General features: G+C 37.4%; 3 protein-coding genes, 3 long non-coding RNA genes and 4 pseudogenes across 23 annotated transcripts; 6 read left to right on the top strand and 4 right to left on the bottom strand.

Moving 5' to 3' along the window:
• Positions 1–187,067: 187,067 nt before the first annotated feature.
• LOC105495819 (iodothyronine deiodinase 2) lies at positions 187,068–201,028 on the bottom strand. 3 transcript variants are annotated; one of them, XM_024797284.2, is made up of 3 exons: positions 200,807–201,028; positions 195,764–195,871; positions 187,068–192,845 (listed from the first exon to the last, which is right to left on the bottom strand). In XM_024797284.2, exons 1-3 carry the CDS (start codon positions 201,026–201,028, stop codon positions 192,246–192,248), a joined length of 930 nt encoding a protein of 309 aa, XP_024653052.1. In that variant the 3' UTR covers positions 187,068–192,245. The 3 variants fall into 3 exon arrangements, with proteins under 3 accessions (XP_024653052.1, XP_070955896.1, XP_070955897.1); XM_071099795.1 differs by lacking the exon at positions 195,764–195,871 and having other exon boundaries at positions 192,106–192,845; XM_071099796.1 differs by lacking the exon at positions 195,764–195,871 and having other exon boundaries at positions 192,270–192,845.
• Positions 201,029–214,167: 13,139 nt separating this feature from the next.
• Positions 214,168–218,648, bottom strand: LOC139363994 (uncharacterized; annotated as a pseudogene).
• A 224,746-nt stretch (positions 218,649–443,394) lies between these two features.
• LOC139364229 (uncharacterized) lies at positions 443,395–518,845 on the top strand. Of its 2 annotated transcripts, none has more exons than XR_011625677.1 (5): positions 443,395–443,568; positions 453,306–453,439; positions 460,611–460,821; positions 482,308–482,415; positions 502,824–518,845. It is a non-coding gene; the product is annotated as an uncharacterized lncRNA (long non-coding RNA). The 2 variants fall into 2 exon arrangements; XR_011625676.1 differs by lacking the exon at positions 460,611–460,821 and adding an exon at positions 489,767–489,888 and having other exon boundaries at positions 443,397–443,568.
• LOC105467643 (centrosomal protein 128) lies at positions 465,768–924,162 on the bottom strand. Of its 14 annotated transcripts, none has more exons than XM_071099780.1 (28): positions 923,990–924,138; positions 921,796–921,951; positions 902,225–902,369; positions 898,895–899,056; positions 896,457–896,543; positions 888,140–888,266; positions 886,988–887,109; positions 882,381–882,472; positions 877,917–877,989; positions 844,775–844,891; positions 823,598–823,684; positions 820,766–820,840; positions 818,767–818,899; positions 813,624–813,775; positions 779,832–780,182; positions 772,014–772,664; positions 764,952–765,116; positions 747,703–747,879; positions 743,101–743,160; positions 729,436–729,628; positions 567,192–567,241; positions 555,660–555,749; positions 545,925–545,948; positions 516,021–516,098; positions 512,036–512,149; positions 489,740–489,848; positions 482,294–482,407; positions 465,768–467,048 (listed from the first exon to the last, which is right to left on the bottom strand). In XM_071099780.1, the coding sequence occupies exons 4-27, from the start codon at positions 899,039–899,041 to the stop codon at positions 482,304–482,306; spliced, it is 3,378 nt and encodes a 1,125-aa protein (XP_070955881.1). In that variant the 5' UTR covers positions 899,042–899,056; positions 902,225–902,369; positions 921,796–921,951; positions 923,990–924,138; the 3' UTR covers positions 465,768–467,048; positions 482,294–482,303. The 14 variants fall into 14 exon arrangements, with proteins under 14 accessions (XP_070955881.1, XP_070955882.1, XP_070955887.1 ...); XM_071099781.1 differs by lacking the exon at positions 465,768–467,048 and adding an exon at positions 477,923–478,064; XM_071099786.1 differs by lacking the exon at positions 465,768–467,048 and having other exon boundaries at positions 481,298–482,407; positions 924,087–924,162.
• LOC139364228 (non-histone chromosomal protein HMG-17 pseudogene) lies at positions 805,095–805,367 on the top strand (annotated as a pseudogene).
• Positions 923,802–925,619, top strand: LOC139364230 (uncharacterized). Its single transcript, XR_011625678.1, has 3 exons — positions 923,802–923,937; positions 924,038–924,489; positions 924,588–925,619. It is a non-coding gene; the product is annotated as an uncharacterized lncRNA (long non-coding RNA).
• A 629-nt stretch (positions 925,620–926,248) lies between these two features.
• LOC105467644 (uncharacterized) lies at positions 926,249–927,724 on the bottom strand. Its single transcript, XR_979056.2, has 3 exons — positions 927,581–927,724; positions 927,130–927,238; positions 926,249–926,401 (listed from the first exon to the last, which is right to left on the bottom strand). It is a non-coding gene; the product is annotated as an uncharacterized lncRNA (long non-coding RNA).
• Positions 927,725–937,312: 9,588 nt separating this feature from the next.
• Positions 937,313–1,119,285, top strand: LOC105467648 (thyroid stimulating hormone receptor). 2 transcript variants are annotated; one of them, XM_011717347.2, is made up of 11 exons: positions 937,315–937,412; positions 937,725–938,050; positions 1,043,501–1,043,572; positions 1,049,606–1,049,680; positions 1,068,662–1,068,736; positions 1,071,773–1,071,847; positions 1,073,239–1,073,316; positions 1,077,672–1,077,740; positions 1,087,401–1,087,478; positions 1,112,032–1,112,220; positions 1,115,386–1,119,285. In XM_011717347.2, the coding sequence occupies exons 2-11, from the start codon at positions 937,881–937,883 to the stop codon at positions 1,116,797–1,116,799; spliced, it is 2,295 nt and encodes a 764-aa protein (XP_011715649.1). In that variant the 5' UTR covers positions 937,315–937,412; positions 937,725–937,880; the 3' UTR covers positions 1,116,800–1,119,285. The 2 variants fall into 2 exon arrangements, with proteins under 2 accessions (XP_011715651.1, XP_011715649.1); XM_011717349.2 differs by lacking the exons at positions 1,112,032–1,112,220; positions 1,115,386–1,119,285 and adding an exon at positions 1,087,650–1,088,217 and having other exon boundaries at positions 937,313–937,412.
• Positions 965,631–967,338, top strand: LOC105467645 (G protein-coupled receptor associated sorting protein 3-like; annotated as a pseudogene).
• LOC105467647 (nicotinamide/nicotinic acid mononucleotide adenylyltransferase 1 pseudogene) lies at positions 1,021,398–1,022,240 on the top strand (annotated as a pseudogene).
• Positions 1,119,286–1,153,433: the final 34,148 nt, after the last annotated feature.

The following is a 1,153,433-nucleotide window of genomic DNA, read 5'->3' as shown; positions in this document are numbered from 1 at the left end:
GTCTAAAAATCGTGAGTTCAGAGTATATTAAAAAATAAAAACTCATAGCAGAAGAAAGGCACTTTGGGTATCTTAACATAAGATAGTTAATAAAAGAGTTGGTAATTTCTCATGTCTTAATCACTTTACAGTGGCCATAATGCAGTCAACTCTTCATCATTCCCAAATAATATAATAAAGTTATATATTAAGACATAAATCAGAAAGATATGGAGTAAGTGTCCCCATTCTGTTTGTCTACTCAGAGTTAGCTTCACGCAGGGTACATGCCTCAATCAAGATTCACTGTGCATGAATTTTTTTTTAAATTTACTTGTTGTTTGCTTTGATGAAATTAATTAAGCACTTTAGTTGAAGGGCACTTTTACTGTACTGCAGGTAACTATAAATGCAAAGGTGCTGGTTCTACCATCGTATAGGAAAATTGGGATGTGCCTGATCACACCTTAAGCTCTCATTCTGGCAACAAGGCAGTCTGTGAATTCATGGTTGCCAGTGTGTATCAGGAAGCAGCCTCTATCCTATGACCTTGTCACAAGTACCTGCACAGATGACCCTGAGATTAGAGACTGTAATACTGGCTCCCCATACCCTCTAATGTGGAAGGGATTCAGAAGGGCAATGTGTCATATCAAAGAGAAGGTCACTGAGGACTCAATGGGCCAGCAGTTGCCTGACATTGAGCTGCAGACAGAGCAGAGGCAGGAAGCTTTACGAGAAGCAAGGCTCAAGACAGGCGGTCCATGTATGGCTGTGCAGGTTGGGCCCTGCGCCAAAGACCCCACTGAAAGGGTTTGTGGGTACAACATACTGCATCCAGAATCACTCGCTTTGGCGGATAGCAGTGTCTACCTGCAGGGGAAAACCTCTTTCCAATTCTGGCAAATGTCCAAATGTCCCACATAGGCTATTGGTGGCCCTGATTCAAGGTCAGTGGCAGGTTCTGACATCTTCACAAACTCATTGGAACAGGCTCCATTACGATCAACATCAGGACTGAGAGAGGTTGATTCTCTGAGAGAGGTGGAATAAGATGACAACATGAAAAACCGGTTAAACCCCAAAACATTGAGGTTATATCAGCTCCCTTTGAACCAAGATTCTACTTTTGTAAGGAAAAAGTTGAGAGGATAACCAGTCCTGGAAGGAAATTGGAGTTTAAAACACCTGAGTATTTACCCAGATAAGCCTGATCAACCCGACAGAAACAATGCAAAAGTAAAAGAGTTTGCTGGAACTAAAATTGCCAAGTTCATATCCTTACATCCTACCCCGACAGATATACCCAGCCTCTGAAAGTTATTGAATGAATTTCATATAGGAAATGATTACAGTTATAGAAAGCCAAAAACTCTACTATTTTTGATGATTAAGTGTAAAAACTTATATATCATGTCTATTCCCCTATAATTGTAAGTTTCTCCCCCCAGTATTTATTTTTGTATTCCTGGAAGCTCTTGAGAATGCTTTGAATATAGCATTTTGTAGATGCTCAATATATTTGCAGAGGAAGTGTTTTGCTAATAGCTTAGGATATCATGAGGCATGTTTAGCTCTTCCATTGAAGACTGACTGCCTTTTCAGACTCCAAATAACTTATGTTGTTGTTTTTACCACATTGTATGTATTTGTTGTCAGTGTTTTGGGTTTTGGCAGAAGAATAGAGAAGGAAAACCTGTTAGCTATATTTGCACAACATATACACTCAAATGTTGGCATATCTACAGGCTAAACCTGATAAAAATCTGTTCAACAACTTTCCTAAATTAGTTCTTTAATCCTATGAAAGGCAAAAGAAAAATATTGGGAGGTGAACAGAATGCTCAGAAGATGCTAGATTAACAATTCTTGAAGCTGAAGATTTCTCTAATTAAATCGCAAGTAGTGAGACCCACTTCTCCCAGCAATACTACACTCACATCCCTGGCTGAACTATGTAATATCTTTAGATGGTGACGTTAAGTGGTCTTTTACCTTTTGTGTGTGAATGCTACTTGTGTCACACTGAGACAGGAAAAAGTTGGACTAGGCACTAATATGAAAAGCTTGCTTCCTTGTCTGCCTACTATATGCAACAAATCTTTACTGTAATTATTTCACTTGGTTAAAACAATTTTTATATTTATTTATATTTTTGATAGTGCAAGATTTATTTCCAAAATGGAAATCTTTATTGGTTTGTTTTAATTCCAAATGTGTCAGGTAAATAACTCATATTTTCTTATTGAATAACTCATGGTATAAATATTACCTGATATTTTTCTACTTTTTTTTTTCACTGTGTATGAAGCATCATCTCAACACACATAGACTGCCTTAATCTTTTTAAAAGAATGTATGCTATTACATTCTATAGTCTCCACATAAATATATATCAATGGAAGATGGATTACGATGGTTTTTACTATTTTAGTGCTTTGCAATCAGTATTATATTAAACAACTTGGAACATACATCTCTGTGCAGTTTTCAATAAATTTCTCTGGGTTTCTATAAACAGAATTGCCAGGTTAAGCAATATGTGCATTTAAACTGTTGATTTGCATTGCCAGCCTTCTCTAGAATGGTTGTACTACTTTGGACATTAACATGGCACTTCCCATTTTTTTTCAACTCATGATGCAGAGAAGAAATGAAAGTGTTTGGATGATATCTTAGTTCATTTGGGCTGCTATAAAAATGCCTTAGACTGGGCCGGGCATGGTGGCTCACACCTGTAATCCCAGCACTTTGGGAGGCTGAGGTAGGCGGATAACGAGGTCAGGAGATTGAGACCATCCTGGCTAGAGATGGTGAAACCCCGTCTCTACTAAAAATACAAAAAATTAGTCAGGCATGGTGGTGGGTGCCTGTAGTCCCAGCTACTCAGGAGGCTGAGGCAGGAGAATGGCGTGAACCTGGGAGATGGAGTTTGCAGTAAGCCAAGATCATGCCACTGCACTCCAGCCTGGGCTACAGAGTGAGACTCCACCAAAAAAAAAAAAAAAAAAAAAAAAAAAAAAAAAAAAAAAAGCCGTAGACTGGATGATTTACAAACAACAGAAATGTATTGCTCACAGTTCTGTAGGATGGAAAGTTCAAGATCAAGACACTAACAGATTCAGTGTTCAGTGAATGCCCACACTCCACTTCATAGATGGCACCTTTTAACTGTGTCATCAAATGGACAAGGGGGAACAAGCTTCCTCCAGCCTCTCTAATAAGGATATTAATCCAATCCATGAGGGTAGAACCCTCATGACCTAATCACCTCCTAATCACGCCACCTCTTAATACCACTCTACCAAGGATTCAGTCTCAACATAAAAAGTTGTGGGGACACAAACATTTAAACCATAGCAAATGGCATGTGGATAAAGATAGGAAATTGTTCTCAGCTAGGCAAACCAGCCTGAGGGCTTCAGCTATACCTCAGGTTGAGAGTATGAGCATTCCTACAGACCATTTCTGACCCTCCATTTAGGAAGCATTATTCTAACAAATAGTGTGTTGAAGTCTATTACTAACATTTAAAAAAATCTCCAGTCTAATCAGCAAAAATTTCTTTTTAAATTTCGTATTTCTTTGACAACTAGTGACGTTGAACAGTTTTTTTGTTTGTTTGTTTGTTTGTTTTTTAATGTCAATGGATGTCTGTGTTTTTCTAAGAATTAGCTCTACATGTGCTTTGTCCATGTAACCCCAACGTGTGCTACCTGGATATTCCCAAGTTCCACGCTTCTGAACACTCTTTCCATTGGATAAGCCCTCTCCCCACATCCTAGGGAAGCATTACCCTTTTCTCATCATTTCTGAGAATTTGGCACATGGTGGGATTGGTTATGCCCATTGGTTCTTCCCTTGTGGCTGTCGTTCTTATTCAACCACTTGCCCTCACCCCATGAGGGATACCACTGCTTTTTTTTTGGCTAACACAGTGTTAATAGAAGCCCGTTTAAGTTGTAAATGTTTAAGCAAATCTGGAGTCAACATGGGGTTACAACATAGAATAGCCTTCAAATCATAAACAGCATTAGACTTCAGTATTCCCAGGATTTTTGCTGTGCCCACCCATGGGAGGTTCTCTCAGCTACCCTGTACCTGCTTAGTTCTTACTTAAGCTTCTCCACACTTCTTGGGCCCTTTCTTTTCCCTGTGTCTACTTTTCTCCAAATTCTACACTCCATAATCTCTCCATAAACTCTAAATTTCTGTTAGTTTAACTGTCAGGCAGTCCTGATCATGTACCTACACTTTTCAATTAAACTAAAACCGGAGGACTTCTCAGACTATAAGGTCCATCAAAGTGTTCCCTGAACGGGAAATACATTCTCTTCTGTGACAAAGATAAAAATACTGTACCCTTTCCTTCATTTCTGTTGTTGTCTTTTTAGAGAAGATGTGCCCCATTTTTTTAGTGGGGTGTTTGCTTTTCATTTTCATTGGTAAAAAAATCATTTATATCTCATTTTTACCACTCACAAGCTGCATGCCTTGGATGAGTTTTTAAATTTCTCACTACCTCAGTTTCCTCATCTGTAAAATGAGTCTAAGAGTAGTACACATGTTAAAGTCATTGAACAAACGAGATATATACTTATTACAATTATTAGCACGTAGTAATCACTGTATGTGTTAGCTATTATTGTTATAATTAGTACCATTATAAAGAATATTAACCTTTTCTGTATATTGTAACTAATTTTCCCAGTTTATAATCTGCATTTCTAGTTTTTTCCCTCAGTCTTTTATTCTACAAAACTTCTTAGGTAATCTGTCAAGTGTTTTCTTTTATGCTTTCTGCTATGCTTTCTTCCCCATCATGTTAAGAAAGACTTTCCCCACCCCAAGATTATTTTTAAGAATTCATTTTCACTTTTATATTTACTATTAAGTTATTATTTAACCTGGGAACATTTGTTAAGAGTGCTAGACAGGAATACAATACCTCCACCCACCCAAATGAATATTCTCATATCCTCAGACTCTATAAAGGAGTTCTTTAAACTCTAAATTTAATAAGGATAACAAAAGATTCGTCTTAGAATAAGTGCACATTTTTTTCTGATCTAATGGGCTTAAATAAGCATAAAATAGATACAAGAATGTAAACCACAGCTACTGGGTTCTTACTTTAGCTTCCAGACCTTCCTCAGGCCTTTGTGAAACTTGAGCTAGGTTCACTGAGGAAAATGTCCTTACGGAAGAGTTTGGATTCTCCTTTTCTCACTTTCTATTTAGCATGATCCTCACCTACCTAAGGGCTCCACACTCTCTGTTAGTCTGAATTTGGAGACATTGTAGCAACAAGACTTAAATTCCTTTATATTAATATAAAGCCTCTAATACATGGCATGGGTGGCGGGGTGGGTATCAGTTCCATGCAGACCAGATATAGGCTCTTCCTCAACTGCTTATGAAGACTTCATCCCTGATCTTTCTAGCTACTGCAGATCCCCATGATAATGAAACCTAAGGAGATCTATTCTTCAACAAACTCAGCTTCATTCCTGCTGCGGCTGCCAGTCACCTAAAAATAGCTTCTATTTCTCTGTACTCTGTGTCTTTGAGTTTGGGGAGAAAGAAGTAGTAGAATAAAGCAGCTTCTGAACTGGTTCCTACAACACTAACCAGCCTTCCAGGAATTTATGACACTTTCTTGATGACATTACCACATGCACCCCTCAGATTTTGGAGCTTAAATTTTACTGTGGGGGTATTTTAAGCCTACTTGGACTAATAGTCCTTCTGCTATACTGTGGGCTCACATGGGGAAAACCGGTTGTACAAACTTGTACTGCAAGAAACCCAGCCCTAAGGGTAGGCAGCATAAACATCTGTGTAAAAGAGAGATGAAAAATCAACCTTGATGGACAGTTATGGAACCTACAATTTCATTCATGCCCATGAAAGCACTAAATTAGTGGAAATTAACAGGGAAGTGGCCACAAGCAGGTGACAGGGGTTATGGATGGGGTAATACAAGTCGTAAAGTGTAGTTGAAAGAGGACTAGTTTGAAGTCAGAATACTCAAGTTCATTTATTCACACAATAAAAACTTAATCACAAATTAATATGTGCTGAATAGTGTGTATGACAGGGAGTGTGTGCTAGTGACTAGGACATACATGTCCTCAGCCCCAAGGGAGCTTATACACTGTTGAGGGCGACCAAAGAGTAGATATATAATTACAAAAGGCTATGCCTGCCACAGGGACAAATGAGCAGGGTGTAGAGATGGGAACAGACTTTAGAGGGGAGACTTTTTTATTAGATTGATTGGTCAAAAAAGGGTCCTCTGAGGAGATGATTTTTAATTCAAAACCCAAAGCATGATCAGGAGTCAGTGATGTGGATGAACCAGACAGAGAGGAAATCACATGAGAAGACCCAGAGAAGTGACAAGATTATGGAGTTTGAGGACCTACTGGGGGCTGCATGACTGGAAAATGCCAGAAACAGCAGAGAAAAACATAAGATGAAGTTGAAGGGTAGGCAGAGGTTGCAGCATAAAGGGCATTCCCAGCTACCCTACAGACTTTGGGTTTATTTGAAGTGAGGGGAAGTCACAGGAAAGTTTTCAGCAAAAGAACATGTGATTTGATTTGCATTTAGAACTATTCTCTGGCTACTGTATGGGAATTAGACTGTTTTTATAGTCTTGACTCTGCCTTAATTAGCTATTAGATCCAGCCCTGTGGATTGTAGATGTTCTCTAAGTTCCCTTCAAGTTGCAAAACCTTAGACTCTTACTAGCTCTAATAAAAAGGTGTGATGGAAAACTGGGAGAAGTGTGTAGCTTGGTGGTGATGGGGATTTGCAGAGGATATATTAGGAACCTCTAGATGGGTATTTACGGCGGTGTGGAAGAGTGACAGTCAAATGGTTCATGTCACAGGCTTATCCAGAGTCAATCTTTCCTACATGCCAGAAATGTGAATAACGCTCATCTTTACTTAGCACTGCTCGACCTGATAATCCTTTACTTACATTTGGGGAATCTAGTTCAATTGTCTTTTGTACACTCACCAAATATTTATTGAATGCTTTGTATTTACATAGCAATGGGAGGGACACAAAGAAGGCAGTGTGATCTAATGAAAAACATGTGGGACATGGAGTCAGTTTTGAATTTACATCCCAGCCCTACCATTTATTAAACCAATAGTGTCAGGTCTCTGAGTCAATTCCCACTTCTGAGAAGTGAAAATGAAGACACCAACCCGAATGAGATGATGTACATCAAGTACCTAATATAAGCACCTATCATTGAGTAAACACTCAATAAACATGTACAACATTTTAGGATCTCAGTGACTGTTTCTCACAAGGCAGGCAACTTAATATGCAGTCTGTTCTTCCAATATAGTAAAATGAGTTCAAGATTGCAAACTCATTTCTCTTAAGTTCCTAAAAGCCTGTATTTTTTCTCATATAAAAGAGAAACAAGTTGAACAGTCGCACTAAGAAAAATTGTTATCTAGCAATATCTATTCCCTAGAGAAATTTAGTCTTTCAATTTTTCTCTTAAGAAATAGATATGTACAGGCATTTGCAATTTTGTTGACTTGTATATTCCCCCCATAGCTCATGAGGCCTGTTCAAATACAAACTTGGCTTTCATACAAAGCCCTTGATTCATAGATAATACAGTCCTAAAAGGTGCTACGTGGAGCTCTCTTTAGCGACGTTTCTTAAAGCTTAAGATCTTCTCATTCAGACACTGGCATTAGAACTGAGTCATATTTTTAGCTAAAGAAAATAGCATAAGCCACTATAGGATTTTCTTTTCATTTTTGCAAAGGATTCATCAACTTGTCATAGAAGCAGCAGGGCTGACTCCTCTACCATTCCTCTACCATTCCTTCTCTACTAACTGACACTGATGCTTGTATTTACAAGAAAGCTAAGTTCTAAAGGCCAAAAGAAAAACCAAACACCCTGTTATAAATAGCCAAGAGACAGATTTCATAATATGTATACAAATGTTATTGTTTTAACATAAGCGATACAAACATCTTGAATGACTTTCACATCTTTACACTGCAAAGCGGTATCCTCGCTGAAATAAAACTCAAGCAAAATATTTAACTAAAAGGATCACTTGCAGCATGTGGGAGGTAAGGTTTAAATGGCAATTTCTTTCTAAAAGACATAGCCAGAGTCTAGAGTTAGTGTCACTTATACCTGACCTCAGAATATGCATATGGAGGTCAATATCCCTATTAATTCAAATGCACTGGTACCTGCCATGGCCTTACTTTATTTGATGTATTGTTTTTACATTGGAGTCCCCACTGTATCATCCAGCTTGCCCAGACAGCAATGACTTTGTTGACACGGTATTCTCAGGAGCTGCTTACCTCACCTGATCTTCTCTACATATAGAATCTGAAATTGAAATTGCAGTTGCCTACCGAGTTTAAGTACCCTTAGCTACCCTTACCTTCTTTTTCAACTTAGAAAGCACTTATCCAGAATGATTGAATTCCTACCCCCAAAATAACCTATATATAATCTAATGATCAGTTATGTATAAATGCCTATGGCTATAGTTTTATGTATTTATTCTTATTCTTGAAATTCTCACCAATGACAATTTGTTCTATTTGTGCTAAGGATCTTTACTGGTCCTCTACTAAAACGCAAATACTTTAACAGAATTTCTGGGACTTTCAGGCAGGGATTAGCTTTACTGTTCTTACTATAAATGTGTTTACCTAAGTAGCACCTACAGAGGTAGCTGAGATTTAAGTCGACATGGAATATGACACCAGCAATTTCTGATAAGCTTACAGGAAAGAGTGTGGGAAAATAGTCTTAAAGCAAGCGGATGACCAGAGGAGGTGAGGAGATAGTCTTTCGTGGATTCTCATGTAGTTAGAAGAATACTGTGCCTTGAGTACTCAGTGTGGGAAGAGAAAGAGTAGCCTGGAAGAAGAAAGAAGCTCTAAAAAGTAAGTAGGAATATCCAGCCATCGGCTTACTTCTTCATGATCTTAGAAGTGACACTTTTGTTCCATAAGTGATTCTACCTCAGTACATGTTTCAGAAGGCACTTGGCCTGTGTGCTCTCTATATCTGACATATGATAGTGTTGAAACAGATAACATAAGAAGTTGCTTTCTACTCAAACATTCCCTGAACTCACTCCCCATTGAGGGAGATGGAGGCAAAAGCAGAATCGTCTTCATTTGTCCGTAAGAATATTGATTTGTTTATGCCACAGATACATAAATAGCAAGGCAAAACCTCCACAGTGGAATTCATGCAATTTTCATGGAAACTAGAGTGTAACAGCCAAGGCTGGGAAACTGACATTGGAATAATATTATTCTTATAAGCCATCACCCTGATTAAAATGGAAAGTTGCCAGGGCCTTGAAAGGGGTTTCAGATGAATGGTTTCATTTGTTTTGAGGATGTTTGCAAACCCTAGATTCAATCATGTACTTACACATTAAAGGACCTGGTGAAAACAAAGATACTCTTGAGATACTCTGAATGAGAAAAAAACTGAAAAGTCAAAGCTTGACCAGAAAGCTTTTGAAATACTTCCACTAAAAGTACCCAAATGTGCACCCATATTTCTTATCATTTGAATAACTCAAATCCATTTAGTTGCAAGTTTTCTCTACTCTGTTCCCCCTTGCTGCCATAGTCACTTTCAGAAAGTATATTAAATGCCCCCACAACCTACCATAACTCCTTATAGCCTTTTTCTGATGTTTAAGATCCTCCAAATCTTGGTCTCAATTACTCATATAATGTTACTTTTTCCTACATGTAGATATCTACTGACTGAAACAAATTTTACATTTTTAAAATATGCGAACATACTGGGTCATTTGCCTTTGTCATTGTTGGAATAACAACCTTCCTCCTACTTCCTACAACAGATAGTCAACTCATCCCTCGAGATTCGTGTATCCTAATCGCTCCAGTCACCAGCTTAACTTTTTTCTCCTTTAATCCACTCTACCAGCATCTCAAAGCACTTAATATTGAATACTTTTTATGACACTTTTAATACTGTGCCTAAAATTTGGGGGTTTCTTTTGTTATTATTTTTTACTTTTAGAGAATGAGGTACTACCTAACTTTCCCTTCTGGATTGTTTCTATTTCAAGACAGGAACTAGGTCTTACTCACCTTTAGAACAATTATCTCTCTCACATTTCTGTTGAATTAAATATTAACGTTGACTTTCCTAGACTTTTAAAGGCATTCCCAGATATAACTGAATTTTGGAATTTTGGAAAGAATACAACAAAAGCTAAGACATGCTGGTTAGTTGAATAATTCAGCCTCTTGTGTAGAAATGTGCCTAAGATTACTGTCCAAATTATCTGTCCTGTTCTTAATACAAGGAACCACTCAACAGGTTTCTGTTTGACTTCCATAGCCAGAAAAAATTCCCTGCTGGTGTATCTGTTCACTCATTTTTTTTTCTCAATGCTGTGAGCACCCACTATGCACTAGGATTAACAAAAGAAAATAAGAGAAAGTCATACATTTTGGTGTATATTCATCCTAAGTTTAACAGCCTTTCCAAAATGGTTTGTTCTACTTAACTCCAATATCTGAAAACATCTATTCCTCTCATTATTTTTCATCCTCACATGTCATATTTTGCACTGTTTTTATCTGTAAGTTGCTACAAGTCCCTTTGGACATAGGCGAAGGATGCATAGTGAATATTAATGGCTACATCTACTAATACTCATCATCCAAATGTCTCAAAAGTTCCACAGATCATATCAACACCTACAGAAAGCACTCTGAGATATGCCCTGCTCCATTTGAAAATGGAGTGATGCATAAGATAATCTCATCAAGTTTCTTTTTGGTTGCTGTGAAACATGAAGATTTTGGGCACTGAGCACGTTTAGCCATTAATGATCCCACAGCACAAATTGTCCACAACGAGATGCTCATAACCCAGACACCTTGGCCTAACTCCAAAGAAAGTAATTACATTCAGTCTACCTGAAATTCCCACTGCAGTGAGAATTGGAATCAGGTCTGTCTCCTGCTTAGTTGAACTATTATGCAGCATCATTGTACAGCAATAAAACAGCTGCTCTATCTGACTTCTACTTTCTCTCAGTTTGGGCAACTAAAATGGCTCTGTACAAAATTCTTTCAGTAAGAACTTTTACAGATAAGACCTAGAGATTACTTCATCTTTCTCTAAGACCCAGGAATTCTGATGTTAAGAAAATTTATTTGTGAGGCTATATAATCTCAGCATTACAAAGAACCAAGTTGCTACATAGTATAGACATGTTTACAATTACCACTAGGAATTCATTTTTCATTATTATTGTCAGCAAAAAGAAAAGTCAGTGGCAAGTCCTACAAAGACTCTCTAGTTTCTTCAATGACAACGACAACAATATCAACAATTTATACAGTTAGCACGAAGCAGGTCTTTTATTTTTATTTTGTTTTACTAATAATCCTAAACTCATGAGAAATTATGATGCCTATTACAAGCAGTTCTTAATACATCATAGTTTTTTTTCCTCTTCTTTGCAGGTCAGAATATATTTATTAATTCCTAATCCTAGAATTAGAAATGTTTTATATATTTTTACTGAGTGTCATTCATTATTGGATAACATGGTAAACTACTATAAACTCTTAACACCTGTTCTTGCATGCAGATATTTATTTTCTTTTTTATGAGCTGCAAATAAAAATGGCCAAGTCTTTGACTGGGCTATCAATGTAAAATCAAAGTGAAGCAACATCTCTCAAAAGGAATGGCTAATTATCACTAGCATTTATCGGTGACCTCACTGTGTGTCAGGCTCTATGTTAAAGAAATGACTGCGTGTTCTTATATAATTGTCGCAGTAATCCTATAAAGTAAGTGGTTTTAGTCTTCTTAGGTTAACCATGAGGAGAAAGAGGCTTTTAAAAGTAAATAACTTGCCCAGTATCACAGTCAGAAAGTGGCAGAATCAGAATATAAACGTCAAGCAGCCTGTCCCTCAGTCTATAATATAGATCTTGTGGAAATGTTAAATGTCAAAATATCTTCAAATTTTAAAAAAAATGAAATACTATGACAGAAACTAAGCAAAACTCTCAAGTCCTTCGTTAGAAAAATGGCATTAATTTTCAATCTATTTTTAAATGGTTAAAAGAACTAGTTACTTAAATAAAACAATAATAAAAATAAAGTTCAAAGGCACTTGAGCAACTTTGCTTTAGAACATGGCTTGATAGAACAGCTTATTTTAAGGGGGACATTCAGGTAAGTGTTATTATTTTTGCTTGGATTTGAGCAAAACGAAAAAGAAAATAACACCAGAATCTACTAAAACACAATCCTTCTAGGGAATGTTTCTTTATTACCATAAAACAATTAGTAATGCTTGGAATAATGCAATGAGAAGCCCAACAGCACCTGCTCATCCAAAAAAGAATCATTAAGGTTCACTTTTCTCTACTGAGACATTAACATGACTGAGCAAATACAGTCCCTTTTGTTTGACCCCTGTTGAAAGTCTAATTTGTATTTTGTTTTGGCTTTCCCTCCAACTTTTTGTTGTTGTTGTTGATACCTTTCTTCTCCAGAAAATCCATCAAATAGAATAATTTACTTTTTGTGTATCTCACTTAATTTAGGGTTTGCCATGCTACTCAGCAAAAGACAATGGGGCACTAAGAGAATGGATACTGATCCCATACAGGGATTTTAGAGCACAACTCCTCCTGGCAAGAGGCCTGGGTGGGGAAGAAGTTTTGTTGAATGAATGATGTTTCTTTAATCTTCTATGTCAGGTATGCCAAAATCTCTCACAGATAGTTAGAATTACTAAAATGTAGCTCTTCCTCTTTTTTTTTTTTTTTTTTTTTTTTTTTTGAGACGGAGTCTTACTCTGTCGCCCAGGCTAGAGTGCAGTGGTGCAATCTCGGCTCACTGCAATCTCCGCCTCCAGGGTTCATGCCATTCTCCTGCCTCAGCCTCCCGAGTAGCTGAGACTACAGGTGCCCGCCACCACACCCAGCTAATTTTCTGTATTTTTAGTAGAAACGGGATTTCACCATGTTAGCCAGGATGGTCTCGATCTCCTGACCTCGTGATCCGCCTGCCTCGGCCTCCCAAAGTGCTGGTATTACAGGCATGAGCTACCACGCCTGGCCAAAAGTAGCTCTTACTTTTTAGGGTAGTGGCTTATATAAAGTTTGACACACATCAGAATCACCTGAAGTGCTTGTTAAAACAGATTGTTAGGCCCCACCCCACAATTTCTGATCAGGACTCTAGAGTGAGGCCCAGGGTTTATACGCCTAACATGTTCCCATGTTACTGATGCTGCTGGTCTGGTCGCCATACTTTGTGAGACACTTTTCCGAGTTATATGGAGGCATTCTTTTGCCATGCTGACATCTTTGAAATCTGTAATAGTTTTTTTTCTTCTTACCACACCTTCTCTTGTTGTGTTATATCTACCAGAAACTCCAACCACACACCTCCCACAGTATTGTTCAGATTTTACAGGTCACAATCATGGATGACTTGCCCAAATCTATGCACCTGTCCAAATATCTGCTAATAAAGAGATTTCACTGGGATTTTTTTTTTTCTAATGAAGGACAGAAAAGTGCAACTCTTTCTTTTTCTGGTGCAAGAGTATCAAGGTATAAAATGTAGGAGCTCTTGGTATCTATATTTCCTTCACATGATGAAGTTTAGCCTGTAGAGTGGAAGATTAAGTAGTGTACAGTGAGAAGTAGAGGTGAGAGACTGACGAAGGATATTAAAGCGTTGAGTTCTAGCTGTTCTTCATATACGGCTATTCCTGCCCTTCCTATTTTTTGGTTAAATGAAGTACTCTAGCAAAGCACCCTGCTAAACCTTTTTTTTTTTCCTGAACCAGCCAGAGTTGCCTTTTTTTATTACTACTGAAAATATAACAGTCCTTTTGTGTGCACTTAATGCATACACCATTGATTTCTCCTAATGAGTTAAAACCATGTAAAATCAAGTAACAAATCACCAAGGTTTAGTGTGTAATTAAACTGGCTTATGGAAACATGTCCCAGATCACTTGACTCAGAAATCATGTTCCTAATAATGGAACTTAAGAGAAACAAACTCTCTTGCCCATGTATAGATTGTCCAAGGTCACCATTGCTATATAGAGACTGAGACCCCATGTCTCGATGGCTCTCTAGAGCCAGACCTCTAGGGACCATAAAGACTATTCCAGAAAGAAGACATTCATGTTCTGCAACAGCCAAGACCACATACATATATGGCTCCTGGAACCCAGCTTGCTTTTCACTTTGAGGCTTTGTGGTAACCAATTGTTCCCAGTTTGTCTAGGACTATCCTGGTTTTTAAAAGGTAAGACTCACATCCCAGAATCTTCTCAGTCCTGAGCAAACCTAGACATTTGGCTAATCTACTTTGAACCCCTATTCCACTGAAGAAATGATTCTCCATCCTTTTCAAAAGGGAAATATGATCTTTCAAAATGGAAGCTTATTAAGTAAACCTGTTGGTCTTCATTTCAGGAAAACAACGTATGAAAAAACATATCCTTTCACCAAAAATACCTTAGCAAATCTTTGTAACTATACACTCCTAGCACATTATCAGTCTGTGCCCATATTATTTTCAGTACTTTTTTTTTCCACATTGAAGACCAAACTTCACAAATGTAGTCTTTTTTCCCCCACACTTATCTGTCACATCTGAAAAACTCTTTATCTAGACTGGTCAATGCTAAACTGTGTAGAAGCTGAAGATGTTGATGTATTTTCTGAACTCTTAATAATCGCCTCCATTTTCATTAGCAAATTACCTTAACATATAAATGTCTAATAGTATTTTACTCCCCTGGTGGTATTTGTTTTTGTAATAAAAGGCTTTTATGAACATAAAACCTTATTCTCGAGTGAGTTTCTATTGCTGGAATTTATAAATCAATAATTGACCCAAACTGAATCAGTGCTCATTTGGAATAACATTGTGTGAAGAGATTTGTTGCATTGCGTTCTGATCCATTTAAATGATCTGGTCATCATTTAATCAGATATAACAGGTCTTCTCAAGGATAACAAAGTACAGAGTCAGTATTCGCCAAGTATTTGTTAAAGGAATAAAAATATGCCAGTGTGACCATCTTGAAGATAGTCCCTTTTCAAAAATATTCAGATATGTTTAGCCGCAGCTGTTCATCCCATCTAGATTAACATAGAATAGTGACTTTACATTTCAACCAGCAACTCCTCCTAATGTTCTTCCTCATGCTTCAATTTCCAAGAATGGACCATCACTATTCCAGTTACCCATGCATGAAACCTGGGATTCTTTCCCTTAATTCATCATCTTCAAGGAAAACAAATCACCTAGTCTTATAAATGTCTTACAGTAACATCTCTGCTGCTACTATCCTGGTTCTGGTCACACTAACTTCAGCCTGAACCATTTTAATAGACTCCTACCTAGGAGTATTCTCCCATTTGTCTACTATTTGATCCATAGGGTCATTTTCACAATGCTAATATTACTAAAGTATCATTTGATCATGCTATTAACATAATGAAAAACACCAATGGCTCTTATCTAACTACTGAAAAAATGATGCATAAAAATAATAATCATTCTCAAAGTATTTTCAATAGTAATTTCAATTAAAACTGTATTATTTGCAATAATTCTAATCAAAAGTCATTTCTAACATTAGAACCTGGTTGTTTTTCTAGTGTCTACCATGGATTTCATTCTTCTCCCATAGTACTTTTGTTACCCAACTCTGGGAATTTCTAGGAGAAAATGGCACCATGTGGTACATATTGATTTACAGGGAACATAAACTGGTGGTAATGGAACCAAACTCCCAAGATAATTTTCTTTTTTTGTAAATGCAAAACTCCACAGCTGCTAATCTAATGAATTTGCCCAGCATAGAGTCTTAATTTTTCCGTGCTTTTCCCCTTCTTGAAAAATGCTATTTATATTCATTTAAGAAATCACATTGTAAAAGGGAAACATCATGTGAAATTAATTGTGACAAAACCTAACTATGAAAATAAATATTTGTAAAAATAAATAAAGCTTCTGGAAGATTTTTAACAAGTAGTAATCTCAAAACTTGAGCTGTAGAGCTTGGCACTATGTTAGGCATCCCAACACCAAGTTTATTCCTCCACCTTGCTCAGTTTCCACTGCTACTCTGAGAAAGGCACAGCCCTGGGGTTTTCAGCATCTGGAAGGTTCCAGACTTATAAAGTGAGCTGCTGAACATGCACTCAAGGTACCCACCAGAGGTAATTTTCAGAGACAATGGAGTGTTATCTTCTAGAAAAATATTTGTGCATTATATCAAGATCTCTGTATAGTATTATATACCCAGTAGATAAACTAAATGGGTCCAAGAGCCAATGTGTGGTAGCACATATGGTGGACCCTTTTATAGTTACCTCAAATGATTCATTGAAAAACTTTACTTTTTTCGTCCCTTTGTCTTAAGGTCTCTGGTCACTGAATGGAGCATGCTTTCCCAGGGTCCCATTGAATTAAAGGTATTGCTAACATCTGGGCTCTTTAGGATCCCTGAATCCAGAAACCAGCAGATAAGAAGTAGAGTAGCCATCTTGGCAAGGACAAGATCATCAGGAAGAGTAATCCTGATCATCAGGAAGAGTAATCCTGCTGTTATACAGTGGAAACCAGGTGGTCCACTTGAGTGCATCTTGGTAATTACTTGCCCAATCACTGCTTTAGTTGGTCAGGTACAGGCCTCAGAAGGATATGGTGACAAGGGTTTTAGGATCCTCAAGGTCAAGAATTTGGGTAGTGCCACCCGGAATACCACCAAGTTTAGTAGAAGTAACAGCTAAAGATGAGAGAATATAAAATAGATAGTGGAGGAGGAGAGTGATAAGCATCATTTGTAGACTCAAGACCTGTTGCAGTGATAGAGGCCTGCCTTCCTAGTCTACCTCTTGTAAGTTTACTCTCAAGAGGAGAGGCTACCAGAATCCTGGAAGAGTTACTCCAAAAACATATTAAGAAGTGGACCTAAGTAGTGCAATGGATGAATATTAGCAGATTTGGAGATACGTTACCTAGATTCCCCTTCAAAGAATGAATTGCCACTCGACTGTGAACAGTGTAGTCACCTTTCTTACTGTCTTCAGTAACAGTAACTTACTCCCTTACAGCTTCAGCTGCAAAGAGCTTCCTTGTCAAAAGTTACAACCTTCCCTTGAAGCCCACATTTGGTGACTGAATGAGGCATCAGCATAAAATCTTGGCCATCTTGACACAATGTGCAACAACTTTAATGGATTATCTCTAGAGTGCTCTATTTTTTTAGGTAAGAATTTGTCAGACAGCATTTCAGTTCAACTTCTCTCTCCATCCAATAATGGTTCTCTCTCTTCCTTTCACAAATGTTGATTCATAATAAACACCTTATATCTAACCCCCAACCTGAGATAACTGTCAACAGATTTGCAAAGATTTGAAGCTGAATTTCTGAGAATATATTAGAACATATGTTTCCCCAGTAGACAGACCTGGATTTACTTGATCTGGAGGTTCTTTCTTGATCTGGAGAACCTGAGCTTGAATCCTAATTCCACTAACCTTAATGATTCTCAATCAGGGACAATTTTGCCCCTCAGTAGACATTTTTCAAAGTTTGCAAGCATTTTGAGTTATTACAAATAAGGCAGGGTGCTACTGGCATCTAGCAGGTATAGGCAAGGAAGACTGGTAAACATCTTGCAATGCACAGGACAGCGAACACAGCAGTGAAGTCCTGCTCAAAATGTCAATAGTGTCAAGGTTGAGAACCCTTGCCCTAGATGAATAACCTTGTGGGAATTAACTACTCTTACTAAGCATATTATTTTTCTCTCGCTGCTATAACAAATAATCCCAAACTTGGTGGCTTAAAACAATGCAAATCTTTTCTTTTACATTTATGGAGGCTGGAAATCTGAAATCAGGTTCATTTGGTTAAAATCAAGGTTTTGGTAGGGCTGGTTCTTTCTGCAGGGTGTAGGGGAGAATTTGTTTCATTACCTCCTCCAGCTTCTAGAGGTCACCTGCATCAGGGTTCCTTCCTGCTTCGTTTTATCCTCTGCTTCCATCATCATATATTATACTGTGTTTTTGACTCCTAGTGTATTTTGCTTCCCCTGTATAAGGACTCTTGTGATACATCTAACCCACCTGGATAATCTGGATAATTTCTGCATCTTGAGATCTTTAACTTAATTGCATTTGCAAAGTCCCTTTTGCCATATAAGGTAACATATTCTCAGGTTTCCAGGGATTAGGAAACTTACACCTTTGAGAGCCATTATTCTGTCTACCACACTAAACTTCCATTTTCTCATGTCCAAAGTAAAATAATAAGAGTAACTAGAGTTATTCTCCTAGAGTTGTGAGGATAATATGAGTGATTGTATGTATAGTCCTTAGCAGAGTGTCTGGCACATAATTATAGCTAGTATGGTTTATCTTTACAAATATTATTTAACTAGGCCTATGATATAAATAATGAGTCTACTATTTATATCACAGCATTTTATCCGTGACCTCCAAATTTTTATCTACAGTGGCAGACACATAAAACATGCTTCCCTATTTTCAGGGTGCTTCTGGCATACTTCTGGATTTGGAGAGTAAAAGATTTCAACTGGTACATCTTATTACATGGGTGGTCGAGTTATTGAACTCTATTGACAAAGGGCTGGATTTTCCAGCAAGATGGAGCTTCATTAAAATTCTGCAGAGACTGAAAATTCAATAATCTCTCTTACAAAGCACTGCATGAGCAGGGCTGATTAGGCAATTTCTTTCTCATTCCATTTCTTTTGCTAAAAGCACTGTTACTTCTTGTGTGGTACAAAAAGACAATCATTAAATGAACATTCGTCATAGGTGATTAAGCGGAAAGTTTTAAAGGTGCTCTGACTTCTTTCTCAAAGTCTAATTGAGGGCTTGAAGGGGAGTGTGGAGAAAAATATAAAACAAAACATCATTACCATATTCTGGTCTAAAATATGAAAAGTGTGATGCTAATAAATACTTTGCAGTTTGCTTCTTTTCAACTCTTGATCTCTTTCGTGTTTACTCAAACATGCTTCCTCTCCACTATCCCATTGCCTTCTCCCTTCTACTGCCCAATTCTTTTTGTACTCTCCTACTTCTCTCTAGAAGAATATACTCATGTTGGACAGAATACACAATTGTGCCCAATGAGTCTTACATTTCCCTGACATAATTATTGAAATCAAGAGATTTCCCAGGTATCTATCTTTCTATCCACACTTAATATCTAATACCTGATTGCATTACTGCAGTAGTTTTAGAAAACTGAACTAGTAAATGCAAGCAAAATTTTAGGATAAAGACTAAGGCATCTTTCCTTTTCATCCATGTATTACCTTTCTAGATAGATAGATAGATAGACCTCTTAATATTCTTTTTCTGTATGGGACATGACTTTGCCATGAAGGCAGAGACTTTTTTGGTCTCTTTTGTTTACCATTGTATATCAAGTACCCAGTAGAGTGTCAAGTACATAGACCTGTTCAGTAAATATTTGTTCAGTTAATGTATCCTGAGTGTAGTAACAGATACGATCTTCCCTGTACAGAAGTCTTATCTAGAACAACAACTTGGTGAGGTCCTTTAACTTGAGTCTTTATGAAGATAGCAACCTATACTGTAAGTAAATAAAGCATATATTTATTATCTATTATTTTATACTTAATTATGTTTAAGAAAAATATAAATAATATCTACTGGGGTTCCAACAGAAAATTTTCATTTATCTTACGGAAGATGTCCTTGAAATATCTTGACTAGATATTCCTAACACTCTCCTTTCTAATTCAGTCCATATTCCTCATGTTTCACTATCTTAGTCCTGCTGGTTCTTTTAAGTTCAGGCCATTTTGTACTTGCCCCATAACAGCTTGCTCTGGGATGTCGCTTTTTAATATCAGACCTTTATCCAGTAAGACGACGTTAATTCCAACCAATGCCAGTGTAGATTACTTGCTATAGATCACTCACCTCATCATTTCCAGAAGATTCTAGATGTTCTCACTAACTTGAGCACCCACAAGGTCTTACCTCTGTGTCCTGCCTGTGCCTCTAGCAAAGGGAAGAATATTTTCTGTTCCCTTTGGCAGGAAGAGAAACAGGTTAACTCTATTCCACATGAAATCTCTGTCTATTAAACTTCATGGGCCTCCCAAAGTATTTGAATATATGGGAATTACAAAATATATATATTTTTATTTTATGCATAGGCCTTACCTACAAACCTCAGAGCTTGGTCTTCCTGTGTTCTGAATTGGCAAATAAAAAGGAGTATCCTGAATCTAGCATGAGAGAGAGAGAGAGAGGAGAGGAGGCACATTCTAGCCCATGCCTTTTCATCTCTGGAGTTCCTGAATGATTCTTTATGAGTTGATATGGGTTTCTGTGTGTAGTCAGAGGAGTTAGACGGGATGAACAATAGGAAATGACAAGCAGAAAGGCAGTGTATTCCTTGTGGCAGGCTAGATGGAAGTGCATTGCAGGGCAGCTGCACTGTGAGTCAAGACAGGGCAATGGCAGGCAGGGAAGACAGAACTATGCCTCACGATTCACAGACACTGCCTCCAGTGCTGACATGGTGCCAGAGGCATCTGGGAAACTACTACAGCTGACAGTTTGACAAGCCAGTCTGGTATGTGGCTAGGAGAGGTGAACTTGCTGTCTTTGAGCAAAGAATTCAGGCCAACTGTAACTACACACAGCAGTGCAGGAAACAGTAATATGTGTTATGTGTATTAGCAGAGCCAGGCCCAAAAGATAATGAATATTTATAGGTGACCTGGAATAATGCAGGGGTTAGGGCAGGCGTTAGGAATGCAACTCCTCTCCCACCTCCACATACACACAGAGTCAAAAATCCATGTATATATTTTTTGGCTCCCCAAAAACTTAACTACTAATAGTCTAGTATTAAATGGAAGTCTTACCAATAACATAAACAATTAACGCATATTTTATATGTGTATTAAATACTATATTCTTTTTTATTATTATACTTTAAGTTCTGGACTACATGTGCAGAATGTGCAGGTTTATTACATAGGTATACATGTGCCATGGTGGTTTGCTGCACCCATCAACCCTTCATTTACATTAGGTATTTCTCCTAATGCTATCCCTCCTCTATCCCCCTACCCCCAGACAGGCTCCAGTGCATAATGTTCCCCGCCCTGTGTCCATGTATTCTCATTGTTCAGCTCCAACTTATGAGTGAGAACATGCGGTGTTTAGTTTTCTGTTCTTGTGTTAATTTACTGAGAATGATGATTTCCAGCTTCATCCATGTCCCTGCAAAGGACACGAACTCATCCTTTTTTATGGCTGCATAGTATTCCATGGTGTATATGTGCCACGTTTTCTTTATCCAGTCTATCATTGATGGGCATTTGGGTTGGTTCTGAGTCTTTACTGTTGTGAATAGTGGTGCAATAGTGTGCATGTGTCTTTATAGCAGAATGATTTACAATCCTTTGGGTATATACCCAGTAACGGGATTGCTGGGTCAAATGGTATTTCTAGTTCTAGATCCTTGAGGAATTGCTACACTTTCTTCCACAATGGTTGAACCAATTTATATTCCAACCAATAGTATAAAAGTGTTCCTATTTCTCCACATCCTCTCCATCAACTGTTGTTTCCTGAATTTTTAATGATCACCATTGTAACTGGCATGAAATGGTATCTCACTGTGGTTTCGATTTGCATTTCTCTAATGAGAAGTGATGATGAACTTTTCATCATATGTTTTTGGCTGCATAAGTGTCTTCTTTTGAAAAATGTCTGTTCATATCCTTTGCCCACTTTTTGATGGGGTTGGTTTTTTTCTCTTGTAAATCTGTTTAAGTATTAAATACTGTATTCTTAAAATAATGTAAGATAGAGAAAAAAGGTTATTAAGAGAATCATATAGAAGAGAAAATATATGTACTATTCATTATGTGGAAGTGGATCATCATAAAGGTCTTCATCCTCGTTATCTTCATGTAGAGTAGGCTGAGGAAGAGGAGAGGTTGGTTTTTGTGTCTCAGGAGTGGCAGAGGTGGAGGGGAAGGCAGGGGAGACAAGCACATTAGATGTAACTTTTATTGAAAATAATTCATGTGTAAGTGGATCCACGCAGTTGAAACTTATGTTGTTCAAGGGTCAACTCTGTTTAATTTTAGTCCAGTTGGCTGACAATAACTGAGTTAGGAAGTCAATTGAGTCTAAAAACCTCAAGCTTCCTGTTCCTTGCTCCACTCTGCTCATCTTTCTACATAACTGTGATGCTCCATGCAAAATCACAAAATAGGCAATCATCATATTCAGTCCACACACTCATTTTACTGGCCTATCTTTCTTTTCCATTTTGGAATCCTATATCCTCAAGAAATTTTATTCACCTTCCTTGAAAGGCCATTCTTTCAGACTGCTCATGAGAAGAATCTGTTTTCCGTCCTGCAAACCTTCACGTGAATGTTAATTGATCATTTCCCCTGATTTACAGGAATTTATATTTTAAGCCATATAGTTCTATAAGCACAAGGAAAATGCTCTATCATAGAATAAAAATTTTAGAATTGGAAGTAACTTAGAGGTCTTTCATTCCAAGAATTTTAGGTAACAGAAATCAAACAGGAAAAAAAATTATGGAGTATAGATAAGAGATTTCTTTTCCCCAGGCATCTCAACATCAATTGTGTTGCTAATCCAAGGATACATTTTATAGTGGTTGAAGTGAAGAGGACAGCTGATCTATCCTCAGCCATGGTAGCCACACATTTTTACTAAGAATTAGTTCAATGTCATGGATCTCACATCTAAAAAGAGAGGCAACAACATTATACATTCTTTGGTCCTGGCCCTTGATGGTCAGATCCTACCTCTCCCCACAGTCTCTTGACTCCCTGTGAGGTGGGGAAAGGAGGATAAAGGGTAAGGATAGATCCTTATCTTTCTAATCCCAATCCCTAACCCTGAGCCTAATATCTGTTAGGTAATTGATAAGGATAGCTAACATTTTGCAAATGTTACTAATGCCAGGCACTTTCGTCTTCACAACTATCCTTTGAGAAAAGTATTGTTAACAATCCCATTTTAATGATAAAGAATGGGTACACTGTAAGCCCAGTTCCCACCTGTATGCAACATACCCATGTAATGCACATGTATCCTCTGATTCTAATGTAAAATAAAATTTAAAAACAGGAAATCAACAGAGCAAAAGGTTCACTCTTCCACTATGGCCCAGTAGCAACAGCAGGATTTTTACCCAAGTCTTGTGACTCCAGAGTGCAAAACTTAACCGTAACATTATGTTTCTGTCCAATATTTATTGTCTGAAAGTGAGAGTGAACAAATGGTAGTTATATATATGCATGCCCCCAAATTACTTTTTTATTTTCAAAAATTTAAGTTAATGTTTGAGTGCATAAAAATTTCATGGCAAAATTAAAGAAACACCTTTCCAACTGTATTCACTTTAACAATCTTGTTTTTTAGCAACACACACAGGCCACTATGCAATGCAAATACGAATCTGAAAGCTCATAGTCACTCTCTTTCAGAGAAGGTAGATCAAAGTGAAGGAACTAGAGAAAATGCTCATGTAAAGGATAATTTTTCTGAGATGGACTGAGAGTCCATCTAGCTAAAGATCAGTTAACTCTGTTGATCCTTTTGTAGAGCCAACTTTTGGTTTTGTTGATTTACTCAATAATTTTTCCATTCTCACATTCGTTTATCTATGCCATAATCTTTGTTGTATGTTTTCTTCTTCTAGTTTTGAGTTCAGTTTGTTCTTTGTCTAGTTCTGTAAGTTGTAAAGTTAAGTGGTTGATTTGAGATCTTTCTTGTTTTTTAATGTAAGCGTTTATACCTATAAATTTCTCTCTAAGTACTGCTTTTGCTCCATCGCTTGCATTTTAATATATTGTGTTTTCATTTTCATTTGTCTCTAAGTATTCTGTAATTTCCCTTGTGATTTCTTCTTTGATCCATTAGTAGTTCAAGCGTTGTTTACTTTCCATAATTTTGTGAATTATTAGCTTTAGTTCTATTATTGATTTCTAACTTTGCCTTGTAGTGGTGGGAGAGGATACTTTGTGTGATAGCTATCTTATTAAATGTATTGAGACTTTATTTTAGCCTAATATTTGTCTATCTTGAAAAATGTCCCTTATGCACTTGAGAATAATGTGTGTGCTGTTGCTGGAAGAGTGTTTGGTACATATCTGTTAGATTTAGTTGGTTTACTATATTGTTCAAGTCCTTTATTTTCTTATTTATCTTCTGTCTGGTTGTTCTATCCACTGTTGAGAATGGGATATTGAAGTTTCCAACTCTTATTGTAGATCTATCTATTCCTCCCTTCAGAGGCAAAATTCTGTTCATTTTTGCTTTATATATTTTGATAGTCTGCTAGTGTGTAAATGTCTATAATTATTATACCTTCTTGCTGTATTTTTTTTTTCTTTCCAGCTTTTATTTTACATTTAAGAGGTAAATGTGCACGTTTGTTACATGGGTAAATTGCATGCCACAAGGGTTTTGTGTACAGATAATTTTGTTACCCAGGTAATCAGCATAATAACTGATATGTAGTTTTTCAATTCTCAACCTCCTCCCAACCTTCACTCTCAAGTAGGCCCCAGTGTCTATTGTTCTCTTCCCTTCTTTGTGTCCATGTGTACTCAAAATTTAGCTCTCACTTGTGACAACATGTAGCATTTGGCTTGCCTTTTCTGCATTAATTCGCTTAGGGTAATGGCCTCCAGGTGACTCCATATTGCTAAAAAGGACATGATTTTGTTCCTTTTTTATGGTTATGTAGTATTCCACGGTGTATATGTGCCACTTTTTCTTTATCTACTCCAATGTTGGTGGGCATCTAGGTTGATTCCACGTCTTTATAATTGTGAATAGTGCTGTGATGAATGCATGCGTTACATGTCTTTTGGTATGATCGTTTATATTTCTTCGGGTATACACCCAGTGGTGGAATGGCTGGGTCAAATGGTGGTTCTATTTCAACTTCTTTGGGAAGTTAAACATTTGTCTATCTTGAAAAATTCCCCTATGCACTTGAGAAGAATGTGTGTGCTGTTGTTGGGTAAAGTGCTCTGTATATGTCTATTAGATTTAGTTAGTTTTTTATATACTTCAAGTCATCTATTTTCTTTCTTAACTTCTGTCTGATTGTCCTATTCAGCAACCAGACATCTCCAGACTGGGAAATCTTCTGACTGCTTCCTACAGTAACTGGACTAATTTACATTCCCACCAGCAGCATGTAAGAGTTCCCTTTTCTTTGCAACCTCACAGCACCTGTTATTTTTTTGCTTTCATTAATAGCCATTCTGACTAGTATGAGATGGTATCTCATTGTGGTTTTGTTTTGCATTTTCCTAATGATTAATGATGTTGAGCATTTTTTCATATGCTTGTCACATGTATGTCTTCTTTTGAAAAGTATCTGTTCATGTCCTTCACATATTTTTCATGGAGTTGTTTGTTTTTTGCTTGTTAATTTAAGTTCCTTATGGATTCTGGATATTATATCTTTGTTGGATGCACAGTTTGCAAATATTCTCTCCAATTCTGTAGGTTGTTTGTTTACTCTGTTGACAGTTTCTTTTGCTGTGCAGAAGCTCTTCAGTTTAATTAGGTACCACTTGTTGAGTTTTGCTTTTATTGCAATTGCTTTTAGAGTCTTCATTAATGAAGTTTTTTCCAGGACCAATGTCCAGAATGGTATTACCTAGGTTTTTCTCTAGGGTTTTTATAGTTTTTATATTTTACATTTAAGTCTTTAATCCATCTCGAGTTGATTTTGGTATATGGTAAGAAGTAGGGATCCAGTTTCAATCTTCCGCATATGGTTAGCCAGTTATTTCAGCACCATTTATTTGATAGAGAGTTCTTTCCCCATTGCTTGTTATTATTGGCTTTGTCAAAGATCAGATAGTCATAGGTGTACAGCTTTATTTCTGGGTTCTCTATTCTGTTCCATTGGTCTGTGTGTCTGTTTTTGTACCAGTAGCATGCTGTTTTAGTTACTGTAGCCTTGAGGTACAGTTTGAAGTCGGGGAGTGTGATGCCTCTAGTTTTGTTCTTTTTGCTCAGGATTGCTTTGGCTATTTAAACTCCTGTTTGATTCCAAATGAATTTTAGAACTTTTTTTTTTTTTTAATTCTGTGAAAAATGTCATTGGTAGTTTTATAGGAATAACATCGAGTCTGTAAATTGCTTTGGGCAGTATGGCCATTTTAACAATATTGATTCTTCATGTCCGTGAATGCAAAATATTTTTCCCTTTGTTTGTTTTATCTCTGATTTCTTTCAGCAGTCTTTTGTAATTCTCATTGCTGAGATCGTTCACCCTCCTGGTTAGTTGTATTCCTAGATATTTTATTCTTTTTGTGGCTGTTGGGAATGGGATTGCATTCTTCATTTGGCTCTCAAAATTTTTGATTTGGCTTGGATATTACTGGTATATAGAAATAGTACTGATTTGCGTACAATGATTTTGTATCTTGAAACTTCCCTGACGTTTTATAAGATCCAGGAGCCTTTGAGCAAAGATTATGGGATTTTCTAGGTATATAATTATATTATCTGTGAAGAGAGATAGTTTGACTTCCTCTCTTCCTATTTGGATGCCTTTTATTTCCTTCTTTTGCCTGGTTGCTCTGGGTAGGACTTCCAGGACTGTGTTGCAGAGGTTTCTGCTGCCTTTTGTTAGGCTATGCCCTCCCCCCAGAGGTGGAGTCTACAGAGGCAGGCAGGCAGGCCTCCTTGAGCTGTGGTGGCCTCCACCCAGTTAGAGTTTCCAGGCTGTTTTCTTTACCTACTCAAGCTTCAGCAATGGCGGGCGCCCCTCCCCCAGCCTCACTGCCACCTTGCAGTTGGATGTCAGACTGCTGTGCTAGCAATAAGCGAGGCTCCGTGGGCATGGGACCCTCTGAACCAGGCACGGGATATAATCTCTTGGTGTGCCATCTGCTAAGACCATTGGAAAAGTGCAGTATTAAGGTGGGAGTGACCCGATTTTCCAGGTGCCGTCTGTCACAGCTTCCCTTGGCTAGGAAAGGAAATTTCCTGACCCCTTGTGCTTCCCACGTGAGATGATGCCTTGCCCTGCTTCGGCTCACGCTCAGTGGGCTGCACTCACTGTCCTGCACCCACTGTCCTGCACCCACTGTCCGACAAGCCCCAGTGAGATGAACCCGGTACCTCAGTTGGAAATGCAGAAATCACCCATCTTCTGTGTCACTCACGCTGGGAGCTGTAGACTGGAGCTGTTCCTATTTGGCCATCTTGGAACCCTTCCAGCACTATGTTGAATTGGAGTGGTGAAAGTGGGCATTCCTGCCTTGTTCTGGCTTACAAGGGGAATGCTTCCAGCTTTTGCCTTTTCGGTATGATGTTGGCTATGGGTTTGTCATACATGGCTCTTATTATTTTGAGGTATTTACCTTGAATGCCTAGTTTGTTGAGACTTTTTAACATGAAAAGATGTTGAATTTTATCAAAAGAGTTTTCTGCATTTATTGGGATGATCATGTAGTTTTTTAGTTCTGTTTATATGATGAATCACATTTATTGATTTGCATAAACAGAAACCAATAAATGTGATTCTTGCTGTGTTGAACTTTACATTGATATATACTGTCTTTCTTCATCTATTGTAACATTTTTCATCTTAATGTCTAATTCATCTGATATTATCAGATTACAAAGATTATCATTTTGTAAATTTTTAAATAATTGAAGTTTACTTTTGGTATAAAAACTTTTTAAATGTGATATTTCTTAATTTCTTTCTTTAATATAAAAATGCTGGTCTTAACATTTTCTTTACTACTGAGAGGCAGTATATTGAACATTCATTTTCACCGGAGTGTTCTGTAACCATTCTTGAGGTTTTCTGTCTCTTCCTTCAGGCCTGAAGACATCATCTCTTACTACCATTAGGATGCCTACCTGCAGTGAAAATAGAGCTGGCAAAACTACAAAGACATGAAACAAAGATAGCAACTGCACTTAATCTATCAGAGACCCAATTTTGTCATTCATAAAGTAAAGGTTATTATGGTTGTGGGAATTAAGAAATACCATCCTGCACATTGAAAGTGCTCAATGAATAGTAAATATTAACATTATTATAATCAGCAAGCAGAAATGTCAGGGTGTATAAGAGGAGGTTGGGACATGAGGAATAATTGAGGAGGTGGAAAGATAACATTAGACTCAGAAATATATAAACTTTCATAATCTTCCCACTTTCCAGTAACCTTTACCCTACCTGTTAAATCCTACTGATCCTTCATGGCTTAACTCAAAATCTCCACCGCCAAGAATTCAGAATGAACCCCTGTATCTGTCAGGGTTCAGCCAATAGGAAATATATGTCAAGAGATTTACTGCAGGGAATTGGCTTAGGTGATAGTTGGGGCTCATATGACAAGTTAGAAATTTTGTAGGATAGGCCATCAGGAAAGTCAAGCCACAACTCTCCATCATGAACTGAGGCTGCTGTCCACAGGTAGGATTTCTCCTCTAGGAAATCTCAGCTTTTTTCTTAAGGGTTTTCAACTGGTTGAATCAGGCTCACCCAGACTCTCTAGAATAATCTCCTTATTTAAAATTAATTGATCATAAACATTAATCACATATACAAAATACCTTCATACAAACACCTGAATTATAGTTTGATTGAATACCAGGGACTATAGCCAAGCCAAGCTGACATATGTACAGACCATCACAACCCTCTACCCTGCTACTGTTATATCTCCAGTGAAGCATTAACCATGGTGGGTCTTGTTTTAGAATTAGGTACACAGCTGTTCTTCCACCAAAGAAACCCTTGAGAACAAACACCATGGATTAGCATTGTTGTTTCCTGCAGACTTGAAATTGAAACTCAATTTATATTTGATTAATTAAATTCTCCCACAATCCCACTTTAATAAAATACTATATTTCCTGATGGCTGAGTTTGCCCAAAGTTTAATCTCTGAAGAAATGGGATGTTATCTTATTGTACATTGGCCACAGGAAGTAGCTAGTATTTACTTCTCCACTCTACAGAAGGGAAATTGCATGTTTCCTAAATCAACTTCTTTAGAAAATGTACTCTGTGCATGTGCAGACATGTATGTGTATACACACACATGCACACATGACAGGTTGATAAACAAAATAAATGAGAGATAACTTTATTTCACCTTAGTTTCCTCAATGCATTATCCTGGGCTTAAATGTCTATGTAGACTATGTCTTAGAAATGCTGTTCATTATTTCTGAACTGTTAATCCCTCCCAGAGAGAAAAGTAAAATGAAAAGTATTCATTTTTATATATATATATATATATATATATATATATATTTGTAGAGAGAGAGAGAGAGAGAGAGTCATACTTTGTTTTAGTAGAGGTTATACTAATGGTCATGAGTCATGTCAAAGAATCATTCTGAAGAAAGGACTTTTGAGCTAATCCTTTGATATAGACATTATTCTTGCCCTCCCAAAAATAAGTTAATAAAACAAAATTAAGTAACAATGTGGAAACAATTTTATCCTTTCAGAAAATGCATAAATAATCCCATTATGCCCTGGGATATATTTAGGGATAGAAAGAGGGATTGTAAATAATTGCCTGATAAAGAGAGAGAAAAAAATGAATTATTAAGTAGTGACTGAGGAAAAGGATGCTCGTTTAGAAAGAGAAAAATGGATTCTAGTATTATCTATGAGTGTGTCTTAGAAAGAGAAAGAGAGACAGACTGAGAGAGAAAGAGAAGCATAAAAGCAAAAATAACTCTTCTGGGTCTAACTCTGAACAAAAGAGTAGAAACTGAATGGAGAGGATATGATAGATGCCCCCAGAGAGACTGTTAAAAACATGTATAGGGATATGGTCATAGTCAAATGTGTGGCATAAATTTCAAAATAACTTTCTAAAGTCTAGAAGGAAGACAGAAACACTCTAAAAGGAAATGTGGCAAAAAGAGGGTAGAGAGCAATAAAAAAAAAAATAAAAGCCACCATTTAAATTTTTCAGAGGTCTTAAAGAGAAAGAAAAAAAGTAGGAATTCGAAGAGATCAAGGTGTCTTGGAAGCAAGCCTTCTGGTGGGCTCAGAATTGAAGGATTGAAAGAGTATCACATAACCAAGAATTAAGGCATCCAATAGGATGCCCCCATGAAGTGTCCATGTGCTTATAATTGCACAGGTGAACACAACATCTCACTTAAGAGCATATTGATGATGGAAAAAGGCACTGGAGAGGCCCACACAAGGTTATATAAATAACCAAAATGTCACAAAGTACCCACTGCACTGAAGGAAACAGTGCAGTGGTTTGATAAAAATGGCCCACCTTGTCCTACTCCACTAGGCAAGGTTCTGGAGCAGAGTGGGAAAATATGCACAAATAGACCAAGGCCTTCTGGGAAAAAAGGTGGGTCACAAATGTATGTAGGAGAAGAAGATTGTAAATTAGCATGATCCTGAAGAATGTCTATAGGCAGGATAGAATACTAGGTAAACTCATCAAGGGAGGGTGATTCTCAACTGAAGAGCTGAGCTAAACAATGGTCTGCAGGATCATGAGAAAGACCGCTTCCAGTACAAAGCCCCTCTCTTCACAATTGCCACAGGATGGTAATGTGACTTGGAGAATCTTGGCTGAGTATAAAATGAAAGAGCCCTTGGCTAACCTCCAGAATGAGCGAACCTTCAGAAATGCATTAAAGATAACCAAAGAGCTATTAGAGTGATGTCACCCGAGATGATGGAATAGGAGATACCAGCCTTCATTACCCCACAGAAAAGCAACACAAACAGCTAGTCACAAACCAAAATAGCCCAGAGAGGGCTCTATGGCCTATTAAAAATCAGAAGCAACACAGTGGAGCAAAAACACAGAGAATATATACATAGAAAAGACTACTGGTGAGAATGGCATACATGAGATGCCAGGAGATGTCTAGGAGCAAAGAATAAGGTGAAAGTTATTTGTATCAGCCACACAGCAGAAACCATCATAGTTCCCAACAGCCTTCTCTGCAGAGGACACCAGCATCTCTTGCCAATGAGGTAACCAACAGCTATTTTTATCGAGGAACTCCAGAGAGGGAGAACTGGCTGCATACCCCATCCTAACCCAAGAAGCAGCTGCTATGGAGTCATTTTGAGAAAGGAGCCACACTCTCTCCCAACCCTGTGCAAGTCCCATTCCTGGAGCCATGGCTACTCTGTAAGTGCCTACATTCCAGATCCAGGCACTTTAGCTACATTGGGCCTGCCCACATCTCGGACTTTGGAGTCATCACCATATAGAGCTAGTTTGCGCTCTGGGCCCCGGCAATAAGCCCTCACTGCAAATGCCCATACTATAGACACTGGCTTAGCTAGAGAGCTAGGCCCCTCCCTGACCCTGGAGCTGCTTTAATGCTGCACCCATGTGTGTTTTCATTCCAGGATCCCCCTACTGTTTCACAAGCATCATCATCTCACACAAAGATATCAATTGAACATCAGAGGTGGCTGCCCAATGAGCACCAGTGTCATTGCCACTCTGGATCCCAGAACTGCAGTGTTTCCACTCATGTCTGTTTTTCAGGCCTCAGCTCCATGGCCATTTTGGGGTTTCACTCATCAGACACCAGTGCCACAGCCATTGAAAGTGAGCTCGCAAGTCAGATCCTATGCCAAGAGGGATCCCCTCAGTCACAACTTCTCAGGAGTGGAAGAAAAAACATTGGGAAGACCCTGGCAACTATCTAACCAAAGATCCCAAAAACCCACAGTGCCGTTGCAGACATCCACGGCATTGACTACAAAGGATCCCTGCAATCTTTATCAATGCCAACCTTACCTGGCAGAGCTACACAGATACTAAACATCTGGCACACCCACTGATGCCAGATGTTTTCCAGGTTTTCCAGAGTGAAACTAGCTGGCAAAACCTGCAAGAGGTAACTGCTCCACCAAATGGCAGACATCAACACAAGGCAACAAAAAACACAAAACCAAGGAAATATAACACCACTGAAAGAACACAATAACCTTCTAGTAGCTGACCCAAAAGAAAGGCAGATATACAAACTACCTGACAAAGAATTCAAAATAATAGTTTTAAGATCATGCGACAAACTTCAAGAAAACATAAAGAAACAATTCAATAAAATTAGAAAAACTATAAATGACAAAATGAGAATTTAACAGAAAGACTGAAATTATAGAAACAAAAAATCAAACAGAAATTTTGGAGCTGAAAAATACAATGAATGAAATTTAAAATTGCAGTAGAGAGCATTGACAGTAGAACTGGCCAACCAAAAGAAAACAATTGTGAACCTGAACACAGGTAAATTGAAAATACAGTCAGGCACCGCATGACAACATTTCTGTTAATGACGAATCACAAAAATGATGGTGATCCTATAAAATTATAATAGAGCTGAAATTGTCTAGTGATGTCATGGTCATTGTAACACCATAGCGTAATATATTACTCACATGTTTGTGGTGACATTGGTATAAAAAAACTGACTATGCTGCCATTTGTGTAAAAGTATATCATATACAATTATGTGTAGTACATAATACTTGATAACAATAGTAAACAACTATATTACTGGTTTATGTACTTGATATACTACTTTACTATTATTTCACATGAAATTCTTTGACTAAATAAAAAAGTTAACTGTAAAATTATACAGTTCTAGTTTTACAGTTAACTTTTTAACCCAGGCATGTTCTCTAGGAGGCATTCCAAAAGAAAGCATTATTGTAATGGGAGATGACAGCTCCACGCATGTTAAAGCCCCTGAAGACTTTCCAGTGGGACAAGATTTGGAGGTTGAAGATGGTGATATTGATTATCCTGATTCTGTAAGCCTTAGTTAATGTGTGTGTTTGTGTCTTAGCTTTTGCCAACAAAGTCTAAAGACTAAAAAGAGTAAAAACTTACAGAATAAGGGTATAAAGAAGGAAACATTTTGTACAGCTCTACAATGAGTTTGTGTTTTAAGCTATGTTATTATAAAAGAATCAAAGAGCTAAAAATTAACACGTTATATAAAGTAAAACTGTTATAGTAAGTTGAAGTTAATTTATTATTAAAAAAAGGAAAAATGCTTTTAATAAATTTAGTGTAGCCTAATTGTACAGTGTTATAAACTCTATAGTAATATACAGTACTGTCCTTGGTCTTCAAATTCACTCAGCACTCACTCATTGACACATGCAGAGCAATTTCCAGTCCTGCAAGCTTCATTTGTGGTAAGTGACCTATACAGGTGTACCATTTTTATCTTTTATGTCATATTTTTGCTGTACCTTTTCTATGTTTAGATATCTTTAGACACACATATCTATGTTTAGATATGTTTAGACTATGAACAAATAGAAAATTTGAACAGATCAATAACTAATAGGGAAATTGAATCAGTAATAAAAAGTTTCCCATCAAAGAAAAGCTGAGGACCTGATAACTTCATCACCGAATTTTATCAATAGTTTTAATCTTCAAACTCTTTCAAAAAAATAAAGAAAAGAGAATACTTACAAATTTATTTTAGAAGGCCAGCATTACCCTGATGCCAAAGCCAAACAAGGACACTACAAGGAAATAAAATTGCAGGTCAATATTCCTGATAAAAATAGATGCAAAAATCCTGAACAAAATACTAGCAAATTAAATTCAACAGCACATTAAAAGGATCATTAACCATGATCAAGTGGGATGCATCCCAAGGATGCAAAAATGATTCCACATATGGAAATTAATAAATGTGATACACCACATTAACAGAATGAAGCATAAAACACATATGATTATCTCAGTAAGTTCAGATAAGGTGTATTACAAAATTCAACATGCTTTTATTTTTAAAAACTCTCAACAAATTAGCTATGGAAGGAATGTACCTCAACACAATAAAGACCATTATAATAACTGGTGCAAAATTAAACATTTTCTCTAGTATTAGAAGCAAGTCAAGGATGCCCACTCTCACACTTACAACACACTACTAGAAATCCCAGCCAGAGCTATTAGGCAAGAGAAAAAAATAAAAAGCATCCAAATCAGAAAGGAAATAGTTAAATTGTCTCTGCAGATGATATTAGCATACACATAAAAATCCTAAATTATTTTACCCAAAAGCTGTTAGAACTAATACAAAAATTCAGTAAAATTTCAGGATACAAAGTCAACACACAAATATGAGTAGTCTTCCTACACACTAACAACAAACTCCCTGAAAAAAAGTCAAGAAAACAATTACACTTACAATAGATATAAAAATAAATAAAATGCTAAGAAATATATTTAACCAAAGAGGTAAAAAATCTCTATACTGAAAACTACATTGATGAAAGAAATTGAAGAAGACACAAGTAAATGGAAAGATATTCCATGTTCATAGATTGAAAAAAATAATATCTTTAAATGCCCATATAAACCAAAGCATTCAACAGATTAAATGCAATCTTTATCAGAGTTTCAATGACATTTCAATAACAGAAATTTCTTTAAAAAATCTTAAAATTTTGAAGGAACTGCAAAAGACCCTGAGTACAAAAAAGTAATCCAGAGAAAAAAAACAAGGCCAGAGGCATTACAATCATGAGAAAATCTCATACAAAACTATAGTAATTAAAACAGTATAGTACTGACGTAAAAACAGACAAATCAATAGAGTAGAATAGAGAGTCCATAAATAAATCTTTCATTTACAGTCATATAGTTTGCAACGAAAGTGCCAAGAACACACAGTTGGAAAGGAGAGTTTCTTTAAGAAATACTACTGGGACAACTAGATATCCAAATATATAAAAATGAAATTAGATCTTTATTTTTTACCATATTCAAAAATCAACTCAGAATGAATTGAAGACTTAAATGTAAGAACTGAAACTCTAAAAGCAGTAAAAGAAAACAGGAAAAGCTCCATGACATCGATCTGAGCAAAAATATTTTAAAAATAACCTCAAAAGCACAGGCAACAAAAACAAACATAGACATATGAAATTACATCAAACTAAAAAGCTTTGGTCCAGCAAAGGAAACAATGAACAGAGTGAAGAGACAACCTATAGCAGGGGTCTTCTGGGCTGTGGGCTGCTACTGGTCCATGGCCTGTTATGAAGGAGGCCACACAGCAGGAGGCCAGTGGCAGGCCAGCAAGCATTACCACCTGAGCTCCCCCTCCTGTCAGATCAGTGACAGCATTAGATCCTCATAAGAGCACAAACCCTATTGTGAACCGCACATGTGAAAAGTCTAGGTTGTTCCTCATGAGACTGTAATGCCTGATGACCTGAAGTACAACAGTTTCATCCTGAAACAATTCTCCCTCCCCCAGACCATGGAAAAATTGTCTTCATGAAAGTTGTCCCCGGTGCTGAAAGGTTGAGGACTGCTGACCTATGGACTGAGGGATTATATTTGAAAATAATACATCTGATGAGGAGCTAATATTCAAAATAGGTAAGAAACTCAAACTCAGTAGTAAGAAAAAAATCTGATTAAAATCTGGGTGAAGGACTTGAATAGACGTTTCTCAAAAGAATACATATAAATAAACAACAGGTAATAAAGAAAAATGTTCAGCTGGGCATGGTGGCTCATACTTGTAATCCCAGCACTTTGGGAGGCCAAGGTGAATGGATAACCTGAGGTCAGGAGTTCAAGACCAGCCTGACCAAAAAGGTGAAACTCCGTCTCTACTAAAAATACAAAAATTAGCTGGGTGTGATGGCAGGCTCCTGTAGTCCCAGCTACTCAGGAAGCTGAGAAAAGAGAATTACTTGAACCCAGGAGGTGGAGGTTGCAGTGAGTCAATATTGCACCACTACACTCCAGTTTGGGTGATAGAGCAACATTCTGTCAAAAAAAAAAAAAAAAAAAGAAAGAGAGAAAGGAAGGAAGGAAGGAAGGAAGGAAGGAAGGAAGGAAGGAGCAACATTCTGTCAAAAAAAAAAAAAAGAAAGAGAGAAAGGAAGGAAGGAAGGAAGGAAGGAAGGAAGGAAGGAAGGAAGGAAGGAAGGAAGGAAGGAAAGAAGGAAGAAAAGAAAGAAAGAAAAAGATTTTGAACATCACTAATGATCAGTAAAATACAAATTAAAACCACAATATTGCTTTATATCTGTTAGAAGGGGTATTGTTAAAAAGACAAAAGATAACAAGTGTTAATGAAGATATGGAGAAAAAAGAATCCCTGTATACTGTTAGTGGAAATGTGAATTGCAACAGCCATTATGGAAAATAGTATGGAGGTTTCTCAAAAAATTAAAAGTAAAATGTATGATTCAGCAATCTCACTACTAGGTATGTATCTAAAAAATATGAAATTAGTATGTCAAAGAGATAGCTACACTCCCATGTTCATTGCACCATTAGTGGCCAAGATATGAAATCAACTTAAGTGTCTGGAAACAGATAAAAGCACTAAAAATACTGTGAGAGACACACACACACACACACACACACACACACACACACACACAATGGAATACTATCCTGCCTTTTAAAAAGGAGAAAATCGGAATGGTTCCAAGATGGCCGAATAGGAACAGCTCCAGTCAGTAGCTCCCAGCATGATCAATGCAGAAGATGGGTAATTTCTGCATTTCCAACTGAGGTACCTGGTTCATCTCATTGGGGCTGGTTGGACAGTGGGTGCAGCCCATGGAGGAGAAGCTGAAGTAGGGTGGGGTGTTGCCTCACCCAGAAAGTTCAAGGGGTCAGAGGATTTCCCTTTTCTAGCCAAGGGAAGATGTGACAGACTGTACCTGGAAAAACGGGACACTCCCACCCAAATACTACCCTTTTCCCATGATCTTAGAAACCAGCAGACCAGGAGATTCTCTCCCCTGCCTGGCTTAGTAGGTCCCATGCCCATGTGGTCTTGCTCACTGCTAGTGCAGTAGTCTGAGATTGACCTGCTAGGCAGCAGCCTGGCAGGGGGAAGGGGTGTCCACCATTGCTGAGGCTTGAGTAGGTAAACAAAGAGCCTGGAAAGCTACAACAGGGTGGAGCCCACCACAGCTCAGCAAGGCCTAGTGCCTCTATAGACTCCACCTCTGTAGGCCAGGCATAACTGAACAAAAGCCAGCAGAAACTTCTGCAAACTTAAACATCCCTGTCTGACAGCTCTGAAGAGAGCAGTGATTCTCCAGCATGCCGTTTGAGCTCTGAGAACCGTCAGACTGCCTCTTCAAGTGGATCCCTGACTCCCATGTAGCCTAACTGGGAGACACCTCCCAGTAGGGGCTGATGGATGCCTCATACAGGCAGGTGCCCCTCTGGGATGAAGCTTCCAGAGGAAGGATCAGGCAGTAATATTTGCTGCTCTGCAATATTTGCTATTTTGCAGCCTCCACTGGTGATACCCAGGCAAACAGGATCTGGAGTGGACCTCCAGCAAACTCCATCAGACCTGCAGCTGAGGTACCAGGCTGTTAGAAGGAAAATTAACAAACAGAAAGGAATAGCATCAACATCAACAAAAAGGACATTCACACAAAAACCCCGTCTGTAGGTCACCAACATGAAAAACCAAAGGTAGATAAAACCACAAAGATGGGAAGAAACCACAGCAGAAAACCTGAAAATTCTAAAATCCAGAGCGCCTCTTCTCCTCCAAAGGATGGCAGCTCCTTGCCAGCTGCAGAACAAAGCTGGACGGAGAATGACTTTGATGAACTGACAGAAGTAAGCTTCAGAAGGTCAGTAATAGCAAACTTATCTGAGCTAAAGGAACATGTTCTAACCCATCACAAGGAAGCTAAAAACCTTGAAAAACAGTTAGATGAGTGGCTAACTAGAATAAAAGGTGTAAAGAAGACCTTAAATGACCTGATGGAGCTGAAAACCATGGCATGAGAACTTCGTGACACATGTACAAGCTTTAATAGCTGATTTGATCAAGTGGAAAAAAGGATATCAGTGACTGAAGATCAAATTAATGAAATAAAGCAAGAGGAGAAGTTTAGAGAGAAAAGAGTAAAAAGAAACAAACAAAGCCTCCAAGAAATACGGGACTATGTGAAAAGAGCAAATCTACATTTGATTGGTATACCTGAACGTGACAGGGAGAATGGAACCAAGTTAGCAAACACTCTGCAGGATATTATCCAGGAGAACTTCCCCAACCTAGCAAGGCAGGCCAACATTCAAATTCAGGAAATACAGAGAACACCGCAAAGATACTCCCTGAAAAGAGCAACCCCAAAACACATAATTGTCAGATTCACCAAGGATGAAATGAAGGAAAAAATGTTAACAGCAGCCAGAAAGAAAGGTCAGGTTACCCACAAAGGGAAGCCCATCAGACTAACAGTGAATCTCTCAGCAGAAACCTTAGAAGCCAGAAGAGAGTGGGGGCCAATATTCAATATTCTTAAAGAAAGAATTTTCAACCCAGAATTTCATATCCAGCCAAAATAAGCTTCATAAGTGAAGGATAAATAAAATCCTTTAGAGACAAGCAAATGCTGAGAGATTTTGTCACCACCAGGCCTGCCTTACAAGAGCTCCTGAAGGAAGCACTAAACATGGAAAGGAACAACTGCTACCAGCCACTGCAAAAACATGCCAAATTGAGGCCAGGTGCGGTGACTCACACCTGTAATCCCAGGACTTTGGGAGGCCAAGGCAGGTGGATCACGAGGTCAGGAGATCAAGACCATCCTGGCTAACGTGGTGAAACCCCGTCTCTACTAAAAACACACAAAAAATTAGCTGGGAGTGGTGGCAGGCGCTTGTAGTCCCAGCTACTTGGGAGGCTGAGGCAGGAGAATGGCGTGAACCCAGGTGGCGCAGCTTGCAGTGAGCCAAGATTGCGCCACTGTACTCCAGCCTGGGTGACGGAGCAAGACTCCATCTCAAAACAAAACAAAACAAAATACATGCCAAATTGTAAAGACCTTTGATGCTATGAAGAAACTACATTGATTAATAGGCAAAATAACCAGCTAACATCATAAAGGCAGTATCAAATTCGCACATAACTATATTAACCTTAAATGTAAATGCCTAAATGCCCCGATTAAAAGACACAGACTGGCAAATTTGATAAAGAGTCAAGACCCATCAGAGTGCTGTATTCAGGAGACCCATCAATGTGCTGTATTCAGGAGACCCATCTCATTGCAAAGACACACATAGGCTCAAAATAAAAGGATGGAGGAAGATCTACCAAGCTAATGGAAAGCAAAAAAAAGCAGGGGTTGTGATCCTAGTATCTGACAAAACAGACTTTAAACCAACAAAGGTCAAAAGGGACAAAGAAGGCCATTACATAATGGTAAAGGGAACAATTCCATAAGAAGAGCTAACTATCCTAAATATATATGTACCCAATACAGGAGCACCCAGATTCATAAAGCAAGTCCTTAGAGACCTATAAAGAGACTTAGACTCCCACACAATAATAATGGGAAACACTAATAGTGTCTAATATTGACACCCCACTGCCAATATTAGACAGATCAACAAGACAGAAGGTTAACAAGGATATCCAGGACGTGAACTCAGCTCTGCACTAAGCAGACATAATATACATCTACAGAACTCTACATCCCAAATCAACAGAAAATATGTTCTTCTCAGCAACAAATCACACTTATGCTAAAATTGACCACATAATTGGAAGTAAAGCACTCCTCAAAAAATGTAAAAGAACAGAAATCACAATAAACTGCCTCTCAGACCACAGTGCAATCAAATTAGAACTCAGGATTAAGAAACTCACTCAAAACCGCACAACCACATGGAAACTGAACAACCTGCTCCTGAATGACTACTGGGTACATAATGAAATGAAGGCAGAGATAAAGCATATTCAATTAGGAAAAGAGGAAGTCAAATTTTTCCTGTTTGCAGATGACATGATTGTATATTTAGAAAACCCCATAGTCTCAGCCCAAATTCTCCTTAAACTGATAAGCAACTTCAGCAGTCTCAGGATACAAAATCAATGTGCAAAAATCACAAGCATTCCTATACACCAATTAACAGACAGAGTCAAATCATGAGTAAACTCCCATTCACAATTGCTACAAAAAGAATAAAATACCTAAGAATCTAACTTACAAGGAATGTGAAGGACTTCTTCAAAGAGAACTACAAACCACTGCTCAACGAAATAAAAGAGGACACAAACAAATGGAAGAACATTCCATGCTCATGGATAGGAAGAATCAATATCATAAAAACAGCCATACTGCCCAAGGTAATTTATAGATTCAATGCCATCCCCATCAAGCTACCAATGACTTTCTTCACAGAATTGGAAAAAACTGCTTTAAAGTTCATATGGAACCAAAAAAGAGCTCACATTGCCAAGACAATCCTAAGCCAAAAGAACAAAGCTGGAGGCATGATGCTACCTGACTTCAAATTATACTACAAGGCTACAGTAACCAAAACAGCATGGTACTGGTACCAAACCAGATATATAGACCAATGGAACAAAATAGAGGCCTCAGAAGTAACATCGCACATCTACAATCATCTGATCTTTGGCAAACCTGACAAAAACACAAAATAGGGAAAGGATTCCCTATTTAATAAATGGTGCTGGGAAAATTGGCTAGCCATAAGTAGAAAGCTGAAACTGGGTCCCTTCCTTACACCTTATACAAAAATTAATTCAAGATGGATTAAAGATTTAAATGTTAGACCTAAAACCATAAAAACCATAGAAGAAAACCGAGGCAATACCATTCAGGACATAGGCATGGGTAAGGACTTCATGACTAAAACACCAAAAGTAATGGCAACAAAAGCCAAAATAGACAAATGGGATCTAATGAAACTAAAGAGTTTCTGCATGCCAAAAGAAACTACCATCAGAGTGAACAGGCAACCGACAGAATGGGAGAAAATTTTTGCAATCTACCCATCTGACAAAGTGCTAATATCCAGAATCTACAAAGAACTTAAACAAATTTACAAGAAAAAAACAAACAATCCCATCAAATATTGGGCAAAATATATGAACAGACACTTCTCAAAAGAAGACATTCATACAGCCAACAGACACAAGAAAAAATGTTCATCATCACTGGTCATCAGAGAAATACAAATCAAAACCACAATGTGATACTATCTCACACCAGTCAGAATGGTGATCATTAAAAAGTCAGGAAACAACAGATGCTGGAGAGGATGTGGAGAAATAGGAATGTTTTTACACTGTTGGTGGGAGTATAAATTAGTTCAACCATTGTGGAAGACAGTGTGGTGATTCCTCAAGGATCTAGAACTAGAAATACCATTTGACCCAGTGATCCCATTACTGCATATATACCCAAAGGATTACAAATCATGCTTCTATAAAGACACATGCACACATATGTTTATTGTGGCACTATTCCCAATAGCAAAGACTTGGAACCAACCCAAATGTCCATCAACGATAGACTGGATTAAGAAAATGTGGCACATATATGCCATGGAATACTATGCAGCCATAAAAATGATGAGTTCATGTCCTTTGCAGAGACATGGATGATGCTGGAAACCATCATTCCCAGCAAACTATCACAAGGACAGAAAACCAAACACTGCATGCTTTGACTCACAGGTAGGAAGTGAACAATGAGAACACTTGGACACAGGGCGGGGAACATCACACACTGGGGCCTATCAGGGGGTGGGGGACTGAGGGAGGTATAGTATTGGGAGAAATACTTAATGTAAATGACAAGTTGATGGGTGCAGCAAACCAACATGGCATATGTATACCTATGCAACAAAACTACATGTTGTGCACATGTACCCTAGAACTTAAAGTATAATAATTTAAAAAAAATCCTCCAGTGAAAAAGAAAAGGAGAAAATCTTGTCATTTGCAACAAAATTGATGAATCTGGAGGACATGGTTAAGTGAAATAGGCCGAGCACAGAAAGACAAATACTACATGATCTCATATGAAAAGTATTTAAAAAAATCAAACTTACAGAAAGTTTGATTTTCAAACCAAATTTTATGAAAATTTTCTATCAAATTTTACATTGGTATGAAATAGTGCTTATTAGAGGCTGGGGAGCAGAAAGCTTGGGGAAATGTTGGTCAAAGGCCATAAAATTTTAGTTAGGAGGAATAACTAAGAGATCTATTGTACATTATAGTGACTATAATTAATAACAATGAATCATATACTTGAACATTGCTAAGAGAATGAGGTTTGTGTGTTCTCACCACAAAAAAATGATAAGTAATGATCTGAGGTAATGCATATGTCAAATACTTGATTTGGTCATTTCACAATGTATACATACATCAAACATTATGTTTTACACCATAAATATATATATAATTTTTACTTAATTTTTAAAAAGCCCAAAGATATTTGCAAATTATGTTGGAGGAAGACCAAGGAAAGAATAGTCCCAGCGATGATGGTCTGACAAAAGTCAGGGATAATAAATGGAATTTCCTAAAATAATACTTTACCTTATACTTACTGTGAAAAGGCTTGTTAGGATAAGAGACACAAGAAAGAAAACTAGTTTCACTGACTGAATTTAAATCTTCTAACCAAAATAAGTGATTTTCCTGACCACAAAGAGTCCTTATTTATGAGAGTACTAAACCCTTTATTAAAAGGAAGGTGCAAGAGGATAGGATATGACCATGTGGTCCTGTGAATGATCACCTGTTTAGATTCCTGGCAATTTGGTGCAATCTTTCACTTAAAAGGGGTTTATAAGCACTTTGAAAACAATGATTATTATTTCATTTTTAAGCTTGAGTTTACAATGCAGAAATCTTTCTAGATCTACTTCATTTTATTTTTGGATAATTTCTTTTTTTTTTTTTTTTTTTTTTTGAGACACAGTCTTGCACTTTCACCCAGGCTGGAGCGCAGTGGCATGATCTCGGCTCACTGCAACCTCTGCCTCCCAGGTTCAAGCGATTCTCCTGCCTCAGTCTCCCAAGCAGCTGGGATTATAGGTGCCTGCCCCTACACCGGGCTAATTTTTTGTATTTTTAGTAGAGACGGGGTTTCACTAAGTTGGCCATGCTGGTCTCGAATGCCTGATCTTGTGATCAACCTGCCTCAGCCTCCCAAAGTGCTGGGTTTAGAGGCGTGAGCCACTGTGCCCGGCCTATTTTTGGATAATTTTTATCCTGGAAGATAGCCCTGTATGAAAATAATGTTTCTGAATTTTATCACCGCATTTGACAAGGTGTCTTTCATAAAATGGTTGTGAACTAGATGGAAAGATATACTTGGACAACAGCAATCAGGTGCCTTAGTTATCTGTTGAATAATTACACTCTTTGAGAGATAATAAGTTGATATATAGAAGGTGGTCTCATTTTTTGTTTTGTTAAATGTTTTATAACTAATTATTACATGAATACAATTAGTTAACAGTTACTATGACAGTTTTTACCCTGTACCAGATTCCAGGGTGTGTTTACTTTCTCATTTGATCTTCTCAAAATTCCGTAAGGTAGATACTAATACTACCTTCATTTTACATAAGAGGAAGCTGAGAGTTAGAGATTTCCAATGCCAACTGACTAGCAAAATAGCAGTGATGGCTTACTCCCATTGCTATTTTATTCAGTCCTAGAGAAATCTTAGAAATAAAAAGAAAATGTGGATCCCAGCAACTGACAGCAACAAAAGCAGTATCAAAAATCTATAGAAAACCCTGGGCTATTTTTGGCTGGCAAATTCAGCCAAAGTAAGAAAAGGAAGCCCTGATGTTTTCAGATAAGAACAAGTAAGAAAATGAAGACGTAGATATTTCACACTGTTTGCCTGTGGTATCTTAAGACAATTATTGGCTACTGCTTTAATGGGAGGGGCCTACAGCAGTGAACCAGAACCCTCGTGCAGGTTTCTGAGGGGTTAACAGCAGGGTAGTTGCAAAACTCCACTAGGGTAAGAAGTTGATGAGAACAGACATGGTTAACCTGCTCTCCTCAGGCCTTTACTGCCCGCGCCTTCAGATCAGAACCTTCAATGTAAGTGTTATACTATGAAGAAACTGTGTCTGACGGCTTTTTCAAGGGTTAGAAGGTGAAATTATAACCAGAAGAATTGCATGGTAGAGCGGCAGCAAACGGGACTGGTAAACAAGGGATCTCTGGCACCTGCAATTTCTCAGTCCACAGATTCACCTCTTCCCATTAAAATCACTAGGCTCTAACACAGATGAAAGCTTCTTTTTTTTCTAGGTTCTTCTGCAAATCACATTACCGTTCGGAGGAGCTCATGCTCTCAAGTAATGTAAACTCAGAGACTATAATAACCAGATATTACAGTAGCACAACTACCTCAGAAGGCACACGAGGACTTGAATTTTGCATATACTGTCTCAGGTAAAAGTATTAGAGAAAAGATGGACCGAGATTTTAAAGTAGTTCAGGAGATAAGAAAAAATATAATCATTATGAAACAAGAAGAAAAATTCTTTTAAAAAAAACCCACTGAGAATATTAAGCTCAAAAAATATGATAGTTCAACTTCTCTATCTGGGTATAATGGAGTAAATGGAGCCAAATCTGACCTACGATGGTGAAAAATTAGAAAATTGGAATATATGTTACACACACAGACACACACAGACACACACACACACACAATTTTATTATATTTAAATATTTAACAACAAACCATAAAGAACCAGGACACGTGGGAGAAGGGAAATAAATGAGATAAGCCCCATGACTTGCCAAGATTTCCACCTTAAGGCATTTTTCAAACCATGGCAGGAAGGGTATAACCAAGCTGAGGTGAAGAGCAGAGATCGCAAGTGGAAGCAGATGGAATTTGGGGGCAAATGGCCAGAAGTGAAGACTAGCTCCTGTAAGATGCAAAGAAGTCTGCTTAAGTCTGGCTGAATACGAAGTTGAGTATTTATAGGAGAAAACTTTCATGAATCCTGGTAAAGAATCACCATAAGTGAAACAATTCTCAAAGCTCATATAGAACGCCATGGTAGTTAAGGTCTGACCTGCTAAAACAGAGAAACCTTCACGAAGTTGCAGGATATTTAGTATAGATCCCATGATGACTATGCTTTATTTGTAGATTAAACTAGACATGGGTTCTCAAAGTGTGGTCTGTAGAACCCTAGGAGTCCCCGAGATCATTTCAAAGGGTCCATAGTGTCAGAACTCTTTTCATAATAAGAAGGAATTAGTTGCCTTTTTCACTATATTGATATATAGACTAAAGGTGCAAAAGCAATTGTGGGTAACACTACTGATAATTTAGTATGGGTCAAGGAAGTAGCATAATAATATATTAGTTGGTCATTGTATTCTTCATCTCAATGTACTTGTGGTTTAAAAAAATAAATTTCAATTATGAATATTCTTGAAACTGTAAAAGTGATAAATTTTTTTAAATCTTAACTCTTATTTACATATATTTTTCTAATTCTAGGTGACAAAATAGGGGATACATAAAAAGCATTTCTACTGCTTACTGAAGGATGGTGATGACTGCAAGGAAAAGCACTTTTATAATTTTTTGAGTTACCAGATGAACAAGCCACTTACACAAATAGTGGTGTCTTAAAAGTTAGTTTTAATGTAGAATCTGAAACCATAGCAATGAACTTCTGTACTCTAAAAATATTAGGGCACTTTCTCAAGGTGTAAAAACCAAAAATCTAGAGCCAATATGATGGCTAAATTTATGTGTCAACTTGACTGGGCTAAGGGATTCCCATATATTGCTGTTAAACCTTATTCTGGGTGTGTCTGAGGGTGTTTCTGTAAGACATTAGCATTTGAATTGGTAGACTGAGTAAAGGAGATCACTGTCACCAATGTGGGTAGGTTTCATTCAATTTGTTGAGGCCCAAATACAACAAGAAGTTGGAGAAAGGGGTGAATTTGTTCTCTTTGGCTGAGCTGACACATTCGTCGTCTTCTGTTCTCAGACACTGGCACTCCTGGTTCTTGAGGTTTTGAACTCAGACTGAAACATACACCATCCACCTCCTGATTCTCAAGCCTTTGAACTCAAACTGAACTACACTACCAGCTTTCCTGGTTCTCCAGCTTGCAAATGGCAAATTCTAGGACTTCTTGACCTCCATAATCACATGAGCCAATTCCTAGAATAAATTTCCTCTTAAATAAACAATTCTCCCTCAGTGTACATGAGAGATTGGTTCTAGAATCCCCCCACAGATACCAAAATTTATGAATGATCAAGTTACTTATATAAAAATGGGATAATATTTGCCTATGATCTACACACAGCCTCTCATATATTTTAAATTATCTCCAGATTACTCATGTCATTTTAAATTCATATTCTTTTTATTATTGGATTGCTATTTTTTAATATTTTTGATACATAGCTGGTTTAATCTGTGGATGTGGAACCTACAAATATGAAGGGCTGACTGTATCTATCCTATTGGTTCTATTTCTCTGGAAAACCCTGACTAATACAGCCAACTGAATAAGACTGATTTTTCTTTTCCTCTTGATGTCAGGAACAAAGCAAGGAGGCCCACTTTCATTATTCCTCTTCAACATTATGCTGGAGGGCCTAGCTATTGCAATAAGATAAAAAATAAAAAATATAAGTCATAAATATCAGAAAGAAGTTTAATTAAGCAATGAACAATTCATGAATCAGGTAGCCCCCAGAAGCACAGCAGATTCACAGAGACTCCAGGGGTGCCTTGTGGTCAGAACAAATTTATAGACAAAAAAGGTAAAGTGACGTACAGGAATCAGGAGTGAGGTACAGAAACAGTGAGATTGGTTACAGCTTGGCATTTGCCTTATTTGAACACAGTTTGAACATTCAACAGTCTATGAGTGGTAGAAGTATGGCCGCTGGGATTGGCCAACACTCAGCCATTGTTACAGGTGCATACTATTAAGTTAGGTTTTCAATTTTGTCTGACTATTTAGCTAGGTTACAGTTCCTCCACAAGAATTCAAACAGAAATACAGAGTCCTTCTCAGGCCACATTGAGTTTGCTTTAACAGAATCATTTATAGCTCTAACTTTAACATCTATAACTATAAAACTTCTAGAAGAAAACATTGAAAAAGATCTTTGCAAATTTACAGTATGTTAAGTTTCCTTAGACATAGAAACCAAGAGCATAAACCATAAAAATAAAAGAATAGATTAAGCTTACTTCAGCAACATTTAAAACATTTGCTCTTCTAAAAGCACAGTTAAGATAGTATGCCATAGAATGGAGCAAATACTTGCAACACAAATATCAAACAAAAGACTCATATCAATAACATATAAAGAAATCTTACAATTCAAAAATCAACTATACAATCTGATAAAAATATAGGCAAAAAACTTGAACAGATACTTTACAAAATAAGATAATCAAATGGCAAAGAAATTCCTGTGAAAGATGGTTAACATCATTAGGAGTCAGAGGAACACAAACTGAAAACACAATGGGATATAATTAGTTGCCCATTCTATTGCTTAAAATTGAAGTGACTGAATATAACAAGTGTTGACAAGGTAGTGGAGCAACTAGAACTCCTAAACACTTCTGTAGAAAATGCCAAATGGTAAAACCACTTTAGAAAACAGTTTTTCAGTTTCTTATAAAATTAAGCATAATTTGGCCGGGCACGGTGGCTCAAGCCTGTAATCCCAGCACTTTGGGAGGCCGAGGCGGGCGAATCACAAGGTCAGGAGATCGAGACCACAGTGAAACCCCGTCTCTACTAAAAATACAAAAAATTAGCCGGGTGCGGTGGCGGGCACCTGTAGTCCCAGCTACTCAGGAGGCTGAGGCAGGAGAATGGCGGGAACCCGGGAGGCGGAGCTTGCAGTGAGCCAAGATCGCGCCACTGCACTCCAGCCTGGGCAACAGCGTGAGACTCCGTCTCAAAAAAAAAAAAAAAAAAAATTAAGCATAATTTTAATTTGATCCAATACCATATGATGTAGGCATTCCACTACTAAGTATTTACATAACAAAAACAAAACTTATAATCTACCCCAAGACTGGTGCACAAATGTTTATAGTAACTTTATTTTTAATAGTCTCAATTTGGAAATATCCCCATGTCCATCAACAGGTTAACATAAATAATTTATGCTATATCCATATGAAAGAATGCTACTTAGCAATAAAAAGAAACCATTGATATACACAGCATGGATAAATCTTGAAATCATGATGCTAAGTGAAAGCATGAAAAAAAGAGCATGTGAGATATTTTATACAAAATTCTAAAATATAAACTTACAGTGATGGTAAGTTGGTCAATGGTTGCTTAGGGATAAGAGTAGATGGAAGACAGATTACAAAGAACTATGAAGAAACTTTTGGCAGTGATATAAATATTTGTTTTCTTCATTATGATTTTGCAGGTGTTTGCATATATCAAAACTGATTAAACTGTACATTTAAAATAGTTCAGTGTCTATATTATTCTTTCATTATATATCAATAAAGCTCTACAAATTCAGAAAAACTATTTATTGCCTCACGGAAGCAGCCTAAAACAATGACAAACTCAGTTGTGATAAGGAACCCTAACGACCACTAGAGGAAATCATGGCTCCTTGGGAAAAATAGTAGGTTTCAGGTCTGGAAACAGAATGTTGAGCATAGAACATGCTATCATACCACAGAGCAAGAAAGCTGCTATAGTCTGAATGTTTGTGTTGGCTCAAAATACATGTTGAAATTATAACCCCAAAGGTAATGGCATTAAATGTTGGGTCTTTGGGAGATAATTAGGATTAGATGAGGTCATAAAGACGCAATCCTTGTGAATGAGATTAGTGCCCTTATATGTCCCAAGAGAAGTTGCTTCCCCACTTCCACCATGTAAGGACTCAGCAAGAAGTTGCCATCTACCAACCACAGAGCAGGCCCTCAACAAAGACTGAATTTGCTGTTGCCTTAAACTTGGACTTCCCAGTCTCCAGAATTGTGAGAAATCAATGTTTGTATTTAAACTATTCAGTTTATAGTATTTGATATAGTAGCCTGAAGAGACTAAGAAGCTACCAAGGACTTCTAGGGTCCTATTGAAAGGAATTGTAGGCTATGAAATCATAACTATGCACTAAAGAAAAGGAAAAACCCTTAAGCCTCCAGATCTATTATCAATCAATAGGAAATAGAGGGGACAGGCATCATAGTGATAGAATCAGCAAAATTCAGACTATAAGAAGCAGCTGGGTTTATTCCACACCACAACAAAAATTAAGTAGTTCATCCATTCATTCACTCAATTACAAAAAAGAGCAGCAACTATATATATATATATATATATATATATATATATATATAGACACACACACACACATATATGTATACACACACACACACACACACAAAGTGATTCTATTAATCGAAACGTATGGCCCAGGCTTTTTAGGGATTCTAATTTTAACAACGAATTGAACCAAAATATTCTAAGCTATGTGGGGAAATGTACACACTGATTGGATATTTGATGATATTGAGAAATGACTGATTTTTATTTTGTGAAGTAGCAACTTGCTGTGAATAAAAACAGAATACTATGGGCCGGGCGTGGTGGCTCACGCCTGTAATCCCAGCAGTTTGGGAGGCCGAGGCGGGCGGATCACGAGGTCAGGAGATCGAGACCATCCTAGCTAACATGGTGAAACCCCATCTCTACTACAAATACAAAAAGTCAGCCGGGTGTGGTGGCGGTTGCCTGTAGTCCCAGCTACTCGGGAGGCTGAGGCAGGAGAATGGTGTGAACCCGGGAGGCGGAGCTTGCAGTGAGCCGAGATCGCGCCACTGTACTCCAGCCTGGGTGACAGAGTGAGACTCTGTCTCAAAAACAAAACAAAACAAACAAACAAACAAACAGAAAAACAGAATACTAATCACTTACTGGACCAACCTGCTGAAATATTTAAAGATGAAATGTTATATTAAAGCATTTAGCTAAGCAGAAAGATTTTGCTAGTCAAAAAGAAGAGCTTTGTGTTACGTGAAGTTGCCAGGATTTGATGACCTCTGGCAGAGAATATTGAGGAAGGACTTCTGGCATTGTGTTAAATAATATCTAAGGTTCTTCTCAGCTTCCATATTTTATGATTCTAAATAGATGTTATCTGTGTACCAACAATCTTAAAACTAAAAGTGACTCCTGGGATTTCCAGAACTTCAAATAACCTTTCCTATCTCTTCTCTGTCTTACGTGCTTCAGAATGGTTCACGGGTGTCCAATCCTTTGGCTTCCCTGGGCCACACTGCCACATTGGAAGAAGAATAATTGTCTTGGGCCACACATAAAATACACTAACACTAAAGGTAGCTGATGAGCTAAAATTTTTTAAAAAGTTACTAAAAATTCTCATAATGTTTTAAGAAAGTTTATAGATTTGTGTTACACCTCATTCAAAGCCATCCTGGGCCACATGTAGCCTGTGGGCTGCAGGTTGGACAAACTTGATATAGAGAGATTAAATAAATTGGTCAGCGTCACGCAGCTAATAACGATATGTTCTCTCCATCACATCACATTGTAAATTTCTTCTGTCATTGTTTGGCAAGTCATTGGTCTCCTGGATTTTAATGTTTAATTATAAGACATTCTGGTCACTCGTGTTCTGTTTTATTTGCTTTGCTTATTATTGTTCTTCTCCTTATCATCATCATCATCACCTTCATCATCATCATAGTTATTATTTATATTTTTCCATGATTGTTATAAAGGTAGCCATGACAAATTTAAATAATATTTTATCCATCTTTTGTTTACTACTTGAACCTCAAATTTGTAAGACTGCTATTTTAAAAAAATAATAATATATCTTTTAGGAAGAGCACTTTGTGGGATCTTTATTTTTATAAGGATATCTACTACCTTTTCAGTTATATGATTTTTTTTTCCAAAAGTAAGTGTGATATCTCTAGTAAGTATTTCATATCATCCAATTTCCTTAATAATCTCAGGTGCCTGTCTAGCTGATTTATAATTATGCAAATTTTCCAAGTTCTCTATTCCCTCACCTGATTTTTGCCAATAGCTATTTGGCAATGTTTATATCCTAATAGTCCAAATTTGTTTGCTTCATTTTTCCTGTTAAAAGCAGATTCGAAGAATGAGTTCAGTCTCTCAGCCATTTTAGAATCATCCTCAATTTCATATCTACGCCTGCTGATTGGCAGCCTTGATTTCCCCTGGTTGTTCAGTGTCCCTGGGCGTATTTATTAAAGCCTTCTTTTGTACTTTGAAACCCATTTTAGCACTAATCATTTCACTACCTCTGTCTTTTTTCTACCAAGTTTTAACTGATGTGGAATATTTTTACTCCATGCTCTTCTTTTTAGGCATGTCAAGCGAGAATTTTGCTCTCTCATCAGTCCTCTGTGATAGTACATTGAATGTGTCATGCAATTAGCATTGCTGTTTTTCAGAAGAATTGAAGCACTATCCTGATAATTTGGTTCCGAGCTTCACTTCTGCCTGAAATGTCTAGATAATTGCAGCATATGTGGGTGTTGTGAGGTTTTTTTCTGCTTGAATTATCCAAATAATTGCTTTAATTCTCCACTTTGCCTTACATATAGAGACACAAACACAAAGAAAGTGGATCAAGAAAATGGAGGAACCATGAGAATTTTTTTGTGGAATCCTTGTTCTGTACAAGGCTACGATCTTATTGCCTTCTCCTCTGAAAGGAAGTGCCTTCTGGTCACCAATATGTCACTTGCCTGGTATCTTTCTATTTTGAGTATTTCTCTCTGTGTGAACTGCTGCTTAGCTGGCCAGGACTCAAATGGTTTCTTACGTAACCCAGGATATTTTCTTAGGTTCTCTTCTATGAGTCAGTGAATCATAATATTCAGGGCATATCCGAGATAAAAGAAGTCCAGAACATCAACCAACCTCTCAACCTCTGACCACTGACACCACCGTTATATAGATGTAGTCCCTGAGACCTAAAGGGGTAATGTAAATTACATACGCTTTCATAGAAAATTGGTGCAGAAGCAGGACCAAACACAGGAGGTACGTTAACTGTGGACCAAAAACAAAATGAAAACTCCAAAACTGATTTTGCTTATCTTTTCCCTAAATGCATATAAAGCTCACAATATCAGTTGAGTCATCTATAAAACATGATTTAGGGAAAACTGGGATGAGTGACAACAGAGGCTCTCTCCATCTCTCCCAAAGCGGTACTCTCCCCTCTTTTGTTGAGTAATGCAGGGTAGAGAAAAAAAATAAAACAGACCTACATATTTCCTCTAGAAAAGGTGAGGGCACCTGAAAGCAAGAGGTATGTCTCCTTCCTCTTCTTCATCCTCTGTAGAGCTGTTCAAGAAGTCACCTCTCAGGCACCAGCTAAAACTCTGGAGCCAGCACAATTCCAATTTTGGAAACTACCATTATGGAAAGAAGAAAGTGAGCACAGCCGTGAGAGGTCTATGGCTCCGAATATGGAATTCTTCATCCTCTCAAATTTTTCTCCAGCTTCCATAGAAGACTTCATCTTCTTATCTCTATTATCATTTTCCTGCTCAGTGAAAGTTGTTCTACCTCCACCCCCAGGCCTGGGGTCTGTGTGTGTGTGTACACCAGCGTGTGTGTTCCTTTGTGACTCAGCTCTACGTGTCCAAGCAAAAGCTTGAATTTTGCCACCTCTTCCTTCAGCTTGGGATTCCTGTGGAATGAATTGCTGACAGTGAACACTGCCCACCACTAGAGAGCAGTCAAAGCCAACATTTTCCTGGGCAAAAACTTCTAAGAAGTTGTTTCCAAAGGAGCCAGGTTCTCTTGGTCTTCTCTTTCCCTCTCTCATCTTTCTCAGGGTGGAGCACCGTGTCGGTCTTCTTCACAAAAGCATATTCTACATATCTATTTAGATGTTACAGGCACAGTGAACACTGTGCTTATTCTGCCAGAAAAGCCATTGTCAAAAATGTTTGTTCTTGAAATCTTCATGCTTTTACCCCATCAGCACAAACATAGCATCAAGCTATGTGAATCATAAAATGTTGAAAGTAGAGGCAATCTTGCAGTTAAAAAAAAGAGTTATCTTCATAAATCCATAAAGGAAACAAAATCAGATCTTAGTTGATTCTTCCCTAACTCTCTTTAGTGAGACTAACAGCAGAAACACCTAAGCAGGGTCCCATGCACATCTTTAGATATGCTTTATTCCTCCAGACAACATGCTTTTTCCAACCTTAATGAAGAGAACAATTGTGCCTCATATAGGCTGTCTTTCAAATTTCAGTAGGTCCATGTCTACATTATTTAACTTACTTTAATGAACAGTAAAAGAAAATAATTATTGCAGATTGACCTGTTAGTGTGCCTCTAGTCTACTAGATTGGAAAGTGAAGAAAGGGAAAAAGAACTTCTGGAAGGAAAGGTAGTTGGATTCACATTCACTCTGGATTCAACCTTAGATTTACATTTGAATCGTGTCTTTGCCACTTGCTTAAGTGTAACCTCAGGCAAGTGACTTGAGTTCTCCCTAAATCTTAGTTTCTGCCTTTGTATATTGGAGATTATAACTGTTTTCATCAAATAGCATAGTTTTAAGAATTAAAAGAATAGTGTATGTAAAGCAATTAATAAAGATTTGCTATTATTGTTCAGGAAGGGAACTTTGTGACTTATTTCTGCCTTCTTCCTCTATTGCTTTATTTCTACAGATCCAATTTCAATTTTAATTTTTCTAAATATTAATTATACATGCTTTATGTTCCATGTATAATATGATTCTGATCCTCAAGAGGTTACAATGTAGTTTTTAAAAGTGATAAATATGAAGGAATGAAATACAAAGAAGACATGTCTTATAACATTAGATTCTAAAGATAACACATAAGACAGAAGGTGCATATTGTCAAAACTACTCTCAAGAGTCCCAGAACTGGGCTTCTCATAAAGTCCGGTTCTATATATATGAGTTTGGGTGGTTTTTTTTTTTAACTCTTTATTACCCAGCGTTAAAGGGTAATAAATTTGTGACTGAAATGAATGCTCCAAAGTCACTCCTGTTATTGGTATCACCAGCTTCTTGCTTGACCTCTTAAATAATAAGAATCACATCTCAGTCATGAACAGGAACTTTTAAATCAATTCACACATATTTTCCAAGATTCTTTCAGGCTTGGTTGCATTCATTGCCTGTTTAATATAAATGATGCAATAGCACCATTGCCAAGCACCTTGAATTGGGTTCTTTCAGCTGATGCCCTGAGCAATTGAACTCCATGCTATGTGCTACATGGAAATTCAGTCGACATGCTGTTGGAGCACAAAACAAAGTTCCAGTAATTATCACTGTAGGGCATTTAGGGAAGGATCCACAGAAGATGGAATTGAACTTGCATGATGAGTTGGACTTTAATAAAGAAAGACAATGAGGAAGAAAAGGAGAGTATACAAGGATGAGGGAAGAACATGATTAAAGACAGCATGAAAGAAGGGAAAATAGCATTTATTGATTAACCCCTATGAAACTAGTTGGACACCTTGACTCACGTAACTTGTTTCACTGTCTCCACAAACCTGAAAGGTTTATAGGATTAGCTCCATTCTTGCCAATCAAGGGAACATGAGATGGAGGATGTACAATGAAGCCATACAGCCAGTAAGCAGCAAAACCAGGATTTGTATTCAGATGAACAGAATTCCAAAATACATGTCCACTATGCCACATTGCCAAAGGCATAAAGAAGTAGCATTACAGAGGAGGTAATGCTGAAATAAAAGCAAAACAATTGCATTGTCTCTTTGATAGACAAGAAACATTTTAACAGGGTCTTCTTTTTTATTAAAAAGTGCTTGCTAAACATTAAAAATGATAACTATAGATTGCTACAATTCTCCCCCTGCAGCTGGGACTTGCTCATAGATGATCACTAATTTTTTCATAACCAAGGTTAATCAAGAGACCAACTAGCATTTTGAAAAAAATGAGAGAAAGTCTAAGGTTAAACAGATAAAAGAGTTGTGAGTGAGTTAGAAAGTAACGGATGTTAAGTGGAAAGGATGCTGTAGATGGGAAAAGAACTAGCCACTATGAATATATCAAGTAGTCAAATGTGTCGTTTTTTAGGAAATGATAACCTCTCTGTTTGAAATGGAGACATTTCTTTATTATTGCTGTTCTTTCATTAATTAGAGCTGATCCAAGTCTAAACTCTAGCCCCTACCTTAAGTAGTTACAAAGATCTCATTTTTCAAGATCTAGCTAAAAAAACACTTGTTTCTAAAAGGCTTATTTAATCCCTTACAGCTAGATTTTATTTCTCATTCCTTTGAACTCTTACAGCCATTTTTGTTTGTATCTATATTTTTTATTTATTGGTGGCTTATCTTTCCTTTTAGACAGTTAGGTCCTGAAAACTATGGTAAGTATGATTCATTATTGTATGTCCAGACTCTGCTTTACATATAGTGAACACTCAAAATATTTGTTGGGTGAATATTGCATGTGTTTCAGATGGGTTAGTACCAGTTTTTCAAATCAAGCATTATGTATACATGAATTATTTTCTCCTATTCTTTTTTTCCATTAGTCATCTCATGGTCACTGCAATAATCACAGATTCTATAACATCCTGAGTGAATGGACTACCCTGCTGAACAAGTAAACTTACTGAATCTGGATTTCCAAATAAAGCTGGATCCCCATCTCTCACTTTAAACAAAAATAAACTCAAGATGAATCAAATACCTAATTTAAGACCTGAAACCCTAAAAATTCTAGAAGATAACATTGGAAAACCCCTTCTGGATATTGGCCTAGGCAAATAATTCATGACTAAGACACCAAAAGCAAATGCAACAAGAACAAAAATAAGTAAATAGAAGCTAATTAAACTAAAAAGCTTCTGCACAGCAAAAGAAATAATCAGCAGAGTGAAGAGACAACCCACAGAGTAGGAGAAAATATTTGCAAACTATGCATCTGACAAAGGACTAATATCTGGAATCTACAAGGAACTCAAACAAATCATCAAGAAAAAGTCAAATAATCCCATCAATAAGTGGGTAAGGATATGAATAGATAGTTCTCAAAACAAGATGAACAAGCAGCCAACCAATGTATGAAAAAAATGCTCAACATCACTAATTATCAAGAAAATGCAAATTAAAACCACAATGGGATACTCCACCTTTCTTCTACAAGAATGACCATAATTTTAAAGTCAAAAAACAATAGATATTGACACGGTTGTGGTGAAAAGAGAACACTTTTACACTTCTGCTGGAAATGTAAATCAGTACAACCTCTATGGAAAACAGTGTGGAGATTCCTTAAAGAACGAAAAGTAAATCTACCATTCAACCCAGCAATCCCACTACTGGATATCTATTCAAAGGAAAATAAGTCATTCTGTGAAAAAGACACATACACATGCATGTTTATAGCAGCGCAATTAACAATTGCAAAGATACAGAACAAACCCAAGTGCTCATCAATCAAAAAGTAGATAATGAAAATGTGGTATATATACACCATGGAATACTACTCAGCCATAAAAAGGAATGAAATAATGGTCTTTCACAGCAACTTGGATGGTGTTAGAGACCATTATTCTAAGTGAAGTAACTCATGAATGTAAAACAAAATACCATATGTTCTCACTAATAAGTGGGAGCTAAAGCTATGAGGTCACAAAGAGATTACAGAGTGATATAATGGATTTTGGAGACTCCCTGTGTGGGTGAAGATTGGGAGACAGGGTGATGGATAAAAGACTACATATTGGGTATGGTATATACTGCTCAGGTGACAGAAAATCTCAGAATTCACCACTATAGAATCCATCCATGTAACAAGAAACCACGTGTACCCCAGAAGCTATTGAAATAAAAAAAAAATAGAAATGATATTAAAAGATCAAAATTCTGCATAGAATTAATTATATGAAAAATATTATCAATAATAGCCCAAAGTGATTGTAACTTTTGTTAAACCTACCAAATAAAACCTTTGGTCAAAAGGGTTCCATAATTTCAGGCTTCAATACACTTCCAGCAGTGACATTTAAAACCTATAAAGAGAAAAGCAATGAGACATAGTTATGGTGAGAACATTGTAAATAACCATGTGTACCAAAATCCAAGCCCACCAGTGGTGCTGAAGCTCAAAGCTACAGAGATCTGAACTTAAAAGCAGACTAGGTCACTCAGAGAGCTGGCTCTTGCAGAGACCTATTGACTACAAAGTTTCAACAACAGTTGGGAGATGGAAGGGAGCAGACTCACTGCTTAAGACCAAGGAAAGGTAGATCTCTTCACGTGCCAAAGTGTAGTTTGGGTTGGGTGGGTGGGTGGCTGCTGTAATGGTTAATACTGAGTGTCCACCTGAGTGGACTGAAGGATGGAAAGTATTGCTCCTGAGTGTAGCTGTGAGGGTGTTGCCAAAGTAGATTAACATTTGAGTCAGTGGGCTGGGAAAGGCAGACCCACCCTTAATCTGGATGGGCACCATACAATCAGCTGCCAGTGTGGCTAGAATATAAAACAGGCAGAAAAACGTGAAAAGGCTAGAATGGCTTAGCCTCCCAGCCTATGTCTTTCTGCCGTGCTAGATGCTTCCTGACCTTGAACATGGGACTCCAAGTTCTTCAGCTTTGGGACTGGGATTGGCTTCCTTGCTCCTCAGCTAGCAGATGGCCTATTGTGGGACCTTGTGACTGCGTGAGTTAACATTCCTTAATAAACTCCCACACATATCTAGAGGATATATATTTACATATCCAGAGGAAGTTGTTATACAACTATCTAGAGGAGGCTATATATATAGATAGAAAGATATATAAGATATATTTACATATCTAGAGGAAGTATATATTTGATACACAACTTCCTCTAGATATGTAAATATATCTTAATATTTTTTGTGAATCATGTAAGAGAAAGCTACAGAAATTATATCTATTTACCCCTAAATACTTATATTTGTATAACCACAATAAAATAATAAAAATCAGGAAAATAATAAAGATACAACACTATTCTATAATCTATAAAACTTACTCAAATTTTGTTCATTGTCCCAATATTATTCTTTACAGCAAATAAAGAAGAATAAGCATGCTTTAGGACCACATATTTCATTTAGTTGTCACGTAACCTTCATATCTTAAATCAGTCTTTTTCATCTCTAATGACATAAAAATTTTGCAGATGTCCCTCAATTTATGGATGTCTGATGTTTCCTCAAAGTTAGATTTGGGTTATGCCCTCTTGTCAGGAAGACTACGGAAGTGATATTCCACTGTTTTTGGCTTCCATGGCTTTTAATACAAAGTCTGCAGTAATTCTTACCTTTTGTCTCACCAAATAATGTTGGGGGGTGGTTCTTGCTGTTTTTAAGATTCATCACCTTATTAATGGTTTTCACTAATTTAATTACCATGTTCCTTGCTGCAGTTCTTATTTTCCAATTATAGATATGCTACGTCACTTTATATTTTCTCAGGATACTGAGTCTCTATTCATGTTTTTAAATATTTTCTCTATGCTCCATTTAGTTAGGATAGTTTCTATGGCTGTATAGCTAAGTCAAATAATCTTTACTTCTGCAGTGTCGGTTCTGCTGTAAATACTGTCCAGTGAATTTTTAAAATTTCAGACACTGTATTTCATAAATAAATGATTCTTTTGTTGTTTTTATATCTCTTAATTCTCTCCTCATTATGTTCATATTTTTAATTAAATCATTGAAAATGTTATATATATCTAAGTCCCTTTTCTGCTAATTCCATCATCTCATTTTTATGTCCATTTCTACTAATTTATTTTCTTCTGATTGTGAGTCATATTTTCCCAATTCTTGACATGTTCTAGTAAAAACATTCTAGAAATGTTTTTATTAGATGCTGGACCTTGTGATTTGTATGTTTTTCAGTGTCTGATTTTATTGTTTTCCTTTAAAGTTTGCTGGACTTTACTTGTGAATTAGCTGGAATTTTTGTGGCTTGATTTTAAGATTTGTTACAGAAGGTCTAGAGTAGCCTTTCCTCTCAGAGTTGTTTAGCCCTACTACTAAATTTGCCCCTTCTAGGGTCTCTATCGATTGTTTAGTTAACCAGTGAAAACCCTCAATTCTAGATGGTTAGAGCCTAAACATTTCCCGCACTCTCTGTATGCTCTAGGAATATTTCAATTTATTGCTCCATAAAAGTGATTCTCTCTTCAGCCCCATGGAATTTTATTTTACACATGTAGAGATTAAGCATCACTAAATACCCAAGATTTATATAGATTTTGGAAGCTGTGTGTGTGTGTGTGTGTGTGTGTGCATGTGCATGTATGTAGTAGTAGCAGTAGCAGTAGTAGTAATAATAATAGCTCCCTCTTCTCTGGACATATGCCCTAAAACCTCTGCCTCCATGACCTGTGTCTGATTTACCTTAACTCAATGTACTATCCTGCTTAGGATTCTCCTCTTCACACCATGGTCTAAAATGTGCCTCCAGTTAGGGAGTCAGACTAATCTTAGGGTCCACCTTTATTTTCCTACTCTCAGGGGTCCCTGTCCTGTGCTGCAAGTGGTTCACTATCTGAAAATAATTGGTTCATATACTTTTGTTCATTTTTCTGGTTGTTTACAGAGGAAGTGTAAGTTTGTTCCCTGTTATGTCATCATTGCCAGAAGTAAAAAATTACCCCTTCCTCTTTATTCTCTTCTCCCCAAGAAGCAAACTGTGTTCCAGGACACTACAAACTTTTACATCAGGTTTACGAGGACTGTTTCTCAGTATTTTTGTACTTATGAAAACTTTGTCTTTCTAATGTAATTTTTCCTTAATCTTCTCTCCTCTGTGTACTTGTACTCTTTCCTTTTGATCTCCACAAAGCCTTGTAGTAGAAGATGAAGAATTAGTTATCCCCAAAATTATTGTTTTCTTCTTTTTTATTTATAGAAGTTTTTCTTCTGTAATTTGAAGTCTATGTTTCTTTGTCTTCTAGTTATGGTGAAGGTTTGGGATTTGTGTGCATTCATTTATGTTTGCTGTGTATTTATTAGTCCATTTTCAAACTACTATAAAGAACTGCCTGAGGCTGGGTAATTTATAAAGGAAAAAGATTTTAGTTGACTCACAATTCAGTATAGCTGGGGAGGCCTCAGGAAACTTACAATCATGGCAGAAGGAGAAGCAAACGTGTCCTTCTTCACATGGTGGCAACAAGGAGAAGTACTGAGCAAACTGGGGGAAAAACCTCTAATAAAACCATCAGATCTTGTGAGAACTATCATGAGGACAGCATGAAGATAACTGCCCCATGATTAAGTTACCTCTTACCAGGTCCCTCCCATGACATGTGAAGATTATGGGAACTACAATTCAAGATGAGATTTGGATGGGGACACAGTCAAGTCATATCAAGCCACAATAAATAAATAAATAAATAAATAAATAAATAAATAAATAAATAAAATACCTAGGAACAAATTTAACCAAAGAGGTGAAAGATCTGTATACTGAAAACTATAAAACATTAATGAAAAAAGTTGAAAACACAAATAAATGGAAAAACATTCCATGTTTACAGATTGGAAGAATTCATATTGCTAAAATGTCTCTGATATCAAAGTGATCAACAGATTCAATGAAATTTCTTATCAAAACACCATAACATTTTTCACAGAAACAGAAAAAACAAACCCAAAATTTATATGGAACCAGAAAACCCAAATAGCCAAAGCAATTTGATCAAAAAGAATAAAGCTGGAGGCATCATACTATAACTTCAAAATATACCACAAAGCTATAGTAACCAAAACAGCATGGTACAGCATAACAACAGACATACAGACCATGAAACAGAAAAGAGAACCCAGAAATAAATCCATGCCCTTACATCTAATTGATTCTTAACAAAGATTCCAAGAACACACAATAGGAAATGAGCAGTCTCTTCAACAAACTGGATATCCACATACAGAAGAGTAAACTTAGACCCTTGTCACCATATGCAAAAACCAACTCACAATATATTAAATATATTAAAGACTTAAATGTAAGACCAAAACTATGAAGTTCTAGGAAAAAACATAGGGGAAAACTCCACGACATTGATCTAGACACAATTTTTTTGTATATGACCTCAAAACACAGGCTAGAACAGCAAAAATAGATAACTGGGATTACATCAAACTAAAACGCTTCTGCATGGCAAAGGAAATAATCAACAGAATGAAAGGACAACCTACAGAATGTGAGAAAATATTTGCAAACTATAAATATGATAAGGGATTACACCCAAAAAATATATAAAGAACTTAAAAAGCTCAATAGCAAGAAATAATCCAATTTTTAAAATGGGCAAAAGACCTAAATAGACATTTCTCAAAAGAAGACATACAAATGGCCAATAGTTATGTGAAAAAAAGTTCAACATCAGTAATGATCAGTGAAATGCAAATCAAAACCACAAGAGATATCACCTTACTCCTGTTAAAATGGTTACTATTAAAACAACAAAAGATGACAAGTGTTAGCAAGAATGTAGAGAAAAAGGAAACCCTCACACACTGTTGGTGGAAATGCAGATTAGTATAGTCATTATAAAAATTTAAAGTAGAACTACCATATGATCCATCAATCCCACTACTGGGTGTATATCCAAAGAAAATGAAATTAGTCTTTGAAGATTATATATATATATATATATATTTATGTTTATTGTAACACTATTTACAAAAGCCAAGAAATGGAATCAACCTAAGTGTCCATCAATAGATGAATGGATAAAGAAAATGTGGCATATATGCAAAATGTGATAGTATTTAGCCATAAAAAAGAAGGAAATCCTGTCATTTGTGACAATATGGATGAACCTAGAGGACATTGTGTTAAATAAAACAAGCCAGACACAATTAGATACATACTACGTGATCTCACTTATATGTGGAATCAAAAAATGTTGATCTCATAAAAGTAGAAAGTAGAATGGTGGTTACCGGAGGCTGGGGTGGATAGGAAGATACTGGTAAAAGTATATATATTTATAGTTACATAGGAGGAATAAGATCAAGAGATCTATTACACAACATGGTGTCTATAGTTAATGATGATAAATTGTATTCTTTAAAAATGCTGAGCATGGATATATTATGTATTCTCACCACAAAATTATAACTATGTGAAGTAATGTATTTATTTATTAATTAACTGCATTTAACCACTGCACAGGGTATATAAGCTATGTTTTATAGGATACACATAATTGTAATGTAAATTTAAAATAAATAAAACAAATAAACCAGTTTTTAAAGAAACACACAAATAAACTCAGGTTTATCCAGTTTGATACAACAAGGGAAAATAGATCCTGGAAGAACCTTAGGAGAACTTCAGGAAAGGGATTTGAGGATATGTTTGGGTATAGATTGGATTATTCTAAAAAGGGATTAGGAGAGTGGGGAAGACTTGTGAATTAGAGACTGTTAATAAGAAGCAGGAGCTATGGATTCAGTATTTGGAAATGTCAGAATTTCCTTATTCACAAGGTGGGAGGAACCAAGCAGTTCTAGGCTATCAACAGCACCAGGCTAACATTAACTTAGGAAAAAAAAAACATTTTCACCCATTATTACTGTTGTACTCTGACCTTGTATAGAAAAGGTGCTTACTTTCCTTGCCATGTGGTAATAGAAATATTATTTACAGTTGATTAGCAGAATTGCTGATTTTCAGGCTCTGAAAATTACTGAGGTAGAATATAGCTTAAAAGAATTCACTCAGAATTTAGGTCAAAAAGTAACAGATAAACATATAAACATATATTTATAAAGTCACAAAAAACAGATGAAGGAGCTTGCTCAAGAATCTCCAAAGAAATGAGTGAGAAGCTGTATTTAAAGGGATCAGAGCATTTGCCAGAGAATTTTCCAGAATTGAATAAAATATCATTCCTTAGATTCACTTCAGAAATGAGTAATAGTAAAAAACAAAAACTGTAGACATTATTAACAAGATGGTAAAGGAATGTCCATGTAACATTAAAGAGAGAAAAGTTTCTTTTCATGTCTTGGAAAATAACATAATATGCATATGAAAAATTAAGGTAACTATAATACAATAGTAATATATAATATATACACTAATATAACACTATAGCTCCCAATTCAGTAGATAAAAATTTGGGAAATATTTTTAAAATTATCATTCAAAGAGAAAACAGGCAAAGACAAAAACAAAAGGAAAGAAAATTATAAGTAGCATGATTGAGTTAAGATGGTAGAAATATTTGCAAATGTATTAGTGGTCATGATATATGTTGATTTGCAGGGTAGAAAACAGAGCATCCAAATGGAATTTACAAAATGTATCTCAATAATTTTTTTAAAAAACAGTCACACAGACAAGTTAAAATCACATGGATATGAAGTCACACCAAGAAAGTACTAACCAAAGCAAAGCTCTATTAATAGCAGACAAATTAGAATTCTTGGTAAAAATCAGTAATAGTGATAGGGGAAAAATCCACCAAGATGATTTGGTTATCACAAATTTAGATGCACTTATTGATTTAAAATTAAAATATACAATGCAAACATTGACATAATTGCAAACAGGAATTAGCAAATCTGCAATTCGTAGGGGACTACACTCTTGTAACACTCTTCTCTCAGAAACCAGTCTATGAAGATGACAAAAATTGGTAAGTACAGTAAATTTAAATAATACAATTAATGATATTAATCCAGTAGAAATTTTAATAGAACTTACATCCAATAAATAAACCATACATTATTTTCAGGTATTCATAAAATATTTACTAACAATTAAGGTCTAATACATTCCAACAATTACAGACCATATTCTTTAACCATAATTTGATTAAGTTCAATTAACAATGAAAATAGCATTTTACTAAAACAAACAAAAAGTTTGGAAACTTTAAAATGCTTTCAGGCCAGGTGCGGTGGCTCACGCCTGTAATCCCAGCACTTTGGGAGGCCGAGGCAGGCGGATCACAAGGTCAGCAGATCGAGACCATCCTGGCTAACACGGTGAAACCCTGTCTCTACTAAAAATACAAAAAACTAGCTGGGCGTAGTGGCGGGCGCCTGTAGTCCCAGCTACTCGGGAGGTTGAGGCAGGAGAATGGCATAAACCCAGGAGGCCGAGCTTGCAGTGAGCCGAGAATGCGCCACTGCACTGCGGCCTGGGTGACAGAGCAAGACTCCGTCTCAAAAAATAATAATAATAATAAAATAAAATAAAATGCATTCAGGAAGGTTATCTACTTTAAGATAAACTGCACTAAACAAATCATTTCTAACCCATCTGTTTTACTTTACCAATGTGCATAATTAATAAACTGGACAATTATAAGATCAGGATCTCTATTATGTTTTATATTACAAAATAAATTATAGAAATCAAAAAGTGATGATAAAACATTGAGAAATAGTGTACTTGTTAATTTGTTAAACCAAAAGGTTTTTGAAAGAACCAAGATTCCTTTTGAGAAATGTGGTAAAAATAAAATAGTTATTTGTGTATTAATAAAAATGCAATGAAATTTTTTAAACATAGTTACATTTTGGTATTACCATTTGCTGCTTACTATTTTAAAATATAGTTACATTTACCAAATTACATTTTTGTAAATGACTGCTTTATATTACATACTGTGATATCTTTTAATATTAACAATAGCAATAACAGCTTATGATAACGACACTTGAGTTATTTTTATCTCCTTCCTTAAATAACTACATTTACTCAATTATAGCTTTAACCCTCAGATTACTGTAATTTTTCAAACTCTTGGTCAATTGAACATTTAGGAAGAGTGAATCCTTGTTTTTATTGATCATTCCAATGACCATTGTCTTGGTTGTATTGCTGAGATTTCTTTTCTAAAAGAACATATTCTTCATTTTATATGTTGATTCTATCCAAGGACACATTCAATGTGTTTTCTTTCACCTCAACTAAGCTTTAGTTCACTTTCCAAGTTGACCTTCCCAATTCCAAGTCTGTCTTTCATATTCTCCCAAAAACTTAAAATATTCATGTTTATGTTTCCAAGATCCCCCTTTTCCATTTCACACATTCCTTTACTCTTTCAACAAACATTTACTTGCTTCCTATTGCATGCCAGGAGGTGTAAGGCTTTATGCCAGGTCCAGTGTTAAGAACTTCTCCTAAATAATCATATTTAATATTCTCAACAATCCAAAGAAATAGATATTGATCTTATCCACACATTACAGATGAGAAAATATAGATACAAAGATGTAAAGAAACTTGCCCAAGGTCACATTTCTACTAAATTCCTTAGCTAGCTCTATAACCTAGGCACAGAGCATAGTCTCTGTACTGAGGCTAACTTGGGAAAAACAGCAGTGGAAGTTTGCACTACTTTATCCAATACATCAGCAATTTTGTACACAACCCTCTGCCATGTAACTTTTCTGATCCTCAGGCTAAAGGCATGATATATTTCTCCACTCTATAAATATTGGGTATGGCCATGTGACTTGCTTTGGCCAATGAAATATTTGCAAACATAACACAAGCAAAGGACTGAAATTGCTTATGTGATTGAGTGGTCCCGTTTTTTCCATCACATGCAAAGGTAGTTCCTTGGCCCCAGACCTGACCTTAAATCAACTGAACCCAGTCAACCAGCAAATGCTTATCAAGAAATGAGTCTTGTTTTTGCATGCTACTAAGATGTTGTGGTTGTTATGCAATAGCTTGTCAGCAAATAACTGACTGAAACAAGTAACAAGTAAGCAAATAACACTAATACATTGTTGTCAGTGATTTTATAAAAGACATTCTGGGTGCTAAAAAACAGAGACAAAGCAGAGGTTTTGGTATGCTATCTGGAGACAATGATACCTGAATTAGTTCTAAAATAATCTATACCATTTTTCCGAAAATGGGTTTTGTGGGGGAATTGAAGGCTGTTACTAGAAGAGCGCAGCATGTTTGCCAGCCTGGCTTTGAAAGAGAGGTAACTTTAGAGATTTGCTGCAGCTGGAATATAGGGTTCCACAGAGGAATAATGATAACAATCAACCTTTCCCAATCTTCCTGGAACTGAGAGCTTTCCCAGAAGGTAGAATTCTTAGTACTAGCACTGGAATACTTCCAGGTAATCCAGCATAGTTGTCACATAAAACTGAAAAAATATAATAGACAAGTAGGCGCCAGGAGCAGTGACTCACAACTGTAATCCCAGCACTTTGGGAGGCCGAGGTAGATGGATCACCTGAGTTCAGGAGTTCGAGACCAGCCTGGCCAACATGCCAAAACCCCATCTCTACTAAAAAAAAGAAAAAGAAAAGAAAAATCCAGACTTGTAGCCCATACCTGTAGTCCCAGTTACTTGGGAGGCTGAGGTGGGAGGCTGAGGTGGGAGAATGCTTGAACCTGGGAGGCAGAGATTGCAGTGAGCTGAGATCATGCCACTGCACTCCAGCCTGGGTGACAGAGTGAGACTTCCTCTAACAACCACAACAAAAACAATTGACAAGTAGGCAAATGTTATTTAATCTTTTTGTTCACTCAATTTTTTATCATTCTATATACATTAAAATAAAATTAAGGGGAAATTAGTGAAACCTAGGTGGTCATGAGTGCATATAGAAATGTACACTAATATGTTGTACTTTGCTAATGAGTTCCATGCAACTATCTACCTCTTAAAAACATTTCTCCTGAAGTTTTAACTCCATATATATGATTACACATTTTGTTCATTCAAGCACAAATTTCAAGGCTATGACACACTTTAGTCAGTCGAAGGGGCTCATACAGGCAATGATTCAAAACGGGAGGGGAAAGCATATAAGCATCTAGAGAGAAACTGGAAATAAAAGAATAAAAAGCTCAGCAAACTGTCTCCCTACAAAATAACTGTAAAACTGGAAACAAAATAGAATTACGGAAATTGACTAAAAGAATACACCAAGTTGAGAGGTGAGTGTTTTTCAAGAAAAGAAAAAGAAAACTAGGCTATGGATTAGAACAGGGAGAGTGCAACATTTCTCCCATGGGCTACTTCCAACCCTCACCTCAGCTCAATTTGCACACTTATTCTGCCAGTACAGGGCAATGTGGAGAGGGATGCCTTGATCGGGGTCGGAGCACAGAAAGGACTCACAAGTGGCATTGTCTGAACTGTTGTGATCTCAGTGGCAAACACATTGTGAAGACCAGAGCTAAGTTAGCCTGAGATTGCACTTCTGCCTGGGGCAAACAATGGACCAGGAACCTAGCCAGAAATTTTACAAAGAGATACTCCAAATAAGGTATTCATAGGGTTATTTAACAAGCTCTTCACACACCTGCACGAAAGAGATGGGAGAGAGCCTAAGCTATCTATCCATACACCCCTGGTTTATCTTGATATGCATAACTTCATAGAAGAGAAGCCAAAAAACCTAAAAGCTGGGCTGATTTAAAAACTGCCTGAAATTTGAATGTATTCCCCAATATACAAACATATCTGCCAGTATAGGGTGGAAGCTTTATTGGCTTGAGGTCTTTGAACACAATCTCTGACCAGTCATTGACTGACTACTAAGCTATGCAGAGAGAGGTGACTCTTAGGTAACCAGGCTTAAAATAATAATAATAAAAAAAAAAACAAGAATTAAATGTGTGTGTGTGTGTGTGTGTGTGCGAATGTGTATGTGTGTTGTGTGTATGTTTGTATACCAAGCAGAAACACCAGTATCCACTAAGCATAATCAAATTCCAGAGACACAGTCCAGGCAAGTTACTAAACAGGCAGAAGCAACAACTTTAGGGATAAATTATAATACAGATTTGCTGCAATATGTTATCTAAAATATGTAATTTTTAACACACAAATAAATGAGATATGGAAGGAAACAAAGTGTGTCTCATAAAAAAAAATAGTAACAGATAGAAACTGTTTCTGAGGGGGGCCCACATTTTGGACTTAGTAGATAAATACTTCAAAGGAGTTGTTACATATATATGTTAAAATATCTAAAGAAATTCTGTATAAAGAATTACAAGAAAGTATAATGACAATAATTCAACAAATAGGTTATTGTGATAAATTCATAGAAATTATTTAAAATATGGAAATTTGGGGGTGATAAGTAAAAGAATAGAAATTTAAAACTTACTAGAGGTGCTAAAGAGTAAATGTGAGATGACAGAAAAATGAGTAAATTTGAAGACATGTTATTAGAATTTATCAAATATGAAGAACAGAGAGAAAAATAAAATAAAGAAATATGAACAGAACCTAAGAAACTTGTAAGAAAACATGAGGCATATATGTCTCCTAGAAGTCCTAAAAGAGGAAATAAGAAAGCAGAAATACATATTTGTATAAATAATGTTAAAATATTTCCAAATTTGATACAAATATTTAAAGATGTAAAATTTTCAACAAACCCCAAATTACATAAACTCGGAAATTTTACACCTAAACACATCATAAGAAAGCAAAAAAAAAAAAAAAAGAGAGAGAGACAAATGCCTCTTAAAGATATCTACATATTTTTTCAATCTATCAACACAGAACTGTGCTTCTTTATTTGAAATCTTCAGATTAGTGATGAGTCTTGAAATGAATCTGTTTGTGATAAGACACAAGGAAAGGCAAAGCAAGGTTAGGGAGTAGAGAATACTTGTTTTTCTCCAAGTTTCAGGGGTAGATCAATTAAATCTTAGACATCTAGCCGTCACCCTCTTCCCCCACAGAGTGGGCCCAGCTGCCTTCATGGGCTGGCAACACAATTCATTTTTACCCAGAGCTAGTCTTTCTGGCTTTCTTGGCTCCTCAGGTCTGAGAAAATTGGACCTGGCAGCATCAGTACCACTTGACGAAAGTCTAGAAATCTATTGTATCCATTCCCTGAGTAGTATGAAAAACAACTCATCACATACAAGAGACAAAAATACAATTAAATGAGTTTTCATCAGAAATGATGGAGTCAAGAAGGCAATGACATGACATATTCAAATTACCAAAAAAATGCCAACTAAGAATTCTATGTTAAGCAATGTATAACAACGAGTAAAGGTTAGTTCTGATGGTTAGTTTTATGTATCAATTTGACTGGGCTAAGGGATGCCTAAATAGCCAGTAAAATACTATTTCTAAGTGTGTCTATGAAGGTGTTTTGGAAGAAATTAGCATTTGAATCAGTAGAATGAGTAAAGATCACCCTCACTAACGTGGGAGAACATCATCCAATTCATTAAAGGCTCAAATAGTACAAAAAAGCAGAGGAAGGGCAAATTCTCTGTTCTGGAGCTGAGATATTCATCTTCCCCTGCTCTCAGACATCAGAGGTCCTGGTTTCAGGTCTTTAGATTTGGGGACTTACACCAGCAGCCTCCACACCAGTTCTAAGGACTTTAGCTTCAGACTGGGAATTGCACCACAAGCTCTCCTGGTCCTCAGGCCTTTAAAATTGGACTAAATTGCGCCACTGGTTTTCCTGGTTCTCCTCTCCAGCTTGCAGATAGCACATCATGAGATTTCTCAGCCTTCATGATTGTGTATGCCAATTTCAATAATGTGTCTCTCTCTCTCTCTCTCTCTTTTTCCTTGTGTGTTTGTGTGTGTACATACACATATATATATATATATATATATATATATATATATATATATATATATATATATATAAATATCTCACATGGGTTTTGTTTCTTTGGAGAACTCTAATACATTAGTTGTTTGAAAAGACCAACAAATTGGCAATCCTTTATGTAGACTGAGAAAGAAAAAGACATTAATGAAAACAGAAGAAAAGAGGAGACATCGCTACCAACAATACAGACATTTAAAAGATTAAAATGAAATACTATGAAAAAGTTTGTACAAATAGTTAACTTAGATGAGATGGACAAATTCCTAAAAATATACAAGTAACTGCAACTGACAACACAAGATAGAAAATCGGAATAGGCATATATATAACACAAAAAGAAATTGAACCAGAAATTAAAAATCTTTCCACAAAGAAAAGCCCACACCCAGTTGACTTCACTGGTAATTTCTAGCAAATATTTTAAGAAGAAATAATACCAACCAGTAACAATTTTTTTTTCAAAAGTAGAAGAGGAAGGCACAATTTCCAACTAATTCTATGAGGTCTGTGTTACCTTGATACAAGCCCCACAAGAAGCAAAGACCAGTAACCCTCATGAGCAGAAATGAAAAAATCCTTCAAAAAATTAGTGACTAAATCTAGCGACATATTAAAACAGCCCTCCACCATGACCAAGTAGTATTTATTTATGTAATAAAAGATTGCTTTAGCTATCAAAAATCAATTCATGCTAATAGAACGAAGAAAAACACAATCATCTCAATAGATGCAGAAAAATACATTTGACAATATTCGACCACTATTTATGGTAAAGTCTCCCAATAAATAAGTAACACAAATAAACTTTCTAAATATGAGAAAGGAGCTAGGAGGCAGCAGGAATTGACTGCACACAGACAAGAAAGAACTTACTTGGGTGAGGGAAATGTTTTAAAACTATATCATGGTTATGACTATACAATTTTATAAATGCACAAAAACTCATTGAATTGTATAATTTAAGTACTTTTAATACTTAACATTTTTGCATTTTTGTTACATTAATTTTACCTTAATAAAGCAATAAAACCTAATAAACAGCAAGGGGTAAATAGTGGGACAGTGTAGATGAAACAAGATTAGCAATATACTGGTAATTGCTAAAGCTGAGCCAGGAATAATAGCAAGTTATTATACTGTTCCATTCATTTTTATGTATGTTTGAAAAAATATATATATAAATGAATATATAATTATAATTTTATTTATATATACATATATATTCAATGTCTACTATGTACATGGCATTGAAATTCAGTGTGGAATAACATAAATTTGGTTCCTGCCTTCATGGAGCTTACAATCTAGCAGAATTTACATTTGTTATCTCAATAAATCCTCACAGGGCATAAGGTAGGAACTGTTACTATCTCATTTTTCCAAAACCTGATACTAAACCTAAATGGGTTAATTTTTATGCTCAGCTGGAATTTAAACCCAAGGTAGCTTTTCTTCAGAACTTGTATATATATATAATTATACACATATATAATATATATACACACACATATATATATATTCAGTGTCTACTATCTGCCTGGTTGTTTTCTAAACTCTGAGAATACCACGATCTGTCTCATGAATTCTCATGAAGCTCACCTTTTGGTAAAGGAAGATAGATAATAAATCCACAAATAAATACACATTTGAACATTATATATTGAAAAGTGTTATATTAAAAAATTACAATGGGGTAACATATGGGGGTATTTGATTTTGTAGTCATGGAAGAACTCTGAGGAAGTCACACATGAACTCAAATCCAAATATTGGGAAATAAAAATCATGCAAAACTAGGGGAAGTGGGAACATTAATAAGTATTCCTAGAAGGAACCTAAAGTTAGCATGCCTCATGGCAAATGGGTTCAATGAACAGAGAAAAGACTAGCATAGTTATGTCATGCTGTCATGGTAGTGGTGAAAATAATACAAGAGGAATTCAGATTAGGAGCCAGGGCTCCCTAAGAAGATATTTTATTTAGAGTGCAATAGGAAGCCACTGGAACTATTTAAGCAGAGGAATAATCACAGTTCACTGGGCCATTGTATAGAAAATGGATTGTGAGGGACAAAAGCAAAAGTAGGGAACTGGTTAAGAGTTCACACTTTAATAGATATAAGAAATTATGGTGGTTAGCTTTTGCCTGACAAAATGGAAATGGAGTGAATGCAAAATATTTGGAATATAGCTTGTAGGTAGAAACAAAGGAATAAGAGTCAAGATGGTTTAATTCAGGGCCATGTTATATCTTTCACGGGCCCTACGCACTTTTGCTTTTATGGATTCTTCCACCATGAAAACCATATTAAAAACTGTATCTCAAAATAATAAGAGCTATTTATGACAAACCCACAGCCAATATCATACTGAATGGGCAAAAACTGGAAAATTTCCCTTGAAAACTGGCACAAGACAGGGATGCCCTCTCTCACCACTCCTATTCAATGTAGTGTTGGAATTTCTGGCTAGGGCAATCAGGCAAGAGAAAGAAATAAAGGATATTCAGTTAGGAAAAGAAGAAGTCAAATTGTCCCTGTTTGCAGATGACATGATTGTATATTTAGAAAACCCCATTGTCTCAGCCCAAAATCTCCTTAAGCTGATAAGAAACTTCAGCAAAGTCTCAGGATACAAAATAAATGTGCAAAAATCACAAGCATTCTTATACACCAGTAACAGACAAACAGAGAGCCAAATCATGAATGAACTTCCATTCACAATTGCTTCAAAGAGAATAAAATACCTAGGAATCCAACTTACAAGGGATGTAAAGGACCTCTTCAAGGAGAACTACAAACCATTGCTCAGTGAAATAAAAAAGGACATAAACAAATGGAAGAACATACCATGCTCATGGATAGGAAGAATCAATATCGTGAAAATGGCCATACTGCCCAAGGTAATTTATGGATTCAGTGCCATCCCCATCAAGCTACCAATGAGTTTCTTCACAGAATTGGAAAAAACTGCTTTAAAGTTCATATGGAACCAAAAAAGAGCCCGCATTGCCAAGACAATCCTAAGTCAAAAGAACAAAGCTGGAGGCATGATGCTACCTGACTTCAAACTATACTACAAGGCTACAGTAACCAAAACAGCATGGTACTGGTACCAAAACAGAGATATAGACCAATGGAACAGAACAGAGTCCTCAGAAATAATACCACACATCTACAGCCATCTGATCTTTGACAAACCTGAGAAAAACAAGAAATGGGGAAAGGATTCCCTATTTAATAAATGGTGCTGGGAAAATTGGCTAGCCGTAAGTAGAAAGCTGAAACTGGATCCTTTCCTTACTCCTTAAACAAAAATTAATTCAAGATGGATTAGAGACTTAAATGTTAGACTTAATGCCATAAAAACCCTAGAAGAAAACTGAGGTAATACCATTCAGAACATAGGCATGGGCAAGGACTTCATGTCTAAAACACCAAAAGCAATGGCAGCAAAAGCCAAAATTGACAAATGGGATCTAATTAAACTAAAGAGCTTCTGCACAGCAAAAGAAACTACCATCAGAGTGAACAGGCAACCTACAGAATGGGAGAAAATTTTTGCAATCTACTCATCTGACAAAGGGCTAATATCCAGAACCTACAAAGAACTCAAACAAATTTACAAGAAAAAAACAAACAACCCCATCAAAAAGTGGGCAAAGGATATGAACAGACATTTCTCAAAAGAAGACATTCATACAGCCAACAGACACATGAAAAAATGCTCATCATTACTGGCCATCAGAGAAATGCAAATCAAAACCACAATGAGATACCACTTCATACCAGTTAGAATGGCAATCATTAAAAAGTCAGGAAACAACAGGTGCTGGAGAGGATGTGGAGAAATAGGAACACTTTTACATTGTTGGTGGGATTGTAAACTAGTTCAACCATTATGGAAAACAGTATGGCGATTCCTCAAGGATCTAGAACTAGATGTACCATATGACCCAGCCATCCCATTACTAGGTATATACCCAAAGGATTATAAATCATGCTGCTCTAAAGACACATGCACACGTATGTTTATTGTGGCACTATTCACAATAGCAAAGACTTGGAATCAACCCAAATGTTCATCAGTGACAGACTGGATTAAGAAAATGTGGCACATATACACCATGGAATACTATGCAGCCATCAAAAAGGATGAGTTTGTGTCCTTTGTAGGGACATGGATGCAGCTGGAAACCATCATTCTCAGCAAACTATCGCAAGAACAGAAAACCAAACACCACATGTTCTCACTCATAGGTGGGAACTGAACAATAAGATCACTTGGACTCGGGAAGGGGAACATCACACACCGGGGCCTATCATGGGGAGCGGGGAGTTGGGAAGGATTGCATTGAGAGTTACACCTGATGTAAATGACGAGTTGATGGGTGCTGACGAGTTGATGGGTGTAGCACACCAACATGGCACAAGTATACATATGTAACAAACCTGCACGTTATGCACATGTACCCTAGAACTTAAAGTATAATAATAATTAAAAAAAAGAAAAACAAAAAACTGTATTTCATAAGTGCACTGGAATAAAGATGAATATAATCCACTCTGGATTATATATATATTTTTTGGTTTTAAAAGAAATTAAAACATTTTTAATAGCTCATAAAATATTTGTGGATCCTAAGAACTGTGCCTAATGGGTAAGCTGACTCTGGTTTTATTTTTAACAATGAAAAAATACAACTATTAGTAGAATACATTTGGAAGTGGTAAAACCTTAATGCATCTTAGCTATCACATTATTATTATTATACGCTGGACATGTCCTGTGCTTCCTAACCTCTGTGAATTTGCTCATGTTGCTTCTTGAACTTCTCCCTTCCTTATGTGTCAAAAATTCATCTATCCTTCAGTGCTCAGACCAAATGCCAGCTCTTTTATAAAGTCTTTTCTGATTCCTTCATTGGTCTTGATCCTGCTCCTCTCTGCCTCCACAAGTCCACGTCAATACAGGTATCATGGCTCTAATTAGAGTTTAGTCTTGATTTATGTTAATTTATATACTTCTTATCCTTGCACATGTTTTAACTCCTTTAAATCTTCAGTGATACCGCATACATCATAGCTTTATCTCTTACTGTGCCTAGCCAAGTGGCTTGCATAGAGTAAAGCCTCAATAAATATTTGTTGACTTGAATATCCAAGAAAACAGTCAGTCAGCCAAGTACTCTCACCAAAGCCTGTTGAGGCAAGATTGGTCTTCAGTACTGCTGCCCAGACAGTGGCACATGATCACTTTGAGATCATCTATTAAGCAACAAAATTCTAAGAGGAATGCCAACTGTGACTCCCCACTTTGCAAAGGACACTGCCAGGCTTCTAAATAACAACTCCATGGAGCATCCATCCAAAACACCAGCTGGAGCGCAGACAGACTTGCACCTTGTTGACTCCCAGAACCATAAATCTAGAGCCTTGGCTAGTCTCCATTTTGGTTAATGATGACTGAGATCTAAAGCAGCAGAAAGATAAGGATTCTGATTAGATATAGAAAGGAAATTAGATCCTGGGTAAATGGAAACATTATTCATTTAAATTGCATCTGTCCTAATACTTACTTTGTAGAAAGCACTGTGCTTGGTACCATGGAAAGTACAAATGGATCTTAGACCCAGTCCTTGCTTTCAGTGGAAATTATTTACAGCAGAGGATGGAACTGGAGGAAAAAGATACTAGTGGAATGACAAATGTAAAAATGACTCTGCCTTCAATGAGAAGAAGGTATTATTTAGCTCCAAATGAAAACTGACATATGACATCAGTTGAATAAGCCCATTTTCCTTAATTTCATTTTCTCTATGGAAAAACAACAACAACAACAACTACTACTACTACTACTATTGCTACTTTTCCTTTTATCAGGAATACCAGGTGGTTTCACTACTTAGGAAACATAATAATTTCTTTTCTTTTAAATACTTTTATTGCTTTGTTTTCAGTTAAATGCATGAATTCCATTCAATTTGCAATTGAAATTGCAAATTTTAATTTTTCCTACTATTTTGAGAAATAAAAGAGAAATTAATGACTCAATAAATTGATAATTAACCATAATTGATCTCATTCATATATTTATCAACAATTGTTTATTGAGCACTAAATACGACAAAGGAATTTTGATCAGTGTAAACTAGTGGTTCTCAAATGTGGCTAGCTTGTCCCAAATTCTCCCTAACTAGCATTGTCAAATAGTTAGGGAGCTAGTTAGGGAGCATTTGACAATGTTTGCCAATATTCTTGGTTGTCTACTTTTATGTCTTGTGTTTTCTGGAAAATAGGCATTTCTCATGTATATCTCTTTTCTTGGAAGATATGTCCTATCATCTTTTTTCAACTATCCTTTTACTATTGAAAAATAACCAAGACACAAGTAATTTTCTTTTTCTTCTTTTTTTTTTTTTTTTTTTTTTTTTTTTTTTGACACAAGCAATTTTCAACTGGGAGTATAAAGAAAGGAATCATGAAATTTTAGGTCAAATAATTCTTTGTTGTGGAGAGCTGTCTTGTAAAATCTAAGATAGTTAGCAAGCATCCCTATGCCCTCCCCACTAATGCCAGTAGCACCTTCCTAGTCATGAAAATCAAAATGTCTCCAGACATTGACAAGCATCCTCTGGGTGGGGAGGTGGACTGAGGTGGTGGTGACCAAGGGGATGAGAGGAAACACAGTCAATTGGACCACTTGTGTAGGGAATTAAAAGGAACTGTAATTAATTAAAAGGAACTGAGAAATGTAGTAACACTTTATAGATACAGGCCCTTGTATATACTACTATGAGGAGTAAAGTCATTTTGCACTGTTAATCAAAAGGTTTAACAAATGCTCCTAACCCTTGAGCTGTTAATTCCACTTCTAGGCAATCTGTTATAAGGAAATAATTGTAAAAAGCAAAAACAAAAAACAAACAAACAAAAAAACACTTAAGCACTTCAATGTCTAACATTTCCCTGAGGAAAAATTAATTATAGAATAGCTACATCATGAAATATTAGGCAAACAATAATATGTTTAATAAGAGGTTCTTTTTTTAATGTTAAGTGAAAAAAAGTAAGTTACTAAATCATAATTACATAAATAATACTAGGTAAGCAAACAAACTAAAAGGAAAAACAGCAAAAATTTCAATAGTATTATTTTCAGATTCAGGATAAAATATGGATATTTTACCCCTTTGTATACTGTATATTTTAATTTCCTTAAAGTATATATATAGTCAACATTTTTTTTCTTACTTTTGAAAGTCTGAGTCAATGTAAAATACTAAAGGTGGAATCATTGGTAATGTCTCTCTGTAATACTGGATGGAACATTGCAATGTTTTCTTCAACCCTCTTATGAGATTGTTTTGAAAAAAATGTTGGTTCCATTGTTGGTATGCTGTTCATTGATAGAAAAGAGCAAATAATCAGTAGTTGGTTCTCCTTTTGCCCCAAAATTTGGCATCCAAGACAAACCACTGATGAAATACATTTGCATTTGAATTATATCCACCCCAGAGCCAATTTCAGATCTCTTCCAAAAGCTTTTTATGTGTGATGTGAGTTCTTGTTCAGCTCGTTCCAATAGTGGGGCTCTCTTAAAAAAAAATGACTTCCAGTTTAGCTGAGTGGGGGTAGGGCCTACCAAGAGAGAGCCGTCACTTTATGAATATGAAACTTTCATAAAGAACACAGCTTTGGTAAGTCATTCCTCAAAGGGAATGTTGATGGTGTAAGATTCCAGAAATTAGAGTGCAAAGATGTAGCTTCTGATGTCTATAGCAAATAGTTTTATAAAACATGCAAATGTACTCATTTGCTGTTATCAGATACTCTGTTTTCTAGATGATCATTTATAAACAACTTGAAATCAAGCAGAACAATGTTTAAAAACATAGTATTAATGTGTGGGGGTTGTTTTATAATGCATTGAACATTTTTATGATAAGTGGTAGGAAAAATGCTTCTAAAGGGTATACACACATAAATGCCCATGCATAGACTTACACACACACCCCGGATGTAACCTGTGGCTTTAACAAGCCACACTGGAAAATACAATTTCCTTTCTTTGTAATCATACTTCATTTACTCAATGCAGTAGTCCTTTGAAAACTTATCTTCTCCTTAGCTATGCTGAACTTACATGTAACTGGGCACATCAAAATATCCATGTTTTTCTTTCATGCCAAGAAAAAGTGACAACATCCTTTCTTTGAGATTTTGGTTAACAACGTCCCTCTCAGAACACCACCGGAGAAAGTTATTTCACTGATGGGATGCAATGGGATGCTTCACATATGACACTCTCCTGAAGATGCTGCCTAAGAAAATCAGAAAACTCTCTGAGATAGTAGAGTAAGTCATTTTCCACATGAGATTGCAGCCACTGCCTGAGTTTGTCACCCCTCTGAACATGGTGTGCAATCTGGCCATTTTCAAAGCAAACCTATCCATGGTGAGTCATTCTTCCCTCTCGGTGTGGGGTTCTCTCATATGTACAACTGGCTGAGCAGTAAGAAGAAATGATACAAAGATGCATAATTGTTCAATCTGGGTACAGTAATGGTTTTAGTGCAGAGTTCAATCTTAATTTCTATCCAATCTTTTAAATTCAATTGACTGCCTCTGCTTTTTTATATGTAGTTTCTCTTGAGTCCCACTGTTTTGTACAAAGATATTGGAAAAGAGGTGATTTCAGGGAACTTAGCACAGGAATGAAGGTCTGAGAGACTCATTATTCTAGACTAGTCACTATGAGCATTATACACTCAACGAGTTCTTGCATTTAAAATGATAAGCACATTGCTAATCTGATGGCTTATGCTATTTAATACATGAAACAACTTTGTAAAATTTACTTTATTATCCTCAGTTTAAAGCTTTAGAAACTGAGGCACAGAAAGACACAAGTTCTCATAGCTGGGATAAATAGGATAAGCTGGAAATTTTAAGTAGAATTTATTGGGTCTCTGGGAAAATTACCTAATGTCTCTGGCTTAGTTACAAAATCCTGAAATAATTTAGAGATTATAACTCTTTGTTGCCTCCCCCCAGCCCGCCCCAAAGTACAATTCTCTTCAGATCAACTGAGCAAGGCTTGTGCTGCACCTAGTTTTATAACCAAATGCCTTTTAGTATTATGGAACAGTATAACAAAAACCCTCTTCAGGAACATGACCCTAATCTAACTCTACCACCAAAAATGTGGCACGTGTACTATGTACTAAGAACATGCCTCCGAGAGAGTGCTTCAGAAGCAGAGAAGTTGGAGGTGTGGCTGAGGTTACACTGAAAAAGATCCACCGTGGAGGATGAAAATGCACTCGTTTAAAATAATGACTGAAATCTCAGATGTTTTAGATTGTCATGAGGGTAACTTTAACTCTGAGGTAAGGTTCCTAAGTTTTGTTTGTTTGTTTCTTTATTTCTTTTTTTTCCTGAAAAGGAGTCTTGCTCTGTTGCCCAAGCTGGAGTGCAGCGGTGTAATCTCGGCTCACTGCAACCTCCATCTTTCAGGTTCAAGTGATTCTCCTGCCTCACCCTCCCTAGTAGCTGGGATTACAGGCGTGCACCACCATGCTCAGCTAATTTTTATATTTTTAGTAGAGACAAGGTTTCACCGTGTTGGCCAGGCTGGTCTCGAACTCGTGATCCACCTGCCTCGGTCTCCCAGAGTGCTAAGAATACAGGCATGAGCCACTGCACTTGGCCGGGTTCCCAAGTTCTATTCAGAGTAAGCTCTACCAAATATGAAGTAGAGGTGTAATCGTATCCACACATCCTTGCTTCCTTTATCTGTCTCTAGTAATTTCCTTATCCCCAAATTATTTTCACCAAGACATGAGGAATATCAGTGGTGCATCACTTATAGAATATTTGCATTAAAAAATGGGCCATGTGATAAAGCAATTTTGGAACAAAGAAATACATCTCTAAAGCAGTGTGACTTTAGGCATCACATTGGCATACTGGGGCCAAGGACTTGCCCAGGGCCCTATAAATTACTACCTACTCAGACAGTACAGTAGGACCGAGATTACTAGATTTTCTATATTCTTTTTCTCTAAAAACTGTCCTTAAGAGAGTTCTTGGGGCAAAGAAAGTATTAGCCACTATATCTTCATAATACCATTCATATAATTAGCCACTATATCTTCATAATACAACTCATATAATTAGCCACTATGTCTTCATCTCTGGACTTCAAACTCCTCTGAGCTTCCAACTTATATGTATAACTTTCCACTACTGGTCTTCAACTTAGTATTATATACACACCTCAAACTCATGCACAAAACTGAACAGAATATTTGTGCTCTTAAACTTGGCTTTCTCCTTGTTCCTCCTCCTCTTACCGTGCCACACAAGAGTCTCCAACTCTTCTTATACCGAAACTGATGTTTACCATCTCTACTCCTCAAAATTATCTTACACCCCACTGTTCCATCGTTGATTTAAGCCTTCATCATCTCTCACTTCATTTTCTAAAAAACCTCCTATGTAATGTGCTGTCAAAGTCATACTCCCTGAATCCGTATCCTATATTGCTACTAGAGAATATTTACAAAATACAGCTAATCATGTTACTCCTCTGCTTGAAAATATTTACTCTAAAAGTCACACCAAAATGCAAAGTCCTTGTGAGCCAAGGCTCTTTAAGATCTGACACTATCTACTTTTCTATCTCTAACGGGCATACTCTTTATTTTCACAATTTCACACAAAACTCAGGTATATAAAATGCTAGGTTTATTTTTCTAGATTTGAAGCAAACTTAGATTTGAGTCACAATTTTCACTGTGTACTAAATCTTGAAATTTTAAAGTTAATTCGATCACTTCTGGATTTTTTCCCTGTCCTAGTTCAGTAATTTCTTAGTCACTCCCAGTTCAAAGTTTAATATAATTTGGGATTTTTTTTTACCCCCGCCTCATTCAGGCCCTTTAGAGTGTTCTCTGTTTCCCCACCTCTTGGTTTTGATTCCAAACCTCTGGGTGGTTCAGCAATTCCTTGCATGTGACTGTAGAGTAAGCAGCACATTCTTTTGGCTTCAGGTGCCATGCTTGGCACCTGTAGCTAAAGTCCTCATCCTGTCTGATTCTCAGCTGAGATGATTCCCAGTGCTTGTTGAGAGGTGGCAAGTGGTCCATCTGTCACTCTTCCATTGACTCTTATATGTATTTCTGGCCTCTAAATTTTAACAAGGATACAGTTACATCCTTTTCCACTCTGTATGGGTGAGCCAAACCCCTACTCTGCATTGTGGTCTTCTTATTGTCATATTGGCTTTCCCTCCCACCTAATATATGGGTTTTACTCGTGGCCTCAGAAGACAACAATATCTTCTCAAAGTCATTTGGGGACCCACAGGAAGTTGAGAGAAAGATCTTCCAGATAGATATCCATGTTACCACGTCATCTACTCTTCATGCATTGGGTCCATCGGTGGAGCTGCTACACTCAAAAACTTACATAAAGAAAGCTGGTTCCAAATACACCCAAATCTTGGGTCTCAATCTTATAGGCAAGTTTATTCTAGGAAATAGTATGAAGTACCAGGCTCCTCCATGGTTTCGTTGTCTCCAAATTCTCTCTCTCCTCTTCAGATCAGAATCCTTTCACCCAGTTGGACAAGAACATGAGTAAGGCAGAGAAAATAATCCCTTGTCTGATTTCATCTTCTTATGAATCTATTAGCTGTGTGCACAATGAGGAGATAGAAGTAAAACACAGCTATCATATTTAAAACCTCTACATTGAAAACTAAAAAAAAAAAAAGTATATTCTTGAGAGAAATGAAAGAAGACTTAAATAAGTGGAAGGATATATCATGTTCTTCAATTAGATAATTTCCAGTAGTGTACTTTATTCAACCGTGTCCTTCAAGATTTTTTCCTATTCTTGGCTGTTTGACTTTTATATAAATATTACAATTAGATAATTAATCTCTAAAAAAAATCCTGCTGATAGTTTGATTGAAATTTCCACGGCGCTTTCCAAAACCATTTCGTATATCAGGTATGTGGGTTTTTTTCATCACACCAACAAATGTCGCAACTCTCAGACCAACTGAGTGTCCTACAAATTCAGTTCAGATCTGACACTATCTACCTGAAGTTAGCGTTGGGTTCCAGGAGTCAACAAGTCATTCCTACAAGACCGTCCTCACTTCAGTCCCAGCCACAGGTCTCAGTTTGTCACCCATACTTCTGGGTTAACAATTATAAATTTAAGGGCTCTCACAACCACCTCCCAGGGTTTGATAATTTGCTAAAACAAGTCACAGAACTCAGGAGACTTTTATTTACTATTGCTGGTTTCTTATAAAGAATATAACTCAAGAACAGTCAAACAGAAGAGTACCTAGAGTAAGGTATGGGAGAGGAGAGGCAAAAGCTTCCCTGCCCTCTCCATTTCCCCAACCTCCCACCACTTCAATGTGTTCACCAATACAGAAGCTCTCTAAACCCCATCATCTAGGAGATTTTAAGGAGGTTTTGTCCGGTAAGCATGATTGACTAAATAATTGGCCCTTGTGGGCGAGGCTGAAAGTTTCAACCCTCTAATCATGGCTTGATCTTTTTGGTGACCGGCTGGCATCCTGAAGCTCTCTAGAAATAGCCAGCCACCAGTCATCTTATTAGCATAACAAGACACTCCTATTACTCCAAAGTATCCAAGAGTCTTTAGAATTATGTGCTAGCAATCAGGGAAAATGATCAAACATTTATTTATTTTTTGTTTTATCACAGAATTACATTAACTTACTGATCAATTTAGGGAAAATTAACATATTCACAATACTGAATCTTCCATAATGTTGAGTAAAAGAAGTCAGACAAAAAAAATCACATAATGGATGACCCATTTATATAATTTTTTAAAGTATATTTGTTTATTCCCCATTTTCTGTGCATATTAGGCACTTTCATGCTTCTAAGCTTTGCACACACTGTCTCACTCTCCAGTGAGAAAATCTAATCACCCATCAAGGCCCACTAAAAATATCACTTCATTTATGAAGTAAAGAACCAGAGAGCTGTAAAAGAAAAACCTCTGGGACTGATTGATTGCATCAGTAGCCACAATTCTTCATCCCTTCCTGGATGCTCACCTTTTGCTATGCGACGTTGTAGTGTTCTCCAGTTCTACCTCTGGATCTGGCCATGAGATTTTCCTTGGCCAAGGAGATGTTCACAAACCTAATGTGAAGCAAGGCTTTAAAACACTGGCATAATTGGGCTTTCTTCCCTCTTGACCTCTGTCACTGCCATAAGAACATGCCCAATTAACACATTAAAAGATGGAACCCTTATGGATCAGAGCCTGGTAAACCAGTTGTCCCAGAGGAGGCCTGCTTAGATCAGCCATCTGCCAGCAGATATTTAGACATAGAAATGAGCTCAGCTAAGACCAGCAGAGCCACCTGGAAGACTTTCCACTGACTGTAGAGGCATAAACCAGGCCAACTGAGATGATCAGCTTACCCCAGATCAGCAGAACCCTGCAGACTCATCAACTAAATGACTGTTTATTGTTGTATACTAATAAAGGTTTGTGTCTATAGATCATTGATGTTATCTAGAATCCCTTCTGTCTACTCAGTATTGAAATTCTATAAAGTTTGGTGTCTTGGGCTTTCACACAATGTTCCTTTAAAATGTGGATAAAATCATTGGTTGTATCATACGGAACGAGGGAATATTTCTCTCTTGACGCATGGTTTTGTTTATTAAAGACAATGTCTGAGTGGCAGGGCTGTGATCTGTAGGAGGTCACAAACAAGAAGGAAGAAGGTGGCCTTCACTAGTGAACCTTTTTGGGGGCAATCTTTGATCTCAGCAAAGATTAATGGATGGAAACTGAATTACTTCTGAAATGTATTCTTGTTTTGCTTTCAATTCTCAGCTAAATCTGAGAAGACAAGTTAACTCGGCAGAAGATTATAAAAGTATAAAAGATCTTCATCTTAGAAAAAGACCTGGGTGCAAATCCTGCCTGTGTTGTATTACTTTAGGCCAGTGCCCACAAAAGAAAAACAATCCTAGCTATATCACAACTCTGTTGTGAGGATTAGGTGAGCCATAGTCTTACCCCAGGAGGGGTCTTTTCTATCCCTCTTGTAACACAGACAAAACAGGTGACATGACCGGATTCAACAGCAGAAACCAAAAGAATATAATAGAAACCAGGTACCAACCATCAGGCTGAACACTTCTTATAAACACGTTGCCCCTCACCTGTCTCGGATGTTAGCACAAGGCTATATAAATCACCAGTTAGTACCTTTTATTCAGGTTTGGTCAAGAGTCAGAACCATGGCTCCAGGCCATAAGATAAGCACAGCATTGCAACAGAGCAGCTGAGATGGATTCTGTACCTACACAGCTCATTCTCTAAATCTCCACCAAACTGTCTTAATGATGAATCTCTCATCAGCATTCTTTCTGAATCTTTGATGATATTTATAAACAAACGTGGTGGACCCATAATAATTGAATAAATGCTATTTGAATACTGCTGTGTAACATGTTTAAAAAGAAGTTTGGCTGGTGGTTTGGTTCATTTTTTCCTACAACCTGCTTCAAGTCATCCCTGGTTTGCCGTTCCTTCTTTCAGAGTAAACACTTATTTGACAGTGATATGATGGATAATGAAAGCGTGGTGGCATTTAAGAAGCTTATGCGTACATCTTTTATCCTTGTTAGAGCTGAGTATGAAATCACTCTCAGGAACAGTAAGAAATGGCAACCAGCATGTTGCTGTCCCACCAAAGGCCCATCATTCTCGTAGCTGAACTCTGAGGTGACCTTTTGGGCACGCTGAGCCATTTTGGGAAGAAGTCGAGTATAATAAAGATGTTCTTCCTCTGAAATGATTCCACCAAATCAATCAGTTCTTAACCATGTTATGTGTTTGTGTATGGATGTGTGCGTGTGTGCATTTCTGTATTGACCCTTCTAAATAGAAGCATAGGTCCTTATCACCCTGACCTCTCCCACACATATTTACAGCTTTTTTAAATATAATAAATAATTTTAGATATCAATTTATTAATTTTGGAAAACATTAAATTGATTAATTTTAGAAATTAAATAATTTGAAACATACCGTTTCAGCCAATGAATTACATTATGCAAATCTATGGCTCTTCTCAGTCATCCCACTACCAAGAGAGAATGCAGAGGCTAGGGAGTGGCTGCCAATTGAAATGTATTATGTGCAAACTATTAGGGTTCTTTATCTTAATGTCAGCCCTCTGTTCACTCTAATTTGCCACCAATTGTACAGCACATCAAAATTGAAAGTTTTTTTTAAGGGGGATGGGGTAGGCAGCTCTTCCTATTTTATTAATAAAGATTTCAAAGTACACTGATTCTCCTTATCCACGGTATTGCTTTCCACTGTTTCAGTTACCCATGGCCAACCATGGTCAGAAAGTAGGTGAGTACAGTACAATAAGATATTTTGAGAGAGGAAGAGACATCCACATAAATTTACTACAGCATATTGCTTCAATTGTTCTATTTTATTATTAGTTATTATTGTTAATCTCCTACTGTGCCTAATTTATAAATTAAACTTTATCATAGATATGTATGTATAGGAAAAAATACAGTATATATAGAGTTTAGTACTATTCATGTTTTCAGGCATTCACTGGGGGATCTTGGGATGCATTCTGCACAGATAAGAGGGACTACGCTACATTATGTTTCAGAAACATAGGAATGAGCACACCCAGGTGTGGTGGCTCACTCCTGCATTCCCAGGAATTTAGGAGGCCAAGGCAGGAGGATTACTTGAGGCCAGGAGTTTAAGACCAGTCCGGGCAATATAGCGAGACTACATCTCTACAGAAAAATAAATAAATAAATAAACAGAAAAATTACCCAGGCATGATGGCACACACCTATAGTCCAAGCTACTTGGGAGTCTGGGATGGGAAGACTGCTTGAGCCCAGGAGTTCAAGGTACAGTGAGCTATGGGTGTGTCTCTGCACTCCAGCCTGGGTGACAGTGAGATCCTGTTACTAAAAAGTTAAAGAAAAAAACTAATACGGGAAAATATGGATTCTGAATTTGTGCTAATGCATTATTTTTTGCACTATGCATTGTCATTGAGAACTAAGTCACTGGGACTTTGATGTTCTGTGGTGTTTGTACCAACACACATCTCAAATGTTCCAAGGGATGAGTCAGTGGTTAGAAATAATGGTCTATGTTCATTTTAAGTACTAGACCAGACTCAGAATTCAGTCACTGCTTTTCACTCCTGACACAGTTCAAATGCTTTAAAGTCATGAGTCAACACTACCAAATGTCTTTTTCCATTAGGTGATAAAGAGGTTCAGCATTGGCGGCTTTTGTGGAAGTACAGCATGGCAGAGATTGAGTAGCCTCGGGAAAGGCTTGAAGCAATTGCTTTGTTTTTGGAAGGGATGCCTCACGGAATGCACATATTTTATCCTGAATATGATAAATACCAGCAGCATTCACACAATAACCTAAGAAAACAGCAGTGGAAATTTCTCAGTTATCTTTCCCCACCTTGCTTTACTTGGATACTTGAGCATTGAAGCAGTGTAGTTTCTTGAAGTTTTTCTGCAAATCTATGATGTTGATCTTGGAACATAATAGAAGTATGGTGTTACATATAGAAACCTAGGAATCAGATTTCTCGTTAAGTCCTGGAGAACATCAGTAGCATCAGAAATGCTGAGCAGAAACTGCTTAAACCACAATTGTTTAGTTGCCTGTAGTAGCGTCCACAGTGATAATCGGCATTGGTAGCTTCAGTAAAATTAAATTCTTGTAAGATTTTCTATCTGTCAAAGTTAGTGAAGAGCTGGATGAGATGACTGTGGAATGGAGGTTCTAACCATAGTACGTGTGTTGGTCATCTCTGAAGCCATAAGAAAGTACCATAGACTGGGTGGCTTAAACAACAGATATTTATTTTCTCACAGTTCTGAAAGCTGGAAGTCTGAGATCAGGGTACCTTGGGTTCTGTATGGTGAAGGCCCTGGGGGAGTTAGATACTCCCCTCAGCCCTGCTTAAACTTGTTCCTGAAACAACAGATGCTGGCAAGGCTCTGGAGAAACAGAAACACTTTTACACTGTTGGTGGGAGTGTAAATTAGTTCAACCATTGTGGAAGACAGTGTGGCGATTCCTCAAGGATCTAGAACCAGAAATACCATTTGACCTACCAATCCCATTACTGCATCTATATCCAAAGGATTATAAATCATGCTACTATAAAGACACATGCACACATATGTTCATTGCAGCACTATTTACAATAGCAAAGACTTGGAACCAACCCAAATACCCCTCAATGATAGACTGGATAAAGAAAATGTGACACGTATACACCATGGAATACAACGCAGCCATAAAAAAGAATGAGTTCATGTCCTTTGCAGGGATGTGGATGAATCTGGAAACCATAATCTCAGCAAACTAACACAGGAACAGAAAACCAAACACTGCATGTTCTACTCATAAGTTGGAGTTGAACAGTGAAAACACATGGATACAGGGAGAGGAACATCACACACCGGGGCCTGTCAGGGGTTGGAGGCAAGGGGAGGGAGAGCATCAGGACAAATATCTAATCCATGCAGGGCTTAAAACCTAGATGACAGGTTGATGGATGCAGCAAACCACCATGGCACATGCATACCTATGTAACAAACCTGTACGTTCTGCACATGTATCCCGGGACTTAAAGTAAAATTTAAAAAACAAAAACAAAACTTCCTAAGCTCCTGTTGGGAGCCACTGGACTAGTGACCAAGAAACCTGGATTCTGGTCATGACTGCTACTTCCCATCTTTAAGACATTTGACAAGTCAATTAACTTCTAGACACTTTCATTTCCCCATCTTGAAAAATAAGGCTGGCCTGGGTTCAGTGGCTCACACCTGTAATCCCAGCACTTTGGGAGGCCGAGGCAGGCAGATCACCTGAGGTCAGGAGTTCGAGACCAGGCTGAACAACATGGAGGAAACCTGTCTCTACTAAAAATACAAAATTACTCAGGCGTGGTGGTGCATGCCTGTAATCCCAGCTACTTTGGAGACTGAGGCAGGAGAATTACTTGAGCCTGGGAGGCAGAGGTTGTGCTGAGCTGAGATTGTGCCATTGCACTCCAGGCTGGGCAACAAGAGTGAAATTCCATTTCAAAAAACAAACAAACAAAATAAGGCTGATAAAAGTATTCAGTGTCTATTTCAAAAGGCTGTACAGCTCTAACTAGGGTGTTGTATGAGAAAGCACATAACAAATCGTAAGGTTGTGTTAATCCAAGTCATTATCATTGCCGTTGTAGCGAGCACTGAGATGCATGAAGATCTTCTACTGGTTAAGGGACATTAGTGGTCAGACTGTGACAATGTATACATTTATACCCAAACCAAATTAATGATTTACTTGTGAACACCTTCCTTGAGGTCACAGCCAAAAAAAAATGTTTCACATTTCCCATGAATTCTGACCCAGTTTTTTGTTTTTGTTTTTGTTTTTTTTTAATACGAAATTTTGGGAGCAAATTACAGAAGAGAGCTAGGAAACCATTTCTAGCTCCTGGTGCACGGGATCTTCCCTTAGCAACTTTCCCTCCCACCCTGTGAGTCTGCTCCGTGCAGGTCACAGATCTGTTCACATATCCTAGGCTGATGAGTCTTGCAATTCCACTTTGCACAAGATTGATCTCATTACCCAGAAGCTATTTGAGGAAGCAACAGGTTAAATTATCTTTTCTATATATTTTTCGGATGCTTTTGGATTTCTTATGAAAGTGTTCACATATTTCAGCAGTGTCTGTCATCTCTAAAGTCTTAAGACACAATTATATGGCCTTCACATGAATAGGGGAAAAGAGAGAAGCTCTTTCAGTTTTTAAAATTCTTCCCTTTATGAGGAATACACTTGGAAAACGAAATACGAAAAACATTAAATCATGGAACAGCCAAATTGTTTTAAGCAGACGACAGTCCAGAGTTTTCATGAAGGCCTTGGTGGCTCTTTTCTGATATACTATTCTCTTTTATGTACATAATACTGAGTATTTGGAGGCTTGGGTTTCCTTATTAAGTCAGAAGTTTGTCAAATTTAACTCCCTGGGGACTAGAATAAACTTATTTTCTTTCTTTTTCCTCTACCAAATTCCATAGTTCTTTCCCTCCCATATTTCTCTGTTTGCCTGAGGAAGTGACTCCTTTGCCCACATTCCCCACATCCCAAAGGGTAATAATTATTTTTTATATTGGCTAACACCGACTGCTATAAGGGAGGCAAAAAGCAGGAACCTGGGGAGAATAGTCAGGAACTTCAATGGCCACAATGCAGGCAGTGAAAATAATTACCAGGGCTAGAACTGTGAAAATAGGGGGTCACTCTTAAAATGGGTAATGTGAGAGTCCCCAGAGAGCATTTGGTGATTGCAAAAGTCAATCTTTGAGCTCATGATTCTTGGCCCAATTGGAGCATTTTCCTTTATAATCTTCTTACCTTGGACTCCTCCTCATTCCAGTGGCCTGAAAAACTCTACCTTGTTTCTTATCCAGAGAAGGGGGAGTGGATTTTATTTTTCAAGGTCTACATGATACAAGAAGATGCCATCCTCTGACTTAGAGTTTTAGTTCTCCCCTACCACATCTGCACACCCCAGTAGTGATGACAGAGAGTCACCGAGCCACTTTCTTTGAAAACCATCTTTGCATTTGTGAAAACAGGGAAAATTAGCAATGCATGTTTTCTACACAGGGTACTGCTATCTTTCCTAGCAATTCACTAGTATATGGAAAGCCTGTGAACTGTGAATGAGCATCTCCAACAGAGTCCTGTTTCACCCTCGACCAGCATGGCAGGCTTAGCTCATGTGATCTCTGGATTTCCCATTTGGAGGGTTTCCTTTTGCTTTGCTTTGTTTTTCAACCTTGATTCCCCACCAAGGAAGAGCAAACTGCTGTTTAGGAAATAAGTCATCACATCATCCACCCTTGATTTCAATATCTATTCCCACATTAGAAACATACAATGTAAAGTTTAAGCCAAACTAAAGCTAAAGGCAAGGGTCAAGTTCATTCAGCAGCCTACTGACAGGTCTAAACCTATTGACCTGCCTGAAGAAGTACGCTTCATGGTTAACCAGACTGAAATGTTCATTCCACAGCAGGAGGGAAAAACCAAATGACCAAGTTGTTCACCTGCAGAGTAGGATTCAACATGTTAAAATTATGTACACAAACAGCAATAGCCTACAAGCCACAGCCCAAATAAAGAGCAGCTATTAGTTGATGAACATAAACAATTTTGTTGTGAATTTTAAAACATTTCATACTGCTTCATTACTATTATTTTGGTGTTACAGCTTTTAAGTACTAACTCTCTACCAAGGTTGGTTTATCACTATCCCTGGTAAACCCTCATAACACTAAGTTAGTTTTAAAGAAAATAGTCTTAAACGTTCCCAGAAGAAAAGAGCACCAGACTTCAGCATGTGAAAAGCTCCTGGGAGGATTTGACGGATTGTGGTCCTGTTCCCTGTGCAAGCGGTAGGAAGAGTCCTTTTGCCTCCACTTTGCTTGTGCCTTGGGACATAAAGTTGTTCCTAAGAGTGGAGACAAGCACCATCCTTCTAGAAGGCCTTGGGGACAACGCACCTTACATAGACAATGGCTTAGAGGCTGTGATGGATGAAAAGATTCTGTATCCCCCATGGGATTCCACAATCCAAATGACTAAGAAATCAGAAAAATTATTTGATACTCGTTTTTTATTTTCTCGACTACAGGGAGAGAGGCTCAGTGGTGAATCCTACCCAGGCTCACACGGCTCCAGTTCCGGAGTCAGGATCACCTATCAGTTTTGTGCGTGGGTGCACAGGACAGGATTTGGGACCTAGGGAACTCATAAGAAGCCTGTTCTTTTGCTCTTATAACCATGCCACAGCTGTGCCATACAGAAAGAGAAAAGGTATACGAAAGTTATTAAGGGAGTTTCACCAATAGTTAATTATATTAATCTATTACCATGTAGATGCTCCTCTCCAATTTCAGCTAAGATACCAGTACATGGGCATTGAGGATGGCATCTGCAGAAGAAAGTGGATTTTTTTTTTTTTTAATTATAGAGAAACGTGTTGACCAACAAGGAGAAATCCGTATGGTACTGTGAGAGAACAGCTCCCTTGTCACAGATCGGGCAGGCAGCAGTTGCTAGCTAGGACTAGGGCTTATGTAAGGCACTGCTCTCAGCCCTGGGGCCCTGGGGCCCAGTTTCCAGCCAGGATCCAATGGGTCAGCGTGCCAGGTGAATGAAATCCTGCCTTTGTTTAACTGCCCCAGAGTCTCCCTCGCTCTGGGACGTTCCGTGCAACAGAAACCCAGACACGCTTATTATACAGAAACCCAGGAGGGGAAGAGGAAGGAGGCTTGTAGGTGCCAACGGCAGTGGCAAAAACTGAATAGGCAAGAACTTTCTCCCAGCCAAGTCAGCAGAGTGTCCCAAGTCTCAGAGATTCCAGTCTATGGGGATGGGAGAAAGTGTCCTACAAAAGCAATCCAACTACCATAACTCAGCACCCACATTAAAAATAACGCTGATTTTAACAATTAAGTTATGCAGAGAGGATTTTTTAGAAGATATTTTTAAAATGTTTTTAAATGTAGGTTTTTAATTGTATGTGTTAACTAGGTTGAAGGCTGTTGGATTCCTACTAAACAGACCCAGATTACATGTCACAATAATAACATCATCGATCTATCAAATTAACAAAAAGACATAAACTATTAGGTGAAATCATATAATTCACATGATTATTTTTATTATGAAAGTAATACAAAATAGAAAATAAAGGCAAATTATCACATACAATGTCACTAATCTAGCCCAATCACCATTATATACAAAACAATTTTTAAAGTTTTGATTTAAGCTGACCACAATTGAATTGTTTGTTCTCAGTCCTACCTCCCAAGAACGTGGCAACAAAAAAGGTTCTTTCTTGGGTATTTGTAAACACTCACACAAATATAAATATGAGAGAAGGCACAGTGAAATTTTAAATTCAGCAAACAAAAGTCTATCAGATTGCTGAAAACCAACTGTGTGCCTCACTCTGTTGGTTATTATTTCATATCAATTGTATTATTCCATCTATATACTTGAGGCTCTTATCCTCAAGTCAATTATTTCATATTTTCACACATAAATACATTCATATTTTTAAGATTTTCCATGTTAGTTATTTCTTGATGTGGTGGACTGCCTAAGGTTATACATCTTTACATCACGGTTGTAGCATCACAGGATGGGGTAAAGTTTTAACATGAGATGTAGAAAAATAATAAGCCTTAAAAATCAGGTAAGTAGTCAGTAATATTTATCAAGTACCTGCCCCATGCACAACAAGGGCCTATAGTAAGCTGGTTAACAAGCAGTTTCTGGCCATCTACTCAGTATGCAATGGACCAAGTGCACTGAGAAGTGAAAGAGAAGGACATTGCAAAGTCCATATTCTCAAAGAATTTTCTTCTAAACACAAAATCTACACATGGGAATCGACTTGGGGGCACTTATAAAAACACAAGGGAAATTAGCATACTTCAAACTGATTTTAGAAAATATATCCAGAATACATAATAGAGGAGCCAGCATGGCTGGATGGGATTCATCACAAAGTCTTCTGCCAGTGAGAAAGGAGAGGTTTAGGGGCTTGCTCATTTCATTTAGAAGCCTCATGCTTCGCTTTGCACCTTACTTTTGCATTTCCAAGGTTTAATTTTTTAATTGCAAAGTTAAAATTTTAATCTCTCTGTGCACTATTCTCTGACACACTGTTGGAGACCAGGCTCTGCATAAATACCTGGAGAGAAATCTTAAGTGAGTTAGTGCTACTGGCAGGGGATTGAAACTCCTCCTACGCAGTTCCGGAGCAACTCTTTAGGAGGCCTGCCTAACCGTGAGTGATGGCACACACAAAGAATGGTGGGATTTGAAAGTGCAAAAACAGTCTTTATTTTCCCTCTGGAATAACTGCAGTTTTTAAATAAATCACAAATTTTCCAGTGATTTAGATTTTCATGGAATTCCACAAGTTTTTCTCTCTCTCTCTCTCTCTATGTGTGTGTATATATGTGTGTGTGTGTATATATGTGTGTGTGTGTATATATATTCTACAAGTGTTTTGTGTGTGTGTAATATATACATATATATACACAAGTCTATATATATATGTGTGTGCATGTTTTATACTTATATATCTATGTATTTTTGTATCTATATATCTCCATATATAGGTACATATATATCTGTATATATGGAGATATATAGATATAAAAAATTATCTAGAAATATAGATATAACAGATATATAGATAAAAAAGATATATAGATATAAAAAAATTGGTACCATGGGCTCTGGAGGAGATGGTCTGTGATCTATCCCAGCTCTATGAGATGGAAGAATCTCTGATCAGCAAAACTGGTAGCACTGTGGAGGCAAAAGGGAGTCTATAATACCTAAGATCTTTCTGGAAAAGTCTGCAGAAAAAGCCTCCCTTCCTTTGCAAAGCAAGAGTTAGAGGCATTTCCAGAATGCCAAGAGGAGACACCAGACAGAAGCAAGAGGAATTGCAGGAGGCCAAGGGTGAGAAAAGATTGGCTGTGATGAGCACCAGGGAGGGGCCCTGGAGACACATTGCTCAATGAAGACTTTGTAGCAGAGCTGCTTAGTAAGGAAACGCTACCGGGGGGTCCTTGGCCCTGGAGCTTTGCAACCAAATGTCAGACTCCTTAGAATAGAGGTCCTCAATAGATTTTTCTTTTATTTGTTTTTCACAAGACACACACTAATATAAATATACTTCCATGGTATATTCATGGTATGTAAATTTCAGCTATAACTCCACTTCTCTCTCACTCAAAAGAATATTCTAGAAAATGAGTGAGAATGATTTTATTACATAAATATCCTTGAATCTCTTCTAATATTTTTATTTAATTAAATTTTTAATCAAAATTAGTTTTTAGAGACATAAAGCAAGCTACATTACTACACATAAGTTTGTTTGAACAATTATGTTCATAATATATAAAATAAGATAGAGTTGCTAAATTTTTCTACATTTAAAAATAAATATTCAATTATATTTCAAAAATTACCTTTATGTACTAAAATTCAGTTCTGTAAAAATTTGCTTGGAAAAAACATTTTAAGAATTTATATCTATTAAAATGTCAAGAATATTATCTTTATCACTTCTGAAGAGAATGTTTTTAAACACTAAGAGCTAGTAACTGCAGAAATCAAAGGAAGAGAGAAAAGCACGGAAACACTGTTAGTGTTTTCTTCTTCACAAACCTCCAAAACATCACATGTACCATTGTCTCCAGTTTACCTTGTATAACTCTAAAATTCAGATTTTTCTTCACTACTTTAAAATTATTCCAATAAGGATTGTATTGGTGAGTCACAAAGTTTTCTTCATCTCTGATAGGAAACGCAATTCTCTTTGTAACTAATTCTATATTCGCCTGTAGATATTTCTCATTTATATTTTAAAAAGTAGATTATTTACAATTTTGGTACTTTATCCATTAGCAATTACAGTTTGCTAATACCTCATAAATAACAGCAGTACACTGAGAACCACTGTTTTAGAGGACTGGGCTCCTCAGTCCTGTTCTTAAGGGCAGAAAGCCAATGAGAAAGGGAAGCATTGAGAAGCAATGCTAAAGAGAGCTTAGGTTCGCCTGTTCTAGGAGCTAGGGAAATATAGATGAGCTCAACACCCTGAAATAAAGGATAGCAAGAAATATACAGAAATATCATAGGTTTTCCCTACTAGAAAAAGAGAAGTGATACCCTTTTGGCCAATTAATGTGATGCCTGGCATGTGTATGTACACTGAGACAGAAACCAATGTGAGGCACCAGAGAAGTGATCTTGAGCAAGACAGAAAGTTGTGTATATAAAACTTAACACAAGTTAGTCTTCGCTAATGTATTCTATACCAATATCTAAAGATATGGTCCTAATAGAAGACTGAAACTATGTGGAGATAGTCAGCATGAAACAAAGGTAGCCAGATTAGTACTGAAAGTCTATTTCTAAGAAGTTCAATAGTTCCTTAGTATAAAGAAGCGTTGGTGATTAACATCATGCTTCTGCTATTCTATTTGTAATTAAGTACATAGAATTTTTCATCAAATGCCATATTTTTAAAATCCAGTATGTGTAAGATTTTCTTAACTTGTCTAAATTATTTATTTCCAAAGTCCTAATATTTAAGAATTATAAAAACTGAAACTCTTGAATTTAGGTGAACCTAACTAACCAATGGGTCATGATTTTGATGCTCAGACAAGGCCTACCTTAATTTAGTTTTACATAATGAGTGATATATTTATTCACTTATTTATTCATTCCATAAGCATTATAGAGACAGTTACCATGTTCAAGACACTGTTTTAGACTCAAGGGCTATGACAGCAAACAAGGCAGGTAAATTGTGCTCTTATCTGAGATCCAAATAGAAACATTCGTCGCTATAGTTATGCCAAGGCACGTTGCACTTGCTTTACCTTGCAATCCTCTTTGCTCTCCATGAGTTGCTACTATCCTAGAAACCCATCCCCATGTGTTAAGCGAGGTGTTCAACACAGACTTCAAGTCAGGATATAGTGATTTTCTTCTTATATCACAGTCTGAGGAGAGAAATCCATTGGCGGTATGAACAGATTTTTCCTGGCGTGTATGAACAGAGAAATTACCCAACACCCAAGAAATAATTAGGCTGATTAGTTCCTTTTGCTCTGGCTGGACAAATTTTTTGTGACCTCACAATAAAAACCAGGAAGCCAGAAGAAGAAAAGGAGGAATGTGCATTGGACATTCCCAAGCCCACTCCTAAATGTCCTTGTTTTGTCTTGTTTTTATTGAATTTTAAATTCAAATCAGAAAATGCAAACACGCAAGCAAGGAATGTCAAAAATACAAATTTTGGCTGATAGAAACACCAGATTGTTATAATAAAATAATTTTCAACATATTAACCCATCCACAATTTTCTCAAATGAAATATTCCCATTGTTGCACAATAGTCCAAATTCTGCACTAAATTGTGGACAAACGTCCTTTCCAGGAATAAAGCTTAGTTACACACAATTTGGACAGCATTTGCCTCAACACACAATTGAGATAGGAAGTGCCTTTCAGTTTTTGTGTTCTTTGGCAACTGGATGTCTCTGACTTTTATAGGCCTCAAACTTAGGGCAATACCAAAGGTAACTGCAGGTTCACAGTTTTTTTGTTTGTATAACACATGTGTGTTTAGTATGACTCTGGAATGATATGAGAGCAAATTCTAGAAATGAACGTATTAGGTACCAAAATATGTCTTTTAGAGTAATGTATATTTTAGGGTCCTCAGGCTGAAATCCAACTCCCTTCCAGCAGAAGCAGATTATTTTCTCTACCTCTTACCAAATTAGGGTCAGCAAATTCATGGTTGGCTCACCCTCACTTTCCCATACCACACCCCCGACAGCAGGAAAGAATTATTTAATTGATTAGAGATGTGCAAGATACAATGCTTTGGAACCATTCTCAACATAACCCTCCAGGCAGCCATGACCAATCCATTGGAGTAGCCACGGAGATGAAATTCTTTTGCCATCCAATAAATAACAAACCAAATTGAGATGATGAGCTTAATGAATGAGGTTAGCAAACGCTTCTGCCAGGAACATTTAGATAATTATAAAGTTCAATTGGTTATTTACTGAACATTTAGAATATTCTTAGCACTTTGCTAGTAAAAGCAGGAGATTAAAAATAAAGTGTATGTCATAGTGTAAGTCAATCTAGATAGGGAGGCAACATTAACATGCAAAATTTTAAAAAAAGTATTAGTCATTGCATAGGTAGGAAGAATCACTAAAACAATTTAAAACAGACTGAAATCAGCAAGGTCTGGAGTTATGAGTAAAATTTTCATGGATAAAGCTTGAAATGGAACTTAAGCAGAGTAAATTTTAACTAGAAAAAGGGAAGTTAGAAGAGCATTACCAGTTAGGAAAAATAATCTAATAAAAAGCAAGGATGTGAGACTAGGTATGGAATAGTCATCAGAACATAAAGAGACTAGAATTAGGAAGAAGGGAACATGACAGTAAAAATCCAACAGTAAGTGGGAAATAAAGTAGAATGGGTTCTAAAAACACAGGACCAGAAACCTAGACAGGGGAGTTTAGGACTGACACAGGAAGCAAGGAGGCCCTGTTCCTCTTTTCTATTTAAAATCAACTCAATAAGTTTTTATGTGTAAACTATGGAGTGTGACTTGGAATCCTGGTTCCCCTACTTATTAACTTAAACATTAACCCCTGTATCTCAATTTCTTTATCTGTAAAACAAGCATCATATTATCACCACAGGGTGAAGTTGAGGAGAAATGAATGAATATTTGTGAACTTCTTAGAATAATGCTGGACACATTGTTGTCACTGCATGGATGTGTGAAATAAATGAGAAGCGCAGCATGGTTTACAGAAACAAGAATAGATCTGAGATGTACATGGCAGGACGTCTCCTGGGCTCCATCATCTTTTCTCCGATTTTTAAAAAAATCCATTTAAAAGTAGCATCAGGGAAGTATCCTCTTGATACTTAATATTCTCTTGCCTCCCAGAGTGAGTGACAACTGAGTTATGTGAGGGCATAACACAGGCTCCCATAGGCCATTAGGAGGGCTGAGGAATGGATCACATCCTTACAGTGGTTTCAAAGAAACCGCTCTTTTATGTTCCTGAAGATGTAGGGGAGGCTTACACAAACAAACAAAATAATTTTATTCACTGAACATGGAAGTGAATTCTCACATATGTTCTCTCAATTTCACACTCCCTGTGAGATCTACTATGCCAACCACGGAGTCTCGGAGAGGTCAAAAACTCCCTATTTTTACAAAAAGCCTTACAATTTAGAAAGTTGTTTGCTTAAATTGGCTTCCAGGATAATTCCTATGCCCCTTCAAGATGAGTGCATGGAATTCTTTTATCTCACTTTACAGATAAAGGGACTGAAATTCAAGTCACACGTAACAGGTCAGGTCTACCATCTCTTACTCCCAGGCTCTTATACTTGGCTCTTCTAGCCCTTAGACCTAATGCCTCCCAGTGTCTTAAATATGTGCTCTATTCTGCATCACTCCAGAGGAAATTATCATGGGGAAAGCATTGGAATGTCCTCCTATCTTGTCATCCACCTGAAAGAATAAGCTTAGCTTTACTGTAGATATTTCCATGTTGGCAACTTCCAGTTGAAAAGTCCTTGAAAACAACTGAATCAAATGGATATATATGACCAGTCATATTGGTAGGGTGAGCTTTGTACCTATGGTCAGAATGTCATTATGGTCAGAATTCAAGTTCCTTCCATCCTCCACTGCACTAGAAAGTATTGCAGGTCCAGAAATGCTGGTTCTGGCCCTCTTTTCTCACTTCCTTACAACGAAACCCTAGGAGAACCCTCTTACATTTCTCCAGAGGTTTTTTTTGTTTTGTTTTGTTTTTGTTTTTGTTTTGGCAGGAAGTGGCAAATGAAAGAGAGGTATAAGGGTTGTAGAAGGTATGTATAACATATGCCCTGCCTACCTCACAGAGTTCTATGGAAGATGAAATGTGATCATGCAGGTGAAATTGTCATATTAATTCAAGGGGCAATGGAAATGCCAGGGACTATTACGCAGAATTTGGAATATGCCTTCTACTCTACATTGCATGCACTTTTCATAAAGTTGTTCTTTCTCTTTGCAAAAAATAACAAACATTTGACCAAGTGAAACCTGACGGACACATCTACCAGTGACTTCCCTCCTAGCACATGCTCAGTTTTCCTTCCTACCGCTGCTCACATACCCAAGGAATTGTTGGCCTTTGCTCAAGTATCAAATTAATCTAAAGAAAACCTTTCCACTTATTTCTATCTTGCTGACCATTAAAGGAAAACTGCAAGCAACATCAAAAGGAACCCAATCTTTATATTCAACACAGGCTGTAAAAGGCTGGGGCAAAGTACCCAGCAGGGATTGGACTGCATATCTATCTAAGACCTTGAAACTCTGTATCTGTCTAAGACCTTGAAACCAGATTAACCATGGAGGATCTGATGCACAGAGAACAGACTCACTCTGCCCAGACCTGATGCAATAAATTCGACTCAGAAAAGCAATCTAAAATTTTGTCAAAGAGAATTAGCCCTTTCCGATAGGGAAACCAATTTGAGAATTCCAAATTTATTGAACACTTGATATGTACAAAGCACTATGAGTTCTACAAAGATGTCATCCCTGTTTTTAAGAAGGCTGTAACCAAATATGGTGAATATGAACACACATCATATACTAGCATCAAGGTTTTGCTGGAATGCAGGATTCCTATTAAAATAGTAATGGGGAATAAGTCTATAGAAAGCTCAGGGATACAGATATCTTCTGTGTTTTGAGTACCTATAAATCACTATCTAGTATATTTAATTCTCCCAACAGTTCTATAAAGTATTTATCATCAACTCCATAGAATAGATGAAGAAACTGGATTTCAGAGATGTGAAATAACTTTTCCCAAATTACCCAGCTAGAAATAAATTTAGATGGGATTTGAACTCAAGTCTCTTTGATGCCAATACTCAGGGAATTTCCAGTACATTTCACTCTCTCCCTGCATAAGAAATTTTTATAAAATCCTAAGTAATCAGGAGCTGTTGAAAGTTATTGAGCAAGAGAAGAATGGGTTTTGAAAGATCAATTTGACATTAATTAGTAAAATGGACTAGAAACAGGGGAGAGATAGTAAGGAAGACAGTTGAAGTTATTTTAATAGCCTAGCTGAAGGAAATAAAGGTCTGGTCTAGATCAGCAGCAACAGAATGGAAAGGATGGAGCAAAGACAAGAGACTGCAAAGTTTGATTTATTAGATATGGCAAATGTCTAGCTGTGGAGGAAACCAAACTGAAATAAGATGGGTTGCAGCTGGCTAAAGTGAGTACTTCTATGGCAGATGCTTTACAAGGGTACACTGACCCTGTGTTTGATCTGCCAATGAGATGAGTTTATTTGTAACTGCAAAGTCCATAATTTTAAGTAGAATCTAAATTAGGGCCTATTTTATTGGAAAAGGGATGACTTGGACATCAGGGTCACTTCAGAGTTGACCGGAAGTCATGGTCCAGCTACTCAAAATGTTAGCTTGGTCCCACATGTCCATTGGTCCCAACTTAGGATATGTGGGAAAGGATTGCTTTGTCACAAAAGAGTCTACCCGGTTAGGTGACAGGGGTTCTGGTTCATTTTCAGTAGAAGTTCAGCCCCTAAACTCTTAAGGAAACTTTCAAGCATTTTCAAGTACTTAACTTTCATTGTTAGAAACAAAATAAAACAGGAGGAGAAGAAGGGAAACTGAGTCTCAAAAGACGCCATTTTGCAAGGCAATGTGCAATGGGAAAGCTTTATAGAAAGTCATTTTAGGGAGCACTTATCTCTTTTTAAATTAATGGAGCTCGCTAGTTCCAAGAATCTCTCAGGCCACCTAGGATTTATTCCACATGTTGTTAGCAAGTGGCAATATATAAAATATGAGATCTAGTATTCAAAATGCTTGTAATAGCAAAGTCCTTCCTGCCAATTTTAATAGCATAAAAATGATTGCACACGTCTAATAAATCTGCTGGCTTTCAACAGCTGGAATCAGACCAGAGTCACCTTCTGTCTGCTGCATGAAGCCAGAACTCTGAAGACTAAAAAAAAAAAAATCAGTGCTGGTGTGAACTCTGACCTCCTGATCTTCTGACCTGGGTAATCTTGTTACCCCCATTAGACTCAACTCATGAAGCCCAGCGTCTCTATCATTCAAAAACTGGACAGCTGGAGAGCAGGACACATGGAAACAGTATCTAGGGACTTGTAAAATCACAGAGATAAAATTGCAAAGAAGTGTTAATGGGGCAGTTGAGCCTTTTCTTATGTGCACGGGAAGAAAATCAGGCTTCATCAGAAGTAATATATGCAGAGCTGAGAAAAATGTAGGAAAAGGCTTCCAGCATGATGGGATAGAAACCAAAATTATCTAGAATGAATTAGAGTTGTGGTGGACACAGAAGAGAAAGGACTGGAATGGTGACAGGCACCCAAGTGAGAACAGGAGGAGTAAGTCAAAAAGAGAACCATTTCTCAAGGAAGAGCCTGGTCACATCGCAGTAGTCTCCTTGGTTACCCATCTATGCTAATTATGGCAGTCAGGAAATTAAGGAAAAGCAGAGGTCCCATTGGAAATACAGCGAACTACAGGCTTGAGGCATCTAGGTTCTCATCCTGATAAAGCTGGCAACTAACTTTAGAAATTCATTTAAATTCTCTAGTCTTTAATTCCTTGCCATAAAGATGGTCCTATTCCATCTCTGTGGCTTTTGATGTAATAAGATTTAACCTCTATGAATTTCTAATATGAATTCTAGAAGTTGGAAAATTGGAAGAGCCTTTGAAATTGCTCAGTCCAACTCCTATTTCCAGAACCCAATAAGGACAATAAAAGGAACATAGAATTTTGAGATCATAAGATTTTTATTACTTAATCTTGTGCCTAGAACATTTCAATAAATGTAAATTAATCTAATAAGAAAATTTACCAAAATGTATATTTAAATTACCTTGAAAGTTTCTTTACTCATACTTTAAAAACTTAATAAAAATAAAAATTATGTGTCTAGCTTTAGCAAAAATTGATGTGGAAAATCCAAACTTTTAAAGCCAGTGAGCTAAAAGTTAAAGGCTTTATAAAGGAATTTACCTTAGCAGTCTTTTCTGTAAAAATTGCCCTTCCCTGGAACATTTAAGACATTTTAAAATTGAAGTTTGTATATTAAAACCAAATTCCAATGGAAAATTTTTGTATAAAACTAAATGCCCACAATAAAATATATTCAGAAATCTAGAGTTTAAAATGCTTTGTATCAGGGTCAAGCTCTGAAATTACCAATGCATGTCTGCATTTTGTTATAAATATTTTACTAAAGATCTAATTTCACAGAGAGTAAAAGTCGAATTCCATACAGTGACCCAAGGCCCTGTGATTCTTTCCTCTCCTCCCACCACACCGGGTACCATGTATCTTCATTTTCTACTGGCCTCCTCTCTCCACCCTGGTTCATTTCTTTCCAAACACATTTATCTCTTTGTTGTTCCTATAATGTGCCAGGCATGCTCCCGTGGCAGGACCTTTGTACCTGCTATTCCCTCTGGCTAGAATGCTCTACCCCCTCAGACATCCAGAAGAATCGTTCTTTGCCTTTTTGTGAAGTCTTTCCTGGAGATGTATTTAAAATTGCAAAATCATTTTATAGTTTTATTTTCTTCCTTTAGCACATATCAACTATCTAATATACTAGAAATTTTACTAAGGTCTGTTGTTTATCATAAGCTTCAGGAGGCCAGGTGTTGCATCTGTTTTGCTGTATTCCTCTGCACCTTGAGCATTTCTTGGCATAGAGAAGGTAGATACTTAAATATTTGCTGAATTAATAAGTAATCAATAAGATATGGCATCATGGCCCTCGTTGATTTCTGATTCTTAAAAAAGATAAAAAGACAGCTAAAATGATCTCATCAATCATTTTACAAACTGTTAATAGTGAGATATGGGTGTCCTCATTTGAGGCGGTTGTTGTAAATCACATGATTAGAAACCCATATTTATGGGATCCTTTAATCTTCTATGAATTATGTCTCTTTACTTTTAACTTAAGAGAGTTCAAAACAGATTTTATCAATTTTATCTACACAACTGATAAAGTTATGGCCTCATTGTAGCTATGAATACAATTTTATTAGTCAGTAGGAATATTAGTATTTGACACAGTGTATTCTCAAAAATTCTAGGGGTTGTTTTAAATGGTCAAACACCTCAATTTGAACCTGAAATTTCAAGTGTCCTGGGCTTCATATTTGGTCCTGTAAAATTTCAGAATATTGCAGCTTTAAAAGCATTTCCTGTTCAAACTTAGCTACACAAATATGACACACTACTCAATGATTGACGCACATCTAGAGGTTTGCCCTTATCAAAGGAAGTGCAAAAACTTAAAGCCCAATTCAAACTCATCAAAGTTTGTGAATTTCTTCTGAAAATGTAGTTCAATCTCCACTCAATAGTAGTAATTCTATTGAGCTCATCATACTTTAACAATGGAAAATAAGGGCAGTATGAAGACATCAATTTCATTAACCCATTTTGATAATGGATGCAGGTATTTCCTTGAATAAATCCATAATGTTCTTGATCTCCTTTCCACTACCAGTTTAAGTTTTTGTGTTCAGTTGCTTTCAATGTCAATCAGAATGTGTCTACTAGAGAGCAACTCTAAAAAGTTCTTCATTTTAGTGTAGATTGTTGGTTTGATTACAGAAACAAGGTATTCGCCAAGCTAGTTCCTCATATAAACTTAATGTTTATATTCTACTTAGGCACCTTTCAGCATCCCACAACCTGTTGATGTTGAGTGTGGACATCAAGAAACTCATGATCTTTATCTCTCCTTTCATCACAGCTGGTAATTAAGCTAACTTGTAAAATTTGGCATGCTCTTCTGAAAAATGATGCAAAGAGAGCTAGTAAATCACAATTGTAACTTTCCTTTTCCCCCTTTCCTTGGTAAATGAGCTCAGTATTTCCATGCTTAGGTTAAACATCTTAAATTCTTTACTAGTTGGGGGGTTAGACCACACTGGTTCATGTATACCAGCTAGTTTGATAAAATCTCTTTTGCTAAATTCTCAAGCATGAAGCACCCTGGGAAAAGGTAAGTGGAATTGGACCTGTGGACTAATTTTTGAAATAAGCCCTGGACTATGAGTCAGATGAACTGAGTTTCTATCTTGTACTGCCAGTTACTAATTCTGGAAGTATGGGCAATTATAAAAGCTCCTTGAGCCTCAATTTCCTCTTATATATAGTAGGATAAATATATACTTACATAGGGTCTTCTTTACCCTCAGACGGATATTGAAAAAAATGTTGTTCCATTACTTTATAAATTGCATGATACTATTTAAATATGATAAATTATTACACTTATTCCAGCTATTGCCAAGTGAACTGTGGCTCATGCTTTGCTTTGTCTGGGCTATATGCTTCTTTATCACTTGGCTACTACCTGACACAATCCAAAAGCTACACAAATGATTCAATGCACTGGACATTTGTGAAATTGCTTAAAATAAATACCTTTGAGAATGAATTTTGCTCTGAGTTTTCCTTGTGTGTTTTTATTTTTTTTTCTGTTAGACCAACTCTGGACAAAATTATGCAAGAGTATTTTTAGTATCCCCATTTTTCTTCTGACAACACCATCTCTGTCTTCTCAGCACCCCCCGCCCCCACCTTTTTTTTCCCTAGGAAATCTAATGCTTCATCAACTCCGGTGATGGAAGAAAACCTTAACATAGTAACTGTGGGGCTTCTTCTTTTATTGCTCATGAAGGTAGTACCCCCACTGCTCTCCTGTTCTCTAATACACACTTTCAATCATGACTGATTGGAGCTGCATTCTTACCAGATACAGCCAAACTGATTAACTAGTTTGCACTACATTAATAATGAAAAATAATGGCTTAATACCTTTTCCCAACCCACGTTTAAAATTTGCATTTTAATATGTGTTTGTAATGCCTTATCTCAGAAGCTATCTGTTCTGTCTAGGGTTCCTTATCTACAGGGAGGCCCCTTCATTGCCTCTTCCCTTCCTTTATCTAGTTAATATTTATTCTACCCCCATCACTAAGGAAGAAGTTTTTTCTGATCTCCCTGACTAGATTAACTCCTTCCAACATAATTTCTTAGAGCATCATGGGGTTTTTTTCTTCACATCATTTATCATAGTTGTAGTTTTATATTTATTCACCCAATTTTTAATGACTTTCTTCCCAATCCCACTCAAAGCTCCAAGAGAGTATAGACTATCATACATTGTACTTTTTATCATCATGCCAAAGGGCCTAGACAATGACAGACACTCAACAGATATTAAATGATTGACAGTCTCATCTGTGAAAAAAAATTCATTTTTTTATCAGAAAGATTCATGAAGGCAATTACTTTTGAATTGCCTTCTGAAGGGGATCAAGAATCGTCAGTGGGAGTTCTTCCGTAAGCAAAACTTGACCCTCTTTCTGGCTATTTGAAATCAGAATAGATGTACTCGAAGAGCTTTTGGGATAGATGGCAATAGGCATTCACCAGCAACTCTATGGGATGCCCTGAGATCAGACTTGAAAATAGTAGGAAGTAAGAGAATTCCAAATGTTTGAAACTAGAAAAGGAGAAGCACAACCATTTCCTGGGCAAAAGTGGCCTCAGTTCCTCTTCTGCTGCTACTCACACTGCTATCTCTCCTGCCTATCTCACACTGCTATCTCTCCTGCCCCTCTCACTGTAGCCCCTATTTCTATGTCAAAATGAATCTGGTCTTCAAATTCGACTATATTACCATGTAACCAACTAAACAGTCAAAATTCTGTTTGACTGAATTTAGGTCATGTGCCAGGCATGACTAGAAGATGGAGCCTTAGTGGGAAAAAATCTCAGCAGGTAGGTAACAGGAATTACAATTCACCTCAGACTATTTCTACTTTAGAGAAGGAATTCCCTTAAAAAATTAATAGGATGAATGCTGGGCATCAAAAAAACCTGATGAAAATAAACTGCAAGTAACTAAGCAGTCAGTATAATTCTAGCTCTGTTTATCCTAAAGAAAATAAGTCTGAAAATGGCAGAAAAGCTAAGGGAAGAACATTTAGAATCCTCCAATAGGTCCAGGAATAAGTATAAAATGCAGATATGGTAAATTCCTCACAAACTCACAGAGTCAGCAAAATGTAGATCCTGCCAGTCTACATTTAAAAAATCACTTAGGAAATTAAAATTTCAGTCAAGCGCTCTGTCTGTTCACTGATTATAATAATTGGTCACTATCCAAAATGGAACAACATCTGATTCCTCAAATAAACTTATCCCAAAAGTTAAAGATCAAAAGTTAGGGCAACAAAACTATTAGTTAGCTCTCCTCATCTTATTTCTTCTACTGTATTTAGATTCTAGTGAATTACTAGAATGCAGTAACTACATGTTACATCCATATGTTCAATGCATTGCCCAAGAGGAACAAATTACTTAACCATCAGATGCTGCTCTGCAGAAACTTCCATAATTCCCTGATCCTACCACTTAACTGCTCCCCATGTTCATATTATGTGTGCTGTTTTCTTTTATGAATATTTTACTTTATTTTCCCATTTTATTGTCCATCTCTTTTAATCTCCACTGTCCTTCCTGTTCATTAACTTTGTGATCTGAAACTTAAAAGCAGTCAATATCAAATATTAAATGGGAACCCTTATTTCTAATTCCTGATGATTCCTTTCTGTGCAAGAATCCAAATTAGTGTAACACCTAACCTCTGCTTCTTGACTCACTGGCCCCAGAAGCATGGCCTTCCCTGAAAAATAAACCTGGCCAGGGTAACCCAGCTCCACACTTCCATAGAGTGTGCTGCTACCCTGTCCTCCTCAGTTGCTCCTCTACGGTAGGATCTTACCCTCTTGTCATGTCTAGTGTTGTAAGAGACCTAGAGCTTAAGCCTGCCATATTCTGGGAATCTGAGCTCTCAGGCTGGGTGTATTAATTTGTTTTCATGCTGTTAATAAAGACTTACCCAAGACTGGGCAATTTATAAAGGAAAGAGGTTTCATTGACTCACAGTTCCACATGGCTGGGGATGCCTCACAATCATGGCAGAAGATGAATGAGGAGAAAAGTCATGTCTTACATGGTGGCAGGCCAGAAGCTTGTGTAGGGGAACTCCCCTTTATAAAACCATCAGATCTTGTGAGACTTATTCACTAGCATGAGAACAGCATGGGGAAGATCTACCCCCCATGATTCAATTACCTACCACTGTGTCCCTCCCAGAACACTTGGGAATTATGGGAGCTACGATTCAAGATGAGCTTTGGGTGGGGACACAGCCAAACCATATACTAGGCTTCCCATCTTATGAGATAATATGCTTTCCTCCAGTTGCTACTCCTTTGTTTCATTTCAAATTGTTCAAAACCTAAATGGAAAGAGAGGTGCAATTTGAGGGCCATTAAAACCCAACACACCAAATACTCTTCACCTAATTTTATCTCAGCAGTATTTGTATCTCCATTTTTGCCTCTATCTATTAATTGAGTGAAAACTGAGAAAAAGAAATGAAGTATCCAGGGTTCTTGTTTGAGGCTGGTGGGCTAAAATGCATTCTTCTGGTCCAGGAGGTTTTTTTGTGCAGGATCAATCCTGACAAAATCATAAGAAGAGAATTTAAAATCAGAACATCTGGCTGGTAGGATCCACAGAGGTTAAAGAACCGATACTGTCCCAAATATGCCATCACCAATGTCATTAGGAATGCTTTTTTATCTTCTATTCTCTAGCATGCATTGCAAACAGGCACCAGGTGTTCCAGTCTCTTTGGCTGCACAATTAGTAGTAAACCATGCATGGAGTACAATTGCTTGGTCCCTGAGTGATTTGGCTCTCCAAACTGAAGAGGCTGAGAGCAAGCTGGTGCTTCCCTGACCACTCAAATCACAGCTGGGTACTCCATTCACAGGACTCCCTCCCAGCCTCATGAGTGCGTGTCCAACCTATCTGGGCTCACAGAAGCTTGGATGGAACAGCGGGAAACACTTTAGATTGCTTTCAGGCACAATTCACCATATTGATTGTTTGTCTATGAAGAGTAGTGAAAATGGGTCCTAGATTTTGGTTTATTTGCAGAGGACTTTCATACCAATAATGTCAATTGTTCAAAATAATGTTCCAAAAGAGGATTCATTTTTTCCAAAATTTTAATGGCAAATACTAAACCAGAAAAACTGTTTATGTCAAAAAATAAGTCAGACCTTCGGGTTCCAAGAGACTTTGACCATTCATCTACATAATCTTTAAAAAATATAACTGAGATTTTATTGTTCATCTGCTTAAAATCCTCAGTGGCTTCACTTTGTACTTTAAAATGTAAACTTTTTATATGTTATGTTCATTCTGCTCCATGTCCGTTCCACTGTCTCTTCCCTCTGCTTTGGATATTCCTTTTCCTTTTCCTAACCTCCTGGACCAGATTGGCTCATTCTTATTACCTGGTTCTTAGCCCAAACATGGTCTCCTAGGTGAGATCTTTTCTGATTATTTAAAGAGGCACACTAACACTAGTCATTCTCGAGCTTGTTTTGTTTTTGTTTTTGTTCTTTGTCATGTGTACTGCCTGCCTTTCTCAACAGGCTGTAACTACATTAGGCAGGGACAACAATTGTCGTATTCACGGTGGTAGCCCCACCTCCTAGAAGAGTGACTGCTGGAATATGGCAGGCACTCTGATGAATTTATTGAAGCATAGCAACCCAAACACTTTCAATGGCAATTAAAAATATACATAATTGTAATTTATAAAAATATATATCATACATAACTATAACAATATGGATCTAGGTGGCAAGAGAACCTTTCTACACCTGGCATTTGCATTGATTCCATTTGGTGGAATAGTCTAGTATGCTTAAGATTAATTACTAGGTGCTCGCCATCAATCTCTGCACAGTACTACACAGCAAGTATCACAAAGGAAAGAATTCTAGGTAGACAAAAAATATATAATAGCCCTTTGCACAGAATTTCCCCAGTGTGCTTTCTATATCATTTGATCATTCCACACTATTAGCCATCAGGTAAGAAATAAAGGAGGCTAAACAGAAGAGACACTGACTATTAAATTTTGAGCTATAACTAAGTTTCTGTAAATGGTAAGCAGTGAATTCAACCAATGCAGAACATAAAGTTTTATAAATATCTGAATCAATAATTGACCAACTTTACTATTATTGCATTATTCTCAGCATTCTGTGAATTCATTCACTTCATTTTAAAGGGATGTCATGACACGCGTAGATAGTGGCTGCATGATAAATAATATTTTGGCTTCCTGTTACCATGTAATTAAACTACTGAATAATCTGATTTTTTAAAAAATTAGAAAAGCAATTCTTATAGATTTTTTATGTTTGTCTGAGCTTTTCATCTTTTAATTCAATGCTGCTTTGTTCAGATTCAACCTTAAGTTGTTAAGCATTAGGATTGAGACAGGAGCCACAAGAAAGCAACTAAACTGTATCTATATGTGTATGTGTGTGTGTCACATAGAGATATAGATTATTCTCATGGATCCTTAAAACAGCTCAGAGAGGCCATGAAAGTGTTCTTACTTTTGAGGCTCGCAAGTTGTACTAAGGTTCTTTTAGTTACAAGTGATACAAACCCAAGTTAAAAACTAGCTCAAGTTCATACTTCAATGAACTTGAAATGAATTTGTACCAATAGCCAGGGAGTAAATCAAGATACTTCAAGGAATGAGAGAAAATGCTCCATAAATGAGTGCTTCAGAATCTGGAACTGGAACCTGGGATTACAATACTCTCAGGTCTTTTTTACTGTCCATCCATCTCATTTCCATCTGACTCTGCTTCTCTTCGTATATCAGTTAAATTATTTCCTACTACAGAGCAGCCTTCTTCATGTGGCAGTGAATATAGCTCCTATCAGCTTAGCACAGGAAAAGTCTTTCCCTTTTCCCAATGACCTTGTATCAATCCATGGAAAGAGTCTGGCTTCTCCTGCTTCAATTAAATGCCAACTATTACAATTAAGGTGCACAAAGTCCATTAGCAAGAGGGGAAATCTAATTGGGCAGGGAAAAATGCAATTTCATTCCATTTCAAAGGCTAAGAATCAATTTCTTTACTGTCATCATTTGCTGAGTATCCCCTTCATCCTAGGCATTCGACTAAGGACTGCCAACACAGATAAAATCTATAATTCCTAAAACATTACTTTATACACATATATTAATTAGTTAACTTTTTTCCCTCGATGGGCTCACAATATACTTTGAGAGCCAGATCATAAACATTAAAAGGGTTACATAGGACAGTTTTGTAATTACCAAAGAGATACACAGCTGATTAACACCATAGAGTTTTTTTTAAGAGGGTCAGCATTATTTTAGGATATAATAATCCAGGACATTTTAATGGAAGACATAGGAATTAACTTCCTGGCTGACCTCAAAGGACTAGCAGAACCTAGATAAGTGGAGAGCCACTGATCCTTCTGGAGCCAACTTCTCCATACTGTTGCAATATACCAGCTAGGTCTGAGATCCACAAAGGAATCAGGAGGCCCAGGCCCTTGTCAGTGTCTCCTTCTAGAAGTTCAGAGTTGGCATTGAGCCCCGACTCTGACCACTCACCCCTCTGGCTTCAGGGCTCTGGCTAGTAGGACATATACAGAAAGAACAAATTGCCAAATAAGGATTCAAGTATCAGCTTCATAATGGGCCAGGATAGGGCTCTTTCCTAACTGCTATATTGAAGCAGGATAGAGGGTTTTCTTACCCTCACCTGTGTATTGGTTTCCTAGGACTCACATAACAAGTCACCACAAACTTAGTGGCTTAAAACAAAATGACGGTATTCTCTCTCAGTTCTGAAGACCAAAAGTCCAAAATTAAGATGTTGAGAGAGCCACGCTTCCTCTGAAGTTTCAAAATGAGAATCTATCCTTGCCTCTTTCAGCTTCTGGTGGCTCCAGGCTCTCTTTTGTGTGTGGATGCATAACTTTAGTCTCTGCTTCCATCTTTACATGGCTTTTTCTTCTGTGTCTCTGTCTTAAATCTCCCTCTACCCTTCTAAAGATCCCTATCATTGGGCTTGAGCACCATGCTAAATCTAGAGTGATTTCATCTCAGAATCCTTAGTTTAATTACATCTGCGCAGACTTCTGATATGGTTTGGATGTTTGTCCCCTACAAATCTCTTGTTGAAATGTGATTCTCAGTGTGGGAGTGGGGCCTGGTGGGATGTGATTGGACCATGAGGGCGAATCCCTCATGAATGGTTTATCATCATCCCCTTGCTGACAAGTGAGTTCTTGTTCAGTTAGTTCATGTGAGATCTGGTTGTTTTAAAGTATGTGACACCTCGCTCTTTGCTCTCTTGCTCCCTTTTTTGCCATGTGATGTGACACTCCCCCTTTGCCTTCTGCTACAATTGAAAGCTTCCTGAGGCCTCACCAGAAGCTGAGAAGATGCCAGCACCATGCTTCCTGAACATCCTGCAGCACTGTAAGCCAATTAAATATCTTTATAAATTTAAACCTTTTTATAACTTTCTTTATACATTACCCAGTCTTGGGTATTTCTATATAACAGCACAAGAATAGCCTAAGAGAAAATTGGTACCCAGGAGAGGAGCATTGTGATAAAGATATTGAAAATCCATATACTATCTTTACTTAGTACTTGAAAAGCAGCTTTGGAACTGGCTGATGGCAGAGGTTGGAAGAGTTTGGAGGATTCAAAAAAAGATAGGAAGATGAGGGAAAGTTTGGAACTTCTCAGAAACTGTCAAATGGTTGTGACCAAAATGCTGATAGAAAGATGGGCAGTGACAGTCAGGCTGAGGAGGTCTTAGAGGGACATGAGAAACTTATTAAGAACTCCCAAGCAAAGGACTTGGCTGCATTGTGTCCATGTACTACAGTTTTGTGGAAGTTTGAACTTAAGACTGATGACTTAGGGTATTGGGTGGAAGAAATTTCTAGGCAACAAAGCATTCAAGAAGTCACATAGTTGCTTCTAACAGCCGACAATCAGATGTGGAAGAAAAGGCATGACTTAAAATTGGAACTTATATGTAAAAGGGAAGCAGAGCATAAAAATTTGGAAAATTCATAGCCTATCCATGTGGTAGAGAAGGAAAGCCTGTTTTCAGGGAAAGAATTCAAGAGAGCTGTGGTGTAACCACTTGCTAGAGAGATTAGCATGACTGAGAGACAACTGCCAATATTCAAGACAATGGGAAAGAGGCTTCAAAGGCATTTCAGAGATCTTTCAGGCCACCTGATATGGTTTGGTTTTGTATTACCACCCAAATCTCATGTCAAATTGGAGGAGGAGTCTGGTAGGAGGTGATTGAATCATGGGGGAGGATATCTCCTTTGCTGTTCTTGTGATAATGAGTTCTCGAGATCTGATAGTTTAAAAAGTGTGTAGCATTTCCCTTCTCTCTCTCTCTCTCTCTTTTTTTCCTGCTGCCGTGTAAGCCATGCCTTGCTTCCCCTTCACCTTCTGCCGTGCTTGTAAGTTTCCTGAGGGCTCTCAGTCATGCTTCCTGTTAAGCCTATAGAATCATGAGTCAGTTAAACCTCTTTTCTTCATAAACTACCCAGTCTCAGGTAGCTTGTTATAGCAGAAAACAGACTAATATACCACCCCGCCCATTATAGATCCAGAGGCCTAAGAGGAAAGACTAATAAACCACCCCTCCCATTATAGGCCCAGAGGCTTAAGAGGGAAAAATGGTTTAGAAGGTCAGGACTAGGGCTTCATTGTCCTACACAGCCTCAGGACACTGCTCCCCACATCCAGGTTGCTCCGGCTCTAGCCTCAGCTCAAAGTGCCCCAAATACAGCTCAGGCTGCTGCTTTGGGGAATGCAAGCCACCATGAACCTTGGCAGTTTCCATGTGGTGTTAAGCCTGTGGGCATACAGAATGCAATCATAAAGGAGGCTTGGCAGCTACCCCCTAAATTTTAGAAGATTCATGGAAAAGCCCTGGTGCCCAGGCAGAAATCTGCTACAGGAGTGGAGTCTCCACGAAGAACCTCTACTGGGGCAGTACTGAAGACAAATGTGGAGTTGGAGCCCACACAGAGTCTCCACCAGGGCACTGCCTAGTGGAGCTGTGGGAAGAGGGCTACTGCTCTCCAAATCTGAGAATAGTTGTTTCATGGCAGCCTCCATCTTGAGCCTGGAAAAGCTGCAGGCACCTAATTCTAATGCAGGAGAGCAGCCATGGGGGCTGCACCCTGCAAAGCCACATGGGCAGAGCTGCGTATGGCCTTGGGAGTCCACCCCTTGCACCAGCGTGCCTTAGATGCAGAATGTGGAATTAAAGGAGATTCTTTGGGGGTTTTAAGTTGTAATGACTGCTCTGCTGGGTTTCAGAGTTATGTGGGGCCTGTAGCCTTTTTTTTTTTTTTTTTTTTTTTTGGCCAATTCTCCCTTTTTGAATGGTAATGTATACCCAATGTCTGTATCACCATTGTATCTTGGGAATAAGTAACTTATTTGTTATCTCAGAGGCTCACAGGTGGGAGAAACTCATCTTCAGAGGAGATTTGGGACTTTTGAGTTAATGCTGGGATGAGTTAAGACTTTAAGGAACTTTAAAAAGACATGATTATATTTTGGAATGTGAGGACATGAGATTTGTGGGACCAGAGGCAGAATGATGTGGTTTGGATTTTTGTCCCCTCCAAATCTCATGTTGAAATGTTATTCTCAATGTTGGTGGTGGTGTAGCCTGGCAGAAAGTGATCAGATTACAGGGGTGGATCTTTCGTGAATGGTTTAGTGCCATCCCTTTGGTGATAAGTGAGCTCTCTCTCAGTTCACAGGAGATTTAGTTGTTTGAAAGTGTGTGGCACCTTTTTCCTCAGTCTCTTGCTCTGGCTCTCACTATGTGCTGTGCCTGCTCCCCCTTTGCGTTCTGCCATGTCTGCAAGCTTCCTAGAGCCTCACCAGAAGAAAAGGAGATGCCAGTGTCATGCGTGCTGTGCAGTCTGCAGGACGATTAGCCAATTAAACTTCTTTTCTTTATGTTATGCAGTTTCAGGTGTTCCTTTAGAGCAATGCAAGAATAGCCTAACACAACCCCTTTTCCAAATAAGATCACTTTCACAGGTTCTGGAGGATAGGACCTGAACATACATTTTGAGGATCACTACTCAAGTCACTATGCCCTGTATTAAAGATAGCTGGCTCTGTTTGACTTATCTATCTAGGCACATTTAAGAAGCCAGAGATTGGCAGCTACCACCTCCACCCAAGTGGACTTAATGCTTGAGGATCAGAAGCAAAGGAGAAGATTAGAGGGCAGGCATGCCTGCTGCATCTGAGCACATTCAGTCCAAGAGGTCAAGACAGAAAGGCATTTTGATTGTGAGTAGTGCTCTCCCTAGAAAACTGGCCCACTGGAAGAGGAGTTCTCACTATTCAAATTCGTGACTCCTCATCCTTGGGGAACAGTAAGAAAGATACAGAAGATGAGCCAAGATGCTTATTCTAAACCACTCCTTAGCTTACGGGGAGAAAAGAAGCAGTCCTCTCCTCCACAGAAATTCCTGAAAGGAGAATGGGTTTCCTCACTAACACCTTATTCTGGTCTTCAAAAAGAAATGCACTAATATGAGCTAATAGTTTAAGTTAGTCTATAATGTTTGAAAAGTTGGCTCCAAGTTGATACAAAGATGTATTCATTCATTAGTCAGTTATTTAGCAATGTGGGCTAAGCACCACCTATATTCTGTAAATACAGGGATAATGAGGTAGTCATGGTCCCTGCCCAAATAGAATGTATAGGGTAGTTCGTAGGACAACATACTATATTATAATTACCACCTTCCATTGTCTAAGTGTTGTGATATAGAAGAAAAGACCAAGGATCTTGTAACCTAGCTTTTCAGGAAGTGGCACTAAGACTTAGACCCAACCAGGTACAGTGGCTCACTCCTGTAATCCTAGCACTTTGGGAGATGGAGGCAGGTGGATCACGAGGTCAGGAGATGGAGACCATCCTGGCTAACACAGTGAAACCCCACCTCTACTAAAAGAAATACAAAAAATTAGCTGGGTGTGGTGGCACACACTTGTAGTCCCAGCTACTCGAGAGGCTGAGCCAGGAGAATCACTTGAACTCGGAAGGCGGAGGTTGCAGTGAGCTGAGATCACACCACTGCACTCTAGCCTGGGTAACATAGTGAGACTCTGTCTCAAAAAAAAAAAAAAAAAAGGACTTAGACTCAGTGTGTTGGTAAAGGAAAACAAGACAGGCAGATAGCACAGAGAGAGAACCTGGAACTGTCGCAACTGGTGAAATAAACAGAAATTAGAACACAAAGGGCCTTGTACACATGTTAAGGTTTTTGGACTTGTCCTACAAGCTTTGAGGACTCTCTGAAGAGCTAGTGGCATTATCAGATTTGCATGTTGAAATGCTCACTTCTAACTACAACGTGAAGAACTGATTAACAAAAAGCAGAGGTACAATAGCCAATTAAGAATCTCTTGTGATAAAATACAGGTGTTTATTTGTATGTTCTATGTCAAAATAAATCCAAATTCACTGTGGACCTCCTATTCAGTTATCCCCGCCTCTGATTCCACAGTCTGTGGGTCACAGTGGCCAGTCTAGGGTGGAAGGAAGTTAGGAATTGTTGCTTAAATTTCACAGTGATGCATCTTTTGATGCAGCCTTCAGATTGGCTTAAGTCAAAAGAAGAAAGTATCAGTCTTTGTACGTAGAAACTGACTTCAGGCATATCTGGATCTGGGGATTCAAACGATGCCATAAGAACAAGGTCTCTCTACCTGGCCAAAATGGTGAAACCCCACCTCTACCAAAAATACAAAAATTAGCCAGGAGTGGTGGTGCACACTTGTAATACTCAGGAGGCCGAGGCATTGAGAATCACTTAAACCCAGGAGGCAGAGGCTGCAGTGAGCCGAGATCATGCCACTGCACTCCATCCTGGTCAACAGAGTGAGACTCTGTCTCAAAACAAAACAAAACAAAAACAAAAAACAGAATGAGGTTCTTCTCTTTCTATTTTTTAAATTCCGCCCTCCTTCATACTGACATCATAATTGGTCATATCTTCTCCAATATTGTAGCTCTTTTAAAGTAACTCATGGGTTGCATCTTCCTAGGTTCATAAGCAGCAGTAAGAGTGCATTGACTAGTCTAACAATTATGAAAAAGTCCTCCCATTAATACAAATTGGATCATATATCCAACTCTGAACCAACTAGCATGTTCTGGTTAAGGTGCTCATCCCTGAAGTGGGGCATAGGTACATCTTATATGAAATAGACTAAAAGTGAGAGACAGGCAATGGTTAAAAGGAAATCCTACGTGTCATTATTCTATAAATCTCAAAAGTAAAGGTACTGGATTCTAGACTAACAAGAGCAAAAGGTTTCCACCACACAACCTCATTCTTCTAATCTGTGAAACACAGATTTACATAATCAATTTATATTTTTTTCATTAATAATCTCAGGTTGTGTACAAGAATCCTCCTAGACCTTGTGAGAGAACCATTATGAAGGCTTGGGCTTCTTTCTGGGTAAATTCAGCCTCTCAGTTAACCAGACTGTGGAATTATTTTCTGTGCAGCAGCCAGGTGGACTCCATTCTGGGGCAGAGAAGACTGCCAGCTGATTATTCCATGTCCCATTCTAATTTAGGTCTCAAAGAAAATTGTCACAGCCTTGAGTGAAGCCAACTTGGAATCAGGGATTGAGACCAAGAGAACAATGGAATAATACAGAGCCCAGGTCCTTGCCTTTCTCATTGGGGAACTCCTGTATTCCATGCAGAGTAAAAGTCAAATCTTACTCTACATGGATATAAATCCCATATCCATAAAATGCAAATCAACCCCTGAAGGAATCTGTGAGAGATACACCAGTTATCTTGGCCAAATCAATGTCTAAGAAGCAAGGAGTCAGAACCCCGGCCAGCAAAGATGGAAGGGGGTCCTTTTGATGCAGAAGCTACCTGGACATCCAAGTGCAGCAGTGAATACAGTGCAACTCTTGGTGGCTAACACCACTGAACAGCATTGCATCACATTCCAAAGTGCCTTTCTCTGTCTCCTCTTCATCAGCCAAAGAATCATGAAGTTACAATGAAAAATATGACTTTTCTTCAGAATGTCCTATAATTGGAATTTTGAACAATGAACTAGAACTTGACATCAGGGACCTTTTTTGTTTTTCTTTTCCATAGCAGGCGTCTATCTTTTCTAGCTGATTAAGGTCTGTTTCCCAGGTGAGATTCCAGGAGTGGATATGAGGCCCTGACCTGTGCAAACACTTTGGCCACAGTGACTGGTTCAACGATGAGCATGTGACCTAATTAAGGTCAATGAAAGTCATACCTGGCACTTTTGCTTAAATTATTGGAACTGAATGCCCTTTATCCTCTGGGACATTAATACGGCAGGATGTAAGCTCAAGCTGATGAGGAAGCATGGGGGATACCATGTGGAGAGAGAGAGAGAAAAAGCAATAAATTTCTGATGCCGATGACCTTTTTTGAGCTTCAAGATCGCCTTCTGCTTAAAGTCAGATCTTTTCCTGAGCTTTACCATTATGTGAAATAAGAATCTCTTCATTTTTGCTTCGGTTAAATTGCAGTTGCCCCTGCAACTGAAAGTTTTCTGTCTAATACAGTTTCTAAGTCCTCAAGATGCCTCCACACTCAGATTCGAGGTATCCAGAGCATGGTACTAAGTAGAATCCTTTCCATGTGGAAATATTAACAAACAGGACAAGTGAGCCTCTGCTTCCACCCAAATCTAGCTTAATCTGGGGAATTATAGGGGGAAAGTTTATGCCCTAGTAAGACATGCAGGATGTATTTGTTAAGATAAAATTCTCTTTTATCTTCACAATAGGACAATTCTAAAATGAGCAATAGGACCATTATGAAACAAGCAGTAATTGTGACTGACTTTTTTATTTTTGTTTTTAATTATTATGGGTACATAATAGTTGTATATATTTATGGGGTACATGTGATGTTTTCACACAGGCATACAATGTGTAATGATCAAATCAGGGTAATTGGAGTATGCATCACCTCAAGCATTTATCATTTCTTTGTGTTAGAAACGTTCCAATTTCACTCTTGGTAATTGAAGTATCCATCATCTCAAGCATTTATCATTTCTTTGTGTTAGAAGCATTCCAATTTCACTCTTTCCATTATTTTAAAATAATCAATAAATTATTGTTAACTATACTCACCCAATTGTGCTACCAAATACTAGATCATATTCATTTTATCTAACCGTACTTTTGTACCCACTATTACCACTTCAGCCCCCTCTCCCTGCTATCTCTTCTAGTCTCCAGTAACCGTCACTCTACTCTCTATCTCCTTGAGATCAAAAATATATATATATTTTTAACTCTCACGTATGAGCAAGAATATGTGATATCTGTCCTCCTGTGCCTGGTTTATTTCACTTAACATAATGTCTCCCAGTTCCATCTATATTGTTACAAACAACAGGGTTTTGTTCTTTTTATGGCTGAATAATATTCTACTGTGTATATACACCACATTTTCATCATTCATCCATTGATGGACGCTCAGGTTGATTCTATATCTTGGCTACTATAAATAGTGCTGCAATTAACATAGGAGTACAGATATCTATTCAATATACTGATTTTCTTTCCTTTGAATATGTAACCAGCAGTGAAATTGTAAACCTAAAATATATACAAAACCACAAAAGAACAGAGTAGCCAAAGCCACCCTGAGCAAAAAGAACAAAATTAGAGGAATCACATTTCCTGACTTCAAGTTATACTACAAAGCTATGGAAACTGAAACATTGTGGTACTGACACAAAAACAGATACTCAGACCAATGGAACAGAATAACTCCAGACATAACTCTACACATTTAAAGTTAACTAATTTTCAACCAAAGTACCAAGCACATACACACTGGGGAAAGGATAGTTTCTTCAATAAACGGTGCTGGGGAAACTAGATACCCACATGCAGAAGAATGAAACTAGACTCTGCCTCTTACCGTACACGAAAATAAAATTAAAATTTATTAAAGACTTTAATTTGGGGTCTGAAACTCTGAAACCATTACAAGAAAACATTGAGGACATCCAGGACATTGATCTGGACAAAGATTTCTTGAGTAAGTTCTCAAAAACACAGGCAACTAAAGCAAAAATGGACAATTTGGATCACATTAAGCTAAAAAGCTTCTGCACAAAGAAATAATCTGAATTAAAGAGACAATCCACAGAATGGGAGAAAATATCTGCAAACTACTCATTTGACAAGAGGTTAATAACCAGAGTATATAAGGACTTCAAACAACTCAATAGAGAAAAAAAATCTGATTAAAAAAATGGCAGAGTCTGAATAGACATTTCTCAAAAGACGACATACAAATGGCTAAAACGCATATAAAAAAATGTTCAACATCACTAAAAATGCTCAAATTTGATTTGAAAAATGCAAATCAAAACTACAATGATATATAATCTCATCCTAGTTAAAATGGTTTTTATTTTAAAAATAGGCGATAATGAATGCTGGCAAGGATGTGGAGATAGGGCAATCCTCATACACTGTTGGTGGGAATGTAAATTAGTATAACCACTATGGAGAATAGTATGGAGGTTTTTTAAAAACTAAAAATGTGATTGTAATTTTAATAGAACGTTTTATCAGGGAGCTGAGGCTTTAATTCTGTCAGTTTAGTCAAATGGTATCCACAGACCTACCTGCCACTTCCATCATTTCTTTGCTGCCTTTAATATGCAAAAAAAAGGGTGGGAGGATGGTCTAATTTTTTAGCCAGGTAATTGGAGAAGATAAAGTGTAATTGCAGGTCAGGGTCTATATTAAAGTGATTTGGGTAAAGAAGGGGTAACAGTCTGTTTTCCCATTCCCACACTCTCTTTTAACACCCTATGTGGTTGGGAAAGTAATGAAACTGACAAAATTGTGTTATAAGATTGAGTGAATTGGCCGGGCGTGGTGGCTCACGCCTGTAATCCCTGCACTTTGGGAGGCCGAGGTGGGAGGATCACGAGGTCAGGAGATCGAGACCATCCTGGCTAACACGGTGAAACCCCATCTCTACTAAGAAATACAAAAAATTAGCCGGGCGCAGTGGCGGGCGCCTGTAGTCCCAGCTACTCGGGAGGCTGAGGCAGGAGAATGGCGTGAACCCGAGAGGCGGAGCTTGCAGTGAGCTGAGATCCGGCCACTGCACTCCAGCCTGGGCGACAGAGCGAGACTCCGTCTCAAAAAAAAAAAAAAAAAAGGTTGAGTGAATCACACAAAAAGCAGCAGCTCTGCTTGGGTAACTTTTAGAAAGAAGCCATTTTACCTACCTCTATACAGGCCGAGCCCCATTCTGGAACCCTGAGGTTATCTACTATAGCTGCCTAACAAACTACTTCCCAAAACTTAGTGGCTTAAAAAAGCAACCATTTTATCTCCTCACAGTTCTGTCAGTCAGAAATTCTGGCTCATCTCTGCTTCCCAATGTTCCTTATAGCATGGTAGTCACAAAGTTGTAAGAGTTCTTTCATGACAACTGGTTTCCAAAAAATAATACTCTGATAGAATACGACCCATGGTACAAGCACTTATTGAGCCTCTGCCTGAATCATGTTTGCTGGTATCCCTTTGCTCAAAGCAAGTCACATAGTCTAGCTCAGCATCAACATGGAAAGGGATAAAGCAAGAACTTACACAAGGAAGCGAGATTCAATTGTGAGGGAGGGGCACTAATAAATCAAGTCTACCATAGGCTTACATATTGAATTTTTCACAAAAATAATGTGCTTTGTTCCAGGTGCTTTTTAGAGACTGCAGGTAAGCAGTAATTACTAGATCAGGAGAGGAAAAACATAGTAGCCACCAAAACACTGCTACAGTTAAAAGATTGTCTTATGAATATAAGAGAAGTATTCTCTTGGGTACTCTGAGAAATAACTAGAGAATATCCAAAGGAGTGCTAATTTCCTACTTAAGCATGGTAGCATAATTTGGCGATAAATGGAAATGTGACTTCATTCTCTAATTAAAGCCTGGCAAGATATGGACTTAGAAATGATAGAGAAGACAACAACAATAATAAATAAGTGGTATTTTAAAGCCCAGACTATTTCCTTAGGTTTTACGCAATTTCTTTACATAACATTTCAGTAACACACCACTAGTGGTTCCCATAGTATTTTAAACTATTCAAATTGTGTATATGCGCCACCATGAGGAAACAAACATTTAACCTGTGATTTAAAAAAAAAAAAAAAAATCATAGTTAACGATGTTCACCACAGGGATTCAAAGTAAATATCTTCTAACTTTTTTTTCATTAGTTCAATATTGGTCAATGCTACAAAAATCTACCTTTCTAAAAGGAAATACTTCAAAATGACTTTGATTTGGAAGTGTATCATCTATTCTTTGTCCTTAACTACTCTCACCAATGAAAGAAAATTTAATACTGATCTTTCCTGCCAGTTACTGGTGACAATGGCAGATCTCTCTGAAAAGAAAGCAAACTTATTTAATTAACAGCTCAGATGGAACAGTAAACTGACCTTCATTTGATGGTATTACCACATTCAAAGACACTCCTCAGGGAAAAATAGTCTACTTGAAACAGAGTACTTCCCATTATGGGGAAATATCAAGAAGAAATCAAGTCCATATCCACATGAGAGAAAGGAAGATTAACTATTTCATAGAACATAAAGTAATTATTATTCTACTTTTGGTTTCTTATTCTTTACTTCCGGAAAATTCTCTTCCACAACTTGGCCAAGCTAAATGTCAACCACTTGATTTGTTCTAATGCAGTTGTACCACAATGAAGTATAAGACTACTTCAATATAAGTGTATACCAAACTTATTTGTATATAATCTATTATTATCTACCATCTTTAACATTAAAAATATGTATTTTTGACTTTAGTTAGGCAATCAACACATTTTTTATTGCATATCTAGTATGTGCTAGGTGCCATTCTAAATGTTAGGACTATAAGTGTGAATAGGAGAAATTATTTGCTTGATGACTTATATTTATGTGTGACAAGGGGCAAAAAATGAGGGAAAAAAACAATAAATACACAGGAAAATAAAATTTCATGTACTGATAGAGTTGTGAAAATAAAATGGGGATATGATTGCAAGTGACTGAGGGAAGGAAGATGAAATGGGATAATATAATAACATGTGCTTGGGTAAAAGAATGGGAGTCTGCTTCAGCTAAGATGGTGTTTCTCATCTCTTTGAGACCATAGGATTGGTAAATTGCTAGACTGAGGTCACAGGCAGGCAGGCTGGACTACAACTAATCTCTTCACTGTAAAATTTAGTTACTGTATAATTTATTGTCCAACCTAGGGCACTTCTGAGAGTAAAAGATGAATGTGATTAATAATTATTGTAGAACAGCAGGCATAAATGGGACCATTTTGGATAGACCAAGACATGTAATTGCAATTCAATGAAGAAGAATACTTTGTTATCTTTCTTTATAAAATAATAAGAATAATGATAGTGATTGCTATGGTTGGATGTAGTTTGTCCCCACCAAAACTTATGCTGAAATTTGACTCCCGATGTGGCAGTGTTGGAAGGTGGGGCCTACTGAGAGGTGTTTGGGTCATGGGGGCAGATGCTTCCTGAATAGTCTAATGCCTTCCCTGGGGGTGAGTTGAGTTCTTGGTCTTTCAGGAATGAGATAGGGTTGTTGAAAAGAGTCTGGCTTTCTCAGTTTTTCTCTCTTGCTTCTTCTCTGGTCATGTGATCCTGTTGTCATGCCACTTTCCACCATGAGTGGAACCAGCCTGAGACCCTTATCAGGTGCAGCTTCTCAATCTTGAGCCTTCCAGCCACAAAATCATGAGCCAAATAAACCTCTTTTCTTTATAATTTGCCCAGCTTTACATATTCTGTTATAGCAGCACAAAATGGACTAAAGTAGTGGCAATAACTTAACTGTGGCATGTGTCTTTGAAGGCATTCCAGTCATTTCACATACATTATTTAATTGATTTTCTTGAGAAAAAGAGAACTTCTTACCAATAAGAGAGCTGTTCCAAATAAAAAGGCAAGATCATTCTAAGAGACATAAAAAAAATACCGTTGCATTTTCTAAATTCAATGTGAACATTTTAAAGGTTAAATTTAAATTAAAAACCGATTTTATTTAATTTAAATTAAATAAATGTGAACCTCAAATGGACAAATATTTAGTAAGCATATAATAAACACCAGGCACAGTATTAGGTTCTGGGAGACAAAGATCAATAGGAAAAGACCATTGCTCAGGAGAAGCCCTCTTCAGCTGGCTAAAGAATACTTCCTGCAGCTAAAATAGACTCACTACGTATTACAAACAAATAAGTAAACACTTCCTGGTCCATTAGTCCATTAGTGTTTTCTGCGTTTTGCTTCCTCTGTTGTATATAATCTCAAAGTGAGAAGACTTTGGCTATAGTTGCCGATGCACTGTTGACCAGTCACTTGTGCTACTGTTCCCACTGTATCAATGTGGTCCTGCAAAACAAATACGAAAATTCCCATAACCTCCATCTTCATGGGTATGTTCGAAAGACAAAGGATATGCAGGGGTAAATACTATTTTGATAAAGCTGTCTGTGTGCAAATCTTGAAGCTGACAACTTCTATGGATAGCCCAGCCTCTGGTTTTATTCCCTTCCTGCCTGGTATAACATAATAAAAAAATGTGTATTTGGTCTCTGCCCCAGTTTTCCGAGACAGAGTTCCTAAAACCCTTATACATAGGAATGTCGGGACAATGTTTCGTTCTATTATTTTGTCTTTGACCCCAGTTTCTAACATAGAGTTTCTATGACCTTTTTAATTTCCTGAGTGATAGGAGCCTTGAACACAAAGCTCCTAAATCTCTTGGAATTTCATAGGTAATAGAAGCATCTTTTGTTCTAATGAGGCAACACTTTGGTGGACTCCTGATGGGGGCTGCTCACTGGAAAGATCAAGCCATAATATTAGCTTGGAACTTCCAGTCCTACTCCCATCCTTAAGGACGAGATAGGGGCTGGAAATTGAGTTAATAAGCAAGCATGCCTATGTGATAAGGCCTCCATCAAAATCCCAAAAGTATAGAGTTTGGAAAGCTTCCAGTTTGCTGAACTCATGGAGATGCTGGGAGGGAGCATGCAGGAAAGGACATGTAAGATCTGAACCCCTTTCCCCATACCTTGCCCTGTCCATTTCTTCCATCTGGCTGTTCCTGAGTTATATTATTTTATCAAAACACAACAAACAGGTAAACATAAGTAAAGCATTCCCCAAGTTCTGTGAACCATAATCAACCTCAAGAAGGGGTCATGAGAACTTCTAATATACAGTTGGTTGGTCAGAAGTACTGGAGGCCTGCACTTGTGATTGGCATCTGAAGTGGGTGGCCATCTTACAGGACTGAGTCTTTAACCTGAGGGATCTGATGTTAACTCCAGGTAGAAAGGGTCAGAATTGAATTTAATTCTAGGATATCCAGCTTGTATTGGAGAATTGGTCAGTGTGTGAAAAACTCCATATACATCTTGGTGACAAGAAGTATTGTGAGAGAAGTGTAAGAGAAAAGACAGTTTTGCTTTTTTTTTCTATATACCTACCCTAAAGAATAACCAGGGCCTGCTTCTAGGTTCCCTGACCACTATAAAATCCTAGCCTCAGGGAAAGATTTAATATATATCTTTCTTAGTCCATTTGACTTGCTATAAGAAATGACCATGAACAGGGAGACTTATTAACAACAGAAATTTATTTCTCACATTTCTGGAGGCTGGGAAATCCAAAATCAAGGTACCAAGAGACTTGATGTCTGATGATGGTCTGTTTCCTCATAAAAGGTCATCTTCTTACTAAAGGAAGGGCACTAATCCCATTAATGAGGGTGGAGCCCTCATGATCTAGTCATCCACAAAGATCTCACCTCCAGATACCCTCACAATGGGTATTAGGTTTCAACATAGGAATTCTGGGAGCACACAAACATTTAGACTATAGCAAAGTCCAGTTGATCCCATTGGCTTCCTGTCTCTGGTAATTGGTGGTTCAAAACTTATTACTAATTGCCTAAGAAAGACTTTTTCCCTGTTTGGAGGAATTTCAGGAACCTTGGAGAGAAGATGGAGAAGGAGTTCTATTAGGCAAGGTGTCTATTTGGGTGAAGTGTAAAGCCTAGCAGAAGGAAAAATTGAATTCAAGGTATTTCAGAAAAAAAGAGCATTGTAATTTCCTAAAAGTCCTCAAGAGATTGCCATGCCTTTTGGGAGATGGGCATGGGAGTGGTGGCTGACAGAAGGTAAAAGGAAATGAAAGTTGACATTGTGAATAATCCTATTTTCTCCTGATCGTGACCACTATTAATGTCACAGCTGTTTCCAAAAGTGTTCTAAGTCACTCAGCAAGCTGACTTGGCTAATAAGTGAGGAATTATGAAGAGCTGGTATTTATTTTCCAAGAAAGTGATAGAAACCCAAACTTAGGAGACATTTCCCTCATTCGTTCCTTACTGACAGGAGATAATGAACTGAGACCTCTAAGGCAGCTGGAGGAACAAAAGCCTGCCAGAGCCTGTAAACCATCTAGTTCAAAAATGATCTGTGTCACTAGCCTGGCCTGACCTCCTGTAAGTTATATAACTCAGTTCCTCACATGTAAGTTGGGGAAACAGTAGACATCCAACCAGAGGGTGGTTGTAAAGATTTTTGTTAAGCCAAGTGCAGCAGTGAATGTGCACTGAGAAAAGTCAATACACATTTTTCAATTGGCATGAAATGAAAGAGAGTCACAGTGGGAAGACTGTGGTGAGTTGTAACCTGCCCAGTCTTCCACTTCAGTGAAGTAACAGCCAGAACAGTGGGAGAAGATAGTCCAATAAACACCCTGATGGATGACACCTCATTCTTGCAAATCAATCAAATGAGACCTCCCAGGTGGATGTAGATGAGAGAAGCCGCACAGCCACAAGAAGGGAACCAATTTGAGGGATGGAAAAAAGCTCACAGCATAGCCAAAACAGTTTCATCTGTGACTCCACGACACCCATCTTGATTCATTCCCTTCTTTAGGCATTCATTTGTTGGATTTTCACTCTGGGCCAGGCATTGTGTTAAGCATGTGAACTAAAAACCTAGTTATTGCCCTCAAGTTTATGATGTAGTAGGGCAAAACAGACAATTCAGTGATGTAAGTGTCTTAAAAGGAAAATAAGAGGATGCTATGAAATCCCAAAAACCAAATCATTGAGAGGAAGGTGAGGCTTTAAGAGGAGGTGCTATCTACCTAGAACTGAAGGACAGTGTAAGGGAAATGGCTGCACTTTAGTCAGGAGTAGGCTGAGGCAGCCTTCCAGCACACCATGACTCAGCAGGTTTGGAGTGCAGGTGCACAACCCCGCACATTATGTAATCACACCACGTGAGGCGCATTGGGTAACCACTCACATGGGCTTGTGCTTGGCTTGGAGCCACTATTGTCTATAAAAGGTATAATTACCCTGCTAATGCTATACATATGGCTGGTACACAGGCTTGTGCCCAGAGAGAGCATAAAGCCATGTTGAAACTGTCTACAATTCTTTGAGTGCTTTTCCAGCTACCTGCTACCTGCCCACTGATTCCCCTTGGACCTCAGTTTGGGCTAGAACCTGACAGACACTTATAAGTTACCCCAGAAAAACTGTCAGAAATAAGGAAGCAGGAGGGCAGGGAGAAGTTTTCAAGAAAAGGAACAGTAACAGTATGCTCAAAGACTCAGAGATCTTCTTTTCCCCACTATTTATAGATTGACCTCTTCAAGGTAAGCAATGTACTAGATGCATTGCTATGCATTAAGATGAGAATATACTACTCCAGGATACAAGGAACTTAAAACCTCACAAATAAGATGGCTTTGATAACAGTTATAAAGCAAAGTATAATTTACATGCCAAAGACCTCTTAAGTTTGTTTAGTTAATTCAGCCTCCTAGCCCACTCTCCCCCATAACTCCCACCCCCAAGAAACTAGTTGATTGTTAGAATTTATGTTAGCTAAACCACCATTTAACAGGTGATTTTTCTCTTCCAGTTCTTACTCCAATATAAGAAAAAGGAAGAATTAAAGTCATTGTATCTTTGCATATTCAACTGAAATATAGTGAACTCAGTGGTTAAAAGAAAACCCCATTGCAATTCACTGAGTAAACATTGATTTACTCTGTCAGTTCAATAATCTGAGCTTCTGTAACTATGGCCACACTATTCTCTTCTTTGATATTTTTTTTTCTCAACTATCTTATATTGTAACATCTGGTGTCTACACAGTGACCTACATGGACCAGAGCACACTGTAAATGCCCTTGTGGGGAAAGCCTATATCCTTTAACTTCTGTGTTTCCTGCTCAGTATTTCAAATAGAGACTTAAACAATTTAGGAAACATTTGTTCACTGATCAATGGCTTTACCTGGGACATGAGAGTGCCTGAAAATAAAGAAGTAAGAGTGAATATTTGAAAGGTGTAAATATCAAAGAAGGAGAGCAAGCCATTAGTCACAACTTAAGGACATAGAGGTCAGGAGGTGAACTGACTCAGGGAACTGGCTCCTGAATGTCAAGAAATGCTTTCAATCTTGTGGGCTGCGTATGCCCTCCATGAATTGTGGAATTATTTAGGGCCCTCTAGATGCTCCCTGGCCTCAAGCAACACAGGAGAAGAAGTCTGAGGGAATACTGCCATCTTTCTCTGGTCAACGGAGCAGCTGGTGAATGGAGCAGCTGATCTGATTTTGCCTTTTCTACACAAAGTTCAATATGATTCAATTGGTCTGGGGCCCCAGTGAAATGCAGCCTGCCCTGACCTCTGGTGTCCTGTTGCATGGCCTAAAATCCAGTTGCCAAGTCACCATGGCAGCTCAGATTCCCGGCCTCCTTGCTTCTCCTTGTCAGAATCTGGTCATGTAATGAAGTGCAGGCTCTGCTTTCCTGAAAGTTTCCAGTATCTGCTCCATCTCACTTACATTTACTTCACTGACTTTTGACAGGTTACTTTCTACATGAAACCACAGTTGGAAACTGGAATCTGATGAGGCTCTGAAGAACTCTCTCTGGGAATCAAAGAGAGACCAATAACAAACAAATAAGTTCTTGAGGTAGAGCAATTAGGGGCAATGTTCCTGGTTATGTCTTCTCCCTGCCATGTCATCTCTTTTGTTCTGCTCATCTTGTCTCCCTCCCAAGAAGTTGCTGATCAACAAAGAGCAGCACAAGGAAGGTCACACTAGAGAACTTGAAGAATAGGCAACCCAGTTTAGTGGGCTCTTAGTACATGGAAGGTAGTTTCAGAACTATGTTTAAAAATTGGTATTGTCTTGGATGACCCAAATTCTCCTTTGAGGTGTTCTGGAAAGACTATGGGCTTTCAGTTTTACCAATTCGTAGATGTAAAGTTACATTATGTCTCTGCTTCCCAGCAGAGTTTGTAGCCCTTTCTACAGAACATCAGCATTGCATTTCAGGGCACTCTTCAACCAAGGAAAGTCATTCTTTCCCTTCAGCCCAGCCTCCCATATTTATTATGATTCTAAATATTGCTCACCCTCTCTTGCCACCCAGAAGCTAAGACAACAACTAATTAAGAACATCTTTGGAGAACTCAGAATATTCTAGACCAATATTAATGTTTACTGTTGAGATAAAAGAATATGCCATTCATTGCAGGAACAAGTTATAAAGAAACATCCTAAGATAAAATTATACTTTGAAATATAAATATCCAAAATGTAAATGATGATTCACTTATGACCAGGTTTGAGTTGAGTTTGGCATTAGTACTTTCCTTGGGGTTATTGTTTTTTTATCACTAGGGATGGCTAAGTTGCTAAGTTTACCCAAGATTAGAAGTGTTTCCAAACCACCTCAGCGTGCACATGGGTCAAAATTTTTCCCTATGGGGCAGTCATCTCCTAACTGCTACTCTTAATCAGGCTCCTCTGGGGCACTGTCATGTCACAGCCTCATGAACGTCATTATCAAGTCTGATTTTTGCCCTGTGGCTGCAACAATGAACCTTTGCCCTACTACATGTTTCAACTTTCAGAATCAAGTAAGGGATTTTTTGTTGTTGATGTATTTTTCTTTTTCTTTCTTTTTTTATTTTTTATTATTTTTTTGTGAGATATTTGGAAACATGGCATGAACATGAACCTCAGGGTTTTTTTCCCAATCATGTCAGTAAAATATTACCCTGACCATCACCCTTCCTGACCCCTTAGAAAACATGGCCTCTTACTCATGGGGAGGTGACTACCAGATTTTCTGACATTCATGTTCAAGATAAACACCAGAAGCACAGGAGTTGATACTTAGAGATTCTCTCCTGTCCTCTGATCACAGTGCCGTGCAAATTCAAATCTTAGGATGGGAGGGACAGAGAAAGAGGGAACTCCCTCTTCCCCCTTCAGCAAATTCTCACTTCTCAACAGCACTGCCCCGTTTGAAAGCATGTATCCCATTTTTCAAGAAGGAAAGCCACAATGTCCATTTTTTCCCAATGCTTTCTACTAATAACAGCTAAATAAAATAGTCTATGCCCATATTTAATTTCATCTGTACAAAGAAGGCAAGGAAGTTAGAGACCAGGGTGTCTGAGAGCAATAAGTGGCTAGGCTAATATTCAAACTGATGTTTCTGTTCTGAGGCAGGAGAGCAAAGTGGTGAAACTAGGAGCTGGAGGACGAAGTTTTCAGTGCTCTGAAGCCTTTTTTCTAGCCAAACCCCTGTCTGTATATTTTGGGATAATAACCCAATTATAAATAGAGTAAAGCATGGAGTGTTGTATTATTGGGAGTGTGAGGAGGAAAGGTGTGGTGTCTTGGACCACTGCTATTCTAAAAGCATTTAAGACTATCTGATAACTAATACTACCCTCCCAAACACACTGCCCCAGGAAAAGGATTGTGCCAAATCATTGCTAGAAATACATATAATGCATGGGAATAAAACCAACACTGATGTTAAGAATATTCCTCTTACTCTATAAAAGAAACTCCAGAACTTTTCAAGAGGAAAGAGCAGAGTAATAAGGTTTTGCTGAGAAAGCCACAAGATAGGGCATGGCTTCTCAAACAGACATGGACATTTTGGTTAATGTTAAAAGATTCCCATCTCCTTCCCAAGAGAGAGTTAGAACAAAGGTGAAAATTAGAGCAGAGGAAAGCTGACGGGGTGGCCAAAAATTAGGGTACACCTTTTACCAAGGATGCAGAATTACCATGACTAAAGTACTCCCCTATGTGTATCAACAAATCTCTTCCTCTCTATTGTATTCTCTCTTTTCAGAAAATATACAAACACACTCTAACGGTATCTTCCTTTAAAATGAAAATCTCTGTCTAGTTACATCTCTGTTTTCTGCTCCCCACCACAGGAAAAATTCCAGAAAATTCCCTGTGTGTTATCTCCATTTTCTGTTATAGTCACCCTTTTGTTTTTCCCATTAAATCTTCAGTCCAACCTGGCTTTAGTCCCATCATTGCATGGAAACTGCTCATGTCAAAATCAGCAGTGACCTCCATGTTGCCAAATACAAAGAACAATTTATGTCTTCACTCTTTTACGAAACAGTCTCCTCTCTTGACTTCTGTGACTATATCCTCTTCTGGGTATTTCTCCCTTCGGTTATGGGTCACTTCTTCTAACTTTCTTTGGCTTGTTTTTCCTTCATTACCTAAACTTAAATATTAGTGCTCCTTGGGGGGTTGCCTTGTATTCCCTTCACCTTCCTTCACACAACAGTAGGTGATTATTATTTTCATTCCCTTAATTACTATCACTATGATACACTCCCTTATTTATATTTTTTGGTACATACATCTTCTCTGAGCTCCATAAGTCTTCATCCAAGTGCCCACTTGGACAGCTCCACTTGGAAACTTTGTGACCTTCTCAGGCTTTGTATCCCTGAGGCAGATTTCATTTCTTCCTGTATCTCCCTTTCCCGTGTCAGTAACATCTCAGCTATTTAATTGCTAAGGCTAAAAATCTGAGTGCCATCCTTTATTTGCCTTTGTCCCCCGATACTCTACATCCAATCCATTTGTATCTTGATTATTTTATCTCTAACAAGTCTCAGCTCTATCCATGATGCAGCATCTCCATTGCCACCTCCCTGTTCCCCTGACCATGCCGCCCTCATGACCACAGTAGATGCTTGGCATATTGCCCTGCTTTCATTGCCATTCATCTCCTACCAATTTTCTTTATATTAGCTAAAATAATCTTTTTAAGCATGTAAATCAAATTCTATTGCCTTTCTGATTCAATATCTTGGATGAGTTCCCAATGCATTTAGAATATAATCTGGACACCTGCAAGGCTCTAAATGAGAAGATCTTTCTCTTCTGTTTAGCTAATTCTCTTTCTTGTCCGTACTTTCTATCCACCAAGTAAATGCTCATCAACATTCTCCATCATTGTTCTCTGTTCATTTCCTACGTAAGGCATGCAAATTGCACCCGAAAATATATCCAGGTCCTAATCTCTGAAACCTGTGAATGTTGCCTTCTGTAGTAAAAAAGGAATTTGCAAGTATGATTAAGGATCTTGAGATGGGGAAATGACTCTGGATTATGCAGATGGGCCCTAAATACAATCACATGTGTCCCTATAACAGACAGACTGAGGGAAATTTCACCAAAGAAGAAGAGGGGGCAATGTGACCAGAGAGACAGGAATTGGAGTGATGCAGCCACAAACCAAGGAACGCTAGCCATCATCAGAGGCTGAAAGAGGGAAGCTCTCTCCTCAAGCCTCCTGTGTATGCAGCCTTGCTGACATCTTGATTCCATCCCAGTGACATTGATCTTAAATGTATGGCCTTCGGAACTGTGAGAGAGAACATTTCTGTTGTTTAAGCCACCAAGTTTGTGGTCATTTATCATGGTAGTCACAAGAAACGGATCCAGCCTTCTCATAATTGATGATTATTTTATCTATTTATTTGTTTACTTATGTTTTCCCTTATTGGTTTGCAAACAATGTAAGAGCAGGGACTACATCTGTCACTAGCGCTCACCATTATATGGCCAATACTCTGCTGTTTGTAAGAGTTCAAAAAATATTTTGAATGAATGGATTAATTTCTCTTTTTCAATAACATGCTGCTCTTTAAAAGACTAGACAAGATAACCTGTATATTATGCATAAGCATATTCACAATATGTATTAAATGTAGCATGTGAAGCAGTGTGCTAAACATTACAAATGCATTAAAGGCCTTTAATTCGCTCTGTGTCTAAAGGCTGAGATCTTTAGAAACATTCAATAAAGCAGGCACATTTTCTTCCTACCTCATCTCCCCCCAGCCCAAATCAAAGCCATCAAGTCTTCTTCAGTCCCCAGTCTGTGAATTCTTCTCCAATGCCACTCTACCTCTACCCTATTACAAACTACTAGAATCTCTTCTGGTACTAGCAAAAACCCTTTCTGACTGGTTTACGTGCTTCTGTTCTTGCCCATTTCTAATATAATAATTGCACAGTCATTAGAGTAATGTTGTAAAACAGATTTGGTCATACAACCTTATGCTTAAAGTCCTTCAGTAACTTCTTGGACCAAAATCCTTAACATGAACTACAGAGTCTTTCCTCATCTGTCCATTCCTACTTCCCCATCCTATCACCATGGCATCCCCTTCCCAGTTCTCCACAGCAGGGTGGTTTTAAGTCCTCATTATTCATCTTACTACTCTCACTACAAAGCTTTGGAACATATTTTCCTCTCTCACTTCATTTTATTTTTCATTTGTTGTTCTCCTTCACTACATCGGCTAACCTAAGATGGCATGAGGGCATGACGGTAGAAATCACATTTTAAAAATCATTACTGTAATCACAGAATTTAGCTACTGCAGTAGTATATTGTCAATAAAATTGAGAATTAAAAATTGTTAATAAATGGTGATCTCAGTAGAAAATATTTTAATTTTTTTAAGACACTTGAATTTTTTTATAATGACTCAAACATTTTAAAGTGTTTTTTATACACTACCACATTTAATACTCCTAGAGGTCCTGTGATCAAGACAGGATAAATCATCTAATTCTTTCCATTTTAAACTATGAAGAGTAGAACTCTCAGAAGGTTTAAATGACTTAGCCATGATCTTATGGCTGGTAAGTTTTAAAAGGCATAATTATATTATATACAAGCATATGAGATGACCTGCACATTATGTATAAGCATATTCATAATATGTATTAAATGTAGCATGTTGAGTAGTGTAAACATTACAAATGCATTAATTCACTAAATTCATAAAACAACCCTCCAAGGTAGATACCATTATATTCCCATTTTAAGAATGAAGAAGCTGAGTTTTGATTAAGTAACTATCTCAGAAAAAACACAGTTATTACAAAGGAGGACTAAGACTTAAAGTTAGGCCTCTGTTTTTCAATAGGCCACAATTTTTAACCACTCACCTTGGAGCTTTTAATATGGAGATACATATACAAAAAGTATTAAAACAATATTTTAAAAATCCATTGACTTACCACTAAATCTAAGAAATAAAACATTACAGATAAAAGCCATGTCTCCTAAGTTTCTTATATTCCCTTCTGTCAGTGGTACAGCTAACTACTTACCAGAAGTTATTTGATCATTTCCATAGCTGTGTTTATATTTTTACTGCATATGTATGTACTCCTAAATAATACACGTCATTGTTAGCACGTTATATAAATGTTATCCTACTATCTATCTTCTCTGTAACTTCCTTTATGATATTCATTCTTATGACTATATGTAGCTTTTTTTTTCCATTTATGCTAGGAGTAATTACACTATAAAATTAGTTTTATATCAAGAAAACCAACTAGTCCTTCAAGGGGAGATGATTTCTCTATTGTTCTTTCCTATAAATGGAAAAAAATGGGAAGTGAAGAGTAGTCTGGATAGTTTTCCTCCCCTCTTTGCTATAATTATCCCAATGTAGCACTGAGGTTGGGAAAAAAAAAAAAAAAGTAATTGCAATGTTCTCCACCAAAACATATCTAATGAGAGCTCTTTAGAGGTTTATGAGGATGCACCTTTAAAGGAGTCCTTTGGAAAATGCCCCAGTAATCCAGACGCTTCACAGAGTTCCTCTGACAGAACACTAGATCCCTTCTGGGAACAGGAAACTTTCTCTACCACATCTCTTTAATCCTGCAGAAGGATAACTAAAACCTTGGTGATATTTTGGATAAAATATATTGTTCAGAATCCTTGAAAAAGCAGCCTTTGAGGGAGTTGAGCTTCTTTGTTAATTAACTGGTTGTTAGAAAGAATCAGGTGAGAAATAAAACACTATTTTTAAACCAACCAATGGAAGTTGTGATACAAAGAATACCTAGTTGTAGAATCTATAGAACACTCCTCTGGCATTGCCCTATTTAATTTGGAGAGAGCTTGCTTGCAGGGAAAAATAGTGGAGCAGTTGATTATTTCCCATGGCAAACGTATAAAACATTTTGTCTTAAATTCTCCTTAGACAGCTGGTATATTGTATCTGAGTTCTGGGTTGCATTTTTGATTCAAAAAGCTTGTAATACTGTTCAGTGGCGTGTCCATTGGCTATAATACTTTTTCTAATTGTGTCTATTGCAAATTCTAATGCACCTTCTCTACTGGTTCTTCCATATTCTATAAAAATGTACTGTTTATATTGTGAGGCAAAGGCCTATTTAATTGAATGTTTATTACATGGCTTCTGTCAATTAATTGAAATGTGTAATTTCATTTGTAATTTACTATAGGTCTATATACAGCTGAATACTGGTAAAAACATAAAGAAAATTGGAAATATAAGTAATAATGAACAGTTTCCTTTAAGTACAGGCTTAAACTGAATCTTCGGTTTGGTTCTTCTTTGAGTAATATTTTTTCTCTCTTTGCATAATAACATTACATTTAAGTTGAAGATTGACCAGAAAATAAAAAACCAAAGAAGAAGAAGGGAAATTTCCATCCATCTTCAGTAAATTAATACCAGTAAAAGATGAGTCCAGTATGCAAATCCCTCTAAAGAAACCTGTAAAAACTGTTTTTCAGTCTATGTATCTGGAAAGCCTTTTTAAGAAGTCAGGGACAGGCTGGGTGTGGAAATGGACACAAGACAAACCATTCTGGAAAAGTCAAGAGGATCTTACTAAATATCCCCAAATCAAATATGAGAGTGCTTGGTTCCAGGCAGCTGCAGGTGGAAATGTGTCCTGACATTGGGCACCAGTGTTTGCTCTTGTCTGGGATGTTTTCACACTTAATTCCCTACCTCCTTCCTGCCTACCCCACCCTCTCTCCTCCACTTCTACCCCTTGCAGTCAAAAGAGATTCATACTGGAATGTTGACATGGTGATCTCATTCCAAGACCCTGTCTATTTAGACACAATAATTTGAAGAGGAAATAAAATTGGTCATATTGGGAAAGGAAAACTAATAAAGAGGTTTCACTCAGTTGCTTAAAAGGAATAAACTGAATTCAATCTCTGTTTCATTCCCAAGCTGGTATGTGTATGTAGGCAAAGCCTGGGTAGTAACACAAACTCAGCACACTGGGATTCTCAACAAGTAGCTGAATGGTCCTGGTATTGAGGTTCTTCGCTCATAGCTGACGTGAAGCCATTTCCGGGGTGGAATGTGGCAGCTATCTCATAGCTGGCTAATATTCTGGCCTGGTGATGAAACCAGTCAATGACAAATAGCCTATTGAATTTCAACTGTTAGGCTGATGAAGAAGGAAGAAAGCGGTCCAAAATAACATTCAGGTTGTAATCTGGCTAAAGTGTTGGAATTCATCATTTCCAATATTAATCAAAAGGGGTCAAGGAGACTGATTAGCCACAGAAATTCAAAATTATAGATTTATCCCTTCAGGAAACTGGATCTGTTTCCCCAACATATACAGAGCCAGCAATTGAAAAATTTGGGGATAACTTCTGACAAAAAAAAAATTAATAAAAGTTAGTTTCATACATATTTTATGGTAGTAAAAAAAACACCTACTGTTTATTTAATGCCTACCTGGTGTCAGGCATGGTGTGGGAAAATTTAGATACAAAACCTCATTAAATTGTGACAAAAGTCCAATGAGCTCCTGCAAGGAGAAATAAAAGCCCTTAGCAATGTCCCAGTTTGGAGGATTACACAGGAAAAACTAGATTTTTCCAACAACACTAAATAACACTAACCTTGGCAATGAAATGTCGTAGTGATCAGGCAGTTCTCCCATCTGCCGGAGACAGAGAAGAGTTGTTAAACTTGAGCTGAACTCTGACAACTGCTCTAGTGGGTGAGATATTAGTCTTAGAGGAAAAAAAAAGGATTCCCCATAACAGTAGTAAAGAAGAGGTTCTTTCCATAGAAAAATTATATAAACTAAGCAGAATTGATGGATAACTTTAATAAGATCTAAAGAGATTTGATTTGGAATTGAATTAATTGACAATTCTAAGACTCCCAAATATATTTGCTCTTTGATCTCCAAATTTGGATGAAGAATTGTTCTAGTCATCTAAACTGTATTGAATAACAACTTACTATACAAAGCAGTGGGAGCTAGACTGATAACCAAAGGGTGGTCATTTCTTTCACATAGCTTGCTATACATAGCTTGCTATACAGCTAATAGGTCCTGCATATTGTTTTAGAACCACCATTCACGATCTCTATAAGTTCAGCCCTCTCAAAATATGGCATGACATACACTTGCACACCAAAAATCCTTATAGATTTTCTTTGTGTGAGGATGGGTGTAGGGTAGAAGAAGTCTGAGTGAATACTGGGTCTTCTTGACCACCATAGCGAATATTAAAAAGGATTTAAACCAGCTTTGAATAGCAACTTTTAACCACCATGGCAAATTCCTCCAATGGACTTTTCTAACCAGACAAATCATCCAGTAACAATTACAATATTTAATAGACAAGTAAACTGGAACTCAGCACAATGAAGTGACCTGCCCATTTGTCATGGCTTGTCAGAATCAAGCTCCTCTTTGTTGCATCCAGTGTGGTTTCTCCTATACCAGTTGGCCTGTGATGCCAAACTATTTCTCAACCTTTTTCTGAACCATAATCCATTAATTAAAACCATGGCTTAGTTTATCTATGTACTTATGATTTTAATGGGTTGACCAGTTGTTTCAATGACTGGCTAATTCAGGCTAAATGGTCAATCCTATTAAAGCTTTAGATAAATTCAGCTTCCAAGACTTATCTTCCTGTGGTGTGATGAACGATGTCAATGTGCAAACTTGTCAAGGAATAGTGTGAACTCACAATCAGCCCGTTTGGAAAGATTTAGTGACTACACGATGTTGGTGTCAGTGCTTTGGCAGCACGGTGATGAAGGCAAATTGAGCCACTTATTACCCCATCTGGAGTTCTGCAATGACAGAGGGCAGTGTTGCCATGACCATGTGAGATTAAGGTAATCGTTTTAACAATAACAGACTAAAGGCATTAGGAAATATTTATTAGTAACTATTAAGCAATTCCTACCTTTGATTTTGGGCTGAGTGTTGCACTGTCATTAAAGTATACCTGATTTACATGATTTGGAAATATTGATACGATCAAGAGCAGAGTCCTGCATATTGTATTGGAACCACCACTCATGATCTAATTGTTTAGCCCTCTCAAAGCATGAAGCAATATACACTTACACAGCAAGAATCCCGATAGAGTTGGAAGAAACAACATTGGAAACTCCACGGGGAGAGTCTCCTTAACGTCCCTGTAACTTTTCACTAACTCGTGGTTTTGTGGTTTTGTAACACAAACATGGTAACCTTATTAATGATAACTTATGAATAAGTTGAACCAGAATTGTTTATCTTGGATAATTATCTCAACAATCAGCAGCCTTTGATACCATTGGACCTAAAGTCCAACTGAGGTGACTATGAGCTTTGGAAGAGATGAATAGATTTTATTACAGTGGATCCTTTCAAATTTCCTGAAATTTGAAAACTACTTCAAAGAATGAAGTACACGAAGCCTGCTTATCTATCTAAAAGATCAGTTTATGCCTCTCTTAATTGTCACAAGCATAAAGTTATTAGAAAAGAGGATGAATGAGCACATTGAATGCTAATCTTACTATTGTCTTAATGAGTAGAAAATACAAAACCGGCATGGCTACTTATCCTTACTTTACATTCTCCCCTTCATCTAATATACTATTTTCCTCCAAATCTACCATGTATACTCACCCTTCGCCATTAGATTCCTGGAAATTTTACCTTTTCCATAAAGTCTAAGTAGAAGTGTGATGCTCTAAGTAACCTCCTTGACTAAAGGATAAGAGGGAGCAAAATCATTTTGATTTCTTTATATAATGACTTTCTAAAAAATATATTTGAAAAATATTTAAATTTATTTTAATTTGTTATATTGTAAATATTTTTACTAAAATGTGTTTAAAGCTTATTAAAACATAATATTAAAACTACTTTAAAATGGTACTTTAAAATATTTTTAAGAAACAGGATTAAATTCCCTTCTTTAAAAATACATGATTTCCCAAATTTTCCTGCATTAAGGTAAATACAGCTCTTAAAAGCATCTAAATAACTAAATAAGATGGCAATATAATTGTGATTCATACTGACATTTAAGGAAACAAGATGGCCTCCTGAGGTTCCTTTAAGATATTAGTGTCCAGAGGTCAATGAAATAACCAGCTTGTTGAGATCAGCTATTCAAGTAACAGTCTTCATACAACTGTGGTATAGTGATTTGTATACTTATATGTTATTTTTAATTTATAAATAATAATTGTATGTATTTATGGGGTACAATATGATGTTTTAATAGATCTTTACAATGTAGAGTGATTAAATTGGTCTAATTAACAAATCCATTACCTCATATACTTATTATTTTTTGTGTTGAAAACCTATGAAATCTGTTTGGAGATTTGCAATGAGTTTTTATTTATGATAGTCACTATTCTGTGCAATAAGTCACTAAAGCTTATTTCTGTCATCTAACTAAAACTTTGTACCCTTTGATCAACATCTTTCCTTTCCCCAATCCCCTCCCTTTCTGAGCCTCTCATAACCATCGTTCTGTTCTCTACTTCTGTGAGTTCAACTTTTTTAGATTACACATAAAGGTGAGATCACGTGGTGTATGTCTTTCTGTGCCTGGCTTGTTTCATTTAGCATAATATCTTCCAGGTCCATTCAGTCACAAATGATGGGATTGTCCCCTTTTATAAGGTGGAAGAGTATTCCATTGTGTATATATCCATTTTCTTTATCCATTTATCTGATGATGCACACTTAGATTGCCACCACATCTCAGCTTCTGTGAATAACCTTCAATGAACATGGGAGGGCAGATATCACTTTGGTATAGCGATTTCAATTTACTTGGATATATACCCAGAAGTGGAATCACTGGATCATATAGTAATTCTATTTTTAGTTTACTGAGGAAACTCTATGTTGTTTCCATAATTGCTATATTAATTTACATACCCACCAACACTGTGTAAGTGTTCCCTTCTCTCTACACCATTGCCAATACTTATCTTTCATCTTTTTGATAATAGCTATTCTAACATGTGTGAGGTGATATGTCATTGTGGTTTTAATTTGTATTTCCCAAATGATCAGAAATGATAAGCATATTCTTACATACTTGTTGGACATTTGTATGTCTTCTTTTGAGAAGTGTCTATTTAGGCCTTTTGCCCATTTTTTTTTATTGGGTTATTTGTTTCTTGCTATTTAGTTAAGCTCTTTATATTTTAGATATTAGCTCCTTATTAGATGTATGATTTGCAAATATTTTCTCTCAATTTATATTGTTTTTTCACTCTGTTAATTGTTTCCTTTGCTGTAGAGAAGCTTTTTAGTTTAATGCAATCCCATTTGTCTATTTTTGCTTTTGTTGCCTGTGCCTTTGGGGTCACATTCAAGAGATTTCTGCAAAGACCAATGTTATGGAGCCTGCGATTGAGCACATGGCTTCTGGTGCCATATTGCCTAGATTTTAAATATTTCCTTCACTCTACAGGTAAGTGCCCTACAATAAATAAACTAACATCTCTGTCTATCTTTCCTCATCTGCAACATAAGGATAATACTAGTGTCTACTTCCTTGGATTATTCCAAATTGGATTTATGCATTATTAAATATTATGTATTAATACATACTATTATAATTAATATAAATGAAGTGCTTAGAGTAGTGTCTAACACAAAAGTGTTGTTATTTTTCACCTGGATGTAGTTGACTTTTCCTCACCTCACATGGGCAGCTTTCACTTGCCATCTGCTTTAGATTCCTCTTCTGATTCCCCCACGCCAACATCGCTCTCTGTCTCATAGTACCACAGAAACTTCTTAAAGGTAGAGACCACATCCTTTACGTTCTTGGGTTTCCCACATAACCTAGCATTGTATTCAGCACAGGGTGGGTAAAAAGTAATTATTTTGAGAACAAGTTGTCCTGTTTATCCTTAGACAAGAAATTGTCCGCCAGGCACCCTTCTCTCTCTGGTGTCTTGATGAGATGACCCCAATGTCACTCTGGAGATTAATTAAACAGATATAAGCAGCATGACTATAATGAAGCCATTAAATCTTATAGGGTGTGATCTGCAATATCTTCATTACTTACTATTCGGTGAATTATTGGGCAAAAGGAAAAAGGTCAAAAACACATGTAAAGATAGATGCCAGCTAATCAGTTCATTCAGAGTATGAACTATAATAATTCCCTCAGCACCCACAGGGATTGGTTTCAGGACCACTGTGGATACATTTCTGGATGCTCAAGTCCCTTATATAAACTGGTTTAGTATTTCATATAACCTACACACATCCTTCCATATACTTTAAATCATCTCTAGATTACTTATAATACCTAATACAATATAGATGCTATGTAAATAATTGTTATACTGTATAGTTTTTTATTCACATTATGTTTTATTGTTATATTTTCATTTTGGGGGGTATTTTTGATCCACAGTTGGTGGGATCCACAGATATGGAATCTGAGGATATGGAGAATTCACTATATAATGGTCAAATTACTATTTCTGAAAAATAATAGCCACACTAACATTAAGAAATGGGATGAAAAGGAATCAAATTATAAATTTCACTGACATATAGCCAAGAATCTAGTTTACCGAAACACTCTCTACCTTAAGCAGTTACCTGCATAATTCTCATACAATAGCCAAAATTAAGTACTATTAAAACATGAGGGACAATTCAGTCAATATAGAAAAAATGAATGAGGAAAAAGTGGTTTTCAGCAAAACTTACATCTTTTTACCTCCTTCTGTTTTTTTTTTTTTTTTTTCATGTATATAGGGATGGATGAGAGGTAGACCTCTGTATGATATACAGAGTTTTTCTTCCAACTTAAGTATTCTATGATTCTAACCTTGACCAGGCAACCAGAAGCAGACTATATATTATACTTTTCAACTCCTTGTGCTGACATGATCCATGGCCATAGAGAAATAAAGTCAGACCAAGGAAAGTAAAAATGAGTCTTGCAGGAGGAGAGCCCTGAGTCACCCATCTAGTACTGATCTAGTAAATGACTTTAATAACACCTCCAAAGAACAAAAGAATTTTTATACCTAGTCGACCTTATCTTTCCAAGGTTCAGTCAGGTATTTTAGGGCTACAGACAAATAAATGTGAGAAGGACACAACCTATGTTTTTTAAACTTAAAAATGACATTTTCAAAGGTTCTCTCTAAATCACTGTTCTATAAATTCAATCACTTCAAACGTGTTAGAAAAGTTTGGTATTTCAAGTAACTCTAGAATGATTCTTTCCACATAGCAAATGATTGGCAGTTCATGTAAGTGATTGATATATTCATTTTGTAATTAATCAGAGTCCATCCCTACCAGAAAAAAAAAAAAGTGCCATAATGCCAGGGGTTTCTTCTCAGGTTTATTCTCGCCTTTGTTTTGTAAAGACCAGGCAAGTTAATATATGTAAAGCTTTTCAAAAGAGTCTAAGAGTTGTAAGCATTCAAGAAACATCAGCTGTGGTTGCTCATGTCTTTTTTCTTTATGGTAGTATGCTCATAAATTCCCAAAAATATTCCCTAGTGAGGTGGGTTGGAGAAACCTTCTTTTCAGAGAAAAGCTTGCTTTTCTATGAACCTCTCCTCACTACCAAATTCTCCCTAAGGCAAATAAAAGCTCTAACTGGAAAAACAGGACTCAAGTAAATTCTTTAGAGGATTTCATAATCAGATTTCGCCCAAGTAATGCATAATTCATAATACTGAGTTCATATTTTGGCTAAGACAAAAAGTCAGCTATTAGTCTTACTTATATTAATTTATGTAGTAAAATCTCACTTGTATTTGTATTCAGCCTTTTATTGTCAAGTCTAATTACTTACTTAAGTAAGTTTATCTGCTCTGATTATCACTTATAAAAATTAAGAGTTTTATCTTTGTTTTTGTCTCAAATTTCACAAGTTCTTTTGAATTTCAGAAATTTTACAACCTAAATCAATAGATACATTTTTACATGCTACCAGTTCTGATAAAAAGTATAAAGGAGGCAGTATAACATAGAATTAAAAGATGGGTTTTGGACTCAGAGGCAGCTTGCCTCTTCTATTAATCATTAGGCCTTCAGCACATTTGTTATCCTCTTTCAACTTCAGTTTTCTCATTTCTAAGACAGGGACAAAAATAGTTAAGAGTTTGTAGAGTTATTGTGGAAAATTAAGTAACTTAAAATAAATGTTGTTCGTGGTAAATTCTTGATGTTTGTAATTCTACAAAAACTGCTGAGGTGGGCAGAATTTCAGAGGTCATTAGTATAACATTTGATTATTAGCCTCAGCAAGTATTCATTTAATTAAAAATTAAATAAAAATATATATACTGTTCTCAAGTACAGATATTTACTTTGACATTGTACATTGATATTCACTCAGATCTAAGTACACAAACACACACACATATATATTTACATAGTTATATGTACATTCATATGTGCATTTATATGTACAATATGAATACTGTTGGTCTGTAACTTCCTTTGAACAAATTTGAGGACATATTAACCATTTATCTTCTGGACTTAGAATTGGCTCAGCATATTCTCACTGAAACTCAAACTTTCCATTTTTTTTCCATTAGAAAACATGTTCTGTTTTCCTGCAGATTTTATAATGCCTAGCAATGAGAATTCTTCATTCATTATCTGTTTGAAAATCTTAACATGTTATATTTAAATCTAGACCATCTATTAAAACATTAGAAAGAGCTGTCCTTCCTTCCTATAACCATCTCTAACCCATCAGTTTTCACATACATTAATTTATGTTACAGGATCACTTCCAAGCCCTGCATTGTTTGCCTGGACGGTACCAAAACCTTTCTTGCTAAAAAGTATGAAAATTACCCAAGAATAGGAAAGAATCCAATTCTTTCTATATTGGTAAATGTTGGTGTTGGAATGTATGGAGACTATAAGTTTGAGGAACCTATGGGTGGTTACCAAATAATGTCTCGTACTTTGTAATAAAGATGATGTTACTAACTTATCTTCACAACACAGCAGTTTCAAACTGTTTTTCCAATAGAATAATGTATTATATAAACATGCATATTCCTAAATAAATTTTGCCCTATCTGCTCCCCATCCCCTGCTTCTTCCACTTCATTCCTTTCTTGATCGAATATATTTATGGCTGGGGTAAGTAGGGTTGAGAGTATAATATGTATTCTCCAATAGATAAAACATAACTGGCCCATATTGAGCTCGTAACTCTGACTTCATTAAATGCTTACACTCATTCATGGAGCTAACTGACCTACACTTAATTGATATTAATCGGGTTACTGATTAATTAAATTAGCCCTAGTATAATTTCAATATCCTTATAAACTCAAGAAAAAATCTTGGCTAGCTAGTGAAGTTACATTATTGACCGTCTCTCTATTACTGAGTATAGTAACCAAAACAAAATATTCTTTGAGTCTTTAGGGTTCTATTTTGTCTCTGACTGGTATTTTTCACATTTTGTATGTGTGTGCATGTGTATGTGCATATTAGCTGTTACTGAATCTAAAATTATTTTATGTCTAAATCTCCTGGGTTCTTCTTCCCTATTCCCTCATTATTTATAAATATGCTAAATATTTTTGCCATGGCATAACATTTCTGGGATTTCTATGAAGTGGATTGTGCATCATTTTCTTGCCTACTTTTTAAAAAAATTACTGTCTGTTTTTCCTTTTATCTCTGCTTGTTCCTGAACTTTCACTTAAGGCAGAATTTCTTTATTAGAGTGGAATTAAGACAAAGGTCAGGAAGATATTAACTCCTTTAACTCATTAGAAAGCAAAAAAAAGACTTAATGCAGCCTAAGGTCTGCTTTAGGGAAATTCTAATTTCTGCTCAGGAATCTGTAGATAACACTTAAGCTATTTCAGGCTGACATATAGTCCTTATATTAAATAATAATAATAGCAATAATGATGAATTTATACCAATACAATATTATAAAACAAAATTTCATGTAAATACACAAATATTGGCATATGTAATATACTAGAATCTAAAAATATGTAACAGATGCAATAATATAAACATGTCATATCTATCAGTATTGATTTATATGAGATAATTAAAATAATTGCTATGAAAAATAGTGTAATAGTCTTATAGTATTAATATTATAAAATAATATTGTGTTGTTATTTACTAATACGATTAATTTCAGAAACAATGCCTTTTATGTCATTTTTTGCTTCATTGTGATACCTGGCAAAATAAGAGATATATATCTCCTATTGGTTTTGTCTTTCTGGAGAACATTGACTAATACTGTACCAGTCTGAAAACATCATTAAATATTAGGAAGCTCTCTGCTGCCACACATCTAAGCCATTTCTTCCAGTTCAGTGTTAAGTAATAAAGCTACATTTTTCATCTCTAGGATTATCTTTCAATTCTTTGTTTCATCTCTTAAGTGGTTCGTAATCCACGTGATAGAGTTACTCTTCACTGGGTTTCCTCAAACCTAGCACTGAGCTACACGAGAAGAGAGTGATTCTAGATAAGGCAGGTGGCAGACATGAGGGCTACTTGCTGATGTTCCTGGTTCTTCTCTTCTTTCAAATATGCAAGTCAATTGCATGCCTCTGCCCCTTAATATCAATGAGCAAAATTACCTGTGTGACTTCCACATGGAAGCATTTAAGAGCTAGTGCACCAGAGTAATCCTCTACCTTCACTGTTCTTTTCTGCCATGAAAATCATAGCTAGATACAGTGAAATGGGGCATCCTGTAAGCATGGAGCGTCTATAGCCCAGGTCCCTGCATGACTACAATAAATAGAACTGCTGAGCCGAGATGGACTTGAAGTGTGATGGGGAATAAACCTTGGCTGTTTCAAGCCATTGAGATTTTGGGGTTCTCAGTCATGGCTGCAGATGATGAGATCAAGATACACCTTTCTGAGGGAGTATAGTGACACTGAAGCTGAGGCTACAGAGAAGAAAGAGCTGGACTCATGCAGAGTAGAAAGATCATTTTACACATAAATAGCTGCCACAAAGGACCTGAGAAGGTAAGCAGCACAGAATATTTAACGAACTAATGAAATTCCTGCTTGAATAAAATCTGAAAGAAAGGGACAGTGGCCCAAGTGTTGTCTGGTCCAATTCATTCTAGCTCCATTCTCTTATAAAGAATAAGGGAGAAAACTTCAACCCCAGAAAGTCAATATTGGTGAGCACCGTGGATCTAGAACATTCTACTTGCTCCTGATTATCCTGCTGTCTGAGAAGACAGAGATGGGAAGTGTTTAGGAGAAAGTAGAGAAAGGTAGCTTACAGAAATAATTTTCTTAATAGCAAAGCACCATTACTTGAGTTCATGATATCCTAGACATCCTAGTGAGACTGGATATGGACAGCAGAGTCAGAATTAAACTTTTCCAGTCTAAGGAGGCCCCAGCCGGGGCCTCTTTAAGGTCCTGAAAATGGAGGTTTCAGAAGCTTAAGCTTTATCAGTTTCACAGTAACTCACCTTTGTGTGATTTTCTGATTTTAAACCACTGGTGCCATTTCATTGTCTACTATAATATTTTTCAAGCTCTTAAAAACTCAAGTTTCCTTGAGGTACATAAAAATGTGATCACCCTCCACTCCCCATCATTGAAATTGTAATAAATCTCCTGCCTTTTCTATCATCCTCCACCAGGACACAGACCATCAACTCACTTAGATATAATACAAACTTTTTGGAGTGATATTAAAATCCCTTCACAAGCAGATCCTAGTCTGCATTTGTAGGCCTTCACACCAGACAACACAGCATCTCCCTTCACCAAACCACATGGCTTACTGTACATCTTTAACTCATGCTAAGTAATTTTTTAGACTGTGAATCTCCTTCTCCTTTGTTTTCAGTAATTCACAAAACTGTGATTTTTCTTCAAGATTCAGCCTGAATGTCTTCCACAATATTACCACTAAATTTCCTAGATCTATGTATTCTGTTGATTAAGTCATTTTCTGTGCTCCTCAGTATTCTATTACAGCACATACTAAATTGCATTATTGTTATTTGTAACTCTGTCTCTCTCTGCCATTGAAATATGGTGTCCTACATGGAAACTAGTACTTGCTGGGTGTTCAACAAATGTTTCCAGCTGGAAGATTTGTGGGGTGAAAGGAAGGGAAGTAGAGCTAAAAAGAAAGTAGAAGACAGCTCCCCAGTTGAGAAATGTATTTTTTTAATGAAATTCCTATAGCAACACTTGGCTTTTACCTCCTTGTGATTTGTTTCTTTCCATTTCAAAAGTTGTTCATATTTCAATAAATATGAGTCACCCGCATTATTGTTCCTTGTAGCAGTATCATTAGTGAGGATCTTTCAGGGAATGGGCCCTTAAGCATTTGCTTCAAAGGACAGATGACTGGTTCCATGCTGTTAAATTGATCTCTCACCCCATTCCAGACCCTAGCCAGACACTGGAAGCACAAACACCATCATAACTCTTACTCTGGACCTTCTATGAACCAGTTTACTTTCAGGATGTTGTTCATTTGTTTTGTTTGAACACATCAAATTTCTCTAAACGTTTACTGCTCTCCATTCACCATGGGTCAAATCTGCTTCATAAACTCTGTCTTCACATGTGAGACTTGCCACTCTCCTCAGACACCCTTTCCACCCTGTCTCTGAAACTCTCTTCTAGTCCCTTCTTCATCTGCAAGGTTATTCTCATTTTCTATTTCCAGAGTTCCCAATCTCTCCTAACCCAAAGAATATTGTAGAGGTCAGAAAGAGGTTCCTTGTCATTTACATTATGCTCAAACAACAAAAAAAAAATGAGGAATAAGAGCTGGAAAACAAACCAGCTCATACTGGGTATTGGGCAATGACATTAACTCTCCCTGCATCCTTCCCTAATCCAGTTACTCTAACGCCATTGCTCCTTCCTCCATTCTCCCCAGAGTATTATTTCCAATATTTGCTATCATATTCTATATCATAGTATTTGCATGTATGTCTAATTTGGCCTAAATTGTGAAGCCCCTGAGGGCAGAAATGTTATGTTCTTTACCTTTGAATGTTGTTACTTACCTTTGTCTCCATAGCATCTGACACACAGTACGTACTTAATAAGTGGTTTTTGAACTGAGTTACTTTAGTCATCTGACTCCTAAGACCATTATCAGGGTTACTTAGCCCTTAAAGTAAATTGCTCCATCAACCTTTTTTTTTTTTTTTTTTTTTGAGATGAAGTCTCACACTGTCACCCAGGCTGGAGTGCAGTGGCGCAATCTCAGCTCATTGCAACATCTGCCTCACAGGTTCAAGCAACTCTCCTGCCCCAGCCTCCTCAGTAGCTGGGACTACAGGCATGTGCCACCACACCTGGCTAATTTTTTGTATTTTTAGTAGAGGCAGGGTTTCACCATGGTGGCCAGACTGGTCTCGAACTCTTGACCTCGTGATTTGCCCTCCTCAGCCTCCCAAACTGCTGGGTTTACAGTGAGCCACTGCACCCAGTCCCATCAGCCTTTTTGAAAATAAAAACAATGGACATTTTAAATATATATACACATATATATGTGTGTGTATATATATATACACATATATGTGTATATATATATACACACATATACGTATTTATATATGTGTGTGTTTATATCTGTGTGTATATATAAACACATATATATAATGCGAAACTGACATTCATATATATGAAAATATACTTTTATACATGTAATATGTTTCATGTATATATTTATATATGTATAAATTTAGATAAATGTCAGATAGTTTTCCAAGGTTTTCAAAAAAAGCAGCCATCTCTGTGTTCCTTTCCACCCCTGACCTCATCCTCAGAAACAAACACTTCAACTCCTATGTTCCTTGCCACTACTTCCTTCTGTATGTGTAAATGGTACACAGTGATTTTTTCTTAACCTTTCCCATGGTATTAAGTGGAAGATAAGGGTTGAGCTTTTTACATGCTTTCCTTTCCCCCACACGTATTTTACCTCCTTCCAAACTCCAATAGAGTTCAACTCAATTACTCCTCAGGCCCTCTGCCCTCTCATTTCCGTCTGGAACATTGCTCTTGGGGTCTGCTTCATAGCTGCCATCCTGAGATTCCCCCCTCAGCATCATCTTTGACTTTTTTTTTTCAGTCCTCTCCGGTGTTGATTTCCATGTTTCCTGGATCCCAGATATTTGTATTTTTGTGTTTATTTCTTCCTGCGTTGCATCACATCTTCAGCACTTTTTCAGTACATCCTTTATAAAAAAAAAATTCACTTTTTGAAAACTGACATTTTTGAAAACTTGCATGCTTTTAACATTCTTTTAATCCACTTTCACACACAATGGGAAGTTTGACTTAAAATAGAATTATAGGTTAGAGATGACTATCACATGGAATCTGGAAGGCATCACCTGCCTTAAGAGGTTCCAGTGAAGGGCATGTAAAGAATCTCTTAGATTATGTGAAAAGGTGAATAATTGCTTGTCTGAGGGATGCAAGACACAAACCCAGGTAAGCCAACTGGAGAGGCAACATTGGAGGGAATTCAGAAGATGGAGATGAATTTGAAAAATGAGGCAGATTTTCCAAATCATCGTTGATTCAACCATGACAGAACAGGGTAGAAACTGGGAAAGCCTGCGGAGAGCAAAAGGAATGGAAGTAGAGACTTTTATGTGAAGCCAGAAAAAATGTCCTGGGACAAAATAATAAACAAAATAAACTACCTCCGGTTGCTTTCGACTTGGTGCCAGCAGCTGGCTTAGAGAGAACCTCTTCAAGGGCTGACCAAAGTCTTGACACCTGGCATTCTCCCACCCCAATTTCATTTTCTTAGATGAAGTTAGCTCAGCTCTCATTAATTCCTATATGACTTTAAAATATAAAATGTAATCACACCAGGCAACAAGGCCGTTTGTGTCTTCTTGCAACCAAGGACCTTTTCAGTCCAGCAACTAAGGCCAAGAACAAAATGGCTCAAGTGTTTTTTTCAAATTGTCCTGCTGAAGAGGATCCTTTAGTTCTACAACATTAGGCAGCTGCTATCCCTGAAATTGAAAGGTTGGGAATGCTGGCCAGGACAGAAACAACCTATCTGGTTACTGAGAACTCCAGACAACCATCGAGCACAGAATTCCATGAAGATATAGAATTCCATCTGAATCGGTGTGCAGTGATACCTGTCTCTTCCTTGATGTGCTGTTCCATACTGCTGGAAAGTGTCTCTTTGGCTTTGGTGCTAATGTATGCTTGATCTTTCATGATAATTGTAATAGAGCTTCAGGATAATTCCTTAAATGGCATTCAATATGCCCTACCCATACCACACCACAGTCCAACAATGTTTCCTAATCAAGGACATCAGATGATATCAACAGTCGGAGACCATCACCTGTTGCTGCTAAGTAAAGTGTGCAAAGATCTCTGGCCTCTTCCAAAACAGATGGGCCATATATTTGCCTTGAGCTTTGGGTATTTATGATGCTAAAAATGCACTGGAGGAAAAAAAAAAAAAGGCATCCCTTAGTATCCCAAGTAAAGAAAAAACTGGAGGAAGGTCATAAAAGGGATGTAAATATCTTCTGCCATGCCTCCTCCCTCTTTGCTGAAAAGTGGCGAGGTTTTCCTACAGGCCTTGATTCACAAATTGTGGTCCACTTGACAGCAGCATCTGATCCACAGGGATCTTATTAGAAATTCAGAATCTCAGACCCCAATGCTCCTTAGTCGGAATCTCCATTTTTAACAAGATCCCTAGGTGCTTCATATAAATATTAAAACCGGAGAATCACTGCCTATGGGGACATTGCATCGCAGTGGGAGGCACAGGATGCCGCTATGTTTCATTGCTGTGGAAATGGTTAAGGTGATCATTTGGTTAAGGTGATGTTTGCCACGTTTCTCCACTGTAGTTACTCACTTCCTCTTTGTAATTAATAAGCATTTTACGCTGAGATACTTTAAACTACACAAGTATTTTTGCCCCCTAATTTTAATATCCATTGATGATAATTGACTGCAACAATTATTACTATGGTATTTGCCAAACAGTGACTTTTAAAATTTTTAATTGACTATTTTTGAGAATAGTTTTAAAATACATATATACCCCACAACTAGTTCTTTCTGTTGTTAAAATCTTATATTAATGATACATTTGTTACAATTAATGAACCAATATGGACACATGATTAACTACAGTTCATAGTTTCTTTAGTTCTACTTAAGGTCCTTTTCCATTCCAGAGTCTCATCCAGGATACCACATTACATTTGGTTGTCATGTCTCCATAGGCTCCTCTTAGCTGTAAAAGTTTTCTGGCATCTGTTTTCACCACTCCTTCCTCATGTATAAATTGGAATTCAACTTAAAGAGCTATCTCTTTTCCATCACTTCTTTAATTATTTACATCTATGTGGACTCGTGGATATTTATTTATTCTCTGTGTTTTTAGCCATTACCATCATTATCTGTTTTATTACACAGATGGACTCAGATGTGTTATTTGGGAACTTCCTCCAGTCAGTTTCTCGACATGCTTCCATCATTTTTTGAGCACTTCCTTACTTTCCGGCATCATTAAATGTTTCTAGGCTCATCTTGTACTTTCCTGACCCCTTCTTGGAGTCAGACATTTCTCTGAGGAGTCTAGGTCCTTTAACTGGTGAATGGTGTTTAGAAACCAATATCTCAGGGATGGGTTTTCTTTTGTAACTGGGATATCATAATTTCCAGGCTCTCTTAGCAGCAGAGCTAAAAAATATATGTATGTATACTAACCCACGCACCTATATCTATTTCCACATCATTCAAAACCATGAGTTCATACCGATATCTCTGATTCCACCTAACAGCATGGGGTTCCCTTTAGTAATCGTCCCTATTACTTATTTGCAAGCTCTTTCTGTAACAATGAGAAACTAAGCTTTCATTATTTATAGTAAATTTACTTATCTATTCAGTATTGGAATATAAACAAAATGTTTCAGAATTGCTAATCCATACCTCTGTGAAAAACAAATTTACTAACTAGAGCACAGTACTTGTGCATAGTTTTTTTTTTTTTAATCTTTAATCTTTCAGGATACAGTTGAAATAATGTTTTCCAAGATGACATGTAGGTTAGATCTTTTCTTCCCCACCCTGTTTTGTAGCAATGTGGTTCATTTGTAATATAGCACAATTCATTTGCTATTGTTTTTATTCCATTTTGAGGTTCTAGTGAAGAGAAATTGTTTATCTTATCAAAGGGTCCTACCTTCAACGAAGAGCTAAAAGCAGAGCCGGTAATATTCCAGTATTCCTTGGCATTGTAAAGTATTCCATAAAGAGTGAGAGATATTTTGGTCTCTTTGATCAGTACATGATTATCAATATTCTAAAATTCCTATCTTAATACAATCCAAATAAGCAAAGTACAGCCTAGTCTGGAACAGAGAGGCGTTTCTAATTTAGACATGCTCTAAAACAATGATGTGCTTTCTTTTAGTAATTTAATAAAAATTTTAGGCTGAATTTATACATTCAAACAAAACTGGGTTAGAGGGAGAAGTGACAAAATAATCCATCGATGATGAAACATATTAGGCATTTATTGAAATTAGACAGTAGAGTCAAAAATAAGTATCATAGAATGATCACAGGCACCTAATATTCTATACGGCAGACCAGGTAAGCATAATAAAAAATGAATAATTTTTAAGTGCAAAATACACATCCTTTTGTTTTGGATGGCTAAAAGTCACTGTAAAAGTCTATGTTTTTAGTGGACTCAAGGCAGAGGATCCTAAGCTCTGTTAAAGTATTAACAGGGACTTATCACCTTTTCCCCTCAAAAAAGGTAGGAAGACCTTCCTTAACTCAAGCACCAACAGATAATGCACCCAAATCTCAAATCTCAGCATGATCCCCTTAGGTCTTATCCAATGCCTCTAGGGTCACAATTGTCTCTGTTCTTTCCTACTTGCATCTAAATCCCAGTACATCTCTCTCCTGAGTGAAAATTAGGCCAATGATCTCTCATTTTCTCTACTGATTAGGAGAAAATGGTTTAATAGAGCTCTAGAAACAAGTATAGATTTGTAAAGACATTTTAATGTGGTTCCAGTTGTTTCTGAAGAAGCCTAGTTGCATAACAACCCTTCTCATAGTTTGGATGTTGTTTTTTTCTCTATGTTATGTGAGATACCCCAGTACATGCAATGGTTAATATTGTCCCAAAATATTTGTGGCTTCACATAGTATATTTATTTGTATACACTAAAGTATATCACATAGTATATCCTACTCATGCAGTCCATACTCTTTTAGGTGGCTTTTCTTTGAGCAGTCACTCAGTGACTCAGGTTTCTTCCAGCCCATGGCTCCATTTCATTTTGGTGTTTGGAGCCTTCTCTATTCAGGGGCCAAATGGTAAAATAAAATGGGATATTGCACATAGGAGGGATTCATGAGCCAGCTAGTGGTACCTATATATCACTTCTGCCCACATTCCACTGGTGGAATTTAGTCATATTGTCATGCCCAATTGCAGGGAGGCTGGGAAAAGAGCACAGATGAGTACCCATAAGAGAGGAGCAATGGTCTGATGAACAGCCAACCTGTCTTTACCATAGCTCATGAACTCGCATTTCAAAGATTCTTATTTTTTGCTTAAACTCATTTGATTTGGTATATCGTCACTTGCAACTAAGGGTACAGACTAGTACATGTCTTAGGTATAATAATATAGATTTGACCAAGGACAAGTACTAAATTCCTCAGGTGAACACTTAAGTAATTGCAGTATAGATTTCATTCTTCTTTTTTGTTGTAAAAAATAAGAACAGAGACTCAAAACGTAAGGTGAGAGACATAAGAGACGCTAAACATACAATGAAAAGGGTCATAATATCCAGCATAATATTAAGGATCTATTTTTTTTTTTTTTTTTTTGAGATGGAGTCTCACTCTGTCGCCCAGGCTGGAGTCCAGTGGCACGATCTCTGCTCACTGCAAGCTCCGTCTCCCGGGTCATGCCATTCTGCTGCCTCAGCCTCCCGTGTTGCTGAGACTACAGGTGCCCACCACCACACCCGGCTAATTTTTTTGTATTTTAAGTAGAGACAGGCTGTCATTTTTTTTTTTTTTTTTTGAGATGGAGTCTCGCTCTGTCGCCTCATTTTATTTTTAAGGATTAAACTTTTTCTCTAACCACTGACCTGCAATTCTGTCTTATGGGGTGATGGGATTTCTTTACTACTTTCTATCAAAATTTAAACTTATGTACTCAGAGGTTTTATAAACTCTTCCAAGTTATTCTCCACAACTCTCTTCATACACCAGTGGTTATCATATTTGTCCATGCATCAAAATAAGGAGCTTATTTAAAACATGAATGCCCAGGCAAAAACCCTAAAGATAATCAGTCATCAGTTGAGGTTAGGGCTGTGTCTCTGTATTTATTTAATGCCAGAGGTGATTTTGACATGCAGCTAATTTGGAGAACCACTGTCATAGGATGTAAGAATAAATGTGAATATTCTTTTAGCAATAACCATATCTTTCCCATAGTTTCTCAAGCTAAACTTATAATTTAAATAATTAAAACATTGCTTTATAAGAACCCAATGGAAGACATCCAAAAATATCTATGAGAATTGTTTCCATAACGTGGATGGTAGGCACTATGAATGTAGGGATGTGGCTGGCTGAACTGAGCTGTGCAGGCTTCATAGGGCAATATTACTTGACCATGCCCTGGTAAGTGGATAGAATCTGATAAGAGCATAGGAGAGACCACTTCAGACAGGTGGAAGCAGCAAAAACAGTCACAGTTGGGAAAGCAGCAGGCAGAGACAAGGGATAAGAAGCAGGCCAGCATAGCTAGAGCAGAAACAATGAAGGAAAAATCCAGGGCAGCATAACAAAATTCTAAACTGTGCACTGTGGGCTCAAAGTGCTATGGAAATTCCAAAAAGAGAGTCATTTGGTTAGAACAGCCAAGAAGACTTCATGAAGAAAGCAGAACTTGAGCTGGGTCATGAAGGACAAGTGGGATTCTGTTAACCAGAGAGGAAAGGGGAAAAAATTATTTTTATTTTGATGTTTCTAAAATCCAGCTGACAAAATAAAACACTACCTGGCTGAAATATTCTATTTTTTGTGTAGATGTACTAAGGTCTTATGTGCACAGTTTGACTATTGTAAAATTTTATAATTTTATTATATAATTTGTTTAAATGACTATCACATAGTGCTTGAGTAAGCTTTCAGTGAATAATTTTTAATATAATATTTTTAAAAACTAAATTAAGAAAAAATACAAATAAAAATAAGCATTAAGGAAACAGAGAGGAATATAAATATATAAGTATGTCAGCATGGATATATAACATAATTAGTTTATGTTAGCCATAATTTTTCTCAGAGTGTCCTGGAAATTCAAGCAAAAACAAGTTACACAATTCTCAATATCTCTAAGAAGAAATTATACTAATTTTTCATGGGAAGAAAAATTTAGTCTGCACCTAGCGGTAGAAGAAATGTATCAGCTGCGTTTACATATTGAACCCTGTCACCACCAGTGGATTTTTATGTTTTCTTTATTGTAACCACAGAAGATAAGCAAATCACAGAAGGTGCCCAATCGGTAGACCCATCGCAGCCTCTTCCGTGTACTTCATGATACATCAATCGCCCACCCATAGAGAGCCAAAGCAAACTTGATTTTCAATATTTTCCTGACTGCTAGTCCTAAAACCTTGGAGGAACCAGGATCATCAGAAAGGAATGTTTCTGGTGTGTCTATACAGAGTTGGTTCAGCTGCTTTGATTTAATTACCAACCAGTCGATTCAATCAATTAACAATTTGATTCCATGAAAAACATTCCATCCAAATTTAGTAATATGACAATGAAGTAACTCACTAATATCCCAGATTTTTATCTCTTCATATGGCTATGTAGACCATGCAGAGAAACAGCCTTTTTTCTTTTCCTTTTTTTTTTTTTTTTTTTAGTTCAGGTCTGAATATTCCTGAGGAGTGACTAATTATCTGATGATAATGATTAACATCTGCTCCATGCTTTCAGCACTTCTTCACAAGTATAACCATCCTGTGAGATTGTGTTTTCACCTGTGAAACACGAGGTTCAATGACTTGAAAAAAGTCTAAGATGCAGTTATTAATAGACGAGGAGGAAGCATGGTGTTATACAAAGAGCTTTGGAGCCATATTAAACAAAAGTTTATTTTCCAAATCCTGCATTTACTGGTAGGGTGGCTTGATATCATCTGCCTAGTTCCAAATTGTAAACTCTATACTCTCAATATTGGTTTCTACCTTTGGCCCTTCAGATTTAGTTTTTATTTTCATTCTCACTTGAAGTTTGGTCCTTGGCTCTATTCTTACTATTTTTGTGCCAGCTCCCCTGGCCTCAGCATCTTCTTGTCTTGAATCGCAACACCTGTACAACTATCTAGCTCCAGCAATACAGAACTCAACCCTTAGGCTGGTCCCAAAGCTAGAGCAGCCCAAGCTACTGGCAAGGCATCCACGCACAGCACAGGCAACTCTCACAAGCCATAAAAACTAGCACAGGACTCATACCAAATGGAGGGCACAGGGGAAGACCAGGAAAAAAAAAAAAAAAAGAGGACTAGCCGGGCATGGTAGGTCATGCCTGTAATCCTGGCACTTTGGGAGGCCGAGGCGGGTGGATTGTGGGGTCAGGAGCTCAAGACCAGCCTGGCCAAGATGGTCTCAACTAAAAATACAAGAATTAACTAGGTGTAGTGGGGGGGGGGGGCTCCTGTAATCTCCGCTACTTGGGCAGCTGAGGCAGAGAATCACTTGAACCCAGAAGGCAGGCGTTGCAGTGAGCCGAGATTGCACCACTGCACTCCAGCCTGTGCGACAGAGTTAGACTCCTTCTTAAAAAAACAAAAAAAGGACCAAAACACAAATATATAATATGCATTGATACATGCCCAAAACGACACAAGTCCCTTACCCTGGAGGAAAAAAAAAAATGTGTTTACATGGATTTCAAGTGAGAGTCCGTAAGCAAAATCCCATGAACAAATGTAAATTCAAAATTCTCTCCACTTCTGTTTACTTTTTCCAATTTATAGACAAATCATTTTCCACCAGAGGGAGATACACATTTTAAATCATGCTATGAATTGCTCCGTAGAAATAGAACCATATGGAATTTAGCCCTTATTCCAGTGTTGCAGTCCTACTTCTTTCCCTATATCTATTGACAAGATCAGGTTTTGGGAATCTTTCATTAAGGTGCTACCAATTAATAAATTGAGTGACACTGGAGGGTGGCAGAGACAATTAAAACAAAGTTACTTGGTGAGCTATTTATCTGTCATATGGGCTGATTTATACGCCTTCTACAAGAAGTAATTTAATGGCCCTTTAATAGAAGGAGGCTTGATAAAATACTAGCAGATGGTATTATGGGTAATGACCCAGGCAATAATGATTTTAGTAATGGCTTGTCTTATTTATTTACCTGCACTCAAAGACTAAACTTGCATAGATGCGCGCGCGCGCACACACACACACACACACACACACACACACACACAAAGAGAGAGAGACATTGTCTTCTGGTGGACTAGGTTGCCTAAAAAGCCTTTAAGCGTAAAAACATTCTCCTTGATTAAATAATCAAAATATATAAAACTCAAGAAAGAAGCAAAAAGTGGAGATTATAATGATAATAGTGATGACGATGATAGTGATAATGATGATGATGATGATGATAAAATCAAAACAGAAATTATTTGGCACATCCATTCTGACCTGCCTTGGCTTTCCTTCAAAAAGTACATGCCATCTTCCTGGAGAGTATATCTGTGTTTTAATCATTTCCAGTAAGTTTCACAGAGATCTTGAGTTATGCACTGCCAAAAACGATGAAGATAAATGGCTTATTCCTTCAAATAACCCTTTGGTATCCATGCACAACACAGGCAATGTTCAAAAGCAGTAAGGGCTAGCACAGGACTCAGACTGAATAGCATCTCCTTTACTGAGTGATTTCTCTTGATCTCTATTGTCTCAGTCACCTATCCAGCAGCTACAGCCAAGTGTTGGGTAGATCTCTCTGAACTTGCGGAAAGGGAGTTTTCCTTAAAAGAAAATGACCAGGTCAAGTGCAGTGACATTCTGCCTACTGCTTTATTTTAAGTATTGGTGGAGCATGAGGCCCAGAAGTCTGGGTAGAACCCAGGGAGTCGGTGAGGAGCAGGAGGCCGAGACACAGGAGGGGAAGTCCACAATGACTGACTTCCTTGGACATTCTGGACCATGAGATTAAGGAATTTCAAAAACCCCATTCTCTCTTATGCCCCGGGCAGAGCTGAGTCAGTTTTAGGCACCATCTATGACAGATCTTTCGCAGTGGAAATATCAGCGCATTATTTCAGGAAAGTTGAGCTCACCTCTGACCTCTGCTCCTGGTGTCCCAGACAGTACTGCTTGCCTCTGGCCATGATGAGAAGGTCTATGAGCTCATTTCTGGGCAACGCTTCTATGGAATAGAGACAGTGTCCACTGGGGCTAATATGTGAGGGAAATTTCAGGGCCTTGTTTCCTAAGAGAGCTGGGAAAGACATTATTAGGTGTTGAGAAGAGTAGCCTGTGGGCTTTTTAAATAAAATAATTTTTAAAAAGCAAAATAAGAATTTTCCCAGGAAAACTTGACTTGGACATACTTTCTGTGGGTGGAACAGCAGACACCAGCACTGACCTTGCTGGCCAGCTTTGGATAAGCAAAATTCATCATCTAGGCCCTTAGTAAGCACCGTCAGTCCCTGTCCGGCCCCTGGCCTGCCCCTGGCCTCCCCTGTATACCAATTCTAGGTTTTCTCTCCCACAGGGTATCCTAGCCTGTCCCCATTCCCACTACCCTAAAATAACAAGCTGGTTTTCGAAGCTTTCCAATCCGGTAGCCACTAGCCACATGTGCCTGTTGAGCACCTGGAATGTTGCTAGCCTGAAGTGGAATGTGCTGTAAATGTAAAATATGTAACAGATTTCAAAGATTTGGTACAAGAATGTAAAATATCACACCAAAATGTTCTTATACTGATTACATGTTGAAATAAAAATATTTTTGATATATTAGGTTAAATAAAATATATTATTAAAATTAATTTCAACTGTTTTTCTTTCCTTTTTTAAAAAAATGTGGTTACTGTAAATTTTTAAATTATATTTGTGGCTTGCATTTGGGGCTCACATTATATTTCTATTGGACCACACTGTTCTCTGTTCTCAGGACTCTTATTTCTGATGTATCAATTTACCCTTGACAATGACAAGGGTGAATGTTCTCAAATGACATATTTGTTTTTAACAGGAGTTAGTGGAAAAAGGTATGCGAGAGAATAGGTAATTCCCTTACTATCAGAATATGCTTCCTTCCTGTTCATTCTGGCAAACTCTTATTCATCCATCAAGACCCAGATCATATGTCTCCTCTACCAGGAAGCGTTCCCTAACTCCCTCAGGTGGAGATAGTTACTGCCTTTTGTATTGTTTTGCCACTACAAATTTCTACCAGAGCACTCTAAATCAAACCATCAGGTTCCTTTAATTTACATGTCTCCCCTTCTAAGCTGTGAACTCCTCCAAAGTAAGAACTGAGTCTTATGAATTTTAATAATAATAATGCTGTAATTATCATATGAAAATGTCTTCTCATACCTTTATTTATTCCTTTATAAGTTTCTACATTCATCCTTACATAAAGCTTTCTAAGCCACTAATCAGCACAGGAATCTCTCCACACCCCTCATTCTTATTCTTCAGATAGTCCATAATGATGAAGTTTGGAGTGTGATTTCACCTGATGAACTGCCAACCCATCTATTGCCAATGTATTCATCTAGAAATAACTATACCAATGACAATTGAAGACAACGTTTTAACTATATCCTTCATTCTCCTGCCTAAGTACTCTGGGTTTACCACTCCTTGTGCGGGTTACCTGTCCTTCTATCTGGGTCAGCTTTGTCTCCCATTCTGGCATTGTTCCCCAACTTTCTTTCTTTCTAGTGATGTTCCCAGGATTCTGTTGTAAAGTATCTCCTCATCCCACCCCTGCGAATAGTTTCCTGCTTTGAAATGCAGTGTTTATTACATTGTTTGGGTGTTGACTCTCCTCAAAGCCAATAGAATATGGGATTCATTAGGAAGTTGATGAAACTGTGCTCCTAAGACTTAATTATCTCACAAGGATTATATGCCCTTTCCTGTTTCCTGATAACTGCCAACCTAAAAACTAACAAGTCAAGTGAACCTTCTAACACATCCAAACAAGGGTGTCCTTTGGATCCTGCCTGCAGTTTTGTTGTTCTCTGTCATGTCTAGAGATGTTCTGTGTGTAGAAAAAGTCAGGACTTGCTTAGATAGCTGGAGGCATTTGCCTTCTGCGTCAACACCCTGTGAGATATCAGGAACAGCCCTTGCTCCAGCATTCGGCATCCCCCTTTCTAAGGGGTGCTGTGTGAACAACCCGTACCATTTGGCTTTTTATAAAGTAGGTTCCAGCTTTTGTAAGCAGTGACCTCAAAAGAGGTGACAGCCTCAGGGTTCTTGTGAAAGGGACATAGTTAAGACGCCATCTTCAATTATCATTGAGATTATAAAAACAAACCAGGTTGCCAAACAATCATCACTAAGTTAGTGAAAACAAACAAAAACCCATTTTGAAAACTATCAGACTTTCTTTGGTCTTGAGAAGGTAATGACAAGACATTCAATATAATTCCTAAAGAAAAAATGGAAGTCTAATTATTACAATCCTCATCTTTTAAATATGAGATTGTACAATTGTGGAACTTTAATCCTTAGCTTCCTTGTCTCATTCCTATTTTTCAGATCCATTGGAATAGTTTAAAGATAAAAATTTAGTCTGCATGGAATACTCCCAGACCTCCCACTTTGCTTGAATAACATCTGTCACTTCTTCGCTTCTCAGCTTGGACACCACTCCTATTGGGAAGCATTCTCTGGTCTCTCAAGATGGATAAAGAAGTTCACTTCTGTGTGTCTGGTTTTCAGCATAATATCCGATCCACATAGGTAGTCAAGAAATGTTTGTTGAGTAAATAAATGAAGGAATGAGTGGTAGCAAAAATACTAGACTTGGAGATCAGGTTCTAGCTCTGCCATTTATCAAAGCCATTGACCTGTCTGAGTCTTCTGTGCTCAACTATAAAATGAAGATCACTGTGTCTACTTCATAGAGCTTTCTGAGGGCAAGTAAGGTTATGGGTGGGAAAGTATTTTGCCAACTGAACTGCGGCATAAAACTTGAAGCAACAGATTGAGTTCCTTTCTCTTTCACCTACATAGATGCTATGAGGGCTTAAATATTTAATATAATGCAACATCTGGGCACATGAGCCAAAATGATATGGGAAGCAGATTGGAGTCAGCCTGCCAACCATGTACTGTGCTAAGTACAATTCCACAGTGAACTACATGGAATCCACGGCTGATATGCAGAGAATTTCTCCTGGGCAATTCAGGTAGCCCAGCTTAGAGGTCCCTAGATATCAGAGCCACAGTGGTGCAAGCACTGGATAAAAGAGAGAGCTTCATGCCTCTCATCTCCTGTGACTATTTCCACAGAGAAGAACAATTTGAATTTTGAGACCGTGGGTCAGTGGGACAGCTGTGATGCACTGTTCAAATGTTTTAATAGTTTTTTTCAAATTACTGGGTTGAATATAATGTAAATTTTATTATCTCACCTTCCCATGAAGCTGTTCGAGTGATATGTAATCAGAAGAGTTGAAAGGATCCATACAGAATCTTGTTCACTGTCCTCTGAATTCAGCATAGGATCTACAATGAGCTAGAAGGACTGACTGTAAAAGAAAGGAGAGAAAAAATTAGTTAACTGGGAAAATTTGAATTTGAACCTTGTACCGAGGGATTTGTGGATATGTTTGATAAGTTATTGTTGATCTTATTTATCAGTATTTAGGAGGTAGGCACTGACTTGTCGAACAGAGCTTAGTATGAGGATAGCTGCTGAAAGAAAACCAAGCCAACGTTCCTCACCCAAATCTGCCATATGTTGTCTGAGTGGTCTTGGCAATCTGTATAAACTCTCATGAGAGAGGAAAGGTCAACATGATGCAAATCTAGTAGTCAATCATTGAATCTTAAAGATAAAAGATTAAGTTCTCTAACGTGTAACCTGACCCAAGTGTCTTTGTGATTGTTACAAGGAATAGAGACCTAAAAAGCTTATGCAAAATATTTATACTATAAGAAAGCAAAGAAAATTTCACTGGCAATTGAGAGAAGACAAAGAAGAGAAGAGCCACACAAGGACAAGAATGGGAACTGGGAAGTCCAGGAGTAGGGCAATCTTTTTGTTTCTCTTGGGCACCATGGCCGTGTGCATCTTTGCCTCTCCCATCACCTTTGTATCTTGATTGACCTCCTTTGGCCACATATGGTCCCATATGGCATTTTAGACAATGCACCATCACTACTCTCTAGTGAAAGCTGGTCTAATCCATGGCCTGTGAGCCACATGCAGCCCAGGGTGACTTAGAATGAAGCCAGACACAAATTCGTAAACTTTCTTAAAAGTTTTTTATTTTGGCAATTTGTTTTGGCTCATTGCTATTATTAGTGTTAATGTATTTTATGTGTGGCCCAAGACAATTCTTCTTATTCCAACATAGCCCACAGAAGCCAAAAGATTGGACACCCCTGCTTTAGTGCCTGGAAACATTGTTGCATGTACCTCCCCTTTGATCCAATTAGCTATAGCCATTATATATAGGGTCACATGATAAAAGAAGGAAGAAGGGCTCTGTGCAGAGGCAGAGGTACAAAAGTCACCTAACTGGTTAAATCTACCCTTTGAGAGCCACTCTGGGCCTATGAGTGGTGCCAAGGATGTGGGAAAAAGCATGGTTTAAGAGGAGCTGGAGGACAGTGGTCTTCTTCATTTAAGAACCACACCAATAAAGCAGAAAACCAGGGAATGCCAAAGTGTGATGCATCTCCTCCCTTTTCTTGGTGTTTCCCATCACAGGCTACTAAAGGAAATGGTGATTAGAGTCTACTGTGAGTCACAAAGGGATAGGAAGATTCCTCAAATGGGCCTCTAATTGTGGTTTGGGAGAAAGCCTTGTTAAAAATCTGTGCCTAATTTTTCCCTTACCCACCAGTATGTTCAGCATACTAGGACCAGTAACCAAAATATTAAGATATTCCTCGATTTTAATTCACCTTTAATTGCTCTGCTTGTTGCCTCAGCTTGCTCTCTACACAGGGTTGAATGGCCCCTGTGGACTGCATGATTCATGGCCAGAGTATAAAGAAAACTTCATATTGTGGTCCACCCATCTTCTTTTCCCACACTGTCATCTTTCACCACAAAGAGCCTTAGGCCAATGAAGTGGACACTGAAACCTATCTAAACCCATATTTCTCCTCCCAAACAGTCACCTCTTAACCATCACTTGGGTCAAGAAAAACACAGCAACAGCACAGCCCACTCCTGGGAGGACCAATTGGGGAAGAAGGCTGAGCAAGCCTTGAGAACTGGCTTCAGCATCTCAGCTTCCTAGAGCCCTGTAGAAGTGGGGCAGTTCTAGGAGAGGGGAGCTCTGCAAACTCCTTACACCCTATGGGAAAGGCCAACCCTCTAAAGTTCCAAGTCCAGAGAAGGGAACTTAGTTGCTAAGGTCTAAAAGCAGTTCTGGCTGGAAATGTCAGAATTCACCTAGGGACTCTTGGACCTGGGTGGGATCTTTGGCATTGGAATTAGAGCTATGCTTCCAATCTCTTGGCAGGGAAGGAAGCAAGCATGGTGTGGGTCACTGGCCATAGAGGACTGGGCACTCTCTGTTTTGTTTGCCCATGTGCTGTCAAGGAAGGGAAGGATGATTCAATGAGACCATTACAGGTCCTCAAGCAGACTTTCTAGATGCAGTTTATTAAAACATAAGATATGATTTGCACCCATTATCTCGTAAAAATCCCAAAAATGTGATATCTCTTCAGCATCAGAAATATATTTAAAATCAAATTCATCATCCTTTTTTCTAAACTTTCCCCTCTTCTTGCTTCCGTTCACTATCCACCCCTGCTATGAGTACCAATTTACCTCGATAACTTTGATTGCATATACTTTGGCTTCTCTCTTTCCTGTACTCTTTGTCATTGAATACTGCCACCAAGTCCTTTTGATTGTTCCATTCTCTGATCAAATGTCTCTTCTCTTTCCTATCCCTTCTGCAAAATGTAGTTCTGGCCCTTATTACTTCCTGTCTAGACAATTACAATAAATTCCAGTCAATTTTCCACTTGAGCCCAACCTAAACAATAACAATACTTCTGTCTTAATCTTAAAAGCTTCAGTGGCTCCCCATTGACTAAAGAATGCACCCAAAACCCTTACCCTGGTATTCAAGTCCTTCACCACTGCAGCCCCAGCCAAACCCTCTCTAGGACATTTTTTGTTTGACTGGTTTTTTTTTTATTGTTATTGTTATTTTTTAAACAACCCCAGGTAATTATAGGAAATTTCTGCCGAAAATTATGACAAATGATAAAAATCTCATCCCTATTTTCTCCATTCGGAGATATTTTGTTCTATGTACATGTGTCCTTATTTGCAAAAGTGGAAATGTCCTGGTTTCTTTCATTTGATAGTATATCACAGTAGCATTTCTCCGTATTTAAAAGTAAGTTTTGCTTGTTCTGTATCATTTGCCACACTGACTCAAAAATAAATTATCTGTTTTTATTATCTAATGATCTGTATTTATTGGAAAATGTAAGGTACAAACAAGACTACATAGGTAAAAAAGTCAACGTATTTCACACTTAGATAACATAGAATTCACCATTGTTGACATTTTAGTATATAAAATTACTCCCAATTTTAATACTATATCATAGGATTTATCTGAGGTTATCATTTCTCTCTTTTTTTCTCTAGTGATTTGGAAGACTTACATAATGTTTTCTTTCTAGCCATGATGAACTAATTAACTTCTATCTTAAAAAAGATATTAGAAACTAGTTTCTCTAGTTATTAGAATCGAGAATGAAAAGTATCCACTTATGCCCCCACTGTATTACATGACATGATTTTATTTTATCACTCTTTCATTTCTTCATCAATTTCCCAGTTTTTATGATATAATCTCAGTTCCGTTTTTAAAGCCAATTACTATCACTTTTAGAATGTAACTTCTATTTTAAAGATTTTTATATGCAAAATGTTTTATCACCCCCAAATTGTTGCTAGTTTTATAGCTCACTACTTTTTTTTTTTTTTTTTTTGAGACAAGGTCTCAATCAGATACCCAGGCTGGAGTGTAGAGGTGTGATCACAGCTCACTGCAACCATGACTTCCTGGGGTCAGGTGATTCTCCCACCTCAGTCTCCCAAGTAGGTGGGCCTATAGGTGCACAACACCATACGTGGCTAATCTTTGTATTTTTGTAGAGAGAGGGTCTCATTATGTTGCCCAGGCTGGTCTCAAACTCCTGGGCTCAAGTGATCTGCCTGCCTTGGCCTCCCTTCCAGCACTCTTACTTTTGAGTTCATGATTTTGTCTTAATTTTCAGTTGCCTTCTCAGAATGTATATGCAAGTAATATTTTTCAGGAAGTATACACTTATAAGATATATATATATATATATATTGTGTTGTGTAACAATTCTTTAAAATTCAAAACACTTTTGCTCATTCTCCCTCCTCTTATATTTAGTATTTTGGAGAAATGCAATGCCAGTCTCATCTTGGTGATTTTTTTAACCTAATTAGCTTCTGTGCTTTTAAGTTTACTTCATCTTTGATTTATAAAAATTCGACAAGCTGTAAATAGGTGTTGGTATATTTCCGTTAAAATTATCTGAATAATTGGTGAATCCTCTCAAAGACTTGAGTTGTCAGTTCAGCACAATTTTCTTTTATTTCTTTCTTATTCTTTCTGTTCTGCTACTCTGCATTTTATGTGTGCATTATTTGTTTTAAATTTGCACTCACAAGTGGATTTTTTTTCTAAATTTGTATTTAATTTTTACTTTTTTGTCTCTCACGAATTCCAATTTTTTAATTTCCTTGGTTCTTGCAGAAATGTTCAGTTTCAAACATCTGAAACAGTTTTTAGAGTATTCAATCAACTTTCCACGGCCTCCTTTTAAGTATTCATTTTTGAAAATTCTTATAAAATCTTTCTTGATTTCAGAATATTCATTTTTCACAATTGATGCTCAATTTTTATACCTGTGACAACTTCTTGAATCATGTCAATAATCGAAATGAGAATACTTCTAATTTTCTTCCACCCAAGAAAAGATAGCACCACCCTTTTGAATTGCAGCATTATTTTTTATGTGTGTGATGATATGTTCCTATTTAAATGTCCTCATAGCTCAAGAAAGAAAGTCAATCATACTAGGCCTCTGCTAGAACAGTAGAAGCCAAAGGAGATAGGACTTCCTCCATATCCCTAAGATAAAAACTTTTGATCTTCTAATTATTTTTCCTTCCTGTAACTTCTCGCCTAAGTTGGTCCTTTCTCTAAATTACAGTCCCATCAATACGTTCTACCAAGTCCTCCTTCAGTCTCTACCTCTTCAAGGACAGAGTACCTGTTCTTCATAGGAGGCGAAATTTTAGGTCATTCTTCTATCCTTTATTTCATTTGCCCTTTGTTGAACTTTATCTGAAATTTCATGATGTTTTTAGAAGGTAGATCTCACAATTTATACTTTTACCACATTCTTACATGACCTTGACCTATTGAAATCCATTGATGGGGAAGTTGTATACCTCTGTGAATGCCACCATCATTTTAAAACCTTGCTTTCCAATCTTTTATCTCTTCCATAATTTTCTATCAATATCTTTACTATATGCCCTATGCTTTCTGGGAAATATGCATTTCCTCAGGCTGTGTTTTGCTCCAGGAAAATCATTCCTAGTATTTCTTCTCAACCTGGCTCTTCCTATGGAAATAACCAAACCTCAATTTTCAACTAGATGGTTAACAAAAGTGTTCATGAATGAGGTAATACAGAACTCTCTCCATGTGTGCTCTCATGCTGTCGGTTCATGTATATTAAAGTCTGCCATGACTGATAGCCATATATGGTTATATTTTATTTCCCCAATTACAGAATTTGGTCCTTGAGGTTAAGAATAATGCTTTGTTCATGTTTATTTCCTCTATAAGGCACAACAGAAACTTTTACATAGCAAGGGCTCCAAAAAGAAATGTAAGTTTAGGGTAAGTTTGGCTATCATCTATTATACACTCCATATCAGTATATATGGTATTTCTAGTCCATTCAACAAATCTCAGAGTGAAGTATTATTTCTTTTTGTAAAAGAGGTATCTGAAGCACAGACAAGATTAATAACTTTCAAGTCATCCAGTTAGTGACTGAAATGGGACTCACACCCAAGTCTGATTCCAAGGTCCATGTGATTTTCTGCCACACCATTCTGATTCAATTAAATGTTAATTAAGTTGGGATGACCTCACCAGGCAGAAAACTTGTAGAAGAAATAGAATTGGGTTAGATATGAAACAGCATTCCTCCCTCACTGAGTCCACTTTATAGATTCTCTCATTGATTCAAAATGGGAAATAGACCCCAAGGTTTCTACTGAATTGCTTGGTGTACTACTTCTGACACCCCTCCTAGATATCTCTTTTTTTCTCCTAAATAATTTGAGAATTCTCTGATTATAAGCATATAAAATAACTTAGCCATATTATGCCTTGAGAATCTGAAGTCAAATTTGCTCAAGAATATCATTTTCCTCATGTCACAACTACAATGTCATCCCAGAACACTCAACCTGCACATACTGTGACCCAGCTCTGTTAGGCTTGATCTATCTTTTATAAAGGCAGCAGGAAAATATTGTACAGCCACTGTTGTTCGCTGACCAGAAAAGTAGAAATTGAAGATGATAAAGGCAGAAAAATCATTTTAAAGCATAAACTGACAGCCCATGAGCCAAGCCCAACTTGCTGTTATGTTTTGTTTGGATTGAACAATATTTTAAAGCTATTTGACTTCATAGCCAATATTTAGAAGTTTAAAATTCACATAAAAATCATATTTCTGGCTTCTTTTTAAAAAATAATATGAAGATCTGATCTCACTGGACTTGCATTCCTGCATGAAAACTATCTACTGGTTATATTTTATTTCCCCAATTTAAGTTGAGTAGCAGCAGGGATAGTCCCTCCAGCTGTGGGCCAGTGAGTTTCGGGCATACAACATATGTGAAGTAAATACCAAATACAGAGAATTAAAGCTGGAAGAGATCTTAGCAAAATTAACTCCGACTTTTTAGATGATACGATATAACCCAGGGTCACATAGGTGGTAAACAGCAGAACTACAACAAAATCTAGATATTCTAACCCCTCAGGCCATCATTCAGTTTATTGACAAACTTCATAACGAAACAAGGATCTCTCATGAAATTGCATTCTTTAGTAATTTAAAAATGTGAAGTGTGTTATAAAATATCTGCCTGCTGTTCTCATGTTTCTTCGGCCTCTCATTTTTCTCTATTTGCGTTAGTGCATTACCTTATCGAACGAGAAAGAAATCCTTTGCAATAGCGATGCCAATTTACTTGTGTGACTATATATCAATATCATTCTGAAAATGGTATATTGTACAAGATTCAGCTTGTATAAACATAAGTGTTGGTCCTTAATATATATACACATTAATTTGTTCACTTATTCAACAAATGTTTATTGAGAACCTATCATGTTCAGGGAACTATATTGGAAACTCACTAAGGATAAAAAGAATGAACAAGACAAATAAGATCTCTGCCTCCATAGTCATACATTAGCAGTACCATTGTCATAGAATTGCCAACAGTGAGTAACGTAAACATGTGTTTCTCCAGATCTAAAGCAGAATTTCTTTATAGTTTATAGAGGACAGCAAATATAACACACATAATTCATGATTTTTTAAAAAGTCAATATTACTAGTGGCAAATTAGAATCAAGGACTCAAAGTCTGTAAATTAATGAATCCAATGATAGAACAAATTATCTGGAACTGAGTTAAAATGCTTTTAATAATCTACATTTGTAGCCAATAATTAGTTTCTCTGTTTGAAGGTTAATTTTAAAGTATACCTCTGATGCAAGAATATTAATATTTGAAAAAAATTCTCGGCCACCCATAAAGTCTCAAATAAATTGTCTTCTAAATATGCATGATGAATCAGACTTCACTGTAGTTGGTGGCAGCTGTAGGAGGAATGAAGTGGTTTTTGTTTTTGTTTTAGTTTTTATTTCCCAGGGAACAGTCCTTTCTCCACAAAATTTACTCTAATAAACATGTATTAAGCACTATTAATCAGTCACTGTGTTTATCACTAGAAGAATAGAAAGACGACTACAAAACATTTACTTTCCTATATTAAATGTTCATTAAGGACAGGAATTAAGACAGATAGAAAATAGTTCATGCTTAGCTACATGTTGTATTTTTGTTCTAAAACAAAATCCCTAGAAAATAAATGTAATAGATACCTTAAAATGGAAGAAAACAGTGATAGAAGTCAAGGTGGGCTTCAAGGGGGCAATAAGCTTTGAGGAACCAATAGTAACTACAGAGGAAGGGGCGAACATCTCAGAGCACTGCAAGATTAAAACCTCACCAGACATAGAGAAATAAGTTTTTTTATTATTGAAATTAAATCCCAATTATACCCCCAAAGGGGAAAGAAAGATGGCTAGAATAAAATAGCCAATTTGTTTTAAAAATGTAAAAAATGAAGTTAGCCAGAAAAAACTAAAGAAAAATAAAGAAAAGGAAGAGGGGAATTCAGTGGCTTGGTTAGCTAGATTTAGGTACTGAGATAATGTCATCAGAAAACCCTCTCACTCAGCTCCCAGCTCTGCTTTTTTGTGTGTTGTCTTTCATTTCATTCCCTAAATTCAGTCAACAATGGAATCTTTCTTTCCCCCATTCATACATTTGTTACCTGACCCATATATTTAGGCAATTGATTATATTTAGTTAATACTTAATTAAATAATAATAATAGATTTAGTAGATATCTTTTATTTTGAGATGGAGTCTTGCTCTGTTGCCCAGGCTGGAGTGCAATGACACTATCTCAGCTCACTGCAACCTCTGCCTCTCAGGTTCAAGCAATTCTTCTGCCTCAGCCTCCCAAGTAGCTGGGGTTATAGGTGTCTACTACCATGCCAGGCCAATTTTTGTATTTTTAGCAGAGACAGGGTTTTACCATGTTGGCCAGGCTGGTCTCAACTCCTGACCTCAAGTGATCCACATACTTTGGCCTCCCAAAGTGCTGAGATTACAGGCGTGAGCCACTGTGCCCAGCAATATCATATTTTTGTTATTCCTGTGAAACTAAGAACCTGATGAAAATGACCAAATAATGTATGTCTTTTGTATAATCTGTAGCAGCTTGCATATTACCTTTCACAAAGCAGATGATCGATATCTACTAGTTGCATTAAAATTATATGGAATTAATCTCAATTGAGGTAGTTAGGACCTTGTATTCTGGGTGGGAATTAGAAATGATCATTTATAATACAGGCATTGGGACAAAGAAGAGTCAGTGACAGATTGCATGAAATATATTAAAGTTCAGTAATCATTTCTAGTATTTTCAAGGTTTACATTTGAAAAAACTAGGAATAATGTTGACATGTTATAAAAACAAAATAGCAATATTTGATGGGAGAATCAATTTGTAGAAGATAAATTTTATTTTGGACACCTTGTGAGCTTTAACAGCTAATAAAATATTGAAGTTGCCAGTTCATATTTCCAAATGCCTTGGGAAGTAGAAAGTAGATGAGAGTTGAAGTCTGAAGGTATGGAGTAGGATTCACTGTCATGAGCATAGAATTGATGATGCTCACCATTAGGAATTGATGATGCTCATCATTAGGAATGGATACCATTCCAAAGGAACGAAAACCAGCGTTTGACAATATGATTGGCTACATACTCTGGGAAAAACCTACCATAAACCCTAAGAAATTCTGGATACAATAAAATAAATAGACTTTAAAATGCATTAATGAGCAGCAAAGAAAGTGGAAGAAATTCACAGGTTCAAAAAGGCTAAAAAGAGCCTGAAACTTAATGTGAGCAAATGCTAAACTCACAGACTGTGCAAGAGCATCTCCTGAGAGCAGGAATCTAGATGCTTGGGTTTTTTAATGTTTACAACCAGGGAAAGTGAGAAAGCCTTCAGTCTGGCTCAAGGTAATAAGTCAAATCTGAGCCTTCTGGAGAAAGTTGGGTTACTTGAAGCGATATTCCCTCAATACAAAAAAAAAGGTAAGCCAGAAAAGATTTCATCTGCTGGGAAAGAGAGGAACAGAGGAATCAGTTTGCCTTAGGTCGTGGTAGAAAGAAAAAATAAGCCTCCCTTAAAAATTCATAATGAGATTGGGCATGGTGGCGCACGCCTGTAATCCCGGCCACTCAGCAGGCTGAGGCAGGAGAATCACTTGAATCCTGGAGGCGGAGGTTGCAGTGAGCCGAGATCGTGCCTTTACACTCCAGGATGGGCAAAAAGAACAAAACTCCATCTCAAAAAAAGCAATGCAAACAAACAAACAAAAAAACATAATGATAAGCCTGCCCTCACATGAGTTGGAGATTTGAACATTTATTATCTTTGCATTCTAGTAGACCACAAGCAAAATTAATGTTTAAGAGTTTCCAGGCTGATAGTGGCCCAGGACACCTGGCAGAAGGAAACACAGATCCTGTGTGGAGATACATTTGCTTAACCTAGGTTCCTCAGGATCCCTACAAATTAATATCAGCCAAAGGAAAGCATACAATAGAAAATTACCGAAAACTCAATTAAATAATGTACTAAAAATAAGAGTCAGTAGAAAAATAATCCATGGTCTTCAGATATTGAAGAATCAGGTACAAATTATTTTAAAGTATGCTTTAAATTTTTTGGGGGGGAAAAGGATAATTAAAAATAAGAACAACAGAACAACGTACTTTCAAGAATTAACCAAGCAAATCTGAAAAAGAACTCAAAATAACTTGTATAAATGAACAGTGTAAATTTTGAACTTCAAAACTCAGCAGTTTGGTTAAACAATGGATTAGACACAGCTGAAAGGAGAATTGAAGAACTTGTAAGAAAAATCTGAAGAAACTAAAAACAATGCAACATCTTTGAAGTTAAAAAAGTATAAGAGACTTTGAGAACAGAATGATCAGGACACACATACATCTATTTGGAATTTACAAAGAAAAATAAAACAGAGAAATGGAGAAGAGTTGACATTCAAAGAAATAATAGCTTTGATGCTGGGTGTGGTGGCTCATGCCTATAATCCCAGCACTTTGTTAAACTGAGGCATGCAAATCACTTGAGCCTAGGCATACGAGACTAGTCTGGGCAACATGGTGAGATTCTGTCTCTATAAAAAACAAACAAACAAAAATTAGCCAGGCACAATGGCACATGCCTGTAGTCCCAGCTACTTGGTAGGCTGAGGCAGGAGGTCATGTGAGCCTGGAAGGCAGAGGTTTCAGTGAGCTGAGATGGCACCACTGCACTCCAGCCTGGGGGAAAGAACCATGGCCAGGCTGTGTTTCACACCTGATTACACTGGCTCACACCTGTAATCTCAGCACTTTGGGAGGCTGAGATGGGCAGATCACCTGAGGTCAGGAGTTCAAGACCAGTCTGGCCAACATGGTGAAATCCCGTCTCTACTAAAAATACAAAATTAGCCAGGCATGGTGGCCTGCGCCTGTAGTCCCAGCTACATAGGAGGCTGAGGCAGGAGAATCACTGGAAGTCAGGAGGCAGAGGTTGCAGTGAGCCGAGATCACGCCACTGCACTCCAGCCTGGGTGACAGAGCAAGACTCCGTCTCAAAAAAAAAAAAAAAAAAAAAAGAAAAGAAAAGAAAGAGCACCCCCTATCTTAAAAAAAAGAAAGAAAGAAATAATAGCTTTGAATTTTTCAGTCTCTGTGACATGTATCTTCAATTCAGAAAGCACAACAAACACCAATAAAAGTAAGTAAAAGAAAATCCATCCTTTATTTATTTATATAGTTTTATTTTTTTGAGACAGACTCTTGTCCTGTCACCCAGGCTGGAGTGCAGTAGGGCAATCTCAGCTCACTGCAACCTCCGCCTCCCAGGCTCAAGTGATTCTCCTGTCTCAGCCTCCCGAGTAGCTGAGATTCACAGGCAGCTAATTTTGGGGCACGTTTTGCCCAAAAATTAGTAGAGATGGTGTTTCACCATGTTGACCAGGCTGGTCTGGAACTCCTGACCTCAGATGATCCACCCGCCTGGGCCTCCCAAAGTGCTGGGAATAAAGGTGTGAGCCACCACGCTTGGCCCCATACTTTAATACATGGTAGGGAGTGAAATTTCAAAGTGCCAGTGACAATGTGGAAACCTAAAATGCAGCTGGTGAGAAATATATGTGTGTGTCTATACATATATACATATAGACACACACAAAAATGGGTAACAGACTGTCAGCAGATTCTCAACAGCAATATTGGAAACACCAGTAGAGTAACATTTCCAAAGGGTTCAAGGAAGATAATGGGCAATCTAACATAGATTGATATCATATATATAGATATTATACAGTTATATATAGATACAACCTATATCTTTGCCTAAACTTTTATTCAAGAACAAGAGTAAAATAAAGATATTTGTAGACAAAAAAAAATAAAATAGGAAAACTTCAGTAGCAACACTTTCTCACCAAAGGAAGACTTGAAGAATGTTCTTCAAGAAGAAAAAAAGTCAGTTCACGAAGTAGGATTGGTATTTGAGAAGAAATGGTAAGCAAATAAATTGAGTAATATGTAGGTGAATACAAATAATGACAGGATGTAAAATAATTATAGTAATGTGAGTAAGATAGGACTAAAATATTACACCAAGATATGTTAGAAGATGTGGAAGATATTTATTGAGCAAATTACAAAATTTAATTGAAAAACATCAAAGAATACCTAAATAAATGTAAATGTATACTATGTTCACAGATAGGAAGATGGAATACCAAACAGATGTCCATTATCTCACAAAATTATGTATAAATTCAACAAAATTCAAGTTAAAATGCTAAAAGTGTTCTTTTTTTGGGACAGGGAAAGCCAATTCTAAAGTATATCTAAAAAGGTATGGTGCCAATAATAATCAATATACTCCTTAGGAAGAAAGTGTCCATGAGAAAAGTTAGGGAAGTAATTGGCTATAACAAAGCTTATTATAAAACTGTAGCATTAATTTTGAATCACATGAAACTGAGTTTTTACAGGTCCAAAACAAATATTGGCCATTTCTCATGATTTAAGCTCACAATAAAGATGTCATATGGTACTGGTATAGGAAAGACAATAGATGAGGAAAATCCAGAATAGAGCATATAGGGACAGATCTGTGCATATTTGGGAACACTGTCAGAAAGGCCATTATAGGTCATTGGGAGAAAATTAATAAAGGGTACTTCAATAATTAATTACCTGATAGGAAAGTAAAGTCAAATTAGGTTTATTACCTAATACAATAAACAAAACTAGATGCACATGTGTAACACATATACTTATAAAGAGCAAATATTAAAACTGGTAAAAGAAAATATAGGAGAAAGTCTTTACAAATATCTATTTTCCTCTCCTATAGTAATACAATTTTCATATGGGCATATGGCTATCCAGAATAAAGACTACATTTCCTGACCTTTTTTGCAGGTAAGCAGGATCACCGGATGACAAAGTACTGCCAATGAGATATAAGTGGACCTATCCATAAAGCAGCTCCCAAGGACCTCCTTAAAAGACAGATGGTACACACACACTTTGCCCTTATTTTTCTGTTCCTTTGTCTACCTTTCTGCCTAGACTATGAGTACATAAGGGGCAATAAGGTATCATAAGATGAGAGCAGAGAGCTTGAGAGAGCCTAGATCTCTGAGGACTGTATGGAGCAGAACTCCCATACCACTCCAGATTGCCTGGCTTGAGACTTTCACATGAGAGAAAAAAATAAGCTTTTTTCTTGTTTAAGTCACTATTATTTTAGGTCTCTATTCCTCACAGTCAAACCAAATGCTAACTGCAATCTGCAATGGCATTTCTTCTCTCCTTATTTCATTTTCTTTTTTTAAAACCTGGATTTCCAATTTCTAATCTCCTTACTTCAAAATAACTGCAAGAGAGAAAAGCAGAATACATAGAAATAATTTTATAGAAATATTCATTTTTAATACACTAGATGAGAAGAGAGAACAATAAAGGAGAAAAAGCTGTAAGAGAAATGCCAAATGCTACTGAAATGTGAAGAGTGAGGACTAGAAAAAGAAATAATAACTCCTGCATTTGTCTGGATTGCAAAGATGTCACGTGGTGATTTAGAGAGCTGTTTCCAAATAGTGACCAGGAAGCCAATGAAGCAACACAGCACTCATGGGATTACTGGCACGTGCACATTATTTGGAGGCCATCCAACTCAACACAAAATGAGGAGACATACATGTTTAGTGTTTCTGAACTACCGGTGTAACTAAGTATACCAGAATCATCAAAACACAGAAATAGCTTTACCATTGATAAATTTTTGATGTCTTTTCCATCATCATGGTACACACCTAATAGAAGTATGCCTGGTCTATTCTATCTGGTCACTAGAATGGCAACTGCCAATTCAATTGGAATTCTGTCTATCTCTCTCTGCTTAACTATATGAAGGAATCCTTTTTTTTTTTTTTTTTTCCTCTAGGCTTTAGAAGGCAACCATTGCATACCATGGAATGAACTGTAAAGACTATTATTGGCAATATATGTATATATATATGTGTTTATGTGTAATGGAAAGTGACAAATGTCCTAAAGGTATAACAAGAAGATGAGCCATATCTCATTCATCAATCTCTGTACAGAGGCCCTGAGCACCAGAACAAGGGAAACAGAAGTGAATGCAGGCCACAGTGCTGAACTTTGCAAATTATGAGTACATATTCTTTGACATACCCAAGGCAGTTGCTTTTGAAAATGTGTGCATGAACTAAAAACACATATACCAGAAGAAAACTTTTCTTAAGAAGTACTGATAAAGAATAAATTTAGGGGATTTCAGTCATTGCAACATACAATAGCCTATATTCATATATCCTTAAAGTATAATTAGAAGGATACTTAGCTGGGCGTGGTGGCTCATGCCCTTAATCCCAGCACTTTGGGAGGCCAAGGCGGGTGGATCACCGGAGGTCGAGAGAGCGAGACCAGCTTGGCCAACATGGTGAAACCCTGTCTCTACTAAAAATACGAAAATTAGTCAGGAGTGGTGGCAGGCACCTGTAATCCCAGCGACTCCAGAGGCTGAGGCGGGAGAATCACTTGAACCCGGGAGGAGGAGGTTGCGGTGAGCCAAGATTGCGCCACTGCACTCCTGCCTGGGTGACAAGAGTGAAACTTCGTCTCAAAAAAAAAAAAAAAAAAAGAAAGAAAGAAAGAAAAGAAAAGAAAAAAGAAATATTAATTTAAAATACCTTTTAAAAAGAAGCATACTTAATTTGGTAGATTTAGTGATTTAGTAGTAGCGTTGACCAAAAAAATTAGTGTTGGGTTTGACGACGAGTGTAGTTATTACAAAAGCGAGGGAGGTTTGTCTCCATAAGATGATCTGATTGGAAATAGAGGACTAGCTTCCCCTATTGCCATCAGATGGCAGGAATTTTTTAAATTCCCCTTAGAATTTACTTCACTTTACAGAAAATTTACTACGTCAATCGTTTACAATGCATTCCTCCTTCCCGTAGAATGAGTACAGCACTTAAACCTCACACAGTAAAGGTAACAAAGGTAACCTATGAGGTATTAAAACAGAAACAGAAACACAAAAGACACTAACACCTGCCTGGTGGCTGAAGCAGAAATGCCTGATGAGTAACTTTCCTGCCACATGAGGTGAGGATGCTGCCTCCTACGGCAGTGAAGACCTATGAGGTGGACACCTATGAGGACACGTAGATACAGGGTCTGCACAGGTGTAAACAAATCGCCTAAATTGCCTCACATGTTTCTTTTCTTTTCTTTTTTCTTTCTTTCTTTCTTTCTTTTTTTTTTTTTTTTTTTTTTTTGAGACGGAGTTTTGCTCTTGTCCCCCAGGCTGGAGGGCAATGGCGTGATCTCGGCTCACCGCAACCTCCACCTCCTGGGTTCAAGCAATTCTTCTGCCTCAGCCTCCTGAGTAGCTGGGATTACAGACATGCGCCACCACGCCAGGCTAATTTTGCTTTTTTAGTAGAGACAGGGTTTCACCATGTTCGTTAGGCTGCTCTCAAACTCCCACCCTCAGGTGATCCGCCCGCCTGGGCCTCCCAAAGTGCTGAGATTACAGGTGTGAGCCACCACGCCCAGCCACCTCACACATTTCTAAAGTGGATAAATCACGATTTTTACCTGATTACATAAATTATATTAACTATACAGTGCACTCCATGCCATCCTATCTCTATGCTCCTTGAAAAAAAAGTTGCCTTTTTTGAAGGGAAAGGAAAAATATGTAGTACGGGAGGTCGAAGCCAGGAGAGAAAACAGAAGTCAAATTCCCTTTTCTGCAGCAGGAATGGAAGAGGACGGGATCATGCTGTCACAGAATCCTCTCGGCCAAATCTCCCTGGTTTGGATCAGTTAATGTAACCATAATTTATCAAGAGGTACCTGGAATCTCTGCCACTACTCTGGAAGACCTAGGCAGCTTCACGACCCAGAATTGTTCCTCCTGAATATTTGAACTACAAAATGCAAATGTCAGCATGCAGGAATCGAATTTGTCTCCTACACGTAGACCCCTTGACCCAGTGTCTAGATGTGCAGGCTCACCCAGGACATCTCATTAACCTTACAATCCTTGCCTGCATTTTCCCAGTTGAAAGTTTTCAACTTTCTGGACTAGTGTGTGGTGGGGATTTATTCTATGCCTCTGACTCTAGCTTATTTTCCTTTTGGATCTTGCACAAATCAAGGCCATTACAGTTGACTAAGATGATTAAGCCACAGGGAATCCTCACCCATGTAAATCCAGAAAAGAACAGTGAATACCTTTAGAGAAAGTCCCGATAGAATGCCTTACTCTAGGCAATTTCATTATATAACTTCCTGAAATATTTATTTCAAGGGCTGAATGCTAGCTAGAAGACTCCCTTATTTTATAAATTCCTTTTTTTCCTGTTTCTCCTCCAATTCTTTTCTCACAGTCCTTGGAGATAGAGTTAAAGAGTAAACCTTCAAGATTTTAAGGCTCAGTACATTTGAAGGTTATGTCAGGAACATTAGATATCTTTATGTTTGGATTTCTTATTTATCAACTACACGAAACGCTTATATTGTAAGAAACCATATTTTATATTATTTGTGTATACACACTATATTGTAGTGCCTTACAGTAACTAGTGGCTTATCTGTGAACTAATGGGTGCTCAAAACATTCATCGTTGTTGTATTTTAGTTATTTCAATGTCTGTTCATTCAAGAGGGAGAAATAAAATAAAACATAGCTCATATCCTCGGTTCTTTTACTGAATTGAATTCTCCCTTGTAAGGATGATTGACATAGTTTAGTGCCTTGCATTTTGACTATTTGTACTCTTTAATCACAAAAACGGATATTTAGTAAATAATTGACTTTCTAAATGAAAAACCACCCATCTTCTCTATCTAAAGCTTGCCCATCCTTCTAGGTCAATCCAAGTCCCTTTAAACTCCACAACGTCACCTCTGAGAGCTCTATCCATAGGGCCCTTCCTTCCTCTGGGCCTGTCCTTATCAACTCTATATACTAATACTAATCAAGGTATTCTTATATTCTTATTTAATGATTCTTATGAAGGAAGTTAAAAATAATGGCCAGTAAGACTTCTGGATTTCAGTAACTCCTCTTAGATTGATAAGAAAGGTTAAGACATACGACAAAACACTGTTCCTAAGATTAGAGAGATAGGCAAATACAGGAAGTCAAGCTTACCAGGAAACTTACAAGTGGAAATCACTGCAGGAACCATAGCCTGAGTTGAAAAAAAAAAAAAAAAAAAAAAAAAAAAAAAAAAAAACTGAACTGTAATTAACAAATTGCTAGAGGCTCTGTGTGAGCAAGTCTGAGAGTTAAAAAATTCCAGAAGGACCTAGACGTGGGAGGCTCTCGTATTTTTGAGAGTTTTGCCTCCAGGAGCTTGACCAGATTCTTCTTAGAGTAAGTACTTGAGAAAAATTCCATCCAGCTTCCTGCAGGGAGAGGAGAAAAAAGAAATTGAAATATACTAGAGCACGCTGTTCTTTTAACAAGGCCTGTCCTCAGGAGAAACTAGTTAACCAGAATGCAACCTGCTGGGGTATGATCAGAGCCTAAATGACCTGAGAGAAGAGAAATACCCAACTCCAGCCAGCTCTAGCGTTCCATATGGGAGAAGGGAAATATTCAATTCTATCCAACTGTAGCCATCCTGTCCTAAGAAAGAAGAAAAATATTGAGAAATACTTGAGAAATTTATAACCCAGAGGCCTGGGGTCACTGAAAGACCTAATCTTAAGACTATAGAACACTTTTCCTCCCCTTACACATTACCATCACATTACTAAAGGTCTAGTTACAACAGTTCCATATATCTGGTAAGTTATGTCCAGCTATCAAAAAAAAAAAAATTACCAAGCGTACTAAAAGGCAAAAAACACAACTTGAAAAGACAGAACAAGCATCAGAAGCAAATATGCCAGGGATCTTGGAATTATCAGACCAGGATTTAAAACAAGTGTGGTTAATAGTTTAAAGGCCTTAATGGATACAGTAAACAGCATGCAAAAACATATGGACAATGTAAGCATACAGACAGAAATCCTAAGAAAGAACTAAAAATAAATTCCAGAGATCAAAAACACTATAGCACAAATAAAGAATGTCTTTAACGGCTTATTAGTAGACTGAATACAGCTGAGAAAAGAATCTCTGAGCTTGAGGATATACCAATAGAAACCTCCAAAACAGAAAAGCAAAAAAAAATAAAGACTGAAAAAAACCAAATCAGAACCAAATATCCAAGGACTGTGGGACAACTGCAAAAATATCTAACGTATGTGTAATAGAAGTACCAAAAGGAACAGAAAAAGATAAAGGAAAGAAAAAGTATTTTAGACGAATAACTGAGAATTTCTCCAAACTAATGTCAGAAACCAAGTCAAAAATTCAGGTAGCTCAGAGAATACCAAGCAGGATAAATGTCAAAAAAAAAAAAAAAAAAAAAAAAAAAGGAAACCCAACTAGCCAACCAACAAACAAAAATCAATTACACCTGGACATATTATTGCCAAATTATAAAAAATCAAAAAGAAAGAAAAAGTCCTGAAAGAAATTAGAGGGAGGAAAAAAAACAAACTATAGAGTACCAATAGAATAACATCCTTCTTCTCAGAAACCTGGAAAGCAAAAAGGGAATAAAGTGAAATACTTAAAGTGTTGAGAGAAAGGAGCCACTAATCTGAATTCTGTAGCCTGTGAAATTATCCCTCAAAAGGGAAGAATAAATACTTTTTCAGAAACACAAAAATTGAGGAAATTTATTGTCAGTAGACCTGCCTTGCACGAAATGTCAAAAGAAGCTATTTAGACAGAAGTAACATAATATAGGTCAGAAACTGAGATCTACATAAAGGAAGAACAATGAAGAAAGAATAAGTGGAGATAAAGTAAAAACTTTCATTTTTCCTGTACTTAACTGATCTAACAGATAACAATTTGTCCAAAATAATAATAGCAACCATGTATTTAACTATGTATGCTTATGTAGACACCTTATTATATATCGGCTTAGGAGGGATAGGAGGGAGAAATAAGAATTATTTTGTTATTATAAGGTACCCACACTATCTGTGAAGTAGTATAGCGTTATTTGACAGTAAACTTAGATTAGTTGTGATTATATATTGCAAACACTACAGCAACCACTTCAAAAAGTACAGAAAAAGTATTACTGTTATGCTAAGAAAAGGGAGAAAGTGGAATAATATAAAATGTACAGTTTAAAACCACAAAAGGGGCTGGGTGTGGTGGCTCACGCCTGTAATCTCAGCACTTTGGGAGGCCGAGGCGAGCGTATCACGTGGTCAGGAGATCAAGACCATCCTGGCTAACATGGTGAAACCCCGTCTCTACTAAAAATATACAAAAAAATTAGCCGGGTGTGGTGGCAGGCGCCTGTAGTCCCAACTACTCAGGAGACTGAGACAGGAGAATGGCGTGAACCCAGGAGGCGGAGCTTGCAGTGAGCAGAGATTGCGCCACTGCACTCCAGCCTGGGCGACAGAGCAAGACTCCAACTCAAAAAAAAAAAAAAAAAGAAAGAAAGAAAACCACAAAATGAAAAAAGAGAGTAAAAGACAAAAATAGGAACAAACAGCAAGGTCAACAAATATAAAACAGTAATAATTATGGTCGATATTAATCTAACTATATCTTTAATCATTTTGAAAATCAGTGGTCTAAATATACCAGTTGAAAGACACACATTGTTAGAGTAGATCAAAGACAAGACCCAACTGGATGTATTATACAAGAAATTTACTTTAGATATTAAGACACTGTTAGAAAAAAGTAAACAAATGAAGAACAATATATATGTAATGCTAACGTCAATCAAAAGAAAGCAGAACTAGCTAAGTTAATTTCAAACAGAGCAGATTTCAAAGGAAGGAAAGTTATCAGAGACAAAGAAGGATATTATGTTAATGATAAAGGGGCCAGTTCTCCAAGAAGACAACAATCTTTAATGTATATGTGGCTAACAATAGTGTCAAAATGCATGAGGCAAAAACTGATAGAACTGCAAGGAGAGGCCAGGCACGGTGGCTCACACCTGTAATCCCAACACTTTGGGAGGCAGAGTTGGGTGGATCATTTGAGGTCAGGAGTTCCAGACCAGCCTCGCCAACATGGTGAAACCCCGTCTCTACTAAAAATACAAAAATTAGCTGGGTATGGTGGTGGGCACCTGTAATCCCAGATACTTGGGAGGCTGAGGCAGGAGAATCGCTTGAACCCGGGAGGCAGAGATTACAGTGAGCTGAGATAGTGCCATTGCACTCCAGCCTGGGTGACAAGAGTGAAACTCTGTCTCAAACAAACAAAAAACAAAACAAAACAAAACAACTGCAAGGAGAAATAGTTGGATCCACTATCATAGCTGAACACTTCAAACCCCCCTTTATCATAAGTGAACAGATTCAGCAGACAGAAAATCAGTTGGGCATAAGTGAATTCAGGAACACCATCATTCAACTGGTATAATTGACATCTACAGACTCCTTCATCAAACAACAGCAAAATATAGATTCTTCTCAAGCTCCAAGAAATATTTACCAAATAGACCACATTTTGGGTCAGAAAATATACCTTAACATTAAAAAATATATACAAATCATATAATGTCTGCTCTCAGACCACAAGGGAATCAAAGTCGAAATAAATAACAGAAAGACGACTGGAAAGTGCCAAAATATGTGGTGATTAAACTCACTTCTAAACAACACGAGATAAATAAAAAAACCCCAGTAGAAATTTTAAAATATTTTGAACTAAATGAAAGTGAAAACACATCTTATCAAAATTTGTGGGATGTGAAACTAGTGCTTAGAGAGAAATTTATAGCATTGAATACATATATTAGACAAGAACAAAGATCTTAAATCAATAAATTTTCACCTCACAAAACTAGAAAAAGAAGAGTAAATTAAATCTAGCGTAAGGAGAGGAAAAGAAGTAAGAAGAAATCAAAAAAACTGAAAACAGGAAGTCAAGAGAAAATCAATAAAATGAAAAGCTGGTTTTTAAAAAAGATCAATAAAATTGATAAGCCTCTAGCCAGGCTAACCAAGAAAAAAAGAGAGAGGACACAAATTACAAATAATCAGAAATGAGATGGGGCATCACTACAGATCCCATGAACATTAACAGGATAATAAAGGAATAGTATAAATAACTATATGCCCACAAATTTGACAACCTAGATGGCATGGGCCAATTTCCTGAAAGACACCATCTGCCAAAACTCAAGGAAAAATAGACTGTGTGAATGGTCCTACATCTATCAAAGAAATTGAATCAACAATTAAATAATCTTCAGAAAAAGACAGCACCAGTTACAGATGGGTTTGCTGGTGAACTATACCAAATATTTAAAGAAGAAATTATGCCAATCCTCTATAATCTCTTGTAGAAGATAGAAGTACAGGGAATACTTTGTAACTCATTTTCTGATGCCAACATTACCCTACCAAACTAAAGGCATCAGAAGAAAAAGAAACTACACACCCATATCTCTCATAAACTCAGATGCAAAAATCCTCTACAAAATATTAGCAAATTGAATTCTACGTGTATAAGCAGAATTATACACCATTCTGAGTGGAGCTTATCCCATGTATGCAATGCTAAAATCTAGTCCAAAATTCAAAAATTAATTCATGTAATTCATCACATCAAGGAGCTAAAAAAAAAAATCACATGATCAAATCAATAAATACAGAAAAGGCATTTGACAAAATCCAATACCACATCATGATAAAAACACTTAGTATGCTAGGAGTGAAGGTAACTTTGTCAATAGGTTAAAGAGCATCTACAAAAATACTACAGCTAATGTCATACTTTATGAGAAACTCAAAGCTTTCCTATTATGATTAGAAACAATACAAAAATGTCCCCTCTCACCACTTCTTTTTAACAGTGTACTAGAAGTCCTAGCTAATACAATAAGACAAAAAAGAATATAAAAGGTATACAGATTTGGAAGGAAAAAATACAGCTGTCTTTGGATGCATATTACATGATTTGTCTTTATAGAAAATACGAAATAATACTTTTTTTGTAAAAAACCTTCTAGAACTAACTAGCAACTATATGAATAGAAAAGTTGCAGGAAAGAAGGTTAATATAAAAAGTCAATTGTTTCCCTATATACCATAAATAAACAAGGGGAATTTGAAATTGAAAACAAAATGCATCAAATTAGGTCCCTCAAAAATGAAATACTTACATATAAATGTAACAAAATATATATATTTTATATATATATATATAAGTTCTATATGTAGAAAATGATAAAACTTTGACAAAATATATCAAAGAATAACTAAATAAATGGAGATATTCGGTGTTTATGGATAGGAATACTCAATTTTGTCAAGGTATCAGTTCTTCCCAATGTGCTCTATAGATTCAATGCAATGCAAATAAAAACGCCAGCAAGTTATTTTGTGGATATCAACAAACTCATTCTAAAGTTATAGGAAGGCAAAAGACACACAACAGCCAACACAATACTAAGGGAGAAGTACAGACTGAGAGAATTGACACTACCTAACCTCAAGACTTAACCATAAAGCTACAGTAGTCAAGACAGTGTGATATTGATGAATGAATAGACAAAAGGATAATGGAACAGAATAGAGAGCCTAAAAATAGATCCACAAAAATGTAGTCTAGTTGCCTTTGACAATGGAGCAAAGGCAATACGATCTTTTCAACAAATCACTCTGTAATACAGACCTTACAGCCTTTATAAAAATTAACTCAAAGTAGATCATAGATCTAAATGTAAAATACAAAACCGTAAAGCTTTTAGAAGATAACATAAGAGAAAATCTAGATGATCTTGGGTATGGTGATAACTTTTCAGATATGTTACCAAAGTCTTCATCCATGAAGGAAATAATTGAAAAGCTAGATTTCGTTAAAATGAAAAACTTCTCCTCTGTGAAAGACAATGTCAAAAAAATGAGAAGACAAGCCACAGATTGGGAGAAAATATTTTCAAAAGACACATATAATAAGGGATTGTTATCCAAAATATACAGCAAACTCTTTAAAACTCAACAGAAGATGAGATAACAAACAACCAGGTTCAAAAATGAGCCAAAGACCTTCACAGACACCTCACCAGAGAAGACATACAAGTGGAAAATAACATGAAAAGGTGCTCCATATCATATGTTATCAAGGAAATGCAAATTAATTGTAATATAGTATCCTGGAGTGGATTCTGGAACAGAAAAAGCACATTAGAATGTAGAGTATGGACTTTAGTTCATAATAATACCATATCATTATTGGCTCATTAGCTATAATAAGTGTACAAATTAACACAATAGGTTAATAGTAGGGGAAAGCTGGCATGGAGCTTATAAGAACTCTCTGTACTATCTTCTTAATTTCTCTGTAAGTCTCAAATTGTTCTAAAACAAAAATTTTATCTTTTTTAAAAAAGTAAAAATCATTTCAGACATGAAGACCAAACCTAACAGAATATAAGAACAAATACAGACAAGGAATGGACTGTGAAATAATTTTTAAAAAATAAGATACCACCTCATACCTATTGGAGTGTCCAAAATCCAGAACATTGACAACACCAAGGGTTAGTGAGGATGTGGAACATCAGGAATTCTGATCCATTGCCAGTGGGAATACAAAATGGTACAGCCACTTTGGAAGAAAGTTTGGCAATGTCTTACATAACTTTAAAATGCTCTTACCATGCAATTAAGTAACCATGCTCTTCAATATTTACTCAAAGGAGTTGAAAACCTATTCTATACAGAAACCTGAACACAGATGTTAATAGCAGTTTTATTCATAATGGCCAAAACTTGGAAGCAACCAAGATGTCTTTCAGTAGGTAAATGGATAAATAAAATCTGGTATAGCCAGATAATGGAATATTATTCAGCACTAAAAGGAAATGAGCTATCAAGCCATGAAAAGGCATGGAGAATCCTTAAATGCATATTACTAAGTGAAAGAAGTCAATCTGAAAGGCTAGGTACTGTACAATTCCTATATGACATTCTGGAAAGATAAAACTGTAGTGACAATAGAAAGATCAGTGGTTGCCAGGGGTTGGGAGTGGCATGAGATGAATAGGCAGAGCACAGAGGGTTTTTAGGGCAATGAAAATAAAAATACCTTTTTCCGTTTTATAATGATGGATAACACGTCATTATACATTTGTTCAAACCCATAGGATGTATAAAATGGTCCTAATGTAAGCTATGGACTTTGGGTGATAATGATGTGTCAATGTAGGTTCATCAACTGTAATAAATATATCACTCTGGTGAGAGATGTTGATAATAGGGGAGGGTTATTCCTGTGCGGAGCAGGCGGTATATGGAAAATCTCCATACCTTCTTCTGAAAGTTGCTGGGAACATAAAACTGCTCTTAAAAAATAAAAAGTCTCTTTCTAACAACAACAACAAAAAGCCACTGAGTTAATGTCTGACACCTCTATATATTCAGAGCTCTTCTTGCTCTCCTTTTTTCTAGTAACGGATCCTACCCCCATTCAACAGAGTGGGCATGTTACCCAAATTGGTCCAATCCAATTTCTTCCCTGGGAATAAGGTCAAACTCCTTCTGAACCACTTTATAATGAAATTGTAAGTCAGAGGCTTCCCCTAGCCAGATCACCCAACATCCAGAGAAGCTGCTCTGGGTGAAAAAGCTGGCACCCAAAAAAGAGTGAAGACAAAAGATCTGGCAAGCACTGAAGGCTTCTATGTTCCTGAATCCAGTTGTTACTAAGGCAAGTTTTATCCCAATCATTTGCAGAGTTTGGTTATTTCAGCCAATAAGTTCCACTTTTTAATTTTTTTTTTTAGATTGACTTGGTCACTTGCAGGGTCTTAATGAATCCACAACAGGCTCCTTAAGGGAGTGTCTTAGTTTATTTTCTGTTGCTATAACAGAATACCACAGACTGGATAATTTTTAAACAATAGAAATTTGTTTGGCTCACATTTCTGGAAGCTGGGAAGTCTAAGATCTCAGGGCCACATCTGGTGAGAGCCTCTTGCTGTGTCATAACGTAGCAGAAGGCATCACATGGTGAGAGAGAGGGCGAGAGTGCACAAAACAGAGAAACGGGGGCTGAACCTCATCCTTTTGTTAGAAGCCCACTCTGGCATTAACTAACCCACTCCCTCCATAATGGAATAATCTATTCAAGAAGGGAGAACCCTCATAACCTGATCACCTCTTAAAGGCCCCACTTCCCTGTACTGTTATATCGGCAATTAAATTTCAGCATGAGTTTTAGAGGGGGCATTCAAACCATGGCATGAAGTGATGTTTTCATGAGTTTGGTTATATTGTTTTTACACACTACATTGTACCTAGCACAGGGCCCTGCAAAGAATAGAAACTCAACAAATAGTTGTCAAAGTAATAATTTTTTAAATTTCCTTTTGAAATTCTGGAATAGTATGTAAGATGTTAATATTAATAAAATTATTATGTGTAGGAAATCATGAGCAAGTTCAGAGTCTCAAGAGATACTCCTACTTAAGTTGCCTGTTTTCCAAAAAATGCACATATTTAAACATGTTATGAACATATTCCTTTTCATTAACAGTCCATTGCCTCCATATAACATATCCTTTATACCTCGTCATAGTGAAAAGTGCTTGATATAAATGTATTCAAATTTATCACATATTAATACACTGCCAATCATATAACAAATAATGTAGATGTGTGTGCTTATAGTACATGTGTGCATGTGTGTGTGTGTGTGTGTCGGTTTAACCAACTTCTTAGAAGGTATATTAATTGCACTTAGAAAACCTGAGATGTAAATCTAACAAAGTAAAAGTTGGCTCCACAGTCTCTTAAACAGGCCCCTTTCTATGAATTCTGTGTGTAACTTGTTCATAAATATGGAAAGTATCTGAAGATTTTCTTTTTACGTGTCTTGATTTCCTTGAAGACTCTGGCACACAGCCTGAGATTAAAATAATCTGGCATTGCTGGCTCCTTTGCCCACAAATACCAAGGAATAAATATTAGAATGATGGATTCTCTTTCCCTTGTCAACCATGAATATGTTCCAGCCTGGGGTAAGTTCTAGGGAGAAATGTTAAAATAAACAAATAGAACCAAAGAGTAGCTTTATTCTTTTATTCAAAGTTTATTAAAATACAAGAACAAATTGTATAAGCACACATACCACTCAGCACCCATATGATAGCACTCTTTCTACTGATAATCTCCAAAGCAGTTTTCTGCAACTGAGAAGCACATATGAGTAGCATATGCACGCATGCATTCTCACCACATTTACCCAGGACTCTTAGCATCATGTCCCGAATATTCTCCTTGCCAAGGAGACAAAGATGGGGAGAGGCAAACTAATGTGACTACATCCAACCACTAACTGAGTCGATGACTCTTTCGTCAGTAGTTATCATCCGCACACTGGTCAACTCTGCACATCTCTGTCTCCCTCTTCGGGTGCCCGATTACTTGGGCTAGTGAGTCTGGTGACAATGTGATGCAAAACTAAACAAAACTGGCCAACATTCCCTACCCAATATCATTTCATTGCTTTGGTTATAAAATACTGGATACTTATTTCTTTACATCCCCCAATCCTAACACACATAAAACCCACACTGACCAGTGACATGGGCCTGGAGAAGTCTCGAGAGAATTTTCTTTATTTCCCATCCCCTTCTGTGGGTTTCTTTCATTCATGTGTTTACCTGTTTGCTTTTTCAGGGGAGGGGGAGAAATGGAGGGTTTGAGCCAAAATAGTGACTTCATTAAACATCTGCTGGGTCTTCGAAGTCTCAGTAAATATTGAATAAGCTCCCTGGAGCTCTGCTGTTGCTGCCTAAGACGGGCAGTCAGCCCTGACTTGCATGAGCAGTCTTGTTTGGATATCTGCACATGTTTGCCTTCTATTGGTTCAGACTCACCTTGGAACAGAGCTGGGTCTGTTAAATCTGAGACCTTGCTTCTGGTACTATACACATAGGGCATTAGGAAGTGGCCCGATGTTTTGCTCATCCTAAAGTCACTCAATGACTTGCAGCAGCCTTCAGCCTTCCTTCAGTTGTGAGAAGTTTGTTTTCAAATCTTCCCAGATTTGTAGACCAAGCCCTCAGGGCCTTGTTCTTCCCAGTTAGCAACTTTCTAGCTCTCCCACCCTAGATCCTCTCTTTTCTTAGAGAGCCTCAGGACATGACCAAGATTGTGCCAGTTGCAAAGCAGACATTGGTACTCAAGCCCCATTCTGGAAGTATATATGAAGAGTGGGTTTGGATTCTATTTTTAGAGTGAAGGAGGAAGTTGGAATCTAACTATATATATTTTAACTCTGATTTTTGGCAATACCATTAAGGGGGGAAAAAAAAGAGGCTCCTAAAGTCAAAAGCCTTACTGTCAGTCTCCACTGCTGAGACACATGACATTGGGGATGTTCTGAAAAGCTCTAAATGCTAGTAAAGGTTTTCATTAATCCTTCAGTAGGACAGAAGTCAGTGTCTACATTTTTCCTTTTTCAATGGTCATATGACTCTAATTAAACTTATTTTCCAAACCATCAGTCAGAGGTCAGGTGGAACAAATGTCCAGATTCATCCATCCTCTTATGATTGACATAAAGGGACATCCTGTAAATCAGTCAATCCCTCTTGCTTTGCACATAGCCCACAGGGCGTGCTGAGAACACCTTATAATCCACCTTTGGCTTTTCCCAAAGGCATACATATTGTCTCTAACCTGCCCTCTAGAATTTTGTGCAGCAAGGCAGCACCAACATGTGACCTCACGATATTTCATAATTTTTATTTAAGAGCCCAAATAGTAAAATACACTCAGGCAAAATGAAAGACAATAGGCTATTCTTCCCACCTTGATGAGAGAATAAGCACTTCCTGGTTAATGGGAGAAAAAATTAACTAAGCAGACCCCTGGGAAGTTGATATTACCAAAAATCAAGGAGACGTTCTATAAATGAGGTGAAGACACAGGACCAGAGACCCAATGTGAAAAAAGAAAGTCATGTAAGTTAAGTGGCTGTCACTTAGCTATACAAAGCAGGAACAGTTACTAATCTGCCTCTAAGGAGGTCAGTTACATTTTAATAGCTGTATGAAACACTTCTACATTACTATGCAGGCATCTCCATTCATGCCCGTTCAAGAAAATCATTGTTGATCCCACTAGTATTTTCACTAAGCAATAAATAAAGTCAGTTTTTGATAGTTCCAAGACATAAGTCTTTCAAACAATAAGTGTTTGAGTAAACCCAGATGCTATGATAATATCTAAATTTTCTTGGAAACTATTTCAATAATAGACAAACTAATGCAGCTTAAAAGGCCTAACTGATAGCTCCATGTAAACACAGCCTATGGGAGAAACATGATTAGGGAATAAGAAAGAGAACTCAGACTTTTATATATGATATAAATATATCATAGATTTATACTATGATATATAAATAGATATACTTTTCCCTGTGAGACTAAGAACTACAATTCTTCAAAGGAACATACCTTATAAAACACATGATAGGTAGGTGAGTATTGGCAAACTAATAATTTCTCAGCATATCAGCTAAAGCATTGATTTTCCTCTACCTCAAAATAATGAGTTCTTGTTAATTTCATAAAAGAATACACCACAAGAAATCATAAAAATTCATGTTGCGATAAATAGGTTACATAATTACAGACTTAACCCTGATAACACCAAGGCATTCTACATAGTGTAGGATTCCTGAGCTTTGTCCATTCATTTTCTCCATTGGCCCTTCCACAGCCTTTCTTCCAGAAAATTCTTACATGTTCTATTGAACATCTTCCTCCCTGGTAGCCTATGTCTTTCTATGTTTCCTTCCTCTGCTTCATTTCTCCATTGGGCTATCCTCAGGGAGAATTGTCTGCACACACATAAACGACCTCCTTCTTTAAAAATATAGCACAACTGGGTGATTTTTCCATCATCCTTTTCCCCAGTTGACTAGCACTGCCTCAGCCAAATCTCATCCCCCCACCGGCTTATCTGACATACTGTTACATTATCGTACATATAGAACAAAGGGGAAGCTTAAGGACAACAGTGTGAATGTGCTGCAACCGGGTTCTTTATGTTACTGCTTTAGCGTCCCACATAAATCTCAACACCATTTTGAGGTTAAAAATCAATGGGGGCCGAGATAAGCCTTGAATGTAGAGGTTAACAACTGAGGAATCGGAAATGATTATTCTCAGTATGATTTTCCAGCAACTCATTAGATAACATCACATTTTTGAAATTTGTTTTGTTTCTTTGTGGGTGGTTTTTATAGAATTTAAAACATTAGAAAGCTGATGTTGCCATGAAAAATCAGTCACAACGGAGCTTTAATATTTACACAATATACCAGCTAGTGACATGTGATATGTTGCTCCCATTTAAAAAATAAAATAAAATAAAATACTTTGGGTTCTTGCACACCTAGTTCTCATGCTTTTCTCATTTCAGACAACTAGTTTAAGAATGTATTTTCAACTTTAGTTTTTATCTATCCATTTTATTTTTTTATTCAGTTATTAATGGAATGGACAAAAGATCCTTTGACTGTACCATCAAATACAATCATATACTATGATTTCATAATAGTCTCACATTTACAAAAGAAATTATGATACGAAATTGGTTGGTCTATTCTTTTGGGGGCTATAATCTTAAATATTACTTATGGGTAAAACTATAGTGTCTATTTTAAAAAGAAAAAAATATATATTAAAATAGCATTATAATCATATACTATAGGGACTTTAGATACTGAGGAACTAAACCTCAGCTAATGGGACCAAAGGAAGATCCAAGTCCAAATTCAAAGGTCAATGGAAATTCCATGATACCGGGGGTTGCCTTATAACAAAGCCTCCAAAATGGTTGATCGGAATTATCTCTAACTTCCTCTTCCTCTATTTTGCAATGGAAGTAAGCTTGTTTGTTTGCACCTATTCTTCATTATAGCTCACCTACTGTGGGAGGAAATCAAGGCTGTGCTGAATGGCCATGGTACCTACCTCCCACAGCAGCTGTGTGTGTGTGTGTGTGTGTGTGTGTGTGTATATATATATATATTTGTATGTATGTATGTATGTACGTATAATTTCTTCAGCGCAGCATTCAGAGAGAACACTGCTATAGAGACTGAGATTAGGAATGACTTGGGCCACATAGTAATTGTAGGAATGGAGAGGAAAACACCAGCACCACCAGACCCACTGGTTTTCCTTTAATAGGTATCATGGGGTATAATTAACCCACTGAAAATATACATACCACATACATGGTTCAAAAATAATTATTTCCAAAAGAAACCCCTCACAATTACAAATATTTAAGTATTTCTTTTCTTTCCATCTCCCCTTTCTCCTCTCTAGGAGCATATGACAAATATATTGTTTTTATATGTGTATTCTCTGTGCCACTTTTAGTTGAGCTCCTTCTTCTTTTTCTGGCCTTGTGTATGTTTCTACGTTTTTGTGGTTAAGAAATGAGTCCCACTCTCTACAGCTTAAGGTTAGAAACTGTGAATTTTCTAAATCTTTCTGCCTCCTGCTCCCTAGCTTGTCGATTTCATTTCTTTTTTAGCACTCTCTCCACCTGCCTAGAAATTAACCATCAGATTACAGATGATCATTCTAACCACCCAGATTGAGGGATCATTCTTGGTATCTAAAATATAACAATAAATTCTGGGATATGAAGACTGAGAGCACTACATGGCTAGAAACTGGAACATCAGAAATGACTCTAACATAAGGTCTAACCTTAACACCAACGTCTAATCACACCACCAATGTCTAACCACATGGCCTGGGCTCAAGAACTTGTAACATTTGGGAATTTTCCAACTGGGCTCCATCCATGCCAAATAGAGCCAAGGCAATACCCTTTATCTTAACGTAGACAGTGGCTTCCCTAATGTAGTAATTATTCAGGTAAGTCTTTTCCTCTGGTCTCAAAGCATGCATCAGCTGTATCAGTTCCTTCTCAATGCAGAATGAACACACGCTGAATCAGGGTTTCTTCCTCTCCGTCTTGGGATCTTTTCACATAGGGCTTTTTACTAAGAAGAGAGGTGATACGGCTACTACTTAGCCCAATGCCATTTGAGTAGTGAAAGAAGTATGGAGCTGTTAGAGATTCATGTTCTTCCGATAAACTCCTGTCTTTCAGTAAGCCAATAGGGCTCTGTTGAAATAGGGATTCAGTTCTTAATGTCCTTGCCTTTATATAACTTTTTAAAACAATAAGCTCTCTTATAATCATACCTTTAACCAGCTAATCTAGTTTTCTTTCATCTCTTGCTGAAATTCTTCTCCAGCCAATGCCGGACTTCTTGAAGGTTGTAGGAGAAGGGGCCCTTTCCTCCCAGATAAGCTATTTTCTGTCTCTGCACAATGCACACACGTTCAAAGGCTACCCCGTAAGCTATGTTGGCGTTATTGTCCATGCGGTCAGCCACAACTCGGCACTGGGGCGGCAAGGAGAAACGCTCCAGAAGCTGCTGGGCTGCTGCACATCGATCTTCCTGGTTCTGGTGCTTCTTCACCTCAAAAGACAAAGAGGAGTCCCCAGGTATCGCCCAGCCGTCTGATGGATGAGCCTCATCAATGTAGACCAGCAGGAAGTCGGCCACTGAGGAGAACTCTTCCACCAGTTTGCGGAAGGCTGGCAGCTGGCTCGTGAAAGGAGGTCAAGTGGCTGAACCAAAGTTGACCACTAGTGGGCGCTCAGGGCTAGCAAAGTCAAGGAGGTGGCAGGCGGCTCCCTCAGCTATCTTCTCCTGGGTACCGTGGCCACTGTTGTCACCTCCTTCTGCACTGGAGACATGCACCACACTGGAATTGGGGGCATCCTCACCCAATTTCACCTGAGGGTAAAACAACAAAAAAAAAGAAGGTGAGAACATCACATTAAACACATTGCCACTTCAATTCACATTAAATAGTTACAATTGGCTCTAACACAGTATGGTATTTCCTTCAGACTATGTGGTAAACATGTATCGATTTGAGTAAAGAGGCTTCATGGCAGGTAATGTAAAGAATGGCCCAAAAGAGAATAAAAGTCTTTTTTATTCTGTATAGTCACTGAAGGTAATTATTTTCATCACTGAAGGCACTGGAGTTAACTCTTTTTATAATTAAGCCAAGGCTGGTATTCTTTACTATCTTTATTTTGCTGTCAATTCTTAACATGCATTCGATAACAAATGATTAATTGACTTCATTTTAAAAGTTAGAAGCAAATGGTCTACTTTAAGACAAATTATCAGGGTCTTGGGACATGGTGCCTCCTTCTGAATTCTGAAACACCAGGCAGGACCTTTATTTTCTTGCATGATACTAAGTCATTTAATCTCAACCAATGGCCAGTGATACCAGTGGGCTCTATTCTTGGCCAGACCTAGAAAACCTGAGGTCTACCATTTATAAGAAGGGTTACTTCCACTTAACCTCTTTAGTGATTCAGTTTTCCCACCCGTAAAATGGAAATAATAATGCCTGTCTTCCACATATGGCAACTGGAGGGCAACAAGAGAAAAAGAGCTCTTTGTGCGCTGTAATTATATGGGTGTGTGTTGCCCTTATCAGATGCTACCCCACCATGTGAAATAAAACATCATCATTCTTGGGCAATTTTGTGTTTAAAATATATATCTATCCTGAGCAAAGCTTTGAACTCTCCTCAATATGGCATCCTCCCTGGAGGCTTCTACTGCCACTGCTTACAAGGTGGTTCTTACCACTCCAAACTTACAATTTCCATTAAAAAAAAAAAAGACAAAAAGAAACAAAAATGGTTACTCCAGAGTTCTATATTAATTTCTCATTTTCCAAGTGTGCTTGTTTCCCTCTCTTTATCTAGGCAGTCACACTAAAAAGTACTTTTCTACCCCACAATTTGTTAACAAGCTCCTCTGAATCATAAAATATTGGGGCAGAAGAGGTAGAGAAAAAAATTGTTTCATGTGTTCCCTTTGCACATGGTTTAAATAGTTGAAAACAGAATGAAGGAAAGTTTGCAGCCTTTGAATCTGTAAATTGATAATAAAAAGCAGGCAACAGTAAAAGAGCCAATTACTTCAGTTTGAATTAATACAGTTGGATCTTCCTTGGAATGGTTTAATCAAAGCCAATAACATTAGGGACAACTTACGACAGTACAATTGATTTTTATATACTATCCTTAATATTATAATATACTTCCAACTTGATCGACTTATTTCCCTCATATACATATAGCCACACATAATGTTACTGTTAATTGAAGTCACTTAGAAGTGAATTGTTAAAGATGTAACAATCCAAACTGATATAACACACTCAAGGGCTTTTAGTCAGAAGCTTCTATCTACTGTTAATGCATAACTCATTTTAACTGTAGAGAAAGAATTAAAGTTCTTTCTCTCCCTTCTAAAAAATCCTAGCAGGGCATGTTTAAAATAAGCATTATTAGTGTTCTAAGAGAAATCTTATGGTAATAATCTTCCTTCTTAGAAAGGAAGATGCTGGTGTGATTTAAGTAAGTACATTTTGTTTTTTAGTCACCGCCACAGAGAAAATTATTTTACTTATACTAACTTTCTTGGTTAATTTGCAAGTGACACTAGATGGAGAAATCTAATAAGCACATTTAGCTGGATTCTTTCATATGAACTACACTAGTCTTTAAGGCGTGAAAATATACATCAAATTTAAAGATATACATGTTGAAGGTATTACAAACATTTTAATCCATGGATTATTTTTGTACTTCCTTTTTTATAGATCTAGGTAGTGGGTAGCAGCCTCTTCTCTTTAGATCTTTCCCATTTGAAATAATAGTAATGATTCTGGAAGGGATGTTTTAACAATATCATGTGTACTGTGTACCTCAACATACTGTGATAAGAAGACCTAAATGCATTCAGATTAGTCTGTTATAGTGACTTCCTGTTAAGTAAGCAACCTGTACACTTGTAGGTTCTTGATAGGTAAAAACATGCATCTGCATTTTGGAATCATTTTTGAAACCTATGAACAATTATGTGGCCTTGATAAATGGGCCTCTAACCCCCGACTCATCCAAGCAGACCTGTTGATCCTTTCATTATGTCTGATTATTCAACTGAATAATCTAATCTGATGCTTTTGTCACAGGAGGCTCTCTTGTTACCTGCAGTAAATTTTCTTGGGAAGTTAATGCACCCTCTCTTTCTTAGAGACAATGTATAGTTCAGCTGCAGAATTCTTTCCAAAACACAGACTAATTTGCCTTGGGAAATTTAGAGTAAGTATAACACTGTCACTCTAAAATGAAAAATTAGGAAAGTTACCAAATTCATAATGCTCTTTATGTGGGGGATTTAGCATTTTGTTAGGATTAGGGTTAGACAGGGAAGTATTTATTTTATTGAATGAATGCTAGTTGTTATAATCCTAGGTCAGTGAAGAATTTTACACATAATCATCACCCTGATCTGCAATGAACATAATCATATTTGGGTGATGGATAAGCTCACTGAGGCAGATAAATTTAGAAATACGAATCCTGGAGCTGTCTCGTAGAGTACTACCATAATCACCACTCAGTGTCATTGATCCGTCCTTGATTGTCGCCTCTGGTCAGTGCACAAAACAAATGTGGCCTATTCTTTTTATTTTTTTTTGAGCAGCCAGGGTCCCTTACTGAATCTTATAATGTCATAAATGGATATTCTTATTCATGAAGGTGCCTAGACAAGAGAAAATGCATAGGTAAAATTAATATTATTAATAAAACTAAGAAGGAAAAACACACACCCACCATCCATAAATCCAAATGTGAGTAGACCAGTAGTCTGCTTTTATAAGCTTCATATACTAGTCATAAAATGTGTCCATCTTTGCTAAAACCTGATGGAGGACAATTTAGCTAAAATAAAGAAAAAAACACTTTTTTTAGATATGGAAGTTTCCTTTAAACTAAAAGAAAATATTCTAAAAGGATATTACTGTTTATTCTCATCTCCCCATTTGGTCACCATAAAAATTAAATTCCTAACAGACCAGAGTTTCAAATGGAGAACTTCTTGGTTTGCTGGGTTATGCGCCCTGCTGAGACAGGCTGGGAGAATCACCATTGTCTTCGATGATGGAAGATTGTTTGCTCTCCCCAGGAGCAAAGCATTCCTTGACACAGAGCCAAAATGATGAAGAAAATAAAGTCGGTCCCATAATAACATTTAGGCTGCAGGAAAGAAGCTCAACAAAAACAAGTTATCCCTTGGTACTCCCAAACTTTGTTTTAATTTCCCACAGTGGCACAGAAAGTCTGGCCACAAGTTACCTATCATCTTAATTTCTTCTTCTTAGAGGGTTTGTGTTTGGTTTTTGTCCTTAATGAGACATATTTGCCAAAGAGGCATTCAAAAGGCATTTTTTACTCTTGCGGAAGAGTAATTAGGTCGGTACCTCTTTCCCTGCCAGCATTAGCTGCTCTAAAGAGAACCCTGCCCAGTATTTAATGCCCAAACACAAGAAGCATCATTTCCACTAATTGGTCTTGAAGTTCCGATGTTCCCAAAGGGTCCCTTTATTCTGCAAGGATCAGAAAGGACATACGTAAAATGTGATATTGTCATCGCTGACTTTTATCTCTCTCATCTGCACTATTACAGTGGTCCTTTCTTACGATTTTGCAAGCAACATCAACACAACACCAACAAAGGAGGTAAATAAAGGATTTGCATTTTTACAACAGAAGACATCTCTGGGCCAAGTTCAGATGTTGCAATGGACATCTTTATAAGTATGAACATGAACATAAACATATAGCATATATAAAAATTTGATTCCCTTGATGATGTTCAGTGTTCAGTGCATGGGGAAAAAGGAAATGCTGCTTTAGCATGTGGACTGTGAAATGCAGGGCAAGGGAGAGAAAAGAACCATTCATCAAGTAGAAGCAGAAAATACAGCATATACTACTAACCTTGTTTTTTGTTTTGGAGTTTTATTTCTTTTTCTTTTCCACAGCCTGAGAAAGGCTTGTGGACAATATATCACATAATCTCATAATAGAATGTAAAGCAAATTATAAAAATGAAGGGTGGGTGTGTGGCAGCAGAATTTTCACACATACTTCTTGCTGTCCAAAGCCCTGAAAATGGCTTTATTAACTATCAGGAAGTTTCAAATTCTTTGACATAATGACCAGGCTACATCAATGTCCTTAGAAACATGGCCAAACTATCATTAAGCAGAGATTTAACCATTTATATTCAGATTGGCCAAATAAATCAGAGTTGAAGAATAGGCTACGTACTCCTTCCTCTGAGCTCAATTCCCTTTTAGCTATTCTCTTTTTAATTTGTACCTTGAAAATGTAGCTCTAAGCTCTATCATTCCCCAATGTTTTATCCAAGTGATGGACAAGCTCTGGCTGTGGCCTGCTTTGTGTTCTTTGGGGACTGTTTCTCTCTTAAAAGGGCCATTTTCCATTGTGGAAACTAGTGTCAAAGGCTTGAGGTGAATGAAGAGGAGGAGGAGAATGTTAAAGAGACCCTTTCAAAACCAAAATTATATGTTCAAATGAATATGTTTTCTGTACCTCTGCAATATTAACCGTGCAGAAGCTAAACTGCCTGTCAGCATCTATACTGTGTGTTTACTTTTACACTTCATTTAGGTAAGAGCCAGGCTCCCAGACAGAGCAGTTTGCTTATTGGTTGCATGTTTTTAGTCTCTGAGCACCAACACAAGGATATACTGTTCAGATGCAATGACACTGACTGAAGAAACTTAAATAACAAACACCTTTTATTCACCTCAGGGTCTCTCACCAGTGTCTCTAGACTTTCCTTTCAATCAAAATTGTACACAGAATCCATCTCTTACTAAACTCACATTATCTTTAAAGGCTTCTCCATATAGTTAATTCAAATCCTTTTCAACCTTTTAAGAAAGGGTTTATTTAAAAAAATAAAAAGAAAAGAAAAATTTATTTTGTTCTTTCTTTATTTCTGTGTTGCCCCTCGTGGAGGCAAAGCACAGGGATAATACTTTTACTCCACTTTCTCTACGTATCTTTCTGGGCATCTGACATGCAGCAACAAGGAGAATTAATAACGGCAAATCACATGTCTAGCTTTATCACATGGGCACACACCCCTCTTATCCTGGAAAACTTCACTTCTAGGGATGGGCAGCCTTGAAATAATGCAAATCAGGATTATGAAATAGTGTGATGCCATCTCAAACAGAACCTCCTACAATGTCTCTAGAAATGACTACACCCAAAGACAGTGGCACAGATGACAACAGCATTCAGAGAAGTGATTCAACCTGGTTGAGAGGTTCTGAGTGACCCTCAAATGCCACCAGAGAAACCACTACCCTTGCCATACTTGAAGACAGAAAGAGACCATCATTCAGTTCCAGCTGTGTTCATAATGTTTCCATTTATCACACACCCACTCCAGTCTTGTCTTTGGACATGTGGGTCCTGAGGTTGCTTCTACACATGGTAGCTATTACATAAATCATCAAAAGCAAACGTAATAACATCAGTCGTGAACTTGGTCACTAATCAAATCAGTAGGCAGGAACAAAAAAATACAGAAGAGGAATATACAAACCATATGCAAAAAGAAAAAACAAATCACTCATCCTTCCCAATTTCCTGGAATAGGAATAACAACATATTGCAACACAATGGAACACTATACATTAGTGAAAAAAACAATAAACTTTATTAAAGAGGTATTTGTTTGTTTTTCCATTTTATGTTCAATAAGCTGCTTAATGGGAGAAATAACCTCACTTAATATTTGTGGGTAACATTACAGCCCCCATTGTTTATGTGAGAGATGACTTTTTTCATGTTTTTCTTAATGAAACATGACATTTATATAAGAAATCTATGTATATAAGTAAAATTCTTCCAATAAGTGCTTTGTTTTTGTTTTTGTTTTTTTTTACTTTATAGACAAAAGGCAATTGTCCTTCCAAAAAGTAAGAGTTTAATATACTGAGATCAAACCACTGATGTTTCCATGGTGTCTGCTAACACATATAAAATAGGATGTTGAACAGGGAACTTCCTAATTAATGTCTGATATACTTGTGTACTCCTCCACCTGCCACCAAATTGCCTTCCTCTAAAACAAACCATAAAAACTTCCCATTCAATGTATACTTTTGTGGAAATGAAATGATGAATTCAATATCTACTTCTCTAGATCTCCCATCCTCTCTGACATGCACAATATAAACGAGTTTTTACTGTTAGAACTTTGAGCACCAATTCATATTCTCATAAAAGAATTTCCATCTCCTAAAAAGAACTCTTGCTATTCACATTTTTAACAACAATAAACACAAACTCTCTTTAGGTTACTATCGGTCATAAAGACATGTATTGTGGTAAAATTTTCCTAGTTCACAGCAGATATTTTCTTCTCGAACATCTGATTTTCAGAAGAACAATCCTGTCCTGAATTCTTTGTAATTTTACAAGTTACTTCTTCTCTTTTCCTGGTGCATGGTTTTATTTTTCTAGTGTTTATTTATGGAGGACGCATTCCCTTGTGCCTCTACTATTTCAAGTTCCCCGTCTCTGGTTCTAAGGTGCTGCCTGCCTAAAGCACACCACTTCACTGAACACCTGGCTTCTATATTCCTCTAAAATACAGATGTACAGTTCCTTTTTCTGGCATCTTGGGCAAGGTCCCACTACACTTTTAGGGAAACCAAGATTGTCTATTTTGATAACTACTTTTGCCAAAATAGCTCATTCTTCTCAAGCCTGGTTGAGGGGGTGGAGGGGAACTTTAGAAGTCATATGGGCATAGCAGGTAGCAGAAAACTGACAAAAGACCAGGGCCAAAATCTTCCTCTATGCCCCTGAAGATCTTAGTTGAAAATGCTCTACCAACATCTCTAACCAGCAAAAAGCCTGGAACATAGTATTTTGCATTTAGAAACTAAGATCACCACCTGTGATTTTGAGAGAGCAGCCCCTGGACGCTACCCGACCAGGTAAGGGAGACCACTGCCCTAATGCTCATAACAGCTCTGAGATTTCATGAAGCATAGACCCATCATCTCTTTCTAGGGCAACATATTTTATTTTTGAGAAACAAAGTAAAGGAGGCTCCCCTTGCAAATGCTGGATTTCTGACAGCTAGTTTTCAGATTTTTCTTTTGCAAGTTGGTATCTAGTAACTCAGGACTCACTGCCTGAAAATCGCTTCCAAAGGGTTCAAGTTTGAATCAATGTAGAGGAGGTGGTACACCGCTGCTTGCTTTCATTAACTCTTACCTCGACCAGAAACCAAGCAGCTATGATGCCCAATCACACTTTCTATGACCATTTTCTTATTTTGTCAGCTGTTTGAGAGTTTTGAGTAGCATTTCCCATTTCTTGCTTTTCAGTACCCACCCCTCGAGCATACTTCCTCAGTGTACCTCACTTGATAGCCTCGTATCAAGCAAAAAATCAAAATTCCAGTTTATGGCAAGAGCAGAATAAATGCAGCAGTCTCCTCTTCCCGATCATTTTCTGACTTTTCCCAAGTTATTGTACCAGCACAAATGCCTTCTACTCCCAAATCACAGCAAGATATGAATAACCCTTAGTAGAAAGACTCCTTATTAGGTCACACAGAGTTATTATGGCTTAATAGCTGTCACCCTCCCAAACTAACCTGTGCAACAGGTGTAGAAAGTAAACTTAGAGGCTCACTTGGCAGCTCCACAAATAGGGCTTCACAGCTCTCACCCCCGTGCTCCCAATGGCCTCTGGTCCCCAGCATGTGAGCCCCTGCCCCTGTAGACCTAAGAGGAAGCCCTTCTCAGTTCAGCTCACCTGTTTGTAGGCATCGAGGAGGAAGCTCTTCCAGACGCAGCGCAGTCCCTCTGAGGTCAGCATGCGCCGCCACTCTCCGCGAGTGGACTTGGAGCGGCTCAACAGCAGCACCACGTGCTTGAGCAGAATGACCGAGTCATAGAGCGCCAGGAAGAGGCAGTTGGAGAAAAAAACTGGCAGAATTTGCAGTGTGATCAGCAAGTCTACGCTGAGGATGCCCATCTTCTCTGCCTCCTGAGTCAGTTCCCTTGTGCGCTCTGGTTCCCCTTCACCCTCTTATTTAAAAGGGGGGTGGTGATAAAGGGGGTGGGGGAGGTAAGGGGGAAGGTTGGGGGTTGGGGGAGAAGGGGGAAAAAAAACTAAATTAAAAGGAAGCCCAAGTTGTCTCCTCTTTCAAAGAAGCAGAAATGGCAAGACTAAGTCCAGTCTCTCCAGCCCGGCAGTTGGAGTGTGCCCATCAATTCATTCAATTCGGAGCTGCTGCTTTTTTTTTTTTTTTTTTTTTTTTCAGGATTTAAGATGTTAAAAAAAAAAAAAAAAAAACTGGCGTACTCGTCCCTAATCCAGTTACCCCTGTCAGAGTCCGTTAAAGACAGGCAGTTCTACTTTCATTTCCAAGCACCTATGAGACTGTGGCAGAGATTTTAAAATTTTCTTTAGCCTTTCATTGTCTCTATGATCTTTAAACGTAGCCTGTTTCTTTCTTGAATTGCCAGTTTTTTTGGTTTTTTTGTTTTTTTTTTTTAATGTGCTTTAAGGGTAGTTTTTTTTTTTTTCTTTCTTTCTTTACTCCGTTTTACACACACTTTCTGTGCTTCTCTTTCTCCCAGTCTCACTTTCTTCCCCAGGAGCGACTGACTCCTCTTTTTTCTCACTCTCTGTCTTTCCCTTCTTGCTAGCTGTCTGTGGTGCAAAGTGCCTCTCTCTGCAGCCCAGTGAGTCTCCCTGACGCCTTTTATACATTCCCTGGCTAATTGCTGCAATAGAGAAATGAAAGCCTAATCTTGGTAAAGATCTTGACGTCATTGAGAAAGAGGGCTTTACTTTGGCCAGGACTACAGTGAATAGAAAAGCAAAACTCGACAACTTTTTTTTTTTTTTAGAAGGGGTGGGGGAGAGACAGTGGAATTTTGCTTTGTGATTTAAAGAGAGAGAAGAAAACTAATACCCTTGACAGCTTTCAGGAAATGCTTCCAAACTTTGGGAAAAGTAATTTAATATAATGTGCAGATTGATTTGGCCGACACTCTCTCTTCCGATTATCATTATCATTAATTTATGAGGGATTTTGGAAAGAAAGGATCCTGGAAGGCAGGTAGAAAAGAGGAAGAGTTATCACAGGTGGTCTTTGCTCTGTTTCTTGGAAAATATGAATGTTTATATACAATCTTTACACCTTTATACCATGACTCCAATTCTTCGTAAGATCTGTGACCTAGGTCCTTTAAATTTTTTTGAGTCATTATCTTATTTAAGAAAATGCAAAGTGAGTTGTAGGTGGAAAACTTGTAAACTATTTCAGTACCATCACGGCATTTCTTTAAAGCTTCTTGCAGAAACTTGAATACAGGTTTCTTTTTAGTTTTACCCAAGCTTCTAATGAAAAAAAAAAAAATCCAAATTCCTCCAGACAGGGAAGGAACTAGGTGACATTCTTTTAGCTTCATTTTGCAGATAAAATTAAAACTTTCCATTGACTAGCATTAAGAAGCCAAAAGGCTGAGAAATTAATTATTTATGAAAGCTCTTTAAATTTGGTGTTTCACCTGCTTCTGTTAGCATAACCCCTAAGAGACCTGATACTTTAAAGAATCTTCCTTTATGTTTGAAAAAAAAATTTAATTAAATGTATAGGAGGTTAAGAGCAGACTGAATTGGCTCAAGGTGCCACCCTGACCATTTTTCAATGGCTTGCCTCTCCCATGAGTCTTTAGGATAGATATTTAGGCAGACAATGCTTTGGCAGAATGGCATGACCCCCATTTTATTCTACTTTTTCATCCTGTGTTACCTAACAGATCACCTCTAGGAATTATGTTTTCTTGGAAGAAGGTAAGGCAAGTACAGACTTCGGGATGGGGTGTAAAATTGTAATTGAAAATTAATTAGCTGAGTTTTCTATGTAGCCAGAGCTCTCATTAGGCATAAGCTAAGCAGTAGATGCAAGCTTGTGGTTAGTGTATTGTGTATTTTTTCCATGTGGCTAAAACCTTCATGATCACAGAAATAATTCAGAAGTCTAGACAAAAGTCATTAATTTGTGGTCCTGTGAGCTGAATTCTGCATATTGATGCATTTTGTTTGGTTGGCAGGTTGCTTTTTGCCTTTAAAAAATAATCAAAAGAGAATGCCTTTAGGTTCTGTGAGATCAGGGATTCTTGTCCACTTTGTTCACTGCTACCTCCCCAACACCTAGAACCATGCTTGGCGCACAGCTCAATGTGGATGTTCTGAATGAATGAATGAACAGGGCATGTAGAGGGCTTCTGCATTGCTCTACACTAGGGGGCACCATTCACATACAATAGGATGTGAATGGGGGGTGCCCTGGAATTGTAAAACGTGGTGGCCTTGTGCAATGCCCTCTCTTGTGACACAATTCTCAGCATTCCCTACAAATTATTTCATTTTTTTTCCTTAGTTTGGCTCCCGATGAGTTTTGAATTTGTATCTCATGGACAAAATTGTTAAATACTTCAAAGCTTAGAAAAATAATATAAACCATATAGAAAAATTATATTTTCCCTATGACTAGCGTACAATGTTAGCAAAAGAATATTACTAATATATACAATGTACATTTACTGCACGTATCTTCTCCAACTACTCAATGTCCTTATGGGAAAAAAGAAAGAAGAATGGCAGGGAGTTGACAACACGGTATTTTAACTGGTGGAGATACGAAAGCTATATTGCCATAGTTCCCACCAACAATGGCAGAATGCGTTGTAGACTCAGGAAATGCTGCTTCCACTCACTGCCCAAGCCTTAAAATCTCTCCCCTTCTCAGACCTTCATTCTACCTTGACTGAATTAAACCAGTGCTCCCCTGCAGTAGAGACTTCAGCAGCTTTAAACCAATTGTCTCTCACTCGCTTTAGCTCTGAAGGAGAAAAGTACGTTTGTGAATTGCAAGCTAAGGAGAGGGATTGATAGAAAATCAGAAAAACCTTTCTTTTAAATGCAAAGTTCAAAGCATATCCAGATTTTAAATGGTTATAAATTAGAATTAGGACTCTGTTGGGGGCTTTTGTTTCTTTTTATTTATTTATTGAGGTTAGATGTGTTTGAAGGGAATTTTTTTAAAAATACGAGAACAAAAAGATACACAGCCAATCTGATTATGTCATTTCTCAGATTTCTTCTGTCATTTTTCTAAACGAATGAATAAACAAATCACAAAACTGTGGGCCATTCCTCTAGCAGATAGATAATCTGTCCATCCAAGAAATTACATTTCTCCAAAGCTATTTCTTTTTTTATGCATGGTCCACAATTGCTTGTTCCAGTTATTAAGAGTATTTATCATATTGATTTTCAAGTAATTTTATACTCATTAAGTAATAAAATAATCCTAAGGTGACAGAGTATGATTTTTCCCATCATATAGATGAGAGAAAGCAGATTACCAAAATTAGGGAGTCCCAGCTGGTGTTGGAATATTTTCCCTAACTCTAAATAAGCTTCACTTTTTTTCTTTAATGTCTGTTATGGGTCCTGGTCATTACTCTGAGAACTAAAACCCTTGTCGAAAGTGGTTTGCTAGTAATTTAATCTTCAAAATGGCAAAGGCTGTGAGGACTTCACATCTAAGACTGTCCAGACTGAGGCTCCTTGTTTAGATTTCATGTGTCCTTTCAAAGGGCTTGGATAGCTTCTTGGTCATATATGTGTTCTTAGCAGCTTGGATATCTTCTTGGTCACGTATGTGTTCTTAGAAATCAACATGCAATGAGTTAAATGCAAAGAAATGAGTGGCATGTTGGTTGCATTTCCCCGTATGATGTTGTACATGGGGTTTAAATTCCAAAGAGAAGCAGCCTCGGGCAAAATGCTTTGGGCTTTTTATGAAAAAACCTTTGCAAAATTGTTTTAACTTTTTTATATTCCCATAGTAAAAGAGCATCATGTCCTACTGTTGCCTCTTTCTGGTTGGAAAATAACAAGTATATGAGTCACTAGCTTTTCTTTAGTCCTCTTCTTGACTCTAAAATTGAGATTGAGAAAATAAAGTTGGATAATCTGAAAGCAGTCTTGGAAATTTTAAGCACAGCAGTTGCCACTACTATTTCCTCTTTATATTTGAAGGAGCAGAAGAGCATCCAGACAGTTCTGTGATTTTAACGGTTCATACCATGGACTTTCAAGCTGTCTTTGTTTTGTGGAATTTTATTCTTTCTAAATCAAGTGATTTGTCAAGTGCATAATAAAAAAAAAAGGCATTTCATTTTTACTTTATTAAAAACTTGTCAAATAAATACATTATAAATCCAAAAATGTCTGGAAACAGCAGGTATGCTGATTTTGGATTTGAGATTATGGTTGCCATACACAACCCCTAAAACAGCGCTGCTCTTATCAGGGCAAGGAATCACAAACTGTAGAACCTTCTGCCTCTAGTGACTGTGCCTGACAGGGAGTTATGATAAAGGGCTTACACCACAACTACTGAATCACTCAAAATTCCCCGTGGGCCCATCCATTCTATAAACACAGCCGTGTTCTCTGCCTTGTGATGAAAGGAGAAGCTCAATGGATAAAATACACAGTCCCACAGTAAACTCTGACACACCTTGAGCAAAGCAACTTGGGGGCGGGAGGGCACGCTGATGCCTTGGGAAGTCTGAGCATTGTCTCCCAGCAGCCCTCTCCGTAGGTTCCTCTCCAGTGCTGGCAGACAGCACCCATCTGAGGTGTTAATGTATTCTTCCCTCAGGAATTGTGGCTTCTCTTTAATTTTCCAGGCTACCTACTGGTAAGACAGAGGGGGGAAAGAAGACAAAGGAAATAAAAAGGAGAGAGAAAGCAAAAATGAAGAGAAAAAGGCAGATAAAGACAGTAGGAGAAAGGCAGGGAAAGAAAAGATTCAATGAATTGCCAGTGGAGGCCACCAACAGAGAGCCAATTAATGCCAACTGTGGCAATCCTTTTTGTGAGGCAACAGCTGCCCAGTATCTGGATGAAAGCCACCACCACATTTCACAGAGGCCACAGAACAGCTGTTAGGAGACAACAGTAGCCTTCACTGGCGATTGGCCTGTCTAGATCCACGTGGATAGCCAATCCCCTCCCCTTGCTGCCCAAACCTCTCCAGGTGCCTTGACTATTACTTGGTTTTGAGAACAGTTTATCAACCTCTAGAGACACCCAGAGTTGGGGATGGTGTGGGAAGAGGGATGGTAGGGGAATCAAGAAGGCTCTGTAAAGTTATACATGGTGAATTCATTCATAACCAAAAAAAAGGAAAGAAAAACTCAAAATGAGGAAATTGAACTCACCCTTTCTTTTCTGAAACTATGACTCAATCTCTTCTTTCTCCCTAAATCCTTGACCCAATGCACTAGACCAAAAGAAACAAAGGAAAATGGTCAAAAATAGCCATCATCTCTGGAACAACATTTCCTTTACTTTGTTTCATTCCTCGGCCCATAGGAAACCACCGGATGATATTAAGTTTTAAAATAAAATAGGTCATTCTTTATAAAAGGCTTTACAGCAGCTTTTTTAAAAAGTCACTTATCCATCACCTCCCTCACATGCTGAATATGTGAACACCAAGCATGGCAAAATATATTAAGAAACATGCTGGCTCATGCCATTTCAGAGGTAATGGTATAGTTTGTTCCCACTGAGAGCAAAGGATGCCACACCTCCTCTCTCAAGAATCAGTACACTAAGTAAGGCTCAAAGGAAATAAACTAGATATTCTATTCTAACGTTAGTGGAAATGAGGAAGCTAATAGAATTAACTGTAGCATGAAAAATTCCTGTTTGGTAAGAGGATAAAATACCTGCAATAAGGATGATTGTATAATGAGTGTGTTACCAAGGGAGGTTATGAAAATGTTATCAGTGGATTCACTCTCAAGGTAGGCTAATAAAATTCTCTCTCAAAACCTTTTTAAGCTTGTGGTACTCTTAAAATAATGGTTCAGAATAAGTTACTACATAACATTACATAAACAACACAACTGAGCAACTGGCGGAACACAATAATTTATAAATTATTGTTCTGTTTCCATTTCAATTTTAAAGACTAATTTTTTTTGTCAGATTAAGTGAATCCTTATGCTTTTCTAAGAGGTGGTAGACAGGAAAGCATTAGTGTGTCTTCCAAGGACAAAATATAAGGCATGAAATTCGAATCTATTTTTTCATCCAGTCTCATTTATTAGATGGACACTGGGAGTCTTTTATCAAGATGTGACCACTTAGCTAAATGATTATTTTCAAAACAGATGTAAAAACAAATTTCCAAATAGTCATGCTTTACTATGTCAGGGAAATTTTCTGTTATGTTTTAAAGATTCTATAGCTACCTTCCCAAAATAAAACCATGACATTTTATGATTTTTATGTCAGTAATGAGCTAAATGATACACCAATCTAAGACCTCGAACTCCTCAAAGCAAATATCTCTATTGCTTTCTGATAAATGTTAAATAATACCAACTCACCAATTTGGCATTTACCTTTTATCAAGAGATGTCACATTCTGGTGAACTTCGTAAGTCACAGAATCTATTTCTGGGGCCATAGAGGCCCATATGACCAGAAACAAATCTCTGATTTTATTTCTCTACCAGCAAAATGGAGGTTAAAATGTTTTCTCATATTTATACCATGTTCATGGGTAATATATTCAAGTTTATGAGAAACTTAGCTTTATTCTAAAAATATGTAATATAAAAAAAAAATCTTGACAAGTTTTTTTGGAATTGCCTAAGTCAATAGATTCCTTCTAATAAAACCTTCTTTGTAAAAACAAACAAATAACAACAAAAACAGAAAGAACGAAACAAAGAAAAAGAAACATACACACACACACACACACACAAGCACACAAACAACTAAAAAACAGATCCTGGCAGGCAGGTCACATATTATTTTTAGTTTGAATTACCAACCTGTTCTACCTAACTTGATGGAGATTTTGGATGTAGTAGAAAATAGAAAAAATTATCTGTAACTAGGAACTCTATGGGTGGGTTCTTTGCCTAAAGAATAATAATAATCAACCTGAATCTTAAACTCAACCCTAAACTGAACCTGATGCAGAGCCCTTGGGAGAGGTATGTTCCTTACCTCTAAATTATGACATAATATTCCCTTTATTTTCCAAGGTTCAAGGGAAAGTATAAATAAAAGCTGGCCAAATATTCCTGACCCTGGAAAACAAATGCTCTCTAAGTTTCCTGGACCAGAAAGGAGTAGAAAAACTTTTAAAAACGTAGGAGAAAAATCACTGACATTTTAATGGACAATGTGCTTATCAAAGTAAAGCCTCAAGAAAATGCAATGTTTGGGCCCGGCGCAGTGGCTCATGCCTCTAATCCCAGCACTTTGGGAGGCCAAGATGGGTGGGTCGCTTGAGGCCAGGAGTTCGAGCCCAGCCTGGCCAACATGATAAAACCCCATCTGTACTTAATATACAAAAATTAGCATGGTGTGGTGGTGCATGCCTGTAACCTCAGCTACTCGGGAGGCTGAGGCACGATAATCGCTTGAATCCAGGAGGCAGAGGTTGCAGTGAGCCGAGATTGGGCCACTGCACTCCAACCTGGGCCACAGAGGGAGACTCTGTCTCAGAAAGAAAAAAGAAAAAAATGTAATGTCTGCCAATACTTTGGGTACTACTTTGCATGCTCTTTAAGAGGTCACTTAAATCATCCTACACAGAAATGTTTCCCTACTGTCCTGGGACCTGAAAACTATGGATCTCAAAAGATTGTCTTTTTATACAACAGACTCACTCTTCTAGAAGGACTTAGAGGGTACCAGTGGTTGGAAAAGGCAAATGGCAAAGCACAAAGATGGAAGGTAGGGCTGGATTTAGATGAATGGATGTCACAAGGAATTTGAGGGCAGTGTAATAATAAATAGTATTTGATCGCCTTGATCACAATAGATGCTAAATATTAGAAAAGTAGAGAAATATAAAGAATGGAGAGGTTAGTTCAATGGCAAGATATGAAATTGAAAGTCAATAGGCAAAATATTTCCCTTTCTATCTGTAGCCCCAGTGTAAAGACATGGGATATGTGAGAAAAGGAAAAGGAAAAAGCTAAGAGACATCGACTTACATTAGAAAATCTACTCAAAATCACTCAAAGGACTGACAACTATAAGTCATTTTTATTATTATTATTTTTTTGGTTGAGTTAGCCATTTACTTACAACAAACATTTGTCGAAAGCTACAAAGTTAGTCATTGTGCTGGGCATTGAAAATAATCCTGGGTCTCAAAAAAATTTAGAGACCAGTAGGAGGAGACAGACATACAAACTAAAGAAGGCAACACGATGCTTCTTTACGTGCTATAATATGTGCTATAATAGAACTGAATCGTACCGTAGAGTATAGAGAAAGAATTACCCAAATTTGTGTGAAGCCAGAGTCAAGAAAGGGTTAATGAAGAAAATGCACAGGCCCAGCTAAATGGAATATTGCAAAATGAAATTCATTCATGTGGTATCTGATCATGGAACAAGTTTAAAATGATTGTTTTGTATACATCGTGTTTGTAACATTTTATTATAAATCACTATGAGAGGAATTTACATGGCATTTGACCTTAGAACATAATTAGGAATGGATGACCTTCTCTCAATAAGCATAAAGTTGATAGAGATCAACAAAAGGAAAGAAGTTCGTTACAATCTTTTGTGTGTGTGTGTGTGTGTTTATTGTTGTTGTTTCTTTTTTGTTTTTGTTTTTGTTTTTTGAGACAGAGTCTCGTTCTGTCCCCCAGGCTGGAGTGCAGTGGCACGATCTTGGCTCACTGCAAGCTCAGCCTCCCGTGTTCATGCCATTCACCTGCCTCAGCCTCCCGAGTAGCCGGGACTACAGGCGCCCACCACCACACAATCTTTGTTTTTGACAGACCCTATCAGTATCAGCAAGGAACAGGGACCTGGGTACATCCTTTGTCTCCTTTTCAATTAACAGAAAGTTAGTACATACAAGCTTAATGAGTCTTAGCATCTAGATGTTACAGAGCATGGAAACTAGGAAGCAGTTCTTGGCAATGCTGTTCATTTATAGTTAAAGAATACATTAGTGGTGAAGATAGCAGCAACCAATTAAGTTTTAGTTCTCCATAGCCACACTTGTATAATTTGGAGCCATTCGTTTCATTTTGGGGTTGGCCAGGTACCTCACCAAGACATTTTTATAAAACATGTTGACATTCCAAATTAGTGACTAGATAATATTAGAGCCTTTGGAATTAGTATGAATATTAGTGCTAATATAATAACTAATATTAATGCTGCTTGTGGGGGGAACGGGCTTATAACTAAAAATGATTTTAATCTACATTTCCATTCTTTCAATTCTCCTCAGTCTAAACCTCAGGAAATTTCTCTTGCTTCTTTATTTGTGGTGCTTCTTACCTCTGTCCTCTCATGGCAAGTTACCTGAACAGTGCATAGGAGGCACGGCTAGAGACTTTTAGGATGTTTACTGGTAGTGGAATTGTATAGGCCATCTCAAGAAAGAGGTAGAGATCAAGATTTCATGAAAATAGGAAGTATTTATGAAATACAGAGTCTCGTATATGTGTACAATGAACATTCTTATTTCCATATTCAGAGTATAAATTGCTACTGGGAAACAGTTAAATCCTGAGATTTTTTAAAAAACTTTTTATCATGAAAAAATTTCACACATGCAAAAGTAGAATGATGTGTATAAGGAACTACTCAGCATAATTTCCTAACCAATCTTGTGTCCATCTTTATAATCCCTAGTGACTTCTTGCTTCCTATGTAATTTGAAGGACGTTCCAGTGAAGTTTTTGGTTTTCCCAGAATATCTACAACAGTATTATTGTCTACAGAAAGCATTATATAAATTAGCTGGCTACTTGATTTTTTTTCTTTTATATCTACCTTTTTGCTCACTCTTTGACAATCATCCATCAAGCTACTAAGAAACATATGGGAAATAGAAATTTTTTTCCATCATTTCTGAGCTAGAAACCAATGTTTTGTCTGAGTACCTATATGCTACAGTGATAGGTGTTTTAAAAAAGGCAGAGACAGATAATAATAAAACCGTAACATTTTCATAAATTATTGAACCACAGTCATTTCCTTTTTTTTGCCCATTCATTTTTAATGGTATGCAGTACACATGCTGACTCAGAGTAAGATTGCTTTTAAAATTATGAGGTGGTCTCAGTCTATTCATTTACATCTATCCCAAAATGCAATGTCCTACAAGGTATGACAAGAAATTGTCATCCAGGTCATAAGAATCTGACAACTGTGATAAAACAGAAGCAGATGATAAGAATTCATGGAAGTAATCAATACCAAACTAATGTGTTTCCTAATGAGAAGCTTCTCATAATGAAACTTCATTGATACAAAAAACAAGCAATTTACCATAAAACAAATACTGTATGACTACAAACTTCTTAGTGCAGCTCATAATAGGTTTGTGCACCTTACTCTCTAAAGCCATTCCCCTTCCTGAGTCATTGACCTTGTCCTACAAGTAATAATCTCTTTCATCAGTGATCTGTCATCTTCTCAACTACTTACCATTCTAGAACAACCCCAAGCCCAGAAAGTGATGAATGGATATTTGGGAGGTTTTTATGGAAAATGTAATACCCTTCCCCATATCACCGATTACTAAGAGAGAGGTGGAAAGTGGGAGGGGAGAAGTGTGTGCAACTATTTGATTCTCTGCATTCTCTCTAACAGAGGTATAAAATATTACCGGATGCTCTACAAGTATAGCGCACTTGCATATGCATGTACATTAAATTTTGTAGGTGTGCTTTGCTATATTGAAAAATGTATTCAAATAATAAATCTCAATACATGAAAATGACTTTCTTTTCCTACAATACTTAAAAATGCCAGGGCAATCTGCTTTCTATGATCAGACACCAAAGAACTAAACATTGAGTGATATCCAACTTTATGAGACACATAAAAATGAAATAAAAATGAGTAAGAAAATAAAGAGATAAACACTGTCAAACAGAAATGATTACAAAGTTGTAACAATCTGCATTTTTCATTGTTTTTTTTAATCTACTAGCCTTCCCCTCTATGAATTTCTTTTGCTTATTTTTCTTCTTTTAATAATGTTTGCTCCCATAATCATTGACATTAAAGTAGAGGACAGGAAGCAAGACTCAGTTTATATTTATTGGGAGAAATATAAGTAACTGGAAAATGCAAAAATTTCCTTTATTCTTGAATGTTTTATTTAGCAACTTTCATTTAATAGCTCTGAAAAACTGAACCTCTTCACAGGGATACTGTTTGTTTACCTTGTGCCATATGAAACTATCACATTCAACCTTTTCTTAACCTACAAAAACAGCAATTTCATATGGTTTAACTATTTGCTAATTTTAAATAGCAAAAGGTTTATAGATTGCTTTTCTACTTGAACTATATATGGTTATTTATTGGTGAAATGCACATCTTTTTTTTTTTTTTTTTTTTGAGACAGGGTCTTGCTTCGTTGCCCAGGCTTCAGTGCAGTGCGGTGGCACAATCATAGCTCATTGCGACTCAAGTAATCCTCCTGCCTCAGCCTCCTGAGTAGCTGGGATTACTGAAGTACACCACCATACCTAGCTAATTATTTTATTTTTTGTAGAGATGGGGTCTTGCTGGTCTCAAACTCCTGGGCTCACGCGATCCTCCCACTTCAGCCTCCCAAAGTGGTGGGATTATAGGCATAATCCTTCATGCCCAGCCTGGAAATATTGTTTCTATTGGTACATGCTTGACATTGTTATTTGAAATTTTATTTAATTGTATCATACTAATGGTGAAAAACCCATTAATAATATTTTCAGTCTCACCCATCAATGACTGTGTTATCAGCTTAACATATAGCCCCTGGATGAAGTTACATACCTTGCCAATTAGTATGTCAAGCACAATAGTGCCTTCTTTAAAATGAGTACACTTAAAATATATGTTAGAACATAGCATGTTAAAATTCAGTAAAATTTTGGCCTAGAAAATGTTTTGTAGGCAATATGTTGTGTTGCTATTAACAAATGTGAAGGAATTATACTGCAATAGTAATGGGAGGAAAGGGACAATTTAAAGTTTTAGAGATAGAAAGGCAATCTTAACCAGGGATGGACTCAACTGAAGTTATGTTAGGTATGGCATTCAAGTCAGCGGGAAAGGACTTCTGTTACAATCTAAAAGTTTGAGCTTTTATTTATATTCATAAAAAGTTGAAAAAGTGAATTATATATTTTTAGAGTAGAATATAATTTCTTCTCTGAGGGAACAGCATATCTCTGCTACTCCTAAGGCTATTAGTCTTAAGGGAATCTTTCGTAAGACTTGGTTTCTAAGTTGCCTACTCAATTTGGGAGTTGGCTTAGTCTGCCCATGTCGTAGACAAAGTTAAACAAAATCCACAAAGCAGGTTAAACATATTCTTTAGATGCCAAGTCAGTACTGTAATCACTTTTGTGATCCACCTTGATTAAATATATCAAAACAAAGTAACAGTAAAGAAATATGGATTATATCACAGGCCACCAAGCAAGTACTCAATTATCTTCTCACATAATCCTCCTTTTATAATAATGATAATAATCAACACAAACTGCACCAACAAGTAAGGATTGCTGACTCTCAGTGAGAACTTATTATATACCTGCCCCTCTTCTAAATATTTTAGTAGCATTAAGTCATGTAATCTTCATAACAATCTTATGGCCTAACTGCTACTATTAGACTCATTTTGTAAATGAGAAAACCAATACTCAGGGAAGGGTGAAGTAAATTGCCAAAGGTCACAATCTTTGAATCACAGAATTCTTATGCTGGAAGTACCATGAAGCAATCAACTAGTTTGTTTCTCAATTTGTATGATAAGCTAAAAATTCCATCGCCTATAACCAACACTAAATCCTAATCTCAGGAACCTGTAAATGTGGTATTATTTGGAAAAAGACTCTTTGCAGATGTGATTATGTTAAGGATCTTGAGATAGGAAAGTTATTCTAGATTATCTGAAGGTCCTTAAATGCCATCTCATGTGTCTTTATAAAATGGAGGTAGAGAGATATTACACACACACACGCGCGCACGCGCGCGCACGCACACACAAGACAACAATGAGAAGATGGAACACAATGAGACTTGAAAAGCGATTTTGGCCCAGTGACACTGATTTCAGACTTCTGGCCTCCAGAACTGTGATTGAATACATTTTCAATGATTTTTTTAAGCCAACCAATTTTTGATAATCTGTTATAGCAGCCACAGGAAACTAATATGGGCTGCAATTTGAAGAATATTTAAACTGTTGAACACAAGCTAAATGTTCCTGTTTTGTAAAACTAAAGAGGAGAGTTTAGATTTCTTCCTTCAGCAATGTACTATGTATTACTCAGGGTTCCCTAGAGTGACAGAACTAATAGGATAGATATATATAACGGGGAGTTTATTAAGTATAAACTTACACGGTCACAAGATCCCACAATAGGCTGTCTGCAAGCTTGAGGAGCAAGGAGAGCCAGTCTGAGTCTCAAAACTGAAGAACTTGGAGTCTGATATTTGAGGGCAGGAAGCACGCAGCATGGGAGAAAGATGTAGTCTGGGAGGCTAGGCCAGTCTCACCTCTTCACGTTTTTCTGCCTGCTTTATATTTGCTGGCAGCTAATTAGATTGTGTCCACCAGATTAAGGGTGGGTCTGCCTTCCCCAGCCCACTGACTCAAATGTTAATCTCTGTTGGCAACACCCTCACAGACACACCCACGAACAATACTTTGCATCCTTCAGTCCAATCAGGTTGACACTCAGTATTAACCATCACAAATCCACCGCTTGCCAACTTGTACCCATACACATCACCTGAGCTCATACATAGTCTTCAAATAAAGACAATAATAAGGTCATAATTACGCCTAACTTAATGTAACTCTCCTTCCTATAACCAGACATGCACCAATCCCAAACCAAATACTATTACATGAAGTTAACAATACTTAAATGCTGATATAAGGTCAGTAAATCTTATGCTACCTGATAAAGGAAAAGGAAATAAAATGAAGATATTATCTTAGTACAAGTGTATACATTCACAAATGTTTTTAACAAAAGGAGGAAACACTCATGACATTTACAGTCCTCGTTTCTGTAGCTGGTCACATGGTCATAGCTAGTATTGATGATTACCTTCTTCTACTGCCCATTCTGTATTTCTTTTGTCTTCAGCAAACATCTCAGCAGGTCGTGGTTTTGTTTTTTGTTTTTTGTTTTTTTTTCTTGGTGGAATGACTCAAACCTTCATTCCTGAGGGGTCTGGACCATTTGTAGTCCTGCCTGGATTGGGCTGTTATAGTTTCCCATTGACCTTAATCACAGGGCATGGTAATACTAAGAGACACCTTAATGGAGAAGTAGACTGATTTCATCTTGATAGTCGGGGTCAATCAACACAGCCAACACTGTAACTCCCTTCTTAGCCTGTTGACTTAAAGGTAGGAGGATCCCAAAGTGTCCAGGTGGCAATCTTAACTTCCAGTTTAATGGAATCATTGTTGTGTTTCCTGATGGTAGCATTCCTCTCACTGGAACTAAGACTCTAAATCAGCACAATGTATGTCACAGGAACAGGAAGCAAAAATTTTGCTAGTGGATCACTAGGGGTTATGGTGAGTGGTGCCACTTCCACTTCCATCCCTTGATTCCTAGACCCACGAATCTTGGCTATGAGAGAAACAGTACTATATATTGGATGGTGATTCAGAGCATACACAGCCTTCTGGATAACTTTGCCCCAGCCCTGCAAAGTGTTGTCACCTAGTTGGTGTTGTAATTGTGACTTCAAAAGGCCATTCCACCATTCTATCAATCCAGCTGCTTCAGGATGACAGAGAAACATGGTAAGACCAGTGATTTCCTTGAGTGTGAGCCCACTGCCACACTTATTTAGCTGTAAAGTGAGTGCTGGTCAGGGGCAATGCTGTGTGGAATATCATGATGGTGGATAAGGCATTCTGTGATGGTAGTCTTGGCAGAAGCATTGCATGCAGGATAGGCAAACTTGTATCTGGACTAAGTGTCTATTTCAGTGGGGACAAACCTCTGCCCTTCCCATGATGGAACAGGTCTAATATAATACCTGCCACCAGGTAGCTGGCTGATCACCCCAAGGAATGGTGCCATATCAAGAACTCAGTGTTGGTCTCTGCTGCTGGTAAATTGGGCACTCAGCAATGGCTATAGCCAGGTCAGCCTTGGTGAATGGAAGTCCATGTTGCTGAATTTATGCATAACCTCCATCCCTGTCACCATGGCCAATTTGTTCATGGGCCCATTGGGCGATGACAGGGGTGGCTGGGGATATAGGCTGTGTGGTGTCCACAGAACGGGTCATCCTATCCACTTGATTATTAAAATCTTCCTCTGCTGAGATCACCCATTGGTGAGCACTCACATGGGATACAAATATCTTCACAGTTTTTAACCACTCAGAGAGGTCCATCCACATACTTCTTCCCCAAATTTCTTTGTCACCAATTTTCCAATCATGCTTCTTCCAAGTCCCTGACCATCCAGCCAAATGATTGACTACAGCCCATGAATCAGTATATAATCACACATCTGGCCATTTCTCCTTCCATGAAAAGTGCACAACCAGGTGCACTGCTCAAAGTTCTAGCTACTGGGAATATTTCCTTTCACTGTTGTTCTTTGGCAATGTCCTAGAAAGGGGCTGCAGTGCTATAGCTGCCCACTCTCAGGTGGTGCCTGCATATTGTGCACAATCATCTGTGAACCAGGCCCTAGTCTTCTCTTCCTCTGTTAACTGATCATAGGGAATTCCCCATGATGCCACCAGTGTAGGCAGGGGGAGAGAAGGCAGGGTGGCAGAACTGGAGACCATGGGCATTTAAGCCACTTTCTCATGTAACTTACTTATGCCTTCAGGACCTGCTCAAGCCCAATCATGCATATACCACTTCCATTTGATGAAGGAATGCTGCTGTGCATGACCCACTTTATGGCTAGATGGGTCAGAAAACATCCAGTTCATGACAGGCAATTCAGGTCACATGGTGACCTGATGACCCATAGTCAGACGTTCAGTTTCCACAAAGCCCAGTTATAGGCCAAGAGCTGTCTCTCAAAAGGAGAGTAGTTATCTGCAGAAGATGGCAGGGCCATGCTCCAAAATCCTAGAGGCCTCCACTGTGATTCACCCGTGGGGGCCTGCTGAAGTCTCCAAACAGCATCTCTATCTGCCACTGACACTTCAAGCACCATTGGATCTGTTGGGTTATCTGGCCCAAGTGGCAGAACAGCTTGCACAGCAGCCTGGACCTGTTGCAGAGCCTTCTCCTGTTCTGGATTCTACTCAAAAATGGCAACCTTTCAAGTCACTAGATAAATGGGCTGGAGTAGCACACCCAAATGAGGAATGTGTTGCCTCCAAAATCCAAATAGACCCACGAGGCATTGTGCCTCTTTCTTGGTTGTAGGAGGGGCCAAATGCAGCAACTTATCCTTCACCTTAGAAGGAATATCTCTACAGGCCCCACACCACTGGAATCCTAGAAATTTTACTAAGGTAGAAGTTCCCTAAATTTTAGTCTGACTTATTTCCCATCCTCTGACACACAAATGTCTCACCAATAAGTCCAGTGTGTTTGCTACTTCTTGCTCACTGGATCCAATCAGCATAATGTCATCAATGTAATGGACCAGTGTGATATCTTGCAGAAGCAAAAAGCAATCAAGTTTGCTCCAAATAAGATTATGACACAAAGCCAGAGTTGATATACCCCTGAGGTATGACAGTAAAGGTATATTGCTGGTCTTGCCAGCTGAAAGCAAATTGCTTCTTGTGGGCCTTATGGATAGGAATGGAGAAAAAGGCATTTGCCAAGTCAGTGGCTGCATACCAGGTACCAGGAGATGTGTTAATTTGCTCAAGCAATGAAACCACATCTGGTACCGTAGCTGCATTTGGAGTCACCACTTGGTTAAGCTTATGATAATCCACTGTCATTCTTCAAGATCCATCTGTCTTCTACACAGACCAAATGGAAGAGTTGAACAGGGATGTGTTGGGAATCACCACCCCTGCGTCTTTCAAGTCCTTGATGGTGGCACTAATCTCTGCAGTCCCTCCAGGGATGTGATATTGTTTTTGATTTACATTTTTCTAGGTAGAGGCAGCTCTAATGGATTCAATTTGGCCTTTCCCACCATGATAGCCCTCACCCTACCAGGCATGGAGCCAATGTGGGGGTTCTGCCAGATGCTAAGTATGTCTATACTAATTATGCATTCTGGTACTGGGGAAATGACCACAAGATGAGTCTGGGGACCCACTGGATGCACTATAAGTTGGACCTGAGATAAAACCCAATTAATTACCTGACCTTGATAAGCCCCTGCTTTAACTGAAGGACCATAATGACATTTTGGGTCCCCTGGAATCAACATCATCTCAGAGCCAGTGTCCAATAGTCCCCAAAATGTCTGATTATTTCCCTTTCCCCACTGTACAGCTACCCTGGTAAAAGGCTGGAGGTCTCCTTGGGGAAGGATGGGAGAAAGATTCACTGCATAAACTGTCCATAACGTAGTGGGGATACAGCCTCCCCTTCATTCAAGGGGTAACAGGGTCTGTAAACTGACTCAAGTCTGGAAATTGATTGAGGGGCCATGATTCTCTGTTTTTATAATTCAAATTAGTCTTTTGTCCATTCGACCTAGAAGTTTTCTGCTTGTATAAATTAAGTAGGAATGCAGTAGGCTTCCTACCAATTTCACTTATAGGAACACCATGATTAATTAGCCAATGCCAGAGCTCTACACAAGTCAGACTATCCTGATTGCTGCTTTGTCTCTACTGTCCATGATAATAGCTACGTCCACCTTGCCTTTGAGGTTGAGTGCTGCCACTTGGCCCCTGCCACCTTGGGATCCAATTATTCCCATTGTACTTAAATTTTGTAGTTTAGTGACTGTGGTTCTCACTGTTAGATCTGACATAAAAGAAGACCAATTATAGGGCTCTTCAAAGATGCAGGTGCTGCCCTCACACATCTATTTTGCAAGACATTGGTCAAGGGTATATCTTCTGGACCTTCCCAGCTGGGATGAGTAGGTCTGAAGTAACTAATCCATTCCACCATCCCATCTCCCTAAGCCTTTGGATCCCTTCCTCTACATTAAACCAAGGAAGATCAGGCATTTCCAGCTTGCTCACAGTAGGACATCTTTTAATCTGTATTTCAGCTAACCAAGCAAATAAACTATTAGAAATTTTTTTTAAACTCCCTAAGCTGCAACACTAAATGCAGAGTTCCTACTTAGTGGGCCCAAATCAATAAATTCAGCCTGATCCAACTCTATGTTCCTTCCACCATTATCTCATACCATTCATATCCATTACCATGCCTGTTCTCCAGATTGCTATTTATATAAATTAGAAAACTCAAACAGTTCTTTTTGAATGTCGTGCACCTCCTCAGGGGTCACACTCCCAATCTCACCTCTAGGGGTCCGCCAGGACTTTAGTTATAGGTCTAGAAGTAAACAGGGGTGTTGCGGGTGGCTCCTGAGGAGAATCAACATTATTTTTTCTGGCAATTGCCTCAGGGGATGCCTTCGCTGTTGCCTCAGGCAGCACAGGGTTTATCTCCTCAGACAAAGGTGGAAAGACTAATGGCAGCATGGGTCAAGGAGGGGATGTTGCCACTTCTGAGGATAGGGAGGCTGTTCCTTCTGGCAAAGAAGTTTCATCAGAGTTTACGAACTCAGTGTTCCCAGCTTCATCAGGGTCCTCCCACACGTCCCCATTCCAAGTTGCAGGGTCCCATTCTTTTCCAGTCAATGCCCTCACTTTAACAGTAGACACCTGGTGAGGCTGTGCATGCACCTTTCATTGCAGGTCAGCAGCTCGTATAATAAGAGCTTGTCTGTTTTTCCACAATTTCAGCTCTTTCTCTATAGGAGATAAGACTCTCACTCAGGGAAATCTTAGCAGATTTGAGGCTTAGTATCTGCTTCTAAGGCCAGGAGACAGAATCCCTGAATTCATCATTTTCTTTCATCACTTTGGCCACTGAACTTAGGAGGAACCAATCAGCTTCATTATGTTCCTTGACTCTCCACATATGGTCAAAGGTATGATGTACAGAGTCACTTAACTCCTTACCTCTCATGAGCTGTGAATCAGGAGTGGCAAATGCATTAATTTTGCATAACTCTCTAAACAGTTAATGTCAAGGACTATCAGTGTTCTCCATACTGTGAGAAGTAGAGTCCTTAGCATTTTTGGTTCTAATCATATTAAGCAGCCAACTCTAGAAATCCCAAAACCAACAAAAGAATTTCATCTTTAATATTCTGTTCCTCTAGAATCACTCCTGATACCAAAATATGTATTAGTCAGGGTTCCCCAGAGGGACAGAACTAATGGGATGTATATAAAGGGGAGGTTTATTAGGTATTATCTTACATGATCACAAGGTCCTACAATAGGTTGTCTGCAAGCTTGAGGAACAAGGAGAGCCAGTCTGAGTCTCAAAACTGAAGAACTTGGAGTCCGATGTTTGAGGGCAGGAAGCATCCAGCACAGGAGAAATATGTAGGCTGGGAGGCTAGGCTAGTCTCACCTCTTCACGTTTTTCTGCCCGCTTTATATTTGCTGGCAGCTGATTAGATTGTGCCCACCAGATTAAGGGTCTGCCTTACCCAGACCACTGACTCGAATGTTAATCTCCTTTGGTAACACCTTCACAGACACACCCAGGAACAATATTTTGCATCCTTCAATCCAATCAGGTTGACACTCAGTATTAACCATCACATACTACATTTGACCACCTCACTCTCGAAAAATATTCTTTGTAATTAATACATCATCCATGTCCTTTTGCCTGCCTTCTTTAGAAGTAGATATTACCTTTGTTTTTGCCCTTTCCAATAGGCCTCCATATTCTAAGTGATTTCATATCACTCTTACATTCCATAGGCTGAATTATGCTCCTTCATTTGGTCTCTTTCTTACAAGACTAATTTCTGGCATTATAATCATGTTTCTAGTATTCCTCTAATATCCCAGTGTAGTTGTGAAACCGAAGAATGGTCCCAAGATTTGAATTAACTGATTTTTTTCAAAACATGAGTATAACAGAGAGACTAAGATACATATTGAATGAGGTAGATGTGTTGTGTGATTTAAGATTAATATTGGATCTTTAACTTAAAAAAAATTAGGTTAATTTCATCAAAATCCTTCTATTACAAGTGGATATTGGATCTTTAACTTAAAAAAAAAACAATTAGGTTAATTTCATCAAAATCCTTCTATTACAAGTGGTTATATATTTCAGATGCATTCCTAGCAAGCCCATGAAGTTGCTTTTAGTCATCCAGACTCTCAAGAAATTATTAAATATCATCTGTGACTTCTATATTTAGAATTTAATCTATAAGGTTATATAACAAATTGAAACAACAAATGTTTCCTAAGTGAGAGTAAATAAGACTTTTGCATAACAACAAATGCAGGAGACACCATGATCTCTAGCCTATTTACAAAAGTTATAAAAATTACAGATATTTTCACATGCCCTAAGCTCTGGCAGATTTTATACCAACTGACTAATTACTCTAAAACAGCAACTGCATTACTCCATCCTAGGATAGCCAATAGAGGTGAGGCTGTCCATCCAAACCCATTTCTCTTTCTTAAGTAAAAATAAAAATAGGATTCCAAAATCAGAACCTGTTTTACTCAAGCTAATTGATGTAGCCATATCTAACAATGACACAAGAGACCTGGGAGCTCATGGTAGAAAGGATGCATTTTCAATTGCCTATAAAATGTTTTCAACATATCATCATCAAAAGGATTTCACTCTTTCTACTTTATGTATGGTATTTTTGGCTAGGTTTCTCTAACTAAGCACTATGGACATATTGGGCTGGATAATTCGAGGCTGTCTTGTATATTGTGGAATGTCTAGCAACATCCCTTGTCTCTGTTCACTAGATGCCAGTAGCACCACCCCATCCCCAACCCAGTTAAGACAATCAAAAATGTCTTCAATATTGTCAGATGTCCCCTGACGAACAAAATTATCCCCATCATTTAGAACATATATTAATACTAATCAGCACAACAAATTGGCTGAAAAGGGATAAGTTAAGAAAAAAAAGAAGAGGACTAAACTCTCTTTTTCATTGGTCTTGCTTTAAAAAAATAAGAAAGTTGTGAAGCAGGCCAACAAGGACCCCCCTTCACATGAAAGACAGGCTTTTTAAAAAGAATAATTGGGAGTTTATTTTCAATCAGCCAATTTTGTGGCCAAAGGATAGCCTGTTCATGTTTTACGTCTCTTCAGCCGTTCTCACTGTGGGTTTCTGGTGATGAGAATTTTAAAGCCAATCTATGATTTACATGGATTACCGTGGTGCCCAGGACAGGGAGGCATCCACAGAAGTGCTATTCATATATGTATCTAGAGCACACAGAGGCAATGTTTCTGTATTAGACATGAGCAATTTCATTAATTTAAGTGGCCAACAGGCAGAGTTTTAATTCCCTGGGTGATCTAGGAGTGGAGGTAAGGAGAAAAGGACTTAGAAAGAGGCCAACTGAGATCCCTTTCCCCTGTTTTCACCCCAAAAGAGAAATCTCTGTTTTTTCTACAGTGATGAAACTCAGTGATATTGGTCATAGAGCTTCCCATTGCAATAAGATATCATAACCTTTAAGAGAAATAGAAACTTGGGAAGCAGATTTTCAGGCCTTTATTTTCAAAATAATTTTTTAAACTATGTAAGTACCCCAATTTAAAAAAAATTATCCATCAGTAGCATAAACTTTTGTGAATCTTCGTAGAAATGATAACCATCCTAGTGGCTGGGACTCTATGAAGTGTCTACTTGCACTGTGATTTCTCTTCAAATCATGTAAATGCTTGATATTTTTAATAATATCAGGGGTTACATGATACTCTGTAGGTGCGTATTCCATTTATTTTAGGGTCAAAAAATTACAACCCTGCTTTCAGATGTAAATAATTCTCATAACTCCCAGAAACAGCCCATTACAGTCTTTCCTCCTGTTACCAAGTGAGGGCAAAGCTTATTGGCTGCCTTTCATTTCTCATACACTCAGCCAGCAATTCATGTCTGCCCATCCCACAAAGATAATACATGTGAAAAAAAAAAAAAAAGGGCATGTGTTCATGATTATTCTTTTTAATCAGACATCATCATACAGGCAATATTGTAACCTTCCTGTTCCTGGCATCACAACCACTCCCTTCCAAGGCAAAGGACGTGAACCCTGCCTCAACTCCTGTACCAGCAAGTCAAGGGCTTCTACTGAGAATCTTTTTCAGAGTCATGCAAAAATGAGTTCAAGAAGTGTAGACTGAAAGTAGACGGGGCCAGTTGTTTTTGCCAGAGATAGGCACTCCTGCCCCTCCTTCTGATTAAGGGTTTTGTTCTGTTGATGGACGGAGTTTCGGTGGATGAGGAAGGCTACCCTTGAATTATCATCTCTCAAGTGGAAGTTGACAGTGCTAATAGTTCAAGCACAGGTTGATTGATGAGACTGTCCCAGCCTTAGAGGCAGGCAATCTTTGTCATTGCAAGGCTCAGGCAAGCAGTTTCACCTGCCGCAATACTAGTATCGCTCCTCCTCTTCCCGTCTTGCTCAAAAGTAAGTGAGGAGCATAGAAATCTCAGGTACTCTGAGTTTTGTTGACTTTGCAGATCTGAGGACTTTGGTTGACAAATTAGGATTCCTCTAACAGTGATTCTTAGTGAATACGGTAGGATATGGAAGAACATGGGGGAAAATCCAGGTTTTCTGAGGCCTGAAGCTTCTATAATTTGGGAGCCCTCTTTGAGGAAAAAGGTATTACACATTTATAAATACAAAAATTAGGTACAAAGTCTATAGTTATTCAGAATGTGAAAAAAAACTTGCAACAAATTACAAACTTTAAAATCCTGAGAAGTACCACAAACATCACAAAGCCCAGAAAAAATTGCACAATATTTTAAAATTAATTACCTATACATTTCTTACATTTTGTGACTGCATTTTCTTCAGTCATCTCTTCATAATACAATAATATTGTCATGTAATCTTCTACAGAAAGAGCAAAAGGATAATAGTCTTTTCTGTAAATCTGCAAATAGGAATAATGTTCCTTCTTATTGGCTGTTTAGAATATTTTATTTCAACTTTACAACTCATTAAAGGCAATGTAAAATTTTATTATGGATGTTACATTTTCTTTCATATGAGAGCTGTAAGTCTGGATTTTCAAGTATGAGCTTTGGCTTTAATACATTTTTAACCTTATTTTTCCTCCACAACCACATTTCTTAGTCCTCTTGCTCTGTACCTTGCTGTCACAATACCAGGCAATCTCTCACAGAATACAGTGTGCCGAGAAGGATCCCCATGCTCAAACAGATAGCAACATATTAGCTATGACTGCAAATAACACATATACCATTAAATCTAAACAAAATGTATTTCCACTAAAATTGCTGCTCTTCAACTCCACCGAACACAAAAAGTATGAAGGAGCAAAAGTCAGGATGTAAAAAGAAAATTATTTCACTCAATTATGGTCAAAATGCCTCACTTTTCTAAATTTTGCAAAAATATATGACTACGTAAATACATTGAAAGTTAAGGGCTTGAAGATTAGCTTCATTAGCATCAGCACAAATCTGCTATAGGGAAAACAGAAAAGGCTGCACACCCTGTTCAACACTCTCATCTCTCTCTAATTTTCCCCAAACTTCCCAACTTGTTTTACCACAAAGTGACTGGCAAGAAAGTTAGTTATGTAGACTCTGCCAGAAAATTTTTAACATGAGAATGACTACATTAATTGTCAAAGGAAGACACCATGAGGATTTAGGCACACACTCAACACATACATAGGATCTTGAGAAAATCAATGACACAGATACAGAACATTTGGAGAAATAAATACACAAAGACAGCTTAATTCTGTACACATTCATGTCAATGTACGTATTACATATTTGTTAGACCAAGCATTGTGTATTAGTCCCTTTTCATGCTGCAGATAAAGACATACCCAAGACTGGGTAATTTGTAAATAAAAAGAGGTTTCCTGGACTCACAGTTCCACATAGCTGGGGAGGTCTCATAATCATAGTGGAAGGTGAAAGGCACATCTTACATGGAGGGAGGCAAGAGAGAATGAGAGCCAAGTGAAACAGTAAACACTTTTGATAGGTTTGGCTGTGTCCCCACCCAAATCTCATCTTGAATTCCCATGTGTTGTGGGAGGGAACCAGTGGGGGGTAATTGCATCATGGGACAAGTCTTTCCCATGTTCTCATGACAGTGAATAAGTCTCATGACATCTGATGATTTTAAAAAGAGGAGTTCCCCTGCACAAGTTCTCTCTTTTTGCCTACTGCCATTCATGTAAGATGTGACTTGCTCCTCCTTGACTTTCGCCATAATCATGAGGTCTTCCTAGGCATGGTGAACTGTAAGTCCAATAAACCTCTTTCTTTTGTAAATTGCCTAGTCTTCGGTATGTCTTTATCAGGAGTGTGAGAACAGATGAATACACTCTTACAAAACCGTCAGATCTCATGAGACTTATTCACTACCACAAGAACAGGATGGGGGAAACTGCCCCCATGATTCAATTATCTCCCACCAGGTCCCTCCCATGACACATGGGGATTATGGGAGCTACAATTTAAGATGAGATTTGGGTGGGGACAAATCCGAACCATATCATTCCACCCCTGGCACCTCACAAATCTCATGTCCTCACATTTCAAAACCAATCATGTCCTCCCAACAGTCCCCCAAAATCTTAACTCATTTCAGCATGACCTAAAAAGTCCACATCCCAAAATCTCATCTGAGACAAGGCAAGTCCCTTCTGCCTATCAGTCTGTAAAATCAAAAGCAAGTTAGTTACTTCCTAGATACAATGGGGGTATAGGCATTGGATAAAAACACCCATTCCAAATGGGAGAAATTGGTCAAAATGAAGGGATTAAAGGCCCCATGCAAGTCGGAAATCCAGCAAGGCAGTCAAATATTAAAGCTCCAAAATATTCTCCTTTGACTCCATGTCTCACATCCAGGTCACACTGATGCCAGAGGTGGGTTCCCATGATCTTCAGCAGCTCCGCTCTGTGGCTTTGAAGGGTATAGCCTTTCTCCTGGCTGTTTTCATGGGCTGGCATTGAATGTCTGCAGTTTTTCCAGGTGCACCATGCAAGCTGTCAGTGGATCTACTGTTCTGGGGTCTGGAGGATAGTGGCCCTCTTCTCACAGCTCCACTAGTCAGTTCCCCAGTGGGGACACTGTGTGGGAGCTTCAACCCAACATTTCTCTCAGGTTCTCCCTGAGGACTCTGCTCCTGCAGTAGACTTCTGCCTAGACATACATCCTCTGAAATATAGGCAGGGGTTCTCAAACCTCAATTCCTTTTTTTTTTTTTTTTTTTTTTTGAGATGGAGTTTCACTCTTGTTGCCCAGGCTGGAGTGCAATGACACAATCTCAGCTCACTGCAACCTCCGCCTCCCAGGTTCAAGCAATTCTCCTACCTCAGCCTCCCAAGTAGCTGGGAGTACAGGCATGCACCACCATGCCTGGCTAATTTTTTGTATTTTTAGTAGAGACAGGGTTTCTCCATGTTGCTCAGGCTGGTCTCAAGCTCCCAACCTCAGGTGATCCACCCACCTCAGTCTCCTAAAGTGCTGGGATTACAGGTGTGAGTCACCATGCCTGGCCTTCCCAAACCTCAATTCTTGACTTCTGTGTAACTGCAGGTTCAACACCACATGAAAGCTGCCAAGGCTTGGGGCTTGCATCCCTGAAGCCACAGCACGAGCTATGCCTTAGTCCCTTTGGGCCATGACTAGAGTGGCTGGGATGCAGGGCACTAAGTCCCTATGCTGCACACAGCATGGGAGTCCTGGGCCCAGCACATGAAACCATTTTTCCCTCCTAGGCCTCTGGGCCTGTGATGCAAGGGGCTACCGTGAATACCTCTGACATGTCCCAGAGACATTTTCCCCATTTCCTTGGCAATTAACACTTGGCTCCTTGTTACTTATGCAACTTTTTATAGCTGGCATGAATTTCTCCTCAGAATATGGGTTTTTCTTTTCTATCATATCATCAGGCTGCAAATTTTCCAAACTTTTATGTGCTGTTTCCCTTTTAAAACTAAATGCTTTTATTAGCACCCAAGTCACCTCTTGAATGCTTTGCTGCTTAGAAATCTCTTCTGCCAGATACCCTAAATCATCTTCCTCATGTTCAAAATTCCACAAATTTCTAGGGAAGGAGCAAAATGCAGTCAGTCTCTTTGTTCAAACATAGCAAGAGCCACTTTTACTCCAGTTCCCAACAAGTTCCTTATCTCCATCTGAGACCACCTCAGCCTGGATTTCATTGTCCATATTATTATCAGCATTTTAATCAAAACCCATCAACAAGTCTCTAGGAAGTTCCAAAATTTCCCACATTTTCCTGTCTTCTTCTAAGCCCTCTAAACTGTTCCAACCTCTGCCTGTTACCCAGTTCCAATGTCACCATCACATTTTCAGGTATCTTTACAGCAGTGCCCCACTCTATCAGTACCAGTTTATTGTATTAGTTTGTTTTCATGCTGTTGATAAAGGCATACTTAAGACTGGGTAATTTATTTTCTTAAAAAAAGGTTTAATGGACTCACAGCTCTGTGTAGTTGGGGAGGACTCACAATCATGTCAGAAGGTGAAACGCATGTCTTACATGGTGGCAGCCAAGAGAGAATGAGAGCCAAGTGAAAGGGGAAACCCCTTATAAAACCATCAGATCTTGTGAGACTTATTTACTACCACTAAAACAGTATGAGGGAAACCACCCCCCAATGATTCAATTATCTCCCACTGGGTCCCTACCACAACACATGGGATTATGAGAGCTACAATTCAAGATATAATTTGGGTGGGGACACAGCCAAATCATATCACATTGTACTTGGTGTTAGAGATATACACTCTGGACTTTGCCCTCTGTGGAGTCCTCATCTTAAGGATAATGTGTGAACTCAAATTCACACATGAGAAAGAAATATGTTCTTACTTAAAAATGCATGAAATCATGAAAAAAAAAAGCCTCCAAGAAAAGACCGGGAAATATTTAACTGATCTGTTTTGGAGGAAAGATGGTTATAGCATATAACAGAAGAAACCACAAAGGAAAATCTATAGATTTAAGTATATTACAATTAAGCTCAACTCTACACACAAACTATTATCAACTAAATTGAAAACCAAAAAGTGAGCAGGGGCAAATTTCCAACACATTTACTGCAGATGAAGGGTAAATACAATTTCTATATAAAGAGTTACTTGAATTAGCAAAGAAAAGATCTAGTAATCCAATAGAAAAGTAGACAAGAGACAGCAATAGATAATTCACCAAAGAAAGATATTACCAAAACATATGAACACACATTTTTAAATATAAATTCAATCAGTGAGATTATTTTTCACCTACAAAATTACAAAAATTAATTGTTTTAAAGGCAGAGTTTAGTCCTGGTGAAATCATGTTAAGAGCAATTCCATCATATTGTTAGTGGGAGTTTCAATTGGTATAAATATTGCAGTATGTTGAATAACAGCCCCCAAAGATGTCCGGGTCAAAAGTGTTAATATCTATGAACAAATACTTTTACTTTTAAAATTATCCTAAGAAACTATTAGAGATGTAAAAAAGTGTAGGGGAAATGTTGTTTATATTACCATACTTGTAGTGGCAAAATAGTGGATGCAAACTACATGTCCAACAATAAAAGATAATATAGTAAATTACAGTCTGCACATATATATATAAATAATTTGCAGTCATAGTTTTTTTAATAATGTTCAACATCATAAAACCATGCCTAAGGTATAATATAAAGATATTTTAAAGTAGGACATAAGAACATTTACATATGGACAATCTTACATAATCAAGTTCCTCACAGTGTGCTTATGTTAATGAAAATGTTAGAAAAAAACATGAATGTGCAAAAACAAATAAATTCTGTAACATCACATGACTGCATACTACGAAGCTATACCAGGGATTACCAGTTACTTGTCTGATATCTATTCTACTTTACCCTTAGCAACATAACCCCAATTCTATTTGAAGCTACTTCCCAGATAACAGTACATTTCCCTGCTTCCTTTAATAGCTAGATGATTATGAGACATTCTGGTTAACAGAAAAAAAGTTAAATTTATTGAGTGGAACTTCAGAGGACACCCCTTTAAAAGACAGAAAACTGGTAAATTTTCTTTTTTTCATTCTTTCACTTGTGCTTCAAATGTGGATAGAGTTCTGACAGGCATTTTAGACCCCATGACAACTTGAGAATGGAAACCACATGCTAAGCCTGGTAGAACAGAAGTATAAAAATGTCCTGGGTCCATAATGACCATAGAAATGCTAATCATGCATTGAATGGGTTATTTCTAGACTTCTTTAATGTGAAAGAAATACAGGTCTCTCTTACTTTAGTATCTGATTTGAGTTTTCTGTTACAAGCATCCAAATTTCAATTTAACACAATAGTTATTTTTAAAATCTGCTCAGCAATATTTGCAAAATAGGTAATTCAAGCAAATCTTCCCACTAAAAACAAATAGAAAAGTTAGACAAAATAATTTTTACAAGATAACTTGAAGCTATGAGAAATAAGGAAGCTGTTAAAAAATTATAAACCAAAAATGTAGGAGAAAAAGGAAGAGAGCGACAAACCTAGCATTTGGGGCAACTTCAAATGTAAGAGGGTGCATAGATTCTGGAAGAGTAGCTAAGCAGCTGAGAACCTAAGAAGAATTTTTAAACAACATAGGGTGGAAAGACAAACCTTGAAATCCAAGATTCCAGTGCTTTATATTAGGAACCCCAAAAGCTGTACCTTAAGAACAAGGATAACTCAGTAATATACCAACCCTCAAGAAAATGAAGAAAGTTCAATAATCTCAAGCCCTGAAATTAGATTAAGGTTATCCCAATTGTTTGTGTTCCCAGCCACTTGTCAGATGCAAAAGTAAAGCTTCACTGAAGAAAAAGAACATTATCTTAGTTTATTATTTCCAGAATTGTTTATATACGATATCTTGTGCTCAACCAAAAATAAGTAGACACAAAACAGAGACAAAAATTGCGACAAGATAGACAGCAAGAGAGAGAGAGAGGAGAGAGAGAGGGAAAGGGAGGAGGAGAGAAAGAGAGAGAAAGAAAGAGAGAAATTAGTTAATAGAAACAAAGCAATAAAATATCAAGATAATAAAGTTATCAAAACTAAATGTTGAATCAGCTAACTAGATAGTGGACTTATTGAAAACTATGCCAAATATGTGCAAGGAAATAAATCAAGATTGGAAATATTTTCCTAAAAAACTCTCAGAAATCACAAAAGAAGTGAATCAGATCAAAATTCCAAAATAAAAATTACAATAATCAAAATTAAGAATCCAATGGATAAATTTAAGAATAAATTTATATTAATCTAAATACTATATTCAGATTAAGTTACAACGGTGAAATAATAAAAAAAAATACATAATGGTCTCTGTCTGAAGTACTTGGCACAGAGTTCTAAAAACTCTTATAATGTCCTAAGCAATAGGGGTGCTAGAATTATTTCTTCTAATGTATGGTCTCTGTTCTGGTTCCTGAGACATAACTCCTGATACCCTTGTAGAACAGGGTGCTGGGAGAATCTTCTGTTCTAAAATTTGGCCTTTGCCCCTTGGTTCCCAACATAGAGCTCCTTCCAATCCCTTGGAATATCCTGGGTGATAGGATAATATTTTCTTCTCATGAAGCAGTTCTTGGTGGGCTTCTGAGTAGCCTCAGGATAAGGGCTGGTTGCCAGGGGCAATTCACTATGTGATTAAAAGATTGGAACATTCAGATCCACCCCCTAACCTCTGGAGAGGAAAAAGGGACTAAAGGTTGAGTTTATCACTAATGCCCAGTGATGAAATCAACCATCCATATGTAATGAAGCCTTCATCACAACCTAAAGTAACTTGCTTCAGATGAGTTTTGAAACAGTGGAACACATGGAAGTTCCTGGGGTATGGGTACTCAGAGAGGGTATAGAAACTCCACACCCCTTCTCACGTGACTTGCCCTATGCATCTCTTCTGTCTGGATGTTCATCTTTGTAATATCCTTTATAATAAACTGGTAAATGTAAATAAAGTGTTTCCCAGAGAAGGAGGTCATGGGAATCCCCAAATTATAGCTGGTCGTCAGATGCCCAGGTTATAACCTACTACTTGCAACTAGCACCTGCAGTGCGGGAGGTCTTGTGGGACTGAGTCCTCAACCTATGGGATCTGATGCTATCTACAGGTAGATAGTGTAACAATTGAGTTGAGTAAGAGGATACCAGCTATTGTCTGCTGAAGAGTCTACTACAGAATCAACTGGTTGCTGGTAGGAAGAAATCCCCACACATTCTGGTGACCAGAGGCCACAAAAGTTTTCTAAATACTTTTTTTCTTTATTTCTCAATGATTTTTTTCCCCTATATCTCAGAGCAGCTGAAGAGAGAATTAGTGATTTGGAAGACAAGTAGATGGGGAGAGTGTTCAGGATAAGCATATATTAAAAGCATGAAAAATACAAAAAAGTAAAATAACAAAACACTTAAAAGACACACTAAGAAGGTCTGACACAGCTTACTTAAAATAAGGGGATAAATAATCATCTAAGAACACTCTAAACCTGATGAAAATGTCATAGCTTATGAGCTTAAGAAGTATATAGGAAGAGGAAACAATAACAACTTCCGTTTCTACCCAAGATACAGAAATAGGAACCAGATTTACCATTGTACCATAAACAAATGGAAAGCAAAAATGTATGTATGAAAATTGATTTTCAGACCTTGAGTAACAGGCAATGTAGGGCTATAATCCTAGATAAAAAGAAAACAAATATACAAGGTAAACCTTATGCTTTAACCAGCTTGTGTTTAGAGGCAATTTTAAAACTGTAATACAGAAAGGGGAACCAAAATAAAGCCTAATGGTCTCACTAAGTGAAGGGAACAGGATGTGATTTAAAAATTGTTTTTAATTTTTTCCCTTATGTTTCATTTAGGATTTTCTCAATGTCTGATTTTCGTAATTTTTCTTTATATTTATCTTGCTTGGAGTTTGCTGAACGTCTCAGATCTCTTGCCTATTATCTCTTCAATTATTGCTTAAGTCTCATTCTCTTTCTCCTTTCTTTCTGGGACTTTACTTATATATACTGTCAGGCATCACTTAACAAATGGAATATATGTTTTGAAAATTTCATTATTAGGTAATTTCATCATAGTGTAAACATCACAGAGTATATTTGTGCAAACCTAAATGGAAAGTGTACAATAGCCTATTGCACACTTACACTATATGGTATAGCGTATTGCTCCTAGGCTACAAACCTGTATAGCATTGTACTGTGCTGAGTACTGCAGGCCATTGTAATACAATGGTATTTTTGTATCTAAACATAGAAAAGATATAGTGATAGTGCTATATTATAATCTTGTCAGACTGCCATCATATATCTAGTCTATTGAATTCTTCATTCATTCATATTTTTCTGTGTTTCAGTAATTTATATTCATTTGCCTTTGAGTTCCTCAATATTATCTCGTATGTACACTCTAATGTTAAACCATTCCAATGAGTTCTTAATTTAGTTATAGCTTTTCTTTTCAGATCCATAATATTCACTTGGAAAATTTTTTATAGGTTGTATTTATCTGTTGAAATTGCCATCTTTTTATCAATATTGTCCTTTTTCTGCTTTCCTTAATAACAAATTTTATAGCCATTTTATAGTCTTTGCTGATAATTCCAGCATTTGAATCATCTGGGGATTGGCCTATATATTTATCTTTAATTACGGGTCACATTTTTCACCTTTTTCATATGTCTTATCATTGTTTTATTTATGCCAGAAAGAACAATAGAGACTGGAGTAAATATTATGTTCCTTCATAAAGAGCATTCCTTGTCCTTTATTAAGCAGGCAGGGTGAATGGCGGGCTGTTTTTGAACTAATTAATAATTGAGCTGGATGATAGTTTGGTTGCTACTTTAGTTTGACTCAGTCACAATTTAATAAAATGTATGAGAAGTAGCAAGGAAGAAATACAGACTGATAGAATTCACACATAGAAAATCAAAAAGAAGTTACAGATTGGATGCAGGGTCAATATGCAAAAATCAGTAGTTTTTTTTACACATTGACAAACAAAAAGTGAAATTTTAAATGATATCATCTACAATAATACCTAAATATATTACATTTCTAGAAACTAATCTAAGAAAAGATGTAAAGCATCTCTATTCAGAATAATAAAAAACACTATGGAAAGAAATAATCATCCAAATCAGGGTCCAGCCAACTTTTTCTGTAAGGATCAAGTAATAAATATTTTAGCCTTTGCAGCTAGCTGGTCTGTATCATAACTGCCCAATTCTGTATTATAATGCCAACACAGAAATAGACAATGTGTAAACCAATAGGTGCAACTGTGTTCCCATAAAACTTTTTATTTCAAAAACAGGCAGAGGATACATATTTATCCTACAGACTATAGTTTGTTGACCGTTGATCTAAATAATCACAGAAATAAAATATATTAATATGTCATAAATATACAATAACTATACCCATTCTCCCCAAATTGATTTTTTAATTCAAATCCTTCACAGTCAAATTCATATATTTGTGGGGTTCTTTATTTTTGTTTGTTTGTTTTTTGTTTTGGTAAACATTGACAATCTAATTCCAAAATGCAATAAAAATTAAATGGGCAAAAATTTGACAATACAACGCTGAAGAAAAACAGAATTAAAAAACTTCACAGATGTCAAGACTTATTTTAACACTCCAGTAATTAACAAAGAATGGTATTGCCAATAGAATATATGCCTAGACAAACAGGACCTAGGAGGCAATCCAGTAACATCTTTGCATGTACAAACATTTGATTCATGACAAAGATATCACTGCAAGGCAGTGGAGAAGGGATGGTCATTCCAATAACCCATCTAGATGGGTCATCTAGATAGGAATAATATAAAAGAACATATTCCTCATATAATACACAAAATTAATATGTATATGATAGATCTAAATGTGAAAATAAAACAATGAGGCTTCCAAAAGAAACTATAGAGGAATATTTTCAGAACTTTGAGGTAGGCAAAAATTTGTTAACCAATATATATAAAAGACTAGTAGCAAAAGAGAAGACATTAAAAAGAAACATGTCTAATTATCAAAGACATTTTGAGTGTAAAGGGAAGCCATGGGCTGAGAGAAGATGTTTTCAAGGACTTAGATAGATATTACATAAAAGAAGATCTCCAGGAGAAAAGATGCCAAAGATTATAATACATCAGGAAAGATGTAAATCAAAATCACAAAAAGATATCGACAAGAGTTGGAGTGGCTAAAATCGCAAGACTGATAATATTGAATGTTGGTGAAAATGTGGGATGCCTAAAATTATCATACACTGCTGGTGGGCCATAAGTTGGAAGAACTACATTATATGCTAAAGTTGAATATACACATTTTAAGAACTACATTGTATGTTAAGGTTAAATATACACATTTCCTATTAACCAATTCCATTTTTAGGTATAGTTCAAAAATAAATACATGCACATATACACAACAATGTTCACAGCGGCACTATTCATAATAATCCAATGAATTTGTGTTGTTTCCCAGTTTTATGGGAAAACTTTTCCCATATGAAGAGAAAACAATAACAACTTCTGTTTCTACCCAAGATACAGAAATAGGAACCAGATTTACCATTGTACCATAAACAAATGGAAAGCAAAAATGTATATATGAAAATTGATTTTCAGACCCTGAGTCTGAAAATCCCATAACACAGGGAAACAACACAAATTCTTGCCATCAGTAGAGTGGATAAATCATTTGTAGAATATTAATTCAATATACTATTACACAATAATGAAAATAAACTACTGTCCCACATATAATATGGTTATACCTCAGAAACATAACACAGAGTAAAAGAATTTGCCAGATATGGAAAATATGTATTATATTATTTCATTTAATTTTTTAAATAAGCAAAATAAAACTCTAACATCCTAAGTCACGATAGAAGTGCCTCAAGAGGCAAGAGAAGATAGTTATAGAGAGAGTATACCAGGGTTACCTGGGTGTTTGCAATAATCAATTTCTTGACAAGGGTGATGATTACATAGATGTTTGGTTTTATGATTATTCTTTTAGCTCTACACATCCACATTAATGTTAAAAACTTTTGCTCATTCAGATAAGCAGACAGTAACTGGGTTTCTTTCTCTAGGGCACAGAAGAGTGACTGGAAGAATAAATAACTTAAAAAATAATCACTTCCAGTTGTTGAGGTTAGGGGTTATTTATTTTTGTTTTAACTTTTATCTTTATACTTTTACTTTTTCTCTGTTAAAAAATAACTGTTGTCTGCATTCCTCTGTACTAAGAAGCAATATGACTTTTTAAATTAAAGAAGAGCTACTTCAAATTTGTAAAGACTGGAAGTCTGAGATGATGTTAAAGCCATGAATCAGTATGGATAACAATAAAGGGCAAAGGGTACATTTTGACAAAAATAAAATCCTGCATATAGCTTAGCTTTGTGGAGATCAAGGTTGCAAAATAGAGGAATCAATCAGAAATGAAAAGTCAGTCAAGGTTGAAGGTATATACTTAGCTATTGCAAACTTACCAAAGATGTAACAGTTTACTCCAAGTGGAGAAAATTTTAAAGGAAAATGTTGAGGAAATATGGAATGTAAACATATGTGCCAATTTATATCAAACTTCAAATTTCTTTGATTATGAGTACCTTGACTATTTGGAAAAAAATCTTAACTTTTGGATCTCTCCATTTTAATATTTTTACTAACTATTGAGGTGAACACACATTACCTAATATACCCCTTTATACATGGTAGTTTTGAAATTTTTGTTTAGTCAAATAAATGCAAATTTGCTGCTGATACAAATCTAGGAAGAAAAGTCAATATATCAGATGTCAGAATCAGAACTGAAAATATCTCAACAGGCTAAAACCTTATAACCAAATTCCAAGATAAAACATTAGGAGTAAATGTAATGTCCCAAACACAGTTCAGAAAAATTCGCCTCACAAGTCTATGATGAGATATACCTTTGTGTGAAAAAGACTTAAAGGATTGAAATTATGAGGAGCCCAATATAAATTAATGCGGTATACAAGGCTACAAAAACTTAGGTCAATTTTAGGCTATATCAATAATGCAATGTCTTGAACAGGAAAGTTAATAGTCCCATCAGACATTTCACTGGCCAGAACAAACTGGAATGTTGAGCTTGGTTCTGGCTGCAGGTCCAGGGGAAGGCTGCCAAAATGGTGAGGTGTCTGGAAACCATGATTTAAGGATGGCTGATTCTTGGAAATGAAGAAACCTAAAGGGAGACAAGACAACTATCTTTGAGTATTTAAAAGGCTCTCATGTGAAAAAGGGATTAGATTTTCTATGAAACTTTATAGTACCAATAAAGAAGTACTGAATATTTCACCATAACATGAAGAAACAGATTATAAGGTAGATACACCCAAAGTTACAATGGGTGATGCATGAGAACTTCCTGTTGCTGAAACTCTTTCACTGTTAGGTTGAAATTTAATAGATTGGTAGATTAAACATAACTCAATAGTTTAAACAACATTAATAAAGTCTCATGCACTTAGCACTAAAGTTAAGAAATAAAGGATTAGCAGTATTTTAGAAGCTCCTATGGGATAGAAATATCTTGAATTCATATTAGTCATATCTTTGTTTTTCTTACAGTTTTACCCCCATGTGGGTTTCCCTAAATAATATATTGTTTAGTATTAAACTGTATGAGTTAATCATGCTGTGTATGTTATTCTGGCTTATGTTTATTTTCTCAATGTGAAGTTTTGTGTTTATCCATGATGATGCATGGCGGAATGGGTCTGATATGGTTTGGCTGTGTCCCCATCCAAATCTCATCCTGAACTGTAGTTCCTGTAATTCCCACGTGTTATGGGTGGGACGTGGTTGGAGGTAACTGAATCATGTAGGTGGTTACCTCCCATGCTGCTTTCATGGTAGTGAGTGAGTTCTCATGAGATCTGATGTTTTCTTAAGATTTCTCCACTTTGCTCAACACTTTTCTCTCCTGCCACCATGGGAAGCAGGACGTGTTTGCTTCCCCTTCCACCATGATTGTAAGTTTCCTGATGCCTCACCAGCCATGTGGAACTGTGAGTCAATTAAACCTCTTTCCTTTATAAATTACCCAGTCTTGGGTATTTCTTCATAGCAGCCTGAGAATGGACTAATATAGGCTCATTTATTTTCACTACTATACAGTACTCTATTTGTATGGGCATATCACAATGTATCAATCCATTGATGCATATTTGAGTTGTTTGCAGTTGCTGTTAAGCATAACCCCCCCAAAAAACATGTTTGTTTGTGCTTACCAGTGCACAGGAAATGGTTTCTTGGGGTTGTAGAGCAAGTTCAACTTCATTAGGTAACACCAAACACTTCCAAAGTGGTGGTGCCAATTTACCTTCCCATCAGTTTTGGATGACGGCTTCTGGTACTTGAAGTTATTGACATCCCTTGGTGTTTTCAGACTTTTAAAGTTGCTTATCTGGTATCTGTGAAATGTACCTAACTGTGATTTTAATCTGTTAATCCCTTTATGCAATGCCTTCATATGTTTAAAAACCATCTGTCTTTCATTTTCTGTGTAGAACTCTTTATTTATTTATTTTTTGTCAATTTCTCTAATGAGTTATTATCTTTTTCTTATTGATACCTAGATACTAATCCTTTTTTGACTGTTTGTTTTGTTATTATTTTCTTCTAGAATGTGTCTTGCCTTTTTTATTCCTTATGAAAATTTTAAATATTAATTTAACCTCCTTAAATGGTAATTTAGTAGCATTTATCAACTTTTTTCCTTTATGCTTTAACTTTATGTAACTTTTTAAAGAATTCTTTTTCTATTCTGGGTTACTAATATATTCTTCTTTATTGTCTCCTAAAGTTTTCTCTTGTTTTGCATTGACATCTGCCTTTATTTCATCTAGAATTGACATTTATGGTACAAGGTGTAATATAGGGATTCAATTCACTGTATGACTTTCATATAATAATCACTGACATAAAGGTTCACCACTGAATGAATTGTTTCCATCCATGCATGAGTTTATGTGGGGACCCTCTTTTCTGTATGTCAGTGAATCTATCCCTGCATACAGTTACAGCTTGTTTTATTGCACTTCACTTATTGTGCTCAGAGACACTGTGCATTTTACAAATTGAAGGTTTGTGGCAATCATGCTTCCAGCAAGTCTATCAGCACCATTTTTTCAACATCATGTGCTCACTTCAAGTCTCCATGTCGCATTTTGGTAATTCTCACAATACTTTAAGCTTTTCAAATTATTACTGTTTTTATTATGATCATTTGTGATCAGTGATCTTTGACATTTCTATTATAATTGTTTTGTTTTGAGGCACCATAAACTACACCCCCATAAGATGGGAAACGTAATTAATAACTGTTCTGTGTGTTCTGACTGCTCCACACAGCAACCATCTTTCCCACTCTCCTCCTTCCTCCCTCTTCTCTGGCCTCTCTGTTCCCTTAAACACAAGAATATTAAATTAGGCCAATTAATAACCCTAAAACGGCCTCTAAGTGTTCAGGTGAAAGGAAGAGTCACATATCTTTCATTTTATATCAAAAGCTGGAAAGGATTAAGCTTAGTAAGAAAGGCATGTTGAAAGATGAGATAGGCCAAAAGCTGGGCCTCTTGCACCAAATAGCTGGTTGTGAAGGCAAAGGAAAAGTTCTTAAAGAAAACTACAAGTGCTGCTCCAGTGAACACATAAATGATAAGAAAGTGCAACAGCTTGATTACTGATATGGAGAAAGTTTTAGGGTTTGGATTGATGATCAAACCAGTCACAAACTTCCCTTAAGCCAAAGCCTAATCCAGAGCAAAGCCATAATTCACTTTAATTCTATGTAGGCTGAGAGATGTAAGGAAGCTCCAGAAGAAAAGTGGGAAGGTAGTAGAGGTTGTCTCATGAGGTTTAAGGAAAAAATCCACTTCCATAATATAAAAGTGCAAAGGTAAAACAAGTGCTGATGCAGAAGCTGCAGCAGGTTTCCAGAAGATCTAGCTAAGATCATTGATGAAGGTGTATGCTAAACAACAGATTTGCAATGTAGATGAAAAGCCTTATCGTAGAGGATGTTATCTCAAATTTTCCTAACTAGAGAGAAGAAGTCAATACCTAGCTTTAAAACTTCAAAGGACAGGCTGACTCTCCTTTTAGGGGCTAACGTAGTTGATGACTTAAAATTGAAGTCAATTGCTCATTTACCAATTTACCATTCCAAAATCTTAGGGCCCTTAAGAATGACACTAACGTACTCTGCCTGTATTCTGTAAATGGAACAACAAAACCTGAATGGCAGTGTATCTGTTTCTAGTATGACTTACCAAAATATTGTAAGCCCACTGTGGAGACCTCTTATTCAGAAAAAAAAATTTCTTTCAAAAAAGTACTGCTCATTCACAATACACCTGGTCAGCCAAAAGCTCTGATGGAGATGTCCAAAAAGATTAATGTTGTTTTCATGCCTGTTAACACAGCATCCATTCCATAAATCCAGAAATCAAGGAGTAACTTTGACTTTCAAGTCTTGTTATTTAAGAAACACATTTCATAAGACTGTTACTGTCATAGGTATTGATTTCTCAGATGGATCTGGACAAAGTACATTGAAAATCTTCTAGAAAGGATTCACCATTCTAGATTAGATTAAGAACATTTGTGATTCATGGGAGAAGGTCAAAGTATCAACATTTACAGGAGTTTGGAAGAAGTTGATTCTAATCCTCATGGAAGACTTTGAGGGGTTCAAGACTTCAGTGAAGGAAGTCACTGCGGATGTGATGGAAATAGTAAAAGAACTAGAGTTAGAAGTGGAGCCTGAAGATGTGACTGGATTGCTGCAATCTCATAATAAAACTTGAATGATGAGAAGTTGTTTCCGATGGATAACAAAAGAAAGCAGCTTCGTGAGATGCAATCTACTCCTGATGAAGATGCTACAAACACTGTTAAAATGTCAGCAAAAGATTTGGGATATTACATAAACTTAGTTGCTAAAACAGCAGCAGGGTTTGAGGGGATTGACTTCTATTTTGAAAGAAGTTCTACTGTGGGTAAAATGCTATCAAGCAGCATTGCATGCTATAGAGAAGTCTTTCATGAAAGAAAGAGTCAGTCAATGTGGCAAACTTCATTAATGTCTTATTTTAAGAAATTGCCACAACTACCTCAATCTTCAGCAATCACCACCCTGATCAGTCAGCAGCCATCAACATTGAGGCAAGGCCCTCCACCAGCAGAAACATCAAGACTTGCTGAAGGCTCAAAAATGATCATTATCATTTTTCTAGCAGCAAAGTATTTTTAATTAAGGTATGTACATTGCTTTTTTAGATGTAATGCAATGCTATTGCACGCTTAATAGACTAAAGTACAATGTAAATATAACTTTTGTATGCACTGGGAAACTAAAAAAAATTGAGTGACTTGCATTATTCCAATATTTGCTTTATTGTGATGGTCTGGAACTGAATCCACAATATGTCTGAGGTATGCTGCGTATATTATATTTTCTTGTTACAGTATTTTTTGGTCTTGACATGTGGCAGAGTAAGATGTACTCTCTCTTTCTCTCTCTCTCTCTCACACAACACACACAGACACAGACACACACACACACACACACACACACACACAACCCAGCTTTTTTCTTTAGGAGTGTGGGATTTAGTTCCTAGGGCATATGCTCTGGCATATCCATTTTAGAACCAATTTATCAGGTTCCATAAAAGCAAAAGAATGCAACGCAAGAAACATCTTATGGAGATTTTGTAGAGGATTCCTTGTAATGTATAGATCAGCTTGAGGAAAACTGACAACTTTACACCATGGACTCTTCTCTCTATCCAAGAACATTATTGAGGTGTTTTTGTTTATTTGATATACTGCTTTTCAATAACCTTGACATGTTTTATCATAAAAATTTAAAACACCCCTTGATTTCTTCACTCTCATTTATTTTGCTGTCGCTGTTTTAAATAGGACATTTGTATCAAATGTATCATTTGATGTATCATTTCACAAACTCTTGGCTTCAGCCCTTATTACAGCTTTGCTGTTGTGATCCTGTCTAACAAATTTGTCCAGCTTTATTCCATGCAACCTTACAGTATGGTATCTGTGTTCCTATACTATTAATTGTACTGCTTTTAAATGGCAAAAAAAAAAAAAAAAAAGGGCTCTAAAATTAAATTGCACCAAACTAATATGTCATTTAGTGCCTGCCCCGAGCCTCTCCGGCACCTGGTGAGAGACACCCATGGAAGCTCATCCGCACTTCTCTTTATGCAACCTAGAAGTGCAAGGGAGTTAGCACTGGGGTCCCATCCCTGAGCACTGAGCAACAAGAGCATATGGATAGATGCATCCTCCTTTTCTACCACAGGAGGATACTTCTGAGAGGCCTTCCATAGCTTTTAGGAGGCTTTGTGGCCAGATCAATAATGCAGATTTATCTTGGCTTTCTTTTCTTTCCTGCTTATCCTCCCATTCCTCACAATTATTACCTATAATCACATTCTTGAATTACCTAACTGCACAAAAGCCTTTGTTTCAGGCTCTGCCTCTGAGGGAACCCAAGCTAAGATAGTATTTTTAAATTATATCTTCTGGTTGTTGCTGATGTAGAGAGTGCAATTGACTCTTTCATATCAACAACTCCATTTGAGTTCCAAGGAATAAGTGCTTTATATATTATCAGTTTTAATCCTCATAGACTTTATGATGTAGTTACATGAGTATATATAATAATAAAGTTTAATACACTAACTTCTGCATATGGCAATATTGATAATTCATATTAATTATAACAAAATGTATATAGAATCTTTAGAATTTTCTATGTAAACAATCCTTGACTTCATCCTACATAAAAGGAAATACATCCAACATTTCACATTTAAATATAATGCTTACTGTAGGATTTTTATAGATCCCTACATTAGATTAAGGAAAGTGTAATTTATTCCTCATTAGCTATGAGTTTTTGTTTTAAATAGGTAAGAATTTCACTAAATGCTTTTAACTTATTTATTAATTAGATATTAATTTGATTTTCTCCGTAATTAATTTCAAATTAGAAATTAATTTAATTTATTTAATTGGTATTAGATTACCATTGAAATAAACCCACTGTGGTCATGATTATCTCTTTTATATATCACTTAATTTCATTTGATATTATGTTTACTAATACTAATTTCATCTGTATTCATGTTTACTAATGAAACTTGTCTAGTATTGAGTATCAAGGTGACAGTCTCACGATGAGCTACAGAATGATATTGTTTGTCCTCTTGAAGAGTTAGCGTATGATTAGTATTATCTTTTCACTGAAAATTTAGTAAAACTTTCCATTAAAGTCATCTGAGATTAGTGCTTCCTTTGTGGAAAGATTTTTAATCTCTAATTCAAGTTTCCTAATGACTATTTTTCATCCCTTGCATTCCTCTTGGGTCACTTTTAGAAGTTGTATTTTTCTAAGAATTTATTTACTCCACCTAGATTTTAAAATATTTTGGCATAAGCTATTTATAACATGTTCTTAATTTTCATAACTTTTGTCTCCTTTTTCATTTATAATATTGTTTATTTGCAATTTGAACCATAGTTTTCTTGATTACTCTTGTCAGAGGTTCATCTAATTGATTATTATTTTCAAAGACCCAATCTCTGGTTTCGGTGATTTTATTATCCTTCATTTTCTATGTCATTCATTTCTGTTATTATTTTCTTCCTTCTACTTTTCAAGAATTATTTTGCTGTTCTAACTTTTCAAGTTGAATGTTTAAGATGTTGGATTAATTTTGAGTGTTTCTTCTTTAAGGTTGATAATTTCCTGTAATATAACTTTAGCTGTATAACAATTTTAACAATACCATTTTCATTATCATTACATTCTAAGTATTTTTGAAATTCTATTATGGTTTACTCTTTAATCCATAAGTATATTTAATAACATATATTTTAATTTTAAGTACTTTTTTCTATTTTTTGGAGGTTATTGATCTCTAATTTAATGACATTGTCACCTCAGATAATGCAGTATTTATTCTATCAATCCTTTGAAATTTGTTGTGGCTAATTCTAAGTATAGCACATAGTCAGTTTTCACAAATTTTTTATATGCTTGAAAATAATGTTTGTTATCCAATTATTAGATGTATAATAATTTTCCATATAGGTAAATTAGAACAAGTTTACTGATTTTGCTATTAACATCTTCTATACATGTAGATATAAAAGTATCTTAATTGGCTTGTGCTATCAACGACTAAGAGACACATTGTCAACCTTGACGGTGTTTAATGTATCTTTCTCTTTGCAATTCTGTCAATTTTTTATTTAAAATTTTGAGGCGATGCAAGTATGTACATAGCAATTGAGAATGTTTTAATTTCTTGATGAATCTAGCTTTTCATCCTTTTCAGTGATTCTCAAAATTACAAGCAATTCTTTTTTTTTTTAAATTAATTTATTATTATTATACTTTAAGTTGTAGGGTGCATGTGCATAACGTGCAGGTTTGTTACATATGTATACTTGTGCCTTGTTGGTGTGCTGCACCCATCAACTCGTCATTTACATCAGGTATAACTCCCAATGCAATCCCTCCCCCCTCCCCCCTCCCCCCTCCCCATGATAGGCCCTGGTGTGTGATGTTCCCCTTCCTGAGTCCAAGTGATCTCATTGTTCAGTTCCCACCTATGAGTGAGAACATGCGGTGTTTGGTTTTCTGTTCTTGTGATAGTTTGCTAAGAATGATGGTTTCCAACTGCATCCATGTCCCTACAAAGGACACAAACTCATCCTTTTTTATGGCTGCATAGTACTCCATGGTGTATATGTGCCACATTTTCTTAATCCAATCTGTCACTGATGGACATTTGGGTTGATTCCAAGTCTTTGCTATTGTGAATAGTGCCGCAATAAACATACGTGTGCATGTGCAATTCTTTTTTTGCCTTTGAGTTTCCTCTGCATAGTATTAGTACTGCTATGGCAACTTTGTCTTGGTTAGTATTTGACTTGAATTCAAGGGAGGTTGAATGACAGGCCCAAGTTCACAAAGATAATTCCAGAAGTTGAACTAGGAGCCAGAACCTCTGACATCTGGTCCAGTGCTCTTGCTTGCATCCTACAGAACAAGTGTGATGTGATACAGAAGAGAGCCAGAGAGACATGAATGACATATGTTAAGGAGCTATGAAGACAGCAGGCCTAGCTACAGAGGAACAGTGCAGGGCAGTTAAACCCAGGCACAGAGTTTGAATTTTATGATCAGCGTGTCATGACCAAGTAAGATTTTAGGAAGCCTATAATTTCAGCCATAGTCAAGAGAGAGAGGAGAAAATGAGACCATTTAAAAGGGTCCTTTCCCTCCAAACCCAGTATAATGTAATGAGAGTTTGACTCAAAGCCATGGGAATGAAAAGAAAAAGGCAAATTCAAGAGTCATTTTATGTAGGAAACAACACACCAAAATGACTTAATGGATTTTGGAGGTGAAGGAAACAGTAGAGTCAAAGATACTACCTCATTTATGTCTGTAGTAACCTAACAGCTTTATTATTTTTTAGGTTAGAAACCACAGAGTGGGGAACCAGTAGATGGCCTAGGGAAGAAGGGAAAATAATGGGTTTCCTCTCCATGCAGTGAGTCTGGTATTTCTAGTATGCAGAGGAAATACACAACTAAGCACAGATTGAAGTATGTAGGGATCTTTTTGTTTGTTGGTTGGCTTTGTGTCACTTTGCCCTATGAGAAAGGGGACCATTTGCACAGAAATCACAGTGGAATATTTGTTTCAGGTTCTGTGTTTCTTAACAAATACAAAGAATCATTGTTTGCCAAACATTTTAAGTTAAAAATTGCTATGGTTTTTTACTGCTATATTTTAAAAGTTGATATCAGAGATAATGACTTTATGAACAAACTGCTGGACAACCCAGAGGGCCTTCTTGGACAACCACTGTATTCTAGGTCGCGCTTGAGCATCCTTGTATTAAATAAGTAAGATTTATTGCTTCAGAGGTTTGAAATTCCTTGTGGACCTCCCCTTAAAGTATTGACAAGGCTCAACCCTATTTAATCCACCACGATTAAGATCAAAGCATTACATGGTACATCTGCTTGTGTAATTACCAGTAATGCCAGAAAACAGCTTTGTGAATTCGGTCACGATGAACTCTGAGGGAATAAGCAGCTGGAAAGGCTCTAGGAACTCTCTTTCCAAAGTTTAAAAAACTGTACTCAACCCAGTGAATATTTTTTTCAGTGAGTTTGGTTTTGGTTTTTGTTTTTCCAACTGGATATAATATAAATGTCTGAGATTTTGCTACATAATATGATCTCTTTGGAAGGGTCAATCCTAATGTTTTAGGCCAGTTCAGCAGGCTTGAGTTCAACTCTGGAAATGTGTAAGTTCCAACAGGATCCTTAAAAACCACCTAAAAGAGCCAGTGTTTGCCCACAGATTATTTATGTGTGAGCCCTTCCACTGGTAGAACAGCAAAGCCCCAGGGGAATCATTGAGATGTCTGAACATCAACGGTAAGTCTATTTAGATGCTCTAAAATCACAAATTCAAATCCCCAGAAGGCCTACTAAGCCCTTGCTTCAAGGTACATTCATGGAGTATAATGCTGTCTGTTATGAGACTTTTAGTTTAATACAGAACACACAGAACTTCAGTTTTAAAGATCCCACATCAATTTTGGTAGCAATAGAAGTTGTCTTTGTGTTCTCAGCCAATGTCTCTGGGACTTGGCTGAAATTTTGGAGCCATTGAGAAAGTGGTTATATATATGTAATTTCAGATAAACAATAAAAGACATATTTCTTTATTTAAAATCTCAAAATGTATTGAATATCTAGAGTAAATAAAATGCTTTGAAATGTCTCCTAACAATATAACAAGATGAACCTACACTGGCCAAGGTTTTGCCTTCAAACTTCATATACAGTCATGAGACATTTCCAAAAGCTTCAGTAAACGTAAAGTTCTCTAAAGCTTTTAGGAAGATGAGTTTTTCTTTTGTTTATTTTCCCCAAGTAACCTGTTACTTGTCTATGTTCATCTGGAAACATCACCTCTTAGCAATCTTAACTTTTTTCCTTAGAGAATGAAAGAGACATAAATGGAACTGATTGCAATTCTCTAAAATCTCTCTCTTAATTTCTATGTGTTTTTATGTGTTGTTCCCTTTGCTTAGGTTATCCTTTCCTACACTCTTCTTAAAATAAATCCTAAAAATTCTTTTTCTTTCTTTTCTTTTTTTTTTCTTTTTTTTCTTTTTGTTATTGTTGTTTTAGACATAGGGTCTTACTCTGTCACCTAGGTTAGAGTGCAGTGATGTGATCATGGCTCACTACAGCCTCAAACTCCTGGACTCCAGAGATCCTCCTGCCTCAACCTCTGGAGTAGCTGGAACTATAGGCACACACACCACCACTCCTGGCTAATTTAATTTAATTTAATTTAATTTTAGTAGAGATGAGGTTTCACTATGTTGCCCAGGCTCGTCATGAACTCCTGGTTCAAGCAATCCTCCTGCCTTGGCCTCCCAAAGTGCTGGAATTATAAGTGTGAGCTACCAGGCCTAGCCAAAATCCTAAAGATTCTTTAGCACTTAGCTGAATTGTCACTTCTAGAAAACTGTAGAAAGCCTAAATGTCTCTCTCCTACTTTAGTCTCTTCTCTTTTGACCAAACTGGGCACCTGCTCCTGACTTCCACAGTCACTTTGACCTTTTTCTGTCATAACACTTACCTGTATTTACTCCTCTCCAGCAAGAGCACCGCAAATCTACACTGCCTTACTTGCATCCTAACACCTGGTTTAAGTTTAATAAATGTCTTTTAAGTGCATAATAGAGCTCTGACAAACTGCTTTCTCACTCACTTCTCAGAGGTACCAAACAAATGTGATCCTTTCTTTTAAAGTTTTTGATAAATTGCATTCATTCATTAATCCATTCAAGATATGCAGGCCGGGCACGGTGGCTCATGCCTGTAATCCCACACTTTGGGAGGCTGAGGAGGGTAGATCACCTGAGTTCTGGAGTTGGAGAACAGCCTGACCAACATAGAGAAACCTCGTCTCTACTAAAAATACAAAATTAGTCGGGCGTGGTGGCACATGCCTGTACTCCTAGCTACTCTGGAGGCTGAGGCAGGAGAATTGCTTGAACCTGGGATGTGGAGGTTGCAATGAGCCGAGATTGTGCCACTGCACTCCAGCCTGGGGACAAGCGGGATACTCCGTCTTGAAAAAAAAAAAAATAGAAAAAGAAAAAAGTGAGAACCTGCTGCATGCCTGGCACTGTAGGCACAAAAGATAGAGCAATGAACAAGCCCTTTCCTCTTACAGCTTATATAATAGTGGGGGAGACATAACATAAAGCAAGCAAACAAAAAGTAAGTAAGTCTATAATATGATGTCAAACAGTATTAAGTGCTGTGTAAAAAAAACAGCCAGAGCCAGGGACAGAAAAAAAATGTATAAAGTGCAGTTGGGTGGTGGTGAGGGACAGGCTTTTTCTGGCCAGAATGAGATGAGGGAATGAGACCAAGCCATGAAGGGAAGAGCATTCAGGGAGGGGAATAGCAAGTGCAAAGACTACATGTCAGCACATCCGATGTGTGTGGAGAACAGCGAGGAGCCAGTGGGACTAGACTGGAGAGAGTAAGGACAGAGAGGCACGGGATGGGTCTAAAGGTGGGCAGAGTTATGACCACCCAGAGGCTTGGAGGCTCCTAGGGACTTTGCATGGAATGCATGGCTTGCAAGTGTGAAGATGGCCCATTTGAGGCTTTGATCAGGGACACAATGTGGTCTGAGGAATGTTTCAGCAGGAAGACTCTGGATGCTAGTTAGAAACTGAATGCAGGGGGACATGGAAAATTGTTAGGGAACTCAAATACTAATCCAGGCAAGGTAGTGACTTTAGCTGAGATGTAATAATTGAGGTGGTGGGAAGAAGTTCGATTTCAGATAAATTTAGAAAGCAGAGTCAATAGGATTTGGCATTTACTTTTGTGAAGTTATGTTTTAAGTTTCTTACAAAGTAAATTAGAATCAGGTGAATCCCATGACTAATCATAATACTGACAACATACACACACATATGCATAAACACACACATACCATACACATGCATGAACACACACACATACACCCCCCTACCACATCCAGATATAGCTAATGATACAACATACATGAACCCCTTGGTTTAATCTGATCTGGGGCAGTAGGCACTATTGCAAATGCTGTGGCAATCTGTGACTTAGGATTCACCTCATAACCGCTCTATATGAGCCACCTGTGGCTGCCTCTACCTAGTGCACAAGTCTGCAACTACAGTTTGCCAACCTTCCCTTCACAAATGCACTGCCCTGTCTTAGCCTGAATGTAACTGTGGCCATGGGCAGTTACTTTTACCCCTCTGCCATCACAAAACCCTGGTTTTTTGTCCACTCAGAGAGGCTGGGCTGCCCCAAGCTCCACCCCGGAGATATAATGCAAAGATGAGAGGCTTGGAGTTTGAATCTTGATTTTGCTGCTTCCTGGTTGAGTAACGTCACTGACCTCTCTGAACCTTAGTTTCCTCGTTTGTGAAATGCAGAAATGTTTAAAAAAAAAAAACTTGAAGAGATGCAACAGATAATCTTTCTCATTCTGCCTCTGTGCTTCAGGATATCATTCACAGTCTCGTCCAAAAAAATATGGCATCAAAGTAACACTAGTAAAGCCACCAACTGGGATGTCTATGACATATTCAACACTCACAGCCATGTTAAGGTCAGAATCTGCCTCTGCTCTAAACACTTCTAACTTGGATCAATTCCTACTGGCAGTGGCATCACTGGGACCACTTGCTGTCCCTGAAACGGGGTCCCAAGATGGCTTCCAGTCTTGAGTTTTCATTAAAACCTTTGACATTCTTGAGGATAATAATACTATCAACAGGGCAATCCACAAACAGATGATAATGATGTCTCAGACAATCCAAGACATTTTTCAAGATTTGGAAAGTCAGTCTTTTTACAAAGCTCCTTTAACCACTGAGGAGCTAAGGCCACTTAAATTTCATTTACTTTTAAGTCGTGTTTTAGGATAAAGGCTAAAATTGCTCCAATGGGAGGGAGAGAAAGACAGGGCAGACAAGAGCAAAGGGTTGAGAGCTGAGCAATGTGTCAATACACACAATGGAAATCATCAACAGACACTGAGGGCAAATTACTTTCATATACAGGAATTATACCCCAATAAAAGAGACCGATAGATGCTTACACAGCTGTGGTTATCAGGACAACATAATAGTGTTTGTTCAAAGCAAATAATGGAGTAGCATCAGGCTCAATATGACAGGCTTTCAGACCTTACCAACAATAGAGAAAGGACAAGAACCCAATAAGGCAATAAAATAATCAGGGAAAAAGAATAAAGATTGAGCCCCGGGTTGATGTCGAGAAGTGGGAGTGATGTGAGGAGGGTTTTAAGGAGGCTGCTTTTTGAGCCTAGAAGGTTAATTCTAAATATCTAACAGGTTAATGCACAATTTTCAGACAACTTTATAACCCATGCATAATTAGACTGATGCTTGTGAATTATGTGCTTTGCTTCTAATTGAAATTTGGAATTTGAACTAGGTAATGATTGCTGTTAGGAGGGAGATGGAATATGCAAAAAGTTGGTCATTTGTCCTCTACAAGGAGACGTCTCTGTGCCCCAGTCAAAGACAATGTAACCTAAGCTATTCCATCCTAGTAGTTTGTTATAAATTATAATTCAGGTAAAATATATCATTGGAAATGGCAGTCAATAATGGATTAAATTAAGTTTGTGTTTCTTCTGTTGACATCATCTTTTAATACAGCACCTCAATCAAAACTTGGTTCTCTCTTCTCAAGAAATGATATGTTTATTTTCCCTTTCTCAGACAAATTTTACCTGAGCAATAGCATTTTGTTTTGATACATTTAATCTTTGACTTCGTAAAATAGAAGATCACCATCTTTATTTACTTCTTGTCTCACCATGAAATAGGTTCTGGAATGCTACTTCCTGAAGGTACCAACAGGAGAAATAATTTCAACCATTATGTAAAATTGAATACAGGCTGAATAGTCCTTATACCAAATGCCTGGCACCAGAACTGTTTCAAATTTGGGATTTTTAAAAAATTTTCGAATATTTGCACATACATAATGAGATATCTTGGGAATGGGACCTAAATCTAAATATAAAATTTATTTATGTTTTGTATATACATTATATGCATATCCTGAAGGTAATTTTATGTAATATTTTTAAAAATTTCTTTTCTTAAGCTTATGTGGCAAGAATGCAATATATTTAATGATTTTATGCCTGAAACAAAGTTTTGAATGAGTTTTGGCAGCAACCCAATTACATAAAGTCAGATGCAGAATTTTCCACCTGTGACATCATGTCGGCGCTCAAGTTTCAGATTTTGGAGCATTTCAGGCTTCAGATTTTTGGATCAAGTATGCTCAGCCTGTATTGTCATATAGTGATTATTACATAGTTATTTTATAAAATTGTAGAAAGCTGAATTTATGGCTATTGTTAAAAAAATTATTGGCATTATCACCCAACTGACACTAATTCAAAGAATGCTATCACCCATTAACCATAATCCTCTGGCTATCTTTTCTGTGAACTATACTTCAGGCCTTCTGACACAATTAAAAATGTCTTCTTTCTACTGAGCCTGAAAGCTCACTGGTAATGGAGGAGTTAATTAAGAGTTTGTAAAGCTTAAAGGCTTCACAGTCCCATTTGTTTCTTTGTGTTCAACAAAAAGCAGCCTTGAGAAAGTTTGACTGACATTTATGATAATTACATTTGGAGATTAAAATAATTTAGGGTTTTGAAAGGTTTAAAATTTATACACCATATTGGGCCTCACATGATTATGGCTTCCCTCATATCATTTTCGTCTGGTGTTGAAATTCATTTGATGTGAATGTAATAGTCATTTTAATGGATATTGTTAATTCCTTGTTTTCAGCATAATAGATAAAGGGGAATTTAATTAAATTCATTGTGTGAGCACTTATCAGGGGTAAAAAGGTTCACAGAATTATTATTTTTCTGGCATGACATGTAAAGAACATTGTAAAAGACAGAGAACATGAGCCATATCAGAGTGTGGCTGGCATTAAAAGTCACGCTAGTTTTACCTCCCCGTAGATGATGTGGCAGGCTTCAAACCAAAACTAAAAAGTGGTATCTAGAAACTATAATTTCCATAAGGGACCAGCATCATGTAACAACATTGCTTTCTCTCTTCTTCAAACTTGGTGAGACTCTTTAAGGTCAGAGTTCAAGTTTTCCTAAAAGCCTTAACAGAGAATCAAACCTTAGGTCCCCAAGATTCAGCAAGATATGGCAAGAGCTTTTGTTACAGTAGCAGCTCCACTTCTTGTGCCAGCTCAGAAAACCGGAAGAACAACCTCTCCCTGGAGGTTTGGGGACACTCCTGGTTATAATCCCTGTTGACTAAAAGGCTCCAAAAGTCACTGGCCCAGGTACAAAGAAGCTATGACCTCATTCATAGAAGGTAGCTTTCTGGGAAGGAAAGGTCCAACAAGAACCGCTGAGATGCTGAATTTATTTTGGTGAAAGAGAAAAGCCTGAATTATTTATTCTATAGAATTTTTACAATGTATCGATTGAATCTCTCTTTGGGTCATTAAGCCCATAAACTCTGCCCTCAGTTTGCTATTCACAAACCTTTGTCATAAATTCTTCAGAGCTGTAGACTACATTCAAACACCATAATCATTAAACGTAAAAATATACTGGAAACTTCCACTGAGAAATAAATGAGTTACAAAAATTTTCAACCAATTTAACAGCAAACAAACTCTATCACAAATGAAACCACTACACTACTATCCATTTAAAACTTTGAGTTACAATGCTAAAATTAAATAACATAATAGCTATATTTAGAAACACACATACATTGAAGATAGGCTAACAGTTTCGCTGAGTAATTCACATGATTTTATTTTCTTTTTCATATGACTATTGCTATGGTTTGACTGTGTCCCCACCCAAATCTCTTCTTGAATTATAGCTCCCATAATCCCCATGTGTTGTGGGAGGAACCCAGTAGAAGGGAATTAAATCATGGGGTAGATTTTTCCCATGCTGTTCTCATGAGAGTGAATAAGAGAGGGGAGACTTGCAGGTCCTAATAAAGAGTATAAACTTTTCAAACTTCTTCCCATAAACAGTGATAGTAAATAAGTCTCACGAGATCTGATGGTTTTATAAAGGGCAGCTCCCCTGCACACATGCTGTCTTGCCTGACACCATGTAACACATGCCTTTGCTTCCCCCTTCACCTTCTACCATGATTGTGAGGTCTTCCCAGCCATGTGGAACTCTGAGTCCATTAAACCTCTTTTTCTTTATAAATTACTAGTCTCAGGTATTTCTTCATAGCAGAATGAAAATAGACTAATACAACTGTATTATAATGATAATGACTATGCATTACTTTTTAAGTGTGCAAAATGCCTTGAAAGAATTGAAAAAGTACATAACTTAAATACAAAGGTCTCTCTCAGTTTCTGTCTCTCTCTCCCTCCTATGTGTATGTGTGTGTATGGTGTGTGTGTTTGTGTATATCACTTTTCCCAAACCAAACCCTTTTTCTCCCACACTCAAAACTTACTCTAATACACTAAGAGTCAAAAGCAGCTGGTGTGAAAAGGAATGTGTAAAATGTAACAATATCACATCCCTTCACTTTGCCAAATTCCATGGTGGGAGTAGTTTTAATATGCATCCTTTGGGGAGAAAAAGGGACACCACTCACCTCTCTTAGACCCTTCCAATCTGAACCCCGTAATATTGATCTTCCTTTCATAATTAAAATTTTCAAGAGTGCTTCTTGCCTCAGCCACCTCACCACACATTTGTCAGTCTTTCTCATGTGGCTTCTACTTCCCACACATTAATTTTTAAAACTCTTCTCCAAAAAGTCACCATGACTTCCTGAATACCCAATTAAAATAATTCTCCCTCACTCTTTCTCTCCTTTGATCCTTCTGCTATATTTGACATTTTGGCTACTTCCTCTTTCTTTAGAAATCAAAGGCAAACTGATTTTATTACTCTGCTCTTTTGTCCTTCTCTAATTCCAATGACTACTTTTTGTTTTTATCGCCTGTTCTCATTCTTTTCCTGAATCTGCTTTCTTTTCCTACCCCCCATGTGAAAGCCATTTTCAAGCCTGTTTCCAATCTTCATGTCACTTGACTTCAGCATGTATTAAGAACTTGCTACATATTTGGCATGATGCTGGGCACTGGGCATACAAAGATGACTATGCTGTGCAGAAGTATGCAGACTAATGAAAAAATTTCAAATATTTTAAATGGGGTAAAATAGAACAATCAAGTGTTATAGATGCCAGGATAACAGTACAAACTGAAAACAGAGCAGTGTACAAAGGAGAGAGTAGCAGATTCTCCTTGAAGAGATGTCTGGAATAACCACACCTGGGAAGAGGTGAGTCTTGCAGGTCATAATAAAGAGTATAAACATTTTAGAATTCATTCCACGGACAAAGGGAAGCTGAGAAATTTTACATGAAGAAATGAAACAGATTGCATTTTAGAAAACAATTATTGAAAGCAGTGAAAGAAATGGAAGAAAACGATATCATCTAGAGAACAGGAGACTTATTGGGACATGCTTGTTGTTGATGTTGAGGAGAGTTGAGTGGCCCTGAAATAATGCAGTATCTGTGAGAATGGAAAAGAGGAGGTGAATGAAGGAGGTAGGCAAGAGTGAGGATTAAAGAGATAAAAATCTATAGGATTTAATGCTGATTATGTAGGCGAGGAAAGGAGACAGAGGGGATGGCATTCAAGATGACTCCTAGGATTCAAACTTGGGCTTCTAAATGAATCATGCTGATGACATTTGCTACTGATAAGCAATGTAGAAAGAGGTATTTGTAGAAAGAGAGAGACAGTGGGTTGGATTTTAAACATGTTGAAACTGGGATCTCTCAGGAAATTCTAGGACATGTTGGCTAAGAGGATCAGAAGCTTATGTTCTGAACGGGAAATATAGATTTAACACTCATGAGTATAAAAGAGGCAGTCTAATCATATGATTGTGTAAGGAAAAGAGGTGAGTCACTCCAGGAGAATGAACAGAATAAGAAGTAAATAACATTAAACCAGAGTCCAGGAACTATCAGCACTTAAATGGTGAGAAGAAGAAAAGTCAGCAAATGAAAAGAAATGATTACCAGTTCTATAAACCCACCTGCAATGGCGGTCAAAGTTCCTGTTTTCCTTCTTGCTACAACTAAAGAAATGTCCCCCTAGAATCTTCTGCCCTCTCAAACAAATTTACAAATAACTCCAAAATCTGTATCACTCATTCAGCCTTTCTTCTAAACTCTTTAATAAGATCCTCTAAACTCTGGCTCAAATCTCTTTTGTCCAGACTTTTCTACTGGAACTCTCTTACACAGCCGCTGAGCTTTAGCCTGTCAAAATGGCTTTCTTGCAATTTTGCATTTACTATTCCACATCTCTGCCTTTATTCATGCTGTTCCCTCATCCTAGTATTCCCTCATCCCTCACACCCAGCCATCATTTATTATCATGACCCCTGGCTTATGAGAAGCTAAAAATAGCCCAAACTGGAGTCGCTAACATCAAAGGGAAAAGGAGGAGAAATATCACTATTTATCCAGGTTCTACTAATGTTCTAGAATTATGCTTGGCCATGGGTGGGTCTGTGTTTGTGAATACATCTCATTTCATCTTGCAGCAGCCTTAGAAGATCATTTTTATAGAGGAAGATACTAAAGCTTGTTCATTTACATAATAAATGTTTATCAAATGCCTATTATTTACCAGTCACTGTGCTAGGTGCTAATCAACGGTAAACCAGAGTCCCCAGTTTGCACCTACAAAGAGCTATTAACAGCGAGAGACAAATATTAAAAATATAATTATGTAAATAAATGTATAATGGCAGGTTGAAGTAGCAGCCATGATGTGAAGTGATGGGAAGCTAATTCAGGGGAGGAAGCCTCTGTTCTTAGGCAGGGATATTCACGGGAGATCTCAAGAAGTGGCCAGGTGAATAATGTGTTAGGCCATGGAAGGAGCCTGTATGAAGTATGAAAACAAAATGAAAGGCCAATGATGCTAGAGAGGAGTGAGCAAACAGAAAAGAGGGGCTCTGTGAAGCTGAAAAAGGAGGCAGACAAGATTTTGCATGTCTTTGTAGGCCATGTTCAAGAGCATACATTTTACTCATTAAATGATTAGAAGACATTGAAGGATATTATGCAGCAGAGTTACATAAAATATTTTTTAAAATTAGAAAAAATAATTAAATAAAATTACCCACTTCATATAATGTAGAACAAAAGACTAAACATTGGGTCTGATCCTTAACTTTGCACAAAGTTTGTCATCTTGTCTCAATCCAGAACTATTAGTATAATCTAAAAGACACAGGCCACCCCTGGCAGGCTTGGGTGGTCTCAACTCAGATTCTGGTGCTCCTTCTTCAAATTCAAAAATTTACTTGAAAATCTCTTGAAGGATATAAACTTCTTTGCAGTATGAAATTCTGGAATACTAGGCTGTCTTTCAAGTATGGGAGGCCTTGTACATCAGCCTTTAGCAAAATTAAACTTGTCTGCCTTTCAACTCAATATCATCCCATAGAATAATTGTGGTTCAACAAGATGTTTGGGATGGAGCTGGTGCTACAATCAGGCCGCTTGCTATTGTAACTTACAAGAAATACATTAGCAAACAAAGATGGTAGAAGGTGGGAAGCCTGATTATCTAGATTTCAATTCTGGCTCCACTCCTTATTAGCTGTATAACTCTGGGCTAGGCATTCTAAGCCTATTTCCTCATCTGCAAGATGGGGATGATAGGAAGAATAATATTTAACTGATAGGGTTGTGCAAGGATGAAATGAGCTAACACATTTAAAACTCATAGGGTTGTGTAAGGATGAAATGAGCTAATATACATAAAGCACTTGCAAGAGTAACTAACACAGAATAAATGCTGTGTAAGCGATATCGGTTATTGTTAATAGTTATGAAGGCATTTATAATTTGGGGAGTTTCTTAGAAAAAAAATGCATATATCCATCTGTAACCACTGTTTATAAATAGTCTGAGCTTTTGGGCAAAGAGAGACCAACAGACATGCTCTTTCACATGCCTACTGAAATAAGCAATGCTCATGCTTGCCAAATGTTTCATTATCATTTCTGTGCTTCTATCCCCACATGAAAGGTAGGAAAACCCAGGCAAGTGGACTATGTTTCCATCCAAAATCTGGGATTCTGGTGGAAGGTACATCCTCCTCAAAGTGCTACCTCTGAAAACATAGTGGCTGGCAGGATCTCAAAGCCACTTACATCCTTCTAGGACTATTTCTAGGGTTTATCCAATCACAGCCATGAATAAGGAAGAGAAACAAGCCCTGGAGACAAAGTCAGATTGAATACTTCCTTACAGCGATGACTTCACAGAGAATAAGATTCTAGACACTTTAGCTGAATATTATTACAATTAACTTCCACATCTGAATCCTGCAAGAGTGCCTGCTGTATTGATAAAGGATGTCTCTGATTCTACTTCTATATTGAAGAAATGAAAGGCTCCGAATCCATGAGTTATTTAAATGGAATGAGCTCCTCTGGTTTATTGCTGCCATGTTTTGCCACATGTTGAGGTCCAGCCCAGGGGTCCAAGTTGACCTAAGCAGAGGAGACCTTGAAGATGTTTACAAAATTAGGAGAAAATGTATAGAATAGGAGAAAAGTGGATAAAATCAAGCTAATCTCAGGTGGAGGAGGTGTGACCAGGAAGGCAGGGCAAAATATTATGAGGAGCTAAACAAAAACACACAATTGATTACAGTTGAAAAATGACTTAAAGAGCAACAGAGAGGGAAAGATGCTGAGAAGGAAGAGTCAATTCCCTTTCCCACCTGCCCCCCATTGTCTATGTGAGGCAAGGGGGAGATTAGAGACTAACAAATATGAAGTCAAAGTACGACATTCAGCTGGCACCTTGGAAATCTGACCTACAGCTTTCCAACTCCAACTTCCCATTTAGAAGGTGGGCACAGAAGACAGAGTTGCAGCTATCTTGAGACTGTATAGATACATAAATTCTAGTTGGTGTTATGTAAGTAGTCTATTGATAGGTACATATTTTTACATATTTAAAATATTTTCTAATTAAACGAACACTGTTTTGCTGGGACTGAAACACTATTACATAAAATGCACTCATCAGTTACATTTCACAATTCCAAGAATAGCAACGTAGGGGGAAAAAAGTCTGATATACAAACAAAAAGCTCCGTGTTTGTGGAATGCCTCAAACAGCATAACAATGACCAGAGACATACCTAGGATTTGTATGTTTTCTTAAAATTTGTTTTTATAAATTAGCATTTGGGTTTTGTTAAAGATGCATGTGTTTGGCTCATTTTCCCCTGTTGTCTTTATGTTAGGCAACTTCCTTCAAACATTTCAAAGGGATGAATGTGTTTCCTTCACGGTTTATTTGAAAATCTGATACAAGTTATGGAAAAAACAACTGAGCTAAAAAAAAATCATAGGAATATGCACATTGTAATATCTAGTCCAAACTAGAAACAGGTTGGAGAAGATGAGCTGAAAAATGCCCAAAAATTCAATTCCCTTTATGATTCATTTGTTTATTTTAAGACAGAAAGCATGTTTTAAATTCACCTACCAAAATCTTAATATTTGTATTACTTATTTAGACCACAAAACAATGTTTGTTTACTATATACTTTGGAAAACAATTAAGGAAAAAATTAAAATCTTCAACAATATTTCTACCTAGATAATCATAGCTAACCTTTTGACATGTGTGCTCATTATATTTTTCATAAATATATTTATGTAAACTTAAATAAAATTGGAACTATACTATGCACATTGTCATGTAAATTAACCTTCCATTTTATTGTCTTAAACACTTGTCCAAATGATTACTCTCCTAAAAGACGAACTTTAATGGCTGCATAGAACCTCGCCATAACTATACTCTAAATAATTCAATTGATAATTCATTGTTGGTCATTTAAATTGTTTGCAATTATAGTGATGTTACAATAAGCATCCTTGACATAATTTTGAGAATGTATCAGATTTTTTTTTAGACTGAGCACATAGCAGAATTATTAGGTTGAAGGATATAAACATTTTTAAGATATGTAATATATATTGCTAACCTTTGCCCATTAAGGTTGAGCCAATTTGCCTTCCTGCTAACAGTACACAATAACCCTATGCTGACTAAGAAACAAAATGTAAACCCTTAGGTAATGCTACATAACAATTTCTGCTCTGACTACAACCAAATAAGGAGAGAGCAAAAAGAATAAAGTAGTAATAAATAAATGAAGAAAGCATAGATTTTCTTAAATTAGTGAGCATACTAAATTGGTATATTTACACGTAGGTTCAATAGGTTTCATTCTAATACTTGTTAAACTTTTCTTTTTCTTTTTCTTTTTCTTTTTTTTTTACTGTAACCCTTTTAAAAAGTGGTATAGAATGGCCAGGCTTGGTGGCTCATGCCTGCAATCCCAGCACTTTGCGAGGCTGAGGCAGGCAGATCACTTGAGGTCAGGAGTTTGAGATCAGCCTGGCCAACATGGTAAAACCCCATCTCTATTAAAAATACAAAAATCAGCCAGGCATGGTGGCCCCTGCCTGTAATCCCAGCTATTTGGGAGGCTGAGGCAGGAGAATCGCTTGAATACAGGAGGTGAGGGTTGCAGTGAGCCGAGATCATGCCACTGCACTGCCTGGGTGACAGAGTGAGATTCTGTCTTTAAAAAAAAAAAAAAGGCAGACAAAATCAAAATTTTTTTTTAAAAAGTGGTATAGATAACTAGAATGGGTCATGGAGTGAGACAGAAGTGGGTTCAAGTCCTGGTTCTCCAATTTGAAACTGTGGATGAATTACTTAAACCCTGTGACATTAAACTCATTCATAAAAGCACACTTCTCAAAATTTGGGGAAAACCTACCTGAGCTGATGGATGAATGCTGCATAGCACCGTGCTTGATTCTTTGCAGGTCTGCACTCCTCGCAATCTTCCATCTACCTTAAATGTGTTCTCTTTATGTTCTTTTGAAAAATACAATTTTTCAAAATATGCTGAAAAATTGGGAATATGCTGGCAAATTGTTGAAATGAATTCCAAACTCGTCGTGTCTATTCGTCTTTTGTTAGTTTTCTTTCAGCAGGAAAGATTAAGAGATGAGCCATAAATGCTGACAAAAATATTTAGGAAAAAGCTTCATTCGGCCAATGTTTTAAAAATTGACATCACCGGTTCAAACTGGGAAAAGGCAAGATCTGCTCAGCAAATACCAACTGTGTGGGCCAAACCTTTGTTCCTCTTCCTCCATTAAATCTCTGTGATTACCAAGATTACATTCTTCTCCAAGGATCCATCCTCTAAAACAGTAATTTTTAGTTTCTTTGTCCTCATTGTTTTTTTATATTTTCTCAGATCTTCTCTGATGATTAATCTTTCCCATAAAACCCATGCATCCTAATTTCTTGCCTTCTGCTCCATTTTGTGACCTAAATTCCATCAGGCAGTAGGGGTGGGGGGCCAAAAAGCTTATAATGAGATATACTGAAAGATAAAGTGGTAGAGACTTTTCTAATATGCTGATGAATAGCTAACATAATTGACTCAAACATATGAACAAAAGAAAGTCATGAGAACTAAAAATGTGTGGGCAATGAAATATGTCATAAACAGAGGGGATCAACCTAATGAGTCATGGTACCACACTGTCTGAACATTAGAATATTAGAATATGATTGAGAGAAGAAAATAGCTGCATTTCTACTTTTTGCTCCAGAAACTTCATTTTTTTTCATTGTGGATAAATTAAGCTTTAACATTTTTTAAATCTTAATACAAAGCATGAGTGTATATGTTGACTCATGCCATCTTATCAGCATGTAACGTTCACACAAAGTTACCCTTGGGAATCAGCATCCCATTCAAGAAAGCTACAAACTGATCAAATGTTCAACTTGGCCACTGAAATGGCACAAACATGAGTGCATTTCAAGGGCTAATACTGAGTTCTTTGTCCTTCAGGTTTACATAAATTTAAGTGATTGTTGTAAAAGAAATGTATTAGGCTGTCAATATTGATGAAGCTTACCATAGTAAAACAACAAAGAAAAAAATAGGGTAAGAGATTTGTTCTGCATAATTATTAGAAAATAGGTGCCGCTAACATATCATTTTTCCCAATAAAGTCCATTTTCAGTCTATAATATAAGTCAGATCATAACTTGCCAAACCTCAAGGGAGTTTTAAAGGTAAAGATAAAAGACACACCATATCCCTGGGTCCAATATTGTGACTTTGTGATACCAACACACAGAGATAATCTGCAATAAAATCCATTGGTCTCATATTTGAATGTCTATTGTTTGTTTTTCAAATATCAACCATAATTTAGTGCTAGAAGTTATTCAAAGACAACAATTTGTACAAATTATGAAAGTCAAGATAATATTCACTAAGAAGGTCATCATCCCAAACATTTAAACTTGAATAGAAAACACAATCTTCTATCAGTGTACAGCAGACACTATTGGTGGCCTAATAGCCATCATCATTTTTTGTGCTAAGAGAACCTTGGTTTTATTCTTATCTAGGAGAAGAAATGTTTTCAGAGAGGGCGAGAACTTCTCTAGACTGATCATTGTTCTAAATTAATCATGATCATTCCAGTTCTTTTAGCCAGTGATTATTTGGGAGTGGTCATCTGAGCTAGTTCTAGCCAATGAGACATAAGAATTAAGCTCTGAGAGCAGGCTTCTGAAAAATGTTTCCTGGCCTCATTTAAAAAAAGAAGAAAAAGGTATAAAAAGAGAAACTCCCATTCTGCATTTGGATGCTGCCAAGGGAGAACAAATTGCAAAAGCCAACTTGTAATCACAAGAGAGATGTGAGGACAAAAGTCATCAAGCCAAGTATGGTAGGATGAAAAAGCAAAACCGTAGGGTGATGAAGACACCCTTATAATATTGAATGAATCTTGGAATTTCCCACCTTCAGATTTCTTTAGTGATATAATGCTTTGTTTGTTTGTTTGATTCTGCTGTTTAAGCTACTTTTAATTAACTATTATGTTACTTTTAGCTGAGGTAATCATAAATATGACAACTGGGTAGATATCATTCATTTCCAGGAAGGGACAGAGACTTCACACCTACTTAGGCTTTAACTTAATCCCTTTGTCACTGTGCCTTTGTTCATTATGATCTTTCCATCTGGAACACCCTGTCTCTCTTTCTCCACTGAAATTATTGGCCGAGTATTTTTTCTTCTGTAATGCTGTTCTATACTTCCCTGGTAGAATGAGTTGCTGCATTATATGTGTTCCTGTATAATTTAGCCACTATCATTATTATTGCTCTTATCACAATTAAGTAAACATTGCACATGCATTCTGTGCCAGACATTGTGCTAAATGCCTTACGTGCTTTACATGAATGATGTCTTCTGGTAGATTGTATTATTTGTTCATAAATATTGATTCTTTTCTCACCTGTGCCAAGCTCCTAGGAAGATGTGTATTCTTCCCTGTCCATTGATTTTTGGGCTTGGCGGTGTGCCTTGATCTGCCCAATGAAATCCGAGTAGACCAGATGCACCTTCTGTCTGACAGAAACTTTAAACACCCTTATATAGTCTGGCTCCGTCTCTCTTAATCCTCTCTTCACCATGGCAACAGGATGCCCCAACATGCTCCTTTAACATGGCTTCCAGAATGAGCAGACACATGGAACCCAGCAGAGCCTAATCAAGTTGAACAAAACTGCAGATAATCTTCAACCTTTGTGTGATGAGTGCAAGAAACACAAACTGGCTTTAGTAAGCCACTGAGATAATGGGCATAAACTAATACAATGTGATACAATATAAATCTCATAACTATATGTAGCATTTATTATTATTATCCCATTTAACAGTGGAGAAAACCAATCATAGTTACAAGACTTAGACTTTCTTCCCAATAATAAGATGGATATCCGTTTCTCTCCCACTACCCATAACTCCTTAAGGATAAGGACTGTGTGTTTTTTAGCTTTATTTTCCCAACACATAGAACATTGTATGCTTGATGAATTATGTTGTTGGAAAGAATAGTTCCCTAGAGCACGTTTATATTATTAGCACACCTTCATGACCTATATTTTACATACCCTGATACCAATAGTTTGGATAATTCACTTTTTCCTCCCCAATGTCCTTTCATTTTAAATACAAAATGAATCCCTTGTATAATACTTTGTAAGCATAAATTAAATAATATATAGGGTAGTCCTATGTCTTAACTTCATGGAGTACATGCCAGAAAAAAAATCTTAAAAATTCATCTTGACAAAAAGCTAGATATTTTTAATAAAATATCTTTTTAGTCAATTGTTGGCCTACTTGTTACACAGGTTTGTGAGCAATTGAACAAAATAAGACACTTTGTGAATTGCTTTTAAATATTAATGATATCTTTAATTCAGTAAAATCTGGTTTGAAAAGATGCCTGATAGTTTGGAAGTTGAATTCACAAAGTTTAATGATTAATTAGATATAGATGGGGAAGAGGGAATTAAAAATGTATACAGGATGTATTAGTTATGGTTTTCCAGAGAAACAAAAGAACTAAGAGAGAGAGAGAGATTATAAGACATTGGCTTATATAATTGTGATGGCTGAAAAGTCACAATGTCTGTAGTTGGCAAGTTAGAGACCCAGGAGAGCTGATGTGTAGTTCTGGTCCAAATCCAAAGGCCTGAGAACCAGGGGAGCAGATGGTGCAAGTTTCAGTTTGAAAACCAGCAGGCTCAAGACCCAAGAAGAGCCAATGTTTCAGTGTAAGTCCAAAGGCCAGAGAAGAGCAATGTCCCAGCTGAAGCAGTCAGACAGAAGACATTTCCTCTTACTTGGTCTTTTTATTATATTCAGGTCTTCAAATGATTAGATGAGGGTCATCTACATTATAGAGGGCAATCTGTTTTATTTAGTGTCAATTCAAATGTTACTCTTATGCAGATGCACCATCATAGACACACCCAGAATAATGTTTGACAAATGTCTGGGCCCCCATGGCCCAGTCAGGCTGACCCATGAAATTGACCTTCACAGAGGGTTCTTTCATTTAACAAATATGCACTCAATGTGTTGAATCACTACTCTATGTTTTAAATAAATCTTTCTTTCAACATCCCTGAAGAAATTAAATTTTCATCCTTCATCAAAAAAACTTTAAAGTAATCTTAGAAATTATACTTTCCTACTGCATCATTTATACAAATGAGAAAAATAAGGCTCTAAGCAACATACTTTTATTGGTAAAAGTAGAGGTAAGACTAGAGCCAAGGTCAAGAACAAATGTTACTTCTATTATACTGCACAGTTCCACATCTCCTTCTACGTATTTGATTTTAAATCCCAGTCCCAGAAGGAAGAAGAAATTAATAGATACACGTACATACATAAGCCTTGTGGGGTGTTTATCTTGTTACAATTACATATACATAAGCGCTTCTGAACATAGGGAGAGATAAAAGCTTTATTATAGCTTCCAAGCAATAGGAAAACACATTTTAGACATAAAAGACAAGATTCCTATAGATAAAAATGCATCCTTTCCAGTTTTTCATCCATTAGAGAGAAATATAATAAAACATCCAATTTCTTTTCTTGAATGAACCATTTCAGAAGTTTAATTTTTCTTGCTAAAATCCAAGTAACCCAATGATGTTCATCTAAAAATGAGGGCAAAAGGTATTATATTCATCAGCATATAAATGACTTTTCTAGGATGTGAAGATGGATTACAGCAAAAGACGTTCACAGTTTCAAATGTTATTACTTACCAAGGAAAATAAATAAAGTTAAGTTTTTCCTACTATCATTATGGACTATTTCACTGAACTGTTCTTGATATTATCATATTCTGTTTCATAATACTCCCCCAGAGAAACTAAATATAAAATAATATACATAACTCAATATTCCTCAGAATCACATTTCTTCTCTCATTGTTTCCCTAAACAATCCTGTTAGAAACAAAATATCTTTAGTAATTGATCTACAGCAATTGAACACAAGTGGCACCAGCTCAGAATGAATTTCAAAATGGCTGCCATCTTGTTTCCATTCCACTGGAAATGCAACGCAATCATGAGATAAATCATACTAGAGATAAATGTCAGTAAATGCTTATATAATTTTATATGCTTTAATTTTAATACATAGAGAGTTCCAAACTATCATTTTATTATCTTAGGAGTTGTTAATAAAAATATGTTACCAGGCAAAATTATCTCTTATAAATTGACCATAGGTCAACTGTTTATTTATGCACTCATCTAATTATTTAACAAACATCTATTGGTAGGCTAACAAGGGTCAGATGCTGAATTTGGTACTATTAAAGCAGATATTTTAAAAGCTGAACTCATGAAACATACTGACTAATTGGATGTGAGTAGAGAAGGAGAAATTATATGAATAAACTATGGCTCCTACCTTAAAATAGAGTACAGTGTGTGGGGAGGGCTAAGCAAATAATACAGTTCACATATAATAATCTATGAAAGTAAGGTGAGAAGACAACTATCAGCCTGATGAAGATTCAGATGACTACTCAAAGATGATGACATTTGAAGCTTATCTTTATCCAGTAGTGAAGAAAGATGAGGCTATTACTGAGAGTATGAAAAAAAATTAAGGTATAGAGTTATAAAATAACGTATACTTTTTGTTTTAAAACTATAGTTTTAAATAGCAATGTTCAAAAAGAAAATAGTGTGTGTGGGCTGGAAAAGTAGGCTGGGACTAATCTATATGCTGTGTTGATACATTTAAATACATTTATTCAGCAATGGATAACACTGAAAGGTTTTACACTGCGGTGTGATAAAACCAATTAAGAGTCCTAAAAATCAGTAGAAGGAGGAATGAAAGAGACTTGAGGCAATGATAACAGGCAACAATTATAATAATCTAGGAGACCACGATGAGCAACTGAAGTAAACAATGGAAATGAAGGGGCAGGATCCAGAAGTACAGCTGATTCTCGTTACTTGCAAGGTCCATATCTCTAAGTTTGCTTACCCACTAAAATTTATTTGTAACCCCCAAAATGAACACTCATGGCGACTTCTGCAGTCATTTGCAGACATGCACAGAGTAGTGAAAATTTTGAGTTGCCAAATATGTACATTCCAAGCTGAGGAGAGGAGTTTGTGAGGTTCATCTTCTGTGGTTATCTGGAAGTTTTAGGTAAAATGAATGCATTTCTTTATCAATGCCATCTAGAAAGCTGGATTTAAAGTACTATTTAAATTCTAAAAAAAGAAATTTCACTGCTACAAATAAAGCTTAAGTTGTTGTTTTGTATTCTTTCATTCAACAAATTTTGCTGGGCACATATCATGTGTAAGACATTATTCTAGACACTGGAGATACGGCAATGAAACATACAGACCGTAATTGCTATCCCCATAGTGATTACATTCTAGCATGCCATGTCTCCCAAGAAAGGGAAATGGCGTTATCCAAATAAATGTAAGTGAGTATATGATACATGAAAGTTAGACAATTAACAGAATGAAATATAAAATAATGAGGGGGTCTCCCAAAACCATGGTAGGGATAAGAACAGAGTCTCCAAAAATCACAGTAAAGAATGGTGAGAATGAACTTACTAAAACAAATGAAAGTAACATGTAAGGAACACTTCTGGAAGTCTGTGGTGGATGGAATGGTAGGGAAGGTGGGATTCTACTTGCACATTTGAAAATTATACAAATTTTCAACTGGCATATAAGCCTTTTAAAGTATCAACTATGTATTATATCCCTTTAGCAAACCCTAATAATCGTAGAATAGAGATGAATCCATCTAATTAATTACCTCAAGGGCGTCCCTATATGCCCCTCAAGGATGGCTAAATAAGAAGATTCATAAAGCTTCTTATTTCAGAATCACAGAGATTCAGTCATCCTAGAGTGGTATGACCCTGGGGTTGAATTACAGTGTGAAACATGAAAATGCATCTTCGACCTTTAAACTGAGTGACAGCTGAGGATAGATACAAGACTGGCAGAACTGTTAATGAATTTTGTAACATGGCTGAGTACCTACAAATACATTATTAATAATATAATGCTATTTGGCAGTTATTGCAATGCATAATATGGTAACCGATTTGTAGAAATTTATAGACACATGTTATTGTGTGTGTATATATGCACACACACACATATATATGTATGTGTGTGTATATGTATTATTTGATACATAATTTTGTTTGAATGCATTTAATTTTAATCCTGGGAATCTAAGAAGATCAAAGCATCATAAAACACTTTGTTAGTTAATTCATAATCTGTTCATCATGAACTTTCAATAGATCAGAGAAAGGCTAAACAAAAGGAGAAATGATATATTAGGCAAAAGCTAATATACGTGGTACTGCAAAGTTTATGTTTAATTGACTAGAAAAAATAAATTTTCTTGATTGCCTTATTTTTATAAATCTTTAAATAATTGATGCATTATGAATTATTCTTATACATTTACTATAGCAAATTCCAAATAACCTTTACTTCACTTTACCTACCAATTTTGTAGTAAATACTTGGAAGATATAAAACTAATTTTAATAGTATTCACACTTAACACTTACATGACTATTCTTAATTAATCTGAATTAGTAAGATTTGATGTCATTTCTATTTAGCTGCTAGTTGGCAGGGTTTAATTTTTCCACACATACTGGATACTATTGGATGAATAATTAACTTTTACTAGTCAGCTTCAATAATTTTACCCATTTGAGATACCAAACTATTTTGATTTTTCTTCTCTATAAAAACAGACTATCCAAATTACTTACATCAGAAAAGTAGTTGTCAAAATGTTTCAAAAGCATTAAGCTAGATTTTTGACTCTGTAGAGACAGCTGTTAATTTATTCATACTAGGATATTGAAATCTCAATGCTACCATTTACCTTTTGAAGTATTTGCCAGAAAAACAAAAGTCAAACCCAGAATGAAAATCCACTATTTTATTTATGAATAAATAATGTGAAAGAAGAGTTTCTGTGTAAGTTAAAAGAAGAAGACAGGGTTTAAAAAAATATATCTGAACATCAACCTAATCAAAAGCAGAGACAGCTAGATATTTGTGATAGAGACAAGTGAGAAGTCATTTCAAAAGTGATATCAATTAATCTGGCTAAGGCTATGGTCTGAATGTTTTTGTACCCCCACAATTCACATGTTAAAAAGCCAGTTACCAAGGTGATGGTGTTACAAGGTGGGGCCTTTAGGATGTGATTAGGTTGTGAGGGCTCCACCCATGTGAATGGGATTAATGCCCTCATAGAAGAGGCGTCAGAGTGGGCCCTTCCCCTTTTGCCTAGCGAGGCTCCAACATGGAGGTGCCATCTATGAGGAACCCGCCCTCACCAGACAACAAGTCGGCTGGCACCTTGATCTTGGACTATCCAGACTCCAGAACCATGAGCAATAAATTCTGTTGATTATAAAGTACCTAGTCTCTGGTATTCTGTTGTAGCAGCCTGAAAAGACTAAGATAGCTACCCACCGACCAAAATAGCTAACATGAAAAGACAGAAAAATACCAAAAGGGTAGACTAGTGAGAATGTGAATAAATATCCATTTTCAGGTTTTTGTGTGGTCGTAAGTTTTCATCTCCTTTTGGTAAATACCAATGAGTGTAGTCGGTGGGTCATATGGTAAGAATATGTCTATTTTTATAGGAAATTAGGAGTATCTTTTCATATGCTTGTTTTCCATCTTCAGATCTTCATTGGTGAAGTATTCATTAAGGTCTTTGGCCCATTTTTTAAATTGGGTTGTTTGTTATTTCATTGTTGAGTTTTAAGAGTTCTTTGTACATTGTGGATAACTGTCTCTTATGGTTATGTCTTCCACAAATATTTTCTCTCAGTCTGTAGCTTGTTTCCTCATTCCCTTGAATCTATGTACTTTTCAGTGTTTGCATTACATCACTTACTTCGTATTTAGCTATTTATCTTTTTTTATTGTGGTACGTATCCATAATATAACATTTGCCATTTTAAAGATTTAAAAAAAAAATTTAAATTATACTTTAAGTTCTGTGACACATGTGCAGAATGTGCAGGTTTGTTACATAGGTATACATGTGCCATGGTGGTTTGCTGCACCCATCAACCAGGCATATTCATTAGGTATTTCTACTAATGCTATCCCTCTCCTAACCCCCCACTCACTGACAGGCCCCGGTATGTGGTGTTCCCTGCCCTGTGTCCATGTGCTGTCATTGTTCAGCTCCCACTTATGAGTGAGAACATGCAGTGTTTGGTTTTCTGTTCTTGTGTTAGTTTGCTGAGAATGATGGTTTCCAGCTTCTTCCATGTCCCTGCAAAGGACATGAACTCATCCATTTTTATGGTTGCATAGTATTCCATAGTGTATATGTACCACATTTTCTTAATCCAGTCTGTCATTGATGGGCATTTGGGTTGATTCCAAGTCTTTGCTATTGTGAACAGTGCTGCAATAAACACATGTATGCAAGTGTCTTTATGGTAGCATGATTTATAATCCCTTGGGTATATACCCAGTAATGGGATCACTGGATCAAATGGTATTTCTAGTTCTAGGTCCTTGAGGAATCGCCACACTGTCTTCCACAATGGCTGAACTATTTTACACTACCACTAACATGTAAAAGCATTCCTATTTCTCCACATCATCTCCAGCATCTGTTGTTTCCTGACTTTTTAATGATCGCCACTCTAACTGGTATGATTTTCATGATTTTTAAATGCACTGTTTGGTGACATTAAGTACTTTCCAATTGTTACGCAGTCATCACCGCTAACCAGCTCCAGAATGTTTCATCATCCAAAACTGAAACACTATACCCATTTAAACAATAACTCCCCATTAACCCTTCTCCCCCAGACCCTTGGAACCACTATTCTACCTTGTGTGTCTATGCATTTGACTATTCTACCTACCTCATATAAGTGGAGTCATACCATATTTGTTCTTTGTGTTTGACTTTTTTTATTTAGCATAATGTCTTCGAGGTTTATCCATGTTGTAGCATGTGTCAGAATTTCATTCCTCTTTTAGGCTGAATAATGTTTCATTGTATGCCATCAGTTTTAAATGTCATATAAATTGCCATTACATCAAATCCATCAGGTCAGACATACTTGATTAACTGATAACTTGTAAAATACCATAAGCGACCCAACATTCACCAACAAATGTACAAAGGAAGAAAATGTGGTACATATACATATACACAATGGAGTACTATTCTGTCATAAAAAGAATGAAATCCATTATTTGCAACAATGTGGATGAAACTAGAGATCGTTATTTTAAGTGAAATAAGCCAGGCACAGAAAGACAAACATCACATGTTCTCATTTACTTGTGGGATCTAAAAATCAACATAATTGAATTCATGGACAGAGAGGAGAAGGATGGTTACCTGAGGCTGGGAAGGATAGTGGGGCGCCAGGGGAGAGATCAGGATGGTTAATGGGAACAACAAAAAAAAAAAAATAGAAAGACTGATAAGACCCACTATTTGATAGAACAACAGAGTGACTACAGTCAATAACTTAATTGTACATTTTAAATAACTTAAAGCGCATAATTGGATTGTTTGTAACTCAAAGGATAAGTGCTTGAAAGGGTGGATACCCCATTCTCCATGATGTGCTTATATCTCATTGCATGCCCATAATCAAAACATCTCATGTATGCCATAAATATATACACCTATATTATTTACATAATCAGTAATTATGTACCCACAAACGATTTTAAAAGGCCAGGTGTGGTGGCTCACGCCTGTAATCCCAGCACTTTGGAAGGCTGAGGCGGGCAGATCACGAGGTCAGGTGTTCGAGAACACCCTGGCCAACATGGTGAAACCCTGTCTTTACTAAAAATACAAAACTTAGCTGGGTGTGGTGGCGTGCCTGTAATCCCAGCTACTCAGGAGGCTGAGGCAGGAGAGTCCCTTGAACCAGGGAGTCAGAGGTTGCAGTGAGTTGAGATGGCGCCACTGCACTCCAGCCTTCGAAACAGAGCAAGACTCCATCTCAAACAAAACAAAACAAAACAAAACAAAATTAGAAAACACAACCAAATTGGCCTGTGTAAATAATGTATACCTTCCTATTATTATTCCTTGCCCTCAAGGGTCTCCCTTCCTTACTTCCAACATGTAATTTATTCTATACAGACTATTTTTAAACTCAAATATTCCTGAAAAAGAGTAACTTATTTTAAAAAAGCATCTTGAGGTGGTTTACATTTACTGCTTTCCTTTATGACAAGAGAGACCTTAAGAGGAAGGGAAATAAAACATTTCTTCTGTTTTTACTGCTTTGTGTCATTTAATGCTCAAACCAGGTTAATATTTTCCTCTTGAATATGAGGAAACAGAGACAGGTTAAGCAACTGAGACCAGATGAACAACTTGTATGTGGGAAACTGGGTTTTGTTTTCAGGAATAATGCTTTCCTACTGTACCATGCTGCCTACCAGGAAGAGACATAATTCATGAAAGAAGGAAAAGAAAGGGAATACAAAAGAACAACTAACTCTAATTTTTTCCAAAACTAGCCTAGGCTATCAGTGTAACTGATCTCTTTCACTGAAGTTGTTCTGGGGTGTGAAATGGCTGATGTAAAACATATCAAAACTAATGTAGATATTTAATCTATATTGAACTATCCCTACCAAAAAACATATATACTTACAGAAAGAAAAAAAAAAAAAAAGCAACTGAATCCTTTTGTAACTGTATAACTATTATGGGAAAAGTGCCTAATTGATCCATCTGAAGAAATCCTCTGCCTCTAGCCATTATGCCTGCAGCACCTCCTATGAATGGCCTCTTTCCTATGAACAAGAAGCATTTAGGAAATTCTTTCCTAACACAGAGATTTACTTTTATTTTAGTTGTAGGACTTACATTTAGGTCTGCAATCACTACTATGAGTTCACTTTTGTGTATGATATTATGTAGGACCTAACATTCATCTTTTTGCAAATGGATAACGTTTGCTTACGTTTCCTAAGTCATTTCAGTGTTTCAAATTCTTGCTGTTAGTAATGTCTTGTGCAGGTATTAAAAAAATTCATCTTGCTGGTCACTAGGAATGATTTTTAGAGTAGGCAGAGACTAACTGGCCACTATCCTTCAAATACTAGAAGATTCTCGTTGAGCTTTCTTTCCCCAGGTGAAATAATTCTTTCATCCTATCTCCTAAAATAACCAGAATTTTCTCAGTATTTAGTAAGAAATGTAAGAAAGCAACAATTCATCTGAAACTATTTAGTATCAGCTCAGATTCATAATTGTCAAATAGATTTGCCAACATCAAACATAAACATAAAATTGGTTTTATGAGCTTAGTCCACATTAAGCTAAAATAACCCAAACTGATATTTATTAAAATAGGAGAAGATGTAGCTATGTTACTCAGATTTTAAAACATATCTTATCATAGTATTTTAATTTTCTGGACTCATAGAAAGAGAGATACAGATAAAGATAAAGATGGAGAGCTAGAGGAAAAATAGAAAGGTGTAGATCATAAATTCAGGCTCTTTCTGAAGAAAATATGAAACAGCTGCTAAAATTATTATAGGTAGCTATCACATAAAATATTCACATGTCACTTATTTTATTGTGTTTTGGAGGTTACCTCATTTTTAACAGCTTTACTGATATATAATTTGCATACCATATAGTTCACCTGTTTAAAGTATATAATTTAATGCATTTTAGTATATTTATAGAGTTGTGCAGTCATCACCATTAGCTAATTTTAGAACGTTTTCATCACTCCATAAAGAAATTGCATGCCCTTTAGCAATCACTCTGTTTCCTCCCTTACTCCTGCATTCATCCCTAGGCAACACTGATCTGCTTTCTGTCTCTGTAGATTAGCTTATCCTGAACACTTCTTATAAAATATCATGCAATAGTTGGTCTTTTGTGACTGACATTTTACCTAATGCAGTTTTTGAGGTTCATTTATATTGTGGCAAATAAGTGTATTATTATTTTTTTTTTTTTTTTCTTTTTGAGACGGAGTCTTGCTCTGTCGCCCAGGCTGGAGGGCAGCGGCGCCATCTTGGTTCACGGCACGCTGGACTTCCCGGGTTCAGGCCATTGTCCTGCCTCAGCCTCCCGAGTAGCTGGGACTACAGGCGCCTGCCACCACGCCCAGCTAATTTTTTGTATTTTTAGTAGAGACAGGATTTCACCGTGTTGGCCAAGATGGTCTCGATCTTCTGACCTCGTGATTCGCCCACCTCGGCCTCCCAAAGTGCTGGGATTACAGGCATGAGCCACTCCGCCCGGCTATTATTCTTTTTTATTGTAGAATAATATTCTCTTATATGGCTACACCACATTTTATTTTTCTACTCATCAAGTAATAAGCATTTTGGTTGTTACCCCTTTTTTGGCTATTACAAATAATGCTGCTATTTATGTTTGTATACAGTCTTGTGTGTGAACATAAGCTCCCATTTTTCTTGGGTAGATATCTAGGAGTGGAATTGCTGGGTCATATGGTAACTCTATGCTTAACCTTTTGAGAAACTGCTAAACCATTTTCTAAAATGGCTTCTACTTTTATAATCAAATCACAATGTATAAGAGTTCCAGTTTCTCACATTTTCACTAATAATTGTGTCTGTTTTTGTTATAGCCATTCAGTTGGTGTGAAGTGGTATCTCATTGGGGTTCTGACTTGCATTTCAGTAATGATTAATGATTTTGAGCACGACTTTGTGTGTTTATCATTTTTATATTTCTTTGGAGAACTGCCTATTCAAATGCTTTGCCCATTTTTAAATTGGTTTGTTTGTTCTATTATTGTAAGAGTTCATATATTCTAGATTCAAGTCCCTTATCAGATACATGATGGGTAAATATTTTCTCTTAAAGTGTGGGTTGTCTTTTCACTTTCTTGATGGTGCTCTTTGAAGCATAAAAGTCTTAATTTTGATGTTCACTTTACCAATTTTCTATTTTATCACCCATGCTTTGATTTCATTCCCAAGAAATCCTATCCTAAGACAGAGATTTACTTTTATTTTACTTGTAGGACTTACATTTAGGTCTGCAGTCACTACTATGAGTTCATTTTTGTGTATGATATTATGTAGGACCTAACATTCATCTTTTTGCAAATGGATAACCAGTTGTACCAGCACCATTTCTTGAAAAGAGTATTCTTTCCCCCACTGAATTGACTCATCTCTTTGCCAAAAATCAGTTAACCAAAAATATTAGATTAATTTCTAGATTATTAATTTTATTCCACCGATCTATATATTTATCCTGTGTCAGTACCACACTGGCTTGATTATTGTGTCTTACTATAGCAGGTTTTGAAACTGAAAGTATAAGTCCTCCAAGTTCATACACCTTTTTCATGATTGTCTTGGTTAGTCTGATCCCCTTGAATTTCCATATGAATTTTAGGATCAGGTTGTCAATTCCTCCAAAAAAGCCTAGATGGGATTTTGATAGGGATTACATTGAATCTGTAAGAGGTTAACTCTTTGATGTCTTTTATTAGATATACACTATAATGGTTATGATAAATGACTAATTATTTTGAATTTGATAAAAAGTTAAACAGATATGGTTGTACTTTATAAGTAGTTAGTTGGTAGCAATAACACAGCTAATTTCAAAAACATTACAACAAGGTTACATTTAGTGTTTGTGATCATTTTAACTTTAATATATTAAAAATTGCTTGAGATAAGACCTTTGAAAACCAAAAAACCCATTGCCATTAAAGGTCTTAAAATAGGTTTGGAATCAACTGTAAAGGAATCACATAAATTCTCAACTCTACAGAATGAAATAAAGCCTTGTATGTGTTTCACTGAAATGTAAACAAGTCACACGATACCTTTGTTGTGGTCTGTTAGTCAACAATATAGAAGTCAAGTAATATTAGATTATACAATAGTCTAAGAAAAACCACTTCTCTCTTTGACCTAGTTTCAGAAGCATTTTCTCTTGGCTTTGAAGATGAATAAATATGCTTGCTAAAGTACTAGGTCAGGCCATTCACTCTTAGTAATGGGTTCTATTAATTATCCTTTAGTCCATGTTAAAGCAATTTTTGAATTTTAGTTGGAAAGAAGATGCTTTATTGTATAAGACTTTTAATTTCTCATTTACTTACTAAATGATTATATATTGATTGCTCAGGGGATCTTTCGTTATCTTTAGCCTTTGATTATCCTTTTTAATGTGAACGGTAACTTTACAGATATTCCCACAGCTAAACAAATATCATGCATTGAGATGTTTGAAAATAATTTTTTGTAGCCCCCCCCCCCCCGGTTATTTCATAAAGTTTAAAGATGGGAATGACCATTTTCTTCAATGAAGGCTTTAAAAAAAAATCAGCTATTATTATTCATTACATTTTTAAAGCACCATCATATTTATTATGTTAGCCAGATATAAAAGATAAATTTTTAAATTTTTGCCCTGTAACAGCTAAATGCAAAGTGTTAGCCACGATCCTTAGTTCCATTAAGACAGAAAATATCGGCGGAGATATGGTGAATACTTTATTTTCAAATTGGTTGCATTATCCTAGCTCCAGAAGCACTGGAAATTTGAAGCTGAGTGGAGGGAATTCGTAATTTCATGTTCTTTGTCCAGAAAATGGTTCGGTGGTTGCTGAACGTCTTACTACTTGAACTATATCTTAAGTTGATAGGCTAATTGAACAACAAAAATTCTAAGGTAAGAATACATTTGCAAATATAGCATACCCCTACTGCTGTTTTGTAAAATGTGTAACTGGTTTTAGAAATGGTTAACTTATCAGTATCTAAAATATTGTGCCTAAAGAAACTGGCAAGTTGTTTATCCTCTCAGTAGCTCAGTAATGATAATTAAAATTGAGCTTTATATACAAGGCAGTCGATAACATTAGTATGAATATCCAAATCATATGTAAACTTATCAGAGTATTCACAACTAAAATAAAAATACCAGAAGACTTCATTGACTCTTAAAAATGACTTTCTTATGAAAGAGAGTAAATAAACATTTATCAGTATGTGCCATTCTTTTGGTATATCGTAGAACGAATGGTGTTTTACAAAATATTTAGCTTAGAGGAATATTACTTTATTAAATTCAACAAAATATATCTTTAGCTTAAATAGTCAGTGATGATTTCTACAGTCATCTTTCAACCTGTTGCCCTCCCACTACTGTTACCTGTTTTTATGAGTCTTTCACAACCTTATGAGTAAAGGGATGAGAGAACACCTATGTTTTAGAGAAGTTATGTAAGTTAATTGAGGTCACGCTGCAAACAATGACAAATCCTTGATTCAAATTCAAATAGATCTAACTTAAAAATTACATTTTTTTATTATACCATTATACTACAATTTTCTGTACAGCCAGTAGCAATTATTACTGCTATCACTGCCAACATCACCACAATCTTGCCTCCTCATTTCTTGAGCTATACATCTAAAGCCTCCCATCAATGTAGGGTGCATGTTCGAGGGTAATTTAAGGAAGAATTGGGGCTCCTAGGGGTCAGAGCCTAACTTGAAAGTGACTTCAGATCTGTATATAAAAAAGCAATGAATGAGAATTTCTGCTCTGTGTAATAAAAGCCTCTGAGAAACAGGAATAAGTCCAAGTAAAATGAACAGGTAAAGACGGTGTGACCCAAATGTTCTCAAATGTACCAGCTTTGTGGTCCCTTTGTACCAAAGGTACCTCTGCGTCTCATAACTTTTTTCTCTGAATTTTTTTCTTATGTCTTAGTTCATTCAGGCTGCTGTAACAAAATGTCTTAGTCTTGGTGGTGTATTAAAACAGAAATTTACTTCTCACAGTTCTGGAGGCTGAAAAGTGCAAGATCAAGGCACTGGCAGATTTGGTGTCTGGTGAGGGCCTGCTTCTTGGTTCATAGATGGTGCCTTCTCACTGAGTTCTCACATGGCAAAAGGAACATGGGAACTCCCTAGGGTCTCTTTTATAGGGCCACTAATTCCATTCATGAAGGTTCTGCCCACATAACCTAATCACCTCCCAAAACCCCCACCTCCTAACACCATCATATTGGGAGGTAGCCTTCAACATATGAATTTGGGGGAGACACAAAAATACAACCTATAGCACCGAGCACTCAATGCACATTTATGAGCAGTTCAGATTTTACTGAAGATTTGGTAGGGAAGATGGAGGAAGAGATTTAAATTGCATATTGCACCAAAACCTTTAAATGCTCCCATTAACTATTTATCTTCTTTTTGAAATCACTATCAGGATTTTTATTCTTATCCTCTTTTACCACATGCTACTCAACCTTGTCAATTCTTTTATTTTCTCTCCCTAATTTTCCCAGAATCTTTATATACCTTTCCCCTTTTAAATTGCTTAAACTTTCAGCTCTGCTTCAAGGGCCACCCGTAAATTGTACCTCAAACATCATCATACTCACAACAATAAAAATCGTTTAATTTATGTTATCCAACCTCCATAAGAGGCAATGGGAGGTTATAGTTTTTTTGTTTTGTTTTGTTTTGTTTTTGAGAAGTAGTCTCACTCTGTCACCCAGGCTGGAGTGCAGTGGTGCAATCTTGGCTCACTGCAACCTCCACTTCCCAGGTTCAAGTGATTCTCCTACCTCAGCCTCCCAAGTAGCTGGGACTACAGGCGCGTGCCACCATGCCCGGCTAATGTTTTGTATTTCTAGTAGAGGCGGGGTTTCACCGTGTTAACCAGGATGGTCTCAGTCTCCCGACCTCGTGATCCTCCCACCTCAGCCTCCCAAAGTGCTGGGATTACAGGCATGAGCCACCGCGAATAACCTTAGCGATTACTAATTACTGTGCATGAACATGATGTGAACCGATATTATTCTCCATACATGCTATGCCTGTCTCCATGTTAACTTTAGCTGCTTTCACCTCAGTCTGTCTCTCCCCCTCACTTTTTAAATTCTAAACCTCAAGTCTAATTTGACCAAAACTTAGAATAGACTTTGCTTCCAAAAATGTTTTTCAATAACAATCAGTAGAGCGCTATTTATTTAGCATTGCTTATGTACTGAGCAGTACAGTGAATAGTTTAGAAATAATCACATTTAAACCTCCAAACAAGTCTGTGAAATGAATATTATTTTTTACATCTGTCAATTGGCTTTTTCCTTGTCTTGAATTAAAACTCATATTGGCACTCATACCTTTTGGTGGGAAAGAGACAGTGTGCTCACTAAGCAGCCGGGAACATGTTGCTGAACAACAGAGGAGATGTAGGCAACAATTACTCCAGGCTGACCTTGATCTCATATCTAAATAGTTTAATGAGACAAAGAAAGTATGAGTGTGCCATTTTAAATTTAATTCACTGAGGTTTATGCAGTGCCTAGTAACTTCTGCAATGGTGTTACCTGCATAATTATTCCTAATCTTCATAGCAACTCTGTCTGAGAAGCAAATATTGTTATGACCCCATTTTTACAGACAAGGAAGGGAGATGTGAAGAAACTAACCAAAAAAACCTGCTAACAAATGTCAGATGCAAGAGCGAAGTCTTTATTATATTCCTCCATGCATACTTTACACACTTTGAACAATAGCATGACAATATATTTGCTGCATATGCAAACAGTACCACATGTGTATACATGTGTAATTGTGTGTGTCCCAGAGAAATGAAGGCAACTGGCGTCTGAGGCTGACTTGCTTGATACAGAGACTAATCGTAGCCTAACAGTTGCCCCTTCAAAAAGTTAAAAAATCTGGTACAGTGAATTGAGTCAGAAATTTATAATCACACAATGAAAAATCTACTTCATCATTAAAACTCATATTTTTAGATATAAACCAGCAGTATTTATTATTGGATTTTATGTTATTTCAAAAAGTACAATTTGATTTTGATTTGTATATGGATGAGTATTGAGAGTGTGAGTACCACAGTCTTTTCAGAGGTGAGGAACTCTAACATTTTTAACAGAGACCTATTGACTACACCTTCAAGGTATATGGCAATGAGAAAAGAAAAATAGGGTGGTAGGTAGTTAGGGAAAAAAATGTAAGTAAAGAACAATCAGAATGGTTTGTAAAATTTATGCCAAGATGACATAGCATATATTATATAGTTACAGATATAGATGTAGAACCAAGTAAATATGAACTACAAAGCACAGATCATGTTTAAGATACAAAAGAACTTTTAATATGTGAGTGATGACAAGTATAACAACAGCTAGCTTTTTAAAAACACGTACAATACGCAAAGAACTATATATGCCTCATCTCATTTAATCCTTACATTTCTCCATAAGTTATTATTATCATCTGTGTTTTTAGGGATGAGAAACTAAGACTTAGAGAGGTTATAAGAATAGCCCAAAGTCGCCTAGCTTCTAAGTGGTTTTGGCCAGATTTTCCAAAGTATGGCCACCAGTAACAGCATTCTCTCAGACAGAAGGGAAAGTTGAGGGTGGAAGAAAGATAAAACATGAAGCTGCCAATTGAGATGACTTTACAAAGCAAATACATTAGTGTAATTTCAAGCTAAAAAGCTTTAAAGGCCAGGTGCAGTGGCTCACGCCTGTAATCCCACCACTTTCAGAGGCTGAGGCGGGGGATCACCCAAGGTCAGGTGTTCGAGACCAGCATGACCAACATTGAGAAACCCCGTTTCTACTAAAAATACAAAATTAGCCAGGCATGGTGTTGCATGCCGTAATCCCAGCTACTTGGGAGGCTGAGGCGCAAGAATCTCTTGAACTGGGAGGTGGATGTTCTGGTGAGCCGAGATCGCACCATTGCACCCCAGCCTGGGCAACAAGAGCAAAACTCCGTCTCAAAAAAAAAAAAAAAAAAAAAACCATCAAAAAATGGGCAAAGAATATGAACAGACACTTCTCAAAAGAAGACATTCATACAGCCAACAGACACATGAAAAAATGCTCATCATCACTGGCCATCAGAGAAATGCAAATCAAAACCACAATGAGATACCATCTCACACCAGTTAGAATGGCAATCATTAAAAAATCAGGAAACAACAGGTGCTGGAGAGGATGTGGAGAAATAGGAACACTTTTACACTGTTGGTGGGACTATAAACTAGTTCAACCATTATGGAAAACAGTATGGCAATTCCTCAAGGATCTAGAACTAGAAATACCATTTGACCCAGCCATCCCATTACTGGGGATATACCCAAAGGATTATAAGTCATGCTGCTATAAAGACACATGAACACGTATGTTTATTGCGGCACTATTCACAACAGCAAAGACTTGGAATCAACCCAAATGTCCATCAGTGACAGACTGGATTAAGAAAATGTGGCACATATACACCATGGAATACTATGCAGTCATAAAAAAGGTTGAGTTCATGTCCTTTGTAGGGACATGGATACAGCTGGAAACCATCATTCTCAGCAAACTATCACAAGAACAGAAAACCAAATACCGCATGTTCTCACTCATAGGTGGGAACTGAACAATGAGATCACTTGGACATAGGAAGGGGATCATCACACACCAGGTCCTATTGTGGGAGGAGGAAGGAGGGATAGCATTAGGAGATATACCTAATGTAAATGATGAGTTAATCGGTGCAGCACACCAACACGGCACATGTATACATATGTAACAAACCTGCACGTTGTGCACATGGACCCTAGAACTTAAAATATAATAAAAAATAAAAGCTTTAAAAATAGAGTAACTTATGGCACTTCATACATTAAAAATTAACACAGTTCTGTAGCAACAGAAGCAGCTCAGTACAAAGAATAAAATTATTGACTCTTTGAAGCAGATAAAATGTATAATTTAACAAATTTAACAAGTGGTTCTTGTGGAGCAAACAATGTGATGAGGATGGAAAGAGAAGGAGAGAGGAGGGGAGGTGCGGGCAAGGGAGAAAAAGACTGAAAGAAAAAGAGGCTCATCTTAAGGAACGGGTATTGAATTGTCACGGCGAGCAATGAGGAAAAAAACAGGAAAAAGTTTAGATATCGTAAAAATCTTGAACATTCGGGACAGTATTTGAGTTAATTTATTGAGGTAAGTTTTGGAAAATAATTTGCTAGCTAATCTCTTCTTAGAACGAACAGAGGAACTTTTTGATGGGGTTGTTTTTTTCTTGTAAATTTGTTTAAGTTCTTTGTAGATTCTGGATATTAGCCCTTTGTCAGATGGGTAGATTGCAAAGATTTTCTCCCATTTTGTAGGTTGCCTCTTCACTCTGATGATAGTTTCTTTTGCTGTGCAGAAGCTCTTTATTATTAGTTTAATTAGATCCCATTTGTCTATTTTGACTTTTGTTGACATTGCTTTTGGTGTTTTAGTCATGAAATCTTTGTCTATGCCTGTGTCCTGAGTGGTATTGCCTAGGTTTTCTTCTAGGGTTTTTATGGTGTTACGTCTTACATTTAAGTCTTTAATACATCTTGAGTTAATTTTTGTATACGGTATAAGGAAGGCATCCAGTTTCAGCTTTCTATGTATGGCTAGCCAGTTTTCCCAGCACCATTTATTAAACAGGGAATCCTTTCCCCATTGCTTGTTTTTGTCAGGTTTGTTACAGATTGGAAGGTTGTAGTTGTGTGGTGTTATTTCCGAGGCCTCTGTTCTGTTCCACTGGTCTATATATCTGTTTTGGTACCAGTACCAGGCTGTTTTGGTTACCATTGCCTTGTAGTATAGTTTGAAGTCAGGTAGCACGATGCCCCCAGCTTTGTTCTTTTTGCTTAGATTGCCTTGGCTATGCAGGCTCTTTTTTGTGAAAAAGTGGGCAAAGGATATGAACAGACACTTCTCTAAAGAAGACATTTATGCAGCCAACAGACATATTTAAAAAATGCTCATCATCGGAAAATTGGCTAGCCATAAGTAGAAAGCTGAAACTGGATCCTTTCCTTACTCCTTATACGAAAATTAATTCAAGTAGGATTAGAGACTTAAATGTTAGACCTAATACCATAAAAACCCTAGAGGAAAACCTAGGTAGTACCATTCAGGACATAGGCATTGGCAAAGACTTCATGGCTAAAACACCAAAAGCAATGGCAGCAAAAGCCAAAATTGACAAATGGGATCTCATTAAACTAAAGAGCTTCTGCACAGCAAAAGAAACTACCATCAGAGTGAACAGGCAACCTACAGAATGGGAGAAAATTTTTGCAATCTACTCATCTGACAAAGGGCTAATATCCAGAACCTACAAAGAACTCAAACAAATTTACAAGAAAAAAACAAACAACCCCATCAAAAAGTGGGCAAAGGATACGAACAGACATTTCTCAAAAGAAGACATTCATACAGCCAACAGACACATGAAAAAATGCTCATCATCACTGGCCATCAGAGAAATGCAAATCAAAACCACAATGAGATACCATCTCACACCAGTTAGAATGGCGATCATTAAAAAGTCAGGAAACAACAGGTGCTGGAGAGGATGTGGAGAAATAAGAACACTTTTACACTGTTGGTGGGATTGTAAACTAGTTCAACCATTATGGAAAACAGTATGGCGATTCCTCAAGGATCTAGAACTAGATGTACCATATGACCCAGCCATCCCATTACTGGGTATATACCCAAAGGACTATAAATCATGCTTCTATAAAGACACATGCACACGTGTGTTTATTGTGGCACTATTCACAATAGCAAAGACTTGGAATCAACCCAAATGTCCATCAGTGACAGATTGGATTAAGAAAATGTGGCACATATACACCATGGAATACTATGCAGCTATAAAAAAGGATGAGTTTGTGTCCTTTGTAGGGACATAGATACAGCTGGAAACCATCATTCTTAGCAAACTATCACAAGAACAGAAAACCAAACACCGCATGTTCTCACTCATAGGTGGGAACTGAACAATGAGGTCACTTGGACTCGGGAAGGGGAACATCACACACCGGGCCTATCATGGGGAGGGGGGAGTGGGGAGGGATTGCATTGGGAGTTATACCTGATGTAAATGACGAGTTGATGGGTGCTGACGAGTTGATGGGTGCAGCACAGCAACATGGCACAAGTATACATATGTAACAAACCTGCACGTTATGCACATGTACCCTAGAACTTAAAGTATAATAATAATAAAAAATAAATTTTAAAAAATGTAAAAAAAAATTGCTCATCATCACTGGTCATCAGAGAAATGCAAATCAAAACCACAGTGAGATATCATCTCACGCCAGTTAGAATGGCGATCGTTAAAAAGTCAGGAAACAACAGATGCTGGAGAGGATGTGGAGAAATAGGAATGCTTTTACACTGTTGGTGGGAGTGTAAATTAGTTCAACCATTGTGGAAGACAGTGTGGAGATTCTTCAAGGATCTAGAACTAGAAATACCATTTGACCCAGCCATCCCATTACTGGGTATATACCCAAAGGATTATAAATCATGCTACTATAAAGATACATGCACATGTATGTTTATTGCCGCACTATTCACAATAGCAAAGACTTGGAATCAACCCAAATGTCCATCAGTGACAGACTGGATTAAGAAAATGTGGCACATATACACCATGGAATACTATGCAGCCATTAAAAAAATGAGTTCATGTCCTTTGCAGGGACATGGATGAAGCTGAAAACCATCATTCTAAGCAAATTATCACAAGGACAGAAAACCAAACAGCACATGTTCTCACTCATAGGTGGGAGTTGAACAACGAGAGCATATGGACACAGGGCAGGGAACATCACACACCAGAGGGAGGAATAACATTAGGAGAAATACCTACTGTAAACAACGAGTTAATGGGTGCAGCAAACCAACATGGCACATATATACCTATGTAACAAACCTGCACGTTTTGCACATGTACCCTAGAACTTAAACTATAATTTAAAAAAAAAAGAAAAAGAAAAAGAAGTAATGACAGTCATTAAAAAAAAAAAGAAAGAAAGAACAGAAGAACATTAAGCAATTTGATCACAATCATTACAAGAGACTTACAGAGACGCTTCTATCCCGTTTGCTGTTTCTCAGAGCCTCACCTAAAACTCTTGTTATGGACATCACTGTCTTTGATTCTAGAGTATTGAAGCCAAGAACTATGCAATCATGAATAAATGGCAAACATGCTGTGGTGTGTTTGTTTTCCTTTACTCAGGGTTTTCTGTGGGGTGTACGTGGTAGGAGTTACACATGCCTAGCCAATTGTATTCATTTCATCAGCTGATTACAGGCATCCCTCTCAGGAAAGCTTCCATCCCCCATAGGCTCAACTTTATTACCCAACTGTAAGGCTCAATGAAAAATTCATAAGGACCGTGACAGCACAGAGGTGTGAAATGCAAAATACCAGAGATAAGATAAAATGATTTTAATTCCTTGCTGAATCACAGTGTGTCTTATAGAATACAGTGTGGCAAGCTACACATGATCCCAAACACATCTTTACGGGCTGCGGCACTTCATACTTTAGTTATCACCTCTACAGATATGCAGAGGATAATACCTCACCTAGGCAGAAGGCTGCTGACAGGCAGAAGATAATCATGCCTCTGAAGAGCTAGTGCACATTCATTCCCAAAGCTCATGACTAAAACTTTCGTATTCTGTGAAAAGTTTTTTGGACCCTTACTCAGAACTTTTTTGCTGTTATTTTACATAGAATTCTACAAAATTTGGTATAGCATAAGATTAATTTAAATCAAAATCACAGGTTTTTCCATATGTTAGCTCCCACATATTAATTGGCAAGACATGTAATATTTCAAAGTGTCTATTTTATCAACTGTAAAATGGGTATAAAATAGGTTGATTTTCATAAATAATCAGCACATCTATGTAAAGTATAAACATAAAACAGGTACCCTAGAATTTAAATATAGATATTTTTGATAGAAACTGATATCACTAGCAAGCCAACTACCTTATCTTCAACCAGAGAAACAGCAATCTTTTTCAATGCCAAAGAAAAACTGGCTGTGCTGGAATTATTAAGAGACTGTACATTGATCTCCACTGTGGAATCTTTCTAGGGAATTTTCAAGGGTAAGTCCAATTTATGAGATTGTCTTTTATTGCTAGCATTAATATCTCCCAAAGAACTAAAATGCATAGCAATACGAACCTAATCAGCAAAGATATGAACAGCCCTTCCTAACCTTATTGCACTGCATTATAGCGGAGTTCAAAACTCAGCGTTCTCAAAGATGAACTGAGTCATCAAGAAAGTTTACATATACATTCCCTAATGCTCAAAGTAAATGGGAAGGTTTAGAAAGAATCTCATCCAAAAAACTAAAAATTTTAAACAATATTTGTAAAGGAGACTTATAGGTATAAACACTTAGCCAGTAAAACAAAACAAAAAACGAAACAAAACAAAAACTCAGTCATCCATAACAGAACTAATTATAATGTCACTGGGTCCATATAGGACCACTCCCTACCCATTCACATATAAAGATGGCTGAATACTCTCTCTTCAGCATCTGGACTCAAGACTACTAAGGTCAGTTTTTTAGGTAGAGGGAGCTACCTAAATGTCTAGACCATTATTTACTCTATGAACTTGTTTTATATGTTCTTACTAATTTGTAAGAGCTCTTAAATAATAAGGATATTAGCCTTTGCTTATAAATTGTAAATAAATTTCCAGAGTTTACCCTTTATTTTAGACTTTATTTTAACCACATAGAGGTCTTCAATTTTAGTATAATCAAAAGTAACAAATTGTTATTTTATGACCCTTGGGTTGCTATCATATGAAGAAAACCTGTTTCCAGCCCAAGATCATTAAAATATCTGTCTATACTTTCTTCTATCCCCTCTGTGGGCTTTATTCTCACATTTAAGTCATTATTCCAATTGTCATATATATTTGGACATTATGCAAAGTAAATAAATTTCCAATAAAATATTTTAATATAATTCTTATATTTTGTAATCCATGTAGATAAAAGCGTGGATTTTCATACTACACCTGGGTAAAATAAATATTAATAATACATTTTCATGTTATTATAAATTATCAGTTGTTTATATCTGCTAAGACAAGTAACCATTTTGGTATTATGATGAGAAGGAAAAGCAAGGTAATACTTACAGAATGCCTACAATGTGCCAAGCACTGTTCTGTGTACATGGTACATGCCATTTCCCTTAATCCTTAGGAAACCAACATTCAGTGAGGATGATAACTTACCCCCAAAGTCACGTAGCTAATAAAGTAGAACAAGGATTCAAAACAAGTTTGTTCTGACTTCAAAACTCATGTTCTTTCTGCACAGAGACACAAAAGTCTTGCCACATGTCTAAGGAAAACGTGATTATATTTAGTGGTTAATGTTATTTTTTCCAAATGCTAAGTAGCCCATTTAATGCCTTGGATAACAGTTATAATTATCATCATCAAGTTGTATCTAAGTATAGACATTCAGGGAAGATGGCAATATGAATGGCCTCCAACTCCTGGGCAAGGTGAGGGCTAGAAAATGTATTATCCTCTGTTTTTTCTAATTTTGTTTCCTGAATTTCTAAACGAGAATTTGATAAAGAGGTGATCATGAACATCCACAATAGTTCTAGGCAGTTGGGGAATTTTTTATTTCTAGTTATAGCTCCCGGTTTACATATACTCAACTGAATAATTAGGACCAAGATACAAAATGCTTTGTAAAATAAAATAATCAAAGGATAAAGCCAATTCCGCTGCTTTCAAATACAGTCCAACAGAAATATTTATCTTATTGTTACATGCACTAATTTTCCTACTATTGCTATATCAGTATGAAAAGCTTATAACACTTTACAGCATAAAAAACTTAACCACACACATTGTCCCAATGAGTTCCACAATCATCACATAAGAGGAAAGCACAGCGAGCATTATTTCCCCTGTTTTTACAGGAGTGACAGAAATTACACTCCTTACTTAGATCCTAAACCAGAGAAATGAATGAGTGAATGAGCAGAGACAACTCAGTTTCATGCATTCCTAATTTGGTTTTTCTCACCATGTAGCACTCCTTTAAAAAAAAAGAAAAGAAAAGAAAGAAAAAGAGAGAGAGAGAGAAGACAAAAAAAATCTAAGTTTAATTTTAAAATCCAGTGAAAGTCTAATAAAATAAGGTTTTAAAATGATTCAGTTCATTAACATCTGTTTGTAGACCTACCCTATTATAAAAAGAGAAATTATAATCTCTGATCCTAGAGCTATTTGAGAAGTTAAGAGGACAAAGATCTGTCTCTGGGGCCTGAAAAAAAGGATAGATAGATCAGAAAGTCTTCTGGATTCCATTCTAAGCCAAAAATTAAAATTCCTAAAAGACTTATGACTACTTTCACTTCTTCTTGGAAACTGTGTAATTCCACAAAGGTTGAGTACACCTCCTAGGTGTAGGGCACTCTGAGGGGGTACTAAGAAAATACAGTGGTAAGTGGGATGCTTAAAACAAACAATATTCACTATCAATATCTCTGAGAGTGTGGGACTAAGGGAATTTGGGAGGAACATACTTATTTCCAAATTTTTATGTAATTAACATGTACCCATTTTGGAATAAGAAATAAATAAAGCAAAATGTATGAAAAAAGGCTATAGTATAATATTGTATTATTTGCTTTAGAGCAGGCCTCCCATGTTAAATGCTATGCTGCCATGTTGAAAGAGAGGGGGAGCTCATACTGATTAGTTATCATGTGCCGGGCATTTTGTAGATGTTTTAAAACATAACCTTATTTACTTCTCAGCATAATTTTGGGAAGAAAATATTATTATCTTCATTTTATAGATTGAGAAACAAACTCTTATTGAAGTTGTATGATTTTGCCTTTGGTCATACAGCAAAGTTTCAGACCCCACGTACAGTATTCTTTTCACATTACCACGATAATTCCCTTTTTAATCCTGCAGATAATACACTTTCTCCTTGCTGAGAATACCAGTCTGATTGATCACTAAAATAGAAAATCATGTGAAGTCCCTGACAGCTCCACACTTTTATTTGTGGTTCTCTAATATAGCAAGTATCAATTCCTATTATATTATCTCTAGTCCCAGTAAACTATTGCACTAACTTCATCATATCCAATCAATTGGTTTGTTTGTTGACCAAGTTTTTTTATTTTTTTCCACTGGATGAAGTGGAAAAAAAATTCTCAACCACTTGTTTTAAACTAATGTAGTTCAAATAATTGCCCTGTATTCCCTAATTTGTATTGACTACACATCTAACACAACACAGAAATTAGAGTTTTTATATCCCAGGTTAAAAGAAAACCATGGAAAAAAATGGAAATGAATCAGGTTGAACATAGAGAGTTGCACTCAGTGGAAGAAGAATTGTAGAATTACAAATTAGCAAGAGGAAAGGGGTTTTTGTAAGTCAGCGTTTAGTCAGGAAAAGTTCATGATGAAGAATATTGAACTTCAAGATATTGAAGAGTCCCATATCTGCAAAAAAAAAAAAAATCTATTTACAGAAAATATAGGTCAAGTGATCAGATATTTATTAGAAATAAAAATGACTTTTATCCACCACGAAAATGGTTTTTCTTAGAAAGGTTTAGTGATTAGAATTAGTAACAAGAGACAGTTCTGGGATGCCAAAGAGATTCTGTTTCTTCGTGTTGGTACTAGTTACGTGGTATGTTGAATGTGTGTATTTTCTATTATTTCTAAGAAATGTTTTCTAAATTTCTAAACATTTCTAAGAAATGACTTATAACAGTGAAGACTAAAAACATCCTGAATGGTTTTTAAATGGAAGCTTTTTGCATATTTGCTGCACAGATTAAAAAAACAAACAGACAAGAGACATAATAAGAGCGCAGGTATAATGGATATATATTGTTTTGCAGAATGAAAGCTCTTTAAATCATTTTACAAAGAAGAAAAGAAGAGAAATTTCTCTTAGTTCTAGTATTCCACAAGGATTTGACCTGGGATAAGGAGTGATCTAAAGTTCTCATACACAACAGCCCCCTAGTTAACTCTCCTTTCTCCTACACATGCACATCCAGACACTCGCATTTCGAGCCATATCGACCATTCCTGAACACAATTATTTGTCCCATAAAGAATCACTTTTGAACAAGACTCATGCACTGACATTTCTAAAGGTTAACTGTAAGACAATTTACATTAGAATCATAGCCAACAAGCCAAAAATGGTTTGTAAGGTTATTGCTGACCCATGAAATTATTATTTTTAAAGTTGACTATTTTAATGCCTAATTCTATTTAATGCCTATCAGAAAACAATGAAAAATGGTACACTTCACTCTAACAGAAGCTAGTAGTTCTCAAACTGTAGAATTCATAAAGATCATCTTGAATGTTTGTTGAAAACATAGACTTTTGAACTTTACATTGGAGAATCTGATCCAATAGACCTAGAGGGATGGCCCCAGGAATCTATGCTTTTTACAAACATGCTGGGTAATTCTGAAACAGATGATCAACAGATCACATCTTGAGAAACACCACCACTATTAGAACCTCAAACATAACAAGCTCCAGACAAACCTTGCGTGGATTCAAAAAGATCGCAATCCACACAGTGTGCGTGTACCTGAACAACCATATGGTTTTTATCCTGGAACTCTAACAATCAATGATGTAACTCCAAGCTAGAGTACAGCAAGGGAAAAAGGCATAACAGGGACAGGTGATTTCACTATGTTCTTTAGTGAGTTTTTACATGACATACCCTGGCTGAAGTTGTAAACGTTTGTGAAATTTATTGCAAGGCTTTCACAAAGCTTGGTTTGTGAGATACAATGGCTTCTACTAAGACAGAAGGTACAATTCAGCAAACTTTTATAACACTCTGAACCATCGTTGGCTGAGACCCAACAAAGACTGACTAACTAGCAGGCAAATCCTCAATTCTTAGAAAAGCCTCATCCATGGAGGTTGTGATTCAACCTGTCACAACAAGTGCACAAAATTACATCTGGACCATCACAGGCTGTCGGTCACAAGGTGGTTTATTAATTTTTCTGAAACCGAAACATCATGCCAGGAGATGTAGCTACATTGTTTACCCTCTTTCTTAGATAATCTTTCTCTGCATTATCATTTTTATCATTAATGGGCTTAGGCTGACAGGAGTCAAAGAAAATTCCAGTGCAACCCAGAAACAACAGAAATGTGTCATCCTGGAATGGACATGTTGTCTGTCCAGCCTAGGCACTTGCTTCTCATAATGACTAATGCCAGATGTTTTAAGGAAAGATACAAGCCTCTATTACACATCTGCTTTATGCAATTGTGCAATGATATATCACAAGGGAGTTTTCTTTCTCTGACCCTGGGTTAGCCATCAATTGCAGCCTAATATTTCAAGATATCAGCCCTGGAACTCATTACCCCAGCATCCGTTACTAAACTCCTTCATAGCGCGCGCGCGCGCGCGCGCGCGCGCACACACACACACACACACACACACACACACACACGAGTATTTGTCCAATAGGGTCCCTTATCAAGAACTCTGGACCAAAGCAATTATACTTGTCAACAACCTTTTCCAGTTTCCATTAAGGAGATGGCTGGACATTTGCTATACGGGCAATGTTTGTTGGTGGCAGTAGGAAAATGAGAAGTAGCTCATATTCGCAAATACTTGGAAATAAAACTTACTATACTACTGATTATGAAAGTAGGTATTAGAAAGCCCCCTGAATTCTGGATAGTTAACTGAAAATATTTGAGGTAAAACTACAAGGAACTGGTAACACTTGCAAGAATTACAAACACAAACAAGTTCTCTTGAATTATATACTCCTGAAAAAATTCAATAAGCAAGAAGCATGTCTATGGTACGTTTGCTCTTTTGTTCAACAGATATTTATCAAATGCCTTTTCTGTGCCATTCCTTGCGTTAAGTGCTGGGGAAAGAGTCATGTGTCTTCCTCTCATACAGTCTTGGGCAATTGGTAGGGAAATAGATAATATAATGGCAAATTGAGATAAATGATATAAAGGAAACCAGCATGGTTACGATAGAGAAAAACTGCATGTACCTACTGTAGAGTGGTCAGGTGAATTTTCTCCAAGAAGTGATTCCTTTTTTTTTTTTTTTTTTTTATTGAGATGGAGTCTCGCTCTGTCACCCAGGCTGGAGTGCAGTGGCGCAATCTCGGCTCACTGCAAGCTCTGTCTTCCACGTTCATGCCAGTCTCCTGCCTCAGCCTCTCAAGTAGCTGGGACTACAGGCGCCCACCAAGACGCCCAGCTAAATTTTTGTATTTTTAGTAGAGATGGGGTTTCACCGCGTTAGCCAGGATGCTCTCGATCTCCTGACCCTGTGATCCGCCCACCGTGGCCTCCCAAAGTGCTGGGATCACAGGCGTGAGCCCCGCCTGGCCAAGAAGTGATTCTTAAACGCAGACTAAAGGATAAGAAAACTAAAATCATCCCAAGAGTCAATGACTGTTCTGGGTAGAGAAAATAATGAGGGTACGTTTTATGGGTAGCACCAAGTTTGGCATGTTTAAGAACTGAAAGGAAGTCAGTATGCCTGGAAGTAGGCAAAAATCAGATCTTAGAGGACTTTGTAGGTTATCATAAAAACTTGGGTCTTTATACAAGTGAGAAGGGAAGCCCTTAAAGGGCTTAAAGTGTAGAAATGATACAACGGCTTGTACATTTTAAAATATCATACTGGATGCAAAGAGGGGGAATGTAATGGAGGAGGAAAAGAGTGTGTGGGAGATCTGTTAGAAGAGCAATTCTCAGGGATGAAGCCCACTTGATCATGGTGGATAAGGTTTTTGATGTGCTGCTGGATTCGGTTTGCCAGTATTTTATTGAGGATTTTTGCATCGATGTTCTTCAGGGATATTGGTCTAAAATTCTCTTTTTTTGTTGTATCTCTGTCAGGCTTTGGTATCAGGATGATGTTGACCTTGTAAAATGAGTTAGGGAGGATTCCCTCTTTTTCCATTGATTGGAATAGTTTCAGAAGGAATGGTACCAACTCCTCCTTGTACCTCTGCTAGAATACGGCTGTGAATCCGTCTGGTCCTGGACTTTTTTTTGGTTGGTAGGCTATTAATTATTGCCTCTATTTCAGAGCCTGCTATTAGTCTATTCAGGGATTCAACTTCTTCCTGGTTTAGTCTTGGGAGAGTTTAAGTGTCCAGGAAATTATCCATTTCTTCTAGGTTTTCTGGTTTATTTGCGTAGAGGTGTTTATAGTATTCTCTGATGGTAGCTTGTATTCCTGTGGGGTCGGTGGTGATATCCCCTTTATCATTTTTTATTGCGTCTATTTGATTCTTCTCTCTTTTCTTCTTTATTAGTCTTGCTAGCAGTCTATCAATTTTGTCCCTCGGATGCAAGGCTGGTTCAACATACGCAAATCAATAAACGTAATCCAGCATATAAACAGAACCAAAGACAAAAACCACATGATTATCTCAATAGATGCAGAAAAGGCCTTTGACAAAATTCAACAGCCCTTCCTGCTAAAAAACTCTCAATAAATTCGGGATTGATGGCACGTATCTCAAAATAATAAGAGCTATTTATGACAAACCCACAGCCAATATCATACTGAATGGGCAAAAACTGGAAGCATTCCCTTTGAAAACTGGCAAAAGACAGGGATGCCCTCTCTCACCACTCTGATTCAACATAGTGTTAGAAGTTCTGGCTAGGGCAATCAGGCAAGAGAAAGAAATAAAGCCTATTCAGCTAGGAAAAGAAGAAGTCAAATTGTCCCTGTTTGCAGATGACATGATTGTATACTTAGAAAACCCCATTGTCTCAGCCCCAAATCTCCTTAAGCTGATAAGCAACTTCAGCAAAGTCTCAGGATACAAAATCAATGTGCAAAAATCACAAGCATTCTTATACACCAGTAACAGACAGAGGGTCAAATCATGAATAAACTCCCATTCACAATTGCTTCAAAGAGAATAAAATATCTAGGAATCCAACTTACAAGGAATGTAAAGGACCTCTTCAAGGAGAACTACAAACCACTGCTCAGTGAAATAAAAGAGGTCACAAACAAATGGAAGAACATATCATGCTCATGGATAGGAAGAATCAATATTGTGAAAATGGCCATACTGCCCATGGTAATTTACAGATTCAATGCCATCCCCATTAAGCTACCAATGACTTTCTTCACAGAATTGGAAAAAACTGCTTTAAAGTTTATATGGAAACAAAAAAGACCCCGCATTGCCAAGACAATCCTAAGCCAAAAGAACAAAGCTGGAGGCATCATGCTACCTGACTTCAAACTATACTACAAGGCTACAGTAACCAAAACAGCATGGTACTGATACCAAAACAGAGATATAGACCAATGGAACAGAACAGAGCCCTCAGAAATAATACCACACATCTACAGCCATCTGATCTTTGACAAACCTGACAAAAACAAGAAATGGGGAAAGGATTCCCTATTTAATAAATGGTGCTGGGAAAATTGGCTAGCCATAAGTAGAAAGTTGAAACTGGATCCTTTCCTTCCTCCTTATACGAAAATTAATTCAAGATGGATTAGGGACTTAAATGTTAGACCTAAAACCATAAAAACCCTAGAAGAAAACCTAGGTAATACCATTCAGGACATAGGCATGGGCAAGGACTTCATGTCTAAAACACCAAAAGCAATGGCAACAAAAGCCAAAATTGACAAATGAGATCTCATTAAACTACTTGCAATCTACTCATCTGGCAAAATACTAATATCCAGAACCTATAAAGAACTCAATCAAATTTACAAGAAAAAAACAAACAACCCCATCAAAAAGTGGGCAAAGGATATGAACAGACACTTCTCAAAAGAATACATTCATACAGCCAACAGACACATGAGAAAATGCTCATCATCACTGGCCATCAGAGAAATGCAAATCAAAACCACAATGAGATACCATCTCACACCAGTTAGAATGGCAATCATTAAAAAATCAGGAAACAACAGGTGCTGGAGAGGATGTGGAGAAATAGGAACACTTTTACACTGTTGGTGGGACTGTAAACTAGTTCAACCATTGTGGAAAACTGTGTGGCGATTCCTCAAGGATCTAGAACTAGAAATACTACTTGACCCAGCCATCCCATTACTGGGGATATACCCAAAGGATTATAAGTCATGCTGCTATAAAGACGCATGAACACGTATGTTTATTGTGGCACTATTCACAATAGGAAAGACTTGGAATCAACCCAAATGTCCATCAGTGACAGACTGGATTAAGAAAATGTGGCACATATACACCATGGAATACTATGCAGCCATAAAAAAGGATGAGTTCGTGTCCTTTATAGGGACATGGATGCAGCTGGAAACCATCATTCTCAGCAAACTATCACAAGAACAGAAAACCAAATACCGCATGTTCTCACTCATAGGTGAGAATTGAACAGTGAGATCACTTGGACACAGGAAGGAGAACATCACACACCTGGTCCTATTGTGGGGAGGGGGGAGGGAGGAGGGATAGCATTAGGAGATATACCTAATGTAAATGACGAGTTAATGGGTGCAGCACACCAACATGGCACATGTATACATATGTAACAAACCTGCACGTTGTGCACATGTACCCTACAACTTAAAGTATAATAAAATAAATAAATAAATGTACCCTTTAAGGACAAAACAAAACAAAAAAAGGAAGAGTAATTCTCTAAAGTGCACATGAGCATCTGGGGGAATCTTATTAAAATGCATATGAGTCTCTAGGTCCAAGGTGGAGCACGAGATTCCACATTTCTAACAAGCTCTCAGGTGATGCAGATGCTTCTGGTCTATGGACCCCGCTGAATAGCACAGCATGGGGATCCATCTAAAGGAATCCAGACTGTTCTCCTGCAAGGTGGTGGCTTGGGCTAGCATGGTAGGAAAGCAATTTGACACATATATTTGAAATATATTTCAGATTAGAAGGGGCAGATTCAATCTAGCTCACCTCTTCACATTATAATAGTATGTTATAATAGTATAATATACTATTATAATAGTATAGTTATTAATTATAATAGTATATTAAGAAGACCTCTAAAACTGGCCAGGCATGGTGGTTCATGCCTGTAATTCCAGCACTTTGGGAGGCCAAGGCAGGCGGATCACAAGGTCAGGAGCTCAAGACCAGCCTGACCAACATAGTGAAACCCTGTCTCTACTAAAAATACAAAAATTACCCGGGCAAGGTGGCACATGCCTGTAATCCCAGCTACTCAGGAGGCTGAGGCAGGAGAATCGCTTGAACCTGCGGGACAGAGGTGGCAGTGAGCCAAAATCGCGCCACTGCACTCCAGCCTGGGTGACAGAGCAAGACTCCAAAAGACCTCTAAAACCAAAATTTCTAAAAACAAAAAGGAATCCTGGAAGTTCTTGTCTCAACATTGGGTATAGATGGAGATAACAGTGAAAGAATTAAAGACAGAGGTCTTTAATTCCATGAGAGGGCCAGAACTCACATGGTCTCTAGGTGGGGAGAGGATCAAGGTGCTGGTGAGGGAAGTAGAGATGGTGCCCAGGACTCAGGCTGTTTGTCTGACAGCTGGGGCGTTACCAGCAGTATGTCAGTGAGAGCAGAAGTCCACAGATGGCACAGGAAAGAACATTCAGCTTCAATGTCCGAAGCTTTAAGCCTTGAAGCCAAGTTCTGTCACATTTCAGCTGTGTGTCTCTGGTGGGGAAAAATATAACTAATCTCTTATGCCTGTTTCCTCATTTAAATGAAATATGATGTAATGAGATCATGCATATAAGTACATTTAGCATGGGGCCTATTATAAGAAGGTACTGATAAATATCAATCTAATCAAGCTTATATGTCAATAGGGGATCATTTTCTGCTTCTTCTGAAGTTGTATAAGAATATTGTCTGTTAGGTAGAGAAGGGAATGATTTTGCATCCTGAATTGCAAAGCATAATAATTTCCTTTCAGTTCACATCCTGAACTGTGTCCCCATGTAGCTTCAGATTACTTTTGCTTCTGTTAGAGATATTTCCTGACATGGAAGTTGAAAACCCTGGAAGCAATCCATAAATATCACCTTTACATTCTACAATGGTCCATATTTTTCCCAATTCTACAAAGGTAATTCCCAATTAAATATAACATGGATGACTTAAATGACTTACTCAGTTCTTTTGCCACACCTGAAAGGATCCCTAAAAGGTACCAGACTTTCTTAGGAAAAGAAAAGTCTGGATTGCCAAGGTAGGCTTTTTCAGGTTCTCACTACAGAGACAATCAAGACTTTTGTCTTGATGATTTGGTATTAGCCTTCTGCTATTTATTTGTTTGTTATGTACTAAGAAAGAGGTTTACTGGCTTTTTCTTTCCTAGTTCAGTTTAAAGTCATTCCTCTTTGCCATACTCACAGAGAGCATAAGAAAGCAGCTAGTCCTCAGACTGTGTAACTCAGGTCTGGCATGAAGTTAGGCCACCTCAATTTAGCCTCTTTTGAAATTACCATCAAATATTAGGTTGGTGCTAAAGTAATTATGGTTTTTACCATTTAAAAGTGATGGCATTCAAGCAAAGTTCCAGAAGTACCCAAAAGCTGTTTGATCTCCATGTGGATAAAACATGATTCTCCATAAACATGCTCTACATCATCGATTCATAGTGATTGCTGTCTTCCCAGTGATGCAAAAACAAACTTCAGCCTTTCAAAATTATACTTTCAAAGCAATAAGCTATGTTACTGTGTCATCTTAAAAGCCATGGACTTTATTGCTTTCCCAGGCTAGGGAAGGATTTACAGAGTACATCTTGTACAGCTCAATGAGATGGTTTACTTATTCAACTCTGTGCTTGAAATGAACCACCAGGAATCTTCTACCAAAATACACTGTATCTACTCCGGTCAAGGCACACATTATCTCTTTCTCTCTCTCTTCTAGAATAATTCTCAAATTCCAAAAGAAGGTCTCCAAAATTTTCCTTGGCAATTCACTCTGGTAGAAAAGAAGTACTGTGCCGACTGTCTTGGGCGACATCTAGGACCATGTCTAAAATATTACTTGTAACTGTAATATTCCTCTATAAGAACTTTTCACAAAATATTTCTGAGTAAGTCTAGTCTTTAATGGCACAGAGTTCCTCAAACTCAGAGGGGAAGTCCAGGCACTTTCCACCACTGCAAGATACTACTGTTCTCTTTTACTCACAGCCAAGCCATATCATCAAATAACTGAATATTCTGCCACACAAATTATCCAGATCTTACAAATCATTCTTTCCTTCCACTTCATCACATGATAAATAATGTCAAGTACTTGGGTTTCAGGGATAAAAGATTCTTCAAAGGAATTAACAGTTAGGCATACATCTCTCACCTGTACTTCTACAATGGCTGCAGTCTCTCCAGTCCAATTCGCTTAAATCCATCCTACATGCTGATCCCAAAGGGAGACTTCCAAGGTACAAATGTGATTATGATACTCAGGCAATGGGAGAGCTTCAAGAATTTAACACCTCAAACCCATTGATGTTCTTGTCTGACTCCCTCACAACCTGTAAAACGTTTAAGGCAGAGAATAAATCACACTCATTCCATTAATCCTGCAATCTAACAGGAGGCATGATGCTTCGATGCTTGTTGAATGAGTGACTCTTAGTTTTTCAGAGTCACAGATTCCCAAAAATGGTAATCAAGGAAGAAATCAGGGTAAACATAAATGACAAAGGTGCCAAGCTATAGACTTCCTGTTATACCCTTTTCTTGTTCCCCAGAGCAGCTGGAGTAATATCTGAAATAGTTTACATCACAGCATCCTGTTGCCTCCAAAGCTTTGGAGATCACCATCACATCCAAAGTGATATGCAGAGAAATCATGTCTCAGACCAACACATTATTACTGAAACAAAGAGAAATCATGCTCCAGGTTTTAAGTAAAATGGAATATTGCTTTCTGAACACAGTTTTACTAAAATGGATTTGAGTACATATCTTCCAGTAATGCTATCTCAACACCCACACTTGCCTCTCTATACCCACCACACACACGCACATGCATGTTTTTGATACTACAAACCTTACTCAGACATATGGGAGGTAAAGCTTACCCACTTTTAGCTGCCATTCTTCCTCAGCTCCCCCTAACTGCATTATAATCATAGTCATTACTGCCATAATGATAGTAATAACGCTTTGTGCTTCTGCAGCACTTCTCAGATGATCTCAAAGCATGACTGCATCATGACTGTAAAAGTTGAGAGCATTTGTCTCCTCTACAGATAGTGTTTATAATAAGGGCGGGAGCTCACAGACTCACCTGACACCCGCAAATCAAAATTATGAGGAAATGTGCACCGATTGTTTCTTTTATTTAGCTAGGAAGGGGTGATTTTATCGATACAGGTCAAGACAAGTCTCCGGAGGAGCCTATCAAAGAAGAAGACCTATTTCTTATCCAACACTCACTGACCTTATCAAATATATTTTACACTGACAAGGGGGAAGGAAAATTGTAACGCTTCCATGGTTTAACTGCAAAACGCCTTTCAAGTTGTGGCAACAAATTGATGGCTCTCCCATTCAGTCTTGGTCTCCAATCTTAAGCCAAACTTGCTGTATGACTCAAATTTCTCCTCCTCTCCATCTCATGTGGTGCTGCCACAGCTCCTCCATTATATCCCACCAAAAAATATATGGCCATTATTATGAGTGTTTTCCCATGATCCCAGATAATCATTTAGGGAACTCTGAAAAACAGAAGGAACCAAATTGACCCTACATGGGAACAGATTCATCTATAAGAAGAGTCCTAAGTCCTGAGAGGCTGAGCTATTTCTGCCCTAATCTAAATTAGACGTTTCTTTCACCCACCCTTCCAGAATAAATTCAATATCTATCAAGGCAAAGCACTGGGAACATTTGTATGCAGAGGTGTTGAGAAGCTCACTTCTTTGTAGGCTAGAGATCATGAGAGGGGATAATGGGTCTCCTTGCTGCTATACTGTGTCTGCCCACAAGAAGTTTCTTCTCTATGTGGTAGCAAAAAGATGGATTTTTAAATACAGATCAGATGATATTGGTCTCATGCTCAAAATTCTTTGAGAGCTGCTCATCACACTTAGAAGGATATCTAAATTCTGACCATGGCCTGCACAGGGGTCTCTGGTTCACTTGCTGCCTGCCTCTCCAATCTCATCTATCTCTCTTCCCTGTGATCCTCCCACTTATTGCATACTGATTTCCTTTCTGCTTCATTAAGACCCAACTCAAGTCTTCCTCACCTCCTGTTCCATTTTCTTGCAACACTCCCCCATATCTTCACATGACACCTCCCTCGTTTCACCCAGCTCTCTCTTCCACTATCATCTGAGCAGAGATGCCTTCCTTGGCACTTCCTCTAAAACAGTCTCCCAATCTCTGACAACTCATCTTTATCTTCTTAGCCTACTTTATATTTCTTCATCATATTTTCCCTATCTGATATTATCATACATGTTAGTCTGGTTAATTGATGGTCATTGGTCTTCACCAGAATGTAAGCTTTGTGCAGGCTGGTACTTTGTTGTGTTCATCACTGTAACACAAGCACCGAGAAAAATACTTGGCACACAGTGTCTGGTCAATAAATATTTGTTGACAAATAGTGGAGAGGCTTTCTATACCCACAGTTTATCCAATAATACCATAAGAACTCCTATTTGCTCCCAATACCAGGGATTTTTTCAGGTCTTAAAGATCAGAAAAGCTAAGGGAAGGGGGCATACCTACCAAACTCAGGCACACTGATGAGAGCTATGGGTCCAAAGATCGTCCCAGGAAACTGGGAGGATCTTTTTAACCCTTATGGATGTTAAATACACTATGTGTTGTGTGCCTGTATTTTGACTGCAACCTATTACATGCGGTTACTTTTATGTGTCCACAGTCATCTTCTGCCCATAATCCCAGGTCTTTTACACATTAGGCATTATAATTATGATGTTATCACTGGAGACTGGCTGTCCAGTCACCAGGACGCACCCTTTGTTGATGTGTGTTGTCCCATGAATATAGGCCCAGGAACTGTATCTCTTTGTCTTGACAGCTGCTCCTTCTATTTCTTTTGAGTCATGTCTTCACATAGCCCAAGAAAGTTTCCCCATGGGAGCAATAACAGGAACTGGATTGTTTTCATAGTGTTTCGTGTCTATCTTGATAGCCTCCAGGGGTCAAATTTTTGTATCCTGCTTCCTTACAGGGGATTTCAAACTATCAAAACAAGTTAGTGCATACTCAGTTCAATATGCGAATAGTTTGTATGCCTATCTACAAACACACATAATTCTGCATGTAAAATGTACATGGATAAAAGCTCAAACCTACCAAAATGAACACAGAAAATTGTGAGATATGCTAAATTGGTGCTTTTGAAATTCTAATGGGTTCAAATAAGTCCTGGAACGTAAAGTCTCATTCATAATTGCCCCTAATTCTGCATGAAGCGGTCCCTCCAACAAAGATCCCTCCCTCCTTCTCACCTCATTGCCTGAGAAGGACATTGGTTGCCATTGCCAGAAAGCACCACAGTGCCTACTCTATAGCATGTGAGAAGACAGGCTGATGGCATAGTCTTTATACCTCTTTTCTACTTTAACAATCATTTAACAGTTGGTGCCTTCTCATTGGCTGACTATAATACTAATTCAGAAAGTGTAGCTTCCAATCACACAAGACAAGCCCTGTTCTCTCTGCAATGTTTCATGCCATCAGCTGTCTTTCTGGAAAGTGAGATAAACTGCTGCATGTCTTTCCAAAATGTTTAGCAAAAGTTGTGATTTGAGTTTTCTGTTAAAATTGGCTATGCTAAGTAGGATGTCAAAAACTGCTTTTCCATTTCTGAACCTAAAAATGTCTCCAGACCCATGTAGCCACACACCCATCTGTCTGTTATCTCTCCTCTAAAACATGCTCTGAACATCTACTCCAGGGCAGATCCTGCTGGAACTGGAAATATAAGTACCGGTTGAGTATCCTTTATCCAAAATGCTTGGGACCAGAAGTGTTTCGGATTTCGGATTTTTTCTGATTTTGAAATATTTGCATTTTCAACAATATATTACAGAGCAGAGAATAAGCAAAAGCAAAAAAAATTAACAGAAAACAAAACCCACAGTAAGTAATGCATATAGGATGTCGTGGAAAACCTGCTGTTGATTGGCGATCTAGCCTGCACAAGTGCCATTTTATTACCCTTTGTAGGCATGCTTGCCTGGGGAATCTGGACAGGCACAGAAAAGATGTAGTGCAGCTGAAGGAACTGGGAGGGCCTTTTTAAACCTTATGGATGTTAAATACACTGTGTGCTTGCTGTGTGCCTGTGTTTTGACTGCAACCTATTACATGAGGTTAAGTGTGGAATTTTCCATTTGTGGCATCATTTCAGTGCTCAAAGGTTTTTTTTGTTTTTTGTCTTTTTGAGATGGAGACTCCCTCTGTTGCCCAGGCTGGAGTGCAGCAGCGTGATCTTGGCTCACTGCAACCTCTGCCTCCTGGGTTCAAGCAATTCTCCTGCCTCAGCCTCCCAAGTAGCTGGGACTACAGGTGCATGCCACCACACCCAGCTAATTTCTTTGTATTTTTTAGTAGAGACGGGGTTTCACCATGTTGGCCAGGTTGGTCTCAAACTCCTGATCTCAGGTGATGCACCTGCCTCGGCCTCTCAAAATGCTGGGATTACAGACATGAGCCACTGCACCCGGCCTGGAGCATTTTGGGTTTCAGATTTCAAGATTAAGTAGGTTCAACCTGTATTGATAAAACATGATCCTTGCCCTGAAGCAAATTATCTACTGTAAACTAGAATTATTTGTCTTCAACATCAGCAATAGCTTTCAGGTCCAAAAATGTGTAGTCTATGTAACTTACCCCTATTAATTTCTCTTTTGTGACTCTCAACCAATCCTTTAAATAATGTTACATATTGGCCATGTGGGGTTCCTGCTGTTCCCTTGATTGTTTATTCATAGTCTGTAATTTACAGAGTACTTTCACTTACAGCATTTCATTGAATCCTCACAACCACCTGTGGGGAATATGTCCTAAACCTCATCTTATAGCAGCAGAACCTCAAGGATGCTATGTTGCTTGCCCAAAGTTACACAAGGTCGTAAGGCCAGAAATGGACATTTCTGCCTCCATGTCACAGCACTAAAGCTTCTAGTAATCAACTCCAGGATCTCCTTGTAATCCTGTGATCCATCACTCGTTTAACAAATATTTATTGAGCCTCAATTATGTGTAACATATTTTGCTAGACAAGAATATTCAATCCGTGCCAACGTTCAAGAGAAGTTGTTCATTTTTGTGTTCCCTGAATCTAGAAATAGTCTTCTCTATAATTTCCAGCCACATACTATCAAATACCATGTGAAGTCTTACTTCTCAAGTATATGCTCACCTCACTTCTGCAGAAAGGGTCACATCTTTCCTCCATACTGTATCAACTTTTACATGCATTTCTTACTTTGCTTAGTAATTATAAGCTATATTCCCTTTCTCCCATGCCCCATCTAGAGAAATGAATCAGAGGAGAAAGGGGTAAGTAAAGGAGTAATTCTTTGGCAGTATTTGAGAAGCACAGGTGGATAATCAGCTGGATGCCCTTGGGTTCAGTGGCAAGTGTAGATGACAGGCCATGGATATAGATGGCTTTACTAAAGCCCAGGTTACACAGCTCCTCAATATCCCAGGGAAATCATTTTGTAATTTCTGCCACTTCTTAGCCAAAGACACTCTCCTCATGACCTCCATCTCACAGTTGCTCTTTATTGAGCTACTTTAAACCCTAGTTCAGAAGGATGGTCCTTAAGATAAAAAAGATGTGAAATGAAAAGCAGATGCTTCAATGTACTGGGGTCATGTCTGGGTCTGGAAATGGAAACAGAGACAGCAGGTTTTTATATTCTCTTGAGCAAACCCCAGGACATTCTTTAAAATGAAGCAGTCAAAAATATAAATATTTCCATTAGTCAAAGGATACCAAACCAAGGTTTGTCAACTTAGTGACTGTGAGAACTTCTCCAAGTGGAAATATTTACCAGAAGACTCTGAGGCAATCATTGTTACCAAGAGCTTTTGTGAGCCATGTGCCCCCTTTTCTCTCAATTTTCAGACAGGCATATTGTGGCAAGGAAAGGTAAAGAAAACAAAAAAAGAATGAAGTGGAACAGGGGCTGAGAGGGAAAGTTTAGGAAGGGTGAAAAGGAATGAGCAGAGAGGGTGAGTGGTATAAAAAACAGCAAGTTTCTAAGTCAGATGGGCATACATGTAAATCCTAGCTTTTGGATAATTGATCTAATTGCCCAAGGCCAAATGGTCTCACCTGTATAGTGAATATGGTTATATTTACCTTGAGGGTAACTGTGAAGAGTAACCAAGCTGCCTGAAAGAAAGGTGCCAGCATGGTATGTGACAGAATGGACCTTCAATAAAGAGACGGTAGTGGTGATGATTTATTTAAGAGTAAAAAGATTGAAGAAAGAGACGGAAAGAAGGGACATTCTCACTGATAACACCTTATATTCAAAACAGATTTTTAAATCTCTATTTAAAGGAAATCCACATTGATATTCCAGAATCTTTTAAATTGACTATGGATTGACTATTAAATTAACTGTTAATCCTGATAATTCTATAAAGTGTAAGCAGACAGGTGAATCCGCAAAAAATAAAAATTAATTTTTTTTGAGTGCAGTGTGACTCTCAATCCTGGATGCTTATCAAAATCCCTTGTGAACCTTTAAAAAAGTTCAATTTCCAGGCCTCACCTGTACACATTTGTTTTCAGTAAGTCTGAGATAGGAATCAGACATTTGTGTTATATTAAGAGTTCAGTATATACTCTGAAGTCCCAACGAGAGAGAACTGCTGCTAGACATTACATAAGGTGGAATATAAAACATCGCTAAGGAAAGAAACATGCGTTCCTCCACTTGGATGAATATAGCAACTTTCTAAATCATATTGAAACCTGTAGTTATAAGATCTTCCATTTTCTGCATCTATTTCCTCAAACTTCTTCTGTGGTTATATCAACCTATAAGACCAAGATGTGTCTCATAAGAAAGACCACGGAGACACAATAAACCCTTCCTCTAGAATGTGTTCCAGTTTCTAACCAAACCTTCGTGGGTCTATATAATATTTATAATTGAATGACTTCCATTTCAAATGTATGGAGAAGCACACCCCTAAGAATGGGGCAGTGACCACAGCATCTGATATCCTCAGGAGTGACGAGGGTAACATGTAATTTAACATTTTGCTTCAATTTATTTGACTGCCTCCATCTGTGCAAGCATTGATCGGTATAAGAAGAATGAGTTACTTCACTTCAGATAGTTCATCAGGGAATTAAAACTATTGAATGAGAATTTCTTCGTGAATCAAGGCTAAATGATTAATAATGTACCAAACCCCAAAAGAAGACACTTTGTTGTCCATGAATGCTTCTAGAATGCAATTTTCATTAAAGATTACAGCTCTGATTATTTAAAATACCCATCATTTCCACCATTCCAGAAAACAGTTACAAAACACAAATCTTTTGTTCCTATATCACAAAGTTAAACATTTTGAAAAGCTGCACTTGAAAAAAGCAAAAGAGCTTATAATGCATTTGCTTTTAGATATGCAACAGAAAATTGCTCCAAATAAATTTTAAAACGAAATGCCAGAAAGTTGGAGAACTGTACTTAGTGGGCCAAGAAAACAAAAGAGTGGATGGTGATATGAGTCTCCCTTCTCTTTCATCAGGTTTTACTTAGCTAAGGTCAGGCGTGCAATTGCAGATAAACAAACAAAGGAACTTACATTTAAACATGGCAGCTTCCTAACAGGACGTCTCGGCATAAGGGAGAGAGGTCATCTCAGCGCCTCCCTGTCTTCCTGGAACAACCAGCTGCTCCTCATTGCTTGGGGAGCAAGTTGTGAAGAACACTGGTTAATTATAATTAAAGTGAAGAAATTCCATTCAGATGTAATCATAAAGGGAAATGACAGAGACACAAAAGAAATGAAGAAATTTTTAAAAATTAAACCCACTGAAACCTTGAAGGCCTGAAGTAACCCCAGATTGTAAGAAAACAGATTGGTCTTCACAAAAAAACTCCTTCTGATAGAAAAGTCACATCAACTAGGAAGAATTCTGAGAAAAGAAGGTCACATTGCTAAGAAAACAACAGATAGTCATTTTAAGAGCTTAGCAATGTAGAGAAGCATTTAAAAAAAAAAGAAGAAGAAGAAGTAAGAAGGATGGCTCTACAATTCTCTAATGTTTTACCTTCTTTAATATACTGGGGGCTTTTATACAGGTTTTCTTTGACAGATAGTGTTAACAAATAAAAGGACAAGGTGAAATCTCTCTTTTGTTCTCTTTGTTTCTCTCTGTGTCTCTGTCTTGCTCTTTTTTTAATAGAGAGGAGAGGTCCAATGTCTTTTTTACTATCTTCTTAAGACATCTAAATAGAAATATGATCTCCTGAAAGAGATTAATCGTTCATTGAAGTAGTCCTTCATAGATATTTGACCCTGAAAGGAAATTACAGAAAACAGTCCAGCCCCCACAGGCATCATGATTCAGGCAAGGATGCCATCTAAAACATTTGTGTGGGCTGTGAGTTGAATTTGAGTTGAATTGGTATAACGTGGGCGTAAGGCAAAAGAGTGGCCTGAAGTGGAAACGGAGGGAAAAAAAATGAGGTATCCAAGATATTTGCACTTATTTTCTTGCCAAAGTTACCAAAGCATTGGCCTTCTGTAGGCAGAAGCAGAGACATCTGGGGCCCTTCAGCTTCAGCTTTTGTATTCCCAGACCCAAGTCAGTTTCTAAATTAACATGTGTTACTGGAGGGGGTGGGAGTACTTTCTATCTTAAATAGCTAGTTCTATTGTTTGTATACTTCAGAACCTAAAACATCATGTTCAACATACATAAGCTAAATAAAGATTATTAAGACTTTTTAAAACGTGATTCCACAAGTGACTTTCTTTCTTTCTTTCTTTCTTTCTTTCTTTCTTTCTTTCTTTCTTTCTTTCTTTCTTTCTTTCTTTCTTTCTTTCTTTCTTTCTTTCTTTCTTTCTTTCTTTCTTTCTTTCTTTCTTTCTTTCTTTCTTTCTTTCTTTCTTTCTTTCTTTTTCAGTGCCCCTATAAGAAAAGATTCCAACTAGGTCTTAATAACAGCATGTTCATGAGCCTTACTATTCTGAGATGGCATAAAATACGGGGAAGCGCATGAATGTTAAAGTTAGAGAGACCCTACTCTACCACAAGCCGTGTGACTTTGAAATTTTAAAAACTGACATTTACTGAAAATTTACTATTTGTCAGACACTGTTTGAAGCACCTGATGTGTATTAAAACATGTAACCTACATAATAGCTTAATTAAATATTATTATTATCATAGATGTTAAAAGGAAAATACACAGAGGTCATATAGCTAATTAGTGAAAAAGCCAATCTTTGAATCCAGAATAATAGCTTGTTTTTCGACTCATGCACTCAACTACTATGCTACACCATTCCTCACCATTATTTAACTTCTCTACCTAAGACTTATTTTTCCTTTTCTTGTCTTGTCTTTCTTTCTTTTTTATTTCAATAGTTTTTTGGGGAACAGGTGGTGTTTGGTTACATGAATAAGCTTTTTAGTGGTGATTTCTGAGATTTTGGTGCACCCACCACCCGGGCAGTGTACACTGTACCCAATGTGTAGTCTTTTATCCCTCACCCCTACCCTTCCCCTGACAGTCGCCAAAGTCTATTGTATCACTCATGCCTTTGCATCCTCAGAGCTTAGCTCCCACTTATGAGTGAGAAACATATTTTAGGCCGGGCACGGCATCTCACGCCTGTAATCCCAGCACTTTGGGAAGCTGAGGCGGGTGGATCACAAGGGCAGGAGTTCGAGACCAGCCTGGCTAATATGGTGAAACCCACTCTCTACTAAAAATACAAAAATTAGCTGGGCGTGGCAGGTGCCTGTAATCCCAGCTACTCGGGAGGCTGAGGCAGGGGAATCATTTGTACACAGGAGGCAGATGCTGCAGTGAGCTGAGGTCACACCATTGCACTCCAGCCTGGGCAAAAGGGCGAGACTGTCTCAAAAAAAAAAAAAATTATTCTTGAGTTACTTCACTAAGAATAATGGTCTCCAGTTTCATCCAGTTTGCTGTAAATGCCATTATTTCGTTCCTTTTTATGGCTGAGTAGTAGTCCATGGTATAACACAATTTCTTTATCCACTCATTGATTGATGGGCATATGTGCTGGTTCCATATTTTTGCAACTGCAAATTGTTAAGCCTCAATTTTTTTCCTATATGGGAATGGAATGATTGTGATAAAGATTAAGTTATATATATATACACACACACACACACACACACACACATCTTAATTGTTTATATAATGCTACTCTTAAGAGGACTTCTAATTCTAGTCATGATGAAACAATGTAGACTAGATTTATCTTCCTACCTTAAGCAAGTAGAAAACGAGGAGGAAACTTGTGAAACTATGCTATCCAAATGTTTGGAACTGTTAGCACAGGCCAGGTGATCTCTGAAAGAAGTGAAACAAATAAAGTAGGCCCTCTTATTGCCCCCAGCTTACTGCCTGGAGAGTTTCCACGATGTAGTGCAGAAGCAGAGAACCAAAATAGAGCTGGAAGATTTTCTGAATGGAGGAAACAGAGTTTGGAATTCAGGGAGGCTAAAGTAGCTAGAATTAGTGGGAGAAGAATATAGGAGGGGAGAAAGTTGCACAAAGAAAGCCCTCCAGAGATCGGAAGAGGGAGTTTCTGTGAGTTTTGGCTGAGTACTGATGTGCATATATGTAAAAGAAAACTATCCAAGGCCAGGAATAAAGAAGGCAAACAATTTCAGAAGCTCACATGGGGCTGAAGAAAGTTCGGTTCCAACTGAACTGAGTGGAAAGACTTTCTAATACATGGAGAATTGGGTAGAGTACTCAGTATTGTATTGACTTGGAAGTGGGGCTAAATTAGTTTAGACTACAGGTTGCCTTTAGATCTGCTCTAAAAAACTTAAAAGCCACTCTCAAAAGCATCAAACAAATGACAAGCAATTTATTGCAACCTAGAACAAAGCTAAACATGATTTAAAGGATAAAACAAAATTTAGCACTCAAGTATATAAGATTCATAATGTTAGCATCCAGTCGAAAATTACCAGGCATGCCAGTAAGTGAGAAACGATGACCCATTTTTAAGGAAAAAAAAAATCTATCAATAAAAATAGACCTGGAAATGGAAAGATTATAGAATTAGTAGACAGCAATATTGTAACAGCTACTATAAATATCCTCAATACGTTTAAGAAGGTAGAGGGAAAAAATGAGCACAATGAGGAGAAAAAGGTAATATACAAAAATGACTTGAATCAAACAATTTCTGACATAAAACATGAACTGGATGAGATTAACAACAGATTTGACATTGCAGAAGAAAAGATCAGTGAATTTGAAGACATAGTAACAGAAGATATTTAAAATAAAACACACAGAGATAAAAGACTAAAACAATAATAGAGCCTAAGTGACTTGTGGGACAAAATTAAGTGGTCTAACATGCAAGAAAGAGGAGGAAAAATATTTTTTAATAATGATAAAAAAATTCCACATTGCACTAATCTGTTCTCACACTGCTAATAAAGACACACCCAAGACTGGTTAATTTATAAAAGAAAGAGGTTTAATTGACTCACAATTCCATATGGCTGGGGAAGCCTCACAAACATGGTGGAAGGAGAATGAGGAGCACAAGTCACTTCTTAGGTGGCAGCAGGCAAAAGAGTGTGTGTAAGGGAATTCCCCTTTATAAAACCATCAGTCTCTGAGAGTTATTCACTATCACAAGAACAGCATTGGAAAGACCAACCCTCATGATTCAATTACTTCCTACTGGGTTTCTCCCATGACATGTCAGAATTATGGAAGCTACAATTCAATATGAGATTTCAGTGGGGAGACAGCCAAACTATATCACACATTTAATGAAAATTACAAACCCCCAGATTCATGAAGCACAACACACTCCAAACAAAATAATTATAAAGTCAGTCCAAGTCACATCATATTCAAATTACTGAAAACTGGTAATAAAAATAATCATATAAAATTCCAGTGAGAAAAAAAAAATTACATATAGAAGACTGAAGGGAAGAATGGCAGCACACTCCCTGTGGGAAACTATGGAAGGTGAGAAGACAATGAAATGGTACCCTTAACGTATGAAAACAAAGTATTGGCCAGGCGCGGTGGCTCATGCCTGTAATCCCAGCACTTTGGGAGGCCAAGGCGGGTGGATCACGAGGTCAGGAGATCGAGACCATCCTGGCTAACATGGTGAAACCCCATCTCTACCAAAAACACAAAAAATTCACCGGGCATGGTGGCAGGTGCCTGTAGTCCCAGCTACTCGGGAGGCTGAGGTAGGAGAATGGCGTGAACCCAGTGGGCAGAGCTTGCAGTGAGCTGAGATTGTGCCACTGCACTCCAGCCTGGGCAATAGAGTGAGACTCTGTCTCAAAAAACAAAACAAAACAAAACAAAAAAAGCATTGTCAACCAATAATTCTATATCCAGCAAAAATATATATCAAAAATGAAGATGAATTAAAGACTTTTTCAGACAACTAAAAGTTGAAATGCTATATCCTCAGAAGTTCTTTATGCAGAAGGAAAATGATGTATATAAATTTGAATCCCCAAAACCAGAAAGAGCACCAGAAGTGGCAAAGATGTTAGTAAATATAAAAAACATTTTTTGCATTTAAAAATATTTTTGAATGATAACTGACTGTTTAGAATAAAAGTAATAACAATATAGTATAGGTTTTATAATGTATATTGAAATAAAATGCATAACAAGAATAATGTAAAAGGCAGAGGAAAGGGAGTATAGTACAGTAGGGTCTTAGTGGTATTACATTATTTGAAGACAACTATGATAAACTAAAGATGTACATTATAAGCCCTAAGAAACAATTTTTTAAAGCATAGCTAATATGTCAATAGTAGAGTTATTATGGAATTATAAAACATATTTACTTAATCCCCAAAATGCAGGAAAAGAGAAAAAGAAGAAAGAATAGATAGAAAAGATATAAACTGTTTTCTACAGTTTCCAACAGAAATCAAATTGAAAGGTGGCAGATTTAAATCCAATTGTATCAATAATTGTATTCATCATAAGTGGTCATAGTTCTGCCCTTGGGAAAGAAAGAAGCATATCATTGACCAACAATCAGTGCTTCCATAATAAAGGCTACATGATCACATGATTATAAAATAAAAGTGCATTAAGGCATGCTGTTAACACCGATTTCCCTTTGAAGCAAAGATAACCATGAGGCATTATATTTATAGACCTTCTCTCCTGAAGTTAGGACAATGTGCAAGTAGAAACACAGCCATACAGAGATGAAGGTTAGAGGATAAGCAAACTCTTAACCATGGTGAAATTCAGGCAGAATGAGATCGTGGGGAGAGAAGAAAAGGAAAAAAAAAGTGAGTGCTTGTTAAATGCAGGTTTCCAAACCTCGGCATGAATGATTGAGTCAGTAGATCCGGGATTGTACCTAGAAGTCTGCATCTTTAGCACACACCTACAGGTAATTAGGTTGAATCACATGGGAGACACTGGTGGGGCAGTTTGGAGAATAGGACCACAGGTCAATGATCAGGCTGCCTTGGTTTGACTCTGTTCCACCAATCACTTGCTTGTCACAAGTCACTCAATTTCAGTTTAATGATGAGTAAATAGTAGTATTTGTATTCATTAAGTTACTTTACTTAAAACTCTTAGCATAGTGTGTAGCATACAGTCATATTCATGTTAACCATTATTGTTATTCTCATATTTCTGAATAATTTGGATTTTTATATGGATGGTGTTATTGCCAAGCCATGTTGGAGGTTGAGACAAAAGGAAAACAACAGTAATGTTGATCTTGTCTTTATTTTTTTCATCATGGACTTTTTTATTAATTTGATTTTTTAGATATTTATTTGGGAGAACTTTTTAGAGGCTTTACTCTAGTGCCTCACTTGCCTCACCCTATTCTGGCCCTGTATCCTTGTGTAATTAAAAAATAGGTGGGGAGCAGGCATATCTCTATGATTACATAATTCACTAATCAAATTGAGAGAAACAGGTGTGGTCCCACCCGCTGAAAGAATGGGAGATATTGATATCCTGACACTGAGGATACTTTTTCACTATTCAAGTCATTTCTTTTTGTGGGGGTTTTTTTTTCTGGCTTTTTTTTTTTTTTTCTTTTTGAGACAGAGTCATGCTCTGTCACTCAGGTTGGAGTGCAGTGGCATGATCTCGGCTCACTGCAAGCTCCACCTCCTGGGTTTACACCATTCTCCTGCCTCAGCCTCCCGAGTAGCTGGGACTACAGGTGCCTGCCACCACGCTCGGCTAATTGTTTTGTATTTTTTTAGTGGAGATGGGGTTTCATGGTGTTAGCCAGGATGGTCTCGATCTCCTGACCTCGTCATATGCCTACCTCAGCCTCCCAAAGTGCTACGATTACAGGCGTGAGCCACCATGCCCAGCCTATTCAAGTCATTTCTTATGCCTTCTTTCAAATACTTAGCTTTCCTAAGAGCATTTCTAGAAATAGTTTACTAAGAAATTATTTGCGCAACGCTTTAAAAATGTCTCACCTACAAAATGACCGCAAACAATAACAATATGGGAACTCATGTTGTACCCCGTTTGCATCAGGCATTGTTCTAAGCACTCTACATATGTTAAATGATTTAATTCTCTCAACCGTCCTATGAAATAAGTAGCATTTTTATCCCCACTTTACAGATGAAGAAACAAAGGTCCTTAGAGGTTATGTGAGTTTCCACAAATCACACAACTAAAAAGTGACAGAGTCAGGATGTAACACTAGGCTTTTTTATTTGATGCCTTACTGCTGACCACTACACTGCAAGGTCTTTCACCCACAAACACGGAAACAGAGATCTAGGACCACATGACTTTAGTCAGAAGCAAAAACTTCTGGGACCCCTCAACTCCTATTGTTTACATTCCTGGCACTGAATTGCTGTTCCTCTCTTGACCAGTATCATGAGCAGGTAACCACGTTAACAGCTGGTTCCACTGCCAAAATATTTGGGAATATAAAGGGACTTCATTCAGTGATTTATAGTGAAATCGGCTGTTCATTGGCAGAAAGAGACACCCAACACACACACACATATAGCCTTCGAACGTGCATGGAAATTCATTCCACTTGTCAAGAGAGATTTATGTAGAAAGAAAGGACACTTGGATTGTTTAGGCATGGGCCCCTTTAACACATTGTGATCTCTTTGCAGTCCCAAAGGCCTCTGACAGCATGTCAATTTGGAAAGTGGTATCTTGTTGAAAGCTTGATGAGTACATCTTATTTATAATGCTAACTAATTCTTGTTGCAGATAATCCTCTTTGAGTGATGTTTACATAAGATACAGAGAAATAACAGGATAAAAATAGTTACGATGAAATTCTCCACAGGCTATAAACAGTTTTAACTTTTGGCAAAAGGACCTTATTATTTACATACTCAGACAAATACAGGTCACACACTCTTCAGATTATTAATGTTCTTCTGCAACTAACTGACATCCAGAGTGTGTAAATATACCCACTGAACACCGTCCTGTGTCTTAATTAAATTCTAGCAATCTTGCTCTGAGTCCTGTGTATTTGGTTTATCTTATGATCATCATTTATATAAATCAATAATACTGCAGTCAGAGATCTTTTTTTGCCTTCTTTTTTTCTAAAACAAATGCAGTCAGAAGTAATTTGTTTCTTATGAGAGACAATACCTAACTCCAAAATCTCATTTCAATCCCTCACCGTCCAAACGACCATAAACTCCAAATAACATCAACTCAAATACCACAATCCTAGTAGTGAACAAAGTGGCAGATTTTTTAACTGAAGTAAGGAGTGCACTCGTTTACAAGAAAACAGTTATTTCTCTGTCAAATCCTCATAGTAAGAACAGAATCTCAGCTCAACTTTTTTAGGTCAAATGAAGCATCGTATTTATAAATAAAGCTTTCATTCCCTTTTCTCTCTAAGTTGTAAATTCTTTGCAACCTCTGGCATTTGCAGTATGAACATTTGTCTGATTTAGTTGCAAGACAGAGACACTCTGTTATGGAACAAGAAGCAGTGCTGCAGTCATCCATATCCCAAAACATTCCTAAAACGTAGGTGTCCCATGGGATTTGTGGAAAGTGGAATAATGACTCCCCAAAAATGTGCACATCCTCACTCCTGGAACCTGTGGCCATGTTACATTACATGGCAAAGGGAATTTTGCAGATGTGATTAGGGTTAAGGGCCTTCAGATGGTGAGATTATCGTAGCTTACTCAAGTGGGCCCAATTAATCACATAGGTATTTAAGATAGGAAAATTTCACCCAATGAGATTCGTCAGAGGGATATGCTAACACAGAAGATTGATCTGTAATATGCAATGCTGCTGGCTTTAAAATGGGAAGAAGGGGTAGTTTCCAGGGTCTCTAAGGAATTTGTTTCCTTTGTCTAGTTTCTTTCTAGAAACTAGAAAACTGTGAAATCACTTTCTAGAAACTAGACAAAGGAAACAAATTCCTTAGAGACCCTGGAAAGAACTGCAACCTTGCGAACACCTTGATTTTAGCCCCGTGACACCTGTGTCAGACTTCAACCTACAACGGTGTAAGATTATAAATTGGTGGTGTTTTAGGCCATTGAATTTGTGGTAATTTATTCCAGCAGCAATAGGAAACTAATACAGGGTATTTTGCAGTTAATAGGCAACTCATTCAACTTCACAGGGCATATAACTCCACCTTTGCAAAAGGTATTTTTTTTTAGCATTTATTTCTACTTAAGGAAATGCACTGTCTTCTCTTTACAAAAAAGCATGTATGCTATTAGAACATAAAGAGTTCATCCATATTCCATTTTCCAGGAAATAAATTCAAGGAATATTCTAAGGTATGGAAACCAAAACCACTGAATTTCAGTCCTCAAGCTTCAATAATTTCCCATATTTCCTTAAGATAAAAGATTCTCAGAATTTTCTAACAATTAGTCATTTCTGATTTCTCTGAAATCTTGGGTTCCACCAAGTTATAAGGAAAGGAGGTGCAGTGTGGAAAGAGAGGTGAGTGACCCTAAGCCCAGCTCCCAGATTATTTCCTTAGATCCTGGAGTTTCACTCACACCTGGCAGATCACTTTATCGTTTATTATTTTCTTATACAAATATTGATTTTGTGTCTATAATGTTCCGAACACTGTGCTGGGAATACAGTGGTGAACAGAACAGACAGTGCTTCCATTGCAAGAGCTGGAATTTACAGAGTTCCAACAGAGCAATGAGAGTTTACAGAACCATGAGAACTTTCCAGCTAATGAGCACCTGGTAGGGACTCTTGCTCTGCTGAGAATGAAGAGCAGTGACTTAGCAACTGTTAAAACTCACTTCAGGGCTGAGTGCAGTGGCTTATGCCTATAATGCCAACACTTTGGGAGGCTGAGGCAGGTGGATCTCTTGAGCCCAAGAGTTTGAGACCAGCCTGGGCAACATGGCAAGATCTCATCTCTACAAAAAAATTTAAAAATTAGCTGGAGCATGGTGGCATGTGCCCATAGTCCCAGCTACCCAGAAGGCTGAGGTAGCAGGACTGCTTGAGCCCAGGAAACGGAGGGTGCAGTGAGTTGAGATGGTGCCACTGCACTCCAGTCTGGGAGACAGAGGGAGACCCTGTCTCAATTTAAAAAAAACAAAAAACAAAAAAACATACAAACAAAAAACAACTCACTTCACCCTCCTGGCAACTTACAGCTTTGTCTCTGACCCTATTCCTAATGGGCTAGAATAACAGAGGTCCTACAACTTTTTTCTATTCTCTGCCCTGCAACATGCCTTCTTTGTGTGCAAGCTCAGAAAGGCCTTTGCCTAGTTATTCTTGAAGTTTAGTGTATACTAGAATAACCTGGAGTGTTTGTTTAAAATACAAGTCCCTGGACTGTCATCAAGATAGTCTGATTCCTTGAGTGTTATGTAAGATCCAGGAGTCAGAATTGTTACACAAACACTTTAGGTGAAATCTACTGAAATGGCTGCAGATTGCACCTTGATAAAAACTGATTTATGTGCTGAAGTGTTCATATGTATACAACTAAGAATATTATTACTTTAAAAAAATTTTTGTTTTATTCTGAATTTTTGAAATTTTTATTTATGAGGAGAAAAAAATATGCAACTAATAAATCACCTAGCATTTGAGAGATACTTAGAGATAACCTCTGTTAACTTTTGTTCATTTTTTTCCAGTTTATTTTTCCAGATTTGAAGTCATACTGTAAAGGCCTGGGTCTTGCCAATTTCAAGAAAATATAAACAATTTCCCATAGAACTACATTCTTCTTTAAAAATGATATAGCTTTTAATTAGTCTTCTTTTAGGTTCCTTAGTAAAGTTTATAAATTTTCTTCATGTAGATGATATACATTTCTTGATAATTTTATTCCTACATATTTTCAAAATTTGTTATTATTAACAATTGTTTCCTATTATGTTTTCACATTTTAAAAATACAACTATGTATTAAACCCACTAATTTGTATACACAAGTTTTAACAGGCTACCTTGTTTCATTCTCTTGGTAGTTCTAACAGCTTTTAAGTCCATTCTCTTTAGTTTGCTATATGATCTGCAAATAATGACAATTTTTTCTCCTTCATTCTAATATTTGTGACTCACTGATTTTTTCCTATCTTATTGCATCTGCTACAACTTTGAAGTAAACACTAAATAATTAATAATAATTAATGGCCTTACATTATTTCTGACTTGAAGGACATCATTCCAGTCTTTTACTATTAAGTATCATCTTTTCTACTAATATCAGATTGATCGTTTCACTATATTAAGGAAGTTTTCTACTATGAAGGTTATGAAGACTTTTAAAACCAAGATGAAGTGTTACATCTTATCAAATAATTTTTTGCATTTACTAGAAAAGGATTTTTTTCTTCTTGATTTTAAATATTAATCCATTTCATAATGTTAAGCTACTGCTGTTTTTCCAAAAGAGAAGCATTTACTCATTGATTAATGTTTTAGTATAGTTATAGTTTTTATTTGTTAATATTTTAATTAGAATTGCATTTATATTTATAAATGAGATTAATTCATAGTTTTGCATGTGTATGTGCAAATATCCTCTATGTTTGCAAGGTTTCTTATCAGGTTAATAAAGCAAATTGGAAAGATATTCATCTTATTCTAAGTTTTGTTCCAGAGCATTTATATATTTATTTATTTGGAGATTTTTTTTTTAATTGCACTTAAAATGCTTTGGGCTTGGTATTTCTGAGAATTTTTTTTTGTTGCCATCTATGTAAACAATAGGTTAACTGAGTGTAGAATTCTTAAATCACGTCTTATTCTTCAAAATCTGAAGACTGCCTCCTAGCATTTAATATTGTGAAACAGATATAATTCTTAAATAACTTGTTTCGTCTCTCTGAATGATTGCAGGTACTTTTCCTTTTTTCTAAAGATGAAAGTATGTTGTAGGTTAAGTCTGGGATAGTGTCTTATTGTTTACTTTGCCTAATTTTATTTGATAAATATTTGTATGCTAAAAATACTAGCGCTCATCTGAAAAAAATTTTCTTCTTTTTATATTTTATAATTATTTATCTGTACTGTTTCTATGATACTCCTAGGTTGAATTGCTTGGGACTATTCTCCAGTTTTTTAAATATTTTCTCTTATAATGACTATTTAAATTTTTCAATGAGTTTTGTCTGATTTATTAAACATAGCTGAAGATAGTCATAATAGTGAGTTTCGTTTGTGTGTTTTCACATTTGTTTTCCATGTTTGTTATGACAACTGGAAGTGAACTAGGAATGTGATCTTGTTTCTTTAACTGAAGTGACTGTTGCTACAATGTTCCAGTTTCGGAAGGGCCCCCACTTTATCCAGGAGGCTTTCAGAAGCAAGCACAAGGTATAAGCGCCATAGCAGTAGCTCAAGGTACACATCTCAGAGATTTTACTGGAAATGAGATCTACATAGCACTCCTCATACTTCCTGATTACCCCATAGCTCAACTGTCCTGAGACCATAGCACTCTGAGTGAAGGGTCAACCATCCTGTAAGTCACCATAAGCAATGAAAAGTCTGCTTGAAAAATCTCCTAATACTAACTAGCTTAATCAACTTCTTTTTTAAACCAAAATAAAAGAAAAATAATTATTTGAGGTTCGTGGTATATAAGGACCCAATTTTCAGTTGTGACAAGGGTTTTTCCTTCTCATTATGGCCCTTTGTCAAATGGGAATGTGAACAGGGAATAAATTAAGTAAATGGATTCAGACCATGTCATCGTATGAAAAGAACACCATCATTTTCATTAAAACCTCAACATAAAGACAAAAAAGAGTAGGAGGTAAAAACAGAGCATTGGAATACTGTAGGACCATATCAGATAGTCTAACATAAGTGTTATTAAAGTCAAAGAAGGAAACAGATGGATAATAAAGTATTAAAAATCTTCAAAAGCATGCATATAGCTAACAATATTCCAAAATCAATGAAAGATAGATCTAATAAATCTATCTTTAGATTATGTTTTATATTCATCCTGCGTAGAATTCTCTCAGCTTATCAGATCTGCTGAAAAAACAACAGCTCAGAGAATTCTACACAGGATATATATGAAACATAATCCAAACATAATCTACAACAATATGAAAAGACACACTTAGACACATCATAGTCAAAGTTGTGAAAACCAAAGAAAAAAAAATCCTGATACAGCCACTGACAAAAATATATAGACATATGAAGGAACAAGGTAATATTGCAGTAAATATTTTGTTAGAAATTATGCAAGCTCAAAATTATTACAGTTATAGCTTTAAGGGACTAAAAAATACAAAAGTAATAACAACAATAGCAAAAATTCTTGACCCAGAGTTTTATGCTCAGAGAAAATAGCTTTTAATAATAAAGTCTTTTTTAGACAAACCAAAGCTGAAATAATTGTAAACAGATGTGTGCTAAAAAATATTTAAGGAAAATATTTCTATCAAAAGGAGTACAATACCAGTTTGAAATGTAAATCTACGCCAAACAATTAAAAGCAGTAGAAATTTTTAAAGTGCTAATATTTTTAAATGTCCTTAAAAATAATCAACTGTTTTGGGCGAAGGATATGAACAGACACTTCTCAGAAGAAGACATTTACGCAGCCAACAAACATGAAAAAAAGCTCATCATCACTGGCCATTAGAGAAATGCAAATCAAAACCACAATGAGATACCATCTCACACCAGTTAGAATGGCGATCATTAAAAAGTCAGGAAACAACAGATGCTGGAGAGGATATGGAAAAACAGGAACACTTTTACACTGTTGGTGGGAGTGTAAATTAGTTCAACCATTGTGGAAGACAGTGTGGCGATTCCTCAGGGATCGAGAACCAGAAACACCATTTGACCCAGCAATCCCATTACTGGGTATATACCCAAAGGATTATAAATCATTCTACTATAAAGACACATGCACACATATGTTTATTTCCAGCACTGTTCACAATAGCAAAGACCTGGAACCAACCGAAATGAGCATCAGTGATAGACTGGATAAAGAAAGTGTGGCAATAATATACCATGGAATACTATGCAGGCATAATAAAGGATGAGTTCATGTCCTTTGCAGGGACATGGATGAAGCTGGAAACCATCATTCTCAGCAAACTAACGCAAGAACAGAAAAGCAAACACTGCATGTTCTCACTCATAGGTGGGAGTCGAACAATGAGAACACATGGACAGAGGGAGGGGAACGTCACACACTGGGGCCTGTTGGAGGGTGGGGGGCTGGGGGAGGGATAGCATTAGGAGAAATACCTAATGTAGATGATGGGTTGATGGGTGCAGCAAACATGTATCCCAGAACTTAAAGTATAATAAAAAATAAAAATAAAAAAGATATCAGCTGTTTATAGCAAGAATAATGCCTTACAGTGTTCATAACATGAAAAAATAAAATGTGTGAAAACAATATCATAAATTATGGGAGAGAAAATGAGGTATATTCTTTAAAGATTTTTATACTATGTGTGAAATACTATAATACTGTTTCTATGTGGACTATTATAAATTAAAGTTTATTCTTATCAGGTTTATATTTTAAACTCTACAACAATCTTGAAAGAATTTGAAAGAAGTATAAGTAATAAGGCCAAAGGGGAGATAATATTGAATAAAAACGAGGTAGAAAAAGAAGAAAGGGGAAACTAAGACCAGAGGGGCAACTGGAAGATAACTAGAAGTATAGTAGACTTAAATGCAAACATGTCAGTAATTACATTAAATATAAATGATCTAAACCCAAATTAAAAGGCAAAAATTGTTAGACTTTTTAAAAAGCAATATTTAATTATATTTTATCTATAAGACTCCACTTTACATGGAAAGACAGATAGATAAATAATAAAAGGTTGGGAAAGGTTATACCATAAAGACATTAATCAAAAGAAAGTTGGAGTGGCTATAAATAATATCAGATAAAATATACTTTAGCACAAGGCATATCAAGGCCAATATAGGGACATTTTATAATGACATAACAACCATAAATGTGATTGTACCCAACCGCAGAGCTTCAAAATACATAAAACAGAACTGAAAGTACTAAAAGAACAAGGAAAACACACAACTTTACTTGGATATGTTTATGCTCTTCTCATAGTTGCTGATAGAACAAGTAAACAGAAATTAGTAAAAATAAGAAGACTTGAATGATACTATCAACCAACTTGATCAAATTGACATTTGTAGGATCCTCCACTCAACAACAGAATAGACATTATTTTCTAGTTACATGGAACAATCGCCTTGATAAAGTATACTTTGGGTCTTTAAACAAATCTCAAAAAATTTAAAAGAATTGAAATCATACAAAATACAGTTTTTAACCATCGGAAATTGAACTGTATCAATAACAGAAAGATATTTGTAAAATCTCCAAATATTTAAAAATTAAACAAAATTGGGTTCTTATAAGTCTCTCAAATTCTTTCTTTTCCTCCTCAAAGTTAAGTCTGTTTTGAGTTGTTATCTCAGAAGACATCACCATCTTCCCATTTCCAATGCATTAAGCTTTTCTACTCTTTTAGTTTCATAACCTCCCATTCCTATTCACTAAACACTGACTAATTCATGTGATTCTACCTCTGAAAGTCTTTATTCCACAATCCTGCTACATTTCCGGTTTAGGCCCTTCGTATCTCCCACAGTGGTTTTTCTATCAGTTTTCCAAATAGCCTTCATCTTTCATTCACTCCTTCAATCCAATATACTCTCTCAACAACTATTATCCTCCCAAATCAGAGTTTCCAATGAATTGTGAATAATGAAGATATACTTTCCAAAATTCTTTTCTGTGGCCAAAAATATTTGGGAAACATAGTGATTAGAGCCATCTTTTTTAGCCTGACAATATGTATTGACATATTAAAGTCTATTTAGATTAGTGCAGTAAAAATCATGTTTAACTCGGTTTAACCTAGCATGTCCCAAATTTATTTGAAATTAAGTTGGTTTTTTCCATAAAATATTTACCAATCCCTCTGAATAAGTGTTTAAAGGAATTTCCTTTGGTGAATATTTTCCTAAATTGTTAACATGACTTCACTTTTCCCCTCCTTTAAAACTTTGATGGCTCAAAAATGGTTATAAAATGACATTCAGTCTCTATGGTCTAGATGCAAAGACTTTTACGGTCTGGCTTCAACTTCCTTCTTAAGCCTTATCTTCCGTATACTCCTCATCTCTATTCCACCAAAGCCTGCACGACTCAGCCATTCTGGATCAGTGTCCATGACACAAAAATACCAAGTACTCTCTACTTCTTTTCTTGCTTTTTCCTCTATATTCACTTAATTCCACCTACCCGTCCAAATCTAGCCCAAATACAGTGTGCCATTAATTTATTCAGTAAATATCAATTAAATATCTACTATGTGATTGGCATTGAGGTCTATTCCAAAAAGGTCCCAGTTGGAAGTAATCTCTTCCTTCACAATAATCCAATAGTGAGCTTTACCTATGTTACATTTTTGTTTATATTATGTTTTATGCATTTTAAAGCACTTATCAAAAGCTGATTCTCAAATATAGCAGGCACCCTCTTGCCTAAAGCTTACATTTGCTTTACCCTCTCATGGATTATTCCTTCCACAGATATCTGTATGTTCACTTCCTTACTGCTTTCAGGTCCTGACTCAAATGGGAACTTCTCAATGAGGACTTCCCTGATCATTTTTAAAAATTATAGTTTCCTTATTCCCTTTTTAATCTTATTTTTCTCCACAATATTTACCATATGACATGATGCAAGTTTTATATAGTTTTCATAAACTTCTTCATCACAGGGATTTTAATCTATCTTGTTCATTGCTCTATCTCTAGTATCCAGAGCAAGGCCCACTACTTAGTAGATGTGAGGGTTGATTTTATGTGTCACCTAGGCTAGGCCATAGTAACCAGATACTTGGTCAAACATCAGTGTAGATGTTGTTATGAAGGTATTAGATGAGATTAACATTTATTACATCAATGTATTTTTATAAAGCAGATGACCCTCCATAATGTCAGTGGGCCTCATTCAATCTGGTGACGGCTGTAAGAGAAAAAGACTGAGGTCCCCTAAAGAAGAGAGAATTCTGCCTTCAGACTGCTTTTAGATCCTAGCTGCATCAGCAAATCTTCCTTGGGTCCTCAGCCTGCCCTGTGGGTTTCAAACTTGCCAGCCCCACAATCTTACACTCCATATATACATAAAGGGAAGGGCTGGGCACGGTGGCTCAAGCCTGTAATCCCAGCACTTTGGGAGGCTGAGGTGAGCAGATCACGAGGTCAGGAGATCCAAACCATCCTGGCTAATACGGTGAAACCCCGACTCTAATAAATATACAAAAATTAGCTGGGCGTGGTGGCAGGCGCCTGTAGTCCCAGCTATTCAGGAGGCTGAGACAGGAGAATGGCGTGAACCCGGGAGGCAGAATTTGCAGTGAGCCAAGATCGCACCACTGCACTCCAGCCTGGGCAACAGAGCAAGACTCCATCTCAAAAAAAAAAAAAAAATAGAGAGAGAGGGAGGATCTATACAAATAGAGAGAGAGAGACCACAATCTCATTTGTTGTCTTTCTCTGGACAACCATGACTAGTACAGTAGGCACTCAGGAAATACTTGAATATGAGTAAATTTGATTTATCATGAGTTGTATACAGCTCCAATTCCCTTTTTAGACTTTAAGTTCCATGAAGGGGCTAAAACTTATCCATTTTTCTTTTTGTTCAGTACTTAACACTATTATTTATTCATTAAGCATGTATTTGTTGATTCTCTTCCCAGTACCAGGTACGGGACCCACGCTACACACATACCTTGTACTTTCCTATCTCTCTGCCTTTGCTCTTTCTCCCCTCCCCTCAAACGTTTATTTTATCTCACTCATTCTTTAAAATCCAGCTCAAATATAATAACATCTTCTATAAATAAGAAGTCATTCATCTATTCAGAAAACACGAATTGAATGTCTATTATGGTTTATGTTTGTTGAATAAACATATGAGCTTGTATTAGTCCATTTTCATGCTGCTGATAAAGACACACCTGAGACTGGGAAGAAAAAGAGGTTTAATTGAACTTCCATTTCACCTGGCTGGTGAGGCCTCAGAATCATGGCGGGATGCAAAAGACACTTCTTACATGGCACAGCAAAAGAAAATGAGAACGAAGCAAAAGCAGAAATCCCTGATAAACCCATCAGATCTTGTGAGACTTATTCACTATCATGAGAATAGCACAGGAAGACCAGCCCCTATGATTTAATTACCTTCCCCTGGGTCCCTCCCAACACGTGGGAATCCTGGGAGATACAATTCGAGTTGAGATTTGGGTGAGAACACAGCCAAACCATATCATTCTACCCCTTGCCCCTCCAAATCTTAGATACTCACATTTCAAAACCAATCATGCCTTCCCAAATGTCTCCCAAAGTCTTAACTCATCTCAGCATTAACTCAAAAGTCCACAGTCCAAAGTCTTATCTGAGACAAGGCAAATCCTTTCCACCTATGAGCCTATAAAATCAAAATCAAGTTAGTTACTTCCTAGATGTAATGGGGGTATGGGCATTGGGTAAATATGGCTATTACACATGGGGGAAAATTGGGCAAAACAAAGGGGCTACCAGCCCCATGCAAGTCTGAAATCCATTAAGGCAGTCAAATCTTAAATCTCCAAAATGATCTCCCTTGATGCCATATCTCGCATCTGGCTCATGCTAATGCAAGAGGTGGGTTCCCATGGTCTTGGGCAGCTCCACCCCTGTGGCTTTGCAGGGTACAGCCTCCTTCCTGGCTGCTTTTATGGGCTGGCATTGAGCGTCTGCAGCTTCTCCAGGTGCACAGTGCAAGCTGTCGATGGATGTACCATTCTGGGATCTGGAGGACAGTGGCCCTCTTCTTACAGATCCACCAGGCAGTGCCCCGACAGGGACTCTGTGTGGGGGCTCTGACCCCACATTTCCCTTGTACGCAGCCCCAGCAGAGGTTCTCCATGAGGGCTCTGCCTCTGCAGCAAACTTTTGCCTGGGCATCCAGGCATTTCAACACATCTTCTGAAATCTAGGCAGAGGTCCCCAAACCTCAATTCTTGACTTCTGTGCACCCACAGGCTCAACACCACATGGAAGCTGCAAAGGCTTGGGGCTTCCACCCTCTGAAGCCACAGCCTGAGCTGCATGTTGGCCCCTTTCAGCCATGGCTAGAGAGGCTGGGACACAGGGCACCAAGTTCCTAGGCTGCACACAGCATGGGGACCTGGACCTGGCCCACGAAACCACTTTTTCCCCCTGGGCTTCTGGGCACGTGATGATAGGAGGTGCCACGAAAGTCTCTAATATGGCCTGGAGATATTTTCCCCATGGTCTTGGGGATTAACATTAGGCTCCTTGCTACTTATGCAAATTTCTGCATCTGCTTGAATTTCTCCTCAAAAGAATTGGTTTTTCTTTTCTACTGCACCGTTAGGTTGCAAATTTTCTGAACTTTTATGCTGTTTCCGTTTTAAAACAGAATGCTTTTAACAGCACCCAAGTCACATTTTGAATGCTTTCCTGCTTACAAATTTCTACTGCAAGATACTCCAAATAATCTCTCTCAAGTTCAAAGTTCCACAAATCTCTAGGGCAAGGGCAAAATATCAACCGTCTCTTTGCTAAAACATAACAAGAGTCACCTTTGCCCCAGTTCCCAACAAGTTCCTCATCTCCATCTGAGACCACCTCAACCTGGACCTTATTGTTCATAACACTAATCAGCATTTTTGTCAAAGCCATTCAACAAGTCTCTAGGAAGTTCCAAATGTTCCCACGTTTTCCTGTCTTCTTCTGAGCCCTTCAAACTGTTTCAACCTCTGCCTGTTACCCAGTTCCAAAGTCGCTTCCACACTTGCAGGTATCTCTTCAGCAACTCCCCATTCTACTGGTACCAATTTACTGTATTAATCTGTTTTCATGCTGCTGATAAAGGTATTTCCCAAGGCTGGGAAAAAAAAGATGTTTAATTGAACTTACAGTTCCACATCGCTGGGGAGGACTCAGAATCATGGCGGGAGGAGAAAGGGACTTCTCACACGGCGGTGGCAAAAGAAAATGAGAAAGAAGCAAAAGCAGAAACCCCTGAGATTTCTGACAAACCCATCAGATCTTGTGAAACTTATTCATTATCAGGAGAATAGCACGGGAGAGACTAGCCCCACGATTCAATTACCTCCCCCTGGATCCCTCCCACAACATGTGGGAATTCTGGAATATACAATTCAAGTTGAGATTTGGGTGAGGACACGGCCAAACCATATCAGAGCTCCTCCACAGAAAAGGAGTTACATAAAGTTGGCATGATTCAAAGAAACAGATTCCTGAAAGTTCAACTTGCTAGGGAGTCTGTCTGTTACTAGCAACACAAACACTAAAAATACATTGATCAATTGATTGAAATTACTTTGGTCACTCTAAAGTGTACTCATGTGTCAGGCAAAGACCAGAGCATAGATTCATATGAAATCAAAAGGTCAAGTAAATGTAGGCAGTGGGAAGTGCCTCAAATTCATGTCTCATAAGTCCCTTAAATTCATTATTTTCCTCCTCAAACTTAAGTCTATTCTTGGGCTGTTTATGAGTTTAAATTCACTTACGAGTACAGCAAGTTGGGGGTAGTAAAGAAAGAAAATGACAAAGGGTTTTCAGAGGAACATCATTTTCACACCTCAACTATATTTTCATCATCCATTAAAGGTGATTAGTTGGCCGGGTGCGGTGACTCACGCCTGCAATCTGAGCACTTTGGGAGGCCGTGGTGGGCGGATTGCCTGAGGTCAGGAGTTTGAGAGCAGCCTGGCCAACATAGTGAAACCCCATCTCCACTAAATATACAAATATTAGCTGAGTGTGGTGGTGGGAACCTATAATTCCAGCTGCTCAGGAGGCTGAGGCAGGAGAATCACTTGAACCCAGGAGGCAGAGGTTGCAGTGAGCCGAGATCACGTCATTGTATGCCAGCCCGAGTGAAAGAGCAAAACTCCATCCCAGGAAAAAAAAAAAAAAAGAAAGAAAAAAAGTGATTAGTCCAGGTCAACTCCATCTCAAAAAGTAAAAAAAAAAAAAGAAAAAAAAAAAAAAAAAAGGTGATTAGTCCAGGTCAAGTGTCAGCCCTGAAAAGCTAAATCTTCGGGAATGAGGTGAAAAGGAGTCTTCTTGCCTTGCACTGAAATGATTTATGAAGATAACAGATGGACAGACTAAAAAGGTCACTCATCAGCCCACCAAACCTCATCTTTCTTCCATGTTGTAATAAACTTCACTTGCGGATCCTGTCGGATAATACATCCATATGCTTTGGATGCTCCAGGAGCTGAAAGGTCATTCTGGACCAGAATCCCTCTCAGTCATGTGTGGGTGCTCCTGGTCTCTCCTCACTTGCATATCATTATATTTAAAGCCACAAACTGGTAAGTTTCCATCTCTTGTTCAACCCGTCAGACTAAGTCTGAATCATAAATTATATTTTTCCATTTTACAGTCAGAAAAAAATCTCCTCTTCTTCAATGATAATAAAATCGGTGGACCAGATTCTGCCCTTCACTACTAATGTACAAATCCTGCTGAAGTTAGCAGAACTTAAGGGCATGCAACTTTGGACAGAGTGTGTTCCAACTTTTTTTCCTTGCTGGATTTTTATTACCTGACATCTTTCTGATTCTTCTGGATTGCACAATAAGGGAAGGGTGGCCCAGTTTGGGTAAAATAAAAAATGACCCAAACCACTGACCTAAATCCTGCCTTTGAAATTTAAAATTACATTTACTAGGAAGGAAAACAGTTTTTTGAGTGTGGGTGGTTTTCTTTTTCAAAAACCATTTTCAAATGTTGACCTCCTGAATGTTTTCATACCAGTTTGCATTGGAAAACAGAAGGGTAGGTAAACATTTTTTTAAAGCTTGGTAGGGGGAGGTCATCCTTTTCTGAATTCATTATCTGCAAAGAAGCAGGAAATACCAAGAACTTTTTTTTTTTTTTCAAAAGATTTCCTGGTCACATTGCCAGATTTGACTCCAAAAGCAAATTGTCCATTTTTGTGAAATATTGAGGCTTTTTGTCCTCCTTTCCTTCTAAGGTGAACTCAGGTAGCAGAGAAGTAGAGGTAGGAAAGTTTTGCTTGGGGATGTGGGATGGAGTTGAGGACAGTTCATCATCTGAACAAATAAAGGGGCATTCGCATTGTTGCCACATAAGAAACAGACCACGTGGTTTGATGTAATGAATGCTCCAAGACTATCCCATCATAAACCTCACAGCTCTTCTGTTGTACCTGAGATAACTACTTAAGTCAGTTTTCAGATAAGATGCCACCTCTTGAGGCACTCTGAAGATTATCGGGATATAGGACTCTAGGACACCGTAACCTACACCCAATTATTTATCAATTCCCTATCTGAAATCAGAGCCCTGACCAAATGGAACATGAAACAGGCAAATTTTGATAAAGACAGAGGAAAAAGGAGGAAGGAAAGATGTGAATCAAAGCTCTAGAGGAATAAAAGCAGTTAGTCACTATGGGTTTGCCATACCTTTACCAATCTATACATATACGGACACTTACCCCACTGTGTTCTCATTCTGTGTATACATAGCTAGTCCCTGACCTAAACTGATCTCCTTAAAATTGGGCTCTTTGCCTCATTTATTTTTCTTTCACCACACCTAGCACAGAGCCTGCTAACATGGAAGGCAACATAACACAGTGCTTTGGCTTAAGTCCTTGGCTTGAGTTCAGATTCTGCCCTTCACAAGCTATGTGACTTTGGGTGAGATATTGTATCTCATTAAGCCTAATCTGTAAAATGGGTATAATAATTCCTTCCTGCAAATTTCCTTCTGAGGATTAAGATATGCTTTAAAGTGTCTTTCCCAGTATTTGGCACACAGTACGCACTTTATAAAAACTCATTATTATTATTATTATTATTACACACTCAAAAATTTTGGGAACGAATGAATCAGTCAATCAACTAGAAATCAGCAAGGGTTCATCAGGAGGGTCTGAGTGTTGGTCATATGAAGAATCAGGGAGGGAGTGCTTAAAGAAGGCATTAAACAATTGACCACAACTTTTGTTTTTAGCACAATTTCAAAACTCATCACATTTGGTGGGATATTTGAATACAGTAGAAGTCTCAAAACAGCACTAAAGTAGCAGTAATTTCTAAAGCAATCACTGCTCAAGAAGAGCTGTGCTCCACAATGCCAACATCATGCACTGGTCACCTTTCAGCCCCTTGTTGCTGATGAAGCAAGACTGTGTATATGCGCTCTTAAATTCCTACAGAACAGAGTTGCCCTGCATTCCAGCAAACATTTCCTACATGCTGACATAAAGTTACACTGCGCCTCTGACCTCATTCTGATCATGTCGTACCCTATGCTACATCATGAAAGCTAATATTTGTTGACAGCTTCCTATGTATTCAGCATATTTCTAAGCACTTTTACATGAATCAATTTATTTCATCCTTATAACCCTATGATGTACGTACTACCTATCATTACCATCATAATGAGGAAACTGAAGACGAGGAAACAAAGGCACATGGATTCAAACAACTTGGTTAAAATCACAGCGATAGTAAGAGCTGAATCAGATATTTGAACCCAGACAGGGAGACTCCAGAGTTCTTAACCACTATGTCATGTGCACCACAAGATATACCAGCTCCACCCACCTATTATAGATATTATCATAGCAGTATCTGTATATTACATTGTAGCTAAATACACTTTACACATTGGTGAAAATCTGGCTGTATACCTTGGGAGGATCTACACACACAGCGTGAGGTCTGCTGGCAGAGACAGTGTCCTACAAGCAAATTCTGCTTAATTCACAAATATGCCAACAAACCAAGCTGAGGATGTGGGGCAAAAATTGATCATGTTGTCAAGCTTAAAGTCCCAAATGAAATGTGATCTCTTCAGATCTCAGCAACGATCTCTGTTTCTAGTAAGATGCTGTGGGCAGCCTCTTCAACCCATTTTCTGAATTTTCTGCCAGTGGGGAAGGCCTACAAATAGCTGCTGGGCAATTGTGAGGCACTGCCAGAGCTCCCTAAAGCCACCAGCTAAACTTGCAAATCTTTGGCAATTCCTTTCTCATGACAGACTTTCCTTAAAAATGAAATTGAGTTTAACAGTCAATGAAAGAAAAGGCAGTAATTATTGAGGATAGCAAGCAACATGAGGAATATAAGATCTCCCTTTCAGTTTTTGTTCTAGACCCAGGCGTGTGCACCTGTGTACCTGCAGGTCTATTCAGTGCTGTCAAACACCTATTGTCCTCAGGAATTTTACTCAAACACATTTTTATATCTGTGCATGAGCTGGTTTATAGCACTCCCAAATTTGGTTCATTGCTATTGGATTGATTATTTCTAGATGTTAAGATTCAGCAGCAATATCTATTATCCATTTTCTGACCCTGTACAATAGCAAGATTCAGTAACTCCTATCTAACTGAAATTATAAAAAACAGTCGCAATCTTACACTGTATTGCATCGAAATGAAATGTTAGTTCTCTCCTGGAATAGACAGATTCAATTACATATGTATTAACTTTTGGCAAACAGGCCAAGGACTCAACTTTGTTATCTCCAGAATCTTTACTGTTGTAAGTCACCTCTCTCCTGAGCTGGAACAGTCATGCCCAGTTATGAAGTTGCACATGCTTTGAGATTCACAGGTGAAAAGATATTTAGTAGTCCTTAGAATATTTGTAATTTTGCATTGCGCCTTTCATCTCTAGGCTGTCCCTGCTGACTCATTCATCCTCTCCTCCATTTCTAAATCAGATGAGACCATGGCCCTTAAAAGTGAGGATCATCTCCACTTGCAGATGAAGAAAGTCGGAATCTTACCGGTTCTTCTTTAGTTATATCATCATATTCCAGAGAAACATGCAGCACTGGTAGGACTCATGCAGATGAAGAAAATCGGCATCTTACTGGTTCTTCTTTAGTTACATCATCATATTCCAGAGAAACATGCAGCACTGGTAGGACTCATCTGATCATTGAAAATTGCCAGTTCAAAAATATTCCTCACCCTCACTGGGCTACCCATTAAAGTAGATCTCATTAGGGTTATCAAATATACTGGGAACAGAACTTCCAGTAAAATACATACCATAAAACTCTGGAATTGTCATTAAGTTTCAACTATTCTTACTCTCATGCTGTACCCAAGGAATGGTGGCTGATCAAAAGGGATGTCCATGGACTGTTGCCCCTCCTACAGCTGTAAACCCTTGACAAAAACCAGTTAGAAAACCGGACCAGGTAAATAAAGACAAAGTCACCCCAAGAGAGGATAGCATTCATCCCAGTTACTGTCATCTCTTATCTGAATGTTAGTAGTACTTTCTCAGCTGCCATTCTTGCCCACGCCCAATTCTTTCTCTTCTCATAGACCATTGGTGTTTTTATGAATACTCTATCAGATCGTTTCCCTCCCCTGCTTAAAGATTTTCAATGGACTCACCATTACATAAGCGAAGAAAATGCAAATTCTTTCACATGGCACACAAGATGCTTTAGATGTAGCTTTATCGGAAGGATGTGAACAGACATTTCTCAAAAGAAGATATTTATGCAGCCAACAAACATATGATAAAAGCTCATCATCACTGATCATTAAAGAAATGCAAATCAAAACCACAATGAGAAACCATCTCATGCCAGTTAGAATGCCAATCATTAAAAAGTCAGGAAACAACAGATGCTGGAGAGGATGTGGAGAAATAGAAACGCTTTTACACTGTTGGTGGGAGTGTAAATTAGTTCGACCATTGTGGAAGACAATGTGGCGATTCCTCAAGGATCTAGAATCAGAAATACCACTTAACCCAGCAATCCCATTACTGGGTATATACCCAAAGGATTCTAGATCATTCTACTATAAAGACACATGCACATGCATGTTTATTTGCAGCACCGTTCACAATAGCAAAGACTTGGAACCAACCCAAATGCCCATCAATGATAGACTGGATAAAGAAAATGTGGCACATATACACCATGGAATACTATGCAGCCATAAAAATGGATAAGGTCATGTCCTTTGTAGGGACATGGATGAAGCTGGAAACCATCATTCTCAGCGAACTAACACAAGAACAGAAAACCAAACACCACATGTTCTCACTCATAAGTAGGAGTTGAACAATGAGAACACATGGACATGGGGAGGGGAACATCAAAAACCGGGGCCTGTTGGGGGCTGGGGGCTGGGGGAGGAATAGTATTAGGAGAAATACCTAATGTAGATGACGGGTTGATGTGTGCAGCAAACCACCATGGCACGTGTATACCTATGTAACAAACCTGCATGTTCTGCACATATATCCCAGAACTTGAACAGTCTTTTTACAGTTTACAGTCTTTTTCCCCTTCCCTCACATGTTCCCATCATACTCACTTCCTTTAACCTTCTGAATTATGCCCAACTCTTTCCCAGATCAGAATATATACTTCTCTCTCTTCCTAAACACATCCCTCCCGCAACCTACCCCAGCTTTTCTCATGGAAAGTGCCTTGATTTTCAGGATTCTCTTTATTGCCTCTCCTTAGAACAGGTCTTTTTATTATTATTATTTTATTATTATTATTATTATTTGAAAAGTTTTTGGGGTACAGGTGGTTTTTGATTACATGGATGAGTTCTACAGTGGTGAATTCTGAGGTTTTATTTTAGTGCACCCATGAAACAGGTCTTTTTAAATCTAAATCTTATCCACTTTTCCCTATCACAGCACTCTGTTAAATTTATTTGTTCATCCAACAAATTTATTTTGTGCACTAAGTATGTTCTAAGAGCTATTTTAAGCACCGTAGATACAACAGTAAACAAGAGTGAACACTTTAGTCAGAGAAGTAGACAATAAGCAAAATAAGTAAATTGAGTATCAAAAACATTTAGACAGTTCTAGTTTAGAGTGGCAATGGAAAGTCTCGCTGAGAGGGTGGCATATGAGAAAAGACGACAAGGAGGAAAGGGGCCAGCCATATAACTATCTAGGGAGAGAATATTCCAGGTGGAGGGAGAATCCAGTGCAAAGTCCTGAGGCAAGAGAATGCCTGGAGTGTTTGAGGAAGGCAAGCAACTACAGTGACTAAAGTGGACTGAGTTGGAGGACAATTGTAAGAGATGAGGTGGGAAAAGTGAGATTAGGGTTAGATGGAGTAGGGCCTTGGACACCATAGTAGGTCCTTACAGATTTACTCTAAGTGAAAGGGGAAACCCTTGGAAGCTTTTGTGTTAAGGGTCATGTGATCTGCCTTGCATTATAGAAGGATCACTCCAGTTGCTCTTTGGGAAAACAATTTGAAGGAAAGAGTCATAGACTGAATGTTTGTGTAAATTCATATATTGAACCTTTAACCCTCACTGTGATCTCACAGGGCCTGTAAGAAGGTGATAAAGGTTAAATGAGGTCAAAATGAAGGACTGGTGGTCCTATAAGACAAGGAAGCAACATTGGAGCTCTCTCTCTCTCCCTGAGCAACATGCACAGAGGAAAAGTCATGTGAGGCCAGACACAGCCAGAAGGCAGCCCTCTGCAAACCAGGAAAAGAGCCCTCACCAGAACAACCATTGCTAACACCCTGATTTAGGACTTCCAGCCACCAGAACTGTAAGAAAATTCACTTTTATTGTTTAAACCACCCAGTCTATGGTATTTTGTTATGGCAGCTTGAACTGACTAAGACAGGGAATAAGAATGGAAGACCATGTTATCTTCCTAGCATTCAAGCAAATTTGTATTATACGTATCTGTCATGGTGGATTTGTTTCAGATCTTATCCACTCAACTGTAAGCTCCACAAGACTAGGTTCTGGGTCCCTCCCATTCAGCTCTCTGCCTCCAGTTCCTAGTACTGTATCCAGCAGGTCATGGATGTATAATAAATATTTCCTGAATGAGTAACTTGATGAATTTTGGATTTTCTAAGATGGGCCGATCATTTAGGGCATTTACTTTTAAACGAAAAACATTTTAGTTTTTATTTAATTTGTTTCCTTATATAGAGCTTTCTATGGATTGATATTATGATACTCTATATTAATCAACTTTCCTCCTTCATTCTTTCCTTCTATAGCCAATTATTGAGTATCTGCTATAAACCTGGCATTGTGCTAGGGCTGGGATGCAAGAATGAATCCTACTTGCTTACATCAAGGTGTTAACAGACTTTTATATTTGTATTATTTAATGAGAGCCCAATATGCAAAAATGGAACATATTTTATCAATCCAAATGTCATAATTTCTGGAATATGTTTTACTGGGCTACTTAGCAACCATCTATTAGAACTCAGATGCCACCTATTCAGTATGTCATTTTTGTTGGTAATAGTCTACAGCTTTAAAATTTGCATCACTTTGATAGACTCTTACTTTAGTTTTCTAGGGATGTGGTAACAAAGTGCCACAAACTGGGCACAAATTTATTGTCTCAGTTCGGGAGCTAGAAGTTCAAGATCAAGGTGTCAGCAAAGTTGATTTCTTCTAAGCCCAATGAGAGTCTGTTCCTTGCCTCTTCCCAGCTTCTGGTCGTTTGCCTGCAATCTTTGGCCTTCCTCAGCTTATAGAAGCACCACACTGATTCCTGCCTTCATCTTCAAATGGAGTTCTCCCTGTGTGTGTGTCTATGTCTTCATTTCCTCTTTTTATAAAGACACCAGTCATGTTGGATTAGGGTTTTATCCTATGCTGGTATGACCTTATCTTAACTAACTACATTCGCAACAACCCTATTTCCAAAGAAGGTCACATTCTGAGGTACTGGGGTTAGGACTTCAACACAGGAACTTTTGAGGAAGGCAAAATTAAACTCATAACAACTCGTAATAAGAGAATACATAAAAAGTTCTTTTCAAACACCTCCCACCTTTCAGCTCTTCAGCTCTTAATTACTACTTATCTTTGATAAGATTTGGGGTTGAAAGTTGGAAAAAAAAGTGGAATTCTAAATTTCACAACTTTCACTATGGTGTAGCTAAGAAAACACTTTAGTAAGACTCATAGAGCTCTGTCCTAGTCTCATGTATCTAAATGTCTAATTCAGCTATTACTAAGGATATCAGTGAGTTTCTTTATATAAAAGAGACAGGATCAGCTTTCATAATCACTAATGTCCTGACCTGTCCTAGAAGAAAAGAAAAAAGTGTTATTATTTGTGGTAGGCAGAATACTAAAATTAGCCCCTGATCTCCACTGCTGGTGTTAATCCTATGATTATATTATGTTGCATGGCAAAGAGGAATTTGGCAGTTGCAATTAAGGTTATCAATCTGCTGACTGTATTGTAGGCACCTTTTCCCAGTGGGCCTAACGTAACCACATAAATCCCCTAAAGCTGAGAATTTTCTTCAATTGGTAGCTAAAAAGAAAATCAAAGACATTCAAAGTGTGAGAGGGATTATTTTCAGGGAGACGTTACTAGAATAGATTGGGCCACTCAAGCAAGCACTTGAGAATGGCCTCTAAGAACTGAGAAATGTACCCAGCCAACAGCCAGCAAGAAAACAGGGACCTCAGTCCTACAACTGCAAAGCACTCAATTCTACCAATAACCTGAATGAGTTTGGAGGTGGATTCTTCTACAGAGCCTCCAGGTAAGCACCCAGACTTCTGAAACCTAAGCAGAGAATCCAGTCAAATCCAACTACATTTCTGTCCTACAGAACTGTGAAAAAAGAAAGGGTGTTGTTTTAAGCCAGTAAGCTTATGGTAATATGTTATGCAGCGATAGAAAATTAACACACTATTACCCTGTGATGACAAAAAGAATGGTGAAACCAGGAAGAAATAAAAATGAGAACAAAATAGAGAAACAGACTAGGTGAAAACTGAGTAGCACAGAGAAAGATCAAAGGAAACAACAGGTGAGGAAAGAAAGACAGAATGAGATAAAAGTTTTCTTTTAAAGATTTCTACTTGGCCACAGCCCAAATGTGCTTGTATTTTTTGTTTGTTTGTTTGTTTTTTGTTTAGTGTCCCTGTGTTTGGGTGAAGTGGTGATACTAGATTTGACAATCAACCTCACGATACATTGTACAATTAAACTAAAATCTATATTTATGTTACCAATGACGATCTAATAAAAAAGAATGAAACAATGTGTACATTTTGCACATGTGAGGAAAAGAGTAGAGAAAAAAATGAAGGAAAAGAAAGGAAGAGGAAAGAAAGGAAGAAGAAAGACAGGGGCAGTAAGGAAAAGGAGAGGAGAAGAGAAGGAAACTACAAAGGAAAAAAACTTTTTTAGATGAATATAAATTCCATATTGAAGTTTGGACTAAGGTTGTGTGTCAGAGATGAGCACAGTGGTATCAAACTTCTCTTGATGTTCTCCAGAAGCAATAGAGAAATTGCCATTTCTGTTCTGCTTTTTCAGCCTTTTTGAGCTTAACTAGTTCCCTGGCTTCCTAAACAGCCTTTAATGCCATCAAAGGAAGCTCCACTGCCATGACACTAAAAAAAAAAAAAAAAGAAAGGTCTTTACCTCATGTAGGTATTTCTGAATCCAATAATTATGAAAACACAAAATCACATCTGTTTGAAAGAGCTGAGTAAGCCAATAGCAATGTTAGACATTTCCAATAAAATTCAGTAATTGAAAATAAGTTTTATTAGGAAAACACCATTTCTGGACTTTCACTCAATAAGGCAGAGAAATTACTCTGACAGGGTCAAATCCCAAGAAGATTTTTCCCCCCTTGTGTCCTTAATGGGTTTATGGATCCTTTATAGGATGTGGGGACATTTCACCCTATGTTCAGTGTCCAGTGACACAGACCGACATCAGTTTATTGAAACAAAAACACAAAGACCAACTTAGTGTAGAATTTACGGTAAGAAGCATGCATGGCAGAGCCAAAGTGACCAGGCAATTAAATAGCAGGCACAAAAATATGAACAACCTCTGTGCACAGACTTCTGCAGCTAGTTTCATGTAAGAGCTTTTTAAAAAATTGAGCTCTTAAACGCTAAGAAACAAGAGATAAATACACAGGACAAAGATCAACTAACTATACAAGTTGGTATCCAAATAATAAATAAGAAGAAAGCAGTTATTCATCTTGTAACTTCTGTTCTGGGTTCTGAAGAAATACTGATTCTATCTTCTTTGTCTATGACCAGTAATATTTTTTGTAAAGCATTCTCAACAAGTTGGTCAAATGAGATCTCTTCTCAAGCCAGAGCTGAAAGACCTCTAATCAATGTGTGCTTTCAGTAGCTCCTCTTTCTGTGCTTGGGAAATTCTAAATGATTATTGCCATTATTTCCTACATAGATGACTGTTGTATAATTGTCTATTCTCTGTCTTGTGGCTTTGGGAAGACTACTAAAGTGATAGTTGATGACCAGCCAAACCCCAAGATTGTAGAGTGGCCCCAAGAGTTGTTTATGCCAATCTTTGGGAGGAAACATACTACATAATTACAAAATAACATATTTAGATCAGGGGTCAGCAAACGTTTTCTGTAAAGGGCCATAGAGTAAATAGTTTAGGCTTTGTGAACCAGACAGTCTTCGTTGCAACTATTCAACTCTGCTTGTAGTGTGAAAGTAGCTACAGATAATACCTACATGAATGAGCATGGCTGTGTTCCAAGAAAACTTATGAACAAAAATTTAAATTTCTTATAATTTTCTTTTGTCAAAAAATATTACTCTGATTTAGGTCTCTTTAAACCACACAAAAATGTAAGAGCCATTCTTAGCTCACATTCATACAAAAACAGATAGTGGGCTGAAATTGCCAGGAGGCCATAGTTGTCCGTCTCTGATTTAAACTATTTTATACATTTTCAGAATATATCACATGATTATATTTCTAGATCTAATCTCTGATATAAACATAATAAAAGTTGGTTAAAGTTATATGCAATAAATATCAACTGCACAGTATTGGATTTTGTCAAATATCAATCGAAACTCACCTTTTCTAATATACTGTAATTTTATTTACTGATGCTCTTAAAGCTTCTAGTCCATGAAGGAAATACAGTGCAAAAAACATGAAAGACCCATATAATTTGACTACCCATCCATTGCAATTGCTTGACACTGAAATACTGTGTACCCTCATAAAATCCTGAGGTTTTATTTTCCACCAGACAGAAATTATCTCAGAGTTATTTGGTGTTATTTATTTGGCTGAGAAATTATCTCAGAGTTATTTAGTAATCTAGTCATGTACAATAACACAATTACATGTGACCTATAGTCAATAACTGCTCTGCCCTTGGTCCTCTGATATCAGTGATAGTATTAAATAAATAAATCCAAATAATCCGGTTAAAGTTGATTCTAATTTCAGGCCCTGGGAATAGTTCAGTGGGAATTTTAATGTAGTTTTGCTATTATCCACATGCTATGATTCATGGTTTGAAGCAATACTAGCCATTCTTGATACAGCACTATATCTGTATGTGTGTAAGCTGTTCAATGTGTATGGCTGCGTATTCATCATACTAATGCAAACTAAGGTGATTACTACAGAGCTGTCAAACCCAGTTCAAACCTATACATTCATCAACAAGTATTTGCCAACTCCATAATTTATCCAAAGCTTTACAAAATTCCCTTCATGTCTGCTTTCTCTTACCATATCACTACAAGTTCTCTCTTACTTACTGGTCAGTGGATCTGGCAATTACTTTTCCCAAATTATCATTGTTGTCTTACAACATTATTGATGTAAGTTTTCAGGACCTAGTTAGTCTCCAACGCCAAAAGAACATGGTTCAAGTGTTTTGTTTTGTTTTTTAAGATAAATCCTAGCTCTTCAAGCCCTTCCATTCTCAACAATGATATGTACCTTCTTCATGGCTACACAGAACTAATGCTATCATCTTTTCTCTTTTCTCTAATTCATCTCTGATTTATTTATTCTCCCCTCCAACTCATCTTCATTGTCATTTACTGCCTTCCTATGACTTTCTTTCTTTCATATTTCCCAATCTTTCTTCCTACAAACAATGATTAGGTACCAGGCCCTTTCACTGTCACCAGATAGATAAGAATGAATAAGACACAGTTGTATGAGACAGATGGTAACATAAGATACACAAAGATATAATAAGATGTGGCATTGAGCTCAAAGTCTACTCCCTTCCCTATGCCTGGGGTCCCATGATACTGCATTTTCCAGAGGTCCATGATATATCCCTGTATGAGTCCGTTTGCACACTGGCAACAAAGACATACCTGAGACTGGGTAATTTATAAACAAAAGAGGTTTAATTGACTCACAGTTCAGCACGACTGGGGAGGCCTCAGGAAACTTACAATCATGATGGAAGGGGAAGCAAACACACCCTTCTTCACGTCATGGCAGGAGAGAGAAGTGCAGAGCAAAAGGCAGGGAAAAGGCCCTTATAAAACCATCAGATCTTGTGAGAACTCACTCACTATCATGAGAACAGCATGGAGGTAACTGGCCCCATGATTCCACTACCTCCCACTGGGTGCCTCCTACATCATGTGGGAATTATGGGAATTACAATTCAAGATGAGATTTGGGTGGGGACACAGCCAAACCATACCAATCCCCAATCTCTCAAGAAACTTAAAATTCTCCCTTTTCCTTAGCACCTTCTAACTTCAAATGTAGTTATGCTTCTCCAAATTAAAAAATGGGTTTTACTTTCATTTTCATGCTTTAATAAAATATATCTAATGTAAATATGGAGTCAAATAACAAGTCACTCATCACCTAAGTGAACAAATGTTATTTTATTTTATTCCGTTCAGACTTTAAAAAATAAAATAAAACATTCCAAGTGCCATTAAAGTATTTTTTGTAGTTCTCCTTGGCCCCATATTTATCTAAAATCTTTGCCAACCATTACCCCCATCATGGAACCATTATTTTGAATCCTTTGCATTCAGTTTTTTCATACTTTTACTATATATGTATGAATCAATGTGGTTTTACTAAATGTGCATGTCTTTAAAAATACAGTGTTTCAGGAGGCCAAGGTGGGCAGATCACTTGAGGCCAGGAGTTCGAGACCAGCCTGGCCAACATGGAGAAACCCTGTCTCTACTGAAAATACAAAAAATTAGCCAGGAATGATGGTACAGGCCTGTAATCCCAGCTACTTGGGAGGCTGAGGCACAGAATTGTTTGAACCTGGGAGACAGAGGTTGCAGTGAGATCACATTGCTACACTCCAGCCTGGGTGACAGAGTGAGACTCTGTCTCTAAAAAAAAAAAAAAAAAAAGAAAGAAAACAAAAAATATAGTGCTTGCTTGAGTGATTTTAAAAGTATATAATGATATCACACTACATGTTCCGTTCTGAAACTTGTTGTTTAAATTTGGTTTATGTACTAGTTATATATTTGAGATTTATCTATATTGATGCATATCATTTTCATTCATTCATTTTTACCTGGTGAGTATTATTCATTATATGAACAGAGCACAAATTATTTCTCTTTCTTCTATTCATGGAGATTTACACTGCTTCTAATTTTCCCTACCAAATATAATATTAAATAGGCATTTCAGTATATGTTTCTTTGCAGACATGGGTAAAAGTGGAATATCTGAGCCTCAGGCTATGTGTACTTTCAACATCACTAGATGTTGTATATAGTGCCAATTGCCTCTACAGAATAGTTGTCTCAATGTACTCCCACTGTTAGTGTATGAGGCTTTCCCATAGCCTCATAGTAATTGGTACTGTCAGACTTTTCCATTTTTTATTGTCTGATGGGTTTCAAGTATATCTTATCTCTGCTTTCCAATCTGGTTTCTATCCTCATTGAGCTATAAAAACTGTTCTTTCCATGGACATCTAATAATCACTTTCTTGCCAAATCACAAAGGCTTCACTTGTACCCATCACTCTGCTTGACCTCAATTGCATTTGGCATGCTGGTAACCACCAAGTCCGAACGTTTTTTTCCTTTTTCTACCATTTCACAGTATTCTGGGGCAGAGGTGCCATTGAGCAAAACGTTCCCTTAGAAGTTCAGATGTGAATCTCATAGATAGATCAGAAAAGTTACTCTTCAAAGAAGTGTATTTCATAATAAAGCTGCAAACTTGGAATGTTAAAAAAATATGGTTGGCTTTCATAATATGAAACACAGAAAATTAATATCAAAACAATACTCCCCAGTTGTGGGGGTGTGCAAGAAACAGCATGAGAACACATTCACAGTAAGCACAACATTTAACCCAACATATAACAAATATTCACAATTCTTTCTTAATTATGTTCAATATAGTTTATGTGTGTGATGCATATTATATTGATAAACTTACTGGTCATCAAAATATAATAAATGTGTTATGTTTTTTAAAATAAACAAAATTTGAATCTATTATAATGTCAAAAGGGTGTTATCAGATTTCTGATGCATCTTTCCTCTCCTGTTTCATTAGCTATAGTTCCTTCTGACTGTGCAAGCTAGAACACAAATTTTAAAAATAAAAACATATAGATCTGGTCCGGAAACCTTTAAGTGGGTCTAAATGCATAGCCATATATGAAAAATTATCTAAAATATTGTGTATTAGAGCTTATGCACATCTGAAATAGCCATCTCCACTACTCATTTTCCCCCCTTGACGTCACTGATGACAATAAACAAATATTCATTTAAGGAATGCATTCAACATATACTTACTGAGCACTGACTCATTGACTATACGAGGTCAGGAGATTGGGCGATGGCTAGAGAAGTCCCTTCCCTCAAACAGTGTAAATTCTAGATCTCCGGAAAAGTAATGCCAGACTCTGATTAGTACCTCCTGTTTTCCTAAGTTTTTTTGAGGTATGGAGTATTTTAGTTTTGGGGAAAGAGTGGAATAGCTGTCAATGATGGCAAAAATAAAACTCCAAAATGTGATCAGGCTGATATAAAGGAAAGGGTCACCAACGTTGTAAAAAGATGAGGTCTAGATCTCTCAGTATGGTCTAAGTTTAAAAATCCAGAGTAGTGACACCAAGTAACCCTCATGAATAACATTTTAGTAAAAATGTAAAAACCAGAAAAATCTTTCTTAAAAAGGCTACTCTTTGTCCCACACATGTAGTTGACAATTACTAAAGTCTATAACCAAGAAACCTCAAGGGCTGTGATAATTGTATGTGAAATATCTCCTTTAACTGTAAAAAGTGAACACCTTACTTCTTTGGTGACTCTCATTAAAGCCTGCATTCTGAATGTTTCCAAAACTTTTATTAAAGAAACACCATAGTGTTTCTGTTCTAAACATTTGTGTAATTGCTGTATCAATCTTTAAACAGACAACTCAGTAGAGGCTATGATAATTCAAGTTTGGCAAAAGATCGATCATTATCTTTTATCTTATTTGGTATGACTGGTGATGATTCTACTAATGGGGGACTCTACTCAACTATTAGTTTATGTTGACTGTTTAACTAAATGCTCTATGAAACAAAAATGCTCTTTTTCACAGGCTTTGACAATTACCACAAAGATGAAGTACCTTCATAGTTCTGTCAAAGTCACTCTAACCAAAGGAGCAGAATTGGGAATAGGGAGGATTACAATATGCTTTTGCTATTCTAGAAATACTGGGTTGGTAATCTGGATTGCTGGCAAAAACAACACAAAACAAAACAAAACACTGACCCTATGCCATTTGCCCTCCAAAAATGATTTTCCAAATGCTGCCAAGTTCTTGAAGAGTAGATTTCGGTCTCACTACCGAGGTAATCTAGTATAAGAAAAACAGTTCATGAAGCACCAGATTTTTTCCTTTGTTTTGTGAGGATACATGTATGGATCAAAAAATGCTTGTGTTCCATGTTGAGGTTCTTTGATCCTTAAAAGGAAATATGCTTGGCTAAATTTATGAGCTGAAAGACCAAGTAGCCTATTTTTGGAACACCAGAGAAAAGACCAACTGTGTCAAACCTGAAAAATTATGACTGTCAGTGGATCTTGGCTGTTTGGCAGATATACTTCAAGCACTGAGCATACTGAATCTGAAATTTCAAGAGGAAATTTCCAACTTCATTTCTCATTATAACAGATTTTAAGCATTTCTAGCCAAAACCCAGATATGGATACAGCATCTTAATGCCAAAAACTCTAATTATTGTCTCAATTTGACTTCAAGGATGCCTTGAAAATGATTTTAAAGAAGAAAGATTGAACGTCATCTACTCCTACTGTAAGAAAAATGTAGATGGCATTTTCTTGATGCTCTGGGTAAAAATTCCTTTTGGAAACTCACGAAATATTTCCCAACATCGAACTATACGCAACTAGCTCTGAATAGCTATTTTAAAAATTATGTTCAATTACGTTTCCAAAATTAATTTTTATATAATCGTGGTTGAGTAAAATGTCACTCCAGAGAAGTAAAAAGACTTTCTTGTCACTATTCAATGTTCATCAACACGCACATGTGACACACATTTTCTTCACGTTTAGCAAACAAGGAAAATATCTGTACAATAGATTTTATACTTAAACACACTGTTATGGTCTTCATTTTCCACATAAACTAACATAGAAAAGTTCATAGTCATCAAGTATACTCAATTCTCACATAATCAAATATTTTAAATGATTATTTCTTTATTAAGAAATCTTTTTTCTTCTAAAACTACCACTGAAAATGTTGGGTTTATCTGCCATTTTAAAACTTCAAAAACTTTTCTTTTTAAGTTCTGGGGTCCATGTGCAGGATGTGCAGGTTAGTTACACAGGTAAACGTGTGCCGTGGTGGTTTGCCGCACCTATCAGTCCATCACCTAGGTATTAAGCCCAGCATGCATTAGCTGTTTTTCCTGATGCTATCCTCCCCCAACCCCCACCGACAGGCCTTAGTGTGTGTGTTCCTCTCCCTGTGCCCATGTGTTCACGTTGTTCAGTTCCCACTTATAAGTGAGAACATGTGGTGTTTGGTTTTCTGTTCCTGCGTTTAAAACTTCAGAAACTTTATGAATCAAAGCTACCATCCTTCTGATCTGCATCATTTCTTTTGTGAGTTGTTTGTCTTGTTACACTTCCTTAATTAAAGGTTTTTCCAATACATGGTCATTTTATTCCTTTTTTGTGACACTCTTAGGAAACTTACCATTTCTTACAATCTTAACTATGATCTCCATGCAAAGGACTTCCAAATACATGTTGTTGACCTTTAATTAAATCTTCATCATTACATATTTCTTTCTTCAAGCCATTCACCTAACGTGTTCAGGGCATTTAGTGTACACAAGTCCCACCACAGGCGCCAGAGACACAAGACAGCACAAAGCAGTGTGTGTCCCTTCAGAACTATGTGCCAGATGATCTCCTTCCATCCCTCTCAACACGTTGCAACATTCGTTGTTTAAAACTTATGCTTTTCCATTCCTACTAGCTCTGTTTATTCATTAGAGTTTTTGTCAACACTTCAATCATTCTCCTATTCATCCAGATGTATAACTGTGTAGTTAACTCAAATACTGGGGAAAATGAGAAGAGAGGACATTTTAGTCTCTACTTCACACATATCTATTCTTTATTTCATACCTGTTCTTTCTTATCATTTGCTAATTGACCCTCCAGCATTCATGGTCTTTGCCTCTTAATCTACTCTGTATACGGTTGGCACATTAATTTTAGAATATCATCTGCATAATGTCACATCCCGGTACAAAACTCAACATAGAAAACCTTCAATGGTTCACCATCTATGGCCTAAAATCTAAACCGGCATTTTAGTATTCGAGATACCTTCCAATTTTATATTCCATGAATTGCCATGTACTTTGCGCTATAGCCAGACCACTATTCTCAAAATATTTTAATATTTCCACCTTGATATTCAGCACCTATAGAGAATGCCTCTCACCATCTTTTATAGCTGCCCAAGTTTCACTCAATGTAAGGTATACCTGTAGTTCCACCTCTTTCTGGATTTTTTCCTTAACTCTTCTAACTAATATTCAACTCTCTCAGAAAGCATGAACTATTTTGTTTATCTTGGCATTCATCATGTTTTAATGATGTAGCTTTTTAAAAAAGAATATATTATCTCTGAAACTAAATTCAATTTCCTTAAGGTTAGGACCTTTATATATATATATATACAGTTATAGAAATAGATATATAGGACCTTTATATGTGTGTATATATATATGACCTATATATATAGGACCTATATCTATATCTATATCTGTATATGTACATATACATATACATATATATTTAACTTACTTTCTCTTACAGTTTCCAATGTTGTGATTTTATTTGTCTAAAGGTTTACATTACAGAATGGCTTGGGCTTTTACAGGTGAAGATGTACCACAGCCTAATCACATCTCCTAAAAGCTGTACACAAGTGAAGTATTATATAAGATGTTCAGCTTTTTATGAAGAGCACACTTGTGTTGCTGATAGCAGTGTTTTAATGGGCTCTCCTGCCTGGCAGTATCCTTTCTGTTTGTATTAGATATCAAATCAAAGAATATAACTCAGTGCCTCCGTGTGTATCATTCATGATGACCTAATCAGTAGGGCTTTTATGTCAGTTGTAGAAAATTAGGCGCTATTTTCCATCTTTCAGGTTACAGGAAAATTGGCAAGAATTGCATTTTGATTTTATGTTCTTTTTGTGAACTACACTTAGACATTTGATTCTACTAACTGAATTAGTATGTGGAAAGCCTTGTGAAAGATTGGCTATTCAGACAAGTTTATAAACACCACTTGCTTCCTGCACAAAGGAGGGATGGCAAGAGTTATAGCTTAAGGAAAAAAATATCAGATGCTTTACTGTGACTAACGGCACTAACATGGCCCATTCTTGCTCCATTACTGTTTATTATCTGCTTTTCAACAGTGCTTTGCATTTTCTCTGAAGATTCTGATTTAGGGATGAGCAGAGTGTTGTTCAAACAAGAACACGCTTAATCTGCAGCATGTCGATAGCAAAGTGATGATGGACATTATTCAAGAATTCTGATATGTCAGGAACTGTACCCCTGTGGCTCATAATGGGAATGAAGCGAGGTTATTAGACTGATTTGCAAGGCCGCACTTCAGTTTTGTCTGACTGATAGTGCCAGGAAAGGCAGAGGTCCTCATCCTGTGCCTCGCAATTAATGTGTTTACAATTCCTGTCATTCTGTTAAGCAGCTTGTGCCTGAAAGTCACCCATAATTTTGTGGTCTGAGTAGCCTCATCTCCCCACTACCCTCCATCTTTCCAAGGAAAATAGATATTCATTCGGCCAGGAATGCTTTTGTTTTTGTTTTGCTTTGTTTTCAGATTTGCCCGTTATTTTTAATCTTTTTTTAAATTATTTTATTGAAAGGAATGAGACCATGTCCTTTTCAGGGACATGGGTGAAGCTGGAAGCCATTACCCTCAGCAAACTAACACAGGAACAGAAAACCAAACACCGCTTGTTCTCACTTATAAGTGGGAGTTGAACAATGAGAACACACGGAAACAGGGAGGGGAACAATACTCACAGGGGCCTATCCATGGGAGGGCGTGGTGGGGAGAGCATTAGGGAAAAGAGCTAATGCATGTTGAGCTTAATACCTAGGTGACGGGTTGATAGGTGCAGCAAATCACCATGGTACATGTTTGTCTATGTAAAAAACCTGCACATCCTGCATATATGTCCCAAAACAGGAATGCTTTTGAATGGACACCAAAGGATTTGTGAAAAGGTCACAGTGTTAAGATCAGCATAATTCTTTAAAAGAAGAGAAAACTAGGCTGGATCAGAACAAAGACAGTTTCTTAAGATATGCGTTTTCATCTGTCTTTCTTTAAGGAAGAACAAGAAGCTTTATTAGAAGTTCATTTTTATAGCTTTATTGAGGTATAATTTATATAGCATAAATTCACCCATTGCAAGTATACAATTGAATGATTTTTAGAAAATTTATAGAGTTACATACCCATCACTACAATACAGTTTTAGAACATTTCCATTGCCCCCGAAAGTCCGTTTGTGCACCTCATTTGCAGTTAATCCTTGTTCCCACCCTGGCCCCCAGTGTCCACTGATCTGCTTTCTGCCTCTATATCTTTGTCTTTTCTGGATATGTTATATACATGTAATTCTATAATACAGAGTCTTATGCATTAGGATTCTTTCACTGAGAAAACTGTGTTACAGCTTGTCAGTAATTCATTCCTTTATATTGTTGAGCAGTATTTAATTTTATATTTACCCATTTACCAGTTGATAGTCATTTAGATCATTTCCAGTTTTTAGCTCTGATGAAAAAATGCTGCAATGGACATTCATGTATACGGCTTATCTTTATGAAGCTTTATTTTTCACTAAAAATAGGAGTAAAGTTTACCCCAGAATATTAGTTCTTTTCCTAAATGTCACAATTCTAAACTCTACTAGAATGGTAAAAATCTACAGAAAATAGCAACACCAGCAAGATTTTAAAAGAATGGAAAGTCTGACCTGATTTATTTCAACCTCCTGAATTCTTTACCTGACTTTTTTCAACGTTATTCTGTGTCCAGGTTAAGTGTATACAGAGACATGACAGAAGTTCAAGTCAAAATGCTAGAAAAGATAGCCTCTATCAAGGGTTATATATTTTTTTCTTTCCAGTTTACAGTAGTCCAAAGAACACAAAAACTTCTCTGGCATTGACTCATTCAATGCCGTGGATTTCTTGAGACAAACACAACAACAAATTCCCTATTCAGACTTGATTCCCAGTTTAAATGTTTGTCCTAAAAAGAGCTTACTCTATACATTTTAATCTCAAAACTGAAGGCTTTTACTATCAATTTATAGATATGGAAATAGTTTCATAGCAAGTAGACTATCCCTGTTACGGCATGAATATTATGTCCCCTCCAAATTTATATGATGAAGCTCTAACCTCCACTGCAATGGTATTAGGACATGGGGCCTTTAGGAGGAAAACAGGCTTGGATGCGGTCAGGAGGGTGCAGTCCTCATGATGTGATTAGTGCCCTTGTAAGAAAAGACCAGAGAGCTGTTGCTCTCTCTCCAGCAGATGAGAATATAGCAAGAAGACAGCCATCTGCAAGCCAGGAAGACAGCCTTTACCTGATAGCACCTGGCAGTACTGGCACCCTGATCCCAGACTTTCAGTCTCCAGAACTGTGAGAAATAAATGTCTGCTCTTTGTAAAGCCACCCAGTCTATGGTATTTTGTTATAGCACTCAAAACTGACTAAAACAATCTCTTTTAATGATCTTCACCCCACTCTTTCTTTCTCAAAACCAAACAAATGAAATGGTGAAAATTCAAATAAATATTATTTTGTTGTTTGTTTATAGTGTAAATTCTTATCTTGGAAGTGTATGAAATTAAGGAAGATCAAGCAAGGTATTTCACTTGACTTTGATAGTTTATAAATAATTTTTCAGAGGCTCTTCTTTTGTAATAAACATACTACTGCAGAGTTTTTCACATTAAAGGATGATTTTAATTTACTTCAGTGCTAATATTTTTAATGAGGGCAAACATCCCAGAAATTACAATGTAAATCACCGGGGAAATGTAGTTATCTTTAAAAGATGTGTTCAGGATGATCCCTGAGAGGCAGAGCACTTGGTAAACTGGGGTGCTTCCACAATGCACGTAAGTATTCCAGTGTATGCAGCCTTAACTGAGGTCTCTGATAAATCTTTCTTGTTTAATTGACAGAAGGTGCATGAGGAAGGAATACACCATGACCACATGGTTTCTGGAACACTCAGGAGCACAAACTATGCTAACCATTATAACCACAGCAATGACTTTGTCATAAACACTTGGTGTGATGAAATAGAGAAGTATATCAAAAATTCTGCACAACCAGAAAAAGCACATAGAATATTATCAACAGGATTTGTCTCTGGGACAATCAGTAAACAACCTTAGACTGTGGGAATACCTTTTGTAAAGTCATGTGGTCAGACAGAAAGGATACTGGACAGCATCAGCCATAACCCAGACAGATACATTTCCAAAAAGTGATTCTAATTAATGTCTGTCTACATTTTAAAAACATGTACCTGAGAAATAGGGCTTTTTAAAGGAATGAAATTTTCCTTCTGTTACCACCTTCTTGGTTGTCACAAGAAAATAAATGGTCGCCAGATGCAGTGGCTCATGCCTATAATCCTAGCACTTTGGGAGGCCGAGGTGGGAGGATTGCTTGAGTCCAGGAGTTCAAGACCAGCCTGGACAACACTGTGAAAGCCTGTCTCTACAAAAAATACAAAAAACATTAGCTGGGTGTAGTGGCATGTGCCTGAAGCCTCAGCTACCCGGGAGGCAGAGGAGGAAGGATCACCTGAGACCTGGAGGTTAAGACTTACATTGAGCCATGATCACACCACTGCACTCCAGCCTGGGTGCAAAGTAAGGCCTTATCTCAAAAACATAAACAAATAAAAATAAATGCATGGCATTCTTTTTATACTCTGCTGATATAGGAACAACAGTTGTTTAGGGCATATTGAATATGAGGTGCCCATGGAATGTCAACTATAAGTATGATATGGTTGGAAATACCAGTGTGGAGCCCAGAAGAAAGATTTGGCTGTAGATATACAATGGTAATTCATTCCCATACAGATGCCAAATAAAGTCATGACAGTGTATAAACCAGTAAAAGGATAATTTGCAGATGGAGCAGAAAGCTAGGAGAAAACTCTCCTAAATTTGCAATATAAAAAAACTGCAGAGGAAGAGGAGTCTGTGAAGGTTGATGGGCTGTCACAAAAGCCAAAGGAAATGAGTGTATAAAGTGATTAGAGGAGGAGGGAGTGGGGCATGAGCAGTGCCAAATGCTAGAGAGAGGTCAAAAGGTATGGGAAATCCTAAAACATCTGTTTGATTTAACAGTCAAGAGGTTATTATTACTCTTTTATTTTTGGTCTACATTTAAGGGGTACAAGTGCAATTTTGTTATGTGGATATATTGCGTGGTGGTGAAGTCGGGGCTTTTAATGTATCTATCACTTGGATAATGGACATTATATTCATTAAGTAATTTCTCATCTTCTACCTCAATCCCAGCGCCCACTTTCCCAAGTCTCCTGTGTATATCAGTTCACACTCTGTTTGTATGTTACACCAAAAACATACCTGCACTCATATGTTTATTGCAGCATTATTCACAACAGCAAAAATATGGAATCAACCTAAGTGTCCGGCAACCAATTACTGGATAAATAAAACATGGTGTGTGAGTGTGTGTGCATGTGTGTGTGTGTGATTTCATATATATATGATTTTTATATATGTGTGTGAGAGATTTCATATATATATAAGATTTTTATATATGTGTGTGTGAGATTTCACATATATATGATTTGTGTGTGTGTGTGTGTGTGTGTGTGTGTGTGTGTGTGTGTGTGTGTGTGTCTGTTGCCCAGGCACAGTGGATCATGCCTGTAATCCCAGCACTTTGGGAAGCTGAGGTGGAAGGATTGCTTGAGTCCTGGAGTTCAAGACCAGCCTGGGCAACACGGCAAAACCCCGTCTCTACAACAAATACAGAAAAATTAGCCAGGCATAGTGCCATGTGCCTGAAGTCTCAGCTACCCGGGAGGCTGAGAAGGAAGGACCACCTGAACCCTGGAAGTTGAGACTTGCATTGAGTCATGATCACACCAATGGAATACTTTTCAGCCATAAAAATGAAATCATGTCTTTTGCAGCAACATGGATGAAACTGGAGGCCATTATCTTAAGTGAAACAACTTAGAAACAGAAAGAAAAATATTGCATGTTCTCTCTCATAAATGAGAGCTAAATAGTGCGTACATGAGGACATACAGTGTAGACTGATAGATACTGTTGGTAATCTTAACCAGACCACGGTGGACTGAGAGGTGGAGACAACAAAGAGATACAACCAGTGGGGACTATTCTTCCAAGATGTCTGGCTCTGAGAAGAGGGAAAGAGACAAGTCAATAGTGGGACGAAGAGAAGATATGAAGTTAAAGACACATAGAGTCAGTTAGTTATTTAGGTAACTCAATATACTAAAAGAGGTTGGGGTTCTAATGAGAAAGAAGTTGAGGAGGAAACATGGAAGACATAGTTAGAAAAGGAAGTCTCATAGACAAATGTTAGATATTCGGGCCATAACTTTAAGCACTAGTGATCCAGTTCAACAGCTCTCTGTTTTAGATGTGAGGATCCTAGGGTTTCTAGCCAGGAGATCTAGCAGCTTTCCTTTACTGAGGCAGAGTTCTGATTTTCAAGACCCTCTCACCACAATTGTGTTTACTTCTGCTGTCACCACAATGTCTCTTGGAGCCTTGTCTCTGCCCTGACATCTGTCTTTGTCATACTCTCAGGGCAGGGTTGCCAGATAAAATGTAGGATGACAAGTTAAACTTGAGATTCCAACAAATAATAGGTTTTTATTTAGTATAAATATGTCCCATTCAATACTCAAAACAGCTCATAACCCTCTTTCCATTAACCCAAGTACCTACTAAGTGCATATGCAGAAGAGTGAGAGAAGTTCATAGTGTTTAGTCTTTAAAAAAAATGAAAAACACATTTTGCCCCAAGTATTTTTCCCCTTCATTGAAAAGTTAAGTTGTGTATTTCAAAGATAAATCTAAGCCATGTGTCTCAGCTCTTCCCTCTAATAGCAAAATGCTCTGAAAGAACTCACTGTCATATCAAGGACTTCCAGAATGTCATTTTTCATTCCAAATAAGAAAACTATATTTTTCCTAAACACACAAAAACAGTTAATCTCAAAAATACACACATATGGCTCTAGCTCACTTCTCATGAAAAGAACAATAATCTACTCTCACTTAACTGATTTATATTCATTCTGAAGATACCCATCATCTGATCAATGTCATCGGCGGCTTTAACATTTATTAAGAAACTATCATGGGCCAGGCACAAGACTATGTATTTTATAAACATTAGTTCTCATCTCAGTCACCCTGATGTGAACACATTATTGACCCATTTAATAGACAAAGTCATCAAAGTCCCAAGAGGTTAAGTAACATGTGAAGCACATCAAACGTTAACACAAATTCTGCCTAACACAGAGGTCCACACTCCTTCCATTTTCCTAGATGGTAGCATGTTCCCTTATAGTTAAGAGAAAGCTAAACCATCCCTATTGTCTAGAGGTTGAAAGTCTTAATAAAAGACATAGACAAAAACACAATGACACAGAATTGAGTAACTCATATTTAACTCAGTGGAGAACAATGTGCTATGATGGTACATGCAAGGGTCTAAAAAAAAAAAGCCATGTTTTACAAGAAAATAGTTTCTGCAATATATTTTAAAATTACCTAGATTCTCCTTAGTAAGATAATACTTAATGCATCCTATCTCTAGTGCTCACAGCTTTTTTGGAGGAGTGGGAGTTCCATGTGTCTTCTAGTTTTTGGATTATGAGGATATAAGAAAAGAAAAAGAGCACTTTGAAAGTATGCATTACAGAGAGTCCAAAGAAAAATGAATAAAAACACAGGTTCTGAATACAGACACTTTGGGTTCCAAACCAAGTTCTGCTACTTACTTGCCGATTATTCAGTTATGGTCCCTTTACTTAACTACCCTGTACTTCAATGTCTTCATCTACAAAATGGACATAATAATACCTATCTTATAGAAATGTTACAATAATTAAATGAGATTATATTTTGAAAATAGTTGACCTCATTCCTGGGACATAATAAGCACCCCATAAACAATGGTTGTGGTTGCTGCTGAACAATCAAGTAGAATACTTTGGCAGCCATCGTATAGTCATGGAGGCCAACAAGGTAACATTTCAAATAATCACAGTCTATGAATAGGAAAAGAAGAAACCTAGCTAAGAACTTGGCCACACTGGGAAGAAGGGGGATGAAAGGTGACTGTTGGAATTGGCACATAAGAAGACACAAAAGCGCTTGGCAACAAACTTGTTATGTATAACAAAGAAAGACAGCTTACTTGTGTGTTTGTGTGTAATTTTCTGTCTGAATATTTCATACAGGAAAAAATAAAGCACCAAAGAAATTATTTTCATTGGATTAGGAAAAATTTTAAATTAAGAGATTCAAAATTTATATGGCTTAGCTTTAGAAATAACCATTAGTCCATGTGCCTCTAGCCTGAAAGCAGCTATATTATTATTACTAATGGGAATCACACATTACAACTTTTTTAAAAGTGGAAAAGACAACTGATTGTCTTTTTCTGTTATTGTTTAACAATAATGGAACTCTTCCTTTGAGAAAAAAAAAAACAGCACATTTCTACTTTAAGTTATTTTTCTGTTTTCTTAGAATAAGAGCCAGCAAACTACATAGCTTGCGACCAAATATGGCCCGCTGTCTGTTTTCATAAACAAAGTTTTTTTGGAACCTGGCCTCATTCATTTTTCTACATTCATTTTCTACATACTACATTCATTTTTATGGCTTCTTTTGTGCCAGAATCCCAGAGCTGAGCAAATGTAATAGAGGCTGTACAACCCACAAATCCTAAAATATTTAATATATGACCCTTCAGAACAAAAGTGTGCCAACCTCTTTCATACAGTTATGAGGTATTTTGTATTACTATGCTCTGGCTACCATAATAAAATACCATAGACTAGTTGTCTTAGACAACAGACACTTATTTTCTCTAGAGGCTCTCAGAAGTCAGATGAGGGAGGCAGCATGGTCAGTTTCCGGTGAGGCCCCTGTTCCTGGCTTGTAGGCAGGGGTGGGGGAACATCTTGCCATGTTCTCATGATGTGGGAGGAGAGAGAGAGCTCTTCAGTGTGTCTTCTTATAAGGACACTAATCCTATTGTATCAGGGTCGCATCCTATGACCTCATTTAACCTTAATTACCCCCTTATCGGCCCTATCTCTAAATACGGTTACACTGGGGGTTAGGACTTTAACGTAAAGATTTGAGGAGAACGTAATTCAGTCCATAGTGCATGTCATACCTCCAAACTCTGATTCTCCAAACTCATGGATATCTGCAATATCCATGGCCTTTTATCCCCAATGTACCTTCTAGTGTGCTTTTCTAAATATATCTAGAAAAAAAGTTGAAAAGAGAGTACAGTGGAAACCTCTATTGACTGTGACTAAAGAGACTATCTAGAAACCTTGCCACAAATGGTATCCTACCAAAGCACTTGAACTTGGAGAAAAATAGAGATAAAATGACTTCTGGAAGGCAAGACAAATTTTTCCACTGCAAAACTGAAACACACCCATTAATCGATCCTGCAAATGGTAGTTTCCATCATATGGATGACCTTTTATTTCACTGGGCAAAAAATAGCAGTAAAAGGCCTTCAGGGTAATCTGTGGTCACGTGGGGTTTGAAGATTCAAATAAGCATTGATGGGTCAAAGTCAAGTTGTGGGCCTCATCATTCTTGTGCTATTTACAAAAAGGATATAACTCTATTTCTCCAACAACCACGGAGTATTTTAAGAGACACTACCCCATTCATCTTCTGAGTGCTCCTTGAAGCAAAGTGTCCCACATTTTATTTCTGTTTTACAAATGAGAAAACTAGGGCAGAGAGCAGTTATATGCTTCTCCCCAGAGAAAATCAATCACTAGAACTAAAGATATAATAATTTTAACTCCTTCTGTTCTCTCTGAGTTCAACCACAAATTAGTACATTAAATACCTCTCCATGAGTAAAAAGGGTCTAATGCTCATTGGATAAAATATCATTCACACTATAGTCATTGTGTACATTTCCTGCCATGTCAATATGGTGGATGACACCTTCACTTTGGTGCTTTTAAGGACTCCCTTCTTAAATACATGTAGAGAAACATGAACAACCATAAGAAATAAATTATAAGCCAAATTAGGTAATGGACAGAGCACCAAAAATGTTGGTTTGAGATCCTAGCACCATACTGTCTTATGACATAGAAACAGGCACTAGCACCATCTAGTGAGAGACCAAAGTAATTCATGGATTATTAAGAGGGTTTGTCACCCAGGGGGTTCCTCTCATGGAGATGTTTCAATTATTTCCAGATCAAAGTTTCTTTGGGCTTTATCTGACTCCTAAATAAGCAAGAATATCCTTATTAAAGTCACTGTAGGAGTGCAAGAGTTGAGCTCGGGTTGCTTGTTGTACTTTATTTTCCTGTGACAGAGTAAAAATGGCAAGGGCTAGAAGAGGTTGAGACCCAAGTTTAAATCTATTCACCACCAGCTCTTTGGTTTTACACAAATTACCCAATCTCTCCAATTGTCTGTTTTTCATCAATATAATGAAGATAATGCCCGTTTCATGGGTACTTGTGAAGATTAACATTATAAAAGAAATTTATGTTTCTCTATATGTTGACTCTCAACAAATATTAGTTTTCTCTTTCTCGCAAAGGTTTCCTGTGATTTTTTCACGTAGCACTTGGTATGCCATAACAAAGCACAAGAGACTTGGTGACTTAAAAAAAACAACAGATATTTATCTTATCACAGTTCTGGAGGCTTGAAGTCTGAAGTCAAGGGGTCAGCAAGATTGCTTCTTTCTGAGGGCTATGAGGGAAAGATCTATTCCAGGCCTGCCTCCTTGGTTTGTAAATGGCTGTCTTCTCCCCATGTCTTTTCACATCATCTTCCCTCTGTATGTACCTGTATCCCAATGTCGTCTTCTTATAAGCACAACAGTCAGATGGGATTAGGGCCTACCTAATGACCTCATTTAAATTAAATTACCTCTTTAATGATGCTGTCTCAAAATACAGTTACATTCTTAGGTACTGGGGGTTAGGATTTCAACACATACATTTGGGGGGATTCTGGGGGCAAACAATTTAGCTTGTAAGAAGCACAGTAAGCAGACACCCATCCAGCAAGTTAATAGTAGAGGCAGGATCCATCCTGGCCCTGGGCTAGGGTGACATAGCCATGCTGTCCCTGAGAGAGGTAAGCAGAAAAATAAAGTTTAATGGATCACATGGAATATCCCACTTACTTTTGTTTAAGTCAAACTATGCCAACTTTTTCCTCCAGAAGAAAAGGTTTCTGAGATTCTGTAAGTACAAAAATGTATTGTTAATTACAGCAAGTTCTTAGGTTCCCCAGGTAACTTCGAAAGTGGAATCAAAACATTTGTCCTATCCTCTAAATTGACTGAATCCACCATTCCTGAGTCATTATGCTACTCACCATTGCTAAACCAACTTTGAGGAACTTCATTTCACTGTTTAGCTGACTCAGGAAGGGCTTTTTGTAATGTCTAGCTAATCTACAGCACAGTTCAAAATCTTCAGCTGCTAAAAAAAAAAAAAAAAAAAAAAAAAAAAAACTGCACTCTCCAGCTTTTATTCTAAAAAAAAATGTCTGCCAGCACTTTCAAAATGTATTTTGTGAGGTACACATATGTTAATATAAGTATAGCAAAGATTGTCCATCTCGTTGCTCTCCTATTAAGCAGATTTCCCTTTTACAATCTCCCGCATAAGCAGCCTCTGCACTTGAGGTTTAGAGAAAACAGAATTGCATTGCTTTCTCTGCCTGCTGTACCGTGACTTCAACACCGTCCTCCCCTTCCAATCTCCCCACCACAGCTATTCCCATGCCTGGCATCCAATTTTTCTCTGCCTGGGACAAAACTTAAAACTCGTAATAAACACAAACAGGGGCTTCAGAATCACTAATAATAGCACTCCCTGGTTATCATTATCATTATTACCTTCATTTATATTTTAAGTGCCTATTTGAGATGTCTTCATCCAAAGAAAAAAAAACAAGTGAAAAGATAGCAGAATCAAACAATACTCAGTTGTGAGAATCCAAATAAAAGCGGGTCTGAAAGGTCAGGTTTGACTTTTTCTAGTTAAATTGCATATTGTATTCAATTTCAAAGCTGGCTTGTGATATATTCACCCCAGTGTCTCATCCTTAATTTAAACTCTCCGTGTTGTGCTGCCATGAACATTGAAGTAGAGCGTTCCACACGGGCAACCCAGTAGTGCCATGTTTCAGCTCCAGCTTTGGCGCCTCTTTCAATCCTCAGTTACCACCTAACCCACTCCCTTAGTTCTCTCCTCTTTCTTCCACTACACAGCTGATGCCTTCCTTTCCTTCAAGCTGACATATTCCCATTATACAAACGTTGCTGCTTTTACACCCAGCACCTGGATCTTGGTTTGTAACACCATTCTCCAACAACGGAACTGGGGCCGATTCTGTGTCTGGAATAGTGAGTATACAAGATGAGCCTAGGAGCATTCTGTAGTGTCAGAAAGTAAGGAAGTGCTAAAAATATTTAAAAATAAAAATATTTTTTAAAAGGATAGTTTCCATAAAAGGAACCAACCTGAAAGAGCTACAATGGCCAAAGCTGGAACGCTTTGGACAACAAAATATAAAACATAGAATTAGATTACAGCACAAAGTATAACATAAATATACATGAGTCCATACTGATATAAATAAATGAGTGAATAAATACGTGGGTGACAAAAGACAAATCTTACATGAGGAAAAATTCTAAATAATATATGTAGATACTACATACATACTTTTCCAGCAGGGAGAATTAACCACCCCCTGCTTTAAGGGTGAGCTGGATTTGGTGACTAGCTTACTGAGTACGAAAAGGGAAAAAACATAAACTTACATTGGAGAAACCCAGAAAACACTAGCTAAAGCGAGTGATCAAGATTAACATCACCAAAGCATTTACCTTGATGTACATTTACCATGTACACACTAATATGATATGCTGAGAAAGGCACATTACCTCTGTGGTATGTGCCCCTCATACTCATCACCCCAATATAATCATGAGAAAAACATCAGACAAACCCATATTGAAAGACATTCTAAAAAATAACTGCACTTCTCTCTTCAGAATTATACAGGTCACAGAAAGCAAGAAAAGAATGAGAAACTGTCACAGACCAGGGGATACTATAAAAATGTGACAACTAAATGCAATGTGGTATCCTGCATTGACTCTGGGTACTGAAAAAGGACACTCATGGAAAAATTGACACATTCTTAATAAAGGTTGGAGTTTATTTAATAAGAACATACCAATATTAATTTCTTATTTTTGGTCCCATGGTTATATAAGATGCTGACATTAGAGGAAAATGGGTGAAGGAAATATAGGATTTCTTTGTACTACCTTTGCAAACTTTCTGTAAATCTAAGATTACTATAAATGAAAAAGACAGTTTTTTAAGAACTTAAATGTTATTCTTGCTGCTTAAAATTTTGTTCCCCTAAGACTTTAGTTTACCACTATAGAGTCTCCCTTTATGAAAAGCATAGTGAAAAGGCAGAAAAAGGAAGAACATTACTAAAATGAAGACACAACCTTGGGGAATAGAAGTATGCTCACCTCTGTATGTCTTATTATAAATTGATGTAGGTCTAGCTGATCATATACCACAACACTGATACATTTAAAGTATAAAATTTATTGGTAAAAACCAATGTTATACTTTTATTGTGTGTCATAAGATGATACACCATAAAATAGCATAAAATCAACATTTTTAAAGTACACAATTCATTGGTTTTTAGTATATTTACAAAGTTGTGCAACCATCACCACTATAATTCCAGAATATCTTTATCACTCCCACGCCCCACCAAAAAAAAAAAAAAAAAAAACCCATGCCTATTAGCAGTTAATCCCATTCCCTTTCCCATGGCCTCTGACAATCACTAATCTATTTTCTGTATCTATGGATTTACCTATTCTAAACATTTCATAAAAATGAAGTAATGTAACATGCTGCCTTTTGTGTCCAGCTTCATTCACTTAGCATGAGGTTTTTAAGAGTCATCCATCTTGTGCATGAGTCAGTATTTCATTCCTTTTTATGGCTTAGTAATATTCTATTGTATGGATATACCACACTTTGTTTATCTATTCATCAGTTGATGGGCATTTGGGTGTTTTCTACCTTTTGGCAGTTATGAATAATGTTGCAATGAACATTCTTTTACAAGTTTTTGTGTGAACATATGCTTCCCTTCTCTACTTCCCTAGGAGTAGGATTAACTACATCATATGGTAACTTTATGTTTAAGCTTTTGAGGAACCACCAAACTGTTTTTCAAAGTGCGTGTACCATTTATGTTCTCACCAGCAATGCCTTAGGCTTCCAATTTTTCCATACCATTGCTAGCACTCTCTTATCTGTCTTTTTTATTATAACTATCCTAGTGGGTATTAAGTGATATCTCATTGTGGTTTTGATTTGCACCTCCCTGACGGCCAATAATAGTGAACATCTTTTCATATGTTTATTGGCAATTTCTCCATCTTCTTTAAAGAAATATCTGTTCAAATCCTTTGCCCATTTTTTAGTTGGGTTGTCTTTTTATTGCTGAGTTATAATACTTCTTTATATATTCTGGATACTAGATCTTTATGAAATATATACTTTGTGAATATCTTCTCATATTCTGTAAGTCCTCTTTTGACTTTCTAGATAGTATCCTTTGAGGCAGTAAGTTTTTAATTTCAATGAAGTTGAATTTATCTATTTGTCCTTTGATTGCTTGTACTTTTGGCATTATATTAAAGAAATTATTGCCTAATCCAAAGTCATGAAGATTTACATCTATGTTTTTTTCTTAATACTTTTATAGTTCTAGCTCTTATGTTTAGGGCTCTGATCCATTTTGAATTGAATTTTGTAAATGAGGCTTCTCTACGTGGGGGTTCTCTACGTCATATGTTTCGTTTTCTTTATATGATATCATGAACAATGATCAAACTTAGAATAAAAATTTCAGGGCTGACATATCTGTGCCACCAGTGCTAGTGGTAAGATGCTTCCCTTTCTTTGGTTTCCATTTTCTCCCCAGTAATGGGAAGGAGCTGAATATTCTCGATGGAGCCTGTTTCAGTTCTATTTGAGATTTTACAATCTCTAAAATTTGAGGGTAAATTTAAGCAAATGAATCCCTATTTCCTAAAATTAAATTCTAAAATTTTGTAGATAAAAAGAGACAATGAATTTGCTAAAAAAAAAAAAAAAAAAAAAAAATCAGGTGAGAGAGAGTAGTGGTATAATTAGACAAAATAGGATTGGCCATAAACGGTCAACTGCAAAGTACACATGGGTTCATTACCCTACTCTGTTTTTTAAAGTAAGTTCCCTAAACAGTTCCAATAGAAGAAACTGTTGTTCATGATTGCCAGCATTTTGGGTTGCCAAGTAAAAACATTTTTTTTTTAAAACTACCATCTATTATCATTATCATTTCATAAAAGTTTGATCTATACCAAATAATAGGAACAATATCATCTTTATATAAAGAAAATTTCCTTAATTTGGGAAAAAATAGCTTTATGCAAAACCCATTTCCCTGTTCTTATAGTTTTGATTTGGTCATGAACCAGTACTGATGATCCCCAACCTGATGTTTGGGAAGCACTGAATCAGATCAGATGACAACTCTGAGGCATTAGAACCACAAAGGTTCAGACATATGATTCAGTCTACATACTGATAAACATAAAGAACAATAGCAAGGGTGGGAGGAACTAGGTGTTCTTAAGTGGAATCTTGTTAAGGCCAAGCTTTCTTACAATAAGCCAGGGGCTGTTGGGCTGTAGGACACCAAGTAAAGCTCCACTTTTATTCACAATTTGTTAATAGCAAATTTTCATGAAGCATCCATGATTATAGACTAAATCAAATTAACTAAGAGAGAAGAGAATAATAAGAAGAAAAAACTGTCATATCCTTTTTTGAGCTTTTGTTAATTTTTTAAATTTGAAATTACACATGGGCTTAGATGCATTGTAGTAGGTTTTAATTCTATGTTTTTAATTGAAAATTAATAAAAATTATAGTAATAGACAAAAAATAAAGTCCATTAATGACTTTTTAATGATTAACAGTGATTAATAACTAATTTTTTCTAATAATAGACAGAAAATAAAGCCCATATATGATCTCAGTAGAGGTCATTTATAAGATCCAATGTGCTGGAAGTGTTCATGTTAGCAACCTCCATGGTATGATAATGTTGATCTTACAAATGTATTGAGGGAAAGGGAAAAAAATTAAAATTGTCAAATCAAACATTTAAAAATAAATTAGATTTTTTCTTTTCTTTGACCTCCTAATGATCTCTAGCCAAAAGCAAGTTAGTGTCTCCACTGACTCAATAAATTTGAGCACTTTTTTCTAAGCAAGGTGAAAAGATTAATACATTCTATAAAAGTGAAGTTGAACATCTGCTATATAGCATTTTGTACTCAATAATGAAATGAGCATTAAATCAGAACAACTTTGAGCTAATCCTAAATTTCTTTAAATCATTAGCATTTAGTATCAGTTGTTGTACATCTTCTGGGTGGTCCTCTGAACTTTCTTCTTCCTAATTATTATTCTCTCCTGCATCACCTTTTTGGAATATCAGGTTCTCATAATCTTAACTCACAAAATTTGAATTTACAAAGTACTTATTTTTGAATCATCATGCAGCGTAATCCTGCAAAGTAGATCCTTTGTAACACATACATTTTATAGCCTAGAATTCTGAAATACTGATATTTTAATGAGCTTCTTTTTTTTTAACTTACTTCCTTTTTTTCTATCCCCACACATCTTTTGCAGCCAGCTCTCCCCTACTAGAGTTTGGAAGACTTTCAACCAATCAGTCATTCAGAAAATAAATACTGGATACCTACTAAGTTCAAGGTATTGTTTGTGCTGTAAGAACACCGCAATGAACAACAATAACAACAATAAATAAACAAAAACTCATCTGTACTCATGGAGTTTACAGTCAAGGGGCCAAGAGAGAAAATTAAGACATAAAATGAATGTAAGTATATGTTGTGAATGTGTGAGAAGTGTTACATGCTATATATGGGAAATAAGAAAAGACTGATAATGTGGAGACTAACTGGAAGATAAATACAACTTAAGAATGGGTAGTCAAAGAAAGCCTCTTGGAGAAAAAGGTATTTGAGCCAGTACTTGAATGTCAAGAAGGAGAGAGTGTATCGGAGGTCTAGAAAAGGCAGAGGCATCTGCAAGTGCAAGGTCGTGGGACTGGGAGGAGCTCAGTATGTTTAATGAAAAGAGAAAAAGCCACCTTAGCTGAAGTAAGTGGAAGGGGCTGAGGTCAGATGGTTGTTAGGGCCAGATCACAGAGAAGTTTCCAATGGGAAGTCATGGAAGGTTTTAAGTCAGAAAAGAAAACCAATTTATCTTCTTTAAAATAGAGACAGCACCTTACTGTGTTGCCCAGGCTGGTCTTGAACTCCTGGGCTCAAGCAATCCTCCACCTCAGTTTCCCAGAGTGCTGGGATAATAGGCATGAGCACTTATGCCTGGCTGAACCAACCAATATTTAATGGAATACAAAGAGTTCTAATGCAGCGACATAAAAATCAACACTAATTTAGTCTTCTGATTAGCCCTACTGTGACATTTATATCCTATATTTGGTTCACAAGCTTTTGTCTTGTACCTAATTCACATCTTGTACCCTGACAACTAGTTCATCAGGCATGGTCAGCGAGGAAGGATCCCATGAAGAATATTTTCCAATATTTCCAAAAATATTGCATGAAGGACAATCTCACTCTCATTTTTTTTCATGCGACATTTTTAGATATGGAATCCTTCCTTAATTTTTTTAACCCTTTCAAAGGTTGGAGTCATACTAACTAAATCCTTGTCATTCAGCTCATGTCCCATACCTATTGTCAAGATGCTGCCGTGCTGACTAATTCGACACTGACTGGCAGTGAAATTGTCATGATGTTGCACAACTACCATGTTTCCCTGCGAGGTTGGACATCTTTCTCACCTATTTAGAGTAGTGTCAAAATACCCACCTTCCCACCCCTCTAACTATTCACCTGAGTGGGCAGGTCAAGGAGCTTGGACTTTTGAGCTGACTCCGTTTTCTTGGTGCCTAACCCTCCTGGTCTGGCTGTCAGGCTGCTCCCTGAGCTCAAAGTTTTCCTCACAAACATAACCCACACCTACAGGCACAGGCGGAACCCAGACAGATTACCATTCCAAACTCAAGAATCCCTGATATAAACTGAGTTCCTGATCCACTTGCCTTTTCCAAAGTTTATAACAGAATAAATTTAGCATTATCTGAGTAAATGGTTATTAGAACTTTCCACTATTATGACATAGAAGTAATGACTATATTTTAATTATTTTGTTGGATTAAATTTGAACATGCCACAAAATAGTATTTTATTCAATAAATTTTACAGTATTCAAAACAGAAGTGTTCCCTAAATTTAGGAACCTAAGAGCAAATATCAGAGTCGTAATTCAATAACTGTGGCCTCATCAATCAGAGGTGGGGTTCTTTGAGGTCAAGGTTGAGATATTTTGGCAGCAAATGGTATTTGGATGGGTCCACAGATCACAACCTCCTTGACCGTACTACAGCCAACCTGGATAAAATACTAAAAGTGTGGGGGATGGGACACATGTAATTATGATTCTAGAATGAGCTAATCAGCCTCATTGCGGTTTGTCTTTTTGGGAGAAAGGAACAACTTACTCATCTTCTGAAACATGGTAAGATGGGAGACTTCTGCAGAATCCAAATGTCTGTCAGAAAATATAAGCATCTATTTTTTAATTACCCTCCCACGTCCACTCTCCCTTCCCCATTCATACTTTTGCTGAAGCGACAAGTGTCCTTGACCCATACTAAGGCCACTAATATGGCATTGGTTACAGAAATGCGGACAGAAACTAGCAGGCTAGCAGGACCAGTGTTTGTCAAAGTGTGACGAACCCCTTTAGAATCCCATTTGTGAAGTGGTGCCCAAGTGTCATATGAGACCAACTGAGTCAATCAGAATTTCTGGAGATAGATCTAGGAAGGCTATATATGGGGGAGGATAGGGTTCAGGAAATTAACCTTACAGACTCTAACAATCGTAAAGTTTGAGAAGTATTAATAGTGGACACTTTAGCAAAGACAGAGGGAGCCCCAGAGGTGAAGCTGATGTTGGTAGAAGATGGCGAACCTTGGCATAGAAAAAGAATTCAGGTGGCTGGGCATAGTGGCTCATGCCTGTAATCCCAGCACTTTGGAAGGCCAAGGAGGGCGGATCGCCTGAGGTCAGGAATTTGAGACCAGCCTGACCAACATGGAGAAACCTCATCTCTACTAAAAATACAAAATTAGCCGGGTGTGGTGGCACATGCCTGTAATCCCACCTACTTGGGAAGCTGAGGCCAGAGAAGTGCTTAAATCCAGGAGGCAGAAGTTGTGGTGAGCCAAGGTTGTGCCATTGCACTCTAGCCTGGGCAACAAGAGCAAAACTCTGTCTCAAAAAAAAAAAAAAAAAAGAATTCCAGAAGAATTTGGTGTTTGAACTGAGAGGAAAAAATACTAGTACATATCATCTTCTGTTGTGGAAAAGGTCCTTTACTCACACATGCTTCAGAGCCTGAAGGAGTAATGTATAAGTTGCTAGAGACACGGCCCTTGACTTAGGGCCATGACTTAGAGTCACTCTGACTTGAGGACTGGAGTTAAATTAAATTTGTACATGCCACAAAAATAGTATTTTATTGAACAAATTATGCAATATTCAAAAGGAAAGTTTTCCCTAAATTTAGGAACCTAAAAGCAAATATCAGAGTCATAAATCAGTAGCAGTTGCCTCGTCAATTACAGATGGGTTTCTCTGAGGTCAGGGTTCTCAATAGCAGGGGCCTCATCAATCAGAGATGGGTTTTTTTGAGTTCGGGGTTCTCTGTTCCCAAGGTTAGAGTGACTGGAGGAGCACAGAAAGAAGGAAGAGAAAGAAGGATAATCTGATAAAAATGAGATGTGCTCTTCTGTGGCCATAAAATGAATAGCTAAGGGGTGCAGGACGGGCTTACGTGACACCAATGCACAAAACTACACAGAAAGACTCCTGCCATATGATCAGCAAGCACAAAAAAAAAAGATACTTTCTCCACTACGGGGAAGGTAAAAACCAGGTAGAATGACTTTGCTCAGCGTAACCATACTGACTAAAATGAAGGATCTATTTGTTTTGAAAGCAGAAACTATAGAGAGGAAACCCATGTATCTACAGCAGTGATAACGCCCATCATATAGATGAGGTGAATGAATGTGAGGATTTTAATTTTTCAGTGTGTATTAATAATTAACCTGCTCATTAGCTTTATTAGACAGAACTAATCCTGCATTGAAGCAGAGCAACTGCAAGGCAAATTATTGAAATAACTGATGAAACTTTCCTTCTTGACTTTAAAAGACGAACTTTGGCAGCTCCAGATATTTATATGTCTAGTATGAGAAAAGAATAGAGTGTTTTTGTGTTGAAGAACTGGAGAGGATGACTGCTTTGATGCATTAAAATAAAGATGGGATTATTTGAGTACGAAAGTAGGGTTTAATTTGGACACTATGAGGAAAACATATTTTAAAAATAGATACTTTATTTTGCATTGATGTAACAAGTCTTCTACCTGGAACATGAGGCCACCACATTGCTGGTCACTACTGTTTTATGCTACATTTGGTATGTGTGTATGAATACATTTATGCAAATTAACATTTTGAAAACTATATTTGACAGGGCTTTAGTCTCTTGAGGTCTTACAGATTTAATAAATTTAATAAATGAATGAAGCTATCTTTCAAAAAATCAATACTTGAAATTTTACACAAGGAAATTGAGAAAGAATAAAGTTTGCCAAATATAAAAATAAGTGATATTAAAGATGATTGCATACAATATTTTATCTTACCTTTTCACTCCCACCCCAAACATATTATCAAATACTTTTAAGGCATTATGAACAATGGCCCAGCTCCTTTTCGATTCTAGGATATCTTTGCTGATTTATGCCCTGGAATATTAGAGATAAGAAAAAATCAAAATCTCTCTTTGAAAAATGCCTGGCTCCATTGATTTTGTGGAGAGGCTCCTGCTTGTCTGAATTTAATTTAAATGTAGTTCTTTGTTATTGCTTCAAGAGGATGACAGTCATTTCTAACAAGCACAGATTATTCAGAGCATGACCCCAAATGCTGTATTTCAAATAGCAAAATAAAACAAGCTGTCCTCTAACCTACTTCACATTTCAGGAAGAGAAGCTGTGTGAAAAGAGAGCTGCAAAAGGACAACTTGACCCAGAGAGAGTCGCCCTCACCAGGGCCCTCCTCCCGGCTTCAGTGGGTCTCTGGATGGGCCAGTTGCACAAATACAAGAAGATCAGGCCAGCATCCTGGAAGTGGGGAGGGGACTTGGTATCACCCTCCTTGGATAGGTGTTTGCCAAGTTCTAGTTAACCCAGTTACAGTAAAGCCATTGTGGACTCTTTAGTGGAGCAAGCCTCAAATCTACATGGCATTCACGATTTTTCGATGGCCCTGGCCACAGCCAGTAACTGCAATTTAGTGGCTTACACATTACCATGAAAGGGGGCGGGCAAAGGCTCAAGAGCAATGGATTTTTACGGCAATAGGAAATAGAACACATTTTGTGCAGTCGCCAACTCCTTTGCATTTCTGAGGATGAAATGCCCCCTAGATCAAAGTGACAAAGTGGTTAGGATATTCACGGGACAGAAGACAAAAGGAGTTCGTTCACTGCCAAAAAAAAAAAAAAAAAAGCTTTCTGTTAAGTATTTAGAAGTTTAATAACAGTAGTTACATGAGAAGTAGAATGCAAGAGGGCAACTTGAAAGTGTGCACAGTTGCACAGTTAAACAGGAGCTAGTCATTCTCCTTCACACAGGCAGGAAGCTTACCTTCATTCACTCACTCACTCATTCTCCAATATACATCGAGCACCTATTATATGGGACACTGCATTAGGTATTATAAGAAGTACAAATGTCCATAACAAAGCCTCTACTCTTAAGAAGATCGTGGACATTCAGGGAAGCTGATGAAGTATATGCACAAATCAAGGTGTCACACCAGCTATATAGCACTTCCATAGGAGATGGGCAAAAACTGGTTTTGCAATCTTAGCCCAACACAAACCTTAAGAGCGTAAAAGAGGTTACAGAGGCAAGGGAAAGACAATTTCTTTGGAGGAATTTGCTAGAATTCTTTGCATTTCACTCCTCACTTACCCCTACTTTGCAATGGAAAAGTTGAGGGCTACTCCCTCCTTACTTCATGCCAAGTGAAAGATGCTTTAAGAGAACCACTTGTGGATCTTAGTCTGTATCTCTTTAGAGTCTGTGGTGGATATGGGTCAGATGCAAGACCTATAATTGAAAAAATCTCCAGGCAAGAAGCTGGATGAAGCTGCTCATAGTGCCCAATTTGAAAGTTGTAGAGACAGCAAACTGTGCTTCCACTGATAATAAATAAATAAATAAATAAAATTAAAAAAAAAATGAGGACACATACGTGTTTCCTGAATTCTACATGTGGTCCATAGCACATGGGAAATACCTGCCCTAGAGCTGTTGAACAAATAATTTACCCAAGAGGGCTACCTACAGAGACAATAGGTTTAAAAGGAATGGAAAAGGATTAAAGGAATGGAAAATACAGAAGCCTTCTGCCTGTATTTTAAGGAGATCAGCACATTTAATTCAGTAGTTACAGTATATTAAGGTAGAAAGTCTAAATCTCATTCAGATACATAAATATACAGTGTTATGAGGGAAAGGTTTTTTTGGAGATCACCTAAGACTTCTTAAACACTACTAATGCGTGGCTAAATGAAGTCTGGGTCTAAAGAGGTCCTGTCTATAAACCTAAGAAGTCAAATGAAAAGTGCAATTTTAAGTTTTCATCCAAATATTTAGATTTCAAGACTCCAGGATTTTGGAAACTTGGAGATTTTGGAACTTTGAGAAACTACTTTTTATCTATATGTCTAAAATATTAAGAGATGACATGAGGAAAAAAATGCAGACTCAGACTTAATCTAAACAGATTAGATTCTTCACCATGAAAAACCCTTAGAGTGACACCCTTAAAGAGTGATTCCTACAGGGAATTATGTAAGTCTTTTGTCCTCGGACCGGTGTGGTAACTCACACCTGTAATCCCAGCACTTTGGGAGGCAAAGGAGGGCGAATCATTTGAGGTCAGGAGTTTGAGACCAGCCTGGCTAACATGGCGAAACCCCGTCTCTACTAAGAATACAAAAATTAGCTAGGTGTAGCAGTGGCATGCGGCTGTAATCCCAGCTACTCGGGAGGCTGAGGCAGGAGAATCGCTTGAACCCAGGAGGCAGCAGTTGCAGTGAGCCAAGATCGTGACACTGCACTCCAGCCTGGGTGACAGAGAAAGATTTTTTCTCAAAAAAAAAAAAGAAAAAAGAAGAAGTTTTGGTCCTCCTTCTTGGAGTTGCTGAGATGAGATAGAGGAGGGAGCGATTAGGGCATCTTCTCTAGTGTTAGTTCTCCTCCTTAGAATGGAGAGGGGAGGATGTTCAGAGAGCAAAGGCCTAACCCTAGCTCCATATCCCAGCTCTTCTTCTTCTTCACCCTTTAGGAAATTCCCCTCCCCACGGTCTTGCTTCTCTACCCCATTGACTGCTTGGCCAAACAGGCAATGTCCCTAGGAGTCCTCTCCAGGCTGATGCTAAAGTTTGCTGCAGTCCACAGGTAGATAAGGCATAATTCAGAGGTTGTATAGCCTATCCCCCTCTGTTCTGAGACCCAAAGAAGTTAAGTGGCCCAAATATCTTAGCATACGGGTCAGAGACAGTGACAGGAGAGTTCTGATCTTCTGCTTCGCCAGCAGAACTCTTTGACTATACTCCCTTAAATGGAAGATATGTAGGAAGGACCATGGGGTCACATGTAGCCACAAACACACACACACAGAATAGGTAACATGGCCCTTCCTCATCCCAGATGGTAGTTTGGGGCCACTGTTTCAAGCAATTTTATTTGGTATTAGACAGTACCCCGTGTTGTCCCCCCACCACACACACAAGTAATTTGGAAACATCAAAGAAAATTACAGAATCATTTCATACGTTATAAATCTGTACCATGAATCAAATAACTGATTAAATAAACTGGGAATGTCATGAAAGTCTCATTAACACTCATGTCATCTCTGCCTAGAAAAAAATCAATCAAGTACATTCTAGAAATAAAACATATTTTCTATAATCCCCAATCATCTGTGATTCTTCATGTACAAATGTATAAAATTTATGCAATTACTTGCCCACTCAAGACAAATACGTCAGGCAAAGGGCCACGAGATTTTCTGTAGAGGCTTCATCAGAGTTAATTTTGTTCCCTGTGGGGTTCCCATTGCTATGATGGTGCATGAGTCCATGTCTTTCCAGGAACCATTCCGAAATAAGTTTTAAGAGCAGCAAATTCCTTGCTTTGCAATGTTATTATAATCTCACACCAGTGCCTGCAGGCCTTTAGAGAGAGGGTCCTTGCTCTAAAAACAAAACACTGAACAGGACTGGCTACTAAAGGAGTCTCCTACACTTGGGGGGTGGAGTGCACTCCTCAACCCATTTATGTCTAGTGTTCCATTATTGCAACGCTAAGCTTGTGGGAGTTACTTATATCCTACTGCTCAAGGTCATCGCCAAGGTCTGATTTTTCACATACAAAAAAATTTGCAACCTCCAGCATAAATGGGTTAATTTGATCACAGAGATTAAACCAAACAGCTCAAACAAAACACCTGGTTCTCTCTCTCTGCCAACTGTTCTTTCAATGGCAAAAAAGCAATTTTTTCCATAACATGAATAATAAAAAAATGTACTAATGAGATTTACGCAATATGGGAAAGAAGGATTATGAATAGGTAATTACACTTTTAGGAGATTTACAGATTTCAACCAGTTAAGCCCTGGGGCATGATTATCTCATTAGTCTTGCACACTGAGAATAAATATAGAATAGAATGGGTGTGACCAGTGAACACTACTTTTTGCCAAAAACTTGTAAAGAACAAGCTGTGGATTCAGAAGGGTATGTACCAAAGGTTACCTAAGTGGATTTCACGCTTATGAAAGGCAAGCGGCTCCTGGCACAGTAAGCTCCCCAGGTCAGAGCCATTTGCACTATCTGCCACGTTGCCAGGCTCCCAAACAAACCACATTGTCTCATCCCTATGCCGGGCATCCACGTCTCAGAGTACTTCATGTTCTTTCTATTCCACACTGAATCTACTGACCTACCTTTCCCTTGGGCCACCTCTGTGGCTTCTTCCTCTAGCTGACCCTGGAAATAGATTTAATCTCATCTACTCTCACATGAGCAAAGGGATCCTTCATGGCCCCTGGAAGATTAAACCCGCTATCTTGGCTTCAATTACATCCTCCAAAAGAGAGAGAGAGCTAGAAAGGGCACGGGGCACTGCTTGGGAGGAGCACTCATTGAGCAAGAAGAGTGATAAAAGGAGCAATTGGTCAGGAAGAAGCCTTTCATCAACAATGACTAACATTGAATGGATCCCCACTAAATGCAAGGCTCTATTCTAAGAGCTTTACCTTTATCAGCTTGTCTAATTCTCTCATCAACCTCATGAGACAGACCCTACTAGAATCCCCATTTGATAGAGTAGGCAATAAAATACTGAGAAATAAAGTCACTTGTTCCAGATTAGCATGTTGGAGCCAGGATTAGAATGCAGACAGTCCTGCTCAATAATCATAATAAAGCCAATTGAATACTTAATTAGTTCAATTTGTGTTAGTTATGAACCAAGCATGGTGTTATAGAATTATATGTATGATCTCATTTAATCCCTACGACAACGCCATGAAATTGGTACTATTATGATGTCCATTGATACATTGTTTTTATTTTACCTCCAAAGTTCAAAACTGTTAAGTGATGGAGCCAGGATCCCAACTAGGGTTAGAATAAAGAAACTGTTTTTTTCTCCTATTACCAGCTAGTCCCTAGACATGGAGTGAGATGCTTAAAAAGACATGGAATGCCCTACTACAGGAGATGGTCACGGAGGCGCCAGGCATTTGTTCAAATGAGATACCCTTTTAAAGTTATTTCTATATTTCCATATAGCTAGGAATACACGCTTTGTATTCATTTGCATTGGTTTTCACGTCTTTTCTGTTCCCTTTTCCTTACCAGGTTTCTATTTACTCACCCCGAGATTGCAAACTGTTGGGTTTTCTTTTTCCCTTTTTATTCTTTCATCATATGTAGATGCCACGTTCAATAATTCCTTCTGCTGCTATTGCTTCTACAGCTGAGAAGTTTGAGATTACGGAAGGCCCTGAAAAACAAGTCTGAATTGTCTTCTTACAAAACAGACATTTCCTGGCTTCGTGTTTTCTGCCCGGAGCGAGGAACATGTTGTTCAAACTTGTAATGAACTGGGTGCTCCTATAACAGCAGAACTGCCACACCCAAGCATCACGTCGGGGTGTCTTCCTGCTCTTCAGATCTGGATCTATAGGGTAATGTGAGTTCTGGCATACTTGGAACCTTGTGTTCAGTCATAAATTAAGAAGAAATATATTCCACACTGATGAAAAGTCATTAGATTCTAAATCCATTATTGTAATGAAATCTGTTTCTTTATGAGGGATGACATCATAACAAGTAGAGTGATAATTATTACCTAATATTTATTAAGCATTTACTATGTGCCACTCTACTCAGCACTTTACATTTCTTTCCTTTAATCTTCACACATAAAAGAAAATCCAAGTATGTACTGAAAGCCATCGCCAGGTTACAGATGAGGAAATTGAAACAGGAGGGTTAAATAACTTGTTGAGAGGAACATAGTTGTGTATGGTGAAACCAGTACTTAGAAACAACCACTGGACTCTAACGAGCCTCTTAACCACTATCCAGCATGGCCTCCCACCATCTCAATATGATCAATTAACACAGCATTGCAAAATACGGTGTCTTAGTCCTTTTGGGCTGCTATTACAAGATACCATAAACTGGGTGCCTTATATACAAAAAACATTTCTTTTTTTTTTTTTTTTTTTCTGAGACAGAGTTTTGCTCTTGTTGCCCAGGCTGGAGTGCAGGGGCATGATCTAGGCTCACAGCAACCTCTGCCTCCCGGGTTCAAGCTATTCTTCTGCCTCAGCCTCCTGAGTAGCTGGGATTACAGGTGACCACCACCATGCCTGGCTAATTTTTTGTACTTTTAGTAGAGATGGGGGTTTCACCATGTTGGCCAGACTAATCTTGAACTCCTAACCTGGGTGATCCACCCGCCTCAGCCTCCCAAAGTGCTGAGATTACAGGCGTGAGCCACTGCGCCCAGCCAACAAACATTTATTTCTTATAGATCTGGAGGCTGAGGAGTCAAAGGTCAAGGCACTGACATATTTGGTGTCTGTTTCCTGGCTCATAGAAGGTGCCTTACTTCTCTGTCCTCACATGGTGAAAGGGTGAACTAGCTCTCTGTGGTCTCTTTTATAAGGGCACTAATTCCATTTAGGAGATTTTGGTCCTCGTAATGGAATTACTTCCTATGGGTACTACCTCCCAATGCTATCACCTTAGGGGCCACGATTTCAACATATGAATCCTGGGAGGACGTAAACATTCAGTCCGCTGCCCTCTCCAAATGCCATCTGAGGGATCTGAATCCATAGCATGTGTCTTGAAGCCCATCTTTCATAGGAACCTCTTCTCTCCTCATATGCTTATTTAGTTACAGCTAATCATCCTTGGGAGTAGAGTCTGAAGAACTGGAGGCAGGATCTTATTGAAAGTACAAGAGGTCTTGCTTTAGAACACATTGATTTTGTTGCTTTTGTTAGGAGGAGGGAGTTCTATTTTGTTTTATGTCATTGAGGCTAATCTTGTTAAGGTCTTTAGTTTCCGAAACATGGCAAAATTATTATTTTTTAAATTTTAGCCACTTTGTGCATAAAAGTTTTAGGTTTTTTTATGATACTGACACCCAAAACCATAGAAGTAAAATAACTTTTTAAATATTATATATAAAAAGACAAGAGTACGTTAGATGAAAGTTTATCCATAAAAATTAAGACAGATCCAGCTAAATAAAGATGTATACAATCCAGATACAAGACTGACTTCAAATGAAAATACTATGGAAATACTATCCTAAAATTTCCTTAGAAATGAGTTTTCCCATTACCCTTGTTTCCACACGAAAAACGATAAGGCTCACATTGTGGAAGTAACTTGTTTAGGATAACATTAGTAATCGGGGCCCGATTTTGTCATCCATTCTCATACTTGTTACTTCTTCTCCTCTTGCATTTTTTGTTTCCCGTTTGGTTTTCTCCCTGACCCTGTTTCCTCATTCTCTTCACCAAATGCAATTTTTCATTAAAGAGCATGCTGGCTCATTCGGCAAAAGATCTACATTCAAGTTCCACCTCTGTCACAAGCTCCCTGTGGAACAAAGCATCTGCCCTGGTGCTCTCTTGCTGTAACTTTGCTCAGCTACCTCTCTGTCTCATTGATCCCCAAACAAGGGCAATGTCTGCACTGCTGATGGATGTACCCTAGAGCACAGGCTGTATCAACAGGGACAACTGACTCTCTCTCTGAATTTCACAATTCGGGAAGCCCTTGTCTCTCAGCCAGTTACTTTTTTAAGCACCTAGAAACCACAGGCAAGTGATGTCACATGTTCTCTTGATAACAAGCCAGAGACAAGATTAAATATTGGTCTTTCTCATGAACATTCAGCCAAAAGTCAAACATTACTTTCCCCCTTTACTATGGCGAAGTAAAATATTTGTGTCATATGTCTCCAGGGCATTTCCTCACTTTAGTCCTTTCTTTACATAGGAACTCCTCAATCTGAACAGATCAATGGTGTTCATCAACCAATGTCACGATTTGAGCAGCCAATACCAGATACTACCCTAGAAACTTCTTCTGCCTTCTTCACATACTGGAGGGGCAGAGGGAACTTCTTTGCAAGTACCAGTGAGGAAAAGTTGGGGGTTTGTGCCTTCTGTAGCCAGTGGAAGTCTTCTCATACTATCTCAGGCAGTGACTGCTTCATCCACATCATGTCCCTAACTGCCACTTGGGATGGCACCTGCCAGCAGTTCTCTGAAACAGGTTCAACTAGTAAAATCAGTTAATTGCCAAGTCCAGATTGTCATGACCTTGATGCTTCCATCAGAAAAAGGTCAAAATCCTGCCACTGAAAAGAGGTGTCAGAAAACACAGGGAGGTGGTTCTGGTGCAATGATTCTGGCAGCAGACAAGTCTTTTGTTCAACAGTTATAGCTTACCTGTCCATGTTATTGGACTGTGTTTGCCCAATATTTATATGTTGAAATCCTAACCCCCAGCACCTCAGAAAGTGACCTAATTTGGATGGGGTTGTTGTAGATGTAATTAGGTCAGATGAGGTCATACTGGAGTAGGATCAGCCCCAATACAATATGACTGGTGTTCTCGCAAGAAGACACAGACACTCGCAAAACACCATTGCAAAAGGGAAGGCAGCGGTCAAAGTGACGTTTCTACAGGCCAAGGAATGCCAAAGAGTGCCAGGAACCACCAGAAGGTAGGAGAGAGGCATGGAAGGGATTTCTCCTTTACAGCCCACAAAAGGAACCAGCCCTGCTGACACCTTGATCTTGCACTTCCAGTCTCCAAGACTGTGAGACAATAAATTCATGTTCTTTAACCCACCCAGTCTGTGGTACTTTGTTATGGGAACCCTGGAAAACAAATATAGACCATATTTTCAAAGTTTTGAGATACTTAACATAAAGCTCTAGTGATCTGTATATTCCAGGAACACATTATTAGATAGAAGAAGGTTTGTATAATTCATAATAGTGACTATTTCTCCTTATTGGGTGACACATTGTTTATCTATACTCAACAAATACCATCAATTGAATCTCTCAAAATAAACTAAAAATAATAATAATAATAAAACCTCATTGATAAAATCCTGGGCTTTTCTGCACAATTATTTCCAAAGCAATGTATCATTTCCAAAGTTTACTTAAGACCAGCTCAGGACTTCCATGACTCAACTGGTAAACCTGAGATGCATATTCCTTCCTTCCCCCAACAAGTGTTACTGTGAATACACAGACAGGCACCAGGGATCCAATAGTGGGCAAAGCAGGTAGCCATTGTTTTCACAATGGCTTATGTTTACCAAGGAAGACAGAAAATGATTAATCACTCAAATACATAGAACTATTAACTGTGACAAGTGCAATGAATAAGTAGCATCATGCTTTGCAGACAGTTACTTCCCCTTGGAACGGTGGGCAGGCATAGCTGGGCATACTCTGTATTCTACATGTAAAGTTGCAGTACTGTGAGTTTTCTCCCATCAAAAGAAAACACTGAATATTAGATTCAGGCACCAAACTACCCGTCAAAAATAATCATATGAATAAAACATGGGCCCAAAAAGAAGGAGTTGAAAGGGGTAAAGAAGAGAAGCAGAGAGGCAAGTGGGACATGAAGACATAAAGAAATAGGAAACTCAGGAGAAGATGCTGACATCAGGTTTCTGCACTCAGGATTCAAGAACAAGGGAGTGAGGACATGTGCCTAGTGCTGTGGACATGGCAGTGGTGAAGGGCACGTGGTCAGGCATGAGACTCTGTGCAGTTAAAAGGCTCTTGCCCAAAATAAAAGCCTACCTTTGTTTGCAGCTCTGTCCTTTTAAACTGGAACATCACTGTTCAGCATGCTCTTTGCTCTATGCAATTGCAAGCAGTTTAGCCTGCTGCCAAATGACGTAGCTGGTCACCAGAGAAGCTGCCGAATGCCGCTGAGCAGGGAGAAGAAAATCCATTGAATTAGTCCTGAACGTTGCAAAAGAAGCTGCTTCTCTCAGCTACTGTGTTAAGTCACATTATAATTGTCTCTCGGATCACATGCGAGCTTTTTCCACAGGTGGGATAAAGCCAGGGTTCCAAGTGCCAGCGTGGCCCCCCAGGCCTCTACAAACTGGTCTGCAGCTGCTGTGTCACTTGCCCTTGGCAGAATTTAACAAGATAAACTGCTTCCTTGGCATTTAGTTTTACACTTAGCATGGGTTATATTTATACTTTTTGCCTATTGGTGATGACCAACTTGGATGACCCACTTTGAGGTCACTCAAACAACCTAGGCATAACTGATTCAAAAATATCTTTAAAACAATAAATACATCACTGTATGAAAACATGAACACTTCTATTTTCTGAAACAACTATTCAGAGAACACCTTTACTGATAGCTAGAGGCTACATGGATGAGAAAATTATACCAGTGGGGTGGAGAACTCCATCATGAAACAAAAATAAACTTGCATCCCAAAACAGAATTCTACGACCCTTGATTCAGCCGTGTCTGCTTGAGTTTGCATGATTCAAAATGTAGATGTGGTAGTTCATTTACCTAAGGATGTCAAACCATCCTTAGATAAGTGGATGCATCACTACAATGCCCAGGTGAATAACGTGAGATGAAAGCTAGATATTTTTAATGCTTTTATGTTAAATGGGAAGGCTGAAGCATGTTTAGCACATTTAGCATCATGTGTAAAAGTGAGGAGAAGGAATATGATCTCCAAAGGGTAAAATGTGAACAGAAACAAATTATCTGTAAGAAAAGTGGAATGTCCTAGATGTGGAGGTTGGCAGCTGGTTCTCAGAGCCTGGGCCTGGGACCAGCAGCATCAGCCATACCTGGGAACTATCTAGAAAAACAAATTCTCAGGTCTCACCCCAGACCTGCTGAACCAGAAACTCTCTTGAGGGAGCTCAACAACCCATAGTTTAACAAGCTTTCTAGCGATTCTGATGCACGCTCGTGTTTGAAAGCATCTGAATTAGGACACGAAGACCCAAGTACAAGAGAGAGAAAAGCAAGACAGAGCGAACCATCTTCCCCTAAGCGGGATTATGAGGGCAGAACTTCAATGTCTCCAAGGAAAGAAACCGTAATGCTGGAGTCTGTAAATTATTCGAGTCTAACAATCTAAACAATGCTGATAAAGAGATGGAAACTCATTAAAGTAAACTTAAATTGTTTTTCAACTGAATGGGTGACAGACATGATCCCTGCCCTTGTGACATGTGCAGAATTTCTACAAATTCACTGTCAGCAGCGTTTTCATCCCCAAATTCTTAAGTGACTGAAATCAGCCTTGAGCCCAGGCAGCCTGAAGCTTTTGTGGTCTGGCAAGTGTTTGGTGTGACTCTCTTCACCTGAATCTGAGCATGTTCCCTCTGAATCGTTCACTGAGTGAGAAGAATTTAAAAAGGAGCTATTAAAATACATTCTTTGTGGTTGGAAATTATAATATCCTCTGATCATGGACTGGCTAAGTCAGTACAAGCAAATGAGATGCAGATAAGAAACACACAACGCTTCTACATTGTGTTGTCTTTCTAATTATTGTACACATCTAGAGAAACTCCTAGCAGAGGTCATTGGTCAAAGGGCATGTTGAAGACATTAACAATTCAAGAAGGGAAAAACGTAGTAAACAAAATAAGCTTGAGTATAGAGTGAATGGGGTTTGTCCAACCTAAAGCTAAGTGCCAGACAGATTTCTTCATCCTCCTTACCACCCCAAATATTACAAGCAACTCTGGGATATTAACAAGAAAGGGTTTTATGTGAATGGAAGTTTCCTTTTTCTTTTAAGTTCTTTCATTTAGCGTAGATTAAAATGGCACTGGGTGCTTATAAAAGTGACATCCATTTGCTAGTCCAGTTCCCCCAGGCTAGAAAAGTAAATGGATGTTTTGGCAAAAAGTTGTAACTAACCCTCAAACTTGGTATACCAGTCATGCTTGAGAAACACTTTATTTAGTCAGTGTTTCCTATTTTGGAAAATGGTACAAGATTACATTTTGAAAAGACTGGGAATATTCTAATAAAATTTCTTTTTTGATATGCCTAACTGGTTTTCAAATATTATTGTGAACCTCATATCTCTCCCACAAATAGACATTTCTAAAGATCCTTCAAGAAAGACAACCAAGGCTGGGCACGGTGGCTCATGCCTGTAATCCTAGCACTTTGGGAGGCGGAGGCAGGTGGATCACGAGGTCAGGAGATCGAGACCATCCTGGCTAACACAGTGAAACCCCATCTCTACTAAAAATACAAAAAATTAGGAGGGCATGGTGGCGGGGGCCTGTAGTCCCAGCTACTCAGGAGGCTGAGGTGGAGAATGGCGTGAACCCAGGAGGCGGAGCTTGCAGTGAGCCGAGATTGCGGCACTGCACTCCAGCCTGGGCAACACAGACTCTGTTTAAAAAAAAAAAAAAGACAACCAAAGATGTTAGCTCCAGAGCCATCAGATCAATTTAGATCCAGAATATAGAAATTATTTCACTGAAAAACTAACATTTGCTCAGCCAGGCCCAAGAATCTATGAGTCCATATTCAATTTCCTCTGTACATTCTCCTTCCTTCCTTCCTTTCTTTCTTCCCTCTTTCCTTCCTTCCTTCCAAGGATGGCAGCCTATGGTCATATATCTGCCAACATTTTTGAGGGCACTGAAAAGAAATATGCAAAATTAATAATCTAATATTTTCAACCTGTAGCTATAATCCCCCTTTAGTATTGTTCTTATGCTGGCAAAACACAGATAATGCTTTAGATGAGCCTAAATTTTGTAACTTTCCCTACCATCTTATACTCACCACCAAGAACAGACAGAATTGTTTATCACTTGTTTTAAGATAATGCAATTTTACTCTGGGGTGCCATGTCATTTCCACAGATCATCAACCCAAGCTCTAGTGTAGTTCATTCCCCATGCTCTTCAAAGCTATATAATATGGTATGGAAACTAGTTCAGACTTTGCTAGCCTCATAACTGCTACTGATGAGAAGATCTCTAAGAAGCATCAGTCCAGAGGGCTGCTCAAAGGAATTCAAGAATCTGGCTGAAGCTAAATTTCCTTTGGGACTTAAAAAGTTGACCTGTTATTTGAGCTGGCACATAGCCAGCTTTGTTGTAATCTGCAGCAAGTAGCTTTGCATAGGGTTAAGAAAGTCAAATTCCTCAAACAGAGGAGGACCCAGGTATCTAGTGAGTCAAGACTATGTCACACACAAACACAGACATACACAGTCTAGAAGCCCCGCATTCCTGTAGCACAGCATGTCTCCACCTCAAAAGCATGGTGCTCTTTTGTTTTGTTCTCTTTCTTTCCCTTTCAGCTAAATGGATTTTGACACTGATGAGAGCCATGTGGGTGGTTGTCCTTCAGGTTTTGTCAGTTGTATAAAACTGACTTTCCATTGTTCACCTTCTTCTAAATTTGCACTTTTCACTATAGGCATGATGTATGTCAAACCTCATTACAATGAAAACCTTTGAAAGAGACATTTTCGTAACTCTTAACTATGGTTATGGGTTTTTTGTTTTGTTTTGTTTTGTTTTTTAGGCAATACACAATACAATAGGTTTTCCTTTTAACAAAATTATCTGGACAATCCTTGGGAGTTAATCTAAAAAAAACTGGTAACTATAAGTAAGCACAAATAATTTTAGAAGAAACCAAGTCTTGTCACTGACATTGCACTTATTTTCTCAATATTATCCCAGAAGTTCTGCTTATCAGTTACTGATTTACGTGAAGATACAATATATGGGAATGTTTCCATGTGAACCTCAATTTGCTTTCTTTACCATCTCCTGATTCCATCCCTTATTTAAACAAGTTATTTTACTTGGATAAACTACTTGTTATTCTTGTTTTGTTTTGTATTTACATGAAATGGATAGATTGTCTCTTAATTTCTTTGTCTAATGGGACCCAAATTGATAAAACATTCTTCTGAACTTGAAGATATCTATAGTGTCAAGGGGATGAGACCAAATTGGCCAACTAACTCCCTGGTGTAAAATGGGGCAGTTGGCCTTTCTGTTCACTAAATTCCTTTCTATACCCTAAAATCTCTGATACTCCTCTGAAGGATCAAATATTCACATTTTCCAACATATTTCATGAGTTTTTTCTATAAGGTCCAAACTACTCCGTTTAATTCTGTTTAAACCAATTGATTTAATTGACTCATTTAACAAATACATATTGAGCATTTGTATGTTCCAGGCATTTTGTTAGATACTGCCCTTAAGAAGTTCATAGTCTATAATTTTACCTATTTTATATCTGACATATATTTATGTTTTTAAAAGCTCCATATACTCTTATGTAGCAATTTCTCCATTTCGTTTATGTGTGTTAGTGTAGACATGCTCAACTAGGTCTAACACCCTTGAAACTACAGATATTTTCAAGTTCAAAAGAACGTTTTGTCAATTTTAGACCTATTAGACAAAGAGATTAAGAGACAGTTTCATATAAAAACAAATAAACCGATAATAAAAAAATAATTTATCCAAGCATATTAAGGGAATACTATAGCTATTTTTATTACATTTTTCAGATAAGGTAGAAATCAGTAATTTAAGTGCCTGACTGTGAGTGAAGATGATTGGAATGAAATCCAAATGAGATTGGAGCAACATATTTTCCTGCAAGTTCTTTCCCACTAATTCTTAACTATATTTGCCTGGAAGTGCTATGTCACAAATCTTTAACCACTACCAATCATTACTTAAATTTGTACAGAAATCTAGTATAAAGTTAGATCAATCAGGCAAATAAATTCAGATTTTATTTCTGATTATATTTTTATCAAATTCTAATAGGCTTCAAAGCCAATTAGCTAGATTTAGAATTCTAATCCAATTCCTGTAAGATCCTATAAAGTGACCTATGAGTTACCAGTATTTCTAAGTATGCTAGACTATTATTTTACCATTGCTTTCCTTACTATATCTTAGAAAACACAAAGCTGTTCATAGGCGTAGACATTTTAATTACATCAGATTTAAGAAATACTAGACACATCATCATGCCTCTGAATACCTCCCCAACTGACAGAAAATCATCTTCTGAATTTCTCTATTAAAGATACCTTTCTTGGGGTTCAGATGCACAGTTATCAAGAATGGCCTGATTACAATAATGATAGCTATTATTCGGTGTCTAGGCTGTTTTAGATATTGTGATTCCCTGTATGTATCTAAAACATTCTTATAAAGTATTATCTCTTTTTTTCTAAGATAAAGGAAGTGAAATGAGGGTGGTCACCTAGATGGGATGTGGTGGACCCAGCATTTAAACCCTATGATCTTTCACTATGGCATCTTGGGTCACTCTATTCAGCCACCATCAGCTTTCAGTGGTCCATTGTAGAAAATTTTATTAGATTATTCTTCAAGATGTTTGAAAATAATGCCAGAAATATTTTTAATAGTAGAAAAAAAAAACCCAAGTGATACATCTGGGAAATGGGGCATTTCTCAAGATGATAATAACTGAACTTGGTTCTCTAAATAAAGTTATTAGCTAGAAAAAGACACACAATACTGCAAGATTTGGAGAAAACAAATATAATAATAACAGCTAGCATTCACTGAAATCTTACCATGTGCATCCACTGTTCTAAATGCTACACATATCTTAACTCATTTAAGCCTTTAAAATCAGAGAAATATACCAAATTTGGAGAAATCTCAGGGAAACAAGTAGACAGGAAAATAAGAACATGCCAAACAAACTCTTCCTACTTCAGGGACATTCCTTTGCCTAGACAGATACCTTGAAAAGTGACCCTGTAACTATCTGGACACATCACACTCTTCTAACCAAGAACTAACAATCTTAAATAAAGTATATTACCTATATAAGAAGCAGAGACAAATCCAGGTTTGCTGGGCTTAACAGTTATACAATTTGGGAATCCCCTCTCTAAGAAAAAGAGTTCAAAATTATGGATGCAAAAGTGGTTGTGAAAATACACAGTGTTTCTAACCGATTGCTAGTATTTCACGTTTTGAATTTTACAAGAACATATGATCACATCAATGCACCTCAAGAGCTCCTTTTGAGATTTGGAAGGGACCCATGCAAGTGAGGAGGTTTAAAGCTTGAGTTTCATTTACTTCACAGTATAGCTGCCTCTATCAACAAACAAGACTGACGTTAATCCATTTAGCATGATGAGGAAAATGAAGTCATCAATGAAGTTGCAAGTTTAGGATATCCTTCACGTTAGCCACCAGTAGCCCAACTACTTAACTAAAGAAACTTTGTAATATCTGGACTCAGAAACTGAGATAAATGCCATAACCGATCATCCAACTGGAGACCGAGGTACATGTAATCAGGTTCAAAAGTGACTCTAAAGGTACTTGCCTGGCAGCATGACAAAGTGGCAGAAAAACTCCTTATACACTTTCTGAGAAGCCACAGTCATGTCTCCCTCCTAAATGTGTCCAAACACATCAGAGCATTAGACAAACAACTCAGACATTTACCACATTTCCATTCTTGTATATTGACCCAAGGGATAGGGAGGGACAAGACTTGGTGAGACAGAGAGCATCCTGTTACACATAACCCGCCCAAAAGTACAGAATTCATTCCTTGAATTGCTATGACACTCTGGGCCCCTTTGTTTCTCAATAATAAATGGACTCATTTTTCTTTCCACCTTATAAAAATTCCCTTAGAAGGAATTTAAATGCAGTCAGAGAGCATTAAAACATGCTTTAGTGGGTCCACCCATTCATAATGCTACCCTAGAAAAGATAAAGAAAAACGAAATCTAGATATAAGAATCAAAGGGATCCGATGAACAGGATCTTAATAACTTTCATAGAGAATAATCTAATGAAATGAACTAGCATGGTTTTCCTTTCAAAAGCAATCCTGAAATGAAAGAAAAATGTCTTATGTTGGGGTAAACATACATTTTTAGATGGTAGACACAAACTGAATTATTTGCACCCTTAGAATTTTTGAAGGCCAGAGAGATCAAACATTTCCCTGCTGTTTGTTTGATTTGGTCTGAGTTGAAGCCAAGAGATGTGGTGATGGAAGTTTGGAAAAACAATTAAAAAGAAATGTATGCAGTGGTTTTTCTGGGATCCTAATTAACTGGCCCATTTCTAGGTAACATTAGGGAAGTTGTGGGCTGTGATTATTATCTCTTTAAAGTCCTAATTAAAATGTCAAACTGTAAGGTAGAATGTCTTCAAAGCTGCATGTAATTTGATTGTGTTGGCTTATTGGAAAAATGGCCTTGGAAATACAAATAAACCAGCCACTAAAGAGATCCCAGAAGTCCAGGCTTTATTCCAGAAGTATAATCTGTTGAACCAATAGCATTTTATAACTAACCACTCACCAAGTGGTAGACATCCAAATGTCAAAGCCTGTTTCATAACATGGTAACACATAACATGCTGCAGAAGAATGCCTTTCCATTGCATATTTCAGTTTGAAAAGGGTGTTTGCGGTTAGTTCACCTACAAATGCTTATGTGCTTATCACCCAGACTTAAATGTTCTTACTTGGTGAGCTTCAGAAGTTGCCGGCACCCTACCCACTTTCTAAATTAGTCTGCTAGAGTTTTGTAACTCTAAAAGAATCCCTGCATACTGTGGCACACTTCTGTTACTCTGAAGTATCAAAATCTCAGCAGAATGAATTCCCTATCACATCTGTGCCTGGCTATTAGAGAAGCTGCCCCTCACTTATAAAACTCAGGCAGATACGACACTTTGAGATGTTAATAACAAAAAAAAAAAGCTGATCAAAAACTGGCTTAAACAACAAAGACACTGGCTGTCATATAGCAAGTACAGCAGTGAATACAATATCTCAATGACATCAAATGACCTACTTTCTTTCGATTTTTCCACAATGCCATTCTCAGACAGTCAGCTGCTCCTCTCATCATCACACCGTGGTTACATCAGTTCTAGGCATCGTCTCCTCATAACCATTTTGAAAGGGAGGAAAACAGGAATGTTGCCTCCCATGCATGTCCTTTCATCCTTTCCTAGAAACCCTTCAGCACACTTGCCACCACACTTCATTCTCCATACCTGTATCACATGCCCATGCCTAAACCAAACATGTTCTTTCAATGGCAATACTGTGACTAGAGAGCTAATCAAGACTCATCTCCACTCCCACGGCTAAGGGGGGATTCAGTCTCCCCTGATGTACATGCATGCCATACTGATATTGAAAAACAAATTATAAGTGTATTTGTAAGAAAAAAACGGAAGAAACACTGGGTAGGACACCAAGAGTGCCCACTCCAGTAAGTGGTAAATCTACTGCATCACTGTCAGTAGGTTCCAAGCATGGGCAGATTTGTATTGGCACATTGATCACAGTCTCTCTTCTATCTCCACTCATGGCCACATGTTAATAAAATACCTAGTCAAGGCCTTTGGCCATGAATAAGAGAAAAAATTATTTCCACCTTGAAGTCCCTTTATTCATTCACTTGTTTATTCACAAATATAGATTGAGCAGGCCCTGTACTAGACATAACAAGAAAAGCAAGACATGATCTGTAATAGGAGTCAGCTTATAGTCGAGTGGAGAGAATACATAAAGACAAATGGGCAGTGTCACATTTCCTTTGATGGGGAATGTACAGTACTCTAAAGTACTTTAATAGTAAAGTATCATAAGTGCTTTGATAGCAAAAGTCCTGGGGAACAATATAGATGCACATAGATGTACTTTATCCAGTCTCCTAGATGAAGAGATCACTGAGGTAAGAAGCCAAGATATAAGGGTGAGTTTTAAGTAGAAAGACTTAAAAGAAGACTAAAGGAATCCTCCAACCTTGGTGCTTCTCGAATTAACTTTGACTAATTTAGTTAACTTCTCAAGAATACCTATACTGCTAAAACAGGAATTCTTAAATCGGGGTACATGAATATAATTCAGAAGATGAGTAAACTTGAATAAAAAAAAATCCTTGTTTTATTAACACTTAACTGAAATTTAAGATTTTTTTCAATAATAAAAATATTGGCAAATAATCAATCTGTCCTATAGGGTCCCAGACTTAGGATTTTACTTATACCAGACTTGTGATTTTTCAAATTTCCAATGGTGCAAAAGCAATTTGCATTCAGTATTAACTATACTTCAAATTTTGAATTTTGATTTTTTTCCCCAGGCTAGCAATCCATAGTATGATACTCTGTCATGATTTTGAGCAGCAGTAGTGAGCCTCAGATTCCAGTCAGCCACACGATCATACGGGTAACCAACTGATTCTACAGTGTACTATGTTCCCAGATGATTTTGCCCAACTGTAGGCTAATGTAAGTATTCACAGCATGTTTAAGGTAGGCTACACTAAGCTATGGTGTTCTGTAGTCTGGCATATAAAATGCATCTTAAACTTAAGATATTCAAATTATTATGGGTTTATTGGGACATAACCCCATCGTAAGTCGAGGAGCATTTGTATTATCATTACCCATGACTTTGTCAACAATAGAAATCATAGATATTTCATATTAAATTACAGTTGGTGCAGATATGTCAAAAATATTCAAACGTATTTCCCTTATAAGACTTACCACTAGATATTGTTCTTTAAACCATTAAATAACATTTTTTAAACATTTGGTTACTATATTCCAATATGATTTGTCTCCTATTTTGTTTTCTATTTCTATATATTTCATTTTATTTTATGCATCTAAAGCAATAGTCAGAAAAGAGGTTGATACATCTCAGCAGACTGATAGGGATGAATTTTTTCCTCAGATCAGACATGAGGCATTTGGAAAAGGTATAAATTTACTTTTGTTATAATTAACCTGCCCAATTAAATTTTGTGTTTGATTTTTAGCATTCTTAGCTGATATGGTTTGGCGGTGTCCCCACCCAAATCTCATCTTGAATTGTAGCTCCCATAATTCTCACATGTTGTGGGAGGGGCCTGGTGGGAGGTAATTGAATCCTGGGAGCAGGTCTTCCCCATAGTGTTCTCTTGATAGTGAATAAGTCTCATGAGATCTGATGGATTTATAAAGGGGAGTTCCCCTACACAAGCTCTCTTGCCTGCCACCATGTAAGACATGCTTTTGCTTCTCCTTTGCCTTCTGCCATGATTGTGAGGCCTCCCCATCCATGTGGAACTGTGAGTTCATTAAACCTCTTTCCTTTATAAATTACTCAGTCTTGGGTATGTCTTTATTAGCAGCATGAAACTGAACTAATACATTAGCCCTGTGGAAATAAAATATTCTTTTAGGGGAGGAGTAGAAGCTCTCTGAGTCTATGAGTTTGTCATTTTCTTTTTATAAGAGATTCAGTGCTATCAGAAAATCCATTCCACATCAGAGTTCTTATAATTGTTGTTACTGCCATAATGGTCAAGTTCAGCAGCTTCTTAGGCAGTTGCCTTAGTAGGCACTCCATCACAATCACTAATAGTGGTAATTTGATTGAATGAGTTGCTACTACATGCCATAGATTACTAGTATATAATTTCAGCATTGTGTTCAAACCCAAGAACATGAAGAAACCAATTTTCAAATCCCATTTTGGAGTGTCTGTTACCTGAGATCACTTGTGGAATCAATTTCTATGTCAGTCAGGGTCCAAGCAGGAGACAGAAATTATATCAGTTATTTGAATGGAAAGAATTTAATATTTAAAAAATTAGCTCAGTATAAACATGTTAACTAACAAGGCAAGACTGGAACACTGAGTTATTGTTCAGTAAACTTTGAAACAAAGTACTGTTAGCAAATATTTTACTATATTACTGATAGTAACTATTTTCAGCTTTGCAGTCATGTGATGTCAAGTACTGAACAAGGTCTGCAAAAATATCTCAAGCACTGATCTTAAATTTTACAACAGTGACGTTATCCCTAGAAGCAATCTGAGGAGGTTCTGAATCTTGCAGCCTCTGGCTACCTGACTCCTAAACTGTAATTTCCAATCTTGTGGCAAATTTGTTACTCCTGTAAAGATGATATAGCTCCCAGGCAGGAAAGGGGTTTGTTTTGGGAAAGGAGCTGTTATTATCTTTGCTTCAAAGGTAAACTATAAACGAAGTTTCTCCCAAAATAAGTTTGACCCACCCTCAATGAACAAGGACAGCATGGAGGTTAGAAGTAAGATGGAGTCAGTTAGGTCAGGTATCTTTCATTGTAATATTTGACTCAGTTATAATTTTTGCAAAGGCAGTTTCAGGATAACCCAACTCTGCAAGGGTTGAAAAAACAAAAACAACAAATGACTTCAGCTGTTGTTATGGGAAGGTATTGCTGCTGCAAATGTGAAGTATTGCACAGTGGGAAGACCGTGCAAAACAAACAGGAAGAAGAAAATTCCTTCTCCCTTTTCCAGCCTTGCCATCTTCCTGTAGTGTCCCCTTTTGGTAGAACCTAGCAGGGGCCAGCTGGCCATGCTGAAATGTAGTTTACAAAGTTCTAGCCCCACCATCACAACATGGAGTTTAGAAAGGTTGGCTTGGAGCTGAGAAACAACACGTTTATAACAGGCACACAAGTGGTTCGGGCGCTTCACTAAGCTACCAAAGGATACTCAGTGAATAAAAACAAGCTAAGAATGAACCTGCTCAACTTTTTCATGAACTGTGATTACTGAATAACCCCATTAAATAGTCTTCATGAACTGTTCTCTTCAGTATAGCTCATTTTTGACACACCTATGTCCTAAAAGAGTATTGAGAGTATAGTCTCCTTTCTTACCAGTTTGAAAGAAAGCAACTATAACTAATCAGTAAAAGCAATGGTCCCGTTTGGGCCACTTTTGAAAGAGAAAAGGCCACCAAGACTGAGGCAGGTTCTCCTAGTATTATTATTACCACTTCTGGGCATACACAGATGGTTCTGTAATCTCTTCAAAGTCTCCTGGGAAATTAAAAGGAATACTAAATTAATTTAGCATTTTAAATAAAATAGTAATGTTTTTTAATGAAGTGCTTCACTGCTTTGGGTGGCAGAAATGGACTCGAGATGGAAGAGATGATAATTAGTAAGCTCTTTTATTTATGGGACCTGGTCCCTCGTCAGAAGGACCACACATTCTTTGCCCTTGGATGATTTCCACTATTAATAATTACAGGGATTCTGAGAAATAAAAGAAAATACACCACACTCCAGGTTAACATGCCAGAGTTGGAGGGCTCATCAAATATTCCAGGTTCCAGTTTCCCTAGGATGTTTGCACCAAACAACACAGTGGGCCACATAACATCTGGAATTTTTCTTTCCTGTTGCTGACATTCTAAGCCTTTGAAAAACAAAGAAACAAAAACCTTTGCAAAACTATATTACCTTGTTTAGAAACTGTCTGACTAGTGCCATTCAATTCCTGATTATTTCCCTATACATTACATGGTTGTGACATTTTATCTTATTTTATCTTATTCAATATGGCTTCCTCTGTCGACAAGCATGTACTATGGGTTACTGCTTGGTGCCCAGTGGCTACCACTGTCAAAATGTTTACAATACAATTAGGAAAGCAGAATGGAAATATATGAAATACTGGATTTAACAGAATATTAAATGTTAAATGAGATCAATTCTTTCTCAGAATCCTAGTTAATAGACTTATTCCTGGAATGAGAGACTAGAATATATCACTCCAAAAGATGACTATCAGTGACCTAAATATGCTATCCCAAAACAGTGCTCTCAGTGCTGATTCTTTTGAGAAACTTATTTTGAGAAGTTCTGAAAACTGAGTAGAAGTTTCTCTTTTGTAAAGAAAATATATATCTATAAAGGAAATCTCCATGTGTAAGGGTATCTCTCTCTCCATACCAAGAAAAGAAGGATGACTTTAAATTACTAAAAACTAATGTCAACAGAGAAGGCACCAACAAAAATCTGTGTAACAAACCTTGCCCTTGTTCACCAAGCTTTTCCTGATCATCTCCTCCTTACAGCCTCCCTCAATATGCTCCTTTCTTTGTTTTAGTTGAAGATGGTATTTCAGCCAGAACTCAAAGCCACTTCTTTAAGATTGACTTATTTTCCCTGGGTATCACCCATGTATAAATGAGGTATACGCTCTAACAACTTTCTACGGGCTTTTTCCTTGTTAATCTGTCTTTTGTTACAGGAACTCATTCCAACTAAGAACTCAGAAGGGTAGAGAGAAAATTCTTTTTGTCTTCCCCACTCTAACAAAGAGAAAAAAAAAAAAAAAAAGCAGTCACAAGCTGAAGTATGTAGCCCAAGGTTTCCAGTTAAAAATAGAATGTATAATCTGTCCCCAGAATCAGAATCATTTTTTAATGTTTTTTAAAATTGATTTTTTAAATATAGAATTTAGACTGGGCCCTGAATAATAAGTAGAATCTAATTCAAGGGAAGTAGGGCTAAGAAAACAGCTGAGCAAAAGCACAGAAGCACAACTAAAAATTCTGACCTAGGTGAGGCAAGGTCTAAAGATTTGATAAAAGAACTATTAGACTGGTCGCGGTGGCTCACGCCTGTAATCCCAGCGCTTTGGGAGGCCGAGACAGGCAGATCATGAGGTCAGGAGATTGAGACCATTCTGGACAACATGGACAACTCCGTCTCTACTAAAAATATAAAAATTAGCTGGGCATGGTGGTGCATGCTTTTAGTCTCAGATATTTGGAAGGCTGAGACAGGAGAATCACTTGAACACAGGAGGCGGAGGTTGCAGTGAGCCAAGATCGCACCACTGCACTCCAGCCTGGGTGACAGAGTGAGATTCTGTCTCAAAAAAATTAAAAATAAAATAAAATAAATAATAAAAATAAAAAAATAAAAAATAAAAGAACTGTGAGCAGCAGAATGTATCTGAGACATGGCACTAAAGTATGTTACCAGCAATGAATCTGTGTGGGTTTGTGGCAACCTCAATTCTTGCCTCTTCAGAAGAAAGAATGTGACTGAGGGGCATAAGACAGAAGGAGAGACTGAGGCAAGTTTTTAGAGCAGGAGTGAAAGTTTATTAAAAAGCTTTCGAGCAGGAATGCAAGGAAGTGAAGTACACTTGGTAGAGGGCTCAAGCAGGTGACTGTGCAGTGCACAAACAAGTGCACTGTTTGACCTTTTAACTTGAGGTTTTCTATGTTGGCATACTTCTGGGGTCTGGCATCCCTTCTCCCCTGATTCTTCCCCTGGGGTGGGCTGTCTGCATGTGCAGTGGCCTGCCAGCCCTTGGGAGGTGAGCATGTGCAGTGTGTTTACTGGAGTTGTACACAGGCTCACTTGAGGTATTCTTCCCTTACCTGTCGAATGTCCCTGCAAGTTCATCTACCAGTTAAACTCCACCATGTTGCCTCTTAATGTGCATGCTTGGACCCACTCACCCAACTCCTGAGATCTTATCAGGAAGCTACTGATCACTAGTTTCAGGTGTTTCTATTGGGACACTGCCCTTCCTTGGCACCAGCTGTTACCAGTTGTTATTTTAACATGACACTGTGACAACTGCCTGACCATCACCTAATGGTCGCCTGAATTCCTGGCGGGGTGTGGGGAGCCCTCTCCTGCCCTGTTCATGCCTCATTAGCTACCTACTGTAACGGAACTGTATGAAATAAGGTTCGTAACAATTCATGAAACAGTTTGAAGAATTATTTATCTAGGGGCAAAAAGTATTTTTCCTCCCCCTCTGAAGGTTCCAGACTGCTGAAATGAACCAACGGACAGATTAACAGGAGAGAAGGCATACACATGTATTAATATGCCAAAGCACAGAAGCCACACAAAATAAGACTCAAAAAAGGGATAGATTGTGGAGTCTTAAATACCCTCTTCACGGTGGAGAGGGAAATAGGGGATGTAGACAATTGTGAGGAGTATTTAATGATTTTCAGGGGAAATGAATAGGCCCCAAAAGAAGACAATAGTTTGTAAATGATTCCCTTAGGAACCTTAATGGAACCTACAAATTAGAGAATGAGGAGGGACAGAACTGCATTGCAAACAAAGGTTGTCCTACCATACAGATGAAGTCTCTTGGTTAATCTCTTAGAGCTGCCTTCAGAAGAATAGATGAAAAGTCTGTCTGGGTGTGGTGATGACTAATCTTCCCTGAATTTTTAATGAGATTCTTAAGGAGGGTGTTTAAGACAATTGCATTTCTTTTGGATAAAATTTCCCCCATCAGGTAAGAAATTCCAGGGAGAAAGCCCCTCCCTGCATTAGGCAGGGAGAGGAACAAGAGATTTGAAGTCCATGGTTCTGAGGCAGCTTATAAGGTCTTTCAATTTCTTTTAATTCAAAGTGTCCTGCAGGCCAAAGCATCATACTTTTGGGTATCATTTGCTGAACCCCAATGTTAGTAAAGCATGAACTTGAAGTGGAACTTCAAGGAGGCAGAGTCAGCCAAAGCCGAAAGTGAGGTTTGCCAAGATTGATCATTGATGTAAAAAGATTAATCATCAGTGGTAAGAGGGCAGACCCTGGAAGGGTTACCACATAGGGGTCTAGTGTGGTGGCCCAAGCATGGGTAGAAAATAATCCTACTAGAATAGCAGCCACGGAAATAAAGAGGGAGACTTTGTGAATTGAACAATTGAGGTCACAATGGAAATGACACACATATAGTTGATTAATAGCATCTTTCTCAGCATCCTGGATCCCCTTGAGAGACAGGACTAGCTGGATTTCCAAGGCCGACTAAGATTTCCTAAGCCTAGCTGGGGAAGATGACTGCACTCACCTTTAAAAAAAGGGGCTTATAACTCAGCTCACACCTGATCAATCATACCAATTAGGCTAAAAGCAGGAGGTAAAGTAATAGTCAATCATCTATCCCTGAGAGCACAGAAGGAGGGACAATGATCAGGATATATAAACCCAAGCATTGGAGCTGGGAGTGGCAACCCCCTTTGGGTCCCCTCCAGTTGTATGGGAGCTCTGTTTCCACTCTATTAAATCTTGCAACTGCATGCTCTTCTGGTCCGTGTTTGTTCTGGCTCAAGCTGAGCTTTTGCTGGCCGTCCACCACTGCCAATCGCTGCCGTCGCAGATCCGCCGCTAACTTCCATCCCTCTGGATCCAGCAGGGAGTTCGCTGCTCTTCTGATCCAGCCAGGCGCCCACTGACGCTCCCGATTGGGAGACAGTCTCGCCATTGTTCCTGCACCGCTAAGCGCCCAGGTTCTGTGCTAATGGAGCTGAATGCTAGTCGCTGGGTTCCACGGTTCTCTTCTGTGACCCACAGCTTCCAATAGAGCTATAATACTCACTGCATGGCCCAAGGTTCCATTCCTTGGAATCCATGAGGCCAGGAACCCCAGGTCAGAGAACACAAGGCTTGCCGCCATCTTGGGAGCTCTAAGAACAAAGACCGGCCAGTAACACCCTTCTAGTTCATGGAGCTTTGGCATGTCCCTTCCCAGCCTTACATGCAGATGGTGTCAGGATCCAAACAAAGATAGCACCATGCCCCTGGAGGAGGAGGATGAACTCTTTTGAGTGTTCCACTGCTCCTGCTGATCCATAGCCTTTAGCATTTTTTTCATTATGTTCCTATACTGTAAGGATTTTTAATTTTCTGTATATTATGATGTTTTGACATCTTAAAAAAATTTTGGGTTGAGAAGAGGCTGCTTTTTTCTGGGCTACCCAACTCAGGGATATAACAAAGGACCCAGCTGGGAGCATGTCTTTGATACACGAACTAAGCAGTTCAGAGCCACATCTTTATCTGGCCCATACTCTCTAGGAGGCAACATTCTTCTGTCTTAATCATGCCAGGGCCAGGTGCTAGGTAACTAGGGACCGCTCCTGTAGTTCAGAGCCCACCGAAATTATTCAAAGGAGTCAATCCTAAACTGTTGGCTCTGACCTGCCCTCCCTTTCCCTTGGAAACCTAAGGCTGTGGTCTAAGGACTCCCATTGCTCCTGTTTTCTGCCTCCTTACCACCCTGGTGTTTTTCCCATGTGGCTTTTTGTGGCATATCATACTACTAGTCTCTAGGACCTGTGAGCATAATAAAAAAGAATTTCCCCAGAGCTTGTCCTCTATCTCCCTGTGGCTGCACCTAATTTACCATATCACAAAATAATACAAAACCGTTCCCCTACCCGGTATATATACAGACCAAGCATCTCCTAAAATCTTCCTCTCTTTCTCTTGAACTGAGGAAATTAATATAACTCCTGCTTTATAATTTGATGGGGGAAAAGGGGGCATCTGAAATCATGTCTGACCACTTCATGCTTTCCTTTCAAGCCCCCATCTCATTCAGAATCTTTGGCTCCTTGCACAACATAACATATTCTTACTTTATCTGACTCCTCTAGTCACTGTGCCTGTAGCTCCTCGAAAACATCTCCACAGATTACATAGATATTCAATGTTTTGGTTTTGTCTTGGTCTTAAGCAGTTTGGATATATAAGGCTGCATAATAGATATTTGTACTATATCACTATAACCTTTTTTAATTATATTTTTATCTCACTACTTGAAATCTAAAATATCCAAGAACAAGGACTCCAAGCACTACATCCAACACAGTATTACCATTTTGCATCTCAATAAAAATTAACAAATGAGCTAATCTTTTGCATGTTTATAGTCCTTGCTAGGGAGCTGGAGATACAGATATAGATGTCATGATAAACTCTGAAATCTCTGAACTTTAAAAGGCATGGACCTAACAGTTGAGTGAAATTTCATAAAAGAGGTTATCTCTTTAATATATGCTAAGAGATAAATTGTGTATATACATAAAGTCCCCGGCTTTGAAATAGCACATCTAGAAACAGCTCTAACAGATTTCCTTGAAACACAACTTTAAAGTCAGAGTCCAGTATGAGAAAGATTTCGCTCTTTTTTTAAACAAAAAGTCATTTGTTCTTTAGCACAGTAATACACAAATAGCAATGTATAATATAGTAAACTCTCATAGGACAAAAGCTTAGATTATTCACATTTAATAGGCATTATCTTTTCCTGTTTGTTCCACCTGGCACAGATCTCCATGAATTTTCTTTTGAGTCCTGTCATACTTCCCATGTCTCCTCCCCTGTCATTCTTTAACTGGTCTTGTTCCTGATGTCTCCCGCCTCTGCAAACTGCCTACTAAACATACCCAACTTCTCAATTTGTGTGTATTTAGCTGCAAAATTTTATTGTTACTACCTGTGATGATTGTTTAGACAAGATGAAGATATTAACTCAGTCAGGCTATTAGTGTAAAAGCAGCTAAAATTTTTACTAACTTTATTTATTCGCCAAACCCCCTCATCTTTAAAGAATGTATCCTTAAGGGCCAAGTTCCTGATATATACTTCTCTATCTCAAATAAAAAGCAGAAAGAGAAAGACGAAATATCTTTGATAATCAGACACTTACAGAAATAATAACTATAAAATTAGATAAAGTATATCAAAAATGTTCAATTTTATCTAAAGATGTGTGTGTGTGTGTGTGTGTGTGTCATTTTATATCATAAAAGCACAAAAAGGAATAGTTGGAATATCTTAGATATAATGAGGGATGTTTAAGAATAAATAATTTGTTGCCAAAAAAAAAAAATTCTGTCCTTTAAATATTTTCCCTAAGCACCTTCAGGTGAATGGCCCTGTGTAGTTCCTGTGGAAGATACCCAAAAGCAAAATTCAGGTTCTACCCTAAAGAAGCTGACAATTCAGTTAGAGAAACAAAATAAGCAGAATAAAAATTAAATTGAATATGAAAATCTATCACATGGTGCATGCCTTTTGACTCAGATATGCTACTTCTCAGATATGAACCTAAGTAAAAAACTATGGCTATAACTACATGGGTTTATGGAATAATTTTTGGAATTACTAAACTTAGAAAAACAAAGAAAATTAATTTTAAAGGGTGGTCACATACAATAGACTAGCATGTAGCCAGTGATTAAAGTGATGTAGAAAATACTGTTTAATAGCATGGAAAAATGTTTGTGGTATACTGGGGGAAAATCAGGCTAAAAATTAGTAAGCTTGGTATGATCCCTTTGGTATCAAAAAATAGATACAAAAGGTCGCATATTAAACTCACAGTTAGCATCACATTTAATAGTGAATATCAGAAACAAAACAGGGATGTCTGCTCTTGTCATTTCTATTCAACATTGTATTAGCAATTCTAGCCAGGGAAAATAGGCAACAAAATTAAATAAAAGGCATCCACATTGAAAAGGAAGGAGTAAAGCTATCTCTATTTTCAGATGACGTGATCTTATATATAGAAAATCCTCTAGGAATCTGCTAAAAACTATTAAAACTAGTCAATTAGTTCAGCAAGTTTCCAAGATACCACATAAAAATGCAAATATTAATTATATTTCTATATAGTAGTAATGAACAAGCCAAAAATAAAACCAAGAAAATAATTTGACTTAAAATTCCATCAAAAAGAACAAAATACAAATAACCTTATCAAAGGAAGTGTAAAACTCATGTACTGAAAACCACAAAAATTATTGAAAAAAGTTAAAGACATAACTCAATGGAAAAATGTTTCATGTTCATGGCTCAGAACATTTAATATTGTTACAATGGCAATAATCCCAAAATTGATCTACAGATTCAATGCAATTCCTATAAAAATACCAGTTGACTTCTTTGCAGAAATTGAAAGCTAATTGTAAAACACATATGGAAAGGCAAGGGTTGCAGAATAGTCAAAACTCTCAAACAAAATTGGAGGACTCACACTTCCCAATTTCAAAACTTACAAAGCTACGGTAATTAAGACAGTGTAGGTCTTACCTAACATTACTAGCATAGGTGGAATAGGATTTAAAATCCTGAAATAAGTCCTTATATTTATGGCCAATTGATTTTCCAAAAATATGCCAAGCGTTGGACCCCTCCCTCACACCGTACACAAAAATTAATTAAAAATGGATCCAAGAAAGACTTAAATGTAAGAGCCTAAATGATAAAGCACTTAGAGGAAATCATAGGTGTAAATCTTCATGACCTTGGATCAGACAATAATTCCATAGATAAATATGATGCCAAAAGCACATGCAACAATAACAAAATAAATTAGATATCTACTCTGATTTTTGTTGTTGTTGTTGTTTTCTGTTGTTCTCTCTGTTTCATTTGTCTTATCTTCCTGTGGATTTTTTTAACAGGTTTTAGAATTCCATTTTTTGATTTTAGTTGTGCTGAGTTGAAAGAATAGGGAAAAACACAGCTCCTGCATCTTCCCAGAAGCAGAAGTTCTATATATAAGTTTTACTGGGATATCTTTAAAAAGTACCTGAGGTTTTAAATTTTTTTCTAAGGCTCTACTGTAAGCCAGAAATTCTTCCTCACCTTTGGTTGCTACTGCACATTTTTGTGCCTACTTTTGGGTAGAAGGTTTCTTCTCACTTAAAATTATCTCATAGGGGTTTGCATATTCCACTGTGTGTCTTAGAGCTGTGGTTTTCTGTCACGCTAGAAAAATGCTGTACTCCTATAGATAATAGAAGCTGTTACCACAGCTTAAAGTGTGTGTTTCTGGGTGGGGAGTAGAAAGTGTGTCCGCACCACACACTGCAAATAGTGCTTTTTATTTATTTCATTATTTTATTTTATTTTATTATTTTTTGAGACAGCATCTTGCTCGGTTACCTAGGCTGGAGTGCAGTGGCACAATTAAGGCTCACTGTAGCCTCAATCTCCTGGGCTCAAACGATCCTCCAAGCTCAGCCTCTCCAGTAACTGGGACTATAGGCATAAACCATCATGCCCAGCTTATTTTTGTATTTTTTGCAGAGACAGGATTTAGCCATATTGCTCAGGATGGTCTCGAACTCCTGGACTCAAACAATCCACCTGCCTCAGCCTCCCAAAGTGCTGGGATTACAGGTGTGAGCCACTGCACACAGCCAATAGTGATTTTTAAAATGAGCCTCTGTATAGTTGTACAAAACCTTTTGTCTGATCATAATCATCTCCTAGGATGTTGGCGTAGCCCCTGATTAAGATGCACTATAAGATCTTGTCTCATGAAAGAACCTGGTGGCCCATGTGTATTATTATGAGGTCATGCCCATCCACTTCCTTTGGCCATTGCCTTGGGTCGGGTTATATTGAAAAACCTAAAACAAAAGTTTGAATTTGGTGTGGAGAGGAAGGAGGGCTGGTGATGGCTTCATGATGGGCAAGTTGAGTTTAGACTTGGTTCGAAGGCCTTGATTAAGATTCCCAGGCCCCGAGAGTTGCATGGGAAAGTGCAACAGCACCTGTGGACTTTTAAGGGTCATGGTCTTCTTAGCAGCAACCAGAATGAAGCCCACAACCCAGAAAAGCCCACTTTGCTAAAGATTCCTTGCATGACATTTGTAATAGGTAAGGAGTCCCAATAATAACTCAGAGGGAATTTGCCACCATATCAGTGGTATTGGAACTTGGAATCAAATTTAATTTTATTTAATGAAAATAAAGCAAAATGTGTCTTGCCAACTTAGCTCTGTAAAACACAACTGAAACCCCTTATAATAGTTTTAAAAACTTTTTTAACCTAATTCTAGCAAGAGAACAGAAACTCTTGATTCCAGGACAATTATACTTATCCCTTCCCTTTTTTTTGTTCTCATTTGTTTCTTTAGTTCTAGATCACTATAGTCTTCCATGATAATGATAACGCTTATCGTTTTTAAAAAGACATCTGGCATAAGTCAGCTTTTTTTTTTTTTTTTTTTTTTTTGAAAAGGTAGTCAGAATTTTATTTTAATCTGCTGAGTGTCATGTAAAGGCTAAACACTGAATAGGAATTCCTTAATTGCAATATTGAAGTAGAAGAAAGATATTGAACTAAATTATTTCTAAGACACTTTTCTTTTTTTTTTTAATATATATATATTTTTATTATTATTATACTTTAAGTTTTAGGGTACATGTGCATAACATGCAGGTTTGTTACATATGTATACTTGTGCCATATTGCTGTGCTGCACCCATCAACTCGTCAGCACCCATCAACTCGTCATTTACATCAAGTATAACTCCCAATGCAATCCCTCCCCCTTCCCCCCTCCCCCCTCCCTATGATAGGCCCCAGTGTGTGATGTTCCCCTTCCTGAGTCCAAGTGACCTCATTGTTCAGTTCCCACCTATAAGTGAGAACATGCGGTGTTTGGTTTTCTGTTCTTGTGATAGTTTGCTAAGAATGATGGTTTCCAGCTGCATCCATGTCCCTACAAAGGACTCAAACTCATCCTTTTTGATGGCTGCATAGTATTCCATGGTGTATATGTGCCACATTTTCTTAATCCAATCTGTCACTGATGGACATTTGGGATGATTCCAAGTCTTTGCTATTGTGAATAGTGCTGCAATAAACATACGTGTGCATGTGTCTTTATAGCAGCATAATTTATAATCCTTTGGGTATATACCCAGTAATGGGATGGCTGGGTCATATGGTACATCTAGTTCTAGATCCTTGAGGAATCGCCATACTGTTTTCCATAATGGTTGAACTAGTTTACAATCCCACCAACAGTGTAAAAGTGTTCCTATTTCTCCACATCGTCTCCAGCACCTGTTGTTTCCTGACTTTTTAATGATCGCCATTCTAACTGGTGTGAGATGGTATCTCATTGTGGTTTTGATTTGCATTTCTCTGATGGCCAGTGATGATGAGCATTTTTTCATGTGTCTGTTGGCTGTATGAATGTCTTCTTTTGAGAAATGTCTGTTCATATCCTTTGCCCACTTTTTGATGGGGTTGTTTGTTTTTTTCTTGTAAATTTGTTTGAATTCTTTGTAGGTTCTGGATATTAGCCCTTTGTCAGATGAGTAGATTGCAAAAATTTTCTCCCACTCTGTAGGTTGCCTGTTCACTCTGATGGTAGTTTCTTTTGCTGTGCAGAAGCTCTTTAGTTTAACGAGATCCCATTTGTCAATTTTGGCTTTTGCTGCCGTTGCTTTTGGTGTTTTAGACATGAAGTCTTTGCCCATGCCTATGTCCTGAATGGTACTACCTAGGTTTTCCTCTAGGATTTTTATGGTATTAGGTCTAACATTTAAGTCTCTAATCCATCTTGAATTAATTTTCGTATAAGGAGTAAGGAAAGGATCCAGTTTCAGCTTTCTACTTATGGCTAGCCAATTTTCCCAGCACCATTTATTAAACAGGGAATCCTTTCCCCATTTCTTGTTTCCCTCAGGTTTGTCAAAGATCAGATGGCTGTAGATGTGTGGTATTATTTCTGAGGACTCTGTTCTGTTCCATTGGTCTATATCTCTGTTTTGGTACCAGTACCATGCTGTTTTGGTTACTGTAGCCTTGTAGTATAGTTTGAAGTCAGGTAGCGTGATGCCTCCAGCTTTGTTCTTTTGATAAGTCAGCTTTTCTTACAGAGGTAGTGTTATACAGTGGAACTACATTAGCCTGGGCCCCAGTGTTCAAAGAAAATTTATCAAAGGAAACATGAAATTCAAGTGTGAAGTTTCTGTCACCTTGCACTGGAATGTCATCATGACTTTAAAGGTAAAAATTTCTCCTTTTATAAACTCAATTCCCTCTGTGGTTTAGGAAATACAGACAAGTTGAATCTACTTTTATAGTTTCACAAAAACAGTGAACATTATTTGTTCTACCTAAGATTTCTGGCATACCATGTATTATTCCTAAGGCAGCATTTTCTATTGCTTTTTGCAGTGTCCTCCTGAGACCTCCTTCCTCCTCTTCCTCTTAAACTGCTTTTTAAGCTATGCTTGCTTGCATTTTCTCCAATTATTTTCTGTTTTTAATTTACAAAACTGTTGGATGCCCAGTAGGTACCATAGCTATAAATGTACTCTTGATTTTCAGATCTTTATCTCCAGGCTAAGTCTGTCTCTTTAATGTCAAACCTATATAACTTCTACTACACATGGGATTCTTCCCTAGGATGTATATGTCAGAAGTTATTAGCAAGTTCTAAAATGGTAATTCTCCAAGTGAGCCAGCAGCTTAAGCATCACCTGGTGATTTGTTAGAAATTCAAATTCTAGAGCCCCACCCCACACCTAGAGAGTCAGAAACTCTAGGTGTGGTGGCCATCAATCTGTCTATTAACAAGATCTCCAGGTGACTCTGAGGCACATGAAAGCTTGGGAGAAACTGTTCTAAAGCCATGGTTCTCAAAACTGCTGCACATGAGAATCACCTAGGGGGGTGTGTACCTCTGTGCATGTGTGTGTTGTGAATGAAATGAAATATCTGTATCTCCAAAGTAAATATGTTGAAGCATTAACCCCCAGTGCAATGGTATTTGGAGGTGGACTCTGAGAGGTTATTAGGTTTAGATGAGGTCTCAAGGGTAAAGACCTCATAACGGGATTAGTGTCCTTATCAGAAGAGAAAGAGAGACCAGAGCTCTCTGTCTCTCTCTCTCTCTTTGCGTGTCATATGAGGACACAGAAAGAAGGGAGCTGTCTACAAGCCAGGAAAGGGCCCCTCACCAGGAACTGAATCTTCTGGCACCTTGATCTTGGACTTCCCGGTCTCCAGAATTGTGAGAAATAATGTATGTTGTTTAAGCCACCTAGTGTATGGCATTTTGTTATAGCAGTCTGAGCAGACTAACACAGTGTGTATGTACATATATACAGAGACACATACATTTATCTACATATAAATACATATATAGCAATCCTTGGTCTATCCTTAGAGATCCCGATTTAATTTGCACTGCACAAACACTGGCTTTTCTTGGCACCTGGAACGCTTGGGGCCACGTCTCAGAACTCCTAGGTTTTCTTATTGTAAGGAGCAGGTCTGTGTTCTGAAACCCACAGATTTTACTGTCCCCCAGAGTACTACATTACTGTTCATCTCTGCCCCTTATCCTTCACTTTTTTATTTTGAAGGAAGCATGGCTGGGATAAAAAGAATATGGACTTTGAAACCAGACTCCCACATCCTGCTTATATCCCTTGTGAGCTCTACCACTTGCTGGCTTTGTGAGCTTGAACAAGTCACCCAGCCTTCCTTAGCCTCAGTGCCTCATCCAATAAAAGAAAAGAAAAAGATAAAAGAAGGGATAACACCTACACTCTGGATAAGGCCATAATTAATTTTAATTAAATTAGAATGAGACATAAAGTCCTAGCATGGTACATATAGTTAAGCATATGCCAGTTATCTTTTAAAATAAATAGGCATTTCTCTAAAAGATTATATTATAGACTGAAAGGTTTCCCCAAACTTTATAATAATAACAAAATAAAACAAGGTAGCTGTTGTCATTTCTGATGTGCATATTGAAGCAATAGAACATAGGGCATTTTTTGTTTTAGAGAGTATACTCTCTTCAGTGACACAACACGCAGAATATCTTCATATTCACTAACACATGATGTTAACCTTGACATCCAATGACAAAATATCAAGTGAAACAAAACCTAAGGTGATACTTTTAATAAAGAGTTTTAATAAAGAGTCTGAGACATGTTTCAAAAACAAAACAAAAAATCATGCTTTAAGATAGTCTTGCTCCCTTGGTGAATGATCCCAAGAAATTATACCTTGTGTTTATATTTCCCCTAAGCTAAGGACAATTTTGAGTCGTATTCTTGTTCATTTTGCCTTCTGATTTTGCCTCCTCAGAAAGGGACCAGAGACATGAGGCTGCGCTCTTAGTCAAAGTATAAATTACTCTCACTTTTATGAAAGACAATTGAGTTTTCTTTTGTAAATTTTTAACAATCAGCTTCTTTGAGGTATAATTTATGTACTATAAGATTCATACTATAGGATTCACCAGTTTTAAGTGAGCGATTTGATGAGTTTGGATAAATCTCCACAGTTATATAAATACCATACAATCTGGTCAGGCACAGTGGCTCATGTCTATAAACCCAGCATTTTGGGAGGCTAAGGCAGGAGGATCACTTGAGGCCAGGAGTTTGAGACCATCCTGGTCAACATAGCAAGATCCCATCTTTATGAAAAATTTAAAAATTAGCTGGGTGTGGTGGTGCGTGCCTGTAGTCCCAGCTGCCTAGGAGCCTGAGGCAGGAGGATCACGGGAGCCTAGAAGTTCAAGGTTGCAGTGAGCTGAGACTGTGCCACTGTACTCGCCTGGGCAAGAGTAAGACCCTGTCTCAAAAACAAAACAAAACAAAAAAAAACACAATCATGATAAGAATATTTCCACTACATAAAAAAAGCTTTCTTTCTCCTTCCCAGTTAAACCTCTCCCCCAAACTCCAGACCTCAAAACCCTAGATCTGTTTTCTATCACTGCGTCATTGCCTTTTCTAGAATTTCATATAAATAGAATCATACAGTCTTCTTTGTTTGGCTTTTACTAGCATAATGCTTTTGAGGACATTTGGTTTGTCTTCAGGTTTTGGCTATCATGGGTGAAGTTTCTATGAATATTCCTGTACAATTTATTCTGTGGACATACGTTTCTATTTCTTTGGACACATAAGACTGGGATTGCTGGATCATATGGTGGGTACATGTTTAACTTTATAAGAAACTGCCAAACTGCTAACCAAAGTGGCTGTGCCATTTTGATTCTCACCAGCAATATATGAGAATTTCAGTATTCCATATCCTCACCAACACTTGGTATTATCAGTATCTTTTTATTTCAGTCATTATACTGTACCTGTATAGTATCTAGTTGTAGTTTGATTTTACCTTTCTCTGATGACTAATAATTCATTCATAAGATATGATCTCTCTCCCTTTATGTAGATGTTCTTTAATATTTTTCAGTTTAAAGCATATAGGACTGGCATATTTTGTGAATTCATCCCAAAGTATTTATTATTTTTAGACTATTATAAATCATACTATTTATGTGACTCAATTTCCAATTGCTTATTGCTCATAGATTGAAATACAATTTATTTCTGTGTATACACCAGAGAGCTAGCCTGCAACTTTGCCAAATTCATATTAGTCACTAATATTATGGATTTTTCCTTAAGGTTTTCTACATAAACAACCATGTAGTCTGAAAATATAGGCAACTTTACTTCTTTCTTCTCACAGCCACACCTAAAACTCATGTGAACACTTACATAATAACTTTGTTTAGCAACTCTTGAAGTTATATCACATTTTGGACAACCTTTTATCAGGTTTTTTCCCTCAAAATTAACTAAATATACAATAAAAAGTGATATTTTGACATTATACACTCACAAATTTCTTTGACATGAACATTTCTAGTCAAGGAATGGAAATAAATTTAAATTATGTCCCTAATTTGTATGAACTCCAAATGTTTTGCTTGGATACATCCACATACATACAAATGTTTTGCGTTTGCATATGCACACAAAGTGAGAGGGATGGAAAGGGAACATCTTCTACTACTCTTGGCTATACAAGTTGGGCACATGCTATTTTCACTTGTTTTTCAGTATTTAATCTTTATTTTGCCCTAATAATAGTTTTCTGTGCTATAACTTTTCAAAATGTAGTTTGATTGCAAAATAAGCATGAGCACCAAAGTACTGCAAATTGTTTGCTTCCTACCTGTTCCTGTTCCTATGAGCATTCCCCTAGCAGTGCATTTATCTTGGTAACAGCAGTTACTTCCTGTAACAGAAGTTGCATCCAGTTTTCAATTTTTCCAATACTTGTAGAGCTAACCTCATCACCCATCACCATCAGCTAAGCAGAGCCCCCTCATCAGAATTCTTAGTTTCAATACTACGGGTCCCTCCTTCCAGCTTCTAGGCTTTACAATTTCCAGTTTCCATGCTTTGTTCCCCCAGTCATAGCAATGGTGGCTGCTTCCTGCAGTTGCTACCTCCACGCACCTTCATGTTCTCTTTTGTTTTTTGTCTTTTTATTTTATATAAGTAATATATTTAGACATAGTTAATAATTCCATAAGTTAAATCATTTCTCTTTAAAAAACTGATGTGCTTTTTATTTTTGATGGACTCTGATATATATTTTCATATTAGGAGATAGATGACCATCATACACAGTAATTGAGGCTTAATTTGGTCATTTCTTTGGCTTGCCTGAATGTCTAGCTACTTGCCAATGAGAAATGGATTAATCATGCACTGGCTTATGATTAATCAAGTATCACTTGGGATTGATTGTGGTGAAATGCCAAGTGACGCAGATCCTGGGGAGACTGAGCAGCTGCTGCTCTTCAGCACTATGGGAACAAAGATGACAACAAAGACTGTAGTGTGGAGAGGATTCTCTAAGTGCACTGGAACACTCACAGAGTGAAAATGAGGAACACTGTGAATGGATTCTAAGGGTGTTAGACCAAGCAGGCTGCAAAATAATTCAGAAAAGGGTCAAATGTATTGATGAAGCACTTACGAGTGTTTTTGCATTTAATATGTTAGCTGGAAATGGCTCCAACAGTTTACTTTGGTTGAACGACACTTGGACTCTTTGACAATCTATGTTTAATGAGACTAAGATGCTGTAACATCCCGAGTAAAATGTGGAAGAGCAGATCTAAAGGCTTAGGAAGGTAAGAATGATGGAGTGGATTTATCATGTGTGGCCTTCATTCCCTCCTCTCAACACTCTTCACCCAGCTACATTCACTGAAGAGCTCAAAGGACACTCCCTTTATATTGGTAAGGACAAAACCAAAATCTTAAGAAAGCTCTCTGGTTGCTGTCCTGCGTAAGCTAGTTATGAAAGTGGGAGATCTTTGGGAGGCCGAGACAGGCGGATCACGAGGTCAGGAGATCAAGACCATCCTGGCCAACACGGTGAAACCCCGTCTCTACTAAAAAATACAAAAAACTAGCCGGGCGAGGTGGCGGGAGCCTGTAGTCCCAGCTACTCGGGAGGCTGAGGAGGCTGAGGCAGGAGAATGGCGTAAACCCGGGAGGCGGAGCTTGCAGTGAGCTGAGATGCGGCCACTGCACTCCAGCCTGGGCGACAGAGCGAGACTCCGTCTCAAAAAAAAAAAGAAAGTGGGAGATGCTGTCATTAAGTGGACTTCCTGAATTTCAGTTGGATCCTGCAGTTGCAGATTTGCAGAGGCCAAGTGACATATCAGAACTTAACTGACAAAGACAGTGTGGACATATCACCAGCTTATTCCTTCTGTCCATCATGGTAGAAGGAATGAACTGGTAATGTGTTCACATTGTCTTTGTGACCATAACAGGCAGAAAGAATCAACTGGTAACTGGTATATTTTTACTGCCATATTATATTACCTGCAGATATCTTTAGGTGGTAAATTGATTACAGTGTATCTAGGAATGAAATACACAGATGGTTTACTAAAAATGTTACTCGATCTATAGTAAGAAAAGTTCAGGTCTGCTAGAAACCAAATGTTAGTTGACACAATGTATTGTCATAGCCTCTCACCTAGTTTTCATATGTAAGCCTGGAACTCCTTGATTGAAAGGGAGGGGTTAGGTTCATTTGAGGATAGAGACTGATACATTGCCCCATATATATGCTAATAAACTTTCCTTCAAGCCTTCTTCAAAAGGACTCGTAGCCATTTATTAGTTTGATTGTGCTATGGGAAAAAAGAAAAGCCCAGATCTTTTAGGAACTGTAGGCACTGGCTTAACTTCTAGGAACCCTAAGTACCAGTTGGTCCACCAGTCATATTAGAGGTTTAAGGCTGCCGTGTCATTGGTGAGCTACAAGTGGTGTGCTGCAGAAAGATGTAAGTTGGAGATATAAATTTGGATATATATCCTAATGGCTCTAAATACTATCCATATACTGATGGTACTTAGAGCCCTGATACTGGATGACATCACCAAAAATTCGCATAGATACAGAAAAGAAGTTCAAGCATGAAGCAAGGAGACATTTCAAATTATAGGAATGAATGATATGAGAAGGAACTATAAAAAAGAGATTGAGAGTCAGTGGCCAGAAATACAGTAGGGATAACAGGTGAAGGTGATGTCCGGGAAGCCATGGAAAGAAACATGTTTCTAAAGGGAGAATAAGCAGCTGTGTGTCACATGCTGCTGATCAGGCAAGCCCAAAAAGGGCCAAGAAATGACAACTGGATTTTAGCAAAGTGGTTACCAGGAGTAAAGGCATTTCAGAACAGTGACTAGTGTAGAAGCCTGACTAGAGTAGGTTCAAAGAAATGAGGGGATACATTCAAAACAGCAAGTACAGACAACTTTTTAAAAGAGTTATGCTATAGAGGAAAAAAGAAATAAGGCAACAGCTAGGAGAAGAAGTAGGGTTGGAGAGAAGGTTGTTTGTTGTTATTGTTGTAATACGGTAGACAGAATAATATTTTTTCTATGCTAAAGGAAATATTCCAAAAACAAGGGGGGAATATGATAATGCAGAGAGAAGTACTGTTTGACAATAGTTTTGAGTAGGAGAAAGGAATAAAATTTAATGCACAAATAAAAGGGTTACACTTAGCTCGGAGCACAGAGTTTATCCACAGAAATAGGAGAGATGATAGAAAATATTAGTACAGATTTAGGATACATAAAATTTTAATAATCTACAAACAAAATTTTTTGTTCCACTGGACACAGTAGTATGTGATTGTAATCCCAGCTACTGCAGAGGCCAAGGCAGAAAGATCACTTGAGTCCAGGAATTTAAGATCAACCTGGGCAACAGAAAGAGAACTCATCCCCTCCCATCCCCACCTCCAAAAGTGTTGGTTCCTTGAAAATACTTACTAATAGAACACTGGCAAAGTTTACCAACTGAAGAAAAATAATGATATGATAAGCAAAATTAGGAATAAAACAGGGGACATAATTTCTTTAAAAGGCTGCAGAGATTTCCAAGATAATAAAAGAATATCACAACCAACTCTCTGCCAATAAATTTTAAAATAAATTATAGAAAAATGTAACAGCAAAATTTTCTAATAAAGAAACAGAACATTAATAGTTCTATAACTTTTTTAAAAAAGTGAATCTGCATTTTAAAATATTTCCTACTAAATACACTCACACTTAATGATGAAGTAATTAAATCAATTTCTTTCAGACAAGGAATGAGAGTAAGACAACAAACTATCACATTTCTATTTATCATTGTACTGGTGAACCTAGCCAAAGCAGTAAGGCAAAAGAAAGAAACAAAAGTTATGAGAATCAGAAAGACAGTACACATAAATACTTTCAATACCCTGAGAAGCTATTATTGCCTATATAGATAATCTAAACAGAATCAACAGAATATAAAATAATTAATAAGAGGTTACTGGATTTATAAATGAATATAGAAAAATCAATTTCAGTTTTTACAAACAATCAGCAGTTAAAATCATTAATTTTTTAAAAAAATTATTCTAATAGTAATAAAATTATAAATACTTAGAAATGTATAAGACCTCTATGGAGAAAATTGTAACATACTTGAAAGACAGTAGAGACCTAAATAAATAAAGATATACTATATTCATGGTTCAGAAGACACAATATCATAAAGATGTCTTTTGTTTCCAAATTCATGTACAGTTTCAGTGCAACTGATCAAAATCTCAAAGGGTTAGCATGTATATTTGAGTAGGGTGGGGGTGAATGTGCAGCCATGTATATATAATTGAAACCTGATAGCTATTTCAAACATCAGTGTAGAAGTGCAAGGTATAATACCCAAAATAGTCTTAAAGAAAAGAATAATAATTGACAATAGATATTAAGGAAAAGATAATAAAAGTTACAACCTTAAAAAATCTTCGAAAGTAGCCTATGAGATTTTTTAAAACAACTTTATTGAGGTATAATTGAAGTACAATAAATAATACATATTTGAAGTGTACAATTGGCTAAATTTTGACATAAGTTTATACTTGTGAAACCACTGCCTTCCAAAAATCTTTTTGTCCCCCTTAGTAATGCTTCCTCATCCCATTTCTAGGTGCTCATTCGATCTACTTTGAGTCACTATGGATTTATTTTCATTTTTCTAGACTTTTAAATGAATGGAATTGTACATAATGTTGTGTTTCTGTCTGGATTTTTTTTTCACTGGAGATACATATATATATATATATATATATATATATATATATATATATATATATATATTTTTTTTTTTTTTTAAAGGACTCTTGCTCTGTTGCCCAGGCTGGAGTGCAATGGCATAATCAGAGGTCACTGTAGCCTTGAACCCCCTGGCTTAAGTCATCCTCCTGTCTCAGCTTCCTAAGTAGCAAGGACTACAGATTTGTACCACCACACCCAGCTAATTTTTCAATTTTTTGCAGAGACAGGGTCTCACTATGTTGCCCAGGCTGATCTTGAATTTCTGGCTTCAAGTGTGGATATAATTATTTTAAAACTATCCACATCATAGCAGGCATCAATAGTTCTTTCCTTTTTGTTGTTGAGTAGTATTCCCACATGAGATTTAAAATGGCAACCTCCTGAAAATACGGGAAAGCAAAGACCAGGAGGATGACCTCCCATCTTGGAAATTCTCATACCAATGGACCTTCATGAATTTTCCTACGTTGGTCCTGATTTTGCTGCCCTACTTCAGAAAGCTGTGGTTTTAATGAACCATATTGTTCTCAAAGAACCTGTTGCTAAAAACCTTTTTTCCTCTTCACAGATTTTGATTATTTAGCTGAAAAGAGTACATTGCTACAAAACTGTAGCTATGAATGTATTTTCCCTATGGGACATTTAGGCTTTGCTTTATTCTATTTTTATACATTGTGCCCCTGTGCACCAGCTAGCTGATATGAGATGTTGAAGACAATTAGGAGGTTGTGGGTAAGTCAGCTCTTGGTCAAGCTACTACAAGAAACGTAGTTCAAGGGCAAGTTGACTGATTTTCAGGAAAACAACAAAAGTAGTAAAAATTTCTAATATATATAATTTAATGTGTTCAGGAGCAGTCATGATAGTAGCTAAAATTCACTTGAATGTTGTCTATGTACTCAGCACTGTTATAAGCTTTACAGGTATTGTCTCATTTAATCTTTAAATCCTAATGAGATTGATGGTATCAATTATTCTTACTTTATACAGAGAAAACTGAGGCATGGTCAGTAAGGTCAGAGAATAAATGTCATAACAGAGCAAAGCCTAGAGACAAAATGACCAAGACATATATATCTTGGTGTGAATTCCAGCCCTGCCACTAAGTAGTGCCTGGTTTCTGTTCCAGCTAAGCAGATATCTGTAAAATAAATTTCATAAACTAACAGTACCAGCTCATATGGTTGTTGTATGGCTTAAGTGGTATAATAATGCTTGAAAAGTACTTAGCAGAAAGTCAGTAATAAACAGTAGCTATAGTAAGAATTATTATTATTATTACAATGACCAAGCAGTAATGCCTTCAACCATTATTACCCCGAGTCAATTACTCAAAAGTAAATTGTTTTTAAACCTAATAATAAAAAATGAGCTTACATCACTTCTAAATATTGGACATTTTGAAAGCATGGGAATTAATATTAATTCAAATGCACTCTGATTTTCTACCAGAAGTGTTGATTTATGCTATCGCTAAGTGTGTTTCCTGACAACATATTAAGACAACTCCTAATTTTCTTTAAAACACATCCAAAGAGAAACACACCTAATATTTTAATCCAGTGACAAATGTGTTTGCCACATGGGTATTATCTGAGAGTTAGCAATTAAACTCCTTGATCAACAATCCCTGCTTTACTTTGCTTAGTTCAGCCAACTCCCATTTCTTTTATTTTCCTCAGCACATAATGTGATAAATGTTCCCAATGCAACGTGCTTCACAGGGTAGCTGCGGGGTTGCCAAGGCACACACACAAAAAGTCTCACCAGGCAGAGATGAAAAGGAATGTAATATAGCAAGGCTGCCTATGACATTCTGGAATTCTTCATGGCTAGGGAATGCTTGGGGGCTTACTCTTGAATATGCAGTTAACCTCATTGTGATTTTTAGTGTGTGTCCCTCCCCATATATCTCAACATGACCAAAAAATTATAGACTCTTATCTTAGAGCATTTGGGGACCACCGACTTGCCACATGCCCTTGCATGCCACATGACAAAATTCACCTTGCCAATGCATCTCTCTCCATCCCCATGCCAGCTCAGGATTAGTGCAATGACCTTTCCTAATTAGATGGCACAAATTCCTATCGGGAGTCTTATTCTGAATTGTAGTTACCAGTCATATGACTGTAAGAAAATACTCCAGGCTGTTATCACCAGGCAGCAGGGGGAGAAAACCAGGGTAGCAATCCTCACTCTACAAAGCCGTCCTTGGCTCTTTGTAGCAGAACACAACTGGAAATACTGTCTGGCCTTGAGGGAAAATAAAGACAAGAACTTGGCTGTTACAGTTGTAGTCATCGAATCCTTCTGAAGTACCTACATGGAAGATTATTTTACTGATTTTGTTCTCTTCTTGGAAACAAGCAAGAGTTGGAAGCGGCCTTAGTCTAGACTTACCACTAGTTTGCATTAGGTTCATCATCCCAGTGATTTGCATTTAGGATCCAATGCATCATTTGCCTATCTCTCCTTCAGTAATACCCTCTCCTGCACACACAAACACCGAGACCCCAATACCATCTAGCAATACTGTGAGGACCCTTTTGTTTTCCATTCATTAAAAAGAAGTGTGCTCAACTCTGTACTCCCCTTAAATCCCTAGTTTCCCCATTCCCCTACCCCTCCCCTTGCACTGAATCCTTTTCAGTTAATGACCTTATCCTTCTACTCCACACAGAAAATTGAAGCCTTCCCAATGGATATCCTACACAGTTTGTGCATTGATGGATATTGTATCCTTCCACAATGAGAAATAGATGGCCTCTTTATTTGAACAGATAATCCCTCCACCTGTGCTATGAATCCTCTAAAAGTCCAGCTTTTTAAAGAACCTAACCTTATGAATTTCCCCGTCTCTTTATTTTGTCTTTTTGTCTTCAACCTTTTTTTTTTCTCCTGTGGCCTCCTTGCCATCAACATTTAAACATCCTCAAGCTCCCCTTCCTCTAAAAAGAAAAAAATCTCCTTCAACTCTTTTTCTCCTATAAGCTACCTCTTTCTGCATTTTTAATTCACTGGTACTACTTCTATTGTTGTCTTTCTCTCTGTTTCATTAGCTCCTTGCCTCACCACAAATCCCATGAAACAGGTCTTGTAATGTCACTAATGACTTCTATGTTATCAAATATAATTAGTTTAGCTCTGCTTACCTGGCTTCTCTATGGTATTCAACATATTCCTTCCTGCTTGAAACATGCTCTAGTCTTGATTCCAGGAAACTGGTCTCCTGATTTCCTCCTACCCCAGACATTTCCACCTCTTCTCAACTTTCCCAATTCTTTCTGCTCTATCTGACCAGTACATGATGGAGTTTTCCAAAACTTAGTTCTAGGTTCTCTTTTCATGTCAAACTCTCCCTAGATGATTTCAACTGTTCTACACAACGTCACTTACCAGAAATACGCTATTAAATACAAATTAACTTTTCTGCTAGCCTTCTATGAGGCCCACAACTATACTTTCAACTGCACATTCATCTTTATTCGCCTTTATTCCAAAGGCATCTTGACTCTAACTTGCCAAACCAATGGGGAAATCTCACTCTATTTTCCAAAAGTAGCTCTTTTAAGTGTTCTGCATCTAAAAGCACTAGTACCTATCTGTTTGTTTATACAAGAGACTAGGGAATTATTCTTCAGACTTTCTTCTCCCTTAACTGCCACATTCAACCAACCATTAGCTTCTCCCTAATAGGAAGAATCCCTGTTGCCCTCTGGTTGTGCTGTCCAAAAGGAACTTCTGGCCCTAGGAGAAAATAATATTGAAATAACACTTCTAGTTTTCATTCCACTGGTCCTCTCCATATCCTCCTCTTTTATGGGGAAAGGGAAGGTATTATCTTATTGGGGAGTTTAGAAGGAGCCAGGCCATTATGCATTCTCTCTCTTTCTCAGTTCATTCTCCAGCAGTCCTGAAAAAGTGGCTCTACAGAATGAAATCTTCCTTTAGAGGTTCATTTTGAATCCTAGGCTTGGACAAAAGGCATTAGGAAACAATTGGCCACACACTTAAGCTTCCCCGGAATGATATTGTTCATAGGTCCACTTTTTTCAATTGATTCCAAACTCAAAGGCTAGAGAAAGAAGATAAATTACTACCTGTAGAAGCTCACAGCATTGCTTTTGTCTTCTGAACACCTCTCATGAACACCAATAGTAAAAACCATCTTTACTGTCACTATCTTACTCCAAGCCTGCATCACGGCTCAATAAGATTATTAAATGGCTACTTTGCATACTTTCTCTTCTTTTCTTCTAATCCATTCTCTTAGATGCAGCCAGAGTGACCTTATCAAAACGCCAAGTGACATCACGTCACTCCCCTGATTAAAACTTCACTTTGTTTCCTGTTACTGTTGGGATGAAAGTTTTAAGTGTCCTGCATACAATGCCACATGTCATGCTCCATTTGAAACATTCCTCCTCTTGTTCATTGCATCCCAGAGTGCTCAAGCACTGCTTTTTTTGCTAGTTGGTCCTCCTTTTCCCTCACTCTTGACCAGGATGATCCCAGCATAGCCCAACAATCTCAAATTAAGCTTCATTTCCCAGAGATCCAATTAAAAGCAAGAAACTTGTTAACATTATGTACATTTTCTTTAGTGTCTTGTCCTTTTCTTTTGAGGTACTCAACACTATTTTATTTAATGTTAGTATTAATTAATATTATTCATCACTTCCAATCCCAACTGGTGCATTACTACAGCATTACCATTGCATGAGAGAAAGTAACTGAGACTCCACTGTCCCAGGCAGCCTTACTCCTACCAGAACAATTCTATGATAACCAAAAGAGAAATGCACCCTGGGAAAAGTGACACAGTTCATATGACTGCATGTTATAACATAATCTGGTATCCTCTGTCTGGTGGTGGAATTAATGGACAAAATAGGACTATGCACATACATATAAAATCAGATCAAAATAAGCTCATTAAAAATAGCCGTATTATAGAAGTTAACATTTTAATGATATATCTCATGATATAATAATAAACCATCCATTTATTTTTAATGATTGGAATCACCAAGTTGAAAGGGACTTCAAGATATTACTAATTTTTAAAAGTGATTTATATGGAAAAAATGTATAAATAAGCAGCATAGACAATGAAAGAATCTTTAAATTTGACTCCTGGCCTGGTGTGGTGGCTCACGCCTGTAATCCCAGTACTTTGGGAGGCCAGGCAAGTGGATCACCTGAGGTCAGAAGTTGGAGACCAGCATGGCTAACATGGTGAAACCCCATCTCTGCTAATAATACAAAAACTTAGCCGACATACTGGTGCATGCCTGTAATTCCAGCTACTTGAGAGGCTGAGGCAGGAGAATCACTTGAACCTGGGAGGCAGAGATTGCAGTGAACTGAGATCATGCCATTGCCTAGCCTGGGCAACAGCAGTGAAACTCTGGCTCAAAAACAAAACAAAACTTTGACTCCTGACTATGCCACCTTCTAGCTCTGTGACCTTAGGTAACTTGTTTAACCTCTTTCCTCCTCTATCTCCTTATTTGTTTTAAAGTGATAATAATAACTCAATGGTTGTGAAGAGTAAGAGTAAATTATATTTGTGATGCAACTAGCACAGATGAATAGTAAACACAGTAATTTCTAGATTTGTGAATTACATGAAATATTTTTATAAGTGATACATAATGCATATTACATTAAACATATAATTTTAATTATATTCAAGCACACATATAATTGATTTTGGTTATATATATATTCAAATATGTATTCAAAGTGCACATGTAATTGATTTAGGTATTCAGTGTATATTCAAGTACAATATAATTGATTTAGGTAAGACACAGGGATATGATGCTGCTTATTTTGTCAAATATTATGAGAAAATCCATAGAACACTATTACTTTAGAAAAAGAAAAGACAGGTTAACAGCAAAGAAGTAGATCTTTACATTTAAATTGAATACATTGAGCTTTATGGAGCATTTCTCCACGGAAGGATGAAAACCTGATCTCAGACTATTACGGGTTTGTGAGCTGCACTTGGAGACTCACAATTAAAGTAGCTATTTAATAAATATTACTTGAATCTAAACCTATGCCCTGATATCAGAACATTGAGTGACTAAATCATTGAGGACCAGTTCTTTCCTGGGCTCTTTTTTTTTTTTTTTTTTTTGGGAGGGGGGTGGACTGAGTCTCACTCTGTCCCCAGCCTGGAGTGCAGTGGCACGATCTTGGCTCACTGCAACCTCCGCCTCCGGGTTCAAGTGATTCTCCTGCCTCAAGCATCCCAAGTAGCTACAGGCGCAAACCACTACGCCTAGCTAATTTTTGTATTTTTAGTAGAGACGGGGTTTCACCGTGTTGGCCAGGCTGGTCTCGAACTTTTGACTTCATGATCCGCCTGCCTCATCCTCCCAAAGTACTGGGATTACAGGCGTGAGCCACGGCACCTGGCCTGCCTGGGCTCTTTAAGGTCTCAAGAGAAGACTCTCCTGTGCCTCATGGCACATGCAAATCCATAGGTTTAACTCTTCAAGTAAAGTTATGGTCATTTGTGTGTTTGGGTATGTGTGTTTTGTTTATTTGTTTGTTCATTTCAGAGGGAGTTTTGCTCTTGTTGCCCAGGCTGCAGTGCAATGGCGCAATCTCGGCTCACTGCAACCTCCGCCTCCCAGGTTCAAGTGATTCTCCTGCTTCAGCTTCCCGAGTAGCTGGCATTACAGCCACGTGCCACCACGCCTGACCAATTTTGTATTTTTAGTAGAGACTGGGTTTCTCCATGTTGGTCAGGCTGGTCTCGAACTCCCGACCTCAGGCGATCTGCCCACCTCTGCCTCCCAAAGTGCTGGGATTACAGGTGTGAGCCACTGCGCCCAGGCTGTTCATTGATTTTGATGGTAGAAAAGTATGCTTTTCTTTTGATTTGATAAATAATAATCACTTTTTCAGTTGTTTGGGAAAATTATAGCTAGGATATTTTACTCTGCCCAACTTTAAAAAATGGTTTGAAGGACTTTTAAAACTATGTATTAAGATCCTACATAATAAAACTGTAAATCTACCTACAGAATAGTTGAATTTCAAGACATTTTTTAAAAAACGGCCACGTGTGGTGGCTCGTGTCTGTAAACCCTGCACTTTGAGAGGCTGAGGCGGGCAGATCACGAGGTCAGGAGTTCAAGACCAGCCTGAGCAATATGGTGAAACCCCACCTCTACTAAAAATACAAAAATTAGCCAGGCATGGTGGCGCACACCTGTAGTCCCAGTTACTCAGAAGGCTGAGGCAGGAAAATCGCTTGAACCTGGGAGAAGGAGGTTGAGATTGTGCCATAGCACTCCAGCCTGAGTGACAGAGCAAGACTCCATCTCAAAAGAAAAAAAAAAAGGTTCCTCAGTGCTCTCATGGAATACAAATTGTATGACTTTTTGGAAAACAAGCTGGCAATAACACAGCAAAAATCTTAAATTATTTACACTTTCCAAAGCATCCTGTCTTTTCATATTTCATATTCCATATTTCAAATATGAAATTTAAATTCCAGTGCCCATAAATTAAGTTTTATTAGAACATAGCCAAGCTTATTTATTTATGTATTTTCTACAGTTGCTTTGGTGCTGCAACTGCACAGTTAAATAGCTGTGGCAGAAATTTTGTGGCCCACAGAGCCTAAAATACAGTACTCTCTCCTTGTCCATCTTTATCCATAGTGGATATGTTCCAAGTCCCCCAATGGATACCTGAAACCATGGATAGTACCAGACCCTATATACCCTATTTTTTTCCATACATTCATACTTATAATGAAGTTTAAGTTATAAATCAGGCACAGTAAAAGATTAACAACAATAACTAATAATAAAATAGAACAGTTAAAACAATATACTGTAATAAAAGTTAGGTGAATGTGGTCTCCCTCAAAATATTTTATCGTACTATATTTACCCTTCTTGTGATGATGTGAGTTGATAAAATGCCTATGTGATGAGATGAAGCGAGTGAATGACACATGCATTTGATATAAGTGGAAACTTCCAGAAATAATTCATAAGATTTAATTTGCCTGTTGTTCTAGGTAGGGTGATGTAATCTTGTGCCACCCCACTCTGTCCTGCTGGGATTGCCATTAGTCACGTGGTATCCCTCTAGGTTATCAGATGATTGACCATCACGGCATCCCAGTGTTTGTGTTCAAGTAACCCTTATTTTACTTAATAATGGCCCCAAAGTGCAAGAATTGTGATGTAATATTTTTGGACGTTAGTTGACTGTGGGTCACTGAAACCACAGAAAGCCTAACTGCAGATAAGTGGCGAATACTGCATTTACTATGTGGCTTTTTACAAAAGAAAAAAAAATTGCTGACCCCTGTCCTAGAAAATAGGGTTATTTCAGGCTGGTCTGCTCAAAAGTTCCTTGCTCCATGCCACGCTGACCCTGATATGTATATGGGAAGAAGGTGAAAGGCAACACATAAAAATGTTAACAGAGGAAAACTATCTTTGAGAGAACAGCAACTAGCCCATTTACTTAATATTTTTTGAGTGAGTGAATGCATATATGACTACTAATGGATAGAGAGGGACTCATGTGGAATGTTCTTAAGAAGTCCTGTGTCATCTCTCCCTTGCCATTATCTATGGTGAAGTAGCCACTCAGTGAAGAAGCCAACAATCACTTGAAGGGGCCTTTGGGTTCTTTACTGTGAGAGAATATCCTGGCTTAAGAATTTCTAGAGTCATGGAATAACAGAGAAAGAACCTTCTCTTATTGCTGTCTGGTTTCTGAGAAGGCTGTTCTGATGTTACTGTGTTAGATAAGCCAGTATGGTCATTGGAATGAACCACACTCAGACCAAGGGCTATGAAATAGGAACTTCTGGTATATTAACTTGTGTCTAGACTGGTGGCACTAGTCACATGTGGCTATTTAAATTTATTCAAATTAATTAAAATTATGTAAAATTAAAATGTTAGTCTTCAGCCAGAACAGACATATTTCAGGTGTTCAGTAGAACAAGCAACTGGTGGCTTCTATTGTAGATGGGATAGAATATAACATTTTCATCATCATAGAAAGTTCGATTGGGCAATGCTGCTCTAGACATTGGTACAACTCTTTCACGCAACTGCTGTTATAGTGCAGGAGTTGAGTATTTTTGTCTTAAGTCATAAGCGTGCTTCGTCAAATTCACTTCCTAACCCAGTGTTTTACATCACAGTACATCCCTGAATTTAGAAATCATTGATAGGAGATTTGGCTTCCAAACTTTTATTTTCTAAATTTCAAAAATCTGTGTGTACCTCTTTTGCTTAGGTTTGAGATCCAAAGATTAGGTGCACCTCCATGCCTCACATTAAAAAGACAAGGGCTGATTTTTCACAGAGTAGAGTTCTTATTATGTAATTTGACATACGAAGGCCTGTGGATGTACACTGCAATCATTTCTTTCTCTACTTCTCTGTAATGTGTTTAAAGCCTTTTAGGCTATGAATCAAGTAACTGATGAATGTGTACTGGCTTGCAACTTTACTTATAAGACTGTTCTCTACTCACAGTGCCTTTTATCCAAAGCTGAGAGTACTTTACATGTCCTTCCTTATTAGAACATCTCATTCTCCTGGATGGGTGACAGGGATTAAATCTGTTCACAGATGGGAAGACCAAGGGGAAAACAATTACAAGGACACTTTGTGACATTGACGATTCTAAGAACTGGATTTACTAAACCAACAATAACTGACCCAGTGCTAATAATGATGCTTTGAACTTTGAAGAACATTCCTCATCTAAACATTTTATAGGATTTTTTTTCCTGAAACTATTTTCTGAATCTGTAGAAAAGAGTAACTTTTCTTTTTCCCTTGCTTTTTTTCTTTACTTAGTAATTGTAAAAGTAGTAAATGCTAATTTGAAAACATTTAACAAGAGTAAAGAAGAAAAAATATCCAGGAAACAATTGTTTATTACTTCATTTTTTCATCCAAGTAATATTTGTTGAATGCTTACTACATGCCAAGCATCACCCTACTTGAAGACAACTTTCTCCTCTTGACCCTCTTGGTACTTATGTTTTTCCCAGTATACAAATCAGAGAGGTAGAACAAAGCAGTGGAAAAGCCATGCCCATCAGCATCACATCAACCTGGGTTCAAATTCTGGCTCTGACCCTTACTTGCTGTATGACTTTGGGTAAGTTATTTAAACACCCTGAACACAGTGGTTTGGCTCATGCCTGTAATCCCAGCACTTTGGGAGGCCAAGGCGGGCAGATCACCTGAGGTCAGGAGTTCAAGACCAACCTGGCCAACGTGGTGAAACCCTGTCTCTACTACAATTACAAAATTAGCCAGGCTTGGTGGCACATGCCTGTAATCCCAGCTATTCGGGAGGCTGAGGCAGGAGAATCGCTTGAACCTGGGAGGTTGGAGGTTGCAGTGAGCTGAGATCATGCCATTGCACTCCAGCCTGAGCAACAAGAGCGAAACTCTGGCTCAATAAATAAATAAATAAATAAATAAATAAACAAACAAACAAACAAACTCTCTGAGCTCCACTTCCTTATATGTAAAATCAGTATAGTAATAGCAGATCTACAGGTTTCTTAAAAGAATTCAAATAATCTTTGCTCCATTGGGAAGTATGTAAGCTATTTGGGACAGGGGCCCAAGAGCATGAGGTCTTTGCACAGTACCAATGTGGAGCAATACAAATCAGTAGGTTTACTTATTATTACTATTTTTTAATCATGAAAGGAAGGAAGGCAGGACCAGTGAATCGGGATATGGGCCACTGGACTTGGGGCCAAGATTTTCCAAGATCAAGAAAGGGAAGGCAGATATTTTCTTTCCCAGGCTACGCTTGTAAATTCCCAAGTATATCACCAACTATAAAGTACTCCATGTTAACACCATTCAGAGCAATGATTGTTAGGTTTTCAGGCAAACTTGTAGACTCAACACAGAAGAAGAGGTATGCAGGGCAAGTAGGGCTGTGTAATCTTAAATTATAGTGAGTTAAATGGGAGCCTTTGAGAAATGACTATGTTTATCCATAGTATTTGCAGGTCTCTCTTGCCAGCTTACATACTGCTGTCACAATGGGAATGAAGGAATCATGGAAGCTTCCATACAGCCTTGCCAATTCTCTTTTTTAGTAGGAAGCTGATTATTCAGTTTGGAAATAAACCCAGATTCCTTGTTTCTCTTTCTGCCTATTTTCCTCCAGTACTTTCTGATCATGTCACTTATAGAAGCTTTGCCAGAGGATAGAAAGGAACACGCTCAGGAAGTATTTAGTCAATGTTTCATTGTTTTCTGGTAACACAGATAAAAGTTATTTGGAAGACTATATTCCAAGACTATCCCTTACTCTTGATAATGCAAATTAGAGATCAATCAAAGCTCTAGTAAGATTATCTTGTTTTCTATACCAATACTCCACTCTTTAGAAGTGGACATTCAAGGACTAACCATCTCCTTTTTTCCTCATTACCATGGGTGAATTAAAATCTGGATGTAATGAAATTCTCTCAGAGGTTTTATATTTATTTTTAGCTAGACACATTGATCCCAAACTAGTTTTTAAAAATAAATTTAACTTTTGAACTGATGAGAACAATTTACAACATATTGAGCAACTTAGAGTTTTCATTGTGTAAGTCAACAATTAATATAGTTTAGTTTCCTGCCTTACTAGATTTTATAAAAAGTATAGTTGTTTGAAAATTTTTAAGAACATTATTTTCTAACCACCTTGCCACTATGCAATATTTATTGTTACTGTAGAGATTTTCTTTCCCCCTTAGCCCCAGCTTGAGATCATTTTATGCCCTAAAGCACATCACAGTATGCCCTGGAGCACATCTTGGGAATCAGAAGTGAGTCTTTAAATCACCTAATTTCACATCTCAGCAGCTTTGGTTTGGTCAATATCAGTGAAGAGTACACACTGAGGCAGAGGTTAAAAACACAAAGACAAAACTCCAAACTGAATGCAATAAACAACTTGCCTTCAAGTGGAAAAAGTCTATAATTTTGTTGATTTTGTCTTTCCTAAAATCTTTCTCAAAAGAGATGGTCACTTTCCTATCCACAAAACAACACCCTCCTCCCATCAAATTATTTTTTAAATAATTAGGCACTGTCTTTTTTACATGTGATTTGTCAAATAGAAGAGATATGTCTCTGGAATCAGCTTCTAAGTGATTTATCATTTCTGTTCTTTATTTGTTCAATTTGAAGATTATTGCTTTTCATACTGCCTGTGAGCCCTTCAGAATCCTTTAAAAAGGCTCAAATATACAGGTCCAACTGTGGCTAAATATATTTTCATTTTATTCTTAAAATTATAAAAGAATGTATATGACCTTTGGAGAATGACAAAAATTGCTATGTGATCTTCATTATCAGTTTAATTAGGAACAGCTTTTTCCATAAAATGGATTTACAAATACCCACTCCATAGGACAGTTGTGAAGTCTAAAGCAGTTCTCCTACGTACACTTCGCAGAATATTGCAGTTCATGTAAGAAGCACTCAAATATTCACTCTATAAGCAAAATTGAAGTTAGGTGAAGTTAGGTGCCTCTGAGGGAAAAACCTCAAGTTTTTCTGAGGTGTCCAGAAAACACTGTTTGGTTTTGGTTTTGGTTTGAGGTTCTGCTATATAGCACACATTAGGCTAGGTATTGAGCATTTAATTCTCTCTAGACTACAGCAATAGGGGCTGACTCCCAATTATCTATTCTACCCACAAATAATTGGCCCAAGCACTTAATGATTAATCCATACATCCTGTCTGTAATGGGTTCAGGAATAACTAATTCTGGGTAAAGAGGTATAGAGAAAATTTAGACAAGAGGACAACTGTTAAGAGATTGCCACATGATACAATAATTTTCCTCATATCTCTTGGTCATTTGGGGGCAAAAAGGTTAGCAATAAAGCAACTATCTTGCTACTAGCATGAAATAAAACTCATGAATGGGAGAGGGCACATCCTGATGACACCATTTAATTGCTGAAAAAACCAATCCTGGAGTATACCTGACTGCTGACCTTCTTAGGTATAAAATAATAAATGTCCTTGTTTAAGTTAGCTGGTGTTATTTTTATATTACTTGGACTTAACAGCAACAAGGAGATAGAAACAAAAACACCATTCTACCTAAAAATAGTGGCTTCCAAACTATCTCCTTGCTTCTACTCTTGCTTCTCATAGTCTATTTTCAGCACAATAGCCAAAGATCCTTTACACTCTTATCTTCCCCTGACTCAAAACCATCTAGTGGCCACCAGTAAACCTTAGAATATAATCCAAAATTATTATCAAAGCTTACAGCATCCAATACGATCTGACGTTTTCACTACCCCAGCATCACCTCTTTCCAGTCTGACCCTCTCTAGCTCAGCTAATGACCACAAAGGCCTTCTTTCTCCTTGAACAGCCATTTCTCATCTCAAAGACTTCATTCTTCCCTCTGCCTGAAATGTGCTTCTCTTAGTTTTACTTCATTCTATTCTCAGTTCAGTTATCTTCTCAGAGAGGCCTTTATCATCCTATCAACCAAACAGCTTGCATGCTCACCTAAACCCAGCTTTCTACTTCGTTTGCTATATTATTTACTTCATAGCATATATTACTCTCTACAATTGAATTGAAAGTAATGGCAAAAAAAATCTTCCACCTAACTAATATGTATTTGCTAACTTGATTTTATCTGTTGTCCACACTAAAAGGAAAACTTCATGAGGGCAGAGGCCCTGCCTACTTTGTTCACTCGTGTGTCTCCAGGGCCTTGTACAGTGCCTGGTGATGTAGTTTGGCTCTGTGTCTCTACCCAAATCTCATCTCAAATTGTATTTCCCATGTGTCAGGGAAGGGGCCTGGTGTGAGATAATTAGGTCATGGAGATGGATTTCCCTCTTGCTGTTCTCATAGTAGCAGGTGAGTTCTCACAAAATCTGATGGTTTAAAACTGTGTGGCTTCTTCACGCTCTCTCTCTCCTGCTCAGCCATGGTAAATATGTGCTTGCCTCCTCTTCGCCTTCCACCATGATTGTAAGTTTCCTGAGGCCTCCCAGCCATGCTTCCTGTTAAGCCTGTGGAACTTTGAGTCAACTAAATCTCTTTTCTTTAAAAATTACCCAGTCTCAGGTAGTTCTTTATAGTAGTGTGAAATGGACTAATACACCTGGCATGTAATAAGTACTCAATCAGTATTTGTTTAATGAATGGAAGGTAGAACTACTGTAGGGAGAGGAGTACCTCAAAGCCTGAGATAAATAGAAAAAGACTGTAAGAAGAAGCAAAGTAAATAGAAAAACAAGATATTCAGGGAGGCTGAGGGAGGTGGATCATGAGGTCAAGAAATCGAGATCATCGTGGCTAACATGATGAAACCCCGTCTCTCCTAAAAAATAGAAAAAATTAGCCGGGTGTGGTGGCGGGTGCCTGTAGTCCCAGCTACTTAGGAGGCTGAGGCAGGAGAATGGCATGAACCTGGGAGGCAGAGCTTGCAGTGAGTGCAGATTGTGCCACTGCAATCCAGCCTGGGTGACAGAGCGAGACTCTGTCTCAAAAAAAAAAAAAAAAGAAAAGAAAAAGAAAAACAAGATATTCAAAAGAAGCCTTGATTAAGTGATTAGAAAAATAAGATATTCAAAAGAAGCCTTGATGAAGTAATTAAAAATGGAAAAAGTACAAATAGAAACATGCAATACAAAACAAATGGCTATTAATATTGGTGACCAGAGGTCTAGGCCTGAGAAAATAAAAACTAATTGATGTTGCTTTGGTACAACAACAAATCTGAATATAAAGAGAAACATGTGACACGTAGTAAGCTAGTCTTCATCTTGGTCCAGTGGAGAAGTAAGCTCCACTGGCCCAGGAAGTCAAGAAGACCTGAAAGATCACAAATGTGAATTTAACTGTAGATAATAAAAAACTAAAATGTTTGAAATTGCATATGCCCTCACTTCTCTCTGGAAGAAAAATATGAAAGTGATATTAGCTTTGCCTCTAGTAAACTGCTGAAATCTTAGAGAAGCTTCAAAACATAGAGGAGCACAACCTCTAAAAAGTACCTCTTTACATAGTATTAGGATGCCCTGTGTGCTTTGGTATACACATAGAAAAAAATCAACAAATCCAAAAAAATAATAGGATATACAAGGAAAGAGATATGGAGCCACATGAAATGTAAAAAGCTATCTTTTCAATATAGCTGAAATTGAGTCTTAAAAAACTTAGAAATTAGTTGTATGGCAGTGAAAAAAAAAAGTGTTAGCTGTGATAGGAAGTAGCTAAAACTTGCTTGAAGGGAGTAACAAGATGCCACAACTTAGAAACACGTATTAAAAATATGTACAAAAAAGGTGTCAAGGAAGAGGTAAATTCAAAAACTTACAATATTGAAAGATTTCATTCAAATGAATGGCTGGCAAGAAAAAAGACAAAAGCAAAATTCTCATGGACTTCAAGCAATATGAAAACACTGAAGTTGGTTTTAAGGAAGTTTTCAATAATCTTTCTGAAGAGTTGGTGCTCCCAACCAGAGCGCATGATCTGTGACTCCACAGTTACACAAAAGTTTACCATTAAATCAAGGACAGCAGTATGATTATAAACAGATCAAGGGGGGACATGTATTAAGAACAGTAGTCTTCAAAAACAAACAAATAAACCTTAGAAAATGATATTTACCTGGCAGACTCAAGATGAGAAGAAAATAATAGAGCCATCTATGCTGACTGAAGATTCCTTAACTCTATCACTTGGTGCAGAGATCCTGGTCATCCTGGTTAGCCACAAGATTGGAGAATGAATTGTGAACAAAAGATAAAGAAGGCATTCCCAAAGGTAGTGCAATATTGAAAATTCTAATCTTTTTCTTCCAAGTAAGACACTTGAGGTTATTCTGACCAAAATAATAATAATGGTTAACATTTGTTGAGGGCATACTGTCTACCAGACACTGTCTTAAGGATATTACGTAAAGCATTTTATCTAACTCTTATAATGATATTATATTAGTCTCAATAGGATCCTTCAGAAAAACAACAAAATGACAACAGGAATAATTGCATAAAATGCACCAGAAATCTCAAGTGGCTGTAGTAATGTCTAACATGGCAGACAAGATGTAAAAACACACAAGGACAGTCATTTGGGAATGTGTTGCATATACCTGAGGCATAGCTTAGAGAGACAAGAGAAATAATTCAGCCTACTAGAAAAGATGGGAATTCTATAACTGGAGATACAAATGATAGTCTTTTCAAGGTAAGTACAACATTTTTTTAAAAAGGAAAATAAAAGAAATACTAACAAACATTGTTGATCCCTGTTGTATTTACATTGAATACTGGATATTCCATGGTATATGATTCTGCTCTGAAGGAAGTATCAAAAATTAAGGTAAAGCTAAGCGTACTAAAGCATGCTTTTTCTCTTCTTTGGAAATTTGTATAAACATTAACAAGAAATGTAACTTATTTTGTGTATGCTTGTTCTGGAATAAAGGATCATTCTAATCAGGACTTTGGTCTAATGAAGCAACTCTTTGCTGCAAGAACTGACAAAACTGAAATGTAGCATTACTTCCCAATGATATACAGGAAAATAATAAACAGGGTGACACAGGCTTTCAAACTGTGCTAAAAAGGGTACAGAAGAGGCCGAGACGGGCGGGTCATGAGGTCAGGAGATCGAGACCATCCTGGCTAACATGGTGAAATCCCGTCTCTACTAAAAATACAAAAAATTAGCCAGGTGAGGTGGCGGGCGCCTGTAGTCCCAGCTACTCGGGAGGCTGAGCCAGGAGAATGGCGTAAACCCAGAGGAAGGGCTTGCAGTGAGTCGAGATCCCGCCACTGCACTCCAGCCTGGGCGACAGAGCAAGACTCCGTCTCAAAAAAAAAAAAAAAAAAAGGGTACAAAAGTGTAACCAGGTAGCGATTGGAGGACCGTACCTCTGAACACTTGGTAATATGTTGACAAGACAGTTGTTAAGACCATAATAAAAAAAATTATATGTATTAAGAAGAGCACAAGGGAGGAGGAGGTGGAGCAAAATGGCTGACTAGAACCCTCCAGTGATTGTCCCTTACTGCATGAACACCAAATTTAACAAATATCCACACAAGAAAGCACCCTCATACGAATAAAAAATCAGGTGAGTAATTACAGTACCTGGTTTTATCATTACATCAAGAAAAAAGGCACTGAAGAGGGTCTTGAATTGCCTACACCACTCCTCCCATATCCCCTGACATCACAGCATGACATGGAGAGAGAATCTGTGTGCTTGGGGGAGTGAAGTGATTGTGAGACTTTACATTGCAACTCAGTACTGCCCTGTCACAGTGGAAAGCAACGTAGGGCAGAATTCCACCAGTTCCCATGGGGAGAGCATTTAGAGAAACCCTAGCTGGAGGGGAATTAACCATCCCAGAGGTCAAACCTGAGTTCCCACTAGCCCTACCACCATGGGCTAAAGTGCTCTGGGGTTCTAAATAAACTGGAAAGACAATCTAGGCAAAAAGGACTGTAATTCCTGGGCAAGTCCTGGTGCTGTGCTGAGCTTAGAGCTGGTGAACTTGGGGTGCAGGTGACTCAGTGAGACACCAGCTGGGGCAGCCACAGGAGTGCTTACATAACCCCTGCACCAACTCCAGGTAACTCAGCTTGCAGTTCCAGGAGGAGATGGAAGAGTAAAGAAGACTTTGTCTTGCAACTTGGATACCAGCTCAGCCACAATAAAATAAAAGCACCAAGTAGAGTCCTCAAGACTCCATTCTAAATCGTAGCTTCAGCATGACATTTCTAGACCAACCCTGGGCCAGAAGAGAACCAACTGCCCTGAAGGGAAGGACTCAGTCCTGGCAGAGTTCATCACCTGCTGACTAAGAATTCACCACCTGCTGACTAAAAAGCCTTTGGGTCTTGAATAAACATTAGTGGTAGCCAGGCAATAGTTACCATGGGCCTTGGGCAAGACCTAAAACCTTGCTGGCTTCAGGTGTGACCCAGCATTTTTCCAGCTGTGGTGGCCGTAACCCCTTTTGTTTAGGGAAGGGAGAGGGAAGAATTAAAAAGACTTTATCTTGCAGTTTGAGTTCCAGCTCAGCCAAAGTAAAATAAAGCACCGAGCAGATCCCCAAAGATTCCAGTTCTAGGCCTTGGCTCCTGGAGGGCATTTCTAGACCCACCTTGGGCCAGAAGGGAATGTGTTACCCTTGTAGAAAAGGCCCAGGTCGGGCAAGACTCACCACCTTCTGACTAAAGACCCCTTGTGCCTTGAATAAACATCAGTGGTAACCAGGCAATACTCACCACAGACCTGGGATGGTGGTGGCCATGGAGAAAGATTCCTGCTTGAGAAAAGGACAGGGAAAAGTAAAGTGGACTCTTGCAACATGGGTACCAGTTTCACCCCAGCAAAATAAAGTACTAAGCAGATTCCTAAAGTCACCAGTCACCGGCCATAGCTCCTGAATGGCGTTTCTAAACTCACTTTGGGCCAGAAGGAAACCTGCTGCACTGAAGGAAAAGACTAACTTTTGGCTGAATTAATAACCTGTTGATTAAAGAGCCATTGGGCCTTGAATAAACATCAGTGGTAGCCAGAAAATAGTCACCACAGGCCTTGGGTGACACTCAGTACTGTGCTGGATTCAGTTGTGACCCAGCACAGTCCTGGTGGTGGTGGCCACAAGGGTGCTTGCTTCACAGCTCCCCCAAATGCAGGCAGCTCAGCATGGAGAGAGAGACTCCATTTGTTTGTGAAAAAGTAAGGGAAGAGAATAAGAGACTCTGCCGCATAATCCAGGGAATTCTCATGGATCTTACCTAAGACAACCAAGGTAGTACCTCTATGAGTCTCCAAGAGTCGCAGTGTTACTGGGCTTGGGGTGTCCCCTAATTCACTTATGGCAATTCCCTTTGAATAGTTGGAAAGTCTTCTCAAGAAGGATGGGTACAAACAACCCCAGACTTTCAAGACTACAATAAACACCTAACTTTTCAGTGACTCTTCAGTGCCCAGACACCACTGAACATCCAAAAGCATCAAGACCATCTAGGAAAATATGACATCACCAAACATACTAAATAAGGCAACAGCAATCAGTCCCAAAGTGACAGAGATATGTGATCGTTCAGAGAATTCAGAATGGCTGTTTTGAGGATGCTCAATGAAATCCAAGATAACACAGGGAAGGTATTGTCCTATCAGATAAACTTCACAAAGAGATTGTAATAATTAACAAGAATCAAGCAGAAATTTAGAAGCTGAAAAATTCAACTGATAAACTAAAGAATACATTAGAGTCACTCAACAGCAGAATGAACAAGCAAAAGGAAGAATTAGTGAGTTTGAAGCAAGCTATTTGAAAAATATACAGTCAGAGGAGTCAACAGAAAAAAGAAAAAAATATAATGAAGCTTGCCTTCAGGCTCTAGAAAATAGCCTCATAGAGGCAAATATGAGTTATTTGCATTAAAAAGGAGGCAGAGAGAGAGAGATCAGGGTAGAAAGTTTATACAAAGAGATAATAATAGAGAACTTTTCAAACCTAGAGAATATCAATATTGAAATATAAGAAGGATATGGAACACCAAGAAGATTTAACACAAATAAGACCACCTCAAGACACTTAATAATCAAATTCCTAAAGGTTAAGAATAAAGAAAGGATCCTAAAAGCAGCAGGAGAAAGAAAAAAAATAACATATAAAGGACCTCCAATATGTCTTGCAACAGATTTCACAATGGAAACCTTACAGACCATGAGAGAAGTGCATGATGTATTTAAAGTGCTGAAGGAAAAAAACTTTTATCATAGAATAACATATCCATTGAAGATATCCTTCAAACATGAAGGAAAAATAAAGGCTTTCCCAGACAAAAGCTGAGGAATTTTGTCAACACCAGATCTGACCTACAAGAAATGCTAAAGTGAACTGTTCAATCTGAAAGCAAATAACATTAATGAGGACTAAGAAATAATCTGTAAGTACAAAATTCAATGGTAATACTAAGTACACAGACAAATACAGAATATCATAACACTTTAATTGTAGTATATAAATTACTCATATCTTTAATAGGAAGTCTAAAAGACAAACCTATCAAAAAATAATAGCTACAACAAATTATAAAGACATATTCAGTATAATAAGATATAAACATAAATAACAACAAATTAAAAACTGGGGAGGATGAAGTTAAACTGTAGCGCTTTCATTATTTTTCTTTTTGCTTGCTTGTTTGTTTTTGCAATTAGAGTTGTCATCCATTTAAAATAATGGGTTATAAGATGTTATTTGCAAGCCTCGTGGTAACCTCAAATCAAAAAGCCTGCAACAAAAAAATTTAAAAAGCAAGAAATTAAAACATACCACCAAAAGAAACAGCTTTCATTAAAAAAAAAAGACAGGAAGAAGGAAGAAAAGATCACAGAATAACAAGGAAACAAATAACAAAATGATGGGAGTCAGTCCTTACTTATCAATAATAACATTGAATATAAATGATCTAAACTCTCCAAGCAAAAACACAGAGTGGCTAAATGGATAAAGAAACAAGACCCAATGAACTGTTACCTACAAGAAACACACATCATATATTTTCAATCTTGAAAATAAAAAGGGTGAAAAAAGATATTCCATTCAAATGGAAGCCAAAAAGAGCTGGAGTTGCAATACTTATATCGAACAAAATAGACTTCAAGACAGAAACTATAAGAAGAGACAAAGAAGGTCATTATATAATGGTAAAGGGGTGAATTCACCAAGAGGATGTTAACAATCCCAATACTGGAACACCCAGATGTATAAAGCAAATATTATTAAAGCTAAAGAAAGAGGTAGACCTCAATATAACAGTAGACTTCAACACCTTGCTTTCAGCACTGGACAGGTTATCCAGACAGAAAGATCAACAAAGAAACATCAGACCTAATCTGCAGTATGGACCTAATCTGCAGTATAGACCAAATGGATCTAGTAGATATTTATAGAACATTTCATCCAATGGCTGCAGAACACAGATTCTTCTACTTAACACATGAATCATTCTGAAGGATACAGCATATGTTAGGCCACAAAACAAGTCTTATGACATTTTTTAAAAATTGAAAACATCATATCTAAACATAGTTTAGATATTTGTCACTGCCCAAATCTCATGTTGAATTGCAACTCCTAATGTTGAAGGTGGGACCTGATGGGACGTGTTTGGATCATGGGGGCAGATCCCTCATGAATGGCTTGGGCCACCCCTTTAGTGATAAGTGAGCTCTATTCTAAGTTCACATGAGATCTGGTTGTTTTAAAATGTGTGGCACTTTCCCACCTACTCTCTCTCTCTCTTGCTTCTGTTTTTGCCATATGATGGACCTGCTCCCCCTCTGCCTTCTGGTATGGTTATAAGAATCCTAAGATCCTCATCAGAAACTGAGCAGATGCTGACACCATGCTTCCTGTATACCCTGCAGAATCTTGAGCCAATTAAACCTCTTTTCTTATAAATTACCCAGTCTTGGATATTTCTTTATAGCAATGCAAGAATGGCCTAATATAATCAAGTATATTTTCTGACCACAATAAAACAAAAGTAGAAATCAGTAACAAAAGGAACTTTGGAAACAATATGAACACATGGAAATTAAACAATATACTCCAGAATGACCACTGAGTCAATGAAAAAATTAAGAGGGAAACTTAAAAATTACTTGAAACAAATAAAAATAGAAAAACAACATACCAAAACTCATGGAATACAGTAAAAGTAGTACTAAGAGGAAAGTTTGTAGCAATAAGTACTTCCATTAAAAAACAATAAAAATTCAAATAAACAACCTAACAATGCATGTTAAATAACTTTAAGTAAAGATTCAGAGCCAAGATGGCTGACTAGACATAGCCAGAAAGAATATCTCCCATTGAGAGACCAGGACATTGGGAAGACTGACATTCTAAACAGCTCTTTGGAGGGAAGGCATCGAGAGTGGACAGAGGGAGGACACAGACCCTAGACTGAAGCAGGGAGGAAGCTGGAAACCCTGCACCCAGCTGCCAAGCACTGAGACTTATTCCTGGTTCCCAGCAGCTCCTAGGTGAAGGGGTGAGTTAAGCAGGTAAGAAGTGGCCCACTTATGTCACAGTCCTCCAGAATTCTAGTTACAGGAAACCTCTCACCCCCAATGGACACTTGAGCTGGCCAGCAGAGCTGCTTGAAGAGGGAATACCTCAATCAGAAAGAAAAGCACATTAATGAGCAATAAGAAATCATCTGAAGGTACAAAACTCACTGGTAATAGCAAGCACACAGAAAAGCACAGAATATTATACCACTGTAATAGTAGTGTGTAAATTACTCTTATATTATAGAAAGACAAAACAATCAACCAATAAAAAATAATAACTGTAACTTTTCAAGATACAGACAACACAAAAAGACAAGGTGAAACAACAAAAAGCTTTAAAGCAGGGTGAAAAGGTGAGAGTTGCTGTTGGTTTTCTTTTTCCTTGTTTGTTTGTTTAGGCACTCAGTGTTAAGTTGTCATCAGTTTAAAATAATAGGATATAATATGTTATTTGCAAGCCTCATGGTAACTTCAAATCAAAAAGCCTGTAATAGAAAACAATTAAAAACAAGAAATTAAAACATACCACCAGAGAAAATAGCTTTTACAAAAAGGAAGACAGGAAGGAAAGAAAGAAGGAAGAAAAGACCACAGAACAACAAGAAAACAAGTAACAAAATGACAGGAGTCAATAATATCACTGAAGTAAATGGAATAAATTCTCCCATCAAAACACATAGAGTGGCTAAATGGATAAAGAAACAAAACCCAGTGATCTGTTGCCTACAAGAAACACACTTCACACACACAAATACATATAGACTAAAAATAAAAGGATGAAAAAATATATTCCATTCCAATGGAAGCCATAAAAGAGCAGGGGTAGCTATACTTATATCAAACAAAATAGACTTTGAGACAAAAACTGTAAAAAGAGACAAAGTAGGTCATCATGTAGTAATAAAGGAGTCAATTCAAAAGAGGATTACTAGAGCCAATGATACATACAGACCATCAATACAATAATAGCTGGAAGCTTCAATACCTTGCTTTCAGCATTGGACAGATTATCCAGACAGGAAATCAACAAAGAAACACTGGACTTAATATGCACTATAGAACAAATAAACCTAATAGATATTTACAGAATATTTCATCCAATGGTTGTAGAATACACATTCTTCCCCTCAGCACATGGATCATTCTCAAGGATAGACCATATGTTAGGTCACAAAACAGGTCTTAAAACATTCAGAACAGATGAAATAATATCAAACATCTTCTCTGAACACAATAAAATTTACAAATCAATAACAAGAGGAATTTTGAAAACTATGCAATACAAACACATGGAATTTAAGCAATATGCTCCTGAACGGCCAGTATGTAAAGGAAGAAATTAAGAGGGAAATACAAAAATTACTTGCAACAAATGAAATATTAAATGCAACATACCAAAACTTATGGGGTACAGCAAAAGCAGTACTAAATAGGAAATTTATAGGCATAAGTGCCTACATCTAAAAATAAGAAAAAATTCAAATAAATAACCTAATGATGCATCTAAAAGAACTACAAAAGCAAGAGCAAACCAAACCCAAACTAGTAGAAGAAAAGAAATATTTAAGATTAGAGCACAAATAAATAAAATTGAAATGAAGAAAACAATAAAAAATCAATGTAAAGGTTTATTTGAAAGGTAAATAAAATTGATAAACCTTTAGCCAGACTAACTAAGAAAAAAAGGGAGATGATCCAAATAAGTAAAATCAGAGATGAAAAAGGAGACATTACAATGGATGCCCCAGGAATTCAAAGAATCATTAGTGGCTACTATGAGAAACTATCTGCCAATAAATTGGAAAATATAGAGGAAATGAATACACTCCTAGGCACATACAAACCTACCAATATTGAACCATGAAGAACTCCATAACCTGATCAAACCAAAAACAAGTAAAGAAATCAAAGCCATAATAAAAATCCAGTAAAAACAAGCCCCAGGAGTGGCTGGGCATGGTGTATCATGCCTATAATCTTAGTACTTTGAGAGGCCAAGGTGGATGGATCATTTGAACCCAGGAATTCTCAATCATGACCAGTATGGGCAACATGTCGAAACCCTGTCTCTCCTAAAAATACAAAAACAGCCAGGTGTGGTGACATGCACCTGTAGTCCCAGCTACTTAGGAGGCTGAGGTGGAAGGATCGTCTGAGCTTGGGTAATTGAGGCTGCAGTGATCTGAGATCATGCCACTGCACTCCAGCCTGGGAAATGGTAATGAGATGATCTAGAAAAAAAGAAAAAAAGAAAAAGAAAAGAAAAGAAAAGAAAAGAAAAGAAAGGGAGGAAGGAAGGAAGGAAGGAGAAAAGAAAAGAAAAGAAAAGAAAAGAAAAGAAAGAAAAGAAAAGAAAGAAAAGAAAAGAAAAGAAGAGAAAAGAAAAGAGAAAAGCCCATGATGCAATGGCTTCACTTCTGAATTCTACCAAACATTTAAAGAACTAATACCAATCATACTCAAATTAATCCTAAAAATAAAGGAGAAGGAAATACTTCCAAACTCATTCTATGAGGCCAGTGTTATCCTGACACCAAAACCAGATAAACACAAAACAACAAAAGAAAACTATAGGCCAACATCTCTGATCAATATTGATGCAAAAATTTTCCATAGAATACTAGCAAACTGAATTCAATAACACATTTTTTAAGTCATTCATCATGACCAAGTAAGATTAATCACAGGACAGAAGGATGGTTTAACAAACACAGATCAATCAATGTGATAGACCATATCAACAGAATGAAGAATAAAACCATATGATCATTTCCACTGATGCTAAAAATCATTTGATAAACTTCACCATTCCTTCATGATAAACAAAAACCCCTAGGATTAGAAGGAACATAACTCAGTACCATAAAAGCCATAAACAAAAGACCCACAGGTAGTATCACACTGAATGAGGAAAATCTGAAAACCTTTCCTCTAAGATCTGGAACATGACAAGGATGTCAACTTTCACCACTGTTATTCAACAAATAGTAGTGGATGTCCTACCTACAGCCATCTGAAAAAAGAAATAAAAAGCACCCCAATCGGAAAGGAAGAAGGCAAGTTATTCTTGTTTGTAGATAATATGATCTTCTATTTGGAAAAACCTAAAGACTTCACCAAAAAGCTGTTAGACTGATAAACAAATTCAGCAAATTTGCAGGATACAAATTCAACATACAAAAATCAGTAGCATTTCTATATGCCAACAGTGGACAATGTGAAAAAGAAATAAAAAAGTAATCCCATTTACAATAACTGCAAATAAAATAAGATACATAGGAATAAACTTCATCAAAGAAGTGAAAGATCTCTACTATGAAAACTACAAAACATTGATTCAAGAAACTGAAGAGGACACCAAAAAAAAAAAGGAAAGGCATTTTACACTCATGGATTGTAAGAATCCAATACTGCTAAAATGTCCATACTACCCAAAGCAATCTACGGATTCAAGGCAATCCCTATAAAAATGCCAATAACATTTTTCACATAAATAGAAAAAAATGCGAAAATTTATATAGAACCACAAAAGACTCAGTATAGCCAAAGCCATCTAGAGCAAAAAGAACTAAACTGGAGAAATCACACTACCTGACTTCAAATTATTCTACAGTGCTACAGTAACCAAAACAGCATGGTACTGACATAAAAACAGACACACAGATCAATGGGACAGAATAGAGAACCCAGAAATGAATCCATACATCTGCTTTGTTTAACTTATTTTCAACAAAGGTACCAAGAACATACACTGGAGTAAAGACAATCTCTTTAATAAACGGTGCTGGGAAAACTGAATATTTATATGCAGAAGAATGAAACTAGACCCCTGTACCATGTACAAAAATCAAATCAAAATGGATTAAAGACTTAAACCTAGGACCTCAAACTATGAAACTATTACATGAAAACTGTGAAAAAACTCTCCAGGACATTGATCTGGGCAAAGACTTCTTGAGAAATACAAGCAACAGGCAAACAAAACAAAAATGGACAAATGGGATCATATCAAATAAAAAAGATTCTGCACAGCAAAAGAAACAATCAACAATGTGAAGAGACAACCCATAGAATTAGAGAAAATTTTTGCAAACTATTCATCTGACAAGGGATTAATAACCAGAATATATAAGGTGCTCACACAAATCTATAGGAAAAAAAATCTAATAATCTGATTTAAAAATGGGCAAAAGATATGAATAGACCATTACTCAAAAGAAGACACAGAATGGCAAACACGTATATGAAAAGGTGCTCTACATTACTGATCATCAGAGAAATGTGAATCAAAACTACAATGAGATATCATCTCACCCCAGTTAAAATGGCTTTTATCTAAAAGATAGGCAATAACAAATGCTGATAAGGATGTGGAGAAAGGGGAATTCTTGTACACTGCTGGAGGGAATGTAAAGTAGTACAGCCACTGTGAAGCACAGTATAGATGTTTCTCAAAAAGATAAAAACAGAGCTACTATATGATCCAGCAATCCCACTGCTAGGTCTATACTCCAAAGAAAGGAAATGAGTATATCAAAGTGATATCTGTGCTTCCGCATTTATTGCAGCACTATTCACAATAGCTATGGTTTGGAAGCAACTTAAGTGACCATCAACAGATGAAAGGATAAAGAACATGTGGTACATATATACAATAGAGCACTCAGCCATAAAAGCGAATGAGATCTTGTTATTTGCAACAACATGGGTTAACCTGGAGGATGTTATGTTAATTGAAAAAAGTCAGGTACAAAAAGACAAACTTTGCATGTTTTTACTTATTTGTGGGAAATAAAAATTAAAACAATTGAACTCAGGGAGGTAGAGAATAGAAAGATGATTACCAGAGGTTGGGAAGACTAGTAGGAAGTGGTGTGAAATGGGGATGGTTAATGGGTACAAAATTATAATTAGATAGAATGAGAAAGACCTGGAACTTGATAGCACAACAGGGTGACTACAGTCAGCTATAATTGTTTTGTACATTTCAGAATAACTGCAGGAGTACAATTGGATTTTTCATAACTAGAAAGAAATGATGAATGCTGTAGGTGACTGAAACACCATCTACCCTGATGTGATTATTACACATTATATGCCAGTGTTAAAATATCTCATGTACCCCATAAGTATATACACCTATTATGTACCCATAAAAATTTAAAATGTTAAAATTTTTAAAAAGAAAAAAAGAACAGCACAAGGACTACGAGATATATTCAGAAATTTGTCAGAGTGGCCCCTACCTCTCTATCCATAGGCTAGATCCACCTAAAATGAGCACTTAAATTAGCATTGGCTGATGGTCTGTGTGAGCTTGGACTGACTGGATGACTAGCTGTGTAACCTGGGGCAATTTATATAACCTTTCTGGAATTCAGTTTTCAGCTTATATAGATGAGAAAACTATATAAGCCAGGAATTACATTGGTTGATCAGAGATGTTGCTTCCCATTCAGAAAACAATTCTGAATTGACTTCCAGCAAGAACTGGAAGAGTAACCATTGCAGGAAAGACCAGGAAATAACCAATAGGGCAAATCTCAGTGAAAAAGTCCAACTGCTGCAAAGATAGACAATTTCAGGACAAATATTTCTGTGCCACATGGTAGGTCTTTTGCAAAAGTGACTTGTTGAATTTCAGAAATTCAGTTTAAAAACTATTATGAGATTGTATGAGTCAGGGCTCTCTAAAGGGATAGAACTAACAGGATATATATACATATGAAGGGGAGTTTATTAGGAGAACTGACTCACATGATCACAAGGTGAAGTCCCACAATAGGCCGTCTGCAAGCTGAGGAGCAAGGAAACCAGCCCGAGTCCCAAAACCTCACAAGTAGGGAAGCCAACAGTGCAGCCTTCAGTCCGTGGCCAAAGGCCCAAGATCCCCTGGCAAACCACTGGTATAAGCCCGAGAGTCCAAAAGCTGAAGAACTTGTAGTCTGATGTTTGAGGGCAGGAAGCATCCAGCACGGGAGAAAGATGAAGTCTGGAAGACTCAGCAAGTCTCTCTTTCCAACTTCTCCTGTCTGCTTTATTCTAGCCACACCGGCAGCTGAAGAGATGGTACCCACCCAGACTGAGGTTGGGTCTGCCTTGCCCAGTCCACTGACTCAAATGTTAATCTCCTTTGGCAACACTCTCACAGACACACCCAGGAACAATACTTTGCATCCGTCAATCCAATCAAGTTGACACTCAATATTAACCATCACTGAGATGATGAATATCACAGTCATAGTTTTGAGTACCTGTGAATTTTATGTGTTTACCAGTTTTAAGAATTATCCCCCAAGCCCCAGGATAGTCTTCCTTTAGCCTTAGGTTACCATGATGATATAGCAGCTTGAGACACAGGTTCTTCTCACAGCAATAACAAGATCTATTCAAGCTTTAACTGTTTTCACACACGCCACTGTTTTGGCCATTATATAGTTTGGATAATTGTCCTTCCAAATCTCATGCTGAAATTTGATCCCCATTGTTGGAGGTGGGGCCTAAAGGGAAGTATTTGGGTCATGGGAGTGAATGCCTCATGAATACTGTGGAGCCATCCTCATTGTACTGAGTGAGCTCTCACTCCATGAGTCCCTGCAAGAGTTTCCCCCTACCTTTCCGGAGAGCTGGTTGTTGAAAAGAGCCTGGCACCGCCCCCTCTCTCTTGCCATGTGATCTCTGCATAGTGTGGTTCCCCTTCGCCTTCTGCAATGAGTGGATGCAGCCTGAAGCCCTCACAACAAGTGGATACTGGTGCTGTGCTTCTTGTACAGTCCACAGAACCAAATAAACTTTCTTTCTTTATAAATCACCTAGCCTCAGGTATTCCATTAAGCAACACAATGGGACTAAGACGACACATGAGATAGGGTCTATCAGCTCCAATCAACTAGATGGCTGAAGAGCAGCTCCAACAAGAAGAATGCTTCCCTGGAAAGGTATTGTTTCTGTTTGCCCAACATCCTTTCATTACAGCATCATTTATCTCTAATGGCATGAAGTCGTGAAGTGGTTTCAATGGCAGAACCCTGCCCCCTTAACTTCAGAGTCCATTTATTTTTTTTTCTTCTGGGAATTTGAATCTTTATTGGAAACATGCAGTTGCACGAGGCAGTTAAAAGAAGTCCTCCAATTGAGTGCCCTGGAAGGAAATATACAAACTTTCTCTTTGGTTTTCCAGCTCTTCCTTGACTCTATGAGCTACTTTGTGCCTAAACTAAACAGGGTCAGTTTCACTTGCTTTCAGACGAAGAATCCTGATGCCAAAATGCAAAAGTGGTGGTCTTTCCAATCAAGTTTCTTGAAAGGAAATGTCAAGATTGTGTTGCATTCCCTAGTCATTTGCTAAGGGGGAGAAAAGAGTGACTCAGAACTAGAACAGAAACCATCTGGCTTAACAAATTTTCCTAATGAGAAAACAATTCCAACAATAAGAGACTGATTGGAGATCACACAATTAGTAATTGATAGACCCAGATTCAAAACACCTGATGATTAAGTCTGGTGCTTTTCTCTAACTATCAACATTTTTAATGGATAATTCACAAAATGAGTAATTATCTAATAATTGAATGCAGACTCTATTTCTAACATTAAAAAAATGTATCTCTCTATAACAGCGGTTACTTTGTTTTTCAATGTTTTAACACGTCCATGCAGTTTAAAAATGTATTTTTTAAATGCAGTATAGATGTTTCTCCCACACCTGCCCCACCTGTCCTGTCCCTTTCTATCCTAAGGTAACAACATTTATTCATTTCTTGTGTATGCTTCCAGGGTTTTATTATGCAAGTAAAAATATATATGTTTCCTTCTTTTTTTTTTTTCTTCTAAGTCAGGGTCTCATTCTGTTGCCCGGGCTAGAATGCAGGGTGCAAACATGGCTCACAGCAGCCTCAACCTCCCAGGCTCAAGCAATCCTCCTGCCTCAGCCTCTTGAGTAGCTGGGACCACAGGTGTGTGCCACTACACCTGGCTACTCTCACTTTGGCCTTCTAAAGTGCTGGGATTACAGGCCTGAGCCACCATGCCCGACCTGTTTCCTCCTTCCTTACACCAAAAGGAGTATATCCTACATGCCTTTATGCACCTTACTTTTTTAACAAGAACTTTTATAAATTTTCCACATCATTACATGAAGAATAGTCTTACTTTTGCTGGTGCATTATATCCCACTATATGGACATATATTTATTTAAGACCTCCACAGTTGATGGATATTTAGGTTATTTTCAGACTTTTGCTGTTCAAACAATACCCTTGTAAATAACATCATTTCATAGCTAAGCAGTATTTCTGTGGAACAAATTTCCAGAAGTGTATTTGCTGAGTCAAAGCAGATGTATGAATTTGAAATTTTGATAGATATTAACTAAGTGCCTGCAAAGGGTTCATGTAGGTTTGTATGCTACGCCCATGAATCATCAGACCTGTTTCCCCACAGTTTTGCGAACAGTATATTACAAAAACAGTAATTGTCCAGTTCAGCTATGTAAGGAAAAGTAACTCAGAAGAGTTAATTTTTTTAAGTAGTAAAAAAAATATTATTTAAAGCAGCTTACCTGTAGCTTTTCTACCTTGGCCGTATAACAAAGAGAGTGTAATAAAAAGCTATCCTCTGCCATCACTCGTTGCAGTTAAGAGATTTGCTCTCAGGAAAGGAAGCAGGATGCATTAGGTTAGCTGCAGAAAGCGTTTACCAAACAATAATCTCTTTTATGTTTAAGCTGACCAAGTTGAAACTGCTCAATAAAATGGACTTTTCGAATCTTGGCTCTTCCACTTCCAACTGCTGACCTTAGGCAAGTCATTTAAACTCCTTTTGCCCTATCTTCAAAATGAAGATTCCTGAGATAAAACATATAAATCACATAGAACAATGTCTGAACACATAATAAATGTTCAGTTCATACAGCTATTGTCATCATATAATTTGCATATCTCTCAGTCATCTTTAATGTGCCTGGGGATATGTGGTAATGAGAATGCCAGGGAGCATAATCTCAAATGCATTTGAAGGTATAGAGGGTGAAAAAGGAGAAGTAGATAACTTAAGGAACAGGAGGATGTATGACCTGTCCACTGCATTCAAATTCAAATTAAAAAAAAAAATCTGTTAGGCAAACAAAACAATTCTGCATGCTAATTCTGCCTTGGAGATTGCAATATCAAAAATAATTTCAAGATCCTATTTAGCTTTACCATTCTATGGTTACTGAAATAGCCATTTTAGCCAGTAGTGCCAGCATTCAACCTGGACTTCACCACTTAGTCAGCTTTGACTCCCTTCTCCCTTGCTGCCTCTTTATGTGATCGTTCTTATATTCTCTTCATGCCCCCATTCAATGAGCCCTTAGCCCTCTTTCCAACATAATTTCTGAATGCTCCATATCTCTGCCCACTTCCACATCTGTATTAGTCAACTATTGCTGCAAACCTCGAGTTTTACAACAATAAAGCTATAATTTTCTTGCTCCCCAGTTTGAGGGTCAGCCAGGGAAGGATCTGCTTCAGTTTGTAGTTGGCCGGGCTTCGGGCTTTGAATCACAGTGCAATTTACATTATATGTCTCTCATTCTCCCTGTACCAGCAAAAGACAGGAGCAGAAGAGAGTGGACAGAAAAATACAATGCCTCTTGGGGTCTGATATGGTTTGGATTTGCATCCTTGCCCAAATATCATTTCGAATTGTAATTCCCATTGTTGGAGAAGGGGACTGGTGGGATGCAATTAAATCCTGGGGGCAGATTGCCCCTTGCCGTTCCCATGATAGTGAGTTCTCATGAGATCTGATGGTTTAACAGTGTGTGGCACTTCCACCTTTACTGTCTGTCCTGCTGCCATTTGAAGAAGGCACTTGCTTCCCCCTCACCTTTTGCCATGATTGTAAGTTTAATGAGGCCTCTCAGTCGAGTTTCCTGTTAAGCCTGCAGAACTGTGAGTCAATTAAACCTCTTTTCCCCATAAACTACCCAGTCTCAGGTAGTTCTTTACAGCACTGTGAGAATGAACTGATACAGAAAATTGGTACCAGAAGAGTGGGGCATTGCTATAAATATACCTGAAAATGTGGACATGACTTTGGAACTGGGTAACAAGCAGAGGGGAATAGTTTTGAGGGCTCAGAAGAAGAAAGGAGAATGTGGGAAAGTTTGAAACTTCCTAGAGACCTATTGCATGGTTTTGACCAAAACACTGACAGTGATATGGACAATGAAGTCCAGGCTGTGGTGGTCTCAGATGGAGATAAGAAACTCACTGGGAACTGGAGTAAAGGTGACCCTTGCTATGTTTTAGCAAAGAGACTGGTTGCATTTTGCCCCTGCCCTAGAGATCTGTGGAACTTTGAACTTGAGAGAGATGATTTAGTATATCCAGCAGAAGAAATTTCTAAGCAGCAAAGCATTCAAGAAGTAACCTGGCTGTTTCTAAAATTGTACTCCCATAAGCCTGAACAAAGAGATAATCTGAAACTGAAACTTATATTCAAAGGGAAGCAGAACATAAAATTTTGGAAAGTTTGCAGTCCAGCCAAGAGGTAGAAAAGAATAACACATTTCCTTGGAAGAAATTCAAGTCTGCTGCAGAAATTTGCATAAACAAAGAGGAGCCGAATGTTAATACCCAAGATTATGGGGAAAATGTCTCCAGGGCATGTCAGAGATCCTCACAACAGACCTTTCCATCACAGCCTCAGGGCTTGGTAGGAAAAAATGATTTTGAGGGCCAGGCCCAGGGCACAGCTCCTCTGTGCAGCTTTGGGATATGGTGCCCTGCGTCCTAACCTCTCCAGCCCCAGCGATGGCTAAAAGGGACCAAGGTACAGCTTCAGAGGGTTCAAGCCCCAAGCCTTGGAAGCTCCCACATGGTGCTGGACCTGCAGGTGGACAGAAAACAAGAGCTGAAGTTTAGAAATCTTTACCTAGACTTTGGAGGATGTATGGAAACACCTGGATGTCAAGGCAGAAGTTTGCTGCAGTGGTGGAGTCCTCATGGAGAACCCCTACTAGGGCAGTGTGGAGGGGAAATGTGGGGTTGGAGACCCCACACAAAGTCCCCACTGGGGCACTGCCTAGTGGAGCTGTGAGAAAAGGGCCACAATTTTTCATACCCTAGAATGGTAGATCTGACAGCTTGCACCATGGACCTGGAAAAGCCACAGGCACTCAATGCTAGCCCATGAAAGCAGCTAAAGGGACTGTAGAGCCACAGGGTTGGAGCTGCCCAAGGCCTTGGGAGCTCACCTCTGGCATCAGCATGCCCTGGATGTGAGACATAGAGTCAAAGGAGAATATTTTGGAGCTTTAAGATTTAATAACTTCCCTGCTGGGTTTTGAACTTGCACGGGGCCTGTGGGCCCTTCGTTTTGGCCAATTTCTCAGATTTAGAATTTAAGCATCTACCCAAATACCTGTACCCCCATTGTATCTTGGAAGTAACTAACTTGTTTTTGATTTTACAGTCTCATAGGTGGAAGGAACTTACCTTGTTTCAGATGAGACTTTGGACTATGGACTTTTGAACTAATGCTGAAATGAGTTAAGACTGGGGAACTGTGGATGAGGGATAACTGTATTTTACCATGTGAGAAGGACATAAGATTTGGAAGGGGCCAGGTGTAGAATGATATGGTTAGGATTTGTGTCGCCACCCAAAATCTCATGTCAAATTGTAATTCCAAATGTTGGAGGAGGGACCTGGTGGAAGGTGATTGCATCATGGGGGAAGATATTCCCCTTGCTGTTTTCATGATAGTGAGTGAGTTCTCATGAAATCTAATGGTTTAAAAGTGTGTGGTACTTCCTTCTTCACTCGCTCTCTCTCTCTCTCTCTCTGTCCTATTGCCATGGGAAGAAGGTGTTTGCCTCCCCTTCTGCCATGATTTTAAGTTTCCTGAGGCCTCCCTGTCATGCTTCCTGTTAAGCCTGTGGAACTGGGAGTCAATTAAACCTCTTTTCTTCATAAATTACCCAGTCTCAGGAAGTTCTTTATATCAATGTGAGAACAAACTAATACAAGGTGTTAGCCTGAAACTGGAACACCATGACTTCTACTTATATTTCACTGGTCAAATCAAATCACATGGCCAGTTCCAACATCAGTAGGGCTACGAAACATACTCTATTTATTTTAGAGAAAGGTATTACAAAACCATATGGCAAAAGTTGCAAATATATAATTTGAATGAAAGGGGGACATAATTGTAAACAATGAATGAATCACTATGCCACAGCATATTCTCTTGATCATAATTGTTCCTGTACTTACCACATCAAAAATACAATTAGCCCCTCCCCAAGACATCAACCACAAGGATGGAGAGATGTGGATTAGACCTAAACCCAAACATAACCCAGAGTCAACCCTAACTCAGGTGACCTGCAGCCCAAAATAGTCACTTGGCTAAGCCAGCCTAAATCAGCAGATCTACAAGTGTGAAATAAGTGTTTGTTGTTATAAGACACTGAGTTTGTTACATTACCTAACTAATAAAATGCATTTTCTCGTATTTGTTTCTATAACCTTGACATGACTTTATCACTTCCTTAATTTTCTCAAATCCTTCCTATGTCTCAGATTGATCCAAATCTTCTTTCAGTGTCTGTTTCTTCATCTCATCTTCATTAATATATAGAGAGGAAATGCCACTCATTTTGTGCTTTCAACATTGATCCTCTATGTTTTTTTTTTGAAAACTTACTATTCACTCATCTTTCAACAAAGACTTTTGAACACCTACTGCGCGCCAGAAGCAATAACAGGAACTTTAAAAACAATAACGAAAAGAGAATCCATCCTCAAGGATTCTAGAGTTTAATAGGTATAAACAAGGAACAATTAAGAAGGGATATAAATGCTCTAATTTCCAAATTATTAATCTTAGCTCCTTAATTAAATCTGAAGCTAGGGTAAAGAGTTACAGGCAAAATTATTTTATTCTTTTTTAAAAATTTATTTTTTAATTTATGCATTATAGATGTACATAATTTCAGAGGACATGTGATAATTTAATTCATTCATATAATCTGTAAAAATCAAATGAACATACTTGTGATATCTACCACATTAAATATTTGTCTTTTCTTTATGCTAAAAACATTCAAATTTTTCTCTTCTAGCTATTTGAAAATGTACAATAGATTATTGAAAACTATGGTCACCCTATTGATCTATCTAACATTTAGGTCTTATTTCTTCTATCAAACTGTATATTTGTACCCATTAATAAACTTCTCTTCAAACACTCCTCCCCACTACCCTTCCCAGTCTCCCATTCTTTTTTGATCATTTCATAGTACCAAGCACAATGACTTGTCCAGAGTAAGTGTTCAATAAAGAGTTGATTTGTTTTGTTGTTAAATGACATCACAACCCAGTGGCCTTTGTGCTATGTCTAGCAACTGAGTATTTAGTCTATTGTTCCCAATAAACATTTGTATAGTGTGCCAAGCATTGTGCAAGGCTCAGATGTTCCTGGTTGTCAAGAAGAGCACAGTCTGGGTAAGACAGGTGTATAATTATGATAGCACTTACTGCACTATATTAAGATTCACGAGTGTACACTATGGGACCAAAGAAGGGTGGCCAACTCCATTTGGGGAAGCAACTTTACAACTTCATAATTATAATTGCAACTTTAAAACACACAGAAATTTTCCAGGCAGAAAAAAAGTGAGAAAGACTACTCCAGGTCACAGGAATATCATGTACAAAAGTACAGAGTCTTGAAAAAGCAGACGGGTTTGAAGATTAGCAAAGCATTAAGTATACATAGAATTTAGGCTGGTTAGGAGTTGGGTGATGAGAGATGAAGTTGCAGCTGAGGATCCTTGTATGAGGCCTAGAGGAGCCGATGAACTGAGATATTATTCTGAGGAGATCAAGAAATGAGTGGGAGTTTTTAAGCATGGGTGAACTGTAATTGGATATTTTATTTGAGGGTGACCATCTCATGACAGTGAGGAGATTAGAATAAGGAAAAATAATTTGATTATAGAAAGACCACTTAGGAAACAGTTGAAATGATTCAAGTCTAAAATGATAAAGGCCTGGCTATGATGGGCCTGGCTATGATGAGGGCTGGACTGGAAAGACGTTTTTGCAATAGAGTTCATAGGACCTGCTAAGTCAGTGGATAGAAAATGTAGAGGGGATGAAAATAAAGCAAGTCTGCACTTTGCCTAAGTTGGGAGCCCAATGGGAGCAGTGACCTAGAGTAGGAGAAAAGGCAGGTTCCATCTGCAAAGGACAGGGCTCTGAACTTGAGCCTTGTCTGTTCTACCCATTGCTCTGCAATCCTGAGTGAGATACTTCACTTTTTTGAAACACAGTTACACCATCCATAAAATGGAAAAATAATATCTACCTCATGGGATTGTTTTGAGATTAAATAAAAGTAAAAGATAAAACTGTCCAGCTTACTGCCTGGCCCATAGAAGCTGTTTGATAAATGTATTTTGAATAAAGCAAACAGAGAAATAGAATGAATAGCAGAGACTGGGGTTTAAATCTAGTTGGTTATATAATGTTGAGTGTGTTACCTAAATTCCTTGACATTCTGTTTCTTCATTTGTGAAATAGTGAAAATTTGAGCTGCCTCATTGGGTTGTTGGGAAGATTAAACCTGAAACCGTATGCAGAACCTGATGTACACTGACAGATCATAGGTACTCAATCAATGTGTATCGAACAAAAGTATGAACTAATTCAAATGAGCTTAGTAATCTTGTTTAAAGAAGCAGAAAAATATAGACCCCTTTAGTAAATATTACATACACTTGCATACACTCACTCATAAAAGAGGATGTTACATCTCTTTAAATGGTAAGTTTCCATTATTTGTAAAGTCAAGTTACTTTAGAAAAGGGTATTCTTCAATACTGTAAAAAAAAAAAAAAAAAAAAAAAAAAAAGGCAAGCTTCACTAATCTAATTGTATTGCATGAAAAAAAAGGTCAAGTACACAACGAAATCTTCCTGCAGAGTATAGGTGATCTGCATAACTTTTACCCCAAAGAAGTGGCAAACAGACTGAAAAAACTTGAGAACCATGATTTTTAAAGAACCCAAGTGTTACCAGCATTGACTGTCTAATTGTGTGTCTTTAATTTGTTGCTGATACTATTCCTGCTTGAATAAATGCATTGTATTTTGTATATTGTGGCTACTGTAGATACTGCTAGCTGCACCACACTCCTGTCTACGCTACTCTCTTTTAGTAATCGAGTCAATCTGTATCCACTCTCCATCATTCCCCCCACCTCCCCACTTTTAGGAACATGGCCTCCCAGCTACAGACTACATTTACCAGCATCCCTTGAAGCTAAGGATGTTCATGTGATGAGATTCTGGGCAATGAATGAGGAGTGGAATTTATATGTCACTTCCTCGAAGACACCTGCTCTGAACTCTTTCTCCAGCAGCGCTGAGGAGTGCGACATTCGGCAAATGGCAATGCGGCAGTAAGGAAGGAATCTGTGCCCTTTAATGACCTAGAAGAGTAGATCTACTTCGCCACCTGGACCAGCCAGACTAATGTGAGAAATACACTTCTGTCCATGTAAGCCAATACATTTGGGGGTTTCTTTGTAATAGCATCTCAACCTCTATTCATGGAATGCAAGGTTTTGTCTTATTTTTCAAGAAAAAAAAAAAAGTCATTTCAATGGTAAACTTTGCCTTTAGGACTTCTAGGACAGATGGATTTTTAAATGACACAGTCTGATGTGTCAGGCTGAAGTTCCCAAATACCCATTATCACACCAAGGTTATTACTAAGGGCCTTTCTATCATCTTTTATTTGATAATGGTATTTTGATTTTGAATGGGGAGATCTTATGTGCCAACTGGGTTGATTTTCATTATGATTGTTTTTTGTAATGAAGTAGCAGTTTTTCAATTTCTTTTACTAACCTTGCCAGTGAATGCTTGTTGAATAATACAAAGACTGTTCAAGTTGCCTTATCTCTGTTATTGGACTTGACCATAAATTAGATTTTTAAAAATGGAGGGTCTCAGAAGAGAATGTCTAAAAAATAAGAAATGGTTCATCAATTTTTAATTTTGAAAAAACAGTATCAATTTTGTGCACCATATTTACCAATTTCCGTCTGAAAATTTGTTTTGACTAACAGGCAGAACTGGAAATAGAATTTTATTATATTGTTTTGCCACTCTTGGCAATTGGGAGAAAATAGGATTCAAGTTTCTAGTTCTACATACCTTTTGTAATAGGGTACCCTGCATCAGTACTTTTATTGCTAGTGTAAGAGGAGCTATGAGATTGTTTAGATGTCAAAAATAAGGTCAATAAAAAGATATGTAACATAAAAGAATGAGAACACCAGATGATGGTGGAGTATAACATAATATAGACAGAACATATCGAAGTTACCATACATGGCCACTTACACAACTTATCTGAATCACAGATAGGACTGTCCTGGATCAACTGGCCTGGAAAATAACTACACTGCTAATATTTCAGTCACTACAATTCTCAGATTCAGAGAAGCCAAATCAGTTTCTTCCCCTGGCTTTCCCAGTAACCACTGACAGCTGCTGTGGTGGAAAGAACTCCTGGCTGTGACTCAGGAAACTTTATTGCTAGTCCTGGCTTTACCACTTACTAAGCATGAATTTGGACAGGTCATGTAACCTCTGTGTAGAATGATTATGAACTTTAGAATAAGATAATCTATGGGAAGTATTTTGGAAAATAATAAGATAATCTATGGGAAGTATTTAGGAACTAAAAAGTTTTATGCAAATATATGTGTGTGTGTGTGCGTGCGCAAAATAACTCACATTGTAAATTCAAAGCCAACTATAAATTTATATTTGCTTATATATGAAAATATAGACATATGATATATATACACATATGAGCACAAATATACATATATATACATATATATACATGACCACACATGTGTGTGTAAAAACACATTACCTAAATTAAAAACTTTTACTCCTTAGGATTTATGCCCTGGCTGCTTCTAAAATGACTCGAGGCAGCAGTTTATAGATTAACATGCTATGCAAAAGCACAATGAGAAGCTCTAAAACAAAACAGAGTCTATGTAGATGACATTTAAGGAGTAAGTACTTTTTAGTGGAGTCCTCCTGCTCTTTTTTGATGGCTAAAAACCAAGCATAAAGGGACTTCTACAGTGATAAAATAACAGTTAACTAATAACATATTTGTCTCCTGTGAATTTTCACCTTCCCCTTCCCAAATAAAAGCTAGAATCATAACAGTGACCTATGGTTTCACCCATATCCCATTCCTCTGTCTCTTGTTCCCCGGGTAATAAAGTTAATAGCCCAGTTCCACTAGAGTATTCAGGAAGTATGATCTGGGTGGTAAGTTCCCGTAGTGGAATAAAAGGCACATATTACGCTTGCACCCTAAAGTCAGTAGGATTGTTACAAGCAACATTTTATTGACTTTTTTTCTCAGTGATCATTAATCAAGAGATTAAGGAACAAGATGACAGTAATGAGAATAACCTGTCTTTCCTTTACTGAGGTCCCAATAATTTTCCCTCCTAAAAATAATTTTAAGCTAGTTACATTTTTAAAATACATGTAAGTAAATTAGGAATTAACTTCTTGGTGGGGTGGAGAGTAATACATATACCCTTGATTCATTGGCTCAGACAATAGCATTCTATTCTGAAAACATCTCTCAGTTTCCTTTGCTCTTCATTTTAAAACAAACAAATGGAAAGCATTGCATTTTATGGCCTTAGTTCTCAACTTGAACACCAAATATATTAGACTATAGTTTTACTGGACAGTTTAGTATTGACAAAGTATATTAATACGAAGATAACTCTCTATTTCAAATTAAAACTTGCAATCACTAGATTTACATTTGCACTAGCAAAGAATGGCATTTAAGAGATTTGCCTCTCCCCTATCTCTTTCTAAAATGATAATGTAAAATGTGTTAACAATCTCTGCACAGATAGCTTGGAAATAAAGAACAAGAGCTGATCACTGAATACCATTCGATACATTGTTCTAATGCTGTGGTTGTCCTCATCACTCAACCACAGCACCACTCCAGCAGCCCATGCATCTCCAGGCATTAGAAAATGCTCACAAGTGAGACAGGTCTTTCAGAAGCTGAAATTTATTCTTCTCCAGACCAACATTTCTGTTTTCTAAGCTTTACAAGAAAATGGTTTATAGAGAAGACTGTATTTAATATTTGCCACCTTAGAACCATAATGTGCCTTTCTTCCAAGGGAAACCTCCAAAAGCAGTCTCTTGTTTAGTATTAGATAGTATACTCGCTAAATAGGCTGCGAAGAATGCCAGCCCTGTTTTACAAATGGAGGCCTAAGTGTCATGAGTCCCAGCCTCTCCCCATGCAGAAAGAGCAAGAGGAAGCAGTGGACTTGCACTCAAAGCCACACATTCCACTCATTTCTTAAATGTGCATTTGTGAGCTCACACATCAATAGCAGTCTTGTTAAGCATGTGGAAACAAATAGAATATACTGTGAACACTGGTGGTTGTGATAAGAATTTAACCTGTTTCATAAAGCAACTGCAATGGGACAAATTGTATGCAAGTAAAAACCATCTCATTGACGCCAGACTCACCTGACCCCTCTTGTCCTCTTGGAGTTGTAAATACCTTCCCAGATTGATGGAAATCTGCTAGAACAGACTATGGAGACAGAAGCCCCAAACTCTTAGTCTTTATATGCCCCTGTTCCTCTGTTCACACATCTCTTTTCACTCTGATTGGTTTGTGGCTCTCTCTCACTGCTCCTTGCCTTTGAAATCTTCTCTGGTCAGCAGTTCTCAGGGTTAATCTCTCCAACTTCCCCAGAGCTTCTACGCACATCCTGGGCATGTATGTGTATTTCCAGTGGCCCAAAGTGACAGTCTGTGGTAGATAGCTTCTTCCAACTCCTTTTCCTGGAGACTTGCTTCTCCTTTGCATGGCTTGTCTTGGCTCTTCTAACAGGCTAAGGGAGGTAATCTATTCTCTTTACCCACAAGTTATAAATCATAATGTGGTTCTGTTTTAGAGGGGTGGTCTGCATGACTGGCATATTAACTGCCAGAAAGAAATCTCAGGTTCCACATTTGAACCTCTACCTCATCTTTTAAGTGAAGTACTACCAAAAAAATATGATTTACATTATTGCCTTTTCTCTTTGTCACCTTCCTACCCATATTAGCAATATTTTCCATTCTGAATCAGATTTTTTTTCCTTTCTTCTTTTGTGTCTTGTATAGTTTCCTTTAACACAGTTCACACTACGGGTTGTTTTCTGAAAAAAAAAATTCTTTTATTCTTCATTTCCCACACCATATAGGTTCATATTACAGAATGACCTGATATGATTTCCAAGGAGTAATAACTAGAATAATTTTGTCATTTCCACTTCACTTCTTGAGTTCACAAATGAATGCTTAGGTCAGATTCTGTCATAAAAGGCAAAGGGAGTTTCCAAGTTCCTTTATTTGTGTGAAACTTGATTTATCCATTATTGGGTAAAAGCAAGAGAGGAGGTTAGGAAATCTTCAGCTATGCAGAGCTTGCTGTTATGCTGTTCTAGGATTGTTGAAGTGGCAGATATCCAATATGCCGTTTTTGAATGTCATCATGATCATTTCTGATCACCAGGAAGTGATAGCATTATTACTTAACATGTAATTGAGTTTTATAGCCTTGGTCTATATACAGAGATGGCAAGAACATCTTCTTAAAATCATGTTTAATTGAGCTTAACAGATTTCTGCCTAACAGATAAATATCAGCTTTCCCTGAAGTTCTTCATTTTCGTGAAATTCAATTAGTGATGAGATTTAACATTTTCAACAATAAATTCATAACATCCTAAGTTTAATCTGTTGAAATCTTGAAACAGACTAACTCATGCCTCCTTCCCAATTTCTCTGGATGGAGATGTAGTGAATGTCCTCTCAGAATTCTCAAACACTGAGTTATTTTTGAGTCAGAACATTTCCACTGGTTGCCCTTGGGTAGATATGCAGTATTATCACATTACCTTTGAAATCTCTCTAGACTGTGACCCACATTCTCAGTAAGGCAACTATATATGAACACCTTGTTCTCCATCAACTTTTTTTTTTAAATGACATCTCCCTTGAGTATCTGGTCACTTTGTAAGGTCTCCATCCATTGAGTTGAGTACATGTGATACATATGTCTGTAAATTGGATGGATATTTTCTTTGCTCAATTTAGAAGTACCAAGAACTTTATTAATATATCCCCATATATTTCAGTTGTAAAGTTCACAATATTGTCCTAGAGAATTACATTTATCAGTGTTTCTTGTATTTTTTTCTTCTTACTCTGCACCCCAGTTATACATACGTATATGTTTTATATTTTATAGTTAAAAATATATTGTCTATCTATCTCTCTAACTCACAATTCAGGCTTTGATAAAAGAAATGCTTCACTTAAATACAAGATCTTGATATTCATCATTACTCTCTGTGGATACAGATCTTGGTGTGCTTGCTTTCTTTCTTTCCCTTCCCTCCCTCCCTCCCTCCCTCCTTTCTTTCTCTTTTTCTTTCTTTCTTTTCCTTCCTTCCTTCCTTCCTTCCTTCCTTCCTTCCTTCCTTCCTTCCTTCCTTCCTTCCTTCCTTCCTCCCTCCCTCCCTCCCTCCCTTTCTCTCTTTCTTTCTTTCTCTCTCTCTCTCCTTCCTTCCTTCCCTTCCTCCCTCCCTTCCTTCCTTCCTTCCTTCCTTCCTTCCTTCCTTCCTTCCTTCCTTCCTTCCTTCCTTCCTTCCTTCCTTCCTTCCTTCCTTCTCTCTCTCTCTCTTTCTCTCTTTCTCTCTTTCTCTCTTTCTTTCTTATGGAGTTTTACTCTTGTTGCCCAGGCTGGAGTGCAGTCGCGCTATCTTGGCTCACTGCAGCCTCAGCCTCCTGGGTTCAAGTGATTCTCCTGCCTCGGTCTCCCAAGTAGCTGAGATTACAGGCATGTGTCACCACCTCCGGCAAATTTTTTGTATCTGAAGTAGACTCGGGGTTTCGCCATGTTATCCAGGATGGTCTCGATCTGACCTCAGGTGATAAGCCCACCTCAGCCTCCCAAAATGCTGGCATTACAGGAGTGAGCCACCGCGCCCAGCTGTATCTTTCATAATAATATTTTTCACATGGGCTGTCTGAAAAAAATCTTAAGAAGTCATTGTCTCATTGTCTTGTCCTACCATCTCCAGATGCCCAAACCAGTATTCAGAAGCGGGTTTAGCTGACAAAGGCTTCAAATGTTTTGTCTACCCCAAGATACCTTCCTTTTAATCAAGAATGAAACTAAATACATTTCTAAATGGCAGGTTTCCAGATACCCTTGATGGGACTGGGGAAATTGGGGTAGAAATATTGCCAGTGCTTTGAAAGGGACACAGTGAAAGAGGCAAGATAGCTTGCAACTTTAATGACTGAAATTATTCCAATTAATAATAGTACTTTCATATATTTTTTCTAATATTTACCCTATAAGGTGGGTATTGTTCACAAATAAGGAAGCTGAAGCTCCCAGTTATTATGTGACTTGTTCAGGGAGACAGGGCAGAGAAGGGGTCAAGCCAGGTCTGTCAATGCCCATGCCTACCCACCTGTTCCTGTACAAAGACCCTGTCAGAAGGTGTTGAGGAAAGGATAAGTGAGAGCTAAAAATATCCAAGTATCAGCTACAAGTAATTTGGGATTTTTATAGGAAAAAAAGTTTGGACCAGAAAATATATCTGGAGAACCTAAAAACTCCCCTCTCAACATTTTCCTAAAATCTGAAAAAAGTGAAATAGTACAACAGAAAGAGCAGGGAATTAAAGTCAGAAAGCACTGCATCAAAGTCTGCTACTGCCTCTTATTATACTTCCTTGTACCTTGAGTAAAAATACATAGTGTTTTGTATCCATGTTCTCCCATTGAGTAAAAGAATATAATGTCAACTCCATAGGGCTACTATGAGGACTGAATGACGTAATTTATATGAAAGTCTCAAGATAAGTGTCCTGTTTATAGTGTAAACTCAATAAATGGTCTCTACCTCTCCTTTAATCCATTGTTATAATTTATTTACAACATTTTATTTTATATTATCTTATTTTTTTGAGACAGGGTCTCACTCTGTCACTTAGGCTGGAGTACGGTGGCATAATCACGGCACACTGTAGCCTCAAACTCGTGGGCTCAAGCCTTAGCCTTAGCCTCCCAAGTAGCTGGGACTACAGGCATGCACCACCATGCCCTGCTAATTAAAAAAAAATTGTAGGCCAGGCACAGTGGCTCATGCCTGTAATCCCAGCACTTTGGGAGGTGGAGGCGGGCAGATCACGAGGTCAGGAGATTGAGACCATCTTGGCTAACACGGTGAAACCCCGTCTCTACTAAAAATACAAAAAATTAGCTGGGCATGGTGGCATGTGCCTGTAGTCCCAGCTACCCAGGAGGCTAAGGCAGGAGAATCGCTTGAACCTAGGAGGTGGAGGTTGCAGTGAGCCGAGATCGCACCACTGCACTCCAGCCTAAGCATCAGAGCAAGACTCTGTCTCCAAAAAAAAAAAAAACAAAAAAAAAACCAAAAAAAACACCAAAAAACCAAAGACACATTTGTAGACATAGTGTCTCATTTTGCCACCCAGGCAGGTCTCAAACTCACGGCCTCAAGAGATACTCCTATTTCAGCCTCCCAAAGCACTGGGATTTGAGGTGTTAGCCACCGCTCCTAGGCTGCAACCTTTAAATAGCTGCAAAGGAAGAGGCTTTTCAAGTCTGTAACTACATATACCTAAATGAGTGCTAGACAACAGCTGTACTACCTTGGTTAAGAGCATCAGTTCTAAGTCGTAGCTGCCAGTTCAGATCCTGGCTCCTCCCTTTACAAATTTTGTGATTGTGGCCCACTGGCTCAACACTACTGTGTGTCAATATCCTTAGGGAAAATACTGGCACTTAGGTAGTGAGATTTTCTGAGATTCAATCAAATTCATTAATAAAAGTAAAGTGCTTAGTACAGTAGCCAGAATTCAGTAAGCTCCATAAATGCTAGCTGTTATTACTAACCAAGCACATAATAGATTTAGAAGAATCATTCTCAATAGGGTTGATTTTGCTCCCAGAGGACATTGAGCAATACCTAGAGACATTTTTGGTTGTTGCAACTCAGTAGGAAGCTGCTCCTGGACTCTAGATTGTAGAGGTCAGGGATGCTGCTAAACATCCTGAAACATACAAGACAGCCTACTCCACAAGGAATAATTCAGTCCAAAATGTCAATAAAGCTGAGGCAGAGAAATACTGAGCTAGAAAAATCACCCTTAGTCAACAAAGATCTTGAGATGTTTTCTCCATAGAGCATTAGATACCACTAACCAAACATTGCTGGCAAACTAAATAACCCTATGAAACTGTACCCCTTCCAATACCAAGTAAGCTAATGCTGGAGAAAGTCAAAATGATAATTGGATATATGGAAGTATAACACTCTAGTATGTCTTAGAGTTATTTAAAAATACTCCTTTGAAAGAGTAATCTTTATTTCTAATTAGAATCACTTTTCTAAAGTTTATTGAATAGAATTCTGAGAGTGATGAGCAAGGATATAAAAAAGCTTTAGAGACTACAGGTCCTGTCAAAATTAATGCTTGCAAATTCATCTAGATTTCTTCTCCCACAGGACCCAGCAAGAAAAAATGGTGTGCTTATAATGGATACTGGGTAGGAGAAAAAGTGGCCATGACTTTTCATGCTTCTTTATATTTTCATCCTCCTCAACCTAGCCTGGATAATTTTTGAGTGGTGGGATTATTTAAAGAAAGGTAAATGAGAAGGTCTTAAAGTATCTTTTTCCTTGCAGTCCTGATCTCTTAAATTTAGCCAGAGCTCTAGCTGAGAGGATTCCTTATCCATCCTTTCTATGAGCTTCTCTGTATCTCCTCCAGCTTGTGTTGAAGAGAGTATATTCTCCACTTGAACCAAAACCTACTAAGATCAACAGAAACACTTTCTTCATTAAAAAATAGCCTCTGAAGTCTGAAGTTCCATAAGGAACACATCATTGGCCCTGAACTTCATTACTTGAGAACTGATCATTGGTGCTCAGGGAACTGCTAAGTAACAGTGAGATCCTTTTCCTTCTTCAGTCTTGGTATGGAGGTACTGGTCAAACACAGAACAGGGTTCCGGTGATGACACATGAAAAGGTATGACTCCTTTCTTATGCTTGCAGGTGAGATTCACAACAGAGGCATATATATATGCATGCAGAATGTGCTCACTGTTGTCTACCATAATGTTAGAGGAGGACTCTATAATACACCAATTATAGTGGGCTTATTAATGGTGCCTAAAGAAATCATTCCTGTATTAGTCCATTCTCACACTTCTATAAAGATACTACCCGAGATGGGATAATTTATAAAGAAAAGAGGTTTAATTGACTTACAGTTCCATACAGCTGGGAAGGCCTCAGGAAACTTACAATCATGGTGGAAGGAGAAGTAGACACTTTGTTCTCAAGGCAGCAGGAAAGAGTGTGCGTGTGTGAGCGCAGGAAAAACTACCATTTATAAAACCATCAGATCTCATGAGAATTCACTCACTATTACGAGAACAGCAATAGTGAGTAGGGGACATGGGGGAAACCACCCCCATAATCCAATCACTTCCCTTCCCTGACACTCGGGGATTATAGGTACCTCCCTCTACATGTAGGGATTACAATTTGAGTTGAGATTTGGGTGTGGACACTGCCAAACCATATTATTCTGCCCCTGGCCCCTCCAAATCTTGTGTCCCTTATACATTTCAAAACCAATCACGCCTTCTCAACAGTCCCCCAGTGTCTTAGCTTGTGGGAGTTCAGTCAGGCTGGTGGGAAAAATTTTAAAGATAGTTGTAAGAAAAAGACACAAACCTTCTTGGAAGGCAATGGGGGTTGGCATAAGCTCTAGTAATAGATCAGGCTGAAGGCAGTGTGATCCTTACCTTGAGTTAATTACTTAGGGTGTAGAGTAGTTTATCTGAATAGCTTGTTTACTCCGGTGGTCCTAAAACCATCCTTTGATAACTGTGGGTGCATAATTGCTCTCTACTTGGAAGGTGAGCAATGTCAATTACCCTCTAGTGGTGTTTACTCAAGACCTTTGTCATTTATGCTGAATAAAAGCAAGCTTCTTTGCTGGCTGATCAGGCCATGGCTCAACTCTTTACAGCACTCTCCTTGGTGTCTGTAGGTGGCCCGGACCCTTAGCTGGACTGACAGGCAAAATATCTGTGTCTGTGTAGGTTATTCATCTGTCATTGGATCTGGGTCTGGGGACAGACCACCACAGCTGGTGTCCCATGTGAGGAATGCTGCAAAGGATCACGACGGGTGCCCCAAAAATGAAGGTGAAAAGGACCACGCAGTCAGTGAGTCAGTAAGTCAGTGGTGCCTGATTGGCATTTCCAAGTTCGGGGAGGGGGGATTTGTTCAGGCTGAGGTTTCTTCACAGGACAACAATTATCAGCTCAACAGAAACAGTATATAAAAGTATTGAAATCGCTGCTTAAGGCTAGTGGAGCCAGGGTTTCGCAGGCTCAATTAAGGGACCTAATGAAAACTGTTGTAACCCATAATCCATGGTTCCCAAAAGAAGGAATGCTAGATGTAGAGCTCTGGGAACAAGTGGGAAGAAATCTTAAACAACATCAGGCATAAGGTCTATGGGTCCCAGTATCATCTTTAACATATGGGCCTTAGTAAGGGCAGCTTTAGTCCCATTATACACAGAAGAGCCTAAAAAGTCGAAGGAGGAGGAACCGTCACATACTTTACCACCCCCGAGTTCCTCAGCCCCGCTACCACTGGGGAGAAATAACAAAGAGGAAACGGAGGTCTCGCCTGAGCCTCCTCCTCCAATAAATAGGAAAAAAGACAAGAGACACGCTCCAGCTGTGGGACCTTGTGTTAAGCAAGCAGCATTAGAAGGGGAGCTTTCAGCCTGCCTGGTAGTGCAAGACCGACAAGGCAATCAGGAACATGAATCCATTTCTTGTAACGCTTATAAAGAGCTAAGAAAAAGCATTAAAGAAAATGGAGCCACTAGCCCATTTACAAAAGGAATGACTGAGGACTTGGTAGACAACTTCCATATGACCCCATGGGACTGGTCAATGCTAGCTAAAACAACCGTGGAGCCTAGCCAATACCTCCTTCGGAAGGCAGAATACAATGAGTTGTGTGACCAACAAGCCAATGAGAATCAGGCAGGTGGGCAAGACATAACAGCTGCTACGCTCCAGGGGAGGGGTCCCCATGCCGATGTACAACAACAACTGACTTTGATCCCCAGGCCTATGCTCAAGTGTCTTTGTGCGCTCTCAGGGCTTGGGACCGAATTCCCAAAAGCAGAGTTCAACAGGGATCTTTTATAAAATTCAACAAGGGCCTCAGGAGCCATGTGTTGAGTTTATCAATCAGTTAACCCAGGCAATTAAGAGACAAATTAGTCATGCCCAGACCACCGGTATCTTATTGGTGCAATTGGCTTTTGAAAATGCTAATATGGATTGCCAGCAAGCAATGCAGGCAATCAGAGGAAAGGCAGCCACAGTTGGGGAACTTATATGAGCATGTCAGCTGGTGGGAACTGAGACACACAAAGCCAAAATATTGGCTATGGCATTAAGGCCTCCTAAAGTAAAAAGGGAGAGAAGCCAAAGTTGTTTTCTATGCGGAGAGCCAGGTCATATGAAGAAGGAATGCCCCCATAGTAGAGACCAAAGTAACTCAGGGAAAGAACCCCCTTCTATATGCCCCCAGTGTAAAAAGGGGAAACATTAGGCAAATCAATGCAGGACAAAATTTGATAAAAACGGAAACCCTGTAAGTAACCGCATGGGAAACTTCTTGAGGCCCCGCTACAAACAGGCAATGCCAGCAGCTTTCCTCTGTCAGATGGAAAGCCCACAGTCCGCTCTCTCAGAGCAGGCACCACTGGGAATGCAGGACTGGACTTACTCTGTCCCAGTGAATTAGTGCTTAAAGAAGGAGAAGACCCTAAAAGGGCTGCAACCGGGATCTGGGGCCTGCTGCTTCTGGGAACAGTGGGATTAGTCCAAGGATGGTCTAGCCTATCCGGTAAAGGAATTAATGTGCTCATCGGGGTAACTGATAATGATTACCAAGGTGAGATATTGGTGATGATGGAATGTAAAGGTCTGCATATTCTTCCTCCTGGATCAAAGAGCTCAGGTACTGATTTTACCATACTAGGTCCCCAAAGCCCACAGAAAGGAAAGGGGAAAGGGAAGTTTTGGAAGCACAGGAGCCACAGGAGCATATTGGAATCAAATAATCACTGACCAGAGACCCATGATTACCTTAAAAATTGGAAATAATAATTTTACTGGCTTATTGGACACAAGGGCAGACATTTCAATTATTAGTGATCAAAACTGGCCAGAAACTTGGCCCTGGGTCAATCAGAAACAAAAAATTGTTGGCATTGGGGAAGTACACACGGCCAAGCAGAGCATGTGCCCCCTAACATGTTGCAATTCAGAAGGAAGAAAGGCAGTTATACAACCTCTAATCATGCCCATCCCTGTTAATCTTTGGGGAGGGGACCTATTAGCTCAATTGGGCATCATTCTGCAGACCCCTTTCTAACAAAGGCCACTGTTATTATTCCTCCCCTACCCTGATGTGGCTCTTTCAAGATCCTATTTGGCTAGAACAGTGGCCTCAGAAGGGAGAGAAATTACAGAGGGCCCATGAATTAGTTGAAGAGGAATTAAAAGCTGGGCATGTGGAACCATTTAATAGTCCTTGGAATTCACCCATTTTCCTCATTCCCAAAAAGTCTGGGAAATGGAGATTTTTGCATGACTTATGTGCTATTAATGTCAATTTGCAACCCATGGGACCCTTTCAGCTGGGGCTCCTTTCCCCCATGGTGATTCCTCAAGATTGGCCTATAAATGTTACTGACTTAAAGGAATATATATATATATATATATATATATATATATATATATAAAATACTTTAAGTTCTAGGGTACATGTGTACAACATGCAGGTTTGATACATAGGTATACATAGGTATACATGTGCCATGTTGGTTTGCTGCACCCATCAACTCATCATTTACATTAGGTATTTCTTCTAATGCTATCCCTCCTCCAGTCTCCCATCCCCCAAGAGGCCCTGGTGTGTGATGCTCCTTGCTCTGTGTCCAAGTGATCTCATTGTTCAATTCCCACCTATGAGTGAGAACATACAGTGTTTTGTTTTCTGTCCTTAAAGGACTGTTTTTATATGATTTCCCTAGCAGAACAAGACAGAGAAAAAATTGCATTTACAATACCAGCTATCAATAATGAAATGCCAGCTTGTCAATTTCATTGGGAAAGTGCTTCCTCAAGGAATGCTAAATAGTCCTACCATGTGTCAGTATCATGTCAATCAAGCTTTGCTACCCAGTAGAAAAAAATTTCCTGATTGCAAGGTTATTCATTTTATGGATGATATTCTACTGGCAGCCCCAATGGATCCAATGCTTTTAAATTTATTTACCTCTGTCATAAAGAATACACAGCTAAAAGGTTTAATCATTGCACCTGAGAAAGTATAGATGTTTTCTCCTTGGAAATATTGTGGGTACATACTAACTTCCCAGTCAGTAAGACCTGAAAAAGTTAAATTAAATATTAGCAACTTACACACCTTAAATGATGATCAGAAATTACTAGATGATATCAACTAGCTCCGCCCCACTCTGGGTATATCTGTGGATAAGCTGCAACACCTGTTTTCTATCTTAAAGGGCAATACAGTCCTAGATTTTCCCAGATATTTAACCCCTGCAGCAAAAAAGGAAATAGAACAAACCATCTCTCAGAGGCAGCTAGATCGCATAGATCTAGTCTACTCAATTCAACTGTTTATGTTTCCCATCAAACACTCCCCTAAAGGGTTAACTGCAGACCCCAGGATTGTGCTTTCTAGAATGTTTTTTTTTGCTCACATACCAGGACTAAAACACTATTTCCCTATATCCAGTTACTTAGTAAAGTCATCTATTCTGGCTGCAAATAATGCAGTCAGTTGCTAGGTTATGATCCTAATATCATCAGGATTCCTTTAAGTAAAAAGCAGTTAGAAGCAGTATTGCCCTTATCGATGCAAATAGCACTCTCCAATTACACAGGACAAATAGAGCATGTCCTTCCTGCTGATAAACTCCTTCATTTCTTATCTCATACTCCTGTGATCTTGCCTACACAAATAGTTCACTCCCCCATACCTAATGCTTTAACACTGTTTACTGACGGATCTGGTAAGTATGGAAAGGCAGCAGTCTGGTGGAGATGACATAATTCATTCACTTGATCTGGATTTACTAGCACTCAAAGAGCTGAGATTGGAGCCCTGGTATTGGCCTTGGAAACTTTTCCCACTCAGTCCATCAATATTGTTAGCAATTCTGCCTATTATGTTTATTTATTGCAGAACCTTGAAACAGCCCTAATTAATTTCACTCTGGAGCCCACCCTATGTGCTCTTTTTCTTTGACTTCAGCAATTGCTAGATTAATGTATACATCCTATTTTTATCACACATATTTGAGCCCACAGTTCACTGCCTGGCCTATTGGCTTATGGCAAGGATCAAGCAGACCTTCAGGTTATGATATCACTGCTTGACCAAGCCACCCAATCGCATCAATTTTTCCACTAAAAGTGGAGACTCTTATCTAAACAATTTCAACTTACCCAGAGACTAGCTAAACAAATTATCCTGCAATGCCCAGATTGCCAGCTCACAGGCACATCCCCACCTTCAACAGGTATTAATCTTAGAGGACTAGACCCCAATCAGTTATGGTAAACAGATGTTACACACATCCTTGAATTTGGAAAACTTAGATACATACGTGTATCCATTGATCCCAATTCTCACTTAATTAGTGCCCATGCTTTGCCTGAAGAGTCCACCCAATATGTCATTAAATATCTTCTTTTAACTTTTGCATTTATGGGAGAGCCCACAAAAATTAAAACTGATAATGGTCCAGTTTATGCCAGCTCACAATTTCAACAATGTTGTCACATGTGGAATATCCAATATTCCACAGGCATCCCATATAACCCCCAAGGACAGGACATAGTAGACCGTGCCCACTCCACCCTTAAAAATATGCTCAAAAAACAGAAAAGGGGGAGTATGGGTAAAGACCCTCCAACACTACTAGCACAAGCCTTATTTACCCTTAATTTTTAAAATTTAGATGACAAATTTCAATCAGCCATAGAAAAGCACTTTGCCAAAACCTCTCAAGACATAAAACCTGCAGTTTTATGGAAAGATATAAACAGTAACATATGGTGTGGTCCAAATGAATTATTAACTTGGGGAAGAGGGTATGCTTCTGTCCGCACCCCCTCAGGTCCTCTTCGGATTCCAGCCCTATGCATCAAACCATACCATGGCATGGCCAGGACCCAACCTGGTACCAGAAATGAAGGACCTGACCTTACAGGACCCACAGCCCCAGACGATGTGGCTTCCGTGGAAGACACAAGCCCCGGACATCACCTGGGGTATGCTGAAGGGGACAACTCAGGAACAAATTCTGCTCCAGACACAGACACCATTCACTTCAGATAATTTGTTTCTTGCTATGTTCTCTGTTGTACATTGCAATTCACATAGAGTATTGATCCTTTTTAGGCCCCCACTTTGTCTGTAACCTGCACCTGCTACACTCTATTGGGCTCATATCTTAGATCTGCCTTTCTTAGTCCTGTCACCTAGGCTTTAATAACTCGACTGCTTGGCTAGGAGGGATAGATTTACCCCTCTGTGGGATCCCTCACTAATGGCACACATTGGACCAAGATGCCAGATAACACTATGTATCACTCTGATATCCTCCCACTATGTGTAAGTTATAAAGGTTCTAACCCTTACTGTGTACCTGCAACACAATTATGGCTACATCATGGCAAAAGAAATGCCTTAACAGTCTCAGCTGCAGGTAGCCTTAAACCGGGTAATGTAATCAGTGTTGCTTTCCCAAACATTCCTTCCTGTGCTCAAGAACAAAGCCAGGAAAGTAATGGATTCCACTTTAGCTGGGAGGTCTGTTACGGGGGACAAGCCCGTAGCCTCCAGTTAGGCAATGGTAACATCTTAGACTGGAGCCCTCATAGCCATTTGCAGGGCAGCCTTACTGATGTCCACATCCATCATGGCATCAGTCACAGTTTCATAGCCTTGTCCCATTCCCCTATGATTTGGGCCAATGGGGGGACGGGATATTCCAGACCCCAAGTAAAGTCCATGCCACCCCAAGACACTTTATCGTGCCTGGGACATATTAGTACCTCCTCTGACACTTGGCATGGGACATATCATAATTCCAGTAACAACAATACTAATACCTTTATTCACAATCACACTGATCAGTGCCTTATTTGCATTACCCATCCATATGTTTTCCTTATGGGAACTAATATTTCCACTACACCCCAAAACTCCGCGTTTGTGACCCAGGTGCAGGGACAGGCTTGGTTTGCCTCATGTATCACTAATTACAATATATCTAATTCAAATATTACTAGTGTCATGGTATTAAGGAGACAATCTGAAGCATTCCTATCAGTCAATTTGACATGTGATTGGCAAGGTTCCTCTGCCCTTGCCACCTTAGAACGTACCCTATCCCAGGTCAGACCCAAAAGATTCATAGGCACACTTATAGCTTTATAGTCTCGGCCATAGTCATCCTAGCAACTGCTAGTGTGGCTGTAGCATCTATTACTGAATCAGTAAAAATGTTTCTGTAGATAGTTTGGCCAAAAATGTGTCTAATGAACTTCTCTTACAGCAGGGTACAGATCAAAAGATTCTTGGCCGGACGTGGTGGCTCACGCTTGTAATCCCAGCACTTTGGGAGGTCAAGGCGGTTAGATCACAAGGTCAGGAGATCGAGACCATCCTGGCTAACACAGTGAAACCCCGCCTCTATTGAAAAAAAAAATACAAAAAAATGAGTTGGGCGTGGTGGCAGGCACCTGTAGTCCCAGCTACTCTGGAGGCTGAGGCAGGAGAATGGTGTGAACCCGGGAGCGTGAGCCGAGATTGTGCCACTGCACTCCAGCCTTGGTGATGAGTGAGACTCCGTCTCGAAAAAATAAGATTTTTGCACGTCTGCAAGCCCTCGAGGCTGTCTTGGAATATGTGGGGGAGTGACAAGATGCACTGGCATTCTGTCAACAATTAAACTGCGACTGGGAGCATAAACATATCTGTGTCACTTCTCTACCATGGAATCAATCAATACATAGTTGGGATGAGGTGAAACAATACCTCTGGGGAACCTTTCATGACAATTTAACAGCAGATGTAAAGCAACTTAAAACTAAAATTTTAGAATTCCTTCACACAATACATCTACACACCCAACAAACAGCCATATGGAAGGGTATGCAAGATCATCTCTCCTGGTTAGATCCCTGCTCCTAGGGGTTACTCTTTGACTGGAAAAGAATGTTGCTAATTATACTCATGATTGTCTTATGTTATTTATTTGCTAATACTAGGATGCAAAGCTAGAATAAAAGCAATGACCACCTCGCTAGACAGACTTGTTGCTGCACACATCTGTACTCTTCAGTCAACAGAACCCGATGCAAAGAACAGAAAAGGGAGAGATGTGGGATTTCAGACAGACTGGTGGTGTGTCTGGAATTTATTCCTTCTGGCGGTTTCTTGGTCTTGCTGACTTCAAGAATGAAGCTGCAGACCTTGGTGGTGAGTGTTACAGCTCTTAAAGGTGGTGTAGACCCAAAGAGTGAGCAGCAGCAAGATTTATCGTGAAGAGCAAAAGAACAAAGCTTCTATGGTGTGGACGGGGACCCAAGTGGGCTGCCACTGCTGGCTGGGGTGGCCGGTTTTTATTCCCTTATTTGTCCCCGCCCACATCCTGCTTATTGGTGCATTTTACAGAGTGCTGATTGGTGTGTTTACAATCCTTTAGCTAGACACAGAGCGCTGATTGGTGCATTTTTACAGAGTGCTGATTGGTGCGTTTACAATCCATTAGCTAGACACTGAGTGCTGATTGGTGCGTTTTTACAGAATGCTGATTGGATAGGCAGAAAAGTTCTCCAAGTCCCCACCCGACCCAGGAAGTCCAGCTGGCTTCACCTCTCAGTGGGAAAAATTTTAAAGATAGTTATACGAAAAAGACGCAAACCTTTTTGGAAGGCTGGTTGGGGGCTGGTTTGCATAAACTCCAGTAATAGATGAAGCTGAAGGCAGCCTAATCCTTACCTTGAGTTAATAGTTTAGGGCACAGATACAAAGGAATGTAGAGTAGTTTATCTAAATAGCTTGTTTATTCATGTGGTCCTAAAACCAACCTTTGATCAACCATGGGTGCATAATTGCTCTCTACTCAGGAGGTGGGCAGTGTCAATTACTCTCTAGTGGTATGTACTCAAGACCTTTGTCATTTAATCTATACTGAATAAATGTGGAGCTTTGCTGGCTGATTGGGGCCACAGCTGCAACTCTACAGCACCCTCCTTGGTGTCTGTAGGTGGCCTGGACCCTCAGCTGGACTGACAGGCAAAATATCTGTGTCACTGTATGTTATTCATCCATTGTTGGGTCAGGGTCTCTGAGACAGACCCCCACATTAACTCATTCAGTATTAACTCAAAGGTCCAAGTCCAAAGTCTCATCTGAGACAAGGCAAATCCCTTTCACCTATGAGTCTGTAAAATCAAATATGAGTTAGTGCCTTCCAAGATACAGTGAAGGTACAGGCATTGGAAAATGCTCCCATTCCAAATGGGAGAAATTAGCCAAAAACAAAGGAGCTACAGGCCCCACGCAAGTCTGAAATCCAGCGGGGGACAGTCATTACATCTTAAAGCTCCTAAAAAATCTCTTTTGACTCCATGTCTCACATCCAGGGTATGCTGATACAAGTGGTAGGCTCCCACAGTCTTGGGCAGCTCTGCCCCTGTGGAATAATCAGGCCCCCTCCCAGATACTTTGATGGGCTGGCATTGAGTGTCTGTGGCTTATCCAGGCACACAGTGCAAACTGTCAGTGGATCTACCATTCTGGGGCCTGAGGGACTGTGGCCTTCTTCTCACAGCTCCACTAAGCAGTGCCCCAGTGGGGACTCTGTGTGGGTGCTCCAACCCCACATTTCCCTTTCCACACTGCCCTAGCAGAGGTTCACCATGAGGGCTCAAACCCTGCAGCAAACTTCTGCCTGGACTTCTGTAGCAGGTGTTTCCATACATCCTCTGAAATCTAGGCAGAAGTTCCAAAACTTCAATTCTTGACTTCTGTGCACCTGCAGGCCCAACACCATGTGGAAGCTGCCAAGGCTGGGGATGGCACTCTCTGAAGCAACAGCCTGAGCTGTACATTGTCCCTTTTTAGCCATGGCTGGATGCAGGGCACCAAGTCCCAAGACTGTACAAAGTAGCAAGGTCCTGGGCCCAGCCCATGAAACCATTTTTCCCACTAGGACTCCAGGCCTGTGATGGGAGGAGCTGCTGTGAATGTCTCTGACATGCCCTGGAGACATTTTCCCCATTATCTTGGCAATTAACATTTGGCTCCTAGTTACTTATGCAAATTACTACAGCAGGCTTTAATTTCTCCCCAGAAAATGGGTTTTTCTTTTCTATCTCATTGTCAGGCTGCAAATTTTCCAAACTGTTATGCTCTGCTTCCCTTTTAAACATAAGTTCCAATTTCAGATAATCTCTCTCAAGTTCAAAGTTCCACAGATCTCTAGGGCAGGGGCGAAATGCTGCCAATCTCTTTGCTAAAGCATGGCAAGAGTGACCTTTGCTCCGGTTCCCAATAAGTTCCTCATCTCCATCTGAGACCACCTCAGCCTGGACTTCATTGTCCATATTACTATCAGCATTTTTGTCAAAACTATTCAACAAGTCTCTAGGAAGTTCCAAACTTTCCCACATCTTCCTATCTTCCTCGGAGCCCTCCAAACTGTTCCAACCTCTGCCTGCTACCCAATTCCAAAACCGCTTCCACATTTTCAAGTACCTTTATAGCAGTCCCCCATTCCTAGTACTAACTTACTGTATTAGTCCGCTCTTACACTTCTATAAAGATACTACCCAAGACTGGGTAATTTATAAAGAAAATAATTGATTCACAGTTCCGCATGGCTGGGGAGGCCTCAAGAAACTTACAATCATGGCAGAAGGAGAAGCAAACACCTTCTTCGCAAGGTGGCAGGACAAAGTGTGCGTGAGCGCAAAAAAACCTGCCATTTATAAAACCATCAGATCTTGTGAGAATTCACACACCACCATGAGAACAACATGGGGGATACTGCTTCTATAATCCAATCACTTCCCTTTCCCTTCCTTGAAACATGGAAATTACAGGTCCTCCCCTTGACATGTGTGGATTACAATTTGAGATGAAATTTGGGTGGGGACACAGAGCCATACCATATCAATTCTCTAATCCTTGGAATTTGTAAATGTTACCTTATTTGAAAAAAGGATCTTTGTAGGTATGATTAAGTTAAGGATCTTGAGATTTAGGGCATTGTCTTGGATTATCTGTCTGGACCCTAAATAGCATCATTAATGTCCTTGTAAGAGGGAGATCTGACACACAGAGAAGAGTAGAAGGCCATGTGACCAGAGATGCAGAGATTGGAGTAATGCAGCCACAAACCAAAGCTGGAAGCCATCAGAACTCGGAAGAGGCAAGAGATCGATTCTTCTATGGAGGTGATACCTTCATTTCTGTTTGGTGAAACTGATTTTGGACTTCTGGCCTCCAGAACTGTGACAGAATACATTTCTGTTGTTTTAACTCATCTAGTTTGTAATTTGCTTCAGAGGCCACAGGATGACTAACACAGTATACTGCTTATGACTGTGGATTCTCTTCTCACATCACCCTACCTGAAAAGGGAAAGAAGGATGTGAAGAAAATAATATAGGAGGAGGAAGAATGAAGAAACAGAGGGCAAGAAAAAGAAGAGACTAGGAAGAGTAGATGAAACAAGATAAAGTGGAGGAGAAATCTCTTTACTGAATGGTAGGTCATATACAAATTATACTGGGGAAAAGTGAAATTTGGCCCATAAATTCCACATCTACCTACATGGTGAACATTGAGGGTATACCTAGGTCCTAAGAGGAATTTGTCTTTAAAAATCTTCATGAATCATTTAACAGTTTTAATGGTAACTGTGATGAGAAAAATTTCAGTAAGCTACATTAAAACTGTTAAATGATTTATTTAACTAAGGGGTCAAAACAGTGACCCCTTAGTCATCATCAAGCACTTAGGGTTGATTTGGCAATGCTACACATCCTTCAAGATTCTGTTCATAATCTACTTCCTCTATAAAATCTTCTTTGACCTCTACTTTTTCCATTTTCTGAATTTGCATTCCATGCACAGGAACTATGTCTGTTATTTCTGCTCTTCCAATAATAATAACAAAAAGCCCACAGATGCTGCTAAATATCTTAAAATATACAAGCAAATACTTATGATAGTTTTATATCTCCTCCAGCAGTCTGCATAGGGCAGGACTATAATAGAGTCCTTGTGGTGACTGACGGACTAACCACTATTCTGAGGCCAATAATACAGATGGTCTCATCTGTTTCATCTTGTATCTTCTACCTACATATCATACTGTACAATGATGATTGGTATTGAGAATTATATCCCTCAGGCATGCCAGGTCTAAATCATAAAAAAATAGATTGATAAAATTCATTGTCTTGCTAGTTGAGAAAAACTACATATATATTTTAGGAAGATTTCCAACTGGAAGAATTGAAGCCAGGATGCATTTCTCATCATCCTAATTTAATGCAATTAACTGCAACCCTCAAGTCCCAAGTATTCAAAGCATCAGAAGAATTGCTTTATTAACCAAAGATTCAAAGGGTTAGCCTATAAATATACCTGAAGGTACCTACTTTCTGGTATTGATTTCCCACTGTGTGGCAAGTCTTAGCGTAAACGTGGTATAAAACAAGCTTATTTTTTAGTTGATTATACGTTACCAGCTTCAAATTGCTCAGAGGAAAGTCAGGATTCGTGGGCTTGTTTATATTTTTTACATTGCTCATTTACATCCAGTGTAACTGAAATTGAAGTTCAGTTCTGTAAACTATCCCACAGTATGTACTCAGATAACTGCCCACATGCAAAACATTAGGTACACACAGGGCTAAATAATTTAGTCAAGAGGCTGGGCACGGTGGCTCATGCCTGAATCCCAGCAAGTGGATTACTTGAGGTCAGGAGTTCAAGACCGGCCTGGCTAACATGGTGAAAAGCCATCTCTACTAAAAATACAAAAATTAGGCAGGTGTGGTGGCACGTGCCTGTAATTCCAGCTACTTGGGAGGCTGAGATGGGAGAATCGCTTGAACTCAGGAGGTGGAGGTTGCCGTGAGCCCAGATGGTGCCACTGCACTCCAGCCTGGGTGACAGAGTGAGTCTCTGTCTCAAAAAAAAAAAAAAAAAAAAAAAAAAATTTAGTCAAGGACACACAACTGTTTGTAATCCTTCATGATTTTACATTTAATGTTTATTATTATTATTATTATTTTTAAGCATAAGAAAACCAAAGGCACATTGTTGGCATTCCTATCACATCAAAACAATGAATATAAATCACATCATACAAGTAAGAATCAGAAATATAGAGAATGGGAATAAATTATACAAGGAACTCATTAACATACCTCCAAACAGAAAACTAGGACCTAAAATAATGTAAACCTTAGTGAAACAACAGCTGCTCTTATGAAAATCCATATATTCTAATAGTACAGTATTATAGCCTTTCCCACCTTGGAAAAATTACATTATAGTTATGTGGCCCATATTAAGGTTTCTTTGGGCTTTTATTAATAAAAAAGTATTTCAAAAGGATAAGCTTTTGAAACTGGACATTTAGCTATCCACTAAGTCAAGTTGATTGAGAAAAACTTCCATTTTTTTTCCTCTGGCTCTTTTAGAATGTTCCAAAAGAATGATTCAGAGAAACTATAAATAAAAGAAATATGATCAAATTTGTAAAATGTAAAGCACCTCCCCATGTTATCTATATATCTAAACCATGATGCAGTAATGTCAGTCACTTGTCCCATGCATTTCTATTTTGATGACCTGAATTAGGCCTGAATAATGAGTATAACTAAAAGGCCCACACACTATGGAAAGCTTAGCAAGTTCTAAGCAGGGAGGGAAAGGTCCTTGCTTTGGCTGATTTTACCAGGTTCCTCTTTTCTACTTTCCAAAAAGAATCCAATAGGTCATAGTCTGTTTTTCTGTCTGTTAATGATAGTGTGCTTAAAGTTCTACTAGTAGTTTCTGGAACTCTTTAACCTCACAGCCATCCTGAGAGAACTCTGCCCCTGAAGGGGAAAATAATTTTTCTTCACCCAGGGCCTTTTTCCTTGTATTAATATTAATATCCCATGAGAATATTAGCTCTGGAGGAAAGAATTTGGTGGCAAAATTCCATATTTACTCATGAAATCCACCCCCAACTTCCACTCACACATTTGAATAGAACACTCAAAAGAAAAGCTCCCCATTCCTCCCTCTCTTCCTGGACACTTCCCTTCAGCTTCATCTGACACCCACGGTTTTCCCCCTTTTTCTCTGCTTGAATCAAAAAACAATTTTTACTAGCAGAGCCTTCTTTCAGTAGAGTGTACCCTGTATTTGATAGGGCAGAAAAGTATTTAAATTTTTTTAAAAAAATTGCTTGGCATTGGCTGGAGTGTAGAAACAGAAAATGGAGTCAGTTACTGCTTAAGCCCCCAGCATCTAACCCCACCTGGCTGCTCTTTGTTCCCTCTCTTGGGTCACAGAGAAGATAGGCATAGCAAAACCTGACGCACCATCAAGGCTCCATGAGATTTAAGCAGTGTAGTGTGGTTGACAGCTGCCTTCCATCCTTCGTTTCCTAGAAATACTATTTAACACACCCTCTATGAGAGAGAGAAAAAGACTCATTGGTGCCATTGATTCTTTAAAATAATTTTTTAAAATGACACTTTGCATATGTAGCTGAGTGACAAAACATATGGATTCTAAAGCAACACATACTGTCTGCATTCCAATTTGGGCTCCATGCTTACCAAAATGTGATCTTGGGTAAGTTACTCAATTTCACTGTCCCTCAATTTCCTCATATAAGATACATTCTTGAATGAAAATGATAATAATATTAACCACATAGGGTTGTTGTGAGGATTGAGTTAAAATATTTAAAGCTCTTCTGAATACTGTTTGCATATAGAACATGATACTTGTTAGGTATAGAGTAAACAATATCCCATTTTTTGATACACAGGTAGATTTGAAGACATGCTTATAACAACATATCTATTTCTATGTATCTGAACTGGCATTCAGTAAATATTTGATGAATTAATGCAATCTAACAGAATAAATATGCTAATGCCAGAGTCCAGTGAGCTTTGTCACTCATTGTTCTACAGCTTCTGTGATTTGTTGCTGATTAATAAATAGAGACAGAACCTCAGAGTTTATGGATGAAGTGCATAAGGCCTAGATGGTAAGAAACATTTATGATGAGCCTCTGTGTGCCAGGTTCTAAGGCTGACACTTTTCATGAGCCATTACATATAAGTCTCCTAACAGCTCTTTTAAGGCAGATACAATTAGTTCCTTTATAGAAATAAGAAAAATGAAGCTCAGAAATGTTAAGAAAATTACCCCAAATCACACAGTTAGTAAGTTGTGCAAGAGGAAGGATTCTAATCCTACACTATTTTTAAGCAAAGTATAACATGTAAAAAGGAGGTGGAGGGTAGATTATGCAAGTAAAATGATTTTACAGACAGGTCATTATTGAATAAAACATTGAAATACAAGGTGTATTTTCATACTGCTGATAAAAACACACCTGTAACTGGGAACAAAAAGAGGTTTAATTGGACTCACAGTTCCACATGGCTGGGGAGGCCTCAGAATCATGGCAGGAGGTGAAAGGCACTTTTTACATGGCAGCGGCAAGAGAAAAATGAGGAAGAAGCAAAAGCAGAAGCCCCTGATAAACTCATTCAGATCTCATGAGACTTATTCACCATCACGAGAATATCACAGGAAAGACTGGCCCCCATGATTGAATTACCTCCCCCTGGGTCCCTCCCACAACACGTGGAAATTCTGGGAGGTACAATACAAGTTGAGATTTTGATGCGGACACAGTCAAACCACATCATTCTGCCCCTGGCCCCTCCAAACCTAATGTCCTCACATTTCAAAACCAATCATGCCTTCCCAACAGTCCCCAAAAGTCTTAACTCAGTTCAGCCTTAACCCAAAAGTCCACAGTCCCAAGTCTCATGACACATGGCAAGTCCCTTACAACTATGAGCCTGTAAAATTAAAAACAAGCTAGTAACATCCTAGATACAATGAGGGTTCAGGTATTGGGTAAATACAGCCATTCCAAATGGGAGAAACTGGCCAAAACAAAGGGGTTACAGGGTCCATGCAAGTCATAAATCCAGTGTGGCAGTCAAATGTTAAAGCTTCAAAATGATCTCCTTTGACTCCAGGACTCATATCCAGGTCATGCCAACGTAAGAGGTGGGTTGCCATGGTCTTGGGCAGCTCTGTTCTTGTGGCTTTGCAGGGTACAGCCTCCCTCCCAGCTGCTTTCATGGACTGGTGTTGAGTGTCTGTGGCTTTTCCAGGCATACAGTGCAAGCTGTTGGTGAATCTATTATTCTGGGTTCTGGAGGATGGTGGTCCTCTTCTCACAGCTCCACTGGACAGTGCCCCAGTAAGGACTCTATGTGGGGGTTCTGACCCCACAGTTCCCTTCTGCACTGCCCTAGCAGAGGTTCTCCATGAGGGCTCTGCCCCCGCAGCAAACTTTTACCTGGGCACCCAGGCATTTCCATCCATCTTCTGAAATCTAGGCAGAGGTTCTCAAACCTCAGTTCCTGACTTCTATGCACCCAGAGGCTCAACACCACGTGGAAGCAGCCAAGGCTTGGGGCTTCCACTCTCTGAAGCCACAGCCCGACCTGTACACTGGTCCCTTTCAGCCATGGCTGGAGTGGCTGAGCCCCAGGGCATCAAGTCCCTAGGCTACACACAACAAGGGGACCCTGGGCCTGGCCCGGGAAACCATATTTTCCTCCTGGGCCTCCAGGCCTGTGATGGGAGGGGCTGCCGAGAAGATCTCTGACATGGCCAGGAGACATTTTCCCCAGAAAATAGGTTTTTCTTTTTTATTGCGTAGTAAGGCTGCAAATTTTCCAAACTTTATGCTCTGCTTCCCTTATAAAACTGCATGACTTTAACAGCACCCAAGTCACCTCTTTAATGCTTTGCTGCTTAGTAATTTCTTCTGCCAGATACCCTAAATCAGCTTTCTCAAGTTCAAATTTCCACAAATCTTTAGGACAGGGGCAAAATGCCACCTGTCTCTTTGCTGAAACATAACAAGCGTCGCCTTTACTCTAGCTCCCAACAAGTTCCTCATCTCCACCTGAGACCACCTCAGCCTGGACCTTTATTGTTCAAATTGCTATCATCATTTTGGGCAAAGCCATTCAACACGTCTCTAGGAAGTTCCAAACTTTCCCACATTTTCCTGTTTCCTTCTGAGCCCTCCAAACTGTTCCAACCTCTGCCTGTTACCCAGTTCCAAAGTCACTTCCACATTTTCAGGTATGTTTTCAGCAACGCCTCACTCTACTGGTAACAATTTACTGTATTAGTCCATTTTCATGCTGCTGCTAAAGACATACCCAAGACTGAGAAGAAAAAGAGGTTTAATCGGACTTACAGTTCTACATGGCTGGGGAGGCCTCAGAATCATGGCAGGAGGCAAAAGGCACTTCTTACATGGCAGCGGCAAGAGAAAAATGAGAAAGAAGCAAAAGCAGAAACCCCTGATAAACCCATTAGATCTTGTAAGACTTATTCACTATCAGGAGAACAGCATGGGAAACACCGGCCCCCATGATTGAATTACCTCCCCCTGGGTCCCACCTACAACATGTGGGAGTTCTCAGAGATACAATTCAAGTTGAGATTTGGGTGGGGACACAGCCAGACCATATCACAAGGCTTATAATTCAAAGATGGTTTGGTCTCTCTTAGCATTAGCTTTGCGAGATTCAGACTCTATATTGTCCGCTTTAATCCTGTGCCGAATGTTATTTTATACTTCAACAGTATATTCATAAACTATAGAAATGGAAAGTGACTCAGTTATTCAACTTCCTCAGTTAACAGCAAAGAGCCATGAGAGGTAAAATGGCAGGCTCAGTGTCACATCACAATTAGTGACAGACACAGACAGGATTTCTCTGGACCTAACACTAATCTCCTTACAGTAGTCAGGATAGCCAACCAGAGACTGCAGTTTTAAATCCATCCATTTAGATGTATGTAGATGCTAGTTCACCTTAAATAGCCGAATTCCTACTTTAGTATCTAAATCTAAAAAGGGTATTAGAGTAATTCTTAATATTATCTGGGATGACAAAATAAACATGAATATTCTCTAGTAATAAAAGTAGGTAGACTTAATACTTAGGAGCTTTTATTTTTCAAACCTGACCAAAATTCTGGTATAGCTGTTATCTTGTCAAGGGACAAAGAGAGTTAAATGTAGTTTGGGTGATAGAATACTTTTTTAAAGAAAAAGTGCCGCTCCTTTTTTTTTACGAAGAGAGGAGTTAAAAGCATCCTGTTTTTTCCAGATTGCATTCATTCACTAAATATTTATATTTACCCAAACAACTATAATAGCAGAAATGCTACATCCTTTGCACATTTTTCCGATATCTATTACAGAGCTGGGCTTTTAGTAGTCACCGATTGGTGGTGTCTTTTCCTATGTTTAGTATGTTGGATAACTTCAAAACAAAAGTCATTGATGTTATGTCAGCTACTACTGATGTACTGCTATAGAGACAAAGAAGCATATGGTTCTTGACTATTCCAATGCTTGTGTTGTCCAGAAACATGCAGTGTAGTATGCACTTTCTTAGTTATAATGTCATCAGTAACATGAAGTACAATGGCAGTTTCTTTCATTGTGCATGCACCAGAGGCTTAGAATGAATAGCACTCTTACCAGGCTGACAAGCATCAAGTTGCATTATGGTATCTATACTAAAAAACTGGCACTATCTAACTATAGCATAGGGCCTAGGAAGCTTTGTTAATATGAGTGACAAGACACATGAAAAGCACATTATCCACTGCTTCAACAACAGTGCATCACCCGACATATCAGCTGAAAAAGCCGAACCTTGGGAAGCTCAAACTTTATGACCTAAATTTCAAAATGTGCCAAACATCACTTTAGTAGAAAGGGTTGTGAATTGCAATGGCAATGTAGAGAGAGAGGAAATAGTAAAGGTAAAGAAACAAAGAGGGACAGAAGTACACAATTCTAAGTGATTTTCATAGCAGACACTTAGCCCAAGTAAGCAAATACATTGCTAAATGACAAGAAATTGGCATGTGAGGTAAGCAAGTTTCTCGAGCCAAATATCTTAAAATAAAAGATCACTGGTGGGATAAAGAGGCAACCAAACCACAACCAGCTTGTACATTAGCCAAATATTGGCAGGTCAAGAAGGCTCAGCAAAGATTAACCTGCCACATCCTATAGGGGGTGAAGCTCAACTTACTGAGGATGATATTGAAAAGTCAACGATCAGGGAACAATTGATGTTATTTATCATTATGAGTCTCTCCACTTTCCCTAAAAACCCACACTGCAAAGCCAACTTAGAATTTAAGGGAGCAACATTACAATCTCAGGATTTTGTTCCACATTAACCATCCAGTGGACAGTCCTGTGGAAGCATGTGATGATGACAGATATATATATATACACACACACAGAAATCCACAAGTATAATGGCTGACACACACTCAGGCCTTCAGCTGTAGACTTGCACAAACACAAAAGAGAAATAATGCATGCAATGACAGCACAGATACTCTACTAATATCTTTTAAGGCAAAATCAGCATATTTCATGCTCAGTAAATCAGTTATTAATAGTGGTGACATAGGGATGTTATCTGATTGGTGTGGTTTTCATGCCATTCATGGCACTGAAGGCATGATTTAAACTATCACGCAGAAGTTCCAAGAACAACACTGTGATGTGAATTTAAATGAATACAATCAAGCTAGTGGTTCTGTGAAGTGCTGAAAGACTGCAAATTTGGCCACCAAAACCAGTTAATAAACACACTTTGCTCACTGTGGTCAGGAAAGATGGTTGGGAGTATAGATGGAGTTAGTTCAGTTAGTAAATGTATTTTGAACACTTACTGTATGTCAGCCACAGTACCAGGCAAAACACAATGCCTTTCTTCAAAGAGGTTACTGTCTAGTGAAACATTTTATAATTTAGAAATACAGTGACATGTTTGTAGCAGCTATATGTAATTTAATAAGCTGCTTTCTAGGTACCATTAGTTATGTCTGGCAATTTTCTATGCAACTTTTAAAGCTTCAGATTCTGGATAAAATATTGATTGAAAGAGTTAAGAAGTTCAACAGGTGATGGTATCAAAACGATAAAACCCCTCATCTTGGTTCTTTTTTCTTTTTTTTTTCTCTGAGACAGGGTCTCGCTCTGTTGCCTTGGCTACAGTACAGTGGCACAATCACAGCTCACTGCAGCCTTGATCTCCAGGGCTCAAGCGATCCTCTCACATCAGCTTCTCAAGGAGATGGGACTACAGGTGTGTGCCACCATGCCCAACTAATTTTTGTATTTTTTGTAGAGATGGGGTTTTTACCAAGTTGCCTAGGCTGGTCTCAAACTCCTGAGCTCAAGCAATCTGCCTGCCTTGGCCTCCCAAAATGCTGGAATTATAGGCGTGAGCCACTGCACCCAGGCAATCTCAGTTCTCATTTATACAATTTTTTTCTATATGCTAGACCTCTGGCTACTAATTATAAAATGTATGGCAAATATCAAAGTGGTGATGATTTACCTTGATCAAACCTTACCAAGACCTGCTTGGGTTATCCATGTTACCACATGGGTCCTCATACAAATTACAGGTCACTTGGGAATTAGCTCCCATGATGCTATCAGCAGACGGTAATTATTCTGTTGGTAAAAGGCAGTTTTGCTTTGTTAAATTGATCAAACATTTATGTAAAGTCATGGTATTGATATCAGTATCAGAATGAACATGGATCTCACTCTGTTGATTGCCACTTTGATGGCATCAGTTATCACCTTAGGAAGGTGGGTAATTTCATACACATTTGAAAGGACGAAAGAATACCACTCACATCCATGCTTTCAACATGAGGGTTACAGCCCACAGGAAGATTTTAACTTATTCTCCTTTAGATTCCTTCTTTGTTTCCAGTTCACTTGTAATGACTCTCCAAGAAGAGCAATAAAGTATTGAATATTTAGCCTGAACATCTGTTGGAACGAATATTGCATGGGAAAGTTTTTCTATATCTGCTCTGTGGTATCGGTGTCTACAACTGCACATTCCTCTAAGAAATACAGTCCCAAAAGAGAAAGGGTAGAGAAATCTGACCTCAATTGTGGTCATTAGTGTGAGAAATAACACATTGTCTGCAGCTCAAAACCAGTGGAATCAAGGTAGCCCCAGGAAGAAGTTGGCAGCCATTGTGGACAGCTGTCCCTCAGTGGCTCCAGTACTGCGTTGTTCTCACGTGAGATCTGTCTATGAGAAGTTCAGTCTATATCCAGTAATGGTTCTGAGAATCTGAATCTCATCTTCAATTAATACCCAACAAATGATACATTTTCACATACATATACACAAGATCCTTGCTTCTGGAAAGTAAAGGCTGCCCAAAAACAAAATGAGAAGAATCATTATTGGGTTGTATGGCTTTGCCTTTAGTATTTATCTCAAAATGGGTCAAGGATAACACGAGGGTCTTGGCTCTCTTATTTGATATTATCTCAATATACAGAACTTTTAGATCCCTCTTCCTTTCCAAAAATCCAATTTCATTCCTTTTTCTGAGAAGAGCAATAAACAGTGAAACATGAATGAGTAATGAAAGTTTAGCATAGTCAAGTCTAGTTGTACCAAGTTCAAATTGTGTATAACTATTATAATTGCTATTAGGAATTATGAATTATGCATACTGAAACCTGTAGGTCTAGTTAACCAACTTTATCAGCATACCAAGTAAATAAGTTATATAGAAATTCTTAAAAATCACAAAGTTAAGACTGGTAATATATACTAGAGACTTTTTTAGCCAATTAAATAAGATTTGGCACATGATAGGTCCACAAGAATTTAGTGATGAATGAATAAATGGACAGATGATTGAATTAAGGGAAATAATGCTTTCTTGAGTGGAAGGCCACTAGTGCTGAGGAAACTTAGGAATTGAAGTATGTAATTGTTGGCATATGTGCCTGTTCAATGATGGGAAGTTTTTCCAAAGTAGATAACAGCAGGTGTAATAAAATGCATGTGTATATTCATGTAGGCTGTTTTTAAAAGACATTATCTACATTACCACTTGGTACAAATTCCAAACCATAAAATCACTGAAGACATTGTAAACACAGTTTGAGGAGCTATGCTGTTTGCTCCATTTACTTGGTTTTGTTATTTATGCAAGACCTGTACATTCTAGTACTTTAACCGTTGCAATTGGCTGGAAGGGTGGGGAGTCCTTAGCAAAGCTTCTATTCTTGAAAATATTTAGACATTTTCGAATCGGAAAATTCTGGGTAGGTTTTCCTGTAGTCCATTCCTAAACAATAAGGGGAGGGGCATCAACTTGATTACAAACAAATATTTCATATTATCAATTATATTTAAGGGGGGTACACACTGTAAGATAAAAGGCCAAGACAAATCATATACGGCTATCAGCTATCAGTCTTTCAGGGACAACAAGATGGAAAGGTAGAAAAGAATCCCTGATCTTGATGTCGACATTGAAGTAAAGCTGGATGAGATTAAAAAATCAAGGAATCATCAAATTAAAATCTTCCTTCACATGACAATGTCAAAGTCTGGAAATGTTACCCTGAAACACAGTGGTTGACTGTGAGCCACTGGTATAGAGAAGAAAAAATGAAATTGCATGTGAAATGTCAATGTGGAATCATTGCCCCAAATCAGGTTGCTCTGAAGTTCCTGGGAGAGAGAAAACAGAATTACAACTTGACTCTAAAGACATTTGCAACCTTTATAATCAAATACTACTTCTGTCCTTCAAACCAAACAGAAGAACTATACTATAGGCCTTGATTTAATTGGATGTCTTGATGATGATCCTGATGAATGGGGAGAGTCCTGGCAGAGTCTTTTAGAAGGAGGAGGTGGGAAGTAACTTCTAGTAGTTAATCAAGCATTTTTGGAAATGACTTTAAGACCTTCACTTGGGTGAGCCTCAGGACTGAGTCACAGCTCAGACACCTGGGAGAACACATGATACTGGAAATCAAATTAAAAAGAAAATACTCTTGTACTCCACCTGGAAAATAGCCACTTTCATATTTTTGTTTTGGGATAGGCACTAAAACTCAGAGAAGACTATAATAAAATGAATGTCAAGGCAGGGTTCTTGAAGTTGACCATTGATCAGAATCACCTGGAGGATTTGTTACAGCATAGATCGTTGGCGCCATCCCCAAAGCTTCTGAATCAATAGGTCTGGGGATAGCTAGAGAATATGTAATTCTAACAAGCACCCAGGTGATACTGCTGCTGCAGGTTTTGAGACCACCCTTTGTGAACCATTGCTTTCAGGAATCGTTGAACAAAAGGATATGTATCTTCCTCGCAAAACTATGATTTACCCTCAGTGGAATCCAATCCGTGAGTTTACACGCAGTTAAAATTAAGAAATGAGCAATGACCACCACTGTTAATTTGGAACAGTCAAACTAACCTCACAAAAGACTTCTCCAATGGAAAAAAAAATGGGAAACTCTTTCCACGGTACACACTGGCTTTATTGGCTGTGGTCTTGGTCAAAGCACAGAATGAACCTTGGCCAGCAGCATGAGGTCTCTCAAGCTGCAGCTGTTGGGTGGAGGCTGCTCTGCCAGTGACTCTGGGCAGGAAGTGCCTCGTTAGAACTGTTGCATCTATTTTACTAAGGCCAGAGGGGGGAAAAGAAAGAAAGAAAGAAATCTGTAGGTTTCTCCAAACCTCTTTTAATGCCCACCTTCCTAAAGCCACCATGTTAGATGACTTTGCTACCCATCACTGTTTTATTTCTGGTAACTAACAGCTTGAGGTTCATTAAGATGGGAAGTTTCAAATATGCTAAGTCATAAATCAAGCCTGTATCTTCACTCACAGTGGAATTAATGACAGCATAAATAAAATGAAAATCCAAAATGACAGACAAGCACAGGGCACCCCGAATGAAAAACATCAGAAAGCTGATCACTTTGCACCCAGATCCAAACTGCTAGCCAGCAGTCTATAAAGAACATGAAGGATTAGCGCAACTTTCATCAGAAATGTGACTTTATAGAGCACATCAAGTTCAACAGGACTTCTCACAATGCTTCTTTCCAGGACCCTGCATCACATAAAGGATGAGGTGCTACCACAGTTTTTTCCTTCCAGTAAACAGTTTAAAATGTGTGTTATTAAAGGCAACCCAGCTTCCTCTGTGTTCATATCATTTTACAGAACTCCTGCCATCCTTCATTCCCTTACCCAGCTAAGTGCTGAGCAACAATGGACAAACAAAATCTAAACTAGCATAACCACTACCCTAGGGATAACACTGAATAAGAGTTATGCAGTATGATCTGATAATAGCTGGCTTCAAGAGCTAAGAAGAAAAGGGAGGAAAGAAGCTTGTAAAGGGGATATATTTGAAATTGTAATTTTAAATCAAATGTGCAATTGGACACACATTTTGGGAATTGCTCTTTTGGCTATTAGGTGATGAAGGTGATACGAATAGGTTCTCTGATATATGAAGTACCTACAAATACTGTATTAAAAACAGCTGTGTATTATCATACAAGGATGAAGAGTAATGATCTTATTTTACCAAGAGAAGTCTTTCACACCTGGTTAATAGATCAGCTCACATCTTAAGAAAAATAACAAAAGTGTTTCATGTAATAATCTCACTAACTCCTTATGCTTGCGATTATCCTGTTATCTTAAAATACATGCACAGGGCAAGTGAGTATGACTCTAGCCCACAGGTGGGCCCTAAGAAAGGACAGAAAGTTGCTTCTAAAGATCACCGAGGAGAGGACTGGATACCGGAGAAGGATATCAAAGAGAGCCAGACTGGGAGAGATGAAATATTTCCAATAGAAATACAGTATCTCAAGGACAAAGAGATGCACTGTTTCGAAGTACAAATTTTCGCATTATTGGCAAAGTGTCTCGCACTTTTGAAAGCCATTTGAATGCTTGGTGGCTTCAAATGACTCACAAGTACACGTGACTCGGTTTAAAAATTTGTAAGAAAAAAAACTGTATAATTTGATGGAAAACCTAATACTATCAAAATTAAACTTGGCATTTTTTTTAAGCAAGCATGATTTTAAGAAAATATTAAATCATTATGTAAAGAAGATTGTGAGCTAGTGATTAAGGAACATATAACATTATCCTACTTTCCCTCAGAATGTTTTTTTACTTTTAAATTGTAACATCCGAACTGTTGGTAGTTCAGTATCCACTAGTTTTGTTAAAATATATATATATATTGCCTCAAGCCAGTATTCTGATCTTTATTTCCAATGAAGTATACAGCTAAGATGACATAGAGTTCCAATATGTAAGGATAAATTGTAACTTTAATTTTATTTAAATAATACCAGTCAAACTGCTTCACTAAAAGTAATTAAAAATGAGAGGGCGACAAGTTGTGGGGTCATATGGGGCAACAGAAGATAGACAGCCTAGCATCTGTCTGTTTGAGAAAAAGAGAGCATTCGTCCAGAGAATGGCAATTGGCAACTGTGTAACTTCAGTTTCCTGAAACATAGCAAGTTATGTTGTAAGTACAGGTGATAGATATTGCAAGGCTCTGTTTGGACTATAGTAGCATTTCCCACCTCCCAACATTCTCATTTATATGCTCAGAGACATTAGGTTCTACATTATAAAAAATGGAGGCCATCAGATGATATATTGTTTCAAACATCTTCCTGAAAGGCAGCTAACATGTAGCTAACATGCAGTTTAGAAATCCAGTATATTCCTGTAGAGAGCAAGTTCACATCCACAATTATCACAGGGCTTTGCACCCACATCAGAATCCAGCTATGTTAGAGAAGAAAAGATGTCCAACCACAGAAGTATCCCTAGGGTTTTAGTCATAAGAATGGCCAAAGACATATGCAATATAAATCATTTCCTAATTTGCTACTTCTGAAAAGAAATGCAGGGGCTACAAACCCTAAAGTTGGCCCTTATAGTGTGGGTCGAACAGTTACTAGATTTCAGAGGTCCACAGTAGGGGCTATCCTGGTAGAACACTAAGGGTGACTTGTGCTGGGCTTGAATTTAGGTAGGATATGGCCATAGGTTTAGATATAGCAGGAGAAGCCAATAGGGGCAGATGAGGGCCAGATGAGGTTAGAACTAGAAGGTGCGGCTGGTTTCGCCAAAGAGCAGATTGGTTTACTTTGTTACTAATCAAAAGCTAGGGTGAATTTTCTGAATTTATTTGGGGGCTTGGAATCTAAAGTTCTGCTTTTCCATGTAAGCATTTCTTCCAGCCTTAAATTAGATGTGTCGTGTTTTGTAAGGAAATGAAACTAAATGGAATCTTTCGTGGTTTAAATTTCTTTTGTCAAATAGGGATAAGTTGATATGTTTCTATTGCTAAACATTTGAGAACTTAAACGTTGAAAGATGGAGCTATTTTCATATCATACTTTGGTGCATGAAATGCCTTTATATACAAACTTTCCCAAATTTCCTTTCCAGCTAAGGTTCATAATTTAGTTTTGATCCAAGAAAACCAGATGCTTTCGTGAGAACAGCTTCCTCATTTGAAGGCCATGAAAAATCACAAATTTTCTGTTTTGTTTTAAATTGAGAGAAAACACTGGAACAGTCTGTCTGGGGAGGGGGTGTAAGACTCTTGGAAAATTACTCAAAGATCATTCACATTCTTGGCTACCATAGGATGTGTAGCTGCATTTATAATAAGAACAAATCCTGAGTAAAACAATTTGAGGTATTTATTCCTTCCTAAAAAAAAAGAGTTTGCTAAGTAAATGTGCCATCTCCTTATATGTTAGAATTTGGTCCTATTTTAAACACGATGTGTTATCTAACTACAAAATTCAATACAGATTAGAGAAAATGTAACAACTACTAAATGGCTCTAAATGTACTTTGCATATCACTGAACCGAGACTCAAAATGAAAAATGCACTTACCATACTTGAAAGGAGAAAAATGAAGAAAAGTAGGTTCATTTTCTTAAGTAGGTAGGCATTTTTTATACATGTAAACTTTAAATGCTGTATGTGTACTATTTTATTAAGTTACAGATTTTAGCTCTTTATTAGTAAAAATAGGTAGGTAAACTATAACAATAAGAAAAGTTAGTGGTTCTGAGAAACTGGGTGCATAAAACGTTACATAACCAACTGGTTTTCAGCCTTCCAGTCAGACACTAGTCAAAGAAATAATATGACCTTAGCCAATGGGAAAAACATCAAGCCAGATTTCTCCCAGCTGTGTTTCTCCCCCTGTAGCCTTCAGCAACTTCAGTGGAAGTTCAGTGTGTTTAGGGAGAAAGATGGCCAGAAGAATCAAATTATTAAACCAAAAAGGTCAACCTTCAAATTAAGTATTGGACCGGGCTTACTGCAGAATAAGGTTTATCCTTCCCAGTGTCCCTGTGCTACAAGCAATATGGTGGACCAGCTACCATTCAAACAGGGCCGATATCCCATGTAATGGAGGCTATCCTGCCAAAAGGGTGAGTAAAGGAAAGAAGTTGTTGGCTTTAAGATGCACAAATCAAGCTATTAATGTTTCCTTGGCATTCTTTTTGATTTCCAACTCAAGGGTAGGGTAACTGCAAGAGATAGGAAAAATCCTCAGAGGAGACAGGTCCCTGGATTCAATTCTATATAAATAGGAGGCCAAGGAATTTTGAAAAATTATTGTTCACAAAAAGTTGACTTTGCCTTTGAAGTTCTTGTGTGTTCCATATTTAAGTCAGACACCTTCATTCATCCAACAGTAGCACAGGGCATTCAATAACATGATATAATGGGTTTTTTTTTTTTTTTTAGATTGAAAAAGTTATTTCATAAGATTCCTCTCCATTCTGTTATAAAATCACTGGCTACTATGTTTTCAAGGATTTCTCAAGTAAATAATTTGAGTTACTTTACATTTTCAGGTCTAATTGGTTTGGTGCAATTTTTTTTAAGTGAACACAGATGCACTAATAATGGTTTAAATCAGTTCTTATTGAAGAGAATGGACTGCATGAAGGCCCTACTAATACATAAAAGAAAAAGTTATTTAACTAACATTTATCCATAGGATTTAAATAAAACCTGTTGATTTTCCCTCGTATATTCTTCTCTGCTGGTTATTTAGGACCAGGGAGATAAAATATTTTGATGTTGGTCAAACCATCAATGGAAATAAATTCTCAATACTTTAAATATTACCATACAGTGATATAGTTTATATGGAACACCAGGACTGTGAGTCACACTGCATGGGATACTCCTAATAAATCCTCGTAATGCTCATTAGTACATTACATTGCTCTGAGAATTCCTGAAGTTAGATAAAAGAAAACCAAATCTGTTTAACGTTGTCTAACCCCAAATTTCTCCAGCTACCCTGAACAAATCACTCCTGTTTTCATGTAATTCCTAATGCCAACCAAACTTTGCGACGTGCATACCTGTTTTTGTATCTCATTTTTTCCTCCTAGCACAATGACTGGCATATAGTAAGAACTCAAAAGATTTTTAAAATGCATAAATGATAAAGATGCATAGCTATACTCTCAGGTTACATAGCTTGTGTTACGCAATTTTTGGATATGAGATATCTTCATGTTCTATAGGAAGAGTTGCATTCAATTTCATGGAAAGAGGTTGCCATTTTTTTCTTCAGTACCATCAAATACGGTAAGTTAGCACAACATATCTTGAGCGGAAGAATCTTTATGAAATGTGAGAACTCTAACGAGCAAGTGTACTTTAACGAACACAAAATAGTAATGCATATTACAAAGGTATTGCTTTATTGTCCTTGTCTGTGCAGAATCCATGACCCAGTAGGATTCAGTTCCTGAAAGTTTACTATTACTTAGCATTTACTATAAATCTTTCTCCACTAGGAGATCAGCACGTAAAGGGAATATGTTCTTAAACACTTTGATGAAAAAAGTTGGGATGGTAGAAGCAGATAGTACCAAATTATACAAGATTATATACATATCTCATGGACAAAGGAGTTTGGTGCTATGATTTTAGTCACAGTAAACCAAAGACGGTCCAGGATATGACTGAAGTGATCACAGTAGGATATTTGGCCACAAAAAGACAAATAAATAAATTGTGCTATGAATTCTTCACAGTGCTCAACAGTTCAGATATCATTTATGAATTCTTTATTGCTATTAAAAATGGATGATTGGAAATAATTTTCAGCTACTGTATGTAGTTGTGGACTGCTGAGATGATGGATATAAAAGTCCTGAGCATTTATAAAGTGGCCTGTCTAATGTTATATATGCACATCTCCATGACATGTTATAACACATGATAATTTATTAGGGAGAAAGCATTTTTCAAAAAATCAGTTGTATATAAATGCTCCCTGAATCTAAAGTGCTGGCAACTTTTGCCTCAAGGGTAACTCATTTTCCTTCTTTTTAGCCAGTAATTTTTGAAAGGCCTCAATTAGAAATCCAAATTTTGGTTGGGAAAATGTGACTGACCACACTTGAAAAAGGAAAATACAAAGTGAAAAAAATACCATTCTTTCTGTGCTAGTATAAGTTGCAAATAAATTAGCTGCACATCATTCATGAGCTGATATTATTTGGACTGGTTTACCATTTACAAGAACCAACAGTATTGTCACTTTTGTCAATGTTTGGCAATACCAAAGAGCCAAAGTTGCAGGTATGTCTGTTAGATAATCTGGGCCAAATTGCTGTAAGAATAGAGATGTTATTGTTTGTAAAACACTCATGTAAAATAACAAATTACATTTGTTTTTTTAGCTCTCATATTCCTCTTTTTTGGATTGTGAACTTGTTCCATTCATTGTGGCATCTTCCTTGTTTGAAGCTGAATCTGGAGCAACAGTTCTTTTGGTAAATGCTGGCAAGGTAAGAAGAAAAAGAGAAATAAACCTAGGTGAATATAAAACTGGCCTAAAAAATTAATTTTGCAGAAGGTAGTTAATGTATCATGGTATTTGATCTAGTTTTCTATAATTAAACTTCACAGGGACTAAGATACCTTCAACCTAAGAATAAATACATCCAATTTATGACATTTAAAAAAAAAACACATGAGAATTAAAATTTTTCTTTTATTTGAAGAATACCTGAGAGTAAAAAGTGTGTGCTTCGTCAGGATACAATGATAGAAACCACACATGGGTGCACGCACACACACATATGCACACTCGCACAGAATTTTAGAGGCAGAAATCTTAAGGGTTCCTTTTTATGGAATCCTCTTTGTTACAACTTCTAGTCTACTGAAAGTAACCTGGAGTCTGAGTGTACTATTCTTTTACTATCTCTTACCCCTCGTCTGAGCTATAGATGCCTGTATCCAACTGTCTGTGTGAAATCTCTCCTGTTCTCTACTCTCTGATGCCTGCTCATTCCTTACTCTTCTCCAACTTGAAAAATGATACGCCCATCTGCCCAGTTTCTCAAACCGTGGTTCCTCTCTTCCTTTGTCCTGTCCGACCCATCCATTCAGTTTAAGAGTGAGCTCTAATGACTCTCCCTACCAATTTCACCTGAGTCGTGATTCACACCATCCCCATTACTGTCACCACAGCCCCCAAGTCACCATTTTCTCTCTTTCTGTTTACTTCTTGCTCCCTTACGATCCTTTCTCCACACCACAACCACAGTCACCTTTCTGAAAAGTCAATCAAATTATGTCATTCTTCTGCGTGACTCCCTCAGCCTGCCCTTAATGGTCGCCCAGTGAACTCAGAATAAAATCCACACATCTGACTGTGGCTGCACCCTCTCTCTCACTCGCTCAGTAGCCCGTATCTCTAGGAGACCATGTCCCTTTCTTCTCCGGAGCTTTTGTACTTTTTGCCCCCACTATCAGGAAGACGCTTCCCATCCAATTTCAACTCAGCTGCTGCTTCTTGCCATTCGGGTTTCAGCTGTAACCTCCTCGGGAAGGCAGATCCTGATCATCAATCTAAATGAGTGCTCCTGTTCCAGGTACCTTCTGTCATTTCACCTTGATAGCACCAATCACCGTTTTAAATTATTTGTTTACTTGCTCGCTACCTGTTTCTCCATGAGATGACCTTGCCTGTCCTGTTCACTACTGTATCCTCCAGAACTGAACACTGGACATAGCGCACAGCCTTCTAGTAAATACTGGTTGAACAAGTGAATATAGTTGAGGGATTTTAAAATGACAGCCAACTGGGGATTTTCTAGCTGGTTTCTGGAGTGCCTCTAGAGAGTACCTTGTCAACTTGCAAAAATCAGAATTCAGTTATTTAAAAATATCCGGCATTTAACCGATCAGTAAAAAATACCTGAACCACAGTCACATAAAATAAACCTGTAAAATGAGAGACACAGAGAGACTGCACTTTCAGAGAATTAAATCCTTTAATGGACAAGAAACGATTTTATTGCCTTTATCAGTGTCCTAGTGTTTTCATTGCCATTGATCTTTGGCATTTTATTCTACAAGGCTGAGGACAGGCTACATATGAAGTATCTTCACAGTTAACCAGGTGGACCTTGAAGTATAACACAGAAACGAAAATAGTGTGCTATTCTTGCTGTGGATAAATTATTTTTCACCCTAGGGACTTAAACTACCATTAAGCACCTCAAAACACAAAGTGAGAATACTAACTTTTCTTTTTAGAGGAATGTATACTGAGTAAGAAAGTGAAATAGTATTTTTAAGCATCTTTCATTCATTTGCTTTTCTAAGAATATCAAATTTAAATAATATGTAAAATTCACTTCCAACTCCTATACTAATCCTTAGATAACATATTTTCCCCATGAAGAATAACAATTCTTTCCTTTTTGGTTCATTTATTTTAACAAACATTATGTTTTGGAATAGTTTTAGATTTACAGGAAATTTATAATATGCATTTATTTTTAAAATCTGGTTTGGAGACACCAACTCCACAAAGATTAAGCATTTCAGTCTTAAAAAACGAGAGATTTCTAGAAGTTGTCAGATTACTCTGGACCTCAGTGAAATCTGGTCTGGTCCCAGTCCTGGGATGTGATGGCTCTGTCCTGGAGTTGTGTTTCTTTAGTCTAAAAGGAGCTATACATAGTGACTAGTGGTCAGTTGCCACTTTTGAAAAGCAAAAATGACAGTTTCAAAAGCTGACATTATGTGTCTCTCTTACTAAGTCCCCACTGTCTACAGGCTGAAGGTAATGGAATCCAAGTCTTCTAAAAGAGTGTCCTGACTCATGGCCATAACTTCCAGCAAGCCAGGATAAATTTGGTAGTGATCATGGCTTTAAAGAATGGATTTCTGTGTTCCTATTTCCAATAGCAATATAAACTTACAATTTATACATTTCTTCCCTTCTTCCTGGCAGAAGGAATCTACCTTTTCTTGAATTGACCTGAACTACACAAAGCTGACATAAATTACTTCTTAAAACAAACTTTCATTAATGCTGGATCGCTTCAGAGACCACAAATTATGCAGTATTTTCCCATTTCCTTTGTTTTTTCCATGGTCAATGATTCTGTGCTTTAGTTTGGTCACAGTTTGACAGGGCATCTAAGTCAGCAGAATGAATGTCTTAGCATCTACAGCTTAAACGAAAGGGCCTCACTCAGTACAAATTCCGACTAGAGTAAGGAGCTGACTGTTCTGTGAGCCTAGAAACTCATGTCTGCCTAAGGACCTATGACTATCCACTCCCTAAGTCTCCATACAGATCTCAACTGCTCCAAACTCCAAACCCCAGCTTTCATGTTCCACCTGAAACTTAACAACAAAATTAGACATTTCCTAGTCAGACATAAAAGCTGGGGTTTTCTTAGTAACACTTGTCTTTGTAAGAATCATTTTTAGCCAAAGTGTATATACACATATCAGATAATACCAAAGGGTTACATAGAAAAGCAGGAGTTTCTTGTTCCACCTCTCTGATTTCCACAATCCCACTCCGAGAGTCAGCTCTGATGATCACCTCTTCTAGTTTTATTTTCTGTATTTATTTCATTTTTGTAAAACACGGAGAAGCTTATATTGCTATTTTTTGATTTATATTTTTAGACATTGTCCACACTCACCCCCTTCTCCTCACCCCATACTCCCAATATAGTTACATATGAGCTTTTAGTTATGTGACTGTTTACATTATTATGACTAAATATGGCTCATGAAAACATAGTAAGTATACTATGAAAACATTTCTCTTCTTGTTCATTTTTTTCTCCTTGGTTTATTAACTGACTCTTGTTTCATTTCTTTTTATTTGCTCTTTCTCTGTGACCATCGTGCTTCTAAGTGCTCAGTTCGATCTGCCATATGTCCACTAGTAGTCTTTTTTCTTAAGTGTTCAATCGTATCAGATAATCTATCAGTTTTTAGTTTGTTTCCTGCAAATTTTCTGGATAGAATCTTTCCTTTCTTCCTTCACTATGGCAGAACTGAAAAATATGAGTGTCCAGATTAAAAGTAGCTAGAAGAATAAATAAAACAAGACCCACCCTGAGGCACATCATCACAAACTCACTGGGGTGAAAGAAAAGATCCTAAAAGTTCCTGGAGCGAGGAGTAGAAAGGTTGTGGTAGGGTAGGAAGCAGGTGCAGAAGATGACTTCAAAGGAGTGACAGTCTCTATCTATGAATGAAGGATTTTTCAACAACACTGGATTTTGGAGGATAATTGTTCAATGACTTCAGAAAGAAAATCATTTTCAACTAGAATTTTATAGCCAGCTAAAATTTCAGTCAAATGTTAATGGAAGAAATCTATTTTTAGAAATACAAAGACTAGAAATATTTACCTCCTTTTCTTTCTTTCTTTTTTTTTTTCGATGGAGTCTCGCTCTGTTACGCAGGCGGGAGTGCAGTGGCATGATCTTGGCTCACTGAAACCTCTGCCACCCGGGTTCATGCTATTCTCCTGCCTCAGCCTCCTGGGTAGCTGGGTCTATCGGCGCCCATCACCACGCCTGGCTTATTTTTTGTATTTTCAGTAGAGATGGGATTTCACCATGTTAGCCAGGATGGTATCGATCTCCTGACCTCATGATCCTCCCGCCTCGGCCTCCCACCTCCTTTTCTTTTGTGTGCTGTAGAGGTAGGAGGTGGGACTAGACTCCAAAGGCAGGGCTTGGATACCTGCCCAAATTGAGGACTAGCTAAAACGGGTCTCAAGCAGAAGCACCTCCCCATAAGACACGCCCACAAGTGTGCCTGTCAGTTTATCATTGCCACGGCAACACCCGGAAGTTACTGCCCATTTTCCTGGCGACCACCCAATAACCTGAAAGTTACTACCCTCATCCTAGAAATTTTTGCATAAGCTGCCCTTCAGTTTGCATATAATTAAAAGTGGGTATAACTATGAGTGCAGAACTGCTTCAGGGCTGCTGCTCTGGGCACGCTGTCTATGGGGTAGTCCTGTTCTGTAAGCGGCAGGACCTCTGCTGCTGCTGTACACTGACGCTTCAATAAAAACTGCTGCTAACACCACCGGCTTGCCCTTGAATTCTTCCCTGGGTGAAGCCAAGAACCCGCCTAGACTAAGCCTCAATTTTGGGGCTTGCTTGTCCTGCATCACTCTTACAAAAGAAAGGAGTGAAACAAGAAAGAGGAAGGTGCAGGATCCGGGCACATGGGCATCTATATAGGAAAAGAGCGAAGGAAAATCTCAGCATGGCCGCCGTCAGTGGGTGTTTGTTGGGTGGGCCTGGCCACTCCTGGCCTCTTGTTCTGTTTTCTCTGTTCTCTCAAGACTCACATTAATCATCTATTGTCCCTCCTGAATTGATTTTCTAAAAATTTTATCTTTTCTCTCTATTGTCCCATTCTTTTTCTTTTTCTTCTCCTTTCTTTGTGGTTATTTCACATTGTTTTCCACCTTTCTGGTTTTCTTTTTTCTTTATGGAAATTATATTTTAAAATTCTGACACTGCTTAGTCTGTGTTCCTTTTTCATAGTATTTTGCCCTTGTTAAATTTAGTGGATATAATATTTTCTCTTATCTCTGAAAGGGTATTAATGATATTCTTTAAAACATCCTCTGTTTCCTCTATTACTCATTTGCTGTAAGTTCTGTTTTCCTCTTTGTTGGTCCTGGCATCTCTTCTTTTTCATTTTTCAATTTAAAGGGAGATTAAAGAAAAATTACAGGACAATTTCTAAAACTGAGCTGAAATTTTGCTACAAAAAAGAAGTACTCAGGGTAATCCTAATGTTTCTCACTGCTAATGTGCCCCATTATTAAAAACAGAAAACTTACGGCTTATCAGAAAAGCACAAAAGAATAAATATGTTTTCTAGAAATAATTATAATTCAATTACTTGAAAGTAATTAATGACAAGGTACTTATGATTAAATTTTTTAAAGTATTTTTGAAAATATGGGGATAAGTCTGGGAAGAAAATCATAAAACAAACTTGTACACGAGAAGAATAGTAAAACATAAGGCTATGGATTAATCAATTAATTAATTTTTTTACTAATTAAACTAATAAAGAGTTTTACTTTTTAGGCTAAATTTTTCAGTTAGATTTTACAATATAAACTATAATAAATGTTTTCTTTTTCAATTATGCTTTTGATATTTTTTCCTGTTTAACTTTCCTTTTCAGCCAGTGTATTTCTATAGAAACCTATCGTTGCTTGTGAGAACTGTATCTTAATTAAAGAAATGACCACAGTTGGTCATGAAATGCTAGTGTCAAAACCTAAATACAGGTTCTTTCACTGCCTATCATAGTAATAAATACAATTCCAAAAATCTTGATGTTTTCCATTTAATGTCTTCTAACCACTTCCCTCTAGGTGCCTTTCTAGGAAGGCTTATGAAGGTCATAATGGCAAAAGTAACAGCAGTATAACAAAGACCTCTGTGTTCACATCATGGTGTTGTTTATCTCCAGGCTCTTGAATGTCTTACTAGTTGGGACACTGTGATGTTTCATGGTGCTAAGTCCCTACTTCCTCCTCCATGCTTGTTTATATTAGAAGGACTTGGAGAAAATTTTCTATTGCTAAATATGAAAGAAAAAGAAAATTGGCCTATGTGTATATCAAATTCTGAGGTGCCATAACCAACTTGAGGTCCATATTAAAGGGTGGTTCTTGGATTATGTAGATACAAAGTCACTTGGGAAAATGATTAGGACAGGAAGAAAAAATGCTCTGCATTTAGAATAAAATAATCATGAAATAATGAAAATCCAAACCATTTATCAGAAACTGATAAATATTTATTCAATGAATCCATGAATATAAACCAGCAAAAATGAGAGTTATCACCCTTGGATTTGACCTACTTCCTAGTGGCTTATTTTGGTATTTTATTTTAGAGCAATATAGCTATTTTAAATGACAGAATTATCAAATTTAATGTACAATCCTACAGGCCCATGGTAAACTGAAGAGTGAAATTATTTCCTAAGTAAGAATCCATTAAATAACATTTGGATCCCAAAAGTTTAGATAAATGTGGACTTAACAAAAACAACTTACATGTATATTAATTTAATATTAATTGAATATTAGTTGAGTATTTACTATTTGCCAACTACTATATAGAGTGCCAAGGAAACAGTGGTGAACAAAACAGGCATTGCTCCTATCCTCAAGATAAAAAGAAAAATTGTAGCACACTGTGGGTGCTCATAACAGAGACTACACGGAAATTACATATAAGCTGAACCTTGAAGACCACATATAGGAGGGAATGGAGATGGCAGGGATAGATGGTGGCAGGTGGCATTTTGGGCCAATGGACTCATACCTTGTTGACATTGATGACATTTATCAAGATTTACAGAATATTCACAGAGTAAAATCTAGCAGTAATAGTATTCTTACTCTTTGTACAAGATTACATATTTCTCAACATTTATATTGCAAAGACCTTCAATTTTTTGATAATTTGAGTTTTATTATAAAATAACATTTTTTACTCACTCATCCATAGTTACAAGCAATCTCCAAACAAAAAATATGCCTAATTAAGATTTTAACCTTGGGTGGTTATTTAAGTTATTCTGAGAAGTATAAAGTCCAAAAAGGAGGGATTCTACATATTTTTAGTAAACTGTGTACTATTATGAATATCCTTGAACAATTTTTGTATGATTCATGAGGATTTTCTCAGACTTAAGAATATCACTATCATGTACTGGTCTTAAACTAATTTTTCCATGTGTTGCATTTTCTTAAATCTAATTTAAAAACGGGTACAGGACTTAATTACTTACAGTTCATGTATGAAAATCTTGGACTAGACAGGAAGCGACTGTGATCCTGCCAAGACGATGAGTGATCTAACCCATGAGTGTGGGAACCTTCTGGAAAGGTTCTGTCACCCTAAGGAAAAAAAGGCACAGCATTTCAATGATTACACAAGGTAAGGATCAAGACTCATTTAAATGTACTGAAGCTGAAATTAAATCTTAATATACAAGCTATGTTGTACATGCACAATTTAATATAACTATAATCACTGTAAAAATCAAATATGGGCAAGTTAAAGAAAATTTGGAAAAAAGGAGAAATCACCCATTGCTATAGCAGCATGACATATTTCTTTCCAGTCTTTTTTCCCCCATGAATAGAATTTATAAAACTTTGTGTTTAACTTAAACTTATGCCATAAACATTTTTGAAGTCATTATCTATCCTAACATTTAGCTTATGAGATACTCTTATACTATCCAGTGGATATACTATGTTTTACTCAGCCATATTTTATTGGCATTTAGGTGGTTTCCAATATTTTACCCATATACATGACACTGTGAGAAATATCTTTAGACATATAACCTTTTCCATATCTAGGACTATTCCTTATGACGAATTCTCATGAAAAAATACTGGGTCAATAAAAATAATTTTGATGTTTTAAAATACATTTAGGAAGACTGCTTTCTAGATTATATTCATCCTCTCACTCATTTAATAAATATTTAGTAAATGAAAATGAACCCAGAAAAGGTCCTTCTCCTTATGTATTATATGAATGTGTCCTTCTCCACATACCTCAGCTATAATGTTAAATAATTTTACTAATAAAATAAATAGATTTAAAATAGGTGTTTAATATACTTTCCTTTGATAAATAGTAAAACTGCACTTTCTTCCCATGAATGTTTCCTACTTATTTATCATACTTGTGATTTTTTTCCTTCTTTCACTCATTCATTCATTCACTCACAATAATTTATTGGGCACCTATGTGGTAGGCTAAGAGAAAGCAAGGCATTGGGGTCTACAGTCAGAAAGCCTTCAGGCTTGCAGAAGAGAAAGGCATTAAACAAATGACATGATTAAAAACTATGATAAGTGCTATAAAAACAGGTAATTACAGGAAGAACCAAGTTTAGATTTAGGATTCAGATAAGACCCCTCTGGGAGGTGATAGTTAAGGCAATGTTTGAATGTGGAATGTGAATCCACGAAATCAGCCAGGTGAAAATTTATTGGTGGGGCATGAGAAAGCGGAAGGTGAGGAGAAGGATCAGGGAGGGCAGTCAGGGAATAAAATTCCAGACTCAAGTAAGTGCAGAGGTGAGAAAGAGCTTGGTGTGTCTCAAGAACTGGAGGAAGGCCCCACAGCTTAGGTACACTGAGCCTGGAGGAAGAGATTACAGTGAGATCCAGGGCCATGCTCAGGATTTGAAACTTCTTTTTCTTTTAAAGTACAATCAGAAGGCAATCAGGACTTTAAAGGAGAAGGATGACAAACTTTATTTTTTTTTCCAAAGATTACTTGGGCCTCTGTTTGGAAAATGAATGGAAGCAGCACAGGATTGAAGTATGAATACCAGTTAAGACCATAACTGAGGATAACAGTGGGGTTCTAGGGAGATGAAGGCATCAAGAAATGTTGGCAAAAATTCCATATCTGTGGGTTAGGTGGCCCAGAAAGATTTCTCAAAATATGGTCCCCACATGGAGTAAGGCCTCATGTAACATGACCATCTGATGAATTAGCTGTCCTTCTCTATACCAAGTACCAACTATATTTTATTTCTGTGTCACATACAATGTACGTAAGTGCAAAAGAAAGGGCAAATATTTAAAAAAATGTTTTTAAAAGGTCCATATACTTTGAGCCAAAGGCACGAACATAATCCTCAGGTGGTTCAAGATCATTAGCTTTCACGTACCAAAGGGAGATGATATAGTTAGGGTATTTGCCCATGCCCCAATCTCAGGTTGAAGTGTACTCCCCAGTGTTGGCGATGGGGCCTGGTGGGAGGTGTTTGGGTCATGGGGGCGGATCCCTCATGGCTTGGTGCCGTCCTTGCAATAGTGAGTACTGGGGAGATCTGGTTTTTTAAGTGTGTGGCACCTCCCCTCACCTCTTGCTGCTGCTTTTGCCATGTGAAGTGCCTGTGCCTGCTTCACCTTCTGCCATGAGTAAAAGTTCCCTGAGGCCTCCCCCAAAGCCAAGCAGATGCCGATACCATGCCTGTAGAGCCTGCAGAACCGTGAGCCAATTTCTTTGTAAACTACCCAGGCTCAGGTATTTCTTGATAGCAACACAAGATCAGACTAATACAGGAAGTTAGCTAGATTTAAGATGAAGACCCTGAAGTTTTTAACCAAGTGATTTTCAATTTTCACTAATTATGGGAATTTCATAAGAAACTTGAAGTCATTCACTGCAGGATCTCTAGAAAGGAAAGGATATACATTATGCCCCAAATGTATTCCAACAACTACTTTAGAATGAGCTGACATTGGGCAACTAGAGACAGGTAAACTAGCTACTGGAGTTCAGATGTGACATACTACAGGTGTGGCTGGAATTGGAAGATGTATAAATGGAGAAGAGGGTTATCATCTCAACCAATGCTAGAAATCTCCACTGAATCATGGTTTTGATATAAATCATGGTTTTGAAAGAGAAAAGCATAATAAATGGTTTCCCACTAAAAGATGCTTTGATGATTAGAGGTCAATAAGGGAAAGCAAACACATTTTACTCACTGATGCCACAATTGAGAAAGACAGTGAGAGGAAAAGAGTAGAGACACAGGTTTGAGTATCCTGTTGAAACAGATGGTGTCATGGTGGCCTCAAAATGTGCCTACCAGAGGAAGGATGAATTAAACAAAGATATTTAAATACTATTCATTCTTCCTAAAAGGCATGGTTTTAAATTTCTAAAACAAAGTCAACTGGCATCAAAGCATTGGTTATATATTTTCTATTTAGAGAAAAATAATAATTTGTTATTCTTTTTTATTCTCTTTTGTTTTTTTGAGACAGAGTCTTGCTCAGTTGCCCAGGCTGGAGTGCAGTGGCACAATCTTGGCTCACTGCAACCTCTGCCTCCCAGGTTCAAGTGATCTTCCTGCCTCAGCACCCCCAGTAGCTGGGATTACAGGCATGTACCACCATGCCTAGCTAATTTGTATATTTTGTATTTTTAGTTGGTCAGGATGGTCTCGAACTCCTGACCTCAGGTGATCCACCTGCCTTGGCCTCCCAAAGTGCTGGGATTACAGGCGTGAGCCACAGTGCCTGGGCTAATTTAAATTTTTAATGATAAAGCCAGCTACTTGGCATATGACAGTCAAAATATGGCACTGACATATTTCATTCTAGCAAATTTTAAAAATATGGGGAAAATTCTGGAGAAAAATTATTCAACAAATATTTTAAAATAAAAACTTATTAGCATAATTTAAGGATACATTTTCCCAGGTCTTACTTATAAATATCTGTTTATATGGAGATCACCTTCGTTGACAATTTTGTTTCCTATTTTTTCATAGGAATTTTCTCTATCATGATCATCGTTATCATTATTAGGGTTATTTAGTATTTTAGTTTACTAATCTCATATTGTTCAAAATTTACAATTGATTTCAGTATTCTCTGTTATAAATAATGATTTGATAAACATCTTGGTATAAAAACTTTTGTCCATATTTTCATGTATTTAATATAAATTCCTAGAATTGAAATTACTGAATGATACATTTTAAGGCTTTAAAAAATATCAATTTCATTTTAGTTGAAAAATTTATTGGTAGAGTTATTCATAACATTTACTAAACATACGTTGTTAAAAATTATTTAAAACCTTTTTATGGGTACAAAATAGGTGTGTATATTTATGGAGTACATGAGGTATTTTGATACAAGCATACAGAGTGCAATAATCCTGTATTAGTCTGATTTCACACTGGATAAAGAACTACCGGAGACTGGGTAGTTTATGAAGAAAAAAGGTTTAACTGATTCACAGTTCCAGACGGCTGGGGAGGTCTCAGAAAACTTACCATCATGGCGGAAGGAGAAGGGGAAGTAAGGGCCTACTTCACATGGCACCAGGAGAGAGCGAGCATGGGAAACTGCCACTTTGAAAACCATCAGATCTCATGAGAACTCCCTCATCATCACAAGAACAGCATGGGGAAAACCACCCCCATGATCCAATGACCTCCCATTTGGTCCCTGTATACCTAGAAGTGGGATACCTAGCTGGATCATCTAATAGTTCTACTTTTTGCTTTTCGAAACTCCTCCATACTGTTCTCCACAGTGGCTGTACTAATTTACATTCCAACCAACAGTATATGGGGGTTCCTCTTTCTCCACATCCTTGCCAGCATTTGTTATGGCCTGTCTTTTGGGTAAAAGCCACTTTAACTGAGGTGAGATGATATCTTAGAATTGTGATTTACATTTCTCAATGATCTTGAGCCCATTTCCTACACCTGTTTGCCATTTTATGTCTTCTTTTGAGAAATGACTATCCAGATATTTTGCCTGTTTTTAAATCAAATTATTAGGTTTTATCCTCTATGGAGTTGAGTTCCTTATGTATTACGGTTATTAATCCCTTATTAGATGGATAGTTTGCAAAAATGTTCTCCTATTCTGGGGTTGTCTTTTCATGAGGCTGATTGTTTTGTTTAATGTGCAGAATCTTTTTAACTTTATGTGATTCCAGCTCTCCAGCTTTGGTTGTCTGTACTTCTGGGGTATTCCTCAAAGTCTTTGTACAATCCAATATCCTGGAGAGTTTCTTTTTTCTTATAGTTGCTTCATAATTTGAGGTCATCTATGTCTTTAATTCATTCTGATCTGAATTTTGTATATGATAAGAGATATACATTCTAGTTTCATTTTTCTGCATATAAATATCCAGTTTTTACAGTAATATTTATCAAAGAGATTGTCTTTTCCCCCAATGTATGTTCTTGGAAACTCTGTCAAAAATAAGTTCACTGTAAATGTACGGATTTGTTTCTGGGCTCTCTATTCTGTTCCATTGGTCTATGTGTCTGTTTTTATGCCAGCAACCTGCTGTTTTGGTTACTATAGCTCTGTAGTGTAATTTGAAGTCAAGTAATGTGATTCCTCCAGCTTAGTTCTTTTTGCTCAGGATGGCTTTGGCTATTCTGGGTCTTGTGGTTCTATATAAATTTTTGGATAGTTTTTTCTATTTCCATGAAGAATGTCATTGATCTTTTCACATGAATTGCACTGAATTTGTAGATTGCTTTGGGTAGTATGGACATTTCAACAGTATTTTTACAATCCATGACTATAAAATATCTTTCCATTTTTTGTGTGTGTGTCCTCTTCAATTTCTCATATCAGTGTTTTATAGTTTTCATTGTGGAGATCCTTCACTTCTTTGGTTATGTGTATTCCTAGGTATCTTATTTGTGGGTACTGTAAATAGGATTACTTTTTTGATTTCTTTTTCACATTGTCCACTGTTGGAATATAAAAACGCTACTAATTTTTGTGTGTAGATTTTGCATCCTTCAAATTTACTGAATTAGTTTAACAGTTCTAATAGCTTCTCGGTACAGTCTAGATTTTTTCAAGTAGAAGATCATATCATCAGCAAACAAGAATAATTGACTTCTTCCTTTCCAATTTGGACGCCCCTTATTTCTTTCTCTTCTCTGATTGCTCTGAACTAGGACTTCCAAGGCTGTGTTTAACAGCTAGGGAAAGTGGGCATCCTTGTCTTCTTACAGGTCTTAGAGGAAGGGTTTTCAGTTGTTTCTTGTTCAGTATAATACTAGCTGTGGGCCTGTCATATATGACTTTTATTGTGTTGAGATATGTTCCTTTTAAAATCCCTCTAAAACCTGAGTTTTTTGAGGCTTTTTAATATGAAGGATGTTTAATTTTATCAAATGCTTTTTCATTTGAAATGATCATGTGAATTTTGTCCTTCATTCTGTTGGTATGATGTATGACACTGGTGGATTTGTGTATGTTAAACCATTTTTGCATCCCTGGTCTATTATGAATAATCTTTTTAATAGATTATTGAATTTGGTTTGCCGGAATTCTGTTGGAGATTTTTTTCATCAATGTTCATCAGAGATATTGACCTGTGGGTTTTTTTTTTTTTTTTTTTTTTTTTTTTTTTTTTTATGTGTCTTCTTCTGGTTTTGGTGTCAGGGTAATACTGGCCTCACAGAATGAGTTTGGAAGTATTCCCTCCTCCTCTATTCTTTGAAATAGGTTGAGTAAGACTGGTATTAGTTCTTTAAGTGTTTGGTAGAATTCAGCAGTGAAGCCATCAAGTCCCAGGTTTTTCTTTGCTGGGAGCCTTTTTACTATGGCTTCAATCTCATTACTTGTTATTGGTCTATTCAGATTTTGGATGTTTTCAGGAAGTTCAATCTTAGTAGGCTGTATATGTCTAGAATGTATCCATTTTATCTAAGCTTTCCTATTTATTGGCATATAGTTACTCATTGAAGTCTCTAATGATCCTCTCTGCAGTATCAGGTGTAATGTCTCCATTTTCATCTCAGATTTTATTTATTTGGGTCTTTTCTCTCTTTTTCTTATTGTGGCTAAAGATTTGTCAATTTTATCTTTTCAAAAAAAACCTTTTTGTTTAGTTGATATTTTGTATTTTTTTCATTTCACTTTCATTTATATCTACTCTGATCTTCATTATTTCTTTTCTTCTACTAATTTTGAGTTTAGTTTTCTTTTGCTTTCTGGTTCTTTAAGATGCATCACTCAGTTTTTTATTTGCAGTTCTTCTGCTTTTTTGATGTAGGCATTTATTGCTCTAAACTTTCCTCTTAGTACTGCTTTTGCTGTACCCCATAGGTTTTGATATGTTATGCTTCCATTTTCATTTGTTTCAAGTAATTTTTAAATTTCTCTTAGTTTCTTTATTGACCCACTAGTCATTCAAGAGCATACTGTTTAATTTCCATGTGGTTGTATAGTTTCCAAATTGATTTCTAGTTTTATTCCCTTGTGGTCAGATACGATACTTGGTCTTTCAATTTTTTTGAATATTTAAAGAAATTCTTTTTTTAAAGAAGTTCTTTAAAGAATTTTTAAAGAACTGTTTTGTGACCAAACATATAGTCTATCCCTGTCAACGATCCATGTGCTGAGGAGAAGAATGTCTTCTGCAACCACTGGATGAAATGTTCTGTACATATCTATTAGGTTCATCTGGTCTATACTACAGATTAAGTCTTACGCTTCTTTGTTGATTTTCTGTCTGGACAATCTATCCAATGCTGAAAGTGGGGTGTTGAAGTCTTCAGCTATTATTGTATTGGCATCTATCTCTCTCTTTAGCTCCAATAATATTGGCTTTATATATCTGGGAACTCCAGTGTTGGGTGCATATATATTTACAATTGTTATATCCTCTTGCTGAATGCACCTCTTTATCATTACATGATAACCTTGTCTCTTTTTATAGATTTTTGCTTTGAGATCTATTTTTTCTGACGTAAGTATAGCTACTGCTGCTGTTTTGGGTTTCTGTTTGCATGAAGTATCATTTTCCGTCCCTTTATTTTTAGTCAACATATGTCTTATAGGTAAAGTGTGTTTCTTGTAGGCAACAGACCATTGGGTCTTGTTTCCTTTTTCAATCCATTCAGTCATTCTGTGTCTTCTGATTGGAGAATTTAGTCTATTTACAATCACTGTTACTACTGATAAGCAAGAACTTACTCCTGTCATTTTGTTATTCATTTTATGTTTGTTTTCTGGTCGTCTTCTTCCTGTCTTCCTTTTTGTGAAAGCAATTTCTTCTGGTAGTATGTTTTAATTTCTTGCTTTTTATTTTTTGTGTATCTGTTGTAGGTTTTTTGATTTAAGGTTATCATGAGGTTTGCAAATAACATGTTATTTTTAACTAATGATAACACTTCAAGAACAAGCAAACTAATAAACAAGCAAAGAGAAAACTAATAAAAACACTTTAACTTCACCCCTCCCACTTTTAAATTTCTTTGTCTCTATTTTTATCTTATGCTATTTATGCCCTGAAGAGTTGTATTTATTATTAGTTTTGATTGACTTATCTTTTAGTCTTTCTACTGAAGACATGAGTACCTTATACACTGTAATTACAGTGTTATAATATTCAGATTTTTCTGTGTACTTACCATTACCAGTGAGTTTTGTACCTTCAAATGATATAGTATTGCTTGTCAACATCCTTTTATGTCAGATTGAAGGACTCCCATTAGCTTTTGTTATAGGACTGGTCTAGTGTTGATAAATACCCTCAGCTTTTGTTTGTCTGGGAAAGTCTTCACTTCCCCTTCACATTTGAAGTATATTTTTCCTGGATATACTATTCTAGCATAAAAGTTGCATTTCTTCAGCAATTTAAATATGTCATGCCTGTTTCTCCTGGCCTGTAAGATTTCCACTGAAAAGTCTGCTGACAGATGGATGGGAGCTCCTTTGTATATAATTTGTTTCTTTAATCTTGTTGCTTTTAATTTTTTTCCTAATACTTGACCCTTGGGAGTTATATGTTTTGAGGTGGTCTTATTTGGGTTAAATTTACTTGGTGTTCTATAACCTTCTTGTACTTAAATATTTATATCTTTCTGTAGTTTTGGAAAGTTCTCTATTATTTCATTGAAAGACTTTCTATTCCAATCTCTCTCTCTAGCTCCTCTTTAAGGCCAATAACTCTTGTATCTGTCCTTTTGAGGTGAAGACTAAGCTCTATTTTTTAATCTTGCCCAAATTCCTGTCTAAGGGGTCTGGGGAGTTGTGCCCTACAAACTATAAATTCTCATCAGATGGGTTTTATTTAATTCTATATATCATGACTTACTTTCCAATCTGACTCTGGCATAGCATTACAATACAAGGAAGAAAATAAAAATATTTTACCCCAAAACATGTTTTTCTGCCATATCTTGAAATGGCCCTGCAAAGCCATCCTTTGTGTGGGAAAAACTGCATTTGTAAAGAATCTCTATTAACATAGCTAGATCTTTTTCTTCAGGCCCTCCCAATCCTGAAGAGATTAACTAAAAGTCTAGCACCCTTTAACGATCTGAATAGGAAATATTTGTCATCTATTGTCTCTAAGGGCAGCCACTATAAGACTTCAAAAAGACCTTGGTCTCCACAGTCTTTTATCTTAACCTGAATATTTCCTTTCTATTGATCCCAGGTCTTTAGACAACCTCAACTAATTGTCAACCAGAAAATGTTTAAATTTACCTATAGCCTGGAAGCCCCTGCTTTGAGTTGTCCCACCTTTCTGAACCAAACCAATGTATTTCTCAAATGTATTTGATTGATGTCTCATGCCTCCCTAAAATATATAAAACCAAGCTGTACCCCAACCACCTTGGGCACATATTGTCAGGACCCTCCTAAGGGCTGTGTCATGGGCTAAGGTCACTCATATTTGGTTGAGAATAAATCTCTTCAAATATTTTACAAAGTTTGACTCTTTTCATCAACAGAGGCTATTTTCTAGATCTTATTGGTATGCTTCATTATTTTTTATTTTTTTTTTGTCTCCTCTGACTATATATTTTCAAATAGCCTGTCTTTAAGCTCACTAATTATTTCTTCTGCTTAAGCAATTCTGCTTTTGAGTGACTCATGCATTCTTCAGTATGTCAATTAAATTTTTTAGCTCCAGAATTTCTGCTTGATTTTTAAATATTATTTCAATCTCTTTGTTAAGTTTATCTAATAGGATTCTAAATTCCGTCTCTGTGTTATCTTGAATTTTGTGGTGCTATTTAAACAGCTATTTTTAATTCTCTTAAAAGTCACATATTTCTGTCACTCCAGGATTGGTCCCTAGTGTGTTTAGTTTGTTTGGTGAGGGCATGTTTTCATGGATGGTTCTGATGCTGGGGGATATTTGTCAGTGTCTGAGCCCTAAAGAGTTAGGTATTTATTGTAGCCTTGGCAGTCTGGGCTTGTTTGGATCCATCCTTTCTGAGAAGGGTTTCCAAGTATTCAAAGGGAATTGAGTGTTGTGATCTAAGTCTTTGGTCACTGCAGCTTTGTCTGCATTAAACGGCACCTGAAGCCCAGTATCACTGTGACTCTTGCAGACTTATAGAGGTATTGCCTGGTGGTCTTGAATAAGATCCATGAGAATTCCCTGGGTTACCAGGCAGTCTCTTGTTCTCTTCCTCTAATGTCTGCCAAATCAATGAACTCTCTCTCTCCATGATAAGCTGCCTGGAGATGGGGAAGAGGTGACAGAAACATCCCTGTGGCCATCACCACTAGGACTCTGCTGGGTCCATGTGACTAACTCCTGGCTACTGGTCATGTTCACTCAAGGCCTGTAGCTTTTCCAGTTAGCAGGTAGTGAATCCAGCCATGCTTGTGGCCTTTCCTTCAGAGCAGTGAGCTCTGCCCCAGCCCAGGGCAGATCCAGAAATGCCATCCAGGAGCCACGGTCCAGAGTTGGAAACTTTAGGGATCTACTTGCTGCTCTATTCTACTGAGGCTGAGCTGACACACAAGCCAGAAGACAAAGTCCTTCCTACTTTTCACTCTTCTTTCCTCATGAAGAAAGAGTCTCTCTCTGTGGCCACCATAGTCCCAGGCCCATGATGAGTACTGCCTAACTACTACCGATGTTCACTCAACAAACTTTCAACCAGATAATGCTGAGGGCTCTTCATTCAGCTTGTAGTGAATGCTGCCAGGCCTGGGTCTCTCCCTTCAGGGTAACAGGCTCCTAACTGGTCTAGTGCTATTTCAGAAATGTTGTCCAGAAGCCAAGACCTGGAATCAGCATCCCCACTGTGCCTGAGCTGTTGCCCAAGCTGCAAGACAAAGTCCCCTTTACTCTTCTCTTTCCTTTTCTCAAGCAGGAAGTCTTTCCCTGTGACAACTACAGCTGAGAATGTGCTGGGTCACACCTGAAGCTAGCACAGGCCTGGGTCTTACCTAAGGCCTGTGGCGAGTACTGCCTAGGTACCACTTAGGGTTTTGTTTTTTTTTTTTTTTATGATGGAGTTTCACTTTTGTTGCCGAAGCTGGAGGGCAATGGTGCAATGGCAGCTCACTGCAACCTCCACCTCCCGGGTTCAAGCAATTCTCCTGCCTCAGCCTCCTGAGCAGCTGGGATTACAGGCGTATACCACCACACCCGGTTAATTTTTTTGTATTTTTAGTAGAAACGGGGTTTCACAATGTTAGCCAGGCTGGTCTTGAATTCCTGACCTCAGGTGATTCGCCCACCTCAGCCTCCCAAAGTGCTGGGATTACAGGTGTGCAAGACCTACAGGCTCTTTAGTCAGCAGGTGTTAAATCTTGTCATGACTGGGTCCTTTCTTCAACAAAGCAGGTTCCCTTCTGACCCAGGATGTGTCTAGAAATGTTATCTGGGAGCTAGGTCATGGAATGAGGGCTTCAGGACTCTGTCTGGTACCCTATTCTACTATGGCTAAGCTGATACCCAAGTTGCAAAACAAAGTCCTCTTTACTCTTCTCCTTTCCCCAACTAAATCTGAAGGAAGGAGTGTCTCCTGAGCTTTGAGCTGTATTGCCTTAGTTGGGGGATAGGTGATGCTAGCACTCCCTTGATAGCCCTGGCTATTGTCTTACTAGGTCACGCCAATGGCTCCAAGCCCAGCACGGTACCAGGCTTGTCCTTGTGGCTAAACTGCCTTTCAAGTTTATTTAGGATCCCAGAGAGCTTTAGTCCATAGTGATGGGTCTAGCTAGAACTCCGATTCCAACTATCAGGATGGATGATTCCCTTCTGGCTAGTGCTCGTCTAAATGCTTCCTCCATGGGCATGACTAAATTCTGACTTGTGTTGCTTTCCACTGTGACAGGGTAGCACTGAGTTCCCATGCAAAGTTCCACAATCACTGTTCTCTCTCTTCCCAAAACACACAGATTCTCTCTCCCACCACATGGCTGCTGCCAGAGGATGGAGGAGGAGTGGGGAAATGTAGGCAATTCAAGATAGTCTTTCCTACCCTCTTCAGTGCCTTTTTCCTTGATATGATGTTAGAACCAGATGCTGTGATTGCTCACCTGAATTTTGATTCATATAGGAGTGCTTTTTTGTCTGGATAGTTAGTTGTTCAATTTGGTTTTCCTGAGAGAGAGATAGGGGGACAATTGCTGGAGGGTTCTATTTGACCATCTTGCTATGCCTCCTCCCCCTGATTATTCTTTTAATATCATTAGGAGCTGTAGTAATGTTCTTCTTTCATTCCTAATATTGGCCATTTGTATCTCTCTCTCTCTCTCTTTTTTTTTTTTTTTGAGACGGAGTCTCGCTCTGTGGCCCAGGCTGGAGTGCAGTGGCTCGATCTCGGCTCACTGCAAGCTCCGCCTCCCGGGTTCAGGCCATTCTCCTGCCTCAGCCTCCTGAGTAGCTGGGACTACAGGCGCCCTCCACCGCGCCCGGCTAATTTTTTGTATTTTCAGTAAAAACGGGGTTTCACCGTGGTCTCGATCTCCTGACCTTGTGATCCGCCCGCCTCGGCCACCCAAAGTGCTGGGATTACAGGCATGAGCCACCGCGCCCGGCCGTATCTTCTCTTTTTTGTCCTAATCAGTCTGGCTAGAGATTTTTAATTCTTATCGATTTTTTCGAAGCATCTGCTTTTAGGTAATTTATTTATTTTTTTAATTTCATTGATCTTAAATGTACTGTATCCTTGCTTTTACTTACTTTGGGTTTAATTTGCTCTTGGTCTTCCAGTTTTTTACAATGGAAGCACAGACTATTGATTTGAAACATTTTTTCTTTTGTAATATACACATTTCATGTTACAGATTTCCCTCTGAGCACTTTTTAGATGATCTCACAAATTTGGATAAATTGTGTATTAATTTTTATATAGGTAAAATATTTTCTAATTTTCCTTTTGATTTTCTTGACACATCCATGGATTATTTGAAGTATCATGTTTAACTTCTAAATATTTGGGAAATTTTTAGGTATCTTTCTGTTATTAATTTCTAATTTCATTCTGTTGTGGACAGACAACATATATTGTATAATTTCAATCATTTTAAATTTATTGAAATTTGTTTTATTGTTACTGGGGGGGTCCTTGTTCTTAGAGCTCCCAAGATGGTGGCAAGCCTTTTGTTCTCTGACCTGGGGTTCTTGGCCTCATGGATCCCAAGGAATGGAATCTTGAGCCATGTGGTGAGCGTTATAGCTCTATTAGAAGCCGTGGGTCACAGAAGAGAACCGTGGAACCCAGCAACTAGCGTTCAGCTTGATTAAGATGAACCAGGATACTTAGCCATGCAGGAACAATGGCAAGACTTTAGCCTGATTGGGAGTGGCAATGGGCACCTCGTTGGATCAGGAGCGCAGTGGACACCCTGCCAGATCCAGAGGGGTGGAAGTCAGTGGCGGGTCTGCAACCGCAGCAAACAGCAGTGGTGGATGGCGAGCAAAAGCTCAGCTCCAGCCGTAACAAACACAGACCAGAAGAACATGCAGTTGCAAGATTTAATAGAGTGAAAACAGAACTCCCATACAATGGGAGGGGACCCAAAGGGGGTTGCCATTGCCAGCTCGAATGCCTGGGTTTATATCCTGAGCATTGTCCCTCCCCCATGCTCTCAGGTGATAGATGATTGGCTATTTCTTTACCTCCTATTTTAGCCTAATTAGCATTTTAGTGAGCTCTTTTTACTACCTGATTGGTCAGATGTGAGCTAAGTTGCAAGCCCCGTATTTAAAGGTGGATGCGGTCACCTTCCCAACTAGGCTTAAGGATTCTTAGTCGGCCTAGGAAATCCACGTAGCCCTGTCTCTCATTATGACTCAGAATATAGTCTACCTTGGGAAATATTCAATGTGTACATGAAAAATATGCGTAATTAGCTGTTTTGGGGGAAGTATTCTATAAATGTCAATTAAATTTACTTGGTTAATAGTATTGTTCAAGTCTTCTGTATCTTTACTGACTTTCTGCCTACTGTTTTATAAATTGCTGAAAAAGGAATGTTGAAATCTCCAACTATAATTATGGATTTGACTATTTTTCCTTACAATTCTATCAGTTTTTTCTTCATATATTTTGACACTGTTAATAGGAGAACGCACATTTATGACTGTTATTCCTTCCCTTTACAATTGTTGACTTATTCATGATTCAATCACTCACATTTATTTCTTTCACTTTTGGAAAATGAGGAGGTTTAACTCTATTATATCTTTAAGTTCTAATATAAGTCTACAAAATATTGTCAGAATTTTTTATATTACCTCGAAACAAAACTAGCCAAGTTAACCCTAAAAGACTACCCTCAAATAAAAATATTTCAAAATGCTGTGAACAATCAACATAACAGAATATAAAAAACAAAACAAAACAAAACTGTCATCTCCTCTAATTCTATACTGATAATTAATTTGTGGAACTTCTATAAAAGTAAATTTTATAAGGTGACCATAAAATGAATGTTTCCAATTCCTAGCTATCTTTGCACCAAAAGCTTAAGTATTAAAAAGGAAATATTTGTTAAAAAGGAACATTCTTTGCAATTCTAATGATCTCAGCTTTTGCTTCTTACCAATTCTTATATACTTAGCACAAGGACCTATTTTCATTGCTGTCCTAAGTCTCAACAAACTAGTTAGCCAGAAATCTCTGCAAAAATTCCACTGGGTGAAGGGACTTGCATTTTCTAATATTTTTCCTGGGTTTCTTCCACTTCTCTTTCATAACCCACATTGTAATTGTTTTTTAAAAAGCTGTTCCAACCTGACTAAATGTCTTTGCTAAACTGATCTCTAATGATGAATATTTAATGATACCCACCAAGTATTTTTCTCTCTGGAATATTATAAGTTCAAAATGTATGAGACAAATGATACATTTAATTTTTTAAAATTTTAATTTGTCCAGCCCTTCCCCTGGAGAGAAGGAACAAACACGTATGTATTTCAGATTCCCTGGCAAAAATATTTTCCTGAATTTGTCTCTAGCCTAATAATGCACTGTCCCTCCATTTCTGCCCTACTCTGAATTCCCAGTTCTCTATCAGTGCTCAAGAAAATTTAATCTCTTCCTCAGTAAACTACTTTATTCCTATCTGAAAGTTTAATCTGGGCAGATGTTTTACTTAAAGTCTGCCCTCCATATCTCCATCTGTGTGGCTGCTATTTTACATTTTAACTTCCAAGAGGGTGAGGCTATGATTGTCTCCATCTACCCATCTTTCCATCTACTCATTTTTCCATCTACCCATACAAATACTCCACAATTTAGCACTGTGCCATCTACACTAAAGAACTCAATAAATGGTCATATGATGATCATTTCTTGACCAAAGTGCAGAAATTAAAGTTTGCTGTGGTGGAAGCTGGGAAACAGGAGATTACTGCTCTCACATTCTCAGTGTCTTGATGTAAAAAAATTACGGGGCTGCACCAGATCATCTCTGAGTCCTCTCAGCATTAACATTGTATAATTCTAATCTATCCAGACAGAAACAGTGAACAACCAGTACTTTTAACTATGCAAACTATGCAAATTTACCATTGGGAATCCAAATTGATACAACAATATTAAAAACCCAAAGCAAGCCAGACACAGTGGCTCACACCTATAATCCCAGCACTTTGGGAGGTGGAAGATCGCAGATCATCTGTGGTCAGGCATTGCAGACCAGCCTGGCCAACATGGTGAAACCCCATCTCCACTAAAAATACAAAAATTAGCCAGGCATGGTGGCACATGCCTGTGATCCCAGCTACCTGGGAGGCTGAGGCAGGAGACTTGCTTGAACTCAGGAGGCGGAGGTTGCAGTGAGCCAAGACCATCACTGCACTCCAGCCTGGATGACAGAGTGAGATTCCATCTAAAAAAAAAAACCAAAGCAACACTCATCTACCATATTAACAGATTTATGAAAATATTCCTCTAGATAAATCCATTTGAGTCTCTTTGACTAGTTTTCATAATAGGACTAATATCTAATTGATGTTTTATTGTATGAAATTAGATATTCCTAGTGTGTCAATAATGAAAAGATTTTACTCAATTTTTTTTCTTTTTACTTACTTCAGACTTGGCTTCACATGACTTTAATCCATTTTCAGAAACCAAATCCACTCATAGTGGATAAAAATTTGCCACAAACAAGCATACTCAAAAAGATGTGCCATTGACATAAGAAATTAAAGGGAGGGGTGTGAAGATGTTTTTAATGATGGTTCATAGGAATCAGTGCTTAGTCTCTTAAAGTGACTTTATTGGTTTTTTTTTTTTTTTTTTTTTTCTTGAGATGGAGTCTCGCTCTGTCACCCAGGCTGGAGTGCAGTGTCACGATCTCGGCTCACTGCAAGCTTTGCCTCCCGGGTTCACCCCATTCTCCTGCCTCAGCCTCCTGAGTAGCTGGGACTACAGGCATCCACCACCATACCCAGCTAATTTTTTTTTTTGTAATTTTAGTAGAGACAAGGCTTCACCATGTCAGCCAGGATGGTCTCGATCTCCTGACCTCGTGATCTGCCCGCCTCAGCCTCCCAAAGTGCTGGGATTATAGGCATGAGCCACCACACGTGGCCTTAAAGTGACTATTTTAAAGGAAACAATCATTGTTTGGATGAATATATCATGATGTTTGTTAAAAACTAATAAATTTAATTAGTTTTTCTTAGGTATTTAGTACCTAGAATTTTGAATTAGAGATGATTAAAAATAGCTTATATAGTTACATTTGTTCACAATCTTTCTTTTCTTAATATTTTTATGGAGTAGATTATTGGGAAGGGTAAAAGCATGTGGCTTGCTAAGGGAATTGGGTTTGATAAAGTACGGTTCTAATAGGTTAAAATATTAATATGCTCATCTAAGTACCCATGTTGATTTCTGAATAAGCACTTTAGATCCATTACAAATTTCAGATTTTGTAACAAAGAAAAAAATACCAATTCAACTGGCAACCTTTTGTTTAATTTTTGAAGAGCAGGATGAAATTGACTAGTTAAATATGGCGAGCAGGTTAGTCTTGACCACTTCAAGAGAATAAACATATCTTCATATTTCAGCATGATTTGATTGCCTGTAAGGTTTTAAATGTGTCATGTAATCTTTACTGCAAAAATAGCAATTAAATTTTTGTTAGAATTTTAGAAAGGCTGAAACTAGAAAATGATTTTTTAAAAGTTTTTAAAATCACCAATTTAACATGTGTTGTACACTCACTCTGTGTTCTGGAGTCAAGGCAGTGCTTGCCTTCAAAAGCCCACACAATCTAGTAGAAGAGCATTTCCCTAACATCAATATTCACCTATAGTTTTACTACTGTTTTCTCTTACATTTACTTAAAAGTTAACCTTGCACTCTAAATCTCTGTATAGGGGAGGCTTAAAGGATGGAGAGAAGCACAGAGCTGTATTTGCATATTAGTTTACATATGACTTCTTATCAAAGCATGGAGTAGTTATAAATGAGATAACTGGAGTATTGTAGGGTTAATGCTCTCTCAAATTCTCCCATGGTTGCCACTACTATTCCTAAGCAATATCTGTAAAAATCAATGTAATAATCCATTAGTGATATATTTTTATAGTCATTAAAATAAAAATGTTTATACATCACCTACAATCTTGAATTGTACTAGGAATTATACATAGCATGCTTTAGAAGCTACTGTTGTAGAAGATTTAAGATATGTACAGAAATAGCTGACTTGAGAGAGAAAGTGCTAACAGCCATTAATTGCTGTGAGCAAGGTATAAACAAATCACAAAGATTCAATGAGAGAGAAATGAGTTCAAGGAACAAAAAATGTACTTATATCACACACGTGCTTACACTGAACAAATATGACAGGGCTTTGGCAAACTCTGCTTCCATGGACTCTGCCGAAAGCCATTATTAATGCTTCCTCACCTACCTCATCTTATCCCATAAAACATCTGTTTGTTTAAAAAGAAACTGTATACTAACTCTTCAACTACAAGTTAAAAATCATGACTTTTCTTTCAAGGGGAAGAAGAATGGAGAATAAACATGCCTTCTGCAATTTTACTAAAAAATTCCAATGTTAATTAAAACCATATATTTAGTATGGATAAAGATAATAAATGGGGATGTCTTGGATAAAACCATGCTCCTCTGTGAATTCAAATTAGTGATGCTGTGTTACTGGCTGACTTTTGAACATTCTGTTCTATTTGAAACAGCTGAACCAGGAAGGAAGCCTGTATGTCCTACAGAAACCCAATTAGGCTTGATGAAAGAGAGGCCATGAAATGCTTTTCTTGTCTACCAAGACAGAGAAAATGTTGTGTTAGATTCAGCTTTGAAATGAATTCTAAATATAAGCTTTTAGATCAGGCTTTGTCCAGTTAGCTTGGTCAACTTAAGACAATATTACATTTGATGCTCTCACAATTGGGGATGATGGTCCTGCTCAAAATCCTGACAGGCTTCTAGAAAGCTGATCCTTTTTGTTCTGGTGATTGCCACAGGAATAAACAGAGGAGATGGCTCTAGCCTTGGAGTGACTGAAAGAGAACCTGACTTGCCCACTTCCTGCTAACCCTTCCCTACACCAGCAGTGTGGTCATGTTGGATGTTTCATTACCTTCTTACAACAGCAACAACATAAGAGAAGCCAGCTGCCAACACAGTCTGCTATTCCAACAGTTATTTGTCTGTCAACAGGAATATAGTCAGAATCTACAACTGAAATTCTAATAGTGATCCTCTCCCAAACTGAGATGTGGATAAATGTTTTCTTGTGCCTTGTCAGTATGAACCTCTTTTCAAAAGACTCTTGAGCATCTTTTTTCCTCTGAACCCCCAATGCAGTTTACTGGGGCCACTTTTATGGGGCTATCTTTATAGCATTTAGCCCTTTTCTTTTTTGTGCCACAGTAATTTGTATGAAGGATTTAAATTCCTAAGGGTTGGTAATGTTTTTTCTTATTGTGCCATTCTCTTGAGCTCCTAGCACAGTGCCTTGATTTGCATTAGAAATCCAATAAATGTTTGATGAATTCTGTGTTTAGAAAAACAACAACAAAAACATGAATATTGTCCAATTACAACAAAAAAGTCAGAGATTTTTGCTTCATTTTGTTCACTGACGTGAGTCCCATGCACCTAGAAAGTTCTTGGCACACAACTGACACTCAATAAATATTTGCGGAATGAATAAGTATTATGACTTTCCAAAGAGCTTGGAGAGTATCTATTTGATTGGCAAATACAGAAAAGGAAATATGTCACATAATGTGTAAAAGAAGAAGTAGATTAGTGATTTCTTCTTCCTCTAGACCAGAGGTTGGAAAACATTTTCTATAGAGGGCCAGACAGTAAATATTTTAATCTTTGTGGGCCATATGGTTTCTGTAGCAACTATTCAACTCTACTGTTCAGTGCAAAAGCAGCCAAAGACAATATGTGAATAAATGAGTGTGGTTGTATTACAATAAAACTTTATTTACAAAAATAGTTGGCAGGCAAGATTGGACCCATGAGCAGTTTGCCAACCTCTGCTCTAGAGCACCTGTGTCTGTTAGAATTAAGATAACTAGGTAAATATTCTCTCCTTTAATACCATGCTTTCTGCATCTTTACACATTTGTTCCCCAACCACACACCCACAGGTACTGTGATTTGCAACATGGTAGCTGTACAATATATGTTTGTTGCATTAAACTGAGTTTTACACTGATTTCCTGGAACTGTAGTTTTCAGTAGAACCAGTTAACTCAAGTCCCTGTAATTTGCCTTTTCTTTGAATTCTGTCTTAGCAAATGTGGGGAAAGTTAATAGCTACTGAAATAATGTCTTCTGAAACTGATGGAGTAAGGGGCACATTCTCTCTTGAGTTCCTGTTTCTCTTATTTGAAGCATTTTCTTCAGGATGTCAATGAGGTATCATAGCTGGCTCTTCTGATTATCCATGAAGACAAGAAATGACTAACACAACTTTCTCATTACTCATTTAAGCTCACTGTTCTTTTAAAGCTGCCTTCTCTCTCAGTCTTTTTTAAAAACTTATTTTCATGAAAGGAGTATGAGAAAATGACCACTGGTATCTACAATTGGCAAAAATGTGTTCCTATATTTTCCTCTCCAATGACTACCAAAAATGTTATATTCCTGTGAGTTTTACGTCAGATTACTATATTATTTCAGGCCGGAACCTGTGACATATGGTGATAGTAGATATATCCATTGCTGAAATGTATCCGTTTAAAAAATATTTAAGTAGTATTAATGTGGAACAACGCCAAAATAAAATGTGTTCTGCAGCTCTATCCTATATTTGCACTATCTACATGCAAAATTTTCAAGCTTATTTTTCATTTTGCTAAGTGCTGGCCCCTCTTATGAACTAGGCCTGATTCCCTCTTCAGCTGCAAATGTAATTTTAAAAAGAACTCCAATGAGATTACTTGCTGAACATGTTAAACATTCATAGCTTTGCCATATGCTGTTATGGAAATTGCATTGATTTATAGCAATTTGGGTGCCACTAGATAGCACTGATTCACCTGATACCAACTCTAAGTGTACTGGAAAATAATGTTTTAAATGTTTCATTTGCATCTAGACCTCTGTTGAACTAAGAGGCATGTACTATGTTTATGCATTTTCGGAGAACACTGATTTTTACATATTGAAAATATATTCCTGTATTTGGTGACTTCTAGAAAAAATTAGGTATATAAGGTCTAAACTCATACTGTCATGGCACAGTGGTCAATGACGTAAATTACTAAAGCCAGGCAGACTTAGGTTTTAATCCTGATTCACCCATTTAATTACTCTACAGCCTTGCTTTCTTCAATGGTATAAAGGAAAAATAGTCATGCTTATCTGAGAGGATTGACGTGAATATTAAATATGATAATGTATATAAGGCATGTAACACCTACAAAAAGAGAAATGTCTTGGGGTTTGTTCTAAAATATGCTCAATATTCATTAGCTCTTGTAGCCTAAACTTTGTATTTCTGTTATAGATTAGCGGCACTCCTTTAAATGGTGGAGAAATGCTTGAGTTTGCAGGACCTGACTGGGAATGTTGGAAGATGATTTAGAGAACTTAAAAATTGCCATACGAGACAAGGTCACTACTATAGTGAATATATGGATCTATTAAAAACAAAGGTAAAAGGGAACAAAGTCACAGGATGTTCTCTTCACAGTAAGAGTATCAATAACCTGTCCTAATTGTGTTAATTTTTATTTGGAAGGGAGGAAGTATAATGCTCATTTTAAGCATGCTAAGAAGGACTTATGGAAATGAACACTGTCTTTATATCCACTGAGCATTCTATCCAATTACATTCAGAGGAGGAAAGACGCTTCTTAGAAATAATTATATTTCACAGTAATAAGTGAATATATACAGTGTAATGAATATTCATACATATTCAAGTTTGTAAGAACACAAAAAAGCCAGAAAACCCTTAGCTTTTTTTTTTGTAATTGACTTGGAGTGCACATTTGAATATAGATGGATTCTCTCTGGGTCAGCATTCTCAACAGAGGGCATCTTTGCCCTCCAGGGAATATTTGACAATGTCAGGAGACATTTTTGGATGTTACAACTTGAGATGGGAGATGTTACTGGCATCTAGTGCATACGTTTTAGGGATGCAACTAAATATACTGCAATGCATAAAACTGCCTCTACCACAATGAATTAACTGGCCCCAAATATCAAGAATGCCAAGGTTGAGAAACCCTGCTCTAAACTGAGAGCTGCCCAAGATCAAATGGATTTAAAATCACCCAGATCCCAGATGGATACCGGGTAGGCTCTAGAGAATGTATACTTTTTGTTAATATAGTTAAGTCTTCCCAGTGTCCTGTGCTGGCTCCATGGTAATGAAACAAAAGCTGAAGTATCAATACGGAGTTCATATCCCCTCTAGAAGAAAATGACTAGAATTCCAAAGTACAATATATTATCTGACCTACTGCAGACTTCAGTGTGGACAGCAGCTAGACTTATACATAGAAGAAGGTGAACATCACACTAAGACTTTGACCAAACAGTGACCAGGGGTTTCTTGGCTCTTAAGCAGCACCAGTTCCCGTGAACAAGTAACATATCAAGCAGTGATGGCATAGACTTAAGGCTTACTTCCCAGACAAAATGTGATAAGCACAAACTCTGGATTTTTATTCTCTATTTTCACAGAATTGAAAATCTATTTAATATATCAAGGAAAATATTTTCTTTCACAAGTGCCCTTACACAAACAGAGGCTGCTTAAGAGGTTGTAGCCTTAAACATGGATACTACTTAAAGACTAAAAATGTATATAAAGAACATTACTTTGAAACTTTTGGTTCTGTACTTGATGTCATCTTGGTGATGCTGAAGAGAATTTCTGCGAACTCTGTATTTAGAGTATCTTCCATCAGTTCTCTCAGATGAACTGCAGGAATCCTGGGGAAAAAAGCAAAGGGTCTGAACTGGTAGATGAAAGAAAATTGGTGCTTGAAATTAGAGTAAGAAAGAGTCTATATGTAGCTAAAAATGAAAATAAATAATTACAAAAATTTAGAGATATATAGGAGAATCACAGGCCACCATAGAGAAAGAAGGTTACATGCAGTGGCTCAAACCTGTAATCCCAGCACTTTAGGAGGCCAAGGTGGGAGGACTGCTCTACTCCAGGAGTTCAAGACCAGCCTGGGCAACATGATGAAACCTCACCTCTATAAAAAAATACAAAAACTAGTCAGATGTGGTGGTGCATGCCTGTAGTCCCAGCTACTCAGGAGGCTGAGGTGGGAGAAGGAGGATCGCTTGAGCCCAGGAGGCAGAGGTTGCAGTGAGATTGTGCTACTGCACTCCAGCCTAGGTGAAAGAGCAAGGCTCTGTCTTAAAAAAAAAAAAAAAAAAAAAAAAAAAAGAAAAAGAAAAAGAAGAAAATTGTCACTGTGGATAAAACCATAAAAATACAATGCATCCTACAGTGGTTACCTGAATTCTTTTAACAACTAGTCCCTATTCCCATCTACAGTGACTGACACCCTTTAGAACAAGGTTCAAGCAGCAATGTACTGTCCAAAGATGTCATTAATGACACATGCCACATTTGGATGCTGTGTACTATCCCTTGGATTGGTACTTAGCGTCAATATATTCTTGTTTTAAAAAATTGCTACCTATAAAACTAGAGCCCTTTTACTTCACTTATCCATAAACAACATCCTACCTTTTAACTATTATGTCACGTAGATTTTTAAATTTAAGGATAGCTCCTTTGCCTTTATAAACAGAAAAAGATTCAGGTAATAAAAAAAATTAAGAAAACAAAAATTTCCAGGGCCTGCCTTTTTTTCTTTCTTTTCTCTTCATTTCTTGTGGGAAGAAGGAACACAGCAAACAAGTTACTCTAGACAATTATTTAGACATTTCTATTATTATTTAGGGAGAAATTAGAAAAACAATGAGGATAACTGATTTTGGTATGTAAAAAAAAATACATATAGGGATTTAGTGTCCCTCAACGTCACAAGAAACCTTAAACTTACTGAATGTTCAAGCTAGAAGGGGTATTATAATTCCAAAGTTCTCATGCTTAGTACAAAAACAAAACAAAACAAAAACCTCTAAAAACTAGAGCCCAGGGAAGTTAAAATGATTTGCCCAGGGCTGGACAATTTGTGGCAGTTTGGACTTGGAACTCAATGCTACTTCCTTTCCACCTAATCAAAAATGTAATGTTTAAATATGGAATTGTAGAGATAAAACAATTTTTTTTTGAGACAGAGTCTTACTCTGTCACCCAGGCTAGAGTGCAATGGTGTGATCTCAGCTCACTGCAACCTCTGCCTCCTGGGTTCAAGCAATTTTCCTGCCCCAGCCTCCTGAGTATCTGGGATTACAGGCATGTGCCACCACAACTGGCTAATTTTATATTTTTAGTAGAGATGGGGTTTTGCCATGTTGGTCAGGCTGGTCTTGAACTCCTGAACTCAGGTGGTCCGCCCACTTCAGTCTCCCAAAGTGCTGAGACTACAGGCGTGAGCCACCATGCCCGGCCAACAATTCTTTCAAAATAAATATGACCACATTTAAACAAGAATAAAGTCAGGCCATCCAAATAGGATAAGGTCTGTACTCACACTTAAAGTCATAGGATATGGTCTATGTATCAAGAAATACGTATATAGGAACCCAGAGATAATATTGTTCAAGTGCCTCGTCACATGAATGTGGACATATCTCCTGAGGCATTAAGTGATTTTTGTCTGGTGCATGAGTTTGGACCAGAACTTAGGTCTTTGTATTCTTGCTCACACCACACTGATTTTTAGAAGGTTTAAAGGGTTTGAATAAATATAATCTACATCTAATAATCTCAAGGCTTTATGTATTTCATTTAAGGCCATGTCTAGTCATTTTTGTTAAGTTGATTAAAATCAGCTCTTTGTAATCACATAGAGGACTTTAGAGTACACATGTAGAATGGATTTTAAGCTAAAAGCAGCAGGGCGAAGCAGATGGGCTCTGCTGTTTTACACAGAATTAGATCCCACCTCCAGCTAGTTTATGGGCTCCAAGCTTCAGTGTCCTCATCTATAAAATGGGCGAAAATAATACCCATCTATAGGGTATCTCTGAAGATTAGGAAACATGTACCATAAAGTACTTAGCACCTGCTAAGTATCATGCAGTGTGTGCATAACACTTGCTAATTAAAATTAACTCTTTCCCTTTTCAAGCTAAAGGTTTCAATTTTAATATATTGGAAAGTACAATGCTGAACTCTGAAAAAGACCTTCCCCCAAAATTTCACTATTTAGGCATCTTCATATGTGAGTCTGTATGTATATGAGCTAGACTTGTAGATGATCACCAGCTCATAGGATTAAAAATAATAATAATTAGCCTTTTGGTAATAGTAGAGAATACAACTTTTAAACTGTACTTATGAACATTCAGTTCATTGTAGACAACTGGGGCAAAAATGATCTGTCACTGGAAGTTACACTTTATATTTTTATGCTGGTATTAGACAGGTGTCTATTTCTCAGTGACGAGGGCCACCTGTTTCCCATACTTTCTCTTGTCTCCCCTTCATTTACTTGGATAATTTCTGTTAGCTACAGAGAAAAAACGAAAAGAATATGGATATAACATATTGCCTCCTAACACATCGGGTTGTTTAAGAGTAAACAGAAATTGCATTGTTTTGGATACTGGTTTCATAATTCTTTAATAGATATTTAAACTGCAAATATATAATCAAATCATGAGAACGAATCAAAACTCAGTAAAATATATTTGAAACACTTGGTTTTGTTCAATTTGGGATAGTCTAGCTTTGTAGATGTGTCAGCTAAACTGGATCTCACTCAAAAATGTTAGTTACAGAACTACCAAAAGATGCTTAATGCAAGGTAATTTTAAGATAGTGTAGACCTTGGGAACCACATTTTATCAATGCTTCCAATAAATCAATATGGCATGATCTGGCTATTTTCCTATCCACTGTATCTTCAAATAATATGTCAGATCTAAACAGAATCTAAATATAACATAAGTTATATTTTAAGGTCAATGTGAAATATGATTACATGGTTGCCAAAAAGAAATCCTTCCCATTGTTAGCTTCAGCTATACACGGTCAATAAATTATAAATCATTAAAATTTTACATTGCATCTGCAGTCCTAAGGCTATATATGACATTCTTGGGACCAGACCTTGTCCGGCAGGACTGGCAACAGAGATATTTGTTTTGAGTATCTCCTCTATGAGGAATTTAAAAAATTACAGAAGGTAAATTAACACATGTAACAAATTGGCTTGATAATGAAATGCTTTGTGGTTAGAGGTCTATCAATAAATGGCCATGAAATATGAAATGTGAAATTTATGTGGGTTTGAGTTCATATGTCATAGTATAAAGATAACCTGGGAACTACCATATGTCTAAAACAAACAGTACCCATATAATTCACAAATTAAAATTGCTAATCAAAAAAGTTACCTGCTGTCAGTGTAATGTGTAACTCCCTTTAATTCTTAGGCTTTTCTAAATTATTGTTAAAGCTTTAGGGGCCCAACTGAGCGTCTAGTAGTACAGTAAAAGTATCTTCCTATCTTGTGCTAATATATAAGTTGCACCTGTTTTCAATTCTAACTTCACAAATGTCAATAAACTCTGATAAGGTGGTATGTTAAAAGTCCCCAATGTTTTTTAGTCCTTCTTCCTTCACTATACTTTTCTTTGCACATCAGGAAGATGTCAAGTGTTCTCACTCAGATAAAATACTGAAAGAGACAAGCCAACTCTTTCTTACTCTGAAGTCTTTGAAATCTTCTAGTAGGCTCAGTTTCTCAGGCACAGACTCCAGATGGTCCAAGGCCACTCGGGTACTCTGAAATAGAAAACATAAGGAAACCAAACGTTATAAAAAATTGATTAATACTCTCAGAATCCACATACTAAAAGTCAGATGCACCACTGGAAGAAGCAGTTCAAGCTGTAGATTTAGACAGTCAAATAAGAACATATATAATAGTGTTTCCAAGATAAATGTATCTTTTGAAATCAGAAGAATTATTTCCTTTCAAAAACTATATGAGATGCATTTGCAAGACTGATTCAGATACAAAAATCCTTCCTGGATAATTGCTTTCAACTGATATGCTATGAAACTTTCTATAGACTATTTCATATTAATATTAATTTACAAACCTGCTTCAGTGAACATCAGAAATAAACCATGAGGTAATACTGAGAAATAGATGAATCTGCAGTTACTTATCTATGGAGCATACTAGAGATTCTCAAATGTTGCCATTATAAAGAAGAAAAGAGTTCTCGGCAATTATTTCAGTTAAAAGGGAAGGAGGAGTGGTTCTCAAGATTTGGAAGAAATATCTGAAATTAAACATTTGCTTCAGGGACACAAGATCCTGTGGATCATAAGTCAGTAACTTATTGCATAGTCTTTAATTAGCTGATCACTTACACCCACCTGTGAACATTAACAGAGAATGATCTGAAAATTATTTCAAAGCAAACATAAAATAAAAAGTTAAATGGTAAAATAACCTTAAGACTAGAGACTGCATATATATTATAAGCATCTCTGTATTCTCAGTTCTGTCACAAGGCCACACATCTTAGGCGGGTAACAGGTGCTAGCTCTTACATTTAAAATGAATTTTAATTGTTCAGTGAAATAAACCATAAACCCTATGGCTGACACATGGGAAGAAAGTGATGTGTCCTGCAAGAATCTGGACATGAATTTACACAAAGTTGCAGAGAAGTAAGTGTCCCCTCAGTATTCCATGTACTTCCCTACTTCTCCCCTGTGAAAGTTCTAAACAATGGATTCTGAGAGTGTCACTTCTGGAATGAGACAGTTGAACCTGAGCATTCCCCCTTCTATCCCAGCCCCTGCCATGAGGACCCTGATGGCCACATGCTCCAAAAGGCATAACTACAAGATTAACATGAGAGCTGCCCACCATATTGGATTTCATGTGAGTCACACAATAACCTCTATTGTGTTAAGCCATAAGATTTCAGGGTTAGTTATCAATGCATCATATAGCATTAATTATCATAAATAATACCTACCCTGAGAATTAAATAATGAAATTGTAAGCTAAATAAGTAGTCAACTGGCTCATTTTGTGGAATGGGGAGTCTCTCAATTAAGAATATGTATTTTTTTTTTTTTTTTCCGGAGACAGGGTCTCACTCTGTTGTCCGGGCTAGAGTGCAAAGGCACATTCACAGCTCACTGCAGTCTCAACCTCCTGGGCTCAAGCGATCCTCCGACGTCAGCCTCTGAGGACCTGGGACTACCGGCATACACTACCATACCCAGATAATTCTTGTATATTTTTTTCTCGGGAGGAGTTCATTATTTTCTCAGTTAACTTTCCTATTTGAAATCTCCTATTTCCCCGAACAGAGAGATGCTGTTCTCTACCTGGCATATCCAATCCAGAGCCTCATTGACGCAGGTTCCCCCACAGCATATACTTTACGTCTTTCACAGGGTTCAGGGGTAGAGGCAGTTATGGAGACAGAGGGCTGAGGGTCTAACCCTTCCTTACAGACACTTTCAATGTACCCATCCACCCCCTCCTTCAACAGTAACTGTGCTGATTATTCCCATGCAAAAGCCTTTCCAGAATTTTGCAGGGTGAATGATCTTCGATTGCTTTCCATTGCTATCCTCTTGGCAGGTCCTTGAGTTTCACCTTGTCTGTTCCGAGTCATTTTACTACTTTTCAGTGTTCTGTGACTTGGAGTTACAGATGTCTTCTAGTTTTGACAGGTGTAAATCAGTTTTTCTATTGCTTCATATCCTTATTTTTGTAATGAGATTTTTGAGAAGGGCAGAAACATCTTAACTCTGCTATTCCGAAAAGGAAATCTGCGTGCTGTTTCTTCAGGTTCGTAAAGTTCTCTTTCTCAAGTTCCATTTAAAGGATTTAGTATTTTGTTCCTTCTGCTTTAACATTTATATTATTGTTAGTCTTTAGGCCACATGTACTCACTCACACTGCTGTGAGTTTTAGATGACTTTAGTTAATTTTTTCATGTGTAGGAAAGATTCACCAAAGTGATGTGTTTGTTACTATAGGCCACGACATGTAGGCTTAGGAGCTTGCAGTTTTAGCCACTGTATATGCTATATTTATTTAAACAATAAAATTATAGGTTTTCTCAGGAATTATACTGACCCTTGAACAATAAAAGACAAAGCAATGCCCTGATGATTTTAAAGCAAAATTTTATGCATTGCATAAAATCGTCTTCAGAAACACACTCCAATAATATCTGTAGTATTAAAACTTTATTTCCTTTGTTTGCCCCATATTTTTCTCATTTAGAAGTGATCTTCTGAAGCAAGGTTAAGTAAGTATGTAAAACTCATTCTGTGCTCAAAATAAGCAAATGATCTCTTGCCCTGCTGTAAAACGCAGCATGTTATGTAAATAGTTTTGCTTAAAATTTTCAATCAACCAGGTGACTACCTGAAACCATTCTTTTCCTTGCATGCGTTTACATACTATTTTTTGACTAATATGTTTTTGGATGTATATTCAAATGGCTATGTTTTTGTGAGTGAATTCTGAAAAACTCCTTAACTCCTTCTGTTCTCGGTGCAGTTATTTTTATTCTCCCCTCCCTTGCCTTCCCCCCCACCCCCATATCTCCATCAACCAATCTTTATACTTTCTCACTATTGATTTCACTTGTGGCTTATTTTATATTCCATTTATGCATTGCTTATAAATACCTTCCTCAATATCAGAAACACTTTCTGGTACACATACCTTTCTTTTCATCCTTATATTCTAGTCAATTAACAACAATGTCTATCTTCGAGATCATAGAAAGATCCACAAACATAGACGGCATGGTTCCTGTTCCTCAGGAGCATTTAGCTTACCCAGGGGAGCAAAGGATGTAATAATTATACAAAGAAAAAAGTTATTTGTACTTATTTTAAGGGAATTGCATGCACAAATGCTGAACTAACTAGGGCATTTTCAACAACAAGATAGATGTGAAGTAATGAAGATGATGAGTCCAATCCTACAGGCATCTCAGATCTCATAATTTCATGATTAAGTGATTTTTTTGGGAGAAAAATATATTTTCTGGCTCTTCTCTCTCTTTCTCTGCATCTATGTGAGTGTACTTAAAACTGCCATTTTGGCATACAGACTCAAGAACATGAATAACATTGCAACTTTTTCTTTTTTTTTAAATTTAAGATTGGCTGGGATTCTGTGATTAGAATCTTGTCACATTACTTGAGATTTCAAAATTATTTTCACCCCAAAGCTCATAGCCAGAGAGACAAGATCCATTAGCAGATGAATAGTTCAAAATAAGGAACTTGCTGTATTTCAGAGATGTCATGAGGACCTATGTCATGTTAATTCCCAGGCAAATACTTTGTGCAGAGTCAGGGAAACATTTTGTCTTTTAAGTTGGTTAATTTTTTTTCTACCTTACGTTATCTAATGCCTTAAAGGGCATGGACAAGTCCCCACTGTTAAAAAATTAAGGGAGCAAAGTTTATTTCAATAATGTCACCAGCATATGACATGTGCTTAATTTGTCTTTAATTCTTTTCAAGAATAAATAAATCAGATGCTTACAAAGGGGTTTAAAATTAGAAAGCAAAGAAAAGTTCACAATTAAGATTCCACTTCATAAAGGGCCAGTACATTGTATATATTTGATTTATCTCAGAGGCTAGAAGAGCTGGATTTCCAGGGGCCTAGAAGTAGGGTCAAAACAGATGATCTGTTCATCTTAATCCTGTGTAGTAGCAAAACAAAAGACTGAACAATGAACACATAATTTGAGTTTGAATACACTTCATAATCCCTCACACCACCATATGAGGTAGGTACGTATTATTGTTATCATCATTATGCAGATGAGGCAACTGAGGACTGGAGAACATAAATAACCTCCTTACAGTCAGATGGTGGCAAAGCTGTGATGCAAATCCAAGCAGCCGAAATGCAGAAACGGCAAGGTTCTTATTAGGAAAATATTTTCATGGCAAATTGCCAGCTAAAACAGACTATATTGCAACTAGAAGCCGAAATAGTGAGTGCTTTATGTAAATTCCTAACCTCTCTCTAGCTATTAACTCTTAGCAGCTAGATTTTGAAGATGTGTCCTTGATAGGCTTATTTCTGAAAGAAAAGTTTTAAGATGAAACCATAAAGAATGTCATCTCACTGGTGTTAAAGAGTCTGTACTCAGGACCACGTGTCTAAACAGACTCTTGTGTAAGCAAATGCGCACGTGCATACACACACACAGGGTCTGCAGAGTCCTTCTGTTGATTGGAGGATGTTAAATGTCAGAGGAGTTTTATGATACTAACACTGCCTTTTCTTTTTTTCATAACATTTAACACTAGTGAAGCATACTATCTGGCCGCTAAGAGGTGTTTCAAATAAATGTTGGCTGAATGCAGACAAAGGTAGACTTATCATGTTCTAATAAACTCACTGAATCTTGACCTCTTTATTAAAAACCCAGAAGCACAAGTTTGAAGTTTTATTTATTTCTTCTAGACTAAGGGCAAGATCAAGTGGTAGAAGCAACAGTGAAATCCAGAAATCTTGTCTAATAGGCCCTGTGGCCTTTGCACCTACAGATGTGTTTGGCTATCTGTTGACAAGGGCAAAGAGTAAGCTCTCAGTTTTGCCATTCCAAAATCTTCAACAAACACTAAACTCCTATGAAGTTGAGCTGTCTGTACTGTTCCACAGTACATTTTTCCTTAGGAGTTCTTTTATTTCTGACTGCAGGGAAACTAAATAATATAGTATGACAACATAAGTAGCAGCAATTAGGAATTAAAAAGGGGAAATACATTGCAATTCTTAGATTCCTGTCTCCTGCAGAGAAAACTTAAGGAACAGATTTAGCCATAAATATATTTTAGTATTTGTACTGCTCTTTGAAAAAAAAGGACATTTATTTTCTTATTAACATATAACAACTACCATTTTCTTATAGTGTTATTGAAATCATATGTGTTTTGAGGTTTAGATGATGAATAAATTAAAGGAGATGATATCTACATTTTTATTTCAAAAATAAATGTGTGAGTTTTTGGCACTGCACACATGTTAAATAAATAAGGCTATGAAGCAGTTTATTTGGGTTCAAAAATGCAATTCTATTTCATTTGGAAACAGATCCACTGCAAAACTTTCCTGACAAATGGCTGAAAGGTGGTAAAAGGACCTGAGTAAACACGTTTCTAGGAGAGGAAGGGTGAGATCATAAAAAGGATAGACTGTATGCCTTTTCACTTGGGGTAACTCGATCCAGCACAGCTGTATTGGCTTCATAGGGCCCTGTTTTCCAAATTGTATAAGACACTCACTGGAACCAAACCAAACAGTAGCAGAGAAGAGGCCAGCAAAGTCATGGTGCTGATACACATCCTCTATGAGCCCCAGTGTTCAAAGTTGTGTGTATTTCTTGGGATATCAGAGGAGTCCTCTATTTCTAGACTGTATTTTAGAAGTGGTCTAAAAAATCAGATACCACCTTAGAAGTGTTTACATGTGTATTGAGGTAAGAGGGTACATAAGGCTTGTTAAGTAAAAATGCTTGTGAAGTTAACATGGCACTACGACATCAGTGTCTACATTTGGGCTAACATCTAGAAGAGTTTCTGTCAACAACAAATTCTATTTGTCTTCATATAACACTATTGTAGTCAAAAGTGGTAGAAGATCTTTAAAAAGCAATGATAAAATTTGAGAACAGGTAACATATCTTCACTGAAAACTGAGATACAGAACACTTTCTAGCTATTTTCCAACTCTCATTCACAGTATTTTTTTTTAAGAGAGGAACTATATGAAACACAGAATCTGCCATTTCAGATTACTGCTTTCTTATTTTTTAGATATAACCAAATTATGTTACAGCTAATCCATTATCTTACTATTAGCTTAAAAAGATGTAGTGTTTTCTCCCAATGAGTGACTTGGGTTTTTTTTTTTTTTTTCCTTTCGATAAGAAAACACCAAGAATGATTTGATGGAGAAGGGAAGACAGAGGAAATAAAGAATCATCTCTTCCACCGAGAACTCTTGAGATTGTCTCCTTTAATATCATTCTTGCCACTCCCTGATATAAAGAAAAAATAACAGACAAAGACAAATGAGGACTAGTTTAATGTTCTCTGTGTGCTGAACAATAAACTAGGCACTTACAACTGTTTTACAATGAGGGTCTTGAGATCTACAATCTACTTAATTGTAATCACTTCATTTCTTAAAACTGAACATAAAATGTACTCACAAGGGAAATAAATTTCAGAGAATTTGCAAAAAAACATTTTTTTAAGTGATTGCATGTTAAAAGTGTAAGCCAAGGTTTCCTGGAAGATACTGTGTTTAGCAATTTTTGCTATGGTGACAGGTAAAGAAACTATGCTTCTAGATACACAGGTCCCAAACACGTGTAACCAGCTGCATGATGAACAGAGGTGGAAGATATGCTTCATTGGAAATCAGCATCCCTAATTTGTGGATATTCATAGTTCCAGTAATGTTACTTACTTGTGTTTTGTGATTTTTGGAATATGACTTTGCCCTGCCCTTCTAAGCTTCAGTATCTTACTTGGAAAATGGGGATCAATGATGGTCTTTATTATTCTACACTCACAGAATAATACATTCACATTCACTCTCTTACTTGTGACTATCAAGTACTTACTTGTGATAGTCACAAGTAGGAGAGTGAATGTAAATGTGCACTGAAAAGTGTCAAGTACTTTTCAAAGCAGATTTTTGTTTTTAAAGCTGAAGCTCTGAGGTACCATCAACTCTAGTAACCTCTAAAAGGTGAAGAGGTCAGTGACAATCTAAAATTAGAGCTAATAAAAGCTAGTCAGCAGAGCACAAAGCAGAAGCAAGCCAAACTTAATTAAAACTATATCTAATATTTAGAAATGCATTTACTATTCTACAGACATCATCTAAGATGTTAAAGTAATAGAAGTGTAATAGCACATAAATTACTTTTGTACATACTGTGCCTTCCATGGAGAATGTTCCCTCCAATTTCCTTATCTGGTTAACATTTTTCCCCACAATGCTATGAGCATCTTCAAGCATACAGGAAATGTGAAAGAAATTTACAGAGCTCACCCGTATACCCACCACCTAGATTCAACTGTTAACATTATGTTTTATATTTGCTTTATCATATATCAATCCATCTATCTATCCATCACTCTGTCTATCCTTCAATACAACTTATTTTTGGGGTGCATTTCGAAGTACATTACATACATTAAAACACGTTCCCTTACCTAATTCAGCATGCATATCATCAACTCCACTTCATTATGTTTTTAAATGTAGAATTTGCATCTAACGAAAAGCACAAATCCTAAGTGAACTGGTTAACTTTTATTTTCTTTCATATGTCAGCTTAGTCATCACTTCTTCAGGGAAGGCTCCCCGGCTTTCTCTGATACTGTGAAACAATCTCTCCATTGCATCATGAGCCTCACTATGGTAACACTTATTGGAGTACTAATATTATATTCATTTGTGTGACCGATTAATGCTTGCAGCAGCAGTGGGCAATAAACATTATGAGGGTAGGGAATGTCTGTCCCCAGCATTCCACCAAAGTGCCTGACCCAGGAGAGGTATTCAGCAAATGCTACATAAACAAATGAATGAATATTATTCGATGAAGGAAAGGTTTTCACATTTATTCAGTCTGCAAATATTTACTGAAGGCCTCACTGTTCTAGCAGTGAAAAGGTAAAAACTCTCTGTCCTCAAGAACAGAAATGGGAGAGAAACTAACATGTTCATAAAATGTGATGTCATAAACACTCTGAAGAAGTGTAAAGCACGGTAAAGTGGTAGTGAGTGACAGGGTTTTTATTTTAGACACAGTGGTCTGTGACAGCCTCTCTGATACAATGGTTTTGGAGCAGACGGAGTCATGAGCATTGCTAGAGGAAAGCAATGGGGACAGGATATGTTGTGGGAGGTCAGGGTCCCCAAATGGAGGGACCGGCTGGAGCCGCAGCAGAGGAACATAAATTGTGAAGATTTCATGAACATTTATCAGTTCCCAAATAATACTTTTATAATTTCTTATGCCTGTCTTTACTTAATAATCTCTGAATCCTGTTATCTTCGTAAGCTGAGGATGTACGTCACCTCAGGACACTGTGATAACTGTGTTAACTGTACATATTGATTGTAAAACATGTGTTTGAACAATGTGAAATCAGTGCACCTTGAAAAAGAACAGAATAACAGCAATTTTTAGGGAACATGGGAAGACAACCATAAGGTCTGAGTGTCTGCGGGGTTGGGCAAAAAAAGCCATATTTTTCTTCTTGAAGGGAGCCTACAAACAGACGTGCAAATAGAAGAGATATTGCTAAGTTCTTTTCCTAGCAAGGAATATTAATATTAATACCCTGGGGAAGGAATGTATTCCTGGGGGAAGGTTTATAAACACCGCTCTGGGAATGCCTGTCTTGTGCAGTTGAGATAAGGGCTGAGATACGCCCTGGTCTCCTGCAGTACCCTCAGGCTTACTAGCGTGGGGAAAAACTCCACCCTGGTAAATTTGTGGTCAGAGCGGTTCTCTGCTCTCGAACCCTGTTTTCTGTTGTTTAAGATGTTTATCAAGACAATATGTGCACCGCTGAACATAGACCCTTATCAGTGGTTCTGCTTTTTCCCTTTGTCCTGTTCCCTCAAAAGCATGTGATCTTTGTTAGACCTTTATTAGCAGTTCTGCTTTTTGCCCTTTGAAGCATGTGATCTTTGTACCTACTCCCTGTTCTTACACCCCCTCCCCTTTTGAAACCCTTAATAAAAACTTGCTGATCTGAGGCTCAGGGGGCATCACAGTCCTACAGATATGTGATGTCACCCCTGGCAGCCCAGCTGTAAAATTCCTCTCTTTGTATTGTCTCTCTTTATTTCTCAGCCGGCCAACACTTGGAAAATAGAAAGAACCTCCATTGAAATATTGGGGATGGGTTCCCACAATAAGGATAAACTCAGGGCCAAGGCCCTAAGGAGGTCACCTGTCTGGCACTTTGCAGGAATGAATAGTGAAGAGTCTGGTGTGGCCAAGTAGGAGCTTGCTGCCAGGTGAGTCCAAAGATGTCTGGGGCAAGAGCTTTTAGAGCCTTTTTGGCCACAGTTAAAATTCTGTATTTAATTCTTATTGAGATGGAAGGTCTTTTGAGGGTTTGAGCAGAGGAGTGACATCCTCTTATTTACTCTCTAAATAAATATGAGGATGTTGTTTGGAGAGTGGACTGCTAGCCCCTCACCCCTAACCAGGAGAAGGTCTTGTGGAGTTTGGGAGTGCTGTGTGAGGGGAAGATGGGCATCTTACTCTTAGGCTGTGAACTTGCTGAACAGTAGCAGAAACTCTGAGACCCACCTCAGGGTGTCCTTTGCATAGAGCTCTGCGAAAAATTTACAGGGAGAATAGGCAGAATCCCCAGAAGGCCAATGGTGCCATACCAAATGCTCTTGATTTACTAAAAACACTCTCTCACCCCAAGACCGTGCATTTTGTCTGTAAACTTCTGAAAATGTCATGTATGTCCACAAAATGTTTTCTCTAATGTTTTTATTTGTAGTATCCTTCTGATTAAGGACAGGCAGCAAAACGTAGTAAAAAAGATAATTGATAAGAAGAAATCAGGAGATACAAGGTTATAGCTCAGCTTTGACATTGCCAATTGTATGAACTTGGGCAAACAATTTACCCCAATTTCTAAGTCAGGAAGTGGGAAAATAGGATCTGAACATCTCTAATAACCTTTTTGGCAGCAGCCGTAGTCCACTGTAGCATTAACTTCTTCCTATAGCAGGTTAGGATCTGCTTTTTAAGCTTAAAAGGCTGGAAAGAGTATGGAGAAACAAAGATTTTATAAAGAGAAAGCAAACTAAGGAAAAAAGTAGATATGGGGTTCTTGGGGTTAATATTTACCCAAGAATACCTATGGGGTGGAAAAAGCTTCGCCCTTCTATGGCAGAAAGTGAAGCTAATGACTGTGTTAAGAAAAAAAAAAAAAAAGGAAAAAAGACATTTTTGTTTCCTCGGGTGTTTATCCCATGAAATTACCAACTCCAAATATTTGTCATGGTGTATTTTTAGAAAAGATGCTTCCAAAAGTAGGCAATGAACTTGCTTTTCATTTTTTTCACTTTATAACTGGCCTAACTTAAAAAAAAAAAAAAAAAAAAAAAGATCTCACAATTTCCCCCTTATCTAAATACTGCTGATTAGCTTCTGGTTTTATTGCCACAAATGTTACTCCATACTTTTGCTTCTCTCCTGAAAGCTTCTATGCCATCGTGACTTTATACATGAAGGTCTATCTGTCTGTAATGTTCTCTATACATTGCTTAAATTAGCTCACTGATTCTCCTGCAAGATTGGGCTTGGTCACTGCCTCCTCTAACATGATAGTTAAGAGCTTGGGCTCTTGAGGCAGTCTACCTGAGTTTAAACCCTGGGTTAGTCACCTACTGGCTATGTGTCTATAGAAAAGTTCCTGATCCCTCTACAGTGGGACTCAGTTTCCTAATTTTGCAGAGTTGTTGTAAGGATCAAATACATTAACACATGTAAAGTGCTTAGAGCAGGGCTTGGCATGTGGTAAGCACTCAGTAAATGTTAGCTATTACTGCAGTGATAATACTAGTTATTATTCTGTGAGCCTTTCCTCTAAACTCTGGGTTAGGTGCCCATCCTTAGTATTTCCTGTGTGTATATGTACCTCCTATCCTGTGTGTAATTATTTTGTAATGTGTGTTTACTTGTCTCTGCAAATTCCTTAAAGGGAGGATGATATTTTTACCTATATTGCCAGTGCTGAGTACTTGGTATCACACACAAATAAATTTCAGTTTTATTAAATAAAACCTTCTTATAATAAACATACACAAAGATACATTTAGAACTTAGAAATATTGTGGCAAGAAAAATATTGCAAGATTATATTTTAAATGTGAATTTAAAAATCGACTATCTTTGAGGGACAGAGAATATTTCTCAACAGACTCAAAATTAAAGAAATAATAAAAACAAAAAACAGAACTGAAAGAAGAATGAGGGGACAGTAAAGTTCCCCATGACTTAAAGAGAGGAAGATGAGAACCAAGTCTTCTGTGGACCTAATGACATGGCACAGGTGTGAGTGCTCTGAAGAGCAATGTGCTTCCTATGGATGAGTCGACAGAGCTTTGCCCTGAGGGACAATGATGGGGACACCCCACACAGGGCAGATACTGAGAAATGCTAATCATTTCCCTGAATCCTGCAAAGCCCTGGCCCCAAGTCCTCAAGTCACTCTCAAACAGGTAATCACATTTGTCTCTTCCATATTTAACCTGGAGCAGAGGGTCCTGATAAAGAGCTCTGATTAGGAATGATCATTGTTCTGGCTGAGGTAGGGCCCAGGTTGATTTATTTAAAAGCACCTTGGTGAGGTAAACATACTTAATCTACATTCTCAAAATTAAGGGCTATTTTCTTTTTTAGAGATGTCCTATGTTCTCAAAGAGAATGACAAAATAAATTAATCATTTTCCATTACTTCACACACAGCGCTTGGATGTTGAAAGACCATGTGAACAGCTAATCCCCCTATACGGATGAGTTTCTTGTGACAGGCAGATCAGATCTAAATAGAAATCCGGCAATGTATTTTATTTTTATCATTGCGGCATTGAGATTTATTTCAAAAAGAAGTAAGATCAACTATGCCTATATTTTTAAAGTTTACTTTCATAATTAATCCTTTTTTGAACACTCAGAAACACTCTTCTGGCTCTTGTAGCAAAGTGTTTCCCTGGCGACTGCTGCCAAAGCAGACAGAAGCGGAGACTATTAGGTATATTTTAAAACCTTCAAAAATCCAGCTGCACTATCTCAAAGAATCCTCACTACCAAACGATACTTAGTTAAAAGTACCAATAATCTGAAGTTAGAGCAATCTATTTTGACAAACAATTCATCTAAACGCTAATGTTAAAGGTTGATTTTAAGTATGATTGAGATGCTCTATTAGGCTATGTCCTAAATGGCTGAACAAAGGGTATTAAGAGGGTACATATGGAGTACATGTGAGCACATGTATGTATTTTTGAAGTTGGCCTAGTGCTGAATTTTCAACCACTGGCTGAGAAAAATGGATCATGAAAACCAATGGATACAATACAGCTGACAATGTTATTTGGTGAACACATTCATCTAAGATTCGCCACAACCAATTGTTTTCCTGAAACTCCAATAGCTAGAAAGTCCTTCCCCTCCGCCCAAATGAAAGCCATGCATTCATGCAACTGGACAACAATGAAGCTTTGTGGCTGGTGGTAAGTAGGAAAAAGAGCTGGTCTCGCCAAAACAATTTCAAGTTTTGAACTCAAGCCCCCTCCCCTACTTCATTTTACATATTCAACTAAAACGAGTAAGTCTTGCAGCCTTAGTACACATTAGTAACTAAAAGTAGCCAAAACCACACAACTTTGGACATTTCAAGTGTGCTATGAAAACTCTAGAAAACATGCAATACTCTGAAAATTAGGCAAGATTCCACAAAAGCTTATTAACAGAACTGGATACGCCATCCAGTCTTTCCTGTACTCAGCAAGCATTTACTAGAACCTACTATGTGCAAATGAAATCTACAACATCTCTATGCCAGACTTCATTCTGCTAAAGTTGACCAGATTCAGCTCAAGAACATTCTTTGGGTTTCTGAATGAAAACAGGTCAATAGAGATAAACATGTACATTATATCATAATTTTTCATTAGCCATCTTTTTTTTTTTTCCCCATTAAATCGAAAACTCTTAAACAGAGGGACTATCTTAGTTTGGCTGCTAAGTAATAACATAAGTAATAAAAATACCACAGAGTGGGTGGCTTAAACAACAAACATTTTGTTCTCATAGTTCTGGAGGCTGGGAAGTCCAAGACAAAAGCTCCGGCAGATCTTATGTCTGGTGAGCACCTGCTTCCTAGCTTATGTAGACAGCCACCTTTTTGAGGTGTCCTCACATAGTCAGGAGAGAGACCATCTCTCTAGTATCTTTTGCTTCTTATATGGGCACTAATTCCATCATGCAGGCTCCATCCTCATGACCTCATCTAAACCTCATCTCCCAAAGGGTCTACCTAACTTGCCAGCTTGCAAGTTGGGCAAAATCTCAGACCCTCACGGATATACTTTGGGCAATACAATAAAAATATGAAGTATTATGTAATAGGGATTATTTAGCTCATTGACTCTAACATCCTTCTGTGTGATTCCACAATTCCTCTATTTTCATATTATTTTAGTTCTTTCTAGCACAGTTAGAAACAATTGATGAATAATGAGAAAATAATTTCCAAAATGATAAAATAGTAAAATACTTCAAGACTATGGGATCACCAAGATCTATTATGTATCTGCAAGACAGAATGGGACTTACTCTATTTTAAAAATAAGGAAAATCTCTATTTGTGTCTTCATAGAAGATCTTTTTAAAAAGGATAAATTTTTTTTTTTTAAATCAACACTTAAAAAAATTTTAAAAACCAAGATTGGGTTCAATTGACCCTGATGGTAGACTGAGAAGTAAACTACCTTTGAAAAGCTCTCAACCTTTTACCATCATTCTCAGAGTCCTCTTCATCCTCTTAGTCTCAAGTTTCTCCTCCCTGTTTGTCTGCCCAAACCACTTCTATGGAGTCTGACAGAACTTCAAACAAGAAGTACTTGTCCCATGCCACCCTCCAGTGCAGTGCCTATAAGAAGGAACCATGCTTCCTACTCAGTCCATTGCATGGGGAAGTTGGTTATCACATGTTGAATGGAGAAATGAATGAAAGGCAATGAGTGTGATGCAACAAAGGATTAACACAAGAGTAGTAAGAGGAAAAATTAGAAAAGGAAGATGAGAGGGGCAGTTTACATAATCCTAATATATCAGCAATTACACTGATTTACCATAAAAATAAAAAACAACCACTAATTTGTTTTTAACTGTTTATATAGTTTCCAAATATAATGGTTTTGTAAATCAGTCCATTTGTTGTAATTTGTTAAAATAAGAGAATTTGTCATTTGGCGAGTTCATGACTGAGCAAACTGGTCCTTGAAGATAATTCCGACAAATTTTAATGTTAACAAAAGGCTAAAATTAAGCTCCCTAGATCCTTGGACAGTTATGGAAAATAATGTGTGAGAAAGAATCTTACAACTGTTGTTTCAATAGATTAAAAAGAAAAAATCCTGGGGAGAGAAGACATGATACTATCAGTAGAAAAGACATGAAATTAAGTCTGTGAAACTGAGTAGGACAAAATCCAATAGACAGGAAAGCAGAGTAACACCAGGTTTTAGGGGACACACTAAAGGCACATTCTTGAAGGACATGTTGAAGATGGCATAAATCAGTGATTCTCAGCCATAGCTGTACATTACAATCGTCTGGCAAGCTTTAAAAAATACTTGGTCCTACCCTGGGTCAACTGAATCTGAGGGTGAGGGTGTGTCAAACTGAAATTACTGGAGTTATTAAATAAGAACTCTAAATCTAAATTTCTTACAGCCCACATGTAAAATAACTGCACTGAGTTTTGGAGGTAAAATTAATATAACACAGAGTGCCAAGGCACATAACCAGAGTGGCAATACTAGGACAGAATGCAAATGTCCTGATTAACGAGCAAAACCTTTCCAGTCCACACACTGCCCTTGTGACTAGTAAAGGTAATGCATATATCAGGGAGGATTGTTTTTAAAATTTAGAAAAGGACTTTCCCATCCATTATCTCATCTGACCTTCTGAGCAAACCTATGACACATGCAGGATAAAAATTAGGCCCATTTCCTAGATAATAGAAAACAGGCTTGGAGAGGTTAAGTGAATCGCCCATGTGAAAAAGCCAGAATTCACAACCAGGTCTTCTAACTCCCATTCACCAGAGTTGGAGAGCACCAGGCTTTTGCCTTACCCTGTCACTTAATTCCTACACTTTTGGAACCAACGTACTCTTCTTCAAGCAAAAACTAATAGAGAAGTAGGAGCTTTGAAATATTTCACAGAAAAATGAGGTTTCAGTTAGAAAGTGTTAAAACGAAAATCAGAAGTTCTTGGAAAAGAAGATGTAAAGGAAGTACTTCACAGAATCCAAACATTTTAACTCAGTGAGTCTATCTATGTTTCAGTGGCTTTCTAAAGCCACTATATGGTTAATGCCTGACAGCAATCAACCAACCATGTCAAGGCCTTTGCTGTGGATAGAAAGCATAGGTAGCAGTGAGATGCGAGGAGAGAAAAACATTGCAAAAGCTCCAGAAAATCACTTACGGAAGACCAGCTAGCAAAATAATTAAGAAGTGAGCCTACAGAGAACAACGAGGGACAGGCTGTTTTGACAGTTTGGCCTTTTACTGTTTGATGTTCAAATATAATATAATTGGGGCATATGATAGGATGAAATCATATACTAGTGTTAAATAATTAACAAGAGAACACTTTGGGTATTTATATTAATAGTGCTAATAGAACAATTTATACTCTCTCCAGCCTTTCATCTGAGATCAAAGTTTAATAATAGCTCTAAACAAACTTTATAAAATCTTGTGTAAGTGGTATTACAGCTGTTATGCAGATGCATAAAAAAAGGTCAACTGAGGTGTTTAATATCACTGACAAAGCTCAAGACATAACCAGGAATGCAATCTAGGGGCAGGCCAACTCTTCAACATTCAAAAGGAGGAAAACTAGATCAAAGTTGTTTCATGAAACTCCATTTACCAATGAGCTTAGGGCATATTATGACAATTTTAAATATGGTCCAAAAATGTCCATACCCTATTTCTTCTTACCCTGCTCAAGGTAAATATGGGATTTGATTGCACATGTTCTTCCTCTTCACTTTGTATCATTTAGTAGATACTTGCAAAGCGTTCCTTACACATATCTTCATTACTCTCACCAGTCACAAGTGGAGGATGTGGAATAGAAAGAATGCTGTGTTGCTAATCAGGACATCTGAATTTTAGCCCTAGTTTTGTCACATTTAGAAAATCATAAACTCCTTTGGCCTCTAGACTTCTCTTGAATAGTGTGAGGGGTTTTGACAAGGATTTCTAGCATTGAGTTCTAACATTATCTAAAATGTGAGAACCGTGACAGCAGGAACCTCGTCCGCTGTATGCTTTACGACAGTGTTGAGACATGGTAGGGACTTAATAACTCATACATAATATAATATGATTAAACTAGGGTAAGTTGTTTGATAGTAACTATTGGCAACATAGAAATTTTGTGAAGACCCCAGATTTTTAATTCCTCCTATATTAGACTAAAGTCTACTAGGGAGACGAATTTTGTTTTGTTTTGTTTTTTTGAGATGGAGCTTCTCTCTTGTTGCCCAAGCTAGAGTGCAATGGCGTGATCTCAGCTCACTGCAACCTCCGCCTCTCAGGTTCAAATGATTCTCCCGCCTCAGTCTCCTGAGTAGCTGGGATTACAGGCGCACGCCACCACACCCAGCTAATTTTTTGTACTTTTAGTAGAAACGTGGTTTCACCATGTTAGCCAGGTTAGTCTCGAACTCCTGACCTCAGGTGATTCACCCTCCTCGGCCTTCCAAAGTGCTGGGATTACAGGTGTGAGCCACTGCACCCTGCTGGGAAAGAAACTTTTAAAGATGATCTAGTCCAGCCCAATCATGAAAAATAATAATTGAAATTCAGAAAGGTTAAATAATTTGGCCAGGGTCATGTGCCTGGCTATGGTGGAGACATGACCAGTATCTAGATTTTCTGACTAATAATCAGATACTATTTTTTATCATATCACTTTCCATCATTTAAAACTAGTCATATAATAATTTTCAGCTAAAGACTGAAGGGAATTTGTTAAAATTAGATGCACAAAATGCAAATTCTCCATATCAGATTTTCATTAAAGACTATTTAAAATGTGTATAAAATATACTATTCTCACCTACTATATATTGTGAGTGTAATACAAATATCTTGTTTTACAGTTAAGTTAGGATCTTAAAAAAATATCAAATATACTATCATTACTCTGAGATTTCACCCAGATAGGCTTCTTAAAGAGAGCAGAAAGCATTTCTTATATGTGTTGTATTTTACAGAAAGATACTGCCATTGTGCTTTATAATATACATTCATATTATCTTTACAATATAAAGCAAGAGCTTTTACCAAGAGAATGCATTGTTCTTAATATTGTTTAGAAAAGGCCTATAAAACACATTATCAAGCAAGGAAGTTAGAAAGGCAGTATGACTACTTATCAGCATCAAATACGACGAGGTCAGACTGACCTCCAAACGCTGAGCAATTCAATAATACTAAATTCATCTGCTGGTGAAGTTGCATTCATTATGTAATTTCTCAGTGATACCTTTCCTATGTCATCATGTTTATGAAACATGTGACAGGGCTGTAGAAAACCATTTTTACAGGCTGAAAGAAGCCTCACATTTTTTAAGTTGGTCATCACCTTCTGCCACAAGGTTGTAACTCTGCATAAACAGCCCACTTGTTTTAGCAGTATTTTCTACATTTGACCATAAACAATCATGTTTCAGAAGCTTAACCCTTTGAAGATATCCCCATTACTGGAAAACGTACATAGCTTAATACTGACTAACATAGAATATGGGCTGTGTATTTTGGGATAGGGTGGAGAAAGGAGAATGTCTAGATTGTTTCACCCAAGATCCCTCATGAGAGATTCATGAGGATATTTCCGTTTGCCCTCGATGCGAATATACAGAAGGTAGACCAACATTAGAGCAGTGGGAAACTTGGCAGAACGGGCTAGGACAGGGTTTGTGCAAAACCTTTTTCCGGTTTCAGTTTGAATGGGTTCCCAGGAAGTGTCAAGTCTGAACAAATCCAAAATTTTACAATGTAGCTCAGCCAAAACTGCTGGGATTCACCTGATTCTGGGTCAAAACTGTAACAGAGCACACTGCGTTTTATTTGGTGTAAAGCCAATTGGACTGAACCTTTCAGGCAACTTCAATGAGAGGCTCATAGCCTTGGCAAAACCAAAAATGAACCTAGCTTGATCTTTGGTTTTAAAGCAGCAAGTTCTGGCTTTGTAAAGAGATAAAGGCAAGTTTTCCTTAGCTTCAAGATTCTTACAAATACTTAAGAGAGGCATTGCAAATAATTAACAGTTATTTGGCCAGATCTACATCATCAAGTCAGTTGTTTCCTGAGTTTAACAGTGGCACTTTAGTAAGTACTCTAACTCATTTGGGTCTATATATTCCTAAGTGCCCTAGAGCGCAATTTAGTGTCCTAACAAAGAGTGATGGCTCTTCAACTGCAGTGCCTGTAGAGTGATTTGCACATGCAGTAGGATGAAGCACAATTAGTGTTAGATCCAGGGTAAAAAGGGAAAAAAATTATCTACTAAAAAAAAATACAAAAAACTAGCCGGGCTTGGTGGCGGCGCCTGTAGTCCCAGCTACTCGGGAGGCTGAGGCAGGAGAATGGCGTGAACCCGGGAGGCGGAACTTGCAGTGAGCCGAAATCGCACCACTGCACTCCAGCCTGGGCGACAGAGCGAGACTCCGTCTCAAAAAAAAAAAAAAAAACACAAAAACTCCAACAGCAATTGTCTACTCCAACACAGACAGGTGAAGTAAGTATCTATGACATTACTTAGTCTGTAAGTTCCATAGACACATGGGCATCTTCTTATAATCTTGGACACCTAATCTTGAAGCTCAGCTAATGTGTACAGTTCAGTGAATCTTTCAGAGATATGCTTCAGACTTTACAGTGTTTTTAAAAGAAAAGTCGTATTTCAAGAGTTTTCCAGTGTTTTGTAACATTTCTCAATATAGGCATATGAGTATATATTTTTCTCTATACAGCTTTAGGTTAGGATTTACCCCATTTTAAGTTGTGTTAGCTCTGTAAGTATATTTTGAAAATAAGGGAGATAAGATTTCTTTAAGTATTTGGGAAGCTGATTAAATGCTGACTATTTGCAACTACTAATTACACATTTGCTCTAAGTCAATGGTTTTCAAAATTAAGTTTTAAAGCTATGTATCTCTCGCACACACACGTTTTTAAGTTATCTAAATGTTTTTAATCATAAGCTTAAGTAGTTGCAAAGGATGACATTTTCTTGCAATATTGTAAAGAATGACGTTTTCAAATAAAACTCATTCATATAAATAATATAAACATATCTAGTAAACTTTAAATAACTCAGCAATTTGTTGCCACCATTTATCCACTTATGAAATAAATATGACCAGTTAAAAGAGATTTTTTTTCTGTTCCTTTTTTCCCTTCAGTTTATACTAATATAAAATATATTTATGTCCATAAGTGTTTTTATCATTTTGCTGTACTTCATCCTTCTCTGTAACAATGTATATATATAAACATAGAGAAAAAAAGTAGTTTTTAAAATTTTCTGAGACCATAAAGCTCTATGTTATACATTTTTATAGACTGGATTAGCATTATAATTAATATTAGGTATATTACAAATTTTGAGAAAAATTATTAAATGTGAAATGTAAAAAAAAAAAATCCAAAGCTTCCAAAAAGTATATCTCTTAATGGAATAAATATAGCTTCCTCTTCTCCCACACTGAGTTAGTTCACATAACCCTAGCTGAATGTTAATTTTTGTTTGAATAAGACAGGGTTTCATTTCATTTCTATTCCTATTATTTCTATAGATTTAATCACAAATCTTGTTCACATAAAAAGTACATGAGAGGCCGGGCGCGGTGGCTCAAGCCTGTAATCCCAGCACTTTGGGAGGCCGAGACGGGCGGATCACGAGGTCAGGAGATCGAGACCATCCTGGCTAACACCGTGAAACCCCGTCTCTACTAAAAATACAAAAAACTAGCCGGGCGAGGTGGCGGGCGCCTGTAGTCCCAGCTACTCCGGAGGCTGAGGCAGGAGAATGGCCTAAACCCGGGAGGCGGAGCTTGCAGTGAGCTGAGATCCGGCCACCGCACTCCAGCCCGGGCTACAGAGCAAGACTCCGTCTCAAAAAAAAAAAAAAAAAAAAAAAAAAAGTACATGAGAATGAAAGTTTTGTTATAACAATGTTACTCAATTCTTGAATGTTTTCCTACTCTTATGGTAAATATTACATAGTGATCTGTCATCAAAATTAATTTTAATAATCTATCAGCCCTACGAAGTTCTCTTTTGACTTTGTTGAAAGCAAAGAATGAGAAACCGCCTGACTTACCAAAGGACTATAATGCAGTTATTTAGACCATTTACTTCCTATTTCTCGAAGGTATGCCAAAAAGGCTTTATTTGTCAAGATTTATCATGTAACTGTTTTTCTTTTGTTTAACTCAACATATACAGGAAAGGTTGAGACAAATAAAAATCTTGCTAACTTTAACACTATTCTATTAGTGTAATATTTTTGATCTATTTATTTTATCTTAGCATTACATATGGTTCCATAGAAACCCCAGGCCTACAGATTGGCAAAGCCAGTCCTCGCTGTCAAACCAATCAGCCAAATCACGCTTGCTTTATGGTACAAAAAGGGTCTGACTTCATTTCTCAATTAAATGGAATGGTGTTAATGAGTGTCCTTGTGAAAACTGTCTCACTTTTGAATCACAATTCTAAAACAGATAAATAGGTAAAGCATGGAGCTCTGCTAGAGTTTGTCACCTGGATGAAATAAGACACTGCTGCCTTTAATGATTTCTTATCAACACTCTCTTAGCTTTGATTTCTGGAGCTATACATCCTTTGATTATAGTAGAGTAGTGGAAGAGGTGAGGTTATTAAATAAAAATGTCTTCACCTCCCTCCCCAATAAACAGAATATATCTAATTCAGCACACCTCAACCCCAGTATCCCATGTATCAAATACAGCTCTTTGTTCTTAACAAAAATATATGTGCAACTAAGAAGGATAAGAAGTCTTACCTTGGGGCCTTGATTAAAGAAGGCCAGCAGGCACAGAAATTTTTTTTGTTTGTTTTTTGTTTTTTTTTGTTTTTGTTTTTTTTGGAGACGGAGTCTCGCTCTGTCGCCCAGGCTGGAGTGCAGCGGCCGGATCTCCGCTCACTGCAAGCTCCGCCTCCCGGGTCTACGCCATTCTCCTGCCTCAGCCACCCGCGTAGCTGGGACTACAGGCGCCCGCCACCTCGCCCGGCTAGTTTTTTGTATTTTTTAGTAGAGACGGGGTTTCACTGTGTTAGCCAGGATGGTCTCGATCTCCTGACCTCGTGATCCGCCCGTCTCGGCCTCCCAAAGTGCTGGGATTACAGGCTTGAGCCACCGCGCCCGGCCTAGAAATCTTAAATTACCCCTTTGCTTGGCACCTTAAAATGTCTGGGGGAATTTGCTTCATGGAACTCAGGATGGGTGAGAAGTAGGCCTGTTTTTTTTTTTTTTTTTTTTTTTAAATAAAGTGGGAGAAAGTCAATTATGAAAGGTACGATGGCCTTTCAAAGCAGAGTCATTTTAGGAGAAAGTGTATCTAGAAACTGAAGCTATAAAAACCAATTCTCAGTTAGCTGGGCGTGGCGGTAGGCACCTGTAATTCCAGCTACTTGGGAGGCTGAGGCAGGAGAATTGTTTGAATGCGGGAAAGGGAGGTTGCAGTGAGCCGAGATGGCACCACTGCACCCCCAGCCTGGGTAACAGAGTGAAACTCCATCTCAAAAACAAAAAACTATAAGCCAATTCTCTTAAAACTATTTGTGCCTGACTACCTCTTGGAAGATCTCTGTATACTCCCAGGGTCATGCCACCCCAGTTAGAACATGCTGTTATTTACCAGCTGTCTTTGAACATTCCTGTTGGGGTCAGCATTAATCATTTTGCAGTAAAAAGCTTTTAAAAAGTTATACTAACATGTTTCAATTCCCTTTAGTTTTTAAATTTTTTTTGGTGACATATGTCATTGATACAAAATTATAAGTAAAATATATACATACAGTTTAAAGAAAATGACAATCGGTGGTTTTAGTGTCTCCCTGATTGCTAATGAAAAATGTCTTCTCGCATGTTTCTTTTTCAATAGAGATGCTTGCTTATGCCCTTTGACCTTCTTTTGTCCCTTTTAAAAGCTTGGATATCTTTTTCTAATTGTTTTTTAGGCAATAAGATTTGGACACAAATTGGTAGTCAGTTATATCTGCTACAAATATATTCTATGTGTGACTTTTCACTCTTTTTATGTCATATTTTTATTTGGTTTACAGAAGTTCTTAATTTTAACATGGTAACTTGAGTCACTTCTTTTATATGATTCGTTATTTCAATGCCTCGTTTGCCTTTTTTTTTTTTCTTCAGAAATCTCCTTCAGTGCCAGGGTTATGAAAATATTCAACAATTTTTTTTTGTTCTAAAAATCTTATGGTTTGCCATTCACATTTTGGTTTTCTTTCTTTCTGTCTTTTTAAATTATACTTCAAGTTCTGGGATACATATGCAGAAAGTGCAGGTTTGTTACACAGGTATACATGTGCTGTGGTGGTTTGCTGCACCCATCAATCTGTCATTTAGGTTTTAAGCCCCACATGCATTAGATATTTGACCTAATGCTCTCCCTCCCTTACCCCCACCCCACCGACATGCCCCGGTGTGTGATGTTTGCTCCCTGTGTAAATGTGTTCTCATGTTCAACTCCCACTTATGAGTGAGAACAATACATTTTTGCATCTGATATGAGATAGAGGTTCAGTTTAATATTTTTAATACCATCTATGGAAAAGTTCATCCTTACTCCGCCGATATGTGATGCCATTTGTGTCAGACATCAGGTTTCCACATGTAAGTATTTCTGTTTCTGGGTTCTCTATTCAATTACACTGACCAACTTATATATTCCTTTGCCAAGACAACACTATCTTAATTTCCATAGTTTTAATACATTTTGATATATGTTTAAGAAACCCCCCCCTCCTTACCTTGTTCTTCAGAAATTTCTTGGCTAGAGTGTCTTCTCTATAAAACACTTGTGACTCTTTTTAAAGTTTTTTTTCTCTTATGTACTTCAAATTTTTTGTTACTTTTGCGTTGGTATAGTGTTAATTACATTTTCTTAGTAATTGTTGCTTGGAGTTAGAAGTAAAATATACTGTTTTTTAATCAAAGAAATTGATAAACTCTATATTTTTTCATAATTTAACTATGAATTCCTTGGGCATTTTATATAAACAAGAACAGTATTTGCAAATATCAGTTTTACTTGCACTGGCTAGGACCATCTGCACAGTGTCTAACAGAAGCTGTGGAACAGCACATCCTTTGTTCCTGATCATAGAGGAGGATATCAGCATTTCGGTGCTAAGGTGATTTACCCATAGACTTTTTTTCATATGACCTTTATGAGATTAAGAAAGTTTCCCTCTATTCTTAGTTTAATAGAAGGTTTATGATGATGATGATGATGATGATGATGATGATGATGATGATGATGGTGGTGGTGGTGGTGGTGGTGGAATCAATGCTGCTTATTCATTTATGGGGATGGCCTTTTCAAATTTTATTTCTCCCTAACCTGTCACTATGCTATAAATTACATTGATTAATTTTCTAATGTTAAACCAACTTGTTTAACTCAACTGAACTGCTGGAACAAACTCAACTTGTTCATGATGAGTTATTCTTTTTAAACATTCCTAAATCTATTACGCTAATCTTTTGTATAAATTTTTGCATTTGTGTTCATGACTAAGGGTCTACATTCCCTTACTTATTCTTATGCTTGGTTGTAGCACAAACGCTATGCTCACTCAGGATATAAATTGGGCATGTTCCCTCTTTTTCTAGTCTCTGGAAGAGTTTTGTAAAACTGAAATTATCTGCCCCTAGAACATTTGGTAGAACTTATGTATAAAATTATTTGGGCTTGGTATCCCTTTTCTGATTAAATTTTAATTGACTAAAAATAGTTGATTAAAATTATTTTTAAAAAATTTAGTCATGCTATTTCTTCTTCATTTTTGAAAATTATATTTTTCTAGGAATTTATTTCTCTAATTTATAATTAGAAAATTATTCAGAATACTTTGCTATGTGGTTAAATTCTCCAAGACCTATAGTTATATCCTTTTTCTCCAATCATAATGGACAATGGTCTTTTTTACTATGATTCGTTGGTCAAACAACAGACTTCACTTTGTTAGCCCTGTCTATTGCATGTTTTTTTCCTATTTCATTAATTTTCAGTCTTTATTTTTTCCCTTCTTGTGTTTTCTTTAGGTTTTACTCTTTTAATTTTCTTTTAATATCTTAGGTTGAGTGACAAGCTCATTAATTTTTATCCCTTGTTTTTTAACATAAGCACTAAAGCCTTTACATTTCATCATAGATAACACTACTACTATATCCCATATATTTTAACACATTAATATTTTAATCATTCAGTTCTATACAAAATTTACCCTACATTTTTTGACCTGTGAATTGTTTAAAAGTTTGCTTTGTAATTTCTAAAAGCCTATGGTCTATATGGTTATTTTTTTGAATCTTAGAGCTAGATATGACTACGTCACTAAGTTCTGGTCCATGGATATGAACAGAAATGGTATGTGCAACTTCCAGTTTCCACTATTTTCAGTTTCCACTACAGGGGAGTTACATGCCCTCCCTTTCCTTCATTTTTCTAGTTAGTATGCAAATATAAGGGCAAGAGGTGGCATAGGCATTGGATAATGAGGACAGAGCAACAACATATTGAGGATCATGGTGCAAAAGACAGAAGGAACAAAAGGACAGAAGGAACGTAGTGTTCTAACACCATGGGGACACTATCTGCCAATGGATAGCTTATGTTTGGATTAGCACATGAGATAAATTAATTTTTAAGTTACTTAACCCACTATTATTTTGGGTGTTTCTCCGACTTTAACTAATACAAAGGTATGAGAATCAACATTATCATGGTATTAATGGAAATGAAAATAAAGACATATTTAAAGGGTGATATGAAAAACTGCATTTATATCACCAAAGTGAATTGCCTTACAATCCCTTTCACTTCCTGAAAGGACCCTTACTGTAGTATCTATATTTTCTTTTCCCCCATGACCTCCCACTTACTAAGTTTGCTAGTTCCTTTCTCTAAACAAAGGTATGCACTTTGCCTTTGCATGCACTCTGCTCTGGCACCAAACTGTCCCTACTCCTAATTTTCCAAGCACACTTCTAAGGCTGGATTCCCTTCAATGTGTACTTTCCCTCTTCCTGCTTGCAGTCTCTTCCTATTCCACACCGTCCTGCACACTGTCACTACATTTATAGACCCCATCCACCGCACCACGATCCCTCATTAAAAGCCACCAATGGCAGCCTATTGGTGTAATACCTATGCTCCCACTTTCTACCTCCCAACCTTGTAATGCAGATGGCAGAAAATGTAAGGTGATCACAGCACTCTTTCTGGAAGAGCAACCAGAAAAAAATCCTTCCCAACAGAATGTTTCAGTAACTAGTACTGACCAGTATGAACTAACATTTGGGAAGGACCTATTTAGATTCTGTTATAAAAGATCCCTGATGTAAAAAGATATAAAACTCTGATATAAAAAAATCAGGTCTAAACTGCTTGGTTTGTATTTCAGAACACCAGAATGACCCCTCTTACTCTCTCAAACTGTTATCTATCTCTCTATACATTATCTCCTATGAACCTACAGGGAAAAAATGTGAAAAGACTTTGAAATGGAACAGAAACTTACTGGGTATCTTCAGTGAAGACCTAGTTTTTGCCTAGCACACCTGTCTGGGTTTTCTGATTCTGTGGGATCTCTGTGCTCTCACCATCTTTGAGTTATTTATAACTCTATGAGTTGCAGATAACTGATAACAATACAAATAATTTTTGTTCACAGACAATAAATTTTGTCTGGTAGGGTACTATTGATTTTCCTTCCTCATTGTAGAAGAAGTCAATTTTGCCTTTATTTAAAACACATTTCAGCACTCTGTAGTGCCTATATATGTGTGGTTGTTTAAACGCTCCTTTAAGTCATTTGTAACTTCTTGTTCATTCCCTCATTAATTAATGAGTTAAATAAACACATTTGTTACAAGTTAATTTTATATGGGAGTCATGACTTTACCTTAAAAAATCCTTTTAACAAACCCTTTTTTTTATTACTGCCTTAGACTTTGATTACATCTCCAATATGAAAGGTCTTCTCTGGCTCTTTCTACCTGACTACTGATTCTTCATATTTCAGAAATAAATTTAAGCTCCTTATCATGTCCTCAAACTGCAAAATCTATCATTTTCACAATGAACCCAGATCACAATGATGCCTCAGTTTTCTTTACAATTATCTTTTCTTCAAAAATAGCTTCTGAAAATGCATTATCTTTTTCATTCATGGACTGTATTTTTTTTGTTATCTTTCATCATTAATTCATTTAAATGAATGTGTCTTCTTTACCTATTAGAGTACAAATTCCTTGAACGCACTGATCACAATTTACTTTCCTTTTTTCTTCCTTGGCATCAACACACTGCCTCATATTGAGCCCAATACATTTCCACTGCTGAGTCCCATCCTTGGCCCATGAGCTGGGGCTCTCAATCAAGGTTTTTTTTTTTCCCATATAATCACTTAGCTTTATTTAGGGAATCAACTCATTCTATTTTGGCTGAAGGTGGTTCCATCCCAGTAAAATTTACATTAAAATTTAGTGAAGATGGTTAGAGCTTCTGTGAAACACCAAATATAATATAGTATTGACCGGGAATTCTAGGAAATAAAGAATATATTGCCATGCTTCTGGGGAATTTCTCACAACTATTGGACCAATGCTGTTTATTCCTTAGTACAGTCTTATGTGAGGTTGAGATACTTGCAGTTTGACAGTCATTCTTTCATTCTACAAATGTTTATTGATTGTCTACTATATATCAAACATTTTTGACAGACCCTGGCAATGCATTTGCAAATAAAATGCAGTTTCTAATCCAAGGAGCTTACCTGCTATTAAAGAGAGGGAAAAGTTGAGGAAGACAGGGAAAAATGGGCATGGGACTGTGACCTAAGCAGATAGATGCTTAGGTGGCAAGCTAAATCAAGTTTCTTATTATGATGAAAAGGTGATCTTCTTTGCAGGTATTGTAACTATTGGACTGCTAAAATCAATCTACTGTAAATACTCCTAATGGAATGGTGAAATTTCAAACATTTGCAGATTGATAACACCATGATACATACCCTACATGCAACACCTTCAGTACTGTTAATAACAACTCAACCAAATATGGACCAACAACATTTTTCTAAGTTTTAAGCCCTGACTTGGGAGAGAATAATAAATGATCTTGAGATAGCTTTCAGCATATTTGATTTTATGAACTATAAAGTATTTTATCAGTTGAATAGTCTAAACATTAAAATCTGTCCCTTAAAATGTCATATGAAATCAAAGGACTTCATAATATTTGATCATTAACATTATTACTAAGCATTTTAATTTTTATGGTTTTATTTATAATTATTTCAAATTGAAACTATCAAAAAACTACTGCTGTTTAAAACCTAGTCCATTTAATCAATTTTATTTTTCCCATGATGACTTTTTATTTTTAACTTTATTCTTATGGGAACTTTTAGGATAGGACATTTATGATTCTATTCCTATGTGCTTTGTTAGTGAAGAGGTTAGATAAAAAATATTAATAAATACAAATAGTCACTGTTGCTGATATAATTTTCAGTTTTGCATGGTATATAGGTAGAATTCAAATGATGAAATAAGAAGTAACAAGCAATCACATAATGGTAACAATAACATTTGTTTGGTCCTAAATATTTTCACATGTATTGTCTCTCTTAATTCTTAAAGCAACCTGATAAAATAATTTTAATCACAACCATTTTACAGATGAAGAAAACAAGAAAGAAGTCATCTGCTAGATGTTGCATAAGCGGCATTTTGTACACCAAATCCAGGTCTTCAAACTCAACAATTATGTTTTTGTTCAGATTTTTTAAAAAAGCATTTAATTCGCAGGCCAAATTCTGTTGGCAAGTCACTTTCTAAGGGTAAGTAAAATATATGTAGAAGAACACTAAATATTTTATTCACCAAGAATGTCATCATACTGAAACTGAGAATAGTGTACTTTCTAAATGGCCCAGTTAAATCTCAGGAAGAAGTTATTTATCCATAGGGTCTGGACACCGTCAATCAAAATCACTTGCTTGCATATTACTGAAATGTGGTCCATAACCATCTTTCCTCTCTTCATACTGACAAATAAACATTTCATTTTTTATTAACCTTATTATCTAAAGAATTTTTTCCTGCTTGTTAAAAATATAAAAAGAAAAAAAATCACCACTAAGATACTTCTAATATTTTATGTATTTTCTTAGTCTTTTTAAATGTAAAATATGCACATTTAATATTTTTATCACTCTTTATATATCTTTATATATCACTTTTTCATATATTAGCATGGTAATATTTACTTTTTTGAAAACCTGACATTTTATGGCTGCATAGTATTTCATCAAATACTTGAAAAACAGAAAGGAATAAAACTACAATCTATAATTCTTGTGTAACTAATCACTGTTGTGAGTTTTGCTTACTCTCTTCCATTCTTTTTTTATATGCCTTCATGTCATCATTAAAGTATACACAATTTTATATCTTGAAATTTTTTTCATTTAATATTATGAGCCTTTGCATAACCACTGTGGCATGTTGGGTGAAAATTCCATCCACTACAGAACCATAATTTTATCGACAATAAGTTGGTTTCCCTTTACTTTTTTTTTTTTTTTTTTTTTGAGACAGAGTCTTGCACTGTTGCACTAGAGTGCAGTGGTGTGATCTTGGCTCACTGCAATCTCCGCCTCCCGGGTTCAAGCAATTCTCCTGCTTCAGCCTCCCGAGTAGCTGAGATTACAGGTGCTCACCACCATGTCCAGCTAATTTTTGTACTTTTAGTAGAGACGGGGTTTCATCACATTGGCCAGGCTGGTCTCGAACTCCTGACCTCAAGTGATCCGCCTGCCTCAGTCTCCCCAAAGTGCTGGGATTATGGGCGTGAGCCACTGCTCCCGGCCAAAAATAATTTTTCAATGAATATTGTACGCATGTAGTCTTTACATCTATGAGCTTGAAAAGTTATTTCTTAATAGTACATTCCTACAAGTAAGATTATTCAGAAAAAGCTGGCATGCTTTCATTGTTCTTTTTGTGACATTGGTGGGTGAAAATAATGTTTATAAAAACCAAGAATGTTAAAATCTTAGACATGAAAGAATAAATAGCAACCTGATCTCAGTTTCTTACCAACCAATCCTTTTAGTGATTGTGAAATACAGTAAAAAATACACCAAGTATTGACTATATTTGATATATTTTTCATAAATTAGTACATCTTGACATGAAGAAGTACTGAGAGATGTGACCACTTAAGTATGCTCACATTTTTATTTAATTTTTTTCATTTTAAAGTCTATATCCACATACCTTTTAGATACAGTTTAGTTTGTTTTCCCCTTTGACATCTTAGATGTAGTTCTAGAAATGATTTCTGAAACTGCTTCCTTTGGTGTGCTCTGAAATCCACAACAGGAGACAGCAGTAATTCTGATACAAGGAGAAAGAAAATGCCCCAACTTACCGTTTCTAATGCAATTACACGGTCCTGCAAAGAAAGCATAATATATAATTATAAAACGAAGGCTGTTAAAAATTGTTTCAAGTTTACTTAATTTACAGGTATTCTATTTACCGTCTATTATTAATAATTTTTTAAAAAATGTAAAAAATGAGAACTACTCAGAATGATCTCTATAACAGAAAAACAGTCATCAAAGAATGACTGTACCTTTTTTCATCTCATTTAGTGTTAGGACTATAGGGTTTAAGAGTAAATACTACAATTCAATGAAAGGAATAGATCTTACCACTTTTGCAATGGTAAGATTATTTACAAGGATATAAAATGTTAGATTTGATTATATGAATCACAACTAGACAAGAGTAGTGATATAGACAAGGAATTAAGCACATATTTTAGCTCTTAATTAGGTATACAGTGAAAAAGGTGGTCTCCACAACAAGGTGAAATTCAGACATATCTTCATCAATTAAAATAAATGAGTAAATCATTATTGAAAACAAGGCAGGAAAATAAATCAGAAAGATATGGCACATGCAGCCAATCCTGAGCCCAGATAGGCCTTCATTGTCTACAGCATCTTAGAATGTTTATATGATTGGCTTTAAAAGGGGTCATTGATAACAGTGCATCAAAAGTTAAATGATTAAGAAAATGTTTGTATTCTCAAGTCCATAGTTGTATTCTCAAGTCTTTCCAGAGGTGACATCTATAAACAGGAAGTCTTTACCAAATAAAGACTGAATCTGAGACAAAGCAGAGTGTGAAGATTTAACAAAATGAAAAATCATCCCTTTTAAGGAGGACCGAGGCCATTTGTCTTTGTTTTCTCTCATTTTAAGAACTGGAGGAGGACGGGTGCAATGACTCACGCCTGTAATTTCAGCACTTTGGGAGGCTCAGGTGGACAGATCACAGGAGGCTAGGAGTTCAAGACCAGCCTGGAAAACCTGGTGAAACACCGTCTCTACTAAAAATTTAAAAAATAGCCAGGTGTGGTGCTGCGTGCCTGTAATCCCAGCTACTCGGGAGGCTGCAACAGGAGAATTGCTTGAACCCAGGAGTTGGAGGTTCCAGTGAACCGAGATCATGCCACTGCACTCCAGCCTGGGCAACAAAGCAAGACTACAGCTCAAAAAAATAAAAATAAAATAAAAGAACTAGAGGAAATATGTGGAATCTGGATTTTTAAAAATAATCATCTAAAGAAGCGTAATGGTTAACACTGAGTGTCAACTTGACTGGATACAAGGATGCAGGGTGTTGATCTTGGGTGTGTCTGTAGGGTGTTACCAAAGGAGATTAGCATTTGAGTCAGTGGGCTGAGGAAGGCAAACCCACCGTTAATCTGGTGGGCACAATCTAATCAGCTGCTGGTGAATATAAAGCAGGCAGAGAAATGTGAAAGGGGAGACTGGCCTAGCCTCCCAGCCTACATCTTTCTCCTGTGCTGGATGCTTCCTGCCATCGAACACTGGACTCCAAGTTCTTCAGTTATGGGGCTTGGACTGGCTCTCCTTGCTCCTCAGCTTGCAGACAGCCTATTGTGGGACCTTGTGATCGTGTAACTTAATACTTAATAACTCCCATTTGTATATATATATATATGTATGTGTGTATATATATGTATATACGTGTGTGTGTATATATATGTGTGTATGTGTGTGTGTGTGTGTATATATATATCTCCTACTAATTCTGTCCCTCTAAGAGAACGTTGACTAATACAAGAAGTAAAGAGAGAAAAATGGTGCACAGAATGACTCAGCCCAGGTCTCTTGCTGTCCTGCAGGGACCCCCATAGACCTATGACACTTAGAAGCAGAATGAACTCGGCCCCTACTGGCATTCTCTCAGTATCACATGAAATAGAGGGCTCACTTCTAAAGAGTTCTGCGAACTAACTTCCAGCAATCAGACTGGGAAACAGTTGAACATTTCCACCCTGTAAACATTTGGCTATGTGGACATGAATTAAATGAATACATTATGCAAAATTAGCCCAAAGCAGACTGTTTCTAGCAATATAATCTGTTTAATTGCATTTTGTTGGCATACTTAAGAGGGCCTCACCGTTACCCTCATAATTTTCATAAAATAACTGCTATTTTGTTGGTGACTTGTATATTGTCACATTTGAGCACTTCATAATACATGCGTATGATGCCTCAAGGGGGTTTTGATCTATTGTTGCCAGGCATCTTATTCATTGTGCATCTGGGACAAAAACCATTCAGCAATACTTTAACATCCTTTGCAGATTGAACAGAACCTCATTAGATGCCTTATACAGAGAGAAACAGCCTTTGGGCAGTATCATATTTATATGAACCATCTTGGAAGGCTGAAAATATTTACAGCCCTATTTGGGCCTTAAGTTTTCCTTATACCATGGGTTTGTGGGTTGTTATTAGTTAAGATTAATGCATTTTAAAAGCATACCTAGAGCTGCTTTTAATATTTTAAATTTTCATATAATGTCAAAACAGAACAGAATTAAACTGTCTGTCCTAATTCATATCTTAGTGTTTAGCAAAAACAAACTGATAGCGTTGTAAGTTGTGTATGAGTCCCTTCATTTTACTTAATTTTTTATTTTAAAGGAAATATGTGCCTAGTTTTTGTGACTATGGACTCAAATGGTCAAGGCAACTCCATTTTGTTGAAATATGAAGGTCAAATATATATATCTACACATACACACATACACACACACACACACACACACACACACACACACACATATATATATATATATACACATACACTTTTTTTTCTTTTTTTGAGATGGAGTCTCACTCTGTCACCCAGCCTGGGGTGCAGTGGCGTGATCTTGGCTCACTGCAAGCTCCACCTCCTGGGTTCACTCCATTCTCCTGCCTCAGCCTCCCGAGTAGCTGGCACTATAGGTGCCTGCCACAACGCCTGGCTAATTTTTTTTTTATTTTTAGGAGAGACGGGGTTTCACCATGTTAGCCAGGATGGTCTCGATCTCCCGACTTCGTGATCCGCCCACCTTGTCCTCCCAAAGTGCAATAAATAAATTTATTTGAATCCACTTTAGTTATGTTTGTTTGCCTATAACCTACTCTATTCCAAAATGGTACTGAGATAGCTCTCAATAAAAAAATCGTATGCCAAAAAACACGAGGAAATTAGAGAAATAGAAAATTTAGTTCATTAACCTGACTTTCAATAATTCAATATGCCAGTCAACAACAGCTAATAAGATACCAGCCATTGTAGTAAATTACTGATTTTGTCTAAATTACAGTTTTCAGTCTCAATTGTAGGCTGTAAATAAAGAGAAATTATTGCTAGTCTTTATGAACTTCTTATTTGATTTTAAAATTTAAAAAATGCATTTTGAAAACTTAAGTGGTTAAGGTTGACACTGTTTTAAATAAAAAATTATGCTACTGTGTATCATTACTCTCAATGGAAAATAAGCCTACAACAGTGTTCTTTTCTTTTTTTTTTTTTTGGAGATAGGGTCTCCCTCTGTCATTCAGGCTAGAGTGCAGTGTCACAGTCAGAGCTCACTGCAGCCTCTATCTTCCAAGTGCAAGTGATCCTCCCACCTCAGCCTACCAAGTAGCTGGGAGTATAGGTGTGCACCACCACACCCAGCTAATTTATTTTTTACTTTTTGTAGAGATGGGATCTCACTATGTTGCCCAGGGTGGTCTTGTACTCCTGGGCTCAAGCAATCCTCCTGCCTCGGCCTCCCCAAATGCTGGGATTACAGGCATGAACCACCATACCCAGGCCATTATTGTAGCTTTGATATGCTTCATGATTAAAAAAGAAAAAGCCAGTATATGTCCTAGAATGAACATATAATTACAACAAAATAAATTATATCTCCATAACCTCTCCCATTTTACCCAGAGCTGCCTTTGTAATTTTTTCCCCTTTTTCTTTAATCTACAATTTTCATTTAAACAGATTTAAGTTCAACCTGCAGGTTCATTACTCCACCCACACTTCCAAACCACCAATCCCTGAACCCCACTCTCAACATGCTCCCAAGACTTAATCCTGAAAAGAAAAGCATTGCTAGAACAATGAAAGGGCATTAGGAGGTAGGAGAAGTAGAGAGGGAAGACCACCTCCAGGAAATAATGAAGATACTTCCATGCTATTTCAGATGGTTTTAATAAATCAGTGGCTCTTATTTTTGTAGTAATAGACTTTGAGAGTCTAATAAAACTTGACATTCTCCCTAGGAAAATGTACATTATATACAACACACATATATAATTTTATATATATTTTTGGGGGTAATGCAGACTCTTTGAAGCCTACCCATAAGCCTCCAAGTCTTTTTTTTTTTTTTTTTGAGATGGAGTCTCACTCTGTCGCCCAGGCTGGAGTGCAGTGGCACAATCCCGGCTCACTGCAACCTCTGCCTCCTGGATTTAAGTGATTCTCCTGCCTCAGTTCCCAAGTAGCTGGGACTACAGGTGCGTGCCACCACATCCAGCTAATTTTTTTGTATTTTTAGTAGAGACAGGGTTTCACTGTGTTAGCTAAGATAGTCTTGATCTCCTGTCCTCGTGATCCACCCGCCTCGGCCTCCCAAAGTGCTGGGATTACAGACGTGAGTCACCGCTCCCAGCCCAAGTCTTTTTATTCCAAATAAAAACACCTAAAATAAGACATAAGAATATTATAAAAATAAATTATTATATTACACTAAATGTATTTATTTATTCTTTATGAAACATGACTAGATAAATAACCTCAGTAACAAAGAAATAAACAATTATGACTATAACTAAGGGCTCTTATAGGGCAGAAGTAAAAATGTAAAATTCTAAGTAGGAGTGAAGTGTTAAACAAAAAACAAAGGAAAAATTTTCTTCAAATACTTGGAAGAAAAGAGCTTTCTGGGAAAAAGCCTGTTTTGCTGCTACTGTTTACATGTGATTGGATAGTCCCTTTTCTATTATTCTTTAGTTCTAAGAAAGGGAAAGTTCACGAAACACCTAAATTGACACAAATATTTTTAAAAATGTTTACTCTTAATGACTGTACATGTAGTCAGGGCATAGACATTGAATGACAATGGAGGGGCGCTAATAGCTGTTCTTACCAATAAGTGAATATTACACTTTCTAAGTAAAAATAATGTGGCTACACATCATGTTTTAATTTGTTCTGGGATTGACAGATCAGGTGAGGAGAAGCCATATGATATAGGTCTCCCTCAATATACAAATTATTTTGGGGGAAGCCTATAGCATGTATACTATAAAAAGATGTATTTTGACTTTTGAGGTTAATGAGGTTTTGAAACTACCTTTGCAAAATTAAAACTGAGGAAATTATGACAGTGACAGAAATTAAACCTAACTGACTCTATCTTACTTCTTTCTAACCCTTAAGCTGTCCGTGTTCATTCCTGGGTGTTGGCTGAACTAACTTTGGGAAGGAATTCAGTTCATGGTTTGACTCTGAAACAAAATTGATAACCGCCCTTTACCGAAAAGTCTTTCTTCTTGCCTGGGGTCCACTCTGCCTTTGCAGGACTAACAAATTAGCTACAAGATTAGAAATTTAGGCCAGGCACGGTGGCTCACATCTGTAATTCCAGCACTTTGGGAGGCTGAGGTAGGCGGATCACCAGAGTTCAGGAGTTTGAGACCAGCCTGGCTAACATGGCTAAACCCTGTCCCTACTAAAACTACGCAAATTAGTCAGGCATAGTGGCAAGCACCTGTAATCCCAGCTACTCGGGAGGCTGGGGCAGGAGAACTGCTTGAACCCAGGAGGTGGAGGTTGCAGTAAGCCGAGATCACACCATTGCACTCCAGCCTGGGCAACAGGAGCAGAACAGTGTCTCAAAAAAAAAAAAAAAAAAAAAGAGAAATTACAATTTAGGGGTCATGCAGCCTCTGGCTTCCAGAGTCTGAACCTCCCCAAATTGCTCCTGTGGATAACATCATTATTGCATAAACCTAAGATCAGTGCTTGAGATAGTTTACAGACCCTGCACTGGATGGATCGGCTGACACCACCCACACCAGTAATCTGGCCCAACCAGTTCTGCCCTCCCACCCAAAAACAGAAGACATTAAGATAACCGAACTTAACCCCCTATGATTCCATCACCAGTCTGACCAATCAGCACTTCCCACTTCCCAAGTTTTTAAGGGTAATTTGGTGAGCCCCTACTCGCCAAATTATCTTTAAAAACTCTGATCCCCGAATGCCTGAGGAGACTGATTTGAGTAATAAAACTCCAGTCTCTTGCACAGCCGGCTCTGCGTGAATTACTCTTTCGCCATTGCAATTCCCCTGTCTTGATAAATAGGCTCTATCTAAGCACCTGGCAAGGTGAACCCATTGGGTGGATACAGTTTGTAACTAGCCTTAAGCTGTATATATTCATTTACTACCACAGTGAAGTGTACTTTAGAATTTAGGAATGGACCAAAGCAAATTCATTAGTATCACTGGAGATGAGCAAATATTTGTAGGCTGTTAGGAAATGAGCATTAAATGGATCATTTGTTATCAGAATATCTAATCATTAAAAGTTGATTTGATTCAGCTGAGCTAATCAGCCATATCGATTCATCCATCACATCTCAGAGATGAATTAGAAGCTCATAGGTCTAAATAATAAGAATTCTTCTGCTTCTGGTGAGTACAGTTGAAAGGTGTAGTGACTTTATTTTATCATAATCAGCATTTTCCAAGAATGCTTTAAATACATCATTAGCATATGAAAAAGCATAACACTGGCATAAAAACCTAACAAGAGTCTTCTACTTTTTCCAGGTCTTAGAAGTTTGAAGAGTATAGAATAATTCTGGCAACTTCTCTGGGACTTAGGGACCATGATGGACATACCCACATTGAGGACTCCCTACCATCACTATCGTAAAATACAAAGCCTGTCTTCTGGAAGAAAAAGCCACGCAGCTTCGCCCAAAGAGACCACTGCATGGCGTTCTTCCTTCCAATGTCAACTCTGTTTAATCCACACCCACACTTTACCTGCTACTTCCTAAATAAATCCTATAGAATGAAACACAAATATGTATATATTTTCTCCTCAGCATTTCCCCATGACAATCCGCTACATTTAAAAAATTTGTCAGTCATTCTTAAATAATTAAAAGAGCTAGAAATCATTTTATTTGAAATTATTTGAATACATTTAAAATAGTATTCTTTGCCAAACTTTAAGATAATGAAAAGAAAAGGAAAAGGCTTTGATTAATCATCACACACAAAAGCTCAGCATTTCATATAGTGATTTAAAATTAAAACAAAACAGAGATAAAAATCACTATCTCAATGTAGCAACATCAAAAAAGCTTTAAAATATAGCACAAGTTGGCTTTGAATATACCAAATGCATCTGTGATTTATATATAAAAGTGCATGCTATCCATTACAAGTCAGTGAAAGAAGTTAGTCTATACATCAAATACTTCAGGATAGGTGGCATTGGAGCAGCTTGCACTGGTTTCCCAATCATCCTGTGTTCACTGTAACCATCATTAGATACCTGTAGTCAGTTTCTGTTAATTCATTTCACTGGCTGCTTATGTGCCTTTTCAAACAACCTAGTCAGCGTCTAAAATAACACAACACACATACTGAAGAAAAAACAAAACAAAATAGCAAGGCTTAAAGATTTTGTCTGAAAAGTTATCAAGAAAAAAAAAAAAACAACAACAAAAAACCCAACGTTTTGACTTAGGAAGAAAAGCCAATTTAAAGTGATATGTCATGTTCTAGCCTACAGGGAGGCCCAGTAATGGTTCTTGTTGCCTGATTTTCAACTTGGGTGTGGCAAATCTCTGATAGAACTAGAAGCAGAAACAATCACAGGATTTAAAAACAGACTCAAAGTGGGTGATCCACATTTCCAATATGTTCTCTCATTTACTACCGTTGCCTTGTCAGAGTCCTGAGGGCAGCCAGTTGTTCTTCTGTAGCTTTCTTCTGCTGTGTTCTCTGGCTGGTGTTTTAGTTTGTGGTTTTATTACGAGGAGATTACTGACCATTATACTTCAGTTTTGACATTGTTCAGGAAAGGCTGCGGTTGTATTTATATTGAAGTGGCGTATGTGTATGGGTTTGTGGGGTGAAGAATGCAAGTGGGGTAAAGAAAGAAGATGAAGAGAAAGATATAGAAATGGGGTCTATTGGTTTGCTTGGACAGATTTCAGACTGGAAAATACAGCCTGAGAGGCAAGGTAGGGTTTTATTTAAAATCCCTGTAAGTACTTCTAGGTAGCTATATGAAACTGACACCAAAAATTCTGAGACTACCCTTTAAATTTCAAATCACAAAGCAAAGCAATGAGCTTTCTTTTTCTTATTTTCCTTTAAAATAACCATTTCAAGATTCTTCCTTTAAAGCACAATGTAATGTGCTACATAGGTGTGTGCTACAGAATATCACTACAGACAAAATGAAGGACAAGGGACAGAATTATCTTTCTCCAGGGACTGTCAAATTCTCCAGTGAAACTGCTCGTAACAGGTAACAAAGGTGAGTGACATCTGGACTGGAGAACAACTAAAGATTATTTGCAGATAAAATAAAGACTATAATGGTGGCTAGGGGCAATGCAAAGGACAACCAGTGCAATTTCAGATGCTAACTGTCCCCACAAAAAGATGGAGAAAGAGGAATTGAGGAGTACCAGGAGAAGGCCAACAACTCAGAAACCGGCACACTATATTTTTCAAGGATTTACATTAAAAAAAAAAAAGTACACAATGCCAGTTGTGAGGTTAGTCATATATCAATGGAATATGCTCTGAACTACTATGCAAATCATATTGCAAGAGTGATTATGGCCTAATTTATGAGCAGGCTTGTGTCATGCAGAACTTGTGGGAAATAAGAGGGTACGCTTCATTTTCAGGTAGACAAAGCGTTCTGCATCTGACTGCCACTGAATATAGCTGGTCTAATGAGACTCCCTGAGGCTGACATCTCCTTTCTTTCCCCGAAGGGCACATATCTCCTGGGCTTCTAGGTGAAAGAGTTTACAAAGAAACCCATATAAACCACAGAATCCTTCCTTCCACGCCGTGTTCTCCTGAGTCTTTGAATTACAGCACTGGGTTGCTGACTATGATGCATGTCACACAGCTGAGTCATTAAATGCTACAAGTAAATAGTCCACCTTGGGAATTAAATGACTTACCTTTGGGCAATTCCAGTAATCCACAACATAATTTACATGCAGAGTCATTTACAGGAACTAATGCACAAGGAACATTGTAATGGAGACTCTTTCTTTCCCGTCACTCCCATATTCTTTCTGTGTGCTTCTGTGTTCAGTTACCTCTCAGCATTCTACACTAGAGGGACCGCTGATGAGAATGATCAACGTCGAAGCAGAAAGTCTTAAACTAATACAATGGCTGAGATGGGGTAGCTTTTTCTTGCTTCTTAATTCAGTTTGACTGAGATTAAAACTATTATTAATCTCCATTTCCCAACACACACGCACAGGTAAGAAGGGAAATGGAGCTAAATAATTTAAAGTAACTTCAGATTATCTGCCCTCTGATTATCAATGGTGCACTCTTCTTTCTAAGAACAACGAGGGAAAAAAAACCCAACAACTAAGTTTTTAGCTGCACTTCTGGGAAGCATACATGAAGGCTGACTTATCCTATATGCACTAAAATAAAGCAGATGTGTGTTAACTATTCAGTTCCAAATATCCTAAATATTCCTATGAAATACTTAACTGCTTTTTCTTCCAATTGAGCTTCACTCTGATTTCTCACTGCAGTCTGACTAGCATCTTCCCAAGGTGGAAGTTTAAACAGTAGCTTCGGCTGTTTGAGAGAGATGTGAGTTATGAAAAAGACTTGGAAAGCTCTATCATCTTAAAGTAATTGAAAATGTTATAAATAATAATAGCTATAAAAACAGCACTAATTTGACTATAATAATTTCAAACAAACTTCTAAATTTCTGCCTTTAGAGAAAATGATATGATGTAGTACTTTTAAAACGGTCCCCCAAATAATTCTTACCCAAATTAAAGTCACAAATTTTAGGGAAATTATTACTTTAAATTTAAAACATTTTACTTCTCAGGACTGTAAAGAGTAGTGATTTAGCTCAAAGCATCTTCAACTATATAGGTTTCAAAATCATCCCTGGAAGTAAGTGATCCTAAATTCCAAAGTCTATGAAATGAAGGAGTAAACTGGATGAGAGTTTGTTAACAGCTCCGCCTGGACAGTTTTCACTGGTAATGACAGCTACTCTCAGCACTCACAACCTTACCTGTGGATAATGGAATGCTGATACAGTGTGGTTGTAGGAGATCAGAAAAGTCTGATTACTCACAATTATAATTCCTTTCCTTTTACCAAATTATTTCAAATTCTACCAATAGAAATTTATTATTTGAGGAAAAACTCAAAAAATTATTCTTATTAGACTCTCCCTATGCCAGTTAACTGTTAAACTAGTTCATTCTAAAGCAGGTAAGCAAAGTCCAGGCAGGCACCTGTTGTTATAGGCCCATTATCTGAAAGTGGTCTTTACATGTTTATTTGGTTGAAAACCATCAAAGCAATAATAATATGGCATAACATAAAATTACCTAGACAGGTTGGTCAGCTTACATCCCTACGAAGAGGTAACATTTGAGCTGAAACCTAAAAGATGGAAATGAACCAGCCACTGAAAGAACTAAAGGAAAAGTATTACCGAGAGAGGCAGATGCAAAGATCCTGGGACAGGAATGGGTTTCTTTAATTTCAAGAACAAAAGGGACACTGGTATGTGTTATGCCTATTAATGAAAACATCCCTTTATCTGACTTATCTGATTTTTATCAGTACCATAAAAATCAAAACTATTTATTGTAAGTTTAATTGCCAAAATTGCAATTGGGTACTTTTAACATATGTTCTTATTTTTTATTTATTTATTTATTTTTTTGAGACGGAGTCTTGCTCTGTCACTCAGGCTGGAGTGCAGTGGCACGATCTTGGCTCACTGTAACCTCCGATTCCTGGGTTCAAGCGATTCCCCTGCCTCAGCCTCCTGAGTAGCTGGGACTACAGATGCGTGTCACCACGCCTGGCTAATTTTTGGTATTTTAGTAGAGACGAGGTTTTACCATGTTAGCCAGGATGGTCTTGATCTCCTGACCTGGGGAACCACCCGCCTAGCCTCCCAAAGTGCTGGGATTACAGTTGTGAGTCACTGCGCCTGACCCATATGTTCTTACTTCTAATGTTCACAAAAACTTCCAGTAGGAGGATATCATTAATTTCACTCATTTAAAGTCAGGAACATAGACTTCAAACACATTAAGTGTGTTGAAGTTCACGTTGTGATTAAATATGGGGGGTGGGGAGGGTGTGCTGGTCTGTAATCCAGCTCCATCTGACTCAAAACAGTCTATACTAACCTCAAAAACAAATTTAAAATCATGAGAGAGAGAGAGAGAGAGAGAGTGTGTGTGTGTGTGTGTGTGTGTGTGTGTATTTTTCTACTTAACAGCTCAGCAAAATGGAACTAATGGAAATACCATATGCATACAGTGAGGTTTTAAGAGCAAAGAGACAATAAATTCTTTTTTTTATTAGCATCAGGGCGATTTTGTGGTTTTGCATGGTAGAGGTTAGGGGATGCACTGGGTAACTGCTCTGGAGCCTCTTCCTTAAAGTATGCCAAAACAGACTTCCAGAACCTCATTTTTAACAGACATTAGGTAACAGTGTAATAAAACATACTGTATCAATACAATTTAATGTCCAAATAAAAAAATTATTTGTATACATTTTTATATTTATTTCACTATATAATAAAGGGGATATTATATTGTTGCCATATGCCTTTTCTAAGTAAGTTGCAACTCCTTACTTACTCTGGGTCTGACATCAGGGCAGCTGAAGCACATGCAGTCAATACCACTGGGAAAACAGCACGAGAAAGGATTGAGGAAAGCAAAGACCTAAACTTAATTAGCTGTTATATTCTGCAGCTAAATGACACCTATATTGTGCTGGTCCCTTTTTTTTTTGGATCTGGACTGCAGGGGTTGAGATTCACCACTGAGACCATATATGGTGGCCTCTGTGCTTCAATCCCTGTTTCATTCGTGACCAATTTATTAGTTCTTTTCTCACAGTAAAATGAGAACTAGGGATTTCTATTACAACCAGAATGTAGTAAAGGCATGGAATCTCTTCTAGGTACTATTTTCTATTTTACTTTATGGGCAAATACAGAAATATTGCTAACAGGCATTACACGTTATTTATTAACATGCTAATAAGACTTCACACATTTAAAAGTAAACATTAAACTTCTAACAAATTAAATCTAGAAGAGTACGTGTAATGCAGAGACTCTAGAAAAGGAATGCACTTTAGAATCAATTTTTAAAAAGTAAAATAATCAACTGATTATAATAAAAGTAAAAAGTATAAGAGGAGATGCTTATTAGTCATTTTTCCAGCTCATTTTAGTTTTATCACTTTTTGCACAATTTAAAATTTATGGAAACATTCTAATGTTGCCTTTAATTTTTGCCAGAATATTTTGAACTTGGTTGAAAACTGAAATTGAAGAAGAAGGAAAAAAAAAATGGAAGAAATTGAAAGAAAAAGAGGCCAGGATCTTAAACAATCAGAACAAAAAAAAAAAAAAGAAAGGTGAAGAGATTCTGTTTTTCATTGCTCTTGAGTTAAGTATAGTAGAACAGAAGTCAAGCAAGTTCAAAAACAAGTACTAGTTCTCTCACTTACTGGCTGAGGAAGCTATGAGTCTCGGCGACATTATCCATAAAATTAGAATAGCAGTTATGGGCCTTGGAAGATTGTTGTGAGTAATAATTTACATACATTTAGCAGTTTTACCACAGTGTATGACACAAAGAATTGCTTGGTTTCATGTGTGACGTTTTCCCTCTCCTTTGACACACAGACCATCACCCTTTGGGCTGATTTAGTACAATCCTGACGGGAGTTGGCAAATGCTAAATAAGTATTTGTTAGTAGACTGAAGCATAAAATAAGTGAGTTTTCAAGATCCCAGGCTGGGGAAATCCTCTGCAGTGTTTCTGTCTATTCTGGAAAATCAGCTAGAGATTGGGCAAGGAGATGGCCTTAGAAGTGAGAACTATAGTGTCTTTTAATCATGTATTATTAGTACTTAGGATCTCAGAGATTTGTTTCATGAGTCAATGGAAATGTGTTTCAACCAGAAAGGTATTATTGCTGAGCATTTATTTCCAAATCTGTTGCACGCTGTAGTCATTACTTAGAATATTGCTTTTCACAATTGTCATTGTTATCCAGAGATAGACGATAAAATGGATTAACATGGATTTTTGCCCAAAGTTTGAGGTCTGTCTAGGGATGTGCTGTGACAGGTATAAGCAATGTACTGTAAAATATTATGGGGAATGATCTTGAAGTGATCACTTATGCTCTGCAACACAAATGAGATTGCCGCAAATTACAGGGTGCCCACTGACTCAAGACTGGCAAAAACTCCCAGATAAACTTAAGACTGATACATCATACTGGGTTGAGATTTGGAAAAAAACCAAGAAAACATACGTTGCTATCTACATAAGCCCCAATGTCCACAAAGCCCAAAGCTCAGACTCTTGACAGCTGAACCAAGGTATGTTTTCTGGAAGCATTGCTTTTCCCAAAGTCAGCTGTAAAGGGGATAGTGTATGAAGATGCGTCAAATCATCTTCCCCCGGTGGGAGGAATTTACCAATTCTGTAAAACACACCTAGGTCACTTTGTTTGTTTGTTTATTTGTTTGTTTTGCTCTGTTGGCCAGGCTGGAATGCAATGGCGCGATCTCGGATCACTGTAACCTCCGCCTGTCAGGTTCAAGCGATTCTCCTGGCTCAGCCTCCCGAGTAGCTCAGATTACAGGTATAGGCTACCACGCCTAATTTTTTTTTTTTTTTTTTTTTAAGTAGAGATGGGGTTTCACCATGTTGGTCAGGCTGGTCTCGAACTCCTGACCTCAGGTGATCTACCCACCTAGGCCTCTCAAAGTGCTGGGATTACAGGCATGAGCCACCTCGCCCAGCCTTTTTTACTGCGAACTTTTAAAATCAACTTTCTGTCACAGAGAAATATTTGGGCTTTTGAGCTCAAAGACTATGCTTTGATTTTGCATTTTAACAATGTTTCCAAATGATGTGTGTTTTTTTAGAAGCTTTTTTAGAAGCTTAATTCAAGGAGACTGCTGAGTCCTGGCGACTTGTGCTTTTCATCCCACTGGATAAACACAACCAGGCACGTTTTTATATTTCTTTTATTCTCAAAGGAAAATGACCCAGTCAATCAACTTCGATATATTCAGACACAAGAATACTTCTTTCACAGGGTATTCTATTTTTCAGTTTTATACTGTCATAAATTTGGGGTTAATATTAAGTCGCAAATTTCAGGTAAAACAGAGTGACACAGTTTAATGATCACTAAAATTTCCATGGAATCCATTTTCCTGAGAGTGGGTCCCTGCTCTCATGAGGCTTCTTGACCCAGTAAATTGAAGGGTGTAAATCTAATTGGCTGAGACCCTGTTTGACTCCAAGGCAGACTGCTAATGTGTTCTTTCTGGTGGAACTTTGTACCAAATTGAAGGTTTGGTAAGTCTGTTCACCTTTGGAGAAAATAGAGATGTAAATGAGCTGTTAAGTCGCCTCTGCCTGAAAGTGGCAACGGGTGGCCCAACCTTCCATCCTCACAACACTGTATCTTGTTTTGTTTATGCCATTGCTTAGAACAATTATTTTTAAATCACATTTCAGAAGAAGACATAGAGAAATGTAGTTATTTGCCTCGGCTTTGAGGAATGCACCTTCAGAAGAATACCTGGGTATGCATTACATTTTGGTTTCCAGAAAGATAAAAATTCTGTCATAACTCTCACGAGTCATCTTAGGAGTGGGTAGGGACTGTATTACTTTCTAGTTTAATGAAACCTTAAACAGTTAATCCCAATTTATCAATTTATTCAAATCAAGACTTCCAAAAATGTACTTTAGTGTCTCCCAAGAAAACGGGAATTTCTGGGGAAATGAATTACTTCAGTTCTTTCTGAGATCCAGTGGGAGAGCAGAGCGTTCCCCGCCACCCTCATCCTTCGAAAGCAACTCTGAGGGAACTCTAAAAGAGACTCGCAGCTGCCCCACCCTGCATTTCCACCTGCAACCTCTAAAAGTACTGGTTATGGGCACTCTATAGTCTGGCAGAAAGGACTGACAGCAAAAGCACAGAAATTATCCAGCTGGTCGATCCATAGCCCAGTTTCTCACATGGTTTCCTTACCAGGGGGATTAGCCATCTACTGGGTACTGAGAGGTTCATGCACTATCTTGCCAGCTTCTGGGAGGGTAATTTATTTGCTAATGACAGTCGCATTCTTTGGTGGTTTTTCCTGCCCAGTTTATCTCCAACTGTTGTGCCTGACAACTCTACACTGGCATTCTTTATATTATAATACCCTAATATTAATATTTATTAAGTTTGTTCCAAAAGAACCAAGAAGGTATATTCTATTTTTTCCCTTGAAACACTGTGTTGCCACAGGCTACTCCATAAGTAGCTGAAATAAATAATGCCTGGGGAAAAGATTCTCTTTTCCTTACTGCTCATTTCAAATGTTTTTGCCTAAGCACTATTGAGGTCACAAAAACAAAATCTAACACCTGTCCCTCCACAGTACTAAAAAGAAACAGTACTAAAAAGAAAATCAAACCCTTCAAGTGGGAGATTCCAGACTATTTTTCAAAGTCAACTGATAGAGAAATTAAATATGATTATGGGTCATCTGAAAAACAGCATGGCACTAATGACATTTAATATCCTTCAGGCAGAGCTTCTGGAATGTCTCAGAAAAATCGGTAACTTAAATATATATATTCAAGATTGTATATATTTTTATATATTTTATTATAGATTTATATAATACAATATTATATATAAATCTGTAATTAAAATCTATTATATATTATATGAAATATTCACATACATGTATATATACAAAATCTGTAAACCCATTGTTAAAAATTAAGTAAAGGATTAGTTCATTTCTAATAAAATTTCTAATAATGATACCAAATAATGGGTCCAAAAATACTGTGACAACATTTAGATTATAGGTTCTACAACTAAAATGTTTCCCTTCTCCTCCTAAAATAATGAGATTGATATTCACATGTAGCCCAATAATCCATTTAATTATTGCCATATCATGACTTTTTTTTTGATTTTTCATTATATTTAGCAGCTGGCCAAAGACATAATACTACTTCCTTCAGCATAATCTGACGAAAATATGAATTTGAATTTCAGAGTTGACCATGGCAGGGGGAAGGTAAGAGAAAGGGCAAGGGTAGAAGGTGGCGGAAGAGGGAAGGAGGAGCCCTATGGGGGCAGAGACCTTCTCTGACTCGTTTATTACCTTATCCCTAAGCATGCAGCATCATCTCTGACACACAGTAGGTGTAAACAGTCACTGTGTAGAATTAACATTTATTACAACCTGTCAGGCACCAAAATTTTCACATTTCTTATGGTAGCTAATCCTCTCAAGAGTCCTATGAAATCAGTATTATTATTATCCTTAATTTACAATATCTATATGTTGTGCTGACACAAAATAACCTACCAATGGCTTAGTATGAAAGGAAAATGAATAGTAAAAATTATGTTCATAATCATCTAGTTTTAACTCATTTCAAATAAAATGAAGAGAGATGACTGGAAGTTACTGAATGACTCATTTCAAATAAAATGAAAAGAGAGATGACCAGTAAGTTATCATATGAGTAAGGGCCATGAGTTTTGCAGATAGTCTGTTTAGTGACTGTCATAGGACCCACCGTGAAGCTTTCATAACTAAGCATGATACTAACTCTCCATGTGCGTTGCATTTGAGGATTTAGAAAGCAACATGGGGAAAGGTGAACCAGGTAAACTGGTATTTAAAAAAATAAAAACACGAAACAGCAGCAATACCTACCACTATTAGCCATCACCAGCAAGGTGTCAAGTCACTGAATACAATTCAACTAAATCAGGAAAAATGGATTACCTTGTGTGTCTATTTTAAAGTTTCGGCTGATCTTGAGAGGAATGAAAAAGGGATTTGCTTGTTTCAATGTAGCTCAAACTCATATGCAAATAAAACCCTGATACTGCACTACACATTTATAGTCAAAGACAATACTTTGTTTTTAAGAGGAGCAGTACACAATGTAACTGCAAGTGAATGTCACACACACAAAAAGGAGCCAGACAATGTTAAGCTCCAATGAAGAATTTTGGTAATTCTTATTTTAGCTGTGTTGTAAAAATCACTGTCAAACATGTTTGTCTCCATTGTTTGTGATTCCCCTTAAGACTGAAAATGCTCTCTTCCCTGCGGCTCCGCTCCCTCTGTCGTTTTATCCTTTTCCACTGCTTACTACCGCTCATGTGAAATTACTCCTGCGTGTATGTGTGTGTGTGTGTTTGTGTGTGTCTGTGTCTGTACAGGAATGGCAGAATTTGGATGTCTCTCCCTCAAAAATTTAAACAAAAAAATGAACTCTAGGACAGGACAGGGATTGGTGGCGTTTTTTAATGGGTGGATCTTGAGGAGACCCGGGAATAGGAGCTATATAAATAAGAGACCAGTAGGGTGGCATTCATTTGTTTATTTAGTAAACAGAAAATTACTGAGTACCTAACTAAGATGAGGCACTGTGCTAAGTAGTGGACATCCGGAAAAGTGAAAGATGTGAGAGTTGATTGACAGGTATGATAGGAAATTACAGTTCATTGAAAGGTAAATTTTTGTTTTGAAACCTAAACCCCATAGCTAAATGGATCCAAGAATTTAACAAATATTTATTCAGTTCTGTTGATGATCTTCCCCTTGAAGTATTCTTTTGCTAAACTTCATAGCACTATGTGTTCCTGAAATTATTTCCTTTATGTCTTAGATTCCTTTGCAAGATTTTCATCCTTAGCCTGTTGTTTAAATGTTGGTGTTTCCTAGGGTTCTGGCCTAGGATTTCATTTCTCCTCATTCTAAATACTTCCCCTGGGAGTTCACATTCGCTATATGACTTTTAGTATCATTCCTATGATATGGATAACAGATATGATGGCATCAAATTCTGCATGTTCAGATCAAACACCTTCTGAGCTCCAGACTCATATGAACCAACCTTAACATTACCTCCTGGACATTTCAAAATATCAAAAACTGAACGGATCAACTTCCTCCTATATCACTGACGAGCACAACTATCTGTGAAGCTGCTGAATCGAGAAACCCAAGCATCATTCTTAACTCCTTCCCTTTTAGTTCCTAACAACCAGTCTCAAAGGTCCACGGACTTCATATTCTAAAACATAGTAAGAAGTCACCCACTCCTCTTCATGCTCTCTGACGCCACCCAATCCAGGTCACCATCATCTCTTGCTGAGAGTCTCACAAACATCTGCTTAATTGGTGTCCCTGGTTTCAATCTTGCCTGCCTCTAATTATTTTTCACGTTACAGCCAGGTATCTCTTTAAAATGCAGACTTGCCATATTGTTCTCTTATTTCAAACCCTTTTCCAATTTCTCATATACTGAAGGTAAAGTCCAAACTCCTCCACAAGGTCTTTTAGACCTCCATTTACTTAAAAAGTTCTCGTTTTGCTGCCCCTCTCTCAGATGCTATATTCCAATATACTGAACTTTCAGTTCCTTAGACATGAAACTGCGCTCTTTTACCCTAGGCCTTCCCCTATCCTTTCCACTGCTGAAAACTTTTATCTTCACTGTAAACTTGCCTAGCTAACTCCTAGTTATCACTCCAACATTGGCTTTCTCTGGGAAGCCTACTTGGATTGCCACCCCACTCCAGTTTAACCTACCTCAACTGTACTTAATTCCCTTTCAGTTCTGTCAACCTACACTTACCTATGACAAACAAGGACAGATGTTCTTATGATATGTTCCCACAGTCACTTATACTTTTCCTTTAATATGATTTTTGAGCATTTTATTATAAAAACTGATTTTTATAGTCTTCACTAATTGTAACATAGAGGGCAAGAAGCCATCCAGTATACACAGCTTACCTTTGTATCCCTAGCACCTAGTACAGTGGTGTGCACAGAATTGGTGATGGTAAGTGTTTGTTCAACGAGTAAATAGAGTACCTCATTTACAGGAAATTTTAAAGGGTTTAGAGCTAAATAAAATACCCCCTACCCCTAAGGGGAATAGCATAAAATGCAGAATGTCTGTTATATGTAATTATAAGATGATAATGAGTAAATAAAATTGACTCCAATTTGGATACATGAGGATGTGCTAACATTGTAAATTGGAATTAAATATTTAGCTCTCCCTTCTGGGATCATCTAATCCACACTAAACACTTCCGGAAGACAATTTTATGATTTTCTATTACAGATGAGAAAATAGGCACAGCAAAGTCAATTGAGTTATGCAAGGTGACCCAGTGAATCAGAAACAGAGCCAGGTACTATTGTGTCATTGTAGGATTTCAGCATGTATACTTGAACAGTATTCTCCAAACTATCATCTCTGATATTCATATGTGAATACAGAAATCAGGAATATCGGCACTTTTCCAAGGATTTTCCTCTAACCTTTAACATTAAAGGCTTTCTGTGATATGCTTCTGTACTCTTGTACATTCCGAGAGTTCCTTCTTTATTCATAATAGAGTGTTAATATCAGGCACCAGTTACCACTACAAAGTGTCAACATTTAACTCTTCTGCTCTGGGACATCAAATTACACATTCTCCAACTATAAATGTCCATAGCTAGTTGGCTGGTGCATTCTATTGCACTGGATGGACATTTCAGTAGAAAATGCTGCCAGTATTTAATAAACGTTTGAGAAGCAACATAGGCTATTAAATTTAATGAGATTACTAGTTCCAACATTTGTACTGTGAAAGAAAAAATTACTTGTGCTGCCATTTCAAAAGGCCAGATATACACTTAATAAGTATGTTTATATATGTTATTCTGGGTAAACACAACACATAACCACAATGCCTAAAAAAGACTTTCTCAATATACACATTTAGTGTACAAAGAGCTACGCTTTTTGTAACAACAAGCATTGCTGATATAAGTTTCACAGAGATAGGCAGGTCAAGTATACACTTGAGATTCTTCCTAGCCCCAGACTGGACCAACCAATGCTCTTTTTTTTTTTTAACATACATATACCTGAATATAGTACAAGATGTTAAAATAATCTAATCTGTACAAAACCGCAGTTAACATGTACCATTTTTATTAGATGTATAAACTATGCTTCCTCTGCATTTTCAGATCAATTATATAATTTTCTCTTAATGGATAAACCATCAAGTAGAAGAATCCCCAATCACAGAACATTTCCCTTGCTCTTTGGACTTTATGTGGCCTATCTTTCATTTGCCAAAAGCAAAAATCTTTACCCTTAAAGCACTCAAACCAGCTCATTACATCACTCTCCAGTCTTGCCTTGTAGCTCCAGGCCAATGAAGAACTCTAAATGTCCAAAGTATTTACTGTTCTTAATCCCCAACGTGACATTAAGTGAATTGGTTCTGTCATGGGAATATAACTGATTATGTTCCCCCTAATAAAGACAGACACTTGAGTTAGCCATTTGTAAGTTAGCCCAATGTGAAGGGAAGAGAGAACTTCTGTCAGATGTCAACTTAACATCCATTGCTCACGGAAGTGTCAATTAAAATTCGAGTGGAATCTTTCTAACACAATTTTCCAGCCCAAGAAATGTGAATAAACCTCTACTGAAGTGAAAGGCTGTATAAGGCAATCTTAAGCTCTATTTATGTGTTAATTGGTTGGTCATTGGTAGATGACACCCATGGGGTCAGAATACTTTTGACTTTCACTTGAAAATGTAGATTCCATGAATTCATCCTCATTCATCAGTCCTGTTTTGAGGGAAATGACTATGAAGGCATACTGTCTTCATTTCCTAATGCTGCAGTTCCTGTTATGCTATACCAAGGAATAAAATTTCCTATCAAAAGTAGCATAGATGCTGATTTGGCTTCCTGCTTTAGATCACTGCTCTCAGAAGCACTGATCTAAAGGAAGCAAATTCCAACTTTATAGTTCTGACATTGTCCTTGTCACCCCATTTGCTATACCAGCATGAATGTGACAACAATAAAGGATAAAAGAGCAGAAAACAAATGTTTTCATACCAAGGAGTCTTGCCCTATTTAAGAATTTACCTGCAGAGATCCCATTTCTTCATCTTTTCTTTGGGTCTCTTCCAGTAGATCTGTAATAAGAAAGTAAAATATCCATCAAAATACAATGTAAAAATGAGTTGCCTCTTATCATTAAATGCAGTTCAGCCAGTAGCTTGTATAAACTGTTGCCTGAGAAGAGAACTGGATGTTGAAGTGTGAGAAGCAATGTAAAAGAAACACCCTCTAATCCCAACTGATGACATGCAGAGCGCTGGAGCCTGCCAACTCCAAGCTAGCTGAGAAGCCCTGGGACGTCTCTCAGCTTTACCTGACATACCAAAGGATAATAGTAAATCAATTAAAAATCTGTAATCATACCAATATTTTAGGAATTTTGGTCTCATGCTTGTATAACTAAACGCTACATAAAATTTCCTTTAGAAAAAAAAAAGAAAAGCCTTTTTCTTTTGAAAGAAAAATTAGAAACAAACCATTTGCCCTTAAAATAAGGTCCCAAGCCAAGTTCCGCCCCTAGAGTCAATTTTTATAACCAAATTAAAACACCCTGGAATAATAAGTGTTATTAATGGAAGTGGAACACCACCTCATCCATAAAGTCTTATTAATTGTTGTTTCACATTGAGAGGGTGGGATGCATTGAAGATACATTTGACTAAGAGTTTGGCACCATCCCACAGAAATTAGTAGTTGGAAGGGAAGGTCGTCAACTGAAGAGAGCTCTGTCTTAATGCATGTATACAGCCACGGTGTCTCAGTGCCCTACGTTAATTTATGAACTTGTTATTAAGAAAACATATTTTCTGCCTGCAGCTAAACCACCTTGTGCTATGATCTTATTATATCTCACAAACCTAAAGAGGACTAGGTTGAGTCAGAACTTGGATGAAAACTGGCAAGAAACACCTACAGCAGTGTATATTCATATGAGTATTTGCCTTACTGTCTCTTTGATATAGCTTACCAAGAGGCTGTTACATAAAAGGAAAACATAAATTAGAGAAGCCTAATATGTATCCCAGAAAGGCAAACTCAAATGTTTTAGCAAGTGCTATACTAGATATAGCAGGAAACAGTCATATAGTAGAGTGACAAAGTCATGCTGGTGTGTTGTAACTGTGTGTACACCAAAATTTCAGGAGACCTGGCAGATGACAGAACTGACGGTAATGACCCTTTGAGGCCGCACAGCTAAGAGGGTTACAGACGAGAGGTAAGCAATCTCCCAAAGACACAATATGCTGGGATTAAGGATAAGAGATTGTTTCTATTTTGTATGCTGTAGAGGAACTGACTTTGCTCCCAAAACCTCCTATAATCAGGTACATCAAAAAGTAAAAAGAGCAGGCCAGTGTTTTAGGGTGTATTTTTAAAGGGGTTTTGATTGGCATATCAGGTTCTTTAGCTATAAGATACAGAAACCAACTTGGGGTATGGAAGATTGTTTAAGTGCCCTCAATCATTCCTCTTCCTGCATCCTCACTCATTTGCATTGCAGTTTTGTAGCTACTTCCATCAAGAGGCCATGCACATCTGCTTCACTTCTTGCATCTGGGCTGGCCTCCTGACTTGATTTGGTGAGTACAATATAGCTGAGGTAACTCTGTTTCAGTCTGGACTGAGGCTTTAAGAGACCTCACACATTTCCACTTTTTCACTTGGAACCCTGTCACTGACATCTGAATAGGCCCAGGCCAATCTGCTAGATGACAACAGACACATGGTCTAGGACTCTTCCCACCTCTGTCACCCTGCAGGTTGCCCCAGCTGCCAGCCAGCAAATGCCCAGAAGCAGAGTTGCCCAGTCGATCTCAGGATGACTACAGATGACTGAGATGGAAACCCAACTGAGCAGACAAACTACCCAGCTGAGCCCAGTGTCAACTCCAACTCACAGAACCAAGAACTAAATAAATGGAATTCTGGAGTGGTTTGGTACCTGGGACTTGCCAGCTGATAGCAGTGAGTTGCTAATTGAATAACATGTACTTAGAAGTTATTAGAAGGATATAGAGGTAACAAATAGATACACTGGAAAAGAGGATCCCAAATCTGAAGGGAGTAACAACTAGAGCAGGTCTGGCTGGGTCGAGATGTGGGCAGGATGAGCTGATGAGCTAATGAGTATTTTATTCTGGGTTCCTCTAAACTTTATGTCATTCTACTCAAGATGAAACTGCATAAAGAGAACAGCTACCGAGCCTAGCTTAGATCTCTTGCCTACTGCTTGGCTAGGGGAAAGTATGGAGTACTTTCATTGATAATCCCAAAAGGAGTGGACTAAGAATAGAAAGAATAGTTTCCAAATGCAAAATTAGGGTTCTGTAACAGAAGGAACAACGGACATCAGGCAGGCCAACAAAACAGAGTTCTACACCACCTGGTTTCAGTAAACTGTGTCCTTACCCCAACTCTCTTCAATATTTGTGAGATATAAGATCACTGCTGTGTTCCTATGAGGATGTGGCTACTTAGCTCCATTATTTCTGGATATTAGGAGGTTCTCAGAGCTGGGCCCTTTGTAATGAATTACATTGTTTAATGGTGCAGTGTAACTGGAGTAATACATAGTGGGGTTCATCAATCACAAAAGAAAACTAATCTTGTTCCTCCAGAGTCAACTTAGTATGACAACTCCAAACACCTTAGATAAAACTCACTGGATCAATAATGAGTATCAGATCTTTTATGCAGCCAAACACAACTCACTCATCTGATAAAATATAGATAGAAAGAAGTCCAGTCTACTCACAGAACTTCATAAAATTATAGGAACTTAAAAATTATGTTCTCAGTTTTCTCCAAATACATACGGGTCATACTACTCTTCTGACAAATCTGATGCCAATGACAATGCTTGATTTGGGATAGCTGAATAAAAACAACCAAAGAATTCCTAGAATTGGCATTTTAAATATATACATTTTAAATTTTAAATAAATATTCTCCCTGACTGGCCATCTTGTACAAACGGTATAAGCAGACATCTGTTTGGGGTTTTTTTTTTTTCTTTGTGCCACATATCTTTCCTTTGATAACTCCTGTTCTTCTTTTCCATGTGATTTCCATGAAACTTTTGGTCAAGAGGCCTAACTAACCTTTCCTGCTGTAGGTCATGGCCCAGGCTAGCAAGTCAGAGCATCTTATCCCCCTGAACATATGAGCTAAGCAACACCAGAGGTGTCCTATTAGAGGATTAATATGGATGCCAGGAGAGAAATTTTTTCCTTCTGAAGCCACAGCTTATATTACCCTGGCGTTTCGAAGTCTGTATTTTCTACTATGTTGAAGAAACTTATTAAGCAATGAGGCCGGCAAAGAAGAAATGAGAGCCAAGAAACAGAATTGCTTGAGGACTACATCCACCCTTGACTGAAGCCCACAAACCTCCTGGACTTTCAATACATAATTCTTCCTCTATTCTTTTTCTTAAATTAGCTTTTGTTGGATTACTGCCATTTTTTAAAGTCTCCAGGGATGTGGTTGTATTGAACCTTCTTATCTCTATTCAGAAACCTAGAGAACTTAAGAGTTGAGAAGAACTTTCTAGTCCACCTTAAAATGTTTCATCCTACAACAAATATATGAAGACATGAGACTCAAAGAAATGCAGGTGGTTTGGCTGAGATCACCTAGTTAGTACAAAGCCACTTCTAGAGCTTTGCTCTCCTGTCATCCTGCTCTGTTTAATCATGCTCGCATTTGTACCTCTCAATACTTAATTGCACCCTTCTTCATACTGACTTAAAAATAAAATACACACTTGTCTGTATTCTTCTGACCTGCTTTAAAAGTTCTCTGACGTCAAGTCAACAATCAGGGCGTCCATGACTTTTTTTTTTTTTCTTTCTTCAGACAGTGTCTCCTCTGATGCCCAAGCTGGAGTGCAGTGGCGTAATCTCGGCTCACTGCAACCTCCACCTCCTGGGTTCAAGCGATTCTCCTGTCTCAGCCTCCTGAGTAGCTGGGATTACAGGTACCACAGCCAGCACGCTGTGCTACTTTTTATATTTTTAGTAGAGACGGGGTTTCACCATGTTGGATGGACTGGTCTTGAACTCCTGATCTCAAGTGATCCGCCCGCCTTGGCCTCCCAAAGTGCTGAGATTACAGGTGTGAGCCACTGCCTCTGGCCCATCCATATTTTACATCCATGTTCTCCTTAACTACTGCCTTTCTATGTTTGATATTTAACTGATATCCCCAAAATTGCTCACTCCACCTACACCATTGTTGTATGCCACTGCTCACTCGTTAGGTGCATTGTTCAAGTACACGCATTTGGAACGATGAACAGGGTTATTAACCTGTGCTGATGAAATATGGCTACTGGGCATTGCTGAGAAGCACCACTCTACTGCAAACAGACAAAACACGAGAGAATATAGGTGAGACCCCTAGATAGTTAAAGTGACTTAATACTGTGATAACTGAGTGTGATTAGTATCCCTCATTATAATGAACAATCTTGTTGTTTGTTCTTATCAGCATGGAAAGAGCTGAAGGGCTGCTCTGCTCCCTTGCTCACCACTGACATGTTCGTGTTTTCTTTTATTATTCTCTGGTTTGCTGTTCCATACAAATAGCAACTCAACTACTATGCAAGTTGCTGTGGTGAAATTTGCTTCCATCAACACTAGTTAATGAAAGACCTTTGGTAAAAAGGACAGCAGTCCTGTGTATTTTCCTTGGATTGGTTCCTTTTTCCTTTTTTTTTTTTTTTTTTTTTTGAGACAGAGTCTTGCTCTGTTGCCCAGGCTGGAGTGCAGTGGCGCGATCTCGGCTCACTGCAAGCTCCACCTCCCAGGTTCACATCATTCTCCGGCTTCAGCCTCCCGAGTATCTGGGACTACAGGTGCCCGCCACCATGCCCGGCTAATTTTTTGTATTTTTTAGTAGGGAAAGGGTTTCACTGTGTTAGCCAAGATGGTCTCGATCTCCTGACCTTGTGATCTGCCTGCCTCGGCCTCCCAAAGTGCTGGGATTACAGGCATGAGCCACTGCACCCGGCCCCAATTTTTTAAATGAGCTGATACTCACTCATTATGACATAAAGTCATTAGAGGGAGAAAAAGCCATATAAAAAAGCAGAACATCATGAATGAGAATTGGATAATCCAGTTGTCCTGTTTTTTCTTGTTTCTGCTTTACATTTCTCTGGCACACGTAGGGTTAATATGTCACAATCATGTTTTTGGCTAAGATAGTTTTGTATCTCTTCCTCTGCAGTCTTTGCAACCAGTGATCTGGCTGTTAAAGGAGGTTTGACACTTTTTAATGTTGATTTTGGTTTCTGGTAACCAAGAAGCAGATAGATTGTTTGTTTATTTTTAAAAAGTGAGTCATGTCCAGGTGTGTATGAGCAACTCACCCATCTAGTAACTTGAACCTTCCTAGGAAGACTGAAGATCAAACTGGGAAATGACTATTTTTTTCTTTAATCATTCCTATAAAATGCCTCATCCATATTATAACTCAGCCCAGCTGATAATGGAGAGAAAGTTATAGAAACAGGGGCTTCTGACACAGCAACATTTATAACAACAGCACTGGACAGAGTAACATTGGCAGCAGAATATGTTGAGTTACTGATTGCAGTTTAGAGAAAAGCATTTAGCTCTGGCTCTTGTAACTTACTGTAATTCAGTGCTCCTGTCCAGTGTTATTCTATGTGTCCCAGAATTTACTAAACACAATAGATAATGCAAATTCTCCAAATAATTCAATATTTTATTAAAAAGTAAATTTATGCGATTTCTACTTGTGAGTGGCAGTCATATAATTTCATATAATGAAATTCATCAAATAAAGCAGCACATACAACCCTTACGAGCCTATAAATGATGGACTTAGCCTTCTACCATTCCATTCCAGATACTCAAGACATTAGCTACATGCCAAAGATAATGGTCAGTTTCTCTTTTTCTTCCTTAGCTACCCAGTTATTGGAATCATTGACATTTTAGAAACAAGAGAACACAGAAATAATCTAATCGTAGGGTTCCTTTTTTTCCCCTAAAGAAGTACAATTCTGTCTTATAAGTGAAAGCATATATACTTTCTAATGTAAATTATAAATAGATAATTTAAAAAGCCGAGAAGGAGCTGCTTTCAAGGAAACAGAAGTGGAGAGCCTGGGGACCAGCCCGCCAAGCTCCTTCCTATCCTTAGGTAGACCCCTGTAGTGGCATGGTGAAGCCGCAAAGCTCCAAATAATCCTAACTGAAAGCTACTGATCTAATCTAGTGTCCTGGGGTTACACAGTGGAGGACTGAGTTCCGAGATCAAATATCTCTGTCAATGTCACATAGCTAGTTAATGGTGCATCAATCTGAGCCCAGGGCTTTTGAATTGGACCAGGGTCGAGTACTTTTTTTTTTTCTTTACACAAAAGTGACTGCCGTGCTTTGACTCTCAAGATTTGTATTGAAATGACACAGTATTCCAATGCCTATGTATTTTCTAATGCCTCTCCAAACAGAAACAGAAGAAAACGTCATTAAAGCACTTGTGTAACATCAACAATCTGTGGGAAGACCTACAGTTACCAACTGTCCATGTTAAGATTCCTCAGTTTTCGAAGACAACATCTAAAAACATGGCTATGATGGAAAGCAAACACCTAGACACTTAAGAAGACAGTTGTTTCAGCAAGATATATTCAATATAGAGCATACAGAAGATTTCACAAAATCAAACAGCAACACAAAATCTGTTTCAATGAATGACAGTTAGTTTCTCAGCTTAATATAACATTTGCCAGCAAACGTTTTTCCTGTTTTATTGTACTAGTAAAGAAAAATAGAATAAAGGTATAACAATATGACTATATTAGCTCAAATACCTAAACAACAATCAAATGTGTTGGGCTTTCAGTTAATATTGTAAAACACTTAAAATAGTGCTTGGTATATAAGAAGCATTATATATGTATTTGCTCTCATTATATTTTTAAATCACATTTAAATATCTCAGCTAAAATCAGGAAAATATGCAAAACAAACAGTTGTAATTTAAAACAAACAAGCAAAAAAGGCCTATTAGTAAACTTCTTTTAGACGTCATCCCTTATAAGTAGCTACATTATTTAGAACTCTGCCATATCTACTGCCACCCACTGGTACATATCTGGATATACCACAATGAGTTAAGAGTTTTCTCATCCAGCCTTACCACAGAAAACACACAGGTTAAAATGAAGAACAACATTCAAAAAGTATGGCTATCCCTTGCGGTTTGTCTCAGACACTGAAACAACATGCTGGTCTACAGACGGAGCCCAATTGGTCCAATAAATGAAAGGTTTATAGTCCACTGTCTGTCTTGGGTATGTGGTAAAACATCCAAATACAGGTACTCATGTTTTTCTTTGATGTTAATTCATTTCTGGTGAAACTTTCCACTTCGACAACCTTAGAGATTTAAAACCTCTTGCCACAAAACTGCTACAGTACAGAAAATAGCACAATAATCTACCCCATTCCACCTCATTCTTGAGTCTGGCACTGAGAAACACCCTGATATAGAATGAAAATTCTGACTCAGTCAACTATTAAGTTTTTTTGTCATTTCTATCGGTAACATGAGCAGAGAAAGTAAGAACATACTCATTAAGAAACACATCAGTGTTCTAAATCGGCCTATGGGCTGTCTTGGCCAACATGAGCAAGAGAAGTTTATGATCTATTATAAACATTATTTCAAGAATAAGTTTCATATGCTGAAATCCAGGCATAAAATCGTTTTTCTTCCCACATGTACTCTGCATTACGTTCACATAATGGGAAGTTTGTTTTCATTTAAATTACTTGGGCTGGGAGAAAGTTTATCCTATGCTCTGTTCTTGTTCTAGATTCATAAGGTCAACTGGGTATACATTTTGGGGTTCACAGAAGTGCTGGGTATTTGACTTACTCTTTCATCACCTCTTCTTTACAGAAGCTACAAAAGTTTGTGCTGGTTTCTTGTACCTACTGAACCAGATCTAGGCTTCTCAGGCCTTGTAGATTCCTGGGTCTACTCTAGATCAAAACGAAATTTGAAATTTTTAGTGATTTTTTTTTCTAGTTTTTGCAATTCTTATATTCTAGGAGTAAAACAGCCCTCAGACGTGGAATAATGGCATGATATATATCAGTGATGTGCACTTAGTTACAGAGTACAGCTCAATGTCAAACACCAACTGTTTCCTCTGGTAATTCACACACAGACAGTATGTACCCATGTATTTATATCTGGTACATCACAATGTAAACATATCCTGGGCTTAAATAGAGACAATTTATTTTAACTTATTCCTCAGAAATGTCAGTATTTCCTACCAAATTTGGCCTAGTATATTGATATATTCCCTCAGGGAAGTAATGATTAGAGAGTTTTAAGGTGTATATGACATATATACAAAACATTTGACAGTAAAGGAGATACAACTGAAAATTTTGAAAAATTCTGAAATTTAAATCTTCAGTTTTAAACCTGATTGGTCAACAAATCTTAAACTACTAAAAGAAGTCCAAGTTCAGATATATGGTGTTTAATAGTTGCCCCATCCCCTCCCTACTTTGAGGCCATTTAAAATATCAATTATTACAGCTCAGTTCTATTCAAAGTGTTTGTATCTTACAAAATCCTTTCCTTAAAAACTTAATGTTAATATTTCTACATAAAAACATTATGTTTTCATTCAGTGAGCTTTCAAAAAAAGCATGGGACTTTTACTAAATTTTAGAAGTATTTTTGCTATACCTCCAGGTAGGCAAATGACTTAAATCCTCTTTGTCTCAGTCTCCTCATCCATAAAGCTTCAAAACACATTGAGTCTTATCTCACTTCATGAAGTAGCCATGAGGAAGAAAACGGGATAAGAAAGAAAGTGGGAATTAAGGTAGTTAATCAGATATCTGTAATATAAAGATTATCCTTAATTACACATCTGGGTCCAATGTAATAAAAAGACACTGTGAAAAAGACTCAACTGGTCCTTACTGATTTTGAGTATGGAGGAAGGGGGCATGAGCCAAGGGATGAAGGAAACCTCTAGAAGCTGGAAAAGGCAAGAAAACAGACTCTTCAAGAGCCTTCAGAGAATAAGGCAGCCTGCTGACATCTTGGTTTTAGCACAGTGAAATCCATTTTGACTTCTGACCTCCAGAGGTATGTTATTTTAAGCCACTAAATTTGTAGTAATTCATTATAGAAAACTAACACACCTCAGAACATTCATTAAGTGATAAATTCAACTCTAAGCAAATTTAAGGGTTCACAACATCTACCCTCAATTCTGGTATCTGGTAATCAAAATGTACTATACATGGTATATGGCATACCACATTCAGTGAAAGCCTTGTGAAGAAACCTGTGATTAGGTAGGAACAGTGAAGAGGAGGTCTTTCGTGGCAAAACTTGAATGTAACATGTTATAAGCTGTGACTCCAAAATTGTTAGTTTCCTCAGTGAAAGAGTCATGCACACCTGCATTTAGCTCCTTAAAAATTTCTTACTGAGTTGCTTAAAATTATCCCCACTTCTGCACCTAGGCTGGAGTGTAATTATGTAGACCAAGCTGTAAAGTTTAGTCATCCCTATAAAAGGCATGTGCTGATATTAACATTCAAGGTACAGTTTGGTATGCAATACCCCAAGGGTAAGAACTGTTTACCACTATATCCTCAGTGCCTGGCAAATACTATTTCTCTAAGTATTTTTAAAATAATTACAATATCTATAAGAAACTAGATAATAACTGTCTGACATGCAATATGATGTCATCTACCAGACTGTAGATGCCAATAAATTAGTTTAATATTACCCTTATTAAATTTTTTTTTTTCTGGACTGAATTTGAAAATTCAGGTAACAAGCATTTTACAATTCTCCTTCACACAGTGGAAAAGAATGAGAATTCAGGAATCTGCTTCACATATAAAGAGCAAGTCCAGGATAATACCCAGTAAGTAGGCAGTAATGAGACACAAGAATGATCAGCTGCAGCATGACTTAGAGTAAATCTGTGTTGTACTGAAGCAAGGACGTGAATCCTCACAGAACTGGGTATTCATCTTGAAATGGCAAGCATGTGTTTACATACCTGAAAATTTCCAAACTTTGATAAGAGACATAACTCTTGGATTGAAGAACCTATGTGAACCCGAAAGAAGATAAACATAAGGAAATCCACGTGAAGACACTTCATAGAGTTCTAAAAACCAAAGGCAAAGAACAAGTCTTGAAAGCAGTAAGACAGAAACAACATCTTAGTTATAGGGGGAAACAATTAGAATAATAATGAAATTCTCATTAGAAATCACAGAGGCCATTAAAAAAGTCACATTTTTAAAAAATGCGAAAAAACAAAACTGACAACCCAGAATCCTATATCTAGTGAAAATACCATTTAGGAATAAAGGTGAAGGCAAGATATTCCTAGGAAGAAAAATTAAGATAATTTATGGCCAGCAGACCTATCCTAAAGAATGACTAAAAGAAATTCTCTAAAAAGAAAGGACATGATAAGAGAAGGAATTTTAGAAGAGGAGAAAAAAAAGAAGGAAGACAAACAAAAATATAGATACATACAATAGAAATCTTTTGAAGTTTCTAGATTATGTTTGATGGTTGAAGCAAAAATTATAACAATATCTTATGTGGTCCTAAAAGTATTTAGAGGGAACATTTAAGACTAACAGCAGATCTCTTGGCAGAAACCCTGCAAGCCAGAAGAAAGTGGGGCCAATATTCAACATTCTTAAAGAAAAGAATTTTCAGCCCAGAATTTCATATCCAGCCAAACTAAGCTTCATAAGCAAAGGAGAAATAAAATCCTTTACAGGCAAGCAAATGCTGAGAGATTTTGTCACCACCAGTCCAGCCTTGCAAGAGCTCCTGAAGGAAGCACTAAATATGGAAAGGAAAAACCAGTACCAGCCACTGCAAAAACATACCAAATTGTAAAGACACTAGGAAGAAACTGTATCAACTAACAGGCAAAATACAGCTAGCATCATAACGACAGGATCAAATTCACACATAACAATATTAACCTTAAATGTAAATGGGCCAAATGCCCCAATTAAAATACACAGACTGGAAAACTGGATAAAGAGTCAAGACCCATTGGTGTGCTATATTCAGGAGACCCATCTCACGTACAAAGACACACATAGGCTCAAAATAAAGGGATGGAGGAATATTTACCAATCAAATGGAAAGCAAAAAAAAAAAAAAAAAAATTTCAGGGATTGCAATCCTAGTCTCTGATAAAACAGACTTTAAACCAACAAAGTTCAAAAAAGACAAAGAAGGGCACTACATAATGGTAAGGGAATCAATGCAACAAGAGCTAACTATCCTAATTATATATGTACCCAATACAGGAGCACCCAGATTCATAAAGTAAATTCTTAGAGACCTACAAAGAGACATAGACTCCCACACAACTATAGTGGGAGATTTTAACACCCCACTGTCAATATTAGACAGATCAATGAGACAGAAAATTAACAAGGATATTCAGGACTTGAACTCAGCTCTGGACCAAGCAGACCTTATAGACATCTACAGAACTCTCCACCCCAAATCAACAGAATGTACATTCTTCTCAGCACCACATCACACTTATTCTAAAACTGACCACACAATTGGAAGTAAACACTCCTCAGCAAATGCAAAATAATGGCAATCATAACAAACAGTTTCTCAAACCACAGTGCAATCAAATTAGAACTCAGGATTAAGAAACTCACTCAAAACCGTACAACTACATGGAAACTGAACAACTGGCTCCTGAATGACTACTGGGTAAATAACAAAATCAAGCCTGAAATAAATAAGTTATTTGAAACCAATGAGAACAAAGACACAACATACCAGAATCTCTGGGACACAGATAAGCAGTGTTTAAAGGGAAATTTATAGTGCTGAATGCCCACAGGAGAAGTGGGAAAGATCTAAAATCGACACCCTAACATCACAATTAAAAGAAATAGAGAAGCCAGAGCAAACAAAATCAAAAGCTAGCAGAAGACAAGAAATAACTGAGATCAGAGCAGAACTGAAGGAGACAGAGACACGAAAAACCCTTCAAAAAAATCAATGAATCCAGGAGCTGCTTTTTGAAAATATTAACAAAATAGACTACTATCCAGATTAATAAAGAAGAAAAGAGAGAAGAATCAAATAGACACAATAAAAAATGGTGAAGGGGATAACATCACTTAGCCCACAGAAATGCAAACTACCATCAGAGAATACTATAAATACCTCTACACAAATAAACTAGAAAATCTAGAAGCAATGGATAAATTCCTGGACACATACACCCAAGAATAAACTAGGAAGAAGCCGAATCCCTGAAGAGACCAATAACAAGTTCTGAAATTGAGGTAGTAATTAATAGCCTACCAACCAAAAAAGTCCAGGACCACATGGATTCACAGCCAAATTCTACCAGAGGTACAAGGAGGGGCTGGCACCACTCCTTCTGAAACTATTCCAAACAATAGAAAAAGAGGGAATCCTCCCTAAGTCATTTTATGAGCCCAGCACCATCCTGATATCAAAATCAGGTGGAGACACAACAAAAAAAGAAAATTTCAGGCCAATATCCCTGATGAACACTGCAAAAATCCTAAATAAAATACTGGCAAACCGCATCCAGCAGCACATCAATAAGCTTATCCATAATGATCAAGTCAGCTTCACCCCTGGGATGTAAGACTGGTTCAGCATACACCGATCAATAAACGTAATCATGTAAACAGAACCAATGACAAAAGCCACATAATCATCTCAATAGATGCAGAAAAGGACTTCGACAAAATTCAACAGCCCTTCATGCTAAAAACTCTCAATAAACTAGGTATTCAGGTAACACATCTCAAAATGATAAAAACTATTTATGACAAACCCACAGCCAATATCATACTGAATGGGCAAAAACTGGAAGCATTCCCCTTGAAAACCAGCACAAGACAAGGAAGCCCTCCCTCACCACTCCTGTTCAACATAGCATTGGAAGTTCTGGCTATGGAAATCAGGCAAGAGAATTCCAGAAATAAATGGTATTCAAACAGGAAGAGAGGAAGTCAAATTGTCTCTGTTTGCAGATGACATGATTGTTTATTTAGAAAACCCCATCATCAGCCAGGCAAGGTGGCTCACACCTGTAATCCCAGCACTTTGGGAGGCCAAGATGGGCGGATCACGAGGTCAGGAGATCAAGACCATCTTGGCTAACACGGTGAAACCCCATCTCTGCTAAAGAAAATACAAACAAATTAGCCAGGCATGGTGGTGGGCACCTGTAGTCCCAGCTACTTGGGAGGCTGAGGCAGGAGACTGGCATGAACTCAGGAGGCAGAGCTTGCAGTGAGCCAAGATCGCACCACTGCACTTGCACTCCAGCCTGGGTGACAGAGCAAGACTCCATCTCAAAAAAAAAAAAAAAAGAGAGAAAAAGAAAAAAAAGAAAACCCCGTCATCTCAGCCCCAAATCTCCTTAAGCCAATAAGCAGCTTCAGCAAAGTCTCAGGATACAAAATCAATGTGCAAAAATCACAAGCATTCCTATACATCAATAATAGACAAACAGAGAGCCAAATCATGAGAGAATTCTCATTCTTAATTGCTACAAAGAGGATAAAATAACCAGGAATACAACTTATAAGGGATGTGAAGGACCTCTTCAAGGAGAGCTACAAGCCACTGCTCAAGGAAATAAGAGAGCACACAAACAAATGGAAAAACACAAACAAATGGAAAAACATTCCATGCTCATGGATAGGAAGAATCAATATCGTGAAAACAGCCATACTGCCCAAAGTAATTTATAAATTCAATGCTATACCCATCATGCTACTATTGACTTTCTTCACAGAAGTAGGAAAAAACTATTTTAAATTTCATATGGAACCAAAATATAGTCCATATACCCAAGACAATCCTAAACAAAAAGAACAAAGTGGGAGGCATCATGCTACTTGACTTCAAACTATACTACAAGGCTACAGTAACCAAAACAGCATGGTACTGGTACCAACACAGATATATAGACCAATGGAACAGAACAGAGGCCTCAGAAATAACTCTACACATCTACAACCATCTGACCTTTGACAAACCAGACAAAAACAAGCAATGGGGAAAGGATTCCCTATTTAACAAATGGCGTTGGGGTAACTGGCTAGCCATATGCAGAAAACTGAAACTGGAACCCTTCCTTACACCTTATAAAAAAATTAACTCCAGATCAATTAAATACTTAAACATAAGACCTAAAACCATAAAAACCCTAGAAGAAAACCTAGGCAATACCATTCAGGACATAGGCATGGACAAAGACTTCATGACTGAAACACCGAAAGCAATGGCAACAAAAGCCAAAATTCATAAATGGGATCTAATTAAACTAAAGAGCTTCTGCACAGCAAAAGAAACTATCATCAGAGTGAACAGGCAACCTACAGAATGGGAGAACATTTTTGCAATCTCTCCATCTGACAAAGGGCTAGAATCCAGAATCTACAAGGAACTTAAACAAATTTGTAAGAAGAAAAACAAACAACTCCATCAAAAAGTGGGCGAGGGATATGAATAAACACTTCTCAAAGGAAGACATTTACGCAGCCAACAAACATATGAAAAAAAGCTCATCATCACTGGTCATTAGAGAAATGCAAATCAAAGCCACAATGAGATACCATCTCACACCAGTTAGAATGGCAGTCATTAAAAAGTCAGGAAACAACAGATGCTGGAGAGGATGTGGAGAAATAGGAACACTTTTACACTGTTGGTGGGAGTGTAAAGTAGTTCAACCATTGTGGAAGACAGTGTGGCAATTTCTCAAGGATCTAGAACCAGAAATAGGACCGCATTAGGAGAGATAAGTAAAGTAGATGATGGGTTGATGGGTGCAGCAAACCACGATGGCACCTGTATACCCATGTAACAAACCTGTATGTTCTTCACGTGTATCCCAGAATTTAAAGTATAATTTTAAAAATTAATAAACAGGAAGGTAAAAAACATGAACAGAAAGTTTCTACATTTCAATTTGATGATACTGTGATATCACACAGACTGTGATAAGCTAGGTGTATATAATACCCAGAGGAACTACTGAAAGCTTATATAAAGAGTTTTACTCAAAAACAAACGATAAATCAAAATGTAATTCTAAAGACTATTCAGATAACCCAAAGGAAGGAAGGTATATTAGTCTGTTCTCACACTGCTAATAAAAACATACCTGAGACTGGGTAATTTATAAAGAAAGAGGTTTAATGAACTCACAGTTCAACATGGCTGAGGAGGCCTCACAATCATGACAGAAGGCAAGGAGGAGCAAAATCACATCTTACATGGCGGCAGGCAAGAGAGCTTGTGTAGAGGAACTCTCCTTATAAAATCATCAGATCTCATGAGACTTACTCACTATCACCAGAACAGCATGGGAAAGACCTGTCCTCATGATTTAATTATCTCTCACTGTGTCCCTCCCACGACAAATGGAAATTATGGAAGCTACAATTCAAGGTGAGATTTGGTTGGGGACAGAGCCAAACTATATCAGCAGAGGGGGGGAAAAAAGAGGCAGGGGAGAGAAAATGCAGAACATAGAGAGAAAAAAGGCAGACTTAAATCCTAACACATCAATAATTATATAAAAACGGTTTAAATATACCAATCAAAAGACGGAGATTGCTAGAGTGAATTAAAGAACATGCCCCAATTTTATGCTATCTACAGAAAACTAAACTAAAGTGTAATGATATGGTTATTATATCATGAAAGTAAAAATAAATCATGTAAATATTAGGTCAAATTCAAAATTAGAGTTGGAAATTTCAATATTACTCTCTCAAAAATTGACAGAAAAACTTGACAGAAAACCATCAAGAATATGTAGAAGCATAAAAAAACCTATAAATAGTTAGAAACTAAATAAACCCTTCTAAATAATCCATGAGTCAAAGAAAAGGTCTCAAGAGAGGTTTAAAAATATCCCACAAATTGGATAAAAATGAAAACAGTTAGGCACAGTGGCTCATGCCTGTGATCTCAGAGCTTTGGGAGGCTGAGGCAAGAGGATCACTTGAGCCCAGAAGGTTGAGACCAGCCTGGGCAACACCGTGAGATCCCTTCTCTATATAAAATTGTAAAAATGATTAGCTGGGTGTAGTGGCTTGCACCTAGAGTCTAGTCCTAGCTACTTGGGAGGCTGAGGCAGAAGGATCACTTGAGCCCAGGAGTTGGTGGCTATGATCCTCAGTGAGCTGGTTGAGCCATTGCACTGTAGTCTGAGTAACAATGGGACATTGTCACAAAAAAAAAAAAAAAAGGAAAAGAAAAAGAAAATATCACAAAAATAGCACATATCAAAATATGTAGGACAAAGCTGATGCAGTTCTGAGAGGAAAATTTATGAAACTAAATGCATGCATTTGAAAAAGGGAAAAGTCTTAAATGAATACTCTATGCTCCTACCTCAAGAACCTTAAAAAACAAATCAAAACAAAACAAAAAAAAAAGACCAGCAAACACAAGTAATAAAGATAAGAACAAAAATCAATGAAATTGAGAACAGGAAACAATAGAGAACAAGAGGGAAAAAGTCAATGAAACAATGAGCTGGCCCCTTACATAGTTCAATAAAATTGACAAACTTTTACCAAGATTGACGGAGAAAGAGAGAGGGGGCAGGGAGCAATGGAGAGTGAAGAGAGAACACAATTACCAAAGTTTTGAATGAAGACATTCTTATAAGTCCTGCTGATATGAGAAGGATTTTAAGGGAAGACTGCAAACAACTTTACAAACATAAATTTGATAATTTAGAAGATATGGAACACAAAGTAACATAACTTACCCAATGTAAAATACCTAATTTACATAGCCTTGTAACTATTTAGAACAATAGATGTGTAATTTTAAAACTCGCAGAACAAAAATCTCCAGGTCTGATGGTTTCACTAGTAACTTTTACGAAATGTTTAAAGAAGAATTGGTAGCAGTTTATACAATTTCTTTCAGAAAACAAAAGAAAATGAACTATTTCCCATTTATTTTATTTAGCCTATTTCACTGATACCAAAAGCATACAGACAATTGTCCCACAAAAAAACAAAGAAAGAAAAGAAAAAAACTGCAGCTTTCTCCTGAGTTTAGAAAAAACATCTTTTTTTAATAATTAGCAAATAGAATTTAACAACTTAAGAATTACGTAACATGACCATGCTGCATTTATTCTAGGGATAAAAAGTTTGTTCAGTATTTGTAAATCAATGTAATCCATCATCTTAAGAGGCTGAAGATTAAAAAAAAAAATCACAGGATCATATCAATCAATGAATAACAAGTATTTGACAAAATTCATTGACCATTTATGATAAAAATAAACTCAGGAAAAGGAACTAGAAGGGAATTCCTTAGCTACAAAAAAGAAAGAAAGACAGAAAGAAAGACAGAAAGAAAAGAAAAGAAAAGAAAAGAAAAGAAAGAAAGAAAGAAAGAAAGAAAGAAAGAAAGAAAGAAAAGAAAGAAAGAGAAAGAAAGAAAGAAAGAAAGAAAGAAAGAAAGAAAGAAAGAAAGAAAGAAAGAAAGAAAGAAAGAAAGAAAAGAAAGAAAAGAAAGAAAGAAAGAAAACCCTATATACTACCAAAACCCCTATATACTACCATTATACTAAATGGTGAAAGACTGAAATGTTTCCCACTTAAGATGAGAAGTAAGACAAGAATATCTACTCTCAAAATTCTTATTCATCATAGTACAGGAAGTTCTATAATACAATGAAGAAAAGAAAATAAAGGCATAGAGATTGGAAGCAAAGAAAAAAAGTGTCCCTATTTGCAGATAGCACGGTTGTCACCATTAAAAAAAATCCCAAACAATGTACAAAACAAAACGACAATAAAACCCCACCTCTAACAACCAATAAGTGAGTTCAGCAAGGTCACAAAATATGAGCTAAACATACAAAAATCTATGACATTTCTATATATTAGGAGTGAACATGTAGACATCAAAATTTAAAATTATTATACCATTTAAAATCACTCCATTTGAAATGACTCAAAAATGAAATATATAAGTATAAATTTAACAAAACATGTAAAGAATTTGTTTGCAGAAAACAAAACACTGTCATGAAAGGAATTAAAGGAGACATAAACAAATCATAAGACATACTGGATTCACGGATTGGAAGACTCACATAGTAAAGACATCAGTTCTTTCCAAATTAATATGCAAGTTCCAAACAACTTCTATCAAAATACTGGCAATAATTTTTTGTAGCTAACAAGATTACTCTTAAATCTATATGGAAAGGAAAAGGAACTCGAATAAGTAAAACAATTTTTAAAAATTAAGAATAAATTGGAAGAAATAAGTATACCCAATTTCTAGACTTATTATGAAGTTAGAGTATCACGACTGTGGTTTTGGTGGAGGGATATGCTCATAGGTCAATAGAACAGAACAGAAAAGTAATTGAGTGGAATAGAAAATCCAAATTATAGAAATGGAGAACAGATGAGTGACTGCCAAGGTTTAAGAATGGAATGAAGGTAGAAGAGAAGTGGATGTGGCTATAAAAAATATAAAAACATGGTAGATCTTCATGCTGATGGAAATGTTCTATATCTTGACAATATCAATGCCAATACCCTGGTTGTGATAATGTACAAGGATTTTGTAAGATATTTCCACTGAAGGAGAATAGATAAAAAGATCTTTATGTATTATACGATCTTTCCTATTATTTCTTACTTCATGTGAATCTAACAATAACCTCTCAAGTTTAATTAAAAAATTCATAAGTATTTTAGGCACAACGACAGATAACGGATCTTAAATTTTAATTGGTTAATTAATTTTAATTAATTACCCTTTGAGGTTAACACCTCAATACTTGCCCTTCCTTGTGCAGTTCACTGCAACTACGCTAGTTCAGAGTCTTTTTTTTTTTTTTTTTTTTTTTTTTTGAGACAGAGTCTTGCGCTGTCACCCAGGCTGGAGTGCAGTGGCGTGATCTCAGCTCACTGCAAGCTCCGCCTCCCGGGTTCAAGCCATTCTCCTGCCTCAGCCTTCTGAGTAGCTGGGATGACAGGCGCCCGCCACCACGCCCGGCTGATTTTTTTTGTATTTTTTGGTAGAGACGGGGTTTCACCGTGTTAGCCAGGATGGTCTCCATCTCCTGACCTCATGATCCGCCCGCCTCAGCCTCTCAAAGTGCTGGGATTATAGGCATGAGCCACCGCGCCCGGCCGAGTCATATTCTTTTTTCTAGACTACTGCAGTTATCCATATTTCTAAAGCAAAATACATAGTTAGACACTATACTACTTTAAAAAAGAAAGAAAAAAACTTGGCCACACCAGAAAGCCCTGATGTTAGAATTAATACTCAAACACCTTAAATAGTTTATTTTAAATATCTACAAAAAAACCTAAAGGAAATCAGACCTTAAAAACTGAGGAAAAGTATGAGAATGATGTCTTGCAAAATAGAGAACTTTAATAAAGAGATCTAAAAAATAACCAAGTAGAAATACTGGATTGAAAAGCAGAGAAACTGAAATTTAAAAATAATTAAAGGGGCTAGGTAGCAGATTTGAGCAGGCAGAAGAAAAAGCCTGAAGATATTTGTGTTTTCTTTCACACACCATGAAATACAGAGGTAGGAGCTACAGGGGTGGGGCAGAGACTCCATGATGTCATCAGCACCCCAGATTCATTCTTTTCTGTTATCATGTCAACCTCAGAAGACAGGAGCCTGAAGAAAAATGAACAGAGACTTAGAGAGCAGTGGGACACCTTCAAGTATACCAACATATGCATAATGAGACTCCCATAAGGACAGGAAAAAGAAAGTGGGGAAGAAAAATATTTAAAGGAATTATTTGAAAGGTAAAAATCCCCAAATTTGATTAAAAACATTAATCTGCATAACTGATAAGTTCAATGAATTTCAAATAGGATAAATTCAAAGACATTCACACCGAGATACATCGTAATCAAATTCTCAAAAGTGAGAGAAAAAGAGAAAATTTTGAAAGCAGTGAGAGAGAAGTGACTTATCACATAGAAGCATTTTGTATCAGAAATCAAGGCTAGAAGGCAGTGGTTTACATATTCGAAGGGATAAACAGAAAAAAGAGAGAGAAAAGAAACTGTCAGTGAAGAACTTTACATGCAGCAAAACTGTCATTCAAAATAACAGAGATATTAAGACATTCCCAGGGTCCTTCACGGTGAAATGAAAGTACACGAGACAATAAGTCAAGTCCATACAAAGAAATAAATAGTACCAGTGAAAGTAACTATATAGATAAATATTTTAAAAACAGTGTAAATGTATTTTTTCTTTGTTTATTTTAGATATTTACAAATACCTAAACATAGAGAAAATTTACTTTTTTCTTTGTAACTCCTTTTATTTCCCTACCTGATTTACAAGCCAACTATTTAAAGCAATAATTATAAGTCTGAGTTGATAAATATACAGTGTATGATATAATCTGTATCACAATAACAATACAAAGGAAATGTAAGGTAATAGAATCATGGAAGAGCAAAAAAAAACTGTATGCTATTGAAATTAAGTGGATATTAATCCAAACTAGAATTTTATACATGAAGAAGAAAACTGAAGAATATACATGAAGAAGATATATGAAGAAAAATCATTAAGGCAATCCTAGGGCAATCATTAAGAACAAACTCAAAAAAAAAAAAAAAAAAAAGACAATAGTATACCGGGAAATTTCTATTAAATATCTACATACTTAATATCTAAATACGTATTTAACAAAAGAGAAGCCAATTATAAAGAAATTGAGGGAAAAAACACATAAAACAAATACAAACAACTAGCAAATGGCAGATGTGTTTCCTTGTAAGTGTGTAAGTCGTGCATTGCTTAATGATAGGGATGTATTCTGAGCAATGTGGTATTCTGAGAAATGCATTTTTAGGCAATTTCATCATTTTGCAAACACTGTAGAGCAGGGGTGTCCAATCTTTTCGCTTCCCTGGGCCCCACTGGAAGAATTTTCGTGGGTTACGTGTAAAATTAACACTAATGACAGCTGAAACAAAACAAAACAAAAATCACACAAAAAAACTCATAATGTTTTAAGAAAGTTTACAAATTTTGGGGGGACCACATTCAAAGACGTCCTGGGCCACAGGTTGGACAAGCTTGCAATGGAGTATATTTACACAAAGCTAGATGGTATAGCCTACTGTACTCCTAGACTATATAGTATAGCCTATTGTTCCTAGGCAACGAACATGTTTGTATAGCATGTTACTGTACAGCATGTTACTATATTGAATACTATAAGCAAATGTAACACATGGCAAGTATTTGTATATTTACAAATATCTAAACATAGACAAGATAATGCATTGTGCTATGACATTATGATGGCTATGATATCACTAGGCAATAGAAATTTTTCAGCTCTATCATTAGCTTATGGAAACACTGCCATAAATGCATTCTGTCATTAACCAAAACATTGTTAAGTGGCACATGACTATAATTACATTAAATATAATTAAACTCTCCAATTAAAAAGAGGAGATTGGAAGATTTATAAATGCATATAATTCAACTTTATGCTATCTATAAGAGAAACTGTATAGATTCAAATACAAAAGTAGGTTAAAAAAGGATGAAAACAGTAAACAAAGAGAGCTAGAATAATTATACTAATATCAAACAACAGAGACTTTTAGATCAAAACTTGTTCTGAGACAAAGGATATAAAATATAAAAGGATCAATCAATCAGGACTATATAACAGTTATAAGTGTATATGCAAATAACAATAGAGTCTCAAAATACATGACAGAAAAATTGACAGAATTGACGGTAAAGAACACTACAATAATAGCTGGAGACTGTAACAATACCCCACCTTCAATAATACCCAATTTTCAATATAGGATAGAACAAATAAACATTTGAAGAAAGATCAGCAAGGAATGAGAAGGCCTGAACAATAGTCTAAACCAACTAGACCTAATAGTCATCTATAGAACACTTGATTCAACAACAGCAGAATACACATTCTCCCCAAAGGCATGCATTCTCCAAGACAGACCATATGATAGGCCATAAATAATGTCTAAATAAATAAAAAGGAGGCTGGCTGTGGTGGCTTATGCTTGTAATCCTAGCACTTTGGGAGGCCGAGGCAGGTGGATCACAAGGTCAGGAGATTGAGACCATCCTGTTTAACACAGTGAAACTCCATCTCTACTAAAAATACAAAAAAAAAAAAAAAAAAAAAAAAATTAGCCAGACATAGTGGCATGCACCTGCAGTCCCAGCTACTTGGGAGGCTGAGGCGGGAGAATTGCTTGAACTGAGAGGCAGAGATTGCAGTGAGCCGAGATCGCGCCACTGCATTCCAGCCTGGGTGATAGAGCAAGACTCTGTCTCAAAAAAAAAATAAATAAATAAAACAAAATAAATTAAAAGGAATGAAAGTATACAAAATATATCCTCAACATAACAAAATGATTTTAGAAAGTAGTAACAGAAGGAAATATGGGGAATTCACAAATGCATAGAAATTAAAAAACACACTCCTAAAAATCCCATGGTCAAAGAAGAAATCAAAAGTGAAATTAGAAAAAACTTTGAGAAAAATGAAAACAAAAACACGACATACTAAAATGTATGGGATATAGTGTGCTTATTAAGGAGGACCAGAAACTTCACTTTCCAAAGGTCTTTTAAACTTAATGGGAGGAAGCAATTCTGCCATTTCTGAATGAGGCCTTTCATTTGTCCTGGCTCTGGAGTGTGGCCTCAGCAAATGAGACAATGGCCTTTCTGGCCAGCAGCATTATTCATGATAGCTAAAAGATGGAAACAACCCAACTGTCCATCAAATGATGAATAGATAAATAAAATGTGGTATTTCCATACTATATTATATCATTTTATTATATGAAATGGTCAGAACAGGCAAACCCATAGAGACAAAAGTGGATTTGTGGTTGCCAGAGGCTGGAGGGAGGGATATGGAAGTTAACTGTTAGTAGTTACGAGGTTTCTTTCAGGGCTGATAAAAATGTTCTGGAATTAGATAGTGATAGCTGCATGACCTTGCGAATGAATACACTAAAACGTACACTTTAAAAGGCTGATTTTTATTTTATGTAAATCCTATCTCAGTTTATTTAGAAAACATGGGAAGACCACTATTCCTTTTATAAATGGAATACAGAGCATGGACTCTGGGATCAGTCACACGGGTCTACAATCTTGTCCATGTACTCCTCCTTCCTCCACTCTAAAATAGACACAATTAATAGCAATCTCTCAATTAATAGCAATTTTCATCATTATTATTCCATCATCCCTGTAAAAAGATACTGTAATTATTATCAATTATGAATACAAATTATATGTTGATGATTAGAGAGCCCTGCTTGCCAAGAGAGAAAATAATTGAGTAGAATCCCATACTGCTAGAATAAAGACCATCAATATTCTCTCAGGCATTGTCTTCTGTTTCAAAAAGTGAGATTCTATAGTACTATTGCTTCTCCCTCCCCATACCTTATAAAGTGGAAATTAAGTCCTCTCTTGCTAATTTGAATATTTAGGAATCAATTCAGTGAAATGTCGTGAAATGATGCTTTTGTTATATCTCAAAATGAATGTTACAGTTAAAAACAGAAAGTTATTACTAAAACTTTCAAAAAAGCAGTATTTTCTAGTTCTATACCTTCTACTTATAAAACATCTCTTGAAATTCTCCGCCAAATTATTATAGCAGCATCCTGTTGGTGTTTCCTACCAATGTTTCCCTTACAGTGCCCAGAGTCATGAATCTGAAATAGATCTGCTCATGTCCCTCTTTGTTCAAAGACATTCTGTGACTTTGAACTGCTTACAGAAATGGATTCCACCTGTGTTGATACAAGTGATTGATTGGTCATGGTTTGCTGAAGTGTATATGGTCAAGTATTCTAGGGATATGCCTGAGCTGAATGAAAAGACGTTCTTGAATTCAGTTTTAATATCCTCAATGGATATGGGAATAGAGGAGAAGACTGAAATGTAGCTAGTGTTTCCCATGCTGAGATAAAGGTCAAACTCCTTAGCACATGCTTTAAAAAGGGTCTGTCAACAAATTTACTTCCAAGAGTGTTATCTTCTGTTATCATTGTAACGTCTCCTAGCATTATCTGCAATGTCCTTCCTGGCCTTCACTACCTAGACAATATCTAACATTATTCAAATCTCAGCTTAAAACGTATCCTCGGTTAGCTTTTACAAACCATCCCACACCCAAACACCACTCATATTCCTGGAGATATTGCTGCTGCTTCTGTGTTTCCAGATCGCTTTGTTTCTACTTTTATTACAGTATTTATTCTATTATACTTCATTGTTATGCATTTGGATCTACCACGATATTCAAACTATTTGGTAAGTACCATGTTCAGGAGATTCTAGTTCAGAATATTGTATATACTTTTTCTGAAAGGTTAGGACTTCTGTTTCAAAAGTAGTTATCCTCTGGCAAAAGTCAGAAGACTCTAGACAGAACTGAAATTCAGATTAAGTTGATAATTAGGACAAAAAAGACAAAACTCATGGCTACACAAACCAGTCAGTAATATTCAAGTTTCTGGACAAGTTTCTACCATGCCCATCCAAAGTATACAATATGGTGAAAAAATATCAGAACAGAAGTTGGGAGACCTGGGTTCTCGTTCTTTCTCTGCTATTAGTTAGCTAAGTAGATTTTCAAAGATGGAAACTTAATCTTTCTTGGCCATAACGATCATATCAATAAAAAGTGAGGTTCTATTATCTGCTAAATTATTGCAAAGATCTCCCTAGCTCTGAAATTTTAGGCACTGTATTTTTCTAGGTTGCTGCAAGGTCTCTAAGTGTTAGTTGTTGTCTCTTAGTTGAATGGCTCAACGTGTATGAGTAATAATTATTCAGAATTAATATGTATAACAATTATCTCCCTAAAATTTTTTAGGAATCCAAACAGATTTTTAATTTAAGTAATTATTCTCATTGTTAGGACTGTTTATAGATAATGAAGATGTAACAAATTCATTCTCATTCACCTCGAAAATCTGTTTTCTTTTACACCCAGGATAAATACACTTTAGATAATTGCAAATCTTCCCTTTTTGTTCTTCAAATCCTTACAATTACAGTAATTCTTCTATATCTTCTTATTCAGACTCTTTTTAAATTCCAAGAACAAATTAAATTACTCTATCATCTGGAAGTAGAAAACAGAACAAAGTGGATTTTTTCACAAATGGATTATATAACATGAATATTTTCATTTGTCAGATCACTTTCTTTTCCTGTCAGTGTCAAGGCAAAAAAAGGCCAAGAATGTCTTCCAAAAGACAGCTTTTCCCCAAACCAGACATCAGACAGACCTTCCAAAGGGCAGTCAAGCATATTAAATCCAGTTCATGAATATGAAGGTTTGGGATTTTAGTGGTTTTAATCCCTTACTATTAATGAGAATTAAAAATGTGTGTCTCATTTAAACAGAAGGGATTCAAAAAGAAACCAACTGGGAATAGAAAAATAAAACAGTTTCCAATAAAAGATTATAGTATAACATTTAAAAAATTATTTTTTATTTTTTTTATTATAATTTTATTTTTATAAACTATGAAAATTTTAAATGAGTGTTTTCTTTGGTGTTATGTTCCAATGGCAAATGGTTTTCATGGATAATCTCATAGGTCATTGCTTCTTTTAATTAGTAGCTTTTGCTAAACATAAAAAAATTCTCAAGTAATTTTTAACACTGATTACAACTGCCTAGTCCATTAACAAATTGTCATATTAACACTGGCCACATTGTACAGCCTATCTTTAAAGTCTACTTGTTTTATTTTCATAGATTTGAATTAACTTTTCCTTTCCTATTAGAGTTGACCATTAAGCAGCAACAAAGGCATTTTGCCTTTTTTGCTTCTGGATATGCAGCATTTTGACTGAAAAAGAGATCCAGAAAATGCAAAAAATATAGATACCAAAGTAGATGGTGGTGAGACTTGCAGATACAATCAAAGAAACCAGGTTCCGTAAACACTACCAGCACATTGATTGAATCAATTTCATGTTGCCACAATACTTCTGGAAGTCTCTGAAATTTCCATCAGCAGTGTCTCTTATTTGCATTAGCTGGGAACAGTACATATAATCATAACTGACAGGCTAAAGGGAGTTTAGGCTTATGAAACAGAGAAAGGAAAGGAAAATGCTCATTGTTTAGTTTCCCTAAAGTAGAAAATGTTATCTTTGTTTGGGAAACAGAATGTACTGTACTTGCAGTCTAATCCCTAAGGTTTAGGAAGGTCTACAAGTTTGGAATAGACCTCAAAGGTTCTCTCAAACAATGACCTCTTTTCCCAGCACTTTCAAATGTGTGCATGTGTGTAGACAGCAGAAAAGCCTGGATCCTGAACAACATGTTATATCATATATAGGTAATATATACAATATAAGCTCAAATATCACTCTATCCAAAAGGACTTCCCTGATCTAAAATGATCTAAGATACATACTCTTCCCTTTCATTATTACTCTCTAAACTATTACCTTGTTTTGATACACACACATATACATATATAAACATACATGTACATATATCTTCATATATTTCTATAACACATATATGACACACATATATACATATATGTACATATATGTGTGCATCAAATGTATGTGTTATATAAATATATGTATGAAAATGAGCTAAATGTGTTTATCTTTAGAGAAAGACTTTGATATTGTTGATAAATGTGTTAAGTACATATTTACATAAATCAATATCTATATAGACATGTCTAAAGACAAATACATGTAACTCATTTTCAAAATAAGTATGTACTCTAAATAGGTATGAATTAATAAAGACTGAAGCTACATAATAAATATGACCAACTAGTGGGTAACCAAAATACACAAAAAAGAGAGAGGAAGGAGATAGACTGAGAAACAAAAGCAAATGTAAAATTAATAAGAAGAATTCAAAATAAAATATAGGCTGAATTCCAAGAGAAAGATCCTTTTTGGACACAATTTATAACCTTTCATCTTTCAAGGGAAGAGTTCAAAGTGTTCACATGCACAAAGCTGGTCTGACCAACTACCCTAGGTGTGTTACAATAAATGTAAAGTCTTGCAAGTTCCTTAACCAAATTCTACATGGATCAAGATACTGTTAATCTTTCAGAGAAGCATTCAGCAACTTAACCATGTTGGGCATAGTTCCAAAAAGCTTTCAGGAACTTCAGTGTAAGAACATTTAGGTCTAGTACCACAGGAGCAGGCAAGTTTGAAAAGAAAGGAAGACTCTTTCACAGGCCTAGCTTCTTCTCAAATTTACTGGTAGAAAAGGCTATGGAGCATCAACTAACTTTTTAACTAATAGACTTTCAACACCATTACTTTTTATAGATTATACAATAGCTTCCCCCACCTTCTCCTAAAGTTGATTTCAGTTTTAAGTCCTACCCTCAGATATCCAACCAACCTTTCCATACCACCAGTAGTACTCTCTCTGCTGTCACCTATTACAAACTCCTCCGTGCAGTCTCAGCTCCAGTCCTGCTGGCTTTCTGCTCTTCCAAGAGCCTGTCATTAACATTGCCTCAGGGCCTTTGCTGTGACTAGTTCTTCTGCCTAGAACACACTATTCATTTAATCCTTCACTTCATTTATGTATCTGCTCAAAGGCCATTTATCAGAAAGGACTTCCTTGATCTAAAATGATCTAAAGTCAGCACCAGCACCCACATGTGTCCCTTCTACCTTACTCTGCTTTGATTTTCTTCATAGTACTTTTTGACATGAAGAACATTATCTATATATTTGTTTAATTGTTTTGTCTTTTCACCTCCACTAGGATGTAAGCACCATAATGTTGTTGAGATACTTGTTCAGGAACTAAATATCTCAGGCACCTAGAAAAGTGCTAGGCACATAGGAAGTGTTCAGTAATACATGTTGAATAAATGACTCAAATTCTATTATTCCTGCTAATGTAAAATTGAACTTTATACAACACAGACCACATCTCATTTTACATCCTCACTGTCCTCTAACACCAAGCTAGTCTTGCTTAAAATCAATCATTTCCCACTGCTTTTAGACTATAATCTACATTCCCAGCAGGACCCAAAAAGCTTTTCATGGATTCAACTCTGTTTAATTTTCCAGTCTCACCTTTCACCATCCCTTTCCCATATTCTAAATTCTGATCATACTATACTATTTGCAGCTCTTAAATGTATCATGCTCTCTTGAACCTCTAAATCTACATCTGTTTCTTCTGCCTGGAATGCCCTGCCTACTCTATTTACCCTGGCTAACTCTTACTTGTCCTTCAGGATCCAGCAAAGCTTTCCCATGTGGGGGGTTAAATACTGTTATAACTGCTCTCACAGTCAGTACCCTGTGCCTTGCTTTAACGCAGCACTGTCACACTATTTCTAAAAATAATAATGGTTTCCTTATTTACCTGATCTCCCTCCCCTATTAATTGAGAGCTCTTTGGGAACCACCAGGCATCTCTTTGCACATATTCAACACAGTACCTGGAACTAGTAAACACTTAATAAACATTGAGTATAGGAATGCATATTAAAAATGTATATTAAAGATTGAAGTATATTACATTTTTTGAGATTTGAGAGATTTCTGAACCATGACTTGGGACTATTAGAGACATACTAATGATATTGCAAAGACTAAGATTATAAATTTCTACAGTAGAGCTTTCATTTTCAATAAATCACAGAATCAAATATTTGTTATATGTAATTTCAAATATAAAGCTGAGATATTTTAAACTCAGTAAAAGCATTTGGATAAGTAAATATTATGTAATTGGGAAGGGCTAGGCATGACTCATTTTTTTTTTTCCAAAAAGTAACCTTGGTTAATATTTCAAGATTTGCCTATAAACTGAGCCTCCTTGTCTGTAACTGACTTTGAACCTTTTAAAACCAAAACATTAAATTAGATATCTTGAACTTTCTGCACATATATAAGGAATTCTATATTATTAAGATGTGAATGTAGGGATCCCATTATTATAGTTCCCTCTGGCCCCCACCCCCATCCACTGGGCATTTGGGTGTCCATTTTCCCACATGGTAATGGATTTGCACTTTGCTTCATCAGGTCTCCCTTGGGCCAAGAACACATTTTAGCCATAATTATTGGAGCAGTCTGTGGCAGTGGAAAACCAAAGTTAACGGAACCACATGGAAATAAAACCCATGTCATTGGTGTCATTACCAGTACACCCTAACCAACAGAGTTAACCTCAATGTAAATAGCAGGCAAAAATAGCAAGACACTCCATCTTTTGGAGAAATCAGTCCGTTTGGAAAGAATGCAATAAGAAGGAAACACCTGAACTCATTTACTTTGGACTAAAAGGAGATACAAGTATTGATTTCTTTTTTAAAAAAATTATATATGTATGTGAGTCAGAAAAATATCAAACAGTTGGAAAAAAATGTTCACAGTGAAAAACATTCTTCACTCTCCAGTACTCAACACTGGCTGCCCATGTTTCAGGTACCCTCAAGAGTCAATCTCTATTACCACTATCTAAATTTTATTTCCATCTCAGTGTACTTGTTTATGATTATGCTATGTGTGTGTGCATGCATGCAGTCATCTCCCTTTCTTTTAACAAATGGTAGCAAGTTATATACCTATTTTTAAAAATAATGTATAAAACTTTCATCTGAAATTTATTCTGCTGAAAGCAGCACAGTATGAATAATACTTTATCTTTTTTTTTCCCAAATAAATGTCTATTGGTCAAAACCATGTATAGAATTATCAATCTTTCCCCAACTTATTTGAAATAAAATCTTACTGGGAACTAAGCTCTGTATATGTTTGAGTATATATCCAGGAATGCTACTGTTTTTATAATCTCTTTTTCTGGTCATTTACTACTATCACTAATTTAACATTGTTTTATGTTTTGATAATTTAGAAGAGGTATGAAGACTAACATATCATGTAGTAAGTGACATAGATTGTTAAGTGTGGTGCCATTTTATAAATACTAAAAACTATAATTCACGGGGCATTTTCATCAATATTGAACCTTAAATATTAGCACTTAATATGAGGATCAAACCTTTGGCTTAACAATCAAGTAAAAAGCATGAAGACAATATTGGTATTATATGGGAAAACATTATTTTCATTCACTCTTAGTAGGAGCATAAATCAGTATCTCATGGGAGAACATTACACAAACCCTACCAAAATTAACAATCTGTGTACTCTCTGACTTACCAATTCTACTTCTAGGAATTTATTCCACAGCCATACTTTCACTAGTGCAAAATGACTGACGTATGTTATTATTCACTGCAGTGTTACAGCAAAAACTGAAGGCATCTTAAATTTAAATCAGTAGGGGAACTTGTTAAATAAATTATAGTATATTCATACAATGGAGTTTCTACATAGTTATTAAAAAAGAACGAGGAAGTTCATTATACATTAATATAGAGAAATCTCCAAGAAATGGTAAGTAAAAAGCAAGATATTGAACAGTGGGTGGTATGCCATCATCTAGGTAAAAACGAATAGAAAAAAATGTATTCTTATTTACTCATATATGTACAAGTTATTCCTGGAAGGATACATATAAAAATAGGAACATGCAACGGTACAGCAAAGGAATAGAACTGAGAGTTCTATTTATTTTTCAGTAAATCTTTTAATGTATCATTTTAGTTTTAAATCTTGGGATTAACAGTAAAACATATTTATTGAGAACCTATTATGTTTGAAAAACTATAAGATAAGGAGTTTTCACTTTTGTTTTAAATTATTCAATTAAGCTTTATTAAACATTCAAAGACTAAAGAGAAAATATTAAGAACCTCACATTGCCACGAATTATTGAAGAAAAAAAAAGCAAACTAGATACCAGCATCAAATAACAAAAAAAGGTGATTAAAAAAACTCTAAGGTCATTTTGAGTTTGGAATAAGAAAAAACAATTCATGTACTATAGATGCTGGCCAACTTGAAATCAGCAGTAAAATCTAGCAAAAGATACCTCAATGAACTACACAGATAATTCAATTTAACACAAATGTGTTACAATATCGCAAATACCACAAATCTTAGATTATGGCTCTTTGAAAGTAAAAGAGATGAAAAGGATAGGAGGGAACTCGAGAGAGTATCATCACACAAGCCAAAGAAAAAGTTAAGCCTCCAGTATAGGAATGTGGATAGCAGTGTCAAAGGCTACAGAGATCTTAAATTTAAATCAGTAAGGATTAAAAATTATAGCTTCACTCCAAGTACTTCCCAAAGTTAAATGATAAAGAATATTAAACATGTTAAACATAAGATAAACCAGTAAATATTGTTCTTAAAAACGTAGATAGGCCAGGTGTGTTGACTTACACCTGTAATCCCAGCACTTTGGGAGGCTGAGGTGGGCAGACCACGAGGTCAGGAGTTCGACACCAGCCTGGCCAACATGGTGAAACCCTGTCACTACTAAAAATACAAAAATAAGCCAGCCGTGGTGGCCTATGCCTGTAATCCCAGCTACTTAGGAGGCTGAGGCAGGAGAATTGTTTGAATGCGGGAGGCTGAAGGTTCAGTGAGCCAAGATCCCACCACTGCACTCCAGCCTGGGTGGCAGAGCAAGACTCTGTCTCAAAACAAAACCTTAGATATACCAGTACCTGCTAATAGGACAGCAATGCTGTAATAGTAGAGCATGTATGTAGTACGAGAAACAAAAATGTAGTTTGCCTTTTAATTATTCTGAAACATAGTGTTTTTTGTCAACTATTCTTGATAGATTCAGAGTTCTTTCATTGTCTCTGATGAAATTATGTTAAAATCATCTCAGAAATCTCAAAATGATTTGGTAAAAGAGGTGAAAGAGAAAAGAATGTAGATAGATATACAATGAAAGGATGAAAATGAAGGATTCTAATTCTATTCTAATATTAGGAATAGTATGAACAAATACAATGATCGTGTTAATCTGACCAACATATTCTTATATAGAGATTCTTGTTTATTCCATTAGATCTTACCAGATCAGAACATTATAATTCTTATTCACTTGAAAATGCCATGAATTTTCAATTCAAAGTTAACCAGAATTTCAATTCAAGAATATCAAAGGATAATCACATTATTTATGAGTAAATGAATTACTTAATAATACTACATCTTGGTAACCGAAAGAAAACAGGTGTATCAAAATGCTAGTAATCAAAACTAATCTGAAGAGGGAAAATAGACTTAGCAATAATATTAGTGAAATTTAAAATAACACCACATTCTGAGTTATAGTTGACAATATTCAATTAAACTGAATCCTCCAGGCTAAACCTCCAATAGGTCCAATCACATTTTAAAGTAATTTATAAAATCCTTAAAGATCTCAGAAACCAGAAACAGTGTTTTGTTTTGTTTTTGTTTTTTTGTTTTTTTTTTTGTTTTCATCTCGCTCTGTCGCTAGGCTGGAGTGCAGTGGTACCATCTTGGCTCACTGCAACCTTCACCTCCCGGGTTGAAGCAATTCTCCTGCCTCAGCATCCTGAGTAGCTGGGACGACAGGTGCATGCCACCATGCCCAGCCAATTTTTTTTTTTTGTATTTTAGTAGAGACGGGTTTCACCATGTTGCCCAGGCTGCTCTCGAACTCTTGAGCTCAGGGAATCCGCCCACCTCGGCCTCCCAAAGTGCTAGGATTACAGGCGTGAGCCACTGTGCCCGGCCCCCATTGTTCTTCCAAAAGTTTAGAAATAAAAGTACTTGCTAGGTAATGATGGTTCTGATCTCATAGTTATGTGTAGGACAAATATACAACTGCCATCTGCTCAAAACTCAAACAATGGAGAGCATTTTTAAAATGGAAAATTATATTTCCAAAATTATTATCCAAATGATGCTTTATAAGATATGGCCTTTTCGGCCGGGCGCGGTGGCTCAAGCCTGTAATCCCAGCACTTTGGGAGGCCGAGACGGGCGGATCACGAGGTCAGGAGATCGAGACCATCCTGGCTAACACAGTGAAACCCCGTCTCTACTAAAAATACAAAAACTTAGCCGGGCGAGGTGGCAGGCGCCTGTAGTCCCAGCTACTCGGGAGGCTGAGGCAGGAGAATGGCGTGAACCCGGGAGGCGGAGCTTGCAGTGAGCTGAGATCCGGCCAATGCACTCCAGCCTGGGTGACAGAGCGAGACTCCGTCTCAAAAAAAAAAAAAAAAAAAAAAAAAAAAAAAAAAAAAAAAAGATATGGCCTTTTCCCCATCTCCCTATATGTACATATGCTATTTGTATTTCTAAATGTAAATTCTAACTTTGATTCTAATTTTGATGAAGAGTCATTATGAATTAAGATAGCAAGCTACCAAGAGATAAGACTAGAGTGAAACAAGGGGCAGAAGACAGCAAATAGGGCTTTCAGGAAATAAGAGTTCTTTATGATGGGCAGGTTATATGGAAATATAAATATGTCTATTTACTCATCATAATAAGGAAATTGTAAAGGAAGACATTTAATTATTTATGTAAAAAGATAATACCATTTAATAAAGAATAGGTGATTACAAAAATATTTTATGCATAATTTTGCATAATAAAATTATCTCTTTCATATTTGACAAGACTAAATTTTTAAATAACAGAGGGGAATCAGGGACAAAGAGAATGAGATATAAAAATTAAACAAGCAAGATACACAAAATATACATACAATTGGAAGAAAAAAATTGAGGTAGTTAAAAAAGAATGGAAAAAAAGGGCACCGACTTCCAAATGATAAAATGACTTAGAAGTATTATAGCTCATTTTGTTTCACAGAATTATATTATCATTATCATTACATAACTTCCATATTGTTGAAGCCAGTGGGCACTCTTCTATTTGTGTCTTATTTGGGATCTCAGAAGCATTTGACACTGCTGACTACATTCCTATACTCGAGGCTTACCCCCTTCCTTTGGCTCATGTGACAACACTCTCTAGAAGTCCCTCCTATTCTTTTTATCATTCCTTCTCAGTGTCTTTTGAGAATTCCCCTTCTATGGCTAAATATCAAATACTTCTATGAATATATCTTGGGTTCTGTCCTTTAACTTTTCAGTTTAACACCTAGCATCTCTGTAGATTTGGTTTCAGAATATAAATTGCCTAATTTCTGCTCTCATGTCCTGCCTCCAACCATACAAAACCCTGTCCCACCTAGGTAGCCTGCTTTATGAGACTGTATTTTCATAGTGCTGCTCTTTCTTTTCTGAATGTCTTTCTTTGCCCAGATACCTTCTACTAAACCTTTGAAATTCAAATATAGGGTCATCTCCTCTAAATATTTTTTTCATAAATTCCGAGTGTACGATGACTTTTCTCTGTGCTTCTCCAGAAATCTGCTCATGTAATAGCATTCATCGTCTTGCTTTGAAATCACTAATTTACATGTCTGCTTTCATACTAGACTATAACTCCAGGTCAGACCACATCTTTTCTTTCCCTAAGAATTATGAAATGCATATAGCAAAGGTTATCAAATGTACAGCTCAATGAATTATCACCAAATATATATATATACCTGTGTAACTAGTCCCAGAAAGACTGTATCTTATTTGACTTTGTATCATCAGTGACTCACATATAATAAACACTTAATAAATATATGACAAATAGTAACAAATGGTATTAATTGGGTTTGGAGTATGTTAATCATTGCAAGAAATCAGCTCAGTGCTATGATCCAAAAACCAGATTTTAGACACCAAGATCAAATATCACCTATAATGGGAAAACTCTATAGTCACACAAACTAGTGACAGTATAGAAATGAAATTTGCAATAAAAAATATGACATTAAATAACAATCTTGCTAGGAAACCAAAAATATAGAGAGCTTGGCATTAAAACCCAGAGAATGATAAGGGTCCACTACATGGTATTAATTTTGCCAGCAGATGATCCTCTTGGCTACCCAGTCAACATGAGATGGTGGTAGAGTATCTCCAAAAGTAAAACCCAGAGACAGGCAGTCTATCAGCAGCTAAGCAACTCAGCTTTCTTAGCAGTGAACATGTGAAAAGGATTGATGCAAATGGAACAGCTACAAATCTGCCTCATGGTGAATGGTTGTGAAAGACTGTAATCCGGGGCGGTGGGGGGGGAGGGGGGCAGGGAAAAGGCTACAAGGCCACAGACAACACAACTCCAAGAATAAATTGCTAAGAAGTGACGGTATTGGGAGGCCGAGGTGGGTGGATCACCTGAGGTCAGGAGTTCAAGACCAGCCTAGCCAACGTGGTGAAACCCCATCTCTCCTAAAAATACAAAAAGTAGCCGGGCATGGTGGCATGCGCCTGTAATCCGAGCTACTCAGGAGGCTGAGACAGGAGAATCACTTGAACCTGGGAGGCGGAGTTGCACTGAGCCAAGATCGTACCATTGAACTCCAGCCTGGGCAACAAGAGTAAAACTCCATCTCAAAAAATAAAAAAAATAAAAATAAAAAAATGACAGCAGCACCAAGGTCCACCAGTGTACAAGATTGAGAAATAGATTATCTCGATTTATATCAGCACAGTCTGTGGCCTGGGAGGCTAAACAGCAGAAGGTCAAATACAGAAAGACTATCTAAGCAATAGCAGCAGCTGCTAACCAGTGAAACTAAAACCACATCTGCACTTTACTTACAAAAGGCTAAAGGTCTCCAGTGGCCTGTTGGATTTCACTCTTGCTGATAGGGAGCTGCGTCTCTCATCTAATTATTTAACAAAACTTAAAAGTTTGCATTCCATTTCAATATTACATTTTTACTTGCTTGCTAGTTGATTCAGTGAGAGTTATAATACAGAGGAAAGATCCTTAAGAGGAATCATCATAGTGACAATGACAATAATAACAGCTAAAATGTATGAGTGCTTACCATACCTCTAGTCACTGTGTGAAAGGTGTTCATGCATTTTCTCATTTAATCTTCAGGTAATTATACAGAGATGATTATTTTTCCCATTTTACAGGGGAGGAGGCAAGCTGAGAGAGATTGTTTTTACCACTGGGAAATAGCAAAGTTGGACATCAAATCCAGGTCTGACTTCAGAACCTGCACTTTTCTTGGTTAGGCTAAATTACCCAAATTCAACTATTTTTTTTTTTTTGATATGTGAATTTTTTAAATCAGGTGTTCTCATTTCTAGTCATGATGAAGGATGCTAATAAGATTCTTAAGAAGCAAATAGCAGGAGGGTCATGAAATATGTCCAAAGTTACTTTAATTCTCCCAGCATCAGTAGTGATGTTTCAAATTTGCCTTGCCATACTTCAGAAAGTAGTATACGGAGTCTCAATCTGGGAAAAGTAGAAAATTTTAAAACTGTAGTTTTAAAAAATAAACCATTATGACTACTGGTATTGAATTAGAATAGCAGAGCTATATGGACATTTAGAGATCGTGTAGTTTAAAAACAAAAAAGAGAAAGCTGAAATGCAGGGAACAGAAATGATACACTAGAAGTCCCCACTGTCTAGTCAATCACGGAACAAAAACTACTGCTATTAAGTAGACCATAAGCCAATGATTCTTTCTCTTATATCACATGGTCCCAGCGGAAATTACTCAGTCCCCTAAAGAAAAAAAACTTCTGATAGTTGGGATGGCAATTCTGCAAGCAATAAACTGTATTATAACCACAGAGGAAAACATTTGGAACTAAGTAAACCAGCCCAGTTGCCATACAAAGGATGATTTGGCAAATTGCAGACTTGGGTTTAAGTTCTACTCTCTGATCCACTGGGGCAAATCACTTAACATATGTGAATATCTTTTTTTTTTTTTTTTTTTTTTGAGACGGACTCTTGCTCTGTCACCCAGGCTGGAATGCAGTGGCAGGATCTTGGCTCACTGCAAGCTCCACCCCCCAGGTTCACACCATTCTCCTGCTTCAGCCTCCCCAGCAGCTGTGACTACAGGCACATGCCACCATGCCTGGCTAATTTTTTTTTTTTGTATTTTTAGTAGAGATGGGGTTTCACCATGTTAGCCACGATGGTCTCGATCTCCTGACCTCATGATCCACCTGCCTCGGCCTCCCAAAGTGCTGGGATTACAGGCGTGAGCCACGGCACCCAGCCGTGAATATCATCTTTTAAAGAACAGAAGGCTGGGGGTGGACTGGTAATAACTACTCACAAGATTGTTGTAAGCATTAAATAGAAAATAGGTGAAAGTGCCTAGTGTGACACAAAATGCTTGTTTTTGGCTGGGAGCATTGGCTCATGCCTGTAACCCAGCACCTGGGGAGACCGAGGCAGATGGATCTCTTGAGCCCAGGAGTTCGAGACCAGCCTGGGCAACATGGTGAGACCCTGTCTCCACAAAAATAAAAAATAAACAACAAAAAAAGTTCGTTTTTCTTTTCTAAAAGGAAACATGTAGTGTACTTAGTTAAACTATTAGCTCTATTGGGCTGCATGGGTTCAAATCCCACTTCACGTAATAACCTGGTAAGTTAGGGAATTACCTTCTCTGCACTATAGCTTTTTCATCTATAAAATGGGGATGGACTATTTTAAAGGATTTAATTAAATAACGCATGTAAAACACTTAGCTTACATTCGAAGACATGGTGAACATTCTTGAGGAGAATTACCTTGATTCCATTCTGTAGCATGCAAGAAACATAAGTATGCAACATTCCCATTTATTTTATATTTGTATAAGATACTATGTCAATACCTTTGCTTCAATATTTTTAGTTCAATTACCTTTCCATCAATTTTATTCCATATCATTTTTTGAAGATTTAAAGAACCTGTGATCATCAAGCAATCATGGGAGATATTACAACAAACAATCTATTATAATATAAAGAAAACAGAGAGCTACACACCGTTCTCAATCTTATTTTCAAATTTAAAACAAATCTCAATGTACATTCACTATTCAAGATAATATCAACACACAACACGAACAATTTAGCTAAGGCCTTCTGGCAACGACATGACTCTATGCCAGAAGGCTTCTTACAGTATACGTCTTGAAATGTGGGATAAAACAAATACATAGTTGAATTCACAAGAAAAAGGGAGGTTCCTGGATGCTCAAACAGCCAAATGAAAATGCACAAACAAGTTATTGTTGCAGCAGACTGTGAATGGAAACAGGACTGGGGAAGAGAACTATGAAATGTAAAGATAGGCCATAACTGCTAGAGTTTTAGATCTTAATATCCACTTAGTGACAGAAAATAAGGGCTTGCATTCCTTTTGAATGAGACAGGACACTGGAACCGAGATTCCTATATGAAGCTGGGACCCTCTCTAAAGCCATAGTACCCAAACTTTAGCAACCATAAGAATCACTTGGAGGGCCTGTTAAAACCCAGGTTCCTCAATCTAGCCCCAGAGATTCTGACCTAGCAGATCTGGGTATTTGTATCTCTAGTACATTCCCAGATACTGCTGATACTACTGGTCCATAAACCAAACTGTGAATAGTGTTGCGCTAGGTAAAGGCTGCATCATTAGTGAAAAGGGTCCTAAAAATTATCTTCCCTGATCCAAGGAGATGATAAGAAACATACTTTTGACAAGGACTCCTCCATTGTGTACTGGTTAGGGGTAAAAATGAACACTGCCCGCATAACATATGAGTGCTAGCCTAAGGAATTAAAACTGAAAAATTGGGCCTGGGTTGAAGATTCCTCTGAGGCATATGGAAAATGTAAACAAAAGACTGTTCTGCAGGAAAACTTTCACAACCCAAATTATGTGCAATCCCCATTTAGATAACTCAAAACCAATAATTAAGAAACACTCAAGGAAATGTTTATGAGCAAGAGTCTACAAAAATAATAGACAGACAGACTGGTACAACCAAAACTTAAGATAACAGAACAATTGAAAGCACTTATAAAATGTTTTAAATTATTTAAAGACACACACACACACACACGAAAATAGAAAACAGGCCTGGCATGGTGGCTCATGTATGTAATCCCAGCATTTTAGGAGACTGAGGTGGGTGAATCACCTGAAGTCAGGAGTTCGAGACCAGTCTGCCCAGCATGGTGAAACCTCATCTCTACTAAAAATACAAAAAAATTAGCCAGGTGTGGTGGTGGGTGCCTAGAATCCCAGCTACTCAGGAGGCTGAGGCAGGAGAATCACTTGAATCTGGGAGGTGGAGGTTGCAGTGAGCTGAGATCGCGCCATTGCACTCCAGCCTGGGCAACAAGAGCAAAACTGTGTCTCAAAAAAAAAAAAAAAGAAACAAAAAAAGAAAATGGAAAACATAAAAAATAACTTCTGGAAATAAAAATAATAGTCTTAAAATATAATAGCCTTTGCTATAAAATTTCAATAGACAGGTTTTAGGTGAGGCACAGGTAGGATGAGTAGGCCAGGTGCGGTGGCTCACGCCTGTAATCCCAGCACTTTGGGAGGTCGAGGTGTGTGGATCACCTGAGGTCAGGAGTTCATGACCAGCCTAGCCAATGTGGTAAAACCTCATCTCTAGTAAAAATACAAAAATTAGCTGGGGATGGTGGCAGTTGCCTGTAACCTCAGCTACTCAGGAGGCTGAGGAAGGAGAATCACTTGAACTCGGGAGGCAGAAGTTGCAGTGAGCCAAGATCACACCATTGCACTCCAGCCTGGGTGACAAGAGCAAAACTCCATCTTAAAAAAAAAAAAAAAAAGGAAACTGGGAGAGCAGACTAGGGAAATCACAGAGAATGTAGTGCAGAGCATGAAAAGATAAAAGGTACTAAACAGCTATGAAGTTACATTAAGGACAGGATAAGAAATTCCAACAGGTTAGCCACAGTTTTTGTGGTTGACTAAGGAGAGAACAGAGAGAAGCAATTTGAGATGCTATATAATGACAAAAAAAATCTTCTAGAATTGGAATCCTAGGAATAAAGAATTACAAAGAGAACCAAGCAGAATAAGTAAATAAGTCTATACCAAATACATAAAATAGTAAGACTGCAGAATACCATGGGCAAAAAGATCTTAGGAGAATTTAAAAAAAAAAAAAGATAAGACAATTTATTTGTAAAGGAATTAGAATTTGGCTGACAGAAGATAGCAGCAACAACAGAGACTCTAAGATAATAAAATATCTTTCAAGTGTTAATAAAACACAACTGTAGTCTTAGGATTCTCTACCCGGATAAACAATTATGTAATAATGAAGAGAAAATAAAGATATTTCCAAGACACAGAGTTTACCACTCATTGAAAGAACCAGGAAATGATGATTTTCAGTCCAAAGGAAACTGATCCTAAGATCCTCTTAATATTTGAGGGTAGAAATATCGAGGCATTGTACACTTTAAGTCAGGTAGATATGCTATAGTTTTAAGAGTGTCTACTAAAATCATACAAATAGTATGTACTTTCAAACATGTAGCAATGTACATACAAATAATATGTACTTCCAAACACGTAGAGATGAAAAGTGTGCAGAAAATTCAAACAAGTTATGGGTACATACACAATAGTAAAAGTATAAACACGCACAGCATGATATATACCAAATTCAGGATAACTGTCACATCTAAAGTATGAGGGAAAGGAAAGGAATGTGCTTAGGATCCTAGCAATACACAACACCAACATTTTCATGCAAATAAGGCAAAGTGTTACCATCTGCTAAATCTGAGTGGCGCATATATGACTTTCCATCATTTGATTTCTGTATATGTTTAAAATATCTCATTTTTTCATGTTAAGAAGGTAAATAAGTTTAGCTAAGCCAAAGAAAGAAGTTTAGTTAGTTGGAAAATTACCATGAATTCATTTTCCAAAAGAAGTCAAGAGCAGGCTAAATTAGTCAGGTAGCAGGCCCAATAAAAGCCAGGTTTTTAAAAAGTCTAATATGTATTGTCTTTCCTCTTGAATCTGTTTGGTTTGTCTAAGATTTTTTGATTGTGTAAGAACTTAAGATAAAATCTATATATAACAAAACATTGTGTTCTTATTCTAATGATAGTTTTGTTAATGGTTCAAAAATGGAGGCTAATGAATAAGAGATGATAGTAAGTGAGATTTAAAGGAAATTCTACAGATAGGGCAAAACGTTGTAAAATCATTTGAAGGGCTACCGTAATATACTAACCAGCTTAAAATATACACATTAGAAAATTAGAAAGACTAAAGCGGGGGTACAGTCTAGATTAGTCTTTGAAAATCATTAGCTTTCTTTTTCTCAAATGTCAAGCTCCAAATCAGCTATGATATATTTTTGGCTTTGGCTTCAAAGGATCTCTCTAACTTCACCATTTTTTACCGATAACTCAAATCCACTCCTGTTTGTAAGGGGTTTCTTGTTTCATTTTCCACTCATCAGATGAAAATCATGCTTGTTTTTAGTGACTCACATCTTACAGTATGTTGCTTATTAATTGCAAAACAATTCCTGTTACTGACTGTTAAGACAGCCCCAAGAGAATGAAGGCTAAAATTAGACCTTTTGGCTTTTGGTTTGTTTATGAGCAGGTATACGCAGGCTGTGACCTATCCCCTTTACATCTGCTCATTTCTTATAAAGCAGCAGCATAAGGGCAGAAGTCAGAGAAATGGAATTGCCTCCCTAACTGTTAGCATTGAAGCAGACAGGTATAATGAAGTGAAAGAAAAACATGAACGCACAGATGTGGGATAGGCTTTGGGGAGCTGTGTTTAGCATTCTTTATGTGGCTTAAAATAGGTATATGTACTGGAGTGTTTTTGTTTTCTACGTTTTCTACTTTTAGACAAAAATGGCATCTTCGAAAGTTTTATTTTTCATTGAGATGAACCTCTAAGCTGTCCTCTCCCCTGCCAGCCTCATTTATTCAAAATTTAAAGCATGGTTTCAGGTTTCATCAGCTCTGGTCAGAAATATAAAATGTTATAATTTATATTCATATTTTATATAAAAATATATATTTGCCAATGTCATAAAGCAAAAAAAAAAAAAAGGAAATAGGTCCAATTACTATTCCTTCGAATCGTCAATATGTAAAAGCAGTATCATTAAAAAAAGCAAGTAACTTAAAAGCTTGATACTCTAATTAGCACAAAGTGGATTTTTTAATGTAAAAAAAGTAATTTCCTTCCAGAAGTAAATTTTTCCTTTTTTTTCAGTTGACATGTAATAATTGTACATATTTATGGGATACAGAGTGATATTCTGACACATGTATACAATATGTAATGAGCAAAGCAGGGTAATTAGCATATCCATCATCTTCAACATTTATCCTTTCTTTTTGTGGTGAGCATTCAAAATCCTCTCTTCTAGTTTTTTTTTGAAAATATACAGTAAGTTATTGTTAAACATATTCACCTGACACTGCTACAGTACTTTACAATTTACTCTTCCCATCTAGTTGTAGCTTTGTCTGTTAACCAACCTCTCCCCATCATTCCCTCCCTCAATCCTTCTCAGTCCCTAATAACCACTATTCTACACTCTACTTCTACAAACTCAAATTTTTTAGTTCTCACATATGAGTGAGAACGTGCAGTCTTTATCTTTCTGTGCTTGACTTACTTCATTTAACATAACGTCCTCTAGGCTCATCCATGTTGCCAGGACTGGCAGGATTTCATTCTTTTTCACGGCTTCTTTTTTATGCCATTGTGTATATATAACACATTTTCTTTATCCATTCATCTGTTGATGGACATTTAGGTTGATTCCATGTCTTAGCTATTATGAATAGAGCTGAAATAAACATTGGGGTGCAGGTATCTCTTTGATATACTAATTTTTTCTCCTCTGGATAAATACACTGTAGTGGGATTGCTTGATTGTAAGGTAGTTCAATTTTTAGTTTTTTTGTGGAACTTCCGTACTGTTTTCCATAATGGCGGTATTAATTTACATTCCCACTAGGAGTGTATAATAGTTGCCTTTTCCCCACATCCTTGCCAGCATATGTTATTTTCTGTCTTTTGATGATAAACATTCTAACTGGGATGAGATATTTCACTATGGTTTTGATTTGCATTTCTCTGACGATTAGTGATGTTGAGCATGTTTTTCATATACTTATTGGCTCCTTGTGTGTCTTCCTTAGAGAAATGTCTACTCAGACCCTTTGCCCATTTTTTAATGACTGTTTGTTTTCTGTTGAGTTGTTTGAGTTCCTTATATATTCTGGATATTAGTCCTTGTCAGATAAATGGTTTGCAAATATTTTCTGCCATTCCACAGATTATGTCTTCACTCTGTTGATTATTTCCTTTGCTATGCAGAAAATTTTCAGTTTGATATAGTCCTTTTGTCTATTTCTGTTTTTGTTGTCTATGGTTTTGAAGTCTTACCCATGAAATCTTTGCCTAGACCAATGTCCTGAAGTATATTCCCTAGGTTTTCTTTCCCTGTAGTAATTTTATAGTTTCAGGTCTTATGTTACAGTCTTTAATCCATTTTGAGTCAATATGTTTTGTATATGGTTAGAGACAGAGGTCTGGTTTTATTCTTTCACAAATGGATATCCAGTTTCCCGAACTATTTATTAACGAGATGCTTTTCCCCAATGTACGTTCTTGGCAGCTTTGTTGAAAATCAGTTAGTTGCAAATGTGTGAATTCATTTCCGGTTCTCTATTCTGTTCCATTGGTCTGGGTGTCAGTTTTCATACCACTATCACATTATTTTGGTTAATGTAGTTTTGTGGTATATTTTGAAGACAGGTAGTGTTATGCCTCTAGCTTTGTTCTTCTTGCTCAGTAATGCTTTGGCTATTTGAGGTTTTTGTTCATGCTTCTATATGAATTTCAGGATTTTTTTCTATTTTTATGAAGAATATCATTGGTATTTTAATAGGTGTTGCACTGAATCTGTAGATTGCTTTGGGTGGTATGGTCATTTAAAAATATTAATTCTTGCAATCCATAAGCTTGGGATGTCATTCCATTTTTTGTGTCCTCTTCAATTTCTTTCATCAGTGTTTTGTAGTTTTGTTATCGAGATCTTTCATCTCCTTGGTTAAATTTATTCCTATAAATCATTCTTTCTTCCTTCCTTCCCTTCCCCTTCCTCCCTCCCTTCCTTCCTTCCTTCCTTCCTCTCTTTCCCTCTCCTCTCCTCTCTTTTCCTTCCTTCTTTTCTTTTTTCTCTTTCTCTTTCCTTTCTTTCTCTTTCTTTCTTCTTTTTTTTCTGTTGCTCTTGTACAGAAGAAATTTTTACCATATCAGATTAGTTCTCTCATTCATGCCAATATCAAGTGAGCCTGTATTACTCTTTAAAAAGTCATAAAATACTAAATAGTAACACTGGTATATTGAATAATCAGCCCCAAAGATAGTCAGATTCTAATTTCTAGAACATGTGAATATGTAACTTTACAAGGCAAAAGAGACTTTGCAGATTTTAAGGATCTTGAGATGAAAAAATTATCATGGGTTATTCAGGACATCCCTAAATGTAATCACAACTGTCTTTATTAAGAGTAAGCCGGGAGAGACTTGACCACATACAGGAAAATGCAATGTAATGACAGAAGCAGAGATTGGAGTGAGAATGGAGGAAGGGGCCACAATCCAAGGAACACAGATAACCACTAGAAGCTGAAAAGGGTAGGGGAAAGAATTCTCCCCTCAGAACTTTCAGAAGCAATCAGTCCGGCCAACACCTTAACTTTAGGCCAGTGAAGCCAATTTCAGATTCCTGACTTCAAAAAAATAAATCTAGGCCAAGATGGTGAAACCTTGTCTCTACTAAAAATACAAAATTTAGCTGGGCACAGTGGTGGGCACCTATAATCCCATCTACTCAGGAGGCTGAGGCAGGAGAATCACTTGAACCCAGGAGGCAGAGGTTGCAGTGAGCCAAGATGGCATGCCATTGCACTCCAGCCTGGGTAACAGAGCAGGACTTCATCCTCCCATCACCACCCCCAAAATAAAGCATACATTTTATCCACAGTTGAAATCCTCGGGATTTTCTCAGAAATTAAAGACTTTTCTTTTTTTCTTTTATATTCCATACAGTCCCAACAAGATACTTGTTAGACCCGTAGTATATTTAGCAAAATAAGTTACACGTGGGTACATGGAGATTCCAGGAAATTGGTAACAGAAAATACCCTGATTTCTACAAGAAGCAACATCACAGAATAAGGAAGAGAAGAGACACAGAAAATGTTAGAGCATGGTAGCTTAGAATCAATTGTGCAAGAGCAAATAGTGCTGTATTTCTAGTTAATGCTGAGGATAATTATTGCATTACAGTACAATCATCAAGATTGAGCACAATTGTCCCAAGTCATTAAATAAGTGCTCATCATATTCTGCTTAAGAATGTAAGTGAAAGTAAAGAAATGTAAGAACCTGTTGAAAGACTCTTAGACGTGATTAAAATAAATACCCATGCTCAAAGATGTAAGCATGCATCATACGAAGTGTCCACCTATGTACAGCACTTCATTACTAATGCTGTTGGCATGACACTGTAAGGCCCATTGTAGATGTTCAATTAACATTTGGTGGCTAACTTCATGAATGAATAATACATTAAATGAATATAATCTGCTGTAGATATACTGCTAATAAGGTCAGTAAGTTATATGTTTATTTAGATTGTACACAAGAGAAATATTTAGAAACTATTCACAGGCAGGTTTGGAAGAAGAATAAAATGAGATATTAAAATAGTAAAGCAATTTAGAAAGTTCGTTTTTAATTAATTAATTATTATTTTTTGGCTCAGAAGGTAGAACGTCCATTTTTAAAAAGCCTACTTAATGAAGTAAAAACCAGGTCTGCTCACTGAGGTTTTTGATGTTAGATGTAATGGAGCTAGAGCAATAACCTCACTGGGCTATAAAACTAAAGTCCCATACCAGAGATTGTATTCTATTTCCCTTAAAAGATTTTCAAGTGACCTAACACATTTATCTCACTCAGGCTGTGTGTATGTGTGTGTTTAAAACAGTTTGAAATATCCTCAGCACAGCTCTCTTGAAGGCAGTCTAGCTTCAGGAGTAAGCGTACTAGTGAAAAAGCTTAAATTGCAAGAACAGAAAATTCAGAGAACTTTATACTATTACAGACCCATACGGTGGTTTGACAGATCAAACTAACCTCCAAAGGGAAATTTCCATTTGAATAATAAGTAGATGACTTCAGACATGTGCTTGAAGTTTTATTTAGAAACACAGACTAATGCATCTGTTATCCTAAAGAGTGAAATGTGACAAAAAGTCTTTCCTTTCCTATACTTAGAAACATCCCATAGAGCAATTTGTTTATCAGTTTCCTCACTTTTTAAAACACTACTGTACATTTTATTAGCTTGACTGGCATATCTTTAGAGTGTCAAGTATCAAATTAGAAAATGGACTTTGCAAAATTGGTTACATGCAGTAAAAGCTAAAGAAATGAGAGTGTCTTTTATCATATGTAAACTAATTTCAAACTATGAACTGACATGACTTTAACAAGCTAAATTACAAACATAATATATAGCTAGAATGGACATTTGCTGTTTTTGCCTGTCCATTTCCCCCTTTCTCCTAAAAAGCATCTGCACAACTACCCTTCTCCCTCTCTCTCATTATGAAGTTATTATAGGGCTAAATACACTGTCTATTTTAGCTTTGGACAAATGACTGAAACCTGGTCAACGAGAGTAACACAACCTCTTGGCAACTGGGAATGGTTTAAGGGTAACATACATGATTAGGTAAGTCAAACAGCATCAACCCTGGACTTTCACTGGAGCTACTGGAAAGTAAGCTCTTGCTAGCTAAGATAGGATGTGAGCCTATAGCTCACATATATATGTATGGGGCCATGTAGTCACTTCTTACAGGCAGCATGGGAGAAAACGAAGTTTAAGTCAAGGAAAGCTTTAAATACAAAAGGGCTAACAGATGGAGGGAGTACGCATTTTAGATGCTACAAATGAATTTTCTTGTGCCACAGTTAGACTATATTGGTATTTTTAGTTCCTAAGTGAATAAATACCTCCCTTACTCTCCCTTTTTAAGCTCAAGCCAGTTTTTAAAACAAACAAACAAAACAGGTTTAACTCACTTAAATCAAGATTTCAGGCCAATACAATAGCTTCTACAATTCGCTACTTTCTTTCCAAATGACTTTGCCATTTTATCATTTAGCAACAATTGAAAAAATTGAGCTGTGTCTTCTCAGTGAGGGCTTGATTCTCATACTGGAGTTCAGCAATGTGAGTTGCACGGTTTCTGACAAACTAAGTTTTCTGAGACTGGTTTCTTTGTCTGTAAAATATACATAAGAATTTGTATCTTGCAGAGGTGCAGTGAAGATTAACAGTGTGTTAAACATCTAGCAGGTAAACACTCGATGAATTGCATTTTCTTTTCCTTTGCGGAGAAGAAGAGGGCTTTTATGTATTTATTTATATTTCACGGGTATGAAAATGACAAAAAGTTCCTCTGAGAAAGTTCTCAAATTCAAAAGTCAAAAGTAATCCTTAACACTCCAGTAAGATTTTTTTTTTTTCCTTTTAAGGTAGGAATACCCTTTGTTGGGAAACTGACAAACAAAATTTTAGAAATAGGTCATTAATAAAGGATCTAAGTAAAATTCTTTCACAAAGTAAAGCCTTTTAAATGTACACTAATATAAGGTGTAGTCTCTATAGGCCTAGGGTTTGCGCTGAAGTTGTTCTATGTGGTTTTTATTGTTTGTTGATTTTAATGGGCTTGAGGTTTTTGGCCCTTGTTTTCATCTTTTCTTTTCCATCAGTGACTTACTCAATCTGACTTTCTGTAACTTTTGAGTCACATATTTCTGGGATACTATAGTCCTAGAAATAACTTGAGAATTAGGTGCCCTGGTAACAAAACATTTTGAGTTGGTTTTAAGTAGAAAAATCTATTTAAGAGAGAATTGAATGTGTATAAGTCATGTGGTTTGCTATCCACTGACCCAACAAACTCCATGATGAATTCATCTAGCTTGTAAGTTCCTAAAATCATGTCATCTAACATAAAATTTTAGGATATTTTGATTTTTCTTTTTCCCTTGAAACCCAAACTAGATCACATTATAACTGTTATTTACCTTCTGCTTTGTTCAATTTTGTTCTAGTAATGGTCAATGTAGACATATCGGTTACATTAGTGGTTTAAAAGTTGATAAAAATCAACTATCACTGAAATATTCACATACTTTTACAAACTAAGGTGGATACTTTTCTTACATGACATTAGAAAAATAATGAATATTAGAATCTATAAACTCAAAGCAATTCATTGTAAATTAACCCACTATTTTGAAGAAATCATAAAATTCTATAAGTAAATACAATTGAATACTTGTTGTCAAGATTAAGTAGTATGGTGATGTGGCACAATATTTAATATTTAAAATTTTATAGGCATTAGAGTTTATACTTAGATGTGAGGTAAATTCATTAAAATAGTATTTATGGGTAGTCAGCGTAATGGTTTACATTATGAAAGCTCTTTAGCAGAAAAAGAAGCTCTGAAAAAATACCCCAAAGTCTATCTTGGCAGGAAATTAGGTCATATGGAAAAAACCACAAGTTACAATAGAAGTTCACTTGATACAGTAATATACATATTCCTTCTGAATTGTATAAGCAAAAAAACTCCAGCTCCCTAAGCCAACAACCAAATATTTCTGTTAAGTTCACATGATTTGCTTTCAGAGCAGAACCTCTGCAAGTTATTATAGCATAAGGACTGACCAATATAATGAAAATTAGTTATCCAATGTAGATGCAAAAAGACAAAGTCATATCTAATATAGAATCACAAAAAGTCACCATCAGTGCGCATTGTAATATGTTACTTCGTGTAATATGAACAGAAGGTAAACTTACAAACACTGTCAAAATAATTATCCATAACATGTTTTATTTGGGCTTCTATTTTTTACTCATGGGCAACTGTCAAAGAAAATATGCAGTGCTTACTTTCTGAAAGGTACTTTTTTATATTTGTATTAGGAAACTAAAAAATACTCATGTTTTTTGAGTCAATAATTCCACCTGGATGAATGTAATCAGAAACGTATAAAATCATATATGTGCAAAGACTGTCATTCTATTGTTATTCATAACACGATTTTTTAAAGAATTTAATGCTCATCAACAAATTAGTCACCATCTCTATTGAGAATCTGATGAACACTAAGTAGAGTCTTTAGCCCAGAAATATCCACCTATGCTTCACTTCTATAACACACACATATGCACAATATAAACATGATATAAAAATTACATTGCCATCTAACTTTGAAAACTATTACGAGAGTCAACAATTGCATGATATATAGGAATGACTTTTAGAATGATGGAAGGAAGAGAATGCAGTTATCAGAGAAGTAAAAAAATGCTGTACATTTACTGTTGAAATTAACATGACTGGTCTAAAGAACTTAGCAAGATAGCAGATAAAATTCAAATATTACAGGCTACAAAGAGTCTTATATACCATTAATCATGCTTATTCATTTCCATTCTTTATATTCAAAGATAACACTGCTAGTTTGTTTCTATATGTGATTCAGTATCTGCAAAGATCAATGAGTGAAGAAGTGCTAGAAGTCTAATCTTTGATTTGATGTTGTAACTGATCGACAAAGCCTGAAGCAATTTGTCTTTTCTCTTGTTCTACCAAAGTACAAAGTACCAGGCATTTATTCATGTAATATAATTCAATTTCATAAACATTCTCATCAATTCAATTCCATAAACATACCTACTTTGTGCCAGACTTAGGTGTCAGATATTAAAAAGATGAATAAAACACAGATGCTGTATTCCAGGGACCTCACCATATTAAGGATAATTCTTAAGAATTTATTTTCAATAGTTAGAATGTATACTACATGAGAACACCTTTTTTTCCCCTCAGTGATATATCCAAAGTACCTAGAACAATTACACAATTAATAAGAGAGAGGAAGAATTTGAACTAAGGTTGATCTGACTCTAAAGTCCATATTGTTAGCCGATGTGCTATTTAGTTCTTCTGTACTCTGAATTCTTGCCAGTCTTCTGATTAAAAAGTTGCTGCTTCTATAATGTATAAAATCATATACCTGAAAATCTATAGCAAGTATATTCCATAATAATTAACACAGAAGAGTCACAAAATAACTAAATACTATGAAAACTATCACTCAGTATTTTTCTTCTTGGTTTTCTATGTATGCACATATCACCAAATAATACATTGTTTCATTTTCCTGTCTTTTAGTATTATATACATAGAATTATACTACTATATGTGTTCTTCGTTGTCTTGCTATTTACATTCAAAATAATACTGAGACTTTACCATGTTAGTGAGTTTATATATACTAAGCATATACATTATATAATATACTCTGTATATGCTGTATATAGTATATATGTTATATAATATGGTATATATATGAGTATATTATTGTATATGATACATATGATATATAGTATGTATATTATACAGATTACATATATAATGAAAATTGCAATGTTCTCCTTCGAGTCATTATATATGATATATAAAATCTATTATCTATATAACATACGCTATATATATTATAGTGCATTCACTATAACAGTTTTTTAATATTCTGTTCTGTGAATATATCCTAGTTTTCCTATTCTTCTATAAATGGGCATGTGGATCATTTCCAATTACTCTGTAATTACAAATGGTGACTACTTATGTGCATATCTCCTAGTTCGGGTGTGTAAGTTTGTCATGGGTGTATGCCTGGGAGTGGAATTGCTGAGTCAAGTTGCAAGTGCATACATTCAATTTTTAAAAATGATATGAGTTATTTTCCAATATTCTTGCACCAGTTTATAAATATGCACTAAGAATGAGTGAAAGGGCTATTGTTTTACTGCTCACTACATTTGCATTTAAAAATTAAAATAGGATGGGGGTTGGGGTTCACACCTGTAATCCCAGTACTTTGGGAGGCTGAGGTGGGAGGATCACTTGAGCCCAGGAGTGCGGGAGCAGCCTGGGCAACATAGTGGGACTCCGTTTCTACAAAAAAAAATAAAAAATTAGCTGGGTATGGTGGTGTGTGTCTGTAGTCCCAGCTACTCTGGAGGCAGAGGCAGGAGGATCGCTTGAGCCTAGAAGGTCAAGGTTGCCTTGAGCTGTGATTGCCACTACTGCACTTCAGCCTGGGTGTCAGAGTTAGACACTGCCTAGAAACAAACTAACAAACAAAAACAAAACAAAACAAACTAGCTTCTTTTGAAACTTTCCTCAAGAAGAATAATATACATTGGCACAGGGGTCTTATATGTCAATAGTAATACTTTTCATTGTAAATATTTCATATCTCTGTCCTGCTTAAAGCATAAAAGGTGTCACTCACAGTGGCCACATGATCAAGTTAATACCCCTTGTAGGGCTCACAAGTTCTCCTGTTTCAGTTATAACCTGCCTTCTTCTGCAGTGTCTTCTGCCACCTCTCTCTGTCTCTCTCTATTGCTTTCCTCCGTCTCTCTCATATATGCCAGGGCCAAACTGAAGTTCCTTCATTTCTCCAACAAGATTTCCAATCTTAGCAATCAGTCCATCTGCGTTTTGCATTCCTATTCCCACACCTAGGACAAGCAAGACTTCCCACTATGTATTCCCATCCACAGTTTGGACTATGGATTTTTAAAAGTGAGGATCAGACTTACCTCATTCACCACTATATCTTCTTTGCATAGCTCATTGTCTGGTTCAAACCAGGTCCTCAACAAATAATTAAACAAATGGCTACCTGTTTCTAGTTAAAATAAATGTGTGCCCATGGGAGGTGTCCCATCCATTCTTGGTACTAAAAAAATGTGAATCCCTATGTCTAAGTATCAAACCCTGGACCACAATGAATTCATCAAGGGCTACGTACACAGCCCTCTTGGACCACAGAGTCTTTCCTGGGTATTCATGCCTGAGGTAGGAAGTATCTAAGCCATGCATATCTTCCTTAATATTTGAAATATCAACAATTTCCCATGACTGGAAAGCCATATATGACGTCCTACAGAAAATGAGAATTACTATAAGATTTAAGTTTAGGCAAGTCATGATTAATTGGTGTTTAAGATATACTTGTTAGACTGCTTTCAGAGGAAAAACTGTTGAGAAACAAAGATTCTTGCTGGAAAGCCATAATGCCAACTTTCACTTTACACTCACTACATTCTAATAGATGAGTGAGTCTTTAATGTCTTCCTCTTGACAACATTTTTTGGATTGATGCCAGATTCTCGAAGGGCATTTCTGGATGGAAAGTTTTAAAGCAATAAAAATATTCTCCAAGGACATAAGACTATTTTTAAAAGTTTTGAAAGTGATACTAATATCAATATAGATGTTTATTGGAGACACAGGTAGAAAACAAGAAAAGCAAAGTAAAATTCTGAATATATTTTTTCAATATTTTGTATTTCACAATTGGTGAATTAAACTTAGTAGGCATTTTTTCCAGGTTGTATAAATAAGAAAACGTAACTCAAATGTTATTCTCCCTTTAGCCTGGTAATCATTTTTTCCCAACTTCTAGTTTGGAGAAGCCAACCTCGTAAGTTTAGTTAATTTTATCTCTGTCTTTTGCCCCCAGTTTTCCCTATTCTCCTACAGTTGTCACTCACATGTCTTTTTTTCCATTTCCACAGATACCACTTTAGCTTACCTCTCAATGCCTGAATTATAACAAAGCCTTCCAACAGTTTCCTTCTCTACATTTTCTCTCCTCTGTGGTATATTCCCAAGACAGCTGTCATGATAATTTCCCTTACATAATTTTCATCACATTTTCTCTCTCAGATAAGAACCACCAGTTGCTTCCCACTGCCTGGTTTATCAGTGTGCACTCACCACAATGTCTGTGGTAGGCCACTAATATACGACCTTGCTCCCAGACTACCAGGCCTCCAAATTTATAACTTAGTTCAGTGTCTTCTAAAATATCTCCTCTTTTCATAGAAGCCAGTTCTCTCTGATCACTCCCTTCATTTCGCTTGCTCGTTCTAGCTACCTATAATGCCTGCTCCTAAAGAGCCTTACAGAAATGATTCTGGCTTTATCTCATACACCTCTGATCACTTCCTCAAACTGTCCATGAAAATTCATTACAGTGTTCTCCTTGGAGCCCATACTCAATCATAGATGAGACACTTGCTAAGTGAATTTCCCTTTGATTTTGATCCCCTACACAGAATTCAATGCACAGTACATTATAGGATGAATTAACATCATCACTATCACGCAGCCCCACTACATCCAAATGCCAACTCCACTGGGGGTAAAAAAAAAAAAAAAAAAAAAAGAACAAAAAAACCCCAAATAAACAAAAAACTAGGTCCTTCTAGTGTCATCCCAGAACTGAAACATGATTCTGTTATTGCATTTGTTAACTTGTTATATAGTTTTTGAGGCTAAAATTTACGCTGCAAGAACAGTTTCTTCTTGTGCGGAGGAGACAGTGCCACACAATACAATGACTGACATTAGTAGGTTTTCAATAAATTAATCCATCCAGTTAAGGAGTATACATTATGTGTCAGGTATTGTCTTATGTAAAGCAGATTTATCAGCCAACAAAGGAACTTAATTCTGGTGACTTACCAGGTTCCTCCTAAAGGTTGAGCTTCCCTACTGTAAACATTTGAAATCCAAAATGCCCTAAAATCTGAACCTTTTTGAGCACTGACATGATGCCACAGTGGAAAATTCCACACCTGACTTCGGTGATAGGCTGCAGTCAAAATGCAGGTGCACAACACACAGTTTATTCAGTGTCCTCAAGGGAAAAATACAGCTATCTTCAGGCTATGTGTATAAGGTGTATATGAAACACAAATGAATTTTGTGTTTAGACTTGGGTCCCATCCCTGAGATTTCTCATTATGTATATGCAAATATTCCAAAATCCAATTAAAAAAATCCCAAATCTGAAACGCTTCTGGTTCCAAGCATTTTGGTTCAGGGATACTCAATTGTACTTATTGCTACTTATTTTTTCACTTGTTTTCTGAAATATTCTATGGCTATGCCTCCATCTTATGCTTTTTTGATATTACTCCACAGAATGGGAGCTGTTTGCATACGTGGTAGTCAGCGACTATTTGCTAAACAGTTGCATGGAATGTTAGAAAGCTAATGACTTAGTAAAACTTAAATAAGTGAGACTGCTACCTCCTAGCCTAAAATTCATTCCCTGCGCCCACTCAACATCACAGTTCTTTAGGAAGACAAGTTGTTCTATAGCATAAAGATACAACCTATTTAGATAGTCTAAAGATTCTCCTCTGTTTCTCAAATACAGTCAGTTATGCAGCTCTTACTCCAAAACGTCTCTCATTTTCCTGCTCTTTTTCTTCTACTATTGTTGCCTCCAGGCTTTGCAGAAACACATGTTATTCTCCCCCTAAAATCTGTTCATCTTCTAGTTTTCTTTCTGCCAGCAATTGCACCAAACAGTCTTTTAGTTTTGCACCAGAGGATTAGAGATGAATCCCTCATCTCTAATCTATCACAAGTTTCCTGTGATTTAAACTCTCAAATCAAGATGTTTCTCACCATTTCCCTTACCATCGTCCCCAGCTAATATTATATTCTTCCTGGGACTAGAATTAGTCTCCTAAATAGCCTCCCCATTTCCACTTTCCCCCACAACTCTTCTCCACATTACTGAATTTTCCATAGAAAATACAAATTTGGCCAGGCGTGGTGGCTCACGCCTGTAATCCAAGCACTTTGGGAGGCCAAGGTGGGTGGATCACCTGAGGTCGGGAGTTCGAGACCAGCCTGACCAACATGGAGAAACCCTGTCTCTACTAAAAATACAAAATTAGCCAGGCATGGTGGCACATGCCTGTAATCCCAGCTACTAGGAAGGCTAAGGCAGGAGAATCGCTTGAACCCAGGAGGCGGAGGTTGTGGTGAGCCAAGATCAGGTCATTGTACTCCAGTCTGGGCATCAAGAGCGAAACTTCATCTTAAAAAGAAAAGAAGAGATAAGAAAATACAAACTGTCCACGTATTCCCAGCCTGCTTAAAATCCTGCAATCAGAGCTCTTAGAATAAAACGAAAATATTTAACATGGTCCATTCTACCCATGGTAGACAGAATTTTGGCCCCCAAAGATATCCACATCTCTGGAGCCATGATATGTTATATGCAAGGGGATATTAAGGTTGTGAATCAGTTGACCTCCAGATATGGTAACTGTCCTGGATTACCCAGGATGACCTAATGTAATCAGGAAAATCCTTAAAAGTAGAAAAGAGAAGCAGATGAGCCAGAGAAGGAGATGTGAGGACAGAAAAAAGATGAGTCCTTGAAAGGAGAATTCAATCCATCTCATTTTCTCAACTTTCATCTCATTTATAAATTCTATAAAGTTAAGGGCTGCGTTTGCTTTTTTTGCCTACCAATGTATCCACTGCAGACACTCAGTAAACAGTTTCTAAATGCATAAAGAAACTATTCCTGATAAGAACTCTTACATATTTATAAGATAAATTTCTGTATTATTTAAATATGCTTATCTTTCTTATAGTAAACCGAATGGTGGCCCTAAAAAGAGACCAAGTCTTAAACCCTGAAACCTGTGAATGTTATCCTACAGGTAAACATCTTTGCAGATGTGATTAAATTAGGGTCCTTGAAATGAGGTTATCCTGGATTATCCAGTTGGGCACTAAAAGTCATCCCGATGTCCTTATAAAGGAAAAACAAAGAGATGATACACAGAAGAGAACACAGTGTAACAAGAGAGGTGGGTATGTGGACATGGCCACAAGTCAAGGAATGCCAGCAGTCACCAGATGCTGGAGAGGCAAGAAAAGGTTTCTCCCTTAAGGTCTTCAGAGGGAGTGAGGTCCTGCTGACACTTTGATTTTGTCTCAGCAAAACTGATTTCAGACTTCTGGCCTCCAAAATCTATGACAGGATACATTTCTGTTCTTTTAAGCCAACATGTTTGTGATAATTTGTTACAACAGCCACAGGAACTAAACGAATACACTCTCCTTTGGATTTCTAATCATCTCTTTCCTTTCTGGAATGCCCTTCTTCCCTTCCTTCTCTTCATATTTCAATAAATGGCCAAATCTTATAGTTCCTCCAAGTGCCATTTCTTTCATAAAGCATTCTCTGAATACTTCAGGCCATGTAAAACTCCCCCATCTGTGTGTAAAGATAATTGTTATATAATTTTGCAATCTGGGACTTGTAAACCCACTGGTATATTTTTCTTATTATCCCAAAGAAGCAATGCTGTGTTTAATTTTTCCTGGTGTCCCTCAAACTGTGCATGGGGCCCAATCCATGGGTACAGAGGACCTGGAATGCTCTTCTCCCGGATGTCCATAGGGCTCTGTAGTTCACTTCCTTCAGATGCTTGCTCCATTATCAACTTATCAGAGAGGACTGTGCTGACCCCTCATCCCTCTACTTTCTTACCCTACTGTATTCTACTCTAGTCATACCACCTGATTTATTTTTTATATACGATGTCTTTTACCCTTCTACAATGAGTTGGTGAATTCCAATAGGGTAGGGGCAGTGACTAGCATATAGTAGGAATTCAGTTAATGTTTATTGGGTGAATCACTGAATATAAGGAAATGCCTAATATTTATCTTTCTATTGGCATCAGTTGACTAAGTAGTCTGAACACAGATCATTAAAATGGTAGCTCCTAACATTTCAAATACTATCTTTGAGTTTGATCAAGACTCAGAATTTCAACTCCAGTAGCCCCTTTATTAGGTTTTGGAAGTCAATGACTCATTATGAAACCATCAAGGTTAAAAAAAGAAGTCTTTCTTTTTCTTTCATTTCGTTACAAGGAAGTATTGAAAGTTGAGATGAGAAGAATAAATTATGTAATGCAGCTCCCTAACTCTCTAATATATGTATGATTATGTTTCAGACATACATTGCTTAACACAATGTTAAGCAATAACAAATCAACAGTGGAGTGAACTAACTTAAAAAATGGTATTTAACCAAAAATAATCTGTATTAATATTATATTCTTCATTCTATTTTCACAAATGAGATTCAAATTCATTTTACTTTCAAATAACTAAAATGTTTGATTGTGAAGTTATTGTACAAAAATAATTCAGATAATCCTCATTCTGGCAGATACGTACAAGATGTGGCTCAGAAGCTGAGTTCAGACAAAACAATTTTATGCAAAGGCTAACAAACATATGGGATAAGTTACCAAAAGAGAATTGCTGAAACAAGAAACACCAATACATTCCACTGAGAACAAGGAGGGTATTTACAAACAATCCAAATGAGGGGTGTGGAAGAAGAGTAAAATAAAAATTTAAGACCGCTGGAATTCTCCCCAGCAATGTGTGCCTGCAGTAAACCCATTGTCTTTACTATAATTAAAAGACAATGAAGTGTTCTATGCCCTTCTTAAATATGTTTATTGTTGACACTTGTTAGATCCCTTATATTGAAATCTGTGGACCACCCAAATCCTTTTATTCTAATATAATTTGTCTAAAATGAACACATTATTGAAAACCACATTCTTAGTTTGTACATCTTAGAAACAGCTGATTACCCTCTTTCTATGATGACTAGTCTTTACCTTGTGGGGTACAAAAGAGAAATTGAGGAGATAATTCAAACTTCCCCACTCCTTTGAGCAGAATTACAATCTTAAATGGAGCAACAGTTTGTTTTGATGAAGGAGTAGGTAAGAAGGTTGACTAGCAATTATTTCATGCTGTCAAATTTGAAGAACAAAAACCAAGTTAAGCTCAGTCTCTCCAAAAACAAAGGCAAATAACACATAATCAAATTCTTTCTTATAGAAAGTGACTTTTCCATGAACTGAGACCAAAGAAAGCACTCACTGAATGAAATTTATAGTAACCAGAAAAACAAAGCATTGTTTCAAACTTTCATCCTTTGGAATATGGAAAAATTCTTATTATTTTACTTTGAAAGAATATTCGGTAATGGAACTTTATTCTAAATGCGAAATATCTCTCTGTGATTAGTTAGTTCAGCTGGCTAGATCAAAATGCAAGTAAGTCTGAATCAGGTCTATAGGACACACTCTCATCTTTCTTTTCTAGCACATAAAATACGTCATTAGTGATAGGTAGGAACAAACCAGAGATGAAGGGAAAGCTATTTTTTTAATCCATCATCATTATTGCTAAAACAAACAAAAAAAATAAAAAGTTCACGATCTATTAATAATAGGTGAATACTATTTCATTCAAATATTATTTTGACTATTTCATTCTCTATTAATTCTTCAAGCTACTATAAAAGGGCTCTCATTTATTCTTAAAAGCACCATTTCCCTGCCAACTGTTGAGTCCAATGGACATTTTAAATTACTTACCTGACTTGACCTGTCTGCTACACAGAATACTATGAACCATATCCTCAATTTTTCTATTTTTTCCTCTCCTTTTACCTCTCCAATACCTCATTTCTCTATATGCTTTTCTGGTTCTACTTCTTTTACCATCCCCTTAAATGTGAATCCTCTCCAGGGTTCTATCTAAAACTCTCTTCTTATTCCAGACTTAACCTCTAAACAACAACAAATATGAAAATGGCTCTGACAAGTACCCATATAAAAACAACTCCCAAATTGGCCCTCTCAAAAGAAATCACCCTTTTGCTGATTTTATGTCCAAAATTCCAACAGTTCATTAGAAAACTTGACCCATATATCTTAAGGGTACCTCAAAAACAGTATCTAAATCTAAACTTCTTATTTCCTTCTATTTTCCCAGAGATTGAAGAGCATGAGTTTTGAAGTCAGATAAATATCCAGCTCTGTCACCACCTAGTTATATAGCTTTAATTAATGCATTTACATTCCTTGAGAATTGCTTCCTAGCTACTTTGAGGGGACATTATTATAAGAATTAAATTTGGTTATATAATGGTCCTTCACAAACATGTTCCTGAATTTAGTTTTCTTTTTTTGTAGACCCTCTCCAAGGACCTTAGAGTCATTCCAGAAATTTCTACTTCTCTCTGCATCCATAACCAATAGTAACACAATCTGAACCATTAATCATCCGTCTTCACATCTCCAGCATTTACCCCTTCTGTATAACTACTGCTCTTATTTTAAGTGGACTCCTCCTCATTCTCTAATGCAACTGCCCATGTATATCCCTTCTTCTAACTGGATCTTTAAACTACTCCTCTGAAATAAAAAATACTGTGACTTCTTGATGTCCAAGGGCTAATATTTTATGTTCTCAACATAGGGCCAGAGTGCCCTTTCTATTTGGCCTCCACTTGCCTTTTTCAAGTTTTATCAAGTCCCAGTTTCCCTGGTACCATATGCTACAGTCACCAACTGTTGATGTTGTATGTCCTGTGCCCTGTCAAAGGTACAGAACCTGTCTTTGCACCTTTCTCCTACAGTCTGATACAATGCCTGGTAGAAAGTATGCACAGAACAAATGCTTGCTGAATTAAAAGTCTCTACAGCTTAATACTGATTTTTAAAGTATTTATAGCTGCTGAAAGAGTGCTTTCTGAGACCTAATGTGAATGTAATATTAAAAGGTCAAAAAAGAATTTTTTTCTCCTTACTCAAGACTAATTATCCCAACAATGAAAGAAAATTCTATTACAAGTAATTAAAATAGCCATATCAGAACAGCTTAGTAATACAATTCAATTCAATTAAGTAATATGTTAGGGATGGACAAAATATTATACAAAGAGAGAGAGAGAGCCCTACCTTAAACCTAAGCTACAAACTGCTGTGATTCCATCAGCCTACAGACATTTGAGCAGTAGTTACAGGGGGGACTGACAAGAAGCAGTTTGCCGGAAAGATGGAGGAGACTCCTAGAAACACCTCATTCTAAGAAAAGAGGGGATCAAGTTTTGTTCGGTAATAAAGCTTTAGCATTAATGAAAATGAATAATCCTTAGTAGAACATGGGATGTGTAACTAGGATTCATTGACAGTCCAGAAACAAAGGATATCAGTGACTTAAGAAAGAGAGAGACAAGGCTGGTGCTGTGGCTCTCACCTGAAACTCCAGACTTTGAGAGGCCAATGCAGGAAGATTGCTTGAGGCCAGGAGTTCAGGACCAGCCTAGGTAAACACAGTGAGACTCTGCTTGTATAAAAAAATAAAAAGACTAGCCAGGCATAGTGGTGCATGCTTGTGGTCCCAACTGTTTGGGAGGCTGAGGCAAGAGGACTGTTTGAGCTCAGATAGTCAAGGTTGCAGTAAGCCTGGGCAACAGCTGAGACTCCATCTCTAAAACAAACAAACAAAGAAAAACAGAGAGAGATTTGAAATAAACTTGAAAGAAATGTTTCATTAAAAGAATTTAAAAGTTGTTTCATTAAAACAATTAAAAAGTTATTAGAAAACTTGACTTTTTTTTTTTTTTTTTTTGAGACAAGAGTCTCGCTCTGTCACCCAGGCTGGAATGTAGTGGCATGATCTTGGCTCACTACAACCTCAGCCTCCCAGTTCAGACAATTCTCCTGTCTCGGCCTCCCGAGTAGCTGGGACTACAGGCACACGCCACCACGCCTGGCTAGTTTTTTGTATTTTTAGTAGAGATGGGGTTTCACCATGTTAGCCAGGATGGTCTGGATCTCCTGACTTCGTGATCCTCCCGCCTTGGCCTCCCAAAGTGCAGGGATCACAGGCGTGAGCCACTGTGCCCAGCCGACCCACATATATTAAGGGTACCTCAAAAACAGCATCTAAATCTAAACTTGTCCATCCCCGATTATTGTCCAAAAGATTGAAGTGCATGAGTTCAAATCAATCCTCAATCTTTTTAAATTATGAGGAAATCGGGTGGCAAAAACAGTGCCTTAAAACCTAATTTCACTGGATAAACACAAACAATGCCATGTGGTTCCTTAAGTTTCTAATGCATCAGCAGTGGCACCAGTGAGGAGTACACAGCCCTGTGGGAGATGGGCCATGCCCATCAATAATGGAGGCCAGTGGCACCACAGCAGTCATCAGGGACAGCTAGGAGGCCTCTGCAAATGTGGAGTGCAGCACAGCTAAGCAATGAGGCTTAAGAATAGTGGTGGCTGCTCAGGTGCGGTGGTTCACGTCTGTAATCCCAACGCTTTGGGAGGCCAAGGTGGGTGGATCATGAGGTCAGGAGATTGAGCCTAGTCTGGCCAACATGGTGAAAACCATCTCTACTAAAAATACAAAAATTAGCCAGGTGCGGTGGCGAGCTCCTGTAATCCCAGCTACTTGGGAGACTCAGGCAGGAGAATTACTTGAACCTGGGAAGCAAAGGTTACAGTGAGCTGAGATCGTTCCACTGCACTCTAACCTGGGCAACAGAGCAAGACTCCATCTCAAAAAAAAAAAAAAAAAATTGTGGTGGGACTTGGAATACACAGCAATATACAGCCAAAATGGCACTGGTCTCCAGCAGAGGCAGCAAAGCCTGGTGGGAGAAATCAACATACTCCAAGCAAGGATCAGATAGTTCAGCTCACACTAAGTAGCTAGTGACTAGTGACTAGTGAACTCCCAAATTTCATGTCTATCTAGAATCTCAGAATGGGACTTTATTTGGAGATAGCACGAGTCAAGGATTTGAAGATGAAATCAGCCTAGATTTTGAGTGAGTCCTAAACCAGGACTGGTGTCCTCATATGAGAAAATAGAGAGTTTTAGATGCAAAGACACAGACATACAGAGAAGTCCATGTGAAGACAAAGGGAGAGAACAGAGTGCTGCAGCTGCAAGCCAAGTAATGCTAAAGATTGCCAGCCACCACCAAACGCTGAGAGAGACAAAGAAGCACTCGTCCCTACAGCCTGCAGAGCAAGCATCGCCCTGCTGACACCTTGGTTTCTGAGTTTTAGGCTCCAAAACTGTGAGAGAATAAATTTCTGTTGTTTTAAACCACTCCGTTTGTGGCGCTTTGTTATGGTAGCCCTTGGAAACTAACATACCATGTTTTTTTTGCTAAGTAGGCACCTGTCATATGCACATTGGAGATAAACATTTAGTACTCCCCTAAAATACTTGCAGTGGCAGAAGAAAACACTGCTGAATAAGTGGGGCCTGCAAAAGCAAGGAAGGCCACAAGCCAGCAAGACATGGGTGTTATATTATCAAGAGAAATATATTCCACTGAGATTTGTCTGCATTTTTCTTCTAATACTTGTTTCTGTTATTTTAAAAAGAAGATAGTGTTGCTTTTCTCAGAAATCCCACTGATACAGAATAATGAGAAATCAAAACTCAAATAGCAAAGAAGTGGTTAGTAAAAACCATCATTAACATTAGGCTTTTCTGTTAATATTCAATTCAATGCAACAACAAAATGCATAGTAATATAACACCTTTCTTTTAAGGTAACAATTTAACTACTCTTTATTTCTATAAAATTAAGCTCATTGGAAAGGAAAAGAATTTGAGTCATGACAACTGGCCTTAATGTTTAATGTGGATTAGTTAGATAATAAAGATACAAAAAAAGCACAATAGCATGCACTGCTCATGTTATTTTAATGAAAAAGAACATATTCAACACTATGTTCTGAAATTACTAATTTGCATTTTCTAGGAAAAGAATCCACTCTCATGGAACAAATGAATCATATCTCATTCAGTACAAATGAGAGAACAATAGCAGTTTTGAGGAAAGACTACAAATGTTGATAAATGAGACATACTTAATTCTATGTGACCTGGGCCAGATTTATCAAAACATTCTGCATCCCAGATTTTTCACGAATAAAGGTCAAGTAGGTTCCTTTTGACTCTGACAAGTCATAACCACATGAACTAACTAAATATAATACTATTTTACCGACTATACAGTAAAAGTGAAGAAATGGAAATATACTAAGGGTACATAACCACATGGTTTTTACTTTTTAAAATGGTTTCCATTTCAAAACATAATCCCATGTTTTCATCCAATAAATGTTACTGTTTATATCTGTGGAAATGTATTAGGGTATTATACCTTGTGTAGAAGAATGACTCCTATCATCGAAAGGTTAATGTTGTAATAGGAGAAATAAGACTCAAAGTTAGCAGCATACATTAAGTCTAAATGAATGGCAAAAATAAAGATAATCATTGTATGGAATAGGAAGGTATTACTACTTAATGTGTTATGACAATATTATATAAGATGCAGCGTCTGAATAGGATATGTAAAATGGAAAGGAATTAAAATAAGCAATAATCACACCACCAAAAGCTGGTGAGGATGTGGAGCAAAAGGAACTCTCATTTACTGCTGGTAAAAATACAAGGTGATACAGCCATTTTGAAAGATAGTTTGGCAGTTTCTTACAAAATTAAACATATTCTTACCATACAATCCAGCAATCACACTCCTTGATATTTACCCAAATGAACTGAACATTTATGTTTACACAAAATCCTGCATATGAAGGTCTATAGCAGCTTTATTAATAATTGCCCAAACTTGGAAGCAACCAAGGTGTCTTTCAGTAGTTGAGTGGATAAATACACTGCGGTAAATCCAGACAATGGAATATGATTCCATACTAACAGAATGAGCTATAAAGCCATGAAAAGACACAGAGAAAACTTAACTGCATATTACTAAGTGAAAGAAACTAAATGTGAAAAAGGTACATTGCATGATATTCTGGAAAACGCAAAAGTATGGAGACAGTAAAAAGATCAGTGGTTGCCAGGAGTTAGTGGGGAAGGACGGATAAATAGGTAGAGCTCACAGGGTTTTTAGGGCAGTGAAACTATTCTGTAGAATATTATAATGGTAAATGCTTCATTACATATCTGTCAAAACCTACAGAACATAAAATGCCAAGAATGAACTCTAATGTAAACTATGAACTTTGGGTGTTGTGTCAATATAGGTTAATCGATTGTAACTAATGTACCACTTTGGTGGGGGATACTGATAATGGGAGAGGCTGTGCTTGTGTGAAGGAAACTCTCTGTACCTTCCACTTAATTTTATTACGAATGCTCTGACAAATGAAGTCCTTTTTTTTTTTTTTTTTTTTAAAGCAAAGCTTAGTGGAAGAACTTGGGAGAAAATGTATTCCAGGTAAATACAAAGCTATAAACAAAAGAATGGAGTTAGAAAAGGATAGTAACTATTAAGGATTCAAGTGAAGGTCAGATTGAGCAAAATATGCAGTTCTGAATCAATAATAGAATCTATCTTTAATGAATAGTATGATAAATGATTTGCCTAAATCTGTATATACAACATGTATATGTACACAAACATTATACATACTTATAAAATGAGATCATACTATACATTCAATACTACGTACAATACATAACTTTAAAAAAATGTGAATATCTACTGTTAGCATTAACTAATCCTCAATGTTATCATTAAAAATGGATATACAAAAATTTTGATTAAATACATTCATGGATGTAGTCAACAAACTTGCTGAGTATCTACTGTGTCCAGGGATGGTTTAGATGCACCATAAATTATTCAGCACTCTCATTCTATACTATGGCCAATTATGTTAATTTTACTTGATTATTATCACAAAACTGAAATGAACATTCACATACATAAATCTTTTATACTTAAAAAATGTGCTTTTCAAAGAGCAATTTTTTAGAAGTAGAATCCTAGGCCAAAAGGTGCTTTTATTTATAATATATGTGTGTGTGTGTGTATATATATATGTGTGTGTGTGTGTGCGTGTGTGTGTATATACATACACCCTTATAAATATACACACACACACACACACACACACACACTGCATTCTAGAAACACTGTATGGAATGCTTAAGAATGCATATGTCACCACCTCTTACAAACACAATGTATTATCACCTTAAAACCTTTCTGTGCCCAAGTTTCTTGCAATCTGCTTTTTTCTACCTTTTCACTCCATTTTGCTGTTTTGTTCCCTCAGCCTGTTTTCTCTGTAAGACTTTCTAATACCATTCTCTAATCCCTCTCATCTGAGGCCTTGCATTCTGTTGAGTACTTCAAATAGTCTAATTTTTTTTTCTCAGAACCCTACGTACATACATAGTTTTGAAAGCTGTGCTTTTCCTCTGAGTTTTCAGGTAACAGCTTCTTTCCCTGAACTATAATATTTTTAAAATAGACTCTATTTTGATTTTGTTTTTCTTCTTTACTGATGTTTAAATAAGGCAATGGCTGTCAATACTCAATCATCTAACTTTTGAGACCTACTGTTCCAGTGGTTCCCAGCAGGGGAGATTTGACAAGGTATGAAGACATTTCTGATTGTCACAACTGGGGAAGGGAGGTTGTCTGGTGAATAGTGACCAGGCATGTGGTTAAATAGCCTACAATGTGCAGTATAGCCCCACAAAAACAAGGAATCATACAGTTCAAAATATCAATGGTGCTGAGGCTGAGAAACTGCGTTAAAGGATTAGGTGAGTTGATACTCACTGCTTCACAGCTAATTCACAACATTTTGCTTGCATTAACATAATGCAGTTCTACTGGGGGAGATGTTATGCCTGATCATACTGCTTGGTTCTTAGACCCTGTAAATAAGCAGAGTATATGGAAAATTATATTTCACAACTTCCTATTTTCCAAACTTAACTCCAAGGTTCTTCTAGGCTCTACTGTAGAGAATCCAGCTTAAAATAAGCACATTGTCGCAACCAGTTCGCCCCTTTGGTCCTGATGCAGTATTTTCTAGAAATTATTGCTTATAAATTGACAGAGAAATATGGCTATCTCAAAAATCAGCAGCAACTTTGTGGAATGAAAGCTTACCAGTTTAATGTTTTTTTCAGAACTTGGATCTCTGAGTCAGAAGAGCAGTTGGAGTTTAAGCAAAAGTATCTTTTTACCTCTTTTCTGGGGATCTCTGATTAATGAAGTAAATCCTGATTCGATTTTCCTCAATTCTGTTTCACCTGCCTTATGGAATATCTATCAAGTGGCTTGATAGATATTTTGGTAGAATATTGAGAAAGGATTCATTAGTGGCTGCAACTAATCTACAATTACAAATCATAGTATAAACTATGGTTTTCAGTTATCAATAATAATGGATGCACTTAACTAAACTAATATTACTAGCTCTCCTTTGGTAGACTTCACTTCTTTATTAAATTAACTTCTACTCCAACCTTTCCCTAAAGTAGAACATAAGATGGGTAGATAAAAATAAAAGTATACTAATAAAAATAGCATTAATTTTAATTAATAAAGGAAGTCTATAGAAGAATATCTACATATTTGTAAACTTTTGAAACTGTGAAGGACATAAGAGTAGTAGAAGTTCACCTATTTATTCATTTTTTCACTAATTAGTTAATTCATTTATCCAACTTTAATTAAACACTAGTTTAAAAAGCAAAGTGTAGCAAACACTAATAAATCAACATAAAATGGACACCATACTTCTTGCCTCTGTGACCTTATAATTTTTGTGGGGGGAAAAGGTAACACCTAATTTCAGCAACTAGGGAACAATGTTAAAGTAAAATATAAGCAAGTTTACAGTAAAGTATAGACAGTATCAAATGGGTTTCCCTCATAGATTAGAACTTCTAAAAAAGAATTAAAAGAATTTGGGATCAAAGGTGCCTAGGTAATCTAACTGATGTAAGAAAGTAAAAAATACTGACCTTAATTACATTAACCACAACAAATAATGAGTAGGAAAGGTTAAGGTTTATATAAACATGTAGAAGAAGAGGCCTGGCAAGCAGGCAAGATGCTGCAGTTGTTTCCTGAACATGAACAGGAGTGGGGAGAAGAAAATGGGGTACACTCAAAAGGCAAGCATAAAGGACAGTGCTTCAAATTGCACCCTTCAATTTTATACCTTCATCCTCCTCCCCACCCACCCTTAACTTGTGGGTACACAAAGAAGTTCATGTGCTACATTTGTCTTCTGAGGTCACTCACAATCTCACTTGTTAAAGAATGCCATACCTAGAGAGCATGAAAAAATTACAGTCAGCTGAAAAATGAAACCTGAAAAAAATAGAGATACTAGTGCAATGGAGAAAACTGCTTGGTGAAAAGAATGCTGAGTGAATAAAAGAGAAAAAGAGATAAAAACGGACAAGAAGCAGGAGTCCCTGGAACAGCATAAAGAAAGATAATGCCAGAGCATGATCTCCAGGTCACTTACATGGGAATTAATTGCGGTACTTGTTAAACAGCTGATTGATTCTATTGCCCTACCTTGGAATAACAAACTCAGAATCTCTTAGGGATAGGGTAAAAAAAAAAAAAAAAAAAAAAGTCTGCATTTTAAGAAGTCCCCCAAATATTTTATTAACATTTGGAAACCACTGGAATTGAGGATGAATCTAGTCCTGATGGAAAAGCAATTTTCTGAGGTGTCCATTCTGTTCCATTCGTCTATATATCTGTTTTGGTACCAGTAACATGCTGTTTTGGTTACTGTACCCTTGCAGTATAGTTTGAAGTCAGGTAGCTGTGATGCCTCCAGCTTTGTTCTTTTTGCTTAGGATTGTCTTGGCTATGTGGGCTTTTTTTTTTGATTCCATATGAAATTTGAAGTCATTTGTTCTAATTCTGTGAGGAAAGTCAATGGTAGCTGGATGGGGATAGCACTGAAACTATAAATTACTTTGGGCAGTGTGGCCATTTTCATGATACTGATTCTTCCTATCCATGAGCATGGAATGTTTTTCCATTTGTTTGTGTCCTCTCTTATTTCCTTGAGCTGTGGTTTGTAGTTCTCCTTGAAGAGATCCTTTACATCCCTTGTAAGTTGGATTCCTAGGTATTTTATTCTCTTTGTAGCAATTGTGAATGGGAGTTCACTCGTGATCTGGCTGGCTGTCTACTACTGGTTTATAGCAAAGCTTGTGATTTTTGCACACTGTTTTGTATCCTGAGAATTTGCTGAAGTTGCTTATCAGCTTAAGGAGAGTTTGGACTGAGACGATGGGGTTTTCTAAATATACAATCATGTCATCTGCAACAATCTGACTTGCTTTCTTACTATTTGTATACTCTTTACTTCTTTCTCTTGCCTGATTGCCCTGGCCAGAACTTCCAAAACTATGTTGAATAGGAGTGGTGAGAGAGAATAGGCATCCTTGTCTTGTGCCGGTTTTCAAAGGAAATGCTTCCAGTTTTTGCCCATTCAGTGTGACATTGGCTGTGGGTTTGTCATAAATAGTTCTTATCATTTTGAAATATGTTCCATCAATACCTAGTTTATTGAGAGTTTTTAGCATGAACGGCTGTTGAATTTTGTCAAAGGCCTTTTCTGCATCTATTGAGATAATCATGTGGTTTTTGTCACTGGCTCTGTTTATGAGATGGATTACGTTTATTGATTTGCTTATGCTGAACCAGGCTTGCATCCCAGGGATGAAGCCGACTTGATCGTGGTGGATAAGCTTTTTGTTGTGCTGCTGGATTCGGTTTGTCAGTATTTTATTGAGGATTTTCACATTGATGTTCATCAGGGATACTGGCCTGAAATTTTCTTTTTTTGTTGTGTCTCTGCCAGGTTTTGGTATCAGGATGATGCTGGCCTCATAAAATGAGTTAGGGAGGAGTCTCTCTTTTTCTATTGTTTGGAATAGTTTAACAAGGAATGGTACCAGCTCCCCTTTGTACCTCTGGTAGAATTCGGCTGTGAATCCGTGTGGTCCTGGGCTTTTTTTTGTTCGTAGGCTATTAATTACTGCCTCAATTTCTGCCTCAATTTTAGAACTTGTTATTGGTCTCTTCAGGGATTCAATTTTTCCTGGTTTAGAATTGAGAGGGTGTACGTATCCAGGAATTTTTCCATTTCTTCTAGATTTTCTAGTTTATTTGTGTAGGGGTGTTTACAGTATTCTCCGATGGTAGTTTGTATTTCTGTGGGATCTTTGGTGATATCCCCTTTATCATTTTTGTATTGCATCTATATGATTCTTCTCTCTTTTCTTCTTTAATAATCTGGCTAGCAGTCTATCTATTTTGTCGATATTTTCAAAAAATCAGCTCCTGGATTCATTGATTTTTTGAAGGGTTTTTCGTGTCTCTATCTCCTTCAGTTCTGCTCTGATCTTTGTAATTTCTTGTCTTCTGCTAGCTTTTGAATTTGTTTGCTCTCGCTTATCTAGTTATTTTAATTGTGATGTTAGGGTGTCGATTTTAGGTCTTTCCCACTTTCTGATATTGGCATTTCGTGCTATAAATTTCCCTGTAAACACTGCTTTAGCTGTGTCCCAGAGATTCTGGTACTTTGTTCTCGTTAGTTTCAAATAACTTAATTGTTTCTGCCTTAATTTAGTTATTACCAGTAGTCATTCAGGAGCAGGTTGTTCAGTTTCCATGTAGTTGTGCTGTTTTGAGTGAGTTTCTTAATCCTGAGTTCTAATTTGATTGCGCTGTGATCTGAGACACTGTTTGTTATTATTTCCATTCTTTTGCATTGGCTGAAGAGTGTTTTACTTCCAATTATACGGTCAATTTTAGAATACGTGCAATGTGCTGAGAAGAATGCATATTCTGTTGATTTGGGGTAGAGTTCTCTGCATGTCTATTAGGTCTGCTTGGTACAGAGCTGAGTTCAAGTCCTGAATATCTTTGTCAATTTTCTGTCTCATTGATCTAATATTGACAGTAGGGTGTTAAAGTCTTCCACTATTATTCTGTGGGAGCCTGACCATCTGATCTTTGACAAACCTGACAAAAACAAGCAATGGGGAAAGGATTACCTGTTTAATATATGGTGTTGGGAGAACTGGCTAGCCATAAGCAGAAAACTGAAACTGGAATCCTTCCTTACACTTTATACAAAAATTAACTCAGGCTGGATTAAAGATTTAAATGTAAGACCTAAAACCATAAAAATCCTAGAAGAAAACTTAAGCAATACCACTCAGGACACAGACATGGGTAAAGATTTCATGACTAAAATACCAAAAGGAATGGCAACAAAAGCCAAAATTGACAAATGAGATGTAATTAAACTAAAGAGCTTCTGCACAGCAAAAGAAACTATCATCAGAGTGAACAGGCAACCCACAGAATAAGAAAATTTTTTGCAATCTATGCATCTGCCAAAGGGCTAATATTCAGAATCTACAAAGAACTTAGACAAATTTACAAGAAAAAAGCAAACAACCCCATCAAAAAGTGGGCAAAGGATATGAACAGACACTTCTCAAAAGAAGACATTTATGCAGCCAAAAAACATACGAAAAAAAAGCTAACCATCACAGGTCATTAGAGAAATGTAAATCAATACCACAATGAGATACCATCTCACACCAGGTAGAATGGCGATCATTAAAGGGTCAGGAAACAACAGATGCTGGAGAGGATGTGGAGAAATAGAAATGCTTTTACACTGTTGGTGGGAGTGTTCAACCATTGAGGAAGACAGTGCAGCAATTCCTCAAGGATCTAGAACTAGAAATACCATTTGACCCAGCAATCCCATCACTGGGTATAAACCCAAAGGTTTATAAATCATTCTGCTATAAAGACACATGCACACGTAGGTTTATTGCAGCACTGTTCATAACAGCAAAAACTAGGAACCAACCCAAATGTCCATAAATGATAGACTGGATTAAGAAAATGTGGCACATATACACCATGGAATACTATGCAGCCATAATAAAAGATGAGTTCATGTCTTTTGCAGAGTCATGGATGAAGCTGGAAACCATCATTCTCAGCAAACTATCGCAAGGACAAAAAACCAAACACCGCATGTTCTCACTCATAAGTGGAAGCTGAACAATGAGAACACATGGACACAGGGAGAGGAACATCACACTCTAGGGTCTGTTGGCAGGTAGGGGGATATGAGAGGGATAGCATTAGGAGAAATACCTAATGTAGATGATGGGTTGATGAGAGCAGCAAACCACCATGGCACGTGTATACCTATGTAACAAACCTGCACTTTCTGCACATGTACCCCAGAACTTAAAGTATAATAATAAAAAAAGTTGGAAGCTAACAGAGGTCAGTTGATGAGGTTTAAGAAAAGAAGTGGTCTCTATAATACAAAAATGTAAGGTGAAGATCAAGTACCAATTGAGAATCTGCAGCAAGTTATCCAGAAGATCTAGCTAAGATATGTGATGAAGGTGGCTACACTAAACAGATCTTCTATATAGGCATATAGCCTTATGTTGAAAGATGATGCCATCTAGGACTTTCATAGCTAGAAAGGAGAATTTGTGCTTGTCTTCAAAGTTTCAAAGGACAGGCTATCTTGAGAGGGGCTAACGCAGCTGGTGACTTTTAAGTTGAAGCCAGTGCTTATTTTCCATTACAAAAATTCTAGGACCCTTAAGAATTATGCTACAGCTCCTCTGCCCGTGTCTATAAATTAAAAAACAAAAAACAAACAAAAAAAGCAATTTTCCAAATCTCATCTAGAGAGTGTTTCAAATTGTGGGATGTGACCCATTAGGATCATTATATCAATTTAGTGTGTTCAGTAAGTTTCTTCATTTTGTAATGAAACAGAATGGCAGAATACAGTATTAAAAGATTATATCCTAGCATTAAGGAAACTATTGTTTCATGAAACTTTTGTGTCAGTCATAAATGTGTGTGTGTGTGTGTGTGTGTGTGTCCATTGCTACTCACATGTACTAGATAATGACGTACATTTCTTACAGAAGGTCATGGTCAAAAAAATGTGAAAACCCCTGCCTTATAGAACATGAATGAACATTCACGGGCAGTAGGAGGCTTGAGGAATTCAGTTTTGACCTCAGGAGGAAGAGATAGGCATTTGTGACTGGTGAATCCCTGCTGGGTGTTATATAGGCTTGCCATGACAAACCAGAAAGTGTCATATTATATGTGACTTGATAGCTTCTAAAATCCACTGACTGGTATTCATTATTTCTGATTCATGTGGCCATGAAGAATACAGTCAGGAAAAAAACGGAATATATTTATAGTGACTCTGAAGACCAAGATAGGAAGATGAAGGGCTCAGGAGATACAGTTTTTATTTTGTCTTTTAGCTGAAAGTCAGGACATTTAAACAGAGAGAGGGATATGGGAAGTAAAGAACTAGCTACATAGATAATATAGGACAAAATGGATTTAGTTTTCTGAACCAAGGATACGAAGCCAAAATGGATTTCTGGCAGGGAAAAGAAATTTTCTCATCATTCTTGAAAGAGTAAGTAGCGCTTGATGTTCCTACTTCATTCACCTATTTAATTCCTGTAGTTTGGCTTCAAATGGTCTCTCCAATATCATTAGTGACCTAATTGCCAAGTGCAATGTCCTTTCTTTTTTCTTAATCTTCATCTTAATGTTCTTGAAGTATTTTACCAAAACATTTTCTCTTTTCTTTTTCAAACACCTTTTGGCCTTTTTTCTTTCTAATCCCCTCCTCCACTTGTTGGCTTGTTTTCCCCCTGGTTTCATTCATTCCTACTATGTGAAATTAACTCAAATCTCTAATCATCATCTCAATCTTCATGGGCTTTAACACATCCTTTATAGGCTACAACTGCTCTTCCAGACTTCACTGTCACAGTGCAGCTACTGTTCTAATTGTTCAGAGAATGGAACTGGTGTAAACAATCATGTAACTGACACCAAAATCATATCTTTTCTCCAAATATCGTAACTCTCAGTCACAGTTTGTATGTCCCTTTTCTTCTCTCACCCTTGTTAGTTAGATGGCAATTCCTTTTAATTCTTTGTTCACACTGGCTCACATCTGATCCCTTAGGTAATGTAATGTTTCTACCCCTGTTTAAGCTCTTATTGTTTCATATTTCATATCTAGACTCTGACTGTCAAACCCAGGCAGTGGAATGGAGAATACAAGAGATTATACAGTGGAATTCAGGAATAAAATATTAAAACTTCCTTATTTATATCTCCATCCCTATCTATTTATATCTATCCATCCATCCTCTTCATGTTGCTACCAGAGTGACCTTACTAAAATACATATTTAGTATTGTCACACCCTATGTACCTCCATTAATTATGTATTTTATGATAATGTGCAGAATCCTTAGCTGACATGAATTCATAATCTCGTTACTTTTCTCCACTAATAGCCTAGCCACTCACCATGTGCCGTTCTCTATAAGCATATATATTCCTGTATAATTCTCCTACTCGCTTCCTCTCTGTCCCCTTTCTTTGTCTGCCTAGCATCCTCTTTAGGAGATCCAGTGGGTGAGTATATGATGCAGGTCTTGCCATTCAGAGAACAACCACCTCAGGCCAGAGTGACTGGTTCCCAGGAAGACAGCTGATTGACGCTGAGTTAAGAAGTATCCGGGTGACTTCTGTTACAACCTGCCGGAAAGAGGCACCTTCCCTTTGGGGTTGTTTGGCTGGTAGAAAGATAGATGGGTGCTGGTGGTGGTTATCTTTGCCACTACTTGGGAGGAATCTGTCTGAGGAAACACAAAAGAAAATGGAAAAGAGATAAAACCAGATCCCTTGTTCAAAAACCTCTGCTGGCCTTTTGAGTTACAAGAGCCAAAGGAAGTCCTTTTTCTGTTGTGTTTTGTTTTTTGTTTTATTTCACTTAGGCTAGTTTGAGTTTATCTTCTTTTTATTGCAACTAAAAGTGACGTACTAATAAGACCTACTCTAGGAAGGCTTTGCTGACCTTCTAGTCAGCTTTACTAAATCTCCTTCCGTGTTGAACATTGTTGCTCCTCCATTCCCAGTATTCTGGATCTGGTCACAGAGGTAGATGAAAACTGTCCTTTCAAAAGCCTATTAAACAACAGAGGAGAAACTGTACATCTTTGGCAAAGTCCCAAGTTAATTTTCTATAAGGAAGTTCTCCATCAAACTTAATGAGTTACATAGAAGAAAAAAAGGTCAATTGAAAGCAAATGATCCTCAAGTATTTCTCTCTCTCTCTCTCTCTCTCTCTCTCTCTCTCTCTCTATATATATATATATATATATATATATATATATATATATATATATAGACATACACACACACATACAACTAATTCAAGCCAACAGCCCCCATGCTTTCAACATTCTTCCTATAGCTTGAGGTACAGGATGCTTTAGGTCAACTTCACTGAAAGCAAGAGCATGCCACCAGGATAGAATATGAAAGCCGTAAGTAAAAGCAAAGAGCACTGAAAAGACTGAACTCCTTTTTGCTTTCTCCACCTGAAAAGTTCATATCCCTCTTAACTGTGGTGTCACTCAGAAACTAAATGTAGAAAGTTCTAAGTTGCCATTGCAGAATATCAAATTTAGCTCTAGTCTACCTAAATCTAATGAGAAATTTGTAAATAAGCATTCTTAAAACAAAATCAACAGAAGACCAAATATAAATTTACCATTTTATGATCAAGAAACAGACCAGAATTAATATTTTTTATTAGTTACTAAATTTCCCTCCTCTGGTCACCACCTGAAATCCAGGATTGCAGTTTTTGCTGGTCATGGGTCCAACTAAGTTCCCTGTTCAGACCTTTCTTATCTTGGCCTAACCCTAATATGACATATACAGAACTGAACCAGATATACTAACAGAACATCTAGTCAGGTTTGACTAGTTGGAATTCCATTCATTTTCTTAGAATAAATTGCACTTTAAAAAATGGTTGCATGGGGGCCGGGCATGGTGGCTCATGCCTATAATCCCAGCACTTTGGGAGGCCGAGGCAGGTGGATCGCAAGGTCAGGAGTTCAAGACCAGCCTGGCCAAGATGGTGAAACACAGTCTCTACTAAAAATACAAAAATTAGCCAGGCGTAGTGGTGGGTGCCTGTAATCTCAGCTACTTGGGAGGCTGAGGCAGGGAATTGCTTGAACTGGGGAGGCGAAGGTTGCAGTGAGCCAAGATCACACCACTGAACTCCAGCCTGGGCGATAGAGCCAGACTCCATCTCAAAAAAAAAAAAAAAAAAGGTAGCATGTCATTTTTCCCAAAAGGAAGAAATCTATTTTGGCCTCATATTTAATGGTCACTAATAAATGGAGATAAAAACCTCTCAGGGGGCTGGGCATGGTGGCTCACGCCTATAATCCCAGCACTTTGGGAGGCCAAGGTAGGTGGATCACCTGAGGTCAGGAGTTTGAGACAGGCCTGGTCAATATGGCAAAACTCCATCTCAACTAAAAATACAAAAATTGGCTGGGCGTAAGTGGTGCATGCCTATAATCCCAGCTACTTGGGAGGCTGAGTCAAGAAAATCGCTTGAACCCAGGAGGCAGAGGTTGTGGTAAGCTGAGATCACACCACTGCACCCCAGCCTGGTTGACAGAGTGAGACTCTGTCTCAAAAACGAAAATAAAAACCACCTATCGGGGGATAACGTAAAGAAGTAGCTCCATTTAGTGTGTGATTTCTACATGTAATTCCCATTAATACTAGAGAACAAACATGTAAAAGCTTTATAGAAGGAAGAGAGGAGAAAATTTTTGAAACTTTTTACTAAGGCAACCAAAGATCAATTTTGAACAAGAAAAAGAAATCTTTTGTAACCAAAAAGACTAACAAGGTAACATGTACTGATATTGGCAGGACACTAAAACGTACCTTTAGAAACCTTTTTTGAAGGCAAGAACTCTTATGGAAACCAAGTTTAAACTCCATTGAACATCTACTCTACTTTGGTGATAGTGTTAAAAAAAAGTATAAACAGTAATATGAGGCCTGTATTACTGTTTACAGTTTTTTTTTAAAGCTATCACCAGAGTAAAGTACTTTAGATTGATAATTTAGATCTTACAGAAACATGGAAAAAATTAAGAGTTAATTGGTTTTTAATTCACCTAGTACAAGTTTTAAAAAGGTAATTTGTCATTTCTGATCTGACATCGCTTATGGGCATGGCAACTACAGAAGAATTACGGTACGGGATATAGAAAATGATAGGGAGAGGAAATTGGTTTTGAGTCTTCTTAGATTTTATATCAACATTCTTTTGTTGTTGTTGTTTGCAGGCTTTACTGCCCTATTCATATTTATGCTTGTCAGCAAATTTCCCTTGGCTGCATTCAAAAGGCAGCTGTTCATCCACACTCCTCAGTGAATAAATATATCAAGTCAATTCTTGGCCTGGGGACATGATCTGATTTCTAGAAGAGTTGCCAGCTTCCTTCTTTTAAGAGACTCAGTGTATCACTTGGACCCCAGCAGCTTACATACTTATTTATTTTTAAGTTAACTATTACTATATTCCAACAATAATACTACAAAAGTAGGGTAATCAATGTTGAGATGCCAAGGCTCAAAGAAACAAGTAATGCAATTAGTTAACATCTTAAAATAAGAATGATGCAGATTCCTTCCTAAAAGTTTATGACAGGTACAATTAATATGGTACCCTTATGAGAAGAAGTCTGGTTGATCAAGAATTTGAAACAGGCACAAGCAACTAGCAGAACCTGTCTCATGAGGTCCATCACTGCTATTTTGAGAAGGGAACACCATGGGCAAAATCATATTAGCTACAAAGCTTTTCTACCACCCTAGATGAGCGTTTAGCTCTCACAGCAATGCTTAAAGTTACATAATGAGACTGCTGACAGGGCACAGGGAGCAACCAGACTGCACAATGCAACTTTTGTTTCGATGTTAAGTGACCCACATGAGCAGAAAGTATAATAAACATGGCTTGTGAATACTAGAGGAAACAAATTTAGAGACATGTTTAGAAAGACAGTAGAAAGAGTATTGTGTCAAGTGGTAAAATGTTTTCAAAGGACAAAGTTATTGAAAAATCTAACTTCCCATCAAGGAAGTGGCAAACCTTTCACCTGAAAACAAAATTTGCTAATGAAGATAAAACTGTAAGGTACAAATAGGTCATAGTTCAGTTGGAAAAGAACATTCTAGAGAGAAAAGTGGCAAGAATTGGTAATAATTTTTTCCTAAGGCAGGAAAGCAGTCGGAAAAAACAGTTTCTAAAGTGGCCCTCTCTGTCTCAAAATAATTTATCTTAACATGCATTAAATTTCATCCTTATTACCTGCTTAAAGGTCTGGGTTTCCAATTGGAGTGTATGTTTCCTGAGTGCATGGAGCTTGGCACATAACAAGGGCACCGTATATATTTGTTAAATGAATAAATATGCATGCATTGGTATGCAAGTAGAAAATCACAGCATTAATGCCATCATTTATGGCTTTCCTTCACTTACATGCCTTACTGACATCTATAACTCCGTGGTTTACTCAGTTGAGAGTTCGCCTACTTTAAAAGTTTGAAATTATTACACCAAGTAAAATGAAAAGCACTAATCCAAACAATATGGTATTACTATAAAACCATAACAATGACATTTATATTTTAACCAATAGCAGAGGCCAGTACCAACTGGTTACTCTGGAAACGAGTGACTCAGGTGTGTAACATTAGCAGCATTTGCTTTTTAAGAATTTCTGTAAAACTATTCTAAATAATGATGACACCCAATTTCCAAGTCAGATGTGCAATTACATGACATATCATCCATACTTACAATTTCTCAGTTATTGTGATGGATTCTGACTACCCATGCTCCCTTATCAGGGGGTTTGGGAGGCCTTTTACTGAAGTACAACCCTAGATTTTCTTGGAATCCAAGTTCATTTAACTGAAATGTTCTCAGAACGGAACACTATGTGGTAAAGGCTATGTTGACCAGGGATTGTAGACCTGATGGCATGTGGCAAATGCTTACAAATGGATAGGTAGGTCTTCTGTGTACGCAAAAGTATTAACACTATGAATTAGCTGGATTATACCATCATAAGTTTATTTTATCCCCTCTTCCTTTCTTTACCCATATACTCTAAATCTCTCAAAGATAGAACAGAATCTGATTTTGAGATACGAAAGGATTTAAATAACAGGACAGAGCTCATCGCACTTCAAACATGTCACTGTATTTTGTCTTTGTAAAATTTAAAGCCTTTGGCTTGTACATATTACTTGAATTAACATGTCGGTGTATATGTTAAATATTCTTTACTTATTGTATTAAATCAATGAGTTCTGAGATATAAATGGCATAGCTTATATCAATATAATAATTGTTAATCTTGAGCGAGTCATGTGGCATTTTCTACATGATACACTTGCCAATGATAAAAAAATATAAAGTTACATCTCTTATCAGATCTTACAACTGCAGTGATAAACCTGGAAGAGCTTATAACTAATATAAATACAGTCTACGTCATATTTAGGTATAGACATACACATGCTAAACAGCAACTCAAAAGAATTACCAGAGCATTACCATGTTGACTGAAGTGCTTCCATGACAACGTTGATTAAATACTATTTTCAGGTACTATGCTAAGCACAGCGAATTCTCACAATAGCCTTATAAGATATTGAATATTATTATTTTCCATGTTTTATGCATGAGAGGAAACTGAGGGTTAGAAATGTTACTAATATGTAACATTCTCAAAGTCACATAGCAAGTGCTACACTGATTTGGCTATCTTAGCCATTTGGCTATCCGGCTTCTTCAGCACATTCTTCTTATATGTATACCCTGAGACATTCAGCGATATTTTATCTACACTACCAATTTTACTCTAAAAAAATTCTACTCAATAGCATTAGCTGAGTCACTGCTTTGCTCATAAAAACAAAATTCATATGCTTATCTACTGCCTTACTCAGGTCTTTCCACAGACCCTTCACCACCTGTACTAGAGGAATCCCATAAAAGCCAGTACAGTGCTACACAGTCACCCAGCGTTAGTGAAGACATCATTGCTGAATAAAAGTTCATTTGCTTGAAGTTGGGGGTAGCTACTCAATGAAATAGAAATATGGGATTAAGCAATGCAACTCGTCAGTTTTCTGAAAGGAATAGTTTAAAATAAAACGTGCTCCCCTCACAGAAAAAGCAACAGCATCCGTCTTTCCTCTTCTGCTCCATTTTCAACAATGCCATGGCATTATTTGAACATTTAAAACTAAAAGAAATCTACTGGTTTGTTGTGCTATTAATGTCATTGCTGGATCACCCCTAGATCTTAAAGTCATCATCAATATACTTCAAGAGTACTTCAAAGATACAGGAGGTCCTGGCAACCACGGTGGAAGCAGGAAGCTGCTCTTAGGTAATGAATCTTTTTCACTGGAGATACAGTTCCGGTTGTGATAGAGACTAAACTGAAGCCTCCCTCTTAAGAATAAAAACAACAAAAATAGTCGAAATTGTTTTCTAGGAGAATATGCGTATAGTTGAGATGCCAAACTATTTGTAAGAACTTCAGATGCATATTTTACCTAGATATAATATAAATAAACTGTGAATACAGGTTAGCACTTCCCTTTATAAAAATATTCTGAAATTATAATTCTTAGCTTTTCATTAAAGCAGGTTTTGGCTAGGCAGTTGGACTTCAAATAAATATATGTATTAAGCAATATAAGTACTTCTTCCTAGAGTGCTTTATGCTTTATAATTCAAAATTTTCATTAATGTTGCCTCTCAACTTCAATTAATGAGATTTTTAAAATGATCAGAATAACTGACAAAATATGAATGCAAAGTAGTGTTGTGGTGGGTGAATAAAATTGCTTAATGGACTAAAAACATCAATTGCTTAATTATACAGAATACATTGAGCTGAAACAATATCACTCAGTTTCTATTAAATCTTCCATCAGCAGAGATAGAAGCTTCCTGGCTGCTTGGAGAAACATTTTTTCCAGATCTGGGAGTACTACACAATTTTCAGATACGAGCAACGTGATCTCAGCTGAATGCGTGGGAAACATAGCACTGAGAACATTTCAAATGACACTGTATCAGAGTACATTTGTTGAAACACTGATGAAAAATGGGTATGTACATCATTTGTGAGCACTAAAATATTTAGGAAAGTTAGTCTAATTAGTTTATGCCATGAAAAGTGGCTGATTTACATGCTTTATAGTGGTAAATCTGCTTGTTTCTCTTTAGAATAGAAAATATCAAGCACACTTTTAAACATTTAACTTTAAAGTCTAAAATTGAGTTTATGCCTAAGAAATAACATTGCAGTTTCTAGAGACACCAATTTACTATCCTTCTTAATTATTGGCTAACTACAATTTTTTTTTAAATCAACTGTATTTGAAGAATTATTACTCATTGTAACCTCAGTCTTTGCAAGAGTGAAGACAGACTATAAAAGCCAATCTCTACCTTGTTCACTCAACAATATAAGCCATGTATCCAGCCTTTAATTTGACAGTGCACAGTTAAATAGAAGATTTGCAACACTGCAAATCAAGAAAAATGGAAAATAAAGAGTGGTCTATGTAGCTATATTCTGTAGCTTAAAATATAACGACTATTTTTGCATACATAATAATTAGATGGCAGATGATGGGATAACATATATTTTTTAAAACTGAGAGAGGAAAAATAACACATTAGACATGCTCCTTGAGGTAAAAGTAATCTCATGTAGGTCTTAGGGACCAGCACTTTACAACAGAACTTTCTGCAATGATAGAAATGTCCTATATCTGAGCTGCCAAATACAAGAACCATTAAACAAATGCGGCTACCAAGTACCTGAAATGTGGCCAGTGCAACTGAGACACTGAAATTTTCATTTTATTTAACAAATAGTCACAAGTGCCAGTTGCTTGTATACTGGAAATGCAGTTCTAAACTTCTTTTTGTACCATCCTTGACAATGATACTCTTGAACAATTCTATCACTATATTATGTTTTGTGACAGTAATAAACAATCCCAATGTGTAATTAGAAATTATTTTTCACCATGCTCCTTGCAGTCTTCACTACAGGCCCCAGGCTGAGAGAGCAGCCTCTCTAGGATATTGTCAGCCTCATGACAGAGGCAAAGAAAAGAGAAACTGCAGGCTGCAACTGGCCTTAACAGTTTCTGTTTAAAGGTAATTCATGTCACTTCCACACGTATTTTACTGATTAAAGCTAGCATGACCTCTCTTAATTTCAGTAGGATGGAAGCTAACGTCACCTGGCCAAACGGTTTTCAACGGGACCAGGCAATATGATCCTCCTCCAGGGAGAAGTGGCAACAGTTTTCAAAATAGTACAATCTACCATAAGAATAAAATTTTGATTCCAGTCAATGAACACATCTTAGGTTGTAGGATGCTTTGCTTCAAACTGTTTGCCAGATAGGATATAAAATGACCCTAGAGCTGATAATTCGCTATTTTCCAGGCACCTTTCCAATAATAATAATAACCACAATGATATCAATCACAATAAAAACAGCAGTAACAGAAATAAGAAGAGGAGCAATAGCACCAGCACTCACTGAGCCTCTTCTCTGTGCGAGGCACTACCAAAGATGCTACACATAGATGAATGCACTGAATTCTCACAACAACTCCATGAGGTTGGCATCATTTCCCTTACCCCCCTTATGAGGGAGGAAGCTGAGGCTCAGGCCTGCAGCCAGATAGCTAGGAAACTGCAGAGCCCAATTACAGTCACAGATGGTTCACACAGGATTGGCCTCAAGTCTTGTCCTTATTCCACAATACAGCACTGGTACCCCAATGCCTGGCATCAGGGTTGCTCTTTATTAATTGTTACACCAGTATTTAGAGGCAGCTCCAGTGTCAAATTTATCTACTAACCCTTACCCTAAATTGCCCAACCCCTACATCTCTACACTTCCAAAATTCTTAGCAGCTCCCAATATAAATATCACTCATATCTGCCCCTGGCAGGAAGATACTAAATCAATTTTCTCACCACCTTTCTTGGAAAATGTGCACTTCTAGGGCTCATGTGACACCTCACATTGCGGTTCAGCCTGGAATATGGGTTGACGTTAATTATGGACAATAATCTAGGTAATACCTAAAAATCAGAAACAGGAGATGCCCTCTGGTCTAGATGTCCTAAAAAAGATGGTGAGGGGATGGCCTCAAGGCCTTCTGGCAGCAGGTATCAGAAGCAATAGACAGAGTTCACATCAAACTCAACCCTTTGCAGGGCTTGAAAACAACCAAACTCACAGATTCTAAGGAAACCAGTGCATCAGAGAGCTCAGCAAATTAGCTATTTTAACAGTGAGCAAGCTGAGAAAGAGCTATCAGAGGGACATAGCCAGCAAGCTGATGTTCTGACTAAATAAGAGGTCACAACGCAGAGATAGAATATGAGGGCAAAAAAAAAAAAAAAAATACTGTATTAATTATTGACCACGTAGGACCCTGTGCTGAACAACTACTTACAATAGCTCTAAGAGATGGACATTATTTATCTTCATTTTGCAAATGAGGAAACTGTGGCCATGGGAGGATAAATTCATTGTCCTAGTCACAAAGTGGTAGAGAAGGGATTCAGTCAAAGCTAGGTCTATCTGACTTCAGGAATGAATGCTTGACTATACTCCATCACTTGACTATAGTGTGACTGCAGGATATCTCAGTGTATCTTAACATCATCAGTGACTCATCCAAACCTTAAAGGAGGTTTACTTTAACAACTGGAAACCAATGAGCAAAGGCCTAAAATCTGAGAATACAGTGAAAATCCACAATCCTAAAATGGATTTGCTCTAATAGTGCAAACTTCACAAAAAGTCAACTCAAAGTAGATTTTAGGTCACTTTAGATCATATCCTGCCACAAAAGGATATCCTACTGATCTTTACAAATGCCTGAGTTGACTCCTTTCAACTTTAATTATTAAACATTCTATGTGGAAATAAAGAAAACATAAATTTCTGATCCAGAATGCTGATTCTAAGAATTATTTAGGTGTCAAGTGCTTGAAGAAATTTGCCCCCATTTTAACGTGTCATATAGGATATACCTACATTGTGCAAGTAGATTGGGAGCAGTGCTGCTTTACATGACTAGGGGCCAGTGGGGTATGTGGTACAGTACTGAAACCTGGCCATAAATTAGAACAGATACACAAGAATTTCCTGATAGCACCAATAGTCAAAACTACCAATATGAGACTCCCTAGGCTAAAGCAAAACAAAATCTAATTAATTGGTGATGGCTAAGAGACATAGAAGTTAATTAACTTGGGAGAAAAGGCATAGGGCAGAGACTGAAAGGGAAAAGAGGAATGCTGGATTTAATTGACTATCCTGGCTTCAGCTCTAACCTCTTTATTGTCAGGCACTTTGGCTTGTGATGAGGTATAATCAAACTCACACTACCACACACACATTTTTAGCCTTATGTGGCAAGCAGCAGAAGTAAAAGTTTCAAACTCCATAAAAAGAAAAAGGGGATAATTCAAAGGTTAAGCATAATGAAAACATGGTAGTAAAACCGTCTTCCAAATGACCTGAATCACTGTCTAAACAACTGCTTTTTATTTCTAATCTCTCTTGGGGAGAAATTTATAGACAGGCAGATATAGAAAGATCCTTTTCTGAAAAAAAAATTGGTTTAATTAAGTGGAAGAATTGAATCAAGATGGCTGACTAAGAAAATGCACATTTCTCTGCTTCAGGTATAGACTCAAAAAATGACAGTTGTGAAATGAAATAAGTTAAAAAAAAAACATGTATACATATGTAACAAACCTGCATGTTGTGCACATGTACCCTAGAACTTAAAGTATATTAAAAAAAAAATACAGCTATACCAGCACTAGAAACCAGAAAGGATGCCGCAGAATGACCAAAGTGTGAAAGATTATTACAACTTTCAAAGCAGATGGAATTGGAATTACGGAGAAAGAAGGGAGCAGTAAACATTATCCAAAAGGGAGAAGAGAAAATTACCTTTGAGGTATGAGTAATTCCAGGGCTTTTCCAATGGCAAAGTCAAACAGTTATTTAAAAATCAGGAGAGGACAACCACCAGGGTAGTTAATTTTACAACTCTATTAAGCTGGTTCAATCAAGTTTAGTTAAAATCAGCAGCAGAGGGATGTTATGTGCCCCCAGAATAAACCTCTAAGGAACCAATTTAAATAAAACAATAGTATGAAAAGAATAAAGAAGGACAAGCATAGATTAGATATATAAATTCTGCTGACACTGGAAGAAGAAACCAAGGGAGGGAAATGCCTGACTCTAGCCTATGGGCCAGGACAAAGTCTGAAGCTGCCTTGTGCGAATGGAGTTCTAACACCAGAGAAACACACTTTTCATGAAACAAAATAAAACAGGCCTTCCTAATTTCTGTCCTTTAAGAAGTAGGAAAGAACTTGATTCCCAGGAAATCAGCAACACTCACAGGCCTCTGGTCATGGGCCCCTTCCCCAGTCAGAACCACTATTCCTTGAAGAATTATCATATCATATTCTAAAATACACATCACACAGAAATGCAACAATGATGACTCAACTCGGGAGAAAAACACCATCACTCATTCATTGATTCTACAAATGTCTGTTGAGAACCTACTGCATAAATAATAGAAACTTTCTTTTTAAGATGTGAGGGATATCGCAACAAACAAAGTACTGTACTCATGAAGCGTATATTCAAGTAGGAAAAGAGAGAGACAAAAAACAACAACAACAACAACAACAAATAAACACACAAAATCAATAAACCATGAGTCCCAGGAGAAAACTAAAGCAGGGTAAGCGGGATAGGAAGTAACAAGTGATGAAGAACAAAATTAACTTCACAAAAGACAGAAGATGAGAAATAAAATAGAAAAACCTCAGCACTAATAAACTTCCAATCAGAATTGCATAGTAAGTTCAGGCTTTGACTGTCTGTCTTTGCTTCAAAAACACAGCAAGAATAAATACTATATCAAAACAAGAAGCCAGAAAGCCATTTCCAGGACCCCAGACAAAGCAAACATCTTCATGAACACAAACCCTCACGGACCTCCGAAGATGAGCATGGCTGGACCTGCTTGGTTCCAGATTGTGATGCAGTGGACAGGGCTTTCAGCGCTCACAAGATAGGGAGACCCAAAATGCTCATTCCAGTAGAGAAAGGGGCCCAGGATCTTTGGTTAAAGCCAGGAGCTTCAGGGAAGTGTACAGACGTTAGAAGGCAGGCTGATGAAAAAAGCTACCTGAGACCAAGAGGCTGACTGAAGCTGAAGGGCAGCTACACACCTTAAAAATGGGAACAACAGTGTGGCCGAGGGGCTCAATAATTGGATGTGAATCCAGCAAATAAACTCTCCAAAGGAAGCCAGAGTCAACTATAAGAAATGATTTAGAAATGTGGAATAGAAGTAACTATAAAACTGTTAGGGAGTGGGGAATCCAGAGTAAGAAGGTGAAAACCCAATAGCAATAACTAAACAATAAAAATGAGTTTTTGAACCCAAATTCTAAAATAAAACCTAAAAAATGCTAAAAAGCCAGCCAATGAAATCAATACTCAGAAATGAATTTCCTTCAAATTAAAATGAATTTTATACGGTACTATGACGAAGACTTTTAAAAATAATACCCCACCCAAAGTACTGATAATGATGATGATGACACTGATGATGAAAACAACAGTGATGGTGATGATGGTGTCATTTCTGATGATAATAGTAAACAGCATTTAAAAACTTACTATGTGCCCAACATTATTCTAAGCAGTTTACATAAAGTAACACACTTATTCCTTGCATGATCCCCACAACAGTCTGTGAGGTAAATGTTTAAATTAGTCTGATTCTATCACTGAGGAAACAAAGTCACAGTCAAGTTAAATAATAGCCTAAAGAAACACAGCTGCTACGTGAAGAGCTGGAATTCAAACCTAGGCAGGATTCCACCAGAGCCTGTAAATTTATCTCTCTGAAAGAAGAAAGAAAATATGCTAAACATTTTGAAAGAATAAGAATTGTAAAACACAGAGGCATATATAAAAGAAATTTTTTTTGGATATAAAGAGAAACATTAGAAAATGAAATAGAAAACTATTCAAATAAAAATAAAATATGTGTAACAAATTCTTGGCTGAACAGTAAATTACAGAATTAGAAAATGACAAGGTTGGGGGATTCATTTTGAATACAGTACAGAGATAGAGAGATGGTTAAAAATAACATGAAACATCAATTATGTCACATGAAGAATAGATTGAGAGGTCCCAATAATTGTACATTAGTAGTCCCTGAGGAAGAGAATAAAGGAAATGCTTGACACAATACAGGATGAAATAATGGGTGAGAATCTTAAAAATTACAGAAAATTTTGAGTTCTCAGATCCCAAGCTGGCCTGAAATAGAAAGTGGGTGATATGGTTTGGCTGTGTCCCCACCCAAATCTCATCTTGAATTTTAGCTCCCATAATTCCCACATGTCATGGGAGGGACCTGGTGGGAGGTAACTGAATCACAGGGGTTAGCCTTTCCTATGCTGTTTTCATGATAATGAATAAGGCTCACAAGATGATGGTTTTATAAAAGGAAGTTCCCCTGCACAAGCTCTCTTGCCTGCCACCATGTAAGACATGCCTTCATCTTTCCTCTTCTACCATGATGGTGAGGCCTCCCCAAACGTGCAGAACTGTAAGTCAATTAAACCTCTTTTCTTTATAAATTACCCAGTCTAGGGTATGTCTTTATTAACAGCATGAGAACAGACCAATACCCTGGGAAAATTGGATATCCATATGCAAAAGAGTGAAACTGGACTCGTATGTCTCACCACATACAAAAATTAACTCAAGATGGATCAAAGACGTAAATGTAAGACCCTAAAATAAAAATAGTAGAAGAAAATCTAGGGAAAACTCTTCTGGACATGGGTCCAGGCAAAGAATTCATGACTACAACCTCAAAAGTATAAACAACAACAACAAAAATAGACAAATGGGACTTAATTTATAAGCTTCTGCACAGCATAAGAGAAATCAAAATAGTAAGTAGACAACCTGCAGAATGGGAGAAAATACCTCTAAACTATGCATCTGACAAGGGACTGATTGTCAGATTTACATGAAAGTCAAACAACTCAACAGAAAAATAAAACAAAACAAAACAGAAATAACCTCATTAAAAAGGGGGCAATGGACATGAATACAATTTTTAAAAGAAAATATACAAATGGTCAACAAGTATATGAGAAAATGTTCAACAGCACTAATAATCAGAAAATGCAAATGAAAACCATAATAACATACCATCTTACAGTAGTCAGTATGGCTATTATTAAAAAGTCAAAAAATAACAACGTTGGCAAGAATGTGGAGAAAAAGGAGCTTTTGGTAGGCATGTAACGTAGAACAATCTCTATGGAAAAAAAAAGGTATGGAGATTTCTCAAAGAACTAAAAACAAGTATACCATTTAATCCAGCAATTCCATGAGTAGGTATCGATCTGTACGCCATTCTCGCACTGCTAAAAGAAATACCTGAGACTGGATATTTCATAATAAGAGAGGTTTAACTGGCTCACAGTTCTGCACGCTGTACAGGAAGCACAGTTCTGCAGGTTGTACAGGCATCTGCTTCTGGGGAGGCCTCAGGAAGCTTCTAATCACGACATAAGGTGAAGGGGGAGCTGGCACATTACATGCCAAAAGCAGGAGCAAGAGAGAGGAGGGGAGATGCCACATATTTTGAAACCATCAGATGTGGTAAGAACTCACTGACTATCATAAGGATGGTATCAACAGGATGACACTAAACCATTCATGAGAAATCCACCCCCATGATACAATCACCTCCTACCAGGACTCGTCTCAAACACTGGGAATTACATTTCAACATGAGATTTAAGCAAGGCAAATATCCAACTATATCACTATCCAAAAGAATCGTTATGTAAAAAAGATACCTTTACTCATGTGTTTAATTGCTGCACTATTCACAATAGCAAAGATGTGGATTCAACCTGTAGCCATCAATGGATAATTAAGACACAGTGATCTGTCTGTCTGCCTGTCTACCTACTTGCCTATCTACCTACCTACCTATCTATATACACACACATAGGAATACTACTCTGCTATAAAGAAGAATGAAATCATGTCTTCTGCAGCAACATGGATCAAATGGGAGGCCACTATCTTAAGTGAAATAACTCAGAAACAAAAAGTCAAAATACTACATGTTCTCACTTATAAATGGGAGCTAAATAATGTGTAAACATGGACATAGAGTGTGGAATAATAGACATTGGGGATTTGAAAGAGTGTGAAGGGGGTGAGAGATGAGAAATTACTTAATGGATACAATTGTGTATTATTTGGATGATGGTAACATTAAAGGCCCGGACTTCTCCATGACAGATTATAGCCGTGTAACAAAACTGTACTTATAACCCCTTAAATTTACATAAATTTTAAAAAGAAATAAAAATAAATGTTAAAGAATGTATTTTAGTACACAAAAAAGGAAAAATCAAGTAAGTCACGGAATGTAAGAAATGGAGGATTTTTTTTATCAGTGAGAGAGATTTTATACACACTTTGTATTCTTTATATAAATTTGATTCAATGGTACTAATAGTTACCTCGATCTGTAAGAAAAGTATCACATTCAGTTGTTTTTCTTTCTTACTTTTAACTTCTGCTAAACCAGAGAATCCTTACTTAAACCAAACAGTCATCAGGGGAATGAGTACAATCATTTGGTGATTCTCTAGGATGTTGTAGATAAGTAGATCAAACAGAGATCCAGAAAGAATGCGGGATATGCTATAGATAAGGACCTTCATTTTGTCAGATGGTAAGTTATCAGATATAACACATTAAAAGCTAGAAAGCTAAACATTTCCTGAAATAAATAAAAGCAAATAGATTTATTAAAGGTAGCCTATTAAACTGATTAAGTCTTTTTGAATTAAATATAGGGAATAAGGCTGACAGGTTACGTCTTTATAGTTAAATGGCCTTGGATTGTAGGTAAGATACTAGCAGTGTCAGACAATTTATGTTCTCTGACAGACTTCCTCATCAGTTATACATGTGTCATCGTTAATAAAAATGTCACAAGACAGACATCTAGGGAAGAGTATCAGGCTAAGATCAATTCAGTTATTCTCAAACCTTGTCTCATATCAAACCATAACACAATATAAGCTCATAGACCCTTCTATTCTTCATAAATAATTAAAAGTTAAAATCCCTTTTCTCTGTCAAGGACAAGCCATGGGGAATGAACAGAAATAAACAGGCAATCTACTAATAACAGACACAAAAACTTCAGATATGTATACGATTCAAACTGAAATTCACCACTCTTTTTGCAAGCTGGGTAAATAGGATGCTTTCCTTTAATGAGCCATGGAGAAAGACTGATTGATTACAGAGGATGTTGCTTTATGGTTTACTGTTCACAAATCACTGATCTCCTTATTGTATTGTCTATATATAGTAATCTGTTTTCTCCTTCTTGGGTTTTTTTTTTTTTTTTTTTTTTTTTTTGGTCGGTGTGGGGGTGGTGGGTGGCAGGGAACGTAGAGGGGACAGGTGGGGGAGAATTTTATATCTTCAAAATTATCCTCACATATCAAAACTGACAGGCCTCTGAAGTTTAAAAGCACCTTTCCCAATTCCAATTTGGTAAAAGCAAAAACAGAGATTTACACCAAAGAGATGACACATATAAATTCTGACCTTGAAGCCTGGGGCCTGCCAATTATAAATTACAGATTTCTAGACCTATTTTTCTTGCAATATCAATAGGACATAAAAGCTAGCTATTGGATGTAAAATAAACAAATCTATACAATTCATCACAAATAAACTCAAGCAAGTTGGGAAAAATATCTTTAAAAACAGTCTTCACAAAAAGCATAGAAGTCTTCTCTTGTTTCTCTCTGAAATTCACATTATCATTAAACAAATTTTGAGACACTTATTAAGCCAAAACAAAAAAGGTGAACTGAAAGTGAACAGAAAAACATCTTTAAAAAAAAAAATCACAGAATTGCTGATACTATACTCACTATATTAAAATACTAGTTGAAATCTAATTTCTATAAAATGCAGCCAAAAAGTTAACCAATCAGCAAACAAAAGTGACATAGCTAAGTCTGTTTAGGTAGAATATTCAGTTACAATGTGCATGTGTGCGTAGGAATGGAAGCCATAATAATTTTGAACCAAATATATCTTAAAGTTTTGATGTTTTTAACACTTTTCTAGGTCGCTTGTTTTTCATTGTCAACTACAGACATATATTCATGCCTATTAAATAAAGACACATATACATACGGTTTATTGTCACATTTCTTTGAAAATTTCTTTGACTTCTAAATGAGTTGGTTAGGTTTGCTTCATCAGAACAGCCTGTGCTTTCTAAATAACAAATATTTATTTTCTAATTTAAAACTACTATAATATCTGGGGATAATAATACATTTACATAAAAAATAAGCAAAAGTCAAAAGATAATATTTTAAGCATAATCATCCCATTAAAATTTGTGAAATTGAATTAAGTAAAAATTGTCAATGACAATTTAATTCCAATCTTTTTATAAAAATAATTTATTCTCAAACTTAAGGTTTAAAACTTTTGTCTCTAAGATTTTCAACATTAAAAAAAAAGTATGTGATGGTTAGAAATCATCTGAGAAAAGACAAGTAAACATTTATGTATAGTAAGACCTATAGAACAGTACTTTCTCATATTTAGAGAGTTTTCTTCCCTGAAATGTATTTTAGGACCATTAGTAACAATAACAGGAAAACTTATAGTCTTAGCAAAAATGAGAAGATTTACATAATTATAAAGCATTTTAAAACAACTCCATTCTGAAATCATAAAATACGTCTTTGTGGTATTTGTTTGCTCTATTAAAGAAAGCCAGAGTATTTGTTAAAAGAAATATATTATCATTTCTTGCCTCAGTAAAACAATTGTTTCATTAGAGTTGATGAGCATTTTTAAAATGCACTAAAGCAAAGGGATATCACACTCAGAAACGTAAAACCGCTTACAACCTATAATCCTGGTCTACCTTTGGTTTTCCTGAAGGAGATATGAACGCCTTTTCTTTTCTCTCTCTCTCTCTCTCTCTCTCTCTCTCTGTTTTTAGCATCAGAATGCTACAAAGATAAACTTTCATAAAGTCCCAACAACTAATTAATTCAAGAATATGCTATCTTCACTGCAGAAATAATAAATAATGGATTTTGAATCATTGGTCCTTTATAGGAAATTGTACCTCTGATTGGCAAATTTTGAAGCAGCTCACCAGAGACAATAAAATAAACAAAAAGAAATAGGCTTCTGAGAAAAAGGCCAATTACCTTTCTTTTCTTAGACAAAAGAGTTTTTCAGAGTTTCTTGCATACTAATTCATAGTTTTGTTTCTTTTTTCATTTGAGAAAATGCACAAATTTTTGGTACAGAGAACTGGTAATGAGCAAAGTTTTAATCTGAATACCTGGGTTCCAATATTGGTTTTGACAAACATCAGTTGTGTGATCTCTGAACCCAAGGAGATAATATCAAAATAAGGGACAACTTAAGGATTACTAACAGCAATGAACACTATGCTTAGTGTATAATAAGCAGTCCATGAATAATGTTAATATAATAAATATTCCTGCAAGTATTCCCTATCATCATCATTCTTATTATAGAGATTTTAGAGATCACATCATTATAATGCTTTTCCATTTCTGCTTACTAACAAGTGATTCTTCAGTGCTCAAACTCTGTGACATATCCTATGATTTCTGCAAAACGTATTATGAGGTTCTGAACATATTTAAAGTCAAATGCAAAACATACTTTAAAACAGGTAAGAGAAAATGTGTAAGGACTTAATTTTCTTCTTATAAGAACATTTCTTTATTGAGTTTTAGAAAATCTCTTTACAGTCTTAAATGAAGAAAAACGTGCCTCAAAAATGTGTGTATGTATACACATATATATATATGTATATATGTATGTATAACAGTATATGTGTTAATGAAATAGAAAAAAGACAATATTTCGGCCCATCTAACTTATTATTATTTTATTTACACCATATATATTGCCACTGAACTAACTCTATTACAAAGAAGACATTAAGGTAAAACAGTTACAAATGGCTTAACCACTAGAGATCTTAATTCATACTTTTCCCTGTAAAGTAACCCAAACATCTTGCTCCAATGCATAAATGCAGCATACAGATATATTCCATTAAAACCACCCGGATAAACTTATAAAGCTCCTACTCTCTATAGCACATTACTTGCATCTTGTTTAAAGTAAGGACCTGTTTCAAGGGTCTAATGGGAATTCTATTCCTCTGTAAATAAACGATTAAGCACAGCCATTTTGCTTTAATTGCACAATCACCTCGTCCTTTTTAACCTCTCCTATTCCCATACGTGAACCTTTTAATTTCAACCATTCATTCTTGATTTCTCATTTACAGAAAATGTCAAACATATACAAAAGCAGACAATATAATATAAGGCCTTGCTTTTCAAAGTGTGTTGATGTACATTTGAGTTCTTTTCTGATTTTTGTTATTATCAGTGTTGTTTCTAAGAATATTCTTGTACATACCAATGTTAGATACATGCAACAGATTTTCTTGGGTAAATACCTAAAAGTAGTATTACTGGAACATATAGTATGTAAGTATTCAACTTTATAAGATGATACAATGTTTCTTAAGAGAAGTAGGCCAGGTGCGGTGGCTCACGCCTGTAATCCCAGCACTTTGGGAGGCTGAGGCGAGCGGATCACGAGGTCAGGAGAGCGAGACCAGCCTGGTTAACACGGTGAAATCCCGTCTCTACTAAAAATACAAAAAATTAGCCGGGCGTGGTGGCGGGCACCTGTAGACCCAGCTACTCGGGAGGCTGAGGCAGGAGAATGGCGTGAACCCGGGAGGCGGAGCTTGCAGTGAGCCGAGATGGCGCCACTGCACTCCAGCCTGGGCGACAGGGTGAGACTCCGTCTCAAAAAAAAAAAAAAAAAAGAGAGAAGTCACAAAAATTTACACTACGCCAATTCATGCAACCTTGGTGATCCATAACCTTTCAAACACGTGATGCTATAAGATTGAAATCTATACTAACTTGGTGTAAAAATGGGATTTTATTGAATTACTAACTTGAGATTATGTCACATTTCTTACTAGGATTATTGGGTCTATGTGTCTTCTATGAAATGTCTTTAGCTCATTTTTGATTGAATTTTCATCTTATTGATTTGCGGGAAATCATTTGTTCTTGATACTAATCATAAGTAGGTTACATTTTAGAATTAATATCTGTAATTGGTCTCTTTCCTTTTTTTTTGTTTTTGAAACACGTTTTGATGAACAGAAATATTTAATTTTAAGATAGTCAAATCTTTCCATGAGGGAGGCATACTTTTAAATATTTCTCCATACGGATAAAATTTTCCCTACCCACTTACTGAAGAGCCCCTCTACTTCCCCGTCAATGTTCAATGGAAACTGTTATATTTCAAGCTTTTACATATATTCCTGTGTTGCTGTGATTGTTATTGAATTGTTTATCCTTGAACCAATGCCACATACTAGTCTTGATAACTAAAACTTCACAATCAGCCTTGACATTTATTAGCATGAAATGCCATCTTTGTTCACTTCAGAATTTCTCTAGGATATTTTTTAATCTACACATTCCTAAATATTTTAGAATCAACTTGTTAAGTTCTATAATAAGTGATGAGGGTATTTTTATTAGAAATTTGTATCACTGCATCTATAGGCTCATTTTGAAAGAACTAAGCATCTCTAGGATGCATGGTCCTTCTATTCACAAACAGAGATAGATCACCTTTTATTTACTTTTTATTTAAAGTATTCTAAATATTTCAGTAGTTTTATGTAACTACACATTATACATCTTTTGGTAAATAGCTTCCATGGTACTTTATCATGTTTTCATTTTTGAAGACGGAATCTTTTAACTTACGTTTCCTAATTGTCTACTGCTAGTAAACAAATGTTATTGATTCCATATATTGGGTTTTACCTTCAGAAACTTGCAAACTTCCCTTATTTCTAACAATTTGTAAATTCTTTTTTAAAAACAAATAATCAGATCATCTCCAAAGCATGGCAGTTTTATTTCCTCCATCCCAATGTTTATACCATAAATATCTTTATCTTAGTTTACTGCACTAGCTAGCAGCTAAGACTAGTATATAGTTGAATAAAAGTGGTGATAATGAGTACAGTTCCTCAGTTCCTTCTACCTGATTTTTTTAATGCTAGTATCTTCCTACTTAAAATGATGTTTCAAAGATTTTTTTTCCTACAGATACAACATGTTAAAAAATTCCCTTAATTTATTAAGATTTTTTGTAATACGAATTTGTGTTGGAATTAATCAGATGTTTTATGCAACTATTAATGTAATCGTGTGATGTGTCTCATTTAATTCATTAATGTGGTAAATAACATCAATTTTCTAATATTAAATATATATTTGCAGGTCTGGGACAAAGCCAATCTGACCATTTTATATAATTTTTATACAATATTAGATATTCACATTTATGGTTGTGAATGAAATGAGCCTAAAATGCTCACTTCTTGTCCTCCTTTGCTGGCTTTGGAATCAGAATGCTATTGGCCTCACATTTCAGAATATGGGGAGCAAAACTGAAAAAGCATTACATCTAATGGAAGGCTTTTAAATAAATGCAGTAGATCTATCATCCCATGATGTGTAAAAAGTTTACTTCAATATTTCTTCAAACTGCTATGTGTAAGGAGGGGAGTACATACGTGTTTCCGTCTGCTTCTTGTCTTCATAACCTGTGTCTTATCTACAGATATATTAACGGTAAAAAGAACTAGGCCAGGCACGGTGGCTCATGCCTGGAATCCCAGCACTTTGGGAGGCTGAGGCGGGCAGATCACTTGAGGTCAGGAGTTGGATACCAGCCTGGGCACCACGGTGAAACGCCATGTCTACTAAAAATACAAAATCAGCCAGGTGTGGTGGTAAGTGCCTGTAGTCCCAGCTACTGGGGAGGCTGTGGCAGGAGAATCGCTTGAACCCGGGAGGCAGAGGTTGCAGTGAGCTGAGATCGCGCCATTGCACTCCAGCCTGGGAGACAGAGCCAGACTCCATCTCACGGGGAAAACAAACAAACAAACCAGAAAGCTCTTCTCCCCCCCAGGTGGTTTTAATAAAATGCAGTCAAGTTTAATGGAAAATATTCAAAGTAATGCTACTTAGGTCAAAAAAAAAGAAACAACCACTTCAGGAAGCTGTGAGTTATAAAGAACTAGAGCCTTTGAAAATTTAAAGGAAGAAGTACTCTTCCTCAAGTAATCATCTAGAATTGGTGAAATGCATACCTTACCCAAGCGTGTTTCAGCCTAGTGAAAAGGGACTGATCTAGAAATAAATTAAAAGAAAAACATAGCAATATTATTTATCTTACAATAAAGCCAGAAAACCTCAATTGTAATTGGAGTATTAGATTGGCATTAAAACCAGAAATTTAGGACTGTGTGGACAAAAAAATTTGAATGTTCAAAAACATGTTTAAGAGACATCTTTCATATGTTTTAGAATTACAGAGCTGAGTACAGAAAACTGCAGTAAACTAACTTATATTTTTCAGATTTTCTTGGCTTAAGAAAAGATTATTTCTCAATTGCTATCCACCCTCTACTTTCAACATGGACAGTTACTCTGTAAAATATGTATGTGCTCAAGGAAACATGACACAGTAGCTGAAGTTATGAAGAACTGCCCATCTGTTACGCATATGAATTCCTGAAGGTAACCTGAGAGCCCTCATTTCAATTAAAATGAAATGGAACCGCATGTATACAGTAGATTCAGACTTTCTATTAGTTTTTTCTTGCATGTAGCCATTGGGGATAGTCCGTAATTTCACTGTAAAATAAAATAAATTCAAAGGGTACCTTAATATTAAAAGATCATCTATCAAAAATATCAAACACACCTTGACATTGCTTAATCCAAAATGTTCTCACTCCATTCCTTTAAAAAAAAAAAAGAGGACTCTAAATCTGTATGAGAATGATCAAATACTTGTTTGTTTTTTTCCCCCAAAATGGCAGATTGAGGCTTTTAGCGTGCCTCGGCCACTTGGAAACAGCAAGAAAGTGCATAAAGATCAACTCTGTGAGCTTTAATTCCAGAAGGAAAATGGGAATCCACTGGAATCCTAAAAGATACCCCAGATCCAGAGAAGAATGCAGACGAACAGCCCTTTTGACTCATCCAGCTGGTAACAGTGAGTGAAGTGCCAATACATGAAAGAGACAGAGAGCTTCCCTCTGTGACTCATCTTTCCACTGGGGTCAATGGAGAGAACAAGCCCTGGAGTTAACATGGTGAGAGGCTTAAAGACACTGACAGGGAAAGACACCTGGAAAAGCTGTAGGCATTTTCCAAGACTCAGGACCAGGAGCAGGATGCGATTTTTAATTTGGGTCTATACAAAGTCAGCCAGTCTGTGTGGCAGCGTAGCTGCACGTGCATTTTAGTCTTGAGCCAGAGATTGGAATGCCTGCTCTGGAGCTGGGTAGGGGCCTTTGCAGGCAGAACAGAACTGTGGACAGTGCCCCAGTAGCAAGCGCCGGAACTCTGCTCTCCTCTGCAGCAGGCTTCGGGGTGGGATGAGAGCTGCTACAGCTGTGGTTTCTCCTAGGTGACAAGACTTGCAAGCAGAGCCAGCTTGGGGACCTGGAACCAATCTGCATGTGCCATTTCTAGGTGTCCAAGCACGCTCCCCTCAGATCATGGTAAAGTGGGACCTTCTCTGCTCCACCCTGAAGCAGAAAGCCAGGTATCTGGAGCACCCACTTGCCTAGACCAGCATCCCACCCTTCATGGATATAGATCCTAGTGAGCACAGCCCTCTGCGCTCCGTGCCCAGGAAGATCTCCAGGTATTCAGAGTGCTCGCTCACCTGGTTCAGCAGCCTGTGCAGCCCCATCCTTCCTGGACATATATCGTAGTATATATGCTCCACACACAGACAAATAGCCAGGCATTTGGAGCACCCATTCACCTGGATTAGCAGCTTGAGCTGTCCTACCCACCCTGGGCAGAAATTGTGGTACAGTAGGACCCTCTGCAGTCCATGCGTATACATATCTCCAAGCATCTGGAGGATGTACTCTCCTAGATTAGGAGTGTAGGCCACCCGTCAACACCCCATCACCATGCAGAGAAATTGGGGCTGAGGTTTCCCAGCTCTAACACTAGGCACACCTCTAGTTGCTTGGTGACCACACACTGGATTCTCTCCTAGCACTGGTGCTTGTGTTTACCATTGGGGGACCTGTAAGCCTACCCAGTCTGGCTCTGCCAGTCATGCCCACTGAGCAGGGAGCTCAGACTACTATGCACCCCATGGCTCATCCCTTTGCCTGAGACAACAGGGACTCTCTCCCAATAAACAAGAATCAAGTATATATTACATGTATATACCATGCTGGCTATAGTTGACTCTTTCTCTTAAACACCAAATGCTACCTTGTAGGTCAAACTGCACAGCCAATATAAAATCTGCCAAAAGAAGTACATAGCACTATAAAAGCAAAGCCAAGACACCCTACCCATGATCCTGTACATCCACACTCCCTAGTGAGGCAGGGAAAAGGTAAAAAGAAAGAAAAAAAGTATTATAGGGCAAGGGAAAAAAAGAAAAAAAAAATCCTACCTGCACAAAAATAATTACAAAAAGTAGAAATGTCAGCATCTCCAGATGAGAAAGAACTAGTGAAGGAATACTGGCACCATGAAAAAATCTGAATGTAGTGACACTACCAGTAGATCACATTAGCTCTCCAGCACTGGTACCTAACCAAAATGGAAACTCAGAAATAACAGACAAAAAAAATTCAAAGGCCAGGCGTGGTGAGTGATATGGTTTGGCAGTGTCCCACCCAAATCTCAAATTGAACTGTAGTTCCCATAATCCCCACATGTTGTGGGAGGGAGCAGGTAGAAGGTAATTGAATCATGGGGGTGGTTTCCCCCTGTTGTTCTCAAGAGGTGATGGTTTTATAGGCAATGGCATTTCCTCTGCTGGCATTCATTCTCTTCTCCTTGCCGCCTTATGAAGAAGGTTTCCCCTTCCCCTTCCACCATGATTGTAAGTTTCCTGAGGCCTACCCAGCCATGCTGAACTGTAAGTCAATTAAATATCTTTTCTTTATAAAGTACACAGTCTCAGGCAGTTCTTTATAGCAACAAGAGAACAGTCTAATACAGTGAGTCATCTCTATAACCCCAGGACACTGGGAAGCCAAGGTGGAAGGATTGCTTGAGGGCAGGATTTTGAGACCAGTCTCGGTAATATAGCAAGGCCCTGTCTCTATGAAAAAAATTAACAAAAATAAGCCAGGCAGGGTGGTGCACACCTGCAGTCCTAGATACTCAGGAGGCTGAGACAGAAGGATCACTCGAACCTAGGAGATCAAACAAGGAGTTAGCTATGATCATGCCACTGCACTCCAGTCTGGTTGACAGAGTAAGACCCTTTCCCCCAACAAAAAGAAAAAAAGAAAAATAATTCAAAGCATGGATTGCAAGGAAGCTCAAGGAGATCCAAGAAAAGTTTGAAAACCAAATCCAGAAACTTCTAAAACAATCCAGTAAGTGAAGAAAAAGATAAGCTTCTTAAAAAACAATCAGAACTTCTGAAATTGAAAAACTCAAAGAATGTCAAAATGAAAGTTTATCAATAAACTGGCCCAAGCAGAATAAAAAAATTCACAGCTTGAAAATTGGTGTTTTCAACTAACCCAGTCAGACAAATATAAGGAAAAATGAATTTTAAAACATGAACTAATTCTTTGAGAAATATGGAATCATGTAAAGTGACCAAACTTAGGAATTATTGGCATTCCTGAGAGTGAAGGAGAAAAAGTAAATAACCTGAGAAACGTATTTGAGGGAATAATTCAAGAAACTGTTACTATTCTTGCTAGAGAAATAGCCACATACAGAAAACCTAGAGAACGCTTGCAAGATACTATACAAAATGAATGTCATCAAGTAATATAGTCAGCAGGATGTCCAAGATTAATGCTAAAGAAAAAGTCTTAAAGGAAGCTAGAGCAAAAGGGTACATCGTGTACAAAGGGAACCCAATCAGGCTAACAGAGGACATCTCAGCAGAACCCTTACAAGCCAGGAGAGACTGGGGCCTATGTTCAGCACTCACAGAGAAAATAAATTCCAAAAAAAAATTTCATTTTCTGCCAAACTAAGCTTCATAAGCAAAGGAAAAATAATATCTTTTCCAGACAATCAAGTGCTAAGGAAATTTGTTACCACTAGACCAGCCTTACAAGAGAACCTTAAGGGAGTTCTAAACATGGAAACAAAAGAATGATAGCTAGTTCCCCCACTCCTCCGCCACACACACACACACACACACACACACACACACACACGTATACACACAAACACACTCACTTAAGTACACAGCTCACAGACCCTATAAAAAAACCATACAATAGAAACTACAACTTCACAACAGGATCAAAACCTCAAATATCAATATTAACCTTGAATATAAGTGATCTAAATGTCTAACTTTAAAGGCACAGAGTGGCAAGCTGAACAGGACCATCCATCAGCTCTTTTCAAGAGACCCATCTCAGAAGTAACAACACCCCTGAGCACAAAATAAAGGACTGGAGAAATAATATTATTTGGCAAATGGAAAACAAAAGAGAGTAGGGATCACAATTCATATATTAGATGAAAGAGACTTTAAACCAACAGTGTTAAAATGACAAAAAAGGATAGTACATAAAGGGCTCCATCCAACAAGAAGACTTACCTATCCTAAATATATACACACCACCCAACATTGAAGCATCAAGATTAATAAAACAAATATTTTTAGACCTAAGAAAAGACTAAGAGAACCACACAATAATAGTGGTAGACTTCTACAACATTCTGACAGCATTAAACAGATTATCAAAGCAAAAAACTAACTAATTCTAGAATTAAATTCAACACTACCAATTAGACTTAACAGACATCTACAGAATAATACAGCTATCAAACACAGAATATGCATTCCTCTCTTCTGCAGATGAAACACACTCCAACACTGACCATATGCTCGGCCATAAAGCAAGTCTCAATAAATTTTAAAAAGATTAAAATTATGTCAACCATACTCTCTGACCATAATGGAATAAAAATAGAAATTAATACAAAGAAAATCTCTCAAAACCACACAATTATACGAAAATGAAAAAACTTGCTCCTGAATGACTTTTGGGTAAAAAAACAAAATTAAGGTAGAAATAAATAAATTCTTTGAAATAAATAAAAATAGAGACATAACATACCAAAACCTCTGAGATGTAGCAAAAATAGCATTAAGAAGAAAGTTTATAGCACTAAACACCTACCTCAAAAAGTTAGAAAGATCTCAAATTAACAATATCACATCACACCTAGAGGAGCTGGAAAAACAATAACTAAACCTAAAGCCAGCAGAGAAAAAGAAATAACTAAAATCAGAATGGAACTGAATGAAATTGACACCCAAAAATCCATACAAAGAATCAACAAAAGGAAAATTTCGTTTTTTGAAAGGATACACAAGATCGGTAGACCACTAACTACATTAACCAAGGGGAAAAAAATAGAAGATGCAAATAAGCACAATTTGAAAGGACAAAGGTGACATTACAGCCATTCTCACAGAAATACACAAGATCTTCAGAGACTATTATAAACACCTTTATGCACACAAACCAGAAAATCTAGAAGCAAATAAATAAATTCTTAAAAATTCAAAATCTTCCAAGATTTAATCAGGAATAAATTGAAACCCTGAAAAGAACTATATCGAGTTCCAAAACTGAATCAGTAATGAAAAGTCTACCAACCAAAATAGCCCTGGACCAGATGGATTCACAGGCAAATTCCACCAGATGTACAAGGAAGACCTGGTACCAATTCTACTAAAACTATTCTGAAAAATCGAGGAGGAGTAACTCCTTCCTAATGCATTATACAAAGCCAGCATAGCATCATTCTAATACCAAAACCTGGCACAGACCAACAAAAAAAAATAACTGCAAGTCAATATCCCTGATAAACACACAGGCAAAAATCCTCAAAAAAATACAAGCAAACTGAATCCAGGAGCACACCAAAAAGTTAACTCACCAAGAAAAAGAAAGCTTCATTCCTAGGATGCAAGGTTCGTTCAACATATGTAAATCAATAAATGTTATTCACCACATAAACAGAATTTAAAAACACATACGATCATCTCAATACATATGGAAAATACTTTCGATGTAATCCAATATCCCTTCATGATTTAAAAAACCCTCAAGAAACTAGGCATCGAAGGAACACACCTCAAAATACTAAGAACAATTTATGCCAAACCCACAGTCAACATCGTGCTGAAAGTAAAGTTTTGGGATACAAACCCAATGTGCAAAAATAAGTGGCATTTCTATAATCCAATAACATTCAAGCTGAGAGCCAAATCAAGAACCTAATCCCATTTACAGCAGCCATGAAAAAAAAAATACCTAGAAATAAATCTAACCAAAGAAGTAAAATATTTCCAAAAGAAGAACTACAAAACACTGCTGAAAGAAATTACAGATGACACAAACAAATGGAGAAACATTCCATGCTCATGAATTGAAAGAATCAATATCATTAAAATGGCCATATGGCCCAAAGCAATCTACAGGTTCAATGTTATTCCTCTGTCAAGCTACCAGTGTCACTTGTTCACATAACTAAAAAAATTAAAAATAAAAAAAGATTCTAAAATGCACATGGAACCAAAGAGAAGCCCAAATAGCAAAAATAATTCTAGGCAAAAAGAACAAAGCTGGAGATATCACATTACCCTACGTCAAACTATACTATAAGGCTGCAGTAACCCAAATAGCATGACACTGGTACAAAACCAGATACATGGAACAATATAACAGAATAGAAAATCCAGAAGTAAAACTGCACTCCTAGCACTATCTAATCTTCAACAAAGTCAACAAAAATTATTAATGGGGAAGAACTCCCTATTCAATAAATGATGCTGGAACAGCTAGCTAGGCCATATGCAGAATAATTAACTTGGACTCCTACCTAATAACCTATATAAAAATTACCTCAAGATGTATTGAAGATTTAAACATAAGACCTTAAACTATGAGAATCCTAGAAGAAAACCTAGGAAACACCATTCTGAACATCTGCCTTGGGAAGGAATGCATTAGAAGCCCTCAAAAGAAATTGCAACAAAAACAAAAATTGATTGTGGACTAAATGAATTAACTTTTGTGCAGCAAAAAGCTATCAAAAAATTAAACAGACAATCTATAGAATGGGAGAAGATATTTGCAAACTATGCGTCCGACAAAAGTCTAATATTCAAACAGCAGACCCCTCAGCAGAAACCCCCTAAGCCAAAAGAGATTGGGGGCCAATATTCAACATTCTTAAAGAAAATAATTTCCGCCGGGCGCGGTGGCTCAAGCCTGTAATCCCAGCACTTTGGGAGGCTGAGACGGGTGGATCACAAGGTCAGGAGATCGAGACCATCCTGGCTAACACAGTGAAACCCCGTCTCTACTAAAAAATACAAAAAAACTAGCCGGGCGAGGTGGCGGGCGCCTGTAGTCCCAGCTACTCGGGAGGCTGAGGCAGGAGAATGGCCTGAACCCGGGAGGCGGAGCTTGCAGTGAGCTGAGATCCGGCCACTGCACTCCAGCAAGGGGGACAGAGTGAGACTCCGTCTCAAAAAAAAAAAAAAAAAAAAAAGAAAATAATTTCCATCCAGAATTTCATATCCAGCCAAACTAAGCTTCATAAGAGAAGGAGAAATAAAATCATTTTTAGACAAGCAAATGCTGGAGGAATTTGTCACCACTGGCCTGCCTTGCAAGAGCTCCTGAAGGAAACACTAAATATGTAAAGGAAAAACCATTACCAGTCACTACAAAAACATACTGAAGTACACAGACCAATGACACTATGAAGCAACTACATCAACAAGCCTGTAAAATAACCAGCTAGCATCATGATGATAGAATCAAATTCACACATAACAGTATCAACCTTAAACATAAATGGGCTAAATGCTCCAATTAAAAGACACAGAATTGCAAGCTGGATAAAGAGCTAAGACCCACTGGCATGCTCTATTCAAGAGACCCATCTCACGTGCAAAGACACACCTATGCCCAAAATTTAAAAACAAAGAAAAATCTACCAAGCAAATGGAAAACAGAAAAAAGCAAATGTTGCAATCCTAGTTTCTGACAAAACAACCAACAAAGATTCTTGTTTAAACCAACAAAGATTTAAAAAGACAAAGAAGGACATTATATAATGGTAAAAGGGTTCAAAACAACAAAAAGAGCTAACTAACCTAAATATATCTGCACCCAATGCAGGAGGACCCAGATTCATAAAACATGTACTTAGAGACCTCCAACGAAACTTAGACTCCAACACAATAATAGTGGGAGATGTTAACACCCCACTGTCAATATTAGACAGATCATCAAGACAGAATTAACAAAGATATTCAGGAGATGAACCCAGCTATGGATCAAAGGGATCTGATTCTCTACCCAAAAACAACAGAATATAAATTTTTCTCAGTACCACATGGTACTTACTCTAAAATCAATCAGATAATTGGAAGTAAAGCACTCCTCAGCAAATGCAAAAGAACTGAAATCATAACAAACACTCTCTCCGACCACAGCACAATCAACGAATGGTTCTACCAAGAAGATTTTATATACTCATATGTTCATCACAGGACTATTCACAATAGCAATGACATTGAATCAACCTAGGAGCCCATCAATAGTGGACTGGATAAAGAAAATGAGGTACATACATCCCATGGAATATCATGCAGCCATAAAAAACGAATAATGAAATCATGCCCTTTGAAGCAACATGGAAGCAGCTAAAGGCCATTATCCTAAGCATATTAGTGCAGTAACAGAAAACCAAATACTGCATATTCCCACTTGTAAGTGGGAGCTAAACAATTGTTACTTATGGACATAAAGATGGTAGCAATAGATGCTGGGGACTACTCGAGGAGAAAGGAAAGGAAGGGGAGAAGGGTTGAAAACCCTACTTTTGGGTAGTATGCTCACTACTTTGGTTACAGGATCTATCATATCCCAAACTTCAGCATCATGCAATATACCCATGTAATAAAAGGGCATGTGTAACCCTGAATCTAAAATAAAATTTAAAAGAAAGAACAACCTGTCAGAAGTCGAAAAAGTAACACTGAACTCTCCGTCAAAATGAGATTGCACTCATGCATGAAAGTAAACAACTGACGACTGAATGCCTAATCTTACCTGATAAAACATCTCACTCTTTAAAAACATAAATACATATTAGACTTTTTCCAGGCGCCAAAAATAAAATATATAGTCTCAGAATTAATAACAATTTGTATCCCTCCATTAAAAGCATTACGTCATTTATTTACTTCTCCTTTTTTCTGATAGTTGCTTCATGTTAATCTGGCTTGACTTTTAATAGAACAAGTTTCTATCTGATTACCTGAGTCTAAATATTCCTTAGCTCTTTTAGAAGACACATCCTTGCTACGGTCCCAATTTCATATCATTATTCAATATTTATCCTCTACCAAACTGCCTAAGTCTCTAAACTCTATGTAGGATAGAAAACAATTAAATATTTTATTAAATAGCAGCAAAAAATGTTCCCAGATGATAGTAACCCCTTAGTCAGGTCTTAATAATTTCTTCCAACCATTATGCTGAGTGGGTTTTGTAGTCTGGTCCAGAATCCATACCGACCTTAACACTCTGCTCCCTGCTGCATCGTCTTCATTTTGGAAACAGCCTTGCCAACAAATACAAAGAATGTATAAATTCAGTTATTCACTAACCTATTCTGTATCCACATAACAAATAAAAATAAATGAAATCAGTATTCTTTATTCTGACTTATTAAATAGCATCAAGTTTAGCAAGAAGCTCATTGCAATAGTTCCCAAACCTAGATAACTAACATTATACTAAAACAAATTTTCATGTTGTTGCATATTTTCCCCAAATTGTTATAACAGATTAAAGCATCACCTAAAAATCTCTTGGAAGCCCACATTTACTTTGCTGTGAGTTGATGCCAGCTATTTCAAACATGGGTCAAAGTTCATTTAGAAATAATAACAATGTTACCATTCTCTATAGAAAAATAAGTGAGAGGAATCCTTGCTTGCCTCATACTCCATTTGAATAAAATAAATCACAGAACATTAGTAAATTTATTAGAACTATCTGAAAAGTGTTACTGTGTTATAATTTTACCTATACATTCCCTTACCATCAAGTCTGAATTACACCAAGTCCTTTTGGGGGCAGACATTAAATTGGGTACAAGAAAAGAAACCAAGACATAAAGATGAGGGAATTAAACGGTTAAGTTTTTCTAAGCAAACCTAATTATCCCAAATTTTCATCAGGAAACTCTTGTATTACCTCACAATATAATACACACTAGAGATACAATGATGGATGAGAAATGCATCTTTATGGCTAGGCACGGTGGCACCCAGCACTTTGAGAGGCCGACGTGGGCGGATCACTTGAGATCAGAAATTCAAGACCAGCCTGGCCAACATGGTGAAATGCTGTATCTACTAAAAATACAAAAAAAAAAAAAAAAAAAAATTAGCAGGGAGGCAGAGGTTGCAGGGAGCTGAGACTGACTCACTGCACTGCAGCCTGCATGCAGAGCGAGACTCTGTCTCAAAAAAAAGAGAAATGCATCTTTATCCTCAAAGAGCTTATAGTCTAAGTAGGAGGAGATCAAGCTACATCAAGCTAAAATTGGAAGGAACTGTTAGAAGAAACTGAGAACATGAACCTAAAGAGACCATAAATAGGAAACAAAAGAAGCTGGAGACAGAGCAAGAACAGTGGCAGGAATTCTAGGTTACCAGAATTACTAGTATTAATATTTCAAATTAAGTTCCACTCAGCTATATAGAAGTTGTATTATTAATCCAACTGTATTTAAATAATAAAATTGCTTGAAAATATGCTGAATATATGTTAGACTCAAAATATACACGTTATAAAGACATTAGGCCCTGAAGAGTTTAAACAATACTGGTGCATTTTGTGTGTGTGTGTGTGTGTGTGTATGTGTATACATATATACACAGACACACATGTATATGTACAAAATTTGTGTATAACAGGCTTATTATTTTAGAGGCCAGGGAAGTTCTTTTTAATGGCTATTACATTAAAATATTTCAAAATAGATTATCAATTAATTTTAGTGATTCACAAACTAATATCTCTTATGGAAACAATACAATAACTTGAGGAAAGGACAATAGAGGAAAAGGTACCAAAGTAAGCAAGTAGATCTGTGAGTAATTCCCTGCAATAACGGATATAAGGCATGGCAATCTTGAAAATATCAACCACCTATCCTGTTCTAATCCCTTCCACTTGCTATTGCATTAGGAATATGGTCTTGTTACTAAATTGTTCCAAGCTTAGTTACTCAAGAAGACAGTTTGGGCAGTGCGTGGTGGCTCACGCCTGCAATCCTAGCATTTTGGGAGGCTGAGGTGGGCGGATCACCTGAGGTCAGGAGTTCAAGACCAGCCTGCCAACATGGAGAAACTCTATCTCTACTAAAAAAAAAAAAAAAAATTAGCTGGGTCTGGTGGCACATGCCTGTAATCCCAGCTACTCAGGAGGCAGAGGCAAGAGAATCGCTTGAACCAGGAAAGCAGAGGTTGCAGTGAGCCGTGATCATGCCATTGCACTCCAGCCTGGGCAACAAGAGTGAACCTCCATCTCAAAAAAAAAAAAAAAAAAAAAAAAAAAAAAAAAAAAACAGAAAAAAACAAAAAAAGAAGACAGTTTGATACTAACTAGCTAAGAATTTGATGTTAAGTATAATAGCTTAGCGTTTTCACAATAATAGGTGCTGACATTATCACAAATGCACTTATTCAGGATATTTAAAGAGAAATATAAGAAAAACTGTATCACACCATATACCTGTGTGACAAGAAAATATATTTCTTTTCATATGTACGAAATTTCAAAATAGTGTATAAAGACTCACTTCAAATTTGCTATTAAGGAATCCAACTATCTACTGCATATTTAATACCTTGTTAAACAACTACTATTTAGTGGCTTCTCCACTCCCTTTACTGAATGACATCTCTTCAGCAAGAATCAACTTTGGAACACAAAATCATTTCATTATATAGTATCCTGAAATACTGTCTTAATAAATAAAAAATCCTAAATAAGATGAATTAATAGCTCAGAAATATTTTTTTCTTCAATTCATTAAAAATAAATACTCAATGTTAGGAATATAAATTTAGTTTAAATATTTGCCACATAAGTTAATAATACACCAAAAAACACAAATATACTTGTAATAATATCTCCGAGAAAATGACAATATTATAACGTTTTTCCTATTTCTCCATCACAAATCTATCCTAAAAGTAAGGTATTAAATAACCTCACAAATTTTTGTATATTCAATAAGAACATGCATTGTAACCTATGAATACTTGAAGTAGAGTCACATTTTGAAACCAGTATGTTAATTTTATGCTAAAATCCACAGACCAATAAATACAGTTATAAATAATTCTTATGTTCCTGGCCCTTCCAATACATTACAAATAACTTTATTTTCTTTTCCTAAATGTAGCAAAATTTACTTTAAAATTACTATAAACTGACCAAAACAAATGACATTAATCAGAAGTCAATTATCCTTTTAGGGAGAATAATGATGTGGTGATGGGGCGGGGTGGTATCTGGAGAGAAGAGAATTGGTAATCCCAAATTTCAGTTATACCACATTCTTCTCCCTGCTATTGGGGTTAGACTTTCGGGGGAGGATTAATCTCTGAAATGACAGAGAGACCTAGGACTATTACCTTACCAGCAGGTCTCAGCAACGAGTCAACAGCTGATTGGGGCTGTTAGGCAGGAAGAGAAAGAAAGAAAGAAAAGCAAACTGGCTTCTTCTCTCACAAACAATCCAGACTTTCCTAGATTTATAAAATTTCAACTTTAAAAATATCCAAGTAAAGAAGAATGAAAAGTAACTTATTGACTAAATTTTCATGAATAAAGGGCCAATGGACTAACTGCACACCTCTAGAGTTGAACCAAATGAAATTGCAGATTTTGGAGATCAAACAATTCAACCTAAGTTACAAGAAGCTTAAAAATTAGAAGATGATAATTAAAACTAAAGGAATTTTAAAATATCTTGTATTTATTACTGAGATATATTAAAATTGTAAAGTGTTCCACACCTACAAATATTTAATAAAATTTTGTAACCATCTTGAATCAGGAAGTATCATCCAAAATTACAAAGGTATTTTGATAGGATAAAAAGCAAAGAAAAAATGCAACACAAATCAAGTAAGTAGGACACTCCCCTCTGGAACACGGACAGGCTGGATGCAAGGGGCACCCCCCAAAATTGTTACACATGATTACCCAGGAAGATGGGTTTTGGGACAGAAGGTAGAAATTCAGTTGAGGATTTGACAGTTTGCTGAAACAGAAAAATTGTGACTAGTTGTCAGGAAAGGTCAGCATCCAAACTCCAGCCAGAAAGAAGGATCAGCATATTGTTAAACTGAAAAGAATAATAAAATATTTATAAGAGTTGGTGGAGTGAGCAAAGCAGTAAACGGAGAAGTTTAGTTGGGTAAAACATTTTGCAAGAGTTAAATAAAGATCAGGGCTCTAAATCATATCCAGAAATCAACTTCTATTGGTCATCTCTGTATTAGCTTACCTAAAAATCAAATTAACATGCTGAGTTCAATTATTGAATGCAATGGCTATAATGTTAGATGACAGCAAAGGAAGGATGTATGCTGTGAATGTTAAAAATACAAGCAGATATAATTCGCATGAAAACTGGAAGTAACAGCAGATTTAGAAGAAGTGCCAAATGGTGTGGTAAATATGGAATTTGGGGAACAGGTAAAATTAAAAACATAGCGTGGGATGTCCTCCATTATATCTCCTTAGTCAGTGGCATTAATTATTCTAGACTATATTAAGCAGATTACAACCTCAGCCAACAACAAATTTTATTCAATAAATATTTAATTTTACTGTTGGGGGCCTTAGGTTTCTAATTATAAAAAGATAGAGTTGGATTAGATAATCTCTAAGAATCCTTTTATATTTACAACATGATTCTGAGTAAGACTCCACAGTTTTCTCCAGACCAGCTTACTCTACCCGGGTTTTCCTTTAGATGAAGAAAGGTTGTTCACGTGGTGCTGTGGAAGTTCCCTGAATCCGTTTTACACAAAGCCTTTGCATCTTTCTACAGTTAGGGAACATTATATCCCCATGGTCTAAGTCAGTGCTTCTCATACTTTAATGTGCATTTAAATCCACTTAGAAATCTTGTTAAAATATAGATTCTAATTGAGGAAATCTGAGAGGAGACCTGAGATTCTACATTTCTAAAAAGCTCTCAAGGGATGCAAATGCTACTGGCCCACAGACCACACTTTTGAGTAGCAAAGGTCAAAGATACGTGGGGAGTATCAGTGGCTTTGAAAAAAGCAGCAGCAGTCTACACAAGCTTTCCGAAAGTCTACAGACCAATACCTTGACTCACATTATAGACAATATCCAGAGGATATTTACTAGTTTCAACCTGTTTTCAAGTCCCCTGTAAAAAGGTATAATTTCCTTTCCACTGCTAGTATTTCAATTGATGGTCATAATTTCATGATATTTCTTGGAAAGAAAACAATATCTACATGTCATTCGTGCAGCAGTTCTGAGAGAATAAAGGCTGTAAACATGTATGTTCTATTTCAGAAGTGATAATATTGTATTTGGGATTCACAAAAAATTGACTTTATTCCTTAAGGAGACATAGAGTGATCTTTCAAATCTCAATCAAAATCTAATTTTTCCTATATTAAATTTATTTTGAAAATTAAAAATAAATTGCCATAACCATTTGCTTGAAAAAATAAGTTATCAAATATCTAAAGATATTTTATGAAGCAAGAATTAGAGGCCATACTTCTTTATTTCATAAAAGAGAACAAAGAAGTTTCCAATACTAAGTTATCTAAAAATAAAAAAAAGTGTCACAAAGAGGCAGTTTCCTATATATGAATGTTTAAGAGTATCTGTAAGTCAGTTGTCTGACTGAGTTAATAATGACACTGTCTCTTAGCTAGATCACCATGAATAATCAAACTTATAATTTGGTTGAAAGTTATGTTTGCCTTGTCGAAATAGATATACATCTGAAAAACTCACTAATAATTTAAAAGAAAAATACTGCAATTGAATAAGAAATCATTTTCAATTTCTTAAATGTTAATCCTTCAAAAAGGATGTTTAAAATGAGGATGAGTAGGGACAGAGCAGAAATTTCCATGTTTTCCATCAAAAGTGTTTTAGGTTCTTCCTGATACATCACATCAGTTTAAAACTTCATTGTTTTCCAAATTTATAAGAAAAAAACAACCCCATCAAAAAATGGGCAAAGGATATGAACAGACACTTCTCAAAAGAAGACATTTATGTAGCCAACAAACATAAGAAAAAAAGCTCATCATCATTGGTCATTAGAGAAATGCAAATCAAAACCACAGAGAGATACCATTTCACATCAGTTAGAATGGTGATTATTAAAAAGTAAACAAACAACAGATGGTGGAGAGGATGTGGAGAAATTTTTATGCTGTTGATGGGAGTGTAAATTAGTTCAACCTTTGTGGAAGACAGTGTGGCGATTCCTCAAGGATCTAGAACCAGGAATACGATTTGACCCACCAATCCCATTACTGGTTATATACCCAAAGGATTATAAATCATGCCACTATAAAGACACATGCACACATATGTCTACTGCGGCACTATTTACAATAGCAAAGACCTGGAACCAACCCAAATGCCCATCAATGGTAGACTGGATAAAGAAAATGTGGCACATACACACCATGGAATACTATGCAGCCATAAAAAAGAATGAGTTCATGTCCTTTGCAGGGACATGGATGGAACTGGAAGCCATCATTCTCAGCAAACTAACATGGGAACATAAAACTAAACACTGCATGTTCTCACTCATAAGTGGATGTTGAACAATAAGAACATGGACACAGGTAGGGGAACATCACACACCGGGGCCTGCCAGGGGGTAGGGGGCAAGGGGAGGGAGAGTATTAGCATAAATACCTAATGAATGTGGGACTTAAAACCTAAATGATGGGTTGACAGGTGCAGCAAACCACCAATGGCACATATATACCTATGTAACAAACCTGCACATTGTGCACATGTATCCCAGAACTCCAATTAAAAAAAAAAAAAAAAAAACTTAACTGTTTTCCTTAAAACAAGAGATTTAGGTTCCATGATTTCTGCACATTAACCATAAATAAGAATAATTTGTTGCTTAAATTATTAAGATGATCTTATTAGTAATAGCTTATGAATGAGAAGGAAAGAAAAGGAACTACAGGGGAGATGTTTCCAAGGGAAAACCCTGGAATAGAAAAGAAAGAATAAATTTTTTGCAGGGATTGCATTTGTGCCTATGAAAAAGAAGTTGCCCATCATGGAAAAATGTGGAATGAAAGTAACAGAAAAGAAAAAAAACAAAAACAAAAACAAAAACCCTTTGTCCCATAAAGAAGAAGATATGCTTTGGGAAACATCTCAGAAATTTCTCCATTGGTCTAGAGAGAGTAATTGGAAACCAAGCAATGTTTCAGAAAGTAGGTATATGTTGAGCTTTGAGAAATAATTAGTTCACTGTCAGTTGAAGATGGAATGTGAAGCAGAAGAAAAGCACTTCCAAAGAGTCAGATATGAAATTGCAGGGTGTGGCCAGGCATGGTGCCTCACCCCTGTAATCCCAGCACTTTGTGAGGCCAAGGCAGGAGGATCACTTGAGGTCAGGAGTTTGACACTAGCCTGGCCAACATGGTGAAACCCCATCTCTACTAAAGATACAAAAAATTAGCTGGGCGTGGTGGTACATGTCTGTAATCCCAGCTACTCGGGAGGCTGAGGCAGGAGACTCGCTTGAACCCGGGTGACGGAGGTTGCATTGAGCCGAGATCGCACCATTGTACTCCAGTCTGGGCAACAAGAGACTCCATCTCAAAAAGATAAAAAAAGAAAAAGAAAAAAAGAAATTGTAGGGTGTGTTCAGGTAATATCAAGCAGTTTGGTATTGCTGGTGGTCAAAGTGCCTAGAAAAGTAGCAGTATTAATAGACTGTCAAATGGTCCATAAAAGACTTAAAGGTATATATAACATTACTTCTTACGCATCAAAAAAATTTTTTTGAAATAATTTTATGGAAATATTTTAAGCAGAGGTAAACATATTCCAATTTATTTATGAATTAAACTCAAACACACACTCTGGCATCACAGAGAACAGATTGGGCGATAGCAAGACTGGAAACAAGAAATGTGCCCCGCATGGAATGTGTAAAGTCTGAACCTCCGTCCATTAGTAACTGGAAAAGAAGCTAAAAAGCGGTACAGGAGGTGCACTTTCAAGATTTTCAAGCTATGAGGAAGTTAAATTAGGACCAATTAGTGACTATTTGGTTATTGGGTTGAGAGGGCTGTTGGAAGGAGACTGGAAAGACCTAGAAGTGTCTAGAATGGTTGAGTGAGTAAACAAGGAATATCGTAAGACAAGTAGGATGTAAAATAAATAATAGGCTAAAACACAATACATTTGAGTGACTTATAGGACATCCAAGCAAACATATTTGAGAGACGGTAAGATCTCCAAATCTGAATTCTGAGGAAGATGTTTCAGAGGTCATGAGCATTTGGATGATACTTTAAACATCAGGGTAGATTAAGTCTCTCAGGTAGAACATGAGATATGAAAAGATAAAGGGGAATGAAATCTCTATTTAGGAAACACCAAAATTTAAGGAATAGAGTAAAAAGAGCTGATAAAGGAGGTTGGAAAATGTTTAAAAATACACTTAGTAAGTAGAAAAGAGTGCTGTCAAGAGAGTTCAATGAGAAGAAAGCAGCCATGGCTATCAAGTGTCACAGAGAAATAAAACAGCAAGTAGACGAAAAGTGACCTTTGTATTTGATAATTAGGATATCATCAACGATCTCAGTGAGAGTAGTTTCATAAAAGCAGTAAAATGACACATCAGATTTCACTAAGGTGAAGAAAGAATGGGAGAGTTTAAACAAACAAACAAAAAATGGTGAGTGAGATGGTTCTTCTGTGACCTTTAAATAGGAATAAAATAAAGTAGAACCTAGATGGAATATAAAATTCACAGAGCCTTGTTTGTTTGTGTTTGCTTGTCTGTGTTGCGACAGAACCGACCTGAGCGTATTAATCTGCTGAAGAAAAGAGAAGTGTTAAGAACATGAGTATGAAGGAACAAGTTTCCAGAGGAGGTAAGATGTAATGCTTAACAGCAAAGACTAAAGATCAGCCTTCAAGTGAAATCCTGTTAGTAGACAGCGTACATCATCTAGATTCAACCTACAGCATTACTCCTTGATATGAGCAGTTTCTTTGAACTTAAGTCATATCAAACTATTAAATGTTAGCAACTGAAATTTAAGAAATTTTTAAAAAAGTTTTCTAAACATTAAAAGTAAAGACTTTACAAATCAATTCGGCCTCTCAGAGATATAAAATTTCCTTCTCTTATTTTAGCTTTAATAGAAAACATCTTATCCATGAATTAAAACTATAATGATTGTTCTCCTTACACAATAAAAAGAATTTACAGGTTCTAAAGGGCAGGTAATGGATTTTCTATTTTCATGCCATGATTATGTATCCCAAAATATATCTAACAGTCATTCAATTGAATACCTCAAACATATCTTTAGAAATATCTGAAATTGGGAATTCTTCATAAAATACTGCTGCCTGCTTTTCATTATTCAAAATTATTATTATTGAAATCACATTTGAGAAACCTCACAATTGATTTTATTCTTAAAATAAGAAGGCACAGCAATTTCTTTATTGTCTGTATATACATTTTGTTTTTAATAACTCAGGCTAATTTAAAAAATGCTGAATAGAAATCAGGCTAACAATTTTAAATAGAAAAATAGAGGATGTTACACTGTAACATCTGTTCCATCTGCTTACCTCAAAATGTGAAGATATGTTAAATCAGATTTTGTATGTCCTTTGTTTTATTTTATTAAACCAGAAGTTTAGGAAAGATTACCAGAAGATTCACTGAACAATGGGTTGATAAGCCAAATGCAGAAAACTAGATACACTTCAACATTTTAGGAGGTATCATTATGGCATTGAGCATAAATATATGTATGTGTGTATATGCACACATATATACAGATATATATATAAACTAGCTTATAAGAAATCTGGGCCCAAAAAATTCTTTCAGAAATTTTTGACTCTTTCATTCTAGCTTCACAAAATAAATATAAAACATAGACCTTAAAGTTAATGATACCCCATCTTTCGAACTGTGACTTTATATTATATTACATTTATCATCAAATGTCTATTAAACTCTTAAAAATGTTTATGAATCATTAATTTTGGCTATTTTAAAAATACTTTATTTCAATTATTTTATTTTACATTGTTGGAATGGACATAGTACCTACCTCTGAGGGTTAGTGAGAGTAGTTTCTTCTTTCATCTTTTTGTTGTTGTTGTTGTTGTTGAGACAGAGTCTCTCTCTGTCACCCGGGCTGGAGTGCAGTGGCGCCATCTTGGCTCACTGCAAGCTCTGCCTCCCGGGTTCACACCATTCTCCTGCCTCAGCCTCCAGAGTAGCTGGGACTACAGGCGCCCACCACCACACCTGGCTAATTTTTTTTTTTTTTTTTTTTTTTTTGTATTTTTAGTAGAGATGGGGTTTCACCAGTTAGCCAGGATGGTCTCGATCTCCTGACCTCGTGATCACCCGTCTCAGCCTCCCAAAGTGCTGGGATTACAGGCATGAGCCACTGCACCCGGCCTCTTCATTCATCTTTTAAACATTGAGCACAATGTACTACTCTTACTAGGAATTAGACAGATCCATACTTAAGAAACTATTTACCTAAATATGCAAATATTACAAAATAGGATCCCTAAACAAATAATATCAAAAAGTGCATTGTATATTCCCAAATAGGGAAGATGTCTACCATTTGCCAAGCTCTATGAAGAGCATATGAAATTCTTTAAATTAATACTGATCACAATAACCCTCAGAGGTAGGTACTATGTCCATTTTAGAAATGTTTAAGAAACAAACTTAAAGAGGTTAACTTACCCTATAGTATGCAGCAGAATCAATTATCAGCCTCAACTACTGAACTCAAAAGACTATGAAAAATGCAAATACATAGATATTAATTATTGACTTCTTCATTCAGCACTTTTCAAAAATTAAGAGAGTCATTTGAATGCAGCCTAGTTTTCCTAATTTCCTGTTTTCTGTGGAGCACGTGGGAAATTTATAATAAAGGTGATTTCTAAGATTAATAGAGATAAATTTAGACCTATCTATATTACTCAAACCCCATTCTGAAAAAAAGTAAATATTAAAGTATCAATGACATTTAAGTTAAGCATTATATAATTTTTCATTTTCTCTTTTGTAAAAATGAAATTTTTTTCAAACAATAAGATGAAATCCTAATGTCATTTCATTCCCATTCTGGATTACTAGAGTGGCAGTAGACCTGAATAGCCTCAAAACAATGCCTAGACTACTCTCAAAGAAAGGTGATAATTGCCATAAAAGGCTTTTAACATTGGATATGGAATCTTGGGAAGAGAATGAGAGGGAGAGAAATAATGTCAGAGCTCTACTTGTAAACATAAAATCTGACAGACCTGATACTCAAATGGAAATTACTTTCTGTCGGAGCACACATTCCTGTCGGAGTACACCTTCAGTACAATGCCTTAGGGATACGTCAGTCTCTGCCACAATCTAATCTATAAGTATCTATGAATCTCGCCATTCCTTGTCAGCCATGCTGACAAGATGTGCAGAGCATGAAGTAGTGGGTTCCCTAGGCCCATCTCCAACTCCTCCTATCTCTATTCGAGTAAAAAATAGTGTCTCCCATTACCACCCATGTACTATAGGCCGTGGCCATGAAAGCATTTTCCAAGATGGTGTGTAAAGCATTACCTTTATACCATTGTTTAATGTCCTTACTTTAAACCGGGGAGTTTCTTTTTGAATCTCCCAAGGACAAAAGTACTGCAAAGGGAGATAGATACATTCATTTCTACTAAAGTATTTCAACTCTTTCCTCTAAATTATGAAAAAAATTATTGACATTGTAACTTCATTTAGTATATGTCACCATTTAACATAGGTTTGTATTAATCAGATTATTAGAACCACACCTAGCACCTTAGGTGAGTATGCTACATCACTGATAATATATAGAGAGATTAAACCTGAGCAAACGTTTATTTCTACCTCCTTGGTTAAGATGTCTAGAAATCTACAACTTCCCAGATTGCTATCTTAGGTGAAGAGAAATTCTGTGATTTATCTGGAATGTAAGCCTTCTTTTACAAGACTGGACTTTCTAATTTTCTCCCAGGAAATGCTAAAACTTAATTCTACTTGAAGACCTAAAAGAATGGGGGTAGTTCCAAGCAGGGTGCTAACTTACGCCTGCAGCATGTCTCCATTAGGCAAGGAAGTAGTACATCTTCAAGCAAAGAGCTAACAACCTCTACTACAGGGACCAGTAGTACTACAGGGACAGGTAGGTGCTTCTAAGAACACAGAGGGCTTTAAGTGGGGAAGGATGGAAGTGATACCCAAACCTAAGTCCTCCCACAGATTCTTCCAATTCTTGGGTATACGTGACTTTAAAGGGAAAGTGTAAGTTGTGAACTTGAATAATGATATACTTCAGCAGGCACAGGATCAGATTTTCTGAGTTTAGTCTTTGGGATCACTGCTAAAATAATGCAGAAGGAAAAGTATATTTCATGAGCCACCCCTACTCTGTAATGAATCCCATCCCTCCATATTTACTCACTCAGGATGCAAGGTGTTTGGACTAAGCTGATGATTAGCTGGGCTGGTCACTTATCTTGCAGGAAAGACTCATGGCTTCTGCAACTGTCATAGTGCAGGGTGACAGGAAAGATGGGTGTCATTAATAGGTAATGATTCAAAAAACAAGACTAAACTGCAAACAGGAAAGAGGGGATGGTAGAAAATAAACTAAAAAGCCATATTTCAGAGACCATCTATGTTATGCTTAAATATTTTTAAATCAGTAATTTTTCCTTTTGTCTTTCTGAGTAAATGGGCTTTGTCCTAGTCATTCCAACTACCTATCTGAGTGGGAATTATGTGATTAGTAACTAAGAGTTTTGTTCTGGGTTAGCAATATAGGATTCTGTGATATAAGGAATTCAAAGAGAAAGAGCAATGTAATATTTAGCTTCTGGCATTCAAAATAGGATTTATCAAGCATAATAGGCTTGTAAACTAGACTATCAACTTGAGAAAATAATACTGTTTCTTTATATCCCATTTTAGCAAATCAACAGACAAGCTTGTTTAACTGACCGTATAGATTTAATATAAGGGATACCCAAACAGGAATAGGATATGACATACGGGAGAGTCTGCTCCTTTCATGTCTCAAAGGAGGGCAGGGAAGAGAGAGGGAGCAGAACAAGATTGTTTGGCCTGTGAATTCATTTTCCCTTCTCTATGCTCAGCGTGGAGAGGAAGAAGCTCATTAGATTAGCCAGGGTAAAACTAAAGGCAGAGCAGGGGTCTAGCTTCTTGGCTCTTGTTCCAGACTCAGAAAAGAGACTGTCTCTGAGGCTGCTCCTGATGACAAAGCCCTATCACCTTGGCAGGAAGGAAGAAGACTCAAGATGTAATCTGTGGATAAGCCTTTGGTTCCTGTGTAGTCTGCAAGGGAAGTAGAGGCAGCTGGGGCACCTACCAGAGAGGCTGCCATAACTCTGCTGTGAAGGTATGGAACAGACCCTCCTGAGGAATCACACTGGACACACACCCAGGCCTCAGAGGAGTGAAGATCAAGCTGGCCAGTGCTACAGGGAAGTGCTGCCCAAGATGAAAGGCAGCAGATGTCACTTTATAGTGGCTGCAGACTACAACCAGACAAACGCCAACAGAACAACCAACAACCAAATGGATGGACTTCACTCAGTGGCAGAGGAGCCAGGGGACCCAAGACTTCTCTCCTGCCTCAAAGATGCATAAGCTGTCCTCTTCCTGGGCATCAAGGAAGTTATTTAAGAAACTAAGCTTTCTTGGCCCAAGACAGACTAAAAGTGACTGCCTGAAATTTTAAACTAATTCCAACATTTAGTTCACTTTTTCCTACTGATTTTCCTTCCTACTCCATCAGTCTTCCCATCTTAAACGTAGGATTTCTATGTTTCATTTGTTCAGGCAGAAATTTTGTCATCATCCTTGACTCTTTTCTTTCTCTCAAACCCCACAACTACACTCCTCTTGGCTCACCCTGCTCCAGCCACACTGGCCTCCTTGTGGTTCTGCAAACATGCAGGATATATTACAGCCGCGATGCCTTTGCATGGGTGGTTGTCTCTGGATCGGATGCTCTTCTCCAAGATGTGCACATGAATACATTCTGGTGCTCACATTCTTTCATTCTTGGCTCCCATGGCACTTCCTCAATGGAACCTATTCTGAACTTATTTAAAATTACACTTTGCTTTCACTGGCAGCTCAGCCCCCAGAAGCACCTTCCCTGTTTTCTCACCATGGCAATTATTACCTTCTAACATACTCTATAATTTATGTATTTGTTTTTGTTTATTATCTGTCTCCTGCCAAAAGAATGTAAGCAACACGGCTACAGGGATTTTTGTGTATTTTATTCACAGTTACATTTCCAGTTTCGAAAATAGAGCCTGACATTATAGTAGGCACTAAACAAGTATTTCCTGAAGGAAAGATTAATCAAAGGTTCAAGATTTAGAAGGAAAATCAGATTTGCTATAGACCAAATTGAAGAAATTACATTTTCCCTATACATCCATTTGCCCTTGACGTTACAGCTGCTCAAAGATGATTTATTGATTCCTTGTGTGTGCATTCCTGACCATATTCTTATTGTCACCCTTCCCAGTTTCCCAGTTCACACCCTGGACTGAGTGATGTCTAATGAGAGTAAATCCAAAATGATGACATTTGTATAAAAATAGCAATTAACATTTACTGAATACTTCCCAGATACTGTTCAATCCCTTTACATATATCAGTTAATTTGATACAGCCACTTACCGGGTAAACAATATTATCAACCTGCAAGAATAAATGAGGCAACTAAGGTACAAAGAGGTTGGGAAACTTACCCAAGTTGATATTATGGTAGAACCAGGACTCAAACCTAAGCAATGTCACTTTAAAGTGCATGTTTTTAACTTCACCCTGAGGTTTGTGTGTTTCCAATAGTTGCTTGGACACCTTGCAGCAACTGCCTGCTTATTTTGTGAACTCTGCTATATTAAGAGCTACTTCAGAATCAAGCAAAACAAAATTTCTTCAAGACATAAGAAACACAAATATATAAAGCAAAACACTAAGCAAAATACCTAAGCATGGCACGGTTTTTAAAATCATATAAATGGCACCAACTAAAAATGTATGCTATAAAAAGATTATGTATGTATGTATATATGTATGTATGTATTTAAACTATTTTTACGGTAAATTTGGAGAGAACGGAACTAGTGAAAAATAAAAAGTTCTAAAGATAGGAAGTAAAAGTACACAGATTGGCAGATGAGGTAGGAAAAAGAAGGCCAGAGATAAAAGGTAGGCAAAATCAATCACTGTTGTGTTAAAAAACAGTAGAACCTTGGAAAAATCACTTAACCTTTCTGGGTCCAATCCTTCATTTGTAATGAGGTTGTTAAGAACAAATAAGTTATAAAAGGACCCTTCTCAGCTCTAAAAACTATGTCTCTAAGTCTAAATTAAGTATTGTCCATAAATTCTATAGCATCTTCCAGCAGACTGCATTCTCTTTAATATTCCATCCAGTTAACAAGCCTTCAGTTATTTAAGAGTTGTAACAAAATTTATGTTTTCATGGCACATTTAAAGGACTCTCTGCAAAGAAATATGTTTTTAAGAACTCATTCAAGTTCTACTCTAATTTAAAATTTAAAAATCCAAAAGCTTTTAGCTTTTGGAGAAATTAGAAAAAAATGTGTTTACTATTTTACCTGTTTCCTATCTGATTTTCTTATAATAGTAATTTCCAATTCAAAAATATTAAAACCAATGTCACTTTTTAAGCTTATTATTGTGAGATAATAAGAAATAATAGAGATCACTTATATCTTTTGCTCATTTTCTCCCAATTGTACCATTTTATCTAACTGTCATTGGATATCACATTTAGAAAATTGACATTAATATAATCCACTGGCATTATTTGAATTTCACCAGTTTTTACACACACTTGTGTGTGTGTATAGGTGTATGTGTGTGTGTATTTAATTTCATGCAATTCTATCATTTTATCACATGTGTACTGTGAACTACAACACAGTCAAAACAACAGTTTCATCACAAAGATCCCTCATCCCACTAATTTATAGCCACAGTTACCACCCTTCCTCCCTATTTTTCTTTAAAATAAAGAGAAGCGAAGAAAATTATATGGGCAATAGCACCTTAATTTAGATTCAACCCACAAAATGGTTATTGATAAAACTTTAAACCACTAGAATTAAGAAACTATTGAGATTAACAAGAAAGATACTTATGTAATGAGAAAAACACACTAGAAATAACATCATTATCTGTTCCTTACCACACAATTAAATTTAGAATGAAAGCATCTCTGGGAAATAATTTCAATTATGTAGTCCTAGATCATTAGAAGATTTTACTAAGATTAAATTGGAACTCAAGCAGCCAGTATTCATTTGGAGAGCAACAAAAACAACAGAGTAAACATTCTAGCCAAAGAGTTAATTCTAGCCAAAAGACTATTCAAACTAAATTTTCTAAAAGAAGAAAAGATGCAACATATTCTAAATAAAATGGAGGAGTTCGTTAATTTTTTTAAAAAATGTTTATACGTGTAAAGTAAATGAAATGTCAAAGAAGACGTATATGCGTTCTCATATTTTCTATATATAAACATCATGTGTGTAGAATATATATACACATTGGAATTTTAAGGCTCTAATGCAAATTTATATGGTTTTTCCACCACATCTGTATGTTAACAAATGCAAGAGAATGTATTTTAATGGAGATTTTTAGGACTATTCGTCATAAATGAAAAAACCACAGAACTACTTTAGGCTTACATTTTTACGCTTGAAACATGAAGAGCTGTGCTGACTATAATATTCTATAAAATTAGGATGGTAACAATAGTGAAGTATGTCAAACTTTAGCCTAAACTGAATCTCTCTCCCTCCTCCAGCCCTTTCCTCATTCCCTTCTTCTTCATTGCCTTCTTCTTTCTTTCTACCTTTCTCCCTCTTGCCTCTTTTTTCCCTTCTTTTTTAAACTCTTTTATTATAGAAATTTTCAAGCCTATTCAAAAACAGAGAAGTAGATCAGTATGAGCTGATATATACATTACTCCAACCATCATCAATGCATGACCAATCTTTTTCACTTGTATCCAAAGCCACTTAACTGCCCCATTCCAATAATTCTGAAGCAATTATCAAACCATATCATGAATCTGTGTTTGAGGATGTATTTCTAAAATAAAATTCTTCTTAACTTGTAAACATAACTATAATGCCTTTATCACATCAAAAAAAAATTCCTTAACAGTATATCATGGAAGAAGCAGTCAGTATTCCTATTTCCGAAAATTTTTAAAAGTTTGTCTGTTTGGATTGGAATTATGCAATGCAATTTCATGCACTGAATTGTTTGACAGGCCTCTTAAATCCCTTTTCATCTAGATTCTCTCTCTAGCTCCTTTTATTCCATTTGTTTGTTTTTTTTTTCTTAGTTGAAAACAGACCTTTTTCATGCAAACTTTTCCAGTCCAAATAATGATTAAAATGATTCCTATGTATTCATGAAACCCAGAGCTTTGATCACATACAGGTTCAATTTTGTATGTATAGGTGAGAGAGAAGTAGTCAGACTAATTCATAAAGAATGTGGTGGCTTTATAAACATTTGAAAATCTTCAACACTTCCTCCATCAAGAAGTTGAAGAAAAGTAGGGCTACGAGTGCGGGATTCTGAGGAGACCAGTCCTTTCCCCTTGAACGTGGGTAGGCTTATGACTATTTTGTAACCAATAGAATGCAAGGAAGGGATGTTGTGTGACTTCCTAGGCTAGGTTAGAAAAGACAATGCAGATTTTGCACTGTTGCCAGGGACACTTGTGCTTGGAGCCCTGGTGCAGCCGTCCTGTGAGGAAGTGGTGCCCTATAGAGAGCCATATGTGGATTCTCTGGTGGGCAATCCTAGTCTTCTTGTCATCCCTAGATAGGCTCCAGATGGGTGAGTCAATAAATTCTCAGATGATTCAATTTTTCAGGTGTAGAGTCAGCCCCAGTCTTCAAATCTTCCAAATTCATAGTAATAAAATGGTTAAGTCCTTAAGTTTTATGATAATTTTTGGTAATAGTAATGACAGGTATAGGGATGTTGTATAGTACCACAAGCAGGTATATATCATCTACATGCTTCTATTTTTGCATTAGCAGCTACTGATGTCCATTAGTAAATTAATAAATAAGGAGTTGCAAAATAATGATAATCAATTTCTATAATAAATTGTTCACTTATTTATTAGTTGGAACTTCTAGAAGAAGAAACTTTCCCTCATCAGCTCTTTGGTTACTATAAGACAAAAAAAAAATCACATAGAAAAGCAAGACAAATGATTTTTAATCTTAATCTACCAGTTTTCAAAATAATAAGGTGTTTCCATAACATCTTCCAAGAATGAACAATGAAATCTTACAAAAAGATCCCTGTACACTTTGCCCAGTTTTCTACAATGGCAACATTTTGCAGATACATTTACAATATCACAATTAGGATATCGACATTGATATGATTCACTGATCTTATTGAGTATTCCTCAGTTTTACTTGTACTGGTGTGTGTGTGTGTGTGTGAATATATGTGTGTGTGTATGTGTGTGTGTGTTTTAAGTTCTACACAGTGTATCACCTGTGAAGCCTAGGCCTCTATGATTTCAGATGAGAAATCTTCTATCATTCAAATTGCTGTTGCCCTATTAGTAAGCTGTCATCTCTCTCCGCTGTCAATACTTTTTCTGTATCTCCAGTATTCAAAAGTTTAATTATGACGTTGGTCTTTTAGGGTTTATTCAGCTTGGGTTCACTCAACTTCTATAATCTCTAGTTTTGCATATTTTACCAAAGTTGGAGCTTTCAATCATTATTTCTTCAAATATTCTTTCAGCACAACCTTCTCCTCTCCTTCTGTGAATCTGATGGTATAAACATTGAGTTTTTTGTTACTGTCCCTGGGGCTTTGTTCTTTTTTCTTCTTTTTCAATTTATTTTATCCCTACTGTTCAAATGAGGTGACTTCATTCCTCTAGTTTGTTGATGCTATCCTCTGTTATCTCATTCTACTACTCAACCCATCAGTGATATTTTTTCTTTCTGTTGTTGTATTTCTCATTTCCATAACATCCATTTGGTACTTTTGAATAACTCTTCTTTGCCGAGATTATCCATTTGTTATGGAGATTGCTCAGGAATTTTTATGATTCCTTCTTTAAGTCCTTGTTGATATTTCCCGTGCCTGATTTATTTTAATGTTGGTGGCAGAGGATTGTTTTATTCATTCTCATGATTCTTGGTATGGAAAGTGATTTTTAAAATCATATTCTAGACACTGTCATGTTATGAGACTGTGGGTTCTATTTAAATGTTTTATTTAAGCAGGCAATCACTCCAGTTAGGTTTATCATGTGGGTCTTGACCTACTTTTGTAGGCTATGGTTCTAACGATAGTTTAATTTTCAGAGTCCTTGTAGTGTTGTTTTGTTCAGGTTGGTTTATCTGCTGGATATCCCACTGGCCCCTGCTAGAGCTGCCTGAGGAAGATAAGCCTAGTTTTTGATAGCTTCCTTGGCTTCTGAAATAATAAGGCTTTCCAAGTTTGACACGTAAATATTTATACCTGATCAGAATCAACCAATTCTCCAAGGAGTTTTGGGGATTCTTTTTCATGGCAAATGGTATTTAAATATCATAATCTTGGTACTATAGATACACTCATTGACAACTGCACTGGTCTCTGTTTGTGAAGCTGTACACAGTAGTCCCCACCAATCCCAAAATTTATTTAAGATAAAATCCAACATGAGGTCATACTGATACAATTGAAATTTACTACTACATGGTTTTTACTTAACCTTAGTAATCTATCCATAAATCTCAGTTTTCAATAATACCTATATAAATAATCATTTGATTCATTCCTCAAGACAAACATAATTGTCTAAAACACCACCAATACCACAATAAAATACGCTTTTTAAAAATCTAATTTTTTTGCAATCCTTTTTGTCATTAAAGTACAACCCACTAAGGATATATAGCTATCTTGAAATTTCTTCTGCTCAACATTAACTTTGTTTCAAAATTACATGAAATGTTTACATTGTTCTAAAGTCGAAAATAGGTATATTCCTCTCATTTCTTAAATAGTAGCATATAAGTCATTTATCTCATATTACAGTATATCCTGTAGATTAATGTGCCATTTGATGTAGAAATATTTGCATCCTTTTCATTGCTGCATACTACTACATACTCTGGATGTACCATTTTTTTCTTCAAGTCCTCTAGTGATGGACATTTGGGTTATTTCCAATGTTTGCTATTAAAGATAGTGCCACAATAAGAAGCACTATTTAATGGAATTTTGTATTGTTTCCACTGTATCTTTTGATATACATTCCTAAAAGGGGAACTGAAGAGTCAAAAAATGCTTATGAAAATTAACTAGATTCTGAGTCACTTTCAGAGGATTGCACCATTTTTGCATTCCTACAAGCAATGTTTGAAAGGGTCTCTTTTCTCACAGTCCCCAGCCTCACAGACACTGTCATGCATTTGGATTTTTTAATAAGTTGTTTATATATTAGGGATATGGGAATATCACTTCTTGTCTGTGATCAGACTTGCAAATATTTTTCCCATTTTGTAATTTGTTTTTGATTTTGCTTATGGTAAAAACGTTTTGCCATTTTAAAAAATTGCTATGCAATCAAATTAGTCCATCCTTACTCCCTGATTGCCTCTGAATTTTAGCTAGTAGCCATGTAAATTTTATCTGTAGCCACATTATAAAAGCATTTGCTTCTTATAGTATTTGAATAATTACATTTTTTACATTTAAACTTCTGGCCAATTTAAAATTATACTGATGAATGGTGTCAGAATAGATCTAATTTTTATATTTTTCCATATAAATATCCAGTTGTCACAGCACATTTATTTAAAGGTATATCTATCTCCACTGATTTCAAATACTAGCTTGATTGTAAACTAAATTTCCTTAAGTATTTGGGTCTATTTAGGGAGATTTTCTATTCTGTTCTAGTGTTCCCTCTAGTCAATTTTTTAACAATTATAAGTTTTAGGCTGGGCGTGGTGGCTCGTGCCTGTAATATCAGCACTTTGGAAGGCCAAGGCGGGTGGATCACCTGGGGTCAGGTGATCAAGACCAGTCTGGCTAACATGGTAAAACCCAGTCTCTATTAAAAATACAAAATTTGCCAGGCATGGTGGCACATGCCTGTAATCCTAGTTAATTGGGAGGCTGAGGCAGGAAAATAGCTTGAACCTGGGAGGCAGAGGTTGCGGTGAACTGAGATCACTGCACTCCAGCCTGGGCAACAAGAGTGAAACTCTATCTCAAGAAAATAAAATAAATAAAAACTGTAAATTTGATATTATTATTAGTTTTAGGGGGTTTTTTTGTTTTGTTTTTGTTTTTTTGTTTTTTTGTTTTTTTTTTTTTGAGACAGAGTTCACTCTTGTCACCCAGGCTGAAGTGCAATGGCATGACCAAGGCCTCTGCAACCTCTGCCTCCTGGGTTCAAGTGATTCTCCTGTCTCAGCCTCCCGAGTAGCTGGGATTACGGGCGCCTGCCACCATGCCCAGCTATTTTTTTTATTTTTAGTAGAGACAGGGTTTCACCATGTTGGCCAGGCTGTTCTCTTTCCTGACCTCAGGTGATCTACCTGCCTCAGGCTCCCAAAGTGCTGGGATTACAGGCGTGAACCACTGAACCCAGCCAGTTTTATATTATGTTTCAATATCTGGATTAACTTTTTCATTGGCTCTTCTTTTTCAGCATTTTGCTGGATATTCTTGCCTTTTCATTTTTCCAAATGAGTTTTATAATCAACTTTTCAAGATATATTTAATACAAAAAAATCTGACTGTTTGTGGATTAAGACTGCATTAAATATATAATTTAACTTAGAAATAAATGATATTTTATGATGTTTGAGTCTTCCTATTTAAGGAAATATGTCTCTCAGTTGTTCCAGTATACTTCTGTATCTTCACATGTGTATTTCAGTTTTCCTCATATGGGTTTTGACATTTCTTGTTAAGGCTAATTACACCTAGGTAGTTTATTTTCCTTATCAATAAATGAATGGGGTCTTCTTTTGCATTTTATCAGCAGGTTTTTTTCTGATTGGTTCAGTTTTCATTATTAACAATTTTGATAGTTTGCATATGAAATGGCAAATGAGTAAATTGTTGTGTTAATATAAGAAATCTAAAAACTAGGAGAAAAATTAAGAACAACAGAGTAGCCAAAAAAGGAACTGTCTTAAAGAAAAAGCCAGCACAACAATTTGTATTGAACTAATAACTGATTTTGAACCCGGGGCCTTTTGAGGATATGAGGATAGAAACAGATATTCTATACCTACAACTATTTGCAAAATAGTGCTATTTGTTAAGGACATGTATGAACAATCTAATAATGAAATCATGCCATAAATTGGTGCAAACATAATTCCCATTACCAAAGGGTTTACAACAGAGGCCAGTTTATCTGTTGTTCACATATCCCTCACTGGATATATGTTACTAGATAAGAGATATTATTGACTGTTTTCTCATGAGAAATCTCACAATTATAATATGATATATTGAGTATAGGAGAGAAGAAAAGTTAAAAAATTCAGATTAAACACTTGAAAAAGAAACAAAATATATTTATTTGCATCTACTTGGGTGTCAACGGAATTCACACGTCTCACCACCTATCAAAATGATAATTAAAATATACTGTGAAAACATAACAATAACTTATCAAATTCATAAAACATAATTTGTTAAATTCTTCCACAAGTTACTCTGGATATTTATAAGTATTAAAGAAATAGATTTACTTTATTTAAATACTTTCATTAAGTACTATACAACTGAATAGAAAATAAAACAAGTGACTTATAATTTAAAGTTCTCCTAAAAAATGACAATCAAATTAACCCCTTGTTGTTTGATCCTACATCAACCTGTCCAAACGGTCTACTAACTGGTCAGGAATTTTAGAGTATGTGCATTCTATTGACTTTAATTGGATATTTTCTTGAACAGAATAAAAAAAATCAAACATGATTTAGAATAACAAGAACTGACAATGTGCAAACTCCAGCAAAACATTTACCCAAAACAATTTCAAGACCGTAATATGATTTTGGAAATAAACCATCTGACATTCAAATTGTCCAATAGTTTCCTCTAAAGTGACACAAAAAATTGTCGTCTGAAATCATTAACTTGCACACTCTGGAGCATTAAAGTAAATCTTGATAAGTTATCAAATACAATGAACATCCATCCTTTTCAGAGAAACAGTATAGTAGTTAAAAACAAAGCAGCTTTTTGGCTTACATGAGAAGCTATCTAATTTTGTTTGTTTTTCTGTTCTCAAGAAATGGTTTTCATTGTTTCTATAGATTGAGTTAAATGTTGGACTGAGGCAATATAACACAATGAATTCACTTAGGAGACCTTTCCAGTAACCACTCTAAAACAATTCTGTATTACTTGCCCTTTTTCTTCCCAGTGAAGAAAAAAACCACTCCCTCTAGAGTATGGTCTACAGACTGACATATAAGAACATGCTGTATGTGTGTGTACATGTGTGTGTGTCTGTGTGTGACTGTGTGTGGGTGTAACCACACTAATATGATACTTACATAGTATGAATTAACATCATAATAACAATCACATCCTCTTCAAACACACATAAGAGGCTAGCTTATAAGAGATAATACATGTAAAATTACAGTAGTAACATCTTCGTTATTTGCAGTAGTAAACAGCAGGGAGAACTCATGTAGATAGAGAGCACAAGGATGGTTACCAGAGGCTGGGAAGAGCAGTGTGGGGGTTTCAGGGAAAGTGAGAATAGCTAATAGGTACAAATACATATATTTAGAAAGAATAAGACCTAGTATTTAATAGCACAACAGGGTGACTATAATCAATAATTTAAGTATACATTTAAAAATAACTAAAAGATTATAATTGAATTATCTATAACACAAAGGATAAATGCTTGAGGAAATGGATACCCCATTTACTATAATGTGATTATTGCTATTATATGCTTGTATTGAAGTATCTCATGTACCCCATAAATATATACACCTACTATGTACCTAAAAATTTTTTAAATTAAAAAGAATGTAAAAAATAAAAAATTCGAGTGAAAATAATTTCAATAGTGTTTACTTATTCAACTATTTGCAAGCCAATTCACTCTTCATTATTTTTTTCTGCTACAAATGTAAGTACATGAAATTTATTTGTTCCTTCTAATCTAATTTTAATGACTACATGTGGCTATCCTAGGGAATTAGTACTTAATATCATAATTTAATAATTATCTTTACAAACAAATTTTTAATTTGAAATTTTAAGAAATTAATTTAAGAGGGTAAGAAGATTTGAAAATATGAACACTAATGTTAGGATCAGCCTGCAACACAATAGGGAGTTTGAGATGGCAAACTGTAAGAAAAAGGAATACATTCATTATTTAAAGAGTTCTGTATTGGAGCTTCTTAATCATTTCAATTTGCATACTCTCAAACAACACTATTACTTCCAGGCAGGCTGTCCTTAATATTGTCAGGGTAGAAATGATGTCCCCACAACCAGTGACCTTCTCATCTCACCCCAGGCTCCATCCAACACCATACGTGGCTCAAGCATTGAGTCCAAAAACACTGTACACATCCAACCCCTATTACTCCCTCAGACAACTACACTTCAGCTACCTCTTGGGCCTACAGAGGTGTTCACACTGTCCCTGGAAGGACTGACCTGTGGAAGGGCCACAGATATTTGCTGCACATGGGCTCTGGCAGCTAGGTTGGGGTATTCCGGGGTCCTGGGTACCCAGAGCATGATTTAGAAAAGAGAGACTGTGGCTATCAGCTGGTAGCCACATATCTGTAGACGGAGGTATTTATTCCATTTGTAGAAGGCTTATCTTAAGTGGGAGATCCAAGGCAAGCACTCTGGCAGCCCCATCAAAGTCAGCTGGAGGTGACAGTAATCATCTCGAAGTTCTGCCAATAAGCCTATCTCTTTCAGAAACACATCAGCTATTTTACTGTTGATATAGTGAAATAAGAAATAACCAAGTCAGTAGCTGTGGGTGGACTTTTCCTGAGGCTTGCATTTCCCCATTATATCCAGCTTAGGCTGGACCAGAATTCTCTTCCAAATGCCATAAGCCAACTAACTCTAATCTGTAAAATACAATGTTGAATCAACCCCATCCTTAGATAATACCCTGACTGATCTGGGGGAAAAAAAACAATAACAAAAGTTGAATCTAATCATATCATAGACAATCAAGGCAGACACAGGCAGGCTACGAAGTTAAATGTTCCTTGTTACCAATAACAATAAAATAGTTATCAAGAAGGGCACTTTACATGGGAGGCATTGCAGGTAAAAAGCAGCCTCCCCATTGCTCCTAGCATTATCCTACAAATAAAATGAAATACCACACTTACTTACTGGAAAGCATCTGGTAGTTAATATAAAAGATTCTTTATAATCTAATACCAGACCACATTTCCATGGTGATCTTTTCTTATTCTTCCTCTCCTACTTCTACTTTGTTGAAATATACTACAACTTCTGTCTTTGGAAACAATGTTTTATTCTTGCCTCCTTGAATTTCTTCCTATCTCCTGGTCAAGCATGACCTTTTCAAAACTCTATGACTTTGTGTAGGCTGTTTCCTTTGTCTACTTCTTCACCTGGCAATCTCCTATTTAACCTTCAGAGTCCAACTTAAATATTATCTCTTAGTTCCCTGACCCATCCAAGCAGAGATGGTGCCTCCATTATCTGTATAAATAGCACATCATTAATATCTACAGCAACACATACAAAGCTGTATTAAAGTGAGTATCTACACTAGTGGACTGTAGCACATTCTAAGAGAGGGACAAGGTCTTACTGTTCTTTAATGTCCCGTTTTGCATATAGTAGATTGATTGTTGTGTATCCATTTAAAGCATAAATTTTTTAAGAATAGAATAACTTCGGTTTAGCATTACTTACAAGTACTGAGTAAAAGAGAAGGTTGGAAACAATGATAGTGATTTTATTTTTAATTTTATATAGATTGTATTTATCATTCTGCAACTAGCCTACTTGCACAAAGAATCAAGAGTCAGCAGCATGAAAAATATTGGTTATTAGAAACTATGTAAAAGCAACTGGAGCCTAGCCATCCAATGCTGCAGTTTCCTATTTTATTTTTCAGTATCTAGTGCTTATCTTGCTCATTCTGCTGAGTAGTAAAAAGTTAGGATAATCCAATTCTCTAAATATTATTGACGCACAGGGGATCCAATTGAATATTTGGAGAAGATAAATCTACTTGGAGGAATATACTGAGTATTGTATTCTTTTTCACTATAGTAGAGGTGAGCAATTATCAAAATGTAGATTTCAGACATCTAATTGTACGATACACCACTCACTAAACAAGGCCATGTTTTCATTAGGGCTTGGATTAAAATTCCAATTGTGCATACACTTGTAATTTTAAAATTTCCTCATGAGTCCACATAGGTTGCATCACCCATTCAAGGCAAAACACACACACACACACACAAACACACACACACACACACACACTTGAGGCTACTTTTCTCATTTGGGGTATAAACACCACCATTCTGAGCTGGGAAAGGCAGAAGAAAAGTAACAGAAGGGAGGCTGGGGCTAAAAGGCCATTATGTAAATAGAGCAGAAAGGTGTGTTTCTGTGTATATGTGAATATACACACGAGTGCATGTATGTGTTTGTCCAACTAATGAAAAGAACGCATGACTGACACTGCAAAATTTCTCACTGCCAACCAAAAATCACCTAATATCAGACAAGAACGGATCTAGAAAATTACCCAAGCTCTCTAACAGGCAAACCTCAAACTTCCACATTGTCTCCATGCTAACAGCAGCTATATCATGTCAAAGCCCCCATGAAACCAACAACCAGGAACTACTCTCCCCTCCACATCCCATACCCAACAATCATAAAACCACATCCTAAAAGCAGCAGATCAAGACTTAAAAAAAAAAGAAAAAAATTAAGAATAACAGTATTGCCCAATCGCTCAAATATCATCTTAACAAAAAGCAATTTCCACCCTAAACCAACTGAAGGGCAGGCACCATAACACTTAGAAAGACATCAATTACATGGAATTATTTTATTTTCATAAAAGTAATTATAGGCCAGGCATGTCTGTAATCCCAGCACTTTGGGAGGCCATGGTGGGCACATCACTTGAGCCCAGGAGTTTGGGACTGGCCTGGGCAACATGGTGAAACTCCACATCTGCAAAAAATACAAAAATTAGCTGGGAGTGGTGGTGTGCACCTGTGGTCCAAACTACTTAGAAGACTGAGATGGGAGGATCACCTGAGCCTGTCAGGTCAAGGCTGCAGTGAGCTGTGACCATACCACTTCCCTTGAGCCTGGGTGACAGAACAAGATCCTGTCTCAGAAAGAAAAAAAAAAAAAAAAAGGAATTATAATAAAATCTGAAAACCATGAAATTGTGCTTACAATGAGTCTTTAATCAAGACATGCAAATAGTCTTCCTACTCTGAAAATAGACCTCAATCATAATTCGAAAAATATATAAAATCCTATTCTCCCACAAGTCAATCAGGCAGTAAACAAGTGTTTTCTTGAAATCCTGCTATTTGCCAGGCATTGTTCTATTAGGCAGTGGGTGAACGCATATGCAATTAAAATTTTTAAGATAATTGCAAACACTAATAAATGTAATGAAGAAGTATGAAAATGTGAGAGCAAGTTCGAGTTATTGAACAAGGCCTCCCTGTGGAGGTGACATGGAAGCCAAGAATGATGAGAAGGAAAAAAACCATTTCAAACAGAAGGAGCAAATGCAAAAGGCCCATGGCAAAAAAAAATGAGCCTGATACAGTGGAAATTAGTAAAAAGGAGGGAAAAGGAGTAAAAGTCATTAGAGATCTTCAAGCAAAAGGATGCCTTGATCTGCTTTATGTAACAGCCACTTACATGTTAAGTGACCTTGGATGAATTACTAAGCTCACTGTACCTGAGTTTCTTCATCGATAAAATAGGGATAGTAATAGCATCTACCTCACAGGGTTATGGTAAGGACTGAGTAAGTTAACATGTTAGCACTTAGAACAATGCTTGGCACAATAAATTGTAAAATGAGTGTTAACCACTGTTTCATTAGCATTAATACTTTTTGTATCATCACCAGTAAAAAATAATCACTTGCTGGCAGATGAAATAAATAATTGGATGAATATAAGAGTGGAAACAAGGAGACCACCAGCTAGCAGGCCACTGCATTAATGTCTGGGCAAATGATGATTTTGAACCAAGATTACAGAATGGGACAGATTCAAAATATATTTTATTAAGTTGATAGGACCATTCAATGAATTAAATATGCAGAGTGAACCAAAGAAATTAAATGAGACTCCTGGTTTTTAACAACTTAATTGAGATAAAATTCACACACCATACAATTTATCCATTTAAAGTGTACAATCTAATGGCTTTTGGTATATTCACAGAGGTGTACAACCATCACCACAACCAATTGTAAAACATGTTGTTACCCCAAAAAGAAACCCCATATCACCCATCACGTTGACTCTTGTAGACACGCAGTTATTTATTTCATCTACCAGCCAGAATCACTATTTTTTAATGATGATATAGATAGTACAACCATCAGTATCTAAAGATTTAACTGTTAAGGACATTTCATATAAACAGAACCATATAATAATGTGTTCCCTTATGATTGACTTCATATGCATAAAGTTTTCAAGGTGCATCCATGTAGTAAAATTTATTAATACTGCATTTCTTGTTGCTAAATAATAATCCATTGTATGACTATACCACGTTTTATTTATCCATTCATCAGCTGATGGACATTTGGGTTGTTTCTCCTTTAGGCTATTGTAAACATTTGGCTGCTATATATATGTGTGTACAGGTTTTTGCGTGGCAAATGTTTTCATTTATCTTGGGCATAATTCTACGTTATATGTAACTCTATGCTAAACTTTTTAAGTAACTGACAGACTGTTTTCCAAAGTAGCTGCACCATTTCATATTCTCACCAGAAGTGTATACAGGTTCCAATGTCTCTATATCTTCTCCAGCAGTTGTTACTATCTTTTTTATTACAGCTGTCCTGGTGAGTATAAAGCACTGTCTCTTTGAGGCTTTGCTTTCCATTTCGCTGACGGCTAATGTGTTCATTTTCATGTGCTCATTAGCCATTTTACATCTACTATGGAGAACTGTCTATTCAGACCTTTATCCATTTTTTAATTGGGTTGTTTGTCATTTCATTATTGAGTTACAGGGGCAAAGCAAAGCATCTTAAGCAAAGGCAAGGTTAATTTAGAAAGAAATAATGGTCCAATCTAATAGGTATGGTAGTGCACACAAGTTGTTAGCTCTTAAAGGCAGAGACTCAGCTATCATATACTTTAAGTAATATAGTTGTCCCTTTCATGGCACCTAGAAGAACTGAAATCAAATATTGTAAAGAACATATGAAAATACTGGAATACTCTCAGAAAAAGTTGTTCTTCAGTTCTAATAGAAGGCTATAACATTTAAAACTAATTTCCTGCAGAGATTAACAAATGAATTTCTCTTCATGGGTCAATTCAAATCAGTTGGCAGTGACTACCTAGAACAGTGTTTTCAGAGTGATAATGAAGCTGTGGCTGACTCAGAAGAAACTAAGTATAATAACATCTTCCATGAGCATCAGAAGGGGTAAATGGGGGCATTTGTGGTAGAGCACCATCCCAAAGAAGGTTTATATATTTTGAAAATATAAAAGCAACTAAAGAAGATTGTTAAGGTGCAAAGGTTAAAAAAAAAAAAAAAACTTGAGATATTTAGAGTACACACTTAATATCAGAAAATGATCAAATAAAATGCAAAGACTGTGCTTCTACCAAAATACTTACTTAGTGACACTTTCAGAATCAGAATATTAGATCACATAGATCACTGATCTAACTCAGTATGTCATTTCACACATACCCAGAGCCTCTATCTAATAATCCTCTTTTTTTTTCTTTTTTTTTTTTTTTTTTTTTTTTTTTTTGAGACAACTTTATTGCCCAGGCTGGAGTGCAGTGGCACAATCATGGCTCACTGCAGCCTCGACCTCTCAGGCTCAATGGATTCTCCCACTTTAGCCTCCCTAGTAGCTCTGACTATAGGCATGCACCATCACACTCAGGTAACTTGTGTGTGTGTATGTGTATGTGTATGTATATGTGTGTGTGTAGATATGTTTTATTTGTTTTGGGTTTTTTGAAGAGAAGAAGTTTTTCCATGTTGCCACGGCTGGTAATCCTCATTTTCCTATGACTCAACAAAGACAAAATGGTGAGACTTACTTTTTCATGTAGTTGAAGGTGTGAATGACATGAGGTGTGAATAATATCACCAACAAGTCTTACACAATTCAGTAGTAATGAAAGTCTGTATAAATTATCAATGTCAATTCATTAACTCTAATATAGAGATGATTTCACATTATAGGTATATACATCACATTTCATCTTTTCAGCAAAAGTTGCGTAACATTTGCTTCTAAATACTACTTTCAAACTGGTGATTCAGAGAAAAATTTAAACAACTAGTTTTAATGACAGACCTCAAATATATATGGCATAAAAAGACAACAATTTTAGCAATTAAATCATATAGTCTACAAGTTTACAACTATTGTGTGTTATACACATATCATATATAGATATTTTACCTCTCTAGGTTTTCAGAAACCGAAAGGATGGTGAGAATTCGGAATACAGAATACACAGTAGCTGCAGAAGTAGAGCCACCATTTCCAAACTACACAAACTTAGTTCCACAAAATCTTGTAGTGATACTATTTTTTAATTTATCACAGGTAAGCAAAACGGATTCTGACAGTCCCTTCTGTGTGAAGTAAGGGATGTGACTGAGACCATTAATCTGTCAGGACTCTGTAGGGGAGACAGCCAAGTCTAACCAGTTTAAACCAAAACAAGAGGGCATGAAAAGCTGTATCTGATCAAGAAGAGCGTTGCCATCATAAAGCAGGCTAAATGGGTACGTGGGCTTAACACCAGCAAATCTCTCATTTGCCTCGCGTCTTTGTTTTTGCCTGAGTGTTGGCTTAGTTCTCTGCTATCACTGACAGTTTCCTCTTCTTCACCTGAAATATGGTTTCTGACAGAAAATTTTTATAACCCTTTGATGAAGGAGATGGGCAGGACTTGTCTTCTGGACTTGTTGCTCTGTCAGGATTTGGTAAAGTGAGGCAAACAGCAGGAACTGGCAGATGGCAATGAAAGTGATTCTTAGCTGCCCTCATTGCTCATTGGCATAAGACACTCCCACCAGTGCAATGACAGTTTACAAATGCCATAGCAATGACCCAGAAGTTACCACCCCTTTCCATGGCAACAATGCGGAAGTTACTGCCTCTTTCCTTAATTTGCATGTAATTGAAAGTGCCTTTAAGTGAGTATAAATACAGTTGCCAAGAGCCCATTCTTTAGACTCTGGGTGCAATGCCTATAACTTAGCCCTGCACCACAAGGAGCAGTACCGTTTAATAAAAGTCTGTTAACACCTCCAGCTCACCTAGTCCTAGAATTACTTCCCAGGGGATGCTAAGAACCCTTTTGGGCTAAGCCTAAATTTTAGGGCTCACCTGTCCTGTATCAGTTTCAGTGCAACAACCAAATCTTTAAAAAGATTATCTTTCCTATTTTGACTTTGAAATTTTTTTACCAAAGAGGGACTAGGAAAGGCCCAGACTAGATCACATCTCTTGAAACAATCCCTGTGGTAAAATGAGTACTGGGCCAGATTAAGCCTGATTATAGCTATCCATGTGGGTGAGGAAACAGAATTCATTAGAAGAAAGAGGGGACATAGGACTAAAAAGTCACCCCAATGAATATTTATTACAATTTGCCAATATTAGCATATGAAACAGAGAAGTGAGAAAATGAAGCTAGGAAGAACAAGTTGGAAAGAAATTATGGCATTCCAGGAACTAAAAGACAAGTATTTGTTTTCAACACATAGTAACTATGCACCACCACAGCAAGGGTAACAGATATGGTTCTTTAGAGAATTTACAGTCTAATGGGAAAGATGGACAATATATAAATAAATACATGAGCATATATATGCAAATAAAATTGTAGTGCTGTGAAGTAAATTAATAGGTTGCAAAGATGGAAACACAGAAAAGGACCTACTTAGATTGGGTAATGGAATAAGGTCCCTCTGAGGAGGTGACATTTCAACTGAGACCTAAAGGAGGAAGCCAAAGCCATGTGCATAGGGAGGTGGGGGCTGCAGGGGAAATGAGGTGGGGACAAAAAAACTAGTGTGACACTTGTGAGGCAGAAATCGCCCCAGTATATAAGAGAAACAAAAATAAGGCCAGCGTAAAATGTGTCAGAACATGAAGGGCTGTTGAATTTTGTCAAAAGCCTTTTCTGCATCTATTGAGATAATTATGTGGTTCTTGTCTTTGGTTCTGTTTATATGCTGGATTATGTTTATTGATTTGCGAGTTGAACCAACCTTGCATCCCAGGGATGAAGCCCAAAAACGCTCAATAAATTCGGTATTGATGGAACGTACCTCAAAATAATAAGAGCTATTTATGACAAACCCACAGGCAATATCATACTGAATGGGCAAAAACTGGAAAAATTCCCTTTGAAAACTGGCACAAGACAGGGATGCCCTCTCTCACCACTCCTATTCAACATAGTGTTGGAAGTTCTGGCTAGGGCAATTAGGCAAGAGAAAGAAATCAAGGGTATTCAGTTAGGAAAAGAAGAAATCAAATTGTCCCTCTTCGCAGATGACATGATTGGATATTTAGAAAACCCCATTGTCTCAGCCCAAAATCTCCTTAAGCTGATAAGCAACTTCAGCAAAGTCTCAGGACACAAAATTAATGTGCAAAAATCACAAGCATTCTTATACACCAGGAACAGACAAACAGAGAGCCAAATCAGGAATGAACTTCCATTCACAATTGCTTCAAAGAGAATAAAATACCTAGGAATCCAACTTACAAGGGATGTAAAGGACCTCTTCAAGGAGAACTACAAACCACTGCTCAGTGAAATAAAAGAGGACACAAACAAATGGAAGAACATACCATGCTCATGGATAGGAAGAATTAATATCGTGAAAATGGCCATACTGCCCAAGGTAATTTATAGATTCAATGCCATCCCCATCAAGCTACCAATGAGTTTCTTCACAGAATTGGAAAAAACTGCTTTAAAGTTCATATGGAACCAAAAAAGAGCCCGCATTGCCAAGACAATCCTAAGTCAAAAGAACAAAGCTGGAGGCATCACGCTACCTGACTTCAAACTATACTACAAGGCTACAGTAACCAAAACAGCATGGTACTGGTACCAAAACAGAGATATAGACCAATGGAACAGAACAGAGTCCTCAGAAATAATACCACACATCTACAGCCATCTGATCTTTGACAAGCCTGAGAGAAACAAGAAATGGGGAAAGGATTCCCTATTTAATAAATGGTGCTGGGAAAATTGGCTAGCCATAAGTAGAAAGCTGAAACTGGATCCTTTCCTTACTCCTTATACGAAAATTAATTCAAGATGGATTAGAGACTTAAATGTTAGACCTAATACCATAAAAACCCTAGAGGAAAACCTAGGTAGTACCATTCAGGACATAGGCATGGGCAAAGACTTCATGGCTAAAACACCAAAAGCAACAGCAGCAAAAGCCAAAATTAACAAATGGGATCTAATTAAACTAAAGAGCTTCTGCACAGCAAAAGAAACTACCATCAGAGTGAACAGGCAACCTACAGAATGGGAGAAAATTTTTGCAATCTACTCATCTGACAAAGGGCTAATATCCAGAACCTACAAAGAACTCAAACAAATTTACAAGAAAAAAACAAACAACCCCATCAAAAAGTGGGCAAAGGATATGAACAGACATTTCTCAAAAGAAGACATTCATACAGCCAACAGACACATGAAAAAATGCTCATCATCACTGGCCATCAGAGAAATGCAAATCAAAACCACAATGAGATACCATCTCACACCAGTTAGAATGGCAATCATTCAAAAGTCAGGAAACAACAGGTGCTGGAGAGGATGTGGAGAAATAGGAACACTTTTACACTGTTGGTGGGATTGTAAACTAGTTCAACCATTATGGAAAACAGTATGGCGATTCCTCAAGGATCTAGAACTAGATGTACCATATGACCCAGCCATCCCATTACTGGGTATATACCCAAAGGATTATAAATTATGCTGCTATAAAGACACATGCACACGTATGTTTATTGCGGCACTATTCACAATAGCAAAGACTTGGAATCAACCCAAATGTCCATCAGTGACAGATTGGATTAAGAAAATGTGGCACATATATACCATGGAATACTATGCAGCCATAAAAAGGGATGAGTTTGTGTCCTTTGTAGGGACATGGATGCAGCTGGAAACCATCATTCTTAGCAAACTATCACAAGAACAGAAAACCAAACACCGCAAGTTCTCACTCATAGGTGGGAACTGAACAATGAGATCACTTGGACTCGGGAAGGGGAACATCACACACCGGGGCCTATCATGGGGAGGGGGGAGGGGGGAGGGATTGCATTGGGATTTATACCTGATGTAAATGACGAGGTGATGGGTGCAGCACACCAACATGGCACAAGTATACATATGTAACAAACCTGCACGTTATGCACATGTACCCTACAACTTAAAGTATAATAATAATAAATAAATTTTTAAAAAAAAATGTGTCAGAACATAATACTCAAGTTGAAGGGGGAGAACGGGTGGAGCTGGAGAATGGGCAGAAGGGATATTGCAAATCATGGTAAAAAGTTGGGATGTTTCCCTAAGTGCATGGTCCATTGAAAGGTTGAAGGAGAGTAGTTCAATGTCACAAAATGAATACTGCAAGCTGCTGAGAGGTGAATGACAGGAAAGGGCCATGATTACATGTGGACAAGGAAATACTGTGTCATTCCCTGCATTCCCAGCCAAGTCACATTCTACAAAGAAATCTCTTCATTATCTATGGATTCAAGGCTTGTTACTTGAACTCTGTAAGTATTAACTTCCCCCTTAATAAAGCGGGAATAAAAATATCTACATCAAATGGAAGATTATCTGAGAAATTATGTAATGCAAGACTTGGTATATGGTAGGTACTCAGAATATATTAGGTCTCTTCCCACTTACTTCCTGTGTAGCTAATGAAAGCTCTTCCAAATTCATCAGCAGGTGCTAAGTTTTTCAAAATAAAAAACTAGACCCAGACAACTTGGTCTAGGCAGCGGAAACAAAGTGTCTAAGTAATGTAGACAATCTAGCCTGAATGGAAAATAACCTTGAGTTGATCAAAATATTTACTAACCTCTATATTCTCAATCAAAAATCTGAACTATGAATTTAAGAATAAACTCTAAATTCAACAACCATCCAAATTCTCTCCCACAATCCATACAACACAGAGAAAACTTAAGTATGAAGGTAAACAAATGGCCTTGAATTGTTCATCTTTCTAATTTGCTCGTTATCTTTATCTGCTACCCAGGTGCATAATTGTGTTATTCCCCACCTTTTTAAAAAGGTATATAGAAAATTTAAGAATTCAAAGAATCTATGAAATAATTTCTATATAGCTTTAATTTCTCTTCTTACATATTGGTATTATGGCTATAAATTGTCTATATTGTAAGATCCCTTAAATGATTTTTACATATAAAAGATGTTCTCATAAATAGGATTAATATTAGAATATATGAGCTTCGGGTTACATTTATCATCTTGGACTTCCCAAAGAGATCTCAACAACCCTGGTAATCACACTACAGATGATTATCTTATAAAAAGAATAAGACCAAAAAATGGCCAGTATAGATGATCCTCTAGGGCTATGCTGTTCAATATGTTAGCCATGAGCCACATATGACTATTAAACATTTGAAATGTGGCTGGTTGGAATTCAGGTGTGCTCTAAGGGTAAAATACATGCCAGATTTTGGCATCTCAGTTGAAAAATAAACTGTTAAATAAGTCAATAATTTTTTATATTGATTATATGTTGAAGTGATCATATTTAGGATATAATTGGGTTACATAAATACATGATTAAAATTAATTTCACTTTCTTTTTACCTTTTTAGTAGTATTTTATTACCAGAAAATTTTAAATTACACATGTAGCTCGTGTTTGCCTTGTTATATTTCTTTTATATGGCACGGCTCCATAATTTTATACATTTTAAATAAAATCAACTGCATAAATCTGTTATAGAACAAGTCAGTATATAAATAAATAAGCAGGTGAATTCATGAATAAGTGGATAAAGCTCATGATATGATATCTCTGTTTCAGTGATTTCAAAACGTTGTTTAACAATTGTTTGAGGAAAGTGATAAGCATAGATAATTAGGTAAGTGTTTAAGTTAGTATTACATTTTGTCTGATGAATAAACATGAATTAAATTAAATGATAATGGGTCACATACTGTGCTAGTCATGGAACACCTATATATTTAAGACAAGGCTACTGCTATCATGCGGTTTATAGTTTTATGGAAGGATATAAACAATAAAACAAATAAATGCATTAAAATGTTTTTGATGCTGTGAGAAAGGCATTTAGTAGTTCTCTAAAAGAAATGTAAGAGGGTATTTTTCTTGTTTCAGAGCATGGACACTAATATCCATTTTATCCTTTGGAGCCGAGGATAGCCAAATGTCCTTCAGTGTGTAGGGGTGGCCTGAAAAATCAAGGATGTTCAGTTCAAATTATTCATAGTGTCACTACTGAGAAACACCCAGCGTCATGCCATGCTGTGAACAGGATCACCACTGTAGAACACAACACAAATATCATAAGTATTTTCTGATGCTGGTTCCTGAACACTGTGGTGACTCCAGAGACTGGTTAAATACTGTGAGACACCATTCTAAGAATGCAATCAACATACGATTATACAAAATCATCTCTGTTCCTTAATGTGTAAAATCCATACACATATACACTAACATATGTATACGTGATATATGTATACATATTTATATATTACAGACACACAGATATAAATACATATTATATATAAATGTAGCATGTATCAATAATATATTTTGCCATTTTCAACTGAGAAAAGAAAAACTAAGTTTACTGAAGCATTTAACAGTTATAAAACAGAATGTTCATATATAAGCTTCTCCTTAAACTTTTTCCTTTACAAATTCTTTTGTCACTGAAACAGGAATATCAATCTTGTCATTCTTATCTGATACCCAATTGACAATCAAGCAAACAGGGATGATGAAGAAGTCAAGGAGGAGGAGGAGGAGGACAGCATTCTGTCATCTGGCAGCAGACGTTACTCTTTATCTTTTAAACATTACTAAGAGTACTGCCAATCTAGAATGGTAGAGTGAGCAAAAGACAGCCCCCACGTAATACAAAAATGCCAGAATCCTTAAAGGTGAAATGAGTCAAACTACTACCACTAGACATTAAAGTAATCACTATTTGATAACAATAACTTTGAAGTATGTATGAAACCTATAAACGCGTCATACTTCACTGTCCAACCTGCTCATCGCTTTCACCCAAATCAAAGAAAGATCCTTTAAAGAACTCACATTCTAGAATAGTATTCAGGCTGGAGACCACAGAAATGTTTTAATCATTGCTTAAACCTAGGGTAGTAAAGTTATTTGCCTCAAAAATAACGGTGTAGTACCCTTTTCAAAATGTCTTACTACATAAACTTAATTGGCTCTATAAGAAGTGAAAACTTTGAGCCATAAATTATGGAGGGAAATCTAGCATAATGGTGGAATAGTGTCCAAAAAGTGATACCCTTTTTGCATTAAAATATTCAGGGCTAATTATGATTTTAGCACTTGTTTTTATCCTTGCTTTGTTCATTGGCCAAACTTAAACACTTCTCATCTCCTTCAATGAAAAGTGGTGCTATTATGTTCCTGGAAGCATGAGCAGGGTTCCTCAAAGCCTAATTTTAAGGTCTTAATTGGCTGAGGCAATGGGAGACCATACAAAGCCCACTTCACAGAGAAGGGCACGATTGCCAGGTCACTTGAGAACAGATGAAGAGCTAACTGGAAGCTATTGCTGAAACCTTACACAGTGTTCTGGGAAGTTTTAGCAAATAGTAACTTACACAGAATGGAACACAATCATCCATCATCATAAAACAGAACCCAGAGGGGTTGAAGTTAGCTTGTAGAAACAGAACAGTTAAAAGAGTAAAACCGTTATCCTCATTTAATAATTGAGTACCATAATGAACCAGACAAGCCTTATGGAGATTGGGTACTGTGACTGGTTCTGTGGTATGCTATTGCTTTCAAATATTTGGCCTCCTCATGACCTTTAAGTCTCAGGAACCATGTGCTCACAATTAAACAGGGTGGCTATTTACTAACATTTTTGTTCATTTGGTATTACTGGACCCAAAGTCTACTTTAAAATTTGGAATGCTGAAGAATAATTCATTCATCCATCTGTTTATCCACCCAACATTTGTGGTGTGTTATGGAATAAAGGACACTTAAGACATTGAATAAAATCATCTCAGTCCTCAATCAGTTCAATACTTAATAATAATAATAAATAATTTATCCAAATATATACACTCTAAGAACAGCCGATCTGGAATTGTGTTAAGTAAATTACTTCCTTTTTCATCACCCCTAACCACTGATGACAGGTTCCCAAAACAAACAAAACAGAGAAGACCAAATTTTATTTGTGAAATTCAAGACTCTATGGGAAAAGAAAAGGTAAAAATCTGGAATTAACCTCTGAAAAACTTTTAAATTATTCTATGTTTACCTTAACAATAAAGACACATACTAGAAAAAGATATCCAATAATAATTTACACATCTGGGGTTGACAGTAGGACTTACTACTGATTTCCATATACCGTCTAGTGTTCAACTGAAAGCTCAGACACTCTTCTTGAAATTTCAGTAAGATGTTTATAAATGTGTTTTACCTTACTATTACAAAAATATATGAGAGGCATAATGTATTTTTTCTTTTTCAGGATAGTTCCTATGCTACTTCTGACTGTATATTCTAGCCTCCTCTCCTTGTTGTTTGCTCCTTTGTTCATTCACTCATTACTTAACTAAACAACTATCTATTGGGCACCTACTATATATATGTATGTCGGTGTTTGGAAAGAATAAGGAAAACCTCCATCTGCCCCTATCACACATCAAGGTTGTTTTATTTCTCTGTTTTTCTCCTCTATTGGCAACTGGAATTCCATTCTCAAGTTTAGGTTTACGCTTTGTCATTCTTATTTTCCCAATTTTTTTTTTTTTTTTTTTTGACACTGAGTCTCGCTCTGTCACCCAGGCTGGAGTACAGTGGCACAATCTCAGCTCACTGCAACCTTCACCTCCCAGGTTCAAGTGATTCTCGTGCCTTAGCCTCTGAAGTAGCTGGGATTACAGGTGCCCACCACCACGCCCAGCTAATTTTTGTAGTTTTAGTAGAGACAGGGTTTCACCATGTTGGCCAGGCTGGTCTTGAATTCCTGACCTCAAGTGATCTGCCCGCCTCACCCTCCCACAGTGCTGGGATTGCAGAGGTGAGGCACCACGCCTGGCCCCCAATGTTTTTTTCCTACAGATAATTTACTCTGCCTTTACCTCTATTAACTATTCCAGAACACAAATGCCCTCTATTTCATGTTATCCACAACAAGAATGACCCACAATTGATGAAAATTTAATATCCAAGCAGGAAAAGTTATCTGACTCCAAGAATTATAATATGCTAGAATTTTGGTACAAGAGGAAGTTCATGCTGATTAGAGAAGAATGTAATTCACAAAGTTAAAATCCTGAAAGAAAAATCCCCTCCGGAGAAAGTATGCAGTAGAAAAGATCTCAAACTCTTAAATGATATTAATTCTAACTAATTAATTTATATGGAATAATCAGGCTTTGGTATTTTTCAGCTACATTGGTAGATCTTTCAGAAACTACCAATCGAGCAAATGAGATCTGAAAATGCTTTGTTTCCCAAAACCACATCTTCCCCAGTAAATGCTCTAACCATTCAATCATTACATTCCTTTACCTTGAATAAGAAAACGGAACAAGTAGTATAAGGTACTATCTATAAAAACAAATAAGTAACCTCTATAAGATCCTTTTGGTAGGCAACCAGAATATGTCTCACCCTTTCCTTCCCAATATCCAAATCCCCCAAAACAGAGGTACTTGTTACCTTCCTTTGTGATGAAGAAACAACAGACATCTCCTATCTCTGATGACCATGACGGCCATGATGTGCCTGATTTAGCCAAGGCTTCAGGAGCTTATAACGTTGTATTAATAGGGAAAATTCCTATTAACAAAAAGCATGAAGAAAAACTTTTCTTTATGAGTGATCCCGTAACCTGCAATTTATATTCCCTCAGAGTATTTATAGCATTTCCTAGTCATAAAAGACAGAAGGCAAGATCCCTTAAGTGGTTGCTTCTTTGAAAGCACCAAACCTACATCAGAAAAGAAATGTAGAACCAACAAGAGCTACTTCATCAACAACCCCTCCCTTTTGAAAAACATGCACCCACATCTATACACCCCTTTTCATAACTTTATATGTAAATATTTGTGTACATTCTTGTCTTTTATCTGAATTAACATTTTAAATTATCTAAAATCAAATATTGTCATCTTTCATATATGGAATTCAATGGAATGTCACACACTCCAAAGACACTAACAGGTAGTCTTTGAAAATAAGTTGCTTTTAGCTTGCCTATGGGTTGCCTGTGCAAGACAAGTGCTTGAGTCAGCACAAACTGAACTTAAGGAGAAAAATGTAAGTCATCCAATCAAATGTGCATTATATACTCATGGATCTCATTTAATACTTCTGCCTAGCTAATAATATAAGTGAATATTTCAAGGAAAAAGAATTTTAAAAGAAAGAGAATATAGTTGAATGAGTACATAATTATTAATATTTTACAAAATAAACTTTGGAAGTGAGTTGCTGGAAGGTGAACAAAATATTTGAGAACTGGAAATTTTAAAAGGCAGTGGCAGAGGCAGACATTTCCAGGTGCTCCTGGTAGAAAACGGACCTGAAAAAAGATTGCATACAAATTGCTAACGAAAAATAAACTAGGTATTTGGGTGGAATTAGAGCTGTGGAAAAGAAATAAGATGATTAGTCACCTGAGCATGGTTATGGAGGCATGGAAAGTGAAAGGGAAGTAAAATACCACTGTGAAAGAGTTCTGATTGCTTTACACAGAGAAATGTACCTGAGGCCAAACAACAGGTATGCCTTGTCTAACATCGACCTTATACCAGGACTTAAACAAAAATAAGGTTACAATTCGACCTAGCAGGGAGGGGAATCATAAAGAAGTAGTGGAGTATCTTACTTTAACGTGAAAGAAAGATCAATTTACAATAAAGTAAAAAAAAGTAATAAATTTTAAAATTTTGCATTTAGAAGCCTCAGGGGAAGCACAGATATCCATGTCACCTCACTCCAGAAGTCCGAGGGAGTTACAGAAGTGGAGAGGCCAAATCTTACTGTAATATTTTGCCAGAAAATATGAAACCAAAAAAGAGCCCAAATAACCAAGGCAAAGAGTGCATGAGTAAGTCTCCAAAAGCAATTGCAATGAAAACAAAAATTGACAAGTGGGACCTAATTAAAGAGCTTGTGCACAGCAAAAGAAGCTATCAACAAACAGACAACCTACAGAATAAAAGAAAATATTTGTAAATTATGCATTCAACAAAGGTCCAATATCCACAATCTGTAAGGAACGTAAACAAATCAACAAGCAAAAATAACCCCATTAAAAATGGGCAAAGGACATGAACAGATACTTCTCAAGACATGCAGCCAACAAGCATATGAAAAAATGTTCAACATCACCAATCATTAAAGAAATGCAAATCAAAACCACAATTAAATACCATCTCACACCAGTCAGAATGTCTATTAAAAAATCGAAAAATAACAGATGTTGGCATGGTTGCAGAGAAAAGGGAATGCTTACACACTGCTGGTGGGAATGTCAATTAGTTTAGCCACTGTGGTAAGCAGGCAATTTCTAAAAAAACTTAAAATAAAACTGCCATTCAACACAGCAATCCCATTACTGGATACATACCCAAAGGAATATAAATTATTCTACCAAAAGACACATGCATATGTATGTTCACTGCAGCACTATTTACAATAGTAGACATGGAATCAAGCTAGATACACATCATTGGTGGACTAGATACAAAAAAAAAAAAAAGTGACATGTAAACACCATGGAATACTATACAGACATAAAAAGGAATGAAATCATGTCCTTTGCAGCAACATGTATGCAGCTACAGGCTGTAATCCTAAATTATCCTAAGATAATTAATGCAGGAACAGAAAACCAAATATTACAAGTTCCCATTTATTAGTGAGATCTGAACATGAGTACACATGGACACAAAGATGGGCAACAGTAGACACTGGGGCCTACCTGAGGGTGGAGGATGGGAGAGGGGTGAGGATGGAAAAACTAACTATTGAATACCCTGTTCACTACCATGATAACGAAATCATTTGTATATTAAACTCCAGTGACACGCTATTTAGTCATGTAACAAATCTGCACATGTAACCCCTGAACCAAAAGTTGAAAAAGGAAAAAAAAAAAAAGTACATTTTAAATGTTTGCTCCACAAATTCCAAAAGGAGGAGGAAAAGGGTATACATTGCTATGGGCTCTGTGTAAAAAGCGTTTTTGTTGAATTTGAACCTGAGAGGTTGAAAGATATTCCAAACTCTTATTTATTGGTTCTTATTGTTCATGTATTTCAGCCAAAACTTTTTTATTCTCTCTTAATAGATTATGTCTCTGTCTGGATTAAGAGAAGAACCAAAAAAGTGATCATGTGTAGCAGTAATAACTATATAGGCAGAACATTATAAATATACTAGACCAAAGTTGCATTTTCTAACTAGATGTAACCACATATTAAATAGCTATATTTTTCCTCTTTTAACAGCTTTTTTGTCACTTCCATGCTGCCAAAGCAGAGTCACAGAATCTGCAGGTTCACGCTGAGCCCTTTTGGTTAAACACATCACTGAGGCAATCAGAATCTCCTTTTGCTGCCCTTTCAGTGGGAACAGCAAGTTCTGCCCTAGTCCCAGGCTGGGCCGGTGTGTGTGTGTACCCAGTGTTTAGTCTTTCATCCCTCACCCCTTCCCACGCTTTCCCCCAAGTCCCCAAAGTCCACTGTATCATTCTTATGCCTTTGTGTCCTCATAGTTTGGCTCCCACTTACAAGTGAGAACATACGATGTTTGCTTTTCCATTCCTGAGTTACTTCACTTAGAATAATGGTCTCCAACACCATCCAGGGTTGCTGTGAATGCCATTATTTCACTGCTTTTTATGGTTGATTAGTATTCTATGGTGTGTATATATATTATTTACATATATATGTATATACACCATATATATACACACCATATATATGGTATGTATATACACACACCATATATATACACCATATATACACACCATATATATACCACACGCATACACATACCACATTTTCCTTATCCACTTGTTGATTGGTGGGTATTCTATGGTATATATATATGTGTGTGTATATATATACACACACACACTCACATACTTACCACATTTTCCTTATCCACTCGTTGATTGGTGGGTATTTGGGCTAGTTCTATAGTTTTGCAATTGCAAATTGTGCTGCTATAAACATGCATGTGCAAAAGTCTTTTTCATATAATTTCATAATTTTCATAAATTCCCTCTGGGTAGACGCCCAGTAGTGAGACTGCTAGATCAAATGGCAGATCTACTTCTACTTCTTTAAGGAATATCCATATTGTTTTTTATTGTGGTTGTACTAGTTTACATTCCCACCAGCAGTATAAAAGTGTTCTCTTTTCATCACATCCGTGCCAACATCTATTTTCTTTTTGATTTTTTAGTTATGGACATTCTTGCAGGGGTAGGTATCACCAAATTTTGCATGAAGAATATTTGCTTGAAGATAGGTATTTAATTGAAATTACATTTACTTCTCCTTTCCTCCCTTAACAAACACCATTATGATAAACACATTTGGTGCAATATTTATGAGAACTGGTGTGTTTAGGGAATATCTCAGAAGACACAGTACATACTGCAGCCATTTTCTCTTCCTTGAACTGTCAAGCTAATCTCAGCATGAACAAAGATAGAAATATTAACTAGTACCCAACAGAGGCCTCACTGGCCTCTGTGGAAGAATAAGAGATGGTATTACTTAGATATATACCTCTTTAGAATGTACACGTTGAATAGCCATAGTCACAGCAGGCTTGGAAAATAAGCGCAGTCTCTTATTTCAATATGAGCTTACAATTGCACCTTAAGAAAAAATAAGAAAATGAATTTCTATATTTGTTCATAATCATTGGCATTTCATTGCAACGAAATCCTACTATATAGAGGTCTCCCCTTCTAAATATCTTTTAGGAAAGGAATCCTTCCAACTGCCATAAACATTTTAGTGTCTATTAACCTCATAGTTTCAAAGTATGCATTCTTACACCTTAGCTACATCCTCCCAACTGTAATTTATATCTCTTTTCTCAAGATTGAAAGTGCGTCTTAGTTAAGTTATATTGGGTCATTTTATACTCAGAATGGAAGAGGGTAAAGAGAAATGTTTAACGTAAGGGCAACTGCTGTACCATTGACAGACCCAGCTGAACTTCTAGCTGGAGACATGACTGTTTTAACAGCGAAAAGGAGGAAGAAACTGTGGATCATATATTATATGTACACCTCTTCTGGCCCCAGTGAACTTTGAAAGCTTTGCAGAGAGACAAATATTTCATGACCACAAAAGTATAAGTTAGTCAGACACAGCAGTTCTTGGAAAGAGTTGTTTTGTGGAATTTATGTAGATGACTACAAAAACTAATTTGTGCTCTTGAAAACTATAGTATCCATTAATCACTGTGAATTTCAAAAACAATAAAAAGGTGTGGTCTTGAATGACTGATTAGAATGTAGTTCTCACTTTCATGGTGGAGGCCCAAGAAAGGAAAGGTTTGATCTTAGTTTCCTCTTTATGGTAGAGAAAGGTTGTATACAATAATATTAGAATTAAATCCATTAATTGGGCCTTGAGGCTTGATGTTCCTGTGAGCTATTCAAAAACTTATAGGTTATCACATACTAAAATAATGTGAAAGAAAATTTTAGAAATATTATAGCTATCACAACGAAGGAGTTAATATCTAACAGTAAAACTACTGTTTCTGGATAAGAATTTCTAATGGTATAGTCATTAAGACAGCCTAAAGACTTTGAAATTTTGACAATTCCATTTTCTTTCAAACATTCTTAACAAAAAAACTTGATCTCTTTAAAAGTTCAGGGAAGAGATCCCAAGAAAGCGAGGAAAGCCAGGTTGGTTTCAATTTAAAAGGCTCATTGAGGTTGACAGAGTATTGCTGGTTTATTTTGATATGTTATATAGTAGTACAAACAAAAAATCGAGTTTCACAAACTCTGCTCCCATCTGTAACTCCCTATCAATCCTGGAGAAGTAACCTGCCCCCACTTCCCTCCCAGCCTAAGCTACCTCAACTGTTAAACGGGATTAATAATCTCACAAGGTTATTTTAAGAGTTACATAAGATAATACATTTAAAACCCCCACATTACCAAACCCTCAAGAAATGTTAGGTTCCTTCATTTCCCTAATGGTCATCTCAAGGAATGAGAGTAAGCAGCTGAACATTAAGATCTAATGTCACTTATATAGGACTGTGGGTAGTGACCTTGTCAAAATAAAAAATTACTTTTAAATATTGGAACAATAGGGTCAGTAGTCTCAACAGGGGAAAAAAAAAAAAAGCAAATCTATAATCTCTCACGGTTGATACAATGAAACTGTTTATCTGATCCAGGAAGGAGAGCATGCACATCAAAACCTCTCCAAATACTATGAGGGAGAACTTCAAGGGCTTTACACTGGACAGATAAAAAGGGAAAAGATTCTTTGTTGCCAAGTATACTAGTTTCAAAAAATACATTGAAAACAGCTAAGCTAATAAAAAACATTATCAGACTAGTTTGGTGATAATTTGGAGTTATTCAATTCTTCATATTTGCTCCTGTGTTTTGAAGAAACAGAAATAAGAATAAATCAATAAGGATATATGTTTTCTTTTTGGTTGATACAACAGACCTAAGTGTTGAGTGTTTTCTTTTTGGTTGATAGAATAGACCTGGTTAGAAATTACAGGGCCGTATAGCTTCTGTTGAAGATACCATAAAAATGGAAAAAAAGAGGTAGGAGGGAAATCTGTACCATCCATTTATCCATCCACCCATCTATCCACCTGCTCCCACACACAAACATCCATTAAATACGTTTATCTTCTGTTAAACATAAAACATGGTACCAGATGCAATGAGGAAACAAGAGATTAAAACCTAGTATTAAATAACATATATGCAGATAACCAGAGGAAACAGCAATAAGTGGCAAATGTCACGGAACCCTACCTGAAAGTTTTAATTGCAATGGAGTGGTAAAACAAAACAAAACAAAAAAACTGCACTAGCAAACATGATAAAAAAGGGCTAGAGTTTATATAGAAAGAGAAGAGGGAAAAAAATGGTAGGGCTTTTGTAACAAAATTGAACTTTATTTGTTTAGCAGTGGGAAAACCACTAAGGTTTCTAAGCTGGAGAGTCATGGAATCAAAGCTGTGTTTAATGAAGATTCATCTGGCAAAACTGATTAGAGCAGTTGAGTGTGTGAGTGTGTGTGTGAGTGTGTGTGTGTGGTTTCTCCAATAAAACCTGTTAGGTAGAGGTCAATTGTGGGTGTGTTGTCAGTAATTTATTACAAAACCAAAATTGGTGATTTACTTTTTTGTATTAATTTGAGAGTATTTGAGGTTATTTCTGTAAGATGTCACTCTTACCAAATGCTTTATTAAAGAGCAGATTAATGAATGCAGAAACAAATAGCTGGAGCCCCCAGGGCACAGTGTGACCTTGAAACACACACCAGAGTGTTCCTGCTTGGAAAAATTATCTGTGTTGGGCTTTAGCAGGCATATAGGTGAGGACAAGTCCAGCAGAAGACACAGATCACAGGTTAGGAAGATCATGCAAGTAAGATGTTTCTATAATCCTTGTAGGTATGAAGCAATAAAGAGCTAAATAAGACAAAGTTGGTATAAATGTTAATTTTATATGTCAACTTGAATGGGCCACAAGGTGCCCAGATATTTGGTTAAATATTATTTTGAATATGTCCGTGAGGGTGTTTCTAAATTATATTAACATTTGAATCAGTAGACTGAAAGAAAAGCATATTGCCTCCACAATATGAGTGGGCCTCATCTAATCCACTGAAGGTCCCAACAGAGCAAAAACACTGAACAAAAATCACTCTCCCTCTGCATGAACATCTTCAAACTAGGACATCAATTCTCTCTTGCCTTAAGCTTGAACTCAGACTAGAACTTACACCATAACCTGTCTTGGTTCTTATAGCACTGGACTAAGACTGGAACTATACCATAGGTGCTCTTGGGTCTCTGGCCTGTGGACTACAGATCTTGGGACTTCTCAGTCTTCATAACTACATGGGTCGTGTGTGTATGTGTGTGTATGTGTATTTGTGTGTCTGTGTATAGAAACACACCCTATTGCTACTGTTTCTGGAGAACCCAGACTAACACAGGTGGTCTAAACAGAAAGAGAGGAATGAATACATGACAAACAGTTAAGAAAAACTTTGTAAAGTTACCAGTTGTAGCGGACAAGGAAATGGGAGAATGTAATCTTTCAAATCATAAATATAAGAGAGATTTTAAATGCTTTCAGGAAAACTCTCAAACTGATAAATTTTTTAAAAATTCCCTAAAGATTCAAATGGAAATTTCATGGTTATAAGGCATATGTGAGTTTCACATAGAATATGTTGGTGTCTTGTATTTTTAAATATTTCCATTTTATATTTCATGACATGCATATGTTTATTTTCAGCAACTACATCTAGTATGTAAACCATTCTGGACCCCAGTGTAATCAATAATAAAGAATAATTAAACTTCAAATACTTAAAATTCAATCATAAATTGAAGTTTAGAACCTACTAAAGGTAGACTAGGCATATGAAAATTCAGTCTGTTAGAGGACAGAGATAATTTTATTAAATTTACTAAGTGCAGTCACAACCTTTTCGTTTGCACTTTAATTTCCTTATTTCATGTTTCAGCCAAGTTCTTTCCCACTTCAACCCTTCATAAATGCTGTTCCCTCTGTTGGAATGGCTATGCTCATCACCCTTACCTGGCTAAGGTCAGGCATCACTTTCTAAGGAAACCCTGACTTCAACATCTTCCTCACCCATACTCTGTGAAGTTAGATCCTCCATATACTCTTAGAGCGTAACCTACACCATTACAAAGGACAACAACTCTAGTAGACACAGTATCGATGGCCAACATGAAAATGTTTTAATGTATTTTAAAACAAGAAAAAAGAATATAATAATGAATATAGAATAATAAAACTAGCCTGCATTATTTGTGTCTTCATACTAACATAATCAAAAGTTTAATTTTTTTAAGGGGGGAAGGGGCCCACAAAAGCGAAAGTCTTTAGGATCCACAAAAGTCATAATATGTCACTAGCTACTTTGTATTATTGCTAAGAAATGACACCCTTTTTTTTTAAGCTGGATGATAGTACCTACCTGAAAATTAAATAAAATTATAAATAACTTAAAGCACTTAAACAGTGTCTGGCACATAGCAATAAATGTTAGATGTTATTACGGTTTAAAACAATAACTGAGAGCCAGGTGCAGTGGCTCACGCCTGTAATCCCAGCACTTTGGGAGGTCAAGGTGGGCGGATCACAAGGTCAAGAGATCAAGACCAACCTGGCCAACATGGTAAAACCCCATCTCTACTAAAAATACAAAACTTAGCTGGGTGTGGTGGTACACACCTGCAATCCCAGCTACTTGGGAAGCTGAGGCAGGAGAATCGCTTGATTCCAGGAGGCAGAGGTTGCAGTAAGCAAGATCGCACCACTGCACTCCAGCCTGGTGACACAGCAAGACCCCATCTCAAAAAAAAAAAAAAAAAAAAAACAGTGACTGAAAACATTATTCATTACACATTACATTGCTTACAGAAAGATCTATATAATAGATTCCTCTTGAATTTAGTTTTCAAAATAAGTTTGCTTCTCCCAAGCAGTTTCTGTGCTCCATTTAAGATAATAAGAACCATGTTACCTAACAGATATTCCTCCCAGATGTCAGAAAACTGAGAGCTAAATAAAGTGATAAACCAAAACAACTCTTTCTTGGTGCCTAGGACACTATTTCTCTGTTTCTTAATTTTTTTTCCTGGTTTTTATTTTTAGATTTCCATCTATGTCCATGTTAACACTATAGTACAAGTCAAAATAAAAGGATAAAATTTGAAAATATGACTACATAAGATCAAGGGCCTTACAACAGCCTAAGCCAATATGGACTGTCTGCATTTCAGGTTCACTCATAATCCATGTAACTTCTTTGAATTTTCATAGCATATTTGAAGAATATCAAATATGTATACATAGGCATAAGGAAATCATACTCATTTTGAAAATACCATATTTCACACATTTCAAGAACTATCTCAGTATATGCCAAGGTTAATAGAGTGAAAGTAATTTATGAATATTCCTAATTTTCTGACAAATGTCCAAAAATGGATGCACATTTCCAAAGAGGGTCAAGCAGGTTGGAAAATTTCTTGATATACAGGGAATCAAGTAGCAGAGAACCTATTACAGATCTCTAATTTCACTATTTTATTGGTATATTAGTTTTCCATAGATGCTGTAACAAATTCCCACAAACTTAGCGCCTTAAAACGATGCAAATTTATTATGTTACAGTTCCGTACGTTAAATGTTCAATACAGGTCTTACTGGGCTAAATCAACTGTTAGCAAGGCTACCTTCCTTTCTGGAGGCTCTGGGGAAGAATGCATTTCCTTGTCTTTTCCAGGATCTAGAGGCTGCTCATATCCCTTGGTTCATGGTCCCCCTCTTCCATCTTCAATAAGCAATCTGCAGTTGAGTCTTTCTCATATTGAATCCTTCTCTGCTTCCCTCTTTCACTTTTAAGGACCATGTGATTACATTGTGCCCCAGATAATACAGGATAATCTTGTCTCTAGAACCTTAATTTTTTCCAGCTATAAAATTCCTTTTGCCACATAAGGTAACATACTCACAGATTCAACCCTGTATCCAACCCTGTTAGGTTGCGGACTTCTTTTGGCAGAGGAGGGAGGGAATAGGCAGGCATTATTACCATTTTGTATGCAACATTATAGAAAAGACAGATAGTACTCATTACAATACACCATCAAAGCAGAAACACCCTCCCAGAAATCCGTATCTGTAACAATAAATAGTTAAAATGTACAGTTTCCATCTGCATTTGTTTTAAGGTAGTTCTAATATAAGGCTTAAAAAACCAAACACAGCAAAGATATGCTTTGAATTTAATGAAAGCTACTTAGTAACCTAAAAGCTCAAATCAAATCTATTTTAGCACAAGGAGCTTTACCTTACTCATCTCCCTAAGTGTGCTCATGATTCAAGTTTAAGGAAGAACAGCTTTGCTATACAAATAATCTATAAGATGAAGAAACAAGAAAATCTAAGAATTCACATAATATATTTAACGTTTCTGAATTTTCCAGAATATATTTCAAAATACACACACACACACACACACACACACACACACACACACACACACAGTCTTTCTCCTCAATATTTTGGAAGAGGAAAAATATAAACTTTAAATATTTAAACTCCCCACCCAATCAATACTGGTCTGTTGCCAACTGAATATATTACTGGAAATATTGAAAATCTTTATCTCTAAAATGAGGTTCATCCAATAGAAGTATTATAAATTTTAGGCCCATTACACAAGAGGTGAAAGAGGGAGGGCTCAGAGATATTTACAGTTAACTAAAGAATAATGAATCATAACTTTCCATTGCCCATTTACTGACTAAAGACATGAATGTTGATTTCACATTCAATCACAGTTGACATCTGCACAGATCTGTGTATCAGCATCCGTAGGCATATCATTAATTTAATTCTGGTCCTAGGAATATTTAGCCAATGTAGTTTAATTTCAATCCCTGTTGACCTAGGCTGGATTTCAATTCATAACAGAAAACATATGAGAAACAAAATCACTGTAATGAAATATCTATAAGCAAAAGAAAATAAGAATAAAACATATTTCTTAAAAAATTATGATTTGACTCTAATCGTGGGTATAATTTTTTTAAAACTATTCTTTCTCAATTGGTTGTTAAAAACAATTATAGCCTGGGTGCAGTGGCTCACGCCTGTAATTCCAGCGCTTTGGGAGGCCGAGGCGGGCGGATTGCAAGGTCAGGCGTTCGAAACCAGCCTGGCCAATACGGTGAAACTCCTTCTCTACTAATAATACAAAAATTAGTCAGGCGTGGTGGCGCACGCCTGTAGTCCCAGCTACTTGGGAGGCTGAGGCAGGAGAATTGCTTGAACCCAGGTGGCGGAGATTACAGTCAGCCAAGATCGTGCCACCACACTCCAGCCTGGGCAATAGAGCAAGACTGTCTGAAAAAAAAAAATTATAAAGAAACAAGAAAATAAAAGAAAGGGTAACTTCATGTTAAATAACTGACAAATTTCAATAATGTTTTCAATTTATCAATGAAAATAATAGTTATTTTAATTATCTCTAATGATCTACACCACTGAACTTTTGAACAAGCTGGTCACAATGTAAAAATAAGATGCTAAGGCCAGGTGCACTGATTCATGCCTGTAATCCCAATAACTTGGGAAAACAAAGTCTAGGATTATTTAAGGCCAGGAGTTTGAGACTAGCCTGGGTAACATAGCAAGACCTCATCTCTATAAAAAATTAAAAAATAAAAACATTAGCCAAGCATGGTAGCATCCACCTGTCATCTCAGCTACTCAGAAGTCTGAGATGGTAGGATAGATTGAGCTCAAGAGGTCAAAGCCACAGCAAGCCAAGATGGTGCCACCACACTCCAGCCTGGGTGACAGACCGAGACCCCATTTCAAGCAATCAATCAGATGCTAAGTCCAATTTTTAAAAATTAACCAGAGCACAAATAAATAAATGATATTACATTTAGAAATCATCGCCTATGTTACTTCAGCATGTTTCAATATTACACTCCAATATGGAATAGAAAAAATGGCTTCTCCCTATTTTTGGACTAAAGGACACATCTATGAGTATGATGATTGTAAATTATTTCTTCAATAAGACAAACCTGAAAAACTGTGCGAAACGACTTGCAGAATAAGTAATAGACAACTAAGTGACTGGGTGACTAGAAAAATAAACCAATATATAAATAACGTATAAGCACAACATAAAGTATACAATCCTAAGTCTAAACTACGTGTTAGAAAAGAGGTCTACAGTTCGACAGTCCCTCCATCATTTCTGTCCCACAAATAAATTATAAGAAATTACCCTCTGTTAACAGCAATTGGCCACCAGCTGTAGACGTAGCATAGAAATTCAGAGGATGAGCAGGGAAAAGCAGCTTAAAAGCTGAAAAATCAGCTTAAAAGTTTCTCAGAACACTGAGAATGATGAAACCAAAAGAATAAACCATTAAAAGGTTGGTAACACCATTGAAAAATCTAAAATCTATCAAATTACATTAAAATTAGATTTTTAGATAGAAAAAATCTAAGTCATACAGTTGTCTCCTCCCTTATCCACGGTTTCAATTTGGTTTCAATCACTGCCTGTCAACTGCAGCCCGAAAAGAGGAAAGTACAGGACAATAAGACATCTAGCGACAGAGAGAGAGAGATCACATTCACATAGCTTTTATTATACTATACTGTTATAATTGTTCTATTTTATTATTACTGTTAATGTTTTATTGTTTCTAATTTATAAATTAAGTTTTATCATGGGTATGTATGTATAGGAAAAAGCAGTGCATATAGGAATTATATAGGGATTGGTACTATCTGCAGTTTCAGGCATACACTAGGGTGCCTAAGTCCCCACACATAAGGGGAGTCTACTGCATCTCTTTATGTAGTAAAATAACTCATGCTCACAGCCATGTATACGGCCAGAATAATCAGTGCATAGTGTGCCAGATTCGTCACTAAGGTGGCTCCAATGCTTTGGATATCCATCATATGACAAGTTTTATGCTTCGGAAGCAGGTTGCCAAAAATACAGATTTGCCAATCTGGCTTAAACCACTCCTAAGACATTACCAACACAGGTCATGCCAAAGTTTTACATTGTAAATCCAGTGGCTACTTCTCATCCCTTCTCTCCTTTTCTCCAAATACTCATCCTTTCTTTGAGGATATACAAGGGATAGGGAAATAATATATCTTTCCTCCACTGCCTACTTCTAGGCTATGTATATGTTCATCCTTTCTTTGAGCTTACATAAGGCAAAGATCAATTAGACTCAATTACAGATGCTGAGAAGCTAACCGTCAAAATAAGAAAACCACTACAAAAATTATTGTGATAAGTGAATCTGCCAAATATACTAGCATATTCAAAACACTAAAAGGATATTAAAACAAGAAATCCCTAACTCTTTTGCCCTTGTTCTTTCCAAGATTCACTTCTCTACCTTTCCTTTTTTTAATTTTATTTACTGTGTGTGTGTGTGTGTGTGTGTGTGTGTGTGATGGAGTCTCGCTCTGTTGCCCAGGCTGGAGTGCAGTGGTACGATCTCGGCTCACTGCAAGCTCCGCCTCCCGGGTTCACGCCATTCTTCTGCCTCAGCCTCCGGAGTAGCTGAGACTACAGGCGCCCGCCACCACGCTCGGCTAATTTTTTTTTTAGTATTTTTAGTAGAGACAGGGTTTCACCGTGTTAGCCAGCATGGTCTCGATCTCCTGACCTCGTGATCCGCCCGCCTTGGCCTCCCAAAGTGCTGGGATTACAGGCGTGAGCTGCCGCGTCCCGCCTCTACCTTTACTTTGGACCTCATCCACTCATACCTTCTGGGATCCTGCTATCCCAGTTAAACTTCCACCTGTTCAGCCTCTCCCATTAACAGCCCCTTCTACTGAACATATATAATCAGGCTCAAGCTTTTCTATGATTAGTAGTACATAGAGAATCATACTCTAAAAGTTATAGTCATTCTACTCTTAAAGACTGAGACTGTTTTAGACACACACACAGTTTTAATATTCTTTTTTTTATATATATATTTAGGTATTTTGAATTTTTTTCACGTGTTATACTAGAGAGTTAACTCATAGTACACAATGGGGCTAGAATTAATACTAACAATGTTATTGTGTCCCTAAATGAATGAGGAAGCTCTTAGAGAATACTGTCACGAAATGAATAAAATATAAATTATTTAAACATTGCTACCATAAAATGTAATACATAACTGAAATATTAGAAAAGACAAATACTGTTATCTAATTCCAGAGTGTCATAAACAATATGTAAACAACTCTAATTAAATTACTTAATCAACCTCTGCCAAATATTTGCTGATTTTTATTTTGGTTAAGCAGAGTTTAATAAGTATCCAATAAATTTCAAAACAGGGAAAAATAAATAAATTTGGTCCAATGGCAAGATATCATCTCTTTCTAAATCTAAACTTTGGGGAAAAACTATGCTTTCTTTCACAACAGTGATTTTTTTTTTTTCACTAAATGTTAATATTATGGCTCCCCTATTAACTGCGCTCCTTTAGTGTTTTCATTAATTCCCTTATTCATTCAGTTGTGCAACACATCTTTTACATGTCTACTGTGCACCAGGTTCTTTCTAGGCACTGAGATACAGCATTTAGCAAAACATTAAAAAATCACTGCCTTCATAGAAACTCTATGCTAGGTGATACATATTAGAAAACACATTTCTCAACTGTGTGCCTGTCAGAAATTCATTGAGACAAGAAATAAAGTATTTTGGGCCAGGACAGGCCACACTCACAGCCATTACAAGGGTGAAACTTCAAACTAGTTAAATGTATACACACACACACACACACACAGAGAGAGAGATTCGTATCTGTGTCTGTATACAGATATAGATAGATAGACAAACAGACCCATAGAAATGATGTATATTTCTTACACTGCCTACTTTTTGGCTAAGACACAGGTGTTAAGCAAAAATAATCTGGGCATTCGTTCTCTGCTGCAAAGGCATTATTTTCTGAAGAGCTGGAAGACCATTTTCTTTCTTCTTCATCCTCTTACCTGTAGTACTTTCCCTTTTATAACTATTCAGAAAAGATAACTCCCTAACAAAGAAACTTTGACAATGGCTTATTTCACCCTTAGATGTGCATTCTAACAAATGACACATGACAGCAAGGGACAGATTCAGGAAGATTTCGTACAGTACATGCTGCTGGGAATGACTATTTTCTATACATTGTACTTACAGCATGAGGACAGTGAGGAATTGGTGAAGATCCCACCTAATAAAACAAAGCCAAAAGAGTATAGCACCTACCCCAAATGGAAATAGTAAGTAAATCAAATTTCATCTTTAAGGTAAAGGAATTTCAGGCCATGTCAATTTCTGATTATTCCAAGAAGGAAAGCTATGTACACATAATAGCCAAAACCACAACCACCCAGTGCCTGGAAAGCAAGATCCATCACCTGTTTAAAAAAGAGGCACTATTTCAGTTTCAGGAAAAAATAAGAAAATCGCGTTCTATATTTGTTCATATTCACTAGCATTGTGTACACTAAGAATACAACTACACTGTAGAAATGCCTCTCCTTCTGAAAACTTTTGAAAAATTCCTTTCAATTTCCACATAAATTTTAAGTTTTAGTAAACCTGATAGTTTCAACATATTCTTATGTTATACCTAAATCCTCCCAGCTGAAGTTTACAGCTCTTTACTCTTGTCTTTGTTACCTCTTATAACTGAAGAATTTCTCAGTGAATAATTACTAAACTTCTAAGAGGTTCCTGACATTAACCCCTTAATAAATTTCCTCTCCTACAGGAATCTCCAAATTCCAAATTTCCAGACTTACAGGCCCAGAATACCCCAAAAGTGTGTGACAACTCAGATCTATGAATATAGCAGCAATCAGTGGTGGAAACTCCTTGTCCCAGGGCCTCAGTTAACCTGGCAAATGTCACTTACTATGACGTTAAATCGAACTAAAAATATTAACTCTGAGATGGCATTAATTCTAGCCAATAGAAGGTGTATCTGTCATATTTCACTTATAGATAGGTAACTTTGTTCTAGTTAATAGATAAGTTTCTAAGATGGTAAAGAGAATCACCTATAAATTTGTATTAACAATTAACTTTGATGTCTCAGAAATATCTAAACTTAATCACTGCTGCCTTTTACCTTCTCTATGTGTACCACTGTAAAAAAATATGTTTAAAACACCAGGCAGATAAATTCTGCAGAAAATCTCTCTTCCTCTCTTCCTTATGGAAATCCTGCTTTGTTTTTAAGATCAAAATAAAGTGACATGCCCTACAAAAATGTCCCCACAGGGACCCCAGCAGAAGTAATCAAAACTCTTTTTACCAAGAGCATGTTGCTTATATTTCTAGTAATTAACTTGTTTATAAGTCCTCAACTTTAACAGTATTTGCTTGATAGCAGACTAAAATGTTCATTGCATCCAAATCCACCAGGCAGTACTATTACAATATTTTTCACATACCAGGCAAAAGATTAAAATATCTCTTGTGACAAAAGTTTGGGCCTTCATAATACTTTTTTTTTCTTACAGTTTTGATTTTAAGAATTAGGTAAAAATGCATGCCCTCTTTTTCTCCCACCAAATCAACTACTTCCTGACTTTCCTCTTACAATGGCAAAACCATTGAGACCTTCGAATCTCCCGTGAGTCCTCTCTCTTCCTCACCTTGGGCTGGTCCTCCACAACGTCTTTTGCATTTGTTGCCTGTTTTCCAATTCCACAACCAAGGTCCTTCTTCAGTCCCTCTTTTCCTTTTATAAAGAACATATCATAGGCCTCTAACTGGACACATTGCCATAACCAATGCTAATAATTCAATAACAGAGTTCCAAAATATGTGAAGCCAAAATCTTCTTCCTTTACTCTACTGCTTCCTCCACTGTGATTACAACCTTCTCATATATTATATAATGTACCTATTTGTAATATTTATGTCTCCACCCAATAAAACATAAGCTAAATAAGGGTAGGCGGTTTGTTTTGTTTTTGTTTTTGTTTTCCGCTTTATTCACTGATATATCCTCTGTACCTAGAATAGTGCATACTTGCAAATGGGCACAAAATATGTATTGAATGAACTGAGGGGTATTTTGCTGAAGTAAATGTAAACTTCAGCATTTTACTAAGACAGAAGCAGTATGTCTTATCAATTAATTCCTGCACACAGCCAGTGAATGCAGGTATCATATACAGAGGAGGAAAGCTGTGGCTGAAGAGTTTTCTCTTCTAATCCCAGAAGTGAAGAAAGATAAGACGACAAAGACAAGAAAAGGAGATGGGCTTGGAAACAGTTCAAACTGAATGCAATAGGAGTCGGTTTTTTCCAATCCTAGGATTAGGATTCCATAAACATAAACAAAGAAAAAGGAAAGAACAACTAACACACCTCTCTTCTCACGGTGTATTTCATCCAAAAGCTGCTCCTGCCTTTCTATCTGTTGGAAGAGACACTGCAGCTCAGATTCCTTGTGTTCAGTCACATTCCTGACTTGTTGTCTGCAGAGCATCAGCTGGTGTCGCAGATTTTTCTCTCTGTTTTCTCTCTCTTTCAGTTCCTCACAGAGCCACTGAAGTTTAGTCTAAAAAACGACATGTATATCTAATGGTTAAAGAAACCCAGAAAAAAGCAGCGTTTCAAACCAGGAGGAAAAAAATAAGTGACGTCACGATAATTTGAACACATACAGATAATTAACTAGGAAATTTTTGCAAAATTTTCAAATACCCATGTTTAATTTGCATAATGGTCTACATCAATCAAAAGCTGGTTCAGAAATTAAGCCATGATATTCGGAGATTTTTATAAAATCCCTTTAGAAAGACAAAGTTTGGCCTATTAAACTTTCAATAATATGATAGGTAATCCTCTGATTTGATATACAGGGCAGCCTAGTATAGGCGTAGGAATTTTAAAAACAAATACAGCCCAGAATAGAACCTACAGACTTTCTATAAAAGAAGTATTCCTTCAGAGAATTTTTTAAAAGAGAAAATTCCTAGCATGACTTCTAAAAATGCATATCCCCATTGATCTAGCTAATTAGGTATGAGGAGAGATTTTTTATTGACTAGAAGATATAGAGTTAATGTTTATGCTTCTAAGACACAAGAAAGGTGAATTCTGGCTACTCTTCTTCACAGATCTGGCAACTCTTCTTCACAGATTCTAACCTCACCTATCTTTTTTTCTTTCTCTCTCTCTTTTTTTTTTTTTTTTTTTTTTTTTGAGACATAATCTCACTCCGTCGCCTGGGATAGAGTGCAGTGGCACTCTATTTATATTTCTAAATATTGTCCTGTGGCCATACAGCAAATGAAGAAACATTTATTCAAGAAAGTCTAGTTAACCTCATTAAAGTGGCACTTGAGGCATAACTGACTCCCTCCTTCTACCCTCAGTGTGACAAAAGCTCCACTCCTCATTCCAGAAAAACACTGCCAAGAAAACAGGGTTTTCTCTTTCTCCAGTTCACAGTCAAGGTACACCATAGCATACTAGATGGGCAGATCACCAGGATTTTTTTGCAGCTCTGATTTGCATAGGCTAAATTCCTGGCCAAGTGCAGCAAGATGTTGAGAATCCCTTGCTCCCCCAATGTCCCACTGATAGGATGGTTACTCTCTCCAAGCACAGCAGGCTGAGAATACTGGGGTCCCAATTGCCATTTCCCCAGGCCACTTATAATAAAGCTGTACTTATGAATATGCCTGACGAATACAGATTTTTTTTTGAAATCCTCGAGAAAATACTAGCAAACAGAACTCAGCAAGCCATAAAATGAACATCACGATTAATATGGTTTGGCTCTGTGTCTCCACCCAAATCTCATGTCGAATTATAATTTCCAATGTTGGGGGAGGGACCCAGTGGGAGGTGATTGGATCATGGGGGCAGTTTCCCCCTTGCTGTCCTTATGATAGTGAGTTCTCGAGAGATCTGGTTGTTTAAAGGTGTGTAGACTTCATCCTTTGCCCTCTCTCTCTTGCTGCCATGTAAAGACAAGAAATGCTTGCTTCCCTTTCACCCTTCCACCATGACTGTAAGTTTCCTGAGGCCTCCCCAACCAAGCATCCTGCACAGCCTATAGAACTGTGAGTCAATTAAACCTCTTTTCTTTATAAATTACTCAGTCTCAGGTAGTTCTTTATAGCAGAGTGAGAACAAACTAATACAATGATCAAGTGGAAGTTATCCCATGAATGCAAGGTTTAAGAGATTTTAATGTAATAAACCATATTAATAGAACTGGGGACAAATGATATCTTATATAATTATATCAAAAGATACAGAAAAAGCATATAATAAAGTTAAACATTCCTTCATAAAAAAGACACTCAAAAAACTACAAATAGAAGAGAACCTCCTGAATATGATTTTTAAAATTTCTACGGAAAACCCACAACTATTATCATACTTAATAGTAAAAGTCTGAATGCTTTCACACTAAGACCAGAAACAAGAAAAGGATAACAGCTCTCACCACTTCCATCTAACATTGTATTAGAGGGTTATGAAAAGGCAATTATACAAAAAATAAAAAGAAATTAAAAATATCCAGATTGAAAAGGAAGAAGTGAACATATCTCTATTTGCAGGTAACAGGCTTATGTGCAGGAAAATCCTAGTAATTCCATGAAAAAAATCTATTAGAACTAATAAAAGAGTCCAGCATATTGCAATACATAAAATCAATACAAAAATTAATTATATTTCTATATATTAATATTTGCAATGAGCAATCCAAAAATAACATTAAGATAATCATATTTGCAATAGTATCAAAAATGAAGTATTTAGTGATAAACATAAAACTGCAAAACTTATATCTTAAAACTACAAAATGCTTTTTAAAAAACTGAAGACTAAGTGGGAAGATATCCTAGATACATGGATTGAAAGAGAATATTATTAAGATAGCAATACATCCTGCCTAATCTACAGATTTAACAGGATCCCTTTCAGAATCCCATCTGGCTTCTTTAAAGAAATTGATGAGTTGATCCTATGTTTCATATGGGAATTCAAGGCAAATTTCCAAAATAGCCAAAAACAAAAGATATTGGAAAAGAAGAATATAACTGGAAGATTCATACTTATCTATTCCAAAGCTTACTACAGAGCTACAGTAATCAAGATGGTGTGGTATTGGCATAAGGACAGATATACAGACTGAAGGAACAGAAGTGAAAGTCTAAAAATAAACCCTTACATAAATGTCAATTGATTTTCAACAAAAGAGACAAAAAAAATTTAATGGAGAAAAGAATAGTCTCACCAACAAATGGTGCTAAGACAACTAAATATACAAACACAAAAGAATTCATTTGTACCCGCTACTTCACACCATATACAAAAACTAACCCCAAAAGGATCACAGACCTAAATGTGTTTTTTTTTTTTTTTGAGACGGAGTCTCGCTCTGTCGCCCAGCCCAGGCTGGAGTGCAGTGGCGCGATCTCGGCTCACTGCAAGCTCCGCCTCCCGGGTTCACGCCATTCTCCTGCCTCAGCCTCCCGAGTAGCTGGGACTACAGGCGCCCACAGCCGCGCCCGGCTAATTTTTTGTATTTTTAGTAGAGACGGGGTTTCACCGTGGTCTCGATCTCCTGACCTTGTGATCCGCCCGCCTCGGCCTCCCAAAGTGCTGGGATTACAGGCGTGAGCCACCGCGCCCGGCCGAGACCTAAATGTTAAGAGCTGAAACTATAAGATTATTAAAACACAGGCATAAATCGTTGTGACCTTGACTTGGCAGTAATTTCCTAGGTATAACACCAAAAGCAGAAGCCATCAAAGAAAAAAAGCTGATAAATTGAACTTCTTTGAAATTAAAATTCTGCACTTCAAAGGCCACCACCAACAAAGAGAAGAGACAACCTGCTAAGTGGGAGAAAATATTTGCAACTCAATGTCTAATGAGGGAATTATATGTCGGATTCATAAAGAAATCAATAATAAAAAGACAAATGATGCCGTTTATGAAACGTACAGAGGATGTAAATAGATATTTCTCCAACGAAGATATACAAATAGCCAATAAGCACATGAAAAGATGCTGAACATCATTAGCCGTCAGGAAAATGTAAATCAAAACCACAATGAGACTCTACTTCACACCCAGCAGGGTAGCTAATATCAAAAAGACAGATAATAACAATTGTTTGCGTAGATGTGGAGAAACTGCAACTCTGACATACTGCCGGTGGGAATGCACAGCAGTGCAATCGCTTTAGAAAATAATCTGACAGTTACTCTATGGGCTAAACATAGAGGTACCATACAACCCAGCAGTTCTACTCCCAGGTAAAACTCCAAGAGAAATGAAAAACAAATGTCCATGCAAAAACTCGGACAGAAATTACTCATAGCAGCATTATAACAACAGCCAAGAAATTGAAACAATCCAAATTTCCATCAAATGATAGACAGATTTTAAAAATGGAATATATTCAAACAATCAAATATTATTTGGCAATAAAAAACTGAGGTCATGATACATGCTAAAATGGATATATCATAATATAGATGAAACTCGAAAACATTCTGCTAAATTAAATAAGTCAATCACAAAAGACCACATATTATATGATTATATTTATGGCCGGGGGCAATGGCTCACGCCTGTAATCCCAGCACTTTGCGAGGCCGAAGCGGGCAGATTATGAGGTCAGGAGTTCGAGACCAGCCTGACCAACATAGTGAAACCCCGTCTCTATTGAAAACACAAAAATTAGCCAGGCATGGTGGCATATGCCTATAATTCCAGCTACTCAGGAGGCTGAGGCAGGAGAATTGCTTGAACCCAGGAGGCGGAGGTTGCAGTGAGCCAAAATTGCGCCACTGCACTCCAGCCTAGGCAACAGAGCAAGATTCTATCTCAAAAAAAAAAAAAAATTATATTTATTTAAAATGTCCTGAATAGACAAATCTACAGAGACAGAAAGATTAATGGCAGACTAGAACTGGTGGTTGGATTTATAGGTGATGGCTAAGGTGTCCTGATTTTCTACTTGAGGTGATGAAAGTGTTCTCAAATTAAATGTGGTGATGACTGCACAATTCTGTAAATACACTAAAAAGCATTAAATGGTGCATTCTAAATGGATGAATTGTATGATATATGAATTATATCTCAATTAACCTGTTATTTACACACACAAAAAAAGGAAGGGTAGAGAGTAAGTCAAGACAGAAAAACAAAGCTAAAATTATACATCTATGGATAAATGAGACCTGGCTTTAGTACACGCTATGGAATCTATAGGCCTCTGTCTTGTCTGGATGTCACTGGCTAAATGTAGGAAGTCTGAAAATTAAATTGGGCTGTGCACTTCCAGTTATGATTGCAGAAATTTAACAAAGCCTACTTCACTTCTCAATACTCCTTTTGAAACATCCATGCGAATACAGAACAATAAAAAGCTTCCATAGGACAGAAAACCAGGAAACAGGGTCGACTCTTTGCCAGATAAAATAAGTACTTTCTATTATAATTTTCTGCTGAAGCACTAATGGAGAATACAGGAAAAATATGAGATGGTATACCAACATCCTCCTATGACAATCAAGGCAGCAAATTGGGCTATTCTTTAGAAAGTGTTTTCTACGCAGAGTATGAAACACATGCTGAAGGCTGGAAATCAAGAGTTTGTTATAATACTCCAAGCAAGTGAAAATACAAAGGGAAGAACCAAAGTGTACATTTTTGAGATGTGGTAGTTCCTCACATGTTAGGGTTAGAGAGAGAAATCAGTAACGGTCAAGACATATAACCCATAATACCCATGTTTCTAACTTACAAAACTGTGAGACAGGCTTTAGGTGTAACCCTGTGTGCTCTCAGCTGAGGTGGGCACAAAGAGATACACCTTCTCCTTGATGAAAGGAGAGGGAAGAGTAAAAGAAACTTTGTCTTGCAACATGGGTACCAACTCAAGCCACAGTAAAATAAAGCGCAAAGTAGACTCCTAAAATTCCTGACTCCAGGCCCTATCTCCCAGGGAGCATTTCTAAACTCTGCCTAGGCCAGAAAGAAACGTGTCGCCCAGAAGAGAAACACACAAGCCTGGCTGGCTTCACCATCTGCTGACTAGAGAGCCCTTGGATCTTGAATAAACATCAGAAGTAGTCAGACAATAGTCACCATAAGCCTTGGGAGAGACTCAGTACTGTGCTGGCTTCAGATCTGTCCCAGCATAGTCCCAGTGGTTGTGGACGCAGAGGCGCTTGTTTCAAACCTCCTCCAGCTCCAGCCAGTTCAGCACTGAGAGAAACACTGCGTTTGTTTTGAGGGAAAGTAGGGAAGAGAAAAAAAGACTCTACCTGGTAACCCAAGCACTTCGGAGAACAGTATGGAGGTTCCTCAAAAAACTAAAACTAGAGCTACCATACAATCCAGCAATCCCATTGCTAGGTATATACCCCAAAGAAAGGAAATCAGGATAGCAATGTCTGTGCTCCCACATTTGTTGTGACACTAATCACAATGGCCAAGATTTGGATGCAACCTAACTGTCCATTAGCAGACAAATGGATAAAGAAAGTGTGGAAATGTGGTGCATATACACAACGGAGTACTATTCAGCCATACAAAAGAGTGAAATCCTGTCATTTGCAACAACATTTATGGAACTTGAGACACTATGTGAAGTGAGATAAGCCAGGCAAAGAAAGACAAACTTCACAAGTCTCACTCATTTCTGGAAACTAAAGATTAAAACAATTGAACTCATTGAGATAGAAAGTAGAATAATGATGGTTACTAGAGACTGGGAAGGGTAGTGGGAGAGGGAGGCAGTGCATATGGTTAAATGGGTATATATAGAATGAGTAATATCTAGTATTTGATAGCACAACAGGGTGATTATGATGAACAGTAATTTATCATGCATTTTTAAATAATTAAAAGAGTAGAACTGGAATATTTGAAACACATGAGAAACAAGTGCTTAAGGTGATAGATATCCCTTTTATAATGATGTGATCATTATACGTTGCATGCCTATATCAAAATATCAACTTTTAGCAGATAACAAATTAAACAATTTTGGCAAACAAAAGAAATATATAAGCACAGGATAAAATTTAAAACAGACAAACCTGAAGGAATACATTTTAAAAAATGGCAACAAGAACATGGACTCATAAAAGATATGACATTTACAGTTGACCACAGACTCCACAGGAGTGAAAAAGAAGACAGTTTTTCAACCTCCTATCAATAGAAAGACCACCTGTTCTAGGAACAAGTCACTATTAGACAATATAGTAGGCTTTAATCTGGTTGGTATGCACCATAGATGGCAAATGTGAGTAGTTACAAGAGCAAGGTAGAAAACATCAATAAAAGAAGTTGATAGAAAATACAGAAACGTATCTGTTTCTCTGAAATCTACTTTAAGAAAATTAACAGAGCAAGCATAATGATAAAATGCAACACTTTTCCCCCATGTTGGAAATGAATAAAGAATGGAGGGGACTATGTCAAACCATAGTGTAGTTGTCCCTGCTAATGTGGTCAGGTCCATGGTTTTTCTCATTTCCAACTGTTTTCTGCCATATACGAATGAAACTCTACTTTTTTATCAGATCTTCTGATGTTTCCCACACAAAACTTCCATATTGTATTTATGCAATTGTCTGCTTTTTCAAATGTTTGCTACCAATTCAATTTTTAATAACCCACGTGGTCCAAACAAAATGGGTCCCAGCACAATCCTCCAGTAATCTCTTCTAACCCAGTGATTTAATTGCAAATTTAAAAAATCACTTCACATTTCCTTTTCTCCAATGCTTTTCCACCTATTCCATCCTAGTCTTTCACCTTTGTGTAATTACTACCTATGGTCACTGCTACTACAAGAGATGGTAATGGAGAAACAATAAATCTGTTTTGTCCTAACAATAATACTAATGGTTCTGGGGAAAAAACAAAAAAAATAACAACAACAACAACAAAATCCCTAACAAGGTATTAGTCAGATTTGATATGTGTTATGGATTGAATTCTGTCCCCTCCGACTTCATATGTTGAAGTTCTCACCCCAAGTGTGACTGTATTTGGAGATGGGGCCTTTAGGGAGATAATTAAGGTTAAATGAGGTCATAGGAGTGGACTCTATCTGATAGGAATCCTGTCCTTACAAGAAGAAGAGATAGCAGAACACTCTTTCTCTTCCAGCCTCACAGAAGAAAGGTCACATAAGCACACAAAGAGAAGGTGGCCATCTATGAGCCAAGAAGAGAGGTCTCGCCAGAAACCAAACCTGGCACCTTGATCTTGAACTTACAGCCTCCAGAACTGTGAGAAAATAAATTACTGTTTAAGTCATTCACTGTGTGGTATTTCGTTATGGCAGCCTGTAACAGATTAATATAATATGACCTATGGCTTCAGTCTATTCTTATGAGGCCTTTATTCCATTGTCAAACAAAATTAAAAATCAACTATGGTTAGGAATTTTTTATGCATTGAATCTGTATGTAGAATATATTATTAATCCTACAGAATAAAATATCAACCTATGGAAATTTAATCAATCAATAATCAATTATGAGAATCTGTGTTTGTTGGATAAATACCCAACATCTGCATTAAGTATCTTGAGGAAGCAGCTTGGAACACTATATAGAAATAACTTTAACAATTCCCAATAATAATTAGCTGACAAGGCTATTAATCACAGAGCAAAAACCATTCTATTAACCACTCACCGGAGGATTTTACAGATTACATAATAGGATCATTTATTTAACTACATCAACAAGTATTGCTAAATAAACCAAGATAGAGAATGAATTTGTAAATATGTCTGTTTTGCTTTTTTTTTTGAGATGGAGTCTCGCTCTGCCGCCCAGGCTGGAGTGCAATGGCACAATATAGGCTCACTACAACCTTTGCCTCTTAGGTTCAAGCAATTCTCCTGCCTCAGCATCTCAAGTAGCTGGGACTACAGGCTCCGGCTACCACACCTAGCTAATTTTTGTATTTTCAGTAGAGATGGTGGTTTCACTATGTTGGTCAGGCTGGTCTCAAACTCCTAACCTCAGATCATCTGCCCACCTCGGCCTCGCAAAGTGCTGGGATTATAGGTGTGAGCCACCACACCCAGGTAATGGCATTTTTTTAATCCTTCGTAGTTTAGTTGATAGCTTCTGATTAGGTGAAAATATTCATAAGTATCTAGTAAAACTACCAAGATGATCTTTTTAATCTGTGAGACTCTTCTACTGAGTCCTAGGGTAATAATATACTAAAGGCACTAAGAAATGACTCAAAGCTAAAAATCAAGGACCACAGAAAATTTAAATAAAAAGATTATAGCTTATAAAGGTAACAGTAATATTAGGAACCAGAATTTTGCTCCTTTAATTTCTGTGCTTCTTTTCCCAAACCTCTAGAAACAATTTTGAAAGAAAACATTTGTATAAGAACCAGAGATAAAGAGGATGGCAATTTTTTAGAACGTGGTCAGTCATCTAAACAAGAATTAAATTAGAAATGCAAGAGTCAACAAGTCAATACAAGTCAACCTAAAAATATGTAATTTTTTCAGTAATACTTTCTTCACCTTTTAACTAAGTTATAAATATAATCAAGAAAAAAGCAAACTAATCTCCACAGTAGTACATATATTTTTGCTCAATTAACTGAATATATTCCACGTAAATAATCTAAAGAGTATTTCCAACAAATCAGTCAAGATACTGAGTGTAACATTTTCCATTCTATATCAGAAGGATAAACTATTAGATATTTATCCACATCTATCAACAAGAATTAAGTACACTGGGCCTAATACTTCTCACACAATGTTTTAAAAAATCCACATCAATAAAAAGACAATATTTGTAAATGTAAGGTTTATATTCAAGTGTGGATTACACAACCAAGGGAGAAAAATGATGGAACAGAGTTCTGAGGCCAGAGGTCTAAGCCCTTCTCAGTAACTAATTAGCTTTATGTCCTTAGGTAAAACTAAAAACATCTTGGGCCTCAGTTTCTTCAGTCTACAAAACGAGGCAGTCAAACTACATGATCTTTAAAGCTACATCACTTAAACAGTGTGGAAAAGCAAATGTTTGTCAATGCCTAGAATATACAATACTATAAAAAGTGTAACTCTTTGGCATGATATCAAACAACACAATATAAAAAAATCTTCTCCCTAAAATTGGAAGTGTATTTCTTACCCATCTAATCTCCAAGTTTATAGCTATGATCAAATAACACCAGTACTGAGGAATTAATATATTCACTGAAATCTCATGTGCTTGTTATTTATTTTTCTATAATATTTAAGTTGAGGAAGTGCCTCAACTGGGAAAATGTAGCATGCCCAATATAATTACTCTTTTAAAAAATATTTATTGAACATTTAGCCAGGCATTGTGATAAGTGCTAAAGATGTAGTAAGGAACAGGATAAGCACAGATCTTCCCTAGTCACATTTACAGACTAAAGAAACAGAAGCAAATGGGGAATTTCAATACAATGGGGCAAAGGCCAAGAAGAAAAAGTATAGCTTTACACCATCAAAAAAGTATATAAATTCACCTTTTTGTTTCTTAAGGGAATAAATACTGGATCCAGGAATTAAATGTGTTCTTATATGAACACCAATGCACTCAGGATCCTGCCTGATGTGGAAGCACAGCTAATACCAGCTTTTCTTTATTCTCTGTCACAAAACAATAATGTAACGTGGACTCAACAGTGATTCTCTCTAGTAGGTGAATCCATCTTGAGAGTGCTGGCCCGTGCTAGATATGACATGCTGTCCCTACCATCTCCATGTGAATATCTTTAGTACTTCTCACTTCTTGCCATGATGTGAACAAAAACTGTGATCTGTGTCTTTGTCCTTGCTTCTCTTGGGGCCTTCCTGTCCAACTAGAAATTTCTGACTATCAGTCTCCCTGGTAGAAACTCTTTCAATACTGCCACGAATTTGCCTGTCTGGGAGACTACCTGTTCATTTATTCAGATACTAACCCCTGACTGGAGTCTTCTACTTCGGCTAGAAAATCCTGGAAATTTCTTTCTCTATCACCCTAGAATACAACATCTCTCATCACGGGTATGCTGTCAACAAAATCACTCCAGTCTGTCCTTTCCTCTGAATGTCTGAACAATTTTCTTAATTCAGACTCTCACTCTAAGCTTCTTAACTGGTCTCTCTACCTCAAATCTTACCAACTCTAATCTACCTTTTACTTCACTACCAAAATACAAATATAAGCAATGATACTCTATCCTGTTCAAAACTCCTTTGTGATTCTCCATGCAATGTAGATCTGAATCCAGGATCCTCAAAATGGCAAATAATGCTCTACTGGATGAACCTAATCCTAATCCCTCTGGAGCCCCATCCCCTGCCATTCTCCATGTCATATGTTCATATTTTACTATTGCCAAATCATTTGAGCTTTCTTTGCATTCATCAAATTGCTTCTGTTTTGTGCCTTTCCTAGAACTTTGTTCTTTGCATGGTTACTCTTTGCTCTTTACCTGGATGGTTTCAATATTCATCTGGGACATCAGCCTCTGTGGTAGCTTCTGCATACTTCTATTACAGCTCTTACTTATAAGACTGAAATTATCTGCATATATGTCTGTCTTTTCTAAAGACCAAGACAACGTCTTGGTTTTTTTCTGAGATGAAGTCTCGCTCTGTCGCCCAGGCCAGAGTGCAGTGGCGCGATCTTGGCTCACTGCAACCTCTGCCTCCCGGGTTCAAGCAATTCACCTGCCTCAGCCTCCCGAGTAGCTGGGACCGCAGACGCATGCCACCATGGCCAGCTAATTTTTCGTATTTTTAGTAGAGACAGGGGTTCCCCGTGTAAGCTAGGATGGTCTCAATCTCCTGACCTCATGATTCCCTCACCTTGGCCTCCCAAAGTGCTGGAATTACAGGCGTAAGTCACTGTGCCTTGTTCATTTTTTTATGCCCACAGCATGTAACAGCCTCTGAGACATAGTAGTTTCTCAGTAAATTCCATTAAGCTGAAGAAAACATGGCCTTACCATACCTTGTTAGAACTTATTACAAAAACGTACCCCTAATCTATGGAAACTGCTTACCTGGCATTCCTTAATGACCATGTGATGGTTAATACTGAGTGCCAAATTGATTAGACTGAAGGATACAAAGTATTGAGCCTGGGTGTGTCTGTGAGGGTGTTGCCAAAGGAGATTAACATTTGAGTGGATGGGCTGGGAAAGGCAGACCCACCCTAATCTGAGTGGGCACAATCTAATCAGCTACCAGCATGGCTAAAATATAAGCAGGCAGAAAAATATGAAAAGAGAGACTGGTCCAGTCTCCCAGCCTACATTTTTCTCCCGTGCTGGATGCTTCCTGCCCTTGAACACTGGACTCCAAGTTTTTCAGTTTTGTAACTTGGACTGGCTGTCCTTGCTCCTCAGCCTGCAGATGGCCTATTGTGGGACCTTGTGATCGTGTGAGTAAATACTGAATAAACTCCCCTTTATAAAGAGATCTATTCCATTAGTTCCATCCCTCTAGAGAACCCTGACTAATACAGACCATCTCAACCCTCTTCCTTCCTGTAATTTCTTATTACCATTCATTAGCTATTTTACCTGTAAGTATAGTCCAACTCTCAATTGGACTTCATACTTTTATTATGCCACCACTGCCAACAAAGCAATTGTGATGCAAACCCCACCCAATCCTTGTTTTCTAGAATTAATACTAACAGAACAAATTCACTTGGCAGATTTATGAAAACAATTACTGAATGCCCTCAGAGGTCCTACTAACACTGCAAGATGTCAGAATGGACTATCTGAAGAGCAATTCTGCTTTCCATATAGTATTTTGTCCTCTGACTTAGATCTTATCTTCAATACTTATAGAGCTGTCCAGTCGTAGTTCATGGGAATTACAGTATTGTAGCCCATCAATAACTTAAGCCATCTTTCTAGTAAATAGATTCAATTCCCCCTTAGTCAGTTGGTCAGTGTGGTATTTTTTATCACAACCCGTTTACACTGTAGAAGGAACTGTTGTCTCATGCAGTATTAGAACTGGGCTGATCAGAAGTTCAATCCCATTAAAAGATAAGGGAAAACTGCTCACTAGCTCCCAAATTAAAGAGCTATGATTAAGAGTCATCTCTGACTCTCATAATTTAACTGAACTACAGCAGTGAAAGCTTTCTGTTCAGAAATGATAAAGACTTTAACTTGGAAGAAAATTCTAAGTACATTCCTCTTGTTGTCAGAATTGTGAAGTTGAGAAAAAGAAAACGGAGAAATGCAATATTAATGCACAACAGAAGTTTCTGGCCAAAACATTCTGAGGCAGCAAAACATTCTAAATTCCCTAATTCAAGTGGCATAAATATAAATTTGTATTTGTTTCTATCAAAAATGGCTAGAAATGCACAGGTTCATTGTTAAAGTTCAATGTTCAATCACTATACTTTCATTTTCTTGTTAAGAATGCTTTGTTTTAGGAGGCTTCCCTAATGTATAGTTGACCTTCAAAGGTAAACCTCATCTTTCCATCACCTCCCACCCATGTCTTACTCACCAATCTCAGGGCATTATCTGTGGTTACTCAAATATTCTCATCTTCATGTCATTGTTCTATCCATAACGAACTAACTTGAGAACTCCATATTTTTGTAAGGCCAAGTTTAAATATAGCTTTTTTCCAGGAGCTGTCTATGACATGCTGGTAGCATCATACCCTACCTTTTTCCCAGCACAAACAACAGAATTAGTTCTTCCTTCTTCTGTGTTCCCTTGTCAATGTTCACATATATCTATAATCTGGTTCTTAATATTTCAACAGTTTTGCTTTCCTTTATTCTCTCATTCTAGGCCTACATATTTAACTTTTAAATGTTAAAATAAAAAAACATAGAGATTCCCTAAACGGACTGGAGGGATTTCTTCCCCTGCAATTAAGTATTATAGCTTCACATGTTCAGTTACATGACAAAATAAATGGCTAAACCAAATAGGATGGCTTAAAGATCATAAATATTACAATAACTTTAGGATTCAAAGATCAATTACCTTGCTTTCTGCTAACCAGCGATGTGGGTCATAATGTATATCAGGACCAGATGAAAAAACCTACAAAAGAGAAAAGAGTCTATCAGAAATACATTTTTCTCTGACATAAATATATAAATGAAATTCTTCACCACAGCATCCAAAAGTATAGTCCCCCAATTTAAGGATTTGAAAAGAAAAATGTTTGCCCCAAATACTCAACCAGTTCCAAACCAGCATTCATTTACATGCCGCTTTATGTATGTATTCATTTATTTATGTATTGGCAATAAATATTGTTATGGAAAAATCAACTATCAAGTGCTATCATTGCTAGGATCTGTGGAGGCTGATTCTATGGAGCTCCATATGGCAAACAGTTTCAATTAAAGTCAGGTTACTTCATTTTTGTTTGTTTCCTTTCTTCAGCCTTGTTCTGCATAATGTATTTCAAAGAGGGTTATATGTGATTACATGGAAACAATCCTTTCTCTCATTTATCCTTAATTTAATACTAAATTTAACCCTAATTTAATACTAAAAGGGCCATTTTGACTTATCAATGATTGTCAATAGACACAAACTCATCAACACGACTTCAAGCAAACATTGCTTTGTATTTCAAAATAATAACAAAATTCTACAATAATAGTTCACCTATACTAGCTGCTTTGACTTCCTTCATGCCAACTCATTTATAAAATCCCTTGCATCTGGTTTTGTCATATTACTAAACTGTATTCAAAGTTGGCAATGATTTTATAATTGTAAATACAAAAGTTTTTTCTCAATTTGTACTTTTGTTGAACTCCGTGCTACAAATAATATTTTTGAAGACCTCTTTCTCAAATTTGCCTGTTTAAAAATACCTTATCCCTCTACAAAGAGAAGTCTATTGCTATTCTCAAATACCTCCATACCTCCTGAGCTGTGTGAACATTGCTTCTTTGTCAGGAATATCATTAGTTAACTCATTTAGACAAATGCTGAAAGCATACTAAGTGCCTACCACGTACCACATACATGAATATTGTATTCCTATATCCAATTTTCTCTCATCCACCTTTCTATCTAAATCTCACCCAATCTCATATCCTCCCTGCCTTTTCAAGGAAATTTTCCCTAATCACTCGAGTTCACAGTATATTCTTCCTCTTCCAATTCTCTACTACATTGCTGAATATTTGCAAACATCCATTTGTCATTGATTAGAATACACTTTTATTATTTTCTTTCTCATTTATGAATGTCATACATGTCAATTAAATCTTCTGTGGCCTAATAAAAATATTAATGTTTAATATCAAAGTAAAAGATAATTGGATACAATAAGTACAAGTAATGTTCACATTTTATTATTTGCTTTACAGAAATATCTATAGCTTCATGTTTAAGAAGATAGCCTTAACTGGGCGGGTGTGGTAGTTCACGCCTGTAATTCCAGCACTTTGGGAGGCCAAGGCTGGTGGATCACCTGAGGTCAGGAGTTCAAGATCAGCCTGGTCAACATGGTGAAACCCTGTCTCTACTAAAAATACAAAAATTAGCTGGGCGTGGTGGCACATGCCTGTAATCCCAGCTACTCAGAAGGCTGAGGCAGGAAAATTGCTTGAACCCACGACACGGAGGTTGCAGTGAGCAGAGATCGCGCCATTGCACTCCAGTCTCGGGGGACAAGAGCAAGACTTTGTCTCAAAAAAAAAAAAAAAAGAAAAAGAAGAAGAAGATAGCCTTAACTATTTAACAAATGGTGTCAGCAGAGTGTCTGGCACAGAGAACACAATAAACCCCTGTTACTGGATATCAAGATGTCACTATCAATAAATAGGCTTCAAGGTCTAAGGTCTACTATGAAAAAAGCACTATAACAGGCATTTGTCATTACAAACATAAAGAAAGAGAAGCCATATGTATTTGTGAACATATTACCAAAAAAGGCAATACAAAATAATGATAGGTAACATTGAGTATCTACTAAGTACAAGATATTTGACCCTATAATATGCACCTTCTATATCTTATCTTACTTTATCTTCTCAATGAACCAACTTATAACTGGGGACATGAACTCTTAGAGAGGAAAGAGCTTACAGAACTTATCCAAGGTCATATATTAGAAATTTGCAACGACTTCCAATGTGAACCTATACCTGTCTTGATCCAAAGCCCATCATCATCATGCTCTAAAACTGAATTAATACTCAGACCAAGTGTTATGGAAAGAGAGAGACTAAAATAAGTGCAGTGCAGAACTAATCTATTTACCTGAGCTCTTGAATTATCAAAAACTGGCCTGTGAGAATGATATATCTTTAATTCAGACACTTTCATAATTGTTTTATAATTGTAGTGTACGTCTGTCCTTCATTGTCAAACACATACATTAACTAAAGTGGAATAAGTAACAAATAAATAAGTAACAAGTACAAAGACTTGAAAAAGAAAAATGTAACTAAAAATAACATCAACATTCCCAGGACTTTTCTCAAACTCATTTATTACATATCTATGTTCTAATCTATTCCATAGCACTGCTACTGTTTACATACAATGGCTGAAAATCTCATCAGCAATATTTCAGGAATCAATAAATGACTAAATGGAATTATTTCTTTTTTGAAAACATTTTACATACTTATTCCACACTCTGTCAGAACTATAAACTATAAAGCAAAGAATAAATTTTATCTTTACCACACCCCTGGGTGGTTTCTTGAGTATGTTTCTTGAGTGCTATGTTCTTGAGCACTCATTTTTTTCACAGGTTTATAGCAATAAAACAGAAGTTACTAATGAAAAGAGGCCCACAATGAAAAAAATGTAGACTCTTAAAAAATTAATAAAATTTCCTTTCTTTTAGATTTATTTTCCACCCAAGACTTGGATTAAATTCGTCTTTCTCTAGGGGAAGAAGTGTAAACTACCACAGTCACTCCATGTCTGAAAGCCTAAATTGGATACTTTTTGGAATATTTTGGAAGGATAATTTGTGACTCATAAAGAAATAAAATATTTAAGCAATCTGCTATCTGCAGATCATGTATTTGCCTGCAATTGCCCATAAAAAAGTGTGCATATATACACATGTATGTGTGTGCATATATGTGTGTGTGTGTATATATATATATCTTACAACATGATCCAAATGTTTCCATTTTACCTTCCCACATGATTGAAAACAAACCATCCTGTTACAAATATTTAAATACAGAATACATATTCCATTGCTAATATATACTTCTTTGAGATAAAAACTATGATCTTCAAGGCTCCATATTCATTAAATAAATGCAAATATGACAAGTCTTAAATTTAAAAGCAGCATTAGACAGGAAAAAAAATAAGTCAGAATTATCACAGGCCCTACAATAGCTCTAAAAGAGTTAGTTTTCCCCCTAAAGCCAATTATTTCTCATATTAGACTCATAGTCCTTTCAAACTAATACTTGAACTTAAATAAAAACTGTAAATGGGAATACACATTGTAAAAATTCCATCAACTCTACCAAATTCTATTAGTTAAAATATTTCCATTAAAGACAAATTCTATAAACGACTTGACTGCAAGAGAATAACAGTTATATTTTCTTTTAAACACAATTTAAGATAGAAGAAAAGGCAGAAAGAGTACGAAAAAAGAGGGGAACATAGTAGTATGAGAAAGGAAGGTCATTCTAGAGGAGGAAAAAGACAAATGTCAAAATCAATAGTAGAAACTTCTGAAAAGTAAAAATCATTTCAGCATAATATCAAAATGTGAGTGCCATCATATCACCCAACGCAGTAAATAGAGGGGTAAATGATGCTAAACTGTAACGTATTATGGTTACACATATCAAAGCAACGTAATGCTCTCTGTATGTAAAATGGCAGCATAACCTACAGTTGACAGAAGTGCTTACCTGCAAGAAATTCAGAGCATCCATGATCACTTCTGTTTTTATTTATCATTTTACTATGACTCTAAATTGGGTAGCAGTATTCCATTTGTTAAAATAGAAAAACTACATTAAATATAGTTGGTTTAAATAGGGAAGGCAGATAACATAGTGGTTATTAATTTAGGTTCCAGCGTTAGACTCCATAGGTTTGAAGTCCTAGTTTAGCATTTAACCAGATGTACAGCCAAGGGCAAGTTACTTAAACCGTCCAAACCTCCTTTTCTCTTAAGTGGGTTTAATCAGAGTAACTAAAAGATAGGGTTGTTTCAGAGGATAATGGAGACACTAAAGCACCATGCATACTACATACAGTACCTATACTAGAGAACTCAATAAATGTTAGCTGGTAATATACTAACAACAACAAAAATAGCCTGTGATAGTGAAAACTCAAATTCCAGGCCTCTTGAATCCAAGAGATACCTCTCTTATAAGGCTTTTTTCTTTTTTTTTTTTTTTAACAGAGTGGGACACGGCAATTCAATGAAAGAACACCATTCATTCTCTCACCACAACTGTGCAACAGATCCAGTGCCTTGTTCTAAAAAATGCAAAATGTTATTTTGTTTTATAGAATTTTATTACATAATAATAATCTGACTACCATACATTAAAATCCTACTATAATTATATATTAGGAAACTAACTGAAAATATAAGGCACAATGAGAATTCATAATTACTTTTAATTTCTCCATTGAGTCCTTGGAGAATGTTTTACAGGCTGCATCAATTTCCTTTCCTATCACACCAAGAATGGATTCCTGTTCAGTCTCCAAGCAAAGAAGTTGATCCTTGAGCTGCAATCTGGCCTCTTCGGTCCTCCTTAAGTGCTCTTCTTCAATGCTTATATGTTTTTCCTAAGGCATTGACAAGAAATTAAACAACGTGATTACTATTAAGTGGAGGCAAGAAATACTTATAATATCTGTTCAACCAACTAGCAGTGGATTAGAAAAGAAATCTGATTCCATCAGTCCCCTTACTTTACCAAAATAAAACACTTTAATCTACTCATTAACTGAGGTAAAATTGTAGAGTTCCAACGTAGGGCAGTTTGGGAACTGGTGAGCAGATATTTGGCAAACAAAATTATAATTCCCTAACCGAAAGAAAAAAATAAGTGAAAAAAGAACCTTTTCCCATTTTAATAACATATTCTCACTAATGAACGAGAGTAAAAACTGGTATCAGACACTGACTTCAAGCTTTCACTGAACATTAGTAAAACACCAGAAAATATAAACTGCTAAATATGATGCTAGTTTCTTCAATTGAGGAAAAAAATAAGTGTTACCACCTTTATCTCATCAAAATATAGTTTCAGAAAAATTCTAAGTTTTCAAATGCAATTATACCACATAAATGCTTCTGAGTCATGAAAATTTGATAAGAGAAAGATGAAGGTACTTTTCATCTTGTCATTGTATACTTAATGAAAAGGGGTTTCTAAGGAGCCCTTTAAGAGATTACAAGGACTTGGGGACCCACTCTAGGCAAAAACAATTCTAAATCATTATGATTATACAGTTACATTACTAGAGAAATTGCAAATCATAGGGCTTGTAATAAAATAACAAAATCACTAGAACTATATGTCTAAATGCTGGACCAAATCCATGATGGCTAACTATAACACCTTCAGTCATCACACTGTAACCTAATCATCTTCAACTGGCCTACTAAATACAACAAAACCAGGAAAATTATGTGAGCAACAAACCCAACATGAATTGAAAAAAAAAATAACAAGGAGATCCACTCATTAAGAATTAATCATTTAAGCTAGAACGATATTTTACTAAAAGAAACATACATGATATTTCCTTTCAATTCAACTTACTTTAAAAACAAATGAAACATCCTCTGCCAGAAAGGACAGACCCTTTCATAATCTATCTTCTGCACTTCTCTCTTGCCTCACCTTCCTCCTTTCCACCCTCTCGGAATTTGATTACTTACAGCATCTTAAATCCACCTACATATGTCTCCCCGGACCACATCTGACTTGTACAACCCTGCTTGAAGTTGTGCTACTTCAAAATGGGGCTAGTAGCCAAGAGACATTTATCTCGAGGAGTTCATCTTAGTCCATCATCCTGGTCTGGATCTCAGCTTTTTAAAACTAGGAACTGGAATTTCTTTTTGGTACTCAAGAGTGGTACTTTCAGCAGCAGAGTAACATTAAGCTCACAAGAGATTAATGTGTATGAACTAGAAAGCCACTAAACGACATTCATTTACGATGAGAACCATAACTACCATATGAATCGGAATGTCCATGTCAGCATAACCAGTACCTGTTCTCCCTACAGACAGATCTAGATGGGAAGGCAAACTATAATCAGACTATAGGTTAATGAATAGGAAATTAGAGCAAGGGGAGTTTGTTTTATGAAACAATGTTTAAATGGCATCCTGCTAATGGAAGTCCAGCATGTTCACCACACATCAGGAATTTACAAACCACAGTAACAGGATCTCCATTCTTCTAGGTAGTGTTTGCATGAGGGTACTGAGATGCATCTCCCTAACTTTCTTGTTTTTCTACATTGAGTTTCTGTCCAAACTCTCCCTACCAATTGATATTAATACATCATTTCTTCAGATTTATTAATATTTTCCCAAGTCTTGCTCGCATCTAGGAATTTTCTGAAAAATTAACATCCCAGCTCTGAAGAGTATTTGATAATTGTATCATTGACTCATTAGAAAGCAACATTATTACTAAGTCTCTAGGTGATATTTGCCTCCCTACTGTTCCTATGTATCTACTACCTATACCTTCTTATCCTTCAAAATTTATCCTTTAAGATGCTGCGTCCTTTCTTCCTGAACTCCCAAAGCAAATCATTCCCCTAGTATATTAGGTATATCATAATTTTTAATTTTTTTCAAATTGTAATATAATTATTTGCTTGTGCACCTATCTCCCCAAATAAACTGCTAACTTCAGGGGTCCACAAAGCATGCTTGTAATCATCTTTAAACTCCTCCACTTTGCTGAATAAATGATTTAAACATTTTTTGAAGACTCAAATTCAATACGTTAAAGATGATTTCATCAATTACCATGCACAGCTTATAACCTTGGAGGCTACTGAGGTGCGCTAGGAGGTTTCTCCCCACACATACGTAGGGCCTCCTGATGGTGCAGTATTTTCACAGTCTGAAAGTAATAAAGAAAATAAATACCCTATCAGGGTATTAGAAGACTGCCCATATTTTAAGCAATTCAGAATAATGTTATAACTGATCTTTCTTTTCTCACTTCCCTCAAAGCCAACTCTCTTTTATCCACTACTACTTTTCTGTGGTCTCCATTACTGGTCTCTTATTAATAAGAAGACAAAACTATTTCAATCTTTTGATATTCCTGAGAATGTTGATATTGTCAGAAAAACCTCTGTAAGTTCAGTCTCTTTAGAAAACATAGAAAATTTCATTATCCACTTCACTATCCTCTGTGGGACAGTTGTATGCTATGTCCAAGCTCCCTTTGAAGTAAAAGCTGTAGGACTATGAGCTCACATGGATCTTAAAGATCAGTAAATTCAACTACTTGCTCCTTCAGGGTTCCCTTTTTTGGCATTTTTGACAGTTGAGTCATCCAACCACTAAATGAACACAAGTGTCCAGGAACAGAGTACCTGACAAAGCTGTAAACTTTCTCCATCAGTGTCCAAGCTATATGCAACAATTAAAGTAAAGAAACAGATCCTCCTCCCCCACTAAGGCTTCTAAACTTCCAGGTTAAGATTTCTGCTCTTTTCCCGTTTTTTATTTGATTAGGTTTCAGATGCATAGTGGTCTCCATTGTCTGCATGTACTCCAATACCCTAAATCCAAGAGTTAAGTAAGCTCTTCCATACCATACTTCAGCAGTTATAATTTCATTCATTCATTTGTTCGTTCATTCATTCATTCCCTCATCCAACAAATACTTACATAAGTCCTACTCCAGACAAGACATTCTCAGCCGGGCACGGTGGCTCATGCCTGTAATCCCAGCACTTTGGGAGGCCGAGGCGGGCAGATCGCAAGGTTAGGAGATTGAGACCACCCTGGCTAACACAGTGAAACCCCGTCTCTACTAAAAATACAAAAAATTAGTCGGGCGTGGTGGCTGTAGTCCCACCTACTCGGGAGGCTGAGGCAGGAGAATGGTGTGACCCCAAAAGCTGTAGTCCTACAACTTTTACTACAAAGAGAGCTTGGACATAGCATACAACTGTCCCACAAAGGACAGTGTAGTGGATAATGAAACTTCCTATGTTTTCTAAAGAGACTGAACTTACGGAGCTTGCAGTGAGCTGAGATCGCGCCACTGCAATCCAGCCTGGGTGACAGAGCAAGACTCTGTCTCAAAAAAAAAAAAAAAAAAGACATGCTCGTGTCCACTAGAGATGGAGTAAGTGATTGCTTCTCAGCCTTTTGGCTAAGATCAAGTGTGGAGATAGAGTAAATGACACAGACAGGTAAGCTCCTGCTCTCATAGAGTCAACAAATACTTGCACGAAATGTCATTACTTTTGCCCCATTCGTCTGGTTTGGGCATATTTATTTGAACACTAATTATGGTACCCAATGAATTAGCGCTTTCTCCCAGTTTCATCTTTTAGAAACAGATGTGCTGACTAAGCAAACACAGCTAATTCTGGGGGAAGGTTGGGGCTGGAAATTGGCCGAAGTTAATCCAAGCATCCTGTTAGATTTAGAGGCATTCAAATAAGAAAGGGAAGATGATAACATTTAGGCACTATTAAGGCTATTCCCTGGTCTTCTAGTCAATTCAGAGGGGTCAATATCCCCTGATTCTACAAGATTAACAAAAGGCTACCAAATTTCTAGAAAACCAGAGGCAGAATGTGGTATTTTCGAGAATGATTAGAAATATGGAAGACACAATCTAACTTCAATGATTCAGGGTGAATGGACACAGATGCCTGGAGCCAGGGAATGTAGGTTAACTTCTTTTGGAGGGTAGCGAGGACGACAAATAAAGCCGACTACAGCAGTCTATGAGATCCAAGAAGAAAGATATCCTAGATAATGGCTGAGTTTGAGAAAGAACCTCAGAGAATAAACCAACCCCTAATTTTACATTTTAGATAACCAAAGCTCAGACAGACTACATAACTTGACTAAAGTGAAAGAACTTATTAAATACAAGCCCATAACCTGATCCCCTGACTAGTATTCTCTCTTAAAATGCCAGAAAGGTCAAGGCCTTAACAAGAGAATTTAGAAAAGCAATGTGAAAAATTCAGAAAAGTTTTCAGCAGGTTATGTGAGGACTAATGACCTAAGGGAGAAAGGAGAAATCAAAAATTAAATTCTGAATGAGCCTTATTATAAATGAAAATATATGACATACTGACATATTCAGAATAGACCACAAAATCAAAAGCACACTGAACGTGCATAATATCCCAAACTTTTCAAAGGGCTATCCATCTGCGCTGAGGAAGTACCTGTGTACACAGAAAATCTGCTTTAGTCCAATTTTCAAAAGTGTGCTAATCACGCACTGAACAAGGTATACTTCCATCATCAAGACAGGAAAGGTTTTATGAAGCTTCTATTTTAGGACAAGAAAGTCTCATATTGTTGACACTTAAGTATAAAGAAAACATAAAATAAAACTGCTGACAATCTCCTGATAAACACACACACACACTCTGTTGACTGGTTTGATAAACTGTCCTATAATTCAAAAGATAAGAAATGCTGTTGTAATTATAGATTTATGTTTCAGCATGCTCGTTACAACTCAGTGCATTCACTTTCCTAGAGGCTTTAAAGATTATAAGGAGACAGATCTTATCAGAAATATAAAAGTTTCAATAACACAAGAGCATGTCCAAAATAGTAGCTCTTTGGTAAAAGGTTATGAGATTCCTTCAATGTCTTAAGAGTTCCAGAAATGCCACTTTATTTACAATATGGCTATTACACGAAGTAAAAACGGTTCATCAAACACCTTAAACAGAATATTACGTTAAATAAAGTACACTGACGTGACTAAATAAATCATTAATTTACAAAGGTAATAGTTTTCCTTCACTGAAAACTAACTTGAGTCAACAAGTGTGGCAATATTTCAGTCCCAAGGGCCATCTTTACATACATCAACAAAGGGTAGGGGGAGAGAGGATAAAAGGTAGAGAAAGAGAGAAATCAAATAATATTAAAGGTTGAAATAAAAACTAATGCAATTTAAGCAAAGTTACTGGAAATACAGCTTGTTGAAACTACCAACACGCACACATCCCTTAAAGAGTTTTGAGGAAGAATATTTTCATAACTCAAGATAACTGTTATGTCTAAGCTTTAAATCCAGGACACTAGCATTACAAGAGAAATTATGAAACTATCCTGAACAAAAATTGGATCTGTCTGGAAGCCATTTATCTGACTCTCTAAGGAAGGTTCACATTCTTACACCATCAGTTGACTCAGCTGCAAAGAAGTTAGGATACGGCATGAAATATCAACCAGGGCAGAAACTACAAGGGCAACTAAAAAAGAAGATATCTGCAATGGATACTATAGGAAACTTGGAAATAATTTAAGCTGGAAAATTACCACACAGCAGTTTCAACTGTCTTACAAAATGGCCAAAATAAGAAAAAATAACACATCAAGTACTGGTCACACAATCACTTTTTTCAAGCTTATTTCTTACAATTACATTTTTACCTATGGAGAGCTCCTTAAACTCAAAATGTGTCTATATATGAAATATCGAGACTGATATCAAAAAATAAACAAGGCAAAGCAAAAATAACTCTAAAATCAAGAGTTCAGATGAGTTTGAAAAATCTCCATGGATTTACCCTACATATATCATTTGCCCTCTGGGAAACCAACTCTCCTCAGGAATATACAGGAAAAGGAAGGTGAATTCCTAACTCATTATAAAAGTCTAACACACCCCTCCTTCCTCACCCACACTGTTGTTGTAACAATGAAAGATTACCTGAGTTCTTGCACAGGAATATTAGGTGCCCCTTCTCTGTGCTACCATAAGAAGTCATGATTAATAGTGCATTAAGAGCATGCGAGAGCCTTAGTAAAACAATAGAGCTAATAGAAAAAAGGAATGGCAAATGGAATCACTGGCTGTATGACTGATGCAGGTTAATACTTGGGTATGAAAGGCTTTGCAATCTATAACCTCTTTTAAAAATGTCTGCTCTGCCACTCACTACTCTACGTGTCTTCTATGCCTCTCCTCATCAGACTGTGAGTACCTCTAATGTGAAGATCTTATTCTTCTTTATTTAAATATCCTGGCCCCTATGAGACTGTCTCACATAGCAGTCATTTGATTAATCTTGCTGAAACATAAATAAGCTTTTATGTTTTACTCACTGACAAGCATTTTTTGAGCATATTAAATGTGTCAAGCATACAACCAACAATACAACAATTTTTTAAAATCACAGTGTTCAAAAAATGTAATCTCTGAACTCAAATAACTTCTTGTGCTACAATAAGTTAGTTTTCTTTTGTTGCCACAGTTAATTATTTAATTCATTGAGGACAATCATCTTGTCAGTATCAGGCTATTGTAACTATCAAGACAAGATGATAGCACAATAATGAGAACCCTGGAAGTGGTAAGAAGTATTCAGATGCAGAATCAATTTTAAAGTACAGTCAGTAAGATTGGCTGATGAACTAAATATGGGTCCATGTGTGAGAGAATGAGCTGGTTCTTACATGTATTTAACAAGCAAAGGAACACGGTGATTTCTACTCCAAGATTGGTTTCTAAAACAAAAATGCTACCATTTTGTGGGTTAGATACACTCTCTTCCTTCTCCTCTGATAAGCAGAGGATTGTTTTATACTATTTCCTCCAAAAGAGGGGAAGAAGTTATGATTAATAGCGTGTTAAGAGTATGCAAGAGCCTTAGTAAAACAATAGAGCTAATAGAAAAAAGGGATGGCATATTGAAACACTGGCTTTAAGATTTGAAGCAGGTTAAAATTTGGGTGTGAAGGACTTTCCAATCTATAACCTGGTCTTAGGCAGGCTTACAAAGGTTTGTTTCCATTAACCAGAATCAAAAAATTGGAAATTCTAATTCAAACTTTTAACCATATTTAAAGAAATTATTCTGCCTCAGGCTTTTCAGTATCTTTTTCTAGGAAAGTATTGAGCAATACAAAGATGATTAACAGCATAATCAAAACGTGTTAGGATATGTATTGGATACACTCCTAGAAATTAATATTCAAAGTTGAAATAACAAATACCTTCTAAATGATACTTTATGCATTCATTAAGTTTTATTCTTATTACATATTTCTCTCAAGACAAATGCCTGGAAATAGAAATAACATCCATAATTTTAAAATCAGCCACTTTTGATGCATTTCTATTTCTGAAATGAAATATGGACAAGGGAACAAACAACTAGAGTTTCAAATTATGCACTTGGAATGAACATTGTTTAATTTTCAAAAGAAAAAAATTATCATTCATCTTAAGAGAAATGTTTATAAGGTTACAGTATCTTTAATAACCACCAAGATTTCTTCCTCTCCTCTTTTTTTTTTTTCTTAAAGGATACTGAAGCTTGCATTTATTCTTATGAAAGAATATTTTGTAAACTTTGAAATGAATGTCCAAACAAAATAACCTGTATATAACAAGCACCTCCTAGGTATTTTTTCTAAAATTCATTGAATATTGCTCATTCAACATTAAACAACAAAATGAATTGAGTCAATAACCAATTTAAATGCTGATTAAAGAAAAACTCAATGAAAACAAACCCAGACATTCGCTTTATATTCCCTTTTAGGATCAACAAAGGCCAGCTAAGACTGCTGAACTGCAAGCAAAGCACTGAAACAGATGTGATACAGAACTTTCATGTTGCCTATTCCATTGGCTTTTTACACCTCAACCAATGGTATACACCATTATTTAGCCTACGGGGATCACTCACAACTTTTTGGAAGTAAATGAAATCAAGCTAATAGTAAAGTATTTTAATGGAAAGTGCAGAACATGTTTGCTTTCTCCTCTAGAACCTTGTAGTTATCAACCCCACAGTGAGTTAAGGATTTAATGGCAGGCCTCTCAATCAAGTCCAAGTCAGGGGTGGGTACAATTGGTAAACTTTGACTTTACTCCTGGAATTCACTTAAAATCAACCTCTTTGATTGTAAATAGTTGGTAGTAAAGTCATTGCCCATTGAATAATTTCAAAATGGCTTCATCATAGCTGTGTTTTAATTCAGAAAGTAGAAACTGGAAGTACTTCTATCCACCTTTATTTTTTTCCCTTCTTTTTGCCACAGCTGCACATATAAATGCATCCTCTCCCTTCCCATTGTATATTCACTTCATTTCTGCATTCCAAACTGTTTTCTTAACATCTGACATTATGTTTCATAAATGGGAAGCACTCTGTTATTTCAGCCTATTCTCTGGAAAAGTCAAGGACTACTCTGAGCTTAATGGCTACATGTGATTCAATTAAACATACTTTAAATGAAAACTCCTACAAATGTATCATTTGCCTTCAACCATTTTATTATTTTTATTATTGTTTTTATTAAGAAGATGGGAATCTAACAGGAAATTACTCATAACATCCTAGTTAGTGTTTACTTAGAGTATCTGGTTTAAATTTGCTTCTAAATTAATGTGTGGTAACTAGAACTTTATTCTACTCACACAACTTAAAATAGCTGTAGTACCAAAAAAAAAAAAAAAAAAAGACCACAATCTGCCTAAAAATGGCCTAAAGTGTAAACATTAAAGTAAATGCTAGGAGTCAACAGCTAATTTGCTTCTATTTTTCTGATTTCTCTAGAAAAATCCGAAGTCAGAAAATTCTGTCTGCTACCAACAAATACCTCTTAGCCAAAAATGTGACAATGTGACTTTGCAAAGTAGTGAATACTTCATAGAACAGACATCTGACAATTATATATATTTTTCCCCATCATCAAAAAATAGCAATCCTAAACAGATGGTTAAATTAGAACTGAAACACAAAGTTTAAAAACACTGATTCACTTTTTCCTCTCACAGATATCTTTTATGTGGAAAGTTCAGGTTTTAATTAGATTTTTCTAACAAAATCATTGATGACTCATATTCCAAAATTTGTCAGACTAAAAAATAAAAGAGAATATGGTAATTTGTTGAATGCAATAACCCTAAATTTAAATTTAATGCTAAGAGTTCAATGAAAAGACACAAATGAGAGTCATTTTGCTGGCAATAAATAAAGGAGAAGAATACAAGGATGGTACGCTTATATCCTGTTTCTACCATGTTTCTATGCAGTGTTGAATAAGTCACTATATTCTCTCAACTTCTGTTTCTACCATCTGTAAAAATGGGCACCATAAGTATGCTTGCAAATGTGAATTATAATTAACATTTTTTAAAAGATTCATATGTTGTATAAGAAAATGATTTCAAGTGTTTTTATCCAACATAATGATAGCTTTAAAATGTGACTAGGTGTCACTTTATAGATGACTTAAATAAACCTTTTCATGGGAAGGAACAAAAATGCATTTCTATGCATCCTGATCTATTCAACACAAGTTCCTACAAATTGCTATAGCCTTAGATGTCTCATAATTTGTGGTCCTAAAGTATCTCTTAATTGTTTCATTGAAGTTTTTCTCATCTTCTGAAAGAATTAACAGCAGAAAATAAGGTCCTCTAAAGAGAACTAAACATAGCTATTGAAATAAGTATTAAATGAGATAGCTGAGTGTCTCCAATTAACATTGGCCAGAAACAGTTCTTACTGATTCTGATCAATGGAAAGAATGGGACTGGTAACCCTGAGTCCTATTTCCATTTCTACCCAAGGATAGCTGGGAGCTCTTGGGTAAGTCAGTTAACTCTTTGGGCCAGATCCTCATCTATAAAACAAGGTATTGGGAGCTGACCTTCTGTTTAAGATCATGTTTAAGCTGACCTTCTGTTTAAAATTCTTATAAACTTTAACACTGATACCAAATGTTTTTGGGAATTACTGATATGGACAGTACACAAGGAAATACAGGGTAGAAGAGGGCAGCCGCCTAGAAAAGGCCACACCCTCTAGGCTGGAAACCCATGGCCCTAAATGAGAACAAAAATTCCTGTTTTGGTGCCCAAAAGTTGCCTTTTGGCCCACCCATCCCTCTATCTGGTACCCATATAAACCCCAAACCCCTGGCTCCACGAGCGAAAAGAAGATGAACAGAAGGGCAGAAGAATGGTGTGACAGACAAAAGAGAAGGAGCGTCTGAACATGGAGAGGAGTTACAACAGGGACGACTGGAGAGGAGATCGGCTGCTGGATGGTCAAATTCCAGGGGAAGATCATCTTCCCACCTCATCCCCCTTCCAGCTCCCCATGCATCCTGCTGACAGCCACCTCCACCACTCAATAAAACCCTGCATTCCTCCTTCAAGTCCATGCGTGAATTGAGTCTTCCTGTATGCCAGACAGAACCTGGGTACCAAGAGAGCACTGAGCTGTTTAACACTTAAGTCATCTGCAGATGGCAGGGCTAAAAGAGTGCACTGTGACACCTGCCTTCTAGGGTCTCAGGAGTCACAGACACCCACCCCTGGATGCTGCTGTGGGGCTGGATCCCAGAGGTACTTGCCCCAACTCCTGCACCTGCCTGTCTGTGGGCTCCGCCTCCCGTTAAGAGGTTTCAGTGCGCATGGCAGCCCAACAGACAAGCCACACCCCTGTCACATGTCCTGCAAGGGGGGTCAGGGAACTCTCTCCTCTCATTAACAGCTTTGCCTCAGTAGTTCAATGCTACTGTGTAAACTCTGAGAAAAAGCTTGTTAAACAAAAGCTAATGCAAAGATTTTTCAGGGGCAGAAAACCTGAAAAACTCATGAAGAATCTCGCAACATTGTCAAGGCTAACTAACTAAAGGCATAAGACAGTATCTTTTGTAACAGAGGAAGCTCCATGTACGGAGGTGATTATGGGTGGATTAAAAGAGAAAAGTAAAATGAGGGTGGCAGGTATCTCAGACTTCCTCCAGGTTTGGGTACCTAGTAACAAGAAGCATATTCTCATAATTCTGCCAAGAATATCCAAGTAGAAGATATTCTCTATACCTATAATTTCTCAGATTCTTGTATATATAAAATGAAAACCATCAGTTGTTTTGGGAAGTCAGGGACCGCAAATAGAGGGACTGGCTGAAGTCATAGCAGAAGAACATAAATTGTGAAGACTTCATGGACATTTATTAGTTCCCCAAATTAATACTTTTATAATTTATTACGCCTGTCTTTACTGCAATCTCTGAACATAAATTGTGGAGATTTCATGGACACTTATCACTTCCCCAATCGATACCCTTGTGATTTCCTATGCCTGTCTTGTCTTTAATCTCTTAATCCCGTCATCTTCATAAGATGAGGAGGATGTATGGCGCCTCAGGACCCTGTGATGATTGCGTTAACTACACAAATTGTTTGTAGAGCATGTGTGCTTGAACAATATGAAATCTGGGCACCTTGAAAAAAAGAACAGGATAACAGCAATGTTCAGGGAACAAGGGAGATAACCTTAAACTCTGACTGCCGGTGAGTCAGATGGAACAGAGCCATATTTCTCATCCTTCAAAAGCAAATAGGAGAAATATCGCTGAATTCTTTTTCTCAGCAAGAAACATCCCTGAGAAAGGGAATAAGCCTCTGAGGGTAGGCCTCTAAAATGGCCGCTTTGGGGGTGGCTGTCTTTTATGGTTGAAGACAAAGGGATAAAATAAGCCCCAGTCTCCCGTAGCGCTCCCAGGCTTATTGGGATGAGGAAATTCTCGCCTAATAAATTTTGGTCAGATCGGTTGTCTGCTCTTAAACCCTGTCTCCTGATAAGATGTTATCAATGACAATGCATGCCCAAAACTTCGTTAGCAATTTTAATTTCACCCCGTCTTGTGGTCCTGTGATCTTGCCCTGCCTCCATTTGCTTTGTGATATTTTATTACCTTGAAGTATGTGATTTCTGTGACCCACACCCTATTCATGCACTCCCTCCCTTTTGAATATCGCTAATAAAAACTTGCTGGTTTTACATCACGGAAACTGCCAACATGTGACGTCTCCCCCAGACACCCAGCTTTAAAATTTCTCTCTCTTGTACTCTTTCCCTTTATTTCTCAGACCAACTGACACTTAGGGAAATAGAAAAGAACCCACATTGAATATCGGGGGTGGGGTTCCCCTGATAATCAGTAAAATTAAATTATTCCTTCACTAATACTGGAAAATAAATGTCTTTATGATGTTTATCTTAGACTTAGAAAAACAACATCATAATATTGCTATCATTTTCTTTTTTTCTCATTGTATATAAATTTTTCTCATTATATATAAATATATCTGCACAAAATATTGTGCATATTCTTTGATAAAACAGCCAAATTTATAAAACATAAGGATGAAGAAAACATATGTAGTATAAAAAGAATAATTTATAAAATAATGTCAATTTTCAGTATCAGCTATTTTAAAAATATACAAACATGTTCAAAATTAAAATCAATCTTTCTTTTAATATATCTACTACCAAACTACCTGACTTTACGAAGATAGCTGATGTCATTTATAAACTCATAACTATTTGCATACGAATTTTCTTTTAATTACATCAGGTGCAGATCTATATAGATCAGGCATTTAAAAAATTCATTATGTAAACTTAAATGCTGACTGGCTGAGCAAAAATGATGCAATTATGCAGTAACACTTGTTGATTTGCAGATTCCAGTGAAACTAATAAAAATATATTTCTGATAGAATAAACAGGTAAATGTCATGAAAATCACAAGATTAATATCAGTAAGATTCTTCTGAAACAAAAGAATCAAATATTTCACTGTAAAATGTAAACAAAAGGAACAGTAAATTAATGATACTATGGATGGGAGGGTATTCTTTCTATAATATTTCAGGGTAGCTTTTTTGCCCCAGTTAGAAGCTCGTAATAAAGTACCAAGTGAATACATAAAAATCTGTGGTTTGCATAACACATGTTCTCTTTTGTCCTGTAAAACTGAAAAATAACATTTGACAAAGCAAAATCAGATGTTGGAAAAAAAATGCATTTTAATACCACATATCACCACTGAATACATGAGGAAAATATGCTAAAGTCAGTTATTCTGTGGATATTTAGCAATGGCAGTGTTCTACCACTGATTAATGTTACCATTGGTGCTAATGATTTATATGAATTTTGATGCAGTTTCAATATTTCTTAGCTTACCAGGTAATAATTACATGACAAGAAACACAATCTAAAACCACACAGTCAAAATAATAGCAAGGCTTTAAAAAAAGGTTGTGGGTATTGGTAGCCTCAGTAACATCACACATTGACATTGGGGATAGGCATGTAAAAATATCACTTTGTTAAGCAAATTAGAAAGCCACCCCCCAACCCTCGCCTGCCCCTTTTGATTGTAGCAGAGCTGTCCCTTCAACCCATAGGGCCTCATTTATCAAATTCATGGCATTGCTTACGTTGTAATCTTCAGGCTACTAGTCATTGGGTTTTCCCTCATTGAAAACATATTTTTATTTTGTTTTCTTGCTTTTATCTGCCCCAGACTGGCCACCTTATACATGTGTGTATGTGTATCCATATTTCTTTACATATATACATATGTGTGTGTGTGTGTGTGTGTGTGTACACACATACCTCTTTGTCCATAATTTACTTATAAATTACCTACTATGTGTCAGGCTCTATGCATGGTCTTGGAGATGGAAATACGACCAAGGTGTAATTTGTCTCTTCAAATATCAAGCATAATTATAAAAGTGCCCACCTGTTTGGTTTGCTTAACACATGTGCCTTCAATATCACTTGCTGATGAACCTGCCAGCTCTTTTCACATGTGTGCCTCCTCTGTTTCAAATGATTCAACATAGTCTGGTTCTAAACTTCCAATCAGCAAAGTTCTGCGGCTTTATGATTAGGGAAATCATAGGCACAGTATTTTAATTACTAACACATCATTAGGCTGACTGCAGGCAGTCATTCCATATACACCAATTAGTTGACTGCTTGATTGAACCAGTAGTCAGCATATATTTGGAAACATAACAATAACAAAATAATGGCAGCTACCATTAACTGATATCTTATTAGATACCAGATGCCATGCCAAGCACTTTACATACATTCTCACACTTAATCCCAATAAAGGTATTATTATGCCCATTTAAATGATGATAAAACTGAGGCTTTGAGTTTTAAATAACTTGCCTAAAGCCACACAGATAGAAAAGAATTCAAAGTTTTGCCCATAATCATTATAGCTATACTACCTCTCAAAGAGAATGTCCCTATCTGAAGCTGGCTCAATACAACATAATTTTGATTCATAGCTAACTATAAATGGATCAACACAAAAAGCTAAATTGACCTAAAGTACATAGCAGTCATGTATATGAAAAATAAATATTAAAGATTAGAAAGCATATAAACTACATATATAAGAGTGTGTGTGTGTGTGTGTGTGTGTGTGTGTATTTAAGATTATATGCCATTTTAGGCTATAGAGACCATGTTTTCTCTGCATTAGCACCCATTGTCAGGACTTGACTATATAGTTTTAACAACTGAAAGAGATTTTATTTTTAAAAATCCACTATGTGTTAGCCAACAATAAACCTGTATCTTATCTCTGTCCTATCCTCAACATCCAGCACAATGCCTGCCACATAGCAGATGCTCAATACATAGCAATATTCAAATAAAATCATTAACTCTTCAAGCTCTGTTCTAAAGTGAATGCTCTACTTATATGAACGTGTGATAACACATGCACCTGAAATATAATAAATAGAATCTGTGAAGCAGCATTTATTCATTTTTTTATTTATTTTTTTAATTTTTTGAGATGGAGTCTTGCTCTCTCGCCCAGGCTGGAATGCAGTGGCACAATCTCAGCTCAATGCAACCTCTGCCCCCCGGCTTCAAGTGATTTTCCTGCCTCAGCCACCTGAATAGCTGGGATTACAGGTGTTCGCCACCACACCCAGCTAATTTTTGTATTTTTAGCAGAGACAGGGCTTCACCACATTGGCCAGGCTGGTCTCGAACTCCTAACCTCAAGTGATCCACCCACCTCAGCCTCCCAAAGTGCTAGGATTAAAGGCATGGGCTACCATGCCCAGCTGACATTTTCAACATATCAAAATTTTCACCACTATTTCTTAAATGAAGCTATGGAAATATAAAATACATTAATGCAATCTTCTGGCTAACTTCATAATTTCATACAATAGAATATTATTATGAAAAAGGTGCAAAATTTAGCATTATCACCAGAGCAACTACAACCTGGCAATAGATACATTAAATACATGTGAACATTAGACACAATCAAAACAAAGCATGACATAGAACTAAATGACAGCTGTTTTCAAGACTGTAGGCCTAAATTTAGCAACATAAGCACATTTAATCATAAACTCCTAACTAACTTACATTTTATTTCCTTGACTTTACCAATTACTAGAGAATTTATATATATTTAATTTTATATTTATATATAATTTTTAATACTATCTCTATATATTAATATATATTAATTATACATAATATATATTAATAGTAGCAACATTTTATACACAACAAAAAGCAGAAATGTAAGCAAAGCACTAAGAAAGTTTCTTCCTAGAAGTTTATGAGTAGTTTTATGACAGCCCACCCAGTGCTAATTCCTTTCATCATAGATTTTAGTAACCCTGATCAAGCACATACATGCATTCATTTGGCCCATGTATATACTGTCTTATCCTATTAACCATATTTTGATGGTAATTTTTTACATTTGACTTCTATTACCTTCAATTTCAAATCCTTTTAGGAAGTGGGTGAAAGAGAAAAATTTAAATATTCTATTATCTATTCTTAGTTGACTTTTTGCCACAAGAGAACCTCAAAAGCAGTGACTTCTAAAAATATTTACTATTCTATCCAACACATGATATATGAAGCCACTCAATAATTTTACACATCTACTCAAAGGAAAGCAGTGAGCCTGGTGGAGATGTACCAAAGTTACAACCTTCTTACTATAAGAATTAATAGTTACAGTGTCTAGCACATAAGTGAACATTTAACCATCAGGTAATTTGAACCTTAGTTTTGTCACAGATCAAAAGCGATCAATAAAACCTAATTGCTACAGACTGAATGTGTGTACCCCAAAATTCATAGTTGACCTAATCTCCAATGTGATGATAATTGAGGGTGGGAGGTGATTTGGGAGGTGATTAGTTCATAAGGGTAGAACCCTTATGAATACGATTAATGCCCTTATAAAAGAGACCTCAGAGAGCTCTCTCTCCACTTCCGTTGTGAAGACACAGCAAGAAGCATCTGTGAACCAGAAAGGAGGCCCTCACCAGACACTGATTCTGCCAGCACCTTGATCTTGGACTTCTCAGCCTCCAGAACCATGAGAAATAAATATTTGTTGTTTTTATTCTATCCAGTCTATAGCATTCTGTTATAGCACCTCAAACAGACTAAGACACTAAGCCAAAGAGTTGTAGCAATTAAATGACCGGTAGACACAGGTAAACCAGTTGGCATAAATATCTGACTTATAGTAGATCCTCAGTAAACCATCCTTCCTTTTTTTTCTACTTCATTTCTAAATTTCTATTTTAAGACACAGAAAAAATTTAAAATCAAATTTTTACACTTCAAATGTATTAGAAGCTGAATGGGTGGCTGAAAGAATAAAAATCACAGCATTCTAATAAACTGCCTTTTTGGGGGGGGCACCAACACAACTTTCCTGTGAAAGACCACAATTATCATTTATTAATATATAAAATATGTTCTAGAGGAAATTAAAATTGAAATTAGAATTTGAAATTAGAATTCACTCATATTTTTACCCTTTCTTCTAGTTGATCCTTCAAACATTGATATTTTAGCTTCAGTTTTTTGTTCTCATTTTCATTCTGGGTTAATTCCTCTGTCAGTCTGTCACACTGTGATTTCAATTTATCCAGCTGACCACGATGAACTTTAGCCATATTCTTCTCTTCTAAACTTTCAGCCTGAGAAAAAGAGAAGGAAAAAAGAGAAAGTCCACTAGCCATAGCCAAAATACACCAAACACATTACACATTTTATCAGTGGAAAAACACTGCAAGATTTTAGCTCGTTCAAAGCATTCATATATAAAAATTAAAATAAACATAAGGGAAATGTTCTTTGCATTTATTCAATCGCTGATCAGTATTCACCAGCATTGATGAAGTGGTAGATACTGGACTAGATGCTAAAGATAACAGATATGAATAGTAAAGAGAGTCAGATGCAATGATCTATTTGACAAGACTGAATGAGAAGTACTTATCAAAGGTGTAAGCTGGACATTTTGGAAATTCAAAGAAGAAATACCAGCTCTGCTGAGGGGAAGGAGTTATTAGAGAAGTATCCCAAAAAGGAAATACTATGAGATGTTACTAACTGATAAGTTCCCTTGTCTATAGACGGGGCTTAACATTCCTGTTTGACTTCACTCCTGGTTTCTATGAAATAATTGTGTACTTTTTATGTAAGTCATTATCAATACTACTCTTATGGGGCTAAAAAAACATTATGAAGTATAACAACCAAGAAACCACAAACTTAATATGAAAAAGTTTACCAGTTATTTTTTCAACATCAGTAGTGTAGTAAAATATCTATTTATTGATCTTTATATAGGGTATAACCAGAATCAGCTTTTAAAAAATAAACTTTGGGAATAATCTATTCTATACAGGAAATTCAGTAAAGATTTGTCAGGTATGTGAACTTAAAGAATTTTGAAATAACAATAATGTAAACACTATGTGGCGGACACTGCTCTAAGACTTTTTGTATACAGGTTTTCCTCATTTCATCCTCGCAACAACCTGTGAGAATGAAATAAGGTATTATTATTGTACTGATTGCAATAATAATAAGAAAAAAAGCAAGCTAATCACTTTCCCAAAGATACACAGTGAGTAAATGCAGAGTCAGGATTTGAACCCAGGAATTCTTTCTAATGTCCATGCTTTCAACTACACCACACTGCCTCCCAAAAGGTACAATACCACTAGGTTTTAAAAACCAACTGGGTGAAACTAGGAAAACATGAAACACACCTACCAGTTGCTAACAGTCTGTAAGCAATCACATTTAATCTGTTTGAAATATATGTTTTAATGCCTAAAATATGTTTCTTTTATTTTTATAAGTTTATTATATGAGTTTAATTAGGTATATAGGAACACAATCAATGGAAACAATCTCCTGAAAGAAGTTTTGTGAGTTTTAGACAAAATCTATATTTTATTTACCTCACAAAATTTACCTAAGAGTTGATGCCACATTAAATTAACAAAGAAATTGATTTTTTATGAGCAATCCTATATTCACAGCCCAAAATAAATTTACAAAATAAAACCTCTCATCAGGAAAATTGTTCAATTACGATTTTAAGTTTCAGTAGAATGCTTTTACTTTTATTTATGTCCTAACAAAAGCATAGGTAAATACAAAGAATTCCCCCTAAGGTCTGTAGTGTGCTGCAGCCAGCTCATAGACACTGTCAAAAGCCAACTGGCTCTTCTCTTCCCAACTTCACCCCTCTCCAATGATATCTCATTTGATAGCTTGAAATCAGCCAAGAAAGTGGTATTCAGAACTACCAAACTTGGCGAATGCTATAAATCAAGGGTTTTCCACCCACCGGAAGCTTGTTTTCAAATATTTATCAGCACACCAATGCTGAAGCCTGACTAACAACTTACTTATTGTTGTGGTTTTTATTACATTTATATTTCATTTCAGAATTTACAAACTGATGTTTGTGCACAACAACCCAGTGATATAGAAGGACATTACTATTCTTATTTTAACAGTGAGGCATAAAAAAGTGAAATAACTTGACCAAGATCAAATGGTCAGCAAATGGCAAAAACACAGAACTCCAATCCTGCATCTTTTGATTCCAAAAAAAGGCTCTACAAAATGATTTTGTTGAAATTGCAATGAGGTAATAGACCAATATCCTGAGAATATTAATAGCAGAGCATGTCATTAAAACATTTTAAATTTAAATTTAAAAATAGGTATGAGAGGGGTGATTCTAGATGGAGGAAAAAATAGAACTAAAGTGTACAGAGAAAAAAATATGGATGACTTATCAGAGCTTATTAGACTCAAAAATGTAGTAAGTTAAAATGAAGCTGAAAAACACAGAAATATAACATTTGTAGAGCTACTTGTCTAAAACTCCATTGTGTGCATAATTCAGTATATTACATCTCCTGTGATGGCCTTTGCTATCAACTCATTTTAATTAATATAAATAAGTAAAAAGTATGGATATATTAATAAAATAGCATGAGGTGGCGATTGTTCCTTAAGGGTAAATTGTTTGGTTTCAAAGGAAACTGCTGGGCTCACACAATCTCTGGCCATTCTTCCAATTCTAGAGCAACTTCAATACCACACATTAGGGAATAGCTTTAACACCCCTCCCAGATCTCAATCTTTCAAATTAAAAAAAAAAAAAAAAAGCCCAAAGGACTTAGAAGATCCACAGAATGCTTATAAATTCTAAATTCTTTACACATAGGGAATTTAGTAAAGCTTTGTTATCATCTCACAACAAATGAACTCAAAGCACTTCCTCAAAAAAAATGAGGAAATCAATTTTCCCACATTACATGGAGAAATCCAAACGAAACAGATCATAGAGCAAGTCAGGAGCAAATGCTCTGATTTCTACCTTTTTCAACATTTCAACTTATACCCACCGAGTATCTTCTGTATGTCTGGAACATTATGCTAGACACCATAAGAGCATACAAAATGGCTTAGATCTAATGCCCGTCCCTCTAGAAACTTATGCACACTCAACAAACCAAAATACAAGGCAGCCTAAATGTGCTGTACCTGAGGCACCAATAAAGACCTATGGACACACAGTGGACCAAGAGATTAGCCCCACCTCAGTTGAGATTTATTCCAACTTTAGTGGATCCATAAAAGAAGTAAAAAATTGGGCCTTAAAGGATTTGGCAGAATTCTTCTTCCTGCAGACTAGGAGGCCAATTCAGATAGAGAATGAGCAGTCAGAAGTATGCACAGTGATCTGTATTTGTACGAGGAATGTTGGAGAGCATAAAAAGGTAATGAATGAGCCGGACACAGTGGCTCGTGCCTGCAATCCCAGCACTTTGGGAGGCCGAGGCGGGTGGATTATGAGGTCAAGAGATGGAAACCATCCTGGCCAACACTGTGAAACCCCATCTCTACTAAAAATACAAAAAGTAGTTGGGCATGGTGGTGCACACCTGTAGTCCCAGCTACTTGGGAGGCTGAGGCAGGAAAATCGCTTGAACTTGTGAGGCAGAGGCTGCAGTGAGCTGAGATCACACCACTGCACTCCCGGCTGGTGAAGAGCAAGACTCCATCTCAAAAAAAAAAAAAAAAAAAAAAGGAATGAATGTACATGAGTAAGGTAGAATCATTTTAAGGGGGGTGCTGGGCTGGGCTGGAGGGGAGACTTTATTACAGAGACAGTAAATAACTAACGAAGGTTTTTCAGTAGAAAGTGACACACTCAGATATATATTTTGGGAAAGGAAATTAGAGAGTATCTGGGGGAATAAAGGGAGGGGTTGTGGGTAGAGAAAGGAACTAGAGGGAAATAGGGAAATTACTTAGAAGTATGGCTAGGTTGCAAGTTAGCAGTCTGCATTCTGTTTTCTAGTACAACATGATATATTGTCCATATGCCAATGTATCCATGAGCAAAAGCAATTACTATTTCTCATTGAAGAATGCATATCTGAATGTGAGAATTATGGCCTTATAGAGATGACCTTGAACATGCTCTAACTGAAAAAATTATTACTAACTCCTGCCACTGTGTTATTATACAACCTAAATAATGGTGATAAGACATAAGTACTAATGAGAAGGAAGGTTCTAGTTTCAACAACAGTCTCAAGAAAACTGCAAGCTTCTTAAAACAAACCATTGCTCTATGCCATGCCAGTTTCTCCCAACAAATCATTACATGCTTGTCCTCATGCAAAAACCCTGCCTTCCTTTCACATCACACTATTTCTCATCAACCCCCTCTACCTTGCTGTCAACAGCTGACTGATCAGTCACCCTCTTCACTGTGGTTTTTGGCATGTGACCAATTAATGCCTTCACAATATCTTAAATATCCAAGTGTCCATCCCATAAGATAGCTTCAAAGTTATTTGACCTGTTCTTTCCCAACTACCTACACCAACATTACACAATAGCAACCACTGCATGACCACACCTTAGACCTTAACTCTGAAAACTTTTAGATTGCACTGCAATATAAGAATTCCTGACCAAATCAACAACCTCTGACTGCAGATTTTTATCCTTCAGCTTTCTCATTCCTTTGCCCACAATCTTTGTTCTTCAATGTTAGCCACATGGAAGTACTTTACATGCTCCTAGACTAGTCTCGTTCAGTTTGTACCAGTCTTCATACCAGTTTTCATCTTCACTGCTCCTAATTTCTTGCTGCACTGCTGTCCTATTCTACTTCAGAGAGAAGAAAGGCTATCAGTCAAGATTCACATCAATTTCCCCAGATCATCCCTACCAACTTACCCAGTCTTACTGGTTTCCTCCAAATCCTTCAGAGGAAGGAGACCTTGTCTCCTGTTGAATGCTATATACTCTTATTTTTTTATCAAATCCCCTCACATCTCCTCATGTACTTTCTCCATCAACCTCTGTGGAATGGAATGAAGGCTTTTTATACTTCTTCTTTCAGCTTGCCTGTCACATTTATCATTCTTGATTATAACTTTCTTAAAATGTCTTAGCTGGATTTCTAAGATATCATTCTCTTTTGGTTCTCCTCCTATCTGTCTGTCATATGGTCTTTTATTTTCATTTGCTAGGCCTTTTTAGTAAATTCTTTCCTTCAAACATTAGTGTTTGAGAGTCTCATCCTCTTTTTATTATCTGCACAATCTCATCCAAATCCCATGACATCGACTACCACCCAAGAGTTAACTGGCTCCCAAATATTTCACTCCAATCTCAATTTCTCCCTCAACTCTTGACCCTACTAATCATTATGTACTAATTATGTGCTAATCTGTTCCACCTAGACTTTCTTGGTTAAGCTTAAAATTCCTCCCCCTAAGACAATATGCTAAAAAATAACAACAACAAAAACAAACTAGATTTGCCACTGTTCTCTTCAAATCTTCTATTCTGTCTGTATTCTCTATATTGGCAATAGCATCATTATCCACCTAATCACCCAAAGTCATTACCTACCCATCCTTGAGTCTAAACTTTTTTCCAGCCTAGCAAAGCAGTTAAGAACACAGTCAGTTAATTACCTGAGTTCAAATCCTTTCCCTACCACTCTCCTGCTCTAAGGCCGTGGGCAAATTACTTAACCTTCTGTATCCCAATTTCCTCATCGGGGAGAAAATAATACCACACAATCTGCAGGGGGAGGTGGGTATTAAATGATTAACACTTGTAAAGTTCTTAGAGCAGTGACTGGCATAAAGTGTTGAAAAACTGTTTGCTGGTAGTATTGTTATTGTCATAGCCAATCAATCACCATGTAATATATATTTTATTTTCTATAAGATCAGCTCTTCTTCTCCATATCCCTAATTCTACTTTTGTTTATATATTCATCAACTCTGAAAGATTATTATTCCATAGTTCATCAAAATTAAAATGTGTATCTTCCACATTTTACTATCTCTGACCTGGGAGTTCTTACACTTGATGACATATCATGGTTTCATAGGCAGGAGGCAGCATTTTTATTTCTTAGGATGACATGCATCTAGTAATAACAGCAATGATGCACCTGACAAGGTGTCTTAGGTTTAATGAAATATAGTAAGGGCCTCTTGCCTATTTTAGCCTCCATTCAGACCCACCAACCCCAATTGAAGACCCCAAATCTTCATGCCAGAAGGCTATCTAGGACTGGGGAAGAACTCATAGACTAGCTACATCATTTTACAGATGTCAGTTGTTTCAATATCATTTCATCTTGCATCATAAGCATTTTCAAAATAGTAGTTGCATTTCAAAGACTTTTGAAAAACATTATAATAATTAACCTTTGAAGATTTATCCATTCATTCATTCACCTATTCAATAGATATTTACAATGTTCCAAAAAACTGTTCTAGGCACTGGGAATATAGCTAGAAGCAAAACAGACTAAAATCCCTATCCTCAGAGAGTCTTCATTTCAATAAAGGGAGATTAAAAAATAAATAATATGGAATCTATATCATATGATAAGTGTTATGAAAAAAAAAAAAAAAAAAAAAAAGACGGGAAGAGGAACAGATTTATCACACTCCTGACAATCATGTTATAAAACGATTGCCCTGCATGGTGATAATGCTAATAACATTAGACCTTAGAAACATTTCTTCAAATGCAAGATCCCAATTAGGCATTTACCCAGGCAACTTTGATTTGGAAAAGAAGGAGTAAATCTCAAAAGCCTTGGGTTTACACAGCCCATAAGCTAATCCACTTTAGTTACCATACTAATAAGGACTGTGGTTATAGCTCCTCTGGCCTTGACGAGTCTTTGCCTTTTATATTTTAGGAGGTCATAAATGTTGAATGAGGGCACGTTTCAAGTCCACGACTTACTGCCACCTCTGCCTTTCCTGAACTCCCCAAACAGCTAAACGTTCTTTATAAAGGGCTTCAATGCTCTGAAATAGGTGCTCCCAGGTGGCTGTTATAACTCATTTCAACCTGGCCAAACAGGCATGAATAAGCCTCTTTATTGTTGGTTTTATCTTTCCTTCAGTGCTTGGGAATACAGAATGATCTCTAAAAGTTTACGCTTTATTAACTTCATGAGCCACCAGAAAAATTCCTTCAGTATCATCAGGATAATTCAGCAGAGGTACCTTCAGTGTCCTGATATGATTCTCAGCCTCACTCTTTTCTTTCTTAAAGTGCTTCATAAGCTCCTGGATATTCTGTTCATGTTTTGTTTTCACACTCTGCAATGATGATGTGAGATCTTTCAGCTCCCTCTGGTGCACATCTCGTTCCAGCTTTAACTGTGTGATGACTGTAGCTGTTTCTTCATCCCTGGATTTTGCCTGTGCAGTGAGGTCAGAAAGGTCCTTAAGCACTGCTTTCTTGGCTCTCTCTTCCTCGGCCAATTTATTAGCAAGATCTGCTCGGATGGCACTCAGGTCCTTGATGGACTCTTGCATCTCAAGAAGTTTAGCTTTGTCCTGGGCCTGGCTCTTCTTGAGCTCTGCAATTTCTTCCTCCAAGTGAGCTTTCTCAACTTTCATTTGGCTTTGGATCTTACTCTGCTTTTTCAATTCGCTTTCCAGTCTATGGATGGTATCCAGGGAATTCTTAACTTCCAATTCAAGGTCAGCTTGATGAGATTTAATATCACGTAGTTTCTCCTCCTTGGAGTGAAGCTCCTCCTCCTGAAGGGCACGCTTTGTTAGGACATCATTCAATTCCTTTCGAAGATTCTCTATTTGTTGTAATGCTGCATACATCTGGGTTTTCAATTCATCCTTTTCTTTTAAAATCTATCAGGTTAAGAATATGAAGCAAAAGAAAAAAATAAAAGTTACTGTAAAATTCACCATAGACTGTGCCAGTCAGCAAAATAAAGTTTAACCCACAAGGAGAAACAAAATTCATCAAATAATTTTTGTATTTTTTCCATTTTGTAATAAAAATACTTTTAGGCTACAAAGCAGAGGGGCAAGGGGCAATATATAATTGTCCTGAAATAGCAACACACTGAGATATATATTTCAAATTTTCATCACCAAAACTTATTTCAATCCATGGTTACAAATAATTATTTAAATGTTAGATAGAATTGAGCAAGCAAATGGGGAAAGCAAAGACTCCCATTAAAAAGAAAACTTACTAGAGGTTGAAATAATACAGTATTACCTAAAATAATAATGATGTGCATTCCAATGATACACTTTTAAAAAGGAGAAATCCCAAAACAGAGATGGAAAATAATATAGGGAAGCATGCAGATACAATATAAGAAAGTTTACGGTACATTCAGCCATTATTTTCAAAATATCAATGGTGACAAAAAGTCACCAATATGCAACTGGGAGCCTTGAAGCCCACAAAGATAGAAATGAGATTAAGTCAGGGAAGGTGGGGAAAGGGCTCAAGTGAAAAGTCAAGGGCCTAGAAGTCCATCATTCTGTGCCAGCCTCTCTACGATTTACAATGAGGGACAGAGGCCAAGGGTTAACTCTTCTGGCCTCTAATTTTCACCACCTAATCATTGCAAATAAAACAGTGGGCAGCCAAGGGAGCCAAGATTGTTTTCTATACAACACTGGCACCAAAGATAATCTCTGTGTCTACTTGCTGATGCCCACACCATGTCTTGAAACAGGTGGGGGGAAAAAGGAACCAATTAAGACTCATTTCAGAATTACAAATAATGAGTTAAAATGCAAATATTTGCAAGACATTTCTACACTTCACATTCTATACTGCAGTGTAAAACAATTTATGATAAAAATTTAATGAGTCAATCACTCCAAAAAAAAGTTTCCCCAATCCCTCTCAGTTTTAACTGAAAGAAAGAAAGAGCACAAAGATAACATGAGAACTAATAAAAGGAGGTGAATAAGCAGTTGAGCTCTGACCAGAAAGAAGCGAATTTGATTCTCAGTTCAATCATGGGCAATTCTATGGCCTCAGAGAAATCATTTCTCTTACTAGAGAAAAGAATAATAGCTATTTCATAAGACTGTGATGAAGATTAGTGAGAAAGGGGAAACAAAAAGTTGGAGTAGAATTTAAGTTCAAGGAGGTACTAGGGTCTCGGGGAGGTGTTTATGCAAGGTAGTGATCAAAACTGTAAAAAGAGCCAGGCCCAGTGGCACACACCTATAATCCCAGCTATTTGGAAGGCTGAGGTGGGAAGATAGCTACGGCTCAGGAGTTCAAAACCAGCCTGGGCAACATAGCAAGACCCCATCTCTACTGTGAAAAGACAGGATAACTGAAGGGAAGGAACTCTGAAACACAGATGAAGGAGTTCAATTTCAAAAGAATGTAAGGTAGGAGAAATATAGATGAGCCTAAGGGTAGATGTATTATTTTTCTACTGTTTCATAACAATTTCGAACAGACTTAGTAGCTTAAAACAATACACATTTTTTATCTCACTGCTTCCAATAGGTCAAACAGCCAAGCAAGGTATTCAGTTTAAGGCCTCCTAAGACTAAAATCAAGGTATCAGCTGGCCAGGGCTCTATTCTGGAGACTCTGAGGAGAATCCATGTCCAAGTTTATTCAGGTTTCTGATACAACTTGTTTCCATACAGTTGTAGGACTTTAGGTACCCATTTCCTTGCTAGCTTTTGGCCAGCGATTATTCTGAACTTCTAGAAGCCAACCTTGTTCCTTGGCTTATGGACTCTGCTATCTTCAAAGCTTGAACAGCTTGATGAATCCTTCCCAAGCTTCAACTCTCTCCGACGTCCCCTTCTCCCAATAGCCAGAAAGAAAACTTCTATTGAGGGCTCATGTGATTAGATTAGGCCCATCCAGATAATGTGATCACAGGAGTCATGTCTTATCATATTCATGGATTCCAGAAATTAGAGTAACTTGTTTGGGGAGGGTCATTCTACTTACCAAACTAGAGAGCACAAAAACTGATAGAATCAAGTTTGGGCTGTAAAGATGGCGTGGGAGGGACTGAGCAAGGGTAGGGGCCTTCAGTATAGTGATATCCATTTGAAGCAGATAACTTAGCCCCCTTGGCATGAGTTGAGAGACTTATAGGCAGTGCTGAGGATTAAAATCATATTTTCATAATGAAGTCATACCATGTAAAGTGTCTTTAATTATGAAATATTATATCTTCCTGAAATTGGATTAAAAAGCAAAGGTATTTCTTTTTCTCACATAACAGGAAGTCCAGAGATAGGGTCGTTCAAGAAGAATCCCTCAAAGCTCAGGCTCTGCTACTCTGTAACTCTCATCTTTTGCTGTCTTTGCAGTGTTCCAAGCATCACATCAATTCCTGACAAAGGTGACAGCCACAGGGCAGACCATCACTGACCTTGTGGATCAAGTTTAGAATATCTTTGGCAATACAGATACTAAAAACTAAGCTCTGTCAATTTGCTTCTGGTTAATTGCTTGCCTAGTAGCCACAGCTTAAGATTTTGTCTAGACGTTTCTTTGAGTCTGAAAATGTCTTATGTCTTTACTACCATCTCAATACCCTGGACATACCCAGGGCCCTCAATTGAGTAGCCTTTATCTTGAGGAAGATCAGAATAATGGAACTGGGTCCCCTTTGGCCAGGAATGCTTAAGTACTTGAAAGGATCCTGAGAAAAAGGCTTGATTTTTAACTCTTTTTTTTTTCTTGCTGTTTCCTGCTTCCCTCTTATGCTTGCACCAATTTCAGTTTGGATAAATAATTTGGCTTTTCCAAGCCTAAAGGATTCCAAATTATCAGACTCATAGTCAATATGGATTATAGATTGCAGACTTCAGGCTCCTCATCTTAAAAAAGGAAACAAACAAACAAACAGAAACGAGCAAAACTCTGCTTTTAGACAGACAAGTTTCAACCTAAACTTGTCTTTCTCTTGTAATACCTTACTGAAGGCTGAAATATGCACACAACATACTCCAACATCCTAAAGTGTTCCTACCAGTCACTTAATACTATCCTCTTATTCACAGCATCAATGCCCCTAAATATGATTTCTCTTTAAACCAGTTGCTTCCAACCACATAGCAAAGTTTACCAACTTTCCCTTTAGAACAATATGATCCTCTCTTGCCCCTTACTCTATTTCTCCTCTCAGCCAATCCTACAATTTAGGTTATTTTGCTTATAGCTCCTTATTGCTAGAACTCAAAGTTTACATAAACGTGAATTTCTTCTGCTGAGGGTAAGAGAAAATCCCAATCCGAACTGGTTTAAACCACAAGAAAATCATTCCAGGCAAAACCGCTCCAGAGACAGTATGTCAAAGCTCTGGCTCCACCTCTCTGCAATTCTGTACCTAGTGATGGTCCTGGATTAATTATTGAATGGAATGGATAGGGGGAGGGAGGAGGTAACCATGAATACTATAGAAGCCAACTGCTATTTCTATGGAAGTTTTGCTGTTACTGTTTAGGAGAAGGAATGGAAAAAGTGGAAAGTCGGGTTGACTCCAGATTAGAAATCGGTAAAATGTATGAGGGAGAAGAAAGAAATTGAAGATGTGATGAGAACGACATCAAAGTAGCTTTCGATGAAGTCCAATGTGACAGGAAGAAAACTGAATCCAGAAACTGGCTAGTAAACCAGAGGAATACAGAAAGATCAAAATTGGGTATTAATAGTTTAAAAAGCTAGGTGGTAGGGAAGAGAAGAATTCTGAAAGATCAGACACTGAGCTTTGGAACGGAAGGCTTGAACATGGAACAATTACAGATGAAGATAAAATTTAAACACAGAAATTCGACACTGAAGTAGAATTATTTCAGTGAAGGTCACTATAAAATAAGACATTCGTGAATTAGAAGGATACAGACTTCAGTAGGTTGAGGACTTGAACTCTGAAGTTACTAAGGATGATGGCAAGAATTACATGACATAAAACAGGCTGATGCAAAGCCAAGCTAAAATCCTTGAGAAATGTAGGGGCATAAATGAAAAATAGCCAGCAGTCAAGAGCAAAAATGGGAAAAGAATGTTCTAACCAGGCAGTCCAAGCTTCCAAAGAAGGGGCAAAAGAAAAGATTATTGAAAAAAGGCATTAAAATAGTTGTGTGAAGCCAAAAGAATAATACTATCTAAAACCATGGCGATTATAGAAACAGAAGCCAAGTCCTCAAAGACCTGAACACAAAGTATTATATATACAGTTTGGTTTTGTTTTTTGTTTTGTTTTTTTTTTTTAATTAACTAAAAGGTAGATGAGGGGATTACTCAATATTTTTGTTTTGTTTTGTTTACCCGCATGTGAGAGAAAATGCAGGCAGATGGCTGGATTATACTAATACATACTCTAGCATTTCTTGAACTGTATGTGATAGGACTGTATATGCATTCAAAAAATCGTACACTTTGGCACTGATCCTTCTTACTTTCAACCATTCAAAAATTCAGATTTTACAAGATAGCATATATTACATATAACTCTTTTTTTGCCAGCAGGAGGGAAATATGCAGAAGGAATATATGGTAATTTAAGCTTCTTGAAGTCAAACACTATCAAGCAAAAAGCTCAATACATAAGCAAGCCAATTATTCTGCCAATTCAGCAGGGGGAAAAAAAAAACCCTGGAAAGTATTCCCATTATCCATATTAAAAAAGAATATGAAAAAAATTGGAAACATTCAGAAAAGCATATACTATGATCAGAGTCCAATCTTTTCCTTTATCGTTTTCAAAGCACCCATACAAACCAATGATTTCAAACAGTACCTTAAAAGAAAAAGAGAAGCAAAAATATCACAACTTACAGCTAGATTATTTGTATCTATTAAGTTTTCGGTCTCCTAATATGTGTTACCTACATATCCCTGAAGTACACCACAATTCCCTGATGTAAACATCCATTTCATTGTCTTTGAGGAAAGTACACAGTTCGATCTGTCTGGATTTTTTTTTTTTTTCCTGCAGTGATATGCGATTTGATATTACACATCATTCAGTCATGAAGTAGTTTTGTAATATGATATCTTATAATCATACTGATTCCAGAAATGTAAAAAGCAGGAAAAAAGAAATAAATCAGAGAAGTTTTTAAGAGAAAAAAAGCCTTTTGTCATTTAGTATATTTTTTAAGTAACAAATCTTAAAGCAGAAAATAAATTATGCTAGAAAAAGAGAACTGGCGGTAGACACAGAACCATACTGCAAATATGAGGAGAGCATCATATGAGCATATAAAATGACTCAGTAAGGGTACTTATTAAGTAATTTATTCTTTAAGCCACCATATGTTATATTTGTAAATCAGTATAATTTTTATTTTAATACACCCTTCCAAAATACCTTGGAGTAAGTTTTTGAAAATAATTAGCCCTAAAAATCAAAAAGAAAGTAGCCGTATTACAAATGTGTTAAGGTGGCTTTGTGATTTTATTAAGAATTAAATATCCCTTTGAAATAATATTCAGTAATATATTTTTAAAAATTTTTCCAAAATTATTTACCACGTATTTCCACATCACAGATTTACTGAGCACATTTCTTACTCTTTTTCCTTGAAAAACCATTGCTCTAACTGCAACACGCTGCTTAAAACTGCTTCTTTGCTTATCATTAGTAATGCTAAGTGATAAAAATAATTGGAAGTATTCTGGGAAATGATTGTTAAACAATTTTTAATATTCTGAAAACTCAACGTAGAAAAGTCTCAGCACCATGGACTGGAATACTGTATGATGACATGGACCCTTCTAAATCTCTTCTAATTAAGTAAAATCTCCAGATGAGATTTTCAATCAGTCAATTCCCTCAACCACTCCTCTTGCTAGCTACCTACCTACCTTACAGTCAGGCTCACTGAGCCAGTTGCCAGATCAGGCTGACAACAGAATAATCAAGATAGAGCAATTTCCTGGGATCAGATCAGTTCAGGCACAAGTCTGAAAGGTTTAGAACTGCTTTACTTCAGGGCAACCAGCCACCCAGTATGTGTCAGATGGGTTAAAATGAAAAGCAATCTGCAGTGAGTGCAAAATGATCATTTTTTTCATCTTCTATATGTCCGAGAAATTCATATGTAAAAGATAAAGTATCTTTTCCATGACAGCTCATCTGAAATAAGCATCTGTCACTCTTAAAAGCTGAAAATTGATTTTATAAATATAATGCCCTACATTTTGTTTTCTTTTCAAAGAAAGTCAACTTATCCAAATGATTATTCTTTTGGAATGTACAGAGTTCTTGACAAGTGACAAATGACAAAGCACAAATGATAAACCAAGAATAAACATGGATAAAAATCAATCATGACTTTCCTGCTTATTATCTTATAAACATCTGGGTTTAATTCAACCCAAAGATATATCAGATGAGAATCAACATAGGAGCATAAAATCCATTTAAACTAACCGATTATACAAGAGAAAAGTTAATGTGAAATGCATACATAGATGAGTGAAACGCGTTTTGTTGCTATCAAAAGGGCATAAAAGCAAAGTCTTGAAGAGGGTTGTGATCCCATAACACTGCTCAGTCAGTGAGATCCTCAGCGTACGCATTTAAGTAAGCCCATTACAGTTGCTGCCAGTAAATGGCCCTAGTAACTACTGCATTTTTTAAATGCTTCTTTCTAACCAATACCTAGTTGAAATATATAAATAAATGAGATTTTAAAATACATGCATTGGGAGGAAAGTTGTGTGAAAATAAGGAAGATTTAATAATTTTCTTCCATTGGAATATTAGGAGATTAAAGAATAATTCAATTTAGGAAACTTACACCTAAACTGGGGCAAGGGGTACATCTATTGATGGGCCAACTCTGAAAAGCCACATAATATTAAACTATGAAAAGGCTTAAGTAAAAAATATTTAAAAATTAACTTTTATACTTTGAAACAGTCAACCATAAGGATTCTTCTATCAAGGGCATATTGATTATATGCACAGTATGGCACTCAAGTGTTTTTTCAAAGGACAGATGAATGAATGGATGGGTCACATTGAAAACCATTCCTTAGGAATGTGGCTTTTATACCTGATTATTCTTGCCTGTCAGTTCATCAACTGTTTCAGATTGTTTCTCCAACGCTCGCTCTAACTTCTTATGTTTAAGCTTCCACTGCCTAATGGATTCTTGAGCTTTCAGTTTCAGGTCTTCCCTCCTCTTCTCCGCCTCCTCTTTCAGGGCCTCTGACTGCTGGAGCTCACTGAGGTACTGCTCAGCCTGCTTGGTTGCATCCTCTGCATGGCGAGTCAGCTCTGAGATTTGAAGGTCAGCATGCTTACGCTCAGCCTCACATGTGTCAAAGTGATTCTGGATCTCCTTAAGTCGATCCAACATCTGGAGTTGCTGTTTTTCCCCATTCTCCAGTTCACGTGTTAAAATCTAAGAATAAAGCATGTGAAACATTAGGAACAAATGCTTGTCAAAATTAGATGTGTAGCATATCATCAAACAAGAATCTCTAATGTCACTGAAATGGAAATCATCTGTATTAAAAATCATTAGCAATCAATTTAGAAAATATGAGTCATTTTCTTTGTATTTTATAACCACATTAGTTGGGAACAATTTTTTATATAAATATTCCCTCTTGCCGGGCGCAGTGGCTCACGCCTGTAATCCCAGCACTTTGGGAGGCCGAGGCGGGCGGATCACAAGGTCAGGAAATCGAGACCACGGTGAAACCCCGTCTCTACTAAAAATACAAAAAATTAGCCGGGCGCGGTGGCGGGCGCCTGTAGTCCCAGCTACTCAGGAGGCTGAGGCAGGAGAATGGCGTAAACCCAGGAGGCGGAGCTTGCAGTGAGCCGAGATCGCGCCACTGCCCTCCAGCCTGGGCAACAGAGCAAGACTCCGTCTCAAAAAAAAAAAAAAAAAAAAAAAAATTCCCTCTTTTTTGGACTATTTTATTGTCCAAAAAAGGCTAATACGGGTTTCCAATTGACTGTCACTAAAATAGAAGGCACTTTTGAAGAAAACAATGTGCATTATTTTAGTAACAACCTAGTGTTCTGTCCAACTGAAGAAATATTAATGTTTTAAAATTTGTCAGGTTATCAGAGAACTACTAGTAGCAATCATATATAACATTTTGCTTTCTGGCAGCAAAACAAAATTATAATAAAAAAAATAAGTAACAATAAAGTGACAGAAACATCAGCATAGATAACACTATATTAGGTTCCCAATAAAGTGCTTATACATTGATTATTTCCAGATAAACCAACATAATATTATATGTTGAAGCACTTATCCCAAGCTGATATGAATCACTACAGTACACATTTATAAATACATTTAATTTAACTTTATTTTGAATATTTCTCTAATCAAGAAAAAAAACCTTAAGTCTAGCTTCCCTAAAGCCAGGATGGTGATTATATATTTGGAAATTACACTAAATCATCATGATTAATACATATTTTAAGAATAAGTAAATATTTTAAGTTTAAAAATGAGAAGATATTGTTTTAAGTAAGTTCATACAAATAAAATAATCATTAACATTAAGCCGTTAAAGAATCATTAACATTAAGCCACTTTTGTAAAGCTTTGTAAGAAAGTGATAAATTCAGAAATAAAGTGCTTACAATGGGTCACATAAGCTGCCCCTCCTGAGCCTTACTTTCCAAATACTTAGTGGCAACAATGGTAACATAAAAATGTCATGTGTCCAAATAAGAATGGGTTCAAGGGGCTAGAATGAGGCTGTGAGTTGGATAAACAATAAATAACATCTCCACCGAACTAAGGCCCAGACAAATGAAACTAGAAACATTTACCAAGCTCCTTTGGCCCCAACAGCAGAGTTTCCAGGTCCAGATTCCATGATCTATGGCTCAAATAAGGTTAAATATAATCTCCCTCATGATTAAAATCATAGTCTGACATTACGGCAAACATTTTTTTAAATGCCTCAAAAACAAACTTCATTTTCTAGGCAACAGGTTTGCATTTGTCCAGTTTGCTAAATTCAAGGCAGCCTGGAAGACACTGCATCCACCCAAATGGGAAATTGAGAACTGTGTACTTGTGTGTGTAGAAAATTCTACAATAAGATCAGAAAAACCCCTGTAATTGTGGTTTAACTTTTGCTCTTATTCTAAAAGTATTACCAATATGCTAGAAATCAACTTGATTAACAAGCAGCAATCAAGTGATTCCTCATCAAAAGAGAAATGGAACTTATTTTTCTTTTCAACAAATCCTTGGAAAGAAAGTGGTTACACTTCCTGTTCATCAGGCATATGGTTTATAGAAAATTAATAGGACACAGTCTTAATACCAGAGAAGCTAACTCTAATTAGGGAGGTATTTTCATCAACCACTATCGTAGATAGTCCTAGTGCTAAAACATGATGGAGAGTTACCTAAAGGCGTCTATAGTCTACAGTGTGGCTGCAGACAGTCTCCTATAGGAGGTGATGCATAAGCTGAGATTTAAAAGAAAAGGAGCAATAATAATCAAATAACTATGACTGTGACTGAAATGCATTGAGTTCTCAAGTTATACCAAGATTTAATGCTTTATATGAATTACCTCATTCAATCCCAACACAAATCTAAAATGAGACACTATTATCCCCATTTCAGTGAAAAGTAACCAACATTTGCTGCAGTTAATAATTTGTTCAAGATCACATACCTAATAAGTGAGGGCATAGGGATTTGGACCTGGATAGTTTGCTTCTAGAACCCATGTTATCAACCTATTGCTAAACTTCCAGATTCTCAGATGACCCCAACTCCACGCCTCTTCAGTCACCCACTGCCACAGTTTTATCTTGGTGTTTTTATCAGAACTGCCACCTTTAAAGCAAGAGGTTCCTCACTCCATCCTCTTCCCATAACTCTTGGATTTAATTACCAATCTAATCAGCTATTACACCCTCTTCCTTCTGTGTTATCTGTGCTTCATTGTCAAGGAGATGACCACTCCCTTGAGATTTCTTTTGCTAGTTTTAAATCCTGGCTTTCTAACCCAAACACTATTATTTTTTCACTTTAGCCAATCTCTTGCTTACACCGAGCCTCCCTCTTTAAACTGTTCATTAACTGAACATTACCAACAAAACCACCAACTCTAGGTGAACTTAAAAAATTACTAATTCCTACGTTGGGTTGAGTCCTGTAAGAAACATCACACAGGACTATCAGTTGATGTGACCACACACTGAGAGTCAACTCATTGGCACCCAGAAAGTCTTCCACATGCCTCAACCCAGCTCACACAAGGGCCATTATTACAAAAAGTCTCATCTCTGACCCTCCCATTTTTACCCTTGGTTTTGGTATGTACTATAGTTCCTCCTTCAAAAGTAAAATTGAGGCAGGCAGTTAATGCAGGATACCCCAAATATATCCTACTTGTATTTTAAAATTTACCAATGGTCAATTTCTTCTCTTTTCCAGCCTCCAAGGAAAGGGGATTCTTCCTTAGACAAACAGCCTATCTCTGTGATTTTCCTACTTGACTATTCCACTTTACTTCTCTCATCTCAAAAACTAACAGTAAAGATTTTTAAAAATAAAAACAAAGAAAAACACCAGCAACAAAAGCACTTTTCTCAATCCTACATTATCTTCTACCCAGTACCATGTACTCATCTACCTCTTAAGCCAAGCTCCTGGAAAGAGTAGTTCATACTTGATGCTCCCACAACCATATTTCAGTTCTCTTGGTTCACTACGTCTGGTTTCCATCATACTATGAAAATAGCTCTCATCAAGATCCCCCAAGATCACCTACAGCCAAATACGAAAACTCTTTCAAAACCTTACTTTGGGAGGCCAAGGTGGGTGGATCACTTGAGCCCAGGAGTACGAGACCAGCCTGGACAACACAGCAAAACCCCTGTCTCCTACTAAAAACACAAAAATTAGCTGGGTGTGGTGGCACATACCTGTAATCCCAGCTACTCAGGAGGCTGAGGCACAAGAACAGCTCGAAGCCAGGAGGTGGAGTTTGCAGTGAGCTGAGCTTCCGCCACTGCACTCCAGCCAAGGCCACAGAGCAAGATTCAGTCAAAACAAAACAAAATAAACAAAAATTTCCTTCACTTAGTTTCCTTGTAGCATGTGACACTGTTAATAACCCCTTGCTCATTCTAACTCTCTGCTTCCTTAACTTTCACAATACCACTTTTCACTAGCTCTCTATCTTCCTCTTCTTCTTTCATAATCTCCTTTCCTGAGTCTCTTCTACCATTTAGCCTCTTAAATCTAAATAACTCTATAAAGTTCCAATATTATGAATCATCTCACCTACACAATATCCTTGGTAGATGAGTATTTAGGTAGACAGATATTAGTAGGTATTAGTGAGTCCTACATTCAGAAGCCATACTAACTCCTCATCTCCAGACTTTCAAATATCTAATGGCTTCATATCGGGGGAACCCCAACCCCGATATTCAGCATGGGTTCTTTTCTATCTCCCTAAGTGTTGGCTGGTCTGAGAAATAAAGGGAAAGAGTACAAGAGAGAGAAATTTTAAAGCTGGGTGTCTGGAGGAGACATCACATGTTGGCAGGTTCCATGGTGCTCTCTGAGCCGTAAAACCAGCAAGTTTTTATTAGCAGTTTTCAAAGGGGAGGGAGTGCACGAATAGGGTGTGGGTAACAGAGATCACATGCTTCACAAGGTAATAAAATATCACAAAGCAAATGGAGGCAGGGCAAGATCACAGGACCACAGGATGGGGTGAAATTAAAATTGCTAATGAAGTTTCAGGCACGCATTGTCATTAATAACATCTTATCAGGAGATAGGGTTTGAAAGCAGACAACCAGTCTGACCAAAATTTCTTAGGCAGGTATTTCCCCGTCCTAATAACCCTGGGAGTGCTATAGGAGACTGGGACTTATTTAATCCCTTTCTCTTCATCTTCAACCATAAAAGATAGCTGCCCCCAAAGTGGCCACTTCAGAGGCCTACCCTCAGGGGCGCATTCTCTTTCTCAGGGATGTTCCTTGCTAAGAAAAAGAATTCAGCGATATTTCTCCTATTTGCTTTTGAAAGAAGAGAAATATGGCTCTGTTCCGCCCGTCTCACTGGCAGTCAGAGTTTAAGGTAACCTCCCTTGTTTCCGGAACATTGCTGTTATCCTGTTCTTTTTCCAAGGTGCCCAGATTTCATATTGTTCAAGCACACATGCTCTACAAACAATTTGTGCAGTTAACACAATCATCACAGGGTCCTGAGGCGACATACATCCTCCTCACAAAGATGACAGGATTCAGAGATTAAAGTAAAGACAGGCATAGGAAATCACGGGAGTATCAATTGGGGAAGTGATAAATGTTCATGAAATCTTCACAATTTTTGTTCTTCTGCCATGGTGTGAGTCCCTCCGTTTGGTGTCCCTGACTTCCTGCAACAGCTTCATAACTTTCTACACTTAGAAATCTCACAGGTGTCTTACATTTAGTAAGTCAAGAAGTAAACTTATCTGAGGACCAACTCCTAACAAAAAGGCAGTCCTTCTAAAATGGCAGGAAAGTAGCTCTCTGATGAGGGAGGACGGAAATGAGTTAAATTGTGTATTTTAATAGTGAGAAGATCTGAAAAAATCACTGTAGGAAAAGAGGAAATGAACAACTGATAGATGTTTAAAAGATGACAAACAGAAATAAGGTTCTAGTTAGATAGTCTCAAATTGATAATGGGCCCAAGAGTATACCAAATTCTTTGGATTTCTCCAGCAACTCACTTGAACCCAGAAGGAAAATAAGTTCAGGGTTATTTATTCTTCTGTAATTACAGAGCAACAACAGGGAGCAAAGGATTAACATATTCAAGCCCAGAGCTTATGCAGGCAAACTCTTTTGTTCTCACATTTTAAAATGGCAGACTCTTATATTAACATGCTATGTGCAATAATTCACTTTGAATAGCATTTGAAAAGATCATGTCATTGATTGGGTATGTGAGTATAAAAGAACAGAAAACGGTATGGATCTTCTTGTAAATAATTGTGATTTTCACTAATCAACAGGTTTGAATTTGTCCTAGATGAACACCTCTTCTAACTGCCCTGAGTCTGGAAACTATCAGTAGCTACATCTTTGCTATCAGCCTGTGTTATTTTTAAGGTAAAATTCATTATAGAGGTCCTTCCTATATTCTCCTAAGGATCGTATTCAGCCATTGTTTTGGCATTTCTTTAATCCACCTTCCTCAAATAATCAATCAGAAAAATCTAACTGTAATAAATATTTATCCCACATCAATCAAAGGACTGTACTACAGAACCCTCATATCAATTCCCAACACACATACACTCTCACTCACATACACATGCACATATACCTAGAGCATGTAAGTGTACAAACACATAATAAATCCATGCATAAATGTTTTCAGGATATTTATAGTAAATATTAAGGCACAAGTAGTAAATATTATCTTCCTGATGCACTACAAGAAATGCTAAATGAAAAGCATTTTTCTTATTTATTCCATTATAATGATTTTCAGTTCCATTATTACTATTACATATTCCTGGAGGCATCTTCTACACTGAAGAACTTTTTATATTTAGATTGTGTGAAATTATCTCAGCCACTAAAGCAGAATGGTTAAATTTTGTATCACTTAATTAAGTCCATGTTTATTTCCGCTATATAAGCAGTGTCAAAAAAAGGAACAACTCAAAAACAGAATTATCCATATTACCATACATTTTTGCCCATACAATGCCAAAAGGCTTATAAAAGCTCCATCTAAATCTAAAACGTTATACCTTTCAATTCCCCTTCTTTTCTCTTTCTTTCTTCAAGTGGGAATAAATGTTGATTGATAGTTGTGTTGAAGGTCTCAGGTTTGCTGGTAGTTAGAAGGATTTATAGGACTCAGCATAATACAGTCATAATTATGTTAAGATTTATTAAAGAGGAGAGATACAAAGCAAAATTAGCAAAGAGAAAAAGGCACATGAAGTGAAGTCCAGTGGAAAATAGGTGCACACTCCAAGAAATTACTCCCAGTGAAATTACACAGGGCATGTTCAATTCCTCCAGCAATGAATTCTGACAACACATATAAAGTGTTATCTATCTGGAAAGCTCATTGGGTCCAAAGTTTTAATTAGGGGCTGGTCACTTGGGCACCAGCTACCTGTATGGAGCAAAATTTTAGACTCTCAGAAATCAGGTGGTCAAAATAAACTATATTTTTTGTAGTCTGGACACAGTGAATTCTCATTATTATTATTTAAGTAAAACTTTATTTCAGTGTAGAAAACTACTTATCATCCAAGTTCTCAAATGCCAGAAAAGAACTGTTAAGCCTGCATCTAAAACATTTTCCATGAGGGTTTAAGAGACATAAAGTAGACTACCATATAGGCGGCAACAATAACTACTTATTTGTTCACTCATGGAACAAAAGTATAATATAATATAATGCAATTTTTCCTCTACTAACACTTGACAGTGAACACACACAAGAGACTGGGCACCTTGGTGAACATTTAAAAACATATATCAAAAATGGAAAATCTACCCCCAAATAAGCCAGGATACTCTAAACAATACATATTTTAAATAATCATTTTCATTTATAGTATTTATGTACTTTGTATAGAAACTTGTAAGGGTAAGTGAGAAAACTGCCAGACTGTAATGACTCAAAAGTCACATCTCTCGGAAGACACTGGCATATCATGGAAAGAGAATGAGTCACTCAGGCTTGCGTTCAAATCCCAGCTCTATCCTGTGACCTTAGAAGGGTGCTTACCCTTCGTGAACCAAAGCAACGTTGTCGTGGGAAGTCAGGGACCCCGAATGGAGAAACCAGCTGGAGACGTGGCAGAGGAACATAAATTGTGAAGATTTCATGAACATTTATCAGTTCCCAAATAATACTTTTATAATTTCTTATGCCTGTCTTTACTTTAATCTCTTAATCCTGTTATCTTCATAAGCTGAGGATGTATGCCACTTCAAGACCACTGTGATAATTGTGTTAACTGTACAAATTGATTGTAAAACATGTGTGTTTGAACAATATGAAATCAGTGCACCTTGAAAAAGAACAGAGTAACAGCAATTTTTAGGGAACAAGGGAAGACAACCATAAAGTCTGACTGCCTGCAGGATCAGGCAGAAAGAGTCATATTTTTCTTCTTGCGGAGAGCCTATAAATGGACATGCAAGTAGGAGAGATACTGCTAAATTATTTTCCTAGCAAGGAATATTAATATTAATACACTGGGAAAGGAATGCATTCCTGGGGGGAGGTCTATAAACGGCTGCTCTGGGAATGTCTGTCTTGTGCAGTTGAGATAAGGACTGAGATACGCCCTGGTCTCCTGCAGTACCCTCAGGCTTACTAGGGTGGGGAAAAACTCCGCCCCAGTAAACTGTGGTTAGACTGGTTCTCTGCTCTTGAACCCTGTTTTCTCTTATTTAAGATGTTTATCAAGAAAATATGCACACTGCTGAACATAGACCCTTATCAGTAGTTCTGCTTTTGCCCTTTGCCTTGGGATCTTTGTTGGACCTTTATCAGTGGTTCTGCTTTCTCCCTTTGTCCTGTTCCCTCAGAAGCATGTGATCTTCATTAGACCCTTATTAGTAGTTCTGCTTTTTCCCTTTTGAAGCATGTGATCTTTGTACCTACTTCCTGTTTTACACCCCCTCCCCTTTTGAAACCCTTAATAAAAAACTTGCTGGTTTGAGGCTCAGGTGAGCATCACAGTCCTACCGAGATGTGATGTCACCCCCGGCAGCCCAGCCGTAAAATTCCTGTCTTTGTACTCTTTCTCTTTATTTCTCAGCCGACCGACACTTATGGAAAATCAAAAGAACCTACGTTGAAATATTGGGGGTGGATTCCCCCGATACAACGTCACTTATAAAATGGACTCAACACCACCAACTTCCAGAGGAATGATAACCTACATGAAGATAAAGCACCCAAAAGAGTAACTGACACATTTTAGAAACTCAATAAAGAGAACTTTTTGTATCTTGCTAGCAACAATGTTAGAATTAGTGACATAATCCAATGTCTTTATTTTACAGATCAGGAAATTGAGGCACAGGAAGAGTAATCAATCCAAGACAAGGTAGATAGTTTTTGGCAGAGAAAGTACTAAACACAGGTCCCTAATAGTCAATCCAATATTGATTCCACTTCACTATGTTAATGGCTTGGATACTATTCAAATGACCCCTTTAATAACTAAGTTGCCATGTTCCTTCCAGACAAGAGGAACTCTTGAATAGGAATCATACGTCCTTGATGCAGAGGTTTTTCTGAAATGTTTGTGAACTGAAAAAAACAATCACAGGATAAGGTTGACTTGTGTTACAACTAAACCAGGCATAGACTACTTACTTACTCCTTTCTATGTTAAAGACAATAGGCTAGGCACTAAGGAAGTACTTCAGTACAAGTACTGATTGGGGTGAATATGAATGAGCAGGAGAGAACAGACATTGCTGTTAACTAGTAGAAACCAGACTTAAATTAGTAGGTTTCAAGAGAAACTACTCTGTTCAGCAAGACCTCAGAAAGAAGAGAAATGAAACATGAGAAAGAAAGCAAACTAAAATGTGAAGAGAAGATTGGGTCACTTATGGAAAGAAATGAGCATTCACTACCATAAAAACGCACGAGCAACAGATTTCACTATTGGTAGCTGATTATGACAATAGCTTGAGAGGGCTAAAGAGAGATTTAAAAATAAGGTCAGGTTGCTTATCAGTTCAAGGGCTTTTTTGGCTGAGATGATGGGATTTTCTAAATATAAAATCATTTTGTCTGCAAACAGAGACAAATTGACTTCCTCTCTTCCTATTTGAATACCTTTATTTGTTTCTCTTGCCTGATTGCCCTGGCCAGAACTTCCAAAGCTATACTGAATAGGAGTGATGAGAGATCTCCTTGTCTTGTATCAGTTTTCAAAGGGAATGCTTCCAGCTTTTGCCCATTCAATATGATATTGGCTGTGGGTTTGTCATAAACAACCCTTACTATTTTGAGATATGTTCCATCAATACCTAGTTTATTGAGAGTTTTTAACATGAAGGGATGTTGAATTTTATCAAGGGCCTTTTCTGCATTTATTGAGAAGGAACTTGAAACATATTTACAAGAAAAAAACAACCATATCAAAAAGAGGGCAAAGGATATGAACAGATGCTTCTCAAAAGAAGACATTTACGTGGCCAACAAACATATGAAAAAAACCTCAACATCAGCCGGGTGCAGTGGCTCACGCCTGTAATCCCAGCACTTTGGGAGGCCAAGGTGGGCGGATCACGAGGTCAGGAGTTTGCGACCAGACTGGTCAACATAGTGAAACCCCGTCTCTACTAAAAATACAAAAATTTAGCTGCACAGTGGTGGGTGCTGGTAATCCCAGCTACTTGGGAGGCTGAGGCAGGAGAATCGCTTGAACCCGGAAGGCAGAGATTGTAGCAGTGAACCAAGATCATGCCACTGCATTCCAACCCGGGTGACAGTGCGAGACTTCATCTCCAAAAAAAAAAAAAAAAACAAGCTCAACATCACTGATCATCAGATAAATGCAAATCAAAATCACAATGAGAAACCATCCCACAACAATAGATGCTGGTGAGGCTGTGGAGATACACAAACACTTTTATACTGTTGGTGGGAATGTAAATTAGTTTGGCCATTGTGGAAGACAGTAAGGTGATTCCTCAAGAATCTAGAACCAGAAATACCATTTGGCCCAGCAATCCCATTACTGGGTATATACTCAAAGGAATATAAACCATTCTGTTGTAAAGATACATGCACACGTATGTTTACTACAGCATTATTTACAATCGCACAGACATGGAATCAGCCCAAATTCCCATCAATGATAGACTAGATAAAGAAAATATGGTATCTATACACCATGGAATACTATGCAGCCATAAAAAGGAATGAGATCATGTCCTTTGCAGGGATCTGGATGAAGCTGGAAGCCATTCTCCTCAGCAAACTAACACAGGAACAGAAAACCAAACACCGCATGCTCTCATTCATAAGTGGGAGTTGAACATTGAGAACACATGGACACAAAGAGGGGAACAACACACACCAGGGGGGCCTGTTGGGGAATGGGGGGTGAGGAGAGGGACTTAGAGGATGAATCAATAGATATAGCAAACCAACATGGCACACATATAACCTATGTAACAAACCTCCATGTTCTGCACATGTATCCTGTTTTTTCTTTTCTATTTTTTTTTTTCCAGAAGAAATAAAGAAAAAAAAAGAAAAGTAAGGTCAGAAATTGACTTAGATACTGAAATCCAGTTTAAGCTTTCAAAGGTTTTCCAGCAGGAGAATAACATGATTAGGTATGTACTTGAGAAAGATTAATCATCAAAAGACTTTATGCTAACACTAGGATATTAAATATTATGGCAACATTAAAAATAATTGAACATAATCCTTTTAAACAGGAATGGACTTTTAGAACCAATTCTTCTCTCATCTGAATTGAATTTCAGCAATCAAATTCAATGGAGCTGGCTTATCACACATAAGAACAAACTGTGGCATTTGAAAGACTGGAAAAGAACACATTTGTCAGTTTTTCTGAAGACAATACACATTTTCATTCAATTCAATAAATATTTACTGCACTCAGCAATATCCTAGTTGCTGAGACATGAAGATGAATAACATAGCATATTTCTGTGTTCTATTGCTCCAGAGAACTACAGGGCCTAGTAGGCAAGACAGACATCTCTCAGTTATTTTTAATAAATGTGATATATATGAACAATTCTTTGGGATCTATTTCAAATCTTGCCTCTCTTCCAAATTTATGCTGCCTACTATATGCTAACACTTCATTCCTGAGTGACTTTATCTGATTTGATGGTGAAGAAAGAAATGATACTTTCTTCAAAACAACAGCCATATGTTTAAAAAAAAAATAGGTAGTGGCTAAGGAAACAAAAGAAGTTAATTTAACAGTTACTACAGAAAGTATTAAAGAGAAAAAGAGTGGGCAATGGGGAAAAAAGAGACAGAAACAGAGGTGGAGGAAATAAAATGAATTCCCATGCCAGCCAATCCAGGAAGTGACACAGCTCCCAACACCACTCATGCCAAAGTATGCCTAGTACTATCTTCTTTCATGATCAAAGCTCCCTTAACACCAGTGTGAGTAAGGGAAAGGGGCTTGAGAGGAAAATGGTAAAGAGGAAAAAGATCAACATGCAAACCTGATCAACAAGACGCGGCTCCCAAATATTCACAAGTAAAGCTTTTCGTAACACTGCAAATTAATTTGACTCTACAACATTTAAAAAGAATGATCCCAAGATAAGGGACAGGACAAATGGAAAATCAATTATTTGTAAAGCCTCTATTTCATCCTGAAAAATTAGTGAAGAAAAAAAGCCACTTGTTTAATTTATTCCATTTTCCCAGTTTTATGATATCCGAGAAAATCTCTTCTAAATTTTAGGACAAAAAAATTAACTGTAAATTATTATTTTAATGTTTATACTAACTAAACTGTCAGTTATGGAAATACCATATACATGATACAATAGTTGAAGATTTATAGTTACATTTTTATATATTTATATACTATATATAACACACTTTTTCGTATGCTAGAATAAATACGTGTACTGCAAAATTATGTGGATGTTTACATTATACTCATTTTACAGAACATAAAGAATAATTTTAAAATTTTAATCATTTTTAAATAAAAGTTTTTATAACTTTGAATTAATGACAAGTTCATTTTAATGTGTTTTGGTTACAAAACCTTGGTATGCACACAATTAATTACAATATTTCTTATAATACCACACAAACCAAACTGCAATGATGTGTTTCATAATATGGTTTCCAGAAGCACAGTACAATGAAAAGTAGCAATTGCCTAAATGTATCAAAATGATATACTGCAATGATAATGATATTTCAACCATAGGCATATAAAGTTCCATTCTTTCCAAGGGAAATGCAGTAACATTAAAGCTAGTAAGTGGTAGACAAGCCAATGATAGAATTCCATTTGAAATATAATTCAATTAATTATCTATAATGCTGACCCTATGAACAAAAATTAAACTAATCCCTGTGCATAATATGACTTCTTTAAAATAGGGACTAAATGAAAATATTGAATGAATATAAATGCTGCGTCTAAACGGGATACAAATACCATGGTGAGAAAAATAGCTGACTCAAGTGCAAAAACATATATATGTATGTTTATGTATATATATGTATATATTTTTATATATATAAATTGTATTCATATTTTGTATTTATTGAAATTAGGCTGACTTCTAGCTTGTTGGAACATTTTACAGTTTCCTTGTGACCAGTTAATTGCATTTAGATGCAATTAACTAAACTAAACTAAAATGAACTACATGCTTTAAAAAAATCTTCAAAGAAATTATGTATTGCATATAACATTATTGATGTGTGTATATATATTTATAAATGTGATATTAAGATTAACATGAATTCAACTGACATTTGCTTGGGTGCCAACTAAGGACACAAGGCTGCTCAAGGGCAATGAAAAATACATGGTAAGGTCCTGTCTTTCAACTAAAAGAAAAACTGATTACTGGCACTGTCAGGTATGACCCAACAGCAATCAGCCCCCATTGCCACCTCCCTCTAACATATTCTCCTATCATATGGAAATCCAAAAACTGAATACTCAGCACTCACTTGAGCTAGGTTTTGGGGAAAAAATTAGGATCTCTCAATTAGATGCAATGTTTAGAGATTTGGAATGTGGAAGTGAGGCAGGGACCATATTCTTGCTAATTTGGACATACTAGTCATACAGTATAGTCATACCGTATGCTACTAGTCATACAGACATTATTTGTTTTGTTCTGCAGTGGATCTCACCCTTGGTCCTAGCTAAGAGGCCTTTGCAGCAGCAGCTTCCCAATCCCTGGAAGCCTAAGCAGGACCATGTCTGCCAATGATATTACAAACACTTACTAATAGAACACTACAGCAGTTCTATTTCCAGTACTAACTCCTAACTGATATTATAAAGTTTTGCTTTTATTGAATAAACTAAAGAATTAACAAATTTAATAGAGTTTCACCTGAAATTTTCAGATTCTCAATTAAGCCATCCCCTAGTCACCTCAATTGGGAAATTAGTTTGACATATGCTTGCACGTCTTGATGAACTCATTCATTTCAGCATAATTTGAGTTTTTCATGAACTGATACTGAGAGGATAAGTAATCAATTTTCCACAGTCAGGAGAACTAAGGCAAGTCTCTTTGAATAAAAGAACTCAAATCAATCAAAGGAAGTCTGGGAGCCCTGAACTATACCTACATGAAGCTAAATTAGGCTATCATTCATTGAGACCATACTCTTTCAAATGGTGTTTTTTAAAGTCATGATTGGTTGAAAGTAGAATACCAAACTTAAAATGTGAGTCAATTCTTTTCAACTCAAGCAAAATTCACTAACAATCTTTAAAACTTGATTCAAATTTTTAATGAGTGAATTAGGAGACGAATAAAAACATCAGGGGCCATGCTAATAACCATATCCCATATAGTATTCCTTTAAAATACAACCTACTGTCTTTTCTATCATTCTAATTTTGACCACATATACCATTATCATTTTGTTTTTGCCAAATGGAGCAGAAACACACAAACTACATCAATCCCAAATAATAGGTTCTTCAGTCTTAGTGATTAAAAATACTTATTTCTAAACAAATCCTACGAGAGGCTTCATACAACCTCTTTGTACTTTTTAATAAAACATGATACTAAACTTAAGCAAACTACAGAAAATCATGTTCTATTAATTAAATACATTCATTTCTTTGGGAAGAAATAAAATATTAACTTCTCTTTCATTCACTAGATGTACACTACATGGAAGATTTTAAATACACATTTCTTTAGAGTGTTTAACTTAAAACACAAGGGACATGTAATTAACATCTAGACCTCAGTAACACACAAGGGAAATTCTGACCCTGGAACACATATCTCAAAGTACATCTCTGTTTTCTTAATTTATCTCACACCCTATTAGACTGAAAATTTTAACACTGCAACTCTGATGTTTAAAGTAGGCACTTTGGGAGAATAAAATTTTAATATAAATAGGATAAAATTCTTCAGTTTAAAGCAGATTGGTATTTGAGACTGCTTTTGATTAAGTGAGAACAACTTCATTATAGATTTGCTATGAAATGCAATAGGCCAAGGCAGGTATCAATAAAAGACATACACCTATGTCTCACCAATACTGATGTGGCAGCAGAGAAGACTAAGAGAAATTACACAGATAAATTTAAAATATACATATTGTTCTGAAATATATAACAAATATTGAGGGAGAGAAACTTAATGTAACATAACACCTAATATTATTGCCTTACATCATAATAGAACATTATAGTTTATTTGAAAGAGAACAGACACATTATCTTACGTAATACAATAAACTTGTGCACTTGGAAGGAAGCAATTTTCCATTTTAAACACAAGGAGGAAACAGAAACTAAGGAAAGCTAAATAGAGGAGAGACTTCATTTTTCAAAAATAAATATTGTTTCAAATAAATATAATAATCCTTTTTTGATTTGAGAAGACATAGAAAGGGCTTTTTTTGGGCAATTTTTCTTTAAATAGGCCCTCAATAAAATGCATCAACACCTCCCCCATAAAGCCACCCAATATTCAAAAAATTAAAGTAAAATCAGTGTAATTTCTATGCCACTAAGAATTCAAGACATGGCTCCTAGCCCAATTTCATACCATCCAATCACATTACCACCTACTAATTTCTACTTATGTTTAAATTAAGTAAAATTAACTATTAAAGTTAAAAATTTAGGTCAATTTGATTTCAAGATGGCTAACTAGAGACACAGATACCCGCTCTCGACAGAAGCAAGAACCAAAATTGCAAATCAATTCTCACACCTCAAATAGAACATCGAGGAGAGAACACTAGAGTTTAACAGAGAAGTCTCAGGAAACACCAGGGGAACACAAGGTACAGGAAACAAGAGACCAGCTCAACTGGGATCAGCAGAAGACCCAGGGGGAATGGTATTACAGAAAAAGGGTACGTGAGAGAACTTCAGCTGTTCGCATTCCCACCACAAACTGCTGCAATCTGAAACACTGGAGAGCTCCTTTATCTACATGAACCCTAACACTATCAAGGACAGAGGTCTGAACATCCCAGAAGGGCCCTGCACCAGACAGGAACTTGTGCTGGGTTACTCACCCCAACCCAGACACCTGAGCAGCTACAGCTGGGTGCCACTGTGACAGCACAGCCATCATAGGTCTACATCCTGCCCTGGGAACCACAGTTCCAACATCTACACATCCTGGGTGCCCACGAACATCTCCCTGTGTCCCCCAGAAGGCTACACCAGCACAGAACTGACTGAACCCAAAGGTAGTGTGGGGTCCCTAGTACTCTAGCACACAGGAAGTATGTCCCAGGAGAAAGAAGGATAGAACGCATCAAAAAAGCAACCTCTGAAACAAAGGATACCAAGGTAAGCACCTTCCAGAGCCCAAGAACTCACTGTCTGGGACCAGGAGAAGTGACCCCACCACGAGTAGTGGCACAAACTCTATGCTTGGCCTCACAGGCGGAGAGATCCCCTCCCACTGGCAGTGGTCTCTGTGCTTAGACTCACAAACAGAAAAGTGAGACACCTTTTGCCCTTCTGCAAACTGCTGCAGGCACAGCCAATACAGTAGCCAGATGTCTGCATGTATGGGGCTGTGCATGGCAACTATGCCCCACTGGCAGCATAACATCTGTGCCCAGCCTTGTATAATGTCAGGATCCCTCCCCACCTCTGCATGACTCTGCAGTGCTGTTGCCACAGAAAGCAGGAGAGACTGAGAGCTGCACGTCTGGACTGTGTGTGGGAATCCTGTACCATACCTACCGACAACACCAGCATTCCTTTTGGAACCGAGAGGATCACCTCACCACTGCTACTGCCATGACTCATACCAAAGCACCTGCTTAGGGATCTGAGAACACAATCATCAACCTGGACCACCGCTACCACTACCTGCATGCAAGCAAGCCATATGAAGACCCAAAATCTGCCCTGAAGCCCAAGATCAAGCATGCTTGGCCCACCATTGCCACTATGAAGACCCAAAGAACTTACCCAGCTGACATCTCCATCCCCAGGAAAAATGCACCACAGCCTCCACCAATAACTGTACCCTAAACCACCAAGAAAACAACAGATACCACTGACGCTGTTTACAGCTGAAGAAATCATACAGAGACTATGCTACCACATGTATTCAGAGTAAAAGCCAAAGGGCCCTTCCCAACCAAAACCACTGATGTGTCTTCAGGAAACATTCCTCCCCTATGAAAGCAAATTCAAAAAACTGGGGAAAAAAACAACTATTACGGACCTCTAGGGACAGGGTATAGCTAAACAAGAAGCAGCAGAAACCTCTGCAGATGTAAATGTCCCTGTCCGACAGCTTTGAAGACAGCAGTGATTCTCCCAGCACAGAGGCTGGGATCTGAGAACGGACACTGCCTGCTCAAGTGGGTCCCTGACCCCCGAGTAGCCTAACTGGAAAAGCCTAACTGAAAGTACCCTAACTTGAGTGGACCTCAAGCAAACTCCAACAGACCTGCAGCCAAGGGTCCTGACTGTTAGAAGGAAAACTAACAAACAGAAAGGACATCTACACCAAAACCCCATCTGTACGTCACCATCATCAAAGACCAAAGGCAGATAAAACCACAAAGATGGGGAAAAAGCAGTGCAGAAAAGCTCAAAATTCAAAAAATCAGAGCGCCTTTTCATGTCCTTTGCCCATTTTTTAATGGGGTTGTTTGTTTTTGCTCATTAATTTATTTAAGTTTCTTACACAATCTGGGTATTAGATCTTTGTCAGATGCATAATTTGCAAATGTTTTCTCCCATTCTGTAGGTTGTCTGTTTACTCTGTTGATAGTTTCTTTTGCTATGTAGAAGCTCTTTAGTTAGATGCCACTTGCCAATTTTTGTTTTTGTTGCAATTGCTTGTGTAGTCTTTGTCATGAAGTCTTTGCCAGGGCTTATGTACACAATGGCATTTCCTAGGTTTTCTTCTAGGGTTTTTACAGTTTTGCATTTTACATTTAACTCCTTAATCCATCTTGAGTTGATTTTTGTATACTTGAAATTTGTTAAAGTCTAGTTTATAATTTTTTTCAATTATGATTCATGTTTTTGGTGTCCTAAGAAATCACTGTTCATCCAAATGTTGTGAAGATTTTCTTTGTTTTCATAAAGAAATAATTAAATTTTAAAATTGTTTTATTTTCTCCCATGTATGAGCTTGGAAATTATATATTCATTATTCTTATTTTAGTGATACACTAAAAATTACTATATAAATCCTTGATTTCTTAAAATATAAATTTGTAATTTTACAACTTCCTTCGCTTTAGAATTGAGAACTTTAAACCATATTGACACAATACACATTTTCCAAAATTAGCAGTATTACTGATGCATTTCTAGTTTTATAAATAATCTAAATAAGACACAGCATTACTGTTTTTTTAGGTCAATATTCGTCTAGACTTTTCTCAAATTTTTATCTCATATATTGAACTTCATTAACTGCTATATCTTTGTTCTTTGTTTCTCCTTGGGAAAAAAATTTTATATACTTTCCTTAGTGCTGTTCTGCTGAAATTCAATCAATCAGTTTTTGTTGTGCAGAAATTTTCTACTTTTTAAAGAGAACTTTATGAACCTAGGTTGGCAATTATTTTCTTGCAGCACTCTGAAACATCTTTCTATTCTTCTTGTTTCCAATTTGATCTTCTAAGGTAGCACGTCTCCCTTGCCCCTTGCTGCATTTGAGATTCTGTTCATTCAAGTTGGTTTTACTAATTTCACAAAAACATGTCTAGATGTGATTTTCACTGCATTCATTTTACTTGGGGTTCTTAGAGCTTCTAAAATATGTGAATTGATGTATTTTCTCTTCAAATATTGCTTCTGCCCTAGTCTCTTTCTGTCTTCAGGACTCCAATTATCCATATCTATATTAGAATTTCAGACCTATTTACAATGCCCCATATATCTCTTAGGAATTTTTCTGTATTTTCTATTATTTTGTCCCCTTATTGTTCAGAGTAAATATTTTCTTCCGTTACAGTATTCTCTCAAAGAGAAGGACTTTCAGAATGAGAGTTTAAAGAGCTCACCAGATCCTCTTTCTAGCACAACCCACCATTATTTGGTTAAAAAAAAAAAATTATTGGTTAAAAAAAAAAAAAAAACATTTATCTGGAAACTGTCCTAAGGGCCCAGGGCAAATAAAAATGTATTTATTCCATTACCTCCCACCATATACAAAAATCAACTCAAGGTAAGTTAAAGATTTAAATATGAGACCTGAAGCTATAAAAATACTAGAAGAAAACCTAGGAAAAATTCTTCTGGACTTTGGTCTAAGCAAAGAAATTATAATTAAGATCTCAAAAGTACAAGCAATATAAACAAAACAGACAAATGGGACTTAATTAAATTCAAAAGTTTCTGGGCCGGGCGCGTAGCTCATGCCTATAATCCCAGCACTTTGGGAGGCCGAGGCAGGCAGATCACAAGGGCAGGAGTTCAAGACCAGCCCGACCAACATGGTGAAATCCCGTCTCTACCAAAAATACAAAAATTAGCCGGAAATGGTGGCGCACACCTGTAATCCCTGCTACTCAGGAGGCTGAGGCAGGAGAATCACTTGAACCAGGGAGGCAGAGATTGTACTGAGCCGAGATCGCGCCACCACACTCCAGCCTTGGCAACAGAGTGAGACTCTGTCTCAAAAAGGCAAAAAGAAACAAACAAACAAAACAAAAGCTTCTGCACAGCAAAAGAAAAAAATCAACAGAGTGAACAGACAACCTGCCGAATTGGAGACAATATTTGTAAACTACACATCTGACTGATTAAACAGAATTTACAAGGAACTCTAACATCTCAACAAAATAACAATAATAATAATAAGTTCATTAAAAAGTGGACAAAGAACAAGAACAATCATTTTTCAAAAGAAGACATACATGGCCAAAAAGCATATGAAAAAATGCCCAACATCACTAATCATCAGAGAAATACAAATGAAAACCACGATGAGATATCACCTTATACTAGTCCGAATGGTTATTACTAAAACATCAAAAAAAAAAAAAAAACAGATGTTGATGAGGTTGTAGAGGAAAAGGCAATGCTTGCACACTATTGATGGAAATGTAAATTGGTACAAACTTTATGGATTGCAGTATGGAGATTTCAAAAATAGAACTACTGTTCAAGCCAGCAATCACACTACTGAGAATATACATGAAAGAAAAGACAAGAAAAGAAATCATTACATTAAAAAGATCCCTGCACTTGTATGTTTATTGCAGCACTGTTCACAACAGCAAAGATAAGGAATCAGTGTACATGTCCATCAATGAACAGATTTTTTAAAATGTGATGTGTATATATACGCGCACACACACACACACACACATACAAATAAGCAGCAGAATACTATTCAGCCATAAAAAAGAGGGAAATCATGTCTTTTGCAACAACCTGGATAGGACCGGGGTCCATTCGGATTAAGTGAAACAACTCAGAAACAAAAAGTCAAATACTGTGTGTTCTCATTTATACGTGGAAGGTAAATAATTGAGTACACATGGACATAGAGTGTGGAATAATAGATACTGGAGACCCAGAGGGTGGGAGGGAAGTTTGAGATGAGAAGTTTCTTAATGGGTACAATGCGCATTATTTCCATGATGGTAACACACACACACACACACACAAAAACAAACCCAGACTTCACCATTATGTAATATATGCATGTAAGAAAACTACACTTACACTCCTTAAATTTGTATACATTTTTTAAATAAGTACTTATTTAAGACAATCTATTAAATCTTGGTACGAATAATCAGCATCTATGGCATCTCAGTCACAAGCTATTCCCATCCTGTCCCCTCTCAACTCAGTTGTCTGAATGTCCACTCTAGACAGGCATAGTCAAAAACACACAGTTTCCTCTCACCCTTGCTCAGTATAGGGCTACAGATTCACCCACAGAGGGGCAGGCCCCTAGCTTCGTATTGCAGAGGCTCTATTCCAGGAAGACAGAGCTAAAAGACTGGGGCTTCCTTCCCCCAGTCAGCCCCAACTTGTAGAGCACAAGGTGTGGCAGGCCAAGAATAGGAGACCCAATTGCCCATACCCCAATTCACTCAAACAGTAAATGTTCTACAACAGAAGAGGCAAGGTGAGATGATCAGGGGCTACCATGCCCAGTCAGCACCCTACTTGCAAAGTAGGGGTATCATTCTGGCAGAAAGCAGACTATAGTCTCTATCACAAGCTCCACTACAGTTGTGCAAGATCATGCTGAGAGGGAGAGGCCTTATGAATAGAGTTCAAAAGTTCTACCCAAGGAGACTGACTTTATCTGGAATAAGGCATGAGGAAATTCACAGCTAAGGACATTGTCAAAAACAATGGAAATCTGGAGAGTGATCAGCTAAGAGAATGGTAATTTTATAAGACTGGTAGCAACAAGCAAAATAGTAGATCAGCTAGCAAAAAAATCAAACAAAGAGACAGCTAAGAGCCCTCTGGGAGCCCGAGAACACCCCAAAGACTGGCAAAATCCTAATCCTGCTAAGAGGTCCAACTTTAATATAGACTATGTCACAATGTATGTGCTACATTACTGGTAAAAAAAACAAAAACAAAAAAGAAAAGGAAAAACTAGGTAGCAATTAGTGAATTAGCAGAGGCTAAAAATTGAGTGAGATATCAACAGAATTAGACCAACCAAAGCTTAATGAGATCAGCGAACTAGACAATCAAAGAGAACCCAGTTAAAGCTCTAGTTAACCCAGATAGCAACAGAGACTGCACACCTGATGGAGAAGTGACATCAGTGGCTACGCACTGCAGGGAAAACAGGTTTCACTGAACTATTACAGCCAGCCAATTCGCTAAACTACTAAAAACACCCAAGACAGAAAAACCCAAAAGGTGGAGAATGAATCACTATTCAAAGTTATACAAAAATTAGCTAAAATGTCCAATCTCAAAAAAAGTTATAAGACATACAAGGAAATAGGAAAGTGTGACTTATACAAATGAAAAAGAGGATACAATAGAAAACAGCCTTTTGAATGGGCCTACATGTCAAACGTAGGAGACAAAGATTTCAAATCAGCTAGTATAAATATATTCAAAAAACTAAAGAAAAACATTTTTTAAAATGTAAGATAATCTCTCATCTAATAGCGATATCAGTAAAGAGATGGAAATTATTTTTGAAAAACAAAAATTCTGGAATCGAAAGTATAATAACCACAATAAAAAGCTCACTTGAGGCCGGGCACAGTGGCTCACACCTGTAATCACAGCACTTTGGGAGGTCAAGGTGGATGGATCATGAGGTCAGGAGATCAAGGCTATCCTGGCCAACATGGTGAAACCCCATCTCTACTAAATACAAAAAATTAGCAGGGTGTGGTAGCATGCACCTTTAGTCCCAGCTACTCTGGAGGCTGAGGCAGGGGAATCACTTGAACCTGGGAGGCAGAGGTTGCAGTGAGCAGAGACCACGCCACTGCACTCCAGTGCACCCCAGCCTGGTGACAAAAAAAAAAAAAAAAAAAAAAAAAAACCTCACTTGAAAGCCCCAGTAGTGAAGTTTCAGTTGGCAGAAGAAAGAATCCACAAACTCGAAGATAATCAACAGATATGATGCAATCTGATGAAGAGAGATAAAATGAAGATAAACAGTGACTCAGAGAAATGTAGTTTATTGACAGACATGTAAAGGTAAGAACAGAAGAAAAAAGAGAGAAAGAAGAGAAAAATATTGAACTAAATAATAGCTAAAAACTTCTAAATTTGAAAAAAAAAATTAGTGTACATATCCAAAGGTCAATGAACTAGGCCTATGTTACAATGCTACAGTCTTTGTGAGTAGAGTAAGTGTATTTAGAGTTCATTCAGACTCCTAGGGCTTAGCCCTCTGAGTATCCCAATTGTGAAATATTTACCAGAGCTCCTCCTCTTCAGTGGGCCTATAAGCTCTGCTTATGAATCAGAAAACATCTCAGGAGAAAAGTAGTGCCAAATGTCAGAATTGCCACTCTGTACTTGTCTCCCAAACAAAACAAAATACTTGAACCCTCCTGTCCTTGCTGCCTAGAGATAACTCTCTGAAACCTTCAAACATATACATATATATATGTTTTTGTTTTTGTTTTTGTTTTTTTTTAGACAGAGTCTCACTCTGTAGCCCAGGCTGGAGTGCAGTGGCCGGATCTCAGCTCACTGCAAGCTCCGCCTCCCAGGTCCACGCCATTCTCCTGCCTCAGCCTCCCGAGTAGCTGGGACTATAGGCGCCCACCATCTCGCCCGGCTAGTTTTTTTTGTATTTTTTAGTAGAGACAGGGTTTCACCGTGTTAGCCAGGATGGTCTCGATCTCCTGACCTCGTGATCCACCCATCTCGGCCTCCCAAAGTGCTGGGATTACAGGCTTGAGCCACCGCGCCCGGCCAACATATTTTTAAAAATATGTCCTCACCAGCTTTGCTAAACTGTACGAGTATAAGGTTTACTCTACAAAACATTAGTCCATCACTCACAAAAGCAGAAACTGTTTCTCTTTCTTTAATGAGAATTGCAACAAGTTTGCCAAATTTATTAATCTTCTCTAAGGAAGACTAAACTATAGTCTAACATTTTATCATTATAGGTTCCCCCAAATAAGATATTCTATGATACAAACACATTCTTCACCCAAGTAAAGTACTAGAAATTAAACACATTCAATGTACTTGAAAAAAACTTCCTAATGTTGACCATTGTTTATATTAGTCATATGTTACGTATTGGCACTGTTTTCTTGGTGCATATGAATAAGTCAGCTTTACTTTTTAGAAAGATAATTTGTACTATTTGAATGTTCTGAAGAGCATAATAGACCTGTTGAATTTTGTCACTGTTTAAGGCTGAGTACAATCTCATTTCCTTATGCCCTTAGAGAGAACTACCTGAAAACAAATATCTAAAAACAATTTAGTTTGCTACTTAAAATTATATGCTATCAAGTTAAAATCACTCTAAAGATAAGGAAACTATAAAGACTACAGGAATAACATATGAACAGTTAAAATGGGTTCATTATAAACAATACTAACCCTCTTTCAATGGTATTTGAGGTAGACAAGCATTGAATAACTCTTAATTACTCAGATACTCAAGGAACATTACCTCATTTGTTTAGTGCCACCCACTTTTCCATAGCAAGTCCTCAAATATTTATCTCCAAAGCTGTATTTTATCTTTCAAATTGCTTTAAATATTCAATACATCCATAGATAATAAAAAGTTATACTTCATATTTTCTGAGGAACTCAAGTTATATATCACACATACACACACACACACACACACACACACACACACACACACAAACCTGCACACAAAGCTAAGAATCACAAGGCCCCATTTAATTTTTTTTTTAAGAGATGAAGTCTTGCTCTTTCACCCAGACTGGAGTGAAGTGATGTGAACATGGCTCACTGCAGTCTTGGCCTCCCAGATTCCAGTGATTCTCCTGTCTCAGCCCTCTGTATTACTCCATTTTCACACTGCAGATAAAGACATACCCGAGACTGGGCAATTTAGAAAAGAAAGAGGTTTAAAGGACTTACAGTTCCACATGGCTGGGGAAGCCTCACAATCATGGCAGAAGATGAAAGTCACATCTGACATGGTGGCAGACAAGAGAAAGGAGCTTGTCCAGGGAAACTCTGCTTTACAAAACCATCAGATCCAAACAATATCATTCCGCCCCTGGCCCCTCCAAATCTCATGTCCTCACATTTCAAAACCAATCGTGCCTTCCCAACAGTCCCCCAAAGTCTCAACTCAAAAGTCCAAAGTCCAAAGTCTCATCTGAGACAAGGCAAGTCTCTTCCGCCTATGAGTCTGTAAAAGCAAAAGTTAGTTAGTTACTTCCTAGACACAATGGGGGTCCAGACATTGAGTAAATACAGCCATTCCAAATGGGAGAAATTGGCCAAAACAAGGGGGCTACTGGCCCCATGCAAGTCTGAACTCCAACAGAGAAGTCAAATTTTAAAACTTCAAAATAGGAGCAATGTGAAGAAGAGGCGAGAATGACCCCCTGACCGACCAAAGTCCATGCGCCACTGCATCCAGCATCCAGCGCCTATATCCCGCCGCCGTTGCCACTGTCACCATGCCCAAGAGAAAGGCTGAAGGGGATGCTAAAGGAGATAAAGCCAAGGTGAAGGACGAATCACAGAGAAGATCCACGAGGTTGTCTGCTAAGCCTGCTCCTCCAAAGACAGAACCCAAGCCTAAAAAGGCCCCTGCGAAGAAGGGAGAGAAGGTACCCAAAGGGAAAAAGGGAAAAGCTGATGCTGGCAAGGAGGGGAAAAGCCCTGCAGAAAATGGAGATGCCAAAACAGACCAGGCACAGAAAACTGAAGGTGCTGGAGATGCCAAGTGAAGTGTGTGTATTTTTGATAACTGGGTACCTCTGGTGACTGCACAGTTTGAAATACTATTTTTTATCAAGTTTTATAAAACTGCAGAATTTTACTTTCTTTTTTAAGCTATGTTGTCAGCACACAGAACACTTCATTATTGGTTTTTGGGGGAAGGGGCATATGTCACTAACAGAAGGTCTCCAAAGCTGCACTGATGTGGGGAAAACACCTTTCCCTTCTAGTTCTGAGAGACTTCCTCTTGGTTCCCAGGGGGAGGGATTCCCTGACTTTGACACACATGGCCACCTTGGCACAAAAGCCTTGTGCTATGGAAAAACAAATTCATTTCTATGTCCTCTTCTCCCTTTCCATCTTTCAGCATAGACTTAACTCCCTTAAGCCCAGACAGCTACTGGGACCTGACCCCTAGTCATTGGTTACCAGTGTGTCAGGCAATCTGGACTTTCCTTCGATGCCGCTGAGATGGCAACTGTCAAAAGAGCAGTGGTTCCATTTCTAGATTGTGGAATTCAGATAAATTCTGCCACTTTTATTTCACTTCCTGAAAGTCAGGGTCGGCATGTGAAAAGTTGTTAAACAACATGCTAAATGTGAAACGTCAACCCTTACTCTAAACTTTCCCTGTTCAGATCATCAGATGAAGACTTCATTGGGTTTTATAGTGGCTTCTGATTTTTGGTAGTACATTGAAGAAGAGAGTTTGAAAGTTGTTGTATACTGTTAACGATTGTCTGCCCATGTCCTGCCTGAAATACCATGATTGTTTATGAAAAGTATCTTTAATAAAGCTGGATCAAGTTTGGCTTGGAAAAAATAAACAAAAACTCCAAAAGGATTTCCTTTGATTCCATGTCTCACATCCAGGTCATGCTGATGCAAGAGGTCGGCTCCCACAGCCTTGTGTAGCTCTGCCCCGGTAGCTTTGTAGGGTAGAGCTCCCCTCATGGCTGCTCTCGTGGACTGGCATAGAGTATCTGAGGCTTTTCCAGGTACACAGTGCAAGCTGTTCATGGATCTACCATGCTGGGGTCTGGAAGAGAGGACAGTGGCCCTCTTCTCACAGCTCCACTAGGCAGTGCCATAGTAGGGATTATGTGTGGGGGTTCCAACCCCACATTTCCCTTCCACACTGCCCTAGCAGAGGTTCTCTACAATGGCCCCACCTCTGCAGCAAGCACCCAGGCATTTCCATATACCCTCTGAAATCTAGGTGGAGGTTCCCAAACCTCAATTCTTGACTTCTCTGCACCCATACACTCAACACCACATGGAAGCTGCCAAGGCTTGGGGCTTGCACCCTCTGAAGCCACATCCTGAGCTCTTCATTGGCCCCTTTCAGCCATGGCTGGAGCAGCTGGGATGCAGAGCCCCAAGTCCCTAGGCTGCACACCACACAGGGACCCTGGGCCTGGCCCACGAAACCACGTTTTCCTCCTAGGCCACTGGGCCTGTGATGGGAGGGGCTACTGCAAAAGTCTCTGATATGCCCTGGAGACATTTTCCCCATTGTTTTGGAGGTTAACATTCAGCTCCACATTACTTATGCAAATTTCTGCAGCCAGCTTGAATTTCTCCCCAGAAAATGGGATTTTTTTTCCTATTGCATCGTCAGCCTGCAAATTCTCCAAACTTTTATGCTCTACTTCCCTTATAAAACTGAATGCCTTTAACAGCACCCAAGTCACCAGTTGAATGCTTTGCTGCTTAAAAATTTCTTCTGACAGATATCCTAAAACATCTCTCTCAAGTTCAAAGTTCCACAAATCTCAAGGGGAGAAGCAATATGCCACCTGTCTCTTTGCTAAAACTTAAGAGTCACCTTTACTCCTGTTCCCAACAAGTTGCTCGTTTCCATCTGGGACCACCTCAGCCTAGACTTTACTATCCATAATGCTATCAGCATTTTGGGCAAAGCCATTCAACAAGTCTATAGAACGTTCCAAGCTCTCCCACATTTTCCTGTATTCTTTTGAGTCTTCCAAACTGTTCCAACCCCTGCCTGTCACCCAGTTCCAAAGTCGCTTCAACATTTTTGTGTATCTACAGCAGTTCTCCACTCCTGGTACCAATTTGCTGTATTATTCTGTTTTCATGCTGCTGATAAAGATACACCCGAGACTGGGCAATTTACAAAAGAAAGAGGTTTAATGGACTTACAGGTCCATGTGGCTGGGGGAGCTTCACAGTCATGGCAGAAGGTGAAAGGCATGTCTTACATGGTGGCAGACAAGAGAAGAGAGATTGTGCAGGGAAACTCTGCTTTATAAAGCCATCAGATCTCACGAGACTTATTCACTATCATAAGAACAGTACAGGAAAGACCTGCCCCCATGATTCAATTACCTCCCACCTGGTCCCTCCCGCAACAGTGGGGATTCAAGATTAGATTTGGGTGGGGACACAGTCAAACCGTATCACCCCCCAACTAACTGGTACTACAGGCACATGCTACCACTCCCAGCTATTTTTTGTTATTTTTTGTAGATATGGAGTTTCACTATGTTGCCCAGGCTGGTCTTGAACTTCTAAGCTCAGGCAATCCACCAGCCTTAGCCTCCCAAAGTGCTGGGATTACAGGCGTGAGCCATCATGCCCAGCCCTATTTAATTTATATGTAAAAAACATAAGACAGAAATTATTATGGTTTCAGAAAACAAAGAAACTTGAAAATAGATATCTTATTTCTAAACTGTTTTACTGACAAACATTCAAATGACAAACTAATGTATTAATAAACACAAACTAATTAGTAATTAGTAATAAATACAAACTAATGTATTAGTAATACATTCAAGAAAAAATTAAAATATTCAGTCCACTTCTGCATTCTGACTTTGTAGAAGTATCCACACAACTCAAAGAGTTAAAGAAAACAGAAAAACTACTTTTCTTCATAATTCCCAAAATTCATTTTTTCATACAGATGAAAGATCTGAGAATTAAACCAAGTCTTCTAATAGGTATAAAGGTTTATTTAGTTATAGGGTTTTTACTTGCAGAACATCTCGGCCGGGCATGGTAATCCCAGCACTTTGGAAGGCCAAGGCAGGTGGATCACGAGGTCAGGAGTTTGAGATCAGCCTGGCCAACATGGGGAAACCCCATCTCTACTAAAAATACAAAAATTAGCCAGGCCTGGTGGTACATGCCTGTAATCCCAGTTACTCAGGAAGCTGAAGCGGGAGAATCGCTTGAACCCAGGAGGCAGAGGTTGCAGTGAGCCGAGATCTCACTACTGCACTCCAGCCTGGGTGACAGAGCAATATTCTGTCTCAAAAATAAATAAATAAATAAATAAATAAATAAATAAATCTCTGCCAATAGTCATCTTTGTGAAAAATACAGAAGTATGGAGCATTTAGTAATCTGCCCACAAATCAGAGTAAATTTGGTTAATAACAGAAATAGACCTCCTTTCCACTAGATGCAATAACTTTATTAATAGCTTCTCTCTACAAAGTTGTGGCCAATGTTTGTGGCCAATGTTTGTTTTCTTTATAATCTAATCTAGGTATTAAAAATTACTTCCTATTCAGGTAATAGCATATTTTACAATATGCACTTAGATAAGGAAGAAATTAAGATTTTAAAAATGAAGTAGAATATGAAATTACAACCAGGGTAATTAAGGTCTCTAAAGTCTCTCTTTGGTCTCCAAAGAGGGTTTAATCTCATTATTAAAAGTAATATTGAAGCGGGCATTGTCATCGTACAGTAAAATGGTCAGCTCTATGGAAGAAATGCATGAATCAAGAGTTTATACTAAAAGAATCGTAACAGAAACAACCTTCCTTCTATTTGTATTGTACTAATCATAAAAATAAGGTATTATTGACTATCCTTTCTCTTTTCCACCATCCTCTTTTTTAAACAAATTAAAATTTCCCATTATAGTCTCAAGTTTCTGCTAATGAATTATCATGTCAGTTGTCACTCAATTATCACTTTCAACATTTAATCTAAATTATGTTCAGCACCTTTTTTTCTTTCTTTGAAGTTCTTCCTTGAATTTAAAAGTCAAATATTTTTCAAGAAGAGTAAGTTGATGGAAGATGGAGGCAAAGATTAAATCAGGGGAAATCATTGATCAAGGATGCTTGGAATTCTTATGAATACAAATAGGCTATCAAGGTTAATGAGGTTCAACTTGAGTTTAGAAGAAGGGAAAAGTGTACTTAGTATTTTCTATGCATATACAGATTTAAGGCCTTAGGTACAATTTAAAAGGTAAATTATGCAAACTCAAATGTAGCTTCCTTCCATTGTTTTTTTAAGAGCCATTTTTACTGTTTTTCTCTAATGTAAAACAACTGCTTGAAATACATATTCTGGATCAACAAAAACTAATGCAATTAGTAAGATATAGATAGCAAAGGTCCTGTTAAATACTGACAAATCTTCCAGAAATGGATGTGCTTTTAAGAAATGACTAGAGAGCAAACATTAGCTTTAAAAAAAACCATAAACTTTTTACAACATATTATTTCATTCAACAAATACTAATTAAGTACCTAGTATAGGTAAGACTGTGTGGGAACACAGAGATAAAACTTGGTTCTTAACCCGTTTATAATCTGAACAGGAATAGAAGCTTTAAATTCATAAGTGGCTCCCAGAATGCCACAACTCTGAATTATAACATCAGTGCATACTAGTAAGTGGCCCAGAGCAAAATCTGTGCACGGCAACATATCAAAAGAAAAATTAAACATTAGACTGAGCATCAGAGTGAAAGCATAGAAGATTGCTGGAATGAGAAGAGATGCCAGTTCAACACACTCCAGAAATAAAGACATAGAATCTAGCTGAAGTAAACAGTATCTCTGGTTAGAAGGACTCTGTAAAAAGGGAGGTGGGAGGTTGAGAAGTTCTACTATAACTGATTGGTGCCCTGCATAAGAGAATAATGTTTTCATATCCGTATAGGACTCCCACAGGGTAAATCAGTGAAGTGGTACTCTTTTGTATATTAGGTCAGTGCAAAAGTAATCTCGGTTTTTGCAATTACTTTGGCACTGACCTATACTTCTCTCTTCTGAGTTTCACTGTTAATATGAGCCAGTCTCCTGGGTCACACACAGAAGACTCAAGTTTCCAGATATGAGGACAAGACCTTGAAACATGATGTCTCCACCAAGGTAAGGGCACCAAAGTTCACTCTGTCTTGGTGACAGTGCAGCTGGCTTTTTTCTGAGTCTCCTTTTCTACTTTATTTTGGCCCACTTTGCATTTTTATTTTTTTATTATTATTATTTTTGAGATGGCATCTCTGTCACCCATCCTGGAGTGCAGTGATGCAGTCTAGGCTCACTGCAACCTCCGCCCCCAGGTTCAAGCAATTCTCCTGCCTCAGCCTCCCAAGTAGCTAGGATTACAGGCACCTGCCACCACACCTGACTAATTTTTGTATCTTTAGTAGAGATGGGGTTTCACCATGTTGTCCAGGCTTGTCTCGAACTCCTGACCTCAGATGATCCACCTGCCTTGGCCTCCCAAAGTTCTGGGATTACAGGCATGAGCCACCATGCCTGGCCCCACTTTGAAATGTCTAACAAAACATACCCAGATTACTTCAAGAGACTATGAGAAAGGTGCCATAAGTATATTAGTGATATGGACAAAAGGATTATTCAGAAAGAATAACGATCACTTACAGCTGATATAATCCAAAAAGGCTTCATGGTGGAAAAAGTTTAGGATTTCCACAAAAAGAAAAGACATGCAAAGTTGTTCACAGAAACAATGAACAACTGGAACAAAGGAAAAAAAAATGGTGGAACTGAGTAGGGAAGTTTAAGAAAAAAGGAATTATTTGACAATACCACATATGAGGTTCTGTAGGAGAGGTGCCAGAAAATGAAGGTTAAAAAGAAAGACATTAATGATTGAATAAGTCATAAGAATTGTTACTATATATATGTTCTTGGGCCTGACCAATGATCTCATTTTGTGCATCTTTTTTATTCATATTTGGTCTGTGAAAAGCAACTAAAGAAGAGTAATCTCTCTTTTTTAATAGAATGTATAAGGCAACATCTTCATACTACCCAATATTCTCTAAAAATAAAGCAGAGACTAAATTTCAAGAAAAAATTTCAATTGTTAGAGGTTACAATCAAGTAATCTATGACCTAATATCTCACAAAGTCTGCATGAGACATCACTTTGAGAATAGCTTGGGAACAAAGATATTCAAATGGCCTCCAAAAGGTGCCATAAGAACATTAGTGATACGGACAGCACACTTGTTCTACCTTAATAGTTCTTTTATAATGAAAAACAAAGCATAATCAGAAGTGTCACTAAATCAGAAACAATTGCAAATTTAGTTAACTATTTTATTCTTCGAAACAAGAAAATCAGAAAAAATAAGACTAGTTAATGTTAATGTCTTACAGGGATAAACACTGTCTTTGTGATGTCCTTTGCAATGGCAACTGGAAAAAAAAAACTTTCATTCTCAAAAAGAAATTTATTCTTAGAAGCAAGACAAACTCAAAGAACTTTCTGCATCAATTTTATTTTTATTTACTTATTTTTTAGAGACAGAGTCTTACTATATCGCCTAGGCTGGAATGCAGTGGCACAATCACAGCTCGCTGGAGCCTTGAACTCCTGGCTCAAGCAATCCTCTCACCTCATTCTCCTGAGTAGCCGAGACTACAGGCACAAGCCACTGCTCCCAGCCTGCATCAATTTTAGATCCACTGTGAGAAACAAGGAATCGGCTGCATTTGTGTTCTTTGCTATGTTGCCAGCACCTAGAACAGTGTCTGGCATGTAACAGGCAGTCAGTAATATTTGATGTGTTGTAAAGACCTTTCCTCCAATTGTTTTTCACACCCAAACTCTATACAACCAAACCAAACTAACCCAAGAGGACTCAAATTCTTCCCCTAACCCATATGAAATTGAAAAAGAACTATTCAGTTAGGACAAGGAGAAAGCCAGGAATCTTGAATAAGAGCATTATTAGGCTATTATAAGTAATTTTTTTAGTGCTCACATATTTGAGATTTTTTTCCAATTTATATCACGATGGCAAGTGAAAAGAAACAATATGAAGGAAGGAAAGAAGGGAGGGAGGACCAACGTGTGGTTATGAACATAAAGCAAAGGGATTTTTCTACCTTTTAGATCTAACCAGCATAGTTTTTTTTTCTTTAATACGTGACTTCAGCAAAATAATCATATTTTAGCATTTTCATCAGCAAGATCAAGGGCTAAAATAATACCCATGAAGAAAACTTTAAAAGTTGTATAATTACCATTGCTCTGAGACAATTTCAAGTAAGTCTTTATTAAACATGTAGAGGGCTTTGTAAAGAGTATGTCAATATTTCATTATCTTTACAATCTGAATCTTGAACTAAATTTAAAAGACATTTTCTACTGATGTGCTGACAAGATGAAAGAGAAACGCAGAAGAGTAACATTAAATATTTCCTTTGGGTTATATAAAATTAGGTGCTTTTAACACCAATTTTCTACCTTTCATTTTAATTTTGGAAATACTTCAAATTAGAATACAACTTCACTCATAAAAACAGATATAGGGATGACTGATACATATCTATTTCCAAATGTGTCATCCATGTTTAATCTAATATAATTGTAATTTGAATTAAACCATTTCCTTTTATGAGGTCCTTTCCTTTGATTTTTAATATATACCAATAATTACCTCATCTATGCTAGATAAAAGCAGGAAATGGTAGCTGCCTAGTTATACTTCATTCATGGTTACCACATCATCCATGATTGCTACACAACTCTAAATTAATGGAGGCATCGCAATTCCACCTCATGCACAACAACTAGAGGTCTGAAAACCTTTATGGTTCCAAAGAAGAATTATCAGTAACACCTTTTCACTATGCATTATGCAAGTTTCACCCACAAAATAAATAATAATTCACTGTTCTCTCAAAGAAAAAATGTACCTTCTGTCTATAGAAAGGGTTCAACTGCTATTAGAACAAAAATATTTTCAAATTTAAAAATAGTAAAGGATTTCTCTGTGAAATAATAAAGGAAAATAATCCAGGTTCCTAGCTTTGGGGTCCTGAATGAAAGAGAAATGAATACATAGGAATTTCTACATATAAGTAAATTAGCCATTAATGTAACTTTATATTATCAATGCTCAAACTAGAGTTCATAAAATAACACATCTTTATATTAAAATTTCATTACCCAATTCCATGAGATAAAATTAAAATACTTCAAATATGGCTTAAAAAGAGCAAAGTCACCTCTACTTGTGATGCCAAATGTGCTTTCTCCTTGTCTTTTCTCTCCATGCACCGTTTCACTTCCTCTAACTCAGATGCCATTGCACTGAAGTTCAGCTGCACTCTCAAATCTGACATTTGCTTCTCCAGGTCCTGTTTTTCCCGCTCAACCCCTTGAAAGACAAAACGGAAGGCTCAACAGTTGTTCTTTATTCACAGAAGAATGTACTTTCAAATAGTACTGAGACCTGATGTTTCAATATTCTAGCTATCATAATCCACTTACTGACACTGTTATTCAACAGACTTTGCCAGCCTGTTGTTTCAAGTTTTATAACTTTCAAAAACATATACATTGCTATGTCATCAAATATTATTCCAGTTTGATACTAAAACTTAAAATGTTACCTGATTTCTACTGCAATTTATTTCAAGAAAATCATACACATTTTTAAATTTAATTTTCCTCACATCTCTACATTATCTGCAAACAGTAAAACAAAAATACAAGAAGTTTTCAACAAAGCCACTTCATCTACAAAATAATTTTCTTGCAACATAAACAACAAATGATGCTATTAAATCTCTGATTGTGTATGGCCAACCAATTTACTAATCCTTACTAATCTGGAGATTACTACCTGAAATTAATATATCATTTAACAATATAAGTTGACTTAGTATTTAAATCAGCGTGAAATACTTGATCTATGATACACAGGGGACCTTCTTCTAATATAAGGACAAATAATATAAAAATTCATCCTCAATGAGATTACATCCTGATGTAATTTGGCTCTGTCCCCACCCAAATCTCATCTTGAATTGTAGCTCCCATAATTCTCACATGTTGTGGGAAGGACCAAATGGGAGGCAATTGAATCATGGGAGCAGTTCTTTCCCATGCTGTTCTCATGATAGTGAATAAGTCCCATGAGATCTGAGGGTTTTATAAAGGAGAGTTCCCCTACACAAACTCTCTTCCCTGCCACCATGTAAGACATGCCTTTGCTTCTCCTTTGCCTTCTATCATGATTGTGAGGCCTCCCCAGCCATGTGTTACTGTGAGTCCATTAAACCTCTTTCCTTTATAAATTACCCAGTCTCGAGTATGTCTTTATTAGCAGTATGAGAACAGACTAACACATATCCCAATAATAGAGACAAAATATAAATTACTTTATGGAGTCTAAAATGTCAACAATTGGAACATGTACTGTCATTTAAAAACTACTATCTTTCTAGTGGTTTCCTTTCCAGAAAAAAAAAAAAAAGAAGGGAATGAAAGAAGAAAACACTAACAAATTAAATTTATACATCATTCGTAAAATACATTCCAACTTCAGAATACTAGTGTTCAAAATTGTATGTATTAGAAGGGAAAACATATGGGCATTTCAATAGGATGATAAGAGCATTGATAGATACATGTGGATTATACAGAAACAGTACAAACAGTAAAAGGGATTAGCGCTGTCTCAGTGAGGAACTAAGGTAGGAAGAACTGAGAACTAAGTCAGACTTAAAGAATGAATACAAAATTTCACCAAGCAAAGGAGAAGGAGTTGGGGTGTTTTTAGGGAAAGCACACACCTAGCATACAGGTACAAAACTGAATTTAACATTCAGGTAACTGCACACACAGTAGTTTTAAGTAGCCAATACATCTCATATGTTATAAGGGTGGGAGGGAGTGTCAACAGAGTTTATGTGTTGCTAGGAAACTTAGAATTTATCCTACAAACCAAGCATCAGCAAACATTTTCTATAAAGTATCAGATAACAAATATCTCAGCTGTATGATTTCTGTCACAACTACTCAATTCGACCATTGTATTGCAAAAGTAGCCTAGACATTGCATAAACAAATGGGAGTAGTTGTGTTCCAATAAAGTTTATTTACAAAAACAGGTGGCAGTCTGGATTTGGCCCATGAGCCCTACTTTCCCTACTTCTGATAGGTATCCAACCTGCAAATGTACATATTTATCTATTTGTAAATGTATTTGTTTATTTTATAAATATATGTATTTATAAAATACACATATAGTATACGTAATGAAACATTTCCCAAAGTTAAAATATTTAAAACAAAAAGTATAAAATATAAACAGCATTACAAACACTCGATTTTAGAGAATGTTTGGTCAATATAGGATAGCAGTTAAGATCTCAAGTTTGGGGGAAAAAAAATTGGAGTCTGCTACTTCCCTCATGTGTGATCTTGGGCAAGTAACTCAACCTCCTTATTCTCGGGTCCTTTTTTTAATCATTAATATAGAAATAAGAAATAATAATAGTGTCCTTTAGTAGTAGAAAAGAAAATAGATTTCAGAGAGGCCAGAATAGGTAAGACAAGAGAGTGCTACATGTCCTATACTGGCCCAAGCATGCTTAAGCTGGGGGAGTGGGAATAAGAAAGAGAATGTTGCAAATTCAAGAGATATCAGGATGTATAAATAGGCATGAGGTAGAAACTAATTATATGGAGGAGAGAATAAATAATTTCTATGTTCTTTGTATTTTAGACTTGGATGTCTGGATGGAAGATGATGCCATACACTGAGAAAGGAAAGGAAAAACATGTTTTGAGGAGACGATGAATTCAGCTGTGTATCAACATGCATTCTGAGGAACAGCATACAGAGATAACCAATGAGCAACTCTATCTGGAGGGCCAAAGGTTAGGAGAGCAAATAGAGCTAGATTTAGGAATTACCACCTATAGGTGATAATTTTTAATCAATTCCCAGGCAGAAATACTAAGTAACAAAAGCCATGAATAGGATAGTGGGCAAAATCAACATTTAAAAGACACAGTGAACACAGCAAAAAGATTCTAATACAAAGAATGTAAATAACTAAGGCAGAAGAATTAGGAAAGGCAAGGAGCATGGAAGTCAGAGGAAGACTTTCAAGAAGGAAGAAGAAATAAGCAGGTAACAGTAAAATAAGTAATGAAATGATATCCTTGGAATTGACAGAGGAGATTGCTAGCAAACCATGCAAAGTCAATTTTACAAATAGAGGTGGAACCCATTTTGCAGTGGGCAGAGGAAGAAATACCAGCTGAAAATGTGGTAAGTATGATTTCTACTGTAGAACTGTCTTTAAATAATATAAGTATTCTGTAAAGAATGAAAAACTCTACAGTTGTTAAAAGGTGAAGAAGTCCATTATCACATATACAGAAAAACTTCCAAAGTTTTTTTCGTACCTGATAAGTAGCTAAGAAAAGCTCAATATTTTAAGTCCTCAAAGACTTACAACAAAAATAATTACATTTTATGAGGTATCAAAACATACAACAAATGTGTTGGTCTTTTTTCCAACAATTCCCATGTGCATCTTTATGAAATTTGATGAAGAAGCTAACAGCTTAGGATTGTTTAAAAATAAGTGATATTCTGGGTCAAATGATACTTACATTATATCACACGGAACTTAATGAAACTTAATGGCATACAAATAAAAATATGCTAAGGTTTGGATATAGTTTATTTGTCCTCACCAAACCTCGTGGTGAAATATTATCCCAACTATGGCTGTTAGGAGATGGGGCCTAGTGGGAGGTGTTTGGGTCATGGAGACAGGTCCCTCATGAATGGCTTGGTGCCCTTATTGTAGTAGTGAGTGAGTTCTTGCTCTCCTGAGGCTGGATTGGTTCTCAAGGGAATTGATTAGTTCAGACAAGAGTGAGTTTTCAGAACTCCACGACATCCCTTAAATTTGGTCCCCCTTTACACATCCCCACTCCCCAATTGACCCCCTTTACATTGTTTTGATGCAGCACAAAACTCCTCCCCAGAATTCAAGCAGATGCTAGAGCCATGCTTCTGGTACAGCCTACAGAACTGTGATCTAAATAAAGCTATTTTCTTTGTAAATTATCCAGCCTCAGGTATTCCTTTAGTGTAACACAAAACAGACTAAGAAAATATATTAATTAGAGGCCAGGCGTGGTAGCTCACGCCTGTAATCCCAGCACTTTGGGAGGCTGAGGTGGGCAGATAATGAGGTCAGGAGATTGAGACCATCCTGGCTAACACGATGAAACCCCATCTCTACTAAAAATACCAAAAAAAAAAAAAAATTAGCTGGGCGTGGTGGCGGGAATCTGTAGTCCCAGCTACTCAAGAGGCTGAGGCAGGAGAATGGCGTGAACCCGTGAGGCAGAGCTTGCAGTAAGCTGAGATTGCACCACTGCACTCCAGTCTGGGCAACAGAGCGAGACTCTGTTTCAAAAAAAAAAAAAAAAATATATATATATATATATATATATATATATATATTAGAATAGGTTTGCCAAAATTTGTCATCCATTGATTATTTTCTGGCAATGTGGAAATTCTAGCTTAGGCAACATATGGAGATGTATTTGGAAAGCCTGGGGCAATATTTACCTTCCCTGAATTTAATACTACATCAAACACTTGAAAAAATTTCACCAATATTTTGAGCATTTGAGTAGGAAGCCTCATTATTGGAATAATATAGAAGCTGAGCAATGTGAACTCACCTAATAGAAACCATTATATAATCTCAATATTATCAGTATTAAGCCTGAACATACATCCAGTCATTAAATTCCATAATTTAAATTAACACCTCCACTGAGAAGGTATCCTAATATTTTTCAAACACAAAGTGTTCCTAATCCACATTAAGAGCCAGTGATACAGCTCATGGCTACGACTGAGTTGTAATTAATTTTTGTCACCAACTCCAGATCACAAAAAAGATGGGGTATTAACTTTAATTTCTCCTATATTGAAAACTGAGATAAGAGAATGTGAAAGACAGAGCGACATTTACAGTGTAAGTACAAAGACTGGTACATACATACACATAAGCACATATATTTGGGCATGGGAATAGGAGGCTGGAAAAACTACTGCTTTTGCAGGCTCCTTCTAAGTGAAAACCATCCATGGTTAAGCAGGTCTAATAACCCAAATGGGTTTGAACCAAGCAGGGAAGATATTAAAATGGGATGATGCTAAATTATTATCAACTTACCAGAAACTTTTTAATAGATCAAGAAACAGTATGACATGAGCATCACAAAGGAACGCAATTTCTGAGGATGTAAAGTATTTTCTAAGAAAGACCAAAAAGCCCCCACACAAATTATCACATTATTAGGTACAAATCTACATTTTACCTCTCCTAAATCTCCAGTCCTCCCCTTGTTCATCCTGATAGTTTGACTGTTGCTTGGAAATCTGAGACACTTGATGCTGTAAACCCTTTCGATCACCCTCTGCTTTCGTAAGTTGTGCACGCAGTTCTTCTACCTAAACACATCGTCAAAAATCAAACATCAGTTTTCACAATCAGTAAAAGACCTACTTCAAATGGGCTATTGTAAACGCAAATTGAATCCAGGTTAATCTCCTTCCAAGCATAGTGGAACGGTTTCCTGCTCCATTTCCTCATTCCTCTCATTTATTCCACAAAGAATAAATGCATGGTTTTTCCTTCTCTGTGTCCATTGTGGCAAAGAATGTGATCAGATTTTTTTTTAATCACTTATTTTGTCCTCAGTCTACTCCATTACTATTAACCCAAATCAACTTCAATTAAGTATTATACGTTTTTATATTTTTCTATTTTCACCCATTTGCTTTCATGTGAACATGGTCTATTGGTTGTCAAATTCAAGATAAATGATCATGATTTAGCATATTTTGATATTAAAATAATGCTCAAAATAAATATGTAATAGATGCTGTTGAATAAACTCTAAACTCCTTGAAGTCAGAAACTGATTTATCTTTCTATCCTTAGACTGCCAAATTACCTAGCCCATAGCAGGTACTTCCAAATGACCATTAAACAAGTTAACAGTGACAAAAAGATTCAGCTAAAATCACAATGACAACCTAAACAAAGAAATATCTTGCTTCCATAACTGAAACTGGAGATTATAAGTCAGAGTTCCAAACAAATCAGAATGGAATTAAATACAAATATAAACTTCTAAAAAGGAAAGTTTGAACTCTGCCAAAATTAATTCCATGTGACCACTGGCTGCAGAACAAAGTCAGCGAATATTTTCAAAGATTTTGTAAAACAGGTGCTATCTTGTATTTTCAGCACCAATTGTCAAAATGTAATACTCCTTCTGAACATCTATAATGCCTGACATCTTTGCCTACCCCTAGCATATTCTGAAGGTGAGTTATATAACACACACTTCAAAACAGAAGGAAGTGTAATTGCAGTTTGTATTACACACAGACAGAGAGGCAGTTAGAAACCCATATGCCCTTATTCAATGTATGTAAGATGGTTATTTAAAGTTACTGAACTTTAAACATCAGAAGCACCAAACTCCCATTATGGGCTGATGGAATGCAAAATGTTATACTTAATAATTAAGCCTTATCGGCCAGGTGTAATGGCTCACACCTATAATCCCAGCATTTTGGGAGGCCGAGGCAGGGGATCACGAGGTCAGGAGATGGAGACCATCCTGACCGACATGGTGAAATCCCGTCTCTACTAAAAAAAAACCAAAACATTAGCCAGGTGTGGTGGCTCATGCCTGTAATCCCAGCTACTGGGAGGCTGAGGCAGGAGAATCACTTGAGCCCGGGAGGCGGAGGTTGTGGTGAACCGAGATTGCGCCACTGCAGTCCAGCCTGGCAACAGAGTGAGACTGCGTCTCAAAAAAAATAAAATAAAATAAGCCTTATCTTTGGTTTAAAAGGGTCAAGCAGTATCTTGAAAACATGAATTAAAGACAATAATGTTATTCAAAGTAACATAAACATGCAAAGGTCTGTTTTATGTAGTTTACTTCTTCCTTTACTTCCCAATGCCTCCTGGAATAAAATTAAGCTCCTGGGAAAATTTTATCTTATACATTCAGTCTTACTTTTACACTGCTCATGCTAAGAGAGATAAGTAGTAAGTTGTAGCAGCAATCAGCAAGATACACCAACACAGTGGGGACTTTGGCTGATGTTTGTACTAGCTTTCTCTGAATTTCCCTGAAAGAATTTTATCTTTTGCTTAGTGTGCTAATATACATTCCTTAGGAACACATTTTTTTCTAGACCTAGTTTTTTTTTTTTCCTTTCACAAAGACATTTAAATAGAGCTACTCAATCCTGATTTAATGTAAAAGTATATTATAATAACTTGCACAGACTTACCTGATGCAAAAGTGTTTCTCGGCTGCCTTCAGATTGATTCAATAACTTTCGAGATAGCTCCAATTCCTGTTCAAGCTAGAGTTTCAACAAAGGATAAATAAAAATGTCCAATGGAATAGAAGATAACTAAATTATTACGGGCACAGTTTAAAAGGAGAAAAGTGGAAAAGTTTTCAGAAGACATTTACAGCTAACATAAAAGAATAAATCTCTCACTATGAACATATATCAATACTTCCATTAAAATAACGTTAATCGGCCGGGCGCGGTGGCTCAAGCCTGTAATCCCAGCACTTTGGGAGGCCGAGACGGGCGGATCACGAGTTCAGGAGATCGAGACCATCCTGGCTAACACGGTGAAACCCCGTCTCTACTAAAAAATACAAAAAACTAGCCGGGCGAGGTGGCGGACGCCTGTAGTCCCAGCTACTCGGGAGGCTGAGGCAGGAGAATGGCGTGAACCCGGGAGGCGGAGCTTGCGGTGAGCTGAGATCCGGCCACTGCACTCCAGCCTGGGCGACAGAGCGAGACTCCGTCTCAAAAAAAAATAAAATAAAATAAAAAAATAACGTTAATCGTACAACATGAAGTGAACTAGACCAGGCCTCAGGAAGTCAGGATCTAGTACGTTTCATCTCAACTGTGAGTCAGTCCCAGTCTCTTCTCCTTAGGCCTCCGTTCTGTCATCTCTAAAATAAAAATTTTATATTAAACAGTCTCTGAGATCCCTTCCAGTTCTAAATCACTTTAATCTAAATTCTAAGGCAATTTTTTTCTTTAAATTAGAAAATGTAGTGTCAAATTAACTAAATTAGAATAAAAACGGCAGGGACCCAATAACTCAAAAGTTTCATTTAATTGGTGATTTCCTACATTCCTAATATTTCTAATATTCATAAGACATTCCTTAAATTTTTAAATGTCTAAATTCAGAATAAGACATTTAAAATTTCCTTAATGATACTGCCATGAGATAAATATCGATAAAAAATGTGACCAGTTCAGGAGATCGAGACCATCCTGGCTAACATGGTGAAAACCTACCTCTACTAAAAATACAAAAAATTAGCCAGGCGTGGTGATGGGCGCCTGTAGTGCCAGCTACTCAGGAGGCTGAGGCAGGAAAATGGCGTGAACCCAGGAGGCGGAGCTTGCAGTGAGCCATGATCGCGCCACTGCACTCCAGCCTGGGCAACAGAGCGAGACTCCGTCTCAAAAAAAAAAAAAAAAAAAAAAAATGTGACCAGTTAAGTGACTAAATATTCTACAAACTCCTAACATGCCTAGATGATTTCAAGCTGAAATATGTAATAGGATAGAACACAAGTTTCTTAAAAATTTAGACCTTATATGCGCTAGACTTATTTGCATTCTGTAACATTAAGGTAGTTTTATAAAAATCGCACATTTATATTAAGACGCTCGTAAGTGCTTAGATTTGTAGTACTTATTCTAAATTATCATTTCAATTGAACAACTGCTATCTGTATATTAATCCTTTAATAATTGCACATGTGGTAGGTGTGCTTATGAAAGAACATGAGAGAGTCTTGTGGTGATGGAACAGTTCTGTGTCCTGATGGTGGTAGTGGTAACAAGAATCTATACAAGATAAAAATGGATTGAACTTCACACACACACACACACACACACACACAAACACACAAAACACAAATGAGTATATATAAAGCTGGTGAAATCTGTATAAACTAAGTAGATTGCACCAACAATTTCCTGGTTTTGATATTGAATGGCAATTATGCAAAATGTTACCACTGAGGGAAACTGGGTGCATGGGACCTCTCTGTGCATCTTGTTTTACAATATCCTATAAATCTATAATTATTTCAAAATATATCTTTAAATCTCAGTATATAATTTTTTTAAAATTATACATGTGGCTCATAAAACAAATGTCATATTTTTAAAAAAGTAAAGTATATGTGGGGATCACAGAATCCACATAAAATACTGTCTGACCTATTCTTTAGTCTCTATGGAGAAATAGAGTGAAGAAATCATAATTGAAGCAAAATGACTTTGAAATCAACCAAAGCCCATATTGGTCATAATCCCTGTGTAATTTCAACATCACAACTCCCAAAGGGCAAATTTGATGACCTAACATACTTCGCTTACCCTGAAAGCAGCAGGGAAGCTGCCTTTACATGAGTTGGTGAAATAAAATAAAAAAGGCAATGGTAGGTAGAAAAAAGCAATATGGAGTAAAGAACAGGGCAAATTTTCACTTCACCTTCCATTACTTTGAGCTCATCCTTAAATCTACTTATTCACAAATTAAGGAAGAGTTGTTTGGCCTCTGAATTCCTTTCTAACTCTAAAGTGCTAAGCTCTACGTGCTCATAGACATGAACACACAGTTCATAAACATGAACATAGGTCAAAGGTCGTTGATATTTAATTTAATTGAATAGAAATAGAGAATGCTTTCAGAACTGGGCTGCTTACTGTATCTGTCCACTATAATGAAAATGAATATAACCAAAATATTCAGTCTCCAAATGACAGGTCTTTTCTAACCCTGCAACAAAGTCAAGTTCTTTAAATGTTTCCAACAAGAAAAGGTAAAGTTTAATTCACCTCTCAGAAGGCAGAGTGGTCATAGATGACAAGGTAGCAAACAACTTGCTTCTCTGTTTCCAAGAGTAAGTCCTAGCAAGCAGAAGAGCTGTTGAACCAATTGACTCCACATAGAAAGATAAAGAATTCACAGTGTTCTAAAGGATCCTGGGGACACTTTTCAAGGCACTCAACAAATACCATTGGCCCCAAACCACTTTATTCTTTGAAAGATAACTTTTAAAATCTTACTTGATTCTTCTCAGTTTCAGTTTGTATTAGCTTATTTTTTATTGCCCCCTCATGCTCATCTGCTTTAGCTTCTTGTTTCTTTAGTGCCTAGAATGAAAGAGGTGGGAAAAAAAAATTACTCCAAAATATGTACAAAACTGAAAGTCACTACTAGAATTTATTATGTATTAGGGCTGAGGAAGACATGGATATAAGTTACACAAAATCTATAAATTATAACCTGCTCATTCACTGTAACCCTAAGAACACTTCAGTGGGAACAAAATATAAACAATAAGCAATTCCTGATCATCCTAATTAATATTCACTTAATTTCCTTTTTTTCCCCATCTTTGGGAATTTTATTACATTATTTAGAGGGCCTAGATAGCTAACACTTTTCTTGGAAACAAATATTCTTTTCTACAGTTTCCCCTCTTTAATAAAATGAGGAAAAAGAACTTTAAGAAAATACACATTTCAAAAGCTAACTATAAAAGTGTTTGGTTTGTTTCTACGTTAAAACAAAATTAAACTTAAAGGGGAAAATTATACTTGGAACTGTCTTTCATAATATCTGAAATGCATTCCATTCGCTTAAAAAATATTTTTAACAATTTTAGTGTGTAGACTTAGCAAGGGGTATGTGTAAAGTCCATACGACTTGTGAAAAGCCAAGTTGCCAGAAGCTTTTCCAACAAGATCAACAGAAAACCAATTTTTAGGCAAACAGCAAAATATGTTAAAAAGTGCTTTGATGCAAGTATACTCAATCAATTTCAGCTCCCTCTGCCATAATTCCTACTCTCAAACAGAAATTGAGTAATGAGGCAGAGAAGCATCAACAAAATGAAAAATAATTTTGATTTGAGAATAACAATATTATCACACTTTTACAGTGTTTAGTATGTCCAGGCATTCTTCTTCTCCTTACATATAATAAATAAATATATTACATATATTCAAAATATACATTTACTCCTCATGATGATTCTATGAATTATTATTATTCCCAGCCCATTTTATTAAAGGGGAAACTGGAGCACAAGGAGTTGAATCATTTGCCTAACGTCACTCACCTACTTAGTGACAGAGACAGGACACAGATTATGGCTGCCTGCCTCTTAACAACTGAGTATACTGCTTCTTCATATTGATATAATAATACAAAACTTAAAGGGTAATGATGAAAACTCAATGGTTTGAAATCTGTAGAGCACATAAAGCAATGTCTGGCTCCCAGCAAATGTGCAATAAAATGCAACTATTATTATTGGTAACAGTAATAGACTGGGTACCAGAGTGAGATCCTCAAAAAAAATTAAATAAAAAAAATCAAAACTTCTATATTTAAGTTGGTTGAATAAAAGAAACTCTAATTCTCTTGGATACTTAGAAATTTGCTAAAATAATATTGTGCTACTCCTTTCTTCCTTGCTTTCCCCTTACAACATCTAATAAGTTATTTATCATATTGATTTTCCAAAATAATGTACTTTTCTATTATAGCTCTACTTGCTGCCTAAAACTGTATTTAATAGTCTCCTTTTTTCAATTTCTCCTTTTATTCTAAGTATATATAAGTTTTAAAAAATTTTTGTGAATGATAACTTAAATTCTATTGTTTTCAATAAGGAGCAAAAGTGAGATACTAAGGAACAATCCAAAGCAAATTACTACATTTCCACTATATCATCTAGAAATGCCATTAAGTTTGAACACTAGCTCTGCTTTCTATATACCATGAGTCAGTAAACAAGTAAACACAAATGCAATACTCTAGCCTAGAATACTGAATCGGTTTTTCTACATTATTTAGTTTAAAACGAAAGACAAGGAAAAGCTAACACTTAAGGCCCATTAAATATATGTTGATGCACCTGTAAACACTGAAAACACAAACAATACTCAAAGAGAGACATTTTTAAATTAACCAAATCAAAATTACAAGCCATTTCTTTAAACCTTAATAATAAACGTTAACTAATTTACTACCTTTTTTTAAGGGTGTAAGCCTGCACTGGATTTCTTTTCCATTTGACTTAAAACAAGCAACTTAGAATTATATTAAAACTGACCCAGTAAAAGCAGTTATAAAAGAAGAAAAAAAATTCACATGTCAATGAATTTCAATAATTACGTTATTTTGTTCTTGAAAGCTTGTTTGTTTCCTAAGAGCAGTTTAGCTAAAAGCTATCATGTGCCCTGCTCCAGGATTTAGATTGTCTTTTACATGTTCAAGATCACAGCAACAACACTGAGCCTTAATAGAGGGTCCCCGGGGCACATTTAAATCTTTAATAACAACAATTTTTCTTCTTTCCCTTAAGTGTGTCGTATCGTGTATCGTACTACTGCATTTCCTTAGAAGTAGGCGATTCTAAACTCTCATAGTTATATATAGTTTAAAAAAAATGTAGCTTTTCCTTTCAGAGAGTAGTAAAAAGGGGAAAAGAAAAATGTTTGTAGACCTCTCACTTAACCATAAAAATCTCTACCACATTGACAACAAGCATGTTTATCAAGAGGCTCTAACAGACAACACACTCCAAGATGTAGAACAAATAGGGAATTAAAGGCCCTTTGTCTGCTTTAAATGGACCAGCAAGCTTGGTTAAGAATGATGGCATGGGAATGAAATAAAAAATCACATGTTAATTCCCACACAGGCCAATGAAATTTCCGGAGAAAAATTATAAACATAACCTATCCCAACTTATCCTAATCACTCAGCAGTGCTACAATTGCACGCCTTTGGTCACAAGGGCAAGAACTTGTAGATCATTTACTGGTAAACTAACAACACTACAGAAAAACAAGTATGTGCTCATATTAAACAGTCAACATCATTTACTTGAAGGTACAAATTATCAAATCAGATTTTTTTCCAGTAACAATAAAAAATGAAGAAGTTATATCACTAAACACTAGAAAATCATTGTTCTGACTATATTTTGTAATTAAACTCTTCACATGGGTAGAAAATAAAAGCCAGTGGACAAATATTTTAAGCTTAACAGAATATAATGTGATTCCAATCCAAATTAGACCACATGAGCTATAAACTGAAGTTATATGTTGTTTATATTTATGTATATTAAAATTTTAAGGTAGCGTTAAGGACACTTTCAATCGAGCAAAAACTCCATTAACTCTAGTACTGAGTATGTATAAAACACTATCATGGAAACTTTATTTAATTAAAATTTTTTTAAGATGGAAATCTGATGTCTATCTCAAAAATTCTTTTTGGACTTTGCCGAAACACAGGTCCAAAGGCATAAAACATTAATAAAATAATACATATATTTAAAAGGACTCTATATGCATAATACAGCAGGATTTTATTGCTAAGAACATGTACTACTCATTTATATTAACACATACTTTTTTTGTCATGTTCTTTGAATTTCTAAATTATGCTTTTCCCAAATCAAGTTAGAGATTCCTCCCCCATGAGAACTAGCTAAAGTAATGGAAAATTTTAGCCTTTAAGTTCATCCAGTTGGGGATTATCTGTGCCAACAAAAACCAAAACAAAAAAAATTAAGTTTCTTTTCAAGGCAAAAAAAAAAAAAAAACAATGCATTCATATTCTAAATCCCTGAACCAATATCTAATTTAAAAATAGCTAAGTGGATATTACTTAAATTGTTCAAAGAAATTTATTTTTCAGCCATGACCAAGGAAAGGAAATTCTACAACAACTACAACTAAAAAAATAAAAAATAAAACAAACCACACACACCGGCCGGGCGCGGTGGCTCAAGCCTGTAATCCCAGCACTTTGGGAGGCTGAGACGGGCGGATCACGAGGTGAGGAGTTCGAGACCATCCTGGCTAACACGGTGAAACCCCGTCTCTACTAAAAAATACAAAAAACTAGCCGGGCGAGGTGGCGGGCGCCTGTAGTCCCGGCTACTCGGGAGGCTGAGGCAGGAGAATGGCGTAAAAACCCGGGAGGCAGAGCTTGCAGTGAGCTGAGATCCGGCCACTGCACTCCAGCCTGGGCGACACAGCGAGACTCCGTCTCAAAAAAAAAAAAAAAAACAAAACAAACAAAAAAAAAAAAACCACACACACCACACACTTTGGTAGGTGAAAAGTAGAAATGCTTGATAGAAGTCCAAAAGGAATTCAATACTGAAACTATTATGATACCACACAAACTTAAGGGATATCAAAGTAAGGAAGAAATTCAAAAATCTTGGTACGAACTGAACTGTGTGTATTTTCCAGATGGAAATGGTAAGCACATAAGTCACAAAACACAACAATTCCTCTTGTTCAAAGGGTAATATCCAATATCATGTAGTTAAGTAGGATCGATCATAAGTTAAATACTATTTCTGATAGTAATAGTAATCCTTAATAACATTCCTTAAAGATATCTGTGGTATTTAAACATAAAGCTCAAGGTTTTATTTTAAGAATGGCTTAGATTTTTTTTTTCTCTTCTAATAAGATGTTTATTATTTCAAGAATCCCAAAAATACACAAGGGCTCTTATAGGAATTATCTTGGTGGAAGAGATGGATGTTTTTTACTGACCTATTTTCCCCAGTGAACAAACAAACTTCTTGGTTCCACTATGCCCATACCTACGGAATCTACCACTGTTTAGGGCACCCAGTGTCAACGAACCCAAACAAGGTCAAGGGTTCAGTCACGAATTCCCTTTGCTCTGTTTCGTGGACACAATCTTTACCCTAAACCTAGCCAAGGGCCTCACAGAAGGCTAACTAGACCAGAGATTATGAATGAATCTGCAAAAATTCAATACCATGACTACAATAATAACTCAAAGATAAAACCCCTGTTGACTAGTGTCAGGATTTCATTCTTCAAATGTTGTAAACTTGCCAATCTGCAAAACAAAACCTTAATTACTTCATAAAAAAGCCAATATGCTAAAAAGACATACAAGTCTTTTAACTTCTTTAATTCAAAAGCAACAATGGTAATGAGTATTATTCCCTAACATGCCATTGCTTTTACTGGAACAGATTATATTTTTATGCAATCTTTAACTTCATAAAAATCTTGCAAGTAAAGTTAAATGTGAGCCCAACAAGTGCACTTTCCAGGATTTCCTTCAAAATCAAAAAACAAATGCTCCTAGTAGAAGGTCTGTTTTTATCTGAGTAGTTTGCTCTCAAAAAGAGATGCATAGTTTTATTAGAAATCCACAGTAATATAATACTTCATTTGACTTTCTAAATGCAGGACCACTGAGTTAGGATTGTTGACAAATAGAAGATCATAGATAATCATGGAAATTTAATTTAGAATTTCTCAAGTTGTATATCTTTGAACAGAAAGCTCTGTAAATATACAACATCTTTCAGTGTCCAGAGTTAGAGGATGTTATTTTATGCCTTTGGATTTAGGAGGATTTTTTTGTTTTTCACTATTTTCTAATAAAAATAAAACAGTACTAAGTCAATGAATAAGTCTATCTGTAGCAAAATGGTTTTTGTTTGTACAATATTACTATGCACTCAGTAGTTGCCCAATAAATATTAATTGATAATGATGGAAATGGGCTTTATAAACAGATGGCCTAGCATAAATTCACTGAAAACATAGACAGAAACATTCCACTCTTCAAGAAAAGCATAACATAGAAATTGAACAAGTCCTGCACACAGAAAATCTCAGTCTATTGTCAGGCAGCTGTTCAGTCAACAGGAGCAGCAGACATTTTTCATCATCATCATAGCATTAACAGCATTAAATGTCTATTTGCATATGGTGCTGCAAAAAGTGACTCACACAGATTCATGCTAGTCTTATTTGTTATAATTTACAATGACAATATTGGCAAGAACATATAAGTACACATAGCAAAGTAGAAGTGATTAAACATACTTTGAGATATAGTAATATGTGGTATGAACATAAAATATGTGTCAGGCTTAAACACAACTCACAGTAGCAATAAGAGTATTTATCTATCGTATAAACTTCTACTATTCCCCAATAGAATTACAAGTGCTTTACAAGAACACTTACACATATGCTGAAATACTAAGTAGAATAAAGAAAGAAGTCAGAGGCCATAATAGAATAAGTAATGACTCTTCGAGAACCCAGAAAGTGAATATAATCCCAGTAGTTACCAGTGGGGAAAGAAGAGAGAAAAGAAGAAAAAAATCATATGGGGACTAGCTCATGGTTAATAGGATGGTAGGATCAAGGAACCTATAAGCAAATTTATCAACCCAGGAAGACATCCTGAAAAACACACATTTTACAAAAATACTTAAATAAGAAAGTGTAAGATAACATACATGGTAGAATTTTGGAGAAAGACCGTTAAAATGAGGAACTGAATGGAGCAGAAAGTACACTGCAAGCATTTAATAATTAATAGCCCTTAGTATTATTGTCTTAATACAGTAAAAAGCTTCAGAAGACATGACATGTTAATTATATAGAAATCAGATAATAAGAACTTCACGACAACTTACATTTATACATCATCTCATAAAACTGCACCCTTCAATGAATTCAAAAGCTAACAGCTGGCATGCTACTGCTTCTATGATGTAGGATACATTTCTAAACTTTCAACTATTGTTTTATCATTATTCAATACTAGGCCACTGAAATAGATTATGAAACTGGAATATTCTTTAATCCAGCCAACGATTTCCCAATACTACAAAGATAATATAGCTTGTGGAGACACTCTAAAATATCTAAGAAGCTAGCTTGCTCTGTAAATGGAAATTCAAATATCAAGTACAAGGTTGAAAGAGACCTCCTCCAAGGTCTCTTCAGAATTCTCTTCTATAGAAGCTTTGGGGGGAAAAATATCTTTCACTGAAAAAAGTATTAAAAGTGTTTTAGTGTCATCTGTAAGAGGTGGAATAAGGGGGCAAGGATGGAAATCAAGAAAAAGACTAAAAAGGCGACTGAAGAGCATGATGTGTCTCAGACCTGCATGTTTCAAGCTGTGTCAAATAGCATTCAAACGCCTTTGAAAACTAAATCTTATAATAGTCAATCGTTCTTCACCATCCATTTCCTTTTTATCAGCATGTTGACATTAATGGCTCTCTCACAGTCTTATAGAGAAGAGAGAACAGCGTTTATTTCATCCTTGCAAAGAAAAAAATTGTTATTTGTTACCACAAGTAACAAATACAAAGAAGAAAATAATTAGCATGATGTATGATGATAGGACGAAGAGCAATAGTTTGAATCAAAATGATAGTCAAAATTTATGTGTTTCAGCCATTGACTGGTAAAGTGCTTGACATGTAACAACAAGTAATGGGGCAGAATCACATTCATGAAGAATTTCCTAAAATAATGTAAAAACACAGTCTTAGCAAAAATGCCACCTCTCTCACCCAAACGTTTCCCAAGGGGCCATGTAGAGGTAATTATTTCCCCTCTGAGATATTCTATAGACTACACAAATGTGGAATAATGCCCTTACTGCATTACAATGACAGTTAATATCTCTATTTCCTCAACTAAACTAGGAGTCCCTAAAAGGTGAGACAGTATTTTAGGCATCTTTAAATCCCTAGTCCCCAGCACAGTACCTGAATGTATAGGTATTAGGTACATGATAGTATTGGCCAAATGAATATTTTACTGAATGAATAGTTACTATATAGTATGCAATATTTATTCATTCATTCCTTCAAGAAACACTTACTGGGCCCCTACTCTATACTAAGCACTGGTCTTGGTACTGGGGATACAGCAACGAGCAAAACAGGTAAGTCCCTACCTTCATAAAGCCTGCATTCTGGTCAAGGGACAGACGGTTGACAGATAACGAAAGTGTTAAGAAAACATACAACAGTGCAAGGGGCTCAGGAGTGAAGGAGTATTTTATCTATGATAGTCAATAAGGGCTTTCTGAAGTCGAGTTCTGAACATGAGGGTACAAACTGTACAATTGTTTCAGAGCTGAAAATTCTTAGCTGTGGGAACAGAAAGTGCAAATGTCCAGGAGGAGGAGGTACCTGGTATATCCATGGAAAAGCAAGACGGCCAGGATGGTTGGCCTACAGTTGGCAAGAAGAACAACGATAGAAAATTAGGGGCTAGGCGTGGTGGCTCACGCCTTTAATCCCAGCACTTTGAGAGGCCAAGGCGGGAGAAACACTTGAGGCCAGGAGTTTGAGACCAGCCTGGTCAACATGACGAAACTCCATTCTCTACTTAAAATACAAAAAAAAATTAGCTGGGTGTTGTGGTGCATGCCTGTATTTCCAACTACTCAGGAGGCTGAGGCAGAGAATCGCTTGAACCCAGGAGGCAGAGGCTGCAGTGAGCCAAGATTGTGCCACTGCACTCCAGCCTGGGAGACAGAAGGAGACTACATCTCAAAAAAAAAAAAAAAAAAAAAGGAGGAAAGAAAGAAAATTAGGGTGAGAGGAATTCAGAAACCAGATCAGAGGGGCTCTATTTCTATAAATAAACCACTGATTAGCCGGACATTGTGGCACATGCCTGTAATCCCAGATACTTGGGAGGCTGAGGCATAAGAATCACTTGAACCCGGGAGGTGGCGGCTGCAGTGAGCCAAGATCATGCCACTGCACTCTAGCCTGGGCAACAGAGTGAGACTGTCTCAAAAAAAAAGAAAAGAAACCATTGAAGGGTCTTGAAGAAAGATGTGACATTATCTGATTCTGTAAAAGATCACAAGGAGGTAAGAATGGAAGCAAGGAGGCTATGGCATTAGCCCGAGCAAGAGAGGAGATGTAGTGGTAGGAGATGAATAGTTTCCAATTTAAAAAAATATTTTTAAAATAGAGCTGACAAAATTTAATGATAGACTTGGTGTATAGAACAGGAGAAAAGGAAAGGCAAGGACATAAAGGAAACATATAAAGGTTTTAAAATATAAAACAAATTATTTTATCAAGATGGTTTTCTAAATGTTTAAGAAGAAATACATGAGCTACTTATTTCAATAAACCACACAAAAAGGGTAAGATTTTGTACCTTCCAAACAAGTTCACAGGTCAGGAGGAGAAAGAACTGGAAACTGGGAGCTCCAGAGACCCAAGTTCGCCCACACTTTGTGGCTTTGAATCACAGCATCACTGTAACTTGATTCCCCATCCAAGACTAACACTGGTGTGGAAAGCTTCAGGATATCATTCTCGCATAATAAACATAAAACTGTAACTTTTTCTCATAACCATACAAGATCCATTAAATGATGAGATAATAAGGTTATAGTTCTAAATACTATCCTAATACTTGACCACAGTATGGACAAACGTATATTAGAAATAACCTTAACAGTTACTCGTTTTTTGAGCAATAAATAATTAATACCACAACTTTAATATTTTGTAAAAAGGGATTTGGGGTACTTAATAGAAATACAAATTAACTAGAAATGCAATGAGTCATGAGAGCTATAAAAATGCAATGAGTCATGAGAGCTATAAAAAAAATGCTTTTCTAACAACTAAAGAAAAAAACAGGCAAAGGATATTCTATCTGTTGGATACACTATCTGACAGAACACCAATAGAAAACAAATACAATTGGGTGGGTGGACAACAGTGTACAAAAGGAAATCACCAGCAAAAACAAGAAAATAATAATTAGGAGAAAGAGGTTTAGGTCTATATAAGATGCATATTTAGAGAAAGCATCTTTTGGAAAATGCTGCATGCACAGCTTCGAAATATTAAAAGTGGAAAAGGGAATGGGAATATATGATTCCCGTGAAATAAATGCTCATATCAAATTATAACCTGTTTTACTAGATATAAATAGTTTTCTTCCATAGAGGGAAGGAGGGAAGGAGGAAGGAAGAAGGGAAAAACCTGTAACCCTGAAGAGGAAGCATGAAACTATAATACAAAGGCACAGAAACGACAGTTTTCACGATAAATACAGCAGGTGTCTTCACATAAAATACACAATGTGTCATACTTTTTAATAGTGGAGAGTAACACCGTTTCAAATTTAAATTTTTAATAACGGATAGTTAAATAACTAGATTTTTTTCATTTCTGAGGCTAGTGCCAAGTACACTTTCAGAAAGCCCTAAGAGTTGAGAGTATACACACTGTAAATAATTGTTTTTCAGTAAACTTGGCCAACTTTAATAAACACTGCCTACTACGTCACAATTAATGGTTCAATACTGACGACTAGTGGTCAAAACATGTAGTAATTCCCTATCAAGTATTCTATGACTTGTATCAATTTATTTAAAATATTTAATGCAAATTATGTGGAAACCTAAATTAAAAGAGCTTGCCCTTACAAGCATTCAGAAAAACACACACAAAAAAGGAATTGTATCTGCAAAGTCTTTTTAAAAATTCTTTCTGTCCATTATTTGCAGTGTCTCAAAACCAAAGTCAATCAGCATTTGCTGTCAACTTACAAAGGAAACAGTTCCATGAAGTGTCAGTTTATCCACGCTCACACAGCTACATTAACACTCTTCAGAAATCCATAATTAATATATCACAGAGGCCTACATGTACAGTGCATGTATCTGGGCATCTCCATTCTAAATTTCTTTTTCAAACTTTGTTAAACACAAAGATATCAAAAATCCAGCTGTCTTTATTAAGTTGTCAGTATGGTTTGAAAACCAGCAACCCACTGTACGAAAACGTTATTTTTATAGAGTTGAATTATGTTTAATTTAACTACGATTGAATTCCTGAAGAATGTTTGTGGAATTTTGATTATATCATTGTAACTACTATATAATTAAACTTCAAATAAGTTAAAATTGTTTAACTTTTACTTTCTGTCTTCAGGAATGAGAGCAGTAGAGTAGCACAAGGTATAAAACTCTTGGAGTGAAATTTATCAAGAATGTTATATGCAGCTGAACAATCATTTACATTTGGAAACATCAATTTCCTTAGCACCTGTTCAGTGAGCTCTGTGTGATAAACACTGTACTACATGTTGCAGAAACCAGGGTAAACGCGATGCACAAAGCCCCTCCAATGGAGTCTACATTCTTTGGCAAAGGCATATAATAGCACAAGTACACAAACAATAATTATAGTTTGTGTTAAATGCTATTTTTAAAAATAGAGTAATATGATACATGATAGTGAGCAATGGAGCTGAAGGGGCAATTTTAGAAGGGGAGGAGGAACAGGAAAGTTTTCCCTAAAGATGTGACAATTGAGCCTGAGGAATGAGAAGGGAGAAGTTATACCGAGTCAGAAGAAAAATGTTCCAGTAAGACACTGAAACAAACACAATGTAGCTGGAACATAGATATCTTAGACTAATAAGTACTGTATGTTTAAAATTTTAGAACAGCTATCAAAAGAACAGAAATATAATTTACAGCTCCAAAGCAAACAGAAAGTATCAAAATGAATATATAACATATTCCATTCCAAACAGAAATGGGAAAAAGAAACAAAAAGAGAAATTTTAAAAAATAATATGATAAAAACACTTTAAAATATTCCAATAATCACAGAAAGTATAAAATGACTAAAGTAACCATTAATTTATAAGATAAAGTTATTTTTAACTTAAGCAATAAGGTATTTTGTAAGAAACATGGAAAAATGGAAATACTAAGGAAAGATTAAAGGGGGAAAATGATATGCCATGAATAAGGTAATCTTAAGAATGTTAAAATCAAGAGGCACACCAGGTAATATTTTTTAAATAATTGACCAAGAAATAATTTAATTATACATGAGATACCACACGCACAAAACAGATAAAAGAAAACTGACACAAATCACAGGGAGAAACTGATAATCTTTATAATTATGAGAAGCTTTAGACTGATATATTTATTAAGAAAACAGAAGAACAGAACAACAAAATTCACAAATGATCTGTTAAATGTATATGTGTGTATGTATGCATGTACGACATGTACAAGCACATAAAATTCTGCATCCAAAACACAGAAAAATATTTGTTTCTTACTCTGGAGTACTTACAAAAAATTGATCATAGACTTAGGTCAAAATGGAAGTTTCAACAACTTTCAAAGGAGTTAAATTAAAAACAATAAAGAATTTAAAAATAAGCATACATACATTTCTGAAAATACCAAAAGACATTCCTAAATAAGTTTTGAATTATAGAGAAAATTGTAACAAATTATAAAAGATTTTGAAAAAAAACTACCATAAAAGTATAACAAAGCATATGTTAATTTGGTTAAATTTTCATTACTTATTTTAAAAAACAGAAAAATCAATCAAGCATTCAATTTTCAAGCCTAAAAAATAAAACAGAATAATCCTTTAGATGAAGAGAAAGAAAGAGTAATGGAGTTAAGAGCAGAAGTTAATGAAGCAATAAACAAAGCTGGTCAAAAAGAAAACTAATAAAATAATACTATTTCTAGCAAGACATTAAACATGAATTACCAAATTGTCTTAATAAACAGGCTATACAAGCCAATAAACATTAAAAAAATTAGGAATCTGCTGCATCAAAAAGATAACAGGCACAAAGTTTCAACAAACATTCAAGAAATAGACAATCCCTCTCTTACACAAAACTAAACCACAAAATAGGAGAAGAAGGTTTCCACCTAATTCATTTTATGAGACTAATGTCACCATGCTTCTAAAACCAAAAACGTCAGTGCAAGGAACACTGATCTCAATCATAAACACAAATATAAAAATCCTAAGAAAAAAATAGCAAATTAATTCAGCAATGTATTAAAAAACCAAAACATTATAATCAAATAAAGTTCTCAGGAATGCAAGGAGGGCTCAATATCTATTGATGGAATCAACCATATTTAAATCAATATATTTAAATATCCAAAGTTAAGTGCACAGCAAGAATATTTGAAAAATTTCACAACCCATTCATGATTTTTAAAATAAATAAATAAATAACAACAAACATCTCTTGGCAACCTAGGAATAGAAGGCAATGTTTTTAATGTGACAAAGGTTAGCACTAAAAAGTCAGGGCAAACACCACACAACAGCATTTAACACTTAAGAATCATATAAATATGGAAGTAACACAGAATTCTTGCTATCTTTGCTTCCATTCAATACTAGACTTCAGGTTCTAACCAGTGTATTAAGATTAAAAAAAAAAAAAGAGAAGAATTATAAAGAAAGAGACTAAATTGCCTTTAATTTCAAATGGTATGATTATCTATACACTAAGATAGTATGTCAGTAAAGCTATTAAGAAATTATAAGAATAAGGGCACTGAGCAAAATTGTTGGATACAAGAACCACATATAAAGCCAGTTGTACCCCTGTATACTATAAATAACCAATTAGAGATGCAATTTTTTAAAAAATCCCATTCCAAATAGAAAGAAAAGCCATAAGTACCTAAGAATAAGTCTAACAAAAGAGATCTAAGAAATTTATATAGACAGTTATAAAACATTATTGGAAAATATTAGAAAAGACCTTCTCTTTAAATTAGTCTGTACTTAATACAATCGTAATCAAAATGCCAGCATGATTTTTCATGGAATAGGTCAAGAGATTTTCATTATCATTTACCAAAAGATAATAAAACCTATAATCACTAAGAAAGAGTGATATTAGTATAGGGATTGACAAGCAAATCAATGGCAAAGCATGTAGAGACCAGACAGATATTGTAGGAAACTAGATATACAACAGATGTGGCATTTAAATTAGAGTGGAAATAACCAATTTTTATTCAAAAATGCTGCTGAAGCAATTGATGAGTCATATAAAAAGTGAATTAGATTCCTTCCTCTCTCCTATTAAAAAAAAAAAAATCTCCGGAGGAAAGAGAGAAATCCCAAATGATCCAATATTTTAAAATGAGCAAAAGTCATACATAGGCATTCTATGTAAGCACAAATGCAAACTGCCAAGAGATGTGTGAATAGACACTCAAATTCACTAGAGAAATGCAAATAAACACAAAAATGAGTTAACAATTTATACTCATCAGGTGGCAAAAACTTAAAGAGTTATAACCACTACTTCCGGTAAGAATGTGGGGGAAAGAGCTACACTCAATCATTGTTGGCAGAACAAGATGCAGTTTCAGAACCTCTGGAAAAACAAGATCTACCAATGGCAATAAAAGATTACATTGGAACCACGTCAGCTAGTTGGATGAATTTCCAGAAAGCGTTGGTGAAAAAAAGGAAAAAGCAAGAAGCGGAAATGTATACAAAATGTGATCTTATTTTCTAAAAACGAATACATGACCAAAAAGTGCCCATATATGCAAAGGTGTATATAGTCTATATACATCAGTCCAGGTAATTAACAACAAAAAGAAAAATATAAAGGGATACCTTCCAGGCCATCAACACTAGTTTCTTTCTTTAGGGGATAAAAGAAGTGGTTCATGATGAAAGGACAGAGTTGGAAGAGATGTAGGAAAAAATCAGCCATGTAAATAAATAAATAAGCCTGTATTGTAAGAGAATGTTTGAATATTTCACATGATCACATTTAGTTATATTAAAAAAAACCCAAATGTCCATCAGTGACAGATTGGATTAAGAAAATGTGGCACATATACACCATGGAATACTATGCAGCCATAAAAAAGGATGAGTTTGTGTCCTTTGTAGGGACATGGATGCAGCTGGAAACCATCATTCTTAGCAAACTATCACAAGAACAGAAAACCAAACACCGCATGTTCTCACTCATAGGTGGGAACTGAACAATGAGATCACTTGGACTCAGGAAGGGGAACATCACACACCGGGGCCCATCATGGGGAGGGGGGAGGGGGGAGGGATTGCATTGGGAGTTATACCTGATGTAAATGACGAGTTGATGGGTGCAGCACACCAACATGGCACAAGTATACATATGTAACAAACCTGCACGTTATGCACATGTACCCTACAACTTAAAGTATAATAATAATAAATAAATTTAAAAAAAAATGCTTTTATACTAAATATTTAATAATGAAATGTTAAAAGAACTACGTGACAAATAAACCTAGTTAAACATAGGACCAAAACAGTGTATTAATATGGTCACTACTTAATGTATTAAACAAATATTTAGTAAGTGTTATCTTCAAATACTAGAAATGCAAAGTGTTCAAAATAGGAAAAATAAAAAGAGACAACATATCAAGAATCAGTAACATAAATAATCGGGGACAAAACTCTCACATAATATGTATTACCAGAAACCGGACAGTGAGAGAAAAAAAAAAAAAATGCCATCTTTACAAAAGAAGAAAAATAGTCTGTGGCATTAGAGTTGGTTAAAAGAATAAAAAGTGTGGCTCAAAATAAGCCCCGATTTATACTACACACACAACTTTACCCCGTGAAGAATAAACACTGGAGTAGGAGTTTTAGGATTTTCACTTGCTACACGCATTTTCCAACGAAGTAGTACATGTGTGGTTGTCCTGTTGTGATAGTGCTTTCAGTCTCTTGGTGGTTTGAGGGCTCTGAGGCCTTGCCTGTGTTACTCTCTGCCTACCGAACCCCATGGGGCTCACACAGTCCTGCCCAAGGACTCAATTCTAGAGCTTATGTCCTAAGAATAAGAACAATAAAGTACATCCTCTGAGTTTTCCTCCTGCTTTCCAAAGGATTGTGTTTGACTTTTAAACTCTCATTTACTTATAAAATCTATTGGTCTTTCTCAAAGATTAGAGAGGCTGCTGGGATGATTAACGTGAGGGTGATTTTAATGGGCACTTAAAACATCTAACAATATCATAGGAAAGAAAAACTTAGGAATAACTGTATGCAAAATATGAATATGAATAACTCTATGCAAAAATGTAGGAGATGACTACAAAAAAAGGGGGCACTGGTTATGAAAACAAGAGGGAGGCAAAGTGAATGATCAAATGAAAGTTTTACAGTTGAACCCTGAAAAGGTAAATAAAGGTAAGTCCAAGATCTGCCAGTCTTGGAAAGGCCTCCCCGACTCCAAACAAAGTAGGGGAGTGTGGAAAGGAAGTGCAGGAAAAGGGGTAAATGAAGCCAGGTTAGAATATTTGCCTGACTAGATTCTCCCCTGCTGTGTGATACTCGAAATACCACAGAAGCCTCAAGGGAGACGCAAAAGCTATGAAGAACACATTAGAAAAATATCCTAGGTTTCATGGAAGCTTCTCCCTTAATGAGTCCAAACTAAAAACATTAATAAAGGGTACCTGAGCCTTTTCTTAGGTGGTATCTGTACTACTCAGTATCTCTGGGGTCACAATTACATTTCTGGACAAAAATGAATAGCTACTTCATCATTAGGTTTTTCAAAAAAAAAAAAAAAAAGTGAAGAAAAATGTTGGAAAAAAAGTATCGATTAATGTTTCTTCATATGGCCTTATTTTATGGATGAGCTTCACATAACCCGGTTGTCCCTCAGAACAGACTAAAAGCCACTAAGCTGAGCTCCTAACTTAAACACTTAATTTATCACTTCATCTTCACCATCGTCTTTTAAGATTCCATGCCCTTGCCTATCCCACAGACTTCCCCATGAGACATCCCTTAATTTTAAGGCATCTAGATCATATGTAGGCATAGAATATTGTTGATGCAGATAAGGGAGAAACTAGTGACTTAATATGCTATAAAATGCTCGGAAGAGGGCCAGGCATAGTGGCTCACACCTGTAATCCCAGCAGGTTGGGAGGCTGAGACAAGCGGATCACTTGAGTCCAGGAGTCTGAGATCAGTCTGGGCAACATGGCGAAACCTATCTTCACAAAAAATACAAAAATTAGCTGGGTGTAATAGTGTGCCCTGTAGTTCCAGCTGCTTGGGAAGCTGAGGTAGAAGGACGACTTGAGCCTGGGAGGTTGAGACTGAGTGGGCCATGATCACACCACTGCACTCCAGTCTGGGCAAGTGTGACCCTGACTCAAAAAAAATGCTCTGAAGAGTGTGCGTGTGTGTGTGTGTGTGTGTGTGTCCAGCATTTAACTCATGTTTTTCTTTTTCCTTTTTTTTTTTTTTTTTTTTTTTTTGAGACAGGGTCTCACTCTGTCACCCAGGCTGGAGTGCAGTGGTACAATTCCAGCTCCCTACAACCTCTGCCTCCCAAGTTAAAGTGATTCTCTTGCCTCAGACTCCCGGGTGGCTGGGATTACAGGTGTGCGCCACCACACTACTTTTTTTTTCTTTCTTTTCTTTTTTTTTTTTGTATTTTTAGTCGAGATGGGATTTCACCATGTTGGACAGGCTGGTCTCAAACTCCTGGCCTCAAGTGATCTGCCCACCTCGGCTTCCCGAAGTGCTGGAATTATAGGCGTGAGCCACCATGCCCAGACATGTTTTTCATTTTAAGTAATTCCACTCAAGATGAAGAAAAAACATTCAATGTATATGAAACAGCCAGTAAAAAATGAGTCGGGAATTTTCAGGATGCAAATCAGGAGTTTAAATTTTTATCTAGGATTTTATGTAAATATTGGACCTGCAAAAAAGTGGTTTTAGCTTGTGTTTACAGTCTAAATACCTCTTTCTCAACACTAGCACCCACCAAGCCTACCCCTACTCCACTAAACTAACCAATCAAAGCTAGGATACTATCAAGCACCTCATCAAAAGAGTTTATAGTGAGATAATTTACCTCAATGTTACATACTTGACTGTGTACATAGAAAAGGCTGATGGGTATAGGCTTAATAACACTTGAATTTAGGTCAGGCATGGTGACTCCCTCCTGTAATCCCAGCACTTTGAGAGGCCAAGGCAGGCAAATCACTTGAGGTCAGGAGTTTGAGACCAGCCTGGGCAATATGGTAAAACTCCGTCTCTACCCAAAATACAACAAAAAAAAATCAGCTTGTCATGGTGGCACCTGCCTGTAGTCTCAGCTACAAGGGAGGCTGAGGTGGCAGAATCTCTTGAACCCAGGAATTCAAGGCCGTAGTGAGCCGAGATCATGCCGTGGCACTCGTGGGCAATAGAGTGGCCCTGCCTCAAAAAAAAAAAAAAAAAAAAAAAACTTGAATTGATTTAGTAAAGTTCAAAGTATCATCTACAATTTTAAAAAGATAATATTAAAAGAATATTATTGTCACACAACTCATATAAAATACTCATCTCTCTTAAAGAAGAGACTTCTATGAGATACCAAACCAGGTTGTTTAAAATACAAGATATGAAGGTCCTTACTAAATAAAGAAAACCCTGCATTCATGTGACTTCAATAGCACATGAGTAGTTGAGGCTCAAAAAAGGAAGTGGATTCCTGGGCGTTCATGGCCCTTTTGTTCAAATCAGGATAAGAAACAGAAATGAGTGAACACTTCTTTAAAAACTCTAAAGAAAAGGAAAATGGCTTTCCCTTGATCAATTTCCAATGATTAACAACGTGCTTTTTCATTAAATGGGAAGAGGTAAAGCTCTGAGGACCTAAGGACCCATAAGATAACTAAAAAGCAGCAGGTTTTTGCCGAAATCACAGACCGCCTCCCTGTAATATACTATACCTTCAAATCTCTGCATCCTGTAATTTCAAATGAAAACTCTTAATGTCTTAAGTTTTAAATGTCATATTTTTCATCAACATTGGAAGATACATTTTAAGAAGGCAAAAGAGCACAGTGGCTAAAAGTTCAGGCCCACCTGCTCATCTATGGATTTAATTTCTCACCATAAACAGGAAAAAAAATGCATCGATTACTATTATCATATGGTATAGGAATTTCCATAAGTATTTTTAATAATCAAAAAGAAGGGAAAGTATTTCCTCTCGTTAAACATGACCTTTCCAGAACAGTCTAAGCCATTTAACATGGGAGCAGGAAAACACATCAGCTTAATCTTTCCTAGTTTCCACTACTGTTTATAATCTAAAACCACTTTGTAAAAATGTATAGGTCACTGCTTATATTAAAATGACAAAATATGAAATTAAACAGTTCTCATCAATAGTGATCTCCTATTGTATTGTCAGAGATGGAATTCCAAATCACAGCTGAAGCTTTTAGTCAAATTGACAATTACAATGCAAATACCCAGGCTCTGGTGTCTTAAGAAAAGGGGTGGGAATCAATCTTTCGCTCCCTCTTTCTTTGTAATTTTGTGCATTCTGCAAAGAGAGAAGAAAATAAGTACAGAAAATTTCTCTAATTTTCTCTTGCAGAAAAGAACAATTGTCTCTTTAGTACTATTCTTATGCTCACCAGATGTAATTTGCTTTGAGAACAAATGTATAAAAATCAAGGTTAAAAAAAAAAAAGCCTACCCACATGCTGTATCTAATTATTCAACAACATATCCTCTTCAAAGTAATTACCAACTTAAAAGGTTATGCCTTCTTTTGTGAAATGGAAGGAAATGGAATTTCAGAAAACAAAAGCAGATTTTTCTATCAGCTTACATTAAATTTCAGTGTTGCAATTTTTGTTCCTAATTTTCAATTAACAGTGAAAAAAAAAACTTTTAAAAAATCTGTCGATTAATAAAGGTTAATGATCTACAAGCACACACAAGTGTATTTTTAGAACTCTTAGAAAAATCATTTCATAAATGAAAATAATTTCCATTTGTTTTGAATCTTTTGGGTTTCTTGCTGTTTCTACTTTTTATATTTGATGTGTAGACCAAAGACACATTTAAAGGGAATTTCAACAAATCAATATTATAAATGATAGTCACAAAATATAACCAATATGATAAAATAAGAATCCATGAGTGCACATAATAAAAAGTTCTTTCTTAGAGTAGGATTCTATAAATGTAGAACGAATCATATTAAATCACTATCTGGCACTACTTATAGTAGTAATTGTTTCAGATGAGTCAATAATAGATGCTAAAATTAGTGAGCAAAAGTACAATAGAAACAGGATATGTTGAAGTCCCAAAGAGTTATCCTATAAAATAGATAATTTTAAGAGAACAATTGTAACTTTACAGTGGATAAACCCACCCAGTAGGCAACACGATAGCCAAGTGTTCAGTTTTCACCAGTAATGTAACAAACCAACATTCTATGACTCCTAAGATGACACTATGGGAAGGACATAACTCCAATTATCTAAGTTTCAAGCCAAAAGTCCATCACCTGAATCTAGTCATGAACAAACATCAAGAAACCCAAAATGAAAGCCATTCTACAAAATAGTTTACGCCCTGAGAAGTCATCACTCATGATGACTGAAAAACCGTTCCAGATTAAAGGAAACTAAAGAGACATGACAACTAAATGCCATGTGTGAACCTATATTTTATCCTGAATCAGGAAAGGACACTACTGTAGTAGCAAAATTTGAATAAAATGTATAGATTAAGCCATAGTATTTTATTGACTTCAATTTCCTAATTTTGATTGTTATACTGTAACTACAAAAGAAAACATACATATCAAATTATTTAGATGAAAAACAATTTATTTTTTAATCAGTTGACTTTAAGATTCACAGATAAGTATGTATATCATGTCTGCAAATTAAAAATGTTTCACAAAAAAATTACATATATGTGGATGTATCTAGAATAAATGATGAAACAAGTCTGGTAAAATATGAATAATAAGGGAATCTAGGTAAAGGTTGTATAGAAATTCTTTATTCTAAATTTTCAACTTTATCTATGTCTGAAATTTCACATTAAAAAGAGTACCTAAAGGGTAACTATTCTCCATTTTAAATTGGTTTGATAATAACCTAATTCAGGAGTTGTCAAACTTTTTCTATAAAGGGCCAACCTGCCAATACTTTAAACCTTGTGGGCCATATATTCTTGTGGGCTACAACTACTCAACTCTGCCACTGTGTCACAAAAGCACCAACAGACAATATATAAATGAATAGGAGTGGTTGTGCTCCAATAAAACTATTTACAGAAATAGACGATGGGCCAGATTGGACCTGTGAGCCATCGTTTAATGACCCCTGGTCTAGTCTATGCCCAGAAAAATTAATCAGAATAATTATACTTTCAGTTAACATTTTCTGAGCATATGACAGACAGTATGTTAAGAGCTTTACTGGCATTAATTCATTTATCCTTGCACTATTCTAATTAGGTCAATAGTATTATTATTTCCATTTTCCACAGACAAAACTAGCACCTAGATAAGTTAAGAAACTTGCCCAACTAACGTCACATGGACAGCAAGTATGAAACCAGGGAGGTCTGATTCTACACACTGAACTACAACCAATATGTGATATTAATACTTCTCAGATGGGTTGAATTATACTGTCACATGCAATAACCATTTTAACATGGCTAAATAAATATCCAAATTCAAGATTTACATTCCATGAAAGTGCTTTTCACAAACCTCCTGTAGCTGCAGGGACATGAGTCCCAGTTGATCCTGGCGTCTTTCCACCAGCTCCCTTTCTGTGCGCATCTCTCTCTCTAGTTCCTGAAGCCGCCGCTCCACCCGATCTGAAACCTTAATAAGAATTCAGAGAAACAGCAGCATTACAGAGCTAGCAAGCAAAACAGACTAAATTGAGAAGATAGTTTTATAGCAGATACACTACTGCTTGAAGCATTTAAGACTGTTTTGTTTGCAAAGCCCTGTCTAATGACACTAAAATGAAATAGCTGGCCAAAAAACTTATTGAAAGTTAGAAAAGAAAGTCATCATTGATCTCCAAATGATCTACATCTGGATCCCAATAACTGGCTCAAATTTTTTGAGGTATGAGATAATATTCAGTAGATCAGAGTTAAAAGCAATACACTAGAAAAGAGTGCCCTCTGGCGAGTTAGAATGAAAATACCAATTATGCTAAAAATTGCATTTGTTGGCCAATTAATGATAAATTGTTCGATCTAATTAGTTCTTTTCTACTTTTATTAGCCATGAGAATGACCTGCCTATGAAGGTACTGATGTTTATTTGTAGTGAATAATTAAGAGGGCTTTACATTAGCTTGTCAATCTTTTCTACTGTGATCTGCTAAAAATAAAACAAGCTATAAAAGATCAAAAACTAAAGTCAAACTGAAAATGTTTAATTGGGACTCTCTAAAACAAACATGAAAGAATTTTTCTCTCTGACACAAAATTTTCCTTACTAAAAGTTGCATAAATTCAAACACATCTCATGTATTTCATTATACAGCCCACTAAATAAAATTTACACTATTGACAATGTCTATATTTCGTACAGAAGGACAAGGAAGACATTTGTATTCGTATAAGAGAAGCAATAAACACAGCTCTGTTATAAGAAATCTTTTGTCACCAATTATTTATACGAGAAAGAATCAAGAAAAGTCCTGACAAGGAACCTTATTGGGGTCATGTAAATGTTCTAAACTGAATTAGGGAGGTGGCTGGATAACTCAGTAAATGTACAAAAGAAAAAAGTTATTAAATTGTACACTTAAAGCATTAATTTTATGGTGCATTATAGCTCAATCAAGTTTTTAAAAAATAAATAGATAAACATAAGTTTACTTAGGTGAGCAAAAGTTTAGTTTACTCTTGAACAACAGGGATTTTAACTGCAAAGATCTACTTATAAGTGGATTTTCTTCTGCCACTACCACTGCTGAGAGAGCAAGACCAATTCCTCCTCAGCCTGCTCAACTTGAAGGCAGAATACCTTTTTGATGATCAGCTTCTACCTAATGAATGACAAACATATTTTATCTTTCTTATAATTTTCTTAATAACTCTTTCCTTTAGCTTACTTTATTGTAAGAATACAATATACAATACATATACAAAATATGTGTTAATTGACTATGTTATTGTTAATGCTTCCTGTCAACAGTAGGCTATTAGTAGTTAAGTTCTGGGGGAGTTCAGATTTATACTGTATCCCCAGCCTCTGCCTTCAATAGCTTGCTATCTACTGAAGACTGACAATAAATGAGTAGTTAAAATTTCTCTGATTAAATTCAATGAGTTAAATGACTTCTATATTTCAGAAAAGAAGGCTGTTCTTACTAGAACCCTATCAAAATTAAAGCAGTCCAAGTAACCACATACTGAAATCAATATCCAAAAGTATTTAGACATCAGCAACTTTGCTACCATAGCTAATACATGTGATGATACAGAGTTACTATATTTGGAAGATTGTTTCTCAATTTTTTTTTTTTTTTTTTTGAGACAGTCTCACTCTGTCACCCAGGCTGGAGTGCAGTGGCGTGATCTCAGCTCACTGCAATCTCCGCTTCCCGAATTCAAGCAATTCTCCTGCCTCAGTCTCCCTAGTACCTGGGATTACAGGCACCTGCCAACACGCCTGGCTAATATTTGTATTTTTAGGAGACATGTTGTTTCCCCACATTGGCCAGGATGGTCTTGAATTCCTGACCTCAAGTGATCCACTGGCTTTGGCCTCCCAAAGAGCTGGGATTACAGGCGTAAGCCACCATGCCCGGCCTTTGATTCCTTCTAAGTAACAGTTTTATTGAAACATAATTTCATGTATTAATATACATATACATTGTGAAATAACTATAGTCAAGCTAATTAACATATCTATCACTTTACTTAGCTAACATTATTTTTGCCAATACTATAGTCACAATTCTGCACATTAGCTCTCTAGAACTTATTCATCCTACATAAGGAAAACTTTGTACTATATATCCCCATTTTCCTGACCCCTCCCAACTCTGCCCTTTCCCTAGCAACCACCATTCCATTCTCTGCTTCTATGAACTAGACTTTTTAGAGTCCACATTTAAGTGAAATAATGCAGTATTTTATTTTTGTAACTGCCTTACTTCATTTAGAATAATGTCCTTCAGGTTCATCCATTTATTGTTGCAAATGACAGAATTTCCTTCTTTTTAAAAATTGAACAATACTCCATTGGGTGTATATATGTGTGTATGTGTATTTCTTTATCTGTTCTTTGGTCAACAAATACTTATATTGTTTCCATATCTTGACTACTGTGAATAATGCTGCAATGAACATGGGGTATGCAGATGTCTCTTCAAGACACTGATTTCCTTTGGATATGTATCCAGAAGTGAGACTGCTGGATCATTTGGTAGTTTTATTCTTAATTTTGATATTAATGTTTCTCTTACACAACTTCTGACATAGGTCCCAATGATCCATGCTTCTTGGTATTCATGCACCTGTGTAATCCTCTACCCTTGAGTGTAGGCTAACCCTCTAATAAAGAGAACACTACAGAAGTGATGAGGTGTCACTTCTATTATTAGGCTGCAAAAAACTGACTTCCAATTTGCTAGCATCTTCTCTCTTGCCAGTCATCTTCTTGTCTGTTTGTTCTAATAAAGCAGGCTGCCACGTTATGAGATGTTCTACGGAGAGGCCACATGTCAAAGAAACAAAAGAAGCCTTTAAACAGGTCATGACAAACTGAAGTCTCAAGTCCAGTAACCTACAGGGAACTGAATCCTGACAATGACTTGTCATTGCAGTCAAGCCTTGAGAAGAATGCAGCCTGCAAGTGACCCAGAGCCAAAGGACCCAGCAAAGCCACACCTGTCTCTCAACCCACTGAAACTGCTAAATGAAATGTTCTTTTAAGCCAGTAAGTTAGGGGAAATATGTTACATTAAATGCTAACTGTACATACCCAGACGCCATGACCATCCTCTATGGACCCAGTATACAGGCCAGCCCCACAGATGCAGGCACCAGGCCTACCTCCAGGAACTCAGGTTCCAGGTGCATCTCAGTACTAGACTGGCCCCTGTAAGCACAGGCTCCAGGCCTTCCTCCATGGGCCCAGGTACCAGGCCCATCCCAGTACCAGGCAGACCCCAACAGACTTAGGCTCTAGTCTCACCATAGTGCCAGACCAGCTGCTATGGGCATAAGTTCCAAGCCTAGCCCTAAGAACCCACGCACTAGGGACACCCCTGCAGACCCAATCAAGTTGGCCCACACCAGTAGACCCTGGTGCCAGGCCAGCCCCAGAGGAGCCAAGATCCAGGCCCCCCAACAGATGATCCAAAGTCAGTGTCTGCCCCAGTGAATACAGGCTCTAGGCTCAAACTCATAAACTCAGACAACAGGCTAGCCTCTGGGACCCAGATACCAGCTCAGCCCACCTGCTGACCCAGTCACAAGGCCAGCTCCCAAAAAGACACCAGCAGCAAAGCTCATTAATGAACCCTGCCAGAGAGCCTACCAAAAATCTCCGCATAGACTCATTAAGTAAAGGGAATCCCCTGCCAAAGCCAGTCTGTAAAGTCTGGAAGAAGCGTCTGCTTCTTCAAATGCACAGAAACTAAGGCCATAAGGATCATAAATGATCAGGGAAACATGATCACTAAGAGAATAAAATAAAGCACCAGCAAACAATCCCAAAGAAATGGAGATCTTTAAACTGCCTAATAAAGAATACAAAACAATCATCTTAAATAAGTTCAGTGAGCTACAAGAGAATACAGTAGTCCCATTTTACTCATGCAGGATACACTGCACAATTCCCAGCAGATGCCTGAAACCAAGGATGGTATCAAACCCTATAGATACTATGCATAATTTTTCCCTTCACAATTTCACAGAGAGTAAATTTGTTCATATCACAGAAATTAAAAATCTCAGTGTACGTTTTTTTTCTTTCCTTATTAAGTTGAGACTTTCACATTTTCACTTAGAAGAAACACTTTATCCTTCTCTTTGGCATTGCCAAACTGTCAACATCACTACTCTGTACTTTGAAGCCATTATTTAGTAAAATGAGGGTTACTTGAACAAAAGCACTATCACGTTACTGAGACAGTGAACCTGATAACTGACATGACCGCTAAGCAACTAATGGGTGGGTTGCGTCTATGGCATGGATATACTGAATAAAGGGATGATTCATGTCCCAGGAGGGATGAAGTGAGACCACTGAAGATTTCATTACTCTACTCAGAATGGCATGCAATTTAAATCTTATGAATTGTTTATTAATGAAATTTTTCATTTACAATTTTTATATTGCAATTGACCACAGGAAGCTGAAATCATATAAAGCAAAACTGGGGGAAAGGACAAGCTTCTGTACAGACACCAAAATCAGAAAATTGTTGCATGAACAAAATTAGAAATTCAACAGAGATAGAAACCATCAAAAAGAACAAAATAAAAATTCTTAATCTAAACAACACAATGACTGAATTGAATAATTCCACAGCAATCTTGAAGCAAACTAGATCATGAGCTCAAAGACAAGTCATTTAAAATTGCCCACTCAGAGAAACAAAAAGAAGAAGAAAGAAAAAAAATTAAGAGAAACTATGGAATTTATGAGATACCATCAAGTAAAGAAATTTACTCATTATGAAAGTCCCAGAAGGAGGAAAAAAAGAGAAGGAGATGAGAGGAGTTTACTTAAAGAAATAATAGCAGAAAACTTCCTATATCTGGAAAAAGAACATCCAGATCCTTGAAGTTCAAATAACCACAAATAGATTAAATATAAAGAGATCTTACTGAAACACACAATAATCAAATTCTCAAAAGGAAAAAACAAAGAGAAAATGCCAAAAGCAGCATGAGAACAACAACTCATCACATACAAGGGAACCCTTATGAGACTATCAGTGAATTTCTCAGCAGAAACCAGGAGAAAACGAGATGATAAACTCAAAGTCCTGGCAGGAGGTGGGGGGAGGGGGGTGCTGCCATCCAAGAATATCATCACATTAACTTGCCTTACAAGAAATATAAAAAGCAGTTCTTCAAGACAAAATGAAAGAATGCTAATAACACAAAAGCATATGAAAGTATATAATTTCTTATATTCACTGTAAAAGTACTAATATATTCAAATTTAAAACACTCCAATACTTACAATGGTAGTGTTTCAGTTACTTTTAACTCTAGTTTAAAAGTCAAAAGACAAAAGTATTAAAAATAACTATAGCTACAATAATTTTAATGGATATACAATATTTAAAGAGGTAAACTGTGATATCAATAATGTAAAATGGGAGGGGAAGTTAAGTGTAGACTCTTTGTATGCAGTCCAAGTTAAGTTGTTATCAGCTTAAAATAGATTCTTACAAGATATTTTATGTAAATATCATGGTAACCACAAAGAAAAAACCTGTGCATATTTAAAAGACAGAGAAAGCAGCCAAAGCATATCACTATAGAAAATTATCAAATCACAAAGGAAGACAGAGAGAAAAAATGGAATGAAGAAACTATAAAACATTCAGAAAACAATTAAGAAAACAGCAGTAGCAAGTTCTTACCTATAAATAAATGCTTTAAATGTAAACAAATTCTCCTATCAAAAGACATAGAGTAGCTACATAGACTTTTTCTAATGACCCCACTGTATGCTGCCTAAAGAGACTCACAAATAGACTTTAGAGACACAAATAGACTGAAAAATGAAGGGATGGAAAAAGGTATTCTACACAAATGGAAACTAGAAGAAAACAGAGGTTGCTACACTTATATCAGAGAGAATACACTATAAGTCAAAAAATCTAAACAGAAACAAACAAGGTCATTAAATAATTATAAAGGAGTCAATTCATCAAGAGGATACAATAATTGTAAATGTATATGCACCTAATCAGAGCACCTAAATATTATAAAGCAAATCTTGATAGAGCTGAAGAAAAGATTAAACAGAAATACAATAGTAGTATTGTGGACAATGGACACACCATCCAGATGGAAAGGCTATAGAGAAACATTAGACTTGATCTACACTTTAAAACAAATGGACCTAACAAACATATACAGAACATTCCATCAAACAGCGGCAGAATACACATTCTTCTCAAACATACACAGACCATTCTCCAGGACAGACCATGTTAGGCCACAAAACAAGTCTTAACATATTTAAGAAAATAAGTATCTCTTTAGAGCGTACAGGTATAAAACTAGATATAAATGAACAGAAAAATTCACTAATAGGTGGAAATTAAACTACACAATTCTGAATAATCAATAGGTCAAATAAAAAATGTAAAAGAAAATGAAAAAATACCATGATACAAATACAAACAGAAATACAACACACCAAAATTTATGGGATGCAAAAAAGCAGCTCTAAGACGGAGTTTTATGGCAATAAACGCCTACATTTAGAAAAAGATCTCAAATGAATAACCTAACTATACCCCAAAAAACTAAAAAACAAAACAAAACTAAGCCACTGTCAGTAGAAGAAAGGAAGTCACAAAGATGGCAGCAAAAATAAATGAAATAGAGACTAGAAAAACAATAGAAAAGATCCATGAAACTAACAGTTTTTTGAGTTTTTTTTAACTTTTCTTTTAGGTTCAGGGGTACGTGTGCAGGTTTGTTATATAGGTAAATTTGTGTCTCAGAGGTTTGATGTACAGATTATTTCTTCACCCAGGTACTAAGTCTAGTACCCAGGAGTTATTTTTTTCTGCTCAATGTTAGTTTTTTGAAAAGATAAACAAAACTGACAAAATGCTAGCTAGACTAAATAAGGGGAAAAAAAGAGTCATGACTCAAGCAAATAAAATCAAAAGTAAAAGAAGAGACATCACAAATGATACCACAAAAATACAGTCTTGTAAGAAAATACTATGAACAATTTTATGCCAACAAATTGGATAACCTAGGAGAGATGGGTAAATTCCTAAAAACCTACAACTTACCAAGACTGAGTCACAAAGAAACAGAAAATAGAAACAGAAAATCCAAACAGACCAATAATGAGTAAGGTGATTGAATCAGTAATCAAAGACTTCCCAACAAAGAGAAGTCCAGAATCTGATTACTTCACTGGTAAAATCTATCAAACATGTAAAGAAGAACTAACGTCAATCCTTCTCAAGCTCTTCCAAAACACTGAAGATAAGAGACCATGTCCAACTTCATCCTATGAGGCCAGGAGTACCCTGACACCAAAGACACTACTAAAAAAGAAAATTACAAGCCAACATCCCTGATGAACAGATGTAAAAATCCTCTGCAAAATACTAGCAAGCCAAATTCAGTAGCACATTAAGAGAATCATTACCACCATGGTCACTTATAACTTATCCCCAGAATACAAAGCTGTAAATCAATAAGTATAATATACCGCATTAACAGAATAAAGAATAAAAATCATGTGGTCGTCTCAATAGAAGCAGAAAAAGCATTTAATATAATTCAACATCCTTTCATGATAAAAAGAGAAACTTCCAATAAATGAGACATAGAAAGAATTTATTTTAGCATAATAAAAGCCATATACAACAAGCCAACAGCTAACATAGTACTCAAAAGTAAAAACCTAAAAACATTTTCTCTAAGATCGGAAAAAGCCAAGGATGCCCACTATGAACACTTCCATTCAGCATAGTACTGAAGGTCCTGGCCAAAGCGAGTATGCAAGAAAAAGAAATAAAAGGCATCTAGATGAGGAAAGAATAAGTTAAATTGTCCCTGTTTTCAGATGACATTATCTTATATATAGAAAGCCCTAAAGAGGCCCCTAAAAAAACTGTTAGAAGTAATAAATTAAGTAAAGTTGCAGAAATCAAAATTCAGGATACAAGAATCAGCAGCATTTTTATATATAACAACTCAAAAAAAAAAAATCCTGTTCACTATAGCATCCAAAAAATACAAAGAAATAAATTTACCTAAGGAGATGAAAGATTCGTTCTCTGAAAATAATAAAATATTAAAGAAACAGGAAGTCAGCAATGTAAAATCTTGGGAAAAGAAAATAGCCAGTGGAAAAAAAAAATCAAGATATACAGAGAAAGCCACATAATGTAGGCACTATAGACCATGGTAAGGGATTTGGAATAAAAGAAACTCAGGGAGGATTTTTAAACCTGGAGGAATAATTAAACATAATGACAATTAAAAAAAATAATTTGCCTGCAGTGAGAAGCACAGATAAAAGCAGGTATGGGAGCAGAGGAACCAACTTCAATGGACGCCACTGCAGTAAACCCACTGAGAAGAGATGGTAGCTTGAAAAGTAGTATTAGAAGTCAATGTAATTGAGCAAGATTTCAGAAATTAAAGGGGCAGGATCTTGTAACGGATTGGAAGTATGGTGTAAAGAAATGGATCTAGGTGAATCCTTGGTGACCAGCTTAAGATGCTGGATGGAATGCGATGCCATTTCCTGAGACAGGGAAGACCAAAATAAGTAAAAACAGCCCTAAATGAAGGTTGTGGACCTTAACCTAAAGACATATATTTATAGCTTTTTGAGTGATGACATAACTCCTAATAAGAATTATTTTAAAGAAAGCGTATTTTAGTACTTATTTTTTCTTTCTCTGAGACCTAACGGAAAAATGTTAAAAATGTAATCCAATACTAAAAAATTCATATTTATCAGGATACCATTTTCAACTACGTTTAATACTAGAATACCAAAAATTCCTAAATCTCCATATTTGGTTATAAAAATAGCAGAATAACAAGAATAAAAATTAGAATGGCTTTTAAGATTAGTAGTTAATGAAAGGTCAAACAAAAGAAAAAGCATTCTGTTTAAAAGATTGTATTATCACTTTTCAATATGTTGATTCCTCAGATCTTTAACAATACCTGGTGCTTCAAAGTCCACTTAAAGAAATATGTTACATATTTATATATATAACTGCTGCTGTAATCTATGCAATAATCATGTTATTCTAAATGCAGTATTCACAGAATTCTTATAAATTCTATTAATGGTCAACCCTCTCAAAAACAGCTGGATCAATGTTTACATTTTTATTCTTTATAGTGACCCTACTACAGAAAACTAAAATAGAATTGACTTTTTCCTCCATAAGCAATCAAACAACATGCAGTCATATCACACTCAACTCAATAAAATCTAGACAACTAATAAACTGAAATTTCCCCCACGGAATAAGGCCTATGCAATATTGATTGCTTATGACCACAATTAAGTGTTAATAGAAAATATTTTCCATGACATCATACTATAAATGATAACTCTTCCCTTCCAGTGGGCAATTTGACATAAGCAAAAAATATTTATGATTCACAAAAGATTAACACATCAAATGTTGACATATATGACAGCAACCAAAACTTTTTGTCTCTCAAAGAAAAATATGTTCCACAAGCTTTCAAGATATATTTTAGTTACTGAGAAAATGCATGATAAACAACTGTAGCCTCAGAATAATACACAATAAATGTGATTAACAGTGCTTACCAGTAGAAAGTGAAATTGGAGAGAAATAGAGGCAGCCATTTATTTTCACTTTATATATGTACAACATTTAAGTTTGCCACAGTGAATGTGCATCATTTTGGTAATTTTATTTTAAATTTAAATCTGAAGCGGGGGAAACAGCTGCAGTCTCTGAGAAGCTTAACATTCAAATAATGAAACCATCTTCTCTGACAGCAGGTTATGAATTCACAAATACAACACAACACGTCAACCAGTTATAAAACATGAATGTTGACTTCAATTGGAAGAAGTGAGTCACAAAGTCTATATTAAGCCCTGGAAACAAACATCAGGCGGCCTTCGGAAGACCTTCTTAATTCCAACAATTGTTATTAAGTTTTGCTTTGGACATTTTTTTCTTAATCAGGACCATACACACCCACAAGAAATTTGAGATGCCCTTCATGCAATTATGAGACAATCTTACTTTGACAGCAAATTCCAGAAAGCACAAAACAAGGTGTAACATCACAACTGATGTAAGGAAGTGGCAATGAGCAATTCAACTGAGTGCACAATTATGTGGGCACAATTTTCTGGGTTGAGACAATACAAAAGGCTGTGTCCTCAGGAGCGGGGCAGAAGGGATAGTTGGGTAAACTAGCAAGTTTTATACAGCAATTACACCAATGAGCTGGGCACCAGGGAGGTGTGACAACCAGTTGCACTTTATGTGATGTAGAGTCATTCTTGATGCATGGCAATAAAGATACGAAACTTTGAGCTCTCTCTGAACTCAGCTAACTGCTAACTTTTTACTCAGTGGGTATATTTTAAACACAAAGTAAAACTGTAGAATGTATATAGATGATACTTACTAGTTTTATTTGCTATGTGAAAGAAATCCAAATAAAATGATAACTGTTTATTACAGGTTCTCTTGTCACATGGCGAAAGGTGAAACAATAAATGTAATGTGCACTATGCAAATTAGTACTATTAAACCCCAAATTGAAAACATCCCAACTATCTAACAGTTTCAAAAAACAGCATGACAGTAAAACTGGATATGACCATGGCTCACTCAGGTCTACAGGGACCTCAGTAGAATATTAAGGATATCCAAATTTAGATCAAAGCCCATTTACAAGTAATATAATAATTTGGCAGTGTCCCCACCCAAATCTCATCTTGAATTGTAACTACCACAATTCCCACGTCATGGGAGGAACCCAGTGGCAGGTGATTAAATTATGGGGGCGTGTCTTTCCTGCACTATCCTTGCGATATTTTTAATATCACAAATATTTTAAATAAAAAATTTTAAATAAGAATATTTTAAATAAATTTGTTTTAAAAATGGGAGTTTCCCTGCACAAGCTCTCTTTTTGCCTGCCGTCATCCATGTAAGATGTGGCTTGCTCCTCCTTGCCTTCCGTCATGATTGTGAGGCCTCCCCAGCCATGTGGAACTGTAAGTCCATTAAACCTCCTTCTTTTGTAAATTGCCCAGTCTTGGGTATGTCTTTATCAGCAGCATAAAACCAAACTAATACAACAAGCATGTTCATAAGATGTATATCTAGGTAGCAAGTGAAAGAAGCCTCATGCAACAGTTGAAAAACTTAGTAAAATCTTGTGCATTAAAACCATAGCCTGGGTGCAGTGGGGTGGCTCATGCCTATAATCCCAGCACTTTAGGAGGCTGAGGCAGGCTGATCATCTGAGGTCAGGCGTTCGAGACTAGCCTGGCCAACATCGTGAAACCCTGTCTCTATTAAAAATACAAAAATAAGCCAAATGTCATGGCACACACCTGTAATCCCAGTTACTGAGGAGGCTGAGGCAGGAGAATCACTTGAATCCAGGAGGTGGAGGCTGAGATCACACCACTGCACTCCAGCCTGAGTGACAGAGTGAGAATCTGTCAAAAAAAAAAAAAAAGAAAGAAGAAAGAGAGAGAGAGAGAGAGAGAGAGAGAGAGAGAGAGAGAGAAAGAAAGAAAGAAAGAAAGAAAGAAAGAAAGAAAGAAAGAAAGAAAGAAAGAGAAAGAGAGAGAGAAGGAAGGAAATAGCAAAGATAGTAATGACATAGGATATGTAAAAAAGATTAAAAGATTAAGGAGTTTCACTTCCAGAAATAACAGACTAGATAATTCAGATGAAGGTAACTAGAAAGTTAGAAAGAATATTTTAAATATAATTGTTGTTTAAAACACTGGGAAGTTAAAAAGTAATAAGGAAATATGAGAATAATACGCAGAAGAAAGAAACCCAGAGAGAATGGTCTATCCTTTGAAATCACTTTTTCCCCTGAAATATCAGCTCATTTCAGAAAAGGCAGCTGAGACACTGAGAAGCTGAACAGAGTTTTTACCAGATTCTTAAGGTTAAATGAGAAAAAGAGTTGAGTTGAGAGACTTGCAAGTAATGGGTCCCTGATTAATCACTCTCTTAGCCTTTGGACTGGAATCCTGAAGGGCTATACACACGCAGTAAGGGTGAATCAGAAATACTCAAGATCCAGTACCAAAGTTTATTAAGTATCTCAACAACAAATAATAAGATAATCCACGATTGCTACTGACCCTAGTCTATAACAAAAAGTAAATGTCTATATTCTCATACATAACAATGTCCTAGGCCTCAAATTATCTATTCAAATTTTGTTGGCAGAAAATAAAGTAGGTTTTCTGTCATCAAACAACAATAACTAGAGAATCAAAAGTAAATAGTAGGACAAAGCAATGTGATCAAAGTCCAAGAAAAGCAAGGGATAATAGACAATCGAAACAGACACATAGAAGATCTAGGTAATGAAGTCATGAGACACAGATAAACAGATTGATGATTTTGATAAACAATTACAAAGTTAAAAACAATCAGATGACAATTCTAGTAGTGAAACTTGCAATGATTTAAAATGAAAACAGTGAGTGGGTTTAATAGGCTTGCCTCAGCTGAAGAGAGATTAAGTTACTAAATAAAAAGTCAGAAGAAAATATTCAAAATAAAGAAAGAAGAAAGAATTAAAACTGACAGAAATGAGCATAAGAGAAAAAGGGGATAAAGTCAAAAGTTCAAGATTATATGTAATGTGAAGTCCTAAAAGAAGAGACAAAGAATAAAAGTAATTTTTGAAGAGATAATGGTACTATAAGCATCAAGCAACAAGTCAAAACACACACACACACAAGTTTATCATAGTAAAACTATAAATAAAAACAAAGAAGAAAAACTCAAAAGCAATTAGAGAAAAAAAAATCTATTACACCTTTAAAAAAAAGCACTAGGCCGGGCACAGTGGTTCACGCCTAAAGGCTCAGCACTTTGGGAGGCCGAGGAGGGTGGATCACAAGGTCAGGACACCAAGACCATCCTGGCTAACATGGTGAAGCCCCGCCTCTACTAAAAATACAAAAAATTAGCCAGACGTGGTGGTACACGCCTGTAGTCCCAGCTACTTGAGAGGCTGAGGCAACAGAATCACTTGAACCTGGGAGGTGAAGGTTGCAGTGAGCCAAGATCGTGCCACTGCACTCCAGCCTGGGCATCAGAGCGAGACTCCTATCTCAAAAAAAAAAAAAAAAAAAAAAAAACCATCAATAAGACTAATATCTGATTTCTCAAGAGAAACAATGAAACCCCCAAATGATTAAATTTCTTTAAAATACAGAATGGGGGGGGGGGAAATGGCTTATCTAGAATTTTATATCCAGTGAAAATTTCTTTCAACAAAGTAAGTGAAAGACATTTTCAGATACACACAGAGAAGATTTTTCACCAAAGCACACACTCTAAAGGAAATTATAGATGGGACACTTTCGGGCATATGCATGCTCACCCTAAAGGAAATTTTTAAATATGTTCTTAAGGTAGATGTACAATCTGAAAAATGCAAAAAAGAGTGAAGAACAAAAAACAGTAAATCTAGGGGTAAACCTAAATAAACCATTATTGCATAAAATAATAGTAATGTCTTCTAAGGCTCAATTAAATACAAAATTAAATAACAAAATAGCATAAAAGTGAAAAGCGAGGTTTATGGAGTTGAGGTGCAGTAAGATCTTTGCATTTTCTGAGAAGAGGTAAAAGAATTTATATTAGTTTTGAAATATCAAAGACACATGTTGTAATCCCTAGGGTAACAATGGAATAACAAGATATAATTAGAAGCTAATAGATGTGCAATACAGAAAAATGAAAACTAATAAAACCAAAAAACACACACACAAAAGAAGGAAATACAGTAAGTGGGACCAAGAGAAAGCAAATAGTAAGATGGTAAATTTAAATAAATGAAATCAACATTTACATTAAATGTAATACAGCAAATCCTCCAACTCAAAACAGTGTTATACTGACCTTTAAAAAAAATTTAATGATACCCTATAAAATAGCATGAAAGATATCAAATTCAAGAAATAAATTGTATTAAAAATGTATAAGATATAAAACTTCTTAGAGTGACGTCAGCAAGCTGGCCAACTAAATGCTCCTAGCACTTTTCTCCACCACAAGAAAACGCACACACACACACACAAAAACCACATTTTGAACCAAAATAACTACAGGAGAGCAATGAGAACAGCAAAGTAGCAACAGAAATTCTATAACAAAAAGCCAGAATGGCTGCACAGGGAAGGAAAGGAATCACCTTGCTCCACTACCTCATCCCCCCGTTTGGGGATCAGCCCTACCACCTAGGGACAAGCTACTTCAGAGTCACTGCGTATCCCTATCTCAGTTACCGCTGTATCCTCCCCTTAGGACCAAGCTGAAGGGATGCCCCACTCCCAGGGAACCAGAGTCTTCAAGTGCTGGAACAGTCTCACAACAGGTGCCAGGGCCAACGCATACCCACCCTCCACTCCAGGTACCTCAGGCCTTAGGCACACTGGAGAATTTATGCCTCTAGAGCCACAGCAGATGTGGCACCCTATCATCTGGGTACCTCAGACCTCCTACATACTGGAGAAGTGGCACCCCTCATGGCACAGCCAAGGTAGTGCTCTGCCACACAGGGACCTCTGGCCTCCTACACACCAGAGAAGTCTCCTTCAACACCATGCCATTGGTGAGGCAGCAGACCCTCCCCCTGCAGGGACCCTGGTCCTCCAGCATATTGGAGCAGTCGCGCCTCCCAGCACACAGGTGACATGACACCACATAGCCAGGAATCCAGAGGCTCTACTGACTCACGTAGCTGCACTTTAGCAGTGCCTCACATACCAGGGAATAAGAGCCATGGCTGAGCTGTGCCACCGCACCCTGCATGCCCAAGAACCACAACACACCCCATCTACCTGGAAATAGATTAGCCGTCTACTGTCTAATCTACTAAGGCACCTCATCTCTTCAAGGAATGGAGTCATCTCTGTGCTTCTCTCCACCACTTGAGACCCAAGCCACAGCGGTATATTGCCATTCCTCAGTCCTTGCTGCTGTTGCAGCTGGCCTCTTAAAGCTTGGGTTACTGCCACATCCCACCCACCATCACAGAGTCCAAAGTCACCACTGCATGGTTCCTCATATCCTGGAGTCCAGAGTCACCACTGCATGGTTCCTCATATCCTGGAGTCCAGCCTTCTACTGTGCCCTGTTGGTTTTAGGTCCCAAATTGTAGTTGTGCCCAACCCCAGGGCCTGAGCCTCTGGAGCACCTCTTCCTCGTTGGAGCCATACAAGTGTGGTACCCTGCTCCCATGGGTAAGAATCACAGCTGCTTCCCAACCCCCTGGGCCTGAGCTACCAGGTTGTCCCTTAGAGCAACAAATCTTAGCTTACTGGAAGAACTGCATCCACTCATGCCTTGGAGAGTGATTCTGTACCTCAAGTCCCAGGTGCTACAATAGTTTCAGAAGACAATGAGTACAAGAGCCTGACCTCATGACCACTCTGAGCATCTGTGCCGTGGATCCCAGTGCCACTGTAGCAGCCTGTGAACCATGTCAGATCCAACTTCAAGAGAGATCCTCTCAGCTAAGAATCCCCACTCTAAGGAAGACAAAAACAGGAGAATCCCTAAAACCCTTGCTCTAATAACCTACACAGCCACTGTCACTAACACAAATTCCTTCAGCCTAGACCACTGAGGCTCTGCAGGTATCACTAACATTAATCACAAATGAAAAAGCTTCACAGAGACTACAACGCTGCACTGACACAGAAGTAGAGCCACCACACTCTGCCACAGCAGAACCCTCAGGCCCATCTGCAGCTAAACATTTTCCCTTACAAAAGCCACTCTGTAAAGTTTGGAAGGAGTGACTATACCACCAGATAGACAGAAATTAACACAGCGACACAGAAAAAAATGATAAAGCAAGGAAATATGACACCACCAAAGAACCACAATAATTATACAGTAATTGATCCCAAAGAAACAAAAATTTATAAATTGACCCAAAGGAATTTCAAAATAACACCCAAAAAACTCCAATGAGATGCAAGAAAATACAAATAGACAATTCAATAAAAACAGGAAAACAATTAATGATCTGAATGAGAAATTCAACAAAGAGATACATGTCGTCAAAAAAAAGAACCAAACATAAATCTTGGAGCTGAAGAATTCAATCAATGAGATAAGAATAAAATTGAGAGTTGCAACAGCAGAGTAGATCAAACAGAAGAGAGAGTTTGTGAATTTGAGATGAGTATTTTAAATGACTCAACCAGAGGGGAAAAAAGAATGAAAAAGAGTAAAGACTTATAAAAAACTATCAAGCAAATAAATGTTCACAACTGGGAATTTCATAAAGAGAAAAGACAGAGAAAAGAATGTTTACTTAATGAAATAATTGCTGAAAACCTCCCAAGTCTTGGAAAAGATACAGATATCCAGATCTATGAAGCTCAAATGTTCCCAAACAGATTCAATTCAAAGAGATCCTCTTCAAGTCATATCATAATCAAACTGTCAAAAATCAAAGACAATTTTTAACAGCAGCAAGAATTAATATCAAAATTTCTTACACTCTGCCAAAAAATGGAGCTAGAAGAAATACATTAAAACACATTATCACTTTGAAACCTAAGCCAGATAAAGACATCACAAGAAAAGAAAGCTATGACAATCTTTCTGATGAACACTGATGGAAATCCTCAATAAAATATTTGCAAATCAAAGCCAACAACACACCAAAAAAATTATACACCATGACCAGATAGGATTTATTCCTGGCATACAAGGCTGATTAAACATATGCAAATTGATGTCATACATCATATTAACAGGACAAAATATAAAAACCACATTCTAATCTCAACTGATGGGGAAAAAAAACCATTTAACAAAGTCCAACATACTTTCTTCATAAAAACTGTCAAAAATTTAGGCATATAAAGAAAGTTCCAGGCCGGGCGCGGTGGCTCAAGCCTGTAATCCCAGCACTTTGGGAGGCCGAGACGGGCGGATCACGAGGTCAGGAGATCGAGACCATCCTGGCTAACACGGTGAAACCCCGTCTCTACTAAAAATACAAAAAACTAGCCGGGCGAGGTGGCGGGCGCCTGTAGTCCCAGCTACTCCGGAGGCTGAGGCAGGAGAATGGCGTAAACCCGGGAGGCGGAGCTTGCAGTGAGCTGAGATCTGGCCACTGCACTCCAGCCCAGGCTACAGAGCAAGACTCCGTCTCAAAAAAAAAAAAAAAAAAAAAAGAAAGTTCCTCAACATAATAAAAACCATTTATGAAAAGCCCACAGTGGACATTATAAAAATGAAGAAAAACCGAAAGCTTTTCCATTGAGATCCAGAACAAGGCAAGGATGCCCCCCCTCCTTCTATTCAACATAGTACTAAAAGCACCAGCAAGAAAAATCAGACAAGAAAAAAATAAAATGCATCCAATTGGAAAAGAAGTAAAATTATCTCTATTTGCAGAGGAAATGGTCCTACACATCAAAAACCCCAAAGATTCCACAAAAAAAAAAAAAAAAAAAAAAACTATTACAAAAAATAAGCTCATAAAGGATAGAAAATCAACACATAAAAAGTACATTTTTATACACAACAATCTAACTGAAAAAGAAATCAGGAAAATAGTTCCATTTATGATAGCACTAAAAAAAAAAACTGAAGAAGCAAGAATAAACCAAACCCAAAATTAGTAGAAGAAATAACAAAGATCAGAGTAGAAATAAATGAAATTGAAATTAAGAAAATACAAAAGATGAATGAAATGAAAAGTTGTTTTTTTGAAAAGATAAGTAAAATTGACAAACTTTTAGCCAAACTAACTAAGAAAAAAATAGAGAATACCCAAACACATAAAATCAGAGGTGAAAATGGAGACAGTACAACTGCTACTGCAGAAATTCAAAGGATCATTAGTGGCTACTGTGAGTAACTATATGCCAATATATTGGAAAATCTACAAGACATCTAGAAAAAAACTCCTAGACAGACACAACCTGCAAAGATTGAACCATGAGAAAATCCACAAGCTGAACAGACCAATAACAAGTAAAGAGATAAAAGACATGTCTTCTAGCAAAGAAAACCCTGAAATCCAATGGCTTCACTTTTGAATTCTACCATTTAAAGAACTAATACTTATCCTATTCAACCTATTCCAAAACATAGAGTAAGAAGAGTAATAGAGTAATATTGGCCATTTTACAAGGCCAATATTATCTTAATACCAAAACCAGATAAAGACACATCAAAAAAGAAAACTACAGGCCGATATCCCTGAGGAATACTGATGCAAAAACCCTCAACAAAATACTATCAAGATGATTTCAATAACACATTTTAAAAAGGTCATCAAGACCAAGTGGGACTTAGCCCAGAAATGCAAGGATGGCTTAACACATGCAAATTAATCAATGAGATACATCATATAAACAGAATGAAGGACAAAACCATATGATCATTTCAATTGATACTAAAAAGGCATTTGATAAAATTCAACAACCTTTCAATGATAAAAAGCCTTCAAACAACTGAGTATACAGGAACATACCTCAACATAAGAAAAGCCATATACAACAGACCCACAGCAACGATCATTCCAAATGAGGAAACAATGAAAGCCTTTCCTCTAAGATCTGGAACAAGACAAGAATGCCCACTTTCACCACCATTATTCAACATAGCACCAGAAGTCCTAGCTAGAATAATCAGACAAGATAAAGGAAGGGCATCCACACAGGCACAGGCAATCAGAGCAAAAACAAACAAATGGTATCACATCAAGTTAAAAACCTTCTGTACAGCAAAGGAAACAATCAACAGAATGAAGAGACAACCCACAGAATGACAGAAAATATTCATCTGACAAGAAATTAATAATCAGAATACATAAGAAGATCAAACAACTCTATCAGAAAAAAATCTCATAATCCAATTTAAAATGGGCAAAATAGCTGAATAGATATTTCTCAAAAGAAGGCACACAAATGGCAAGCAGGCATACAAAAAGGTCATCATTGATCATCAGAGAAATACAAATCAAAACTACAAGGAGATATCATCTCACCCCGGTTAAAATGATTTATATCCAAAAGACAGACAGTAACAAAGGCTGGTGAGGGTATGGAAAAAAGAGAACCCTCCTACACTGTTGGTGGGAATGTAAATTAGTACAAGCACTACAGAGAATGATATGGGGGGTCCTCAGAAAACTAAAAATAGAGCTACCACATGATCCAGCAATTCCACTGCTAGGTATAAACCCAAAACAAAAGAAATCAGTGTATCAGACATCTGCATTCCCATGTTTGTTGCAGCACTATCCACAATAGTCAAAATTTGGAAGCAATCTAAGTGTCCATCAACAGATGAATGGATAAAGAAAATGTACTTATACACAACGGAGTACTATTCAGCCATAAAAAGAATGGGATGCTGTCATTTCCAACAACACAGATGGAACTGGAGGTCATTAGGCTAAACGAAATTAGCCAACACAGAGAGGCAAACATCACATGTTCTTACTTATTTGTGGGATCTAAAAATAAAAACAATTGATCTCATGGAGCTAGAGAGTACAAGAGTGGTTATCAGAGGCTGAAAAGGGTAGTGGGAGGATAGGTAAGAGGAAGGAAGCTTCATGGGTATTTAAAAAATACAGTGAATAAGACCTGGTATTTCACAGCACAAAAGGATTTAATTGTACATTTAAAGTCAATAAGAATTTAATTGTACATTTTAAAATAACTAAAAGAGTATAACTGTTGTTTGTAACACTGAGGATAAACGCTTGAGGTAATGGATACTCTATTTACTCTGATGTTATTGTTATACATTGCATGCCCATATCAAAACATCTCATGTACCCGTAATTATATATATGCCTACTACCTACCCACAAAATTTTAAATAAAAAATTTGTTTAAATAAAATAAAATAAAGGCGGAATCTTTGAGAGCAGGGAAAAAAAGAAATAAAGGGCATCCAAATTGAAAAGGAAGAAGTCAAATTAATTATCTTTGTTTGTAGATGACATGATCATCTATTTGAAAAAACCCAAAAACTCCATCAAAAAACTGTTAGAACTGATAAACTCAGTAAAGTTACAGAATACAAAGTCAACATACAAAAATCAGTAGCATTTCTATATGTCAACAGTAAACAAACCGGAAAAGAAATCAAGAAGGTAATCCAATTTACAATAGCTAAAGATAAAAATTAAATACTTAAGAATTTAAACAAAAAAGTAAAAGATCTCTACAGTGAAAACTATATAAGATTGATGCAAGAAATTAAAGAGAAACTATTAAAAAATGGAAAGATATTCTATGTTAATAGATTAGAAGAATCAATATTGTTAAAATGTCCATACTATCCAAAGTAATCTACAGATTCAGTGCAATACCAATGACATTCTTCACTGAAATAGAAAAAAATCCTAGAATTTATCTAGAATTATAAAAGACCCACAATATTCAAAGCTATCCTGAGCAAAAAGAACAAAACTGGAGGAACCACATCACCTGACTTCAAATTATACTACAGAGCTATAGTAACCAAAACAGCATGGAAGTGGCATAGAAACAGAAACATAGACCAATTAAACAGAATAGAAAACCCAGAAGCACATCCAAACAACCACACCAAACTCATTCTAGACAAAGTTGCAAAGAACATGTATTGGGAAAAGGAACAGACATCTCTTCAATAACTGGTGCTGGGAAAACTGGATATGCAGAAGTGTGAAACTAGATCCCTACCTCTTGACAAAGACAAAAATCAAATCACACAGATTAAAGACTTAAATCTAATACCTCAAACTATGAAACTATTACAAGAAAACACTGGGGACCAAACTCTCCAGGACATTGGAGTGACCAAAGATTTCTTGAATAATAACCCAAAAAGCACAGGCAGCCAAAGCAGAAATGGACAAATGGGATCACATCAAGTTAAAGAGCTTGCACATAGCAAAGTTAACAGTCAACAAAAGGAAGAGACGACCCAGAAAATGACAGAAAAGTTTTGCAAACTATCGACCTAACAAGGGATTAATAACTATCATACAGAGAGTTGTCAAGACGGTTCAATAGGAAGAGCTCCAGTCTGCAGCTCCCAGAGAGACCAACACAGAAGGTGGGAGATTTCTTCATTTCCAACTGAAGTATCCAGTTCATCTCACTGGGACTGGCTAGACAGTGGGTGCAGCCCACAGTGAGTGAGCAGAAGCAGGGTTGGGCATCGCCTCACCGGGGAAGTGCAAGGGGCCGGCGAACTCCCTTCCCTAGCCAAGGGAAGCCATGAGGGACTGTGCTGTGAGGGACTGCGCTATCTGGCCCAGACATTATGCTTTTCTCATGGGTTTCGAAGCCCACAGACCAGGAGATTCTGTTGTGTGCCTCTACCACCAGGGCCTTGGGTTTCAAGCACAAAACTGGGCGGCTGTGTGGGCAGACACGATCTAGCTGCTGGAGTTTTTCTTTCGTAGCCCCGTGGTGCCTGCAACCCCAGTGAGACAGAACCGTTCACTCCCCTAAAAGGGGGCTGAAGCCAGGGAGCCAAGTGGTCTCACTCAGCGGGTCCCACGCTCACAAAGTCCAGCAAACTAAGAACCACTGGCTTGAAATTCTTGGGCCAGCATAGCAGTCTGAAGTCGAACTTGGTAGTGGGAAGGGCATCCGCCATTACTGAGGCTAGAGTAGGCAGTTTTCCCCTCATAGTGTTAACTCTGACTGTGTGTAACACTCACCACAGCAGGGCAAAGCACCTGGGGCCAGACTGACTCTCTAGATTCCTCTCACTGGGCAGGACATCTCTGAAAGAAAGGCAGCAGCCCCAGTCAGGGGCTTATAGACAAAACTCCCATCTCCCTGGGATACAGCACCTGGGGACAGGGGCAGCTGTGGACACAGCTTCAGCAGACTTAAATGTTCCTGCCTGCTGGCTCTGAAGAGAGCAGCGTACCTCCTAGAACAGCACTTGAGCTCTGCTAAGGGAAAGACTGCCTCCTCAAGTGGATGCCTGACCCCCGTGCCTCCTGACTGGGAGACACCGCTCAGCAGGGGTGAACAGACACCTCATACAGGAGAGCTCCGGCTGGCATCAGGCAGGTGTCCTTCTGGAACGAAGCTTCCAGAGGAAGGAGCAGACAGCAAAATATTTGCTGTTCTGCAGCCTCCGCTGGTGATACCCAGGCAAATAGGGTCTAAAGTGGACCTCCAGCAAACTCCAACAGGCCTGCAGCAGAGGGGCCTGACTGTGAGAAGGAAAACTAACAAACAGAAAGCAGTAGCATCAACATCAACAAAAAGGAGGCCCACAGAAAAGCCCCATCCAAAGGTCATCAGCATCAAAGATCAAAGGTAGATAAATCCATGAAGATGAGGAAAAAACCAGTGCAAAAATACTGAAAATTCCAAAAACCAGAATGACTCTTGTCCTCCAAATGATCGCAACTCCTCTCCAACAACAGTACAAAACTGGACAGAGAATGAGTTTGACTTTGACAGAAGCAGGCTTCGGAAGGTGGGTAATAACAAACTCCTCTGAGCTAAAGGAGCATGTTCTAACCCAATGCAGGGAAGCTAAGAACATTGATAAAAGATTATAGGAACTGCTTACTAGAATAACCAGTTTAGAGAAGAATATAAATGACCTGATGGAGCTGAAGAACACAGCACAAGAACTTCGTGAAGCATAGACAAGTATCAAAAGCCAAATCGATCAAGCAGAAGAAAGGATATCAGAGATTAAAGATCAACTAAATAAAATAAAGCATGAAGACAAGATTAGAGAAAAAAGAATGAAAAGAACAAACAAAGCCTCCAAGGAATATGGGACTATGTGAAAAGACCAAACCTATGATTCACTGGGGTACCTGAAAGTGACGGGGAGAATGGAACCAAGCTGGAAAACACTCTTCAGGATATTATCTAGGAGAACTTCCCGAACCTAACAAGACAGGCCAACATTCATATTCAGAAAATACAAAGAACACCACTAAGATACTCCTCGAGAAGAGCCATCCCAAGACACATAATTGTCAGATTCTCCAGGGTTGAAATGAAGGAAAAAATGTTAAAAGCAACCAGATAGAAAGGTCAGGTTACCTACAAAGGGAAGCCCATCAGACTAACAGCAGATCTCTCAGCAGAAACACTACAAGCCAGAAGAGGGTGGGGGACAATATTCAACATTCTTAAAGAAAAGAATTTTCAATCCAGAATTGCATACGCAGCCAAACTAAGCGTCATAAGCTAAGGAGAAATAAAATCTTTTACAAACAAGCAAATGCTGAGGGATTTTGTCACGACCAGGCCTGCCTTACAAGAGAGCTTCTGAAGGAAGCACTAAATATGGAAAGGAAAAACCAGTACCAGCCACTGTAAAAACATACCAAATTGTAAAGACCATCAATACCAGGAAGAAATCGCATTAACTAGTGGGCAAAATATCCAGCTAGTATCATAATGACAGGATCAAATTCACACATAACAATATTAACCTTAAATGTAAGTGGGCTAAATGCCCCAATTGAAAGACACAGACTAGCAAATTGGACAGAATCGAGACCCATCTCACATGCGAAGACACACATAGGCTCAAAATAAAGGGATGGAGGAATATTTACCAAGCAAATGAAAAGCAAAAAAAAAAAAAAAAAAGCAGGGATTGCAATCCTAGTCTCTGATAAAACAGACTTTAAACCAAAAAGATCAAAAAAGACAAAGAAGGGCATTACATAAAGGTAAAGGAATCAATGTAACAAGAAGAGCTAACTATACTAAATATATATGCACCCAATACAGGACCACCCAGATTCATAAAGCAAGTACTTAGAGATCTACAAAGAGACTTGGACTCCCACATAATGGCAGTGGGAGACTTTAACATTCCACTGTCAATATCAGACAGATCAATTAGACAGAAAATTAACAAGGATATTCAGGACTTGAACTCAGCTCTGGACCAAGTGGACCTAATAGACATCTACAGAACTCTCCACCCTAAATCAACAGAATATACATTCTTCTCAGCACTGCATAGCACTTATTCTGAAATTATCCACATAATTGGAAGTGAAACACTCCTCAGCAAATGCAAAAGAATGGAAATCATAACAAACAGTCTCTCAGACCACAGTGCAATCAAATTAGAACTCAGGATTTAAAAACTCACTCAAAACTGCATAACTACATGGAAACTGAACAATCTGATCCAGAATGACTACTGGGTAAATAACAAAATTAAGGCAGAAATAAGTTCTTTGAAACCAATGAGAACAAAAACACAATGTACCAGAACATCTGGGATACAGCTAAAGCAGTGCTTAGAGGGAAATTTATAGCACTAAATGCCGATATCAGAAAGTGGGAAAGACCTAAAATCAACATCCTAACATCACAATTAAAAGAATTAGAAAAGCAAGAGCAAATGAATTCAAAAGCTAGCAGAAGACAAGAAATAACTAAGATCAGAGTAGAACTGAAGGAGATAGAGACACAACAAGTCCTTCAAAAAATCAATGAATCCAGGAGCTGGTGTTTTGAAAAGATTAGCAAAATAGATAGACTGCTAGCCAGACTAATAAGAAAAGAGATCTGAATCAGACAGACACAATAAGAAATTATAAAAGGGCTATGACCACTGATCCCACAGAAATACAAACTACCATCAGAGAATACTATAAACACCTCTATGCAAATAAACTAGAAAATCTAGAAGAAATGGATGAATTCCTGGACACAAACACCCTCCCAACACTAAACCAGGAAGAAGTCAAATCCCTGAATAGACCAATAACAAGTTTTGAAATTGAGCAAGTAATTAATAGCCTACCAACCAAAAAAAAGCCCAGGATCAGACCAATTTACAGCTGAATTCTACCAGAGGTACAAAGAAGAGCCGGTACCATTCCTTGTGAAACTATTCCAAACAAGAGAAAAAAAGGGGACTCCTTCCTAATTCATTTTATGAGGCCAGCATCATCCTGATACCAAAACCTGGCAAAGACCCAACAAAAAATGAAAATTTCAGGCCAATATCCCTGATGAACATTGATGCAAAAATCCTCAGTAAAATACTGGCAAACCAAATCCAGCAGCACATCAAAACACTTATTCACCACGATCAAGTTGGCTTCATCCCTGGGATGCAAGGCTGGTTCAACATATGCAAATCAATAAACATAATCCGTCACATAAACAGAACTAATGACAAAAACCACATGATTATCTCAATAGAAGCAGAAAAGGCCTTCAACAAAATTCAACAGCCTTCATGGTAAACACACTCAAGAAACTAGGTATTGAGGGAATATATCTCAAAATAATAAGACCTATTTATGATGAACCCATACCCAATATCATACTGAATCAGCAAAAGCTGGAAGCATTCCCTTTGAAAACCAGCACAACACAAGGACGGCCTCTCTCTCCACTCCTATTCAACATGGTACTGGAAGTTCTGGCCAGGGCAATCAGGCAGGAGAAGTAAATTCAAATAAGAAGAGAGGAAGTCAAATTGTCTCTGTTTGCAGAGGATATGATTGTATATTTAGAAAACCCCATCGTCTCAGCCCCAGAATTCCTTAAGCTGGTAAGCAACTTCAGCAAAGTCTCAGGATACAAAATCAATGGGCAAAAATCACAAGCATTCCTATACACCAGTAACAGACAAACAGGGAGCCGAAACATGAGTGAACTCCCATTCACAAGTACTACAAAGAAAATATAATACCTAGGAATACAACTTACAAGGGACATGAAGAACCTCCTCAAGAACTACACCCACTGCTCAAGGAAATAAAAGAGGACACAAACAAATGGATAAACATTCCATCCTCATGGACAGGAAGAATCAATATCATGAAAATGGCAATACAGCCCAAAGTAATTTATAGATTCAATGCTATGCCGATCAAGCTACCATTGACTTTCTTCACAGAACTAAAAAAAAACTACTTTAAATTTCATATGGAACCAAAAAAGAGCCTGCATAGCCAAACAATCCTAAGCCAAAAGAACAAGGCTGGAGGCATCACACTACCTGACTTGAAAATATACTACAAGGTTACAGCAACCAAAACATGGTACCGGTACCAAAACAGATACATAGACCAATGGAACAGAACAGACGCCACAGGAATAACACCACACATCTACAACCATCTGGTCTTCGACAAATCTAACAAAAACAAGCAATGGGGAAAGGATTCCCTATTTAATAAATGGTGCTGGGAAAACTGGCTACCATATACAGAAAACTGAAACTGAACCCCTTCCTTACACATTATACAAAAATTAACTCAAGATGGATTAAAGACTTAAACGTAAATCCTAAAACCAAAAAACCCTAGAAGAAAACATAGCCAATACCTTTCAGGACACAGGCATGGGCAAAGACTTCATGACTAAAACACCAAAAGCAAAGGCAACAAAAGCCAAAATAGACAAAAAGGATCTAATTAAACTAAAGAGCTACTGCACTGTAAAAGAAACTATCATCAGAGTGAACAGGCAATAAATAAAAAATGTTGGAAAGGGTGTGGAAAAAAAGAGAACCCTCCCACACTGTTGATGGGAATGTAAATTAGTATATGCACTATTTTGAGAACAGTATGGAGGGTCCTCAAAAAAGTAAAAACAGAGCTACCACATGATCCAGCAATCCCACTGCTAGGTATATACCCAAAACAAAGAAAGTCAGCATATTAAAAATATATCTGTACTCCCACATTTATTGCAGCACTATCCACAATAGCCAAGATTTGGAAACAATCTAAGTGTCCATTGACAGAAGAATAAATAAGGAAAACCTGGTGCTTATACACAATGGAGTACTATTCAGCCATAAAAAAAAAAATGAGGTCCTGTCATTTACAAAAACATGAATAGAACTTGAGGCTATTACGTTAAGTGAAATAAGCCAGGCACAGAAAGAAAAACATCACATGTAGGAGCTAAAAATTAAGACAATCAAACTCACAGAGAGTACGAGGATTGATTACCAGAGGCTGAGAAGGATAGTTGAAGGGTGAGGAGGAGATGGAATGGTTAATAGGTACAAAAAAAAAAAAAAAAGATGGAAAGAATGAATAAGACCAAGTATTTGACTGCACAACCATAGTCAATGAAAATTTAATCATACATTTTAAAATACTTAAAAGACTATAATTGAATTGTTTGTAACAAAGAATAAATGCTTGAGGTGATGGATACCCCATTTATCCTGATGTGATTATTATATATTGCATGCCTGAATAGAAATATTTCATGAAATATGTATATGTTTATACATATGTCATGTCTTAAAAATTAAAAAACTGAAGAATAAATTTAACCAAGAAGGTGAAAAACCTGTACACAGAAAACTGTAAGATGGTGATGAAAGAAACTGAAGACAAAATAATGAAAAAATAAATGAAAAGATATTCCATCCTCATGAATCAGAAGAATTAATATTGTTAAATTATCCATTCTACCCAAAGCAATATATAGGTTTAGTATAATCCCTTTCAAAATCCTAATGGCATTCCTCACAGGAAAAAAAAAAAAATCCTAAAATTTGTATGGAAACATGAAGACCCTAAAACAATTCCAAGAAAGAAAAACAAGGTTGGAGGAATTATACTTCCTGATTTAAAAATTATATAACAAAGCTATAGTAATCAAAACAGTGTGGTACTGGCATAAAAACAGACACATACACCAACAGAACAGAACAGAGAACCTAGAAACAAACCCAAACAGATATGGTCAACTAATTTTTGACAGGGGCACCAATAGGACACCTTGAGGAAAGATGAGTATCTTCAATAAATGGTGTTAAGAAAACTGAAATTTCACATGCAAAAGAAAGTGAACCCTTATACCATACATAAAAATAAGCTCAAAATGGATAAAAGACCTAACTGGGAGACCAGGAACTATAAAACTCCTATAAGAGAACATAGGGGAAAATCTCCTGGGCACTGAAGTTGGCAATGATTTTTGGGTATCAAACCAAAAGCTCAGGCCACATAAGCAAAAATAAATAAGTGGGACTACTTCAAACTAAAAAAAAAAATTATATCTTTTGCTGCTCTGTACAGCAAAAGATAAAATCAATAAAATGAAATGGCAGCCTACAAATTGAAAAAAATATTGGCAAACAATATATCTGATGAGGTTAATACCCAAAATTTACAAAGAACTCATACAACTCAATAGTAGAAAAACAAATAACCCAATTTTTTAAACGGACAAAGGACCTAAATAGACATTTCTCCATAAAAGACAAAAATCACCAACAGCTATATCAAAAGGTATTTAACATCATTAATCATCAGGGAAATGCAAATAAAACCACTATGAGATACCACATCACAGCTGTAAAGGTGGTTATTATTTTAAAAAGTCAAAAAATAACAAATGTTGACAAGAGTATGCAGAAAGAGTAATTAAAAATAGAACTACCAAATGACACACGATCCCTCTGCTGAGCATATACCCAAAGGAAATAAAATCATCACCATGTAAAGATTCTACATTCCTATGTTCATTGCATCATTATTCACAATAGCCAAGATATGGAAAAAGCTAAGTGTCTGTTGATAGAAAAATGAATAAAGAAATTGTGGTACATATATACAATGAAATATTACTCAGACTTACAAAAGAATGAGATCTTTTCATTTACCACAACATGGCTGGGTCTGGAGGACAATTATGCTAAGTAAAATAAGCCAGACACAAAAAGAAAAATATTGCATGATCTCGCTAATTAAATATGGGATCTACAAAAAGAAATCAAATATACAGAAAGAGAGAACAAAACAGTGGTTACCAGGGACAGAGGGGTTAGAGGGGATGAAATGGGAAGATACAAGTCAGAGGATACAAAGTAGCTGATGTGTAGGATGAACAAGTCTAGAGATCTAAAGGACAACATCAGAACTATAGATAATAAAACAGTACTGTATATGGGATTCATGCTAAATAAGAACATTTTAGATGTTCCTGCCACAAAACCAAAAAAACAAACAAAAAAAAATGGGTAACTGTGAAAGGACAGATATGTTAATTTACTTCAATGTAATAATCTTTATACTATCTACGTATATCCCATAACATCATGTTGCATAGCTTAAATTTACAAAATAAAATTTACTAAAAAAAAATAAGTAAAAGGATAGTTACATTTAAACTTGAGTTTTAGGGGTAGGGAAAGGGCCAATCAGGGCAGGGTGGGTAAGAAATTTTGGGGGGTGATGGGTGTGTCCTTATCTTGACTGCGGTGATGGTTTCACAGGTAACACTTATGTCAAAACTTATCAAACTGTACACTTTAAATATGGGCCATTTATTCTATGTCAATTATACCTCAAAAAAAATTGTTTAAAAAAAATCTTTTTAACTTCTAGATTAAAAAAACCATAAAATATTATTGGAAAGATATACTATGTTTATAAATTGGAAAACTTGATATTATAAAGATTTCAGTTCTCTTCAAATTGACCTATAGAAACAATGTAATCCAATCAAGATCCCAGATTTTTAATAATTTCATTTGCAGATTTCAAAATATATATGGAAATGCAAAAGGCAAAGAACACACAAGACAAGTTTGAAGAACAACATGAAAGGAGTTACTCTATCCCTACCACAACTAAATATAAAGCAACAGTAATCAAGACAGTGGAATACTGGCACTTGGATAGACAAACCAGGGGATCAAAGAGTCCCAAAACAGATGCTTGTGCATATGAACATTTGATTTATAACAAAGATATGACTGTAAAGTAGTTGGGAAAGAGTAGTCCTTTTAATGAATAGAACTTAATTAAACATTCATATAAAATGTATTCCTCCTAATTCATATCACAAATACCAATTTCAAGTAAATATCACAACTAAATGTGAAAGGTAAAACCATAAGCTTCTAAATGATTACACAAGAGAATATCTTTGTGATCTAAATATAGGGAATGACTTCTTAGGTCAAACAAGTACTAACCACAAAAGAGAAGATGGAAAATTAAACTGGATTAAAATTCAATAGAAAGTCCCATTAAGTACAATATAAAAATGAAAAGAAACAAGCTGCAATATGGGAGATGATACGTGCAATATAAAAAACTCACAATGTGCTCATATAGAAAATATATAGGCCAGGCGCAGTGGCTCATGCCTGTAATCCCAAAACTTTGGGAGACCGAAGTGGGTGGATCATCTGAGGTCAGGAGTTCAAGACCGGCCTGGTCAACATAGCAAAACCTCATCTCTACTAGAAACACAAAAAAATTAGCCAGGTGTGGTGGTGCACGCCTGTAATCCCAGCTATTCGGGAAACTGAGGCAGGAGACTCACTTGAACTCAGGAGGCGGAGACTGCAGTGAGCCGAAATCGTGCCATTGCACTGCAGCCTGGATGACAAGATCAAAACTCCATCTCAAAAAAAAAAAAAGAAAGAAAAAAATATATAAAGACCTCCTACAAAACAATAACAAAGAGACAATCAACCCAATTGAAAAGTGGACAAAAGATGCAAACTGGCACTTCAAACAAGAAAATAACCAACAGTCTACAAACATATGAAAATATGTTCATCATCAGTAGTAATCATGAAATGCAAAAGAAAACCAAAATGTGACACCATAAACACCTATCATAATAGCTACTATTGAAAGGACAAGTAATAGCAAGTGTTGGAAAGAAGAGCAACATGCATTCTCATACACTGTTAGTGAGAGTGTAAATTAGTGCAACCACTTTGGAAACCTATTTTTTGGTGTCTACTAAATTTGAAGGCATCTAGGATCTGCACTGCATGTTATGTACCATCAGAAATGCATGCACATGTACACTAAATATTGAATAAGAATGGTCATAGCAGTATTATCCATAGAAGCCCCAAATTTCAAATAATCCAACTATCTATCTGTAGCTATAGAATGTTAAAATATATTGCCGTATATCAATACAATGGAATACCAAAGAACAATAAAAATGAACAAAATCCAAGAACCTGACACAACACCCATTACAATCCTAATGATTAGCAAAAGAAGTCAAAGACCAAAAAAACTTGTCCTATATGGTTCCATTAATACAAGGAGTTCAAAACAGGGAGAAATTATAGGGTTAAAAGGCAAAATAGTGATTATCTTTAGAAAGCAAGGAGTTAGTGATTGGAAAGAGAAATTAGAAGTTTTATTGAATACTGGTAATATTCTATTTCTAGATCTGGGTGGTGAGGGTATGTTCACCTCATGATAATTCATCAAGCTATACACTGATACATGTACTTTTCTGTATGTATACTTCCGAATTTTAAAATTTTTAAACAAGTGAAAAAGAAAAGAGAGCTTCAGCAGCTTCCCTTGTCAAGTAACAGGTTCCACTCTGGAATTTATGAGATGAGACAGAATATTATTTGGTAAGTTAAAGAGGACCTTACAGCAACATTCTTAAATGTGTACTTCAGCTCTTGTTTAGTACATAAATCAGACAATAGCACAGATTTCGTACTGTGTGAACTATTGCAATTAACTAAGAAAAGCACCAAACTGTTTATCTCAGAAAAGTCCTTTTTTGGAAGTATGTGATGTTTTAGATATTTTAGACTGGTACAGTTTAAATTGAAGGTACCCTTAGTACGTCTGAAAAAATCTAGAACTTTATGCAAAAAAATAAATATATCTTGATATTACACATTAGATGCCACATTGCCACACATTAATTGCAAAAATGTTGTCTACTTCAGCAGAAGACAGGCATTGTATCTTCACCTTTCTAAGGCTCTTCACAAAAAACTTAATACCAAAAACACAAAAGAAAAGTATTTTCATGTAGCCAAGTGTTTATTCATATTTTTAAAATAAGCAAATTTCACTATAAGAGAAATTTTCAAATACCGTATTTTCAAAAAGATCAACTTCATTGATCTTTTTATCTCTTAGCACATTCAGCCAATAAATTCAAACTCCAAAATGAACTCAACATATCTATGTAAGGAACTGTAAACAAATTAACAACTGGAGAAAAATTTACTAGGAAACTTTCAATTTGAATAAAATATATTAAGAAAAAAATCCTGCACACTTTCCTTATCTTGAAAAAAAGGTATTATGAGAAATGAATAAATGAATAAATACACTCCTGAAGTTGACAAATTCACAAGTTTAGTGACCATTAACCATTTCCTCCTAAAAAGACAAACTGATAATATAAAGAAATTAACACTATATAGACTGTATTTTTTTAACCTTAATTCCACCAAGGATAGTGATTTGATAAAAATAAATCACTGAACAGTGAGTGTCAACAATATAACTTTGAGATAATAAAGCTTGGGAATTAGGAGTATTTTCAAATGGAACCATATCAGACAAAAACAGACAGCAAAGAGGTCTTTCTAGCAATTGTAACTACATACATGAGACAAACTGAAAATGGGGGTGCTACAAAAACACTATGAAAAGCATTCTGCGCAGGAGGCTGAGGCAGGAGAATGGCGTGAACCCGGCAGGCGGAGCTTGCAGTGAACTGAGATCTGGCCACTGCACTCCAGCCTGGACGACAGAGCGAGACTCCGTCTCAAAAACAAAAAAAAGAAAAGAAAAGCATTCTGCACTTCTCAAATATCATTTCACAAAAACTACAAAACAATCAGAGCCAGTAAAACTTAAATTATCTTTCAAATAGTCATCATAAACTCTAACCTAGTTAAAACAAATGTTGACTCTATCTCTAATATGCTAATACTATTATATAAATCCCTAAATGTAAATGCCAAATAAATATACCCTAAATATAAATATACCAAATATAAATACCCAAAATTCATGAACATTTTATAAGAGCTACAAGAACACACTTTTAGACAAAATGGGACTTACCACCCAAAAGGTTAAACTCTACTAAACTTCACTGTGATTACGGCCAGCCCACCCATCCTCTATATGTGAAATAAAACTTTTTATTAAAAAAGAGGTCTCACCACTTCTTGTTTCTGGGCTTCATTAAGTTTGTCAGTCAATTCTTCCAAAGTCCTTTTTGTTTCGGCATCCGACCTAGGCCACAAAAAAAGATTTAAACTTGGATATTTAGAAAATACACAGAACTAGTGAAATGCATAACATGATAATTACGTTATTACAAAATATTCTACTTTAGTGGTTCTCAAATGTTATAAAATCTGAAACACCTGGAAGGCTTGTTAAAACGCAGACTGCTGGTTCCCGTCCCCCAGATTTCAAATCAGCAAATCTGAGATGAGGCCCAAAAATGTGCCTTTCTAAAATTCGTAGGTGATGCAGGAATAGAGGTCTGCAGGTCTGGAGACCAAACTTTGAGAACTGCTGCTACACTGGAACATCACTCTCAGTAAACAAACATGTTGCAATATCTCCCATTTTAAATTAAGAAAAAAGGAAGAGAGAGAGGGACAAAAGAGAACAAAAACTCTCAATCTTACACGCTCTTTCTAGCAATTCATAAAGAAATTACCTCAAAGTGTGCTGTGCAAACTCTATCCTCAGTAACCGACCTCCCATTAGCCTTGTTTCTCATCAAATTAATAACATACGTGATAGGCTGGGTGTGGTGGCTCAAGCCTGTAATTCCAGCACTTTGGGAGGCCGAAATGGGCGGATCACGAGGTCAGGAGATCGAGACCATCCTGGCTAACACGGTGAAACCCCGTCTCTACTAAAAAATACAAAAAACTAGCCGGGCGAGGTGGCGGGCGCCTGTAGTCCCAGCTACTCGGGAGGCTGAGGCAGGAGAATGGCGGGAACCCGGGAGGCGGAGCTTGCAGTGAGCTGAGATCCGGCCACTGCACTCCGGCCTGGGCGACAGAGCGAGACTCCGTCTCAAAAAAAAAAAAATAAATAACATACATGATAAATGAACAAATCGTACAGAAAGATTTACAAAGAAAAGAAAAAGCCTTTCTGTCTTGCACTGTCTTACTTCTGGCTGCACTTCCCTCTGTGAATCATGCACAACCATTTCCATTATTAATTATTTTGCTAGTTGCCTTCATCATGTTCAACTCAAGACATTTTCGATTGGCTGTTTTGAAATATTTAGCTCATTCTCTAATTTCAGATTACGTTATTACCATTTTTGATTCTATTGGACCTGTAGAGTTTTATGTAATACATTTATACATCTTATGAATATTGTGAATTATTCCATCCTATGAAATTGATGGAATTGATGCTTTGTGCTCACATTCTGTCATGCTCACATTGTAGTCAGCTTCACACTTGAATCATAACTTTCTTGTGTTCTTGTCTTTTCCAAGCTTTCTCATTATCTTTTGGCTTTATATGGGCCTTACTTATCACATCATTGATATTTTCCTCCCACTTCTTACTGAATGGTCAACAAACCATCTATTTCACTCTTTTTACTTTCCTGCTCTAGTGTAGAGTGAATACTTCCTGGGCCTGCTCCATGACTGTCATTCCAGGGTTACTTTCACTGAATCCCCAGGTTAATTTTACTATTTCTTAACATTTTTATCTTTCTATTTCTTGGTTACAATTTTATTTAACTAAATTTTCGAAGACTTTAAACCTCTGAAAATGTCTTTCTGTATGTATGTATAGAATGTTAAAATATATTGCTGTATATTCACACAGTGGAATACCAAAGAATAACAAAAATAAGTAAACTGCAAGAACCTGACACAACACCCATAAATATTACAGCCCCTTTCTTGGCTTTTGTGGCTCTATGCTGTCTGGAATTTCCCCCATCTCACTAGCTATTCCATCTCAGGTCAGCTCCTCCTTCTATCATAAGATTCCTAAATATTACCACTCTTTGCAACTCAGTCCTGTCCTTGATATCCTCCCTATAGTTTCTCTCTTGTTATTATCCATTTCCATGGTTCCAAATGACATTTCTCCATGCTGACCACTCTTAAATTTTACCTCAACTTAGACTTTTCCTTTGAGCTCCATAGTAAATATCTATCTGAATATTTTACTTTCCATTTGAATGTCTCACAGGCATCTTGAACATAACATATTCAAGGCCAAACTCTCTACACCTCACCTACCCAAACCAGTCTTCCATATCTCAGGAAGTGGAATCACCATCTACTTATTCAAATTGAAAATCTTAGAGTCATCCTTAGTTTATCCTCCCTCACCCACCACTACCAAATTCTGTCTCTTTGATTTCCAAAAACAGTATCTTCAAACACATCCCTGTCCATCTCTCTCCTGCCATAATCCTGGGTCAGGTGATCATCAACTCTCATATACTAGTGCAACAGACTTCTACCTTGCCCTCCTCAAATCAATTTTTTTTTTCCTTTGTGACAGGTTTCACTCTGATACCCAGGCAGGAGTGCAGTGACTCATCTCAGCTCACCGCAGCTTCAACCTCCTGGGCTCAAGCAATCCTCCCACCTCAGCCTCCCAAGTAGCTGGGACCATGGGCATGTGCCACCATGCCAGGCTAATTTTTCTGTATTTTTAGTAGAGACGGGGTTTCACCATGTTGCCCAGGCTGGTCTCAAACTCCTGAGCTCAAACAATCCACCTGCCTCGGCCTCCCAAAGTGTTGGGATTATCGGCCTGAGTCACTGCACCTGGCCCAAATCAGTTCTTCATATGGCATCCAAAGTAGGTGATTTCTGAATTAAACTTTACTTAATCCTTTCCAAAAGCTTGCTTCCCAGTGTACTTTTATTATTCAATGTATGTTTTGTAATAAATGTCAAAAATGAAAAATCAGTAATTAAATGAGAATACCAACCTTTCAACATCAAATAGAAAGTTAAACTTTTTAACTCCCTGTCCATTATTTTTATAAACATGAAGTAAGAATTTGTGGTACAAGTAAAGCAGAGCAGCATCCAGAAATTTTACACATTCACAAAGGTAAGCCACCTCATTTCCCAAGAAACCTAACTCCTATTTTGGGTTAAACAAAGTTTTCTGCCTCACACATGCCTCTAGGTCACAAGGCTATTACCAGATGGTACCAGCCTATAGATCATAAAAACTATTACCAGATACTAACAGCCCAGTCCAATATTGGTTATTTAAATGACCATTGAAACTATACAACTAAATCATCCCTGCAACTTCCCCTGTGTCTTCTTACAAGGCAACTATTCCCTTTAACTCATGTTCCCAGTGCTTAATTTATACCCTTCCTTGAAATGGGTAATGGTTATGTAATAAAACCATTCCTACAATACATTAAAGTGTTAATGTCATTTTGTTAATTTTATCAACTTGTAAAAAAAAAAAAAACCTAAATATTAAATAAATATTACCAGTTTAAAAGGTTAGCAATATAGCTCAATAATATATCTCACGATCCAGGAATTTAAATGCTTTATTTGTATCAGTCACATGTGAAAATGATTTTGAACCATCATACACTGTAAGTGATAAAGAACAGAAACTTTGGGGCCTTACTGCCTGGATTTTAATTCTGACTCCGCTACAGCCCTCCTGTTGGATTTCCAGAGAGCTGAGTTATTTCATCTCTCTCTGCCCATTTCCTCATCCATAAACTAGAGGAAAAATTAATGATTACCTCAAAGGGTAGTTACTAGAATTAAAGTTAAATCATGAAATAAGGGCTCAATAATATTAGCTAATAGCACTAGTAATAATGGTAGAATCTTTCATTCTCATTACAGCCTATACTTGATATTCATAGATTTAACATTTATAGTTTTGACTATGTTTGTTGCAGCGACACAGAACTAGTGCGTGGTATGATTTAGATAGCTGGAGTCATCAAGCAAATATCGTAAACAAATTTCAATTCAGCTTTATTGTTCCCTAATCATTGCTGTATATGGATTGCAATTCTTAGGAAGGCATAAAAATCTTTGTTTTTCAGCAAAACATGGCCTCCAAAAGAAAGCCACCTGCCACTGGTGATGACAAAAATGGACAGAGAGTAAAGAAGTTTAAATTAAATAACAGCTCTTGGGGACTATCCAGATTGACAAAATTGCGAAGATGGGGCAGATGTTAACCACTGACCCTCAAAGAATTCAACTAAAAGCTAAAGTATTGCATTCTGCAATGGTTTATGTTCATTGACAAACTTCATGTTACACTTCTTTTTTGTGTGTGCAATGCCAAAAGTCAGTCAGCTAGCGAGTCAGTCTTTGTGTCTCTCTCTCCAATGGTATTTGCAAATGTACCTCTTTGCAAAAGTCTCACAATGTATCCCTCCATAATGTCAGCATTCCATTGTATTAAGTTAAAGTGTTTTTAGAAATAGGAAATTAATTTGTCTAACATTGAGTCATGATATATTCTAAATTCAAAGGGCTGTAAACTGTTCTGTTAATAAATTTTCAGATACTGTATAAAAACAACACTTTTTAAAAATCTAGATAAATATGTCAATTACAGAAGCTAATTTATTCTCCTCATAATTTATCCCTCTCATAAAAACCATAGGCTGCTTTTACCGGCTCCTTCTGGAAAGCTCCCTGTTGAAATCATCTCCAAGGCGAATTTGTTCACTGCTGAGGTCTCGAAGAGACTGATGAAAAGCATGAAGCTAGCAAAGGCAAAACACAGTTATCCATTTAGAATTCTGTTGAATTCTTCCATGAAGATTCGCCAAAGGTAAGAATAAGATCTTGTTCTTTGCAATAATAACCAGATTCTGTAATATTATTATGAAAGAAAACACCTATTTTGAAAGAAAAAATTTCCAAGAAAAACAAATTTTTAAAAGTTTTATATAACATTTACCATCACATTTTCTAGAGTACAATTCTACTCCTTCAGAATTCTACCCCTCTAGAAGGGGTCTGTTTCTTCCTTAATCAGGGTAAAAGAAGAAGAAAAGAGAGAGAGAGAGAAAGAAGGAGAAAACCGGTCTGCCTACTTTTTCTGTAAAGGGCCCAACAGCGACTATGCCAGGATTACAAGCTGTACGGTCTCTGTCACAGTTAATATTGCCACTGTAGCGCAAAAGTAACTATAAACAAATAAGCGTGGCTGAATTACAATAAAATTTTATTCTATCAGCCTACAATGCCTTACTTTGCCAACTCCTGCTGTAGAGAAACTCTTGCTCATGTACACTTGGAAACATGTACAAGAAAGTATGGTGCAGCATTATTCATAATGAGAACATGAGAAACCAAATGTACACCAAGATAAATAAATTGTAGTATATTCCTCCACTGGAGTATAATATAGCAATGAAAATGAAACAATCAAAGATACCTACGCGTTAGTAAAGTTGAATGTCAAAAACATAACATCAAGTAAAATAAGAAGTTACAAAAGATTATAGTAGTATCCCATTTACATAAAGTTTAAAGGCAAGCAACACTAAATAAGATGTAGGTAGTAAAAATTTAAAAAGTAAAAAAAAATTGTTTTTTAAAGCAGAAACAGTGTCATGACATGTATGAAGTCAGGATAGTGGATACCCCTTGGGAAAAGATGGAGTATAAAAGAGGCTTGGGGGTATGATAATGCTTTACTTAGTGGCCTGGGTGGGGATTACATGGTATTCATTCTCATTATTGTAACTTTAACTGTAAATATATATGCTGAATATAAATTGAATGATTTATAATAAAACTACGTTAAACAGACTTGAAGAAACAACAAATTGATTCATTTCAACAAATGCACATTAAGCAATTTATCAGTGCCAGCTACTGAGAAGTGGTTCACAATCTGATATGAGAGCCAGATATGTAAACAAACCACAAATTCTTTACGGGGGCATTAAGAAAGTACACAGTCAAGTGGAGCTAAGGGTAATTTTGAGAATGAACTTAATGAGGAAGAACCATAAAAAGAAAGGAGTGAAGTAGTATAGCAAATGAAAAACTTAAGTTTTGCAATCATGATTTTCCAATTTAGCAAACCAGCATCTGGGGATGCATCCTTGACACTTCCTTTTCACTCACTGCTACATTCCCCACATGGCTATCTAATTTTCAAGACCTTTCCATTTTATACACTAAAACACCTTTAATTCTACCTCCTTCTCTCCAACTCCATCTATCCTAACCCAAGTGACCATCAATTCACATCCAGAGCACAGTAAAATCCTTCTAATTGGTTCACCCACATTGACTCCATTTTCCACACTACAGCCAGAGTGATCTTTTCAAAATAATTTTGTCAGCCCTGTTACACAGCTCTACAGAATCTCATCACTTCATACTTGTTTAGCCTCGTGGGCCTTCTTTAAATTGCTCATAGGGGCTATCTTCTCTCCTGCCAAGCTATTTGTTCTACCTGGAATAACTCTTACTCACCTTTCAGATCTCAGCTCAGTCAGCCTTTCTTCAGGAAGCCCTCCTTGCCGGGGCATGTCCTCTACCATACAATTCTGTAGCCCTATGCATCTTTTCACTATAGCATGCATCTCAGTTCATAAATAAGGTTGTATTTATGTATTTATTTAATATCTAGCTCCTCCTCTAGATTATAAATGTATTAAAAGACAAGGTTTCTGCTCATCACTGTTTCCAAGTGTAAGCATTATCCCAATAACAGAGACATTAAATAAACAGAAGGAAACAGTAAATGAATAATGTTAAGATATTGTTCTCTGTTCTGGGCTTCATCATATAGTCCATGCTTGCAAGGTGCAACTATCAAAAAAATAACATTGCCAAGGAAAAGTTTCCACAGCGTGTCTTCTAATACATTTGATTTTTTGTCTCTTTATGCAGTAACAAGTGAAAGCTACAGAGGAATATCTTAAGATACACTTTGAGTACCTAATCCTAAAACTACCAAAACAGAAAGGTCAAAGTGCAGAACTCCCCCAGCCCTTTTCAATTTAATTTAGCTACTTAAGACAACAAAAGGAAAAATTACAGCTCTGCAGAGAACTTTAAAGAAGCAGAAAAAGATTTCCACAAAACTAGTACTTCAGAAATCTTTAGTGAATACATAAAGTATGGAATTTCTTACTTAATAGCAAATGGCTCTATCAATGATTCAACAATCAGAAAAACACTAACGGTAGGAAAATCAGTAGATCAACCACACAAAGATTAACTTGGTCATACTAAACCAAACTTAGTAAAAGAGAAAGTAGCTGACTTAGCAGGGATTACGGAAAAATGTGCTGAACAAGAGAGGAAACAAAACGTGTCCAATTAAGCTCATTTTTAAATGTTCTGCAAGATATAATCCTCCATAACAAAACTCAAAACAAAGGGAAGATGATTTGTACATTGAAAATAAACTAGTTTACTTGAAAAATCCTATATTAACAATCTTATATTCACATAGAATGACAAAAGACCCCATGTAGCCAAAACAATCCTAAGCAAAAAAGAACAAAGCTGGAGGCAGTATACTCCCTAATTTCAAAACATTATAAAGCGCTTGTAATCAAAACAGCATGGTACTGGCAAAAAAACAGATGCATCAACCTATGAACAGAGGCGAAATCCCAGAAATAAACCCACACATTTGTGGTTAGCTGATTTTTTATGAAGGTGCTAAAAACACACAATGGGAAAGCATAGTCTCTTCAATAAATTGTGTTGGCAAAACTGCACATACATGCAGAATAATGAAATTAGGCCCTTAACTTATAACACACAAAAAAATCAACTCAAAATGGATGAAACACTTAAATACAAGACCTGAAACTATAAAACCACTAGAAGAAAACGTAGGAGAAAAGCTCCATGACTTTAATTTAGACAATGATTTCTTGAATATGATGACCCCAAAAGCACAGGCAGCAAAAGCAAAAATAGGCAAACGGGATCACATCAAACTATAAAGTTTCTGCATAGCAAAGGAAACAATTAATAAAGTGACAAGACAATCCACAGGATGGGAGAAATATCTGCAAACCATATGTCTGACAAGGCATTAATATCCAAAATATACAAAGAACTCAAACAACTCAATAGCCAAAAAAAAAAAAATTTTAATGGGCAAAGGACCTGAACAGACATTTCTCAAAAGAAGACATAACAATGGTCAATAGGTACATTTTTAAAAATATTCAGCATCAGTAAACTTTAGGAAAATTCCAATTGAAACCACAATGAGATATCACCTCACACCTGTTAAAATGGCTTTTATCAAAAAGATGGAAGATAAGTGTTGGACAGGATGTGGAGGAAAGCGACCTCTTGTACACCCTGTTGGTGGGAATGTAGATTAGTACAGCCATGATGGAAAACTGTATGGAGGGTCTTCAAAAACTAAAACTAAGACTACCATATGACCCATTAATCCCATTTCTGGATATATCCCCAAAGCTACTAAAATCAATGTGTCAAAGGGATATCTGCACTCTCATGTTCATTGCAGCATTATTCACAATAGCCAACATCTGCAGACAACCTAAGCAGCCATCAGTGAATGAATGGATACAGAAAAAGTAGTATATATACACAACGCAATACTATTCAGCCTTTAAAAAGGGAGAAATCCTGTCATTTGCAAAAACACGGATGAATCTGAAGATATTATGTTAAGTAAAAAAGGCCAGGCACAGAAAGACAAATACTATATGATCCCACTTGTGTATGAACTCTAATAAAGTTGAACTCATAGAAAGATAGAGGAGAATAATGGTTACCAGAAGGTGGTGGGGAGGGGGGGTGAAGAGGGAGAGAAAGGGGAGTTGATCAAACAGTCCAAAGTTTCAGACAGACAGGAGGGATAGGTTTTGAGATTTATTGCACATCAGGGTGACCAGTGTCAATAATAATGTACTATACATTTCAAAATAACTGACAGAATAAATTTCAAACGTCTCACCATAAAAAATGATAGATAAGCAAAGTGACAGATGTTAACTTGATTTAATCATGCCACATTGTATACATATATTAAAATATCTTATTATACCCCATAAATGTACACAACTATGATTTTTCAATAAGAAAAAAATAATAAAAAGTAAAATAAAGTCATTTACTTGGTTCAAAATCAAAGGGATCAGTATAAAGTTACTAATGATCAAATTGGTTAAAATATAAACTTAAGTTCAAGTGTTAGTCATCTATATACAATAGAAACATAAGGAAATCCTGCACACAAATTACAGAATTGTACAAAGTACCTGAGTCATATCATCAGTCTCTTGAACAAAGCGGACACCAGTTCTTGATCTGGTATTTCGTTTAATACCCAGTGGATCCCCATAGTCCTTGAGAGGTGAGGTAGGTGGAAAACGATGGCTCTCTTCACAAGTGAAAGAAAAGGGAAGGTATTAAAACACTGCATAGAAAAGACAATCTAAACTTTTACTCAGTACAAACAAGGCAGACATGGATACACATATACATATGTCCCTAACCCAGACTATTTCCCAACTATCTTGCTATGGCTATAAAGTTCCACCAAATTAGCATTAATTGTGCTCTTAAAGCAGATAAAATGAAAAACAGAAATAACCTGGAAATAGAACACTCCAAAGTTTCAATTTGCTATACTTTCCAAAGAAGCAACATATTTGCTCATATAAAAATAATAAATTGCTAAATAAAAAACTTGTATGACCCTTTAATATAACTTAATACTAAAAAACACAATTTTTAAAACTACGTAATCTACAATCTGAACAGCATATAAAAATAAAAACTAACTACAGAAAAAGTACCCAATTTTTAATCATTTTGATCACAATCAACAGTAATATTAACAATGTAAGGTACCACTGTTCAATTATCTAAATCGTCTCCCCTTACTGCAGGCTTTTCGATTCAAACATGAATCTCAGTGCTATACAAAAGTGTAAGTAAGATTAATTAGGACAAACGGTCATAACCTTTAAGCTAGCCATTCATATCCACCTGCATGCCAAGACTAAAATTCATCTGGTCTTAACAAGTATCACAGGATATTTCATAAGACATGTGAAATGTATTATGCTAGGACAAGATACTTAACCTAAAAAGTGTATCACATAGTGAATCTTATTTATGTATTTGTTTTGATTCTTTGGCAGCAGACAATTAAATCCAGGTTTTTGTCAGGTAAAGCTCTAATGTGGTCTACAGAGTCTGAGGAAAAAATCAATATAACAACAAAAATCCTTTAATATATTTCAAATTATGTACTATAAAATCCTGGACAACTAAATGTTCTATCATCCAATCTGCGTGAAGTTATGCATGGGTCATATTTCTCCAAAAATTAAATGTATTCAATATCTACTTCAAAAATATTTTTAAAACAAAAAAATGTTTTCCAGAACATTTGAAGTGTTTACCTGGCCCAGTGCCACCATCAAGGTCACTTGCACTCAAACTTGTAACAGAAATACTTCTCCCTCCTGAGTTTCTCAATAAACGTTGACTCCGGAGTTGGTCGATTGATTGTTCCAAGCTTTCTTTTAACTAAGTTAAAGAATATAATGAATGAAGCATTATTCTTCCTAAACACCTTCCAAATACAAATAGACCAAAGATTTTCAAAGCTATTTCTGAAATATCTGGGTTCTCCCCAAAAAATATATGAGAAAATGTTAAACTATGTTTAAAATATAAAAATAGTAAATACAAATATTTTAAGAACCAATACTAAAATCTGGTTTTAAAAGGCATCTGTCACTACCTATTCCATTTTTTATTGCCAGATGTGGAAAAGATGTCTATTGTGCAAGGGCTTACAAAACCAAATTGAAATGTCTAATTGGTGCACCACTCATGTGAAGAAACATAACAAGGTCAACACAACTGAAAGAAGACAGAAAACTTTCCTCCCTTCTAAACATTCCTTCAGAAACTCCAGGTCTACAACAAATAGGAAACTAAACAGCTGTCACAGTGACAGCTGCTACTGAAACAATGTACACTGTCCAACTCTATTATCAGAATACCTCTTTCAGTCATTCAAAGGCTTCAAATCCCAGAAAATGATTGGGTCAGATATCAGACCGCCAGTACACACTAAAAACTACACCTGTCCAAATGCTTTATTCAGTTTATTAAGGAGTCGGCCAACAGGGGACGTACAAAAACATATCTTTAGACTTAAAGAGCTACATTAAATAAAAACATGCTAAATACTGAGAATAATGTTCAGAGCTGTAAACAATTACAGACCTGAGAATAGGATTCGACTAAGACCCAAGGGAAAAAAAGAGTAAAGCGGAAGAAAATCTATACATCCTGAATTGCTGGGAAACTTCGGGTCTAGATATCTTATTCAAGGATGAACAGAAAGTAATTTTAAACATAATGCATGGATCCATGGAACAAGTCAACTATAACTATTTAAACAGAATTTGACATTCTATATAAACCAAACGATTCACTGAGAAGACAGTGTTTCCTAAGTATAGCCAGTGTTAAAAGGTAGAACACCATTTATGGGGAGAACAAGTTGCTTTACTTGGGGAAACGAGCGGAAAGAAAGGAGCCTCAACTGAAGGAGAAGCACAGATGAAACAGAATATGAGTCACAAACAAAGCAAATCCTTTTTCAGTCTGGCTGTTTGGATTTGGCTGTTCTGGAGAACTAAAATTGAAACAATTTGTATTAAAAGAAGTAGAGTTAGAATTTCAGGAATCTACTTCTTTTGTCCCTCTCATTTCTGTAAGAAAAAAAAAAAAAGAGGATTTCCACATCCCTCTGATTCCTCCTTCCCTAAACTGGGATATGTACGATACCATCCTGCCTTGAGTATTCACCAGCCAGCTATAAGACTCAGCATTGGCTGGGCGCGTTGGCTCACGCCTGTAATCCTAGCACTTTAGGAGGCCGAGATGGCTAGATCACTAGGTCAGGAGTTCAAGACCAGTCTGGCAAACATGGTGAAACCTCGTGTCTCCTCAAATACAAAATATTAGCCGGGCATGGTGGCGGGCGCCTGTAATCCCAACCACTCGGGAGGATGAGGCAAGAGAACTGCTTGAACCTGGGAGGCGGAGGTTGCAGTGAGCTGAGATTGCGCCACTGCACTGCAGCATGGGTGACAGAGTGAGACTCTGTCTCAAAAAATAAAAAAATAAAAATAAAAAAACAACTCAGCATCAATCCACAAAACATACTATGATGCCCAGGAAAATCAAGGTTTACCTTCAGAGTAATTTACACATACGTAAAATAACACATAAGTGGACCAGAGATCTTATGCAGTGACCACAAAGTAGTATATCAGTAATCTATGACAAAATTATCAGAATAAAACTAAACAATGTTAAAGCTTAAAAGCTCAAATTCAAACTGTAACATGAGAAACAGACTAGAAGTATAAAGTGACTTTAGATCATACAAATTAGTGTCAGAACAAAAATATAAAATCAGCTCTCTTAACTTTTGCTGTGTTTATTATTTCCATCTTTCAAGCTAAACTCAATTTCAGTATCCTTTTGAAAGCAGAGTCAGCTATCATTTCTTACTACTGCTTCTTTTTGAAGGTAATCTGCCTTTTTAGCTCTGGCTATTTTTCAGATTTTCTCTTTACCTTTGTCAGTGGTTTTATTACGTATCACTATGTACAGTTTTATTTGTATTTATTCCATTTTTGATCCACAGAGATCAGAAAATCCATAGCTTAATAAATTTCATATGTTGTAAATTCTCAGGCATCATCTTTTCAAACATTGTTTTTGCCTCATTCTCTCTCCCCTCTCCTTTTGGAAATGCAACTGCGTTTAAGTTATACCTTTTTACCAAATGCTGTATGTCTTCTTTTCTCTTTTCTGTATTTTTTCAATCTTTCATTCTTCCAGTCTTTTTGGATATCTTATGCTGGTTTGTCTTTCAATTCATGAATTCTCTTTCAACTATACACAAGCTATTGTTCACTTCATTCATTAAAGGTCAGTTGGTTATTTACTTATGTTATTTTTCAGTTTCTGAAATTTTCATTTGGTTCCTTTTAGTTTTCAATTATTTTCCAAATCTCTTAATTCTTTTAATTTTTTAAACATGTTATTCATGATTACCTTATAGTCCCATATATTTTTCTATTGTCTGCTTCTTCCCTTGGTTTTCAGATACCTTTTATATTCTCTTATGTCTGTGTATTCTTTATCATGTGATAGACATTTTACATGAAAAGCTTTAGAGATAATTTAAAGTTCAAGAGGATGACATCTTTATTCAGAAAAATCTGGTTCTGTTTCTAATAGAAAGTCAGGTTAGGGTCACTAGCAATGTCAAATCACCTTAATCCACTTAGGAATTGAGTGGTTCAAGGACAGGCTTCTGTTACTATGAAGGCTGTTCTATTTTCAGTTTATCACTTCTCATTTCCAATTCACCACTTTGCCTATACTGTCACCCTTTGGGGTCTCCATTAAAGCTAAAGGGCTCCTGAACTCCAGTTTTGCTCTTCCAAGCCTCTTAAGTTGATTGATAACTCTGATCCTAGCCTCTCTGCTTTTAATCCGCCTCTTTAGGAATCAGCTATCACCTTGAAGGAGGAAAAAAGTCCCAAATATAAGACTTACCCTTCTGGACTTACGTTTTTTGCCAGATCCTGACTACAAAATTCCTTACTGCCTTAGTAGTTTTTTGATGGATTCATAATATTATTTTTTTACTTTTTTTTCATGTTTCTAGTTGTTCTCAGTAGAAGAGTTGATCGAAAATAATCTTATCTACCAATGCCAAAAGCAGATCTTGCCAGCATCCTTTTTATGTAGGCTTATTTGCTAACAAATCCTAAGCTGTAACTAAAAGCTGAGAAATAAAATGAATTTTCACACACACACACACACACTCCCTGCCACCAAAAGAAAAAAAGCTACCATGAGACATACAGAAGAACATTAAAGAACAAGAGAAATGAAACACTTCCCCAAAATCTAAGAAGAATAAAAGATGTTCAAAAACTATTTCAAAAATACAAAAATTACAAAAATGATTTGTCAACCCCATTTTAAAACTCTAAAAAGATATATCCAAAGCCATTGAAGATGAACAGGATGATTTATAAGGTCCAAAAAATAAAATTATGTAATGTAAAGGGAGATGAATGAAATAAAGGCTATTTTAAATTACTCTTCCAAGCATTATGGCAAAAACAATTCTTGCATCTAAAACATAAAACTAAAAATGTAATAGAATTAAAATCTACACTTGAAGTAGTCACAACACAACACAACAGACACTGCACAAAATTTAATGATGTATGGAGCCGATTTGGTAACTCCTAAAACACAAAAACCAAGAAATAAAGAGATAAAGTATGAAGTCATAAAAATTGTTTTAAACTCTTTCGGATTATAACACCTTACTAGGTGTAAAGCCGAACCAAACAAAATTAAATAAAAACAAAATAATATTAATAAAACTCAATCTAACATTAATTTTCTATGACGGATGATATTATTTTCCTAAAATTAATCAATCTCACCCAAGACTGTGGTACTAACTACAATGTTGTAAATTCTTTCGAGTCTAGTAGGACTACCTCACCGGATACCAAATGATGATCCTATTTTCCCCCACTTTCCCCTGTCTGAAATACTGTAAAATGGACATCACAGAACATAATATAATGTATATCAATACCTCACTTGATATAAATGCATTATTTAAAGATTAGGTCTATTCTTTCACCCTCTGTTCTTTTGATATTAACCTGAAACAATGGAAACTACTGTGTACCAGTACAAATGCAAATAAAATTTGGGCACTGGAACCGAATGGCTATGGTTTGGATCTGTGTCCTCACCTAAATCTCATGTTCAATTATAATCCCCAGTGTTGGAGGTGGAGCCTGGTGAGAAGTGATTGGATCATGGGAGCAGAGTTCTTCTGAATGGTCTAGCACCATCCCCACTTGGTACTGTACAGTGAGTGAGTTATGAGATCTGGTTGTTTAAAAATGTGTAGCACCTCTCCGCTCCTTCCCATGCTCCTACTCTGGCCATGTGACATGTGTGCTTCCCCTTTGCCTTCTGCCATGATTGTACGTTTCCTGAGTCCTCCCTAGAAGCTGCTTCCTGTACAGCCTGTGGAACCGTGAGCCAATGAAACCTTTTTTCTTTATAAATTACCCAGTCTCAGGTAGTTCTTTATAGCAATGCAAGAATGGACTAACACAGGTAGTTTATCCAAATCATCAAGACATGCTTTTTCAGATTTAAGCATGTAGTAGGCTTCCTCTAGCCAAAGATAAAACAATTTGAGCATAAATAAAAACATTAACTGCAATGGATGAAAACACTTTAAATATGCATAAATTATAAGTTAATAATGATACTCAAGGGGTAAAAAAGTCATTGGTCACCATAAGAAGATGTAGGAAATCAATTATTTTGGAAACTGATATATAAATGAATTGAAAAATAACTGTAGATGCTTTTACATTACCATGAAAATAAAATACTAAGTTTTAAAATTGTCACAGAGATAACCGAAAGCCTTTTGATGTCTCTATTTGGAAAAACTCTGATTAGAAACAAAATGTAACTCAAGGTTAATGAACTGAACAAGAATGCATATAAAACTCAAAAGGATTGACTACATTGCAACCAAAATCTATGAAAGGAGATCATCTGGGCAACAATGGGTACTCCAAAAAACAGAAGTGATCATTAAAAACATTATAATTCAGGCCGGGATGGTAGCTCACGCCTGTAATCCCAGCACTTTGGGAGGCCAAGGCAGAAGGATCACTTGGGCCCAGGAGTTCAAGACCAGCCTGGCCAACATGGTAAGATCCCATCCCTCCTAAAAGATTAAAAAGTAAAAAGTAGCCAGGTGTGGTGGTACACAACTGGAGTCCCAGCTACTCAGGAGGCTGAGGTGGGAGGATTGCTTAAGCCCAGTAGTTCAAGGTTACAGTGAGCTGTGATTGCACCTCTGCACTCCAGCCTGGATAACATAGTCAGACTCTGTCTCAAAATAAGTAAATAAATAAAAATTTAAAAATAGAAATATTGTGATTCAGAAGGACCAAAGAAAAGCTTCCTTTGCTTTCCTCTGCTGTACTACTTTCACTTCTGCCCCTACTCCTGTCTGCATCTTTCACATCCCATCAGATAACTTTCTTACATGTTTTATTTTGTGGATGAAATAAGATAATCTATGTAAAACAATTAGAACAGTGCCTGAGGCAGATTTGGTTGTTCAGTAAATGACACTTTTTATCATTATGATTAAAGGCAATGACAATAAAAGTAAAAAATAAACAGAATGATGAAATAGAATGCTTTAATCAGGAGAAGGTATTTAAAAGAGTTTGTCATCCCCTAAAAATGTATTTACAACTCAAATGGAAATATCTGTTGAGTTTATTTACTTCCCATTTATAAAACCACTCCCGGGCAGGACGCGGTGGCTCAAGCCTGTAATCCCAGCACTTTGGGAGGCTGAAGCAGGCGGATCACGAGGTCAGGTGATCGAGACCATCCCAACCAACATGGTGAAACCCCATCTCTACTAAAACTAGAAAAATTAACTGGGCATGGTGGCATGCACCTGTAGTCCCAGCTACTCAGGAGGCTGAGGCAGGAGAATCGCTTAAACCTGGGAGGCGGAGGTTGCAGTGAGCTGAGATCACGCCACTGCATTCCAACCTGGTGACAGAGCGAGACTCCATCTCAAAAAAAAAAAACAAAAAAAAACTATTCCCTCAGAAAGTTCAGCATTATTCAACTCTAGGCCTACCAAAGAGACTTGATGACAATGGGTCCCTCACTGAAAATTGCTTTCTTAACATTACAGTATTTACTGCTATGGAATATATCATACCTAAAATTGGGTATACATAATTTAACTTCCCAACTGCCCAATTCAAAGGAAATTTGATACCCTAAGTAGGGATCTAATACTCAACTTTACAAAGGAGGACTATACTCTGCTAATGGTTAACAAGAATGTTTTCAATTTTTAACTAATAAATTAAAAAGCAAAGACTCAATTCCCATTATTAATAATCTGAAACATTTCATGAGCTACTGAAATATAACAAAGTCTATAGAGCTCCATTAGTCAAGTACATCATAAATCATAAAAATGCTGTAAATACAAGGATGTCCAAACTCATTTTCTAAATAAAAATAGTAGAAACCCTTATGAGGGAAGATATGTTTCCCTACACCCAATTAGCTTGCAATTACAAGTGATTAATGATGACTATACCTTTACTTTGTAAAAAAAAAAACAAAAAAACAAAAAAAAAACAACAAGTCATCAATCACAACTTCGGAGTTACGTGACAATTCAATACAACACAGGTATGTATAAAACAATCATTATTCCTTCATGTTTCCAATGATAGCTACACATACAATGTGATTTTAGTGTTTTCATTACATTGTATATATACCCATCATTGGAAACATGAAGGAATAAATTTAATTGGTTTTCCAAGAGTTTACAGGATAGAAATAAGCAATTCCAAAGGAAAGAAAGGTAGAAGATAGAATTAGCAACACATTAATTAAAAATACATTATTAACTTTATTCCAGAACTCCGGAGTACATTTCTTTCTTACATCCCCATGTAAAGTAAGTATAAACTGGAACATCCTTGAAAGGGCAATTTTGAAATATCCAGCAAATTTTTAAATGCATATATCCTTTAACCCTGCAATTCTACTTCTAGCAATCCTACAGGATTACAAAGACATATACATGGGTGTGTACAATAATGGTCATTGCTATATGTTTATAATAAGAAGAAAAACTAGATACATTCATACTATGGAATACTGTATAACCATTCAAAACAATCAAGTAGTGCTACACAAACTTACATGGAAAGTGATACGCATTATTAAATTTTAAAACGTTGTATAACATTATATTTAATAAGATTCCATTTTTGAAGCAAATCGTACATATGCTTGTAAATACATAGAAAATGTTTGGAAACATGAAGATCTCAAAATTGTTACCTCTTTTTTGAGTGGGACTCAAAGGGAGGCTGGATAGAATTGGAGGCCATTATCCTAAGTGAAGTAACTAAGGAATGAAAAACAAAATACCACTTTTCTCACTTATAAATGAGAGCTAAGCTATGCGTATACAAAGGGATACAGAGTGGTATAATGGACACTGAAGACTCAGAAGGGAGAAGGCTGGGAGCAGGGTAAAGGATGAAAAACTATTGGGTACAATGCACACTCTGTGGCTGACAGGTACACTAAAATCCCAGACTTCATCACTATACAATTCATCCATGAAACCAAAAAACCATTTGTTCCATTAAAGCACTGAAATTTTAAAAAATTAAAAAGGGGCTTTGAGAGAGGAATATTTCATTTTTTGTTTTAACAATGAACACTTATTACTTGAAAATAAACCATTCTTGAAATTCTTAACTCTGAATGAGGGGTTTCTCCACGGCCCAAGTTTACCAAGTCTCCATTAAATTCAGGTCTTGAATTCCTCTCTCTCGCTCTGATGTAAAGCTTTCAAATTCAATAGAATCTAATTTATATAAGCTAGTCAGCAATCCATCTGACAAGCTAACCTAAATTTAAACTATAAAACAATAAATTAGTTTAAAATCTAAAGCGCTTCACAATGGTTATTTCCTTTAGCTCACATCCCCATTCCCCAAAACACTTCATTCCCAAAATGTTGGGTAGGAGAAAATGCAAACATATGTAGTTTCTCACATGTTCTATCGCACCCGCCTGTCCATTACTGTATTCTCGGTATCGTCCAAGCATCTGGTCCACTTGTCGCAGGTTCCGACTGGTATCCTGAGAAAGAAAATTGACTGAATTAATTATTCCAAATACTTTTTTTCCTAATCGATCTTAGTAGTATGTCAATCAACTAAGTCAACAGTTTGTAAAATGTATAAATTTTATCATGGCTAAGTTGAATATCAATGTACTTCATACATATTAAGTAAATCTTAACACCACTGAGAGAAACTCAAATCCGACTGCAATTTACTTGTGTAATATCTGCAGCACATAATGTAAATCATTATTCAAGGTTCCCTAGTAAGTTGGCAACAAACCATTAATTCTTAGAATCACAATTTTCAATTTGTGCCCCTCAACCAATTCACACTCTCTTTATAGAAAAGGAATCCCGAAACAGCAAATCTAGTAGACTATATGCGAGAGAAGAAAATCATTAAGATCAATGTTATTTCAACTATTCTTTTACCTCAGAACTTGATGAGAAGAAAAATAACAAATTTAATTTTCATCACAATAGAAATGGTTCTCATCTAAATATGCTAGATTTTACCTGGGAGATTAATCGAGATATTTCCTTCAAAAATATATACCTATTAATGTGTCTCATTGTTGGGAAAGTACAAGAATTCATACTGCAAAATTGCATTGTTATCTTACTTTACTTACATTTTACTTACTTTACTTTACTTACTTACTTATTGATCAGAAAGGGTCTTGCTCTGCCACCCAGGCTGGAGCAAAGTGGCATGATCATGGTTCACTGCAGCCTCAGCTTCCTGGACTCAAGGAATTCTACTGCCTCAACTTCCTGATTAGCTGGGACTACAGGTACACAGCACTATGCCCAGCTAATTTTTTTTTTTTCTTAATTTGTGTTTAGACAGAGTCTAAGTATGTTGCCAAAGCTGGTCTCAAACTCCTGGCTCAAGTGATCTTCCTACCTCAGCCTCCAAAAGTGCTAGGATTACAGGCATGAGCCACCATGCCCAGCCCAGCCCATGATGTTACTTTAAATAAGTTTAAAAAGGATAGGGCTTCTGGTTTTCAAATCAAAGCATGGCTTCGCCACCAAAAATTATCTTCTTCTTATCTAAGCATACTAATCCAAAGCAATTAAAAGCCAAAATCCACGCTTAGCCAGACTAAGGCAAAGGTAAGGGATTAATGAGTAGGAAATACATTCTGAGTTTTCTTTTTTCCCATATAGCTATGTTACCTTTCCCCCACCTCTTTTCTAAAGCCCTTTCTAAGAAAAAGCAGCAAAATGCCTTAACTCAAACCTCCAAATGCTGGCAAAAATTAGTCTCTACATCAAAATGGCATCTTTTTATTTTCATCCACAAATAATCTACCTCACCAAAATGAGCAATTTCTCTAAAGGCACATGCCCATGAGAAGCTAAACTATCATCGTTTCTACTGGTTTCACTCCCACAATATTTTATTTAGAAACACTGCTTTATCCTAAAACACTCTCCATCACCTATCACATATTTCAAATATCTTTACCAACTGTCATAGGCAGAATAATGGCCCTCAAAGATATCCAAGTCCTAATCCCTGCAACCTGTGTATGTATACCTTACACGGCAAAAGGGATTTTGCAAATGTGATTACATTGAAGACTTTTAGATGGAGAGGTTCTCCTGGGATTATGGGGTGGACCCAATGAAATCATAAACATCCGTAAAAGAGGAAAAGGGAGGCAGGAGAAGTAAAGTCATAGGATGTGAGAAGGGCTTGACCCTTCCAACCCTTCCCTGCTGGCTTTGAAGATGAGAGAAGGCAGCCACAAGACAAGAAACGTGAGCAAGGCCGGGCGCGGTGGCTCAAGCCTGTAATCCCAGCACTTTGGGAGGCCGAGATGGGCAGATCACGAGGTCAGGAGATCGAGACCATCCTGGCTAACACGGTGAAACCCCGTCTCTACTAAGAAATACAAAAAATAGCCGGGCGAGGTGGCAGGCGCCTGTAGTCCCAGCTACTCGGGAGGCTGAGGCCGGAGAATGGCGTGAACCCGGGAGGCGGAGCTTGCAGTGAGCTGAGATCCGGCCACTGCACTCCAGCCTGGGCTACAGAGCGAGACTCCGTCTCACAAAAAAAAAAAGAAAAAAAAAAAAAAAGAAAAGAAACGTGAGCATCCTCTAGAAACCAGAGAAGGCAAAGCAATAGATTTTTCCCTTAGAGCCTCCAGAGAGGAACACATCCCGACCAACACTCCGAGACCCAATGAGACCAGTGTTGACTTCTGACATACAAAACTTTAATAATTTGTGTTGTTTTAAGACATTAGCTTTGCAGTAATTTGTTACAGCAGCAAGAAAACTAATCCACTGACTGAAACTATTAAGCAGCTCAAACTATTTAAATACTATTAAATGCAACCATTGTTAAACTAACCTGTAAGGTACTTGTTATAGTGTTGACCTTCTCGGTAACTTCTACTGTAGGAAGACTTCGAGTTCCCCTGTGAGTTGATCTGGCAGCCCATGGACTCAATCGGTCACGATAGCGAAAGTGATCTGATTCGCTGGATGATTCTGCCATTGATGTACACAAATCCTTTTAAATAAATATAGGTCAAAGTTAATGAAACAGGAAAAAGCATAGAAATAAAAGACCAATATAACTGTTTACTTTTGATCTCTTGTCTATGTTCAACCCATTAGTTATTTTGTACACTGTAATTTCTACATACATAGCTTAAAAACACAAGAAGTCACTTCCCCATGTAATTCTCCCTCCTTCGTTTTCTCTGCTTTAAGGGAGCAATTCCTCAGATACGATTTTGGTCATGTTTACAAGTCCAGTGATAATAATCCCCTGGATTCATGCAATGCTTCCAAATTATTAGTACCTCACTTAATCCTACCAACAACACCATAAGGTAGATGAGAAAAACACAGATAGTCTCTAAAGTTAGGACCGGCAGGTATCTTAATATTTGCCTAATGTCCATTCTACTATAAGAACATAGCAAGACCTATCACAAGACGGTCTCATTCAGTGTACACTGACAAATCTCATGCACCTTGATTTAAAATACGGTAGAATTAAACAAATGCTGTAATACAGGTCCAAATTCTACAATAACAGATACGTGAGAAGGTGGCATCTTCAACATCTCCACCAAAATAGAAAGCCGGACATCCTGAGTATAGGCATCAGTAGATAATTCTCTAAACATGCTTTTCTTCCATCCTTACCTCAGTTTTCTATTTAATGCATTAAAAAAAATTATTTCATGCAAGGGAACCTCAAAAGTTTCAGGAAACCTTTTAATAGAAGTTGAAGAAACTAAATAAGTTCAGAACAAAGAAGCATCAGAGAAACTCAACTGATAAAAAGTGAAAGTGTATTGAGTATCCCAATAATTTCATTTTCTATTTAATGGTGGGTTAATGTTACTTTAACATTAATTGCTAGAATCTTTCTAAAATCTACATGGCCATTTTGCTGGCTGATTAAATACAGTGTGATAAAAACATTTCTTTTTTTTGTTTTGTTTTTTCAGATGGATCTTACTCTGTCACCCAAGCTGGAGTGCAGTGGCACGATCTTGGCTCACTGCAACCTCTGCCTCCCGGGTTCAAGCAATTCTCCTGCCTCAGTCTCCTGAGGAAACATTTCTTGAATAATAGAGTATCTTAGACTTCCAGGATCTTTATTCTGAATGCATCTGGAAGTACACTGATCATACATTTAAGGAGAAAATAAAGAGAATTTGCTAAACGTGTACATGTCCTAAAGCATTTAATGAAAGCAATTGTGTTTTTAAAATATTAGATGAAATATAACTAAACAAATAAACAAGGAAGAAACCTTGCCATAAGCTTAGGTTTTTTAAAATGAAATATAGTCTGTTACTGCTGCATCAAAAAAAAAAAGAATCAGCGAAATATCCAGCTTCTTCACACTAGCTAAGACAGGGTTAGAGAACATCCTGTCGGAACACCCATGCTTCTCCTCAGCCCAGAGCTCTTAACTTCCTTCCGCATTTGTCTTCTCTGGTTCTTGCCTGTCTTCTCTTACATGTAAGTACAAAGGTATAGTACCCATGATGTCAGTCCCTCCCACCATAAGGAAACATGAACAAGAAATTAAGACTGAAGCAACTGTTTGGCTTTGCTTTTTCTGGCTCACAATGCTTAAGTCCAAAGGAAAAAAGTATTTTCTTTAGAAGAAAAGACATCTTACATATAATGTTCACCTTTTAAACTTAGGAAATGACTTGTATGCATCTCATAAATCTATGCCACGTAACCTAACATCTTTTACTCTAAGTTACAGTACTTCCCATCAAGCGTTTCCCATTAGTGAAGGCAGGAAAAGATAAACATTTTGTAAGAACTTGCTATTCTGCCAGTTACTGTGCAGATGCTTACATAAGGCAACCCAATTTAATTCTCATAACAACTTATTAAAGCGAATACTATTAACTCCCAATGTATAGAGGATATGCTACTGCTAAAAGATATAAAATAACATGCAACTCCCTACAGTAATTATAAGTAGAATGCAAAACCAAGATTCAGCTGGCTTTCTCTGTCCTCAATACTATGTTCTTCCCACTGTGCTCTGCTGTCCGTTTATCCGAAGAGTTAACAATCTTAACAATTAACAAAAAGTGCTAAAGACTGCAGGTGCAGGCCAGAGCCTACATGTGTCTATAGTCTCCTCAACTCCCTTTCATTTAATGTTAGCATAAAAATATCAAGAAAAAAGGGAACTATCAAGTAATAATATAAAAATCTTAACTAGGCACCAGGAAAAAAACTAAGTGACTTATCTATACTAATACATTTAATAAAGCCCTGAAACAAATCAATCCATGGGTCCCAGATAAAGGGATTTTTGTTTCCTTATTCCTTTTAGCCCTTATATAAGAGAAAATAATAATTATGTCTGGCATCTGTCTCTCTCATATCAAAATTCTATAGCTTAAAGCATAACAATTTTCATTTTAACAAGTCATAATTGTGGAAACTAGATTGAAGTTAATAAATCACTGGAGATAAGAAATCAGGCAGAATAAAAAGTTAATATTGAAAAAGCCAATGTGCTTACTATAACAGTTGTTAATGAGAACAAGAAACAAAATAACTGTTTTTGAGACGTGATATTTCTAAGACTATCAAAATTTTAATAATAATCAGTTATCTGAAGACAACTTCACCAGATATAAATGGCACGTCAGACGCTTCTACTATGTAGACAATTTAAGTTTCAAGATAACTAAAAATAATTATAACTGAAATTTGGGGATAATATTTAAGATATAAAACAGTACAGACTAATAAAGTAAATATGCATGTATCTACCACCAAGAACTAATAAATATTATCATTCTGACAGATGTACCTTTGAGAGTTTTTAGTAAAATATTTAGAACACTGTAAATAAAGTCTTAGTACCTTCCAGCCACCCCTCCTTCACCCAGTACTACTCCTGCCCCATTTTCCCAGGGATAATCACCAGCATGATTTCATGTATAACTCTCCAGGCTGTTTTTATACTATTCCCACAGGCATGGGTACCTCAAAGTCTTTTTTTATAAAAAACACACTGCACTGAATTGATAAATATTAACAAGTAAAGATACGGGGGCATCTGAATTTAACTCTAAAGCAGAAAATCTGACTGGTATAAAATAAAATTAAGAACAACATAAACATAAATTATCTCCAATCGTCATATAATACAAGAAAAAAAAAATGATCTCTCACTTACCCCCACTAGGATTACATACTTTTACTAAGACAGAATCACACGTTCCGGCATGAGTTTCACTAGCACACACACAAAGTCTTCAGCTATAAAGTTAAGTTACTGTAAGCAATAAAAGATGTTCAAACTCCTGCATCTGATGGAACTCCTGCAGAGACATCAAGATTTAAGATGAGATATATCTGAGAAATTTGCATGGCTCTTTTTAAGCATATGAAACATTCAGCAACTATCTAAGGGCTTTAATTACATACGCTTCATAAATGTTAAACTAAGTAAAATTTTAAAATCTCATTATAATAAAAAATAGAAGTTAGATTATTTTCATTGTTGATAAAAATCTGGCATTTTCTTCCACTATTACTGACAACACAAGGTCAAACATGATTCCCACAGCTAACTAACAGAGCACCTAACTAACCCTTCATGCCACAACACAGAAGGCAGCTATAGTGGCAGAAGTCCATCCTTACCAAGAGTCACCAATCTATCATCAGCCAACACCACTACACCCCAGACACAGGACTGATGGAGGGAGAAGCAGATGAGAATGGAGTGGCCGCTGAAGTTGGCAAGAGGCTCATACCACATAATCAGAACCTACAGCAGAATACATGGGAGGCCAAGAAAATCCTGAGAGCCCCTTAATATAACTGACTCAAAAAGAAAAGTACAAAGCAATAAGCGTCAATTATACACTCTTCTTTCGTCATGAACAGTGTATTATTTTACACTATAATTAAAAACTAATTTTATAAAAGAATGGTAAATAGTAATATAACTGGCATTAATGAAAACTGACCAGGCCTCTGAAAATATTTTCCTCAATTAAAGTTTGCCTATTATTTCATTTCATGTCAATAAAAACATATTGAGAGTGGTCACATAAGGAAACAAATATTCAGGGCCATGAAAAGACATTTAACCTAATAATCTAAGAAATATAATTTAAACAATAAGATGCTTTTCTAGACTATGTAATTGTTTTCTGTTAAATGGTAACGTCTATGGTTAGCGAGGTTGTAGGGAAAGGAGCACTTCTACACTTTCCTAATGGGAACATGCAAATGTGAATAACTTGCCTGGATGTCAGCAGGTAATAAGTATCAAGAAGAGCTTATAACTTTGCCCTGGTAATTACACTTCCAAAAATTTCTCCTAATAAAATGATTTAGAATACATATAGAAATTTATATACAAAAATATTTACTGTAATAGAGGCAAAATAAAAACAATTCAAATTCTCAAATTTCAAAATACAAGAATGGTAAAACTAAGGTATACAATGAACAGACATTAAAAAATTTGTTTCTGAAGAACATTTAATGACAAAGCACGGGATAAAGGCATGAATTCCAATTTCATAATAAATGTTATATGTTATCTGTATGTGTATATAAATGACCAGTTCTATGGTTTGAATGTCCCCTCCAAAATTCACATTGAAATCTAATCCCCAATGAGGCAGTATTGAGAGGTAAGACCTTCAAAAGGTGATTGGGTCATGAAGGCTCCTCCCTTATGAATGGATTAATCTATACATGGAGTAATGGATTAGTGGGCACTGGTGGTTTTCTAAGAAGAGAGACCAAATAAGTACGCTTGGCCCCCTCACCAGGTGATACCCTATGCTGCCTCAGGCCTCTGCAGACAGTCCTCACCAGTAAGAAGGTTCTCACCAGATGCAGCCCCTCAACTTTGGACTTCTCAGCCTCCGTAACTGAAAGAAATAAAGCCCTTTTCTTTATACCAGTTTCAGGTATTCTCTTATAAACAACAAAAAATAAGCTAGGACAACCAATATATAAATTTAGAGGTGTGGGGAAGGGCAGAGATAAAGGGGGAGTAGGGAGAAACGGAACAAAAATAGATTTACTATCCAGAGTTTATAGCTGATTTGCTTTTTCAAAAACATTCCGGCCGGGCACAGTAGCTCATGCCTGTAATCTTAGCACTTTGGGAGGCCAAGGCAGGCGGATTGCCTGAGCTCAGGAGTTCAAGACCAGCCTGGACAACACAGTGAAACTCCATCTCTACTAAAATACAAAAATTAGCCAGGCATGGAGGCATGCAGCTGTAATCCCAGCTACTCAGAAGGCTGAGACAGAAGAATCACTTGAACCCAGGAGGCAGAGGTTGCAGTGAGCCGAGATTGCACTGCTGCACTCCAGCATGGGCGACAGAGCGAGATTCCATCTCAAAAAAAAAAAAAAACCTACATTTCATGAATTTTCTACAGTGATTTGCACTAATGTATAATCAGAGAGAAAACTATAATGTGTGCTTAAAAGAAACAAAAACAAATTAAACAAATTTAAAGATCTCTACAGAGATAGCAGATTAATAGGCTGACAGCAGATTAACAGGCTGTCAACCCAGAAAATTTAATTAAATAAAAGCTCTATATTCAGAACTTCCATTTTCTTGGTAACTGTGTCCTTTTCCTCCCTGGCAACTTCTTGACCTTATTTCCTAGTCCCCTGGCATCTACCTAGGTAGGGCCATGCCACTAGTTCTCACCAACTGATGAGCTGAAGAAATGAGCCGATCACAGGGCCAATCTCTACTATTTCATACTGAAGAGCATTCACTGACCAAAGGAAACATTTATCATGAGTTTATGAATTAAAAGAAAATTTATTTTAATTTATATTATTTTCTCTTTGTAGTTTTACTGAAGTGCAGTCACTAGATTCAAAGATGACTCACTTAAAGAAACATTCTAAAATACTAGAATGAACGTAAAAATTGGAGGATATAAAAATATCCTAATGTGTAGCAACATCACCTGTGCAATCAAATTCTACTTTGGAAAACAAATTAAAAATGGTCCACAAGTTATATTTAATCACTATTATAATTTGAAGCCCAAAGAAGAATTATTAAGACTAGTAGAAAAAAACATTTATGTATGCTCAAGGAAAATCTTCATCATTGCCTTTAAAGATTTAAAAGAAAAAAGTTCAATTAGATAAGAAATTTACCCTCATTATCATAAGAAATTTCAGCATCACACACTGATGAAAGAAAAGGAAGAACTGCTAAATTTGAAGAATGACCAAACTCTTGAATAACAATTTAAAGAAACAGAAATACCTAAATTCTGGTTAAAGCTGAGAAAGGTATTTCTTTCAACTGGAGAAAAAACAGTAAACACTCTTCTGCAGATTACTACCAGCTGCTGGTGCAACAAAATTTCTTATTAATAAGAAAGCAACAACATTTGTGCTGTCTACTTTTCAGACGTGAGCTTTTTCCAAATCTCTAGAGAAGACTAAGACGGCTGACCTTGGGAGAAAGTCTGGAATCTTAGAGCAAGCTCTGGGTCTGATATTACAATTCTTAGAATAGCTTATTTAGCTGCTCCCAACAAATCAGTATTTAAAGGCATAAATATTGTTGCTTCTGTCTTAATGAACCTTATAAAGAAAAAATACAGCCACCAGAGCAAATAACGAATCCTCATCAATTCACTCCCACTGAGGATCTATCCATCTAAAACAAATGCCCATATGCAAACTTGAATACTGCAACTAAAGAGAGTAAAACTGCATTCAACCCTTGTAATAAGAGGATTGACAATGAGCCTTTACAAACTCAAGTCCACCTCTTTTGTTATTTGACCTAAAGAGCCATCAGATTGTCTTCATTATAATGATGCACATTTGTATGTATGAGAGCTGTAATTTATTGATTCCCAAATCTCTTGGCCTCTGAGCCAGTTTAAAACAATTAAGATTTGCAAGCTGTTCCATAAAAGATAAGCACCCAGCATCAGGGGTGATATTTCACAAAGACTGACTAGTGCATGTTAAGTAGGTGATTGCTTCTGTGGCCTCCAAGTGCCTCAGCTGTCCCTGTCCAAGGTAATCGTCCTCAAAGAAGATGTTCAAGGTAATTGTGTTGATATGTAGGGGGTAAGGGAAAATTGAGAGTGTATTTTATGCTTAATCATTAACAAAGTTCAAATTTTAGAATGTATTTCTCACTGTTTCTGATATGGTTAGGCTTTGTGTCCCCACCCAAATCTCATCTTAAATTGTAATCCCCATAATCCCCATGCATTTAGTGAGAGACCTGATGGGAGGTGACAGGATCATGGAGGCAGTTTCCTCCATGCTGCTCTCATGATGGTGAGTTCTCACAAGATCTGATGGTTTTATAAGGGGCTCTTCCCTCTTCACTCCTCACTCTTCTCTCTCCTGCCACCATATGAGAAGGTCCAAGCTTGCTTCCCCTTCACCTTACGCCATGATTGTAAGTTTCCTGAGGTCTCCCCAGTCATGCGGAACTGTAAGTCAATTAAACCTCTTCGTTTATAAATTACCCAGTCTCATGTCGTATCTTTAAAGCAGTGTGAAAATGGACTAATAGAGTTTCAATAGCTGTAGGACTTGAGAGCTTTGCCTCATCCTTCAAGTGAAAAAGTTAACAAGCCAGCAGACATTACCATGTAGAAACAGTTAACAATTGTACCTGTCTTCTTTACATCGGTGCTCTTCTGTAACTTCATCTGCTCAAAGCCTTTTGGCAAATTTATAAAAGATCAAAATCAAAAACTGTCCAGTCCACCAGTCAGTTCTGTTATGTTAGTGAACATAATACATTAGGAAACAGAATCAGATACTTAAATTGATTTTTCATCATTCAATGAGTTGTCACTACATTTAGAAATGAAAGATGAAAGTAAATAAATAAGTCATAGTCTTTGACAGGAGAGAAAGACTTTTAAGTGTATTGTAAATGGTGAGTTAAGTAATACAACAAAATCCTTGGGGAGTCAGGTTAGGATTTTTCCACTCATCTTGAAGGATGCACATAAGTTTGACAGGTGTATGAGACAACGAAATAGAATTCAATTAAAAACTGTCTCAGAGAAAAGTAGACAGGATCCAAATAAGCTCAGCTCTTGCATCCTTCTACCAGGGAAGTTCTGCCCTCATCTGATTTTCATGCTATGGTTTCATGGGTTTTTTTCAATGATTCTACTATTTTCAAAAGAAAATAAAAACATTTGAAAGCCACTACTATAACTAAAGAAAAAAAACTGAAGAATCCTGAGTGGAGACTAACACGGTAATAAGCACATCAACAGCAGAACAGCTGGGAGGCTGTTGCAATCTATTAGGTAATGAATGGTGGGCACCTAAGCCAGTGGCAGCGGAAATGAAGTGTAGCAGGGATGAATTAACTCTGAGGGCAAGGTAAAAGAGTAAAAGATGAATCACAAGTTCCAGGTGTTGGTAGCTGGATGGATCCTGAACTAGTAAACTGAGCAAAGAAATCAATGAAAAGAAAGAGCTTTTAGGAGAACATATGTTCTAAATTGAACTTGTCTAAACTTCAATTATAAGGAGAGGATCAATTTGTGTTTCAGGGAGGAAATACCAAACTAAAGATGTCTAATAAGCAACTGGATATGTGAGTCTAAGGAAATATTTGATAGTCATCAGTATAGGGGTGGATAAGATCACCAAGAAAAAAATGCACGGTGAGAAAGGAAGTAGAACCAAAGAAAACCCCAGAAGAACTCCAATATACAAAAGGCAGACAGAGGAGGTGGCAAATGAGATTGAGAAGAAACATGAAAAGTAGGTGGAAAACTAGGGGAAACTATATAACAGAAGTTATGAAAAGAAGGGTTTCAAAACAGCAAGAAAAAAAAACTTACAATTTCCCAGTAATCATTGAATTGCCTTTCAACTCCAAATCCATCCTTCATTGTCTGCTCTTCACAAATAGAGCTGAGGCCTTTAAATATTTCTCCTTTGTAGCTAGCATAATGTTAAACTTTGTCATAGAAAGTGTTGGAAGGGTTGTTTTTTTGTTGTTGTTGTTGTTTTTAAATCCAAGACGGTGGAATGGAGGCATCGTTGGCATGCCTCTCCCACTTGGAAAAACAAAATTGTGTGCAGAAAGTCATGCTACGAATTTTCTTCCAAGAAGCAACATAGGAACTTAAAAACACTGAAAGAAACCACAAACCCTTTGAAAGAAGCAGTGGGCAGTAGTCTACACGATAAACCAGGAGGAAAACTGGTAGTTGCCAGAGCATGAGTGGGGAGAGACTGCCTCCATGATACACTCTCCCACTGGGGAGCCAAGCAATCCAGGACACAGGAGAACACCTTAACCCTACCCAGTGCTGGTGCTGACTTAGGGAGCAGTGAGGTTTTATGAAAAGGAGCAGCATCGAACCATGTTTACTCCCAGACCCAAGCAGGGACAGAGGGAAGCCATTCGTGATCCTACCTCACAAGGGACCTCACCTGAAGTCTGCTGGTTAACTGAGACAGTGGTCACAGGTTGAGAGAAGCTCCCAACTGAGACCTGTGATATAATCTTTAGTGGGGACAAACGCCCTTGGTCAGAACCGAGGAGTGGGCAGAAAGTGTGCTAGAGCTGCAGGCACAGGACCTGGGAGCCTCTACTTCACGGGCTGACCAGGAGGTGCACAACCTAAAAGCTGGTTTCTGTGTCAGTTGGGAACACTTATGGCTTGGGACAGTTTTGAGGGCTGCCTGGAACCCACCTAGCTACTGCTAGCACAACACCGTGGGTATGAGACCTGCCTTGCCAAGTTCATGGGAGCTGAGTGGGGCTTACTGACACCTGCTACCCCATCCTTCCCCTTGTGGATTCTTCGGTACAGCAGAGGTAGCTGTGTTCCTCCCTGGAACATGACCCCTGTGACCAGGGAACTGTCCTCTAATCCCCACTGGGGCCACTGTTTGCACTCAAATGTGGGGAGCCAGACTGTGGACTTGCCTGACCCAGCTCCGACTAGCTTTGCCCATCCACCTACTCTGGTAGCCTAACACGACAGAGACTTTTGCATGCTTCATGGCCCCACCCATTGCCTGAGACACCAGAGTACCTCCCCTGGGTAACAGAAGGCAAGCACAATTCCCACCACTAATACTGCAACTGGTGCTCTTTTGCAAGCACCACCTACAGGCTGGAAGCAAACCAGCACAGCCCATTACGATATCTGCAGGGACATCATAGCGCTCAGGAAGAGAAAACGTTATGCATGACCTCAGCTACCACCATTGCCTGCATCACCCTGGTTAACCAGGAGGCCCTGAGTCTGTCCACAGGCCCAGTACATTGCAACTACAGCTGGCATTTGAGAAAGCCAACACACTAAGGCTATTTATAACCAAGGAAATCTCACAGTGTGTGTCATTCTCCTCTCACCCCCATCAGAGCCATGCTAGTACTCACTGTTGGGAAACTGGAGGATAGTTCACAGCAGTGGATCCCTTGTAGACATTCTCCAGCACCAGCCTAGAGTGTGGCAGCCCCACGAGGTGGCTAGACCCAGAGCAGCAGCAAGATTCACAGCAGTCTGGCCCTGAGAAACTGCTACTCCTAGGGTAAGGGGGAGCGTACCACATTAAGAGGGCAGACACTCCGTCGGACAAAAGAAACCAGACTGCAGGCTCCGAGTCCCTGAACTTTCCACTTGAGGGAAGTTTCTTTCAGCAGAGGCACAGGTGCAGTGCTGGGCTCAGTAGGGGAAGTATGCGGCTCTACCCCAATTGTCAGGCAGCCTTGGTGCTCATGAAGGATCTTGGAGAAGGGGACTTTTCTCCCCCTCACTCAGCACTGCAGACACAGCTGGGGCTCCTCCCACAGGAGCATGGCATGGGTGCATCTGTAGACAGCCTTTCCATAACACTTCAGGGTGGCTGCATCCCCACAAGAGGAGTGCCCTCCAGGTTCAGACTTGCAAGAGAGCCAGAGTCACGATCCCCCTCTACACAGATGAAAAGAGGTGCCTGTCTAATGGGAATAGTCAGACCACTTCATGCAGAGTGTGACTAGGAGATGGATCACTTTCCTGGTGGCCCAGAAGGGAGGCTGTGGTGGCTCCCTCCCTTGCCCACAAAAAGACCTCAGTGCATTTCACTGAGAGCTTCCCCAGCCATCTCTGTCAAGGCTGTGACCTCTGCCCACCACTGGGATACCGCATTTACCCAACTGCTTTAGTTGTAGCTGTTTTTTACCATGGGTACCTCCTACTGGCCTGTAGCCTGAACTGTTCAACCCAGTAAATAAAACAATAGAAAAAAAAAAAAATTAAGTGCATACCACTGAGGAATGAGGTAAGCATCATAAGATTTCTCACTCCAGCCCCACAGGAGAGAGTAAACCTGTTCACACACCCAGCACATTGCTACTATAACCAGCACCAGAGAAAGCCATCACACAAAGATTTTCTATAACCAGGAAACTCATACAGAGTCTTTGGCATTGAAAGTACCCAAAGCCAAAACTAGGTGACAATCAACTATAAACATTAAAGTCATATCCTCAAGGCAGGGCAGGGGGGAGAAGAAAGTTCTTAAAAATCCCTATCCAATCAAAAACAAATTCAAAAATAATTAGAAGAAACAGTCTACCCAAATAAGAAAGAAACTAGAAAAATCATTCTGGCAATATGAAAAAAGAGAGTTCCATAACACTCCCAAAAGATCACACTAACTCTCCAGCAATGCATCCAAACCAAGGTGAAATTTTTGAAATACTAGATAAAAAATTCAAAAGGTTGATTATTAAGTTATTCAAGAAGATAAAAGGGAAAGGTGAAAACCAACATAAAGAAATCAATGAAACAATTCAGGATATGAATGAAAAATTTTCTAAAGAGACAGACATTTCAAAGAAAAAAAAAATGAGAACTTTTGGAAGTGAAAGGCACATTTAGGGAACTACAAAATGCAGCAAAAACTCTTAACACTAGACTAGACCAAGAAGAAAGAATTTCAGAGCTCGAAAACAAGGCTTTCTAAGTAAATCAATCAGACAAAAATAAAGAAAGAAGAATGAAAAGATACGAAGAAAATCTCCAAGAAATATGGAATTATGTAAAATGGCCAAACCTAAGAATCATAGGTGTTCCTGAGAAAGAAGGTAGATTCCTGTCTCTCTCCATATACAAAATTAACTCAAGATGGATTCAAGATTTAAATTTAAGACCTAAACTTATAAAAACTTAAGAAGAAAACCTAGGAAAAACTCTTCTGGACATTGGCCTAGGCAACAAATTTATGACTAAGACCACAAATGCAACAAAAACAAAAATAAACAAATGGGACCTAATAAAACCAAAAAGTTTATGCACAGCAGAAGAAATAATCATCAGAGTAAATAACCTGCAGGATGGGAAAAAATACTTGCAAATTATGTATCCAACAAAGGACTAATATCCAGAATCTACAAGGAACTCAAACATATTGGGGGGGGAAAGTAATCTTCTTAAAAAGTGGGCAAATGACATAAATAGACATTTCTCAAAAGAAGATATACAAATGGCCAACAAATATGAAAAAAAAAGACCAGTATCATAATCAGAGAAATCCAAATGAAAACCACAATAAGACAACCTTATTCCAGCAGAATGGCCATTATTAAAAAGTCAAAAAACAACAGATATTGGTATCGATGTAATGAAAAAAGAATGTTTATACACTACTGCTGGAAATGTAAATCAGTACAACCGCTACGGAAAACAGTACAGAGATTTCTCAAAGAACTGAAAGTAGATCTATCATTTGATTCAGGAATCCCACTATAGGGTATCTACCCAAAGGAAAATAAGTCACTATGTCAAAAAGACAGCTGCACATCTATGTTTATCACAGCACAATTCACAATTGCAAAGATATGGAATCAACCTAAATGCCCATCAACTGATGAATGCATAAAGAAAATGTGGTACATATGTATACCATGGGAATACTACTCAGCCATAAAGAAGAACAAAATAATGTATTTTGCAGCAACTTGGTTAGAACCGGAGGCTATTATTCTAAGTAACACAGAAATCAGAAACCAAATATTTCATGTTCTCACTTATAAGTGGGAGCTAAGCTATGGGTACACAAAGACATACAGAGTGGTAGGGTGGACACTGGAGACTCAGAAGGGGGCAGTGTGAGAGGGGGTTGAGAGATGAAAAGCTACTCACTGGGTACAATGTACACTACTCAGGTGACAGGTGCCTAAAATCCCAGACTTCACCACTATACAATTCATCCATGTAACCAAAAACCACTTGCACCCTAAAGCAGGGGTCTCCAGCCATGAGCCAAGGACCACTACCAGTCCATGGCCTGTTAGGAACCGGGATGCACAGCAGCAGGTGAGCAGTGGGTGGGTGAGCAAAGCTTCATCTGTATTTACAGCCGCCCCCCTTCACTTGTGTTACCACCTGAGCTCCACTTTCTGTCAGATCAGCAGTGGCCTTAGATTGTCCTAGGAGCACAAGCTCTACTATGAACTGTGCAGGCGAGGGATCTAGGTTGTGTGTTCCTTATGAGAATCTAATGTCTGATGACCCGAGGTGGAGCGGAGGTGGTGATTCTATTCCTAGGGAGCGGCTGCAAATACAGATTACCATTAGCAGAGAGGTTTGACTACACAGAGGCCTTAGTAAATCGACGGCTTGCAGACTCATATCCAAACCCTACCAGTGAGTAGCAAGTGACAAGCTGCATCTGGCGGCAGGCTTTAAGTCAGAATCTGATACTTACTTCAGTCTACACGTGGCCTGCCCATTCTTTTATTTACCACTTCTGTCCATACCTCTTGCCTGCACTATGTGCTTGTCTCAGTCACTGTTTTGGTAAGCCCACAAGCTAACCCTAGCCAAAATGAGTAAAAACCAAACATCACTGGAGAGCTTCTTTGAAAAGGGGGAAAGATCCAATGACGGGACAGCAGAAGATGCTAAAAGTGCCAACAAAAAAGAAAACTACATTTAAAAAAATTACCAAGAGTCCTACTTAAAGTAAGAGTTCATTGCAACAGGTGATTCACCTTCTCCAAGCCTGCTTTGTATATGTGGTGACCAGCTATGCAATAAAGCCATAAAACCTTCAAAACTGCTTCACCACATGGAGACAATGCACCCTGCATTAAAAGACAAGCCTTTGGAGTTTTTCAAAGGAAAAAAACATGAACACAAAGAACAGAAGCAATTATTGAAGGTCACCACTTCATCAAATGAATGTGCACTGTGAGCATCATTCTTAGCGGCTAACCACATTGCTAGAGCTAAGAAGTCCTTCGCTGTTGGTGAAGAGTTGACCTGCTTGCTGCTAAGGACATTTGTCATGAACTTTTAGGATAGACTGCAGTTCAACAGGTAGCACATGTTCCTCTTTTGGTTAGCACTATAACTAGATGAATTGATGAATAACAGAGGATACTGAGGTACAATTGTTAAAGAGGATTAATGAGTCATTGTGGTATGTAATCCAGGTTGATGAGCCTATCAATGTTGACAATAAGGCACCAATGCTTGCTTTTATGCGATATATTTTTCAGGAGGATGTGCATGAGGATACCATATGTGTACTTTTGTTGCCAACCAACACCACAGCTGCAGAACTACTAAAGTCTTTGAATGACTACATATCAAGAAAACCAAATTGGTCATTTTGTGTTGGTATGTGCACAGACAGAGCAGCTGCCATGACTGGATGGCTTGCTGGTTTCACTACTCAAGTCAAAGAGGGTGCTTCTGAATATGAGTCTATGCACTGTGTCATCCATGGAGAAATGCTGGGTAGCTGAAAAATGTCACCTGAACTTAACAACGTTTTGCAGGATGTGATTAAAATTATCAGTCACATTAAAGTACATGCCCTTAACTCATGTCTGTTCTTGCAGCTCTGTGAGGAGATAGATGCGGAGTACACACGTCATCTCTTATACACAGAAGTGAGATGGCTTTCTAATGGTAGGTCACTGGCCAGAGATTTTGAGTTACAAGAGCCGCTCCAGAGAGCTCTTTTAGAAATAGTCACTACTGGCAGCACATTTCAGTGACAAATGGGTTGCAAAACTTGTTTATTTGTGTGACATATTCAAATTCAACCTGCTCCACAAACTCAATCTGTCCCTTCATGGGAAAACGACAACTGTGTTCAAGTCAGCAGATAAAGTGGATGCATTCAAAACCAAACTAGATTTATGGGGGCAACCAGTGAACACTGGGAGTTTTGACATGTTTCAAATATTAGCAGAGATTTTGAAAGAGACTGAGCCAGGGCCTCCTTTCTCCCAGCTGGTGTATGATCATCTATCTCAGCTTTCAAAGGAGTTTGAGCATTACTTCCTGATATGGTCTGGCTGTGTCCCCACCCAAATCTCATCTTGAATTGTAGTTCTCGTAATACTCATGTGTCGTGGGAGAGACTGGTGGGAGGTAATTGACTCATGGGGGCAGTTACCCACCATGCTGTTCTCGTGATAGTAGTGAGTTCTCACAAGATCTGATGGTTTTATAAGGGGCTTTTCCTCCTTTGCCTGGCATTTCTCTCTCCTGATGCCATGGGAAGAAGGACGTGTTTGCTTCTCTTCCACCATGACTGTAGGTTTCCTGAGGCCTCTGCAGCCATGCAGAACTGTAGGTCAATTAAACCTCTTTCCTTTATAAATTACCCAGTCTCGGGTATTTCTTTGTAGCAGCATGAGAGCAGAGCAACATACTTCTCAACCACCAAAGATCCCCAAATTGGGAAGAAACGGTTCCATGACCCACTTGTAAATAAACCAGGTGAATCAACTTTGTCCATGCTAGAAGAGGATCAACCTCTTGAGACTGCAAATGACTCTGGCCTTAAAAGTATGAGACAACTTCAAACCTCTGTATGTTCTGGATTTAAGTCAAGGCAAAATATCCTGAGATTGCCTTGTGCACCAAAAAGCCTGCTTCCATTGCCAACATCCTATCTTTGTGAAGCAGGGTTTTCTGCAGTGACAGCAACCAAAATGAGACTACAGAGTAGAATGGACATAAGCAACACACTTTGGGTGTCACTATCTCCCATCACCCCGAGATGGGACTGTCTAGTTGCAGGAAAAAAAAGCTCAGGGCTCCCACTGACTCCATGGTGAGTAGCATAATTATTTCATTATATATTACAGTGTAATAATAACAGAAATAAAGCGCACAATGAATGTAATGCACTTGAATCATCCCAAAACCATCCTTCTCTCTGCCTCCCAGTCCGTAAAAAAATTGTCCTCCATGAAAAGTGCCTCTGGTGCCAAAAAGGTTGGGGACCCCTGCCTTAAAGCTATTGAAACCAAAAATAATAATCATCATAATAATGATTTTTTAAAAGGACACTGCAGGAGGAAGGGGCTTCTCTTTCTGGTTCCACGTTTCCCATTTGTTGCATTTTCATTTCAGCATCCTGTGTGAGTGATATCCAGTGGTACCCAACTCCATCAAGTGTCAGCAGTACCTGCATTGGGCAGCTTCCCATCAAGTTTCAGTAACCCAACCCCTACTCAGATTCTTAGTGAATCTGACAGACACCCTCACAGTCAATCCCTCTGCTTCACCCTACCAGCATCCTGGAGAGGTGTTTCCTGCCCATCATTTGTGGTGCGGTTCCCTGCTTTCCAGCATCACTCCGCCTTTAATTAGGAACAGTGTCCCCTCCTTGTCCAGCAACTGCGGATCAGCTATGGCCCAGTAACTCAGCAAGTCTCTCCACCATTTGGGGGCTATAGCCACACCTTCTCCAACAAGGTCTGAATCCCAGCCTTGAAGAGAGCCCCCTCCCATTTATACCTCCTTTGGGCACTCTCTCTCAGCCCAGGGGATTCTTTAGAGTCATCTCTGTCCTTTTACTGATAATCCCCTTATAGTTAATTATATCAGGAGTCAGCAAACTTTTTTTCTCTGCCACAACTATTAGCCTCTGCCAGCTGTAGCACAAAAGCACAGACAATTATAAATGAATGGGGTCGCTTGATTCGACCTGTGGTAGGCTAAATTTAGCCCATGGGATATGGTTTACCAACTGCTGCTGTATGTTAAACTTTCCCTGTTAAAATTACTGTGAGACATCTGTCTCGCCTGTTTAGGGGCAAATGCTGACTGAACTCTAACTGAGAGATGAATGCAACAAATATGCCAAGTAGGAAAAGGAATAGAAAGTATCCTTTGGAAGTGCTAGTGACTGTATCAAAAGCAGTCTCAGTAAAACAGCTTGGGTGAGGATGATGCCAGGTTGTGGAGAAAACAGGAGGTGAAAAAGCAGAAGCACTGTGTATAAATCATTCTTTTAGGAAGTCTGGATATGTGAAGAAAGAAAGAGATTAGTAGCTAGAAAGGAATATTTATGTGTGGGAAATAAGCCTCAGATTGCAAAATAGTTGAGGTTCTGATGCCAGGCAGGTCCAATATACAAGAAATAAGATGGCAGACTTCAGACAAGCCCTATCTACCATTAGGATCCATGCAAGCAAGGCACTTATTGTTGAGAGTCCTGTGCAACCACCGGCTGATAGTTTGCTACACTTCTTTCCTGCAAACACTGTGACATACTTTCCCTACCCTCTGCAGTTAATTCCCAGCTTTCAAGCCTCCTGTCTTAATAAGTTACACAAATAATGGCCTTCATCCTGAAACTGCTTTGCAGTACCAGATGGTTCAGCAAACTATGGCACAGCCAATTTTAAGGGTCAGGAAGAAGATCATGATTTCTTGCCTAAGAACTCAAAGACCATCCTTTAGCAAAAGTTTATTGAGCAGACCTTAAAATTAAAGGTATCGATAGGAAATGTTTTTTAAAACATCGATAAAGTAGAAACATACTGGATTTAACGATTGGCGCACATAGCTGGAAATCAGAACATCAGAGGTACAAACGCGAGAATCACCATTTCCTGAGCACCTCGGTATGAAAGGTACTTTGCATACAGTCAAGTATCTCTGCAAAGCTTGGCTTAACCTCAGGCCAACCTTACAAAGAGGATTTCTAACCTCCCCAAGGGCACATACTAGCTCTTGTTTATCTATTCCCAGGCTCCAGAATAGTGTCTTAGTGTTTGGCACATTCAATATTTACTTCTTAAATGAACAAAGTAGTCCCTTTTTGGCAAATGAAGAACTACTAAGGCTCCCAGTAGTTAAGCAGCTAGAAAAGCCTGGATTCAAACCACACCTTAAAGCAACCTTCTAAATAACTAGCAGACCGCACAACTGGAAACATATATAAACCAAGACAGAAAAGAAAATTTGTTTTAGTTTGCTTTTCTGTAAAATTATGAGACTATGATATATTACTTGCTTACATTTATACAAAGGCATAATAATGTTCAACTTTATTTAAATAATAATAGCTATTGATTTATGGTTTTCTATGGACTAATTTCTGTACTAAGTGCTTTACGTATGCTCTCTCATTTAATCCTCATAACACTATTATTATCATCCCCATTTTATAGAAAAGAGAACTAAGGCTTAAAGAAGCAAAGTAACTTAAGTGGCAGAGCCAGGATTCAAATCCAGGCAAGAAGACTATTTCCAAAACTCAACTTTTAAATCAATACACTTGTTACATGTAAATGGCAGTGGCGAAAAGGCAAAAAAACAAAAACAAAAAAACAGGTGTACCAGTGAGTAAAAGTACTCTTCCCTAAAAGCAAAATAAGCTGATAAGAACAAAGGGCTTGGGTGGGCGCAGTGGCTCATGCCTGTAATCCCAGCACTTTGGGAGGCCGAGGTGGGTGGATCACTTGAAGTTAGGAGTTCGAGACCAGCCTGGCCAGCATGGTGAAACCCCGTCTCTACTAAAACTACACAAATTAGCTGGGTGTGGTGCTGAGCACCTATAATCCCTGCCATTTGGGAGGCTGAGGCAGGAGAATTGTTTGAACCCAGAAAGTAGAGGTTGCAGTGAGCCGAGATTGCACCACTGTACTCCAGTCTGGGTGACACAGTGAGACTCTGTCTACAAAAAAAAAAAAAAAAAAAAAAAGAATAAAGTACTTATTGTTGTAATTAAGGCTGTAAGTCCCCCCAAAAAAACGGAACACACATGAGCTAGCTTAAGTGAAACAGAAATTAATCATTTTTAAAGAATACAATAATGATGGTAGTGGTGGTGGCGGTCATCATGGTAGAAGCAATAATATTAATAACTCAACAATTAAATGGCCCGTTTCTGTGCCAGGCCCTGTTCTAAGCACTTTACTTGTATTAACTAATTTAACCCCAACAACAGCCCTGTAGAGTAAACATAGCTGTAACCAATATCACAGGTAAGGAAACAGCTTCCAAAAGTTAACTTGCCCAAACTCAAAAAAGTAGAAAGCTTTCTTCCACACAGACATCTCTATTCCACAACCAAAACCTAGCAGGCTCAGTTCCAGGCCGTATTTTTGCTCTGATTTCATCAGGAGTCCACCATGGTCCAGCACCTCAAAGCAGGAGGCAGAATCAAATGGACCAGTGCCTGGAAGCAGAGAATTAAAGCTCATCCATTCATCCATGAGCACATTCATTCACAAGCACTTATTCATCCATTCACAAGCACCTGTTTCATAGCAAACCCTGTCGGCAGAGTAGATTCTAAATGTTTATCAAGCCAGGCACAGTGGCTCATGCCTGCAATCACAACACTTTGACAGGCCAAGGTGGGAGGATCACTCGAACCCAGGAGGTCGAGGCTGCAGTGAGCCAAGATCACACCACTGCACTCCAGCATGAGTGCTGGAGTCGAAGGAAGGAAGGAAGGAAGGAAGGAAGGGAGGAAGGGAGGAAGGGAGGAAGGGAGGAAGGGAGGAAGGGAGGAAGGAAGGAAGGAAGGAAGGTCTTTATCAGAATGAATTAAATGGATTCATGTAACCACAAATATTCCCATCTCCCAAATACTCCAAGCACCAGCATTATAGAAATTTCAGAGAGGTGTACATATCTGATAAAGGCCTGATAAGCCTCTTCGGGTCATTCATAATTAGTGACAACAAGATACCAGAAACAAGATTTAAAAACTAAAAGAAAAACTCACAAAAATAGTTGCGTTATATGGGAACCAAAGGGTTAATCAGCTCTTTCAAAAACACAAGAAAAAGAACAGTCCGGTTGTAAAAGACTCAAAAGATATATAAACAGACAATTCACAGAAATCAAATGACCTTAACAAACGCTATTTGTTATTTCACTAAATAATTGCAAATTAAAATAATAAAATGATATTCTTGTCTATCTGTTTTATACAGATGAAAAAAACCTCTCACAGGGTTAGCAAAGTTATACCTTGTTGTAAGAGTATTAACTATAAAAAACTATATTAACATGTATATCTACTATGTACCCACAAAAATTAAAAATTTAAAAAAAAAAAAAAGCTACATTAGCTTTTCTGGAGAAAAACCTGGCAATACAAGTAAAAATAAATAATACAGGCCAGGCGCAGTGGCTCATGCCTATAATCACAGTATTTTGGGAGGCCAAGGTAGGAGGACTGCCTGAGCCCAAGAGTTCGAGATGCACCTGGGCAACATAGTGAGACCTGGTCTCTACAAAAAAATAAAACAAAATTAGCCAGGTGTGGTAGTGCACACCTGTAGTCCTAACTACTCGGGAGGCTGACGTGAGAGGATTTCTCAAGCCTGGGAGGTAGAAGCTGCAGTGAGCCAAGATCGCACCACTGCACTTCAGCCTGGGTGACAGAGTGAGACCCTGTCTCAATCAATCAATCCGTAATATACATAGATGTTGACCCAGAAAATCTATTTCTATGACTATTATCCTAGGAAGATAAAAGAAGATGTTTATATAGATATATTTTACATATAGACATATGCATAAGAATTTCACTGTAGAAATTCTTCAGAAATTTTAATTCACTCATCCATTCATCCATGAGCACATTCATTCACTCCACCCTGGGCAATAGAGTGAATGAATTTTTTTATACTTGTAAAAGAGTAAGAAAAAAATATAAATCCACTGGATAAGAATACATTAAATGTATCTAATCACTGGGATACTATGTATCTGTTAAAAGAGACAAGGTTGAATCCTAAGTGCTGACCTGTAACACTATGTTGTTACAAAAAAGAAAAACACACTATACGACAGTATGAATGTATTGAAACTACTTCATATCAGATTCAACCCAGAGACATTACATGGATAGTGTATTCTATAATATACATGCTAATATAGTTTTTAATAATCTAATAAATCTAGATTATTTTTATATTATTTCCAAAATTTCTGGACCAAATTATCCTAATAGGCCCCCCATCCAGCTCTAAAATTATTTAATCCTAATTTTTTTTTTTTTTTTTTTGAGACAGCATCTTACTCTGTCACCCAGGCTGGAGTATAGTAGTGTGATCACAGCTCACTGCAGCCTCGACCTGCTGGGCTCGAGTAATCATTCCACCTCAGCCTCCTGAGTAGTAGGGACCAAAGGCGCATGCCACCATGCTTGGCTAATTTTTTTTTTTTTTTTTTTGTAGAGAAGGGGTCTTGCTATGTTGTCCAGGGTATTCTCAAATTCCTAGGCTCAAGTGATCCTCCTGCCTTGGCCTCCCAAAGTGTAGGGATTACAGGCATGAGTCAATGCACCTGGCCTAATCCTATAAAGTTTGTACACCATTGATCTTATATACAGTGTTAGTATTCTTTTTTTTTTTTTTTTTTTTTGAGACAGAGTCTTGCTCTGTTGCCCAGGCTAGAGTGCAGTGGCGCACAAAGCTCTGCCTCCCGGGTTCACGCCATTCTCCTGCCTCAGCCTCCCAAGTAGCTGGGATTACAGGTGCCCGCCACCACGCCCAGCTAATTTTTTTGTATTTTTAGTAGAGACAGGGTTTCATCGTGTTAGCCAGGATGGTCTCGATCTCCTAACCTCATGATCTGCCCGCCTCAGCCTCCCAAAGTGCTGGGATTACAGGTGTGAACCACCACGCCCCACCACACAGTGTTAGTATTGCAAGGCCACAGTGTGTCTCCCCTCTATGTTTCAGAACCTTTTATTGAAGCACAATATGAAATCCAAAGAAAGGTCCAGAATTTTTATATCTATGTTGTAAATTTAAACTTTTAACATTACACCCTTAATTATCAATTATAAATTCATGTTGAATTTATTTATGGAAATCACAAATTATAATGATCTCTTACCTCAATAATAATATAAGGACCACTATATTTAAAAAAAAAAAAACTAAGAAAGATAATACAACTTTTTGAACATTGAAAGAGATGAATCAACTACACACTATGCCATATATGGTACACTTAACCCAAAAATGTTGAATATGAATCAAACTCTATTAGAGGGCACTTATAAACAGCAATGAAGCCCCTTGGCAGTGGGTGGGACTGAAATTTGGAGTCAGAAGACCTGGAAACAGTGACCACTCTTTTGGCTCCAGAATCCCAAACAAATCAAATAACCTGCGACTCAACTGCCTCCTTTGTAAAAGCATGATAAAGGAATTATATAATGCCTGTAAAAGGTGCCTGACAGAGTGCCTGAGACAAAATAGGTTCTCATTTTCTTGTTTAATAAAAACAGCTGCATCACTGTTGCTTTTATTAAGGTTAAGGACATCTCAACTTAACTAGTTTGTTCATCTGAATGTTTGTAACATTGTATACACAACCATTCTATACTTTATTTTTATACTATATATTAGAAAGGGGCTTCTTGTTTCCAAAACTCTATTTGTTGGCATAGTCTTTTCCACCATAAATATGCAAAAACATGTGTTATCTCCGAAATTCAGGGAGAAAGCATACTTACAAAGCACACCCCCAAAGCTCCGAGTTGCTCTTCTCTGAGCTCAACGCTCTTTTTAGGCACATATGTCTGCCTCCTATCATTTCTTCATGAGGTTCAGGGCAAAGGGCCTAGTCAAGCAGATGATCTTTGGTTGCCCCTAGACTTTCCCCAAACCACCTACAAATAAACAAAACAAGGGGTAAGACATACCTACAACTTTAAACATTTTTAAATAATGAAATATGAAAATTAGGTCCCTATGTACAGACTATGGCATAACGCAGAACAGAGAAAATGCTCCTAGAATCATTCAAAAGCCCAAGTGACCTCACTACAATTCTTCACATCCAAGTGCCCAGTCAACATATTGTTACTGGCGACTCCCATCCATGCCTGGTCATCCCTGGGGCTTGCCAGAGAGTTCATGCTCCAGTGTGAACCGCAGCCCAAGTCTAGCCAAAAGTACCACGCCATGAGCATGTCTAAAAGTTGGTAACTAAGTCAGGTAATACAGTTAACTTGTTACTTCTGAGTGTGGTGACCCAATGGTACTTCTAAGCCAGTCTAACACTCCTAAAGGAAATATTTTATAAGCTGTCCAGTTCTTCCCATACTAAGCTACAATTAAATAAATAAAAGTAAAATGCCTTTGGTTGTAGGAAAGAGCTACGGATAGAAATGTTTTCAATTATTTGTGACTGCTTTCGAAGCAATCTCTAAGAATCCACAGGAAGTGATCCAGAGAACTGGGAGTTGTCTACATAAAAGGTAGATCTGGGAATACATCTATAAACCATTTCAAGGAAAAAAAAAAAAAAAAAAGGTATTCTGAAAAAGCTAATCAAAATAAAACTGTCAAGAAACAGTTCAAAGAGACTCAGGTTATGCAATGGCAGACAAGATATGCTGAGAGAACATACGTACACTGCACACTTCATTCTTCTAACAAAACGGCCACCATAACCCATGAGTCATAGGCACAACCAAATTTATGTATGCCAATGTGAAACTGCCGAGATTTAACCTTATCTCTGTGCTGTCCAGTACAGTAGTCACTAGACACATGGCTACTGAGCTCTAGCTCCAGCCAGGTCAAACTGACATATGCTATACACGGAAAATACACACCAGATTTTGAAGACTTATTTTTTTTTTTAACGTATAGACGGGCATGGTGGCCAGCTACTCCGCAGGCTGAGATAGGAGAATCGCTTGAACCCAGGAGATGGAGGTTGCGGTGGGCCCAGACCGCGCCACTACAGTCTAGCCTGGGCAACAGAGCCAGATCACGTCTCAAAAAAAAAAAAAAAAAAAAGTAAAACTCCCAATAAGTTTTATATTACTCCATTGAAAACATTTTTCTATATTGTGCTAAATAAACTATTAAAATTAATTTCACCAGTTTCTTTTTACTTTTTTAATGTTGGTACTAAAAATTTAAATTCACCTGTGTGGCTCACGCCGTATTTGTATTAGACAACACTAATCTGCATAATTAATAAAAATAAAAAACAAATGCTGAGCACTTGCAGGGTGCCAGGCACTGTGCTAGATACTTTACATAATACTCAAATCAATGCTGCAATTAATGGCAGAGTTTTACCAGACGCCTACATAACAGATTGGCTCCATCAAACCAATAAAAGATGCAGCTGGGATTGAATGTCAGGTATTTTTTTACGAAATAATTCAATTAAGGAACAGCTAACAGCTAAGGCTGGGGCAATTCCCATGATGGCACGGGAAAAAGAGCTCACTAATACAGCGTTCCCGAGAGTAGCAAGCTTTTTGTGACTACAAAACAGGTATTTAAAAAAAAAAAAAAATTAAGTTCCATAGCAGGACAGGCAAGCAAATGTCAGACGGTTCTCTGAAGGACCTACCGAATGAGTCCAATCTCCTGTCCCTTAAAGCTTCACAGATGCTAGCGGTAGAGCAAGCTACTCCCAAAGGAAGGACAATGCAGTCCAGATTCGCTGGATAACCTGGTCAGGACCTGACCGCGGACACCCCTGCGGAGGGAGGGAGGCCTCGGGATGACAGGCGCGCCGTCTCCCCTCACCTCTGCACACACTCCACCCATCCACGACTCCACCCCAGATCCCGCGCCGCTCCGAGGTCCCCACCCCTGGGACGAGGGGAAGCGGGACTAAAACGTCTACAGTAAGACGGGGAAGTGGTCGAAAAAGGGCAAGGGGGAGGTGGGCGCAGGTACCTGAGACGGAGGATGACCCCAGCTCCTTAATGCCGGATCATCGCCTAGGCCCCACCCGGCTCCCGCGGCTACCAGTGACCCAGAAGGTGCAACTGACCAAACGCAGCGACTCAACCGACTCTGCTCTCCCCAGACTCGCAGCTATGGCAACTTGAACTAGCCGCCCAGCCACAGCGAGAGTACAAGACCCCGCTGCCGCCGCTTGGCCCTCTGGGAGTTGTAGTCCATCTCGGCCTCACCATCAAGGAGTTACCAAGGGAGAGGATCCGGAAAAGGAACTACAAATCCCAGGATGACATACAGCTGGCCTTCGGGTAACTTTCCCGGAAAAGAAGCCTGATCCCTCGGCCGCGCCCTCTTGCCCTGCTGTATTTTTTTTTTTAAAGGACGATCCTCCTTTGTAGGAGGCAAACTCCAGATAGAAAGTGAATAAAAATGCTTCCTTAACCTTGACTGTAATTTTACTCCCTGGGGAACAAAAGGAGTCCCCGAGGACTACGGTAAGATGGGGAAGTGGTAGAAAAAGGGCAAGGGAGCGGTGGGAGGACAGGGAAGAACAATTTCTAGCACTGAAATGTAAAAATCTCCTTAATACCAGCGTCCAGTATATTGTTCCAAAGACTCACAAATTCTTAGAACCGGACGGGAACAGAGAAGATTATGTAGTCCAACCTGTTTGGCCTGGAAAGAAGAAGGGACTTGCCTAAGATCCTATGGCTCATTCCCGGCACACCGAAAGTAGATATGAGGCTGTCAGCTCATGACTGCTGCTACTTCAGTCTAGGTGTCATCCCCTCACTCTAGAACATAAAAGAAATGTTTTCCACTCAGGGGAGTTGGTTTCAGTCACGAAGAGAATGAAAACTTCAATAAAAAAACTGAACTTTGGAAAAACTAAGAAGTAACAAATTAGTCATGTAAATTGCCCTTCTCCGCCAAAAAGACCACTTCCCCTTCCTTCTTTGAGGCTAAACTCAAGTATTATCTGATGTGTGAAAGCTTTCCTGGCTACGTGAAGAAGAGCTAGATAATGTTTAATAACAAGCGTTCCTTAATGTAATAATTCTGTGCTCTATACTCCATTTACCAGTTGGTCTCCTCTATTAGCCCTTCAAAGAGACCTAACCTTTTTTTAAATTTTCATCTTTCTTCTCACCCTTTCCTCACTTGCCCTTCTCCGTTCATATCCCCCTCTCTGTCTCTTTTTCTCTCTCCACCTTTCTCTCCTTCCGTCCCTCCTTACCCCTCCCCCGCAACAGGCAGAGTCATAAATAATTAGCACATAAATTTGATAGAGTCGAATTATTCGAATAGTTTTGTCTATCCAACACTGAGACATAAAACTATCTCATATTGGTTTGAACATAAAATAATTCTTCTAAAGACCTCCTATGCATTTGCAATTTCAAGCTGCTTATTTGAAATTGTTCCTCAAGAATACACTCCACCGGACAGAGTTTAAGATAATTCAGAACAGCCATAAAATTGCCGCATACGCATGCAGAGGCATAATAATAACTGTTTATTTGTTAACATTTTAACTTTTAAAACAATTCTATTCATTCATATAATTCAGTAAATGTATGCTGGATATTTCCAGGATCCAGACATTGTTTTATACACTGAAGGTGCAGTGAAAATAAATAAACATAGACCTTGCTTTCAAATTGCTCAGAGCCTTGTGAGAGAAAAAGACTAATAAATGACTACAAATCTCTGTGTAATAGAATACTGCATAGGTTTCTATGGAAGACATAAAAGAGAAACTTTCTGAAGAAGTGATAATCAGATCAACCGCAGGAGAAATGTCTACCAAAAGAGCCAATGTAATCCTGAGCTACATTAATAAAAACTGATAGTCCACAGCTTTTCCTCCCTGGTTCAACGATATTTAGAGAATTGGATTCTTTTATAGAGGCTTTATTTTTCAAAGTGATATTAACCAAATAAACATCACAGGAAACAACTGGCACCAAAGGGTTAAAAAATCAGTTTTTGTTTTGTTTTGTTTTGTTTTAGTTCATTTTGATCAAGAAATGCTTAAATATGTTATCAAATTCATAGCAGCTGTTTGTCAGCTATGGTGTGCTCTTGGTCAACAGATATGGCATCCCAAAAAATGTAGTGAAGTCAGGGCGGGGGCGCTGACTCAAGCCTGTAATCCCAGCACTTTGGGATGCCAAGGTGAGCAGATCACGTGAGGTCAGGAGTTCGAGACTAGCCTAGCCAGCATGGCGAAACTTCGTCGCTACTAAAAATACAAAAATTAACCGGGTTTGGTGGTGGGCACCTGTAATCCCAGCTACTCAGGAGGCTGACGCAGGAGAATCATTTGAACCCGGGAGGCAGAGGTTGCAATGAGCTGAGATCGTGCCACTGCACTCCAGCCTTGGTGACAGAACGAGACTCCATCTCAAAAAAAAAAAAAAGTAGTTAAGTCACATCACTGAATCTTCGTTTTTTGTGTCTTAACAAAATAGACAAAATGAGTTAAAGCCAACAAAATAGATTTTACCTGAAATTGTCTCATAACTCTCAAAGATATGTATTACTTTTAATCAGTGTGGCCAACACACATTATACAAACACAATACCATAATCAAGCAGAATCATCTGAGCTTAGATTTGGAGAAACCTACAAAGAGTATTGATACGGTCTGGCTGTGTGTCCCCACCCAAATCTCATCTTGAATTGTAATCCCCACATGTCCGGGGAGGAATCTTGTGAGGGATGATTAGATCATGGGGCAGTTCCCCCATGCTGTTCTCATAATAGTGAGTGAGTTCTCAGGAGAGCTGATGGTTTTATAAGAGGCTTTTGCCCACTTCTCTCCCCTGCCGTCATGTGAAGAAGGATGTGTTTGCTACCCCTTCTGCCATGATTGTAAGTTTCCTGAGGCTTCCCCAGCCATGCAGAACTGTGAGTCAATTAAACCACTTTCCCTTATAAATTACCCAGTCACAGATAGTTCTTCATAGCAGGGTGAAAATGAACTAATACAAGTATCATTTGCAGTACGCTTTGCAAACAATGTATTATAAGTAGGGGCACACGGAGGTTACATTATGTATTCGTTTACTAGGGATTTGATTAAATACCACAGAATGGGTGACTTAAACAACAAAAATTTGTTTCTCACAGTTCTGAAGGCTGCAAGTCCAAGATCAAGGTGTCAGCAAGTTCAGGTTCTCCTAAGGTCTCTGTCTTTGGCTTCCATTTTTTCTCTGCATCCTCAAATAGGCTTTTCCCTGTATGAGCACATACATGGTTTCTCTCTCTTCTTATAACAACACCTGTTATATTGAATTAGAACTTCATACTCTAGCCTAATTTAACCTTAACTACCTCCTTAAAGGCCCCATTTTCAAAAACAGTAACATTGGGGGTTGAGGTTTCAACATGTCTTCCCCAAAATTGTACCTATTCAGGATTAGTGTCATCAATGATCTTCTCATTACATAATACCTGGATTGAGGTAGCTGCGGGAGATATTTTTGATATGCCTCACCCACATCACCCCTTAACTGGAAATGATTCTACCCACAGTGTTGGGCCCCCATGGCCTTGTTTATATTATACAAAGCCCCTACCTGTCTCACCGTGGCTGATTAGACAAACAGTAGACAGACACCTGAGACCATTTGGGCCAATTGGGCTCTTTATCCTTTGAGAATTGAAAATGGGGACTCAAGCTCCCAATTTGTTGCTAGAATAGTCTTGATGTACAGGTAAGAGCTGAGGCTGCCACAGAGAGGTGACCATCTTCACCTGTGTTCAAGAAGCAGCTGATAATGCTAACCTGCAGAGACAAAGAGAAGTGAGTAAAGCAGTGAGAGGAAATAAACTACACAACTACGAGGAAATAAGCCCAAGAGAATACAGCCCCGGTTCCTGACAACTTCCAAGTTCCTGGATTCAAGCCTTGTAATTCCTGCTTGTATTTCCTGTACTTGTTTTTTCATGATACACTAGAGGCAACTGGAGGTGGTTAAATGCACCGATTCTGGACCCAAACCACTTGGATCCAAGTCCATTATAGTACCTATCAGCAATGTCACTTCACACAAGTTACTTAATCACTCTGTGTCTTCATTTCTTCCTCTTCTAAATGTGGACAATAAAAATAGTACTTCGTTTGTCGTCGTTTGGGGGATAAAATAAATTAATGTGTGTAAAGCACTAAGCCTAGTGTCTAATCCATGGTAAGCATTATTGAATGTAAGCTGCCCTTATATGTAAGCTGACAAATACTATGACATCCTAAAAATGTTAGTTCCATGAATATTGGTACTCTATTATTTTGTTCTAGAACAAAGAATGTATTAATACCTTGTTGCCTCATGATGATTTCCGTTTTGAAGCCTAAGGTTCATTCTGTTGATTGAAATCTAAAGAGCCTTGACTAAGGTTACATTAATGAGATCACCAGCCTGTAAGATCCAAGATGCTAATTCTAGATATAGTTTCTTGAGCAGTTTCATCAGAAACACTTTTGAACCATACAAAACATTAAATGCCTAGATGAGCTAGTCAATAAAAGGGTTCTGGAATGGGGCTAGTCATTGACCTGAGCATCCTAACCCAACTCATCTAGAATGAATAAATGTAGAGAAGGGAAGACAGCTGTTATGTAAGAAGCTGTGGGTGGCAGACAGAGGTAGTGCTGTTTCAAGGAGAAGGGACAGAAGTTGTATTTCACCAATAACTTCCAAATGTATACAACTATGAAACAACAACAGCTGATATGATTTGGTTCCGTGTCCCCACCCAAATATCACATGGAATTGCAATCCCTAATGTTGGGGGTGGGACCTGGTGGGAGGTGATTGGATCACAGCAGTGGATTTCCCCCTTGCTGTTCTCATAATAATGAGTGAGTTATCACAAGAACTGTTGTTTGAAAGTGTGTAGCACTTCCCCCTTCACTCTCCCTTTCTCCCACTCTACCATGTGAAAAAGGTGCTTGCTTCCTCTTCACCCTTCGAAGCACCATGATTGGAAGTTTCCTGAGGCCTCCCTAACCATGCTTTGTGTACAGCCTATGGAACTATGAGTCAATTAAACCTCTTTTCTTCATAAATTACACAGTCTCGGGTGGTTCTTTATAGCAATGTGAGAATGGACTAATACAACAGCACACTATGTCCATGTGACACAAAACTATATTTGAAATACCAAAAGTTTCCTCAAATGTTTATATTTTTTTTCACCATGGCTCTCCCCTTATCTCCATTTCTGTCAGCTACGTTGTTCCGCACTTATGGCCTTAGAAATGGGATGTGACCACAGAAAGCAGAAAGGGAGAGGAATTGAGGAAGAAAAAGAAGAAGAGAATACTTCATTTTCTTCCTGGCTTATGAGTATTAAACACAAACATTCTCAGATAGGACAGGCTGTGTAATTTGTTGTAGGACTCTGTGAAAAATGAGTATGTTAAGCCTTTTTGCAAAACTGATTAAAATGTCAAAATGGCAACAACACAGCATTAAACTAAGCACTGGGCCTTGCTGAATACAGGGCCCTGAGTGATTGCACAGGTCACAAACCCATGAAGCCAACCCTGCTGTCACAAAGGAGTCATGCTATAAACAAATGATTTGGAAAGAAATACCATGGACAAAAGAAAAGAGATTCCCCGCAAAAGAAAAGAGATTCCTGACTGGGAATGTGAGAACAGAGAAGAAGGGGGTCCTGGAAAGGGAGGAATAGGAGCTTGGGGAGGCAGACCTGCAGGTGTAGGGAGAAAGCCTATGTTGACAGAGTGCCCAGCCTCCACTCAAGCAAGTGCTATTTACAGCTTGAACCTACCTGTTTTGCCCATAGGCATCAGAGGAGGATGTTACTTCAAAAGTAGCCTGCATTGTTCTTGGTGACTGTCCAGCACAAGTGATGACCACCTACATCATTGGATTTTGCTTTGTTCCCTCTAGCCAACACAGATGGTCAAGCTCCCTTGTAGTATCACTGCACAGTTATAAGTCGTAAGACAGAAGACACCAAGTATGATGTCATAGGTAAGTAAAAGGGAAATCCCCCAAATCTTGATTACGTGGGACTAAATGGAACTACTCAAAATTCTCTCTCAGTCAAGTCAGTGGTGAAATTCATTCTCTTTACATAGACAGAAAACAATCATAAATTGTTGACTCTTTCTATATCAAGTTTGCAAGTTACCTTCAAGTCTAAGAAGAGTCAAGATAAAAAACAAGATATTGCGAGGATAATATTGCGTACTGCTCAAAGAATCATCTTTAGCCATTCATTGTGCTGAAGCTCTGTTGATCCCATGAAGTTCTTTTCAGCCACACACCTACTAATTATAGATAATTATCACTGCCAAGAGCATCACAGATATAAAACACAGCAATTTATATGCATTTAGGTCAAAGTGAGCCACTAGTAATGTACTAAACCAAAATCGCAAAACATTTCTGTAGTTAAGCAATATAGCTAATCAATAAAGAGGTTCTGGAATGGAGCTAATAGAATGCTTCACTTTAATGGGTACTTTTTGAAAAAAGATAAAACACACAGAGACATAAATTGCCTAACACCACTTTCTAATATTTGAACCATGCTAATAATTCCTCTATGAGAAGGAAAAAGTAGTGTTCTATAGCCATTCTCATTCATTACATTTGAAAGGATTTTGTGTGTGTGTTTAAGGGACCTGAGTGCACTTTTCTCTTTAACCTGATCACAAAGATTGATCATCATCTCATCTCATGTGTTTATTTGCCCCATTTTAAAGGTTATGCTAAAGAAAGAAAATTGTCTTATTAATTGTCATAGCAATTTGCTGAGCAATTTGTTGAGCAGACTATGAGAACATGGTTAGCCCTAAGGCATGTTCCAATTTGCTGAACTGAAACTGTAGGCATAAGAGTTTTTGCCTACATTATAATTGCCACTAAGCCAATTTCATGCTGTCTAAATCTTGATGTAAAATATTATGGATTTCAGCGTACCACTTTTGTTTCCAGCAAAAGTGGAGTAACAGAGACCAGATTTACCCTCCCACCAGAATTATACCAAAAAAACAGGCAAGATATATGAAACAATGCTTTTCAAGGCAGTGGTTATCATACCAAGAAGGACCATGATCCCTGAAAGACAGGAAACAAATAAAGCAAGGCTTATGATTGCCATAACTTACTGCCTTGAGAGAGTTTCCAGGTCATGGTGCAAGGAGAGGGAACCCAGGCAGAGCCCAGTGCGTTCTTTATACTGGGGAGACAAAGCTGAGAGTTTGGGAAGATGCAGGTAGGTAGAGTTTGCAGGACAAACTACAGGATGTAGAGAGCTTTGTAGAGAGAAAATTATAAAGGGTCTCCATGGAAGATTTAGCAGAGCACTAATCCTTACACACACGTGAAAACAATGAGGCTGGAGAAAAAAGCAACTAGCAAGATTGGAGGTAAAATTGTCTGTTGCTCACAGGGAACCAGGAATAGTGACTCTTCCCACCAGCCAGATTTGAAATACCTCATAATTCACGGAACACTGTATAATCAGAAGGGTCTTGCCTAGGGAATGAGAATAATTAGCCCTAGATTATATGTTTTGCTAGTCCCACCTAATAAAGCTCAAAACCGAGGTCCACAAATCCCACATTCTTTCAAAGTAATTTATATCTGACAACAAATCTCAAGAATATTTACATGAATGTAAAAATTCCAGCGCCCAAAACGGGTAATATTTACAATATCTGCCATCCAAACAAAAATTATCAGGCATGTAAAGAAACAGAAAAATGCAACCCATTTTCAGGAGAAAAATCAACCAATCTAAACTGACCCAGAATTGACAAATATATATATATTTTTATATATATATATATATGTGTGTGTGTATGTGTGTATATATATATATATTCAAATTATCAAACAAGGACACGGTTGTACATTGAGTTTTGTGCCCTAGAAAGATATCTTGAAATTCTAATGCCCAGTATCTGTGAATGTGACCTTATTTGGGAATAACATCTTTAACGATATTTAAATTAAGTTGGGGTTATAATGGATTAGCATGGACCCAAATACAATGACTGATGTCCTTATAGGAAGAGGGAAATTTGAACACAGAGACACACAAAGAGAATGCCTGATGATGACAGAGGAGAGATTGCAGTGATATAATCCAAAGGATGTCAAGGATTCCCGGCAACCACTAGAAGCTAGGAACAGTCAAGGAAACATCCACCCACAGGACTCTCAGAGGAAGTATGCCACACCAATACCTTAACTTTAGACTTCTAGCCTCCAGAACTGTGAACAAATTAATTTATCTTGTTTTAAGCCATCAAGTTTGTGGTACTTTGTTACAGCAGCCCTAGAAAACTAATATAGATATCAAGGCAATTATTGTGTTTTAGATAGTCAAAAAGTATTATACAAAGAGACATGGAAAATATGAAAAAAGCCACAAACTGAACTTCTGGAGACGGAAATCCAATTTATGAAATAAAAAATACATGGGATGGGATTAGTGGCAAAGTAAATATTATGGGAGGACAAAAAAGAATACTGAATTTTAAGATATAGCAAAAGAAACTATCCATAATCAAAGACAAAAAGAAAAATAATTTTTTACTGAGAAAAGCATCAATATTGTCTTTGTGAGACAATTTCAGTTAGCCTAATAAGTGCAATAATTGGAATGCTCAAAGGAGAGGAAAGTGATGAGGGGAAAAAGGCATATATGCAGAAATGGAGAAACAATGGCTAAAATTTTTCCAAGTTTGACGAAAACCATAAACACACAAATCCAAGAATCTCAAAATACCCCAAGCACAGGAAACTTGAAGAAAAGTACATCAAGGCACATTACAGTCAAATTGCTCTCAACCAGTGACAAAATCTGAAAAGCAGCCTGAGTAAGAAAAAAAAAAAAAAAAGCAGATTATAAAGGAGCAAAGAAAACTTTGATATGAGATTTGTCCTTGTAAACAATGCAAGCAACAAGAAAATGAATCAATGTTTTTAAAGTAGTGAAAGTTAAAAATAATGCCAATCTATGATTCTATACCCAGAAATGATATCCCTTTTAAAAAAGAAGATAAAATTAATACTTTTTCAGACACAGAAAAGCTGAAATAATTTATAACCAGCAGATATGTATGACAAAAAAATTAATGAATATCATTCAAGCAAAAGGAAAGTGACAGCATTGGAAAATATGGATCAATACTAAGGAATGATAAAGACCAGAAAGGGTAACGGTCTTATTATTTGAATCCCTTTAAAAGATAATAACACTGTATTATGGGATTTATAACCTATGTATGAGTACGATGTATGGCAACAGAAGCATAAAAGTTAGGCAGGAGAGGAGAAATGGAGTATAAACAAGCATTCAACAAGTATAGTGCTGAAGGGTTCTTTTAAACCATGTATAAATTGGCATAATATCAACTGAATGTAGACTATGATAACTTAAACATACATGCTATAAACCTTAAAGCAATGAGTATAATAACAAGAGTTATACCTAAGATTCAGCAAAGAAGATAAAATGGAATAGTAAAAATTCCTTAATTAGTCCAAACATGCATTTAAAATAAAAGGAGAATTGGATCAAATAACAATGGAGAAAATAGAAAACTAATAGCAAGATTATCCACTTAAACCTAATGTGAATAATGACATTAAATGTAAATGATCTATACAATCCAAATGAAAGGCAGAGATGGTGAGACTGAAAGCAAGACTCAACTCTATGCTGTTTATAAGAACTGCACATTAAATATAAAAACTCAAAGAGGTTAAAGTATGAAAAAAGCATACCATGATAACACTGATCAAAAGAAAGCTGGATTGGCTCTACCAATAACAGAAAAGTAGACTGAAGAGCAAAGGATGTCACAAGGTATAAAGAAGGCCATTTAATAACAATGAAGGGAACAAGAAAATAATAGTCCTAAACACGTATTTACCTAATAATAGAACTTAAAAATACATGAACTTCAAATTGCATGAAGAAAAACCTTATAGAAATGCAATAAGGGGGGGGGGAAAACAAATCCCCAATTGTAGTAAAAAATTTCAGTACCCATATCTCAACAATTAATAAAACAAGTAGACTTTAAAATTAGCAAAATTACAAAAGACTTAAACAATATTGCAACAACTTGACCTAATGACATTTGTAGAACACACAACTCCACAAATGCTGATCACACATTTTTTTTTAAGTACACACTGAACATTTTACCAAGATTGACCATATTCTGAATCATAAAATGAGTCTCACTAAATTTAAAAGTGTTCAAGTAATACAAATGATTTTCCCTGTGTATAATAGAATTAATTTAGAAATTAATAACAGAATATCTGAGAATTCATCAAGTATTTGGAAACTAAATAACATGCTTCTAAGGAATCAAGGAAGAAATCTAAAAGAAAAATTAAAAAGTATTTTAAACTGAGTAAAAATGAAATTAGAAGATATCAAAGCCCGTGGTATGTCTCTAAAGTAGTATAGGGAAAGTCTACAGCACTACACACATACAATATTATACAAGAAAAATGGCCTCAAATCAGTGACCTCAGTCTTAAGAAACCTCACCTTAAGAAGTAAAGAAAAGAAGAGCAAATTAAACCCCAAGTAAGCAGAGTAATAAAATAATAAAGATCATCATATATAAAGCATGTATCAATAAAATAGAACGTGAAAAAATAATAGACAATGTACGAAACAAAAATTTGCTTCTTTAAGAATATGAATCAAATTGATAAACCTCTGCACAAAGTACTTAGGAGAAAAAAGAAGGTACAAATGATCAATATCAGGTATGACAGAGTTGACATTAGAATAGATTATAAAAATATAAGATGATAAGAGAATATTATGAACAAACTTATGCCAATAAATTCAACAATTTAGATGAAATAGATAAATTCATTATATGACACAAACTGCCCAGCCTACCTCAAGAAGAATTATATGACTTGAATAGCCCTAAATCTATGTTTAGAAATTGGATTTGTAGTTAAAAACCTTCCAGTAAGGAAAATGCAAGGTTCCAACAGCTATACTGGTGAATTCTACCAAACAAGTAAGAAAGGAATAATATGAATAATATCAGTTCTACACAAACTCCTATAGAAATTTAAAGAGGAAGGAATATTTCCCAACTTATTCTGTGATGGAAGAATTCATTGCACTCATACCAAAATTTGACAAAGAAGTTACAGAAAAGAGAATAACAGACAACTATCCCTCGTGAACCTCTGTGTAAAACTTTTAAACAGAATTTTAGCAAATCCAATGAAAGAGTATATTGAAAAGATGATAGGGCCGGGCATGGTGGCTCACGCCTGTAGTCCCGGCACTTTGGGAGGCTGAGGCGGGCGGATCACGAGGTCAGGAGTTCGAGACCACCCTGGCCAATATGGTGAAATCCTGTCTCTACTAAAGATTCAAAAAATTAGCCGTAAGTGGTGGCGGGCGCCTGTAGTCCCAGCTACTCGGGAGGCTAAGGCAGGAGAACCGCTTGAGTCCGGGAGGCAGAGGCGGCAGTTAAGCCAAGATCATGCTGTTGCACTCCAGCCTGGGCGACAGGGCGAGGCTCTTCTAAAAAAAAAAAAAGATAAATCGATCATGATCAAGTGAGATTTATCCCTGTAATACAAGGTGGGTTTAACATTCAAAAATCAATCACTATGATTCACCACACTAACAAACTACCATGGAACCATCACCACAAGCAAGATTTAAAACAATTTTATTACCCGTACAATTATCTGGTGTTCATTTGTAGTCAGCCGTACCCCAGGCCTTTGCAACCACTGATCTTTTTCCTGTTCCCATAGTTTTGCCTTTTTGAGAATGTTATATAAATGAATCATTAATAGGAATAATTACATATAAATACATAATATTTTGAGTTTGGCTTCTTTCACTTAACATTATGCATTTAAGATTCATTCCATAACAATACCATGGTGATTAAAAAAAAAAAAAAAAAAAAAAAAGGCCAGGTGCGGTGGCTCAAGCCTGTAATCCCAGCACTTTGGGAGGCCGAGGCGGGCGGATCACGAGGTCGGGAGATGGAGACCATCCTGGCTAACAAAGTGAAACCCCGTCTCTACTAAAATTACAAAAAAATTAGCCGGGCGTGGTGACGCATACCTGTAATCCCAGGAGGCTGAGGCAGGAGAATCGCTTTAACCCAGGAAGCAGAGGTTGCAGTGAACAGAGATCACGCCACTGCACTCCAGCCTGGGCGACAGAGCAAGACTGTCGGAAGGAAGGAAGGAAGGAAGGAAGGAAGGAAGGAAGGAAGGAAGGAAGGAAGGAAGGAAGGAAGGAAGGAAGGAAGGAAGGAAGGGAGGGAGGGAGGGAGGGAGGGAGGGAGGGAGGGAGGGAGGGAGGGAGGGAGGGGAAAAGAAAGAGAAAAAAAAGATTTGTGCACGTTGTATCAGCAGTTCATTCATTTTTATTGCAGAATAGTATTCCAATTGGAGGTATCAGAGTTTCTTTATCCATTATCTAGTCATGAGATATTTGGTTTGTTTAGTGGTTATGAATAAAGCTTCCGTAAAATTTGGAATACACGTATTTTAAGTGTACAGTTTAATGAATTTTGATAAATGTATACATCCACTTAACCTCCAGCCTAATTAGGATATGGAAACCATGTGTGTTCCCTCCTGTATTTTTCTAGTCAATCTTTCTTAACCTTTATTCTGATACAGTTTAATGAGTTTTGATAAACGTATACATCCACTTAACCTCCAGCCTAATTAAGATATGGAAACCCTGTGTGTTCCCTTCTGTCTTTTTCTAGTCAATCTTTCTTGACTTTTATTCTGATTTCCATAACCACAGCTTTTTCCTTCCTGTCCTAACCAAGTTCATGTAAAAGGAATTATGCAGTATAGAAGGAAGTGACATTCCTTTTATCCCAAGAGGAATAAGTGATTGAAGACGTTTAAGAAGGAAATAGGCACAATCTGATTTATGTTTGTAATGATCTTTTTGGCTGCTGTGCGAAGAATAGTGAGTATGCCACATAAGTATTATTTTTCTTCCCATCTTCCAGGGGTAATACGGCTCAATAAAATTCCCAGGTCGACCCGAATTTCCATACTGGACCCATTCAGGGAACCTGGAACTATTTCTGCCATTCCCGATTCTTCCCAGCAGATGGCCCCAAAGTCCAGTTACTGAACTGCCTCACTGAGCCGCGGGCTCCAATGTGAGGCGGCCGCTGCCCGTCAACTCCAGCATGAGAGTGGCAGCTGGAGTTGGGGAGCTGCGAGAATCCTCTAGGGGTGCAGGGCGACGGCTTCGGTGCTGGCCAGGGCTGCGTGCCCGTCTCTGACTCTCAGCAGAGGTGGCCAGGAGGAGCTGAAGTTCGGCAGGACATTGGTCCGCCCGGGGACAGTCCACTCCGCGGGGACTTTCTCTGGATAAGGAGTGCGTGCGAGTGGGTCCCAGGCAGACAGGGTGTCTAGAAGGCTACTCGCGAGGGAAGGTGGCTCCTTGGATTTAAAGACGAGGAAAGGAGGGGGAATCTAAACTAGGCTTTGGAGAGAACTAATGGGAGGGGCGCGGGGTGGGTGCGGGCTGGAAAACAGAGGGGACAGCCAGGACTGGTGTTGGGTGTCAGGGAACAGACGGAGCGGACTGCGTGGGTCCAGCCAAGGAAAATGAAGCAAGCAGGCTTGTTTGGGTCGAGGTTGCCTAGGGAAGCGGAGAACTCAAGTGCCTCTTTTCCCCCTTCTCCAGCCTCCTCTACAGTGGTGAGGTCACAGCCCCTTGGAGCCCTCCCTCTTTCCACCTCCCGCTGCCGGGTCTCCTTTGGCCTGGGGTAACCCGAGGTGCAGAGAGCTGAGAATGAGGCGATTTCGGAGGATGGAGAAATAGCCCCGGGTCCCGTGGAAAATGAGGCCGGCCGACTTGCTGCAGCTGGTGCTGCTGCTCGTCCTGCCCAGGGACCTGGGCGGAAAGGGGTGTTCGTCTCCACCCTGCGAGTGTCAACAGGAGGAGGACTTCAGAGTCACCTGCAAGGATATTCAACGCATCCCCAGCTTACCGCCCAGTACGCAGACTCTGTGAGTACCCGGGAGAGATCAGGGGCGGACCCAGAGACCAAGGGCACCTGCGAAGGTGGCCCGAAGTGCACAAAAGCAGCTCAAGAACAGCCCGAAGTTGTGTGTGTGTGTGTGTGTGTGTGTGTGTGTGTGTGTGTGTGTGTGTAGATGTGTGTGTGCGCTAAAAACTTAATCGCCCACACTTGGGAAGGTATCATTGTTGACATCCTCATTCCTAACACAGGAAAAGGTTACAAAACTTTGATGTACAATGACAGTGAGAGCTGTTCTTTCCAACATGCTGCTATTGGGTACTTTGCCTAACCCTGGTTGAATCTGTCTCATTTGAATTAATAAGGATAATGGCATTTCAGGAACTGACCTTTTTGATCTTATCTTAGGTAATAAAAATTGCAAAAATATGTATTTCTCCTTTTTGTTTCTCTAGATGGGAGATTATCTTAGCAGTTCTGCTGATTCATTAAATTGTTGAAAAAAGTTTAATCAGGGGCCCTTTTTAAAATGAACTGTCTATACAGTATCTATAAGTTACTTACTCAAATGTGAACTGCCAGTGAACTAGTGGCGTCCAGAACCCTGCTTTGTGATGGGCATGATACAGGTATAAAGAAATGAAATTTCATAAAAGTATAGTGCATTTATCTGCATGTTAAATGTTACCAAATTAGAAATCTGATGTTAAATAAGATTATGCACACACAACCTGTTTCTTAACAGCAATTTAAATCAGTAATCATTGAAACTGTAGACAAATCCAAGGGAATAAAGTCTCTCTTGATTGGTTATAAATAGAACAGAAAGCAAGCATAGTAAAACAACCTAGGCTGGTTAAATCCAGTTAAGGTAAGGAAGTGCAGGTTATTAAAGAAAATGTTGATAGATGAAAAGAAATGAGAAAGCTGCACCTCTAGATTTTCTCAAGAATTTAGCTCATGAAGACTATTTAACAGTAGATGAATATTTTAGCACAGAGATGTATTTCTGTGCTCTGAGATATCATAGTTTCTCAGCTCACCTGAATTAATTAGTTCAATAACCTCCAAACAGTGTGGTAGTCATTCTCCATGCTGCCATCACAGAATAAAATGTGTAAAAGGTTTAATAGCCTCTTGATTACACCTGTACACGGGTTGCTTGTCACCTCTAGAATAAAACTCTTTTGTGCAGCCTACCAGATCTTTCAAGACCTAGTCAAGTCTTTCCAATCTCATTGCTCCTAATTTCTCTAACTTCCCCCTCCTGCTGAGAACTTCTGGCGCTGCCCCAAAGGTCCCTGCTGTTACAGCTGCCCTTGCCTTTCTTCCTACATTCTGTCCCCTCTGCCTAAAGTACATTTTCCCCATTTCTTCACCTGGCAAATGCCTACTCCCAGATCCAGATTCTGGATCAACCCTGCAGGAAGCTTCTCCTGACCCATGACCTTTAGGCTGCGTGAGCTATACCCACTTCCCAAAAGCGTTCTGTGCACGAACCTAACCCTAGTCCTTAGACATTGTCTACTTTCTTGTAACTTGTTATTTATTTGCATGCCCACCCAAGCAGGACACAAGCTTCTCTAACATAGGGACACTGTCATTCAACCCTGAATTCCTGAAACCCTGGAACTACTCAGACACACACACACAAAAAGCTTATGTGAATAAATGAACAAATGAATATGCCAGGTCTCTGAATGTCCACTGTGTGTTGGAGAGAAAGAAATCCAAAGACATCACTTCTTCAGAGACTTCTTTAACAGTGGCAGAAATTCATTGAAGAGAGATGTGGCTCTGACAGTGAAAAGGAACTAGTAGACATCCTGTTTAAAATTCCACCAAAAGTTGAGAAAGAACGGGTAATAGAGAATGAGCAATGGAACAGGAGTCAGGAAACCAGCATTCTCTTCAGTCCTTCTTTCCTAACCGTGAAATTGTGTAAGATGACTGATTTGGAAGCAGTCAAATTTCCTTCTGAGTAACAGAGAAGGTTCAACTAGGTGCTTTCTAGGTGACGACATGTTGCTGATGAAAATAGTCTGAGGGAAGGCACTGAATCACAAGAAGTAATTGGATAAAGACAGTGGCAAGGAGGATCTGACCTTGAGAATAATGGAGAGGGAGGTAGTATGTTCTGAAGAATAAAGTAATTCTGAGATGGAAAAGAGAAACTTGATGAAAAGTATGGGTAAAACAATATGGTAGTCTCCTTTGAACAATGGCTACAACCATCTGCAACAGTAGAAAAATGATTTTTAAATCTTTTGGGTGTGGTAGAACTCTTCTGTTGAAGAAAAGCATATAAGAGAAGTAAAACGTGTAAAGCTAGCAATTATATTGTGTCTACTTATGGGGGGGGGCGGGTCCTGTTCTCAGCACTTTGCATGAAGTCACCCAATGAATCCTCACCAAATCCAATTAAGTAGGTGATGCTATTATCCTCATTTTATAAATGAGGACATTGAGACACAAAAATAAAATGAAGTAATTTGCTCAATGTTGCACAGCTTGTAAGTGGTAAAGTCAGGATTTAAAATATCATATCATCAACTATGGACCCTGCACCCTTAAGCCACCACTCTCAGATGAAAAGTGTGTCTCACCATACCAGTTTTCCCTTGATGGTCATAGGCTTTGGAGAAAAAAGTCTGAAAACAAGTCACATTCAATAAACCCACTGATAACCTCAGGGGCTATTCATCAGATAAAAGAACTCAGAAAGCAGGAAGTTAGCAGGGAAAGGAAAGAAGAAGGGAAGGAAGAAAGAGAGAGTGGAAGAGAGGGAAGGAGGAAAAGAAAGACTAATTAGTCTTTCTAGACAAGAAAGATCTAGATCTTTGTCTAGATCTTTGTCTAGATCTTTCTAGACAAGAAAGAGCTAGATCTTTGTCTAGATCTTTGTCTAGATCTTTCTAGACAAGAAAGATTTAAGTTATAGAAGGTATTCCTGGCTGAAATAAACTAAGTTTTTGTCATTAAAAAGCCATTCTGGATGGTGACCTCTTTTTGGAATCTACTTATACAGAATCTACCACTGAGACATGTTCTCTCACAAATTTTATATTATTCAGAGTGTACCTCTTTTTAAAGTTTTTGAAGAGCTTACACTGGTTTAAAATGTAAGGTATTTTGTTCTTATAGAGTTATTTGCATTACTTCTGCAACCTTCATCAAGATGCTGTATAACCACTTCTTAGACGTGGTTACAAATTATCATGGTGCTGAGAACAACTCTTTCTAAACCTTATCTTCTACTCATAGATTATTGTTCCGAAAAGTGAACAGCTCTCTTGCCCTACTATCCATATTCCAGCCCCGTGCTCTGATGGATGGAGGGGAGACAGTTACGGACTGTGGCCCTCACTGAAGAAGTGATGCTGTATCTTTTCCTCACTCCTCCCCTCCAGAAGGGTATGATGCTTTACCTGAGCGGAAGGTGAGGGAGAGCTGGAATGCCTACTTCCCCCACTGCCAGTGGAACATTCTAGAATCTTTGATGTGTAGGTAGTTCGAAAAAAATAACTCTCTTCAATTGAAAATTACTGATTTAAGGACACTTAAATGAAGCAAGAGAATAAAATTAAAAATATAAATGTTGGCATATAATTATAGATCATATTATGTCAAAAGCAAGGATAACAAGATTGACCCATCACCCTCTCTTACTCAGAAAGTTGCCATTTGTTGCCCCTGTGCATGAGAAGATCCTTCCTTCTCTGAATAAGGAAGTAGAAAGGATTTGACAATCATTCTGGACCATTCTATGTATTTGTGTGGATTCTTCCTCAAGAAAGTGCTGACATGCCTTACTATGTTCTTTTAACCTACTTGCTTTCAGTTTCATTATAACAGTAATTGCCACATCTGCCTTCTCCAACCCCACTGCCATCTGTGGTCTTGGGTTTATCCGTTTGTGTGCCTTCAGATATATTTCTGAAGGAGCTGTTGTTTTCAGGTTCTGTTTTTACTCATTTGCATTCTGCATCTGTGGCTCTAATTGATGGACTCTCCCAGTGTTTACTAAACTGAAGACAATCATTCATCATCTTTGGCATTTGTACCCTGTGTTCCATCTGTGCTGTTATTTACTCAGTATTTTTAAGTTGACTCACTTCTCTAACTGAAATTTATTTAGAAAGGTTACAAGTGGAAAATTAGCATGACTTGGTACAAATAAAAGGTAACCAGAAAACTAAAGACAGCAAAAAATATATATAATTAAATTCTAGCTACAGACTCTTGTCTGTGAATACACTGAGCTTACAGCTGCCTTGTCTTTGTTAACAAGGAAGCGAAATAAGTGTTAGTAAGTATTAAAGAGATAACAATCTGGCATGGTGTCCTTGGTAGTATCAAAAGGATGGAAAGACAATAAAAAAAGGAATTTCTCTCTCACTGTGTGATTCACTGTTATTTAATGCCAGGTGGGCACTCCACCTAAAATAATCTCATGTATCTCCAAGTCATCTTTGTTCCACACTTAAGGAAATGTGGATGTTTTGTATATTTCACAATGGTTTTAGTCACAATCAGTGGTTGTAATCTGAATAACAATTGTTTCCAACCTAAAGAGAAGCCCTCTGCTTCCACACTCACATGCTCCCCAAACACAGCCCCACACATATAAGGTGACTTCAGTTCATATATCCAGGCTCTGTGAATTATTCTCTTCCATTCTCTCTCTCCTCTCCCATACATATGAAACAGTGTTCTAAGAGGAGTGAAGAATTCTGACCTGAATGTTAAAGGGGTTTGATTTATTCACTTGAGATGAACATAACAATAGACAATAAAATTTGTCCATCATATATATATATGAGAGAGAATATATATAGAGAAGGAATATATCTATATACCTATATGTGTATATATAGACAGATATATATATTCAGATATATATATATATATATATTTTTTTTTAATCAGCCAAGGTTTCTGATGATAAGTAATAGAAAACCCATTCTGTTTAGGTTAAGGAAGAAAAAAAAATTTTTTTGAAAGAACAACATGTGATTTACAGAATTACTGTAGGACTAGGCTTTGGAAATAGGCCCAGGCCTATGGTGGGCGAGGAGCTGGAGCTACAGTGAATCATCTGTTTAGGACAATTCCATGGGCAATATAGAAACCACAGCCACTGGACATCTCCAGTTTTGTAGCTGTCAGACTGTCTACGTGCTGCCGTCAATAATTTCCCAACCGTCCCTGTCTCTTTAAATATCCTACCCGAGAGTGGTATCCTGTATGGGAGCACTTGATTGACTGGCGAGCCATAGCTGCTGTAGGTAGGAAGAGGAAGGAGATCACCCGCCTACTTTTGGTGTCTGAAGTAGGAGACGCAGGACTGGGTCCTTCTAATATTCCACACGATGGGGAATTCCCCACCGAAGAGGGGCCATATGCACTCTACATTGCTCATCATTTCCTTCATTCTCTAAATCTTTACTAAGGACTGACTATGTCGCAGACACTGTGTCACACTCTGGATTTCATGGAGTACACCACCACCATGTCCCTGTCTGCAGGGATCTTACATTCCTGCATAGTATGGGAGCTCCATATTAATCAAATAATTACATAAACACAGAGTTATAATTGTACACAGAGTTATAATTGTGTAAGTGTGCTTGAGTGTACTCTTAGTAGGGATGAGGGATACTTACTGAAACTGGGGTTCAGGGAAGGCTTTGAGCTACCTCCTGAAGAACTAGTAGGAGTTGAGTGTAAGAAGTTTCAGGGGAGCAGGTAGAAGGTGGAGACATGGTGTTCCAAGAGCTTTGAAGAATTCTGACCTGAAAGCTGAAGGGGTTTGATTTATTCACTTGGGATGAATATATTAATGGACAATAAAATTTGTTACTACTCCCTTCATAACTCAGTACAGGTCGAGGTGAATTCTGATGTCCTTGGGAGTAGTTTCTATGCACACACACAAAAAACAGTTAATGGGGGTAGCTGGCTTCGTAAATTAATATTTGGTTTGTTAAAGAAATAAATGTAAAACCTAGTTCTTTATTGAGTTTTCTATGTATTTATTATTTTATTTGGAAATCTAATCATAACAATTACTCTGAGAAGTATTTCATCATTTAATATTTTAATAACTGATTTCCCATATAGTTTAATAAAACAATACATAAATGGAAACAAATTTAATGTATTTTATTTTAAAGTACTTGAATGCTTGATGAAACTTTCCCAATCCTTAGAAAATTTGAAAGCATCTGTTATATTAAACTTCACAAGTACCAGGAATCCTACGTTTTTAGACAGCCAAGCTCTAAAGTGAGATGCTCTGGGTTGAATGCCTTGGTCTGCTATTTCCTAAATATGCTTTTGGGAACATTGCTTAGTTCCTCTGGGCCTCAGTTTCTCCATCTATAAAAAAAAGGTAATAATAGTCCCTGACTCACCAGATTCCTGGGTGGTATGAATGAGTTAATACTGTCAATGGATAATTTTCAAAGAAAGGTAAAATTGTAACTCTCATACACCTATAAATTGAACACATGTTAAAGATTTTAATTAACTCACTGATGAGTGTATATGAGTTGCCTAAGGTTGCCATAACAAAGTTCCACAAACTGCGTGGCTTAACACAACAGAAATTTACTCTCTCACAGTTCTGGAAGCTAAAAGTTGAATCAAGGAATACCTTGATGAGGCAGGGCACATGCTTCCTCTGAAGACTCCTGGGACAAATCCTTTCTGGTTCTTCCTAGGGGCTGGTTACTGCTGGCAATCCATGGCATTCCCTGCATCATTCGAATTATTGGTTTTAGGCCCACCCTCATTCACTATGGCCTCAACTTAACTCATTACATCTACGAAGATCATATTTCCAAGTAAAGTCACATTCTGTGGTTCCAGGCAGATATGAATTTTGGGGGGATGCTTTAACCCACCATAACGAAGAACCTTGTAAGATATTACAACTGGTTTAAAGGATAACCCACAAACTAGACATATTTATAGATTAGGAATATCAGAGTGACTATGCAGATGGAGGCCAAACTAGCTTCTTCCCCAGTCAGGGAGGGAAGTTCACAGAAGCTCTTCCATACGGGACAGAATTTACAATCTGTAGACAAAATTGTTTTGTATTGCTACAATTATGTACAATCTAGAAAGTTGTAAAATAATTCCCATAGAATCAGACTGAGAAACTTGGAAAGGTGTGCTCTAGTCAATACAGAGCTTTCCGTTGAAACACATTTTTCCCCAGTAATACATGCAAAATTATAGAAAAGTTATCACCTCCTAGTGAGCACTGTACAGGTAAACTTATTAAAATCTCTAATTTCCTTTTCAACTTAAATCACAAGTCAAAATAAATTACTCAATTATACATTTTAAATTGGAATAGCAAGACCAATCTATTAGATATCCCAACTGGGTCAATAGCTTCTGTTAATACAAATACTCAAAATACCAAATGTATATTGATTATTCTTAAACTCAACACAAACACATTAAAACTATGGGTCTGATTTGGATTCTCATTTCTATTGTTAACTCTAAATTTTCCCATACTAAAACATGTTTATTAATTTAATAAATTAATCTTCATCCCCTAATGAACTCCAAGTTCCTTATGGAAACATCCACTGGTTTCCAGGTGCCATACAGTTAGGGTTGCCCTATCCAAATGGACCCTCCTCTTACACCTGTAGGGCACAAAATATCTTTTCTTTACCCATCACATGGTGCATGGCTGAGACCCTACAACAACAACAAAAAACAGATTGACAAGAAAAAAACGGTAAACAATTAAGTTTTACATGACATGGGAGCCGTCAGTAATAAAGACCCAAAGGAACAGAGAAAACTATGTATTTTTATGGACAGTCGTACAGATTGTAGGACAAAAGGATATGATCAAATGGTAATAAACTGTGGTCGGTGGGGTGGATCTTAGCAAGTCTTATTTGTTCAATTTCATCTTGGTGTCTCTGTGTCTTCATTCCTTTTCTCCTGGTGTAGGGAGAGCCCCTCTGAAATGAGGGTCTTCCTACTTTAGGGGAAGACCAGAGAATTGTTTTACCACCTGATTCAGGGGAGAAGGGCAGGAAAAAGTGAGAGAGACCTTCTGCTTCTGCTGTTTTCTCAAATGCCAACGTGTCACATTTGGGGATAGAATGTCTTGAACCCCATTACATCTGTCATTCAAGTGTAGTTAATAGCATTCCTTTCACTCTCAAAGGTGTCCCAATTTGGGGGCTAAATTACTAATATTAATAGATCTTCCTATTAGACCATGAAGTCCAGAGGCCCGTGGGACATGCTCAGCCTTGTGTTTCATTGTCGTAGGTGTGATTGTAGATAATTGTAGCAACCCACTTAAAAGAGGGTTGGTCTCAGCCGGGCACAGTGGCTCACGCCTGTAATCTCAGCACTTTGGGAGACCGAGGCAGGCAGATCATGAGGTCAGGAGATCGAGACCATCCGGGCTAACATGGTGAAACCCCGTCTCTACTAAAAATCTGAAATTTAGCCGGGCGTGGTGGCAGGCGCCTGTAGTCCCAGCTACTCGGGAGGCTGAAGGAGGAACATCGCTTGAACCCAGGAGGCCGTGGTTGCAGTGAGCCAAGATTGCGCCACTGCACTCCAGCCTAGGTGAAAGAGTGAGGGTCTGTCTCAAACAAAAAAAAACAAAAAAAAAAAGAGGGTTGGTCTCTCAGTACCACCTCAAAATCTGCAAGCCCCACATAGATAGTAGCAAAGCTCCTTCACTCGTTCAGTTAAGATTTGCAACTCTTTGGCTCTCTGAAGACGCCTGAAATGCCTTTCCTTTTGGCTTACAGCAGGAGCCTCTTAGCTGATCTGCTTTCACTTTTGTTCTCAACAATTTATTCTTCACACAGCAACCAGACAGATCTGTAAAAACGTACATGAGGTCATGTCCTGCCGCTACTCGGAACTCTCCTGGTTATCTCAAAGTAAAAAACGAAATCCTTACCTTGGCCCCAAAGGCCCTACTTGATCCAGATCTTCTTTATTTTTCTGATGCTATTTCTTACTGCTCTCCCTCGGTAATTCCGCTTTCATTTCACCCTCTTTGCTGGTCTAACACGTGTCAGGCTTCTCACATTTGATTCCTCCCTCTGGCTGGAACATTGTTTTCCCAGACATCTGCATGGCTAATTTCCTCACCTCCTTCAAGTTTTTGTTTAATTGTTATCTTCTCAATTAAGCCTTTCCTAATCACTTTATTTAAAATAGAACACTCCTGCTTTCAAACCAAAATTATCCCATAGCACTTGTCACCTTCTAATATACTACATAATTTACTTTTATTTTTTATTTATGTCTTTTGCCACAAGAGTCTTTATGTATTTCCCCCTAAGAGTAAAAAGGAAGCTTTTTATTTTGTTTTATTGTCATTAGTCTATTTTGTTCGGTTTATGAACTCCAAGTGCCCAGAAAGAGGTTGGTATTTAATAGGTAGTCAAAAAATATTTGTCTAATAGAGGAATGAATGAACGAATGAATAAGTGAATGGCCCTCAAGGTACTTTAGTATCATTCCATTGGATCCCTCACACCCTTTTATGATTCTATTCCAAAAAGTCCTTGAGTTTTTTTTTTTTTTTTTTTTTTTTTTTTTTTGACAGAGTCTTGCTCTGTCACCCAGGCTGGAGTGCAGTGGCCGGATCTCAGCTCACTGCAAGCTCCGCCTCCTGGGTTTACATCATTCTCCTGCCTCAGCCTCCCGAGTAGCTGGGACTACAGGCGCCCGCCACCTCGCCCAGCTAGTTTTTTTGTATTTTTTAGTAGAGACGGGGAGTCCTTGAGTTTTATTGCTATGTTAGGATAGATGGAATTCTGCCCTTATGTTTTTCCTTATTATCTGGGATGTTAGTTTTTTAGATACTGAAATGACATCTGATGGAGTTCCCCTTCTTTCACTGCTTGTGTGGCCCTACGCTTACATTACTAAAACCATGTTAAAGGCATTACTCTGAACAGCCACCTTCAAGGAATATTAATTTTACCAATGCTTCCTAAACTTTCCAAATGTAGTACTGCTAGGGAAGAGGAAAGGAGAAGAGTTCCCTATGATAGCTGGGGCACCTAGAAGCATTCCAGAACAAGCAGGGCTTTCCTTTGAACTCTCCAGTTGTTTTGTTTGTTTGTTTGTTTGTTTTTGTTTTGTTTTGTACCTACCAAAAAATCACAAATAATTTTTAACAAGAAAATTACAAATTATTTTCTGTTATGTAATTTCATGCAGCTTCTACATACCTTCCTGAAGCATTTTTCTGCCTTCCTGGTAACATCCTTTTGAATTTGCATATCTTGACCCAAAGGGGTGACTTGAAGACCCAACATGCCAGGCACAATACGCCAGAGAAGATGTTTTTGGGAGGCAACACTGTGTGTGTTTAAAAGTCCAACCTCAACAATCAGGTCAGTTTTGATGAGGCCAAGCCCATTCAGACATGATATCAGATGCCTACACCCAGAATGTCCAGTTATTTTCATCTGTGTAAGCAAACTAGCTATCCTGGGCCCTAAGTCTATTTTCTTAGATCACCTCTGATGAAGTAGTAAGTATAGAAAATTCATAATGCATAAAACATATTGTTAAATGAATTAGTTTTGTCTAAATTTATCAGTCAATTTACTAGAGTAGTTGTTGCTTTTTGTCCAGAGCTGAGAAATTTAAGTTGAATTGATCTATCTGATTATTTCAGTGTTTCCTGGTTGTACAAAGTGTGTTTGTTACCCTCCAGACTAAGGTTTATTAGACAAAAGTTCATGGACCTCCTAGGAGTTCATGGTTGTGCTCTTAGGAATCTGTGGTTATGTGAAAATTTGGCCCCATCAGTGCATTTCTGAGACTCTATAACTTTCCTTAGATCTTCAAAGGTGTCTTTGACCCCTCACAAGTTAAGAAATTCTGCTTTGGAATAATTTGGCATTTTGTAAGTGTACTCACTATGACTCAATTTTTTTTTTTTTTTTTTTTTTTTTTTTTTTTTTTTTTGAGACGGAGTCTCGCTCTGTCGCCAGGGCTGGAGCGCAGTGGCCGGATCTCAGCTCACTGCAAGCTCCGCCTCCCGGGTTTACGCCATTCTCCTGCCTCAGCCTCCTGCGTAGCTGGGACTACAGGCGCCCGCCACCTCGCCCGGCTAGTTTTTTGTATTTTTTTAGTAGAGACGGGGTTTCACCGTGTTCGCCAGGATGGTCTCGATCTCCTGACCTCGTGATCCGCCCGTCTCGGCCTCCCAAAGTGCTGGGATTACAGGCTTGAGCCACCGCGCCCGGCTATGACTCAATTTTTTTATTCTATTACAAACAACCCTAACAGATATATTTTAACAATAAATGAAAATCGCCTGACCTTTGTATGGCAAGCTGGCACAGTTAGTTACTACTTGAGACCATCATCACGACAGTTACTACTGTTACTACTTGAGACCATCATTACCACATTACTACTGTTACTACTTGAGACCGTCATTACCACATTACTACTGTTACTACTTGAGACCGTCATTACCACAGTTACTACTGTTACTACTTGAGACCATCATTACCACAGTTACTACTGTTACTACTTGAGACGGTCATTATGAGACTGAACAAAGGAAGGAACATAGAAATGAAAATGTAAGACAAAAGAAACTGTTTTAAAGGACGGGTCCAGGGGAAGAAGAGAGATCCCTGCTTCTAGTGAGCAAAGGCAGCCCCTGAGCTTCCACAGCCCTTCGTATTTATTGGGTAGCAAGAGCAGGGAGGAGGAGGTAACGATTGGTCGGCTGCTTAATTGATCACAGGCTCATATTGTTACTAACAGGCTTCAGATGTGCCTAATTGCAAGAAACACTGCTCTTGGGGTGTGACTGCCCTCAGCATCCCTTCTGGGTGGCGGATGCAGTTTGTCGGTTTGCCAACATTCTGCATTTATGAGAACAGTTTGCTGTTTACCCATATAGCCTCCAGGGGAATAGTGAGTTGATCACGACCCTCACTCTTTCAGCCTGCAACACCTTTGAATGTGATGGTTTTTCTTCTGAACATATTATTATGGTGATTACTTTCTTTATGGTTCACACTTAGCCTGTCCCGTGATAGGCTCTTCACACAGAAGTCACTGAATGTTGCCACTTTTTCAAGTCAATAGTTGACAGATTTTTTTCAAGTTTCTAATGCCTACTACATGATGTTAAATTCTTCATACTGACTCTGTTTCCATTTTTACTGAAGCTGGTCAACATACTTAATTACTCTCTGCCTTTCATTACATTAATTAAAAAATAGCATTTGAAAATTTTAAGAATGAGCAAAATGGTCCCATTTGTTCAAAATTACAGGTTGAGTTTTAAAGTGTTCCATTTAGATGTCAGACCCTACTTACTTGACTTCATTTCTGTATGAACCTTTAAGAACATTTAGGGTATTCCAGAAATTTTCAAAACAATTTTTTAATTACAAAACTGGCACTTGTGATTTTTAAGACATAAGTATTGTTCTCTTATATGAGGTGACAGGTATATGTACCCTGGATTTTTATGGCACAGCCCCATTGAAAAGACTTCCATGAGAATGTTCCAGAAATTCAAATATTTCATCATCATTTTAATCTAAACTTCCTACATTACTCGTGCACCTGGAAAGAGCTTCCTTATGTCCAGATTTTTCTTTCAGAAAACATGATCTCTGTATTTATATGATACATGAAGCTTTTGGCTTATATTTTGTAGGCATTAACTTAATCTTACCCATGCCTGTGTGTTCTCATAATTATGCAACTCCAGAGAGGAGACTGAAATTGTCTCCTCTTATTGCCAGGTACTGTCACTTTATATTTTGTTATTTCAATCTTTTTTTAAGCCAAGAAACTAGAAGGCTACTTTTAGGGAAGGGCTTTGTGCATGAGAATAAAGAGGATCTAAGGATGGGCATAAATGAGATACTCTTCCATGAGAAAGTCTTTAGTTTTTTCATGGAAAGTATCTCATTTATGCCCGTCCCTAGATTCTCTTTTTTTACGATGTTTTACGATGGCAGTATTTCTGTCTCAACACCCTTTGCAGTTATTTCTGGGTTTGTGGACATGGTCCACAGATTTGAGATGACCAGAAATACTACCTCTAGACAGGTGGCATTTTATTGTAAAATATTCTCCCTTCTTTCCTTTTTTATATTTTAAATAAATATTTATTGATCACTTCTTATCTGGAGTAAGATACGAAGCTATTAAGGATTTTGAGCCACACACACACAAAAGCAAGACCTGACTTACTTTTTTTTTTTTTTTTTTTTTTTTGAGACAGAGTCTCGCTCTGTTGCCCAGGCTGGAGTGCAGTGGTGCGATCTGGACTCTCTGCAACCTGCACCTCCAGGTTCAAGCAATTCTCCTGCCTCAGCCTCCCTAGAAGATGGGATTACAGGCATGTGCCACCATACCTGGATAATTTTTCTATTTTTAGTATAGATGGGTCTTCACCACGTTGGTCAGGCTGGTCTCGAACTCCTTACCTCAGGGGATCTGGCCGCCTCAGCCTCCCAAAATGCTGGGATTACAAGTGTAAGCCACCCCACCTGGCCTTGACCTGACTTACATTTTAGTAGGATCACCCTGGCTACTATGTTTCTTAATCGGGTGAGAGATGATACTGGCTTGAACCAGTTTAGTTGCAGGGAATATGGTAAGAAATTTCCTGGGCTTATTTTGGAGGTAAATCCAATAGGATTTTCTTTTTTTTTTTTTTTTTTTTTTTTTTTTGAGACGGAGTCTCGCTCTGTAGCCCAGGCTGGAGTGCAGTGGCCGGATCTCAGCTCACTGCAAGCTCCGCCTCCCGGGTTCATGCCATTCTCCGGCCTCAGCCTCCCGAGTAGCTGGGACTACAGGCGCTGCCACCTCGCCCGGCTATTTTTTGTATTTCTTAGTAGAGACGGGGTTTCACCGTGTTAGCCAGGATGGTCTCGATCTCCTGACCTCGTGATCCGCCCATCTCGGCCTCCCAAAGTGCTGGGATTACAGGCTTGAGCCACCGCGCCCGGCCCCAACAGGATTTTCTAACAGACTATGTGGACTTTGAGTAAAAAAGAGGAATCAGTGATATCTTAGCCTGAATTCTCCAGAAAGCAGAGCCCGTGTGAGAATTCTTGTTGGGGAGTATGATTCCAGGAACGGAAGGTAGGATGGGGAAGTGAAGCGGGGAGAGAGGGAGAGTTTGCTGCTGCTAGAAACAAATGGTTGCTAAAACCCCTGAGACCACATGAGAATTCAAATGACTTGCATCTCAGGACCCTTGCTTTGGGAAGGAGGAAAGATAAAACATCTATCCATCAGTTCCTGGCTTCCATGAGTCAGGGAGTTAATTCTACTGACCGTCCAGGTTTCTTGTGCCTGGGTGATGACAGAATTTCCTGATATTAACAAAAAAAGTCCCCAGGTGGGAGATGAGAGGTGTGTGGTGCAGGGCTGAGATGCAGTACTGTTGAGTTGTACCTGTCTGAAGCTAGTCAGAGCTCATACAGAACTGGTAGCTGCAGCAGGGCTAGTATAAGAGGCATGCTGAGAGAATCTAAAATGATATATAACAGGTATCCAGGGTCGGTTAGCCTTTGCACAACTCAGATCTGCCCAAGCTTTTCATTATGTCTGGCTCCCATAATAAAGTACAGGGCCTCTGATTTTGTAAGAATGAGATGTCTTTACTTATTTTTTTTTTTACAAGAAAGGGGGATACAAGCCCCATCTTCCATAGAGATTCCTTCAAGATGCAGTCTTTGCAAAGACATAATGCCAGAGGGTTTGTGAAATAAACTAGTTTGCCCTGCTGCAGCTGATCTTAAGGATGCCATTGATAGTCCTCTTATCTCTTTGACTCCAATCCTAGATTTGTCTCACCCTTGCCCAGCACTCTGACTGGTTGAGTTGATTGCCTGATGGAAAGACCCAGACTTCAGCTCCAAGGGTTCTGAAAGCTTAGTTGCCTTGTTCTTGTCTTATATAGCTGCTGTATATTCTCCTTCACCATTGTCCGTGGGCTCAAAAGAACCAAGAGATGCCCCAGTGAATTCCCTGCATTCTAGACACACTCCTCCCTCTTCCTAATGTGTAGCAACTGCCCTAGCTTCCCATGGTAAAGAGGTCTTAATATTCCTCAAAAGATAAACTCCTTTATTTACCTATTTGTCCGCTAGCATGAGGAGCCCAAACGACCAGGTGGTCATTATAGTATTAAGCTCACTGTATTTTTTACTTGGAAGAAGTAATCTTTCTACTTAGGAACTAGTACCTTTAATTGGGCAGGAATAGACACAGGAAGATCAAAATTGGAATGTCAGGTTACTGGGGCGATGGTGAGATGAACCAGTTCTACCATTGCCCCTGGGTCTTCAGACACATGTATCCTAGCTACATAGAACACAATAGCATATGTTGGCTATTGATTCAGCTCATACCCTTTCTTAGGTCAGATCCCCAATCCTGCAGGGCTTTGTCCCCAAGATGGCACCTTAGCTAAGTCTTTAATTCATTCCACCATTCTCATAGGCAGTCTGGTTCTTCATGACAGGGTACATAGTGAGACTAATGGATATAGTGTTCATATGCCCTTTGTTGCACCTTCTCTGCCATGAAATGCATCCCTTGGTTGAGGCAATGCTGTACACGTTTTCATACTGGTAGATCAGGCATTTTATAAACCCTTGAATGGTGGTGCTGATGGAGGCATTGAAGTCAGAGAAGGCCAAATCAAAAGTAACCATGTTGTTTTAAATGAATTACTATTTCTTACAGGGTGGAAAGGGTCCAGTATAATCACACTGCCACCAGATGTCTGGCTGTTCTCTTTTAATGTGCCTTATCAAACGTGCAGCATTGGACTATACTGCTGAAAGGTTTGTCGTTTACAGGAGAAGTATTTTGATTAGACTTGATGAAAAGGAGCCCAAGCCATTGGGTCCATGCTTGGCTTCCATTCCTGTCACCATGGCCACTTCATTCATGTTCATTTCCCCAAAACTAGATGGCATTTATAAAATGAGTCATCTAGTCTACTTGGGTGTTGAGATTCACCGTAAACGAGAGTAATCAGTGCATACTCTGATGAGCAGTAACATGAGACACAAAGGTACACAGAATTTGTTCCCACTCCCATAGATACATCCATGTTTGTTTCCTAGACTTTCTCATTCTCTATTTTCCAGTAGTAGTCTTTCTAGGCCAGTGGTCAACCAGGTAAGTTACTCGCTACTTCTTTGTAGCTAGTAACCTTGCCACGGTTCTTTCTCCCTTCATACAAAGAGAATGATTGCTGTAATGCTCACAGATCGACTGACTGTGAAGATTTCCTTTCACCACTATCCTTTAGGGCCACCCTTGAGTGGGGCCATAATGCAGCAGTAGTTCATTTTTTTGGTTGGCATTAGCTTGTGCCAATCTGTAAAGCAGGCACCAACCTATGAACTCCATCAAGTGGTCATATGGAGCTCTCCATGAAGCCAGTTTCAGTGAGACTGCAGCAGAGATAAGTGAAGTGGGAGTCTAGACCACCTATTCATGAATCTACCTTCCCTTTCTAGACTTTCTTGATCCAGAATGTAAAATTTTTATAATAAAATTAATTGCTGCTGTGCTCACCTTATTTTATGACTCAGTAGAACTGACAATACCCAATTCACAATGGGCAGCTGTAGTCACAGAGTCACTTGGTGTCTCATTGAAGAGATCTCAGTCTCTACTAGGACAGACTAGCATGCAAGGAAATATTTTTCACATAAAGGGTATTTCTGTCCTTCAGAAGGAAGATCCTTGCTCCAAAAGCTTAAGAGCCTGAGCTTTGATTCTCTTCTTGGGACCTGCTGGCGAATCTACAGAACATCCTTGTTCAGGATGGACATCTGTAGTGTTGTAAGACCTGCTGGGCTGAGCTGTGTGGCCCACATGGCAGGGAAGCTGGTATTTCAGCCTGAGTCTGTTATAGACTCTTGTAGGTCCTACCTGAAACCGGCAGCCTTCTGAGTTATCTGATAAATGGGAAAATGGGTTACACTGCTGCCAAAAGCCAAGATGCCCAGCAAGTGCTGTACTTCTTTGTAAAAGATAGAAAGGGCAAGATACACCTATGTGTCCTATTCCTTAGAAGGGATTTTCTTTTCTTTTCTTTTCTTTTCTCTCTTTTTTTTTTTTTTTTTTTTTTTTTTTTTTTTTTTTTTTTTGAGACAGGGTCTCACTCTGTCACCCAGACTGCAGTGCAGCAGTAGTTCATTTTTTTGGCTGGCATTAGCTTGGCTCATGGCAACCTCTGCCTCCCAGATAGTCAAGCAATTATCCTGCCTCAGCCTCCCAAGTAGCTGAGATTACAGGTGCATGCCACTACTGCCCGGTTAATTTTTGTATTTTTAGTAGAGACAGGTGGCCAGGCTGGTCTTGAACTCCTGACTTCAAATGATCCACCTGCCTTGGCCTCCCGAAGTGGTGGGATTACAGGCATGAGTCACCACACCTGGCCAGAAGGGATTTTTTAGAATGCCCCAGAATAAGCATGTTGCTAATGGAAGAGGTCCCTGAATCTTTGTGGGATTTATCTGCTACCCCCTGACCTTCAGATTTCTTACTAGAATATCTAGGCTTCTTTCTACTTTTTGCCCACCAACTCTAAATAGCATATCATCAGGTAGCAGACCAGTACGATGATATGTGTGATGTCCAGACTGTCCGTCCCCGCAAACTCTTATGAAATGGAGCCCCCGATGGGGCAAAGCAGTGAATCAGTATTGCTATTGTTCCTAGATAGAGGTTTACTACTTTTGATTCTCCCTATTGATAGGCATCAAGAAGAGAACACATTCACCAGATCGATAATCACATAGAAAGTGCTAGAAAGTGTGCTGATGTGTTCCAGTGAAGACATATCTGGCACAGCAGCTATGATAGAACCTACCTATTGGTTAAATTTGTTAAAGTCCATTGTTATTCACTTCAATCTATTTGTTTAGGGTTTTTGTTGGTTTTGTTTCTTATAGGGGGCAGACAGGTGAATTGAATGAGGATATAAAGCAGCCACCATTCTGCATCCTTTAAGTCTTTCAAATTGACACTAATATCTGCAATTTATCCTGGGATATAGTCCTATCAATATAAGCTCAAATCTTGTATCCAATAATCTTTAAGAAGTCTTGGATTTCTGTTTACCAGTCGACAGTTACTTTGGCAAATGGCCACAGGTCCCCTTTAGGAACGATTGGGAACATTAACCAATAATGCTTGTAGTGGTATACTCTTCCACTACACTTCCTTAGGGGGACACTTTTAATCAATGGATTCCTGGTTCCTGAGACATTAAAGTTTTAAAATATGTGCCTCTTAAGATGATGAAATATAGTAACTTGATGTGGTTACTATACATAGTACTAGAGGGAAGAAATTTCCATAACACAAATTTTTAGATTTAAATTCACAATTTGAAGCCAGATAAATGAAGTATAAACTATGATTACAAAACACCTAGCTCTTCAGTGTTTGCATTTATGAAAATTGCCATGATTTTTATCTATTGTGAGTTATTAATCCGTTATTTTTATTACATTTTAACAGTTTTAGCTATAACATAAATTACAAGGGTTTTTGTGTTTTTTTTTATACTACCTTAAAAACACCTATCATTGTTCTGTGGGGTTTGTTTTTTTGCTTAGTTATGTGTTTGTATCAACTTTGTGCCTAGACCCATACTATATCTTCACATATAATATCTCAGTGCTCACAGTGGTCTTCCTTGGGAAGTGTTTGACTCTCAGTTAGATACAGAAACTGAGACCCAGAAATGTCATCTTTTTTTACTTTTATGTCACAGCCAGTAAGTGAAAGAGTCAGAGTTCAAATTCATGTCTCCTAACTCTAAATGCAAAGCTCCTTCTACTACTCCATAGCTATCTTCCTAAATCTGGTCTATTTTCTCTCTCTCTCCCTCTCCCTCCCCTCCTCCTCTCTCGGTTGATGTGAAATTCACACAACATAAAATTAACCATTTTCAAGTATACCTGCCATTCAGTGTCATTTAGCACATTCACAATGGTGTGCAGTCATCACCTGTATCTAGTTCCAAGATATTTTCATCATCTCAAAGGGGAGCTCATGCTGATTAAGCAGTCATTCCCCATTCCCCACTCCTCCTAGCCCCTGGAAACCAGGAATCTGCTCTCCATCCCTATGGGTTTACCTATTCTGGATAGTTTATGTAAACAGAATCCTACCATATGTGACCTTTGTATCTGACTTCTTTCACTTAGCGTAATGTTTCCAAGTTTCATCCACATTGTAGGGTGACAAAGAGTATGGGCAATCAGACAAGTGACCCAAAGGGAAAACAGATGTAAACAGGCCTGGCTAAAGCTTGCAGCAATTTTTGGACAGGTTCATTTCCAACACACCAATGTAGACAGCAGCCCCATTCCATGCTCCAATATCTTATACCTTAGATACAAAAATCTGAACATCAAAAAATCTGTGTACTTATTCTCAGAGGCTTAGAGCTACAAAACTACTTTCCCATGTCGAAAGGTTTTAAGAGTTCCCGTCTTGTGAAGGAGGCTCTTTCTAGCCAGTTGGCAGAGGAACACTATGCATTTATCCCTTCTGGATCTCATGGCAATCTTAGGCAACATTTCTAGAAAGTGGTGACTTAATAGCAATGCATGAAGCCATAATTCATAACTCTTTTATGAGTCAATATTCATTCAAAGGGCTTTTCTCTGTTGTAAGGAAGCTGAAGAACAATTCTAACAATATCCTATTTCTATCGATGTTTCTTGAAATAATATTGGCTTCTATACCTTATTTCTTAATCTCCATTAACAAATGTAACCAACGTGCCAAGGAAGAAAATTTGCTGTGAATTGGAAAATGTTTAAATGAGAGACATAAATTATTCTTCACCTTATGGTTACCAGAGCTTACTTCTCAGTTATTTTTCCCCAACCTGCTTTAGATGTGGAGGCAGAAGAGGTGTGGTCTAATTCTTATCTCCTATAATCGCCCTGTGTGGGACATTCTATTTACACAATTCACAGAATAAACAAACTAGTAAGATCTGTAAAATCTGCTCTCCCCACATTGAGTGATTATACGGAACTCATGAGCTAATGCTGGTAGCATGAATGTAACAGAATACACCTTGATCACAGGTTAGCTACTATTACTACTCCGGTAGTATGTCTGAGAGCCTGTCAGATGCGACCTGATTTAACCCTCGGTGTGAGCATTATGTCAATTTGTGGAGGGCAAGCTTCCACGCAGGGACCATCCAACAGCTGTTTGGCATCAGGGTTGTGCAGCTTTATTAGGAAGAGCAACACTTGTCTACTTTTCAAAGGGGACATTTTAAACACTTCCAAGAGTTCTTATCTTCTTCCAGGTATATTCATTCCCAGTAGGGTAAAGGGACTGAAATTCTAACTAGAGGGTCTCTGTGCCAATAGAGCCCAAAAATCTGTAAGGATTTATCTGTTCCGTGTCAGGGTTTGGCCGAAAAGCCTGTTAGTATTGCCAAACCCTCCAGATGCCCATATTTAATGCTTGGTTGGCCTTATGTAGCATAACCACATTGCCATTTCACAACCACCCTCAATCCCTGGAATCTAAAACAACAAAGCCAGAAGCTCTGAAATGTGCTTTACGAAGCATGAAAGAATCTTTTAAGGCTCTGTCTGATTCGGTTCTGTGTGATTATAGAAGGTCTAATGTACTTATGAAGGATTCCTTTTACTCATAAGAAAGTTGGCACTTTACAGAAAGCATGTATTTCATAACCAAAAAAATAGGGTGGCTTGGACGGATTGTGCTTTCTTTTTGTATTGTATCCAATATCTTCACTATCAACAGCAGCAAAATAGAGAGGAAAATTATCTGGTATAAAGCTATGTCAGCTAAAAGTCGTGGTGAAGAGCAGAGGACAGTTTTCCACTGAATTCAGGGAAATTACTGCATGACTATGTGAAAGGACTACTTACACAGTAAGAGTGGTAAATAGAAATGGACAGTGGAAGTCAGGAGACCTTCCACAAGTCCTAAGCATCTTAGCAAGGCACTTAATCATTCTGTGTCTTAGCTTTTGTATCTATCAAAGGAAAACCATAAGATGGTCCTGTCCTATTTCAGGGAACTGTTAGGAAGACCAAGGACATCATTGTTCAAATGTTCATGGAGCTCCTCCTTATTCAGAGACAATCTTCCCCATTCAGCAGAGTAAGACTATGGGAGGTTATTGTTTGTCACATATTTTGAAGAAAACAAATTTATGATATAGAGATTCTGAAAGAACTTGACTATTAAAACAAAGCAACACAAATGAAGTATTTCATTTAAAAGCGTCTACACCCATCCTTTTCTTCTCCACTTTTATAGCAATACAAGATGAGTCCCTCCACCTACATCCATGTTCTTTTGGTTTCCTCACCCTATTTTGACTTTTTTCTCCCTCTCCTACTCTCTCAGATGCTTTTTCACAGCTATCTAAACACACTCAAGTATCTTTCCTCTAAAAAAATTTCACTCCATAGTTCTCACATTTGCGTCCACCTACCACTCCTTCCCTGCCTTTATCCTTCCCTTCACAGCTAAATGTTCAAACTCTTCTGATTTTTTTACTCCCCATTCACCATTTAGCTTGGTGCAATCTGGCTTTTGCCCCCATTACTCAACTGAAAAAGGTCTTGCCAAAGTCATGTTAACAACCTTTGTTGCAAAATCCAAAGAACATTTTAGATCCTTTCCTAAGTTGAATGCTCAGTGGCTTTTGTCACTGCTGACTGTTTCCCTTGGTTTTCTCCACATCAGCTCCTTGATTGCCTGGTGCCTTAGTTCAGGTCTTCGGAGCAGCACAGGAGGCTGGGCTGCTGTTGCATAATGGGGAGGATACGGAGCTGGTTAGGTGTGCCAACTGCACTCCTTGCAGCTTAACAGCAAGTGCATTCTTAAACGGAGCCCTCACTTCCACAACAGCCACAGCCCACCCCTTGTGCAATATAGATCTGCTTCTCCACATACATTTGGGGAACAGATTATCCAGGGTTCCAGTGGGCCTGTCTTCCTGAGGAGAAACTTGAAAGAGGTAACTTAGGGAGCAGTCTGACCCCTATTGCTGCAGTTGGTCTGTCTGGGATCACAGTTGGTACTTATCATCCCTCTTCCACTGTTCATTTTAAATTCCCCCTCAGCTTTCACCTCTGCTGGTCTTGATGACTTATCTGCTGATATGATCAAAGCTTCCATTTTTGAGGGCCTGAACCCATAGTAACCACACTTTTCTTAAGCTGAGGTTATCGCACTTATTTGTCTATAATCACAATTGAGCAAGTATGTCCAACTGGATCATCTGAGTTCCAAATATATTTCTCCCTGTCCTCATTGTGTAACAGTAGCCCTGCTTCTTCCTCCTGACCAGGGTTAGTTACTCCTAAGAAGATATTGACTCCTCGTTCAGCCTGCTGGTCTCTGTATACAAGAATTCCTGAATGCCCAAGTGGCAGTCATAGCCTGAGTTCTCCACAGAGCCTAGTATTATAGGAAGAGAAAACACAGACTCTTTCAGTGAATCATTGAATGTGATAAGTGGACTCTCTCCTGCTTCTGCCCAATGGTTCCTAGACCCATATATTCTTCCTAATTGGGATAACATCCATATAGAGGTTTGTGATTCAGTGTCTAGCCTTCATGATGATACCGCACCATGGCAGATGCCAAGATGTAGGCAATTGCCTACAAATTGGCATTCCAGTTGTGCCTTTGGTAGGCTGTTGCATTGCTCTGTAGAGATACCTGCCTCTGGATTCTGTGGTATGTGATAAAACCAGAGGAGCCCATGGTCACAGGCTCACTCGTCTCCTCCTCTGTGAAGTGTGTCTCTCATGGTCGGATGCTGGGTTATATGGAATTCTATGTCTGTGGCTCACTTTCAAATCCTCCAGCTAGTAGTGCTGCCTGGGACTTTGTAGGTAAGAAAGGCAAACAGTTATCTAGAATAAATGTTTACTACCATGACAATAATTCACAGGCCCTTCCAGGAAGAAATGGCTCAATGTGTCATAAAGTGGCCATGTGATCCCTGTTGTACTGCTCAGGTTTGATCCCTGGTGTACCACTTTCCACTAGACAAATTGCTGCTGAGTCTGCATGACATTCTCACTTAATGTGTTCCACAGAGCTCAGCTCACAAGCGGCAGTTTAGAATGCATAGTTACTGGTTTCCATGGTCAAATATTCAGTCTCAAACAGGGCTCAGTAGCACCCCAAGAGGTGCTTTTCTGCACTGCAGATGGTGTGGCCTCACTCTAGAACGCCAAAGTACTGTATTTTGATTCTTCTATGAAGGCTTGCCATAAACTCCACACCACACTACCTCTTTTTTCACTTTTCACTCTTCTAACACAATAGAGTCTATTAGATCATATGGCCCAAGAGGCAGGGCTGCTTGTACCACAGCCTGGTGCTGCAAAGTCCTGCTCAGGCCCTATTCCAAGTTGCCAGATTTCCATGTTAACTGATACATGGGCGAAGCAATCTTTCTACAGTATTCGATTCAATGAATAAATCACAACTTATTTGTCCATTTTCTTAGATATAAACAGAAGTAAACTCTGAACTGTAAGTTCCGAGTTTAGTCTTCAGCTCTGTCTAATATTCCCCTGGGCCAGACATAGGCCTTCTCATACAGTGTTCAATTGTTTGTCAGTTGCTGGCAACTTTATCTCAGCATTAACTGTCTGTGGTAGCTTCAGACTTAACAAAAATCCAGCTAATTCCTTCATCCTTGTATTCATTGTTTTCCTTCATCTTCCTTGCCTCCTCCTCAACATCCCTCTAACACACACACACACACACACAAACACACACACACACAGACACATGCACTTTTCTAAAGCATGAACATTGCACAGGCCAGGAAAGTTCTCTCACAGAACTTTCTTCCAAGCCATCATTGATTAAAGATTTAGTAATTGGACTGCCACCTTGTGCCACAGACTATCTGTGCCCCCTGTGCCACCCAGAATGGGATCCTCATTACCAGCTTTCAGGAAGTGATCTGCTCCCATTTTACCTCCTGCTTTCTCAGACCAATTCCAGTACCAACTGTATCAGTTCAGTTATTCTGGGAAGCAGATGCTGAGACAGAATTACGAGTGCAAGTGGTTCATTGAAAGATAACATCTGTGAAAGATAAAGAGGGAGAGCCCCAGACTGTGCCACAGATCTGACAAAGTCTTGGCCAAACCAATGGGGAGCTCCAGAGCAAAGACTGCCTGTTAGAGGAACCCACATTGGGCATAGATGCCAGGCTCTAGCACCACTACCTTGCTCAGCCCTGGGCTGTGGGATTCCCAGGAATAGTAGAGCCTTGGTTAAAACACTGTGACAGTTCCTGCAGGTGCTGCAGATGGAGGCTTGCAACTAACTGCCTCCTGACAGTTACACAGAAGGCTGTTTCCTGGAGGGAGATCTGAGTGGTGCATCTCTGTGGCTGCCATACCCATTTTCTTTTTCGTCTTCTCTGTTTGCACATCTGCCTTTCTGTACCAGCTTCTCTTTCTTCCTCTACCTGTCATTTAAATGATGCGGGATGGTTTTGAGGTTCTTATCTCATGCCACTCTTCTCCAGCCTCACCTACTCCCATTCATACATCTAATGAGATTCTAATTAATTTTAATTTCGGATCTCTAAGCAGGGTCTCTTTTCTGAGCACTAAACTTATATCATCCATTTGCCCACTTAAATATCATACAGACTCCTTACATTTAACATTTCCAAAGGTGACACTATTATCTTCTTGGCCAAAACTATCTGTATACCCATCTCAGTGAATGGATCCATCAGTTACCCAGATACTCAAAACAGCACAGTCATCTGCAACAACGTGGATGAACCTGGAGGACATCATGTTAAGTGAAATTGGCCAGACACAGAAAGACAAATGCTGCATGATCTCATGCATATGAGGAGTCTAACAACATTGATCTCATAGAAGCATCAGGCATATGTGGAGTCTAATGACATTGATCTCATAGAAGCAGAGAGTAGAATAGTGGTTACCAAAGGCTGTGCAGAGGGTAGGGGGAGGAAGAAATGAGGAGAGGTTGGTCAACAGGTATAAAGTCACAGTTAGGTAGGAGGAATAAATTCTGATGTTCTATTGCACAGTAGGGTGGCTATGTTAAAAACAATGTATTGTATATTTCCAAATAGCTAGAAGAGATGATGTTGAATGTTCTCACCACAAAGAAATGATAAATATTTGAGGTGATGGGTTTGCAAATTACTCTGATTTGATCATTACACAATGTATACATGTATCACAACAGCATACCATATTCCAAAAATATGCGCTATTTAAAAATAAGAGAAAAACTAAAAACATAAAATCAGTATTTAAAGACAAACAGACACATAGGTTTATTCTTGATACTTTCTTCTCACTCATCCCTAATATCAAATCCATTGTTAATTATTACTAGTCTAAATATATCTTGAATCTGTCTCCATTTCATTTGCTTTCATCTGAGTTCTCACCACTAACATTTTTTTTCCACCTGAATGGAAATGGAGTTTCTTTTGTTCTTGCTAAACACAGCAGTCAGGGTGATCAGCCTGTACTGCGGATGGGGTCTCGGTCTCTTGAGTAAAATACATTATTGGCTTCCATTACTCTTCAGAAAATTTCAGACTCTTCACATGGTTTATGAAGGCCCCATGATCTGGCCCTGCTTGCTTCTCTTTTCAGGCAGATCCTTTACTAGTTTCCCTCCACGTCAGTCACTTCTATTATTTCAGTCACTTTGAACCATTTTTATATTCTAGAATTTTATTTCAGCCACTTCGAACTATTTTTACATCCTAGAATGTGCCATTCACTCTGCTGCTCTTATTGCTTCCACAAGCTATTCCTTTTTATGGGGACGTTCTTTATTTCCACTCTTTTTATTTCTATAATTAACCCTTTCCCATCCTTAATGCATATGAAAGCACAAAAATAGCAATACAGTTAACTATGTGTTACCATCAGAATTAACCAGAAGTTAACAATTGGCTTTAACTTAGCTTTCTCTTTTATTTTTTAAATAAATAAAATGTCACAGAAACGGTTAAAGCTCTGCCACTATCCACTTTTTCCTTCTATCCCCACTCAGGGATTAAGATAGAATTCTATTGTTTTGTACCCTCTCTTGCTGTTAAGAAATCTGCCACCAGCTCAGTTATCTTTCTCTTGATGTTTTCATCTTTGACTTTTACTTGCTGTTAAGGTCTCTTTGTCTTAAAGTTTAACAGTTTTACTGTAATGTGTGTAGATGTTGATGAACTTTTATTTACCCTGCTTTGAATTCATTGTTCTATTTTGAATGAGAAGTTCTTAGCCATTATCTCTATAATATTGTCTGTCCTCATTTTCTCTATTCTTTTCTCATGTGAGTCCTATTAGATGTAAGTTGGATCATCCATCTTTCATTCTTGCCTTTTAACTTCTCTTTTGTGTTTTCTAATATGATATCTCTCTGTGCTACATTTTATCTAATTTCTTAGCTTTACATACATTTCCAGGCCACTATTCTTCAGTTAACTACTCTTCTGTCTAATCCATTTCTGTTATATTTCAGTTGTCTGTTCTGTTTCATATATCTGTTCCTTTTTGTGGTTTTGATAATATCTTTTACGTCTTGAATTATTTTAAACAAATTTATTTTACAGTCACTTTGAAATCATTCTATTCCCTGTAATTCTTGGGAGTATCAGTTTGATAATTGTGAGATCTTAATGGCTCTTTCATGGTGAATTGTTACATTTTATTTTATAATTTAGGATTATAAACTCATTTATCATTGAGAAAATGGCTTACGGGGAGTTCCACATTTGTTTCCAACAGCAACATCAGGTATTTCACTGCTCAGGGATATATTTTATGATACGATCTCGGTTTGGGAGGTGTCTCAGCCATCCCGTAGTTTAAATGCCAACCAAAACACGCAAGTTTATGGGCAGGTGCATGGTTCCAGATTCTCAAGAAGGCTTTTTAAAAAATAGAATATTGAGTTTGATGCAGTGGCGTGGGGGGCGGGATGCCTCTTTGCCATTCAGATTGTGGGGAAAGCATTGGGAATCCAAGTGAGGAGCAGCCAGAGGAGAGGATGGGGAGGCTGATGACCTGGGCCCTGGGCCTGTGAAGGCTGTGACTTTTCTCTAGCTAGAGGACTCTTCTTTTGTGGGAAGGATAGCATCTCCTGAGGACCCCTGCTATATGAGCAGGCTGACATAGGTGGTGATGAGGTCTGTTCCTTTCTAGGTTCCTGTAGAGATCTGTAGGTAGCTGTTCACTAGGAAGTTAACTAAGAAAGAGAACAAAAACTATTCATTTGGATCCAAGGTCCATCTCCGCTGGGGGCTGTGGTGGCTTTGGATTGTCGGAAGACCATCAGCTTCAGCAGGTCTGCACTAGGGAACAATCACTCTTCCCTAGCCCAAACGTGCCTCTGCCCTCTGTATCATTGACAGAGGCTGCATGTTTGGAAAGAGAACATAGTGACTGCTGAACTGAAAGTTGACTTGAACTCTTGCTACCAAGTTTTTCCCTGACCCAGTGAAAGAGTATTAAGACATCAACCTAGGACACATTGAGAACCAAGGCCAAGATGGGACAGGGCCATATAACTGGGCTTCAAACCATGACTGGGACTAAGAATAAGACAAGAGCTCAGGCCAAAACTGAAAAGAGTCTGCTATACAAGCTAAAGCTGGAGAAGAGAGAGAGGCTACTGGTGTGGTTAGGCCTGTAGCCAAGACCTGGGCCAAAGCAAAAGACAAGCCAGGGTCTCTGACAGATGCAGTGGCAGAGATGAAGGCAGTGTCTAAGAACAAGGTCGTTGCTGAGATGAAGGAAGGAGCTCTGTCAGAGCCTAAGGCTCTGGGCAAGGCCATTGGAGATTTCAGTCCCAAGGCTAGGAATGAGTCCACCAGCTCCACCTGTGAAAATGGGGCTGGTGTTGATGCCTGAGTCTGGGCTGAGGAAGAGGCCACTATCAGTTCCTGGTTCTGAAATGCAGAAGAGGCTGGTAATCATTCCAGTGCTAAGAATGATAAACCTGAAATTGGTGCTCAGGTCAGTGCTGAGGAGTTGGAGCCTGTGGCTGGGGCCAGTTGCAAACCTAGGTCTGGGGCTGAGGAAGAGGAGGAAGAGAATGTCATTGGGAACTGGTTTTGGGAAGGAGATGGTACTAGTTTCAACCCTAATCCTAAACCTGAGAGCAGGATAGTTAAACCTCAGCCTGTGGATGAAATTAATGAAAAAAAAATAGCCCAAGGACTGTTCTGAGGTAACTATCTGGCCCAAAAGCCCTGCTATAACTCCAGCGGTGTTCGAATTAGATCCCAGGCATCTGAGGCAAGCCCTCCTTCATATATTGTTCTGGGCTTAGCTGAAGAAATTTCCTATTCTTGGCCTGTGGCAGCAGCCTGCCCTTCTAGGAACACTTGCTCATGCTCACAGCCTGTCCCTGAGTGTCCTTTTTGTTCTGACCCTTGCATCCAGACCATAGATGAGATTAGACACCAAATCAGGATAGGGAGGTAAATGGGATTAAGCCATTTGCTTGCCCTTGCAAAATGGAATGCTATGTGGACCCTGAGGAATTTGAAAAACTTGTTAGCTTACTTAAGTCAACTACTGATCCTCTTGTTCATAAAAGAGCACAGATTGCAATGGGTATCCATAACATTCACCCATTTGTCCAAGAGTTTATTAATGAAATGGTATAATGACGCTTATTGAAAGCTTGCTCAGTTTTCTCTCCACAGAAATGAGAAAATTACTAATTTTCTTATGAGTAATTACTCTGAATCCTCCTTCTGGGGATGAAAGACAACACAAAATTGAATTACATGTTAAGCATATGTGTAAAGACACCACGTCATTTCCTTTGAACTCACCCGGACAGCAATCCGAATTAAAGATACTGGGGCAACTGACTATGGATTTCGTCCATCACTACATTGTTGCCAGTGACTTTTCAGAGCTTTTTCATTTGCCATCCTCGGGAAAGTACAAAGCCAGAAATCTTGTTTTGAAAGTAATTTTAAATATGCCTGAAAATCCAACTGCAGCCAGAGACACGATCAATATGAAGGCATTGGCAGCCTCAAAACTCATCTTTAACCATAAAGAGGCAAAAACCAATCTTGTTAGTGGTGTGGCCGTATTTATTAACATAAAGGAGCATATCAGAAAGGGCTCAATTGTAGTTGTTGATCACCTGAGTTATAATACGCTCATGGGCATTTTCAGGGAAGTTAAAGGGATTATTGAAACAATGTAAAATGAACCAGAGATAGAATACTTTGAACCATCTCCAAACTCTAGCAGGCTGTACATTCCCAAAGAGCCTTGTATCGTGTTTGGTTATTACAGTGTACAAGTTATACATTGCATCTTTAACACAAAGTTACCTGTGAGAAGCTCTAGGTTTAAGCTAAATTATTTTGGGGATATCAGATGAAATCATATCTTGGGCTGAAAATGTTTGTTGATTTTTATCTTGTCTAGATTGGCATATTTTTCACATTTTATTTAAGATAGTGAACCAGTTCATTGTAAGTAAGCTAACTTGTTCATTGGTATCTGCTTAGATCCATCTGCAGCTTAAAATGGCAAAAAAAAAAATCCTTGAATTTGTATTCTAGTTATAGAAGTAAGGCATACACACACATAAAAATAACAATACCTAGAGAGAGAGTGAGTGTGTGTGAGAGTGTGTGTGTGTGCACATATACACTCATGGCCAAATGTGCACTCTCTACATAAAGGAGGCAGGGGTTACTATAGGCTGTTTAATGTAAGAGAAACTACTGTCTTTCTCCTATTCCAGCTGTATCAGATACTCATTCTGCAACACAGAAATGACCCAGAATTTCAGACAAAATGTATTATTTGTTCAATTTTAATTTTGCTTCTACATTTATAACTCTTAAATTGTCAGGCTGTTTCATTTATGTCAGTCATCTCACAAAAGAGAAGGGTGGAAACATTTTGTGAGTGCCTGTTCTATGTCAGATACTGCGTTGGCACCATATTTTGCAAGTTTTTTTTTTCCTCTATCACAGTGATCCTGTGAGCTAGGTACTTGTATTTTTATTAGAACTCATTAGTCTGGGTACCCTCCAATGAGAATTAGAGAGGGTAAATACTTTTTCCTAGATTCCCACAGCAGGCAGGTGGCATAGCTGTTTTATCTGACACCAGAACCCATCTCACCATACTACTTTACAGTCCTCCTGAAGGACATTTTGAGGTGAACGGCCTTCAAAGCTCAGAGACTGGTTTTAATAGTTTAATTTTGCAATGGACGATGTCCATGCCAGGTGTAACAATTCTTAACTTCCTCCACATGCATGTGTCCATTAGACATTTGGCTGCATCTGGCTGGAGGTCAGGAGAAAAGTCTGAGATGAATAGATAGATTTTATCTGGCAGTATCAGAAATAGTAGGTGCCCCAAACTTTGTTCAGTGAGTAAGATGGAGATCTGAAGTCATCAGCAAGGGGAACTTGTTTGATGTCCTTTGTATCGTTTTCTGTCCATTTGTACTTTATCTTCCCCAAAGAGCTGAAATCATCCTGTACATTGTTTTATACCCTGAATTTAAAAGGTAATTGCTTTTTTCCTCCTTGCAAAATCATGCCTTAATTTTTTTCTCATTTATGATTTATTCTCCTGTGTGTCCTATGAAAGGCCAAAGGGCTTTATCTTTTACTAGTAGAAAAGACTGGGCATTTCTGCATTTGTACCAGCTAACAGGACAGAACAAACATAATTGGAGAAATTTAGACCCAGAATTGCAGCTTCCACAATACAAAACAGCAAATCTGGAAGAGGCTGCTATACCAGTCTACAAGATAGTGATTCTTGGTCATTGGTATGGACCAGAAAGCATACCCAGAACGTTTAGGCTATGGCTGAGTTTTCTAAGACTCATGGTGAGAATTATAATCCTTGATCTGAGCTGAAATGAAATTGTCTATGTGTGAAAATATGGGGTAATATTCTTTGAGGTTTTCTGATGGTTAAGAAGCTAAAACAAGATCATACTGTAAATATGTGTGTAACTTGCTTCCCCCAGTTGTATATTGTAAACATCTGTGCATGTCAATAAATATGCCTCTACAACAACAACAACAACACAGAGTATACACAAGGGATATACAAACTTTGGTCAATGGGAAGATCTTTGCTGACTCACATTTTCACTAAGTGTACAGCACTTTGACATTCCTAATTTTGTAGCAATATCTGAATTCCAACTCTGCCTGTCACATGTGCTGCCATCTCTTCTTACCTAGTGTCAGCATTAAAATCCACACTCCCAGGGTCCTGAGGCTGGCGATTCCTTCCCCATGATCATCTTTCTACTTCTTGAGCACTCACAGAGCTTGTTACTCTGTTTTCAGTTCTTTCATAATATCTGGGGAGTTCTTGGATTTCTAGAGAGTTCAGCTATCCGTTTGAAATAATTGTTATGTTTTATCTAACATTTATCAGTGGTCATAGTGGGAAGGTTTGGGGATTATGTAGACTTCCAGGAAGTCTTCACCTTTCAGTTCCTAGATTACTCATTGTCCAGATATTTATTGTCTTGGGGACTATATTGGGTATTGAAGAGAGGTGGTAAAAAATATAGATAGAGAGAGAGATAGAGATAGAGATAGATCCTACACTATTAACTTTACATTAAAATTAGACATAGGTTTCTCCAGGAGGTTTTCTCTAACTTTTATCAATCTCAAAATTAGCTATTATACATAGCTAACTCACTGTATATGTCCTCGTTCTATCATTCTTTTTTTTTTTTTTTTTGAGACAGAATTTCGCTCTTGTTGCCCAGGCTGGAATGTAATGGCACAGTCTCGGCTCACTGCAACCTCCACCTCCTGGGTTCAAGCGATTTTCCAGCCTCAGCCTTCCAAGTAGCTAAGACTACAGGTGTCCACCATCACTCCTGGCTACTTTTTGTATTTTTAGTAGAGATGGGGTTTCAACATGTTGGCCAGGCTAGTCTCAAACACTTGACCTCAGGTGATCTGCCTGCCTTGGCCTCCCAAAGTGCTGGGATTACAGGCATAAGCCACTGTGCCTGGCCTCATTCTATCATTCTATCACACTATTTTAATTATATGTTAATTTGTATCATCTTCAAGATTATAAGCTCTGAGAAAATGGTAAAGCTTGTCCCTCTGATTAGTTATTCCACAATGTCTTGCACAAAGTCCACCACATTGCAGAAACAAAATCATTATTGCTGGACACAGTTGCTTCAGAAAGCACTTGAGAATTTTCAGTATCTTTTAAGAAAATTCAATTATCAGTCTATTTTTCCCAACATTCATGCACTATCTACCTTTCCTTTTTCTCAGGTTTGTTCTCCTCTGTATGTAAATTATCTCAAGCCTCCTGTATCCTTAGAAACAAAGAAAAAAAAGGAAACAGTAATACCTCTCTTAGTTTCCTGAATCTAAGGATTGTGTTCTATATCTCCTTCTGTCAAATATTGCAGTTTACCATTCCTGCATTTATAAGCTTTTTTAAAAGCCAGCCAAAGCAATCCTGGTGCTTCCCAGATGCCAGTTCCATTGGAAGATTGGTTCCCCATGAGGCAATTTGCTAAAGCACTCTGGCTCTTGCCTGATGTCTGCACTTAGGGCTCATGGCTAATTTGATTACTTCCCGGTGACTCCCTGAATCCTTTGCTTATTTCTATACTTCAACCCTAGTTCAATTTTCTTACATTAATTATGTTTTAAGCTTGATTCAAGTCTTATGCTGCATCCCACACTTTTTAAAAAATTAAAAAACAAAATCTTTTTATTGCATCCCATGCTTTTAATTGACAGCTTGATTCACCCGGGATTTCTCCATCAGGTCACGCAGCTCTGAAAGCTCTCTATTGCCCCCTTCTGGTAGCTGGCAGACTAGTGCCTCAATTAGCTTACGTAGTCAATGCTAACCTTGTTGCTTGATGTTGCTATGCCTCAGATACTAGCATCTTCCTTTCTTTCTTATATTCTTCACTGCCACTGTTTCTTCATCATCTATTTATTCCTCATTCCTTTCAGACTGACTTCTGCTGCCTCCAGCCTTCTACCAAAACTTGCCATCCCATTGATATAAGGCCCTCTCAAGTCTTCTGGATGATCGGCCGGGCGCGGTGGCTCAAGCCTGTAATCCCAGCACTTTGGGTGGCCGAGACGGGCGGATCACTAGGTCAGGAGATCGAGACCATCCTGGCGAACACGGTGAAACCCCGTCTCTACTAAAAAATACAAAAAACTAGCCGGGCGAGGCGGCGGGCGCCTGTAGTCCCAGCTACTCGGGAGGCTGAGGAAGGAGAATGGCGTAAACCCGGGGGGCGGAGCTTGCAGTGAGCTGAGATCCGGCCACTGCACTCCAGCCTGGGCGACAGAGCCAGACTCCGTCTCAAAAAAAAAAAAAGAAAATATCGCCCTTCCCTTTCCTACTTAGCCACAATACCTTTATTCTAAGAACTTGGAGTTCCATTAGAAATTATCTACTCTAGGAGTCTTCAAATTTGACAACAGATTAAAATTGCCAGGACAACTTAAAAATACTGTTTCCTGGGCCCCTTCCTGAAAATTCTCACCTTTTAGGTCTGAGGTAGAGGTCGCTTTTGACCTATTGTCAGCATTAAAATCCAAACTCCCATTTGAAGTTTAATTTAAATGTATTTATTCAGTTAGATAAATCATGCATTAGGTAAAAATTTAAACAATACTTAAATCCACCCTTCCTGTATAAGTCTGTTTTTACAAGCTATAGAGAAATACCTGAGACTGGGTAATTGATAAAGAAAAGAGGTTTATTTGGCACAGAGTTATGCAACCTGTACAGGAAGCATGATGCTGGCATCTACTTGGCTTCTGGGGAAGCTTCAGGAAACTTACAATTATGGCGGAAGGTGAAGGGGAAGTAGGCGTGGAGGAAGGGGGTGGGGAAGTGCCACGCACTTTTAAAAGACCAGATCTCATGAGAGCTCACTCACTATCATGAGAAAAGCACTACAGGGGATATCTGCCCCTCATAATCTAATCACCTCCCACCAGGCCCCACCTCCAACACTGAAGATTACAATTTGACCTGAGATTTTGGCAGGGACACAGATCCAAACCATGTCACTTCCCCTTAGCTTCCTTACATTTCCTCTCCTAAGGCAATCCTTGTTAACAGTTTCTTAAGGATCCATGTAGACACAAATTCCGTATTTTAAATACATGTCTCAACTGATTTGGATGCATTTGGTCCACTAAGCTTGAGGAGCCTCTGATTTAATTCACCGCTCTCATCTTCCTTGAAATTCTTTCATCCCTCGACATCCTTTGTGCTGGTTATCGAACATCTCTGATAGTTTGACTCTGTCTTCTTGCTCCACACCTCCTACTTTTTCTGACTGTTTAATGTGGGCATTTCCCCAAACTACTCCCCTTGATCTTCTTTTCTGTCTGTTTTCTTTCTTGACACATCTCTCCAGACCTATGAATCACTCACAGAATATACTCATATCACTTGCGCCAACATCTCAAGCTAGCCATACGCCAGTAATTTTTCTACCAGTTAGACATTTCTGCCTGGTTGTCTGGGAGCACCTCAAATTCAGCATCCAAAATGAACTCACCTTTCTGTTAACAAAACTGCTTCTGCTTCTTTTTTTCCCATTGTCCTTACTTCTGTTATCATTGACTCCTCCTCTACCTCTTTTATGTTAATTGCACCTTGAAATGCCCCACACTTCCCTTCCCTCTACTTCAGTTTCATTTGTTACAGCATTTTTTACACTAGCTTCACTTGTGATTACCACTTCCCTGCCCACTGCTGATAAGCCCCTTGAGGATTCTTGAGGGCAGCAACTATATTTTCTTTATTTCTATGTTCTCGGCACCTCACCCACTCTCTGATAGTAGGTGTTCCATAGACATGTTGGGTCAATGAATACCCGCTAAAGCTCAAATTTTTAACATGGCAGTCGACATCTTCCATTTCTAATTTACCAACCTCTTTAATTTAGACAACTTAATTTACGCCTTGCTTCAACAAAACTGGACTATTCACAGCTCTCCTGAATGCACGTTGCAATCTTCCTTTTACACTTCTTTGTTTGTGCTTTTCTTTCTGCTTGAAATGCTCGTCTGCTCTCTGCCTATCAAAATCTTACAAATCTTTCAAGTTTCAGATCAAATGCCTTATTCTTCCCAAAGGCCTCCCAAGTCCTTAAGTCCAGGGTTCCCACAGCATGTGGATTGCAGTTTAGTCTTACTTCTATTCGACTACATTTATAAAATCATAGGATTTTAGTTGTGGAAGATACATTAGAGGTTACCTAAGACAACCCTGTATTTTACAGCTAAGGGAACTGAGATCCAGAAAGAGTAAATGTCTTGCTCAAGATTAAATATCAGCCAGCGACCAATGGAGCCAGACCTAGAACCCAACTCTCCTGAATTGTTTTCCAGAGCTACGCTGCCTACGCAATTGTTTTAGCTTCTCTTCTAGACCATTAGTGCCAAAAGTCAAGGATTAAATTTTATTCAACTTTAATTCCCTTATAGTATCCAATATGGCGTCTTTCATATAGTAGGTTCACAAAAGCTATACTGGATTGAAATGAACATTTAATATACTGGTTAATAGGTAATTTTAGCCAGAGTTCCCTGGAAAACAGTGTGAGGCAGAGATTACTTGCTGATGTGAGAGTAACGAGAAAGAAAAGGTAGGAAGGGCTAAGGGGCAATGCAGTGGCTACTGCTTCCCAGGGAACCTGGAAACCCAGCAGGTAATGTGGCAAGTGGTCTCTACATCCAAGCAAGGTATCTGTGGACAGGCTGTATGGATCCATGCCTTGGGGCAGTTCATAAGAAGCAACGTACTGTCCCCATATCTTCTCATATCCTTTTTCCCATGATCAGAGTTACTCCCCTGCACTTCCAGTTCTGTCATTGGGCCCTTTGATGGCTCTTTGGAAAGCCAGATTCCACACCCTGTGGAAGGTTCCTCAGTTGAGTCCAGAGTGGAAGAGAATGCAAATAAGATATGCCCAATAAAAAAAGCTCTGAACCTACACCTGTTACTTAACCCTGTTACTTGAGATTGTTACTATGTTGATTTTTGAAATCCATTGATGTTGGAAACACAAAACTGGTGGTGGCTTTCCTTAAGAGACAGGCTGAAACAGATAATTTTTTTTTTTTTTCAGATGGAGTTCCACTCTTGTTGCCCAGGCTGGAGTGCAATGGCACAGTCTTGGCTCACTGCAACCTCTGCCTCCTGGGTTCAAGTGATTCTCCTGCCTCAGCCTTCCCAGTAGCTGGGATTACAGGTGCCCACCACTCCTGGCTAATGTTCGTATTTTTAGTAGAGATGGGGTTTCACCATGTTGGCCAGGCTGGTCTCAAACTCCAGACCTCAGGTGATCCACCCACCTCGGCCTCCCAAAGTGCTGGGATTACAGGCAAGAGGCACTGCACCTGGCCGAAACAGATAATGTTTAAATGTTTTGTGCAAGTTAACAGTGACATTCATGAAGAGAATGATTAAAGTACAGCTTGAATAAGTTCTGATTTTTCTCTCTTGAGAATAATGTGCAAATCCATATACGACTTTTAAAAATCATCAGATTTCAGTGTTTTCTCATATGATGTTATGATTCTACATTAAAAGACCTATAAACTCTTCTAATTAAATTACTGAAGATAGTGCAAAAGAATCCATGACTCTTTGTCCTCAGATATAACTCATACCCTAAATGCAAGTTGTTCACCAGTGCACATGACAAAAAACACTTAAGTGGGGGGAAGAATTCTTTCTTTCAGACGAGTGGTTTTACTACTTAAAAAAAAAAAGCCTTGAAAACTTGGACACCCTTCAAGAGCCTCTGAATATTTTTCTTCAGCAGAAATTCCAGCCCAGATGTTCAATAACTCAGGTTTGTTTTGAAAGAGGAAATAAAGAAACAAATTTTTGTAAAGAAACGGCAAAATTTGAAAGCAATTAATGGTGACATGTCCAAGAATTTTGCTTCGTTTTATTATTAGTGCAACCAATCTTACGAGATTTTATTGTCAGATATTGGAGAAGAGAGGGGAAAAAAGTCTGGGAATTGGAGATAAAATTCAACATAAAGGAGACATTTTAAAGCCCAGTCAAGAGGAAAGGAAGAGTGATGGCTAAGCTGACTGCCAAAAGACATTGTAAAGTTACCAGAGAACAACAAGTGATAATAGAGGGCCCTAGGTAAGTTCTGTTCATAGACTTCAAACTTGCAAAGGTGTCCTGCAGACCAAGACCTGCTGACCTAGCAGTGGCAAAGTTGCTTTAAATGAATTCACAACAACAAGCCTGGAGGGATTATGTCTCTTGATGCTAAAGTGGTTCAGTCATACATATCTGAGGGCACTAGGTGAAATTTCTGGAGAATTTTGGAAAACAAATGTGGGACCAGAAAAATAGGATCACTTTGTTCTGGTTTTCTTAAAAAGGATAAAAGGTACATTTCATTTGCTGGGTCACTTAAATGCTCTAAGCCTCTGGTTCTCCTATAAATTGGGGACTATTTGCTAGCCCCATTTATCTACCAGAATTGTTTTGATAATTTTTAAAAAATATATATGCAAGTTAATCATAATTTCTAAATCAATATAAAAATGGGCTGGGCACGGTGGCTCACGCCTGTAATCCCAGCACTTTGGGAGGCCGAGGCGGGTGGATCACAAGGTCAAGAGATCGAAACCATCCTGGCCAACATGGTGAAACCCCGTCTCCACTAAAAATGCAAAAATTAGCTGGGCATGGTGGCTTATGACAGTAGTCCCAGCCACTTGGGAGGCTGAGTCAGGAGAATCTCTTGAACTTGGGAGGCAGAAGTTGCAGTGAGCCGAGATCACACCACTGCACTCCAGCCTGGTGACAGAGAGACTCTGTCTCAAAAAAAAAAAAAAAAAAAAAGATAGTGGCTATTTAAATCTCTTTCTTCTTTGCATTTTCATTGCACTTTACACATACTACTGTTGTAGATCTTACTGTGTTGCATGATGGAGAGGTTTATGTCCAGTTTCCCAACTGGAATGTGAGATACTCAAGAGGACAGACTTCAACTTATTTTTCATATGACCCCCCCAAACCCAAAACAAGGATTAGCATTTAATGAGTGCTTAACAAATACTTACTGAATGCAGCAAGATCAAAAAATAATCTCAGCAGACTGTGCTGCAAAACAGAATTGCAAGATGATACCTGATATAAATATAAACCCTACATTTGACTCTAAATCATAAATTGCACAATTATTGGATTGTAAAGTCCTAGTCCAGAGGTCATGGTAAAAACATCTGAGAACTGTAGTTAACTATAAAAAGAGATAAGAGACAGGTGAGGTTTCTAAAAATATTAATATTAACTTATTAATAGTAGCATAGAATCATGGGAAATGATGGGAACCAAAAGAAATGATAGTCTCATCACGTTCCTTACAGGTCAAATCACATTTTAAGAGGAATTGATAAACTAGAGTAAATTCAGGTGACTGCCATCTAATAGGATAGACAGTACCCCATGCTATACTAAAACGAGTTAAAAGAGCCCAAGTAGAGCTCTGGGGAAGAGAAAAATAAAATATCGATTTGAGTTGTCTTCAGTTATTTAAAGGAGATCCAGTGTTGTCCCAGTAGGCAAAACTTAGACCAATAAAAATTGTACTCCCAAATTTGATTATCAAATATCAGATTTGGATTCAGTAAGAAGAACTGTTCTAAAGATCACAGCTGTTCAACAATGGGATGGACTCCTCTGGACGGTAGAGAGATTGTGTCACACAATACCTGTGGCTTAGACATTTCTTGTAATCCTGTCTGTACTTAGCATAGCTCTGGACACACAATCCATAGTCACTAAATATTTTTCACAGATTGATGCCAGGGAAAATAATAATATTTAACTATGAGTATATGTCTACTCTGCTCAGTAATGTTTAGAATTGAACCAGAGATCTAGATTAGTGATCTCCAGATTTAATTCATTGCATACTCCTATCAGTAAAGTTTTTGAACAGGTATTCCTAATATACACATTTATTTATAAATTCTATACTATACTACTCTACTAATCATCACATCAAATACATATTTATAAAACATGCAAATAATGTAAAGGCAAAAATATGAGATAAAGGAAAAGAAATGTTAATGTGTTTTCTTTTTGCACACCAGTGGATCATGATGGCCACCCCACTTTGCAGAGCACTGGTCTATAATTAAGGGGCTTAACATATGTCTCAAATACCTGGATATTTTAGGCCCTTCTGAGTCTGAATGATCCACATATCAATCTTAATTTTTTCATTTCTCTTTTCCCATGTAGATAAAAACAGGGTTTAAAAAAATAGGTTAAGTGATGTTCTACCATTTTATACAGTTGACCCTTGAGTAACAGAAATTTGAACTTCAAAGGTCCATTTATATGAGGATTTTTTCAATAAAAGCAACACGGAGTATGCTGCCTCTTCTGCATCCCCTTGCACATCCTCCATCTCTTCTACCTCTGACACACTGAGTCAGCAAGACCAACCCCTCCTCTTCCTTTTCCTCCTTAGCCTACTCAACTTGAAGATGACAAGGATGGGGACCTTTTTGATGATTCACTTCCACTTAATGAATAGTAAATATAGTTTCTCTTCCTTATGATTTTCTTAATAACGTTTTCTTTTTTCTAGCTTACTTTATTGTAAAAATACAGTTTGTAATACATATGCAAAAAAGTCTTCATTGACTATGTTATCAGTAAGGTCTCTAGTCAGAAGTAAGCTATTAGTAATCATTTTTAAAAGCCACTTATAGATTCAATGCTATTCCCATTAAACTACCTTTGACATTCTTCACAGAACTAGTAAAAATACTATTTAAAAATTTATATGAAACCATAGAAGAGACCAAATAGCCAAGGCAATTCTAAGCAAAAAGAACAAAGCTGGAAGCATCACACTACCCAACTTCAAATATACTACAGGGCTAGAGTAACCAAACAGCCTGATACTGGTAAAAGAACCAATACATAGACCAATGGAACAGAATAAAGAACCTAGAAATAAGACCACACACATACAACTATTTGATCTTTGACAAACCAAACAAAAGCAAGCAATGAGGAAAGGATTCCCTGTTCAATAAATGGTGTTGAGGTACCTGGCTAGCCATATGCAGAAGATTGAAACTGAACCCTCTCCTTACACCATATACAAAAATTAACTCAAGATGGATTAAAGACTTAAATGTAAAACCTAAAACTATAAAAACCTTGGAAGACAACCTAGCCAGTACCATTTAGGACATAGGCAGGCACAGGCAAAGATTTCATGACAAAGATGCCAAAAGCAATTGCAACAAAAGCAAAAATTGACAAATAGAATCTAATTAAACTAAAGTGATTCTATTTACTTTGTTGAGAGTATAAAAAACACTATCAACAGAGTAAGCAGGCAACCTACAGAATGGGAGAAAAATTTCACAAACTATGCATCTGACAAAGGCCTAATATCCAGCATCTATAACGAACTTAAATTTACAAGGAAAAAATAAACAACCCCATTAAAAGTTGGGCAAAGGACATGAAGATATACATGTGGCCAAAAATCATATGAAAAAAAAGCACAGCATCACTGATTATTGGAGAAATGCAAATCAAAACCACAATGAGGTACCATCTCATGCCAGTGAGAATGGATACTGTTAAAAGTTAAAAGAAATGCTTTTACCCTGTTGGGAGTGTGAATTAATTCAGCCATTATGAAAGACAACATGGTGATTCCTCAAAGACCTAAAGACAGAAATACCATTCGACCCAGCAATCCCATTACAGGATGTATACCCACAGGAATATAAATCATTCTATTATAAATACATATGCATGCATATGTTTATTTCAGTACTATTCAGAATAGCAGAGACGTGGAGTCAACCTAAATGTCCATCAATGATAGACTGGATTAGGAAAATGTGGTACATATACACTGTGGAATACTATGCAGCCATAAAAAAGAACGAGATCATGTTCTTTGCAGGGACATGGATGAAGATGGAGGCCATTATCCTCAGCAAACCAACACAGGAACAGAAAACCAAATCCCAGATATTCTCATTTATAAGTGGGAGTTAAATGATGAGAACACATGGATACATAGAGGGGAACAGTACACATCAGGGCCTTTTAGAGGCTGGAAGATGGGAGGAGGGAGAGGATTAGGAAAAACAACTAATGGGTACTAGGCTTAATACCTGGGTGATAAAATAATCTGTACAATAAACCCCCATGACACAAGTTTACCTGTGCAACAAACCTACACTTGTATCCCTGAACTTAAAATAAAAGTTTTTTAAAAAAAGAATAAAGGGTAGCAAACACACCTTCTTGCTACAAAAGAAAAAAAAAAACAGTAGGCTATTGGTAGTTAAGTTTTGGGGGAGTCAAAAGTTATATGCAAATTTTTGATTATACAGTCATCAACACTCTTAAACCCCTGCATTGTCAAGGGTGAACTGTATATGTTTTTGTGAATCTTTTTATGAAACTGTTTTTAAACGTCAGTTTTTTGTTGACCCTGCATGACTGTGATAGAATTTTTCTACCTTGTGTCCCCAAAACAGATGTTGTTCCCTTATAATTATAATACATTTTACAAAATCGCCACTCTAGAGTGTTTTGTTGAAGTGATCATCTTACATGAATGCATGAGCAGTAACGGGATCAATCATTCTTACTCCTGTCAAGCTTTCAATTACATTCCAGAGTCCCAACACAAACCTAGCAGCTTGTTGGAATATCTAGATGCCCTTTGCTTCTAGGTCCTCCCTCTTTCCTCCCAGATTTGGATTAACTTTAAATGAGCTATTATCTGATATGATGCCACAGTTTCCATGATTCGTATTCATTTTTTTAAAACTTTCGTCTATGATCTAGAAAGTGACAATGATTGATTTATTGCAAAATTTTCTGAATCGCTTTGCTCTGTCACATTAAGCTTTCAGCTAACCAGCAGAGGGAGCACAGAGAGATACATTGGTTTCATCTCAGTGTACAGAAGTCTAGTTACTAAGTGGATGAAGAACTCCCACACATTCAGATCTGGTTCTCAATGGCAAGAAGCACTGTTCGGGTAATCAGGAAAACCTGGGCTTTAAGCAATGGTACCACTACGAATTTATTCCTCTTGCCTAAGATTACTTGGAATTCCTATAGTAGTGGGGGAGGGAGGACTCTCTTTTGCACTAGTTCCTCCTTAAATTTTAAAGAAATTGACCCTGTGGACTGAGGTGGGTGCGGATGGTGGGATGGAGAGGAAACAAAAATTTCTTCTCACCTACCTTCCACTCCAAATCTGTTTCTCCCAGAGCAAATACAAGATTTAGCAGTGGTGTATGAAGTCTCTTGCTGCTTTATTCTCTAGGAAGCCTAATACGTCACGGTGTTCACAAAGATCAAATGAAATATGGAGATAATTATGACATAAGTAAATAATATACAGACAAATATAGTTCTATTCTGAGATTATCCTGGATTAGAAACTAGGTTATGTCTGACTTCTGGCAAAATTACAGGACAGGACAGGTTAGTGTCTAATCTGCCTACCTCCCAGTCCCCAGGTAGCTGTTGCCTGGAAAGGCATCAGAAGATCCTTAAGAGATAGGAGATTGTTCATATTTACTTAATTTTTTGGATGAGGCTGTTTGTCTGGACTGTCCCATGAGGTGGTATTTACCTACTTGGGAAGCTCATTCTCCCATTTGGAAGTTGGAAGCATTCTCACTGTACAACAGTGAGAGCTGGAATGCCAGATGAGTTGTTATTACATCATTATGAACCATCCCAGTGCCCATTTGATATAGTTAATAACAAGAATTAATGAAGTAATGTAAAAAGAAAAAATAGAATCCTTGCCCTGATCCAAGATAAAGGGACAAAAAAATTATTTCTGAAATTTGAGTGAAAAAAATGTTGGTTGCTTCTATTCTTTTAAAACACTGCCTGAGAAAAGTCAGAGTGTGGGTGTTATGTGGGAAATAAGAGGAGTATTGGAGGGGCAGGCAGTCATTCATCTGATAGAGTTCTTTGTTCAAATCAATATTGTTTGAGTGCTAACACTGTGCTAGGTGCTGGCAATGGAATGCTGAATAGAACAGGTAAGTTGCCCACACTTTCATGGAATTTGCACTTGAGACAGTCAACAATGATCAAATAATTACGTTTGGTGGGTGTTACAAAGAAGAAAAACAGAGTTCCATTATAACATCTTATATAATCATACTGCAATATCTTGAAGCTACTACTTATAAAGATCAAGCAGAAGCTACTGCTGCATACTAGAGAACTTTAAATGATTTCCAACATCGAGAAACTTGAATTTCTTAAGTAGTAGTTATTATAAAAAGAAACTGGAATGGCTAATATTGGCTGTCTCTCTAAAGCCAATATAAAGAAAACGAGTGATATACTACATTATCTTGACCTCACTGACAACTAGACAGCCTAAGAAACAGTGTGTGCAATAGAGCAGAAGGAAGAATCAAAGGACATATTTTATAAGGATAATGAGTTCTGCTTTCTTTTCCCCTTCTGAGCTATGATAATTTTTGTCTCTTTTGTAATCATACCCTCTTGGAAAGTCACTGGCTTGGACTGATTTATGCCTACTACAGGTTTTTGTTTCCAAAAGTACATCTCCATGACTAAGGAAATGGGCTGTCTCAGGTTGGCTGGTTCCATCAAGAACACTTAAAACTTGATTGCCCAATTGTAAAACCAACAGGGGTCTTAGCATCCACTTGCATTTTCTCATTGGCGTCTAATTTTGAGGATATCATATTGCTTGGAGAAGAAAGAGACAGTAGTAATTATAATTTTCATGGACTTACAGAGTTTTTGGAGACTTGGATATCATGTACTTTAACCTTGCACCCAGTGTAAGAATCTCCTATACCTGATTCATGATATTCATCTTTTGAATACATAGGGTAAAAAGAGCTTATTATCTCATTTTTGAAGAATTCCATTATTCTTTTTTATATTGGAGACAATCTATGACCATTAGTCTTAGGTGTGTTCACCAGAGCCCTCATGGACCAAATCAGAAGGAACCATTTGTACTTAATGACTTTCTTCCTCTTCACCACTAACAAGTCTTTTCTCTTCCAGACTAAACATTCCAGGTTTTTCCTCCATTCTGTATACAACATGATCCTCCAAATTGTTCCCATTTTGGATGATGGAGATTGAGGAGGTGGAGGATCAAAATATGAGTGTGTGTTTTCTAACGTATTTGCTATTTCTCTCAGTTTTGTGACATTAGCAGGTTTGATCAGTATTTCACCTGTGCTGCAATTCACATTGATAATTAAACTATACAGGGCTACTTTAATTATAAAGCTAAAAGTGGATTTTTTTTTCCATTAACCTTGCCAGACATGATGACTTGCCAACTCATTCTCTTCGGGTCTATAAAATGCCCAGTGAAGTCATATTGACTCTAAAATCAAGCTCTGGATTTGAAGATGCTGCCATGCTGTTGAGTCAAAAGAATATATTATTTTTGATTTCTATTAGACCAATAATTTTAGTAACTTTGGCAAAAGCAATATAAAAACAAGCAATCTCCAACTTGTAGGGTTGCATTGCAGAAGTCAATTGTTTGGAATGTATTTCACATGAGTATTAAATTTTCGGGCAAGACTCCCAATTTTTATTTTTATTTTTAGACAGAGTCTCACTCTGTCATTCAGGGTGGAGTGCAGTGGCGTGATCTTGGCTCACTGCAACTTCCACCTCCCAGGCTCAAGTGATTCTCCAGCCTCAGCCTCCCGAGTAGCTGGGACTACAGGCGTATGCCGCCACGCCTGGCTAATGTTTTGTATTTTAGTAGAGATGGGGTTTCATCATGTTGCCCAGACTGGTCTTGAACTCCTGAGCTCAGGCAATCCACCTGCCTCGGCCTCTCAAAGTGCTAAGATTACAGGTGTGAGCCACTGCACCCGGCCAACATTTTTAACTCCTAAGACAACTGACATTGTAATACCACCCCAGAAATCAGTTGCAAACCAGAATGTCATACCAGGTTCTTTAACTTAACATGTACCACAAGCACCACTAGAAATATTTTGACATCTAGCACGATGTTTAGCAATGTTTTTCTGGATTCGGATGACCAGGATCACTGCTGGGAACACCAGGAATATTTTCATGCTTTTATTCTCCTATCCAATTGAGTTAATGATCCCTGGCCCCACGTCTGCTGAATAAAGAAAACTGGGATCCTTGTGGCCTGAATCTGGTGGTGGCTGGGAAGGTAAGACAGTGATGATAGATGCTACAGAGCTTCTGGAAGAAAGCCTGCCTACCACTGGGGTTTACTCCTCAGTCTTCAATGGGTCCCAGTTGGACTCCCATTCTTTCTTTCCCTCCACGTCGGTCTGATTCATGGCCTCTTCATACTCAGTCTCTCTCTCTCCTCCTATTCTCTCTTCCTCGGGGGTCATGGCAAAATCTTTCAGTTTTGTTTCACTTATCCCTTGAGCACTCTTCAATGCTTTAACAGTTTTCTGAGGTTTGCTTTTCCCCTGCTGGGTAGCTAAGGAATTAACTAAGAAAGGAATATTGCTAGTTGCAAAAGGGAAGTGGGGGGGTCTATAAAGCATCTCTCCAGTGGCAGCCTCTGTCTCCCAATCTCGCTCCCATTCTCTGTCTCACTTACAGCTGGCAGGGAGAGGCAGAATCACCTGCAGACGCTACTTGGGGACTGAGTAAAATGCACCAACTTTTCAAGGGAAAGCAAGGACAGGCCTTAAGGGGAAAGATAGTGAGGTAGGTCTGACTTCTGACCTTTGATGAGAACACAGAATAGGGCTTCTTTGTGGGAGTTGGGAGTGAGAAGTTGGGAACTAACTTTTATTTTTTTTTAACTCTTAATTGCATTTCTTTTATGCTGAATTTATTCCCATGCCATAAGTTTTTGTTTCCTCAGTTTCATCTGAGATATCTTTTTTTCCTTCTGTACAACAGAAATATCATATGTTGCAGAAATATCAGCACTAAAGAAACTTACTGAATCCTTACTGAAAAGGAACACATTGTTCTAGGTTGCTCCTCTTCAGGTTTAGGAACAATTTGTTCCTTTTCAGTAAGGATCATCTTGATGTGGCAGGGAGAGTGCATGTGTGGGTTAATCCGACCATGAGCTCTATAAGGCCAGTAGCAAATCTTAGGTGCTTTATTCACCTGGATATGTTCAATGACCAGAGAATCTACATCTGCACCCTTAAGTTTGGCATTTCTCTCAGCAGTTATAAACATGTGCAGCAAAAATTCAGCACTCATTTTGGGCCACCAACCCTGTGTCCAGCCCCACTGCTTGGCCTGGGCACTACCAACTCCCCCATTGTAATGTCAGAATGGTACACGCTCTTTCTGTGAAGTGACATCTTTCAGATACTTGGTGACTTTTCGTATATGCATACCCTTGTTGGCCTGGGCAGTTTCACGAGTGTTCTTAAAGGAAACACAAATATTTGAAACTCTTGATTTGCCTGATTTTGAGAGATTTTCTGGGTCAAGTGAATAGCAAACCATTTTCACAGATCACCTCAGGTCACTTAGGGGAAGGGTGGGACTAACTTTCTTGATCTTGCTTTTGCCTGTCTTCTCTTTTCACAAAGGAACAGATGTTCTCAACCCTTCCCAAGGCCAGTCTTTCACTGTCATTCATTTTTCTTCCTCCCCTTCTAAGACACACTCGGCTATTGCAGAAACACAGTTCCTTAAACACAGTCCAAAATTCAACCAGCTCTGAACATTGAAATTTTTGGCAACCTACATTGCAGCAGAATTTGACCCAAACTGACGTGGGGTGATATCGTCTTTATTTACTCACATATTTACTACAAAAATATCAATTATCAGTGTGGTTGTTTCAAAGTACAGCCCCAGATCCTGCTTGAGTATAATCAAACATATGTGTACTACCTTTCTGAAAAATCTGAAAATTTTTGAATTCTGAAATAATCTGGCCCCAAAAGTTTCTGGGTAGGGGATTATAGCCTTTATTTCCTGTTTTCCTACATCTTTCTCTTTCCAGCTAAATGAAAAAGAGCATAGACTCTGGTATCCCTAGCTGAATTCAAATCCTATCTCTAATATCGGTTGTGTGTGATTTGCTGTTTACTTAACCTGTCTGTGCTTCAGTTTCCCCATTTGTAAAATAGGGATAATAATATTACCTATCTCAATGCTGTTGTGAAGATTTAATTGAGTTAATCTATGTAAAGTGCTTAGAATAATCGCTAGCACATAGTAGGCACTATAGGTTTGCTATTATCATCAACCTTAATCCTTCACTGTACCCAAAAATATTATGTCCCAATTATAAAATCCCTGCTCTTTGCCCTATTCTCTCCATAGTTAACCCTCTATCCATTTTCTTCCACTCATGCCATAAACAGAAAACCATTTGTCATTAGTTACCATTGACTACTCCTCAACTGGCTGAAATCTGGTTTGCTATCCTATTTCTCAACTCTATGGTAATTTCTCTCTTTAAGGTCCCTAATGCCTCTTAACTGCCAGTTTGAAAGACTGCTGTTTAGTTTCTTTTGTGCTGATATTTCTGCAACATATAATATTTCTGTGACAAATAGACTCAGTTCTCCTTCTACTTCATTTTCATTCTACTGCTCCGGTGACTTGCTCATTAAAGGTTGACCTCCCCACGTATTTCATCCTTTTTGTACAGTACACATGCTCCTTAGAAAAAGTCTCATCCAATTTAAAGTGCCAGCTATCACCTGGATAATAATGACTGCCACATTTTATCATTAGCCCTGACCTCTCCCTTGTGCTTCAGACTATATTTCCTATTTGCCTCCTGCGTCCAGCACCACTACTTGGTCAGGGCACTACCAACTCTCCCATTGTTATGTTGGAATGGTGCATGCTGTTTCTGTGAAGTGACATCTTTCAGATACTTGGTGACTTTTCGTACAGGCATACCCTTGATGGCCTGGGCAGTTTCACAAGTGATCTTAAAGGAAATGCAAATATTTGAAACTCTTGATTTGCCTGATTTTGAGGGATTTTCTGGGTCGAATGAATAGCAAACATTTTCACAGATCCATCTCCACTTGGATGACCTGCAGGAATCTCAAATGTAACATATCCCAACAAAATGTATTATCTGTTCCCTGACATCCTGCCCCTAACCCCCATTCCAGCCCTCAAAAGAATCGCACAACATGTATATTTTTTTCATTTTTAATCTAAGTTTTAATGGCATTGCACACTTCACCTACTAACTTAGCCAGAGATGTTGAATCGTCATTTGTCTTTCACTTCCACATTCAATCAGTCACTAAATCCCACCAATTTGTTTTTAGTAACATCGCCAGAATCTGCCTACTGATTTACTCAGGGCTTGTACTAACTATCATGTGGACCAGTGGCTTGACCTTTTTGCCTGTAACCCATGGTATAAAATATATTTTATATTGTGCCCTGGGATATAGACATGTTTATATACATCTGTGCTCTCTTTTATTTTATTTCATTTCGTTTTTCTAAAATTGTGGTTATGATACCCTAAATTGATTTTACAATCTACCAATGGGTTACAACCTGCAGTTTAAAACACCCTGACCTAGAATAACAGCACTTTACTCATCTCCCCACTCCAACCCCCCTATGTCTGTAATGGTGGGTCAATAGATAACACTTCAAAGGGTGTGTACCAAAACCCTTAAGGGCGGGGGTTGTAATCTGCCAAATAAAATGCTCCCAAGAAAGTGATTCTGATATCTCCTATATGTTCTACTCAGTTATCAAGACAATACTGAATATTTCTTAGACATGTACTATACATAAAGCACACAGCTGTGGCTCAAATAAGCATGGCTCACTGATTTGGCACTCACATTTACATGAGCTTGGAACCCTCAAAAGCCCTTAACGCTCCATGTATTTTCACACCTCCATTGACATTGCACATACTATTCCCCTTGCTTGGAGTGTCCTCTATACTCCTTTTCATCAGGCAAACGCCCGCTTGTAGCAACGTATATGAAAATCTATTTATTTACCAAAGACAGGTAGCAGTGGGGTAGTAGTGGTACTGGGCCCAGTTTATGTGCCTCTCCAGTTACTCTGTTTCCTGGTCACGATGGTCCCCGCAACCGCCATGGTCATTACTACCAGCTCACCCCACAAAGTCTGTCACAACAGCCTGCCCCTCACTCTTTGATTTGCTCTGACTCAGAAATACTGGAAGTCACGTTCATGGTTTATTTAAACAAGGAAAAAGATATGTCTGAGCAGGATGCCCCACAGGTGTTACAACCACATGGCCTTCTGGTTAAGAAAGTTTCCGGCCGGGCGCGGTGGCTCAAGCCTGTAATCCCAGCACTTTGGGAGGCTGAGACGGGCAGATCACGAGGTCAGGAGATCCAGACCATCCTGGCTAACACGGTGAAACCCCGTCTCTACTAAAAAATACAAAAAACTAGCCGGGCGAGGTGGCGGGCGCCTGTAGTCCCAGCTACTCGGGAGGCTGAGGCCAGAGAATGGCGTGAACCCGGGAGGCAGAGCTTGCAGTGAGCTGAGATCCGGCCACTGCGCTCCAGCCTGGGCGACAGAGTGAGACGCCATCTCAAAAAAAAAAAAAAAAAAAGGAAAGAAAGAAAGTTTCCATCTCAAAAAAAAAAAAAAAAAAAAAAAAAAAAAAAAGGAAAGAAAGAAAGTTTCCATCTCAAAAAAAAAAAAAAAGGAAAGAAAGAAAGTTTCCATCCTTGGATACTCACTGTTTTCTCCTCATTTCTCTCTTACCTGGGAAATATATGAGGAAGGCACTGTTAGGATCGCCACGTTAAGGGTGAGGGAACTGGGCCAGAGATTGAGTGATTATTGCAAGGCACTTAACCAATATGTAGCAGAGCATATAGTTTGAAAACATCTCTGGAGATGAAAATATGCTACTTTTCTCTCCTATAATATTTAAGGGAAAAAGACTACAGATCCAATTTGTACTTGTCTATGCACTTGTCCTGTTTCTCCTGCCTTCTCATGGAGGGGACTCAAACCTTTGTGTATGTGTGTGTGTGTGTGTGTGTGTGTGTGCGCGCGCGCGCGCGCGTATCTCCGTGTGTGTACTCTCAGCACTCAAAAATATATTGGCACTCTGAAATATATGTGTATGTATACATGTTTTATAGGCACATATTACTGTATAATATACCATGTAAATTATAAAACAAACACACAAAAACATAAATTCAAAAAGCATGAATTTTTTAAATTATAAGAAAAAGTTCTGATATTTTTGCTGCACCCCCAGTGTATTACCTTGGATACTGTATTTTGGAGACCTGCCATAAAGTATCATACTTAGTAGAAAAGCATATTTTCTTTCATATACAGGAAAAATATTGATTCACAATCAATATTGTTCACAGGGCTGCTTCTCAAGCTGTGGTGCTGTCTGAATGTCATATCCCCCAGGATGCCATTCAAGACAAGCATTTGCAGTTTGAGATGGCTAATTCTAATTAGGAAAGCAGACTGCCACCACAGGCTATAATCTGACTAATGTGTTCTTGGAACCGCGGAGCTACTGAAGTTTTCAGGTATGATGTCAGTAAGGAGTGATGAAAGGAGGACCAGATTAACAGCAGATAAAGGTTCTAAATAATTTGACCTCTGCCTAAAATAGTGATGGGCCTTGAACAAAACATTGAATAATAACGGGTCCTTTGATTAAATTGCTTTTGCGTGTATTTAATATTAATTCCACTGATATGATACTAACCCTAAGAAATAAGCATGGCTGGTACTAGCCCTTAGTTTTATATCATAAATGAGCAAAATCTTAAAGAGAGTAAATGACTTGCCCACACAGTAAGAGGCATAACTGGGCTTCACAATGGTATTTTTGACTCATCTATTATCTCACCTTGCTTAACCTCTTTCGGCTTCATGCCTTTAAAATAAACTTTCTGTTTTAGAACAGTTTTAGGTTTTAAAAAAATGTTGTGAAGATGGTCCAGGTAGTTCTCATATACTTTACACACATTTTCCCCTATATATTCACTTGCTAAGGCTGCTGTCACAAAGCCCCACAGACTGGGTGGCTTAAACAACAACAGTTTATTTTCTCTCTGTTCTGGAGGCTGCAAGTCCAAGATCAAAGTGTAGACCAAGATCAAGAGGCTTTTCTGGGGCGTCTGTCCTTGCCTTGCCCATGGCCTCCTTCTTGCTGTGTTCTCACGTGGTTGTCTCATGTCTGTGTTTTGTCTCTGTCCTGATATCCTCTTCTTATCAAGGACACCAGTCATATTGGATTAGGGCCCACCCTAATGACATCATTTTAACTAAATTATCTCTTTAAGGGCCCTATTTCCAAATATAGTCAACTTTTTTATTTTTTATTTTTTATTTTTGAATCTTATTTTTATCATTGTTATGTATTTAAATGTTTGCATCCTCCCAAAATTCGTGTTGAAGTTCTAACCCTAATGTGATGCTATCTGGAGATGGGGTCTTTGGAGGGAATTAGATTTTCATAAGGTCATGAAGATTAGTGCCCTATAAGAAGAGGAAGAGAAACCAGAGCTTGATTTATACTGACACCTTGATCTTAGACTTTCCAGCCTCCAAAACTGTAAGAAATAAATGTCTGCTGCTTAAGCCATTCAGGCTGTGGTATTTTGTTGTGCCAGTAGACTAAGATAGTCATCAGGTCTCCCTGAGCAACTCTTGAGTCTGACAGTCTTACAGTTTTCTTGTTTTTGGTGACCCTGAGAGTTTTGAGGAGTACTGGCCAGATGTTTTGTAGAACGTCCCTCAATTGGTATTTGTCTCTCTTTTTCTCATTAATAGACTGGGGTTGTGAGTTTTAGGGAGGAAGACCAGCAAACGTGAAATGTCATTCTCATCACTTCGTATCAAGGGTTCATACTATCAGCATGTCCTATCACTGATGTTGTTGACATTGATCACCTGGCTGAGATACTGTTTATCTGGTTTCTCCACTTTCTCCCATAACATTACTCTTTTCTCCTCCTTTCCATACTGTATTCTCACTTACAGAGTGAGAAGTTATAGGACTTCACATATGTTATTTGTAAAGCAGCAGGACTGGATCAGTCCATTTCTAAGTCAACTCTAGTTTGTTCCTTATAATCAATGAGAAGTACTGTCCTGATTGAAAAGGAAATCTGTATTCACAGAACAGGGTGAGAGAGCAGGATCACTTAGGTTCAAACCCTTAGTTTTAACCTTCTTAGCACTCTCTCTGAACAGAAGGACTACAAAAAAACATTGTGAATGTAGCAATTTAATGATCTACTTTTTTGCAAGTTGGCACTCATATTATGTATTGATCAGCCTTGGACAGATCACTGTGTCTGACTCAATTCTGAAAACTTGTGGAGGGTTGGAGAGCAGGGGTATGTCTATTCTTCACCTTACAACACTGACGACACTGTTGGTCATATAGTAATACTCAATAATTTTGTTGATTGCTGATCAGTTACTTCAAGTACAAGAAACTTGTAAAACTTGTAGACCATTTTCTTTCTTTTTTTTTTTTTTTGAAACGGAGTATCACTTTGTTGCCCAGGCTGGAGTGCAGTGGCATGATCTCGGCTTACTGCAAGCTCTGCCTCCCGGGTTCACGCCATTCTCCTGCTTCAGCCTCCTGAGTAGCTGGGACTACAGACGTCCCCCACTACGTCTGGCTAATTTTTTGCATTTTTAGTGGAGACGGGGTTTCACTGTGTTAGCCAGGATGGTCTCCATCTCCTGACTTCATGATCTGCCTGCCTCAGCCTCCCAAAGTGTTGAGATTACAGGCGTGAGCCACTGTGCCTGGCTTTGTAGACCACTTTCTAGAACCAACAGGTAAAATTTACTAGAAATTTTATCTTGCACATGAACTCTAGGTAGTTTGCATTTCTTATTCTGGCATATAGTGCATGCATTGAGATTCTACCAATATAAATATGTAAAATAAGGCAAAATAAATGAATGTCAAAAGGAAATTATGGTCTTTAACCTTTATGTGAATTATTCTTAAAATGTGAAGAATTGCTAGCTGTTTTAGATCCAACTTCTTATTTCCTACACCAGTTTGAAACAAACAAATGGAAGAACATTCCATGTTCATGGAGAGGAAGAATCAATATCGTGAAAATGGCCATACTGCCCAAGGTAATTTATAGATTCAATGCTATCTCCATTAAGCTACCACTGACTTTCTTCACAGAATTGGAAAAAACTACTTTAAAGTTCATATGGAACCAAAATGGAGCCCGTATTGCCAAGACAGTCCTAAGCCAAAAGAACAAAGCTGGAGGCATCATGCTACCTGACTTCAAACTATACGACAAGGCTACAGTAACCAAAACAGCATGGTACTGGTACCAAAATAGTGATATAGACCAATGGAACAGAACAGAGCCCTCAGAAATAATACCTCACATCTACAACCATCTGATCTTTGACAAACCTGACAAAAACAAGAAATGGGGAAAGGATTCCCTATTTAATAAATGATGCTGGGAAAACTGGCTAGCCATAAGAAGAAAGCTGAAACTGGATCCCTTCCTTACACCTTATACAAAAATTAATTGAAGATGGATTAGAGACTTAAATGTTACACCTAAAACCACAAAAACCCTAGAAGAAAACCTAGGCAATATCATTCAGGACATAGGCATGGGCAAGGACTTCATGTCTAAAACACCAAAAGCAATGGCAACAAAAGCCACAATTGACAAATGGGATCTAATTAAACTAAAGAGCTTCTGCACAGCAAAAGAAACTACCATCAGAGTGAACAGGCAACCTACAGAATGGGAGAAAATTTTTGCAATCTACTCATCTGACAAAGAGCTAATATCCAGAACCCACAAAGAACCCAAACAAATATACAAGAAGAAAATGAAGAACCCCATAAAAAAGTGGGCAAAGGATATGGACAGACACTTCTCAAAAGAAGACATTTATGCAGCCAACAGACACATGTAAAAATGCTAATCATCACTAGCCACCAGAGAAATGCAAATCAAAATCACAACGAGATACCATCTCACACCAGTTAGAATGGCGATCATTAAAAAGTCAGGAAACAACAGGTGCTGGAGAGGATGTGGAGAAATAGGAACACTTTTACACTGTTAGTGGGACTGTAAACTAGTTTAACCATTGTGGAAGACAGCGTGGCGATTCCTCAAGGATCTAGAACTAGAAATACCATTTGACCCAGCCATCCCATTACTGGGTATATACCCAAAGGATTATAAATCATGCTGCTATAAAGACACATGCACGTGTATGTTTCTTGCGGCACTATTCACAATAGCAAAGACTTGGAACCAACCCAAATGCCCATCAATGACAGACTGGATTAAGAAAATGTGGCACATATACACCATGGAATACTATGCAGCCATAAAAAAGGATGAGTTCTTGTCCTTTGTAGGGAGATGGATGAAGCTGGAAACCATCATTCTCAGCAAAGTATCGCAAGGACAAAAAACCAAACACCGCATGTTCTCACTCATAGGTGGGAATTGAACAATGAGAACACTTGGGCACAGGAAGGGGAACATCACACACTGGGGCCTGTCATGGGGTGGGGGGAGCGGGGAGGGATAGCATTAGCAGATATACCTAATGTAGATGACGAGTTAATGGGTGCAGCACACCAACATGGCACATGTATATATATGTAACAAACGTGTGCGTTGTGCACATGTACCCTAGAACTTAAAGTATAATAAAAAAAATACACAAAAAAAAGAAATTCTTAAAAGTTTCCAATTACTGTATGAATAATAGAAATTTTTCTCTTTAAATAACTAGAACATTAATTTGTTGTTCTTTAACAGGATTTCCTTTTTAAAGATTATAAAAGCTCATCTGTCCATGAAATAGAGCAATGTACCCATACAATATGAAATTGTATTTTACCTATAAACAGTCTTCAAACAAGACACATTATTTTCTTGCTTACTGGCTAATTAAAATAAAATGTAAACCCACGTTAAACTTGATTACATTGTCAAAACACCCACATTTTTAAAGGAGAGGCCTACAGTGTTAATTCAGAGAGAGTGATTCTTTATTCTTCAGCTAATAATAGCTTCAGTATTAATAATAACTTCAGCTAAAAATAGCTTCAGTAGTCTCAGACTTTTAAAATCATGTCAACGTAATCATGCTTTTATGTCATCTTCATTTGTGGAAAAGGAAACAAATGATTTGTCGTATGAATAAGAATATTTTTTAAAATGAAGTTTCTAGGGTTTCCAAGTTGGCAAAACGTTTGTCAGTATCATCATTTGGTTTGTAGACCACATTGATTCATGTACTGGCTATATTGCATATTAATTGCAGTTTCTTTATTATGGAATATTTGAAATGCACAAAGATATATAGTGTACTATAATAAATACCCCTATGTGCCCACCTCTAAGAAAAGTAATGTGTTTTTTAAAAATAAGACATCATACTTGCCTCTTTGTTTCATGTTCATTCTCTTTCTTCCTCAGAAGTTATCAGTGTGCTGCAGTTGATGTGCATTGTACTCTTCGTTTTATCACATCTGCCCACAACCACAAATACCATAGGATTGTGTTTTGTATTTCAACATTTTACTTAAATTGTATCATATTTTGTGTATCATTCTATAACTTACTTTCTTGACTCCATATGTGAATTTAAGAGAAATTAATGTTGATGCATATAGTCTAGTTTATATTTTTGGCTATCTAGTATTTCATCATGTAAATAAATCAGAATTTGTTTATCCATTTCCCCTATGATGAGCTTTAAGTTGTTCCACAAAGTTGAGTCTTGCAAAGGCTGCTAGACTGAACATCCTTGTGTATTCTTGTATATGTCAACTGTGCCAGTTTCGGAGGGAGTATATACCTAGAGGAGGACTTGTTGGGTTGAAAAACATAGTTAACTTCAATTTTACCAGATGTTTCCAAATTACTCTTTGGAGTGATTGTAGCAGAATTCAGTCCCAAGTAAATGAAAATTTCTGTTTCCAAATATCCTCACCATATCCTTAGACATTTTAAATATTTACCAATCTGATAAGTATTCTTCTTGGTCTCATTTTTCTGATGACTACTGAGATTGAGCACTTTTCATGTTTTTTCTTATTTCACTTTACCTTCGATTTCTGTAAAGTATTTGTTGCCTTATCTTTTTTATTGCTTCATAAGAGTTATTTATATATCTTGGGTATTAATGCTTTCGTATGCAACTGGTAAATATCTCTTCCCAGTTTATCACTTGCCTTTTAATTTAATTTTTAAAATATGTGTTGACTAAGAAGTTATATACTAGTCATTTAACTTTGTTCATGTAATCTTTTATTCTATAGATAATTTAAATTTTGGAACAGCCATATATATGTCTAGTTTCTTTTCATTTTGTCTTTCAATCAGCTCTAATAATTTTCTCAACTGAGATCTTGTATGAGTTTCATTTATTTTTAACTATATTATAGTTTTTGTTTTTACTTTTTAATGAGCTTTTTAAATTTACATTTTCTAAATGATTTTTCGCTGGCATATATGAGCACTATGGATGGTTGTACATTAATCTTTATATGCAGCAACATTGCTTAACTCTCTTGCTTTTCCCTAAAGGAAAATATATAAAAATAACATTTTTTTCTCCCTTTTCAAAATTAATTCCTATTTTTTGTCTTATTACATTCATTAGAAACCCCAGTACAATGTTGAATAGCAACATTCTGTCTTCTTAACCTTAAAGACAATACTTCTAGAGTTCCCCTATTAAATATGTAATTTGCTATATTTTTTGGTATGTGGCCAAAAGATGTACATGTAAGATGTATCAGTCAAGATTTAGATTTGGAGGTAACAGAAACTCACCCCAACTATCTTAAACTGAAGTTGGGTAAATCTGATTCTTTAGGACGCTGCTGAGAACTCCATTTCGGACATCACTGCTTCTTGGTACTCAGCACTAGTTCCATCATGTTCTCACTTCCATAGCTACCAGAAAAACTTCTCCGCTGTTCTTATATCTTGTTGTCGCTCTCTTGAGAGTCAAAGGCCTAGATGACAGCATTCAATTAGCTGGAGCTAGGAACTAACATGATTGAGTTGGGTTTTTCCTTTCTTGTACTATCCAGGCCCAGTTTTGGTGTCAAGATTGTACTAGCTTCATAAAATGAATTGAAGCACTTTTCTTTTTCCTTCCCTTCCTTCTTTCCTTTCTTTTCTTCTTTCTTTTTTTCTGATATTGATTAAGAGAAAAAGTATCTGTTTTTTGAAAGTTTGGTAAATTGTAAAACCATTCTGGCTGGTGATTCTTTAGGGACAGGGAAAAAAAGATGGACAAAAATAAATAATTTATTCAATTATTAGCTGTCCAGGCTTTGCCATTTCTATTTTAGTCATTTATATTTTCTGGATTCATCAGTTTCTTTTAATTTTTAGAAGCTTTGAAGATAAAGCTATTCACAGTATTCTTTTAAGTTATTTTTTCAAATTTGTACAGTATTTATAGTTGTAGCTTCTTTTTCATTCCCAATACAATTATGTATTGTGCCTTCTCTTTTCTCTTGCCTGATCAATTTTGCTAGATGTTTATCTATTTTATTAGTTTTTTTCAAACCAGTTTTTATACTAGTTCACCAGGTTTTAAAAATTATGGTACAATATTTATGGCCTAAAAAGAATAGTAATTATAATTTTTAGTCATATGTAGTAACTACTAGGAAAAAGTTTATTTTTCTGTTTTAATTACATTAAAAAGTCCCCTGGAAAATATGAATTAAAAGTTTTCTCCTGCAGAGATTGCAGTGAGCTGAGATCACGCCACTGAACTCCAGACTGGCGACAGAGTGAGACTCGGTCTCAATAAATAAATAAATAAATAAATGTTTTCTCCTATCTAGTTTTTACAAGGAAAATCTTAACAGATGTACACAATTTTTGAGACATATAAGTAGGTTTTTTCCCCAATAAACTGATATTTATAAAGGATTTGTACGTACCATGATGATAAACTACAAAGATAAATACATATGCTCTGTTCTCTAACAGTTTTCAGCCAATAAAAATTTACAGCTACTCTTTATTGTCCACCATATTCTGTTATGAGCCATGGGCTTTGGTAAGTTCTCATGACATTGGGCACTGACTTCCAGGGAGAGTAAGTGACGCACCTGGACCCCACAGCCAGTGAGCATTAGTGCTTATATTCCATCCTCCAAAGCTCTTTCTTCATACCAGACCACACATGTGGCCCAAGGAGGGATATTTACTCTGTACTTTTAGAATTCTAGAAAACATTGTTTAGTGGTCTGGCATCATCTGTATTTGCTTGGCTTGATTTGGGATAGAGTATAATCCTAGTCCTTGACGAAAGGATTTTGATGAGTTAACCTTATGGGGTGATGGGATTTATGGGATTATTTCCACCCTTAAAACGATTTGTGGGGAAAAAAAGTGTACTAATCCCTAATTTAGGATTAAGACAGATATACCCATGAGATATGGGTCTATAAAATTCATCATAATTTGAGAAATGCAACAAATAATCACTCTAAAATATCTTGTTGATTCAGTTATTTTAGTCCAAAAGCCAGCTGGAGATCTGTTCTGTATCAAGGGCTCCAGCCCTTGAGCTGTTTTTTTCATTTGCTTGTAGTCTTGAAAAGAAGTAAAAACAATGTCAGGGACGGTCTCCTCAGAACCCTAGAGGGTCTGCCCTTAAGGAAGTGCTTGTGCCCTCAGAAACGAGAAACCAGATGAGCTGAGTTTAGGGGTCAGACCAGAGGAAATGGCTGGAAATTAGAGGTCTCCTGGCTAATATGCATGATGCCAAATAACAGTCTTTCTGTTGGGTGTCAGAATCCAGAAAGGTGGGAAATTTGTGTCTAGGGGATATAAAAGAAAATGAATGAGATAATATATGCAAACAGCTGAGTAGAGGACCTGAAATACAGTAATAGCCTTCAGTAGATTCCTTCTACAATTTCACCTCCTCTCCATCTCAGGTTTGGCTTTCCCCTGGACCTGTCAGTATAAACGCTGAGAGTTTGATTGAACAATGGCATCAGATGGTCAATGCTACCAGACTCTTTAACATGCCTTGTTTACCACAATTTCATTGAATGGGAGCAGAATGGCAACCAAACCAAGGCTAACAGACTTTGTCCTAGAATTCCCACACCAAGTAGGAAGCATAAAATAACTTAAAGACCTGTTTACAGTTCCTGCAGCTATTAGTCACGGTGTGTTAGTAGAACCCAGTCTCAGAAAGTTATTTCCTAAATGCCTTCCAAAGCCTTCGTACTTCATGCAGATAGTTTTGGCCAACTGTAATGGCAGTGAGAAACTCAAGAGTGTCCAGAAGAGCAGAATTTATGCTTTAAGTTTAACTTTGTTTTGGATTGAGGGTTCCTTAAAAATAAACCTTCACCTGATTCTTATTTTCATTTCAATTCCATGGGCTGGTGATTTGAGTGTCAGGGATAGAGTTCTTAGAATCTGTTTATGTGGTGTGAATACAGAAATGGTCTGATTCTGAGTATTAGGATCATGATCAGAGTTTAGATATAAACTCAAAACCTTGCTAAGCCACGTGTTATTTTTTGAAGCATAGAAATTGGACTTTGCAAACAACCTAAATCCTTTTGTTTGAGAAACTCTAAATAAGCATTGAGTTTTCCTGCCATGAAGTTTTACACTGTGTCTAGAAAGTTTCTTTGAAAAATTCCTCTGTAAACCTAAGGCTGACAAAGAAGTTGGCTAGTTGAAGGGAAAAATGATAATTATGTTTTGTGGCAAGAGGGAACAAAAGGAGGGGGAAAAGTAAATACTGTCCATTTAACATTTTATATTAAATTTCTAATGCACAGTTTTCAAGACTGGCAAGAGTTTGGGTTTGTTTTAACCAAATATAGTTACAATATTAGATACATGTTCTAATTCCGGCATGTGAATATCACTTCTTTAAAAATTTTTTAATTTTTTAAATTGACAAATAAATATACGTATTTATAGTGTACATGATGCTTTGAAATATGTATATATTGTGAAATGGCTAAATGATGCTAATTTACATATGCATTACCTTACATACTCATCATTTTTTTGTGGTGAGAGCACTTAAAATCTGCTGTCTTAGAAATTTACAAGTACACAATGTTATTAACTACAGTTACCATGTTGTACAATAGATATCTTAAACTTATTCCTCCTGTCTAACTGAAATTTTGTATCCTTTCACCAACATTTCCCCAACCCCTCATCCCCCCACTCCCCACCAGTAACCATCATTCTACTCTCTGCTTCTGTAGTTCAATTTTTTTAGATTCTGCATATAAGTGAGATTATACGGTATTTGTCTTTGTGTACCTGGCCAATTTCACTTAACATAACCTCCTCTAGTTTCATCCATATTGTTGCAAATGACAGGATTTCTTTCTTTTTTAAGGCTGAATAGTATTCCATATTGTATACATGCCACTTTAAAAAAATCCATTCATCTGTAGATGGACACTTTGGCTGATTCCAAATCTTGACTATTGTGAATAATGCTGCAATGAACATGGGAATGCAGATATCTCTTTGACACACTGATTTCATTTCTTTGAATATATACCCAGAAGAGGGATTGTTGAATCACATGGTTGTTCTATTTTTAAGTGTTTCAGGAGCTTCCATGCTGTTTTCCATAGTGGCTGTTCCAATTTGCAATCCTACCAACAGTCCACAAGTGTTCCATTTTCTCCACACCTTCACCAACATTTATCTCTTCTCTTTGTGTTGATAACCCTCCTAAAAGATGTGAGATGATCTCTCACTATGGTTTTGATTTGTGTTTCCCTGTCGACTAATGACGTTGAGCATTTTTAAATATTCCTGTTGGCTATTTGTATTTCTGTATGTCTTCTTTTGAGGAGTGTTTCCAGGTCCTTTGCCCATTTTTAATGGGTTATTTGTTTTCTTGCTATTGAGTTGTTTGAGTTTCTTATATATACTGGATATTAGCCCCTCACTGGATATATAGTTCACAAATATTTTCTCCTTGTCCATAGGCTGCTTTTTCATTTTGTTGTTTCCTTTGCTATGCAGAAGCTTTTTAATTTGATGTAATTGCACCTTTTGATTGCTTCCTTTTACTGCCTGTGCTTTGGGAGTCATATCTAAAAAGATTATTGTCAAGGAGCTTTTCCCCGTTGTTTTCTTCAAGATGAATGTCAAAGAGGTTTTCCCCTCTGTTTTCTTCTAGTTTGAGGTCTTATGTTTGGATTTTTAATCCATTTTGAGTTAATTTTTGTCTGTAGTATAGGGGTCTAGTTTCATTGTTTGGTATGTGGATATACAGTTTTCCTAACACCACTTATTGAAAAGACTACAAATTTATTAAAGAAAAGTTTTTATTTGTTTTATCCAAACACAGTTATAATGTTAGATGTGTGTTGGAAACCAGCATGTGAATGTTACCTCAACAAATTTTAACAACAGAGGGGATGGGAACAGCAAGGGGATGAGGAAATAAACAGAACATAGCATTTAACAATCAATGGGATATTAACACATTTATGCCTGAGGTTGCAATTTCTTGAATTTTTGCAATCAGAACTTGGCAGTGACCTTTGGCAGTAGGATACAATAACTCCCACATGCTTAGCGTTCCAATAATGGAACACTAGGCATAAATGGGTTTAAGGGCACTTGGTGTCACAGATGTAAGCTTAGAAGGGGATTAAATTTGGGCAATGCCTTGCTTTTGCCCATTTAAAAAATTTCAACTAATTCTGATGTTCTTCTAACATTCTGTGATTACAGGACGGTAAGTTTGCATGGTGGAAGATGAGATTGGGCACAGGATAATGGCCACAGGAAACTCATTAGAGCTCCCAGTAACTCAAGGGCACCAGGAGTAAGTAAGGAGTGGAGAGAGTACACAAAGAAAACCCTGACCCACTTCACAATTTAAGTTCAGGTCAATCTGCCTGGCACTTCAGAGTCTTATTTCTTAAAACGTGGCCCCAGAACAGCATGCACCCAAATTCCCTGTGGGTCTATTAAAAATTTAAGTTCCCAGAAGACACTCTAAACCAGTGGAATCAGAACACTGGGAATGGGGTCTGAGAAGATGCATTTCAAACAAATAGCCTAGGCAATTCTTAGGTACTCTCATGATTGAACCTCTGCACCAAAGAGTGGAAAGTATAAGTTAGAGAGGAATTTACAAGCACCATACACAAAAATAGCCACGGCTGAGGCCTCCATATTTCATTTGTGCTGTCACTTCCCCCTGGGAAGTTTGATCACCCCAAATGCCATATTGAATAATCTTTTTTTTTTTTTTTTTTTTTTTTTTTGTGATGAAGTGTCGCTCTGTCACCCAGGCTGGAGTGCAGTGGCTTGATCTCGGCTCACGGCAACCTCCGTCTCCCAGGTTCAAGTGATTCTCCTGCCTCAGCCTCCCAAGTAGCTGGGATTACAGGTGCCTACCACCATGCCCGGCTAATTTTTTGTACTTTTAGTAGAGATGGGGTTTCACCATGTTGGCCAGGCTGGTCTCAAACTCCTGACCTCAAGTGATTCACCTACCTCAGCCTCCCAAAGTGCAGGAATTACAATAGTACTTAACACACTCTATTGAACTGCTGGCCTTTCTTTCTCTTTAGCCCATGTAATCCAGTGCCATTTATCTCCTCTGCTTAACAACAAGCTTAGTTCATGAAAGCCGCCAATAAATGTTCTTTAAATTAATAAATGACTTCATGTCTTGCTGTTCCAAAATATACTCCTTAACCTGCCTGAATGCTGTTACTTCACTTTGCCTATGATTTCATTGGGTATATCTGAGAATTTTAGTTTAAATAATGAAATCAGTCAGTTATCCAATAGGGTCAATTAATTCCACTTTCACTTTTCGAAAGATTGTAGAGCAACTACACACAGAGAATGAGGAAGCAGTGATGGAGGTAATTTTGAAACACAATTTTTAGAGTTAAATTGGTTCTGGATGCAGACATACAATAAATGGGTAAGTGCTGTGTGGGGGACACTGAGCACCGAAGAGTTGGAGGCAAGGCCCCAGGGAGCTATGAAAGGCTGTACAGGGGACAGGGAAGTAAAGGAAGATGTAACCTACTTATCTGAAAATTTTACCTAGAAATGAACCTGCACTCAGGGTCATGGTGGGAGAAAACGCTCCTCTTCCTTTGATAGCTGTGACCTCCTCATAGTTCCTGAACACAGTGCTCAAGCTGGTCCTAGTCCCACTACATGAATAAGTGAAATAGGCTTTGAGGATATAGTCTGAGAAGTTGATCACCCTATGAAAAAATGCATGCAAAATCCCAGAAAACATTTCAAAACTTTTGGAATCCAACCAACTCAGAAACTGAGCAAAGCCAAGATTAGATTTGTCTTGCAAATCAACTTAGTGAAAGCAGATGTTACTCATGAAGACAAAGGTCAGGACCCTAGAGACATAACAAGAGATATTTTATGAGAAGGAAACTAAATGTGGATTGAAAGGCAGAAGAAATGAACAGAAAAAGGCACATGGACATTTTTAAGCAATTGTAACAGAATGACCAAATTTCCTGAACCCCAGACATAGTATAAATCATATAACATGAATAGGCCCCCTCCAAACTGGTGGCATACAACATGGCAAAACCCATCTTTACTAAAAATACAGAAATCAGCTAGGTGTGGTGGCGGGCACCTGTAGTTCCAACTACTCAGGAGGCAGAGACAGGAGAATTGCTTGAACCTGGGAGGCAGAGGTTGCAGTGAGCCAAGATCATGTTACTGAACTTCAGCCTGGGTGACAGAGCAAGACTTCATCTCAAGAAAAAAAAATTGTTTGCATGAGCAATATATAGTAATGGTGACTCCAGTTTTGCCAAGATACAAGCAAGATTGAACAGGCACGAAAATGTGGATATGTTAGTGCAAGCTAATTATCAATCATCAATTCTTTTACATATGTGTGTGTGTGTGTGTATATATATGTATGCATGTGTGTGTGTGTGTGTATATATATATACTCTTTAAGTTCTAAGGTACATGTGCAGAATGTGGAGGTTTGTTACATAGTTATACATGTGCCATGGCTGTTTGCTGCACCCATCAAGCCATCATCTACATTAGGTATTTCTCCTAATACTATCCCTCCCCTAGCCCCCAACCCCTGACAGGCCCAGGTGTGTGAGATATTCCCCTCCCTGTGTCCATGTGTTCTCATTGTTCAACTCCCACTTAAAAGCGAGAACATGCAGTGTTTGGTTTTCTGTTCTGGTGTTAGTTTGCTGAGAATGACGGTTTCCAGCTTCATCCATGTCCCTGCAAAGGACAAGAACTCATCCTTTTTTATGGCTGTATAGTATTTCATAGTGTATATGTGCCACATTTTCTTTATTCAGTGTATCATTGATGGGCATTTGGGTTGGTTCCAAGTCTTTGCTATTGTGAACAGTGCCACAATAAACATACATGTGCATGTGTCTTTATAGTAGAATGATTTATAATCCTTTGGGTATATACCCAGTAATGGGATGGCTGGGTCAAATGGTATTTCTAGTTCTAGATCCTTGAGGAATTGCCACACTGTCTTCCACAATGATTGAACTAATTTACACTCCCACCAACAGTGTAAAACAAAATAACATGTATTTATTAAACATATGTGTCTCTGTGTGTGTTACACTTAGGCACATAAAAGATATTTAATAAACATTGTTGAACGGATAAGTGACTGAATGAGCAGCTACTGTGTGTCAGGTGCTAGAAATAGCCAAAATGCTCTAAAAGACTGTGAGGAATTAGCAATTCACTTTAGAACAAGGGTCCCCAACCCTGGGGCCATGAACCAGTACCTGTCCGTGGTCTGTTAGAAACCGGGCCACACAGAGGAAGTGAGTGGCAGGTGAGCGAGTGAAGCTTCATCTGTATTTACAGCTGCTCCCCATTGCTCACGTTGCCACCTGAGCTCTGCCTCCTGTCAGATCAGCAGTGGCATTAGATTATCATAGGAAAGTGAACCCTATTGTGAACTGCACATGTGAGGGATCTAGATTGCGTGTTCCTTATGAAAATCTAATGCCTGATGATCTGAGGTGGAACTGAGGCAGTGATGCTAGCACTCAGGAGCAGCTTCAAATACAAGTTAACACTGGCAGAGAGGCTTGACTGCACAGAAACCATAATAAATCAATTGCTTGCAGACTCATATCAAAACCCTGAAAGTGAGTGGCATGTGACAAGTAAGCTGTATCTGGTGGCAAGCTTTATAGTGGCAAGTGAGTTGATGTACTTCAATTGTACAGCTGCATCTGGTATCCTTAAAAGTATGTTTCAGACAATTTCAAATCTCCATATGTTCTGGATTGAAGTCAAGGCAGAATATCCTGAAATTGCCACAAAAGCGCTGAAAAGCCTGCTTCCATTTCCAACATCCTATCTTTGTGAAGCAGGGTTTTCTGCAGTGACAGCAACCAAAATGAGATTACAGAGTAGAGTGGACTTAAGCAACACACTTCAGGTGTCACTGTCTCCCATCACCCACAGATGGGACCATCTAGTTGCAGGAAAGCAAGCTCGGAGCTCCCACTGACTCCACATTATCGTGAGTTGCATAATTATTTCATTATATGTTACCATGTAATAATAATAGAAATAACATGCACAATAAATGTAACATGCTTGAATGATCCCAGAACCATCGCCTCAACCCTGCCAGTCTGTGGAAAAATTGTCTTCCATGAAACTGGTCCCTGGTACCAAAAAGGTTGGAAACCACTGCTCTAGAATGTTCCCTTTGGCTGATGAGTCCCTGAGCAACCACTGAGGTTCCGCTTAAGTGTTTCCTCCCCTGTAAAGTCTACTATCACCCTAATTAATTACTATTGCACTGAAAATTCATCCCACCATCTTACACTGGTTAGATGTTTTACCTGCTTGTCTTCTTCACTAGGATAAGGGGGAAAAAGATTCTGGGTTTGTTCCATATTTGTTTTCCCCAAATCTACTGCTTGTATTAGGGAAAGGGAGAAAGGAAAGGCGTAAGAAAGAGAAGAGTGGACAGTAAGCAGGGAAAGAAGGAGAGTAAGGTGATGTAAATCTTGTTCTTTTGCCCCTAAGGAAATTATGTTGCATGGTAGGTTTGTTGTTAGATACTGAGACCCTGATTCTACCTTATATTCAATGGACATTGTTTAATTACATTTATTGTTTTACCACTCTGGAAAGAAATGTATAAATTTAAAATGTTTTGGATCAATTCTAATTCTTTCGTTTTATTATAGTTCTTACAGCTTATTGAAACCACTCAGCACACTTTTAAATATGTAAAATGTATGATCTGAGTCACGATAAAAAATAAATGTTATAGGTAACAGCATCAGTAAATATGTGGCTGCACTTTCAGTGCTGACCTACCTTTGTTCTTTTCTGAGTTTACAATCTCAGTTATCAACAACTGACATTACTCAATAGCTGACACATGGCATTGAAAGTAGCATGGACCTGAAAGTAGGCTTAAAAATTACAGTAATTGGCCAGGCGTGGTGGCTCAAGCCTGTAATCCCAGCACTTTGGGAGGCCGAGGCAGGCGGATCACGAGGTCAGGAGATCAAAACCATCCTGGCTAACACGGTGAAACCCCATCTCCACTAAAAATACCAAAAAAAAAAAAAAAAAAAAAAAAATTAGCCAGGCGTGGTGGCAGGTGCCTGTAGTCCCAGCTACTCAGGAGACTGAGGCAGGAGAATGGCGTGAAACCAGGAGGCGGAGCTTGCAGTGAGCCTAGATCACACCACTGCACTCCAGCCTGGGCGACAGAGTGAGACTCTGTCTCAAAAACAAAAACAAAACAAAACAAAAATTACAGTAATTACTGTGGGCATGATAATTGTATGTGTCAACTTGTGTTGTGTGCCACAGGGTTTCCAGATATTTGGTCAAAGAGTTTTCTGGATGTGGTTGAGGAGGTGTCTTCGATGAAATTAACATTTGCATCAGCAGACTGAGTGCTGTGATTTGAACGTTTGTGTCCTCCTCTCCCCAAAATTCATATATTGAAACTAACCCTTAATATGAGGGTATTAAGATGTGGGGCATTTGGGGCCAGGCACGGTGGCTCAGGCTTGTAATACCAGCACTTGGGAGGCCGAGGCAGGCAGATTACGAGGTCAGGAGATCGAGACCATCCTGGCCAACATGGTGAAACCCCATCTCTACTAAAAATACAAAAATTAGCCGGGCATGGTGGTGCACACCTGTAGTCCCAGCTACTCGGGAGGCTGGGGCACAAGAATCACTTGAACCCTGGAGGCAGAGGTTGCAGGGAGCCAAGATCGCACCACTTCACTCCAGCCTGGGCAACAGAGCAAGACTCCATCTCAAAAGAGAAAAAAAAAAAAGATGTGGGACGTTTGGGAGGTGATTGGGTCATGAGGGTGGAGCCCTCATTAATGAGGTTATTAAGGAGATCACTGCCCTTAGAAAAGAGCCCAAGAAGTCTATGTGCACCTTCTGCCACCTAAGGACACAGCTAGAAGGCACCAAAGAGCAAGTCCCCACCAGACACTCAATTTGCTGTGTGCATGTGGCGATCTCTTGGTGCCTTGATCTTAGGCTTCCCAGTTTCTAGAAGGTGAGAAATACATTTCTGTTGTCCGTCAATTACGCAGTTTAACATGTTCTGTTACAGCAACCCAGTGGACTAAGATACTGAGTAAAGCCGATTGACCTGAATAGGCTACAAATGGAAAGGAAAACTCTTCCTGCCTGACTGCTTGATCTGAGACATCAGTCTTTATCTGTCTTCCGACAGATAAAACTAAACATCAGCCCTTTGGGGGTCTCAAGCCTACTGGTTTGAGATAAGGGGAAAGACCTGCCCCCATGATTCAATTACCTCCTACTGAGTCCCTCCCACAGCACATGGGAATTCAAGATAAATTTAGGTGGGGACACAGCCAAAGATAAATTTGTTTGGGGGCAAGTAGACCACTTCAGCACCTTCAGTGTTGAACTCATGGAGTTCTGGGTGGCCAGGGGCATTGTTCAATATCAAAAGAACCTTAAATGGCAGTCCCTTACTGGCAAGGTAACTCCTGAGTTGAGGGACAAAGCATAAATGGAATCAATCCAGAAAAAGGGTTCTCATTGCACAGTCCTGCTTGTAAAGCCAAAAGATTGGCAAGGTAGTGTTTAACTTTTCCCTTCAAGGCTCAGGGGTTAGCTGCTTTATAGATAAGGGCAGTCCTTATCATAAACTGAACTGCATTTGCACAAAACAGTAGCGGTAGCCCATCTCTTCCTGCCTTAAATCCTGGTGCTCACTTCTTTTTCTTACTAATAAATGTCCTTCATGGCATTTTTTTTTTTCAGAATAGGGTACCTTTATTTGCATTAAAAACCTATTTAGTACACCTACTATGTAACCCCCAAAATTTAAAAGAATTAAAATCTATTTAGGCAGATATTCTTCTCAGTGATTTTCTTAATGGTGCCTGGGAACTCATCTGCTGCCCCTTGGTTGGCAAAAGCTGATTCTCCTGTTATCGTCAAATTTCTAAAACCAAACATCTTTCTAAAACTATCACACCATCTTTTGCTGGCATTAAATTCTCCAGCTTTAGTTCCTTTACCTTCCTTTTGCTTTGTTATATGACTTGATTTTCTTCAAATAATAATAGAGTCTTTAGGCATGCCTTTCTTTGTTTTTTTTTGTTTGTTTGTTTTTGTTTGTTTGTTTTTTGAGATGGAGTCTTGCTCTGTCACCAGGCTGGAGTGCAGTAGCGCGATCTTGGCTCACTGCAACCTCCACCTTCCAGGTCAAGTGATTTTTCTGCCTCAGCCTCCGGAGTAGCTGGGACTACAGGTGCACGCCACCATGCCTGGCTAATTTTTTGTATTTTAGTAGAGACAGGGTTTCACCATTTTGGCCAGGATGGTCTCGATCTCCTGACCTTGTGATCCACCCGCCTCAGCCTCCCAAGTGCTGGGATTACAGGCTTGGGCCACTGCACCTAGCCAGGTGTGCCTTCTTATAGCAATTCTGCACCCACATAAAAGCTCCATTTTCAATATGAGATGAAAAGCTCCATTTTCAGTATGAGATGAAAAGGTATTTTGCAAAAAGTATAAGTTTTTATGCCTGCTGGTGTAGCTGTAGTGACAGCCTCATGAATTTTCTTTCTTTTTTAACAATGCACCTTACACTAGATTCATTCATCTTGAAATGGCAGGCAATCCCAGCTGCAGACCTCAATCTGTGGTAAATATTAAGCAGTTAAACTTTTTCTTGTCATGATTTTTCTCGCTTCTTGGAGCACTTTCGGCAACACTAATGGGACTTTGTATAGATTCCATGGTGTTATTCAAGGTTTAGAGTGTTGCACTAAATACAACGAAAAATACGTGAGAACCGTGACAGGTCACTTTTTACTGTAATATGGAATTTACTGGAGACACAAACGGCTTATACAGAGATAATTAGTGACATGAAATTTTAAGCAGATACTTGCAGCGCCTGAGCTTAGCACAATAGCAATAGGAGGTGGCTATGAAATTTTTGCAGTACAGTATGTACTACAGTTAATTGTATGCAGTAATGATTTAATACTTTATGTTTGCTCACATTTCTCTTGACTGTGAATGGCACATGTGCAGTCTGTATTTGCGTTTGAAAGTTTTGATAAATTTTAACTTTTTATAATAGATTTGTATGTATTTCATCATAATAAAGGATAAAATAGACTAGTATCTACCTAGTTTTTTCTTAATTTTTAAAAACATTTCCAGGCCATATAGCTCAACTGCAAGTTTTTTAAAATTGTTGCAAATCTCCAAAAAGGGTTTCAATATGCTTATTTTTTAAAATTATGTATAACTAAGCTTGCAATTCAAAGGTAGACTTGAACTCTAATTATTCCAATGGATAAATCAGTATAAATACGTAGTTATGTTTTTTTTTTTTTTAACATGAGAAGAGATGGGAAGTTGGCTTTGGACAAATCTGAAGCTGTTTCTATGACTAAATCTATAATATTGATTTGTTTCCTTGATATTGATGTATCTTTCACATAAAAATAAAATATAATAGACAATACATTAAACTGGGAGCCCAGAAACTTCGGTTCTAGGATGAAATTTTTATTAAAGATTATATGTGAGACGTTCAACAAATCACTGAACCTCCTAGGCTTGAGTTCCCTCACTTTGAAAGTGAAAGGATGAAATATTTCGTTTCAGGATACTAAAGACATTTTGATCCCTAAACTGCTTTCTGGAAAAAAGCCAAAAGCAACAAGGAAATTTAGCAATACACACTCCCATTTGTAATGATTAGAAACTCTTCATTAACTTCAACTGTAATATATATGAAGAAAGGCTGGCAAGTATAGTGAATCTGGACCAGAGAGAGAGGCAAGAAACTGACAGAAGATGGTTACTGGAGCTCAAAGGATGACAGTGCAGAGGTCTTTGAAGTAGGCGATACACATCAAGGGGTAAGACATGATAGAATGAGATGGATGACCTTAGGGAGCTCCTGAAACCCCACAAGAAACCCCTCCAATGCAGGGAATGTGATGACAAATGAAGACACATGCAGACAAGCTAACTCTGCAAGAAACTATCTGTTTGGAAGACCAGATGAGGAACTGAATGATAAGCAGCTTGAAGCTGTCAATTTTTAGCCCCCATTGAATGTAAACTCCACGGACGCAGAAACTTTTTTTCTGATTTATCTGTTGCTATATTCTTCAAACCTAGAGCGGTACCTGGCACAAAGGAGGTGCACAATAAATATTTGTATGATGGATGGATGAGTAAAGAAAGATTACAACTAAACCACACAATCGACATACTTGTGTGTGTGCATGCACACGCATGCAAACATAGACATCCTCATATTATTTGAGACCTTGCTATGAACTAAAAAAAGTCTTTCTACTATCACACAGCACCTCTCTGCCCCTTCCATATTTTCATACATTATTCTGTCACCTCCAGAGAAAAATCCCCTCATTATCGAAAAGTAATCAGCATAGGATTTATGCAGAAATTACTCTATTTACATAAAGAAGAAAAGCAAAAGAATAAATAAAAATCATAAAAAGGACAACCACCAAAAATATTTTTATTGCCCTAGAGCAGATAAAACTTGTGACTGAAGTTATCTGTGAATTCATGAAACTTAATGAATAAGGTGACCTTTCTGAATTAGGACTCCAAAGCTAATATATAAAGTCTCAAGTTTAAAAAAAAAAAAAAAAGGTAAGGCAATAAAAATTTTTCAAACAAATTATTTCATAGATCTTGGGATAGAAGTAAAAGAGCAAAATAAAAGCATCAAAGAAATAAAGGCTTTGGGTCGGGCACGGTGGCTCACACCTGTAATCCCAGCATTTTGGGAGGCTGAGGCAGGTGGATCACCTGAAATCAGGAGTTCGAGACCAGCCTGGCTAACATGGTGAAACCCCGTCTCTACTAAAAAAATACAAAAATTAGCCAAGTGTGGTGGCATAATCCCAGCTACCGTAATCCCAGCTACTCAGGAGGCTGAGGCAAAAGAATCACTTGAACCCAGGAGGCGGAGGTTGCAGTGAGCTGAGATCGTGCCACTGCACTCCAGCCTGGGCAACAAGAGTGAAACTCCATCTCAAAAAAGAAAAAAAAAAAAAAGAAAGAAAGAAAGGCTTTGATGGGAAAAGCAACATTGCCCATGTTGAAATTATAAGTCAAGACAATCATGACATCTTGAGAAAGCGGAGCAAAATGAAATAGAAAAGAATAAAGACTAGAGTAGGAAAAACTTGTAGATCTAGAGCACAGAAGAAATTGAACAGGTACAAGACATTGGATTTTTATTAGAAATTATATGTAAAACATTCAACATTCTTGTTTTTAAAGACAAGAACAGAACAAATGGAGAACAAAAATATCCAAAGTTATATCAAAAAGCCTCCTAAAATAAAAGATTTGAATCTATAGAATTAAAGGACACACAATATTCCAGCAGATATAAATATTCATTAATTTCCATGCATAATCTAGTAAAGTTAAGGAACTTCAAAGAAAAATAGGGAACCCAAGAGTACCTTAAAAAGGTAAGGGCATAAATATCTTATCTGAAAAGCAAAAGAATTAAGCTAGCTTCAAATTTATCTACATTCAGTGCTAGGAATAATGAAATCATCAAGTTCTCAGGGAAATAAAGTGTGACCCCCAAATTATATACCCAGACACACCAGGCTTGTTTATTCTGTCCATCTGTGCAATAACTTTTTCAAATGTGCAAAATGTAGGAGAAAAAATCTACATGAGCTTTTAAAAAGCTGTTAGCCAACTAGGTCAACCAAGATATAAATGATGAGCAATGAGCATTAAGTCATTTTACATTTAAAAGTAAGGTTAAAATGACTTCAGGAAAGTAGGGTGTACCGAACAGAGTAGAAATATAATAAGTTATCCCTTTATAAAAATAATATAACTAACAAAAATCAGGAGCAAGAGGGAAATGAAAATGTGAGGAAATTTAAGTGCCGATCTTCTCATTTTTAAAATATATTGTTTAAGGCTGATCTGAGACTAAGGCTGATCTAAGATTAAGCACATAACTAACCAAAATGCTGTAGCCAAAAAGAAAAGCAAGAAGATGTAACTGGACATATTCTAAAAACATCATTCAGAGTAGGAAATTAAACTGTTTAAAGGAAGAGAGACCTTGCAATATTACATAAAGTTACGTCTTACAAAGTAACAAAGAAATTACTAGAGGAACTCAAGTAGATCATAAGCCTTTCATACTCTGAAAAATTGACCTTAGAAATCACAGACCAATGGTAAATATTAAAAACAAAGCATAATGAACTTATCCTTCCAGGAATGCTGGTTTATATCAGATAAACCACTCCTGGTAAGAAAAATTAACAAAGTAGGATTAAAAAATCTTTTAAATCACAAAATAGTAAAGAATTATGAAATAAAAGGGAGAAAAGGGGAAGTCAGAGAGGTAAATCCTAGGAATGTGATTCTGGAGGAGGTAATCAAAGGAATAGTTGAGCAGAGGTTTGGCAGAGCTATAGGGCTAGGCAGTAAGAAAAAAAATCTATGAAAAAGGGATCTTTGATAAATCCCCTACATTGAGTTGGGATCCCATAGGGCTCCATCTAGTAGTAAGAGGTAGTGGGAAAAAAGACTTGGGACAGAAGTCTAGCATTCAACCATCTTAGCTCCTCTAATTGGACTATAGTAATATAAGATTGCTAGTGCCCCTAACGGCCATGAGCAAATGGAAATCCTCCCAGCCAGGAAATATAATTTTAAATATAATTTTAGCTTCAAATGATTTCAACACTTTTTGTATACAACATCTTGCACACAATAAAAAGTAACAGATAAATGAGAAGAGAAGATGATGTAATAAAAAATTGAGAGAAACACCAGTTAAAGAAATGAATGCACAGGAGATTCAGAATATTAATTATCAGACATTTTATAATTTTTAATAACTAAAATTTTTTAAACCAAAAATGGATTATTTGGTTTTTTTATTATTATTATACTTTAAGTTCTAGGATACACGTGCACAATGTGCAGGTTTGTTACATATGTATACATGTGCCATATTGGTGTGCTGCACCCATTAACTCATCATCTACATTAGGTATATCACCTAATGCTATCCCTCCCCGCTCCCCCCACCCCATAACAGGCCCCAGTGTGTGATGTTCCCCTTCCTGTGCCCAAGTGTTCTCATTGTTCAATTCCCACCTATGAGTGAGAACATGCGGTGTTTGGTTTCTTGTCCTTGCAATACTTTGCTGAGAATGATGGTTTCCAGCTTCATCCATCTCCCTACAAAGGACAAGAACTCATCCTTTTTTATGGCTGCATAGTATTCCATGGTGTATATGTGCCACATTTTCTTAATCCAGTCTATCATTGATGGGCATTTGGGTTGGTTCCAAGTCTTTGCTATTGTGAATAGTGCCGCAAGAAACATACACGTGCATGTGTCTTTATAGCAGCATGATTTATAATCCTTTGGGTATATACCCAGTAATGGGATGGCTGGGTTAAATGGTATTTCTAGTTCTAGATCCTTGAGGAATCGCCACACTGTCTTCCAATGGTTGAACTAGTTTACAGTCCCACCAACAGTGTAGAAGCATTCCTATTTCTCCACATCCTCTCCAGCACCTGTTGTTCCCGACTTGTTAATGATCGCCATTCTAACTGGTGTGAGATGGTATCTCATTGTGGTTTTGATTTGCACTTTTCTGATGGCCAGTGATGATGAACATTTTTTCATATGTCTGTTGGCTGCATAAATGTCTTCTTTTGAGAAGTGTCTGTTCATATCCTTTGCCCACTATTTGATGGGGTTGTTTGTTTTTTTCTTGTAAATTTGTTTGAGTTCTTAGTAGATTCTGGATATTAGCCCTTTGTCAGATGATTAGATTGCAAAAATTTTCTCCCATTCTGTAGGTTGTCTGTTCATTCTGATGGTAGTTTCTTTTGCTGTGCAGAAGCTCTTTAGTTTAATTAGATCCCATTTGTCAATTTTGGCTTTTGTTGCCATTGCTTTTGGTGTTTTAGACATGAAGTCCTTGCCCATGACTGTCCTGAATGGTATTGCCTAGGTTTTCCTCTAGGGTTTTTGTGGTTTTAGGTCTAACATTTAAGTCTCTAATACATCTTGAATTAATTTTTGTATAAGGTATAAGGAAGGGGTTCAGTTTCAGCTTTCTACATATGGCTAGCCAGTTTTCCCAGCACCATTTATTAAATATGGAATCCTTTCCCCATTTCTTGTTTTTGTCAGGTTTGTCAAAGATCAGATGGTTGTAGATGTGTGGTATTATTTCTGAGGGCTGTGTTGAGTTCCATTGATCTGTATCTCTGTTTTGGTATCAGTACCATGCTCTTTTGGTTACTGTAGCTTTGTAGTATAGTTTGAAGTCAGGTAGTGTGATGCCTCCACCTTTGTTCTTTTGGCTTAGGATTGTCTTGGCAATGAGGGCTCTTTTCTGGTTCCATGTGAACTTTAAAGTAGTTTCTTCCAAGTCTTGAAGAAAGTCATTGGTAGCTTAATGGAGATGGCATTGAATCTATAAATTACCTTGGGCAGTATGGCCATTTTCATGATATTGATTCTTCCTATCCATGAGCATAGAATGTTCTTCCATTTGTTTGTGTCCTCTTTTATTTCGTTGAGTTGTGGTTTGTAGTTCTCCTTGAAGAGGTCCTTCACATCCCCTGTAAGTTGGATTCCTAGGTATTTTATTCTCTTTGAAGCAATCGTGAATGGGAGTTCACGCATGATTTGGCTCTCTGTTTGTCTGTTATTGGTGTACAGGAATGCTTGTGATTTTTGCACATTGATTTTGTATCCTGAGACTTTGCTGAAGTTGCTTATCAGCTTGAGGAGATTTGGGGCTGAGACGATGGGGTTTTCTAAATAGACAATCATGTCATCTGCAAACAGGGACAATTTGACTTCCTCTTTTCCTAACTGAATACCCTTTATTTCTTTCTCCTGCCTGATTGCCCTGGCCAGAACTTCCAATACTATGTTGAATAGGAGTGGTGAGAGAGGGCATCTCTGTCTTGTGCCAGTTTTCAAAGGGAATGCTTCCAGTTTTTGCCCATTCAGTATGATATTGGCTGTGGGTTTATCATAAATAGCTCTATTATTTTGAGATACGTTCCATCAATACCGAATTTATTGAGAGTTTTTAGCACGAAGGGCTGTTGAATTTTGTCAAAGGTCTTTTCTGCATCTATTGAGATAATCATGTGGGTTTTCTCTTTGGTTCTGTTTATATGATGGATTACATTGATTGATTTGTGTATGATGAACCAGCCTTGCATCCCAGGGATGAAGCCGACTTGATCATGGTGGATAAGTTTTTTGATGTGCTACTGGATTCGGTTTGCCAGTATTTTATTGAGGATTTTTGCATCGATGTTCATCAGGGATATTGGTCTAAAATTCTCTTTTTTTGTTGTGTCTCTGCCAGGCCTTGGTATCAGGATGATGCTGGCCTCATAAAATGAGTTAGGGAGGATTCCCTCTTTATCTATTGATTGGAATAGTTTCAGAAGGAATGGTACCAGCGCCTCCTTGTACCTCTGGTAGAATTTGACTGAATCCGTCTGGTCCCAGACTTTTTTTGGTTGGTAGACTATTAATTATTATCTCAATTTCAGAGCCTATTATTGGTCTGTTCAGGGATTCAACTTCTTCCTGGTTTAGTCTTGGGAGGGTGTATGTGTCCAGGAATTTATCCATTTCTCTAGATTTTCTAGCTTATTTGCATGGAGGTGTTTACAGTATTCTCTGATGATAGTTTGTATTTCTGTGGGATCGGTGGTAATATCCCTTTTATCATTTTTTATTGAGTCTATTTGATTCTTCTCTCTTTTCTTCTTTATTCATCTTGCCAGCAGTCTATCAATTTTGTTGATCTTTTCAAAAAACCAGCTCCTGGATTCATTGATTTTTTGAAGGGTTTTTTGTGTCTCTATCTCCTTCAGTTCTGCTCTGATCTTAGTTATTTCTTGCCTTCTGCTGGCTTTGAATGTGTTTGCTCTTGCTTCTCTAGTTCTTCTAATTGTGATGTTAGGGTGTCACTTTTAGATATTTCCTCCTTTCTCTTGTGGGCATTTAGTGCTATAAATTTCCCTCTACACACTGCTTTAAATGTGTCCCAGAGATTCTGGTACGTTGTGTCTTTGTTCTCATTGGTTTCAAACAACATCTTTATTTCTGCCTTCATTTCGTTATGTACCCAATAGTCATTCAGGAGCAGGTTGTTCAGTTTCCATGTAGTTGAGTGGTTTTGAGTGAGTTTCTTAATCCTGAGTTCTAGTTTGATTGCACTGTGGTCTGAGAGACAGTTTGTTATACTTTCTGTTCTTTTACATTTGCTGAAGAGTGCTTTACTTCCAACTATGTGGTCAGTTTTGGAATAAGTGCAACGTGGTGCTGAGAAGAATGTATATTCTGTTGGTTTGGGATGGAGAGTTCTGCAGAAGTCTATTAGTTCTGCTTGGTGCAGAGAGAAGTTCAATTCCTGGATGTCTTTTTTAACTTTCTGTGTCATTGATCTGTCTAATGTTGACAGTGGGGTGTTAAAGACTCTCATTATTATTGTGTGGGAGTCTAAGTCTCTTTGTAAGTCTCTAAGGACTTGCTTTATGAATCTGGGTGCTCCTGTATTGGGTGCATATATATTTAGGATAGTTAGCTCTTCTTATTGAATTGATCCCTCTACCATTACGTAATGGCCTTCTTTGTCTCTTCTGATCTTTGTTGGTTTAAAGTCTGTTTTAACAGAGACTAGGATTGCAAACCCTGCCTTCTTTTTTTTTCCATTTGCTTGGTAGATCTTCCTCCATCCCTTTATTTTGAGCCTATGTGTGTCTCTGCACATGAGATGGGTCTCCTGAATACAGCACACTGATGGGTCTTGACTCTTTATCCAATTTGCCAGTCTGTGTCTTTTAATTGGAGCATTCAGCCCATTTATATTTAAGGTTATTATTGCTATGTGTGAATTTAATCCTGTCATTTTGATATTAGCTGGTTATTTCACTCATTAGTTGATGCAGTTTCTTCCTAGCATCAATGGTCTTTACAATCTGGCATGTTTTTGCAGTGTCTGGTATCAGTTGTTCCTTTCCATGTTTAGTGCTTCCTTCAGGAACTGTTGTAGGGCAGGACTTGTGGTGACAAAATCTCTCAGCATTTGCTTGTCTGTAAAGGATTGTATTTCTCCTTCACTTATGAAGCTTAGTTTGGCTGGATATAAAATTCTGGGTTGAAAATTCTTTTCTTTAAGAATGTTGAATATTGGCCCCCACTCTTTTCTGGCTTGTAGAGTTTCTGCCAAGAGATCCACTGTTAGTCTAATGGGCTTCCCTTTGTGGGTAACCCGACCTTTCTCTCTGGCTGCCCTAAACATTTTTTCCTTCATTTCAACTTTGGTGAATCTGACAATTATGTGTCTTGGAGTTGCTCTTCTTGAGGAGTATCTTTGTGTTGCTCTCTGTATTTCCTGAATTTGATTGTTGGCCTGCCTTGCTAGGTTGGGGAAGTTCTCCTGGATAATATCCTGCAGGGTGTTTTCCAACGTGGTTCCATTCTCCCTGTCACTTTCAGGTTCACCAATCAGACGTATATTTGGTCTTTTCACATAGTCCCATATTTCTTGGAGGCTTTGTTCATTTCTTTTTACTCTTTTTTCTCTAAACTTCTCGCTTCATTTCATTCATTTGATCTTCAATCACTGATACCTTTCTTCCAGTTGATCTAAATGGCTACTGAAGCTTGTGCATTCGTCACGTACTTCTCGTGCCATGGTTTTCAGCTCCATCAGGTCATTTATGCAAGGGGTTCAAACTTCCTCCTTTAGCTTGGAGAAGTTTGATCGTCTGAAGTCTTCTTCTCTCAACTCATCAAAGTCATTCTCCATCCAGGTTTGTTCCATTGCTGGCAAGGAGTTGCGTTCCTTTGGAGGGGGAGAGGCACTCTGATTTTTAGAATTTTCAGCTTTTCTGCTCTGTTTTTTCCCCATCTTTGTCTTTTATCTACCTTTGGTCTTTGATGGTGGTGACGTACAGATGGGGTTTTGGTGTGGATGTCCTTTCTGTTGGTTAGTTTTCCTTCTAATAGTCAGGACCCTCAGCTGCAGGTCTGTTGGAGTTTGCTTTAGGTCCACTCCAGACCCTGTTTGCCTGGGTATCAGCAGAGGAGGCAGCAGAACAGCGAATATTGCTGAACAGCAAATGTGGCTGCCTGATCATTCCTCTGGGAGCTTCATCTCAGAGGGTTACCTGGCCATGTGAGGTGTCAGTCTGTCCCTACTGGGGGTGCCTTCCAGTTAGGCTACTTGGGGATCAGGGACCCACTTAAGGAGGCAGTCTGTCTGTTCTCGGATCTCAAACTACGTGCTGGGAGAACCACTACTCTCTTCAAAGCTGTCAGACAAGGACATTTAAGTCTACAGAGGTTTCTGCTGCCTTTTGTTCAGCTATGCCCTGCCCCCAGAGGTAGAGTCTACAGAGGCAGGTAGGCCTCCTTGAGCTGTGGTGGGCTCCACCCAGTTCAAGCTTCCCTGCTGCTTTATTTACCTACTCAAGCCTCAGCAATGGCAGATGCCCCTCCCCCAGCCTGGCTACTGCCTTGCAGTTCGATCTCAGACTGCTGTGCTAGCAATGAGCAATGCTCCATTGGCATGGGACCCTCCGAGCCAGATGCAGGATATAATCTCCTGGTGTCCTGTTTGCTAAGACCATTGGAAAAGCACAGTATTAGCGTGGGAGTGACCCAGTTTTCCAAGTGCTGTCCGTCACAGCTTCCCTTGGCTAGGAAAGGGAATTCCCTGACCCCTTGAGCTTCCCGGGTGAGTTGATGCCTCACCCTGCTTCGGTTCATGCTCGGTGGGCTGCACCCACCGTCCTGCACCCACTGTCTGACAAGCCCCGGTGAGATGAACCCAGTACCTCAGTTGGAAATGCAGAAATCACCGTCTTCTGTGTTGCTCACACTGGGAGCTATAGACTGGAGCTGTTCCTATTTGGCCATCTTGGAACCGCCAAATGGATTATTTGAAAAGACTAATAAAATTGATAAACCATTGGTAAGGTTGATCAAGTAAATGAAGAATCATAAATTAAAAAGGAGTCTATTATCACAGAGTCTATAGATATTTTAAAATTATATTATTTAAAGATATTAACTTTATGTCTCTAAATTTGAAATTTTTAATAAAATGGATAAATTCCTATAAAAAACAATTTACCAAAACTGACACATGAAGAAATAGAAAATATGAATCATTTTGTAAACTTTGAAGGAATGAAAAACCATAATAAAGGCCATCGTGATTTCCCCAGAGTTATTTCACTCCCTTTTCCCATGTAAATCTTAGTTCCAAATCTTTGAGAAGGTATTCCTTATTTCAGCCATAGGTATCGTCAGGGTTTTTTTTTAATTATAAGGACATATTTTCCCTTCTTCATCTTATTTAACTCAGTGTTATAAAACTGTTCTATGATTTACTTTTGAGGGTTATATATATTAGTTTCTCATCTATATTTCATACCCTAGGAGTTCAGATCATATAGCATGATAGCAAAGGGAGAAAGGGAGAAAAGAGGGAGATGTGGAAGGGGAGCAAAAAGAGAGCTATCCTGATTTGGATTGTTACAGTTCTGTATCTGCACCCTGAGCAGTTTATTTATGATGGAGAGAAAATAAGTAAAAATATATGTGACTTGATTTTCAGTTTTAAAATGTGTTAACGAGAAAAAAACTCAAATCAGCCTAAATCTTTATGCTTACTTTATAGAAATAAAAATTTTCTGTACTATGTGGTAGAAAGGAATGTGGGCCATTCTTGGAAACTGTTCTTCAGACTACCTGGTAACCTATCAGTTAATCAAAGCATTTGACATTTTTTCTAAAGAAAAGAGGGTGAAAGAATAACTTGACCTTTCTTAAAAAAATATATACCCATGGATTCTGCATCCTTGCCAGTTGTCTATTACATAGTTTGTTGAGACTGTACAACAACGTCTGGAATTTCTAAACCTCAGCACTCTAAAAATAATTCACTAGAACTGCCTCAAAATAATTTATATTCTGTAATTACTTAACACTGCACTTTGAACTACAGTATGGGATGGATGTGCTAGGAATTGTGCTGGGTTCAGTGAGAGTTCTGCACAAAACCTCTTTTGCCATAACTACCAGGCTCTTGATGTTTAAGAAATTGTGTTGATAGGCCCTAGAAACTTTGGACCTACAAGTACTGGAGCATATTTATTGTAGCACAGAAGACAGTTGATGGTGACTGATACAACGTTGGTATAAACAAGGTCACCAGTGTTCCAGTATGAACATGCAAGAGCTCTTAGGGAAAACAAAGAAATCACTTTCACAAAGAACTTTCAATTGCCTGCTCTCTGACACTAAATCAGAATTTAAGAAATGAACCGAGTTCATTTTTTTCCCCTTGTCTCTTGGCTAAAAGACCACAGAAAACTGATCCTTCACTGAATTTCAAGCAAAAATTGTATTGCTTTTGGTGAAATCCATTTTTTACCTCAAGGATTGAGCTCCAGGTTATCACATCAAAATAGATTTTCTTTAAAAATCTGAAGTTTGGCCTTGAATTTTAAAGTAAATTCTACTTGAATTATTATATGGGATGAAATATTTGAGTATTAATCCTTTTCTCTCTCTTTCAATGAATTAAGACAAATACAAGCACCTTTTAAAAATCAGGCAGGGAAATAAATGCTAATTAAATTCTCTTACCAATAGTATTTCATTTTGTGAAACAAACTTTTCTAAATCAGATAGACTTCACTGAAGAGTGTTTTTGATAATGCTGAATGGAATTGAGTATGATCTCCCAGATACAGATGCATTTCTCATCCACTTAGTCTTTTTCATTCAAACTGGAAAATCACGTGGTTTCATTTTTATTATTTTTTTAATTGAGAGGATTGTCAGGAGAAAATGTCTATGTGGCTTTATTTTTATTTTAATCAACAAGATTGTCAGTAGGAAATTCATTCTGAATATAGCACACATGGAGCAAATATTCCTTTTTGGTCATGACATTTTTTCATTATGATGGGGGTTTGCCAGGGCATATACCATGTTTTAATGCCTTTTACATATAAAATCACAACATGATAAGACTTTAGATCTCTCTGTAAAAGTTGAGGTATAATGGGAACTAGCATGCTCTGACTGGCTGCCTCAATTAATAAAATAATCAGGAAATCTCTAAGGTTTGGGTATCCCTTGATGACCTGCATAAACCCTAGTTCTTATAAATCTGTTCACCCTTTTGCATCGGGGGAAGGGGAGAAGGAAAGCTGGCCTGTTGGTGACATACATAGCATTATGCTTAGAAGAACATGGGTTTCTTCCATGCTACCATCCTACTCTTGGCATGAAATCATAATCCAGTTTGTGAACCTACAGTCATACATTTGAAGGAACTACACACCTAGGAGACAGAGTGACCCTAGGCTCTGACTGAGTATCTTTGTTTATATTTTGATAAAGAAGTTTATGGAAAAACGTATTTTTAATTGAACAATAATTTGAGGCATGGTAAAAAAAATATTATGTATTGTCTAGGAATTATTATTTAAGATTTAGGAAAAAACATGAGGCTTTAACTTGAAGAACTAAATATATTTTCAGGGCAAATCTATGTTGTTTCTTATTTATTTACACTTTGGTACTCTAGAACACCATTAGGATGTCTTGTTTCAGATTTTAAAAGTAGGTATTATGCCTTTGATCCCTTCATGTGCAAACTAGTTTAGCAACCTGCCCCCAGGAGAGTAACCACAGAGCCAGTGGATCTATCCCATGCTCCCTTGCATGAACCAGCCTGGCACTTTGCCCACAGGGAAGCAGCGCCAGAACCAGCAAACTAGCCACACAAACTCTAGCAGCCTAGGTCACAGAGACACTTGTAGGCATCACTGACATTGACTACAGAAACTTCAGACAGACTACGCTACTGTCCTCACCCAGAACCGAAGCCAGTGCACTCTACCCAAGTGACTCCCTAGGATACATCTTCAGGTGAAAGTCTTTCCCTCTGGAAGCTACTGTATAAAATAGGAAGAGGCAACTCTTCCACGAGATGCTCAGATATCAACAGAGGGACACAAGGAACATGACGCTACCAAATGAGCACAGTGATTCTCCAGTTACTTAACACAAAGCAATAGAAATTTGTGAATCTTAAGGAAACTCAGAGAGATACAAAAGAACACAGACATTTCAAATACATTGGGAAAATAATTTATGATCTGTATAAGAAATTGAACAAAGAGATAGATATCATTAAAAAGAACCAAACAAACTTCCACTTGAGCAGCCTGAGACATCCATGGATGGGGGCAGTTTCTCTTTCAACTGCTCCTACCACAGCCTTTCTGAGATTTTTCCCAGCGAGGCCAAGAGGGTCTTTGAGGAAAACTGCATCTGGACATGCCTTGAGGGAAGGTGTCAAATGCAGAAGCATGGAAAAGAGTTACAATTTGGATATGAAACCATTTTTCTAGCTCACCTTAGAGAAGACTGTTGACACACTAGTCAAAATGGTTCCAATCGCCTACCTTGCAAGGCACTTCAGGTTCAAAGAATTTCCTTTGTAAAAACAACAAGGGAGGTGTCACAGTTTTCCATTTAGATCAACAAATTCAAGTTCTTACCATGGAAAATTCAGAGAAGACTGAAGTGGTTCTTCTTGCTTGTGGCTCCTTCAGTCCTGTCACCAAGATGCACCTCAGGTTGTTTGAACTGGCCAAGGACTGCATGAATTGAACAGGAAGATATAGAGTTGTCAAAGGCATAATCTGTCCCGTTGATGATGCATACAAGAAGAAGGGACTCATTCCTGCCCATCAGCAGGTCATCATGGCAGAACTTGCCACCAAGAATTCCAAATCATTGGAAGTTGATACATGGAAAAGTCTTCAGAAGGAGTGGACAGAGACTGTCAAGATGCTAAGACACAATCAAGATAAACTGGAGGCTAGTAACTTTGATCACCGGCAGAACTCACCTACACTAGAAAGGCCTGGACGGAAGAGGAATTCCATGAGCTGAACAAAGACAAAATTCTAGTCAAAAGAAATCCCTAGAGCCAAAAACAAAAGGTACACCAAAGGTTAAGCTGCTATGTGGGGCAGATTTACTGGAGTCCTTTGGTGTTCCCAATTTCTGGAAGAGTGAAGACATCACCCAAATCATGGCAGACTATGGGCTCATGCATTACTCAAGCTGGAAATGCTGCTCAGAAATTCATCTATGAAGCTGATGTGCTACGGAAACACTGGAGCAACATTCATGTGGTGAATGAATGGATCACTAATGATACCTCATCCACAAAAATCCGGAGAGCCCTTAGAAAGGGCCAGAGCCTCCATTACTGTACTAGATCTTGTCCAAGAATACATCAAAAAGCATAATTTGTACAGCTCCGAGAGTGAAGACAGGAATGTTGGGGTCATCCTGGCCCCTTTACAGAGAAACACTGCAGAAGCTAAGGCATAGAAATTCTACAGCATGATGTTTTGCACTTTCCTTTTAGGGTTTGAAACAATCTGGGTGTTAATAACTGGGAAAAGAAATTGTGGTTCTGTTGCATAAACTAAAGATTAAAAGTTTAGTAAAAATCAGTGGTAAGTTAAAATCAGGGTTTTTTCTTTTTTGCTTTTTATCAGAAGTTGCTAAGATGAATGTTTTCCATATGGTCTTTTTCTGAAAAAAAAAAAGTGTACAATTCTCTTTATCTTTAAAACAAGAGATTAGCAGCACACAAAAACCAGAAGAATTTTCAGTGAAACTAGCTACAATCAAGAAGTCAAAAAGTACAGTCTAGCTCTACCACATAAAAGAAGCAAAGTGTGAAAAGTAAAAGCTCATTTAAAATTCTAACTTAGGTTATAAAGAGAATTGACATTTATGCATGCCTGTTGTGAGTAATCTGCAGCTAGGGTAGACAAAGAAAGGAATTCTTACAGTGGTGATCTTGTAAAATGCACCATTGATAAATAATCTCCAGTTTTGCAAAATAAAGGTTGTGCATACGACTGGCAGAAACATTGTACCAATAGTTAGTTCTCTGTGGCACACATCACAATTGCTGACTAAAGTTTGGCAAGACCTATCTGCCTGGAGCTTCATCTTTGGAAGCAGGGAGTAAAGTCCAAGCCCTCATATGTTTAGAAAGGTACGCAAGTATTTCTGATGCCCACCAGAGGTAGACAGCTGCTGCCTTATACTTTATACACATTCACTTTGCCATGTTATGGGTCATGCTCTAGCCTTGGTCATCTGCCCTCTCTTTATCTTCAGGAACAACTTCAGGGTTGACATCATGCTACCTTGAATTGAGAGAAACACTGAGAATGAGAAGTCTATTCAAGGATTTTATGACTGAGTGCTCTTAGCCTTTATTGATAGCTTAATCAGAAGATCTAAGTGGGTTACAGCGGCACATGCTGTGTAGTCCCATCTACTTGAGAGGCTGGAGCAGAAGGATCGCTTGAGCCCAGGAGTTTGACACCAGCCCAGGCAAAATAGTGAGAACTCATTTTAAAAATCTCTGAAGTTTCTGAAGGGCCCTGCTGTTTCTGTTCCAGCCAACTATGATTCTGCCATTTGTGAATTTAAGCAGAAAAAGGGTCTGTTTTCTCATATTTTTTTCTTCTTGTTCTTTTGCATGAAGTTTAACCGAAAGTAATATTCTCGAATAATTAGTCATAGCTTCATGTTAAAAACACATGCTTGTTACATGGTTTTCTACTGATTAAAATTTTGTGGAAGTTTTACCACTTGCTGAAGCAGAAAGACCAGAAATAGCTTTTTGTAGAATCATTTTGGTGTTTGTGAAAATTGTCCTATGATAGAAACAGGACTAAAGTTAAATTTCTAATGAAAATATAATAATTTGCCTTTTTGCAATTTCTTTCATTCCTACACCACCCCAGATGAAGGCTTTGTAACTCCAGAAGAAAAAAAAATACTCAGATATGTGCAATTGTATAGTCAGATCTGAATCTATGGTTTAAAAAAGAAAAATGTTAAATAAAGTTAAGCAAATATATGTGCTTAAGCTCCCAACTTACTCTTACTAAAGCCTTTGGACCAATTCTCAAAAACAGGGAGGGTGCAAAGCCTGACACCTAGCAGCTTTCAGGATCCATCTGCCAAGTGAATGAAAGGTTGGAATCTCAAATCCTACAGATGAGAGTCATTTTTCTCCTCCGTAGCTTCTTGGAGTTTAAGAATTGAAGCAGCCCTGAAAAGTAGTGATTGAGCAAGAAGCAGCTATAAGAATTGAACTCTATTTCTTCTGGGTAACTATACCTAGTTTATCTGAAGTGTTGTGTGAACTGCAAAAGGTTGCAATGCTGGAAACTTCTCTCATACTGTCATGCCTTCCTACTTAGAAATGCCCATGCTCTGCTCAGCTATGACTCTACTGACCTCAGGACCTCAGGACCTCATTGGACAAGGCATGTGGTGACCCTTGCAGGAGACGTGATAATGGTGAAATGATTCTATTGTTATATTATTTATGGAGCAGCAACTTTGTGCAGAGAACGAGCTGTGTGGCTTTTTCTTCCAGTGCTGAGGATGCTGCCGATGCTGCCATGTAATAGCATACTTTTGGGTGTCCTCAAGGATAGAACTTCCCCTTTGAATGATGGAAATTAGAACAATGAACTTCATAGGGGAATAAATATTAATGACTGATGTGAAGAAAATATGCCATTGTTTATTCCCTACCACATCATTTCCATAACTGGCCGTTGTACTGTGAATTTAGAGGAAATGTGTAGTGCCGGTGTTTTGTTTTGCTTGTTTGTTTGATGCTGGGGGTTTTATGTGTTGTACACTTTACCCCTTACATTGTGTAATTTGAATGCAGCAAACAAACCCACAGTAAAAGTCCTTTATTGGCATCTTCATTCAGATAAATGGAGAGCCTTTGTGGCACTGTCAAAAAAAACAAAAATAATAAAAATAAAAAGAATGAAACAGAAATTTTGGAACTGAAAAATTTAACAAAATGAAGAAATACAATTCAGAGCTTCAACAGCAGACTAAATTAAGCAGAAGACAAAAATTTGTGAACTTAAAGGCAGGTCTTTTCAAATAACCTAGTCAGAGATCAAAAAGAAGAAAGAATGAAAAAAACAACCAAAGCCAGTTGGACTTCTGGGATACCAACTAAGCAAACAAATATTTGCATTATGGGATTTCCATAGGACAAAAGATGAAGAGAGACACAGAAAGGTTACTTAAAAAAAATAGTTAAAAACTTCCCAAGTCTTTGGACAGATATGTACATCCAGCTCCGTGAAGCACAAAGGACCCCAAACAGATTCAACCCAAAGAGGTTCTCTCCAAAACACATTATAGTCAAATCCTCAAAAGTTAAAGACAGAATTCCAAAAGCAGTGAGAGAAGAGAATCAAGTTACATACAAGGGAATCCCCACTAGACTATCAGCAGATTTCTCAGCAAAAACCGTGCAGGCCAAGAGAGAACCAAATAATAAATTCAAAGTGCTTAAAGAGGTGAGGTGAGGTGGGGTGGGGGGAGGGGGGGACTGTCTACCTAGAATACTATACCCAGCAAATTTATACTTCAGAAATGAAGAAGAAATAGTGTTTCTAGGCAAGATAGAGCTGAGGGAATCCATCACTGCTAGACCAACCATATAAGAAATGCTAGAGAGAGTGCTTCAACCGGATGTATTAGGAAAATAATTACTAGCATAAAAAAAATGAAAGTATAATCTCAGTGGTAGAAGTAAATTTATTATCAAATTTAGAATACTCCATTACTGTAATGGTGGTATATAAACGTTCAGTTGTCTGGTTTGAAGATTAAAAGCTAAAATGGTCAATGATTACTATGGCTACAACAAGTTGTTAAAATACATACACAATATGAAAAGATACAAAGTAAGCAACAAAGTTATAAATTTGGTGGAGGAGGCCAGGTGCAGTGGCTCATGCCTATAATCCCAAAACTTTGGGAGGCTGAGGCTGGGGGATCACCTGAGGTCAGGAGTTTGAGACCAACCTGGCCAAAATGGCGAAACCCCATCTCTACTAACAATACAAAAATTAGCTGGTTGTGGTGGTGCGTGCCGGCAGTCCCAAGTATTCAGGAGGCTGAGGCAGGAGAATTGCTTGAACCTGGGAGGCGGAGGTTGCAATGAGCCAAGATTGCACCATTGCACTCTAGCCTGGGTAAAAAAGCAAGACTCTGTCTCAAAAAAAAAAAATTTAAAAATAAAAAATAAACAAATTTGAGGGGTAGAAAGTAAGTCTAGAATATTTGTATGCAGCCAAAGTTAAGTTATTATCACTTAAATTGTCTATTATAACTACACAGTTTTTAAAATGTAAGCCCCATGGTAACCACACACACACAAAAAAATTACAGCAGATACACAATGAAAAGGACAAAAAAAATCAAAGATTATCACTACAAAAAAAAAAAAAAAATCACCAAACCACACAGGTAAACTATAAGAGAGGGAAAAAGGAACAAAGGAAATACAAAACAACCAGAAAATAATTTAACAAAATGTCAAGAGTAAGTTCTTACCTATCAGTAATAACCTTGAATGTAAATGAATTAAATTTTCCAATTAAAAGATATAGAGTGGCCGAATGGGTAGAAAACAAAACTCAACTATATGTTACCTACAAAAGATTTACTTTACGTATAAGGACACACATAGACTGAAAGCAAAGGGATGAAAAATGATATTCAATGCAAATGGAAACCAAAAGACTACAAGAGTAGCTATACTTAGATAACAGATAAGTCAAAAATTGAAAGGGAAGACAAAAAAGGTAAATCTGTAATAAAGGGGTCAATTAGCAACCAATTATAACAATTCTAAATAGATATGCACCCAACACTGGAGCATATATAAAGCATCTAAAGAGTGATACAGACTGCAATAGAATAATAGTAGGAGACTTCAACACCCTACTTTCAGCAATAGATAGATCATCCAAACAGAAAATCAGCAAAAAAAACCCACTGGATTGTACTGCCCTCTAGACCAAATGGACCTAACAGACATTTGCAGAACATTTCACCCACCAGCAACCTACAGAATACACATTTTTCTCAAAAGTACATTGAATTTTCTCCAGGATAGATTATATGTTAGGCCGCAAAACATGTCTCAACAAATTTTTAAAAATCAAAAACATATTATTTTTCTGATCACAATGGAATATAATTAGAAATTGATAACAGGACTTGGACTCTGGTAGGGGAACATCACACACCGGGGCCTATTATGAGGAGTGGGGAGGGGGAAGGGATGGCATTGGGAGTTATACCTGATGTAAATGACGAGTTGATGGGTGCTCACGAGTTGATGAGTGCAGCACACCAACATGGCACAAGTATACATATGTAACAAACCTGCACGTTGTGCACATGTACCCTAGAACTTAAAGAATAATAATAAAAAAAAAGGAATTGATAACAGGAAGAATTTTGGAAATTGTACAAATACATGGAAATTAAACAACATGCTCCTGGAACAACCAATTGACCAATCAAAACATTTAAAATGAAAATTTAAAATTTCTTGAAACAAATGAAAATGGAAACACAACACACTCAATCTATGGGATACAGCAACAGCGTTCTAAGAGGGAAGTTTATAGCAATAAATGCCTACATCAAAAAAAGAGAAAGATATCAAATAAACAACCTGACATTGTAACTCAAGGAACTAAAGAAAGAAAAAACGAGAACAAGCTAAATTTAAAATTAAGAATGAAGGGAATAATAAAGATCAGAGCAGAAATAAGTGAAACAGAGACTAAAAAATACAAAACATCAATGAAACAAAGAATTATTTTTAAAAAGATAAAGTAAATTGAGAAACCTTTAGCTAGATGAAGAAAAAAGAGATAAGACACAAATAAATAAAAGCAGAGATTAAAAAGAAGACATTACACCTGATACCACAGAAATACAGAGAATCATAAGAGACAATTATGAACAACAAATTAGAAAATCTAGAAGAAATGGATAACATATAACCTGGACACATACAACCTACCAAAATTGATAATAGAAAATGTGAACAGACCAATAATGAATAACAAGATTCAATCCATAATAAAAATTTCTGATCACGGAAAAGCATGGGACCTGATGGCTTCATTGCTGAATTCTACTGAATATTTAAAGAATAATTAATACCAATTCTTTTGAAAGTATTCCAAAAAGCTGAAGAGGAGATAATTCATCTAAATTCATTCTATGAGGCCAGCATTACCTTGATACAAAAACAAGATAAGGGCACAACAAAGAAAGAAAACTACAGGCCATCTCCCTGATGAATATAGGTGCAAAAATCCTCAACAAAATACAAGCAAACCAAATTCAACAGCGAATTAAAAAGAGAGTTCACCATGATCAACTGAGAGATGGAAGGATGATTCATCATATGCAAATCAATAAGCATGATACATCACATTAATAGAATCAATGACAAAATGGATGCAAAAAAAAGCATTTGATAAAATTTAAAATTCCTTCAGGATAAAATCTCTCAACAAATTACGTATAGAAGGAACACACCTTAACACGATAAAGGCCAAATATGATAATTCCACAGCTAACATCATACTGAACAAGGAGAAGTTGAAAGCTTCTCCTCTAAGATCTGGAACAAGACAAGCTGCTTGCCCACTTTCAACACTTTCATTCAACATAATACTTAAAGTCCTACCCAGAGCAATTAGGCAAGAGAAAGAAATAAACGCTATCCAAATGGAAAAGCAGGAACTCAAACTGTCCCTGTTTTCATATACCATATTTTTATATATAAAAAACCCTAAAGACTCCACCATAAAACTATTAGAACTAATAAACAAAATTAGTAAAGTGGTAGGATACAAAATCAACATACAAAAATCAGTAGCAGTTTTATGTGCCAATAACAAACTATCTAAAAAATAAACCAAAAAAGCAATCCCATTTACAACAGTTACAAGAAAAAAGATACTTAGGAACAAATTTAACCAAGAAGGTGAAAAATTTCTACAATGGAAATGATAAAATGTTGATGATGAAATTGAAGAGGACACAAGTAAATTGATAAAGATATCTTGCATTCATTGATTAGAAGAATTAATATTAAAATATCTGCACTACTCCCAAAGGATCTACAGATTCAATGAAATCCTTATCAAAGTTCCAATGACATTTTTTCAAAGAAATAGAAAAAAATCCTAAATTCATATGAAACCACAAAACATCTTGAATAGCCAAAGCAATTTTGAGTAAAAAGAACAAAGCTGAAGGCATCATACTAGCTGACTTCAAGATAAACTACAAAGCTATGGTAACCAAAATAGCATGGTACTGGCATTAAAATAGACACACAGACCAATGGAACAGAAGAGAGAACACAGAAATAAATCCAGGCACTTAAAGCCAATTGATTTTCAAAAAACATGCCATGAATACATATTGGGGAAAGAATAGTCTCTTCAAAAAATGGTTCTGGGAAAACTGGATATCCACATGTAGAAGAATGAAACTAGACCCCATCTCTCATCATATACAAAGATCAAATCAATATTGACTAGAAGCTTAAATCAACCCAAACAATAAAATTACTAGAAAAAAACATAGGGAAATCCCTTCATGACGTTGACCTAGGCAAAGATTTTTTTTATAACATCTGAAAAGCATAGGCAACAAAGGCAAAAATTGATAAATGGGATTATATCAAACTAGTTAACAAAGTGAAGAGACGACATACAGAATGGGAGAAAATATTTGCAAAGTATACATCTGATAAAGGGTTAATATACAGAATACAAAAGAAACCTAAACAACTCAATAGCAAAAAAACAAATACAGTCATGTTCCATATAACATTTTGGTCAATGATAAATGGGATCTAAGTAAACTAAAGACCTTCAGCACAGCAAAAGTAACTATCAACAGAGTAAACAGACAACCTACAGAATGGGAGAAAATTTTTGCAAATTATGTATCTGACAAAGGTCTAATATCCAGCATCTATAAGGAACTTAAACAAATATACAAGAAAATAAACAACCTCATTAAAAAGTGGGCAAAGGACATGGACAGAAACCTCTCAAAATAAGATACATCCAGCCAATCAATGATCATATGAAAAAAGGCTCAACATTACTGAGCATTAAAGAAATGGAAATTAAAATCACAATGAGATACCATCTCAGACCAGTCAGAATAGCTATTATTAAAAAGTAAAAAAAAAATAACAGATGCTGGTGAGGTTGTAGAGAAAAAGGAAAGCTTTCATACTGTTGGTGGGAGTGTAAATAAGTTCAGCCATTGTGGAAGAAGATGTGGCGATTCCTCAAAGACCTAAAGACAGAAATACTATTCAACCCAGCAATCCCATTACTGGGTATATACCCAAAGTAATATAAATTATTCTCTTATAAAGACACGGCACACATATGTTCATCGCAGCACTATTCACAATAGCAAAGATATGGAATCGACCTAAATGTTCATCAATGATAGAATGGATAAAGAAAATGTGGTAAATATACACCATGGAATACTATACAGCCATAAAAAACAACAAGATCATGTCCTTTGCAGGGACATGGATGGAGCTAGGGACCATTATCCTTAGCAAACTAATGCAGGAACAGAAAACCAAAGACAGCATGTCCTCAGTTATAAGTGGGAACTAAAGGATGAGAACACATGGACACACCAAGGGGAACAAAACACACTGGGGCCTATTGAAGGGTGCAAGGTGGGAGGAGGGAGAGGATCAGGAAAAACAACTAATGGATATTAGGCCTAATAACTGGGTGAAGAAATAATCTGCACAACAAACCCCCAAGACCCAAGTTTACCTATGGGACAAGCCTGCACTTGTACCCCTGAACTTAAAATAAAAGTTAAAGAAAAATTTTGGTCAATGATAGCGTATATAAAAGTGATTCAATAAGATCACAATATTGTATTTTTTGTGCCTTTTCTATGGTTAGATATGCTTAGATACACAGATATTTACCATCATGTTACAATTGTCTACAGTATTATAGTACAGTAATATACTATACAGATTTCTAGCCTAGGAGCAATAAGCTAGCTATACAGTCTAGGTCTGTGTAAGTACATTCTGTGATGTTCACACAATAACAACATTGCGTTACAATGCATTTTTCAGAATGTATTCCAACCCTTAAGTGATGCATGACTGTAACCTGATTTAAAAATGAGCAAAAGACCTAAATAAACATTTCTGAAATGGCCGACAGGTATATGAAAATATGCTTAACATCACTGATCATCAGAGAAAAAGAAATAAAAGTCACAATGAGATAGCACCTTGCCCCAATTAGAATGGGTTTTCTCAAAAGACCAAAAAATGACAAATGCTAGTAGAGATGTGGAGAAAAGAGAACTCTCATACACTTTTGGTGGTAAATTAGGACAGCCATTATGAAGAACAGTATGAAGTTTCCTCAAAAAATTAAAACTAGAATTATCATGTGATCCAGCAAGCTCACTGTTGTGTATATATTCAAAGGAAATGAAATCAGTATGTCAAAAAGATATCTGCACTCTCATGTTTATTGCAGCACTATTCATAATAGCCAAGATATGGAATCAGTCTAAGTGTTCATCAAGAGACAAATAAAGAAAATGTCACAAATATACACAATGGAATGCTATTTGGCCATAAAAAAGAAGGAAATCTTGTCATTTAGGGTAATATGGATTAATCTAGAGGATGTTACGTTAAGTGAAATAAGACAGGAACAGAAAAACAAATAGTGTATGATCTTACTCATATGTGAAATCTAAAAAAGTTGATCTCATAGAAGTAGAGTGTAGGGAAGTGGTGACCAGAGGCAGAAGAGTGTAGGGATAAGAGGAGGATGGGGAGAGATTAGTCAACGGGTACAGTTACAGTTAGATAGGAGAAATAAGTTCTGTGTTTTGTTGTACAGTCGGGTGACTATAGTTGATGATATTGCATTGTATATTTTAAAATAGCTAGCATAGAGCGTTTTCAATGTTCTCACAACAAAGAAATGATAAATGTATAAGGTGATTGGTATGCTAAATGCCCTGATTTGGTCATTACACAAGTACACATGTACTGAAACTTCACCCTGTACCTGATAAATATGTACAATTACAATGCGTTAGTAAAAAAACAAAACAAACATAAGAGCCATATATGACAAACCCACAGCCAATATCATACTGAATAGGCAAAAACTGGAAGTATTCCCCTTGAAAACTGATACAAGACAAGGACTCACCACTCCTGTTCAACATAGTATTGGAAGTTCTGGCAAAGGCAATCAGGCAAGAGAAAGAAAAAAAGAGTATTTAGATACAAAGAGAGGAAGTCAAATTATCTTTGTAGATAGCATGATTCTATATCTAGAAAACCCCATAGTTTCAGCCAAAAAGCTTCTTAAGCTGATAAGCAATTTCAGCAAATTCTCAGGATAGAAAATCAATGTTCAAAAATCACTAGCATTCCTGGATACAAACAACAGGCAAGCAGAGAGCCAAATCATGGATGAACTCCCATTCATATCTGCTACAAAAGAATAAAATACCTAAGAATACACCTAACCAGGGAGGTGTAAAGTCTCTACAAGGACAACTACAAACCACTGCTCAAAGAAATCATAGAGGACACAAACAAATGGAAAAACATTCCATGCTTATGGATAGAAAGAATCAATATTGTGAAAATGGTCATACTGCCCAGAGTAATTTATAGATTCAGTGCTATTCCCATTAAACTACCATTGACATGCTACACAGAATTAGTAAAAACTATTTTAAAATTAATATTAAATCAAACAGGTCCCAAATAGCCGACAATCCTAAGCAAAAAGAACAAAGCTGGAGGCATTACGCTACCCAATTTCAAACTACATTATGAGGCTACTTTACTGAAAATAGCATGGTACTGGGACAAGAACAGACATGTAGACCAATGGAATAGAAAAAAGAACTTGGAAATAAGACCACACACTTAACAACCATCTGATCTTCAACAAACTTGACAAAAACAAGCAAGGGAGAAATGATTCCCTATTTAATAAATGGTGCTGAGAGTCCTGGCTAGCCATATGCAAAAAATTGAAACTGGACCCCTTCCTTACACCATATACAAAAATTAACTCAAGATGGAGTAAAGACCGAAATGTAAAATCCCAAACTAAAAATCCTAGAAGAAAATCTAGGCAATACCATTCAGGACGTACACATAGGCAAAGATTTCATGACAAAAACACCGAAAGCAATTACAACAAAAGCAAAAATTGACAAATGGGATCTAATTAAAGTAAAGAGCTTCTGCACAGCAAAAGAAACTATCATCAGAGTGAATAGACTACCAACAGAATGGGAGAAAATTTTTGGAATCTATTCATCTGACAAAGGTCTAATATCCAGAATCTACAAGGAACTTAAATTTACAAAAAACAAACAACCCCATTAAAAAGTGGGCAAAGGACAGGAATGGACACTTCATAAAAGAAGACATACATGGGGCCAACAATCATAAGAAAAAAGGCTCAATATCACTGATGATTAGAAAAATCCAAATCAAAACCACAATGAGGCCGGGCACAGTGGCTCAGCCTGTAATCCCAACACTTTGGGAGGCTGAGGTGGGCGCATCATGAGGACAGGAGATCAAGACCATCCTGGCTAATACGGTGAAACCCCTTCTCTACTAAATATACAAAAAATTAGCCGGGCGTGGTGGCACATGCCTGTAATCCCAGCTACTCAGGAGGCTGAGGCAGGAGAATTGCTTGAACCCGGGAGAAGGAGGTTGCAGTGAGCCGAGATCACGCCACTGCACTCCAGCCTGGGCGACAGAGTTGGACTCTGTCTCAAAAAACAACCCCACAATGAGATACTATCTTACACCAGTTCAGAATGGCAATTACTAAAAAGTCAAAAAGCAACAGATGCTGGCGAGATTGCAGAGAAAAAAAAAAGAATACTATACACTGTTGGTGGGAGTGTAAGTTAGTTCAACTATTGTGGAAGATAGTGTGGTGATTCCTCAAAGATGTTGAGGCAGAAACACTATTTGACCCAGCAATCCCATTACTTAGCATATACCCAAAATAGTACAAATCATTCTATTATAAAGATATGCACACGTTATGTTCACTACAGCACTATTCACAATAGCAAAGACATGGAATCAACCTAAATGCCCATCAATGACAGACTGAATAAAGAAAATGTGGTACATATACACCATGGAATACCATGCAGCCATAAAAAGGAACGAGATCATATCATTTGCAGGGACATGGATGCAGTTGGAAGGTATTATCCTCATCAAATTGATGCAGGAACAGAAAACCAAATACCACACGTTCACACTTATAAGTGGGAGCTAAAAGATGAAAAAAGAACTGGGCTTGTGTCCATGTCTGATTTTGGTAACAGAGTAATGTTGGCCTTGTACAATGCATTAGGGATAATTGCCACCTCTTCGATTTTTAAAAATACTTCGGGAAGATGGGTATTAGTTTGTTATACATTTGGTAGAATTAAAACAAATTTTTAATGCAACAATAATCATGTATTTTCCAAATTTGATAAAAACTCTAACCCCATAAATCCAAAAACCTCTGGATGAATCTCAAAAAGAATAAATATAAAGAAAATGATACCAGGATATATCATAATCAAATTGCTGAAAATGAGTGATAAAGAGAGTATCTTAAAAGCACTTTGGGAGGCCGAGGCGGGCGGATCATGAGGTCAGGAGATCAAGACCACGGTGAAACCCCGTCTCTACTAAAAATCCAAAAAAAAAAAAAAAAAAAATTGGCCAGGCGCAGTGGCAGGTGCCTGTAGTCCCAGCTACTCAGGAGGCTGAGGCAGGAGAATGGCGTGAACCCGGGAGGCGGAGCTTGCCGTGAGCCGAGGTCGAGATCGCGCCACTGCACTCCAGCCTGGGCTGCAGAGCGAGACTCTGTCTCAAAAAAAAAAAAAAAAAAAGGAGCCAGATTAAAAAAATACACATTACATACAAAGGAATGAAGGTTAAAAGATGAACGGGAATTAAATTAGAACTTAAACACTTAGCAATATAAACTATCCAAAATTAAGCCCAGAGAGGAAAAAAATTAACAAGAAAAGACCCATCTGATCCTGGGCTTTTCTTCAATGAAAGAATTTTTATTTATTTTAAATTTGGGGATACAGGTGTAGAATGTTCAGGTTTGTTACATAGGTAAATGGGTGCCATGGTGGTTTGCTGCACCTATCAACCTGTCAGCAGCTAGGTATTAAGTCCAGCATCCATTAGCTATTCTTCCTGATGCTCTCCCTTCCATGGCCCGCAACAGGCCCCAGTGTATGTCATTCCCCCTCACATGTCCATGTGTTCTCATCATTCACCTCCCACTTGGTTTTTTTTCGTCATCACTGCTGTTTCAATGAAAACATAAATTCAAATCAATTTCACGTTTACTGAATAATTATGGAAGCTAGAAACCCACAGGGTAATTACAAAAATATAAAATTCCTACCTAAATAATATCAGACATATACTGGGTATTTTGGTTACCTATAGCTACGTATTTACTGTGAAATATAAAAGTAGAGAGAGTATTCCAAGAGACTCAGATGAAAGCTGCAAGGCTTCCTCTAATGTAACCTCAAAATTTCAGAACACACTTCTACCACATTCTATAATCAAGCAGATAATCAAAGTCAGCCCAGATTCCCAAAGAGGGAAATTTGTGACCATGTTTTTACTTCCATAGTCAGGGAATATGATCCAGAACAAAGAGAAAAATGAGTTAGTAGCAGCAGACCCAGAATGACAAAGATGATGTAATTAACAAGAAATGACATTAAAACATCTATTATAAGTCTTCTAAACAACCTCAAAAAAATAAAAGAATGCATAATCATAATGAGAAAAATGGAAGACATAAAGAAGATCTAAAAGGAACTTCTAAAATTAAAAATATAGAAAATGAAAAATAAACTGGATGAGATTAATGTCATTGAATACTACAGAAGAGGAAAAAATTAGAACTTAAAGACTTAGCAATAGAAACTATCCAAATTAAGCCCAGAGAGGAAAAAAAATAAAAATAAAAAAACAGAAAAAATTGAGTGCATCAATGATCCACATGACAATATCAAGTGATCTATCTTGTGATCTATCTTATACATAATTGGAGTTCCAGAAGGAAATGAGAGAGAAAAAAAAATAAAGAAAAATTTTAATGCAACAATAATCTTATATTTTCCAAATTTGATAAAAACTCTAACCCCATAAATCCAAAAACCTCTCTATGAATCTCAGGAAAAATAAATATAAAGAAAATGATACCAGGACATATCATAATCAAATTGCTGAAAATGAGTGATAAAGAGAGTATCTTAAAAGTAGCCAGATTAAAAAAATACACATTACCTACAAAGGAATGAAGGTTAAAAGGGGAACAGGCTTATTGTCAGAAACTTCACAGGCTGGAATACAACAGAATAACATCATTAAAATATTGGAAAAAACCTGCCTACATAGAATGGTATATCCAGTAAAAGTATCTTCCCATATTAAAAGTAAAAATACTTTCTCAGATAAGCAAAAGTTGAGCAAAGTCATTTCCACCAGACCTGTACTAAAAACAAAACACATTAAAGGAAGTTCTTCAAGACAAAAAGAAAATAGAAATTTGGATCTACATAAATGAAGGAAAGAAACAGGCATGGTGGGTAGAAAATATGTGGTTTTAAATCAATGTATAATAATTGAAACACATACTGAAAGGAAAATTAATGCAAGAGTGTTGACACCTGAAATGCAAATTAAGAATGGGAAGAACTCACTCTTTGGCCATTTTTCAAACAAAATTATTTTTTTCTCCTAAACAACAGCACAAACAACTGGCACAAATACACACACACAGACACACACACACACACACACACACACACATCCCTCCCCCAAAATGTTTGACTATGGTATTCCATGTGTCTGAGTAGAATATATAGGTGATAAATACATACATACTATTTTTGAATGTCTAGCCCATTGTTCTGACTGGGTTGAAAATGCCTTAAGACAATTAAGTCTTTTCTTCTTGAATAAAATTCACTGACAACACTATGAAATTTTAATGATAGATGGTGAATTTATGAACTGCCAAAAGGCATGTGAGAACCAAGAAAAAGAGTTACCCTGTGCCAAAGCCCACATTGCCAATTGTAAGGACAGCTGCTTTCCAGAACACTGGACAGATGACATATGTTTCATTGGCCTTTTTTTTTTTTTTTTTTTTGAAACAGAGTCTCGCTCTGTCGCCCAGGCCAGAGTGCAGTGGTGCCATCTCGGCTCACTGCAACCTCCGCCTCCCGGGTTCGCGCCATTCTCCTGCCTCAGCCTCCCAAGTAGCTGGGACTACAGGTGCCGGGCTAATTTTTTGTATTTTTAGTAGAGATGAAGTTTCACCGTGTTAGCCAGGATGGGCTTGATCTCCTGAAGTTTCACCGTGTTAGCCAGGATGGGCTTGATCTCCTGACCTCATGATCCACCCGCCTCAGCCTCCCAAAGAGCTAGGATTACAGGTGTGAGCCACCGCGCCTGGCCTGTTCATTGGCTTTTATGTAGAAGTATTAACTGAATGCCTGCTATGTTTATGGACAACATTGTAGCTAAGACCCCATATATTATAATTCCTGACATTCACTCAGGACTTTGCAGTAGATAGTTCGCTTTTATATCTACCTTGCTCTCTCTTCGTAACAATAAATGAGGAGGATGGATATTATTATCCCTTTTTCAGTTGAGGTTAAGAAAGCCCTGACTTTCAACTCATCACCCTACTTCCTTCACTGAAGTTGTAATATCCTTTAGACTCTGTCATAAACAGAAGTCTTCAGGTCTCAGCTGAATTCAGTTTTTTCAAGGGGACTTCTCATATACAGCAGATCTTCCAGTAAGGTCATTTTGTTATAATGTTGATGAAAAAAGAAACATTGATTCCTGGCCGGGATCACTGTCCGTGGGAAGTTCACACATTCTTCCTATATCTAAATGGGCTTTCTTCTCTTATTGTTAATACGGTTTCCTTCCACATCCCAAAGATGGGCATGCTAGGTTCATTGGCATGTCTAAATGGTCTCAATCTGATGAGTGCAGGGGTATATGTGCGAGTGTATCCTGTAATAGAATGATGAGTGCAGGGGTGTATGTGCGAGTGTATCCTGTAATAGAATGATGTCAAAGGCTGGTTCCTACTTTGTTCCAAGTTGCCAGGATGGGCTCTGGCCACCAGTGACCCTGAGCTGGAATTAAGCAGGTTGGAAAATGAATGAATGAATAAATACAAGTTATTGTAAAATAAAAACTTTTTAAGTACGTGATAATCATACAATAAACAATGCAGTATGAAAGTGCTTAGTGAGCTCACTGTATTTGTGGTTTGTTTCTGAACTGCGTGGTGGTAGGAGGTGCTTCTGACAATGTTCATTTTGCAAACATGTATTCTTTGATTGAATCTACCACCACTAGGATTGCCCTCACTCTCCGATTCACCGAAAATTGAGTAAATAATTATCTTGTTTTTATTTTTCTTTCTTAAATGTATATATAGTTCACATTTATTTCAATGTTTAATAGTATAAGTGTTTTGGTCTTTATTTAGAAGTTTGGTGATGTTTTTGTGACCAGAAATATGCCATTGGAATTTAACTCTTGTTTATATCCATTATCCTGTCATAAAATTGGTTTTGTTATACATCATTTTCTTAAAAGTTGTAGTTTCCAAGAACCTAACCAGGACATTAAGTGAGGATGCACTGTACTCACATAGGTCTTGTATTATTTCTTCATAGCATATAGTTATTAAAGTGAGATTTTAAAACAAAGTTTGGCTCCCACATTGGTCTCAGCTTCAGGCAGGCAGAAGCTTTGACTCTTTACCATAGCAACCCCAGCACTCTGCATAATGCCTGGAACATGGTAGGCACTCAATATATGTGGTCTACTAAATGTGTGTTGGTTCCTGAAATGCTTCTGGATCACAACTGCATAGCAAAGGAAGGAATCTATCTATGGCTATGTAGTTTTAGAATACCATATCTATGTGTACTTTATAATGAAAAGCTTGCAGGAAAATTGGCTAGTATTACTTTATTAAATGAATTTGAGTCACTCATCCTCTCTTCAGATTATTCATCCATAAAATAATAATGTTTGAAAATCATATAGGTATTAAACAGTGCTCCTCAAAGCCCAAATGGTTCTGTGAGGGGTGAGGAAGAGCAAAGAGATACATTTAAATTTTTTTCTTTTATTTACATACCAAGTAAAAGCACTACACGTATTAAATGGCAGTCCAAGGCTAGGTTTGGTTCTGTGTCCCTACCCAAATCTCACCTTGAATTGTAATCCCCACATGTCAAAGGAGAGATCTGGTGTGAGGTGATTGGATCATGGGGACGGTTTCCCCCATGCTGTTATTAGGATAGTGAGTTCTCACAGGAGCGGATGGTTTTTAAAGTATTTGGCAGTTCACCCTTTGTTCTCTCTCTCCTGCTGCCATGAAGAAGGTGTTTGCTTGCCCTTCGCCTTCTGCCACCTTCTGCCATGATTGTATTTCCAGAGGCCCCCCAAGCCATGCAGAACTGTGAATCAATTACCCAGTCTCAGGTATTTCTTCAAAGCAGTATGAAAACAGAGTAACACAGTTTACAATAAAATACTCCCAATAATATTGAAGGTGCACTATAATTCTCCCTAAGAACTTAGAAACAAATGAAATCAAGTAAATTTTTAAAGTAACATACAACGGATCATAATAAAGACATATAAAATCTCTTAAGGGAAACAGAATAACACTCTACAATGTGAAAAAAACATCCATCAGGCAGGAGATTGATCAGCAATAAATGCAAAGGAAAAGTGGAGTCAGAGATGAGAACTCTGGAAATTCCCAACCAGTCCATGTCCAGGAGAAAGGAAACTTAAATCAGTGTTCAGACCTTAAGGCAAGGTCATTTCTTGTGTAAAACAACAATACTATGCTCTCTTAGCCTGAGAACATTTTAAAAAATGGGTCCATCTCCTGTTTTGATTGATTTCATGATCTTCAGGCAAACTTCTGAATATTTCATGGTTCCCTAAAATAGTCTGCTGAAAAGAAAAATTGGTCATACCATCACGAATATTCAGATCTATGTGACAGTTGTATTTCTCATCATCAAGAAATTGGTGAACTGATTTATATGTTTAAAACATCTAGTGTTCACTATGTTCCTAACATTGTTATAAGTGCTTCTAATAATAATTTATTACATCTTCATAGCAACTCCATGTGGTAGGTACAATCCTATAAAGACAAAAATAGTAAAGTAATGCACTTTTTCTGTTAAAAATTATTAATTTTTAATTGACAAATAATTCTATTTATTTGTGGGGTACAGCATGATATTGTGATACATGTATACATTGTGGGATGATCAAATCAGGCTAATTAACATATACACCACCTTACGTATTTCTTTGTGATGAGAACACTTAAAAACCACCCTTTTTTCAATTTTGAAAGATTTGGAAGATATTATGGGTTCCTTTACAAGCCATCACAATAAAGTAAGTCGCACAATTTTATTTTGTTTTCCAGTGCATATAAAATTATGTTTACACCACATGGTGTAGTCTACCAGTGCTAAGATCTCTCTGTGGCATGCAATGCTGTTTCATAGCATTTTATATGCAGTGGAACTTCTTTCAAAATTGGAGTCAATCTTCTCAAACCCTGCTTCTCCTTTATCAACTAAGTTTACGTAATATTCTCAATTTCTTTGTTGTCATTTAAGCAATGTTCACGCATCTTCACCTAGACTAGATTCCATTTCAAGAAACCACTTTCTTTGCTCACTCATAAGAAGCAACTCCTTATTGAATAAAGTTTCATGATGAGTTTGCAGCAATTCAGTCACATTTCAGGCTCTACTTCTAATTCTAGTTCTCTTGCTATTTTCACCACATCCGTAGTTACTTCTTCCACTGAAGTTTTCAACCCTTCAAGATTATCCATGGAAGTTGGAATAAACTTCCTCCAAACTCCTGTTAATGTTGAAATGTTGACCTTCTCCCATGGATTACAAATGTTCTTAATGGTATCTAGAATCATGACTCTTTTCCAGAAAGCTTTAAATTTACCTTGTCTTGGCGACTGTGAATACTGCTGCAGTGAATGTGGAGTGCAGACGCTTCTTCAGCTTACTGATTTTTATTCCTTTGGGTGGCATAGCTGGATCATATGGTATTTCTACTTCTAGTTTTTTAAATAATCTTCATACTTTTTTCCAAAATAGTTGTACTAATTCACATTTCCACAACACAGTGTGTGAAGGTTCCCTTTTCTCTACATCCTTGCCAACACTAGCTAGCATTCACCTTTTTGATGATAGCCATTCTTACAGGTGCAGGGTGATATCTCATTGTGGTTTAATTTGCATTTCCCTGTTGAGTAGTGATGTTGAGCATTTTTAAATATATCTCTTGGCCATTTATATGTCTTCTTCTGAGAAGTGTCTAGCCACATCATTTGCCCATTTTAATAGGATTATTTGCTTTATTGAGTCGTTCAATTTCTTAGAAACCATTGTAATCTTATTCTAGTTTTGTATTTAATTTTATACACATTATTTACTTTTGAACACGGGCTAAACTCAAAAAATTTTAGTCAGTGAAAGTTACAGTTTAGACCCATATTACCTAAAATCTTACCATAAATATGCCCACAAAATATTTGCCTTATGACAGCTCTATGAGTAAGACTATCTTTAAGCTTAAACTCAGTTGCCTTGGGTGATACTCAACAGGTGTGCATCTTTTGTTTTCCTTTGGCATGGCCCAATTTTACACAGAGATTTTGGTAGAATGACTTGTTCTTCTCATATCTTTTTAGCTTCAGAATCTGGATAACTCAATTAAGGAAATATAAGTAGGAGGCCTTCAAAGGAGAACAAGTAATTTATGGGACCTGAATTTCTGAAATAATATTAAGGCAATATTGGGCTTCATGGCGAAACACCCGAGGTTGGAAAGAGCTGAAGATTTACTCTTTTGTCATTCACATCACCTCCCTCCATCCATTTTAATAGGTCCTTTTACTAATTAATTTGGTCTTGCTGATGCTTTGATTAGGCAAGTTACAGATATATTTTAATCGTTGCAAAAAGGAATAATTCAAAGAAAGCATAGACCAAGGAAATAGATTGTTGAGAAGTAACACCTCAGCTTAGAGAAGAAAAAATACACAATGTTATTCTAATATCTATAAATGAGGTACTAACTGGATGGTGTGTGATTACCAGTGTGATTAAATGGCAAAAACAGACACATGGAGAAGCTGAGTAGTGTTTAAGGCATTGTCTTTTTGCCAAGTTAATACACTATGCACACTGTTTTCCATACAAGAGTCTCAAGTAGTAACTATAGTAAAGAGCATAACTCAAAAAATGGAGTGCCTAGGTGGAGAGGCATACTGGAATGCATGAAGGTGTTTCATTATGTATAATGAGAACAGTCTTCACCTTCTGAAGAGTCTCCAAAAAAGCAAACTGGAGGAAAAGTCACACCTTTAAGGTGCAAATCCAACAAAGATGTCTTAAGATTCTGAGGAAGAATTTGCTCCTTGCCAGTCAGTTATTTCCAGACTGCAGCGCGTAGATGATAAGATCAAGATATGATTGAGGAGACTTTTACTTGTGTGAGAAGGGAGTAACCATGCCACTATTTTTAACCCTTAAGATTTAAAACATGCATTTAATTCTTTTTAATATGTACTTTATGTATATTCTGATAGCATTCCAAGACATTTCCATTGACAAGTACATGTTATAAATTCAGTAGTCTTAATATACTTATGAATATATTGTGTTGTTCACACGAATGTTCATTGCAGCACTTTTCACAATAGCAAAAACATGGAATCAATCTAAATGTCTATCAGTGACAGATTGGATAAAGAAAACGTGGTATATATGCACCATGGAATATTATGCAGCCATAAAAATGAACAAGATTATGTCCTTTGCAGGGACTTGGATGGAGCTGGAGGTCATTATCCTCAGCAAACTGACAGAGGAACAGAAAACCAAATACCACATATTCTCACTTATAAGTAACAGCTAAATGATGCGAACTCACGGACAAAAAAGAGAACAGAGAGACACTGGGGCCTACTTGAAGGCAGAGGGTGGGAGGAGGGAAAGGAGCAGAAAAAAGTAACTGTTGGGTACTAGGCTTAATACCTGGGTGATGAAATAATCATTACAAAAAAAAACCCTGTGACACGAGTTTACCTATATAAAAATTTGCACGTGTACCCCCAAACCTAAAGTAAAAGGTAAAATAATCACGTTTTTCAATTTAATAAAAAGACCCCCAAGAAATGTTGCCCTTCAGTTATCAAATAAAGTATGATGCGAGGCAAGACATATTAGTTTACTGCTAATTCATAGATGAGGTTTGATGATTTATTTTCTGCATCTGAATCTCACACTCAATTCTTATTGGGAGAAAAAATGTATATGTATGGTTCTTTGGTATGTTTGTTGAGTTTTTTTTTGTTGATTATGTGTAAGGAAACATATGTAAAAACTGTCATGCTTTTTAATAATGTGTTTTTATAATTAAGGTGAATTATTAGAAAGGCCCAAAGATTAAAACTCTAATTGTGTGATTGTTATTTTCACAGGAAGCTTATTGAGACTCGCCTGAGAACCATTCCAAGTCACGCATTTTCTAGTCTGCCCAATATTTCCAGAATGTAAGTTTTTTTTAATATAAAGAGAAGTTTGCATTTGTGATATGTTATTCTTAAATGTGTCCTATCAAGAAAAATACTTGCTATTATACTTGCATAAATCAATGGCAGTTACATTTTCAATGTATATGACAATTTTATGTACATAATTTTTATTTGATTTTGCTATATCTCCACTCCCTAATTCCTATATGATTTTTTAAAACCTAAATCAAATTTAGATTAATTTGGTTTTGAGAATTTCATAATTCTCGATGTATTTTAATATATCTTGGGATGTGGCAAAACCTTAGCTGTAAATCTCTCCTATAAACATCCCATAGTTTATAAGCTAAACATATACACAGACAAACATCCATCTGTCCTAGTCACCAATTCTTTCACTACTAATACAAATATTTACATTTTATTATAAACATAGCCAATGGTTTCAAATCTCTCTCGCATTAAAAGAATTAAAAATAATTCTAAACCTTAAAAATTGAATTGCTATCCCCTTACAGTGAGGAGAAAATGGATTTTCCATATTGGGTGGACAAAGAGTGAATGAAATGAAGCAGATCTTTATTTCATTTAATTGATTTTGACAGGCAATCCAGATAATTCAGGCATGCGAAATAATATAACCAGAAGCAATCTGTACAGTTTTTGGCTAAATGCACTCACTCCGTGGCCATTTGGTTAGTGTTTCTGTCATTTCAGTAGTTCTCAACCACAGGCAACTCTACCCCTATAAGCATTTAGCATTTTTGGTAGAGACGGGGCTGCTACTGGCACCTAGTGAGTAAAAGTGAAGGTTGCTGCTAAACATTCTACAGTTCATAGGACATTCCCCATAACAGAATTATCTATTCCAAAATGTCAGCAGTGCTGAGACTGAGAGACCATCCTATTGAACATCTCTGCAGTTTTTTATGTTGCTAACAAGTCCTTCCTCTTTCAGATTCTTGCCTCTTTGTTTTCCTTCATATTCCTCTTTCATTCCTCTTCTTGTCTCACCCGGCTACTCTTCCTCAGTCTCCTTTTCTGACTTCCTATTTTAATTTTGCCAGCTACTTAATTACCAGCTCTTTCTTTGTATATTTTGTTCTAATTCCTCTATACCCCACTCTCCATGAGTAAACACTCCCATTCCTTTGGCTGCACTATTTCCTAACACAGCTAATTTCCAAACATTACCACTTTGATGTCTCACAGGCTCTTCAAAACCAGCATATCCAAAATAAACACATCATCTTCCTCCCAAGCTATCTCTTCTCTTTTAACAGCACCACTTTAGCATCCTATAAGCTAAAAACCTCGAATTCTCTAGCTCTTCCTTTTCCCTCATGTACCTTATACAACTGCCTATTTGGTGTCTCTACTTGCATGTCCTAGCAGCTTGGCCATTACTTCATTCATTCAACAGATATTTATTGAGCCCTCTTTGTGCCTGGCACTTTGCTAGATGTTCCGTGTGTAACAGTAGACAAAACTCACAGAGGTTCAGTTTTATTCCTAAGAGAGTGATGAGTGTCATGATGGGGTCAGTTATTGGGTGATATGGAAACTCACATAAGAGGTCTATTATCTAAACAGGAGCAGGGAGAAGAGTTGGAGAAGACTTCCTGAAAAAAAAAATCGCACCTGACCTGTGATCTGCCTTACATAGCAAAAAGCAGAAGGGAAAATCCTGGGCTTTCTGAAGAATTAAAAGTTTCTTGGAGGTAGAGCTTAGGCAGGGAGGTGGGCAATAGAAAAACATAGAACTTGGGTCTAAGTTAGTACCGGGTCTTGTAAATCATGTGAAGGAGTTTGAAATCTTCCCTAAGGGCTGAGCCATTCAATGGTTTTAAGCAGGCAAGTGAAACGGTCAGATTTTCATTTGAGAAACATTCCCTTGGCTTTGCAGTGGAGTGATGGGTGGAAGTGGAGCAAGGCTGTAGGCAGGAAGCTAGTGAAGAGGCTGATGCAGCGCCCAAAGGACGGGATGGGAAACTGAAGGATGATCATTGAGTGGGAATAATGCAAAAGGATAGAGATTTGAGACATAAATAAGGGAGGGCTGATAAACTTCAAAGTTGTCTGATTTGGAGATGGTGGGAGATGGAAAAGAAATGCATACAAGTTTCTGATTAGGACATCTGTGTGGTTGATGAGCACATTCATTTAGGCAGAGAAGTGTTTTGTATATTTGCTGTGGAGGGTTAGGGGGTGTGTTAGGAATTCAATCTGGGGCGTATGGCATTTGAGGTGCAGATCAAGTACATATCAGGACATAGACAGAATTTTTTCATTCATTTGACAAATATTTGTTTAGCCCCTACTACGTGCCAATCACTGCTCTGAGAGCTGGTGATACATCAGGGAACAAACAGACAAAGATCCATGTCCCCATGGAGTTTCCATTTGAATGGGAGGAAATAGACAATGAACGAAAAACACAATAAATAAGCAAATTAGATGCTAATTTAGAAGGAAATAAGTGTATGGGACAAAGAAAAAAATAGAGTAAAGAGGATTGGGAGTTCTGGGTATATGGGGGCACACAGGGAGAGAGTCAGGTAGAGATTAAGAGTCACAAACAAATGGGTGTAACTGGGACCAGGAGGAGGCATCCATAGAGAGGGAGAAGCTAAAGAGAGTGAAGAAAGAACAATTTTAAGAGCATGTGGTCCCTGAAGAGGCAGGAGGGGATGAAATCCAAATAGAGGGATTGGCCTTCTATAGGAAGATGGTCACATTTTACATCATAACAAGAAAGTTATGTTGTAGGACTTTCTCCTTAGTTCAGCTAAAAGCCAGGTTCTTGTCACAAGGCCATAAAATATTAGGCTCACAGACACTTTGCAAAGTGATAAAAATAGAATTTATTGGGTGAAAGGGGAAAAAAGGGAAACAGGGACTCTCAGCAAAGCGAGAGTTTCCCGCCTCACAGATTGAATCCCAGGTACCACCTCAGAACAGGAAAGGCCAGGCTCCTCCCCACTATAAATGAACTTCCCACAGCTCCACCCCAGTACATACTTCTCCCAGGGCACAGGCAGTTGAAGGTTCTGCTACGGAGCCCTTTTCTACTTAACTGTCTCAGTTGTAGGAAAAGATGGGACAGATGCAGGTAAACTAACAGGCTTATTGGTTGGGAATTCAAGGCATTCTCATTTAAAGTTTCAAACATTTCTATAACTTATCAAATTATTAAAAGACATCTAAGAAGATGGAAGATGGAAGTGGCAGAGTTAGAAATTTGATGAGAAGATTTGAAATAAAAGTGATGAGCAATAAGAAGAGGGTTGGTTGACTGAGATATAGGAGACACCCAAACAGATCTGAAGGCTCCACTGAGGCTTCCCCCAGGAAGAGTGCTGGATTCTCCAGTCTGGGTTAAGTGATAGGGTTCCCTGAACTCTATCAAGCACTTAACACCTTGCGTTAATCCCATTTACCTTGTATGTTAATCTGTATCTCTGAGTACTGTGAGTTCCTTGAAGGTAGGGAACAGGCCTGTTTTGTCATTGTCCAGAAGGATGTCTGTCATACAACTAATGTTCAATACATATTTGTGGAATAAAAGCACATATACATACCTGAATAATAATTAAAGATTTGATATATCTTGGGGAGAAAAAAGAGATCAATAGGATGAAGCTAGGTTTGTCTGAGATGGTTCAAATTCCCACTTGGTATTCTGGCATAATTGTTAACAGCACCTTGCTTTAACTCACAAAAATAGCCCAGTTTGAATGATAAATCATATGATGATTGTAATGATTATATGATATTTACATATGAAGAAGAAGTAGGATCTGATTTTTCCTAGTTATAGAATGGGGTAAGTAAGCAGGGAATAGCAATTTTTATCCCACTGAATAAACGATTCCTACCAGTTGTCTTCACAACCAAGCTATCACAGCCCTTCAAAGAGGTGTTATTAGGTTGGAGAAACTGGAACTTCCATTTGATAATATGGGCCAAGTGACTATCCTTCTGGAATCTTAAGAAAGACTCATACTTCTTAACTAAGAAATTCAGTAGAAGATTTGGAGCAACGGAAAAGATGCTTAGGAAAACCAGTTGGCAGCCTTGAAAAATGAATCTTGCTCTGCTAGCTGGCTCAGCTTCATCCATGATAAATCCCCACAGTCTCTACATGGCACATTAATTCTTTTCAATCTGTTCCACTGTTTCCTTTATGTTAGAAATATATTTGTATCAAAAAAATTCATATGTTATTATCCACAAGAGGCAAAGGGTTAAGAGACTGGGTAAATCAAAGGATAATTGTTTAGAGAACGAGTAGTTCAAAATAGAAAGCACAGAGCCATTAGAATACTTGTAATAACCAAGACAAAAACTCAGAATGGAACAATCAGCACTCCTCTTGTAAACATTGCATTGTTGAGGATATTTTATGGGCAGATTCAATTCAAACGTTAGGCCAGTGGTTCTCAACACTGCCCACACATTAGAATCGGCTAAGAAGCTTTTGAAAAGTAAAAGACTCATCCCTCATAAACTCTGATTTAATTATCCTAGACCAGGTCTTGGACATCTGTGTATTTTAAAAGCCCTTCAGGTAGTTTAATTGCATGTCCAGGGTTGAGAATCTCTGCTATGGCTATAGCTGGAAACCAGCTGTCAATTGTTCATTTTCACAAATGTCATAGAAATACCTCTCAACAGAAAGTGGTCATTGAGTTTGGCCGCATTAGTCATTCTCATCACAAGATGGAATTTGAGGAAACTATTTGAAACATTCCTTATATGTTCTTGACAAGTTGTATTTAGGAATTTCTCTTCCTTTTTCAGTACTTGAAGCTTTTATCTGAATTACTTTTTGCTTACAAAGTTTAAGACGGACCTTGAATTTTCAGTTTCATTTAAAATCACGAAGAGAATTCTTAAGGGAGTATGTAGTCACCCTGTGGAATGCTCCTCTAGAGAACTGCGGTTTTTCTCTTCATCTTTGAAACTACATGTCTAATTCCATGTTATTAGACATTCCATTAAAAATGCTTCTTATTCACTCTAGTGTTCCTTTCTGATGCTCGTGGGGGTTTTTTTGTTTGTTTTTTGGGGTTGTTTTTTTTTTTTTTTTTTTTTTTTTTGCTATTTTGAGGAACTCTTCTATTCATTCAGTTGCTTAATAAGAGTCTACAACATGCCAAGCACTCTGAAAGGCACTCAAGAGTCAGTGGCCAAAAACAGACACAGTTCTGCATTTCAGAGAATTTACAGTCTAGTGAGACACCATAAATATCACCCAAAGAATGGGAAGTTTGCACTGTGATAATTAGTGAAAGGAGTCTGTAGTGATATATAGTGATATCTCACTATATATATCCCTGTATATATACCATATATATACATATGTATGGCAGATTCAATTCAAACTATAGGTCAGTGGTTCTCAAAATTGCCTACACATTAGAATCAGCTAAGAAGCTTTTGAAAAATAAAAGTACTTGACTCATCCTTCATAAACTCTGATTTAATTATCCTAGACCACGTTTAGACATCTGTGTATTTTAAAGGCAATAGAAGAGTTCCTTTAAAATGGAAGAGTTCCTCAAAATCGAAAACAAAAAACAAAAAACAAAAAAACACAAGCATCAGAAAAGAACACTAGAGTGAATAAGAAGCATTTTTAATGGAATGTCTAATAACATGGAATTAGACACGTAGTTTGAAAGAAGATGAAGAGAAAACCGCAATTCTCCAGTGGAACATTCCACAGGGTAACACCATATGTGTATATATCCCTATATATACATATGGGAAATTTTAATCAGGGAGTTTGGGGAAAGTTTCTGAAGGAAATCACAGTTAAATGAGAACTTAGGATAAATAGGAGTTAACATACAGGAAGAATTCAGTTATCACGAGATCTGAAGAAAAAGTAGTAAGTAATTTTAACATAATTAGGCAGAATCTATGAGGGTTATACATGTTGCATGATCTGGGAAACCCATAACAAAAAGTTACGTCAAAAATAGTATGTTTGAAGTTTACAACCTTATTAACTTTCTATTTTGTCTTATTTTTTCTGACATTCAGCTACTTGTCTATAGATGCAACTCTGCAGCAGCTCGAATCACACTCCTTCTACAACTTGAGTAAAGTGACTCACATGTAAGTACAAGGAAAAGTGCAGCATAGACCTAAGCCACAACCACTCTTGACTGATAATCTTGGGGCTCCAGATGGCAGTGGGAGCTGGTTTCTAGATTGTGAGTCAAAACTTCCGTCTATGATTAAATTATTAACTTGTTCTCATTCTCAATTTATGTTAATTCATCTTCATTATACCTCAATTCCATAGTTGGAAGTTAGACAACATTAAAAGTTCTGTTCTTGAACCACTATCTGTTCTATTACTACTGTGTCAGCATATTTTGTTGATGTGAATGTCAGTGAGACAATAAGTACTTACTGAGTAACTACTTGATTCTATGGTCTGTACAAGATTCTACAAAGCTGGCATATTTTCCTTAATTCAGAAAGAGAAGAGTTGCTTAGTGAGATTAGGACAGTAGGGAATTTAATAACCTTAGTTCTGGGGTGGGTCAGAGTTGGATCTGAACACCAGCATCTCTGCCTACTCCTTATCTTGCCTTGGACAAGTCATGTAACCTTTCCTAGCCTCATTTGCAAAATAAGTGTAATAAGAGTTGCAACTTCATGTTTATCATAAATATTGAATTATATCTAGCAAATGAAAACCAGTCAATATACCTCAGAATAATTTTTCTATTTCTCTAGTAGATTACAATCTATTAAAAGTGTTACATAAATAATCACATTGCATTATTTTAAGCAGCTATGTATTAGCATTATTTTAAGCAGCTATGTATTACTAATCATTAACTCGATTTTCTTGATGAAGAAACAAAAATACTTATCTATAAATACTTAGTATATCCTAACATTACATTAAACATTGCATGAATGTTATTTGTCTGGTTATTATTTAACCCTTAAAACAACCCTGTGAAGCAGATACAATTATTTCCATTATTTATATAAGAAAAACATAAATGCAGAGAGGCTAAATATGTTTTCCTTGGTCAAACAGTTACTAAGGGATAGGGCCAGAATCTTTATACCATAAATGTATTACTTAAAAATTATTCCCTATCCACTACATTAAGTTGCTTTCAAGAATATTGAGGCCCAAGATACTGCTTCCAAGTATGGTAGGCTACCTTACATCAGATCAACTATTTGTCTGAGAATAGCTTAAGGAGCTGAATCTTTTTTAAAATGTTTGAAAATATTAGAGTGTTATGAAAACAGTGAGAACTCAATGGGCAATAAGCAAATCCCAAAAACATCATTTGGTTATTTTTCCCCTTCAGGTATTTCCTGAATTGTAAGCAACAGCTTAAGGGCTAAGAAGCTGACCAGAGGTTTAGCATCTATTAGGGCTAGGAAAATCAAAATTTGAGTTCAGGGCTTGCTAAGAAAGATTGTTCCTAGTAAACAATCCAGGGTTTTAGTTGAGATCACTGAAGAGCTTCGTCTTAGAAGTATGGGAAAACTGTGAATAGATCAGCCCTTGCAAAGACTAAAACCTAGCTTTGAATCAATCAAAAATAACTCAAAAGTTTGCGGGGCAAAAAAATCAAGAGAAGAAGATAGACAACAGAAAATGATCCTTAGGAAGTTCAAATATTGGAGTTATCAGACACAGACTTTAAAATAACTAGCATGTTCAAAAATTTAAATGACAAGAGAGAATTTCAGAATAAAACTGAAAATGATAAAAAAAGATCAGTTGTAAACTCTAGAATCTAAAATGTCAATAACAAAAATCTAAATACATGAGTTTAACAAGAGATTAGACAGAGCTCAATGGAGAATTAGTAATCTGGAAGATAGGTCAGAAGACTATAATCAGTCTGAAGCATGGAGAGAAAGAGAAAATAAGAAATATGTAGCACAATAAAAAGTCTAGCATACCTATGATTAAATTATTAACCTGTTAGATCCCAAGAAAAGAGAGAAAGAATGAGAGAAGCAATATTTGAAAGAAACTTTTCAAAACTCTTAAGAGACACCAAGTCACATATGTTAGAAGTACTGCAAACCCCAAAAGGATAAATATGAAGAAAGTCACATCAAGCCATATCATAGTAAAATTGCTAAAAAACAAAGACAAAAAGAAAATTATAAAAACCAGCAAGGCTGGGTGCAGTGACTCATTCCTGTAATCCCAGCATTTTGGGAGGCCGAGGCGGGTGGATCACAAGTTCAGGAGATTGAGACCATCCTGGCCAACATGGTGAAACCTCATCTCTACTAAAAATACAAAAATTTGCTGGGCATGGTGGTGTGTGCCTGTAATCCCAGCTACTCAGGAAGCTGAAGCAGGAGAATCACTTGAACCCGGGAGGTGGAGGTTGCAGTGAGCTGCACTGCACTCCAGCCTGGGCAACAGAGCGAGATTCCATCTCAAAAAAAAAAAAAAAGCAGCAAGAAAATAATAAATAATACTTTCAAGAATGTAACAAGACTAATAGCTAACTTTTCAACAGAAATCATGGAATTTATAAAACAATAGAAAGATATTTGTGAACAACAAAACAGCAAATATCTGCCAGACCAACCAGAAGATTATTTAAAATTAGAAAAAGATAGATACTTCAAGCAAACAAAAATTGAAAGAATTTATTACCATTAGACTCATATTAAAGGAACTACTAATGGGAATTACTAAGACAAAAGTAAAGCGATTCCACACGCTAACACATTTCTGTGCAGGAAGAAATGAAAAGCAACAGAAAAGGTCAATATATGGGTAAATATAAATGAACCTTGACTGCACAAAATGAAATAATGTCTTAGGGGATTTAAAATACTGTTCTTTGCTCTGCATGATAGTGTGGGATCATAAAATTGTGCTAACTGAAAGTGTATTAAGCAATCTTAATAATCAATAAGAAAAATTGTGTTGTGACTTCTAAAAGCTTTTATGAAAACATTAAAATTTCTCAGTTATAAATAGGAAAAAATAATAAAACTAATATTTCACATACTGTAATTGTCAATATTAGAAACACTTACAAGTAAAATGCTTTACTGCTTTGTAAAAACTTACCAAGAGTAGCTTAGACAGTGCTTGACCTTTTATCTTTATTATATAAGTTACAAGAGAATATCTTTTCAATACCCTGGGAAATTGTCATACTTCTTTCTAAGTCTAGATTAGCTTCCATCATTTTATCCTTTGCTTTTTAAATATTATAAAATATTTTCAAGTGTTTCTTTAATGTGAATTTTTTTTTTTTTTACCGTCATTGTATCTTTTGGGACATCTTTATCCTTTGCATCCATTTTTCTCCCATCACTAAGTTCCTCTGATTAAATATCTAGAGTTTCTCAGCCAGCCTGGACAACATAGTGAGATCCTGTCTCTACCAAAAAAAAAAAGAAAAACAAAATTAGCTGAGCATGGTAATGCAAACTTGTGGTACCAGTTACACAGGAGGCTGAGGTGAGAGGATTAATTGAGTCCAGGCATTCAAGGCTGCAGTGAGCTATGATCACACCACTGCACTCCAGCTTGGATGACAGAGCAAGACCTGGTCTCTAAAATAAATAAATAGTCTCAGATGGTGGTATCAACTTTTCATGCCAGTGATTTTTTCTATGATTCCATTTGGATTTCCTTTTCAGTAACATTACATTTCATTTCTTTGCTTCATTTTCATCTTTATTGGTAAATTCACTCTTTCAATTAGCCATTTTTAGGCAATGTCATATGAGGTGATTACTGGGAAACACATAGGAAACACAATGACATGCTTTATTGTTTGTGAATGAACTGATGCAAGAGTGAGCAACCATCAATGACTTTGAAAGAGAGATGTAGTTGGTCACCTATTATAATGCGCATCTGTTATTTACATAGTGATCTGTGGACTGAAGAGCTGGCAACAAAGTTTGTACTTTATTCAGTGATTAATAGTTAATATACTATGGCAACTGAAACTTGAGGGATGTTGTTGAGGACAGTTATCATTTACATTTGATTAAATCATGGTAACTGAACTTCATGTGTATTGGAGCCATGCAAAGTAGAACTGCTTGTATGCATAGAATTAAAATATGCAATAGCTTTTTTAAAAAGTCTAGGACATTATAAATAATGTTAAAGTGTTCTAAGCGTCTTTGAATTATTTGAGAAGTGGTGAAAGTACTAACTGAAATTAAACTTTTATAAATCATAAATAAATGTTTTAACTCACAGGGCAGCTACTAAAATGCTTGTAGAAGACTGGATAACTAATAGGCTAATAGTAGTGGGGAATGAAATAATGAAATTAATTAATTAATACAAAAAAAGCAAGAAATTGCAAGAAAAAGAGAGTTTCTGGAATAAATAGTAGATTTAACTCCAAATAATCAGCATTTACATTAACTGCATTAAATGTATAAGGACTAAATACTCTTAAGTAAAATACAAAGATTGATTGGTTAATTTTTAATACTCGCTGTATGCTGCTTACAAGAGACATTTTAAACATTATACAGAAAGGTTGAAAGTGAAAAGATAAAAATACATAAAATGCAAACAGTAACTAAAAGAAAACTGATGTAAATATACATATATATAAAGCATAAAGCCTTACTCTAAGGGAGTAATTACTTCATAATGATTAAAGGAATCACTATATAAGATATACTGATTCTAAATTTAATGTCTGTAAGAGCATAGCTTCAAACCGTATAAAGCAGAAACTGGTAGATCTAAAAAGATAAACAATAATTGGCAATCATAGTGAGAGCTTGTTTTAATATAGTTTTATCAATAATTGATAGAACAAGCACACCAAAATAGTAAATATACTGATAAAAATTAAAAGATTTGAACATAATTTACAAACTTGATTATATTGACTTATAAAAAATATTGTATCCAACAACTGCAGAGTATATATTCTTTTCAAGGACACATGGAACATTTGCTAAAATTGACCGCATGTGGGGCCATAAAAGTAAGTCTCAATAGATTACAAAAAAAATTAAAATCAGCATGTAAATAACCTAACTTCTAAATAACTCTGACTTCTAATTAACCATAGAATTAAGGAAGAAATCATAATAAACATTAGAAAATAATTTTAACTAAATGATAATAAAAATATGACATATCAATACCTGTGGGATGAGTCAAAGTCATGCTCAGAAGAAAACATATAGCCTTAAGACAACATATATTAGAAAAGAAGGCTAAAAATAAATCATTTATGTATCCTTCATAAGAAGTTTATAACAGAGCAGTACATTAAAACCAAAGAAAGTAAAATAACACTGAGACCCAGGAAGACTGAGGATCCCCAGCACAGTAAAGACAACAATAGTCTACAAAATTGAAAACCAAATCTTCTGACTCCAAATGTGATATCCATTTATCAAACCATTTTGCTTCTTTGCCCCCTCACCAAAAATAAAATCAATTAATTTGTAGTGAAGTCCTATATAAACCCTACTGATCTTAAAAGCAGTCATTTCGTTGTTGTTGTTGTTTTGTTTTTGTTTTTGTTTTTGAGACGGAGTCTCGCTCTGTCACCCAGGCTGGAGGGCAGTAGTGTGATCTTGGCTCACTGCAAGCTCCGCCTCCCAGGTTCACGCCATTCTCCTGCCTCAGCCTCCCCAGCAGCTGGGACTACAGGTGCCCGCCACCACTCCCGGCTAATTTTTTGTATTTTCAGTAGAGACGGGGTTTCACCCTGTTAGCCAGGATGGTCTCGATCTCGTGACCTCGTGATCCACCTGCCTTGGCCTCCCGAAGCACTGGGATTACAGGCATGAACCACCGTGCCCGGCCTCATTTTGTTTTTATTATGACCTTTTTTCTCACAAAGATTCCAGTTGTTATTTATAAATTTTTTTAAGTAAATATTCAGTTGTCTACTCTGAGCAAAAGTGTTAACTTCCTAAACCAAAGGAAACTATTAAATACAGTAATTAAAAAGCGAATGAGTTTAAAAATAAATTATTAAAAGACCATTTGCTTATATACGTGAGATATTGAGAATCTAATATCTTAAAAATTTAAAGAATAATGTACCTTATATTCTTCAAATGTTTCTCATATGTATCTGACATTATTGTCTGCAAATGGTTTGGGTCAATAGAAAAGATTAGTGAAGATTTTTGCATGCATGTCCCCCAAATGTTTAATACATTTGTTTTATAATCATTTATTAAGCAGCGACTATCTACAAAGCATTATAACTTTCATGAGAAAAATAGAGCTGAAAGATCACTCATCTTTGCTCAAGGAATTGAGAATGGTTTTGTGGGTATAAGGCATGAAACTGAGTATCAGTATAGAACGATTTGTTTAATTTATACACCACATAAGTACCATCAACCAAACTTTCCTGGGATTCCTCAGTATAGAATTAAAGCCCTCAGATTGGTTTAGGAAAGAGAGCTCTTTATTGTGTTGGATTTGCTGCAAGAATAGATATGTAGGTACTAAACTTATGAATAGACATTTCAAATGCCAATGCATATTGCCAGCATTTATTGAAAAGCTCCAATGAGGACTACATCAGCAGTAAAATAACACAATGTTATTCCATTTCCTAAGTGTGTTTTCTTTCTAAGCTGCCCTTCGAAACCGACTTTTTTTGGTCCTGTGATTTGGTAAATAGAAAGCTGAGCAGTTAGTTTACCATTGCCACTTCTAATTATCCCTGCCAGTACCTGTCCAGTCTTACGGAGCTCTATATACATCCTCTGAGATGGCTTCCCAATTCACATTTAGATTTTGTTCTGTGATATGAATTAGAGTATTAGAACGTAAGCACTCTTTAGTCTAAAGCTGCCTCCTTGTAAATTTGGCCTAAAGGCCTCTCTGTACACAGTGAACTATAACCTAACTGGGTATGTGAACAGACCACAGACAATAACTTACTTTTTTACCAATCACTGAGTTTCTGCCAATCACAGGTGACCAATTGTTCAAACAATGTTCAAATAAGGCAAATACTGAGCTATAACCAATCCAGCTGCTTCTATACCTCACTTCTGTTTTCTGTATTTCACCTTCTTTCCACTCCCACCTCCAGAAATTCTCTATCACACAGCAGCACCAGAGTCTCTCTGAACCTATTCTGGTTAGGGGGCTGCCTGATTCATGAATTATTCTTTGCTCAATTAAACTGTTAAATTTATCTAACATTTTCATCTTAACAGTACTGACATTAGGTCTGTGACCTAGAACTGTCACTCCAAAAACAAAAAGCTATTCATTCAATAAATACCGTATGTTTAACACAGTTAAACCTGTGACCACTGCATCTTAAAAGGCTATATGCAAGATTCAAAATAGTAGATCATTCTGTTCTTATTCATACCCTCTTCCCTTGGCCTCTGTGATATCACAATCCTGGTTGGACTCCTACCATGCTGGTCAGTCTTTCCTATCATCTTTTGCTGGCTGCTTCCCCTTCCCCACTTAAAATTATTGGGTTTTCACATGGCCCAATCCTGTGTCATCTTCTCTTTTCACTCTACCTTCTCCTGCTATGTGATCTTATCTAACAATTCCCAAATTTATATATCTAGTCAGGCCCTCCTTCTTAGTGTTGGTATATACCTATTGGTCTATTTGACCTCTCTTCCCAGACGTCTTACACATATCTCACATTTTATATCCAAAACTGAAATCTTAATGGTCCTCCTGAAATCTACTACTCCAATGTATGTTGCATCAATAAATGGCAACTTCCTTCATCCTGATGCAAATCCCAGATACCTGAGAGGTATCACTATACCTTCTTTCCTAATCACCCACTTCTACTCCTTCACCATGTCCTGTTGATTCTACTACCCTAATACACAGAAAATGTATCATCTTCCTCTCCACTGCCACCAACCTTATTTAAGCCACCATCATCTCTTGCTTAAACTATAATAATTTTATATCTTAACTCCAATTGAGTATTTCCAGTTGATCTCCTCTAATTCAGCATCTTCACAGCAGCCAGAATGATTTTTCTTGAATAAAATCCAAATATCTTAACATCCAGGCCCACAAGTTCAGCTGGTTCCTGCCCACCTCTGGGTTCTCATCATGCTCCACTCCTGCACACCTGTGTTCTTTGGTTTTTTAAACAATCCAAGATCTTTCTCATCTCAGGGTATTCACATGCTTTTGCCTCTGCCTAGAAATCTATTTCTTGCCCTCTCTCTGCCTAGTTAACTCTACTGATTATTTTTTCAGCCTAATTATGACCTACACAGAGACACATACCCTTCAGGCCACTCCTGCATTTAAGTTAGATCCCCATTTGAATCTATCCTTGAATGCTTTTTGGCTTAGAACTTACTAAAATTTATTACGACAATGCAGATATTTGATTATAAGAAGTCTCCATAAGGCAGGATGCTTTGTGTGCCATTCACCTACACCAAGCTGTGAGGAAATCAAACTAAAACGAACAAAAAAGTGAAACAATGTATTCTGAACATGGGTTTTAACAATAATGAATTGGAAGAGTAGGCTAGTCTGAATTAATGAAAAATCTGACAGAATGTTTAGTATATGTGTGTACACACACATATGCACACATATATGTTTAGCCAACCTTAATTGAGCATTTCCCATATCCCAAGCACTACACTAATTGCTCAACACATATGTACTCATTTAATCCTCACAACAATTCTCTAAAGTAGTTACTATCATTTTACAGCCAAAACAACTGAGATTCAATAACTACATCTTTATATTTAAAATGCATTTCATGTAAACATCACAGAATTGGATCTTGCTTTTATATGCAGCCTGAAAATCTCAGCCTTTTAATTGGAGTGTTTAATCCATGACATTTATTGTAATTATTGATATGGTTGGATTTCAGTCTACCATTTTCCTATTTGCTTTGTCTTCTCTGTTCTTTCTTCTTTTATATCTCCTTTGTCTTCTTTTGGATTAATCTAGTTGTTTTTGGTTTTATTTATTAATATTGTGATCCATTGGCTTTTTAGTCCTTTGCAAATTTTTTTGATTACTCCAGAAATTACGATATGCATCCTTAACTTATCACAGTCTACCTAGAAATAATATTATATTACTCTGTAATCATGTAAGAACCTTTAGAAATTCAAATTCCATTTACCTTCTTCCATCTTTCATGCTATTGTTGTCATATATTTTATTCCTATATATGTTATAAACCTCATAACACATTATTATGTTAACTTTAATTTGAGTAAAGAAAAAAATAGTCATTTATGTACACTCAACATATTTAATATTTCCAGTGTCCCTACCCTTCTGTAGGTCCAATTATTTCCCTTTAGCCCAAAAACCTTTTAGTATTTCAGTGTGGTTCTACTGGCAGCAAATTTTCTGAGGTTTCATTTACTGAAAATATATTTTATCTTAACATTTGAAAAACACTTTTGCTGAGTATAGAATTCTAGCAAAGCCATTTTTGTTTCAGCCCTTTGAAAATATCTTTCAATGTCTTCTGGCCTTCTTTTTTTCTGATGAGTAGTCATATCCATGTTGTTATTCTCCTGTAGGTAAAGTGTTTTTTCCCCTCTGGTTACTTGTAAAACTTTTTCTATATCTTTACTTTTCAACTGTTTAATCATAATATGCCTAGGTGAGTTTTTTTTTATATTTATTCTGCTTAAGGTTTGCTGAACTTCATGGATTTATGGGTTGCTGGTTTGTTTAAATTTGAACATTTTTTCTAATATTTCAATAGAGTATGTTAGAAGTGATACAATGCCAGTTCTAGTCTCAGTCTTTAAGAGAACTGGCAGCTTTCACTTTATATCCTTGGAACCCTGAACAACCATGTAAGATGTCCAACTGCACTGATGGAGAGACCATGTGGGAAGATCCTGAGATCCTGGGATGGAGAAGAGCCTAGCTGAGCCTAACCTTCTAGCAATTCCCATCAAAAAGCCAGGCATAGAAGCACACCCTTTTGGACCCTCCAAATTGTTCCAGACACCAGCTGAATAACACCCGGTGATCCTGGTGGAGGCTACATAGAGCAGAAGAATCACCCAGCCTAGCACTGCCTGGCATCCTGATCCACAAAATTGTGAGCTATAATAAAATGTTATTTTAACCACTTAATCTGGGGTAATTTGTTATGCACCAATAGGTAGCCAGAGGAAGTAGCAATTATATATCAGTTAACAATGGGTAAAGGCATTGAGGATTTGTAAGAAAAAAATACAAGAATGGTAGGCTCTCCATGAGTTATTCAGGATCCTAAGTGGATATAAATCATTTCCCCTGGGTTGTAACTTCAGCGAGGATACTGTTTGGACTGAAAAGTATGCATGTAATAAAGATTTATATCTGCAAAATGATGAAACATTGGACAATTTCATTTTCTGTTGTACTTTCTCTATAAGAAAGTCAATAACATACAGACTGCTGCTGTTGTTACTCCTAGTAATAATAGTTACCGAGTTCTGAATGCCTTTTGTGGGCCCACACTTCACGAAAAGTACTTCACATACACTGTCTCACTAGTTTTTACCAAGCCTTAGTTTCTGCTATGTGAAATGAAGATGGTAATACATACCTTGAAGAGCTCTTTCCAAAGTTTTCTTAGCTAAGACATTTCAAACTGAGAATTTGAACCAAAAAATGTCTGCCTCCAAAACCACTACAATGCCATAAAATCTCCTTAATTAAAATAACTGCAATAATTAAAGAAAATGCTGGCCAGGCGTGGTGGCCCACACCTATAATCTCAGCATTTTGGGAGACTGAGGCGGAAGGATGGCTTGAGCCCAGGAGTTTGAGACCAGCCTGGGAAACACAGTGAGACATCATCTCTATGAAAAATATTTTTAAAAATTAGCTGGGCACAGTGGCACTTGCCTATAGTCCCAGCTGCTCAGGAAGTTGAGGCAGGAGGATCACTTGAGCCTACAAAGTTGAGGCTGTAGTGAGCCATGATCATGCCACTACACTCCAGCCTGGGCAACAGAATGAGATCCCTATCTCAAAAGAAAAAAAAAAAGGCAAAGAAAAAGAAATGCTGCCCTCAGAAGAATGTTTTTACTTTTATGTGAGTGTTCTTGGGGTTTTTTGTTTTTTGGTTTTTGGGTTTTTTTGAGACGGAGTCTTGCTCTGTCACCCAGGCTGGAGTGCAGTGGTGCAATCCCGGCTCACTGCAACCTCCACCTCCTGGGTTCAAGGGATTCTCCTGCCTCAGCCTCCCAAGTAGCTAGGACTACAGGTGTGTGCCATCATGCCCGGCTAATTTTTTGTATTTTTAGTAGAGATGGGATTTCACCATGTTAACCAGAATGGTCTTGATCTCCTGACCTCATGATCCTCCTGCCTCAGCCTCCCAAAGTCCTGGGATTACAGGCGTGAGCCACTGTGCCCGGCCTATGTGAGTTTTTTTAAATAAAAAATAAGTTAAAAATTTTACAACTGGGATAGGTAAAGTGTATGACTTATGCCTATAGTATAATAAGACTTTATTTTGCTGATCCACTAAGTTGAATCAAGTGGATTCATCAGAGGTTTCAAAATCACCAGCTTTAGCACCAATCCTTAAATAATCGTGAAAGTAGCTGTAGGCACCTGCCAGGCAATTTAGAGAATCACTTCTATAATGTTCTACTTTTAGTGGAAAATCTGCTGATAATTTAAATTTTCTTCAATCTGCTTCAAAAATCTGAATACTTATAAACTCTCCTCAATATCACTTATTTTTTAATTTCTCAATAAATTAAAAGATACATCAAATCATGAATATTGCCTTTCAGTTATAGATTATTTCTTTCCTCCAGTTACATTTGAAGTGTTAACAATAATTCATTAATAATTATCAAAGAATTAAGACTTCTCTCATTGAAAATCCTTGATAATGTAGGAAATAATTTATTCTGTGAACTTTCATATTATAGATTAATATGAAAAGTAAGTGCCAGTCTAACAAGCAGGGCTTTAGAAGCTAAGGATCTAATGTATACCAAGAGCTTTGACAGACTTTTAACTTTTCACCCAGTAATTCCACTTCTATACATTTTCCCTAAGAAAATAGTGGAAAAAAGTTAATGTAAAAAAGCCATTTGTTTCAGAGTTAATTATTTATAATAGACAGAATTTGGAAAGGACTTAAATGCTTAGGTAAGAGAATGGTCAAATATGACATACCAGCCAGGTGTGGTGGCATGAGCCTTTAGTCCCAGCTACTTGGGAGACAGGTGGGAAGGTTGGCTGAGGTCAGGGATTTGAGGCTTTAGTGCACTATGACCCTGCCTGTGAATAGTGATTGCACTCCAGCCTGGGCAGCATAGCATGACCCTAACTTGTAAAGAAAAAATCTGTTGCTATAGACAATTTAATCACATAAGGAAAGCTTTTGTCATTATGTTATTTATATATATATGTGTGTGTGTATATATATATATGTATATACTTAACAGACAGAAAAAAATAGTTTTTCTCTGTATTATCAAATGATGGGAATTTTTTTTTTACATTTAACAACTTATTATAGAGGATATTACAAAAGATAGAGACGAAGATTTGCCTAGGGTGAAGTATGGGGGAGGGGCGCAGAGCTTCCACACCCTCCCTTGGCACACCACCCTCCAGGAGGATGTTCAGCTGTCCGAAAGTTCATTTCCTTTTTGTATGAATGTGTTTCCAAGTTTTTACAATAAATATATATTACCTCTATAGTCAGATGAAATAAACTTTTTAAAGATCAATATGCATTACACTTGAAATTAATACTTGATGTTAAGATACATCAGTAATGTATTATGTGATAGAACCTGTCCTAAAATGTTACCTTAAAATTAATTTACCTATTTATTAGTCTCTGTTTTCACCTGGGGATTGTGTAGCACTTAAAGAATTTATAGTAACAAAATGATGGCTTGGGCAATGTATATATACCTTGTTTTTAAAATAAATAGCAACTATTTCCTTATACCACCCACAGTATGCAGTAAAATGCACCTAATAGATAGCCAGTAATTATTCACTTATATTCTAATTAATCTCTTCCCACTCTACCCACTTGAGTGAGCAAACCTAGGCAAAATCAAGGTGACTGCCTTCCATTTTTTTGAACTATAGGTGAGGCAGGAAATTAAAGAAAAATAAAATTAAAAAGAAAGAGAAATAAGCTTTCCTGTATTAGGCTGGCTTGTTCCAGAGGCAGCAACAGGCACAGCCCAGACCCAGGAAAAGTCTTGATAATACGGTCTAATGTGCTCTAGAGACTCTCCCAGCACTCCCTCAATATAGGGAGAAGAAAACAAACTTTCCTTTGTTTCATGGAATAAGTTTATGGATCCCTGTTCTCTGTAACTATTGACTTCAAGTATTCTGTTTTATCTGAGAAATACAATGAAAGTCATAGGAAGCCTGAGTAGGCCTGAACTACAGCTGCCTGGGCACCACAGTGAAGGTTATGAGAGAAACCAATGCAAGGCTCTTTAGAGCAAATCTTCTAGATAATGAACATCCAGGTTGCTTGGCAATGGTCATGTGCAATCCTGAGTTTGTCCTGCTTCTGTATCCCCACTTTCATGCCACTGTAAGCTTGCTTCAAGCTAGCCCACCCTGTTTTGTGAAATGTGTATAAAAGTCAAGTGCTGTCTTTCTTCTAGGCCCAGTCTTTGGATATCAAGTCTGCTAGGTCTGAGTGCACTCAATAATAAAGATATCCTCCTATATATACCCCGAGATCTCTCTCTGGTCCTGATCCCACAACATAGGCACTTAAAAGTAAACAGGAAAAAAATTGAAAATCAAATTGAAACAAGAGTTAAAAAGAAGCTGGGGAGTGGTGAAGAGCTAGGCTTTTGGCTAATATTCTTGTTCAATTTATTGTTTTAGCTAACAATAAATTGGCTGTGGCAGCTTCTCTTCTGACATCTGAGTCTAACTGAGTCTCCTTGGTTTATGCTGGTCTGAAGTGTTCTCATCTCCTTTGGTCCCATCTAATTTTGCAGATGAAATGTAAAGTTGGCTTTTTGATTGCCCTCAAATTGTTGCCTGGCTTGGCATGCTTCTCACTCATGGACTGGGGCAGTTTAGGGTGTGGGGAAATATCTCCAGGCTGAGGAGCACAGTCAAATGCCACAACCCAATGCCTGTTGAATAACTGAGTTGGAAGGGGGACACTAGGAAAATGGAAGGAAATTAGTGGTTGGAAAAAAGAAGTCTTCCTTAACAGAAGACTTTAAGTCTTCTTTTCCCCTTCTTCTGTTCCTCATTCCCTCACCTGAGAACTCCCTTCTCTCACCCTGCCGATTTCCCATATACTGTATGAGGGGTGGACGCAGGGACTGAGTGCCTGCCGCAATACTAGTTGTAACAGGAAAGCCAATTGTCCTGTGCCTGGCTTTTATTGAGAATTAATAAATGTTTCTTAGAGGAAGAAAAAAAACCCCAGAATGTAGACATGTGATTAAGTGAACCTAAATGCATGCTGAATTATTGATCTGTTGACTTGTGAAAACTGAACATTGGACAGCAGTGTTACACTTTTCATTTAAATGTTTATTTTATTTGAAATCTAATGAAGGAGAATTAGACAATGAATATTTACATATATTTTTAGTTCTGCCAGATGATATCCTTGAAACATCATTAAAAAAAAAAAAAAGGCTGTATTTGAAGTCACAAGTTCTAGATAAAGGCCCAGTGTTGCCTCTAAGCGTATAACAGGAGATTATTCACTTGCCCTTTCAAACCATGTCTCCATAGTTTTGTCCGCAAAATCAGGATGATCCTTACCTGCATCACATGAGTCAGTTATGTTATTCCCTCACTAGGAGGAAATTCACACCTTCCCCCAGGTGAAAAAAAAGTACACTGTTTCTTTTTACCCTTTAATCTTCTGTATTAGTTTGTATTCATGCTGCTATGAAGAAATACCTGAGACTGGATAATTTATAAAAGAAAGAGGTTTAATTGACTCAGTTCTGCATGGCTGGGGAGGCCTCAGGAAACTTACAATAATGGCAGAAGGGGAAGCAAACAGGTTCTTTCTCACATGGCAGTAGGAAAGAGATGTGCCAAGCAAAGTGGGGTAGAGCCCCTTATGAAACCATCAGATCTCATGAAAACTCACTCACTATCATCAGAACAGCATGGGGGAACCACCCTATGATCTGGTCACCTCCCACGAGGCCCATCCCCCAACATGTGGGGATTACAATTTGGATTACAATTCAAGATGAGATTTAGGTCCCTCCCCTAACACATGGGGATTACAATTTGGATTACAATTCAAGATGAGATGTAGGTCCCTCCCCCAACACGTGGAGATTACAATTTGGATTACAATTCAAGATGAGATTTGGGTGGGGACACAGAGCCAGACCATATCATCTTCCAAAGCTGAATTTTTCTAATAAATATGCTTTAAGAGCCTTGCATATTTCCCCAACAAAGAAAAAGAGCCTTGTTCCATAAAACAGCATACTTAAGCAGCCTTTCTGAGCATATATTTTAATGTTATTTTTTATATAGAATATATCAAGCTTTACTTTTTTGTTTTTAAAGTTTGAGATTTTTTGCATCCTCTTTATTACATTTTTTTGATTGATATAAAATAAAAAGTGAAAATTACACATTCCTTCTTTTTAAACCTATCTACTAGACGTGACCACTGTGAACTGAGTATATTTTTGGAATTTTATTTATGCTTATTAGTTTGGGCAGGTGAGTTACTATAAGAAATAGACAAAAATACAGACATGTAATAGCCCTAAGTGAGTGAGGTTTACTTCTTGCTCATGGGACAGTACTGGATGGATGAGTGGGTGTGCAGAGCAGCCACCTTCAGGCAATCATCACTCAGGGCCTCAAGTTGCTTGAGGCACAGCCATCTTCAGCTCTGGAGGGCATCTCCATTCCTAGTGTGCTGAATTACAAACCGCTTTTCTTTCTTCCAATGTCTCCAGTTTTCTGGCAGCATAGCTAGCCTCCTGCACACTCAGGCCATAATTGCTTAACTCAGAATGGTGTGATTTAAATTCACCCTCACAGGCTTGCTTGAAGACATTCAAATTTGAACGCTTCTTTCACCCTTCTCTGATTAGATGTTCTTTTGTACTCACTTCTGCCCTTCCTTTCCTCCTGTCTTTGAAAAGATTTTACTAGCTGCGTTTGCTTCTTATGTTACCTCTCTCGATTGATTGATTGATTGATTGAGATAGAGTCTTGCTCTGTAGCCCAGGTTGGAGTGCAGTGGCACAATCTCGGCTCACTGCAACCTCTGCCTCCCGCGTTCGAGTGATTCTCATGTCTCAGCCTCCCAAATAGCTGGAATTACAGACATAAGCCACCACGCCCGGCTAATTTTTGCATTTTTAGTAGAAACGGGGTTTCACCATGTTGCCCAGGCTGGTCTTGAACTCCTGACCTCAAGTGATCCACCTGCCTTGACCTCCCAAAGCATGCACCACCGTGCCCAGCTGTTATCTCTCTCCATTTAGCTAAACTACTGGCAGTCTACGACCACTCCACCCCTTCTCTGCTTCAGGAGATAGTTTTCAAAAGTCACTTGTAAGCAAGTGGTGAGCTGTTGCCTTACCTCAGAAAGCAGCTTCTTTTCCCTGCTGTTTTCTTGTGAGGTCTCTGATTCATCTTTCTTCTTTGTAGCTCCTACATTTCCTTCCAGAAATCCTCTCCTCTTTCATGTTTCCTTCTCTCTCCTTGCTGCCTCTCCCACATTTCTCCTCTCCCAGCCTCCAGGTAAGTTGCCAGCCTCATTGAATCAACTGTTTCTAGCAGCTGCATTTCCTTTCCTTTTTATTCTCTACCTTTTCAGCTGACCCAGGTGGGCTGCATTTTCTTTAACTGTGATGTTCTCTCGGACCACTCACTCAAGACTACTTGTTCAACCATAGTCCCTTGTGGAGCAATTTTCCCGACTGCAAACCCAGCTCAATTTCCAAACTCCCACACCTGGTTTACATTTGTTTGTCTCTGACAGAAGTTCAAACCCTCCTCCCCCAGTGGAAAGCTCTGGCAAGGAGTTTATGGCTCACCCTGGAAAGAGTGAACCACCTCAGCAGAGACTGATAGTCTCTAGAGGGGCAAGGTGGAAAAATTATGAGATTTTGGAGTAGGGTGGCCAACTGTCACACTTTGCTCAGGACAGAGGGAATTCCAAGGATATGGGCTTGCATTTTAAAGCCAGGATAAAAAATGAAAGATTGTCTAAAGAGGGTGTTTCCATGCAGGGTCTTGTTTGGGTAAAAATCATGACCTAGTAGTTTAGGATTTGGAAGTGAGGAGTTTTAAGATCTTGGGGTATAAACTGTTGCTGCTTTCTGTTGAAGTGTTGATGGTTCTTTGTTTCAAAAACTCTCTGTAATGAACAATAAAGCAATTTGCCTGGGCAAGAGTCTCCTGGAATAGTAGTTATGTTAATGAGGACAATGGACCAGTAAGGGTATATTATTATAGACAGTAAGCTGTGTGTGTAGGGAGGACAGGGGTAGGTGATTTCTGTTCTCAGAGTTAACTCCATCCTGTCTTTTCCAAAGTCTATTTCATAATCAGTGTCCTTAGTTGAAATATCTAGTTGAAAAAAACTAGAGGGCTTTTTCTAATTTTGCAAGAATGTCACAACATCTCCAATCCCAAGTCCCTGATGTCTGTTCTAGCTTTCATTGCACTTATGAAAATAGCAATAATAAAAACATTATTTATAGAGCCCTAACTATGTGAAGGCCAAACATAAAATCCCTCATGAATATTATTTAATCCTCACAAGAGCCCCACAAAAGAGGTGTTATTAATTGTTCCTGTTTTACAGACAGGAAAACTCTGGCTCAAAGAGGCCAAAAAACTTGTCCAAGGTCATATAATCAGAAGTGGCAGAGCCAAGATTCTATCTCAAGTCCATCTGGCTATTCAGAAATAAAAGGGAATGAACTACTAATTCATGTTACAACATGGATGAACCTCACAGATATTATGCTAAATGAAAGAAGGCAGACACAAAAGACTACCTGTTATATGATTCCATTTATATGAAATGTCTAGATAAGGCAAATTTATAAAGACAGAAAACTGATCAGTGGTTTCTAAGCATAAAGGAGCAAGTGGAAACTAACTGCAAATGGGCCTATGGTTACTTTTATCATGGATAGAAATGTTCTAACCTGTGATGATGGTTTCACAGTTATGTAATGTTACTAAAAATCATTGAACTGTATGCCTATATACAATGTTTGAAGTTTATAGAATGTAAATTCTTTTTCAATAAAACTTTAAAAATTACAGAGGTCACATTCTAAGCTTTCTGATTGGCACCGCCAATGACTGGATGCTGGTTCCTTTAGGTGCCATTCCTAAGGAGAAATGCTAAAGGTTTACTGGGTTCTTATATACTTTTCAGGTAAGCATAAGGAATGCCTTAAACTCTTTTAGCCAATCAACCTATGTTGAATATGTTTAATTTAACGAGTGAGAGTTCATTTCTAGCAGTCACTTATTTCTCTAACTCTAACTGTGCATTCTTGCTCAGCATTTATATAAACCTAAGTATGTAAGTTACTGACACATGATATCACACTATACATGCAGAAGAGTCTTAAATTGCTGACATGACAAAATAAACACAAGTGAACTGTGAAGACGTACCACTTCTGTACATCTGGTGTGGCAATGACAGAGCCTCACTGCCCATCTTGCTATGCTGTGATTCAGCATAAAATTCCCTCAACCTCCCACTCCAACACTCATTGTCTTGGCCAGAATACTTATAAATAATAAAGATATTTGTCTTCAACTCCTCACCAAATCATTGGAGGGTTTTTTCTTTTTTCTCTAAATCTAAAAGAAAAAAAAAACTGATACTACAATTAAGAAAAATGCAGCCCATAAATTAAAATGGGTGGAAACCAAGCCAATGACACAAGAGAGCTGACCAGCCATTGGGTCCCCATGAGGAGACAGGAGTAGTTTGTTGTTGATGGGACCCCTGGCAGCTACAGTCCCTGTGGTATCACATAAATGCAAATTTTTCTCATGAACATTTGTTAAAACTGATTTATGTTGTTTTGTCTTTGATAAGAACAGATACGGATGTAATATAGTGACTGTGTTCCTTGTAACTTATATAGAGAAATTCGGAATACCAGGAGCTTAACTTACATAGACCCTGATGCCCTCAAAGAGCTCCCGCTCCTAAAGTTCCTGTAAGTATTAAATCCTCTCCCATCCTACTTTTTTGAGGGGGGGGGGTAAGATTTAATGCTGTTGTCTCCCAGGAATCTCCCTAGGATGATGTGGTCCAGGTTCATTTTAATGGTGTATAGCCTGGGTCAGGGCAAGGTATCGGGTGAAACGGTCCACATTTTTAAAACCTATTCAAAAGTCAACACATAGTGCTGGGACCAGAGACCCGCTCCAAGAAACAGGAGAGAGAAAATGCTATTGTGTATATGTGGTCCTTAAATGTAGTATTTCAGAACAAAACAAAAAAAAACTCTGAGAGCCAGTTGGTCAATTTTGTTTGAAAAGGGGTATCACAACAATATTAGAGGGGCTGTTACACAGGAAAGAAAACCACAAAGGGCAAAATGCACTTTTGTGGGGAGTGGAGGGAAAACAGAAGGGACAACATTTTCAGCCTCCCACTTCAATTGCTGGAGTGGGAGTAATAATCACTCTTCTTATCACTGCTTTGCTTTGATAACACCTTATGAGCTAACCATAAGCTCCATGAATTCAGGGACCACAACATTTTTTTCCCTGTTGAGTCTTTACTGCCTAGTACAGAGTAAAATGTGTTCAGTGGATGTGTCTGTATGACCTCAGGTCCTCTGGATACCAGGTGGAAGAGTCCTTTATCCTGCTTGCATGCATTATAAAAATTAGAAAACAAAAACAGTATGAAGAAGAAAAATTTTTAAAAACTTAATCCCAATACCCCAAAATAAGCCCTACTAACATTTCAGTTCATCTTCATCCAGACCTTTAAAACAAACTTATGTAATCATAGGTATCTTATGAGATATGCCTTTAAGGATGAATAGAGGGTATCCTGAACAAGAATGGGGAGAGATAGAAAAGAAATTTAGTTGAATGGAATAGCATGATAAAGACACAAAGACAGGGATCCACAAAGCTTCTTTGGTGAACTAAAAACAGTTGCTTTTTTTTTTTTTTTCTGAGATAGAGTCTTGCTCTGTTGCCCAGGCTGGAGTGCAGAGGTGCGATCTTGGTTCACTGCAACCTCCGCCTCCCGGGTTCCAGCGGTTCTCCTGCCTCAGCCTCCTGAGTAGCTGGGATTACAGGCATGCACCACCACGCCCAGCTAATTTTTGTATTTTTAGTAGAGATGGGGTTTCACCACGTTGGCCCGGCTGGTCTCGACCTCCTGACCTCAGGGGATCCACCCGCCTCAGCCTCCCAAAGGGACTACAGGCAAGAGCCACGGTGCCCAGCCAATAGTTGCATATTGAAGAGGTGAGTGTGAGAGATGCTAAGGGAATAGAAGACACTGATGGCATATGGAGATGAAAGAATGTCTGGAAAGCCATGAAAACATATGGGACAAGACAATCACTCTTCTTATGGACTCTGAGTTTCAAATAATATAATAACCCTTTGATGTGATGATCCCCCACTCTATGCTCTGTGGGGAACATACAGGTTTCTAAGACGTTGTCCTTGCCTGCAATCTCATTGGGGAGATGTGTATGAAATTGAAAAGTGCCTCTCCTACAGAGGAATAATAGAAAGTGACAAAGGAGAGACATATACAGTGTTTGGGGGTTGAGGTAATTAGAGAAGACATCAGAAAGAAGACCCACAGGATGGTTTTAAGGGATTTGTTTGAGGTTTTTGAAGACTAGAAAGGTCTTGGTCTAAGTATATGGACCCACTTGACTCTTGGACCTTTTTTCCTCCTACTATTCTTCGTGAGCAGTGATTACAATTGAACTAGTTTGTTTACTGTATTTCAAATATACCTTATGGAATCTCACCTCTCTCCTTAGTTATCTGGAATGTCCCTCCCATTTGCTTGTTTTGAGACCTCTGGCTCCTGCTGCCTCTTCAAATCCTATGCCTTCTTCTCTAGAAGGAGTCAAGTCTGAATTTGCCTCAGAAGGTGTATCAATAGATATGGTTTTTCTACCAGAAGACTTTCCCTAAGCCTTACTGGGTAGTGTCTAGGTTTCTCTCTATGCCATGCCAAATTCTCAACAAAAAAAAATTCTAAATAATTCAAGTAGCTGCAACAAATGTTAAACCAACTAAATCTGGGAGGCATCAGGAGCCTGAGAATTTTTGTGTGCATGGTGTTTTATGCATGTCTTTTAATCTTAACATTTTTCTGCAGATGATATAAACTTTGGAAGGTGAAGACATTGTGTTTAATTTGTTCCCTTCCTTTTCTGGACACTTTCTTTTTTGAGATAGAGTCTCGCTCTATCACCCAGGCTGGAGTGCAGTGGCGTGATCTCAGCTCACCGCAACCTCTGCCTCCCAGGTTCAAGCGATTCTCATACCTCAGCCTCCCAAGTAGCTGGGATTACAGGCGTACGTCAACACACGCAGCTAATTTTTGTATTTTTAGTAGAGACAGGGTTTCACCATGTTGGCCAGGCTAGTCTTGAATTCCTGGACTCAAGTGATCCACCTGCCTTGACCTCCCGAAGTGTTGGGATTACAGGTGTGAGCCACCGTGCAAGGCCCTCTGGACATTTTTTTTTTTAATGGTACTGCTATAATGGTACTCTCAGGTTACTGCTGTAGGAAAGCTATTCTTGGCAAAATAACAGCACAATATAATGTAGAGCTTGAAAGATGAAGCTGGCTTAAAGTCATATCTTCCTGTCCCATCCTCTTCTTAGCCCTTCACAAACGCACACATAATTTTTTCCAATTAAACAAGAAAATCACACACACACACACACACACACACACACAAACTGAATTTATATTTCTAGTAATCACAGTTAAAACAATCTCCAGAGTATTCTAAGCCAAGCAGATGTATTGACATTGGTGGACTGGATTAATGATTGTGCCTTGGGGGAATATCATCTCATCCAACCATCAGAATTTGCCCATAGTAACTCAGATATTTAGTGAAGAAGTTGGGCATTTGACTACAGGCTGACTTCAGAACCCATGCTTTCAGCTATTACATCATTCTTCTTCCTATGTGTTGATATTTTTACCTAAATTCTATGCTTTTTTTCCCTCTTTTTTCATTAATTTAGTGGCATTTTCAACACTGGACTTAAAATGTTCCCTGACCTGACCAAAGTTTATTCCACTGATATATTCTTTATACTGTAAGTATGCACACGTGCCATGTTTGACAATATTTTGTTTGTCACTGACAAGAAATAAAATACAGTCATGGGGGTTGGTTGAAGCTAAGTAAAGCAATTGTTTCAAGGAGTAAGCAGTGATCACCTGTGACTACACTGGCATGAAGTAAGGCAAGGACTGAGAAATAACCCCTGGCTTTAGCAATGTGGGTTGTTGGTGACTCTGCCAAGAACAGTTCCAGTGGAGTGCTGGCTGGAGTGGGCTCAAGGGAGATTTGGGTAGAGAGAATTAGAAAGAGTTACCATAATTAACTCCTTTGAGAGGTTTTGCTATTAAAAGGAGCAGAAAATAGCTCAGTAATTGGAGGATATTGAGTCAGGAGAAAAGATTTTGTTTGTGTGTTTTTGTTTTTAAATGGAAGAAATTATGCGATGTTTCATTGCCAATGGGAATGGTTGAATAGAAGGAATATTTGATGATAACTATGATACCTTACTTTTCATATAGTTTTAATAGTTTTTTAAATACTTTCCCCACACATGACATTTGCTCCTCTCAGTCACCTTATAAGGTATAAAACAAAGTTATTGCTTTTCCATTTATGAATGAGGAAACTGAGGAATAGAAACCTCAAGTGAGTTTGCCTGAGCAGTGTCTCAAAGGACAGTCAGGGGTGGTTACTCAAATTACTGCCTGTGACCTTTGATTGGCAGCCGTGTGCCCTTTTTCAAAGCTGGTGACATGGGTCAGTTGTCTTACTAATTGTATAGGAATGAAAGGACATAGGGCAGAGAGAATTACAAGTTGCGTTTGCATCAGAAAGTCAGCAAAAGGTAGAATGATAAGCTTCAAACTCTTGGGGTTTTGCTAGAAAAGAAAAGTGATCATACTTCTTTGTTGCAAACGAGCTCAGTTCAAAATGTAAGCAATATTCCAGAAACTAGGATGGCGTAGAAAGGTTCTCCAGGAGCCTGGCGAAGTTTGGCAAGTGAAGGACATTTTAGAAATACTCATTAGATGAAACCGTTTAATCCTTTTATCCTGACCTTCTTAAAGGTCCATGCATGTAGAAAACTCTAGTTGTTGTGGACAAAGTGTTGCAGATTCAGGAGAAGCCTCTGAAATCCATCTGCCTCCCTCGAGATGAGGATTAAGTCAGGGACCTCTACCCACACCTAAAGCTCTCGCTTACCCCACACTTGGGCTCCAGGTGCATGTCATCTAGGACAGCTCTCACCACCTCACCAGACCTCTGAGCCACTAGTGGTTAAGAAGGGTCAGTGAAACTTAAAAAGAAATAAGATTAAGCTATATTGTGTCCTGTTATTTATTTAAGTGCATATGTGCAGCAAGACTCCTGCTCCAGGAGGAAAACATTTTTTCATTAAGTGTTTTTGTCCCTCTCTCGCAGTGAAATTACAGACAACCCTTACATGACGTCAATCCCTGTGAATGCTTTTCAGGGACTATGCAATGAAACCTTGACACTGTGAGTATTACCAGTTCTACTCCCTCCATCAACTAAATTCTATTTTGAGCCATTTTCCTATGTTTACAGACCATCCAAGAGCCGTACTGCCGTATCATCTATATTCTATAGAGTACAAAGTGTTTTATATAATTAAATAAGAGTATTGTCTTGTGGGATGGTACTCTGTAGACTACAAAAGAGTTTAGGTAACAAGATAAGAGGATTCCATTAGGGCAGTGGTTGGTGCATTTTTCACGTGAAGGACCAGTTAGGCGTTACAGACCATGCAACCTCTGTAGGAACTGGTCAACTCTGGCACTGTGTGGCAAAAACAGCCGTACTCAATACATACACTAATGAGCATGTCTGTGTTCCAATAAAACTCTATTTATAGAAGCAGGCAGTGGACTAGATTTGGCCTGCAGGTCTTATGGAATAATCATCTGTATCCAAGTATCCCCATTCTACAGAAGAAGAACTGGGGTTTAAGCAAATTGAAGTGACTTTCCCAAGATCACTGAGTTAAAAAAATGTGGTGCCACTAAGGGCTTTATAAATTCTGCACTCGCACTTTTACTCAGTAATCACAAACTGTCATTAAGCTCCTGTAAGGGAATATTACATAGAAAGCACAGTGCTGCTATAGGTCAGCATTTTTCCAGAGCTTGAATGGGGGCAAAGCCCTTTAGATGGTCAAAAATAGATGCTTAATTAGGGATATTCACAAAATGTTCTAAAGGAGAAGATCTAACAGAGGCATAAAGGATAAGTTAATTCTCTAAGCTGGTAGAAAATTCCTCTCTCATTGTATAAGCCACAAAGTAGAGTTGGAGCTACCTCTGTGGGATCTCCTCTCTATTTTCAGGACCACTGCCCCAGTTCAAGCCTGGTGAAGTTTTTGCCTGGATTGTCACCCCAGTTTCATTTCTCTGCTCACACTAAAGTTGGGGTGGGGGTCTTTATCAGATAAAACCTGATGAAATTACTCCCCAGAAAAACGGATCCAAGCTTCACACAGTTCTTCTAAGGGGCTATTTTCTGAGCCATTCCTAGTTTATCAATTTGGGCCCAGTGAAGTTGCCTCAACTTTGGGAAAAGGGAGCATTTTGGCTGCTCCTTCTCATCACAACCTGGTGAGAGGTCTCTTGAAAAGACAAACGAAGTTCCTTCTCGGTCATAATTTCTTCTTAATATGCAGCAAAGATCCAGGCTTTTAGCCTGCTCAGCCACGAACCTCAAAGCCATTTACTTCCTCCGTAAAGCTTTCCATTGTGCCATATGGTGCTCATCATAGGAAACTCCTACATGCTAAACTTTTTCTTTTTCTTTTTTTTTTTTTGAGACGGAGTCTCGCTGTGTCGCCCAGGCTGGAGTGCAGTGGCATGATCTTGGCTTACTGCAAGCTCCGCCTCCCAGGTTCATGCCATTCTCCTGCCTCAGCCTCCTGAGTAGCTGGGACTACAGGCGCCCGCCACCACACCCAGCTAATTTTTTGTATTTTTACTAGAGACGGGGTTTCACCATGTTAGCCAGGATGGTCTCGATCTCCTGACCTCGTGATCCGCCTGCCTCGGCCTCCCAAAGTGCTGGGATTACAGGTGTGAGCCACCGCACCCGGCCTAAACTTCTTTATAGAATATTACCTCTACCCCTTGACACTATTTTTCTAAAACCCCCATATCTCAAGCACCCCCCTCAAGTGAAAGCTCATTGTCCCACACCCAGCATGGAGCCCAGCTTGTGTTTCCAGACACATCTGAGTGAGGGAAGCCCATATTTCCTAAAAGTGGAGGAGAGGACAGCATGGATTATTCGTGATCTTTTCAGATGATTATTTCTACATTTTGGCAAAAGTCCTTGCTTCTTCGAAGCTCAGGCTCAAAAAACTATCACAATGAAAGGATACATGTTCCAACAGCTGACTTTGTACCATATTCCTGGTGGGAGAAAGTTTCAATCAAAGTTTGTAATTCTTTTGTCTTTCTTCACCATGTTCCCTTTTCAAGCCTGATTTGTTCATTAAGAATTCTATTTAATATCTGAAATGCAACTCAAACAAGTACTTTTAGTGTCCAGGACTCTCAACAAATTTAGGAAAATAAAAATGCCAAATGCACAATTCTCACATCTTCATGAAAGAGTTCTAGTTTAGAAAAAATCAACTTATCCACAGAGTTTTCTCAGCCATTGTGCTTATATTCCTGGGATATTGCAATCCTCAACCAGGACATATTAGTAGCTAGAATTAAACTCACTATGTAATTATTTAAGATGAAACAAAAACAAACACATCAACAGCGACAACGAAGCCATGAGAATCTTGCTCAGTTTCTCAACAACTATATAGGATAAATCCAAGTTTTAGGATACTCCTTTCATTTATTTTTTTTTTAATTATTATTTTTTTCCAAGACAGAGTCTTGCTCTGTCGCCCAGAGCTGGAGTGCAATGGTGTAATCTCGGCTCACTACAACCTCCGCCTCCCAGGTTCAAGCAAGACTCCTGCCTCAGCCTCCCGAATAGCTGGGATTACAGGCACCCGCCAACTCCTTTTAAGATGGTCACCTAAAAAGTGTTCCTCACTTTGTTAAATATATAGTTATTTGATCCTCTCTGCAACCTTTTGATTGGGTGTTATATTTATGTACTTATTTATCATATTTTTCGAGATAAACTGAAGTTAAGACAGGTTGATAAATTCTCAGGATCATCCAGCTATTAAGTGGCAGAGCCAGGTCTAATTCCAAATTTGAACTTTCCTGTGTGCTTCTTAATGTGTTCCCAAAGTTCACATGTGGTAGATTACTGTAGTTTTCAAAGTTCCCTTACAACTGCCACTAGGAGTTCCCACTAGCCGTGCCTGAGTGTGGGTATAGCTGTCTTCTCTTATCTTCATGCCAATAACCACCAATACCCTCTTGCATTCCCATATAGCCCAGAGATCTCAAGGCTGGGGTTCCTTCTCCTGCAGAAAGAGGCGCTGCTTTTGGTAGGTGGAAATAATTATATTTGAGGTCGGCCAGGCGCAGTGGCTCATGCCCGTAATCCCAGCACTTTGGGAAGCCGCAGCAGGCATATCACCTGAGGTCAGGAGTTTGAGACCAGCCTGGCCAACATGGTGAAACCCTGTCTCTACTGAAAAATACAAAAATTAGCCAGGCATGGTGGCGGGAGCCTGTAATCCCAGCTGCTCAGGAGGCTGAGGCAGGAGAACTGCATGAACCCGGGAGCAGAGGTTGCAGTGAGCAGAGATCATGCCATTGCACTCCAGCCTGGGCAACAGTGCCAGACTCCATCTCAAAAAAAAAAATTATATTTGAAGTCAGGGACCCTAAGTCTCAACAGTCTTAGACCAATGTGTTTTTGGCAAGTCACCTTCATGTTTCAGTAACTTCAATAGGAAATAGAAATAATAAGATTTCAGAATGGCTCCCTGAATCATTGAATGAATTAATTAGTCACAGAAACATAGCAACAAGTTAAAACATTAACATTTCCAGCCCAGTGGCTCACACCTGTAATCCCCAGCACTTTGGGAGGCTGAAGCAGGCAGATCACTTGAGCCTGGGAGCTCGAGACTAGCCTGGGCAACATGGTGAAACCTCATTTCTACAACAAATACAAAAATTAGCCAGGTATGGTGGCACATGCCTGTAGTCCCAGCTATTTGAGAGGCTGAGGTGGGAGAATGGCTTAAGCTGAGAGATTCAAGGCTGCAGGGAGCCGTGACTGAGCCACTGTACTCCAGCCTGGGTGATAGAATGAGAGACCCTGTCTCAAAAAAAAAAAAAAAATCCATAAGAGGACATGGTCTGTCTACTTTCTTAAATTCATCTATGAGGTTTAATTTAATTCAGCCCATAACCCTTAAATATTTAATCTATGATAAGCTCTGAGGATAAAAAGATAGATAAAATACAAAGGTGAAATAACATTTAAATATTAATGGAAAAATAAAAACATGTGCATTTAGATGAATGTCTTTCAAAATGTTTATCTTAAGAGACTGCAGTTGCACCTCCACTATTGATATTGGGTTAACTGTTACCTCAAATCCCTTTTTCTGAATGTATATGGAATATTCTTTTAAAATCTTTAATGGTAACAAGTTTGTTACTCAAAGCAAATATGATTCTGAGAAAAAAACTTAAACATACTAGGAGCTAAGTCAGGAGAATGAGCATTTAAACTGAGAAATATTATCTTGTTTCCAACAACTCGTACTGGAAAATTTTCTCGTGGGATACATATGTGGGACCTGAAACACCTTTATGCACATTTATGACACCAAAGAAATATAGTCCAACTCTCCAGAAACAGGCCAGCACCACTGCTCACCAGTCACTGATTTCTCTTCTCTCTGTTGGTTGTAGGAAGCTGTACAACAATGGCTTTACTTCAATCCAAGGATACGCTTTCAATGGGACAAAGCTGGATGCTGTGTAAGTCAAGGGTAGACATGAAAACTGTCACTTCTCCTTATCCTAAGAAGAACCACCCAATGGGGCAGAATTCTGTTGAGAGATAGGTTCTACCAGAGCATCTTCCGTCCCAGGGTTAGTGTGACCAATACAGAAATGAGGTCAAGGAACTTGGCAGGGGCCCCCTTTAGTGGACACTTACATTAGTTCCAATGGTAAGTTCCAAAGCTCTTCTCCCTGGTGTGTGTGTGTGTGTGTGTATGTGTAAATGGTCATCTATTATGTACATGAAGTAAAAGGGTATCTTTAATGAAGCTCAAAGCTGTTCAGAAAATAAGGTGATTTCTCTTTTAGTCCATTCTGACGTGTTTTTGGGAAAGATGTCAGTTTATATTTGATTCACTCAGAAATAGCTAAAAAATCATATCCAACTTTTGCCTTTTCAAAAAATAAATAATTCTGGGAACAGCTGAAACAGCAAACAACAGACTTTGTGTTTGATGTGTTTTATAACACTTTTTGAGTATTTCTTTACAAATGATACATTTTTTCTATTTGTTGTTTTTTCAAATTTACTTGCTCATTTTTGGTAGTGTCTTGTTATGTATTCATTTTTGTAATTCTATATTTTTTTCACTTTAAACATTTCATACATAGTAATTTTATATTCCAGAAGTGATCCCTGCAAAATCTGAAGGACTTATGACTTGAAATCTGTTGTGTACGGGGCTTCTCCAACTTTCCTGGGCATCAGACCCTCTGAGGGGTCTTATCAAAATACATAGTCTGATTCCATAGCTCTGGATTTGGCCTCAGGATTCTGTATTTCTAACCAACTCCCAGGTGATGCCGACACTGCTGTCCATAGACCACACTTTAAGTAGCAAGGGTGAGGTCAATAAGCTGTCTAACCCTATGCAGTGGCTCTGGATGAAGAAGAACACGCATGTAGATTAAGTGATTTTGGTTGATGTTCTGGTTTAGGGGTTAGGTGGTAGGTTCTGGAACAATTTCATTTTTAAGTGGTAAATGGAAAAAAAATGTTTGAACTCATTACACGGAGGCAAGGCTCCCTGAGTTCTGTTGAAGTGAAGTCTCACTCTTTGCCAGCTTTTGTGCTTCCTACCAGTCTCTATGAAATGAAGAGTCATAGTACCATTCTCTCGATTGTCTGGTTGTGGAGTCATAATGGTTCATTTCCATTATCTTTTTTAATACATAATTATAGGTGAAGTCTAAAAAGACTCGCTAGAGTAAGATGATACTTACCCCCTCAAATTTATTTACAGAATTGGAGAGACCCTCTTTCCATCTTTTTATGATACTAACTTCTTACAATCTTTCATCTACCTTTCAACATATTTATTAGACACTTGCAATGTACCAGGCCCTGTGCCATTCACTGGGAAAACAAAGATGAACAGGAGCCATGTGCTCACTCCCCACACTGAGCGTACATTCTGGTGGGGTCAGCTCAAAGGCAGCAATATCAAAGGTCAAAGTACATTAGGGAGAAGTGTACCCAGTCCAAAATATACATCTCAGATACAAAGTAACTGAAGCCTAAATATTGAATAACATTGCCTTCCTTTTTTGGAGATACAAGCTAGATTTTTTCTAGATTTATCCCATTGTTTTTTAAATCATTATCAAAATTAATGTTTTAGAAATGAATTACCCTGTATTCCAGGTTTCAAGTTCTTTTTCTAATCCAGCATTCTGGAAAGGTGGTATTTGATTTTAATATTGTATGAATTTCACCAAATATTTTCCTCTTTGATTCAACTATTCCTAGAAAGCTATGACTCTCAGGGTGATGATCTTCAAATTCAAATTTTCTATGAATGGAGTATGGAGACTTCTTAAAATAATGAAGATAGTTTGTAGGTACTTAGGGTTTAAAGATTTCAGATTACTGTCACACAGTTCTAGACAAAGAGTACATCAAAAGTTTAGTTGCATTAAGGCAACAAAGACTCATATTAGCAAGGGCAGGGATAGGAGAGAGTAGGAAATCTTCAACCAGGGAAACCAGAGCTGTTAATATGGCTCCTGAATTCAGTGTGTTCAGCTGACTCTTGCCTGAACTAAAACTGCCTTTCCAGAATGGTGGATTAGAAAAAGAACCTGAAACCTGGGATATAGGGTAATTCATTTCTAAAACATTCATTTTTCCACAAGCAAAAGATTTTGGAGCTCAAGATAAGAATCTATGCTTCAAATTATCTGCCTGTTTTTCCTGCCATATTTAGTCATTGGAAGATATGACCCTCAAACACTATCATTTATTAAAGATAAAGAATAAAATTCAGACCTTAAGGTCCACAGGACGTCACCCCAACATGGGACACGACCACACACACCGCCACACTCACTCAGACTGGCACCATCTAGACACACCAAGGAACCTGACATGCACATCTTTGGGGTGTGGGAGGAAATTGGAATACCTGGAGAAAACCCACACAGCCATGGGGAAGGTGTGCACACTTCACACAAACAGTAGCCCCAGCCCGGAAAGGATTTTTTTAAATTAAAAGTAAGCAGGCTGGGCGCAGTGGCTCACGCCTGTAATCCCAGCACTTTGAGAGGCTGAGGTGGGCGGATCAGGAAGTCAGGAGATCGAGACCATCCTGGCTAACATGGAGAAACCCAGTCTCTACTAAAATACAAAAAATTAGCCAGGCATGTTGGTGGGTGTCTGTAGTCCCAGCTACTCGGGAGGCTGAGGCAGGAGAATGGCGTGAACCCGGTAGGCGGAGATTGCAGTGAGCGGAGATAGTACCACTGTACTCCAGCCTGGGCAACAGAGCAAGACTCTGTCTAAAAGAAAACAAACAAACAAACTAAACAATAGTGAATGAGACAATATTATTAGAGGATATGCTGTATATATAGAGACTCTCTGTACCTTCACACCAGCTTTCTCCTCAGACCATATCATGGATTCTGTGGAAGGCTTAGCTGACAGCAGAGATATTCTGTCAGTGACAATGGATTTTCAATTCACTGGTGCCATGACTTACTGTCTAACTATCTCTTGCAACACAGGAAAGAAATCAGTGTACTATTTCACAATACTTTCTTGACATTTTTATGTTAAGTATTAAAGTTATTTGGAAGAGATTAACAAATGTGGAAACTATTTCTTTGTTAAGAATCTTTCGTGTCTTGGTTTCTAAAAGTCTAGATCGGGGTCAGCAAACTTTTTCTCTGAAGAAAATATTTGGGGCTTTATGGGACATATGGTCTTAGTTGTACTACTTAAGTCTGCCTTTGTAGTGTGAAAGCAGCCATAGACAATATATAAACAAATGAGCATGGTTATGTTCCAATAAAACTTTATTTACAAAAACAAGGACAAGGCAGGATTTGACTGAAAAGTCATAGTTTGTAGACCTCTGGATAAAAGTATTCAGTGAGGATGACTATTGTGTGGCGAAATATGTAGTCTGTTTCTCTGAATTTCTGGTAAAGGTTAAAGGGCAAGCATGGGATCAAGATAAAAAGTATCTGGATTAAAATATTTGGCATTAGAAAGTGCAGATCCAATCATAATAGAAAACAAAGATTTTTTTAATCAGTAGTTTGAATCTAAGCTGGAAACTGCCCCTGTTATAAAACAAGACTCCATCATTCTACCCTAAGTTTCTGATTCCTAGTCAATAGAAATTTATTCTTTCCTAGATTTAAGCACTTCAGTAAAAGGTATCATGTAAATCCAATGTAAAATCAAAATGATGGTTGTGATAAGGAGCCCTGGGACTGGAGGAAGACAAGGATTGAGCTATAGGTGAAAGAAAGAGAGGTCAAGGTTCCATAGTAATAATAAAATAGTATTCACATTGTGTTTTTAACATAAGGATATTGCTTTTGGTCTCATTGCTAATTGTGATTTTAAACTAAGGCAAACACATCAATCTCCTGTAATTATCTTAATAGTGTTCAAGGATTGCACATGACATGTTAGCAATTTGGTGATTTCTCTAGAAGTTTGTCCAGATATCATTAGGTTCTCATTTAAACAACGTGTCATCCAAAAGAGTAATCATCCCCCATCATTCCACTTCATGACAGTTTACTGAAATTAGCAGATTGACTTCATTTACACTCATTTTTTAAAATGTAACTGAATAATACAATTACAGCCAAGTTGGACAAATTCCACATCGAGTGCAAGTGCTGATGCCGCAGCAGCAGTCAAGTAATTAGTTAGGATTTCATGAAAATGATGGCAGATGTGTAAAAGCACGTTGTCCTATGACTTCCTATGGTGCCAAGAACGCTGTCATCACTCAGAGGTGAAGGTGAAATTAATAATAATACAAGCATCCCTTGCTCAACAGAAGTTGAACTGTACTTGGTCACAAGTTAAGTCACACATTCATTGTTTGGAATCGCTTTTCCATCCTCTTTCCACACAATCTGCGTGGGGATATGTTGCTTCTCACAGAACGTCTGATTCCCTGTATCACATTTCCTTCCGTCAAACTCTAGAAACTAGCTACTATCTGACAGTAAAAATTTAGGCAGGAATAAAAATGCCATTTTGACGTGCTAAGAGCCCACCAATACACTGATTATTATAAACAGAGTCAACACAATTAATGCACTAATTAGCATCATGCATTAGCTGATTCGAAGTAAAATACCACATCTTGGCACACTGGGAAAAGACAATGATAGAGAAGATTATAGGATTAAGAAGGCTATTATTTATCATGGGTTAAGTATTTGAACAGCTTGCAGGATATACTCTAAGGCTGACTTTTCCCTCTGCCTATTGAAAGCTTGAGTATTTTCTCACAGGTTACATTTACAAACAGGTGTCCTGATTTCTGCTACAAAAGGATTTCCATAGAGCAATCCAGCTTCTCTTTAAACTAACATGAGAGGTAGGCAGGGGGTTCGTTTAATTTTCTGAATTACCAACGCTGTGGGAGGAAAACATGGTTCCCCACAGAAGTGTTCCCATGAGAGTACCATAACATAATCAGGGGCCAGCCCAAGTTCCCCCTAAAGGGACTGTGGAGGCACAGGCTGAAATCCCATCTTGGAGCTGAAATGTATCCTAAAACTCCCCAGAGAGCCAAGTTCAGCAGCAATAGCAAATTCTCTTACCACGGCATCACACTCCTCTCTCTGGCATTGATCACGTTTTTCTAAACCTGGTGTAGAGGGTGCCTCTTTCTAGGAGTCACCCAACAATCAGGCTTTCATTCCTTCCTCCAGCAAGTCTTCATTGAATGGCCACTATGTGCCAAGAGTGAGTCCAACAGAAAAGGGCGTACATACACACACATATTGTACACATAATACACATAATACTGACTTTGTCAATTGAATATTTTCCTCAGCTGAGTCCTCACCACCTTCATTTTCCTGACTGCCTTGGTCTTCCCTAAGTGTGAACTATTCACAATCTTAAATCAAGGCAGGGCTTCTTAACTCCCTGTATGGAAAAGCTGACATCTCTTTTCTCAGAAGAACTTCATTTCTTCCAACAGCTTCTCAAAGAGGAATAAGCCCCAAGCAGTGAAAAGCTGTTGAACACATAGAGTGTAGCCATGTCTATCTTATTCTTAAAGGAAATACCAGTTCTTTTCTCATAAGCCCTTTCCAGTATAAATATTTAGAAACCCTGACTTTCAAAAAGTATTTCCTTTCATCTCTTACTACAAGCCTTTTGAGTCTCTTTTAAGCTACTTTATGTTCATCTTCTCCTTGCAAGGGGTAGTTTTTATTATCACTCCCCTCTAAAATAATCACTGTCTAGAGTAGGCTAACCAGAGAGCCTACCAAGATTTGTGAATGATTTATCCAAGCTGGGTACAGATGTCGATTTCAGAAGAATCAAGGTAAGTCATGGTCAAGGAATCAGTTTAACTAGACTGATAATCCCAGGAAATATCATGTGATAAATGAGGTTGATGGAAGCACTTTCTTCCTGGATATCAAGGCTTCTGTATATGTATTTTCCCTCCTCACTCTCTTGACTTCAGATGGAAGGCAAGAGCAGCAAGCTGAAGCAAGGTTAAAAAGCCAAATGAGGCAGCCCTCAAATCTGCTGAAGGCAGAGTGATGGTTTCACTTTTAAGCATCTAATTATCTCTAAGAGGTAAAGTACCCAAACGGCCATGCTGGTTTTAGAGAGCACAGTCTCCGGAAGTGTCCGTTCATCTCCGTTCAGCTTGGCCGGGGCTCCTCTGCATCCTCCTCCTCCCCTCCTGGACTCTGGCTGGCTTTTCCAGTCTGAAGTCTTCTGCAGAGTTTCTGGTAAACTGCAATGCTTATCAACCAGGCTCCTTATCCTCAGGAGTATATTAAATATCAGATGAAAACACTGCAGAATTGGACAAGCAATAATTTAGTTTTACAATAATTGCTAATGATTAGAAAGAACAAGCTGAATTTCACTTGCAGCAGTTAGAGATGAAGAGGAAAAACTGAGATGAGTTCACCGGCTCTTACTTGATTTTCAACAGCCTGGGAACAGAATGTGATCTGTAAGCTGCATTGTCCAGAGAATACAAAAAGAGATGCAAGCTATGCAGCCCTTGTACTGAACTTAGTTGTCTTTTTACAAAATCATGCTGTTCAATATCTTCTCTGCAGTTGTTGTTTTTTTCCAAGGTGGATTTTGCCCACTCCAGGTGTCACTGACCAAAGGAATTCCATGGACATAGTGGGTTAAAGGAGAGTCCAACAATGATCAAGTGAGGACTGTGATTGAAGCCACTGGGCAGGCACAGATTGGCTGCTTAGCCAGGTCTCTGAATGTATTTGAGACTTATTGACTCTCCCTATGTCACACTTAACAATGCCCTGAATACTGGGTCTTCAGCCCAGAAGAGGCCAAGTTTGGGCTATACCCTTGAGGTGTTTGTAAACCAGATGCCTGAAAAGTCACTACCTCAGGAAGAACAGTTGGTCAAATGCCACCACACCAGAAGCCAAGTCTTCTATTGTTTCACTTTTCATTATTTTTTCTTTAAAGCAATCATCTGTGTTACCCTAAGAGTTTAACACTGCCCATTTTACTGTCGTGATGAAAAAGTATATTGATTTATTTTCTACTCATTCACACATTCATCCAACAAGTAGTTGTAGAGATGGTGAACTTGGCACTGGATAGACATAGAACTTTCATTCTGGTTGGGGAGACAACCAATAAAGTAAACAAGTAAATAAACAAGGCAATAATTATGGATTGTGATAATGCTGTGAAAGAAATAAAGAGTGTATGGAGGCAAAATGGTAATGAGTACCTTAGATTAGGTAGTTCTCAATTTCCATTTAAGAATAAAATTGGACTGGCGCGGTGGCTTATGCCTGTAATCCCAGCACTTTGGGAGGCCGAGTCGGGCAGATCAATTGAGGTTAGGAGTTCGAGACCAGCCTGGCCAACATAGTGACATGCTGTATCTACTAAAAGTACAAAAATTAGCTGGATGTGGTGGCAAGTGCCTGTAGTCCCAGTTACTCAGGAGGCTGAAGCAGAAGAATCGCTGGAACCCAGAAGATTGCAGTGAGCAGAGATCACGCCACCGCATTCCAGACTGGGCGACAGAGTGAGACCCCATCGAAGAAGAAGAAGAAGAAGAAGAAGAAGAAGAAGAAGAAGAAGAAGAAGAAGAAGAAGAAGGAGAAGGAGAAGGAGAAGGAGAAGGAGAAGGAGAAGGAGAAGGAGAAGGAGAAGGAGAAGGAGAAGGAGAAGGAGAAGGAGAAGGAGAAGGAGAAGGAGAAGGAGAAGGAGAAGGAGAAGGAGAAGGAGAAGGAGGAGAAGCAGCAGGAGAAGCAGCAGGAGAAGCAGCAGGAGAAGAAGAAAGAAGAAAGAAGAAAGAAGAAGAAGAAGAAGAAGAAGAAGAAGAAGAAGAAGAAGAAGAAGAAGAAGAAGAAGAAGGAAGGAGGAGGAGAAGAAGAAGAAGAAGAAGAAGAAGAAGAAGAAGAAGAAGAAGAAGAAGAAGAAGAAGAAGAAGGAAGAAGAAGAAAGAGGAAGAGGAAGAGGAAGAGGAAGAGGAAGAGGAAGAAGAAGAAGAAGAAGAAGAAGAAGAAGAAGAAGAAGAAGAAGAAGAAGAAGAAGAAGAAGAAGAAGAAGAAGAAGAAGAAGAAGATTGAAAGACCCAAAAATATATACCAATTTATGACATGTCATTTTGTGGAGTCCCAGCACTTACACATCATTTAGTGATTCCCTCATCCTGCCCAGAAAGAAGAGACTTTTTCAGCACTGGTGATTGGTAACTCTTCTTCCTCCCACGGCTCCAATGAAGACTCATGTCTGGGTCCAGTTAACCAGGAGGGACGTTTCTCTGTGAGGGCTCTGAAGAAGAAATCTTTCTGACTGAAGGCTTAATATTATTATTAACCATTACCCTTAAAAATGTTCCACCATGAAGAGCAGACCCCATAAGCAGAATAATGGAAGTATTAGCCATATCTAAGCAGACCTTCTAAGGGTCTCTGCTATATTCTTTTGCATCGACAGGTGGCCACTCGCTGATGTTTAAGTGGACTCGGTTATGTTGTGAGTTATTCTAAATGTATAAATTGGGAGCATTTGTAACAAGGATATATATGTGCTATGCTTCTTTTTAGATAATTTTGTTGTGTAATAAAGTTAAGGGGAAACGGCCAGTTTCAAAATCCTTGGATGCTTTTATCCATTTGGAGGGAATTTGATTTCAAAATCACTTTGTAACTTAAATTGCTCCAAAACTATTTTACCCTCTAATGCCCGGTGTGTTTTTAAAATGGCAAGGCCAGTGTGCCCATCAAAGCTCTTCCATGGAAGGTTGATGATTAGATTACACAGTAATCTCAAGCCACCGGGAAGGCACAGATTGGCTGCTTTAGCATCTTAGCCAGGTCTCTGAATGTATTTGAGACTTATTGACTCTCCCTGTGTCACACTTAACAATGCCCTGAATACTGGGTGTTCAGCCACTACCAGAAGAGGCCAAGTTTGGGCTATACCTGGCACAAAGAAGATTACAGAGTAATCTCATAAACACTCCTCATACACACTATCGGGTTGTCAGATCAAATACAGGCCACCCAATAAAATTTGAATTTCAGATCAACAACAGATAACTTTTAATATAAATATTTTTAAAATTGCATGGGGAATATTTTTACTAAAAAATTATTCATTGTTTATCTGAAACTCAAATTTAACTGGCATCTTGTATTTTTATTTGCTAAATCTGACACCCTTACCCAAAGAAAAGATCTGAATCTCCGACAGTCCTCAGCATCACTCACCACCCTCACCATCTTCATTCCATTCCTGATTTAAGCCTAGTCTTCGAAATTAAATGGGAATACTAATTAATACTAAGAAACAAAATTTGGTATTAAAGAGGATTGCCATTAAAAAGGACTAAAAAATACAATTGCCACTGGCCTGGAAAATAGAGAATTAAATCAACTTTTAAGAAATTTAGGTATGCAAATTAGATCATAAACATGCTCATTTTCAAAAACTTCTGCCATAATTAATGTGTATAAACTTTATACAATTGAAACCTAGAATGTTTTAAGTGCTTACGCCAGAAGAAGATAAAGTATCTTCTAAATTCTTGAAATCAGTCAATACTATGGTCACATTTTATTCTGATATTTGTACTAATTTGGTGTGATTTCTTAAAATCACCTAATTCATTCTCTCTCTCTCTCTAGTTACCTAAACAAGAACAAATACCTGACAGTTATTGACAAAGATGCATTTGGAGGAGTATACAGTGGACCAAGCTTGCTGTGAGTCAGACATACCAAAGAATATTTTAGTCTTTTTTTTTTTTTTTTTTTTTTTTTTTTTACTTTTTTGGAATAGATGGAGACATTAGGGGAGAACCTTATGTTCGGGGTAGAGAATGTTGCTGTCTTGGGTAAAGGCTTCTGCAAGTCCCTTTTTTCCTGGCTGTATAGGCTACCTCTTGGAAGAAAGTCCTTGTCCTTTGAGACTCAGAAGGCCCCAAGCTCCACTATGCCATCCTGATGCCTGATAAGGCAGCCACCTTGGTGTTCATGCTCACAGGGGCTCTGTTCATGGAGCAGATTCTGTTTGAAAAATTTTGAAATGCAAGGTCCACAACTAGATGGAAGGCACTCTAGTCTTTGCAGAGAAAATATACCTGAACGTGCATTGCACAATGCCTGGCACAAAGAAGGAAGAATATAAATGATAGTTTGACTCATCTCTGGAAGAACTTACAATCATGGGGAAAGATGGAATAAAAACATTTTTTAAACAGCATGAAAACATACCTATTTGTGCATTTCCTTTGATTTACACCCCCGCATCCGATCAGTGATCAGGTTCTACTGATTCTGCTTCCCTGAAGCCTCTGTATCATCGCCACCTTCCTCATTCCCTTGGTTTTGCCTCAGTTTAGAATCTCACCATTGAGCATCCACTTTAGTCCCTGCCAAAGTGGAACACAGCACCGTAGAGATGCACAAGATAATCTGTTAGGGGCGAGAGGAAATATTAGAGGTTCTATTTATACTTATTTTTAAATAAGAACAAATTAAGTTTTATTAATCTTTTATTTATAGATAGCCACTGTCCCTCAGGTGTCAGGTAGTGGGTGGATGCCTCCTAGAGAAGAGTGAGTGATCCACAGTCCTGAGCACTGGGTACCTTCACTCTTTTACCTTTAACAATTTCATTTCACTTTCAGATTGAATGCACCCAGGTAAGTGCGTTTAAGGTCCTGTTCTCTTAACACATAGGCTCCATCCATATAAGAGGTCAGAGTGATCTTGAAAATCTGCTGTGCTACGTGGGGGTTCACTGTTAATTCATGGCAAAGTACTTAAAAGCATTATGCATTTTTCTTTTTACAAGAAGACAAGTGGGGAAAAATGTATTAACCTTTTCTGTGATAAAGTCCATGTCAATAATTTTTTACCTGGAAGATATTTTTCAATAACATTTTTATATCAGCTTCTTCAAGATTAAAGTACTATTTCACCAAATAATAAGAAAAGTCATTGCTTTTTGAAAGAAATGTATGCTTTAGAGAAAGACTTTAGAAACAAGTATTTGGAAACATTCACATATTATATGATTTTCCTGATTAAAAAATGATCATGCCATAAAAATTCTGTTTGGTTCAAATCAGAAATAGAATTTTAACCTGTTTTAAATCTTTCAAATTAAGTTTGTTATGAACTAAACTGTTTCTGTCTTCCTAAGTTCAAATGCTGTAGCCTTAACCTCTAGTATCTTAGTATGTGACTATATTTAAAGATAGGGTCTGTAAAGAGGTAATTAAATTAAAATGAGGCTGTTAGGTGAGCCCTAATCCAATCTGACAGGTGGCCTCATAAGACAAGGAGATTGGGATACACAGAGAGACACCGGGGATGGGCACTTACAGAGGAAAGGCCATGTGAGGCCACATCAAGAAGGTGGCCATCTGCAAGTCAGGCAGAGAGGCCTCAGGAGAAGCCAAACTTGCTGACACTTTGATCTTGGACTTACAGCCTCCAGAACTGTAAGAAAATATATTTCTGCTGTTTAAACCAGCCAATCTGTGGTATTTTGTTACCATAGCTCTATCAAAGTAATACAGAGTTGTAATAGGTTTAAAATCCGTGTGTATAAAATGTGAAAATGAAACACCTCCAGATCACTTTGCAAAAACAACTGATTGACATCAGAAAATATAAAATGTCATTAAAACATGTATTTAATTACTGGATTAGATTGAAAACTGAGAATCTTAGTTTAATAAACGCAGTGAAGCCTGCTCTATTCTTGGTGAGATACCTGTCTTTGGTAATTTTTTCAACTAGGACAGCCATTTAAACCAAAATCAAAATAAACTGAACCAAAAGCAGACTTTGAACAGCCATAGCCAAAAGGGTTAAAGATAATTTTCAAAACTAATTAAGCATATTTGATAACATTGCTTTTGCTTTTGTGAAACTTTTAAAAATATGTATTACTTATCCTCATTGCATTATATTAAAATGTATGTTTAGTGTGTTATGGTATATATAATATAGTATTACGAAAATATATGTATAGGGTTCATGACTATTTGTATGTCAGTGGTACATACTCAGATATTTTTTACTTATTAATATGTGAGATTGAAAGAATTTGAAGACCAATAGTGTAGACCAGAACCACTCGAAGTGAGTTCATTGCAAGGTAAGTGGCTGTCCAGGACGTACAGCAAAGCACATCTTCTTTTTTGGAGAAAGTCTTGTCATGAAAATGAAGTCAACCAAACTCAACAGTGTGTTTAGTTGAAGTAGCTGGGTTACATCCAGCATACGCTTCTTATACTTGGATTGGTGAGAAGCTATTGGCCAATGGGCACCATACTTTGAGTAGCAGTAGTCTAGATGATTAGCGTCTCCAAATCTGACTCCTGCCTTTATTTAGTCTTGGTTCCTCTCAAATCCACCCTCCCCAAACCTCTTTGGATTCACATGCAAATAGAATCTTAAACCCAATACTGGCCTCCCATTCCTCTTAGGACAGAGGTCTTGGTGTGGCATGCAAGGCATTGCCAAAATCTTCAGCTTTGTCTTTTACACTGCTTTACACCTCTGACCAATGGTCCACCCATATCGAACCTCTTAGCTCCCTTAATTCTCCAACCTACTTATACTGTTATGCTTATGCTTATACAATATACTTATATAATATGCTTATGCTTATACAATATAGTTATACAATTCTGGTTCATATTATAATGCCTGAAACACAGTATGAGCTTAATAAATATTTGTGACATTAATACGGTACTCAAAAAATAATTAAAGCACTCTTCTGTAAATACTATAGCATTTAAAGAGCAATCATATTTTGAAGATATTTTAGTCTGTTGTCCTCAAGCGAATGTATCCATTTCTACTTCTTTGGAAGTGGTCAAACTATCTGCTTGTACCGCCTAGAGGTTGTTTTTTATATTTATGGCAAGATATTCTACAAGACTCTCCCACTAAGTTAAGAGCATTTGTGCAACTGCTTGAAAATGCTTTCCCTGCCTCTTGGTGGCATTCCAGGTTGTGGAAAGTGACAAAGATGAGGAGTTATACCTGGAGTTGACTCCTAGCCCCATCACTTACTAACTGTAAGACCCAAGTCTTAGTTTTCTCATCTGTCAAAACAGGATAAAGTAAACTAATAAAGTTTAAATAAGATAAGAAAGGAACTAAATATGTCCTCAATAATGTTAGACATTATTATGATTATTTTCACTTCTTCTTGAACTTTGACACTTCATTCTTCTGATCTGTTCTAACCTCTCTGATCACTCCTTCCCCATTTCTCTCCTTAGCTCACTGCATCATTCCTCAAAATGGGGTTCCATCCTGGGTCCTGGCTCTTTCTCCTCTGTATCTTCTCCTTTGGTTAAATCATCTGTTCACAAGTATCATGAGAATGTGAATGATTTCTAAGTTTGGGGTCTCATATCTTAGTTCTTATTTGGCCATTCACCCAGCTGGAATTCTCTCCTTGCTCCCCCTCATTCCTATCCATTCCCATCAATCTGGTTAAACTCTCCCTAGCTAACCTTTGAAAATGTACAATAAGCATTTACTGATGAGGACTTGCTAAGCTTGGGATTCTTCACTGGGTGCTGTCAATAGGGGAGGGTCACTATGTTAAAGAACAGTGAGCGAAAAGCCTCATCAAGAAGGTGACAGTTCAGAAATTATCTGAAAGAAACAAAGGGGCAAACCTGGGGACAATCTGAAAAAACCATTTTAGACAAGTGCAAAGACCCCCAGGTGAGAATATACCTGGCGCATTTGAGGAATAGCAAGGACGCTATTGCCGCTCAAACAGAGTGAAGTAAACAGGGATGAAAAAAGTAAAAGCTGTGATCAAAAAGATGATAGGTTTCAGGAGCAACTTGCGGATGGTCTTAGAGGCCATCATCAGGTGTTTTGATTTGCTCTTTAGATAGAGGGGAAGCCATAGGAGCATTTTGAGCATAGGTGTGTCACAATCTGACTCAAAGTTTCACAGGAACATGCCGGCTGTCGTGTTGAAAATAAACTGTAGGGGACCAAGTATGGAAGCAAGAAGACAACTTAGGAATATGCCAAAATAATATAGGCATGAGATGAAAGTAGCTTGCACTAAGGCAGTAGCAGTGGAGATGATGAGAAATAATCTGATCCTTACTATACTTTTTAAGGTAAAGCCAACAGGACATGCTGATGGATTGAATATGGTGGATGAGAGAAAGGAAGGAATCAAGGAGAACTGTAACGATTTGTGACTGAGCAGTTAGGAGAATGAAATCACCATTTCCTCAGTTAGGGAAAGTTAGTTTGAGGTCCCATGATGCATGCAAGCAGGCAGTGATATATGGGGGTTCAAAATTCACAATAGAGGTCAGGGCTAGAGATACATTTGAGATTCTTTGGAATATAGCTGGTGATGAGGGTATACAGGTATAGAGGAAATCTCAAAAAATGAATAGAATTGAGACTTCTGAACTCTCCCTACTAATGTGATTTTCCCTGATCCCTTTTTAAACAACATTAAAAGGCCAGTACTTCTGAGAAAATATAAATAAATTAAAAAGCATGTATTTTTAATGACAAAGAGTAGGAAAGGTGATCATGTGAGTAAGTGATGAGTGTCTTCAAAAACCAAGAGAGAGCTGCACGCTAAGTACTTGCATGGGTGAAATCAATAAAATGCAAGCTAATTCAAATCACAAAATCTAGGAAATATTTTATCAATTAAAGCTTAAGTGTTCTGCAAATGAGAATATAGGTGACATTGAAGCTGGTTGGTCTCATTCTGCACACTCAAGCACTACTTCTTACTCATCCCAGAAAAAGACTAGAATTTTCTTTTTGTTAAAATGTCATCACCAAGACTCAAGGAGAAAAAGCACAGTTGGGGTTAGAAGGCAGGTACTGTTCTGAAAACAGGATTATATGAAAATTTACATTCCAAAATGTAAGAACAACAAACCTCTTATCCACTCAATTCATAGAATATTGGCATCAGAATGTATACCCTCCAAGTAAGAGATGAGAGTACTGAGGAAGCTGACAGGCCCAAGGAAAAGAAAAAAAAAAAAAACCTAAAAAAAGAATCACTGATAGTCTCCTAAACTCACCATAGTAATGCCCACCAGCCAATAAGCTTCCACACATAGAGCTTCCCATAGGTCTCTCTTACAAACAAGAACAGACATCCAAGAACCAGCAGACCTTTGAGGAAATCCATTGACATGAAAAATGTCAATGTCTTATAGTTTTCAGTGTACAGATATTTCACCCCCTTGGTTTAAATTTATTCCATTTTTTGTTTTGTTTTGATGCCATTATAAATGGGATTGTTTTCTTTATTTCTTTTTCTCATAGCTTATTATTTGTTTATATATAGAAACACAACTGATTTTTGTAGGTTGACTTTGTATCCTGTAACTTTACTGAATTCATTTCTTAGTTCTAACAGTTTTTTGGTGGAGGCTTTAGGGTTTTCTGTATAAGATAATGTCATCTTCACTCAGAGACAGTTTTCCCTCTTTCTTTAGGATTTGGATGCCTTTTATTTGTATTGCCTAATTGTTCTAACTAGGACTTCCAGTACTATGTTGAATAGAAGTGGTGACATGAAAAACAAGGACTAGAATAAACAGAAAAAGGAACTTGGAAGGAACAGAGACAATGCAAGAACCAGAAGAAACTTTCATAAAAGTTATGACAAATATCCTCAGAGAGACAATGTTCTACATGCACAAAATAATTCCTTATACAGGAATATTCGGAAAATAATAAAAGAGCTTTTGAAAATTAAAAACATGAAAGCCAAAACCAAAAAAGTAAGCAGAAGTTGTTAAAGATAAAGGGAAAAACAGCACTCAGTAGAGATGGCAAAAAAAAAATATGAAATAGAGGAAAGAAAAAATACGAAAATTAGAAATTCAAGCCAGGAGGTCCACAATTCAGCTAACAAAAGTTTTAGGAAGAAAATACAAAAACTAAAAAAGAAAATAGTGTAGCAGATTTCCCATTAATAAAGAAAATGAATTTTCAGAATAAAAAGACCCACAGAGAACCCATATGGCAGAAAAAAAAAGTGGGAAGGCATGAAGGTACATCATAACACATGAAATCAATGGGATAAAAATAATAAATTAAAGGCGTCTAGACAGAGAAATCATGTGACCTGTGCAGGCTGGAGAATCGGAATGCCATCAACTTTCTCAATGGTGACATTGAAGAAGACCATAGATAGAATACACCTTTTGAATTCTGAAGGGAAAGTCATTTCCAAACTACCAATCAAGTATGATTGATAAAATAAAGACATTTTCTCACATGCAAAGTCTCAAAGCCTTGATTTCCTATTCGTCTTTTCTTGGAGCATAAACCAGGAAAGAGAAAAATGAGGACTTTGTTAAAACAGTGATCAACACAGGAAAGAAGCAAATAGAAATCCCAGATGACCACAAAGGGAGGTCCTAGGAGTCTTGAGAACATGACATCTACATCAGAGCTGAAGAATGAAAACTCCTCCAAGAGGAAGGTCTTCTAGAAATAAAAGAGGGTTGGCTGGGCACAGTGGCTCATGCCTGTAATCGCAACACTTTGGAAGACGGAGACAGGCGGATCACTTGAGGTTGGGAGTTTGAGACCAGCCTGGCCAACATGGTGAAACTCCGTCTCTACTAAAAATACAAAAATTAGCCAGGCATGTTGGCACATGACTGTAGTCCCAGGTACTCGGGAGGCTGAGATAGGAGAATTGCTTGAACCCAGGAGGCAGAGGCTGCAAGTGAGCTGAGATCGCACCACTGCACTCCAACCTGGGCGACAGAGCAAAACTCCGTCCCCCAAAAAAAAAAAAAAAAAAAAATGGGTTGATAGATTATTTGATGGAATTCATTGTGTGAAAAACTGATTTGAAACAGATTTTCTTTTCTTTTCTTTTCTTTTTTTTTTTTTTTTGAGATGAAGTCTCACTTTGTCACCCAGGCTGGAGTGCAATGGTGTGATATCCGCTCACTGCAACCTCCACCTCCCAGGTTCAAGCAATTCTCCTGCCTCAGCCTCCCAAGTAGCTGGGATTACAGGTGCCCACCACCACGCTTGGCTAATTTTTATATTTTTAGTAGAGACGGGGTTTCACTATGTTGGCCAGGCTGGTCTCAAACTCCTGACCTCAGGCGATCCGCCTGCCTAGGCCTCCCAAAGTGCTGGGTTTACAGGCGTGAGCCACCGCCCCCAGCCTTGAGAGGTGTTTTAAAGAACACTGGAGCATGCAGAAAACTTAGCAAGAGGTTTGTTCAAACCAAGACACCCAAATAAAAAGAGAGAGACAGATGGACATCTTATGAAAAAATAAAAAATAAAAATAAAACAGTTACATGACAAAGGAAATGAAAGCACAATATGCAAAGTTGCAATAACCAAAGTACTGACTATGGGTTTAACCAACTATGTCACAAAACTATTTCAGGAGAGTAGAGGAGTGTGTCAGGAGAGGAAATGTGTGGGGGTGAGGGATGATAAAAGAAAGCCAAATCCTCATCTTCTATAGTAGAGTAAAATCTAAATCTATAGTAGATAAAATCTAAAACCAATAAATCAAGAAATAATTACACTTATGGAAGGAAATACCAGAAGTTAAAAGGGGTTACTTCTGGGACATCAGACACTAGACTGCAGGGAAGGGCTGCCTCTTGTATTATCAAGATTCCAGTATAATTTGCCTTTTAAAAATAGGTCCATGCATTATTTTAATAAAAATTCGGCCGGGCATGGTGACTCATGCCTGTAATCCCAACACTTTGGGAGGCTGAGGCAGGTGGATCACCTGTGGTCAGGAGCTCAAGACCAGCCTGGCCAACATGGTGAAACCCTGTCTCTAATGAAAAATACAAAAATTAGCTGGGAGCGGTGGCAGGCACCTGTAATCCCAGCTGCTCAGGAGACTGAGGCACAAGAATCACTTGAACCCAGGAGGGGGAGGGTGCAGTGAGCCGAGATTGCACCATTGCACTGTAGCCTGGGAGACAGAGCAAGACTCCGTCTGAGGGAGAAAAAAAAAAAAATTAACACTTAATTTAATAACAAAGCCACAAAGCATAGGAAGAGAAGACAATGGAGATGTCAGCATGTGAGAGGCCAATAGGAGAAAAGTAAGAAATGAACAAAGAAGAGTCCAGTCTCATTCCTGAACTTCCAAGCATAACTGTTGTCTGAAAATGAATTTGTTAACTAATCATGCAAGGACGTGTGACATCTCTTTAATTCTTGTCTTCATCTTTTGTCAAAATCTCCATTATTTTTTCCCACATATCTTCTTTCCATAATTAGACTTTAAGATTCTAGAGGAAATAAGCAGTGTCTTATACTTTTTATAACCTTCCTGCCTCAAAACAGAAGACAGAAAGTGGTCAATAAATATTGGATGAATTGTAGCTAAATATCAAATAGCCATGATTTCATTGTCATTTGTTGTAAAAGCCAAACTTGGAAAATCTTAAACTCCATCTAAAGAAAAGAGAATCAGATGCCATATATATTTCTGCCTCATAAAAGTTTTTATATACAAGGTTTATATAAAGGTTTTAAATACAGTCATGTCTAATGGTCAACAAAAATAAAACCAAACTTATCCACTCAATCAGCGTTTTTCAAGGTCACTTCTCAAACGATAATCTAATTTAAAACAGGTGCAATATCTAGAGTCAGAAGATCTATTATCCAATACTTGTTGTTTTTCAAAAAGACTTTTAAATTTAGTTTGGAAGTATAATGTTTTTTGATTGATTTTTAATCAAGATATGCAATCTCATTTTCCATTTTTATACTTTCCATTTTTGATTACCTTGTTTTCTTTTTATCTTATTTTGAAAGAGAATCTCTTGGTGTTTTTAATCTCAAAGAAAAGAACACACTGAAATGCAATGCCTTTCATAATAATCAGAGTTCTCTAAATTCTAAATTATGTAACCCACTTTAATACAGCATTTAGCATATTGTTGAGTAAGTACCTCCTAAGAAGAGGAAATCTCTGTAATAATATCCTTGAGTTTGCATTACAGGTATCAACATAAATAAACTTCAAAAATAAACTTTTCTTGGTTTTAGCTGATCAAATTAATTCAAGGGTCATGGCACTGTCATATTTCTTGTTTTTTTTTTTTTTCTTTCTTTTTTTTTAAACTCTTCATGATCTTCACAAGATAATACTATTAGGTGGCTGAAAATTTGTGGCAGAGTCCTTTCCTGCATGCCTGAAGAACACAGGTGAATACATGATTTTCTAGGATGATCCTGAGCAAACACGTTTTAAATACAATATGTGTTTGCATACAATAACATATACAGTTTTTTAAGTGTGCAGATTGATGCGTTTTGACAAAGCTATATTACTCTAGCCTGGTTAAGACTTGGAACATTTTCATCATCCAGAAAGTTCCCTCATGCCTCACCCTACTTCCCATAGACATGCTATGTTTCTAATATAAAAATTTAGTAGTAATTGACAGGTAATAGGATAGATGTCTATCTCTCTCTATATATATGTCTTTACGTATACTTTACAGGAAACACTGCTACGCTGCTTTCTAAAAGGGTTGTCTCATTTTCTTTTCTCACCAGCAAGGTATGAGCATTTTATACTGGCCAGTGCTTTTAATTGTCATTTTTTTTAATTCTAGCCATTCTAGTGGGTCTCTCATTGTGGTTTTAATTCATGTTTCCCTTACTATTAATGATGTTGAGCATCTTTTCAGGCACTTGTCAGCTATTTGTATATTTTCTTTCACCCAGTTTCTGTTCAAATTTTTCGCCCATTTTTATTGGATTTTTGTCTTTATATTGTTCAATTGTGTTCCAGAATAAAATTTTTGACCTAAATAAAATCGGTTTTGGTCCTGACCACCAGCTCTCTGCCAACCCTAGTAGAAATGGTCCATTTACTCACTTATTCCACAGGCATTTCACTAAGCACCTATTGAGGTCCAGTAGTTATAAGGATAAGACACAGCCTCTGCTTTGAAAAGGTTACAGTCAAATTTAGGAGAAATGTGAATAAGTAACTGTAACATAAGTTTAATGTAAAAAGAGCCATAGGAGATATTTAGAGACTGAACACGCCATTTCTAGTTAGGGTGATCAGCGAAAGCTTTATTAAAGGAGATAGTATTTGAGATGAGCTTCAGGTGAGGGGCAGAATTGCAACAGTGATACAGTTATGAGAGAAAACAAAGCCACGTCTATAGGAAAATATGGGATGTGTTCAGAGGGAAAAAAATAACATAATTCAGGCGAAAGGATAGGGTTGGAATGGTGTTTTGAAATCGTATTATGGACAACCTAATCTGCCTCAGCAGGTAAGGATGGCCCCTGTGGAAGTAGTAGTAACAGCTGCATAACAGATTAAAGTTTGTGGCCCTCAATTCACCTCAGCCCTGACTGTATTATTCCTGGATACCTCTGTCACAGCCACTGAGCTGGGACTGCTAATCTGTACTTCCTGGCAATTTGACAGGGACTGGATCTCCCTCTGATGGGAGGGAAATTGAGCTCCAAATACCTCATCAGCCTGGAGCTCCTTGACTTTCTTTCTGTGCTTACCAAGTGAAGCTCTTGGTGCAGCTCCCTTGGAGAAGGGAACCTCTTGCAGACGCAAACCCAGGGGAGGCTTGCACGCTAGGCTGCCCTGCTCACTGACTGTGAAATGAGTTGCAAACACAAGACAAACTGACATCTTGCACTGCCTAGCTTGGGCACCAAGCCAGACCCATGTCAAAGGACCTGAGTTGTTAGGGAAGCAACTGAAGTAGGTCATCCCTCCTAAGTCACACGCCCACATCCCCAGAGGCACAGCAAAGGGGCTGTGAGGAAAATCATGAAAGAATTTGAAGAGAGAGAGTAGGCAATGATCTTTCCAGAATGGTGTGCATGCTGACTTCTTGACAAGAACAGGGAATGGTCTGCTTCAGCCCTAGGAATTTTCACATTGACAACTCAGGATGCTTGGTTTCCCCAAAATCCTAATTTATTGATCGGTAGCATCTCCTACTACCATAGCCACTATTATGAGAAAAAAGAATTAATATATTAAATCACAGCAATCTATATTGGCAATGTTACTTTCATAACTATTGGAGAAATTATTTGTAGAGCTGTCCCCAACTAGTGGGCTGCCTGCTGGTGGGAGAGGGATAAAGCAGTTAGTGCAAAAATCCTCAAAATCATACAAACCTTTGTACTTCTTCAACTGACTAACAGTGCAACTACTATCATCCCCGAAAGATTTTTACTTTAAGTAAAAGTTCTCCAAAACACCGGCAGCCACTGTCTAGAGCAATGGCCTCAAATGGTCATGCATTTTATATCAGGGGATTCAGTCTGAGTAAATGTTTCCTATCTATGCCAGGCCAAAAAGTAAACTAGAGTAGCTTTTCTTCTCTAAAAATAATTCATAAATTCATAAAATATTTCTTTAGCATGGTTTTGCTAAAGTTACTTATTTAAGTAATGGCTTTTTACCTTGATAAAAACTGGTAGAGCATAAAAGAATTTTTGCTGAGAATGAATCCTAGGAAAACAACACTGCCAAAATGTTCTAAACCTTGTAAATTCTGAACCATTTTATTAACTAATTATCCCTCCTTAACCAGGAGCTCTTAACAGTAAAGAATCTGAAGTTTGTTCTTTGTTGAGCAAGTAGGACAATAATTACTTCTTCACTGTTCCTTCTTTGCAATTTTATGTATAAATAACTCTACCTGTTAGTGAGTACCTGCTAGGCTCTGTGCTATTTTTACATAAATTTGATTTCAGCCTTCCAACCCCAAAAGATTCTGACTTCTCCACACCACTCTTCTCAATTTTGGGTGATTTTGCCCATTTCAAGTCTCAATTATCTGTATAACGAAAGAAGTGAAACAAGATTGCATAGGACCAAATAGTAAAGCAAAAGCCATATGTACTATGTTCTGTAGCAGGTTTTACTTGTGATTTTACAATTAATTAGAGGATGCTGGCAACAGGCTAAATAATGAGAGGTATAAATCAACCTTGGATTAAATTTTTGAATAAATAACCTACAAACAGAAACACAAAAAGCAGTTTTTAGCATGTAGAATTAGGCACACAGTTCTTCCCAAGTAAATGTGGATGGGTAATAAATGTTTTCACTCTTCTGGGAGTTCACTCCTGGAACAGGTGGGAGGAAATAATGAAGCATTGTCATATGACACACTATCTCTGCCAGGACATGGAAATCCATCTTGTTAATTACATTCTGCCTCTGAGTCTAAAAGAAATAAACACTTAAAAAAAAGTGGACCTTTTATCTCACACAAGTAGCATTGAGCCTGACCCTTTTGCCTCTATGATGATGATCATTTTGGGTGTGGTTAGGGGTTGTGAGGTTGAGAAGGGAGGGGATTCGACATTGAGGAGGAGGCTATGCTTGTGTTTCAGCATCTGACTATTGGCTGTGTCCCCAACCAAATATCATCTTGAATGGTTGCTCCCACAATTCCCACATGTTGTGGAAGGGACCCAGTAGGAGATAATTGAATCATGGAGGCGGTTCCCCTATACTGTTCTCGTGGTAGTGAATAAGTCTCACAGAATCTGATAGTTGTATAAGGGGTTCCCCCTTTCACTTGGCTCTCATTTCCTCTCTTGCGTGCCGCCAGGTAAGACGTGCCTTGTGCCTTTTGCCTTTTGCTTTGTGCCTTCCGCCATGACTGTGAGGCAGGAGGCAATGTGGAACCGTGAGTCCATTAAACCTCTTTTTCTTTATAAATTACCCAGTCTCTGGTATGTCTTTATCAGCAGTGTGAAAATGGACTAAAAATTGCCCTGGTTTCCGTTTGTCACTGTGTGGTAGAATGCTGACTTACCAACTTACAGTATATGCCAGTTTTCCGTTGCAGAATCCATTATGTTGCAATAGTAAATGCTGAAAGAGTTCATAGATCATGGAAAGTAGAGGCTTATAAGAAATGATCATAGTAATATCTGAGTTACAAAGCAATTTTATTTGTACACATAGACTTTGAGAAATGATTCATAATTTCTGATCAATTTTCTGAATAGTCAGACAGGAATTTTCTTATTAATAATAAGTCATTTTTGAGCATTAGCATTGTGCTTGGTTCTTTACAGTCTATCATTTTGGGCCTAAGTATTCAATAGAAAGTATTCTTATTCCTATTTAACGCATAAGGAAACTGGTGCAGAGATATCAGGTAAGTCCCGCGAGGTCACCTGGCCGTAAGGGAAATACTAGGATAGATATTCAGTATTAACTAACTCTAAAACACAATCTCTTCCTGGTACCTCACGTCAACCCCTTTTATGTAAGATTATTCTTGTACCTGTTGTAATTCTGCAACTTTACTTAATCATTTTCTTAAGTTTCTGCTTAAAAGCCTCCAGTGGTGGTTTATCATCTTCATTTTTAAAGAGACGAAGTCCTCACAAACAGCCTTCAAAGACCTATGCTGTTTGTCGCGCACCCACGCCATGTAGTCTCTCATCCTACCTCCTATTTCTTTCCTCTTCCTGGTTCTACCCCAGCCACACTGAATAGGATACATGGCATGTTCCCACCTTAGGGGTTGGGCACTAGTTGTTTTGTCTGCCAGAGAACCCTCTCCCCAGATATCCATAGCTGGCTCCTTTGCCTGATACATGTCTTTGCTTAAGGGTAAGTTTCTCATTGAGGTCTTCCCTGAATGCGCTATTTAAATTCGAAAGCTGCCCACCACTCTTCATCCCACTCCCCCGTTTTATTTTTGCCCATGATGCTTATTACCATCTGACGTTCTAGACATTTGCCTACAGTGGTACCCCCTTTAACCATGGAGGATATGCTCCAAGACCCACAGGGATGACTGAAACAGAGGATAGTCCCTAACCCTATATACACCATTTTTTTCCCTCCAACACTGCTCCTGTCCTAACTTTATTTATTTCAATATCCACATGGATTATCTTTCCTATACCTTGACTTCTGAGCTCCACTCCCACAACAAGCCTGCCCTCCACTGTACTTCCAGGCTTCACTAGACCTGTCATGACCAATGACTACAGAGCCTCCATAACCTTAATCTTAAACATCCTGCTCTCTTTCTATCTCTTTCCTCAGAATACATTAATCCTTCAATTTTTTGGTTCTGCCAGGATCTACAGTCTGTTACTAACATTTCACTGTCTCTCACCTCCCTCATATCCTCACTCTTTCCTTAGGCAGCTTAAATGCCATGTTCCATCATTAAAAACACTGACTTGTATACGCAGCCAACTAACTACCTTGCCTCTCTGTCTCATCAGCCTCTTCTGGCCAAGTCCAACCCTGATTAGGTCTAACCACCCACCTGCTGCAGGCCTGGGCTTTTGCAGCTGAACATGGCAAGTGGTTTCACCTTAAATCACTCACCCAAAGCAGGCTCTACCTGCTGCACAGCGATCACATCCCACTTCCCCATTCCCTCTCCCACTCTATTGGATGACCGTGTCCTATGGCCTCCCCTCTCTTCAGTTCTCTAGTCCTCTTCCTCATTCTCATGTCCACTTGATCACCTTGATTTCCATTTCACTGAGCATAAAATCAATCCAAAGAGAACTCCTCATGTCCCACTACCACATCTACCCATCTTCCTGCATCTACACCCACATCCTTTCTCCTCTTTTCTGTATTTTAAGTCACTTTTTAAGGCTGGCCCCTTCACTGGGGCCCTAGATCCCATCCCCTCTCAAAAACTCAAGGGCATCGCTTCAGCAATCCTCTCCCTTCTTTCCTAATCATCTGTATTTCCCTCCCTACTAAATTATCTCCCATCAGTGTGTAAACATGCTGTAGTTTCTTCCATCTTAAAACAATATTTTGTGAATATGGATTCAAAGACACCTAAGAGGCATCAATTGGATACCTTTTCTATATCTATTTGGATCTGACTTAAACAAGGTAAGAACTACCTTGCCTTTCTTGGAAAACTGATTGAATATTACATGGCCTTAAAGAGTTATTGTTTTAGATTTTATTTCTTTTAAAAAGATTACTTAATTTTTAGGAAAATACTGAAATATTTATAATTTAAAAAACCCCTTCCTTTATATCTGCTTCCACCTACTGCCCTATTTATCTGTGCCTTTTTGCAGCAACTATCCCAATTTCTGTTATGCTTACTCCAATCAGGTTTTCACTTCCCACCATGCCACTAAAACTCTCTTTACAATGTCAACAGCGACTTCCACGGTTGCTAAATCAAATGGCCAATTAGTACTTATTTCAGAAGCATTTGACTCAGTTGCTGACTCCATCCTCCTTGGAATGTATTCTTCTTTTGGCTTCCAAGGCACTACTCTCTCTTGGTTTTTATCCATACCTCTGATTGTTCCTTCCTACTCTGTTTTTCTAGCTCTTCCTCTTCTTCCTGATCTCTTAAAGATGGAGTGCCCCAGGGCTCCATCTTTGATATTCTTTTTATCTATATCTTTATTCACTTCCTTGGTGATCTTATCCACTTGTATGGCTTTACCTAAAGCCTATGATACCCAAATAGAAATCTCCAGTCCAGACAATTCTCCCAAATTCTATGCTCATAAAACACCAATTGCCTGCCGTCACCATCTGGATGTCCAATAGGCATCTCAAACTTGACATGCCCAAAAGTGAACTTCTGATCATTCTCTCCAAACCTACCTCACCTGCAGCCTTCCCCATCACAGGAAATGGTAACTTCATTCTCCCAGCTGCAGACTAGAAATCTTGGAGTCATTCTCAACTCTTCTGTTTCTCACATACCCCATATCCAATCCATCAGAAAGTCCCAATGGCTCTACTTTTCAAATACCTACAAACTCCAACCATTTTCAGTGTCTCCACTGCTACCACCCTGGTCCAAAGCACCATCCTCTCTATTTTTGGTCTCCCTGTTTCTACCCCTTGCTCACTCTGGTTATTTTCAAAGCAGCAGCATGATCCTTTTTAAATAAGTCAGATTATACCATTCCTCTGCAGCCTTTTGATCTCACTTCCAGGAAAATGCAATGTTCTTTTGACAGCCTACAAGGCCACTGGCCTCCTTGCTTCCTCAAACATACCAGGTGCACTCCTCACAGTCTTTACACTGCTGGTCCCTTGGCCTGCAATGCTTTTGCCCCAGGTATCAGCTTGGCTGTCTCCCTCACCTCCTTCAGACATTTCCTCAACTATCTCCTCAATGAGGCCTTCCCTGACACTGTCCCCTCATCTCTCATTGTGACCCACTCCTGGTCTCTGCCTTTTCTCTTCCCTGTTTTCCTTTTCCCCATAGTGCTTATCATTGTCATCTAACATACTATGTATCTTCACTTTTTAAGAAAAAGTTACCTTTCTCTCCACTAGAATGTAAGCATGAGGACAGCAGGAATTTCTGCCTGTTTAGTTTACTGCTATAGCCCTAGCTTCTAGAACTATACTTGAGACCTAGACAGCAATCAATACATTCTGTACTTGCTAAATAAATGCATATTGCATTTCTAAATTATTTAAACATATTAATAGATAAGCTCACTGTCTTCAGTGTATACCTTTTAAACTTCTTTAACTTATTTTTCAATTCAGTATTCATAAATTAATTACATTGCATTTTAAACAGTAAATTAATCTTTCTGCTCTTAGATGCATTTCATCTACCAATTTACAGATGTAACTGCACATTTATAATGGAGCAGCTTCTACATATTGACCTTTGGGAAAACTTACTTTCATGACAAGCAAACAGAAAAGCCACTTGCAATTGCTGTTGGAACACTGGCAAGCCAATTAGCGCTTCTTTAATTTGCAATTGAGTTCATCATAAGTTAATCTTAAATAATAATCAATGACCAAATATCTCTCAAAAAATAAAAATAGTTCCAATGTTTGGGGATACTAGAGTACATAATTGCTTTTGAGGTGCAATTTGCTCTTCCTATGACATTAAACATAGTTAGCTCTTTTTTTTCCCTGGCATCATTAAAATCTCATGATATTCTTCTCTGTATATAACACTGCAGGACTCACTCTCTCCAAATTCAGGTCTTGTTACTTTCATTAGACACTTAACTTGAGATTATTCCCATGACCTAGGCAATTAGACTTCAAACCATCTGCCAGACTCAGCTCAGCTGCATTCTGATTTACAAGTAAATACTTGCTAGAGACAAATTCTCATGGAATTCAATGCCCATTGCTTGATGAGCTCTTTGAAGAGAGTGCCAGAGTCAACAAAACAGAGGGAAGCCCTCCAGCTTGTAGGTTTCTATCGATATGGCTACATCCATAAGTGATTTCAGACCCCTTCATCACCCATAACAACTCTTTATATTCTTCTTACTCAGAAAAAAAAAATACTACATGTTGACAGGTTTATTTTAGGAAAGAAGGTACATTATTTAAAAATCCTAGGCGGGGCACGGTGGCTCACGCCTGTAATCCCAGCACTTTGGGAGGCCGAGGCGGGCGGATCACGAGGTCAGGAGATCGAGACCATCCTGGCTAACACGGTGAAACCCCGTCTCTATTAAAAATACAAACAAATTAGCCAGGCGTGGTGGCAGGTGCCTGTAGTCCCAGCTACTCGGGAGGCTGAGGCAGGAGATAGGCATGAACCCGGGAGGGGAGCTTGCAGTGAGCCGAGATCACACCACTGCACTCCAGCCTGGGCGACAGAGCGAGACTCCATCTCAAATAAATAAATAAGTAAATAAATAAATAATAATAAAAATCCTGGATTTGAAGTAATCAAACAAAACTTTGGGTGAGTAGGAAAAAATACAGCCTCAAATAACTTAAAATGATTCCTGACTTGTTGAGTTTGAGGATCTCTTCAGACTGAGATTTATTCTCCAACAACTCCAGAATTGGGAGACTATCAAATGTGGCTCAGTACTCAACAAGTATTTGTTCCAAGCTCTTGCACAGTTCTGTGTGCTAAATACAGTGGTGATTAAAAGTTACAATGAAGCATTAAACCTAAGATTTTATTTTCTCTCCCTCCTGAGATCCCCTTAAAAAGATGAGAAAGGAATTTTTCCTATTTATACATCCACAAGAATTTTTACTATACATACATTCACAGAAGACAGGTGAGAGCCCATCCATGGCCTGAAGAGCTACAGAATTCAGAATGAAGAAAAACAGAAGAGAAGGAAGGCAAAACTCACAGTACTCAGAGGGAGCATAGTCAGAGACTGCTGTCTTGCCCTGTAAAATCTCTGGGAGGAATGGGACTTAGAGGTGATGGGTACGGCATGTGGTAAGAGTAAGACATGGGACTGAAAACAGAAGGGTTAACTGAAAGTTTATATCTGGAAACATTAATCCTCTACTCTATTTATGTAGAATTCTAACAGCTAAGTACCTCCTCAATAAGCTGAAGAAGTTGAGAAATCCTAAAACAAAAAAGACATTCACATTCTGGCACTTTAGGGTCTACCAGCATAATGGCCAGCTCCCTACACAATTACCCTAAAGCAAAGTCTGCCAACAGAAAAGCATCCTCTTAAATATGAAGTGTGCAACCAGAGATCACCAGTCAATGAATGCTCCTAACACGGAAGATCAAAACCAAGATACACAAAGCGGGGGAAATAAGCCTGGAGAAATCAAAGACACCACAGAAATGAGAAAGGACCAATAATTAAGGACCCGAGATAAATCTGAGAACACATTTCATCCCTATTACTATAATAATCATGATAATAATAATAAATATATAATAATAATAACAGCTAATATTTATTGAGAAGACACTAAGAGCTACTGTTCAACAAACTCAAGGAAACTGCAGCACTCAAAGTTTAAGTGACTAAAAGTAAGTGCAGAAGCCAGGATTTAAGTCCAGATGGTGTGAATTTAAAACCCATGATCCTAAACAAAGGGGTATGCTTCCTCAAATATGCTGTTTTTATTTTATTTAATTTTTTATTCTTTTATTTTTATTTTTAGGAGTTTCACTCTTGTTGCCCAGGCTGGAGTGCAATGGTGCGATCTCAGCTCACCGCGACCTCCACCTCCTGGGTTCAAGCGATTTTCTCCTGCCTCAGCCTCCCAAGTAGCTGGGATTACAGGCATGTGCCACCATGCCTGGCTAATTTTGAATTTTTAGTAGATACCGGGTTTCTCCATGTTGGTCAGGCTGATCTCAAACTCCCGACCTCAGGTGATCTGCCCACCTCGGCCTCCCAAAGTGCTGGGATTACAGACGTGAGCCACCACGCCCGACCAAATATGCTGTTTTTAAAAGGAACAGAACACAAGAAAGTTCTCTTAAAAATCTATTCAAGTATTTGACAAGTACATACTGAGAGTCTTCTGTTGGCTAAACACCAGTCTAGGTACCAAAAATATGGCAATAAACAGAGCAGGCAGTATTCCAGCTCTCATGAAGCTAAAATTAAAAATTTAATAGAAGAGATGGAAGATGCACTCAAGGAATTTTACCAGGCAATATAATAAAAGTAATAGGAGAAAATTCCAACAAAAGATGGAGATATGTCTGAGGGACCAGGAGGTGACTTTTCCTCTTATTAAGAATTCCAGAGACAAAACAGATAAAATGAGAATAAGTTATCCCAGAAACAATACAAGAAAATTTCCCAGAGGTGAAGAACAAAGGTCTTCAGATTGAAGGGGCCTCTCTTCCCCCAGTGCCCATTATAATAAATGGAAAAAGATTCCTATCAAGGTACACTTTCATGAAATGTCACATCAGGGATAAAGAGAAGGTCTGAGAAGCTTCCAGAAGTAATAACAAGTCAAAAGACTCAGAAAATATCTCCCTCACACGGCCTAAGAAATTACTTGAAAACGTGCTCTAGAAGAGAAAATCAAGAAAAAAGATGACACAAGATTCAGAAAGAGACTCCCATTGGGGAGGGGGGGAAATAGTCTCCTAGGAAACTTGAACTTCAATCTGTAGATATTATAGGAGGCATGGATTTCAAGCTGGAAAGCAATATGATAAGATCTGTGTTTTAGAAAGGACATTCTTTCCTAAGTCTTTCCTAATGTCCTTTAGAAAAAACATTCTTTCCTGAGTTCCTAAGATCGGAATAGTGGAAGATTTCTGAGACCAGTCACGAAGTTTTGGCAAAACTCAGGTGAAATATAGTTCAGACCTAAACTAAGGTGGTAGCAATGAAACTGTAGATGTGCAAACAGCTGGGCTGACATCTGATCATGGGGTGGGGGAGTTCCAGCACAATTTCATGTTGTTGTAAATATTCACAGCATGAATGTAAGGCAAGGGCAAGAGAGACTCCACAAGGACATAGAAGCTTTAAGCCCTGGAAAATGATAGATGGAAGACAAGAAATAAAGAAATTCCAGTAGGCTTCGAGGCAAGAATCATTATATTTGAGATATTTTGGGTGGACAGGCAGTGCTAGATCCATAGGAAAGTATAGAGGATCTCCTACCTTTCTGTCTGATAGCAACCAGACTGTCTGATTAAAACTGCAGATCACTGCAAGGGTGGTTAAATCAAAAAAGAAAAAAGGCGGTGGTTCCCCCGGCTTGACCCTGTAAATGCAGAGATAGTGTGGGTGGAGTGCACAGGAGCACTTAAGGTGCAGCATGCCTAATGGATACTTAGAACTATGACAAGGATTAAGATGTCTTCAAGTATAATAGATTCTAATTTTGCCTGTAAGTGGCCTTAGAACTCTGAGATGAGGTTACAGAGGTAGTCCAGTGCTAGATCTGCAAGAGCTTAAAGGGCGTGGCAGGAAGCACGGATGTTATTCATGGTATATTGAGAAGTCACTGTAGGCCTTTAGGCAGGAAAGTGACATTACTCACTTCATATGTTATGATTACTCTGGCTACTATGTGAGGAATGGATTGAAAAAGAATAAAACTGGACAGGAAAGATATTGCAGTAAGACATAATGTTAGCTTGGACTAGAAAGCTTACACTGGAGATGCAAATACATGGATTTGAGATTCCTTTGGAGTGTTCAGAATCATAGGTGTTTTGCAAGATTAAAGGTGGATGGGACAATGGTCTTGAGGAAATCCAACATGTAGTGATTCCAAGGTTACTAATTTGAGCAGTCAAGTGGATGAGAGTGTCAATTACCATGTTGGGGGGAAATAGAGGAGGAGCAGGTTGATCTGAGGGCAAGGGATGAAAAGTTAAGTTTTGAAAGGACCTATTAAGTTGGAGATGCCTGTGAGGCACCCAGGTGGAGATATCAAATAAGCAATTGGATCTACAAGTTGAGGTCTGGACTGGAGCTGTATTTGCCAACTTCATTGCTTTTGGCTTGAGCTCAGATAAACTTCAAATTGGGACAAGGCGGAAATTAACAATTACTGAGGACCTACCATATGCCAAGCACCCACTGTGTGATAAATGTTTTTGTCATAAGTTTATCCACATTTCCCCACACGTACTTTCTCCTTGCCTGACCAAGCACCCTCCTAGTTCAGCCCGAGTGGGACCTAACTTAGAGGCCACCTGGGATACATCATTACACATACTCAGACAAACTTTGGAATCAAATCTTCCCTCCCATTTTCCTACTGAGTCCATGGAGAGTTACTGCACCTGGATCTGTGTTCAAAGACTCCAAAGACCTGAAAGTGAAGTCTAGTTCCTGGGACACTGAAGCTGAGTTCTCTAGACCCAAATGATAGTTATGACGCCACCCTTGGTTCACTGTATCTCTTTGGACACAAAGAGATATTTCTTTGTCTGAATTTTAGTATCTGCCTGCTTCATAAAAATGCTTTGAGAATTGAAACCAGCTTCTGAATCACCTGGAGAGCATCTTAAGTAATGCAGATTCCCAGGCTCCACAAACAGAGATAATAATTCATCTGGTCTGGGACATGTCTCAATCTGTATTACAAATGATTCTGATGCTGGTCCAGAGTGATCCCTGGACTAGAAATGCTGATTTGCAGAGTGATAAACTGCCAGTTTTTCCCCAAATTATCTGCCTCAATGCTGTCTCCATCACTTAGATCATTAGGGCAGTTTTACAAGAAGGCACCGAATTCTTTGACACTCTTCCCATTAAGAGGTGGACTGTATGTCCTCTGCCCTTGAATTTGATAGTTCTCTTAGAATCTGGCTGATGTAATGTGGGAAGGTCAAGCCACCTGGAGTAGCCACAGCAACAGTCTCAGCTGATCTCAGTCTTTGAGTCACCTCAGCCCTGGCACCAGACATGCCAGTGAAAGAAATTGCGGATAATCCCAACCCAGGCATTGAGTCATCCCAGACTCCAGATCTTCCCAGCTGACGCCCCAGACATCACAGAACAGGGACAACCTATCCCCACCATTCCCTGTTCAAATTCATGATCCATAAAACTTATGCTCATAATAAAAATATTGTTGATTTATGCCGCTTAGTTTTGGGGTGTTTTGTCATGCAGTAACTGAAATAATTACTAACATGTTTTCTCAAGAAATAATGTGTTAAAATGCAAGCACATTACTTGGATCAACTCTTTCAGATGAACACACACAATCAGTGTATCTAGCAGACAACAAAGCAAGGAAATGAGCCACGAGATGCTCTGACATGAAAGCATCACTGGGAAGAGCAACCTAAGATGCTTCCAGAAAGCTGGAATTGAAAGATGGCCACACCTTGAAGACAGCATGGCTAAAAGAGAAAGACATGCCTCAAAAAGGACAGATGAGGCAGGAGAGCAAACCCAGCTTCATTTGCTTCACAACTGTGCTTAACTCTGGCTCAAAAGTCCCTCCACTCTCTCACTAACTGCAAAGGTGTTTATTTATGCCAGTTTATAAATGTCTAATGTTAAAAATCACCTGGGGATAATACAGAAACAAGCGCCAAGGGTATTTTTTGTTATTGTTGTTTTTGAGACAGAGTCTCACTTTGTCACCCAGGCTGGAGTACAATGGCGTGGTCTCAGCTCACTGCAACTTCCGCCTTCCGGGTTGAAGCGATTCTCCTGCCTAAGCTTCCTGAGTAGCTGGGACTACAGGCACAAGCCACCATACCTGGCTAACTTTTGTATTTTTAGTAGAGATGGGGTTTCACTATGTTGGCCATGCTAGTCTCGAACTCCTGACCTCGTGATTCACCTGCCTTGGCCTCCTAAAGTGCTGGGATTACAGGCGTGAGCTACCGCGCCCGGCCGCGCCAAGGGTAATTCTTACCACCAGTCAAATTTGGGAAATGCTAGATTATATATACTTTTTAATTAAATACAAAACAAAATAGCAACCGCACCAACACTTTCCTCACAAGAGTGACAGCCCTGTGATGAGAATGGGGTTAATACATGAGCTTCATGTTCTGAAGGCCTTGAACCTTGAGAATGTAAATCCCAGCTAAGTCCAATGACAGTGATGTGGGGGAAGAAATTGAAAATAATGGAATTCACTCACTAATCGGATACTATTAATTATATTAAATATTTTAAATGGAATTATCTTCTATGAGGAATATTTTAATTGACAAAATATAAAATAGGAGGGATATTAGGTTAAATATTCACGGATTTATTCAAGCTATTAATGGTGCCAATAAAAATGATGGAGCAAGACATGGAACCTGGACTCTTTGGGATTCAGAAAAGAGCAGAGAATGGCACACTAATGCCATGAATTCATTCTACTTTAGTAACTAACACTGATGTCTACACTGTTCCCAGCCTGACCGCCACCCCCTACCCCATTGTTCTCGGAACTGATTTGAATCTGATTTCACATTGTTAATATCAACATTTGAGTTTTCTTTCCAAGAATTGATTTATAGTCTTCTAAAGACACTGGAGGGGTGGGGGCAGGGGAATTGTTTTCAGTCATGAATTCCCAGTGTAACTGGTTATGACTCCGAGGTCTGCATCATTATCAGATTTTCATGGTACTGATGTTGATTCATATCAGTGATCAGTTTATCAGTCCCCAAACTCTAGTCCCCACAGCGGCTGATAGCAAGGTAGGCCCCTTTGTCTTTGTTCTACTTTATTTCTCTCGCCTCTTGAGACCCTTTCACAATCACATGGTGGCATGTTGCAGAGTAAAATTGACATCTCTCTCTGATTCCAAGGGTTTGTGTGTATTGTGATGGATAGAATAAAATGACCGTAGAAATAGCATTTGTACTGATGGATACTGGAATTCCAAGGAGTTCCTGTAACACAGACTTAGGAGCCTAATATCCATCCCTCCTTAGACCAGGAGCTCAGCTTCTGTACTCAGTATAAGAAAGGAGCATGTCATCTCCCCATTTACCTCAGGCCTGTTTGACTTCCTGGCCAAGGCTGAGAAGGCCCTGGCTGCTCACTACCTCTCTGCATTTTTCTGTTCTCTACCTCCCAGGGACGTGTCTCATACCAGTGTTACTGCCCTTCCATCCAAAGGCCTGGAGCACCTGAAGGAACTGATAGCAAGAAACACCTGGACTCTTAAGAAACTTCCACTTTCCTTGAGTTTCCTTCACCTCACACGGGCTGACCTTTCTTACCCAAGCCACTGCTGTGCTTTTAAGAATCAGAAGAAAATCAGAGGGTAAGTGGCAGGGACCCGGCATAAGTGACAAAAGACCTTGGTGGAAGTGGAATTCATTTCTTGGTTTTGGGGAAGACGCTTCCTGGTTTGAAAACCAGGTGGAGATGATATTGGAAGCATCCACATAAAACAGGAGATCCATGGGACACAGGGACCCTGAGGACCAAAAGTGGGTACAGCTGAGAAATAAGGCAAATGTTGCTGGATAGCTATAGAGCAGAAGAGGTGACGGATAGCACAGGAGAGAGAAACACAACCAGATCTCACAGAATCTTGTAGAGGTTATGCAGACATGATTTCCGGTTTCCAGGTACAATTCATAATTAGATACTGCAATACATATTAGACCCCAGACACCGCAACCATGAGAACAGACTTATAAATAACACAAACAGTTGGGTTACCTGATCGGTTTGGGCCTCGCAAATGTCATAGCTCACTGGTTACACGCCTGCAGGCTTTGGAGTCAGCTGGGTTTATACCGCAGCTCTTCCATTTTCCAAGTTGTGTTATCCCAGCCTCGTTACTTAACCACTCTGAATCTTTGGGAATGGAGATCGTAATGCTATCATTCATAGGAGTTTTGAGAAGATTAAATGGGAAACTGAATGGAAAACACTGGAATGGAATGGCCGGGAATATTATAAGATCTTCATTAATATTAACTATGATATATAGTATGTGCACATCAGGCTGCTTATGAGCCTGTGAAGGAGGGATGGCCTTTATTTTCTCTGCAGGCTTTCTCTGATTCTTTTACTTTTTCACTTTTACTCTGCATTATTTCCCCTGTTGTGTCTTCTACGATCTGTCCTCCTAATCCACCTTGATTATCTCTATTCAGTCCTCCTCAGCTTCTATGTATTTACTGATTGACTTACTACACACATAATTGCAGTCAGGAAAATATCAGATCAGGTGTGAGGGCAGAAGCTAAAACAGCCATACAAAGAAGGCCAATCTGGCAGCCGGGCACAATGTCTCACGCCTGAAATCCCAGCACTTTGGGAGGCTGAAGCGGCCAGATCACCTGAAGTCAGGAGTTCAAGACCAGCCTGGACAACATGGTGAAACCCCTGTGTCTACTAAAAATACAAAAAACAAAATTAGCCGGATGTGGTGGCAGGTGCCTGTAATCCCAGTTACTGGGGAGGCTAAGGCAGAAGAATCGCTTGAATCCAGTAGGTGGAGGTTGCAGTGAGCCGAGATCATGCCAGTACACTCCAGCCTGGGCGACAAAGCAAGATTCCGAGACTCCATCTCACACACACACACACACACACACACACACACACACACACACGCACACACACACACAAAGAAGGCCAACATGGGCATCATAACTGCAAAAAGCCAGGAGTGGGGTAGAGGATGGTGATAGTGTGATAGTGGACTCTACACTGATGCCATGCGACACTGAGAAGGACTGGACAGGGCTGGGTGGGAGGCTTAAGTGGACCTCAGGGACAGGGTCTAGCTTTCTCCTTAGCCTCCAAACAGTTGAGAAGATCAAGTCCGTTGGACATTTTAACCAGAACCCAAGAGATCAATCAAAATCTGCTCAACAGCTGAGGCAAGTTAAAGAATCCCTTTTGCTGTAAGTCTGGTGAGCAAGGAAAAAACTAAATCTTATTTCCACAAGCATGCCTGTATGGTAGTGTCCATTCGTTCATTTGTTAAACACATATTTACTGAGCACCTTCTATGTGCCTGGCTGTTGTGAATAGAACAGACAAGAATTCCCTCTCATATTTTACTTACTGTCTAGTGGAGGAAGTCAGAAAATAAGCAGGCTGGCCAGGGGCAGTGGCTCACTTCTGTATTCCCAGTACTTTGGGAGGCTGAGGTGGGTGGATCACTTGAGGTCAGGAGTTCCAGCTCAGCCTGGCCAACATGGTGAAACCCTGTATCTACTAAAAATACATAAATGTTTTATTTTTAAAATATTCAGTTTGAAACTAAATAATGATGAGTAGAGGGAGCCATGTGTTTTTCAGGCAATGGGAACATAGGATTTTGGAGCTTTGAATAGGAATAATAATAATAATAATAACAATAACCACCATATGGCACTTACAAAGCTATAGGTGCTATTGTAAGAGCCTTAAAAAGATAAATTCATTGAATCCTTTAATAACCCTATATGAAATAGTCACTCCCATTGTCCCATGTTACAAATGAGTTAACCAAACTTCATGGGCCTACCCAAGCTAGTCAATAATAAAGCCAGGTTCCCACCACGGCGACTGGCTTCAGCATCCACATCTTTTTTTTTTTCTTTAGACAGAGTCTTGCTTGCCCTGTTGCTACTCAGGCTGGAATGCAGTGGTGCAATCTTGACTCACTGCAACCTTCACCTCCCAGGTTTAAGCGATTCTCCTGCCTCAGCCTCCCAAGTAGCTGGGATTACAGGCATGTGCCACCACGCCCAGCTAATTTTTGTATTTTCAGTAGAGACAGGGTTTCACCATGTTGGCCAGGCTGGTTTCGAGTCCCTGACCTCAAGTGATCCGCCTGCCTCAGCCTCCCAAAGTGCTGGGATTGAGTCACCGTGCCTGGCTAAGTACAGGCGTGAGCCAGCACACCTGGCCACTTTGTTGGGTTTTTTTGTTTGTTTTTGTTTTTTAATCACTGTTCTTGAAGTGGTTGCAGAAGATAAATAAGACCAATGCCACTGGATCACAGTAGGGGAGGGGAGGTCATAGAAATGATGTCACAGAAACAGGCCTGCCCAGATCCTGTAGAACCTTACAGAATTATGTACATCATAGTAAGTAGTTTGCATATTTTTGTAAATGTGGGAACCATTCATGGGTTTTAAGCAAGCACTCTTTTTTTTTTTTTTTTTTTTTTTGAGACAGGGTCTCACTCTGTCACCCAGGCTAGAGTATAGTGGCCTGATCTCGCCTCACTGCAGCTTTGACCTCCCCAGGCTCCAGTGATTTTCCCACCACAGCCTCCCAAGTAGCTGGGACCACAGGCGTATACCACCGTGCCCGGCTAATGTTTGCATTTTTTATGGAGATGGGGTTTCGCCATGTTGCCCAGGCTGGTCTCAAACTCCTAGGCTCAAGCAATCCTCCTGCCTTGGCCTCCCAAAGTGCTGGGATTACAGTCATGAGCCACCGCGCCCAGCCTAGCACTGACTTTTTTGTTGCCTTGCAGAATCCTTGAGTCCTTGATGTGTAATGAGAGCAGTATGCAGAGCTTGCGCCAGAGAAAATCTGTGAATGCCTTGAATAGCCCCCTCCACCAGGAATATGAAGAGAATCTGGATGACAGCATTGTTGGGTACAAGGAAAAGTCCAAGTTCCAGGATGCTCATAACAATGCTCATTATTACGTCTTCTTTGAAGAACAAGAGGATGAGATCATTGGTTTTGGCCAGGAGCTCAAAAACCCCCAGGAAGAGACTCTACAAGCTTTTGACAGCCATTATGACTACACCGTGTGTGGGGACAATGAAGACATGGTGTGTACCCCCAAGTCCGATGAGTTCAACCCGTGTGAAGACATAATGGGCTACAAGTTCCTGAGAATTGTGGTGTGGTTCGTTAGTCTGCTGGCTCTCCTGGGCAACGTCTTTGTCCTGCTTATTCTTCTCACCAGCCACTACAAACTGAACGTCCCCCGCTTTCTCATGTGCAACCTGGCCTTTGCAGATTTCTGCATGGGGATGTACCTGCTCCTCATTGCCTCTGTAGACCTCTACACTCACTCTGAGTACTACAACCATGCCATCGACTGGCAGACAGGCCCTGGGTGCAACACGGCTGGTTTCTTCACTGTCTTTGCAAGCGAGTTGTCGGTGTATACACTGACGGTCATCACCCTGGAGCGCTGGTATGCCATCACCTTCGCCATGCGCCTGGACCGGAAGATCCGCCTCAGGCACGCATGTGCCATCATGGTTGGGGGCTGGGTTTGCTGCTTCCTTCTCGCCCTGCTCCCTTTGGTGGGAATAAGTAGCTATGCCAAAGTCAGCATCTGCCTGCCCATGGACACCGAGACCCCTCTTGCTCTGGCATATATTGTTTTTGTTCTGACACTCAACATAGTTGCCTTTGTCATCGTCTGCTGCTGTTATGTGAAGATCTACATCACAGTCCGGAATCCGCAGTACAACCCAGGGGACAAAGATACCAAAATCGCCAAGAGGATGGCTGTGTTGATCTTCACCGACTTCATGTGCATGGCCCCAATCTCGTTCTATGCTCTGTCAGCAATTCTGAACAAGCCTCTCATCACTGTTAGCAATTCCAAAATCTTGCTGGTCCTCTTCTATCCACTTAACTCCTGTGCCAATCCATTCCTCTATGCTATTTTCACCAAGGCCTTCCAGAGGGATGTGTTCATCCTACTCAGCAAGTTTGGCATCTGTAAACGCCAGGCTCAGGCATACCGGGGGCAGAGGGTTCCTCCAAAGAACAGCACTGATATTCAGGTTGAAAAGGTTACCCACAACATGAGGAAGAATCTCCACAACATGCAAGATGTCTATGAACTACTTGAAAACTCCCATCTAACCCCAAAGAAGCAGGGCCAAATCTCAGAAGAGTATATGCAAACGGTTTTGTAAGTTAACACTACGCTACTCACAATGGTAGGGGAGCTTACACAATAACAGTTTCTTGAATATGGATTCCAATCTCATGACACCCCCAACACATAGCTGCCCTCACTCTTGTGCAGGCGATGTTTCAATATTTCATGGGGCAAGAGTTTATCTCTGGAGAGTGATTAGTATTAACCTAATCATTGCCTCCAAGAAGGAAGTTAGGCTACCAGCATATTTGAATCCCAGGTGAAATCAAAATAATCCATACTATCTAGAAGACTTTACTGATACCAAGTCCAGTGATGACATCGTGTAGGATGTTCAGTAAATATTAACTGAGCCATGTCAATATAGAGCTTCTCAGTTTCGTATAGCGTTTCATACTAAAGATTCAGCAGATGGAAAATGCTATTAATTTGGTTGGTGACCACAAGATAAAATCAGTCCCACGTTGGCTCAGTTCAACTAGATGTTCCCTGATACAAAGAGAACTTGATTACCTTAAAACTGAAAAGCCAAACACAGCTAGCTGTCATACAAGAAACAGCTATTATGAGACATGAAGGAGGGAAAGAATTTGCTTTAAGTTTTGTTTTGCTTTGTTTTGTTTTTTTAACTCAACCTATTAATCATCTCTTGACAAGAATCCACCTGATGTGAGCAAGCTATGATGTGTTGCCTGGAAAAACTGGCAAGATTTCAGCTTATGTGGCCTAGCAAACTAAGAATTGCTCTTCTTGGCCAGCCTCACAGCATAAAAGATGTGAACCCTAGAAAGTCTTTCTAAGTGGCAATAAGTGGGAATTATGGGCAGAGCACACTCAATCCCCTGTTGATTAATAAAACAGGCTGGACACTAACTATGGGACTTTGGGCAAATCACTGGACCTCAGAAATCTGTAGAAATGAAGGAGTCCAATAGTCTCTTCCAATTTTAAAACTCTAGTACAACCCTTTCCCTCAAAAACGTATTTCTAAGATAAAGAGAAAGAACAGCACTAAGTAAGTAGAATCTGTTTTTCCTATTTTGTAGGGCTGCTGTCTCCTAGTCCTTGAAGCCTTGACATATGACCCAGGAAATTTTTCCTTTGTTTCACTTTTGATTACGATGTCTGAACCAAAAATTCAATTGAGTAACCATATTCGCCTGGATCTGAATCATTCATTTAATTACTAGATCTATCCAGCTATAATTATCAGGCCAAAAACAGATTCGTGTTTATATAGAAGAATAAACTATGGTTGCAAATTTTGGTTATTTAGAGTTGCCACTTCACCATGAAGAGTCACTTCAAAACACTTCGCTTGTCTTTAGGGATGGGTTTTGCCATTTCCAGCCCACAGTATGATACTAAAGCTGTCAAGAGAGGTTTCTTCTTTTCTGAAACTGCCAGCTCTTTCCAGCCCTATTTATCACTGGACATAAAACCTCTTTTCCCCAGTAATTCTTCTTTACTTAAAATAGTCAGGATCTTTATCTACAGATGTACTCTCCAGGTTACCTGTGATGATAGCCCTCTAACGTCCTGTTAGAAAAGTCTCCAAGCAGAGATGGCATTACTTCTGAATGCTCATAAACCACACCATGAAATAAAAGCTCTTTGTTGTTTTCAGATTGTGGAGTGAGGTTAATGGGGCCCCACAGATGGTCCCTGCTGGACTCACCTGGAATCTCTCCACAGCCATACCCATTCATCACTATCATTGAGACTTGCACATCTTAATAAAACTATTATAAACATCTAAAATCATGACTTACCTAGAAGTTCACTTGTAACTAATGAAATTAAACAAATGTGTTGCCTTTTGTCATATGTTTCTCTCCTGTGACATTTCAAAATATCACATCTTGATAGATAGTGTGTTTCATCTTGAACAGCTGAACTAATGCTTTGGAAACAGAGTCCCAGAAAAGTGACTTCAACAGAATTGTTACTAAAATTTGCACTCACAACATGAAATAAATTTTCTTCCTATGGAACAATGGTGCCAAGTCCTAGAGTGTTGTTCTTTTTTTGTTAACCTGTGAGTTTCTTTGGGGGTTACTATTGTATGTGTTAAAACTGAAGACAAGGAAAATAATTGGCACATTTGCTAATGAATCCATATTAATAAATAAAGTGTTGACAGCCAATTAATAACTTAAGTATAACATTCTGTCTTGATCATAAGTGGTTTTTATGTGAAAAACTTACTCCTGGTGAATTGAATTATGATTAATTGACAGGGATCACTAAGAGAAAAAACAATAAAACCAAATATATCAAGTAAATGATTGGTATTGACACTAGCAATTTAAATAGTGTGCTAATGAAGACAATAAACCTCTAAGTCCTGTTCAGAGTTCATGTTATCTAGCACCTTTCAATTATCTGAAGATAAACCCAAATCATTGAGGATAAATGGCCACAGACTAGTCACAGTGGAGGTCACACAATTCATTCTCTAAAGCTCATGCATGTTTCTCAAGAGAGTGTCTCTTAAAACACCCCCAAAATTTATTGACTCCTGCTTTAAAGATAATCTACTGCATCAAAGAAGCAGCCAGTGAGGAGAGGGTATTACAAGGCAGCACCATGAGAGTGGCAATAAAGAAAAAGGGCAAAAAGAAGAAAACTGTAACCACAATACTTTTTTAAAAAACAATAAAAGTTTGAGAACAGATGCTCTTACTTTGGGAGAAAACTGTTTCATAACATAATTGAGTGATTCTCATTCATTCCGAGTACCTAAGGGGCGCCATAGAAACTTGTTGGCATCAATGCATTCTGTTTTAAAAGCTATAAAAGTTCCAGTTCCTAGTGGTAGACTGACTTTCTTTCAAATCCCACTGACATGACAGGGAAGAAATTTAAAATGAGACCAAGCCAAAACTGCATGGTGAACGTGAGAAATAGAACCACCAGCAAAGCAAACATGTTGATAGCTTTCTGAAAGATGAAAGGTCTATGGCCTTGAGTTGATGGTAACTCACTGTAGAGGAGGTTACAGCCCAGAACATACTGACAGGGTAAGGCTGCAGCTGCAGAAGGATGTACTTCCCTGCAGAGTCCCAATGAGCTTTCCAAGCCTGAAGGTTACAGGATTGAGGGTTAATTAGGGCAATTAATTGAAAGTCTGTGTCACTTGGACCCTCCCATCTACCATCACTTCATTCAGTTTGAATAACTGACATATGCAGGGTTTGCTGCAATTAATATCTCCCAAAGAAAGTGAATGATTCCTGTAAACAGGGAACTCCTCCCACTGGCCCACTTCCTGCCCTCACATATAAGTGAAGCCTGATCATTGAGGTGTTATCATCAGCAACCCCCGCCACCCCCACATGAAGTCAGGGAGAAACATCATGGGGGAAATGATCTACACAATCTGCTGATGTTAGCCATTCTCATTCTTCACTCAAAAATGTAAACAAGACACAAGAATTGCCAGATATTTGAGAGAAATAAACTTCACATCAATAGCACACAGACACACACAGACACACACACACACACACACAAACACACACAGCCAGAATGAACAAAAGAATATTTCTCCAGAGAAAATAGATCATCCATAAACAGAATATTGTTGTTTAATTTCACTAAATAACTTCAGAGAAATTGGAGAGACTATCAGACCCCAAAACAATAAAAATTACTATTAAAACAATAGTAGTAATCAAAAATTAGAAAGAGTTTTGGAAAATTTTAAATGAGATTGCCAAAGTAAGAGATTTACCTAAAGGAGTGGAAGTTAAAGTGAGGAAATTTCTTGGGATGTTGAACAAGTAAACAAAGTTGTGAAATATCAGACAGAAGTTAAAAGATGTAGAGGATCCATCTCCAAGCCAAACATCTGTCCAAGAGGAATCCTAAAGAAAACATACAAGACATAATCATCAAGGGAACAGAAGGAGAAAGTTTTCCGAAGCTGGTAAAGAGTGATAGGGCCCACTTAGTGCGAAAGGTGATGAATGAAAAGGCACATGGGCAGAACAGTACTTATAAAATGTCAGAACACTGAAAGCAAACCTTAAATGCTTGAGGGAGAATCAAGAAAGAAAAGTAGACAATGGAAAAGATATTAATAACAGTATAAACTAGAAGACAATAGAGCAACATCTTCAATGCCTCTAGAATTAAAAAAAAAAACAAACTGGAGTTGAAGATCTGAATACAACTTTTCATCCCCCCAGAAACTTAGCCACTAATAGCCTACTGATCACTGGAGGCCCTGCCAGTAACGTAAACAGTTGATTAACACATATTTTGTATATGTATAACATACTATGTTCTTACAATAAAGTGAGTTAGAGAAAAGAAAATGTTATTAAGGAAATCATAAGGAGAGAAAATATATTTTCTCTTCATTAAGTGGAAGTGGATCACCATAAAGGTCTTCATCTTTGCCTTCACACTGAGTAGGCTGAGGAGGAGGAGGAAGAGGAGGGGTTGGTCTTACTGTCTCGGGGTAGCGGAGATAGAAAAAATCTGCCTGTAAGTAGACTGTAGTGTTCAAAGGCCAGTTGTAATTTCCTAATCTTCACTATATGCAGCCAAAAGATATGTCTAAATATTTATCGTTCAGAAAACAAGTACATAAGTATATAATACAATTACAGTGACTAAAATTAGAAAATGGCTTGAAGTGGTTTTCTCTGGAATTTGGACTAGGGATTGAGTGACATCAGGACTGAGTTATGTCTCCTTTAAATTTATATGCTGAAGCCCTAACTCCCAATGTGACTGTATTTGGAGATTGGGCCTTTAGGGGAGCAATTAAGGTTAAATGATGTCACAAGGGTTGGGCTTTAAACCAGTAGAATTATCATCCTTAAGAGGATGGATACCCCAATTACCCTGATGTGATTATTACACATTGCATGCCTGTATCAAAATATCACATGTACCCCATAAATATATATACCTGTTATGTACCCATAATAATTGAAAATGAAATTTAAAAAAAAAAAAGAAAGAAGAGTTGTCCCTCCTCCCCACTCCCATGCACACAGCAAGAAGGCAGAGGTCAACAAGTCAAGAAGAGAAGTATCCCCAGAAATCAACCCTCACACAGGACATTGACCTTGAACTTCTAACTTCCAGAACTGTAAGAAAATAAACTTCTGTTGTTGAAGTCAGCCAGGCTGTGGTATTTTGTTATGGCAGCCCAAGCAGACAAATACAAGTAGAAACTTTTCAACTGGTACTCTTCTGTACTGCTGATTTTTAAATATGTACATACCTTTTAAAAATACTGGACTGGAAATTATCATAATAATATTATGTTTTAAATAACAATAAAAGATGTGGCATTTAAATAAATTTGCAGAATGGCTAATTGAGTTATCGTGTATTTAGCGCTCTAGTAGGGAAGGCAGATATCACAGTGATGTGACTTGAATAATAATCAGGAAATTATGAAATTTAGATTTTTTTTGGGATGTGATAAATCTAAGCCAGTGAGTTGGGCTGGTTTTTTTTTTTTTTCCAATAAGTTATTGGAGTGCAGGTGGTATCTAGTTACATGAGTAAGTTCTTTAGTGGTGATTCGTGAGATTTTAGTGCACCTACACTGCACCATATTTGTAGTCTTTTATCCCTCACCCTCCTTCCACTCTTCCCCCCAGTCCCCAAAGTCCATTGTATCACTCTTATGCCTCTGCGTCCGCAGGGCTCAGTTCCCACTTATCAGTGAGAACATACGATGTTTGGTTTTCCATTCCTGAGACACACCACTTAGAATAATAGTCTCCAATTTCATCCAGGTCACTGCAAATGCTGTTAATTCATTGGCTGCATGGTATTCCACCGTATATATGTACCACAGTTTCTTTATCCACTCGTTGATTGATGGGCTTTTGGTTTGCTCCCATGATTTTGCAATTTTGAGTTGTGCTTAAGTCAGTGAGTTTTAAAGTGCTTATCTTGTAGCAACATCTGGTAAGCTGAACATTAAGAAGTTGAAACCCCTATATAATTTACTCCATTGGGCAGCATAGTCATATTCTGTCAGAATACTTGTTTCCCATAAATGCATAGCTATAAGTTGCATAAGGAAAATTAAGCAACTAATTGTTGTTTTTCATATGAATTTAGTAAATAAAAAGTTTTCAACAGAATAGAGAAAAATTTCTTTGTATAAGCAACTTCAAATCTATCACCTTCAATCACTTAGTATAATTTTGAAATTTCTCCTGGAAATTTAGAAATATTTTGGAGTATTCTGTTTCATTTGTTGAAGTATTTTCAATGGAGAGGGCTTAAGAAGGTAATAGCCATCATTATTTAACAGCACACAATTAAAAGTCTATATATATATATATATATATATATCAGTCCTATGCCTGTTGGTCTTAAAAAAACAATAACATGGTTCTTTGTAACCAATTTTGGGGGGATTCAAGTCATGAAGCACTATAGAAACAGCTCCATGGTATGGAAACCATGTAATGATGTATTAATAATTCACCATAATGGGATTTTTATTCTCTATTTTATTTATTTTTTGAGACAGAGTCTCACCGTGTGGCCCAGGCTGGAGGGCAGTGGTGACATCTCTGCTCACTGCAGCCTTGATGTTCCTGGATCAAGCGATCCTCTCACCTCAGCCTCCCAAGTATCTGGGAATACAGGTATACACCACCACTCCTGGCTAATTTTTGTAGAGACAGTGTTTCACCATGTTGCCCTGGGTTCAAGTGATCTGCCTGCCTCAGCCTACCAAAACGCTGGATTACAGGCGTAAGCCACCCTGCCCAGCCTGTAATGGAATTTTTTAAATTTTATATTATTTTAATTGGAAAATCATACTAGATTTACACAGTACAATGTGGTGCTTTGATGTATGTATGCATGTGGAATGGTTAAATCAAGCTAATTAACATATTCATCACTTCACTTACTTGACATTTTTTGTGCTGATACATTTGAAATTTACTCTCTTACCTATTTTGAAATATACAATGCTTTATCATTGACCATAGTTACCCTGCTGTGCTAGAGAGAGCAAAGCATATTTCTCCTGCCTAGCTGAAACTCTGTACCCTTTGACCAGTAACTCCCCATTCCCGCTCCCTCCGCCCTTTCCCCCAGCCTCTGGTAACCATCATTCTAATCTCTACCTGTATCAGATCAACTTTTTTTAGATTCCACATATAAGTGAGGTCATGTGCTATTTGTCTTTCTGTTCTTGGCTTATTTCACTTAGCATAATGTCTTCTAGATTTACTCATGTTGTCTTAAATGACAGGATTTTGCTCTTTTTTAAACCTGAACGGTATTTCACTGAGTAAAGATTAAAGATAGCAAGTGTTGGTGAGGATACAGAGAAAAAGGAACCCTAGTACACTGTTGGTAGGAATGTAAATCAGTACAGTCATTATGGAAAATAGTATGGAGGTTCCCCAAAAAACTAAAAACAAAACTACCTTATGATCCAGTAATCCCACTTCTGGAATATATTGGAAGGACTTGAAATCAGTATGTCAAAGGGGTATCTGCACTCCTATGTTCATTGCAGCATTATTTACAATAATGAGGTTTCAACACAGAATTCTAGTATTTAGGAAATTTGCTGTCAAGGCTGGGCGCAGTGGCTCACGCCTGTAATCCCAGCACTTTGGGAGGCTGAGGCGGGCAGATCACTTGAGGTCAGGAGTTAGAGACCAGCCTGGTCAACATGGTGAAACCCCCGTCTCTACTAAAAATACAAAAAATTAGCCGAGCATGGTAGCACATGCCTATAATCCCACCTACTCAGGAGGCTGAGACACAAGAATAGCTTGAACCTGGGAGGCGGAGGAGGTTCCAGTGAGCCGAGATCGTGCCACTGCACTCTAGCCTGGGCAACAGAGTGAGACTCCATCTGAAAACAATAATAATAATAATAATAATAATAAATAAATAAATAAAAAGAAATTTGCTGTCAAGAGCAGCACTATCTATCTGCCTATTGGAAGAGAAATATTTTGACAAAAATCTCTTCATAACTTATTCCTTCCTGTGACTCAATTTTCTCTTTCACCATAGACACTGCAATTTAAAGATTGACCCCAAGGGCAGCTGCAAAAAGTCCAAGCCTCAATTCTCCAGGAGAATTTTCAAGTTGCTCAGCGAGAGCTATATTAAAGAAATGAGGTAAAAGTTTGAGAAAAACAAGACTAATACCACCTCTGTTTCTTTTTAGCAAATCCCAGGTTTAAATTTTATTACATTCCATTTCAGTTCCCCTGACATCATGTGAAAAAGACCTCTGGAATGATAGAGGACAAATGGAGACACTTACAAACTAGATATTGACACAAGATTTGTAGATCCGTGGGAATATGGAACTCCCGTGATTTGTTATTAATAACGAAGAGAACCATTTCACATTATTCGCTCTCAGATATTTTTCTGATTTCTCAAAGTGTTCTTCAAGCGCTCTGACAGGAAAGAAACTGGGGGAAGTATTAATAGCTTCAGCAAATGTTGGAGAAATGAGATTCCCTGAGCAACCAATGCCATGGTCCGGATGAAAGAGGAGATGCCTGACATCACACCTGTTTTCATCATCTGCAGGCCAACTCTGGCGGAAAGGAAAGAGTGAGCACACACCTTTGGCTCTCAGAGGTCTTCCCAGACATCCAAGTTGCTACTTGATTTCATTTTAATTAGTACAGTTGAACCACTCATGGGAGCAATACTTGGAGAAAGTTGAAGTATTTTCTCCTGCTTCTTTAACTATTTGCCCATCCAGCCTCTTTGGTATCCATCAATTCTCCTCAAACCCACTCACCCTGCAGCCACGCCCTGTATTACATCTGGAAGACACTCAACCTACACCAACGCCTCCATCTTATTCTAATCCCAATATACTTTGTCCAACCTATTCCATTCTGTCCCTGTCCAACTCCTAAAAAGTACAGTTTCTGTGCGCCCATTGCCACCATCAAAAGGGAGAAAAGGGCCAGTGGTGGTGGATGCTGCATCTAGGATATATTGAGAAACTTTTCAAGAATCATCATCATAGATAGGATATGAAACAGAGAATAGGTGCAGAGTATAGTGGTAGGAAAGTTGGAGTGATTCAGGATTTAGAGATGGTAATCACACAGAACCAGAAAGAAACCTGTGGCTGGTGATGCTTTTCATCTGTCCCAGTCAGCTGAAAAGGAAACGTAGGGGCTAAGAATTACATACGTACATAGCTAACTCTTAGAGCAATTGCTTAGCATTATCCACGAGTTCTAGAGAAAGGCTCTATAACTGTTTCGTAAGTTAACAGCGCAACAAAATCAGTGGTTGAAAGAAATGTCCAGAAACATCTAATTCACTTATTTTCTTAAGATTTTATTGAACAAAGCTTCTCAAATATACCTGAGGCAATCTTCACCTTTGTCTTACACAAAGTACTTTTATGTACCTCTCTTAAGATGTACTAAATTAAATAGCAATTAATTGAAAAATGAAGCTCAATTCATTCATTTATTCAAAATCTGAGCACAGAGAGACACCAGCAGGCTGGAAAATCAGTCGATTCTCTAATGTTGGTCTTAATTCCACAGGGATGCTTGGAAACCTCTTTTGAAAAGTCTGCTGAGAACCTGATTACTGTTTCTATGATTCTGCCTTTTCTTCTCTCTTTTTTTTTTTTTTTTTTTAATTTTTTTTGAGACAGAGTCTCACTCTGTCGCCCAGGCTGGAGTGCAGTGGCACGATCTTGGCTCACTGCAAGCTCCGCCTCCCGGGTTCATGCCGTTCTCCTGCCTCAGCCTCCCGAGTAGCTGGGACTACAGGCGCCTGCCACCACGTCCGGCTAATTTTTTGTATTTTTAGTAGAGACGGGGTTTCATCACGTTAGCCAGGATGGTGTCTAGATCTCCTGACCTCGTGATTCGCCCGCCTTGGCCTCCCAAAGTGTGGGATTACAGGGGTGAGCCACCGCGCCCGGCTGATTCTGTCTTTTCAATTACAAAGTCCTCTGAGAGTTGTCAACAAAAGGTTAAATTGAAACTTATAAATTGAATGATTTAACCACTGATTTGACTGGGTGTGGTGGCTCATACCTGTAATCCCAGCACTTTAGGAGGCTGCGGGCAGGCAGATTGCTTGAGTCCAGGAGTTCGAGACCAGCCGAGGCGATATCGCAAAACCCCGTTTCTACAAAAAAAAAAAAATAATAAAATAGAAATAAAAAGCCAGGTGTGGCACTCACATGTAGTCCCAACTAGGAGGCAGAGATTGTAGTGAGCCAAGATGGTGCCACTGCACTCCAGCCTGGGCAACAAAGCAAGACCCTGTCTCTTAAAAAAAAAAAAAAAATGATTTGTTTCCTAGTAACCTATATTTCCTCTGATTGTGCTTGTTCTAAACAAACTAAGAAGGAAAAGGAGGATGAAATGGAGAAACTGGTATTAGTGATAACATACAGAAATATTTTTTAAGGGAAGAATCATTGTCGACTTTGTTGCTAATAAAATTATGGATAAATAAGACTAATGATGATAGCTCTATGGTCAGTAAAATGATACTGAATGCCTCTGTTAGGGGGAAGTTTAATGAAAAGGAAAATCAAGTTATCAGGTCAGCTTCTTTAACAGAAATGGGCCATACAATCCATCACCAAAAAGGCCTTGTAAATTCTAAGGTTGCAAGCAAAACTGTAAATTAAACATTAAAAACTTTTTACAGCTAGTTAGTCTAACTGGATTGGAGTTTTTTTTTTGTTTGTTTTGTTTTGTTTTGTTTTGTTTTGTTTTTTGAGACGGAGTCTTGCTCTGTCACCCAGGCTGGAGTGCAGTGGCCGGATCTCAGCTCACTGCAAGCTCCGCCTCCCGGGTTTACGCCATTCTCCTGCCTCAGCCTCCCGAGTAGCTGGGACTACAGGCGCCCGCCACCGCGCCCGGCTAGTTTTTTTTTTTTTGGTATTTTTAGTAGAGACGGGGTTTCACCGTGTTAGCCAGGATGGTCTCGATCTCCTGACCTCGTGATCCGCCCGCCTCGGCCTCCCAAAGTGCTGGGATTACAGGCTTGAGCCACCGCGCCCGGCCTGGATTGGAGTATTTTTATGTTATGTGTATATAATACACCTACTGTGATTATTGTAGACATTGATGCCCATTTCCTAGTAAAGGGAGTATAGATTTCCCTCTTTGAGGTATTATAAAATAATAAAGTTACTGTAATTGGATTCTCCTTTTTATATGGTGCCCCCAATCAGCATACAAACGTTTTTCTCATGTTCAGAAAAAAAAAAAAAAATCTTGGCTTGATTTCACTCTTCCCCCATTATTTCTTTGGCACCTTTGCAACAAAACTAGAAAAAAAAAAAATGGAGTTATCTTTATTCACTTTTGCAAAGTACTTCCCTTCCGTTCTCTGTTAAATCCATTCTAATTAGTTTTTCAATCCCATAGCTCATGGAAAGTGATCTTATTAAGGGCATCTGTGAATCCATATGGCTAAATCTAATGGTCAGTTTTTAGGCCTTATCTTACTTATCAGCAATACTTGATCCAATTGTTCACTCCCTCCTCATTGACATCCTTTCTTCCCTTGGCTTTGAGGACACAACAGTATCCTGGCTTTCTAGTTACCTCACTGACCACTCCTTCTCAATGGCCTTTGCTGCTTTCTTCTCTTTGCATCAACCTCCTAAAATACTCTGGGATTGAGTCCTTGGTTCTCTTTTGCCTTTTCTATCAACACTTATTCCCTAGGTGATCTCATGCAATCATAAGACTTTGAATGCTATCTACACTCAATGCTTCCCAAAAGTCTTATCTCCAGACCAGACCTTTCTCCAAACTCTGGGCTTGTATATCCATCTGCCTCCTCACCAGCTTCACTTTATTATCCAATAGGAATCTCATAATCAACAAGTCCAAAACCAAACTCCTAGTCTTCTACTCCAAAACTCACTTTGTCTACTGCCTTCTCCATCTTGGTCAATGGCAATACATCCTTCTAAGTGCTCAGACCAAAAATCTTGAAGTCTGCCTTGTTTCTTCTCTTTCTCTCACACTCCACGTCCAAACCATCAACAAATCTTTTTGGCTTAACCTTCAGTATATATTTAGAATATGGCCCCTTCTTACACAAGCACTGCCATTATCCTGGTCTGGATTACCACCATCTCTTTTCTTTGGATTACTAAATAGTCTCCATTGTTCTCCTGTCCCCCTACAATCTATTCACGGGGTTGACAAACTACTCCCCAGTGGCCAGACTGGGTTCACTGCTTGCTTTTGTACATCCTAAAAGCTAAGAATGATTTTATATTTTTAAAACAATTGGAAAAAAAATCAAAATAAAAAATCTTTTGAGGGACATGACAATTATATAAAATTTCAGTGCTCATAAATAAAGTTTTAATGGAACACAACCACACTCATTCATTTACATATTATGCATGGCTACTTTTGTGCTACAATAATTGAATAGTTGTGACAGAAACTGTATAGCCCACAAAGCCTAATCACTCTAGCCCTTTACAGAACAGTTTGCCAACCTCTGGTGTATTCTCAACAGGTCAGTTACAGTGGTTCTCTTAAAACTTAAGTCAGATAAGGTCATTCCTCTGCCCTCCAGTTTTCTCATATCAAAAGTCAAAGTCGGCCGGGCATGGTGGCTCATGCCTGTTATCCCAGCACTTTAGGAGGTCAAGGCAGGCAGATCACTTGAGGCCAGGAGATCAACACCAGCCTGGCCAACATGACAAAAGCCCATCTCTACTAAAAATACAAAAATTAACTGGGCACGGTGGTGGGCACCTGTAGTCCCAGCTACTCCTGAGGCTGAGGCAAGGGAATCTCTTGAACACAGGAGGCGAAGGTTGTAGTGAGCCGAGATTATAAAACTGCACTCCAGCCTGAGTGACAAAGCAAGACTCTGTCTCAAAAACAAAAAGCCAAAGTCTTTAAACAAGACCCATATGATCTGGTCCCAGTTGCCTCTCTCTTTCTTTTTTTTTTTTTTTTTTTAATCCCCTACACATCTTCTCCCTGCTGACTTCTTCTTGATGCTCTGCCTTCCTGCCCTTCTTTGGTCATACTTATGAACTCCCCAACCAGACCTGTGACATTGTCTCATCACTGTCTGGAATGCTTTTCTCCTGGATAGCTGTATGGATAAATCCCTCACCCCCATCAAGCCTTTGTTCAAATGGCACCTTTTAGTGAGGCCTGTCCTGACCACCCTAACTTAAATTTGTTACTTGTTCCATGCTGTATTCCTGGTCCTCTCACCCTGCTCTATTTTCCTCTTTTTTTCTACTGTACTTATCATTTCCTAATATACTGTTTATTTATCATGTTATAATAAACATAATGGGACATAAGCTCCACAATGGCAGACATTTTTGTCAGTTTTATTCACTGGTGCATCCCAAGAGCCTAAAACAATCCCTGGCACATAGTAGGTGCTCAATAAATACGTGCCTGGATTTGAACTGAATTTCTGATATATTATTTTTCATGTCTATGATATGTTTAATTGATGCTGAGCCCTTAAAAATGTATCCTCCCTCAAACCAAACATCATATGTTCTCACTTATAAGTGGGAGCTAAGCTATGAGGATGAAAGGCATAATAATGATATAAAGAACTTTGGGGACTCAGGGGGAAGGGTTGGGAGGTGGGTGAGGGATTAAAGAGTACAACGGGTACAGTGTACACTGCTTGAGTGACGGGTACACAAAGATCTCAGAAATCACCACTAAACAACTTTTCCATGCAACCAAACACTACCTGTTCCCCAAAAACTATTGAAATTTTAAAAAATGTATCCTCTCAAATATAATAGCTTATCCCCGTTAGAGCATGAACATTTGACAATTTTCTGCTTTATGATATAGTCATCCTCTGTAGTTAAAAATTAGACATGGCCTTATATAAATTCTTACAGATCGTAAAAAAGAGTCCACCGTCCATCATTTTCTCTGTAAGAAGCCTATTCATTGAGTCATCAATATTACAGTAAGGAAGCACTTGTGGTTACAAGCTAAAAACTCCTGCAATTCAGTAAAACTCAGTCTCAACTTCCCATTTAAAAGCCCAGAGAACTAGTCATCTACATGCAAGAAAGTGTTTGAATTGAGCATTTGTTTGACTTGTTATTCATTTATTGAGTACCTTCTGCAAGCAGAGCATATACATCAGAATTTTTTTTTTAACTGTGTCCCAGACTTTAAAAAAACTTTGAATCTAGACAGGAAGATAGATGTGTCACTGCAGTATAAAAATCATTGCAGTTTCTGAATGTTACTATAGAGCAGTGTTACTCCATAGAAGTCAATCCTAAGCAAAAAGAACAAAGCTGGAGGCATCACACTACCTGACTTCAAATTACACTGCAAGGCTATTATAACCAAAACAGCATGGTACTGGTACATACAAAAACACACATAGATCAATGGAACAAAATAGAGAATCCAGAAATAAAGCCACATACCAACAACCAACTTATCTTCAATAATGCTAACAAGAAGTTACACTGGGCAGAGGACTCTGTTTTCAATAATTGGTAAAGGAAAAATTGGATAACCACATGTGGAAGAATGAAACTTGACCCCTATTTCTCACGCTACAAAAAATATTAAGAAGGATTAAAGACTTAAACATAAAACCTGAAACCATAAAAATCCTAGAACACCTAAGAAAAACTCTTCTAGAAATTGGCCTACACAAAGAATTCATGACTAAGATGTCAAAAGCAAATGTAACAAAAACAGAAAAATGAAACTTAAACTAAAAAGCTTCAGCACAACAAAAGACATAATCAACAGAGTAAATAGTCTACAGAAAGGGAGAAAATATTTGCAAAGCATGCATCCAACAAAGGACTGATACCCAGAACCTACAAGGAAAAACTTAATAAGAAAAAAAGCACTTGTATTACAAACCCAAAACCCCTGCCATTCACTAAAACTCAGTGTCAACTTTCCATTTAAAAGCTCAGAGGTCATTCATATGCAAGAAAAACTGTTGAATTAAGCCTTTTTTTTTTTTTTTTTTTTTGAGACAAGGACTTATTCTGTCACCCACTGCAACCTCCACCTGCCAAGTTCAAGCAATCCTCCCACCTCAACCTCCTAAGCAGCTGGGACTACAGGAGAGCACCACCATGCCTGGCTAATTTTTTGCACTTTTTTGTAGAATGGGGTTTCGCCATGTTGCCCAGGCTGGTCTCAGAACTCCTGACTCAAGCCATCCATCCGCAGCAGCCTCTCAAAGTGCTGGAATTACCGGCATCAGCCACCACGGCCTGCCTGAATTGAGCTTGTTTGGCTCAATTCAACAAGAAAAAAACAAATAACTCCATTTAAAAGTGGGCAAAGGATGGCTAGGCACGGTGGCTCATGCCTGTAATCCCAGCACTTTGGGAGGCCGAGGCAGGTGGATCACCTGAGGTCAGGAGTTCAAGACTAGCCTGGCCAATATGGCGAAACCCCATCTCCACTAAAAATACAAAATTAGCCAGGCATGGTGGTGCACGCCTGTAATCCCAACTTCTCTGGAGGCTGAGGCAGGAGAATCTCTTAGAACCGGGGAGGCGGAGGTTGCAGTGAACCGAATTCATGCCACTGCACTCCAACCTGAGCAACAAAGGAAGACTCTGTCTCAAAAAAAAAAAAAAAAAAAGTAGACAAAGGACGTAAACAATGATGAATAGACATTTCTTCAGACACACAAGCAGCCAACGAACATGAAAAATGCTCAACATCACTAATCATCTGAGAAATGCAAATTAAAGCCACAATGAGATACCATCTCATGCCAGTCATAATGGCTATTAATTTAAAAATCATAAAACAGCTGATGTTGCCAAGGATGTGGAGAAAAGCAAACGCTTATACACTGTTGGTGAGAATACAGAAAAAGTATGGAGACGTCTCAAAGAACTAAAAGTAGAACTACCATTTGACCAACCAATCCCACCTAGTACCTACTCAAAGGAATAGAAATCATTCTATCAAAAAGATGCCTGCACTCTTTGTTTATCACAGCACTATTCACAATAGTGAAGGCATGGAATCACCCTAACTGTCCATCAACAAATGATTGGAGAAAGAAAATATGGTATGCATACATCATGGAATACTATGCGACCCTAAAAAAGAATAAAAGCAGGTCTTTTGCAGCAATATGGATGGAGCTGGAGGCCACCACCCTAAGTGAAATAACTCAGAAACAGAAAGTCAAACATTACATGTTCTCACTTGTAAGTGGGAGCTAAACAAGGGATACACATGGACATATAGAGGGAAATAATAGATACTGGGGAGAGTCGGAGGGGGCAAAGGTCACAAATTACCTATTGGGTACAATGTTCAGTATTCGGGTGATGGGTAGACTAGAAGTGCAAACCTCACAATTATACAATATAACCATGTAACAAAACTGCACATTAATCCTGAATCTATAAGAATAAAAAAAAATTTAAGGCTAAAAGAAAAAAGTGAAAGTTGTTTTAATAATATACTTTAACTCACTATTATAAAATAATATCATTTTGATGTGAAATCAATATGAAAATTATTAATGAGATATTTTACATTCCCTTCTGTTTGCTCAGTCTTGAAAATTCCATGTATACTTAAAACACATGGCAATTTGGAAACTAAATTTTCTTCAGAAATACTTGAGCCATATTCAAAGTTTGTAAAATGTACACTTGAAAAAAAGGACTTACAAACCCAAATTGATCTAAACAGACTTACAAGTTTTTCATAACTGAATTGAGTGTTTTGTTTTGTTTTGTTTTGTTTTTTGAGACAGAGTCTCACTGTGTTGCCCAGGCTGGAGTGCAGTGGCACGATCTCAGCTCACTGCAAGCTCCGCCTCCCGGCTTCACGCCATTCTCCTGCCTCAGCCTCCCGAGTAGCTGGGCCTACAGGCGCCCCCCCACCATGCCCGGCTAATTTTTTGTATTTTTAGTAGAGACGGGATTTCACCGTGTAAGCCAGGAAGGTCTCGATCTCCTGACCTCGTGATCTGCCCACCTCGGCCTCCCAAAGTGCTGGGATTACAGGCCTGTGTGTTTTTTTTAACTTGAAATTCAATTCATAAAAATGAAGTAAAAGTGAAAATTCAGTTTCTCTGTCTCACTACCCACATTTCAGATGTGCCGTAGCCACACATGGCTCACAGATACCATAGTGAATAGCACAAGTTTAGAGCAGGGACTGTCAAATATTTTCTGTAAAGGACTAAAGAGTAAATATTTTGGCCGGGCATGGTGGCTAACACCTGTAATCCCAGCACTTTAGGAGGCCTAGGCGGGTGGACTGCTGGAGCCCAGGAGCTCGCCACCAGCCTGGGCAACACGGTGAAACCCCGTCTCTACTAAAAAATACAAAAAAAAATTAGCTGGGCATGGTGGCCTGTGCCTGTAGTCCCAGCTACTTGGGAGGCTGAGGCAGGAGAATTGCTTGAACCCAGGAGGCAGAGGTTGCAGTGAGCCCGTGCCACTGCACACCAGCCTGGGTGACAGAGAGAGACTCCGTCTCAAAAAAAAAAAAAAAATGTAAATATTTTAGGCTTTGCAAGCCATAGATGTCCCTGCTCTAGAGGATTCTGCTTGAGGGATCAAAGAAATCTTTAAGAAGGTCACCTCTAAGCTGGGATTTTAAAGATGAGTAGGATTTCAAATGTATAAACATAGAAGGGTGCAGGAAAGAGCATTCCATTGAGGCCTGAGCGTGAACAAAATGACAGAAGTGTGAGGGCTGTGGTACTGCTTGGAAAAGGAATCAGCATACAGGATGAGAGGGCTGGAAGGAGGGAAGGCAATGTACCAGTTACTCTCCCTGTGACTGACCCAATTACAGGTATTCTCCAACTTTTCTGCCCTGCAGGGACTGACCACTATAGACTGCATCATGCATGCCCTTTTGTCCTCTGTGTTCCAATGGGTTTGGCCACAGGGGCTCTGGCTTGAGATCAGACTACAAGGGCAGAGACAGGTAGGTGAGCATTTATCCCTGGTTCCCTCCCTGCTTCTTGGCTGCTCCGGCAGTGTTAGCTCCATAGTTACAGGTCCTGTCTTCTGTGACTCCAAGTTCCCTCTGGGGTTCAGTATCATTCCCTGTTTTTTTCTGTTCTTTCAGCTTTAGGAGTGGTAACCGCTTTGCTGTGACTAATTCCTAAGTGTTTCACCATCCCTGATTGGTTCCTGTCACCCCACCCACCTCTTTGTAAATCGTCTGTACGTTTTCCTCAGTTAAACCCTTTGAGGAGACCATTTGTTTTTGGCCAGCCTCTTCACTGACTCAGATAGATTGAAGCTGCATCATCATCTGAGGGTCTCACATGACAGGCTATAAAGTTTGACCTGTATTCAGTAGACAATAGAGAGCATCAAGGCTCTTAGCATAGAGTTGTGTGGGTTGTGCACTGCACAACTATATATGGAAACCCTGGCTCTTAATAGAGAGAGAGAGAGATGATTAAAGAAAATAAAAAAGGAGGAGGGCTTGGGAGGCAGTTCAAGGAGAGAATCAGCATAACCGTGTCATCAGTAGCTGAGAGTATGTCATAGGCACACAGTGCCAGCACTGGGAGGAGTAAGAGTGGCCTGGTCCATTTTAGAGACTACCACAGCTGCTGATAGCTCTGAGTGAAGCAGCTCATATTCTGTGCTATGTTCCAGAGCTGCTCTTTGCAGCAACCAGCGCCGGTTCACTGCAGGGTCCTCCATGACTTCCAGCTTAGAAGCCAGTTGTAACTCAGAGTTCTTCAGCAAACATTTTTCCACTTCATCATTGTGTAATATTAGTGTGTGCTGGTTCCAGAAACCACGTATAAGGAAGACCACACATTTCCTTCACGATATCAAACCCAAGTCCTTTGTAAAGTAATATCTTACAGCAGTGCTCCCCAAATTCGTTCACATCATGGCATTCGGAGAATATAATCATATTGCACACACACTAGGTAAATGAACAAGGGTACTCCCAGCCACAGGTGACAAGTACAGAGGCTCTGGCTTCCCCAGACCTTGGCCAGCTTCCTCAAGGCACACTTGCAACAAACTTGAGACTTAGAGCTCAAGGTGTGAAGTTCTGCCTTAGAGCTCCAACTCCACCTGCACAAGAGTCTCATCCTGGTGGGACTCTCCCATGAACTATCAGTGATCTCGGGCAAGCCCTGGTCCCCCTTTAACATTTGACCCAATTACAGGCATATAACTCATGCCTGTAATCCTAATGCTTTGGAAGGCTGAGAGTGGAGGACCACTTGAGGCCAGGAGTTCAAGGACCGGCCTGAACCAAACAGTAACACCCTGTCTCTACAAATAATAATAATAATAATAATAATAATAAATTTAAGAATTAGCTAAGTGTGGTGGCATGCCCCTGTAGTCCCAGCTATTCAGGAGGCTAAGGCAGGAGGATCGCTTGAGCCCAAGGGTTTGAGGCTGCAGTGAGCCATGATTGTGCCGCTACACTCCAGCCTGGGCCACAGAGGGAGACCCCCGTATCTTTAAAAAAAATTTAAAAACCATTTGACCCAATTACAGGCATATAACTCCTCTCTGATTCTCTGAAGTCACAGCTAGGGTCACAGCTAGCCCATATCGAATCTTTGCACAAATTAGAAAAAGGTGCCCTTGCCCTGGATGGACATTGCCCAGCACCGGGGTACAACAGCCACCAGCTGTGATTAAGAATATTCAAAAACTCATGGGATTCTAGAATAAAGAGGAAGTGACACCACTAAATACTTGGTCTTACAAAATGCCCTTAGTCACACTTGGGGTATTGGGGCCCACATCAAGTTTGCCTCCTTATCTTGCTGGGAACCTTTCTAGCTCTCCTGTGAGTCACTCTGTCCTCATGACTCTTTAGCTGGGAAAGGGACTGTCCTGTCCTGTTGTGATGTGTTTCCAACCTCCAATGTTATACGGGACTTAACATCTGTCTTGGTGATACCCAATATCTCATGGAAGTTTGACCAGTTTTGTGATTTTCTCTCTTGAAGTTTCTACGTGTACTTCTGTATCTGGGCCACCATCAGCCAGTAGCTAGGTTAAATCCCATTAATCCAACAACACAACCCACTAACCATAATATATAGTGTCAGTGCCCTTATCAATGTCAATCCCTTGCCTTCAAAGACTGGCAACAGAGATTAGAAGGAGAAGATTAGAAGTTCAAGTTTTAAAGTTTAGGTACCCTTCTCTTTATGGAGTGTAGTTTCTTGGCCAACCTGAATCTGGGCCTGATTTTGTTAGTAAATCAACAGAGAATTTTAGTTTTTACTTTGTGTAAAGTAAGCGTAAGAGGTTCTCCCATGAGTCAGATACACATGCCTTCACACTAGGATTGAAGTTATTAACATGAATATCGGCCAGTTACATGTTTTATCTACATACGTCTATGTTCTCCCCTGAGACCTAGATAAGTCCAGTTGTTGGGCAGCTGAGCTCTGCAGTAATGGCCCAAAATGGACAGAGCAGACTCATCCTCAAAGTCAAAACATGGCAAGGGACAAACCTTTCTTTTGAATATGAGGCAGGTTAACATGACCTAAAACCAAAGCTCTTCTGTTCTTTGCCAGATAGAAATGACCTTCCTGTGAAGAATTAAAAAAAAAAAAAAAAGAAGCTTAATGAAATACACCTGCGTCATTAGGTGCTTATTACAGACACTTAGTAAATCTGTTAGGTCAGTGAGTGAGGCCAAGAATCTGCCAAACTGAAGGGTCATTGTCAACCAATGGAACAAAACAAATGGAGAAGAAAGAGGAAGAAAGTTAAGTAGTTTTGATCTGAGACATGAGGCACAGCCTCCTTCTTAGAGCTGCTTGAAAACCTATCTTTCTCCTTTTTCCTCTTGCCAGAGACTTAGGGCCCACTCGACATACTCATAGTTGACGATGCCGCACTCTAAATCCTTACCTGAGGAGCAGTGTCTCCCTCTACAGGCAGCACAGCTGAAACACAAGGAAGGCCTCTCTCCGCAGCAGTGCCCCTGTAACTGACATGTCCCTGTACCTCTCAGTCAGCACATTGTGATAATGACTCATTGCTCTGCTCCTGTTTCACAGACCAGGGAATACAAAGACACTGCCAGACAATGTGTGGGCCTGGAACTTGGTCATGCTTCTTTACCTTTTTGCATTGGTCTCTAATGTAGGTAACATGTCATACACATCCATGTTGCTTTGGATTTAACAATGCTTGGGCAAAGGAGATCAGTATACAGATAGGGGACAAGAAGGGTGGTGTCAAAGGGAGGCTAAATCATTGGTTCTGGCTTCATCTAAGGAATTCTTATGAGAAATTGAGGGAGAGACTGTCCTGGGAAGTCTGATGAAACACGTAAGTTAATAGGTTGCAAGAATCATTTCTATCAGCTATGTTTCTTTCCTTACATTTATTTCTGCTCCGTGACTGTTCCCAAGGTGACTTGAAATCAGATGGCCCTATCCTTTTTGAAAAGGATACAACCAGAAAACACCAACTAATGGAATTTTCCACATTCTATGGGTCCCAGCAGCACTTTTTTGTTTTAGTTAAAACTCTCCAAGATTGCTTGTCCCATTTGATGACGGTTAAATTGGAAAGGGTTAGGCCATGTGCAGTGGCTCACGCCTGTAATCCCAGCACTTTGGGAGGCCGAGGTAGGTGGATGACCTGAGGTCAGGATTTTGAAACCAGCCTGGCCAATATGGTGAAACCTTGTCTCTACTAAAAATTTAAAAATTAGCTGGGCATGGGGGCGCTTGCCTGTAGTCCCAATTACTCGGAAGGCTGAGGCAGGAGGATCACTTGAACCCAGGAGGCAGAGGTTGCAGTGACCCAAGATCGTGCCACTGCACTCTAGCCTGGGTGACAGAGTGAGATTCTGTCTCAAAAACAATTTTTTTTTAATTTTAAAAATTAAAAAAGTAAAAAGTTGGTAAGTGGTAGATTGTACCACCTCCCTGCCCTCTCACCATTACAAACTACTCAGGGGACTGAAAACAAGCTTCCCTTTTCAAAAAGGATAGGGCCATCTGATTTCAAGTCACCTTGGGAACAGTCACGGAGTAACAGTAAACGTAAGGAAAGAAACACACCAGACAGAAATGATTCTTGCAGCCTATTAACTTACATGTCTCATCAGACTTCCCAGGACAGTCTCTCCCTCAATTTCTCATAAGAATTCCTTAGATGAAGCCAGAACCAATGATTTAGCCTCCCTTTGACACCACCCTTCTTGTCCCCCATCTGTGTATTGACCTCCTTTGCCCAACCGTTGTTAAATCCAAAGCAACATTATTCTAGGAGGTGCTGTCACCACCCGTGAGAGTAGGCAGACGTGAAGAGTTGCTCTACATCTGCTTTGCTGGATAGCCTTCTTCATTTATGAAAGCTCAAAGTCAGAGTTCAAAGTTCATAGGTAGAAGAACTTAGCACTGCCAACATCCAAGTGCACTCCCCAGGCCACATGGAGGAGCATAAAGTGTTTGTAAATGGTTCGGTCTCTATTAAAGAATGTTATCTGTTTAAATGCAGAGTGGAAAATGATACAAACTTATGGGTGAATTAAATTTAAAAGACAAAATGTTGACAAACTTCTTCAACTAAAATAATGCAACATTTATTCTCTTCTCATCATATAAATAAGAAGCAAGCTGCACATTAAAAATACATATCTATGAGGCCAGACACAGTGGCTCACAGAGGCCTGTCATCCCAGTGCTTTGGGAGGCCAAGATGGAAGGGTCACTTGAGGCCAGGAGTTCGAGACCAGCCTGGACAATGTAGGGAGACCCCATCTCTACAAAACATAAAAAATATATGAATTGTTCAAGTATATAAATAAATGAGATAATGTTTAGGCCACAGGGCTCATGCTGATAGCTATCAAGAATTCACAGAAGGCCGGGCGCGGTGGCTCAAGCCTGTAATCCCAGCACTTTGGGAGGCTGAGACGGGCGGATCACTAGGTCAGGAGATCGAGACCATCCTGGCTAACACGGTGAAACCCCGTCTCTACTAAAAAATACAAAAAACTAGCCGGGCGAGGTGGCGGGCGCCTGTAGTCCCAGCTACTAGGAGGCTGAGACAGGAGAATGGCCCGAACCCGGGAGGCGGAGCTTGCAGTGAGCTGAGATCCGGCCACTGCACTCCAGCCTGGGCGACAGAGCGAGACTCCGTCTCAAAAAAAAAAAAAAAAAAAAAAAGAATTCACAGAAGTAATTAACTTGGAAAAACCATCAATGATCAATTATAAATGTGACCATGGCTTATTTTATCATTCATGTTATCTTTTTCATACTTTTCATACTTACAAAACAAAATCATGATTAGCACTCTCTCTCTTTTTTTTTTTTTTTTTTTTTTTGAGATGGAGTCTCGCTTTGTCGCCCAGGCTGGAGTTCAGTGGCGCAATCTCAGCTCACTGCAAGCTCCTTCTCCTGGGTTCATGCCATTCTCCTGTCTCAGCCTCCCAAGTAGCTGGGACTACAGGTGCCCACCACCACGTCCAGCTAATTTTTTTGTATTTTTAGTAGAGACGGGGTTTCACCATGTTAGCCAGGATGGTCTCGATCTCCTGACCTCGTAATCTACCCACCTCAGCCTCCCAAAGTGCTGGGATTACAGGCGTGAGCCAACACACCTGGCCAATTAGCTCTCTGATAGCAAACACCAGCATGTATACTCACCAAACCCATTTTCCCTACATCCTGGGCACACACCTACATATTCATTCCCCAGCTTCCCTTTCAAGGAGTGTCACATCCAGGCCCTTAAGACTTCTCACACAATCCTCTTGTGCTTTCCATCTTCCATATCTGCCAGACAGATGCAAAGGATCCCAGAGAGAGGGGAAAAAGAGTATCTGAAGACGCAGGGAAAAATAAATCACTAGATGGAAGAAACCTGTGTCTCTGAATTACTGCATGGAGAAGAGCCATCCATACCAACCAGCATTGTCCTGTGACATGCAGAAGAAGCAGACATTTGTTGAGTTAAGCCACTGAAATTTGAAGTTAAATACATATTACCTAAGTTTACCTTCCTGAACTCATTCACAGTCTTACATTGTATTCTTTCCTTTTACTTCAGAAGTTGAGCAACTATGGACAATTCATGTTTATTTTTTCCATAGTTAGAGCATACTTTAGCTCTTTGTCAATGTTACTTGACTTTCTTCTGTGTCAAAACAACTTGACCGCAGATAAGTAAGACAGCTGTGCAACCATCTTTTACACAGTCCTTTAGGCAATCATGCTATCTCACAGTGCTAAGATGGAATAAAATACATAAAACCCAAATATTAAATCACTGAGAGAAATCTTTAAAATAGTCCTAGATTCCTTCTTTTTAATAATTCCACGATGGCTGGGTGTGGTGGCACACACCTGTAATCCCAGCACTTTGGGAGGCTAAGGCAAGTGGATTACTTGAGACCAGGAGTTAGAGATCAGCGTGGCCAACTTGCCAAAACCCCATCCCTACTAAAGATGCAAAAATTAACCGTGTGTGGTCATGCGAGGCTGTAATCCCAGCTATTCGGGAGGCTGAGGTGGGAGAATTGCTTGAACCCAGGAGGCGGAGGTTGCAGTGAGCCAGGATTGTGCCACTGCACTCCAGAGCAAGACTTTGTCTCAAAACAACAACAAAAAAATAATAATTATTATAATTCTATGATGGCCATTTCATGAAAAAATAGAATTTATCTTCCTGTAATACACATTACTGTCAATAAACATGCCCAAATTACACAGGAAATCACTGTTAATGCCTAATGTACAAGAAAAGACAATAAAGAACCTTCAAAACACTTTTTTCTTAAAAGAAATAATTCTAACATATTTGACACCTGTATTAATGCTATCTCACTAATAAAATTATGAGAATTACCTGGACTAGGTCGGGCACAGTGGCCCTCGCCTATAATCCCAGCACTTTGGAATGCCAAAGCAGGTGGATCACCTGAGGTCAGGAGACCAGCCTGGCCAACAGGGTGAAACCCCATCTCTGCTAAAAATACAAAAATACAAAATTAGCAGGGTGTGGTGGCGCATGCCTGTGGTCCCAGCTACTCAGGAGGCTGAGACAGGAGAATCACTTGAACCTGGGAGGCGGAGGTTGCAGTGAGCCGAGGTTGCATCACTGCATTCCAGCCTGGGCGAGACAGAGCGAGACTCCATCAAAAAAAAAAAAAAAAAAAAAGGAATTACCTGGACTAAATCAAGCCCAATTACTGGGACTAAATCAATGAATACAAGTCAAAATGCATAAAGAGAAAGGAACACAGTCTTTGTCAGCTATAGATTTCCACCAGTGCAGGATAAAACAACATAAATGAAATAAGCAAAGTGTGCATTTTCCAAGTAGAATCAACTTGGGTTAGGAGAGTAATAATAGTGGCATCAACAAAGAACATTTTTGGCATCGTTTTTTGAGTTTTTGTTCTATCCGTATATGTAAGGAAGTTTTATTGGGTCATTCCTCTGAAGAGAGACAACTAAACTGAAATAAAAGCTTAATGATGTCTTTGTTTATTTAAAGGATACTGTGATGCTGTTATTATTGTGTGTTTGTGGTTTTACATAGGTTTCCATTCATGTTCCTGGCTCATAACTCCAATAGCTCTTGGTATAATGTTGGAGCACTTTAGGGCTCAGAAGCAGGCCTGAGAAAACAGAATCTCTCTCTGCTCCCCTCCTGCCCTCCTTGCACCTGCTCCTTTTTCTCCCCAAGTGAGGAATCTTCCTTGTCTTTCTATCTTGGCGCTGGCCATAAAGGAATTATCTGACCTACCTTGTCTGACTTGGGACGTAAGACCCTCATTTCAGAAGACCCTCATTTCAGACCCATTTTCTTGCCCCATATCCTAAAAGAAGGAGTCCTACACAGAGGGGCCAAAAGGAATCTGAACAGACAGGCCTTACTGGGTTTCCCCTCTCAGTCTATGAGTATTAGACCATACTCTTTTTGTCCAGTTACATTTCTACACAGTTGTCAGTCATGCCTATTCAATGATGTTTCCACGAAAGGCTCAAGCAAGAGACCAAGGTTCAGAGAGTTTCTGGATAGCTGAACACATGGAGGTCCCTAAAGGGTGGCATAGCCAGGGAGGTCATGGAAGCTCCATGCCCCTTCTCCCCTACCTTGCCTTTGCCTCTCTTCATCTGTATCATTTCTAACATCTTTTATAACAAACCAGTAATCATAAGTGTTTCCCTGGGTTATTTGATCCACTCCAGCAAATTAATTGAACCCAAAGAAGGAGTTATGAAAACCCCAACTTGAAGCTGATTGGTCAGAAATTCTGGAGGCCTGGAGTTGCAACTGACATGTGAAGTAGGGGCAGTCTTGTGGGAATGAATCCTCAACCTGTGGGATCTGATGCTATCTACGGGTAAACTGCAACAGAATTGTAGAATTTGTTGCTTGCTTAGTGGCAGGAAGAACACCTCCAGCCCAATTTGGTCACAGACATCTTTTGTGTTTATTGTTGTTGAGAGAGAATGGAAAAAACACTTTGAGTTTGAGTGTGTTTTTTTTCCACAGAGGTCCTTATTGTCTACAATTCATGAAGAAATTTAATGTCGTTATATGTTATATTTGTTTCACTGTCTTTTAAAACTTACCACTCTAATTTTTCTCTTACAGTCAATATTTTGACCTGTTCATGCTTACCAATTTCTTTGTTTTCCATTTCTTCTTTCGTCCCCTTTTGAATTTCCATAATCTTTTTTCTAACGTTTATTGTTTACTAGGTTTTTCTGCCTGGCTAGGACTTGTAAATAATAAACACTTTTAGTTTGTATTTTAAAATATCTTTATTTCATCCGACTGAAATAATATTTTTAGCTGAGTCTAGGTTCCTAGATTGAATTATTTCCCCTTAGCACTCTGAATACACTAACAAGGCCTTTATCCTCATTTTTAATGAGGAACCTGCTCTTAGTGGGTAAGTAGTCATCTCTCTCAGGGCCTTTCAGGGAAGGGTGTGGCCTGTCTGCAAGCCTTAGCCTCCGCGGAGAGAGCCCCACAGTTCCGAACACCCAACAAAGGAAACGTAAGTGCAGCTCCAGTAATTGGAGGGGGCTCCTCTAAGGGCCAGGAGAGGACTTGGCAAAAGGATCATCTCTCCCCTGAATATAGAGCATGGCTGTGAATACAAAATACCAAAGCGCCAGCGCTGAATGAGAGCCTGCTGGCCATTACACTTAAGCGCCCTCTACTGGTTTGCAGCCGAAATTACAATGCCAAAAATACTACCCAGAGCAAGAATCTAGCCACAAATAAAGATCCCATACAGAGCCTTGGCCCTCTGAGTGTATCCAGAAATGAAGCCAATTGACTCTACTCAGTATATATCACAGTTAAACCCTCAAGGTAAATGAATAATATAAAAACAAGAAGACAGAGGTACACCAGCCCTCTCAGAAGAGTCAGCACAAGAACTCTGGCACTTCAAAACATCAGAATATCCCCTCACCTCCAAATAAGCACACTAGACCCCCAGCAAGAAACAAAATGTCTGGAATGACAGACATAGAATTCAGAGTCTGGATGCCAAAGAAGCTTATCAAGATTCAAGAGAAAGTAGAAACCCAATCCAAGGAATCCAGTAAAAATGACCTAAGAATTGAAAGACAAAATAGCCATTTTTAAAAAGAACCAAACTGAACTGGAGTTTAAAAATTCACTATAAAATTTTCATAATAGTGTTGGAAGCATTAACAGAGGAATAGATCAAGCTGTGGAATCTCAGAGCTCAAAAACTGATTATTTAAATCAACTCAATCAGACAAAAATAAAGAAAACATTTTTTAAAAATATACAAATCTGCAGAGAAGTATGGCATAATGTACGACTCATTGGCATTCTTGAGAGAGAAGGAGAGAGAGTAAGCAGCTTGGAAAACATATTTGAGGACATAGTCGATGGAAAGTTTCCCAATCTCGCTAGAGAGGTTGAGATGCAAATTCAAGAAATACAGAGAACCCCTGTGAGATACAAGATGAGCCTCCCTAAGGCATGCTATCATATTCACCAAGGTTAGTATTAAAGAAAAAACCTTAAAGGCAGCTAGAGAAAAGAGTCAGGTCACTTACAAAGGGAATCCCATCAGGCTAGCAGTGGACCTCTCAGCAGAAACATCACAAGCCAGATAAAACTGGGGACCTATTTTTATCATCCAAAAACAAAAGAAATTCTAACCATGAATTTAATATCCTGCCAAACTAAGCTTCAGGAGCAAAAGAGAAATAAAATTATTTCCATATAAGCAAATGCTAAAGGAATGCATTAGCACTAGACCAACCTTACACGAAGTCCTAGGGAGTGGTAAACATGGAAATGAAAGAACACCTGCTATCACAAAAACACACTTAAGCATATAACCCAAAGACACTATAAAGCCACTACACAATCAAATGTACAAAACACCCAGCTAACAACACGATGACAGATGTTGTTAACATATCAGTGCTAACCTTGAATGTAAATGGTCTAAATGCCCCATCCAAAAGGCATTGACTGGCAAGTTGGAAAAAAGACAAGACTCAAATGCCTGTTGTCTTCAAGAGATTCATCTTCCATGTGATGACATCGAGAAGCTCAAAGTAAAGAGATGGAAAAAGATATATCATGCAAATGGGAAACAAAAAAGGGCAGAAGTTGCTATTCTTACATCAGATAAAACAGACTTTAAAACAACAACAATCAAGAAGAAGAACAACAAAGAGCATTACATAATGATGAAGGGTTCAATTCAACAAGAAGATTTAACTATCCTAGACATATATGCACCCAGCATTGGAGCACACAGATTCATAAAACAAGATCTTCTTGACCTACAAAAAGACTTAGATAGCCACACAATGATAGTGGGAGGCTTCAATACCTCTCTGACAGCATTAGACAGATTATTAAGGCAGAAAACTAACAAAGAAATTCTGAACTTAAACTCAACACTTGAACAATTTGACCTAATAGACATCTACAGAATGCTCTACTGTACGACTAAAGAATATAAATTATTCTCATATCCACATATAATATATTCCAAGATCAACCATGTGCTCAGCAATTAAGCAATAAATTTTTTTTAAAAATTGAAATCATACCAACCATACTCTCTAACCACAGTGCAAGAAAAATAGAAATCAATACCAAGAAGATCTTTCAAAACTACACAAATTATATGAACAACTTGTTTCTGAATGACTCTTGGGTGAAGAATGAAATTAAGGCAGAAATAAAAAAATATATATTCAAAACTAATTAAAACTTACCAAAATCTTTAGGCTATGACTAAAGCGGTGTTAAGAGGAAAGTTTATAGCCCCAAATGCCTATATCAGTAAGTTAGAAAGATCTCAAATTAACAGTCTAACACTGTACCTGAAGAAACTAGAGCAAAAAAGAGCAAACCAACCCCAAAGCTAGCAGAAGAAAAAAAAATAACTAAATCATAAAACAACTGAACAAAATTGAGGCACAAAAATGCATTCAAAAGATCAATAAAAGCAAAAGTTGGCTTCTCAAAAGAATAAATAAGACCAATAGACTGCTAACTAGACTAACAACCAAAAAAGAATTCAAAGAAACACAATACAAAATGATTAAAATGGCATTACAACGAATCCCACAGAAATATAAAAGATCCTCAGACTATTATGAACACCTCTATGCACACAAATTAGAAAATCCAGAGGAAATGTAGAAATTCCTGGAAACACACAACATCCTAAGATTGAACCAGGAAGAAAGCAAAAAACATGGACAGATCAATAACAAGTTCCAAAATTGAATCAGCAGTTTAAAAAAGTACCTACTAACAGAAACAAACAAACAAACAAAAAGCCCTGGATTAGATGGATTCACAACTGAGTTCTACCAGATGTATAAAGAACTAGTACCAATCCTTTTGAAACTATTCCAAAAAATCAAGAAAGGCCTCCTCCTTAATTTATTCTACAAAGCCAGCATCATCCTGATACCAAAATCTGGCACTGACCCAACAACAAAAAAAAGTAACCTCAGGCCAATATTCCTGATGAACACAGAAACAAAAATTCTCAACAAAATACTAGTAAACCATATCCACCAGCACATCAAAAGTTAATTCACCACCACAAAGTAGGCTTTATTTCTGAGACGCAAGGCTGTTTCAACATATGCAAATCAATAAATGTGATTCACCACATAAAACCATATGATCACCTAAATAGATGAAAATAAAGCTTCTGATAAAATTCAGTATCCCTTCATGATAAAAACAAAAACAAACAAACAAACAAAACCTCCTCAACAAACTTAGCATCAAATGAACATAATCCGCAGCCAACATTATACTGAACAGGCAAAGGCTGGTTCCCCTTGAGAACCAGCATAAGACAAGGATGCCCACTCTTAAACACCTATTCAACATAGTTTTGGAAGTCCTAAGCAGAGCAATCAGGCAAGAGAAAAAAAAAAAACAGGACATCCAAACAGGAGAAGAAAAAGCCAAACTATTTCTCTCCACTAACGATATGATTCTATACCTAGAAAACCCTAAAGACTGCCAAAAGGTCCCTGGAACTGATAAACAATTTCAGCAAAGTTTCAGAACAAAAATCAATGCACAAAAATTAGTAGTAGCATTTATATACCAATAACATTCTAGCTGAGAACCAAATCAAGAACACAATCTCATTTACAATAGCCACACACAGAAAAGAAATGCCTAGGAATAAATCTACCCCAGGAGCTGAAAGATCTCTACAAGGAGAACTATAAAATACTGCTGAAAGAAATCAGAGATGACACAAATAAATGGAGAAACATTCCATGTTCATGGGTTGTAACAATCAATATTATTAAAATGGCCATACTGCCTAAAGCAATTTACAGATTCAGTGTTATTTCTATCAAACTATCAATATCATTTTTCACAAAATTAGAAAAAGCTATCCTAAAATTTATGTGGAACTAAAAAAGAGGCTGAATAGCCAAAGCAATCCTAAGCAAAAAGAACAAAACTAGAGATATCACATTACTTGACTTCAAACTATACTACAAGGATACAGTAACCAAAACAGCATGGCATTAGTACAAAAACAGACACATAGACCGGTGGAACAGAATAGAGAACCCAGAAATAAAGCGACACCCAACCACTGGATCTTCAACAAACTGAAAAAAATAAGCAATGAGGAAAAGAATCTCTTTCAATAAATAGTGCTGGGATACTGGCTATCCATATGCAGAAGAATGAAACTGGACTCCTACCTATCACTATACACAAAAATTAAAAAGATTTAAATGTCAGACCTCAAAATCTATTGGGGGAGCCCATCCCCGATAGTTAACATGGCATGGGTTCTTTTCTATTTCCCTAAGCGTCAGCTGGTCTGAAAAATAAAGGGAAAGAGTACAAAAGAGATAAATTTTAAAGCTGGTTGTCCGGGGGAGACATCACATGTCGGCAGTTTCTGTGATGCTCCCTGAGCCATAAAACCAGCAAGTTTTTATTAGTGATTTTCAAAAGGGGAGGGAGTGCATGAATAGGGTGTGGGTCACAGAGATCACATGCTTCACAAGGTAATAAAATATCACAAAGCAAATGGAGGCAGAGCGAGATCACAGAACCACAGGACAGGGCGAAATTAAAATTGCTAATGAAGTTTCGGGCATGCATTGTCATTGATAACATCTTATCAGGAGACAGGGTTTGACAGCAGACAACCTGTCTGGCCAAAGTTTATTAGGCGGGAATTTCCTTGTCCTAATAAGCCTAGGAAAGCAACAGGAGACCGGGGCTTATTTCATCCCTTCGGCTTCGACCATAAAAGACAGCCACCCCTAAAGTGGCCATTTCAGAGGCCCACCCTCAGAGGCCATTCTCTCTCAGGATGTTCCTTGCTGAGAAAAAGAATTCAGCGATATTTATCTCTCCTATTTGCTTTTGAAAGAAGAGAAATATGGCTCTGTTCCGTCCAGCTCACCAGCAGTCAGAGTTTAAGGTTATCTCTCTTGTTCCCTGAACATTGCTGTTATCCTGTTCTTTTCTCAAGGGGCCCAGATTTCATATTGTTCAAACACACGTGCTCTACAAGCAATCTGTGCAGTTAATGCAATCATCACAGGATCCTGAGTCAACATACATCCTTCTCAGCTTACAAAGATGACAGTATAAGAGATTCAAGTAAAGACAAGCATAAGAAATCACAAGGGTATTGATTGGGGAAGTGATAAGTGTCCATGAAATCTTCACAATTTATGTTCAGAGATTGCAGTAAAGGCAGGCATAAGAAATTATAAAAGTATTAATTTGGGGAACTAATAATTGTCCATGAAATCTTTACAATTTATGTTCTTCTGCCATGGCTTCAGCTGGTCCCTCCATTCGGGGTCCCTGACTTCCCACAACAAAAATCCTATAAAAACATCCTACAAGAAAACCTAGGAAATACCCTTGTTGACATTGGCCTTGGCAAAGAATGTGTGGCTTAGTCCCCAAAAGCAACTGCAACAAAAACAAATGTTGGTGAGACTTAATTAAAGAACTTCCGCACAACAAGAGGAACTACCAAAAATGTAAACAGATAACCTACAAAATGGGAGAAAATATTTGTAAACTATGCATCTGACCAAGGTCAAATATCCAGAATCTATAAGGAATTTAAACAGTTGAACAAACAAAAAACAAATAACCTCATTAGAATGTGGGCAAGGACATGAACAGAAACTTCTCAAAAGGAGACTCACAAGCAGCCAAGAAACATATGAAAAAATGGTCATCATTAATCATCAGAGAAATGCAAATCAAAACCACAATGAGATACAATCTCACAACAGTCAGAATGGCAAAATCAAAACCACAATGAGATACTATCTCACAATAGTCAGAATGGCTTTATTAAAAAGTCAAAAAATAACAGATGTGGACCAAGCTGTTGGGGGCGTGGGGGAAGGGACATTTATACACCGTTGGAGGGAAAGTAACTTGGCCCAGCTAATGCAGAGAGCAGTTTGGAGATTTCTCAAAGAACTAAAAGTTGAGCTACTAATCAACCTAGCAATCCCATTACTTGGTATATACTCAAAGAAAAACAAATTGTTCTACCAAAAGGACACCTGTGTGTTCATTGCAACACAACAGAAAAAACATGGAATCAACCCAGGTGCCCACCAACAGTGGACTGGATAAAGAAAATGTGGTACATACACACCATGGAATACAATGCAGTGATAAAAAAGAATGAAATCCAGCCGGGTGCGGTGGCTCATGCCTGTAATCCCAGCACTTTGAGAGGCCAAGGCGGGTGGATCACGAGCTCAGGAGATTGAGACCATCCTGGCTAACACAGTGAAACCCTGTCTCTATTAAAAATACAAAAAAAAAAATTCGCCGAGCATGGTGGCAGGTGCCTATAATCCAGCTACTCGGGAGGCTGAGGCAGGAGAATGCCGTGAACCCGAGAGGTGGAGCTTGCAGTGAGCCAAGATGGTGCCACTGCACTCCAGCCTGGGCGACAGAGCGAGATTCCGTCTAAAAAAAAAAAAAAAAAAAGAATGAAATCCTGTGAATTAATGCAGAAGCAGAAAACCAAATACCACGTTTTCTCACTTGTAAGTGGGAGCCAAACATTGGGTATGCATGAACATAAAATGGGAACAACGGATACTGAGGATTACTAGAATGGGGAGAGAAGGACAGGGGCATGGGTTGAAAAACTACCTGTTGGATACTCTGCTCATTACCAGGGTGATGGCTTCAGTCATACCACAAACCTCAGCATCACACAATATAATACCTCTGTAACAACCCTGTACATGAACCTGATGATCCTAAAATAAAAGTTGAAAAAGTAAAAAGAAAAATCATGATTAATCTCTCTTCAAATATTGCCTTTCTTTTATCTTTTTCTATGGGAACTTCTAATTAATGTGTGATTGCCTTCCTTACTGTAATCACCATGCAGCAACCTCTCCTCCTTTTAAATCTTTACTTATTTGTGCTGTATTTTAGGTAATTTCCTTAAGACTAACTCTCAGTTCACTAATTCTCTTTTCAGTTCTGAGTAATCTGTTGCTTAACACAGGACTTTGCTGTTGTTGTTGATTTTAAAGACGTAGATTTTCAGGTCTTTATTAGGGTTCTCAGAGAAACAAAACTAATAGAATATACATATATGGAACTTAATTGAACAAGCAAAAAAACAAATAACCCCATTAAAAGGTGGGCAAAGGACATGGACATTTCTCAAAAGACTAACAAGAGACCAACGAACATATGAAAAGTGCTCATCATCACCAATCAGCAGAGAAATGCAAATCAAAACCACAATGAGATACCTCCTCACAACACTCAGAATGGTTTTTGTTAAGAAGTCAAAAAATAACAGATGTTGGTGAAGCTGTGGAGAAAAGGTACACTTATACACTGTTGGGAGAAATTTAAATTGGTCCAACCACTGGATCAATCACATATACAGACAGAAAGAGGGAGAGAAAGATAATCGGTTTATTATGAAAATTGGCTCATGCAATTATGGGGACTGAGAAGTCTCACAGTATGTTGTCTGCAAACTGGAGAACCAGGAAAGATAATGGTGGAATTGAGTCTGAGTCCAGAAGCCTGAAAACTGGATAAACCAATGGTATAATTCCCAGAGTCTGAAGGCTCAAGAACCGGGAGCTTTGATGTTCAGGGGCAAAAGATGAATATTTTATTTAGCTCAAGATGAGAGAGAGAATTTGCCCCTCCTCTGTCTCCTTATTCTATATGAGACCTCCTCTTCATCCTGTAAGTTTCACCTTAAATGTTATCTCTTCAGAAAAGACTTCGTCAGCCACATTTCCTGGAGTAGTACTCACTCCCTTGTACACTGTATATTTCATTGTCCTTCTCTGGTCTCAATTGCACTTATCATTTATGTATTTATCTACTTATTTAATTTTAAATTTTTACTTACTAATCATTTGTCTTTCCCAACTAGAATGTAAGCTCTGTGAGAGCAGGGGCTTGGTCTGTTATGCTCTCCACCATATCCCTAGCACCTAGAATAGTGTCTGTCACATTGTAGGCTCTTGGTAATTTGGATACACTGAATTGGCAAATGAATGAATGAGTGAATAAAAGAAACTGCAACTACTTTTGCTTTACATGTTCTTTCCCTGATGTGGTCCTCGTCAAGTTGACAATAATGGCGTGTACCCTGCCTTCTTTGGGTAGAGGTAGGCATGTGACCCAACTTGGGACAATTCTTGGTATGGTTTGGTTCTGTGTCTCCACCCAAATCTCACATGTAATTGTAATCCCCATGTGTCAGGAGAGGGGCCTGGTGGGAGATGATTGGATCATAGGGGCGGATTTCCCCCTTGTTGTTCTCATGATAGTGAGTTCTCACGAGATCTCATGGTTTAAAAGTATAGCACAATCAACCCAAATGCCCATCAATGATAGCCTGGGTAAAGCAAATGTGAGATATATATATATATATATATATATATATATATATATATATATACACACACACACACACACACACATACACACATATATACACACACACCCCCCAGAATACTATGCAGCCATAAAAAGGATGAGATCATGTCCTTTGCAGGAAGGACATAAGCTGGAAGCCATTATCCTCAGCAAACTAATGTGGGAACAGAAAACCAAACTCTGCTTAGTCTCGCTTATAAAGGGGAGCTGAACAATGAGAACACATGGAAACATGGGAAGGGAACAACACATACTGGGGCCTGCCAGGGGAAGGCAGGAGGGTGAGCATTAGGGAAAAGAGCTAATGCATGTTAGGCTTAATACCTAGGCAATGGGTTGACAGGTGCAGCAAACCACCATGGCACACGTTTGCCTATGTAACAAACCTGCACATCCTGCACGTGTACCCCGGAACTTAAAAATAAATAATAAAATAAAATAAGTGTGGCACTGCCCACTTCGCTCTCGCTCTCTCCTTTTCCACCATAGTAAGATGCACCTTGCTCAATTGTAAGTTTCCTGAGGCCTCCCCAGCCATGCAGAACTGTGGGTCAATTAAATCTCTTTTCTTTATAAATTACTCTGTCTCAGGTAGTTCTTTATAACAGTGTGATAATGGACTAATACAATTATGAACCTACACTCTTTTGAATACAGTGATTAGTCCAAGGATTGTCCACAGGTCCAAGCCAGGCCAATTGGTGTACTTCAACAAAAGTTTCAAAATAGAAAATTAAAATAAGAAATTCTCGTGGCTCACAAACTTTAAGGATATGTATGTAGGGTCATGGGTAGCCACCATCTTCTTTTGAAGCATTAAGGGTCTGTCAAGGGTAGACAAATGTGAGATTAAAACTTAAAGTGAAGCTGGGCTAAGAGATGTAGCTAGAAAGAGCGCCTTGATAACTTCAGTTAAACCTGGTTTCCAGTCTTGCTTGAAACTGGTATTGCAGTTCAGTGAGTCACTACATTTCTATTTTTGCTCAAGCCAGATTGAGTTGGGTTCCTGTACCATGAAACTAAGAGTCCTGACTATGAGTAGGTGCTTCACAGTTGGGTTCCTGTACCATGAAACTAAGAGTCCTGACGATGAGTAGGTGCTTCACACAGGTAACTCCCAAGCTTTCTGCTCCTCTCTGCCAAATGAAAGACTAAAGTATAGCAACACCAAGCAACAGCCATGGCATTTGGCAGTTCTGCCATCCTGGAGTGCAGTTCAAAAACTGAGCTTGAGAGA

This window comes from Macaca nemestrina, chromosome 7 (genome assembly GCF_043159975.1).
Source record: "Macaca nemestrina isolate mMacNem1 chromosome 7, mMacNem.hap1, whole genome shotgun sequence".
In the NCBI taxonomy this organism is placed as follows: Eukaryota; Metazoa; Chordata; class Mammalia; order Primates; family Cercopithecidae; genus Macaca; species Macaca nemestrina.
This window is presented reverse-complemented; position numbering and strand designations above follow the sequence as displayed.

What these genes read in the sequence shown, in the direction of transcription:
- LOC105467643 (XM_071099786.1), bottom strand. Translation starts at nt 899,041, where the DNA reads ATGGCAGAATCATCCAGCGAATCAGATCACTTTCGCTATCGTGACCGA. An exon ending in GGACTGGAGATTTAGGAGAG is followed by an intron (nt 813,776 to 818,766) that starts GTAAAATGTAGA and finishes TTGTCTTTCAAG; the next exon opens with GGGTTGAGCGGGAAAAACAG. An exon ending in AAGAAATGGGATCTCTGCAG is followed by an intron (nt 555,750 to 567,191) that starts GTAAATTCTTAA and finishes TCTCTCAAACAG; the next exon opens with CCGAAGCTACTGTTTAAACT.
- LOC105467648 (XM_011717347.2), top strand. Translation starts at nt 937,881, where the DNA reads ATGAGGCCGGCCGACTTGCTGCAGCTGGTGCTGCTGCTCGTCCTGCCC. An exon ending in TTGAGTAAAGTGACTCACAT is followed by an intron (nt 1,049,681 to 1,068,661) that starts GTAAGTACAAGG and finishes TAACTTATATAG; the next exon opens with AGAAATTCGGAATACCAGGA. An exon ending in ACTGATATATTCTTTATACT is followed by an intron (nt 1,071,848 to 1,073,238) that starts GTAAGTATGCAC and finishes CCTCTCTCGCAG; the next exon opens with TGAAATTACAGACAACCCTT.